The sequence below is a fragment of the Alligator mississippiensis genome, chromosome 8, assembly GCF_030867095.1.
Source record: "Alligator mississippiensis isolate rAllMis1 chromosome 8, rAllMis1, whole genome shotgun sequence".
Taxonomy (NCBI): Eukaryota; Metazoa; Chordata; order Crocodylia; family Alligatoridae; genus Alligator; species Alligator mississippiensis.
Genome location: NC_081831.1, coordinates 15,058,043 through 16,211,475, shown reverse-complemented (window position 1 = coordinate 16,211,475; position 1,153,433 = coordinate 15,058,043). Strand labels below are relative to the sequence as shown.

General features: G+C 45.0%; 5 protein-coding genes and 4 long non-coding RNA genes across 33 annotated transcripts; 5 read left to right on the top strand and 4 right to left on the bottom strand.

Moving 5' to 3' along the window:
- Positions 1-28,702: 28,702 nt before the first annotated feature.
- On the top strand, positions 28,703-130,531 carry LOC106737870 (uncharacterized). 11 transcript variants are annotated; one of them, XM_059732180.1, is made up of 9 exons: positions 28,703-28,858; positions 41,037-41,231; positions 41,355-41,599; positions 117,734-117,919; positions 118,817-119,104; positions 120,693-120,845; positions 123,730-123,846; positions 125,513-125,598; positions 126,547-130,531. In XM_059732180.1, the coding sequence occupies exons 4-8, from the start codon at positions 117,850-117,852 to the stop codon at positions 125,575-125,577; spliced, it is 693 nt and encodes a 230-aa protein (XP_059588163.1). In that variant the 5' UTR covers positions 28,703-28,858; positions 41,037-41,231; positions 41,355-41,599; positions 117,734-117,849; the 3' UTR covers positions 125,578-125,598; positions 126,547-130,531. The 11 variants fall into 11 exon arrangements, with proteins under 11 accessions (XP_059588163.1, XP_019349964.1, XP_019349963.1 ...); XM_019494419.2 differs by lacking the exon at positions 125,513-125,598 and having other exon boundaries at positions 28,707-28,858; positions 41,355-41,397; XM_019494418.2 differs by lacking the exon at positions 125,513-125,598 and having other exon boundaries at positions 28,707-28,858.
- A 15,514-nt stretch (positions 130,532-146,045) lies between these two features.
- On the top strand, positions 146,046-153,825 carry CD7 (CD7 molecule). The gene is made up of 4 exons (XM_014601845.3): positions 146,046-146,423; positions 149,519-149,863; positions 150,456-150,580; positions 151,058-153,825. The coding sequence occupies exons 1-4, from the start codon at positions 146,192-146,194 to the stop codon at positions 151,163-151,165; spliced, it is 810 nt and encodes a 269-aa protein (XP_014457331.1). The 5' UTR covers positions 146,046-146,191; the 3' UTR covers positions 151,166-153,825.
- Positions 153,826-208,402: 54,577 nt separating this feature from the next.
- Positions 208,403-446,248, top strand: SEPTIN9 (septin 9). 5 transcript variants are annotated; one of them, XM_014601895.3, is made up of 12 exons: positions 208,403-208,607; positions 242,246-242,302; positions 342,403-343,056; positions 415,775-415,966; positions 422,906-423,034; positions 423,410-423,491; positions 424,993-425,130; positions 435,005-435,122; positions 438,272-438,367; positions 439,584-439,680; positions 442,658-442,709; positions 443,428-446,248. In XM_014601895.3, exons 1-12 carry the CDS (start codon positions 208,586-208,588, stop codon positions 443,561-443,563), a joined length of 1,773 nt encoding a protein of 590 aa, XP_014457381.1. In that variant the 5' UTR covers positions 208,403-208,585; the 3' UTR covers positions 443,564-446,248. The 5 variants fall into 5 exon arrangements, with proteins under 5 accessions (XP_014457381.1, XP_014457382.1, XP_006269264.1 ...); XM_014601896.3 differs by lacking the exons at positions 208,403-208,607; positions 242,246-242,302 and adding an exon at positions 266,703-267,438; XM_006269202.4 differs by lacking the exons at positions 208,403-208,607; positions 242,246-242,302 and adding an exon at positions 316,447-316,814.
- Positions 446,249-477,369: 31,121 nt separating this feature from the next.
- TNRC6C (trinucleotide repeat containing adaptor 6C) lies at positions 477,370-1,097,115 on the top strand. 8 transcript variants are annotated; one of them, XM_019494291.2, is made up of 27 exons: positions 477,370-477,446; positions 502,375-502,475; positions 551,417-551,482; positions 717,265-717,326; positions 943,973-944,072; positions 949,857-949,878; positions 998,401-998,460; positions 1,002,771-1,003,097; positions 1,037,641-1,040,232; positions 1,057,955-1,058,161; positions 1,059,003-1,059,169; positions 1,061,207-1,061,287; positions 1,062,692-1,062,749; positions 1,062,992-1,063,137; positions 1,070,446-1,070,595; positions 1,071,938-1,072,084; positions 1,072,555-1,072,674; positions 1,074,603-1,074,686; positions 1,075,571-1,075,802; positions 1,077,877-1,078,044; positions 1,079,415-1,079,606; positions 1,079,743-1,079,886; positions 1,087,293-1,087,409; positions 1,089,632-1,089,826; positions 1,091,359-1,091,429; positions 1,092,830-1,092,969; positions 1,094,117-1,097,115. In XM_019494291.2, exons 2-27 carry the CDS (start codon positions 502,419-502,421, stop codon positions 1,094,475-1,094,477), a joined length of 6,066 nt encoding a protein of 2,021 aa, XP_019349836.2. In that variant the 5' UTR covers positions 477,370-477,446; positions 502,375-502,418; the 3' UTR covers positions 1,094,478-1,097,115. The 8 variants fall into 8 exon arrangements, with proteins under 8 accessions (XP_019349836.2, XP_059588154.1, XP_059588155.1 ...); XM_059732171.1 differs by having other exon boundaries at positions 1,057,952-1,058,161; XM_059732172.1 differs by lacking the exon at positions 998,401-998,460 and having other exon boundaries at positions 1,057,952-1,058,161.
- LOC132252098 (uncharacterized) lies at positions 480,398-510,910 on the bottom strand. The gene is made up of 5 exons (XR_009463844.1): positions 510,849-510,910; positions 499,029-499,103; positions 484,903-485,073; positions 483,211-483,449; positions 480,398-481,895 (listed from the first exon to the last, which is right to left on the bottom strand). It is a non-coding gene; the product is annotated as an uncharacterized LOC132252098 (long non-coding RNA).
- LOC109284817 (uncharacterized) lies at positions 628,923-701,078 on the top strand. Its single transcript, XR_002092392.2, has 3 exons — positions 628,923-629,492; positions 630,746-630,842; positions 698,732-701,078. It is a non-coding gene; the product is annotated as an uncharacterized LOC109284817 (long non-coding RNA).
- LOC132252099 (uncharacterized) lies at positions 665,722-677,468 on the bottom strand. Its single transcript, XR_009463845.1, has 2 exons — positions 677,303-677,468; positions 665,722-666,080 (listed from the first exon to the last, which is right to left on the bottom strand). It is a non-coding gene; the product is annotated as an uncharacterized LOC132252099 (long non-coding RNA).
- On the bottom strand, positions 751,532-764,922 carry LOC109284816 (uncharacterized). 4 transcript variants are annotated; one of them, XR_009463843.1, is made up of 4 exons: positions 764,361-764,922; positions 758,780-758,903; positions 757,401-757,488; positions 751,532-751,955 (listed from the first exon to the last, which is right to left on the bottom strand). It is a non-coding gene; the product is annotated as an uncharacterized LOC109284816 (long non-coding RNA). The 4 variants fall into 4 exon arrangements; XR_002092390.2 differs by lacking the exon at positions 751,532-751,955 and adding an exon at positions 752,821-753,146; XR_009463842.1 differs by lacking the exon at positions 751,532-751,955 and adding an exon at positions 755,774-756,574.
- A 19,597-nt stretch (positions 1,097,116-1,116,712) lies between the features above and the next one.
- On the bottom strand, positions 1,116,713-1,118,498 carry LOC102575153 (GTP-binding protein Rhes-like). The gene has a single exon (XM_059732170.1). It carries the CDS (start codon positions 1,118,049-1,118,051, stop codon positions 1,117,425-1,117,427), a length of 627 nt encoding a protein of 208 aa, XP_059588153.1. The 5' UTR covers positions 1,118,052-1,118,498; the 3' UTR covers positions 1,116,713-1,117,424.
- Between the last annotated feature and the right edge of the window lie 34,935 nt (positions 1,118,499-1,153,433).

Here is a 1,153,433-nt window from a genome sequence, read left to right as displayed (position 1 = left end):
CTGCCAGCCTGCAGAGAGCTCTTTGCAAAACAGCAAAATCCATGGGTTTCTCCAGGAAAATGAGAAATCCACGGTTTCCTCTGGCAAAGGGAAATGTCCATGATTTTCTCCATTTTTCCTTGGGAAACGGAAAACCTGGATCCTTGCTGATCAGTCAATGTTTCAATAGGACAACCTGTTTCAATCTATCAAACCCTGTTCCTGTTCACAGAGAGAGTTCCCTCCAAACACTCTCCACAGGGCCCTTAGGCTGCCAGCCTCCAACATTTTCCTCTCCCTCCCAGCATGCTCAAGGTCTTACTGACTTTCCTAACCAAGGTGGATGTATTTTGAAAAGCTCTCTTCTCAGTACGAGGGGGCTACACGCAAAACAGGGAAGGAGGGTGGACACCTTGGCTAGGTACAGATATTCCAAAAGCCCAAGGCAGAATTAATCTAAGTTATGTGGTTTTCTGTAAGTGGCAAAATTAACATTGGTAGCCAAAAGAACACACATTTGCCCCTTGGTTGGGGGGCAAATCTTAGACCTGGTTCTGCCATTTTTACCTCAGTCTATGCATGCCAAACTTCTGTTCTGTTTGAGTATAAACTGTTTTATTATGCTGAACTTCTGTTCTGTTATGGGCATACACTGGTTTCCAATCACTTACACTAGTAAGAGTGTAATGTCTGTACCTGGCTCTTGTGTTGCTGGCCTTTTTCTGCTCTATATCCTTGCTGTTCTCTTTTGAGAGTAGATTGTACAGTTGAGTAGATGCAAAAGAGTTCTGCCTCCTTCTTGAACAGTCCCAATCAGCTCCTCTGTGCAGGAGCTGGAGAAATGGGTAAACAATCAACAAAAGTGATTTCCCTTGCTAAAATCTGTTAGAGGACTGTACCAGATTGGTGGGAATCTGGGAGCTGGGGGGTTGGGGCTGTGTGTGTGTGCATGCGTGCATGCATGTGCATGTGTGTGTGCTTCCAAGCACACGTGAGTTGCAGCAGACAGAGCCAAAGCAGCTATTGGGATGTGCTGGGAAGCACACGCACATGCATGCACGCATGCTCACGCACAGCCCCAACCTGGCCCCGAGGCGCCCCCAGCTCCGCACGGGAACTTACCCTGTGCCTCTGTCCACCCCAACCCAGCCCCGAGGCACCCCCAGCTCTGCGTGGGAACTTACCCCATGCCTCCGTCCACCCTGGCCTGGCCCTGAGGTGCCCCCAGCTCCATGCGGGAACTTACCCTGTGCCTCCGTCCGCCCTGGTCCGGCCCCAAGGTGCCCCCAGCTCTGCACGGGAAACTTACTTTGTGCCTCTGTCCACCACGCATGCGGGCAGGGCAAGGGCCATGCTGCAGCTCCCCCCGCCACATGCCGGGGGTAAGGGGCTGTGCCTGTCCCCAGCTTGTCCAATCAGGCATGGCTGGGGCAGCTGTGGCAGGGCCCGGCTCGCTGATGAGCCGGGTCCCGTGGGGGTAAGCGGCCCCCCTCTCCTCACTGCTGGCTGGGGCCTGTGGGCTGGCGCTGCCTGCCTCGTCGCTGTCCCGCCGCTGCTGCCACCATGGATCCACGCTCCGCTGCCGCGGCTCCACCAGCACTGCCACCACTGCCGCAGCCCCGCTGGCGCTGCTGCGGCTCCGTGCTCCGCCGCCGCAGCTCTGTGCCCTGCCACTGCAGCTTTGCGCTCTGTGGCAGCGGTAGTACCACCGGCGCCACGGGTCAGATAAAATGGCTTGGCGGGCCACATGGCGGCCCAGGGGCCGTATGTTGGACAAGCCTGCCTTAGTCAGTTTTGACTTTTCTACTGGGGTCTATGCCTGGGACTGAACTATTGATTGCCATTTGGAGATCTTGGGTGCTGGAGGGGTATGGAAGGAACCCTGCATTTGGGATGTGTGGGATGTGCTGGATTGCTTCTGTATTAAAATGCATGACACCACAGATTTCAGATGAACTGCATAATCAAAGCATTGCATGAAGGAGGTGGAGTTAGGTAGCACCTGTGGTTCCTTCCTGTGGTCAGGCAACTGATTGTACTTACACTACTACAGGCTGTTCTACTATTGGAGGACATGTTCCTAATCTTGGTGGCAAAACAAAGAAATGACCTATTTAGGAAAAGGAAGGGGAATCTAGCAATATTATTCTTGCATTATTCACAAGAACAGTACATACTCCTGTTCCATGTACCTGCAGGGCACAACCAACTATTTGGGAATAAGGGAGAAGACAGTCTTGTCTTGAAATATTCTTCTTCTCTTCCTGTATCTAAAACTCCATTTTGTATCCCCTGTGGATGTGCTGAAATTTGTTGTGCTATTAATTCTGCTTTCCAATTTTTTAGGCCTCCTGTGATAATTATCATATAATTACTAGCTTAAGCCATTCTCTGCAATGCATAGTAATAAGCCTATTTCTGCTTACCATATATGATTAATAGTAACTAAATTTCCCAATTTTAGATGCTTATTTCATTCTTAGGTGGGAGTCAGTTTCACTGCTTTGTTCCTGTTTTCCCAAGCCACATTTCCTTATTTTGATTGGCTCACTTCTTGTTTTGACTTTGGTCATCCAGACAAGATGCCTCCAGACTTCTCTTTCTTCTCCAAGAATAGATCACAATCAAAGTCACCCTCATTGTCATTTCTTGTTGCTGAGTTGCAGCTTTGCAGTTCAGTTGAAACAGATTACATTGGGCAACTCAAAGACTTGTGCTAAGCAAAGTTAAGAGAAGGGAAACCCAGGTTCACAGGCCTTTGGGTCCCAACAATTTGGCTCATGAGCTGGGGGTTGAGCACCCAGGTCTAAGGTGCTTGGTGAGTTCTTTTATTCAACCTTTGCCAGGCTGCATTAGCAATCCTTGAGTTTCTGCAGAATCGCAGGTCCTGCTGCTTTTGGCAAATAGCCTTTCTGTGACTTGTCTTGAACATTTTTCATTTATGAACATGTTTGAATCAATGACATTTATATAACAGCTTGTTCAGTGCTCAGTATGTTCACAGCAAGTGAAAATTTTTCTCTACCAGCATAGTGATAGCCTGTTACTTCTAGCTTATCTATTGAAATCACTGGGAACTAGGAGTTCTCAGGGCCAGAGTGAATCAGATAGGGTGAAGTCCTTTTGACTGTGCTACCAGTACACCAGAGTACATTTGTTTCCAGCGGTGTTCCCTTTCCAGCTCAGTTATTGTTCACCCCTTGCGCTACTTATATTTCACCCCTCCACACCCTGTGCATCCAGAAGATAACATGCTGGTATTAACTCAGGGCCATGCTGCTTGGACGCACTGCTTCAACACTGAGCCATCTGCATCCAGTGCAAGCACATCAGTAGGGATTCACCCAGTTGGTTAATTGACATCATTCTAATTACACTGCTATGAACTTTTACTGGGGCAACTTTCTCATGTAGCCAAAGATTTGCTTTGAAGGAGGACAGTGGATGAATCGCTTTCACTTGTTGTGATAGAAGGGTCTGTCTATTTAAAAGAAAATAGGGCAGTAACAGCAGACTTATTTAAGTAAGGTATGAAGATCCAGTTCTGGTTCCTCTGACTTTAATGGGACCAGGGTTTTATTCTGGGAAAGGCAGAGTGTGGAAAGGTGGAGAGCAATTCAATAGGCAAGAGAGAGTCAAAGATGGAAATGGAACGTGAGAATAAGTGAGATGGAGACAAGGCATTGTAAAGAAAGGAAAAGTCAAAACAAGAGGCCTGGCTTTGTCACAGGGGAGGTTTATTTAGCCCTGTCCTCACATTTCCCTTCCTTTCCTTGGCAGGCACTCACATCTCCATCAGTTTTGCAGGATGAGAACAGAAAGGCACCTGCTGCTGGGAGGCTTTGAGCTGCGCTGCCCTGTTCTTTCTCCATCTAGAGCTTTTAGAAAACTCCTGCCTTCCCAGCTGTCTTTTTTCCTTCCATTTCAGACAACAACTGAAAGGAAGGAGCATGGAGGAGATTCAAATAAACAGAGAGGTAGGAGGGAAGGGAGCTATTTGTGAGCATAGTCAGCCCAGGGGGAGACAGGCTGCAAGCTGAGACTTCAGCGGGACACCTCGTGCTCGAAGTCAATTCTGTTCCTAAGTGCTCTGTCAATGCCAGCATGCCCAGCAACTCAGGGCACTTGGTCTGTCTCCACCAGTACCAGCAGTCAGCTAGGGAGCTGCTGTAGCCAGGGTTCAAAATATAGGGGGCGGGGAGGGGCTCAGAGCGGGGCTGAGAGCCACCTGCCCACCTCGCACCTTTCTAAGCAGCTCAGGCAGCGGTGGTGACAACTCCTTCCGGCTTCCAGAAACCACTGCTGCAGACCCCCACAAGAGTCCACGTGCAATTCAAACCCTGGCTGTGGCAAAATATTCTGGGCCTAATTCCTTACTCAGTTGCACCTAGTGTAGTTCTTTATGCCCGTGAGGGTCAAGTGCCACTAGATCAGAGTGGTGATATTTTGCCTTGCTCCCCCCGCCCCCCCACGTTACTAAATTTTACAGTTTAATTACATTTTTTTGACAACAGCCACTGATTTTAAACATCTAAACCCTGATCTTCAGAGGCGAGGACTCCCTCTGGGTTCCCCCTCTGTCCTCCAGCTTCTACTTTCTGCCCCAGCTCATGGGGATAGAGCCTACGGGAGCTCCAGGGACCCATATGAGACATGGCCTGAGGGCCCCACAGTCCATGCAGGTGTGCTCCCAGGGGTATGCAGTCCTTGACTGCTCAGAAATTGGACACCATTCATATTTTTGAAAAGGGGCTTGTTTTGCTTGAAATATCACCCATTTCCCAGCAAAATGTCACAGTTTTGGCTCAACACGTGTTAATATTCACTAAAAATGGCCTGTTTTGAGTTAAGACTTCATGAACACTTTGGAAGAGTTTTCCTAAAGATAACACCCTTGTTAATGTTTTGAAGAAATGCTAAGGCATGGGAGCATTTGGAGACCTTTCAGTCCTGCTGTGGTAAGGTAGTAATGTAACAAGTGTGACCAGAGCACCATTTCAGCTGTTGTCACTGCTGCCACCGAGGCTGTTAGGCCTCCGTGATAAGAAGAAACAGCTCTAAGATGGTCAGCGTTTGTTTTCTGGAGCAGAGAGTTTGGACAGTTGTCACCATGCTATACTGAACTGCAGAGGAGAGGACACAAAGTCAGAACTGTCCTGTGCCCTGATCTGGGGTGTTAGAAGAGATTTTGCTAGGTTCCTGCGTGACAATGACAATCCTATTCTGTCTTGAAAGCCCAGGTAGTAAATTGCTTTATCTCACTTCAATGATGGATTAAGGACAACAAAAAGTCCTTTTTCAAGTACATTGGGAGCAAGAAGAGGGCACCAGGCAATGTAGGGCCCCTGCAAGACACAAACAGTAATCTTGTGGCCACGCCAGACAAGAAAGCTGATATTTTTAACAGTTTCTTTGCCTCTGTTGTCTTGAACAGGGACCGGGACATCCCACCTACCAGAGGAAGGGACAATCTCAGGGATAGCTCTGTCAGGCCTTCAGTCAGTGCAGATGTAGTTAGGGATCTTCTGGAAGGGCTAGACATTTTTAAATCTGCAGGTCCAGATGCCCGCCACCCAAGGGTGTTGAGGGAGCTGGCAGGGGTCATGGTGGAGCCCTTGGCCCGGCTGTATGAGCATTTGTGGTCATCTGGCCAGGTGCCAGGGGATTGGAAACTGGTTAATGTGGTCCCAATTTTCAAGAAAGGGAGGAAGGAGGACCCAGGTAACTATAGGCCTGTGAACCTCACCTCGGTGCTCGGGAAGATCTTGGAGAGAATCATCAAGGAGCACATCTGTGCGGGGCCAGCAGGGGAGATCATGCTCAGGGGCAACCAGCATGGGTTCATCAAAGGCAGGTCCTGCCTGACCAACCTGGTTGCCTTTTATGACCAGGTGACTAAATCCTTGGATGATGGTGTCATCGTGGACATAGTCTTTCTAGACTTTAAGAAGGCCTTTGACACTGTCTCTCACCCCATCCTCATCAATAAATTAAGCAACTGCGGCATTGATGCCTACACAGTTGGATGGGTAAAAAATTGGCTGATGGGGCACACCCAGAGAGTAGTGGTGGACGGGTTGTAATCAACCTGGTGAGATGTGAGCAGTGGGGTACCCCAGGGCTCGGTCCTTGGGCCCGCACTATTTAACATCATCAGCGACTTGGACGAGGGGGTGGAAAGCACGCTGTCCAAGTTTGCTGATGACAGTAAGATGTGGGGCGAGGTGGACACACTTGAAGGGAGAGAGAAGCTGCAACTAGATTTAGACAGACTACAAAAGTGGGCAGATGAAACTAGGATGGGGTTCAACGTAGCCAAATGCAGGGTGCTGCACCTTGGGAGAGGGAATCCACAGCATACATACAGGCTGGGGAGTTCCCCTCTTGAAAGCACAGAGGCCGAACGGGATCTTGGAGTCATTATTGACTCCAAGATGAACATAAGCCGCCAACGCCAGACCGCAGCCAGCAAGGCCAGCCATACCTTGTCATGCATCCAAAGGTGCATCTCAAGCCAGTCCAGAGAAGTGATAATCCCCCTCTATGCGACTTTGGTCAGGCCACAGTTGGAGTACTGCACCCAGTACTGGGCACCGCACTTCAAAAGGGATGTGGCCAGCCTGGAGAGGGTTCAGAGGAGGGCCACCCGCTTGGTGAGAGGGCAGCAGGACAGGCCCTACGAGGAGAGACTGAAGGACCTGAACCTGTTCAGCCTCAGCAAGAGGAGGCTGAGAGGGGACCTGGTGGCTGCCTACAAACTCATCAGCGGGGATCAACAGCAAATAGGCCGAGCCCTTTTCTCCCCAGCACCACCTGGGGTGACAAGGAATACTGGTAATAAACTGACGGAAAATAGGTTTAGGTTAGAGATCAGAAGGCAATATTTTACAGTTAGGGTGGCCAAAATCTGGAACCAACTTCCCAGGGAAATGGTCCTTGCCCCTACCTTTGGCAAATTCAAGAGGTGGACGATCACCTGTCTGGGGTCTTGTGAACCCAGCATTCATTCCTGCCTGTGGCAGGGGGTCAGGCTAGATGATCTGTTCAGGTCCATCCTGACCCTAGCTACTATGAAACTATGATGCCTTCTGCTTCTGTTGTCTTGATTCATGAGTATGTACATTTGTAATCTTATCGGCCTTCTCCATGAATCACATCCTTGCCTACGCCTGTAGTCATTTGTTCTTTGCTTGTGTGCACAGTGAGCAAGGGTCAGGAACTAAACTCCAGGAACTAAACTCCAATTTGGAAGAGATTTGGCCCAAATCCAAATCAGGGGATCAATAAAAAGGTCCAAATTGATTCTAAGCTCTCCGAATCTTTGGAAAAGATTCGGAGAGCTTCAATGATTTGGGCAGTTCCCGGTGGCTGCAGCAGGGAGCTGCAGCTGGACTCAGAGCTGGTAAGTACTAGGGGCAGGGGAGGGGGGGCTGGGTGAGGGAGGAGCACACCATAGGGGGACCCTTCCCATTCCCCTAGCCCCCCCGACTGCCAACTGCTCCCCCAGCCCCCTCTTGGCTGCCCTGTCTGCCCCAGCTCCTGATGCTTTAATAAAAAGCCCCAGTGCTCATTGGATGCTGCTGGGCAGGGGGGGTGATCCCTTCTGCCCATCACTGCCCCATGCTGCATGGGGGGCTCTGCACGAGTCCCCCTCCCCCCTCCCCCCATGGCTGCCCTGCCTGGTCCAGCTCCGGCCCTTTGAGAAAAAAACCCTGGAACCTACCAGTGCCTGCTGTGGCCTTGGGGCTTCGGGGGCTTGTGGAGGAGTGGGGACAGTGGGGGACAATGAGGATCGCCTCCCCATTGGGCAGGAACCGATGAGTTTGGAGGTTGGGGGGGGTTCCTCTAACGGCTGGGAGCTGGGGCAGGCGGGGCAGCCATGGGGGGCAGTGGGACAGTTGGGGGGGTCAGGGGCTCGTGTAAAGCCCCCCACACAGCATGGGGCAGTGGGGGGCAGCAGGGATTGCCCCCGCCTCGCAATACCTGGTGAGCCAGGGCTTTTTTTTTCAAAGTGCCAGGAGCTGGGGTGGGCAGGCAGCCATTGCCGGGCTGGGAGAGTAGGCTGGGATGGGCCTGGGTGATTTGGAGATTTGGCCGAATTGGTTCAGAACAGCGATTCGAATCACCAAATTGAATCACTTTCCCCTGAATCAGCTGAATCTGAAGTGAATACTAGCCACTTCACACAGGCCTATTAACCGCACTCTTTCTTGCATTAGTAGGTGCATCACGAGCAGGTCTAGGGAGATGATACTTCCCTCTATGAGGCACTGGTGAGGCCGCAGCTGGAGTACTGTGCCCAGTTTTGGGCGCTGCACTTCAAGAGGGATGTGGATAACCTGGAAAGGGTTCAGAGGAGGGCTACTTTTATGGTTGAGGGCCTGCAGGTAAGATCCTGTGAAGACAGATTGAGGGACCTGAATCTCTTCATGCTCCGCAAGAGAAGCCTGAGAGGTGATCTTGCGGCTGTCTGCAAACTCATTGGGAGGGGTCAGCAGGGAATAAGGGATACTCTGTTTACCAGGGGCACCCCTCGGGGTACTAGAAACAATGACCATAAACTGAAGGAGAGCAGATTTAGACTGGACATCAGGAAGAAATTCTTTATGGTGAGGGTTGCCAACATATGGAATGGGCTTCCGAGGGAGGTGGTGCTCTCCCCTACCTTGGAGGCATTTAAGAGGAGATTAGACAAGCACCTGACTGGGGTTACTTGACCCCAGCGCTCTTTCCTGCCCAGAGCAGGGGGTCGGACTTCATGATCTAATACGTCCCTTCTGACCCTAGAACTCTATTAAATCTATGAAATCAGATGTTTCAAGGCATCTGGTTAGGTTGTGTAGTAAAATGCAGTGGTAATTGAATTGGCTCATGTGAAAGGGCTGAAACCTTTCTTTATTCCTTCTGTTGCTCGAACAGATGACAAGGACTTGCTGTCACATTTCAGGCTGACAGCAGAGGAAACAAGCTGAAATGTCAGACTCAATTCCAATCTGCCCCCAAAATCATGCTTCTCATTTTTCCTTTTAGCTTTTATAAAACAGTGAATTTTAGAATGGTTGAAAATGAGCAGCCAGTCTGCTTAAAAATCCAGGCTGGTGCAGTGTTGATGAGGACTGCAGCATCCTTCCCTACTCCAGTTCATGATATCCACTCTGCTTGTTAAGGGGTATCAGTCCTCAGCTGCAGCCCATTCCTGATCACTGATTTCTGACTCCCTACCTAATTCTGTTGAGACATCTTAATGGTGACCTTCAGCATCAGGACCTTCACCCGCTCTGTTATGCTGCAGGGGGAGATTTGCCAATTAAGGACTAGTGTGCTTTAGGATTTAGGTGTAAGCATAAAATGCCAACAAACACACTGAAGTATTTTTGGGCCCAGCACAAACATAGCAAAAAGGGCTTCATTTTAGGTTTGAGGCGCTGGGAAGGAAGTGTAGATGTGATGCCTGTCTGAAACCAGCAATATTAGGATCCCACTGACACCCTTGAGTTGTGCCTATGGAAACAGGCACGACTCAAAGGGTCTCAATTCTTTAAAGATAAAAAAGTTATTAAGAGTCTCCTGGTTGCTCCTGGAGATTGGAGTGCAGTTCTGCTAAGACTGCCATTAAGTGACCTTGGCTGACTTCGACACAATCCTTTGTATGTTGTGCTGCTCATTTAGTTAGGGTTATATCACCTCTTGAATGTAACCAGCAATCATCTTGTTACTGTAATTGCCTCTACCTGAAAGGGACTTCATTGTAGGCTCCTGTGAGAGGCAAGACTTTTTTTGGGGGGGTGATATCTTTTATTGGATCGAGTGCAGGTTTGGACTAAAGTTAAACAAGCTTTCTGAAGACATATATCTTGGATTTGAAAGCTTGTCTAACTTTACTTCAGTCCCGCAGTTGGTCTAATAAAAGATATCACCCCTCCTCCCCACAAAAAAAATCCTTCCCATCCCCGGATCATCACAGATACACTGTCATTCTTAAACACACTACTATTACTACCATTGTAATCTGAGTATTTGTTTTAAATAAGAGATGTTGCCTTGAAACAGCCATACAATGATCAGCTTAAGCTTTAAAGTCATCATACACCTCACTAGCCAGGCAAAACCTGGGCCAGAGATTTGTTGTTACGACCTGATTAGAAGGTCTCAGGTCAGTACTGCTCATCTCAGCTGCTGAAGGAGGGGGCAAGGAGCTGGTAAGCACTTCAGCGAGAGTTCTTACATATATTATAGCATTGCTGCTAGAGCTCTTTTGGAGCCTTCAATATGGAAACTGCAGCAATAAATAGAAGGGAGGATTACAGTAATTTATTGTAGTGTACAGAAAATGTTCTTTCCTGCTAAGACTGCTTTTGTTCAGAGCTGCTCTGGAAGCAAGCTGTCACCACTCTGGGCTCCTCACTGTGGAAAACTTTGTTTGCTTTCTGCCGTTATAAATCTCCCTGCAAATTTGCTTGTTTCTGTATCTTTAGATGTCCTTCCCATAGGTGTTTGCTGTAAATTTTGCACATTCTGGTTTGGAAAGTCAATCCCCCGCAGAGAGTATTAATGCAAATCAACTGTGCTTGAAGCCGGTGAGCTTGAGCAACTGATGCCTGACAATTGCAATGAGCAGGGGGTTGCGATATATCTGTTCTAGCTGTAATTAGGGGTTGAGCAGTATCCTCAAATTAGAAGCGGCACAGCCATCAGGCAAGCAATCCTGCTTTCACTACCAGTTGAGTCTGCAGTCACATGGAGCTGCTTGAAGTTTCAGACCTTTCTGAAGATTTGGAAGCAGTAGGATTCATAAATGAAGAGAATTTGAGTGCATGTAATATAATTATAAGAGAAGAGTCCCACTGCCTTTCATAGCCATGTTTTTCAATGGCTGCCGGGAAGAGGGATCCCTAACCTTATAATGAGTAAAGAGTAGGACCCAGTCTGAGCTGTTCAAAAACCCGATGCAGATATTAATTTGGATCATCTGAGCAATTCTGCCTATCTATTTCTGTAATGCCATAGCAGGCAGCTGAAATTTAAAGGGACATGGACAAGAAAAGAAATTATGTATTTCTTCCCTCTTATAAGCATTATTGGCAGAGTTTCAGAATATTAACGTGTCAAAGAGTTGTAAGCCTCTAGAAGACTTTTCCTGTTTTTTCTGATTGTTCTCTTAGTGTAGGTGTTGCAGTGGTGCACTGTCACAACATTGTTATGAATCTTGCAATAGTTTTCTTATTTTTCAGATATTTTTCTTTGAATGTCATGTAATCTGCTGTTTTCTTATTAACTTCACTCTTATTCTAAATGGTAATAATCTCACATTACAACCAGTAATGGGCTCCTACAGATGTGCAAGGTATCTGCTCTGACATGCTGGAAATCCAGTGCACTGGGGCAGACTTGATTAATTGAGTCTGCTGGAGCAGGGAAATTGATGCGCTCCGGCAGCCTTCTGCATCACGTGTATCAGCATCCCCATGTGTCCCCATACTGAAAAAATGGCGGTGGGGCACTTTGAAATAAAACACGTTCGATGAGCTTCAGTTCAAAGTACCCCGATGCCATTTTTCAGCGCAGGGATGCTGATGCACATAATGCACAGGTGCTTTTAATTTGTTCAGCAATCTAATTAAAACAACCTGCTGTTGCATCCCAAAGCACATGTAAAAAAAAAGCCCAATGTGTCTGAGGCCACAGGTTGCCAAGAGAACTGATGTTTCCCTGACATGTGAAAATGAAGTTGCCTTTAGTAAAGATGGCGGCCAATTGTCATCTTTTCCAAAAGGGATGAAGCTGGGCTGCTGTCAGGGTAGGTGCTGATTTTTGTACTGCATGGCTGGAGAGGCTGGTTAGGCATCTATCTGGGATGGTATAGGAATAATGGGCATTTATACACATGCACTTGTCTACTCTGATGCGCCTGAGATCGTAGCAGACTCGATTAATCAAGTTTGCTCACAAGCATGTATCGCACACTCTTTCACGCTCACACTCCAGTGCCAAAGTTCTAGATTTTTATATGCCACCATCACCCCACTCTCAACAGCCAATCCTCTGAGGCAAAGGTCCTGTAACTCGAAGTCAGTGTCAAAACCAATCATATCACTCGGGCCACTCTTTCACATGATACATTTATCCATCAATCGCACCCTGTTGCTCTCCTGTTCCAAAAGGGATGAAGCTGGGCTGCTGTCAGGGTAGGTGCCGATTTTGTACTGCATGGCTGGAGAGGCTGGTTAGGCATCTATCTGGGATGGTATAGGAATAATGGGCATTTATACACATGCACTTGTCTACTCTGATGCGCCTGAGATCATAGCAGACTCTATTAATCAAGTTTGCTCCACATGTGAGCTGATGCGTCTAGCACTGTGTCACATGCATTTGCAGCAGTGCACTTTTGAACTAAAACACCTTTGATGTGTTTTAGTTCAAAAGCATGCCACTGCCATTTTCTCAGTGCTGACCTGCATTTTGTCATTTATACAAATGCATGTGCCGCAGTGCCAGGTGCATTTACAAGTGCCTGGTGCTGAAGGGCAAACGTGTACAAATGCCCAACAAGTCCTCTATTTGTGCAGGGAATGGGACTAGATCTTTTCCAGCCCTATGATTATATCATGCTGTGGCTAGGAAACTGTAGGAGTACTGAGCCAACTAAGGGGAGTGATGTACTGCATAGTGCAGGGAGGAAAGAGAGGAGACAGTGAAAGGGAATGTGGGGACCAGGAGAAGAGAATGATGGGCAAGTGGATGGAGACCAGAAGGGGGACTGAACAGGGGATGGAGGAAGATGGGCAGGAGGGAAGCTGGGAGGTTGCAGTTGATGTGAAGGGCAGAAGGTGAATGGGGAAATGGTACTGTGATGTGGAAGAAGAGAATGAAACATGAGGGGAAGAATGGGGCTGGGGGTAGGAGACAGTGTGAAAAAGACTAGGGAGCAGGAAGGGAGACAAAGGGTTATGGAGGGAATCTGGCAGTAAGGAGGTGGTTAGGAGATGGATAGAACGGATTGGCACATGGTGAATGGAGTTCCCTCCAAGCAGCCAAGAGGGTGATTCCCATCATAGTATGTGCGCCTGTGAATGAAGTTTGAACTGCAGCTGATTGCATCCCAGCTGGGAGTTGATGGCTCCCTTCTGGTAATACAAGAATGAGAAGGCACTGGAATAAGTATGTTTTCGTGCTTTTTTAAAGTCTCATTTTGATGTCAATTCTGCTTGTAGCCTGAGTCATAGTTTTTGAAGCTTGGCAGTACTGTTACAGTGAATCTAGTCGGGTTCACTCTGGGGTTCTCAGGATGTAACGCATGCTTTCTTGGGGATTGTGTAATTTTTCCTGGTATTGATGCTTCTGACGTTGAGTGCTTGTCAGAGCAGGGGAATTCTTGCTGCTTTTTCTCAGAAGTGGAGCACCCTGCCTTTATAACATTACCCCCCACTCCAGTGCCCTGTCTCCTCAAGTGTTAGAAATCTGCTGTGGAAGTCAAAGTGGAGCCAGTCATGAATTTTCTGATGAATGTGCTTGCTAGTATGGTCCTATGGGACCATAGGAAGGTAGGGCTGCAAGGGACCTTGCAAGGTCATCTAGTGCAGCCTCCTGCTCAAAGCAGGATCATCCTTGACTAAAACATCCTGACCAAGGGCCTGTTTAAACTGCTCTTGAAAATTTCCAAGGATGGTGATTTCACAGCTTTTCTCAGTAGCTTGTTCCAAAGCTTAACTGTCCTCCTAGTCAGAAAGTTCCTCCTAAACTCTAACCTAAATTTCCTCTGCTTCAGCTTGAGGCCATTGCTCCTAGTCCTCTCTCCTATGGCCACAGGGAAAGTCTTTCTCCATCCCCTTTGTAATTACCTTTCAGATATTTGAAGATGTTATCAAACTCCCATCAGTCTTTTCTTCTGCAGACTAAATAACCCTATCTCTTTTAACATTTCCTCATAAGTCATACTTCCCAGGCATGTGATTGATTTCCTCTGGACTCTTTCCAATGTGTCCACATTGTTCTGGAAGTGCAGGGCCCACAACTGAACACAGGACTCCAGGTGAGGCCTCACCAGAGCTGAACAGAGTAGAAGAATCACACCTGTTAACACAACCCAGTATGCTGTTGGCTTTTTTTTTTCCAGCAAGAACATGCTGTTGGCTCATTTGGTTTATGATTTACTGGAACCCCCAGGTCCTTCTCTGCAGTACTGCAGCTGAGTCGGTCATTCTCCAGTCCATTCAGTTCATAGCCTCTTATACTAATGCCAACAGCCAGTGGTCCCCCTTGGTCCTCGGTGAATTTGTGATGCAACCCTCAGAAATAGATTAAGATCACCAAGTCCTGTAGCACAGGCTACCCACTACCATGCAGATGGTAACTCGACTGACCCACCCAGGCCTTGAACTTGAGATGAAAGGCTCTGAATATCTCCATTCCTAATCCACTCAGCCACACACCATAGAAAGCAATTTATGGTCTGGAGCAGGAGTGGAAGTGTGCTCAGGGTGGCAAATGGTAGTAGCATTAAACTTCTGGGGTCTGACACAGGATCAGAAAGGAATCTCTGCTGTGGCTGAGGGGTAGCTTGTAGAGGCAAGTATGGGAAAATGGGCTTCCTTGCACTGTGATGCTGCATGCCCAGAGTGGCCACTGCACTGGAGTCTGGCCTGGCATTAAGGATGGCTGCAAGTCCGAGGGAATGTAAAGATAACTTAAAGCAGTGCTTTCTGGGCTGTAGCTCAGGCTGCAAGTGTCAAGTATAAGAGTTGTTAGTGTTGTTTGATATAACATGACATGGCACAGAATGACATGCAAGTGCATTGTGCCAGCAGAACTGGGCAGCAGAGGCAGGGCATTGTGCACATGGAACAGAGCCAGGTATGAGGAAGTGTTTAGTGCATGCAGTTTTCCCTTTGGCAGGCAAGAGCTATTGAAATACATTAAGGTGACTTGGAGGTAAATGGCTGGGTGGAATACATGGTCTCTGCATGTTCAAGGCCTCTCTTGTATGCACATTTTTGAAGATTAAATATTTCTCCTGATTTCTTTGGGCTGCCCTCTTGACACTGCTGAAAATCTGTATGCCCTTCCCTGGGCTGATCTAGTGACTGCTGTTGTAGTGGGAACAAATACTTTTGGGAAAAGAACCAACTCGGGGTGGTGCGCAATAAGGTTAAGTTGGTGTCGGACTCACTCTCAGCATGGGCATCCTACACACCAAGAGATGCACATGCCAGCCTTGAGTTTAACTGATAAGGTTATTATTGATATACACAGGGAATCATATTTAAAAGTTAAAATACAAACAGATTTATTGCACAGATGATAGAGAATATTTTACAGAGGTAAGGGACAGCAACAGCAAGAACAATTTATTAAGTATAGAGACAAAGCATATACACATACAACTTACATTTTACCAATGTCAAAGTGATGAGCAGTCAGTGAAGTTGAAGTCAATCTAACAACCAAAGTCAAGAACAAGCGAATCCAAATCAGGTATAAATCAGAAAAAATCCAGGAGACCAATACAGGGGACTGGGCTATAGTGGACTGTTTCTCGCTCCCTCTACAGGTCAAGCTATAAGCTGCACAAATGCTCGCAATCAAATACCGCTCCAATCATCGCAGATTCACACCCTTATGCAGACAGCTACACGTCACAAAATCCTCATAAGCATGTATCGCACACTCTTTCGCGCTCACACTCCAGTGCCAAAGTTCTAGATTTTTATGTGCCACCATCACCCCACTCTCAACAGCCAATCCTCTGAGGCAAAGGTCCTGTAACTCGAAGTCAGTGTCAAAACCAATCATATCACTCGGGCCACTCTTTCACATGATACATTTATCCATCAATCGCACCCTGTTGCTCACCTGTTCCTCAGAACAGACACACACCTTTCCCTTAGCTGCACATGCCCAAAGTGGTAAACTGGGCCTGCAGGTCTGAAGTTCATTACTTCTGGAGTCTTGGAGGAGATACAATAACTGCCTATGCCTTTCAGTCCGACAGATCAGCATTAACACATGGATTCACCCTACAAACACTGGAACAAAACTTTCTACTCCAACACTGAACTCAGTGGCACCAGAAGTGATGGCAAAAGCCACTTGTCCTAGTGGACATACAGCAGGAGCCGGTGGCAGATAGAAAATGATGAGGAGAAGAGACCATACAGAAAGGTAATGAAGGGAGGATCTCTGCTGGGTTAAAAACTTGCAGTTGCATTTTTTCAGATTAGCTGTGAGTGAATCTCCAGACCAGCTGTGCTCAGATCATCCACATCTTCCAACGGTTGTCTAAAGCCTATCCAACCTGCGCAAGCCTCACTAGAACCCTGAAACCTGGCTGCTCACAGAGCCGAATGGAAGTCAGCTGGTGGGGTTTGGAGGGACTGCTGGGCCTGCTACTTGGTATTCCTTGATGTGAGTTCACAGCTCTGCCTTGTCCTCAGCATTTCAGGGTTGAATGAGAAATAATAAACTAAAAGTCAACTCAAACACACCGCCTCCTTCATAGTTTGAAGGCAGGTGGAAACAAAACCCCCTCATATAGTTCCTACCTAAAACTATAAAGCCCCCAGACCAGCCTTAATCTCAGCCCTAAGACCACTCTCTTTTTATCCAAATAAGCTTATTAGGGTGGCCTGCCCCTTTAATGACCAGGGATCTGGAACCAGGCACCTGTGTACCATGATCACACTTAGCTGGAAAATAGTTTGGCATTTCCTACAGGATTGAGAGGATAGCAGATGGAAGATAGACTCCAGCGGGAGATCCTGGAGCAGGCCAATGGAAGGGAAGGAGCCTCTGGGTCTAGTGACCCAGTGCAGGTGGAAAGGCCATTATGTTAGATGTCTTGCCTAAGTTTTAGGTTGAAAAATAATTTGCCCTGAAATAGATTGGCATATGACAGTGAGTTCTTCCTGGGCTGTGGAAATGGGCTGGTTGCCTTGTTTGTGGGCAACCAAATGCTTACCGTCCCATTGTACCTAGCCACACTGTTATCAGGAAAAATAGACAATCTGGACAACGGAATCCCATCCTCACACTGTATCAGAGCTCCCACCAGCTTGTGTTCAAACTACTGGCCTGGTGCCTACTGTCCCTTTTGCCCAAAGTTCATTCTTAACAGGAAGAGTGACTAATTTGATTAAATTTTATTTTGTCCGAGTCTCTCTTTCAGAGCTGCTTTGTCTGTGCTGCGGCAAAGACTGGATTTGTATCGACACTTCAGAACATACTTACGTTGCTCAAATAAATCAACCAAGGTATGAGCTGCATGTGCATCACAATGTAATAACAACACCTGACTCCAGTTGCATTGTTTACCAGTTACTGAGTGACACACTGACTGTGGGTCGAATACAATGTATGTTTTCCTGTCCTGACTCTCACCACGTTGCAGAATTTCTTATTCTCTCTGTTCATCTCTCCTCAAGTAGAATAGAAAAGCAGTACTCAATTGTCTGAGATATACAGGGAAGTTTAGTTCATTAACTAGCTCAGTCTATTTATCTACAAACATTTGGGGCTTACTTTCCAGGGGATTTTTGGTATCCTCTCAATAAACCTGGCTATGAAAGTCAAAGGACACTGGACCAAACCGTAGCTCATCGGATTTTGCCCCTGACTTCAAAGAGACCAAGATCTGTCCCATTTGTGCACCCTGACAACATATCATTTACACACCATCTACTCTCAGTTTGGTCCTATTTAAATTAGTGTCTGAAGAAAAGGAGATAGGTGGATGGGCTATGGGCAAAGGATCTCTTAGTCTGGACCAAGGGTACATGACCTAAGTTAACTAATTAACTCCTTACAGTCATTCCCTAATTTGAAAGGCATGACAAAATATTTTCAGTTATTTTTGAATGGTCCAAAGGTTCCTCTCACACTTGCTATTATGTGCATTGGCAATGCCAGTATCTCTTGGCTCACTCATAATTCAGAAGTACAGAGTTTGCCACTGAGAATTCGTTACTCAATAATCTACAGAAAATGATGCAGCGAATCTGCATTCACCTTTCCTCTCGATGTGCAGCAGTGGTGATGGATGGACAGATGGAATGCTAACATCCGAAAGGCTAGAGCTTGGAACTTGTCCATTCAAATGTCAGGAGATGAAAGATCTGGGATGACACAGACATTCATGAATAGATCAATGCACAGGGCAGCTTTGAATCTCAAAATGTACTGGGATAAACTGCCCTGCCTTCATTGCTGGGTGAGCTCTAGTAATTTCAATGCTGCACGTAACAGAAGCTGGTTAATGGAAAGGGATGACTTGGCTAAGAAATATCCATCGGTGTATGGAAGGCACTTACCAAAGTCAAGGCCCCATTCCTGAGTAATTACAGTATGTCTGCAGGAGACACATACCATGCTCAATGCCTTCCCAAGAATTCCTGTCCCTCTTGAAGGTATGAGGAGCTGGAACTCAAGCCAAAGCTTTGAAACAAGGTCACTTTCCAAATTCCATGCTTCCATAAACAACAAGAAAATATGGCAATCTCTACACCAAATTGCCACAGCTCTTCTATATTATCCTTGAACCTTTGGGGGCCAGTGTCAATTCAGTCCTATTTGCTAAAAAAAACAACCAAACCCTTACCCATCTCCAGTTTGTTAAGAGGTAACTGCTTCTACTTGGCACTCAATAAAAAGAGATAGCCCTACTTAACCTTTGGAACAACCAAACATCATTTTCTCCAGCCAGTTTGAGGGCCCCAAACTGCTGTCTTCACAGCTACAAAATACAATAATTAACTCTTCTGGTGTTGTGTTAAAAGTGTTATCTGCTAAATCACCAAATGACTTGTAATTCAAGAGATTCAAAATGAACCTAGGAAGAGACATTTTGCATTCCTTAATGTTTGAAGTCAAGAGCAACAATAACTTTTGCACAGCACTTTTGCCTCAGTGGATCTCAAAGCATTCTACAAAATAAAGGAAGTATTGCTACCCCCTTCACAAACTGGGAAAAATAAGACACAGGGCCTAGGGGCAAAAGTTACAAATAAACTGATTTAAGTGATCAGAAACTGGTTTAAATCTATAACAGAGCATAAATTCAGTGCACATAAACTAGTTTCAAAATGGCCAAAACTGGTTTGAGATAAACCTGGTTGAATGTAGTATCAGACTTAACTGATTGAGCTCAAACCAGTTTATGGAACATCTGTCCCAGACCCCTTCCTGGTTTAAGTTAAACCAGAGTCCCCCAGCTCCCGGCATACTCTTTAGCCTGGGCTGGGTTGTGCAGGGCTGGCCCCACCCCTCTGCTTTCTAGCCAGAGCAGGGGCAAAGGCAAGGACATGGCCAGATGCTACCCCCCCTAAGATGAAAGGGGCAAGGAAGAGGTTTACTCCCCCTCCCTCCCCTCTTCCACCATCAAAGACCCCAGCCAGGGTCTCACAGCATCCCCTACCAGGCATTTCTCCATTCACTGCTCCAGTGGCAGGGGCATGGCCAGCCCTGGCAGTAGCCTCAAGTGAACTGGCCAGGGAGGGGGTTTAATTGCCCCTTCTCCGTCCCACGGGCACAGACCCGAGCCGGGGTTCACCTGGCGCTCCCCACTCACTGCTGCAGCAGCAGAGGCCAGGGTATGGAAATATCTGGCTGGAATGGCCCCCTGAGGCAAAGGGGGCAGGGAGGGTTTGCCCAGGCCCCTGCCCTGCCCTGCCCCGCCCCTGCTGCTGTGGGTGGGAGTGGGGTGGGCAGAGCTGCTGTAGACTGTGTGGGTCAAGCAGCGGTGGCACTAGGGGAGGCTTGGGGGGCTATGGCCACCACTCTGAGCCCCACGGTGTTTGCTTTGGTGCTACACTCTAACACAGGAAAGCACCCTCTTTATTTGCTCCTTGAAGCTTCCATCAGTTCTTTTCTGTGGAACTAAAAGTCTGATCAATCTTGGCACAGTTAGGGTTCTGATCACTTAAAACCTGATGCTTACTTACCTTAAGGCATCTTTACACTTTGCTGGGTAGGTCTACACATGTAATTAATGTGAAGCAATAAACTCTGGTGCTTATTGCTTTGGAGTTTATTGCTCCTGGCTGTGCCATTTGAACATGTACCCAGGACTGTAGCACACTGAGCCAGGTTGGAGCAACCCCAGCTGGTAGGAGGGTCCAGGGGTCATCCTGCCAGCCTGGGGCTGTTCCTCCCTGGCTCAGCATGCAACAGAGGGCCTGGCTGGGGCACAGGGTGCTCCAGTGCAGGGCTAGCTGGCAGGCAGTCCCCTCACTGAAGCACCCTTATGCCTCAGCCAGCTGGGGCATTGTCTACACATGCGCTGCTGTGGAGTAAAAAAAAGTCTGCAGCAGGACAGTGCCTGTATCTACAAATACTATCCTGCTGTAGAGTGAATTACTTTACTTCAGCCCAACAGAGACACGTGTGTAGATGTGCGATGTTTACTGAGGGGCTAATTAGTCTACTTTGCAGTAACTGTTTTCTGTAGACATGGCCTCTGACAGTGCAAGTAAGATCAGAGCAGGTGAAAATCACATTTACACCAATTTTAGGATAGCATTACTGTAGGCTGCTCTGGGGCATGCTGTTACCAGATTTGCCCATCACTTTGGGGTGTGCTTATTTATTAGGGGTATTCTGGGGTCTCTGTAATTCTATCAATGTGCTGCTTGTCTCACTTGTGTTTCTATATGGAGCTCCCTTCTGCTAGTCCTCACCCACAATGGAGCTACCTTGCAGGATTTACTTTTAACGGGGCTAGGTTCCTCCAACCACTGAATCAGTCAAACACACCCACACCCACACACTAATAGGGCATGCCTGAGCTGGTCAGGGTTACCAGCATATACAGGCTGACCCCCTCATATGCTGTGGACTCATTTAATCAAAGCAACAGTAAAATGCAGTCAGACACATGCACACCAGTTAATAGAGTACATCTGAGTAAGGCCAGGTTACTTCGCACTTCTAGCTGATACCCTTATATGCCTTGAACTCAGTTCATCCCCCCCTTCCCAATCTCTTGTCACAGTGGTCCTAGTAGTAATTCCCTTGATAAGCAGTCCCCACAGTAGTTTGGGGCATTACAGGGATCTTTGGCTTAGGTAAAAGAAGCATTGCTGCAGAGCAAATGGAGAGGTCAAGAGGAAGGAAGAGTAAATGAGTTTCAAAGAGAGAGTATAGCAACCAGCTTAACCATAAAAATTATTTATTGCCAGGCATATGAACTTACGATGATACCAGTAGTAAGAGCCATACAAGAGAGACAAATAAACAAAGCAGTTACAATATTACACAGTACAATACACAGGTTCAGTTGAGTGTTTGGGAAAGGCTAGCTCAAATTTGATCAGCAAAAGTTAAGGCTGAAAAGCTGTGCATGGAGTAACAGAGTAAAAGGCAGGTTCCGGGAGAGAGGGTGTTGGGGTCTCACCACTCAGCGAAGCTTGAACCAGTCGAGGTTCCCAGGTGTTTGTTGGTGCCTGCAGACAGGCAGAGCCCTCAGCACAATCAGTGAAGCCCAGGCAGCAAAGGAGAAGGTGAAATCTCAGTGGAACTGGTTTGGATCCAAGCACCAGAATAGCCTTGAGCTTGGGTAGGGGTTTTTGTAGGGAAACCACAATGGCTCAAGGGAGACACTAGGTTTGTTTATGAGTTAACAATGGCTCCTATGTGAGACAATAGGAACTGATCACTCCTGGCTATGGGTGGCATTACTTTGAGGGAGCTCACAATGCAAACAGGCAGATTCACTGTTTTGGGTACCAATAAAGGAGTCATTACTAGAATTGGTCTGATAAATGCTGAGCTGGGTGTGTGCAGATGTGGGTTGATTAGCATTTGGAGTAGAGATCCCCCATCATGCAATGCTCCCCTGCTTCTCTGGTCCCAGAGTTCAGTGCGGTCCTTGCCTTGAACTTTCTGTTCTCCATTCTGAATGCTAATAAGGGTGCTTTCTTGTCCCATCTCCCACGTAAATTTGGCCAGGGGAATTGCTTCACTCCTATCAACCTTGTCTGGAGGGGTTCAGGTGTGGCTTCCACTGCATCTTCATTGTCTTTTGTAAGTCCTTCCTCTAATAAGTTCTTGTTCAGGCAGAAGTGGGGGGAGGAGGATGAGTCCTTTGTGAGTCAGACAGGCTGTATGCTGTGCTGGGGTTCCCCGGGAATAGAGAGCTGCCAGGTAGCAATGCTTGCACATTCTCGGATGTGTGTCTGGCCAGACACATCTGCTCCCAGCCACTTCTACTCTAGCTGCTCAGGGTCCTGTTTTGGGTTCATGGTACTGCCCTTGCAGCATAGCAGCAAAGCCATTTGGTCCTCCCTGTGCCCTGTCCTTGGACTTAAATCTCTGGCTCGAGTTAGAAGTCCTGCCTGGGCTGCCACTGAGGCTTGCTCAAGAACCAAAAGAAACGTAAACAGAAAGAAGACTTATCTGTTGATAGTTTAGTTTCCATAATGCCTCAGCTCCTCTAGTTCTTGACTCCCTCAGGGGTTCACCTGGGGGTCTCCTCGTGGCCTCCTTAAAGACAGCCACGGAGATTCCTGCCCTCACCCCCAGCCACCGTGCTGCTCTTCTTCCCTTAGTTTCATGCTTGGAGAATCTGGCTCTGAATTAGGGAAAACAATGAAAGTGGGAGAGGGACCATGGGTTGGGGGGAGGGAAGGGAAAGTCATAGAGAGGGCTGGGGATGTCTGAGTTGTTTGTGCCCCTGGCCTTCATTCTAGTAAGGCAGTTGGGATTCAGTTACAATTATATAAAATCTGGCTCTATTTTGGCTCAGTCAGAAATCTTTCTCTGCTCTTTAGAATGGAGGTTGTTGCTATGACAGTGCTGCCAGGTTGGTTTTGGTTTTATAGCTTTTTCTCATCAGTAGGACATTGTCTTTCACATTTAATTCTCAAAGCTGAAAGGATCATTTGTCCCAGTTAAGCATTTAGCTTAGAGAGCTTCCCTGCTGGTAAGAGTTCCTAGAAACCAAGCATTTTTGGACAGACCTGCTCTCCAATCATATCCCTATATCTACCTGACTGATTTTCTGACTACAGTTTAATGGTCTGTCTGACTGCTCCTTTACCTTGTCCTCTGCTTTACACAGCTGTTTTTCTTTTTTGCTCTCACTTCTCTCTGAGGATTCAGTGCTAATGGATAAAACTTCCAGGGCCTCTTCCAGGAAAGTCATTTCAAGCTAAAGCATCATCCAGTTGAATGTGAAGTGAGTCCAAAAGTTTGTAGGCTGAATGTTCTACTAATGGTGGGTAAAGAAAAGAGCAAGATGGGCAGTTTGTTGGATTAAAAAAAAATATTCAAATGGCTCACCTCTATTTTTAGTTTTAGGCCTATTAAATTCCTCCGCACTGCAGACCATGGAAGTTGCAGATTATCAAGAATTTTGCCTTAAGTAGAGGTTTCAAACTCTTTTGCCTCATCAGCTCACCAAAAATGTATCTCCTGTATCCTTATTGGATAATGGAGACTTCCATTTTCATCCACTGACCAATTCCAAGCCTGTATTCAACTGAGCAAGCCGAACTGATGTGGAACTTTCTCATTAAAGCCTTTCAGGTGCTTATCTATCCTAGGAAACTAGGGCTAAGTACAGACAGTCAAAAAGTCCAAGGCTGAATTGATTCAATCTTCATGAGTTAGTCTAAGATGCGTAGATTGAACCGACAGGCAAGTAAACAGACATTCACTTTTGATTCCAGAAGTGCAGCCAGATACCTGCAATGGCCCAGGCTAGGAGCAGGAGGTGCTAGAACACGCTTCCCTTCTCGGCTGGAGCAAACAGCTTGGGCCAAGGCTAGCTTGTCCACCCTGAGAGGGGGAGGTTGGGGTGAGGGGCAAAGCATCCTGGGATGCTAGGCAATTGTGAATCAACTTGAATCTGGAAGGAATAATAGACCACAGTATGAACATGAGCTGTCTGTGTGATGCTGTAGCCAGGAAGGCAAACAGTACTCTGGCATGCATCAACCAATGCATCTCAAGCAAAACCAAGAAAGTGATTCTTCTGCTTTCCTCAGCACTGGTGAGACCGCAGCTGGAGTACCGTGTCCAGTTCTGGGTGCTGCACATTAACAAGGATGTGGAAAAGCTTGAGAGAGTCCAGAGAAGGGCCACCCATATGATCAGAGACTTGCAAGGCAAGTAATACGAGGAAAGGCTGAGGGATTTGGGTCTCTTCAGCCTACAAAAGAGAAGGCCGAGAGGGGACTTGGTAGCAACTTACTGCTATATCAGGGGAATACATTAAGGGCTTGGCGAACAACTGTTAACCAGGGCACTGTCGGGTCACCACTGGGGAGAGGCGTGTGCCTTCGCACCCGACAGATGTTCGTCAGTCTTCTCCCGCATGTCGTGCCCTCTCCCAGCCGGCTCGGGGTGGCTCTCCCTCTCTCCCACTTTTTCCCTTCTGCCATGACTTTTTTTGATGGTTCTTGAAGCTGTAAAGGAAGGGGGAGAAAGGGAGGGGCTGACGCCACCGCCCCTATCACCGCCAGTCACTAGTTCATGCTCGGATCTCTGTGCTGGCAAAGAAAGAAAAAAAAAATGGCAGATGACCCTGAAAACTGGAAAGAAAATTTATGGGACCTGTTGGGTCCCTTTCTGGGTCGTTGGGGTCAAGACAACTCCCTTTACTTAGTCCGTCTTCCCTCGGACGGCTGAGCCTCCCAGTTAGGGATGGACCGAGTCTCCTCTTCACTCAAATTGCCGCCACGCCCGGCTTGATTGCTGGCTGGAGACAGTTGATCAGAGCAAGGCAAGCCTTGGGAGGGAGCATCCGCCTCTTTCTTCCTCCTCCTAGTCGATTGCTGCCCCATTCGGGCCGATTGGCTGCTGGCGGAGAGCAAATTAACACCCCATGAAAAATAAAGGAACTGGGCTTGGACAAAAGAACCACCTGCGCCTCTCGTTCTTTCACTTTGATTGCTGCTGTATCCAGCTTGATTAGAGGGCAGTGGAGATTAATCAACACTTAAATGAAAAAAAACGTTGAACCAAGGGAGACAGTGCCCGCTTTCTTCTCTTCCTCTCTCTCTCCCTTGGATGAGGACTCCTCCAAGCCCCAAAAGCCTACCAGCCTCTTTTTCATTCCAGGGGCTTTGGTTTCGGGCAGGACATGGCCATCTTCCTACCTGCCCATCAACTTCCATTTACTCTCCTCACCCTAGTCCTCTGCTCGGCCCCGGGTATTGCTCTGGCCGCTGCGACCCACCAATCCGCTTCACCTGGTAAGGTGTTAAAGTGGATCTGGTGCATGCCAGCAGCTCCTACTGTAGCATGGAGACTTTATTCGCGTTGGCCCTGAGCTCGTAGTCGGGAGGATGTACTGGATGAGTATCCTCTGTTTTTTCACAGGCATTCTTGGGGAAAATCAGGAGTAATGGCCACAGACTCCTGGAAGACCATTTCGGGCTTAACACTAGGAAAAAATTCTTCATAGTTACGGTGTCCAGACTGTGAAATAAACTCCTTCCAGAGGTGATGCAGTCACCTACCCAGAAATCTTCAGGAGCAAACTGGATGGTCACCTGATCCCAGTTGTCCTTCCTGCCTAGTGCAGGGGGGCTGGACCCAATGATCTTATAAGGTCCCTTCCAGCTCCTTACCGTCTATGAATCTGGGACATAAGTTCAATAAAGTGATTTAACCTAAATCAGTTCAGTTGGATACTACATTCATCCAGGTTTATCTTAAACCAGTTTCAGCCATTTTAAAAGCAGTTTATGTTCACTGAACTTCTGTTGTATTATAGATTTGAACTGGTTTCTGATCACTTTTACCCATTTATGTGGAATTTCTGTCCCTAGCCTGGGAGAGTTAATGTTGTTGAGGACCATTATATCTGCAGGGGAAGGATTTAACTAAGCAGAGGTTTTTTTTCTGCCCAGCAGCTGGCTGCTGTATAATTCCATAGGTTGTATCTTAAGTCTTTGCAAATGCAGCCAACTTCTACCAACTCCCTGAGTAGCAGCCTTCTGACTGGATCTTGTCCAAAGGCTGATTTCAAACATCCTCACAGATGACGAAGGCTGACAGAGGATAGTTCTCTAGGAGGGAGGTAGCTACAAGTACATCTTTTCTCTCTCTGTCTTCCATTGAACACTGAAAATTTAATTTGTATGGTCTGTTGAGCACAATAATTTGCCAAGACGGACGTCAGTATTCATTTGCAGCATCCTGACACACAAATTCTATTGGCGTTTCTCATACTGTATGTCTCTATCCTCTCTGAGGAGGCGGCGTTCTCAAAGGAATTTCACTGATCCCTTCCAGCACATTACCTTTCTTTCTTACATACCGGGTTGGTTTTTGATACCATCTAATGGAATGGGATTTACTGCCTCAGGACCAAAGTGGACACCACTGAAGCACTTCATCTTACTGTTAACTGCTGAGGGAGGATCCCACTGCAGATTGCTGGTTAATAATTAGGTTAATGACAACATCGCCTGTAGTGAAAAGTCTTTCCATGTTGTCAAGGGACTTTTGGAACTCATCCAAAGGCTTTATTAATGATTGCTCTGCTGGTACAAATTGCTTATTGCTGACTATCTCAGTCTCAGTCGAGCCGGGCAGGTGGAAAGCTATGGAGGCAGTGACTGCCTGGCATCTCTAGTCTGACTGGTGGAGCCTGGGATTCTACCTTGTCACCACCGCTTGCCTGGCTTGGTGGAGACGAGCTAATACTTAGTTGTAGCTCTTGGAGGACATGGTGGGCAGTGCAGGAGGTGCCGAGGTGTGTATGGAGCTTTCTGGCAGGGGTGAAAACATCACTTTTTGCATCACTGCAGAAGAACTTCTCACGTTAGGGTTGTGGTAGGGCAGGAAGTTGGCTACATGTTAGAAATGGCTACCACGCACTGCCTTCCCCATGCTTTATTTCTTCCTGCCCTGCTTGCTAAGGGGACTAAGTATGTTCCTTCAGTCACTAAGGAGATGGTCTTTGAGCTGAACGTGGTCGGAAATAGAAATGAAGAAATTCAATCCATCCATTTGGCAGATGTGTCCATAGTGTCAGGTATTGGATGGGGAAGGAGTACTTACACGACACACAGCAGCTTCCAGGAACAGCCTGGACATGGCCCTGGCAATCAGTTGCATGAGAGAGAAATGCTGGTGACTTTGCAGACACAATAGCCCATGTGCAAGCGATGAACCACTGAGGTGAATGCTGGTGACAACATGATTTAAAATGGAGAACAGGGCTCCACTCTATGCATTCATAAGTTAAACAAAATTGCCAAGCGGAGAAGGGACTCTTCAGCAAGCCTTCTGAGTCTGAGCTCTAATGCTGCGTGACAAGGATAAAGGGAAGCAACTGCATTTTTACAACAGCACTTGGCACCTGCACACAGACCTGTGAGACACCAGGTATGGCAGCAGCATTTTCAGAGAGGAGTAACTCTTTCCCCTCGGATTCACAGTGGCTGGCTCCTGTCAGGAGTGGCCCTTTCATTCCCTCCTTCACTTCAGCACGTACGCGGTACCAGCTGCAGTTTACCCTGGAGTGTTTAACAAGGCTGCAAACAGGCAGCACGTGTCAGGTTTATGGAAACAACTCCAGCAATAAAATGTGAATTAGCACTTGTTTGTAAATGCTGTTAGTCAGGGCCAGGTAGACTGGCAGCATACAGGGTGTGAGAGGAGCTGACATAGCCCCAGCCCACCCAACACTGATACTGCCCAGAAGAAAGGACTCTAAAGTAGTTCACTTGACATCTCTTTCTTGTACTCAGTTTGGTGGTTTAAAAATGTACTTTAAGTTCTGTGAAGAGAGTGGGGAGGATTTTACCGATCAGCTGCCTGAGCAGGCCCTGTGCTCTGCTCTTGGTTGGGATGTGACAGTCCGCCTGTCCCATCTGTCAGCGGGCGCAACTGGGATGCGACTAGGGGAGAATTTCAGTACTTTCAATGGAAAAAATGCCAGGAGGTCTAGCAGCTCAAAGGGAACGGAGAATGGGGGCTCTGCCGAGGAAAATGCAAGTGTTGGGGGGGGGGGAACTGGTAGGAGCTAGAGCTAAGAAGGGGCCAAATTAGCTCCTGCTTTGAGTTTTTTAAGCATTGATTTGATTTAATGGCACAGTCAGGATGGGCCACAGATGAGCAATGTTTGTGCCAAGCCTTTCCCTCTGTGGCTTCGCAGTCACGATGGCCTATAACTGAACCTGCCTGGAGACCTGGTATCTATTCCCAGTTCTGCTGCTGACCTCTGGTGGGGCTGGGGCATGTCCCTGAAGAAGAGGCTGCCTCTCATTTTCAAGAGAAAAACAGGATTTGAGCTATTTACACTGAGTCACTGATTGGTTGGGCCACGTGGGGTCTAGCTATTAACATGTATAGTAACCTGGGGTATTAAATAGCTGGATGGCAGTTACAGGAAGCAAGGGTCAGGAATTCCAGGAAATTCTAATTCTGTCTGCCCATCTCATACACCCCCAGAGGAGCTAATGCGCTGACATTGTGTAGTAACCCACAGCACACTTGAAAGGATCTGAATACACCCTGGTTGAAAATTGCTGTACTAGAGATGGGGGTTATTTTTAATAGCTAGCCAGGGATGTTCTTCCTTTTTCCATTTGTAGAGATCAGGGAAGGTTCCAGTTCCTAAGTGTTATGAATTAGTTTGAGCCTTGATTCATAGGGGCTCAGTGTATAAGCTTTAGTGGCTAGAGAAGCTACCTGCTGTTTACAGCCCAGCTCTCGTTTGCTGTGAATTTAGAGCAGGTGGGACTGAACTTTTACTAGAGCCAGGCCATTGGTGGGCAGGGTGTTACAAGCTTTCATCATCATCTGGTGTGGTAATTCAATCCGCAGTTGCAACAGCCACTGCTGTTTTGAATTTCAGGGGAAGATCTATCACTCAGTTACAGCCAAATTCTGCTTCACGAACACCTCTACGAATCCAGTGCTTAATTTCAAGGTAAATAGTCAACCATTATGAATTGTGAGCGATTCATGTAGACATGAACAATTGATACAGGGCACATATGATTCAAGCCCTTATAACATCCATATTAGTGTAAGGGTTACCTTTGGGGGGGGGCAGTGTATATACAAAAAAACTTTAGTTTTTCAACACAGAGCTAGCTGAGAGTTCAGCACTGTATTTACCACTGAACTGTTTCTTTGAATTAGCTATAGACATGGATGGGGACATAGTTTAGAAAACATGGTGTGATCACAGGAAAATGTGCTTTGGGAAGGTATGAAAACTGGACTTTTGCAAGCTGTGTGTGTTTGCATTCTGGCAAAACTTTAATAAAATCCTCCAGTCTGAGACAGACCTTGAATCCCGGATGAGTGGAAAAGATGCAGTCAATAATTCAGTTAATGAATTTCCCCTTCCTTCAATTTGTATTGCCTGCAACCAGCTTTTTGACGTTACCTCATTATTTTTTTGCATTCCAAACTATTCTCAGGGCTTTTTTTGGTGAATAACTCCTGATCTGCACAATGTCATCAGCTTTGCAAATCTGAAGGATAAGATACAGAATTTGCAGTTTATACTGGGCCTGATAAAGGCAACTTAGTCCTCTTTGCAAACTTTAACTTGCGTATTACTTTAAGTGCTACTGAAATGCAACTTTTGAGAATTTATGCTTTGCGAGAAGGAAACCCCATCACAAACACAATCTCATTAAATTGTACGTTGTGAAATGGAACATATGTTTTCATAAACTTTTTCTTTCCTCTTTGGCTCATCTCTTTTTGTATAAAGATATGCATTTGGCTGCAGAGAATTATTTGTACTTATTCCAGGCTAAGTAATAGTAATCCAAAAGGAGTATTTTCCCCCTGTGGCTAGTCTTATTTGAGATCCTTTTATGTCATCAGCAGATGCCTGGCTGCAGCAGCATTTTAGCTTGGGCAGGAATCATTTGGTCACATTTCCCAGTGCAAACCTGCCTCACATCTCAAGTCCTCTGTTTAGCTGAGTTCTAAATTATAGAAGGTTGCAGCTGTGAGATGTACACTGTATAATACAAGGGAGAGGCTCACCTCCAAGGGCTGTGGGTTGAATGCACCCTGTCAGCTTCCCAGGCTGTCTCTTGCATTGATTTTTTTTTCTTTTGCTGGGAAAGAACAGTAAGGGGAGGGTGTCTTCTTTTTCAATGAAGTGAGAGATCCAGAGGGCTGTTGAACCCTATTGTGAATGTGCGTATGCATCAGCTAAGGCTTGACTACATGTGATAAGTCCAATTAGAACATTTCCAACTGCAAAGGGTGAGAAGAGGGTAAATGATTCTTTTCAGTTTAAATTGTACATGCTACAGAAAGAACAATTTAGTTCCCTGTAACATGAAAACACAACCCTACAGCCATGGGTGCCTGGGGCAGTTACAGAATGCTTTCTCTTGTAGTCCATTTGATTGGTCATATGATGGCTCATTATCACTCTCAGTTTCAGCATAGGGTCTTCATCAATAAGGCTGTGCCCCTACTAGTGTGGTTGCCATAATATTTCCTATTGTTGCTACACCAGAGTTGGTCTGCCGGTGGGAGCAATGGTGGATAAATATCTTCATTTAATCCAGTTTTGTCACTTTAAACAGTGTCATCTAATCTGGTTGACCCAGGAGTTAAGGTGCACTGGTATTTAATCTATACAAGAGCTACTTACACCTTATCGATGCCCGTACTGTCAGTGATGCCAGAAGTGGTAAGATTAGAAGTAGTAAAGCTAATGTGGAAATGGTCCATGGTGTTGCATCATGTGTCGTGGGAGGACTCCTTTTCTCACAGAAAAATGGCAAGCAGATTGCAGGAGGTGACAGGCCCATCACAATCAATGATGCCCCTTTAGTCTCATGGTGACATTTAGTTACTCCCAAACCATGCCCTGTTTTTCTCTGTGGTATATATTTGGGCATCTAAAGTCACAGAAATATCACTCTGTGGCTGTGAAAGGCAAGTGGATCTAGGTCTAGTTTGAACAGATGGGATGCCGAAGTGCTTTGCCTGTTCCTTTTGCTGCAGTCACTGAACTTCTTGGGGAAAATCAAATGAATTCTTTGGCAGTTTCCTCACTTGTAATATATGTTATATTATAACATTATAATGATGATCTGATGATGATCTGATGACATTATCAAGAACTATTGGTTGTTAGAACAAGCAGACTTTGAAGCGGGTGTACTATGGCTCTCTAAGGGAACCAGATTTGCAACCTATGTGATGGGTCACCACTAAACCCATAAAGCAACATTGAGGTTGCCTGGAAACTACATGTCCTACCTTCATTTCAATTATCTTTCTCCTGCCTTGTTTTCTGTACTCTGATCCTTTATATTGAGTATCTAAAATCCAAGAGCTATATAAATACTAACAAAACTGCTTTTGTGTGTATGTTGGTAATAAAACTGATGGGCTTGGCCACTCATGAAATGGGAATACGAATGGTCAGCAGGGAGGGCAGAATCAAACTCTGCCTTTTATATTTGTTGGAAACCATTTTTCCACTATTAATTCAGCTCTGATAATGTGCAGCATCCTTGTGCCTTTGCTTCCACATATATTCTTAGTACAAATCCCTCTTACTCACCCCTTACTTTACAGTGTCCTCCCCATGACTTGTCAGCACCCGACTAATTTGAGTTCCTAGGATTTACCTGGAAAGGCTGTCAGAACAATCCTACTGCTTCCTTACAATAAGTGATTTTATATATATATTTCTATTGCTAAGTATTCAGCAAAGCTATATTTGCATATGGGTGATATCTTAAAAACCATTTTAAGATTTAATTTGAAAGAGCAGGGATAACAAGTGAAGAGGCAAACTAGGATTTATAAAAAATAAAGATTTACTGTGGGGCTTAGTGAAAATAAAGTGAAGAGCCTCTTATTGATTTTTAATGGACTTTGGATCTGGCCAATGGTTCAATATACAACCTTTTCTGGAAAAGACATTTATATCTCTATGATCTCTTCCAAGTCCTTCCATGAAGACCGGGGTGAAAGAGTTACTTCTCCTGCTAAGTCCATTAAAAATCCTTATTAATTCATCATTGTCATTCTCCTTTTAAAGACAATGGATCTGAATCAGCAGAATGAAAGTACTGAGGTATTCATTTTTCCATTTCTGTTCATCTATTTGTTGTTATTCAGCATCCCTGAGCCCATGTAGCCTTGTCTGCTTTTCCAATCTGTGTCATTCTAGACAGACTATAAGTATTTGAATGCAAAGATGTTTTAGTGGCATCCAAAAAGCATCAGTCACCTTTGAGTCTGCAGACAATCTAACTCACTGCCAGGCCAGATGAGCTATTTATGGGAATCATCTATATTTTGGCTGTCTAGCTTAATTGATTGACTGCCCTTTGCAGGGCCATCAGCGCTTAAGATAACATTATTTCCCATGTCATTGCCATTGTTTCTGTCCTTGTCACACTTAAGAGCCCTAAGCATAAATTCCTACCTCCTTGGATGAGGATCTAAAAAAACACAAAACAAATCTGTCCCTGCCCTGAAGCACTTACCTTGTGAGTAAATCTCCGTTTAATTTTTGGTTGCAGTTACTCTCTTAGCTTTAGTGGGAAAGACATGAAATTCCCCTTTGTTTTGAAAGCCAAGCATGTCTTAATGGACAGCTGCTCTGTCACTGTTTTAATCTCATTCTGCTTCAAAACCACGGTACAGGGAGTGTGGTGAGAGAGCACTGGATTAGTGTTTAGTCAGTTTGGGAGCTAGAGTGCTGGGACCCCGAGTAGCATGTATCGGCAGCCTGAATAAAAAAACCTCTTTTTTTATATTCATTAATGCTTCCTCTTGGTTCTTCTGTGTCATGGGGGATCCTTTGTGCTGGAGACACATGAGCAAAGCAAGAAGCTGAACAGTAATTGAGGCAGTGCTTACATGTTCCATGAAGCAAGGAACAACTGTCTTGACTGATGCTTGGCTCTCACTCTGGCCATGCAAGCAATGAATAAAGGGGGAAAAATTAACAGAGCTGGACTGAAGAGTCCAAGTAACTGGACACATGGGTGCTGAGGACTGGGCTGTCCTGAAGGAAGAAGACAGACTGGAAGGGGAATGGTCACCAGCACAGGACAGCTCTCTCCCCATACTTGCAAAGGAACATATTTCGGGGAGTTTCAAGACCTGGGTACAGCACAGCAAGCACTCCTGTCAGGATGCATTTTTTTTTTTACTTGCTTGACAAACACAGAATGAATCTCTTTCTTTAGCTGATAAAATATAACCTCCTCATAGTCCCCGAGGCTTTGTTTGCATAGAACATTTCATTAAAGAAAAAAGCTTTTCTCTTGGGTGATTTTCTTAATTTACAGACATTGCATCAAGAGAGATCCTAGACACAAGCATAATAATGTTATATTAACCTAGGAATTTGTTATCTGGCTTTAGATGCATCTGAAGTAGAAGAGAGATACAAATATGACTTGATTCTGATTAATGTTCCTACAATTAAGATTTTATCAACCCACCAGCCTTGCCTTTCCTGGCCTCAATTATAGTGCTTCTGATCAGAGTAGGTGTCTCAATTATTCAGTTCCTAGCTGCTTTTCTTTTCTTTTTTTCCCCCAACCTCTTCAGTTAAATAATTCCAGGAATAGAGGACAATCAGTTTTTAAAACTGAATTCTTGCAGTCTTGGTGTAGGAGTCATTTGCTCATTAGGACGAGGTTTTCTTCCTTGCAAAAGAAAAGACAATTTGTTTGAGCCGGTGCAATGATGAAATAAAGCAGCGGGGCCAACCTTTTTGGCAGGCATACCACAAATTAGCCTCATACCCTGCTGGAGTGCCACATCCATCCCCTTCCCCTGTCCAATCTGCTGTTCTGCTTTCTGCTCTCTGCCCCATCTGCTGCTGCATTGCCTGGTCCCATTCCCAATCCGCTGATTGCCCCACACACAGATTGCCCAGGCCACTTGTGGCTGTTATGTCCAGTAACGTTAAACTGGGCCTTGTACCAGGTATTAATTCCAAGACTAGGGCAGTTACTTGTTAACCAGTAACAAATTTATTAAGCCCTTAGCAGTTACAATCCTATTACTGCAGTTAGTCAAAAATATAACGTGCTCAACACCCCAAAGTACAATGACTTTGACAACACTGGGTGATCAGTCCATAAAGTCTCATTTGGGTGCTCCCAGCTCCTACATCTGGTGTCTGCAAAGGGGAGAATTGTGGGATCCCTATCAAGATCTCTTTGGGAGGGGCTTCAAAGTACCAGCTTGTTTTCTACTTATATACTGCATTTCGTATCATATAATTAGCTTAAGCCATTCCCTGCAATGCATATTGATAAGCCTATTTTTGCTTACCATATACGATTAATCTTCAGTAAATGTCCCAATTTTAGATAGTTATTTCATTCTTAGGTGGGGGTCAGTTTCAGTGCTGATTTGTTCTTTTTCCCAAGCCAAATGTCCTTATTTTGGTTGTCTCCCTTCTTGTCTGACTTTGGTCATCCAGACAAAGTATGTTCAGACTTTTTCTTTTTCTCTACCAAGACTGGATTCTGGTCAAAGTGACCCTCATATCATCTCTTGTTGCTGAGCTGCAGCTTTCCAGCTCAGTTGAAACCAAGGTTAAATTGGCCAGCTCAAAGACTCGTACTAAACGATGTTAAGAGAAGGAAAACCCAGGCCCACAGGCCTCTGGGTCCCAACATGGTACATGTCCCATGGGTTGGCCACCATTGAAATAAAGCATGAAATCCAGGCCTCCTTTTCCATACAGTTGTCCCAAAAATTCTATCCAGTGAAATAGGTTTGATTTGAGTGATACTATCAGAACAGGGGAATAATCCTTACCAAAGCCTGCAGTGATTAGTTATCATTCTAAAATGTCAGCTCTGGCTATATCCATTTGTTTGTCCAGTGTCAAAATCTTTTGGGACTCGAGAGCTCTAGGTTCAGTTTCTCTTGCTTTGCTACAGATTCCCCGTGTGGCCATGGGTAAGCCACTTAATCCACTTACGTCCTGGTGCCAGGTTGGCCAAGGAATCCCTTCATAAACTGTCTTGTTTTATGTTAGAGTTTTGTAACAAGGGGCACAAGACAAGAGAGTACCAAGCCCCAAATTTGAGCATTGACGTTGAATATGAAAGGAAAATAAGTCTGGGCTCCTAAGGGATCATAATTGTATTGAAGCTACCCGAAGTACCAATAATTCCTCCAGCTGGGGTGACATATCTGAGGAAACTTCAGCCATTGCCACTTTTGGGCTGTGGCTACTAGAGATGTGGAAAAGCTATGACTACTAGTGGGAGAACCAGAATTCATCATGGAAATACTTGAGCTTGGCCATCAAGCTGACCTTCTGTGTTGACTAGCCTATGTGTGGGGTTTAGAAGAGGATGGTTCTTCTGGGGAAAGGTAATTGGATGCTGAGGAGAGAAGAACAGATGTAAGAAAGACAGTGGATAGGCTGAACTTAAACCTATGAGACTGGTCTGACTAGCTTTGCTCGCAATAAAGCAATGATGAATCAAAGCTTGGTGTACAGGAGTCTCAAAAGTGCTGTTGGCCTCAAGATGAAATATGGCTCAGGCAGCACTCAGTCCCAGACTAGGAGGGATTCTCACTGATCACTTGGATGAGCACAATATATAGCTTCATTGCAGTGATTCATGCCTTAACACGGGTCCAGCTGTATCTATATTTATGGTCCCAAAGAACTACTATTTTTGACATTCTGCTTTGTAAAAGCTCTGACTCTTGCCAGGGATTCAAGAAACAGAGAGAGCTTCCTGAGTCTGAATGGCCTAGGGCAGAGATGTGCCTGCTGCACTAGCCAGGAGAGCTAATCACACTGCAGCTATGTTGGAGCACAGTCAGCTGGGAGCAGAATTGGTACTACAAAGGGCTTTAAATCACTGTATTTGATTTTCAAGTTACAGCAATAAAGAAGAGGTGGTGAAAAATATAGCAGACCCCTTTGTGAAAGGAGGATTTGTTTTATTATCCGACAAGTCATCTCTTTGAAAGGATTCTCAATTAATTCTTCCCTGCCAAAGTTCCCCTTTCATAGTAGAAACTGTCTGTTCTCTGCCTGGGTAATGGTCAAATCTGCTAAAAAGGGTCCCCCCGATCAAGGGTCTATTGGATTCTGCTCTCAGCCCTGCCACTGACTTTTTGTGTGGCATTTAAGTGTCACAGGAGCAGCAGTAGCCTTCAGTTGAGGTCATTGTCTTGCGGAATAAGAAGCAAGGGGAAGAACAAAGATTTTTCTTTTTTTGCAAACGAATGTTTCCATAATATGCACCACGCACGGGGTGTAGATTTACAATTTGGATTCTGGGTTTCCTTCGTGTTGTGAGGATTTGACACTGCATAAGTGTGACTGGGGTGCTCCATTTCTGTCCTACCTGGCTTTGTACTGGGAGTACTGGGCTCTGTGAGGAAATGGAAACAAATTGTCTCTTGTACCAAAGAGCACTTCATCTATAGAATCACAGGGTTGAAAAGGATGACAAGGTCCCTCTAGTCCAACCTCTTGCAGAGATTTGCTATTCCTAAACCATGCCAAATGGAGGCCTGTCCAGCCTTTTGTTGAAAACCCCAATGAAAGAGATTTCATGTCTACCCTAGGCAGCTTGTTCCATTGCCCTGTGGTTTTTACAGGTTTCCTGGAATTTGATCTAATTCTACTTTGCTGTAGTTTAAGCCCATGGTCATATGCCCTGCCATTTGTATCAAGGGAGAACAATTTTTCCTCTCGGTATGGGAGCTTTGCAACTATTTGAAAAACCATCATGCCCACTTAATATCATTTTTCCAAACTAAACATTGCTAGTTCTTTCAATCCACGATAGGGCTTTCAGCCAAAGACTGCTACAGCTGTAAGTGCTAGTAGTTGGGCTGCTCACCTTGCTTAACACAGCATAACAGAGACAATATTCAGGTCATAATAAGAGATAACAGAAAGGTCTTTTCCTGAATTTGCTGGTTCCTGTGACAGAAGGAATCAATTCTACATTGGGTCGCACAGTAGGGAGTCCCAAAATAACTCCTAGCTGTGGCTATGACAGTGCCTCTCCCAAACACCTCTCGCCACTCATGAGAAACCCTTTAGCTACTTTCACTTGAGACCTAAGGACTCCTCAGAGTCCTCCAGCTCTTGCTCATGAGCCTTTCAGAGGCATTCAAAAGTTTCTAAAAAATGCTTTCCAAGTTTAAAAGCAGAAGAGAAAGTATTCTCAACAGAACTTTTCATCTCCTAAACTCTTCTCTCTTCTAATGGCTTTGTTTGTGCAGGGCCCTTCAGGCAGGGGGTGGGAGACAAGAGCAGACCTGCATACTCTTAAAGCCATATGCATTTTGAGAAGATCCATTATGTAGGTATTAATTGTTCAGAGTCCAGACCTGAAAGGAATCAAGGACTGCAACACAGCGTATGCTGGGCTGTTCTGTGAAAATAACAACAACAATGAGGCTAACTTGAAATAATTTTCCCCGCTCTAGAAATTAGCAAGGCTAAAAATAAGCCTTTCTGCTGTCTGCCTAGATACCTCTCTCCCACGCAGTGCCATATAGGCTTTGTGCAGTCACTGGGGCCAGGAGTTACAGGAACAAAGAAATTCCTGCACATGGATGCATTTGTCTTGTGTTTCAAAAGTGTTCTTTCTGCATCAATTTTGTGTTTCTGAGCTATAAGTGTAGAGAGGCTTTGAATGCACAGGCCATCTATTCTAGTGAGAAATGCCACTAGTGAAAAATACGCCATCTATTCTAGTGAGGGGCTGCTTTGGTTGTTCTTTCTATAACGTTTTCAGGGGAGATGGTACCACTTGCAGCTGTTAATGATGAGGTGACGAAAGAGGGACAGGTCTCACATCTCTGGTGATCGAGTAGCCTATAAAGTCATGGCATTAGTATTCCAGAGTGAATTAATGCAGAACCAAGGCTTTGTGCACCAGACAACAGAAATCCATTTATAGGGTCAATTATAGCAGAGAAAGCAGCTTGCAAAGAAAGACAGTGCAAGTATCAATAATAATCTCTCACCTTGAGGAACTAAGCTAAGCATTGATGTATTTCTGAAGAGAAAACCCAAGGAGGAATCCACTTAAATATTAATCCTATTCTGATAGCCATAGTTCAGGAAATGTAAAAGGATGTTAGAAGTAGCCTGATGTTTTATATTTTAACTTTTGGGCCTTTTTGTAGAGTGTGCAGCCATCTTCTTCCTTTTGTGATGATTTAATAGCTCAGGTGCCTTGTGGAATAAGTGCAATTGAATATAATAAAATTCAGATGTAACATAAACCTTCTTTACTCAAAATGGAAGAACATATCCTCAGCTGGTGCAGAAATGTTGGATTTATAGCAACTGAAAATCTTGTCCTGAATCTCTAGGCTTTTTTTTTTTTAATCCTCAAAGTGTGAAAGTCAGACACTTGATCTTTCCTTCCCTGTGTTTGTATAAAACTAATCTTTATGCTTTCATATGCACTGAGCCGTGTTGCTATTAATCAGTTTGGCTATTAGTTCAGACCTGGGGTAATAGCAATTTAACACTTTCATTTTTCCTACAATTTCTGCTAGATAGATTATTTATGATGATTGTCAAGAAACACTTGAACACCATGTTAGGCATAAAACACTTTTAAATTTAATTTCCCTTTCTCCTTGGTGCCTCTTTGCTTCCCTGGTCACATCAGGTCATGGGTGGCCAGGTCTAGGGTCCAGAGGCTGAGTGGGGTCAGGAGGAATAAGGAGAATCCAGGTATGAGCTGCTTCTTCCAGGTCAGAGGTTTATACAGCAGGGAATGAAGGGTCAATTTAACCTGGCTGGACACTCCAGTGGCAGGGAGTGAGTGGGTGGCTAGACCCAAATGGAGGTTTCTGGCCAGCTTTGCTCAGGCTGGATGGTCAGCTGTAAAGGTAGCAGACTGAAGTGAGGGGCTGGGGCTCTGGATTTGAGGCCATGACTTGATACCTTGATGCTCCCTGGTCCCCATTCTCATGGAAGTGTGATGCACCGCGCATTTTTTCTGTGATACAGACAGTCCCCTTTAGTTTGTGTCTTCAGAATTACCTTGTCTTTGGTGTTTGTTCTGCTTCTTGCCTTTAAGATTTTTATGTGATTATAATCCAGCTTCTCTTCCCTCTTTTTTTACTTTTTGAGGCAAGATGAAATGAATTGTACCTATTTCACTAAAGGCTCAGTCCTAAACATATTTCACTTGGTCCAATAGAAAGCTTTGCAAGTAATGCTTTAAACAGATAAATACCTGTTCCAAACCAGACAGGTGAGGCAGAGGAGTTCTTTATCAACCACAGTAACCTTTTCTTCTGCTATGTTTTTGCTTTAATATAATTTTGGTCTGCAAAGCGCTGGTCTTGGCTCTTTATCCCCTTTCTCCATACCCTGAATGCTATTTTTATTCTGTCCGGCGGTTTCAACTGAGACAACTAACCACTCTTTCTTCTAGTAATCAGCCATGGTCTCCAAAACAGAGCTCAAATGACCCCCAAAGTAAATGTAAAACCAAAGAAGTGATGGCTGATGTTGTGGAGGGGGCAAAGATAAAGGGAAAAGCCTGAAGAATACTTGACTTGGGAAAAATTAACTCCTCTTTGTGGGCAGGGTTGGCTGCCTTTCACTAACAGGTGGCTGAATGAACATGGTGGCTGGAGGCAGCAATCGTTAAATATTCTAGCACTAGATGACAAATTCTCATAGAAAACTTAGTGGGATGTATACATTTCCATGACAATATCATTTTTGGCATACTGGGTGGACCAGATAGTGAAATTTTCTTTGAGGGCTCAATCTGATTTACCAGGTGTAGGTTGCTGACCACTGGAAATAGCTATATTCCTCTCTCCCAGGCCCTGGAGTAGAAGGGTGCTCTGAAAACATACCTTCCAAAGTTCCTCCCTCCCTAGGGGTTTTGGCTAGTGCATTTATCTAGCTACTTTTCTCACTAATTTTTTCTTACTTCTCCCAATCCCTGGGAGGCCTGCCCCTCCTAATCCTGTCCTAACTGCCCTACAGGGTTTGACAGCACCTTGTGGAGCTGTGACCAGACTGACTCCATTGTATTTGAAGTCCTGCAAAGACAGGAAGGGGGCAGCAAGTCTTTCATGAGCAAATGAGCCAGAGACCAAGCAGAACAAGGGAGCAGAGGCTGGGAAAGAAGCCTTGTTGTTTTGTTGCTATTGCCTAGTTTGCCGTTCTTGTGGGACTTGTTTACAGTGTCGGGACCCAGGGCAGCCGGCCAGCAGCTCTCCCTGACTCCCACCCGGGCAGATAAGGGTCCGGGGCCTTAGAAGGCCGTCAGGCGGGTACTTGTGACGCTTGGAGTGGAATTAATTAGGCGGATGCTTATCGGTTGCAAAGCAAGATTATTTACTCATGCCGTCAAGGTGGTGAATAGCGGAGGTCAGAGATACTTGGTTAGTTACAGCTTAAGGTTCGTAGGTCATATGTTGGTCTGCATAAGAGTGCTTTGGCCGGGCAGATAAACGGAGAAAAAAGTCGGGCCAGCAGGTCGTTGATTTACGTCTGATAAGGTCGAGACGGGGGAGACTGACAAGCGATCAATTTGTCAGTTTTTCTCACGCGTACGTTCAGAGGTTTTTTCAGGTGTATGTGCAGAGGTCTCCCGTTCTTCACAGAAGTGAAGACGGGTTTTATTTGTGTAATAGCCAATTGCTTTTCGCCACGTCATAAATTTAATTAGAATCGCCAATTATCTAGTGGTCTTTGCTAGGGTGTTATCTCACAGGGTTACTCCCTGTTTTTTCTGACCAGTTATAATGATTTATGTACAGCACAGAAGGCTAAGTTTTATCTCTGTGTCGCAGCAATACATTTCTTTCTGACATGCGCAGCAAAAAAAAGTGGTTACTATCATTATTGTTAACCTAGTGCAGAAAGAAACTGTTTTGAATGGTTTTACTTGTTTGTGACATGGGCACTACTTAATTTGGTTGTGACATACAGTAATTCACTATGAAAAAAACATGAGGGATTTGGAAGTGATCTGATAAAGGCCATTTTAAAGTTTCTGCAGGGTAATAATTACCTTGTCTCTCAAGGTGCCTTTGAAGATTAACATTTGCAGGCTAATAACTTAGGGCAGAGATTTTACTCTCTATTTAATTTGTCCAAACACTCTTTCTAGATTAGTGTATCCCTATGTTGCTTTAATACGTGGAGAAGATGCACAAATGCAAGCACCTGTTTTCTCAGAGAGATGAGGTCCCCCTCTTTTGGAAGAAGATCGTGGGGTTTTATTTCTGTCCACATCCTATCCAGCCTCAGCACGGTTCTCGAGGAGTGCCTTCCTTCAGCACTATTCATTTCTCATAGTGATAAGGTAATATCAGGAATGCACATTACTGATACAATCTCTACGTCCGTGGGGGCATTTAAATGGTGTCAGCCATCAGAGCATGGCACTGATTTTCATTTGCATTATTTTATACTAATTTATTTACAGGAAGAAACAGAATGCTGTTAATCTTCAAGGAAACTTCAGCACTGTAAGCACAGAGACTACTTGATACTTTTCTAATTTCAAGTCAAGAATTTTGGAGGGACAAACCTAAAACTAAGTTTGCTTGAAAATCACAACAAAGAAGGGGCAAGCTCAAGTTATGGGTGGCTGCCATAGCAAAATAAAACACTACTACTCATTGACCTTCTGGAACAGTTTTAACTTAAAGGTCTTCAGGCATTCTCCAGGTGAGGTTATGTTTCTTATTTTATGGACAGGGAAACTTCATAGGATTTTAAGTGACACTTTGCCCAAGGTTACACAGGCCAGCCGGTTTGTGGAAGAGTGGGAACTAGAACAGTCACATTTCAATTATTGACTCTAGGCTCTAACTAGTATGCTATCTGCTTCCCTGGTGGGAATAGCCAAGAAGACCAGCAGTCAAAGAACATCCACACATAGCTATCTTGTAATAGGGTTGGGACTTACAATTGGCAATGAGCACAGCATTATCTCTTATTAAGCTGATAAAAGGGGAACAGCTGCAGTGAATACTTGGTGAAGGAACCACTGTGAAGTATTCAGCCAGTATCGCTTCCATCAGTCTCTGGCTGGGTTTGGGACTTTCATCAGACATGCGTGACTAGTACCTAACCCGCTAGGATCCTACCACAGAAATGACTGGCATCCATCTTGGTTGAGTCAGACAGCTGTTTTATTGAGACAAGCTGGTTTAATGTTACATCTGTGAATTCAGACTGTGGGCTTTCTACCTAGGGGTTCCTGAAATTTCATCCAAAATGTCGATCAAAATGGAGCTGGAAAAAGCCTCGGGTTAAAAGGAAAGAAAAAGCAGCAATTACTGGAATTGCATCCAGTTTGATGCATGCTCTTTTTGTTTCTTTCTTTTACATTTAAGCCCATCAGCAATAGCTTTAAAAGGCAGTAAAGAGGGAAAGAAAGAAACAGGCTGCTTTTTTTTTTTCTCTCTGAGTAGCTCCTTTTTGAATGATGAAATGGAATCCAGTGGATACTGACTTTTTTCAACATGACCAAATTGGATGGATTTAGTAATAACAAAAACAGATAAAGCCTCCCAGCTTGACTTTCTTTTGAGGACAACTTTTAATTTCACCTCCCTGGAACCAAGTGAGTCTTGTTTCTATAGGACCCAGCATGTTAGGGGTACCAGGGCAATTTTTTAAAATTGCTACTTTCCCTGTGGCTTTGAAACATAACAGCAGCAAGATGAGTTCTGGTTCTCTGACAGCCACATACTTGAGGTGTGCCATGGCTGTATTTTTGGCTCTGCTGCTGATTTGCTATCTGTGGTAGACATGGATCCTGTACCTCCTGACACAGGAGGTACACGGTCCCACTAGGGGGAATGCCATACTGGATCTGGTATTGGCAACAGGGGATGACATGATAGGGGACCTCCAGATCGGTAGCTATCTGGGAGACAGTGATCACCTAACAATAGAATTCAACATAAGACGTCGAGTGGGTAAGGTAACTAGTAGGGTGAAAGTGCTAGACTTTAGGAAAGCTGATCTCAATGCACTCAGGCGATTAGTCAAGGAAGCACTGCAGAGTAGGAGTTTTGAAGGGATGGGAGCCCAAGAAGGGTGGCTGTGCCTTAAGGAAACGATCCTTCGGGCACAAGGCAAGACGATCCCGATGCGAGGCAAAAAAGGGAAAGGGGCCAGGAGGCTTCCCTGGCTGACCACAGAAATCCAGGGCAGCCTAAGGGCCAAAAGGGGAGCACATAAAAAGTGGAAACAGGGTGAGATCACTAAAGATGAATATACCTCCTCTGCTCGTGCTTGTAGGGAGGCAGTTAGGCGGGCCAAAGCTACCATGGAGCTGAGGATGGCAACCCAAGTAAAAGACAACAAGAAATTGTTTTTTAGATATATTGTGAGTAAAAGGAAGGCCCAGGTAGGAATAGGACCGCTGCTAAATGGGCAGAAACAATTGGTGACAGACAGGGGGGACAAGGCTGAACTCCTCAACGAGTTCTTTGCCTCAGTGTTCCTAAGTGAGGGGCACGACAAGTCTCTCACTGGGGTTGTAGAGAGGCAGCAGCAAGGCGCCAGACTTCCATACGTAGACCCTGAGGTGGTGCAGAGTCACTTGGAAGAACTGGATGCCTTTAAGTCGGCAGGCCCGGATGGGCTCCATCCCAGGGTGCTGAAGGCACTGGCCGACATCATTGCAGAGCCACTGGCGGGAATATTCGAACGCTCGTGGTGCACGAGCCAAGTCCCGGAGGACTGGAAAAGGGCTAACGTGGTCCTCATTTTCAAGAAGGGGAGGAAGGAGGACCCGGGCAACTATAGGCCAGTCAGTCTCACCTCCATCCTTGGCAAAGTCTTTGAAAAAATTATGAAGGCACACATTTGTGAGAGCCCGGCAGGGCAAATTATGCTGAGGGGAAACCAGCACGGGTTCATGGCAGGCAGATCGTGCCTGACCAATCTAGTCTCTTTCTATGACCAGGTTACGAAACGCCTGGACACAGGAGGAGGGGTGGATGTCGTATACTTAGACTTCAGGAAGGCCTTCGATACGGTATCCCACCCCATACTGGTGAACAAGTTAAGAGGCTGTGACTTGGATGACTACACAGTCCGGTGGGTGGCGAATTGGCTAGAGGGCCGCACCCAAAGAGTCGTGGTGGATGGGTCGGTCTCGACCTAGAAGGGTGTGGGCAGTGGAGTCCCGCAGGGCTTGGTCCTTGGACCGATACTCTTTAATGTCTTCATCAGTGACTTGGACGAGGGAGTCAAATGTACTCTGTCCAAGTTTGCAGATGACACAAAGCTATGGGGAGAAGTGGACACGCTGGAGGGCAGGGAACAGCTGCAGGCAGACCTGGATAGGTTGGACAAGTGGGCAGAAAACAACAGGATGCAGTTCAACAAGGAGAAATGCAAAGTGCTGCACCTAGGGAGGAAAAATGTCCAGCACACCTACAGCCTAGGGAATGACCTGCTGGGTGGCACAGAAGTGGAAAGGGACCTTGGAGTCCTAGTGGACTCCAAGATGAACATGAGCCGGCAGTGTGACGAAGCCATCAGAAAAGCCAATGGCACTTTATCGTGCATCAGCAGATGCATGACGAATAGGTCCAGGGAGGTGATACTTCCCCTCTATCGGGCACTGGTCAGACCGCAGCTGGAGTACTGCGTGCAATTCTGGGTGCCACACTTCAAGAAGGATGCGGATAACCTGGAGAGGGTCCAGAGAAGGGCAACTCATATGGTCAAGGGCCTGCAGACCAAGCCCTACGAAGAGAGACTAGAGAAACTGAACCTTTTCAGCCTCCGCAAGAGAAGGTTGAGAGGCGACCTTGTGGCTGCCTATAAGTTCATCACGGGGGCACAGAAGGGAATTGGTGAGGATTTATTCACCAAGGCGCCCCTGGGGGTTACAAGAAACAATGGCCACAAGCTAGCAGAGAGCAGATTTAGATTGGACATTAGGAAGAACTTCTTCACAGTTCGAGTGGCCAAGGTCTGGAACGGGCTCCCAAGGGAGGTGGTGCTCTCCCCTACCCTGGGGGTCTTCAGGAGGAGGTTAGATGAGTATCTAGCTGGGGTCATCTAGACCCAGCACTCTTTCCTGCTTATGCAGGGGGTCGGACTTGATGATCTATTGAGGTCCCTTCCGACCCTAACATCTATGAATCTATGGATTCCCTACTTGTGTATAGAGGAGAAATCCTAGATCAGAAGCATGTTGTGCTTGGAAATGAGACAAACAAAATTAAGACATACCCCCCCCCAGCCCAGCTCAAGACTCTGGAGGAAGCTTAATTATGATGTGTTATGCTCCTGTCTAATTACTGCACTCTGTCCCTCATCCATCCTAGCCAACGTTTCTTCCCATTCGCAGCCAGCATGTGGCTCATCCCTAAGACAAACTGGCAAAGCAACATCTCCTTCTGGGCAGTTCTGTTTCAGGTACCCTGCCTTCCTTCTCCTTTAGCTGCATTCTTTTTTCTATTATTTTTTCTTGGTATAAAACCTTGACTCAAACCACTGCCGCCTAGGTAGGAACCTTGAGGAGCATTGGTCAGTACAGCCCTGCCAAAAAGATCTTTGCTCTACTTAGTCCAAAGCACAGCTCCCAGTGTCTTCACAGCAAGCTCATCCTGAATAAGGAGACAGGATTATATCACAATCTTCAATACCTGCTCTGGAAAATTAGCATTTTCTAGGCAACTATACGTTAGAGAACAGGGCTGTCCCACGTGTGAGCAGTGGGGGCTGCCTGCCATACTGGTCCACCCCCAGGGATGGGGAAAGGAAGAGAAAGCTGGAAGAGGGAGGGGAGCCTGGAGACCCTGGGTATGGCAGCGACAGCAGGAATGATGGGGAGAGCAGCCCCAGGGCAAGAGTGTATGGACTACAATTTTAACCCCTCATAGTCCACCAGTTGGACAGCCCTACGTTAGAGGATGGTGTACGATTTCTGGACACCACAGAAAGAGGCTATATAAACTGGAATCCTTAGTTTCCCTTAGTTAGTGGTGGCCTCGCATATTGACCTATGCCAGCCTGCTGTGCTTATAACTATAGTGTGTCAGATGGACATGAGGAATCACAATTGGCTGCAGCCACCAAAGAGCTACTCCCCTTTCAAGGAATCGCTTCATGCCTGTGAATTCCAGAGGCAGGTCGAATTGTAACCAGGTGTCTTCCAGTTTCCATCAAGTATTTGATGTCTGGGGTCTGAGTCATGCCAAAAACCACATGGAGCCTTCTCTCTAGCAATACTTGTTCATTCAGCTGGCAAGTATTAGAATAGATTAAATTGGCTAGGCTTTACTATCTAAATACTGACACTGAGCCCAGGGACAGTAATGCTGACAGGATGAGGCTGGGAGTGGAGAGGGTCAGAAGCCAACAACTCTGGAGCAAAAGCTCCAGGCGGAGTCTGGAACAAGGAGTCAGCACGTAGGAATTGGGAATGGGGAACCTAGGATTTACCAGAAGGAACCAGGAACATGGAATCAGAAGCTCTGGGTTAGCGAGACAGGTATCTGTTCTGTTGAATAGCCTACTGGGCACTGCAAGAGCAGCTGCTTATAAGCAGGCAGCCATGCCCATGCAGACAACTAGGGCCATCTGGAAGTAGGCCACTGACAGCTAGACACAACCAGGGCCAGCTTAGGGCCAGCTGGCCTGTCTGCTGCCCTGACTTGTGACGATATCTAAATTAAAGACATTTTGAATAACAGTGAAACATGATCTAATCTGTTTACAGAAAATATTGTCAACAGAGAAAAGGCAAATTCATTATTATTTGACAAAATATTTCCCTTGCTCTAATATGTACATGGGAACAGATGCATTGCCAAACCCAACTAGATCCAAGGGACTGTTTGGCACTCCACCAGTGTCCAGTTGCAGCTGATTCCAAGAAACACGTGAGAAACATTCAGTGGGCAATTATAGAATAATCTGTAAACAGAGAGAGTTTTTTTCACAGCTCTTCATAACTTAATGAATGGCTTATGCCTTGATGCACGAGCCTTTATAATAAAGATTTAAAGCCCCAGAGTATTGGCATGGATAGAAATTCTCATAATCCATATAAATGTTCCATTTTTTTAATCCTGACAGTCTCTTGGCTGCACTAATTTTTTGTGTCGGTGAGTTCCACAGGCTACTTATACATGTTTAAAGGACATAAGGAGAAAGGGTTTGGCATTTAAGGTAGATAAGTATGGAAAGAATAGTGCTATATTTTCCCATGTGCAAAGAGCAAAGTGTTCAGACTCAGTCTGGGTTACTTTCACTTGAGAATAAAGGAAAACTGTCATGTCTCCAGGAGGGAGAATCTGAGTACATCTCTCGCTCCACAAATCCACCATATTGAATCCCCTCACACTCTTGCACACTGGCACACAGAAGCACAGTCATAGACTTACAGTTTCTGCATCAGGATGTAAGAAATAATGCAAAAAAGCTGCAGGCTTTATTGCTTAAAGCAAGACCTCCTTGCAAATTTAGCATCTCTAATGTGCAGAAGCTCACAATATACTACTTAGCAGCGGCTAGATTCCCCCCATGAGAGCTGGAAGAACCCTCGGTGCCCAAAGCAGGGTACACAGCCAGGAGGGGAGATCTCGGAGTGACACGGACAATGCTGGTGGGGCCTCTGATTGAGCAAAGGGCTCTGAGGTCCGGTCGATGGCTTCTTGAAGAAAACTGTAAGTTGCTGGTAGAGTTGGGTCCTGCAGGGGAGGCATTCTGGAAATAAGGTAACCCCCCCCACCCCCCTCCCCCAGGGAAGCCCCGGGTGGAAGTTTCCCTCCCAGCTAGACCCATAGAAGGGGAAGCGCCTCTTACTAGCTGGGATCCAAGGTTAAAAGTGCCTTATCATGTAAAACTGCACCTCATATTTCGTATAATTGTTATCATAATTATGAATATGTTGTACAAAATGTTATGGAATTGGGTTAGTTTGGTATAATGGGTTTTTGGCTTACTGTATTGTAAATATTTATCTGTATACCTTTGATGTTGTTAAAAAGATATTGCTAAGAATATTTTTGGAAAGTTTTCTTTTGCTACCTATTAGAATATCTATCTATCTATCTATCTATCTATCTATCTATCTATCTAGTTATTACTTCTTATTCTCTCTCTCTCTATATATATACACATATATATATATATATAGAATAAGAAGTAATACATATATTATAATTCAGTGAACTAAATAGTTAAGAGCATTGGCATGGAGCTGACTCTATAGAGAAAAGAGGGACCCGCGCTCAAATCGCTGGTGTCCCTCCCACAGCACTGTCGCCTGCCTCATCTATCCCTTCCAACTGAGGGCGGGCACACCCTTGGGTGTTCCTGGGTTACAATGAACACTCTGCAAATAGCAAATGCTGATCTGAGCTGGATTGACCCAGCGACCTAAAAATTGAAGCGTCTGTAGTGGGTGTGTCTACACATTCATTAATGTGCATTAAATTTAGTACTTCCATTGTGAGGTATTAGAAAAAGGCACGTTAGCTTATTTTAATGCCCATTAGCAAAAGTGCACAGTTTTTTGTGAGATGCTTTAATGTACATTAAAATAGACTGGTGCACGTAAAGTACATGTGTAGATGCACCCAGTGTGTCCCAGCCTTTATCTTTTCACACTGGGCAGCATCTCTAGTTGGCAGGGTTCATAAAATGTTTCCTTCAGTTTATTTTAATGCCAGTCCAGTAACACCCAGCTTTATCTGTCTAATTACTTTTTGAGTCAAGGAGAACAGTAATTGTTTTTTTTTATGGGTTTGAGCAAGCAATTATTTTTTCCTTTGAGTACTCCCCCTTCTCTCAGTGGGGATGAGACACCAGAATTCATCAGCATTGGCCCTGCTGACCTTCTGAATTATTTTGCATGGCTAGGAGGACAGGTCACTCTTTGCTACTGTGCTCTAGACCATAGAGGCAAAATCCTGCTCTGCTCATGACTTCTGGGGAAACCCCTCCAGCTCCAGACAAGCACTTCAGCTACTTTGTGCTAAGCCCATACACAGGGCTGCTTTTTTGGGTCTAATTACCATGCAATGATCCTGATTCTCCATCACCCTGCATGGCAAGTTGCCATTTACACCTGTACAAAGCAGGAGCAGTAGGGAATCAGACCATGTGTATATAATCCTATTAATGTAAAGGTAGCCAGTTACATTAAATAAAATGACTTCTACCTGCTGAGAATCCATCCCAAGAGTCATTTATGTAGGCAAAGGTTCTCATTGGAGTTAGCCCCACATTCAGTGTCCAATAATAAACCAACAGTTGTGAATAGGATCCTGGGCTTTGAGAGTTTATGTTTTAATAACTCATTTAGTTGGTCCAGTAAAATATTTTTCATTACTCATGACCTCCGTATAATGACAGAAGGTATGGTTTGGATGTAGCAACCATTTCCAGGAGACATCAGGACTAATCTGGTTCTGCTTGGAGTTGTTTCCCTACTACTAAATCCCTTCCCCCTCATCCCTCACTTCCTTTAGGAAGATTTGAAGAGCACAAATAGGCTTTGCAGTATGACACGAAGGTCAACAGAATAGGACCGTGATTTTCAGAAGCCTATATCAAAGTAACTATGTGGCCTGGCCTTCAGGAGATTGGCAACCAGCAGATGCTATTGAAGTCAATAGGTACTATCGACTTCAGTAGTTGTTGCTCAGCACTTTTGAAAGTCAGGCAACTTATTAGGTGGCTAAATAGGGGCTTTGTAAGCCCAGGCATCTTGTTTTGAGAATTTTAGCATTGGTCTTTAGTTACCTAAAACTAGAAGTGAATTCTGCAGCTCAGAACTATCAAGAAATTCATGCAGCCTGGTACATTTATTCTCTAAGCTTTCCCTGGTCCCCGTTTTGACCCACCTGCTTGTCTCACTCACCTCTTTGGCCTTATCTCCTGGATTATAAATTCTTTGGAGCAGGCATGGTCATCTCTTCTGTGTTTGTACAGCATACAACACAAGGGATGAAACCCAGGATCTTTGGCATGACTATGATATAATGTCTCATATGCATTCTTACTTTCAGGGAAAATAACCAAGGGCTCAGCTCTCTCTCCTTATGTTTTGGTCATACCATGAGAACAGCATATTGTACCTTTAATAGGATGCTGTACTACTTATAACTTTCCTGGAATCTCAGAGTGTACAATGCTAGTGGGAAAGGAGATTTTGGAGATAATGTCTTCTCTCGTTACTAGTCACAAGTGAAAAGTGAATGAAAAAGCAAGCTCTAGAATAGGAGGGTATTTTGGGAGCAGCACAGACTGCTTGTTGCGGAAGTTTTTTCAAAATTCCATTAGCCTGTCACATAAAATCTAAAAGGTTAGAAAAAACCTTGGGCTTTGCTTATTTTACTTGGTGTTAGATTTTCAGGGAGTCTCTCATGTGATTTTGTTACCAGAAGTAGCTTGAGTTTGAGACCGCAGTAATTCTTTTAAAGGTGGGGAGGAGATTCTTTCATAGGAAAAAACCTCTCCGGGACATGATCCTGCCTCAGCGTGTAACTCTCACTGCTTCTGGGGACATCTTGCAGCAGTGAGTGTTGACCCCTCTGAGGAACAGTTAATTTATGCACATTCGGTTCTAGCACACAGTTTGAGACGCTTCACTAACTTGAGCCTTTGGGTTTGTGTTGCTGAGAAATGCATGCTCTGTGGCTTTCAGAGATGATTAAATTTTAAACAGCTCCTGCAAAAAAATGGTTTTGTTTTTGTGTGTTAATCTTTTACAGTGGAGATAAAGTTCAAAAATCTCTGCTTGTTCTCTTACATGAGAAAAGTAGAAGGCAAGTATATTTGCACCTTAGAGACTAACTGCCTTGTAAGAAATGTAGGTCTTATCAAACATTAGGGCTGTGTGAGGCTTCGGACCACGCTTCGGAACCAGAAAAGATTCAGACACTTCGGATGCCAAAGTAGCATGTTCGAATTGAAGCGCTGGCTTCTTTAGGCTTTCTGAATCGGTTCGGAGCTTCTGAACTGATTCGGAAAAACTTCAGATGCTTCAGAGGGCTGTCTGTGTGGGGAAAGAGACAGTTAGAAGAGGGAGAGGGAGCCAGGGGGAGGGAGCAGAGGGGGAAGACTGACATGTCTAGGTGGCCAGGGAGAAGGATTTCTCTGGCTGCCTTTCCAATGACAGTGTCTGGGGGGCGAGACCTAAAAACAGCATAAAAACCTCTGTTTGCAGGCGTGCTGTGCCTTTTGTAAGCTTGTTCTGTCTTGGGAACTGCATGGAAAAGGTACTGTAGCAGACAGGCAGCTTGGCCTGGCTTGCTTTAGTCAGCAGTTGAACTTGCCTGCTCCTTTTTGTTGTTAGAAAGGATTGGGTATGATTTAGCTTGGCTTAGCATCTCTTACTACTATTCAATTAATTTATTTCAATTTATATTTGCTTTTTTTTTTTTTTTGCAAACTTTGAAAAAAGAAAGCTGTGTTTTCCTTGCCAGCATGATCCATCACTGCGCAGGGAGGCGCGCGCGCACACACACACACACACACACACACATAATATTCACCCATAGAAGAAGAAAAATCAGATATTCATGGAGAAGAAGACAGACAGCACACATTTTTTACATAGCTCTTAACACTTCTTGTTACTGAAGCAAACAATCAAAGAAAAGTCCAGTGCACTCATGCAACAGAGGGAATAAAACACACAACACATAAGGAGTGACACACGCACACAGACCTTTTGCAGCACAGGAAAGATTAATATGAAGTGTGCTGGAAAGGCAGGTGCCAGGTCTTCTGGCAGGAGAGGGAGAGGGGGTAGGGGGAGAGCTAGAGCTTCAAGTCCCCCCACCCCCCAACATAGATGCATCCTCTTCCCAAGCAGCCATGACATCAGTGCTGTCAGTGGAAGCAAGGAGGTGGGGGCAGTATCTGTACCTGACATCCCTGCACTTGCATCACCTCCCCTCAGTCCAGAAGTAGGCACCAGCAGGGAAATCACTGTCTCCTTCACCCCAATGTCATCTCTCAACATGAGCCTCTCACTGCCAGAGGAGGAGCTGGAGCTGGAACCAGGGATGCTGAGCGTGTTGGCTCAAGCAATTCTGGGGACTGAGGGGGGAATCAAAGTTTGTGTTCCACACCCCTCATATTTCTCCTAGACCCAGGTATCCTCCAGAAAGCAGCACCTTGGAGAAGGTTGAGGTTGTGGAGGCAAGTGTCTCAGCTGAGGCAGTTCCTCGTGCTGTTGAGCCTCAGCCTGCTGAGGAGTGGGATAAGGCAGGATCCTCACCCTCAACCCAGAAGCGGGCAAGTAGCATAATGTGGGAGCATTTTGAGCTGGCAGATGATCCCAGGTTTGCAGTCTGCCAGCACTGCTGACGGCACATCAGCCGTGGCAAGAATGCAAGACACTTTTCTGCCACAGCAATTCTGATGCATCTGAGGAGGCAACACCCCCTTGCCCTTCTTCCTGCTCAGCCTGGCACCAGTGTGAGTGTGCTGAAAGGGAAGTCCCTTGCTCGCTCCTAAGTCCCCTTCCCCTGCAAAGCAGAGGCAGGCCACCCTGGACCAGTGGGGGAAAGGTGGATGGAAAGGGGGGTGTGTTCCCAAGGCGAGTGAGATCACCCAGAGCATTGGGGAGATGCTTGCTCTGGATAGCCAGCCCTTCTCCCTAGTTGAGTGGCCAGGGTTCAGGTGGCTCATAGCACTTCTGGCCCCATATTACAAAGTGCCCGCATGCACCACCTTTAGCAGGACAGTGGTACCCTCCCTGTATGAGGCATGCAGGGAGTACTTGAGGGAGGAGCTGCACAAGGCAGGGCCGCAGGTAGCCTTGCACTTCACCTCCGACATCTGGAGTGGCTGGGGTGGCAATCACACCTACCTCTCTCTCACAGGGCGCTGGTGCAATCAGTCAGGCCATTGATGGTCTCTACTGCAAGCCGAGATGCTAGATGATTCCCACACGACAAGGGAGATCATGAAGGCCATGAATCACATGGTGCAGGGGTGGCTCATTGGGCAGGCTGAGCTCACCCATGGGTTCATGGTCACCGACCATGGGGCCAGTATGGTGAAAGCTGTCTGTGATGCCAACTTTGTTGGCATCCACTGTGGCACACAGGCTGTACCTCATAGTGAGGGATGCCGGTGACAGCGCCACCACCACTACTGCTACAAGCAAGCTGATTTTGAAATGCAGGAAGGTGGCGGGGTACTTCCACTGCAGCATCAAGGGGGGGCAAGATGCTGCAGGAGAAACAGGCAGAGCTGAGCATCCTGCAGCACAAAATCATGCAGGATGTGGAGACTCGGTGGAACTCCACCTACCTGATGCTTGAAAGGCTGGTGGAGCAACAGAAGGCCATCCGTGGGATGGCCTTTCTTGGGGAAATTGGGATCAGTGGCCCCCTGAACAGAGCTGAGTGGGGTACCACCTCCCCCATCTTGGTGGTCCTCAAGCCCTTCCTTGAGGTCACCTAGACCCTTAGCGCTGGTGATGCCCTCCTCAGCCAAGTGATCCCCCTAGTGAGGGAACTGGGGAACCAAATGGAGAAGTTCCAGGGGAACAATGTTCCTGGCTGGGGCAGGCTGCTGTCACCAGATGTGCAGACACTGGTGAGGTGGCTGAAGGAGGGCATCAGGAGATGGCTGGATCCCTTGCGGTCCAGTATGGTCCACATGATGGCAGGCATGTGTGACCTGAGGATGAAGGGGAGCATGTGCACTAGCAGCACCAAAACCCTCGATCACTGGATGTAGGTGCTGGTCAACAAAGTCATGGAGGCTGAAGTACAGAGGCGAGGGGATGTGGAAGAGGGGAGTCCACTTTCCCGTGCCAGTACTCCCAGCACCAGCCAGTCGCCTCCACACCAGCCACTGGCATGGCTTCAATGCTGGGGTCCAAATGCACCAGACCCCAGCCTTGGGCAGGTAGTGCCGAGGCTTTGGTGGACACCTATCTTGCTTAGGATGTGGAGCCACTGGACTGTGACCCCTTGGCCTCCTGGGCAAGCCGCAGTCAGATGTGGCAGGATCTGGCCACGGTTGCCTGGCAGCACCTGTCCTGTCCACCGAGTAGTGTTCCAAGCGAGAGGGTGTTCAGCATTGCTGGGGACGTTGTGACGCCCCACCGCACCTGCTTGGATCCTACATTGGTGGAGCAGCTCATGTTCCTAAAGTGAACCTCCTGCTGCTGGGATTCCCCAAGCTCCACCTGCAGACAGACTGAGTGCCACCCTCCTCACTCCCTCTGCACCAATTTCCTTTTTGGGGATTTTGAAAATCCAAGTAATGCCCTGCTCTCAGCTGGAGGGGGCACTAACTGCATCACCAGCCAGCAGGCGAAGAACATGTCCCTGCTGAGCTCATTCTCCTGCCAGCTCGAACTTGGGGGTATGGGATTGGGGCTATGGGGAAGAAGGAGGCCCCAGGTCCTGGGCACGACCACTAAAACTGCACCCTGCCAGGGTAGGGAGGCCTGGTGGGACTGCTGGCGGTGCAGCAGCCCCGTAAATGCCAGGACCAACAATCCCCTGGTGAAACGCAGGGAGGAGGCACCATAACCTCCAGCTAATGCATACACACACACAGTCCTGGCTGGGAAATGCCCAGACCTGTCACATCTTTGACAGGCCTGACACTTGCTGGTTGCAGTACAGTTGTGAGGCTCCCGGTGAGCTTAGCTTAGCTGCCTGGGATGCCAGCTTTAGGGTTGAAAACCCCTTTATCAGGGTGAGGAAGTACCTGCAGTTGGTTCTGGGTGGAAGGAATAGTAAAGAAATCAGAGGCTGGCCTGGCCTGCAATGAAGGCAAGAAAGCCAGTCAGTGAAAATGGAAATGAAGGCACCAGGGGGTGAGGGACAGACTGGGGTAGGGGGGAAAGGGGGATGTAGCAGTGCAGAGGTGCCTGAGGAGTCAGATGTCCAGCAGGTCGCAGTGTGCCAGAACTCCACTGTCTATATTGAGTCCATGAGTTTCTGTACCTGCTACCTAGGAGGCTGATGAAGTGCAGTTCATAGGCCCAGCTCTGAAAAGGGGTTTGTACATTCAAACAAGCACCTAACCTCATCACCAGGACTGAAGCCAACTTCCTACAGCTCAAAATACAAAACCTGGCAACTATCTCCAGTACCCCCACAAACTGCACACCAGAAGCATCTGTTTTCCTGAAAGCCTGGATAATTAGGGAGATTACAGGATTGCAACATAAGAGAACCAGGGAACATTTGTACAGTGTTTTTGTACCTAATTATCAATTCTGTGATGTCTGACCTGAGCAACTGAAAACTTTAGGCACTTTAAAAGTTCATCTGGCAAATTACTTTGATGTAATGAAGTAAATTGTTTGGGTTATGCTTCCAGAAATGAGAAAGGACTGAAACTTTTTTAATTTGAGTCGTTAATTGTGTTATCTGTGTTATCACGTCCAAGCCTGTCAGCCCAACTTCTGTCTGGTGGCAGAGTAGGTAGTTCTCTGGGTTTTTACACTCTGGAGATTGAGCCAGTCATCACTGAAAGTGTCAGGAGTCAGTCTGGCATCAGTGCTCACTGATTTCAAGTACCTCCATATACTGTCTGGCACTATGTTAACATTCCCAGCGTTGCACCTCTGCAGAACGGGGGAAGTAGAAGAGTGGCACTGACTGCCATGGATGGAGGTTAGAAACTTGCCTATTGGCTTTACAGGTACTGGCTATTATTCCTCACTCCAGTGCATGCTGGAGTAGCCACTCTCCCTTTGTGCGTGGTAGGCTGTAGCTTAGTTCATCTTGGTTTGCAGCTAGATGCTGCTGACCCACATTTTGGAGGTCACAGTCAAAGTGAGGACACCAGCAGCGTGAGTTGAGAGATCATACCAGAAAGGGAGAAGCGCTTTTATTAGGGAAACGTATTTGATTGCAAGACAATCCAAATAGGTGAGGTTTAAGGCTGGAATTTCTGCTGGTGAATTTCTGTAGCTTTTTTTTAGTTGATTGGGCTTTGGGTAACAGGGACATTGTATTCTTCTTGCAGGACATGGAAACAGCCAGTAAGCACCTGGACACAGTGCCAGCACCTCACTGAGGGACCTGTCTTGGTTTTCAGTATTGGTTATCTCTAATTTGTGCTAAATAAAACTTCGTATGTGACCTCAGTGTAATGAATCGAGCAAGCCTAGAACTATAGTTTGGAGTGGAGTGAGCTGCTCCATTTCCAAGGATTCTGGTTTTCTCTGTGTAAAAATCACAAATTCTCTGATAACTTGCAAATTCTCTAATTAAAACACCCAAATCTGTGTATTCCCATGGTTTAAAGTGAAACACCACTACGCACACACACTCACACGTATGTGTGTGTGTGTGTGTATATATGTGTGTGTAAGTGCGTGTGTGTGTGTGTAAGTGTGTGTGTGTGTATGTATAAGTGTGTATATATAGGTATGAGTTGAACACATTGTTTTATTGATATACTTACAATTTTAAAGCAATTTGGAAGCCTACCAGTGCCTCAATCACTATAATAAATTATAAATACCTATACATTTTGGCATTTGATTTAGGGTTTTTTTATCATGGAAAATCAGAGCTCCCCCAGCCCCCTTCATTCACCAGGATGCAGGTCCAACTGGGGCTGTCTGTTCCCTCCCCCCATCTGCTTTGTGGTGCTGAGCAGCCTTAGTATACCAGTGCCCTGCCCATGCCATTGCCCCTTGCTCTCAGGCCACAGCCCTCCCAGTCCTGCTGGTGCCCCTCACTCCCCACACACAGCCTCCCATCACCTAGCCCTGCTGGAGGGGCCCCCAGCTGTGCCCAAGCCCCAGCTGCTGCCCATGGGAGGTGGTGGCAGGTGCTGTGGCCAGACCAGAGGATGAGGCCCAGCTCCCCCACCCCCACAGGCAGCATGGCTGGAATGGAGCCCATGAGAGGGGGGCAGGTATGAGTTGCCCACTATGGGCTCGGGCTCCCCACCCTGATGCCCTCCCTCTGGGGACTCCATGGCGCAGCAGGTGGGACCCCGCATGGCAGGGCAGAGTGGAGCAGGGAAGCTTGTCCCACCACCAGAAGCCCCACACTGCCACCTGGCAGCAACAGGGATGGCAGCACAGAGTTTTTCTCCTTAAAATCCATTTTTTCTCCTTTTAAAGAGAAAATCTGGGTTTTTCCACTTAAAATGAGACCATCTGGGTTGTACCATGTTTTTCCATGGTGAATGTAAAACCCAGATCCCAGTCCATTTTCTCAGTTAAGGGGTCCTTCATGTGCCCTTAGGACTGTCTAATATTAGTGTGCTCCCCCAAGATTGCTCCCTGTTCCCTGGGCCGCTCTGGCAGCATGCAGCCCCCTCACTTCCCCTCTGTCCCCTGGGCAGAGCTGGCAGTGTGTGTCTACTTCCTCATGCCCTCTCTAGGCGCATGGCAGTGTGACAAGAAGGCAGCTAGAGAAGCCTGCAGGCCACACATGAACTGCTCACAGGCTTTGCTGGTTCCTTGTGTGCTGCATGCAGCTTGCAGGCCTGCAGTCAAACAGCCCTAAAGTAAAGGCGTGGACTCGCCTCCAAAAGATATGCAAGTCTAATTATTTAATGAGATCTTCTCATACCCTTATTCTGCTTCCTTTTAGGTATCTCCTTCCCATCTGTCCTTTCCTCCCTCACCCTTGCTTTCTTTCTCTGTTCTCCTAGATAAATCAGTTCTACTGACAGGTCTAAAAGGAGCCCTTTACTGCATTTCTGTGTAGCAATGGGGACATCAAGTGGCCACTGTTAATCATGGTGGATGAATATTGTTTTCAATCCTCAATTCCTTTGGAAAATGTACAGTATCCTGTTTCTGACATGTGATCAAAGTGATAGCAATAAAGGCCACAGGAATACCAATGCAGATTAACTATCTTTTCTTTCCCAGTCATTGTTCCAAATGAGGGTTAATAGATCTTGCTTCCTTTTCTCTCTCAGTTCTACACAGAACATCTGCCTTCTGGAATGGCACAAAAATAGCAAAAATACCAGGTGGATTGTGTTGTAACATTTCACAGTGTAGTAGTTTGGCACCTTAGATGTATTGTTTTCAGATGGGGGTGTAAACGAGGGATATAACTAGTAGGGCTGTGCAAAGCTTTGGATCACAATTTGGATTCAGAGATAATTCAGATGCTGAATCTATGAATCTGAATTGAATCGCTGGAAGCTTTAGGCTTCCTGAATTGATTCAGAGCTTCTGAATCGATCCGGAAAAGATTCAGTGATTTGGCCGTAGAGTATAATGGGGAATCAATGAAATACCTATAACTTTGTTGTCTTTTGGCTGATTCAGATGAAATGTGCAGGGATGGTAGCCTCTGCTGGGAGCATGATGCATGCCAAGCTTTAAGATAATATTCACAGCTGTTTCTGGGAAACCACACCTCAAATCCTGAAAGCAAAACTCATGTCGTGTGTGTTAAGTCACAGTGGGGTGAAAACTGCAGGGCAGGTTGCTCTTGCTGAAGCCACAAAGCCTGCCAAGTTTCAAGGAGATAGGTGCAGGGGTTTCTGGGAAACTGCACCTCAAACTGCTGACAAGCAAAACTCATGACATAGGTGATCTTGTGTGTGTGTTAAGCCACAGTGGGGTGACAGCTACAGGCATGCTAGCCCCTGCTGAGGCCACGAAGCCTGCCAGCTGTCAAGGAGATAGGTACAGGGGCATCTGGGTTCTGGGGTCCTGCACCTCTAGCTGCTGACAGGCAAAACTCGTGTCATGGGCGCTTGGGAGATGTGGAGCCGGCCGGGCACTCTGTGTATTTCCCCAACACCTCCCTCCTCACAGCGAGAGTGTCGGGCCGGGAGCACATGAAACCTAAGTGACTCTAGTAGCCCTTAAGGGAAGCCGCACATGGAGGTGCCAGGTGGGCTCTCCATGTATTTCCCCAATACCTTATCTGCTCCCTCAGCTCCCAGCCAGCTTCCACCCCAGCCCTGCCCCGCAACCCCCCAGACCCCTGAAAGCCCCACTGACCAGTTCACAGGCTCCAGGAGGAAAGCGAGCCTGACCTAGGCCTTGCAACTGTCCCTCCGGGCAGGGTTGGGGCTTTTCTGCCCTTTTTGCAAACTGCTCTTGCTGGCTGGACCTCAGCCAGCCTGAATAGCTCTTTCCAAAAGGGGGGAATCTGTGGGTTTCTCTGCTAAAAGAGAAAATCCATGTTTTCTCTGATATAACCAGGAAGTCTGTGGTTTTCTCTGTTTTTCCATGGGAAATGGTGATAACTTATGGTTGCTGCCACACTACTGGCAATATTGTACTGCTGCAGCAGCAGCTTTTCCCCCCACCCCAAGTGTGTACCCAGGGCACCTTCCCTAGTCACCTCACCCCAGTTTGCTGTTATAACCTAGTGTTACTGTTTGCTTTATAACAGAAATAAACTGGATTGAGTGACTTGTACTGCATTTGGATTTGAGCCTCCAAATGAACGGACTCCCTCAAATAACATGATTTAAAAACATATATTGGGCTAGAATCTAAGTTAATTTAAATCAGTGAAGTTCCACTGAAGTCAAGTTTGGGAATGCAGATTTCCATTGATTGAACAAAACCATAGGCAGTAAGTATGAAAAAAGAGTCTCAATCATAGTTCCAGTGGGTGAGACTCACTATGGCAATATTATTTTCAGTATCTCCAGATGGTTTTTTTTTAAATATAGAAAGATGTTTTTGCTGAAGAAAATATTTTAACTATACTGTTTTAAAACAGAACTTTGATTCTGTTTTCTGCAGATCAGCCTCATTAAAACAAAGCAAGATACTGAGACTGGATGACTTAAGAACTGGTAATAGGACAAGGAGACTGTCATCTCTAGGTTGCTAGTTTAAATGCACTCTGTCTTGGTTGTGACTCAGAGCTTTTGCTGTCTAATAGATACTGGTATTTCATAGCTTCTCTGAAGGAAGTTATAAATTTCAGTCCCATTTGTGTTGACATATGAAATCTTCACCACTGTTGTCATTGCTTGTCTCTTACTTGACAGTCACAGCAGTGCCAAAGGGTGAAAGGTCAATGAAGACTGAACTCTCATATTGCCTCCAGAACTGGCAACCAACTCAGTGTCCGGGGTGAGGAATATGGACAGAGAATTTGAGGAAGGAAGAGACTGGCGCTTTGTTGTCTTGTGCATAAAGTCTGGGCACTACTTCAAGGATATAACAACAGGCACATCAGTGGGTGTTAAATTTGACAGTAGGGCTGCAGCCTCTGATTCAGGACTTTCCAGGCCTCTAAGTTCTGGAGTCTAAGGAAGAGGGGCAGAGTACAAATCAGTCTGGACAGGCCCTACGTAAATACTCTCCCTCTTAACGTTCACTTTGTTCCGCTGTGAGATACAGGATACTGGGAAAGAATGACATATGGTCTGACCCAGCATGGCATCTCTCATGTTTTTCAGTTGTGGCTGAAACTTTTGTTGGGCCTATGAACAGGAGAGGATTACATCCACCATGAATGACAGCATCAGTCTCTGTCACGTTCCGTCAGTGCTAAAATAGACTGTACAACTTTAAGATTTTTAAATAAGAAGAATTGAGGGCCCAATTTTGTGAGGTATTGCATATTCTAAATCCATTGACTTAGAGGATTGGGTCGTCTGTCTGCCGGTGAGTCCTCAGTGTTTAGCAATTAATTTCTGCTGTACTTAAATTGATTTGTATTCTGTGAAAATATATTCTAATTATTTATCATAATACCAAGTACAGCCAGAGTATATTTGTTCCAGGAACTACACACAATTGCTGTGTAAACTGCTAAGCTCTTGTGTTTTTGGCATGTTGTTAAAAATCAAATTATAAAAGTTTAGCAACAAAGTTGTAATTAGGGTCAGTGAAAAACTGTGGGTAGAATAATATTGTGGATTCATCAGTTTTCATCATACTCCATAGTTTGCTAGAACCCAGAAGTATTATTGCAGTTTAACATACTAACACTGTCAGTAAAATATCCCCTACTTCCTGGACTGGAATTGGATCTTCAACAAGTGCAGTGCCAAAGCTGGACTCAGCTTACAAGGGCATGTTCCTGAAAGGCAAAATGGGTACAGTTAAAAGGAAGATAACATCACTGAAATAATGCTACTGGGCTGGGGAAGGGAAGTCATCCCAGCTGGGCTGAGTTCCCTTCCCCAACTAGATCCTAGCCCTGGGGAGGGAAACTCAGCTTAGCTGGGTTCAGTTCCCTTCCCCAGCCTGATCGCAGACTCACCTTGTTTTGTTTTGAGTCTGTTTTGAAGCCCTTTGTTTCGTTTGGATTTCACTCTTTCAAGCTCAAAATGAGTCAAAACAGTGTTGAAATGAAACAGCTGGCGAAATTTCGCACAGCCCTAATCTGCACCCTCCATAAGATTACATGTGTATATATTAAATGTTTCATATAACAGTTGTATTCAGATTACAAAGTTCAATAACATGTCAGTTCACTTTAAAGCACTTTAACTCTCCCAACACCTTCCTGAGGAGAATGTTATCTTAAGCCAACACCACTAAGCATCCTAATAAACAGAAACATCCCTTTATGGAGCATATAGAAGTCTCTGCAGGGAGGTACATTCGGGCACAGTTTAAGGCTACTTTATTGGTAAGAATACCAGCATACGGCACCTCACTCTTCAGAACCAGCATGTGGGAGGATGGAATCAAAGGCAACTTGAAGAGCTCTCCCATTAAAACCAGGGAAGTTAGTCCCAAGATGGTGACCAGATCTTCAGCATAGGCTGATGAACCAGCCGAGATTTTGAGATACTTCATCATTCACTCTTGGGCTAAGTACAGACAGTCAAAGCCAGAGGCTGAATCAATTCAATTTTCACAGGTTTCTTGGAGCTGTGTAGATTGAACCAACAATGAAGCAAACTGATGTTAATTAAATCAGTTAAGTTTGATACTGCATTCATCCAGATCTATCTTAAACTGGTTTCAGCCATTTTGAAACTGGTTTATGTGTACTGAACTTCTGTTTGGTTACAGGTTAAAACCATTTTCTGATCACTTATCAAGTTTGCTTTAGGCCACTGGGTTCAAGGGATGGGGTACTTGCTCAGACCTCTATGCCCCTGGGGTTCTGTCCTTGAGTCAGCATTCAGCAGAGACAGGTGGGGTGATAAACAGTTTTGTCTTTATTAGGAAGCATGATTCAACAACACACACACACTCACAGCTGGCAGGGAGAACCACCTACCACCAACAAACCGCAGCCACAGGTACCCGGGGAAAACTGGACCGTTCCATTGCAGGCCCCTTAAAGGTGCATTCCATACACCACATCCCCTTCTTTACTCTGGGAGCTTCCTCTTAAGTAGATGAATGTTTTTCAGTAGCTACTTTAACATGGAATGTTTTAGGATTGTAGAGCCAGAGGTTGCTAGCACTTGGCTCACCGATAGAGTCTAGCCTTTACTGCTATCCCATTACATAGTCCTTGTACTTCACAGGCAACTTCACCATACGTTCACTCTTAGTTTGTGTGGTCTCATCAGATGTCTCTGTGGATACTGGTGGATTCTCTGAAATGTAATGAAACCCTTGCTCTTGGTGGTCTGGTTTTACTTCTGATGTTTGTTCTGCCGCCACCTCTTGAGGTGCATCAACATGTTCTCCTGGTATCAATGAATAATCCTTTCTTAAGTGTCTTCTGTTCCTCCTACAGACATTACCACAGGGGGTTTTTACCACGTAGGAACGTGGCTCATCCCATTTTAACCATAATGGATGCTGGTATCCAACCTGTATTTGTTTGCATCCCTACCTACTTCGCCCCTTGTAGTGGTGGCAAGAATGCAGCCGTGTGGTCATACTGCTTCTTTTGGCACCTTTGAAGTTTCCGCAACTTGTGGGAGGCATTCAATGGTAGCTTTGGAGTCAGCACCACTGTTGTAGCAGGGAGGGTATTATGCAAAAGTCTCCCCATCAGAAGCTGCCCTGGAGCATACCCAAGACCCGTAATGGGCGTGTTCCAGAGATTGAGTAAAGCCAGATGTAGATCTAAGCCATCTTGCAATGTCTTCTTAAACATTGTTTTGATGGTCTGAACTATGCATTCAGCCTGCCCATTGGCTTGTGAATAACCTGGACTAGAGTGGGTGATGGTTTTGCCCCAGTCAATTGCAGATTGTTTCATCATGTGGCTTGTAAATGGCACGTAATTACAAACAATTTCTTTAGGTATGCCATGGCGAGCAAACACAGACTTCATTTTGGTTACTACCATGCCAGCCATCTTGTCTGTCAGGTGCAAAACTTCAGGGTACTTGAAGTAATAGTTTGTCCAATTTGACGTGCCAATAGCCATCCTCTTCATCAAGAATGGTGAACAGCTTGTTACCAGACAAGCTCCTCTGCATATCCTCCACAGTGGGAATAGAAGAGAGCTGCCTCAACACTGCCTTGTTGTGGTCTTGTGGGTCTAGACAAAGTCTTAGTGAACCATCCTTCTTTTGTGTGATCACAATGCTATTGACCAAAGGTGTGGTCTTAGTCACCTTCATAATGACTCCCCTAGCTGCCAGCATTTCAAGGGTGGTCTTCAACTTGCCTAGGGTTGCATAGGGAATTTTTCTACACCCATGCTCAACTGGTGGTGCCATTGGGTTGACATAGATGTGGTTGGCACCAGTAAATTGGCCCAAACCTTTGAAAGCGTTGGGATATGGTTTGAGAAGATCCGCCTTGGTTGTAGGTACTGTCAGGGTCATTCCATGGACTTGTCTAATAAGGTCTAAGGTTGTGCATGCCACCCTATCAAGTATTGGTGGGTCACTATTGTCTGTTATATAAAAAGTTAAATTGGATGCATTAGCACCAGATTTGCAGCGTGCAATGATTGCACCTTTTGGTTTGATGCGTGCACCACCAAATGCAACCAATGTAACATGAGCTTGAGCCTTGCATACTTTGTCTTGCAGGGCCTTTGCTACATCTACTAGAATAGTGTTTGCTTCCACTCCACTATCTAACTTAAAATAGATAAACAAGCAGTTATAACTGTGTTATACCAGGCATTCAGGTTGTCAAGGGCCTGTGAGTGCTGTTTTGTTGACATTGTGCCCACATACAGGGTACTGACTCTTTTTTCCAGACTTCGGAACATCTCCCTTTAATTTGCACATTTTTGTGAAGTGGTTCACTCCAGAGCATTTGTAGCAAGTTTCTCCAAACGCCGGGCAGGATTTAGGTTTGTGTGCGCTTTCACACCTTTTGCAACCTTTGCCTTTTGCAGCTTCGTGGCCATCCTGTGAAGCAAACTCCATTGGGGGTTTGTTTTACCTTTGCACAGCGCTATGGCAGTTTCACTCTTGCTCAGCTGTTTATAGGTTTACTTCTGCAGCCATAACATGACCCTGGGCACTTGTGAGAGCCTTTGCCCTGCAGATATCCACAGCCTGTGCCAGGGTGAGGGAGGAGTTTTCCAGAAGCCGCTCCTTGAGTTTACAGTCAGTTATGCTAAAGACAATTTTATCCCTCAACATAACACCCTCAGCAGGTCCAAATTCACAATGCTGTGCTCTATTTCTGAGCTCAGTGACAAAACCATCTATGCCTGCAGCCTCAATGTTTCTAAGTTGCCAGAACTGATACCTTTCAAAAACAGGGTTTTTTTCTGGGTTCACAATAGTTCTTGTATGCTGCAAGCACCTCTGTAAGGGTCTGCAAACACACCTTGCATGCTGTTGTGAATTTCTAGGGCTTTATCCCCAATGCAGTGAAGCATAACTGTAATTTTATAATCCTCTGCCTCTTCCTTGGCCTTTGTGACTGCAAGGTATAATCAAAGCTTCTGTTCCCATCTCCTCCAATTCTCCCCAAGATTTCCAGTAAAGAATAATGCTGATGGAGGTTTGAAATGCTCCATTATTATTATTATTATTATTATTATTAATACTACTAATTTTTTTTAGTTGCAGGTGAAAGCTGTAACCCCCTTACTCAGGCTGCTGGTGAGTGTATGGAGAGACAGGTCACTTCTGACATCATGTAATGTTTACCCTAGGCCACTAGGTTCCAGGGATGGGGTACTCACTCAGACCTCTGTGCCCCTTGGGGTTCTGTCCTTGAGTCAGCATTTAGCAGAGATAGGTGGGATGATAAACAGCTTTGACTTTATTAGGAAGCATGGTTCAGCAACACACACTCACAGCTTGCAGGAAGAATCACCTACCACCAACAAACGGCAGCCACAGGGCATCCAGGGGAAAACTGGACCGTTCCATTGCAGGCCCCGTTAAAGGTACATTCTAGATACTGCCCTTAAACTGGTTAATGTGTTATGCCTGTCCCTAGCCTTGATGAGCTGGCAGCACCAGCAGCCAGTTTGATGCACTTTCACTTCCTAACCTGCAAACTGACTTTAGGTCTAATGAGATTTTCTGGCCTTGTGATAAAAGGTCAATTTTCTTTTCCCGTCTATCACACACACTATGATAGTCGCTGAAAATTTGCAAGGGAGATACTGTGATCTTTGTCTATAAAAAAATGTTTTCTTGGTCATTTAGTGCATTTTGTTCCTTTTCTTTTTGGCGTTTGTACTTTTCACATTTCCAGCTGCGAGGGAAGTGAGCTGCAAAAAGGAGAGCCTGAAGGCACTTTGTAAAGAAGGTTGTATATTCACAGTTGGGCACCTGAAGTATGCACACACTGCAGGGAGAATTGGGGTGGGGGGGTGGTACATGTGTACAGAGTCCAATTTGCAAGCCATTCTTCTTCTACATACACCCATGATAAATGAAAAATGTCTTGCATTTGAAAGCTTGCCTAACCCTATCCTAACTACATAGTTGGTGCAATAAAAGATATCACCCTAAGAAATTCTTGTCCCTCGCTTACATTTATAAGACAGTTTCCCTTTTCAAGACGAAATGTATACCTTTATAAGCCTGGCCCTCTTATGGGAGAGCAGTAGGGCTGTACGAAGCTTCGGTCCCTGATTCTGTTTGGCAGAGTTTTGGCCCAATTCGGTGGCCAAATCTCTGAATCTGAATAATATGGAGGCCCTTTAATCTCTCTGAATTGAATCAGAACCCTCCAAATCGATTCAGAAAGATTTGGCGATTCGGACATAGAGACAGCTTTAAATGTTTTTTCTACGTACCGCAAGGTACCAGGCGGCTTGTGCATGCTGAGATGGTGGGGTGGATGGAGCATCCCACAGGAGCGCAGGGAGCTCCCCAGTGCACTCAGCAGCAGACCCAGAAGTGGACCAGAAGCACTTCCAGTCCACTTCCTGGTCTGCTGGGGAGCACATGGGGGGCCCTCCTGTACCTCCCAGCTTGGCGACTGGTGTCTCCTGGGTCTGGGGGGGGGGAGGGGGGGGCACCTGGGGTCTCTCTGTGGCCAATCGCAGAGCCGGGGGGGGGGTAGGGGAGGGCCACAGGGGAGCCCCTTGCATGCTTGGTGGTGGATCCGGAAGTACATCCAGTCCACTTCCATGTTCACTGCTGAGCATGCAGGGGGCCCCCTCCACTCCTGTGGGATGCTCCGTGCACCCCACCATCACAGCGTTCGCAAGCCATGCCTGGTGCCTCGAGGTATGTAGAAAAAATATTTAAAGCTGTGTCTATGGCAGAATCACTGATTCTCCAAATCAGCATTGAATCTTCAGATTCGGTCGAAGTGAATTGAGGACAGCAATCCAAATCAAGAAATCGAATCACTGTCCCCGATTCAGGCTGAATCCGAATTGAATACAGCCCATTTCTCACACCCCTAGAGAGCAGTGTGACCCCTTTAAGGGCAGAGCATGGGCAGCCAGCAAAGCAGGCGTTAAAGAGCAGCCCTCTAGTCAGGCCAGGCTTCACCTAAGTAGAAAAGGCCTCAGACCAGAGTTGTATAAGCCCTGGGATTGAGCCAGTTGAGGAGGCCAGTGTCAAGGGTAGGTGCTATGTGGCCTTGGTCCTCTCCTGCCCGACATCTTACCGTGCATTGTCAAGGTGAAGATCAGCTCTGCCACTGCCACACTCTGGTGTCATGTTCTCAACTGCCATGCCTTTGGTCTTTCTTTAAGGTTGGGAGCTGGTTATGTTGGCTGATAGGTCAGGGCCTGTCCTCAGACGATTTTGTTCCTGGGGCTCCATGAGTAACCTGGAAATGAAGGGACAAGTACTCCACTCGATTGGTGACTCAAAGTCTGTGAGGCATGCAGCCTGGTGTAGAGGAGGTATGGAGCTGTGGTCTTCTATCCAGATAGGATGAACTGCACCTGAGTGTGCCAAGAGAACCGGCCGACATGGCAAAGTTATTTGAAGACTCATGGCACTCGGGAGAGATCCCAGAAGACTGGAAGAAGGACAATGTGGTGCTTACCTTTAAGAAAGGGAGAAAGGAGGACCCAGGGAACTACAGGCCAATCAGTTTGACCTCAATCCCTGGTAAAATCCTGGAAAAAATTATCAAAGAATCCATTACTGATAAGCTAACAGAAGGCAGCGTTCTGAAAGATAGCCAACACGGCTTCATTACGGGCAGGTCAGGCCTGACCAATTTCTACAATCAGGCAACTCACCACCTGGATATGAGAAATGAGGTTGATGTACTTGGATTTCAAAAAGGCCTCCGACCTAGTCTTGCATGATATCCTCATGGTAAAATTGGGAAAATGCGGCCATGACTACTTTACAGTCTGGTCGCTAGGTAACTGGCTCCGAGGTAGGACCCAGAGAGTACTGATTGACAGAACTGAGTCAACATGGCAGAAGGTGACCAGCAGTATCCCTCAGGGTTCAGTACTTGGACCAGTGCTTTTCAGCATGTCCATCAATGATTTGGATTTGGGTATTAAAAGTGAACTGGCAAAGTTCGCGGATGACATCAGACTACGGGGGAGCGTGGTCATGCTTTTGGACAAGCTGGCAATACAGGCTGACCTAGACAGGCTTGTGTGGTGGGTGGACCTCAACCTGATGATGTTTAATATGGAGAAATATAAAGTGCTCCACCTGGGGAGAAATAATCTGCAACACACTTACAGGCTTGGCAGTGCTACACTTGCTAGCACCGCAACTGAACCAGACCTGGGTGTCGTGATGGACCACAAAATGAAACGCCAATGTGATACTGTAGCTGGCAGAGCTATCAAACAGTGGCATGCATCTACCGAGGCATCTCAAGCAAGGCTAAGGATGTAATTCCCCTGCTCTGCTTGGCATTGGTGAGACCGCAGCTGGAGTACTACGTCCAGTTCTTGGTGCCACACTTCAGGAAGGATATGGAGAAGCTTGAGAGAGTCTAAACAAGAGCCATGCATATGATTAGAGGCCCAGAGAGCAGATCATATGAGGATGTTAGGCCCCAGCTCAAGTTTGGGTTTGTGTCCGGTATGTAAAGGCCAATAAAGATACCAGGGGTGAAAGTATAAAGAAGATTTATTGCTAGCAATAAAAGGTGCAAGCGGAATAATCTCACCGAACAAGCACACCAGATATGCAATACTAAGCCCCTTATATACAAGGGTTTGAATCTTCATAAGCATCCTTGTTTGTTAATTGGCTATAAAGGAGTGATGCAAGGAGTTTTTTATTGAGCATGTCTCTATACCTGTGTTTTAGCTGTGTATCTCATTAACATACATATATGTTTTATTAGCATATTTCTTCCCCACCTAGGGGTGTGATTTTTAGTATTTTAATGAGCTCTTTGTCCCAGCGCTTCTGATTCTGCTTTTGTTTTCAAACCTCCTCTATCTAAGACTGTCTGCTCCGTATCACTGCAGATGGGCATTCGTCACATAACATTCACTTTTGCTTAGGCTTTGCATACTAGTTTCAAACCTCACAAGGAGAGGATGAAAGACTTGGGGCTGTTTAGCCTGGAGAAGAGAAGACTCAGAGGGGACTTGGTGGCAGTCTATATGTATATTAGGGGTGCACCTCAGGGCCTGGGAGGGCATCTGTTCACCAAGGCCCCCCCAGAGGAGGACAAGAAATAATGGGCACAAACTCATTGAAGATAGCTTCAGACTGGACATAAGGAAAAACTACTTGACAAATCAAGTGCCAAGGGTTTTGGAACAGGCTTCCTGCAGAGGTGGTACAGTCACCCACCCTGGCAATCTTCAAAAAACATCTTGACACCCAGCTTGCTGGGGTCATCTGACCCCAAGAGTCTTTCTTGCCCAAGTGCAGGAGGGCTGGAACCGATGATCTGTAAGGTTGCTTCCAGCCCCTAACAACTATGAAACTATCAAACTATAAGTTTTGGATTAGACACAATTTGTGGTATAGGACTTGTATATTCTTTCCACCCCCTTGATGACCACATTTTAAAAACAGGAAAGGAATTAAAGCAATTTCAGAATTACTTAGATTGCAAGCTTTTTTTCTACAGTGCTCATCAAAATAGGGATCTGGTCTGGGACTGGAGGCAGTCATATTAAATGCTTCTGTTAAAAGACTTTCTGCTAACTCACTTTTGCAGATGTTTGCAATCCTTTTTGATTTCCTAGAACAGCCTTGCAAGCAAGCAAACAACCCCTGTATGAACGCTTGTGAGAGTTGAATAAAAACTGACTTCACTATGTGACACGCTTTCGTTTTTATTCCAGCAAATTCTTGGAAATGCTATGTTTTGCATTCACCCAGCTCCACTTCACTCTTCCTGTTCTAGGAAGATTCAAGATAGGACAGATTAGTATCCACTTGGGTGTCAGTTTGATGCAAGCTGAAAGCAGTATAAAATTGATAAAACCTTCAGCTACTGAATAGCCATGTAAGACATGACACCTTGGCTCTGTCAGCCTTGAAATTCCCCAGGATTGGCACTGACAGATAAAATAATCTCTTGGAAAGCTCTACAAACATGTCAGAGCTTTACAGTGATCCTATCTTTAAAAGAATTCCCTTAAGGATACTTTAGCATCCCTTTGAGGAGGTTTCAAGAATTTCAGGAGCTCAGATCCTGTCTCTTTTCAGTTGGAAGGAAAAACCCCTTTGTTCAAACTTGGAACAAGATGAATGAAACACTTTGCTTTAATGCTTGGATGAAGATGATGATAAAGGGACTAGACCTAATTATGAGGGCTGTGCAAAGCTTCAGGTGGTGATTTGATTTGGAGGAGATTTGGCCCGATTTGGTGGCCGAATCTCTGAATCTGAATCGAATCAGGGGACCAATTTAAAGGTTCGAATCGATTCAAAGCTCTCCGAATCTTTGGCAAAGACTTGTTGAGTCCCAACCCATGAACAATAGCCCAAATTTATTCCATTGCAGGTCTCTAACCCTCCCTCCTACCCCAGGCTCTGGGCTTAATGGTCTTTACCCCTGTTAATCAGGGTTCACAATAGGTCTCACTTCTTGGCCAGGAGTTTCAAACCACCTTTCTCAGTGGCCAGTTAAAGAAGCTAAGGTCTCCCTCTAATCTGGGTTCTAGCTAGGTAGTTTGCTCTAAGCAACCAATTCAGGGGTGGGCAAAATACAGCCCCTGGGCTGAACCCAACCCATGGCAGGTTTTTGTCCAGCCCGCAGCGGGTCCCTCATTTCCATTCTCCCTCATTTGGCAAGGTTACCCCTTTTCATTTTTTGGATATTGCATTGGCAGCTGCTGAGATGAAGTGGATGCATAGAGATCTGTAGTAATCATAGGATCATAGGAAAGCAGGACTGGAAATGACCTTACAAGGTCAATTTAGTTCAGCCCTCTGACTAAACCGTCCCCTCAAACTTGTCTCCCAGGGGATCCTGCCCACCAGTTCCCTGAGTTTGTTGAAGTCTGCCTTTCTGAAGTCCAGTGTCCTTATTTTGCTGTTCTCCTTCCTTCCTTCCCTTAGGATCTTGAACTCTATCGTTTCATAGTCACTATTCTTTAACTTTTGGTCGTGACCCCTATTCTACCTCCAAAAAGAATGTCATGTTACCCATTCTATTCCTGGCTCCCTGTTCCACCTTGGAGGCTTTGGCCAGTTGGTTTCCTCTATGGCTGCCAGATTGTGCTGCCTAACTTACTTCTAAATCCCACAGGAACTGTTCTAATACAGTTTGCTCTATCAGTTTTCTTTTCAAGCTTTTCTAAAGGCAAAGCCTTTTATAGGCTGCATCTCTGAGAGACTGTGCTAACTACCTAGGTTGATATGACCCTCTGGTCTTTATACTTCAAAACCTCTGTTGATAATTTTCCTTTGAGATTTCCAGGAAATTCAAAATGACCCCTCTTACTGTCTTACAGTTCTAGGCTTCTTCTTTCGAGAGTGCCCAATATGCCACTTGGGCTATCCAATCAATAGTGCCCCCAGTCAGGTTGCCCAGGTGGGTTTATTCCAATCTGGTGTTTCCATGACTTTGGAATGTCTCCGAGAACACTGGATCATTGTCCTGGTCATGTTCTCCAGGGCAAAACATTGGAAAATCTTCAGAGATATTTTTCCCACAGCCAGTGACCTTTGGGCTGACAGAGCTAGTTGTTCAAACAACATTTCTTACCTGGTAAATAACATATTTTACTCTTCTGCTTGCTGGACTTGTTACTGCAGCGTTTTCTCAATCTGATGTGTAGTCCTTGCACTTATTTGGGCCAACATACTTTGGCACTTCTGAGTTTCTGCCTGCTGTTGAGCCATGTGCTGCAGCAGTCAGTCAGCCTCCACTTTATCATTTTTAGGTTCTCAAGGCAGGAAAAAATTATTTTCTCCATGGCCATCAAAAGGTTCCCAGCCAATGTCCAGCTGTAGCAGGGTACACCTTCAGGGCTGGCAGTGGTACGTCACTTGTGCTCCCTGCACTGCTTTAAATTTACCTTCTCCACATGTGTCCTGCTTCTCTTGCCTGCCATCTGTTGCTCTTATTCTGCGTGTGGATCCCTGCAGAGATAGGGAGTCTAGTTAATAGGGCAGGAGGTTTTACTGGGTCTCCCAGTATGCTATTTCCTTCATTTAGCTTTGCTGCTTAGTGTCCTTTCAGTTATGTTGTCTATTTTTGTTGGACTTTATTCCTACCTGGTAAATCCTATAATTCTGTCTCCTCTCCACACGTCCTAATCCTTATGGATAGGCCCAGTACCAGGCTGGTTTTCCTTGTAGCCTGTTAGGCTTTCCCCACCTCAGTTTCCCAGGGTCTGTTGTCCTTCGGCAGGAGACCTATCCTATTGCCTGGTTAGAGGCCTTCTGGCCATTCTCTGCTGGTGCCCTTTCCTTATATTTCTCTAAGAGACATTGCCTCAGTCTGTCTTGTTCTCCTTACTGGACTCTGCCCTTTCTCCCCTGCAAAGTGGATTCAAGGCCCCTTGTTACAACATCTAAGATAATGATGATAAACTAGTTACCTTGGATGTAACTAAGAATCAGACTGGTTGTGCAACATGTGCTGAGTTTCATGCCACTGTGGCTTTGCTGCTAACAGTACCTGAGCTAACTAGTTCAAAGCTAGTTCAAGCTTGTCTCTGCATACTGTCACAGCAGTTGATGGAGTCTTCCCTCAGGGTCAATGTCTGGGTGAGGGGGAGGCAGGCAGACTCACTCTTGAGGACCCTTGCATAAAAAGATTTCTCTTCCCAACCAGCAGCACCCCATGCAACAAGTGCCCAGAAAAAAGCAGGAGGCTTTGCAGGGGAGGCAGGCAGCACTGCCTATTGAACTTACCTGCCTCCCCCACCCCCCACCCCAAAAAATGCATGTCTCTTAAGCAAAACCACCAACAATTCCCCTCCCAAAAGCAACCCAGCACAACCCAAGAAAATAAAGCAATCAAAATGTCAAATCTTGTCCTAAAATGCTACCTGGTAGTAAAGTAATAAGCCATTGTGTGGTAAATCATACCCACGTTACTTATTTAGCTGTCTTAAACTAAGAAAGAAAAATTAAACCATGAACATTTTTAGCGACTAAATGCTGAGTATGTGTATAAGGGCCCAAAGAGGCTTAATTTCTTGCTCTATTTACCCTGGAAAAAGCATAATTTGCACATCCATTGGCTTTAACCAGGTTTGTGAATTGTCTTTTGAACCAAAGATTCATACAAAGCTTCATACTCTGTCCTATACCTTGTCAGCCATGCTTTCCCAGACATGAATGATGTGGGTTCCGATTGCCTTGGCAGATGGATAAGCAGAGTCTAACAGGTCCCATTTACTGCTGCTACTGCTAGACCATCATAATGAATGTTATGAATAATCTAAGTCAGGGGTCAGCAACCTACCCAACAGGCCAGTTCTGGCCCACAAAGCCTTTGGATCCATCCCATGGAGCTGTGGCTTTGACAGCATTCAGGAGCAAGGGACTTTCTCTCTCCTCAGCTGCAGTTGGGTGCACAGGGCTTTGTGGAGGGGGAGCTTGGCTTGTTTCATGCTGCAGCTGGACAGCAGGGAGAAGCAGAGGAGGTGGATGGGCCCTAATACCTGCCTGATCCCACCCGATCCAGGTCATTCCAACCCCCTGCTGGAAAACATTGCTGACCCTTGGTCTTAATCCTAAAGCATAAGAGCTACAACATAATTACAGAGCTATTTTTTAGTTAATTCTGATACAGTGTGTCTTAAATCTCTGTATGTCTCCATTATTGATAGAATTTTTTTTTTGGTTCTCCTATCATTTAAATTTTTTTAAAGATATGCCTAACTTGTTATATATCAAAACCTTCCATACACTCCATGTACAAATTCTTTCTCATAAGGACAATTCAACCCTTGACTGCCAAAAAAAGGGCAAAGGTTATCATGCCAATTAAAAACAGAACCACCACATCCCATTTTTAAAACTGTAGCCTGATACAAGGCCTGTAAGCCTACTGACATCCGTCCTGCATCATGGACAGTAGAACTGTCAGCATGTTTAACAGCTTTTTCCTACTACATCTGCCCAAAGATGTTCTAGCAAACAATATTCTACTGATTTCCAGTGCACCAAGTGCCATGATAGAAAATCTGTGGGAGAAACCAAACAACAACTGTGCACCAGAATGAACGCACATCAATAATCTATCAAAGACAAGAACACCCAATGAATCTCCAGGCCTCCCTTCCATCTAATAGCTTGGGTTCAGTTTCTATATTCCAAGACCGAAAACATTGCCTGCGGCTGCATATAGGGAGATCTGGACTACTACATAATCAGGAACTTTTACAGGGTCTGCTACATATCCTCCCCAATGTTTTCTCTCCAGTGGTCTGGTCAGCTCTATAGAAAGTAATCCCTTGCTGAAGGAAGCTCCTTACCTCTGCTCCCTTGAGATGATGATACCTTATTAATCATAACTTTTAATCCGACTTTGCTCCACTGATTATTAGAGGATTTTGGTTAGCTTCCCTCCTGCACAGAACAGCCTCATTGGCTCTTCCCTCTCTGTTTCTGCCCACTGTAGTGAAATTATAATCTAGTCTGATATCAGTATTCTAGTGGAAAAGAGATACAGACCAACTTCCTCTAGAGATGAATTATGTCCTGAGGATTCTCTGGGGTTCCCTAAATGTTGATGGATCTGTATGTCACCCCTTTTTACCAGTTTTACTACCAGCTACCTTCTGGATCACATTACTTGAGCTATTGTCTCAGGGACCTTGAAGCACCCCAATATCATCTGCTGGGTATTCTTCTGCAGACCAGAATGATCACCTTGTAGTCCATGTTGACACTGGATTTGGACCCAGCACCTTATACCTTTGTTCCAGATGGGCACAACCCTCAGATCAACCACAACACCTGCCACAACACCTACCCGAGCAAGAGGAATTTCAGAATACCTTTTTATTTTAGGGGCTTTTATTTTATTATTATGTTCATTGATTTATTCTTTTGAATGTTATATTTATATTGGCTAGGATTACTATAGAATTTAATTTATATTGGAAAGAAAATACATTTCTATTTTATTTCTATACATTTAAAACTTTGCAGCATACCATACATCATACATTATAGAATTTATATAGGAAGAAATATATATTTATCCTTGTTTTTGTATGTTCATTCTTTGCACCACACCTATGCTATTGGATTATATAGGGAGAAAGATATATTTCTGTCGGTTTCATAAATGTCTTCACTGCACCACACCTACATTTTTTAATTTATGTAGGAACACAAATATATTTATATATTTGTAGAAAAGGAAGACATGAAACACACCATGAAGCGTGGTGGAAAGGCAGGTGGCCACACTGGCCAGCCTTCAGGGAGGGATGGAAGAGGGGGTAGAGGGAAAGCTGTAAGTCCTCCCCCTCCCCTCCCCCCCCCCCCCAAACTGAGATGCAGCCTCTTTCCTCCATCTAAAAGGAATGAGGCTGCTACAAGCAGCAAGTAGAGGGGAGCAGTGCCACTGCCACTGCCTGTGCCTGAGACTGCATCCCTTCCATGTGCAGCAGCCATAACCCCCTCCACTCCCACCATGATGACAACCACAACCAGCAGCACCAGCACAGCAACCTATTCCACCCCTATTTCACTTCCCAGGCTGAGCCTTCTAGTGCCAGAAGAAGAGCTGGTGCTGGATCTGGATCTTAGTGCCCCAGCAAGGGAAATTCTGGGGAAGAAAGGGGAATCACCTGAGTTTGTGCTCGACACCCCTCAAGTTTCCCTTTGAGCCAGGTCTCCTTCCCCAGAAGGCACTTCAGAGGAGGTTGATGTACAGGTGGAGACAAGCAACTTAGCTGAGTCTGCTTCTCCTCTTGCTGTGCCTCTGCTTGCTGAGGAGAGGGAAAGTGCATCAGCATCCACAGATGCACCTGCATCCCAGAAGTGAGTGTGTAATGTGATTTGGGATCATTTTGAGCTAGCAGTTGATCCCCTGTATGCTATCTGCCTGCAATGCTGAGCCCAAACCAGCCAGGGCAAGGGAACAAAACATGAGCACCATGGGGATGCTGATGCATGTCCTCAGATACCACCCCCTTGCCCTCGTTCTTTCTCATCCTGGAGCCAGCAGGAGTGTGCTCAAAGGGAAGTCCCCTGCTTGCTTCAAAGCCCCCATCCCTCCAAAGCAGAGGCAAACCACCCTGGAACAGTGTGGGAAAGGCGGACAGAAAGCAGGGCATGTTCCAAAGGTGAGTGAGCTCACCCAGAGCATTGGGGAGATGCTTGCTGTTGATGGCCAGCCATTCTCCCTAGTTGAGTGGCCAGCATTCAGGCAGGTCATGGCACTTGCGGTCCCATCATACCAAGTGCCCGCATGTACCACCTTCAGTAGGACAGTGGTTCCATCCCTGTATGAGGCGTGCAAGGAGTACTTGATGGAGGAGCTGCTCAAGGCAGGTCCACAGGTAGCCTTACACTTCACTTCAGACATCTGGAGTAGCTGGGGTGGAGATCATACCTACCTCTCCCTCACAGGGCACTGGTGTGGCCAGTCAGGCTGTTGGTGGGCTTTTCTTCATGATGAGGTGATAGATGAGTCCCACACAGCAACAGAGATCATGGGGGCCATGAACTGCTTGGAGGAGCGGTGGCTCGCTGGGCAGGCTGAGCTCACCTGCAGGTTCATGGTCACTGACAATGGGGCCAATATGGTCAAGGTGGTCTGTGATGCCAATTTTGTTGGCATCCGCTGTGTGGCACACAGGTTGCACCTTGTTGTTAGGGATGCCTTGAAGGGGGACAGGGCTGCCAGTGATGGTGCTGCCACAACCAGAAAGGTAACTTCAAAATGCAGGAAGGTAGCAGGCTACATCCACTGGAGCATCAAGTGGGGCAAGATGCCGCAGGATAAACAAAAAAAAGTGAACATCGTGCAGCACAAAACCATGCAGGATGTGGAGACTTGGTGGAACTCCACATACCTGATGCTCAAGAGGCTGGTGGAGCAACAGAATGTCATCCATGAGATGGCCTTGCTCAGGGAGATCAGGATCAGTGGCCCCCTGAACAGAGCTAGTGGGATACCATCTCCCAGATCTTGGTGGTCCTCAAGGCCACTGAGAGCCGCAGCACTGCTGATGCCCTCCTTATGTGGCATGAACTGAACTAATGTAGCTGATGTTAACATAGAGTGTAATAATAGTAAATATAACGATGTTAGTCTTGTCCCGTAAGCAACTTGAAAACTCCATTTTGTATCTTTCTGCTTCTGCAGAGTTAATTGAGTGAATTAATGAAGTGAATTAACTCTGCATAGCCTTTATGTATGAGTGTGTGTAAAAGGGTGAGTGGTGAGAGAATGGCATAGAGACGGGAGAAGAAGATTTAACTGTTTATGTAAGCAACAAGGCACCAAATGTAAGTTACCAGTCAGTAAACTAATTAATGAATGGCTGAAAAATCCCTTTTAAGCCTGGGGCACAAAGAAGATAACAAGGAGAAAGAATGCACCCATCCTGCCAGACAGGCAACAAGAACACTCCAAGGCTAAAATAAGCTGAAGACCAAAGAAGAACACCCGCAAAAACAGAAGCTGGGTATAGAAAAACCCCAAACCACTGAAACAAAGGATGCCAATCCCTATTGAAGAACACTTTGAAAATGCCAAGTTGGGTGAGTCTCTCTACTGCTGTTTCATTGGAGCACAGATGCATCTTCACCCTGCTCCAGATGTTATCTTCAAATCTGCTATATTCAAATCATCATCATCTACTCAATAAGCCCAGGTTGGCCACCCTGGGCTGATATTGAGCAACTATTGCTGGTAACTATATCTGGTGTATGTGTGGATGAAATGGTTACTTTGTGTATGTGTATGCCTGTGTGTAATGATATGTATGATGATTTGTGTGTATTTATATGAATGGTGTGCCCAAACCTCTATGTCTAACTCATGTAATCAGTAAATGCAGCACCTTGCCGTATCCCGCTTCATAAAGTCTCGCTCGTGATTTGAGCAATTGGCAATTTGAGTAACACTTAACCAGGTGATCGCCGTAGTGAGGGAACTTCAGAGCCAAATGGAGAGCTTCCAGGGAATCAGTGTTCCTGGCTGGGGCAGGCCGCTGTCACCAGACGTGCAGGCACTAGTGAGGTGGCTGAAGGAGGGCATCAGGAAACAGCTTGATCTCTTGTGGTCCAGTACAGTCCATGTGCCGGCCTCCATGTGTGACCCAAGGATGAAGGGCACCATATGCAGCAGCCAAATGTTGAATCAGTGGACGGAGTCACTGGTAAAGAAAGTCAGGGAGGCAGAATGGTGGAGGTGGGGGGACAGCGGGATCCACTGTCTCATGCTAGCACGCCATCCACGAGCCAGTCTTGTCCTCCGCCACAGGCGCTGCCAATATGGGCTAAGGGCATGGCTTCTATGGTGTGGTCCAGAGCCACCAGACCCCAGCATCAGGCAGGTAGTGCTCACACTTTGGTGGCTGCCTATCTTGCTGAAGACGTGGAGCCACAGTTGCCTGGGAACACCTGTCCTGTACACTGACCAGTGTTCAAGTGCAAGGGTGTTCAGTATTGCTGGGGATGTAGTGACACCTCACTACACCTGCTTGGATGTTGGTTTGGTGGAGCAGCTGGTGTTCCTGAAGGTGAACCTCCCGCTGCTAGGATTCCCCAAGCTCCAGGTGCAGACGGACTGAATGCCACCCTCCTCACTCCATACATACCTATTTCCCTTTTTAATTTTTTTAAAAACTGGGTAATACATCACTCTTATCTGGAGGGAGCACTCACGGCATCACCAGCCAGCAGGAGAAGAACATGCCCCTGCCAGGATGAACTTGGAGGTATGGGCTGGGATTATGGGGAAGGAGGAGGCCCCAGGTCCTGGGCATGACCACTAAAACTGCACCCTGCCAGGGTAGGGAAGCCTGGTGGGACTGCTAGCAACATGGCAGCCCCGTAAATGCCAGGACTAACAATCCCCTGGTGAAAGGTGGGAAGAAGGTGCCATAACCTCCAGCTAATGCACACATGCACACAGTCCTGGCTGGGGAAAGCCCAGACCTGTCACATATTTGACAGGCCTGACGCTTGCTGGCTGCAGTGCAGTTGTGAGGCTCCCGGTGAGCTCAGCTTAGCTGCCTGGGATGCCAGCTTTTGCATTGAAAAACCCTTTGTCACGCTGAGGAAGTACCTGCAGTTGGTTCTGGGTGGAAGGAATAGTAAAGAAGCCAGAGACTGGCCTGGTACACAATGCAGGCAAGAAAGCCAGTGAGTGAAAATGGAAATGAAGGCATCAGGGGGTGAGGGACAGGCTGGGGTAGGGGGGGAAGGGGGATGTAGCAGCACAGCGGTGGGATGTAAAATTGCAGTGGTGCCTGGGGTGTCAGATGTCCGGCAGGTCACAGTGTGCCAGAACTCCACTGCCTTTATTGAGTCCATGAGTTTCTGTACCTATGAGGTTGAAGAAGTGACGTTCATAGGCCCAGCTATGAAAACTGGTTTGTAATTTGTTCCCTCTCAGGATCAGGCCTGAGAGCCTGGAGGCAGAGTGTTTGTTTGGTGAGGAATGTGCCCCCACAGGTAGTTGGGTTTTGTTGTCTTTAATAGATTCTGGTGTGCAGTTTGTGGGGGTACTGGAGACTGTTGGCAGGTTTTGTGTTTTGAGCTGTAGGAAGTTGGCTTCAGTCCTGGTGATGAGGTTAGGTGCTTGTTTGAATGTACAAACCCCTTTTCAGAGCTGGGCCTATGAACTGCACTTCATCAGCCTCCTAGGTAGTAGGTACAGAAACTCATGGACTCAGTATACACAGTGGAGTTCTGGCACGCTGTGACCTGCTGGACATCTGACTCCCCAGGTACCTCCGCACTTTTACCTGCGCTGCTACATCCCCTTTTCCCCCCTATCCCCCACCCCAGCCTGTCCCTCATTGCCTGATGCCTCCATTTCCATTTTCACTGACTGGCTTTCTTGCCTGCATTGTGTGCCAGGCCAGCCTCTGATGCAGGGCCCCAGAACCCAGAGTCCCCCTGCACCGATCTTGACAGCTGGCAGGCTTCATGGCTGCAACAGGGCTTAGCAGGCCTGCAGCTTTCACCCTGCTGCGCCTTAACGTACAGTGTCACCCATGTCATGAGTTTTGCTTGTCAGAAATGACAAAGTTATAGGCTGTTTCAACCTTCCCCATTATATTCTATGGGCGAAACGTCGGAACAGACTTGAAACGGTGAAACTGTTTCGATGGAACGGAACAGCTGCTTCAAATTGAAACAAAATTAGAAACAGAACGGTGCTCCATCAAAACGTTGAAACGCTGGTCAAAACAGAACACTTTTGTTTCCCGCAGCCCTAGTATTTAAGGGTTTCACTTGGCAAGAGGATGCAGGCTGGACCATGTATATTCACACTTTCCTGAGGGTAACTTGGCCTTCTGGTTCCTGTTGTTCCTGCCTATTGGCCATTTCCATGGTTCCACCCTTGGCCTGTCCTCTGGCTTGCCTTCTTGTCTCCTGACACAGGTCTTCAGGCCATCTGTGTCCCAGTCTGTTGCATAAAGCCCCAACCTTTGACTTGCTCTTGGTTTCACAGCTAACCAGTGGGGTTGATCTGTCTGTGGTTTGTCTTTACAAGTTCTTTTCCAGGAATGATATGAAGAGATGCATGGAGAAAATGTTTTAATAAAGATGTTGTAAAGGATAGGATTTTTTTCTGTTTGTGTTGTTGGGAGTGCCTGTTCTCAGTGTGTTGGAAGGTTGAGTTTCCTCTCTTATCAGTATAAATACTTGTGCTTAACTACTGCACCTTAATTCCTGTAAACAGTGTGTCTAATACTCAAAGGCTAAATAAAAAATGTGCTCATTAATACTAATGCTTTCTCCTCTCCTTTTCTAAGAGTTAATATCTTTTAGTGAAACCTTCAGCTCTTTGGCATCGTGCCTCTCACCTATGCAAAAAATAATGTCCTGGGTTTTTTGCACCTACTAAGAATGAAAGTACAGGAACTTATATGGTTATGAGAGCCACTCAGATGATTAGGTATTCACCCTTGTATGAAGAGTGCCTCCCAGTGCCCGTGCATCATGAAACCCTTCATATCTAAATTGGCTTCAGTGGGATTTAAGTTGTGTTAGTTTCAATTTGTGCCAACATCAGCCTTTATCTTAAATAGCTCCTTTTCCGGTTACTCCTGAAATAAGATATCTTACTCTCCTCTCTCTAAATCTTTTCATTTCTCTGATTATTGGTTCCAGTTAGAGTTCTTTCTTGAATACAGATGCCCAAAACTGTATAGAATATTTCAGATGGTCTCACTAGTGCAGTAGCTCTAATACTTGATTATCATTACTTATCACTACCTCAACAGATGCAGCATAGGATTGAATGTTATGGTTACATTATGATAGTCATCTTGCTTTCCTTATTCTCAGTTATTTTCAAATGATAAGTGAAACTCATTTCATCTTATAGTGAAAATTATAGTGAAATTTCTTGTTGTAAGTTCCAAAATGCATGATTTCGTACTGGTGAATTCATCCCATTTATATATAATTCTAATCCTCAGGGTCATCGGTTCTTCTGCATAATATCCAGATCCATCTCTGTACTGATGGTGTTTCCAAACCTGTATCATCAGCAAATATGATAAGCATACTGCCACTTCCTGTGTCAAGATCGGCTGGTTTCTGCAACCAGTCATTGAGGCATCCCACTTGTAATCATCTTCCAGACTGATTCTTCCCTTTTCAATACTACCCATTGTTGTTTTCCCTTTTAGCCAGTTCCTTACCCACTTTACAGTTCCTCAATATTCTGCCCCTTGTCCAGCACAACTAATGATTTCCTGTGACACTATATCAAATGTTTTATTGAAATCCAGGGTAGATTTACCACTGTTCCCCTGTCTAGAAAATGAGTTATCGAAAAACTAGATGGTTGCACCCTGACCTGACACATTTATTACCGGTTTTGCAATTTCATAGGCCCACTAGAATTTTTTTTGCATTTTTCCTTCCCTTAGCTGTGGAAATTCACACCTCCCTGCCCTCCTATTAGTCATTTTTTTTTCATTCTTGTGACTTCATCTTTCCAAATATTTTATTCCCATAGTCGCTCAAAATATGCAGGGGCTTCTGCCTGCCAGCACCACAAAGAGATGCTGACTTCCCTCAAAGTCATCCGATCCTGTCACAGTAACTTCTGCTGGTTTCTTTAGAGGCACAGACAGATCCCTTGCCAATTCCCTTCATTTCTTGATTGATTAAGCAAAGAGTCCCACGTTTGTAAATTAAACAAATTAAAACCAATGGAACCTGTTTTTTGCACAGTGAGATTCAACTTCCTCCATATTCCATCCACTTTTACTTTCTCTAATTGTAAGAGGAACACTAAGCATAAAGCCCAGCTAGGACCCCTGAGGTGGGACAGGCATGGGCTTCAGTCGGGATCACTGTCTGTGTTTTTCTTTCAGGGGTATCCTTCCCCTTCTCCAGGGCCTCCTTGAAACAGGGGCAGTGGCAGTATGTGAACTAAGGCTGTTTGCACCTCTCAGCAAATAATATGATCCTAAAATAACCTAATATAGCACTTAGGATGGTCTCTTCTTTCCATTTTCCATCCTGATATCTTGTTATCCCAGGCCTTTTAGCTTGGACTAAACCCAAAAGTCTTATGGCTCAGTGGTGAGAGGCAGGGATTTTTGTGGGTGATAACTTTTATTGGAACAGCTGCGATAATTTAGTCGCATGAAGGGTGAAATATTTTGGTTTAACCAGTGATAGGGTTCAATATGAGGGTAAGCGAATGAAACAGAATAACCTGCTACGTGCAGGTGGGGCAGGATACATGCCCTACCTGGCACACATGTGGTTCCTACTGCACATATATGGTTCCTACTGACCTTTAAACTCCATGAAATTTGAAACTTTGCCAGATGAATTGATTGTGGCTATCCACATGCTAGGAGAGGATCTGGGCTTTTGAAATCAGTCATGTTTACTTTAATTGAACATTTTTATATGATCTGTGAAGAAAAAGGGGCATTTCTTGACTGTGTAGTGGAGTTAATTATTACAGTGGTGCTCTGCCTTGTGAAAAAATCTGCTCTCATGCAGCTGCTTCAGTTAGAATTTGGAAAACATAATATGCTAATCTGAATAATCTAGGGCAGAGGTTCTCAAACTGTGGTCCACGGACCACCACTGGTCCACGAGCTCCATTAAGGTGGTCTGCAGAAAGGTTGCAGAACAGTCCAGAATACCTGTACGTGTAAAGTAAGGCTACTGATATTAAAATATGAGTTGTGTGCTTTGATTTGTACAACAAAAAAGGTTTATTAAGTGGTCCATCAAGACCCTCAGCCATTTTCAAGTGGTCCATAAAAAAAAAAGTTTGAGAACCACTGATCTAGGGCATTTTCTTCACCTGAAGTTTAGGAGCTGTACGTGTTATAGCCAGATTTTGGGTGGAATAAGAAGTTGAAACTTGGAAGTAACAAACTTTTATGTAATGTTGATATTAATGGTTTATAAAGACTGTTCAAGCATCATCTGCTCTATTAAAGAGCATCTTGAATCATGTGGCAAACTACTATGAAGATTGTATTAATTGCATGGCAATTTTTTGTCAGAAAAAGGAGGTAAGACCAGTTGTGGTCTTGTTCTGACCACATTTTGGGAAGCATACATATAGTTGCATATATGCATGCCCAGGCATCTGTATACTTCAGCGATGCTATTCTTCCACAAAATGTATATGACCACAGTGGATCCTTCTGGGAATGCTCAGAAGAGAAGGGCAAATGCAACTACCTAGATAGAAATAGGATCTAAAATCTGTGCAAGTGCCCATGGTGGCATTTAGGCAGCTACATTTGCATACATAATTAGTACATAGGTATGTAAAGATGAACTAGGATTTGATCCTTAATTTTTAAGTACCTCAACTTTCCATCTCTAAAATGGGTAATTTCTCCCTACTCCCACACTCTGTTTAGTCTATTAAAAAGTTAGATACGTTGTGCATGATTTGCCTCTTGTATTACCAAGCACAGAGGGCACTGATCTTGTTTGAAGGTGCTACTTTGGTATCACTGTTAATAGTGGTAGTGAGGCTTTCATACATTTATAGCAAGTTTCAGATTTATAAAGACAGAGGGCACAATGACAGAAAGTTTTTCTCTTTGAATGCAGAGATCAAACTTCTGATGCGGGGGGGGGGGGGAATGGAGATGTGTGAGGCTTTGAAAGTCAAGGAAAGGACAGGAGGAAAATCCACTCCTAAGATGCCAAGGCTAAAAAAGACATTATGGAGCTGAGTCTTCTGACTGTGGAGGAGAATAATCTGGATAATTAAATTACTGAGTTTATAATGATACATGGGTTGCACTTAAACCCCCTTCACCCAAATGAGCACTGGATTTGGTTGTTCACCCAAGATGGCTGAAATGCACAGGCAGAAGGGCTGTGGTATGCAGAGTTCCTGTTAGTTATCGTGTGGCCAACTCTCTTATATGTACAATTACAAAGAGCATGGAATTGCACAGAGCATGGATTCTGCAGAAGCTGCTCAAAATGGCAGCAAGTGTAACTGGTAAAGTGATAACAGGAAAATGGGGATACTCTGAACAGCCTGGAGTGGAGCAAACAAACAGCAAAATGGTGTAATGTATACAGGCTGGGCGCTACTCGTACATAGAATAAGAAAAAGGGAAGAGTGAACCTGGAGAGAGAGTTCTGTGGAAGCAAATAAGGCAAAATGGACTGTGTACTCCTCTGTACTCTGAATCTGTAAATAAAACATTGACTGAAAACCACAAAAGAAAATTAGATGCCAGAAGCTGAGCAAGATGGAAAAAGATTTAAAAACTGAAAGGCCTTTGTCAACAAAAAGAAACGTCTTTCATTATAGGAACAGGGAAATGTGCTTAGGAGACTGATCTGAGTCCAAGGTTTGTTTAAACAGGTTCAGGAATGGGTTAAGTAATTGAATGTAAGTAGTAAGGCAGACTGCCATCCTAGACAAATGTAACAAAAAGGAAATGAGCCCCAGTCCCTTTACTAATATGCACACATATTTTGATTAAGAAAATATGATGTGAACCTGTGTTTGACAGTGTTCTGTGACCCTTGGGTGAAGGGTATCTGGACCTACTGATTTAAACACGTCCAGCCCCTCCAACAATTTCCTAACTAGGTCAGTCCTGACCCTAGGGATGGCAGTGCCTCCCCTGGGTCCATCCTTAATCCTAGTGGGGGAAATGTCCTGATCCCTGTTCAGGAATATGGAGGCAAAGAATTTGTTAAAGAGGTCAGCTTTTTTATTAGCTGCAATCACCAGATTGCCAAGCCTGTCCTGTAGGGGCCCCACATTCCCCAGTGCCTTCTTACTCCCTCTGTATTTCAAAAAGGGCTTTCTGTTATCCCTAATTCAGGTTGGTAGCCCTAGCTCTGTCTTTGCCTTGGCCGTCCTAACACTGGATATATCAATAAAACATTGCCCAACTGATTGCTATCTCTCTGTCTCTCTGTCTCTCTGTCTCTCTATATATAGTGGTCTTTTGTTTTAATTGTGGAGGAACATGGATTTCGGGGTATTTTACAGAGTGACTTTGGGATTTGTTTATCAGGGATTTTTCAATTTTCCAATAGGGTACACCAGAATTCCTGCTAGGGGGACCAGTGTCAGGACCCTGCCTGCTCAGAGCTGGCACCTTGGACCCAGATGGAGGTGGCTGACTCCTGGCCAATTGGGGCCAGGAGGACATGCTTTGACAATTCAAAGCAGGCCACCACACCTGGAACATCATCTAGGCAATAGCTGCTCAGATGGCCGGGCAGGGGACACACATGGCAGTAGTGCTGCACAACGGCCACCTCTGCAGCCACAGCTCACTGGCAGCTAGCCCAGAGGGGCAGATGCCTCTACTGGCTGTGCAGTCCCCATCTGAGTCTGGCAGGTGCGCAGCAGGTCACAGCCAGGCAGCAGCCCCTACTGCCAGACTGCAGCAGTGGGTAGAGGGTGCAGGGAACTCTCAGGGCTGCTTCACCAGTCCAGTTGGCACAAGGGGTAGTGTCCCCAGGTACCAATTGGCTGGGCCCCAGAAGCTCCTGAGAGCGAGTAGCCCTGAGCTACTTGCCAGGGCAGCTTTTTGTACTGATGGGACCAGGACAGGGTGGCTTGTTATACTGCTGGGGACAGCACAGGTGCTGGCCCCGGACTCTAGCTCTCCCTGGCTGCAGATCCAGAAGGAGCCAGGCAGGGTTATTTTGCCCCAAGTGGCACAATTTGCCCCACACCAAAGTGCATGTCCAGGCATGTGTGCTGAGGCAAAAAGCCCTGGCTCAAATTTGCACTGCTTCTATTTGAGCTGCTGCAAGCACATATGCCTGCATGTGTGGACATGCCCTGCAGGTCTTCCAGCTGTTTACTATCAAAAGTCTTCTGCTACAGACTTCTTAAACCATTTAGGTAAATGAAAACATTCTTCACATAAACTCATTTGGTAATGAAAAGACACAGTTGAAAAAACGACTTGCTCTGTATTTGCATGGTGGGGTATCCTCCTTAGCCTCAGGGGCTTTGGTGGAGGAAGGATCTTTTCTTCTTCCCCCACCCATTTTCTCCTGGAGGAAAGAAACTCCCATTTCTTGTGAGCAAGTTGTGATGAAACTGATGTTCTGAAATGTACAGGGAAGTGAAATTTTGTTACTTTGTTGTTCTGTGGTTTAAGACTCTCTTGGAATTCAACAGGAAACAAATCTGTTCTGCTAGTTACAAACCAGGAAACCTAGCCATGCTCATGATTTGGTGTTTCTCACTGGCAGACCTGTGCAAATAACTACAAAAAGGTCCACATTTTGTCTCATGATTGTGAAGAACTTCTCAGTAAGAATTTGATGTTTCACTAATACGGGAGTAACGGGGCACATGTGGCACAATATTAGAAAAGAGCATTTCTTTTGAGATCAGCACTCTTTTCTTGGAAGCTTTGTAAGTTACTGTTCTGTGGTTCATTCACTTTCTGCAAACAACCTTTACTAATATTTTGTTACAGTAGTATCCCTCAGCTCCATGCAATTTGCAGCCCCCCCACCCAGTGCTGTGTGCTATTCACAGCTCTTGAATATGCCAGAGCTAAAAATCAAGTTAACTTTTGCAAATTACTTACATTTTATGGCTTTGACTTGGATGAATGGTTCTACTTTGGGCTCATCTCTAGTTCTGGTTAGGGAAAGGCAGTATGAACTTCACTTTAACATGCCTTTGGGTTTTTGGTGCTTGGGTACCAAAATAATTAGGTACAGTATAAACTGCAGGATGGATAGGTATATGCAGATCAGTGGGTAACCATGGTGCAATTAATGATTTAAAAGCTGTGGCAATTTTTGGGTTAATAGGTATCCACATGTTACACCATATCAAAAGGCAGCAGTGGGGCTGCCTATTAATATTCATGACAGAGTTCTGTCACCATGGAATTGTAACACTGTGTCCCTCAACCAGTAGTGCAACTAAGTGAGGGGCAACCAGGGAAGCAGCCCCTGGAGTCTCACCTTTTGGGACTGGGGGGCACAAAAATAGATGCTGCTGTTGCCCCCACACTAGCAGCATGATGGACCCCACTGCCCTATGCACTGCTGGTGCCCTCGGTATGGAGCTGCCCTTTTAAGCCTCTGAACTGAACACAGCTCCAGGAACAAGCCTGAAACCTAAGGCCCACAGAGCATCAATTAAATGAACTGGCATGCAGAGACCTGCCTGCCGTTCTTTCTGACAATGGTTTATCATGGGTTGCCACCTCCTCCCTTCTTTCCTCATTTACAGTATGCTTGATATGGGCACTGTGGTGTCTAGTGGAGTAAATCTCAGGTATGTTACCTTTGGGATGACTAGTAGGGTTGTGCGAAGCTTCAGGTGCTGATTCAATTCAGTGGAGATTTGGCCCGATTCAGTGGCCGAATCTCTGAATCCGAATCAAATCAGGATAGCAATTAAAAGTTCTGAATCAATTCGAAGCTCTCTGAATTGATTTGGAAATAATGCAGAAAGCATTGTTGATTCCAGTAGTCCCCACCCACTGCAGCAGGGAGCTGGACCTGGACTCGGAGCTGGTAAGAGGGGGTGGGGGACCATGGGGGGACCCCCACCAGGCCCCATCCTTTGCCTGCTCTGCCAGGCCCCCCAAGCTCCCTCCGACACCCGCCCACTCCCCCAGAACCCTCCATGGCAGCCCCGCCCACCCCAGCTCCCAATGCTTTAAAAAAAAGCCCCCACTCACATGCTGTGAAGGGGGCTCTGTAATGAGCCCCCTGACACCCGCTCTCAGTCCCCCCCCCCATGGTTGCCCCACCCAGCCCCAGCTCCGGTCCTTTAAGAAGAAAAAAAAAAGTCCCAGGCTCACCAGCTCCTGCAGCAGCCTTGGAGCTTCTGGGGGCTTCTGTAGAGCACCCCCATGCAGCACGGGGCAGTGGAGGGCAGTGGGGATTTCCCCCAGGCCAGGCAGGAACTGGTGAGTCCTGGGAGGTTTTTGGTTTTTTTTCCTTAAAGGGCCAGAGCTGGGGCAGGTGAGGCAGCCATGGGCGGGGGGCTGGGAGAGCAGGAGGTGTCGGGAGTCTCATGGCAGAGCCCCTCATGCAGTGTGGGACAGTGGGGGGCAGTGGGGGTCACCCTCCCACCGGGAAACAGCTGGTGAGTGTGGGCTTTTTTTTTTTTTTCCAAAGGGTTGGGAGCTGGGACCAGGCGGGGCAGCCATTGCCAGTGCTGGGAGAATGGGTGGGGGGTGGGACCTGTCTAATTCAGCTGATTCAGCCGCAGCCGAATCTCTGTATCAGATTTGGCCAAATCAATTTGGGACAGTGATTTGAATCACCAAATCAAATCACTGTCCCCCGAATGGCCAAATTTGAAGCAAATACTAGCCGCTTCACAGAGGCCTACTGACTAGACCTACTTCAGAGTTGATTCAATGGCTGGAAATTTCCTACAGCCAGCAAACAGTCTGCCACCCCAGGGCTGATTGTAAAGCTGTGTGCGAAACAGATAAGAAAAACAGAAAGCTGAATCCTTTCGTGTTCAGCAAAATGAGTCATGTTTAGTACATGTGAACTTAAAAATCTCTAGCTTCTAGTGAGCACTGGGTAGGTTGAGGTTAAACATAAATATGGTAGATGAAGTGGTAGATGACAAAACCCTGGAATTCCAGGAAGAACCGTCTTTTATGGATATCAGTCAGACTAAACAAACACTAATCTGTGTCAAGGGCAGATGTGGGCATAGGTGAGCTCATTTTAAACAGAAATAGGGTTCTTAATGTACTAAGGGAGGCACTACAACCAACTAGAGTTCTTTACTGTAAAGTGTTTTCATGATGCAGTCCACTCCACTAAATCATACCATGTTATGGGACTTTTTTTCAGCCGTGGTAAAGCTTTTATGGGGCATCACTTATGAACAGAGGAAGCAAGAACGGACTAGGGCAAGGGATATCTGGGATCATTTCCATGCCACAGGTTTTCTGTGTGCTCTTGAAATCATTGGAATTTAGGCACATCAGTGCTATTATACATCTGTAGTAGATGTAGGGGGTGGGAGGGCAAGAATAATGGAGGAGTAGGCCTGTGCAAAGCGGCTAGTATTCGCTTTGGATTCGGCCGATTCGGGGGACAGTGATTCAATTCAGTGATTCGAATCACTGTCCCAAATCAATCTGGCCAAATCTGATTTGGAGATTCAGCTGCTGCCAGATCACCTGAATCTCCAAATTGGACAGGCCCCATCCCCTGTCTGCTCTCCCAGCCCTGGCAATGGCTGCCCTGTCCAGCCCCAGTTTCTGACACTTCAGAAAAAAACCCCATACTCACTGGCTGCTGCCTGGCAGGGGGGATCCCCACTGCCCCCCACTGTCCCACATTGCATGGGGGGGCTCTGCCATGAGCCCCCCTCCCAGTTCTCCTCATGGCTACCCTGCCTGCCCCAGCTCTGGCCCTTTAAGAAAAAAACCAAAAAGCCCTGAACTCACTGGTTCCTGCCCAGTGGAGGGGTGATCCCCACTGCCCCCCACTGTCTCGTGCTGTATGCATGAGCCCCCAGAACCCCCGAGGCTGCTGCACGAGCTGGTGAGCCTGGGGTGGTTTTTTTGGTTTTTTTCCTTAAAGGGCTGGAGCTGGGGCTGGGCAGGGCAGCCATGGGGGGGCTGAGAGGGGGGAGGGGGGCTTGTGACAGAACCCCCCACACCACGCAGGGCAGTGATCCCACTTCCCCCCCTGCACTAGGCAGTAGCTGGTGAGTGGGGGCTTGCTTTTTTTTAAGCACCAGGAGCTGGCGGGGGCTGGGGGAGGGAGCAGGGTTCAGGGGAGCTGGGGGAGAGGGCAGGGAATGGGGCCTAGAGGGGTCCCCCCATGGTCCCCTCCCTGCTCCTCCAGCCCCCCACTCTGCCACCCCCTACTTACCAGTTCTGATTCTGGGTCCAGCTCCTTGCTGCAGCGGGCAGGGACCGCCCAAATCATCAAAGCTCTCCGAATCTTTTCTGAATAGATTTGAAGAGCTTCGAACCAATCTGGACCTTTTAATTGGTCCCCTGATTTGATTCATATTTAGAGATTGGGCCACCAAATTGGGCCAAATCTCTGAATCGAATCAGCACCTGAAGCTTTGTACAGCCCTATGGAGGAGTAAATGGAGAGGAGACAGGTAGCAGGGGCAAGCTGCCTACCCCTCTGATCCTATCAACAGGGGTCTACACCTTAAGGATCTGGAGCAGGGATTCTTATATTTATAATACAGTTTGTGACCTTTGGACCTTGTCATCCCTTGGGGTGCTCTGGTGAACAGGTGTTCCCCCATGTCCTGATGCACACCCCTTAAGTACTTATAGGCTGCCATCAAGTCACTCCTGAGCCTTTGCTTTGCCAGGCTGAAGAGTCCCATGGCTCTCAGCCTTTCATAAAGCCTATTCTCTTGTCCTCTTATCATGCGCATGGCTCTCCTCTGGATTCTCTCAAGCTTCTCCACGTCCTTTTTGAATTGTAGAGCCCAGAATTGGATGTAGTACTCCAGCTGCAGCCTCACCAAGGCTGAGTACAATGGGAGGATGACATCTTGGGACTGGCTCAAGAAGCATCGCTGGATGCAAGCTAGGGTTTTGTTCACTTTACAGGATGCGATATTGCATTGGAGGCTCATATTCATCTTGTGGTCAATCATGACCCCCAAGTTTCTTTCAGCCAATGGTGCTAGTGAGTATAGCACTGCCAAGCCTATAAATGTGATGCGAGTTTTTTTCCCCAAGATGGAGCACCTTGCATTTCTCCGCATTGAATGCCATCAGGTTTTCGTCTGCCCACCTTGCAAGCCTATGGAGGTTGGCCTGGATAACCAGCCTATCCTCAAGTGTGTACGCTGTTCCCCAAAGTTTGGTGTCATCAGCAAACTTCTGACACCAGAATCCAGATCGTTTATAAGGATGTTAGAGTACAGGCCCAAGAACGGAGCCTTGGGGGACACCACTGGTCACTGAGTGCCATGATGATTCAGTTCCATCAACTACCACCCTCTGGGTCCAACCTCAAAGCCAGTTCCCCAGCCATTAGACTGTAGTATAGCTGAGGCTGCAGTTGCCCAATTTTTCCATGAGGACGTCATGGGACACCAGATCAAAGGCTTTTTTTAAAGTCCAGATATATGATATCAACCTCTTCCCCTTTGTCCAGGTGATAAGTCACCTGGTCATAGAAGGAAATGATATTGGTCAGGCAAGATCTACTTTTAGCAAGCCCATGCTGGCTGTTCCTTAGAATTTTGCCTTCAGCTAGCCTATCAAGAACGGTTTTTTTGATAATTTTTTCCAATATCTTTCCGGGGATTGAGGTCAAACTGCTTGGTATGTAGTTCCCTGTGTCTTCCTTCTTCTCTTTCTTGAAGATAGGCACTACATTGGCCCTCTTCCAGTCTTCAGGTACTTGACCCGAGTGCCACAAGTATATCCTTGCCATTGGCCGCGCTATGATGCCTGCCAGTTCCTTAAGTACTCTTGGGTGCAATCTGTCTGGACCAGCTGATCTGTGGGTGTCCAGCCTCGCAAGGTGTTCTTTCACTAGGTCAACGCCAATGATGGGTGCATATTCACCCTCTTCCTGGCCATCCCATATCATGTTAGGCAAGGCCTTTGGAATAATGAAAAACTGATGCAAAGTAATCATTAAGCAGGTTGGCTTTTTTCTGGGTGTCAGTTGTTAACTGTCCCATTTGGTTTAGCAGGGAACCAGTGTTGCCCTTGTTTTTCTTCTGACTCCCCACATATCTGAAGAAGGACTTTTTATTGTCCTTGATTTGTGTAGCCAGTTATGGTAACATGGAAGAAGGGTTTAACCCCTCCCCCCCTCCCCGCCCCGCATGAGCTTAGACTAATTTAGAGGAAGCTATTTGCTGTTTTTAACAGCTAGCTTTGACAGAAATCATTCAGGCAGGAATCTGGAGACACACTTTAGATGAAGAATTAGTGACAGAAGCCATGTGGAGGAAGTTTTGCCAGAGATTGCCAGTGGAATGTACTCCTGCTCTATTGGCTTCACAACAAGAGTTAGTGACTCACCTGGTAAGACATGTGATCTGGAGGCTAGTACAACTTCTGCCCATCCTGCAGAAGCCAGGGCTTCCCAAACCAATAAAAACTGCCGAGGCCATGGCAGTGGCCCCCAAGAAGGACAACCCAGCAGGGCACCCCAAGCCCGGGAAAGTGGGAAATGAAAAACCTAAAGTCCCACGGGTGCAAATGTGGAGAGAGTTACTGGCAGCAGAGTTTAGTAAAGAGCAAGTTGACGAACTGCCTACCACATTCCTGCAGGTGTTGTGGATCAAACACTGTGAGGGCAGGAAGGGGAAGAAGACAGAACCCTTGGCACCCCCCGACCCCCCGAAGTAGGAGTCCCGGCCGACCCAGCCCCCCGTGCAAGGGGCCATCGTGGGGGCAGTAGAGGATTGGGGACCAGTAACACAGAATAATATTAGTCCCTTAATCAAAGTGCCTACAAAGATTTGTTTAAATGGAAGAAAAAGTCAATTGACATGCTACTAGACACTGGTGCCCAGCTATGTGTTTTAGACTTTGCAGAATAGAAAGGGGCACGGGGAACCCCCTACCAGGTGGTAGGAGTAAGAGGCACCAGATGACCAAGACATTTAGTCCAGCCCACATTTACCTTGCCTAACAGCTCCGTAGTAACAGCAGCTGCTGTCATGCTTCGGGAAGGGCCAAACCTGCTGGGGCTAAATGTGTTGCAAGGGCAGCGGTTTATTGTTAAGCAGGAAACCTGGCAGTTTGGCTGCGCCCCAGCCCAGAGAATCGAGCAAGAAGACATGATGACAACAGTAGCCCGATGTTCCATGACCCCGCTCGCCCTGCTGGCCATGAAGGGGGTACACCGACCTCGATACCACACAGCCCCCGAAGCAACACAACCCATCCAGGACATCATCAATCGGCAGCTAGAGGATGGAACCATCATTCAGACTCATTCTACGTACAACAACCCAGTGTGGCTGATTGGGTCCATCCGTGGGCACAGCTGTAGCAACATTGGGGCGCTCTGGAGTCGTCATCCTGCTCCAGAGCAACGCCGCTACCCTCATCCAGCAATGAAGGGGTGGAATGCCATCATGATGGGACTGCTAGTCATTTGCTATTGTTTGACTGATGTAGGGCATTCCCATGCTCCCGCACCCCAGATTGCACCCACTGCCAAGGCCTCAGACACACTGAGATACTGGGAACGCCCAGCTGCCATCAAAGAAGTGCAAAACTGGCCTCTCAGTCATCAGCAGTCAGTTGTGGACTGGCAAGGGGTAACCTGTCAATGTTATTGTGGGACAGGGTGGTTACTCAGTTTCCTCCCATGTGCCAGAATTGGGAAAAATGAGTATGGGACAGGGGGAGATTGTTGTGGTTTCTTCCAATGGCCCTGGTGCTGTTATATTCTGCCTGCAGGTACACTGCCCACCCTGGGTCCTGACGTGACCACTGCCACAACCCTGCCTGCAGCTCGAAATTGTACAACCACCCAGAGTCCAAAGAGACGACCAAAACTTCTGACCCCACCTCCATTAAAAACGATAGCTCCAGCAGTTCGCCTACCCGATGATACTCTGGCACAATGGTGTACAGCTCACCAAATACACCAGTCCTCCAGGTATAGTAAGGTACTATGGTGGTTTAAAAATGGCTCTTATGCTGTCAGGTGGTAGTCCATGGAATGGGAAGCCAACACGTCCCATATTCTGGGTATTTTGTGGTTCTGCCATATGGATGAAGGAGGGCACGCTTACAGAATTGAATATACCATAGCCGCATTTGCCAAACAGTCTGGGAAAGTCCGCAGGGCACAGCCTTGGTTAACCCAGAAAAACTGGCTGAGCTCATGGAGGGCGCTGTGCCAGAATCATTTTTGCAAGATACCCATGCCATAGTTGTACCTGGACAGTGTGCGTTCAAGTCTGTAACTAAATTGATATACTCACAGTGCCCAGCTGGCCTGTGACAGAGGGAGGGTGTGACCCTCCTTGGCTCTTCTCAGCTGCCCTGCAGCTGTGCTAGTTCCCTCCCACCATGGGCCCCACCTACCTCCCAGATGTGTTGGGGGTCAGGGTCTGCAGGGGTCCTGTTGGGGGTCCTGGGGCTCAGGAGGATGCAACTGGCTACCACTCATGTGTCTCGCATCAGAGCCAGGACCAAACTGCAGCTTTTGCCATTGGCGGGCCCTTTTTAAACTCTGTGCATGCACAGAAGGGCCCGCCGATGGCACTGAACTGCTCTAGGGGGCTGGGGATCCCTGCCCCATGGAGAGGGGAACAGGTGAGTGCACCCTTTCCCTGGCTCATGTGCCTGGAGGCACTGGGTGTGTGGCTCCCTGGGGGGCTGGGCCAGGTAGAAGCAGGAGGGGGCATGACCCTCCTCAGCTCCTCTCAGCTGTCCCACAGCTGTGCTAGCTCCTTCCCACCATGAGTCCCACCTGCCTCTTAGCTGTGCTGGGGGTCAGGGTCGGGGTCCTGGGGGTTCTGTCGGGGGTCCTGGGAGTCCCAGGGCTCATGGGGGCACAACAGGCTTTTGCCCATGAGTCTTGCACTGGAGCCGGAACCGAACTGCAATGAAAGAGTAAATTTACTTATGACAGTAAATTTACTCTGGAGTAAAATTGGGCGTAATAACTCCACAAGTATCCTGTTGTGGATCCATACTCTTATTAATTTTCACAGGAGCAGGGGGACATTTACTCTTGCATTGCAGGGCTAGAGTCCATATAGTTTATGGAGGATGTAACCAGCTTATCATAGATTTCAGCATATCAAAAACGGGCAATACAAAAGAAAAACTGGGGTTCTGAATCTGCATAATTTAATCAAGACAAAGACTCTGTCTTGCAGTATCTTCGGTAAGACTGTAAATTATTTTTGTTATTTTGTTTTTTGTTTGCAATAAAGCTTTACTGCCAAGATAAACTTACTAACCCACAGCATTATCTATGCTTGCCAGAATCATTACTACTCCCTTGGCAGACTAAAACTGACACATACTTCATCTGTCTTGATTTTCCAGTGATTTACTGGAAGGAACTTTATTGCCTGGGACTTATTGGTCTTATTGTCACGTGTGGTTTATATTATACATTATGGCGGCACGCCTTTGGATGCTTGCCACTTTTAGAGAGGTTGCAAGGCAGCCTGCAGGTGACTGCAGAGCCAATCAGGTAGTCACTTGACAGCCAGGAGGATGCCTAATTTTATATTTTATAAAAATAATAATAATATAATGAAAGAAGAAGAGGGAGGAAGGAAGAGAAGGTAGAAAAGAGAAAGCATCCTTAAAAGGGGCATATACTGAAAAAGGGGCTTTTTGCCATATGGAGGGGCTTCACATAGTGGCGAGGGGTGGGGGGGCAGGCAAAAAAAAAGGTTTCTTGCTGCACCTTGGCCAACTAATTAGACTCTGATCTCTACCTAATTCTTTCCTGCCTTGACTTGGTGGATTATTCTTTTGGGGAGGTGATGTTGTCTTCATGAGTCTTGTTATGGTGCAAGGTATCTTCCAAGTGGGGCTCCAACTTCCCCTTTTACCCCAGCCATACACCTACCAGTTGTTATCATGGTATCAGATATCATTTGGAACATATGAGTGTGGTCAGCCTGGCTGTCTTCTCCAAGTCAAAGCCAGTTACCATTTTTCTTCTGGATAGTTACCTCTGGCATGAAAAAGAGTCTTAAACTGTCCAGAACTCAGACCCAGATTTATTTGCCCAGCTTGATAAATTAAACCAATCCTACCCCTCTTCTTGTTTTCTATTCCTCTCTTTTCTAGGGCTGGATGCCCGGGATCCAGTTGCCCTGTAGGGCTTCCTTCACTCGCAGGATAAAGTCAAAAACTGCCGAGGAGAAATCCTTCCCTTTTTAGGAAGCAGAGAATAAAACACAAAACCCCCCAAATTCAGTACTTCTACTGCTGTCACCCCACAGGCGTGGGTCCTTTAGGCCACAATCCCTCTTCAGCTGGCTAGGTTTCACTCCAGGCTCCACTAATTGCCCTCATTAATGCGAGAAAATACCCCCCTGGGGCTATGCAGTCTCCTGATCTGCCTCAAAGGAAGAAAAAAACCCTCTCCTATATATTCAGATTTCCCTCTGCAGTTCACAAGCTGCAGACTTTTAACCCTTGCTGCCACTGTGATTGACAGACAGCAGCACTCACAGAGCTCCTCTGAGCTCACAGACCGTCTTAATCTCAAGCCCCGTTCCTGGGGGAATAGCCTCTTCTCTCTCAACCAGAGCTTCCATCCTGCCAGTGTTCTTTCCCCTCCCTGGAGAGAATTCCCTTCTGGAAGTAGCCCTGGGGCACTAGGAGGATCCAATGTGATGCACCTGGTGCTCTGGTAATTTCAGTCTCGGGCACGTCGGGAATTCCCTCCTCAGTGTCATTGCCCTCTCAGGTAAACCCCGGCCAGGATCATATTTCTCCTCTGAAGAGGCACCTCACCCTGACTTCTACCTCACTATAGATTAACTTGGCTAAATACTAGGCTTGTACAAAGCAGCTAGTATTTGCTTCAGATTCGGATTCGGCCAATCTGGGGGAACAACGATTTGATTCGGTGATTCGAATCACTGTCCCAGATCAATTCGGCCAAATCTGATTTGGAGATTCAGCCACCGCTAAACCAGCCAAATCTCTGAATCAGACAGGCCTCATCCCCTGCCTGCGCTCCTGGCTCTTTAAAAAAAAAATAAAAAAATACCCCCAGTCACCGGCTGCTGCCAGGCATGGGGGTGATACCTGCTGCCCCATGCTGCATGGGGGGGCTTTGCCTGCTGGGGGTCTAATTCACTGCTGGGGCTCAGCCAGTCAGGTTGTTCACTTTCCCACTTTGACAGGGAGTGTAAAAACTCTGCCCCGAGCAGAGCGCGCCACTGGCGTGCTAGCAGTGACCTTTCCAAAGTTTATTTCTTACGGTTTCATTAAGCATTCTAAGTGGTGAGCTTTACTTAAACGTTCTTGTTTAATAAGTGGTGAGCTTTATTTTCTTAAAACAGCTGAAGAACATCCTGTGTGCTACTGCTCAATGGTAAGTAGCCCCACGGTGGTAATCAGCCCCATGGTGGGCTCCCTCAGCCAATCAGAGGCAGGCATGGGAGAGCCTGCCTTGAAAAACACCTGAAATTGACTCTGGTGAGCCTGGAAGGAGCCAGGTTTTCCCAGTGGTCCCTACCTATAGGTGCAAACTGGACACACACACATGTAGACTAGAAATGTAGAAGGTTTCTTCCATTAGAGAAATGGAGTTCTAGAATGGTCTTCCAAAAAATGTAGTGGAGGTGAAGAACCCAAATTCTTTCCTTCCATCTGGAGGTTAATGATTGCTTGTGATCCTTGTGAGACCTTCTATAGAATTTTATTTATATTAGTTATTTCAAGTGAATTAATTTGTAATCTAGAAACTAAAGCAAAAACAATAGTGTTAAGCAGCAACAAAGATTTGATCCATGTGCAGATCTGAACTTCCCCTAGTTCAAGAAGCTTTTGGCTCCAAGTCCTCTCTAGTATAAAGAAGTGATCTCTGGGTTCTTTAGTTTAAAGGGATGTGATGTGTAGTTATGAGGTGAATAATGTGTAGGAAACAATTGCTGCCTGATGGAGGCCAAGCGCCTGGTTATCTTGTAGGCAAGCTTTGATCAAAATCAGTCTACACTAGAACAGGGTCCCTGATCCAAGATTAGGGTTGATAGCATACCAAGCATGAATAAACAATAACAAGACCATCAACACTGCTGGGACCATTCCTCTGAACCTACAAAAATGTCACTGTAAGTTATGAACTTACAGAACTACTTTGCAAGAAACCAAGTCTGCTCTAATAAGAAGCCTGAGCTTCCTGTTATTTTAAGAAGAAAAAGCAGAAGTAGATAGCCCTGTTTGTTTGTCTCTCCAAGTGCTATCGGAAAAGGGCTAAGCCAAGCTATAAGCCATGTACAGCTGTGACAGGGAGATGTTTGAACCACCAGTCACTCTCCCAGCTTGGGTCAACACTCTGCTGTCCTATAATTTCTCTCTGCCATGACTTTGTTGGTATTATTACAGACAGGAGGAAATGCAGGCCCATGATGGATCTTTTCTAGATTGTTTTTAGGATTGGTCCTTTTCCAGGGCTTCTCCTTCCCCTACACTCTTGTCCAACACACACCCAAGATGTCTAGCAAATTACTGACCTTAAGACTTTCGCTTTCAAATGGCCTGTTACCCTTTTGCTTGGGAACTCCTCTGAATTTATATTAGCCATATATTGTTTAAACACAGGTAGAAACTCACTGGGGTTTTTTTGACTCACAGTGCTTCTGCATGGGAAAGCACATGGAGGGTCTTAGCTGTGATCTCTTTTTGAGAAAAATAACTGGTTGAGCACACCACCACAAGATCTGCAACAATCAGAACACACTGCAGGCATCATTCAACATCATTCAAACCTCACAGATCCTGGCCTGAATTAACTTGGCATCAGCATGACAGCAGGAAATGAAGAACCTCAAAGGAATATTAGGTTTTCCCTTGGCTGCTAGTTTAGCACGTATGTGTAATGGTATCCCAGTCACAGTGAAGTCCAGACCCAAATCCAGAGCTGCTTGGCTCAGATGCAGCAGGAAACAAATAGTTGTTTTGTTTTTTGGCCCAGAGAGCTGTACTTTTCTCTTAGATTAATTCAGAATTCCTTGTGCAGTTGCAAAACATTACCTTTTATGTGCGTGGCATTAGGGAGACAGTTGTGGTGGAGGCATCTTGTTCTGCATCTCAGCATAGGAAAAAAGCCATCCTCATTGGTTCTAAGAGTGATGGGGTGAAGGAGCAGACCCTGAGCTGATGGATTCCTCTTTTGAGAAAGGTGTAGGCAGCTCAAGGGAACAGGAAAGAGCACCTGAATAGTCCTGATTGGCTGCAACATCTGGAGGTGGGTAGGCAGGCAATTAGAAATATTTTTCTCCCAGGCTGGCTATAATTGGTGTTAGACCCCGACTCCACGTGGCGCCCAGTGACTAGGGAGACGACAATCCAATTGCCCATGGATCCTGTTACTCATTAGCTAGAGCAAGCAGGGAGCAAACACCAGCACAAAATTGCTCACAACAGCTTTATTTGAAATGGAGACAGCTTTGGACTAGCTCCCAAAAAACCCAACAAACCAGGGAGCCGCACTGAACGATAGTTTTTTCCCACGTTTATACACTTTGGTGCATCTCCTTTTTAGACATGATGATTAGTATCCAGAATGATAAAATACAGACCACGTTATACGTGAAACCCACAGACCAACATGCATATCTGCACAGAACCAGCAATCACCCTAAACACACGAAAAAAGCTGTGATCTACAGCCAAGCCCTCAGATAACACCGCATTTGTACTGAAGAGCACACCCGGGATTGCCACTTCACCAATCTTAAAAAGCCTTTCACCCAGCAAGGACACTCCTCCAGAGAGGTAGATTGCACGTTTGAAAGAGCCACCCGGATACGTGAAGAACTGGTGCAGTACAGAACCCCACCACCCCCTGACCCCCACCCCCTTTCTCAGCCCCACCCCATGGTTGCCCCACCTGGCCCAGTTCCCGGCCCTTTAAAAAAAAAACAAAAAAAAAACATGTGCAACCAGCAGCTAATTCAAGGATGTTTCCTTAGCTAGCAGCCCTGCCAGATTATCAGTTTAGCCCATCTTTCCCTATTCCATCTGGGGGACTAGGTGGATTTGATAAGGCTAGGAGTACCTACATGACTACTGCATACCAGAGAAATCCCTTACATACTTCATTCTTCTATTCAGTCTTCTGGGAGTTGTGCCTCATGCAGGTGATTCTCTTCACCCGATGGGTAAAATTCTATTCATATTTTCTCAGTGTCATTTGAGAGAGATTTAGAAGTTCTCTTTGTGTTTCTTCTTTTGACATATACTCCAATCCTTGTCTGTAAGCTAAGGTCCTCTACTCAAATACATACTGAGAGTTATGTGACCTTTCTGGCTGATTGATTTGCATACCAATTTCAATTGTCTTTCTAGAGACTGGGTTCCTCTTGGATGTGTGGATAGCTATTGTCTAACTTGGGGCACCTCTGACACTTGATTCCACAGTCAACTCACTACCTATTTCAAGGCACACTATAAAAATACAAAAGTACATTGATCCTCAAACCCATGGTCCATACAAACATAAAAAAGAAAACCAACGCAGTTTAGCAGTAGCTGCAAATACAGAGCAAACACCACAGTGGTAAATCCAATTTAGGAAAATCCTTATGCATGATAGGTGGTGAACCCCCAAATGAATTCTGAGTGTAGGTGAATCCGTGACAAATGGATTGCAGGATTTTATTGAGGCTGGATAAGTATCCATCATGCACAGAGGATGGATTTTTTTCTTTCAATTCCCTTACCCCTCGCATTCTTCTCAAGGGCTTGAGCACAGATAGCCCTTTTCATTTTCAGCCCCCAAAATCCCAAAGGGTTAAAAATTAAAGTAGAAGAAACAGACAAATCTTAAATAGTAAACCTTTTATTTATCCCATCCAGTACATGGGAAATGGCAGAGAGAAATGTAAGGCCATTTGCTATTTACTGGAAAGGAGTAAAGCATCAATTGCATCATCAGCGGGAAGAGAGTCCGGCAAACACTCGGCCTTTTTATCTGGTCTCCAAGGATGTTCAGCTGTTTGTTTTGTTTTGGCTTCTGGAAATGCTGAGAAACTCAGTAAGGTCACCAAAGAGAACCAACTGCCTGAGAACAGTTCAGTTGCTTGTGAGTCTCTGCATGATAATTCCTTTTTGTTTCCTAATGCTTCTGGGAAAGATTCATATATTCATAGATTCATAGATGCTAGGGTGGGAAGGGACCTCAATAGATCGTCGAGTCCGACCCCCTGCATAGGCAGGAAGGAGTGCTGGGTCTAGATGACCCCAGCTAGATACTCATCTAACCTCCTCTTGAAGACCCCCAGGGTAGGGGAGAGCACCACCTCCCTTGGGAGCCCGTTCCAGACCTTGGCCACTGTAACTGTGAAGAAGTTCTTCCTAATATCCAATCTAAATCTGCTCTTTGCTAGCTTGTGGCCATTATTTCTTGTGACCCCCAGGGGCACCTTGGTGAATAAATACTCACCAATTCCCTTCTGTGCCCCCGTGATGAACTTATAGGCCGCCACAAGGTCGCCTCTCAACCTTCTCTTGCGGAGGCTGAAAAGGTCCAGTTTCTCTAGTCTCTCGTCGTAGGGCTTGGTCTGCAGGCCCTTGACCATACGAGTTGCCCTTCTCTGGACCCTCTCCAGGTTATCCGCATCCTTCTTGAAGTGTGGTGCCCAGAATTGCACACAGTACTCCAACTGTGGTCTGACCAGTGCCCGATAGAGGGGAAGTATCACCTCCTCGGACCTATTTGTCATGCATCTGCTGATGCACGATAAAGTGCCATTGGCTTTTTTGATGGCTTCGTCACACTGCCGACTCATGTTCATCTTGGAGTCCACTAGGACTCCGAGATCCCTTTCCACCTCTGTGCCACCCAGCAGGTCATTCCCTAGGCTGTAGGTGTGCTGGACATTTTTCCTCCCTAGGTGCAGCACTTTGCATTTCTCCTTGTTGAACTGCATCCTGTTGTTTTCTGCCCATTTGTCCAACCTATCCAGGTCTGCCTGCAGCTGTTCCCTGCCCTCCGGCGTGTCCACATCTCCCCACAGCTTTGTGTCATCTGCAAACTTGGACAGAGTACATTTGACTCCCTCGTCCAAGTCGCTGATGAAGACATTAAAGAGTATCAGTCCCAGGACCGAGCCCTGCGGGACCCCACTGCCCACACCCTTCCAGGTCGAAACCGACCCATCCACCACGACTCTCTGGGTGCAACCCTCTAGCCAATTCGCCACCCACCGGACTGTGTAGTCATCCAAGTCACAGCCTCTTAACTTGTTCACCAGTATGGGGTGGGATACCGTATCGAAGGCCTTCCTGAAGTCTAAGTATACGACATCCACCCCTCCTCCTGTGTCCAGACGTTTTGTAACCTGGTTATAAAAAGAGACTAGATTGGTCAGGCACGATCTGCCTGCCACGAACCCATGCTGGTTTCCCCTCAGCATAATTTGTCCTGCCGGGCTCTCACAAATGTGAGCCTTGATAATTTTTTCAAAGACTTTGCCAAGGATGGAGGTGAGACTGACTGGCCTATAGTTGCCTGGGTCCTCCTTCCTCCCCTTCTTGAAAATGGGGACCACACTGGCCATTTTCCAGTCCTCCGGGACTTGGCCCGTGCGCCACGAGTGTTCGAATATTCCCGCCAGTGGCTCTGCAATGATGTTGGCCAGTGCCTTCAGCACCCTTGGATGGAGCTCATCCGGGCCTGCCGACTTAATGGCATCCAGTTCTTCCAAGTGACTCTGCACCATCTCAGGGTCTACGTATGGAAGTCTGGCGCCTTGCTGCTGCCTCTCTACAACCCCAGTGAGAGACTTGTCGTGCCCCTCACTTAGGAACACTGAGGCAAAGAACTCGTTGAGGAGTTCAGCCTTGTCCCCCCTGTCTGTCACCAATTGTTTCTGCCCATTTAGCAGGGGTCCTATTCCTCCCTGGGCCTTCCTTTTACTCCCAATATATCTAAAAAACAATTTCTTGTTGTCTTTTACTTGGGTTGCCATCCTCAGCTCCATGGTAGCTTTGGCCCGTCTAACTGCCTCCCTACAAGCACGAGCAGAGGAAGTATATTCATCTTTGGTGATCTCTCCCTGTTTCCACTTTTTATGTGCTCCCCTTTTGGCCCTTAGGCTGCCCTGGATTTCTGTGGTCAGCCAGGGAAGCCTCCTGGCCCCTTTCCCTCTTTTGCCTCGCTCGGGGATCGTCTTGCTTTGTGCCCGAAGGATCGTTTCCTTAAGGCACAGCCACCCTTCTTGGGCTCCCATCCCTTCAAAACTCCTACTCTGCAGTGCGTCCTTGACTAATCGCCTAAGTGCATTGAGATCAGCTTTCCTAAAGTCTAGCACTTTCACCCTACTAGTTACCTTACCCACTCAACGTCTTATGTTGAATTCTATTATTAGGTGATCACTGTCCCCCAGATGGCTACCGATCTGGAGGTCCCCTACCATGTCATCCCCCGTTGCCAATACCAGATCCAGTATGGCATTCCCCCTAGTGGGACCATGTACCTCCTGTGTCAGGTGGAGGTCCTGTACACAGGTTAGAAACCTGCGTGAGCGATGGGACCTTGCTGTCTGCGTCTCCCAGCAGATGTCCGGGTAGTTTAGGTCCCCCATGACTACCGCCTCTTTAGCTTTTATGGTCTCCGAGAGTTGCCTCAGAAGCCCCGCATCTATTTCTTCCCCTTGATGTGGGGGTCTGTAGCAGACCCCTACCACAAATCCCTTTCTCCTTGCCCCTCATGTAGCCTAACCCACAATCCTTCTACCTTCTCATCCTTGGATTCTGTCTTGATGAGGGTTGATGTATATTGCTCACTGACATAGAGTGCAACCCCTCCCCCTTTCTTCCCCACCCTGTCCTTTCTGTGCAATCTATAACCCTCAATATGTACTGCCCAGTCGTGGGATGAATCCCACCAGGTTTCTGTTAGCCCCACTAAGTCATAGGTGTTTAGTGCAAGCAGGAGTGCTAGTTCATCCTGCTTGTTTCCCATGCTTCTAGCATTAGTATATAGGCACTTGAGCCCTGCGACTGGTGCCTTTGCTGCCCCCCCACTCTGGGGGGCAGCAAAGGGGGCATATACTCCAAGATAATGAGAGGCAATGATAATGATTGCCAAGAGCCTAACCCCCAGGGCTTTTTCTTACTATGAGAATTGTCCCATAAGAGCTGAAAGGAATGTGTAGAAACAAACAGCTCAAACATCACGTGCACAACATGCTGGAGGAAAATGTTGCTGTTATACCAGGCAGGCTTGTCCCTCAGAAGGCCAGGATAGCTCATGGGTGGGCTTTACCTGAGGTCTGGGAAAGATTGGGTGAGCTCTGAATACCTCAAAACTCAAAAGCACCATCACATCATTTCTATGTGAACTACAAGAAAAAACTTTGGACCCTGATCCCTCCACTACCCAACCAAAAGACATTATACATGCTCCCTAAAATCCACAAACAAGGGAACCCCAGCAAACTATAATTTCAAATCATGGAGGCCTAACTAAAGAAATATCAGGTTTCCTCAAATCCATCCTAAAACCTCTTGTCACCCAAAGACCGAGTTTTATCCAAGACACAACAGACTTTTTATGAAAACTCAAAAACATCGACCACCTTCCCAGCAATACCCAGCTTATATACCAACATCCCACACCAGGATGGCATCCAAGCCTATTTCACATATCTGCAAGAACAAGATTATAACTCAGAGTACAGACCTCAAGATATTACTGAAGTTATACAAGTCAACCTTACACACAACAACTTCAGTTTCAACAACCAACACTTCCTCCAGACCGTGGGTACAGCTATGGGCACCAAAATGGCCCCACAATATGCCAGCCTTTTCATGGCCCACCTGGAAGAAGAATTCCTCAAAAACTGCACCATCAAATCTGTGCTATACCTGAGATATGTAGATGACATCATCATTTGGGCTGAAAACCTACAGTCTCTGATTGATTTCCATCACAAATTCACCAGTCATCACCCCTGCATCAAACTATCTCTTGAATACTCAAACACCAAATTTCTTTTTTGGATACCATGATCACTATCCAAAATGGTAAAATACAAAACACCATATACAAGAAACCCATGGACCAACATACATATCTACACAGAACAAGCAATCACCCTAAATATATAAAAAAAGCTGTAATTTACAGCCAAGCTCTGCGATACCACTGAATTTGGACTGAGAATACCTGCAATTGTCACCTGAGAAATCTCAAAACAGCTTTCACCCAACAAAGACACTTCTCCAGAGGCATAGGCTGCACTTATGAAAGAGCCACCTGGATGCCACATGAAGTACTACTGAAGTACAAAAAGAAAATCCCCTGAAATTGCACTCCATTATGACAAGCCATCCTGCCCTGGAACCTATATGGAAAGTGCTCAAACAGTTGTAACCCATACCTGAAGAAGACCCAGTTCTTAAAGAGATCTTTCCAGAACCACCCATCCTAGCCTTTAAACAAGCACCAAACTTTGCTAACCTCATCACCAGAAGCAAACTCCCTATGACCCAAACCACACCAAATGGATCCAGACCATGCTAGGACAAGACATGTAAAACCTGCCAACACATCACCACCAGCCCCACAATAACTACACCCCACAATAGGACTATCACCATTCCTGGATCTTACACCTGCACCTCCAGAAAAGTTATATATCTTTTTCAATGCACCAAATGCCCTGATGGAAAATATGTAGGAGAAACCAAACAGCAACTGCTCACCAGAATGAACGCACATTGAAAATCCATCAAGATAAAAATAACCAGTTACCTGTGGGTGCCCACTTCTCACAAGACAATCACTCCCTCTTCAAGCTCTCAGTTCTAGTCCTCAAAGGGAACTTACAAAACACCTTTCATAAACAAGCCTATGAACTTCACTTAATAAATCTGAATACAAAAAATCATGGGTTTAATATTGACATTGGATTTATGAGCCTGACATCTGATTCACCAGGTACCTGCCTGAAGCTGATCATTTGCATTCCTTCACACATCTTCCCCCCTGCCCTTTTCCCTTTTCCACACCTATCTCTACCCGTTGTCTTCCAAACTTCCACTCATTTACATTTTCACAGACTTCTTGTCACACATTTACCTTCTTTTTTACCTTGGAGAACTCAGAACAACAGCAGTCTCCCAATGCTTGAAGAAGGGTGTTTGTGTATGAAAAGCTTGCAAAGAACTTTTTCCCAACTATTTAGTTGGTCTAATAAAAGATATCACATCTACCCAAAGAGCCTTGCCAGCTTATGTCCTTTGACCAACATGGCTACAACCAATGATCCTGAAACTTGACATGTGCCACTCTGCATTTTGAGGAGGAACATCTCCTTGTACAGCCCTGGTAGAGGGCTCTTGGAAAGTCCTGCTGGACAGTGTTGCCAAACCGGTTTATAATAAATGGAGTTGGGCTTGTTTTTTTAAAAAGTTGCTTTAATTTTTAGAGAGGCATGGGTTATGTTTTTGGGGGGCTTTTTTATTTGCAGGTTGCTCATTTGGGGCTTTTTTGTAATACAGTGGTTCCCAAACTGTGGGTTGCCAAAACAAGATGGGGTCGCAGAAGGACCTGGCCTGGGCAGCATGAAGCTTTCAGGTGGGCTGCTGCTGCCACCCCAGGGACCTGCATGCCTTCCCCAGTGTCCAGCCTGCTCTGGGCAACAGGTAGGGAGAGGGCAGGTGCTGGGGAGGGGGCTGAAGCTGGGCGGGAACATGGTGCCCACACCCAGGGGAGCAGGGGAAGCATGGAGCCTGGGCGGGCAGGTTGTGGGTGTGAGGTGTGAATAACCATGATGGGGAGTGCCATCAGCAGCAGCTCTTGGGGCACTCATGGCCTGCTCAGGTCCGGGCTCCCAGCTCCAGCCAGCGCTGAACAGTGGGAGTGAGAAGCGTAGCCCCAACAATCGCCTCTCTTGCACTGGGCTTCACACAGCACATGTGCAGCTCTGCACTACTGGAGAAAGCCTGGAGTCAGCTGTCTTCCCTGTCCACTGCCATGTAGGTCCTGGGAAGCAGGGGGCGGGGAAGGCAGCTGACACCAGCCTGCACTGCTTTCCCCATGGTTGCACGGAGCTGCACATGGGCTGAGCAGAGCCCGATGCAAGAGAGGCAGCCTGCAGGGCTACGCTCTTCACCCCCGGCACTGGTCAGACTCGTATGTCATGGGGCGCTGGTGCAGGCTCCTGTACGGGTCATGAGTGTCCCAAGGGCTGCTGTCACTGGTGGCAGCAAGGGCTGTGTGTCATAGGGGGAGTGTGTGGGGGGTCTCCAGACCCTGCCTCCACACCCCAGCTCCCACATATACAACCCAACATCCCGTATTGCTCCTCCACACACAGCCACACTCCCTCACGACCCCCTCCCGCGCACACATACCTCCCATCACCACTTTTCTCTCCTTGACATGGGCTGGGCTTTTTATAGGCTTGTTTATAAAGGTAGTGCCACCTTTTACCTTCTAGACTAGGCAACACTGCTGCTAGACTTTCACCAGATGACTGCGTTGAGTCCCAGTTCACTGGACCCTTGCACTTGTATGCCTCCCCAAATCTGAGCAGAATCCCTGTGGCTGCAGTCTGTAGGCGCTATGTCAGAGTTCGGACCCTTCTTTTGACAGCAGAGACCCATCAGATTCCTCTCTAATTCAAACAGACTCACTCCTGCATTGGAAAGAAAACACAGATTGGTCCCTTTCTCCAGGATTTGTTTTCTCTACTCTGTCCCTTCACCTAAATTTGCAGTGTACACAGCTGAACTGTGAAATGATCAACATTTGTTTTGAGAATAAAGTTTGTAGACATCCCCCTCACTGCATATTTCTATGTGCTGGGATCAGACTGTTTCAGCAGTCTGGGACGCAGCAGTACCTTTGCAAGGTCCCAGCCCTTTCACTTATATTCTGGGAAGAAAAGCTTAAGAATTCTATGAATATTTGTGGTGCTTTAGGTCACAAGGGGCTGTCTTTTCCTTCATAGAGCTGACTCTTGTGCTTTCTGCTAGCCTCTTCTCCACAGTTCTCAAAACACCCTATGGCCACTGGGTTTGATCATGCTTACCTCCACAGCACATTCACTTGGGGGAAAAAGTGCAGGTTTGAGCATATATCTATCTATCTAACACCTTTGTGACCCATTTTAGAGATGGGTAAACTGAGGCAGACAAGAGCCAATTGATATAGGATGCAACACAATGGAGAAAAAAAACTTAGGACTCCTGATTTCTCACTGTTGATCAAACTCTCAAGCTACGTTTTCTGTCCTAAGAGAAAATCTAAATCCACTCTAGAGCCACTCATGTCCATTGAGGGGAAAGCAAAACCCATACTTTAACTTTGTTCGTTCCCTTTCGCTTTGAGAGCCATTCTAGTTATATTCCATTACCTCATGAAATGAAAGTGAAAGTTCAGTTAGGAGGAGAAAGATCGTTGGATAATACATGCAAACAGTGAGGAGCAAAGTGTAAGGAAAGTCCCTTTCCCCCCTCATTTGGCAGGGGCAGATGGAAATAGCAGGGGAGGCAGAATCCTCTGCTGAATAAATTGGGAGTAGGAGGATTATCGTCCCTTTTGCAAAGTTTTCAGCTCCTGGAAGTGCCATGACAAAGGGGCAAGATGCAGTCAAGGACCTGAGACTTCTCTTAGATGCACACTGCCTTTCAGGTACTGTACTGTTTCCCCCCCCCCACAGCAAATGTTAGATTTTTCTTTTTTAAGAGTCGCTGCTTCTAGATAGACCCAAGCATTTAGGAATTTGCATTAACTATCAAAGCAAGGAGTAATGTGAGCAGGAACACTGCTGTATAAGGAAGTTCCAAGGCTTTTCTTATGTATATTGCTTAAACTATAAACACAACCCTACAACTTTTATTAATCTGTGATGTCGGCATCTTTTTCCAAATATTTTAATCCTGCCAGGATTGCCTTGCCTGTGAAGCAAAAGCTATAAAAATGTTGGTTTGTTGAAAAGGAGATGTGTAATGCAAGAGAAAGGGTTTGTAGTTTTTACACTTGTGTTGTTAGATCAGTTTTATAGCTCTCAGCAATTGGCAGGACATGTACCAATGAGCATACTGTCTTTGCCGATGTTTTGCATCTGCATAGGTAAGGTAGGTGTTTGCAATGATTTGTTTTGCAGGGAATTCACAGAGTAATGTGCTGCAAATATTTTGCATTTTAGACTGCTGGGTTTTATAGACTGGAAAATCAGGCAAAAGTTTTGCATCATTTATACCCGTGCCAGGTAGACAAAAATATAAAAATGGCGATCTCTTTCCAGTAGCCCGTCAACAGTTGGTTCCTAAATCCAGTGATCAGAGCACCATCATCTTCAGATAGTTCATGTATGCACTGAGTTGTAATTTATTCGATATCCTGGTAAAATGAGAAAGTTCACTCTCAGATCCTTTTAACATTGTCAGCATTTCCTTTTTTGAAGTGCTTATTTTGAAATGATAAATGACTCAGAATGGCTTTGTCAGAAGTTTGCTAAGAGAATCCTTCTGATGCTTCTCTTGATGCTTGAGATTTCATAGATTTCATAGACGTTAGGGCTGGAAGGGACCTCGGAAGATCGAGTCCAGCCCCAAATAAAAACTTGGGCTGTCAATTAATCACAGTTAAGGTGCACGATTAACTTGTTATTTGGTTCTTGTGTTCATTTTTAATGTATTAACTGCGCACATGGTTATGGAACCCGCACATGGGCACTGCAGTACTCTGCACCTGGGCACTGCTCTGCCACCCAACGGGGCAGTGATGGCAGGGCAGAATACTGCAGAGCAGCTCCACTGTGGACTCTGGGTGGTTGTATGCAGTGGCGGGGAACCGTGTGCCACCCCACATCCCTGGGCGAATCTCCTGTGGCTCCATCCCATGACCTGACCCGTCCTGACCCTGGGGCCCCATTCACCCCAGCACCTGCCTCTGTCCCTGCCCCAATCCCTTCCTTAACGTGGGCACATCAATCTGCCCCCACTTTCCTCTCTCCCCGCCCCTCCCCTTCCACAGACTTACCAGCACAGTGCTTGCTGTCTGTGTCTGCCTGTGTCTCTCTTTCTCTTTGTGTGTGTGTGTGTGTGTGTGTGTGTGTGTGTGTGTCTGCCCCTCACTTCCAAGCCACAGTCCCCTCCAGCCCTGCTGATGCTCCTCAATCCTGATCCATAGTACCCCGCGTCCTACCAGGGCTTGTGGGGACCGCCGCTCCCCAGGCTCCAAACCCCACACCCACAGCCTCCAACACTTTCACAAATCCCTCCCAACACACACGCACACCACCCCCCAGCTATACAAAGTACCTGCGTAATTTTGAATTTTTCTGCACATAATTTTGAGTTTTTAGTGGTGTAATTAAAATCGCGATTAACTGCGACTAATTTTTTTAATTGCACAGCTAACTCAGATCAGTTTTTTTAATCATTTGACAGCCGTACCACATGTGTTTTATTCTCTGTTATACTGCAGCTACTGCTATGCTTCCAAGAAGATTAAATGTGATTGGAAGGATTGGGAGCAAAAGTGTGTGGGTGTAACATGCACATGCACACACATGCACAGACAGTGAAATGAAGTTAATTGTATGTGGAGGACACCACAAAATGTTCCAGACATCAAACAGATTATTAGTACTTTTTGGTGGTCAAAAATGACCTTGAAAAACTTTAATAAACATGCAGTTTTTTCCAAAGAGCTGGACACAGTTGTCTCCACAGAATGCCAGTAGCCCAGCTATGTATTTATATAAAACCAAACTCTGCTCTCAGACCCTGCCTACAGGAAGTAGTATGTTTTTTATTGGGATCTTGCATTTGGTTTCATACAGCTGCAGTGGGTTTCGTTACTGAGAGTAAAAATAGAAACAAGTTTGCCTACTTGATTAATAGAGCCAAATTTCCCAGTGGCGCCACTTGGCCTAAATAAACATCAGTAATGCTAGAAACAAGCTGTTAAAATCTTAATAAATCTCACTGGGTTTCAGGAAGGGAGTGTTGATGTCAAAGGGAGGCTCTGTTGCTTGTGGCAATGTCAATCTTGACTTATTATATTTAACAGATTGCATTCTGTGTATTGTTTCATTTATGCTTTATTGCCTCACTTAAAGACTCTGAGGACTTAAGTCTGAATACTATGCAGTTCTTGACTTAAGAAGAAAGTCTGACTGTTACTGGATTGGTTTTGTAGGGATCTAAAGTTTAGAGGAAGTGCTCTTAAAAAAACAGAGCAATCTCCATATTTAAAGTAAAGATCTGCAGCTCTGCATCACGTGTGTATGTATTAGAGTAGACACCAAAAAAGTTTATGGGATAAGTACGTATGTTTGTGGTGGTCTTAGAGAATCCAGGTGAATTTACCTAACAGTGCTTAGAGCACAAGTGAATCTGGAGCCTGCTAATTAATTAAAATCTGTGCGGATATCATCATTGGCTCACTTTGTTTTGATTTGTATGCCTTGCTGTGATAGATCAACACAAAATAAAGCACTGATACAATTGAACTCTGGAAGTCACACCTATGAGGAGTCAAGCCTGCCGCTTCTAATTTAAACAGCTTGGCCTCCTGTCATTATTAGTTCAAGTCTTTGAAAATTAAGGTGATTGAAAGTATCATTGTAGTTGTTAGAAGACTAATGTCAGATTCAGGACATTCTGGAGCCATTTAAATCAACAGGAGTTGGCCATTAATGTTGATGGAGATCAAGACCTCACCTCTGTTATCCACCCAATAACTCCAAGCTACTTCCCTAGACAGTGCTTCAGTTTACCAGTCTATACAATGGAGTATTTTATTCTTGACCTTATAAGTGTGCCGTGAGATTCTGATTCACAAGGTGACATGCAATCCATAATTGAAAAGGTGCATAGATTGTTATAGTAGCGGCCAAAATCCTACAACCATTTGTGTTCACACAAGCAAAATCCTCCTAGTCTTCAGTGAAAGCTTTGCTAGAGTAAGATTAAAGAATATTACTAGGGGTCTACCAAAGTTGAAGTGGCTGCCGGCTGATTTCCCAGGCAGATGCCTAGGCTGGCAGTCATTTTTGTGGATCGACTATGGCAGGGCTCCCCCCACCTCTGATTGGCCAAGGGGCTCTGGTGGCTCTGCCCCTTGCCGCTGATTGGCTATGAGGACTGTCTGACATATGGTCCTGCCCCTCACCTCTGATCGTCTGTGAGGGTTGTCCATCATGTGGCCCCACCACTTGCCGCCAGTTGGTGGTAAGGGGCAGGGTCGTATGATGGACAGCCCTCACAGACAATCAGTGGTGAGGGGCAGCACCCCTCTGGCCATGCCAGCAACCCTCCCCTTCCCTTCCCCCTTGCCAAGGGAGAGGCATAGACCCTTGCTCCTCTCCATCGCTCTGTTGCAGTAGCACATTTGGTCTTAGCATCTCCTTTTGATTAATGCTATTTCTCTGATTGAAACTGTGCTATTAGGTTACTTGTGGACTACAGTTATTTATGTCTTAATAAATGCAAGGCTCGGTTTTAGAAAAAAACAAAGGAAAGGAAAGATGTCAAGTTATGGAAAAAGAAATAAGAAAAAAAGGGTTTTAGATGACTTAAGCTCAGTACTTTCAAGCTAGAGTCTTGTTAGTCATGTTAGTTTCTGCTGAACAACCTTCCTTCTTTGGTTATTTTTGCTTTTTCCTGTGCCCCTTTGGAATTAGAAGCATGAGTGCCAAAATCCCCTAAAGAAAAATAGTTCAGAGGGGAAGAGTCATCCCATTCAACTCAGTTGAGCTGCACCAGTGTTGAATGTGATTCACGATGTATGCAGTCTGTTAAGATTCAAGACTTAGGACAAATTTTGAAGGAAACGGCTATTAAAGATACGGAGATATATGTTAAGTGAGATAAAATAAAAATGGTTTTACAAAAGATTTGGAACTTTTGGTTAGAGATGCAGTGAAAAACAACCAGCGTTTCATTCTGGGTTTGTTTCCCAAAACTTTGCTAGTGATTAGAGACGTAGGGAGTGCAGAAGTACAATGTATAACAGCTCTCTGTTAGGCACAAAAGACCATCAAAATAGCTATGCTGCCTCATTTCTGGGTTGGGTGTGAGCACACAAAGAACCATCAAAATAACTATGCCGCCTAATTTCTGAGTTGGGCATGTAAGGGCTGGAGTAGGCAATGAGCACGCAGGTGTGCTCAAGAACAGACTTCCCGCAGAGAAACATAAATGAGGTATAAAAATACTTCGAGCAGTCTGAACTCCCAGCACCTCACACAAAATGCTGAAGCCATTGTAAGATAGTATTCCAAAGCTATAAAAATGTTTGTTTTCTAAAGCCCTTCAGCAGAACCAACCCAGGGAACAAAGTACAAGAGATACTGAGACCAATACTAAGCTGAGTAGTGTATCAGCTGTTGACACTTTTAGCTGACTGATATAGTTTATAGCTGGATAATATGGTATGGTATCTAATCCAGTTGCTTTTCTGGAAAATATTTGTTATTGCGCAATATGGTACTTTAACAGACTGGGAGGAAGGTGATGAGTGAATTTTTCAAAAGCAGTCCGGTGACTTAGGAGCCTTATGACCAGATTCTCAACGGTCTTTAAGTGCCCAAGGATGCAAAGAGGTGTGATTATCAAAAGTGCCTACATGACTTGAAGCCTCAATCCTACTAAAATCAATGTGAATGAGATGGCTATCCTGCTTGGGTATTCCTGGAAATTGCTGTAGACATATATTTGTACCTAAAGGAGCCTAAATACTATTATAACACGGGCCTTAAAGCTCCTAAATCACTGAATTGCTTTTGAAAATTTCCCCAGTGTCATCATTTGCTATGCAGGGCATGGAGGCAACCAATCTGCTGCTGGGTTTAAAAGAGGACCTGAGGTTTCCTCAGGCGTTTGGCCATTTTGTGGATGCTTTTAGTATGACTGGAACATGAATGGATTCCCATTCTTGCAAACTCTACCATCTTCAGTTAAATTGATCCCATTGGTCAAGGTCAGTAGCTCTTGGTGTTTCTGAAAGTTCAGATAAGCAGGTGCTTCATTTAGAGGTGTGAATGAAACAGGCCACCATGTGGAAGTTTTGTAATGCTGTCCCAATCTTTCATGTGTATTTGGTATCATAAACACGGTAACATGCAAGCCAAGTCCGAATGCATGGCTGTACAGATGAATATTAGAGCCGGGTGAGGGTGGTGGGCGTTTGCAGAGAATTTACTATTTCCCTTTTGCTTTTGCATCTCTTTCACTGTGGCCTGCCTGACCTGGCAGAGCTGTGCATGAGGTTAGGAAGAGAACAGAGATTATTGCATTCCTTATTAAGACTCTTCAACAGAAGTGTGTGGAGGTCGGAAAGCAGATAGCATGGGACACTGCAAGTTTGGGTTGGGATACATCTGTAGAGGTGGTGTGAGGTTGTTTGCATCTGAATACTGAACCAACCAATATTACAAAAATAAAGGAAGAGAGAGGACACCAAAGACATTCAAAGAGAAAGTGAGCTGTGCTCAAGAAAGATACACATTTTGCAATAGGGAATATATTATCTTCAGAAATACAGATGGTTATATAAGAACAAGTAGTAATGAAGAGTAAAGTGCACCATCAAAATGTCAAGTACCATGTTGGATGATAAAGCCTAAGGGTATGTACAGAAGTACTCCATGAACCATTTATAGTGCTGTAATTTAGAGCACCTTTTTATAGCACTATAAAGTTACAACACTCTTAAACGTGGCAGAAGTGCAGTGTTGGCGTGGAGGAGGGGGCTGCTTCTGAGCCTCCCTGCACTTTCCAGGCTGGGAGGCAGGGAGTGCTCTGTAGCGTCCTGGGGCTTCCCCACTGGTCAGAAATTAAGTTGGAAAAAAAGTTCAGCCTGTAATTAAAACAAAGACCTGGGACTCAAGCTGTCTCTTTCCTTATCTCTTAATGCTAAACGGCTTCATTGGGCACATGTAGACAAAAGTGTCAGTCACTGTTTTCACATAAGCCTCATTCTTAATAGGGAAAGTCCTGACACTGAAGCTTCATCAATTGTCTTTCTTTCTTTCATACTTCTTTTGTTCTTTGTGTTTTTTTCTTTTTCGTCTGGAGCGTGCGGCCAGGCCTTGCAGGCCATGAGCCCAGGCCTTGTCCTCGAGGCACAGATCTTCGGGCCAACCTGTACATGATCTCTACTGCCCCCCATTTGTCACCCTCCGCGGCGGGTGCCTCTTAATAAATGCCTCATAAATAAATGCCTCTTAAAAGTCAAAAGTCTTTCTTTCTTTCTCTCTTTCTGTCTGTCTGTCTGTCTGTCTGTTACCAATAAACTGAAATTGAATTTCAACCTTATTAACAGACATTGTTTTGATGTAGACTGATGCCAACCCCATCCCAGTACCATAGGATAATCAGTATCACAAGACAAAAATCATTAAAGAAGATTTCTTTTAAAAAGGCAGTATAGCTGAGTAGTAAAACTTCACACACAACTGTCACCGTCTGGCACTGGACGCAATTACATTTTTAGATAAGAGACTTGTGTTTGAGCGACATCTTCCACAAGGGCAACACTGTGAAATTGAGAGGGAATATTTGGAGCCTAATTTTTCACTGCAAGATAGTTTGTTCCACCACAGTTAATCGGAGTCTCTTATGTCCTTATGCGGTAGGAGAATAAATACTTACAGTTCTGTTTCTGTTATTGCAAAGACTAAAAAGTCCATTGTAATTTTGGGTGCTCATTTATAAAAAGGAAGCAATGCTCCCTCTTGTGGTCTAAGCAGACAAGGACAAGGATTTAATCACTTGGCACATCACATTTAAGCCGGCTCAGGAGACAAATAAACATGCAGGCTTGTTTATTTGTGAGCGCTCGGGAAACTATAGGTTGGCTTAAAATAGTTTTGATTTATTAGTCCCTGATGCATTGTAAGATATTGATCAAGGAAATTAGGTAAAAATAATGTCAACATGAAAATATTTCCACATTTTTTAAAATAAACCTTAAAAATGTGGATAGCCTTTCCTTCCACATTTACTTCAGTTTTTATTTAAAAATAATTAAGTGACCATTAAATTTGAAAACAAAATGTATCATTTAGGTTAAACAAAGTTTTGTTTGAAATGACACAATTTTTTTCCCTAATCACTTTCTGAACTACATGCAAACTGAATACATCAGCCACTGACTGGCGCACCTCTAACGTGTTCAGGCTATTACCCGCATTTAGCCTGCAAGGCATGTGCTTAGGACTTGCCATCAGTGGTGTATGTATTGTGTTCTGCTTCCTCAGAAAAAAAATATAAATGCCACATACCATATTTTCTCATATACAGCACACTTTAAAAAAAAATCAGTGGCTAGAAATTGGGGTGTACATTACGTGAGAGAAAATATGGTAACAGCAGTCTCTGCTGCTTTCCAAGGAAAATGCAAGTAAAGTCTGTGTGCAGTCCACAGGGAGCAGAACAACGAGCAGGCTCAGGTCCCTCGCTGCTGCTACTCAGGTACTTACTACAAAGAAAAATATTTTTTTCTTCTTTCTGCCTTTAAAAAAAACCCAAGGTGTGTGTGTCTTATTCCAGGGCACACTGAATGCAAGAAAATATAACAATTAGCAAATTGGAAAGCAGGTGATGGAGCTGATAGGAGTTTTGTAGACGTCTTGCTATCCAAGCACCATTATTGACATCTGTCATCAACAGTATGTAGAGGGTACGTTGTATAGGAGAATACCTGCCTAGGGGGTGCATCTACACCATGAATAAGCTGTAGTTACTGTACATTAAGTTTAGTACTTGCATAACCAGGTACTAAATCAGTGCTCAGTAACTGGTGCTACTGTGCAATAGCACTGGCACATGGGTGCGAAGCGGCTAGCATTCGTTTCAGATTCGGCCGATTCAGGGGACAGTGATTCGAATTGCTATCCTGAATTGATTTGGCTGAATCTGATTCAGAGATTCGGCTCCTCCAAATCAGCCAGGCCCATCCCCCGCCTACTCTCCCAGCCCGGCAATGGCTGCCCCACACTGCCTGGGGGGGCTCAGCACGAACCCCCTGACTCCCCACCCCTGCTATCGCAGCCCCCCCACGGCTGCCCTGCCTGCCAAAGCTCCAGCCCTTTAAAGAAAAAGAAAAACTGAGAAAAACCCCACACTCACCGTTCCTACCAGTGGTGGGTGATCCTCGCTGCCCCGTGCCACATGTGGGGGGGGGGGGGGGCTCTTTTACAAGCCCCCTGAAGCCCCAAAACCGCTGCAGGAGCGGTGAGTCCCGGGGTTTTTCTCATTTTTTTTTTCTTAAAGAGTCGGAGCTGGGGCGGGTGGAGCAGCCATGGGTGGGGTGGGGTGAGGAGAGGCTGGGGGCGCAGGCAGAGGATGGGGCCTGGCAGGGGTCCATCCATGGTCCCCTCCCCCCTCCTCCAGCCTCCCCTCCCCTGCCCACTACTTACTAGCTCCAAGTCCGACTCCAGCTCCCTACTGCACCAGGTGGGGACTGTCCGAATCATTGAAACTCTCCAAATCTTTTCCAAAGATTTGGAAAGCTTTGAATCGATTTGGACCTTTTAATTGATCCCCTAATTTGATTCAGATTTGGAGATTCGGCCACCAAATCGGGCTGAATCTCCTCTGAATCAGATCACCACCTGAAGCTTCACACACCCCTACTAACTATGCAGTAGCTTAATACTACTACACAGAAACATATTAACATGGGTTTTGCCTGGCACACTACTGCACAGTGTTATTAGGCTACTGCATAGTTAGTGTCTCATGTAGACACACCCAGAGTTACCTAATCTGGCTTGCAAACACTGATATCTGGCATGATAAGAAAATAGTTGCACAGCCCTGAAGGCTGTACTCAATATTGCTCTGATGGGGCGGTCTGGTGAGGCATGGTTCAGGGGGTCTCCTGTTTCTTACTAAAGGAACATAAGCTAAGATGAAAGAGGCAAGAATGATTTTCTAACCATTATAGTTTGTTTCTAAACAGAGCACTGATTCCTGCGGTTTGGATTTAACACTGCATAACAGCTCTTGTGTGCCTTTCACCTGTGAATCACTGAGCAGATACCTGGCACCATTGGATCCAGCATACAAAACGTCCTGATGGGATCACTCCCTGTAACACCATTGTGGTTTCTGTTCCTGTCTCTGCAGATTTTCTTTGCTTTGTCAAGTGAGTACCTCTATTTGATCCTTTCAGAATAATAATTAAGATCTTTTTATGCTGGAATGGGAAAGCTGAGCAATGCCCAGTTAAAGCTAGAAGCTCTGAGAATGGGAAACTACTAAAATCAGGGAAAGGAAGTGATCAAATTTAACCAAAAACCTGCACTTCAGCATGGAGAGGCAATAAATAACTCTAAAAAGACTATTTCACAGCCTGTCAAACCAGCATGGTTTGAATTCAGTAGGTGTATTAGTTTTTAAGGAATCATAAGCTCCCATTTGTTGTCTGGAAGTGAGCAGCTCCACCCCAGAGGTCACAACTCTTTCCAGGGCAGCCAGAGTAAAGGTCTTGTTTGACACATCTGGTAGAGCTGCTGCCTAGGGCCCATAGGCACACTGAGGCTTGAATAAACTGCAGTGACAGGTGACAGCACGATCAGCCACTAATAGGGAGGATTCTGTTCTCAGGTGTGTTTGCAGGGGTCTAGGTGTCTGTGAGTCACCTAACGCTAAAGGTGGGTTAGCCTTCAAGAGCTTTTGGAAAGGGAGGGCAATAAGAAAAGAAAATTTCATGAGAGATGAGATTGGCACTGCAGCTACAAACCTAATCAAAGAGACTTTCCCTTTCAATGCACTTGCTGAATCCTTAGGTTCCCAATTCAAGCTGATGCTGCAGCAGCGCACAGAGTACTTACTTACCTGCTGTGTTTCTAGCCCCTGCACTGGGATTTGCCAGCAAAAGAACTGGGGCTAAAACACCTTATAAAAGCTGCAAGTTGGCAGAGGTACTAACACCTAAGCCAGTGCTAAGGTTTGTCTTAAGTCTGTCATCTGCTTTAACAGTGAAATGTTTGGGACATGGAAGAGTAGATAATCATTATTTTTCATTTGTTTTCTCCCTTAGATGTTGTTAATCATACCAGTTTTTTGTGCGGTCCGAATAAGGTTCTAAATATGACAGTGACCTGGTGTGATCCGCTCTGCCCGGATGAAACTTTCAACAATTCTGTCAGAATCAACAATACAGCCAGAACATTTCTCAGTAACGACAGAAGCCTTCACCTCAATGTTCATCAACAGGATGTCACTGTGCACATAACAAACACAACACAGTTGGAAAAGAGAATCTACAGGATTTTGATCGCAGGGAGCAAACAGTCTGTAGAAAGATATCTACGAATGAAGTTTACAGGTAAGTTTCAGGTGGAAAATAGATTACACAGTGAAAGTATATTTTTCTGGTTTTGGAACAGAAAAGTGTGTGGGGGGGGTGGGAATTAAACAAGCAAATATTCAGACAAATCATTTACTAAAGCAGATATCAATATGAAGAGTAAACTATTTCAGACAAATGCAGCTCTCAGGTACACTGGGCCTGAATTTAAGATACTACAATGAGCAGTTATATGATAAAAATTGACTCTGATTAACTATCTGCACAATCACATGGGAATTGGTGGAATTGCAAGGGATATCAAACTTGCATGTTATAGATATAGTGCAAATGATATTCCTGCAGTTCAGTAAATGAGCCTTGTTATAGGATAATAAAACTTAAAGGAAAAAATACTTGTTAGGTCATCTCATAGATTGTACTGTGTAAGCATGAGATGATTTTTTGTAGCTGGTAGGATTATCCAGTAGTGCAAATTGATATAACTCAAAAAGTCAATGAAGTTTCACTTATTTGCACCAGCTGAGAAGCTGGCTGAATATGCCTTCCCCTTGCATTCCCCATCACTTTTCTTGTAACATTTTTTTCATAGTCTTAAATGATGTCACCATTCGATTTTTTTTCATTCTAAATTTCCCTTGTTGCATGTCATACTCCTAGTTTAGACCCCTTTCTCCTACCACAAACTAGTTCTTCTCTTCATTTACAGTAACATTGGTCTAATATTTTCCAACTAGTGCTATTGGCATAACATTTGAACGTCCCTAGAACCCACCAGTAACTGCTGACATCGGTGCTATATAATCCATCCTCGTTTAGAACAAAGCAACAGTAGTTGATGATAAGCATCTTGGTGGGCAGCACGGAGACAAGGAGTACAAAGAGAATGACTTGCATGCGATAAAGCTACAAAGATTTGTTCACAAGACAGGAACCCAAAGACTTAGAGGTCTGTAATACTGACCTCTGCTTGCATAGCAAACTCTACCTTCCCTTCTCTTCTCACTGCCCCAGTGAAAGAATAAAGAAGAAACTCCTTTTTTCCACACCTGTTTGCCAAAATAAGCCTGCTAGTACAGTAGAGGTTTGGCAAACCAGAGTAATATGCACTGTATATTGACCTGATTCTGATCCTAGTTCCCGTTGCTCACTTTTCATTAGCCCACAAAATACTTAAAAATCAGGAAAAAATAATTATCAGCCCTTGAAAATCATCTTATTACTTGTTTCATAAGATTTTCTTTTTCTCTGATCTTTTTCCCCCATTCAGTTTCTTGTTTCCTTCAAATCTAAAACAATTGTGTGTGGACCAGTGGTTCCCAAACTAGGGGTTACAGCCACAACTGGGTGTTGGCATTTACACATGGAATTATAAGCCCCATAGAAGTTCATTTGCAGCCATTGGGTTTTAACCACAGATTGGGTCTCACATCTGGAAGCAGGGTCACCTACATAGGACTGGCATCAGGCTCATAAAGGTTACTCAGTAATTTCAGTGCAAAGAAAATTGATTTGTTCAACTGCCAGTTACTGCTTAAAAGCAGCCTGATTTTTCTTTCACCACAAAGCTGCAATTCTCATTGATTGCCACTGCTGTGTTTTTTAGCTCCTGATCGTGCCAAGCCTGACATCAGTACAAAGAACATTACGTGCCAAATAACCAACCTGATTCCAGATGGCTTCTTCCCTACCTCACCTGAAAGCCAGAATCAGGCACGTGGATATCCAGTTACCATGGATGCCTATCACAGCAATGCTGGTCAGTCACTCTCCATGTTTTTTCCATAGGATACTAAAGACTTTTGACTTAATTGCGATGCTGCTCTTACTTACACTGGTGCAAACATGGACTAGTCTATGAGTTTCTGTCAGATTTACACTAGAGTAACTGAGAGCAGACTTTAGCTCAGAGAATTCGTTTTATGACATTTACTGGACACACAATAAAATCATACAGTGTTCAAATCAGAGAAGGCACAGGAAGTGACAAGGGACAGATCTACATATGGTTTAGGGTTAGGGCAAGGTTTGAGGTTTGGGTTTAAGACTGAATCAGGGCTCAGGACGGTTTTGAATTCTGCTAAGAGCTACCCTTATGTTTCTTCAACTTCAGCCAATAAAGCATCCTTTGTTGCTTTGACTCTAACCCTGAACTTTGAATCTAACCTGTAAAACCAGGTTGAAGGCCAGGAATTTGCATTTATCATGTGGAAGTCAAACCCCTTGCTTGGACTATGCTGTATGCTATGTATGTGAGGGAGAGAGCATATTCTAGTGGTTTGAGAGTGGGGGGTGAAGACTCCTAAATTGTATCCCCAACTTCAGCATTCACTTGACTCATCTCATACAGGTCACTTATCACACCAGTACTGAGATTCCTTGTCTCTTAAATGGAGATAATATCTGACTAGCTCAAGGGAGTATTTTGACTTTCAGAGCTAAATCCCAGTTTACTTCACACACCTAAGTGAATAGCCAACATGGGGAGGAAGAAGAACAAGACCAAGAAGGTGCATGGTTCAGTAAGATGACTGCTCCCTTGAATGGGAGGGAGCCCTGGGTTCGAGCCTGGACTCTTGCTCCCATTGTGTCAGAAGCTTCCACACTGCACTCCTACCCTTTCTTTTTATCCAGTGCCTATTAAATGCAAGTTGCAGTCAGTCATCTTCAAGAGAGGGACTGGAGAGGGGTTTGGATAATACCTGTGTCCTGGTGGCTAGAGCTCTGAGATGGGAAGAAGCAGGTGCAAATTCAACCACCTAGAAACTGGGCCCTAAATCTTGGTCTCCTGCTCCATCTACAAGTGCCTTAAGCATTAGGCTATTGGGCTAAAATATGGGTGGCCCTCCTCATACTCCTCCATTTTACTTTCAGCAGATGCATGCACAGACTCTGCATAAATGTCAAAGTGGCAGTTATGTGGCTGTAGAAATACCATTTAGGTGCATAAAGGGAAACTGAAGTCTTCCCATAATGTTTTCATGTGTTTTAAGAGTACTAAATGAAAGACTGGATAACAGCCAAGAATGAAAGCATATTCTCAGGTTTCAAGAACAGAGTTTTCTTCTAACACTAGACCTGACTAAATTATTGGGCAAGGGGAGGTCTCCTGTTCACAACCACAACAGCAACAGACTTGCTTTTATTGATTTATTTAGTGAGCATGACATCGGCTTAGATAGCTACTGGAACAGTGCAGAGGTGCACACAGGCTGGTCCCTAGCAGGGCTGTACGAAGCTTCGGGTGGCGATTTGATTCGGAGGAGATTTGGCCTGATTTGGTGGCCGAATCTCCGAATCCATATTGAATCAGGGGACCAATTTAAAGGTCTGAATCAATTCAAAACTCTCTGAATCTTTGGCAAAGATTTGGAGAGCTTTGATGATTCGGGCAGTCCCCGGTGGCTCCAGCAGGGAGCTACACTCCGAGCTGGAGTGCTCACCAGGTGCTGCCGGGTGGGGGGCGATCCCTGCTGCCCCCCACTGCCCCACGCTGCATGGCGGGCTCTCCATGAGCCCCCTCGACCCCCCACTCCTGCTCCCCCAGCCCCCCATCATGGGTACTCCACCTGCCAGGGCTCTGGGCCTTTAAGAAAAAAGAAAAGCCGAGAAAAGCCCCTGGACTCACCGCTCCTGGTGCAGCCTCAGTGCAGGAGCAGTGAGTCCCGGGGTTTCTTCAGGTGTTTTTTTTTCCTTAAAGGGCCGGAGCTGGCTCATGCGGGACACCCATGATGGAGCTGAGGGCTCGGGGGCTCATACAGAGCTCCCCACACAGTGGGGGGCAGCAGGGATCACCTCCCACCTGGCAGCACCTGCTGATCCGGGGTTTTTTTTTTCCCCAAGTGCTGGGAGCAGGGGCAGGCAGGGTGGCCACTGCCGGGCTGGGAGAGGGGCTGGGGATGGGCCTGGCCTGGGTGATTTGGAGATTCAGCCGAATCGAATCAGGACAGTGATTCGAATCACCGAATCAAATCACAGTCCCCTGAATCGGCCAAATCCGAAGCAAATACTAGCTGCTTTGCACAGGCCTAGTCCCTAGCCCTCATAGCTGGGCCAGCATCTCAGTCTGTGCAGTTGAGAAGACAGGAGGACATAGTTTGTAGCCACCTTTGCCACTCTTTTGATCCCAAGTGCCACAGACGGTCAGTTCAGCCACAACACAGCTTGAAGTAACCTTATGGCTTCTCTATAGTGTACCTGGTTACTAGGGATTGTATCCTGGTAATAGCTGAATGCCTGCCATGAAAAATTACTAATAAGAGTGAAACCACAGTAGATTTTATGCAGTCTTTAATTCTCCCCTTCTCTAACTCCATTATTAGGATAAGAGCACTGCAGTTTATATTCATTGTGTGTAATCAGAGATAATACTTTTTTAATATTTTTAAACTGGTGAGGGGCACTCATTTGCTGTCAAAGTTAAGAGTCATTTTTGTCATGGCAGAGAAGCTTGAACAATTTTAAATTAGGAACTGTGCACTTGTGTACACCAGTTCACGAGTCCTCCTTTTTTTATTAATATTCTCTGTGCTTAGCATCAGAAGTACCATGTCTGACTTTTACTAACTCTTGGTTATAATGCAAGTATATGTTATGGTACCTACATTTGATTCATTTAAATTGTTTTGTTTTGTTTTTTCTAGTTCCGGAGAAGATAATAGGCATAACTGAACCAGGACACATGGTTGCTATTGTGGTAATAATCTTGGTAATTCTAGGTGGTTTAGTGCTCAGCATTCGATGCATCAGAAGAAAGCCAGGTACAGTATGGCAATACAAATTTAGGCTTCTTATGTATATACATGTCTTCCTATCAACAGAACTAAGAGAGTAGATCCAGCTTCTTTTTTTGTTGGGGGAAGAGGGGAAGGAAGGGGTCGAATCTTGGAATTCCTTAAACAAAACCTCAACATCCTTATTGAACGGCCAGTGGAATCAATACTGTGATGGTAACACTCCCATTGTCACTCAGCATTTTGAGTTTTGTCAGTACCTGAGCCATTATGTAAAAGGTTTCAGGCAGAACTACCACTAATAAGGATGGGTTTTTAAAAAATAATAATAATAATAAAACATCCTGAGTGAAGTTTTTGTGCATTTAACATGGAGCTACAGTGACACGTATTCCCTGTGCCTTATAGAATGTGAAAAATGGCTAAACTTGAAATTTCTGAAAATTGTTTCTTAAATAATGCAACAGGGCGTGAACGAAGAAAAATAAGTAATGCTGTTTAGTGTCAGCATGCTCAAAGTGTTGTTAAACATCAGAAAATTCAATAGTAAAGGGATAGTTAGTCAATGACTAGTGTGGGTACTGTGACCCATTTGTTCAGACAAATCTAGATTTAGACCAATGTCCTTACCCTGGACCTTGATAGGCATAGCAATTTTCAGGACAATCCGGATAAGCATGTGGAATTTAGAGCCCTTGGAAAACTAACTGATAATCAGGAAATCTTAACTGTAACAATAGCAGAGCTCATACTTTGCTGTTATCATAAAGGCTCCTTCAGTAAACAAAGGGACATTCTGGCTTTTCTCTACTAGTGTCCTCTAGAGTCTATAGGTTCAGGTGAAGACATTAGCATCAGTGGAACCAGCTTATTACTCTAGCTGAGCTAAAAGGAAGGTTCTGCCATTAGTGAGGGCCCGTTAGCAGTCAAGGTGAGGAATTTGCAGTTACAGTGTGTTAAAACTGTGGATGGGCAATGCCTGATGGATATAACAGAAAAGCAAAGGTTCCCTGCCTCACCTGCACTGAGGGATTTGCAGTTTACTTCTGTAGTCGAGGAAAGCTGCACTATTCAGTTTTTCCTGTGCTAAAGGACCTGCTGAAAGATGCTGCCATATCCACTGATGAATATGGGACAGAGCTTTCAGGTCAAAAATAAGTGTAATAATGAAGAAGCCAGTGCAAAAATGGCACTGCCGTCATTCAAAATTAGACACCAGGCCTGATCTACACATATTGTATAGAAAACCAGGTGCCAGTGTGGATATTCAGGCCTGGGATTTTGGGGTTGGGGTCACTGTGACAGGGAGCCAGAGGCTCCTTGCACTTTAGGTAGAGAGTGCAGCAGGCTAAGCTTGCTGTGCGGGGCTGCAGCAGGGGCAGGCTGGCCATTAAGCAAAGGGGAAACTTCTGTGGGTGGCTAAGAGGTGGATTGACCAGAAAGGGTAGTGCTTAGAGGCATATAAACCCAGTGTCTGGAGCAAGGAGCGCAGTCTGACTCTGCATTTTTCAGGGAGAGGAGCTCCTGGAGGGGGTGGATGCAGCAGATAGGCTCACCCAAACTACCTGAGAGAGCTAGATGAGGCAGCTCAGTACCAAATCCAGCTTGTAGCGTGGTATGACCCAGAGTGGGGAGATTTTTAGTTGGAAGTAGTTGCTTAAATTTACGTTATGTTTAATACCGAGGGACCAAGAAGTGGCTGTAGGTGTGATGCGGAGGACACAGAGGTACCTGAGAGGCACAAAGCATAGGGCATAGTGTTTAAGGAGACTGGAAGGGGTAAGAAATTCATTTCTGAAATCTTCCATCATTTTGTTAGTATTAGTCCCATCTTTTCAATGCCTATCCCAGTCAAATTATTAAGGTGAAACGGGGTTGCTAATTTCTGGGCCTTCTGACAAAAGAGGACTGACAATGCCATTAAAATGAAGTATAGGGAATTCACATTTCCCACAGTCTTTGTGCTTTGTCAGGATGCTTCATCAGTAGCATAATTAGGGGTGTGCAAGTAGTATTACTAGGGGTGTGCGAGTGGGGTACTAACCCTGGGCACAGATTTAGAGGGAGTGCCAGAATAGCAGCTCCCAGAGAGTCTGCATAGTGCGAGGTAAGACTCTCTAGTGAACTCTCCCCTGCCCTCTGCCCCCATGCTCTCCAGCAGTCAGGATCCTCCCCCCACCAAGCTCAACCACTCGCACAGGGATTCAAAATCTCTAGTTGCACCTCTGGCTTGAATCCTGAACCGAGTGCTGGTTCTGCGCCCTCACACTGGCTCCAGTACCTTACTGTTAATAGGCCGGGCACCCGCACGTTCTACAAATACTCCTGATGTTGGCCTGTGGCATCGGCCACTGTTGCAATCCTAAGACTCCACTCATCCATGCTTTTGATTTTGAGGCAGCTTTTGATTTTGTAGTACTCTGTACCTGCCCCTCTGCAATAGTCCCTTAATGACACGAGCTCAGGCATGACGATCTCAGGTGTTAAATCTAGCACAAAACCTCCCAGTTGTCTGGAATACCAGAGATACCATCCAGCTTCGCATGACAGCTGAGGTGTTGCTCTGGTCTATTCCTCTGTCCGTACTCGCTCTCTGTTCTGTGGATGAAGGACTTCTGTCTCCACATTTCTGTCCCTGATTATTTTAACAGCACAAAAAATGTGTGTGTATAAATGAAGCTGTATTCCTGATGGTCTCAATGGTATCTTTCACCCTCAACTTTGCAGTAAAGTGGCGGCAAGAAACAGAAAACATCTTAAGTGGAAGAAAAAAAAAAGTCTTCATTTGGGAAGGGATTCCACCAGCATCAGAGGACTGCTAAAAGTAGCTGAGGAAAGTAATTTACTACATCCTGAGCAGCCCAAATACACTGTAATGCATTTTAATACCCTTTGAAACACATTTACTGAAGAAAAGTCCTAGTCAACATCATACAACTGCTTAGTGGGATATAGTATCTTTCTGGAGCTCTACAAAGCATCAGGTACTCTAGAGGGAGGATCCATCTTCAGAATTATTCAACCTGTTCAAAAGCAACCTGTTCAAAACCTGCTGAACTCTTTTGTTCAGATCCTGGCTTTCATTAACTAAATGATTAGTCCATCTGGGAACCTTTCTGGAATTGATGAAAATAAGGACAATTCAATGGCCATAACTTTGTAGAATATCCTGTTCCTCATTAAACACGGGCTTCTGGACTAAGTGTATGTAAAGGGTAGGTTAGCTGTAATGACTACTTCTGGGTTGTAACAAAATAATGACATAGTCTTACAGATTAAACCTCAATCTCACATTTTTTCACTATAGTTTGTGGTATTTAAGATGAAAGCTAAAAAAATCCATTTGATTCTAATATGAACTTTTTGCAGGCCAGGATTTAGCTGAACAGAATTTGGAAGCACATTTACCAATTTTCTCAGAATTGTTCAAGAAATCCTAGCTTAATTCAGGAATTACATGTTGAAAACCTGAGGCAGGTTCTTTCTGTTCATCATTTAAGTCCCTAATAAACTGCAGCATTACTGTAACTGTTCTCAGTCCTCTGGTATGTACCCTAAAGAAAACCACATTGTGCAGGTAATTTCAGATTATTTTGTTATGTAGAGAAAGATAAACATATTGAAAAAGTCAATAGTCAATTATCAAAAGTCAAAAGTCAATAGGGGTGGGCAATTATTTCGGCTGGTGGGCCACTTAAGTGAGTTGTAATGACCTGTCAAGAGCTGCACACATATAATCTTTCAGAAGATATCATTTTAATCAATTATAAATAAAAAATCAGATACTAAAAATCATCAAACATCTACTGTAACATGTTTAATTTTATTTCTAAAAATAATTTTTGTCCTGATTCACGCTTCTCTTAGTAGTGTATATAGATGCAATTGGCTGGACATGTGGTAGCTGGTGCACATCCCTACAGCTGCTGCCACTTCCCTGTGCTACGTGCTGCCCAAAGTGACTCACCAGGGGCAGGAAGGGCCAAGCAGCACCTGAGCGGCTACAGCAGGAGCAGCACTGCCAGGAAGCTGGGCCAGGGCTGGGGCTGGGGCTGGTGGGGCTCAGCCTCCTGTGGAGTACCTTGGGGGGCAGCTGTGGGCCAGATACAACCAATTGCCAGGCTGCCTCCAGCCCATGGACCATATTTTGCCCATCCTGTATCTATGGTTATAAGAAGCTTGATTGTCCTGTCTTTTACTAAAACAAACACTTTTTAAGGGAATATCATTTCTTACAATAAAGGGCCATGATGTTTCTGGATCTGGAGACAGACTGAAGTGCTATTTCATTCAGAGTCCAAGTGGTGACTTCTAAATGTGCTGGTAGACAACCTCATCATAGTGCTTTATTTCTGAAAAGTTTCTCTAGAGTTCAACCAATGTAGGGTAAAGAAACAGGGCCTATCAATGCTAAATTAGAGCTACCGATAAATGTAAAAGTTTAGAATTCAGGTTTGAATTGAATGAGGCCTCAGATGTTTGTGTAAATATACATGATACACAACTTTTAATCAGAACTAAGTGAATATCATATTTACTCACATAGCACACTCCTTCAAATAAGGTGCACACCTTTTTTTTAAAAAAAAAATCAGAATGTAGGAAAAAAGTTATTTCCTTTTAACCAAACTGTGCAGGATCAGTTTCCTTGTTTGGCGTGCACTCTGATTTTTGATTGCTAAGTTTTAAAGCTAAAGGTGACTGGTACATGAATAATAAGGGAATTCATAATCAATATATGTTTTTTTTCTTTTGCTTAATATCCAAAACTACTGCAGTTGTCTTATCTTAGATTGTTCTTTTCAATTTTTGTGTACTTAATTGTGCTTTTTAAAAAACTGAATTAATTGGAGAGATCTTTGTGATTGAATGAGATTAAACAGTGCTGTTCAGTGCTGTTCATTAGTCTGTGATTGTTCAGACAAGCCACTTTTCTCCTCCTCCATCTCATGCAAAGAAGCATTTCTGGTGCAACAAAATGCACGTTGCATTTGTAGTCGCTACCAATGGACCTCTGTGACAAAACAAAGTTGTTTAGATGGTCACAGTAATTTGATATGAAAGGATTACAAAGCAACACCAATTCAAAGTCCCTTAAAATTCCAGATAAATATTGTCTTCATTTCTTTTTCCACTTTGCTCATCCAACTGTGAACACGAGTCTGCAATGTTTAGCAGGGAATCTCGTGAATTATAGGGGTGCATGTGTGATATCTTGCAATTTTTAAACCTTGTCATGGTCAAACCTGGGAGTGCAAAGGCCTGTGACAAAACCAAACAAAATGAGACAAAAAAATAATTTCAGAAATATAAAAAGCTTTCGTGCTGACATTTGGTTCTTGAAATAGGCAGAAGCTACTACCAATTCACTGTTATTTTTTTCCAAAACACTTTGTCTCACCTTTGTTAGCATCTGTATTGTTGCTAATCTGAGAAACCCTTTCCAAAGCTGTCACTAGGTGTTCAAATTTTGACAATGTCTATGTGCTGTTAGACCTCAAAAGCTTCAAAAAAAGCTGGTAATCTCCAGGTATCCATTTTGTTTTTTAGATATTCATTAGGACAGGGGTCTAACCTTTTGCTGGCATGGGTCATTCCAACCCAGCCCTGATCATAAGCCACAATTCTTTGTCCCCAGAGTGGCCAGCTGCCTGCACTTACCCTCACTGAAGGTCTCCATCCCCTCTGCAGCAAGAGTAAGTGCTGATGCAGCAGAACAGCTGGCTCTACAGCAGGGCAAAGCACTGAAGGGATAGAGGTCATGGTGTGGCTTTGTGCTATTAATTTCCCTCATGACGGACTGGATATCCTTTGCATATGGGTGTGGGCAGGGGCAGAGGTGGAGGGAGTGGAGGGTGTGGAGGAGTGGTTCATGAATCATTTCCACTTTAGGCGAGCACTGATTATATTTTCAGAAAGGGTTTTATAGATCCCAGTAAAATTTAAAATATACATTGTATTTCACTTGGGTGCATAGATGTAGTAGAGTTATTTCTTTTTCATGTTTAGAAAATGCCACACCAAATTCAAATACTGTGAAACAGTAAACAGTGATCTTCAGTAGCAACCTCTGTTGTGTATATATGTTTCTGTTTTATACATAATAGTTTGACGGTGTCAATGTTCCACGGTGGAGCATTTCAAATATTTTTTGTGGTCAGATCACTGATGTTGTTGGGTGATGTCTCCAGTGGTTTAGGACTCAAATTGTACAAGTCTGGGAGTTTCACATTTAATAATTCCTGATCTGCATGTTGTGTATAAACAAACAGGTGGGATTTTAGATCTCATTCATAGTATGGGCACTTAAGTCCTGGTATACACACGCTTACATGTGCGAGGATCCAGTGAACAGGACGCTTGGTTATGATCTCAAATCCAATTTTTACAGACATGCAGAGTTTCATCCAAGTGGGTTGTCTCAAACTCAGGTGTTTATTTGCATATAAAGTAAGAGCATTTATTTTCTGATTTTGCCCTTTATCCTAAGCTGTGCTTCTTGCATGTAACTACTGATTTCAGAACACACATTTCAGGAACCTATCTTCATACAACATTTCACAATGCATGTTTTGAGCTAACTTGTTAAACTGCATGTCCTTATGTATCTTGTTGTAAATAAATTCCTCTATTCAATAAAGTGTTTTTTTATGGATAAAAAAATACCATGATGACTGCATCTTCCAAGTAAACTCATTTGGTTGCTACCTTTTATTTTAGCAGTTTCTTTGTTCCTTTTCTCCTCTTGATGCCTCCATAATTGTCCAACGGGCTTCTATTTCTCAGACAGCTCTGGTATAGGGGCGTGCAAAGTGGGCCCTATTCAATTTGCATTTGGATTCGGCCTGAATCAGGGACAGTGATTCAATTCGTTGATTCAGATCACTGTCCCTGATTCGATTTGGCTGAATCCAAAGCTGAAGATTCGATGCTGATTTGGAGAATCAGTGATTTGGCCATAGACACAGCTTTAAAAGTTTTTCTACATACCTCGAGGTAGTAGGCATGGCTCATGAACTCAGCAATGCTGGGGCACATGGAGCGTCCCACAGAAGTGTGGGGGGGCCCTCCATGTGCTCTGTGGTGAACCCGGAAGTGGACCGGAAGTACTTCTGGGTCTGCTGGGGAACATGCTGGGCAGCCCCCCCGAACCTCCTGTGCCCCCCCCGATGCAGAAGGCACCAGCCGGGGGGGGGGGGGGACGGGGGGGGTTCCCCAGCATGCTCCCCAGCAGATCCAGAAGTAGACTGGAAGTGCTTCTGGTCCACTTCTCGGTCTTCTGGGTCTGCTGCAGAGTGCACTGGGGAGCTACCTGCACTTCTGTGGGACGCTCCGTGTGCTCCGGCATTGCATCACTCATGAGCCCCTACTACCTCGAGGTATGTAGAAAAAACATTTAAAGCTGTGTCTATGTCCAAGTCTATGAATCTTTCCGAATTTCTCTGAACCTACTCGGAGGGTTCTGATTCGATTCGGAGAGATGAAAGCGTCCTCTGATTCGATTCGGATTTGGAGGTTTGGCCACCGAATCAGGCCAAATCTCCACTGAATCGAATCAGGGACTGAAGCTTCACACAGCCCTACTCTGCTATTCTTTGGCACTACCTAGGCCTGTTTGCACTCCAGGTCTAAGTACAGACAGTCAAAAATCCCAAGGCTGAATCTGGTCAATCTTCACAGGTTAATCTAAGCCATGTAGATTAAATTGATAAGCAAGTTGTCCCAGGGCACTAAGGTGCCTGCTCCTTTAAGGACTGAAACTTCCTAGGGAGAGAGCCCTAGCAGTCAGGCAGGAACCCCACAGGTGTATGTTACTGTGGCAGCAGGCCTAAGGAGGGCATTAGCCTGTTCCTGCAGCTGGTCAGCTGACTGGACGAGGCAGGGCCCTGGGCCCATATAAACCCCAGGCCTGGACTAAAGGGTCAGTTCCCTGCCAGCAGCCAAAGAGGAAGGAGCCTCCAGGGAGGAATTGCTCAGAGACACTGCAGCTGCCTGGTATGCTGCACTTAGGGCTAATGGGGATACAGGAGCTCACCCAGTACCCTTGACTACTAGGCACTTAGTGCCAGGGAAGAAGTTTGACTCCTTTAAAGGGGTAAAGCACACCCTGAACTTCTTGTGTTATGTTGTAGCCTAGGGGCTTCTATTTTTGTTGCTGTCTTATAACTCCGGAGGATCGGGCTGAGGCTATTGGGGAAGTAGAAGGCCTCATTGGAGGCCTACTATAGTGTGGGGACCCCAGCACGAGAGTGGGCACAGTATTTGGGGTGAACAGACCCCAGTGCCAGGGGTGCAGTGGCAGAGGGGGTGAGCGGACCCCAGTGCCAGGGGATGCCGAGAGAGAGGCAGGGCTGCGGAGAGCACAGTGATGACCGATGGCCAAGCTAAATTAAGGCCTTGGAGGGACAATGAGTAAATGCCATCTGTGAGGCTTGGGACATGATAAAGTGGTGGTTTGGAATGACACATCTAGCCCATAGGTTGAGGGTGTCCTGAGAAGCACCCATTTTTGGAACAGGACCCAAAAAGGGTCTGAGAACCCTTTCAGTGGGGTCCATCAGGACTGTGCACGACATAAACTCAAGGGCAGCCTCCCTATTCATAATAATCATCAACAAGACATGGCAGATCAGAAAGAGGGTGCCCATTGGGTAGGATTGGCATGGTCAAGGGGACCTAGGGGTATCACAGCCATCCCTGAGGACCCCATCCCATGACATTCACTTTTGATTCTGGAAATGCAACCACATGCCAGCAATGGCTCAGGCCAGAAGCTGGGATGAACCAGAGAACACCTCCCTGCTCAGCTAGAGCAGGCAGCATGGATCAATGCAACCCTGCCAACCTTGGAGAAGGTTTGCAGGGGAAGTGTAAAGCATCCTGGGATGCTGGAGGACTGTGAGTTAACTTGAATCTGAAGGGGATCTGGGACAGAAGTTCAATAAACTAATTGAACCTAAATCAGTTAAGTCAGATACTACATCCATCCAGCTTTATCTTAAACTGGTTTTGGCCATTTTGAAAGTGGTTTATTTGCCCTGAACTTCTGTTGTGTCACAGATTTGAACTGATTTCCAATCACTTATACAGGTTTATGTGGAACTGATGTCCTTAGCCCAGCTCACCCAGCTGCTGTCCTGTATTCACCTACCATGCTTTGCTTTCTGACCATAATAAATTTGGGAGCTAGTTCTTAGATTACTGCAGCAATCACCTTTGTGCCTCTCTGCTGCAATCTTTAACAGCTCTGACTCTTGGCTCCCAAGCCTCAGCTTGCTCCAATTAACCCACCCAGGTCCCTCACCAGGTGCTCACAGTGGCCTCTCTTTTCCCATTAAAGCTATGCTTTATTTCATAAAAATATTCTACCCGAAACACAAGCATCAGAGGTGTAGGCTGTAGCCATGTTGGTCTGAGGACATAAACAGACAAGGTTCTTTGGGTGAATCTGATATCTTTTATTAGACCAACTAAATAGTTGGAAAAAAAATTTCTTAGCAAGTTTCTGGGTTTAAAAACCCTTCATCAGGTTGAGGAATGCCAGGCAGGTTAAGTGTCATAGATCCAAAGTGTATATTTAATCCATGAACTTTTTGTAGCCAGGAGGTTTGAAGGGAAATTCATAGGCTTGTCTGTGAAAAATGTTTTGTAAATTCCCTTTGAGAATTAGAACTGAGAGATTGGAGAGTGGTTTTCTTGTGAGAAATGTGCCCCCGCAGGGTGTTCTTGTCTTTGATAGATTTTTGGTGTGCGTTTATTCTGGTGCACAGTTGTTGTTTGGTCTCTCCTACATATTTTCCATCAGGGCATTTGGTGCATTGGATGAGGTATATTACATTTCTGGAGGTGCAGCTGTAAGATCCAGGAATGCTGATGGCTCTGTTGTGGGGTGTAGTGATTGTGGGGGTGGTGGAGATATGTTGGCAGGTTTTGTACTTCTTGTCATGGAATGGTCTGGATCCTTTTGGTGTGTTTTGGGCCTCTGGAAGTTTGCTTCTAGTGATGAGATTAGTGACGTTCAGTGCTTGTTTGAAGGCTAGGATTGGTGGATCTGGGAAGATCTCTTTAAGAATTGGGTATCCTTCTAGTATGGGTTGCAATTGTTTGAGGATTTTCTGTATAGGTTTGAGGGAGAGGTGATATATCATAAACCGCAGTGCGTGATTTTTGTGGGGGTTTTCCTTCTGTACTGTAGCAATCCCTCACCCACTGACTCCTCAGTTTACATCTTTACTGACTGGCTTTCTTGTATGCATACCAGCCTTTAGCTTCTTTACTCTTCATTCCATCCAGGAAGAATGCACACTAGGCTTCCTCAACCTGATGAAGGGTTTTTAAACCTGAAAGCTTGCTAAGATATTTCCAACTGCTTAGTTAGTCTAATAAAAGATATCAGATTTACCCAAAGAAATTTAAGCATCAGCAATTCCAGATGAAGTGACCACCCCCCAATCAGGGAACACACACAACACAAGCAGATTCTCCCGTGCTTGTTGGCTCCCCAACTTCAGCCCCTCAGAGTTACCTTACTGTCTGCAGTTTGTGATTCCCACAGAGCCCAGCTGCACATGCAAATTAAAGCTGGAGAGAAACCAGCTATAGAGTTGTTACACATTTTCAGGCACTAACTTTATAACTGGTTGGCTCTTTTTACAGCTGGATAGGCCATTTTTATCATATGATAATTACTTCGCACACATTGCTGGTCTAAATGTGTTTCACAATGAATCCATTAATTGAGTGATAATTGCTTTCCACTTGTGGCCAGTCTCACTTTGCACATGTGGCTGGTCTAATTTTATTGTGCAATTAACTAGTTTATTGTGTAATACATATAACATCTGGCAGGGGCCCCAGTTGGCAGCCTGAAGCCTTCCCTCAGGTCATAGCAGGGAGAGAGGTTCCCTGGGTCAGACTGGCTTCTCAGATCATTAGCCAGGCTTATGGCCCCTAGGCTCAGTCTCTTCAATCACATACACATCATGGGCAAAGAGCTTTCTTACCTAATCAGCAGGCCTATACCATATTGTTCCCAGCACTTTCAGTTCTGAGAAAAGAGATACCCGTACCAAAAAAAGTAACGTTTGACCATGGGCTTAATCTGGCTTTCACTGAAGCTAATGGTAAAACTCCTGCTGAATTCAGTGGGATAGGTTCACTGGAACAAGCAAATATAAGAAAAATGAATCTCAATCAAAGGTTGAGAGGTGACCTTGTGGCAGCCTATAAGTTCATCACGGGGGCACAGAAGGGAATTGGTGAGTATTTATTCACCAAGGCGCTCCCGGGGGTTACAAGAAATAATGGCCACAAGCTAGCAGAGAGCAGATTTAGATTGGACATTAGGAGGAACTTCTTCACAGTTCGAGTGGCCAAGGTCTGGAACAGGCTCCCAAGGGAGGTGGTGCTCTCCCCTACCCTGGGGGTCTTCAAGAGGAGGTTAGATAGGCATCTAGCTGGGGTCATCTAGACCCAGAACTCTTTCCTGCTTATGCAGGGGGTCGGACTCGATGATCTATTGAGGTCCCTTCCGACCCTAACATCTATGAATCTATTAATCCATGCTTCAAAATCAAGCCACCTAAAGACAATACCCCAAGACGTTGTACAATGCCTACACATGAAAGAGAATACCTTCCTAAGCCAGAGATAAACAACTTGGTTGTGAAGCAAATTAAGAATTATTTTAAAAGGAAGAGAAACTTGAAGTCTGAGGATATGAAAGTTCAAGGTCCTCTCAAACCATGTGGCTCCAGATGGTTGATGTCGGTAAGGCCAGTTTCTGTAGCCAATGACAGACAAGAGAGTAATGTGGCTAGCATCACATTGAGTTGCCCTTGCCTTCCCAAATGACCAGATATCCATTTATAGCTGTGTGTTGGGGGGTATGCACAATATTGCCGTGGCCCTCTCCTGCCCGATGTCCTACCAGAGTACATTTTCAGTGTGAAGTCAACACTATCATCAATCTCCAGTGTTATGCCCTCGCTTGCCATGCCTTTGTATCTTTCAAATGTTGGGAGCTGGTTATGTCAGCTGATGGGGTCCTGGCCCTTGGAGGACTCCTTCATGGAGCTCCACCTCTCCTTACACCCCACCTTTACCACATCCTGGATGTTACATGTCTGGGTCTTCGTGTTGCACAATTGTATGTGACACTGTGAAGAATCACCTTCTTGTATGTTATTGGCATGATGGCATGTGTAGTCATCCCTCACTAGATTATGCAAACAAATGTGAAGATATTAAACTCTGTGCCCATCTACTGGGCTGCACTCAGGAGATAAACTCCACCCAAATTAATTCACAAAGCATCCACAGCTTAATAAATTCAGATCAACTCATCATTCATCCGAAGTACATAACTCACTCAACCTTAATCAGTTCATTAAGTCAGTCAACTAAAACGAATTAATAGTTCCATAAATAAGCCCCTATAACCTTGTGGTGAGCCTAGGCATAATTACTTAATAGGGAAAAGTCTGATGCCCACAATTACAGGGAAACTCCTGCAGGGGAAAACCATCCCTGTTCTTGAATCAATTGCAACCAATCTTGTCTGCCTCACTGGGAGCAAATTGGATTTCTACAATCAGGATCCCCCATCCTCTTAACATTTCTTAACTTCAAACTGCGATAATCAATTTGGCAGGCTCACCCACAGTTCTGACCTTCTCTGCCTATGCAGTTGAGAGTCCTGCTTTTTGCTTTAGAGATCCAGGCTCCTTGTTACCTAGCCAGCATAACATCTTGTTGGTGTCATCTCCTGCTTTAGTCCCTGCTGCTTAAGCCCCTGTTGGGTTGCAGGAATCTGGCTCCTTGAATCTGTGCTCCCATGTTTTTTACAGTGGTCCTCTGACCACTCCTGCCAATCATCACACTCTAGTTTCCTGCATATTGCTGTGGGTCACCATGGATGGGAGAGCCCCTTGCATCTCCCTCCCGGGACACAGAGGTCTCTCCCTGGCTGCCTGTCGCCAGGGCTGGAAGTAGCTGGCTCAGAGCTTCTGCCATCAGTCCAGAGGGGATACTGATTGCAGAACCGCTGTCAGACTCTCCCTTGCCCAGCTGGGCTTTCCCTTGCATCTGCGGTGAGTATTTATTGATTTCAGTTTTCAGAGTTTCCTCCCTGCACTACACTTCTCCCCTCACACTGGGTCAACTAGGGCAGCATTTGGTATGAGTTCAGGAAAGGACTCTCACCTCTGGACCTGTAGCCAGATACTTTAACTTCCCTGCTATTGTACCTATACATTAAAATGATTTAAAAAACATGTTAATAATGTGAGCAGGTTATGAGATTTGTGTTTAGATTCATCTCAAACAAGTGTAGTAAGAGAAATCTTACCAACATTTCCCAGTAGGGGATGCTCTAGTATCATTCTCTCTGGGAATTTAGGGAGAACTGTACTTCTCAGAAGAGAGACAAAAAGGATATGTGGAAGAAGAAAAAAATCCTAGGTGTTGCCTTCTCTTGACCCTCTGTTTCAGTGCTTGGACATGATGTTCCTGGTACCCAGCCTATCCTACCACCCACAATATTGCCACTGTTTATGGCGCTGAATGATTCTAGGTAAAGAAGGGAAATTTGGAGAAAAATAGTCCAACTTCTAAGTTGTCCCGAAATGGCACAGGGGTGCTATCTTGTTCCAGTTCTTTTTCCTAAGTTTATAGCTGTTTTTAGTGATGAGATTTTCTTCTTCTCCCTAGAGGAAAGAGAGCTTAGATTCTCCTCTCTAGGCTAAAAGAGTTGTTAGAGACCCAGACCCTAACCAGGGAAGCAGTCCTCATTTTAAAGTCTCTTTGCAAGGGAATTTTGGCTAACCATGAGATTTTGCTATATGTCCTCTGGTTGTGGGCCATAGATTCATAGGAAAGTAGGACTGGAAAGGACCTCACAAGGTCATCTAGTCCAGCCCCCAGCTCACAGCAGGAACAACCACCAACTAGCCTAGCCCAGTCAAGTGTCTGTCTAACCTGCTCTTGAAAATGTATGCATCGGTGGCAAGATGTAACAGGGTCAGAGTTCAATCATGCAACTTTGTAGGGTTTCTGACACATGTTGCTCCACATGGAAAGCCAAGAACTGGCTTCCAGAGCTGAGGCCCATTGCAATTTTGCTGGCCATTCAAAGTAACCCAGAATGCAGTGTTCTCTCATCCAAGCTCAAATGGGATCTTTTTCTTGGAGGTGGGGAAGTTGGTATGTTCATATACAGAACCAGAAATTTTTTTACCAGTAGGTGTAACCACAGAATCTTCTCATGTGGTGTTTGTGTACATGAGGATTTTTCTCATTGACAGTTGTGTGAGATGTAATTGAAGATGAAGATGCAGGTTGGTCTTCAACAGAAGCATGTAGGAAATTGTGGGTGTGAGAGGTGACGTTAGGACTACGATGTGCATACTTCTTTAGGTATAACTCCCCTTCTTCTTCATTTTCACAATCTGTCTACGTTATTGACATAACGAAGATCAAGAACTAGGCTGATTTGCGAAAATGGTCCGGACATCAATTGTTTCATTTCCATTCCTCTCGTTTCTACTTCTCTTATGTTTCCCAGTTCAGAATGGTATGTACATGATATTCACTATTCCATCTCACTTGATTCTCTATGCTTCTGTGTTGTTTTTCTTTTGTGTCTCAGAATGAAACGGGTCAAATCCACCATGGATACAAGCAGGCATAATGTAGTTGTTGCAGTGAATGTCTCTCTTTTTTTTTTTAACTTCAGGAAGAGGATTTTTAAGATAAAGGAGGAAAAAAACCCAAACATTACAATAAGAAGTATAACAATTGGTAACACTTGTCTTGGTACATTTTTTCCACCCAAATACTATTTAATAGAAAAAGAAGTGTGAACCCTAGTAACTTAACTCGTTTATGCAGTAAAAACTGCAGAACATAGCTAGCAATGATGTAATCTAGAGAATGATTTAAAAATTGTCCTGGGACTAACAGATTTCTGCAAAATAATTATTCACCAAATAATTTGGACAAATAATGTATAGATTGCTTACTTTAGGTCAGAATTGGCTGATACTATAGGATAAAAATATAAAAAATAGTTGATGATCAATTCAGTAAATAATACTAATTTTGATCAGTTAAAAACACATCACAATTGGGAACATATTAGTGAAGACAAATCAGAGCTTGATATTAATATCACTCTGTAATAGCTATTAACAGGTTATTATTTTACTTATTGCACCAATTTGAGTCATAGCCAGGGGAAAAGTGATCATATTTGAGGTGATCATCTATAAGAAATTGAAACATAAAAACCTTCTCGGTTATGATTCCTAGGAAGATAATGTCTCTTTTCCATAATCTCCTTGCTTTGTTTTCCTGAATTACACATGACAATAAAGGCAGCTATCTACAGACCAAAATGCCTGAATGATAAATTGTAATACAATCAGTTAATTTGATATAAATATTATTTGCCACAAATATAGTTTCTTTCCTTAACAAAGTTATTCAGTAACTGATGCCAATATATATAATTCTTAAGAGCTCGCAAAATAGTTTCGACAAATTATTTTCAGACTGTTTACCAGTTGCAGACTAGTTGTTTTGCCACTTTATGGGTTTTTTTTCTTACTTGGATTGACCAGCTACATCACATAGTCTTGTGTCTACTTCCAGAATGGACGGAGAGTAACAATGAACAGGTAAGAAATAATATATCTTCAGGCACAATTTTTCAGGTGAATAATGAATTGTATTAACATTTCTGATATTGTGGGGACCTGCAGAATATCTGCCAAAGGCCCAGATACTAAGGATTACATAGTATTTTAGTCCTCTGAATCCACTTGCTGTAATGAAATTTCTCTTTCTTCACTCTCTTTTTGCACGTTCAAGGAAAAGCCATAAAATGGTTGATGATAACCAATAGGCTGGTGGTGGGAAGGGCTGGTGACTTGGTATGTAGTTTAGTTTCTAGGAGGTAAGGGAACATCAGTTTCTGTCTTACACACATGGATAAAATATGGGTGCAATTCTGTTTTCCCTGCTAGGCACATAAAATAGAGGGTTCAGGTAAATAGGAGAAACTATAAATCAAAATCTTTCCTCTGTAGGTCACTTCCCAGGATTGGGAGAGAGATTTCACTAGCCCGAATTTGCAGAACAACCTTCTATAACAGGGGTAGACAACCTCCGGCACAGGTGACAGAGTGTGACATGCAACAGCATTTTGCTTGGCATGTATGCCTTGGGGTGGATGGTGGGGAAAGGGCTGGGGCTACACTGCCACAACAAGGATGTGGCCCCCGCAACTCCCCCACTGTCTGCCCCTAGCACATTAACATCTTACAAGTCAAGTTTGTGTGTGTTTTTGGCACTCTGCCCAAAAACGTTGCCTACCCCTGCTCTATGAAGTCTTGTCTTGAGGTCTGGTTTGTTCTCCTTCATTGACTTCAAATTCACTGGATCTTACATATTTACACCAGGGCACACATACACGTATATATACATATGTCCTGTGGCTCCTGCATTACTGCTTGATTCCCCAGCTATTCTGTCATCTTTGGTTAGAAAAGCGACTCCAATACCTATGCTGCCCAGTGTTGTCCTAACATAGCTACTAGGGCTGTGTGAAACAGCACTGTTGTGCTTCGACTTGCGTCCTGACGTTTCAATGGAACAGTGTTTTGTTTAGAGTATAGTTTCGTTTTGAAAGCACTGTTCCGTTTTGTCTCGTCAAAACAGGTTTGAAGTATCAATCCTGCTTCGACGTTTCACCCAGGCTACAATAGGAAGCACAAAACTGGAGGAGGAGCAGCCTCCCCTGATCGCAGACAGATCAGCGCCAGCACCCCGGGCAGGAGCCTGGCAGAGCCCCACAGCACTCCCAGGGATGTGGGAGAGGCTGCCACTGCCACCTCCCTGGGAGCTGAGCCAGTGGGAGGCAAAGCACAGTCCCTGGGCTGTACCCTGTCTGCCTCCACCAGGCTTCAGGCTGCTGGGAACCCAGCTTGGTGCAGGCAGGGGAAACTTTCAAAATGTTTTGACTGGCCTTGTTTCGTTTTGAGGCTGTTTTGAAGCCCTCTGTTTCATTTTGTTTTTGCTGTTTCAAGCTCAAAACAATGTTGAAATGAAACAGCGGTGACATTTTGCACAGCCCTAATAGCTACCCTTGAAGTCTCATTCAGCACAGACACTTTTGGCAAACAATACCATATTCACATTTTTAAATCCATCATACATTCTTTTACATATATAAATGGATAGAACAGCTGTAATGTATGTACATGAGGGTGAATAAGCCAAGACAAAAGCCAAAGTCTGTCCATATGTCAAAGAAACATTTTAAAGTACATTTTCTTTCTTTAGAAGAAGAGATTGCAAGATCTCTAGAGAACCTGTTTGCTGTAGACATGTGTCTGGTTCTGGAGTGAATCATCACATAGGATTATTAAGATGAGCTGTGAGAAATTACAAGGGTTTAATTTAAAAGTGGTTTGTTGGTAGGTTTTGCTATATTGATGTTTGCACATCTCCCTCCTAGTTTGTTCCACACTCTCATTCCTTGAGTTTCAATTTGAGTTGAGGGATCACATGTTAAAACAAATCAAAACTACTGAATGTGGCTGTTTAGTTACATATCTTGGTTCCAAAAGCACTAGGAAGCCCAAAATGCCTCATTTGCAACTGATTGCCATAAACTGAGCTTGCCATAATGTGGCTTCTGAACAGTGCAAAAAACGAAAGGCTTTTTCTTCTTTTCCTCCTCCCCTTTGACCCTGCTCCCTGCAGCTTCCTAATAGTTATGGAGACATGGGCAGCTGAATTTTACCAAGCTCCACATTAGGAAAATCAAGATTTGGAAATGCCTCTCTAAGTCAAAGTCTGGTTTAGGTATCATGTCACGCATCTCAAAATGCATCAACCTGTGATGTGGAGTAAGGCAGCTGTTTAACAGCACACAGGAATATTACTCCCCTTTAGAATAAACAGGTACATCTCTACACCATAAACTGATTGTGTCAGATAGCAGTGGTCAAATAAGCCAGCATAAATCTTATCTTTAAAGCAGAGAAAAAGAAAGACAGAGAATTATAGGCCATTTATCCTGACTTCAATACCCAGAAAGTTACTGGAGTAACTTATAAAGAATATGATTTGTGAATGTCTGGAAGAGATCACAAGCATCCAGCATAAATTTGTTAAGAACAAATCATGCCAAAGCAACTGGATCTCCTCCTTAGACAAATCATCTAGTTGGGTGAATGAATCATAGAATCATAGAAAGTTAGGGTTGGAAGGGACCTCAGGAGTCATCTAGTCAAAGGCCCTGCTGAAAGCAGGACCATCCCCAACTAGATCTTCCCAGTCAGGACTTTGTCTACCCAGGTCTTAAAAACTTGTAAGGATGGAGATTCCACCACCTCTCTGGGTAGCCTGTTTCAGTGTTTTACTACTCTCCTCATGAGAGAGTTTTTCCTAACATCCAACCTAAACTTCCCTTGCTGCAACTTCAGACCATTGCTCCTTGTTCTGTCATCTGCCACCACTTCTATCTCCATCTTCTTTGGAACCACCCTTCAGAGAGATGAAGGCTGCTATTAAATCCCCCCTTCAGTTTTTCTCTTCTCCAGACTAAGCCCAGTAGCTTCTCCACATAAAACATATTGCCCAGCCTTCTAACCATTTTTATTGCCCTCTCCTGGACGCTCTCCAATTTGGCCACATCCTTTCTGTAATGGGGGTCCCAAAACTGGACACAGTACTCCAGATGTGGCTTCACCAGTGCTGAATAGAGAGAAATAATCACTTTCTTAGATCTGCTGGCAACGCTCCTACTAATGCAGCTCACTGTACCATTAGCATTCTTGGCAACAAGGGCACACTGTTGGCACATATTCTATTTATAGTCCCCTGTAATCCCCAGGTAATTTTCTGCAGAGCCGCTGCTTAGTCAGCCAGCTCCCAGCCTGTACCGGTGCATGGGATTGTTGCACTCTAAGTGTAGGACTTTGCACTTGTCCTTATTGAACCTCATGAAATTTCTTTTGATCCAATCTTCCAATTTGTCTGGGTCTCTCTGAACACTAGCCCTACCCTCCAGTGTATCTACTCCTCCTCCCAGCTAGGTATCATCCACAAACTTCCTGAGGGTGCACTCTATGCCATCTTCCAGGTTGTTGATGAAGATTTTGAACAAAACTGGCCCCAGGACTGACCCTTGGGGCATTCCACTTGATACTGTCTGCTGATTAGACATGAAACCATTTATTACTACCCTCTGAGCCCAATGTGCCAGCCAGTTTTCAATTCACCTTACAGTCCATTCATCTAACCCATACTTTCTTAGCTTGCTTGCGAAAATGTTGTGGGAGATCGAATCAAAGGGATGAAGTGAATGCAGTGAACACAGTGTACTGCATTTTAATAAGGTTTTGATAAAGTGCAGTGTGACCTTATCATAGTATCATAGTGCTTAGGGTTGGAAGGGACCTAAACAGATCATCAGGTCTGACCCCCTGCTCTGGGAAGCAACTGGTGCCAGGGTCATATCACCCCAGCCAAATATCTGTCCAGCCTCCTCTTGAAGACCCCCAAGGTAGGAGACAGCACCACCTCCCTTGGGAGCCCCTTCCAGAGCCTGACAGCCCTAACTATAAAGTAATGTCTCCTGATGTCCAGCCTGAACCTTCTCTCTTAACAATTTGTGGCCATTATTCCTAGTTACCCCAGGTGGTGCCTGGGGGAACAGAGCCTCCCCCAATTCCTGCTGGTCCCCCCTGGTGAGTTTGTAAATAAGCACCAGATCCCCTTTCAGCCTTCTCTTGTGGAGGCTGAAGGTTCAGGCCCTTTAGCCTCTCTTCATAGGGCCTGCCCCACTTTCCCTTGACCATGCAAGTGACCCTCCTCTGGACCCTCTCAGGCCAAGTGTCAAGCAGATCAGTGCAGGCATTTGGGGAGAACTGCACCTCAAGCTGTGGACAAGCAAAACTTGTGCCATGGGTGACACTGTGTGTGTTAAAGCGCAGCGGGGTGACAGCTGCAGGGATGGTGGCCCCTGCTGTGGCCACGATGCCTGCCAGCTGTCGAGGAGATCGGTGCAGGGGGGTTCTGGGTTCTGGGGCCCTGCACCTCTGGCTGCTGACAGATGAAACTCATGCCACAGGTGCTTGTGGGACTGACTGTCTCTGTTTCAGGGCATGGGAGCCACTTCTGCAAGCCTGGCTGCTAAACTACTGTGTTACCAGTTACCAATCAATCATAATTCACTCAGGGATCAGCTCAATACACAGGACCTACCTAATGTAGCCAGTTAATTGCCATCAATTAGCACCTACACAACCAGGCTAAGGAGAGGAAATAATCAATACAGACAATCAGCTGCCCCAAGACAGATACAGTCAGTCCCACAAGCACCCATGGCATGAGTTTTGCCTGTCAGCAGCTAGAGGTGCAGGGCCCCAGAACCCAGAAGCCCTGCACCGATCTCCTCCACAGCTGGCAGGCATCATGGCCTCATCAGGGGCTAGCAGGCCTGCAGCTTTCACCCCACTGCACCTTAACACACACAGTGTCACCCATGGCACGAGTTTCGCCTGTCGGCAGCTAAGGATGCAGGGCCCCAGAACCCCCCTGCACCGATCTCCTCCACAGCTGGCAGGCTTTGTGGCTGCAGCAGGGGCCACCATCCCTGCAGCTGTCACCCTGCTGCGCCTTAACACAGTGTCACCCATGTCATGAGTTTTGCTTGACTGCAGCTTGAGGTGCAGTTCCCCCCCAAACCCCTGCACTGATCTGCTTGAAATTTGGCAGGCTTTGTGGCCTTAGTAAGAGCTACCAGCCCTGCAGTTTTGACCCCCCTGTCTTGTAATGCCTAGATGTGATAAAAGTTTTGCTTTCAAGAATTTGGGTACAGTTTCTCCAAAACCCCTAGACCAATCTTCTTGAAACTTAGCAGCCATCATACTCTTTGCTGAGTCTACCACCCCTGAAAATTTCATCCAAATCAGGCAAAAACCAACAAAGTTTTAGATATTTCATTGATTCCCCATTATACCTTATGGCCGGATCTCCAAGGCGGCTCCAAAGCTTTGGAGCCACTTTGGCCGGATCGAGGTGGAAACCCGGTCTGGAGCTCCAGATCGGATCGTGACCATCCAAAGCAGCCAGATCCAAAGCCGGATTGGATCACTGCCTACTTGCACAGGCCTAGTCACAATTAACCTCATTTTTGAAGTCTGAATCAAAAAAATGGATTTAATACTTGAGCCTTCTTTCTGTCATTGATTATTTGTTTTCCTTCTCTACTAAATAATAGAGCTAGGCTTTCCTTTATTTTCCTCCAACTTTTTATGCTGCCATAGAGCCTTTTAATTTTTTGCTTAACAGTTTCATTTCTAAATTACGTGTTTCCTCATTACTGCATTGAGCTGGAGGAAGCTGGTACCATCTTGCATTCTTTGCTGAAATTCATTGAAGAAAGTCCCCAGTCAGACAAAACAGTTCACAGACCTGCAGTCAGTCCCCAAAGCAGATATAGCCAGTGTGAAAATGCGCAAAACAGGTTATTATTTATTAAATATGTATAGGACTGTAGTAGAAAAACTGAGGCACAGAGATGTGGAGTGAACTAAAGAAAGGTTATAGGGCAAATTAGGGAGTGGTCTGAGATTTACAGGAGATCCTTTGGTGCTTTTCTAAGAACAGTTAAATATAATATGACTTGACTAAAGTTGTGAAGTTAAAGCCTATTAAATCCCCATACAGGCTCTCTCATACTTCATGGAGGAAGACCACTTTGGCTGTGAATAAAAACATCCATCTCTGGGGGTAAAACTGCCTTAAATTGGTCTCGTAGCTTTAGTTCATTTGTTTTGGCTTTGCAGTATATCATTGTATAGACAGGCTGTAGGGTCATAACACAGTACTAGCAGCCATGGAGATATGGAGGCTGGCGATAGCCAAGCCGGTTTTAAGTCAATCACACTCTCCCAATCCTAAATTGTTAAATGGTGGGGGAGGGAGGAGAGGGAGGGACACAGGGTGAGGGTTATACTGAAGAGATCTCCTGGCTGAACCTAGACAGAGCTACAATTCTGTCTAAATTCCTGGAGCCTCCCAGAGCGTCTGTATTGGCTGCAGAACTTCATGCAGGCTATGAGCTTTTAGGAGTATGGTGCTTGTTGGTTTATATGAATGGGACGTGCCATGCCGACTTTGGAAGGGCACTGAAGACAGAAAATCTTCAGGGATATGCATTTAATTGAATTTCCTGTTTTTAGATGCAAAGAGGGCAATTATTGAACAGTCACCAGCCTTTATCCGTGTCCCTGAAGGAGATTCCATCAAGATAACTTGCTTGTTAAAAACCGAGGGTGAAGAAGAAGGGGTTTACTTGATGAGGCTTCATGCAGCAGACAAGAAAGTGGTTTATGTTCCAAAGGATGGAAATAAAAACACCTTTGACAACTTCGTCGGTCGTATTGAGACCTCAGGCCCAACAAAGAACTTGACAATAACCCTGCAGCAGCTACGGCCAAACGATTCAGATTTCTACTACTGCCTCGGTCTCATGCGCGACGCTAACTTCCAAACTGGGAAGGGAACGGGAACCTTAGTAATAGTTACAGGTATTCTGCTTTTTTCCTGTTGTATCTATGAGAAACAAAGAAATGAAGTTAAATACAAATTAATTAACTTGAAAATGGGCACAAAATGGAGAGTCTGGCAGATGGTTAAGTTGTCGTGGTTTGTTGTTGGTACTTGGAACGATCATGGGAGAAATGAAAAAGGGATAACTCCATTTCCCTTCCCCCCCCAACACATACATACACCTAATCATCCAGTGCTGGTCTGTCATGGAGAGGTGACTCAAAACTTTGTAGTGCCTTGTTCCAGGCAGCTCTCAGATTCTGAGGACAGGGATACCCAGAATGAGAGAGAACATTTAGCGAATACAGGGATTAGGACCATTGGTTTGGCTATTACACAGTTAAGGGCTGATTAAATCTCCTGCTGACTTTTAGAAAGTTCCTCTCTCGATGTATAGAGGGGAGAATTCCCCCATCCCCCAAAGCTAAGGGACTCTGATGGGTGACAAGGCCAGCTATGTGTGTTTGCAGTTATAGATCTGCCTTAGAAAGTATCAAGAGCAGTAGTGACTCTCACTTCTCCCTTTGTATGACTTTATATTTGGTGCAAATCACTTCTGCTGTTCTGCAGGTCTTACATATGTGATATCTCATTCTCTGTATCACTAGTTGGTTCCTCACTATAGTGCATTGTTTATCTTTCCTTTTGTTTTCAATATCCTCGGTAACTGTGGGAGTCAACTCAATTACCTGATACCATGTTCAGCATTCAAGCATAAAAAAGAGAGAGAGCCCAGCCAGTACAGCATGTAGTCTTTATTACTTTCTCTGGTTGTGTTGTGTTTTGTATTTAAGCACCTCTTGAAAGAAGAGTTCCTGCATACACTCATAAAAGAGCATCCTACTTGGAAGCTTTTAACTACAGGTCCCCTCTGGAGATATAGATGAAACTGTGGTTAAAATACCAGCAGCTTGTTTCTGCTGGAAGCTTTTCAACCCAGTATTTGTCAAAAACAGCAGAAGTACAATACAATTTCCATAGATAATCAAACCTAAAAAGTGACATGATGAGTCAGATCAATTATTCATCTAGCCCATCATCATGCCCATCATTCCCATTTAGTCTTTTCTTTGCTAAATGACATCAAGCCAAGCCCTTCAGTCTTTCCTCATATAAGTCAGGTTTTCTAAACCTTTCATCAGTTTTGCTGCTTGTCTGTAAGCTCTCTATCTTGTCTACAGGTTTCTTAATGGGCAATGTACAAAACGATACAATTCTCTTGTCCTCATCACCACAGAGACCAGAATAACTACCGCCTGTATCTGACATACAACACTCTTGTTGATACATCCTAGCAGGAGATTTTCCTTTTTTTTTTTTCAACAGCTTCATATTGTTGACTTATAACCTCCAAGCCCCTTTCTAAATGGCTGCCTCAGCAGTCATGCTTCATTCTCCATTCTCACACCTAGTAGTATTATTTAAATGCCCGTTTTTTAAATTACATCTTGTTGATTTCAGACTATTTCTCCAGTTTTTCAGCATCATTTTGGATTTTGCTCTAGTCCTCCAAAGTGTTTGAAACTGCTACTACCTTGGGCCAGGTACAGGCATTGCATGTTTACTAGTATAAGTGGTTGGAAATTAGTCTATACCTATAACAGAACAGAGGTTCAGCACACAGAGACTGATTTAAAAATGGATGAACCTGGTCTACTATTTCCCCTGCCTCTCACACCAAAGAGCAAATGTGTGTTCTGTTTGCTACCGATGTAAACTATGCCCCTTACAGAAAACTGCATAACTTAGATCAATTCAACTTTGGGCTTTTTGAATGTCTGTACCTAGCTATGGTGTCATGCACTGATTTAATAGGGGTAGTCTCTAGTCTATCATATCCATCATCAGTGAAAGTACTGACTAGGACTGGGCACATGGAAGAAACTTGTGTGACCTCACTTGAGAGCAAACATTGATAATACTCCTATTGAGATTTTTTTTGTTGTCCAAGGAGTTGTGCATCTGCATGGTAAGCCAGACAGTATTTCTCTAATTTATGAATGAGAATGTCATGTGGCACAGTGTCAAAAGTCTTTGTGAGAGTCAAGGTACATTATATCTACAGTTTCTTTCTAATCCATTAAGTTAGTTACCCTGTCAAAGGACATTATTTTGGTTTGATATATTTTGGACTTTGTTACTTAATTTTGGCTGGTTTTTATTGTGTTGTTTTCCTACGAGTGCTTATCAATTGATTATTTAACAATTTGTTTTAATATGTTTCTAAGAACCAAAGTTATGTTGACTGTCCATGCTCCACTGTTTCCCCATTTTAAAAAACGGGTACTATGTATGTCCTCTTTCTTCTTGGACCTACACTGTCTTCCCTGAGTTCTCCAAGCTAATCACTAATGGTTCAGAGATTGTTTCAACTAGTTGCATCTCAGGTGCTCTAGGGTGTATTTCATCAGCCCCTGCCAACTTGATGTACTCAGATATACTCTAGAGTACATCCAGTTTATCTAAATATTCTAAATGAATTCTGTATCTCTTTTTTTGGTCTCTTTTCCATATCCTTATTAATATAATTGCACAAAGTGAATGCACTGGTGATGTCTTTCAGACATACATGTGCCTTAGTTCACAGTAGCTTAATTTGCCAAGGCAGAACTGAGGCTAGTTTACTGGTGAATGGGAATATCCAGAGAGGAGTCTAATATGCCTTAACCTAAGCACATTAGCTTCATAGCTTTACATAATTTGTTTTAATTTTCTAAAATACTTCTGTATAGAAAAGCTCTAAGGCTGTTATATAACTGAAAGCTCAGGGAGAGGTGTTGGTGAAGCCAAAAATGACTTTAAGTCACAGGCCCAACCTTCCTATGTTAGGTTTTGGGGAGGGACACTGAAGAGGCCTCACTGCTGAGCTGAGACATCCCTGCAAGTCTGTTTAAATTCCAGAAGCCTTGAAGAGAATCTCTACTGGCTTCAGTGCTTCATGCAAGCTGTAAATGTTTAGAAGGTTGTAGTTGTCATTTTTGTATGGTTGGGGGGGTGTCACACTACTTCTGAATGGGCATTAAACATAGCTAAACTCCATCAATGTAATTGTCTTTGGATTTTTTGGTTTTAGATCACAATAAAATTACTGAAAAGTTGGAAGCCCCTATCAGTGGCCAGAAAGGAGACTCCATCAATATAACGTGTGTGACAGAAACTAAGGGGAAGGATGTAGAGGTCTACTTGATGAGACAATATGTAGATCCCAAGAAAGTGATTTATATTCCAAGTAATGGAAATGCAATCATCTCTTCTGCATTCACCAATCGCATTGAGTACTCAGGTCCACCAAATAACAGGACAATAACTCTGCAAGAGCTACAGCAAAATGATACGGATGTATATGTATGTGTTAGTGTTGTGCTTACTCCCAATCTCTATCTTGTGAAAGAAATGAATACCATCATGGTGGTTACAGGTATTGTGCTTTCTCCCCTTTAACTAAAAAATAAATAAATGTTGGAAAGGGCAAGGGTTTTTGTGGGTGATGTCTTTTATTGGAGCAACTGCAGGGTTGGAGTACTCTTAGACAAGACCATCATGTCTACAACGTCTCTCCAACATTACCTAAATGTTGGAAAGTCTTTTAAATCCAAAGTGGACAAAAAACTGAGGGTGTGGTCAATCTTTAAACTGTAGATCTAAAGTATCTGAAAAATCTGCCCTTCTTGAGAAAGAATCAGTACTTTCAGCAGGAGTTCTGTCTCTTCAGCTAAACATTTGTTCTCCATTATAGTAAAATTATTGCTTCGTACAGAGCGCTGATCCCTGATCATAGTTGTACGTGGGCAATCATCATCATAGGAATGATGCCTAAATCTTTTTCCCTTTAGGAGAGAAAATCACACAGGTAGTTTCACTAGTAACCAGCTAGGTATGATTGCAGTAGAGCCAAGGGAATGGCAATGGTAACTCTGCTCAGATTAAATACTGTTGAACTTTTAGTTTCCTGGATCAGAAGAGCTATGCAAAATGTTTCTCACAATTAAATTATCATATTGACTCCTCAGATGTATCTCACACACAAATGAAGAGTGTTCATTGTGGGCTGGCTTCCTGGGTGCCCTATGTGCTTGTTGTCTCCTTGGTGTTGACCTTGACTTCCCTAGCTGGCTGTATCTTGCCACATGTCAAAGTAAGTATGCCTCTACTCAAATTCTTGATATACTTTAGATTTGGCAAATAAGAATAATCCCTGCTAGCAAAGCCAAATACTTTATATGGACTTTAAAGGAATATGAAGTCATAAAAACATGATAAATTTAAGCAGTATTCCCTTATCCTCCTAAGCTCATTTCCCATCACTCTTTTTGTTGACTTCCTCTCTAATGTCATGTCTGTTGTTAGACTGTAAACTCTTTGGGGCAGGGACTGTCCCCCACATTTTTGTGCCAAAAAATATGGTCAAAAGTTTGCCTGAGGCTCTTTAAACAACTCCTTAACAGGAAATTCCCTGCACCCATTGATGTCAGACAGTGTACGGAATTAGTGTCACAGAACGTCTTGGATGCACTGCACAAGCAATAAGTTAAAGTCAAAAGTTCCCTAAGGACTCTTGAGTCCCTAATGAATATTAAAAAAATCCTGAATGGCTGCCTGCTTTGTTTTGTAGATCAAGAAATACTTCCAAAATGAACCAAATGCAGTTTATGAAGAGATGTCCTCCAGACGTAGCCACCGGGTGACAGCCATAGACAACCCTTATGATAATTGCAAGTAGGTTCCTGACAGCTGGAAGTATGCACACATCGACAGCTCCTGTTCCATGTCTCATTAAGGGCTTCTTGCTTCTCAGCACTGCAAGTCATGCTGCACTGGAACTGACTTTTATTCTTAAAAAAACCCTGTTTTTTCTTATGTTATTTTATTAACTTGATCAATCTTATAATCCGCTATTTCAGAACTATTTTGCTTATAGAAGGTTTAGACAAATTTGTGCATCTGTGCAGGTAAGTGTGTACTGGGGCAGATGGTATTAATTCCTGAAGTGCATATTCCACTTCCACAAAATATACATAGTCTTGTTCTTAGGATTAGCAGCACACACATGCCTCAGAGGAAATGAGATGGTGTGAGAGATCCTGCTGCGGTCATTGAGAGGTACAGGTGTACGTGTAGCTGTAGCTGTAGATGTAGATCAATCAATCTATAGCACAAGCTTTCATGAGTTGGGCTCACTTAATCAGGTGCTTCAGCTCAAGAAAGCTTGTATTACCTGCACACACACATACACACCTCAGTTAGTTTATAAGGTGCATAATCCTGCCTTCTACTTAATTTCCAACTAACATGGCCAACTATGTCCAGCTTTATAAAAACATAGATATATAAATGGATGCATGTATGCATGAATTTCAGCATTTGCAACAAAACATCTAGAGCAGGCAAGAGGGGCTAAACATTCAACAAGAGAGACACTGCATGGCAGTGTTATTCAAAACCTTTCTGACATGGAAACATATTCAAGTGCCAGATTTATGCTTGATGCCATTCCATGTAAGTCAGTCAAAGTTCCACAGAAATGAAGTTGCCCCTATAATCTATGTTACTGGTCTTGCTTCAGGTAATGGCAGGAAGGCTAGGGTTCTTGCATCGTTTTGATTAGTGATGCAGTTAGAGGGGTGCTCCAGGAGGTTTGAGGATGTAAGTGAGGTATAAGGAGATAAGCAGATAAGGGCAGACTTAGGATCTGGGACTTGCCTGAGGTTTGAGCTTTCCAGTCTTTAGGCAAGAAGAGGGTAAAAACCAATGTAGTCAGCCTTTTATTTTGCATTTTACTGAAGAAAGTGGTCTTGGACTTGGTTTTTAAAGGGGCAGGGCACTTTTCCCCTCAATGCTATGTTTCAATTTTAGAGCAGGGCACACTTCAGAGGTGTTTAGGGCTCCCCCAGGCTCCCTTCTTTGTGTAGCTGGGGATGCTCAGCACTTCTGAGCGCCAGAGCACAGATATCCCAGCCATTTATGAAAAGTTTTGCTACCTCTGTGGTTTAATCATGAAGTGATATAGAAGAAAGAGCATAGGGGGGTAAATCTGTTTTGGCAGCTTTTGAAGGCAATTTTTTTCCCTTTTAAGAGGAAAAGTTAAGGAAGGTTTTGTTTGCAAGAAATGCAGTATTGCAAGAGCTCATTTAGTAGGTGTGAGGAGGAGAGATGAAACCATCTGTCCTTTGAGCTGGTGACAAGTTGTCTCTCTGGGAAAAAGGCTGATTGAATGCCTCTGCAAGTGTCTGGCCAACACAAGGAGAAATATGCCTGTGCATTCAGTTAATGAAGATTTTCACTCTTTCCTTTCTTATTGGAGTGGCTTATTATTAGCTAGCTAGCCATGCAGGGGCATGCTGTACTGCAACTCTGTAATAGGCTTTTTGAATGTTTAATGTGTATTTCAGACTGAATTGCACAGCCAAACTATGTAAATATGTTTCTGAAAAAAATGCATCTATAATAGTTAATGCCTCACAGGAGCACAAATAGGGATGGGTAAGCGAGGCACCAGCAGTGGGTACTGATTTGAGAAGGAGCACAAGGATGGTGGCCACTGCCAGCCCAGCCACCACCACTAACCCACCAATCACAGCCACCCAGGGCAGAGAAATTATGCCTCTTGCTGTCTTTTATATTCTTTGCAAAATATAAAACATTGGTCAATCTGAAACATGGTCCCCATCCCCTGCTGCATCTTGCACCAGGGATGGGAAGTCAGCCCAGCTGGACTGACTTCCCATCCCAGCCTGTGGTCGAAACATTTCGACTTTCGAAACTTTTCAACTAGCCTCGTTTTGTTTTGAGGCTATTTCGACGGCCTTTGTTTTGTTCCGATTTTGCTGTTTCGACCTCGAGATTGCTTGAAACGAGACGGCCAGTGAAATTTTGCACAGCCCTACAAATTACATTCAAGTCTTGTACTAGCAACCACTTCTAATAGGCAATTCCTACTCTTCAGGGATTTCTAGAAAGTATCCTCATGTTTGCCGCTATGCATTTGATTTTTTCAGCTTCAAGTGAACTGATGAGGAAACTAACAGAAAACTTTTGGATAATTGTAGCAGTGCAGCATTTATATGCTTGATAAGAAACAATCCTAGAAAGTTTTCTTCTGCAGCAGGAACTGAGGAAGAAACTACTGGAGTCAAATATAGTTCTGCATGTTCCAGGCAGTCAATGTTGTTTGCTACTGGTTACTTAGTACACATCTGACTGACTTGCACAGGGTGTAGGCCACCAGCAGTGTTACATTATCACTGCTGCACTTTTCTCTGTTGTTATACCTGCCAAATCAAAATAATACAAAAGCTTTGAGAATTGGCTCTTACTGCAACAGATGGACCTTTTTACATTGTTGGGTTTGTTTCATGTTGTATATTTTCAATAAAATACTTGCAAAAGCAAAGCTGTTTCACATGTTCTGTATCGCCATTCACGATGCTGAACACCCACCCCCATTCACATAATGAAAATAAAATGCAGGACACTCAACATGTTTCAGCAGTAGACATATATTTCAGTGTAAATATCTAGTGCATAGTACTTCATAGCCGATACAGGAGATATGGTCGGTCCCTAAGCCAAAGGCATTATGATGAATTAAGTGTTGGTATATGTGGTAACTTGCTGTTTCTGGTGTAAATAAATTCTCTTGTGGCTACCTTTGAGAGAACCTCTGTCCATGGCTTTGCTGCTAACATGGGCATTGCTACAGTGACTGTTAGAAAAACAGAAATTCACCCAACTTCCTCTCAAAGCCAACTCATTGCTGATGAATTTTATTAGTAACAACATAGGCATTTAACGGTTTGCCTCTTGCTGACTGATACATGAACAACCGTTGTTTTGCATCACAATTTTGTGCAGAGGATTGTGGTCCCTGACTCAGGAGAAGGCACAGTAATGCCTACTGGCTACTCTGTTCACACAGAGGGGCCAACTCAGCCCTCAGTTGTGTTTGTGCTAATCCAGAGTTGCTTTGTGTGGCAGAGAAGTGGGATTACGGGGTCAGTGTTCTTTGCAGCGCACCTTCCTGCTGTTATACAGGGGAGCAGTACGGTTTCTCTCTTACAGCTGCTGCATTAGGCTTGGAACACTACTTTGAACCCTTTAATAAACAGACGGTGCCCCTTAGGAGGATGGAGTGTCCTGAGTGTGTTAGCCAAACATGGCCCGCCCCCCTCCCCCCCACCCCGAAGCCCTAGCGCTTTAGAGTGCCCAAAGACGGACACCTGCCCTGAAGCCCCATAGATGCCCTACAAGGCTGGTAGGAAGAACTTCCTACATATTCTTCGGCTCCCTTTTCTCTCCCTTTAGTTCTCATCTATTGAATATACCCCGAATAAGGTCCAGTTTTACCCTTTGCTATAATCACCGAAATGTTGTCACTTCTGGGGTAGAACATGGAATTTTGCAAAACCATTAGCACCTAACGGCACTTTGAAAAAGAAGTAAGGAAAAAACCCCGGTTCAGATGAGGATCCTCTGATACTTTAACAAATTGAGTAAAGAGGAATGAATATTTGCTGAGATTTGATTGAAGAACAGCTTTGCAGATACAAACAGCACTGCAGTCATTAGCATAATGGTCCTAGCTAACATTACCTGAGGCTTTACTTAGAAAGCCTCTTACAAGAACCATCTCACCACTAACACTGAGATGTTAACCACTTACTACTCCTACTGGCCTGTGGGCTTAGCTTAAAGGAGCCTGACTCAAAACAGCTTTTCTGACTTATCAGAAACAAAAAAGTAAAAACAAGAACCTGGGGGCAATCATGAACACTTTGAGTCTGGTCTTCATATATGGATGAGGAAGAAGAAAGAGATAAGGAGTCATATATGCCTCCTGAAGAAACAGCTGTACTTCATTGAGGGTTACTAGATACTGGCTAGTAGCTAGCTAGTAACTTAGGAGGTTCCCAGAGGCAGAGGGTGCTCAATTGCTTTTGAGATTTTTTTTACAAGTGACTGCAAAGATGGAAAGGTATCAAGTGAAGATGAGAGTTTATCAGGGCCATAAGCTAAGGAATAGTCCTGTAAAGCCAGAAACTGCAAAGCTGAAAACCATTAAAGACCTACGCACTCCCAACACCAAACAGGTTCAGTCCTTCAGGGCTAGGGACAGAAGTTACACATAAACCAGTTTAAGTGATCAGACACTGGTTTAAATCTGTAACGGTACGCAAGTTCCATCCACATAAACCAGTTTCAAAATGGCCAAAGCCGATTTAAGATAAACCTCATTGAATGTAGAATCAGACTTAGCTGATTTGGGTCAAACAGGCTTATGCAACTTCTGTCCCAGACCCCTTCCCAATTTAAGTTAAATCAGAGTCCCCCACCATCCCAGATGCTTTGCAGTCCTGGGCCGGGCTGTGCTGTCTGCTCCAGAGAGCAGGGCCATAGCAGGGGCAGGGGTGTAGCCAGACGCACAGCCCCCTGAGGCAAAAGGCGGAGGGAGGGGGTTTATTCCCCCTTCCCCTACCAAGGGACTGTGGCCCCTGTCAGCCATTCCCCTTTCCCCCCTCCCCACTCCAGCAGCAGGGGAGGGAGCATGGTCAGAGCCGGCTGGAATGGCCCCTGCCATCCACCTGCCTCGCCAGCAGCTGGGTCTGCAGGGCTGAGTCCAGCTGGCCTGTGGGTGCTGCTGAGGGCAGAGGGACCAGGCCGGGCTGGGCCACTGGGCCCGGACACTTTGCAGCAGGCTGTAGTTTGGGCTGGGGCTGTGGGGGTTGCGTGGGTCCCTGCGCCCAAGTTGGGTGGGGCTGCCATGGAGCCCCAGCTGGCTGGGAAGGGCCCCGCAGGGCTGCCCCTTGGGGGCAGGACACTTCCCAGCCTGCTGCTGGCTGCATGACAGCCTGGCCCAGCACCACAGGTGGGGGCTGGCTGGGGAGCGGGCTTCCTGGGCCAGGTCGGAAGCGCCAGCGGCCAGGTGGAAGGTGTCTGGGGGCTGGAGCCAGAGCTCCACGTGCTGGACAGAAGATGAAGAGCTGAAGCTTCCTGTCTCACCCAACCCAGAGCAGTGCAGCGCTGCCACACCAGTGACACATGGAGATGAGGGGGGCAGAACAAGCCCCCTGGTCCCAGCCAACCCACAGCTGGTTGTGTGCCTGCAGCCTTGGGTCCTGCGCAGAAGGGGTGCAGTGGTGGCTGCCCAGCTCAGGGCCTACCCGCACCTCTGAGCAGATGCAGGAAGCCCGCTCCCCAGCCAGCATGGGCAGGCGCTGCGCTGCTCTGGGTGGGGTGAGACAGGAAGCTTCAGCTCTTCATCTTCTGTCCAGCCCGTGGAGCTCTGGCTCCAGCCCCCAGACACCTTCCACCTGGCTGCCTTCTGCCTTCCAGGGTGTCTGCGGGTGAAGTCCAAGCTCCACATGCTGGGCAGAACCCGCGGGGCTGAAGCTTCCTCCCCCCACCCAGAGCAGTGCAGCATGGCTGCCTTCCTACAATAAAGCCCATGTCTTATGGGAGGGAGGGTGGTATACAGGAAAATATGGTGTTTTGACTTATAAAGGGTCAAGATTGTGGCAGCAGACTGGCATTTGCTTGGAATTTCCTACCAAAGGAGACCTCCAGGAACCTGCCCTTAGGTCTTTGCCCCACTTCAGTTAACTCAGGTGGGACATTTTGCTACCCAGCATGGCCATCAGGAGCAAAATGTAAGCACTGCAGCAGGGGACATCCAGTAGAGATTTGCATTTTCCCAGGAGCTTTCTCCTCCTTTGGCTCTGACTGTCAGAAGCACTGTTGTTCCAAAGGGAATTCAATCCCCAGCCCCACGGCTTTCTCTGCAGCTCGTGCATCCTGAGGGGCAGTGGATTCCTTTCAGACTTACTACTTATGGAGGGCGTTTATTAAAATTGCATATAACTGGATGGGTTGGTTTTTTTTTATTCTTCTAAACCCTTTCTTTGCTATCCCATTGCTCCTCACTTGAACACAATCTTGGCTAAGAGTCCCAGAAGGTACCAAGAACCTGGCATGATGTAATGGCAGGTCACACTTCTCACATGCACAAGCACTTGTCCTGGGGGTGCTTGTGGAAAAAAGTGCCTGTCAAAGCAAATGGGGATTGCATGGAGCATTGTTTTAGCTCATTATCATTCTGCTTTGTTTCTCTGAGCTCTCTCCCTTTACCCAACTTTATTTTCTAGCTATCTGGTAAACACTTAAACCTCTTCCAAACCACAAAGGGTAGTTAAAGTCCCCAGCTGTAGAACGTTTGATCAGTGACTTGTTAGTGCGCCAGTCACCAAGTCAAACCACATCGTGAGTTTGTGACATTTAAAGGTATGTCATTGTCATTGTTTTTTCCAGTCTGCTTTTGCTGAGTTTCCTCAGCTTCTCAGAAAGAGAATCCTCTTTTGGCTCAGCAATCCTCTCTTGTACTATCTCTGGAGAGTTCACCTGCTGTTCTCATTCCAATAGACTCTCATTAGTAAAAAGCAGTTCCTTACAGAGATTCCTGGTGGGTTCATGGAACGGCTAAATTCGAACACTTCAAGAACTCAGAACTATTGTTCTAAAAATGCTCAGTTAAGAGGAGATCCTGGGTGCAAGCGATGAGGGAAATAAGTCAATACTTCCTCATTCCTTTCAGGAGTTGAGGAGAAAATAATTTTCAGGCAGCCACATGGTCTGCTGAATCTTCATGTTCCTCTAGTTTCTGGGGGCTTGTTGTCGGGTGGCAAAGCTCCAAGACTGGAAACTGTGGACTCACTCCTCCCATGGATGGAGTGAAGAAGAGGGGAGAGAGAGGGAGAATTATCTTCAGAAAAAGGCTGCTGCTCATAAGAAATGCATCTTGCTGGCCAGGTACCCCTGGAGGAGCTGTCACACTGAAAAAGCAGTGGTCTTTGCGGTGGAGGTACATCTGCTGTAGTGCTCGCTTATGCTCTGCATCTCTTCAACTGAAACCAAGTTACTGTCAAATTTTGGTTTCCCCTGTCAACTGAAAAGATACTAACACACATGTACTTTGTGGTCCCTTTGATGCAAAAGGGGCTGCTGCAGTGTTTGCACAGTAGAGAAAAAGCCAGGCTTATACATTTAATAAACACAGCCATCCATCATCAGACCCTGAACCAGAAATAGTGGGGCTGAGCTGGTTCTTGGCATCACTGCCAAAGTGACAAGCTTGGTCTTTGCTTCCTTACATATGCAGTAATATTGCAGCTGGGATCCAGCATTGTTCATCACTGATTACAGTTTTCTCCTGACTTTTGTTTCCAAGGATTGCAATTGGAATAGCTGGCACACAGGGCTCAGATGGCAAAGGGTGAAATTTTGCACGTGCTCCTTTATTTGGAAGGAAGAAGAATCCTGCCATGTGTCCATACAGGGCCTAGCACAACAGGGCTCTGATTTTGACTGAGGGTCTTGGGCAATACTCAGAATTTCACAGAGCTCTTTCTTATCAAAGTATTTCACACTTCATAACTAGCCAATCCTCACACCATTCCTATGAGACGGTCCTTGTAAAATGGGTGTGAAGATAATACCTGAGGCACAGAGGGATGAAATGATACACCCAAGGTCCTACAGAAAATCAGAGAATCCTCACAGATTCACAGAAGTTTAGGGCTGGAAGGGACCTCATGAGATCATCGGGTCCAGCCCCTCAATAAGCCATATCGCCAGTCTTCTCACTATGATGCCTCTCCACTGCTATAAATGGACCCCTAATGCCTCTACTGTGGTGCTGTTGTCAGGAAACAGAGAGAAGAGGAGTAGGCTTGAAAAGAGAAATAACCTTGAGTTGGCTGTATTAAAGTGCTACTGTTTTAGCTTTTGCTATAGATGAGTCACAGGCAAACCTTGTTGATAATTTAGCTCAAAAAGCGCAGACATCATTATGAATAGGAAAGTACCATGCCCTTATATGCCAAGCTGGCCTTGTGTTTTGCTACATGCTGTATGTATCATAGTGTCATAGTGTCATAGTGCTTAGGGTTGGAAGGGACCTAAACAGATCACCATGTCCAACCTCCTGCCCCAGGAAGGAACAGGTGCCGGGGTCATATCACCCCAGCCAAATATCTGTCCAGCCTCCTCTTGAAGACCCCAAGGTAGGAGAGAGCACCACCTCCCTTGGGAGCCCCTTCCAGAGCCTGGCAGCTCTAACTATAAAGTAATGTCTCCTGATGTCCAGCCTGAACCTTCTCTCTAACAATTTGTGGCCATTATTCCTAGTAACCCTGGGTGGTGCCCAGGGGAACAGAGCCTCCCCCAATTCCTGCTGGTCCCCCCTGGTGAGTTTGTAAATGGCTACCAGATCCCCTCTCAGCCTTCTTGTGTGGAGGCTGAAAAGGTTCAGGCCCTTTAGCCTCTCTTCGTAGGGCCTGCCCTGATGCCCCTGGACCATGTGAGTGGCCTCCTCTGGATCCTCTCAATGCAACGGAACTCCAACTGGCTACAAATATCAAGGACAATAAAAAGTCTTTTTTTAGATATGTGGAGAGCCGGAGGAAAAGCAAGGGCAACATTGGACCCCTGCTAAACCAGATGGGACAACTGACAACCAATGCCCAGGAAAAAGCCAACTTGCTACATGGGTACTTTGCGTCAGTTTTTCACTAGTCCCATGAGACGACCCTGCCCATTAGGGGACAGGGAGGCCCGGGTGAGGGAGATTCCTCATCCTTCATCAATGAAGATCTCATGAAGGAACACCTTGAGAGGCTGGACACCTTCAAGTCAGCTGGCCCTGACAGTTTACACCCCATGGTACTCAAGGAGCTGGCGAGCATCATAGCCCAGCCCCTGGCACACACCTTCGAGAACGCCTGGCGCTCAAGTGTAGTGCCCGAAGATTGGAAGAAGGCCAATGTGGTGCCTACCTTCAAGAAAAGTAGGAAAGTGGATCTGGCAAACTACAGGCCCATCAGCCTGACCTCTATCCCGGGGAAGGTCTTAGAAAAGATTATCAGAGGCCATTCTTAACTGACTGGCCGATGGCAACATCCTGAGGAATAGCCAGCACAAGTTTGTTGCAGGTAGGTCTTGCTTGACCAATCTTATTTCCTTTTAAGACCAGGAGACTTATCACCCGGACAAGGGAGAAGAGATTGATTTTTTATATCTTGACTTTAAAAAAGCCTTTGATCTGGTATCCTATGATCACGTCTTAGCAAAACTGGCTAACTGCGGCCTCTGCCTCACCACAATCCTCTGACTGGGGAACTGGCTCTGTGGTCAGACCCAGAGGGTGGTGGTTGATGGAAGTCAATTGTCATGGTGCCCTGTGACCAGTGGGGTCTCTCGAGGCTCTGTCCTTGGGCCTATACTATTTAACATCTTCATTAATGATGTGGACACTGGTGTCAGAAGCAGACTGGCCAAGTTTGCCGACGACACCAAACTCTGGGGTAAAGCATCCATACCTGAGGACAGGAGGGTGACCCAGGCAGACCTTGACAGGCTCAGGAAGTGGGCAGATGAGAACCTGATGGTGTTTAACACCGAAAAATGCAAGGTTCTCCACCTTGGGAAGAAAGACCTGCAGCACGCTTATAGGCTCGGCAATGCTACGCTGGCTAGCATTATGGACGAAAGGGACTTGGGGGTCATCATTGACCAGAAGATGAACATGAGCCTTCAATGTGATGCTGCAGCTAGCAAAGTGAGCAAAATGCTGGCTTGCATCCATAGATGCTTCTCAAGCAAATCCCAGGACATCATTCTCTTGTTGTACTCAGCCTTGGTAAGGCCGCAGCTGGAGTACTGTGTCCAGTTTTGGGCTCCAAAATTCAAAAAGGACGTGGAGAAGCTTGAGAGAGTGCAGAGGAGAGCCACGCACATGATCAAATGTCAGGAAAACAGACCTTATGATGAGAGGCTGAGAGCCATGGGACTCTTCAGCCTGGAAAAGCGCAGGCTCAGGGGTGATCTGGTGGCCACCTGTAAGCTTATCAGGGGTGCTCACCAGGATCTGGGGGAACATCTGTTCACCAGAGTGCCCCAAGGGATGACAAGGTTGAGTGGTCACAAACTCCTCCAGGACCATTTCAGGATGGACATAAGGAAAAACTTCTTTACTGTCCGAGCCCCCAAGGTTTGAACTAGACTGCCGCCGGAGGTGGTTCAAGCACCTACTTTGAATGCCTTCAAGAGACATTTGGATGTTTATCTTGCTGGGATCCTATGATTCCTGCTGACTTCCTGCCCCTGGGGCAGGGGGCTGGACTTGATGATCTTCCAAGGTCCCTTCCGGCCCTAGTATCTATGAATCTATGAATGCTAGCCACATCCCACTTGAAGTGCGGTGCCCAGAACTGGACTCCAACTGTGGCCTAACCAAGGCTCCATAGAGGGGAAGGATCATCTCCCTGGGCCTGCTTGTGATGCATCTGCGGATGCACGACAAGGTGCAGTTAACCTTACTGACCACGTCCTTGCATTGGCGGCTCATGTTCATCCTGGAGTCAGCAGTGACTCCAAGATCCCTTTCTGCCACCATGTTGACAAGAAGGGTGTTCCCCAGCCTATAGGTGTGTTGCTGGTTCCTTCTTCCTAGATGTAGCACCTTGCACTTGTCTGCCTTGAATTCCATCCTATTCTCATCTGCCCACCTCTGTAACCTGTCTAGATCTAGCTGGATTCTGTCCCTCCCTTCCAGCATACCCACCTCACCCCGCAACTTGGTGTCGTCAGCGAATTTGGACAGCGTGCTTTCCACACCCACATCCAGATCGCTGATAAAGATGTTGAACAGTACAGGCCCCAGGACTGAGCCCTGGGGGACTCCACTGCCCACATCCTTCCAGGTTGAAGACAACCCATCCACCACCACTCTCTGGGTGTGACCATCTAGTCATTTTGCCACCCATCTGACTGTGTAGGCATCAATGCCACAGTCACCTAGTTTTTTTAAGAGAAGTGGTGGGAAACAGTGTCAAAGGCCTTCTTAAAATCCAGGAAGGTGACATCTACCCCAACACCCTCATCCAGGGACTTTGTGACCTGATCATAGAAAGAAACCAGGTTAGACAGGCAGCACCTGCCCTCAATGAACCCGTGTTGGTTGCCCCTGAGCATTACCTCCCCTGCTGGGCCCTTGCAGATGTGCTCCTTGATAATTTTCTCAAAGGTCTTCCCAAGGACCGAGGTAAGAATGATTGGCCTGTAATTGCCAGGGTCCTTCTTTCTCCCCTTCTTGTAAATGGGGACCACATTGGCCTTTTTCCAATCCTCTGGTACCTGGCCAGTGCCCCATGAGTGCTCATAGAGCCGTGCCAGGGGCCCCACTATGACCCCTGCCAATTCCCTCAGCACCCATGGGTGAAGAGCATTTGGACCTACTGATTTAAACATATCCAGCCCCTCCAACAATTCCCTAACTAGGTCATTCCTGACCCTAGGCATGGCGGTACCTCCCCTGGGTCCGTCCACAATTCTAGTGGGGGAGATGTCTTCGTCCCTGTTCAGGAATATAGAGGCAAAGAATTCATTAAAGAGGTCAGCTTTTTCATTTGCCACAATCAACAGATTGCCAAGCCCATCCTGTAGGGGCCTCACATTACCCAGTGCCTTCTTACTTTGTATGTAGTTGAAAAAGGACTTTTTATTATCCTTAATTCTGGTGGCTAGCCCTAACTCCATCTCTGTCTTGGCTTTCCTAACAGCCTCCCTGCAGTCCCAAGCAATGGAGATGTAATCCTCCTTGGTGATAGCCCCTTGCTTCCACTGTTTGGACACCTCTTTTTTTCCCCTCAGGGATGGGGGCTTCTTAGCACTCCTGCCCCCCTTGGTGCGCATTGGGACTGGCTCCCTTTGAGCTTGGAGGATTGTCTCCTTGAGGAACAACCACCCGTCTTGGACTCCCATCTCATTGACGCTCCGAGACCCCAATGCCTCTCCTACTAACCTTCTTAGCTTACAGAAGTCGGCCCTCATGAATTCAAGGACCTCTGCCTTGCTGCTTGCTTTCACCACCCTGCGCTGGATAGTAAATTTCAGCAGGCGATGATCACTGTCGCTCAGGTGGCTGAGTACCTGCAGACCCCTCACCAGTTCATCGCCTGTGGCAAGGACCAAGTCTAGCAAGGCATTTCCCCTGGTGGGACTATGCACCTCCTGGGTTAGGTGGAGGTCCTGTATCCCAGCTAGGAACCTATGTGAGTGGTCTGACCTGACTCACTGCTCCTCCCAGCAGATGTCTAGGTAGTTTAGGTCACCCATGACAACCACATCCCTTGACTTTACAGCCTCCGCGAGCTGACCTGAGAATTCCCGGTCCAGCTTGTCCCCCTGGTGAGGCGGTCTGTAGTTGACACCCACTATCATGTCCCTTTCTCTACGCCCCCCTTGCATTCTTACCCAGAGCACCTCATTTTGCCCCTCCTCTGACCCCATCCTAATCATTGAGGACGTGTAATGCTCTTTGACATATAGCACTACACTCCCCACTCCTTTCCCTGCTCTGTCTCTCCTATACAGCCTGTATCCCTCAATGTCCACTGCCCAGTTGTGGGTAGAATCCCACCAGGTTTCCATGAGCCCCACTAGGTCTGGGTTTTTGCTAGCTAGCAGGAGGACGAGTTCCTTCTGCTTATTCCCCATGCTTCGAGCATGTGCCCACCCCTTCTGCACTTATATCACAGATGAGAAGGCTCTATGGAGATGGGTCTCACAAATCTAAACTGACATCCACTGCAATGCATTCTTTTTGCTGGATTTAACCTAGATTAATATTTTCTTAATTTTTGAACTTCCTGACCATTCATAATTGTACTGTTTCCAAGTTAGGCCTCTTTTCGTGTGGTTACTTTAGTCTCAAAGTTAAAAAAAATATGGCATTTACAATAGAGCTTTGGTGTTTTGTGCCTGCCAGCTTCAAGAAAGCTTGCTAGCAGGCGGACCTATTCTTAGTTCTGACACAACAGCCATGTTATCAAAGCGGTACTTGTATATCTTGAGAGTATGTCTAGACAGTTTTTGGAGGTGTATGGAAACTGTGTAGACACCACCAACTATCCCGTCTGCCTCTAACCCATAGCACTATAACCACAAAAGAACTAACTTCAATACAGACTGTAAAGCTTCTTGGGACCTTGTGTAAGTATTAGGTAATTAGCTTAATTTGGGGTCTGCGATACCACAGCTATACTGCTATCAATAGTCTGAGATAGGTTCAAGCTAGCTTGGCGATGTTATCACAAACTGCAGCCTCTCCTCTCAAGCGCGATATAGACTGAGTAATATTCTTTCCCAAACTTGTCAGGTGGCAGAGAAGGATCCAAATAAAGTGGAATATTAAAATAAATGCTGCTTAGGAGACTGGGACTGGACACCCAGGATTTTCTACAGGTACATTTTCATGATTGTGAAAGTGTAGTAAAATCAGTTCAAATGGCTGATTTTACATTAATACCAATATTGGTGTGTAATTACTGCTGTACTGTGGTCCAGGGGTCCATTAACCTGGCATCTGCTGCTAGTCACCCCGTGATTTGCCATGATCAAGAACGAACAGATAGTTATATGCCATAAAATGTAGTCCTCTAGGTACTTGACACTTCTTGACAAAGGTCCAGGTCTAGATGGACTAACATGGGCCAATGATGTCAGATAGCAAATAGTGCTGTGTGTACACCATACAGTCATAAGCTGTGCTAATATTTTCTCCATAGCTGTACCGGGACCTGCTGCCCCTCCTGCTGTCTTCCAGCCTTGGCCTTCTCTTGGGCAGAAAGGGTGCTAGTCATACTTCATTTCATGGCAATTCTCTAATTAAATCACATCCTTATGGACAATTGTGTAGTTTGAGACCTATCAAAGTGTTACATCAGAGTGGAGTAGATAGTAACAAGTACCAGTTTCTTGTAGTTTCTGGCAAAAACACACTGTGCTGCTTTTCAGCTTGAGATAAATACGTATGCTTCCTTCAGTGGGTTACTCTACCTAATGCACCTTTGAAGAGTTGGTCTTGAAAGACCTCTTCTACTGGTTCAGGTCAGCTTTCCAGTGTAAGTTGCATGCACTTAGCATGCCCCTGCTCTGCCTCATTTACTATTACATCGTGCCTGGGCTCCAGGCTCCACTAGAGCATGAGTAGGTAAGGAATCAACTCCCCATTCAGCTTTTCTTTCAAGCATAAAGGCCTAGACCAGCTAAAGGCCTCATTAGGAGGTCACAGGTAACTCAAGGAGCATAATAAAAACCATGTCCCTTAGAGAATATTGAGGAGGCAAAACTTGGGAACAAAGCTGCCAAGTTATTGGTTTTTCTCTTTAAGTTCCCTATTTTTGCAGAGAAAAGCCCTCAAGTACAGACACTGGACCCATTCATCCTGTGGTGTATCTCCATTGCAGTCAAGCAGTATTGTACTTAGGAGTGATTCTGGCCTAGAGCTTTTTGCTAGGTGGGCTAGATTGGTTGACTGCCAACATAGATGTATCTAACTCTAAATGGGAAAACAATGTTGAGCTGAAATCAGCATCTCCTGAGGGAATGGAGGCTTGGGCATGATGAATTATTCTGCAGCCCCCTGTGCATAGTTTGAAAGCAGTGCATTGAGTGATCTTCCTACAGAAAAGAAATGCTTGATTGTGTGTGCAGTGTAGCACTTCCAATAGGAAGGAAGATCCCAGGGCATCTTTTGCCTTCATTTGCAGGAGAGGCAATGACATTGAACCCAGCCAGACATGCTCTGTCTCTCTGCCTGGTCCTCTCTGTAGCTTATCTAAGCAAGACCAGTTAATTCCTCACAGTTGAGTTTAAGGCTGTGCACAAAATTACTCCGTAGCCACTTTAAAAGGGGAGTGGAAGCTGCTGGACTGGCGCACACAGAAGCTGTTATGATTTGTTTTATCTGCATAGGGTACAAGAGCTAAATCTCCCTATCTTTGACTCTAAATGAAGCGTGGTTCACACAGGAGCATTTTTGCTACACTTGTACTGTTACAGAAGCATGTGGTGGTGACTACTGTAGCATAGTAGCCTGTATCCCTGTCCTTTGGTATGATGCCCGTCTGCCCCTAACCCTGCCTTTGCATCTCTACCCCAGAGTTCTACCAAAGCGCAGAATTGTGCTCTGTTGCAGACAGGAGCTGAGCAAGTCTGAGCTGCTCGTGTTTTACAAGCAGAAGGTGGAGTGTGATGTGCTCTTATTTAATCACAACTCACAGCTTAGGTTGTTTTTTTTCTTTTTTTTCTCGTTTGTGTGCAGGTTGAGAGGAATAAATAGATATGCGATGTGGCAGCCCAGAATCTGTGGCTCAGGTGATCTGGCCCTGCCTGGTCACTGTCTAACCAGACTGCAATGCCAGTTTTGTCCATGAGAAACATGAGTGCGTAGGAAAGACAGAAAAGGGTGCTGGGTGAGTGTGCACAATGCTGCATTACGTTTAAAAGATAAACCATGTAAAAGAAAAAAAATAATGGTTTTAAAAAACTAAAAGGTAGTAATTATACTGGCAGTTGCCAGTGATAATGTGATAGGAAAACCTAAGATTATACTAAAATGTGGAATGTAGTAAAAAGATTTTTTTTACTATTCCTTGTTGGGCCTGAAATACCCATTTATCAACACAACAGGGCACCCCAGTAATAGGAAAGCTAACTCACTGGCTTCACAGTAGTACAGAGAATGGAACAGACAGATGGTAGGTCAATATGTTAAGGGGATAGGCAGCCTGAAGAGTGTGAGTGAGTGAAAGTGGCAACAGTCCAGGACCAGGCCATGAAGATGAGAAAAATATAGGGGTGGAAGGGATCTCTGGAGCCCATGTAGTGCCATCTTCCCTGTTGAGTCAGGATCCTAAACCATCCCGAAAAGATGGTCTAATCCAGGAGTGTCACGCTCATTCTGGGCCATGAGCTGGCTATGGACCATAGGGCTCCTCACAGGCCAGATCCAGGCCAAGGCATGGGGACCACTGCAGTGGTGGTGGGTCTGGCATGGTGAGGGTTCAGCAGCAGTGGTGGGTTTGGAGGGAGCATGGAGTCTGGAAGTGGCATTGGCAAGGGATCCAGGGAGCGGTCACCAGCTAGCCAAACTTGCCTCCAATGCCCATGGCCAGTTGGGCCAAAGACACCCCAAATTCTGTAGAAGGCCACAACCCTCATCTTCTGCAGGATGGATCTAGCCCATAGACCATGTTTGACACCCCTGGTTTAACCTGTTCTTAAAAACATCCAAATGGCATGGATTGCACAACAATTACTCTATATCTTCTTTTTATAATAGGAAGGTGCTCAAAGAATAGTCTCAATTTTGGTCACTGCAATGAAGGCAGATGCAGCTTGTCAGCTATTTCCAAGGCTGTTGTTTTTAGTGGGATATAAATGAAGGTGTTTGAATCACAAAGAGAAAGCACCATCCCTCCATGAGAAGAAAGTGACTGGGTTGGTAACAATTCGGTGTCAAGTTCATCACAGTGCTGGAGCTTTTCTATTATGCTACATAGGTCCTTACTATAAACATACATCTAATATGAAGGCATTGCTTCTGTGACAGTCCAAGCAATCCCAGCTGCAAGTGTCTTGCTGAATGATCAGAGATCCCTGTAAGCCCTGGACAGATTAGTTAGCCACTGATTACACTTTCAGAGCAAACACTGAAGACGTTGCTGCCTGCCTGTACATTGACAAAGGAAACTGGTAGAGATACTGTTTCACATCTACTGTGGTCTCTAAGCCACAAGCACTTCCGACATATGTGCGTGTGTGCGTGCGCGCGCGCATGCACGCGCGCGCACACACACACACACACACACACACACACACACACACACACTGCCTCTAGCTTCTAACCTGCTCTCATCAAATATTCATCAGAGGAAGATTTTCATCTGCACTTTTGCATTATTTAGGCAGGGCACCATTTCAGTGACTTTCATGTTGCCTACAGGATTTAGATACTGGGGATAAAACAGAGCCCTCTTTAGCTTCCCTACATTTAGAATTTCTACTTCGTTAGAATTCTTTTGAAGATTAGTCTTAATGATAGATTTTAACTCAGTGCCTTCCTCCCTGGGAAAAAGAAGCCCACAAGTGAAAACAGATGAGCCCACTCCAGAGAAACCACTGCAATTCAATCATCAGCCATTGACAGATTATGCAACCAACTGTGTTCTTTTCACTCCACATTTGCCTTATCCTACCAGACCTACATCTAATCTCAGTGTCCCATCAGCTTCTCTGGTTAAATCACTTCTGAGTAACATTACAGGAGCACTTCACCCTTGAGCAAAGCACTTGGATTGAGACAGCAAAAAAAAATCCCCCACAAAAAACTAAACCAAACCAAACCAAACCAAACCAAAACACAAAACAAATCCACAGTACTGCTGGGATCTGTATTTGGATCTGAGCTTTCAAACTATTGAAGTTCAGGGTTGTTTGGACCCACTGCATTGATTTGGTCTAGGAGAGAGATAAGGCTGGATCTTCAGAGGATTCTTCAGAAGGAGATGAGGGTACCCACAACCCTCTGAAAATCAGACCTGCCATAAAATTCAAACCTGGGATTTGGTTCAGGCACTGTAGTCCACCAAAGACTGTACTGATGTCATCTACTGGCTTTTGATTAGAAGATGTGCCAGGTGAAAGGGGGCTGGAGTTATTGTGCTTGGTAGCAGCCAATGTTGAGATACTGGAATTCATGAGTGCAAGAGGTTCAGAGCCTAAAAGAAAGAGAAATATAAGGTAAAAACAACTTTCCCCCCTTCCCTCCCCCCAAAAAAACTGGTCAAAAGGTATATGATGCAATTCTGTGGAAATCAACAGAGTAATACTAGGTTATGCTAGGATTCAGTTTTTCCCTTTTTTCTAATACACCAAATGAGACCCAAATGAAAACCCAAATTGGACCTTCCAAATGCATGGAGTGCCCTGTGGGAATTGGAAAGGGGATTGAAAGTGTGGATGATTCTTGGAACTTCCTTCTCAACATGCTTTGCAGGGATTTGCCACTTCAGCCGGCCTGTCTTAAGGGGAAAGAAACTGGAACAGAATTTTTTGATGGGAAACAGATGCATAATTAAGTTGCTGTCTTTTCAAAGATAAGTTGCCATGGGGAAATCCTACTGAGGAATAGCAGGCAGATTTGTCATGCATGTTGCTCTGAGAAGCTCCTGGTCATTTTATTCACTCCTAAAAGAAGCTGCTTAATTTTACCTGCTTATATTGGAAACTTCCATGGTTTCAATCTGTGGTGTTTGCTGCATTTACAAAATCTTATTTTTTTCTGAGGAATCGGAGGAAGAGCTTTAAACAAATGCAAATCAACCACTTATTTGTGGCATTAGGTAGACAGGACAGGGTAAAGGTTTTCATGTGAAGATAAAGCAAATATAATCTTTTGCCTTAAACCACAAGCAAAGATACAAGCAATCTGTTAGGCTAAATACTGAGGTTTGCAGGAAGGCAAGATGCTCATGCAGCTATGTGGTTTTCTCTGTTGCTAGATGAAGCTCAGCAGCAGTAAGACTGTGCATATGGCTGCATATTTGCACACTTGTGTGGATATAAAACAGCGGGAGAACATGTGTTTTCAGGCACATGTGCAGCAAACTGGATGCACTAGTTCCTTCTCTTGTTATGTCTTGCATTTCCCTCTGTGCTTGTGCATGTTTGTATTGCAACTCTGAGCAGTGCTTAGTGCCCCAGTAAAGGGAGCTGACCTCTAGGCCTAACCTAGAACAACCTATACTGTAATATGATGCACATCAGTACTTCCCAAGCATCTGCATACACTTGAGGCCCTCACAATAAGTATCCCTGGGCCTTTGCTGGTTAAAGATGGCCAATGCTACTTGGCTGAGGCAATTAAGAATTAGGTTTCATGCAGTGGGCTAACTCCATTGAAAACAAAGAATTTGGCCCTATGCATATTGCTAAGTTGTCAAGACAGCATGATGAACCACAGAGAGTAAAGCCCAACCAATCTATCCAGATGATTTAAATAAAATGTGACAGTGTCACTTGAAAATGCAAATACAACAGTTTCTTGACAACAGAGCTGGAAGCAGCCCAGTAGCACGTGAGCCTGCAGATTTCTCTGAAGTGCAGCGAAGGGCTGGTGACAGCAATAAAGCGACTTTCAATGACTTAATCTCCATTAGCACTCTCAGCGAAAGGCTTCCATGTGCTTCTCGTTGGGATCAGCAAGCCTGTTATTTATGTTAATTAAATAATTAACTATTTAAAACATATTTATTAAGGCTTAACAGCCAGGGCAGAGATAGACATCAATTACAGAACTGCAAAATCTGCAACAAATATGTTTCCCCCCTCCCCATAATCAAATATGGCATAATTAGGTAATGCTGAAAGAACAGTCACAATAAATAGACTAGGAAAGGCTTGCCTTTATAATTGAGATTTAATCAGCTGGTTCTTGTATGTTCATTTAATAATTGATTATTCTACATATATTTATTGAGGATTAAAAACTCAGCAATAGATATGCAAATCCCCCCTATTAAATATGCCTGAAATTCTCAAATACTATTTAATGAACATTAACGCTGTGATTAAATCTAAATGACATGCACATTGGAGATCTCTCTTGCGGCACGCAACTGTAGCCTGTTTCTTACCTCTACAAGCTAATTGGCTTGTGGGGTTGCACTGGTGATTTGGTTGTTTGGGATGTGGATGATGATAGTCAAAAGGACAGCAGAGAGAAGGTAGCTTATTCACCAAGCATGTGCCTGGCAGGTAGGGCCAAGTGCATTGTTATGGTTATTTTTTGCTGCTTCCTGAATGGTGGAAGTAGAAGGACGATACTCCCATTTGGACAGATTGTGAGGGGGCTATATTGAGCTGGCAACAGAGTAGTAACCCTCTTGGATTACTCACCTTGGAGGATGTGAACAGAGGGGATGATATTATAAGCTGTCTTTAAATCTCCTTTAGCTAGTCTCTATGGATTCTATTAAGAAATGCTCTGGGAGCTGGGAAGTAGGGCTGTGCGAAACGACACCGTTCTGTTTCACCTTGAGTTTCGATGGTTCAATGGAACAGTGTTTTGTCTTGAATTTCATTTCAAGTCGAAACACCTGTTCCATTCTGAGTTTTGCTGGGGGCAGTGTCACAGGCCAGCTGGGCACTGTGAGTATATCAATTTAATTGCAGACTGACTTAGCACTGCAACTTTATTAGCCACTGGGCTTTTTGGTTCGGGATTGAGGAGGAGATGTTGGGAAGGAAAGCAACGACAAGTTTCACTTAAAAAAAGAATGAATTTTACTTATAACAACAAAAGATATAGCTTGCACATATGGTACATATGACAGTTAGTAAAAAGGTTAAGCTAATAAACAGACAACATACCAATACAAGTTAAAATTGACAGTGATAGACAGACAATTTCTCTTTAGTGAGAAAACCTATGGCTTGTCATATATCTATGATTCTTTGGGTGTTTTTCTGAGATTTATCTATGTTCTAAACTCTCATGGCTGAATTAAACCCATTCTATATGTGGTCTAGAGTACTTTTCTTTCGGGCGCTTGGAGGCTGTTGGGCTGGGGGCTGGAAAACAGTTGGCTAAGTCTAGCACAACATTTTCTCTGCTAACTGGGCACCGGCAGAACAGTTAGGGAATGCTATTTTGATAAACTATTGCTCAGGGTTAAAAGTAATACGGGCATTAAACAAAGAGGCATTAAGGAAAACTGGTACCCTGGTTTGGGACCTCCACCATGGAGTGACATTAGATAAGCGAGGTAGCAGATATACTTGTGGTGGCTCTTTTCGGTTTAGCAACGTGCATCTCTGTTTAATGCAAAAAACGGACAGGGGTTCTCCTGTTTGGGTGCTTAACTATTTCTCTTCTTGTTTCTGGGATTGGTAAACTTCTCAATGGGGTTGGTTTATTTGCTGGAACGCATCTCCGTCTGCGTACTTGAACGCACATTGTCTAGGTACGACTATGGTATGGGTATCTTGCAAAAATGATTCTGGCACAGTGCCCCCCATGGACTTGGCCAGTTTTTCTGGGTTAACCAGGGCTGTGCCCTGCAGACTTTCCCAGACTGTTTGGCGATATGCGGCTATGGTATATTCAATTCTGTGAGCGGGCCCTCCTTCATCTATATGGCGGAACTACAAGATACTTGGAACATGGGACGTGTTGGCTTCTCATTCTGTGGACTACTACTTGACAGCATAAGAGCTGTTTTTAAACTACTATTGTACTTTGCTATACTTGGAGGACTGGTGTATTTGGTGAGCTGTACACTATTGTGTTAGAGTATCATCGGGTAGGGGAACGCGGGAGCTATCGTTTGTCATGGAGGTGGGGTTGGAGGTTTTGGTCATCTCTTTGGGCTCTGGGTGGTTGTACAATTTCGAGCTGCAGGCAGGGTTGTGGCAGTGGTCACGTCAGGACCCAGGGTGGGCGGTGTACCTGCAGGCAGAGTATAACAGTACCAGGGTCATTGGAAGAAACCACAACAATCTTTCTCTGTCTTACACTCGTTTTTCTCGATTCTGACATGGGAGGAAACTAAGTAACTACTCTGTCTTACAGTAACATTGACAGGTTCTCCCTTGCTAGTCTACAATCTATCGCTGATGACTGAGAGGCTAGTTTCGCACTTCTTCGATGGCAGCTGGGCGTTCCCAGTATCTCAGTGTGTCTGAGGCCTTGGCAGTGGGTGCAATCTGGGGTGCAGAAGCATGGGAATGCCCTACATCAGTCAAACAATAGCAAATGACTAGCAGTCCTGTCATGATGGCATTCCACCCTTTCACTGCTGGATGAGGGTGGTGGCATTGCTCTGGAGCAGGATGACGACTCCAGAGCACCCCAATGTTGCTATGGCTGTGCCCACGGATGGACCCAATCTGCAGGAACAAGGAAAAATGGAGTCTGGCTCTTGTTAGATTGATCTGACTTTGACACTTACTATGAGTTACATATGTCTTGTGTCATTAGTGCTCTTTTCTATTTGTCCCCCTGCGGATGCCTAACTACTACCTGATTCCCCATCTGGAGTTTCTCCCAGCTACTCTTTGGCCGGTCTACTGCTGGCTCGCAGGGACTGCTTTGACTAAAGGCTTGCTGCATGGGGCTTCCTCCGTAGCGGGGCTGATTGTTGGCCCAGTTGACTGAGCAATCTAGGTGCAGGTCTTAGTCTTTGAGGGCTGAACTAGCAGCCATTCGCATGTTGTACTTTAAGATACCGTTGGCTCGTTCTACCAGTCTATTAGATTGTGGGTGATAGGGAATGTGATTTTTTGCATATTGATGTTTTGCAGCTCACTCATAGACAAGATGGTTGCGAAAACGTGAACCATTGTCACTTTGCAGCTCTACAGGAGGTGGGTAGATGGCTAGCACGTTTTCTAGTACTGCCGAGGTGTCCTTGGCGGAGGCCCGGGCAAACATCATTCCGGTGACTGCTTCTGCTGCTACAAACACATACTGTTGCTTTCTGGGGGTGTGGGGAAGTGGGCTTATAAAGTCACATTGCCAAACTTGCTATATTACTTTTTCATCGCGTAATGACAAAGGGGTAGTCAAGGCAGGGGTTAGTTGGGCCTTGACTTCCTGGCAGGTGATGCAGTAGTTGACTAATTCCTGCACTTCTCTTTTAGTCAGGTGAATGTCCCAGGTGGCTGCTAGGTGAGCAGTGCCATCGCGGCCAGGGTGCCCATGCTGTCGATGCAGCCATTCTGCAGCTAGCACTCCAGGGGTCTGCTGGAGGGAGGGGTCAGGCACCTTCTGTGGGGGTGGCTGAGCTCCTGCTTCAGCAACAAGGGCTTCTGTGCTGCTTTTGGCTAGCTCATCTACTTGCCTGTTCTACTTTGCTTCAGGCTTTTCAGCTTTTTTCCTCTTATGTGCTGCATTATTGTGTCATATATGTAGGGGAAGGCCTCCCTATGCTATTGCCTACAAAGCCTCTCAGTCATCATAGCGCTAAATATTTTTGCTTCATCATTTGAAGTTTTCTTTTTCCTACAGGGGTAGCTACTTGGTGCAACTCTCTACTACTATCTACGAATCGCAGTAGATATAAATGGGTTTTGTATGGCTTGACCTTAGTAACAGTTCATAGTTGGCCACGTCGCCTACAGCGGCCAGTTCAGCATACTGTGCACTTTGGCCGTTTCTCTCTATTGTAAGCTGCTTACTATCTCGAATCTGTATGGAAGCACTCTTCTAGGTGCGACTTTTGGCTGAGCCGTCAGTAAACTAGACTTCTGTGTCTTCTGATGTTTCTATGTTGGGAGAGAAGGGAGGTGCTTCCTTGACAGGAGATGGCTTATCGGAGCTGGTTGCATCTGGGTATATGTTGACTGTGCTTTCTGTGTCCTTTTTCTACTAGTGCTGGATGTCCCTTTGGGGTTACCTACTGTGCCTGACTTACAATATAATAGATCTATTTCTCCACTGTTGTTTCTTGGGCCCCCCTTCGGGTGGGAGGTGCCAGTCAGACAATGCTATTCTCAGGATGGGCACTGGAGTGGTTATGACAGTGGGTAACTCCCCTCTCAGGGCTTCTGTGGCTTCTAAAGCTGTGGCTGCTGCACACAGCATTTGTTCTAGCAGGGTGTATTGGGCTTCAGCCCCCTTCTAGCCTTGGCTCCAAAACCCAAGGGGCTTTCCCTCTGCCTTAGGTGTATCTCTCTGCCATAAGCTCTAATGGAGCCCCCCGTTGGACACATTTACATGGAGCCATGCTCCATGCTGGTGCTCGGGGCCCCATTCTCACTGTGCCTTTTTCTTGAACAAATTATACAAAGGCTGGGCCAACACACTAAACTCAGGGACATGCAAGTGCCAGAAGTTAAGTGCTCCCAGCGGGGCTTGCAGTTCTTTTACATTGCTGGGGGCAGGGGTATCTACCAGGATCTGCAGCTCTTTAGGTCCACCTTGTTGCTACTGGATTCCCAGGAATTCACACTGGGGCCTAACTTCTTGTATCTTTTTGCTGGACAGCGTAAATCCAAACGCCTGCACCTTTTCTTTTAGGGACTCAAAAGCACAAACAGTTAATTCCCAGTCTTGGCTTCTTACCATGACATCATCAAAATACTGCCAGACGTGCACCTTTAGGTGGCTCAATTGGACTTCATGGACTACTGCAGCTAGCACTCTATGGGCTAAGGTGGGGCTGTGCACTCAACCCTGGGGTAGGACTGTGTAGGTGTACTGCTGTCTCAGCTATGTGAAGGCAAACAAAGGCCAGTTATCTTCATGGATGGGAACAGCAAAGAACATGTCTTTAATGTCTACGGATCCCATCCACTGGGGTCCATAACACTTAATGTTTTCTGTTAATGCAGGCATGGATGGGACCACGGCTGACAGATGGTTGGTATTGGCATTTAAAGCTCTAAAGTCAATAGTCAATCACTAATCTCTATTTGGTTTATGTACCAGCCACACTGGGTTGTTGTACGGAGAATGAGTTCTATCCTCTAGCTGCCAATTGATGACATTCTGGATGGGTTGTGTTGCTTCAGGGGGGGGAGGGGTGTGGTATTGAAGTTGGTGTAACCCCTTCATGGCCAGCAGGGCGAGCGGGGTCATGGAATATCGGGCTACTGCCATCATCACATCTTCTTGCTTGATTCTCTGGGCTGGGGCGCAGCCAAACTGCCAGGTTTCCTGCTTAAGAATAAACTGCTGCCCTTGCAACAAATTTAGTCCCAGCAGGTTTGGCCCTTCCCGAAGCATGACAGCAGCTGCTGTTACTACGGAGCTGTTAGGCAAGGTAAATATGGGCTGGACTAAATGTCTTGGTCGTCTGGTGCCTCTAACTCCTACCACATGGTAGGGGGTTCCCCGTGCCCCTTTCTATTCTGCACAGTCTAAAACACATAGCTGGGCATCAGTGTCTAGTAGCATGTCAATTGACTTTTTCTTCCATTTAAACAAATCTTTGTAGGCACTTTGATTAAGGGGCTAATATTATTCTGTGTTACTGGTCCCCAATCCTCTACTGCCCCCACGATGGCCCCTTGCACGGGGGGCTGGGTCGGCCGGGACTCCTACTTCGGGGGGTCGGGGGGTGCCAAGGGTTCTGTCTTCTTCCCCTTCCTGCCCTCACAGTGTTTGATCCACAACACCTGCAGGACTCTGGTAGACAGTTCATCAATTTGCTCTTTACTAAACTCTGCTGCCAGTAACTCTCTCCACATTTGCACCCGCGGGGCTTTAGGTTTTTCATTTCCCACTTTCCCAGACTTGGAGAGCCCTGCCAGGTCGTCTTTCTCAGGGGCCACTGCCATGGCCTTGGCAGTTTTTATTGGTTTGGAAAGCCCCGGCTTCTGCAGGATGGGCAGAAGTTGTACTAGCCTCCAGATCGCATTTCTTACTGGGTGAGTCACTAGCTCTTGTTGTGAAGCCAGTAGAGCAGAAGTACATTCTGTTGGCGATCTCTGGCAAAACTTTCTCCACATGGCTTCTGTCACTAATTCTTCATCTAAAGTGTGTCTCCAGTTTCCTGCTTGAATGATTTCTGTCAAAGCTAGCTGGTAAAGACAACGAATAGCTTCTTCTAAGTTAGTCCAAGCTCGGGGGGGGGGGGGGAAGGAGGTTTAAACTCTTCTTTTATGTTACCGTAACTCGCAGCAGCCACCTGCATTGCAGCAGAAAACTAAGTGATGTTCTGGTCCTGCCCAACCCACTGACCCAACTGGATTTCAAGGCGGAGACCTAATTGCGCTGCCTCGGTGCAACTCGCAGATACTGCTGAGGCTCCTTCACTATACGTTCGAACTAACTAGTCTATTATCGGCTCCCCTGGTTTAGCTTTATGTTGTTCTTGCAATTCTTTGATTTGTGTGCGAGTAAAGGACTGTGTCTCTGTCTGGAGATTTCCCCCTTGTGGCCCTGCACGGGTCATCACTACTGGGAAGGTTTGGGCTAACTCTCCTCTTAAATTTTCTTGGACCGATGGGGCATGAGGAGGTGGGATCTCACGGGCTACTGCTGCAAGCTTCACATACTCATTATTTCCTGGCTTAGTTTCTGCAATTTCACCATACAGACTTTCGCTCTCTGGGTCATCCCACAGCTCAGTTTTTGGAATTCCGTTATAAAGACACTGCCGAACTTTTTCAAGGGAAGGTTCAACTGGTCGTGCCACTTGCACTTTCTGCTCAAGGGAGGCAATTGCCTGTGTGACTAGTATCTTTCCCTCTTGACATTCTAGTATCTCTAGTCGGTCTTGAGCTGTTCTAGCACCCGCACATGCCACAGAACTACAATCTTTTTCTTCTCTTAATTCACTTTCAAGCTGGGTTACTCTACTCTCTAGGGATTGAATTGTTTGATGGAGCTGAGTGGCTGCCTCTGCCCTCAGTCTTAGGCAGGTTGCTAGCAGCCAAGATAGACATCCCTTCCTCAGTTTGCATGGCAGTGAACGCAGCCCACTGACAGGGAACTGTGGCAGGATCACTCCAGGTGGGTTTCAATCTCTCTATCCCACCCCAGATTCTTAATACCCGTAACCTCTTCATTTAAAGCAATCGTTGGGTCCGCCCCTCTGCCCCCTCTACACCACTCTTTCCCTCCAAACTCTCCATCTTAAATCCTGTTCGTGACGCCATTTGTCTTAGGCCAGCTGGGCACTGTGAGTATATCAGTTTAGGTGCAGACTGCCTTAGCACTGCAACTTTCTTAGCCACTGGGCTTTTTGGTTTGGGATTGAGGAGGAGATGTTGGGAAGGAAAGCAATGAAAAATTTCACTTATAAAAAAGAATGAATTTTACTTATAACAACAAAAGATATAGCTTGCACATATGACAGTTAGTAAAAAGGTTAAGCTAATAAACAGACAACATAACAATACAAGTTAAAATTGACAGTGATAATAAAAACAGATAGAGAGAAATCAACTAAGAGTTCCCACTTGGTTAGTAACTTATTGATAGTCTCTCAGTTAGAAACACGTCAAGTTGATTCAGCAAAGTCAGGCATCCCCGATTTACGCTGTCAGAAGGAGAACCAGAGGAAAACTCTCAGTCAGGATCTGGTCTTCATTCACACAGGGAATAAGAGAGATCCAGGGGAATGGAACAGCAATGACTCGTCTGTTCTGTCCTTCCTGAGGGTTACTTAGCGTGCGTGTATTTTATATCCTGTTTATGCTAATTTTTTAGTTATATAGCTATTCATAATGTTACTCTATAGCTGTTATCCTATGGGGTTAAAAGGTGTTAGAAATCATTACAATAAGTTACTGCCCAAGCTTGGGTTCACTCAATAAGCAAATCATACTACATTACTTTGGGTTCTGAGATTAACATGTTTTTACTTAAGTTCATTTTACTGTCTCTAAGCAGAAAAAGATTATAAAATTAGCTAAGTCTGTAGTTATATCCTTTAGTTCTGCTTTTTTAAAGTCATGCTGTTTCAAGATTAATATAAAAGTTATATATAATTCTTGTGGGTTATACTCCAGACAGACAAAAAACTGTTTTATAAGTTCTATTTCAGATATCTTCAAAAAGCATTTTCTTTTGTTATAACTGCTTATTAACCTTTCTGGTTCTGGCTATCACAGGGTGGGAGGCAGCCCAGCTAGGCTGCTTCTCCGACCCCCACGCTAGATTGTGCCGGGAGTGGGAGGCAGCCCAGCTCAGCGTGATCTAGCATGGGGGTCAGGGAAGCATGGGCTGCCTTGCCGCCCCCTACCGGATCTTGCGCTGGGGACGGGAAGTCAGCCCAGCTAGACTGACTTCCCATCCACAGCCTATGGTCGAAATGTTTCGACTTTTGAAATGTTTCAACCAGCCTTGTTTTGTTTCAAGGCTATTTTGAGGGGTTTTGTTTTGTTTTGATTTTGCTGTTTTGACCTCAAAATTGGTGGAAACAGTGTCAAAATGAAACGGCTGACAAAATTTCACACAGCCCTACTGGGAAGGAACTATGTGTTTAGATTCCTCCTAGGTGAGAATTTAGCAGGGTCTATGCTGAGTAGCGGTGGGGTTTTCCACGGGGTGGCCATTATAGAAGACAGTCTGGTTGTCCTCTATTGATATGAAACCCGACGCCTTTCTGAGGGAAAAATATCATCCCCAGCTTATAATATTATCCACTCTTTAAGAGAAAAATAGAGGACATAAAGGCTTCAGGTTTTGTATCAATAGAGAACCAAGGAAAGAGTAGCAGAAAACTGAAATGTCTTCTATGATGGCCACCTTAGTTTTCCATGATTTTACCATGAAGGGTCACTCAGCCCTGGAACATGGTGATCCACATACCATATGGAAAGTTTGGTGCTGGTGGTTTTCTCAGGGACCCAACAGAACCATGTGAAGTTAAGATGCAGGATAAAGCCTGTTATGTGTTCACCCCTCTTTCCCATCCATAAGGTGCTCAGGAGGCCTGCGCGAAGTGGCTAGTATTCGCTTCGGATTCGGCCAATTTAGGCAACAGTGATTCGATTCAGTGATTTTTTGAATCACTGTCCTGATTTCAATTCGGCCGAATCGGATTCGGAGATTCAGCAGCAGTCGAATCTCCTAATCTGCAAATCAGCCAGGGCAGGCCCATCCCCCGCCCCGCCCCACCTCAGCTTCCAGCACTTGGGGGGGGGGAAAAAGCCCTGGTTCAGCAGGCGCTGCCGGGCGGGGGGGGGCGATCCCTGCTGCCCCCCATGCTGCATGGGGGGCTCTGCATGAGCCCTCAAACCCCCTCGCCCCCCCGCCTCCGCTTCTCAAGCCCCCTCACGGGTGCCCTGCAAGGGCCAGCTCCAGCCCTTTAAGAAAAAAAAAAAAACCTGAAGAAACCCCAGGACTCACCGCTGCTGCCAGTGGGGGCGATCCCCACTGCCCCCCCGCTGCAGCCACCAGGGACTGCCCAAATCATCAAAGCTCTCTGAATCTTTGCCGAAGATTCGGAGAGCTTTGAATCAATCCGGACGTTTAAATTGGTCCCCTGATTTGATTCGGAGATCAGGCTGAATCTCATCTCAATCGAATCACCATCCAAAGCTTCACACAGCCCTAGTTCTCAGCTGTTTGGAGGACTTTAGTCAAAGGCCTAGTCATTGCCTACATCCAGTGACGGGAGGAAAGTGATAGTTTTGCTGGCACATGGGCCTCTAAGTTAATGGGAGAGGCTGACTGAGTTCCCTGGGCTATGTGGTTGTTGAGCACCCATAGGTTATAGTCCTCAAAGGCATCAACATGTATGGAGACTGATCAATGGCTCCTTGTGATCTTCCTCCCAATGCTGAATTAGAATGGATGCCCTTTCCACCCAAGGGAAGATCTACCTCAATGGTCAGCCGCTATAACAGGCTCTTGCTGATGTTGCCAATTAGATGTGATGGAGGCATCTCCCTCTCAGCACTGGATGGACCTTTGTCAAGTTATTTAATGAGCAGTCTCTCTTTCACTAGGTCACCTTAGAATCTGTGACTAAGCATTTTGAGATGACAAAAACCCAGATAAAAATGCCAGGAAGCAAGAGACGGGGAATCAGAAAAGCTCTACCTCCTTCACGTCATTCAGAAAGCTGCCATCTTTGACACAGCATTCACAAGAAACAAGAATGGTAGGAAACTTTGTGGTGTGCTTGGTGTAACCACTCATGTCTGAAGAAGTAACGGGAGATTGATCAAAATGGGTAACCTGGATTGTACCTAGAGCAAGACAAAGAAATGAACTGAATGGCCCTGAGCAGCTTGTAAAGCCCTCATATACATATATGATGATAAGCACCTAATTAAATGGGTGGGCTTGATCAGCTATTACATTCACAGAATATACTGTGTAAGGTGAGGTGGGCAAAATGCGGCCTGGGGGCCATTCTATCTGGCCTGCAGCGCCCCTAAAAAAATGTAGAAAATTAATATTAATCTGCCCTGGGATGCCTGTTATGCAGCCCTCGATCGCTTGCCAAAACTCAGTAAGAAGCCCTCTGTCCAAAATAATTGCCCGCCCCTGGTGTAAGACATTACCCTGGGCTTTGTCCTAGTGAAGGAGCCTGGAAAGCACAGGAGGCTTCTCATCTTATTGGAAAACCTGGCATAGAAAAGCCTCATGATGTCAGAGGCCGGTTGGCTGTGGGAAGCGGGAAAGGTGTAGGTGGGAGAACAAATGGTATAGTAGATATGTTAAAAGATAAACTGTTGGCCTCAGTGCATTGTGAGTAACCTGCCATTACAAAGGGAGGACAGTTATATATGCTTCAGCAGAAAAGGCTTGAAGCAGGTATGGTAATGGAGGGAATAAATGAAAGGGATGATGTTTGCAGAGGAAAAGTATATGAAACAATAACCAGTTGGCACGGTTGGTTAAACACTGAGTGGGAAGCTGTGGTCTGTAAGCATGAAATCTGTTTACTTTCTATATCCTCTGGCACCACAGATATTATGGTCATTATTTGACACAGCCATAATATCAGCAACTACCGTAGTGGTGCTTCTGACCGTGACAGAGCCTTGAAAATGGCTCGCTGCCACGCTCTCTGACTTTCTGCGAGTGTTTCTGGATACTGAGATGGGTGACAGTGCAAGCAAAGAAGATGACGAACAGATCTGAACCTGCTTCACCTCTTGAGTTCATTTGGTTTTATGCCAGTGTAGACCTACTGAAACCAGGGAAGTTTCCCCTCCTGTACCATATAGCAAGTGAGAGGAGAATCAGATTCACTGATTCTCCTGTTTAAATGGCTGGAAGTTGTGCAGTCATTTGTGATGAACCAGGATCCTGGTTTTCCCTGATAAAAAAAATAAAAAATTCTCCGATAAAAGCCCCAAAATCTGTGATTAAAATGAAAGGTCCCTCACCCCCAACAGCCCCTCAGCCCTGATGGTGCTCCCTACTCTCCCCCTCCTCCAACTGATGCCCCTTGCCCCTGCTCCCCCAGCCCTGCCAGAGGGGCTCCCAGTTGCGAGGGCTATAGGGCCAGGGACCCAGGTCCACAGCCCCCTGTCACTGGCAAAAGGCGGTGGTTGCTGCAGCTGAGCAGAGCCCGGCTCCCCTCCTGCTGCCTGCCTGCTGTGGGCTCAGGTGCAGGGCATGGACTGACTCCCCACCGTGCACACTCCCAGAGGCAGGGGGGACCCATTCCTCCCAGATCTGTGTCCACAGCCCAGTGGGTGCAACCCGGCACTGCAGGGCACAGTGCAGCTGCACAAGAAAACTACCTGCTGCTGCAATCTCCATGCTGTCCTGGTGATGCATCCCCTGCGCATGTGGCAGTGGCAGCAGTGGTGGCGCAGGGTTGTGCCCCTCACCGCTGCAGTGCATGCAGCCTGAGCGCACAGCTTGCACCTGCCCCATGCACAGATCTGGGGGCACAGGTCCCCCCTGCCCGCCTGGGAATGTGTGCAGTGGCAGGGAGCAGGCCTCACCCTCCTGCCCCCCAAACGAGCCTCTCACCTCCTCCCCTGGGGTCCTGTGGCTGTGCATTGTGGCCCTAGGCCCCAAGCTCTATGCACTCCCCTGCTGGGCAGCAGCCCCAGCCTCAGCCCTACCCAACTCCCTCCCTATGGGGGCCTTAATTCCCCACCCCCCACTTACCTGCAGGAGCTGCTCTCCAGGCTGCCTGGCGGCCATGTGTATGTACATGCATGTGGCACCCCTTGCCTGACCACCCTCCTCCTGCTCCCCCCAGCCCCCTGCACTGGAACTCTTTGCAAAACTGCAAAGTCTGTGGGCTTCTCTGCTAAAATGGGAAATCTGCATTTTCCTCTGGTAAAGGGGAATAATCCGTGTTTTTCTCCGTTTTTCCATGGGAAACGGAAAATCTGGATCCCTGGTGATGAAAACAGGATTCATGGCTCTTCTTGTGTGACAAGGATTTGAAAAGCTTTTCTTGGCATGGGATTGAAAGGAATCTACTGATGTCCATAATTAACCCATTGTTATTTGACCATCCAGAGAGCTGCAAACACGACTCTATTTGGCACAGATGAATCCTCATGGCCTCAGATCAGCCTCTTTAATTCCAATACAGTATGGGCAAATACGTTAGACAATTTTTGTTCTGAATGAACAAATGCTGCCGTGTCCCTGGGCTGATTCCAGATTTGTCAGTGGAGCTAGATCTGGACGTTTGTTATGGCTCCTGGCAAACACTGATCTTTTTTTCTTGCTGTTTCTTATCCCAGCTAATGACAATAATAGTCTTCTACCATGTCTTAAGGTGCTTTCGAAATGAAAAGTCCAACGGTGTGTTTCAGGTATGTCAAAAAGGAACATTTTAGCCCTCTTTAAATTAACTGTTTCTTTACACAGCATTTTGCTGTTTTTAAATGTTTTCAGTTTCCTCAGCCAAAACGCTTTGCCAGATTTGACTGAAATTGGCCAACAGTTTTATTCCCATAGAAACTACATTTTTTGGTGAATTCACTGTTTGTTAAAAATAATTCATCCAGCTCCAGTCCATATGGCCTTGTGCATTAGTTTAACTATAATGATTTTAAATCCCGCCCTTAATTAAACCACTGCAGCTTTCCCATATATTCAGCATCTTCATTCCCTCTTATAGCTTTTCTTTTATGCTTTCTATGTAATTATAGTGTGTCTTGGTTTGTGAAGAGGAAAATCAAATTAAAAATACATAGAGATGCTATCAATAAAAATGTAGGGGCAGATCTTCAGCCAGTGTGGATCATCCTATTTCTATTACCTGTGGGGTTGTTTTAGGAGGCAGATATAACCTGCAACCCATTATGCTCCACCATCTGGTCTCAGCCCTAGCTTACTTGGAAGCAGGGGACAGAAACTTAAAGGAAGTTTTGACAAAAAATGTCTTGAAACCCTACATACAGCATGCAGAGCCAGAACATCAGCTGGTGTACATCAGCTCTGTTGATCTCTATGGACTGATTACAATGGATATCAGCTGAGCATCTGGCTGTTCCCACCTTCCTATATGGAAAATGGAGGGAGATTGTGAGCGAGGTCATAAGGCCTACCACTGATCCCGGGACATGTGTTGCTGTCTGTTTGCTATCAGTGCCACTTACATAGTCCCTCTTACCAGCACTCCTCTCAGGCTTGAGGAATCTGTGCTCCACGTTCCCCAGAGGTAAGGCAGTACTTTGTTCCCATTGTACAGATGAGGGTAGAGGCACAGAGGAGGTAAGTGACTTGCAGAAGCATGAGGTAAAGCGGTCTTGAACCAAAGGATCTTGAGTTGCAGGCTAAAATACTCTAGCCACTGGACATCCTGCCTGTCACCACAAAGTGTGGTGACTGAGAGTTACTCTATGCTGTTTAGAAAATAGCTCTTGTTTGTACTTTCCCAGAAACTTCAGTTACCTGTGGGAAGAGAGAGCCTTTTGAGCCTAATTCCCCTTTTGCTTAAGCTGGTGTAAATCAGGAGTAGCTGCTTTTTTCATGAACAGAGCTACATTGGTGTAACAGTAAAATACAAATATCTGGTGCTCTGCCTAGCACAAGATTATGTGATGTGGGCTGTACACCCGCTCAGTGTAGAGTGATAAGGATCGTTTCCTGCATTAGAAAGGAATAAGAACCGAGGTTGTAAGGTCAGGGCAACTTTTCTCCATCTGGAGTCAAAATATATTTAGAGAAATCTGCTAATGCTGAGTGTAACCTATGGTGGCTTGAGACATCTGGTTCTCCACTGACCTTACTTCTGGTACTGCCATTTGTACCAGTGCGGCATGTAAAAAAGTAAAGAAACAGCCTACATCTTTCTTTTTTGAGAAAAAAACAGCCGCCTCTATTTGTATTCATTTTCTACTGCTGTTCCCACTCTGTGCAAGCATGGACGGTATCTCTTGAGATGGAAGGAGATGTGACAATTTACAGGTGAAGGTATCTAATAGCCAAAACAAGATATTAGGTGGCACTCACACCTGCAGCTGGGTTATCCAGATTTGTCCTTTAGGAAGCTCCGAATCTCATTCTGGCCTTGGCATCTTTGAGCCAAACTAAACTATAGCAATGACAAAGAAGAACCAAAGCACTTGCTGCATTAAACATGTCAGTGTTACATCATAACAGCCTACACCCCTGCAACATAGTAACGGGAGAATTCAGCATTGGGAGTGTCCCGGAGCCTCTGGAAACTTGAGCCCCAGTTTTGCAGTAGGCTTCGCTGTAGCTCTGCATGGGTGCAGAAAAACGTAGTATTGAATCTGACTGCAGAATCAGGGCTTATGGCAGGAACCTCGCAGGAGAGGACTGTTTTGCTTCTCTTATCTTCAAGCATGTTTGGACCCAGATTTAGAGATACAAGGAAGGGAAAAAATAACCCAAAAAAGTAGCATGTAGACTGAAATCTATTTTTTCTCCTTTTTAATCTTGTATTGCATCTTACATGATGTAGGTGTGACGTTGAGACTTGATCTTAAAGGGTGATATAAGTGTGTTTCCCAGCGTGAATTCAAACATTTATCAATGGCATCTTAAAATTACTGTGCAGGAAAGCAGCATGGAGATAAGAACCAGCTGGAATTGGCTATTATCAGAGACAAGATCCTAGACTAGATGGAGCAGTGGTTGGACCCAGTATGCACGTGTGTGTACAGAGCTGGCTGTAGGTGTGGGCAATGGGGGCAATAGGCTCTTCCTTTCCATTATGTGGAGCCTCTATATTCAGGGACTGTCAGGGTAAAATTCCTTATTCCCCCATAAGAGGGCAGCTACTTACTGCTTTCACCATCCAAGGCAAAGCACTATTCCAAATCCTGAATCTCCCCAATCATCCCCAGGTGTTTTTGTTCTCTTCTTCTGATTGCAAAGTCCTTTCAGCTTTGAGCCCCCCCCCCCCCCCCCCTTCCCAGTAGACAGAATTTAACAGGGATCACATGGCAATTGAGCTGCCTTTGTAAAGAGGGCTGACCTTTAAAAATGATGTTTATATGTAAAGAATATGTTTGTTGCAAAGCCCAGCAGAAGACGCAAGAGGGCAATGTTACCTTGAGAATCTTTTTCTGCTGTAGGCAGAGAAAATAAATGACCAACTTCCAGAAATGAAATGAAGTTCTCCTGCCACAGTTAGATCCTGCTTTCCCTTGAAATCTCCCATTGTCTCCAGCTGAAGCAGAGTCCAGCCCCTAAGGGCCTTCTGACATAGGAAACCAGAAGCTATTGATAAGTATCTTTGAATGGGCAAGCAGTGTTTTTTTCTGAAGGCTTTACCTGGGGGCTAGAGAAAGAGAGGCAGGAGGTGATGATATGGCAGAGGGGAGTGAAAGCCAATGGATACCTAAAACAGCAGGTGTTCCCACAAGCCAGGAAATGAAGAGGAGGGATCCAGGGACCAGAGAGGGGGCAAGTTTCCTTCTGCTTTTAGGTGTGCACTATGCTGCATGCTGTGACTTTAATCCTCGAGGTTCGGGGCGCTGCCTCCCTTCCCTTCAGGGAGGTGCCTGGCCACTAGGTGCAGAGGGCCTGCAGCTCCCCAGCACCCGCTCCAGCCTGCAGCAGCACTTCGGCAGTAAGGGGTTCTCCTGCCCAGCGGGTGCCCTTGTTGCAGCATACAGCTCTAGGGTCTGAAAGGAGGCAGTTGGTACCTCTTGCCTACACTGTGCCCATGCTGAACAAGGCCTCTTCACCTGGAAGCCTATCATCCAGCCAGGCCTCCATAATAGGATGTGTCTTAGTGCTTTGCCCTATCTAGTGCTGAATGCCTCAAGTGACAAGGCTCCTTGCCTTCCCTTAGGAAATGCCTACAGCCTCCTAGACCTGACCATGAGGCAGCATTCCTGGTTTTTCTGTCTACCAATCCCTGTTTTAAACTTCTGCCCATTGCTTGGAGTGAGGTGCTCTCCAAAGACTCCCTGGCCCTCCTAGAGTCCTACAGTTTCTTAGGTCTGTAATCCATGAACAAGTCTGCCCGAGCTGTATATGTTACATTTTATTTGCAAAATTATAGAGCAGGGGTAGGCAAAATGCAGCCCGTGGGCCAGATGCGGCCTGCCAAGCCATTCTATCTGGCCCACGGGACCCCTAAAAAATTTAGAAATTTAATATTAATCTGCCCTGGGCTGCCTGTCATGTGGCCCTTGACGGTTTGCCAAAACTCAGTAAGCGGCCCTCTGCCCAAAATAATTGCCCACCTCTGTTATAGAGTTTGAGGGTCCTGTCATAAGCAAAGATCCCATTGTGCTAGGAGCTCTAGCAATACAGAACAAAGTCTCTGCCTATCCTGCTTACAACTTAAATACTTCTCTTTGTGCACTAGTTTGGCATTAAAGGGTTGCAGACCAGTATTGCTGATGCCACACTGCCTAAGCCAATGAACTATCCGTGCCAGCTCTTCAAAGGATATACAGTATACTGTTTGCATTATCCTGGAATGATCTATAGGTGGTGTGCACGTGTGTGACACGCGCATTGATATGCATTGAGAACTCTACTTTGACAGAGAAGCTTTTGCTTAATAGAAACTACCAAAAGGAGTGGGGAAAGGGTAAGAGGCATTTACCGCCACTAAGAAGTATTATGGTATCTATGTGTGAAATGAAAATAAGTGGGGTGTGGGGTAGCAAAAGGAAAGCAGAGACTTGGGTGGTTGGTAACATGAAGATCGTGGTCCTGACTTTCTTCTAGAGCTTATTTATCTTGTGGTGAACACAACAAAATGTGAGGGCCTCTGATAGAGGAAGGAGCTCTGTGGAGAAACCTCAGCCCTCCACCACTTCATCTCAGCTGCCTCTATCATCCCATCAGCTCCTGCCAAGGTCAGTGCTGGCCTCAGAGACTGTGTGGCCTGGTGCCAAGGGGGAGCATGGTCTGGTGGGCTGAGGGGTGCACCTGCCCTGCCGCCTACCTCACCTGGCTGTGTGTAGCTCCAGGAATGTGAGGGGCAGAGGCCTTAGGGAGGGAATGGAGCAACTCCCCCTGTTCATTACATCCCAAACCACTTGTCTTCCTGGTGCTGATGAAAGGAGAGTCAGGCTTGTCTAAACAGCTGCTAAATCACCCTGTTCCCCAGGCAGTGATTTATGCTCTGCAAGGGAGGCACTTATTAAATTCCAGCCTGCTGCCCCATTGCAGGAGGTGAAGAACCAGGCAGTGCCTCTCCAACATATCCATTACCCGGCATGCCTGGCACAGGCCTGCCCCGGCCCTGGCAGCTTTGTTTTCTGCCCCCTGAATTCTTCCTTTGATCTGTGTGACCCAAAAGAGACTGTCCCCTAGCACCACTGGCAAACCCCAAGTGGCTTGGGGACATGAGGGGAAATGCAGTCTGGGTAAGCACCCCAATGCCATGCATGCCCCTCAAAATCTCTGGGATGCTTTAGCGAATCCACCCAGAGGAGCCTTCCTCTGGTCTTTGGCTGTGCTCAGCACCCAGCCTGGCCAGAAATCAGGAGGGGAGAGCCTAGCATTTGAACATCAAAGGTGAGTCTGTTCCTGTTCAGGGAAGGGATCTACATTATCCCCTGTGCACTAGAGCTGGCTGAGCCTGGGCTGTTCTCCAAATGCTGTCAAGGCGATCCCACAGGAATGAAATCAGTGCTTTGGGATTTTCTAGATAGGACTAAGTCTCTGTGTGTGCATTTCCTTTTAACCTGCATCATCACCCTGCCTCGCTAACAATCTTGGCTCCAGCCATTGCTTGGTTGGTTACAGAAGAGCCACAGCTCTAAGCACCTTAGGTGCCTGCAGACATGCAGGATGCCTGCTGCGATGCACTCCAGTTCCTGTGCATCAGAGCAGACTCAATTAATTGAGTTGGGCTAATTTAGCATGCTCTAGCAGCCTCAGCGTCTCCATCTTCAAAATGGTGGTAGGGGTGTTTGAACTAAATCTCATCGCACAAGCTTCAGTTAAAGAGCCCCTGCTGCCATTTTGACGTGTGGGATGCTGAATACATGAGACGCTGCGGGCACTGTAATTAGATCAGCTCCTGGGAGCTGCTCTCATTAAAGCACCCTCCCTCCCCCCTGAGCATGTATAAAGATACCCTTTTGCAACAGTTCAACTGCTGTCCACAATAGGGCACCAATTTAACTAAATAGATTTAACTGAAAAACATATTCTGTGTAAAGCAGACTATAGAACAGCCAAGGGGTTGCTCTATCTTGAGCCATTGATATACAGTCTCTGAGGACTGTTGGTTTGCTCCTCCCCACTAGTGTGCCCATATGCTTGGGTTGCAGGTGGTGACTGGCACAGGAACCAGCTAAGGATCTGTCCTGGTTGGGATAATCTTTGGCTGTCCCAGTACAGCTGGAATCCAGCCCCTTTCAGCTGAGCAGTCCAAAGAGATGGGATTGCTTTTAAGGAATCCAGCCCATTGATGTATGTAGGGGCAAAGGGCCTTCAGCCCCTTAGCTAAGTCTAGCCTGTGGATTGCAGCAATAAAGAGCCCTGCTGTGAAAATACAGAGTGCCCTGTGGCAACTACAATCTGTGGCCTCCAAAGCCCCACTGTTTCCCCCTTCTAGACACAGGGCCATCCTATATGCTCCTCAATGCAGCACGATCAGACCATCCATTCTGGAAGGTGTCACTTTGGGCTGCCAAGGGAGCTTTCCATGCCTGATGCCTGCACTGCTTGGGTTATCTGTGAGCAAGGCCAACATTGACTCAACCCTGTCTCCTGTGTGCCTGCAGAGCTGGCAGGCACCACATAAAGGCAGCACTGTGACTCAGGAACCACTTGCTGGCTGCCCTTCTCTTTGGCTTCACTGTTCCTCCCCTGTGCCCTGGCACCAGGTGGTGTTTTGACCCCTGGCGGCAGCAGCATGATGAGTCAAGTCTGAAATTACAGGTTTGAAGAGAGGCCGCCAGGCGCCTGGCTGGATAAGTCATCTCTGTGCTCAGAGCCCACATGACACAATGCACTACAAATTACTGCAGACTAAATATAAGTTCGGGACGTGTCGAAAGTTGGCAGTGCAGCCGGCTGCAATAGCCAGCTTTGAGGGGAGAGGGGAATGGCTAGATTCCTTTCCCCTCACGTTACACTAGCAAGAAGCCTGGGCTCCACTGGGAGACTAAGTGGGAAAGACTGAGCCCCCAGCCACGCTGCATACCAGCAGCACCAGTCTCTAATTGTTAGAGCCCAGGATATGACCTGGGTAGGGCAGGAGAGGGACATTTTACCCCTCTCTGCTTGCTGCTGCTTCTGAAACATCTGGTGCTGGCTGCCAGAGGCAGGAAACTGGTCTTTATGGACCTGGGCTATGATCCAGACCATGATCCTGTCTCCTATCTGATTTACATCACCCGCATGTTGGCAGGAGTTTACTTCTCACCCATTACAAACCTCTTATAAAGGGGCAGTGTCAAGTTAAAAATCGGCGTCTTCATCCGCATCACTGTCCTTCCATTATTACAGTGGAAAGAGTGCTGTAAAACCAAATTGCTCGTTTACTTTCTTGGCACTTCTCTTGCTTTGCTCAGTGAAATGTGGCTGATCGCTTTTGCTTTCTCTTTAGGTGCATTTTCTCTTTCTGGCACTCACATAAAAGGTCCCAGACAGCACCAGTGCAAGCTGCTTTAAGAGGCGTCCCAGAAGGGACGCTAATTCTCATAGCAAGTGCTGCATTCTTAGTAATTGAAACTTTGTGCCACAAATTATGACACAATGTGACCAAGCCTAAAGAAGGCTGAGAAGTGCAAGGCAACAGTGCTTTGAAATCCCAAGCTCTTGCCACTGGGCAGTGGGGCCAGGCTAGCTGCCATGTGATATAAAGCAAAATGAATCTGAAGCAGCAGTGAAATACTGCAGCATCCTGGCCACTCATGTCAAGCTAAGTGGGTTACGTCACAACTCACTCCCACTGCATGCAGTAGGATGAGACCTGAAATATGTGCCTCCATCTCCCCTCCTGAGCACCACAGTTGTCGGGTAGGGGCTGCAGCTGCTTGGCTCCTCCCATGAGCCACACACTCTGCTTGTTTTTCTATCTGCCTAGACACAAATTGCTTGATGTCAAAGCTCCCCAGCAATAGGGGCCTGCAGCTGATTGGCTTTGTCCTTACCCTGCAGGCATGGGCAATGTGACTGGCAGCAGGCTTTATTTTAGCACTCCAGGGTTATATTTGCTCCTCAAATTTGGCTGTGAGCACCCTGCAATAGCATTTTGCAGCTGGCCTTTGATTACCAGGTGTTCATGTACTCTGCAAAGGGGGTGGATCAGAATACCGCTCCATCTGAATCATCAAGAGGCACTGAATCTACAGTGATGACAGCAATATGGATAGCGAGATGAGACAGGCAGCATGTCCTTTGCTCAGTGCGCAAGTGGCAGTCACATGGAATAGCTGAGGCTGCAGCTGCACAGATGGCATTTAACCGTCTGTTTAGCTCATTGCAGGGCAGCTGGTGTAAGACAGCATTGGTCCATTGGAGCTGGAAAAGCCACGCTGAGTTGCATCTGCCTTGTATCTGCCTCTGTATTTCACCTGGCCTGGCCCCCAAGGTGACCCTGGTCTCTTAGGCTGTGGCCAGTTGGCCAACAATTTGTGAGAGGAGGGATGCCATGCCCCAAGGTTATTTCTGGGTGTTTCTAAGGGCATTGTCACCTTCAGTTGCTGCTATTACTCCCTAAGCCCCAAGTTGCCTCAAGAGAAAGGGCCTGACAGGCCAGACCAGCTGCAAAGCACAGCTGAGAAACAGTCTAGAAAAAAATGGGTGCCAGTCAGCTTGTAATTGGGTAGTGATCAGTCTGTTACTGGGAGAGACCAATCATAGCAAACAGCTTGGTGTAGGGTCTGCTGAGCATGCAGGTGATGCACACCAGCACAACGAATGCAATCCAAATCCTGTTTCAGCCATCAGCTGGCTGGTTGTCCGTCCAGCTATAGATCAGTCTGCTTGCCCACCAGGGCTTGCTGAGTAATCTGCTGTAAACAGTATTCCTTGCAGATGTTGGCATTTGTCCATTGCATAATTATTTATTATGATTTCTCTCTCTCTCTCTCACTTGCATACACATGCTTTGAATTCCCTTTCCTAAGGAAGAAGGCTGTTTCCAAGGGAAATTAGTACCATTTGAGACATGAATGTGTTTCTAGTAGCATAAATGATCAACATAAATCCCCGGGGGCCACATTTGCAACCAGGAACTCTGACCTCACCTGCTAGTTTTCCGCATTATGCCCAGGTTTCCATGAACACACACTCCATTCACACATGCAAAGCAGATTTTTGTGAGTGTCATTGGTGCAAACATTTGTGTGCACAATCCTCTGAGCACAGAAAGGGAGGCAGCGACTGAGGCAGGCTGCAAGCACGTCCAAAGACCTCTCCAAGGTCTACAAGAGACACCATGTCTGTTTACCGGTGTGCAAAGCCTGAACCATTTCTCAACTCAGGTCCTTCTCTGCACCCTCTGTTTGCTGCCCACCAGATTGCTCTGCTGTGCATCAGCAGGGGTTTCTTTGCACACTCTGACATTGCGGTACCTTTTATTACTAACCGGCAAGGTGCACAGCAGACAGGATTTCCTGTCATCATGACCTACAGCAAGAGCTGGTCAAAATATTTCCACCTCAAACTTTTTCAGTAAAAATATGGTTATTTGACAGCAAGGGCAATCTTCACTTGGGTTAAAAATTTCCAAGTTATTTCTCTGAAAAGTTGGAAACCAAAAGAGAGTTTTGTTTTTTTTTTTGGTTTTTTGTTTTTACCCACAAGCAGCTTTCAACCACCAGCATTTTCCTTTTGTTTTTGTTCTGTTTTCCGCAAAAAAACAAGAAACACTCCCTGGGGAATTACAGAAAAAAGGAAATTATTTTCAAAATAAGCTGCCTTTTCCAATGGCCTCTTTATTCTGGCCACCAGGACACCTGCAATGGGCTGGCTGGGCAAACTGAGCTCCCAAAAATAATGAGGTAAATAAATAGGAGTGATTTCAATAGAGTCCATCTAGATTGACACCAACAAGAGCAGAAGTTGTCCTGTGGTCCTCACTCACTGGCTCAGATGAAGGACAGGAGAAAAGCTGGCAGAAGTGGAGAATAGTGGTTGTACCAGAACTGAAGAAGCAATTGCCAAGGAAACGGTAAAAGGCTAATTAGCCATTGGAGGCTGAGATCAAACCCCTCTGGCAGGTCTGCCCATGCCCATAATGCTTCCTGCTGAACAGGAAGCTTGAGGTTACTGTAGTACCTCGCTGTTCATCTGCTTGCTCTTCCCTGTAGATTCCCTTTCTCAGTCCTGGGCCCTCCATCCTGGACCCGGCTCCATAATAAAACTCCACTCGCTCCTCAGCTCTTCCTTGACCTCAGTTAGCACCGTGATGTTGCAGCCCTCCCCACTGCCCTGAAGCTGGCCCATGGCAGGTTGTGCTTGACCCCCTCCACTGCCACCTCCATCCTGCTGCTGACTGGCCGGGGGGGTGGGTATCTGCTTGGAGAGAGACCTGGAGAAGTGGGGAGTGTTGCTGACAGAGAGAAATGGGGTAGGTGTAGTGTGCAGGAATCAAATGATTTCCCTTTAAGCAATTAGGGAGGTCCACTATAGGGCTTGCAAACTATTAAAGGGATACTACATCATTCCTATATAGTATATGCTTATAGACAGCAAAGATGCAACTGTGGAAATGACTTTTCTAAGCTTTCCAGCAGCTAGAGCATCTGTCCCTTCCACCTATGAAAACCCAGGGCAAGTCCTAAAGAGACCTACAGAATTGAAGGATGCTGTAGACCTATTTTTTTTTTTTTTTTTTTTTTTATATATGTTGTAAAAAAACCTAGGGCTACCCATGTCTACATAGGTAAATTTACTGCATTCGGCAGAGGATCCCTTATATGTGCTGTGTTGTTTTGCAGGGCTGTCTCAGGGACATGAAGCAGTGTTGCTGTGTCTGTGCAGTGCACAGGGGCAGGCTGTTGAATGTTATCACTCAGCAGGGACCATCTTGGAGCTAACTAGTAACAAATGCCCCCTTGGCTATTAACAGTTCAGCAGGACACACCACTGAGAAGTCCATTTGCATCCAACAGAAGGCAGCCCTTGGTGCCCAGGACACACAGTTGAGAGTTCTCTACATTTACACCCAGGCATTCAAATGTGCCTAAGGGCTAAAGCCATAGTTTCATTTTTTCCTCTTGGGTTTTGCTTCCTTATGTAGGTGCTGATGAGTTTGCTCCATTTTATTTGCTCTTGCTAATCAAAATTAAGCGAGCGCACAAAAGGCCAGAGGAGAGAAGCGTTACGGGATTAGGGATTTGGTCTTTGAACTACCACGTGGCAAGAGATGGAGGCATGTATTATTAAAATGATCTTGATGGGAACTGGCAGCTACACACATGGCCTTTGCATTCTATCCCCTCCAATGTGTTTGTGAGCGCTCGTGGCTTCTTAGCGTGAATGTACTCTTCTTCGAAATTATACGTATTGATGTATCCTCATCTGTTATTTGCCAAGATGCTCTTGTGGCCAAGAGGTGTTTATGCCTCAGTGCATAGAGCATGGGTTGGCAGCAAGAAGCTGGCCATGGTCTTGGGTACCACGTAACCATTGAGGAGGGATTACTGTGCTGCTACAATACGTGGTTTCTGGGTGTGGGTTCCACCGCCTTCTAGCATCTGGAATCAGAACTAACCACCTGTGACGTGCAGCCTACGCTGCTACAGGCTGAGCGATTCTCCTCGAGTTCCAGGGTGCATGTGCTGGTTTTTTTTTAATATCATGTGATAGCTTTTTGTTTGCCTGGGCACCGCCTGTAGCCATAATGCCTAAATCTCTCTCAATACTTAGATGCTGGACTATGTGGAGTCAATGATATAGGCTCAATGTCTAAAAATCAAACCTGTGGTACAATGATTTTAATTACCAGGGTTTCTCCAAAATATAAAGGCCTGGGATTGCTGCCAAGAATACTGCATCCCATAGTTACACCATTGCTGTCAGCTAAACAAGGCACATACCTGTGGTTTGGGGGATGACGTCACAGGCCTGGCAATGCCACACCACCTGGACCCTCTGGCCATATGTTTGGGGTCCACCGCACTAGATCCATGTTGTGTTAAGATTACATCAGTGTGAGTAGCAGCACCGTCTTTTCCCTGAGACTTAGTGAGAACTCCTGGACATGTGATCTCTTTTTCCTACCCGTTTACCGAGGTGGGGCTTTCCAGCACAGCTGCCCGAGGACCAGTGCTCACCCTCCCTGGTTTCCCACTACCTGAAGTACTCCCTTTCGTAGATCTAGAGATCTGTGAGCACTCAGGCTTCATGGCCCATCTCTCAGAGAAACATGATGTTGGAAGCAAAAAGGGAGGTTTTACAGATGTCTCTAAACCAATCATTCTTTACTTTAGCTAGCCCAAGAAATGCACAAATCTAAAGAGAAAAATATCACTGCCACCCACATTTCTCTGCCTCAGCTTCCTCATTTTTACATGTCCTCAGTCCAAAATCCCACTTTCTGCACATGGCTGCTTCTCCAGAACATGGATTATCTTTCTTTTTGTGCCCACTTTGCCAGTTTCCCTAAGATCAGCCTCATCAGTTGGCTGCAATCTGCCACATTCCCCCTTCCCGTAGTTCAGACTGGAAATAACTGGTTTGCTCTTGGCTATCTTTGTCCAAGAATTCTCCATTTGAATGGATATTCTTCCAAATGTACTGATTTCCCCTTTGCTAGCCCAGTGCAAGGTGAAAAAAGCAATCCCGTTATCCCCTATTGTCAACGTCAGCAGCCCTTTGATGCAAGGATGACAGTCTACTGGTAGATAGGGGAGCCATCGCTGAGTCCAGAGATGACTGAGGAGGCCACTCCAAGATCTGCATCTCCTACAGGTTTTAGCAAAATGTGGAGACAAAAGACATCATAAAAGAAGCTTTGCTTTCTAAGTGTCCTTTGCAGTCTGACACAGATGCGCATAGAGGGAGACTTCGGTAACTGTACCTTGCTCCCTCATTTCTTCACACTGAGCAAAATGCATAGCTGCTTACTTGAACCATCTTGGGCCTCTCCCACCTGGCCTAATAGGGTGCCTATAGACATGCTTGTTTGCGTTCTAATTAGAATATGTTGGAGCAGACTTGATTAATCAAGTCTGCTCCGTGTTCTAATTGGAACACTCCAGCGTCGTCTCACCTTCATGTGTAAATGGCTGCGGGGGCACTTTATCTGAGCCTCGTGGAATGAACTTTAGATAAAGCATCCCACAGCCAGTTTGAGATACGCAGAGACTTAATAAATGTGATGGTGAGCCATTTTAAGCAAGCGGCTGTCCAGTTTCTGCTCTAATTAAAACACCTCGCTCCCCCTACCGCCTAGTGCGGGTATAGGCAGCCCTAGTGACTTGACATTCAACAGATAATCTGGGTGGGCAGTGTTTGTTTTTGGGCCAGCCACTAGAGGGCAAGACAGTAACAATAACTTGAGCAGGATTTAATTCATCTGCGTGCAGGGAAATAATCGCACGAGCAGCCCCCACTGTACCGACAATCCAAGCCTGCAATAGCAGCGGGGGCTGCAGGTCATGTTGGAGGTGCACTGGAAGAGCAGCATGTAGGGTGCCCACTGGCACCATCATAATCCTTTTCTCCCTATTGAGGCAGCCAGAATTTAACCCCAACCCCTTTGAAAATAGTGCTTATAAAGTGTATCCAACGCCAGAAAGAGAGCAGATTTGGACCAGAGAGGGGTAGGTTCTCAAACAGAGCCACTGACATTGCTAGGTGACCCAATACTTCACAGCCCTCTTCTCTGGAGAGGAGGTAAGAGCAGGGTCTTTCTATGCTCTGCCTCTTGCTGGGGGTGAGTATTTGTCCCCTGGGTTCTTTCTAGCCTGGAGCACTGTGCATCCCCTCTCTGAAGCCCTTGTGTAATAGGAGCCCTGGAGTCTACCTGACATCCATCTCAGGAGCTCTGTGGATGATATCTTTATTTTCCCTTCTCCTTCAAGCCAGCCTCAGCTCAGAAGCAGATGAGGAGTGTGGAGTAGGGGATGAAGAGGGAGAAGGAATTCCACACCACTACATTCACACAGCTGCTGGCACCAGCAAGCTCCTCCTGAAACCGCTCCAGACTCTGAAGTCATTTTTCCAGTTGTGCTCCAGCAAGAGCCCAAGGACTCTTCCTGTAGCCCAGCAAACCAAACAGCCATCAGGAGCCTTGGGGGCTACCTGGTTTCTTGGAGGAAATGAACTGGTGCTCCAAGGGGTCATAGTGACAACATAGTATGTCTTGATCTCTTGTGTCTCTCAGGCATTTGCTGCCCCACACTTCCTGTGGCTAACAACCCATTCTGACATATGAAAGTTTGACCAGACCCAACATCCATGCAGATCTTGGACTCAAAAGGCTGTTGACAAGGCTACCGCTTAGCACAGGTTGTGTTGGAAATCCTGTAGCACAGACTCTTGCAGTCGAGCCCTTCTCCTATTTTCTGCTGAGCATCCACTAGTGAGCAGCAGCTTTCTGTTAATGAGCTCGGACTGGCTGACTTTGTCCTAGTGTGAATCCCCGGAGCCAGCCATTCTGTCAGAACCTTAACTGGAAGAATTAAAGCTGGGAAAGGAGTTGAATTTGTACGATCTCTGTTCAAATGTCCATCTATTCTGAGATTTGGATCGGGGGAGTGCCTTACTCCATTACAGAGGTGGAAATAGGCAGCCCCAGAAAGTCCTGGCAGGCATAGAGCATTTGTTTGGTGCCGAGCCATGGGTTCTGGCTCATCTCAGATAGGAACAGGTAGAGCTGGTGTCATTGGGTTGCCTGCTTGACATTTAATTACCCCATGTGCTACATTCTGCAATTAAATCCCAAAGGGAAAAAAATGGAGATCCAGTCTTACTTCCATGTGGTGACTCAAAGGGTTCTTGGGCCCTTTTCTTTCTTCACTCCTCACTCCTAGAAATTTTCTCTTTGCAGGATATGAAACCATTTCATGAAGGAAGGTGTTATTAACCCCAGTTCCTATTTCCAAATAGGTCAGCTGAAACACATAAAGTCTAAACAATTGAACCAACTGGATCAGGCACAGTCAGTGGCAGAGCTGGAAACAGCTCCCAGCTTTCCTTTGGTTGCCCTGTCTCTATTCATTAAGTAATGATACCTTTCTTCTTCCCTGTTAAGAGACAACCATGTCCTTGTTCTGCCAATGCAAATATTTTGGCAGTGCTGCCAGATAACTTGCATCAGTTTTTGCAACAGCAGAACAGGAGAATATTGTAGGCCTCACCAAAACTGTGGATATTAGAAAAAGAAAGAGAAATAAATGTTCTGAATCTGAGGGGATTGCCTAGCAGTGAGGCTGAGATCCTGATGTATCAAGAATCCAGAGGGCAAACTGATACGGAGCTGCCTCTGTCTTGCCCTGAACACTTCCTTTCAAGTTTTTGCCTACATCCCCTTCTGAAGCAGAGGCATGAGCCAAATCATGCTGTTACCTGCTGAGCTTCAGTAAGTTTGATTCAGAGCTTAAATTACCACTTGGCTTGCCTCCTCCAAGCCGTGATTCATTTGAATTGATCAGTCTTTTGTGCTGGGCCTGCATTTGGGCATCACACTTTCATTTTATATCCTGCTCTAAAGTTTGAGAGAGCCCCTAAAAAGCACAGGCTCTTGTGTCTCCTTTGGATCGAGATAAGTTCTCTCTGCAGCACCCCTTGCGTTAAATGAGGCATCCCGCTGGGCTGTTCCCGAGCTGCTTGTAGTCAGCTACCTGGGTAACCTTGGGCTCAGCAGGTGCTGGAGTCAACAGACGGTGTGCACAGGATCTCACCTGCAGTGGAGCCAGCTTGCTGTTGTTTGGGGTTGGACTAGATGTGACCTCCTGAGGTCCCTTCCAACCCTATTTTTTATGATTCCATGTCAGTGAGGCAAAGGGTTTGTGTGACATCTTCCTGGAAAAAGTTTACTCTGTACAAGTGTCCTCTCCAGGGTAGAAGGCTGGGGGTTTTAGGGTTACTGTGACATAAATCATTTAGGCTGGAATAGCAGCTGTGGATCAGCCTGTGTCCCCCATGCAGACACCTGGGGAAGATCCCTCACCCAATTTGTTCCTGTGGAAATCACCATAACCCAGCTGGGTTATTCAGATTAGCTATTGTGGAGGTGAGGTATGAGGCTCAGATCCTGCACTCCATGGAGCTATTTTAGGTGTGAAATTGGCCTGTTATACTTTTTTCAGTCCATTGGCCCTGTTCCCCCACTAAGCTCCATGTGAATGGTCTCCTGCCACAGGAAGGATCCCACAAATGCAGAGATCCAAAGCCCCATTGCTACGTTCAGGACCTCATTTGAAATTTTGAAGCCTCCAGGGCTCAGGTGGGTAACGTACTGCCTCTGGGAGTGTCCTTAGCAGCAGGAACTGAATGAAGAACCCTTGACTGTAATGAGCATTTAGTGTCTGAACTGAAAAACCTTCCTGGGTTCCTTGAGCCTGTAGCAGACTCTTACAGACAGCCTCATGGTATAGGTCTGGGCTGCAGGGTTCGACACCATCCCTTGGACAGTATAAGGTGGGGGTAGGGACTCCTAGCTTTGTTGTGAACCAGCTGCTTTGCTTAACCTCTCAGTGCCTCAGTTCCCCCACCTGTGAAATGAAATTATTGGGGCTTCCTCTCCTGCTGACTGGTGGCTCCACTTTACTCCGGCCATATGGAAGCAGTGTGTATTGTTGCTCACTGTACAAGAGCTTGACGTTTCCCACAAATCAATTCTGTTTGTCCTGGTTGCTTTAAATGCAGAGTTGAGCTATGGCTGGCCTGCAGGCTGGAAGCTGAGAGGGGAGAAATAAAAGGACCCCAAAGCTCTGCTCCTCTCTGCCTGGGCCAGGACTGCTGAGGCAGCAGCACACGCAGCTCCAGCAGCCCAGTGCCAGGATGCAGAAATCTCTCCTTCCAGCTTTTCCATTTCACGTGCCAAGTATCCAGTCTTTCAGCCTGCTATAAATGTCCATAATTCTGTAACTGTGTCGGTAGCGATTACACTCAGGCTCTCGTTGAACCACTTTCTGTCGTTTCCCAATCCACATTTTCTGCACATCCGCCTCCCCCCACCCCCTGCTCTTTTCCAATAGCCTGCTCCCCTCCTGCAGTTACCAGCTGAGTTTATGGCTCCTGCTCAGCAGCTCCCAGCAGAGGCAGACAGAAAGTGGGCTCTCTGTAGGTCTGTATCCCCACCATTCCCTTACTAGCCAGTAGAGGGGACAGTGCATCTCACTCCCACTTCTCACGCATGCAAACACATAAAGCACATGTGTGTCAAGAGTACACATCTAGGAACAACCCATGAGACTCAAGGCAATCACTTTGGAAAATCTTAGTCACGCTGCCCTGTTTGGACTGTGGCCGAAACTCCAATGGCAACCAATGGGACTGCAAAAGGAAGTTAGGGCAGATATGGAAATTGGAAATAGAACTGCTATCAGTGATCCTAAGCCAGGCCTCTCTCCTGTGGAAGCTATTTCTCTTCCCCCATGTTTATTTTGTTTTGTGTCAGGATGTTCATGGCAGACATGCATTTCTGATTCGCAAGCAGCAAGTTAAAGTAACTCCATTCTGTGAATGGAGCAATCTTCTAATGATTGATCATAAGGTAAATGACTGCTCTATATGTTCATTTCTTGGAGGGGCACCGGGCCTTCATATGGTATGTCTTGAAGGCTATAGATGCGGCCATTCTTCATTTGGATCTCTCCCCCCACCCACATGAACAGGCATTTCAGGGCCTTTTACTACTTCACCTTCACCTCCTAACCTTGTCATACCTCCTTTTTTATTTTCATTGTAGTGCAAACTTCAGCTTTAGATTTAGGCAAGAAAACTGTCTCTTCTCAGTCCACAGGAGAGGCCACCTGACATAGCCTGTGCCTGAGCAGACATGACCTTGATGGATGATAAAACTGTCTTGAGTAATTGGCTGCTCTTCCAGGCTCGCCACAAAGATGGCAAAAGTCAAGAGGATGGACTGGTGACTGGAGTGGGGCATTTACTTCAAGAAGGTCTCTCTATGGGCCATCAGTGTTGCATTGTCAGATGGAGATGCAGGAGCAGAAGCCAGGGCGCACACTACTAATTTATGGATATCCTGGCATTATGCACTTGACACTGCAGTGAGCCTTGCTGTTGCCATATCAACATCATCCTAAGTGAATCAGAGGGCATGAAACAAGCAGGGGGTCATTGAAGATGGCGTCAGCTCAGCACGCAAGGTTGCCTCTTGTATCTGAGCATGGCAAGGTGGTGTACTGGAGACTGGATTATCTGTGTTCTCCTATTACAAGGGACACCTGCTTTAAGTCTTGTCCAGTTACTGGGAAAGAGAGGGGGTGGTACAGAAATGGCATTGTACAAAGTGCAGCCATTGTAGTCTGTGATCCACATGGATTCATGTGACCGTACTAAAGATGTGTGTGTGGGTGGAGGAGTGCATGTTCACACATGTTTTGCTTTGACTTTGAGGTATAGTTAAACCTGAAAATACAAAGCAAAACTCAGTCAACACACTGCCACCACAATCTCCTTGTTTTTGTTTAATATGCCTCAAATCTGACATTCTCTTTCAAGACACTTGCTGCAACTCCTTTGGAGAGGAAATAATTCAGTCTCCCCCCCCAGACTCTGGGGAAGCTCTGTCCCAGTTGGTAACCCCCTTGCATTTCAATCAGGGGTTTCTTTCTGCTCTACACAGAGAAATGAGCTAGGTCTAGCATTCCCATAAGGGGGTTTGTCTGTGTCCCATCTCTACCTTGGACAGGAAACCTCCAATCTCCCCCTTTGCTGAAAAGGGCTGACATTTTAAGCAAGGCTTTTTTGCAGCCCTGATCTACCAAATCCCGGAGCCAGGCAAGCCTAGCCACGAGCACTTATACACCTTGGATCAGGACTGTCCCAGCTCTCATCCCCCATAGAGATCAGAACTTTTTCCCCTAAGAAAGGCATCCTAAGCCATCCTGATGGCAGTGCCCTGCCAAGGAAGGGGCAGGACTATCTTCTCCATTGCCCTGAAATTGGTGGGAGTGAGGTGCCCAAAACCCTTTGAGGGCCTGGAGCTGTATCTTGTTCACAATCATTCAGGTAGAACAGAAAGCTGAATGCAGGCCTTGCTCATAGCCTTCACCACCATGTCATTGGCAGGTTAAATTGCTCTTCTGCATTTTTGACTGCCTTGTCTTCAGAGGAGGCTTCGCCCCCCCATCATCTCACACCCACTCCAATAAGTCTGCTAGGCCTCATTGTCCCATTGCACATGCCCCAGTTAGCTAGCTTTGTTAGGTGCGAGTGAGTGCAGGATGATGTTATGTACACACCCCTGATACTGCAGCAAAAGGTTTTATTGCCAGACATTTTGCTCAGCAGCTCCCAAGTGATGGAGCAATGAGTGAGTAATGCAGGCAGCGGAGCCCCTGGGATCTCACCATCCTGCATGCTGCACTGGCACAGGCTGGGAAAAGAAGTACTTCTGATGGCTCCTTCTAGCTCTGAGAACGACTCCCTCTTAGACTTCTAGCAAGTCTCTGTGCCTCGCTTGCCCCCCCCCCCGGCAAGATGTGGGGTCACGAGATCCTTAGCTCCTGGAGTGCTGTAGAGGTCAATGCCCTAGTACAAGTCCAATATAAAACACTGTGTTATTGCTATGGTCAAAGGAGGGAAGAGAGGAGCCCAAGCACTTGTGCTGTTTGCTTGCTTGGGGAGGTCATATAGGAGGCAGGAAGGGTCCCGTGGTACTAGAACTTGATAATCCTCTCCCTGAGGGGGAGCTACATGGCAAGCAGGACTTGAGGCTCTGCTGCTCAGCAAGGCAGGTATCAGATCTCTCAGCGCTGCCTGCCCTCCTTCCCTAGCAGATTCCCCTTCTGTGTGCAAACAACACAGTGTGCACACAGCAGGGAATGCGAGGCTGTGAGCAAACTTTGCCCTGCCAGGTGATCTCCCAGCAACGAGGAAACCAGCTGGATTTTATTGCAGCCTGTAACAAATGGGTTCTGCCAGCCTGATTTCCCTGCCTGGACCCTTTCTGCTGACTCAGTGTGTCCTCCCTGTTGGACTTGCCATCAAAGTACACAGGATGAGTCAGCGCTCTGCTGAACATACATCAGCACCAAGGCTGCCCCTCTGCGCTTGCCAGCGAGATCACGAGCTCGCAGCAGCCAGAAGAGCCGGGTCTCTGCCAAAGCCACGAGGTCTCCACCCTGTTGGTTCCATTCCCTCTCCCTCCCCTATGAATACAAAAGCTTTGTTTGACTTAAATTTTCTGGGGCTTCACTAGTGTATCTCTCTCCCCTGCCAATGGCTGCGTGGCACCATTCACCTACCGTTTGCCTTGGCAGCCTCCCGCCCTCCTCCCTCCCCCTACTGCTCCGTTCATTCAGACAGCTCAACAGGGAAGCGTGCTGGATGGAAAAGTTGACGTGCTCCCTCCAGCTGCGCAGCCACGGAAGAGCAATTGTGCAAGAGCACGGAGCTGGGAGGATCAGATGTAAAGCAAACACAGCACTGGAGAGGTAAAGGCGGATGATTTATAGCCCTGTCAGATGAGTTTCCACCTTTAAATCAATCAGGAATATTGCTCTCCAAGAAAAGAGCACAAGGCTTGATTTGCCATTAGCTGCTAGATCTATGCACTTCTACGCCGGGCCCTGCTTCTCCTCTCCCTCACTGACCCGCCACGACTGTCCAGCTTCTAGCTTCCCCCATCCCCTTCTCCCAGCCTGGTGGCAGAGACTTCAGTCTGATGGATCTGGGTGCTGCCCTTCTACGTGCTGCTCAATGAGCCCTGCCTCACCTTCTTCTACCTTGTTGCAGCATCTCCTGCCTCCTCTCCTGGCTACAGATGGCCTCATTTATCCTCTTCCTGGACTCCATAACAATCTTGATAAGGACCGTTCAGTGCAATGCCATCAAGTCAAGCTGGTGGAATGAGTCAAGCAAGAAAGATTCATTGCCCCCATTTTACAGGTGGGGAAACTGAGGCTTAGAGCAGTGAAATGATTCTCCCAGAGCCATGTAACAAATTGGTGGTAGAGGCAGGATTGTTACAGCTCAGGAGCCATAGTGACTTGCCCATATTTAATCCGTCAGACCATGCTTTCTTCCTGGCCCCTTCCCTTCCCTTCCCTTTTAACTCCTTACTCACTATAAGACATGCTGATCAGCTTTGTTGCCTCCCACAGCTCCTGCACCAGCTTGAGCCCCTGACCTGGCTCTAGTTCACCTCCCCAGCTCCCCTGCGTGACTGGTGGTGCCTGTCTCACTCTCCTTGCCTCGTGATATGGTGTTTAGTTTGTGAGATTCTCTATCTCCTTGCAGGACCCCCACAGGCTGTGAAACATGCTTGCAGGGAGGAGGCTACTGAGAGAGAGACAGCAAACACCACTGTACGAAGGCGGCGCCTTTCATGCTGCTTTGCCACACCACTAGATGAGCCAGTTGCATAGATGCACACCAGAGGCCAGGCCCAGCCAGAGGCTAGGATCGGAGACTGCCTCAAGGTGGGCACAGCCCCATATGGGCTGTGGGGCTTGTGGATCTGCCAGTATCCACCACCTCTGTGACTGTGGCCCTTGACTTTGCGTTCACTGTGGGTTGGGTCTCATTCTGGACTCCTCAGGATAGACCCCATCTTAATGTGCCTCCAGAGGCTCGTGGCAGGTCAGGAATGAAGCCCATTGCTAGAGCTGGCAGGGCACTGGGCTCAGACCTGTGTGGGGCTGCTGATTATGGCTGAAGTGGAGGAGCAGGTCTGTGAGTGGGGGAAAGGGACAGGACTGGGCCTGCTGGAGGTGCAGCAGGCTGCAGGGTCAGGGGGTGGGAGGAGCAGGCGGGAAATGGGGTGCAGGGCTGGAACGACAGGGGTGTTGCAGGCCAGCATGGAGGTGTTTTGGCAGGGCTGCATGTAGGGCGAGCCTGCGCAGGGCCTGCCTGCGCTATGTCTGGATCCAGGCAGCGTCCAGAATCCGGCACTTTCAGGAACAATAAATTCTCTCACTAATCTTACGAAACAGAAAAGAGCTATAAATGACTTACCTGTTTGAAGCTTATGGGCTCTGTATTGTATTAAACATTAACCTGCTCTTCCAAGCCAAACTACTGACTCTCCTGATAATTCTGAGGCTCAGGCAGCCAAAGAAAAGGAGTCTTTGTCAGACAATGTTTCATGAAAATCCCTTCAGCCATTTTCTGTTTCTTTGTGTTTGCTTGGCCCTGGGGTGGAAGCCTGGAGTGCTGCTTGCCCAGCCATTCTCCTGGAAATACAGGCCATCAAAGGCCCCACAAAGGAATGCACACACATGGTCACACACTATCTCGTGCACGCACTCGCACACAAATGCAGCTGCATGCATGCATGTGCCCAATCATGCATGTGCAAAATCCACACAGTCACATACATCCAATCACATGTGCATATGCACACAGTATAGGCCTAATCACACACTTGCAAGGAATTGCAGGCCCGCAAATTTGTGAGAGCACATGACCATTGTCTTTCTGCACCATATATTCCCATTAATGGTGTACTGTTTCAGACAGCCACATCCACGCACATAACCGGGGATACAGAGGTAAGTAAAATCGCCCATAGGGAATGGCAGTTTATTAGCATACAGGAGATGTGAGTTCTACCTGTGACTTGCTGTATGAGATGGGACAAGTGTCTGTGTCCCTGTCTTCTCAAGGCTATTGATCTTAAAATCAGCAGAAGTGCCCTGTGTTTGGTAGTATTACTAAGGGGGGCAATTGGAGCAGCAGCCCAGGGCATTGAATTGGTGAGGGGTGTACAATAGCAGCTGCTGGCCAGGCATTGCTGCTAGCATTGGCAAGCTGGCCAGTGTCGGCAACCTGGCTGCTAGCATTGCCAACCTGGCCAGTGCCACCACCCTATGTGCTGCCACTGCTTGGGGCATTAGGATTAGTGCCCCATGCTTCATTAGCATGTAACAGACTCCTTGAAGTTGTTTATTTGTGGAAAACCAGAGAGAGAGAGAATAAAACCAGCCCCCACCAGAACAGCCTGGAGGAATGTGGAGACCCGCTTTGAAGTTCCTGCTCTGGTGTCCTCTCATATTTCAGGTGAGTGCCCTGACCGCTGGGCTACAGCATCGGGCTTTCTCGCTCTGGCCCAATGAATATACAAAGTGGGATACCTCCAGTAGGAGACCTCGAAGAGAACAGCCACAAGCTAGACACACACCTAGGCTGTGAGAACCCCAAGTTCACATCCCGGGTCTGAATTAGACACCCACACCTCAAGTGAGTGCCTTTACCACCTGGCTATTCTGGGATGTGCATGCTTTGCCTGAACCCAAGAGACATTTCCTGGCAAACATTTGTTGGATCTGGTATGTTTCCATTAAACATTTCTATTTTGACAAGCTGGCATCTTTTGCTCCAAATCACGTTTGATCAGAAAATCCCCAAACAGCCATGGCCAGGATCAGTCCACAATGACACAAACACTTTTCCATGTGCAGGGCAAGCTCACAAAGCAAATGGGTTCCTTGACGTACCTTAAACTGTATGAGAAAGGAAATGAATCACAGGCCTTCTGGATTGTCAAAGGTTTTGTTAAATATAAGGAGAGAGAGGGCATTGGGTTCTCGTTATGAAACATACTTATATAGTCCCAGGAAGGAAGGCTTTTTAGGGCAATGTCCACAAAGCCTAACGTGACTGGTGGCCTTTCACAAACCACAATGTCAATATTTTACTATTTTGTGTAAACCCAAGGCTGGTGAAAGTTGCTGCCTTGACAGCCCCCAAGGCTGATGTGCATGCTCTAGATGAAGAGAGGACAAGTGTCTCCAGGCTCCTTTGGGATCGTGCCTTTGTGCTGCTGGGAGACATCAGCTCCAGGGCCGAGAGCACATTGCTCTACTGAGATGGGGTGGTTTCATGGTGCAGGCACTCAGCCAGTGAGACTTGAACTGAGCCCAAACACGCTCATTTTACACCAGCATCACCAGGTGGTGTATCTCATGATTAGTGCTGAATTCAAACTGGGGGCATCCCAGAAGTATAAAAAAATCTCTTTAGCTCATAAGCAGTTGCTGGAGCCATTCAGGCCTCACAAAACACAACCTTTTCTAGATGAGATGGTCCCACTAATTTAAGCTAAATAGCTTTTAAACTTATTGAAACCTGTGCAGACTTCTGCGTGGATGTTCTTATTATTTAAACCTGGATCATTTTCATTTAGCGTCAACCACCTCCTAATCAGTTTAAGCTGAAATACAAGTCTAGTGCCCCATTTAAATGAGCTGCGTTTAGAGTCATTTTGTGCAAGTTTCTCAGGTAGACCCAGCTCTAGGCTCAGCTCCTGTCTCATTTAATCTTTCTGAGACCTCTTGAAGTACAGTGGAAATGTTTCCACTGACTCGAATTGAATTCTGCCTCTGGAGTCTCCTAGATTTCAGTATGTTCTTAGTCACTTCTCTTCTTAATTTGCTTTCTCGTTCCTCCTGCACCAACCATGCCCTCAGCCCACTGTCTTTGCCTGATTACTAATTGCCCACCATGTGCTTGACCAAAGAAGCAAGCAGAAGCATACTTCTAGTCTCCTAAATAGATCAAGCCTGTTGCGATACTTAGGCAGTGTCTGACCCAAGGGTTCCCTCTCCTTACCAGAAGAAGGGAGTGTGTGGCTGTGGGAGAAGAATCTCTCTTTGCTGTGTCGAGTTGGCTGTCTGGTATTCGGCTTGCTGATGGGCCATTTCTCTGCAGTGATGAATAGCTCCGTCACACACACACTAGCCCTATGTTGCAAGACCAAGCAAACCTTTTACTCAACCTGCAGCTCTGAATAAGCCTGTCCTTTCATGTGGATTTCAAAAGGAAAGAAGTGTTTACACTGTTCACGCTGACAGGCCAGCAATGCACTTTGAACTAGAAACGGCTTGCCCCTAGAACCAGAAGTGACCTGAGCCACGCTGAGCCCAAAGTGGCGGGGTGAGCTGAGGCTTAAAGGGAGAAACTCGTATGTTTTTCCTTCTTGCTGTACAGGTTAAATGTGCTGAATGCCACAGGGCCGGGAGCTGGCAGGGATATTCTGCAGAGTCTGTTTGCTTTCAGAGGGGAAAAGGTTAAAGCACTGGGGAGGCTGAGTTTTCCTCCTACCCCTGCCAGCGGCAGCACGGTTGGGACTGCCCAGAGCTGTACTTAGGAAAGGTGTGTTCTAATTAATGGGAGTGTGCTGAGCTGCCCCTCAGCTGGAGCTCGGTGCGGGTGTGCGGATACGGTGTGTAGGAGGAGTACACTTCCCTCTGCCAATCCCTGCCTGCTGGAACAAAAGGATTAAAGCAGCCACACATCACCCTAGAGATTATTCCCTGGGAAGAACTTGGAGAACCGTCCCGGCACTTAATTTTGTTCCTATGTAACATCTGTGAGAGCGGCAGCATGAGGAAATCATCGTATTCAGGTGAGCGCAGTGCGGCCTGGCTGTGGGTGCTGGGTGTCTCAGACCCACTGGCTCTGCTTGCCCTGTTCTCTCTCTTTCTTTCTCTCTCTCTCTCTCTGTGCAAAAAAATAAAAATAAAAGTGTAACACATATTACACTTAGAAGTCCCTCTGCCTCTGAATCCCCCTGGGCCTATCTTGGACGAGATCCCTAGTTTTGTTGCTTATAAGTTAAAGTCTTTGATCAATGGAGAGAACTTAAAATCCAGGAAGGCAAGTTATGCCAGCCAGCTGGAAATCAGCTTCGCCAGCATGGAGTCTGTCTTACCTGCAAGACACCTGTGTGACAGCCAAGGCTGGGTTGAATGGCAGGGGGGCAGCTTTAAGCGCAGGAGACAGTAATGACAGCACTTCTTAACATGCTGGCTGCATTTGTGTGATAAGTTTGTGCTTCAGGAGAGACTGGGACTCTCTAAAACAAAACAATTGTGGAAATAGTGTGTTGGCTTGAATCGGAGCCCCTAGAGCCTTCCCTTCCCCACTTCACCCCCGGCAGTTTTTAAACAACCTCTGCTCCCCCAGCTCTCCTCCAAATCAATGCCTCGCTCCCCATGGGACAGCGGCTGAAAGTCCCTGTCTCTGCAGCTGTGGGTGGTCCTGCCAAGGTTACCTTCTGCCTTCTGGAGGGTGAGGCATTAGCCCAGGAGCAGTCTGAAGCCAGAGCTCTGCTCCTCTCCTCTTCCTACCAGCTACAAGAGCTGTGGAAGCCTTATGTGCTATGGCTAGATTTTTCTGAAGCAGTTGCTATACCACTGCCAAGGATGAGTTGCATCTGGCATGGTGGGAGGGGGTGGCTGAACCTGGCACTGCCCTGAAGCTTCCTATGAGGTTCCACCAATGACGTTTTGGGAGAAGCTGTCAGTGCATGGGAGTGAGGATATGACTCCTATGAAATGTCAAGCATTTAACCCGCTGACCCACTGTAGCTTGGGTCCTTGCCGGCACCAACCCAGCAGCACGTTTTCCAGGCATACAGCTATGCTCTGCAACTGATTGCTCCTAGCCAGCAGCCTGTGGCTTGAACAACTTGTGCCAAGTTCTGTTCTCACTTACACCCTTGGTACCCCATTAACTTCAGGGGTGTATGGTGGGGGATGCTACTAATAGCCTGCAGGCAGCAGTATAGACAGTTGTCTTCAGGCCAATCTCTTCCTGGCATCCTGAGTCATCTAATTGAAACCCACGTGGACTACACTCTTCACTGGGATGTCAGTGCTTTTTGGAATGGCCAAAATATTCTGATTCATTGAAGCCACGTAATGGCCTGTTCAAATCCTGATGACTTCATAAACCACAGAAGCAAGCTGGACTCAGTGCCCTTCCTCCAGAGCTCCCCAGTGGAAATTCTTTTTATTGCCTATTTAGTTTCAGTATCAATAGGGAATGTTCCTATCTGGAGTGTTATGTGTTTAGTCCCAATGCCAAAAAAGTCTCTTATTAATATCAATGAACAGGTCCAAGTTCAAGTATGGCTTTGGACTGGAGGTCCGTGTATGATGAATACACCACTAGAGGTGTGCCTGGTGATTTGAAGCCAGGTCCTTTCCCAGAGGTACTTAGTCAAGATACAATGGCTACCATACATACCAGGAGGTATATCTTTTCTCTAAGAGAGAAAGCAGGGCAAGGGAAATGTATTTTGTGGGGGGTATTTTGTGGAACTCCGAAAGTTGGGAGGGATGCTTCAAAGAGTAGCTGCAGGACAAAAAAAAGGGGGGGTAGAGTTGAGGGTAGGAGGAGGGATTGTTAATTCCTTCCTATTTCTTAAAATGACAAACCAGGCCATCAGCTGGTCTAAAGTGAGCTGTCTCTATTGAAGCTATAGCTCATTTACCCTTGCTAAATTGAAGGTCAGGTGCAGTCGAACTGAAGTATGATGGTGCTGCCAATTATAGCTGCACAGGGCTTACAGATACCACATGGATGGGTCCTTGAGGAAAGCACAGATCAAGAGAAAACCATCTAATGGCTATTTGATGAAATCATGCCTTCTTCCTCAACTTCTGGACACCACAGACAGGCTAACCTGTACAGCATACATGAATCCTACCATTAAATATTTTAATTCCATCCCTCAAAGATCCTTGTCACTGACAAATGATCTGAAATTGTGGCTGCCTGCTTTTAAGACCTAATGTCCTGGGTTACCATGTTTGCTTTGTACTGATGTGTACTAGAGTGAAGCCGTGTGTCTGCAGAGTGCCTCGCGTTAATGAGATGCATCTCTGATGACGACATCCCATGAGCACAGCTCCAAATAACAATGTTCAAGCTCAACGTTAAGATGAAATGTCATTTGATTAACAATGTTCATCCAGAAGGGACTTGAATTGCATGTGGCCAGCTGCTTTGTGAAAAGATGCATCACTTCTGGACCAGAATGCGGCAACTGTTTCAAATGGGAAGGAAAGAAGGCTATTTTATTTAATGGAAACAAGAAGGAAAGCTAGGGAGGCACGACATACCAGTAATTGCATGAATTGGAAGCTGGCCAGGACACTGGGGTTAACACCCCCCATCCTGCAAGCTGCACTCTGATTTCTTAATTGGTTGGCTGTACATAAAGGGCTTGTCTACACCACATCAATCTCCAGAAGCATCTGAGACCAGGCACTGGGGATGAATCTGGAGCAGCTTCACTGGCAAACTTCCCACTCCGAAGCGTGTCAGGGGACTCAGGTGGGTGGGATGCACTCAGTCACTGTGGTGCTAACCAGGGCATGCTGCTGCTGTAGTACAGACAAGCCCAAACAGCCCTCATTTGTATGTCTCATCCCAAGAGACCGCATTTCCAATAGCATAGCTCCCCAGACTGCTGGGGCCAAAGCCTGGACTCTGCAGGAAGTGTCGCAGAGGGAATTATAGAGTATCCCCTACAATTCCCATTGGGTTTCTTAGAGGTCTCCCATCCCAGGACTGGCCAGATCCAACCCTTACTAGCTCACAAGTCTGGCAGTTACCTTGAAAGGCTAAAATGGTTTTCCTGCTACTAAGAATCCCGACTACTCCACAAAGCAGTGATTTTTGACACATTAGTACCAGAGCTCATTGACTGTGCAGGTGCTCAGAGTGGGGCTGTTGAGAGGACCAGAGAGATGAGTGGGCAACTGGCTGTAACAGCTAAGCTGAAAAGACTGCATCTTTCTGCCAGCACTGCACTGTGGGGTTTGAGCTCCAGCCCTGGGAAGCCAGGTGCAAGCAGGAGAACCACTAATAAATACTCTAAAGCAGTGTGGTTTTCAACATTTTTTAATTTACAGACCCCAAAACAACTCTGAATGGAGGTGCAAACCCCTTTGGAAATTTTGGATGGGGGTGCAGAGCTCTTGGAATTTGAAGTGTGGGTACTTTTGGTTGATCATAATCATTTTCATTTTTTCATGTACCCCTTAGACATAGTCTGTGGACCCACAGGGGCTTGCAGACAACAGGTTGAAAACCACTGCTCTAAAGCAGCTTGCATTAGGAAGAAGCAAGCCCATTGCAAACACCATAGGGAGGGCCATCAGGCTCAGATTTAAACTCCTCAGGTTCCAGACTTGCCCCTCTTCCCCTCAATCCTTTACTGTGGCTCTCATCCAAAGCCCATCAAGCTCAATGGAAAGATCCCCATGACTTGAATGGGTTTTGGCTCCAGTCCTATACCTGTTGGTAAGGCTCCAAGGCTATCCCCCGCCCTAAACAGGATTTACCTTTTCTGAAGTACTGCAGGCAAAATCATTATACATCTGCTGTGGCTTTTGAGTGCTTGCCATGTAGGTGTGGTTGGGACAGAGAGTTTGCCTTAGATGCTTTCCTTCTTACCAGTAAAGAGACGCTCAGCCCTTTGTGCTTTAGCTTCAGGCATCTACAGCTCAGCCCTGCAATGCTCTATTCCTGGAAGGGACTGGGGCCGGGGGCGGGGAAGTGAAGGAAAAAACCTTTACAAACATCAGAAGGAATCTTACAAGGGAAATCAAAAGCAAGTACCCACTCCGAAGCCAGTTCAAACTCTTTGTGCTTAAAGGTTTTATTTTTTCAGATGCTTGGGGAGAGCAGAGTTGTGAGGAGCTGTTTTAGTTGCCTTGGGATGCTATTTTTTAAATAGATGCTCCCTTTTCTGGTAACTTGCAGAATCATAGAACGGGGCTGGAAGGGACCTCAGGAGGTCACCCACCCCAACCCTCTGCATCCCCATAAATGCAACAGACAAGCAAGGTGCGTGAGACGAGATGCCAGAGTGGCCTTCAGGTTACCTCTACGCATGGCAAGAATTGTTTCACAAGGGGCTGCATGTAATTTAAGTTTGTGTAAGACATTGAATATGGTCTGAAACGAGTGTCACCCCAGGGACTGTGTGTGATCCCTGGGCTGAGCTGGGAAACAGGAATGGGAGAATTTCCACTAATTCAGGGACTGTCTTTGGGGGTGGTATGTGACACTGTGGGTATCCTACTCTGACACTGGCCTATAGTTGCCGTACAGATAGGGACTGATATTCTGAAGATGCTGAGCAATCTTGGATCAAATCACTGGTAGCTACATGTGTTCAGTGCCTCTGTAAATCACCAAACTACTGCAGTTCCCATCTGCATTGCGCTAGTGGTGTTGTTGAATGCCAAGTGGAAGAACAGAGATTGGACACTAGGATAATTTGTTTTGCTCTGTACAGACTGAGGCTTTCATAACTGCAGTGCTGATAGTTATCTGCAGAAATGTATTTCTCCAGGGGCACAGGATAGCAGGCTTGTACTTGAAGAGCCAGGATTTTCAGAGCTGCCCAGGGCTGAATTTTGAGTCTTCAGGCCCTGCAATCAGAGTCAGATTTTAAGATGAGTGTATCTACTATTTAGGCACCTAAATAAGAACTGCATCCTCAAGAGTCTTGGGTGGCTGATGGTAACTATTTACCACCGCACAGCAACACTACACAGCATCTGAGGCTGTATCCATCCTGTAGCTGAGAACTATGATTGCAGCACAGGTAGGCAGGCTCCAGCTAGATTTAATTTAGCCATCAGTTAATTAACCCAAGAGTGCAATGAAAAGGTGATGGGATGGGCTTCAGTGCAACACCCAGGCCTCTGTAAGCACCCAGGCTCCCTGGTGTTGGTGTGCTTCTGAAAGCTAATTTGGACAGACCTATTCCTGCTCAAAGGGCTCTTCCCACTGCAGCACTGACATAGGCTGAGACAGCAAGTGGAAGGGACTGTTTGGAACTGAAGTGCCCGGGGATTTCGGGGAGGTGGAATGTAATTACCTTAGTTGGAATTTGGCCAGGACATTGGGATTATCAGTCCCACTATTGGATCAAAGGTCATGGGGCTTCGAAGACTCAAGACTGCTGTACTTTTATCCAGGGAAAATCCCTGTTTATTTCAATAGCATTTTGTCTGTATAAAGCAATGAGTGCTGGAAAAAGCTGTGTGAATTACTGCTGCTTGGGTTCACTGGCAGAACCAAAACACTGAAAACATATTAAGTCAAACCAAATATTTGTGTTTCATTCTGAGGTTTTTAGTATTCGGCTTTGTCAGTTTCTGCAATGAAAACATCATTTCAAAGCAAAACAATCAAAATTGTTTCATTTGGAAAAGGCTGAAAACTGGATGTTTCCAAAGATGGTTTTTTGCTTTTTTTTTGTGGTCAAAATGATGCTCTGGGTTGAATCATTTTCAGCCCCCTCAAAACTGTGTTTTTTGGGTGAATGTTCACAAAAACAAAGCTCTCAGATCCAGATCTAGGTCTCCAAGCACCAGAGGTTGTCAGCACCTCTGTCTAGCTGCAGTTACCTACTGCGGGAACTCAGAATTCAGTGCATGCTTCATCACTGCCAGATTAGCAAATTGACATGCTTCATTATTACCACCCATCCCTTCCATTAGGAACTTCAGTGCCTGGAACTGTGACATGCATTCAGGCACAGTCATGCCTACCCTGTTATTTTTCAGTAATAGTGCCTTAATAAGGGTCACCTTTGAACACAGAGAGAATGGAATTAGTTAACTGCATACTATGAATATTCTGGATGAGCAGAGCCCTTTTCTGAGTCATTTGATTAAGCTGTGGTGTCTATCTTAGGATTTGTGCTTTGCTTATCACTGGGTGCATCTACATGAGATGCTTACTGCGCTGGAGCCTAATAACACTGCACAGTAGTGTGCTGCTCAAAAACTATGCTAATACGCTACTGCACGGTGTTGTTAGGCTACAGCGCAGTAAGCGCCACAAAAAAACCATGTGCCAGCGCTACTGCACAGTAACTGTAGTTACTGCGCATTTAGTTGGAACCTCATTAAGCAAGTACTAAACTAAAGGTGTAGATATACCCACTGTGAATCTGAACACCTAAGAAAACAAAGATACAGTTCTTGTAGTTATCTGCGTTTCGACCTTTGTTCTGCTAAAGGATATCCTACCAGAGAGACCAATTCCTGGGTGGAGCTCCCCTGCAATGTATATGGCTCTTCAGGAGCACTGGTTTCTTATTCTAAGGTTAGGTTACTTAGGAGTGCAGGGGTTTCATACCCTGTTTTTTCACTCCAGGGTTGTTTCTGAGTGATGGACTGCTTACATACTGCTCTAGTAATGTAGGGTGGCTGTTGTATATTTGTACTGTGGTAACACCCAGGACCCTGAGCCAGGGAGTGGACTCTTTTGAGTGGTAGGTATTGTACATACACAGGAAAAAGACTCTCCTTACCCCAAAGAGTGTAAGGGTCAGAGTCTGTTCCATCTATTGGGTGCATAAGTGGACTTGTGCAGAATTTATTCCATCTATTAGGTACATAAATAGACTTGAGCAGGTTAGACTAGTCCATCCTGCTCAAGTTCCTGAAAAACTGTTAATAGAGGAGATGGATGGGTCCATCCTCCTCACTGTTTTTGTCACTCAGGCTCAAGGGTCAGCTGACAACATGTTAGTAAAGTAGATGCATTAATAGATTTTCATGACTTGAACGAGGGGTGGGGAGGATAGAATTGTACTTAGGCACTAAGTCCATTTAGACACCTAAGAAGTGGAATAGACTCTGGCCATAAGTGCTTAGCTTTGTGCACTAGTGTCTTGTTGAAGAGGTGCAAACAGGTGCTGTACATGCAATATTGTGGTGGTGTTTTGTGGGGCTGTGGGACCCCGTTCAAATCATGAAGCATTTGCTTTCAGAATATACTTTTAAGTTCAGAGATTTAAATGCCTGCAGTGTCCCTGAGTTGGGCCAATGCTGAATGCTCTGGAAATCCCACCCATAAGCAATTACATAGATTTTGGCCTCATGTCCGTGAGGCAGATCACTCAGTTGCTGCTAAGCCCCTGCTGGAGTTCAAGGGTGAAAAATCTCCCACTGGCCTCTGTGGGCCTGAATTTCATCCCTGGGCTTCACACATTGGTGAAGGAAAGTATTACTACTACAGCAGAGATGGCGGAATAATAATTTTCCTGGCAAAGTGCCCGATGCCTGCCCCAACCAACTGAACTGCTGGTTAGAGAATAACTCACTTGGATTATGAGTATATTTTTTTTCCACTTCATTGTTTATATTAGAGGCAGAACTTACCCTGCTGGGTGATTATGTTAATTACAGCTTTAATAAATGATACCCTAAGCTCTTTCTCCTTGATCTGGGCTTTCCTGGGTAGAGCCCTAGAATCAGTCACTGAATCCTAGAATAGAAAAGTAAGGCTGGAAGAGACCCGAGGGAGTCATCTAGTCCAACCCTCTGTTCAAGGCAGGAGCACCCCTGCTTAACCCGCTCTTAAAACCTTCAGGAATAAACTCTCACGCAAAGCTATCGGGCATAATGCCTGAACAATCAGGAACACCCTTAAACTTGTCCCAGGTATAGCAGAGGGATAGGAGCACAGCCAATGTCCTGCTGCTGCAAGGACAGGAAGTCATTTATTAATATACACTGAGCGATGAAAGGAAGAGCTTAAAGCAGCTTGAAATTTCAAGCACACAACACACTTCCCTCTTTTCTGCCCATGACACCTCAGTGAGGACAACTAAGGACACGATCTGGCTCTAGCCCCCCTCCACAGTTAGAATATGCAACTCTTTCTTGGATCTACATGCACTTGGCCATTCCCAAGAACTCCATTTTTGCAGACGTGTAGCTTTTCTTCTTGTCTGGTTCTCTCTTCTCATGGTTCCTTTCTCTTTATTCAGGGTGAAGGAAGAACCCCATTCAAACCACAGACTCCACTGACACTGGCTTGTTCAATAGCAACTACCCCAGTGCCCATAAAACTCCTGCTACCCGGTGGGATTCCAGAGTGTAGCAGCCCTAAAGACCCAGTATGGTTGTTCAGGGAAAATAATGTCATAAGCTGTGACAGGGACTTTTTTTTTTAAAGTCTCTCAATGCTTGAAGGGGTATCAGAGTTTCTTTCCTGTCCTAATTGTTTAAGGATAATATTAGGACCAAGATGCCCCAGGCAGCATCAGGGGTCCATTGAGGTAGACACTGCGTCAACATGCAGTAAAAGATGGTCTCTGTCCCAAAGAACGTACAGTCCAAATCTTAACTTTGTTCTGTCCTCCTAACAATGTGGCTGATGTTACAGAGCAGTGGTTCTCAACCTTGTTAGACTCAAGGCACCCCTCAGAATATATCAGCTTTTAGCTTTCACTTGGTTTTTGGCTATGGAAAAATAATAGAGCAATTCAACTGCAAAGACGTCAGACTAGACCACAACAGTCAGAATGTTTTCGATGCTGTGGATTCCTAGTTGAAATTTCTGGGTTTATTTTGTGAAACATGTGTAAGTCTTTGTATACCTAACAGTACTAATATTTCACAGTTCCCTTAAAAGGATCTCACGACCCCCTGGTTGAGAATCGCTGTTATAGAGGGCATCTGGACAGTTTTGTTAAGAATAAGTCAGTTTTATTGAAGTTATGGAAAGAGAAAATCACGGGCAATGCCAGGAGCTTGTCTTCTCTTACACTGTAATGAGAGGACGGTTGTTATAAAGACAAGGGGCTTTGTACTTTAGCTTCAGGGCGCTGGAAACAGCCTCTGTGACTTGCTTTGCCCAGTCACATGGAGCAAGGAGACCAGAATTCACATCAATGAGAGAGCTCATAATATCAAAGGTCAGCAGCCCCCTGTCCAAGCCTGAAATCCCCAAAACAAAAGGGAAAACAAATAGGATCCAGTTCCCGCCGGGAAAACACTTGCTCATTGTTTTAGGCAACTGCATCTCCGAATAGGCTGTACTGCGAAGTCACATTTTCCAGCCCATAAACAAAAGCCACGGGGTCCTGCCACGTTTGATCATTCTGCCTGGTGACGGTTTTTAGCAAATTCAAACACATGCCTCTTCATTTCCTTCTTGAGTCACTTCCCCTCCTGCTGCACCCTTGACTTTGACCTTCAGCATTGGTGTTGCTGTCAGTATTATTAGATGTATGATAGTCACTTCAAGGGATCCCCCCAGTCATCACTGGGGCTGCGAGGTGCCAAACAAACAGAGTGAGAGAAGTCCAGCACCACCAAGCATACAGATGAATAGACTGGACAGACATTGGGTAGGAAAGGAACCAAAGGCGACGAGAGGAGATGTGACTAGCCCATGGCCACACAGCAGGTCATTGGCAAAGCCAGGGACTGAGGCTACATCCTTTCCCAGTAGACCATGCTGCATTTCCAGTTGGCATTTCATGACATGATCCATTAAAAAACCCTTAAAACTGAAACAAAAACAAATATTTCAGTCACATTTGAATTGAAAAGGAAGAACAGATGTGCTTCTTATCCATGTTCTCCAGCCAGCGGTATTCCCAGAGAGCCACAGCCAGAGTCTGAGTGCCAGCCCACCCTGAGCTGTGGACATTTTCAGAGAGGCTCACAGTCTTCCCATCCAAGAAGGCTGTTGTGTGTCCTGCTGTGTATTAGCACTGTACATTGCTAAGGAACTGCCACATGCCTGGACTGGTTGTGTTGCCATGTGATACTAGAAAAGGTATCCTGCAAACAGCTCAGAAAGGCATGCTGCTGTATCATTGGCCATAGCATCCTTCCAAGGGTTCTGGCACTGCTTCTCCCAAGACCCAAATGCAGGGGTGAGATGCTTCAGTGGACCCCATACAGCTGTTGCAGTGGTGGCATTATTTACTTGGCGATGTTGGCAGGCTATACCGCTGCTGCACAAGTAGGCCCTGTGGCTGTGATGTTGGCATGGCATGCTTCCTAGGCATCAGAATGGCAAGCTGGCAGTGCACACTGCTATCACAGTGATATGGCACAAGATGGTGTCATCATTGCTGTAGGCTGGTGCAAAATTGGTGATGTACCTCACTAAAGCAGTATCATGGTATGCTGGCAACTGTGCTATCAGCAGGGCATGTTTTTTTTGGCACCCGCTTCACTTGCATCCCATGGAAAAGTTCTGCCGTAGCTAATATGATGTCCTGCCACCTTTCAGAAACCAGCCCAAAGAGAACCCCAGCCCAGCAGTAAGTTACAGCATGATGTGCAAAACCAGGCCACCTTACAAGGAGTCAAGTAAGGAACAACAGCAGGAAAAAACATGCAGCTCAGGAGGCTGCCTCAAGTGATTAATCCCTCTGGTGTAGAAGTCTCTCTGGGCCCAGGCCCACCCCCACCTTGCCTGCCCTTCATGAACCAAGCAAGAAACACCGTGTGGAACAAGGAAATGCAGCTTCAGATCATAACTCCCTGATGAGCTAATGGCAGGCCTGGGACAGGGAAATGGAAACAAGCAAACATTGTGCCTTGTCCTCACTTCTTTCTGCTGCCTTTCACCATGTCTGGTCTTGCCTGAGTGCCAGCCAGCCTCATTTGTGAGTTTGCACACACGGTGATACGCACAGACCCAACTGTGTTCCCCTTGAGCTCATTTGCAAGATCCCATGGATCTCGGCTGGAACAGGTTGGGACTTGGTATCCGCAGCCTGATCACTGCTTGCAGTCCCCAATTACCCCATCAGCAAGGAGAGCTGTTGGCTACAATAGAGTAAATGGTGGCTTCTGCCTGAGCCTAATCTTCCCCCTGCCAAAAATCAAGAGACATTTATTTTTGCAGGGGTTCCAGAGATGGCACAGTGTTTGTGGAGCTGGAGAGAACTTTGCTCCTCTGGGCAAGAGGGAAGTGTGACCTCCCTCCAATGCTTTCTTTAATGCAGTGGCTTTTCCTGTTGGTGAGCTCCTCCATGGTGTTCATTAGACCGCAGATTCAGTTCAGTCATGGAGAAGGCGTTCACATCACTCAGCCAACCAAGCGTAGCAGAGAAACCATGGATTGATTGACTGGACGTGTGAACCTGAACTCCTTTCTCTCATATGGGGGGAGAAGGGGGATCTCTACCTTATTTCCAAAGCTTGTTGGCATCAGGGAAGCCTGTGCTGCTGCCTCTGCTCTGAATAAACAGATTTCAGTCTCTGTGGCTGCTGGTCCAACACCTTTCACTAGCAGTAAATTCACTTTAAGAAAACAATAGGGTTTTTTCCTGCCTGCCAATCCCAGGAGGAGCAGTCAGGACTCCTGCACACATACACTCCCCAGGAATGCGGACTTCTAATACAGTACGGTGAAGAAATCTGAGACTAAAAGCTGCAGTGCAGTCAGAGAGAGAGCACAGTCACTGGTGAGTCAACACTTTCCCACAGTGGCAGGGGAGACTTCGTAATGACAAAGAGGACCTGGGACAGGAATTCATCACAGCCTGGGAATCTGCTTCCCGCTGTGTAACACATCATCCAGGCCACGGCAGTGTTCGGGGAAAGGCCATTCCTGCAGCTCCTGGTAGAAGCTGTACTTCTGTGCAAGAGGGAGAATCACAGCTTGGGTTCACACTGTACAATTCGAAGGCTTCTTTCATCCCTCGAATGACTTCATCAGTTGCGTTACGTGGGTGCAGCGAAAGGCAGCCAGTGCCGGGGAGGAGGCAGCACCTACTTGCCCTCCCTTATGAAAAGTCTGAGGCCGCACCGGGGAGACAGGAGCTTGTTTCCAAGTTCTTGTTCAAAGGACCCTCTCTCTGAAACCCCACGTAGCTGGCTCACCAGTCTGATGGGCTGAGACAGTGCAGCTCTAAACCAGGGCAGCACATTCAGGGCAGGCCAGGCGTTTTCATCCTTGTGCTCAGAGCGTGAAGCCACCTCTTCTTCCACAGGCACAGGGTTAAAGTGAAGGAGCTTGTTGCCTGCCAGCTAGGTGCGGTGCTGTGTGTGCTTTAAGAAGCTAAGCTGGAACCAAGGAAAGAAAGGCCTTTGTTTCCAGGGTTATTCATTATTTCTTTATTTACAGGAAACATTTTCTGGGACTCAGAGTTTGTTTAGAAAAAGAGGCTTAGAGGGAAGACACAGTAAATAATCGTGATGGAAGTGAGACAGCTCAAAAAAGACCATAATCCTCATGGGGAGAGTACTGATGCTTCAGGGACTGAGGGACTAGCAGAGACTTTGGCCCTGATTCCTGACCGGAAAGAAGGAGCGCATCGAGTGAACATCTATGGCCAGATTTTCCAAGGAGTCTGCTTCCCTGAATTAAGTGCTCAGCTCGCGGTGGCTCACGTGGAGATCCAGTGGATCTAAGCCCACCTCAGCTGGCATGGAGACACTCATGAACTTCAGCACTCATTATCCTCTCAGCATCGGGGGAGGCCCTCTCTCTTAGCAGCCTGTTGAAGTGGGACAGGAGAAAGTACTGGGGAAGGCCTAATGGATCCAGCGGGAAGCCAAGCTGGACTCTCTGCAGTAACCCATGGGTGCTGCCCCAGGGTGTCGTTTGCCTTACCTCTGATGTGAGCAAGGGGAGTGGGGTCCAACCTGTCTGTTATATAATGGATAGAATAGCAAAAGAATTGAGTACAAGATGCCCTCAGCAATTACTGCCAAGAACTGGTGCTGAATGATTCAAGGGCTAAGTTGTAAGTGCCTGAACACGTACAAATTAGAGTTGTTAAGAAAACTAACAACTCTTTCAGAGTTTCAGACCTTGCACATGGGAGAACATAGGGTGGAATTTGTTCCACTCCATTTAGCGCTGATGAAAAGCCCTGAACTGACAGGTCTTGGGGTGAGAGTCATCGGTTTAACCACAGAACATGTACCTGGATCAGCAGTGAGCTGCTCTGCCAGCCCCAGCAGGGTCACCTCTACTGGTTCAGGAGCTGGTGCTAACAATGGGAGCAACCAGTGGCAGCTGGAACTACTAGAAGTTTTCTGATGGAAAGTACCAGGTTGTTGAAAGCCAAATATTTGCAGAAATGTGTCAATTTTGGCCAAGTCATGTTTCAGAAAGAAGTATTTTGACACGATCAAAACATGCAGGTTCAATTCTTTGTTCTGAGACCTTTCTTTTCATTCTCTCAGTTTTTTATTCTATGCCATAACATTGGAAAAAAATTAGGAAGAAACATTTCAGTTAACACAAAGGGATTCTTTTTCCCCCTGAATTTTAATTCATGCAAAAATGTTAAGTTTTTTGGTTTTGTTCCATTTCGGAATATCTGGTTCCCATTAAGCTCTGATGGCAACTGAGTTCTACCCTGAGCTCTTGTTTCTTGGTTGTAATACAGCGGTCCTTATGTTTCACACAGATGCTGGGTGTGTGCTGAGATTTATCAATGCTCAGACAGGCTGGAATACTGTTATCACTTGTAGCTTGTTAAACTGCTCTCTCTACTTCTGTCATTCAGCCAAGGCTATATCTGTGAATACTTCCTCTGGACTAATGAAAACTAATTGTTTAGTGCATAAACCTTACATGGATGATCGAGAGTGGTTGGCTGGGTAACTCCATTTCTTCAATGCTGGGAGATGCTGCTGGTGCAGTTTGGTTGCAATGGGATGTCATGGTTTGGGTGGTCTTTCCCATCTAAATTGGCAGCTGCAATACAGGGCTGTGATTTATTTCCTGGAGGGGATTTTGGGTGGATAAACCTCCTGACGGTGATGTAAAATAATCTGACAGGCGATTTCTGCAGTTAATATTGCGAACTATGAGCTCATTCATAGCTGCTTTGATCCATCTGTCTAGCAAGGTTTCTAGCATTCCTAACTTGGCATAACTGGTATGTATTCCTCCTAGCACTCCAGCCTATTTCACATGCCATTTGTTACCTGGGCAATCAGCATGAGGAAATGACATGCCATAGAAAGTGAGATCACATATATGCAGACATGTGTCCCACAGCTGACAGGTTCATCATGTCTACAGACAAGACTTACATTTCAAAGCATTAACTGTAGCACTGCTCAACAAGGTGATGTTGTCAGCTCTTATTATAGTATTGTGAGTCTCACAATATGCAGTGTTTTTATTAAAGCCCCAGCTCCCTGATTCATGTGACTGCATAAGTATCTCAGTTGGGAGATGTGACCTGAGCAGAATGTAAAAGGTCAAAAAATGGCTAATAAAAAATGTATTCGTTTAAAAAATGCTACCTTGGAGTTGTAGCTTGGGAGCATGGTGCGCCAGGAGAGTTGCAGGGCCAAAGAAATAGCATAGGGGCTGCAAATCAGGTGAAGGGAGGAGCACGAGGAAGCTAATGGAGCACATTCCTGTGCTTTTGGCCCCAGTCACTTGCTCCTCTGGACGTTTTGCTGGCCAACAGACTTTCACAAAAGAAATTGCTTTACCAATTGAGTGAGCTCCTTCCTGAATGCCCCAGTGGCAGAGGTGTGAGCCATAGGACATTGCTCTGCACCATTAGGGTTGCACGGATTTGATTTACAGGCATGTTCAGCATTTCTTCAGCTCCCTCTGCACATCTGCTATGCGTGAGGAGGGACCAGCAGGGAAAGGAAAGGACGAATATGTTCAACTCTGGGAGAGCTATTCCTCTATGGAACCTTGTTAGAGCAGGGGAAGTCAGGAAGATAGCAAAGACTCATCAGGTCTTCAAAGAAACAAGGGCTGGAATGAATTTAAACAGCCACTATTTTTATTGGGGACATAGTGCAAGGAATGGAATGAGAGATGTGAGAACACTTCAGGAAAGCAATATATATTGGTAACTATCACTACACTTTTCTTTCTTGTTGGAAGAAGGAAAGTTAAAAATAGCTTAGCCGCACTGTTGGGCTAATCCAAGGGTTTTATTGCAATGAATTCTGCTTTGAGAGCAAACCTTGCAGCAATATCACACAGCTGAGCAACTAACTCCATCTTTCATTAACTGCATAATGGCCCATTGCTTTGCCCTAAGAGCTGTCTTGATATAATCACGGTATACATGACACAAGCTGCATTTTGTAGTTGTTATGGAAATTCCACATCTGGACACGGGGGGCAGTAAGATTAATTTGGGATGGACTTTTTAAAAACGTTTTAGCTGAGCAGAGACTAACAGAAGTGAGCAGCAGCAAAGGAAAACAAAGCTTCTCTTGAAGAGAGTCAGGGAAAGTCAGAAGAGGTTCGTTTATCACTTTTTAAAGATCTGTTCAGTGCAGCTGTGCAGCAAAGTGAAGTTACTGTCAGGAGGGTAAACAGAACTAGGGTTCTGGCTCTTCATTTGGGGAGTGTGATGTGTGGGGCTGTGTTGTGATCCCCAGCTTGCACATCAGAGTGGAGAGGATTTGGTTTTCACCATGCTTTTGGGCTTTGCTTTTTGGTTACTACATGGGGCCAGGGAAGATTTTCCCCCCCTCTTAATGCTACAGGAGTCAGGGTTTGGTTTTAGTTTTTCCACCTTCCTCAGAAGCCCTGGGTGTTAGCTGCAGACAAAGCCAGGGATTTTGACTTAGGTGTGCTAATGCTCCTGCGGGGACTAAAAAACCCAAAGGTTCTTGGCTAGAGTCTTCATCTTCTGCTTAGGGGCAGACCAATTGCCACATTTAGGATCAGGAAAGAATTTTTTCTTATGGTCAGATTGGCATGGACTGTAAGGGGTTTTGCTTTCGTCTGTAGCAGAAGGCATGGCCCTCTTCCTTGGATTTCTCAAGTGTACTACTGCTGTCTTTGAAGCAGCAGGGCAGTGCCTATGCCCTAATGCCTCTACTTTATCTGGACGGTTTGGGTGTTCTTGGTGGTTTGGGGCATTGTTAGTGGTAGTTGTCTGAGAGGGTTGTTTGTGCAGTTTTAGTGAGGGATGATCCTGACTGCAGCAGGGGGTTGGACAAGGTTGACCTCTCAAGGACATTTCTAGCCCTTCTCTTCTATGATACTCCAATTCTAGAAACAGCATGAGGGGACAAGAAATGGCATCCCAGCGGCTGACTCCAATTCTGCTCTGGAGGGGAGTGAAGCAGGACTCCTTTGTATGGAGTTTGGGCCTTTTCAGCAGTATTTTCATGTTTAGTATCTTTTCTTATTCCAGCTTCTGTCCTCCTCTTCCCCACAAACTATGGACTACAAAGGCCACAGACACTGGAACCTTTGGTTTACCCATCGCCTTTCTTTCCCCTCTTGGAATATAATTAAGGGGACTGTATTATAAAACCTTCTTGTGGAAGGTGAAACCTGCCGTGTTGGGTTTGCTTGTGTTTCTCTCTAGTCTAATGCCTGCCTGTCATGGTGATATCTGAGAAGGATACCTGTCTGGTTTACAAGAACGTATTCATCATAGAGTCACTCAATTCTCTCAGGTGATCGCAACAAAACTGATTTGGTAAAAGCAATAGGGATTCATTGGGGATGCTGCTCAGTCTGGGATGTCTCAGCACCAGAACAGTGTCAGGGCCTTGATGAATGGATGGACTTCCTGATCCTGCTTCAAGGGGAAAGGAAAGATAAGCAAATTAACAGCCAACCGAGGATTCAAAACGGAGGAAGCAAGCTGTCTTCTCATTCTGGAGGCCTGAGGACTGGGTCAGGCAGTCAACAACTGAAGTTAACAGAGGAGAGGAAACAGGCCACCCACCCTGATGCTGGTCCATTGGGTCTGAAGGATAGATACAGAATACGTATGTGGGGTGGAGATGCAGAAGCTCTTCAGATGCCTTTGAGTTTCACACTAACAGCGGTGTGTCTTGGGTTCCTGCTGATACTGGCTGATTTGTCACCACCGTGGAAACATAGTGCTGGGGCCTCTTCTATGGGATGGGCTCTTCATCCTAGTACTTGAAAGATAAAGGGGCAAATGCAAAGAAAGGCACTGAGAAGGGTTTTAAAGTGCCAAGGCACCACTCGCTCTGCAATCCGGGTGTGCTTTGGAGCTTCCAGCAGCCCCTCGTCTGCATTCATCAACTGCCTAAATATCTTTGAAAATCTGCCCCAAAACAGGAAGCATGAGGAGAATAAAAAAAATATGAAGAGCAGAATTGCCACTCCAGAGAGGTTCATCTCCATTCTGGTACCCTGCCCGGGACATTCAGAGGGCTGCTGGGATGAGGAGAGCATGCCCTGGGCCTGGTGGGTCAGCCACGTGGGAGAACTTTGCCCTTTTGCTCTGTGTTGGACAGCGAGTCATCATTTCCAGTCCTTTGGGTCCCTTGACTTTTTGAAGGCTGCTGCATCTTTGTTCTTCACGCAGTAAAGACGATGCAAGGAAACTGGAAAGTCACATTCTGAGGCCCACCAAACCTTGCTTACTACATATACATAAACTCCTGAGGCCACGTTACAAACACACCGGTGGCTTCCAGCAGCTTCCCTGGCATAAAACACAGTGAGCACCACTTGAGAACTCTCAAACTATTTAAAGCATCGGTACTGTATTTTCTACTGGGTAGAAAGGCAAATTTCTTCTGCCCCGCAGCTGTCAGGGCTGATCTGTATCTCAGCTGGAGTGCTGCAGCAGTGGTCTCCCCTGGGCTGTTAGGTGCACAAGGAGAGCGTGTAGTTGGAGTCCAGGACTGCAGTGCTCCAGTGGGGCTGAGGGAACCAAGGGTGGGCAAGAAGACTAGATTAGCTGGCTAGTTTGCACTGCTTCCTCTCCACACTGGAGTAGTCCCTTCCCCCAAAGCTGAGCCTGGCTTTGTTTTGTTTCCTCAAGGAGATGTCAGGAAGATGAAAGTCAGCAACAGAGACCTTGATTTCTCTTCCTGAGGCATGGGGCTGCTCTTGGCAAAGCAGAGCTTCAGGAGCATCACTATTCAGCCCTTCCTTACCAATGCCACCAACAGCCTGGCAATGAGATGGGATGAATTTGCTCCTTAATGGACACCATCCTTAGGTTAGATGAAGCAAATCAAAGATGTGGGGCACTGAGGCTGACAGCTCACCTTGCTGAGGTCTTCACTGGTCAAGTTATAACTGGCTGAATGGTTTAAGTGCCTCCAGGTGCAGTTGAGTATCCTGCATATTGGCCATTATGTACCAGGTACTGACTGTAATAGGCCATTACTGCCACTGTAGCATGTCTGAAGTTACTCAGCACATGGCAAAGTTGTAATTCTGCTTAGTTTTGGAGGAAACTAGGTGCAGAGATGCAGGAAAGGTTCAACAAGCTCTTGGGAGAACCCAAGGAGTCTAAGAAGCCTACAAATCAGTTGCATTTCATCCTGATTTGGTTGCAAACATTTTTCACCATTTCCAGACTCAAAAAAACCTCTGAAATTCTGGACCCAACCCAGCTGTCTGGGAAGCCAAGGGAACTTTTTGTGCTGAATGTAATGGGGTTTGATTGAGGACTCTTGGCAAGGTCTAATCCCAACCCCACTGGTTTCAGTGGGCTTTAGTTTAGGTCTTGAGATACTTAGGCAAAAGGAACTTATCTTCAGCTGAGCCAGGAAGCTAGAATTCCTCCTCCTCACCTGTTAGCCTACTCTTTCTTTCGTCAAGGCCCAAGGTTGGCAGTCTTCTTCTTCTTCTTTCCTTCTTCTTTGAATAGTCTCCTGATTCAGAAAAATCTCTTGGCCCCTCTAAAAACAAAGGGGCACCTGGGTTTTTGGGCCTCCCTCCTCCTTTCACCAGCATAACCCAGGAGTTGCGGGGAGGTTGTCTTTTGTGCTAGAGAATGGAGGGTTTCTGTCACGTGTTGTTGCACTGCTGAGAGCGGACTGGGGAATTAAGCTGCCCGTGACTCCTGCTCATCCCAGTGCTTCACAGAGACTGGGATCAGTGTCCATTTTGGCCCCTCTCAGCCTGGTTCATGAGAAAACAGTGGATGGACAGGCAGTTTAAGGGATGACGCATTCACAGGTCAAAAAACAGCTGGGAGATTAACCTCTAGGTCAATAGCAGCCCTGGCAGTGTCCTTCTGAGCAGCCTGAAAGCCTCAAAGCTCTGCTGCCTAGATTATAGGCCCAATACAAATTTTAATCAAACAGGGCTCAGTGTCTCCAGGCACTGAATACCCTTTGCTGTCCCCCACCATCAGGAGCCACTCAGCCCCAAGCAGGATTATGGTCTTTATCTCAACCTTTTCTCATTTTTTCTTCTTCCACTTTTTTACTCTGCATATTGGTGTCAGAAGGTAACGAGCCTGGGACCCGGGGAGATGGGAGGCCTGAGTTTGAACACAGACAAAGCACTGCCTGGCCCCTAGACTTTGGCCCTGCCCCATGAGCAGGAGGGATGTAGCTGTTTTCTGGTGTCCTGGTGATGGATCCCAGGGGTGCATTTCCTGAGGTCTTACAGGCTTCTTCTCACCCCCATCACACATGAAGTTCCAGCTTTACCACTGGCTGAGTGTTGTCTGGAACAACAACTTCCCACTTCTGTGACACCTTCCAACCCCTTCCCAAGTATCAACGAGCAGAGCCTCACAAATTGCATTATTTATTTATTCGATGTATATGCCACCCTTCCTGCCAAGAGCTTGAGGAACCTTACAGAAGACAACAGAAGAGTTTATAAAATGAGAACAAGGGAGCACAACAAAACCAATGAGACAGAACAGGATAAACAGAACAACTTATAAAAGCCAACAGAGTATTAACTAAACTAAACTATATAGGAAGCACCTCACCCCTACTTCTTCCCCTTGCCCCCTCCCCCCCCCCCCAATACCAACCCCAACATCCCAGCTTATCCTTGGCTGCTAAAATCCCACCCAAACAGGAGAGGTTTACCGTGCTTCTGGATGACATCCAGTCTCATGCTCTGGCAGGAGGGATGGCGTTCCAGAGCTGAGGTGACTGACTACCAAGAATGATCTTCCACATGTTTTAGCTAAGCAAGCTTGGAGCATTGATGGTGCTTGCTGGAAGTTGCCCTTGACTGACTTTAGGGATTGAGATGGGGCATAATGTAGGTCCCTAAAGTATATAGGACCCATGTCATTTAGGGACTTATCAGTCAAAACCAGCACCTTGGATTTGAACCCAGAAAGCTATTGGGAGTCTGTGTAGACTCTGGCGCACTGGGGTTATGTGCTCCTAGGACACCTATACTTGTGTGTTGAAGCTGCTTTGTGCTATAATTACAGTGTGATAGAGCAGAAAACAAGTCTGCTGGAGTGTAGTAATTACCATGCTCCAGTAGACTCCAGTCATATATATTAGCATCCTCGTGCTGAAAAATGATGGTGGGGACACTTTAACTAAAGCTCGTTGAACAAGCCTCCACTGCCATTTTTCAGTGTGGGGATGCTGATACATGTGATACTTCTGGTACTTTAATTGGAGTGGCTCTCGGAGTCACTCTAATTAAAGCATCCTCCCCCCACCCCACCCCACCCCACCCCACCAAGGATGTGTATAAATGCCCCTAGTGCTGCAGGCCCTTCAGAAGGTGGGCTGCTACATTCTGCACCAGCCCCAGTTTCCAGATAGTCTTCCAGGACAACCCCACATAGAATATATATATATATATATATATATATATATATATATATATATATATGCTGTAGTCTAGCCTTGGAGGTTATGAAGCCCTGGATGATGATGGCTAGATCTGAATGTGAAAGGAAGGATCACAGCCTTCTCACCATATAGAGTTGATGAAAGCTGCTTCTATCCACTGCTGCCACCTCTAGATCTAGGTGTAGCAGAGTATCCAGCACTACCCCACAGCTGTGAACCTGAGTGACAAGGGGAGGCTGAAACCCATCAATGATACATGTCCCAGCCTCTCCCAGGTTGTGCAGACTGCCCACTGCCATCACGCCTGGCTTGTCTGGATTCAGTTTCAATTGCTTCATGTGTTTCCAATCCCCAATTGCAGCCAAGCACTGGGAGAAGACAGAGACTGTGAGGCTGAGGTTGAATAAGCAGGAAAATTGAGTTGAGTGCCATCATCATTCTGGTAGCAGTTCACTCCAAATCTCTGCACCGTCCTGCTCGATAGTCTCATTTGTGTGTTGAAGCGGGGGGGGGGGGGGGGGCGGACAGACCGGGGAGTCCTGGGGGACTCTGCAAGGAAGGTCCTGCAGGAACAATGAGCTCTGACCCATCACTACCCTGTGGTGCCTCCTGCAAATGCAAACACACCCACAAGCAAGTATTACCATCCCCATTTTACTAGAAAACAGAGGTGGATTGTCTCAGGTCACAGCAAGTCTCAGTATTGGTATTCTGACTCCTAGTTCTTTATCTTAATCACCGTCTAGGTAAGTTAGATATGTATGTAATCCTTAGCATGACAGTGTCTGAGTACTTCGCCTCTTTAATGTGTATGTATTCTCACTGCACTCTAGTGTGGTAGGGCAGTGTTTTGTTCCTGTTGTGTAGCTGGGACACTTCCCCAGGGTCACTCAGGGACCCTGTGATAGAGCAGAGGGGATTTCCCTTCTGCTTTCAGCCAAGTGGCCACATATTTGCACCTGAGGCAAGTATATCCTGCTGTTGGGCTTGTTCAGCAACTTGCTGTTTTAGTCATGGAGCTTTACTGGTCACCTCTGGCCATTTGCTCCTACTTAGCTTTACTTGGATGTGGGAGTGCTGAGATTTCTTCTCAAAATTATCCTCAATGTTATCAAAGGGCCAGAGCGTAACTATTTGCAGAACAAACTCTGTCACATCAGCAACAGGCACAATCACTGACCTGATGCCATCGTAGTAACATAAAATAAATTTGATCTGAGTCAGTGGGTGTTCTTCATTGGCTCCAGCTATCAGGTTCACACTGAGGTATTCTCATGGAGAGGGGCAGCAATACCAGCAGAAACCTTGAGACAACACAGAAGCATTTTCTACCCATGAACTCAGCTGCTAGAGATAAGCTTGGAATTTTAACACCCCTTAAAACATCCTCCCTCAACCCCCTTGTCCAGGCCCGGAGCTCACATCCAGACATGAAGGATTCCACCCTCTGAGAGGGTTTATGATGGAAAACAATACTTGAGATGCATCTGGAATAGTTGTTTCTCAAGTTCCCTGCCTGGGAAGGTGTCCTGGAGCACTCCCTGAATGGAAAGTCAGGTTATTTGCCATCCTACAGTATCTGTCAATGCCATGGTGTCATTGACTGCCTATTCATAATCATTTGGGTTTCCAGACTGACTGGGAAGGGAATATCTCTGGTGTACTTGTTAAAAGACAGAGCAAACAGCCAAGAATTCAGAAAGTCCTTTCAAGGATGTGCCACCACATCATCACCAAACCTTCATCATTAGATCTCTATGTCTCAGAGACCACATAACTTAATAGGTAGCTTGGATCAGATTAAAAATATTTATGTGGGGATCATTTTCCACCTAACTTTTCATTCCCTCCCCCCCAATGATTGTCCAGGAAAAAGAAAATAAGAAATAATTTAGAAAGTGGCCTAGAATCATCAGATCTATGGAGATCAGGCTGAGTCCCTGTTAATTAATTGTCTCCTTGTAAGCTTGGACCATGCAAACTTTGCATCCTTGCCTGCCGTGCATGCCTTTAAAAAAGATGCAGTCCAGCACCTGTCTTTATTGCAGTAGCCTTAAAGTAGGCCATGATAGCCACCTGCCCCCATCCATTACGACACACGTTCCTTACAGTTCTCAGCCTGTCTTAGCACATAAACGTCTCCAGTGTTGGGACTCTTCCTGTTTGCCTCCTGGTGGCATGGAAGGGTGCCTCAGTGCTTTCAGAGATGAATATGAGTTCAGGTGAAGCAGCAAGACTCACTGGGAATCCAAAATAACGAGTTCATTCCAGTCTTTGAGAACTTGGATCAATGCTTTTGATGGTTTTAGGCAGGTCTTCCTGTTGAAAAATCAACAGCAGCACAAGGTAGCTTTGCTATGTGCATGCATGTGTTGTGCTGCAGAAATGATAATAGTTCTCTGGGGGGAAAGGGCAATTTTCCCATGGGCTATACCTTTATTTGAGAGGGATATAGAGGGATACAACCATTAGCACATTCTGTCTCTTACTCTGCTATCCCCATCCTATCACGGACACTGTACGTTGCTTTATTTCAGCAGCAGCCATGGAGCGAGCTCTGGTTCCTTCTCCAGGAATCATTCCTTCGTTAAAAGAGGGCTGAAGCTGGGGCTCTCATTCTGATTTTGTAGGCAATGCTACTCACAAAAATGCTTTTCACCTGTGCCATGACTGACTTCATTTTGCCTATTTCTAGAGCTCAGTTGGTTGAGTGGATGCCACGTGTTTGACTTTTTCCCTAGTACTTCCCATTCAGCTGCAGCTGGAGGAGCCCATTGCAGCAGCCAGTTGCCCAGTGACTTTTTGGTTTCTATGGAGAGGAGAGCGTAACCACAGAGAAACATTCAGCAGCATTTCCTCCAGTTGGCTCTGTTTAAATGAACCCCTCCTTTTTTGCCCTCTTATCTCTGGAGTTGACCGATTTGGTTTCCAAGGTATAGCCTGACAATCTGAAGTGAGATTAAACTTGTTCTGCCCTGCCTGAAGATTTAAAAGGACACAACTGGCAAGGTATTTATTTAGCTAATTACTGTTCCACGTTCCTGTTTTTTTTAACAACCTGTCAGGAACTTGATCCTAACACCTACTTCCTTGTTGGTAGTTTGAAGCAGTATGACTCAGGAGGGGAATAGGGCTGCACCTCAGCCCTACCTTTCCAAGAAGGATTGGAAACAGTCCTTCCACAACCTTGTATGCTGGGTGCTGAGCCTTTTGGAAAATGTAGCTGTTGCTGAAATGCTTGAATGGGAAAGAGGCAGACAAGGTTCCTTGGGTGAATTTGATATCTTTTATTAGACCAACCCAAATAGTTGGAGAATAGTTATTAAGCAAGCTTTCAGGTTCAAAAACCCTTTGTCAGGCTAAGGAAGTTTCAGCAGTTGGTGCGTGCTCTTCCTGGATGGAATGAATGGGAAAGAGGCTTTTTGGAAAACCTGGCCCTGATGTTAGAGGCTGGGACCTTGCAACTCTGCTCCTTAACAACTGTGCAGCTGCCTTGTGCTGGTATCTATGTGTTTCAGAGTTAAAGTGAGTAATCACCAACATGGGACTAAATTGTTAGAGGTACCAAGGAGCCTAAAGAGTTGCATACAACGTATAGAGATGTTGCAGATCCCAGCATCTGATGCAGCTAAATAACACCCGGCTCTTGCTCTCTTCTAGTGAGTTCTCTGACAGGCACTGCTGAGCATCCGTGTAAGACCCAAGGCAGAATACATAAAGCTTGTTATTACCTTATTAAGTTGAATGGCTCTGGCTGTGTCCCAGCAGGTTTTATAGCAAAAGCCCTATAGTGTGCGTGTAATGCTTTATAACACCCCAGCTGTAAGATGCCCTGTGCCCTAATGTTTACTGCTTAGCCATTATCTCAATTAACTAAAAGTAGCATCCAGCTAATGCTTTATAGTGCTATTAAGTGTACAGACATTAAGTAACACCCTATAAACAAGGGGGAGCTTATACACCCAGTTCTGCAGGCAGGGAAACCAAGGTGTAGGGAGGGGAAGTAGTGGCCGTGAGTCAGCTGCAGAGCCCGGCTTGGAACTGAGCAGTTCCTTACTCCTCCTGCATGGCTGATCCCTGCAGACCAGGCTGCCTCCACAGCTGATCATCCATGTGTTTGGCCAAACATTACAGACTTTTTCCCTGTGGGCTGTTGTTTCAAGTAAATGGAACATCAAGATGTGGTGGCAGATGAGGCCAACGCTGCAAAACAGGAATCTGGTTGCTTACTATCCAGTCTGGGTTCCAGGGATTGACTCAAGACCCCAATGCCAGTGGCAGTTTACCAAGAGGCTGTGCTGCACCTATGGAGTTACATCTGCATGACACGGATGTCAAATCCTCCCTCTCAGATTTGACAGTGGTTTACACCTGTGGTGCTGTAGATAACAACATGAGCCACCAGGTGGCTCTGGGTTGGATCTGGAAGATGCATCTGCAAAATGCGGCCATGTCCAGGGGCACTCTGGAAAGCAAAGGCAAATCAGCCAAAGGGATGAAATCTGCAGAGACAAAACGGCATTTAACCCCTGCATGGATGCTCTCATTTGGGAGGAGGATGCCTAGCTTAATCTTCCTCCAATACTACTTACTTCTAAATGAGAATCCACGCAGGGTTTAAATGTGCTTTAACTTAGTGTGGAGTGCCCTGTGCAGATCGGCCCCTGGAGAGAGGCCCACTGAGTAGTGGGATCAGGATCCCTTTTGACTGTACCTGTGGGATTTTTCACTTTCTTGGATGAACGTTTTGGCAGTTTGGCCACTTCTGACAAAAGCCTCTAGGTCTAGTTGACTGTTGCAGGTCACCTTTTCTGCCACAGAAAAAGAAAAAGTGAGTGGTATAGTTAGTTGGCTTGGGGGCTGGTACCTGAGCCTGGCATGCTGGAAGAGGTGCTTAGGACAGAGAGCAATTGCTTCTTCTGTGTCTTGTCTTTATACACCCCCCTTATCCTCTGGAGGAAAAACCCCATTTGTTTTTCTGAGCCTAGCAAACAGCAGCGTTATGGATTACATCCTCATGACATCCCGACAACTGCAGTATTCTGGTGATAAATCCTGAAGTGTCTTTGGAGGGGTCTGGGGCTGGGAATGCAGGAACCCTTGAAAATAGAAGCCAGAGAGTGCTGTGTGTCTGAAATAAGAGCAGGAAAGTGGTGAAGGGCCACTAGGGAAAGTCTGTAGCTGAAAAACAAAAGCATCTGTTGAATCACACTGAGGTTGCTGAAGAAAGGCAAGAAATGAATTGAAAAATGCCTGTATGTTTGTGAGCAGCATGTTGCTGCTTTGTGTCCTACAGCTCCCAAAACATCTGAGCCTAACAGAGGCCCAGATGCCGGTGCTGGGAAGCTTTGCAATGGGATGTTTCATCCACAGCCAGAGAGAGAATATTATAGGCCTGTGGGGAAGGGAGAGGAGGGCAGGAGGGGTCTATTTGATCATATATGGAAATACCAGATTCGGATTTTAAAATCCACCCCTTCCCCGCCATCCAATTAGATGATACCTCTCACTAGCCAAACTCCAGCAGTGGGTTCACTTGGTAACAGGTGAGCTGTAGGATGTTCAGTGGCTTGATTGGGACAGTGGCCCTAGAAAAGACCAGACATTGTATACTCTTTAAGACAGAAACCATTGGCTTCTTTTGTGTCTGTATACTGCTTTACATAATGAGCTGTCGGGGCCCCTGCAATGCTAAACTGGCTAAACCGGCTGGAGTCACAGACCTGGACTGAAGATCTTGTGAGAGCTGGGTAATGTAAGAGATCCAGTATCCCATCCTCCCGCCAGGCTGCAAGTGGGAACCAGGCTGGAACGAGAACCTCGCCCACCCCCTGAACGTGGCAGGTCCTGTTCCCCGTAAATGGGAAGCACATTTAAGCTGCCCTGGTTCTGGTTTGCAAGCTCTAGCTGATGTGTTTTTCCTAGGCCCCAACCTGTCCTTGGATTTCTGGCTGACTCTGGGGGGAAAATGCTGTGAGAACAGCTTCCAGCATGGGTTTCTCAGCCCTTGAGCCTTGGAGCTTCCTGACCTGGAACATGTAGATGAAGTGAAGGGGGAGGCATTTAGAGGCACACCATCAACTGGAAAGCTAGTTTAATTTCAAAAGCATAAACTCAAAGTAATGTCAGGTATGACAGCTGCTGTAGGGGTCTGATTCTTATTGTCGTGGTTCCGTGACAACCAGGTCCTATTCCGTTAATCAGATTTTTCCCCTCTCCTACCCCTTTATGAAAGACCTCCACAACATATAGGGCCAAATTGACCATCCATACAAAGAATCTGATCCTCCAATCCCTGGTGATTTGTGCAGTCACTCCCATTCTAAAAACACCTTTGTACAAGCATGTCGTTTCTCAGTGCAATCACATGGCATCATTGCTGCTGCCTTACAGATGACTCAAAGTCTTTTAAATAAGGCAATTGCAAGCAATGACTTCCCAGCATGAAAAATTGCTTGTGCTAAAATTTGTGATGCTTTCATGATTCACAGGCTCCTCCCTGAATAGCTGTCAGTTGTCCAGGAAGTGGGAACAATAAAGAATATAGTCCGACAAACAGTGAATTGATCTCTGCAGTTCCGTCCATGGACATATTTGTGGGTCTCATTTTGTCTGCAACTATTTTGCCTCAGGAAACCTATGAGGGGGAGCAGATCTGGTCAGTGCTGTAGCAATGAAGTTTGGCGCCCGAGGCAAAGCCCACAGTGGCAGCCTGCCCTCACCCCGTGCGCAGATCCAGGGGGCACACACCTCCCCATGCTTGCCCAAGAGTGCACACAGAGTGGGAGCTACCCTTCCCCCCTCCATGCACCCCCAAACAAGCCACTCACAGTGCCATCCTGCACCCCGCCCCAGCTGGGCAGTGCTTGTTGGCACCCCTTTGCTTTGGGAACCCGGAGTGGTCATCCTGCTTGCCTCACCCTTGCTACGGCACTGGATCTGGTCTATGCAGGACTTAGAGGCCATTTTTCCATCACCAACCGGGTTACCAAAGTTTGCAGGGGGTGCTGCATCACTTGAAATTAAGCCAGGACTGGAGATCTTTCTCAAGGTCACAATCTAGTTCAGTGACCGGTTGGTGTAACCCAGACTTGCCTGGGAAATGACAGTGTCTGAGCAGTCTTGGTCAGAGGGGGTGACAAGGGTCCTTTCTCTCCTTTTAAAGGCAATCTGGGGGTGCGTTGGTCACTTTTCTGACCATAATTAGAGATAAGCTTTAAGGCCCTCAAGGTCTGGGAAAATACAGATCTGAACTCTGAAGCATCAGCTGGTCTCTATTCCTAACATAAATTGAATAGCACGGATTTCTTGGGAAATGCTGGTTGGACGGATGTTGTTGGAGGGATGCGTTTGGCACCCAATGGGTTCATGTATTTAGAACCTAATACCATGAGGTATGCATGTTCACTTTTTCTGGGTCTCCAATACCCTTCTGGGGAGAGGGAGAGAGGGTTAATTGTGCTCCAGCCTACAGCCTGATCATTTGCTGATCTATACCATTGGCTTCAGTGGAGCTATACCAGCTTATGCCAGCTCAGTGTCTGGCATCTAATCTGCTCAAGCTTTCTGCAGAGAGATGCTCTTCTACCGAGTTGATGCTTAGAGGTCACTCAGCGCTTATCTGCAGCAGTGCACCTAGGCACGTACCAGTCACGTGAGCACACTGGCAAGTAGCTGTGTCAGAAAACAGCATTGGTCCACAGCTGAGCCCAGAGCCAGTGTAACTTGGGAACTGCAGATGCAGCTCTTCCTCTCTTCCACAGAAAGATCAGCTTGCAGCATGCTGCCGCTGCCAGAGATATTTGATCTGGGATGAAACAAAAGAAACCATACACATGGGTTGTGTTTTTGTCCAGCTGTGCTCAGCTTATTTGGAGAGCATCTCCATTACACAGAATCTGGGAAAATGTCTCAGCCTCCAGTGCCTGGTTCTGATTAGTGCTAGAAATTGTCACGGCTTAATTTTGACATGTTCTTTTTTGGGACTGATGTTGTGAGTTGATTTGGAGCTAGTGAAAGTGAAACAGTAATTCCCCAGCTGGCTCAAGTCTGGTTCATAGCAGGCAGGTGACCCATAAGACTTGCCTTCCTCACTTGCCTTGTTCTGCAAATAAACACTGCACCTAACACAAGTCTCCTTTGCTCTTCCTCAGCTTGTCCAATGCTCCTCATTCTGGCTCCCTTCCCCACATCCCCTGCTGATCCACTTCCTATGTTCTGTTGAGCAGATGCTACCAGCCATGTGATGTGGGCAAATGGGAACTGGAATGGGGCTCCTCAAACCCACTTCTGCTTGTGTCCTGAGTCAGCATTTGAGCTTCACAGCTTGGCCTGATCTCCAGCATCTAGACTCCGGTAGAAGAGGGTGTGAAAGGATTCATTAAGGCAGTGCTTTGGCATTGGGAATCAGCCCCAGTGCTGAATAACAACATTTGTGGTGTTGGGTTTGGTCCCTATGGTCAGCATCTTCCTTTGCAATTTTTTAAACAGGACTTTTCCAGAGCCTGTTCATGCAAGGCAGGGACAAGGTACAGCACCAAGGACTGGGGCTAAACATGATGACTGCTGCTGCTTGCATCGCCATGATATGGTAGATGAGCTAGATTTTACTCCCTGACATGGTCTACCAGGGAGCTCCCAGTAATGTTGAAATCCACATGCAAAGCAAATGAAAGGAGGGAAAATTGTAGGTCTTAATTCTCTATATTGATCTTGATATTGACTCTGCCTGCTCCTGATGTCAGTGGGGCTGTATCTTTGCTATTCAAATCGGGTCCTCTCCAGAAAGGGATCTTGGAGTCCTAGTGGACTCCAAGATGAACATGAGTCGGCAGTGTGACGAAGCCATCAGAAAAGCCAATGGCACTTTATTGTGCATCAGCAGATGCATGACGAATAGATCCAAAGAGGTAATACTTCCCCTCTATCGGGCACTGGTCAGACCGCAGTTGGAGTACTGCATGCAGTTTTGGGTGCTGCACTTCAAGAGGGATGTGGATAACCTGGAGAGGGTCCAGAGAAGGGCCACTCGTATGGTTAAGGGCTTGCAGGCCAAGCCCTACAAGGAGAGACTGGGGGACCTGGACCTCTTCAGCCTCCGCAAGAGAAGGTTGAGAGGCGGCCTTGTGGCTGCCTATAAGTTCATCACGGGGGCACAGAAGGGAATTGGTGAGTATTTATTCACCAAGGCGCCCCCGGGAGTTACAAGAAACAATGGCCACAAGCTAGCAGAGAGCAGATTTAGATTGGACATTAGGAAGAACTTCTTCACAGTTCGAGTGGCCAAGGTCTGGAACGGGCTCCCAAGGGAGGTGGTGCTCTCCCCTGCCCTGAGGGTCTTCAAGAGGAGGTTAGATGAGTATCTAGCTGGGGTCATCTAGACCCAGCACTCTTTCCTGCCTATGCAGGGGGTCGGACTCGATGATCTATTGAGGTCCCTTCCGACCCTAGCATCTATGAATCTATGCCTCAATTTCCTTGTCTGTGACTTGGGATGAGAATAGTGACCCTCTTTTTGTAAAGAGATTTGAGACCTAAGGGTAAGAACTGCTGTGTAAGAATGAAGTGGTATCATTGTGGTGGAGTTTGGTTTTTATCTGATGTAGTTAGAGCAGAAGGCCAGTTGTCAGAATATCTGGGTTATGATCCTGGCTCTGTTATTGACCTGCTGTGTAGTTGTGGACAAGTCCATTTCTCTGCATTTTGAATTATTCTTATTTAAAATAGGGGAGTTGAATAATATTTCCTGGCTACAAGAGAGCTGCGAGGATTAGGATTACTAGGTGAAAGGGGAACTCTGTAAATCTGTTGGCAGGGGGCGGGGGGGACGCTGCAAATACAAATCTAGATATGTTGCAAGTTCAGAAAAGAAATTCCATATGCCAAGGGATCTGCCACATTGAACATCATGTGCGTTTTATGCTAACTTTTACTTTGGAATGGCAGTAAAGAGGAACAAAACCTACTTACGTGCTTGAACAGGATTGTGCATTGCAAGTTTCTCACCCTGCACCTATCTAGCTTTGGCAGCAAAATGAGGAAAAGGTCTTTAAACATAAAAGGTGCCTTTAACCAGCTGTATATGGCTGCGTATCTGCTTTCTGAGTGCCACCCATCCCAACCAGGCACGTTCTGCATAACAGTTGTCCAAGGGCTATAAAAAAAACCCCTTGTGTACAAGCCAAACATAATGCTGCACCCCACCCACATGGCAGCAAGACATAGGTGTTCGTTCTCAGTGAGGATCCTGGCTATGCTGCAGCTTAGCTTCTCTTGCTGTAGCTTGTCTAAGGAAGCGTAATTAAAATTCTTCTTGTTTTAACCGAGAGAATTTGTGTTTTCCCCTTTGCCGAAATGGCTGGTCAGACATGCTGAAAATGAAAAATCACCTTTTGGGCAAAGATGGAGGGAGGAAAATCTTGAGGGATATTTCTGAATGTGATAAAGGTGGTGACTGAGGTCAGGGAAGAGGCAGAGTATCATGTTGTTGGTATTATATTTGTCGGTAGAAACTCCAGCTGAGATCAGGACCCAGTTGTACACTGTGCAGTGAGTGCATATGAAAAAACAATCCTTGCTGTGAACAGCAAAGAAACAAAATAGACCAGGAAGCAGAGACAAAATGACCTGCCCAAGGTCGCACAGCAGGTCAGTGGCAGAGATGGGCCTAGCCCTCATTGGCTGACTGGTAGGTTGATATCCTGCCTGCTGGACCATACCAGCTCCTTCCTCTTGCTGTCCAGTGGCTGACGCTTGGCAAACTGAGCTACTGGGAGTGCTCTCCCCCCGCCCATTGTGGTGTGGATTAGACAGCAGAAAGGCCAAGTTTTCTTTCATGTTGATTCATGCCCCAAAATAAAGGGTGTGTGTGTGTGTGTGTGTTGCAGGGGGGAGGGGGGTCAGTATTTACCATTTATTTCTTTTGAAAACAGAATTTGAAGAGCAGGCAGGAAGGAATGCAATTTTCTTTTTTTTAGCCCAGGAGTTCTTCCGTCTCCTCTTCCAGACGAGGAGCAGCGCAGTCTCCTTGGACCCGGCCCTGTGGTTCAACCACAGCTTTTCAGTCACAGAGACGTTTTTATATTAAGAAAGGAAAGTGTGGGGGGAGAGATGGATACACACGTGCTTGCGCGCGCACCCCCCCAGCTCTGCGTGTGAGGCACTTTTTCCAAGCAGAGCTGCCAGCTATATCCCCTGTCCCAAACCAGTCAGCATGAGGTTTGCTGCTTTATTTTTCCCCTTAATTTTTTTTTTATATGCTGCAAGCTGTTCCAGCTGACAGAGGTGGGGGTGGGGTAACAACAAGCCACCGTTTCAGGGCTCTGGAGCCGAAACACTCCCTGGTTTTTTTTTCTGATTGGCTCTAAGGGGGATGCAGCATGTTTCATTAATAATAAAGAAGGCTGCTTTGCCCAAAATCAGGGAATTTCAAACCTATTTGCATATTGCAGATGCAATCAGGCGTCTGGTCACCTTAGAAATTCTCTTTCAGAGCTTTCTGGTGATCGAGTTTGGTTTGGAAAGAGCAGGGAGTCTGGTCTGCTCGCTCACCAGTTCCTGGGAAAGCTGCGTCTTGGAACAACTGGCTTGCTAGCAGAACTCAGCAGAGACTGGATTTCACTGGCCTCTCCTGGGATTTCCAGTATAAAGGGTAGTCGAACTTAGGAATTTCTGTAGAGCTTAGGCTCCACATCAGTTGATCCAGCGGATTTTATGCCATAATTAGAGCTGCTTGTGGCATGGAGGTACAAGGGAGTGACGGGGGAGGAAAGGGGCTGCCAGAAATCTTTGATTCCTGGAAGTGACTAACTTTTTTTTTTTAATTCAAATTAACTGATGAGGCAAACCTCACTCTGAGCTGCATTGCACACTTGGCAAGAAGCAGGACCATTCATCTTCCATTTTAAACAAGGGGAGCTTGTAGTGCAGGAAGGGCAAGGGACTTGTTAGAACAGCAGTCGACTTGGGACTAGAGCCCATCTCTGTCTGTTCTAGCCAGATGACTTCACTGTGCTGCCTGCAGCTGGTGTCAGTCAAGCATAAGGAGGGCTACTAGTCCCTTCCTGGGTATGTGGAGTGGGAACAAGAAGAGGAGTTTCCCATTTCCTCCCCCTTTCAAAGAGAGGTGCTCTAGACGGGTACATTTTCTGCAGAGCTCTCGGCCTGTCAGTGGCCATCTGCATCTTCTAGATCAGCATGAAAAGTCTAACTTGGTGAAGGAGACCCTAGCAAACCAACCCCATGCAAGACCAAACCAATTCTGAAGTCTCTGTAGTTTGGTCTACCACCTGCCTAGGATTTGTCTGATACGTTGGCTATTCTAACTACATGACCAGGTTCCTTGCACAGCAGGCAGTCCAGGGCATGTCTGAGGCACAGTGTGGCCAGAAAATAGCTAAACCCTTCTTCTTGGAGCTGCACTAACCTTGCTGGTGCTCGAGCTGGCTCAGGCAGGTAGGGCCAAAATCTAGGAGACACATGTTGCTCTCTCTGTCCCTGTGGGGGACACTGCACCAGCCCAGAAGTCAACCTTGATCTAACAGTTTTGTGTTTCTCTGTCTAGATAAGAGTTTCTCTTCACTGGAAGAATCGGGTGTATGTACCTGGATCTTCCTACTATCTGAAAAAGTCCCCAGGACAGTGTGTGTCCTGCTCAGTTGCTTCAGGATTCTCTTCCCTGACTTGAAGACTTTAAACTTGCTCGTTATTTCTGGTACAGCAGGATGGTAAAAACCAGCACCTGCCACTGAAGCCTCTGGGGAAAGATCAAGGTTCTCTCTTGTGTATTTTTTCCCATTCAATAATGGTTCCTGAGACATTTCCTAAACATAGAAAGTCACTAGAAGAAGGAGCGTGGCTTAACAAATCTGGTGTCCTGGCATGGCTGCTGTGCCACATGCCATTGCTAACATGAGTGCCATTTAGTTACCCTTGAACCTAATGATTGCTTTCATTCTTGCCCTAGGAGCCACCAGGACCTCCAGCGGGAAACTTCGGAAAGCGGGTGACCCAACAAGTCCAAGTAAGTTGCATTAAGCAATGCTTCTGAAGTGTCTTCCTCTAATATCCATTCTGAGACACAAGGATGCTCGTGGCAACCTATTGGCGATCAGCCCTTCCACCTTCCATCAAGCACCGCTCAAAAGAAAGTGCTTCCAAGGAATCTATTGTCTGGTTGCTAACAATGCAAAGAGGGGCCTCCCTACATTGTATGGAAAGTAATGTAGAATTAGTGCAAAATTGGTTATTGAATAATAGATCTGGTGAGAATAATTAGAAAGCTCCACGTCAAATCAGGAGGTCTGACATTCACCAGCAGAAAGCATGAATGCCCTGACGTTGAATTATGACCTCAGTAATTAATGGTGCTTTCTCACTCTCCTCAGTTATTATTTTTTATAGGATGTGGAGATTTATGTGTTATGTGTGTTTGTGATTGCAATTACACTCCTAATTGCAGCTGGACCTTAGTTAAGCTGTTTCCCATTCAGGAGGAAGCAGGTGGGAGGTTTCTTTCTCAGAACAGGTGTTTTCCAGGTTCATTACTGCAAATCCTGCTCATTGCCCTTTTGGAGACTTTCAGCATCTGAGCTATGTGTTGCTTTGCTGAACCGTCTGTGCTTTGGGGGCCAATGTGGCTGGTTGTCCGTAGGCTCTGGAGCTTCTGGGGCCCTGCTGATCTTTGCTGAGTGGGATCAGCCCAGCCTGATTAAGGAATCGTGGGGCAAACAAGGCAGCACTGGATTTAGCATAGGATGAGCAGGTACTTAGATTCTTCTTATTTTAAGGCTAGAAAGGATCATGACATTTAGCCTGGCCTGGGACTGGCCAGATCCCAAGTGGATCTGGTTGCAGGTTGGATCTGCTCAGAAGGCTCCCTTACCTGTAGTGGGGTCCATGTCGGCAAGTGTCTAAGTCTAACCATATCTAAAGTGCTGTGTATGCCAAAGTACTGGAGCTGCAAAGATTGATGGCTTTTGGGGCTCAATAGGAGATCAGTGGAAACAATTGGAAGAGAAGATGGAAATCTTTTAATATGGTACGTGGCAGGGGGAGAGGGGTTGCAGAAACCTAAAAGGAAATCCTTCCTGTAACTGGTTCATAGTGTTTTGGGGCACTGTTGGTGGAAGTATCAGGTGCGTAGTTTTTAGGCCAGTCTTTCATGCAAGTGATCCCAGCCTGATGTAAGAGATCCAAATACAATAAATATATGCTTTCTGTGAGCCTTTCCAAAATCCCAACATCTGAAAAATGATCCCCAGATGCATTAACACCATACCAGGGATTCATGGCTACCTGGAGCCTTCAACAGCCCACTGCCATAGGCAGAAGAACCACCTCCAAAAGGTGGAGATGGTAGGAGAGAAGCTTTGCTCTCCAACTCTGTCTCCAGGAGGCTTGTGGGATTATCAGTACCTGTGCCAAGCAGTTGTTCATGATGTTAGCTTATGCTTAGAGACATAAGCTCCTGTTTCTGTATTTTACATTTTGTGTCTTATTGATGATGGGCTGAAAACTCGTGGGATGATGAAAGTCGTTCTTTTAACTAGTAAAGCAGTACAAAAATGCTGAAAGAAAGGTCCTTTAGAAACAGTTACTGAAACTTTAGCAGTGTTCACTCATGCTGCTTTTATAGCAAGATGCCACCTGGAAGTTCAGCAGTTATTAATATTCCAGTAATACCTATATGCTCCAGCCCGGCTCTGAGCTCCATGGCTGTGGTACTGTGCATGCCCAGGGCAACACACTCTGACTCAAAGATGGATAAGAGTGAAACAAGTGAATGGATGTCAAGAGAGTAGTTTAGTCTACTGCCCGGAGGGATGTGTAGTACAAGGCAGGCAGGTCCCAGCTAGTTGCACCATTACAGTGTGTGTACAGCATACTGTATACAGTACAGATCCTCCTCCTACAGTGCTGCTAGCCTGCTGCATCACTGACCACTACCAGGAAAGGATCAATGGTTGCTTGCCATCCAGATCACTCTGATGACAGCTGTTACTCCTTTTAAAAAGGAGAAAGATCTGTTCTGTTTCTCAAATGAAATAGCATTTGCTGTTGGGGTCGTGGCCTACACACCTGCAGGAGGCTGCGGTGTCTTCACTGGTGAAGAATCTGGCTTTGTAAGGGTCTCCTGTTCAGCCTTGCTAGGATCTGTTGCATCCAGGGCACCACTTGCAGGTTTCATGCCAGCAGTAGGAATGCAATCCTTTCTCTCTCCCTTTGAGTGTAGGCTTTCATCTTTTTCAGCATAGTGGCTTACTGCAACTTCATGACTGAACTGAGCACTCTGCTAATGTCTCTGAAGGGTGTCAGCTCTGGGGTATGGAGCTTTTCGGATGGATTGCCAAAGGACCGGGCATGGGTCTTGCTTCTAAGCTGCTTCCTACCGCATGCATTTATGGTTTGGAAGCTCCTTCTGGAATAGGGGTGAGAGTTGGCAGGGACTAGCCTCCATTGGCCCATTTCCACAAGTATGCCCTGAAGCTGTTTATAGTTGCAGGGCTGCTTGTCAGGCCTGAATGCTCATGTTCAAAGAGCCCCTGACTCTGCTGGGTTTGGGATATTCTTAAACCTGATCCAAGGGGCATAGAGCCAAACCCTGGGTGCTCCTAGTGCTGCTGCTCTTAGAAACCTCCTCCCTGCCTGGCACACAGACCCGAGGCTGAGTTTCGCTACCCCTCCTCCCCCCCACCCCATTCCTAGCTCTGAAAATGGCCGTGGCTTATGCTTTGTCACCCAGGCTGCTTGAAAGGATGAATTTATGTGTGTGTATGTAGGTTTTCCCCTTTGTGAAATAAATGAGGGAAATATGAAGCCAGTGGATCAGTCTGGAATGTTTGGTTTGGCAGCTCTTCTCTCGGGCTCTGAAGGCATCTGAATGTGGGTTTTTCCTTGCCATGACTGATGTCCCCACCCAGAGGCTTGAATAGAGTCATGGTCCCAAAGTTTGCTTACCTTGTATAGGCCTTAAATGTCCTTTCTTGCCTATTGCTGCTGCTTCCTCCCCACTGGGAAGGATGTAGCTATGACTTGCCCTATCTTGGAGTCTGCAATGAGATAGAATCATAAGGTTGGAAGAGACCTCAGGAGGTCACATCTAGTCCAACCCCCTGCTCAAAGCAGGACCAGCCCCAACTAGATCATCCTAGCCAAAGTTTTGTCTAGATGGGTTTTGAAAACCTCCACGGATGGAGATTCCACCACCTGTATGGGAAAGCTGCTCCAGTGTTTTACTACCCTCCTGGTGAGAAAGTTCTTCCTAATATCTAACCTAAGCTTCCCTTGATGCACCTTAAGACCATTGTTTCTTGTTCTGTCATCTGCCACCACTAAGAACAGTCTAGCTCCATCTTCTTTCAAATCCCCACCTTCAGGTAGTTGAAGGCTTCTATAAAGTCTCCTCTCTGTCTCCTCTTCTCTAAACTAAATAAGCCCAGTTCCCTCAGTCTTTCCTCATAAGTCATGTCCCCTAGCCCCCTCACCATTTTTTGTCACACTCCACTAGACTCTCTGCAATTTCTCTACATCCTTTCTGTAGTTGGGGGTGGGGGCAAAACTGGACACAGTACTCCAGATGTGGCCTCACCAGTGCAAAATAGAGGGGAATAACAACATACCTGATAATGCAGCCCAGTATGCCGTTAGCTTTTTTGGCAACAAGGGCACTCTGCTGACTCTCATTCTCTCCTTAGTGTTAGCCTAATTGTTGCCACCATTCCTGTCCGCAAGGGCTGGGGACCAAATTGTTGCTTGACTCCTTTTACTTTACTGTGACCTCTTGTCCTCCATGCAAGTCTTGGTGCCATGGGGCTGCGTTGTAGCGGGGGCCTACCTGTTTGTCAGGCATGCCACGGATTATGCCCCGCACCCTCCTTGAGTGCCATCCTGATACACTTCCCCTTACCCGATCAACTATTCTACCTTGTGCCTTCTGCCTGATGGCTGTTCTGCTTCCTGCTTCTGCAATCTGCTGCAGATTGCCCTTTTTATATCACAAGAAGTTGCATCACAAATCTTGATCCCATTTGCTCCAGAGAAGACCAGAGACAATAGAAATGACTCTGACAAATGGCAGATAGAGAGACAGATCTACCAAAAAAAGTTATATTTCACCCACCAAAAGTTAAAATGGAACTGAAGAGACCCAATAGGAGTGTTGGTCCAATGAAAATCTCTGAAACTGTCACATTTGCTGAAGGAGCATTTCAGCGCACCACGGCTATTTAGTGTAACAAGCTCCTTATTTTGTATTTTACCCTTCAGTTCATGTGCTTATAACTCCTTGGATAAAAGCCATAAACTCTATCTCCAAAAAAATAGGCCTGGGATATTTGGCATCCGGCAGGAGAACCTGTAGATGGTGTATTTATAGTTGGCCTCCTTTGGATCTGTACATTAATCCCACTTGGAATATACAAAGTGGATGCCTTAAAATAAGCCATTTCTTCTTCTTGAATAGAATAGCTAGTGATACTCTGGGAAAAGGACTGAAATGGGAATGGGCCCTCTAGGGATCAATGTGGGTATGGGAGGAGTTTCTCACTGGCATCAGCTCCAATGTTCCTGTCATCCCTGCTCCATAGGACATCTTTCAGGGGCTGACATAGTGCTTCCTGAAAACTCACCATGCTGTGTAGTAGAAATGCTGTCCCTTTGGAGTCTGTGCTAAAGCTCACTGAGATCAATGGGAACCTTTCCATTGACTCCATTGGCTTTGAGTCAGGCCTTTAGTGTAGTGATTCCTAGCCAGGGTGCCTTGAGAGACTTTAAAGGGTGTTATGGGGTGCCATGCTATGTTAGCACTGCAGATATACAAACATGATTCACAAGATAAGCCCAGAGATTTCAAATAGGATTCCACAGTGTTAAAACCCTTCTGACCTGTTGTGGTCTTTCTGAGTTCTTTGTAACGGAAGATTTGCTCTATTTTTCTGTTGTTAAAAATGGAGTGAAAACTAAGAGCTGGCATTTTCCAAGGGTACCTCAAGTCTGACAAAGGGTGCTTCAAGTCTAAAACGCTTGAGAAACCACTGCTTTAGTGAGTCTGCAAATACAGGTCATTGTTTCACTGTAACTCTTCAGGTGTCAGTCTGTCCAGCTTAACAGGCCCATGAAATTGCTGGTAAGGCAGTGGTTCCCAGTAGGCCTGTGCAAGTAGGCAGCTATTCAATCCGGCTTCAGATCCAGCCACTTTGGGTGCCAGGGATCCAATCCAGAGCTCCGGACCAGGTTCCCGCTTCAATCTGGTCAAAGCGGCTCTGAAGCTTCGGAGCCACCTTGGGGATCTGGCCATAGGGTATAATGGGGAATTAATTAAATATCTATAACTTTGTTGTTTTTTGCCTGATTTAGATGAAACTTGCATGGGTGGTAGCCTCTGCTGAGAGCATGAAGCCTGCCAAGTTTCAAGGAGATAAGTGCAGGGGTCTGGGGAAACTGCACCTCAAGCTGCAGAGAAGCAAAACTCGTGCCATGTGTGACACTGTGTGTGTTAAGGCACAGCAGGGTGACAGCTGCAGGGATGGTGGCCCCTGCTGCAGCCACGATGCCTGCCAGCTGTCAAGGAGATAGGTGTGGGGGGGGGTTCTGGGTTCTGGGGCCCTGCACCTTTAGCAGCTGACAGACAAAACTCGTGTCATGGGTGCTTGTGCAACTGTGTCCGTCTTGGGGCACTGGAGGTGAGGGTGGGGAGACACTACTGCAGGCCTGGCTGCTAAGCTACTCTGTTACCAGCTACCAATTAATCATGATTCACTCAGGGACCAGATCAGTAAACAGTACCTAGCTACTACATAAGGAGTTAACGAACATGGATTAACACCTGCAAAACCACAGAGTACAGAGAGGAAATAATCAATACAGACCATCAACTGCCCCAAGATAGACACAGTCAGTTGCACAAGCACCCATGTCATGAGTTTTGCCTGCCAGCAACTAGGGGTGCAGGGCCCCAGAACCCCCCTGCACCCACAGCTTGCAGACTTTGTGGCCTCAGCAGGGGCTAGCAGGCCTGCAGCTTTCACCCCGCTGCGTCTTAACACACACAGGGTTATCTATGAGTTTTGCCTGTCAGCAGCTTGAGGTACAGTTCCCCCCAAACCCCTGCACCAATCCTTTTGAAACTTGGCAGGCTTTGTGGCCTCAGCAGGGGTCGCCACCCCTGCAGTTTTCACCTCCCTGTGGTGTAACACATAGACATGACATGAGTTTTGCTTTCAAGAATTTGGGGTGCAGTTCCCCCTGAACCCCCACACTGATCTTCTTGAAACTTGGCAGGCTTCATGGTCTCAGCAGAGGCTGCCACTCCTGCAAATTTCATCTGAATCAGACAAAAACCAACAAAGTTATAGATATTTCATTGATTCCCCATTATACTCTATGGCTGGATCTCCAAATCAGCTCCGAAGCTTTTCTGAAGCAATTCGGAAGCTCTGAACTGCTTCAGAAAGCCTAACAAAGCCAGTGCTTCGATCCAGACATGCTGCTTTGGACGCCAAAGCATCCATAGCTTCTCTGGATCCGAAGCACGGTCCAAAGCCTCGCACAGCCCTAGCTCCCAGTAGTTTCCTTTCAGCCACGGATCCATACATCCTAGAAGACAGCTTCACATTGCAAAAAGCATCTGCTTCTGCTACAAGACCTACAAGATATTGCTTAGCCAGTGAGGGGGTGGCTGAAGGGAAGTTGATATAGCTCTGCATTGCACAAAGCCAATGACAGAAAATGTCTTGAACAGTTCTCTGTCTGGTCAGCTGCCTCTCCTCTCAGATTGTCCAGTGCTTGTGGCCAGGAGCACCTCCAGTACTTGTTTCCTTGATACCCAGCACAGTGGTGCCTCATCCTGAGCTTGCAGAAAAGGACAATTTTCTTGCCATTTTCCAGTTGGTCTAATAAAAGGTATTGTTTTGGAACCAAGAGTTCCAGTTTTTTGTGTGTCTTTTTGTCTCAGACCAACACGGCTACCAAGTACACCCCTGAAACATGGAAGATGCCAAATTTCAGCCAATTTTGGATTTTAAACTTCATTGCAGAACAACAAAGAAGTTTTTTTTTACCTCCCTGCCTCCCATCTGACACCTTCAGGGAAGGAATTCTACCTGATCAACACATCAAAGAGCTACTCAACACAGCTCCCAAAGACGCTCTCATGGACCCAGAGAGACAGACTTCCATCTTCAGCTCCCTCTGTGCAAAAATGAAGTTTATTTCCTACCTATGGGGACTTTTTACCATCTTGTGCCATCTACACTTTTCCCAGAGCCTCACAAAGGGACTTTGATCCTGAAAGCTTGCAGAAAAGGACAATTTTCTTGCCATTTTCCAGTTGGTCTAATAAAAGGTATCATTTTGGAACCAAGAGTTCTAGTTTTTTGTATGTCATCCTGAGTGAGGCCTTAGACAATACTATCTGTAACAGCCTATTGTCACCCTTACTTGTTGGTGACCTCAGCGCGTAGAGGCTAAGTATTAGAGACCATCGTGGACTTTTACATAGACAATAGGACCTGCAGGGTGCTGAGTACCCTTGGCACTAGAGTTGATCATCCCACAATCAAGGTAGCATTTTGTCATCATTTTAAGCAACATCCAGACCTACCCTCACATAAATGGAGTGCTCAGCAACTTCCATTACTGAAATTGGGTCCTTGAAAGGCAGAACTGATGGCTGCATATTGGCATGGCTTGTCCTATAATGTTTCCATTAATAGAAGGAAAGAGTTGTTCTCCAGGACTGGATTAATGATCAAGAAGCTTTTTAACAGACCTGGTTTCCTCCTGTGTCCTTAGTGTGGTCTCATCATCTCTGCAGCCTGCTGGCCCCTGCACTGCCTGAACTCAGTCATTGCTGCCCTGACATCCTGAGGGGCTCTGAGATATGCCCCTCTGCTTGTAATTCTGGGTTGAATCCAGCTACCTTGAGTTCTGCCCATTGCTGCCCATCTTCTCTCAATGGCCTGCTTTGGTGTGGTTTGGGGGTTTTGTTCCTTCTCTCTTTCCCTCACAAATACAGAATGCTGGAAAATGTATTTAATTCTTATTAATTCAGAGATGCTTATCTCTGAAACTGGCATGTACCATCGAGAAATCCACCCTTTCCCTTTGACACCTCATAATATCCATTCTTAATTGTCTTTTCTGATACAACACATACCGCCCAAGGAAACCACACGTTTATGGTCTTTCCCCCTTTCTGCCTTCTTGCATGTGTCTGTTCATCTTTCCAACCCTTGTAGTCTGCAAGGGGTGTTTGAGGTTAGCCTTCTCTTCCTGCACACAAGGAAGAGCCTTCAGAGAGAGATCTGGAAATGCAAAGTGGGTTCCTGAAGCAGTGACTTGGGCTTCAATCCAGCAAAATAATTAAGTTCATATAGTGCATGGAGCTACTTATGTGCTTTGTTGAACTGGGGCTTTGGTTCAAGTTAACCCTAACATCTGCTAAAGGCCACTGTGCAACTACTCGAAGGACACCCCAGAGTGTTCAGGTTCGGGCTGTCCCCAAAGGGCGTGCACATGGCTTTCTTCAGAATGAACGAGCACATCCTGTTGCCATGATATCATGCCATGATGTTGCAGTACTTCAAGCCTTGAGGCTGCATCATTGTGTGATGACGTTCTGCTCTTGCGTCAAACTGTTGTGGTACTGTATATGGAAATGGGAGTGGAATGGCACGTTGTGTCATACTCCAAGCTGTGAAGCCCTAAAAATCCCTTTTAAAAATGGTTCTCCTATGCAGAGTGCTAGTGACTGTAGTCTGGGTGATATGGTTTGCTGTGCAAATCCTCCATTTTGGGTAAGACTGGCTTCCCATTTGGGACCCTGGCAAACTGGCTGTCAGTCAGGTTTTATAATCTAGTGCACGTTGGTTTGTTGCATGTGCCACAGTCTCCGGCTCCGGTACCTCTGGATGTGCTTGTACAGCTATAGCCAAAGGCAGAAAGGGGGCTTGGTAATGCTCCAAGGGAACGGAGCCTGGACTGTAAACTGAAACACACAGCCTATTTGTTCCAGCGTGTTTTCCTAGACTCTAATGATACATTTCCCTGCTCTTTCTGGTAAGACGCCTTTTTAACTCTAATAAACTTTGTCAAGTTGAAAATCAAATGAGCGGGTCTGGGCTTTGGTTTACACTGCGGTAAATGTTTATGACTCCATATAACAGCAGCTCAATTTCCCCTCATTTCAAGAGCAGATTTCCTCTCTTGGCACATCTGGTCTTGCACCCAACAGCACTTCATCCTATGAAGGGTAAATGGGGCAGCTGTGATGTTTCATTTAAAACTATTGACCAGACAGATCTGATCTTGGCCATCCTGAACAGAGGAAAATATGAGATGCCTTTCCAGAACTGCTGCACCCAGGTGAGCTAGGTTTTTTACAAGAGCTCAATCCATTGACCATGGAGGGCAGTGGAAATGCCAAGTACGTGGAGGTCTGGGCCCAATTTTGGGTACCAGTTGCATGAAACTCTGGCCCTGATTTCAATAAGAATAGAGACCTATGACCATCTCCTTATTTTCTCTTGGGTGGTCTACATACCTACATGCAGCCCGGCACCTTAGGGTCCAGGGAATGACAGGGAAACAAGATGCCATTGGTTAGAATGGTACCCTGAACTTTTTGGAGACCTGGTTTCAAATTCTTACCTTGCCACAGGCTTACTATGTAACATTGGGCAAGTCACTTCGGGAAACTGAGGCACAGACAATCTGAAAATGAAAATAATAGCACCTTCCAGCTCCTTATGCAATGAGGTGATGCTAAATAAGTTGAAGCGTATAAGGCACTCAGACGTTCGGTGAAGGTGCTATTGTAACTGTTGCGAAAGGATTGAATAAGGTCTCGTCCCTGAAAGATGGTGAGCTGGATCTTCAGGGGTGATCCAGGACTGGTAGCAGCACCTGGCTTTCTTCCTTCACATCCATCTTGGCCATCCCCTATCTAAGGTATGGCAGACTGAATAGTCTTGTGTGTCATATTCTCCTAAGAACATATCACGTTTTCCCTCCCTTCCCCGCTCTCGCCCTTTCTGCCAGCTTGAGATTCATTTGCAAGCTCAGTGGGGAGAGTATTGCTAATAAGATTGATGGATGAGTTTCAAGTTTAGTTAGCCACAGTCAGTAGCAGCGCATTGTAAGACATGACTTCTCCACAGGGTTTTGGTGGGGCCTTTAATGAAAATCCCAGGAACATACAAATGTTTGGGGTTTGGCAATGCCACCTAATGATTAGAACGTGGGACTCAGTCCATCAGTCTGAGTAATGTGTCTGTATTTAATATGCATTTGGAAACGGGCACTTTCCCTCTAGGTAGAGTACATGCCGGGGGGAGGGGAAGCTGTCTACAAGAAACTCCCGTCTGTCATTACATTTATAGATTCCAGCCTAAAATACCGAAGCGCTGCACTCCTGGTCGCCTTGGCTCTCATTGCAGTGGCATTTTAAATGGAGGCTGCCCCTCCTGACCTTTTTTAAGACTCTACTCGAGGAAGCCTTGTGAAGAAAATACTTGCAGACACTTGCTACTCAGACAAGAGGATATGATGCCTGGCAGGTCAACAAGTAGCCTCAAAGCTACTCCAAGTGAAGAAAATCTGCATCCTGGGAACACCATTTTCCTTCTGGACAATCAGCTGCTTTCTGTACTCTGTCCTTCTGGGCTACTATTTGGCTCTTGTTCGGAGACAGGAAGCTCCCTAGCAGCCATGATGTAGCAGGATGAAGAGCACTGTTTTTTTAGGATTCGTTCAAGCAGGGTGCTGCTTGGGAGTAGGTGAGCATACATCCTGTAAGGGAGGCGAATGCCTTTAAGGAGGGAAAGTAGTCAGAATCAGATGCAGGGAAGCTTGTTCTCTCTGAATCCAATGCTGTGTAGTTCATAAAAGCACCCAGAGGAGTTTGGAGAGGAACAGGTGCCTCTCGCTTCCCTGCTTCAGGTTCTTGTATCACTGTAAAGCTTCCGAACCCTGAGCCAGCCAGTACACTGAACCCAGCTGCAGTGCCAGGCTGGCATAGCCCTTCAGACGAAGCAAGTCTTGCCAAGAGAGGCAATACTATGTCCCCTTATTCTGCACCATCAGCACTTGGCTGAGGACCGACCACAATGACTCTTGAGGCTTCTTGGAAGCGCAGTGCATAATTTAGAGAAGCGCAAAGCCCAAGGCCCATGATCTGGCTTGTATTAGAAGGGGCACTAGCTGGTATGAAATCTCCATCAGAGATGTTTAGCTTTTGCTGTCAAACTCCTCCTAACAGCCACAAGACAAGAAGACACATGCTCCAGGCCTATCGCACTGAATTACTTGAGCCCTTTGTTTGCTTTTTACTCTGGATGGGCTAGAAGGAAAAGGGGGTCTAAAAAGCTGTGTATGGAGCAGAATCTTCTTGTTAGTGGTGCCTAGACAGCCTAGTTCAAAGGCTTCACCACAGTTGGTGAAAAAATTAAATATTGATTCTGTCTCTAATTCTGAGCAGATGCTGTAAAATTCCAGTTTGCCACAATGAATGACATCAGCACAGCTGTGAGGAGCACCCAGCAGAGGAAGAATAGGAGAGGTTAATGCAGGACAAGAGTGAGCACCATTCTGAGGAGTCACAGCTCCTGTCCACAGAAGTTGGAGGGGAGTCACTTGCCTACAGGAAAACCCATCTGGAACCAAAAGGAAACATTAGTAAAATATTTAAGCACCAAGGGAATCCTTCACTAATGAAACTGCCAAAGAAACCCAGGCTCCCATGCCCCCGTTAAAATTTTTCTTCACTAAAATTCTGTGCGTCTGAAGTGGCTCAATTTATGTGAGCCTTCACTGAAACAGTTGATAGTATTTCACGGGTATGGCAACTCCTTATCAGAGATGCTGCTCTTGCCATGCAATTTCAAGGAGTTACAGATGGAGCAATGCTTTACTCAGTGAAGCTGCTTCTGCTTATAGAAAAGGGGTGGGTGGGTATGTGCATGCATGTGCATACTGTGTTGGCAAAGGAGTTTTATTCTGGTGTAAAACCCCTAGACTGGGATGGTTTGTGGCATGGTGGTACCAGCAACTTTTTGCGCGTACCTACAGTTTCAGGGAGGGGGAACCAGGCTTCTCTGTAGCTGGAGGTAAGAAGTGGAATAATAACACCACCTGCCCTGCAGGCCAGAGGAGTGGCCCGGGACTGGCTCCATGGACTGAATCAGGGTCAGAGATTACAGACGCATTTCCCCCTCCCCCTGCATACCACATGCAGCACCCGTGGCACCTGCTCTGGGCAGTCTGGGACTGCATTGTCCATGGTGTCTGCTGTGTCCATATCCACATGCAGCTGGTCGAGGGGGGTCTCCATGGGCAGCATGAGTTTCGGGTTGGTTGGAGCAGGTGCTGAATCTACCATGTGGTGACCCCATGGAAGTTTCCCCATCCCTCAAGCTGGATCCATCACCTACTCTGGGCAGTCTGGGACTGCACCACACATGGCACCTGCTATGGGACCCATGCCATATACTGCTTGTGTCCTGGACCAGCCAGAGTGGGTGCTGCAGGTGCTGGATCCAGTTGTGGGGGGAAGGGAATGGGATTCTGGACTTGCCCCATGTGAGGCCAGCATTAGGGGCCAGATAATGTTGGCTCCATGGGCTGTAACTTTAACACTTCTGCTTTAGCTCTTTCTCCTGATGGTCTCAACCTCCATTGCACATCTGGGACCAAAGTCATCCCTGGTGTGATTCTGTGGATACAAGGGAAGTCGCACTGTGCAGTCAGTCAAGTTGCAATGGGGAGAGAGTACTGCCTTATGAAAGATTCTCCTGACAGTGATTCCTGACCTCCATTTTACAGATGTCGGGTATGGAGAAGAAATGGAGGATCAAAGAACTTTAGGCCAAAGGTTTTTTTACAATGTTTGAGCGTTTGGGATGCCCTAATTATGGGTGTATAAATATGCATGGCCTGGCAGTCAGAACTGCTGAGCGAATGGAGTCGTGGTGCTTAGGCCTTGGCATTCTCAAATCGGGCAACCAGAAATGGCAGCAATCCAAAATGAGTGCCTGCTTCTTCTGAAAATAGAAGCTTGTTGGATTTTTCCAAGGCCACAGAGTGAGTTAATGGCAAAGTGAGGAAGAGGACTCGGTGTGCCTAACCCTCAAGCTACAACCTTAGGAAGTGGACTGGACATGTCAGTATAGCAAAAACAAAGCAGAAGGCGCTCCTGGCCCTTTGGCCAGAAGTTCTGGGGAACCCATCTTTTAACACTGTCATTTTCCCAGTTCACTATACACCTCCATTCCCCTGCCCCCAAAAAAACCCAACAAAAAACTAACCCAACCCAACCAAACCAAACACTGCAGTCAGGACCTTTGTTACAATATTTTCAGTCTGTCCAGAAGCAGGAATGGTCCGTAATAACCCACGAGAGGGTCCTGCTGTAGCCGGCTTCCCAAGTCTCTTGTGGCAGACCCAAGAGACTTGACAAATGAAGCGTGCAGGAAGCTGATCCAAGCAGAGCCCCTGTTGGAGCAGCAGTGGCAGGTTGCAAACCACCTGTAGAACTGCTGGGTAGTTAGAATTCAAACTGCAAGAGCTTTGATCAAAGGCTTAAGGATTGCTACTGTGATACTGGTGAAAGCATGTGCTTTTGTACACCCACTCTGATCTTTGCCTTGACTCAGCAGAAAAAGAGTTAAACTGTCCTTAGATGAGATCATTTGCATGTCCTGGGGTGGTCTCTGTTCTCTTTTGTGTTATGCACCCAGCAGGATGCACCAGCTGCATAAATTGCTCTGCCAAAGAGCATCCACACACTCATGCATCGCTGGTTCCTTCTGGACTCCTTGATGACAGGCATGCAGTGCATCCTCGTTGGACCCCAAGTGGGGAGTGTGGGAGGAAGGTAGCATCCTGGAAAGCACAAGCTTCACTTTTTATTGTGTGACCACCAGCTGGGCTACGGTGTGTGTACCATCAGCACAAACGCGCTTCTCGGTAGTGTGGCTACACAAGAAATCCTTGTTCCAGGCACCAAAGGGTTAAACCACGGTGCCCGTTCATCCTTGGGCTCTGGCACGTGCCTGGTCCCTGCACTAATAAAGGGTCCAGAGAAGGGCAACTCGTATGTTCAAGGGCCTGCAGACCAAGCCCTACGAGGAGAGACTAGAGAAACTGGACCTTTTCAGCCTCTGCAAGAGAAGATTGAGAGGCGACCTTGTGGCTGCCTATTAAGTTCATCACGGGGTCACAGAAGGGAATTGGTGAGTATTTATTCACCAAGGCGCCCCCGGGAGTTACAAGAAACAATGGCCACAAGCTAGCAGAGAGCAGATTTAGATTGGACATTAGGAAGAACTTCTTCACAGTTCGAGTGGCCAAGGTCTGGAAGGGGCTCCCAAGGGAGGTGGTGCTCTCCCCTGCCCTGGGGGTCTTCAAGAGGAGGTTAGATGAGTATCTAGCTGGGGTCATCTAGACCCAGCACTCTTTCCTGCTTATGCAGGGGGTCAGACTCGATGATCTATTGAGGTCCCTTCCGACCCTAACATCTATGAATCTATGAATCTATGACTGTGCTCAAGTAAAATAAAAACAGGGTTTGAAAAAGGCAACAAAGGCCCCTTACTCCAGGTGTCCAATGATCTGCAAGTACTGGGTTAGGGAAGGTTGGGGGGAGTCCCAGTGTCTGGATTTTACATGCATGAGGCTAAGAGGTTTAGGAGCAATTAGTGACATTTAGGTTCCCCTTAAAGGGGCCTGGTTTTAGTATTTTGTAGTGGACAGGTACTCAGCATATTTGATTATTAGTCTCCTTAATGTACATCTGGTTGGTCCTTAATGTCATGGGTGACTCTGGCACACCTTGGCTAGATGGGCAGGTTTAGCTTGACAGGTGCCCAGGGTGATACAGGGAGTCAGGAAGGTATCAAGGGTCAGTCTCTGACTCTGTTCACACATCACTGAGCAGAGCAGAGACCTGGTCCAGGACTAGGGCTCCAAGGCCCTAAAAACATGCAATTTATCATGACAACAACATGTCTGTGATGCTCATGGGGATGTGAAGGATTGTGGACTCAGTACAACAGGCATTTAGAGAATAAAATGTGTGACTTCTGTGACGAAGCCATCAGAATGTGACGAAGCCATCAGAAAAGCCAATGGCACTTTATCGTGCATCAGCAGATGCATGACAAATAGGTCCAGGGAGGTGATACTTCCCCTCTATAGGGCGTTGGTCAGACCGCAGTTGGAGTACTGCGTGCAATTCTGGGCGCCACACTTCAAGAAGGATGCAGATAACCTGGAGAGGGTACAGCGAAGGGCAACTCGTATGGTCAAGGGCCTGCAGACCAAGCCCTACGAGGAGAGACTAGAGAAACTGGACCTTTTCAGCCTCCGCAAGAGAAGGTTGAGAGGTGACCTTGTGGCTGCCTATAAGTTCATCACAGGGGCACAGAAGGGAATTGGTGAGTATTTATTCACCAAGGCGCCCCCGGGGGTTACAAGAAACAATGGCCACAAGCTAGCAGAGAGCACATTTAGATTGGACATTAGGAAGAACTTCTTCACAGTTAGAGTGGCCAAGGTCTGGAACGGGCTCCCAAGGGCTCTCCCCTACCCTGGGGGTCTTCAAGAGGAGGTTAGACGAGTATCTAGCTGGGGTCATCTAGACCCAGCACTCTTTCCTGCTTATGCAGGGGGTCGGACTTGATGATCTATTGAGGTCCCTTCCGACCCTAACATCTATGAATCTATGAAAAGGCAAAAAGAGGTTAATTTACAGATGTGTATTTGGGAAAACAGCTATTCAAAAGAGGGAGGCTTTGGGGGATGGAAGTGGCTTGGCATGGATGACAGGAGCAAATTCTCTTTGCCGCTTTTTTGAATGCAGAGGAGTTGAGTCTGTTCATTCTGACTCTGTAGCATCTCTGGGGAGCCCTTTACCTCTTGCATCCTGCATGTGTGGAACAGTTTGTCAGTACTGCGCAGTAGCATGACTAAAGGGGAGCAATCAGGGCACTAGCCCTGGGCGCTGCCTTGTGTGCTGCTGCCACCCAGGGCGCAGAACTGCTCTTCGTCACCTCTGGTGTTGTCTTTGCCTGCCTTAAACTCCCATGCTGCAAAGTCCTGGGGGGCATGATACAGAGTTGGCAGCAGAGTGTTTTGTGGTAAGTCCTGCCTTGACCCCTTGGGCATCTCATCTGTGGGGTGTCCAATGCCAGCCTACTTGCAGCAGGTTCAGAATGTCCACAGGGCTAGTCGCATACACAGGTTGGGCTTGTGCTTTCTCCTGTAGCATGCTGCTGGTACTCGACATGCTGTAAACACTCAGCTGTGTCGGTACAGGACTAATGAAGTAAGCAACAGAAAGGACAGCTGCTTGGGAGAAGAGGGGTGGCCTTGGGGTGAAGGCAGTGATCGGGGACCCAAAAGACTTTGGTTTCTGGCTCCACTACAAATTTCCTGCCTGACCTTGGACAAGTCACTTAGTCTCTTAATGTTTCCTTCTTCCCACTCTTTGTCTATCTGTCTTGTTTAGACTGCGCTGCTTGGGGCAGGGATTCCTTCTGCCTACATCTGGGGCCTAGCACAATGGGGGTCTGCTTGTGGACTGGATCCTCTAACGGCTGGGTCAGTGCTGCTGGTATGCCCAGAAACGTGTGCCGTGTTCACCGCTCAGGGATGCTGACTCCCAGTTACACCAGTTACTGCCTGTCGTTCCAGAGATTTCCAATGAAGCAGCACAGTGCTTCTGAAGCCGTGCTCACCTACATGAAAACTGGGTTTGATAATACTTATCTGCCTTACCGTGGTTTTATTCGCGAGTGCTGGAAAAATCTTTTGAGTTCCCCTGATGAAAGGCCCTATAATACTGCAAAGCATTATGGTTTTTGGACAGACCCTAGAAAAGGTTATTTATTGTCTCTGTACCCGCTGCTCTCTGGAGGAAACTCCTTGGGCTATCGCCCTTTTGAACAAGCATCACATGCAGCAGCAGCAGCAGGGATGGGTGGGGGTGGGGGAGCAGAGAAGGGAAAGGACAATGGAATTTAGTTTTGTCTGGTTTGCTTTGTTAGTCTCATTCCATTGCGCAGGAGGGGAAAACACAATTCCCCTTCAGGAGATGCACGGAGAGACTCTAAGAGCAAAAGAGAGAGAGAGAAGTTTATTATCAAGGCTCCCAGCATCAACATGTATCCAGTGAGGAACGCAACAACCCTGACCGGAGGGGGTTGGAAGGGATGTAGTCCAGTTGAAGGCACTGGGAACTGCTTTGCACACACACACACACACACACACACAAGGACAAGCAAGGCTTCAGGCTGCTCTAGTGTCTGGGGAAGGAGAGAGGAAATATTTCCAGCCAAGGTGTTCGGAGGTCCTGGAAAGAAGATTCCAATATTGCCTCTGTGTCTGCATGTGTCCAGGCGTGGAGTGAGGCAAAGCATGACTCCCTCGCCTCCCCTGTAGAACAAAGGCATTTGGCCGGGGGAAAGAAGAGGGTCAGGTGTGAAGAGGACCAGCTTCCTGGCATCAATCAGTAGGCAAGTGTGGCTACTACATGATTTGCATGCATGGGCTTGCTTGGCGCTCATTACCGGGCGGCTGTCAGAACTTTCTCGCTGGGGTCTGAGTGTATCTGTCTGTGCCGACTGCTCTCCATGGCCTCTCTGATCCTGAAGCAGCAGTCCGCAGCATTTGCAAGGGCTCACAGATGTCAAACCAGCAGATGGGTTCTGCAAACCTCCTCCTCCTCAGCTGTCTTGTGTCCCCGCCTGGGTAGATGGCAATTTCCAGAGCTTTGGTCAGCTTGGAGAAAGCTTTCTGGCTGCCCACCACAGGCATGTTCTGAGCCTGCAAGGCAGGAACGTCCTCCTGCTGGCTCGTGGTTACTGCAACCCCTAATTGTATCCCAGGCACGGAGCACAGATTTACCCACTGCTAAATTTGTCCTCTTAGCAGGGCTGCTGAAGAGATGGAGAGGCAGCGTCTCTCCCTGTGTCCTTGTACTTCTGGTTAGATGGCTTTGTTGTTCACATGGGAAAACTGTCATGGAGCTGGGGCGGGGGGGCAGCTATCATAGATGTTTAACTGTGCTGCAAGACACTGAGGCTCCCTAAAGTAATTCTGGTAACCATGAACGTGGCTTGTGTGGGCTCTAGAGAAGATGAGCTCACAAATGGCTTCCCTCTTTTCTAGTCCTTGGACTAGTCTCTGCCCTGAAGAATTTTCCTATTTGAATCATGATCTCGGGAGAACTGCCCTAGCCTTAGTGTTTCGGGCAGTCCAAGTGAGAGCGGGTTTTGCACGATTGTGGGAGGGTTGGCACCTCAAAGCAGCCCTCTTATTGACCCTTTTCTAGGCCATTTGAAAGGGCCCCCCAAAAGTTTGTTCTTGAAAAGAACAAGAAACAGATCTCATCAAGTCAGCTCGGGGGCTAGATGTTTGGTTACTGTAAGGCAAGGTATCTCTGATTGCTCAGTGGAGCTATGTTGACTTACACCAGCTGACAGGCTACTTCATAGAGCTATCTGCACATAATGCACCTAGAAACCTCCTATTGTAGCGTCTTCGCCACTGCTGCACTGTCCTAACAAAAGCAGTACAGTGAGATGTACTGCCCAGTACCAGTCCAGGACTGCCATAGGATTCCAGTTGGATGCAGCTGCTGTAGAGGGCTCCAGAGGGGAAGGAGCCCGTAATTTAACCAAGACCCTAACTTATTAAGAAGTTCCTTAAAAAACAGGAAAGGGCATTGTATTTAGGGATGAACTGGGAGTATTCTGAGCCTTGTGCCCTCAGCTGCACCTTTGCTATGGCAGCAACCTGCTGAATACAGCACGGGCTGCTGGTTCTCCAGTGGCCGTCACCTGCTTCTCCAGGTAGGATCTGTTGCAGTAACCTGGCTCAGAGATGAGAAGGGTGCTGTTCACCGTGCCTAGGTCATGGGCCAGGTTTTGGAGCAGGTGTAATCAGATTTGGGATGCTGTTTTGTTCCCTTTGACAGTTTGGTGAGTAAGTGCTGTAGCCTTTGAGAACGCTGAGTGCCTCCCTGTTTTGGTGTGGAAAGGACATGGGGTGTGGTGGGGGATGGGAAGGCAACCCAGAATAAGTATGGGGGCAGCAGGGGGAGGGAAGCTGTGGCGGGGAATTAAAAGAGCTCCCGTTTCTTCCAACAGTCAATGCTACTGGGAGGCTGAGAGTCTAGGCAGGCCGCCTCCCTTTTCATTCCGCATTGCCAGCTGCTATTAATACTACAATGCGTGAGTTTTTACAGCACCAGCAGAAAGGCCAGAGAGGATATGCTGGGGATTTCCTGCCGTTTGAATGGATTCAGGAGGAGACTCGGTGAGGGCGGAACACAGCTCTAACTAGGGGCTCTGCTGATAGACATGCACGGCCCCCTCCTAACAGCAGGAACGGAACCAGAAACAGATACGTGTGCATCAAATAAATGAGCCGTGTGGGCCTGGGGACTTGCAGAGATAGGCTGCCAACATTTTTAACATGGGTTCCCATTAAAACATACTCCCCTTCCCCCATACCCTGGTGTCTGATAAACTCTGTCCCAGGCATGCTTGTGGTCTTAGAGGCAGGGAGGGTAGGAATGGAGAATGCATATGTGCATGTTCCCTATTTCAGACAAGTAGGCTTTCACATGGAAATAGCCTGGGAGGGAAGTAACAGCACTTGACAAACAAACTTCTGTAAGAACCACGTGCTGGAACTGCTTGGCACCGAGTGGACAGGGCAGTTCACAATTTGGCTTGAATAACTAGAAGTAGAGGGGCAAAAACTATGTGGGGTGGGATCGCCTTTTCCCATATATATTTAACTCCCTGCCACCTGGTGCAATTTGGGCCATTCTAAAGCAGAACAACTACCCCTTCAGAAGCACACCGAGGAGCCCCAGTGATCAGTCAGCTTTGGCACAGAAGATTTTGCTGCAGGCAGAGGTGTGGGAGGCAGGAGACGCTCCCCCTGCCCTGAGTGGCACATCCACTTGGGCTTCATCAAGGACATGTCAAATGGTGGATGTAGGAGATGGGTTCTTAGAACAAATGCTTAGGGATTGTTGTGAGGTCCTGGTTATCCTGGACTAAATTCAGGCCAAGTGTAAATGGGCACAGCCTTAATGGAGTGGAGCTGGCTCAGTGTTTCTAGAGCCAGAAGTATTCTACTGCACACGGCTGACTCGGGCCAGTGCTTCTGTATCCATCCTGCCTGCCCATCCTTTCATTTCCTCCCATGCTCCTAGCACTACTGATGATTGAGAGAGTCCAGTAGATAACTGAACCTCTACTTATGCTTTGGTTGTGTGGATGCTAGAAAAGTCCTAGGTCATGCCTGCAATTCCCCTTGCTTTTTTATATTGGGAGTCCATTTAAGTTGAACCCCTGAGGCTACTCATTGTAGTGCATCCTAGTGACCTGACTTCCATGTGCTGAAATGTGGTACTCCTTTGGCCCAAGTGGCCCAGGTGCCAGGGCAGGAGAAGCAGCAATTAAAATTTGGTAACAGAAGGAGGAAAAGGAAGTATGGATGATTGTTTGCTGGGCCTGGGATTTTGTGCTGCCTGCTCTCATACCAGTTCATATCATAGGATCCCCATGCTGGCTTGGAGTCTGCACTGTGGTTTCACTGAGAAAGTGGCAAGAGTCTCTGGGAGGGATGGTATCTTTGGAGCCTTATTGCAGGAGGATAGGATTGATGGATGCTGTCCTACCCAGGTGAGTCCTACAAATGCTCTGAGACTAGAGACCAGGAGAGCCCACAATAATGGCATTTACCAAGCTGCTCTTATGATTAAGTGTCCAAATCCCATTAACTTGACATGGCATCCAAAGCACCTAGATTTGCAAAGCTTAGGCTGTAACCCTAGGACTTTTGCCATGTGAACACCAGTTGGGATAGAGGACAGTTCTTCCCTTAACCAGAATGAGGGGGGATCTGAGCTCTGCGGTGTATCAGATGCTATGGTGAGCAGGCTATAAAAGCTAGAGTTGGATTGGACCTGTGTTTCTCAGCAGTGCTCCCACTCCCCACCTGTGGCAGCCACCCAGGTGGTAATGAAAGAATTGGAGTACTGAATACCCTGAGGGAGGTTAACCAGTGCCTGTCTTAATGAAATGGGCTTCACTGTCTAAATCTGTGTATGAGCTTTTGCTGACCACATAATGGCTGCTTTATTTGTCCACAGAGCTGCTGTGCTGCCAGCACCCAGCTCATTGCCTTGCAAAGTGCTTCTGGGTCTCTCAACTCAGGCAGGAAAAACACAGAGAGAGAGAGAGAGAGAGAGTGTGTGTGTGCATACATACATCCACTGTGTTTTTCCTGTATTCCCTATATTATATATGTGTGTGTGTGTAATACCCCAGCTCAAGCGTCTAGCTGGATTTGCTTTGTTGTCCTGCTTGCAGTTGCTTGCCCACTGCCTCACTTTTGTCTGCAGTCCATCATAACTAGCGACCGTGCTGGCTGGGGTCCAGGTTCATGTGAATTAGCTGTGGACCAGCCCTCATCTCAGCCCTGCTCAGCACACCCAATATATAAAGATTAAGGAAGCAAATGCTTATCTGAGCATATGGTTGGATCCATCACATATTCAACAACATGTGCTTGAAGATGAGAGCCTTCTAAAATGCTTTGCTGAACTGTAGCCTTAGCAATGATATTTTGGCTGCAAAAATGCATGTGTTTTCACTAACAGGCAACATTAGAAATGACTGGGTAGGCTGTTCTGCTTTATTTAGATTTATAGACTACCTGCTTCATAAAACACCAATTCAGGGCTTGAAGCCCTTTTGCCTGGTACAGTACAAATAGTAATGCAAACAAAACTCAACAAACTCCTTGATACCAAGAAGGAAAATACCACCCTCCTTATCCCCCATCCCCTGCATTTTTCTATCTCCAGCCTTCCTCAGCAGGCTGCAATGAGCATCCTGTATCTAGGCTATTGCAGACCTGAGGAGGAAGGCCAGAAAGCAATTCCAAAGTGCTGAGAATCTCTTGCAGAAAATCCCACGCCTCCCTTTTAAGCAAAGGAATAGAAGTGCCTCTGCCACTCGTAGCTGTGGCAATATTGCACAGGCATCTTCAGGAGAGTTAATCAAAATCCCATCTTTGCTTAATTATAGTTGTTTAATTAAACTATAGTAAACCTCTGAGTGGCTGCTCTATTACACAGTTAGAGTGGCTTTAATGTGGTTTAGCTTAATTCACTTATAAAATAAATTAAACCAAACCCAATTAAAAGTTCCATTAATTTTGAATAAGAGCATCCACACCGAGAGTTCATACTGTAAAATTAAATTCATCCCTTTGGTTCACTCAGACCAGCTTCCCACGTGCAACTGGGTAGGCAGGTCCTGAGGGAAATAATGTGTCAGACTGGCAGGTCACAAGCTGGCCAGATCATGATGGGTTAAAATCCACAGGCTGCCCCTAATCTCTCCTTCCTTTCCATTCACCCTTTTCCTCTCTTGACACTTCCCCTGAGCTTTATCCTTTCCTCTGGAGCCCCTGACTGGCTTACTGTATAAAGAAATAAAGAGCTGCCCCGTGGAACGCAGTTCGCTGGATCCTGTGCTGTATGCAGCTCTGCATCTCTCAGAGGAGTTTTCCTTCTCTGAGTACTGCACCTGTTGTATTTCAGACAGGAAGTATATGGTTGCTATTTGTGCATGGAAAAACATCACCTATTGTTCCCTTGTTAATGCCCTCACTGTTTATGTAGGCAATAAGAATATCCAGAGGTCCAATAGAAAGTCATAAAAGAATAAATACGAGTTTGAGACGGTACCTAAGCACTTCCCCTATGGGGCCTGGGCCAGCTGCTGTCGGAGATTGGAAGAAACCTCCCCTGGGGACTGGTTAGCCTGTCTTGACTCCTGCAGGCTTCTTTGCATCTCTCTCTGAAGCAGCTGGCAGTGGCCCCAAGATGTGGAGCTCGCTGGGCCCCCGGCCTCACCCTGTACAGCAATTCCTTTGCTCCCCTCTCTGGCTTGGCATGGAGCAGATTCCAGCCCCAACTGTGTTGGGAGGTGTGTAGCTTTGGGGGTATTTTTAGTGTTGCAGCCAAAAAACAGTGCAGAATAGATTTGGCTCTTATAAACCATGGTATGCATCTTAACAGGTTTCTTTTAATGCACAGATTCTTTTGTGGAAAACTTACTCATCTGGATAGATAACGGTTTGATTATGGAATACACATCACTATGGGGGAAGTGCCGGATGCCAATGCAGCTGTAATACACATCCTTTTCCATATAGATTGCAAGCTTTTGAGGGTAGAGACTTGGTTAGGGGGTGGGTGTGTGGTGCTTAGCACCAGCGCTGTGTGCTACTGTGGCAGAAATTGGAACAATGGTATCCCTTTCCTACCCAGCTGCATTTCCTACACCCCCTTGGCTCTCTTGCATTCACACTCTGAGGAAAGAAGCTGGTGCCCTCACAGCTGGCTTGTTGACTCATGGCTCAAGGCAATCAATAGGAGTTAGCAAATTGTTCTCTTGGACAAGCTGCTGGATGACGTGGCCGATTGGCAGTGGATGCCCTATGTGCTTCATCACTTAGTACCATCCACCGGGCCCTGGCTCTAGATTCATGCTGCAGTGATAGGGATGACTCCAGTGTCATCTGAGCCATTGTGTCTGGTGGAACGAGCTTTCTGTGGCTTTGATAACAGCCTGTGTAAATGTGGCAGGGGAACCAGGATTTGTTCCAAGAATCCAACTCCTATACTCACCATTTGACATGTCCTTGATGAAGCCCAGGAGGGGAGACCCTACTCAGAGGGCCACTCATGGCTGTGGGGAGTGTCTCTAGTGTTCCAACTCCAGAAGACATCAGTTTGGTACTCTTCCTACTAAGCAAGAAGGCCCTAAGTTCAAGTCCCACCAGAGGACTTGGCTTTATTGGTAGTGCTGATGTTGCTGCCATGTAATAAGTGCTGGCTTTAGAAAGGTGTCAAGCTCGAGTCTCTTCCTTTCATCTCTGGCAGCCCTCCACATGGAAGTTTTCATGAGAAGCAGCCTGTAGCTCTAGCGTCTGTGCCAACAATCCCCACATCCCACTCTCCAGAGAAGAGGCTCCAATGCCTAGCCTTGCACAGGAGCTCATAATGGCAGCTCCATTTACTCTGTACTGCCAGCACATATCATGTCACCGCCTAGTAAATGAAAGGTGCTTTAAAAACGCCTGCCTCGGCTTCATTGTGGGATGACAGGGGAGTCACTGAATCCTGTCGTGGCTGGGAGTGCTTGAAGGAAAGCTTTCACTATCAGTTTTGAGCTGGCTGCAGAAATCCTTTCTCTTATCACTTGTGTAACAAGGGAGGGCACAGAAGCCAGGCGTTCATGCAAAGGCAAAGCAGGGACTCGTTGCCAAGATTCAGTAGTAAACCTCTCCAGCAGGACTCCAGTGAGAGAGCGATCGTGTGCGGCCATCGGGTCCTTCCTGGTAGCAGACAGCCCGTGATGCTCTGCTTGGGAATTAAGTCAGCCTTCATCAACGGAATAGTTTATGCATGAATCGAAACTTCAGACCTGGCTGAGTGGGGGAAGAAGCAGGATCTTAGCTCTTTAAAATGCTGTAGCCAAGGAAGGAGGAGGGGATAGAGGAAATAGCAGCAAAATAAGACTGAGGAAGCAGGGAGAGATTTGAGAAGCTGCGCGAGTTGTTCACTCGGGTTTTCCAAGGAACCAAGTTCTCTAAAGCATCTTCTGGTGGATATTAAGAGACAGCTGCGGAGACAGGCATGTTCTCCTGAAGATTTTCATGCTGTACCTTTAAGACTGTCTGACAGAGAACTTGGGCTTTGCGGTCATCTGCGCGTGACGGAATATTTTGGGGAGTTGTTGAATTTTCGGGTCATGCACCCCTTGTTTCTTCTTTTCTCTTTCTCTCTCTCTTGCCCTTTCTTTTCATTTCAAAGAGACAAAGCGACTTCAGTTTGGAGCACAAACATATGATCCGCACATGGAAATGTGGTAATTTGGATGCATTCATGATTGCAACAGATTGAAGAAATTAGACGAGACAAAGAGCTTTTTTTGGAAGAGGAGGAGGAGGCAAGGAAAGGAGGGAGGGAGAGTGGGTGAAAGAAGGGGACACCACCGAAAAAAGGGACGGCCGTGACACGCGGATGCTAAATATATCCTGTAGTAATGGAGAGGGACCGGATTTCAGGTAGGCTACCGATCCTTTTTATATGCTGTAGTTTCCCTCTCTTCTGCCTGCCCCTCACTCACCCTGTAGCTTCTGCAGATTAAGGAAAGAAACAGCCAAGCTCCGGTTGGATTTCCAAGAGTCCTTTAAATATTATTATGATGATGATTTGTTTGCTGTTACCCTCTTTTATTATTTTTGTCATTTTTTCCCTTCATTTTTTTTCCTCCCCCTCAGTCCATGAGGGAGACAGAGCTTCCAGCAGGAGCACGGGGGGGTGTGGGAGAAAGAAGCCGTTTGGGTCTGGATTTCATTTGAGTCTTTCTCGCTCTTCCCATTTCCCGCACCGAATGAGGGGGGATGAATGCTGAGGCTGTTAGCTCAGCGCTTGCAGTCGGGGAGAGAGGGAGAGAGAGGAAAAATCTCCTGGCTCTTGGCGTGAGGTTGCATTTATATTGCAGAGGTCGGCTCCTTCATTTGCCTGGCTGCGTGTTGCGGTTTGAGAGCTCTCTCTGCCTGCCAAGGCTTGTGCTAAAGACCGTATCTTCCCCTCTCTTGCCCTCCAATAATGCCTGTAATCGCCAAGCAGAGAATCAGTTGCACTTCAGGAGACTCCAGGACGGGGCCTCATGGCTACACAGGCATTTCCCCCTCAAGAGCTTGTGCTGGTTACATAACCCTGGAAAAGGGGCAGATTTCATGAAGTTAACTCAGTTGTGCTTTGTCTTGTTGGCAAATTGTATCTGATGGGGGAGTGGGAGAGCCGACAGGGTGAAGAGGTGGAATGAATAACTGTTCCTGTACTTTCTGGCCAATCCCAGTTACTGGTGCTTGCCTAAAACAATCTCCAAACTCCTGCTGGGTGCATGCACAATGTCCAGCGGCAGCATCTCTCAGTGAGTAGCACTTGCTCTGTTTGCAGGGCCTGTAACTTGGCTGTGTCCTCAGCATCCAGTCACTGCTGGAGCCAAACTAAGAACAGGGCTAAGTCCCTAGAGAGCACGGAGGCGCCAGGAGAGAAGACTCGAACAGAGGAGTTCACGTGCATTTGGAAGGCCAGGTGTCCAGTGAGCTGCCGCAGGCAATGGCATGGGGAGCCCCAGCCTGGTCTAGCCTGGCTGGCGGTTCTCTGCTCTTCCTGGCTCTGCTCCATGCTGGACAGCAGAGGGACAGACTGAGGTGCTGAGCAGGACCCCTCTTACCTGCTCGGGAGCCTGCATGTTCTTCTGTCCTCTCTGAGTTGGCATGGGCGAGGCAGTGGCTGGGAGGGGCAAGGCAAGCAGTCCAGTCTCTGGGGCGTTCCCGACTAGGGCTGCTGGGCACCAGTTTTGGAGAGAAAACCACAGACTGAGAGGAAGTGTTTGAGCCAGGGTGGAGGGAAGCAGTGGTCAGGGAATGCTGCTCCCATTCCTAGGTTAATGTGGGCCACATAATCCAACAAGGAGGCTATTCTAGCATTGCCCAACGCATCTGGGGGCTGGGCAGACCCCTGTCATACCAAAAGGTGCTGTATAAGATAGAAGCAGAGAGCACTGGACACCTTTCAGCATCTGTTGCTCTCTTAGACATGAGGAAGTTAAATATCTTTTCAGAAGCTTCTCCTCACTCCAGCTGTCTATGTATCAGTGCTTGGTTGGCACCTGAAGACTGGGGATAGATGAGAGCCCAAGCCAGCTGGGACACAGATCCATCTAGGAGGGGCACAGCCTGGGAGTTGTAGGGTATTGGCCACTAATATTAGTGGGACCGGCTAGCACTCCCCGCTGTCCAAAGCGAGTACGATGGACTCACACATGCTTGCTTGCACTCTTGCTCTTACTCCTGCTCCATTTCAAAGCATCCTGGATGCCGCTCATGACTCAAAGGACAGTTTCTATGTGTCAGAATACCAGCCCTGGGCCACTGCCCAGCAAGCCTCTCCTGGGGGCAGAAGAAAGCAGCTGAGTGGGGTGAGGAAGCTCTGTAGAACGGAGCCAATAAATCTCTGGGTGATCTGGACCCAGGATAAATGGCTGTTGCATTCCTGATATTCCCCCTCTTCGAGCAAGGCAGGACTGGGGGGAGGGGGAGTTGCAATAGGAGCCGGAGTAACAGCAGTGCTGGCAAGAAACTGAACTTCAGCCTTTGTCCCTAGTCACACAATATGAGACATTCACTTCCTTCAAGAGCAGCCTCAGAGCTCAGCCCCCAAGAGGCCCTGCTCACCTTGGGAACTACCTGACACAACACAAATGCAGCTGCTGAATATAGCACAGTGCTGTCCGGCTTTGCATTGGACATCTCCTGCCCTCTGTGGTCCGAGATACCCAATACTGAGAATAGCCTGTGCTGTGGAGCTAAGGGAAGGAAAGATGCCAGTGGAGGTGTATTTGTGCAGCTCTGGTGAACCTCAAATGCCACTAGCAAGGTATGCAAATGGTTGTGCCTGCTAGTGACTTAGCTTGTGTGTGCCAATGACCCCACTGGAATTTGATGGATCTGTGTGGATGCCAGGGGCCTTGATAGCTGAGTTGTACAGCTGCTGGGAGGGAACAGGCATGAGAGCCCCATGAAAGTCTAAAGCCTGATGACAAGTAGGTGTGGTGGTTGATGTGCACCAAAAGAGGGAGCTGTGATGGGGGTGGAGAGGGAGGGCATTAACGTGAGGCACAACTGGCCCCTTTTTTGCACTTATGGCTTAGGCTTGGGAGCGTTTCACTGAAGCAGAAAGTTCCAGGCTTTGTTCTCACTTCTGCATTTAAAAAAGTTCTCTCTGAAGGGCATGGACCCACTTCACACTGTTGGTGAAACAGGGCTTTCCTGAAGGAAACGCAGGCGGGGACGTGGGCCTGTTTGGGAGCTGAAACACAATAAGGCAAAGAATGGTTAACAATAAACAATGCCCTTGTGTTTGGAGAGGAAGCAAGAATGTGCTGGGTAAGATGCTTTAGAGCAATGGTGGAGAAGGGGTTAAAGGTAAGCTTAGACAGACAGGATGTAGGAAAATCCTGTGAAGGGAGATTCTGAGCAGCAAGCTGACTGTTCAGACGACATCCTCGACATCATTATTAGTCTCTCAGGTTTCTCCTGCAAAGTGCAAAGCTGCTGGGTCTACAAGGTCCTGCCAACCATCGGCAGAGCCAGTGGCGCCAGGCACACGACAGCCAGCTGTCCCCCATGGGCTAGATCCTTACTTGGGCTCTGACTCTGGTCTCACACACACCAGCCTCACTCTACTGCTCTTACGGGTGCATGCTGGAATACTTGGGAGGAGAATCCAGCTCACCGCTTTCCATTTGGCCCTTACCCATGGAAGCTGGTTGGATCCTGCCTGAGTCAAGGCCTTGTGATTTGGCTGTTCCTGCTCCAGATGTGACAGGAGCTGACAGTTCAGCTGCTGGTGTCTAAGTCTGAAGCATTTGCCTCCTGCACGTAGTGCCGGTGGTTCTGCAATGCTTGCAGGAGGAGAAGACCCAGTGATTAAGTGAAACCTGACTCAGAGCAGCACAGCAACATGGGGTGAGAGGGGGGATGAGGAGGGGGAGGGCAGTGACATTTCCCAGTCAATGCTCTGGCCACGAATGTGGTTTTAATTCATGTTCCACCACTGGGTTGGGCCATCACGGGGTGGGCATGAATAGCTCATCTGACTCAGCTGTTACCCAAGCCCTGCAAAGGGCCCCAGCATGAATGGGAGTTGAGCCTCTACCCTATATTATGGCTAATGCAAGTTCAGAGAGCTCCATTTAAATGCTGTTCCTTTAAAACTTTCTTTCCTTCTCCTATTCTATAAAGGTCTTCATCCCATGCTCCTGACCCCAGTTTCTGATCACCTTTCAGTAGTGTGCTAAGCAGCAGGGCTGACATCTGCCACATATCTGCTCCTTCCTTGATGAGAGTAATGTACAGTCGAGTGCTGTTATTATTATTCTGTGCACATATGTTATTATACGCTTATGGCAGAGAAGGCAGATCATAGGCAAACACTTTCCATGTGGAGCAGAAGGTTTGGTCCTTATTCCTGGAAGGGTTTGTTCCATAGTTTTAGCCCTGGCCCTTGAGAAAGCTCCAGGCCTTGCATTGACCTCCAGGGTGGAAAATGCCTCTGTCTGCATCTATCCTGGGCACCTAATCCTGATAATTGCTTTTGGTACTATTTTGATATATTTATTTTATTTAGCATATGTGGTTTCAGCATATTGTTTCAGCATTGTAAATGGACATAAGTCAACAATGTGGGACATGGTTTGAATTTGATTGCAAGGGCATTTGTATCATTGCGAAGGCCCCATTGGTATAGGTTTGAGGCACAGCAACTCTGTCTAGTTCGAAAATGGTTGAGAAGTGCCCAATAACAGCATGCCTAGTTAAATCCTAGTTGACTGACTGTAGGGTCAGAGATGAAGTAGTGCTTGATTGGTGCTTGTGCTGATCATTCTTCATGCCACTAAGTAAGGAAAAGTCAAAGGGATTTGGAAGGGTAGACCATATTGGATATCTTGAGGGGCAAAGGAAGCTATTGGTGGGTGGAATATGAACCAGTGTACTGGCAGTGTAGGATTATCCCAGAATCTGGCTAGTAAGTTTGCTTCAACATTTGTGTAGCAGAGATGATGGGGAGCAATATTACCAAGTACTGCTAGCCATGGAAGTGGAGTGGGGTGCAATGTGCCTGACACAAAATGCATTGTAGCATGTAGTTGGGTGTCCACTAATTTGCTGTGGGATGAATGAGCCCATACAGGGGCACAGTATTTTGCAACTGAATAATACAGTGCAAGAGCAGGTGGACATAGTGTGGAGGCATTTATTTTCACATAAATGCTCATTTTTAACACTGTAACTCTGTAGTCCATTTTAATCTAAGCTATCTGACTCACTAGTGTCACCTGACACAAGAGAACACGGGCTTGTTTAAATCGGTTGTCATCAGAGCTATCTTCTTTTGTGTTCTAGAAAGGCCTGAATGAACAGCTATACCTAAGGGGTATTCTTGAACCATGATTTATTTAGACCCCTTCCTCTGTCTTTTCTAATTGTCAGGAGACTGCTTGGCAGCTGGTTGGTTCCTAATGGTGAAATTGCTTCCCCTTTCTTCACTTATCCTAACACTCCAGCTATAAAGGGCCAAACTTGGTTTTATTAGCAACCTTGGTTAGAAGCTGATGAGATGACTGTGAGTTTACATGTATTGAGAGGTTTGGGGTGTGGTGGGGAACAGGCGCAGTCTGTATAGAGGATACCAGGTCCTAGATGAATTATTGATCATGCTTTTAAAAATGGTTTGTAGAGAGTTAATAAATGATTAATTGGTCTTTATAACATGGTTGACAAAAGATGTCATGTGTTACATATGGTTCATAAGTGCATTGCTAAAATATATTTAAAAGCAGCCTGCTGAACTCATGAACAGATGACTAACCATTAGTAACACCTCTGCCAATCACTTTTTATATGGTCTCATTTCTAAATAGTTGATGAAGCAGGACTGCCAGAGGCAGCACAGACAGCATGTGCTAGTAGAGATCTCCAGTCAGGTGTCTATAATGACTGAATGCATAAGACAGATGGTCTTTAGTGCCAGTCAGCTCCAGACAGGCAGTGCCCACCCCACATGAACCTCAACATTTAGGAGAATGGTTGGGGCAGTTCCCCTAGGGGTAGGGGAGTGATTGGCAAGTGCTACCATGTTCTTCTGCCCTTGTAAGTCGGGTTTTTAAAACTTGTATCACTCTGAATGCAAGAGGGTCTGATTCTGAATTCCCTCCAGCAGGTTTTTCCCCTGGCTAACTCCAGTGATGTCTATGGAGTTGTTCCTGACTAATGGCCAGGAGAGAGGAGAATCAGATTCCTTTTGGACTTTAAAAGCCTGCTTATGGAGGTTGGCATTTTCCTACCCACTGAGCCATTCACGGCAGCATCTGTTCCCCTCCAGAGCCAGTTTGCCTTTGTTCCACTGAGCTGCAGCATTCCTTAGGTGAAGTAGAGTCTGGGCTGGACTGTTATCTGCCTTTGTCATCACGCTCTTGGCCGTCTTCGTGGCTGACTCTGCCTGCCCAGGGCTTTGTAGATTCCATCGTGCCCAAATTGCCATTCGGTGCTGAATCGCTTGCTTTGTGCTGCAGTGCCTTGTGGCCCATTATCTAAGCATGACGTGTTGGATATTGTAGAATGAGTCTTCAGTGTCCTTGTGGTGGTTCTGGTCTGACAGCCTCCCCTGATGCATGAGTTTCTAGGACCAGTAGCTAATGTAGGCTGTGACCGAGAAAAGTGAGCTGGTCTGTTCTGACTTTTCCTGGGGTCTAATTGGGAGTCCACAAGACTATAGAGTTACGGTCTCTGTTCTTCACACCTCACATGCTTTCCAGTATGCTCTCACTTGGGCATTTGTGGCTGGTCAGGAGTCCATGAGAGGAGCTAGTGAGTGTTTCTCTCCCCATGCTTGAAGGGCACATCCATCTCATGGTGGCAGCTCTTATATCTGGTTGGACTGTTGCTCAGTCTCCTTTTTACAAACTCATATCTTGCACACAGCTCAGCGTGACCCTTGTGGCACTTGCTCAGTGCAACCTGGACAGCTCTGGTGTATAAGCTGTGGTGTATAAACTGGGGGCCCACGGCACCCCATCCTCTTCAGTGCTTCAGTAGATTTTCTGAAGCCCGAGAGAGTCAGATAGGGGTGAAGGAAAGACGTTTTCATGCAAGCCAAACTGTTTCGAAGGTCCAGCATACCACAATGCTGAGCTGGAGCAAGTACGTAGTTGGGGAAGTATGTCTGGGTCAACACATGTCTTCTGCAGCCTTAACAGTCCCAGAAGCTTGATATGTGTGTGTCCTATTGGCCTATACATGCAATGTTTGCAGCTCTGGCTAACTTAATAAATTTAAGGGAACAGCAGCACCTCATGCCACAACTCCTAATACTGTGCTGTGTATTCTGCGTAGAAGGGAACATCTGGCAGCCAGACCTTCTCTGATATGATATTTAGAGGAGGAATGATCCAGTGCTTAGACAGGTTGCCTAAGATTTGGGAAACCAAGATTTGATTCCTTTCTCTGCCACGGATTTCTTGGGCCAGTCACATATGCCCATAGCCTCAGAGAGCCCTAACACCCATGGATTTTAGTAGGAGTTAGGTACCTAAATATCTTTGGGGATCTGAACTTTAGTTTTCATGTGCTTCAGTACCCTACCTGTACCATGGAGATTACAGGGTAATCTGTGTGGTTTGACTGAAGTATTGTGAGGATAAACACAGAAGGATGCAAGATGCTCAGATACAGCAGTATGTGGTGGAATCAGATGGCTGAGCAATTAGCTAGAGATGCTTGAGACAGACTGTGTGTGGCTGGGTGGTCACCTAGAGAAGCTCAGGTGCTGGAGAAAAAGTTAGTGACCCAGTATAGGTGGCACACTGCCCTTCATAGGCTGAGTTTGGGCCTTCAGTGTGATGCTTGCAAGCATGTTTTATGACAGAGGCCTAACCCCTGCTGGATTATCCAAGACCTTTGCTTGCAGTGGCAGGGTATCTTGGCCAAGTACCCACTTCGTAATGAATTTCCATTGCAATATGACTGGGGTTTTGCCTTCCCTCTCTCCTACTCTCTTGAACCAGGCTGAACTCTTCAATGAGTTTTTTGCCTCTGTATTCCTGAACATGGATCAAGACAAATCTCCCAGTTGCATTATAGATAGGCACAGGAGGAACACCAGCCCACCAACGGTCAGCACCGACCTAGTAAAGGGACACTTGGAGGAGCTGGATGTGTTCAAGTCAGTAAGCCTGGATGATCTTCATTCAAGGGTGCTGAAGGAAGTGGCCAGTGTCATAGCAGAGCCACTGGCATGGCTGTTTGAGCACTCATGGTGCTCAGGTCAGGTCCCAGAGGACTGGAAAAGGGCCAATATGGTCCCTATTTTCAAGAAGGGGAGGAAGGAGGATCCGGCTAATTATAGGCCAGTTAGTCTCACCTCTATCCTTGGGAAAACCTTTGAAAAAATTATCAAGGATCACATTTGTGGAAGCCCAGTTGGAAAAATAAAGCTGAAGGGCACCCAGCATGGGTTCATAGCAGGTAGATCCTGCCTGACTAACCTTGTTTCTTTTTATGACCAGGTCACAAAATGCTTAGATGCAGGAATAGAGGTAGATGTCATCTACTTGGATTTTAAGAAGGCCTTCCATATGGTATCTCATCCTAGTCTCATAAACAAACTGAGCGGCTGTGACATAGATGATTACATGGTCAGATGGGTGGCAAATTGGTTTAAGGGTCACACCCAGGGAGTGGTGGGGGATGGGTTGTTACTGACTTGGAAAGATGTGGGTAGTAGGGTCCCCCAAGGCTCGGTCCTTGGACTTGTGCTATTCAATGTCTTCATCAGTGACTTGGATGAGGGTGTGGAGAGCACTCTGTCCAAATTCGTGGATGACATGAAATTATGGGGCAAAGTAAACACACTAGTGGGAAGGGATCAAATCCAGGTGGACCTGGACAGGTAGGAAACGTGGTCAGAAAAGAATAGGATGCAATTCAACAAAGACAAGTGCAAGTGCTGCATCTAGGGAAAAGGAATCACCAACACTCCTGTAGGCTGGAGGATGACCTTCTCAGCAGCACAGCAGCACAAAGGGATCTTGGAGTCATAGTTGACTCCAAGATGAACATAAGTCATCAATGTGACAAAGTAATCAATAAAGCTAACCACACTCTATCATGCATTAGCAGGTGCATCACAAACAGGTCCAGGCAGGTGATACTTCCCCTCTGTGCTGCACTGGTCAGGCTGCAATTGGAGTACTGTGTCCAGTGCTGGGCACCGCACTTCAAGAGGGATGTGGATAATCTTGAGAAGGTCCAGAGGAAGCCACTTGTATGGTTAGGGGCCCTACGAGGAGAGACTGGGGGACCTGGAAGAGAAGGCTGAGAGGGGATCTTGTGGCTGTTTACAAATTCATCGCATTGGGGGGGAGCAAGTAATAGGAGATGCTCTCTTTACCAGGGCACTCCTTGGAATAACCAGGAACAACAGCCACAAACTGATGGAGAGCAGATTCAGGTTAGACATCAGGAAGAACTTCTTTACAGTAAGGGTTGCCAGCATCTGGAATGGGCTTCCAAGGCAGGTGGTGCTCTTCCCTACCCTGGGGGCCTTTAAGAGGAGACTGGACAAGCACCTGGCTGGGGCCATATGACCCCAGCGCTCTTTTCTGCCCGGGACAGGGGGTCATACTCGATGATCTATTGAGGTCCCTTCTGATCCTAACAACTATGAAATCACATAGTGCTGCTAACCCTGAGGGGAACCTCCCCAGGATATGAAGACCTAACAAACCAGTGGTCCCAAGTGCTGAATCTATGGTAAATGCTTGCCATTTTCTGCCCCAGGTGTGGCTCGCTATTTGAGCAGCAGGTGAAGTAACCGAGTAAATAAAGTTTGTAAAGCATGTTGTGGTCATTAACATGGCAAAGGCTTATTAGGATCTTGCAGATGTCAACTTCTCCTTGGCTGGGAAAAACAGATGTAATTTGACAGGTGAGCAAAATATCGTTAGCTTTTACATAATCACCATGACATTGGCAGTTGGTAAGTAGATTTTGCGGCTGGACTGATAAAACCATCTGTGGCATTTTTGCAAAACTGTGTTACATAATAGTAACATCTTTATTAATGAAATTATTACATCACCACCAGGTTCCACAGGCTAAAAAGTGCCTTGTGGGGCAAACTACAGGTTCAGTAGTAATTTGTTTGGGCCTAATAAGTATAATTGTTCCCTCAGACCTGCCTAATTTCATAGTGTTCACAGGAAGAAACATCTGTATGGGGTCTAATCCTGCCACTGGCCTCAGGTAGACTCCAGAGGTTGCAGGTCATAACCATGGACTCACAGGAAGTCCATTCCTTGAGATGGCACAGAAAAACTTGTCCTTGGTTCTCTGATAATTAAAATACATCCCACATAGCATGTGGCTGAGCTGCTGCGGTCCATTACCACATGCTGGGGGCAACAAGAGCTCAGTCAGGTTGTGCAATGATCCTGTGCCAAGCATGAATTGCTTTAGCCACCTCCATCCATGCTGGACTCCAGAGGTGCCTTTCTCCAATTCAGCCATCCTCACTGAAGAGACAAGAGTTGGTACAAGTTCCCAGGGAGCCCTTTTTCCCAGAGTCTCCTCTTCTGCAGCAGGCAGGACATGGTGAGCAATGAAAGGCTACAGAAACAGGCATAACTGCTGTAGGTATCTCCTGTAGGAGATTTTGGCCCAAAGGAACCACAATGGCCTCTGGTTTCTGGGTGCTTCACTAGAGCCTTGGGCTTCCTACTATACGTACCTGCAAGTCCCACTGGCATCTGAGAAACTCAAGTCCAAGGGCCTCAAATTGAGCAGCCAACAACCAAGCCTGCTGAAACTGGTCCAGTTCAATTCATACACCATGGGATCTCCCTTTCTCCCTGGAGAGGCCTTCACCACAACTGCCTGTCCAGGTGCTCTGTTCTCCCTCCCCATGGAAGATCCTCTGAGATGGCTGACCGGGCCAAAGGCAGCCCCGATTTCTGGCTGCCCATCATCTGCTCTCTGGTACTATTCAGCTGCAACTAATGCTCGCTGTCTTGTTTTCTGGAGAAAGAAGAACCATTAGTTTTTATTAGTTTCAGATGCTTTTCTTTTCAGGGCTTTTCCAAGGCTGCATGTTTCAGGCCCTTAGTCATGACAGTGGAACAGTGGTTTAGGGATGCATAAAAATCCCTGCTAACAGGAGGTTGAGTCTCACATGTGGGAAGCGGGAGGGCCCAGGGGCATGTGCTCTGTAGGTACTGGTCTTTGTCTGAGCCGCTTATTCCTTGCGGTGGGGAAGAGCAGATGGCCTGACTGACGTACGTGACAAAGAATGATTCACAGAGCTGCTGAACTTCCCAGATAATGCAGCAGGGGCCTCTTGAGCCTTCAGGATGTGCTGGAGCAATGGAAACTTGCTAAAGCCCTTGTTATGGGGAAGAGTGTAGGTATGTGCCTGCATATGCATGTGTGTGCATGTGCATGTTCAGGTCGGTCTGAGGAGCACAAATGAAAGGGTTAAAAGTGACTTCTCAGCTAGGTGATTACTCTTGGAGACTGACAAGGAAACTAGCTAGCTCTCAAGCAAGGATGCTTCTTTTGTATGCAGGGCCTGGCCAAGTCTGCAGCCCCAGACTCTGGAGAAGTCTCATTCCAAACCCAGATGTGGATGCTGTCACTAGGGCCTGTTTCCTACTTTATTCCCAATCTGATAGGAGCAGCAGCATCATGCAGCTCTTACACAGAGTGGCTCCACCTTCAGGGAGGTCAGGTAGTGCCTTCTAGTGACTAATGAGCTGGATGGGGACTTGGGGCAGTTGGGGTCTGTTCCTGCCTCTCCTGCTGCAGAAGAAGAAAGCAAAAAGCACTCTGCAAATGCACTGCTGGATGCTGTGGCAGAGTCATTACTGTGCCTTGTTGTGACTCCAAGGGCATACATTCAAGCCTTACTCTAGACTTGTGCTGATCACTGCTCCCAGTCAACGCAGCTGGAAGTAGATACCAGACCATTCAGGCTGGGAAGTCAAAAGTAGCCATGAGTGATACAAACCGCAGCACCCCTTTGTGAGCTCTTGACTATAGAAACTGGTAGGTCACAACCACGCTAGCCCAATTGGCTGTTAGGCTCAGGCTGGCCTTTGGCTTGATATCAACACAAGTCATCATTTGGGAGTCATCTGTGTTTTCAAGAGCTTAACCCAGGAAGGGTCCTTTCTTTGGAGGCTCTTCCATATAAACATATAAGTAAAGGTCAGAGTAGAGGCTAGTGTAAATACTGCCCTAAATTCTTTTGGGGAGAGATTGTCCTTGTTACATATGTGTACAGCTCCCAGCACAGCCCTTGCATTCTAGATCCATAATAATAACAATAAGTGTTTAATGCAAAGGCAGGTAAGGAGAAGCTGTGGGGGAGGGTGGGAGAGAGTGTTTGAAAATGTTTTCAGGAAAGAAACGCTGCCTCAAAGAGTAGGCCATGGTGGCCCAATTTCACAAGCCATGGATATTTGATCATGTTGGGTTGCCTCTGGGTGGCCAGAAGCTGGGGAACAGCTGCAGTAGCATATCTGTCAAAGCCACATTTCCTTCTGGTGTCTATGGAATGAAGAATAAACCAAAGACCAAACAGCTTCTTCCTGGGGGCAGAAGGATTGCAGTCCGGAGGTTCCCTTATGAGCATCCCATGAGAATCGACTCCCTGCCCTCTCCTTTGTCAGCCAGACTCAGGCTGAAGAAAAGTTAGTGCTCACTGTTCAACATACACTAGGGACATCCTGCTCTGTTTCATGGGCTGTGGCAGGGACAAAGGAAGTAGCCCCAGGGAAAGGGAGGGAGCTGGGGACAGGTGTGCTGCTGTGGCTGGATGCTGGGGAGCTCTGTCTGATGGGTGCAGCAACAGGAAAAGGGTTCCCAGTTGCAGAAGAACGTGTGGTGCGTACTTTGGTTCTGCTCAGAGGTCCCGGAGACTCTGTGTGTCTTCTGACTGTGGGAGGCTGCAATGAGGCTGGTACATATTGAGGGCTATAGATTGTACAGAAAGGACAGGTCGGGGAAGAAAGGGGGGGGGGGGTTGCACTTTGTCAGTGAGCAATACACATCAACCCTCATCAAGACAGAATCCAAGGTTGAGGAAGTAGAAGGATTGTGGGTTAGGCTACATGGGGGGCAAGGAGAAAGGGATTTGGTGGTAGGGGTCTGCTACAGACCCCCACACCAAGGGGAAGAAATAGATGCGGGGCTCCTGAGGCAACTCTCGGAGACCATAAAAGCTAAAGAGGCGGTAGTCATGGGGGACCTAAACTACCCGGACATCTGCTGGGAGACGCAGACAGCAAGGTCCCATCGCTCACGCAGGTTTCTAACCTGTATACAGGACCTCCACCTGATGCAGGAGATACATGGTCCCACTAGGGGGAATGCCATACTGGATCTGGTTTTGGCAACAGGGGATGACATGATAGAGGACCTCCAGATCGGTAGCCATTTGGGAGACAGTGATCACCTAATAATAGAATTCAACATAAGACGTCGAGTGAGTAAGGTAACTAGTAGGGTGAAAGTGCTAGACTTTAGGAAAGCTGATCTCAATGAGGGATGGGAGCCCAAGAAGGGTGGCTGTGCCTTAAGGAAACGATCCTTCAGGCACAAGGCAAGACGATCCCCGAGCGAGGCAAAAGAGGGAAAGGGGCCAGGAGGCTTCCCTGGCTGACCACAGAAATCCAGGGCAGCCTAAGGGCCAAAAGGGGAGCACATAAAAAGTGGAAACAGGGAGAGATCACTAAAGATGAATATACCTCCTCTGCTCACACTTGTAGGGAGGCAGTTAGGCGGGCCAAAGCTACCATGGAGCTGAGGATGGCAACCCAAGTAAAAGACAACAAGAAATTGTTTTTTAGATATATTGGGAGTAAAAGGAAGGCCCAGGGAGGAATAGGACCACTGCTAAATGGGCAGAAACAATTGGTGACAGACAGGGGGGACAAGGCTGAACTCCTCAACGAGTTCTTTGCCTCAGTGTTCCTAAGCGAGGGGCACGACAAGTCTCTCACTGGGGTTGTAGAGAGGCAGCAGCAAGGCGCCAGACTTCCATACGTAGATCCTGAGATGGTGCAGAGTCACTTGGAAGAACTGAATGCCTTTAAGTCAGCAGACCCGGATGAGCTCCATCCGAGGGTGCTGAAGGCACTGGCCGACATCATTGCAGAGCTGCTGGCGGGAATATTCGAACGCTTGTGGCGGACGGGCCAAGTCCTGGAGGACTGGAAAAGGGCTAACGTGGTCCCCATTTTCAAAAAGGGGAGGAAGGAGGACCCGGGCAACTATAGGCCAGTCAGTCTCACCTCCATCCTTGGTAAAGTCTTTGAAAAAATTATCAAGGCTCACATTTGTGAGAGCCCGGCAGGACAAATTATGCTGAGGGGAAACCAGCACGGGTTTGTGGCGGGCAGATAGTGCCTGACCAACCTAGTCTCTTTCTATGACCAGGTTACGAAACGCCTGGACACAGGAGGAGGGGTGCATGTCGTATACTTAGACTTCAGGAAGGCCTTCGATATGGTATCCCACCCCATACTGGTGAACAAGTTAAGAGGCTGTGACTTGGATGACTACACAGTCCGGTGGGTGGCGAATTGGCTAGAGGGCCGCACCCAAATAGTCGTGGTGGATGGGTCGGTCTCAACCTGGAAGGCTGTGGGCAGTGGGGTCCCGCAGGGCTCGGTCCTTGGACCGATACTCTTTAATGTCTTCATCAGTGACTTGGATGAGGGAGTCAAATGTACTCTGTCCAAGTTTGCAGATGACACAAAGCTATGGGGAGAAGTGGACACGCCGGAGGGCAGGGAACAGCTGCAGGCAGACCTGGACAGGTTGGACAAGTGGGAAGAAAACAACAGGATGCAGTTCAACAAGGAGAAATGCAAAGTGCTGCACCTAGGGAGGAAAAATGTCCAGCACACCTACAGCCTAGGGAATGACCTGCTGGGTGGCACAGAGGTGGAAAGGGATCTTGGAGTCCTAGTGGACTCCAAGATGAACATGAGCCGGCAGTGTGACAAAGCCATCAGAAAAGCCAATGGCACTTTATCGTGCATCAGCAGATGCATGACGAATAGGTCCAAGGAGGTGATACTTCCCCTCTATAGGGCGCTGGTCAGACCGCAGTTGGAGTACTGTGTGCAATTCTGGGCGCCACACTTCAAGAAGGATGCGGATAACCTGGAGAGGGTCCAGAGAAGGGCAACTCGTATGGTCAAGGACCTGCAGACTGAGCCCTACGAGGAGAAACTAGAGAAGCTAGACCTTTTCAGCCTCCGCAAGAGAAGGTTGAGAGGCGACCTTGTGGCTGCCTATAAGTTCATCACGGGGGCACAGAAGGGAATTGGTGAGTATTTATTCACCAAGGCACCCCCGGGGGTTACAAGAAACAATGGCCACAAGCTAGCAGAGAGCAGATTTAGATTGGACATTAGGAAGAACTTCTTCACAGTTCGAGTGGCCAAGGTCTGGAACGGGCTCCCAAGGGAGGTGGTGCTCTCCCCTACCCTGGGGGTCTTCAAGAGGAGGTTAGACGAGTATCTAGTTGGGGTCATCTAGACCCAGCACACTTTCCTGCTTATGCAGGGGGTCGGACTCGATGATCTATTGAGGTCCCTTCCGACCCTAACCTCTATGAATCTATGCTCCAGCATGGGCAGTTGCAGAGAAAGGTCACTTAAGGGTGGTGGCTGCAAAGTGCAGAGGTGAACTTCCCACAGGCAGAGATTGGTTTGGATCGGGCCCCACGAACCTTGCAGAAATGCCTGGGGTGTGCAGTGCTGTGTATTGCACACACACCTACCCAGGGATAGCCCCTTCCCTTAATGAGCCACTCAGACAAGGGGTCGCAAGCATCGAGAGGTGGAGGGGCTTGCTAGAGCGTGTCATGCTGATTGGTGCCAGTGCTGGGAATAGAACCCAGGTCTGCAACGCCCAGCTGGGAGGCTGCTCTGATTGACCCTGTTCCCTATAGGAAGTGGCATCTTGACCAGGTGGTCTCATACTCCTGAGTGCTTTAGAAAGTGCCACACAGGCCAGTTGCCCCTTTACAAAGAGACGGGCAGGGAATCTCCCTATATAAACAGGCCCAACTGTGTGGGAAAGGGTATCACTGCTGGTGCCTGGTAGTGCAGACAGGTAAATCCTCAGGTCAGCTGGTATTTCAGTCCCAGAAAGGACTAACAAAATTGGTAGTAGCAGACAAGGATTTCCCTCATTTTCTATGGGGTTTTTAACAGCTGTAAGCTTGTAACCAGGTTTCCAAGGGGCAAAGGTAGAAGTGCTGGTTCCTAAGGGCACCAACCTTGGCCTCTTCTTCCAACCAAAACCTTCCCTTTCCATTGACTCATTCTCCATTCTCAGTCGTGCATTATGGCTGGGACCTGGGGAGGCTGGAAGCAGGGGGAGGAGGAGCAGCAGTGGACTGGGAGCTAGGCAGCGAGCAAAGCTGGTTTAGGACCTGGATGCACTGAGTGGGCCAGTCAGACAGATGGATGGGCCGCAGGTATCACGATTGGCAAGATCCCTTCAGATGCATGAATTTTAAAACAGACAAGGTTCTTTGGGTGTGCTTGAATTTAAAACCAGCGGTCTGATTTCAAATTAGAAGAATTTAAAACAAGAATCCTGAGGCTGTTGCATTCAGCTGGGTTGGTGCCAGTAGGTGGCAGTGTTAGCTTCCAAATAGCAACCCAAAAACAGCTTCAAAAACAGCAGCTCTGCTGATGTGGGTGGTTTTGTGTTTTCCATGTAATTCGGGGCGAAAGCAATGGCTGTTGGGCTGCTCCAGACAGCATCGCCCAGGAGAGCTTCGGAAGGAGGGAGGGTGTGTGCATGCAGGCTTGCCCGTGTGCCTAGGGCAGAAGGAAATGGGAGAGAGCAATGAAAGGACAAGAAAGGGAAGGCACAGGAGGGCACACGCTCCCACCAGCCAAACACACGATGCTCTCAAGGACATCATATGCCCAAGGACCTCTTCAGTGTCACAGCGCCGTGCTTATTCACGAAGCTCCATGCTAGTTCTTGGAAGCCTCTGAATTGCTTTAAAAGCTCCCTCTACCCCTGGGCACAGGCTTTGATTACACGAGTAGAGGCGAAAACAAAGCATTATATTTTTGTAGATGCGCAGGAGAGGCAGAGCTTTAGTGGGGATTACAGCAGGCGGGTCTAGCTAGACTGAGAGGGGGAGAGAGGAGCTAACAACGGCTCCCATCTGTGCGTCCCCGTCTGGCACAGCAAGCGGCCAAGCAGAATACGCTACACGTCTATTGTTAGGTCTCCTTCCTTCTCGGTGGTTCAGTTCTGGGGACCACGTCCCCTCCGGTAACCCCAGCTCACAGGTTGCCTCAAAACCCTGCTTCTGAGAGGTGAACAAAGAGTCCTTGCAAGTAAAGATGGAAAATCCTTTCGAGCTCATCCAGCCTGTGTGTCTGGAGTCAACGCACGATTGCTAGCGTTTTGTCCAGGTAGCTTTAAAAATCCCAGGTGGTGGGGATTTTTGTCTCCTCCCTGGGGAGACTGTTTGCAACTACATGCATCCGCTCTGTCTTTAATATTAAGATATAGAAATCTTATATTATAATATTATATATTATATTAGAAATATATCATATTAAGCTATAGAAATAGAGATATATGATCATGCTTGTTCTGTGGGAAGATGCTGTGAGGTAACATCAGCCCCTCAGATATGTTTTCTCCACTGCTCTTTGCTTCCCCTGCTCTCTGGTCCCCATACCTGACAGGAGGCAGAGATCCCCAAAGGTAGTAGAGCCGTGAGCCTCATCACGCTGTTAGAGAGGTCTGCTCCTGGTCGTCAGCCCCTGGCTTTTCCTCTCTTGATCCTAAGGAAAAAGAGCAGATGTGTGCACACATGAGTGTGCATGTTTATACAGTTTTTTCAATAAATTAAACAAGATTTGTTGGTAATAGCCATACATGTAGAATAGCAATAATTTCAATAAGTTAATGCAGCCCTGAGAACCTCAAGGCTACAACCATCTCCCCTCTTTCTTCACTGTCTGCTGCCCTTTGTGAAGTTGGCTACCAGTTGTCTAAAAATATTGTCATTTTATCTTTTGCAAGCTACTCATATAACAAGGGACCAGCACCTATTTTTCTTATCAGCAAGCCTGGGTTTAAGTTCCAGGGGGAGGGAGCGTTGTAGTGGTTACCTTATAAAACTAGGGGTCTGGCTTCTCTTCCCACCTCTGCCATTGATTCACGCTGTGACCTTGGTTAATTCCCTGAATGTGTATGCTGTAATTTTCCCATCTGGAAACTGCCCCTTCTTCCCAGGGACAGTTGCTTCAAGGCTTGTCCCTGGGCAGCACTGTTGTTTGTGGGGTGCTGTCAGTGTGAAACAGGAAGGCCCGGTGTCCGGATAATTGCTGCAGGGGGCAGGACAAGGAGTAATGGTCTTAAATTGCAACAAGGGAAATTTAGGTTGGATATTAGGAAGGACGTTCTCACTGTTAAGGTGATTACGCAGTGGACAGGCTACCTTGAGGGGTTGTGGATCTTCACCATTGGATGTGTTAAGAACACGTTAGACCGACGCTTGTCTGGGATGGTTTGGACACAATGCTCCTGCCTTGAGCAGGGGATGGGACTAGATGAGCTCCTGAGGGCCCTTTCAGCCCTGTTTTGCTATGTCTCTATATTGCCAGGACCCCCTCTTGATGGCAGGGATGGCACTTGATGGTAAAAGCAGCTGCTGGTCCCAGTGGGCAGAGCAGAGCTGGGGAATGATTGTAAATTTAGCCACAGACCTGAGCAAATCTCAACTTCATCTTGGGTCTGGTTTGGAGAGTGCAGGCAGAGGGGCAAGGTATGAAATTTATTCCTGACCTTCCCAACTCTGCCTCAGGCACTACTAGTGTTTAGAGCTGTAGTGTAAGGAGCTCTCTATGGGGGGCTCTCACTGTGGCTGCTGAAGAGCCAGTAGCCGGCTCCTGCCTCAAGTTACATCCAAGCGACTACAGATCACAGGCTGCATGTCTCCATCTCTGTTCCCCTCATTAGTCGAAGCCATCTAGCTCTCCTCGTATCACCAGCAGGAACGGATGTGCAGGAGGAGGCATAAGCCAGCTCATCTTTGCATACCTCCTCCAATCTCCACACTTCCTGTAGACCTGGAAGCTGTCTGGAAGACCTGGCTCCCCTGGGCAGAGAGTATTCTTCTCCAGCTCACGGCCTGTAGTTTCCATTGTGCTTTTTTCATTTGGTCCTGCTTATATGCCAAAGCATTTAGAAGTCGTGGGCTGCCTCTTGCTTTTCCTTTGCTCCTTTTGGCTCCGTCAGGCCATTGGCCTGGAGTAAACACGGTCCAAAATGTCTCATGAGAACTGCTTCTGCTTAGAGAGGGCTCAGGTGTACTGGGCCAGTTGTATATCCTGGAAGGAAAAGCAGGTGACCCAATGAGCAGCTATGCTGCCAAACCCAGAACATGCAAAGCCTTCGGCACCTCAAATGCCTCCCACTTCTCTCTCCCCGTGTATCCAAAAAAGTCCAAAAGCAAAGCTGATCAAACAAAAACCGGTTTGTCCAAAGCTCTGCCAATGCAAAAATGGCTTTTTGACAAAATCTGTGGTTTTCACGATGGGGGGGGGGGATTTGGGGGAGTCCCTTTTGTTGAAAAGCGGAAACCTGTGATTTGTAATTTTTCAAAGAGAGGATGAAAAGCGTCTGACGGGTGGGGAAGGGAAAACGAGCAATGGAAACTAACCCTGGCTTGAGCCTGGGAGCAAATTGTCCTCCCAGCTGGAGCCCTAGATAAGTGGAAAGGAGGGGCAAATACAATAAACAGCCACTCTCGGTTACTGTTTGGATTACAGTCCTGCCAAGAGGCCCCAGCAGAGCTCAGGGTCCACCGTGCTAGATGCTGCCTCAGTGCCAGCTCTGAAGAGCCAGCAATACACATGGATAGCAGCGCACATGGACAAGACAGAGAATGAGGGGGAAACAGAGAGGTCAAAGGGATAAGACTGAAGTCCCACAGCAGACCAGTGAGCACAGCCCCAGGCCTCAGAGCCAGGCCAGGAACTTTCTGGGGCACTGTTTCTTTAGGGTAGGGGCGAGTGAAGCATGTATAGACACATTTACCAGTGTCCACGTAGGGTAAGTTATGTGTGGGTGCACCTACAAGTGCCTCCATCGCACCTCCAGTGGCAGTATAAATGTAGCCATAAAACCAGTCTTGGACCCAGAGGTGCTTATCTCACTGCTGGAGCAAGCTTGGCGATGTGTTCTCAGTAGTGAGGAGTGACTCGGGCCAGGGGGAAAGGGGTGGATGGAGAAGTCGACTACCTTTACTTTCCTTTGTTCTGTCCATAAAGGGCTTGTAGTTGTTTGCTGTAGATGGGAGGGACCAGAAGGTCAGAAAGGAAATAGGATGATATTGGGCAACTCCAGCCCAGCGATCTGCTTTGCAGGGTAGAGGCCAGTGCCCTAATGCTACTGCCATCCTTGCAGTCTGAGGAAGGCTGAGGGATGCTTGTGCAGAGGGGCCTGAGGAGCCCATGTGCACAGCCAGCCAGCGGGGCTGCTCCCTTTGTCGGGCTCCTGCTTTGGGTACAGCAGGCCACAGGTTCCATCCCTAGCACAGAGCATTACACGGTGGGCATGTTTAAAGGTGGCTGTTCATGACCGTCTAGGGACCGAGCACTGGGAAGGGAAATCCTAGCAGGAGAATGCTACGCAGGCCCGATTTCCACACACTGGGCCTGTGTTTACAAACAGGGGAAGGGGAAGCTTTCCAGTGTCCCGTAGCTGTGACCTCCTAAATATACTGGCTTGGGAGCCATGCCAGAGTGGACCCATAAAGAGCACCCCCCGTGGCCTCCCCCTCCTCTAGAAGGAGAAACAGTCAAAGGTTTTTCAAAAGAGAAGCAAACATTGCAAGTTCTGGTTGAAGAGGCTCATGTGCCTTTCAGCAGGGAGAGGGGAGCCCAGCTGGTCACCTCCCTGCCCCACCCTTCTTCTCCATATGGCATTTAGTTTCCGCACTAGCAGAGACCTGGGGCTCCTTTGACTTCCTCCCCTGTCTTAGCAGAGCTGGAGCTTCAGAGCTCTCCTGGCATCTGCAGGGCCAGGGCTCCCAGAGCCCTCCCCAGGCCCCATGCTTGGCCAAGGCATGCATGTTCGATTGCATTCAGGAAAAAACACAGCAGTTGCTCACATCCTACGGTCAGATGTGAGTAGTGTGCAGCGAGCAGGCTCCAAGCACAGTCCACAACTTCTGGCTGCCCAGGCACTGACAGGGATCCGTCACACTGCACTGACAGACCAATTCCAGTGGATCAAATTGCTCTTTTGCTTTAATAAGTACTCACCCACACCTGGCTCTCTCCCCTTTGCTCACTGCAAGTCTCTGCTTAGAGTCTGTCCTTGCCAAGACAGTGGTTGTTAGCAAAGCGTCCAGAAGGAGAAGCAATGGGAAGTCCAGTCTTATTGGAACCCAGTCCAAATGACATGCCTGACATGGTTGTATGCAGCTGTGCTCAGGTCTCCTGCAAGCAGGTTTCCCTATGGTGGTACCAATGCTCCCAGCTGATACTAGGGTGGCCATTCATCTGGTTTTATCTGTCCTCTATTGATATGAAACTGGAGACCTTTATGTCCTCTATTTTTCACCGCTCAGCACCCCCCAGTTTCTGCCCCCACCACCGCCGACACCTCTGTGGCCACCTGCGGGAGCTCCCCACTTGCCGCCGCCATGCCCCCACTGCCAATACTGTCACTGCCGTCACCTGCAGGAGCTCACCGTGCCCTCCCCAGCCTTGGGAGGCACGTGACGTTCATGGTGGTGGGGACTTCTATTCTTGAGGTGCCTCGATGGCCACCCTAGCTGATACAGATGTGCTTTATCACAGGTGCACACTTTCCCCATCAATTTGTACCACTCTATCCTGAGTACATAAAATGAGACATAAAATTGGGGAATGTTCAGGACAAAAAAAATTATCTGAATTTTTGTAAACCTCAGTTAATGCTGAGTTTGTTTTGTGGGTTAAGGTTCGGGTTGCATCTCATTTTATCTAAAACAATTATTCCATTATTCCCAGACACAACACAAGGTCAAGCTCAGAACAGAGAAGAACCATGCTCTGGTCAGAAGGGCACTGGATTGAGAGTCAGAAAATAACGGGTTTTATTCCTCTCTCATCAGCCAGCCAGAAGATGTTGGCTGAGTTATTTTGACCTCTTGGCTCCCTCTTCCACCCTTTGACTATTTAACTGTTTGACTTTTTATCTATGGTAGTTTAAACTGCAAATAGGGGCTGTCCTATGCTGTGCCTGTGGGCCTAGTATGATAGAGATGCTCAAATAAATATCCTCATTTAAAGGTCTGGACAGGATGAAGCTCAGAAACATTACATCCATTTAAAACCCATGCCCTCCCATTGGGCCTGCTCCATTTGACTTACCCCACAGTGAAACCCTAGTGTTTCTAAGCAGAATGCAATTGATTTTTGGAGCACCCTAAAGCAGAGATCTGAATAACTCAGGACCAGCTGCTCCCATACTGTGATCCAAAGCCAGCACATCAGAGACCTGCCTTTAGTGGTAAAACATGAAAAATAAATAGGTGCATTTTAAGAGAGGACAGAAAGACTATGTTTTCCCCATCAATCTATTATTCCCTTCTGGTCTGGTGTGCTTTACTCTGAGGCAGCAGACACTGGCCGCAGCTAGAGGTAGAAGTTTGGGGTGCAAAGGTACTCCAAGTACTTGGAAACAATTTTGGTGCTATCTGGTGGGTCTAGTTCACCTCTGCAGGGACAAAACAATTGCCAGATTTGGGGGTCAAGAAGAAGTGTCTCTATATATCAGATTGGCAAGGACCATTTCAGGGGTTTTGCCTTCCTTTGCAGCTGGATCCTCTCCTAGGATCATTTAGTCATATTTTAACCTGATTTCTTGACACTGCAATGGCAATACATTGCTTGTGCCTTTGTCTGCCCTTCTCTTTACATGTTGTTCTTGTAGGGATTTTTTAGACAGTACTTTGAGGTGTGATTACAAAAGGGACCAAAGTTAAACATTCTTGTGGACCCTTTTCAACATATGGTTTCATGAAAACCCAGGAGACTGGGTTTGGTGGCCTGGGAAGACCTAGTCAGTCCTACACTGTTAAAAGCCAATGCATTTGAATTTGAGGATGTGTCTATATAGCAGAAAGAAGGCATGTGTAGCATGTGCCAGCTGACCTGTGCAGCATGTGCCAGCTGACCTGTGCAAGCTTTATCAAAGAAGCCTGGGTAACAATAAATGGGCTTTAGCTCATGCTAATAAGCAGAGTGCAAACTGTCCAGAGACCCTGGATATATGTCCAGGACCCTGGGTACATGTCCCTCTCCGGGGACCCTGGGTGCATGACCCTTGTATTGAACTCCATGCTCCTGCATCTTCACTAATCCTGTTTGCCTGTGGTAGCCAAATTCAGCCACCACTAATAATGTTGCACATGCTAGTCTCATCTTTGTTTTGCGGTGTAGATGTATTATATCATAGTATCATAGTGCTTAGGGTCAGAAGGGACCTAAACAGATCATCAGGTCCAACCCCCAGCCCCGGGCAGGAACAAGTGCAGCGGTCATATCACCCCAGCCAAATACCTGTCCAGCCTCCTCTTGAAGACCTCCAAGGTAGTAGAGAGCACCACCTCCCTTGGGAGCCCATTCCAGAACCTGGCAGCCCTAACTGTACAGTGATGTCTCCTGATGTCCAGCCTGAACCTTCTCTCTAACAATTTGTGGCCATTATTCCTAGTAACCCCGGTGGTGCCTGGGGGAACAGAGCCTCCCCCAATTCCCGCTGGTCCCCCCTGGTGAGTTTGTAAATGGCCACCAGGTCCCCTCTCAGCCTTCTCTTGTGGAGGCTGAATAGATTCAGGCCCTTTTGCATCTCTTCATAGGGCCTGCCCTGCTGCCCCTGACCATGTGGGTGGCCCTCCTCTGGACCCTCTCCATGCTGTCCACATCCCTCCTGAAGTGCAGCGCCCAGAACTGGATGCAGTACTCCAACTGTGGCCTGACCAGCGCCGCATAGAGGGGAAGGATCACCTCCCTGGACCTGCTTGTGGTGGATCTGTAGATGCACAACAAGGTGTAGTTAACCTTACTGACCACTTCCTCATATTGGCAGCTCATGTTCAACCTAGAGTCAACAATGACTCCAAGATCCCTTTCTGCTACCGTGTTGACAAGAAGGGTGTTCCCCAGCCTATAGGTGTGATGTTGGCTCCTTCTCCCTTCCCTAGATGCAGTACCCTGCATTTGTCTGCATTCAATCCCATCCTATTCTCATCTGCCCACCTCTGTAACCTGTCTAGATCTAGTTGGATTCTGTCCCTCCCTCCCAGCGTACCCACCTCGCCCCACAACTTGATGTCATCAGTGAATTTGGACAGCGTGCTTTCCACACCCACATCCAGATCGCTGATAAAGATGTTGAACAGTACAGGCCCCAGGATTGAGCCCTGGGGGACTCCAGCGCCCACATCCCTCCTGGTTGAAGATGACCCATCCACCACCACTCTCTGGGTGCGGCCCTCCAGCTAATTTGCCGCTCATCTGACTGTGTAGGCATTAAGTTTTTTTAAAAGAATGTGGTGGGAAACCGTGTCAGGCCTTCTTAAAGTCCAGGAAGATGACATCTACCCCAACATGCTCATCCAGGGACTTTGTGACCTGATCATTAAAAGAAACCAGGTTAGTCAGGCAGCACCTGCCCTCAATGATCCCATGTTGTTTGCCCCTGAGCATTATCTCCCCTGCTGGGCCCTTGCAGATGTGCTCCTTGATAATTTTCTCAAAGGTCTTCCCAAGGACCGAAGTAAGACTGACTGGCCTATAATTGCCAGGGTCCTCCTTTCTCCCCTTCTTGTAAATGGGGACCACACTGGCCCTTTTCCAATCCTCCGGTACCTGGCCAGTGCCCTATGAGTGCTCATAGAGCCGTGCCAGGGGCCCCGCTATGATCCCCGCCAATTTCCTCAGCACCCACAGGTGAAGAGCATCTGGACCTACTGATTTAAATACGTCCAACCCCTCCAAAATTTCCTTAACTAGGTCATCCCTGACCTTAGGCATGGTAGTGCCTTCCCTGGGTCCATCTGCAATTCTAGTGGAGATGTCCCAGTCCTGTTCAGGGATATGGAGGCAAAGAATTGGTTAAAGAGGTCAGCTTTTTCATTTGCCACAATCACCAGATTGCCATACCTATCCTGTAGGGGCTTGAGTTTGTAATCTGAGTTTGTGTGAATGTAAAGGTGATGAACAAAAGAATCCAGCTGCGAGCAACTCCATGGAAACTTTGGGGTCCTATACATGTTCAGGAAGCTGGCTCCAACACGCTGGAAATCCTGCATATTGGAGCACACTTGATGCATCGAGTCTGCTGGAGCATGAAAATGAACGCACTCCAGCAGACTCTAGCGTTACGTGTATCAGCGTCTCCACACTGAAAAATGGCAGCAGGGCGCTTTGAATTAAAGCTCATCGAATGAGCTTTAGTTCAAAGCACCCCACTACCCTTTTTCAGCACAGGGGACACTGATACACATGATACTTGGCCATTTTTAATTAGCATGGCTCACTAATTAAAGCGCCCTCCTCCACACCTCCCAGAGCACATGTAAAAATGCCCTTTAATTCCTGTATTGGAACCTAGATACGTTGATTCAGGGCAGACTTGCTGTTTGGTCACGTGGTGTAATTCATAGTTACTCTCTGGAAATACTGGCCATAAACCTTCCATCTGGTGCCACGGTTGTGCCCACCTCTTTAGTACACATTTAGGGACTGTAAGGAGGTGCTCAGCCTGCAGAGGGCTGAGACCCAAGTGCAGGTAGTTGGCAGGTAAGAGTCTGCCTGGCTGGAAGCCTGGGGCCAGCTGTAACGGATCGGTAAATGAGGGTGATGCTACAGCGAGAGTGAAGAGCTCCAGGGGCAGAGACAGGGGAGGACATGCTGCTTGCTGCTGTGAGAGAAGGGCAGATTCTATCTTGCTCTTCCCAAGGTCTGAGAAAGACCACACGTTTTGGGCTGGTTGGTTTGTTTGTTTGCTGTTTGCACACTTGCTTGGCTTATCATTTTTCTTTTACTGTGGGAACAAGACTGTCCCATGGAAAACAAAATGTTTGGAAACTTTGGACGTGTAGCTGACTGACGCTTCCTTTAATAAGGAAGCTGGGTGAGTGACCTGCTTACAGGGATGAATTGAAGGGAATCATGTGGGTGGAAAATATACAAAAAGGAAAATAGTTGCAATGCTGATGCCTTCCCCAGTCAAGGGCCAGCACCAGGTCTAACTGGTTTTGTTTGCAAACCTGTATCTGTACAACCATCTCTGTGCAGCCTGCTTCATGCTCAAAAGCACATAAGCCCGTACTTTTGTTCGTGGATTTACCTTGTGAGCAGGATTCTTGTCTAGGTCAGGCAGACAAGGAGGAATACCATAATTATAACTCAGAGGTGTCAAAGATCTGGCCTGCAGGCCAGATGTAATCCATGCAGCTGTTTTACCCAGCCCACGGTGCTCCTAGAGGGGCTATTAGTGCAGGGGGTGATGCACGTAGTATTAACCCCTGTGCACTGCTCATCCCATTGCCAGAGGTGGGTCCAGATCAAGCCCACAAGTCTCCTTGCGGTCCCAATTTGGCTTTCAATGAGTCCTACAAGCCAGATGTGGCCCTGGGGGAATGGGGTCAAGTGAGTTTGACACCCCTATTATAAGCCATAAGATGGCAGGATGGTAAAATGATTGGATATCATCTGACAAGAATTTCAAGACCGAATAGAACAGACGGTATATTTAGTTGTCTGATGTAATTTCTTGGACACCAGTGGAGCTAAATCCAGATTCACTTCAGTGTAGCAGACAGCAAAATATCCTTGGCCCCTGCTCCTCACAGATGTTCTTCCATGAGAATCTCTCCCTGTCCGTCCTGAGTTCATAAGCTTCCAATGACTTTCACACATTTCCCTCTGATCGCTTTAGCTCTCTGCTACCAGGCTGCTGACCTCCCCTCCCCATTGCCTCAGGGATAATTAAGCATTTTCCTCCCTTCAGGAAAGTGAATCAGTGCTAAGGATTGTTGATATCTGCTAAGCCACTTATTGATGCACGTTATTTCTCATATGTAGGTATGAGATTTCAGGCAGGCACATCAGGGCCTTGTCTAGCCTAGGAAAAATAATTAGCCCTCTGTAGCTCTCTGGTTATTATTCATTGACCTAAGTGACAGAGCAGGTCTGGTTCTCAGTCCTTGGGTCAGATTCTGATTCGGACTGCAGAGGTGTGTGATTGAACAACTCCTCTTCCCCCAGATCGCAGTACCACTGGCTTGGGAAGAGCGTGACTGCTTTTGAAGAATGCCTAATGTTTTCTAACACAGGAATCCATTCACAAGAAGGTAGCCTTCCTCGCCAGGGCACACTGCAAGTGGCACATTTAGATTATTCCTTTACTCATCAAATCCATCTTGTGCTCTAACAGACTGCCATCTATACACATCTATCATACCTATACACATGCTCCAGGGTGAGGTGTGTGTGTGCGTGGAGGGTGGGGGGTTATTAAAAGTGGCCCTTGGGAGCCACTGTAATTAAAAAGCTGTGCATCTCATGTATTCAGGGTCCCACGTTTCAAAATAGTGGTGGGGGCGCTTTAACTAACACTCATTTGACACAAGCTTTAGTTAAAGCACCCCCACCACCATTCTGAAATGCAGACCCCTGAATACATGAGGTGCTGCAGCATGCTGGAGCGTTTGAATTACAATGCTCCAGCAGACTCAATTAATCAAGTTTACTCTGACACATTCTAATCGGAACATGTCAGCGCATGTGTATAAGCACCCAATACATGTCCCCTTAATAGTAAGGGATAGATCCACTGATAATGCCAGCTGGGGACCTGTCCATCAGACTTCTACCACACTTCATGTTTTTGGAGCACTTTGCAAGAAGCATTGATCAGTCTCCTTAACAACCCCATGGGGCAGGTAAGTGGCTGTTGTTGTTATCCCTAGTTTATAGATCGGAAACCTGAGGCACAGGTTTTGTGAAGGACTGGGCAATCCCAGCAAGCAGCTGATTGTCCCTGATGAAATATTGAGCTCTGCTAGAAGCCAGTGGGATTCAGCAATCCCAGCAAGCAGCTGATTGTCCCTGATGAAATATTGAGCTCTGCTAAAAGCCAGTGGGATTCAGCAATCCCAGCAAGCAGCTGATTGTCCCTGATGAAATATTGAGCTCTGCTAGAAGCCAGTGGGATTCAGCATTGCTCAGGAAGTCCCCAAATTCCTACAGAAATGGTCTCAGGAAGAATAAGGCTGAGCTTTTCAAATCGGGTACTAACGGTTGTACATGGAACGCCACATGTAGGTATCTGCTGGCAAATGTGCAGCCTGGTGTTCAGATATGCTGAGCAGCTGCCAGTTTTAGGGAAGTTACTGGGAGCTGAAAAATGGTTCACTTATGTAGGGTCCCTTCATGGAACTCCCAGCCTTGGGTCAGGGTCCAAGAGGAAAGGAAGCTAAAGCAGAAATAACATTTTGCATGGCTCTCTTCCTGCCAGGCTTTCAGGTATTGCTGGTTCCCAAACTCATCCTCTGTCCTTGGCTTAGTAGAGACATGTTGGGTGAGACCACCTTTGTTCCCATGGGAAGCTTTAGTATCACCAAACTCCAGGAGAGACCGGAAACCCTAAACCAGGTGCATCAAGTTCAAAGAACCCCTCATCTCCCCAGTTGTTGAGACTGGAGTCTTGCTCTCTAGGCCTGCAGATGCAGGGAGTCCTGCTGCAGAGGACAAGGAAGGAGTACTCATCCTTCAATAGCTCCCCAGGTCAGGTGTGGCAGTGAGAGGCATGAAGGTGATCCAGCCTCTTTTCTTTGGTACATGATACTCCTCTTTAAGAGGCCTTAGAGAGAGACTGGAAATCCTCAGAACATAGTTAAGCCTGTAGCACTTCCTTGTGGTTCTCCTGTGAAGAGGAGTGAGAGCACCCTGACAATTTTCTACTAGTTTATTCTGGCCCCTACCCGCCATGCGCATGCCTCTCCAGTCTGAGGCCAGCCCGAACGCAGCAACTTTTGGGGGCATGGCATGAGAGAGACTGTGGAACAAATGCTGTAGTATGGTCCACTGACAAGAGAAGCAATGGGGTTTCTTCACACTCTTACAGTGCAAGTAATGATAGATACTTAGCATATCTGGCATGAGAGTTTGAGACTGGTCCCTGCTTTCTCTAAAGGGACAGCACAACTCTACCCACTGTGAGTAATCTAGTCCTTGTAAATTAACCCAATGGATAATGGAGCCCTCCTTCTGCTTTATAGTCATCATGGTTGCACCCAACCCTTAATATTTTTTCAAGTGGGTAGAGAAAACTTGCCTGCTCTGACTGGATCATATCCAGCTTCCTGGTACCCACATGCGCTCTCAGCTGTATCTCCATGGCCAACATTGAGTTGCTGTGTTGGATATCATACTTGGGAGTTTTTCTATGTATTTTTAATGCCTCCTGGTCCTCCATACACAGCAGAATCTACACTCCTTGTGTTTGTGTCTATAAAGAGCCAAAGGCTTTTTCTATCTGTTATAGTAGCAAAACAACTGAATTTGGTTGAAATATTGCTTTAAGAAATGTGTGCAGACTTAAAAAAAAGACCTAGTCTTTGTTTTATAATAGTGGCTGCTCTTTTAGAAAACTTGTGAATGCTCATTTTACTGTGTGTGGAGTGATTTCTCTAGCGACTTATTACAGTGCATGTTATTGGCACAAGAATAACATGAAAGGTCATTGGTTATATGCAAGCAGCATGTCTGGAGGAATACAGAATGAGATAGCTAAAGAAAGAGGAATGCTGATTTGTTTTATGTTGAACTGCATGGGACCACTCTACAGGCTGTTTGCAGGGGTGGGGGCCTCAGCTTGCACCGTGCCCTTCTTTGAGTTGAGTGAATGACCTCCATACCGGTGTCTTCTGCTGCAACCCCATAGACTAGAGGCTGGCTGTGGTCACTGGAGGACTTGGCTAAGCTGAGAGAAGCCCAGGACCTAGTTAAAGGGACCACCATAAAAATGGAGAGGGAAGAGAAGTTAGCTCTGCATTTTCTCACAAAAGCATCAAAAGTTCTGAATGGTGAAATCCAAGTTGACAAGAAGATCATGAGAGGGACCCACTGGATACCACATGCAGGACTTCAGAACGGTGACCAGGGAAGTATCTAAATCCTACAAACCACCCCAAAGATTATTCTTTGCAGGCAGCTGAATACGATGTGATTGTTAGAACAACACCAAACACCTCTGTGATGTTATTTCTCTGAAATCCACATTGAATACCTTTCCAGTTCTCCTGGACCCAGGGTAGGTCTGTGTCATTGGTGTCTGATCTACTTGGTCTATTTGAGATGTCCCGGATAGGAAGTTGTTGGCTGGAAGTGGTTGACAGCTATTGTTAGCAAGTCACCAAACCAAATACCATGGTCTGGGAAAGCACTAGGGGACACTTAGGAATAAGCCCCAGTGCTTGCTCTGGAAGTGCAGTGTGCGTCTGAGTAACCACTTCTGAGAGCTGCACAGCCATTTTAGTGTAGAATGGCATTATTTGGTATATATTCTTCCCCTCCCAGATCCTAACATTTTGGGTCCTGATCTGCAAACCAAAAGAATGTTTTATATCTCTAATAATACATTTCATTTTATTGGGTGCCTTTAGATTTATAGCACTAACCTCATACCATTTAGCTTTGTACAAAATTGATAATATTTAGGATTAAAAAATCCAACCACTAAGTGTATTCAACCACTATATAAAATCCCCAAGTCAATCCCTGATTCCCTTTTCCAGCCAGCACAGCCTAATATGCACAGTAAAGCATGCTCACCAACAAGGAGGCCTTCTATATATTGCTATATATGGAAATACCTCTGGGGCTGGGTTTCCAAACTTGCCATTATCACAACTAGCATCATAAGAGGAGACAGTGGGTGAGGCAACTTTGGAAAACCTAGTTCTTTAATATATGTACTCAGATATGAGCAAAACTTTGAAAGTCACATCTGTTGTGTGTGCGGAGAACTCGAAAATGTAGATCTTCACTCCCTGGAGAATCTAAATGTTGTCTCTCAAGCCGTTCTTCTAATGACTGTCAGGCTGAGAGCTCTGGAGGCTTCTGAAAAGCCTGTGCCCACAGAGAAGTGGCTGTACTGTTTCTCTCTGAGTGACACCTGGATGAGATGTCCTGCAAGTGCTGGTTGTCTCTCTGGGTAGGAGGTGGCATTCAGTATCAAGGTCCATTCATCTCTTGTATTCTCTGCTCTGACTGACAGTGAGGGAGACTTTGTTGTAGCTGGGATGCTCTGATGCTTTTAGGGTGTCCCTTGAAAATTGGTTTGCAATCCCTCAGTTCTCATGCAGATCTACATGACATACTAAAAACTTCCAGTCACTTGTGACATGACCTTGGAGGTCTTCAAGAGGAGGCTGGACAGATATTTGGCTGGGATGTTATGGCCCCGCACTTGTTCCTGCCTGGGGCAGGGGGTTGGACCTGAGGATCTGTTCAAGTCCCTTCCAACCTGAAGCACTATGAGACTATGATACCACGTGTGGATTGTTTGTGGCATTATACAGTAACTAGGCAGTGCTGTGGCTGCCTCTGCAAAGACTGGGGTTACTCAGAAAGAAAGTGCTAGCCAGTAGGTTTTCTTGCTAACTGCTTCATTGCCTATAACTCATCATTGCTCGTGGATATATAAAATATGCATGAGGAGAGGGCTCCTTCCGCTTCTGGGTATTCAGCTGGCCGGCAGCAGAGACGAGACTTTACTTTGACAGGAGCTCTGCAAGAAAGAGGCTTTCTTGGAGCAGACAGAGAGACTTGGTGTTTCAGTGCAGCCACATTCATCCTGGGCCTGATACAGGGCATCATCATCAGCCTGTTTACAGGGGGAGCTGGGCTGCAAAATGGCTCCTCATTCTTCTTGCGGAAAGGCTATTTCACAAGCCTTCATGGCATTTCTAAATGCCCCTTTTATTGTGCTGCCAAGAGCTCCCCTGCGGTCCAGCAGCAGAGGGGTGGCCTGTTTGGCTAGGATGACGTCTGTGCTGGAGGTTCAGTTCCCATGTGTTTAAAACTCTTTTCAGACTGGCAGGAGACCAAGCTCTCTCCCCCGGGATACTTATGCCAACAGTGATCTGCTATGTGTAACAGTGCCTTTAACTGTTCACACGTTGCCTGGCTTACCAGTGTGGCCGTGAACGGTGTCCCATTTTCCTGCCTACCCAGGGCATCTGGACTCCTTAGGAACAGTGCTGAGTTCTGTCACTGCACAGCAAACCACAGAGAGAGCAATGGCCTGCTGCCGCCTTCTAAAAAAAACTGCAAACAACAGATTGTGTATGTTTTTTGTGGCCTCGTTCACGTATCTCTAGGAATAGTCAGGAACTGGAAGGAAAGTCCAACGCTGTCAATGTCGTTTAGCTTTGTGACGTATAGTCCCAAGGGAGTCGTGTGCCTGTAACAAAGGGAAAAAGGTTTTTCTTGTTCCTTTAATCAGAGATCCCAATGGTCTATATTGTTGGAGGACCTTCTGGGGAACGAAGGGATGGAATAGAGTAGTAACTCTGCTAAATCTGAACCTTCAGCTGCCATTACTATCTGCCTGCAAGTCACCATTGTGTCCTAGCACCCCACAAATGTCAGTGGATTGATCCTTACAGCTCTACTTCAAGGTAGGGAAATGTGACTTGCCCTGTTTTGCGAACAGGGAAATCGAGGGAGGCAAAAAGAAAAGAGTAGCCCCGCAGTCTTACAGGAAGTCTTGGTGGACACTCAGAACTGTTGACTCCAGGTCTGGGGTTTTTTCCTTTCTGTTTGCACCCTTGGTTGAGTGGACAGTGGGATGACGAGTCATGTATGGACAAGCTCCCAATGCAAGCATATGTGTGCATGCGCATGTGCGTGTGTGCACACACACACACAAAGCGCTGTTTACTGTCAGCAGTAAAATAATGATGAAAAGGTCAAAGTATACTTTATGATGTCATTGGAATTGCTCCAGATTGGCAGTCATATCACTGAGTTCACAAGCTACGTCAAAGCTGGCATCAGTGATCTCCTCACTGATAAGCTGTGATCAAGCAGTACTGGAAGGACTGTTGATGGAAAACATGCCTAGGAAAGTGAATCTGCTATTGGCAGATGTTTGTAGCAGCCTTTGGAAATCTGTTGATGTTAGTGATGCTATTTTCCCATCTTGGTCATGCTAAAGAACTAGTGCTAGGGTGCCTGAGCCCAGTTGACGCTCTAGAAGTTAAGGGCAGTGGTTGAAGGGTCTTTATCATGTGGGAGGGTCTCCCTAGTACACCCAAAGGTAGGATCAGGGTGTTTGATGTGATGATAGTGAATAACACTAATGCTTAATGTATACAGTTAGGTTTTTTAATTAGTTTACAGGAGAAGGTATTGGGCGTGAACCTTCTTTAACTTTCTGAACAGAGACAGTCTTTTTTTCCCTGTATCTCCAGTGCCTTGAAATGGATCCCCCAGATCCACTGCAGTGTAAAAATTAAATAGCAACAAAGTAGCATTGGGAAAGTCCCCTGAATGGCTGGCAACTGAGCAAATGCAGCCTGCCACGCACACTCAAAGTTGCAGAAGTGATTAGCCTATATAACCACTTTATGTTCCTGCTCACATCTTTCTTGGCTGCAGGAGTGTTGGTAATGCCTCCCAGTCAGGGCAAGGATTCCAGCAGTTCGTACATGATGGTGTGAATGGGGCAGTGTTACGTTTCCAGGATTAGGCATGTAGAGAGGGCACAGTGTTATGCTGTTACTGGAAGAGGGCAGCCGTGGCTCTTGCTTGCTTATGAAATCGGTTTGGCTCTTAACAACAAAAGCAAAGCTAATGACCCTGAAGCCCGCAGCAAGACATGTGGGACTAAGGCTTTAAACAACTGCAAAATGAGTGGTTTCATCTATGGGCTGCTGGATGGAGCCTTTTCCTGTCCAAAGAGCACTGGTGAAGAGAGCAGCTGACAACAGCACATTGTGGAGCTGATGAGGTGCCAGAAGCTATTTTCAAACTTGTGGCCTGCCCTAGGCAAGCCTGCCTCCTCGCTTGTCCTAGATGTACCCCTGAGATAAACTAAACTGGTTCTTAAAAAGAGGAATATGCTAAATCTTTTCTGATCCCAAGTTCACAATGTCAGCCCATCCCTCTGGGTTGACTGTCAAGGGTTGACTGCCAGGCTAACTTGTTGCATGGATGTCAACTCTGGCATTTTTCTCCTCCTCTTGTTGCTTCCTGTGGCAGGGCTGGAATCACTGTTTCTCTGCCTGCCCTGTCCCCCCCTTGCTTCCTGATGCTATGGCCTCACTCCCTACCACACACTCCAGGCGCCTTCCTTGTTTGCTGCAGGGGAAATGCTCAGGACCTTCAGTTTGGTGGGTATCTCTTCCCTCTGTGCCTTTCAGAGCAGACATTGTGGCATCTTTTTTGCTTGTGGATGTCTGGTTTCCCAGTGCCTTCCTCTCAAAAGCAGAGAAGGCTGTTTGTGCCAATGAAAGGCCTTGGAAAGCTAAAAGCCAGAACAAATGAGATGAGTATTAGCAAAAGGCTTTGTGTCCCTCTGCAAGAGACTTGGGTTTGACTTTCTCCCTGGCCCCTTCCTGCTTGTGGGGCTGGGAGCACTGAGGAAATACCAGGTGGAGCTACTGAGTAAGAAGAATTTGATGTCAGGAAAGAAGAATGCCCTATCCGATAGGGATGGTGGCATTGAGCCTGGGGCTCAAAATGACTGCTTCTGTTGCGTGTCCAGAGACTGAGATGGCAATGCAGACACCCCCTGAAGTGTGCCTTACACTTTAAGAAGCAAAGGCCCTGTGAGCCAAAAGAATTTGGATACAGCCTGTTTATAGGGAAGGAATGCAGGCAGCCTTCCTGTCAGCATCTTCACTCCTCCTGGGTCTCTCTAGTCCTGATTTTTCCATTAGGGCTGGCAGTCAGAGCCTGAGTTGGACAGCATCACCTAGAGCACCTACAGTGTTTGGCCCCTCTCCATTTAAAGTGCAGACAGATTGGATTACAGATTTACTGCTGCATGGAGCCCCTGGATGGGGAGGTGGAATCAGCACATGAGTATAATGTGCTGTGGTTACTGTGGGTTTCTTGGTTATGCCTTCCACATAAATGGTGCCCATTCCCTTTTAGATAGAAGGATGTTCATATTGTGGGGAGTATTTCCTAGGGCACAGCTCCATACCTCTATGCATGTAGGTATTGACTTTCTGAATCCTCTTCTAGGATGGTGTAGTGGTATGGTCCTACTGAGGCTCAGAAAAATCAGGGTTCAGTCCCTTGCTCAACCATGGACTTCCCATGTAGTCTTGGTCAGATCACTTGTCCATGCCTCAGTCTCATTCTTTGCAAAATGATGATAATCATATTTTCTACCCCACAAAAATGTTGTGAGCATAATATGGTTAGATTATGAAGTATTATGGAAATGGGGCATGGACGTCCCTCAGACAGAGGTGTGGATGAAGACCATCTCCCTCCACTTCCCTTTGATTGTATTGCTGTACTTGGATCATTATGACTGTTCAGGAGAACCGTACAGTCAGAGACTCTTGTGGAGGGACACAGAAGTGCTCTCTTAACAGCTGAGAGTTGCAAGCAAAGACAGACAATTGCATGTGTGCATGGAGCATCTTTGTGGAGAGCTGGGCTCTCTGCCATGGGGATCCTGTTGGTCGCTCTGTGGCATTTTCCGCTGGTCCATTTTCCACTTGGCTCACCTAGCACATGGGCGCATTGCATGTTTCATCACCTCCCCCAGCAAACAGTCTTTCCCCCAGTTGTGACATTAAGGTTGGGGTAGCCAGTTTGCATGGGAAGGGGAGAAATGGCTCACAGGCTGGTACACGCGGACTCAGGCAGGGATTTATAGGAGTAGGGCCACCGCCCAGAGATGAGCCGGAGGTCACAGGTCACAGTGCCTAGCTACAGGAAACAGGATTTCTCAGGCAGGCAGTTTCTTTCCTTCTCCAGACACTTGACTTCCCTCTTGACCCTTGATCACCGTTGTTGTCAGTGTTGGCACCATCCAATGGCTTTTTTTCTATCTACTAACTGGTCTGTATTTTTGTCTCAGTGGGTAAAACGAGAAGCCTTTTGCCATACCGTCCACAGTTCTTTCTTCATCCCCAGCACCTTGGATGGTTCTTCTTTTGTACACACCCGTATACAAGTGAGCGCTGGTTCTTGGCTGAAGACATCGACATGCTACTCGTGTGGTGGGGCTGGAGCTAGGGGAAACATAGCAAGCGGCAGGCCACGCCATGAATGGCTTTCACAGCGGGCTGAATGCCAAAGGGAAGCTGATACTCTGATACCAGATATTGTCCCTACCAGGGAGGGATGACTCAGCCTACAGCGTAAAGGAAATAGTCTAGGGTTGGTGCGGAAGTTGTGTGCTGACGAGGCCCCCTGAGACTGACTTTCCGTCACAGGGCTCGGGTTAGGCGAAGAAGTGGAGAGCTGGCTGTTGACTGACTGGATGCTGAAGGGGCTGGCCTGTGTCGAGAGATATAACTGTGTCTGTTGTGTCTATCTCAACATTTATTAATGAGCTCGTGGTGCATACCACGCTGGCAAGTGCCTCAGCTCTGGATTGGAGGAAGAATAAAGTTCACTGCTTGCCTGGGACCTTTTACATACTGAAGGATTTCCAGTGAGTGCAACTGGGTCAGCTGCAGCTGGTGCACTTTGCCTGGCATGTGAAAGGCATTTGTAGGGGGACTGGTGTGAACCAGTGAGCATGAATGACCCTGCTCATTCTGGGGCAGGCACAGCAGCTGTCATGGGGTCATCATTGGCTCTCACAGCTTCAGTCTCCTCCAAGGTGTCAAAAGTGTATATGGCAGACCCTACACTGCACAGCACCAAATCAAATGATTTTTCCCTGCTACCCTATTTACTGTTGTTTTTCTACCCTAAGCCAGTCTTTAAGGAGACATAAAATACAGGAGTTACAGAGAGGATTTCGAATCTGGCTCTATCCCTGATATACTGTGCAATCTGGGGTAAATCCTGTTGGTATGTCTACACTGCAGTCTAAGCATATGATGTCACCTTGTCTAGATACGAGTAAGATAGCTTTAAATTAGCTTTAAATGACCTGTTTAGCTGAGACGCCAGTCTAGCCAGCATACCCAGACTTCAGTGCAGGCCGCACAAGCACACCCATGCCCCTGGGTAATAAATACATGGGTCACTAGTGTGCACGAAGCACCATGCAGCCATGTTACACTGTGAAGGTTTGAAGCCAGCTCTCATACGCCTACATGAGCTGTGATCCCACCTTCGGGTTACACTGTGGCTGTGCCTTCGTTTATTTGCATTGTAGCTGCGCTTAGGGGCCTCAGTCATGAACCAGAGTCTCTCTGTGTTAGTCACTGTACAAACACAGAGCCCCCCACCCTTGGTTTTCCCATTGGTACAATGGGGATAATGGCATGACCCTGTACTGGGAGGTTTGCTTCATCAGTGTTTGCAGTGGCCTCTTGAGGTCTTTGGGAGGAGAGCTCTTCCAAGAGAGGAAAAGCTCATTTATTTTCTTTTCCTCTCACTCTTTTCCACACCCTTATTTCCTTTCGTTTCTTATTAAAGTAACAGTGCAACATGATAGGAGAGGTCCTTGTGAATGTGTAGAGTCTGCGTTGTGCAGAGGAAGCGGAGTGGGTGTGTACCTGAGGCTTGTTACGGGAGTAATTCTTATCCATTCTTCTTGATGCGGTAAAAGAAAATGTCTGAGGATAAGACACATTCCTGGGAGAGCCTGTCTATCTGTTTCTCAAGGCCTTATCCAAAGCCTGTCACATGCCCGTTGACTCTGGACTTTTGCTTAACCTCTCACTTGATGTTTAAGATCCTTGGGTCTTCTCAGATGGTGTGTGGGGTGTTCAGAAGTCATTTCTGGAGCCTCTGCAGGATGGGGAGAAACCGAAAAAGAGACTGGTGTTTGTAGCAGGAACCACTGGAAATTGCTTTCCTGCAAAGCAGGAGGAAGCCATGAGGAAACTCTAGCTATTAGCTAGCTGGTGTATTTATGACTGGAAAGCTGTGGGTTGAAAAGGTCATGAGCACACAGCTGACAGAGCTGCTGGGGCAGCATCCATACTCACTGATTCTTCATCCCATTTGTGCGCCGCCCGCTGTATATGGAAAGAGGGAGGCCTGGAGCCTTGCACTGCCGTCTGGTAGTATAGTGTAACATGAGAAGAAGTGGGGGGAGGTGAGGAGGGGGAAAGGAGGCTTCGGAAGGGAAGAAGGGGGATGTGCGCGTGGGAGAGAGGATGGAGGCCAGAGTTGCAGTATAAAAACAGAGTGGCCAATGGTAATCTCAGCAGCACTACCGCATGGACCATCCATCTTCCTCCTGCATCCCCCTCCTTCTCTTGAAGGGAGGGGGCTGCCAGTCTCCACTGCAGACTATATACAAATGAGAGTGAGAAACATCTGGTTGCAAAGCCCAGCTTATTTCGTTCCCGAAGCTCTCCCCAACTGAGGACTGCTGCAAACTTTCCAGGAACCTAAGTAGCCCACCCTAGACTGTCTTCACATGCACACAGTGCAAGGGTTTCACCTCTCACCTGAGATAAAGGTACAGCAACTGCTGCTGGAGTTGGATGCATCCTACAGCCTCACAGGAAGGCTTTGCAAACAGAAGCACACTGTGCCATGTGTGTTAAAGTCATTAAGGGACAAACATGAGTTCTGAATCTGCCATCCTCATTTAATGAACTGCCTTTGTCATTGTGCAACAGAAGGTTTTGTGCCTGCATTTTGACCTGTTATTAAATGTATGGCTGCTGCAGCAGTATGGAGCATGGGAAACAGGCAGGACTGTCAGCTAATTCCCCTTCTGGTAGTGCATGCTTGACCTTGGTAATGAGAGTCGACATCCAATAAAGCTGCAGCTTAAACTGAACTTTCATAATGAGCTGTGACCTGAAAGGAAACCAAAAGAAACAAAGCGTTTCAGACTGAAGTTGTAGTTGGTCAGCTATAACTACTCTGCATATATGAATTACCTTCCATTCAAGGACCTCCAGCTGCTTAATCAATACTAATGAATGACAACCTCTCCATCACACACACGAGTTGTAACCTCAAAATCCACCTTTTGTGGCCTGCAACTTGTATAGTTTTCCTTTTCCCTGAATACTAGCTGACTATTAGGACTTGTGCATGTATGTCTGTCTGCTTCCCTCCCCACCCCCCCGCAGGGTGTTTGGACCAAGCTGCTGAGAACAGTGTGTCCCTCAGCTCAGGTTTTTAGCAGTGTTTTGCTTTCCAGCTTCTCTGCACACACAATAGCCGGATTTGACAGCTTCATGTGAAATGCTTCAAGCTGGGCTCTGACACTGATGTGATGAGTGACTCATATGTTTGCAGCATGAGGTCAGCATGGTCAATAGCGAGCTCATTAAGTGCACATGGGTCACTCTGTATAAATGGGCAAATGGCTCATTCAGGTCAATAAGGATTTGAGTACTGCTGGGAGCATAGCTTGAGGGAGGGCAGGGGTGTTCCTGCCACAAGCAGCAGTGCAGCTGAGGACAGCAGCGGCTGTGGGCCTGCATGGAGGCTGCCTGGTGCTAACCCAGGCTCAGGCGTGCTGCTTCCACCGCTCCCTGCTATCTACCCCTGCTGTGACTTAAAAATTGGCCCCCCCAGTCCAGAGCACATGTGTTCCCTGTCTTACCTGTGTTGCATCTTCACAGGTTTCTGGCGCGCACAACCGCTGCAGAGACAGTGCAACAGAGGAGAGAGAGGTCTTGCTATGGAAACCTGTCAGCTCAGGGCCTGATCCTGCAGTCCCGGTCTGGGTACAGCTTGTAGAAAGTCTTTTGTCTGTGGGCAACAAGATCAGAACCTGGGTTTGAATTCCAGACTCGGGCCTTGTCAACATCAGTGTAAATCCACAGACTGTGCTGAAGCCAACAGAGTTAAGGCCGGATTCTCATCTTGAGTAGGCTGAAGTTGCTGGAGTTAGTCTGAGTGACACAAAGAGGATTCAACTTTGTCAGGCTGTTGAAAAGATCTGATGTGGGTGCATGGGGTGGAACAGAAGAGACCCAGCTTAATTCTCCAATGAACTTAGCAATGTTGATCTGGTAAACACAGATAGGAAAACAACTATTGATTTTTTACAGCGTCGATTCTCACTGTAGCCATGTGCTAATTGACTTCCGTGTTTTGTTTTAGATCGAATGCATCCCTGGTGGAGAGGCTGACTTCGCCAAGGGTGAAGTTAGCCCTTGTCACCTCCGTAGCAAATCCTGTACTTTAGGTGGGAGAGGAGAGGAAGATAAGATTTTGTTCTGAGCAGAGTTTTAGAAGCAGCTTAATATTAGCATCAGCTCTAGAGCAAATACAGGTCCTATAGAAGACCAAGACCATCCCACAAAGCAGCTATACCTGCTAATTCATGGGCAGGGTTGGAATATCCTGCATTAAAGGTGATCTTCAAGGTCACAGAAACCCCCTGCTATGTCAGACAACAACATCCTATAATCTCTCTCATATACTTCTTGAGAATCATCTTAAAAAGAGTTTTGCCCCTGCTACTGGGACTGGAAGTCTATTCCAGAACCTCATAACTGACAGTTAGGAGCTTTCTAGTTGGGAAACCATTTGTACTTGTGCCATTATATGTTCTTAGCTTAAACAGCTCTTCTCCCTCCCAGGTATTTAGCCCTGTGTTATGTTTAGAAAAAGTCATATCCCTTCTCAGCCTTAATTTTGCTAGGCTAAACAAGCCACCCTCTTTTAGCCTCCTTTGCTCAGTAGGCTCTTCATTCCCTTATCTTCAGAAAAGCCCATTTCTGCACTTTGTTCAGTTTGAGTCCATTTTCCTTGGTCACGGATGGCTAGAATTGTACACAGTATCTCAGGTGAGGCCTCATCACTACCTCATGTAAGAGGTATTAATGCCTCTTTATCTCTGTTGGACATTGTTTGACTAGTCCATCCCCAAATTTCTTTTTGCCTGGATGCATCATATTGGCAACTCAGTCATCCTGATTGACTGATCCTCTCAGCTCCTTCTCCTCAGTCATTTCCAACTTTTGAGCTCCCAACTTACAACAAAAGTCTCAGCATGCATGACCTTGCTTTCTTATCGTTGAACTGCATCCCAGCTCAAGGTCATCCAGTGCTTGTTGTATGACATCCTGATCCTCCTTTATATTGAGACAGCCTCCTAGCTCTGTGCCATTACCAAATATCAGCAGCACACTCCTACTTTTTGTGCCAGTGCCATTAATGAAAATATTAAACAAGATTGCTCTCAGGACTGATCCATGAGGAACTCCATTAGTAATCTTCCCCCTGATTCTTCCTCTTCTATTGCTCTTTAGCTACTTCCTAAGTCACATTTAAACTACTCTTCTCTCTTCTTTGTTTGCACTAATAATTAGAGAGAGATGAGATCTACTGCATTTCCTTTGTCTAGAAAATAAGTTATCCTGTCAGAAAAAGAAATTGGGTTAGTGTGTTATGACCTACCATTGGTAAATCCATGTTGCATGTCATCGTATTTGCCACATACCTCTGTGTTTTTAATTATTCTGTGCTTGAAAAATTATTCTGAGCTCGCCCCTTCTGTGCCCCAAGGCCCCTACAGAACAACTTTCCTCTCCCAGATATTTTGTGTTTTCTAAGCAAACAATTTCAGAGGGGATCCGAACCAGTCTCAGATTCGGTCCTGAGGAAGAGCTGAATGTGAGTGGAACCAGTTTGGGATCTTTTTCACTTTTGTTCCTTTGCATTTTTGTAGGCACCTCTGCATTTCCTAATTCAGCTGGGCTGGGAAGTACTGAAATATCACAAAAAATAACGTTGCATTTAGTATATTTCCTACCCATTTAGAAGCAGGAAAGGCCTGAAGTCTTGTGAGAGAGCCTCTTTTCATGGGATTTCCTGGTAAGCCAATAGGGCTGGATTGTTCTTATAAGGATCTGTCTCTAGAGCAGGAAAAACGAAGTTGAGGTGCTAGAAGTCAGGTCCCTTATTTTGTTTCCAAGCTCTCCCTATCACTCCCTGTATGATCTTGCACAAGCCACATGGGGCAAGCATTTCCAGAAAACTCAAGTCAGATTTTGAAGTCCACTCCCTGCCACCCCACTCCCCCTTACAACAAGGAGGACGGACTTTGCTGAAAACTTATTAGCTTCCAGCTGTTCCCAGCGTGCTTTCAAAAATCGCAGTCACAAGCGCTCTCTGTGCCTCAGTTTCCGGAAAAGGGAAATGATAGCATTTCTTTGCAGGGGTGTTAGGAACAGCTTTTGCAACTCAAGATGCAGGAAGCACATGTATGCAAGGGCAAAAGCTTGTTTTATTCATGTCACTAATTAGTGCAAAAAGAAATGCAAAACTCTAGAACCCTTCGTTCAGAGACGATGCCTTTTATTAGACCAACTAAGAAATCACAAAAAAATTATCTTTTTCTGCAAGCTTTTGGGCACATGCACCCTTCTTCCTCTCAGGGAAAATTAAAGATAGTAAAAAGTCCCCATAGGTAAAAAATAAACGAATTATGGTGGCATTTAAAGCCCAGCTTGAAAGGAAGCCCAGCCCTACTTAGTGGCATCACCCTTGCCTTCCTTAGGAAGTTTCAGACCTTTCCTTCCTCCAATAGATAGTGTGTGTATTTGCATTCAGCACACCGTAGGTATTAGGGAAGCAAGCTGGTGCTCTCCTCCAGGTAGGGAGAATGCGGCTAAGGAGGGATGAAGTCACCTTGGTTACTGTGATGATTTAAATATAAAATCCCAGCTCCAGTGGGGATTGTGGTGTTCTGCTTTGTCCCTGCTTGTGCAGACTCCTGCTCCCTGCGATGCAAGAGCAGAGATGCAATGCCGATGCTCAGCATTGGGAGAAGTCACTCATGGCTCCAGGAATGCTTGGGGTGCTGGGTGCCCTCCAGAGAGGGAAGCTGGTGCCAACTCCCCCCAGGGTATGAGGAGCCTCTGCAGTACACAAGGAAGTGGCTGTTTCTGCTGCAGAGCTGAAAAATTCTTCAGTTCCTCAGTTACAGCCTCTTACACAGCAGTGAGAGGCCTGGGGGTTCAGCCACTGATGCTGGATGCCTCCATTCATTTTGAAATGGGAATGGAGGTGAAGGAGGGTGGAAAGAGCATTACCTCTTACTCTTCCACCCCTGCTTTTGGTCTCTCCCTCCTTTCCATCCCACCCTATCCCAGTGGACTAGTCAGCATGGATTTTAATCAGCTGCAAAGGGGTACTTTGAAGAGTTCTTTGGCTCTGCTTTCTCCCTGCGGGCAACCAGAGCTTGGGGTTTCATTCATACAGGAAGGGACCCCAGGCACACCACTGAGGTCTGAGAGGGATGTTTCATCCTGGACAAGTCAGCACAACAGGGGAGGCATTTGAATTCCTAATGGGAACAGCAGGTCATTAATAATGCCTACCCCTTTTCATCAGTGCATCTAAAAAGTACTTTGCAAAGAGGTTGGTATCATTAAAGGGTTCCATTTTCTGTTTAAGAAAAGGGAAGAAAAAGAAGAAAGATGGAGATTAATTACCTGCTGTGCTTTTGCTTGATAACATCAGACTTATTTAGCCACAGTGACTCATGCCATACACTGCAACTGAGCCTGATGTTGAACAGTGCGCCAGATTGTGAGACAGATAAGGGGGACTGCAAGGTGCTAGAAAAGAAAACCTGCTCATGGTAGAAAAATACAAATAGAAAAAGCAATCTGTTCTGCAACCTGAAAGTCACGCACAGTGTTTTCCAAAATGTCAGGGGACAGAGAACCTCTACCTTGGCTGAGCCCACCTTGAAAGACAATCTCCCCTCCTGCTGGGCCTGCAAAATCCCAGCTAGAGAGAAACCAGGTCTTGCCCTCAGTTTTACAGTGCAGCTGTCTGGCTAGGTTTTTTTTTTTCCCCATGTGGATGTCCTCTCATCTTCCTCCCCTTTTTGTGCAACTGCCAGATCTAGAACATAGGAGCTTTCAGACTAGATAATGACGGTGGTTCATCAAGCCTGGTATCTTGCCAATGGCAGTGACCAGTACCAGCTGCTTCTGAGGAGGATTGCTTTGTGATCTGAGAAATCCCAGACTCTGTCATGAAAAAGATTCAAGCAACTGATGGGAGAGGTAGGAGGCAGGTTGGGGTCCAGTTCAGAGTCATCTGGGCACATACGAAACAGGAGGATGCTTGCTGTGAAGGAAGGGTGGCTGGCCAGTTGACTGATTATATTGCAACTGAGTTTTTTTTTATCCCAGTTTTAAAATGGTTGTCCTGATCAGTATAATCAAATTGCAAAACTGAATGTTTTCAATGCATCAGGAAGTTTGGTTGTCCATGCAAAATATACTAGGTTTCAAGACAACTCATGGGTAACATTTGTAATTGCAGCTTGGAAGTGATGGAGAGTAGCCTGAAAGCCAAGCGGGGGGGAGGGGAGGGGGGTGTTAGAGAAAAGACTGGCTTAGTTGCCTGGATGTGAGTGATTGCTTTATAAGGAAAAGGGCTCAGGTCATAGTCTAGAGAAAAAAGAAACAGGTCTGGAGAAAGCATTTGAAGATGGCCAGGAGATATCCAATACCAGACAGACAGTAGACAGTAGAGACAGCATGGGAAAAATATGAATTACTGTAGAGAACAATGATAAGATCTGTTTTCTTGTCCGAGATAAAGAGGATTCATTTTAGCTTTAACTTAGTGATCCTGTATCTTGCAGGCTGCCTGTAGATACCAAAACTCACAAAGGAAATTTATGGATGACCTAAAGACTGGTGGAATGGTGCAATGATGAGGAGGACAGGGCAGTCAGACAGAGGAATGGAGATCTCTTGTCAAGCTGGACCCACTCAAATAAAATGCTTTATAATACAGCCAAATGCAAAATGATATATCCAAGGGTAAGGAAATGGAGACTAGACCTACACCAAGGGGGAGTGTCCCCTGGAAGTCAGTGACCATGGAATGGGCTTAAGGCACAGACAAGACATTCAATGTGAGCTCAGAGTGCACTCCCGAAGCTAAAAAGGGCTCATGGAACCCATGGATATATAAGTAGGAGGGTAGTGAACAGGAATAAGGTCATTTCACTTGCGTACTTGGCACTGATAAGATTAAGAGTGGAATGAGGTGTACAGTTCTAGGGTACCAACTTTGAAGAAAGGGGACAGAAAAACTGAGTGGGTACAAAAGAGCCAAAAAACTGACTTGATGGCTGGAGAAAATGCCTGAGAGAGGGAAATGTAAAAAAGCTCAACCTGATTGGTTTATCAAAATTTGAGAGGTGCCTTGATTAGTGTCTAATCTAAGTACCTTCATGGGGGGAAAAAACAGTAAGTATTAAAGAGTCCTTTAACCTAGCAGAGAAAGGCACAAAAAGAACTACTGCCTGGAAGCTGAAGCCAGATTAATTCACATGAAAAGTAAGGCTCCATTTTTCTCTAGTGATTAAGTACTGAAACAAACTCCCAAGGGAAGTGCTGGATTCACCCTTCCTTGACATCTTGATACAGGACACAGATTAGATTATTTAACAGTCTGTTTTGGCCTTAAAATCCTTGAGACTATGCAGTACCATATTGAATGAGACTAGCAGTCTGTTTAGTCCCGTGACCTGCCTCTGACATTGGCCACAATGTCATGCTTCAGATGCAAGAAATGTTACAGGGGAGACAGGTTAAGTGTCCCCGTGGAAAGCTTGCTCCCATCTCCCAATAGCTGGAGTCTGGATTATGCCTTGAGGTGTGAGCATTTACCTCCCTTGTTAGTTTTACAACATTTACTGGTCTAACACTGGATGTTCTTGTTATGCATGAGCATAAATATCCAGTCCTTTTGCTGGTCTGTAATTTTTCAGATCCCTCTAGTCTTTTACATAAATAGCGGTGCAATCTTTGCTATCTAGGTTGCTGATTTGAATGAGAAATTGCCTATTTTGTCAGTGCCCAAAGTGCTATATTTTTAAATTACTTCACAGCTCTTGGGGATTACCATCTGTGCCTGGGGACTTGTCAATGGCTTCTCTTTTTATTAGCAGCAAGTGTTAGATCCTGACTAGTTATATTTCCAACATTTTCCATGTTGGAAGCAACTCAAACACACAATTGAAGAGAGGTCAAGATAGTTTGTCCCAAATTCAAACTTGCCACTAACCCTAGGAAATCTGGAAGAGGACAGAAAAAAAAATGCAAGGAGTGTAGGGAGAGACTGGAGAATAGGAAGACAGAGTCATGGAGAAAGAGAGGGGATCTACTGGTCTGGATTTCTAGCACAAGCAACACAATCTTAAGTGAAACTCTTGTCTTCATTCTTCAGGCTTCTCCCATTGTGCTCAGTTGTCAACCCACATGATAACCAAGTTATCAAGGTATATCTCATAGTGATTTCTTAGGGCCAAGGACAGCCTTAGGTTTGGTTGCTTTTGTCCTGCCTCAAACTGAACCCACAGAAGCATTGCTTCCCAGAACATACTTCTGTATTTGGTGCATCAGAGTATGCTGCAAGCTGCGCTGGCTTTTCTGTATTCTCGCTCAGTTCTGTGTACCGCTCTGCATGCTATTAATAGAACAGATGGCATTTAACAGCCATATATGAGAAGTAACTCTGTAAGGGCATAAGATGAAAAGCCTTCTGGAAAGCAGCAAATTGCAGTGTCACGATACTAATCCCTCTTCCTTGTGTTTCCTCTCTGGCCCAGGTTGTGGCGCACACATTTCCACAGTCCATCTCCTTGACAATAGGTGTCACTTTACCAAATAAACAGAGTGAAAAGAAGCCTGCTGATGACTCCACTTCCATGATCTCTGTATTTGTTGAATCCCTGCATAGCCTATTTCTGCCTTGAAAGCTATTTCCTCGTGACTGGTGCTGTTCCACAGGTTGCTGTCATTGTGTTGGTTGTTGGTTGGCATTAGAAATGTATTGGACTTGCAGGCTTTTTTCCAGTGGTTCCCTTCTTGCTCCTCACAACCCAGCACAAAAATGCAGGACTCCCATCACAGTGGAACGGTTGTCTTGGTGATGCACTTCGGAGGGCACCTTGGACTCCAAACTATGGGCCTAATCCTATGAGGCACTTAGCGGTCTCGTGTCCTATTGAATCTAGTGGGAGATGAAGCCATTTTATGTCACAGGTTGTATTTGGCTGCACCTAAAATTGGGGCCATCAGTTGTTGTTTTTTCCCCCTCTTAATATCTCTTCTTTGTTTGCCTATTTTTTTTTCCTTTTAAACTCATTCCCCAACCTTATGGTGCTATTTCAAAGGGGACTTGCGACCCTTCCTGGCACATACACACATCGAATTTACATCATGCAGGTCCTAATAGTGAGGGAATCCTCCATCAGAGTTAACAAGGCAACTTTTCTTTTATACTAGCCAGAGGTACATCTCATACTGAAGGGCCGGTTATGGTTTTTTTTATCCACTTGAAATGGATTGTGGATGTGACCCTTGCACTTCAACATCCAGCATCATACAAGAGGGAAACACAAGCTTCCTTTTAAAGCCAATGCCAAGGCCACTGGTATGGATCAGCCAGCATGTGATCCTGGACAATGTAACACTAGCTACCACTCCCTAAAGACCATAGGCACAGACAAGGAAATGGTGAGGGCCATGTATGAAGGAGGTAAAATTAGCCTTGGAAGAAAAGCACTGTAAATCCATGTGAGCTCACTCACACTGTTGTCTTATGAATATGGTATGGCTACCTGGCCTAATTTATTGTCCTTTTGAGTCATATATTGTGTCATTGACAATAGTGGTGACACAGTTGTCACCTATTTTTAAATGGTGATTTCAAGGAGAAAGAGTGCAAACCCCTGTGAACTGTTTGTGGTTTACTGGCACCTTGGTAATTCTTATAGCTGAGAACAGCATAGAGAACTCAGAATATGAGGAACTCTAGCATTACTCCTGTGAAAGGAGGACTGCAAAGTCTGACTGACAGACCCAAATTATGCCTACCTTAAAATACCATATTCCTGTTTTACAGGTGAGCTATTCAGCATGTTCTTTTTAAAAAATGATGATTGAAATATATTGTTATGGAATAAACCACGAGACTATTAAAATAGGGTAGAAAAAAAGCTCACTTTTGCTTTTCACTTTTACTTCATCTTCTTGAATTTCCCTGAGCTTGGACAGTAGACTGATTAGTTTCTCTTCCTGGTTCTCACACGCGAGCCCACAGCTCTGAGGCTTTTGCGGGGTAAATATAAAACAATAAAAAACAATGCTGACGTGTCCCTGTTGTAGGCATGACTTCTACATGTGGGCTGGTCCTTGCACCTTGCTTCCTCCATGGCCCAGCTATAAAAGATAAATCAGGCCAGTTTGATTTTTCTGGATAGTGTCTCTTAACAAATTAAGTGGGAGGGAAGAATGCAGATGAAGTGATGAGGGAAATGAAGGAGTTGGGAGAAGGACAGACAGAGGGCCAGTCCCTGCCACCAGTGCTGAAAAATTACCTTCTCCAGAGTAATACACTGCTGAATATTGCTATGGGGGGGCGGGAAGCAGGAAAGGAGAGACAATGTATAGATGGGGTGAGATGCACGGTCCAAGATGAGGCGAGACGGTGGACAGTATGTTTGCACTGTAGTCACTGCAGCTCTTGTACAAGGTAGGGTAGATTTATACTTTAGACTAACTACATCAGAGATGCATAAGCTTTGGGTAGCAGCGGCTTACTTCCTCAGATGCTATGATGCACTCCTTTTGTAACATCTGCGGAAGTAAGCCATTGCTTAGGGAAGCTTATGCACCTCTGATTTAGTCCATACGGTATAAATGTACCCTGCCTATACCTAATTCATAGAAAATTAGGGCTGGAAGGGACCTCGGGTCATCTAGTCCAGCCCCCTGCTCTCAGCAGGACCCTCCCCAAATAGATCAACCCACCCAAGGGCTTTGTCTAGCTGGGTCTTATAACCCCCCAAGGAGGTTTCTACCTGACTTCAGCCTAACTGCGTCTCTCTGCTCGTGTATCTCCTGTAGACCCAGCCAAAGCGGTCTTAAACAAGCTGGCTGCGGCACGCCTAAGGGCGCAGCTATGGGCAGCAGAGCGGCACCACCCGGGTGCCGGGGTTGCGGGTCCGGCAGGCGCCGGGCTGCCGCGGGATCCAGGGGGCCGAGGGGCTCAAGCCAATTTGAGGATGTCCACGCCAGACCTCCCCGGAGCGAGCCGGAAACTTGAACCCGGGCCCCGGAGCTTCTGGGACCGGGGAGCGACCCGGCTGCGGGGCACTCGGCCTCCAGGAGGAGGCAGCACCTCCTGCGGCGTGGCAGCCCGCCCCGCGGGGTAGCGGTGGTGCGCTCCGCTCCGCTCCGCTCCAGCCTGTCCCGGGCCGGCGGCAGTGCGGGCACGGAGAGCTGCCGGCTGAGCCGCCGCCGAGCGCTTCCCCTGCCCGCCCGCCCGCCACAGCTCCGCGCGCTGCCCCTGCCCTGCCCTGCCCTGCGCAGCGCGAGGCGGGACCGGGCCGGGCCGGGGGGGCTGCTCCGCTCCTCCTCCGCCTCCATCCATCCATCCATCCACCCCGGCCCCGCCGGCGGGACGAGGGAGGAGGCAGGGCGCAGGGCTCCGGAGCTCGGCGGCGGCGGCGGCTGTCCCGCCCCTTCCCCCTTCCCCTTCCCGGCCGGCGCGGGACGGGACGGGACGGGACGGGCTGGGCTGCGGCGATGTCGGACCCGGCGGTGAACGCGCACTTGGAGGGCATCATCTCCGACTTCGAAGGTAGGGCGGCGGCTGGAGCCCCTGGCTCGGCTGCTGGGGCAGGGCGAGGAGCGGCGCTGTGCCCCCGGCCGAGAGAGCAGGGAGGGTGCCTGGCACGGGGGGGCAGAGGGCAGATGTGCAGGCTTTGACCTCCTCCCCGCACTGGCCGGCAGGAGGGAGGGGAGGCTGGAAAAAGTGAGGTGCCTGGACCTGGCCAGCGGCCCGCTTGCATCCCCCGGGATTTCTGATGATGGCTTTCCATGCCGTGTGTTTTTGTTATGCCGCTGCTACTCCGCTCCTAGCTGTGCCCTCCTGCTCCCTGCCCAGCCAGGAGCTTTGGGCTGGGCCTCCTAATGCGGGTGAGGCCGAGCACAGTTTGCCCCGTGCTCCGGCGGTTTGTGCATCCCAGCTTGGGCCCGCGCAGCCAGGCTTTCCCAGCCCGCTTCCTGATCTGCCCTGCTCTGATTTAGCCGCGGGGGGCTCGAGAGCCAGCAGCGGAAGGGCTCTAGCTAGAGCTGCTGTAGGAAGCGCCTTGTTGAGACTGGTGCAGTTTCAGCTGCTTGATACGTATCGCTGCTTTGTGGCAGGCTGCTCCCCTGCGGAGCGTCCTAGAGAGGAGGATCTCTCCTGGAGGACCCTTCAGGCACGTGGGAGGGTTTGGATGACTGCCTTCTAACTGCGTGCTCTGGGCGGGTGCCCAGTATGCTCAGTCTTTGGGAGAGCAGAAATAAATATCCCAGCCAAGCGTGCGCTCTTGTCGGATAGGTGAGTGGGCCGGAGATGGGCGAAACAGGATGAGGGCCCTAATCGGAACTGGGCTTTGAGAACACAGTCGTGACCAGTGGCTTTACGCTCAGGGGAGCTCTATTTCTCAGTACTGGCGTGACTCCTGGAAAGCGAGTCCTATGGGGAGCATGAAGGCTGCTCGTAAACTGGCACAATCCACCTTCTCACAGTGTCTGTAGAAAACCAAGAAACAGCAGTGTCCTGAGAAGCCAGAATGACAAACGATGATCTTGGGGCTCCCTTCCTAGCTACTTCTTTGGCTTTCATAGTTGCAGTATCTGAATGCGTCATCCACTCCTAATCAACTGAGTTCTGTGACCCCTACGGTGCGGTGAGGCACAGCAGCATCATTATCCCCATTTTATACTCAAGGAAACTGAGGCATGACATGTCTTGCTCTGGCTGATACAGAATGTGTGCAGCAGAGCTGGGAGCTGGACCCTAGTCTCCTGAGTCCCAGTTTCACACCTTCATCTTAAGATCCTTTCTCTTCCTCACAAGTGTGGGGCATGTCTTCATTTCAGTGAGCCCTGTGGGGTAAGGAGGCATAAATCTTCCACCCAGGAGAGCACACAAATGCCAGCAGACCCTTGCTGTGCCTGAAGCAGGGTATTTGTGCCCAAAAGCTTGTAAAGAACAATTTTTCCAACTATTTAGATGGTCTAATAAAAGATGCCACGTGCACCCAAGGAACCTTGTCTGCCTAAGTCTTACTGCAGGCTTTGTGTGAGGGGTGGAGGGAAATCGAGTCCTGTTACAAACTCCATGCCATGCTAGTGGAGACTTGGAGTGAGAAAAGTTACCCAAATGCTGGGTCCACTTTCCATTCTTGACCTCACTGCATGCCTTCATTGTCCTTCAGGGACTTGTACTACAGTTCCCTGCTGCCTTGTGTTCAGATTCTGATGTAATTACAAGCCTCCTCCTTGCTTCCCCCCCAACTGCATTTAAATCTCTGAAGAGTGAAGTAATTCACCACTTGGAGAACAACTGAGGATGATGAAGGCCCTGCTGTGAGCCTGAGGGCTGTTTGTTCAAGAATGTGTATGTTCCTCCATGCCAAAAAGCTGCCCGACAATGAGAGAATATTTTGATCCCCAGAGTGAATGTTTTCTTGATGGCAGCTCCTGGCTGCGTGCAGAGAGAAACCAAGAAAAAGCTGTGGATGTGTCTGTGGCCAAAAGTTCTGGCATAGCCTTGGACCAGGGGTCCAGGCTACTGTTTCACAGCTTAATTACCTCTTGCATGTCCATGGCAGGATGCCAAGAAGGGACCATAGTAGTGCCAGCACCAATTATTCTCCATACCCCATGGAGCAGTGAGTGTAGCATTTGTCTCTTCTGGGTAGGCATCCCTGCTTGACATGGCCCAAGGCCAAGGGGGAAGACTTGGCCATTAGATAACACCCTGAAGTGGTTGTTTAAAGATCGTCTAGGAGCTGGAAGCTTTCTGCAAGTGGCAGTGCAGTCAGTCTTCCAGTAATCATATACACTGCCTCCTCCCTCCCCGGCCTCCTGAATTCCTTGTTGGCTCGGGGCTGAGGTTTTCACTTCAAACTAGTTAAGCTGCAGGAGGTACAGTAGCAGGTCCTGGGCTGGGATGTTGGGATAATGCTGCAAGCCACCAATTAAGATGTGGGAGCTTTGCCACGTGTAGTGGGCCAGCTCTGTGCGGTGGCCATACTGCTGCTGAGCAGTGTGAGCATCCTATAAATGGGGTCTCTTGGGGGAAAGAGCACATGTTGCTACGCTCCAGTTCAGTGAGCGCCAGGGTCCAAGCCAGGGGAATGCAAGCGCCAGAGGAGCACCAGTTCCTTGCAATGGACCTAGGGAGGAATATGGTGCTGGGTTGTTCCCAGTGCAGCGCTGTTGGTGGAGGGGGTTAATAATCTCTTCTGAGTTGTGCAGCAGTGCATTCATCTATAAGCATTCACTGGACTAACAGGTAGAGTAAAGAAGGTTTTAATCCCCTTTAATGCGACTGGCAAGAATTCAGTCTTCTTGAATAAGCACCGACAGATTTCCACCCCTCCCCCCCAAACTCCCCGACCCATTATTTGGTCTCCCATTTGCCAAGATTTATGCACAAGCATTGTAAATAAACTTCAGAGTTCAGAGGCTTTGGCAGGTCTTCTGAAGAGATCGTCTTGTTGCTAGCTGAGCCACACATTGTGCCAGTACTCTCCAGCCTTGCTTCTGTCAGCTAACATCCTCAAGGTCTTGGCCTGCCCAGAGGTAGCACAAAATAAGCCCCCCACGGTCTGGCCAACCCTGCAGTGCACCAGGGGTCTGAACTGCAGCTAGCTCAGCTTTGAGTACTATGTGAAATAAAGATGTATAAGCAGCTCAGAATGGAGACTCTTCTGGTTAAGCTATACAGGATGACTGTGAACTGCTTGACTACTTTTCTTTGTAGGTATAAACCCACACTTGCCCTAATCTGTCTGCTTTTGGTTATAGTATAACATGCTTGGACAAGCTGATTATATTTTTTTAAATGGGTCACAAATGATTTATCTAAAACATACTGTATTTTCTTTTTGCACTGTAGCTTATCACAGATTTATTACTGAAGCTTGAAATGGTGAAACATAATTAGGACATTCACAGTCCCAAGTTTAGGAGCCACGAGTGATATGAAGGCAGCAGGTAGGGAGGGGGTCTTGAACTTGTCTTGGTCCCAAAACCTTCTTTGGGAACACTGCTTATCTTTACTATATCAAACTGCTGGCTGCATTGTCTAGAAGAAGGGGGCCCACTGAAGGGGGATATAATTAGTAGTATTAACAATTACATCTTTTTCAGTTACTTGGGGTGAATTGTTCAGTGCGACTAGGGATAGAATATTAATGGGTTGGGTATACATAATGCCTCTCGTCTGAGGATCTTACAGCTCCATGCAAACATTGTCAAATTAAGCCTCATAAATAATGGCCTTTAGAAAAGATACCCACCATTGAAATGCAGTCAGCTGTAGGGTTGCATGCAGCAGTTGTTAAACAGTACACCGACTCCTCTTCATTAGACATTCTTGAAGTTGAGGGAGCAGACATGATACTGCAGGCATCTTGTCCTTGTCTCTGCTCACCTTCAATTCTGGTTAGCATTCCTGCCTTGTAATCATGTTGAAACATAATATTTTCTGGTGAGCATAAGTGCTAAATGACTCCAAGTGAGAAATGTTCTCATAACGGCTTGAAATTGCAGGGTAATCCAGAGAAGTAGAATGTAATTACCGGAGTCAGAACAGGGGCAGGATGCTGCCGCTAGCAACTCTGCTGTAACAGAAAATACAGTACAAGCTGCAGTCACCACCCATGGTGGCTGCTTGGCTTTGCAGTTCATTGAGAAACTGCACCCCCAGCGGCATTGTGCCCAGCAGTGTGATGCCAGGGCATTGGTCCAGCACTGATTCAAAGGGAAGCGCTCTACCTGAGGCCCTCATTGCTGCCTCTTTCAAGGTGAGCTTTGCCCAGTCCTGCAGAGCTTGTGAATACTGAGGGGATTGCAGGTCAAAGTAGGGTAGCTCCTAGCTGCCAACACAGGACAGGAGCTGCTTACATATTTTGCTGCTGTATGGAGCAGAATTCCTTTTATTGTAAAAGAAAGCAAGAAACATCTGAATCAATTATTCACAGAAGTAAGGGCTTTTACAATACAGTGCAGTACAGTTGGCTAGACTCGGGCATTGTATGAGACAGCAGTTTGCAGGCTGTGACAAGAGATCTTCATTCTGAACTTTTGCTTTTATTTTGCCCCCCCCCCCCTTACATTCACCCCTCCCCCAGCACCTTCCTTTGTGGCACGATATCACCCTTGATGTTCTTGTCACAAACTGACTGATCAGGGGCCGTCCGTGAGAATGGGTTCTGTTGTGGTTTGAGGGGTAAAAGAGAATAAGAGGTGGCTTTTTGTCGCAAGGGATCCAAGTTGGAAATAGATCCCAGGGGTTTCCAGGAATCTGACTCAAGTGGGTTTCTTCAGCCCACCCACTTCCCTAAAATCCACTTCAGCAAATGCCTGGAATCCCTGTGGATGCATACCCCAGCCATGTGTCCCTCTGCCACTTGGCGCAGGCATTCCTCTTGCACGTTGCACGAGGCAAGCAGCTGTTGATGGCATGATGCAGATGCTGAGAATCAGCCACGAGGCTAATATTAGAAAGCGACATGCCAGAGGAATATTTACAGAGTTCTGGGGGCAACACGACTTCTCTAGCTTTGCACTACACTGATTTGAAGGAGAGGACGTGTCCAAGGTTTTCATAACGTTTCCTTGTTTGGGCCCAAGTCTGGTTTGGTCAAAATGTGTGGGCTTCTCCCTGATCACCTGCGTGCCATGAGCAGTAGGTTTGTGGGTTGGGCTTTGATTCATCTGGGATCATGGTGGGTGTGGATCACTGGGGCTGCCCAAATAGAGTTTCCATTATCTTGGTCCCTGGGCAAGTTTACAGGGAAGGAGATGGTAAGAAATCTTTCAGATGCATCTTGGGGCAGCTCAAATGCTAGGGCAGAGGCTGAGGCTCTTGGGTATAGCCAGCCCCTGATCTTTTGATTTCCCACTGTACCCTGAGAAATAGGATTGGAACAAGTTCCTTTGTACTCGGGACGTCATTCACAGATGCCTAATGCTAGCATTTCCCCTCCCCAGCTGACAGGGGAAGCAGGATGCTCAGAGATCAGCTACTGGCTTTAATATAATCCTCAAATGAAAGATTTTCAGGGACTGCTGAGTGTTGCCTCTGCCTTTTTAACAGCCTTCTGACTCCAGGACAGAAAGATGGTGGACATGGAAACTTCTTGTCAAAACAGCAAACATTTTGCACAGGGAAGCAGCCAGCTGGCTGGAGGGGAGGTGGCTCATTGAGTGAGCAGCAGCAGCATAAATACAGCCAAGTTGGGTTTCCACGATCAACAAAACCAGATTTGCTTTTTGACTTCTATTCCCTATTTTTCTTATCCATATATTTTTTTTTATTGGGACAAATTGCACCAAATGGGAGAGGGGAAGGGTGCTTCTCTTGTTGTTCTGAGGTGCAGCCTGATGGTGATCATATTGATTGTAACATGCAGGAGTGTTAGGGGAGCTGGTTTAAGTTTACCTCAGATGTAGAGAACATTTGGATACAGGTCTGCTTAATGCTGAACACTTTTCTGAAGGGTCACAGGTTGTATCTGAAGAAGCATCCAAAAGTTGGGATGCATCTTCAAAGAAGTTAGGTGACCTGGGGTTGAAGTAATGAACTAAAACTTTCTTACAAGAAGGATCTTTCTCTGCATTTTCTGCCCTGTCTTGGCCAGAAACACAAAGGAAAAGTTTGGCTCATGGTATTTCAGCAGTGCTGCTTCCAGCTCTCAGGTGCCTGCGAAGGCCTGGAGGGCAGCTATCTGGACCTCACAGGACCAGAGCAGAGCCTCCTCTGAGCGGAGGAACTGTTCATGGCTTTTCTGCCTCCCACCAGATTGGTTTGCCCAATTTTAGCTTAAGCCTGGGTCTCTGATCTCAGCCTCTAGCGACGCTTATTCCTGACAGAGTAGCACAGACAACTATAGAAGCCATGAGACCTGTGAGCAGGCAGGATCTTTTCCTGGCATATAGGTAATTCATGGAGAATCAGTAAATTGTGAAGGTGAGGGAAAGGGAGAAGAGAATTTTTTTCTGTGACTCTGGGAGCTAGACTCTGGGAATAGCCCCTGACCTTGCCCTACTTTGGACACAGTATCATCCAGGGGTCTCTAGTCCTAACTGCTTAGGTCCCCCCTCTTGCCCCTGGGGGCCAGCAGCAACTACAGGGCAGAGTACAAGTGTTCTCTGGCACCAGGGCAGCCTGGGAGCTTCCTGTGTTGCATAGGAGGGGAGGCCCTGGTGGGGGTGAGGATAGCAATGGCAAGCAAAGCATTGTCCTAAGACATGGGAGATGATCGGATGCTGGCAAGGCCAAGGGCTGTACAGGTGATCTGAAGAGGCTTGGGCCACGCAAATAGACAGAGGCTAGAAGTGAAGAGGGTCTTTGGCACCTGCAGCAGCAGGGTGCCTGTGAGTGCCCCCGTCGCCACGTTCTGAGCCATCCGGAGCCCAGCCTAGAACCGTGCCTCCTGGAGCTGATCTCCCAGTCCGCTCACTGTAGTTGCCAGCTTTTGGCTCCCACCCATTCAAATGGGTAGAATTACCCTTGGAGCAACTTGTTTTATCTTGAGCCAGGCCAGGAGCTACTGCTTTCAGCCCATCAAGTGCCTGCAGAACTGCCTCTGGTAATGGGACTTGAAGCCTAGGTTGTGTCCCAGTTTGCCTGTTTCCCCTCTACCCTCCTACGGGCTAAATAGCCCATTTCCAAGGGGAATAGACCCCGGGCGGCAGCAGCAGCAGGAACCAAACCCTGGCCTGGGATATGCTGGAAATTCAAAGACAATGAGGGAGGCTTCAGACCCTAGAACCACTCCAAATATTTACATTACTAGCTCTAACATTTAAATGACTAGGCAGTGTGCTTACAGCTGGCCAGACAAAACCACTGTCAGTGCTCTTCCTCTTCCTTCTCACAGACAGCACTTTTTCAGTCATTAGACAGACATGGATCTGAGGACAAAGATGGAGGCCTCTGGATCCTTTCTCTTCTGCATTCCACTTGAATCCAGTCTTTCTTCTTAAGGTTGCTTGGCATGTGTAAAATGAGGTGATGAGTTGGAGAGTATTTCCTGGGGGGAGCGGGTCCACATGTCCATCAGAGAGGATGATGCTGGCTTTCTCAGCAGAGGGACCAAAGACTGTACGTGTCTGACTCGGTGGCTGCCCTGCCTCTCTTTCCTGATCCCCATCCAGACGTGCTTACAATCATACTTTGTGCCTGCTGCCTTTCCTGTAAGATTCCTGCATCCTGCTGGGTGTTACTTCAGTCATCCCTCTGCCCTGTCTTGGCCCACACCTGTAGAGTTGTCTGATTGCTCTGTTGCTAAAGTGCAGGACCCTGGATACGCACTGTCCAGCAGAAATCTGTGCTGTTGGGGCCACAGTGCTACCAGTACCTGACTTGGTTGGATTCCTACCTGTGAGTGCTGGGCTGACGCACATGTGTGCGGAGGGATGTTCCAGCACAGAGCACTGCGAATTCTGGGGTTTCTCAGCTCTTGTTTGAACCAAGCTCCAGCTCGCTGTTCTTCTAGCTACCAGTGTGACCTTTGCCTTTGGAATAGATGGAGCCCATTCCCTCACCTGCTTTTTCCATCTCTAAATGCCTCTTAGTTTGAGGTGTTACTTTAAGTGCCGTGCTGGCCTGATACCTATCTGCACATACCCCGGTTTGTGTGATGTGTTGCTTTATGACTGACATAGCTGGCTTGTCCTGAGGTTGCAGCTTGAGTGCTGCTGAGCAGCGCCAGATTATGACATGTTGAGGCCCTAAACTATGTCCAGCTTAAGAGGCCCCATGTGATAAAAATAATACGATGTATGTATATTTTTGTCATATTAGAATGAAAATGTTCATATTTAGAGAGTCATTTTTCTCATATCTCCTTTATCTCCTTTACTTACCAGCTGATTATTATACAACTTGATATCGAGTCAAGGTTTTTTTTCTTATGTAGAGAGGCCCCTCGTATTGTGAGGCACCAAACTGTATCTTAAGTAGCTTAAGCCTAAATCTGGCACAGCTGCTGAGGCAACGGGGATGCAGCAGCTGGAGTTGGCCCAAGTCCTCCCCTGCTAGTCCAGTCACTTCATGCTGTGAACCAAGCCACTGTGAGCATTGTTCATTGGTACATGTGCTCCCTGGCTTGGCTTATGACAGCGGTGGCTTAAGTGCAAACTTAGAGTCACTTTTGCAATGAAGACAAGCCCTAAGGCCAGGTCTCTGTGGACTCTTTCCTGATGAGACTGCTGCTGATGCAACAAATCTTTCCCAGTTGGGCAGACCAGAGAGCAGCAATTAGGCAGAATAGATCTGTCAAGGGTGGACCTGAGTACTGCTTCTCTCAGTGTTGCCCTTAGAGCCGGGCCCTGGTGCGCTCCAAACTGCAGTTTTTTGCTTGATCAGCAATCTCTGCAGTGCCCCACGCAAGGGAGTAAGTGGGGTTTATTCTGTCATAGTGGCCCTGGGATCAGGAGGGAAGTGATGTAGCATGCACCTTAAGTGCCTGTCCTGCTGATGGAAGGTGTGAGGATAATTATAGTGGTTGGTACAAGTGCTGCTACCTGTGCTGGATTTGGTGTGCCTGAAACCTGACCTGAAGGGACTGTGCCCAGAGTGAGATGGGAGTACTGTCTTCATGGTCCTTTCAGTTTTCTTCCTCTCATCTCCTTGTTAGTGCTGACGGCATTAGAGTGAGGCACATAAGGAACAGGCCATTCCAGTCCCTATTCCAGTCCTATAGTCCCTATTCCAGTCCCTATTCCAGTGCTACAGATAGAGCTGAAGAGGCTTGGGTGGTGCAAATAGTCAGAGGCTAGAAGTGAAGAGGGTCTTTGGAGCCTGCAGCAACAGGGTGCCTGTGAGGCCCCCATAGCCACTCGTTCTGAGCCCAAGTGGACTCTGAATACGACTCTGAAATTGCCCTTTTCCCCCATCCCTGAGTCAGCTCCTGGACTGGAGACCCCACATCCAAACTATTCTGCAGCTGGTGGGTTGCTGGGGTTTGGAAACCAGATTCTGCAGCATAGCCCCAGTTCCTAGTAACGATCCTCTTGTGGAAATTCAGAAAGAGCATTGCCAGACTCCAGGAAATAAGGCAAGTGGATGTAAATTTCAGGGCAAAGGACCTTGAGAGAGTGTCCCGCTCAGTCTGCCACTCACCGGCCAAGTGATGAGTAAAGCCCCTCTTCTCTTCAAACAGACTGTGTCACTTGAGTGGACACAGCAGTTATGTAGCCTTTTGATCCTGGTGACATGATGTGATCTGCCCATAGGGGAGGTAGAGTATGCATGGGCGAGTAAGCACGGTCATGGCAAATGGAGTGAAGTCAGTGAGGATCGGGACAGAAATTCTTGCTGCCCTACTGCAAAAATCAGAATTTCCTTGCTAGGTGTCGGGGCTTGAATGTTAAATTGCTGTCGGAAATATACATGTTGAACGAGGCAAAAGAGTTGTTCTAAATCTTGGCCTGCACTTTCCTTTTAAGTGGCTTTTAGTTCACTGGGGAGGAAAGGAAGAGAAATCCCTCATTATTTCTTGGCACCAGCTGTCGGCCATCAGGGTCTTTGCACATGCTCGCTAGGTTCATGACAGTGCCTAATTGCAACGCTGAAGCTTCCCTTTCCGCATGGAAGCCTGTGCTGGTTGGGATGTTTAACAGGAACCACTTGACCAGTGGGTTGCTTTCACCATCTACCCCCTTTCTCCCTCTGGTGGGTTGCCTGGGCTGTTTAGGGAAAGTGGCATGAGGGTGTGTTTATAGTGCTGTCAAGCTCTGTGGGGCTTGTGTACATTTTCCTGCCGCTGTGAACAAGCTGTCTCAGGACCTGAGCGCGACTTCTCAGGAAGGCAGAGAGGGCTGTTAAAGATCCTGTGGGCTTTTCCCAGTTGTCCTCCTTTCCCCTCTCTCACAGCTACTGGCATGCCACTGCCCTGCCTCTCTTATCGAAGCTCATCAGTGAGATGAGTTTGCCCAACTCTTTGGAGTCCTTGAGGGACCTGTGGGAGTGAATTGGCCTGATTAGTAGGGAGTGTGAGGGCAAGATGGAGCTGTGTTGGCAGAGAAGGGGTAGGGAGGGCTCCCAGGGGTGGAATAGCAGGGGGCTACAGGCCAGATCTCGGGAACACCAGCAGAGCTGTGTTGTAAGGCACATTGCAATGCTCCTGTCCACACTCCCTTTGGCTCCTGCCAGATCTCTTAAGTCATTCCCTCTCCCTTGTATTTTAAAAAGCAGTCGTGTGGTGCCTCTGCCTATTAAGGCATGTTGTCAAACACAGATTGAGTCATTTAAACTATGAAGGCTGATATAGTCTTGTTTCCAGTAACAGGCATCAATCCTCTGTCAGCCAAGCCCCACCACCCACTTTGCTTGATCTTGACACTTTTTTGCACCCACGCCTTCCCTTTTAGGATGCACGAATCCTTGCAGCATCGCCTACCTCAGACGATGGGTTACCTGCTGCTTCATACAACATACAGCCTCAGTGGCTGACTGGCTCAAAGCAGTCATTGCTCATTAACCCTTTGTGGCTGTTATTCCATGAGTGCCCAGCACAGCACTGCCAAAGCAAAGGTTGATGTATGACGTTTTGCAAGAGAGACCACAGTGCTGGTGACCTTCTGGCCATAAATTAAAAGCACAGGTGAGGTTGAAAATTCACCTGCTGATGAATCTCTAAAAGAACAGCATGGCTAGCAAGAAATGCTGGGAAAAATTAAAGGAAACCCCCAAGCCAATCAGCATGTTTTTTCTTATTTTTTTTTCCAGTGTTTCAGTAAGATCTTTTAAACATATCTTAATGTACACAGCTGGCTAGTAAGAAATGTCTAGCCATTTTCCACTAGAGGCCCTGCGGTACTAAGCACTCACAAATGTCTGCAATTCCTCCTGCAGAATTCTTATAAGACATCTCCAACATTATGGTCTTTTTATTACCTCTGTTTCTAGAAGATTCTTTAAATGACTTTCTTTCTGCACCTTTTGTCTATATGCCTGAAAGCACTTGAGAAACATTAGTGAACACGGACTCATTGTCTCCCTGGGAGGGACAGAAGTATCATTGTCTGTATTTTCCAGGTGGGCAAACTCAAGCACAGAGTAGGCAAGTAATTTGACCAAGGTCACCCAGCAAGTCAGTGTCAGAGGTAGTTTTTGAATCCCAGGGGTTGATACACAAGGTTTAGGGAACCAGTGAAATTACCTGTGCCGCTACAGAATTGTTGTAAACTGCATTGTTTGGATTTGGTAGCATTTTGCCTTTGGGCTATGAGTATACAAACTGCAGGGTGCTGGAGAATTAAGCCTAAAATGTTTTTATATATTTAGTATCATGAAGGGAAAGCTAGGAATTTGACTTGATCTGCATGATGGCTTTGATCTACATAATGTCCAAAAGGCCATCTGGAAAATGATGCAATGGTTACTATTGCTTTGAATGTGTCACATGGGTTATTACAAGTAATCGTCATAACTGAAATGAATACACATGAAGTTTGTCTTAGTGATCTTGGGTTCATATCAGATATCTGAGCTTTTATTTACTCCAAAGTTTTCTCTATAATTGCATTTCTATTCTCTGTTTACGTGGTATCACTCTCAATACTTAGTGATGGTCCTGCCAGGGGGCTGGTGCGTGGAATATGTTTGTCAGCTTGCAGACTACACTGAAGCTGTGTTAGTTCCATTTTGAACCTCAGTAAAAGGACTTGTGATGTACACTTGGTCCCTGAGAGCAATGCCCACATCCAAGGCACATGCCACTGAAGTCACTATACCGCTCCAAGCCATCGGGTCCTGTGTTCCCCTGGCAGTAAACTGCTGTGGAAAGAGGGAGCTGTGTGGTCTCCTGATCCAAGTAGCATCCAAAAAGTTCTGAGTTCTGTTCTTGCCTCCTACACTGATTTAAGGGGTGAGTTTGGGAAAGCTGCTGAACTTTCCTGGGTTTTTTTCCTTGTATGTAAAATAGAAATGATAATACTTCATGGGGATGCTTTGAAGATAAGTTACTGACTGTCTGTAAAGCACCATGGGGAGGTAAGGTACCATCACTAAGGACATGCGTATGCTGTCTCTGAGCCTGCAAGTGCCACTGAGAAGCTTGCTTACCCACTCAGCCTGTGCCAAGCTCCAGAAATTAAACAGTATAGCTAACTTACAGCAGCTTGGGGCACACCCAAGGCAGAGACCCTGAGAGCAGCTCTGATCATACTCGTGGTCAAGCTAAACCACTTATGCTACCTAATTTTTGAGATTTGGTGTGTTCTGGGTGGAAGTGAGCGAGTGGGCAGGCTCTTCAATGGAGCTCTGGGGCCCAGCATAGAGGAGACATAGTCAAGCTCGATGCTTTGGTGACCTGATTTGTGATGCTGACTAGGTGTCTTCGTGTCTGCTAGTGGTAACTGTTTTTTAAAAAAAAGCTTCTGGCTCCAGTTTTTTGTTTCATGACTTGTAAATAGGGGTGCACCAATAGAGAATTTTGGGGCCAATACCAGTGGCCGATTTTTAATGAGCCATATTGGCCACTACTGATCTGATTTGGATATGCAGATGGGCAGCTTGGAGAGCAGCCTCTGGCTGGTAAGTCTGTTGTGGGGGAGGGAAAGGGCATACGGGGGGCAGATCAAGGTCCCTGTGGTGAGGGAGGGAGTGGGGCTGGGGCAGAGGCAGGCACTGCACAGCCAGGGTGAAGTATGGGATGTAGCCCCAACTGCTCATTTGGGGGGGTGACTCCCGCTGCTGCATGCACCCCAGGAGGGCATGGGGGTGTGTGGCCCCGGATCTGTGCATGGGGCAAGGGCAGGCGGGGGATGGGGCTGGGGCCAGGGCCAGCGCTGGTCTCTTCCTTGTGGGGGGTTGGGCTGGGGCTGAGCTTGGGATGGGCAGTGGCAGCACTGGGAGGGGGATATGGAGAATTTGGGGATGGCTGCAGCCCCCCACATAGCCTACCTCCCAGCGTTGCCACCACCCACCCTAAGCACAGACTGGCCCAAGCCCCCGTTGGGAAGAGCCCAGCGCTGGTGCCCCAGCTCGAGCTTGCAGCAGTAGCCTGCCCTTGCCTCACACGCAGATCTGGGGGCACACACGCCCGCCCTCCTGGGGTGCATGCAGGGGCAGTAGCCACCCCCCCCCCAGTCTTCTGGACAAGCTGCTTGGGGCTCCATCCTGCACTCCGCCCTGGTTGTACAGCACCTGCCCCTGCCCCAGCCCCACTCCCTCCCTTATCGCGGGGGCCTCAATCTGACCTCCCCTGCCCACCACGGCCCTTCCCTCAGTCAAGATTTACCAGCCGGCCCTGGTTGCTCTCAACATTGCTGGGCTGTGCTCTTGGCCACCTGCACGCTGAGGCTGCACACATGCATGGGGCATTTATCAGTGGCATTATTGGCCACATCAGCCAAAAAAAGCCGCTGCTGATACAGTCAGTTTTCCGGTACCAATCCGATGTGGTAACAATGTATCAGTGCACCTCTACTTGTAAGTGTTACGCATTTGTGAGAGCGTGTTACAGGTTTCCTTCACTGCAGTGTCCACAAATGACAGAACTTCTGTAGCTTTATCTAGGGAGCTTTGGCTCAAGCTGTGATAGCTTATGGCCTTCGCTCTGGAGGTCCCTTGGTGAGTCTCAGACAGTATGGTGGCCCGTAACTCATTAATATTGAACTGGTTTGCGAAAGACATGCATGCGCATCACTAACATAGTATCTTATAACTTAGTGGATCTAATAACTCCTTCCCACCTGGAGGGTATCATAGCCCTTTGCTTCATCTGGTACTAAAATGCAACCATAAACCAGGATTTCTGTTTAGGAGAATAGATGCAGGGGTGGGCAAAATGTGGTCTGGAGGCCGGATGCGGCCCGCCAGGCCATTCTAACCGGCTCACGGGGCCCTTAAAAGGTTTAGAAAATTAATACCTATCTGCCCCTTGCTGCCTGTCATGCGGCCCTCCACCCAAAATAATTGCCCACCCCTGGCATAGAGGAACCCTGACAGAAGCCTACGACAGGACATGCTGGAGTTTGCTGTGGCCAGTTGAACCCACAGGAGGCAATGAGATGGAGAGATGTCATGATTCAAACTGAAGTGTGGCCAGAAATCTGGGTCTGATACCCCACCCTTCATGAGAAATATCTGGGCTTTTTTACTGATCATGATGGTTAGGATCTTGATTTTTTTAATCTCATTTGAAAAATGATATCTCCAGTAATCATGCCCGCTCCTTTCTCTCCCCACTGAACGCAAGGTCACCATCTGGTAGCAGTTTAAAGGAAAATCAATGTTCTAGAATAATGCCATTGTATATTATGAAATAAACAGGTTAACTGTTTCTGGCTTATTCCCATAAGAGTCTTTTGTGTCTAAAAATGAAACAAAAGCTTTTAGTGCTTAGGCAGGCAAGCAAACATAACCCCAGGTTACAGAAACCATGTGAGGGGTGAGGGATGTTTAATGGGAAGCAGTTTAGTTCTGCAGTCTGCAGAGTCTGTGGCTCAGGTTGTGAAGCAGTGTAAGTCCTGTAGGAAGCAGCATCCCTCTGTTTGCTTTGGTCTCCTCTGGCGCTTTGTGAATAGAGATTTCCTTGTGTAAAACATCCCCTTGGCTGTTACATGATGTCTTTTGTTTAAAAGATATCCTCAGTTGTTAACCTCTGCCTCCTTGTTCTACTGGTGTCATCCAAGGGGTTTTCCTTCCACATAAAGAAAGGGAGCTCTTTACTGATGGGCACTGCATCATACAGCATATGCTGGGGGTGTGGGGGAACCTCACTAGTGATTTATTTAGTAACCAAGGAAATACAGACCCTTGGGATAGGAGCCAGAGAGCCCACCGATGTCACCAAGAATCCTTCCTTTGTCTTCTCTGGGTTCTGGATCCGGCCCATCATCTTGAGGAGATGCATATTCCTGGACAAATCCTCGTGCCTTGTCACTTGCCAGTAGCTTCTTAGATTGAACTCAGCTGTTTTGTAAACTACTGGGATGCGTACCAGACGTTTGTCCCTTGAACCTTGCTTTCTCTCTGCACGATCCACAGAGGATGACCTAATCCTTGCCTCGGCACGTCATGGTGTGTGAGGGTGGGAGTGACTGAGAGGCACCAGTACCAGCGTCATGATGCCCTTAGACTGCAGCAGTAAGCAGGCAGTGCAGATGGGCTGGGAGATGCACAACAAATGTAGGTTGTCACATCTCTAGCTGTATATGCATTCGTGAGGCTTTGCAGACATTTCCTGCAAGACGCATTTCCTGACCATAATGCCTGCAGTTGCAAGATCACGTCCTGTGTCTAGACCTTGCGGGGCTCAGCACGTGCTCCTAGAGATCGTTTCACTGACCAGGCAGTGTGAGCATGTGTGACTGAATCACCACAACAGTGACACTTCTCTACGTTTTCCCCGCATGCAGCACACGGCCCTAAGAGTGACTAGCAAAACAGAGAGCAACTTAATTGAGACAGGGTTTGGTAGTTGCTTCATCAGGTTGGAAGGATTCATGGAGGAGGTGGGTGTTAAAGAACAATTTTTAAGCGGAGAAAAATCCTGAGCAATAACGGGAAGTGATGATACCCACACTGCAAACCCATTTTCTCACCTCTGTCAAGAAAAGTCCTAAGGGTAAAGTTTCCTTTGAAAGGGTTCAAAGGCCCTGCTCAGACATGCAACAGCACTTGCTGTAGCAAAGGAAACTGTGGGCCCCATTTCTGTCTGAATGTGCGCTTCCTTTTGGGGGCAAAGTCGATGCATTTATTGTTAGTAAACCAAATTGTTGAGAGCAGGGTCCTTTCAGGAAAGAGACAGCTTTTTCTCCCCCTCAGCATCATGACATTTTTAGCTGGGACTCCTATCTCCCCCTGGGTGCAGGGGAAGTGAGGCTGAGGTTCTGCTCTGCTCTGCCTGCCCTCTCCTTGGGATAGCGCAGCTTAAAAGGCAAAGAAGCGTGAGCAATATGTATCCCCCACGTAGGGGATAGTAAAGGGCAGGCCAGGATGTGCAGAGCGAAGGGAGTGTGTAGGAGGATTCAAATGAGGGAGAGTTTTTGCTGAGTTGCAGATGCTGCATAGCAGCCTCCCTGCAATGCCATAGCACCTGCTGGTGGTCAGGGCAGAGTCTGGTGTTCAGACACCCTTAGGCACAGCTGGAGTTGCTCGTGTTTTCTCTCTCTCTCTCCAAAAAAGATGTTTTCTATTGACTTCTATGTTTTTGTTTAACCACAACGCAAAACAGCTTAGAGGAGAGTGAGGAAGAGGAAGAGTTGCCCACCGTGTCTCCTCCTGTTGTCAGAAGCATTAACAATCCATCTTTAAGAGCCCCTGGCCACACACCAACATATCAAATCTGGTCCCTCCCACAGGACCAGATGTAAGAAAATAAATTTGCTGAAAAACACGATTGCTGGGCTGGCTCAAGTGCACTTGTTGGAGCTGCTCCACATTGTTGCATAGAATACTTAGATACAGAAACCGAGAGAGCAAACTTGTGTCGAATCAGGTGCTTAGTACACGCTCCCAGGTCCTGAGACCCCTGGATTTTAGTGCAGAGGTTCCCAAACTTTTTCTTATTGCATACTCCCTTCCAGATTTACCAGCTGCCCGCGTAACCCTACCAGCATGTGTTTTATCTTTTGACTCCTTAACTGCCAATTATTATCACAATGAAAATTAAATCTACCATTCCACAATTTCTCCCGGCTAGTCCCCAGGGTGTCTTGCATACCCCCAGGGGCACACTACGGTATGAGAACCCCTGCTCTAGCGAATGGCACTTATTGGCTCCGAGTGGAACGGGAGAGATTGCACTCGAAAATGTCCTGTTTAGTCCCTGATGATTAAGGCCTATGTCTTGCCTCTTCAGTGCTGAACCTGGCTTGCTTTTCCCTGTGCTGTTCTTATACATGTCCCCAAATGAGACACTTAATTTTGTGTCAGATAGAGCACTTCTTGCCTAACAAAATGCAATGCTTTTGGTTTTCCTTGCCAAACCAAACCAAACTAAAACAAAATATTTTAAAATTCAGTTTAATCCAAACCAGTTGTTTAACATTTTCTTGATTCAGCACACTTATGTATTTGCCCAGCATAGCTCATGATAACAGCAGTGACTTACATTCACCATCGAACCCTAGGATTAGACTGGACCTCCAAGGTCATCTAGTCCAAACCCCCTGCACAGATTCAGGATGCATTGGCCCTAACCAACCTGTGACAGATGCCTGCCCAGCCTTTTCTTGAAAATCTCAAAGGATGGTGATTCGATGACTTCCCTATGCGGCTTGTTTCGGTGCCCTGCTGTTTTTATAATCATGAAGTCTTTTTCCCAAGATTTAATCTAAGTCTGCATTGCTATAGTTTAAACCAGTGCCTTATGTCTTGCCCTCTGTTAACAAGGGACAGCAGTTTTTTTCCATCTCCCTTATGGCCTCATCTCTTGAATATTTGAAAGCTGCCATCATACTCTCTGCAATCTTTCTTCCTTGGAATGAAGCATACCACGTTCCTTCAGCCTTTCATTTCCGAGGCTTTACGACATACAAGCAGGCCTAATTCAGCCACCACTGCGAGGGAGCCATTTCTAGGACAGAACATGGCAGCAGGTTGACAAGGCGCAGCAATGTTAAGGAAGCTGTTTGCGGTTTTTAGGGTGAGTCCCCCACTTGCACGGGTGCAGAAAACACACTTTGTAGGGGTTTGTGCTCTGCATAATTGAGCAGCAGTGCGAGATGCAGGAGGCTTCTTCCCTGGTAAAGTCGGGAAGGAAAAGTATAGCATGGAAGTGCAGGGGAAGTGGATTTAGGTTGGCTGCATGAGCTGCTCTTGAGCCAGCTGTCAAGGAGCATATGTCTTGTGAAATAGGAGACTGGGTTGGGGACCCAGGGGGAATAAAGCATTAGCCATTCTGCTATAAGAGACTGTGTCGACTCGGTCTCCTTGGGAGCCTGCTGTGCTGGGTGCCTGGGAAGGGGAGCGCAAGACCTGCCTTCAGGGCTGATCTTCAGCACTGGCCGCCCTTTAGCTGTTGTTGTTTTAATTAATAAGCCAGCTTCCCTGCAGGAAGCCAGGAGGTGGGTTGCCTGGAACAAGGGCTGTTTACTTTCCTTCTCTTGGCTCTGGGCTGGGCAGGCTATTTTTAAACCATCTTTTTTTTTCTTTCTGACTTTTTTTTTTTTCTGGGATTGTTTTGCTTCCTGAGGTCTTCATTCACCTCCCCCCCCCAACTCTTTCCTCACTCAGCTGCTCTGTCCAGATAGTAAAGGAGAGGTGACGCTGAGCAGGAAAGAGAGAAACCAAGGCAAGCAAAGCCACAGAAAGGTGAGGAGGTGATGTGCACATGTTTGCTCAACAGGCCGAGGCAGCTGCAGAGCTTGAACAATGCATTGGCTTTCATCTACAGGGGACGTGTGAGGCTTGCTTGCCACAGGCAACTCTTCCTGGCCCCCGGGAGCATGGGAGCTTTGGCCATGCAAGGACTGTATTGGAATCGGGGTGAATCCCTCAGATGTCCTCTGCTGCCTGCCACCAGCAAGCCTGTTGTAGTTTGTCTTGTGTCCTCTGAACCGGCTTCTGCTTTCCCGGAGGCCTCAGATGCCCTGAAAACCTCGCAGTTTGGGTCAGCAAGCTCTCCATCTGCTATCTCATACCCTATGATAGGGGAGGCCTGTGGCATTAGCTGAAGTGGTGCTAATGGGTTCTAGATTCATTTCTGCAAAAGCCAGTGGAAGAGGAAAAAGAATGAGATCTGATCTGTGGGCCTCATTCAAAGCCCAGAGGAAGGTTTCCTGCCAACTTCATTTATCTCAGTGTGCTTTGAACCAGCCTGCAGAATTATAGAGCTGGGCTGTGACGTCCTACTCAGCAATACGAGTCCTCTCTAGCTTTGAGGAACCTCCAATGCGGAAAAGCAACTCAACACATTGCCCCTTGGCACTGTGTATGTCAACTCCCAGCTGGCTAAATCCCCCATAAACTGAGCACTTTGGTCCCAGTAGTTGGGATTTCCTTGTGCTATGCAGTCAGCTGCCAGGCCTGGGTAGGTAGTAGAAGGACATGCCTGTGGCAAAATGATTAGCAGTAGAGGGCTTCTATGCCTTTTTGGGTAGTGACATCATTTGGGGATGTTGGCTGCTTCACTTCGGGGAGGAATATTTGGAGAGAACCGGGTATTGCCAGGGCAGTGCAGGAGCCTGAGTGGTCGGTCCCAGGTGTTCTTCTAGTGTCATCATCAATGAGAGATGCAGAACTGGCAGCAGAAGGTCCCGTGGCTGTGACTAGAATAGCCAGGCCTGAAAATAGAAAATACCTGTTTCAGTCCCAGTCTCATGAGAACAAGTCTAAGAATTTCAGCAGGTGACTCCAGTGAAAACCTTCCAGTTCATCCTGGGAACAAGGAGCAAGTGAAATGAAGGGAAAGCAACATCCTCCTGCAAGGTTTTTCTTAGGATTTGCATCCTTGAGTGTTCTTCACCCAAGTGACATCTGTAGTACAGTAGATGGCACTTTCCCCCCTGAATTCATGCTGAACCAGCAGCGTTCCTACCTTATGCTGGACTGCAACCCTGCTGCAGGGAGTGGCATCTCCCTAGTGAGAGGCAAGGGAAGGAGCCTGACCAGCAGCAGTTGTTAAAGATCCCATGACACTATACAGGAACCAGGGCGTTAACAAATGCCAAATGCCAGCGCAGGAGATGGCATTCTGCCACTTGCTATAAATTAAAATGGATACGCCTCTTCTTTGCTGCATGTCCAGAAGTGCAGGGCAGCATTCGTATGTGGTGCTAAACAACAGCTGTATTCTACCCCAAAGATGCCTGCGTTTCAGTGGTGGGGGAAGCCACATAGCTAATCTAGCCTTCTAGTGATACAGCCCCCCATTGCCATGGCACTTGGAGCGCTTGGGGGTGCAGCGTGTGGTCAGACGACAGGGTGTTACTTGTCTCCTCACTTTACTGGAGTTCTTTGGTGTTTCCGTATTTCGTGTGGGTGCTGTGGCATACACCTCAGGGCTTCCCTCAAGTCATCACTTATCAGTTATTGCACACTTGCTTCTGTTGACAGCAGTAAAGGCTTGGATGCTTTCTGAGTGGTGGTTTCAATTGAGCAAGACACTTAACCTCTCATGAGATAATGCTCTTCATTCTGTGGCAAATGCAGTATGTAAGCAGTCATTTATCTTAATTGATGGCAATGCACAAATCAGAAAGGCAAAGTATAATATTGAAATAACAGAGCCCTGTTCCCAGGCTGCAGTCAAGCTGCTGATCTTTGGCCAGTGCGGCACTGAAGCAGGCTTGCTTAGTCTGTGCTTGTGGGGCCCTTATTACATTTGTACAGTACAGTGCTAGCTAGCACCCTGGAGCCTGATAGGGACCTGTCTGTTCTGCTGTAATAGTAAAGCTGACAAAGCATCCTGCAGCCCATTATCATGCACAGATCTTGCTTTTTCTTCTGGGTTTCATAGGGTTAGATATGTTTCCTTTTTGGACTGCTCTGCTCTTTTACAGCCCAACTTCTGCACAGGCCCAGTGTTGTACAGGGAGCCTGTAGCAGGCCCATGAGGTGAATGGAGATCTCCACAATCCTAGTCCTGTGCTTGAACTGCACCTTGTCCCTTCATCACCACTCCAGGGTAGCAGAGGTGTCCATGGTCTTCAGCCTCTGCAGGCTGCCCTCCTGTCCCTGCTCTCATCCCCAGTGCTTCCCCCTACTCTGCTACTGGAGGAATTGTCACCAGCAGGCCAGTCCTAGGACCTTGTTGACTCCCAGCATTCCCACTCTGAAAGACTGGGTGCTTTATGAATAAAGCTTGTGACAGCCCAGGGATGGGCTGCTGCAAAGTGTCCAAGAGTGACACTGGCACCCAACCTGTGACCACTTTTTGGGAGATTCCCACAGCCCAAGCTGCACGAATTGCTTTGCAGTGCCCCTTATTAAAGGTGATTTGTTGTAACGAGAGGCTTTAAGCTCCTGAGCCCCTTCCCAGTGGGGCCTGCAGCTGCCCTGGGCTCCACAGGCCCTGGGAGGTGGAGCCAAGGTCATAGAAGAGCCTAAGCAGGTGATTTGTGCCATCTTAGAATTATACAATCACAGAAAATTAGGGTTGGAAGGGACCTCAGTAGGTCACCTAGCCCAACTCCCTTCTCAAGCAGGACCATCCTATGCTAGATCATTCCAGCCAGAGCTTTGTCTACCCAGATCTTAAAAACCTCTAGGGATGTAGTTTCCACCACCTCTCTGGGTAACCTGTTCCAATGCTTTATTACCCTCCTAGTGAGAAATTGTTTCCTAATATCAACCTAAACTTTCCTTGCTGCAACTTGTTCTGTCATCTGCCACCACGGAAAACAGTTCAGCTCCATCCTCTTTGTAGCCACCCTTCAGGTAGTTGAAGGCTGCTATTAAATCCCCCCTTGGTCTTCTCTTCTCCAGACTAATTAAGCCTCATTCCCTCAGCCTCTCTTCATAAGCCATGTACCCAAGCCCCCTAACCATTTTCCTTTCCCATCTTGTCCCCCTCTTGTATAGACTATCTTTGGATTCGCACATGCTTGGCAGCATACTCTTCCCATGCCCTTTCTGTTAAGCCTCTGAGCATGGCTGACTGAGCCGAATTGATGTGCAAGAGCTGTGATGGGAGGCCAGAGCCTAAGTTAGCTGGGGTGGAGGATAGGGACAGCAGATGCCTTTGATTTCCCATTGAATTTGGCCCTGAGACTTCCACCGGCCTTGAAACATGAGGCTTGCAGAAGCTCCAGGTTTTGCCAGCAAAGCACGCAGCTTAGCCCAAGCCTCAAACCTCACTCTGCTCCTTCCAGATTTAAGCGCATGCATGGCTGTCTAATCTGCATTGGTCTCCACCATCCCCCCCGCCAATGCAGAAGAGTGCCTGGTGCTGTGCTGAGCAGCTGCATCCCCATCCTAAATCCCCACCCTCCAAATGTGTCTCGCAGCAGGGGAGATTTCCCAGCAGCCAGCTCCAGCGTGCTGCCCGGTACACTGCAGCTTGAGGGGGTGGCCTTCTCCATAGAAGCATAACTCCCGAACGCTGAGGCAGCTGCAAGTCAGCAGATGCAGTTTCAATCTGCTGACAAAGCGGCGCTGAGGTTCCTGCCACGTGGAACGGTTTCCTGACCCCGTAGGCTGCAGAGAGCTGGAGCAGATGGTTCCCATTGCCAAGCGCGGAGGCTGCTCCTCTGACAAATGCATGTGTCAAAGGGATTGAGAGTTCACAGGCCTCTCGGCCTTCTCTGCACTCAGGCACTCACGGACCCGTTTTCCACAGGAGACGGAGCACAAGGCAGTCTCTTGTTCTTCACTGGAAATGCTCTTAAGAGTTTCCTGAAGAGGAGTGGAGGGGAAAGGTGGCCCAGATCTGAGAGTGCTAGAACAGCATGGGGGGAGCTCGGCTGCCATTTCACATTGTGTGAACCTGGGAAGTCACTTAGGTACTTATAACCCGTTGCTTTTATGAGACCATGGTAGTGCAGGGACAGATGGAAACCTGGGGTAAGTGGACCTGTACATATAGATAGTCCCTGGGAATCCAAGTGTTTGCTATACAGGGCTCTCTCCTTCCCTGTGAAGTCAATAAGTGCCTCATAGTTCAGGCAGGCACGTATGCTTCTGGGGAAGGAGGGCACAAGGTTGTTTTTAAGGGCAGATCTTAGCAGTGTGTGCATGATTAGTGCACACCTTGGTATCATCACACCTGAACCTTGGCTGTTTGTTACTGAGCGCACAGACAGAAGTGACAGTTTTTGCCTGATCTGGCCCCAGGAAGTGGTCTACAGCTGTGACCAAGCAGAAGTGCTTGGGTGCAGATAGCTTTAAAAGGGCCTGATCCCGTGAAAATCTGAACCCTTCTTGCACGAGGGTTGAGATGAATAAGCTCCAGATCAGTGTGTTCTGTAACTTGCGTCTGTGGATCTCCCAGCCTGCTCCTATTTTCAAAATGGGAGAGGGGGAAAGGGAGCAAAGGGAATTTTGTCTGGGTTTTTTCAGCCGGCACGGGAGGGTGGAGCCAGGTGGATTGGAGCTCCTCTGAAGTGGGGGGCTCCACTTGCCTAATCTGCAGCATTTGGGCTAGCAAGTGTGCCTGAGTACAGCGCTTGTGCCCCAGTCTGAAAATGCCGCATCCTTTGTTCCTGTCCCTGCAGCTGCACTGGAGCAAGTGGCTATGGGATGCTGCAGGAACTCGGGCAGCTCTGCAAGGTTTGGAAGGGATTGTGCAACTGTGCTCTACCTTTGCTTGTCTCCACACTTCTGCAGAGGTCAGACCCCAGGAAGCATAGTTTGGTGCCGATGCTCCCCACCCCTTCCCTTTCCAGTTTCCACTGGTACATGGCACCAAGCTATTTTGTGTTGCAGGCAAGGGGGCTGCAATGTGCTTCTCTTTGCACACAGGCTCCGTGGCTAAGAGTGCTTTAACATCGGAGTTTTGGGGGCATACAAAGGCCAAGCAAAGTAATGGGAAGGCTCTGAGTTACTCTTTCCTCCTCCCTTTTTCCTTATTGGCTTTGAGAATTCACGGTATGCTCCCTTGGCTTGGCAACCTGGGACTGGAGGGGCCATCTAGACTGGAGTCAGAGACATTCACTTTGGATGCCCATTTCCTTAATAGAGCTAATGGAAGGGGTGGGCAAAATGAGTCACATCTGGCTGTTCTAACATGAACCAGGCCAAATGACTGGGGCTGATCCTGGGTAACTAAGGGCTGGGACCATCGGTCAGGTTAGAGGAGACATGAGTTGGCAACAGTGGCTCCATTGCTGTGCTTTTCTTCTGAGTGCCTGCAGTTCAAGTCTAATGACCCCGGGTCCTGGAGACTGTGATGCTTATGGTTTTCCCATATAGCTTTCTGGTTTTAGAGATTTTTTTTCTTGCTTCCTGCATAGCCCATCATGTAGGGAAAGCTGTCTCTGTGTATTAAAGGGACCACAGGAAGTGGTCTGGGTCCCTTGAGACAGGACATCAATGACATGAAAGAGCTTCATTTCAAATAGCACACAGCTGTAGGGTGGTGTATGTGCACAGATTACTGCCACCATGGGCTGGAGCTGAGAGACAAAATGATGGTGTGGAGACATAGTGTTATTATAAGTTGATTAAATATAAGTATTCTGTCCTAAGCTCATGCTTGTGAGGCCCAGACATGCTGGGTTTTGTTGCTGGCTCTTTATAAAATCAGGTACATTGTTTACCCTCTCTGATCCTCAGGACATGGGCAAATGAGTAAAAAAAAAATTATAGCAAGTTAAAAGCCTGGCTGACTTGCAGCACCTATCCATGCGTCCAGTCTTACACTGCAATAAGTGGAAACTACACTTCCCTCAGTGCACTAGGGCTAAGTTACTACTGCTTAGCTTCCACTTATCACTGAGTAACAGTGGGCACATACACAGTTACCATGTCAGCTGTTCTGCAGTAAATCCATGCCCTCTTTTTAACTGATTGAATTTATTCCTTTGTACATACCCTCATTTTTCCCATCGATACAGTGAGGACTATGATAGCTTGTACTGTATTAGGGCTTTCTGAATCTTTTTTTAAAATGCTTTGCTTTGTTACTAAAACATGACTTAAGCTTTTCTCTTTCCCACCCTTCTTTTTCATTGGCACGTGTGCCTGGGCTTTCTGGTCCCCATCTGGTCTGGATGCTTTAATGAGGGTGGATTTGTGTTATTTTACTGGAAGGCATCCCCTATATTTACTTTTGCATCCTTTGGGATGGAAGAAGCAGTGACTCATTATTCAGATTGAAACCCAAGCCCCATCCACATTGTCTTGTGCCTCGTGAAGTCATCTACATGGCTACAAAGCTGGTGTAGGAGCTCTAGCCCTCATCAGCGGAGAGCTCTAATACAACAGCAACCTACACCCAGCGTTATGCAGGCAGATGTGATGGTGCTAGGTTTGTGGCAGAGGAGATCTCAGGCCTAGTGACCTGAGCCATCTGTTTTCTAAGAATTGGGATTCCTGGGTTTGGGTCCTAAGTTGGCACTTACCTGCTGTGTTTTATTGGGCAAATTACATCAGCTTTCTGTTTCTGAGTTTCCCCATGTGTTAAATATAGGTATGAATCTTGGCTTAGCTAACTGGTGTGGAGGGAGGCCATGAGGATACTGAATGTTTGTAGAGTGCTTTGATACCATCAGATGGAAGAAAACAGCTTTCTTAATGAATTCTGAATTTAATTTCTGTTTTTCAGCTCTGAAGAGATCTTTTGAGGTTGAGGAGGTCGACCAGTCTTCAAATTCCTCCACTCCACAAAGACGAACCCCAAACCCCCTCCTCAGGTCTGCTGTATCCAGCTCCACGCAGAAATTCCAGGATCTTGGTGCCAGAAATTCAGAACCAGCTGCCAGACATGGAGAGTCGCCAGGTCAGAGGTCGCCCAAGTCCTCCCTGAGGAGAGTGGAGCTCTCTGGACCCAAACTCCCTGAGCCGGTGTCCAGAAGAACAGAAATCTCCATCGATATCTCATCCAAGCAAGTGGAGAATTCCACTTCGGGGCTCTCAAGGTTTGGCCTCAAGCGAGCAGAGGTGCTGGGGCACAAACCTCCTGAGCCCACGCCAAGAAGGACTGAAATCACTCTAGGCAAGTCCCAGGAGCCATCTCTCCGGAGGATGGAAGCCCCCACCTCAAAGATCCCAGAGATGCCTCAGCGGAGAGCTGACACCACCCCCGCGCCCGATGTCACCACCAAGCGAGTAGAAATCCAGGTAGCGAAGGCTGCAGAGGTCCCAACCCCACCAGTCCGGCAGATGGAGAATTTGGAGCCTTCCTTGACCAGTCAGCCTCTCCAACCAGAATCAAAGCCACAACCAGTAATGGCTGAGCATCCGCCAAAGAGCGAAGAAGGTAAGTAGATCCCTGGGAAGATGGTTGTGTAATACGGTGCTAAATGCGTGTGTTTGTTCTCTAGCTGTCCCTCTAGGAAGATAAGAGCCTTCTAGTTGTCCCTCTCTCAGCCTGTGTGGCAAGGTTGAGTGGTTTTGGTGTTGAGGCTTCTGCTTCCATACCGCCAGGTAACTAAACGTGGTTCTGGCACAGGTGACTCTGTTGGGGATGTTAAAACTGCCAGTGGCCCTGCAACACGGTACCATGAGACTGCACAGCCTGCGTCAGGTAGAAAGAGAAAATGGTGAAGGTCCACTTGCCCTCAGCTGCCTGCAAGAAGGGACACTTCTGACTCTACTAGTCCTAGTTTTCAGCTCGTCTGCCTTGCCAGCGTCTCTGTGTGAAAAACCTTTGGCCCATTGTGGTGATGTGGTTGGAGGGCACTTGCCATCCACATTACTTGCCGTTTTGTTTTGTTGCTAATGGCTGTGCATTATGTCAATATTTATTGTCATGCTGAGGCAAAAAGCAGCCTCTCAATTAGCAGAAATCAAGATCTCTCTCCTTCTGGTCCTGGGAACAAGAGACTAAAAACCGTGTCATGGACTGGAGCCACTATTCAGCTGGAGCCCTGTTTTATATTAGCACTGTTGTGTTTTCAATTAATCCTGCATTAGACATTAAAGCCAGCTGCCCTCCCCCACCAGGACTGGAGCCTTCATTTATTTCCCCCCTTTAACATGAGACTTTTTTTCCAGCTCTTTAATTATTTTTCCATTCCCCATCATTGATTCCTTCCCTCCTCTGCTAGGTGCAGCATTTGTGTCTGAGGCCATAACCTCCCCTCCCCACCCTGCTCCTCTCCACGACACACAAATGTATTAATTATGGGGTGGAGTGTTGCTGTTGAAACTGGACCCTGGGAGGTCTTTGCTAGGCCACTGAGTTAAACAGCCCTTCCCGCCCCCTCCCCTTCACTCCCTAGCCCAGCTGGGAGTTGACCAGTCTTCCTTACAAGGCAATTTTGGGCCTTCGCAGCTCTTTTCTTAGTTGCTTTGTTAGCTCTGAACAGTGGTTGAAGATGACTGGTGCTGAAAGCAGTTCTTTCCTCCTGTCCTCTCTGCTACACTTATCCTTTGTGGCCATGTAGACTCTACAAACGGTATCCAAGCTTCCTGCTGTATTTGCCATTACCTCTCTGGAGCTTCTGCATCCTCCCTGCTCGGTGTCTTCCAGCCAGGCCGGTTGCCTTCAGAGGCTTGTTAGAGTAGTTTTGCTTGGGGAATGCTGGCCTCTAGTTACACTTGATCCAATGGGCAACACCATTTCCTCCTCTCCTCTTCTGTCACTGGCAGCTGGACCCTCTAGTCACTGCTATGTTGGGGCTTGGGAGATGGGCATTGGCTTTTCAGGGTGGCATTAGCACTTGACTAGGCTGCCTTCTGCTCAGAAGTTTCCACAGAAAAGGAAACTACATTGTCCAATGAAGAAGCTATATTGGGCCCATTTGTTCCTCCGGCATAGGTCTCAGCTGTGTTGTACCATCTGTGGAATAACAATCCTATGGTCTCATGCAGATCTCTCTGTGCCTACTGATTGGGTCTTCCTGCATCTGAAACTTGCTGCCTATGACCCTCTCCCTGACTTACGGGATACTGTGGCCTCTAAAAAGGCTTCTTTCCCCATCCTAGTGCCCAGAGAGAGCGTTGAAGCGAGTCTTTTGTATATGTGAAGGCAGGTGGGGGAGTTGGTCTCTGTCAGCAGGATTGCAGCAGGGGAATAGGGGGTGGTGTCCTGTTGTAGCTGATCTTGTTGGCAGCGGCAGGTTCACAGCCCCATTGAAAATCATCAGGCTCAGAGTACATCAAGTTGGTCCCCCCCAAGGCTGAGGTGTCAAGAGAAGCCATACTTTCATCACAACTTGCCCCAGGTCAGATGGGAGAGTTTATTATAAAAAATATATCTCTTAGATATATACATAAAATTATATATATATCTACACTCTTATTCATAAACCAAAAAGGAAAATCATAAACCCGTTATACTGTACGTACCCGTACAAAGGCCCGCTGGCTTCCTGAAACCATTACAATATGCGCACCCATGTACTCACACCCAAGTCCACTAGTCTTTCAGACCTGACACCACAGTCCCTTCATCCTCACCCCCGTTACAGTGTTACAAGTGTTAGTTCATCCGTTGTCTGCGTCGCTGTCGCTCCAGCTCCCACTGGAGAACTTGCTGCTGCTGTCCTCGGATCCAGTCGTTTCTGCTTCCTCTCCACTGTCGTGCTTCCCCGCTGAGGGGAGGCTGGAAGATCCTGTGCCGAGAGTCTCCCTGGCCGGCGCCCCAGGTCAGATGGGGAGTCGGTTACAAAGCTGGGATTAGACCGTAGCAGTTCTGACTCTTGTCCCCTCCTCTCCAAGACTTGCAGCACTGGTGAAGAAGAACTGGTGATGCCCCTTTACCTTGTGGGCTTGTAGCATTTTAGAAAGAAAGGAAAATCCCCCCAGGACAGCTGCAGTCAGGTCAGTAGACAGTCTCCAACTGTGCACAGCTGAGCAAAATCTCAGAAATGAGTGCAATCCAACCCACTTTGGGTTTAGTATAACATGAGTAATCCCCTCAAAGACCATCCACTCAGCTGGATGCTTGATGAGCCTGATCCTGTCAAATACAAAGCACTTTCAAGGAGGTGCAGATCATCCTCTTCTCTCACTGATGCTGATCTCAGCACCGCACAGAATTGGGCTCTTTGTTAGGGCCTGGAGACAGAACCTAAGCTGCTGAATCCCCGGACAGCTGCCTGTCAGAAGGGATATCTTTGAACCAAAGGAAGCTCCCGAATCCTGGGACAGCTGCTGAGGATGAGGTTTGCACAATGGCACAGCTGTCTGGGGTAAGATTTACAGAACAAGACAGCCGTGCTCCCTCGTCTCATACAAAAGAGGCTTTCAGTCCCCGAGCGACCCTGTGTCCAATGGAAGAGCCAAGAAGCAGAGTCAAAAGGCTAAGAAAGGGTCTTCTTCCTTATCCCCCCTCTTGAGCTCAGATTTACAGCCTAGAAGCTAGCGAAACAAACCCTCTGCTTCCCCTGCAGCCTCCAGCTGCCCTTCCTCTGCCGGCAAATCAAAGCTGCCTGCGAAACTGCTGCTTCCTGGGCTGGTTTCAGTCGGACCCCGTTCTGAGGTATCATATACCATTTGCTCCCCTATATCTGCACCAGTGAGTGCAGACAAAGAAAGACCCCTCCATCCATGGTCTGTGACAGTGCCCATCATTTGTCCTGCTTGGCAGTCAGTCTCCTGCCACATTAGGGGAAAAGGGCCCTGATCAGCACTTGGCTTCCTGAGCATGATCCAGAGGAGTAGAGCAGGTAGCTGAGAAATCCCATGTTTGCTCAAGCAGAGCAGGGAACTTGCAGCATAGGGACTGTGAGAGTGGTGGGGTTCCCTTAATGAAAGTGGTATACAGCATGTGCTTCTGGGAACCCTTTTGAGGAGATGCTCAACTTAACCCTTCTTCACACAGGTTCTCAGGTGGGGGGTGGAGAATGCCTGGGATGAGGGTAGAAAGAGAAAGGAGTTGCCTTTTGGGGGTTGCTCTACTACTTGATTTTTAAAAGCCTATCAGTTCCATTGGCTACCATTTTGCATGGTCCAAGGCTTCCTGGCTACCTAGACACCAATCTGCCTGAGCAGGTCTAGTGGTGATGCCATCGTTGCATCTGAGGGTTCAAGGGCATGGACTAAACACTCAAGGAGCCATAAAAGACCTGTGATGTTTAGTAGCTGAAACAGGAAGTCCTAATAGCCATCCTCTTCCACTGGGAAAAAGCAGTGGTGACTCTTGGTCAGGAAGCAGGCGGCTTTTCCCATCTGTGGCTGAGGGGTGGAGGAAGGGACCTGCCATCTTGGGCTGGGATGTGATTTGCCATCATGCCAAACAACTGGAGATCTTCCCTGACCATGGAAATGTGTGGAACAGCCCATAAGAAAAACAGGCTCTCAAATGTGTCCTGTGTGGGACTAAGATGGGGATGGGTTTCCATTTGGTCTCTGAGATTGGCTGCAGGGAGTTTTTATTTGAAGGTTCATGACAGCTCAGTGACACACCTGCTTTCAGCATAAGGGAGGCAAGGGCTGAGAGCACAGTCTTCAGACACTGTCCAGCAGCATGAGGCAAGCGGATCTGCAGTGCAGAATGAAGGGTGTTCCCTCTGGATACAGGTGAAGCTCAGTAGATCTCTGGACCCACTGGAGCCCTGCTCTTGCAGGGACCTCTGGATGTCAGACTCTTGTTACCTGGCTCACTGGTCAGAAGAACCATCTGGACCGATTCCCTTCTTCCTCTAGCTGGTAAATGCTCCCAGAGACTGGGTCACATCAGATGATCGCACAGTGCTGGAAACTCCTCACTGCTCCTGCCCCTCCAGCAGAACCTTGCAAACGGCGAAGAAGGGAAACTGTTAACAGCTCATGGCTGTCTCTGTTAACAGCTCATGGCTGTCTCCGGCCTGTTACTGAGGCCTGGCTTTATTTCCCCAGAGCTTCATCTGTCAGCAGCTCAGCTGTGTTCCTGTGCTGCTAGCCTCCTACCCCTCATCCCAGCCCCACTGCTTTTGCTGGAGGAGTCCAGGAAAGCATATGATGCAGGAAGGGGCCAGTTGGAGGAAGAGAGCTGTCACCTGGAGCTGAGCTGTTCAGAGGCAAACCACAGAGAAAAGGAAACCAAACAAGCAGAGCAGTTAGCTATGGGGAAACTGCTGTGGGGAGGCAGTTAGTTTGTGTGAGTGCAGGCGTGTTCAACTGTGTAGCTTCAAATGCCATTTGGCTGTTAGCCAGAAGGTGATTAGCCCAGCTCTCCTCCTATTAATTTATGTTCATATTTAAATCCAAAGAGCATTGTGCACAGATTGGAAATCTCTGTCTTCTTTTTATTCCCCTCTCCATTTACTCGCTTTAGTCTAATGCTGCTCTGATGGCCCTGGAGACTGAAGCCCCCTCTAGTATATGTATCCTAGAGCAGGCAGCAGCAATGCAAATATTTCCTCCCTCTAGAGTGCTCCAAGCCTGACCTGAATGGCTCTGTCCTAGGGGAGAAGAGTAGGTAGGTTTGTTATTTCCTTGGCTTTTCTTCTGAGAAGGCCCAGATGGGTGGTGGCCTCGCTCGCTGTGTACAACTGGGGTTTTTTTTGTTGACAAAAATATCCATATCTATCTATATAGTTATATATATAGATATAGATGTAGTTTTATATATAGATATGTATCTATATCTAGCATAAGCTTTTCTTCACACAAACCACATTTAAAGCCTGCGCACCCATTACAATAAATGCGCCCATGGAACCGCGCTCCCGCACACCTGTCTGCAGTCCTTTCCCTAACACAATCGCAGTCTCTTAGTCCTACCCCCGATTTTGTGGTTTACATTCTCAGTCCACTCACTGTCATTGTCACTGTCACTGTTGCTTCCACTGTACGACTGACCGCACACACCCTTCAAACTGGGCTGGAGGCACTCGTGTGAGCTCTGTCACCCCTTTCCACCAGCACAAGGCAAGCATAACTTTACCCCTGGTGCATTTCCTTACTGTGACGTGCCTGCTCCTGTGGTAACTTGTTGGTGCTGGGTGCTTGTCATTTTGGTGTTTTCCCTTCTTGAGTGCAGGCTTAGAGACTGCCTCTCTTCTGTTTTTACTGCCATGGCAACACCTGTGCACTGCCTCCCTGATGCCCCTTTCTAGACCCCTGCAGGTGTGTGGGTCACACCTGGCTGGGAGGAGAGGTGCATCGGTGACACCCTGCTAGCACCCACTAGCTGCTTCTGTTTGCCTGAAGCCTGTATCTGGGCTCTGTTGCCTTCGTTGGCTCAGCAGACGGTGTGATGGGAGTTGCGTTAGCTGCGCTGCTAGAATTCCCTTTTGTTTCATCTCCGGGACACAGGAACCATGGGGGGAGGAGGCTGGGCCATGATGGCTATACACGCTGAAGTGCTGTGGCATGGGCATCCCTGATCCCTCTACAATGGAGGGCTTTTGAGGGCTTCCCATTGGCTTGGGTAGATGCCAGCCAAATCCTTCAGGAGGAGCTTTGTATAACTTGCCCTGACTAATTCTCTTCCTTGCATGTACTTTGTCATCTTGAACAAGTTGCATGTGGTGCTCTCTCTGCATACCTCGGTATGTCAGTCTGTAAAACGAGTGTAATCCTTACCTACATTTTTGGAGGCAGTGGTGCTTAATTCACCTCTTTTAAACTGCTTTGCAGTCCCTAGTGAAGGATATAACAGAGGTTGAGACTGGAGTTGAGTAACCAAGGATCTTCACTGCAATTTCAGAGCAGATTTATGAGTCCTGAGGGCAACTGGGTAGAGACAGTTCATGGAGGAAGATGCAGATAGTTGTCAGTGTCTCTCCATTTGCAGCTCTCTGCTGATGAACAGATTTAAAGCTCCAGGGTGATCGAATTGTCCAGCAAACTCCCGGGCACTAGATGTAGTTTGAAAAGGAAAGAATATCAACTGTTTCTTTTTGCTGGTTCTGATGTCTGGTGAGGAAAACGGGAGAGGGAGTTCTGGGTAGAAAGCAGCTCAGTTCCCTCCAGGGGTGGGGAGAGAGAGAGACAGTGTAAATAAAATAAATAGCAGGGACAGGAATGCTTAGGATTTGCAGAGAGACGTGGAGGAGGTTTAGGATTGTCACTGGAGGGCTTACAGCAACAGAGATCGGTGAGGCAGAAGATCACTCAGATCTTTAACTTTTAATCTGCATGCCTTCCAAGCCATTGAAGAAGTGTCCTTGTGGCTGGAGCAGCTGCCTGGAAGGCAGGACTTTTGGGGTCTGTCCCAGGCTGCTGCCAGTTTGCTGTGTGAGGCAAGTCACTTTTTACCTGTCCCTCATTTTCCTTTTATGTGATTTTTGGGGTGCTGATACTTGCCCGAGGAATTGGTGCAAGGCAGGCAGTGGCAGAATGAGCTTGAACCTCTGCAATGTGGACCTCTTTCTGGTGAAAGCACAGTCCGTTTTTCCAAGCCCTTTCAGTCTTCATCCTCTCTGAGGTTGTGGAGGGCTGTTGGTGGTTTTGCTGCTGCGGGCAAGTAGACTGAGAGCTCCAGGTCCTTTAGTGCTGACCAACTAACTGCTTCCAGATGGCAGAAAATTTCTGCCACTAGTGATGTGGGGCTGGACTGGAGCAGAGCTAGTGACACCGAGATGAAAGTTTCCTTCTCTCATTCTCTGTCCTATCTCCCTCAGTCATCTTGGTCTTTTCCACTAAAAGCTGCAGCTTTAGTCTGTTCTGAGAGAGTGACTGCATGATTAACCCATGGATGTATGGCTTTTACTAGGATGTTGCTGCTCCCAGAGGCAAATACAAATTTTCCTAACCTGTAAATTCTTTCAATGCTGTGTCCCTGCTTCCCCCAGCTTTGAACCCCTGTTTAACTCTCTTATGACTGAGGGAAGAGACCTGTGTTTGCATTTACCCCGCAGTGGGCATTTGTCCACTTTTTCACAGTCACCTCCTGCTCTGGTTCCAGGGGTGAACCACTTTTTCCAAGGACCCTGGCTTTGGTAGATCTACTAGCTCAAGTGGCATGGGCAGCCTCTGTGTGTGGCATGTAGCACAGGCAGCACAGTGGCAAATAGGGCAGGGAGCAGAAAGAAGAGCAGCAGATCAAGCAAAGGAGGGTGATCCAAGTGGCACACCTCCAAAAAGGTTGGTCCCCACTGCACAAGATAGTGTAGTGCAAGTCACCCAGTACATAGTGGGAGGAGAGAGACGTCAATGCCTTAGCTGCTGTCTGCGGCCCCCAGGAGTCTCAAGCCGGCTCTGTCTACCCTCAAGGGTAATGTGGCTCATTTCTCAGTATTTGCTCAGAGAAAATGTATGGATGTAATTGCAAGAGTATGCAAAGGGCAGTTGAGCACTATAACAGACGTTACTGGAGTCAGGAGAAACCAACCCCTGCCAGAGAGAGATGCATAACTCGGGGAGCTCCGATCCATGTTACATGACTGGGGTGAGGGAAAACCCATCCGTTTCTTCCCAGTGCTCCTGTGCATCATACCTTCATCACAGTTATTTTGGTTAAGTCCCCTCAAACCCCATCCTTGGGCTTCCTGAGTTGCCATGTTTATATATTGCGGCCTACTAGCTTTGTCAAGGACATAGCACAGTTTAATGTCACCTTGTCTTCATAGCTTCAGTCTCCTGCCCTTGGCCACAGTCTCTTACTGCTTCCTGTCTAGCTGATTTTTTTTTCTCTTAAGCAGTCTTCTCAAGGTAGATAAGCCAAGGCAGATGAAATAACTGTGGTAACAGGATGTCCGTACAAAACACGAGCCCACGCTCCATCTGAAGCAGCTGCTTCTGGTCTCTTCCAGAGACTGGTTGAGGTGGACCACTGGCCAGGTTCATGGAAACAGTCACTGTATTCCTGTAGCTGGGCTTGAGCTGTGTTGGAGCTCAGAGGATTACTAATAACGTTTTAACAACATATTTTCTCATGGAAGCTGTTGCCGTCCTCCCTGGGTTTTTCTGGACCGCCCAAGGGACTGCCCGGGATTTTGAGGCAAGGTAAGCTGGGTTGCCAGTCCCTCTTTACAGTCCCTTTAGGTTCAATAATTTCAGGAAGATTTGTTGAAGTGCTTGAGCTTTAGACACTGATCCAAACCAAACCCACACTTCAGTGCTCCTTTGCAGCCCACCTGCCCGTGTCCCTGAATGTCACTCAGAGCTGATGAAAGTGGTTGTACAGTCTCAACCCCACAGAAGTCTGTAAAAGGAGACCTGCAGAAAAGAAAAAAAAGGGGTCCATGGTTTCTAGGAGGACCTTTGCGGCAAAGGGGAGAGGAATGCCTCACTAGGGAGGCATGTAGCCCCCTCCTCAATTAGTGTTAATGGTCATTCCACTAATTAAGCTAACCTATTTTAAGGCATTTTTGCTATCTGCTAGGGCTTCCTGTTTCAGTTTCTCCCACTCTCCCTCCGTGTCCCATGCTCTGCGCACAGGACACTCATTTAAATGTTCACCAGCCAGCCTCTGAAATCTGGGTCTGTCCTGGCCAAACCAGGATGTACGGTCACCCTATCCCTATGGCCTTGAGGAGCGGACTGTGTTAATTCCCTGGTCCATCCAGAGAGGCTTAGCACTAGCCAAGCATCATGGTGTCTCTCTTGCTAAGGCCCTGTCAAGATGAAGTTGACTGGTTAGCTTTGGTTGCCTAAGTGCAGCCAGGGTTTTAAAAAGATTTAAAAGTTAATAAACACAGCAACTCTACCCAAGAGTTGTGGGTCGGGCTTTGTGGATAAACAGTGAGTAATCGTTTCCAAGTCCCTGAGCTGCACAGCAATTTAGCTGCGCTGAGAGATTAAAGCTGCAGGGAAACATTTCCTTAATACCAGCAGACACATTTGGGCTGGGTTACGAGTTGTATATTTTTTCTTAAACAGGAAAGAGCCTACAGCCTCAGATCCCAAACAGAGAGGGACTGAAAGTGGAGGAGTGGGGGTGAAAAGCACACAGAGGCCAGATATGCACATGTGGGGCAGGTGCCAAGCATGAGATAATCTGGAAAGATGAAAGCATGCAGCGCCAATTATCTGGAAAGAGCGAGAGCAAGAGTGTGCACATGAGGGCAAGAGGATCTCATGCCATTGCAAAAATGACCTAGAAGTGACAGTTACCAGTCTCCAGAGCCAGCGTGGGCACAGATAAGGAGCAATGTCTGAACACAATAATGGTCCTATGCAGTTAAGACCAAGAAGTAGATCATTATAAGCATGTATGACGATCACAAGCCAATGATTCTTCTGGTAAATTGATCCTTCAGTCTCTGAAGTGTTTCCTGTGTAATGGAGAGAGAGATAGTTAACTGTGTTAGTCTGGAGTCGGGCAGTAGGCAGGATAGGCTTGCACTTTAAAATCAGTGGAGAGATACCTGCTCTGCTTTAAAATAGGGGGCTAGCAGCTTAGAGCTCAATGCAAGCTCCAAAAACTACTATGAAGTCTAGTAAATTAGCTGCCTTGTGCTCCATGCTGCCGCAGCTGAGCTGCTCCCAGTACTCAAGCCAGCTAATTTAAAGCTAGCCCGGGTATCTCTACATTGTACTGCGATCACTTCTGTGACTGCAGTGTTACTGTCTCAAGCTGCTATTAATATTTTTGACATAACAGATACCCACCCCTTTATTCCCAACCCTTCCTCCTCTTCCCCGCCCCCTCCCAAATGTGAATCAGAGCCAAACTTTGAATTTATTTCCTCTTATTTAACAGGTTCAGTGTCTCATTTTCTTGCTTCATTGTGAGCCAAATGGAAATGAATGAAGGAATTTGTTTGCCCCATTGTATGTCCCTGTGGGTCTGCTGTCAAGGGGTGACCTCATCAGCTGAGATCTCTGATCTTGTAGAATAGGCTCCCAGAGGAAGTGGTGGAGCCCCGTTGCTTGAGTCATTTCGCTTTGGACTAGACTGAACACTAGATGTTGTGCTGCAGGGGCCATCCAGCACTGGGCTAGATGATCTAACTAGTTTCTCTTGTTTCTAATTTCAATGCATCAGCATGAGAGTTGCCTCTAAAACTTTCCAAGAAAAATGCTGGGATGAGTGTGCTTGGGGTCTCTAAAGGTCAGGTCCCTTGTGTTCATCCAAAAGGCAGCGGCACAGCACTGCTGGGATGCTGCCTGAATATAAAGGATGCTGAAGGAAGAGTGCCACCTATTGAGCCTCTGACTCATCCTCCATGGCTTTACTCCTTGAATCACCATTTAGATTTATTCTAAGTAAAAGTAACACAGAAGAGGCCCAGGCTCCATTTCAGTAAGCTGTTTTTGTGCTGCTGCAATCCAGTAAAAGGACCTCAGTGTAAATGAGAATCAGTCCCCCCTCCCCCTGCCCCCCACTCTTTGATTTTCATAGGTAGAAATGATTACATGAGGGACCAGGCAGAGGAGAAGGGGATTTTATCTTTTAATGAAAGGACTTCCAGGCTATTGCAAATCCACTCTGTGTAGCTCATGATGATGGTCACAATAGGAATACAAGGCAGTAAGGCTCTGGGATTTACTCCCACCCGTTGATTCCTTTGGCTTCTTTAGATTTTTGCTCATTTAGCTTAATAATCTTGCAGGCAGATAAGATTTTAAAAGACTTATCTTGGCTGAGATATAAAAGAAGTTCCACTTTGATCTCTTCCAGTTCTGGGTAAGCCATTAACACGTGATTTCAGTGCAGCCTGCCAACAGGCCACATTTACCACCTGAAAGAAATAGGATAAGAATTGACTTGCCCAAATGAAACAATTGGCTTTTAAACTTTTTATAGATCCCTGGTCCTGTCTAGCACAATGTTGCTGTTGGCCAGCACTAGATAGGGTAGGTTGGGTAATGTGCCAGGACAATAATCCATATAAAAAGAGTCGAAGAACTGAATTAAGATTGTACAGAGATAACTTTGTTTTGGGAACATCGTACTTCACTGTGATCAAACAAGATAACTTGACAATTGGCCAGATTGTGTTCTTCTCTCCTCCCTCAAATACAAACACAAACACTTGCACACAGAGATTACTTCTTAGAGTCCAAGATGTTGCAACTAAGCTGGGCTGAATGTGGCTATAAATGGAAGAAGCAGCTCATCTTGGAGTGGAGCCTATGATAAGACTTTTTTGGGCCTAGTTTTTTGTTCCATCTGCTGTTACATTTAAAGAAGGGAATTGGGATGGGGGCTACTGTCTTTTAGGTCAGTTTAAATAGTGCATTTATTTGTTGGTCTCCTGAAGAATGTCTCTGAGGAAGAGTTCCCTGGGTTTTTTCTGGGGTTGCATACAAAGATGGCTCGTTCCATTGAGTTGTTTTAATTCTTTCCTGGGGTGGGGGGTAGACCTGGACCATGCCAAGAACCAAGGCTGTACCGAAGGGTTTGGCTCAGCTGTCCAGACTGAAACACCATGCAGAGCACTGCAGTTAATGAATTCTGCACATATGAAGAGAAAAGTACATAGCAAACCATATAAGGATCTTGTGACTATCACAAAGTAAGAATAGGATTTTCTCACTGGCTTGGGTCCTCTTTGGCTTTGTTTTCCCACTGGTTGCTTCAGAATGAAGAAAGGGTGCAGCCTTCTGGCCTAGTGAAGGCAGCACTTGCCTCTGGGGTGAAAACTGGTTGAAGCAAAGGAAGATTTTTCAGCCCCCGTGGTTCTAGAAGGGTTGATGCTCGAGTGAGCATTGAGCTAGTATTCTTGCATTGAGCTAGTTACATTGAGCTAGTATTCTTAGGCATTTTTACATATGCAAGCGCCACAGTGCCAGGAGCTTTGAAAAGCGCCTGGTGCTTCAATGCTTACAGTTGTATAAGCAGCAAAATGTGCTTGCTATTCCTGGGCCCCAAGTGTGAATGGGCTGATGGTCTCAGCATAGTCCTTGGCAATGCAAATAGCAAAACAGCACTACAGATTTTTCAGTCTGCTTAGGAGAGGTGGGGGAAGAAGTGCATGTGGGGTAGAGTTGTTACAGATCAGGATGGAGGTGTGCTTGCAGAGCTGTTTGATACCTTGTAGTGAACAGGGAGGCTTCAAGCTTCTCAATGAGGTGCAGCGCACCGTGTGTTGGGATCCTAGGTCTGGCTCTTCCAGGGAAAGCTAATCCCTTGATTTCATAAACTTTGAAGCTTCATATGCAAATTAAGATGCATACACAATGCCTACCTATGTCACACAAGTGACATCTAGTCCTTTCCTGGCACTTCCAAAGAGCCTGAAGAAACCAACCCTGATTCAGGGCCAGTTGATTTGGCCCATTTGAAACCTCAACCTTTGTCTTTCTTTGAGACCACAGCAGCAGGGCTTGGGCAGGGAGCATTTTCCTGACATTCCCTATGATTATCACTTTCTTTATACATGCTGCACACTAATCCCAGAGTGGGGCCAAGGAGATGGAGGTGATAAGAGACATTCCAGCACTGCAGAGCTGTGTATACTACCAGCCCTTGTTATCTGCGGCACAGCAGTATTTTATACTTCCCTCAGGACTCTGGCCCCGTTACGTTGCATTGTCCTGTGATCAACTCATGTTGGGCTGTCATTTACTTATAAAAATGGATCCACATTTCCTTACTTGTAATGACATTGCTGTTGTATCTAAGCTGGCCCAGCAAGGAGTATGTGAGAAGCAAGATGGAGAGGTTAAATAATACATTTACTGGGCAAACTTCAGAGTTGGCATTTAATGTAGGCTGCATCTGCTTCTTTCCCAGACCTGTGGAGGAAGATATTTTGTGGCCAGAGGCTTGCTAACATCTCCCCCAGCCAAAATCTTGGTCCAATAAAAGATATTGCCTCCCTTCACAAATTGTACTTCTCAGTGTTCACTTGACTGTCTTCTACAGTACTTCAGTCTTTAGGATGGATCCATCTTCTCTCCTTTCTACATCCCTCCTTGCTGTCCAGGAAATAAAACAAATGTCGCTTAATTCACTCTTAAAGAAAAGTTCAGTGTTGGGAGACCTGAAGACAGAGAGATCAAATTAAAGTCTCGAAGGGCATGTTGCCTTGGAAGGGATAGGTTTTGAAAAGAGTTATTTACACACAGTAAGAGGCAAGGAGTTTCTTGATTGTGACTGAATTACAGCTTTGACCTCCTGAAGGGAAAAGACTTGTGCAGATACACTCAGATGCATCCTTTCAGCTAGCTTTTTCCAGTATGCTTAGATCTAGAGGAATTGCACAGGTATTTGTTGGGGGTTAGGATTGACACTGCTTTGCCAGTCCTTGGACCCAGTGTGTGGTTGCTTTCTATGGACAGTTTTATTTTCTGAGTGTGAATTTTCATTCACTCGTACATGGATCTTGGAGCTGCTCTCTCAGGCAGAGGATAGGACATTGCTTTGTAAATACAGCAGGGAGACAAGCTCCTCTGAACTCTTTGCTGGAGCCCTGGCACAGAAAATTTAAAAAGCTGGCCAAGTGTCCAAGCATGCCCTTTGGCAGCTAAGACCAAGCAGGCCCACACAGTTGGTGTGCGTGAGAGGGGACTTTCTACCTCCTTCTCTGGCCCTATGAGCCTGGAGTCATTCAGAGTTTCGTTAGTGACTGGCAGGGACATAACCTAGACCTGTAAAGCGCAGCACAGTCTGAAGAATAAAGAGGGCTGTGCTGGCAGGAGGGCTGTTTTGGATCCTGGTTCTGCTATTAAGTCACTGCACAGCATGGCCTTATGCAAGTCGTCATGCTGTCATTCCAGTCTCCCCTTTTGTGATGGTGGGGATAATGGTACTATGTAGTTAGCTGCTGAGGCTGTTAAGAGGACTGACCGGTTTGATCCAAGTCTTGCCTCTTCATATGCTGAATGGTACTGTCACTCCTTGAATAGTCCCAGTGGTTTCATTGCGACTACTCGTGGAATAAGGTATGTGCTGTGAGCAAAGGTTGGGGTTGAGGTGAAGAGGTAGTTGGTTATTAATGTGTACACAGCTTCTTGAAGTGCTGTTATTACTTTATGGGGTTTGCTAGCAGTAGGCACTGAGAAAGTAGAAACCAACCCAGTCCCTATGATTCTGCTTTTGGGCCAATCTTTGCAAGGTTTCTCCGTTTGTGTCTTGGATGCTAGGTACTAGCCTGGGAGAAGCCAAGATCTTTGTGCTGGGGTGGAAACTAACCCGACAAATCCTGTCAGCAGAACTGCTCAAAAAGGAAAGCAAAAAAAAGAAGGTGCCCTGATCAAGAGAGAGTTGGGGGTAAGCTGGCACTGCTGTAGCTTAATGCACCAGTGGCTCATTTGTGGCCTCCTGGACTGGAAAACTCATTAGATCACAAGAGAAAATTAAGTCAGTGGGATTTCACCTCCATCCTGAGCACAGACTTTCCAAGGTACAAATTTGCCCTACTATGCAACTTGAACTTTCTGACATGCTTTGCTCAGGGGAAGAGCAGGGGTTCTGCAGATCAGGGTTGGGCTGTGTCAGCAGAGGCTGGCTACTCAGGATGAGGGTGTCTTCCAGCTGGGCAGTGGGAGATTTGCCTGACTGCATTTGGGGGCTTTTAACAGTTCTGTCAGCTCATCACTTCCACAAGAGCCACACTTTTTCCTTTCTTGTGTAGGGGAGTTTTGTAGCTGTTCTTTTCCATTCTGGTTTTCAAGATTTGATCAAAACAGCCAGTGTTCTTCCTGTTCCCATCCCACGCTAAGCTGTGAGACTGAGCTGAGTGCAGTTTATGGGTTGCTTGTGCAGGATCGAGGTGTTTTTGTATAGAGCATAAAGCCAGATTAATCCTTCATCTCATTCTTCCCTGGTCTCATCTGTGAGACTCAGGAGATGTGAAAGGTGTCATCATTAATAAATGGTCCAGACATCTACTGCTGCTACTCCCCCCACCACAGATTAGAGGGCAATTCCTACCATTTAGTCTAAAACGTACTCCATGTAAGTGAAATCTCAGCTCTGTTGAAATTGATTGTAATCGTTCCCATGGGTTAGGACTTTCCCTGATGTCTGTAACACTAGTCTCTGTCAGTGTTGTCAGTTCTCTGAATATTTGATGCTGTTTTCCACAAAGGCCCCTGGCTCATGTTCATTTAAAAGCACCATGGAATCTGATCCTCAATCCCAACAATCGTGCCTCCTTCCAGGTCATGCATGCATGGCTTGAAGCACGGTTTGAGGATCAGATCCCAGTCATGCCCAGTCTACTTGCCATTACAGGGGGAGTCCAGGATCATAATCCCAACTTCTGCCTGTACCAACAAGTTGAAAGTTGGGTGTCTGCAGGCCCAGAGCTGGGCCTGATACTCAGCTGACTGCCAGCCCCTAGGGCCTGTTCAAGGCCCTGGTACAGTCCCATGGCTGGAGCCAACAATCAGCTGATTGGCAGCCCCAGAACTGTCACATTCAATTTAAGGCTCCATACAAACCATCTATAAAACTATTCTGCATTATATGTAGAATGCTTTTATGACTGGTTTGCCATTTTATGACATCTTAAATTGGGCATACCCCTTAACAGGTTAACCACAGCATAAATGTTAACGGTGGGGGGTGGGGAAGGGGATTTAATCACTGGAGTCCTGGGATTAGGTAAAGATGTCTGCTTCCTTTTGGGGAGGGACCAAATATTTCTTGCACTTTTTTTTTGCAGAGATAAGCTTGCGAACATGACCTGAGTGTACCCAAAATGCTCACAACCTATCTCCAGCCCCCTACGTCCCCAAACTCCTGACTTTTAGTTAATCTTATGATCTTGGTGGGGGGCTGACCTGAGATTTTTGAATACTTGAGTGTGGAGATACTTCTGCTGTGGGAGTCAGCCCAGCTCCACTGGGCCCTAGCAGTAAGCTAAGCATGCTGTTCCCTTCATGCACTCCCTCCTTCATCTCCTCTGCCACATTAAGGCAGAAAGAAGGGTGAAGGTTACCTTGGAGCTGTTGGGATTTGCCTGGGAAAAAGGAGGAGATCTGAGCACTTTTCGGATAAAGCACAGCATGTTTAGACAAACTCTGGCTGAACTCACTTCCTCTCACGTCTCAGCGCACTGATAAAGAGGGGCTTGGGGGGTGGGAGTGACCTCACACTGCTAGAGTCTTCTCCAGGGTCACCACCCCATGGAGATCCAGCATCAACCTCTGTCACTGGCGTCAAGGGAGAGGGCAGGGAATGGTTTAGCAATCAGCACAGGCCTCAGGCATTTATCCACCCCTGGCAGTAGATAGTTGCTGGTCTGGGTTGTAATGCTAAAGTGGAAGGGACGCTGGGATTTGAAATGCATTAATGCCATTAGTGAGGTAGTTAATGTAAATACAGCATCTTCCAAGATCACTTCAGGATCCAGGGGAGCTAATCAGCTATGGCTTGGCCTTGTTTACTTTTGGGTTGCTTTTATGTAGCTAGTGACTTTCCCAAGGAACTTGTGACCCACTCGGTGCCTTCTTGCCAGCTGCTCTGGCAGGGCTGTTTTCTGAAGCCTCATGGGTGGGTTCTGCGGTACCAGCCTGCAGACTTCTGCTGCGTGGTGGACAGGCCCGTGCCCTAAGGAGCATCCAGTCAAAAGGCATGAGCACAATAGAGCAAAGAGGAGGAGCAAACGTAGAGTTGCGTATGGCCACACGACGGGAAGTATGTTAGGATCAAATCCAGCTCCCATTGAACTTGAAGGGTGTTTTATTGTTGTGTTGCATAAGACAAGTAGTAGTACTTACCAGCTCGGAGTCAGCTGCAGCTCCCTGCTTCAGCCACCCCCGGAGACTGCCTGAAGCGTCAAAGCTCTCTGAATCTTTTCTGAAGATTTGGAAAGCTTTGAATCAATTTGGACCTTTAAATGGTCCCCTGATTTGATTCAGATTCAGAGATTCAGCCACCAAATCTCCTCCGAATCAAATTGCCACCTGAAGCTTCGCACAGCCCTACTGTAGAGCACTTTCAGGGGCCAGATCAGATGAAAATTGTCATTTATTTCTGCACCTAGAGAGGGTCAGAAGTTTATGAAGGGCTTGGAAGCATAAGTTTTAGGCTGGAGATATGGGGAACCCCCTTTCTCCTTGTGAAGCCACAGGATTTCCTCCCCACCTCAGTCATGTTCCCAGCAGGAATGCCCTCTAAAAGTGGGTTTCTTTGGAAGTGGAGACTCAGCAAAGCTGGGATCTTCTGCTTAAGTCAGCGTAGCAAGGTCATGCAGCCACCCCTCTCACCTGAACAAGGAGAGATGGGAGTGGAATATTCATGCTGAAACACAAAAGAGGAGGAATGCATGGGTGAGAGAAAGAAGGTGATTTGTTGGCTTCATGTTTTCATTGCCATAAATGAAGGTAAAATGTGGCCCCTTGTCTGCCGTAAGAGCTGCCCTGGCAAACAGTGCCCTGACAGCGCCTTGGATGTTGGCTAGTTCATCCATGGTTTTGTCACATTTGTTGTGGAGCAGGTCTCATTGGCAGCAGTAGCAGCTGCAGCAGGCCTGGTGGAGGATTGTGGGTGGGCAGAAGGAGGGGTGCATGGGGCTGGCACTATGCACTGGTCAAGAACCCATGTAAGGGGAACACAGGAGCCACAGAGAGGCTGTGGGGGTTCAGGAAGATGGTTCAGGATTTCAGGCTAGCTTCATCATGGACCGTGTGCCACCATCCCAAGCTAGGCGGCAGTTCAATTCCACTCAAAAAGATGAGCCCTCCACTCCAAACACTTTGCACCACAGGGATGCTGGGGATCAGACAGCTGGTTAGCTGCATTGGGATGGCACTGGCCTTTACCACCTTACCCAGGTGAATGAGTGGGGCTGAGCCCTTCCTCCAACCCTGCTGTTTTGTCTGTAGGCTCCAGAAGAAAAGTGGCTTCATTTACAATCGCAAGGGCATGAAACAGCTCTAAGTAAAAGCTGAGGTCCTGCAGTGACTGGCAATCAGATCAGTCTAGTTCCTTTGGACTGAGTTGACACTTTCCCCTACCAAGAGTCATAATACAGTCCCTCCTTTCCCTTTCCATTACAGGAGGGGAAGTGAGCTCTGCCAACCCATCTTCTGGCAGAGATTACCTCCCCTTTGTGCTCCCCCGGCTTCCCTTACCTGCCCAGGGGGGGTATCACAGCCTGTACTTAGAGCTCCTTCCTACTTAGAGCTCTGTCAATAGCTGGCTGATGAAGAAGGAGCACATGGCAGGGTGAGGGTGCTATAGAGTTAGCAGCCAGAGTTGTGCCTGGGGGAAACCCCAGCCAAGTCAGCAGTGTTTGTGTGTAAGAGGAGGAGGGGAGAGAATGCAATTAGGTAGGGTGGGCTAGAGGAAAGGCAGTAAAATGTAGAGCGACTTGGATAAGATGACAGGAGCTAATGAGCCAGGACAGACCAGTGGGTCACATACTTGGTATCCTGTCTCTGACAGATGTTGTGTCTTTTGAGGAAGTCCCACCGGATAATTCAGCTAATTTTTGTAATGCTACACTGCTATGGGAAACTTCTCCAAGACTCCAGCTGATCTGTTTGTGCCCTGGAACAGAAGGGTGATAGCCCTTGTAACCTGAGCCTAGGTGTTGTCAGGAGGCTGGTATTATGTGTAATAGGGGATGCAAAAGGACACCAAGAGAATAGGCCCTCTGCGGTCAGATGCTGTGAAATGCTGAGCAGAACAGAGGGTGGCAGAGATGGACATGTGAAACCACACTAAACATGTTTCACTTTGTAGTACATCGGACTTGAGTCGGGTGTTGCTTGCACCGAGTTTACTCCTGGTGTAACTCCCTTAGCTGCTGTGAAGTTGCTCCTGATTCACAAGTGTAAGAGTGAGAAAAATCAGGCCTTTTCTTTCTACGCTGTGTCAGGGGTTTGGCTACAGGCTGCTGGGCCTGAGCCTGTCCAGGGCGTATAATTCTGTAAACGTAATGAGAGGAAGTCCTGTGCTGGCATGAGAAGAGTCAGGGCAAGTGTGCGATCTTCTAAACAGGCTGCTGTCTATACCTCTTTTTGTGCTGTTGGTAGCTGCACTGGGCTGTTTGTTCAGTTTAACATACTGTGAAACTTTTAAATATCTCACAGGAGTTACCTCAGATGTTTCCTCTAATGAAAGTGAGGAACAAGTCCCTTTGCAAATCCCTTTGGAGCATTGGTAGCACAATGTGCTGATCCAGTGCTCTTTCACTTCTGCAGATGTTTGGCCACTCTCTACCACTGCAGCAGCAGGTTTGGGTGAGGTCAAGAGAAGTGCACTCACCGGTGAGATGGTTCTGTGTCTCGCAACTCTTTGCATAGTTAGGCTGAGTTTACAGGCTATGATCTAGTCCCAGGAATGTGGCATTGTCTTCACTGGTTGCCTGTGCAGGGAACCGGGGTTGCAGTAGCAGGGAGGTATTGTAAGCAAGAACTGAGGTGACTGGCACAGTCAGAGGGTGCGGGGGGGCAGGACCCATGTGGCAAAGGATGCAGCAACTCAGGGCTGACTCGTGTTGTCAGAGCCAGGAAGGCATCTTGCACAGCCCTTCTTGCCACCTTCCTTATGCATTCCCTTGTGCAGAGATTGATGCTGGGGATAAGTGGAAACCAGGGAACTCTGAACTGGCAGAAGTTTTTTCCACAAGGGAGAAGCCGGCCCTCTCTGCGTGACTCTGCGTGGGGTTGCTCATCATCACTGAAGTTCCAGTCCATTCACAAGCAGCTGTGGGAAACGTGGGCGTGCACGTGAAATCCTGCTGAGTTCAAGCCAGCAGCTGGATTCCAGCTGTTCTGCCTGGCCAGCACTCCTTTGCCAATGAGCGGCCCCTGCAGTTGGCAGTGAAAGGGTTAATTGTGTATTCCAGGCCTCCGCCTATGCAGGCCCCAGTCTTTCTCAGGAAGAAGACAAGCAAGACTGTGTCTTTGGAGGAAAAGGTCCCTTCACAGAGGCTTGCCAGAGCTACCCAGCCACTATCACCAGCTTTTGCTGAGCTGCTGGAGCGAATGTGTGGGTCAGGAGGAAGCCTGTTGTGTAAACCCAGATTAAGCCCCTGTGGAACTGCCCTCCCTCACCTCTGTGTCCAGGTCTCCAGTCCCGTGCAATTGCAGTCCAGCCCTTCCTCCTATACTGGGGGTTTTGGCCCTGCCTCCCATAGGTTCTTCTGCAGGCGGTGAAATCTGGGGGCTGCAACAATCTGAAAGGAGACTTCTAATAATTACTGGAGGAGGAGCTGCAGCATGCTGCAGGTCCTCCCTGGAGCGGCCAGAGCACAGTGCCTTTCGTTGCACTGGGACTACGTGGATGTAACACAGGCTGAAATTGTCTGAATGAACCTGCCCTGTTTGGGGGTGTATCTTCCCTGGGAGAGGCTTTTTGCACACTCTGGCTCCATCCTTTATCTAGCTTCTTTGCCATAAGAATAGATCAGCTGAAGAAACAGACTGGAATGACTTTTCCCTGCCCCTCCCTGCCACTTCCTGTACTGCCCTTGCCTGATGCCAGCTTTTCATCAGAAGAACTGTGGCAGGTCTCAGCTTGTGTTCCTCCCTCTCGTGTTCCACACTGGGGTGCACTGGGCCTGGAGGTTTGGTTTTGTGGCACATTGAGGCCTGTGGGGAAAAAGTTATGAGGCAGAGGAACCAGATCCTGCATTTTGGGAAGCAGTACGGCGCAGTGGCCTCCTAACAAGACAGCCTGCAGGACAGTATGTAGCTAAGGTCTTAGTGCTAGTGCATGTCCTCCAGACAAGCCCCTTGCAGCATGGCCAACTCCAAGATTTCAGCCCTCAGGAGTTGCTTCCCCCCTGTCAAAACAGAAATGAGAGCGCCTCAAAAATCCCAAGATTTTGTTTTTACAAAAATCATTTTGGTGGCTTTGCTCTGCTGTCTGGGTTTTACTCCTTTAGGCTAAGTATAGACATTCAAAAAGCCCGAGCCTGAATTGATTCAATCTTTGCAGGTTAGTCTACCCTGCGTAGATTGAACTGATTTACAAGTGCATTTACATTCACTTTTGATTCTGGAAATGCACCCACATGCCTGCAGTGGCTCAGGCTAGAAGCTGGGGGTGCTAGAGTGCATCCTCCCTTCTTTTCAGCAGCAGCAAGGCTGGAGGGAAGCTGATTTGGGGGGGCGGGGGGGTGCATGGCCAGGCCCTGGCAGGCTAAGTAATTTTTGGGGAGGAGTTTAAACCCCACCCTGCAGGCTAGGGCATGCCTGGAGGGGGAAGCAGCCCTTGCCAGGCTTGTCCCTTGTCTCTCCTCTCACTGGCCACTCATGCAGTAAGGGGCATGGCCAGAGCCAGCTGGCATGGCCCCGCCATCCGCCCACCTCACCCAGGTCTGAGGCTGGGGCTGCAGGGCTGAGCCAGGCCAGCCCATGGGTGCTCCCGAGGGTGGGCATGGAGGCACCAGCCCAGACTGGGCTGTGGCTCTGTGACAGCCTTGTGCACATGGGTGGTGGCTGGCCTGGCAGTGGTGTGAAGGTGATGCAGCTGTACCTGTGGGTGAGCAACTTGCAGATGAACAAGCACTGTGCAGGAGGTGCGGCAGTGACTGTGGGCACATCAGCCCCTGCGGTGGTCGGCTGCTGGGCTCTAGGCCCACCAGCACCTCCGAACTGGCCCAGGCAGCTTCAGGCATGAAGGACTCATCCCACGTGGACAGTCTGGCTGCCAAGGTGCCTGCCTGCCGCTGCAGCGGCATCACTTGTGCACTGCTGCCCAGCCAGCCACTGTCGATGAGTACTGAGCTGGATTGTCATGAGCTGCAGTCGGCTGGGAAAGGGCCCTGCCCTCGCAGCCTGGCCTGGGCTGGACCTGCTATCTGCCAGCCCGAGCTAGCCCCTCCACACCCACCCTCAGCAGCGCCCGTGGGCTGGCCCGGCTCGGCTCAGCCCCAAACCCAACCCCAACCCCAGCCCTGGGAGAAGTGGATGGATGGCGGGGTCATGCTGACTGAGTCTGGACACATCCTGCCCCTGCTGCTGGAGTGGAGGTGTGGGGGACCTTGACAGGGGCTGCTCTGCCCTGGCCAGGCAGACCCTGGCTGTAGTCCCCCAGGGGAAGAGGGGACTGAGGGGGAGTAAACCCCCTCTCTGCCCATTTGCCTTATAGCCATGTTGGCGGGCATCTGGCCACACCACCGCCCCTGCTCTGGCTAGAAAGCAGAGGGGTAGGACCAGCCTGCTCTCTGGAGCAGACATTTCAGCCCAGCCCAGGGCTGAAAAGCATGTTGGAATGCTAGGGGACTCTGATGCTACATTCAACCAGGTTTATCTTAAGCCAGTTTCGGCCTTTTTTAAACTGGTTGATGTGCACTGAATGTCTGTTGTGTTACAGGTTTAAACCAGTTTATGTGTAACTTCTGTCCTTAGCCTTAGGCTCTGCTTGATTCATGTTCTAGGCTTTTCTCTCCTAGAAAATTATTTAGTTTAGGGAAAGTTTGGATTCTCCTATAATCACCTGGCTCCAGGAGCTGGGGATTCATGAAAACATCAAATATCATGAGACTCCCAATAAAATCACATGGGCTGTTCCCTGCCCCCTTTCACTCTGTAAAGGGAGCATATGCTAAAGAGGCAAGAGACTTCCTGCCCTCTAGCATGGAAATTATGATGTCTGGGTTTTCACCTCCTGGGTGACCTTTCTGTTGTACTGCTCGGTGTTGAGCCACAGCGCTTCAGGGCATCGTGCATAAATCTGCAGAACCAAAGCTGGAGTGCTGGGACATACAGGATGATCCCAGACCTCCTGAGCATCATTCCATGGAGGGCCTCTACCAGTTTGCAGATTGCTAGGAGTCTGGCAGTAATAAAAGGGAAAAAAAATGTTTTAAAGGAACAAAGAGGAAATAAGCATTTAACTCCCACCGGTTTCCAACAGGAGTTGGGCATGGTCATTTTGCTTTGTGCCCTGAGAAATCTCCCTCTGGTGCTTTACCATTTCTTTTACAGTAGCATCCGAGACACCCGCTCAGGATTAGAGCTCTGTCCTGCTGCAGTCCCTGCTTCAGAGCGCGTAGGAGCTAAAGATGCAAGAACAGTGACATGTGTTTTTCATCAACGTTTTATTGTGGCAGGGGCTTCGGGGGATTTTGGAAAAAGGCTTTTCCAGTAAATGATTTACCAGGGCAGTAAAAAATGGAGGGAGGGAGCCGTGGGGATGGCATCAATTCCTAGCCCTGATGTTTATGAGGGGTCTCTCCAACCCTCTGAGCTTTTATAACGTTTTGTAGCAGCTTATTGTCCCACATTCCAGTGTTTCTCAAAGGGGGCAGCCCCCAGGGCCCCTATCCTACTGAGTCATTGCTGATGTGTGACAATTGGATGCTGATGGCCTGTTTCTGCAGCCTCCAATCAGAACGGGCCATTTGTCCTTTGGGTAGGAACACTCCTTAGTGGGTTTTGTGTCCTAGATCTGAAGCTCTGGGCAGGCTGTCTCCAGGGATATTTACTTTTACTGGAAGGGAGTCTGAGCCCTAATCCCAGGTCCAAACACTCCTGAACTTGGGGGCTGGCTCCCAGTCTCAGAGCCATCTTTGAGTCTTTCCCATCAGAGCCCAGACCTAATGGGCCTGAACTTATCTGGGGTTGGTTGCATTCATCTGGGGCAATTGCTGTCCTCGGGAGTGAACTCAGGGCTGGTCTGGACTGTGACAGCAGAGGCTGCAGAGATGGGGCTGAGCATTTGCCATCCACCTGAGCCTTCAGACACTCTTCAAACCAGATACAGGTCAATGAGGCGGCCCTGAGCTTCTGCCTCTGCCTTTTGCTTTTTACCCCTTAGTCCCTGTGGGTCTAGAAGTACTAAGGATCCTGTGAATCTCTGAGCAGAGATGGCTTCCCTGTGCTCAAATGCTGAATTCAGTAACTGATCTTTCAGCTATTGGCACTACAAAAGGGAACATATCAGAAACAAAAGCTATATCCGGTTGAACTGAAAACCTCAAACCAAAAGCAGCTGTGGTCTCTACAGAGCCTGCAGGGTATTGAAAACCACCTGCCCCTCCACCCCTATCTGTAGAACACAGCTCGGAGCCAAACTGCCTCCTGGGCTCAAAGGCGCATTTGAAACACTATCAAGAGCCTTTCTCAGTGCTACTGGATTCCAGAACCAGAGGCCAGGGATCCAGCAGAAACAAGGCTTCAGGAGAAAAATACATTGCTGCTGTCTGCCTCTGTGTGGTGCGTGCAGCTGCAGCGCTACGGGTTCTTGCACATGGGTCTGAACCTGGTTTGTGTTCTAAGTGCAAGGAGTGATGGAGAGGTAGGCGATGCAGGGGCTAGAGCATTAACTTGGAGTCAGGAATTACAGTTCTTGCTCTCCTGCAAGCTTCCTGCATGCTCTTGGGTGAGTCAGGGCTAGATCCACAACAGACTTTAGAAACCTAAGTTGACTGAAAATCATTCGGTGTGAGTTAGGTGCCATAATAAGATCTTGGGAATTCGGTGCTTAAATACCGAAGAGCGGAGGTGGCATATGTAGGTCCAGCCCACAAAACTATTCCATTGGTTTGCCAGGCTCCTGGGGGACTACTGGAAGCTGGGGTGTGGCTACAGAGGGGTGTGGCCTGTTACAAAATTTGGGGCCTAGGGACCCGGCTGGACATGGCCATCGGCAGCAGGAGGGCACGTGAGGGTTGCGGACCTGCCGCAGCCACCACTAGACCCACTGCTATTGCCGTTGCTGATCCCATGGATCCAGCCCAGGAGAAGCCCTCTGATGTGGGCTTGGCCCGGCCCACAGAATGAGTTTGACACACCCTTGCCTTAGAGGTTTGGAGAATCAAAACTTGTTTGGTAACACATTTTATCAGACTAGTATACAGTGGGGATCTTTCAACTTTCCTGTCTCCTAATTATAGCACTGTACCAGGTTTTGAGATCTCTCCCAGGTCTGAAGTTGGTCTGAGAACCAAACAAGCCCTGCTCCTTGCTTTTCCCCTGGACCATCACAGCCACAAGACTGCCACATAGACCCTTCAACCCGGACCCCTCCTTTCTGCAAAGGGGATTGCAGCACTTTCAAGCCTCACAGGGCGGTAGTGAGGCTAAACACATTATAGACTGTGGGGAGCCCAAGTACTGGGGATAGGGAATCAGATAAGTAACTAAGGGAAGAAATGGCTTCCTGGCTCTGAAGAGTAAAATTCTTTGTGTGGCCACAGTTGGGATGATGGCACCATGGGCAGCAACCCAGGTGCCACTCACCCGTGAGCCCTTGCCCTGCTCTGCAGGCACCACCCCTGGCAGTAACACTAGTTTCTTGCCCTTTGCTACAGGGGTGTAGGTTGTAGCGATGTTGGTCTAAGGACATAGGCAGACAAGGTTCCTTGGGTGAATCTGATAGCTTTTATTAGACCAACCCAGATAGTTGGAGAATAGTTATTAAGCAAGCTTTCGGGTTCAAAAACCCTTCATCAGGCTAAGGAAGTTTCAGTAGTTGGTGTGTGCTCTTCCTGGATGGAATGAAAAGTAAAGAAGCCAGCGGCTGGGCTGGTATGCATACAAGACAGGTAGTCAGTGAAAATGTAGACTGAGGAGTCAATGAGTGAGAGACAGGCGGGGGTGGGGGGAGAGAGAGAAGGGGGATGAAAGTGGAGAGATACCTGGAGAGAAGGTATTTCATCCCCCTTCTCTCTCTCTCTCTCTCTCCTCCTCCCCCCCACCCCAGCCTGTCTCTCACCCATTGACTCCTCAGTCTACATTTTCACTGACTATCTGTCTTGTATACATACCAGCCCAGCCGCTGGCTTCTTTACTTTTCATTCCATCCAGGAAGAGCGCACACCAACTGCTGAAACTTCCTTAGCCTGACGAAGGGTTTTTGAACTCGAAAGCTTGCTTAATAATTATTTTCCAACTATCTGGGTTGGTCTAATAAAAAATATCAGATTCACCCAAGGAACTTTGTTTGCCTATTGCCCTTTGCTAGTGTGCCAGGAAGGGTGTTCCTGCACTGAGGGACTTTGTCTGCTTGGAATTAGTCTGAGCCAAAGGCCATCTTTCCTGATATCAAGGTCATAATGTTGAGTCACCTTCGGTTTGGGCTGGACTCAAATCAGCAAGTTGGAAGTAAAGGGGATCTGATGGGTCTGGTTCTCAGTCACTTCATTCCTGTGCCTGGGACTGTGTTGACAGTTCAGGAGGTTTTCATCCACCTTTGCACTCCCTGTGTTTTGGGGCCATCTAGAGGCCTGCCTGGTGGAAGTTAGAGCAGCCTCAAAGCTGCTCCAGTTTCCCATCTGCTTCCCATGTCTTCCTGCTGGCTCTGTGAAGCAGAGAATGGATGCAGCAGAAAGCACACCCTCTTTTTACCTTATTCCAGCTCCTGAGTAGGGCTAGTGTAGGATGCTTTCACCAGCTCAACACCACCTGATGTGACTGACTACCTGCTGGGTATCGGAAGGTAGTTCTTTTACTGCTTTTGTCACAAATGGTCTCAGTGCAAGTACAATTCAGGCTGCCTACAGCCTTCATTCCTTGAGCCACTGCATTAAAACCCACATTCACTGGGATGCTCTGATGGTTGTGGGAGGAGGATTTACCTCTTGGATGTGCCTGAGTATTTGGTGTGCTTGTGACCCGCAATCAGGCACGTGGCATCATTAGTCCCGAGTGAAGCCTGTGACGAGCTGCCAGGACAGCTGGTGCCAGGTGAAGGTAACAGCACCAGTGTTTTGCCCCTGAGATAGCAGATGGAGTCAAGTACCCAAGGCAAGCAACAGGCTATTGCCAGAATCCTGCTGTTTCCCTGCATAGGTCTGGTGCACAGGAGGGCCCGTGCTCAAGGAAAATCCCTCAGTTCTTGGAGTGTGCAACTGCTGAGACCAGCCACAAATTATTGTCCTCATGTCGAAGATGCCCACTGCAGAGGTTTCTATCAGGCAGTGAGTATTAACCATCTCCCTGCCAGCCCCTGCATAGTCTGTGTCCCTTCACACACCCATTACTATGGTGCTCATGAACTTGGTTCTGTGGGATACTGGCAACGTGATACCACAAGATGAGGTGAGGAGTTGGGAAGCTTTCATGAGATCTGATGACTGCCTCCATTGTTTTCCTATTTGTGGTGAGCCCCTTACAGACAAAGATCCAGACCCCTCTCCATTCCCACCCCTTCCTCTGCCATAGGATCCACAAGAGCGTTGCTGAGGGTAGCAACTTTAATCGAACAGCTGTGCACTAGTGGAGCAGTGGTTTTTTGTCAGGGCCTGATGGAGATCACACCAAGGAATATAGGAGCAGAGTGCTATAAATGGATGAGCAGTGTGGGATGCCTCATTGCATAGAAGGAATCACTTTATCCAGTTTCCTTCCTTGTACACTATCAAATATCCCTTCTGTCAGCCTCCCACCGTCAAGGCTGTTGTTTTTGGCTGGACCTGAGTTCTAGTCCTCCTGGAGTCATTAGCAAAGCTCTCGAGCTTTTTGGATACAGGTGCACTTGGGGTGTAACACAATAACTTCTGTGGTATTGTCATGCACATGGTCAGATTTTGCTATAAGTCTGATGTCACTCTTTGGCAGATTTATTCCAGATTTGCACCAGTGAAGCTGAGATCAGAATCTGGCTCCAGGGGGGAAGAGGGAGGTTAGGGCAAGGGACAGGCAATATCTCACAGTTGTCAGTCAGTAGCTCTTTAATGACCAGTGGTGTGAGTTTAAAGGGAGACTCCTGCAGTGTATGCAGATACTATCCATGGCTGCTGCTCAGACTAGTGAGGTTCACCAATGCTCAGCCATTTCAGTCAAGTCTTTCAGGTTTAATTGGGCCATCTCCAGGAGGACAGTGGCACTGGTCCAGCGGCTTTTAGCATGCTAGGTGCCTATGATTCCATGTGAGAAGCAGTGAGGTCATGGGTGCACAGACTCTGCTGCACGTATCCTGATGGCAGTGAGTGCATACTGGATATTGCAGAACCAGGGCTCAGAAGCATACACAGTTTCAGAGAGACCTGGCTTTACACACATGAGTCCTTCCACTGATGATGAAACAGCAGTATTTGCATGCTTAGGTGCTTTGCCTGCTCGTTATAGTGGTTAACAGAAACTTCCTTCCAAATGAAATGCTGCTGGGGTCGAACAAGGTACTTATTTGATAATGCACATAAATGCCACCACACACATGCTCTAAGCTATGTTCTGAATACCATTGTATTCCATTGGAACAATATGGGAAGTTTAAGGAGGATGTAATTACCCCATGGGAAATAGGTCTGGAGTTACCAATTTGTCACCCCTGCTTTTGAGAGAGAGCCACAGGGACTTTAATGGCAACTGAACAGGTATGCAACTTCACATCATGTCCAGGAGATGGCAAGCAAAAGTAGCACTGCGTTTGCTTGATGAGAGGTTTGCTTTTCGACACTAAGAGATGTGGCCCATTAGTATTGTAACCTTCCCATATTGGCGCTGCAGAACTCAGACCTGTTTATTGCAAAAACAAATCCATGCAAAACTAATTAGAAGAAACCCCTTGTTAGGTGCTTATGTGAAGCAGACAGTCCCAAAAGGGTAAAGCTGTTTCCTTCAAGAGGAAAGCATGGGGGGGTGGGGAAATACACCTCAGTCTTTAGTGAACAAATTGATATATCGGGAGGGCCTGGACAGTTTATATTAAGTGGTAGCCTGTTTGGGTTAGTGGGAGAGGAGCAGCCTGTCAGCCTTCAGAGAGACTGGGTAGAGCCTCCCAGCATTACCAGCATGAGGACAAGTATTCAGAAATATTTTCATGAAAATAAAAAGAGAGATTAAATGATAACCTGAGGCCACTTTGACTTTACCAGGAAATAACCATATCGTGGGCTAGCTGATCTAGGAGGGCGGAAGATGTGGTTAATAGCCCAGGGTGTTTTTATTGCCTCCAGTTTAGTAGGGATCTCCCAGCTCTAGTGTCCAGAAAGGTGCTCTTTGCTTTCCTTTTTTTAATTTTTTTTTTCCTCAGGCCAAATTAGTCAGATCAGTTCTGAATTCTGTCGACTGAGCAGAGCTCAATCATTCAAGTCTGTGTGGTGCTACCACCAGCAAGTACCCTCCCTCCCAGACTCCTCAGCCTGGGCCTTCGGATTCTCCCAAACCCATGGCAAGCACCCTACATGCAAGCTCCAGGGCAGGAGGTCTTGGGGTTCAGATGCCTCTGAGTCTTGCTTGCCCTTAGCCAAAAGGCCAAAGGAGCAAGCTAGGGAGAAATCCCTCATCTCCATAAAAATAAAACGTGTAGCCAGCTTCCTTGCATTGAGAGGCTATAGTAGACTCTTGTAGAAGAACCTGTATAGCCCGTGGCTAGGTCTCTACTCTTAACTACACAGTGCCGTTCAGGGTGATCTTGGCCCACAAGAGGCCTGCATTTGATGGACTATTGTCAGTCCCGCTGCTCCAGCTGGCTCCTGTCCTCGCAGTTCCCAGTCCATATGCCTGCAGCAGACATGGTGACCTCAACTTCTGACCTTCTGCCTATTTCCCACCACCTTTGATCCCAGCCTCCTTTGCCTTCTTCATCCTGCTCCTTCTCCTTGCTAAGTGTATATTCCCCACCATCCCTCAGCTCAGGTAAAGAAAATACCATCTCTGAGTAACCTAACATATGGGTTTGGGTTAAATGACAGGGGCCAAAAGTGGAGGCCAGCATGTTCAGTGTGTGCATAGGGGTATGAAAATCTGAGTGCAGCTACCAATCCGAGTGCAGGGATTTGAATAATTACCAAAAGGTTACTGAAAAATAACCATATAGCAATTATGCAAAGTGCGACCCATCAGCCAATTGAAGTGGAAATTTGAGAAATGAGGTCTCAATTACGTAACTCTTCAAACAGGTCATCCAGATTTTCTGACTGGCTAATGGACTCTGCCTAGCATAATAACTATATATTTTTTTCCTCATAACCATGCAAATGATTATGCAGATCCCTGCACTCTAATTAGTTTCTGCCCTCATCAGTGCCTGCAAGTGGCCTGAAAATCCCATCTCACTGTAATTTAGGATGTGCTCCTAGCTGCACAGAGAACATCTGGCATCCATACAGCGAAAAGCATGAATCTCAGCATGGCTCAGCCAAGCGTAAGATGGTAGAATGTGCATCTCCTCCAACCAAGGCTGTTTCCATGTTCCGACAGCAAAATCAACCTAGTGGTCAGGGCAGATGATACTCTGGCATGAAGAGCTGCTCTGTGGGATGAAGGGATGCACAACAATTTTAATTAAGGCAAGAATCCTAAGCCTTCTTTTATTCTATGTGGTATTTGAGCTATTTTCTAGCATTTCCTAATCTCCTTGATCTGTGGAGATTTCTCCTCACCCTCATCAGTACTGCTCTCTCTTCCTTGAATATTTTCCGCTGGTTTTTGGCAGGTACTATATAAAAAGTCAGCTCCTGCTACCCCAGCTGGGGATGATGACAAGAATCATTCCTTCCCCTAAACAGGACTTGTGCTAAAACACCCTACAAAGGGAGGACAGTATCATTGTCTCTGCTTTATTGATGGGGAAACCAAATCAAGGCAGACAAGATAAATTATTGTCGAATAATACTGTTTGGAGAACAATCTTTGGATCAGATCCCTGGTTGGGATCAATGAGTGAAGCTCCATCGAAGTCACCCCCAGATTGAGCGTAGGGTTGTAAGTGACTTTGCCAAGGTCACAGAGGAAGTTTGTGGCAGAGCTAGGAACTTAAAACTGTGTCTCTAAGTCCCAATGCAAGTGGTGCTTTCACTATGAGGCTGTCCCTGCTCTGGAAGGAATTAGCCTCAAGTAGTAGTCTCAACCTTTTTTGGACTTGGTGGCAACCCTGGCTAGACTTGAGACCCTTTGGAAAATGCCAGCTCTTAAGCTTTCACTTTTGTTTTTGACTACAGAGAAATAATAGAGCAGTCTTTCGCTTGCAGAGACCTCAGAAAAACCACAACTATGGATTCCTATTTCAAATCATGTTTGTAAACCTATCAGTACTAACATTGTGTGGCACTCTGTGGCACCCTTGAATGGATCTCAAGGCACCTTAGGGTCCTGTGATGCCCTGTTTGAGAATAGCTGGCCTAAGGGAAAAGTTGAATTGGTTGGGCTAGCCCCCACCCCCCACTGTTTAGGTGTGGTGTCTTTGTAGCTAGCATGTTTCTTAGCTCTTCCCAAAGAGGAAAGCTAGTGCTGTGCTTTGAGAGAGCCTCAGAAGCCAGCTGTGAACCAGTGCGGAGCACTGGTATAAGGGGGACATTAGCAGGGGTTTTAGAGCAACTAACAGAAACTCTGGAGAAGCTAAGCAAGGCTCCAGGTCTGACTGACAGCAGGCTGCTGCTGTCAGTGCTCTGGGCTGGAGAAGCCAGGATTAACACTGAACTAATCCAGAGCACTTAATACATGAGTAAGAATCGAGCAGCAAACTCTGAATCCTTATTCCCACCCGTCAGCTGCAGCTGAGATTTACTCTTCTTTCCCTAATCCTTGGCTGAGTGGAATCGTTCTCCCTGACCTCTCTGCTGCTCCCACCTCCAAGGGATAAGGAAGAAACCAGGCTTAGATCTGTGCAGCTGTGCACCAGGGAATGGGACTGCAGCAAAGCCAGAGCCCTCGAGAGGAGATGACCCAAACACAAAGGAAGTTGAAAGATGGGGAAAAAATAGTGCAGAAGTGGCTTGGCTTGGGGGAGGAATGATGGGAGAAATGCCAGTGGCCTGATGCAGGCCTCAGCACAGGAAACACGCCTTTGTCAGAGCCCCAGAGTGGATTTTTTTGACATGTAACACTGAACATGCTCCCTGTGCAACCGTATGCAAGTGCCTGGCCGCTTGTGCCCAGTAGTTGGTGACAGAAGCCAGACCCCTCAGGGCTGGGCTTTTCTTGTGTTTTCACAGCAGGAGGATAAGAAAGGCCCAGTGTGGAGGGGAGGTGGGATGTAGTGGATGCAGATGGGAAGAGGTAGTGGGGGAAGGTGTCTAGATGCCTGGGTTTGGAGTAAGTGAAGACCCAGGTAGCAGGAAAGGAGGGGTCATAGCTGATCCTGGGCTCTGTCTTAGCAGTGCCTGGAGCAGTCACTTCTCAGGGAGCTCCCACTTGGAGCCCCCTGCTTCCTCATGCTTCCTTTGAGAACGGCCGTGCAGCGAGGGCCGAGGGAACCTGGAAGCGCGTGCAATTTTAAATGCGTTGTCATCTGCCAAAGCTAGGGTCATGAGCTGAGCTTCACTTCACGAACCTGCCTGCCACAGGTGGGTGCCCAAATACTTCTTATTCTTAATGGGATGTGGGTGCCCGCATCCCTTTGCAACTTTGACAGTCTCTGACTTTATTCCATCCCATCTGTCTTTCCCCTTCTCCATGGAGCTGGGCCTGCACGTTGACAACCAGCCTGTGGGAGGTGGGGGGCCCACTCAATGCTCAGGACCTTCCAGGACTCAGCCCCACGTAGCCAAACCCTTCTTCTGTTGCAAAGCTCCATCCAGGTGCTTTGGGTTTCACTGGCAGGGCGTTTAAACTGCATGACTTGGTCCTGTGGAACAGAAATGAAGTGGTCTGAGGAGACAGGGCTGGGGCTGCTGGTGCATGTTCCCTGGATCTGCTTGGGAGTCCTGACAGCAGAGCTCTGGGAACAGGGAGGATGGGACGGCTTTGTCTTCAGTAGCTGGAGAGGTGGGAAGCGGCTTAGGTTGGCTGGTTTGCCGGTTATGGACAATGCACTTGTGGATGTGATTCTAGTCCTGTGGTGCACTCTGTCTGGTGAAACCACCTACAGTCGTGTGTGCATATAGAAAGATGTTGGATTGAAACTGACAGTTTTCTTGACAAGAAAGGCCCAGGTGCCAGCCCCCAAATCACCAGCATCTCAGAGACTTGGCATGGCAGATTGATCCAGGCAGGGAGATGAGCAGCTCATCAGACTGGCTCCTATCCCTTGGCAGAGGCATGGTGGGAAGGTGAGAGGAACTCAGGACTCTTCTGCTGATATGGCCTCTACCACATGCCCTGATGTGGATGACTGAGTGGGATTGCTGCAGTGAGTATCTCGCCTACTTTTACTCTGTCTCATGGATGTGGTTTTACACGGCCACATCGGCATGGCATTGTTGTGATCTGAGAAGCTGTAGGCTGCACTGTCCTGTGTGCAACGGCTGCTCATTCTCTGTCCAGTGTCAGCTTCAGCGCTTGACCACCCAGGCATGCTGAAGTCCACTGCAGATGTAAGATCCTGCCTCTGTACAAAACCCACAATTCCCAGCATTACAGTATTAGCCAGGACTGTCCAGCTTAGAGTCCCAGATTGGATTCATGAGCCAGACACCAACCATGGATTAGGTTTGCATATTGCATCAGAATTACTGTTGCGTGTATTCCACTGGGGAGTGTATTTATGTAGTAACTTCAGTTGTGGACAACTTGAATGTCTGTATATAGGACACTGGGGGAGACGGCCTGGCACCTACTGGTCTCCCTCATCTCTCCTCTGTTCCCTGTATAAAAGGGAGAAGCCACAGGGATGGGACTGGCAGTGAAGAAAACAAAAACATGCTGGGGTAGCTGTTATGAGAGGGCCACGCTCTTCCTCTCTGCATCTCTTTTAACTGCTATTAATGGGGACAACTTGCTCAGCCCCACATGGGGATTTGAGATGGCAGACACCAGATGGATTTTTTGTCCCTCACAGTTGTAAATGATTTATTGTACTGAGATTGAGAGCCAGCCCCAAGAGATGGGGCAGGGGGAAACTTCATGTCTTAACACTTCCATAATTTTTGAGGTTGTAGGTGCACAGCTGAGTGAGGCAGTTCAAAGGTAATTGCCCCCTTCTCTCTCACCTCAGCATGCACTCCTCAGCCTGAGTAAGAAACCACCACCACCATGAAGTCAACTGAGGCAGTCAAGAGAGCAGACTGTGGGCAGAGGTTGGATATGTGGAGAAGCTACCTGCATGTATATCTGTTGTAGCCCCTACCAACGGCTTTAATGTTATAAGTGTTTGCCTTGGAGGTTGATCTTGCACCGGAGGTGTTCCCTGAAGGCATGGGGCATCAATTAGGGTCACTGCTATAGGTGGCACTGAATCCTGTGATTGGATAATGAGAATAGAGCAGTGATTCACTGAACTCCTGGCACAAGATAAAACCTTGCACCTCTGCCCTTCTGATGCACTGATTCACAAACCACTGCACTTGCTGACCCAGTCTGGTTATGTCACATGGGTGAAGAAGTTTTAGTACAAAAGCCTAAGAAACAGTGTGGTCTCAGGAGAATCCACTGTATGTTGATTGACAGGTTACATTGTGGCTCCCTGTGTTATTGCATAATACATTATTTGTAACCAAAGTCAGAATCTAAAGTTGTTATAAGAGAGTAATTGGGAAATGTTCATCTTCCATTGCCCTACAGTTTTGGTATCACTAATGGTTCAGGTTTCGGGGACTGAAAAAGCTGACAGGGAGTCTCTTTCCAGGCAGTGGTCCTCAGCACATACCTGGGTAAACTCCCACTCTTGGGCTCTGAGCCTGATTGATACAGGGCCTGGATCTGCACTGCCCTATGCAGTGTGTGATGCCCCTGCAAAGTAAAGTAAAAGCTCTGTTATCCAGCATCCCCCAGGAATGGGGGATGCCGGTTAATCAAATATTCCGGTTAATCAAATGTGTACCATCTGGCGCACTCCCCGGCATCAGTGCGCTGGGGGACAGGGAGGGGTGCAGGCTGCTTTGCCCTGGGCCGTGCGCCAAAGAAGTAGCAAGAACTCTGCTCACGGAGGTGGCAGCAAAACCCGGAAGTGGTACTTCCGGTTTTGCTTTTTCCATGTCCCTCGGATGCCAGTTAATAGAGTTTTCTGGCTAATAAAGTGCCAGTTAACACAGCTTTTGCTGTACTTGTAAAATGCTGCCAAGGTAGAGTGCCAGCCCTTTATAGCCCCTTTGCAAAGGTGGAAAAGCCCAGGCAAGATGCAGGATGTGGAGAACTGAGCCCTGTGTACATAGGTTTCTGCCAGGCTGAATCCCTCAAGATTCTTGTTTTATAAATATATATTTCACTTCTCAATACAAGTTCTTCATAAAGCAAGCCTCAGCTCACTTACTCTTTTCAATCATTTCCCTAGCTAGGCTTTCTGAGTCAGGGTTTCTTAGCAAGGGTTCAGGATGGTACGTGCCCCTCCCAGCCCACCAGTTCTTGCTGCAAGAACCTGCAGAGGGAGCTTCTGGGACTGAGCTCCACCGTGCACAGTGGGTGCAGATCCCTTCTGATGGGCTCCTCCAACCATGCTGCCTCCCTGTGCAGCCGAACAATAGCAGGACTGTGGACGTGGCGACCTCATTGTCCTGGATGGGGGCTGGCTCCTCAGGAAGGTCTTGGTGCTAAAGTGGAGAGGATTTAGTATCTTTGGTGTCTGTGGTTCAGAATATAGCCCGGGTTGCAGCCTCAGTACAGGATCAGGCAATGAAAGAAGATGCTGGTCTGGACTGGGAGGATGATAGGGTCAGCATGGGGCGAGAAGATCCCTGGGTCACCTCACCCACCTCCTGGCACATGTAGAAATGGAAAGTGTTGTTTAACACAACCTGGCCACTCACAGCAACATAGGAGCCAACCAAGGGCTCTTTTGGGAGCAAGGTGATGATCTTGTGGCAGGAGCACAGGGCTAGGAATAATATTTGGGTTCTGGGTGCTGTTCTGCCACTGACTGCCTGTGTATGACACGATCTCTGTGGCACCTGTGGCAGGTAAAGTAGGGTGTAATTTTTTTTAATTATTATTTTTAAGGAAATATTTTTCATGTCCCAGGTCAAATTAACCAGATCAGATCCAAATCTGTTTGAATCATCCAAGAACCATATGTGGCCCTGCTACCAGCAAGTATCCTCCACCCCAGGCTGGGGCTTCAGATGCTTCCAAATCCTTTGGCAGGCATCCTAGCCCCAAGCCCAGAGACTTGGCGTTCGGATGCCTCCTAGTTTCGCTTGCCCTTGGCCATATGGCCACAGGAGCAAAAGTAGGGTGTAAAGGTTTGGCCACGTGGCCTGATTCACTGCGGGGTGCTGAGATCCCACCGTGGCAGCACCCAGCACTCTGAACTGCATGCTCCCTCTCCGGCCTCGCCTGTATGCCAACTTTCCCACGCACTGGCCGGGAGCTCCCCCAGCTTTCCCTGCCTAGTGCAGTACACATCAGCTGAGCTGGCTTTATCTCTGCTCCTTGATCCAGGGGAGAGGCTTTCTTCTGCAGTACTGTGCCACAGCACTTTCTGTTTAATTGGTCCTTTTGAACCAGTTCCTTTCCTCCCCCCCTTCCCTCCCTGAGCCAGTTCCACCCTGGGCAGTAATTATCCCTGGAAACTCCCCCTCCAGTCACTGCCTACCTCTGCTGCACTGTGGGATGCTCATTATTCACAGTGACAAAGCCCCTTTGATCACTGACGAGCACTCTGAACCATGTGACCCTGGAGGGGGTGGGACCTTCTCTGCTAACACATCCAGGAGGATTGAGTGTTTCAACTGCTTGGGTGAGTCTCCTCATGCTCCCTTTGTTCTTTCAAATAATCCCACTTCTTCCTGGCCGTGGGCTTCACACAGACCTGCTCTCTCTCCCGCCGCAGGTTACCCCGCAGGGCTGCGGGCGCGCAGTGCAGGGCGAGCTGGGGGACGGGGCAGATCCTTCTGCTCCGGGCTTGCTTGTGACAAGACGACTGAAACGTGCAAGGCTCAGGGCACGCAGGCTTCAAACTGCTTTTCCATGGAGATGGGCAGGTTTCAGCCGGGTGCCAGCTACTTGCTGCTGAACCCCGCCGAAAGCTTTTTGCCTCCAGTCTGAGTCACTGTAAGGAGAGAGAGAGACAGGGATGGGGGGAATTTTGTTTCAATGCCCTCTCCAGATTCTGCAGCAGACAGAAGAAAAAGAGCTTTGTGCTTCACAGCTATCTCTTTGTAAATATTTGGCCAAGCGAGCCGAATGCTTTAATTTCTGCCTCTGATGGTTTCCTTCCCTTGCTTTCAAAGGCTGTTCCGCGAGCAGCTTCACTCTCCTTGAGGCAGAGGCATGAGACTTCGCTGTAACTTTCCTCCAGCCTTTATCTAGCGAGCTGGCTTGCAAGAGTTTGGTGCAAGTGGCTGGTGTTTTTCCTGTAAGCCCCAGAGGTAGGTCTGGGTTGGGCACCTTGTGCCTGTCTTTAAACTGGACTTAGCATTTCTCTGTAAACCCGCGTTCACAGGTTTTGGTTTGAGGCAACGTCTCTGCTGCTGCCTTACGTTAACTGATGGAAACTTTGAGGTCTGCAGGAGCTTTAAAGTGTGGGAGGGCAGGATGTTTTCTCTGACACTGACTGGGGGGGGGAAACCCCTGCTCTTCAGTTTATCGCTTGCAATGGCTGGCTGTGGACCGAGCAGCAAGGATTGGGGATGTGTGTGTTGAAATGGCCATGGGGATGTGTTTGTTGAAAAGGCCATGGTGTGGGAAAGCTCAGGTTTTGCTGTGTGAATGCTTTATCTGAGACTTCTCAGGCAGCAAGTATTGGAAGGAGGTGTCCCTAAGGCATAGCCCCCTCCCCCAAGGTATAGCCCTGAAGTCAGTGAATCTGGCCTGATCCATTTACTGCCACAGGCATCTCTTGGCCCCTTTCTCGCTGTTCTGAAGGATGCTGCTTTTCCCATAAGGGGCTGAGCAAGCAGCTGTTTGTGACTCTGCCATTGTTACTGGCTGAGCGACTTAAATGTTTCCAGTTGCACACTAGACTGTCTAAGGGTTTTCATAGATTTCAGAGTTTAAGGCCAGAAGGAACCAACAGCGGGTCTCTTCTGACCTTGTTTAGCACAGGCCACTGAATGCTGCCCAGAGGCCCCTATATTTAATCCAGTGATTTGAGACCAAAGCATTTCAGTCCTTAAGAAATTAAACTGTTGCCAAGGCTGAGACTTGCAAGGCTTTCTCTTTGTTAGTTCCCTCACTGTTCAGGGTGCTTGCATGTATTACTGATGCAGAGAAAAGAGAAGACTGGAAACCAGTGCTTGAGTTTGGGGCAGGTGTCTCACAGGCTGCAGCCTCACATGGGCAATTTAATATTATGTGCATTTCCCTATGTTGTGTTGCCTCTGATGCCACCTGTGCTGGTTAAGCAGGAAAGCTCTCATGTTTTACAACTGATCTGAGCTGCCACTGTAGGGGGCTGCAGTCACCCTTGTGCTGGTGACTGCGAGGAGGTCTTTCGTATTCGGACTTAGATCTGGGCCAGATGCTCCTTGCAGATGCATCCTCTATCCCAACGTTCACGTGCTCTTGAGCAAAGGCAGTGGCTGCTTTTACTAAGTCGTGGCCACGTGGGTCTTGTATTTTGAGAGAGTAGATCTCACTCTTCCAGGTACTTCTGCTCATCTCCTTCTGCAAGGTCACACAAGGGGTGCTTGGTGTGGCCATAGGCTAGTTACTTGTCTTCTGTATGCCTCAGTTTCCCCATCAGTACTTCTTCTGTCAAGGCTTTGCGATTTATGGATTGAAAGTACTGTCTTGGAGCTGGATCTCCATACTATTTTATTATATAAGACATTCTTCTCATTTGGAGCATATTTTCTCCTTCCCTTAAATCCTTGGGCTATATCCCCCCACTGCACTCGCACACAAACACTGCCACAAGAGGGCAGGTCTCTAATCAGCCCAGCTCTGATCCCCTCTGCCTTCCCCTGATTCCTGACTTCTGCACTGCATTTTCAAAAGGAGAATTGCCCTTGGTGTTTTCCAAGTAGGCCTCTCATCAGTTAAATCCCCTTACTGCCACTTCCTTGGCCTGGTGCCGTAGATTTGTCCAGGGCACAATGTGTATCCTGCCCGCTTTGTATCGTGTACATGTACAGGCTATCATAAGGATGTTTATAGTAACACTTTGTGATACATTAGTATCAGGTGTGATCTCAGTAAAAGTTTTTGTCAAAATGCATGTCTGTTTCACTGGTAATAGAGCAAAATCTCTTAGTGGGCTCTGGGGGAGAAATGTTCCAGTCGCATGGATATGTCATGAGAGTGATATAACAACTGTGATGTCAGAATCATCAAATAGGATGCTTTTCAATCCTGACAGTTTTCTAATCCATAGGGTACTGGTATGCAAATGAACCAAAGTCCAAGTGTAGACCGATTGGTTGATTAATCAGTGATGTTCTACACTTTTCATTCAACCAATGTTCCCAACTTTTTTTAACTCATCAGTAAGATGAAGAGGAGGGAACAGTTTCCCCACCTCCTTCCCTTACAGTCCCATGTCTCTTCCCCTCCCCCCACCACCCCGCCCTCCCAGCAAATTTTTAAATTATAAAAAAAAAAAATGTTATACCTCATATCAGGGGTGTCAAGGCCATGGCCTGCATGTGGGTCTGGCTTATGAAGCCATGCCATTTGGCCCATGGTGCTGGTTGATGGGTTGGGAATTCAGGGTCGGGATGAGCAGGATGAAGCTTGCTGCCTGAAATCTGGGGTGTGGTGCTCTGTTAGAGACATATGCTGATGATGGGGTTGTGTGTGAGGGAGACGGGCAAGTAATGGCTGTGTTAACCCTCCCATACTACCACCACTGCCCCTTGCCTCACTGCTGGAGGTGGGTCTCGGTCTGCAGATCTGGCCTCAAGGGCCAAGAGAATTTGATACCTGTGATTGATATGCTTTTTACAGACCCTGATTTTTATATTAACATTCTTGGATGCCTTTACTCTGAAGCAGTGAATGCAGGAACTCTGTAACCAGAGGAGGTGCATGTTGGCGGTTCTGTTTGCCATATGATCTCCCCAAGCTTCACTCTAAATCTTCTGAAGGCAGCAGCCTTGCAGTCTGGTAATTAGAATGGGCAAATGAGAACCAGGATTCCTCTGCAACTGTTCTGCTTTGTGACTGCAGGCACGTCTCTCCGCTTCTCTGCACCTCAGTTCACTGATCTCTAAAATGGGACTAGTGTGTCCCTAACAGGGAGTGTAATGAGGCTGTATTCATTTGCACAAAAGCAACCCCCATACAGGAGTCAGTTGGATATGCATTTCAGTGGAACACAGCTGAGACGTTACCCAGGGTTCAGATGTGGCATGTGGAATTTCAACGGAATTGGATTCTTTTGGGGAAAGTTTGAGTAATTGCTGAGGGGGCCAGCTTGAAAATCAGGTTTGTTCTGGTAAGATGGTTTCAGCTTTAATTATAGTTATTGCCACTCCAGAATGCGGGTAAAGCACTGTGTGATATGCAGCTGGCATCTGCCAGATACATGCAAAGCATTCTTACTCCCTGTCCCCAGTGCCTGGGTGTTTAGTCTTTCCCCTCTCAGTCAGCTATGCAGCTGTGCCCCTAGTCTGTAGAGAGAACAGTGGGGTTGGGGCTGGGGCTTAATGATGCTGTCTACAACACATACCTTGGTTTCTACTGGAGAGTCTCATGCATACTCAGAAGAGAAAAATCAAAGTTGAACCCTCCCCATTCCTATGTGAACAGCCTCCTCTGGGCCCTGGGAGCTCCAGCTTTGGGAGCAGAATCCGTCTTCCTCAGAATTCAGGGACCCTTGGGAACTGCAGCGTAGGAGCTGGCACGGTGTCATGAGAGTGCTTAAGGACCCCGCGGAGCAATAATATAGTTCCCACTGAAATCACTACCTGTAATCCCTATCTTCTTTATAGCAAGAAACAGAGCCTCTTTGTTAACCCCATTGCTAGACAGGGAGCTTGCCAACTCTCTCTGGCTTAGTGAGTGCCCTGGCCTTTTTACCCTAAAACATGGCTCCCAAGTAATGGTCAGAGAAAAGCTGACTGGTCATGTGGTGCTGGCTCCTTGCTTTCACCTGCTAAAAATATATCCAGTGCTTTCTTAGCCCAGTGTTTTCCATGTAAGCCATTGCTGCTCTTGGCACACAGTAGTTGCTTGATTGACAGTGACAGGGGAAGGGTCTCCAGGACTCAGAAGATGTAGGTGTGCTGGGATGAAGTTTAGGTGCTCGGAGATCAAGCCTCTTTTTTCCTGCTTTGATAAAGCCAATCATAAATGATGTTCTTCTGTACTGCAGGGATGTGTGCCTGAGCACAGTGTAGGAAAAGGAGTTCCTATGCTCTCCACAGCCAGTCCACTTAGTCCCAATCTCTTGTCTGAATGAGGGCTCTGATGAGCACTGGGGGATTGTTCAACAAGTAGCAAGAACCCCTGGAGTTCAGGGTTACATGCCTGTGGGTGGAAGGAACTTTTGGAGCAGAGAGGAGGATGAAGCCAAGCTTGGGATGATTCTCCAGTGGTGGCCCCCTCTGCATCCTCATTTGGGTTGCATTTTGCCATGCTAATTGCAAACCTCCCCTTCCCCCATGTGTTTGAATGGGGCTCAGCATTGTTTCTCCTTTCCTTTCTCATGGGTTAGCTGGGGTGGGTTAGCCCTTCCCCGTCTGTGGCATTGCCCCTGCCTCTTTTCCACTGGGAATGTTTACAGCCGGTCCCCCCTGATTCATAGATTTAAGACAGCCCCTGGCTGCCAGCCCCTTCCCTGCTGGGCACAGAGGCTGAAAGTACAAGCATGTGAAGTCAAGCTAGACAGGGGCCTTGCCCACACCCTGCATGGGATCGGATCGCTGCCGGCTCCAGTTTTAGCCCATTTCAACTTCTGCTGAGTTTCTCCAGCAGCGCTTTCCTCTCTCTTTCACCCTCCCTCCACCCCAAACTGATCAGTGACACTCACTTCCTGTAACAGAGCCCTCCCATTGTTTGCCACTGACCCCAGCGCATCTCCAGATTACATCACGGTCCTTCATTTCCTGCCCGTGGTGGCTGAGCCTGGAGACCCTCCTCCCAGGGGGGCGCTGCGTCCTTACCGCTCATGCTGGGAACTCGATTGCCATGTTGTGTTCCCAGTGCAGCGTGGGACCATGCTTTCCCACACCATGTCTGGAGGCTGATGCCAGCTAATTTCACCACAGACTTGTATGCCCAGACAGCAACTGTCAGCTCTGACTCTGTTGTTCTCCCCCTTGAAAATAGGAGCTGCCCCTCCTCCGTTTCGGGCAGTAGGACTCTTGTCAGACTGGTGGGCCAAGCTGTTTCCTGCTCTGGCCTCCTATTTCTTGCAGAAGGCAAGGTAACCTTACAGGCTATCTAAATCAGCCATGCATAGCTGAAGCTTTTGGAAGAAGCGGCGTACATCTTCAGACTAACACGGCTAACTATCTTTCTCCTGTTTCTTGACCGCTGTGCCCAGGCTCTGAATGAGAGTAGTGGGGTAGGTGGGACTGGGCACAGTGAAGACAAGACCAGCTAACGGGGCTGGGAAAGGAGAATAAAAGTCACAGACTTTATCTGTACCCGAAAGGTTGGGGCAGCTGGCAGGCGCCTCCTCTGAGGCACCCGCCTCCAGCTACCAGGCTGCAGAGCAGAAGAGGCCTCTCCTTGTTCTCTTCTCAGAGAGGAATTATCATATAAATACTGCTGGCCTGGTGCCTCAGAGGTTGCCTTTTCTGGGGCTAAGGAAATGCAGATCTTGGGGAGGGGAGGCAGGGTGAGACCCAGCTTCAGGGTTTCCTCCCCATTTCTGCCCCAGGAGGTGTTTTTGCTTGGCAGAAAACATGAGCTTTTCCTTCCAGCGTGGCCGCATGAATGTGAGCTGTCTTCCCCAGGAGAATGGGTTTGCAAGCAGAGGCCACTCTTCTGGTAGGAGAACAAGATAAATCAGCTCTGAACAGCAGGGTAATACCAAGGTGAAAGGATCCCAGTAGAAACAATTGGAAACTTTCCCGGAGAAATGGAGTTGACATGAACTCCTGACCTGGTTCCTCTGGATCTGGGGAGAGCTCTTATCCCAGCGAGTTCTCCGTGACCGGCTCCGCTCTGCATGGGCAGACCGGGTGGTCTAGCGCAGCACGGTTGAGACAAAGCTGCTGGTTGCGGGGAAGGGGCTATGAGGGCTGCCATCCCTGAGGAGAGGCTCACTGGCCGTATCCCTGGGAAAGTTCCCAATTAGAGGAGAGCGAGGGTTTCCCTCTGGGGGATGCTGGATCTGAGTCCAACAGGCATGAGGAGGAGTTAATGAGAGATTCCCAAGAATATGCTAGTGAGGAATAATGCTGCTGCCTTGATTGTCTGAATTTTTCCAGTGTTCTGCTGCTCTGTTAAGCATTAAGACACAATCACCCTATGCAAGGGAAATGTTAATGGATGGATTTTCTCATCTCCTGAGACAAGAGAGGGAGGGTAGGTTCCTCCCCTTCCTGCCAGAGTCCTCACAGCTGCACCCAATTATCCCCCACTTTGACCCCTACCCCCACACAAACTCAGGTTTGAGGCCCAGCAGCTTTGTTTGATAATCAGCCACTCTTGGGCAGGGGGGGACATGCTGCTCTGGCTGTACCATGTGTTTTCTCCACAACCCTGAGAGTTTGAGCTGGGGCTGTCCCATGTGGCCGTGCGACCTGCACTGCTAGTCCATCTGCATGTGCTGCCATTGCCTTCAGCTCTTCATCACAGCCTACTGTCATCCAGGCTTTCTTCACTTCAGGCACAGTGAGGAGTTTAAGTTAGAGCCTTCTACCTAGTGCAGGTCAGAAACCTGGTGGCTCATCCAGCTACTTTCCAGTCCCCAGACTGTGATGCCAGCCACGTTACTCCCTTGTGTCATTGGCTGCAGAGGCTGGCATCCCATAATCACGCTGGCCTGATGGGTCAGTTAGCTTGGGCAGACCTTTGATGTTGGTGGCAGGCACACAGACAGCTGCAGATCTATAGCTGGTCCTGAAGAGCCTTTGTGGACTTTACTGTGTGTTGTGTTGTGTTGGTTACTTGGTCCCAAGAGAAGGAACGAAGTGGTGAGCTCTAGCATTAACTCTGCTTGCTGACTGTGCTGGGCTGGAAATTACCAGTGTTCTTGCAGTCAAAGAATCATAGAAAGTTAGGGACCTCAGGAGTCATCTAGTGCAACCCCCTGCTCAAGGCAGGCCCATCCCCAACTAGATCATCCCAGACAAAGCTTTGTCTAGTCAGGTCTTAAAAACCTCCAAGGACGGAGATTTCACAACCTCTCTGGGTAACCTGTTCCAGTAGTAAGAAAACTCCCTGATATCTAACCTAAACTTCCCTTGCTGCAACTTGAGCCCATTGCTCCTTGATCTGGCATCTGTCCCCACTGAGAACAGTCCTGCTCCACCCTCTTTTGAACCCAACCCCCCTTCAGGTAGTTGAAAGCTACTGTTAAATCCCCAGTCAGTCTCCTGTTCTCTAAATAAGCCCAGATCCCTCAGTCCTTCCTCATCAATCATGCCCCTCAGCCTCTTCACCATTTTTGTTGCCCTCCACTGGACTCTCCAATTTGTCCACATCCTTTCTGTAGTGGGGGGCCCAAAACTGAACACAGTACTCCAGATGTGGCCTCACCAGTGCTGAATAGAGGGGAATAATCACTTCCTTCAACCTGCTGGCAGCGCACCTACCGATGCAGCCCAGTATGCCATTAGCCTTCTTGGCAACAAGGGCACAATGCTGGCCTCATACTCGCCATATTGCCCACTGTAACCCCCAGGTCCTTTTCTGCAGAGCTGCTGCCCAGCCAGTCGGTCCCCAGCCTGCACCGGTGTGTGGGATTCTTCCATCTTAAGTGCAGCACTTTGCACTTGTTCTTGTTGGACCTCATGAAGTTCCTTTTGGCCCAACCTCCAATTTGTCTAGGTCCTGCTAAATCCTCGCCCTACCCTTCGGTGTATTTACTACTCCCCCCCCACCCCAGCTTGGTGTCATCTGCAGACTTGCTGAGGGTGTACTCTGTGTTATCCTCCAGGTCATTGATGAAGACATTGAGCAAAACTGGCCCCAGGACCAACCCTTAGGGCACTCCACTTGATACCTGCTGCCGATTAGACATCGAGCCATTGATTACTACTCTCTGAGCCTGATGCTCCAATCAATTTTCTATCTACCTTGCAGTACATTCATCCAGCCCGTACTTTCTTAGCTTGCCTGGGAGACTGTATCAAAAAACTTGCTAAAATCAGGGTACACCACATCTATTGGTCTTCCCACATCCACAGAGCCAGTCACCTATTAGTCCTATTAGATCCAGTGGTAGTATCTAGCATAGAAGCAGCACCGGAAGATCTGCTTTGACATGGGTGCATGAGGAGCTAGGGTCTTGAAATGAAAGCCATTTTACTTATAGACCTCCACTTTATATTCCTCTTTGTCTAAGTACTGCATGTCTTTATGACCCTGCTGATACAGACACATGGCTCAGATCCTGCAAAGTGCAGAGCACACTTCACTCACTCCCCTGAAGCCAAGGATTGTTTTGGAGCGTGGTACCTGCAGGACCTACCCCTCCCAGTGCCCATGTTGTCCGTGGCCAGGACATGCGGCTGTACTGTGCGCTGGTTTCCCAGGGAAGTGTTTCCTCAATGGGGAAGCTGATGGCAGGAGCAGAGGTGAAGGACGTCATTGACTGAGCATTCACTCCCCTTTGGTGCTGCTGCACAGAGATAAACAGGAAGATTTTATCAGCTCATTTATCACCACAGCCAGCGAGCTTTTGCTGGGGGTTGGGACCAGGCAAGGGCTTCTTCTCAGGGTGGTTAAGATGCACGGCTCATCATAAGGAAATCAACTAGCCTTTGTCACCCCCTGTTGAGTCCATGCTTCCCACCTGCGGGTGCCAGTTGGCTGGGGTTCACTGATACTTCAGGGCAGTTTTAAATGGTGTAGTGATAGGCGTAGCTATAAAAATGTGGCTGGCTATCTCTGCCTGGACCCTCCCTCCCTCCTTTAGTCCTTTACTCAGGTGTCTCTTCGATATCAAAATATCAGCATTATTATTAGCAGAACAGCCCCAGCAGCAGATGATGCAGCTGTCTCTATAAACAACCTGTGTATGGCGAGCTGCTATTAATTAAGTTCTGGAAGAAGGAGCAGCATCTAATTGGCTGCAATAGAGACAGAACTGTGAATTTCCCTTCTCATCAGGGTCAGGTTTTCCTAGTTGCTTTTGGTTTTGTAGCACTGAAGACCAGAAAAATCTCACCCCAGTAGGAGTTCCCAGGAACACCAGCCCCCTGCCCCCCCCTTCCGCACAGCATATGTCTGTGTGCATGTGGGTAGTCAGGAATATAGATGTCTGACTGGTCTGGCCTGCATTGCCCTTCCTCAGGCAAGTCAGTGCTACATGGGATTCCTAACAGGGGTAAGGGCCAAATTTGGTCCAGTTCTCAATTGTGCCTGGTGACCCAGTTTCCCAGCTGGGTGCTAATGGAACGGGCACTTGAGCTACATGAACACCTGCTTGAGCACCCGGTGCAAACCTCACGACTTCCTGATGCAGAGGAGGATCTTGGGCAGGATCAGCCCTGCTGCAGCTGTCTATTCTAACGTGGCAGAAGAGCTGCGTTGCTCAGCATTAACAGCAGCTCTCGCCTCCGAGCAGGAGGTGACCCACTGTGTGTGCACGCACTGCTAGACCTCAGCTGGGAGTATTTTTCCTGAGATGGAACCGATCTCATTCACTTGCCTGTTCTGGTGAAAGCCCCTGGAACAGTCCTCCCTTTGTTTACTGGTGCTGGAGCACTCGCTGGACCTGCTGCGACTTGTGCAAAGAACAACGAAACCCTTGAACACCGCAAGGAGTTCGGTGTACTATTACTTGTGCATTGTATCACAGGAGAGTTAGCAGGCCTTTGCTGGGACCTGGGCCATGTTGTGCTTGGCACTGTCCGCACGTCTGAGGCTGTCTTTGCCCTGAGGACTTCCAAACTAAGAGAAGTCCAACAGGTTGGGAGAGAACAAAGAGATTTAGTGGCTTACCCAAGGTCCCAGTGCAGGCCAGTGTCGAAGAACCCAGATCATCTCATTCCCAGATTGGCGCACTAGCCCCTACGTCATGGCTGTCCAACTTCTAAGCAGCCGGGAGCCAAAGGCCTCACAGGCCACACTAGCAGGGGATGCACATAGCCTGCATCAGGATGTACTGTGGGCTCCCTGGGCCACTTGCTGTGCAGATGTCTGTGCAAGCTCACCCTTGGCTCCCTGGATGTGCCATGCTGGACAGCCCCACCCCCTGGGGCAGGGGAGGCAGCAAAAGCTGGAGGAGGGAGGAAGAGCCAGGAAACCTCCTCTTTAAGAGGAGGTTAGACAAACACCTCACTAGAGTCATTTGACCCCAGTACTTTTTCCTGCCATGGCAGGGGATCGGACTTGATGATCTACTCGGGTCCCTTCCGACCCTACCAACTATGAAACTGCAGCTGGAGTTATATGAGGTGAGCGGAGCTATGGGGCGAGTGGTGGCCAGACAGGGGCCTGGGGGGCCGCACCTTCACCCTTCATGGGCTGCCAGTCAGACAGCTGTGCTCCGGATTATGCAGCTTCTATTTCATTTGTTCCACTGGGTAGGTTCCCATTTCTGTCCAAAATGCTGGTTCTCCTCCCAGTAGATAAAAGCCGGTTGAAGCGACTGTGGAATTGAGTAATGCTAACAGTTAAAGTGCTAACAAAACTGACTGCTGTGGGACCATTGAAAGAAGCAAGGGCCTGATTCTGCATCCAGTAAAGGTGAACATAAATGTTCTACTGACGTCAGTGGGAAGGAGATTTTGTCCTAAATGCAGGGAACCTGGTCAAACACTGAATATGGGCTGGTCTACCAGCTTAACTAAATTGATAGAAAAACCAATTCAGTTAAATCAGAGCAGTCCTCTAGAATGGACTCAGCTCTACTGGTCTTTATGCTGTTCTGGGCTTTGTGCTATACTAAGGGTTGTACAGCTAAGACAGTGCAAACACTGCACATAGACACAGAAAAACTGTCAAAGAAATGTGGTGGTTGTGGTAAAAGTGTCTGGTGGGTGCCACTCTGAGAAGATAGGAGTTCAGTTTGTTCTGAAGGTTGTAGAAATCAGAAACTAGAAATTATGGGCAAAAGTCATCCAGCAAATGTCCAGCCTGAACCCTGGGGGGACCGTCCTAGCTAGCAAGGAGGTTGGTTTGATTCTGAACGATCTCATAAGGAATTGGTGGAGGCCTCAATACTAGTGTCGTTCAGATTCAAGCTGGTCTGAGCACTGGGTAACCTATAGCGGAGCCAGCCGCACTGGGTGGCCATGCCGGGGTGAAGCAGAGTTGAAGGCAGTTTGGCAAGCCGACTTGGGCCTCAGAGGTGGGCCCTGTTTCCATACACTCCACTGCATTTATTGCTTCACACACAAAAGTGGTATTTTAAAAATGTGCCTTTTCCCCCTTCCTCTGCTCGTTGCAGCATGGACTGTGAATTGTTCCGTGTTTCCTGTGTGTCTTCATGCAAATGGCCTGTTGCTTTTTTTAGTCATCTGAGGATTGAGCTGTTAGTGGTTAGAGAAAAGAAAACTGGTAGTAGCGAAGCAGTGCCAAGCCACTCTGAAATTGTCACTGTGAACTGCTCCGCCATTGCTGTGCCGAGGGGAGAAGACCCAGGGGAGAAGACTCTTTATGCTTCTGGTCCTGACTCAGCTTATGCTACCACCGACCTTTCACTGTGCTCAGCTTGGTGGAGCTGTATAGCACAATTGTGCTGGGGGAACAAGCCAAGCAGCCAGACTTGCAGGATAATAGCCTTCTGTTGGAGGGGCTAGTGGAAGGATGAATTCGGATCTAGATATGCAGGCTTTTCTGTAGCAGAAGGGAATGTGTGAAGAAGGCATCACATCTGGGAGAACAGGGGTGACTGATCTTGATTCCGGAGGCCTGTCAGTCTTGCTAGTTGGTTAATTGGCTATTGGCTTCAATTGGGTAGAGATGGCCAGTGGCCTACTGTTGTGGGATGAGGAATTGGCTCCCTGCACCAGGGCCCCTGGGAGGTGGGGCACAAGGCAACACTGAAGGCTTCCTTGCAGGAAGGGAGTTGATACCTCCCCACCAACCTGGAAGATAGAGGCAGCTCCTAGGAAAGTGGACTGTGAATCTATCTATCCTTCTCGTCAGCAGAAGGGGACTGCTCTCCCATTGTGCTCCAGGGAGTAGGGCTGCTCACCTCTGGAAGCTCGCAGCATCGTTGCTTGTAGGATGCTCTGACACTGGAAACACTTGTGTGTTGTGTAACAGTGTCTGCATGTGCAGGGAAAGCAACCTCTGGGGTACCATATCCTATGGCTTTGGTCATCTCGTGGTTGGTGCCAAGTGTCCCCTCCACTTGAGGTTGGCACGTGATGCATCTGAGCTCTTGTGCTCTGGGAGGAGAGGTCGATGGGTGAATCTTTCTTGTCTGCCCCTTCAGTGTGAGCTTGCCCCCCAGCACAAGACTTAGCAACGCCATTGCCCTCTGGGAAGTGATTGGTTGTGCAGTGAGGGATCGCTTGCCTTCCATAATCAAATGAGTTGGCACTTCAGGTCTCCCTCCTGTGAAAGAAACTCGCTGGACACTGCTGCAGCAGCATTGCCAGGGGGGAAAGGAAGCGAGTCCACCCTCTTGACAGAAGGGCTGACTCATCTCAAGGACAGGCCAGCTTTGCATATTGACTGCTGGCAAAATACAAAATAGTTCCTTCCTTCCTTCCGTCCTGCGAGTGGACGGGGGCCAGGCAGAAGGAGCCGTTTCTCCCCCTCTTTGGTAGGGGGTCAGCCAGGCTGGCCTAGCTCACTGCACAGGAATGTGTTATTTTTCTTAGGAGCTGTAGAGCTAAGCTGCCCTCACTAACCCCATGTCTTTTCTTAAAGACACTGCAGTTTCACCTGAGAGAGCAAAGCAGCACAAGGGGGAATGTACAGAGCCGGCTTTCCGATTTGTTGGTGTCTAGTCATAAGAGGGAGTCCGACCACAGACAGCCCCTGGCTTTGATGAGTTTGTGAGAGAGCCAAAATTAGAGCGACCCAGAGTTACTGAGTCTTGCTTGACGGCGTGTGCATTGAATCGTGCGCGTCTGGGAAGGAGCAGATGCCTTTTCTCCACCCATGCTCTGCCCGCATGCACCGCACTGCAGTAGGAGGTGGGAACTTCCTTTCTCTGCTCATCGGTGGCCAGTGGAGAAGAGCCACTTCCCTCCAAGATGTCTGATTCGGAGAGTTCCCCATGTTACTTCAGTTGCTGTGCGGCCCCATTTATTTCACCCTTTAGTGCTTTAATCAGGGGTGGGCAATTATTTTGGGTGGAGGGCCGCTTACTGAGTTTTGGCAAGCCATCGAGGGCCGCATGACAGGCAGCCAGGGGCTGATAAATATTAATTTTCTAAATTTTTTAGGGGCCCCGTGGGCCAGATAGAATGGCTTGGCAGGCTGCATCTGGCCCACAGGCCGCATTTTGCCCATCCCTGGCTTTAATGCACACATCATTTGTCTGTTATCACCACTGACACAGACCGAGATCTGAGGCAAAGTGACTTGCCTAAGGTAAAACAGAAGCCTGTATCAGAGCAAAGATTTGAGTCCAGAATCCCAAGTCCTAAGCCAGGGTCTTAACTGTTGGATTATATTTCCCTCACTAATTTTCCCCCAACAGCACATGCTACAGTCAACGGTGCACTCTCCCAGAGGTTAGACAATAGCCTGTGTGCCCCTGTGTTAGAGGGGAGAAAAATTGTGATGCTGGCAAACACTGCTGTTTTGACACAGAAAGATTTTAATTTCCATTTGATAACCAGCATCTTCCCAACACGCTTGATCTGCAGGAAGGTCCATCTGGCTACTATAAGCTGTGCAAATACTTGATTTTTTTTTCCGTTTGTGACTCTCCCCATCATATTTGGCTTATATGAAACAGTTTGTTTGGGGCAGGGCTAGTACTTTAATGTCCTACTCCAGCTACATTTGGTTTTGAAACAAAAAATGGAACTATTTAATTTCCAAAATGTCAATATGAAACATTTTCACTTTTCCTAAATGCTTCCCACTTCTTTTGAGTCCAACTATTTGCTGAATTTGACCATGCTATGAAACCATGAAAGTATATTCTTTCTCTAATGTTGTAATTGTGACTAAAAGGAAGTTAAAGAAAAGGGTGGTGAGGAAAAGGACCCATTAGAGACAGAGGGAATACAAGGGGATGGTAATGAGTCCATCAAGGATGGGTAACAAGCCCTAAAGGACCAGTCGTAGGAGACTTCACCCCAGATGACCCTGAGGGCTGCTACACCCTGGCTATGTCTACATGTGTGCTTTACTGCAGAGTAAGCTAATTTGCTGTGGAGTAAAGCATTGCCGTCTACACGTGTGATGCTGTTAGGCCTCAGTAAATTAATTTATGCCTCAGTAAAACAGTACTGTTGGGGACAGTACTGTTTTACAGCCGAGTAAAATAACTGAGATTAAATGCACATGTAGACACTGACCGCGGGCATAAATTGTGTCTGGTCATCCCAGCCAGCCATGGGCCGGACTCCTGCCTGTTTTGTCTTGACTCAAATTGCTGCACATGTAGACACTGTGACCAGTAGTTTACTCCAGCTCAAACTGCTGCAGAGTTTACTGTTTCACATTGCAAGTGTAGATGTACCCCCTGTCAACAAGATTCTCTCCCCACAAGGACCTGCCCATTGATAACATCAAAGCGTGGGGAGTCAAGTGGGGAAACTGGGAGTGAGAAAGCCTTGACTTGCATGAGACCATGTGGACTGTAAGCTGGATCCAGAACATTGGATCGTGTGCGCAATGAGTAGACATCAGTGTCTCAGTCTTCAACAGGGTCCCTTCTGGCCCTACTTTTTATGATTCTGTTATTCTCTAATACCGTTATGGTGGTACCTAGAGGAGTTGATTGAGAATAAGTATGCCAAGCACCATAAATATATAGAGAGAAAAATGTTGGTCCCTGCTTTGCAGAACTTACAATTTAAAGAAGAGACGAACAAAGGTGAAGATAGGAAACACAAGTCCCAAGAAACAGAAGGCATGGCCCGAGGTTACAAAGCCAGTCAGTAGCTGAGTTGGGACTAAAACCCAAGTGTCATCTTCTGATTCCTGTGCTGATGCCTTAGCTGGATGCTGCTGCCTTTAAAATGACTGGTGACTTTCTGCCTGCTGCCGAGGCTGCATTTTTTCCCTATGTTCCAGAGCAGGATTTCACCATTTGTGTTTTGTTGTTAACATTGTTCTCAGGCAGGGTTGACCCTTGGCCAGATAGTTGCACAGTATCTGCATTGCTGTCATTTCTGGGGACTAAGGCAGAACTGGTTTGATTTACTTTGAATCCTCAAGGGATAGGCTCCCCTTCAGTGGCTTTAAGCCACTACATATCAGTTCCTTTTTGCAGCCCTTTTCAGAAGCACAGGTTCAGGCTTATGCTAAACAAGGCGTATACTCTTCAATAGGCTGTTCAGCCAGTGCCAAAACTGATGACTTGAAGGAAAAAACTGCATCATGTTCAGGATGGAGTTGGGGATCTACCACCAGCAGAAAGTAACAGATATGAATGACTGACACCCAGTTCTTACTAATGATTGCTTCCCTAATGAAAACATGTACTACTTAAATTGTTCTCTTCATCTATAGGCTTCTGTCCATTACTCAGCAAGGCACGTATCCTTGGGCACTTTTCCACGTGCTCCGGGGGTGGTGCTTTAATTAGAGTGTCTCCAAGAGCTGCTCTAATTGAAGTGCCGCCCCGTCACATGTATCGGCATCCCCACGCTTAAAAATGGCGGTGAGGCTGCTTGAACTTAAGCTTATCAAACAAGCGTTAGTTCAAGCACCACTGCCAACATTTTTAAGTGTGGGGACGCTGATACATGAGACGCAGGAGGCTGCTTGAGCGCAGTAATTGCCACATGCTGGAATTCCAGTGCACCAGAGCAGCCTCCGCACTTGTGTGTAGGTGCCCCTTGTTTTCCTATTGTGAGAATAACACAATTGGAGAGATCTTGTCATAGCAGTGTTGCTCTGCAGGCTTGTTGCAGTAGATCCAGAGATTATATATGGGCAAGAGGGACTGCTGTGATCACTTAGCCTGACCTCCTGCATAACACAAACCTTAGAACTTCCCATTTTTCAGCCTTGACCCCTGTTTGAACTGGAGCAGATCTTTCAGAAGACGCATCCTGTCTTGATTTTAAAATTGCCAGGGATGGAGACTTCATCATGTCCTTTAATTAGGTATTCCAGTGCTTAATTTAGAGGTTCTGACTTGCAGATACAGATCCCATCGAGATCGAGAGCAATAGATCCTGATGATGTAGCCCTTTCCCTTTGTTTCCCTGCAGAAAGTGATAGTGTCTTTAGTGAGTCCTTACAATAGGTGTCATTGGGCACAGTCTTTAATGCGCATTAAAGCATCGCAAACAAACTGTGCTCTTTAGCTAATGTGCATTAAAATAGGCTAATGCGTCTTTTTCTGGTACCTCACCATGGAGGTACTAAATTTAATATACATTACCTAAAGCACATTAATGAATGTGTAGACACCTGCTGAGTCTTCCTGACCTGCAGCAGAATTCCAGGGAGCCCGGTGTTGCTGTGCTGCTGCCAGGCCTGTCGCTCTACCTCCTTGTCCCCGGTGCAGAGGGGACCACCATTAATGTGGATGGAGAATGGGTGAGAGTTTACAAGCATACATGTTGAGGGCTATCTATGATTCCAGGCAGCCAAGAGTCTACCTTATTATCTGGAATAAGATGTAATGTTATGCAGTTGACTCCTTGTGGAAACAATCCTGATGCTTTTCTTAACAGCAAGAATGTTTGACCACAATGAGTCCTGGCCCTGACAGGAAACAGGAACTTGTGGTAAGGCCCTTGTGGAAGTGCAAGCTGTCTGGTTTGGGCCCTGGCTTTGCTGTAGACTTTCTGTTTGAGCTTAGGCAAATCATGTAATCTCTCCATTGCTCCACAGCAAAAAAGGAGGATGGGACACCTTCCTTACCCCACCTGTAAGCTCTTATCTGCTTGTTCTTGCCTCTGCAAGTCAGGATTTGTGTGTACAAGTGCATGTACAGAATTTAGTAGAACAGGGCCCTGTCCTGTTAAAGCCTGCAGGTGTTACTGTAGTACAAATCCCAGAAGTAGCTGCACTGCTGTACTAGTGATTCATCTATGCAAACAATTTACAAGCACATGGGGATCCTTCCTGGTGAAAGATGCTGTCATAAATGTCTAGTGCTTATATTTATTAGAGTCAAGTGACGTCTTTCTGTTGTCTTAGTTTCCCTTTCTCTTCAACCTTCAGTCTTTTTTTTTTTTCCAGATCTGCCCAATCTGTATATTGATTGGGCAGATGAAACAGAACTTCAAAGCAAAAGAGCATGTAAGCGTTGGCTGAGAAATCATTCTCCCAATGCGTGAATTCCTAGCTCTGATGCAGTGCTTACCTTTCCTCATCAGGAACCTTAGTAGCTGAAGGAAGAAACATTTTCTGCATTTTACAAACCAATGTCTGCATGGAACAGGAGGAAAACAACAGGGGAATAGATTTTAGTGTGAAGTGCAACATGCCAGCTAAGTGCCTTATGTCCCCTTCTAATAGCTCACCTATGTGGGCTAAGCCTATACCATTGCAAGTTGTTAATGGTATCTCTGCTGTAGCTCAAGCTGGAGAAAAACCTGCTTTAGGGTGGTGAGGTTGCTTGACTTAATCTTGCCAATGACCCATGGCAAGGGTCATTCTACAAACATCTGCATCATGGTTGTAGACATACTTGCGTGTGTAATCGCTTTAATCATGTTACCATACAGGGTGGTCACCAGTTGCCAAGTCAGCAGATATTGGAGACACCTCATCTATTTTCTGTTCTTAGCAGAGAAGGAAACCACATCATTTCACATACGGTGGGATAACAACTGGACCAGCTTTTATGAGCCTGATCATCAGATGTTCTAATGAAGTGAACTCAGGCTCACAAAAGCTTATTCTACACATCTCTGATTTAGTTAGTTTGTAAGGTGCAAGTCTATCCTGGCTTCTGCCTGACTTTGGACTAACATGACTAACTGCCTCTGCTCGCAGATGATAACTGGTAGAGTATGATGGCTCTCCAGTGCCAGGCGTTTTCTGCTGAGAGCTTTGTACTGAAGGCTCCTATTGGAGACACTGGACAAACTCCCACTGACTTCAGGCTAAGCGAGCCTGAGCCCTAAAACAGCAAGTTCTTGCCACAGTGCAGGTCAGTCTTCTGCCTGGTAGGATGTGGCTCTGCAGATGAAGCTAACAGCAAAACTGGAAAGTGTTACATTAAAACATGATGGTTCCAGCTGCTGCTTGGGCAAGACCATGTTTGGCATCTGGCATAGGATTTTCACAGAGATTAGAAAGATTAGAACACTAATGCCCATTGATAGGGGCTAAGGCTTTATTAAGTCATAAAAAGCGGCATAATCCATCAGAAAGCTACACGCAGCTGCATTGTAAGCAGATTGAGACTGGATTTCCTGCCTTGGTTTCAAGGCAGTGGTAGAAGCTTCTCAGAAATTGTTATTCATGGCACTTGTTAAACCACAGGACCAGAATCAATCCCATCCAGCCCAGTTAGCAGCCCATTTGGAAAGAGATCCTTGCCAACCTCAAAGGCCATTAGTATTTCTGGAGCTGCTGGCAGCCTGAGGAAGGGAAGGCAGTCATCCAGCCAAGTTTTGTTAAAGTGTAACTTGGGAGGAGTTTAACACAGGACCAAGAGTTTGGCATTTCAGGTCAGATCTAAAGAGAGCAGGAAAACAGTTCTTGTGTGTGAGTGAGTATGTTGCAGAGCCTGCTGAGCGCAACAGAGACTAACAGAATAGGTGTTTGAGTTGCAGAGACCTTTGGCTGGTCTTTGCTGCAGAGGAGTTAGGGTCACGCACAGCTGGCTCCAGAGTCTTGTAGGCTGCTTGCAGGCGTTTAAAAAAAAAACAACCAAAAACACTTTGCTGGAAGAAGTAGTGAATTACTCCAATCCATCTCTGCAGCATCTGTAAAGATCAGGTGCCTCAGCAGAGCTTTTGGGTGCTTTTAGCTAAAGCTGATTCAGTCAGCTACTCGATAAAAGCCCCAAAAAAGCCCTGTTAAAGCACCGGATGTTCGCAGCCGTCCGGCAAGCTGGAAGTAATGTACTGCCTCTTCTGGGAATGTGCTGGGCTTAGTGCGGGAATATGGTGAGTTTAAAGTAAAACGCGGTTTTGTTTTGGTTTTTTACATCTACAAGCACCCTTAGTGGGAGGACAGCAGGGCAGCAGCTCCCTTGGCCTATTGATCAAACCTCTCTGAGGGTTTGGTGATGGAGGGAACCTACTGAAGGTGACCTCTATCCCCACAAAAGAACTTTAGGTTAGATATGAGGAAAAACTTTCTCACTAGGAGAGTAGTAAAGCACTGGAACAGGCTACTCCGAGAGGTGGTGGAATCTCCATCCTAGGTGGTTTTTAAGACTCTGATAGACAGAGCTTTGGCTGGAATGATATAGTTGGGGATGGTCCTGCTTTAAGCAGGGGGTTGGACTAGATGACCTCCTGAGATCCTATCCAATTCTCCTTTTCTATGACTCTCTCTGTTCTCCTTGCTCCTCCCACCTTGTCTCCAAGCAGTGGGGACTTCTCGTCCATCAGAATCATTCTTTAGCTGTGGTCAATTCTGTGGAGGCTGTCCAGATGACTGGTGCATAGTACATGACTCTTTGCAGCCTATGCCAAGGACATGCCAATGAAAGGGGCTCCCTTTGGTACAGATGGTCAGGGTCCAAAGTTAGACCTATCTTTGCCCCTTTGGTATCCCCTGGTCCCATTTCAGCAATGGATTTCCTGGCATCCATGGGTATCTTTCAAAACAGTCCCTGAGATACTAAAGAATTTAGACAACAGGCTTGTAGAACAAAGGAGTGGTCCTCACTTTAGAAGGGGGAAGATAAAGACTAAAGGAAGGGGATCCCTTAATTAGCCTGCTGATTGAATCATTACTGTCTGCAGCTACAGCAAGTCTGGAATTCAGTGAAATTACTGCGGAGATAGCATGCAGGTAGTCATTGTTTTTGACTTTCAGTGAGCACTCCTGGAAAGTGCTGTGAGTGGCCAGTTGCATTCATCCCATACCCCCACCCGCTAGAAGCCAGCATCAGCTTGTGCTGCCCCAGCACTCCAGTACAATGATAATAGTGGCGCCAGGCTGCCAACCTGGCACTCTTGCATTGTAATAATCACACAGGAAACCAGCCCTTCTGTTTGTACTGGCCTGCTGAAGGGAAGCAGGACTGGCAAGGGCTGCCTAATGCAAATATTTGAGGCGGGAGGCAGTGTTAGGTAGCACCTGAGGAGCTGGTTTGGAGGTTTGCAAGCCTGCTGTGCTGTTATCAGCCTGTCCTATTCAGGTATTTTTCCTATGCCTGAAGAAGGGCGTTTGTGCTTGGAAGCTTGCAAAGAACAATTTTTCAAACTATTTAGTTGGCCTAATAAAAGATATCACATCTACCCAAAGAACCTTCTCTGCCTAAGCCCTAAGGAAACGAGCAGGCAAGATTTTTTGAGTAGATGTGATATCTTTTATTAGACCAACTGAGTAGTTGGAAAAAAGTTCTAGGCAAGCTTTCAGGCACAATTACCCTTCTTCAGGCACAAGGAGTCTCTGCTGTTCTGAAACTCCAAGGAATGAGAGAAGCTAAAAGTGTGGCAGGATGTCAGCGAGAATTGAATTTCTTCCAGTTTACAAGGACAACAGGTTAAGCAGGGAAGGGCGGGGAACGCCCAAAGGGAGACACTCCAGTGGTAGCAATACAAGGTAAAAAAAGAGGCTGTCTGTGAGAATGGAAATAATTGAAAATTAAGCAGACAAGGGGCAGAAAAGTAGGAAAGGGGAGGGGAGAAAAGGTGGGGGAAAAAAAGAATGTAGGAGGTCAGGTCTGGCAGGTACCTGGTGAATCAGATGTCCGGCAGGTTATAATGTGTCATAAATCCAATGTCTATATTGAGGCCATGATTTGTTGTATCTAGTAGATTTATGAAGTGAAGTTCTTAGGCTTGTCTATGAAAGGTGTTTTATAAGTTCCCTTTGAGGATTAGAACTGAGAGATCAGAGAGGGAGTGATTGTCCTGTGAGAGGTAGTTGGGTAGTCTTGTCTTTGATGGATTTTCAGTGTGTGTTCATTCTGGTGTGCAGTTGTTGTTTGGTTTCTCCTACATATTTTCCATCAGGGCATTTGGTGCACTGGATGAGATGTACAACATTTCTGCAGGTGCAGCTGTGAGATCCAGGGATGGTGATGGTTCTGTTGTAGGGGGTAGTTATTGTGGGGGTGATGGAGATGTGTTGGCAGGTTTTGCATTTCTTGTTCTGGCATGGTCTGGATCCATTTGGTGTAGTTTGGGTCATAGGGAGTTTCCTTCTGGTGATGAGGTTAGTGAGGTTTGGTGCTTGTTTAAAGGCTATGATGGGTGGTTCTGGGAAGATCTCTTTGAGAATTGGTCTTCTTCTAGTATGGATTGCAATTGTCTGAGGATTTTCTGTGTAGGTTCCAGGGAAGGGTGATATGTCATAACAAATGGTGCGTGATTTGTGGGAGATTTTCTTTTTGTGCGGGAAATCTTCACGTGGTAACTGAGTGGATCTTTCAAAAGTGCAGTCTGTCTCTCTGGAGGAGTGTCCTTGTTGGCTGCAGGCCCTTTTGAGATTTGTGAGGTGGTGATCACAGATATTCTCCTCGCTGCATATTCAGTAGTAGCGGAGAGCTTGGCTGTACATTACAGCTTTCTTGGTGTGTTTAGGGTACTGCTGGTTCTGTGTGGATATGTACGTTGATCTGTGAGTTTCTTATATATGGTGGCTTGAATTTTACCATCTTGGATATTGATCGTGGTGTCCAAAAAGGAATTGCTAGTGTTAAAGTATTCAAGTGATAGTCTGATGGAGGTGTGATGATTGTTGAATTTTTGATGGAAATCAATTGGAGAGTGCAGGGTTTTGGTCCAAATGATGATGTCATCTACATATCTTATGTATAGTAAAGGTTTGATATTGCAGTTCTTGAGGAATTCTTCTTCTAGGTGGGCCATAAAAAGGTTGGCATATTGTGGGGCCATTTTGGTGCTCATAGATGTGCCCATGGTCTGGAGGAATTGTTGTGTGTTGAAACTGAAATTGTTGTGTGTGAGGATGAAGTACAGGCAGTCCTCTCACTTACGGCGGGTTATGTTCCTGGAAAAGGCACTGTAAGTCAAAATGATGCAAGTTGAATCTGATTTTCCCATAGAAACAGTGTTATAATAGGGACTTACATTCCTGACCAAGGACTTGATGCCCAACTTTTTATAGAAATGACCATAAACACCATATTTAAATGAACTATTTAATCAACTATAACTGATATACACTGTACAGTACAAAGTTTTCTAAAGTGTACTGTATTTAAATTGATTAAACAGGGCAATGTAGTAACTCATCACATAAAGGAAGGAACACCTTCATCAGGGTCATGGAATTCAGAAGGGCTTCTTTTTCTTTTATAAGCCATTTTTAAGGACTGAATATTTTAAAAAGCTTAACAGGCACTAAGAATCCAAAGAATACAAGAAACTTGCACACCGGAGCACATCAGGAAGCAGACTGACTGGGTGACATATGTACACTTGTATGCTGCCATCATGCCGTAAGTGCGATGATCCAGCGCCATAAGTAATAACATGGGAGTAAATGGCAGAGTGCCGCAAGCGCAAATCACTGTAAGTCAAAACACCGTAAGTCGAGGACTGCCTGTATATGAGTTCAGTGATATCTTGAGGTCTATACTCTGAGTTATCATCTCATTCTTGTAGATATGTGAGCCAGGTGTGAGATGTTGGTGTATAAGCTAGTGACATCCATGATGGCTAGGAGGGTATTGCTGGGAAGGTGGTCTATGTTTTTGAGTTTTTGCAGGAAGTCTGTTGTGTCTTGGATGAAACACAGTCTTTGGGTGGCGAGTTGTTTTAAGATGGATTTGATGAAACCTGATCTGTATTCCATTAGGGTTCCATTGTTTGAAATGATAGGTCTGCCGGGGTTTCCTTGCTTGTGGATTTTAGGGAGCAGGTAAAAAGTCCCTGGATTGGGTAGTAGAGGGATCAGGGTCTAAATTTTTTCTTATAGCTCCAATGGAAATGATGTGTTGGTGGTTCTGAGTTTTGAGGAGAAAAGGGGAGTAGGATCTAGTTTTTTATGGTAGGTAGTGCAGAGGGTTGGTTGTTGGCTTCTTTTATGTAGTCTTCAGGGTTAAGGATAATGATAGCTTCTCCTTTATCTGCTGGTTTTATTACTATTTGGTGGTTGGACCTTAGAGATTCTATGGCCCTTCTCTCAGAGAGGGAGAGGTTATGGTGGTGTTTGTTGCTGATAATTTAATCGTTCGTTCTTTCTCTGAAGCAGTCAATGTAGCGATCGAGGTTTGAATTTCATCTACAGTTAGGTGTCCGGTCTGAGGTTTTAAAGAAAAATTTTGGTGTCATTTTTTCGTCAGTGTTGTCACCAGATGAATTTGTGTTGAAAGTTGATTCCTGTTGGTTGTGGATGTATTCTTTCAGGCGGAGGCGTCAAAAAGATTCTTTTAGCTCTCCACATTGTAGTATCTTATTGTAGTATCTCTAAGATACAATGTTGTATCTCTAAAATCTACATTGTAGTATCTTATTGTAGTATCAAAGCTGTTACAGTGTCTTGCTGCTGACAGGGAGGGGTAGAGATGGGCTTCTCTCAACTCCCTTGTTTAGGTTGTAGGGTGCCTTCCCCAAGCTGATGCTGTGTCAGGAGTGATGTGACTATGTCTGGGGGCATTTTTGAACACGGAGCCAGGCTTGTTGGAACTTCCCATATGTCCTGTTTATTAGGCCTGTGCAAATAGCAAAGTCTTCAATTTGGATTTGGCTGATTTGGAGGACAGGGATTTGATTTGGATCACTGTCCTGAATCGATTTGGCTGAATCAGCTTCAGAAGATTCAGCGCTGATTTGGAGAGATTCAGTGATTTGGATCAGCCGGGGAGAGGCAGCCACAGCCAGGCAGCTGCAGGTTCTCCCATGGCTCCCCTGGCTGTGCCTGCCTCTCCCCAGACAGCAGGAGCCGTGGGAGAAGCTCCCATGGCTGCCCTGCTCAGCCCCATCCCCTGCCCAGCTACAACCTAGTCCCAGCACTTAAGAAAATTAAAAAAAAAAAAAAAGCCCCGCACTCACTGGATGCTGCTTGCCCAGCTGGTGTGGGGTGAGGGGGCAGTTGAGATGCAGGCGCGGCTTGCTCTGGGTGGCAGCAAGGCATAGCCCCTGCTCCCAGTACTGCCTTGCCTGCATCGGTGCTGGGAGCGGGGGCTGTGCCCTGCTGCCACTTACCAGCCGGTGCCGGATGCAGGTGCGGCAGCGCTGAGAGTGGGGGCTCTGCCGTGCTGCCACTTACCCCCTTCCACCTGGAGTGCCCGCATCCTGCTTTCCCCCTCCTCCGCCCCGGCTGGGCAAGCAGCAGCCTGGTAGAGCCCCTGCTCCCAGTGCTACCGAGCCCGCATCCCATGCCCCCGTCCCCTAGAGTCCCTGCATGGTGGGCAGCTTGTCCCAGCCCCAATCCCTCCCTCCCTCAACCCCAACAGATTTACTAAGTGGAGGCAGCTGTCAGCTGCCTGTTTAGTCTATGGCTGAATCTCTGAATCAGCTGAATCTTTTTCAAAGCTTTCCTGAATTTATTCAGATGCTTTGAATCAATTCAGAGCTTTTACTTGGTCTCCTGATTCTATTCGAATTTGGAGAGTCGGTCCCCGAATTGGGCCGAATCTCCTCCGAATCGAATCAGCTACTGAAGCTTTGCACAGCCCTACTGTCTATGTCAGTATTTTTATTCTAAACACCAGTGTACTAGCAGGGTGCCAAGGCACCAGTTCTCAGAGCGTCAGAGCGGCATCTCTCTGCCAAGGCACCAGTTCAAAAAAAGGTCTTGCCCTGGGCAGCTTGCCTGAGTAAGTCATCCTGGTAACTTGCACTGGTGCTGGCTGTCTTTACCGGACGCATGTCTGTGCTGCTCCATCCATGTCCAGACAAGGCCTGAATCTGTGCCTGTTGCATCAGTGAAACCCTAAAGCAGGCGTGTACACTTTCCCCTTCATCGAGGGTCACCTGCCAGGTGCACTGCCTAGAGGAAGGCTGCTGCCAGTAGGATCAACTCTGGTCAGACATGAGCTCTCAACACCTTTGCAAGGGGAGACTGGACCACACAAGCAGATGTATACACAGATTAATGAATCATCAGTGAGGGGATGGGACTGTGTGGCTTTTCACAGTTTTGTTATTGAATAAAGTGTTCTACTAAAAATGATGTCAGGCCAAGGGCTGTATGTTGTGCACCCCTACCCCAAAGCTTCTTCTGTGCTCCCAGAGCCTCAAAGGTTAACAGTGTCTCTGAACGAGGAAAAGGCACCTATGAGGGCCCAGTACAAATATCTCCTTAGAAGCAGACACCGGCCCAGCAGGCTGGAGAACTGGCTTGCAGGGCATCCTTAGATATGTAGATACTAGATGTCTGGGCCTTGTCTCATCAGGGGCAAATTGTTGCAGATAGGACCAAGAGAAACTGCCCAGGAATGGATTAACCTGCCTGGCACTAATGGCACTCTCCATTCCCTCTGGCTGTGGGGAATGGAAGGTGTAGTGGTGTAGCTTTGCAGATTATTTCCAACATTGCTGGCAGCCTCCTTCTGCTGCAGGGCACTTGCTAGTGGTGCAGGAGATTTTGCACTTTCATGGGCGCCCTGGAAAGGGAGGGCCAGGTTCGCCTGTTGTCCATATAGCAGCAGGGAAGGGTAGGAAAGGAAAAGGAGATTGCTGGGCAGTGAGGCCCCTTTAAGAAGATGTGCTTGCAATCTGACTGAAGCTAATCAAGAGGGAGCTCACCAGGAAAATGAGGCAACTGGAAGGAGTTAGTTGATTAGGGGGAGGAGGAAATGAGGGCAATTGGAATGAGGAGACCATTGCAAGCTGGAAGAGAGGCAGCAGCAATACAAGCAGCCAGGGTAAGTAGCTGGATTTTTCCCTTTTCTGAGGATGCTGTGCAGGGCTGAATGCAGGATGGAAAAGGAGCCTGCCTGGGGGGATGTGGGGGGCAGGGGTTGAGTTTGCTGCATATAAAGAAGTGGGGGAAGGGATGAAGATCATTGTGGGTGATCCCTTTTATTGGAGCAAATGCATAGTTGGAGTAAAGGTAGGCAGGCTTGAATGCAAGGCATTTCTCAGCACGTCTGAGGGAAGCAGCAGGCACAGCAATAATTAGAGGCATGTTTTGCTGTGTTTAAAGGTTATAGCTGCTGGAGCCGCTTATCTTGAGAGTGGATCCATGGGGAGGAATCCTCTGGCTGCTCTCCTGCAGCAGACCCAGGTGGCCTCTGTTGGGAGCTAACCTTGAAAGGGCCTTGTACTATAAGGATGGCAAATGCTAAAGCAAAGCAGAGCCACTCCATCAGCTCCCCAGCAGGCCTTGGGACAGGAGTCTATCTGAGTACACACAAGGTTCAGCTGGTAAACACTTAACAGGGAGGCCTTGCCTTCTCCCTTGTCCTCCCCTTGTGTTTGCAATAAATTACATTAGCTTAACAAGAGGAACTGTTGTTTCTCCTGCCTTGGCTGGCTCTGCTTCCATGCTCAGTGTTGTTTGGGGATGAGATGAATAGCAAGTGTGTTCCCAGCAGGAAAATGAGAGAGCCAGGATCATGCTGGCTTGGCTGTGAGCAGATCAGCCCCTGGAGGGGGGTGAGGGCAGCCTCTGTCACAGCTGGAGTGGGAGTATCCCTGCTCTCTCTGCCCTCTGTGTGCTGGTGAATACAGCTCTGTTACTGGAAGGTGCTCCAAACCAAAGCATGGGCTGTTTCACCTCCTTGTCCTGCCGGGGTCCAGTACCCAGAGCAGCATGCCTGAGACAGCCAGACCTACCAGTCCCTCCCCTTGTCCCACTCCACTATCTTCCTGCCTTGACTTCTCATCCAGAAAAAGCCTCCAGAGACACAACTCTGCTCTTTAGTTATCCACCTCTTAAATTTTCCCTCTCACCAACTCCTTTGTTACCCTGATCTGCCTCACCCTGTCTGCATGATGTCCTTTACTTCCAAGTAGCCCTCTAGACGTTCGTGGGACTGCTCAGTGGAGCAGGAAAGTTACTGCCGTGTGTACTGTAGGATTAGGGCAGGGTTTGGGGCAAGCCGATCCTCTGCCTTTAATTATTTCAGGGCTTCAAAGCTCTCAGCAGAGTCTGTTTCTTGGGAAGCCTCTGCTCTGAAGATTACTGACAGTGCCTGAAGCTGGGCAAAAAGACAGGGCGTCATGTCCAATTATGCTCATATTTAACAATCTTCTTGCTGCGTTTTCAGCCCGTGTAACTGAGGACCTTTGCTTTTCCTTTCATGTTTAAAGTGCTGAAATTCTGCACTTAAAACAGTAAGGCAGACACTGCCTGAGCCTTTTGGTGCCTCCCCCCTGCCCCCAGGTTAGGAAAAGCTTTAGGACAATGGAGGGAGACAGCTTCTTCCTGTGTCCTGCTGCTGGAGAGGTCAGTGATCTGATCTCAAATGCCACAGTCCCCCGCCCCCTTTGCTGCCTGCCAGCCCATCAGAGAGGCTTTTAGGGTTTGACCACTCTGTCCCTGCCAGTAGCCCCAAATGGCACTGGCACAGAAAGAGACGTTAACATGGTTTCTGTAGTGCACATAGCTCAAGTTTCCTGTTCCTTGTGCCTGCAGCGAGGCAGGCCTCTGGGGAAACAAGCTAGCATGACCCAAAGGAGGTGAGCCATGAGTCAAACTCCTATAATTTTTCCTCTTTGTACCACCTTTGCAGACAGAAAAAGGTGCTGGTCCAAGTGCCAGCAGGTCTTGTTCTGTAGTGTCTCTAGAAATGTTGGTTTCCTACATCTTTGTCACTTGAACTGCATTCTTCTGTGGTTAGAGAAATAAGGTCTCTCAGCTCCTCAACCATGCTGCAAGGGCTGGCGTGTGGTTAGAATAATGTCAAGCTAAGCAAACAGAGAGACTGTCGTAGTACCTGACATTTGCTGCTGTTCTTTTAGGTGAAGTCGGAGTCTCCTGACTTGGTTTGGTTTTCAAAGCGCCAATATGGCAGTGTTTTCTAAACTACACAGAGCAGCGCACCAGCTGAAGGAGCTTACAGATATCACTTTGAAATCAGTTTCCATCTCTTCTGAAGAAAATCTTCAGAAAGTGAAGCCAGCATGACAGATATGCATCTGCCCATGTTTGCAAGGAGTCTGACGCATGAACAGTCATGTTCATGCTGCAGAATCTGTAGCCAGTGGGTGCTAGCTTGGGTATCACCGATGATACTTTAATGGGGAGCAAAACTCATGCAAAAGTTGATGGGTGAGGTTTATAGGTCAGCGTATAATCAGAGTGGTCCCTTGTGGCTGTCCAGGAGGAAATTATGAACACTGAATCTTTTGCTGCATGAGGGGAAGGGAGGGGAGGTCAGAGCCTGATCTACCACAGTGCTTCCCAAAGCCTGCCTGTGATGGGAAAAGAGTGGTTGTGAACCATCACCAATACATGGATGGACTGCAAAGCGTGTGGGACTGGCTTCGTTTCCCTGAAGAGGCCGGAGGCTTTGTTTCTGCTGCAGTGTACTCCCATGTATATGCACCCCGGATGCCTGCAGAACTGGGTTACTTGTGTTGCCCAATGCTGGTTCTAGTTTGCTGACACTTCCTTGCATTGTGACCAACATCAGGTATCTGCATATACGTTAAGTGCATGAGTCTAGTTTCTTTCAGCCCCACCCTCTACTGTGTAACTTAACTGTACAATACTGTATCAGTCTGGAAAGAGTGAGGAGCAAGCAGCTTTCAAAGAGCAACTTCAAAAGCCTTGAAGAAGAGGGCAGCCAGTCGGTTTCAGGGTGGTGATTTTTAAATATATATTGTGTTCCAGGTCAAATCAGCCATATCAGTTCCAAATTATATTGACTGAATAGGCAGAACTCAATCGGTCTAAACACCATGTATGGCACTACAGCCGGCAAGTATCCTCCGTCCCAGGCTCTCACCCTGGAACTTCATATACTACCAAATCCATTGGCAGGCATCCTACGTGCAGGCCCAAGCCCGGAGGTCTTGGGATTCGGATGCCCCCACTTGATTTTAGCCTGCAAAAGGCCAAGATGCAGTGTTCCTCAAGTGCCCAGCACTGGCACTACTCTGTGCTTAATGAGCATCCTTTACATTAAGTTCTGGTAACTGCATGGTCTTTTTCAGTCCCCAGGCTATGCATTTAAGGAAAGCCTCCTGTTGTCATGTTGAAGATAACAGATCTCAGCTCCTGCTGGCTCCCTGGGAGGAGCTGGTCACTACTTCCCTGCATCGTGTTGCCCAGCCTGTTTTTCCCCCCTGATTCTTTATCCTGTTCTTCAGCCATTCTTCCTCTCTGTTTTGCTTTTCTGTCTGGCTCTCTTGATTCCCCTCTTTTTCTCCCTCATTCTATCCATTAAAAGGACAAGTGAATCCTTGCCCTGTGCACCTAGTGCTACCCAACACTTTCCATAGTGCAACTGCTGGAGAGATTGCATTTGATACTCAGGGCAGGCTGAAACCAGGAGACCATGGAAGTCTGCACCTCAGTGCAGTTCTCTAAGAAAGCTTTCTCCAGCTGGCAAGAAGCTGGAAATGGGAGTGGGAGATCATGGTGGGGAAAGGCCCATGTGTTAATACCTGACTGAATAGCAGTGAAGCCTCTGGAAGCAGCAGCAGCTGGGGCCCTGGGTGGGGATTAGGAAGTAGTGTGCAAAACTTCTGTCTCTAGCAAATGAGAGTGAGAGTGGGAGATGAGCTTCAAATGGCTGCTTTCAAGCAAGGGAAGGGTGAATGTGGGGGTGGAGTGCAAGGGGGGCTGTAGGCCATATATTGTGACCTCCTCCTCATCTCAGTTACTGATTTTTTTTAAGGACTTGCTGAACGTAGAGCTAATCCCAATTAACAACACGTGTGGAGACACTTATTCCAGAACAAGAGTCCTTGTTCCTGCTTAACCTAACCACCATTCACTGTAGGTTAATGCAGCATGGTATCCAGGGAACACTTACTAGATTTTAACTTCACATCCTGACCCTAGTCTTCATTAGCTGTGATGTATAGAGGAGGCCTCTAGCAGTGGTTCCAAATTGTGGTCCATGAAGCGCTTGTGGTCCTGAGAAGTTCTCTGTACAGGCAACCCCCGCTTAGCGCCCTTAATTGGTTCCTGAAAAACTGAGCGTTAAGTGAAACGAGCGTTAAGCAAAATCGAAAGTTTTTGACGACCCAAGATGGCGACTGCAAGTGTTTTTAATGACCCTGGATGGTGACCGTGAGCATTATAATGAAACTCAATGAGCGCTAAGTGAAACAGTGTTAAGCGGGGCTTGCTTGTTACTGGTCCAGAGCTTGCAGTGGCCTGCAACAAGCTTTAACAGTTGACCACAGTTGGTTGGTCCAGAAACCCTTGGGAAGAGCCGTTCTGAAGGAGGGCAGGTCTCCCGCTGTGCCTGGGGGGGGGGTCCTGTCATCTGAAACGAATGTCCTGACTGCAGCTACCCGTGCATAGGGGCCTGCTGTGTGCCACCACCTCCGTCCCCCTCGTCTGCCACAGTGGGTGAGCTCTCCTTGCGCGCTCCCTTGGTGCAGCACCTCCATGTGGTAGGCCTTTTATACACAGCTGTTGAGTTGGCTTGAATTTGACTTCCGCGTTAGTTCCTATCAACCTCTGGCAAGTGGGACTTCTGCACAGCTGTACTGGATGGTCTTTGCTGCCTGAAGTCTCGCCCTGGGCTTGTTCACAAGCACATGATCACGTTCTGAGGAGGGAGTGGATCACGGGCAAGGTGCAGTGTTTGGAGGGTCGCTTGTGAACTATTGGTGGCAATGACGAGTTCACTAACGAGCAGGCTCCTGTGTATCGCTGCCCTCTGCTGGGTGGAGTTAGAACTGCTCAGTTGTGTCTTACGGCCTATATGGAGAATTTCCTTAAGTCCTGGGTGTCAAACACTCCTTGGACTCTGGGCCGGATTCATGGGGTGGCAGTGGTCACCTGGAAGCAGTGGGGCAAGTGCCTGTGAGCCAAGCCAAGGTGGGCAAAGTGGCCTTGTCCAGCAGGGCTTCAGATTCCATGGGCAGCTGTGCATGCTGCTGGCTATCCCCAACTTGTGGTAGCCCAGTGGGCTGCATAGAGGTGGCTGACTGCCTGGATCTGGCTTGCAGGCTGTATGTTTGACACTCCTGTGTTAAGTTCAAAGAAGGACCTCCTGTTCCTGGAGAACAGGGGTTTGTGAAATCTCTCCCTGCAGTTGCTAAAAATTCATTGGGTGGGCAGCAGATCAACAGCTGTGCATCTGCTAGGAAGCCATGTTTTTGCTGCAGTACCTGAAATGTGATATTTTCCCTCTATAAACTCTGGAGTGATGGTCCTAAGACCGTGAGAAACTGCTGCTCAGGTACCCTTACCACGAGCAAGATGACAGGCTTAGAGTGACATTATATGTTGAGGTTAACATTATGTACAGTTAAAATGCAAGCAGATGCACATTCAGGCAGTTGAGCACACTTTAAGTCCCCCTGCAATGGCATTGCAAAGTTGTTCCCTTTCAGGCAAGAGTTGTCCCCTAACACATACTAACTTGAATAGGGTGCTACATTCCAGTGACTTGCAGCAGTTAAAAGTGAATGTGTGACAAGGCCTTTAGATCAGAGGTGCCCAATCTTTTCACTCTGTGGGCTAGATAGGTGTTGCCATGTCAGTCCACAGGCTGCATCTGATCCACAGGCCAGTACAGTGCACATTGCTGGCCTAGTCAGGGCCAGTCCAACTGCAGGGGGCCTGTGCCAATATTAGTCACCTGAGGCTTGGCATTTTGGCAGGGGAGGCAGTGGCAGTGTTAAATGCCACCACTCCCTTGTTGCCCAACTTCTGAACCCATCTGGCTAGACGACATGGCTTTGTCCAGTTCTCACCTGCAGGCTGTGGATTGAGCACCCCTGCCTTATGCAGCTGCAGAAACAACCCAGGGGGCAGGAAGGATGTGATCAACCCTTGCTTCTGTACTGATATAATCCCTAATTTGTTTTTCCTGTCTTTGCAAACATGCCTCCTGCCATGCCATTCTGCCAGAATGAAAGCAAGGTCCTGATACTCCAGCATCCCTGGTGTTGCTGATGCTCCCTGCACTGGGTGCATTACTTGTGCTTCTGGATGTTGGAGCAGGCCTGATTGCAAGTTGTCTGGAAGGCCATGTCATTACCCGCCATGCCAAAATGGGATGCCAAAGTACATCAGGTTTCTTAGTGATGACTTTTTGTCAGTTAGTTCCTCATTATTAAAGGGAAACTGTCAGTTCAGTCACTTCTGCCCTGAAGCTAGTTCACATCTCGCTGCCACAACAGAGCAAGGAGGAACGATCTCAAGTGGCAGCAAGGGAAGTTTAGGTTAGATATTAGGAAGGATTTTAGGAGGGTAGTGAAACACTGGAACAGGTTACCCAGAGGTGGTGGAAGCTCCATCCTTAGAGGTTTTCAAAACCCAGCTAGACAAAGCTTTGGCTGGGATGATCTAGTTGGGGTTGGTCCTGCTTTGAACAGGGGGTTGGATTAAGTGACCTCCTGAGGTCCCTTCCAGCCCTAACTTTCCATGATTCTAAAGAACAGCTATGTGTGCTTGTAGTAATGGTGAATTAAAGGAAAATTTCATCAACTCCGTTGCAAAAAAGGTATTCCTTTTGGTCTTTTGTACAGCTTCTCTCCTCACTTTCAGTCATTCTGTTCTGATTGTGGAGTTCTCTGAGGCAGCAGCAGGGAGTGGGAGAAGTCCTGGAAAAATCAAGCTTTTAAAAATCATATTTTCCTATAGCCAGACTTGAGCCACTGCCTACACTGCATTACCATTCGCTCCCTGGCAGCAGGCCCTTGGAATCTGCAGTGACAAGACAGCGCATGTGTTAACACTTAACGTCGTATAACTTTTATCATATCTTGAGCAGCTGCTGAAACATCAGCTCCTCTCTGGAGTCAAGTGGATGGGCCTTTTTGGGTTGTATTGGAACACGAGCACGGCATATCCAATCCATTCCCCTCTATCATGCAAGGGCCTGGCCATTGACTTGTGAGAGCAGGGCTTGGCAGTAGATGGTGCATTTCTCTCTTGGTGCCACGTGTTGCCTGTCTGTAGAAGCTGGGTGGGTTGGTGAATATGGGGTAGAGGCTGTAGGTGCCTGCTTTGTTCACTTCCTCAGTTGATTTGCTTCCTTGCTATCATAGTGCGGATACAGGCTGCTAATACAGAACTGAGGCTCAAATAACACATCTCTCCCCATTGCTGCTATAACCTTCAGCTCCAGTGATGCCCTGCCCTGCCCCAGCTAGGCTCGCTTCCAGGTATCATAAAAAAAATTAATGGACTCATAGAAGATTAGGGTTGGAAGGGACCTCAATAGGTAGATCATCTAGTCCAACCCCTAAAAGAACTACTGACCATAAAGGCACTTGAACCTTTAATCTTCTAATCCAAAGTCAGACATCTTATGCACTAGGGCACACAGGTAAGGATGGATACAAACAGTTCCAGAATCGCACACCTTCAAGGTTCAATCCCAGTAAAATCACTTGAGGTTTATTTGTGTTGCTCTGTTTTTGTGGCTGCAGGGGTTAAACCATTGCATAATCTAATGATTCTCGTAGTGGTAACATACTTTCCATGTTGATTTATTTTTTCTCCTGGTATATCAGAATTCTTTCCACTTTGGGCCTTGCCATTTTAAAAACAGCACTAATTCAGGATCTCTGGACCAGCCTCTGGCTCACTGAGGCTGTAATTTTTGCAAAGAGATGTGTTGGAGCCAGCAGTATGCTGCCAGCTGTCCATCAGCTTGAATTCATGTGGCTCTGGTGTAAAGCCTTGCTACTGTGTGTATCCAATTCTGTGCATTTCCTCTCTAGTGGATCTGCATCTTGTGTGCAAACTGGGTGTCTGGGGCAGAGCCACGATTTGCTGCCTGCACCCCTGCTCAGGGCATCCAGACTGTGCAGTCCCTGCTGTAAGATCCCAGCCCAGCTGCAGAGCAGCTCCGCACCCTGCAGCATACCCTGGGGCCCATCTTCACGGAAATCCAGCCCCAAACCATTACAGCACGGCTGCTGCTGGGGTCTCCATGAAAACCAGCCCCAGCCACGTGAGCAGGGGCTGCTGGGAAATGGAGTTCGGCTGCTGGCCGGATCCGCCATTTACCCACCCCTGAACTATAACTTTTTAAAAGTCACCTATTACAAAAAACCCCAAAATAAGCAACCTCCAAATAAAACAAGCCCCCAAAAATGCAGCCCGTGACTCTCAAAAAATTAAAATGACTTTTTAAAAAAACAAGCCCAATTCCATTTATTATAAGTGGACTTGGCAACCTTGAGCCTAATCAGGACACCCTAAACATTCAAGGACACAGTCAAGCCATAGTCTTGTGTGTTTGCAAATGAGCCTTTGGCAGCTTTTCCTTTCCTTAACTGCTGCTCTGTTAATACACTTGTGGGAATGGCTCCTTGCAGAGTCCTTTTTCCCAGGCAGTACAGCACTCCAGGCTCATATACTCCTCCTCTATCTCTGCCCTCCCTCCACCCTTCCCAGCACAATCTCTCACTGGTGACAGTGCAGGGGATCTGTGCTGATTCTGTCTGCAGAGCTGCAAATCCAGCCACTCTTGGGCAAACTGGGTAAGACCTCTCAACCTCTGAAAAAAAGTCAAAGGCCCTTGTGCACGGGGAAGGTCACCAGCAGAACTGTTCTGGTGTAACTTAACCGCTACAGCTGAGCTGCGAGAGTCACTTTCAGAGCACTGTCTATAGAAGTGGCTTAGGATAAGTCAAAGAAAAGCCGCCCCTCTCCCGCAAATGTGCCTGTGCTGTGTTTCACCACATAGTTCAAGTGGCTAATTGTTCTGGTAGAGCTCAGCTGGGAAACTGTCTTGGGTATGGAAGTCCATAATAACTGAGTCAAAGTGGAAGACTTGTGTTATCAAGATTTCATCATTCTTGACTAAACAAACTTTCAGACTTTTGTTGAGGGGTTCCTTGGCCCTGAAATCTGCTGCTGTCTTTATGGTGATGGATTTTCTTCATTTGGAGGTCTAGGAACCTGCTGCCAGAGTGGTCTTTGCTCCTGTTGGGATTGGGGGTGGTTTCTTGGGGCTGGGAAGATCTGGGAGATACTTTGTCTGGTACAGACCAGACTGGGGGACTTGACTTCAGGTTGCTCTTTCAAATAAGCTTTGTGACTTTCCTGGAGCCAGAGATGGGCACAGTGGAAAAAACCAGGGCCTGGCATGCCAGACTGAGTTAAGAGCGCAGAGCAGAAGCCTGCTTTAGGATGCCTTATCCTTGTTCAGCCTTCCTGGCCCCTAGCTGTCACAGCGACAGGCAGTAAAGGCACTGCCCCTAGCAGAAAGCACCTCCCTCCCACCTTGGAGAGGGGGGTCCCTTCCCAGACAAGAGAAGTTTCCACTCTCCTGCCCCTCTCAACACTTTATAACCGCTCTCCATTCTTGTTGGCAGGCACTGAGGTGGTTCCTAGTTACACACCCAGCATGACGGATGCCCCCAGAGACTCCGGGCTCAAACAGGCCGCGCCAACGCGGACAGAGAAGCCTGCCGTGGACTTTGGCTATGTCGGCATCGATGCCATCCTTGAACAGATGAGGAGGAAAGCAATGAAGCAGGGATTTGAGTTCAACATCATGGTGGTCGGTGAGTCCTCAGGGGCTGCTCTCCTCAGGCTCTGTCTGCAATGTGCATTGCCTCCTAGCGCTCCATCTGTCTTCCCTTGTAGAGCAGCGTCTAGGATTGAACAATGAGGATCTTTTGAGTGGGAGTCAGCAAAGCTGCTCCTGCTTCTGAGGGACTGGCTGAAGGTCAGCTGGTTGGAAGTGCCTATTTATCCGTGTGGCTGTGCATGGCTCCCAGATGTTAAGGATTTATTTGCCATGTGGCTGATGTCTGTGGGATCATGGCTTTTTAGTGCCATGGTCCCTGCTACCAAGCCGCATCGTTGCCACCTAATTTCTGCCATGATCCACACTGCCTCTGCATTCCTGTTCAGTCCCCCATGCAGTGGTTTGGTCCAAGCAGGAGGCCAGGAGGAACTGGCAGGACTTCAGCCTCCTTCTGTAGGCATGTACACCTCCCAGCATAATGGGACCCCATCTCAGCTGGGGCCTTTTGGTGTCATTGGAGAGTTTCCCCAAATCTATGGGGGCATTTATACATGTACCTTTGTTTGCTCCAACATGCCAAAATCCAGTGCGTTGGAGTTGGAGCAGGCTGGTTTAATAGTCTGTGGAGCATGTGAGCTAATACGCCTGAAGCTGTCTCACATGCATTTGTATAAATGGCAAAATGCACTTCAGCGTGCAGAACGTGGCGGTGGTGCACTTTTGCACCTTCGATGTGTTTTAATGTAAAAGCGTGCTGCCTCCATTTTCTCACCGCTGATGCTCATTTCGCTGTTTATACAAATGTATGTGCCACAGCGCCAGGCATATTTAAAAACGCCGGGCACTGCAGCACATGCATGTGTACAAATGCCATGGGCTTGCATTATATGAGTGCAGGATGGAGTCTGGGGAATCTCACTCCACAATTGTCTTGGCTTTTCCTCTAGGTGGCCTGGGCAGGGGGCGGAGATGTTATAGTTGGGGGCATGCACAGGAAGCACAACTTGGAAACTGAAGTCATCATTACCCATGGCAATGGTCCTGTGGCTCAGGCTGGCCATGCACAGCACAACTCAGCATAAGCACCAAGTCTTGGTTGCTCTGCAGATATGATTCTGAAGCACAGAGTTTTCAATGCTAATTAATTGCCTTTGCTTGATAATGCACAAACCACTTGCTGATGGCTGCTAGATTGAAGGATGGCAGAGAGCAGCAGGGAAGGAAGTTGCTCAGGTGGTTTGCTAATGTGATTATGAAATGCTGAGGAAGTTGGTATATAATTTTGAAGCTCCCCTGGCTGGACTGTTTGCCAGCTTGAGAGGTCTCCAGCATATAGAAGTTTCCCCTGGGATCCTGAAATGCAGTGTTTGCTGAGATGGGAGTATCCCTGGGGCTCAGGCCAGGTGAAGAAGGAGAGCTGGGTTTACTCTTCTTTCCAGGCTTGTGAGTTGCAAGCTCTGGGCCAAAATCCAGCTGTCAGGAGGCTGATGTTGTTGAGGCCTGATCTGCCCTTTAGAGCTACAGTGAATGAGGAGTGAGAAAGATGGAGGTTTGCCCTCAGGTCCTTCCCCAACAACCACTCAAACAGCTTCCCCTTGCTTGAGGCCTGCTGCCTCCTTACACTGCTCTACATGCTTTATACTGCCATGGCTGCCTATGTGTCTTTTGTGTGAACCCCTAATTTCAGGGATTTGCAGCTGGCCTGTAACCAGCTTGTTCTTGGCTAAAAATGCCCGTGTCAGCAGGTGATGGTTGGAATTTGAAGTGAAGAGCATGTGGGTGTTCTTGACTGGGCTGTGAAAGGGGAGGTTTTCCCTGAGAGAGAACTTGGAGAAATGTCTGCAGATGCAGGCCAGCGCTCCTTTTGCTATCAGCATGTTTGCAGAGAAGTGACATCACAGCCCCAGGTTTAGCAGCCTGCCCCTAGCAGTCATTATCAGGTTGCAGGGTAGACGATGAGGTGGCCTGGGCCTTTCAACTCGGTCCAGGGGTCCAGCTGCATCCTTTGTGATGGGTACGGAGTCTCCAGCGGTGAGAGCTGCTCTCTGTGCCTGCAGCAGCACAAGGGTGTCGATGAGAACGTGGCGGGAGGAGAGCGCCAGGCAAGCCCCTCTGTGTTTCCTGCTGCTGGCTGTGCAGAGTAGTGGTCAGCTGCCCCCCTCTGTAGTGAAGGGTGTATAATGCTCTAGAAAAGTCTGGGGACTGAAAATGAATGTGGTGGCTCAGTGCACTCCAAAGTGCATCAGGCCTTATAACCTGTCCTTTTACCTCCACTCTCCTGGGAACTTGCTTCTGCCCTGGACTTCTCACATCTTGCCATGCAAGCTCCACTGCCTTGTGGCACTACCTTTTCACATGCCTCCAGAGAGCTAATTATACAGTGAGCCCAATGCAAGCCTTACACTTGGACCAATTCCTGGAGGTTTCCCAGAGTGTCTTCCCCAACACAGCTGATGTTCAGCATTTTCAGCCAAGTTCCCCTATGTGGGGGGTTCTTTTAGATCCTCAGCTTCTGAGTCCCTCTCTGGGAGGTGAAGTTACACGAGCTGCTGCCTTAAGTCCTGGCCAGGACAGGACTCACTGCTGCTCTGCCCCTGGATTCACATTTGTGCCCACAATGCTGAGGGTTCTTCTTTTGGCCTCCAGAAGTAGGCTGCCTTGAGGAGGCTTCTCTTTCTACTGTGCTGATGACTCTGGGATAGGTTTCAGAGGGGCCTGGCCTTGCCTTGGCAGAACGCTGTGTGTGGTATGAAAGCCCCTGCTTCGCGGCGGGTGGAAAACATTGTTCTTTTCTTGGCAGACTCTGCATGGCGTGTTTATAGGCTGGGGAATTCATGGCAGTGTAAACAAGCTTGAAAATCTCCAGTTATCACAGAGAAACACAGGGCAGGAGCTAGAGTAAGGGGGCAAGGCAGCACATGTAAATGGGTGGGTGACCCCTGCATAGGATCAGTGAAGAGCCCCTTGAACTGGGACATGCGTTCCCTGGATGCCTTCACTCTCCATTTGACTGCTCTATGCCAAGGCAGGGGGATAACAGGCTTCTTCAGCCAGTACACGTATGGGCAAAGGCACGGGGCAGCTGCTTATTTCAGGACTCCCGCTAAATGGGGCTGTTTGTCTGGGGCAGAGCTCATGTGTTTGAGGAGCAGTCACTGTACCTGGGTGCCTGTACACCCCCCTGAAGCTTATCTGGCAGCTGCCTCTCTCAAGTCTCTCAGAGAAAGGGGAGTGAACCAAGCATGATTTGTTCTTTCTCCCTTATGGATTTAGTCTGCTGCACATGTCCTGGGCCATCCAAACAGGCTCTATGCACTTAATGTGATCCCTGAATTTGAAGAACAGCAGGTAAACCTCTCTAGGAGGGTAGCTGCTCATGTGACTAGCTTGCAGTTCTTCAGAGAAACCCTTGACTTTGCAACATCTTTTTCATTGAGTTCTTGCCTGTCCTCTTTTTTCAGTAGCACCCAGGTGGGTCAGCACACTCCAGTAACACCCAGGCCTTTTCACGTCCCACATCCCTCTAGCATGTAAGCACCTGCAGAGGTGGAGAAGAATCATCATTATCATTGCCTCCATTTTATAGATAAGGAACTGAGGTTCAGTAAAGTCTAGTGACTGGCTTGGGATTGCATTTTGAGCCTATAATAGTCCCAGCCCTAGTACCTCGCTACAGGACCATCTGTCCCATGGCCTTTTGCCACCATAGCCTTATGTGCTGGCATGTCATCCACCCTGGTCTGTCTCTGAGCTTTGATCAGATCCATGGAAGTGAGTCTTCAAGTTGTGGGGCTGCCTGGATTCTCCAGAACTGATTGAACACCCCAGTCCTTGCCACTTTGGGTCTGGGGAGAATCAGGTAAAGGTCTATGTAAAATACACCCTCCTCTTCCTTTATTTTGCCCTGGATATTGATGAATTGCAGAACAACAACACGGACGCTGAGGAACTCTGTACTGACCAGGAAGCTGAGAATCCAGACCCACACCTTTAATGCTAGCTCCTGGAAGATGCCGTTTCTCCTCTTGCCCTTTTGTCTCCAGATGAAATCACGCTCCAGCTATTTGCATGGAGGCAGGCGCAGGGGCTGACTCATGCAAGCTGCAGCTATGTGTCACCTCTTAACGTTTTTTTTCCTTCCCAGGTGCTTCTAATTACCAGGCCCCCAAAAGGAACTGCAGATTAGCCAAGTGTGTTTACAGTTCAGAATCTGTTTACCCTTGTGCTGCTTGATGAAAGGCTGAGCAAAGGGCATGGAGCGCTTGGCGGGTATCTGTTCCATATGTTTCTTTTGCCCCCAGAGCTGTTTTAGCTGCTGACAAGCAAGTCGGCACAGTGGAGCCCACATGGCTCTGAGGCTGGATTTGGTCCTGCCTCTCGGCATCAACAGAGCCACAGGACTCTGGCTGCAGAACTGTTGCCAAGGCGGAGGTATCAGGCCGATGCCTTTGTTCTTCAGCTTGTTGATGGTAAAGACCCCAGCTGAGATGGGGCCCTTCATTAAAGCACTGTCCAGCCACATGTTAAGAGACAATGGCCCGCCTGGCACAGCACTAGGTAATCCTCAGTAGCCGTGGGGCCATGTGGTGTGTTGGCAGATTCCTTTACAAGTATAAAGGCCTGTTGCTATCGTGCTGTTCAGTGGCGCTATTTACCCTGGGCAGTCTGCACACACCCATCGCGGTCTGGAGCTCTCTGTCTTGTGCAGTGCAGAGGAGACGGGTAGGAGTGTGGTGGCTCCTGCTGGACCATCCAAGCAGGTAGTCTGGCAGCTGTAGCGTTGGCCAGTCTTCTCTCCTGGTCTTTTTAAAGCCTGCCTCAATGGATGTGGTCCTAGCACTGGAGCTCTCTGTGCCCTACTTCCTCTGTCTTTTCTTTTAAGAACCGATTGGTTCCCCCTGCCTTGTCCATGTGGTGCACTTTGTTCATGAGTAGCCCCTCCAGAGGGTGGAGCATTCCTGCTTGTCCTTATTCCCATCTATCCTGTGAACGTCAGTGCAGACGCACCTTAGTAACATGGCATCAAAGAAACAATGCTTTTTCACAAGAAATTGCATCAGGGCCAGAACAGAGTTGGTAAGAATTTACTTTGGCACTACCAGAACAGAGTCATTGAGTCTTGTGTGCTGAAAGGTTCATTCAGCAGTATTTCTGTGGTCAAAGATACTTCCGTCTCAGAGCTCTTTGCAAGGTCTGTGCGGTCTGGTCACAAGAACAAACTTGACACAGGAGAAAGGGTCAATCAAAAGTTCAAATGGGTTAGAAGACCCCAGGGAACTCTTGCTCTTCCCTAACTGGCCATGAGCTGTTGAGCTGTTAGTGTCTCCCACTAACCCACTTTGTTCATCAGTGACCAGTATGAGAAGTACTTGCAGAAGGGCATCAACATTAACCAGAAGAAGCGGATCCCAGGCATCCAAGTGCATGATAAGGATTCCCTCCTGGAAAGCGGGGCTCCCTGCAGTTGGTCTTTTAGGGCTGGGGCAGTAGGTTTGATGGGGGCGGAGAGTTTAAACTGAGCACATGAAGCGCTCTTGCAAGGGCTTCCCGGACATGGGGTTACAAAACGAGTGACCCTCCTGCTGTTATCTGAGGCCTCCCTTTGCCTACGGGTGGGATATCTCTTGAGGATTTTCTCATGCAAGCATTATGCTGTTTCTCCTGAAACACTGATTTAAATGGACAGATTTAGCTTAAACAGCTTTGCCCTGTGCTGATCTGACTCTCTTAAGAGGCCCTTTGCCCTCCGGCCCTCTTAAATCAGTCCTGACTCCAGAGCCAGAGCAGCTGTGTCATCTGTTTGCTGAGAGAACCAATCAGTCCCTTGACTTAATTTATTCCCTTTTTGTGACACCAGCCATAACTCACTGGGTTGTTGGTTTAGTGAGCCATTAGGATCTATCCCCTGCAGGATTTATTGAAGAGCTGGAGAAGGTCTTCTCCTAGGGGAAATCAAGAACTTGGGATCAGCTGTGTAGAAATGGAGATGAGGATACCAGAAATGTGTGGTGGGGTTGTCAGGAGGTAGACCCCTGGGAGGAACCCCTATGTCCATCCTTCCTTCGTGGCCCTTTCATCTGTGAGTCCCTTAAAGAGGATCTCCCTCACCCAGGAGCCTTTGTGCTGCTGCTTCCCATGCTCATAGTAAGCAAAGAAATAAATTGACTGCAGGTTCAGTGCCAGGGCCCTCAAGGTCAGAAATGGAACTTCATAAGCATCACCTCTCGTGCCGAGTGTGTCATAACCCCCTATCTCTATTCACAAGAGCCTGGGTGCCTGCATTTGCCATCGCAGAGCCCAAAAACAGATGTATGTTGTTTCTACTGCTCATGGGTGTAGGGAAATGTGTTGATTACCAAAGGAAGTGGTTTTCACTGAGCGCTGCTGGATGGTGTAAAGTGAAAGCATCCCCGCTAACAACTGAGCTGTTGTTCTACTGCCCCACCCCCTCCAATGAAGCTAAACAGACAGATTTAGCCCAGTCTACCTTGTGACATGATCAGGATTTAGCCCAATCTATCTTGTGATGCCCCAGCCTTAAGAGATCCTTTGCCCTCTGGCCCTATTAAATCTGACCTGTCTGTGGAGCAAGAGTAGGTACTCAGTCTCTTAACTAACAAGTAGCATGAGAAATAAAACTTTCCCCTCCCAACACAGACTTGGGCTAAAGGAACTGCTCCCCTGTGTCAGCTGACTGAAGCACAGAATGAGAGTGCATCTACAATGGCTTAGCTATGAGAGGGCACCAGGTGTGCCCGAGCCAATGCGTGGTCCTTGTCTTATGGGAAGAGCCATCCGGCAAGACAGCAAGCTCAATTTCACAAAGGACCTGTTGGCTGTTTGCAAAGCTGTTGGTAGCAGAGTTGGCCCTGCCTTCGTAGCAGATACAATCCTGGTGTATGCTGGGCTGACTGCTGGGAGGGGAAGTGGACATGATTTCACTCTCACAGCCACGCATCCTGTTGTCTTCCAGGTCAGAGCGGCTTGGGGAAATCCACGTTAATCAACACTCTCTTCAAATCCAAAATTAGCCGGAAATCTGTGCAGCCAACTCCAGAAGAGCGGATCCCCAAAACCATTGAAATAAAGTCCGTTACTCATGGTGAGTCTCTCTGCAGGGCCTGTATACACACTTGGCTTTGGGTGCTGCAGGTTCTCTTTGAGCCTTGTTCCTCCAAGGGCTCACCTCGTACCCATCTGCTCAGTGATCTGTCTAAAGGGACCTGGGATGGCATATAGGGCCATCTAGTCTCATAGCCATAAGACTAGAAGCTCTCCTATAGGGAAAGAGGCTGAATCACCTTCTTACCAGGGTTATAAGGGAGTTGCAATGCTTCTGAGCTAGAGGGACAATATATCCATTTGAGGGTTGCAGATACCACACCTCTGCTGATCTGGAAGTGAGGGGAGCTCCCCAGGCATTTAGGTCCGTTGGTCCCTGTCACACATGGAGCCCCTGCATGTTTGTCTGTTTCAGAAATTGAGGAGAAAGGCGTCCGGATGAAGCTGACTGTGATCGACACCCCAGGATTTGGAGACCACATCAACAATGAGAACTGGTGAGTTTTGGCCCTTGGTGCACTTTGCTGGCTGTGCGGATGCTTGGCTGGCCTCGGTCTCCTATCATGCAAGCTGTCTTGTCATGTACCAGCCTTCCTTTCTTCCCAAGGGCTCTGAACCACCCCAGAGGGCAGGACAGGTCAGGGCTCATGGCAGAAATGCTGCAGTGTCTTTCTAGGAGTGAAGGTTAAACTGAGCTCCGTCTCAGCAGCAGCGAGGAGGATGGAACTGCTGAACAGCTGGGATGGTTTGGCTGGCTGCAGAGGGAAGCTAATCCCTGCCAGCTTCCTTTTACTTCTAGCCTCTGTGCAAATAGCCTGAGAAAATTTGAATTCAGGTGAAACCCTGATAGCTGACATGGCTGATCCTTTTCCCTTTACCACCTTGGCTTAGAACTGGCGCCTTTGAGAGAAAATCCTAGGAGCAATCACTGTTTCTGAACAGCCATCTCACCCCCTCTCGAAGGCTGGGTGTGCGTGCATTATTTTATTATCAACAATTTGTTTACCCTCGAGCACCCTCCCTCTATGGCATAAGCTGAGCACTTTGGGAACATGGTCAAGTGTGACAATCATCAGTGTTGAGCTGGGGGCAGGGGTGGGGGTTGAAGGTTTCTCTGTGGGCAGCAGAGATAAACATAGGTTCTTCTCCTTAGCCCCATCCACACCTTTCATCCCTGTAAAAAAAAAAAAAATCTTTTAGAAAAGCACTAAAAGCTCCATCGTCTTGTTAGGCTTTGGAGGCTGGTCTGTTGTAGTCTGTACAGTCAGTGGCCAGCTGCTCTGCCCCATTTACCCAAAGGGCAAGACCCAGTGACACCTGCTTACAGGTTGGGATGTGGTATCCAGTTTGGATGAGGAGGAACTGGGAGCTGACTAAGCTAAGCCTTGAGGCCTTCCATGGCTTATCTGACCTTCCTTTAATATTTCTGCCTTGAAATGGGCCAGAGTCCAGACCGTCACAGGATGCAAGACCATTAGTATTAGGCTGGTGGCAGAGAAGCCAGCATGATATTTAGCATTTCCATTTGTTGCCAGTGAGAGAAGGTTGCATTTGAGCCCAGCCTTCCACAGGCGATGGTCGGAAGCTCTGCACTTCCTCCTAGTGTGAGAGGCAGAGTTCACAGCCCAGGTAGCTGCAGTGTCCTGACATTGTGCGTCCTGATCTCTGTTTGCTGTTAATGGCAGGGCCAGGGGGATTCTCAGGCAGCTGATTCTTTAATAAGGAGCATGAACAAGGTCTGCTACTCCCACAATCTGAAGAGCAGCTAGGTATGTATCACACAGGACTCCTGACTTTTTTTCCTCAGCTGCCTCCAGCTGTTATGACTAGGTGGTCATAGACACTAAGATATCCTTTATGCTCCTGTTCAGGGGCTCACTCCTGAAAGATTATTATCATTCTCTCTGCTCCTGCTGACTCCCATTAAAACCCTGCCAAGAGGGTGGTCTTGTCTCTTCCTGACTTCCAACTCACCTGTCCATGTATCTTTCTGCACAGCTGGCAGCCCATCATGAAGTTCATCAATGACCAGTATGAGAAATACCTGCAGGAGGAAATCAACATTAACCGGAAGAAGCGGATCCCAGACACCCGAGTGCATTGCTGTATATACTTCATTCCAGCCACCGGTCACTCGTACGTATCCTGTATCCAAATAGTTTACTCTTTGTTATAGGGAGGGTAGCATGCCCCCCCCTTGGGTCTGTCTGGTGCTGTCTTCAGTCACCACAGCAGTTGGCAAGAAGGTCACACCCCCTTTGCTCATTGTGAGGCTCTGCAGGCATTTCCTCTAGTCAACTAACTCTCAGGAGAAGGGGACAGAGCTTTTGCATTAAGTGTCTCATAACCCCCTATGAGTCAGTGTGAACTTCTACCAGAAGTTGCACAGTGACTCTGAACATACAGTCACGCACAAGCAGCGCACGTAAGTGCTATAGCCCAGCTCTCTTCCCCATGCAGCAGGACAAAGCAAACCTAGCCAGGCACAGGTGAAAACAAATATATAGGCATTGTCTCGCCTTTTCCCAAGGGCCTGTTAAACAGCTGACTAAAATCTAGGAAGGGATGTAGTTTTGCCAGGGTCTGTGTGACTGATGTCTGAAATCTGGTGGTATGGTTGAACCCAAATGCGTTTAGGAGTGGCATTTTATTTTTTCCTGGTCATCCAGGCATCCAGATTCAGTCACTCAGGACAGGAAAAAGGTTTGTGGGTAGGTAAGTCCCTCTTGCATCATAGTCCAGTGGCTAGGGCACTCTCATGGGATGCTGGAGGTCCCTCTGTTCTAGATCTTCACCTGGTGGGGGTTTGAACCAGGGTCCTTTTTTCCTTCCCAGAACAGCACATGAAGCACTGCACCTCTGGTCAGCCATTACTCTGACCCTTCCCGGGTGCCCTTTTGGACGTAAACCATTAACACAGTCTTTGGAAAAATAGATGGAGGGTGGAACAGTGAAGAGGGGAAGCTTCTGCCACACAGGGGACAAGGGCCCAGACTAAAATCTAGGGCCCTTTCTTCCAGACCAGCAGCCATCTCCTTGAGCCCAATGACTTCTGGCTTGCTTAATTTCTCCTGGCCTTACACATCACCCGCAGGCCTTCCTCTCATGATAACCCGGGGTGCAGTCTTCAGCAGGAGTGGATAGTGGCTGACCTGTGATGTGGTGGTTGATTTGTGCAGGGAGGTCAGAGAGACCCAACTTCAAACCCCCTTTAGGAGAGTAGGGGCCAGAACCTAGGACCTCCAGCCTCCCAGGTGAATGCCCTACACATCCGTTGTTTGGAGTGGGGGAAGGCGGAAGGTCTTGCCCTCTCTCTCATGTTTTTGCCAGAGTATATGACCAGTCTGGGCATTCATGTAAGGCTGCATGCAGGAGGCTGCCAGCCTGTGCATGAAGTGACATTTAGGAACTTAGATGACCAGAAAAGAACAGAATGCAACTGGTTTGTGTCTCTACCATGGTGCCTGTTTTTGTAAAGTGAACTGGCCTAACAACACAGACTAATAGAGCCAATTTGGTAACCTCAGCAGAGTTAGTTTCAGATAATTTATTCATCTTGAAGGTGGTCACAGCATACCTCATCTGTAGCCTCATTTCTGGCCATGTCACTTTGCAAATGCAACTTGGGTATAGATGGAGATAACTGTTTGTCAATGCAGATGATACACATGGTGTTATGACATAACTGTTCCACCTCCAAACCTCTATAGTAATACAGGTGGGATAAAACCATTCCAGCTGTAACCCTGTTTCATTCAGAGTCAAATGTAGGGTGATTTAGCTACTTCGATTGCTACAGGATCCTGCAGACATAAATTGGATTGCAGCAGCTGATGTGTGCTCCACAGTTCCTTCCCCCCACTTTGAAAGCAACTGAAAGGTCCATTTGTCTGTACCCTAGCAAGGAGCAAGACTTCTAAGTTAATAAGCTAAGGTGTGTATTCACACCGATACAGTAATATTGAGTATAAACCCCCTTTGCAGATGCTTATTCTAGTCTGAGAGGCTTCTTTCTTTCAGCTTGTATCGCATGGAAACCAGCTTCAACTAAACCCCCAAAAGCCTCTTTTTCAAGGGCTTTTTAGAGCCAGGGTCCTTGGCAGTGTGAACACCCTGCATTTGTATTACAGTGCAGATATTATACATATGTGTGGGCTGTGAGGAGCCCAGTGTCATGGACTGTTAGATTTGGGCTGCTGACTTGGGGTTTTAGGTGCTGTAGCCTTCAGTAGGAACAGGGGGAGCTGATGGCATTGTCTGTCTTCAGATCATTATTAAAGTAATAGGCCATTTAAACATTTTTCAGCCTGTTGGCCATGCTCTTCCTACTCTGTTGCAGAGGAAAAGGCCTGAGCCTTTGAGCCCTCCCTTTGTGTGAAGGAAGATGGCATCTTTAGGAGGCCTGATCCACCTTCCAGTCCCTGAATGCAAACAAGGCATCAAGTGCCATGTGTCACGTGTTCTGGAGGATGGTGTTTGAACCCTTGGTACTGCCCATCTGTGTTACAAGAAGGGTCTGTAAATGGAGCCTCTGAGATAGTGCAAACCATCCAGCCCACAGGCAGCCGCTCCAGCCCCCACTCCCCTCGAAAGTCCCTGGACACTGTTATGTGTGTGGCCATCACATGTGGAGGGAAGGTACTGACAAGCAAATAGCCTGCCTGGCCCTCCCCCCATCACTGGAGCCTTATGGCTTATTCTGATTTCTCTCACCCGTCTGCTCTCCAGGTAACAATAATAGCTTCAGAGTCTGACTCTTCACTTCCTTCTCTCTGTCCCCCCAAAACATGTGTTTCCAATATGAGAAATGGCCCAGCACTGCAAGGGACTTCATTACCAAGCTGCGCACACAGGCTCCTTCCTCGAAATAGCCTTTGGCTGTGTGTAGCCCGATACCCCAGTTGGGGGTTAGTGCTTACTCCCTTTGCTGCTGGCTCAGATTGTGGCTGCTCCCAGGGCTGTGGTTTCCTGCCCAGGTGTCAGGGTGAACATCTGGCTCCTGACTCCTCTCATGGTGTAGGATGCAGATAAGCTGGGGAACAGGAGGCCTTTTTGAAGCTTTAGACTGCAGCTTGGAGGAGGGGAGGGGAACCTGGGTGGGAGGGAGACGTACACAGGAAATGCTGTTTTTTGAGGAGCCATAATGTTCCTGGTCTCTCTAGGCTCAGTGTCGCATGTTTCTTAGCCTCATCGGCACCTTTCTGCCCAAATCTCCTGCCCCATTCTCACCTCCTATGGCTCCTGCCTGGCCACTCTCTCCAATAGGAATGGCTTATACTGGCAAATTATTAGAAGAGACTTCTGGTCACGGCAGAGAGCAGTGAGCTGTGAGGCAGCAACATGGGGTCAATGCCAGCGAGGCAAGCCCATTGTTGCTATTCTGTGCCTCCCCACTGAATCAGTGTGCTGCAGAGGCAGTTGCTAGATAATCATTCTCTTGCAGATGGCACAGGTGGGAGCCAGAGCTGCAACCGTGGGGCTTCAGCTGCAGGACCTTCAGGAGGACCCATTGGAGCTAAAGGAAGCGCTGTCCTGGACAGCAGCAACAGATGCTCCTTAGCTTACCAGGCGTCTGTGGCACCCTCCACTGGAGTTCTGGGAAGGGCCAACCTGGGCTGTGGCTCAGCCTGCAGGGATGCACAGGCCCTTATAACCTGCTACTCTCTGGCTCTCGATTTCACACATCTTCCGATTCCCTCTCCAGACACGCATCTTACTGCTGCAACTTGCTCACGCTGGAAGTGTGCGTTCCCTTCCTGCTGGTGCTCAAGGGACAAACACCACACTGTCAGTCCCTTTACACTGATGGAGAAGGTTGCAAGGCCGTGCCCTTCTCCAGGCTGATGGCTTGAGGGCAGGACAGGGCTCTTGTCTCAGTCTCCCATTGGAAAAGAGCTCAGAGCAGCAGTGGGGGAGCTAACCGGGTACATGTGCACTCCGCCATTCTCCTAATGCTCCAGCAAGCCCATGTTTGCAAGGCCTCAATAACATGCTGGCTGGGGCTCCTGGCTCAGGGGAGCAAAGCCCTGTCTCCTTGCTACCTAAAAAATTCCTCAGCCTTGAGCACTGGAAAACGCCACTTGACTCTGAATGTGTCTGAAATATGGCATCCTCCTCCTCAGCTGTTCTACTGTCAGGATGTTTCAGAACTGCTGCTGGACATACTGGCACCAGCCTGTTCCCATTCCCACTAGTCATTCCACACCCCAGAGCCAGCATGCCTGCAAGAGAGGGAGTCAGGATCTGTGCTGCCTCAGGCCTCAGCAGCAGCACCGCCAGCCTGACTTCCATCACAGGCGCATGGACAATGGGGCTGGAGCCCTGTTAGATTCTCAGCACCAGCTCAGAAGACATTTTTTTTAATCACCTTTTTTTAATTTCGCTGCAGTGTGATCTGGGACATCACTGCAGGGAAATAACCATGGAGCCACAATGGATTTTATTCCTACAGCTGCAGCCTGCAAGGATGATTCTGTGTTAAAGCCCTGTCTGTGCTGATGGCCCTAGTTATAGGTAACCTCAGTGCCCCTGCAAGCCCTGTGGGGGTGAACAGTGATCTCTTACCAGAAGGGAAGGAGAGGCACCTGTGAGCATGTCTGTAAGAGGGAGCTCCCCCCTGTCCTCCTGCACCCCATATGAGAAGGCAGCCTTGGGCAGAACAGGCCAGAGCCAGGTTACCAGGAGCCAAACAAGGGAATAACTGCTTCTCTCTCTTGAACACTCCCCACCTATCAGGTCATGCCCATTTATGAAGGTGGAATGAGGACTCCCTTCCAGTAGGTTGTACACAATTAAACTATTTTCTTGCATGCCTTCTTTAGGAGGGCGATGGGTAATGTCAGCTAAAATGCTCCTCCTTGGATGTGTCTACACAAGATGCTTACTGTACTGCAGCGTGCCAGTCAAAAACCATGCTAATACACTACTGCACAGTGTTATTAGGATACTGTGCAGTAAGCTTCACAAAAATACCATGTGGCGGTGCTACTGCTCAGTAACTATAGTTCTGTAGCGACTGCGCATTTGGTTAGTACTTTGTTAAGCAAGTACTAAACTAAATGTGCCGTAACTACTGTGCATTGGTCCCAGGATCAACACTTCACAGTGAGGACCAGGGTTTCTGTCCTTGGAGCTCAGGTGCCCTATGGACTTACATAGAGCAGCTGTTTCTGTGCACAGTGATCAGAGGTGAGGAGGCTGAACCCTGCGCAGACCCTGAGCCACAAGCTCCCAGCTGTACTCTATTGCACTTCAGTAAGGGATGTAGCTGGACTGGTGATTAGGTTTAGCCATCCTTCCCCCTCACTGCTATTGAAGAACCATAGCCGTAGTGCACGGGACGTCTACTAAAGGACTATGGTGTAAGTCAGCTTTGAGCCTTCAAGGCTTCATGGGTGCACTCAGGCAATGTGTGTGTTCTGCTTTGAAGTTTGGTACTTAAAAATCAAGCTAGACTTTTCTGCCCGTTGGCTCAGTCTTACCCAATCTACTATGCAAGTAGCAGGAAACTGGAAGGGAAGGAAGAAGTCATTTTATATTCTAAATCTCCAGCTGCAGTCCCTCCAGCCTGGCTTTCCCAAGCCCAATGTGGGTGTTCAGCCTCAGAAGAGGGGTGCGTCTTACTGTGCCATAGGAAGTACAACTGTTTGGGAAAGTCCGTGGAGCTCAGCTTTCTACAGAAACCAGAGGAAAGCACTCAGCAGGACGGCGGGAAGTTCTGTCTCGGAGACTCTGTGGGAAAGCCCTGGCCCGGCAGCACGCACAGCTTGCTCTGTTTGGGCTCCTCTGGCGCTTTGCTTTGGGAGGGAGTTTTGCTGCTTGTCAGCTAGCATCCTTCTCCCCTTCAGTTGGCAGATGCGTCTCCAGTTACAAGTCTGGGAGAGAGCTTGTGTCCCTGAGGCCTGCGCCTGCCTCCTCCTGGATGAACCACCCCAGCTCCTGGGAGCAGCTGCAGCAAGGAGATTCTGAAGAGCCCTCGAGGGCCACACACGACTGGTGTGAAATGGTGCAGCCCTGCTGTAGGCAGCCTGCAAGGTGGGAGATGTGCTTGGTAAAGCTTTTCATCTGAGTGAGAAGCATGTTCTAAGGTCCTTTTTACCCACCACTGATTTGCTTCCACCTCTAGAGAATCCACTGCTGCAATACTGCAGCTGGGCTGGGCAGCAACTGAAGATGAGTAGCCTGGTTTTAAGAGTGTCCTCAGGGATGGGGGAAGTGCAAGCAGTGATAACTTCTTGCCAGCTTCCTCCAGCCCCTGATGAAGCCTACCTCCTTGGACCTGTACCTCTGCCAGATCTCGCCCTTTGATCCTTGCTCACCAGCTTGCTCCCTTGGATGTGAGAGCCAGCTTCTCTGCAGCTCTTGGTGTTGGGAACAGTTTTGCCATATTTTCACTCTTAAACCCTAATGTAAAATCAGCCTGCCTCCATACGTCTATTGAGAGATGCTCCTTTATCCTTTATAAAGTTAAAACATGCTGTGGGAACGAGACAGCTGCAGGCTGAAAGGAGTGTTAGGTGCCCTACTATGTGAAGACCTTGAGATCAGAAATAATCACCATCCCTTCCTTCTGTCTAGTCTGGAAGACTGCGGTACTGTACCCCCCCTACTGCAACGCTTGAGCTGATCAACGGAGAAGAGCGCCATCTACTGGATCAGGGAGGTGGTGGGGTTGGGATCGTGATTCTTCTCTTGCTGTGATGCACGTGCCTGGTCAGCTGTGACTTGTCTGCTTCTCACCCCAGTACTGAATGTATGAATCGTAACATGTGTGACCTTGTACCTTGCACTGAGGAGACTCCCCAGAATGCCATTAGAAATAATGCAGCACCAAGAAGAAAAGCAAGAAAAGCACTGTGCTCTTCCGGCCCCATCACCAAACTGCCCCAGGATGAGCCCTGGTCACGTGCCAGGAGATACAAACCTCTGAAGCCAGCTGTCTGCATACCTGGATACAGATGGAGAGGTGGCTTGTGCTATGTTGTCAGACTAACAAAGGGAGCCCCAGCACCCCCCAGTTGTCAGCGGAGGAAGGCAGGCTGGGAAATAGGGTTCCTGTCCTCCCCTAGAACTGGAATCCAGAGGCATGGCTGATTGTCAGTCCGTCTGCACTGGCTGTAGACTCATCCCTGTCGTCAGCCTAAAACAGCCTGATGAAAGACGCAGGAGCATGCTCTCAGTGGGGAAGAGCTTTTTAAAGAGAAAAAAAAAACCTATTTGAAAAATTGCAAAGAGAAAGGGGGGAAGGAGCGCTCTGGGAAAGGAACACAAGACGGATGCTTCCTAGGAGGTCTGGGAAATACATTATGCTGAGCTCCAGGCCACGGTTGCCAGCAGCAGCCTGCTCACATGTGTCCGTGGGGATTTTCTTGTAAAAGATGAGCCGAGCTCTCACTTTTTTGGAGCTCAGAGCAGTCTGCGACTTCTGCATTGTTGTTAGGACCTTGTTTGCCCTCACACTAAAGATGCAGTCTCTAGGCTTTATGTTCTGTTTGCCCCATGCCCCCTGCTCACTAACAAAGAGAGGTTCTGGAGGAAAGGCAGGGGGCAGTGAGCCCAGCTCTGCGTCTGAATAAATTGACCTCTCTGTCTCAGTCAGATGTCAGCCCTGTCCAAGCCTGCAATTCTGATAAGTTTGCTCAGTTGTAAGCCAGGGCCACTATGCCCAGAGGATGTGCATTACAGTGAGGGAGGAGGGGAGGCTCTTATGTCAAGTTCACCAAGCCTACCCTACCAGTACATCTTGCTGCCATCTCCTAGGAAATGGTCCTCAGCTCCACCCATGAGTCCAGGCAGATTGCAGGTGGGGAGAGGAGCTGCACTGTTGGTTAGTAGCCGCTGAGGATCATGGTAAGCCCATCAAATGACTGACAGATCAGGTCTTCAGTATGGACCCAGTCCTGTAGGCTCCCCTGAACTCTCTAAGACCCTTGATTTCTCTGACTTAGAGGTGCTGGCTGCAGGCAGCAGTGCAGAGCATCAGTCTCCTGGCTATGTCCTCTTCTCCTTGTCCTACAGTCCATGCTCTGTCTGCTTGTCCAGGTGCCTCTTGGCAGAATTCCAGCACTGGCCTTTTGGATTCCTGGATCCATCTGGGTACATAGCCATTTTGAGGTCACCCTCCTAGCAATTTGGGCTCCCTTTCTGATCATAGTTTAGGCTCACAGAGGAGGCCTGGTTTGTGGCTCCAGCTTTGGCACAAACATATATTTGACGTCCTTGTGCCCATCTTTCTTTCCCCAGCTGTCAAGTGAGGATCAGCAACTTGCTGACCTACCTGGCAGGTGGAGGCTGAGGGCTGATTACTGTGAATGGTTAGAGAACATGCCAGTGTTGTTCCCTTTGGCTCCAGCACAGGCCTATTGGTTGCGTCTCGAATACTGCATTGGCAACACCACCTGGGCCTGATCTGGCTTCAAGCAGTTGGGTTCCTTTGGACTCTTCCTCCAGCACCAGAGCATTAAATGTTGTTGTCCCTTTATGCCAATGCCCCCTGTGCTGCCAGCATCTCGACATGGTGCGATGCTCTCTTCCTTATAGTGACTAACTCTGTGCTCCTGACCCTCCATTCCCCAAGCCAACTAGGTCCTGCTGGCCCCAGGGCAGTGGCTTGCTCTCCCCCAGCAGCACATCTGGCCACATGCTGAGGCAGCCAGAGGTGGCGCCAGGATCATGCCTCACTTAGGCCAACAAAAATAGCTGTACATCAAAACGCCCAAATCATTTTCATTCTTCAAGGGACAAGCTGGGACCCCAGATGCTCTGTTTCCCTGCGCGTCCAGTATTAAGGCAGCTGCTCTTGGGAGCACCTTCACCCTACAGTCTAGAAGTGTGATTTCAGCCCACGTACACCAGAATAACTTTAATACCCAAACTACTTAGTCCAGGGACCAGTACCAGTGAAAATGCAGTGTCCTAGGTTTCAGGGCAGGCCTGGAACCTGAGTATGTCCCCAGGATCACAGATGAGCTTGGATGGCCCATTTGACTTCACTGCTGCAGTTGACCCTAGTCCAGCTATTGGGCTAATAGGGCTCCACCTGTGTGTACTGTAGTCATGTCTCCTCACAGCACTTGGATCCTGAAGAGGCTTCTGGCCAGAGCCTTTTAGAAGGGCAGTTTCTCCTAACAAAGAAAATAATTTAGCTTAAAACCCTTTGCGGACTTGTGTGTTTTGATTCATTTTTGCCCTTGTGACATTTTTACGCCTGCGATAACCGCAGTGCCTGTTTCACATCTGCTGCTCCCTCTGGCAGTGAATCGGTTCCTCTCTGTAACCTGCACTGACGGGGGTGTCATGTGGGGTGAAATTCAACCCTGTGCAGATGGGACACTACAAAGCTAGTGATTCACAGGCCCTTTAGTCTGCATGAGGATGAATTTCACCATGCATTGGCTTCCAATCAGGATTCCACCTCAGTCTCATTGTGCACTTCTGAAACCAGGTGTGATATGGGAAAGCAAAGGGGCATATGAAAATATCCAGTGGCCAGTGGTCACTCTTTGCTGTCCAGGCCCAATGCACAAGGAAAGCAGCTCAGCCTAGCAGATGGAGCCCAGTCAGGCATGCCCGAGCGCTGATCCCAGTTCTGCCAAGGACTTGTGCAGCCTGCAGCATATTCCTTAAAATCCTCTTTGGCTTAAAATCCCTGACAAGATAAAAGCCCCCCTGCCAGCTTCACAGGGGTACTGCAAGGGCTCCTAACCAATAGGCTGGCACTTTGAAAGCAGAAACATAACAGATAGCCTGGCACTTTGAAAGTAGAAAGGAAAGTGTTATAAGCGTTTCCCCGCAAAATGTGTGCGCGCGCGCGTGTGTGTGTGTGTGTGACAGAGAGATGCACTCCCATGCTTCAAAGTAACTGTTTCTTCTTCTGTGATGCACAGTTCCTCCCCATCCCTTTCTCTCCTTCGAATGTCCTCTCTCTACTGGGTAATCGCTCTCTCTCCGAACAGCCTCTGGATCCTAATTGCTGAAATCTGATTCCCTTTCTCTCCTGCTGCATTTGTAGACTCCGACCACTAGACATTGAATTCATGAAACGCCTGAGCAAAGTGGTCAACATTGTCCCAGTCATCGCCAAGGCCGACACGTTAACGCTGGAGGAGAGAGAGTACTTCAAGCAAAGGGTAAGGGGGTGGCAGCCACTCTGCACTGCTTCCCTTGCCCCTTCTCCCCCCTCCCCACCAGGTCTGTACAGCCAAGCTGCTGGCTGGGAGCCCAGAGCATTCCTTGGGCTGCGGCCCTGAGTGATCCCATGTGGCAGAAGGAAGGGCCTTTGCCTCCAAACAGTTCCTTGTGTTTCTCTTGGATCTCTGTCAGCTCAGAATAAATTTCAAGCCCTTGGTCTTGAGGCTTGTTCCTCTTCTGTCTTTTTTTTCCCCCTCCAAGTCACTCTTACGTTGGGAGGCTGGTGCTGTGGTATGCAGAGCCCTGAAATGCCTTTTCAGGGAGCCAGCATCACTGTGCAGCATCATGCAGTGATACAGTAACCAGATAAAAATGCACGGGTGTCTGCTGAGTTCAGCTGGGAGAGATTTACAGGGGAAGCAAAACATGAAATTCCCCTGCTCTCAATGCTTGGAAGTTGGTTGTGGGGAAGCTGAAAGGAACTGTTTCAGTCTCCAGTGAGGCCTGTGGTTTCCTTGTGCAGCATGCATGCCTGGTGCTGAGGAGGGCGGGGGCACTTGCTTTGGCTTTTGATAAAAGGCAAGAAGCCCACTCATGTAACTGATGATGTGGCTACAGGCATGATGGGCTCAGCATTTGCTGCAAAAATAAGCAAGCCACCGATCACCTCTTGGCTTATTGCTTCTTGAGCTTGAATTGCATTTTTGAGCATGAATAGCCCAGGTTTTGCCAAAGCCAATAGTTCAGCCAGCTTTCCATAAATATCCACATGGAATGCTGTGAGCCCCAAGCAGAAGGGAAATTAATTGGGGCTGTGCTGGGGGTGGTAAACGGCTGGGAAAAGGCTCCAGAAGGCTACTGTCCACAAGCCCAATATTAATATTAACCCATAAAGGTCCTGTTGGAGGGGAGCTTTGCACTTGGTAGCAAGCCAGGCTCCACTACTTATGTATGACAGGAGAGTGTAAATATGCAGTGGGAGGGTCCTGCACTGCTAACCCCTCTACTCAGATCTGCCCCAGCCTCAGATGCAAAGCTGTTCCCAGTTTGTTCCCATCCTTACCTTGGGCATGGGAGCCAGTCACTCTGGGGAGGAATCCAATTTTTGCACAGTAAATTATGGGGAGGAGGGTGCTGGAGAACCAGAGAACCTGCCCATGCTGGGACCTTACTCTGACAGTGCAACAGACGGAGGTGAGCTGCCCTGTTGGTGAAAGTCATCAGCCTGTTGGGGGGGCGTGGGGGACAGGGGGGTTGTGAATTGCGGTCTCAGACCTGACTTGGGGGTCAGATCCAAATTTCACAGCTGGTCCCATGTCTGCAACAGGCTGAGCAGAGACCTGGAAGTGCAGCCAGAACTTGGGGTTAATCAGTTGATCAGACTGCCTGTGCTCTTGGGAGACATGGGATGAACTAGTGCAGGCTGGAGAGGGTTATAACAGTGGCAGTCAAGGGTGACACAGTGTAGTGTTTCCTGATGACTTCTCCCAGATCATTTGCTCCGTTTAGAAGTCACGAGGCGAGGGCGCCTCTCTTTGCCTGTCTGACTGCTGGAGCTGCACATTTAGTCTGAAATCTAACGATCCATCTGGCCTCTCTGTGCCTCTGCTGTCGTCCCTGGTAATAAAAGACCATGCTGTCGGAACTGAGCTGGCAATGCTGATGATGCGTCAAGCACAGCAGAATCCAGCTGGCTCTTGCACCGCTGAGCTGGTTCTGCAGTTAATGAACTCAACTCACATTTATCAGGGAAGCAGGAACCACTTCAATCAGCAGGCATGGGGTGGAATCGTCTCTATAGTTATTTCAGACGTGCAGTTGGAATCTGCCTTTAGTTGGGTGGCAAAGATCTCTGTTGACCCATATTTGACCCAGGTAGCAGATAGATGAAAAAAGAAGTTGATTCTTGCTTTACATTTGTGCTCATACCCGTGCTCTTGAAATCCATCCCAGAGAGAAGGAGCCCTGTCAGAGCAGGGTGCCCTGCTATTTGCCTTGTTGGGGAGGGAGTGATGCACTGCAGCAAGGACCCACACTCCGCTGTCCACTCCTGCCAGTATGCATCACCTTTGCTTCAAAGACATGAACCTGAAGTGGGGGCAGAGGGAGGCCAGTCAGGTGTCTGGAAGGGGAGGATGCACAGCTTCCCCAGCCTTTGGTGGTACCCAGGACATCAGGTTTTGAAGCAAGGTTTCCTTGAAAAGTTTTCATCCACTGCAGCCTTTCCAATGCTACATTCCAACTTTTAAGCCCTTTTTGGTTTGGGTGTCACCTTTGTCTGGTCAGGACTTCTCAGGGCTGTTAGCCTATTTGCTTATGGCATTAGCTTTCCCTGAGCCATGGTAACAAACTCCGTTAATCAATGCATGATGTTCCTCCTTCTGTGCCCAAGCTGTAGTTCCTTCCCCAACCACTAAGCATGGCTGCCAAGTCTCTGCAGTCTGAACTAGCTTTGGAGGTCCTTGGATTCCTATCAGGAAGGCAGTAGCTGAGACCATGGGGTGGCCTTGTTGTCTCCCCACTGTGTGCAGCTGGATTGAGGCATGTTGTGTCATGAGACAGAATTTCCTGCACATGGCTTTGTTGCCAGGCGCAACCCCTACATTTGAAAGAGATAATAATGGGTTTGAATAGAAAACACAAATATGTGCATTAGCAGCTCATCAAGCCTTGGATGTGCTTGTCCCCATGTGGCTTCTGGTTTCTCTTCCAAGGAGCAAACACATTCTGGAAAGTGACTTGCAAACTCACTCTAAGGCAGCCAGACTTAGCCCTTGGGGCTTGCTGGGCTTGTGCTCATAATCTGTCGTTCTGCTCAGCTCCAAAGCAGATGCTCTCTTAGAGTGAGGGTCTTTCAGAACTTTGCTGCTTGCACGTTGGGCATATGTTGGGTGGGGTTTAGCACTGAAACATGCCCATTACCTAGGGTTATGGAGGGAGACAGGGAGAGGGGTAAGGCAACCTTGTCTGGCTTCCTCCAACCTGGCTGAGGCTAGGGGCTTTCCTAGGGTCCTAGAACAACCCAGGGTGCTGCCTGGAAGTGTTTGCTGGGTAGGCTGAGAATCATAGCCACAGTGCCTCTAAGACTGCTTCCTTTGCTGTTCCTCTCTGGTATGAAATCTGATTTTTTTCTCTCTGCCTCTCTCAGATCACAGCCGACCTTCTTGCCAATGGCATCGACGTGTATCCTCAGAAGGAGTTTGATGAAGACCCTGAGGACCGGCTAGTGAATGAGAAGTTCAGAGTAAGTGGTTGGTGCTTTCCCCAGCTGTGCTTTGGGCCAAAATGCTCTGGGATTGGGACCTACACCTCCAAAGCCATAGGAATATTGGAACACTCCCCAAAATGCCCTGATCTTGTTTCCCTGCTTTTTCATGCCACTGCCTCATTCTCATGAGTTTTACAGGCAGGATGCTCAGCCCTTCCCTTGTGGCAGTAGGCTGCTGAGGTTATTCTGTACCTTCCCACTGGGAGAAGAGGTAGAAGAGAGTAGCATTCCCTCTGGTTCTGGATCCCCGACCCCAGATCAAGAGACCAGACCCTTGTGGGGCTGAGGCTGTTATGTGCCTCCAGCTGCCTTATTAAGAGTCGGTCTGGCTGTGAAGAGCCTAACTCTGGTTCCAGACTGTGTTGCCTTTTAAGGTGTGACTGCAGCTTCCACCTGTGTTTTAATCTTTCAAAAACCTTTAATAAATGGGTGAAGGAAGCCCTTCATGCTGCTGCTCTTTCCACAAGCTCTTCAGGTGATAGTGTTTGTCTAGTTGCTGGGGACAGCTGTCAGGGAGGCTGGGGAATCTGTTGTCAGAAGAGCATTTCTCCTCGGGCAACTCCATTTTCATGGCCAACTGAGGTCCATGACAGTAGAGAGAGCATTACTGGAATGGAGCAGCCAGGACTGAGGCACATTAGCAGATCTGTGTCCATGCCCACCCCTGGAACAGGAGGGCCCCATGGGATGGTGTGTGCCAGCAGTGCCATGTCAGAACCTGTCCTGCATTTCTGATGCCCTGTGCCCCTTGCCTGGCTTTTACAAGGCCCCAGGTTCCTGTTTGCTATCCTTCACTTCTGCTGTGTTAAATGTAGCTATGACTAATTGCTGCTCCCCACTTGGGAGACTTGCTGTGACTCCTGGCTTGGCCCAGCAGGCTGCAGTGGTGCTGGGTTTATAACGTCCCTTGTCCAGTGTGAGGATGCATTGCTCAAGTGCAGAGGAAGCACCAAGATAACCAGGAGACCCTTTTGTAGGAATCTGTGGTAAAAACAGCCTCCCCCTGTGCATGTCCTAGGAGGGAGGCACCCTGGGCCAGGCAGAAGACCGAACTATTAACTGTTTGACAGCCACCCCCTTAGAGCCTTTGCTGCTTGTCTAAGTGATAATGGTCACAGACTTTGCTCAGTTTGGTCGACTTGCTGGCTCCCAGGATGGAGCTGTTCAGTGAGTGCCACTTCTGTCTCTCCAGGAAATGATTCCATTTGCGGTGGTGGGCAGTGACCAGGAATACCAGGTTAATGGAAGAAGAATCCTGGGAAGAAAAACGAAGTGGGGCACCATTGAAGGTAGGGGCTGCTGTTTCTCTCTGCACCCCCACGTCTGTCTTTGCCTGGAATTTCAGCCAAAGGACCAGAGGATGTCAATAGAAACCCACGTATAACAAGTGGATATGGGCTGGAGTGCACACTGCTGTGCTCTACTGACCAGAGCTGGCACTGTTCTCACATGCCCAACTTGCCTCCTGGTGTTGGAGAGCTAGAGGGAGTTGTCGAGGCCCAGGCTTCCCTGTTGTCTGGTGGCTGGTACCAGACCTATGTGAAAGGACTCCCATCAGTGAGAATCAGACACACAAGGCAAGAGACCACTTCAGATCAGTGATGGGGCCGTGCAGATGAGCTCAGACTACTGCCACCCATTCTGTTTCTGCTCAGTCCCTGAGATCATTCAGGCAGCACCTCCCATCAGCCACTGTTCTCCCCATCACCCTCCATAGCCTCCAAAGATGAAGCAGTGCAGAGCAGCCAAGCCCCAGCTACCTGAATCCCCAGTAGGCTGCATGGGAGATGGGCACCTTTGAGTTTCAAACCATGAAATGACAAGTCCTCCTGGTGCTCATTTCCAAGTGCTTGTGGTGGCCATGTGGGCTAGGGGAGCTGACACTCGGTTGGGGTCATTTAGGAGGAGAGGGGGAGCTCTATGGTTCTTGATGTGCCTTGTACTGAGGACTAGCAGCTCCATGTCAGGAGCTAGGCTTGGTAGAGCTGAAAGGACACAGAATCCACTGAGGGTACGTTAAGAGAGAAACATGAGGCTGCATTTGCCTCCTCACCTTCATTGTCCCGTGTGCTGGAAGAACCGGGAGGAAACACACCAAGTGCACTGTGCATGACCTTTCCTTTGCTAAACTTGACCTTGACCGTGGGTAGGAAGGGGGTGTGCTAGTGGGGTAGGGGCCATGGCAGGGGTCCCATCCACATGTGCATTCTCTTAATCCCAGGGGAAGCAATGGCCATGGAGAGGTGGTCAGAAGGGGGTAGCAAGGTCTACTGCTGAGAGTGCCACAGTTGGTGTGGGTGAAATCTCCCTGTGACCTGCTGAACAGCCTTCAGTGAATCACTTTATGTTGAGAGCCTCTGTTGAACTCCCACCCTTCCTCCCTTCTCTGTTTGGACTAGCCCCCTAGGGTCAGCAGTCCCTTGTTTTCTATCTACTTTATCTAGCCTGATAGAGCCTGATCTCAGCTGCGGCCTCCACAGTGCTTCTTGAATAGAGATAGGAGCCCCCCACTTCCTTCACTGCACACAAGGCCTTAAAATACTCCAGCCTCTCAGGCGCCCTCCATTCTCCTTCAGCCCCCTTGCTGCCAAACACACCAGCCTGTCCCACAGCAGTGCTCCTTTCAGTGTCCTTCAGGGTGCCAGGGGTTGGTAGAAAGTTGGACCAAGCAAAGAGAGGCTCCTATAGACTCTTACGTAGTTGGGGGTCAATTCAGAGCACTTTCAGGGGCCTGACAGGAAACTGAGGACCCTTTGTTCCTTTTTTATTTTTGCCCCTGTCTTCTGGTCTGAGGCCATCGTCTTTCACTTGTGCCGTGCAAGTGCTTGTGGATGGCTGTCCTCCAGGGCAGGTCATGGCCAGCTCCCAGGGCTCTCACTGCTTGTATCTCACAGGCCATCTTGGCTACATCAGGAGCCTGAAACCAGAGTGCTGGGGTGCGAGTCTACACACTGCCTAAGTCTTAGCACCCATAAGTCACATGTTTAAATGTCCCATCAGGGACACCTGCAAGGTCTCTTCCCCTCCCTTCCATACATGCATATGCCCCTTCCTTTCTATCCTTTTTTCTCTTTGTCCTTCTTTTTTCCTTTCCAATATTTAAGTCTGACTCCAGCATTTAGCCTGGGAAGCCTACCCAATGCTGAAGCAGATATTCTGACCACTAAGTACCCAGGAAAACAGCCCATGTGACTTTACTGCTTCACTGTTCACCTCCACACACATTTCAAAGAATTTCCCCCCCTCATTTACAGTTTATATAAAAAACAAAACTATTCTGAGTAAGTGCTTAACACAAATGCCAGGAAAACCTGATTTATTTTAAACCCTGTGCTACCCCCTAGTGGTCTTCTCTTTGAAAATCACATGCTTGATGGTGGTAGATGCAGAAGAAATGCCAGTCATGTCTAAAATGCATGGTATCTGCCTTCAACATAGGGAGGCTCAAGGACTCACCATTTATCACTGGTTATTTTGCAGACATAGTGTCATGTATCTGCCTGCTATGTGAGCATTGTGTTCATTCCTGTAGAAAGCAGAAGGGAAGACACTTTCCTCCCCCTTCAAGAAGATGTTCTTGTCAAAAAGATAAACAATACAGTTCAAACGCACAATGCACTGAGACCCAGGTGATAAGTTGATCCATTAGTTGATAGATTTTTAAAGGCTTTCTCTCCCCACTCTAAGTACCTGTAAAACAGCCGTCTCAGTCTCCTCTGTCCATAGCACGAGGCAGGGAAAGGATCTAAGGTACTTTGAAACATGCTCCCTGTCTCTTGCAATGTCTTTGGCAAAGCCAGAGGTGAATCCAGGATTACCTTATCGCAGGCCAGTACCTTAGCCACTAGACGATCCTTTGCTTTGTTGCAACTCCTACCTGCTGCTGCAGACGTATAGTGCATCATCTCCCTGAAGTCCCTTCTCCATAAAGTCCCTTGTGGATGGCTGGGCTGGGAAGAGGCACCAACTTGCTACTGTAGGAGAAGCTATGAGGAAACAAAGGGAACATGGATAAAAGCTCTTTTGTGGCTGGCAAAAGACAAGCATTTTCCCCTCCGTGATGGGATCTGTAAGATCCCTTGGCCCAGTGTCCTTTTTAGTCTCTATCAGAGCCCCCAGCTCAGAGCACAGTGGGCTTGAATAACCTAGCAGGAGCCCTGACAGGGAAGACAAGGGTCCTTCTTGTCCTGAAATTGCCACATTGCTTAGGAAACATGGCTGTGCTGGGCTGTGTCCTAATGGCTTGCCTTCTCTCCTCCCTTTCAGTGGAGAATACGACACACTGTGAGTTTGCTTACCTGCGGGATCTCCTGATCAGGTCGGTATAAATACACTTGGGTGAGAAACCAGCTCCAGTGCTCAAATAATATTTTGCCAGCAGGTGGCATCCAAGGGAAGGGCAGAGCCCAGCATGTGCTTGGATGAGCATGATCCTCTTGATTTGCTCAGCTGGTACTCCTCATGGAGCACCAGACCAGCAGCTGCTGAGGCACCAGTCACTTCTTGAATTGGAGGGTCCCTCGCATACACTGACTAGCAGCAAAGACAGTAAATGGGATGGAAGCTCTGCTGTCACAGGCAAACCCACAGACCATCAGTAGAGGCACCACAAAGATGGGTTTGTCCCCGTGTTTCCTGTGTTGCAGAGCCTGTCCCCCAGACGCACCTCTCTGCCTTCCTGTCAGTAAGTTAGTGAGTTGAGTTCCAGCTGTGATCCTCAACTGGAGCAAAAGAGGTGCTATTACCCCCATTTGCAACACTGTAAGGCAGGGGTAGGCAACCCCCGGCACGGGTGCCAGAGTGTGGCCCTCAAAGGCATTTTGCTTGGCACATGTACCTCTGGGTGGATGGCAGGGAAGGGGCCGGGGCTACATGGCAACAGCAAGGATTGGGCCCTTGGTGTATTTCCCCATCATCCACCCCGGCACACCAACATCTTGCAAGTTGAAGTAGTGGTTGTTTTCGGCACTCTGCCCAAAACTATTGCTGACCCGTGCTCTAAGGTATAATTTACCAGGGTTCTCTGCTTCCCTCAGGACACACATGCAGAACATCAAGGACATTACCAGCAACATCCACTTCGAGGCCTACAGAGTCAAGAGGCTGAATGAGGGCCAGAGCGTGCTCTCCAACGGCATGACCGACAAGGAGCTGGTGGCTAATGAGATGTAACCATCCCACCCTGTAGCCAGGACCTAGCCTGCTCACGCGCGCTCTTTTTTTTTTTTAACCCCTCCCCCTCTTTATTTTATATAATTCTTATGCCATCACCACCGTCCCCCCTCCCCAGCACTGCCAGTGTTAATTGACCAAATAACCAGATGCCCTATCTGTCGTGAAGAGGGTGGTGACTGCCAGTCCCCTGGCACTGCCCCTCTTGCAGTGCAGGGGTTCCGTTCTCAGCCCCCGTTGGGCATTGTGATGGGCTGCAGGGGGTGAAGGTGGTGTTAGGGGAGTGGAGGGAGAGTTGTCTCGAGGTGAAGTTGGCCTCCGTTTTCTGATGCTAGCCCAATGCCTTGGCATGAGTGGAAGAGCCTCATCCTTGCTATTGGCTTGCTCCAGCTTTCAGTGTGGAAAGATGTCTCTGGGTTTCAGCAGGAGGTAGATTAAGCCAGAAAGGTTGTTTGTAATGAACTCTCTAATGTGAAAGGGCTCTTCTCCCCACTCTCGCTTATAGGAAGTCAGTAGTGAAAATCCAGTTCTCTCCCTTCTGTGGAGTGAAACGGCACCATGGGATAGGAATGCCTGAGATGTCCTCCTCGCTGCCACACTTCCTGTTGGTACAGGCTGTTGCAACTCAGTGACTACCAGGGGCCAAGTACCTCTTCATCTCGTGACTTTGCTGTTCATTTCTCCGTCCATTGAAGGCCAGGGTTTCTCCTAGTGAATGTAGCCTCCTTAAGGGAGGCACAGTGACATGGAGAGTTTGGGAAGGTGATTGCCTTCTGCCTCCCTTCCTCCTCCAGCTCTCAGGGCTTAGCCAGCCCCCTCACCCCAAACCCTGTCACTTGCCTCCATGCAATAAGCTGAGAACATTATGGTCTGGACTCACCTATCACTAAATCATGGCCAGGCAAAACTGCCTGCTTGGGGAAGAAGTGCCTTTTTCAGTCAGTTATCATGCAATAGCTCAGGGGAAAGGAGAGCTTGTGTTGCCTGGCTGTGCAGCCTGGCACATGCCAGTACAGATTGATTTTTTTTTTTTAGGGATTCCAGCTTTTCCCTGTCACTCCATGCCTGGGCACTGTGCCTGGCTGGTCTCCTGGGAAAAGACATGTATTTATTTTTAGTTCCATGGGACATTTGTGTGTTGAAGGCTCAGAGTATGTTTGTCTGTGAAAGGGGCTGAGAATGGAACCATCTCTGCAAAGCAAGGGCAGGGGCTGGAATTCTTGTACTGTGTGACCTGGGTGATGTATTGGGTTTTCAATGAGCCAGAGAAGGCTGTTTGGGGGTATTTTGTTTTTTCTTTTCTTCTTTACCTGTGCAACTTGTATGTATATAACCAGTTCCTTAATTTGGCTAATGCTTCCTCTAGAGGACCATGTGCACATACAGACTGAGCACTGCATGTCACCACGCATGTTAGAAGCCTTCAGCTGTAGGAAAGGCTGGGCTGGTGTCTCACACATTCTCCTTGTAGTGTAGGGTCCTTGATCTCTAATATGCTCCAGTTGACTGGATCGCCTCCTGTAAATGCCTCATGCTTACATCAGGCTCCAGGACAGACAGTGCAAGAGGCCAAGCCAATAGTAGCTGCACAGCACACGTGCACAGTGATCCTGGAGCCGACATCTGTAGCACTGCCTGCCTCCCTCACCCCCTCTTAGATTTCTGTTCTAAAAATCCACTGTCAAAAGCAATTCCGCTGCCTGCCTTCCATAAGCCTTCTGACCCCTCTCAGCAGGGTAAGACTGCCTACATTACTCCCTTTTTACTGCTCCCCCAGCATGGCTGGGGGTGCAACTTGTAGCCTGATGGAGACATCTGCAGAACACACACAGAGCGTCGCCTTAGGGAGTGACTGGGTTGCATGTTTACAGACTGTTGAGAAGGTTTGGAAAGATGCAGATCTCACCTCAGCTGGGAGGCCCACATGCCCTTCTGCATCAGCAGAGTGTTTGCAGCTTCCTTTTCCAACCTATCTCTTCACAGGCACAGCCAGGTGGGCTGCTCAGGGCTGCCTCCCTCCACTGGTGATGGCCCACGCCTGGTTGGTAACAGGAAGCTATAGCAACTATATCACCTTCGGCCCAGTCCTGCACAATGGTAGCAGAGGGAGGTGTGGCATCTAGCAAGATCACTTCCTTCATGCTCTGTGCCGACGGGCTCTGGGACAGGTCTTGAATGTGTGTGTGTGCAGGTGTGCCTGCATTGCAAGTGAAATCTGTATTTCCCCTTTCACTATGGTGTCCTTTCCCCTCACTCTTCAACAAAATGTAGGAATTCTTACTGAGCTGTTAAGTTGAGGAAAAATAATTATTTACTTGCTGACTTGCTATATTTTAGCAAAACCAGAAAATGTTGTGTATTAAGTGAAAAAATATATATTTCAAGTGCTTAAAAGATTATTAGGGGGAGAGAGCCTTTTGTGTGATGCACTTCAGCAAATGTCACCATCTTCACCTTCTCCTAGTCAGTATCTCAAGCTGGGCCAAGCAAGACATGCCGCTTTCTCCTTTGTAATCTAATTTTTGGAAAAAAATAAATAAAAAAAATAATAAAATAAAAAAATTCATCCAGATCTATTAAAATGGCCTTTTTGGGGTTATATGCATTATGACAAATTTAGTCCATTTTGTATAAATAATAGTGTTTAATATGTATTTCCCAAAATAAATGTTTCAAATGCCAAGAGGTTTATGTGGAAGTGTGTGTTTCTTGCCAGAACTGCCAAACCTTGGAGAGGTGGTTGGTTTGTCAGATACTGAACTGGTCCGGGAGGGTGTTCTGGGAGTCCTTCACTTCCCAACCCAAGAGCTAACAGACATGGTGTTTGGGATTTAATCAGTGGCACTGTGTTTTCTGAATTCAGAAGATTCCAGCAATAAACTACTGTACCAATGTTGGGATCAGGCTAACAGCAGTGCTCCTGTTTGCTAATAATGGGCCCTTTGGGGGTTTCTACAATAATACTGTTTATCGGACCAAGTTTTTCCTTCTGGTAAATAATTGTAGCTATTGGGTGCTGCATCTTGGTGAATTTGTCCACTTAGACCCGCTGTCCAGGCAAACTCTGGCATACATCTACCAATGCATTTTTAGCAAAACCAGGGACATCCTCCTCCTGCTTTACTCGGCCTTACTGCATCTAGTTCCCCCTCCCTCCCCCCCCCCCCCCCCCACTTCAGGAGGGATGTGGGTAAGTTTGAGAGAGTCCAAAGGAGAGCCACCTGTATGATCAAAGGCCAAGAGAGCAAGTCTTACAAGGAGAGGCTGAGGGACATGGGACTCTTCAGCCTGACGAAAAGAAGGCTCAGGGGCACTTGGTGGCAGCCTATAAGTATATAGGGGGTGCATCAGGATCTGGGAGAGCAGTTGTTCACCAGGGCTACCCAAGGGATAACTGGGTCTAATGGCCACAAACTTCTAGAAGACTGATTCAGATTTGATATAAGGAAAAACTTTACAGTCTGGAACAGACTCCCCCTGACAGGTGGGGCAAGCACCTACTCTGGACTCATTCAAAAGGCATTTGATGTTTATCTTGCTGGGATCATCTGATCCCTATAGACTTCCTCCTGCCTCTGGCAGGGGGGCTGGACTCTGACCTCACGAGGTCCCTTCCAGCCCCTAATGTCTATGAAGTCTATGAGCAAGTCACCTCCCTAAGACCTGTTTCATTTCAGTCAGATAACTAAGGCATCCCCCTTCCAGTTGGTGCTGCTGTAACAAAACTGGGTGCATTTCTTTAGAGGCTATGTCAAGGCTTTTACTGGACCAGCACTCATTTAGCAAAGATCTAGCCAATGTATGGACTACTGCCAATCAGTCCTTTTCCAGTATGGATGGTATCTTGGGGCCAAGCTCAGAAGGTTGAAGAAGCCTGGAGAACTTCAGCCCATGAGATCAGCTGTTTTATAGCAATCTTGAATTCAAAGCCTTGGGCACAATAGGTTCTGTTTGTCTTTAGATCCTGGTGGGAAAGGACTCAAAAGTTTTCACTGTAACTGAGAAAAAAGGGAATGCCTTGGGCTGGTGAGGCACAACAATCTCCACCATGGGACCTGATTGTCGAGAAGACCTTTAAAAATCATCTTTATTGTTTGTTCTCTATAAAGCAGGGGTCAGCTATGACCTGTGAGCCACATCTGGCCCAAGGAGCCTTTTGGATCTAGCCTGCTAAGCTGTCCCTTCAGCAGCAGTTAGCAGTGGGGAGCTCTCCATGTGCCATACTGCCGTCACCTGCCTGTGCTCCATCTAAGGGGAGTTCTTGTGCTGCACAGTAGTCAAGTGGTACAGGCACCAGCAGAAGGGGAACTTTCACCCAGCAGCGTGTAGTCAGGTCTTAATGCCTGCCTGCCTCCCACGTGACCCGAGTCATTGTGGCCCAACCACCAGAAAATGTTGCTGACCCCAGTTATAGAGCATTGTGGCATATTGTGGGGTGGGTAGAGGAAGGAGGAAGACGCAAGAGTATGGCAGAGGGGGAAAAGAGGGGATTGAGAGAAGACTGAACAGAAGGATTTGAGAAGGAAGGAAGACCTGTGTCAATGTGATCCAAGCAGAGTTGCTCTGGGGAGCGGGGTCCTGATAGAAGTTGCAGTATGCAGGGTTTGAATTACAGGGCAGCTTGGGGGGGCCTGAGCCCCCACATAAGAGATGAGAGCCCACCTGTAAGATTTGAAAATCATAACCTGGGGGATCTGATTTTATTAGGGCATCATGATGGGCAGCCCAATTTTTTTTTTTGCAGACCCCTGCAAGAGTCAAAGTGTAATTCGAACCCTGGCAGTAGGAATGCAGCATTCAATGGCTGCAGTAGCTGTGCCATGCACTGTGCAGCAGAATGGAGTACAGCTATTTCCTAGGGTCCTCTATATGCTGGGGAGGAGAGAAGACATTTTTTAAAGGCTGCTGCAAGTTCAGCAGGGGAATGATAGGGCTGTGCAAAGCTTCAGATCAGGATTCGGATTCAGAGATGATTTGGATGATTCAGAGGCCGAATCTACAAATCCAGATCGAATCTCTGGAAGCTTTTTAGGCTTTCCAAATCGATTCTGAGCTTCCAAATCGCTTCAGAAAAGATTTGGGGCCGATTCGGCCATAGAGTATAATGGGGAATCAATTAAATATCTGTAACTTTGTTGTCTTTTGGCTGATTTGGATGAAACATGTAGGGATGGTAGCCCCGGTTAAAGACCATGACCTGTGCCACGTTTCAAGCTGATAGGTGCAAGTGTTTCTGGAAAATTGCACCTCAAATTCTTGAAAGCAAAACACATGTCACGTGTGTGTGTGTTAAGCCACAGTGGGGTGAAAACTGCAGAGATGGTAGCCCCTGCTGAGGCCACAAAGCCTGCCAAGTTTCAAGGAGATAGGTGCAGGGGTTTGGGGGAAACTGCACCTCAAGCTGCAGACAAGCAAAACTCGTGACATGGATGACAATGTGTGTTAAGGCACAGCAGGGTGACAGCTGCAGGGATAGTAGCCCATGCTGAGGCCACGACGCCTGCCAGCTGTCAAGGAGATCGGGGCAGGGGGGTTCTGGGGCCCTGCACCTCTAGTTGCTGGCAGGCAAAACTCGTGACATGGGTGCTTGTGCAACTGACTGTGTCTGTCTTGGGGCATGGGGGAAGAGGGGGTGGTGGGGGACTACTGCAGGCCTGGCTGCTAAGCTACCGTGTTACCAGTTCCCAGTCAATCATGATTCACTCAGGGACCACCTCAATACACAGTTAAAACCTACAAAAGCACAGACTAAGAGGAGGAAAGAATCAACACAATCAACTGCCCCAAGACAGAGACAGTCAGTTGCACAAGCACCTATGTCATGAGTTTTGTCTATCATCAGCTAGGGGTGCAGGGCCCCAGAACCCCGCTACACCTATCTCCTCGACAGCTGGCAGGCTTTGTGGCCTCAGCAGGGGCCACCATCCCTGCAGCTGTCACCCCGCTGTGGCGTAACACATACAAGTGACATGAATTTTGTTTTCAAGAATTTGGTGTGCAGTTTCCCCCAAACCCCTGCACCTATCTCCTTGAAACTTGGCAGGATTCATGCTCTTAGCAGAGGCTCCCACCCCTGCATGTTTCATCCAAATCAGACAAAAAACAATAAAGTTATAGATATTTCATTGATTCCCCATTATATCCTATAGCCAGATCTCCAAAGTGGCTCCAAAGCTTCAGAGCCGATTCAGGCGGATCAAAGCAGGAAACTGATCCAGAGCTCCGAAATGGATCACTGGCATCCAAATTGGCCGGATCCGAAGCCGAATCGAATAGCTGCCTGTTCGCACAGGCCTAGGGAATGAGTTCTGTCCTGAGTGAAAGATTTTGGAATCTCATGACTTTTGGGCTGTGGCCAACTAGGACCAGGTAGGTGAATGGAACATGCCATTTGGGGTAGGATAAAGCTGCCAACTGTAGTCTTGTATCTGGTTTGATGGAAAGAAGCAATCCGTAGGGGAGGGGGAAAGGAACACACAGACTTGACATTACAAGACATGCAGAAAATGTTTAATTGTACATTCAAGCCCTTCACAGGTGCAGTGCTAGAAGCACTGGCCAAAATGTGCAAAAGTGACTAGTGATTTTGTTTATGAAGACACCTCTCTAAAGTGGCCTGATTCTTGGAGAACAACCATCCATACTTCCTACAAATCAAGACCTTCCTTAGTGTCTCAAATTTAAATCCTAGTTATTGTTGTTTCTACTTTGTAGCTCATCATTCTCATTTCCACAAAAATGTAACTTGTGTGTTTTGAGTATTGAAAACACATGTGCCATAAATAGGAACAGTTCTATCATGTTTTAGCTTTGAATGTTTAAGCTAGGAAATAATTTAATTTTAAGTGCAAAGACTCTTAAATAAGGTCAGCACTTTAACCAATGGATTATACAAGTAAAAGATTATCAACCTCCCATAGATTGGCTGAGTTAATTTTAGCATAGGAGCATCAGACTTTTTAATCATCCTTCATATATCTCATGCTTTTGTCATGATTTTTTAAGCAAACTCAGTCTACAGAAAAAACTAAAACTTAACATTCTAGAAACTTACGCGCTTAAAGCTCAAAATAAAACTTAAATGCTTCTCAGGTTCAGCTAAAGAAAAATCGCATCCATCATGGGCCTAGTAATGGCTTGGAAGCCAGGATGGTCATGGGATTATGTGAAAACAGGATTTGTTTGATAATACCTTTTGTTGGACCAACTGATCCCTTTTTACCCCAGCATTTAGTAGTTGAAGCTAATATCCTTCACAGAACACTGCATTAAAGTTCCTCCTTTTTATCCAAAATCACATTAGTCCAAATAAAGTCTATGCCCCTCTTTATTTTTTCCTGCCAGGAGATATTCTGCTGTAGTGAAACAACGCAGGCCAAAAACGAGAGATTTTTGTTGTTTCAAGGAATTAGAAGGAGCAGATGGTCACTTGAGCAGAGTTCTCATGAAAAAGGACTAGTGTAGATACAGCAATTAGGAGTGAGCTGAACAGCTTTCTCTCTTGAAATCTCTGCTCGATTCTTCCTAAAAAATGGTATTACTCTTCTTAAAGCTTTCCAGGTACTCCCATTTCAGCCTTACCTCATTTACTCCTGCACAAAGTGAAAGAGAGGGGAGTTGAAAGGGCTCACTGAGATCGGGTCCAAAGAGCGCGCTGAGCTGTTTCGACGAGCCTTCCTGCGGTGAAGGGTAGGAGTGCTGGGTGACAGGTTGAGAAATGTTTTTTCCCTGCTTGGAAGGGGAAAGAACATATTACTCTTCTCAAAGAAGGGACAATCCTGTTCAGCTCAGCTGAGGACCCGCTTCTCTGGGTCAAAGGGCTCTTCACAAGAACAGTACAGTGAATGGTTTCCAGATGTTCAGAGGCTATGGAAAGGTGGATTTTATGAAGGGGAGAACCATAAAGCCAGATGCTTGAAGTTCAGAAATGTTTTGTGCAGTGTGCGGCTTTGACTGTGGCTACATTTTTACACGTTAAGCATGGAGTGATAAAATACTGCTCTGTCAAGATTTGAACAGCTCAATATATTTTCATTTATTAAAATATGAAAATGCCAATGTGCCACATCCCAGAACACAGAGGTGCTTGGTGAAATCATGCCCAAGCTATGAGTGGGAAGTGAATTTGCTCTTGGTGAAATCTTGAACCTTCCCCTTGCAAAACTGTTAGCAAAAGCTACTGGCAGTCCCAGGAGCTTTGCCATGCATAAGCTTAAACTAGTCTCATGGGTCCATTGCAGCTTTGAAACTGCAAAGCAGCTGCACATTAATCTCTTGGAGAGAGGGAAGGGTTTATATACAAGCAGCTTCAAAAGGTGAAGAAATTTGGATTTGATTTTGCCTCTCTCTCAATGCGGTGTAGACCTTGAGGGGGCGGGAGGGGTTAATGCAGGCCCATGGACTCAGCTGCATTCAATTACAAATCCTTTGTGGGCAGGCCTGTTGCCTCAGCACTGGGGACTGAGAGTAAGGAGTCTTTCCCTGCCAGCTTTGAGGAGAGGAACCACAACATGTGAGCTGGAGAGCATTAACAGAGGTGTAAGCCAAAAAAATAGAGGTATTCACGGTGCATAAAAGAGATGTAGTGACAGCTAATTTCTTTGGGACTTGGCGGGAGCCAGCTGCCCCCTCACCCTTTCCATGGTGCAGTAAATAAGATGTAGGGGATTGTTTCATTCCACCTGGCACTCCTAACTGAAGGGGACTATGTGCTAGAGCTAAAATGAGAGGGAAGTGGGATAAATCAGGGAGGGTCGTCGTCTTTATTTGGCTTCGGAGAATAATGAGCCCCATCCGAGACCCGCGCTGTTAGATTGCAACCCGAGCGGGGAGCTCTGTTTTCACTGCTGGTAACGTACAAGTGAACCAGTGATCGGCAACATAGAGAGTGACCCTGCAGCTTCCCCTGAGAACACCATCCTCAGGCAAAGTAATATTTCTTAAAAGGTTTGGAAGAGGAAGGCATTCCCCAGTAATATTTGTAGTTCTAGGCATGTCTATTGCCTATTACCATGGCCAGCAACACATAAGGGAATGATGGGGCTAGCATTGTGTCCGGCTGCCTTCGAGTCCCCAGCTGAAAAGATGGTACTCATTTAAGACTGGGTTAATTGATGGCAGTTTTTGCATGGATGCAGAGTTGGGGGAGAAGGGGGAGGGGGTCCAACTCCTGCCTCCAGCACTGTAGTGACAAGCCATCACCACTCGGCCAGCTCATCTAACCTGATTTCATGTCTGACCTTAAATCCAGATATTTCTCTCCTCTCCCTGCTTTGGAGAGTGTCAGGTCATCTAGACTTAGACATTCTGGTGGGCTTTTCCTGGTTTGTCAATTTGAAACTATTTTTATTAAATAAATACATACTTCCTGGAGTGGACACTGGAATCCGAGTCCTACATCCCTGATGAGTGCCCCAACCACAGGGATAATGAGTGTACAGGGCAGGCATGCTGTCAAACCCATTTTTCTGAGAGATGCCCTGCCTTAGGCACCTAATTTCATGAGAGGTTTCACAGCTGAGATTTCCAAGGAGGAAGAGGCTCTGACCTACCTTTGAGGGACAACTTCAGGCTTCAACCTTCCCCATGACATTTCCTGTTGGTTTATTAAACAGGTGCCACAGTTAGTTTGTTGGCTTCTCTGGAGTCCATTTTTAGGTCCCTAACCCTTCTAAAACATGTCATGTGGAGCCTGGGCACGGGACTATGAACTCCTCCATGTGACAGGTCATCTAAAAATTGACTCCATGAAGGAACTTTGTAAAGTTATCTGTTAGGCTCTCTGTGTTGGTCCCCAGATGATAAATAGAGGTAATAATACTTTCCTTATTTTAAACGGCTCTTGTGAAGGGAAATGCATTAGCCTGTGCGGTGTTTAGATATTATGGTAATAGGAGCCAAACAAGTGCTTAAGATAGATGTCATTGTTCATAGTTAGCAGCTGGGTTCTATGTTAGACCCTTAGCATTACTTCTGTTAGAAGACTATAAATCCTTGGAGCGTAAGCACTCAGATGCCAGGGTCTTCATTTAGGGAGCAGAAAGACTACCGTCAACCTCTCTCTTTTTTTCCCCTCCCTCCAAGATTGTCCTGCTTATCAGGAAGTGAGATCCCATGTTCTATACTCCTAGCTGGAAGAATGATTACTGGCACCGAGCTAACTTTGCAGGGATGTACAATATCGAGAGATATTTGTGTACAAAATCACAGTGATTACAAATTGATATGCCAGTCCAATGTGGTTGCAAGTGGCAACTTCTGGGACTATGCAAAACACCTAGAAGGAGCCTATTGAAAAAAGTATATTGTGCCCTAAACTCAAACCTACAGCAAATCTCAAATGAAGCCAGGGATGGGGAGAAACTTTCCAAATTCCTGCGTCCGCTTTGTTTCCAATAGCGCTCGCAGTAAGCTAAGTGTAACCTGGTGCCTTATCTTAAAGGCAAGATAAATGGGAGAGAGGTGGAGGAGGAGGATCCATAGATTATCTGCTGTAACATGGTGTCATGTTAGAAATGGTGAAGAACCACCGTGCTAGGGCCTTGTCAGATGGAGTGCAGGCCATTGTCCCGAAGGGCCAGGCAGTTCATGGACAAAGGGTGGGTGGAAGGAGAGTGATGTACAGTAGTGATGACAGCACTTGGCCCAGATAAATACTTCTTAAAGGGTTTGGGAGAGGAAGGCATACCCCAGTGGAAGCATAGCACAAATAGGTTAAATGGAACTAAAACTCAAGGTAGGCAAGAGCCTTTGTGAGGAGCTCTGCCAGGGGTTTGTGAGAGGCACAGACCATGTGGAGGATGTGCATACAGGACACCGAGATGGCAGACAACTGGGGGCAAGGAGAGGGGTGCCAAATGAACACATGGGTGGATACAGAATTAAAAGGTAATTTTTTTCTTTTCAGGAGATCAGACCCCTCTTACTTTAGAACATCTTTCTGTGCGTTTCACAAGACAGCAAAACCCTGAAACCCAGTACATCGGTAAAGGGATAATGCTTGATTTGCACTTCTTGCTCTTGACTTAGGTTTCTGCTGGAACTTACTTTACTATTTTTTTCTATAGGATATGGAAAGTAAATATCTTTCTTGTTGATGCCATATGGTGCATTATGCACCCCTATTTGGTGAGTGGCACCCTTCCATCTCCATAAGCAATGAACCGTGCCTCTGAATGATACCAAGTCTCCTGCATTGCTGGATGTACATTGTTTTTGCTGAGATGAAAACTAGTTTTTGACTAGTATTTGGCCCTGAAAAATATTCTGACATATTTTCTTGCAAAAACAAAAGTATTTTTGCAGCTGGCAGTGAGGCAGCACCAGTTACCTAGTGAGCCTTCCTTGTTAATGTATACTTCTGTGCAAAGAGTAGAGAGAAAACAAGTCTCTGATGTTCTCAAGAGAGGCTGCTCCATGGGACTAAGCATTCCCTGAAAAGCTCTCTAATGTGTCTGGCTTAATACTGCATGTAGAAAGCAAGGAGCTCTGTCCTGATGGCTTATGGAGTGGTCTGAGTTTAATAATAAGGCTGAGTGAGAATTTAATTGCAAAGCAAAAGCAGAGTTGTACTTTCAATAATGAGCAACTTGGGCAAAAATTTTCACTTCCATTTGTCTTGCCACCAAAACAAACCACCAAAAAAAACCAGCAAAAGAAAAACTTGGCCTTTGGGGTTTATTATTATTTTTCCCCATCCAGTGGCTGTTAAAATTACTGGCTTGTAAGGAGACGTGTGCTCAGCGAGGCTGTGCTGGAGATGGATTTCAGTTCAGGCTGAGTGGCCCACCCCAGAAAGCATCTCCCTTTCAAAAGAGGATGACTATAAATAATAAGAATAAAAGGGAGTATAAATAATTAAAGCAGCTCATAGTGAGTAGTTCCTGAAACGTCTGCCTGATTTAAAAACTAATTACTTTTAGGGTAATCATCACCAGAAGCACATATTTACCCACAATGCTGCTCTTCCCTCTTCTTCCTCTCTCTCTCTCCCGATCGTTATCCAAGGCATCAGTATTCAGACTTATCATTCATCCACAGCACACAATAAACTGTTGTACTCGTCCATCTCTCTGATTAATAACTTCATTGGAGACCTATTCCAGGATGAAATAAATCCTCTCTAGATAATAATACAGGTGCCAACAATGAGGGAAGCCTTAGATACAAGGCACCGCTGGGTAGCACTCTTGTCTCTGGAGTGGAAAGGAGCAGGGCTCAAGTTGACTGGTAGTATACAGTGAAGAATCTGCTTTAGTGTTAAAACATCTGCAGTAGTCCTGGTCCTTCCTCCCCTTGCAAGGTTATAATATAACTCCATTGTCCTGGCTAAAAGAATCAAGTTCTGTGATCCAAATATGTTTGTAAACCAATTCTGAGCACCGTGGATGAGGGAGAGAGTCTTGTCTAGATGAAATGCCTGTGATAATGGTGTTTCTGTCCGTATAGTATCTGAAGCTGTCCACCATGCTCAGTGTGAGGTGCTTTGATGGTGGTAACATCAGCAGTTGGTCTACAATGGCTTTCCCACCACTGGAGCTATGCTAGGGCAACAGCGACAATGAAAGGCTTTTATTAAAACTTCAGGGTAGAGGCAGCCAGTGTCTCGTGGTAATAGAATCTCACAGCAAATTCCAAAAAGTTGGTAAAACAGAAGTGATGATAGACATAATTAATTAATCTTCCTTCAAGGCATGGAATTACATGTATGACTTGGGTCAACCATTTGACTGTGTGTGTTAGTTGGTTTGTCTGTTGGTTCAAAACAGAGAAACTGGAGTAGCTTGGCTCCAGCTGAGTTTCTCAGACTGACTAACCCAGCTGTCCTAGGAAGCCTGCATTGCTATCTCACAGGTTAGCTAGACCGTACACCTCAGCATGCCCAGTGATAAGTACTATGCTTTCAGATATGGACACTCATTAAAATGCCACGGTTTTTTGGCTCCCATTGTAAGACCCCATGTGCTTGCTTTTTCAAAAGTATTGAGTATTGAGACAGCTCTTTCAACCTTAGCTGGAAGTAGATGTTCAGGGGCTGTGAAAACCAGGTTATGCATGTTATGTTGGACAACTAAATTAAGGGTCTTCTTGAATACCTTGGTTTCTGTGATCTATTGCACACTGGTCTCTCTACGTGCATGCATTTCAGAGTCCAACATGCATGCCTCCGTAATTGGCCAGAATCAGCATAAGGCACATCCTTTTCTCCCATGTCCTACATGGGCAGAGAGCAATCTTTTCAGGGCTGTCAGCCACAGCTGGCTCTGGGTGCGAGCAACATGGACCATGGACTGAGCTCCAACATACTGCTGCACAACCGCTTAAACCCTTAATAGCAATAAATGAATCTTATGGTCTGAGACTGGTCATTGTGGGTCAGTTTTTCTGAGAAATGGTTTCCCCACAAGTAAGCCATGTTGCAGTTAGCTTTGTTTATGAATCATATTATTATCAAAATTCTTTGCACATTGCAGCTTAGGTGACGGATTCCCCCATCCCGGTAAGCGGATGTTTGTAACTCTCACTCCGTTTTAGTTTGTTGTTTATCTTGCAAAGCTTGTGAATGGTGTTCTACAAATTAATAAATAATCATCACTGTCAGACTGATTTAGAAGCAGCATTGTGTCGAGTCGCTTCATTTAGGAAAAGAGAATAATTTATTTCAAACTTATGGGATTCAGGAGAATTGCAGCCACCGACCACAATATTTTCTCATTAACATTACCCGTCTAAGCTAAAAACTGCAATTTCATAAGTCATGCTTTCTTCAAAGGCATATTACAAGCTTCCCAGGGACTCCAAAAGTTTATTGAAGCTTAAAAAGATATCTCATAGCATGCAAAAATGTACCAAATTCCCTTATCTTATTATTATTAAAACCATCATTCCTGTGCCCATTCCCCCAGAGCTTTAAAATAGGGTCTAGAACCATTCCTTCCCATGGATCACACCTGACACACCAAACAGGCACAGGGCAGTTCCTTAACAAGCCGCTCCACAAAGACAATATAGAGTATAAAGCCCAGAACTTGTCAGGAATAATCCTTCAATAACAAAGCACTGCACATGACCCACCTCCATTGGAAAAAGCTGCACAACAATGAAATGGAAAGCCCCATTCATTAGAACCAGCTCTTTGATAAAAAAAAACAACCAAACCAACGTACAGAGCCCAATGGCCTGGGGCAGCCCCACAAGAAACACTTTTACTTAACGCCCCTGCACTAACATACATGAGCGTGCAGGTCCTCACAAGTTACTCTGCCGCACCAAAACGGTGTGCAGGTGTGTTGCAAAAAAGAGAGAAAGAAATCTTGGCTCCAAGCTCAGGGTTGCTTTAAACAACCATAAGTTAAATGTGAACTGAAAATGTTTCATCTTCCCCCATTTTAAGAGGCCTATTCCTTTCCTCTTATCAGTGCTACTGCCTCTATTACTTTGGTACTGGGATTAGCTGCTTCTTTTAAAAGCAATTCCAAAGCAGCTGTTAATGAAATGTAAGCTGAATTGCCAGTACTACTGAAGCTGGCTGTGCATAGCTAACAGGAATGAGGCGTAAGAGTAAGTGGGGATACGGGGTAGGACTAGGAAACAGTAGCACAATAAGGGGATGGTGCTAGATGGCAGTAATGCAAAAAGGGGACAATAGGAAGAGTGGTACAGCAGGCCTGGGTAAACAGGGACTGAGGAAGGGAAGGGGCTCTCGGTGAGTAGTGGGTACATGTAACACTGCAAGAGCTGGCTCCTAGCAGCAGTTGGAAGTTAACAGCCAGGAACTAGAACAGCTTCCTGTTTGCTTCTGGACACCAGCCAAGTTACTGAGATGAAGCCTTCTCTAGTCTAAATTCTGGTTATCTGAGAAGTTGACTCTTGCTCTGTGTACCATGGATAATAGTAGGTTCATGCTTGTGTAACAGGCATTGCTTTTAAATGGTGGGTGGTGGGGCCGGGGTCCTCAGCAGGTTGTCCCTTGATTAGGAAAATCTGTGGGACCACAATAGTCTAAATATAGTGATCCCTAGGGCTCATTGCAAAGGTTGTCTGTTCTCTCAGGCTTCTGCCTTCTGGGTGGTGTATTCAAGACTGGCTTTTGAAGAGAACTGAGCCCCTCCAGGTCCAGTCAGTCAATGAGAACACCTAATGAACAGCACCTTTGAAAACTGGGTCTGCTGTGTATTTAGGGAGGGAGAGTCTATTTAAGCTAGCTGTCTGACCATTAACTGCATCTGACTGGAGGGCCTGGTGGCAACATGGTGGGGCTACTTGTGGTGGGGTAACTCCTATAAAATACCACAATATTGCTGGGAGAAGCTGCTGCCATTGAAGCACCGAATGTCAGGACTTGGTCTGGCCTTTTGATTCTGTCTCAATAGTCTAAAATAGGCTAAAAGGGGGATGGTAGATCTTGGGCAGCCTCTTCAGGGGCTGGACCCGATGATCTGTGAGGTCCCTTCCAGCCCCTAACAATCTATGAATCTGACTCTATGAATCTAACCCTCCATATTCTTGCCTAGGCATACGCATCGAGGGTCTTAGGGTGATGGCCACAGGACTCAACAGAAGTGGATTTATCAGGCACCTGACTAGACCTCTTATGTGCATGCCATGATCCAGGGGATCGAGGGTCACCTACAACTAGGTAACATACAGCAGCTTTTCACCCTCTATGTTTCCGATGGTCTAGGCCATTCTCCCATCAAGATCAGATTACTGCAATGCTCTCCACATGGGTGTCATTTTAGTGGCGGCTTTTCAGAGCATTGTCTTTGAAGCAGACTAACAACTCACTTCACAAGGCCAGAGGCAAGACAACTGAAAAGCCAACACCATTGTCCATTGTTCTTTTAGGTTGGATGAAAACCTATGAAAACCCTATAACCTAGGGGTCAGCAATGTTTGTGTAGTGGTGGGCTATTTTAGTTTAGCTTCAAGCACAGGCCAACCTGTGCTTCCAACCTGTCCCACGCTGCTGCTGCCAGAGCCGCCACCACCACTCTCCCCTGCAGTGCTTCCACTTCTCATTGCTATGTGAATGAAGTTCCTCACTGCAGAAATGCTGCTGAAATGATGCACAAGCCCCTTGGTACTACCAGCCAGATCAAATGGCTGTGTGGATTAGATCCAACCCATGGGCCATAGGTTGCCAACCTCCACTGTAACCCATTACCAGAGTCCTGACTGTTCCAGTTCCCCTATCCACAGGGCCCTCCTTACAGCTTTCTATCACAACCCCAACTTGAAAAAACTCTTTAACAAGGTCTAGGAACCTGATTTTGAAAAGAAAGTCTGCACTGAAATATAGCCCTTCAAGAATGCATCCTAAAATATCTTTGCTGATTATAATTACATGAAAGTAGAAAGAACTAGTTAGGTCCTTTTTGCACTGCTATGCCAATTTATATCACATTAATCCTGGGTTATTGTGGGGGAGTAATTTCTTGGGGAAAGTGAGCTCGGTGATTTCCTCCCTTTTCTCCCACCACCCCAAGAATAAAGACAAAATTACAAATCATATTCCTACAGCAAAATTACACACTGGAGACACTGTGGTCCCCTCAGGAGGATCAGGACATTCCAGTATAAATATCTGTCTCAATATATTTAATTTGCAGATGAAATTAAGCCTGTGAAGAAAGGGAAGTCTGTCTTTTTATGTGTGGGCTGTCCAGCTTTGCCTTGAATATCAAAGTGAAGTGAGTTACAAAGCATTGACTCTCTGGGATTATCTAAGAAACCTTGTAGGTCCCAAGTGACAGTAGTTACAGGATCAAAAGGTGTGGTTCTTATGCAGAAAGCCAGAAAAAACCAATGTGATTCTTAGATCAGTGTCGAACAGCCAAAGTCCCAGGTCAGTTTACAGAGCTCAGACATTTCCAAAGGAACAAGGAGGTGAAACCAGGAAAGCTTGGGGTTTCATGCGGATTTTGGATTAAATATTAACTCACTGCATTTGGTTATGAGAATAAACATTTCTATTAATAATGCATGCATTCATTATTATTGTGATAGCACACTGATAGAGCATAGGCTGCTTAAGCAATTCCACTCTAACCCCCTGTTTTCAGTTGTTAATAACTTTCTGAAATCTTCCCCTTTTCAGATTCTGTTCAGAAGGTGATTCATTTAAATGTTTTTTTAAAAAAACTTCAATCAAAATGGTTGAGCTTGAGCACGAGCATGTGAACGTAGTATTGTGGACTCCAATGTTTAGTTACCTTTCTGTTGTGCAGAAAAGAGCATAAAGAAACAAATGTCTCACTATGCTGGCCCCACTGCTGCCTGTCCCTTGCCACTTCCCCCCACCCCGCCTCCATTGCCTGCCCCTTGCCCCCACTGTCTCCCCTGAGCCAGCTCTCTAGTCTAAGACCAGGCTTTTTTCCCCCTGTGCTGACTGAGGACCACAAAGTTGGGGGGCAGGCAAAAAACCTTGTCTTGGATTCAAGTAAGTATGGTAGTTAGTTTTTTCCTCTTTTGCATTCATTATTTACCATTGTGCATCTTTCCCCTGCTCCTCCCTGTTTTTTTCACTCCACCTATTCTTTGAAATGCCCAGGATGCAAAGGAGGAAAGACGCATTATCATTTTTAATAAAACAATAATGGGTCATTACTAAAGTGGTTGATGTCAGCCATTAAAAATATGTAATATAGAACAAAATTATTGCAAAAATGGAGATACAGATGTCTGCAAATTACTTTTCTAAACCCAGACAAAAGATATGGACTACAGATCATCTAAGCAGACAAGAAGCTGCCTGAGGTATTAAGACACTAAACATTTAAAGAAGGCGAACTAGCAGCTTTAATAGCCTTCTCAAGATGGAGGGAAGACAGGCACCTTATTGTATGTAGCTTCCTTCAAAAGTATTCCTTTTGGCTGGAGAGGATAAGATAGGAAGGTAAGAAAACCTTCCTGAGCTAGACAGGGGGACTGTTACCTGAATGAAGCCATTTAGAAAACAGAGAAAATAGCTATCTGTATGAAAATCAGAGAATTGTCCATGTGTTCAAAACAAACACAGTGTTTATGGAAATACTGATGCAACCTCACCCTTATCTGATAACGAACTCTAGTACCTTGGAAGTTAATTAATTTTGTGCACTCTGCCTCAAAAGGATTTTGTGTGTTCTGCCTTAAAAGGGAGCAAACTCAGTCACAAAGAAAAGAAGGTGAAGGGTATAGCTTCCTTCAGCCTTAACAGTTGCTCACGGCTTTTGTCAGAGCAATGTAAGCAGAAGCATCCCCTTCCCGAAAGTGTGGAGCAAAAGGCTGCCGTCATGTGCACAAACTGGGAGGAGCCTGGGGCAGAAGGAGATGATGAGGACTGGAGGGTTGTGCAGGCCACGGGGTTCATTTACAACTTCCTGGGGGAAAAAATTGAAATGTAATAATTGTTTTCATGTGTTTCTTTGACCACCTGCAGTTGTCACGCATATTATACATGGTAGCATAGCTAAGGTTACACAGGTAACTCTTATTGTGACCCTACCTAACTCTGAAGTGATTCTAACTGCGTAGATGTAATGGTCTCTCAACACTGATGTTTCCGATGGAACAAGATCCCTTTTGGGTCTGCCACTGCCTCTCCACTCCATAGGCACTCCCTCCCTCCCTCAGCTAGCATAGCTGTTTATGGTTTGGCACTGCACGTGTACTAATAAACCTCATCTCTGAGCACCGGCAGACTCTGAGACAGTCTTTTGGCATGCATATAAAGCCATGCTAATGATAGCTTCTAACTATGCTGCTTTTGGTAGAGGAGCTAATGCCTGCAAAGCAGGCACTACATGTCTCAGCACAGCAGCAGTGGTGTAAAGACACCTTTTGCTCTGGGATTGTTAGAGGAAAGATGATTACAACACGCTTCCTGTTGTCAACATGGGATATCATAAATGTTGACATCTGAAATGTAGGAACATGGACACGAGCAAAGACAATTAAGGAAGGACTGGTGATCTCCACTGATGAATGCTGGCCTGGAAGAGCTTTTGGAGGCAGTTAGCTATAATACTGACACAAAAGTGAGGGTTCTTTCTCCTGAACGGAGACAATTGCTGTACTTGTAGTACAAAGAAAGTTCTCTGAGAGCCAGATACATGAGATGCCAATACGTCTTGTAAGGACATTGCATGGCTTATGACGTGGTAGAACTCCATTTAGGTTTACTGATGTTATTTGTCAGTCACTGGACTGAGTGGTAATCCTGGGCCTGTGACCCCTCATGTAGGTAATAAAACTACTATAAAGGCAGTTTAAATTTCCCTTTCCCCAGACCCTGATGAGCAATTACCAAGTCTCCAGAGACTTTAGTTTCAGGCCATGGCCAACGGCTTCCAATCAAGGCTATAGAAGTTTATTTCCTGGGTCATGTGACAGGAGCTCTTTATCAATAGCCTCTAGCTAGATTTAAAAGCCAAATAATTCTGTATCTCCGAGCAAGCCCTTTAGCACCCAACACTTTTCCACACTGCAATTAGGAAACTTTCCATGGATTACCACTTTTTCTTAAATTCTAAATTTTAGTCCCAGGCTTCCACAGGGACACTATACACAGCCAAGGGCTACACTGCTTCAGATCTATCTCAGCCCAAGGTGCTGCTTCTTTTAAGTTCTGCCTTTAGTTAGGCACCGGGATCAGGGCTTGCAACCAATTCTGAAGCAACACACAATAAAGGGCAGTCTAGTAGTGCAACGTGAAAACAGGTTGGCTGCTATCACTATGACAGCCACAGTTAGCTGCAGTGAACGTGTTGCTAAATGTCTGGAAGACAAAGGTAAATACAGCAAGCCTATCTAGCTACATCTACGGCTCTTGTGGCCATATGTAAGGCTGAAAGCTACCTTTGGTGGTTGGCATAAAGGGGTCTTGGTGAAAAATTTGTGAGAAGCTAAAGAGCAATGATTATTCGACAGATAGATGCTGTTGGCTTAGAGGCACACGTGAAAATGCTGCAGTGGGCTTAAAAGTAATGAAAGCCCAATGCAAGGGAAAATAGAAAACATCTGAGAATCAGGACTGCACTTTACCATCGATACATTTGTCACTTTTTTTTATGAACTGTGTATCTGGGATTCAAACAATTACATTTTGTTTAAACTCACTGAGTGAAATAATATTGTCATTGGTTGGGAGATGGGAGGTTGAGTCAACATTAGGGCTGTGCAAAGCTTCGGGTGGTGACTCGATATGGAGGAGATTCAGCCCAATTTGGTGGCCGAATCTCCAAATCCAAATCGAATCAGGGGACCAATTAAAAGGTCCAAGTCAATTCAAAGCTCTCCAAATCTTTGGAAAAGATTCAGAGAGCTTTGATGATTCAGGCCTTCCCCAGTGGCTGCAGCCAACTCTGAACTGGTAAGTACTAGGCGTGGGGGGGCAGGAGGTGGGTGAGCGGGGAGGGGACCATGGGGGGACCCCTGCCAGTCCCTATCCCCTGCCTGCTCCTCCAGCCCCCCATGGCTGTCCTGCCTACCCCAGCTCCCTGCCCTTTAAAAAAAAGCCCAGGTGCTCACCAGGTGCTCCTGGAGAATACTAGCCACTTTCCACAGGCCTATTCAACATATGGTATTGTATTATCCAGTTCAGTTGTGCTTCCTGTTGAAATGAAAAGTCTGCAAGCTAGAAGCATAAGCACTGGAGTCCACAGTACTAAATTCACTCACCAACCCTGCAAGTAAGATTTTGAAACAGCAGCAATGCAGAGAAAGACTCTAGTCATTGCCTGTTTTTGAAGAGGACTCTTTCTTCACGAGGGTGGGAAATATTGTCTCTAAGTGGTGTGCTGGGGAGATGAAAATATACCTGTCTCTTCAAATCCTTTGCTTATGATCAGAGATCAAAGTGCAGTCATTTGATACCATAACCCTAGTAAATGCAAAAAAAAAATCCCCTAAATATCTTGGGGGAGGGAGTGTTGGCCGCCTCACGTGGGAAATGATCTGTTCTGATTTGGTTCGTTCAAATCATCTTAACAGTTCTTAGTGGGGAAAAAAGCTGCTCTGTATCCTCAAGGCAAGTATATTTGGGCAAAGCAATATGAGAGACTTTAAGAGGTTTGGAGGTTACAGTGGGAAATAGCAGTTATTCCCAATAAGCAGTGTTAAATGGAGTGCTGCTGACAGTAGCCTGAGGCAGGTTCAAGAGTTCCAAGATTTGCAACTAAGAGATTAACCAAAATAGATGTCTTATTACAGGCAAGTTTGTATCTAAATCATTTAAAGTGCCTTTAGACGCTGTAATGTTTTTCCTCCTAAGTGCTCATAGTATTTCTGCAGCTTCCTCTCTGCTTTGGTGAACAAGTAATGAAAGGGGCCTTGATCTAAGTGAACATGAGACACCTCTCATAAAAAAACAAGGAACTTGATGTATCTAAGGATCTGTCTCTGAATGGTAGGGGCTGCTTGTTTATTCATTGATGCCCAAAATTTCCCCTTCCTTCTGTCGTGTAATGTGCTGCCTGACTGGATTATACCCCCAAAGGGCTTGAAGTATACCGCTTTGAAGTATTGCGATCCATATGTTGAACCAAATTCTGTCTGCCAAAGCAGGTAGTCAGTAGAGGGTGCAATGTTTGAGTCTTGATCCTAGTATTTTTTTCCATAATCATACAAAATCCACTCCAAAGACCCCGGAGAAACTGAGAACCATTATGGGATAACAGGCATGATCTGCAGGTTTCTGCATGTATCCCCTTTACATTGGCAATGGTAGCTTCAGTTTATTGCTGCACTAAGTAATGCATAGAATCATAGAAAAGGAGGGTTGGAAGGGACCTCAGGAGGTCACATCTAGTCCAACCCCCTGCTCAAAGCAGGACCAGCCCCAACTAGATCATCCCAGCCAAAGCTTTGTCTAGCTGGGTTTTGAAAACCTCCAAGGATGGAGATTCTATACCTCTCCCTCTCTGGTAACCTGTTCCAGTGCTTTACTACCCTCCTAGTGACAGTATTATTCCTAATACCCAACTTAAACTTCCCTTGGTTCAACTTAAGACTGTTGTTCCTTGTTCTGTCATCTTTCACCCTGAGAACAGTTTAGTTCCATCTTCTTTCAAACCCTGCTTCAGGTAGTTGAAGGCCGCTATTAAATCCCTTCTTGGTCTTCTTTTCTCTAGACTAAATAAGTCCAGTTCCCTCAGCCTCTCCTCATGAGTCATGTCCCCCAAACCATTTTTATTGCCCTCTGCTGGACTCTCTTCAATTTGGCCACATCCTTTCTGTAGTGAAGGGCCCAAAACTGGACACAGTACTCCAGATGGGGCCTCACCAGTGCTGAATAGAGGGGAATAATCACTTCCCGCGTCTTGCTGGCAACACCTACCAAGACAGCCCAGTATCCCATTGGACTTCTTGGCAACACGGGCACACTGTTGGCTCATATTCAGCTTATTGTCCACTGTAACCCCCAGGTCCTTTTCTGCAGAGCTGCTACCCAGGCAGTCAGTCCCCAGCCTGTAACAGTGCATGGGATTCTTCCATCCTAAGTGTAGGACTTTGCACTTCTCCTTGTTGAACCTCATGGGATTTCTTTTGGCCCAATCCTCCAATTTGTCTAGGTCCCTCTAAATCCTCACCCTATCCTCCAGCATATCTACGTCTCTCTCCAGCTTGGTGTCATCAGCAAACTTGCTAAGGGTGCACTTTATGTCATCTTTCAGGTCGTTGATGAAGACACTGAACAAAACTGGCCCCAGGACCAGCCCCTGGTGCACTCCATTTGATACCAGCTGCCAACTGGACCCTGAGCCATTGCTTACTACTCTCTGAGCCCAATGATCTCTCCCAGCAGTTCCCAATCTGTGGTACACATACTACCAGTGGTACGCAGACAGCCTGTCAGTGGTACACATTACCAGATTTATTATAATTACTCTTCATGACAAAAATATGTTGGTGGTACTTAAGGTTGAACTGAAAAATTTGCTGGTGGTACTTAAGGTTGTATCATTTTAAATTGATGGTGCACAGTCTGTCAGAGTCTGGGAGCCGCTAATCTAGCCAGTTTTCTATCCACCTTACAGTCCATTCATCCAGCCTGTAGTTCTTTAGCTTGCCTGCGAAAGTATTGTGAAAGACAGTATCAAAGGCCTTGCTAAAATCAAGGTGTACCACATCCACTGGTCTCCCTGCAGCCACAGAGGCAGTCATCTCACCACAGAAGGCAGTCAGGTTGGTCAGGCATGACTTGCCCCTGGTGAATCCAAGCTGACTGTTCCTGATCACCTTTTTCCCTGCCAAGTGCTTAGAAATGGATTCCTTGAGGATCTGCTTCATGATTTTTCCAGGAACTGAGGTGAGGCTGACTGGTCTGTAGTTCCCTGGATCCTCATTTATCCCTTTCTTAAATATGGGCACTATGTTTGCCCTTTTCCAATCATCCGGGACCTCTCCTGATTGCCATGAGTTTTTAAAGATGATGACCAGTGGCTCTGAAATCTCATCAACCAACTCCCTCAGCACCCTTGGGTGCATCCCATCTGGCCCCATGGATTTGTATGTGTCTAGCTTTTCTAAATAGTCCCTAACCCGTTCTTTCACCAGTGCTGGCTGCTTCCCTCCTCCTCAAACTGCACTGCCTGGTGCAGTAGTCTGGGAGCTGACTTTGCCTGTGAAGATTGAAGTGAAAAAGGCATTGAGTACTTCAGCCTTTTCTAAATCCTCTGTCACTAGGGCCATGTGTAGACAAAACGACGGGTGTGTGTGCATGATGCTTTAAAGTGGGCTAAATGCTTTTGCACTGCTTTAATGATGTTGGTGTTTGCACACCTCAGAAGCATATTGACCATTCATTCCAGTCACTGTAGGAAATTCAGCAGCATAATGCACCTTAAATGACTTGGGGGGCATCAAACTAAAACTCACTTAAGGAGGTTTAGTTTGCTGCCCCTACAGCCGTGGAGCGAAGCACTGGGCTCCATGCAGCTCCATGGCTCTGCAGCCTGGCAGCAGGCGAGGAAAGTGGGCTTCGCCCAAGAAAAGCAGCAAGCCTGATCTCTTTTTTCCGCCCCTCCCTCCCTCCCTCCCCCTGGAGCCTGCCTGATCTGCATGGGGGCCTGGTGCTTCCCTCCGCGGCTACGGTGCCCCCTGGGACCACCTGAGTTGGGTGCCTGTGGGCGGGTGCTGCCTGGGGGCTGCCACTGTCATGGTGGGCAGCACCAAGCCCCCCCTCCGCAGCCCAGGGACTGCTCCACCTGCTGGCAGTTCACCCTTCCCTCCCCACTGGAGAGGCAGGTAAATCAGTGGGTTGTGTGCACGATGCAGGGATTTAATCAGCCCTAAACTGAAGCGGTGTTTTTTAAAACCCACTGCTTCAATTTAGGGCCCCCGTTTCATCTACACAATCCCTAGGTTGTTACCAGTAGTGCACATTACCAGTAATATGAGTACACAATAATTTTGCTTTAGCAACTGTAGTATGTATCTGAAAGAGAGCATTTTCATGTTTTGGCCCATAATCTGGCAGTATCCATTTTAGAAAGAGTTTGGAAGTTCTACTAACTGTAGAAGAGGGAGAAGGAAATTCCATGCTCTGAGGCAGAAGCCATATGCAGACTGATGGGGGAGAAAGATGCCTGGTATCCTTGGAGGATTCTGACTTAAGTCCAGGGAACATGCAAGAGTAGCAAGAAAAATGATACAGGAAAGTCCATGTAGGTACGTATTATTTTATCCAAATAGCTGTATTTCTTCTACTTCCTAAAGTGATGGACTGTTGCAACCCTTACAAATTCTGCACATCTGTTTGCCTTGACAATCACGTGCCACTGGACATGAGTTATAAAACCATCACTCTCACAAGAAGCTCTGGATAAGCGTCTGCTTACGCTACTGGGGTGACTATGGGCATCAACACTGGTCCTGAAGGCCCAGGGCAGCTGGACTGCAGGGTCCAATTTCTGTGAAGGTGTACAAGATGGGAAATGTGTGCCAAAGTGATGGAAACATTTGTGTACCATGGCAGACACTTATATTTAGGGTGACCAGATTCAATAGGCTGGTCCTGGCCAGTTGGTCAAAAGTCCTGGGCTGGAGACCAGCAGAGGGGTGGAGCAGCATGGTGCACCAGGTGGGTAGGTGGGTGGCCAGGCACTAATGCTGCTGTATGAGGGCAAGGAATGTAGGGACCTCAGATATGGCATCTTAAATAGGGTGGCCATACATCTGCCCGACTTGCTCCTGTACAGCAGCAGTGTGTTGCCTGCCCACCAGCATGCCTGGCGCAACATGCCGCTCCACCTCCTTGCTAGACTCCAGCCCAGGACCTTTGACCAACTGGCCTATGGAATCTGGGACTGTCCCAGCCAAACTGGGATGCATGGTCACCCTACTTATATTGGGCTGTGTGTTTTGCTCCAAGCATGCTGCAGTTCTGCAATGATACTTGCATTTCCAAAAAAACATAGTAAGAACACGCAAGACTTCTGGGTACAACAGACCAGCAATCGTACATAACCATATGATAACAAGTCTCTATGCACATGTGTTGGAGAGTGAAAATAAATTTTCATTAGGGACATAAGATTGGAGCTTTTTGTGCCAAGTAAAAATACTATAACGGGGAGGGGAAAATTAAAAATGAGAAAAATACACTCTTTGAACTGGGGAAAAATTACCCTCAGTGGTATTCTTGAGTGATTTTTGTATCCCCCCCGCCCCCGCCCCCTCCAGTGACATGGTATCATGAATAGGGTGTCAAGCAATAACTGGGAATTCCCTGTCTTTTCTCTGCCAGAGTTAGACCCTGAGCATTACTGAAGTTGAGCAGGGGGGTAGAGGTTGTACATAATGAAGTGGCAGCACTATAATTTAGCAATTACCATAACCCACACTTGTAATGGAAATGTTTTCTCAAAACTCTCACTGGTGCTTTCTTTTCCTTCTATTTTAATGTGTAGTTAGAAAAGTCACCCTTTTAACCCTCTCAGTGCTGGCACTGAGGAGAGGCCACTTATGCCTGGCTCCCATCATCCAAGAATTAAAACCGTTAATTAAAAAGCCAGCTCAGCAACATCCACAAAACAGTAAACAAAACACTACTCATGGACTGAATTTCACTGGACTGATTAATTGTACAATCTTTTAAATATTCATCAAGGCAAGAAGCCAGGATGTCTGGGTTCAGTTCATAGCCTCTGTGTCCTAGTGTCTTCCTGTCTGATTTTGGGTAAGGTCAGACCAAACCTTTCTGGTTCCACCTTTGTTCAATGGTCAGGGCCAGATTAATGCATAGCCAAACTAGGCATATGCCTAGGGTCCTGAGCTGTGGGGGGCCTGGTCCTTCCCTCCATGGCGGTGGCGCAAATGGCCCCATCTGCCTCCCTTCCCTTCCCCTCTGCTGGCCTCACTGCCACAGCAGCTGCTTCCTAGCAGCATCTCCCCATGGGCAGCAGTGGGGCCAGGGTGGGGATGGGGGTCTTGATCAGCCTGGGGCCCATGAGTTTATTTGTCTAGGGCCCACTAAGGGTTCATTCAGCCCTGTCAATGGTGGTAACAGTCTGAATCATAGAATCATAGAAAATTAGGGTTGGAAGGGACCTCAGGAGGTCATCTAGTCCAACCCCCTGCTCAAATCAGGACCATCCCTAACTAGATCATCCCAGCCAAGGCTTTGTATAGCTGGGTCTTAAAACCCTCCAAGGATGGTGATTCCACACCTCTCTGGGTAACCTGCTCCAGTGTTTTACTACCCTCCCGGTGAACGAGTTTTTCCTGATATCTAACCTAAACTTCCCTTGCTGCAACTTGAGCCCATTGCTCCTTCTGTTGTCTGCCATGACTGAGAACAGTCCAGTTCCAACCTCTTTGGAGCCATACTTCAGGTACTTGAAAGCAGGTATTAATTCCCCCTCCCTGCTCCATCTTTACTTTTCCAGACTAAATAAGCCCAGTTCCCTCTGCTTCTCCTCTTAAGTCATGTGCCCCAGCCCCTGAACCATTCTCATTACCCTCCACTGGACTCTCTCCAGTTTGTCCACATTATTTCTGTAGTGGGGGGCCCAAAACTGGATACAGGACTCCCGATGTGGCCTCACCAGTGCTGAATAAGTAGAACTGGCCTTAGGGGAGGGTGATGTGATATGGATGACTGCCCAGAGTGCTATAGTCAGGGGGTCACCAGGGTGGGTGTCAGAGGGGCACCCAAAGGTGTACACCCCTCCCCCCCCCAGCACTGTAGTCTCGCCCCACCCCACCCTGCCCTGGCTGATCCCTGACCCTCCACCTCCAGCTGCTGCTCAGAAGGAGCCACGCTGGGCAGTGCAGGGAGCACATTTCCCCACGCGCTGTGTTGGGGCCGGAGAGACACCCACCAAGCTGGGGACCGAGATGAGGACGGGGCCATCTGCTGAAGCAGCTACACACCCTCTGCCCCTCCCTCCCCCCGTGCTCTGCCTGCCCACCTGCCTCTGCCTGCAGCAGCGCTGCTGACTTGGGGGGAGGGGAAGCGGGGCGGGTGGAGTTTGGAGGCAGGGTGCCAAAATGTAAGTTTGCCCAGGGTGCCATTTTCCCTAAGACCAGCTCCAGCAACACTGTTGGCTCATATTCAACTTACTGTCCACTGTAACCCCTAGGTCCTTTTCTGCAGAGCTGCTGTGTAGCCAGCCAGCCCCCAGCCTGTCCCGGTGCATGGGATTGTTCCATCCTAAGTGCAGGACTTTGCACTTGTCTTTGTTGAACCTCATGGGATTCCCTTTGGTCCAATCTTCTAATTTGTCTGGGTCTCTGAATCCTAACCCTACCCTCCAGTGTATCTACTAGTTCCCCTGGCCTGGTTCATCTGCAAACTTGTTGAGAGTGCACTCCATCCCATCTTCCAAATCACTGATGAGTTGGGATACTCAACCCCTGCCATAAGAAGCCATGTAGTCTGGCCTGCAGGTCTTCCCATGGGTCTGGACGTTTTGGGGGTGGGAGAGTGGTGGCGATTGACATTGTGATCACTCTCCCGCCCCCAAACTTCCAAGCCCCACACAGATGAACTGACTCTGGGCTGGGCCAGCTGCATACAGAGGTATTGGTCCCACAGACTGGATCTAGCACGCAGATGGACCGGCCACCACTCATCTGGCCCTCAGGCCAAAAAGGTGAGGCACCATTGGTCTAAGTCACAGGAGGCTTTTACGTTTTTATAATGCAGACTGGTAATAGATCTTGAGAAGTAAAATACCAAGTGCCACTACCTGTAGTGCAAACTGCAATACCTGTGTACCAGCTGCTCACACAGTTCCCAGAGATTTGATATTTTAGTCATTTTATTACCTCAGTCCTCACCAAATTTTCCAAAATGATCCCATATTCTTTTTTAGTACTGATGAAAATGTGGGCTTGGCATCTCTGGGGACTGAGTGGGCACAACACAGTTAATCAATGTAACACTAAAGTACAATTGTACAGCAACCCCTCTGGAGCTAGTGAAGACTAGCTGACACCTTATGAGCAATACTGTCCTTCAGGAAGCTTGGAGGTGCTTATCAGTGCCAGCTGATGGTGACTGTACTGGGAAGAAGGTCTGGGGAAAACTTCTATATCTATTCACCTGTGGAAGATTTTGGAATTTGAACCTGGCTCTGATTTTTACACCTGATCTTAATTGATGAAGTGGTTTGAACTCCATTCCTACTACCCCTGCCCTGCTCCAAATGCCTACAAGGTTTGAGGACTCAGTCCAGATCCAAAATATGCAGTTTAGATCCATTGTAAATGTAATGGTGTTATTTCTCTAATATTGACCACTGTCCTCAGGAAACAGTACAAAGACCATTCATGTTGCACATGTTAATGAACAGCTGTCAGACAGTGGTGACCTTTGCTTATTTCTCTTGAAAAACTAATCAAAGGGCACCCTAGATAAAAGGTTTTAGTTGCGTATAAATACAAATGTTAAGTTTCAGCAACATGATGCATGCTTATTTGGTTAGTGTGCATGCATGCCCTCCTTAACAATAGCCTGAAGTAAAGTGGTGGACGTGAACGTCCTGATCTTTGGGACATAAAAGCTCAGATGTAATTTTTGGTGTTTGGGTCTTTCTAGACAATGGTGGGCCTATGTTTATCATTACTAGTTTTAACTTACATGCAGGTAGAGCAGAGCAGAATTAAGTGTTTGTGCCTCCCTTGTTCCAGGCATCGTATTTTAGGGCTGTGCGAGGCTTTGGACAGAGCTTCGGATCTGGAGAAGCTTTGGATGCTTTGGGGTCTGAAGCAGCACATCCAGGTCCAAGCGCTGGCCTCGTTTGGCTTCCCGAAGTGCTTCAGAGCCGCCTCGGAAATCCAGCCATAGGGTATAATGGGGAAACAATAAAATATCTATAACTTTGTTGTTTTTTGTCCAATTTGGATGAAATTTTCAGGGGTGGTATACTCTGCAGAGAGGATGAAGCCTGCTGAGTTTCAAAGGGATCAGTGCAGGGGTTTGAGGGGAACTTCCCCCTCAAGCTGTGGACAAGCAAAACTCATGCCATGAGTGCTCGTGGGACTGACTGTGTCTGGGGTGGGGAGGGGAGACACTGCTGCAGGCCTAGCTGCTAAGCTACTGTGTTACCAGTTACCAATCAATCCATCATGATTCACTGGGGGACCAGGGACCTAGCTACTACATAACGACTTAACGAGCATCAATTAGCACCTACACAACCAGGCTAAGGAGAGGAAAGCATCAATACAGACAGTCAACTGCCCCAGGACAGAGACAGTCTCCGCATGAGTTTTGCCTGTCAGCAGCTAGAGGTGCAGGGCCCCAGAACCCCCCTGCACCCATCTCCTCAATAGCTGGCAGGTATCGTGGCCACAGCAGGGGCCACCATCCCTGCAGCTGTCACCTCGCTGCGCCTTAACACACCCAGTGTCACCCATGTCACGAGTTTTGCTTGTCCGCAACTTGAGGTGTAGTTCCCCCCAAACCCCTGCACCAATCTCCTTGAAACTTGGCAGGCTTTGTGGCCTCCATAAGAGCTACTATACCTGCAGTTTTGACCCCTCTGTGTTGTAACACACAGCCGTGACAGGAGTTTGGCTTTCAAGAATTTGGGGTACAGTTCCCCCCAAACTGCTTCACTGATCTTGAAGTTTGGCAGATTTTATGCTCTCAGCAGAGGCTACAATCCCTGAATGTTTCATCCAAATTGGACAACAAACAACAAAGTTATAGATATTTCATTGATTCCCCATTATACCCTATGGCCAGATCTCCAAGGTGGCTCTTGGCCCAATCAAGGTGGAAACGCGGTCCAGAGCTCCGGATCAGATCGTGGCCACCCGAAGCGGCTGGGTCCAAAGCCGGATCAGATCGCTGCCGACTTGCACAGGCCTACTGTATTTTAAAGCCCTTACAAAGCCACCCACCAGGTACATAAAGAGCATAGAGGCAGCTACAACAGTTAATGGGCTCATCTACGTGAGATGCTAAAAGCCCATTGGACTAATTCTACTGTGCATTAGTGCAGCTGGCAAAAACTGTGCTAATGCGCAGTAGATTAGTCCAATGGGCATTAAGTGTCACACAAAATGCCAGTTACAGTGCATTTAGTACCTGTTATTCTAGACACTAAAATTAATGTGCCATAATTACAGTGCATTAATGAATGTGTAGACACACAGGTGTATTCCAAAATAGTACCTTGAGCATCAGCACTTGATTTCTGGAGGGAATAAAAGTTGGACAGGGCGCTCAAGAAAATATGTTATTCTTGATCCTCTTTGGAAAGTTTCATGGGATCTAACTTCAGCTGGATTTTGGTAGATGGGATCTCAATTTAACATCATTAAATTGAGCATCTGTTATGACTGTAATCAGTACAGAAACTCAAGTGGTAGTTGGGCTGTATGGTAGGTGTTAGCTGTAAAGATGGGTTGGCAGGACAGCTGTTAATGTTTTGGAATGGATGGGGTCAGAAAGCAGATATCATGCCTCAAATCATTAACCAGAATAATTTAATGGGTCTAAACCTCAATCAAGTGGCAGCACCTGCAAAAAAAAGAGGCCTTGAAGGTCAGGCTTCAGGAACTGTGTGTCAATCTGAAAGACTTTAACAAGGACATAAAGGAGATGAATTGAGAAGGAAAAGAGGAGATCTCTATACATGGCTACAGTAGTTACAAATTCAGTATGAGGTTGGCACTAGTTGTATAAACCCTGCATAATCCATAGAGGTGCAAGGATTAAGAGTCAAAGAAGGAAACCCCCTTTCCCTGTAATATTATCCTAGCTGTGAAGACTGGAGGTCAATTGTCCCAGGTGAAGCTATTTGAAGCAGCCTAGCAGGAAGGGAAATCTGCTGGGTTGAGTAATTGTCATCCTGTATAAAAGAAAGAAGAAAAAAAGAGGTAAGGAATTGCTTTGAAGAGCCTGTTGTATTGGGGTGAATATGTCTCTCTTTCTTTCTTTCTTTCTTGTAAAAGTAAGTTGAGTTGGTTTCCAATAAAGCTGGTATTGCTGGGTAATTTTGTGGTGGCTTTGGTATAGGAAAGGAGATTGAAAATAAGGGGGGGGGGGGTTCCCCCCCACTTCATCTAATTTTACTTCATTTTCCCCCTTTACAGATCATGTAAAAAATATACTGGTAAATCTGATGCAAAAATAAAAGAAGAAAATAGAGACTAAAGAGAATAAGAGTGTTATAAACCAGCTTTGAATCTTTCTACATTTCCACTGCGAAAGACCCATTACATAGTTAAGCTACAGTATAGATGGGGCCAAACTATACCTTGTTAACTAAAATAATGCCATAAACATGTCTTGGTTCTAGTTAGCATGGGTTAAAAATCCCGGTTATGTTTCCTTGTGGGAAGCTCTGAAGGAAAAAATTCTTGCCTGCTTGCTTGGGAGTGTGGGGAGGGATCTAGTATTTAAACGAGAAATGGAAACAGAATTCTTAAGCTTCTTCTAAAACTCTTTCGTTTCTAAAGTTGTTGGTTTTTTTTTCTTGTTGAAAAACTAGAAACCAGCCAATAAAAACGTTTCAGACTAAGATTGTCTTGCCAAAATTAAATACTGTCTGATTTGGCAAAAATGCTTTGATGGGAACACTTGACCATTTCTAACTCCAGGGCTGTGACTAAGGCCTGAACTTATTGGTTGAGTTCCCTCCTCCCTGCCCTGTCTTTTTTGTTCGTCTCTCCTAGAACCAAACCTTTATTCGTTTTCTCAACGCAGTCTTCTTTCCCATTACCTAAAGGTCTTTGCTTCTCTTGAAAGTTCCAGCATTTCTAGCTAGCGGGCGTTTTCTTATTTTACAACCAATATAGAAGTGGTGTTTCTCATTAGTCAATGAGCTGACCAGCATGCCTATACGGGGGGGGGGGGAAGGCACTTCAGAATACGTTTGTAGTTTTGAGTCTCAAAACCATATATTCCATCTGAAGTCGGTGACAACTGAGAGCTCGCAGCAGCTCTTGAATTTGAGTCCCTACTCTCCCACTCACATCAAAACTGGCACTGAGCATGTAAACCAGCATGGGGACTGTAACAAAGTGCAACCGTCATTTTAAAAGCAGTTACAAACCTAGCATAGCTGACTCCCAAATGCAGCCCTACAAAAATGGAGCTTTTAAATGCGTAGTCCCCAGAGGGATGCTGGAAACTGAACTGGGTGGGAAGTATGTTTGGATAGGGGCTTGTGAACAAGCTCCCTTTTCTCTGAGTAGAGTTAGAGACCAGGGAAGAGTCCAGACGGGAAAGTCATGTCTCCCTAGCTTTCTCAGCTGAAGGATCGGGCTGGGGTTGTGAGCCCAGGATATAATAGCCTCTGCTCTGCTCTCTAGGATGCATCTCATAGCTCATTCACTTTTATTTCAACATTTACGTTGCTGGAGCCACCAGCTCTGGCCATTTGAAAGGGAACTGTGGAGTTGGATGAAGCCAAGCTTGGATCGACACGAGAAGCCTTAGGCATCGCAACATTTTCAGCCTTGTCTGGAGGCAACATCCTCCGCTTAATGGTATTCCTAATTTTCCTGCCTGTTGGGTAGGAGCAGCCAATTTGTCCCACAGGTGCCAAAAGCCCAGTCTGAGGTGGCTGCACCAAAGGCCATAATGGATGAATTGCTGGGCTGAGGGGAAGCCAGAACAAACTAAAATTTGGAGGTTTGATTTGGCATCAAAGCTGAAATCCCCCTGCCCCCAGAAGGCATTCTGGATAATCAGCATAGTTTGATTTTTATTTAATTTAATTTAATTTTATTATTACTATTATTTTTACCTGGGTCTTCCAGGGAGAGCCCCTAAAACATAGTATTGCCCAAAGTCACCTTACTCTGTCTAGCACTGCTGAAACTCTCCTGTGCTGGCAGGGAGAGCTAAACTCCAAAATGGCAGACTGAAATGCCTAAAGCAATGTCCCTCACTCAAATACACGAGAGGGAGTGTGAGACTGCCCCTTGGCTTTTGACCTAGTCCCTTGAACTTGGGGGTCTGGTTCATGATATATGAAGCTGGCTGCTTAGCCTAAGCAAACTAAAGGAACTAGCCCAGGGCAGGACTGATCGATGTAAACTGACCTTTTTCTTACGTACCTGATTGCAAGTTCAGTCTGGCATTGATTCCACAATGCCGTTCCCTGAAGATAAGCTCCCTGAGCTACAAAATAGAGTCTATCCTTTGTTTTCTGCTGCCACCCTCCAGACCTCGCATACAGTAATAATAGCTCTCCTGTATTACTTAGGAGGAGGCTTAAGAAGCAGGTGAATTGAAGGGTTTGGAGCCCTGGGAGGGGAAATTCTTGGGAGTTTGTTGCAGATCCCTGAAGTAGCTGGAGCTGTGGGAATAGATTTGATAACAAAGGGTATCCAAGGACAGATGGTGCAAGGCTGAGGAGACACAAGTAATCAAGTCTCAGGAGAGAGTTAAGGAACAAACAGAAGAAAAGAAGAGATCCCAGGCTTTGAAGAGAGGGTGAGCTTATACCTGAGGGTTACCTTTCACTAAGTTTTCTGTGAGCCTTGAGGGGGACTGTGGACCACAAAGGGCAAGGACCAGCTGTCGGGGATGTTGTATACATTTGTTTGCCATGGAAGAGCTGGATTTTTTTCCCCTCCCTCATTTTGCCAAAATTACCTGCTCATCCTGGTGAAAAATGGAGAGTGGCTGCTGCTTTGGTAATGGAAATAGATGGGTTATTAATATTGTAGGAAGGGTTTTGCAGATTCACAAAACATGGATAGAAAAGACTTAAATCTACCCTCAGACTAATGCAATTTTTTTCTTCCTCAAATATTAGCAGAGCACGCTGTCTAGTGTTTGTTCAGTTAAACATAAGCAGTAAGTCTGTAAATGTTGGGGGGAGGGGGTTGATGTCTTGTCTTCATTTTCCCTTATTTAAGCATATCCCTTCAGTCTTCATTACACCAACCTGTACCCCTCTAAATGGGTCCTTTGCATCTTTAGGTGTTGCATGCTGCGAGCATATTCCCTTCAAGCACTGTCAATCAGAAAGCAGTGCCTGTTTAATAAAATAATGCATTGCACACAGTAAACTTCCGTGTCTCATGTCTCATAACACAGCTATGAGGTAGGCACTGGGTTACCATATTCCACTGTCCAGGATCCTGAGGGAAGATAGAAAAGTGATTTGTCTAAAGCCATACATAAAATATGTGATAGAGGAATAAAACCCAGGATTTCATATCATGCTCATCATCACTGTAATATTTGAACACATTCTAGTAGCATATTAAGTGATGTGGCTAGCATGTCGCATGTGGTTCATCTCTGTCTCTTCTCGCCCCGCCTTGTCCCCCCAAGGGGAAGCATTATGTGCATAGTACGGTAGTTTGTTTTGGTAGGCTATTGGTTTGGGGTTTTTTTGTAAAATGCAGACACTGCTCTGTCTGCACTAGAGAAAGCAGCTTGAAGAAGTGTGCCTTGCACTTAGAATGGGAAGGGATGAAGTTTCTCTCCTTTTGTCGTGTACCCATTCCTCTAATCATTTTCTTTACCAGTCCTTTCTTCTCTTTCCGATTGCTCTCTTTTGAGATTAAAAAAAAGAAAGCTGTGGTTATTCAAAGTGGAAAACCTTGAAAATAAGAGCGTTTTCAATGAGCATTTAAAAGTTAGCAGAGAGGTTTTTAAAAATCTTTGTTCTTGAAGGAAAGCATTTGTTTGCAAAGCAGATTGGCAGTCCTGTTTTGTTCTGGATGTAAACTGCTTGGTATATAATCTGAATTTAACAGTTACCAATTAACAGGAAGATTGGTACAATAGCAAGGGCAATCACACAGCCAGGGTGGGATTTTATTTTAAAGGTGAGTTTAAGAAAACAAACCCAACATTTTAAAATGTGTTGAAGAAATTGAGAGTAAATGATGTTATATTTATAACACCCTACAGCTGAGTGCTAAAGAGTATATTTGGTGAGAAAGCGAAAACATCACAAGCAACAAAGTCAACTACTGGTAGCATTCAGTACAACTGCAGCACTTGACTACATAGGGAGGATGAAAGGGGACTATGAGCCTGATAGAAGAGACTTGAGGATGGGATGCATAAGGAGGATAGCATTCCAGGGAGCTGGAGAAACAAGAGGAAAAGCAAAATATTTAGAAAAAATGTTGGAGAAATGAATTTTATTAAAAAAATGAGAAGTTGGTAGGAGTAGAAAATGCTGAAGTAAGAACAGTCTGATCAGGATAATAGTGGGGAAAGCAAGGTCCAAAATGTGCTGTCAATATTTATGGTTCTTTGACTTCTGACATTAAATAATTCTCAACAATTAAAGAAGGACTTAAAGAGTATTTGCAAAACAGGTCACTGTAACATATATTTTGCAAGTATAGTTGCACATAGTTCCATAATCCAAAACGTAAGGTGAGAGAACAATGTGGCAACATCTACCAGAAGTGGGGCAAAGTGAGATACTTGGGCCATGTCATCTGGAACAAACTGAGTGGCCAACGCCAGTAGGATGTCAAGAGCTCCTTCTAGTGCTATGGTGTGACTACATCAAGCCTTCAGCTGTGTACACCCGAGTTCAAAGTTTCCTTAAGATCACAAGGAAAAAAATAAGTTGCAGAGAAGGGCTTAGAACTGGACTAGATGGGGATGCAAAAGACTCACTATTGTTGGGGATTGGCAAAGTACCAGCGGGGCCACTGCTGGCATGGTGGTATAGGAATAGAGCTCTTTAGTAGTAATATCCAGGTGCTGGGCGGCTTTGGTGTAGCTTTGCAGGGCTGAGCATGTATGAGTAGGGCTGCGCGCAAATGGGAGCGGGTGCAGGACCTGCCTATATCACATTTTACACTTGCCTCCGTGATTCAACCTAAGCAACACATTCACTTAAACATTATTTGAAACGTTTTTTCCTCTCCAAGCCCTAACCATCCATTATAATTGGTCATTCCTTCTTCTCCTTTGATTAATGACATTTGAGTGAGAGGGTGGAGAATATACTTTGAAGTTATACACAGAGCTTTGATTTTTTTTTTTTTTAATGGTTTAATATTTTGGCTCATGCCACATGCAAGCAATCTCCGTATGCAAAACAAAATGCTCCCCAGCGCTGGCTCCTTTGAGCATGTCCTGTTAACTTCCTACGAGCAAAACCCTTTTGAACAGCCATTTCGGCATGTGTGAAATTGATTTCATATCCACCCTTCTCAGTGAAAGAAAATGGCGGCACAGAGCTGTGGGCTTTACAAGCTCCTCTTTCTTTCTCTCTCTCTTTATTTTTGAGATATCTTATTCTCACCGCTTGTCTCAGCTGTACAAGACAGATGACTTTAAATCTCTCTGATGCTGTGTCTGGTGCCTGCAGGTTAGCCACACTGACTTAACATGCAGTTTCGACTCTGTACCTTCTGGTGAGAAAAACAATAGGAAACAAATTTACAACTGCCCCTCCCCAGGTAATTTGCATAGCGCAAAGCCCCCACTACCTCCCACCCCTTCCATGAATGTCTTCATGTAATTAATTAATACCGCATTCATCAGAGCTTAATTCATGTTCCTGTAGTACACGAGGACGGCAGGGGAAGGGGGGGGGACTCTACAGAGGAGGACGGTAATACGCTTTGGCTTCGTTGTTCTACCGTTGGAACTTAATTAGCCCCCATGATAATATTTGATCATTTTCTGCAGCCCTCATAATGCAGAGTTTTAAAACATTTTACTGCACCCTAGTGTACGGTCCGTTTCAAGCAAATGCAGCAGCCGTCTCCCCCGAAGAGTTGATGCGTGGGTTTTGTTTTGGGTGGGTGGGTTGGGGGTGTGTGTGTAGGGACGGGAAGAACAATCAGCTGTGACAAAGCTTTCTCCCTTTCCAACTTTAAAACCACAAGCCGGTATTACTGAGAAGCAAAATAGCCTGATGCTGCTACCTCCAATGTCTTGAATTTTTAACCTTGGATATGGATAAAGTATCTTGTGTACAGGAGCTAAAACTGTGTCAGGCTATAAAGAGTCCAATATATTCATTTTTGCTCATAGCTGTTACTAGTGGTATTGCAGGGATCCTATTCCTCCCCCCACCCTTCTTTTTTTTAAAAAAAACAAACATGACCTGCTTTCACATGCAATACCTCCTCTTGCAAATTCTCACTCGTATCCACTGCCTTGGCCCTGAAGGGGACCACAGCTGGAAATCTAGTGATGGTGAGGGGCAGGCACTTTTTATTTTTTGACTGTGGCAAAGTAGCAAACTAAAAAATATATATACACATTAACCGATCTAGCATTTTTAGGAGGCGAGCATAACTTCTCGAGGACCTTCTGCAAAGGCATCCAATCTGCGAGGTAATTTCTTGCTGGTTAATTAGCATCGCTTTTCAGAGTGTGTTGGAATTTAAAAATGCGCCTTTCTATTTTTTAAGCTTTAAAAGAGGAAAAGAAAAAAAAAACAAACCCAAAACAAGTGTATGCTGATAGCTCATTCCTTGGCAGCATACAAACAAGCGGGGGCGGCGGGGGGAGAGGTGGGGGTGGGGAAGCTTGCAAGTATGGACTTGAATGCCAGTTGCTAAAGCAAATGGGTATGTCTCTTGTTTGCACCCTTCTCTTCTGAGAGAGAATTGTGATTCCCCTCCCTTTAAAACAAGACGCTCCTCTCTTTTTTTGTTTTTAAACATTTTGTCCACTTGGCAACAGCCAAAATCAGACTGTTCGGTCACCATTTTCAAAATAAAATGGGTAAATAAAAGGGGAAGGTGGGGATATGGAAGAGAGGGGAAAAACAAAAGCAGAAAATATACTGCCCGGCACGCCGAGGTATTCAGTGGTGGATCAGGCGCTTTGCCAAGTGTGCACACAATAAGCAGTTGTAGTATGCAGAACGCCCTTGTCTTCGCTAATGGCAGCTGCAAAATACAAAGTCTTGAGTGCTGAGCGCTGATTACGATGGAGGGCAACCTGTCGGAGAGGGGGAAACAATGGGGTGGGGTAGGAGATGCAGAAATATCTACAGGCAGGTTTGCGTGTCTCCCTTTCTGCCCCGCCGCATTTCCCTTCATTCCAAAATGGCTGGCGATGTTCCCTTACACCCCCCACCTTCATTCCCCACCCCCCCATTTTCTTCTCGCTCTCTTTCTTTTTTTTTCCCCCCCCTCTCCCTTTTCAAGGATCTCGGTGTTAACGCTGTAGGTCTTTAGCTTGAATGCAAAGGCTGTTTTCTGTCAGTTCGGCACACCAGCCTGTGAGATGCCATCTCGCTCACATTCTTCCCAACGCTAGACAGGACTGAGGAATCTGAAAGGCATTATTGGTGCTCCGGCAGCCTGACGCGCCCTGTGCACTTGACTCGCTCGATTTGCATATGCAATGCAGCCATACTTAATGAGTGTGAGTAATTATGCCAATCAGAGGGTGGGTTTGTGTGGGGTGTGCGGGCTTTCTCTTCCCTTCCTCCCCCCTCCCCCCCATTTTCCCCGGCCTGCGGCATTGAAACTTAGCTACCTCTTTGGTGGTGGGTTTAGAAGGGAAGGGGGAGGGAAAAGGGGGTCAGTTGGCACAGCAACTGTTGTTAAGGGAGAAAACGAGGCTTTCTTAGATACAGTAGCAGCTGCCAGCCAGAATAGCAAATACGAGAGACTTGGCACCACTCCAGGTTCCTTGAGGGTTTCAGAGGGATGGTATGTTTGAGGGTAAGACTAGCTAATTAATCTTCCGGCAGGGAACAATGTAATATCAGACAATTACAAAGACAGAATGAAATTACAATAGTGGGAAGGCTGGCATACGAATTTCTCAAAGGGTCCATTCCTCAGCCCACTGCCGTGTACTTTATATGCGGGGAAAGCACCGACTAGACTTGTGTTTTTGTCTGAATTGAATTATATCTGCATGGGGGGTGGCAATCTGGACTTGATTGCAAAATAGGTTTTCAGGAGAGAGAGAGGGGAAGAGTTGTTCTAGCTGAAATGGGTGCCCACTCAAGATGCCATGCCAAAGAAGCAAAGTATGTATTATCAGCAACGCAATGGCTTTGTGGTTTTGTTTTGCCTTGGTTTTGGTTTTTTCTCTCCCTTCCACCCCTGCTGTGATGTGCAATGGGGATACCATTTCAGGTAAACAGCGTGGATGGCAAGGCTAGGGAAGTGCAGCTTCCCTTAAACGTTTCTGAGCAGAGAAGTCCTCAAAGTCTCAGTAACTGCTGGAAGTTATTGGAAAAACACACCTACTAGCTCAGCAGTGGTAATTGCCGATAATTAGCTGTAATCACTGTTACCTGCAGTTGGGATGCTGTGATGAATCGGGCAGTGCAAGCCACATGGCGCAGACTCCCCGTCTGTTTATTTGCACTGGGAAAAGTATTAGGAAAGTCTCATTTATTCTGAAGTTTAGGAAAACCTCAGTGGGAGTTCATGGTCCTTCCACTGTTTGTACGAGAAAACACTCCCCCTTCCTCCTCTTTTTTTCAGAGCTTTATGTTGAAGCTGTTGAATCTCTTCCTTTAGCACTTCTGTTCTAAGATGAAACATAATGTAAAGGAGCCTCTTTATAGCAGTGATTAGACATGAAATGAAATAAAACCAAAATCAGTTAAATTGAATAAATATGCCTTTCTGGGGCTCAGAGTGAGCTTTGTCAATATATCAAGCTATAATGTGGCCTTTAAAATGCAAGGCACGTGCCTGAGACTTTGTTACGAAGCTTTAGAAGCATGCCCTTGATTCAGTATTACAGAAGAGAAGCAGCTTTTGAATCCACTCCAGGTGGTCATTCTTTCTGCTAAGGATTTTGAGAGAAGTTTCTGGGAGGTGCCCATGTAAAACACACCGGATGGCAGGAGTGTGGCTTTCAAACCTGTTATGGATCCCTACTCCCATGAGTGAGGGGAATCTTTCAGGGCTGGCAGTGTATACATCCAGTATATTCAACTGACGGTTCTCACTGATGGTATAGGATTTAAACTGCTATAAAATAATGAAACATCTAGAAGTTTAATATTTTGTTATTTTTAAGAGAAATATAGTAATGAAGTGTCAGATTGGAAAACAGCCCAGCTGTTCTGGCTACAGAATACCACTAGCTCCTATTGCTGGCAGGAGAGGAGAGTCCCTAGACATGGACGTTTTCACTTATTCACAGAGCTCACACAGCAGTGTCTGCGTATAAAAGGGCATCTTTTCACGTGATTGCCCATCACCCTGTTCGAAAAGGAACACCAAGGGTCGAGGGAAAGTTCATTCTCCAGGTGGCACATTCATTCCTTCACACGCAACCTGAAAACTATCAACAAGATAAAAACTGAATTCTGTAAGGTGGACGTTTGCTCACCAGCAATTTGACGTAGACATTGAAAGCCATTTCATGCGGGGTGTTGGCTGGATAGTGGAAACAAATACAGTAGGATTTCATGGGGCCTTTCTGGACACTGCCCCCATCAAAAACCTCCAGCTAGAGATACTTATACAACCAAGCTGCTGCTCGGACAATATAAAGAAAAGGAAATGTGTAACTGATCTCTCTAAGCGCAAGTGTCCCGAAGAACTGCAGGGCATGGAGCGTGTAGACTAGTCTACTTCCCCTTGGCCAGCTCTGAAGCTTTCTCCTGAAATCCAGGAAATGGGAATAGTTCCCTATTCAGTTGCAACGAAAGGATCTGTAAAAGGGAAGCAGAACCTCAGATGCCTCTACTCAGACCCTATTTTGCATTTATACACTTTCTTTCCCCCAAGCATCTCAAAGTATATCTATACTGGTAACTGTGACTTCCTTGGTAGGGAAATGGAAATCCTGTGGTGTCAAAGGGGTTCCTTCCACCCAAGTCACACAGCAAGGCAGTAGGGGCTGTGTGAAGAAGTATAATTTCCCTTTCTCTCTCAATGTTTACAGCATGCCCATAACCATGGTAGCTCAGCTCAGATCACCTGACTTCTACTCAGGTGCTTTAGTTCTTATACCCTGTTATGCCTACCATTTCATTGGAAGCTCATCCAACCCTCTTAGCCTTGTAGATCAGGGGCTGGAGCTCTTGCAAGATTAGCTTTTCTTGGGAGATGGACAATTTGGGATCCGAAGTTCTGCACGGATGGAAAATATTTCAGCCAGCCTCTCTTAGGGCTATGACAGCTTGTCTTCTGGGCCACTATTGGAACCAAAAAAGGGAAGAAAACAAAACCAATCTGAGTTTTTATACTTCACAAAAAGGTCTGATTGAGTTTAGTTTGAATCTTGGACAAAGATTTGTGGTGATGTTGTTTTTTATTGAAAACATTTACCTATTTTTCAGGCTAGATTTACTCATGGGATCTTACATACTTACTGATTCCCCCCCCCCCCCCCCCATTTTTTTGGCTCTGCCCTTTGGGACCAGCGTTATCACCAGTTATGTACGTGTCAAATTCACTGATACAAATGGAGTTGGTCTTGTATTTTCTAAAGAGTTGAATCTGAATATCCATGTCTTCAGAAAAGCAGATAAAAGGAAGGTGGAGGAGTGGGGGAAATGCATGAAATGCTGCAGAAATTTCCACAAAATTACGGTGTTCTGCTAGTAACGCTTAATGTTTTGACTTTCTGAAATTTCTCTGTAGTACTTTTATCGGCAAAGTTTTACTCTGAAATCTTGTTTTGTCTTGTTCTTCAATAACCCCCCCCCCCCCCCCCCAAAAAAAAAAAAACAAAAACCTGGTCATAGCTCACATTGTGACTGAGTCTGCCAATACAGGTTGCTGTGCTTGGCTTGTTTTGGTCAGACCTAAAGAAGAATTTCTTGCATTTGAAAGCATGTCTAACTCTGTCCCAGCTCTACAGTTGTCCAATAAAATATCTATGGCTGTCTCTGTCCCAACTCTTCAGTTGTCCTAAGAGAGCCCTGTCTCTAACACAGGTGGATGCATTTGCCAGCAAATACAAGACCTGCAGTTGCATGCTAGAACAACAAGAGGTGCTTATATCTGAGACAGTGACTGGTCAGTTGTTCATGCAAAGCACATGCAAAAAGAGACACCAGGACTGGAAATGGGGCCATATATCTAGATACCTTTCTGTCCAGTCCAAAGGGGTTTCTTAACCCTTTGATATATTTAGGTTTTAGAACCGTTGTTCTTTAGAGCAGTGCTGACTTATCATTACTTTTTCAGTTCTTAGACCATCCATCTCGCCTATTCTATGAGAAGGGCAGGGTAATTGGACCCCCATTATACTTGTTAACAGCCCTTCTGTTGAGACTCCATGTTTTAGAGGTTATGCTAACAGGAGGGAAGGAGCAATCTTAAGGGTGAACATCTCGTTTTCTTGACAATGAAATAATAGGGAAAATATTTTTGAAAAGAATTTGGTACTTCACTGAATGCAGCATAATGGCTTGGAAGGGGTTAATAACATCCTGCATGCCTCTTATTCCTGAAGAAGTACACCTTGACGTTGGTGAAGATCTCCTTTTTACAACAGGGTGCCTCCCCTTGTAAGTTGCCAAGGCTCTTCAAGTCAAGCACTTGAATTAGGAAATTTAATTTGTAATAAATCTGTATTACAGTACAAGTAAATCTGCTTCAGCGGCTATAAAAATTAATTCCTTATCCTAAACATTATTATATAGCTTTTAAAATGAATTGACTGTGGTTGGTATCCTAGTATGTGCCATTATTGGTAATTAGTGTAACAAAATAATGTTGCTGTAATATTTCCTGTCTGCCCCTCCCCCGGTTAGGAGCCATTTCCTATTAGACAATCAGAATTGCAAATGTGATGCTTGCATGCAAATCTTGCTCTTTGAGTTTTGTGTTGGAAGATGATCTATTCTACATCCTGGATTGTAGTTTTGCTAGTGGTTTATGATTATGAATAAGCATCAAAGTCGCATAATATCTCTTGAGAGCTCATTGTGGCGAGGGGCTGATCACATCTCATAAGGTACCCAATGCCCTCAGATTCCTTCAGACAAGGGATTCTGTTCACTGGACACTCAAGTTGATCATCACCTCTCAGGATACAGCATTCACTTGCACAACTTATTTCTTACAAGGTGAATCCTATTGGGTTTTACAATGGTTCACCATACTATTTTCTGGCAACGTCATTACCTTCAAAACTTAAGCTTCTGGCTTCCAACGGGAAGGATAATTTTATGTTTGTGTACTTAAGCAGACTTCTCTTATTCAGTCTAAATAGACCAGAATCGTGATCTAAGAGTAATAGGGAGTTAGCTCTGAAACCCAATGACACTTTTAATGTTAGTGTTCCTAATTCATGTTATTTGAACCATCCAGCTAAAGAGTTACAGTATGGAACTGTCGCTCCATAAATAACGTCAATGGGTGGCATGTATACACTAGACATAGAAACACATGCCACTATATAAAAGAATTGCACCCCAAATCCAGTTTGCATTTGGCAGATTGTAAAGACATTCACTTTACACAAATTGTTTTTCATTCCTTGTTTTACTAAAGAAAGGGTAGAGGGAGGATTTTCTTTTTAAACTGCTTTCAGCAGCTGAAATAATGCAGTAACAGAAACTGGATAACTACATCATTTCACATCAGAATCATGACACAGCACATTTCTAGTCCAATTTTATCTGCAATGAGACTAAAGGATATGTTCTGAGAACTGAACTGGCATCAGGCTGCTCTAAAATGTCTCTGAACTAAGAACGAAACATGAGGAGCATATGGGGAAAAAGTCAGAAGTTTCCAGTGAACCGAAAGATGCAGAAGGAAGCTGAAGAGGACCATGTTCAGGTAAGGGCAGAAGTCAAGAAGAATAGCTATGGCAGTGACTCCTGATGACCAAAAATGGCATTTATACTGTGCAAAGTGAATGCTAAAAGAAGACAAAGGAGATTTCTTGAAGCAAAACTGTAGCTTTCAGGGGAGAAAGAATTTGAAGGCTTTTGTACAAAGACAAGAAGGGAGAAACAAATACTCACACAAATGCCTTTTGCTTACAGAAGCCCAAATTTGGGATTTAAAAAGGCAAAGAAAATGCATCAGCAACCCCTTAGCTTTACCTTGTAACTTTCCCACAGTGAAGTGTTGGGCAAAGCAACCAACCATCCCAATTTTTTTTTGGACAGATGCAACTTTTGGGGCTGTGTCCCCAGAGCATCCCTGAAATGAGACTTCTGCTCTGAATTTGAAAACTTGCTTCTAGATCAGACAACCACTTCCTCAGGCATGCCTGTAGTTCCAGGCAGTGTCTAGGTGCCTCTGGCGAGAGGTCACAACATGATGCTGTACGTACTGCAGGAATGTAGCTATATAGGCTTCTTCCGGTTCAGGACATAGCCCCAGGCTAAATCCCAAACTGGAAGCACTGTAGCTGCATTCACATGGCAACATGCCCAGTCAAATTAGCTCTAGTGAAAGACGCAGCTAATTTGTCTGGGCATAGTGCCACATTCACACAGCTATACTAACCAGCTCTGCTAGGAAGCAGACCTAATTACTCCAGGTGCAGTGCTGTATGAATGTGGCTACACTGCTTCAGATTCAGGATGTAGCTGAAGGCAGCCTCCCAAACAGGAAACAGTGCAGTTTCCTGACCACAGCACTATGCCCAAACTAATTAGTTATGGGTCAGCAAAGCTAATTAGCTTGCCCACGGCATTGCAGTCAGGGACCTGCAATAACTAGAATGAGAAGCAATGTAGATTGCTTCCAGTATGAAAGCTCTGTGGTATGTCTAGGATTGCATACCCTTTATTGCTCCCTCAAAGCTGGTCACTTTAGTCTTGAGTCAGAGTCCTGTCCCTAGCAATCATGGGCTACCATGTCAAAATTCCCATCCAAAAACTTGGCAAACTCTACCATATAACTGGCTAGGTTTCTTTCACCAACTACTCCTACTGGGGTGCTATTCCAGAACCTCTGTAAAGGACAGAAACCTCCATCCCTAGTGTATAACCAAAAGCTATAAAACTTGATAGGTTTGCAGTAAAAATTTTAATCATTTTTCTTATGTTGGCAGATTCATGTAATATGAGCTAATGAGACCTTGTCAATTAACTACAGTAATTTTATTTGGATTAAATGTTTAACAAATAACAATTATTCTCCCCCCCCCCCCGCAAAACGTTGACGCTGGTGTAAACATTTAAAAGGGAAATTAGATTCCTTTTACTAGCCATCTCTGGTATAGATACAAGTGCAGCTCCTGGGTTTAACGCATGTACACATGATGCCATTACCATGTACAGGTGAAAAAAATGTCACTTTGTGTGGCTTAATGGCATCACACTGTACACATGCAGGAGTTGTGGGGGTTTTAAATGAGTATCATTGTGAACTAAACTACATTCTGACGTAGTTTAGTTTACAATGATGTGTTGCAGCTATTAGTCAGCTTGCCCCCGAGCAAAAAACAAAAACAAAAAGGGGGGTTTGGGCTCATAGATTCATAGATGTTAGGGTCGGAAGGGACCTCAATAGATCATCGAGTCTGACCCCCTGCATAGGCAGGAAAGAGTGCTGGGTTTAGATGACCCCAGCTAGATGCCTATCTAACCTCCTCTTGAAGACCCCCAGGGCAGGCTTGGGCTCCTCACCACTTCTGCTTTCAGCAGGTGTCAATCCTTTTCTGTGTGGTTTTTTTTTTTTTTTTTTTTGGCAGAGTCTGCCCACCTCCTGTGGCCAGGGGGTGAGCTGCTGGTGGGCCAAGCAGCCTCTGAGCAGTGGGTGGCCCTGGTCCTTGCCTCCAAAGTGGTGGCACCCCCCAGAGCTGCCTAGGTGGGCTGTTAGTGGGCCAGGTGCTGCCTTAGCTCTGGGTCGGGGAAGAGGTGGTTCAAAATGGGTGCTGCCTTCAAGCTGGGGAGTGACGGAAACCCCTAAATTGAAATGGTGGGTTTCAATTAAAAATCCACCATTTCAATTTAGGAAGCATAGATTGCAACTCTAGGACTAAACCCCCCGCACATGTACAAGTGCCCATGGTGCTTAACAGAAAGCGCCATGAGTTAGACTGATCCTCCTCACTCGACAGCTAACATCTGAGTTCCAACTAAAATCCGGTTCAAGGAGAGAGGCTGCCACTCTGTGGCCTCTACCCCTAACTCCACCTCCCTCTACCTCCCCCCAGGTCCCATGCTGACTCAGGACGGGAGGGGGAGAAAGCAGGGCGGGAGGTCCGTTTTGAGGTTTCCCAGCCACACTGGAGGGGGGTGTGGATTGAAGCTCCCCACCTTGGGGGGATTAGAGTCTGAGGTGGGGGTTCCAGTCCACCCACCCCCACTCCAGTGCAGCTGGGGACATCTCAGAATTGATCTTCCTCCCTTGCCTTCTCCCCCTCCCATCGTGAGACAGCACCAGGGGCCAGGTTGTGCTACCGCATCCCAGCACTGGAGCAGACAGAAATTAATGAAGGCACTCTGCTTTGGAGCATCTTTATTTGAACCCTCATACAATGAGGGTTAATTTGTTAATTTATAGTGTTCTGCAGCCATACTCTTCTGTTAGGGCATGGGTTTAGAGCACTTTCAAGAGGCTGATTGCATGACATGTAATTTCTGTCTGTGCCCCTGTTTGAGCCTCCAGAGTTAGGTTTTCAAGCTTTTCTCAGCAAGCATGAGAGCTAAACATGTAATTAAAAAAAAATAACCCTTAAGTTTAGATTGTAAAATAACAACTGATAAGTAGGACCTACTGGATTCACAGTGGAAACAGGCTGTGCTGCAGCTCCTTTAATCTTGCAGGTTCCTCTACATGCCCTCCACCACTGATTGGTGGAGGGGGCCCACTTGTGGCTCATTCCTGATTGGCAGGGAAGTGAAAACTGTGGTTTTAAACATGGCACCGTTTTTGCCTCCTTGCTACTGATTGGCTGAGGTGCCCCAGTAGCCCTGCTGCTTGCTGCTGACTGGTGGGGAGGCAAAAAATGGTGTCACGTTTAAAACCATGGGTTTCGCTTCCCTGCCAATCAGGAGCGAGCTGCAAGTGGGGCCCCTCCACCAATCAGTGGCGGGGTGAGGGGAAGGCACATGGTGAAACCTGCAAAATTAAAAGACCCGCAGCACAGCCAACTTCTACTGTGAATCTGGTAGGGCCCTGCTGATGAGTCTTCTGAACTATCGAGAATATTTTAGATCTTAAAAGTAGCATGAAATGGCTTCCCCATCCTAGGAAAATATTCAAGATGACAGGAATTTTTTTTTTCTATCACGAACTGGGTTGAAAAATTGAAATATCTCGGAAGTAAATAAATCAATTTGGGTTAATCAAACCATTTAGATCCCAATAAATTTTAAAAAGAAATTCAAGTAATTTAGATTAATGACTCCTCATGCTGCTTGAAGAGCTGGCATAAACAGTTGTACAAGGGGAACCATTTATAGTGCACAAAACTAAAAGTTTTTCAGGTGCAACAAAACCCAAAATTGCAATGCTTATTTCTGGTGACAGCAACTGGCACTTCTTCTATCTCTAAAATATTTAACAGATAATTCTTATCGTGGTCTCATCTCTGATTTTTTTTTTTGTGCGTCACAAGTAGACGTGCTCTCTTGCATTGCTGTCTGTTTGTCCTGGCAGAGAGAAAATCCTGTGCAACCCCCATCAGTCTTCGGAGGGGGAGCTCCTTTTCTTCTGCAGTCTCTCTACAGCCTTCTTGTTCCAAACAGAGAACCTTGTCTTAGTTCTTATAGCAAACATGATGCACAGAGGGCAGCTTTCTAGGGCTAGCTGGGACATTGGTTACATTTTCTCCATGGTTTCTTACATTTAATTTCTGCCTCTCAGATGGCAGTTTGTTTGGGAACATAGCTCTTCTTAAGCTCTTCAATCAAGTCCTTCAGGCCACTGGTTCTGAAGGAAACTCTAATGTCCTTCAGGACTCTAGCCAGAATGTTAGGTTTTTTGTATTTGTTTGTTTGAGGGGTTTTTGCTACCTCCTTTAGTGTCATTGGCACCAATATATTGTTGAAACCTTTATAACATAAGCTTCGACATATACGTGTTTTTCATCACCCCTATATTTCCCCCACCCGTGATTGTTCTTGCACTTCTTTAGTTTATTTACTTCTAACACAAAACCTAGGCCCTTCCACTGTTCTACTGATAACTCACTTATTTTAGAGAATCTTGTTAAAGAAACCCTATCTTCTATGTTTGTGACTTCTTCTCTGAACTAAAAACATTAAGTGACACCTTTTTAATGAACTATAGAAACTTTAATTGAATAAGTAAATCAAGAAAGCCAAATAGGAACTGTATGCAAGGAATACGTTCTTATTAGAGGTAGGCAAGAATCAGATTTCCTATTTTGCAACATATGCTACCTTTTTTTTGTTCTGAAATGGAACAGAGTTGTAACATTTAGAAAGAAAAACTACAGACCTTGATCCCCCCGCTACCTAACCCGGGGACTTTTTACATGCTCCCTAAAATCCACAAACAAGGGAACCCTGGCAGACCTATCGTATCCAACCATGGGACCCTAACTGAGGAAATATCAGGTTTTGTTGAATCAATCCTAAAACTGCTTGTCACCCACAGAGCAAGCTTTGTACAAGACATTACAGACTTTCTATGGAAACTTAAAAACATAGACCACCTTCCCAGCAACACACTCCTAGACATTACCAGCCTATATACCAACATCCCACACCAGGATGGCATCCAAGCCTGCCTTACATATCTACAGGAACAAGATTACAACCCAGAATACAGGCCCAAAGATATTACTGACCTTATACACTTCATCCTCACACACAACAATTTCACTTTTAATAATCAACACTTCCTCCAGATGATGGGAACAGCTATGGGCATTAAAATGGCCCCGCAGTATGCCAACCTTTTTATGAGCCACCTGGAAGAAGTCTTCCTTAAGAACTGCTCCATCAAACCCTTGCTATACTTAAGATACATCGATGACATCTTCATCATTTGGAGTGAGAACCTGCAATCTCTGATTGAGTTCAATCAGAAATTCAACAGTCACCACCCCTCCATCCGACTTTCTTTAGAATACTCCAACACCAACATCCCCTTTTTAGACACAATGATCAGTATCCAGAAGGGTAAAATACAGACCACAGTATACAAGAAACCCGCAGACCAACGTACATATCTGCACAGAACCAGCAATCACCCTAAACACACCAAAAAAGCTGTGATATACAGCCAAGCCCTCAGATACCACCGCATCTGTACTGAAGAGCACACCTGGGATTGCCACCTCACCAATCTTAAAAAGGCTTTCACCCAGCAAGGACACTCCTCCAGAGAGGTAGATCACACGTTTGAAAGAGCCACCTGGATACCACGTGAAGAACTGCTGCAGTACAGAAGAAAAACACCCACAAATTGCACACCGCTGGTTATGACCTATCACCCATCCCTTGAACCTGTACGGAAAATCCTCAAAAAATTGCAACCCATATTAGAAAAAAAAAACTATTCTTAAAAAGATCTTCCCAGAGCCACCCATCCTAGCCTTCAGACAAGCACCGAACCTCGCCAACCTCATCACCAGAAGCAAACTTCCTCAACACCAGAACATACCAAAAGGATCCAGACCGTGCCAGGACAAGAAATGCAAAACCTGCCAACACATCTCCACCACCCCCACTATCACTACACCCCACAACAGAGCCATCAGTATCCCAGGATCTTACAGCTGCACCTCCAGAAATGTGATATACCTCATCCAATGCACCAAATGCCCTGATGGAAAATATGTAGGAGAGACCAGACAACAACTGGGCACCAGAATGAACGCACACCGGAAATCCATCAAAGACAGAAACACCCAATTACCGGTGGGGGCACATTTCTCACAGGAGGGCCACTCTCTCTCCAATATCTCAGTCCTGATCCTCAAGGGAAACTTACACAACACATCCCAGAGACGAGCCTACGAGCTCCATTTCATCAACCTGCTGGATACTAGAGATCAGGGACTAAACATAGACATTGGATTTTTGATACATTACAATCTGCCTGGCAATGGACTCCCCAGCCCAGCCCAGCCCCTGGCTTCTTTACTTTTCATTCCATCCAGGAAGAGCACACACCAACTGCTGAAACTTCCTTAGCCTGACGAAGGGTTTTTGAACCCAAAAGCTTGCTTATTAACTATTCTCCAACCATTTGGGTTGGTCTAATAAAAGATATCAAATTCACCCAAGGAACCGTGTCTGCCTATGAAAATTCAAAAGCTATGTTTTGGATCGATCAAATAATTTCATTTGGATTTAGATTTATTTTCTTTTTATTGTTCTTATACAATAAAGGGCTTAGTCTGTCTGTTTGTTTGTCTATCTGTTCATATGCTCTTGGAACACTCTGATTGGTTAGTGAAACAACCAATCAGAGTGCGGAATGCCATCATGATGGAGGGGACGGAGCGGGTGGAGAGGGTGAGGCCAGCAGCACTGGAGGTGTCAGTGGTGCAGGATGCTGGCGGAGGGGGATGGAGAGGATGGCAGGGCAAACTTCCCCGCCCTGCTCCTAGGAGGTGGTGGTGGCAGCGGCATGGGGTGATGGGTGGTGGCGCCCCTCCCTCCCATCCCCCATCATTCTTGATGGACAATTCACTAGTTTTTAATATTTTAGCAGTAGCAATAAACAAAATTTTCTAAATTCAAAATTGAAATGGTGCACTCTGAAAAGATGTGTCAGTCTTATCAAATAGCTTTTTTCCATTTTTTTCAAAATGAATTTTTTTTTTTCAAAGTCAGTGAGTTTCACAAAGCATTCCCTTTTCATGAATTAGTGTTTTTCGTAGAAAAAAAATCCATGAGAAATTTCAGATAAAGGTCCTATCTTCGTTTCACGTGCTGTACCAACGCTACTTCATTTTGGTCTGCTTTGTTCTCTTTTGGTTTAGATGCCAGCTTAGCTCAGGTACAACTTCTGCCCAGTTACGTGTCTTCTGAACTCTGCTGCATGTCCAGGTGTTGAAGGTGCCCGTACGAGCCATGATCAACTGGCCACTAAGAAAAAGCTCAAAAGGTCATGCTTAAAAGAAGTGTACAGGTCCTGTGGGGTGAAAGTAAGTCTTCACCACTGCTCAGGGTCCGTTTCAGCACTAGAAAACCAATGAGAAGTCACTTTAACTTTCTTTTTGACTGAATGAATGCACCAATATCGTGAGCACGCAGAGTGCTTTAAAATGGGACAAGCATAAGCGTAGTCTCCTAAGTATCAGCTCTAAGTTAGTTTTCTGTCACACTGTAACCTGAATAAATACCTTGTTTAGCATCTTCTTTATGCAAGAGTTTGAGGTGGATTCTCTCAGCAACAGTGGCTGCCTCATTGTGCACTACCAAAGTCAGGTGATACAGGTCATTATAACATGATCCCTGTTTGGAGGGGTGGTAAAGGAGTCGTGTCCATATTGTGAATTATTTATTTATTTATTTATTTATTTATGAATACAATTTTTTTTAGACTATACATAATCATGGATCTGAGTAACCTTGACTTCCTAAAGGATTTTTTTATTTGTTTTTTTGCTTAGGGCATATAGAAAATTGGATGTTTTATACATTCTGTATAGACAACCTGGAAGATGTTTATGTGTATTTCTGAGAGAGCTGTGATAGCTGGAGGTCTGTCTAGATTTTACAGTGCTGTGTGTTTTGTAGGGGCATATTAAGGTTATTTGGATTCTAGGCGTGGAAAATACTTCTGCTTTTGAAGGTAGGGGTGCATATATGAGAGGGGTTTTCTTTTAAGTTGTTTTATGAATGCGCTCAAACCTTAGCTTGATTTGCCTTAAGACATCTTACCTATGATTTAAAATGTATCTTTTGGAAAAAAATAGAGAGAGAGTCCAAGTGTGTGTGTGCGTGTGTATTTGTTTTGTAAGAATCAGGTCTGCACCTATGACAATGATTCAAGCAGTGAATGTGCTTTACTGGTGTTACACTCAGTGAATTGGTACCGAACATGGTGTATTTGCCTATGAGTTCTTTGGCTGCTGTGTCTGATACATGAGTGACAGTCTTGCCCACAGGTAGGGCACACCTACGCGCTAGCAATGCTCTGAATCCGAGCAACAGATTCTTTCCTTTTCTTACGACAGTCATCACCAAACTTGATCCAGTTTGTCTCATAGCGCCTCATTCCATCCATCAACCAGAGCGGCATTCTGCACTCCTTCCCCATCATCCACAGAGATTCAAAGGGTGCTATGTCATCTTTACAAACATCCCGAAATCTGTGCAGCGGTCTGCCTCTCTCTCTAGACCCTTTGCAAGCTTCAGAGTACAACACATTCTTTGGGATCCTGTGATCCACCATTCGCTTGACATGACCAAGCCCACTCGAGTCTTTTCTTACTAATCAACATTCCCATGAGTTACATACCAGAACAGTTTAACACTGTTAACTTTTCTGTTTGCAAGATATCTGCCCGTTTGCTGAAGTGGAGAATATCAATAACTTATCTTACTCAGGCTGTGTCTACTCAAAACACTTTTTTGGTGAAAATTGTTGGTTTCTAAACCCAGCACAGGTGGCTCTCCTGTTGATGGGAACTATAGCATTTGGCAACATTACAAATCATCCGGAAGTAAATCCAAGCAAGTCTTTATACTCCCATTTTAAAAACATGGGCAATCTCTAGATCTTCCTCTAAACTAGGGCCCCAACCATTTCTGTCACTAGTGCAACTATGGTGGTATTAGTAACAAAAGGACATGCTCAGCAGAGAGAGAGAACTTTCTAGCAATTAGGTAAAAGTTTAATCCAGATCCCACCACCTTTTGAAACATACTCATGACTGACAGAGAAACTGTGGGAAAGGCAGGTATAATTTTTTTGTGGATTTATTGGACCAACTGCATGGTTGGGATAGATTTAGACTACTGACAGATATTTATATAAAGGTAGGGGTGCGCGTAGTGGACCTTATTCAATTCAGATTCAGATTCGGCCTGAATCAGGGACAGCTATTCGATTCTTTGATTTGGATCACTGTCCTCGATTTGATTCAGCCAAATCCAAATCTGCAGATTCGATGTTGATTCAGACACAGACATAGCTTTAAATGTTTTTTCTACATACCTTGAGGTACAAGCATGGCTTGTGAATGCTGCGATGCTGGGGCGCGTGGAGCGTCCCACAGGAGTGCAGGGTGCCCTCCATGTGCTCAGTGGCAAACCCAGAAGTGGACCAGAAGTACTTCCAGTCCACTTCTGGGTCTGCTGCGGAGTGCAATGGGGGCCCCCCCTGAGCCTCCCTGGCTCAGCGATCAGCCACAGGAGGACCCTGGGTGCCCCCCCACCCCGACCCTGGAGACACCAGTCATCAAGCCAGGTTGGTGCAGGCCTCCCCCCCGCACGCTCCCCAGCAGACCCAGAAGTGGACCGGGAGTGCTTCTGGTCCACTTCCGGGTCTGCTGCTAAGCACTCTGGGGACCCCCCCCACACTCCTTTGGCACACTCCATGAATGCTGCAATGCTGGGGCGCATGATCTGCCTGCTACCTAGAGGTATGTAGAAAAAACATTTAAAGCTGTGTCTGTGTCCGAATCTCCAAATCTCTCCGAATTGATTTTGCAGGATTCTGATTCAATTCGGATTTGGCAATTTGGCCACAAATCAGGCTGAATCTCCGCTGAATCAAATCGGGGACCGAAGCTTTGCACAACCCTACATAAAGGCACAATGCCTCATAGATTCATAGATGCTAGGGTCAGAAGGGACCTCAACAGATCATCGAGTTTATCAGTTTATCCTGCCTAGGCAGAAAAGAGTGCTGGGGTCAGATGACTCCAACCAGATGCCTATCCAGCCTTCTCTTAAAGACCCCCAAGGTAGGGGAGAGCACCACCTCCCTTGGAAGTCCATTCCAAATTTGGGCCACCCTTACCATGAAGAAATTTTTCCTGATATCCAGCCTAAATCTGCTCTTTGTCAGTTTGTAACCATTGTTCCTTGTTACCCCAAGAGGCGCCCTGGTGAACAGAGCATCTCTGATCCCTTGCTGCGCCCCCTAGTGAATTTCTAGGTGGCCACGTGTTTACCTCTCAGCCTTCCCTTGTGGAGGCTGAAGAGGTCCAGGTCCCTCAATCTCTCCTCATAGGGCTTGTCCTGCAAACCCGTAACCATATGCGTGGCTGTCTTCTGGACCCTCTTGAGTCTATCAACATCGTTCTTGAAGTATCACTTCCTTGGCTCTATTCATCATGAATCTGCTAACGCATGATAAAGTGCAGTTAGCTTTGCTGATGATTTTGTCACACTGATGACTCACGTTCATCTTGGAGTCCACTATGACTGAGATCCCTTTCTGCTTCTGTGCTGCTGAGAGGGTCACTTCCCAGCCAGTAGGTTTGCTGGATATTTTTGCGCCCTAGGTGTAGCACTCTGCATTTGTCCGTGTTGTACTGCATCCTATTGTACTGCCCACTTTTCTAACCTGTCCAGGTCTGCCTGCAATCGTTCCCTACCCTCCAGAGGATTCACTTCACCCCACAATTTAGTATCAGCCACAAACTTGGACAGAGTACACTTCACACTCACATCCAAGTCACTGATGAAGATACTGAAGAGTACAGGTCCAAGGAATGAACCCTGCAGGATCCCACTACACACATCCTTTCAGGTCGATATCAACCCATCTTCTACCACTCTCTGGGTGTGACTGCTAAGCCAAGTTGCCATCCACCGGACCATGTAAACATCTATGTCACAGCCTCTTAATTTATTTATGAGAATGGGATGAGATACCATATTCAAGAAAACAATATCCACCCCTACTACTGTGTCTAAGCATTTTGTGACCCTGTCATAAAACAAAACCAGATTGGTCAGGCATGATCTACCTGCCATGCCACGTGCACGTGGATGCACAATTTTGGGATTGGGGATCAGATCCCAATCCGCCCTATTTGCCAGGGCAGGTGGAGCCTGGTGTCATAGTCATGGGCTTCCCCTGCACCAGGAAGTTGAAAGCCGGGTGCCTGACAGTCAGGTGAATGTCAGCCCAGCAGGGCCAGTTTCAGACCCCAGTGCAGTCCTGACTTTGCCTAACATTCAATTTAAGGCATGATGGAAAGGAGCCACAAAAACATTGTACTTTTTTGTGTAAAAAATGACATGTTAAGTGTAATGTCTGCCATGGACCTTAGACAGTAATACAAAAAAATTACCTTTCATCTTCAGTAAAGCATGGACATTTTTTTTTAATGGAGGAGGTTTCTGTCTTTCTGCTTTCCTAGCAAGTTCTGAAGAAGTGAAAGAAGAGAAAGTATTACTAGAATAGTTTTGTAATCATAACTGCATATACATTATATGCAAACAAGGAAAGAATAGCTACTGCCTAGTTGAGGCTGAAGATTGGGACTCAGGAGATCTGGGTTCATTTCTTAGTTCTGCCATAGACATCTTTTATGACATTGAGCATATTACTTGATCTCTCTCTCTGCTTTTATCATCCACTGAAATAAAGATAATATACTTGTCTGTTTAGATTAATGACGTTCCTAGGTGTGCATGTACAGTGCCTAGCACAATGGAGCTTCATTCTTGGCTTGGGCTCCTAAACACTATTGGATTACAAAAGATAAATTGCCGAAAGAAAGGGTGTTTTTGTGCTGATGCAGAGTAAAGTGTAGTTACCTTTGGGCAGTTGTGAAGTGCCAGCCTGCAGTTAAATTCACTATGTGAATGAGCACAGGAACAATACAAACAATTTACTATCCTATTGCAAAGATAGTGCAACCAGGTCCATAAAAGGCCACATAAAGGGAGTCTGGGTGGGAGCTGGGAATACATTAAAGAACAGACTTCTCCCTTAATTTAATAGAAGGGTCCATTCAACAGAGAATATATTGTAAAGCTCTCTCAGGTTGGATGGCCTCCTATTGTGTCTGGCCTTTGAAGTGCTGATTAGCTGGGCTGGAAACACGCTGATAAAAAGTTAATTTCTATTTGCTGTTGCTTTGTAATTGGATGAACACGAAAGCAATTAAATATTAAAACATACAAACAAATAACGAAGTCACTGTAATTAGCCAAAGTTTGATCACTGTCATATTTATTTAGGAGGAGATGATACATCTCAGCAGGTGACATTTTAAATACCCTTGGCCGCTTTGGTGTTGTCTTCAGAGAATGCTGAATAATGTACGGAGGATTTAATTAAACCCCATTGTAAATCAGCTGTGATGACAGGGAAGTGACAGCCACATGTTGAAAAGAGAATTAGGCCGCAGCAAGAGATATTAATTAACTATTTTCTATAGAGTTCAACTAAAGCTTTTTGCACTGAGGTTTGAGTTTTTTGTGACGAGGGGAACTTCCTTCTTGTTGATGAGGGTAGGCTATTATTTTGAAATTATTTTACTTAAATTTCAGACATACTCCCTAGAATGCTATCTTTCATCCTAGGATATCCATGGGTATGTGGGATTAGTCCCATAGTACTGTTGGGGAAACTGAGACACAGAGCAATAATGTGATTTCGCCTATAAGCACAGGTCTGTGGTAAATCTAGGAATGAAACCCAGTTCTTATGCATCCCATTTCAGTGTATAGAAGCTGCTTCTCTATAAAAGATGCTACAAAGGATTTCATAAAATGGATGCCTGGGATATTCATAGCCCATGGGCCGATGTACCAAGGAAGACAAGGCTTTCTAACGGTATTGGGGTCTAATGGTATTCACCAGCTGTTTCTTCAGTGTGAATATGAGTATTTTTTTCATTTCCATGAGCAGTTAATGGAAACAGCCTGATGAGAGATCTTTTTTTTTTGTGATGAATGGATGAAGCCTATGGAAATGCTGGTGTGAATCTTTGTGCTCTTAAAATAAGAGGAGGAGGTACTTCCTTATGTTTTTACAGCATTGTTTGCATGAACATAACTAAATGTTCGTTACTTTAGGTCAGTGCGGGCCACACATTTCAGCAGGCATGCCACAAATTATTGCTCCATCCTCCCCTAATGCTATTCCAATCCCCTTCCCCTGCCCAATCTGCTGCTCTGCTTTCTGTTCCCTGCCCCATCTGCCACTGCACTGCCTGTCCCTTCCCTGATCTGCTGCATGCCACCTTGTGGCACCTGTACTGCAGGTTGGCCACCCTATTTTAGGTTATCCAAACTCCTTTAGATTAGAAATCTTTCCAGAACAGACTTTCTTAGGTGACTGTGACTGAACAAAGGCATGCCTAACTGAAAAGTAAAGGTAGCCAAACTCTTGGGAACACCTACAATTCCCTTTGTTTTGAATTTGAAGTAAATTTTTTTCAGTCCATCCTTTACCCGATGTGTATGTTCCACCCCTGTTTTTAATAGACTGTATGCAGTGAAAACTGCCTGTACTTTATGAGGCTATGGGGAAATACTATCATAGTCAAAATATTGAGGCACTCTAGTACATATAGCCAGTAGTTAGAGAAGAACTTTGAAATGGGATGTAATGAGTATAGATTCTGGGGGGAAAAAAGAAAAGATCCAAAGCCCAGAATAACTATGTAGCAAAAGCAGAGGAAGGAAAGCTATGATAGAACTGTATGAAGTAATGAACGTACTGTGTCAGGCACTCAGATGTTCCTGTTAGTTTGTATCCATAATATAAAAAGAAATTAAGTTGCAATAAATGTATGAAGATAGATTTTTTTTACTCATCTTATGATTTACGTGTGGAACTCATGATTGAAGGTTTTGAGAGTATAGAGCCAAATAGTCTTGTATGATTTGTAATAAGCTATTAGGTTTTTATACAAATGATATTAACATCTGTTGTTATACCCGCTAGAGTGAAATGAAAATAACTGCTGTCATGTATCAAGGTGAAAACTGGCCGTGAGCTGGGATTAGGAATAAATGTAACTCTAAGGCATAATGTTTCTAAGTAGGTATATTACGGGGGTTTTACCCATTCACTGAAGCATCTCCTATTAGCCACAATCAGATTCAGGGTAACAGAATCTTCTCTTCACCTATGCGCTCTGATATTATGTCTAGAAATTCAATGTGAAAAAGGGCACATTTCTAGAGCATCTCCAATTGATCCTTCAGCAAGTGAAAGCATCTACACAACGACTCATTCTCAGGGCTTAAGATACAGCACAATAATGAACGGCTTCTGTACATGCTTAAACTCTTGAAAGATGAGTGGGGTCCAGTGCTAGGAATATTATTCTTGTTATAACAATCCAGAAGAGTTGGGCTTATGTCTTCAATTCAACAAAGCACTGAAATGAATATTTAATTATAAATATGTGAGTAGCCTCTTGGCTAGACCGTTGCTGCTTACATGGTCAGAGTTAAGAATGTGCAGCATCGAGGCTTGGGTAAAATACTGTTCAAGGACAAGGCTAATGAGTGATTAACCAGTATAAGGGCCTGTGCGGGGAACAGGGCAACATGATTGGATCAGTCTGGCAAGGCAGTCAGTGAAGTTTGTGAAGCCATGATGTGATTTAGCCACACCATTAACCTCTACATTTTTCTTCCCATTAAACCAAATAACCTCCTCATCTTCTGTTACAGGGTCACCATTGATTTTTGGGGGCCTCAGGAGAGGATGAGTTTGAATGGCGCTGTGTGGAAAGATCAGCAAAGAAGAGTCTATGGTCCTTCCTGATCATCAGGTAAGGTGATGCACCTAGGATTTCTCAGGTGCTGCTTTGGTGCTTCCTGTTATGGTTTGCCTATGCGTCTTTGCCTTCCAAAGCCCTTATTCTCCTCTCACCCCTGCCAGTGTAAATGAGGAGTGATTATGTAGATCAGAGTGCAAAGATGTACTTTACTTCTCCACTTCCCAGGGGTGCAAAATTTACTATAGCAACTCAGGAGAGGGCCCTGGGCATCAGCCTAGAAAGCTCAATGAAGATGTTTCCTCAGTGACTGTAGTCACCAATACAAATAAGAAGGTAGCACATATAAAGAGTGGACTGGAAATATTATGGAAACTTTATAATGTCATTATAATAATCAATGACACTGCCTCATTCAGATACTGATATACAGAAATGATACAAGTATCTATTAAATAATAAACAGAAGTAGTTTGGGGGTATCTATTCTCTATGTCTTGTAACCTATGGAAGAAGTTCAACAAAACTTAAATGTGAAAAACTCAGAATCAATAAAAGCAAATATGTCTTCATATGGCATGAAATTAAAACTGTGGAATTCATTGATCTAGCACATTGCTAGGGCCAAGAACTTAGGTTCAGTGAAGGTCTGGATGTATTATATGGACAATAAGGATATACAGAGTTATCTAGTGGGCAATAGGCCTGTGCGAATAGGGAAGTATTTGATTCAGATTTGGCTGATTTGGAGGATAGTGATTCAATTCAGAAACTCAGATCGCTGTCCTGAATCAATTCAGCTGAGTTGGCTTTGGAAGATTCAGCACCAATTTGGGGAGATTCAGCCATAGACTATAATAGGAAATAACTGAAATACCTATAATTGTCATTTTTGGCTGATTCAGATAAAAATTACAGGGATGGTAGCCCCTTCTGAGGGCATGAGGCCTACCAAGTTTCAAGGAGATAGGTGCAGTGGTTTGTGGGAAACTGCACCTCAAACTGCTGAAAGCTAAAATCGTGTCATGTGTATGTTAAGGGAGATTTGGATGAAAACAGCGGAGGTGGTAGCTAGGGCTGTGTGAAATTTCACCGGCCATTTCATTTTGACACTGTTTCAACCAATTTTGAGGTCAAAACAGCAAAAGTGGAATGAAACAAAGGCCATTGAAATGCCTCAAAACAAAATGAGGCGGGTCAAAACGTTTCAAACGTCGCACCACGCTGGATCGCGCTGGGGTGGTGAGGCAGCCTAGCTGGGCTGCTTTCCCCGTCCCCCATGTTACATTGCGCCAGGGGTGGGAATCAGCCCAGCTGGGCTGCCTTCCTGTCCCCCATGCTAGATTGCACCGGGGGCTGGAGGCAGCCCAGGTGAGCTGCCTTCCCATCCCCTGTACTAGATTGCGCCAGGGGAGATCTAGTGCAGGGGATGGGAAAGCAGCCCAGCTGGGCTGACTTCTGCCCCCAACGCGATCTAGTGCTGGGGATGGAAAGTCAGCCCAGCTGGGCTGACTTTCCATCCCCAGTGAAACGTCAAAACAGTCTTTCTGTTTCAATGGAATGGAACAGAACGTCGAACTGTGGAAACTCAAGGTGAGACAGAATGGTGCCATTTCGCACAGCCATAATGGTAGCCCCTTCTGAGGGCATTAGGCCTGCCAAGGTTCCTGGAGATAGGTGCAAGGGTTTCACTGCCAGGGAAAACACAGCTTTCTTTTTAAAAAGTGTGTGGGGCAGGAGAACCCAAAACCAAATGTAAATTGAAAGAAATGGATTGGATAGGGATAAGTAGAGGGATTCTAGTTAGTAAGCTATATCCAATCCTTTCCAAGACCAGAAAGTAGCAGGCGACTGACTAGGTAGGAAGCTAAGCCAGTCCAGTACCTTTCAGATGCTGTTGCTCAGGCAGAAACAGCTCACAAAAGGCACAGAAAGCCTGCAAACAGAGGCTTATATGCTGTTTCTATGTCCCTCCCCCAGAGCACTGTGACTGGAAGGAGACTCAGGGAAAGATCACAGTCACTGGCCAGCTACAGATGTCAGTCTCCACCTACCCCCCCCCCCACTCCTCCCTCTTCTCAGTTTCTGTTCCCCTGAAAGACTGGCTTCCAAATCTCTGAATCTTTTCTGAATTGATTCACAGGCTCCAAATCAATTCAGAGGTTTTATTTCTTCTCCTGATTCAATTCGGGTTTGGTGAATCGGGCTGAATCTTCTCCAAATCGAATCGCAGACTGAAGCTTTGCACGCCCCTAGTAGGCAACCGTTGATCCTCTGGATCATGGTGTACACTTGATAGGACTAGTCAGGTGCCTGATGAACCCATTTGTGGCTGACAAACCCAATTTGAGAGTGATGCAGCTTGTTATAAGCTTCACAGATCCATTCATTGTTTAAGTTGGAGTCCAAATTTACACATGATGCTTTCTTCTTTCTTGTTTTGCTTCCATCCTGGCTCAAAGCCATTTTATGTTGAGCTGCACTCAGTGCCAGATGTTTCCTCCAGATGAGATGGGATTCTGGGTGCTTCTCCCAGCTTTCTACATTGATACTGAACAACTTCATATAATTTTTGCATATATCATGGTATTGCCATAGAACAGGCTTGTCCAACATGCGGCCTGTGGGCTACCATGCGGCCCGCCAAGCCATTTTCTGAGGCCTGTGGTGCTGTGACAGGAAATGAAAGTAAACACTGTTTACTTTCATTCCCACCCCTTGTCCCTCTGCCAGCCCCTCAGCAGCTTCCTAATGGCTGCTGAAGGGCTGGGGAAGGGACAAGGTTCCCACACGCACCGCGTCAGCTTGACATTGCTGACGTGGTGCGGCTCCTCCCCTCCCCCCTCATTTCAAGGTGTCCCTTCCTCGCCCCACCCCTCCCTTACTCATTTGCATGCCAGCTCCTCCCCTCTCCCACATTGCAGGGTTTCTGTTCCTAGCCCCACCCCTCCCTTCCTCATTTGCATGCCGGCCCCACCCTGCGCCAGTCCCCGCCGGCCACGTGGGCTGGAGCAGGTCGTGGTGCAGTGGGCAGGTGGGTGCAGGGAGTGCAGATGCCGGCTTGGAGGAATGCTGCGGCTGGGCCTGCAGGAGATGCTGTTGCCACTGCTGCTGTGGCTGTCAGGGCAGGAAGCTGGCACCGCTCCTGCCTCCCCACATCCCCCTGTGCCCGCAGACATTGTGCTGGGGGTGGTGAGTTGTGGGCTTCAGGGAGGGAGGAACCCCTGGAGCTTGGGCTCAGGCTGTCCTGGGAGAGAGGGAGCAGGGGGGTGTCCCTGCACATTCCGCACCCCCCTATAAAGTCCCCACAAGTCCCCTTGGCTGCTGATCCCAGGTGCACAGGTGTGGGAGCATCCTCGAGGCCACCCAGGTGGCAGGGAGGACATGGCAGGGTCAGGTGACACCCCTTGACCCCTGCGCCCCCAGGCTGCGGCCGGACTGGACAGGCCACACAAGCGCCTGCTCCTGCCAGCCCGCTGGGTGATAAAAAGTTCATGATCCAGCCCCACGTTCAAAAAGGTTGGACACCCCTGCCATAGAAGGTGACTCCACTTTCTAAAGCCATCTCAAATCTCACTATACTAAATATTTTGGGGGATATGGGCTTCTCCCATTCTCTTGACATGGCCAATCTGTTGCAACCTTTTCTCCTTGATAGTGGTTTTTAAGTGTCAATCCTGTATGCTCCAGTACCTCTGTGTTTGGTATTCTGTCGTCCCACTTTATTTTCACAATCTTATCCAGACATTTCATGTGGAAGCTGTTCAGTCTCTTGATATACCTAGCATATGTAGTCCTCATTTTTGAACCATAAAGCAGGATCACAGCACACAAGTCTCGTAGATTCACATCTTCACCTTAGCTGATAATTTGCTGTTATTCCATGCACATTTCTGTAATAGCCTGAAATTCTTAGCTGTTTTTCTGATCCTGTTTGTCAGTTCAGTCTGAAGGTCAAGATTCCTGCTGATCTTGGAATCCAAGTAGCAAAAACTGCCAATGACACCAAGAGATTTATCCTCCAGACTGATGTCAGGTATTGGTCCTTTCACCCCTTGGTACATGATCACAGTCTTCTTGAGACTAATTGCCATCCCAAAGCTCTTACATGACTCATAAAATCTGCCCAAGAGATTTTGCAGAGAAGATTTACTGGAGGCAAAAAAGGCCTCATCATGCACAAATAGGCAGTCTCTCAGTTCATTCACCTTGATTTTCCTTCTAAACTTTGCAATGTTGAACAAGTCTCTATTTAGTCTGGTTCGAAGATAAATGCCATCATCACAGTCCTTGAATGTATGAAGAAACAGGAATGAAAAGTAGATGTTAAAAAGTATAGGAACTAAGACATACTTCTATTTCACCCCATTGTTTATGTCAAAGGCATTTGAGTCTTTGTTTTCATACACTATAGTTGCCTTTGTACCTTGATGTAATGAGCAAATGATGTTCATCAGCTTGGGGGGACAGGCTTGTTTCTTCAGAACAGTAAAAAGTCCTGTCTGTTGACTGTATCAAAGGCCTTCCTCAGATCAATGCAGACTCTGTACAGTGTTATTTGTTTTTCTCTACACTTCTCTTGCAGTTGCTTGACTGAAAATATCATACTGATGGTGTGCGTCCAGAGTGAAAATCTCATTGACTTTCAGGATAGATTCTTTCACCTAGAGATTGCAGCCTAGGGAGCGTGATGTGAGTGACAATTGTTCTGATGATGTTCAACAGGGAGATACCTGTATAGTTGTCACAGTCACTTCTATCCCCTTTGTTTTTGTATAATTGTTCAACCCGAGTGTCTTTGAAGTCTTGTGGTACTGCTTGAGAGCAGTATAACTTCATGAAGCTTTCAAAGTAATTTATTGTTGGCACATTTGTAGATTTCAGTAGGCAAACAGTTGTTGCTGGATGCCTTGTTCCCAGGAATTGATTTAATGGCTTTCTGCAAATCTTCTAATATAGGCTTGTTGTCTAAATCTATCATAATTTTGAACTGTGGTAATTCTTGGAGCTCTTTGTGTTTGATTTTAGTCTCACTGGAGTATATAGTTCTGTAGTGTTCAATCCAGCACTAAAGTTGTTTTTGTTTATCAGTGAAGTTGTTTTCTTTTTGACTGGACCAATTGCTCATTTGATGCCTTCATACATTCCACGGCTATTGCATGAGTCAGCTACTTTCTGAAAATCATTGTGACAGGGGGGCCGTCTCAAGGTTGGTCCTCCATTGGCCCGCCCACCTGTCCCTGGGCTAACTGCCTGCCTCACTCGTCTGCCATGCCTTGCTGCTTCATAATTGGTTCTAATTAGGCAGGAGGCTGCCCATTCTTGTCCCAATGCCAAGGGGGCACTCTCTGCAGCTCCAATCCTCCTCTACACTGCAGCCCAAGCCTCGCAGATGGCATCCAGGTGACACCATGCTCCTGGCCTATCACCAGACCAAGCTTAGCCCTCATTGTCAGGCCTCATTCATATACACACTTATACCACCCTCCTCTCACTAGGGTGTCTCACACTCCACCCCCTCTCACAGGGTCTCTTACATGTATTAACAGCCTTATACCGCCCTGCTACCTCTTGGACCGGCCCCTTAGGCCATAGGCTTTATCTAGCACACACCTTGAGTAGCAGACATACTGTCTTTTGGGCCTCTTCTGTGACCCTCACGGGGGTAGTGACCAGCCAATTACCTGACCTGGGCCAAGCTTGCCCTAGCCCTTCCTGGGGCAACTCTGCATGCACACATGTGCACACACTGGGCTCCCAGCCCTCTGGTTCCCCCCACACTGGGGCTCTACTTCCACCCTTTCACTGGGGTTCCATGTCTCTACCCCTTCACTGGGGCCTACCTTTACTGGGGCTCCTCATCTACCCCTCACTGGGGCTATGGGGCTTCCCTCCCTGGTGGAGGCTCAGGTGGCCATAGCCTTGCCTTACCCCCACTTCTACCCACAGAGATGTGGGGGGTAGGGGTTATTATGGTGCCCTGACCCACCTTCCACCAGGTTGGTAACTGGCCTGGTATTTTCTGGGGGCTCCCACACCACTGGGAGCGCCACCAGGCCACCCACTCCTGGCAGGGTGCAGTTTACAGGATGCAGTTTAAGGTCATGGTCAGAACCAAGAGCCTCCTGATCCTACCTGCAGATGTTCTGTTCAGCAGGTCAGCCAGGCAATGTTTCTGCCTGGCTGCCAGCAGTGAACTGCTCTGTTTATATAGGCAGCCATGGTTCTAATATGGCCACTGCAATCAAGCACCTGCTGGCTGCTTGACTAAGCCCTTAAAATGGCAGGTATCAACAGTGCCCTGCCACAATCATCATAGACTTTCATCCAAAAATCTTGGCCATACCTCTTAGCCTCCTTTTGCATTTCTCTTTGAGCCTTTCTCAGATTTTCTGGTTTTAAGGTATTGAGATATTTCTTATAGTTGGTTAATGCTATCCTTTTGTTCTCAACCAGTGGTACAAGGGTTTCGGAGTGCTCTTCAAACAAGTCTGCATTTTTTTTTCTGGCATTTTTTGCCAAACGCTGTTATAGCATTGTACATGTTCATTTTTAAACTTTCCTGAGCCTTCATAGATTTCATAGACATTAGGGATGGAAGGGACCTTGCAAGATCATTGGGTCCAGCCCCCTGCCCAAGGGGCAGGAAGTCAGCTGGGGTCAAATGATTCCAGCAAGATAGGCATCCAAGTGTTTCTTGAAAGTGTCCAGAGTAGGTGCTTGCACCACCTCCTGGGGGGGAATCTATTCCAGGTCTTGGGGACTCAGACAGTAAAGAAGTTTTTCCTTATGTACAGCCTAAAACAGTCTTGTAGGGGTTTGTGACTGTTGGACCTTGTCTTCCCTTGGGGTGCCCTGGTGAACAGACGTTCTCCCAGTTCCTGATGCACAGTAAACCCCTTATGTACATATAGGCTGCCATCAAGTCACCCCTGAGCCTACACTTTTCCAGGCTGCAGAGTCCCATGGCTCTCAGCCTCTCCTCATAAGGCCTGTTCTCTTGTCCTCTAATCATACACGTGGTTCTCCTCTGGACCCTCTCAAGCTTCTCCACATCCTTTCTGAATTGCGGAACCCAGAAATGGATACAGTATACCAGCTGTGGCTTCACCAACGCCAAGTAAAGTGAGAGGATGACTTCCTGGATCTTGCTTGAGTTGCATTGGTAGATGCAAGCCAGAGTTTTGTTTGCTTTGCTGGCTGTGGCATCGCATTGGTGGATCATGTTCATCTTGTGGTCAATCATGGCCCCCAAGTCTCTTTCAGTAGTGGTGCTAGCGAGTGTAGCACTGTCCAGTCTATAAGTGTGATGTGGGGTTTTTTTCTCCTGAGGTGGAGTACCTTGCATTTCTCTGTGTTGAACGCCATCAGGTTTTGATCTGCCCACCTTGCAAGCCTGTCGAGATCATCCTGGATCATCAGTTTATACTCTAGGGCGACACACTTCCCCATAGTTTGGTGTCATCAGCGAACTTAGTCAGTCCACTTCTGACACCAGAGTCCACATCATTTATAAATACATTGAAGAATACAGGTCTGAGAATGGAGCCCTGGGAGACACCACTGGTCACCATGCACCATTTTGATGTAGTTCCATTGACTATCACTCTCTGGGTACATCCATGAAGCCAGTTCCTCAGCCATCGGACTGTAAGGTTGTTGAGGCCACAGTTCCTCAGTTTTACCATGAGAACTTCATGAGACACCAAGCCAAAGGCTTTCTTGAAGTCCAAATATATGATATCAACCTCTTCTCCTTTGTCCAGGCTTGGTGGCTGACTTGTTAGGTAAACTTGCTTTCACAGCTTTTCATTGAATAGTCTGAGTTTTTCTATGTCTTTAGTTTGGTCAATGTCTACCTGAAGGGGACTGGTAGTTTTGGTATGGTGGATTTTTTCTATATTTATTCTGACATTGTAGCAGACTAAGGTATGATCAGTGTCACAGTCAGCATGGTGATAAGACCTTGTATGCAGGATTTATTTCAGGTGATTACACCTGGTCAGCACTAGATCTAATTGGTGCCACTGCCCTGATGTTTCCATAATGTCTTTCTCATAATTTTCCCCAGGAAAGTAGGTATCAATAACACACAGATTTTGCCTTGCACACAGTTCTAACACTCGCTGGACATTTTCATCCATATTACCAATTCCACATTTGCCCAGAATACCCAACCAATTCTTAAAACTACATCCAACTCTACCATTGAAGTTGCTAAGTATTATAATGGTCTCATTTCTGGGAGCATTCTCAATCTCTTCAAGTTGTTGGTAGAAAACATTCTTTTCTTCAGTGCTAGCTTGAAGGGTAGGCACCTAGGCTAGGTACAGACAGCCAAAAAATCCAAGGCTGAATCAATTCAGTCTTTTCAGGTTAGTCTAATCTACACAGATTAAATTGAAATAGAAGTGAACATACATTTACCTTTGGCTCAGGAAATGCAGCCAGAAGCCAGGGGGTACTACAGCTTCCTTTTCCTGCTGCCCCTAAGGTCTCTGGGATTTGCAGTCCAGAATTACAGCAGCAGAACTCTGTAGGATTGCTCATCACTTCCTCTTCCTACTTCCAGGTGCCTCTGGGATTTGTAGTCCACAGTTGCAGCCAGCAGTAAGTTTGAATGGGGAAAGGGGTGTTTAATAGGGCTGTGCAAAGCTTTGATCCCTGATTTGATTTGGTGGAGATTCGTCCCCACTCAGCGGCCAAATCTCCAAACCTAAATTGAATCAGAGGACCCTTTAATCTCTCTGAATTGGATCAGCACCCTCTGAATTGATTCAGAAAGATTTGGCGATTCAGACATAGACACAGCTTTAAATGTTTTTTCTACATACCTCTAGGTACCAGGTGGCTCCTGAATACTGCAATGCTGGGGGGGCATACAGGAGTGCGGGGTGTTCCCCAGTGCGCTCAGAAGCAGACCCGAAAGTGGACCAGAAGCACTTCTGGTTCGCTTCCAGGCCCACTGGCCTCCCCTGGCTCGGCAACTGGTGTTTCCTGGTTCTGGGGGGGCACCTGGGGTCTCCCCATGGCCGATCACTGAGCTGGGAGGGCAAGGGGGGAGCAGTGTGCTCCCCAATGGACCTGGAAGTGGACCAGAAGTACTTCCAGTCCACTTCTGGGTTCACTGCTGAGCACATGGAGGCCCCCCCACACTCCAGTGGGACACTCCATGTGCCCCAGCATCACAGCGTTCACAAGCCACGCTGGTACCTTGAGGTATGTAGAAAAAAAATTTAAAGCTGTGTCTGTGTTCAAATCCCTGATTCTCCGAATCAGCATTGAATCTTCAGATTCGGATTCAACCAAATCGAATCGGAAACAGTGATCCGAATCAATAAATCGAATCGCTGTCCCTGATTTGGGTCAGATCCAAATTGCATAGAGCCTGCTTCACACACCCCTAGTGTTTAACACCCCTTCCTGGCCCCAGACCCCAGCTGGGGATTGCTGGGGGGGGCAGCTCCTTCCCCCTTCTCCCCCACCCGCATAGGCTAGGCTGCATCCTCAGCTGGGCTTACCCTCACACCCCACCCCTTTGTCAGCCAGCCCTCACTGCTCCAGCTAGGAACCAGAGTGGCAGAGCCAGCCCTGCTCTCCAGAGCAGACAGCCCAGCCCAGCCCAGGGCTAGAAAGCATGCTGGGATGTGGGGGGACTGTAATTGAACTTGAACCAGGAAGCGGTCTGGGACAGACGTTTCATCAACCGGTTTGACCCAAATCAGTTAAGCCTGATACTACATTCAGCCAGGTTTATCTTAAACCAGTTTCAGCCATTTTGAAACTGGTTTATGTGCACTGAACTTATGTTCTGTTACAGGTTTAAACCAGTTTCTGATTGCTTAAACTGGTTTGTGTGTAACTTCTGTCCCTAGCCCTAGATACTAAACAATGTGATGAAGCCATTCTGTGTACGCACTCTCAGCATCATGAGTCAAATAGATACAGTAGTGGGGTTTTCACAGAAAGACAGTAAGCTGTTTCTAATAGCAAAGCCTACTTCTCGCTCTCTCCTTTCTCCTGCTGGTTTCCTATGCCAGAATATGGTGTACTCATTCTCTTGGATAGAACCTGTATCTGAGAGGTGAGTTTTTGATAATGCAGTGATGTCAATTCTGAGTCTAGCCAATTTGTAGTTTAGTAGTGCTGTTTACTGATAATAAAGAGAGAATTGAATGGGAAATAAAACTTCATTTTTGGCTTAAAGGAATTGCTAAGTCTTGGGGTTTAGAATGAAGCCTTAAGGACAAGCAGATTATTTTACATCTGTCTACTGTGGGGTTCTTGTATCCTCCTGTGAAGCACCTTGTGCCAGAACTGTCCAGTCTGTAAGCCTTATGTTCTTCCATTGAAATCAGACTTACACTGGTATACATCGGGTATAAGGACAAGATGAATTGTGCTCTATATCTTTGTATATAGATAGGGATGTTAAGCCAGTTTCCACAAATCTCACTGACAGTAGCATAAGTAGGGTGGCAAGCAAGGCACCAGCCCAACTAGATACCAACTATGAGGGAGCACCAGAATCACCCCCTGGAGTATTTTCCATGGCAGGGGCAGCGCTGCACCAAGCAGTGTATCCAGGTGGCAGGGACAAGTGAAGTGAGCAGAACGGTGCTCCCTCCCACTACCCCTGGGAAGATTTAGTCCCAGCATGTGTAGCCCTGTGCTCATTATATATGTATCAGGAGGGGGACAGAGGGGAGGGAGCAAAAAGGACACTAGGGTCCTCTCCCAGGATGCCCAACCATGGACTGCTGTCATTGAAGTGGAGCTGATGCTGTAGAAGTAGCTCAGGGAGGTAAGCCTTCCCCAACCCATGCCCCAACATCTGGTCTACAGAGTCGGCATACCCCCCTGTGCCCTGCCTCTCCCCAGCCTGGAAGCTCAAATAGCTCACTACACTTCTGCTACTTGTGGCCTGGGGGACCCATGGTAGCTCAGTATTTTTCACAATTTGGTGCCACAGGAAACATTGGTCAACAGGCCAGGTATTCCCTGATCCCTTGTCTTCACTGCCAAAAGGGTGTTCATCTTCTGTATCATGATAACTATGATATGTTTGCATCTTGTACCAGTACAGACAAGGAAAATAACAAGAGACAAGGAACATATAGTTTTTACCACAATCGACACTTTATATCCTCAATGCTTGCCTGTGGTTCAGTTTGCCATATTTATTTATCTTGCCTTTTATCACATGGCAAACCTGCAGTGCTTTTTCTTTACTAAGATTTTGCAACAGGTAACTAATGCATGTTATAGTTATCCTAGAGTAAAACACACCTTTTTATGTATTTATTTTTTAGCCGTGAAGACAAAGCTTTAAGCATCTGCTCAACACTAGACTGAAGTTGTGTCAGAATAATGATTGGGCTGTAGGCAGTTGAGGCTTGACCCCAGAGGCTCACAATGGGGGCAATCAGGAACAGACAAGGTCAGGAAGCAATGGCTCTAACTAGAGTCGGGAGTTAAAGGATTAGGAGCAGGCAGGTCAGGCAGCCACTGCTGCTCTTTTTTTGCACCCTGATAAGTCGGTGTCTGGGGCTGGTGCCCTGCTTCCCCATCTCCTTCGTTAAGCTACTGCTGCCTGTTGGAGCATAGAGAAGACTGTGTTAAAAGATAATCTTTGGGGAAGAGGAGAGAAGGATAGGAGAATCAGCTCAGGAGACAGCTGCTGCACAGTGAAAAGTGCTGCATACCCTGTGTTTGCCACAGTTGGTTCATCAAAATTATCAGGGTTAATATAAAAAGCTACACATATGTTAGGTCTCATTTTAAATGGCTAATAGTGCAAAGCAACTGCATTTATCCTTAATGATTCATAGCATTGATGTGCTATCGTGCCTTTTTTCCAAGTATGGTAAAGCATTTCACAAAGGTTGGTAAAAATAATTGTACTAATGGAAAAAACTGAGGCACAGAGAGTATGGCTGTCTTGCTAAAGTCCCATAGTGAGATTTTGGCAAAGTGGATGTCTAGAAAAAATGTCTGTTTTCTAACTACTAAACTATGCTTCCCCACTGGCCATCTTCCAAAGGGGCCAGATATGATTAGACAGCCAGCAACTGCATATTGCTGTTGGAGAAGATACTGTTGTTACAGGAGGTCTCTAATGAGAGATGCCATCTTATGGGCAGTGCTAGCTGTGACACTTAGAGTTAAGGTCACCTGGTGCTTTCAGTTCAGTTGCTTACAACTTTGATAAATGTTAAGTACTGTGACTGGGATATATTTTGTAGCTGTGGTGGTCTGAGACAAAAAGAAATGCAAAACCTGGAGTTCTATCTAGGGTTTTGCATTTCAAATATTCTGACTGAAATTTTCCATCATATATTTCTCTCTCAGGCTGAATTTTTTTTTTTTTTTTTTTTAAATTTCAAAACATTACTCAGCCACGTCTCAGGATGAAGTTAGAGGAAAAATAAGGGTTGTTTGCAAGTAGTAAAAATAAATCTTAGCATACTTTCAGTGAGAAGCAGCCTTTTATTGAGAAGTACTAGTGCCCTCCATGTTTTTGAGTAGGAACTTGAAATTTGGCAGAATAGCCACCCTTGTTCTGAGAGATATTGTTCTTGTAAGAATTCAGCCAACTTCAGAGCCCCTACAAATATACTTACATATACTGGGCATAGGCTGACTAGTTTGGCAGTTAATTCTCTGAGAACTCTCTTTACAGACTGGTATTATCATGGATCAAATGATGGTAAAAGGGAGGTCTCAGAAAAGGTGCTTAAAGGAGGAGTGAAAAGAGACAAGGATCAGGAGAGGGCTGAGACATGGCCCAGAGGACAGGGTAGGAGACTGAGAGCAAAAGGGCCAAGAATGGGAAAGAAAGTCAATTTTAAGGGGGGATGGAAGAGACATGGGAAGAAGGTCTGGAACCAATAAAATATACCTTTTCAGAACATAAATTCATGGGCAGATCTAGGATTTTGAAATGGGGGGGGGGGGTTCATGTAATATGGTACATTATCACACATAACACAACATTTTTCTCCAGGTAAAGAGAAACTTGGCACTTCACTATAATGCTAGGGGGCTAGCATGATATTATTTAGTTTATGATGAAAGAAAAAAAATACAGCTAGTGGAGCATGCACTAATTTGCCAGATTATATATAAAATTTAAGAAAACACAACAAACTAGCCAAAAAAAAGTTGAAAGATATTGTGTCATTAGTCCTGTAGTCTTTATAATTAAATGTGCATCTCTTATTCCGATTCATAAAATAAAATCTAGCCTTCTTGAGCATCTTGATAGTGCCTCCAATAGTTGGCGGTCAGCCATGTCTACACTTGATTTAAGGTTTTTAACTACAGCTTAAAAGTCCACAGGGCTGGGAAATAGAGGAGAGAGATGACTAGAAATGGCTAATGGACAACAACATTACAGAAGAAAGGATAATTTGAATAGTGAAACATCGAGACTAAAAAGGATAGAGGGGTATTAATGCTGGTGGACTGGAGATGAACTATGAAGCCAATTGACTCTCAGCCTGGCCAGAATAGAAGTGCTGCGCCCCTCCCAGGCAATTGGTTTTAAAGTTTGGGTGGAGTAGGAATGGGGGGAGGGAAGAGGGGGAGCATGCAGCTGTACCACTGCACCTCCCCTGGATCCACCCCTGCGTGGATTAGAACCTAAAATTCATAAGTGCACCATTCCTCTGCTGTCAGCAAAGACTTGTGAAACCCCAGTGCAAAAAGTGACTATCTCCCTCTAATGGCTGTCCCAAAAGAGGCTGGAACTTACACTTTTTGCCAAGTTACACTATTAACTCAAGTGACAGGGGGCTATGCTAAATATTCTAGCCATGTTGATGAGCATATTGATGAGCATGATGGAAATTCTTTTTCTCTTTATTTTGCTTTGTTACTAATGCATAAAAATATACATTACAAAAGGTACTAAAGTTGCAAAGGAAAGCACTCAAAAGTCAGGAAATGCCCAAAGTTGGATGGGGAATCTTAATCAGGTCCCATTATGCCTACATAGAACATTATGGGAATATATAATGTTAGTATCTTCTATTATGTGAACACATAGCTTTTGCTGAGAGGATGCCAATGCTTACCTTGTTTAGTGAACAGGATGGACGGTTCTCAGGGAATGATGCAGGACTGTGTAGTGAAAGGGAAGTTACCTGCAGGATTCCTACCTTCTTTGATACAGAAGCTGGAAGGTGTGTAGAGCTGAGATGAGAACTCAAGAGTTCCTGGTTTGCAGCTCATTAATCATCCTCTAGGACACAGAAACAGTACATGAAGCAGGGGGTAGTGCAGGGAGATAAAGTATAGTCTCATGGCTAAGGCAGTTAAGGAAGTGCCCCTGGATTCAAAGAGACAGTGGTAGCATGTGTGAAGTGCTTTAAAATGCTAGGTTCTCTGAAAAGTCAAGTCTAAGGAATCTCAAATTAGAGATCTAAAATTAGCATGCCCTTTTGACCTCAATTCCTCATCTTTAACATAAGGATAATACTATCCTCATAGAAGGAAATTGTGAAGATAAATCAGTGTTTGTGAAGGTGCCACAAAAGCCCATGAGAAAATTAATAGTTTGGTATTCACAGCAGCGTTTGAATAGTGTGCACTGAAGAGGACATGAGGACATGCATTCACTGATGAGGATAAAACAAAATATTGAATAGCTGCTCATTAAGTGAGCATGATCCCCCTTGTGTATAAAAATGAGAGGGGCCTATAGAAAAAGTAGCATGCAGTCATATAATTACAGACTTCCTTGTAATATGTATGCCCAAGATGGCCAAATCTGGGACAGCCTTAATTCTGGTACTTCCTTTCTCTTGAGTACTTGACTCTGAAACTTTAGTGTTTTTAACATAGAGTTTTGGGATATAATATATAGTTAGTTAATAGATGAAGTACCAGTAGATGGCACTCAAGAATATAGAGCATAAGTCCTGGATACTGTCACACCAATAAAACTTCTTGTTGTGGACTGCAAATGGCTTCCTCTTTGCAGCTCTGTATATCAGCTTTTTTGACAATAGTCACATTCTGGTCAAGAAATTCAGTTCACAGAGCAAGGGAACCAAATATTTGAAGCAGCAGCAGTTGTTGGCTGATCAGACCTTTTGCCTGATCATCTCAATTTTGTTTTTACCTCATGGGTTTAAATAACTTTGCAGACTGAAATCCTGAGCCAACACTCTCCTCATTTGACCCCTTATGTTTTGCTTTCAGTTTATTTGTAGCATGACATGAGAACTTAATTGTCAAGCTGAAGTTAATTGACCTAAATAAAACTAAGAGCATTCTGTTGACTTTTTAAATCATGTTGTCCTGGCTCTTAACCATGCTATCGTGCAGATCAGATTTCTTGATGCGTGTTAAAGCTGCTGCTATAATTATTATCTGTAGTGCAGTAGCACCTAGAGGCCTGGAGAGTGCTTATAATTTTATAAGCTCTGTTTATACTATAGAGAGCCTGTTCCCAAAACTTCATCCTAGAATCTATTCTACCTGTTAGGTACCTATGATGACTTAGGCACTTAAGTGGGAGTCCATTCCACTCTGCTCATGGCCCTGAGAAAACATTAGCACAAAAGGCGAGTGGATCCTCTTACTTTTTTGACTAGGTCTTAAGCTAAGATGATGACACATTGCAAAAGCAGTTTTATTAACATTTTTTCAGGAACTCAAGCAAAGTACAATAAGATGATGCTTAGGCACTGAACAGATGGAATAGAATCTGGTCTTTTGTTTAAACAGCCAACATAGATAAGGAGTAGGGAAGGCAACAGAGGTATAAAAGTGCAGGGCCTTGTCTAGAGTCACACAAAAGTGAATAGCTGGTCTGGAAAGGGGTCGAGACTAGACTGCCAATCTAATGCCCCATCCACTAGACAAGGGGTTGGAAACAAATGGCCTATGGACCCGATCTGGTCTGCTAAGCACTGGATCCAACCTGTGGTCATGGGGCTTCAGTGGCAGGGGCTTCTCCTGTGCCATAGCAGGGAGGAATGGCAGCACTAGCCACTCGGTCCTAATGGCTGTCCAACTGCCTGTGACCCAAGCTGGATTATTTCAACTCACAGCCTCAAAAGGTTGCCAACCACCAGATTGGACTATATTGCCTCTGCAATGCAGTGAAGCCTTGTAATACTTGGTTTCCTCAATAAAAAATGTAATGTTAAATGTGTGCACTCATGAAAGGGAAGGACTTATAGCTCTGGAAATAGCCAGGCATAGGTTTGGCAGACACAGTGCTACTAAGGTATCTCAGCGTGGATGGACTTCCACAATATCATGTTCCATTCTACACCTGTCTCTTTTTATAAAAGTGTGCCTTGACTTTGTAGCAGCATTTTCTGTTTCAGTCTAAGGATAACACAAATCTTTCCCAGTGCACCTTGTTCCTGACCTGTAAAACCCTCTGATGCTCTAGACTTCGTGTTGGTTAGGAAACTGGCACTGGTGTAATTAAATTACTGTATTTACTTGAATCCAAGATGAGTCCGTCCATCCCCAATATAACAGAGCAAGGGGAAGTGGTTGAGACGTGAGAGGGGGGAGTGGTGCAAGTGGGAAACAGGGGAAGAGTGGTGGGAGGAGATGGGGGATGGCAGTGGTCAAGGCTGTTGTGGGGGTCGGGCACAAGGGAGGGATAAGTGGGGAAGCTGAGGCAGGAGGCATTTTGCCTGCGTCCTGCCACCTGTCTCCCACGGTCTCCCCCACCACCTTCTTCCCTACCACTGCTTTCCCCTCTGCAGCAGTGGGGGGACAGATTTAATATAACTCTCCAATAATTAGGTTCTATGCATAGAAAATTATAACAATTTTATAAATTTTACATGTAATCTAATTTTGGGGGAGGTCATCTTAAATTCAGGGCCATTTTGCATTAGGGTAAATATGCTAATATAGTTACACTGTCTAAACTCCAGTACAAACACCCATACATCTTAATTCAGTAGATTACTGAAATAATCTTGACCAGCCTAAGCATGATTTAAATTGGTATTGGTGGGCAAGTACATTGATTTTAAAATGCATTTAGCTACACTAGTGGAATCATTCTAGTATAGATCAGCACCTAGTCCAGCCTGGAAGATGAACACGGTTAAGGATAAAGAAAGAAAGGGTAATCTTCAGGGATCAGAACGTGGTCTGTTTGCATTCCAGGGGGGGACTGTGCGGCAAGTTAAAGGAAGCAATAAGATACAGAGGACAGGTCATATGGCCAGGACTTGTATGTCCTGGGTCTTATTTTTGACTCTGCCACTAACCTGGTGTCACTTCCCTTTTTGATGCCACAGTTTCCCCACCTGTAAATAGGGACAATGTAAAACACTCTGCAATCAATAGATAGTCAGCTATTGTCTAGGTATTTTGATTCAAATAAACAATTTTTCAAATCAATAATAAGACCAGTCGCCAAATCTGCATCCAAATCCAAACACTCCCATATTGAGGGAAGCTCAGCTCTGTGATTTCAAGGGGTCCCTTTCTCTGCTTCACTCCAATAAACTTGAAATAGTTTGCACCTTACAAAAGTGGTCCAGACTCTCCTAGGATGCAAGGTTTTTTGGACTGGAAGAAAGCAGTCTTGCTAGTTTAAGGGACACAGCAGCACAGTACGTTGCCTCCAAGAGCTTTATCTCGGGAGCCCTCTTGTGGCAAATGCTAAATATGTCTGAGACTTTCTTAAGGTAAACTAACAAAGAAAATGAGATGGTTAACTGTGATAGTTTTTAAGGTGCCACTGCCCCACCTTCTGCCTGATTTTAGACTAACTCATTCACAGAGGTTATGCATTTTGGAACAAGTTAGTCTTTGGGGTTGCGCGTATGTGTGTGTGCACGCGCTTCTAAGCAAAGCATATTCTCTTGAGCCCCCTGTTGCTGCTTCAAGGCGTCTCCCCTTGAAAGCTATGAACTAGACCCTTGAATGTAGTATTAAGCTTTGTGAAAGTGAGAGAGCTCGTAGGAAATCAACAAGGCTCCTCTTTTACTTGGTGGGAAAGAGAGGTTTGAGGTGATCTCGCAAGCAATTTAATTTAATGCATTCCATTATTTCTCCAGAATCCACAAGGGGTGTGGTATGGAAACATCTGCCAGCGTTGTATTTGTCTTGTAGCTTTGCAGTTATGGAATATGACTATTGAGAATATGGATGAATTAAATGTTTCTCCCTTAGGTATCTGGCGAACTGGGGAGACTTCCAGGGGCATGTTTTGTGTTGATAGTACGGACACATTAAAAAGCCTCGAGCCTGTCAGCAGGGTTGTTGCTGAGAATGTGGTAAAGGTGAAATCGGGAAATAACTTCCAGAACCATCATAATCGCTTCTGTTTTTTGCTTCAGATTTGGGTTGCATGATACATATGCAGGGGATATTTGTTTGTAGAAGGTGGACTGGGTAAGGGCCAAGGTTGTTGGCCAGATGTAGCGTCCAGTGGCAAACTGTAGTATGTTTCAAACCAGAATTGTGCTGGAAGGCAGATGCTTTGTTGTGTCAGGATGCATGATTAGGAATCTGGGGTGTAGGTCATAGCCATGTTGGTCCAAGGACATAGGCAGACAAGATTTTTTGGGTAAACCTGATATCTTTTATTAGACCAGACAACTTGGTCTAATAAAAGATATCAGATTTACCCAAAAAACCTTGTCTGATTAGGAATCTGTCACACCCTGGTAAATAACATTTAACTAAAGGTTTTCTTATTGGTGGCTCTCTTTACTCTTAAAGGAAAGGAAAGGAAAAAGAAGCTAGGAGTGGTTTATTGGCACAATTCGAAGTGGCTAAAGATCCAGGTTTTAGGGGTGTGCGAAACGGGCCCTATTCGATTCAGATTCAGCCCAAATCAGGGACAGCGATTCGACTCCTTGATTCAGAGCACTGTCTTTGATTTCAATTTGGCTGAATCCGAATCTGAAGATTCGATCCTGATTCAAAGGATCAGCGATTCGGACACAGACACAGCTTTAAATGTTTTTTCTACATACCTCAAGGTACTAGGCATGGCTTGTGATCGCTGCAATGCTGGGGTGCATGGAGCATACCACAGGAGTGTGGCAGGGCCCTCCACATGCTCTGTGGCAAACCCAGAAGTGGAGCGGAAGTAATTCCGGTCCTTTTCTGGGTTCGCTGGGGAGCATGCAGCCCCTCCGGCTCAGTGATTGGCTGCGGGGGGACCCCAGGTGCCCCCCAAGACCCAGGAGGCACCAGTTCCTGAGCTGGAGGGGTGCTGGGGGGGCCCCACCATGGACTTCCCGATGGACTGGAAGTGCTTTTGGTCCACTTCTGGGTCCACTGCCGAGTGCACTGGGGACACCCCCCACCCCCCCGGTGCTCCCATGGGATGCTCCATCCACCCCTGCACGCAGCAGTCAGGAGCCCCTGCTACCTACAGGTATGTAGAAAAAACATTTAAAGCTGTGTCTATGTCTGAATCTTTCTGAATCTCTCCGAATCAATTCGGAGGGTTCAGATTCAATTCAGAGAGATTAAAGGGTCTTCTGATTTGATTTGAATTCAAAGGTTTGACTACCAAATCGGGCTGAAACTCCGCCGAATCGAATCAGGGACCAAAGCTTTGCACAGCCCTACCAGGTTTATCTTGCATGTGGTTTTGGGATTTTCCTTTGGGCCAGCTAGCTCGGTTTACAGTGTGCGACTTGAATAAAAAAAGGCAGTGTAATCAACAAAGGTGAGGAGAATCTCTCATTAGTGTTTTTAAGAAAATACAATGTTAATGGGTCACTACTGAGAATTATCTGAGCACCTGCCAGCCTGGGCCAGAAACTTCACTGCAACAGGCCTTTTCATGAGAATCCCACAAAGCCATCTCCTGGCTCTCATGAGAACCTGAGGAAGAAAAGGCAAAAAGGTAAGTGAAGCTTACGTGAACATGGCATTTTTAATCTCCTGCATATCTCCTTGGTTGTCCCACAGTGCTAAAAACCCAGGGAAGTCCTGGCCATTCATAAGCTATCCTATGTCTTTGAGTCCAGGCCTGCATGACACCTAGAGACTGGAACAGCAATGTATGGCCTCTTTGTTTCACTGATGCTGGAAAAAGTACAGTATGTTATCTCCTAGGCTGTAAAGTTTTTGTGCTTCATGTTGCAGCTTGAGAAGAGCTCTTTGTAGGGTGGCGTGTGTGTGTGTTTTACTATCCTTTCCTCTTGCATATTTTACTCTTCATTCAAGCTGCATCCTCTCTATATCTGATTCAGCAGTTGCCTTACTTACCCAATGCCTGTTGAGCTCTGTGGGAGTTCTGCACGTTACAACTGGAGATTTATTAGATAATGAAATGAACTTATTTTGAAAAAAAAACAAACACCTGGGAGCCATTTGGACACGTGGCTATGGATTATAGAACATATGTAAGACCATGTTTTTAAAGTGTAGCAATTGCACTACATCCAGAAAGCCTATGTTTCTTCATCAGTACTCATTTTTCAGAAGCAGTTTCCTATTTTGTACATACAAATAAGGGTGTTGTACATATAGCGCAACCACATCTTCAAACGGATCTGCATCTGAATATTTCTCTGATACAGGCATATTGAATCAATTTTTTTTTTGGAAAGACTTGAGAATCAGAGGGAAGACAACAATAAAGATACTTGTATGGCACTGAAGTATTTCTAAAAGCTGTACAGACATGAACAGATGACGTTTCGTACCAACCTTGTGCTCTAGGGGAGTATATTCTTATTTTACAGATGGGGAAACTGAGGCATAACAAGGCCAGGAAACTTCCCCAAGATTGCACAGTTGGTGTGGGAAAGAGTCTGGAATAGAAAACTAGGTTCTTTAAGTACCAGTCCTTTGCTTTAGGCACAGGGCCTCCCTCTTCCCTCTGATGATTCAAATGGCAAGCCTCTTGACCTTCAGTGCCCCCCCACTCCCTGATCTTAAACTTTTTCAGGTACTGGCAAATCTTATTTGAAAGTTGGGGAAGTGAAAAGAGGACCTTCTACATTTCCTCCAGTTTCGGCCAAATTCCTTTGACAGATTTCTGTATAAATCTTATTTGTGAGTGGAACTGACAGAACCCTGAGGGCTGCCTGTTCCTTCACAAGGAGCCTTCTTTTCCACTCATGCTTTCTGTTGTCAATTGGGAAAAGACCTTGATTGTGACTTTTTTCCCTCCTTCTGGTGTCTCTTCCCCTACCCACTGATGACTGCCTGTCTATACAAAGTGGAGGTGACATCTGCACTGGGACTCCTTTATTTCTTCCACGTTATTGTAATGAGCGAAATAAAAATGAACAGCGTTAGGTAATGTCATCTGCTCAAAAAGCTGGTCCAGGGCTTGTACCTGTTGCTGCAGGGAGATGTCCCTGCTATGATAATTGAAATAATTAAAGCCCACTGAAACAGTGGAGAAATCTCTGGCCGGGGAATGTCGCATTAGACTGCAATAGAAAACAGATGTTCCCCACTACATTTATTCTCTAAGTGAAAGTATAACAGATGCAAAACAGCATTAAAATGGTATCAAGGCTGTAAATACTGCTCCCAATTACTGTGCCAGGTAATGTTGATTGGAGCAAGCTGGTTTTCTCTGAAGGCTGCTGCAGGCACATCCTAGATGCATGAAGTCTTTTAAATGATAGACTTGAGTCTTTTAAATGAAGACTTGAGTCTTTTCTCCTACTGATGTGTGGGGAAACTTAAGTGCTTATAGGGAGGAGAGTGCTGTATAGTTTTCAGTGGCCCAAACTGATGCAGTGGCTAAGTTTTCCCTTCGTTGTTGGCTGTACTGAGAAAAGGGAGCATGGGACAGCAGTACGTGATGATCAGAGCTGTCCTCTGAGTAGGTAGGGTCCAGTCAGCAGGTACACTGCTATGTTACAGGAGGAGGAAAAATGAAAACTGATTACAGGGACTGGTGGCAGTCCTGAGACCAGTCTGAGGAATATCCGGGGAGACAGAAACCATATATTAAATAGAGGAATATGGGGAGGGGAAAGGTGACTAGGTATTGAAATGGCATGAGCAGGATAGAAAAAGGAATGGGAAAAGCAGACAAAATGAAGAGCAGAAGAGATGGTATAATTAAGTAGTCAAAAAATAAATAAAGCCAAAACATTGAAGAGATCATAATGTTTCCAAGGTATCTGCTTTTTAAAGTTAAAAAAGTTGGTATCATTACAAGAAAGGAAGAATCCAGTTTATCTTGCTAAGATGTGATATGGGAAAGGCTGAGCAGTGAGCACCTCCATATTGGCAAAGCAAAATGTTAACTCCACTAGCACAAATTATGTGCTAGTTGTCTGGCAACTATAGTGTCTTTGCCTGGCTTAGGGTTTTACACTGATACCCACCATCACCATAGCAGCTGAGCAGCTACCTCATAACATTAATAGTGGAGTCCCTTGTGGACTTTATGGAGTCTGTCATATCACCATTTTTAGGGGTTAAAATTCTATACAGGCACTTTCTTCACTTTTATTCTTTTATATTATTAGTCCGCTTTTATTTTTTTAACTGGATTTGCATTAGGGGTTTTTTTGTGTCGGGATTTTGAGGGTAGAAAGAAGTGTCAGAATTGTCATTCTTGTGGTGGAAAGAGCTTTTATTGCATTTTCTAAAGATGCCCAAATCCTGGATTTGCCTGATTCCAAGAAGTTTGTTTCACCACTGAATCCTTTCAAATGAGCCTGCTTTGTCTCTAATTTTTGTGCACTTTGTCCTAACCTCGGTGGACGTGTCTACATGTGTACCTTTTAATGTGCAGTAGCCCATTCTACTGCACTTTAAAGCAACACGTAAAAAATCATGCTAATATGTTAATATTCAGTAAAATAGGCTACTGTGCATTAAACATTACCTAAAAGCATGTGGTTGTGCTACTGCGCATTTATTTAGTACCTCACATTGGAAATACTAAGTTCATCATGACTTGTATTTCCCTGCTCTCCCTTTCCTTGGCTATACATATCATTATATACACATTTATACATATAAGTGTGTGTGTGTGTGTGTGTGTCTATAGCTATATCTATACACACACACACACACATATATGTGTGTGTGTATGTGTATATATGTATGCACATACACACACATTTTTTTATATAAGATTTCAGTAACTAACTTTACATATATAAATACACACATTTATATGTATACATACACACAATTTCAGTAACAAGGTTAATAAAATACTGTCTGCAGCTTGCAGAGCTGAGTCTGCAGCCTCAAAACTGGGCTGTGCTGTCTGAGTAGCACACAGCACTTCAGGCATCAGGACCTAATGGTTTAAGATGCATCTCAATTTCTAGCACCAGCAGGGGCAAGGTACACACCATAAAGCCGACTCTACTAATTTAGCATGGATATATGGCTAATAACCTTCCAGGGCTGACCCATGACTCTGTGATAGGTGAGCTGGACAGCAGTGACTGCTTACTTTCTGGTACTGAATAATTTAATAGAAAGCTGTAGTCTGCATTAGGAAGCTTGAAATCTGTGCATTTCAACAGCAGAAAAGGCAAAAATGCTGCCATTCCTTATTTTAAAAGACACTGGCATTTCTCCAAATGATATTACACAAGGGTCTGGTCTCCACTTGATGTGTGTTCTGTGTATCCTCTGATGGCTATGGAGGTAACATTCATGCAGTGAAGTGAACACCCCCCAAAACACTAAATATTACAGTGCAAATGTGAAGATCAGTGGAAGGTTTCTGCCCACTCCAAGTTTCTTCCAAATTTTCTTGTGTGTTACAGATATTTCAGCAACCAATACTTCAGCTTCTTTTCATGCTCTAAGGATCACTTGACCACTCGGCTGATTGCAGTCCTTCATGCAAAACTGACAACACAAAGAGCAAAAGCAGTAGAAATGGCTTGTCACACCCTCCGCAACCATCAGAGTCAAAAGACACAATGGTCTCTTTTGACTCTGAAGAAAGGAATATTTTATTATCTCCCAAAAGGGGTTTCAGGATACCCAAGCAACATCTACCTGAGGTCACAGCATCACCATGACTCAAAACACAATGTGAATTGTGTCGTATTATTGTGGTGATATCCTGCAGGACCCATGTATGTATGCAGGACTAAGTTCACCCTTGGGCTGTGCTGGTTTTCACCATTCGCACCTTCGTGTTCTTTGCATCGGTGGTTCCCCTGTGCTGTCAGTGTGCACGTGCACGCACATGCACACAGAAACACACAGAAGCATGCATGTGCACGCATGCACACACACTCTAATAGGGTTATAGCAGTTTAAAAAAATCTACTGAATCAAATTATCATGGGACATCCACCAAATGTGCATTGCCTAATCAAACTGTGATTTCAAATTGATTATTGCAAATTGCCAGACATAATAGAAGTCTCATAATGGGAGTAATAAAAAAGATAGAGCCTATAGCAGGTGCCTTAGCTAACCTTGTCCTTGGCTGCTGGCTGGGGCTGAATTTATTTCGCCTCTTCTAATGTAGGTATCGCTCTGCGAGTTGATAACCTTGGGCTATTGTCCTAATCCAGGTGCCTCATCTGCAAAGCTGGAGCAGAAGCTTGGCCTGCTGTTTGCTTTGTCCCCTCCCCCCCTCCTTCCTACGACACCGGCCTCGCATTGTCCTGCCAACTGCATGGCGAGGTTGGCGGTAATTGGCAGAGTTCCAGCTGGGAGTGCTGGGTTGCTGATTACAGGCATTTCTCACACTTCACAATGTGGGCAGCAGCCCTGTGCACCTTCACACTGGTTTCCTTGGCAACCAAATCACTCTGCCAGAGCTCTGCAATGTCAAAAAATAAAACAAGACGACACCAGAGCTCCTTAAAAAACAAACAGTCTGAAAACCTTTGGCCCCATCTTTCTCTGAAGCCCCATGTATTTCAGACCCGCCATGGGTTACCTGGGCATGTCCAGTTTTTATAAAGGCAGAGAAAGAAACCACTCTTCCTTGAAGACCGTCTTCTGACATATCCGGTTCAGCCAGATGCTTAAGGGCTGTTCGACTGGAAAATGGCTTCTGAGCAAGCCAGCAAATGTGCACGTTTTTATGCTTTAAATGACTTCAGGCATCTGTGCCAGCTGCTGCTCCTGTGTAGCCCCAGCAAAATTAATTAGCATAGCCTAGAAGAGGCTGCGTTGTCCAATGGCTAGGACACTGCCCTAGGAAGCAGGAGTCCTGGCTAATCCCTGTTCTGCAATAGCCTTTTGGTGCGACCTTGAGCAAGTCACTTCACCCCTCTGTTTCAGCTCCTATTGTTTGTCTTGCTCATCAAATTAGATTGTAAACTCTTCAAGTGAGGGATAATCGATCAAAAGGTGTTTCTGCAAAGAGCCAAGCACAAGGCTTCAAATAATAAAATAACCCTAAACCTATGGCACAAATTTCAGCTGCTTCATGGCAGGCCAGGCCCTCTTTCAACTCAGTGCCTTGGGATCTGTCTCACCCTTCTAACCATTCTTTGCATTTTAACTATCCCAGATCCCACAGTTATAGCATATAGGTGGGCACATAGATTGGTAATCACCTCAGCTAACAGGCTGCAGTAAAATGTGTTCATAAAATGTTTCAAGATCCTCTAATAGAGGGCAATGTAACATGTGAAGTATTATTATGCATTAACAAAGGTACAAACTCTTCCTTTTCAGAAGTAGGAAATATTACTCATTGGCTTATCAAGCAGCTTCATAACAGATAAATTGACTTTCTGATTTTTTTTCCATAGCTCTTCTCCCTTCTACTACAGGATTCCCAATTCTGGCCATGGTACAATCTTTTTCTTTGAAGGACCTAATATAAGCCCTAGTGCAAATAGCCCAAAGCTGGTACTCCTCTATTAGCTGAAGGTCATCTGTGCTTCTCATTCAAGGGTTGGTGAAAGCAGCTATGGAGTCTAAACACTACTTGGCAGGGCTGGGTGAAGCTTCAGTCCCTGATTCAATTCGGTGGAGAGTTGGCCCGATTCAGTGGCTGAATCTCCAAATCCAGATTGAATCGGGAGTCCTTTTAATCTCTCCTAATCAAATTGGAACCCTCCAAATCGATTCAGAAAGATTCGGAGATTTGGACATAGACACAGCATTAAATGTTTTTTCTACATACCTCTAGGTACCAGCCCCTCATGAATGCTGTGATGCTGGGGGGCATGGAGTGTCCCACAGGAGCATGGGGGGGGGGGGTCCCCAGCACATTTGGTAGCAGACCCAGAAGTAGATCAGAAGCACTTCTGGTCCACTTCCAGGTCTATGGGGGAATGTGCAGGGGGGACCCTGCACACCCTCCCCGGCTCGGCGACTGGTGCCTCCTGGGTCTGGGGGGGCATCCAGGGTCCCCCCGCAGCCAATTGCTGAGCTGGGGGGGGGGTGGTATGGGTGTGGGGGGGCCAGCACACTTCCTGGCGGACCCAGAAGTACTTCCGGTCCACTTCCGGGTTCACCACCGAGCATGTGGGGGGCCCCCCTGTGCTCCTGTAGGACGCCCCATGAGCCTCACCATCCCAGTGTTCATGAGCCATGCCTGGTACCTCGAGGTATGTAGAAAAGACATATAAAGCTGTGTCTACGGCTGAATCGCTGATTCTCTGAATCGGAATCAAATTTTCAGATTTGGATTCAGCTGAATCCAAATTGGGGACAGTGATTCGAATCAATGAATTGAGTCACTGTCCCCGATTCGGGCTCAATCCGAATCGAATATGGCCCACTTCACTACCCCAACTACTTGGCAATCGCAATATATTTTTGTAACATAGAATAAAATGACTTATAGCTGCTTTCACTGCTGGAACAATATTTGGCCAGTTTATTTTACCTTATTTTTGCCTTTCTGTCTTTTGAAAGGTAGTATGAAGTATCTACATTAAAATATTTGATCCATGCAGCTGCCTCAGCAAGCAAACTTCTGCATTGATGTAACTAAATTTGTAAGGACTAGAGATGTTAGGAAGCAGAATGCAGAGCTTTCTCATTCGGGGTCACTGTTTCAGCTATGCTCAGCTATGGTGTAGTTACCACAAACATTTTTAATGGCTCTCCATTAGGCAGCTTATTTAAGGTAGTTGGATAGACTCAATCCATTTTCCAGTCTACAGACATTTCCAGTGCCTCGTGTACCCACAAATGAAGTCTGGCCTAGTTGCTTGACACCCAAAGCATGGGTCCAGTCCAGTCTAGTCCAGTTCAGTTCAGATTGGTTCCCAGGGAGCTGAAGGATTTTGGTGTCAGAAATGGATTCGGAAGCTGTAGCTGAATTCAGGACAGGCTAGGTTCAGAAGCTGAAGCTGGAGACGGGGCAAGCTGAGGGTTAACTTGGGTCAGAAGCCAAAAGTCAGAGCCAGAGGTCGAGCCAGACTCTGGGAAGACCAAGATTGGAAGCTGGAGTTGGAGCCGAGTCAAAACCAGAAAAGCAGCAGTGAAGCACATGGGAAGTCAGTCTTGTAAAGTTGGAGAATGTATTTATAAAACTGTGTTGGTGACTAATGGGGCAAAATTCCTTCTTAACTTTTTGGAATCCCTAGCAAAATCCCAAGAACCCAGAGGCCGAGCCCATATGTCTCTCCAGTCATTTCACTGGCCTTTGTCTCAGGACCTAAAGGAAGGAATGGGTCTCACCCTCAGGAAGGGCTTTTATAATGCCATGCAAAATGGAATCTTTCCTTGTTCTGGATATCAAGAGAATTGCATAGATTGGATTTAAACTTTTAAATGATGCCAGCCCTATGGCAAACCAAACGTTGTTTCTTGGAGTTGAATAACTGAGATACTAAAATAAGATATTCTCTGGGATGTGGTGAATTGTGCCAGCATTTTCTTTGGTTTATTTCCAAACAGATGCAGTCTGGGCTTGGGAAAACAAAAGGAATGAGTCATTTCTCTTAGTTAAGGTTGTTACAGGCACCTCGTGCAGCCTTTAATTTAGTCTCCAAGTCATTAATTTTCTTTTCAATGCCCTTTCTGTTAATGTGGTTTTTAGTTCCTAGCTCTAAAATGCCTTACTCAGTCTACTAGTTCTTCTGACATAGGCTTTGGTTGGCTTCCAAAATAGTCTTGAGGCTACTATAATCCATTATAGGATTAGGGAAATAAAGAAAAAAACCCAAATCTTCTTCAGCTGTAATCTAGGAGAACTGCCCATCTTTGGAGAAAAGGCAGCCAATTTCCCCATGTGAGGAGTTTTTGCTTCCCAGAATAGTATGGCAGAAGGTCAGTAACTGAGGAATGTCACAAAGTGGTGAGCACGTGGTTTGTGCTGAGACTGGTTATATGTGCTTGCAACACAGGAGGAAAAACGAAGGAATATCAGGTTCAGTTCTCCAGTTAACAGTTTCTGCTGCTGCTATCGGGTAGCTTTATCAGGGTTTCTCTTTGGTCTTCAAAGCTGTATGCAGATTTGGTTTTGCAGACATTTGGGGCCTCATTGGTGTGGTGACCTAAAATCACCATCTGCAAGTAGAATTACCCCCTCCAGGATGGGCCAATAAGGCAGGAATCAAGAAGCAATTTCTAAGTGTTTTGGATGGTCTAACAAGTCAACTGTCCTATCATTAGTGTTTTAGTTTGCATTGATGACCTTAAGCTATTTAATCTAATGGTTGACATGTTACAAGGAGCTGTTCATTCACTTCAACTGTTCCAAGAATTGTCCCAAACTGCCATCCTCAGGGACTCGTTGTAGGCTGCAGTTGCTGTGTATGAGTCTGCTGAGGGGAAATGTGTCTAAATCTGGTATTAAAGAACCCATCATCTCTTGCTGAGACCTTCTAGTTGATTCTACTCCTATTCCAAACCTTAGTTTATTGGATGTCAAGAAATGCTTCTCTGCAAGATGCCAAGCATTTATGTGCTTTGTTCAGGAGAGAGCGGCCAAAGTTGGCATTGAGTAGGCAAAATGAATGTTTGAGGCTCACAGATCAGCCTCATTTAAAACTCCAGCAGTGAGCCTGCAGGAGAGGATGCATCCTCTGACTTGACATCTCTTCCAGCCTAGTAACCTCTCATCCCTGAAACAATGTGAATTGTAAGGCTGGGCCTTTGGAGCATTCCAGGCAGACCCTATTTAGAGTTTGCAAAATACGGCAAAAAACTCATGTGAAGTGCTGCTGAATTGTAGGGTTATACCACCACCACCACCTACTTCTGCTGTGCTTTGGGAGGGGCTAGAGATTGTAATGTGGATTCTGGATTGAGCCTTGCAGTTGAGGTAAGCAGGGGGCTGCTTACCTATTCTGTAAACCGTCTTTGAGGTTAGACTGTTGTGCACATGCCTAGCAGCAAAAATGTAGATGTCTAAGGGATTTTGCCAGTGGAAACCTAGGTGTTTAAACTGAGTTAGGTAGATATTTCATGAATGTCATTCACATCTAAATACTGGATTTAGACACTTATGTTTTCTTTATATCCCTCATCTGCAAAGATCACTACAGGCATGTCTACCCAGCAAAATGCACTGCCCTGAAGAGATACTGGGGTGAAGTCTAAAACAGGTAGTTGGGATATCAGGAACAATCTACCCATATTGACTTCCCAGCAGGATAAATTAGCCGGGGCAGAGGAGTTCCACACTAATGCAGTTACTCTAATTCCAGTTATGGGAGCTAGCTTTTATAGAGCTATCTTGGATGTCTGTACCTAATACTGGACATGCCATGTAGCCGTACCCTAGAAGCAGTAGTTAAATCCACCACTACTTGCTAATTACATGAAAAGTGGCATCATACACCATGATTCTATTAATTTTGCAGATGGGGAAATAAATGCAGAGATATGAAGTGACTTGTACAAAACAAGTAAGAAATCTTTAGTAGAGCTGGGACTAAAATTGGGGAATAACTAATTCTCTGTCCTGTGCCCAATCCAGGAGACCAGGATGGTATAGCAGATGGTGTGGGGCCTATAAATGGCTTCTAAACTTCAGTACTGTGGCAGGGAGAAATTAAAAGCTATGCGTTAGAGTCTTGGCTGATTTAAATTGACATAGTTTAGTGACTTCTGTAATTCATCTGTCACCAATGCCGATGACCCAGCATCCAGATCCAGCAATTCCTTTCTTAAGCCCTCAAAAGTAAAGCGCCCCCCCCCCCCCCCCCCGATCTTCTCATTATCCAGGCTACTAATATACAGTAGAACACAGACTGGTGGTTTGAAACAAGCTTACTTTGCAGCAGGTATCAAGAAATCAAAAATAAGGCATCAAAAATAAGGCCACAGTTGTTTAAATCCTAGTTTCTGCTTTTAAGGGTACCACTTTTCCATTCAATTCAAGCACCGCAGGGATCCCATATAGCAAGTACCCAATGCCAGACTCCCCACCAGGCTGTCACACAATTGGGATCTGATGAATTCAATCCCAAATCACATGTTCTGCAATGTACATTTAGCATGGCAGGACTTGCAATTTTTGGGATCCAGGATAAAATTTGTTCTGTGCTGATTATGCAACTAAATTAATGTCTGCCAGGGGCCTTGGAGAACTAGTTAGTCCCCTAACTCTGCCCTGCCTTCTGCCTGCCTCGTAACAAGATTATTAAGTAGTAGCCACCTACTGTGTGAAGTACTCTGGGACAGCTGTCCATCTGTCTGTTCCTTATCTCAGTATATCAGTATACCAAATTGGAGCATATGTTACTTTGTACATACCTCATACAAAAAGTTAGTTACCTGTGCAGCCTGAATTTTATTGTCAAATTCTTTTCAAAAAGGTTACTTAATAAAGAGCAGCAAGCTAGCTGACAAACTTCGGGCTCCAAATTAGGTCAGGTCAAGTAGGTCTATGTTCCTGCTGGCTTTTGGGTGCAGCGATTTATGTTTATAATTAGACTAGATGTTGCAGCATGCTGTACAGAGTTTCAGAAAGGATGTGGTTGCAGCAAGCCAAAGAGTTGAATTTGAGACTCAGGTTGTGTGGAAACCTTTTTTTTTCCTTTGTATCTGTAGCTGTTTTAATGAATACCTCTTGTTTCAGAAAAGTGTGAGTTCCACATATCACAACATGAGGGCTTCAGAATGAGGACTGGGCCCCTAGGTACAAAATTATTTAGTTTTTATTTACATTCATACTGATAAATATTGAAATAAAATATTTATATTTTATTTATATATTTAGTGTTCAAGACATCTGAATGAAGACTGACAGCTCTTTAACAATAGCATCCTATAAAAAATGGTTGTGTTCTGTAAAAGCTGGGAACTTTTATTTTCTTGAATTCTGGTTACAAATTCTGTTATACTTAGAAGCAGTAGCTAACGAAGGAAGAGTAACCAGGGTAGCAGGATGCCATCTTGGGAAAGCGGACGCGCGCGCACGCACACACACACACGCACACGGCACTGTTTCATGTGCCCCTACTGCACAGAACAGCCATGCTATGCCTCTGATGAGAAGATGTTTTTTTCTGGCATACTCCTGGCTTGAAAAGAGGAAGTGTATATCACTGAAGTTATAATGTATTGGGTACTGTTTAGTACTGCCTGGTTGAAACGAGAGATGCTCATTCTGATCTGATAGCACTGATGAGCAGGAGATTTCTCTATTAGTTCAAATGGCAGGGGCACAAGCTTTTAAAACAAAAAGGTATCAGTCACTTAATGTCCTTGCTCATCTCCTTGGAGTAACCATGGTGTGAAATATGATATAATAAGAAGAGAAAAATCCTAGGTATCCATAATCTGGTGAAAAAATAATGATGTTTCTTAAAGAGAATCAAGTCTCAGAAAATGAACCTGCTAAGGTTAAGCTAAGACAATAACAGTGATTATATATTTAAAAAAATCCTGTTTAAAAAAAAAAAAAAGAACAAAACAAATGCACAAAAACACCCCTCCTACACTGATTTCAAAGCTAAAATGAAAGGTCTTTAATGTTCAAGACACTGGTATTCCTTGCTAGACACCTGTGCTACTTAATTCTGTAACTACCTGGCTGAATTAAATACCACTGCATACATTAGCCTGTACAAGAGCTCAGTAATACAATCAGGTGCTAATAAATTCATTTTCTACTTGACTGCTCATTCACAGAAATGTTAGTACATAGGAAGAATATGATCAGGGTGAATGTGGGATTGACTAATCAATTCATAATGAATAATCAGGAAATACGGATGTCTGATGCCAGTATGCAGAATGACTGAGCCAAGAGAAGCAGGAGATACTGACAAAGTGACATTTCGGCTCTCTTGCATCTCCTTTGGAAATACCAAAACCCTCACCACTTTTATCTGTTTCCACCTCTGACTGCCAGAGCAGAACCCAACCCAAACTGTGCTTATGCAGAGGAGCAAAGGGGTGGTCAGGCGGAGAGGTACGAGTATGTGCACACAAAAAAGATTTAAACCCTTCTTGTATGGGTTTTTTCTTTTCTTCATTAGTTGTTGTTGCTATAATATTGCACTCTTTCTGAGAGAAAAAACCCCCGAAAGGACAGGAATAGCATGAGAGTTATCTACATGTAATTTCTACCCCAGTTATGCAGCCCCAGGAAGTTTGAATATTTTGGATAGACGTGTAACCTTTTAAATGCTGATGCAAGCTCGATTTCTGAACCACACCACCTGTCCCTGGTGTCAGCATGCATGATTTCTTCCAGTAACATAACTTGCAAAGTGCTATGGGATCTTCTGGAAAAGACCTTGGTAATCACTAGGTAAATGATATAGGCATCCTAACGGACTTCCCTTTTTTTATATGATTCGTACTGAAGTAACTCAGTCTGTCCTCATTGGAACACATTTACCTTCTGCCCTTCTGAGAATCCTTTTGCATTTGTGCTAGAGTCATGAAGGTGTCCCCTCTATTGTCATGTCACCTGCTGTACCATTTCCACATCTGAGCCACCATCAACTTAAGGAAAGTTTGGACTGAGTTCACTTTTGAGCCAATCAACAGCACTCCTTGGTCAAGAAGAGGAAGGATAAGGTAACACGAGTTAACTCTCTTTGTAATATCTCTGTTCATACTCAAGTACATACACTCACCTCTCATCCAGTAGCTGGAATCAAAATGATTTGAGTGTCTGTTGAATCTCATTGTACAGTTTGCAGTCAGAGCATGTAAGAAAATGCTGTGATAAGCCCTGGACTCTCTGGACTTCAACCCTCTGGTGGGTCCCCTTTATTACTTATGCATTTCCAATTAAAAAAATATTATTTTATTAGGGGTGGCAACAACTAAGGGGGACAATGCCATTTGCATAAGGACTTCAAGAGAGAAAACAATCAACCCAAGAATTCTCAAGCCACCGCCTGGGGCAATCCAATCGAGGGGAAGTAGCAGAGTCTTGTCGGGGTTATTGATGTAACATTCTCTTGTTGAAATCCTTCTTATAATCCTCTTGCAGTTGCAATCCTCTTGCTTGTAACCTGGCTACATCCTCTTGTGGTAGTTCCTGCTGGCCTCTCACCCACAGGATACTTGAGCCTTGTTTTCTAGTTCTAGTTCTCTGACCTGTTCTCCACAGCCACTTGCTAGCTAGGTTCTCACTGTTTTGGCTCAGTGCTCTCTGGCTTCAGGTTAGAACTGCTCTTTTTATATACTCTTTGGATTACTGAACCCTGTGCGGGCTAATTGCTATACTGGGTAATGCTGGCTCAAGTGACTAGATCCTTTCCCTTCAGCTCAGCTGTCTTGGAGGGTGGAACATAGGGTGTTGACAGACGTGCAGCCCCCCTCTGTAACTCATGGAACTTCACAGAAAGCGCCATGAGTTACAGTGATACAGTGACCCCCCTGCCTCCGGACACAACAGATGTTTGCTATTGGCCCCAGGGGGTGGAGGACCGAGCTCCACACTTTAGACCTGGTCCAGGAGCTGTGTGTTTGCAGCCTCTGTCCCCTAGTCCCATTATCCCTCCTCAGCTCCAGTGCTTTCTGCATGATGGGATGGGCTAGAAGGGTGGAATAGAGCTCTGGACTGGGATTTGCCTAGCCTGTGCTGGAGGGAGCCAGGGGGGTGGATTGGACCCCCCACCTTGGGAAGGCTCCAATTCCCAGTCTCCTCTCCAGCACAGATTGGGCAAAGCCCAGCCCAGAGCTCTTTCCCCTCCCTTCTCCCCCTCCATCCTGCAGACAGCACTGGGGGTAGGGCTGGGCTGCATCAGCCCAGCCCCAATCAGACAGAAGTTAATGAAGGTGCTCCACTTTAGAGCACCCTCATCTGAACCCTCATGTAATCATGGTTAATCATTGTCATGTGATTGTGCACTTTTAAAGCACTCTACAGCCATGCACTTCTGTCACAGCACAACTGTAGAATGCTTTCAAAGAGATGATCATGTGACAAATATCACTTCTGTCAGTGTCCTTAGTTTAATGATCCAGCATTATTATGATTCTGTCTATACATGGGTGACTGGTGCCTCTTGAGTCTTGGGGGGTATGTGCCCCACCCAGTGACCAGTCAGTGATGGGGGTGGGGTCCCCACATGGCTGATCTCACTCACCAAAAAGTGGCCACGGTGCTTTGGGAGGGGCCATGGGACTTCCAGAAGTGGCCACAGCTGTTTCTGCTGGCAGCCCCACTTCCCAGCCGGTGCTCATGCACCACCTAGTAGTGGGGCCACTTCACCTGGTGGCCCTGCTCCCCGGCTGATGCTCGCGGGGGGGGGGGCACCAGCACTCCTGCCTGCCCCCCCTGCCCATTGCCTAAGTGATGAGTGTGGCTGTCAGGGGGTGCACCAGCGCTCCCAGGGGGGTGCATGTGCACACCCATGCATCCCCTACGCGTCACCACTGTCTATAAATGGTAGGTCTACTTTAGTTCAGGTGATGAAGCCCTGAAGATCTAGAGTTCTGAGGACTGTGTTTGTAAATGCTTATTGTTAGCATGTGTGCCTATGTATAAAACTATGGCCCATTATACCCTTCCTGCCATCTCCTAAAACTATGTCCATTGACTCCGGACTTCCAGCCAATGCCCAAGTTAAAATAAGGTCTCCTGTAAGTCAGTGCAACGGTGGTGATATTTTCTTTTAGGGGTCTGTAATGGAAATTCTGAGAGAGCATTTAATAGTGGAAAGGTGAAGTATATAAACATGAGAAAACAATGTGCCTTTTTCCCCCTTTGTGAACTGTAAAGGAGGACAGAGATTTTTCCCTGCTTCGGGGTTTTTCTTTTCTTTTCTTTTCTTTTTTTTTTAACCTTTAGAAATATCTTGAATGTCAAATCTAGCACTACATGGAGGACAGAAGTTCTGTCCTGCAGAGGATTCAGATATTTCAAAATGTATCTTCATTCTGAATTGTAATGAAAAAAATAAAATAGCTGAAAGTCTCTATGAATAAAATGTTTCAAAAATTTAATTTAACATTAATTTTGATTTCTTTATTTTGTATTGCATTATGTAGTAATGCACAAAAGAAGAAAAATTCAAAATGAAAAATCAAAACATTTCTTCAGAAAAAGTAAAAATATCCCACTTTTATACTGGAACTTTTTTCTCATCCTTTTCCCAAATGAAATTCCAAGGAAACAGACCCCATTTTATGAAGCTGTTTGGAATAACTTTTTTCTATTAAAACCAACAGAACATCATTTCTTTGACCAACTCTAGTTGAGTCTCATCTTCCCTCTTTTTTTTCTTTTTGTTTGGAAGATTGTTTTAGCTGTCTTACATAACCACCTTGGGAGATACTTCAGCTCCTAATTGAATGGATCAAGTTCTTATATTTTTCCTTCTGAGATTCTCAGTTAAATAAGCATTAACAAAAGAAAACAGGTTTTTCAAGCAGTCTGCAGCTGTCTGAAGAACTTCCCCTCCTTTTTGCAAAATGGCTGGAGGCTTGATGAAGAAACCAGCTGGTGAAAGTTTAAAGCCTTTATGTTATGCAGAAAGTTTTGCTTGATGACCGTGAATGTCCTTAAAATCTAGGAAGCAGCTAATTACATTTCTTTGTTTTGGTATTTGTGACGTTATAACCCTATTAATTCTCTAGGTACCCACAGAATCTTTTAGGGGACATACCTTATGCATGTCTAAGGTGAAAAAATACTCAAGAAAATCCACCTATTTCCCTCCTTAAAAGAATCTTTCAAACTTTTCTTGGCATCATAAAAAAGCAAAAATGAATGCACAAATCATTCTCTTTCGTATTCTTCAATTCTGAAGTAACCATTTTACTATAATATTAACAGGCAACACTACACTAAAATGAATATCGAGAAATCTTTTCCAAGCTTCCCGTGAATATAGTAAAACTTTTATCCAGTATTGTATTTGGGAGTCGGAGGATGTGTGTGTGGCATACAGAGAAATGCCAGTTATAAACTGTGTGTTTAAAGCACACTTCAGTGGCTTATAAAGAACAGTGACCTTTACTGAAGCAATAGTAACCTTTGTGTGAAAGGACCACGATGCTATTTCTACTATTGTAGCACCTTTTAGCCAACTGTCTCAAAATGCTTTACAAATAGTAATTCATTTTTGCTTCTTACCCTCCCTTACTTCCCATGGTACTGAAGAGGAGACACTGAGGCATCATAAGAGACCACACCAGGGTTAGATCTGAGTGTGGGATATGTGAGTCTTTTCCTCTGGGCCTTCTCTCCAGCATTAAGTACTTGAGCATGTTGGCATTGAATGTTGGCAGCTCTTTATAGGATCCTTCCACTCTCCCAGGAACTGTAAAAGCAAAGCAAGGTTTAGTGAATGATCATTCAAATTATTGTTCAAACATCTTTTAATCTCTCACCTTTCTAAATCTTAAATCCATCAGCCCTGAAAGTTCTCTCATGCTTAAACTAGGAAATATTTCTTAAAACATGATACCTCATTTCCTCCCTATTTACATAGAACAGAATCAGATCTCAGCTCTTTTGCTGTGAAAGTGGAGTTGATTTGACTGGATGCATTTGCATTCAAAGCTAATGGGATACTCTGGGTTTACAGCAGTAAAACTGAGATCAGAATTCAACTCTTAGAAATAATTCTCATTTAAAAATAACAGAAATGCATCCTTATATATTGGCTCACTCCAGTCAAGGGGATGTGGCAGTGCATGACCTCTCTGCCTTTGTTCCAAAACAAAATACGATTCAGGCTGGAAATGGCTCTTTTGATGTTCCTGAGCAGTTCAGTGATCCTGTCGTGTGAAATGATTCCCGCTGGCAGAGATCAGTGTGAGTGACGACGGGGTGATTAATGTGTCTATGTGATTAACCCCAAAGCAATGTGTATATAGGGCGTGCGTGTGTGTGTGCGCGCGCACGTGTATGCATGTCTGTGTGTGCATCTGTGCATGTGTCTGTGTGTGTGTATTATATGACAAGCATCGAGGTTTACCTCTCCATCTCCCTGTCCATTAGACACACAGTGATGTATTCATCCTAGTACAACACTGGCTTTCTAGCAAACTCAGTTTTATGTGATAAGGTTATTTACTTCGTGGGAGGTGGGGGAAGAGTGAGGTGTCTGGAAAGGGAAGAGGGAACGAGCCCTTCATGCCTCAGATTAAAGACGTAATATTGTGTATATTTAGGTAAATTAATTTATTATAGGATGAAACTAGAGCAGATCCCAGTCAGGAATATATTTGTGGTTTGGAAAGGTAGGTAAAATGGGTTAGAGATAAGAAGAGATCAAGGGGCAAGATTTGCTGGGATAAATTCTGTAAAAATAAAGACAGTCCATCTCATACACACATGCACTCACACACGCACACAATGTGTGCACATGTGTGGTATTTCTCTTCCTTTCCTCTTTCTGCTGCTCAATGTTCTTTATTGTCTCTCTCAGGTAGATCACTCATTGCTATAAATTTTCTTATCTCCAGTGCTTTTCCAATTATGGATAACAACAGAAAAGCAGTCATTGGTTTCTAAAAGGTCATCAAGATATAGAGCCCGATTGGGAAGGGAATGACTTATGGAGTTGGCTAGTGTAAATCTGGGCAAGTTTTATGCACAAGTCAGGCTCAAAATGTAAGTGAGATTCATAAAAAAACAGAGAGATTTACACTGGTTTCAGTTAGCAGAAATCAAGACAGTTATGAAAATTTCCCCTTTTCTTCATGCCTGTGTATGCAAAGAAAAGGCTTTCAGATGTATTTTTCAAGTGAATTTAGTGCCGGATAAGGCACCAGATTGACAGCCTTGGAGAATGGAGACCTCTGTTTATCCAAAGCACACTTGCAGTGAGCAAAGCAAGCCTCCCTCTTGCACCTTGCTCTGCCAATGACCTGGAGACAACCTCCTCTATGGATGAGAGGGCAATTCAGTCTCCTCTGCCTTTCTTTTAAGACTTCCAGCAGTGCTCCACCTATGAGGGTGATAGTTGTCATATAGATGCTTGACTGCTATGATGAGGATTAATGCCACAAGCTCCTTTCATATGCAGCAGATCACGAAAGGTCTGTCCATGTGGCTGTGATGTTTTACTTGCCCCTGCTGATCTTCATCAGGTTTTCACTAAAAGAGAAGACTCTCAGTCTCATAATTGGAGACTCCTAGGTCCCCACAGCCATGTTTAGTCTATTTTAAATAATCATAATGTGAAACTGGGTCAAAATCTATTTCCATAACTCTAAAACAAGGGCTTTCAATGGAATACTGCAGGTCATGGAGCCCCCTAAAAAGGCATTTATCTAATGGCTCCCTCAAAGCCAGCAATTGCCACCAAAGTTCTCCCCTTCACTTCTTTTCCTACGATGCCTCAAATCCTTACCTTCTCTCCATTGTCTCAAATGCCTCCATCAACACTTCTTCTCCATTGCTTCCATGAGTCCATCTATCATTCCACTCTCTCCTTCTCATCAGAATGGAAAAGACAGCTGTTACGTTCCCCGCTGCCATTGCCTTTTCCATGGTGCGTGCTTTCAGGACACTTGGTGGTGGCAGAGGGGAAGGCCCAGCTCTACTGATCTCCCTGAATGTAAATGAGGGTAAAGCGTTCCCAGCATTGTAAGGTCATGTAAATAAAATGGGTTTCCTGTAGGCCTGTGTGAAACAGCTAGTATTTGCTTCAGATTTGGCCAATTCAGGGGACGGTGATTTGAATCACTGCCCCGAATTGATTTCGGCAGAACCTGTTTCAGAGATTTGGCCGCAGCCAATTTGGCCTAATCTCTGAATTGGCCCCATCCCCTGCCTGTTTTCCTAGTTCCAGCAATGGCTGCCATGCCTGCCCCAGCTCCTGGCTCTTTGAAAAAAAAGCCCTCACTCACCAGCTGCTGCCAGGCAGGGGGGCGGGGGGGTGATCCCTACTGCCCCCCACCCCATGAGAGGGCTCTGCCATGAGCCCCCCGACCCCTGTCCGCTCCCCCAGCCCCCCCATGGCTGCCCTGCCCACCCCAGCTCCTGGCTCTTAAAAAATAAAATAAAATAAAAGCCCTACACTCACTGGCTCCTGCCTGGCAGAGGGTGATCCCCACTGCCCCCCACTGCCCTGCCCTGCATGGTGGGGGGCTCTGCCATGAGCCCCCAGAAGCCCTAAGGAGGCAATAGAGTCAGCACATGTCAAACCCTTGCTGTTTCGCTAGGGCCAGGAAATAGTTGTCATTTCTACCATGTGCTCCTATGTGTCAAATCCATGTTACAGGCAAGGGAGATCATATGTGGAGAAGCGGGGTATGGACATGACAAGTTCAGGAAGAGGTATCATAGGATCTGCAGAAGTTTATTAAAAAAGAGGGTTCTCAGAAGGGACAGCAAACCCAAAACTGGAGGCAAGGACATAGTTACCCATTCCAGAGATATATGATCACCCTATTTTAAAGTAAACCATATATTTAGACACTATTTCCAATGCACTTTACACTGCAGCCTGCTGGAAACTTTGCTTTAGCTCTCCCAAATCTGAGTATCAATCCTTTTGTTTGTCTCTTCTCACCCAAACGCAAATCCATAACTTGGAAGGAAAAACCAGTGGAACTGTCAATAAGCTCACTTTGAAACAGGAAGTATTCTGAATCGGTAGAGAAGAGTCTGGTAGCAGCCGTGGGTGATGGGAGCTGCCATGAGTTACTTAACCTGCCGACTAATGCACAGAGTCATCTCTGTCACAGCTGTCTGAACAATACATTTGCCAATTAAGTTAATTCAATCAAATCCATTGTATCCAGCAGAAAGGGCAGAGCAAATCCAGATGAAAGATAAAACAAAGTCTAAATTCTTCTGTATGTCAGGCAAAAGAAGAACAATGGAAATGTATATATAAAATAACTGAATTATGGAACCAGAGAATCATTGACAACTAGATTCAGCTTATTGGGATATGATCATTTGCACCTGTGCAGGGACTAGGTAACTCAAGATTGGTGTTGGCTTAGATGCAGCTATTTCATCATTGAGTTATTTGTTCAGATATAACAAAGGGCAAGAATGATCTACAGCTTGGTACTGTGTGCCATCTTTTGAGAGTGATAGAATTCATTATAGTTGCAATTTAGACTTGCCAATATGGATATGTATCTGATTTCTATCTGTTTTTGTCTCAGCAGTGAAGAACTGCAAAGGTCCTTGTACCCAACAATATCCAGAAGGTGAAAAGTACAGTGGGGAAAAGAGACATGTGTTTAGTGCTCACATTCATTAGTATCCAACAAATCCAAAATCTTGCTTGATTACCAGAGTAGCTCTCTAAGCAGAAACCCTGCTTTGCTGCTCTGGACCCCTCATATGGGCCTTTACAGCTCATGTTCTTACTCTATTTCCTAATCTGGAAAATTGCTTTACTTTGCATCCCTTTTCCTAAAAGAACTGGGTGTAACTAATCCCAGACTTTATTGATATACGTGATTGCTATAGGTGTTTTGAATGTCAGCCTCCACACACGCTAGCCCTTGCTGCGTGTCCCAAAAAAACTCCACTAAGAATCTATAACGTAAAACAATGATTTTGCAACAAGCAAGGATGCAGACTACAGACTAGTTGCAACAGGAACATCCAGAATGTATAAGTTGTGTTGCAAGGGGTATTGTGCCTAAAGGGCAGGTTCAGAGTTAGTCTCTGTTGGAGTAAGCACTCAAATCCCTCCAGAAATTCACCCTACTCTCAAAGGCAGATACAGTCACAAGTTCACAGTTTCACAGACCTTGTCTCTCTTCACCTCTAGGGTTTTGAGTGTTATCTGATTTATCACACTGTGCGGACCCTACATCTTGGACTGGCTTCCCTGCTGGACAGCTTCTGCTCCAGTCCCAGACAGGCTACACTGATTCCTCTGTTCTGATTTGGAAGCTCCTTCCTACACCTTATTTTCCATTTTCCCTTGGCAACTAATATCCCCAAATCTTGGCTAAGTGTTTTTCCCTGCTAGCTACAGGATTTCTCTTCACTATTAGCCTTGTTTTTCCCAGCCTCACCATGCTTTCTTGATGAGATGTTCTGCCTTTTTTAGCTCTTTCTCCATGCTGATAGGAGCCAAGCTTGGTCTACTGACATCCATAAGACACTTTTACCCTCCTACTCAGTACCCTGGCTCTCCAATTGAGCTTGAGACTCCTTTTTCCATGTCACTGTGCAGGCCAAATCCTGGAGTCCTCACCACTCCTATGGGAACATCCTTTCTATCCCACTCATTCTAGATACACAGGGATGCGTTTCTCTATACTAAATCATTAGGCTCATTACCCCGTTTTTGTGAATTCGTTTGACTTGCAAATCTAATTTAACTCTCTCCACTTGTGTACTAGAGCAAAAGCACAATACTTGGGCAAGTCATTTAACCTGTCTGCATGCTTCAGCTTCTTCAACTGTGAAATGGGGATAATAGTGCTGTGCCCAGTAGCTTAATTAATTAGCAGTTATAAAACACTTCGAGATCCACCCTTGGATCCTATAAGTGCAAACTATCTTCACGACTCACAACCTTCTATGATGATGAAACCTTTTATAGGCCAGGCTTAAAAGCCCTCTTCTTGGCATTCCTTTTTCTATTAGCATCCATTATTTACTGCATACTATCAGAGAACATTAAGCTACAGTATATGTAGGAAATGCAATCCCCCATTACAAGGACAGACAAGACAATACAACACAAATATACTATAAACTCACTTACACGATAAAGGTGCGATCTTTAAACAGAGCAGACTTTTTAGAACAGGTATTGTTCCCTTGATTCAGTGATGCTTTGTTGGTTTATATGATTTTAAGATTCGGGCAATGGATGTTGATGGAGCTGTGCTAATGTATACCTCTCACATGCTTATCTTGAGATGGACACTTTTGTTGCCACAAGAACAGATCATTAAGCTAAAGGAATCTCTTAGTTCAGTCTCACAGGAAATAGCGAAGCTTGATGAATTGGTACTTACAGAGTACTTTGCAGTGAGGGGCATTCTTATGACTTAAAAAAAAGAAGGGGCAAAATCTTTCCTCACCAGCTTGTTCACCTCGAATGGCATTGCCTTGAGTGTACGTTAGGGGATGATATTGCTTGTAGCCAAGAAGGGTCGTTCAAACGTCTGATGATCCATTTACTGGTTTTGCTGCAACAATGTTTATTAAATGGAATTTTTCCAAGTAGATTGCAATTTGTCTTGTTACTCATATGTCCTGCCATTTTAAACATGAAGATGGCCATACAGAGGTCATGGCCAAACATGAATGCCCCTAGATCATATAAATCATATTCCTCTTTCCCCAGATCCCTAGGCATTCACAAGAGCTATCGCATGCAGTATCAGACATGGGTGCTAATGTTGAGTTTTGTTTAAATAACAGCTCTTTGTGGGGGATACAAGAGGGGGAGGGGACAGAGGCAAGTTCCAAATATCCGAGCTTTTACTTTTTATTGCTCCTCTAGCAAGACACAAATGGCAATTGAGTAGTTTCCTGGTATCCAGACTGACACAGAGCAAATATGGCCACTGGTAATTGGTGTATATGAGCACAGATTATAAAGTGGGTAGCAGGCGTCTGACCTGCAATGACAAAAACGTGGAGTGATGGAGGGGAGGTGGAGAGGGAAAGAGCAAAAAAAGTAATAGCTATCATGTTCCAGCATGGTTTTTTCCCCTTTTTAATGTTCTCCCAGATCATGGGAAACAATCCTGAGATTTGGAACATCGATGTTTTATGGTATCAATGGGGTTTAAGGTTTTAGGTGCAAAAAAATTAACGTGAAGTTGGATTCTGTATGTTAAGGGTCATTTATAGGACATGCTATGGGTTTTTATTTATGTATGTATTTATTTACTCATGGCAAGAAAGAAAACTGTGACTTTGCATACAAGCCCTTGCATCTAAAGGAAATTAAAAGGGACAGTCCTCTTGAACTTGGCCTCGCTGTAGGGCAGAAATCAGCACAGGAATGCCCCTCACTAGATTAAAGAGTTGCTGATGCTTCAGAGGAAATTTTAAGAATTACTGGGTGCATTAACCTTCCCTTCTGCTCCTTTATGATGTGCTTTGTATTTCCCTTCCTTTGTTCTTTATTGCTAGGGATATTGTCGTGAAAAAAGAATCTTTGCTTCTGCAGTGTTTTCTTCTCCCTTGTGTGAACACGCTCCTCTGCCTGACACATCACCGCTGCTTGCCACGAATATGATTTTATTGTCACTGAGCACGTTCCAACCTGTGTGCAGGTGTAAATCCAGTGACTTCAGTGGACTGGCATCTGGTCACAGTAAAGCTGAAATCACCCCTTTGCTTTTAATAATAGGAGTAATTCTTTGCCCTGCTTTAGTGCCTTCCATTTGACGATGACAAAATGAATATCTTTTCATTAAGCCTCACAACTCTCATGGTAGAAAGCAAAATGCTACTTTCATTGTACTAAACATGTCTTCAACCTGCAAAATTCAGTTCTAGCTCCAAAGCACCCCAAAGTTCAGGGCTGCTTTAGTTTGAAGTTTTGATTTAAGTTCTTTGTTGCATTTTACAGGTGGGGAAAATGAGGCATGAAGAGGTTATAAGATCTTGCAGAAGCCAGGAATAGAACACAGATCTATTGTCTCCTAGTCTTGCATTCTAAACTCTGAACAATGCTTCGTTTCTTAAGGTGGGCAATTGGTAAAAGTAGCAGGTGAACTCTGAAAGATCCATTCCTTATGCAAATAATTTTCATGCTGAAGAGGAATTACAGAAACCAGGTGCAGAATCCCTCCCACAACCTCGAAACCAAGCATGAAAACCCTAGGGCATGGGAGATGTCTCGCAAAGCCATTTAGGGCGTGCAAGGTGCATGGAAGCCAGCTCAGCAGGTGCAACAGACACTACATTTATGGGCACTGAGGGGATTTACAAGCATTTCCCAGGGTGAGGCCTTTAAAAACAAGGCTTTGCTGATGGTGCCATTGTCAATACCTGGTGCATTTTCTCTGGGCCCAAGAAAAGTTGAAGCATCAGAAGCTTTAGAGTGAGTGGCACACCAGGCTGACACAGGGTCAGACAGGCCCCCATTTTAAAAAATACTAGAGAGAGGAGAGAGAAATGAGACAAAGCTAAAAGGTAGAGGAAGGCTTTGCTAGAAGTCACTTTGCTCTCAGTACCATGCTACGGTGTTGGAAAGCAGCAGAGCGACCGCCCTGGCTTCAGGTACACGTTCAGACTAAAGCTCCAAACCACCCTTGGAAGTCTGCCCATCATGGAACTGGAGAAGAGGTACAATCTAGAAACCTTCCTCCCTTTGATCATGCTGATGTCCCCAGAGCTCTTTCAACTGGCCAGGGCAAAACATGGCTTTTATATTGCTCTTAAAAATTTTAAACTTTGGAGTAGTAGAAGTGAAAATTCAGGATTTTGTTTTATCTCCATCTATGACAATGCTCCTGATTTCTAATCTGAATAAGAAAAATAATTCAAAATGGAAGAATATTTAAAAAGTGACCAAGCTAGAGGAGTAAAGTGTTTGATAAGAAAGGCGGGGTGGGGGAGGGTTTAACGTGGTAAAGTTAGGGGAGAAGGAACATCTCTCAATGAATTCTCGGTGTCTAAGGGCAAGGTTACTCTAGCCATAATGAGCATCCCTGTGAATTATCTCATGCTTTTCTTGTCTGTTGCTACCAGGAAAAGATGGGGAAGGTGGGGGGAACCAACTTTTTTTTTTTTTTTTTTTTTTTTTGAATTTGGACAGACTTAAAGAAGTGGCATCAAATTTGAAGGGCACCCAATCAATCTGTTGTCCTAGCTGCATGAAATTGTATTTCCCTGCCACTTCATATCTTATTTGCAGCAGCTGGGCTGTAAGTCATTGGTGATAACATTCTTTATTATGCAGCCGTGTTTATGAACTGTGCCTGGAAAGAGATGATAGAAATATGCAGCAATATGCATAGGGGGGGCTGGGGAGGGGGGAATAAATGCTCGTTGCTAGGGCAACCATGGGGCTATTTTGGGCATCAAATTTTGCAGATGATGAAAAGCATTTTCATGTGATGGTTGGTCTCTCCAGGAAGGGAAGGGGAGAGGGGGCACAATAAACTGAGAAGATAATATTCGAGAAGGCAGTCCTTTTAATTTTTTTGTTAGTTTCAGCATTAAAGATGTATTAAAAACAAAGAAGTTGATACACCCTAGTTACTGAGAAGGACAGATGTTTTAAAGAATAATAGAAAAAGACATCCTAGCAATTTAGAAGTCTCCACTTCCCTACATCTTCTTGCCAGCACCAATTGGCACAGTTAAAATCTAGTGAGTGCTATCAAAGAGTGGTACGTATAGTCCTGGTGTCTGTAATTGCCTCTTAATACCCAGTCTGTCTCATAACGGACAATTACTGGGTTTTTTCCTAGAAAAGATCCTATCTGTCTTGAAACAGTGATTCGCTTGATTGTGGCTGATTCTGTGTCCCTTCCATTAAGCACTACAGAAGCATATTTATAACAAACCCCATTGGTTCTTTCAGGGATCCTGGTTTGTGACAAGGAGAGAGGGAAGTAGCTATTTTATCTCCAGATTTCCCTATATAATCCCCTCTTACTCCCAATCTGCTAAAAATCCAAGGCCCATGACCATAGGAATTGTTATCATTTTACCTAATTGTCCAGGGTCAGTATTTCTGGAATACAGTTTTGTTCTAGATAATAGCCTAACTTGCTATTTAAGGGCTAATGTTCTGTATCTTGTAATTCAAAGGTTTTGAACTGAATTTAATACTTATGAAAGGAACCAACATACGGACTTTTTAAAAAATTTGTATCTGAGGCCAAATTAGCCAAAACGAATTCCAAATTCAAGAGTCCAGAACCATAAGTGGCCCTACTACTGGCATACATCCTCTACCCACACCTGGGGTTTCCAATATTTCCAAAATCTTTGGCAGGCACCCTATGTGCAGGCCCAAGCCCGGAGTATTGGGGTTTGGATGCACCCAAGTTTTGCTTGCCTTTAGCTCTAAGGACCCCCAAGCAAGCTAGGGAGGAGACTCCCATTTCCATAAAGCGAGCTTAAAGCCGCTACGCCTTGGCGGGTCCTGAACCACGCCAGAAGAACAGTTCTCCCGGGGTGCGGTTCAGGAAAACTGCCTTCTTGGACACAGATGTATGGTGTTTCCCCTGCCAGGTTAAGAAGCCACTATGCTTGACCTGAGACTTCAAGAGGGCTTGTACAGGACTTGATCCAGGGACCTTCGCAGGCTAAGCAAAAGCTTTTCGATTGTTTGCTAAGGCTGCACTTTCACAGCCACTGAAAACCAACTCTGTGGTGAAATCCAGCATAGCATCATTGAGCTAAGAATCGGTTTGCTCCTGCCTTGCACCTGTGGAATGCTTTACACCTCGTCAAAGTGTATTCTCCATAGGTGAAAATGGCTGTAGGAGCAGGCAATGGGAATTGAAGCCACAGATGAAACAAAGCAACAACAGCTGCAGCAGCAGGGTGAGGCTTCTCATAGGCCCGCTTGTTTCTGGCAGTTTCTATGAAGAATTCCCCTTATATTCTTTGCAGCTAAGGATTATCTGTTCTATACATTGAGCGACACTAGCTCTGCCCTTGTTGCCCAAGGCAATGCTCTTCTTTACCTTGGTACTGCCTAAATTACGCAGAATGCAAAGAAGAAGTAGCTCATGACTACTGTCTGCAGCCCCCGGCTCATACCTTACCCATGTCATCTTTAAATTCTCCCGAATTTTACCTATGTTGTCAAATTAAGCCAGTAAAATGAATTGAGTATGTTTTCAGCAAGGAACCTATTCTAGTACAATATAATGTGTTTACATTATTGCTCCATAGTTGTGTTTTTAATTAAATAGTTATCAGCGGTGTTGAGATTCCCCTGTAATAATTAAATCAAGGTAGTTTAGTGAATAATTGTAAAAGTGAATTGTTGAAACCAACAAGCTGCATTTGAGGCAATATGATTTGTTTTTATGAAATTAATCCAAGTAATGTGTGTTCATAAGAACGCAGAATGATATAAAGGTATATAACAAGCATGCTGCCCAGCAGGTCTGCCTTTTTTAGATGATGCCCCTTTCTAATACCATCCGTTTCTTTTTGCACCAGTTCCTTCACTTATCTGTTCAGAAACAAATGCTGCTCTCTTTTGAACTTGCAGTGCTGTCTTTTCTCTGTTTTAACCTGCTACTCTGAACAATTCAAAAAGTTTAAGGCCAAAAATGTGCCGTTCTGATCATCTTAGTCCGACCTCCTGCAGAACACAGGTCACAGAATTCAACTCCATCACTCTTGCGCTGTGACCAATAACCAGCTGACCCCATATGTACATAGCTCTTTGTATGAAACAGTTCTTTCAAGTCTTGATCTATTCACTTTTCGGGATGAGCCTGAACAGAAACTGGCACTGATTCTTGACCAGTGCAGTCAAAATTGGGAAAATGCCTTGCCTTCTCTGGTTGTCTTTTATTTAGATTGCCTTTTGGTTTTATATTATATTATATATTATATTATATTATCAATACGCAAAATGCCAACAAATACTTTCAGTGACAATGAACTTTATCTGTCAAGAGAACAAGAATATTGGGTACATTCTTCATCAGAAGAGATACAGATTGTGTACTTGGCTATTTACTCTCATTCTTTAGCCACCGTGTGTACCATTGATATAACTATATTAAGGACTTATGTATATAGACAAGGGTGTTCAAAAGCATTTAAATAATTGTGATGATCACTTAAATGCTTGAAAATCCTGCCCATAATTCTTGATGCTGCTTCATATATTTGAAAATCTCAGGGAAGATGCTGTCCCCAGACTCAGAAAACTGTTGTTTTATATGCTTGGCTCTGGGTAAAACCATGAAGAGTCTGTTTCTAAAACTTAAAGTGGGGCTTTATTAAGAGAACAATTAAGTGTTACACTAGCAGCAGGTGCTCCAACCATGTACATGCTACTTGATTTCCTGGAGTATCCTTGAAATTCTTCTGTTCTGTAAACTGTGCTCCTCCCTTCAAATTCTATCAAGTGGCTACAGCTATGAAATACAGAAATACTTCTCTTCTGCAAGGCTTTCAGAATGAAAGTTTAGGAGAGGACTAGAAATCTACATGTTTGGGTTCCAGTCCCAATATATGACTTATTATATGCTCATGGGCAAATTATTTTTCTGTGCCTCAGTTTCCTCATTTTAAAACTATGTATAATAACACTTAACTTATGGGGATGATATAAAAATAGAAGATTTTTAAAGACATTTAAAATTCTTGGTTAATAAATGCTATAGAATTGGTAAATATTCTTGGTTAGTTTAGAGCTACACAAAATATTGATGAATTTTTTGACATTTGAAATGAAATCTGACACCACTCTTTTAAAATTTTCCCTTCCTTAAATAGTTACAAATTGGTTTAATTCTTTTTTACAGGTTTCAAAATTCAATATTTTTTAAATTTCAAAAAGGAGTGAATTATGGAGGGGAAAATGATAAAATGTCTGTTCCTTTTTTTTATTTTCAACCAACTCTAAGAATTTTTATTCAGAGGGACAAGTCAACCATTCATTTTCTGTGTACCAAGTAAGTGTTGCAGAACTGAAGACATTAGGGGTTGGGTTTTTTTTCATTATTCATTTCTACTGCAGTTGATTGGACTGTTTAGGAAATAGCTACCACAAAATAGCAGCCATATTAATATTCACTGTTGAGACCAAATGCTATTCCTGGTAGCATGGTTGTAAACCTTGAGAATAACACACATTCAATATATTTTTTTCCAGGACATGGAAGCTTCTGCTTGTGAATTTACAGCTAAAGACAATCAAGATCTTGGTGAGAGACAGAAGGTTAGTCTCTAGGGTGTGGACAGATGCAACACTAAGTACATTTGAAATGCACTTTAAACCCCAAGAATCCAGACATACATGGCACTTAAGAATGATTTAAACTTCCTGGATTTTTTCAAGACTATACTAGGAAAATCAAGTACTATTTTTGAACTGGTCTTTTGTGAACAATTTCAATGTTATGTGTGGACACAGAGCATTACAGGCTTCGTATCTGGTCAGTCTTCCAGGCATCTCAAACTCAACCACTTCTCAGACCCCACCTTCCCCAACCCATGCAGGGCAATGCTCAGGGTTGCAGCCTGCTCATGCCCATACTCAGGGTTGCAGCCAAGACTGTACTGCCCAAAGACCTGTTGTCTACACACACCGCAGTCCTCAGGGATGAGGAAACAGAAAGCCTTTGTGTTGGTTTCACTTCACTGCTATGGACCTGGGGGGAGACGGGAGGAGGATGGGGTCCTGGGCTAACTTGGGGATAAGGGTGACAGGGGAGCAGGGACCCCTGCTATGTGGAGGCTGTGTTGTTTATGGTTCCTGGGGGCTGGAGGCTCCAGATCCCCCTCCCTTCTGCCCCCCACTCCCCACCACCACAAGAACTCTATGGCCTTTCCAAACCCTGCCCTGGAAAACTACTGTCCCCACTTTGGACCTGGCACTGTGGGATCTCAGCAGGGCTGGACACAGGCATGGGTGAATGGGGTGGCTGCCCCAGGCCTGGACTGAAAGGGGGCCTGAAAATGGTGAAAATAATAATAATTATTATTATTGTTGTTATCTCTGGCGAAGGGGGGCTCAATACTAAAAGTTCACCCGGGGCCACCAGGAGTCTAGGTACAGTGCTAGGTCCCAGTCTTATTCAGGGTGGGGAGTTAGCAGTGCAGGAGTTTCCAGAAGTTCTCTTCTTGAGAGCACGGAGGCAGAAAGGGATCTTGGAGTCATTATTGACTCCAAGATGAACATGGGCCGACAATGCAAGGTCATGGTCGGCAGGGCTAACCGGACCTTATCGTGCATCCACAGATGGATCTCAAGTAGGGCCAAGGAGGTGATCCTCCACCTCTACGCGACACTGGTTAGGCCACAGGTGGAGTACTGTGTCCAGTTCTGGGCACCCCATTTCAAGAGGGATGTGGACAACATTGAGAGGGTCCAGAGGAGGGCCATCCGCATGATCTGGGGACAGCAGGGCAGACCCTACAATGAGAGGCTACAGGACCTGAACCTGTTCAGCCTTCACAAGAGAAGGCTGAGGGGGGACCTGGTGACCATCTATAAACTCACTAGGGGGGACCAGAAAGGTTTGGGGGAGACCTTGTTTCCCCTAGCACCCCCCAGGATAACAAGGAATAACGGCCACAAGTTGTTGGAGAGTAGTTTTAGATTAGACATCCATAAGAACTATTTCACAGTCAGGTCGGCTAGGATCTGGAACCAACTTCCAAGGGAAGTGGTGCTGGCTCCTACTCTAGGGGTCTTTAAGAAGAGGCTTGGTGCCTACCTGGCTGGGGTCATTTGAACCCAGTTTTCTTCCTGCCCGGGGAGGGGGTTGGACTTGAAGCTCTACAAGGTCCCTTCTGACCCTACTTCTATGAAGACTATGGAGATGTGTGTGGTGGGGGGGCTATGTAGCCCCCTACTTGTGGTTCCAGAGGCCTGGATGCTCAGGGCCCTCCCAAGAATTCTGCAGCTTTTCAATCTCTGCCCTGCGAAGCCACTTCACTAACTTAATTTCCCTGTTAGGATCTCTATGCTGTGAGGTCCCAGGCTTATTTGGGGCAGGGGTGTGGGAGTGGAGGGGTAGCCAGGTACTGGGGGAGCGGTGTGCCCCCCTGCTTGTGGTTTCTAAAGGCTGGATACTTCCCCCCAAGAACTCCATTTCTTTGCAAACCCTACCCTGGAAAACTGCTGCATCAGTTTCATTTCCATGGACCCTGCTCAGGGGTTTCCCAGGCTAATATAGAAGTCACTGTAGAAGTGGGGTCTCACTCAGGTGGGTCTGGAGTACCTGAAAATACTCAAACTTTTATTGTATGCAATTGCACGAAGATGTGTTTTCAGGGTAGAACTTGTGGGGCTGCGCAGGAGGCAGAGGTACAAGGTAGGAACATTAACTAACCAATTCACATCCATCAAGCCATTGCACAGTGGTTCATGAAGTTTTGGTAACTGGTCAGAACCCTACTACCACTTGGTCATTTGACCAAGTCCATAACAGATGATTGTCTTGAGGTTGCTTATCTTGTGCCACAGTAGCTGGACAGGGAGATGACAGGGATGTTCAGGGATATCACACTTCCAAGGATCTGCTGTTCACTGAATGGCATAGTCCTTGCAGTGCTGCTGAGTAACTGGAACTACTGGGAGCTCCTGCTAACTAGAACTAGTAGACACCCCATGGTACCCCTAGCAGCTTGAGACATCTGGTTGAGCATCACATTCCTTTAGGCAACTGGAACTGGAAAGAGGTGCCCAGCCTGCTCCCTATTTAGGCTAAAGAGTGTGGTGGCACAGTAGGGGGTGCTACTATGCAGAGCCACCTGCCTCACTGTGCCAGGCCCAGAACCACACTTTGGGAGTCTCCTCTTGGGAGCCTACAGCCAGCCTGCCTCCTTCCTGAAGAACACCCGCAAGCCTGTGGTAACACTGCCATCACCTGGGCACTGGTCTCTGGTAGGGCCCTGTACAGCCTGGGGTGCACACACCCTGCAAGCTTTGTAGGTGCTTTGCCCACAGTAATATTTTGGGGTGCTTCTTTCAGCCTGACTTCGGTCTCCAAACAAAGGGAGCAGGAGGCCTGCCTCTCCCCAGTAATCTACAGCCAGGCACGCTGTAACCTAGTACCTTTAGTGGGGGTAGAACAAGGAAGTCAGAACACACTTTTGAGCAAGCAAAAATAGGTTGAGCCTTTGCAGACATTTGATGCAATGATCCTTTTAAGATGCAACAGCCTATACTTATTCCTAGACTTCTGGCTAGTTTCCAGGTTTTTCCTTGCAGAGAATCATCCAAGCAGGAGCTTAGAGGCATGTTGCTTGTTGCTTTCCAAAATGCTCACCAGAGGAAGAGAGATCACTCCTTCCACCTAGGAATTTTATCTGGCTAGGTCACCTGATTGACCAGCCAGTACCAAGAAGAAACCCAGGAGATACAAGGGTCACCTGGTTTGTCCCGAGTGAGTGGCAAAGAGAGGGGGATTTCTTCTCAAAGAGCAAATCTCCTCAGGGCACTGAAACAAAGATGTGTTTGAGTGGACTTTTGTGGAGATGGCTGGCTGCTCGTGGATATCAGTGGGATTGGGAGCAGTGCAGAGAGAAGACCAAGATCCTCAAGCTGGGGGTATAGGAGGGCACAGGATGCCATGATTATGGGTCACCACTGCTTATTATGAAGAACTTTCCCAACCCCTCATGGGGGATGATTCCATTTAGTCCCAGTACAGGACAGTGTCAACATGGCCAACTGTATCCACTTGGACAACAACCAGGAAGATGGCAAGGATAGAGAGGTCCCCCCTGCCTCTCCCACTGCCATACAGTGGCATAATTAGGGGTGGGAAAGAGAGGCATCTGCCCTGGGTGCCAAGTTAGGAGGGGCACTGGAATTGCCCCCCACCCCCATGGAGCCCACACCTCAGCAGCATATCCATGCAGGAATTCCACAACAGGCGGCTGTGGCTGCAGCTGCTTTAAAAGCAACAGCTGGGGCAGGCAGAGCAAGTGGTGGTGGCAACAGCAGCTCAGCTGGGGACTGTTAAGTGCAGCTAAAACTGGCATGTGTAAGACTGTTACATCTCCCTCCTTGGAACTATGCACCACCTGCCTATTTTCCTGTAGGATTTGCCTTGGCTGCCAAGTCTACTTGTTATGCCCCTGACACAAAAAAGGAAAAGGAACAACACAGGAACATCCTGTGACTTCTGCATGAACTTCCTGCAGTGATCTACAGTGACCTGAAGCACCATAGAAAATATTCCATTGGGGCTGATGTAGACCCCTCAGTGTGCAGGGGACAGGATAGTGATGTGGGTGTCATCAGTGGCACCAACACAGGAAAGCCCATGCAACTGAATTCAGCTACAATCTCCTGTGGGTTAAGGTGGAGGAATTGTGGGCTCAGTCTGTTTTGGATCACCAAGCACACCTCATGCACCATCTCTCCCACTGTGGACTTGCTCATGTCAAACTGGTTTTCTGCAGACTCCCACCAGACACTGCTCATCTGCCTCAGCCAGTAGCACCACTCCACTGGCGGGAGTTGTTTACACAGCACAGTGCATGCAGGTCATGCCACATGCTATTATCCCTCTCGACTTCAGATGCCATTGAAGCTGTAAAATTTGGACTTGGAGGGTGTGCGTTTCCAAGTACTCTGAGCAGCTGGGCTGTGCTTCCAGGGAGCTTTGATTCAGGCTCCAGGGGCTGAAAGCTGTGGAAAGTACTGTAGAAGAAACAATTTTTTTTTCCCAGAACTGCCTTTCTTGGGACTTGATTGACTCAAGCAGCACATTCAGGGCATGCAAAGCAGCAGCCACTTGGCAGGGAGCCATCCTGTACTTGATTGAAAACAAGGGAATGGGCAGTTCACTTCCCAGTGTTGATTGTAGGAGGGTACCTGTTGAGGGAGCCTGTTCCATTGGGTAAATTGGTTTTAACAAGCCAATGATCATCAGTCACATGGAAGTGAAACTCTTAAAGTGGCTTCTAAATGACACCTTTCTTTTTCTTGACATCCCACCAATCTGGATCTTCCTCCTTCTCTAGGGGAGTCCTGGGGAAACTCTGGGCACTTCTCCCCTGGGAGGCATGATGGTCTGGACACTCTACTACCCCCGGTGCTGTTTTGGCAGGAGTGCAATCCCTAAAAGTTGACGATTTTACTTAGAACCCTTAGCAGTGTACTTTCAGACACCTCTATCCAGGGACAATAGTGAACCAGTTCCCAATGATTCAATTTTACCCAGTCTTTAAAAAAAAATGGCATCTGTGCCTTAGTGCAATTTATTATAATAGCATAAACTTGGTCACAATGGAAGCATTTAAAATGAAAGTAAAAGTAGGGGGAGGAATTAATTAATGAGCCAATTTTCCTGTATGAATAACAAATCAAGAGAAAACAAACAATCCTGTTTCCCTAAAAGTCCTTGAACCCTCCAGAAAAAAATGTTTTCGCATATGGTATATATCTTGTTTGAATGGCTCTCCATTAGAGTAGCCTCCCACCGTAGATTTTCACAACGGCTAAGGGCAAGATTCTATTTTTAAAATGCCCTGGATGAACTCAGTTTATGACTATGTTCAAAGTATATATATTCTAGACTAAGCTGGGTCTGGATCTGAAAAGCCTTTATGCTTCAAAGCTTGGATCCTGAGCTGCATAGGAATTTTGAACTGGCTAGCCCATAGTAAGCTTCTTAAACAGCCTAATCTCAATCCTTCAGGAGTCTGACAGTTCAGGTCTGGTCTGTGCCTTGTAGCTTGGTCCCATCTCTAAAACAAAGACGAACAGGAAATAGTAGAAGTATCTATAAAGTCTCCAGCTCTTACCCAGGTTACTAGAGAGATGATTAAGGAAGAAAAAAAACTATTAAAGTGTCTTGAAATATGTATTAGAAAAATCAAGAAAATACTTGAAAGGCTCAAAATGGCAGTTTTTTAAAAGTATGTCTGACATACTTAAGGCATTGTCAACACAGAGGCATGACACTTCAAATGAGACTGCATCAAGTATTAGAAACAGGCTGATCCTGTAAGCCTGTATAGTCGGTAAGATTATTGTACATATAAGACGTACTCACATGAGATTTTGAAGGAGCCTTTGCTCGGACACCTATTTCTATTTGGGTCCATCACTGGCGTTCTTCATATTGTCCTTCATTGATCCTTGCCATCAGAAGCTAGGCCATAAACCTCCAACAGCTATTTACTGGTTCTGCAAGTTCCTGTGTAATGTTGGCCTCGTGGCTATTGATGATGTCTGTCTACAGGTGGAACTTTTGTGAGATCTCTGATTTTATCACAACTGAGTTTTCCCCCTCCAAGATGTTAGGTGTTGAATGAAGCTCATGCATCTATATCCCGTGTGCTTAAGATTTTCATTCTTTGAAAAAATAAGCGTAGTAAAAGGCTCAATAGTTTGTAATTGTAACTTGAGTCTCCTAAAGTAAAGGCCAGATTCTGCAACCCTTACAGCAATTAATTGAGCTTCACTTCACACACAGTTCCACTGAAATCAAAGGACATATTTGTTGAGAAAGCTACTATTTATATGAAATGGAAAGCAACACCATAGGCTCTATCCAGGCAACAAGCTCTGTGGTCTCCTGGGACATTCAAGTCTACCCCTACTGGAAATTTCAGTGGAATTTTTTAAAATAGTTTATACAGCTGACAAGTAGGTTTTAGAATAGAGTAAAATCCTATTGCTCTTCTGGCCCCAGGGCTCTTACACCTACAGCTGAAGCTAATGGATACTAATAGAAATCAGCAGAGAGCAGCTTGAAGGAGTCTAATGGAGTTTGCATAAGCTAGTTGTGGGAAGGATGGGACCTATAACTAGGTATATAGGTCACTCCAGTGCACAAGGGCAGAACATAAATCTATTTACTGTGCAGGTAGAAATAGATGAGATGGCAAACACACCCTGCAAATATGCTCCCTGTCTTGAGCCCTCCTGCTGTCTCCTGCATTATCCTCTTGTCTCCACCCCACTGGGGCTTATAACACAATTTCTCCTTAAAAGAGGGGGCTTCAGCCTTGGCCAGAGAGCGTGAAACCATTTTGAAAAGGTAGCAACAGGGTCTGAAGGAAATTATTAGAGCTGTGCAGATGAAATTCCATTTTGTGAAGGGTTTTGAAATGTGACCTTTTTCTGGACCACAGCAAAACCAGAAAATTTTAAAAAAAAGCAAAGGAAAATTCTAGAAAAAAATTGTTTTGTTTTTCCATCATTTTCAGTTTGATTTCAACTCTTAAATGGCATTGCATTAGATGGCAAAATGCAAAATTTTAAAAAATCAAAAGTAATTTTAAAACAAAATATGTTTCATTCCAAAATGAGGGGTATTAGCTTTTCCAGAATTCTTTTTCCATTTTTTTTTTCAGAATGGTGAAGTAAGTCTACTTTTGTGGCTCATTTTGATTTCAGAAGCTAGCACAGTCAGCATTTTCTGTTAGCTTTAATCAATAAAACTTCCTGGTGCACAAAGAAGTTTACATGATTGTCCATTTACCTACAACACCAGTTTCCAAGGTAGTAGTATTTCTACCAATTGCAAGAGGGTTCCAAATGTTTTAGAGAAGAGGTAGAAAATACAGGGCCCTGCCCTGGTGAGTTTACAGTCCAAACTAATATATGACAATTATGGGTATCAGAGAGGGTAAGTGTTAACAACAATAAGAGAGTGTATCTAATGATCTTAGTGGTACAAATAGTTTAGTAACTATTGTTAATTATTCTTTCTAGTGATTGCCATGGAAGAAGGGGATCTCAAGGTGGGAACTGGTGGGTGATGATAATGTGGTGGCTTGGAGGACAGGTACTGGGATAACATTCTGCGTATAGGCATGTTATTGTTCATGAGAAAAATAGAGGAAATAAAGGTGTCTGGTTTTGTATCAGTAGAGGACAGAGGACAACCAGACTGTCCTCTATGATGGCCACCCTAGTTATTGTGGAAAAAGTAAATACATTTGGCACTGAAGCAGATATTATTGATGAATCAGGGGGGTAGGGCTGGAAAATAGTGCAGCAAAGAAAATGGCAAGATGTGGACTTGCCCTGTTGGCCATAATATTCTTCTTAATTAAAGCTGGTATTTTGTGGCTTCATATAAGAAAAGTTATTATTTTTTCATGCACCTTCTTTTAATGTCAAACCTCTAAATTCTTGGCCCATAGGTAAAACACTCTAGAAAATGAGGAAGATTCATTGAAAACTTGTGGCAGATTTTTTCAATTAATTCCTTACCTTCCCGTATTTTCCATGGTACAATGACGCTAAAAGAAGAGATAGCACTAGTTGCATGAACTTCAGGCACTAACATGATGGAAAGACCCAATAATTTCCTCCAAATGGCAGTAGTAATAAAATACAAAGAAAGAAAAATATGGAAAATAATGTCTTACAACTATGCTTTTTTAGCAGTCGGCCTGAGTTTTGTGTAAGGATGTTAAAGTTCTTTAATGGAAAGTGGGTAAGATGGTAATTTACCTACTATTTTATTTAGTCTGTGATACCACTTGTTATAATAGCTTCAGATCCTTGTATCTTCTAGATACTAATGCCACACACAGGGGCAGAAACCAGAGCCTCTTCTTCCCTGTGATGAGGTCATAGGCTAAAATGTGCACAACTGAACAGCCTGCCTCATTTAGGTTAAGGAAGCAACTTCCTCTCTGAAAAGATCATAATGAAACCCTATCCACAAATTAGCCATAGCTACCATATTTAATCAAATAGAAGATGACCCTGAATATAAGATGTGCACCCCCTCCCCCCCTGCTGACTGGGGGGGAAATCATCTTATATTTGAATAGATATAGTAATTATAGCTGTGATCAGCACTATTCTGGGGTGGGAGAAGGGTCCACTGTAATATCTTCAGGAAAAAAAACTATAGATAATAGAGATTCTGCAAAAAAAAAACAAAACCCCCAGATATTACCTGAGATCATCACTTCTCTTTCCATCTTCTCACCTACATCAAGTCTCTTACTCTGTCATTTCCCTTGGGGCATACCTCCCTCCTGTCTCTGGAAACTACTTTTATCTAAGTTGACTTCCCTCTTTAACTTCCTGGGGAGGCAGGAGGGAATGATATCCTCAGTACTCCTTACAGTGCCAATTGATCTGTCTTTAGGATTTGTCCTGACTGACTAACAACCTTTTCCCTTCAGACAATTCAGAATTTCTTTCCAAGTTTCCAGCTACCTTCTTCAGATGTGCTGTACAATATCTCTCTACTGGATACCCACTGAATGTCTAATTTTTAACCACTGTCAGATCCATAAAAGCTGTTACTGGAGGTGTTTGCATAAAAGAGCTACTCTATAGGTATCTGAAAGCAGCTGGCAGTGCTCTAGACAGTATCCAACAGGGCTGATCAAGGCTGGATGCTTTAGTCCCCTTGATTTAATGACTATGTACATTTTCTTAATGTACCCTCCCTTTCAATTTGCTTTTAAATTAGCATTCAAGATGTGTCCAGTCTTAAAAAGAAATGAAATTTGGAAGCTCTTGGTTTCAGACAATATGGGTTAACTGCTTTGTTTATCCTATTTGAACCCTTCAAATCACCTTCATTTCTTTCAGCAGTGCCCTCTCCTTTCCTCACTCTGCCTTATCCTTTGTATTTCAGTGTCCTCATTCCTTGCTATTTAGTTCCCTATTCTCTGCAACTCCATTTGTAGCATCTGGCAAAATAGACTATAGCCTACACAGACTCATGCCTCTCAGAAGGAGTTAGTCTGTGAGATGCCATGCTGCCCTGCATTCTGCTGGCTCGCTGTCAGAGCTGTCTTGTTGCCGAGAGTGGTCAGACTGTCACAGAAGGGACCTTAGCAAGGGCAAGATCCTGGTCAGAATGGATCGACTGTACATGTATACCACTTCCCTATGTGCAATAAGTCCTCATAATCTGCACCAAAATAGTTATTTAGATAAGGACTGCTGGGTGGACTGTGTTTCAGTCTAGGTTTATCCATGCATCTTTTGTAATAAGTGTATTCCCAGAACTCATGACCTATAATGACATTTCAGTCCTTATTTACCTTACCTTCATATCTCCTTCCCATTATTGATAACTGGGAGGCATTCCAACAGCTGCATTCAGGGTATCCATTTCCCCCCCAATTATTCTGAATTGTCAAGCATGTTTTTAAGTGTTTGGAGAATCAACAACTAAGATTGCAAACTTTCTAAGGCAAGGACAGTGTTACTACATGAATGTACAATGCCTAGCACAATCTCCCCCCCCACCCCCAAATGCCCTCTTGACTGCAATCTGTTGGTGTTATTGTTGGTTTTAAAACTAAAATATTAGCCTCTCAAGAAAAATGATAGACGCACTGTTTAAAACAATAGATGAAATGCTTTCATTGATGCAAGTCAGAAGACAGAGAGGAGAGTGCTATTTTTTGTAGAGGATCTCACTGACAAATAAACTTGTAGCTAGATGTCAGTTCCTGGCAGACCAGTGGTGCAGCATAAGCTATGTTTCGATCCGCCTGCAGGAGGATAGAAAAGGCAGCTTCGACACAATGGGTCGCATTCTTTTCCCAATTACGCTGTTGTCAAATCTGAGGAACTCTGCTTACCTCATTAGTGTTGCTCGCAATTTATACCGATGTAAAGAAAGCAGAATTTGGCCTTATTTCTACCAGCTTTGGTTTAGTTGGAAAATCCTACTTTCTAGTACACAGCGTAAAAATAAGTAGAGGAATCTGCTATTAGTAACACAGAAAGTTTTTCCTTTAGGAAATATTCTTTCTATGTAAACTATAAGCGAGGCAGACCTGTTGTCCCCTTACAAGCTGTGGATTACTGACAAATGTAATTACCCATTCTCTTTGTTATTAGCGTGCAGCTAGGAAGCTGCAAGCAATCGGCCCTTTCTTGGTATTTCAAAGCTTACTCACAAGATGCATCCTTGATATTGAATACAATGAGATGTCCTTTTTTTGAATTCAATTAAACATTTGCCTACTGTGACTCTTTACTCACTGCAAATTGTCTCTGTAAATAATCTTCATCAAAAGTCAGAACCAATCCCCATTAGTTGTTTAGATTAATTAATGAGTCCCCCCGGAGCCACCCAAATGAATTCAATTTCAACATCAACAACTTGGCTATGGAGTTTCCCAGGTTGGCATTAAGACAATATTAAACCTGCAATAAGTCACATTTAAAATGTTAATTCGGAGAAGCTCTCCATTTAGAGCATTTAATTAAATCCTTAAATAAACTGCATGGGCTCAGTACCAGATGGTTCTGCATTTTCATTGCAGCAGAGAGCCTTGAAGTCATTGAGGGAAGTAATATTGGAGGCATGGTGAAGATAACCAGGATATATAGTGTAATAAAATCTAATCTTGTTTCCAGCAGGGAGATTCAGTGTATGTACACAACCCAGGCTAAAATTGTAAGTTAATTACATTAACCCCAGTGTACTCTGGTATCTGAGCAGCCAGAGATGAAATTAGTCTTTTCCTATCATAAGATTCTTTTCAACTTCACTATATTAATTTTTAGCCAAATACTTACTCATAAGGAAAATTGAAGTTAATGTAACCAAAGACAAAGTAATGCAGTCTTAATATTCTGAAGGGATTATGGAGGGCCGTGAAAATACACTTTGCAAATGTCACTCACTTTGAATGGATTTGTGGTGGGAAGTTGGGGTGGGAGGTGGGGGAAAAGAATTATAGCTGTGATCTGCACCACGCTGGTGTTTAATAAAAGTCATGATTTAAGAAATTCAGGCCTTAGCGGGTGGGGGTGGGGAAAAAGAGGTAAAAGCCTTTGTCTGGTGGCCTAACTTCCCAGATAATGCTTGGTCATTTTGTACTTTTATTGGATGACAGGTGTGTGAGATTTTTAAAAATTCACACTGATATTTTAGAAAATGATTTCTGTGAGTTGTTTTACTTAGATGGGTCTTCCCATCTTATTTATAAGCAATGCTCTCTCCATGAGAGGCCTTATTTGTTCAGCGAAGGACTTTCAGCATACACAAGGTCAAAAGTGCTTATCACTGGGTTAGAACTCTAACCCATATTAGAAGGTTTCTTTGTTTTACTTAATATGGTGTTTTTAGAGCATCCGATTAAAAGTGACCAAAGAACTAAGGTCAGCATTTGAAGGACCATTCTCGAATTACGTTCTTGCTTTTGTCAGTCTTCCAAATTTGTCACCTAAATTTTCCAGCACCGTGCAGTTTTTGGTTATGCAGTTTTTTAGATTTTCAACATATCATCATAAAGGAGCAGAGAATAGCCACTTAACTATAAGTGTTATAAGGAAGCAGGTGTCTTTAATATGGGTACCTAATCAGTGGTCACTTCTGAAAATGTAGTTTATGCCACCTCTCTCACCATGGAATAAATGAATCATGAATACCTTTTGGTGAAAAAAGACATCCTCTGTTTTAATATTCAGGGGAAATAATTCAACTTGCAGAAATGGAATTCCTTCTCATCATGAAACCATGCATAACTTTGCAGTCTTCAGACTATGGATATTCACCTTCTGGCTTCTGCAAGAGTGCCAACACTCAAAACAAGCGGACTTGGGAAATCCGAGTGGAGATGGACAACTTCGGGGGTTTTTTGGACAACAGTGGCTGTATCATGGCACCCCTGAGAGGGTATCGTAGCACTCTGGGGTGCCATGACACCCTGGTCAAAAACTGTTTGTCCAACTGGTTGGATACTAAAATAGTATTTAGTAAAATACTAATACTTTAGTAAAATACTAAAGTAGTATTTAGCCTCCTGGTGGTACTTCCACATCCAGGAGCTGAAATAATGCACAAGATCTTGCCTTTATTTTGTTACCCAAAATCAGACCCTGAAAAATTAAAAAAAAAAAGAACAGAAAAAGTGTAACAAACAAAAGTGCTTGAAATAATAATACGAGACACTCCACTCGTCTTCCAGTCTGGTGGGATTACAGATTAAATCATGCTCTATAGTTTGGTCGCTGCCAGGAGAAGGGTCAGAAATTCAATTAGCAGCTTTTGTGCAATGTGGTGCTCATGGTAGGACCTGTCAGCTGCTATGCTGTGTAAATGGAGTACAGAGATCTTTTCATACATGCTTTATCTCTCCCTCCTTCCGAGCTCTCCAGTCGCATCCTCAAACTCCTACACAATTGATAGCAAACCCAGATCCAGCTCCCTACACACGCATACATGCCCCTCCCATCCTGTATCATTAATGCTCAAACTCAGCCATTTATGTGCTATCTCTTTATCAAACAATGCTGCCTAAGCCAGGATGTGGGCAGCCTTTGTAACTGGGCATATGCAAATGAATTTCTTCCCAGGAGGCCTTGCAACAAACTATTTGTGGTGCACAAGGGGGAAGAAAACTTGTTACTTCAGTAATCACAAGCTCCTGAGCTCCCCCGAAATTGGAGAAGCAGCTATAATAATCTATCCAGCACGGTTCCTAGTGATTTGAGTCACTCCATCAGAGGAGCTTGCTGCATCTAAATTAGCCGTGACAAAGGGAGTGGAGAGATGATTTTTACATAATTTAGAGGTAGCGAGGAAACTCAAAACTTTCTTCCCTCCGTCTCTGTCTTCTTCCCTCTCTCCTTGGATGAAACTGCAATCAGTCAGTGCCTTGAAAACAAAGAAGCGCAGGTGGAGGAATGTGGAGATAATGTAGCAATATACCTGCAGCTCATGCATATTTGATTGTGGAATTATTTGTGGGGAGGAATCCCATTCTACCACGTTCTAGCTTTTTACTCTTTGATTCTTCTCTCTAGTATCCCTGGATGTGACTGCCCTATGGAAATTTTGTTGGAAGAGGCAGGGATCAGTAAGAAAAAAAGTATGTGTGAGTGGGGGCGAGGAGATGGGAGGCACATGTCAGGAATGTCAGAAATTAATTGGAACACAATGAATATGAACCTTCACACTGTTAGTTAGAATTGTGTTGGATTTGACTTTAAGGTACCGAGGTAGCTCAAATAAGAAACGAATCCAGGTACAGACCACTTGAACTTATAAAAGATCCTAAGATGACATTTTTGACAAAGTCAGGGTTGTTAGGTTAGGTGTTATAGACAAATATATGTTTGGGTAATCCACCTACATGCATTTTCCATTTATTCTGTTGGTTACACTATATTTCTCTTGTTCTTTGGAATTGTCTCTTTTCAGCATTTTAGGATGCCAATTAAATGTGAGACTTTCTTCTTATTTTTCCAAAAGGTTCATTTTTCTGAAAGGTGTGTCATTCAGTATATTATACCATAAGACTTTCTAAAGGCAAGATCTATTAGATTTTGGAATAGTTATGCAAAGGAACTGGTGGAAGCCTATGCACTTGAGATATTCAGGACTGAATGAGATAAAACACTCAAAATACTAGGTGGTCCATTTCTGAAATGGTAGGAGATAAATGAACCAATAAGTCTTTCCATCATTCATTTATTTAAAATGGCCACAAACCAAACCATTTTATAGGAATTCTGCAAAATGTTGGTTTGTAGAAAGTATAACCTAGATCCAAAAGCCCCAGGCTGGGAATATTCAAAATTTGGCCTTTAGCCCAATTTTTTTCTGTAGTTCATATAGTCTTCCCATCATATAGTCTTCCCTTCAGAAGCAGTACTGGGGACCATGACTTCCAGTACTGAGGTCCTGTTTTGTTTTCCAAGTGACTAATCATGGGATAGGCTTTGCTGGTTGTATGGATCATATTAAAAATTAAGTTTCCATGTATCCAAGTCCACCTCAGAATGTGTTGCTGGATTCTGTCTGAAGCAAGCAGGTGGATCACTAATCTCATTGGATTCATTCTACAAGGATCCCAGGCTAATTTCCTATATGACTTGGGTGTGTCTGAATAATTCAGATAACGGGACTCTGGCTAGGCTCTGTCTTGCTGAATATCACGTTCAGCAGGGTTGCAGCCTAGCACTGAATCTGGAAAGAACTGCTTGAAGCCCTTCTTAGAAAGAGGGTCATCCCTTATGTGAGAACACAAGGCACAGTTTAGATTTGGAAAAAATGGAGGTGGTATTCAACTACGCTTTGCCTGCAAAATAAAAGTCACCAAAATGAAATGGTACTCACAATACTCTGTACACCTATGGCCTGCTTAGTTTTGCTTCTTAAACTTAGCCTCCTCATCCCACCCCTGCAGGAGCCTGAGCTCTGCCATGCTCCTTTGTCTGGTTGCATCTTAATTGAAATGAAAATAAATAAGTGGTTGAATCTCCAAATACCATCCACTGGTGCAAACAGTATGGGTTGCCACTCTCAGCAAACTGCACAGATCTCTCCCCCACACCTTTTTTTTTAACATGGGCCTTATCACTAGCATCTGAATGAACTCCTTGCTGAGATACCTGGAGGTCTTCATACTTCTCTAAGTTGTAGATTTTCTGCATTTCTATGGATTTTTTTACATGGGTCACATTGTTTGAGTTTTTACTTTGCAAGCATAGCACCTAAAGACTTGGGATTAAAACAATGAAAGATGAGATTTCAGAAAAGATATGTGCTTCAGAGATGTATAGAAGTGTACTGGCTGTTTCCAAGGTTTGCCATGTTGCAAAGAAAATGAGGAGAGTGTCTGGTGGCCCAGGTTCCTAAAGGACTTTCCTCTCTTTCTTTTTTTTTTCCCTTTGCAAGGATGTGTTGGCAAGAGAGCAGGTGATGGGTTTGCCTTAACTGCAGACAGCTGCATTTGAGAGCCGGTATAAATTGGACAGTGCAACAGCTGGGGAACTGCCTGACCTTTGGGTCTCGTTTGGGAGTGCCAAATTTGTGCCTCTTGTGGACTGGATCTGGACCCACCTCCAGCTGCAGGGAGCTGCAAGCATCTGCATGTTCTCTTAGGCTGGAGTTTGATGGCAAGCCTCATCCCCACTTACCCCAGCCCCTCCAGGAGCTCCATGGTCTCGATCTTTGATGCCCCTGTTCTAGTTGATCGGGATTGGCCTGTATATCAGGGTTTTGTTTCATACGTTTCCTAAGGTCATGAAATGCAGAGGCCTGCTAGTCATCCTGCTTGAGTACTCCTGGCACTGCCTTGACCTCCACATTCCCCTCTCCAGCTCATTCTGTAGGGAGCATAGCAGACTTGCTGTGTGTCATTACATATCCTGTGGCTGGTGCTCTGATGCCTGCAGCTTGATTAAGTTAACTGGTGCTGTGGGGATACAAAAACAAGTGGAGGAAAAATAACCCCAGAACAATGCTTCCATTACCAAGTAAACTGTTTCCGTGGCAACGTAACCCTCATGTTAAGATAGGGCTCCACATGCCCTTTTCTGCACTGAAACAGCACCTCCAAGTAGTTAAGGTACTGCACACTGGACATGGTAAGCACATGCCGCGTGCTAGATGTGTATTGACCGATAAAACCGTAGGGAATGGCAGTGTAGCTGGACCAAGCTGTTTGTGCCTGGTTCTGGGGACCTGGGAAGGCTGGATTCAGGCATTTCAAGCTTTATTTTCTTCTCCAGATTTCTTGCCCACTGCCTTTTTCTTCCCCAGGGAGCATGTGTGAATGTGCCGCCAAGTGTCATACCAGTGAGTTGGATGAGATGCTACAAGTGCCATTTACTGTGCTGGCTTCCATCCTGAAGAGCTGGCAGGCTCTCCATTTCTTAGCACAAATTTTAAGTGTCAAAGTTGTCTAAAAGCTTATGCAGAAATGGTGTCTCAATGGCGAGGCTCTGATTAACAAGTTATCGTGCATTTAGCTATGCCTTTTACGGCTCTACTTGACCTACTCGTCAGCAGTGCTGTTCATTCACTGAGTTGGAAGTAACATGTTCTCTCAGTGCTTGTATGCCTGCAGTTTATGCAGTTTGCTGGGTATTATAGCTGAGCTACCTCAATGTCTTTTGTGAAGTTTTTGGAAATTCATCAGCCAGATCCTACCTGCAATTTCTTCTGTCTGTTCAACTCTAGAAATTATGTTTGCCCTTTTCCCTCCTGATCTCTGCTTACTCTCAACCCTACCACTTCACTTTGCTATATTAAGTTGAAGGCCATCTTATAGCTAAAATCTCTTTAATTTCTCCAGGGCATGCTGGGCAATGATTTATGACTGTCTCTAATTCAGCAGAGTTTGGAATTGAGGTTCTAACCTCCTTCCGGTATTCAGGGGTAGCTATTATTTATTTGGATGTGTTTGCAAGGCCTCCCCAGCTATTGGTGCTTGGGTATTAATTTAGGATGTGTAAAATATAAAGATAATCCCAAACAAGCCATGATTTTCATACACAACCAGTCCCAGGTTCCAAGGTATTGGGCACCCAAGTAATCTTCTACATCCATAAATTCACTCCCTTATGAAAAGACTCTGGACAGATAAATGTACTTGGAAGCATGATTGGGGTTGCTCTGGGGTGGTTTGGAGCAAAGGTGGGGACAGGCTGATGAGTATTGACCAGTGTTTTGTAGAATGCAATGTTGCCAGCCCCAAATATTTAAAAATGATGACTCAGACCCACCCCCAAATCATGCTGTATTTTTAACAAATGTTTTGATCTGAGCTATGCTTTTTTTTAACTCCTTCCATGTGTGATAATTGGTGTTGCCAGGTTTTAGGAAGATATAAGATTTTAGCCACTGCATCCCCACAACAATTAATCAATGAATCATAGAAAAAAGGACTAGAGCAGACCTCAGAAGGTCATCTAGTCCAGCCTCCTGTTCAGGGCAGGAGCATTCCTGTCTAAGCCATCCCAATGAAGTGACTATCTGACTTGCTCTTAAAAACATCTAAGGATATTGATCCCACAACCTCTCCGGGTAATCTATCCCAATGCTTAGCCACCCTCATAGTTAAAGATTCTTCTTAACATCCAATTATAGAAAAGTAGGTCTGGAAGGGACCTCTGGAGGTTGCCTAGTCCAATCACCTGCCTGAGGCAGGATTGTCCCTATCCAAAGCATGCCATACAAATCTTTGTCTAACCTAGTGCTAAAACTACACAGACAACACTGTTACCCAGCCACAAGGCACAGCACCCTACCCTGATACAGGGAAAGCAGGGAGACAACAGTGACCAGTAGCCTCCTGCTGCAAGAGTTGTTATAGTACCCTTAAGAAATCCAAGGAAAAGGGCCATAACCCATACTACAGAGGAATCCAAAAAACCCTACAGTCTGTACCAATTTGACCATGGGGTAAAATTCCTTCCTGCCCCAAAATGTGGTAATCAAAATGTGCCTGTCTAAACTTCCCTACTTGCAATTTAATACCATTATTTCTTGTTCTGCCCCCTACAGCCAAAGAAAACAGTATCTGATCATCCTTTCATAACCACCCTTCAGGTATTTGAAGATTGTGATCATTTCCCTCTTGGTCTTCTCTTCTCCAGATAAATAATCCCAATTCTTTCAATTTTTTTTCATAAATCCTGTTTCCTAGACCTCTAGGTAGTTGTCCTCCAGTTCTTGCATCAACCTTAGAGTCTCCAGCTCCCACACCTGCCTCACCTACGACTCTGCATCTGGTCTGCCCACCCAGCCACATAGCTGTATGCATCTATTGCACAAGACCCACAAGGGCTTTAACCCTCCTCAATGCACCTTTGCTTCTCCTAAAGCTTCAAGGCTTTTTCACCCCATTATAGACCCAAGGTAGACAGAGTTCCATTGATTTTTTCCTCCCTTTTCCCTTCCAAGGTGTAGAGGGGAAGACGGATTTAATAGCATCCTCTTCAACTGGTTCCCAGGCCTGGTCGTGCAGCCAATCAAAGGAGTTTTCCCTTAGACAGTCTGAAGTTTTTCTATGTCTTATTGAAACTGGCATCAGTAGGGTCAAAAATTGCATTGCACATAAAAGCAACAGTGGGGCACCAGTAATGCAGGCAGCTTTTTATCTCCCCAGCTTATTTCATTGCTATCTCTACCCCATTCTTATAGTCTGCTCCATGCTTCCTGTGAGCTGGCAGCAGACAACCTGAGAGGGGAGAGGCCACAGGATCCATGCTGCACACTCAGAGGCTAGACAGGCAACTCAGCTGTGGAGTAATTTCTACCACGTCCTTCAAACTCTGCCTGGATGCATGACAGTCCTAGGGTGGCCATGCTGCCACATGTGCAAGTGCTTAATAACTCTTGGAAGCCTTAATTCCAGGCAGAGTATCACAAGCAAAACTAAGGAAGTTATTCTCTCACTGTACTTGGCATTGGTGAGGCTGCAGCTGGAGTACTGCATCCAGTTCTGGGTGCCACACTTCAAGAAGGATGTGGAGAAGCTTGAGAGAGTCCAGAGAAGAGCCACTTGTATGATTAGAGGCCTGGAGAACAAGCCATATGAGGAAAAGTTGACATATGGGACTGTTCAGCCTAGGAAAGAGAAGACTTCAGGGGTGGTGGCAGCTTACAAATATATCAGGGGTGAGGCGAACAACTATTCACCAAAGTGCCCCAGGGGAAAACCAGGAGCAATGGTCATAAACTCCTAGAAGAAGGTTTAGGACTGGATATAAGGAAAAACTTCATGATTTGTGCGACCAGACTGAAAAAGACTCCCAGGTGTGGTGGTGCAGGCACTTACCCTGGAGATCTTCAAAAGGAGACTGAACACGCACCTTGCTGGGGTTATTTGACCCCAGCAGTCTTTCCTGCCCAGAGCGGGGGGGCTGGACCCAATGTTCTCATGGTTACTTCCAGCCCGAAACTTCTGTGAATCTGTGAGTTTCTAACATGGAGAGCTGGTCAGGAAAAAACCCTCATGGAACAGGTTTTACTGGCATGTACCAGTTCATCGAAATTGAAACATTCTGTAGAGAGGGGTCAATTTTGAGGATATTCTTCCAGAACCAAGGCAGGGTTTCAACTGTGTTAAAATCCAGCAAAACCCTGCTGGGTTCCCTGCCATCTCACTTGCCAGGCTCCCAAGCAGCCTGTCCAGTCGGCTGCTGGGGCATCTGGGCTTCTTGCTTGCAGATGGAATCGAAATACATTTTCCATTTTACTTTTATGTCTGGTTTATGCAAATGTGGCTTTTGTCATATGTGATATTATTAGTTCCCCTCTCCATAGGCATTGTTCTTTAACTTACTTGTGCACCACGTGCCCAGATATTACTGCACTTTTGGGTTTCTTGCAAATGCCTACTTTCAAAAGCTTTTATTGGAGTCATATGCCCATTAATTGGGTTACAATATCACTGAAGGAGACCTGCCAGACACTTGTGGGAAAAATGCAAGGCTAATACAAAATATGTATATATTACAATAGTCCAAAATATGTGGTAACTTGCATTATATCAAGAGAGACTCTGTCTGTGCTTTGATTGCTTTTAGTAAAGACTAATATGTCTCGGATGGGGTGGGGGTTGTTTTATTTTTGTTTTTAAGACAACTTTGCAACCATTTTTTCCTTAGCATAGTGTTTTCTACCAAACCATGTGTTCCTCAGAAGCATTGGGTGTTGGTTGCAGCCAAGGCTGGAGATTTTGACTGTGGTGTTAATACTCCTGATAGTGCTCCTGCTGTGACTCAGACCCAAAGATTCCCAGTTAGGATCTTTCCCCTTCAGTCAAGTCATACCTATTGCGGTATTTGGTATCAGGAATACATTTTACTGTATAGATTGGGTGGGGGTGGGGCGTGGAAATAGTGTATTCCTCAGTGGCGGGGGCATGGCCCTCTTCCTCGGATCTTGTACATTTTAAGAAGGCTTGCATCAGTACAACACTGACATCTCTTATCACCCTGTTTTACGTGTGGCAGGTTAGGGTGTTTGGGTGTCTGTGCACCAGGCCTTGTAGTTGTGCCATAGGGTTGATTCTGTACTTTAGAAATAGGTTAGACAAGGATTTGCATGGGTTGGTTTGGAAAGGGATGATCCTCCCTCAAGCAGTGATTTGGACTAAATGACCTCCAGAGGTCCCTTCCAGCCCTACTTTTCTATCATTCTGTTTTAAGCAAGGCTGCTTCTAAATGGAATATGGTTTACATGCAGTGTTTCTTTGGAAATTACAGCCAAGCTAGACTACACAAAAGCAATGGATATCTCAAGCACTGCCTCATTTACACAAACTCTTCCTGTTGAGAAAATTGGCTCTGGTTTCTCTAACCAAATATCTGTTTTTCTGCCATTCTCTCTAATTCCCAATCTAGCATATTTCAATGGCGTTAAATAAGTTTATTGTTTTCTTCTCCAAATATATTTGGAGATGAGACATCTGGAGGTTCCCCTCCCTCCCCCCCTCTTCAACTGTATCTTCTTCATGTTAACAATTAAGCATTGACACTGGACTGCTATCTAGAGTATGATTATGCTTTATTTGCATTTGCCTCTATCTATGCTAAGTAAAATACCATAGCAAATTTTGCCCCCTAAATCTGTTATAACTAATGGCATATAACAGGCCTGTGCAAAGCAGCTAGTATTCGCTTCGGGTTCAGATTTGGCCCATTTGGGGGACAGTGATTTGATTCGGTGATTCGAATCACTGTCCTGATTAGATTCATCCAAATCAGGCAGGCCAGGCCCATCCCCCCACACCTCTCCCAGCCCAGCAATGGCTGCCCCTGCCCGCCCCAGCTCCCAGCACTTGGGGGAAAAAAAACCCAGCACTCACCGGCTGCTGCCAGGTGGGGGGTAATCCCCCACACAGCCCCATGCTGTGCCCCCATGAGCCCCCATTCCCTGCCCACTCTCCCAGCCCCAGATCCCAGCTCTTTAAAAAAGAAAAAAACCCAAACAAACCCTATTCACCAACTGCTGCAGAGCCCCCCCACGCAGTGGGGGGCATTGGGGATTGCCTCCCCGGTGAGCAGCAGTCGTCAGCACCGGGGCTTTTTTTTTAAAGTACGGAGCTGCAGCGGGCAGGGGCAGCCATGGGAGGGCTGGGGGAGTGGACGGGGGTTGGGGGGCTTGCAGGGGTCCCCCCATGGTCCTCGTCCTTAGTACTTACCAGCTTAGAGTTGGCTGCAGCTCCCTGCTGCAGCCACTGGGGACTGCCCAAATCATCAAAGCTCTCTGAATCTTTGCTGAAGATTCGGAGAGCTTTGAATTAATTTGGATCTTTAAATTGCTCCCCTGATTTGATTCAGATTCAGAGATTCGGCCACCAAATTGGGCTGAATCTCCTCCGAATCGAATCACCACCCGAATCTTCGCACAGCCCTAGCATATAACATTAGTACTGATAGGTGGGATTATTATGCTGGTTCAGTGTTGGCCTTAGCCTCCCATTGAAGTCAAAATTAAAATTCACATTGGCCTTAATGGGAGCAGGGTTAAGCCAGTGTTGAGTGCATCTGAGGTTCCACCTGTCTTGTAGTAGGAATCGCTCACTGGCCCATTGTGGTAGTTTGTATGAACAAAACACAAGGGTGGTACTAAGGAAGAAAGACTGTCCGCTGCTTCCGTGATGTTCCTTTCTTTCCCACTGTACCTGCACGTTTCCTAAAGGATGTAGTAAGAGAATGATGTGTAGCTTCATATGCAGGTTGTTTTTCTTGCGAACAGTTATTGGAGTGTTCTTAGGCTCAGGTGTGTTCACCACATTTCATAAGCAGTTTCAGAAAGTGGTGGAAATAGCACCCTGTGAACTGTCATAAGGTGAACTGAAAAATAGAAAATACTATAGCTAATATACTGACCTATATAGTGGTCTGCTATATATATATATCTATACATAAATATAGATCTATATATCTATACATATATATGAAATCACTTTTATTCCACATGCTCCAATTTCAAATGAAAAGTAAAACCAAAAATCCTTCTCACTTGTAGTCTCTAAATAACTTACAGCATCTTTCTTAAAAGCAGAATTTCGTGGTAAAATCCCAACTCTATGAAGTATATTCTGTTTTCTTACATTATTTCTGCAGTTACAACTCAATATAGCATTTTCTCTACTTCCTGTATAGTCCATTAGAGTGTAGTATTGCTATATGCTCTTTAGAAGCCGCCTCAGAGGTGGCTGCATTTTGAAGTTCAATTAAATATATAATAAATAGCTTATATATTAGCCTGCTGTGTTTGTAAGGGACTTTTGGATGCTTTGGAGATGAAAAATGCTGTCAGAACAAATGTTTTCTTATTCAGATAAATGTCAGAGTAGGAGCTAGAAGTATTATTCTGACCAGGAAACACCTGAATCTACAGGTGGCTGGAGAAATAGTCTAGGGCTTCCTGCTTCAAAACCGTACTGTCTTCATTTATTTTCTTCCTTTACTCATATGTGGGAGGTTTTGTAGCATTTGGCCCTAAGCAACTCTAAGTTCCAAAAGACTCACACTTCAACAGTGGTAATGGACTGTCAGATCCAGGAAAAAGAGAATTTTATTTCAACTGTTGAAAGTAAACTGAACCTGTTTGAGGATTGCAAAAAGTGCATGCAACCTTTTCAGTAATTTTTTTCATTGTTTTCATACCAGTAAAGAGTTCAGAGCATGTTGTTGTTGTGCGGGAACCCTAGCTTCCCCGGTCATGGATCTAGGGCCTACGTTGTGCTAGGCGCTGTATAAACATGATATGTCAAGGTCTTCAGTTGAGGAGCTGGAAACCAGTGATGATAACCTATTTGATTCAAAACTAGCCCATGATGCAATTAAACCGTGAGATGTTGTTCTTATAGTATTTCTTTCTCAACCAGCATCCCAGGGTACTATAATTCTCTCTCCTTCAGAGACTAGTCACTCATGTCCCTTGGATTTGTATAAGGAGTGTAGACCCTTTAGATGTGATTATGCATCAAAATGAAACATCCCCAGTTGCTTCCCATATAAGCCCATGATAAATACAGAACAGAATCTGCAGTACAGAATCTGTTCTGTACTGCAGGCTACCCCTTAAAAGAGGTATTAAAAAATGGTCCCGTCAAATGGGTGTGTGGGGGGCTGTATACACCCTCTCTGAACCCAAGTAACTCTGCAGTCCTCATATTTCAACCTATGTCTGCCCTCCTACATGGTATGTCTTGCTCAATGCGTCATGTTTAAAATGATGTTATAAGCAAAATATCTAGTATGGATGGTTTGCTGCGTAACAATAAATGTTGCTGCACATATAGGTAAGCATATGCCAGTAGCTCTCAGCCATTTTAGACTCAAGGCACCTTCATCAGACTCGAGGCACCTGTCCATAACCTTTGTGAATTGAACAGCACTCTGTTTAAATATTCATTGCAGGGCACTGTGGGTGGGGGAGCAGCTAGGCAGGGAGAGCCTGACCTCAACCTTGTCTGCTAATCTCCTCACACCTGAAGCCGGAGCCTGCTTTTATCTGCTTACCTCCTCACAGGATCTTGTGGTGCCTCAGGGTGTCTCAGCACCTTGATTGAGTCACTGGTGTATTCTGTGAACAAGCTCTGCCGCTGGGGACTTGTAGTCTGCATGTAAGCGACTACTGGAGTTGCAGATACCCAGCAGACCACACCATGCAGAGGATATGAGTTAATTTTCATCGTTATCAGTGACTGCAGAAATCAGTCATTACTCCAGTAACCTCATAAACATGGAGGAACAGTGTAGGTGTCCCACTCCACATGCAGAGAAACTATTCTGGGTAAACATAGCAGGATCTGGTATTGGGCATGGGATAGTGGCAAATTGCTTTTACCTCTAGGTTGATACCATACTTCCATAGGGAAATCAAGATGTTACTATCTGCTGGTTATTTAACTATCTTTCAGACACATTAGCCAGTCAGATTTAAGGCTCCAGAGCTTTACACATTCATCCTGCACAGGAACGTCAAGGGACAGCATGTGAAACAGCAAAGTACTTTTTTCAGTACTGCCAGTGCCTAGGTATGTCAGTCTTGGGTAGGAGCGCAAGTTCTGTTGTTGGTCCTCTACCTGCAGGTTTTTGTCCTAAAGACTGAGATGCAAAGAATTGTGACAAAATTGCTCTTGTTTCATTTCACTGAAGGATTACTGATCTATAGCACAGTACTGGGACCTGGAATTGTGTCCTGTGCTGATAGCTTTGGCAAAGAGATGAAGGAATAAAAGAGCACAGTTGTGGAATTACCCTTGTGCTCTACCGAGATGGTCTCTCAAGGCCAGAAACCAGAATTGTTCAGATGGCTCTGGTGGCAGTGAGCAAGCTTGAATCTGTACCTGTTCCAGCATTTATACTGTCAATCATGCTTTATAAAAAGAAATATATCTAGAAAAGAATATTTTTAAAAATCAGATTGAAGATATTGTCCCACGTAATAAGAACTTCAATGGGTTTTGTCAGCTCATGTCAAAAGCAGCCCTATAATAACTGGTTTGCACCATATATACATGCTGTTAGGTTCCTGGGAGTGACCCACTCATCCAAATGACATTGGGAAGTGAGGACTTCTTGACATATTTGTGGCATGTCAAGCATAGCTCAGTTCTGGTAGCTTCTCCCACCTTTGACTAATTGCTGACCTGACATCTTTCTGATAGTGACCTTGTTTCAGCGAGTAATTCAAATATCTTTCAGTGTCAGAAATAATAAGTGCCACAGTGAGATGAACAAGCAGAGCTTAAGTTGAGCACAGATTAATGGGGTTTTAATATTCCTAATTTAATCACTCCTTTCTGTCTGAATGTGTGCAACATGATGTAGCAGCTAATTATTTTTTTAACCATGATGGGGATCTTTCCTAATCATTTTTATATTTAACATGAATGAAGGAAGGGCAGTGATTAATGAGGGAATAAATCTTACAAAACAGAAGTGAGCACATGATCGGTTAAAAATATGGCTGTCTGCTTTTTTTTTTTTTCCCCCTTTCCCCTTGCTTCAAATACTTAAGCACTAAGCAGCTGCACCTTCTTGACTTGACGGCAAGCTGTTTTCAGCTCCTGAAAAGGAACAGAAACTTTGCTCATTCCTATGAAGGGGTCTCACTGGCATCTCTATGTGAACATCTTTGTGACAAACAGTTACTTTTCCTTTAAAAAAATATAGATTTCACAAATAGATACGTTAATGGGTGGATAGATGTCTTTTCAAATATTTGTTCTTGACAGGGTATTTGGAATTGCAAATAAGAAGCAAACCAGCTATATTTTTCCATCGTGCTAAAGCAGCGAGACAGGCAACTAAAAGCTCAAGTGGATACTCTCATGATATTTTATTTCTCCTTAAGTCTTTTTTTCTTCTTTTACTTCCTTCCCCTGAGCCTTGCTGAATTAGTAATATTTTTTAAAATCAGGAGTCCTGATTTAAACTCTGAGCCCTCCCTGCCCCCCAAGCTTTTGTACATGATCACAAGTTTGATATTTCAGGGTTATTTGTGAGCTTGGAGGCATACGTACAGCTTTGTTATAGGACGGCTCATGTTCCAGACAGTGCCAATTAGAAGGTGGTGACGAGTTGCTTCTGGAAGTGAGACCGCACACGGTGACTTGTTGTTATAGCACCGTTCATTAATGCTGCTCTACATACGTGGGTTTAGTACAGTAATGCTGTTTGCAAGCAGGGGGCTGTGTGTGCCAGTTTGTTTTTGCAAGGTTGGTCATAAGCAGAGTACTGCGCTTGCTGAAGAGCCGTTAGTAAATACTCAGTTATGCATAGTGGTTTGTTGTTATAGGGTTCTTCCCAACTGTTTGAGTTTTGTCATTGATTCATCCAAAGTGTAATTTTTCCTCCATTGGCTACTCCAGAGTCTAACTTAAAAATTGGGGTATCTTCACACACTGGTTGATTATATTTAAAAAACAAAACAAAACCAAAGCAAACCTTACTATGAAGACACCTGAACGAGTTCCTAAAAAGTGAATGAACATTCTGGGGGTCCGTTCTCCCACAATATTTAAACCTTAATAAGCAACATTTTAGTAACACATCAAGATGACCACCTGCAGTTCCTAAGTAGCCAAGGCCGGCATTCCTTGCCCTTTAAATCTCCAACAAATGACAAAACAAATGTGACTGTCTGAGAAAAGGGGGGAAATTATATGATTTATACTTTAAAATACTAATCTGTTGCTTTCGAGTTGTTATTTTCTTAATTAACGTACACCAGAACATGTGTCGTGTGTCTGCTGTTTATGCCAGGACCATCTAAGCAGCCAGGGGCTGCATGCCTCCCAAGCATGGGTGGATCTAGGATTTTGAAAAGAGGCGGGGGGGAGGGTGCAGATGAGGTGAGGTGCATCACCACATGTATAAGACAACACATATTATTCTCCAGTTAAAAATAGACTGGAAGCTTTACCAATGTACTAGGGACCTAGGGCTGTATTATTCAGTTTAAGAGTGAAGCAAAAACAAATACAGCTTAATTGGAATGTGTTAAAAACAATCTGCGGGGCTGTGAAATAGGAGCCTCATTACCAGGAGCAGTGAAACAGAGAGCAGAACTGCAGAACAAGGGATAGCTTGACTGGTGGAATATGGAGACCATGACAAAAAAGAAGAGGGTGAGGACCGAATGTGGAATAAAGAGTTTAGAAGGGATCAGGTAGATGACAGTGAGCCATGAAGTCACTTGACTCCCTCAGCACTGCCTGGCTAGAAATACTGCTGCCACTGCCAGGCAGTTAGTTTTAAGCTTTGGGTGGACCAGAAACTTTGCATGACTAGTACATCAATGCATCCCTCTTGAACCCACCCCTGCCCACAAACCACACCAGTGTGGACCTCGCTAGCACAAGCCATGGCCCCTGGGGCACACACCACATGGGTGCTCCCCTGCTGCACAGTACTGCATGGGTATCCAGAACCCCACCCTTAGCTCCCCAGCCACGGGTTCCCCACTGTACCATAGGTTATGCCGTACCCTTCATCAAGAAGCTGAAGCTAGAGGAGGGAGAAGGAGCCTGGAGAGCTCGGCTACTCCTACTACAGCTGGAGCAAAGTGGCTGCCCGTTTGGGAAACCCCAGGTGGTAACAGATTAAACTTTGGCAAACTGCATGTGGTCCACAGGCCGCCACTAGGACAAGCCTGGCTTGTATCATGGGTTTTAAAGTTGAGACATACCATTTTATATACTAGGAGCTATTAGGAGACTCAGTTATGGACCCCAAGTCCCAACATGCATAATTCGGCAAACAGCAAATAGACAGTCCCTGCTTGAAAGAGCTTCTTAGAGAAGAGACAAAGGATAGCTATAGACAGACAAATGCACATGGAAACAAGAGACCATAGTGTACTGGTACCCCAGACATTTTGGGGACCTATACTGGTGAGACAGTTTAAAATTCACCCTTGGCAGTTCTCAGATTTGAATGTATTGAAAACTTTTGCGTTTTCCAATGTTTTTTCTGTAAAAACTCATAGAGAGAATGAACACAGGAAAAATATTATCATATTGTCTGATTTTGAAATGGGGAACATTCATCAGAAGCAGATGGAACACTTAAGCTACTGAGTTCCTGTTTACATGAATAAGTATTGTGTATTAAGGAACACTAGTGAAGGGAAGAGCGTTATACAAATCATCAGCAAAATTGTTTCCAAATAGAATTTTTGTCCAAGTTTTTTTCTGTGAGGTTTTCTGGGCTGCTCTACATAGTGTTGCAAATGGAAGTGGCATAATTGCATTTGTCTTCCAAACTGTCTTTCCTTGAGGGCAAGCTCCATTTTGGCCCTGATTTGATTGTGTACTTTTAATCTTGAAGAAAAGCTAACTCATAAGTATTCATTACAAAATTGCATTTTACATGGCCAATGTCCTTTCCTATAATTACAGGTCCCATCTGAATGTCATTTCTTTTTCTGTGCTTTTTAGCTCTTTGCAGCTGAGGAGTTTGGTTCTCTGCAGCAGCTATATATTCATGTAATAAATAAATAACATTTTTCTGCTGTCCAAGCTGAAAACATGCTCAGCTCTTTGCCATGTGATACACAGGGACTACAAGGTATAACATTTCTTAATTAGAGTGACCTGAGTTTTAAAACAGCATCATTAACTCATGAAGCTTAATTGCAAAAGACAAGCTGAATCCTGTTCATGTGCCCTTTGAGAAGTGCAATATATCACACTGGTGGCTCAATCCTCAGAGATGCTTCCCAATTTGACTTCAAGGAAGTTGCTAAAAAACTCTGAGCATCAGGCCTGAATTAGCAAAATAATTTGAGAGAAGTCGAAAGCAGTGCTGTTCCCATTTCAGAAGCCTAGTCTGTGCTATTGGAATCATTTATTGAATGGGTGCAATATCACTAGTATAAGCATCAATGTGAGGTTTTTGCCCTAATCACTCACTTTTGGGTAGAGGTTAGTTACAGTTTTGTCATGTCTATACTTGGGCTATGGATCAGTACTTTCTGGGAGATTCAGAAAACCCTCCAGAAACCCTGGTTATCCTGGGGGAAAAAAAGAGATGAAATATCCATTACTTTGGGGGAATTCATAAGTGCTCTGGTTCCAATTGAGCCTAGGGCTATGGACAGGTGTTCATTTCCAACTTCAAGACTTTCCGTGTAATTTGCAGCACTGGAAAAAGGTGTACCATTGTTTAAGTGCCAGGTTGAAGCACCACAGTGCATGGTGAGAGCCTGTTCAACCAGCACTCTGCAGTGAGGGGCAAGTATGCAGAGATCCCGAGAACAGCAAAGCACAGAAGCTCCACTCCTTCCCGCTAGGAAACCACACCCACGAGGGACTCCTCATTTCGTCCTTGTGCTGGGAGTGCAGGGCCACAGCATATATCTTCACAGCTGGTAATGCCAAAAAGGCTTCTCAATTTCATTTCCAGCACCCAATGATTCCACATGCCCCGAGGCCCCCAATCTAGATGATTCTAGTCTGGCTTGGCTTTGAAAAGTTATGAAGATGCCAGTAGAAAATAAATTTAGTCATGAGTTGATTGATTTCAAATAAATAGTGGCTAATGGCTATAGGTCTATAGTTTAGCTTTATTATTATTATTATTATTATTACTACTACTACTACTAAAGGAGAAATTTTGACAAACTAAGAGACCTAGTTACTGAAGTGGAAAGAGTTGTTCAGGGAAGTGAATGCAAAGAAAAACTGGGAATTGTTCAAGTCCAGGGTGTCAGGTCCAGTGTATGCTATACTCCTACTCACACAGGGTCAAGGCCTATCACGGCTTCTTCAGGGAGCTCATTCAGCTCTGGTGTAGGCTGGTGCACAGTGCCATCCAGGCAGATACTACTGAGGTGCTGGACATGTGTCCTCTGGTTTGCCAACCAGGTTGGCATAGGCAACTCCAGAGTGGGAGAGGTAGTGTGGGACGTGTCCCTGGCTATGCAGCAGGTGCTGGCACTGTGATTCACCCACCTCATCAGCCCCTGGGAGGTCAGCAGTGGGGGAAGGGCTCCAACACTGGCACCACTTCAGAAGGGGTGGGGGCAGCAGGGGCTTTCCCTTGTTCCAGTCATGCCCTTTACAAATTATAGAAGCCAGTCTCTTTGCCAGGAACATGCAGACCTCCTAGTTGGGATCACCCCACTGGACTCCAATGTTGCCTCTGCTTCAAGACAGGCACCAAGGAGTTTCCTCTTTGCCCTGACCATTGCATTCACTACTTGTAAAACAAAGGATCTGAACATAATCTCAGCTACCCGTGAGTTCCTCTCTGGTGCACTTGGTTTTTGTAGCAGCTACCATGTTTGAATTATAAAAAGGGACCCCAGTTCAAAACCTGGCAGAAACAGCCCCCCAATCATTGCTCTTTTTGCAGCGTGTCTTGTAATAATGCCAGACATGCTGACTAGATATTTCTGGCATAGCAGGAGGGCCTGGGAGGTGGATTCTTGCCCTGTTCCCTGGGTTAGAAGGATTTGTATCTTGTCCACAAAGAAAAGGCTGAATATTGCAGAGCAATGTGACTCCATGGTGATCTGTAAGCCCAGCTCCACCTCTCCAAGGCAGTAGAGCTTGGTGTGTCATAAACAGGAGTGTCCCTGGAGCCATGGAGAAGGTGAGGGACCCATAGCCTCCTGGGATGCCAGAGGACTGAGGCATGCCCTGTGGTGCTCCACGTAACTGAAGAGGCCTAACAAGCAGCACTGGAAATAGCTGCACTGATAAAAAGCTGCTGCCGTAAAGAGCTAACAAAAACACCATGTCTTTGTTTGTAAAAAATGGCACAGATGTCTGTATCCTTGTTATTTACGGTGCTAAATGTAACATCTGCCCATGGCTTGGAATGAATACTCTGAATCTGCTCCTGGTTCAGGAAGAAAGGAAGACCACTGCTCATAGCCTCCTGATGCATTTGATATCCTATGTATGACAACAAAAGTGAATTTTTCAGTGCATAGGGGTATGCACAGCACAGTCTTGGAGTGTGGGGGCATACACAATATGGCAGTTGAGTCTCACTATTGCTATGCTAACAATACCTTGAACAGATGAAACAAGTGCAACAGGAGGGCAAGCTTTCCATGCTCTAGTTATCTCTTTATTATTCTGCCACAACTGTTAGCAGAATGGGACCTCTCACTTCAGTAATCGGGGAGTAAAGTGTCCCTGTCTGTTTAGTCCTTGTCTTTGCTGAAGCTGTCAAGGTGCCAGCTGAGGTGGTGGGTCTCGTGCCAGATGGTTCTTGTACTAGTAATAGGATTTAGTCATGTCTATACTTGTGCTGAGGACTGGAAGAGGGCCAATGTTGTGCCCATCCACAAGAAGGGCAGGAGGGAGGACCCAGGTAACTATAGGCCAATCAGCCTAATTTCCATCCTAGGGAAAATCCTAGAAAAGTTAATCAAGGACTCTGTCTTCAATAACCTTGCATAAGCTAAGTGTGGCAGGGCACTGTTGGTGCGTGCCACATTAAGGGCTGAGCCAAACAGCCAGCAGATGCTTGATTGCGGTGGTCATTTTAGAGCTCTGGCTGCCCATATAAACTGAGCAGTTCACTGCTGGCAGCCCAGGCAGAAACATCACCTGGCTGAAAGGCTGTACGAAACATCCTGGAGTGAAGGGGCAGGAGCTTGGGATGGTTTGGAGGCTCCTGGTCCTGGGCATGACCTAAAACTGCACCCTGCTGGGAGTGGGTGGCCTGGTGGGGCTCCCAGTGGTGTGGGAGCCCCCAGGAAATGCCAGGCCAGTTACCACCATGGTGGTAAGGTGGTTTGGGGTGGCTTAACCCCTAGCCCCCACAGCACTGTGGGTACAAGGGGGCCAGGCATGGCTACGGCCACCTGAGCCCAAAGTGGGTGTAAGACTCAGATGGGGCCAGGCACGGCTATGGCCACCTGAGCCCCCACCAGGGAGGGAAGCCCTGTGGCCCCAGTGCGGGGGCAGAGATGAGGAGGGGGCGGGTGTGGAGCCCCAGTGAGCGGGAAACCTGTGGGTTGGGAGCCCAATATGTGTGTGTTAGTGTGGATAGATTCAGAATGAAAGCCAGCACAGCTTAGTCATGGGCAGGTCTTGCCTTACCAACCTCATCTCCTTCTATGATCAGGTAACTCGCCACCTACATACAAGAGACCAGGTTGACATTGCATACCTAGACTTCCCAAAGGCCTTTGATCTGGTATCCCATGATGTCCTTGTGAGAAAACCTGAGGATTGTAGGCTTAATTCTGAGACAGCCAGGTGTGTGAGAAACTGGCTGCAGGATAGGACCCAGAAAGGCTTAGTGAATGGATCTGCCATCCTGGCGAGAAGTGGGCAGAGGTGTCCTGCAGGGGTCGGTGCTCGATATAGTACTTTTCAACATCTTTATTAACAATTTGGATGCAGGGGTGAAGAGCTCACTGGCCAAGTTCGTGGAAGATACCATGGGTACACCTGAAAATAGGATGCAGTTACAAGCAGACCTAGACAGGCTAGCAAGTTGAATGGATCAGAATCTGATGAAGTTCAACGTCAAGAAATATAAAGTGCTCCACCTTGGGATGATCAACCCCCAACACACCTACAGGCTTGGCAGCACCAAACTGACTACCACCACAAATGAAAGGGACCTGGGGATAATAGTAGAACACCGTATGAATATGAGCTGGCAGTGCAATGCTGTATCCGGTAGGGCAGATAATACTCTGGCATGCATCAATCAATGCATCTCAAGCAAAACCAAGGAGGTGATTCTTTCACTGTATTCAGCACTGGTGAGACCACAGCTGGAGTATTGTGTCCAGTTCTGGGTACTGCACTCTTACAAGGACATGCATAAGCTTGAGAGAGTCCAAAGAAGAGCCACGCATATGATCAGAGCCTTCACAATCAGGGTGTCCAGACTGTGGAATAAGTTCCCTCCAGAGGTGGTGCAGTCACCTACCCTGGAAATCTTCAAGAGGAGACTGGACAGTCGCCTCGCTGGGGTCACCTGACCCCCAGTTATCTTTCCAGCTTGGTGCAGGGGGCTGGACCCGATGGTCTTCCAAGGTCCCTTCTGGCCTTCCAATCTATGAATCGATGAATCTAAGAATATTCAGGTAAGGAAATGAAGGGCTGCAGGGCTCAGCTGTACAAGAGGAAAACAATTAGTGCTTATCCTAAAGCGGCAAAAAGCAAGAGGTAAAAGCACCAGTTTCTAAAGGAGGGAGCCAGCTGGGGACTGAACGCAACCTATTTGAAAGGTTTGTGTCAGTCATATAATTGCCCTACTCCTCTCCTGTTATTTCCTGAAACAGGACTGATTTCAGTCTGTGTTGCTGCCCTTACCAGTCTGCGGTGGGTGTGTTGGTTTCCATTGCGGTGGATGCTGGTTTCCTAGCTCGGGAGTGTATAGATTATTGAGGGAAAGGAGGAATTTTAAAGGGACACCAATGACGTGAACAATTCCCCCGTGTGCCTCAGCATGAAGAAAGCCCCTTGCCGCGTAGACTTCTTGGAACCCCATGTTGCAGGGTTTGGCAATTCTGTTAAGGAGCGTGCGGGCCCAAGGAGGAAAGAAAACTGTGTTGGGGAATTTCTGGAGGAATAGGAATAGACATTTCTGGTGGAAAAGAGGAGATCAGAGTTCAGCAGCAAGCAGGGGAATTAGAAGGGAAGACTGAGGTAGGAAACAGGCAATTTATGTTGCCAGAATTGCTGCAGGAGGGAGCCCATATCAAGGTAGAAGAGTGTAAAGAGGCTCTGAAGAGCACTCTTGATACATTTTAAAGAGAAACCTAACCCAGAGTCTTTGCAAGTGTCTCCAGAGTTGCTGGCAGAGAGGGAGAAAGAAGCAACTGCACTTCTAGAAGCTTCTCCAAACCAAACCGTCCTTAAACCTATATAGGACTAGCTCAATACTAGCTGTAGATGGTGAAATCTTTCCTCAGTACTCGCCTGCCCACTACTGAACACGCAACATACATGTAAGCACAGCCTCCTTGCACCTTCCCCTGCAATGTTGTGTTTTTCTCTACTGATAGATGGCAGCTATCTCTGGCTTTTCACAGAGTCAAACAGCAGAAAATACAACAGAGCAAAGACGTTTGACACCGGGCTGCGAAGGGGAGGCTATACGTAGTTGTACTTCTCCCTTTGCTCCTCACCAAACCACACAATGCACAGAGTTCACACGTTCATCACCAAGAAACATGCCCCTCTTGTGAAATATGGAAGCATGTATTTCTGAACAGAAATGCCCCTTTTTGGTGGTAAAGCCTGTTGTTTATCCCGTTTCTATTGTTTTTGAACGCTGTTTTTTCCAGGTCTTAACCTTGGTTTTTGTGATTTGCTTGGTTATATTTTGCAACTCCACAGATATGGCACTATGATTATTTTGGCAATCTGCACACTATTAGAGGTGGTTAGTGATTTACTTTTTCATTCCAGGGCTCGCCACAATTCTGCTGAAGCCCTGGGGTTATCTAGTTCATCATCCCTCTCCCTTCTGGCTCTTCTTTCCTTTTGAGGCTTCATGTCATGCTTACCTTCCTCTCGGCTGACGCGCACTAGATTGGTGGTCGTATGGCGCCTGTCTGCTCCGCTGCTGTACCACAGGACATAAGGCACTCCATCCACCCAGGGGCTGACCACATAGGTGTCCAGAACTAATACAACAGGGTTTGGTGCTAGTTAGGATTGCGGTGTAATGGCAATAGCCGTGCAGGATCCCGAGACTGGAATATCAGGGGATGCAGAAGGGTAATAGTCAAGGCACATCAGGAAGGTCAGAAATTCAAAAGCTGGACGAGCCCGTACCAGCGGCATGCCCAGGGCCTAACCAGTGTATTCAGGACCTTGTTTTCAGAAACAAAAAAAACCCAGAGATTAGTTTAAGCTGAAACCATGGATTCGGTCAGCCTGTATGGGGTTTGAATGTAAGGTTTTGCGGCTCACATTCACCTTTACGTTAAAGACAGCAAAAGTGTCCAGATATATTAAAGGAAAAAAATGCAACAACTTCCAGTTCACCAATCTACCAGGGAAGAAAACCTGCCGTGGGTTTAGAGACTTGTTCTCTTTGGGTTATACCACAGAGTTGTGGGTTTCTACATATGTGTCCCACCCCCAATGTGGTAAAATGAAAGTCAGATCTCAGCGCACCCGTATTATCACCCACAAAGCCCATTCTCTTTAACCCTTTTGCACCCAGTGTGAAAAAAGAAACAATTTCCTGCATCAGTTCTGCACCCCTGAGGGTGAAGGATTTTAAAGGCATCAGTCTGGCCCGGATCGTGTGATGTGATCACATACAGAACATGGCAATCCATGTGATCAAATGGCAAATCTCTGAGCTTTGGCAGATATGCCTCCTGTTCTGGAAAACACGTTGCCATGGCTACAACTCTGTGCAAGTGTCTCTGTCCTTATCAAAGTGCTGTTCCTCCTGCCAGGGCTGCTGTCTGTGTTCAATAGCAAACCCAGGCAAGGGGCAGGGTTTGGGTTGCATCTCTGCGGCAAAACGATGGCAGCAAACAATAGCTACCGAGCCACCTTGTAATTGGAATTAAAGGTGGGTGAATCATCACAAAACTCTTCAATGAAAGAAGTGAACTCATCGGGAGCTTGAAATGTCTGTCACAGCCAGGGGCTCAGTTTACTCCTAAGGGAATAATGAAGCTGGGAGGAAAACTCTAGTTCCTCGCGCTGAAGAAATCAGGGTCCTGCCGCCCTCTCTGCCTCTGGCCCGTTGTGTGACTGCCCTTTATGTGAAGCAGCTCTCTTCACCTCTATGTGTCTCTGTCCCAGGATATTAGGACTGGCATTTCCCCAGCTTTCTAAAAGAGGTTGTGATGGATGGATGAAAATTGCTATATGTTTAATTACATTTTATTTAGTTACACTGGTCTGAAAACAGTTCTTCTGTCGTGCATTAAGTACTGTAGCCTCAGTGTTGCTCAAAAACTTCCTGATTATAAGCCCTCTAAACCCGAACATAGAAGGAAATCTCAAGTGAGTGCTTGTGCTAAGTGTTTGTGTAAGGGAAGAGTCATGAAACAAGTCTCCAAACTTGGGGAATGCTTGGCTCCAGATTCAGATATTACAGCTCAGCATCATCTCTAGTAGAAATGGTTATTAGTCATTAAATCCATAATCCTGATATTTTACAGAACAAATAGAAGCGAGGACTCTGCCTCAACAAGCTTTCAGTCTTGTATTACATTTGAGGCTATAAGGGAAGTTGTCACAGACTGGGCAGGTGCAAGATCATGTTTACAGCCATAAGATGGTGCAGATGCTCACTCTAAGCATGTGCATAGAGTCAGATTTCAACAGAATGATAAATCTTGTATTGATCATTTTGGTCAACTAGCTTTTAATAGGCAATACAGCTGGAGGAGGTCAAAGGGGGAAAACGGGCAAAGGAGGTGATGGAACACACTGTTTTCTGCTACTCTTTTTATAGCTTGACTTTGTTTCCTCTAAAGACAATGGCATTTTTTCAGAGACTTCCAGGGGAGCACTTTCAGGCCTCTCCTTTTCCAGTGCAATTGTTTGACCAGTGAGAGGGTCTCTTGTACTTTGTCAATTTGGTTTGTGGAACGGCTCATTTTAACCCATGTAATTGCTTGATTATATCAGAATTTCATATGACCTTCAGGGACTGAAGTGTCATTGTGACATCTGGATGTACAACTGGGTCAGTGCCCACCCTTTTGCCATCATCGCTTCTGTTTCCAGAACAGAGGAAACGCTGGTAACATTTATTCTATGGAGTTTTGAACTAGCATGTCTCCAGCCCAGTCCTTGTCCTTTCCTTTGCCTTCCTGCTTGGTTACAGTAGAAAGAAAACCAGAGAAAATATTTTGTCTGAGCTCCTTTGTGTGCTACAAGCATCTGCTTTCTAGGCTTATCTGCTAGATTAATTTTATTTTCCTCTCAAAAAGAAAATGCTCTATAATATTTGTAAACGTAGGTTATTCAAGGTCCAGAGACACAGAGGTAACCTCTCTGTTCATTTAGTAGGAATAAGGATGGCAGCAGATAGCAGGTAAAGAACTGACTGGAATTTAGTGCTGATGAAAATACAGAGCTTTCACCCCCTTCCTTTTCTCTCTACCTGGTACTTGTTATTTTAAACGCCAAGGTGCTTCCAGTGCCCAAATAATGAAATTTTGCTTCAAGGGCAATCCCTCCAACAAAAAAAAAAAAATCTTTTCACTCTCCCTATGCCTGAAGAAGGGTATTTGTGCCTGAAATTTTGCAGACAACATATTTTCCCACTATTTAGTTGATTTAATAAAAGATATCACATTTACCCCCAGAGAACCTTGTCTGCCAAAGAAAAACAAGGGAACTTGTACAAAGTAGAGAGAAATGTGTCTTCCCCAGAATTGTGGAGTTTCTTCTGAACAGAGATTGAGACCATTTATATTTTCTTTTCTAGCTTTAATCTAATATAAAGTTGGAAAATATGTACTTATTAAAGTGGTCTTCTCATGCTTGAGTCAGTGTTATGCAGAAACCCCTGAAAATCCCCTGAGCTGTGATGTGGGAATCCAGTTCTTTTCAGCTGATGAGTCTATAAACACAGTCCTCTAGATTTGCAAGAATCTTAGCAAGTGTCTCAGATATTTGAATAAATCCAAACTCCCCCCGCAAAACCTGTTGAATGGTGAGCAGTCTTCTTTTGCATAGTCAAACCTTGCAGCCATATTCATAAGCAGCTTCCTTTTCAAACGAATGGGCCATCGAGAGAACAAAACAGGTTGGGGAATTTAGCCAAAGATCTTCTATTAAAGCTAACATAGCAATGTACATACATCCTTAATGTTATAAAGCTGGGGTTGGCAATCTACAGCCTTGGGCTGAAACTGCTCTCCCAAGCAATTTCATCCAGCCTACAAAACCCACATATTAGTGATATTTCAGCAGCAAGGGATACAGCCACAGGTCACACGTACATCGGTAGCAAGAAATGGTGGCGGCAGTGGTAGTGGGGAGAAGCAGTGGTGGCTGGGTCAGACAAACTAACTTGCTTTGGACTGAGCTGAGTTATTCTGGCCCATCACTCTGGAAAGGTGTAAATGCTGATCCCTGTTACAAAGGATAATGTAGCGATGGACAGATCCCAAAGGGGACTCTTTGAGTTTCATTGTACAGTAAATCCCTGCATTCTCTCACTTAGCCTGACCTTATTCATCTTTGAGTGATGCATTTGGCCTGGTAGCTTCAGAGAGGCTGCATGGGCCTACATTTGGAGAGAGTTGGACTTATGTTGGTTATGATATTGGGCTGGAAATTGTGCCATTTTGAATTTTCTATCAAAAAATGAAAAGTTAAATTTTGTTTTTTGGGGGGGATGGGGGGGGATGTTGTAAATGTTGGATCCAAATGAATTTTCTTCCAGAAAACAACCTCTTCTGTTGCAAAGCCATTTCTTACCAAGAAACAACTTCCAGGTAAAGAGACTATTCCAACTTTTCTCTAAGCCTAATCTGCATATAAAATGAACTTTTCCAAATAGGAGATTTTACCACCTTCAAATCTCCTATGAAATATGAACTTTCATTTCTACCCAGGAGAACTTTTACAATATTTTCTCTGATGCCTGATGAAGGGTGTTTGTGTTTGTGCCCGAAAGCTTGCAATTAAAGGAATTTTTTTGCAAAAATCTAGTTGGTCTAATAAAAGATAACACCTCTACTATGAGTCCTGAAAGCTATTTCCTAGATCCATACGGCTACAACTTGGATACCTGACAAATAAAAGCTAGACATCCAGCAGTGAAATGTGTTTGCTTTGCTTATCATCAGTGAAAAGCAAAAGCCTCTAAATGATATTAAACAACTTTTATTTAATACCCACTGAAATGTCAATGTTATGCCATTCTGTATCTATGCAGGTAGTTGTACTCCTTCTAGCACTGCAAGTAGAAAAAAAAATATTTGGCCGCTGACTTCAGGGTACTCCTTTTTTTCTTCCTCCTTCTTAATTGTACTGAGCAACTGAAGCTCCCATTAACTACAGCTTGAATTGTGAGTTCTTAGCATCTCCTGGAAACAAGACCCAAATTGGGTTCCCAAAATCAGTAGAACCCATGAGGAATCAAGGTGTTTAGTCAATACTGTGATAATTGCTTGTTCTCTTTGACTAGACATGTGGGTCTCATCTTATTTATTAGTTTGACAGTGAAACAGGAGCCCCAAGGACCCTTTCGGTGCCTTTGCCCAGCCCCAGAATATACAACCAAGGAACAGATAGAATAGGAAAAAAAAGTCTTGTGCAAAGAAGTAACTGATCAATAATCAAAGTGGTTAATATCCCAGCATTTTGTCCTTCTCACGTTTGGATGATCTTCCCGTGCCATTTCTCCAGCATCCACTCAGATTGGAGTATCTTACAGTGTTTTAAATGGGAAAGTAGTAGCATTTCTGATCTCATTTTCCAGTATTTCAGCTGTGCCATAATCTATTTACCACACAATTTGTGTCACTTTGATAAGCGGCTGCTTCAAGACTGCATTTATTAAAATCAAGAGCAGGGACAGCTTTCAAGTCTCTCAAGTGTTGTAATAAATGTTTGAAATTAGTCATTACAGTGTTTGCCATGGTTCATATCATATACTCTATCTAAATGACAAATGATCACATCCTGGACACACGCACACTTGGGGGGGTGGGGCGGGGTAGGGTGATGCTTTCAGGGATGGGATAAGGATAACTTTGCAGTAGCCCGATAAAAGGATAGTGTTTGTGTCATGGGAGGCTCCAATGAAAATCGTGGTGGAGTCCGTAGTAGAGCCTTAGGCCAACAGCTTAGGCCAGTGAAATGCTGGCTCAGCTCTTACTTCCCCTGCTAAAAATAAAACGGATCCAAAAGATTAATAAAGGCTACGAAAGAAGCCTTTTTTGTAATGCGGAGGCATTAGCTGGCTGTCTGTCCCAGTTCAAACAACGTATAGTCGTTAGCCCTGTCACCCCCCAACTCTCCCACTCTCCAAAAACAATTCTGGCAAGGCAAACCTGTTCTTTATCGTTTATGGGTTATTTATTATCACTGATTATTCTTTGGCGTGTGTTTATGCACACACGTGCATTTGTTTTAAAACTTGCTACTATATAGAAGTGTGTGTAACTGGGCATCATTTCCCACATATATGAATTCATAACTTTGCTCGTATGTGCAGTTATATGTGTGTGTATTTATATACATAAATGCGTTAAACATATACACAATAGAAAAGAGACCATTATTAAGACAAATATTCTGCCTCAATTCATTTCGTTCTTCATTTTCCCATCAAAAATGTAATAGCTAAATTTATAGTGTTGCGTCTGGGCTATAAATTCTATTATTTTCAGTGACGATATCAATTACGCCCCTTGAAAGGGACCCTGAGGCAAGGGGAGGAAAATTGGAGACAAAATCTTTGGAGGGGAGGAAGCAGGGGGCTGGATGGGAAAGCAACTCTTCCCTTATTTCTTTTGCTCATTACTAGTAACCTGGTGCTTTATTCCCTAGATAAACCCATACGCTCAGCTTCTTGATCATCCAGCTTGTAACCCAACCCTGTACACTGTGAAACTAAGATTACAATTCTGTCGCTATGGAAATAATTGGGCCACAACAAACACAGGTGCTGGGCTCAGAACGGGAGCTGGAAATGACCTGATTTGAATGTAATCGGCATTAAAAAAATAGAATTATTGGGAAGGAAAATAATGTTTCCAACTGAAGAGAACTTGAGCTTGGGATAAGCATCACCTTGCTGCCCCAGAGCTGAAGCAGTTTTAAAATGGGTCTTTCACTCTGAGACCAACTTGAAGAATGGGATGTTATAACACAGAGCAGTTTACTGTAAGTTCTCTCTGACTTAATTCCCATAACTCTTTATCTTAGCATTTTCCATTCCTGCTTTCCAATCTCCATCCTGCAATGAAGTCATAATCCGGTGTTTGTGACATCAGTCTGCTGCTGTAGAAATGATTGAAAATTGCCCAGTTTGAGTCTAATTCTGTAAGGCGCAGAATGCCATAATTTCATATCATTATTGACTTGGATGCTGAGAGTCTTTGGCATGCTACAAGGACCTTGTGACATCACTTCTCCGTCATGTTTCTGCAGATGGGAAGGGGAGTTAAGGGAATGCTCGGGAATGAACAAATAAGTTTGCGTATCCAAAAAAATGTCCAGTCCCAAGGTTTTCAAAGGAGGTCATCTGACATTTCATTGAATGGCTGCCCAATGCTGTTATGCTCCTGTAACAGGGAACCCTCACCCTGTTACTGGGGGAGAGCTATGAAGCTAGCAGAATTGGCAGGGGCCTTTTAAGAGAGAGATTTTTGTGACCCAGGCAAAGGCAACTGGCAGGGCAGGACTAACGAGCAGCCCCTATACTCAGGCCACGCTGGCCAGTTTATAGGCCAGGCTGGCCAGAAGGGACAGGGCTCAAGGGGTAAATAGGCTTGCCCTCAGGCTGGAGAGGGCAGGATGGTTCCTGCCAGAGGCGCAGAAGGCTCGAATGGAGTAGCCCCAGAAGGGGGAGTGAGTTTTGTTGCTGTTTTCGCTTTTTTGTGTCTGGGTGGCTTAAGCAGCAGGCCCGTAGGGTGAAAACAGGAGTAGAGGCTGTGTTCATCACCCTGAAGCAAGGGAAGTACTTTCAGTCGGGATTTTTTCCTTTTTTGTTTTGTAATGGATACCCAGAGGACCAATAGTGACTATGAGGGGAGGCAGAGGTCACTATGCTGTTTTAAAGTGCCTTGCATACTTTGAAGGCAAGGGGTCACATCCTGAGAGAGAGAAAGACTGAGAGGGGATTTAATTCCTCTTAGGCTGGGGAGCTCAAAGGCCAGAGCCCTAGTGTGGAGATGAATTCCCAGCTGTACAGCTGCTACCGGAGAGCTGAGGCCAGACTGAGTGGGCCAAGGGCCGAAGGGAGCAGCAAGAGCAAATCAGGCCCCAGCCAAGAAGGTCAGGGCCTGGACAAGTGAGAAAGGAGGAAGCCAAGTCATCCAAAGGCTGCCCCCGCACCCCTCCCTCCAATGACTTTGGACATTTTCCTCTTAATTGATTCCATCAAGGTGTGGCAGGAAAATAGAGGGTGATGGGTCGGAGGAGCTAGAAAGGGGAAGGAGGCAGGTTAGTCAGCTGTAGGAGGCATATGACTTCCCCCCACTCCCCCCAGTGCAGGGCTAGGCCTGCCACAGCTAAAGAAATCACAGACGTACATTTTTATTTCAAACCCAGACCAAACTTGAAACTTCACTGAAGCTTTAAAACAATTAAGTACATTACTATTTCAGCATGGCCCAGGCTTCAGCACTTGCTGGAAGAAACATATGAAAAACTCTCTGAAGAACTCAATGGTTGTGTCCAGGTGAGTGTGGCCGTGTGGTACACGGTGCTGCAGACACATTTGTGGCACCGCATACCGCACGTTCAGCTGTTCTCTGCGCTGCAAGGGAGCAGCGTGGGGAGAAGGGGTTAACCCCTGGAAATCACTGCTACTGCAGCCCCAGGAGGCCCCCAGGACCCCAGGTAAGGCTGCTGGGGCCAGCCCAGTGCTGGCCCCAGCTTCCCTTGCCCCACCTGGAGTAACCTGCCGTGCACCAAAGGGTGCATGGCACAGGTGTTCCCTGGGGACAACTAGCAGCGGCACAAGGTGTGCTGTCACTAGTTGTCCTGGGGGAACCAAATGTCCATGCTCATGTGGACATGGCCAGTTTGTTCTTCCTAATAGCCAACCAATTGACTTTGCTACAATTTTAGACCATTGACACTTGTCCTGTCCCCTGCACAGAGTAATCTTTCACCATCCTCTTGATAACTACGCTTCAGATATCTGAAGATTATTATCAACCCCCTCCTCCCTCAGTCTTCTCAGATCTATGCAACACTAAGAATATAATAACATAGAACTGGAAAGGTCTGGAAAGGTCTTCCTGGGTCATCAAGTCCCAGGCAGTCACGTCATTTTATCCTGCTTATAAACTGATCTGGTAGTTTGCACCCACTACTCCTGTGGACAGGCTATTCCAGAACCTCACTCTTCTGAGTGGTGAAACCTTTTGATTTCCAAATCAAACCTTTAATCTCTTTTCATGAAATAGGCTGTCTGTTCATCTGGTCACCCTACTAGTTCTTTTCAGCACCCTTTTTGCACATAGGAGACCAGAGAACTGTACAAAGTCTTCTAGATGAAGTCTCACTAACCCTTTCTGCAGTAGCATTACTGCTTACCAATCACTATTGGAAACACCTAACTTGATATCTTGTAGAATCACATTTACCTGTTTCATGGCTGCTTCACTTTGATGTCTCATGATCACCCCATGATTGAACAGTATACCAAAGTCTTTCTCTTCCTCTGTCATTTCTGACTGATGAGTAGACAGTTTACAGCACAAAATGCAGAGCCTTGCATTTTGTATGTCTATATCTATTACTGCAGTCCTCAAGGCCATCCATTTTTTCTTCCTATATGATGTCTGGATCCTCAACCATACTTGCAATGCCTCCCAGCTTTATTTCATCATCAAATGTCGTTAGCACAGTCTTACTTTTTATGAGGAGATCATTAATAAAAATATGCAATAAGACTGGTACTAAGACTGATCCTTGAGGAACTCCAGTAGTTACTTCTCTGCAGCCTGATTCTTTCCTCTTCAAGACGACCATTAGCTTCTCCCCTATAGCCAGACAGTAGGGACTCAACTCAATTCTTGTACTAATCTTCTTCTTCATCATTGTAACTAACAGCCTGCCACATGGCATGATAGCAAATATGTTACTGAAGTCCATATAGGTGGGTCTTCATCACCTTGCAGGTGTGCCTCAGTCATGCCCTGAAAGTATCGGTGGGTGAGCAGGGCACTAGCACCAGGCACTGTCTAAGGTGTGGAGGGAAGAGTGGAGGCAAGGCAGCACTTCCTCCTTCCCGTACTCTGCACCTTTCCAGAGGAGTAGGGGCAGGGTTGATGCCAGTGAGAGCCCCGCTTCCAGGGGAAGCTACTACTGCAGGGAAAGGTGCTAGCGTGGACATTAGCCAGAACTCTTTCACCTCCTTTTTACCACCAAATTTTGGCTTTTAAATTGCTGCTTTGCATATATTCCAGCTGCATTAACCACCACAGGGTCACCTTGCCCTGGGCATAGGCAGATAAGGTTCTTTGGATAAATGTGATATCTTTTATTAGACCAATTGTGCCCTGGGAACAAACTCTATCAGTTATGTCTCTGTTACCTGCATGCCAGAAATCATTACTGCAGTTAGTATTCTTGCTGGTAGTCTCTGCTGAAAAGCCAGTGGCTAGCCTCTTGCCCTTAGAGCTAACTCTCCCAAAATGGAGCTGAAATGTATCATCAATGTAATAAAACTCCCTGCTTAATCCACTATGTGCCAGGTGCTGCAATACTTCCAGTATTTAAAAGCATTGCCTTGACACAAGGGTGTGACTTCAGAACAAATGCCCCTGAATGTTTACAAGAAAAATAGTGGTTTTGTTTTTTGGGTAGTGACAATCATATCCTGGAAATCCTTAATCCATCAGTGTAGCACAGGTATGAGGACACAACATTTATCAATTGCACTTCTTCAGATTTCAGTCCTTGGCTACATGCTAAGAATTCTTCCCATTGTGGTTTCACCTCCAACGCCCGGTTTAAGACACAATCTTTTGGCAATATTTTATTTTGTTTTTAATTGCATCTGTTTTTCATTTAAGGATATTTCATGAGGAGCATGAGGATGTGGTCTGTGTTACCTTTATAAATACATTTTTTGTAACTGGCTGAGAAGGCTTTAAAATCATCCTCTTGGAAATTCATGCAGATGATATTTAGACATGCAGATATGCACTCCTGTTTTGCATGAATGTTTGACCTTGGGCAGAGCTGTTCGATGCAGGATGGATGTGTTGTGGCTGCATTTAATCATTTGAAGCAGAGATGAAGCCTTGAAAAACCACATAGACCCAATTCCCAATTCCCAGCCTCTGGATGGTAATGAACTTCTGAGAAATAGCTAATCAATAAATTGAACAAAAGACTCAGGCAGCTAAACTACTTTGTCAGGGCCTTAATTACAATTGCAGAAATAAATCGGGGGGTGGGGGAGTGGGGAGCTTTTGCCAGATAAAACTCACCCTTTACTCTCATGACCTAACCCTGTATAAACACAATACAGTATTTTACTGGGATGATATGGTTTTTTCACTGTTTGTTTTCCTTGCTGTCCTTTTCATTTGTAACGAAGCCCATGATGCTAATTAGATGGAGCCTTGAATTTTTTAACCAGACCTTGTCTAGGACTGGCTGATGCTGGGTGAAATCATTCTGCCTCTAAGGGCAGTGCAGAATGTCTCACTAATTCACAATTGCTATGACTATGGGCTACTCCCAGGGTCCATTGCAAAGTGTTTTGGCCCTTTATTTAGCCACCATGGCCTCAACTAGTAAAAATTCTGGAGAGCCCTGATCAGTAAAGCCAACCCAAAAGAGAAGTGAATATGGTTGTTAGCAGAATTAGGTAAGGCAGAGTAATTTGGATCCAAAGTATTTGGTCAGAGAGAACCCATGCACAGCTGTGAGACAGAGCAGCAGGAGGCGCTACCACCAATAGCTGATTGCTACTGCTGATGGTTGCTGATGAGGACAGACTGGAAGTCTGGGGTTTCTCACCTGGGAGGAAAGTTAAGATTTTATGAGAGGGGTAAAAATTAAGTCCAGCCCAAGAGGCTAATCTGTTGGAGCTGGGTTGTGTCAAGGAGGCAGCTAGCAGACAGTGTCTCTGAGGATGGGTAAGAGGGATATTTTGTAAGGATACAGGCCTATTCCCATGAATCCACTCCTACTCACCAGGTAGGTTTCCCAACTGTCCCAGCTCCTATAAGCCGGAGGAGGTGATGAGAATGGGCAACACATTAGGGATGGTTGAAACATTTTAGTGTCATTGTCAAGAAGACACATGACTATGCATGCTGGAAAATAAAGGGATGTTTTCTATAGGTTTATCTGGTAGATGTGGCCTGGTATGAAAGGGATATTGTAAAATAGCTAGTATGTCTTGCACCAAGATACTTAGTCATGGTGAGTCTTGCTTCTATGTGCAAAAGGGTTAATCTTTGTGTCTGGAGTCCAGAAGAGATAGTTGAGCCGAGATGTTTGCTTCCACTGAAGATCATATAGGTATATTCCAAACAAACGATTGCCTAGCACTGCAAGGGGCAGTAGTCATGGATGCCTGTGACAGCGGTGTGCCGCCATCACGGGCACAGGAGAGGTACAGGGAGGATTGCGGGGCAGCAGCACCGGCTCAGGAAAGCCCCGGGCTGAGTTACTCACCCTCAGGAGGGCCAGCGGCGGCGGAGCCAGGACCGCAGCAGCAGCCACCATTATGGCCGCGTGAGCCGGCGTTATGCCAGCTATTTAAACAGCTGTTCCCAACGAGGGAGGTAGCTGTGCCAATTGTGGCAGCCGCGCCGGCAGGCGCGGGAAGTTTAAAAACCCCAGCAAACCCTGCGGTAAGGGGGAAGCCAGAGAGGGAGAGAGGAGGCATGTAGCACGTCGCTGCTGCTGTGGCTTCTCCAGAGCCAGAGGCTCAGATTGACCACTCGGCGTTAACCCAGCAGCCGAGGCGAGAACGGGAATCCCTGGCAGGGGCAGCAGAAGCAATCTCCAGGGCTTGCCAGGACCAGGGCAGGGATCCGGGAAGCCTCCCCATCCCGGAGGAATATTATTTCTGAAGATCAGGGGAGAGGAGAGGGAGATAACCGGAGCTTACGGTTGGGTCAGTCAGAGCCTAGGGCGGATTGACTGAAGACGACCCCCTTGGCTTCGGATCTTACGGTTAGGGGGACCGGCTAGCAAGAAGATCTGCAGGTGACGGCAGATAACCATCTCACCTATCAGTGACCGGTTGGCGAGTGGACGGGGTGTACGGGTGGCGGAGCCCCCTGGAACATCGTGGGACCTCAATCGTGAGTACCCCTCTCCGTTGGGTAAGCCCTCTGGTAGAAGATCTCCACTGAATCCCTCCTTCGAATCATCTATAACATCAAAGACCTGGCAGGCGGGATGAGGGGGAGGGACCACCGGACAAAGGGCGGTACCGAACGTGAGGTCTACCGTCGTCACAATGCCCCTTCAGTCTTCTTCCCTGTCTAATGGTATGTTCCTGGGACATTGCAGAAGAGATGTTAATATGCTTGGCTAATTAACATCCATATTAGGAAGAAAGGCACTATTCTAAATGGTGGTTTACTGCAGATGACTGGTAACATCAGTTACCCTGCCCTAAAAGCAGCAGGTTTAATGGCAAGTAGGCCCCTGCTACCTGAAGATAGCCAGGAGCAGCAGTAGATAAAGCCTTCTTCCCAACTCCTAACAACATAGTTTTTAGGATGACTTCAAAAGTTGTTGCTAGTACTAACTTTTTAGAGAGCCTTGGCTTTGCCTTAGGGCAATTATTTCGAGTAGAGGGCTGCTTATTGAGTTTTGGCAAGCCAACAAGGGCCACATGACAGGCAGCCAGGGGCAAATAATATTAATTTTCTAAATTTTTTAGGGGCCCCTCAGGCTGGATAGAATGGCCTGGTGAGCCACATTTGGCCTGCAGGTGGCATTTTGCCCACCCTGGCCTTAGGGTGTCTAAAACACCCCCTTCCCATTGATAAGGCATATGTACTGGTATTTGGAGAAGAACAGACCCTGTTATGGCAAAACAGCAAAAGTGAAATCAGTACTGTGAAAAGAGACAGGATTGACAGAACCCTGAAGAATGCTGTTTTCTGTTAATCCATAACATTTCTTGATCCAGCTTTGTGTCTTGATAATGACCTATGGGACCACTCCAAGGAAGTAGTGAGTAGAACAGCCTTCATATACCTTCAACATTTATTTGTGTTTTATGGGCAGATGAAGGTTATAGATGTGTATATAGGTTTTAAGTGTAGGTATTTTAATAGCAATATTTGGTGTCGTATTTTTCTATTTAAGATCCTCTACATCTTCAAAATACATACATTTGGGCAACTTAAGAATTCCAGTGTGATTTAATGTGATTTTATTAGTTTATTCCAATTTTATGACTTCTGCTGTGATTAATACTTCTTATGTTTAAGCAGATATGTGAGCGGTGCCAGCATGTCTATCCAGGAATATGTCACACCGCATGATACGCTTAAAAGGATCTCACTGCACCCCAGAGTATTGTAGCACCCTGGTTGAGAATCACTACAGTAGAGTATCTGTATCCTGTAAAACACTAGTTTTCTCCAGTGTCCTTACAAAGAATAGGGTGAACTGTTAGACAAAATGCCCTTAATTGAAGCTCTGGAAAAGAGTGAGCTAATCTTCTGTGAAGACGGGGAGCTGGAGCTAGTCTCAGGGACTAAGGAGTTGGACTGTGGGGCCTCAGGTCTCAGAAAAGGGCTGAAAACAAAGTATCTGCACCCCAGATGTTTGCCTGGGAACTCAAAGCCAGTGGCAATGCTTGGATTCTCCTGTTAATCAGGAACCCTAGAAGTTCATATTCCCAAAGCATTAGGTCCAAACACAGCAGCCTGACCAGTGTTAGGCATGGGGACCTTGTTAGAACTGCTACATGTATGTATGCAGGTATTGGTACAGGAGCTGCATACACGACGTGGTGTGAGTACATGAACAGTTGATGCTGCTCAGCAAAGAATTATATTTGGGTAAGAATGCAGCTGCTACCTATATAATACTTAAAAGAGATGGACCCATTTCTACATAGATTATATGCCTGTGCAAAGCAGCTAGTATTCACTTTGGATTCAGATTCAGCCAATTTTGGGGGGCAGTGATTCGATTCGGTGATTCGAATAACTGTCCCGAATTGATTCGGCCAAATCTGATTTGGAGATTCGGCTGATGCTGAATCAGCTGAATCTCCGAATCGGATAGGCCCATCCCCCACCCACTATCCCAGCCCCATCAATGGCTGCCCTGCCCGCCTCAGCTCCCAGCACTTTGTGGGGAAAAAAAGCCCAGCACTCACCCATGCTGTGTGAGGGGCTGTCATTCCCTGCTCCAGCTCCCATCTCTTTTTAAAAAAGAAAAAAACCCAAAAAACCCTACTTACTGACTGCTGCCAGGTGGGGGAGCAATCCCAGCTGCCCCCTGCTGCCCCACACCACTTGGGGGGGATCTGCCATAAGCCTCCCAGCTCCTGCCCCAACTCTCCCAGCTCCCCCCCCCCCCCATGGCTGCCTCACCTGCCCCAACTCCTGGCTCTTTAAAAAAAAAAAAAAGAAAGAAAAAGAAAAAGCCCTGACACCGGCTCCTGCCAGGCGGGGGGCAATCCCTGCTGCCCCCCACTGCCCTGTGCTGCATGGGAGGCTCTGCCAGGAGTCCCCAAGGTCACTGCAGCATCTGGTGAGTGTGGGGCTTTTTTTTTCTTTAAAAAACTGGGAGCTGTGGCAGGTGGAGCAGTCATGGGAGCGCTGGGAGAGTGGGTGGGGTTGGGAGGCTCATGACAGAGCCCCCCATACAACATGAAGCAGTGGGGGGCAGCGGGGATTGCCCCTGCCCCCCACGTGGCAGAACCTGGTGAGTGGGGGCTTTTTTTTTAAAGAGCAGGGAGCTGGGACAGGCAGGGCAGCCATGTCGGGGGGCTTGGAGAGTGGGTGGGGGCTGGGGGGTGCTCAGGGGTGTTGGGGGATCAGGCAAGGGATGGGGCCTGGCAGGGGTCCCCCCATGGCCCCCTCCTCTCTCCTCTAGCCCCACCTCCCCCTACTTACCAGCACGGAGTCCGGGCCCAGCTTCCTGCACCAGCCAGCGGGGACTGCCCAAATCTCCGAAGCTCTCCAAGTCTTCCAAATTGATTCGGAGAGCTTCAAATTGATTTGGTCCTTTTAATTGGCCTCCTGATTTGATTTGCAGATTCAGCCACTGAATCAGGCTGAATCTCCTCCAAATGGAAACAGCACCCGAAGCTTCACACAGCCCTAATAGATTACAGTGCAGTTTGTTGGATATTAGTATTATTTGCCATTGGTTTTTGCATAGTTTTCAACAAGTTGTTGGCTAAAAGACCAACAACTAAAATAATCCACAAACTAGTTTGGGAACTGGGTAATCTGAGTTATGATCTGTTCCATATTTCCAATCCTGTTTAACCATGCAGTATTCATATAGATTAGTTAGTTCATACTGACCACAATGGTGCAGTTAGGTATGCATGCTACTAATAATGTTTAGAAAAGGTATACAGAAATGGAACTCAATGTGAATTAATGATATTCCCAGAAATATCTTTATTTCATGGAGTTCAATAGGATATTTCAATCTGGAGACTGAAATCCCAATTTGGTAATGTCCCTAAGTACATTTTAAGTACGAGTAAGATAAGTTCATATATATTGGACTATTTATGAACATGACTATTTATATGCTATTTAAAATTAAGCACATGTTTCAGTGCTTTGCTGGATCAGGGCCTCAATGTGGTAGTAGTGAGCATTCATGCCCTGGGGCCAACCTGCCTGTGCTTCAACCTGAGCTGCTGAATTTTTTGAAATGCTGGGAGACTGCTCTATAATGAGGTAGCAGTGCAGAAGCAGCAGCCAGTGCTGTTGCCAGTGATGTGAAAATATTGTGAATAAGATACTCAACTCTCTCTTTCTTAGCTGCTCTCCTCTTTGTGCCCAGATTTTTCTTGAAGCAGTAGATAAATCTCCTCCTCAGCGAGGTGCAATGTTCACAAAGCAGTCCTAGGGATATTAGTAAGGTGCTGCTGTCGGCACTGTGTTTACTGCACAGATAAAATATTTACGGCTCCATCTTTGGTGTGAAATGTGACTCTTCCAGTCCTCATGAAGGTCACTGGAAAGTCAGTAAAATTTATTGACGGTTTATAGCACTTTTGTTCTGGAAAGCAAGGTTACAGTATTATATACCTCTGCAAGCTGGGCACAAAGAAAGAGCGGGAGAAGGAAACGAGGAAGGAAGAGCAGCTTGCCATAGACCACTGGTTTGTTCCCCAAAACCTATGCATTATTTTTAATTAAATGATAAGCTCTAAATAGCAGTGTATGTGCCAGGCTCGTAACAGTCTTTAGCCCCAGGTCCCATTGCTTGAGCGAATGAAGCATTTATGATGAAAGGCGCATTCCATGAGTGAGAGGTTTTTTGGCAATGCCTCTGTGTATGTATTTTAGTTAAGTCATATTTCTGCATTAGGAATGTGAAAAAGAACAGGGGTTCAACTCCTAGTCCTAATTTATTAATAATTATTATTATACACACAAATTACCCAGCAAGGATTAGGGTTCCATTGTGCTAGGCACAATACAGACATATAACATGAAGCAGTCCCTGCCGTGGTGATCTCCCTGTTTAAGGCTTAGACCAGTCCTGAGTTAGATTTTTCAACAAATAAGTTTTCCGTCATGAGATTTTTATTCTCTAAGGCTAGGGACAGACATTCAAAAGTCTAAATCAATTCAATCTTTGTAGGTTAGTCTAGCCTGCCTAAACTGAACCAATTTGCAAGTGAATAGACATTCACTATTAACTCCGGAAATGCAGGCACATGCCTGCAGTGGCTCAGGCCAGAAGCCAGAGGGTGCCAGATCAGCTCTGGGCAGCAGGGAAGCTGTGCTGGAGGGGCGCAGTCAGGCCCCAGCAACAGCCTCAATTACCCAGCACTCCCCCCTTGCTGCTGCAGTGGTGAGGGCAGGGGCACAGCCAGAGGCCAGCCAATGAGACAGAGGGGGAAGGGTAGGGGTTTATTCCCCTCTCCGCCTCCTCTGCCTCTGGAGGACCACAGCTGCAGTCTGCCAGCCCTGCCAGCCACCTCTGTTGATCACTCCCTGCATGGGGGAATGGCAAAATAAGCCCCTTCCACCAGACAGAGGGGGGAACCCCTGCCCTCCCTGTCCCCTTGCCTAAGGAGCCATGCCATCTGGCCTCTGGTCACGGCCCCAACCCTGCTGCTGGCGTGGCAAGGGGGCAGCAACCCTGATGGGGCAGTAGCTCCTGTCATAGTTTTAGGAGTGTGAATCTCTTCCTGGCAGGGGGGGTCACGCTGCGGACGGGAGTGGGAGTGGGGCAGTCAGAGCTGCCTCAGACTGTGTGGGGCGAGTGGCAGCAGTACTAGGGAGGGGCTATGGTTGCCCCTCTGAGCCCCGGAGCCATTGCTCACCCCACACAGCCTGCAACAGCTCTACTCACCCCACTCCAGCCTGCAGCACAGTGCCTCCTGTTAGGAATAGGCTTGCACTCTGGGACACCATGACAGGGGCTCCTGCCCCCACCAGGGTACTTTGCCCTTGCCACTCTAGTGGCAGGAGTTGCAGCTGGAGGTAAGAGGAGCAGAACAGCCCTGCCAGGACAAGCCAGCTTCCCCTTGCCAAAAGTGGCTACTCCCCCTCCCACTCCTGCCCCTGCTGTGCCACTCCGGATGGGGGAGCTTCAGCCCAGGGAAGCTGGCTGGGCATGGCAGGGCCATTCTGCTATCCATCGCCTCCAGCTGCAGTTCCTGCTGCTGCTGCCCTGCATAGCACTGCTGGGGCAGGGGGAGCTTCAGCTCAGTGGCTTCAGCCCACTGCATGGATCTCTGGCTTCAGCTCCAGCTGCCAGCTGCTGTCCACCCACTGCACCCACCCAGAGCAATGAGCAGCCCCTGCAGGCAGAAGGCATCTGGGAGCTGGAGCCAGAGCCCCCTGCACTAGGCAGAAACCGTGGGGCTGAAACTTTCCTCCCGCCCACCCAGAGTGGTGTCACACTGCAGGGCAGCAGTTGTGGCAGTGGAAGCTGGGGGCAAGGTGGCCAAACAGCCCACCCAGCCCCACCCAACCCATAGCTTATGATGTGCCTGCAGCTCCCAGGTTGCGCACAGCATAAGGGGTGCAGCGGCAGCTGTGGCAGGCAGTTCACAGGCTCAGGGCCTGCTGGCAGCTCCAATCTTGCCTGTGCAGCTCACTACCTGGCATGCTACCAGGCCAGGGTGTCACAGAGCTGCAGCCGCTGGGACATGACAGCCTCGCCCAGCCTGGGTGTGGGGAGCTGGGAGGAATCTGGCAGTGCAGCCCCTGCAACCCCAGCTCAAGATGCAGCCCACTGGGAAAGGCCCAGACCAGGCTGGCCTCTTTGCATCCACCCTCAGCAGCACCCGCAGGCCAGCCTGGCTCAGCCCTACAGCTCCAGCCCCACAGCCCCAGCTTCTGGCAAGGCAGGAAGATGGTGGGGCCACACTGGCTGGCTCTGGCCACACTCTGTCCCCTGCCGCTGGAGTGGGGAGTGGCTGACGGTCTGTTCAGAGGCCAGGCAGACCCCAGCTGCTGGTAGGACAGGGGATGGAGAGGGAGATTAAATTCCCCTCTCTCTCCCCATTTGCTTTGGGTGCTGCTAGACCCCAGCTGTGGTCTCCCAGTGGTAAAGGGGAGGGAGGGGGGAATAAACCCCTTCCTTGCTTGCTTTGCCTCAGGGGGCCATGCCCCTGCCTCTGCTCCAGATAGGGAGCAGAGGAGTGGGACCAGCCCTGTTCTCTGGAGCAGACAAGCCCAGGCCAGGGCTGAAAAGTATGCTGGGATGCTGGGGACTTTGATTTAACTTAAACCAGGAAGGCATCTGGGACAGACATTGCATAAACTGGTTTGACCCATGTCAATTAAGTATGATACTGCATTTAATCAGGTTTATCTTAAACCAGTTTCAGCCATGTACACTGAACCTATATTCCGTTACATATTTAAATGAGTTTCTGATCACTTAAACTGATTTATGTGTAACTTCTGTCCCTAGCCTAAAAGAGAAAATGTTCACAGAAATATTTTGTTTTGACTAGGGTTACCATATGTCCAGGTTTTCCCAGACATGTCTTCTTTTTTGGCCCCCTGTGCTGCATCTGGAAAGGTTTTATAAAGAAAAGCAAAATGTCCAGGTTTTTTGCTGCTCCTCTACCCTCTCAGGCCGGCTTGGAGCAGCGGGCAAAGTGATTGGCTGTTGTGGGGGTCACATGACCCCGATAGCCAATCACCTTGTGGTAGAGCACAGGAACAGCAAAAACAGCCGGGGGGAGGGAGAGCAAGAGAGCAACATGGGAGCTGCTTGGGCAGCAGGGCTGGGGTTAGGGGGCTGTGGGTCAGGGGTGAGGGCCACCAGCAGGGCTGGGGGGCAGGGGGCTGTGGTTGGGTGTGAGGGACATCACTGGGTAGGGGGGGCTACGGGTGGGGGGTGTGAGGTTTGGGAGGGCACCGGCCACAGATCGGGGGTGAGAGGCACTGCCTGAGCTGCTGGGGGGCTGCAGGTTGGGGGTGAGGGGCAGTGGCAGGGGGGCAGAGGCAGCTTCATCATGTCTTCCTACAACATACTTGGGTTTCTTAGTTTGTAAAATCAGATGCAGGTCTTAGGATTACCGTTGATAGTGAGGGCTCTTCGGACAAAGATCCCTGGCCCTGTCTCAGGGAGTCTAGAAGTTCTGAAAACCCCTTCTTGGCTGGGGCCCTCAGTGCTCCCTGTCACAGCTGTCAGCCAGGCACCTCTGGCTAGCCCTGACTAGAGGTGGAGCTTTCAGGGCTTTAGGGTTTCTGGTCTGTGGCAGAGAACCTGGTAACCTGGAATGAGGCAGCTCTAAGATCCTAGGAGCCATCATAGTAGCTGTGACTCTCAGGGCCTTCTAGGGACCTCACGCTGGTAGGTGACTCAGCTGACTCCAATGGACTCCGTCGGCACTCGTCAGCTCCCTGGGACCAGCCCCAGGAGTCTGGGCAGCCAGCTGTTCTGCTTCATTTCTCAAAAAGTAAACAGAAACATTTTGTCTTTTGCTAAATGAAAAGAGTTTGGAATTCCTTTCCCACAGGAGATACTGCAATCTCTCATTTTCATTGCAAACTTTTTTTTTCAAAATGTGGGACTTGTCCATGGAACTGAAGATCTGCGATAGACCACTGTCATCCTGGATCCTCCAGATCTGAAGAGGGTTATGGATGCACAGCTCTTTTCCAGTATGTTTCTTTTACTGTCTCATCCATTTTATCTGCTGAGCTTTTGGCCATGGCTGCCAGCAGCCAAGGAGTTAATGTCACTGCTGCTCAACCCTATCATCATAACTGCTGGAGCCATAGTGTCAGCATGCCAGCAGCCAGGAGCGTGAATGCCACCAGCAACTAAATCTGGCAGAGTTCACCCCTTGGCTCTTGGATGCACTCACATCCTGGCTCTAGGGGTTGAGCAGCAGCAGTGTTAACTCCTTGGCTGCTGGTGCCAATGCAGCAGTGCCAGTAACTAAGGTCAGAACCTCCCTGGTTTGGATCCAGCCTATGAGAAGCCCTTGTCTTAATCCAGTCTGTGGGACCAAATGAGTTTGGCAACCTTAATCTAATCCATACCGCAAGCATCTCGGCATTTGAGTGTTTTATGTTATTCTAAAACCCAAATAAGACTCCTTGGCAGCATTTGGTAAAGAAATTATTGTCCTAAGGCTATGTCTACAAATGTGCTTTGAAGGTGGTAACATTTGTGAGACTGAGGATGATTTAGGTTGATTGACTGCTGGTATGCAATACAGGCAGTCAGAGTTCGGTACAAATCCACTGAATGACCTTGGAGATGTCTCTTAAAATTAGATTATCTAAAATATTTAGGCGTCTAAGATGCAGATTTTTATTAGACATTGAACCCTAAACTGATTAGGTGTTTTTAAAAATCCCATGAAGCTCCTATTTATATTTTTCAGTATCTAAACACCTTTCAAATCTGGCCTTACTGTATGCTGCTATTGAGGGGGCCGGGGTGGGGGGTGGGGGGAGTGCATTCTTAATTTGGATTGCTGACTTGTGTTAAGACCCAGGTTGCCTTGTCCTCACTGCTTCTTTTAAACTCAGTTTTAACTTCAGGCTTTCCTATAGGCTTCAACTTGACCTTCTAATCTGAACCAAAGTTGTGTTGTCTTCACTGCTGTTTATTCTCAATTATCTGACTTGTGTTTGCTAAACCAAGTTATGAATATACCTTTTTGCACAGTATACAGGCTCTTAGTCACTCAGTTCCCCATATTTAAACTGAGAACTACTACACCTCACAGATCTGTTGTGTGGATTCATATATTATAGTTTGGGCGGCACTGAGATGTACTACAGGGGACAACGTACTTAACTTTATTTTGACATTACATTGCAGAGTCACAGGTCACCTGCTAAGAAGACTGGAACATTTTTTGTCCAGTCAAAATGTCCCCATCTTGGTTAGAGTTACATTGGTCCATTCTCTATAAAGTATTGGTTCTCAGTTCCAGTCCACCAGATCAGGTTGATTTGCTATAAAACTATAAAATATTTGTTCAAGACATAGTGCTACTCCAATATGGAATGCCTTGTACCTCACTGTCATCATGTAGCAAGCATATACTGATTTTGTACCAACAATAAGCATACCAATAAGCATATATTATGTAGCAATGAGACTTGTGAGATCTGTGTCCCATTCCGTGCAACTCTTTTCCTCTTGAACAGGGATTGGGGGAAATGGGGATGGCAACCTTTTGATCCCCCATTTCCTCCTTTCTAAGATCAGCATAACCATAAAGAGGAGGGAAGAGAGGGTGATAAAGATGTGGGGAAAATAGGCAGAGCTCAGTCTGACTGTTGTGCTTCAGGTAGAGGTTTTCTGGGTCAGACAGAGTAAAGAAAAGAAAGGAGCTGGAACCTGGAAAACTTGGAAGATCTGAAACAATCGTGTTTTTTGAGAGGACTATTTTGCAAGTCTAAAAAAATACTGCTGTGAAAACATCCAGGATTTTGGTCAGAGATATGTGGTTTCCTCAGGTTCTGGTAGCCAGCAGGAGTTAGAAGGGACTTCTAGCTCAAGGGCTTTTGCAGTACACCTGCCCACTCATCCTTGTCTCAGTTTCCTCATTAGTCTTGCATATTCATTGAGATTTGTTCATCACACTAGCTGAGAGTCAGATAAATGAGAAGGACTGGAAGAGCTGGGAATTAGCTTCTGCTTGTTCCTATCAGCTCCTACTTATATATTTAAGCCTGATACTGGACTGACTTATCTGTTATCTTATTACTAAGGAAGGTCTGAGTCCAAGCATGTCATGAAACTCAACAAGCTTAGTGGGTTAATAATGCCCATATATACAGTAATAGGGGGAAAATTAAGACTAAGCACACGTTGTAGCGACTGATTTATTTGCATCATGCAGCAAATTCCCCTGCTTTTCCTGACCTTACCCCAAAGAGTGATCTACTTGAAAATGAAGGTGTCTAGCTGATCCACTAGCAGAGAAAGGAAATCTTGAAAACATTTGACAAAGAATGCAGAGTTGAAATTAAATATTGTAATGATATAAAGCAGTAAGCAGACCTGCTTGACAGCCCTGACAGCTATTTGTTATAGAAAACAGCGTTTATGATGTCAGTCCTATAAGGGAATGTGTTTGAATTAAAATAATTACAGCAGATAGTACAACAAAGAGTCCTTGTAGTCAATCATCCTTCACAAATACGCCGTATAAAATCTTCCCAGTGATGGAAGGGAGCACTGGCAACAGACACTGACAAATAAATACAAATAGGATACTCCATAGAAAACACGAGTGGCCACTTTGCCTTTGCCTTTTCCTCCTCCTCTTTATATACAGGGGGAAAATGGGAATATTTTTATACTTCACCATATAAATCACCATACAAAGTGCATAGTAAGACTATTACGTGTAGCGATCATTAGTATCCTTTGTTATTCCTTGTTCCTTCATCCTCGTGTATGTTTCCTCCCTTGCTTAATTCATTTATTTCTTAAAGAAGCATCCTTGACAACTTTCCATTGAAAACTCATGTCTGCAATATGTCTTGTTCTCAGTCTCTCTCACTCTGTGTATGGGGATGCATGCATGTGCTTTTGTGAGAGCCTATAGCACCACCTGCTATTAAAATGTCCCAAGAGTTATCATTATAAGACCTTGTTTTCTGTTTAAGAGTCTGGGTTGAAATTTCACCTTCTAGATGTTTGCCACAGTCAGATGTTTTCTTTTATTATTATTACTATTATAATTATTATTATAACAGTAATATTAATAGTATTATTAATAGTATTATTATAAACATTATTAATATTATTGTTATAAATATTATTATTTTTTAAATCAGCCAAAATGGTTCATCTGTCACTCAGAATGAGGCCAGGTTAAAACATTCTATTAATGTTTTCTTAGAAAAGCGTTAATGCTTTCCCTTTGCTTTAAAACAGGGATTTATATTTGACAGGGTGGTGATCTTCCTGTCACAAATGTGGGGGGTTTTTTGTGTCTATGAAAATCCACCAAAATTTGGTCAGGTTATAAAACTGAAAAATTGCAGCTTGCCTATACTCAGTAGAGATTTGCTAGAACTTAACAGCTAAAATCAACAGATTTTCACCTCTCGTGCATTCTCAAGCTTCTCACAGCTCTTATACTGATCAGATTGTGCATATATTATCCTAGCAGGGCAAATGAGCCTGCTGTAGTCAGAGGTTAAATGGCCTCAACAATACTTTCCTTGTAGTAGCTGCTGAACTGGACCAGGAAGCAGCCAGGCCTCAAAGCAGGGGATCTTTCTCTTGTGGGTTCTCAGCAGGGCACTTGCTGCACCCAGACACTGTGGAGAAGGAAGCTGCTTGTTTCGAATGCAGGGTGAATAAGACCCTGGTGTGTAGGGAAGAGGGTAGACTGGAACAGTAGGATTAGGTCTGGAAGGGAAGGAGAAGAAGTTTAACTGAGACTTGAAGGAGGGTGAGGCTGGGATTGCTTGGGCAAGATTAGGACTTGAATAGTGAGCCCAGACTGGGATGCTGGAACTGGCTGGAGAAGCACACTGGGGTTCAGATGAGAAGCCTGAGGACTGGAGATTGGGATCAGATAGACAAGAAGAATAGCACCAAGGTGAGGGGCAAGGGCTGGGACAAAGACAGGACTGTGCAGGTAAATGCGGTTAAGTGTAGCACAAGAGGCGGATGACTGTCCTCGCGAGGGTACAAACTCTGCAGAACCTGAAATGGAACCAGAATACCCGAGTTTCACTATCCTTTTGCTGTCAGCAAGTATTTGTGAAACCCACGGGAAAAGTGATTCCAAATGAATTTTTTTTTCAGTTTGCCTATCAAAACACCTTAGAAATTGCATGTGTACACACCCAAGCAAGCTATGTTAAAAGAATACTATTAAGGTGGCAGAGTCAAGCATTCAAAGCTACAAGATGCCTGAATTAAATTTGCTCGTGTAACTTTAATTTGGCTCCTTTGTACATATTACGGACTTTAGTCATAAATTACATAATCACATACCATTTTTTTCCATAGGGCTCCTGCCTCAATACATGAGTAGGATAGGCCCGCTGTGGGGGATGAATCATGGCTGTGTAATGAAAGAGACTTGAGGCCAAATCCTATTCCAACTAGTAGGTGCCTAAATGTGTCCTATTGCACCTGCTCATGCCTCTGAAAAACCATTAAAGCAAAAAGCAGGTGGGCACTCTTCCCCCTTACTTTTTTTGTGACTTAGTCTTGAGGCAAAGTTGGTGACACGTAACAAAAGTATGACCCATTAAATGGTTTTTCAGGGACTCAAGCATGGTAGAATAAGATCCCACACAGGCATCTAAATCCACTAAGCACCAAATAGGTGGAATAGCATCTAGCTCTTAATGAGATGGCTACTTCTGTTGCAAAAGTCTGAAAATGTCATGAATAAGGCAGGGGCTTGTGAACAGAGTAAAGATGGTGTCATGGCTGAGGCAATTGAATGTTGTCCTAGAGAATCAAATTCTTTCCTTGCTTCTGTCATAGACTGCTGGGTGATGGTAGGCAAGTTACATGCACCAAACTTTTCAGATATGTTCTTCAGTTGTATGTTCCCTTTTTGGGGGGCACCCAGCTTAATACCCTCAGTTCTGAATTGTAGAAGAAATCAGCACCAAAGTCAATGGGAGTTGGGCATATGAAGTGCTATATTGTCACAAGCGTGCCACAGACTTGAGGCACGAACCAGAGAAGCCCAGGAGCTGAGAGGCTAGGCAGGTGGAGGCTAGGAAAAGGTTCAGGCAGGAGCTGGGTAAAGGGTCCAAGGTAGGAGCTGAGTAAGGAGTCAGGCTGGGCAAAGGTGTAGGTTCAGACAGGAAGAGGGGTAGCAGGAACCCAACTATGACATTCAAAGCCAGAGACCAAGAATCAAGAACCAGGACTAGGAACAAAGAGTCCAGGCTGGGGATCAAGAATCAGAGCTAGAAGAAAGGAACCAGAACCAGAATTGTCTAGCCCCAGTACTCTTCCTGGTTGCACAAGGGAGGAGCCTGCCTTGGGAGCCCACAGAGCACTCGCTGTGAAGGCCGTTACTTGTATGCAGCAGCCACGACTAAGCACTTGAACTGGGACTAGCTGGAGAACTCAGGCACCCAACAGCTAGCCCCACACAGGGCCAGCTGGGGGCTTGTCTGCTTGCCAGCTGCCCTGACTCCTGACATATATAACATTAAGCCATCTGAAGCATCCAGAGTATCCAAAAGTAGTGTATACTTTTGACCTTAATATCTGTATGTTTCAGCACCCCAGCCATAAAACAGGAAAAATACCACTGCTTCAGCCCACACAGGTATTTGCAAAGATAATTAATGTTTGTGAAACACTCTGATACTGTAATGATGAGTGCCATAAAAAGCCCATAAGAAAATTAATAATTCTCTCCTCAGAGCTGGGGTTGTATAGTATGCAGTACATAAGGCCTAGGGCCACCTATTCAATAATGAAGAAGAAACAAAATATTAAGGGAGTACCATGCATCCTGTACATTGAATGGAAAAATGTATTTAAAGACAATGTGATGAGGCCAAAGTGAAGTTGTATAGGCATTTCCTAGCTTTTCAACGCTTTGATTCAGGCACCTTAAGAATGTCACTTAACATCATTTTTTTGTGTGTGTGCAATTTATTTCTACTCCTGAGTGAAGCATCAATGGCAACCTCACAGATAAAGTTAAATCTTGATTTCTTTTCTCAGCCTAGTCTTCTACTGCTCTAACTTTTTATTGTAACTGAATTTTTGCAAATTGTTCAGCTTAAGAAAAGTCACAAGAGGAATTTTCTCCGAGAATTTGGAAAGGCATAAGTGATTTCAGTAGTGGAAGATCTTCAAAGTTTCACACTTCAAACACAGAAGCAATTCCTGAGGTCTTCGGGTCTGAGATTATTTTAATTTATGGGACATGTATGTGCCACTTCTCCACTTGTTTAGAAATCGTATTCCTTCTGAATTGGATCCATAGAGAATAGAAAGGGATCAGACAGCCTCAGTGTCTGTTTGCTTTCATTCCTTATGTTAAGGGTCCTTAAAAACTGTAGCCGATCAGAGAATTAGGAGTTAAGAGAGAAGGATAAGAACTTGTATGTGGGCGTGAGGGAGAAGGGCATGAGCAAGTGGAAACTGGAGAGGGCATCCTCATATTCTGAGGTCTGTTGAAGCTAATTGTCCTTGTTGTATGACTGAAGAACAGACCAGCCAGGATGGGGAGGAAGTGAAGGAGCTTTTCTCTTCTCATGTCAACACACCCTAATACCCCATGTGAAATCTTGGCTGTATAGTCATTTCAAATCTAAACATCTAAGACAACCTCCAGAAAAAAAAAAATCTGTCCTTAATCTGGTATTATGACAGAGATCTAGTCATTTAAAAACACATGGTTATCAAATAAAGGAGCAGTAAAGGATTTAAAGATATTGGGTTTCTTTTAAGTATAAATTTAAACTTCCAGAAGTCTGGGAAGGATGAAAATGGGTCTGAGTGATGCCAGCCCAGAGTCTTACTCCCCCCCCCCCCCCCCCATATCAAAGGCTCATTCCTGAAATCTTTTACTCATGCATTTAAATGTTTTGAATGTGTTCATTTTGATTCAAGCCCTGTGATGACTGCAGACACCTTATATTTGGAAAGGGTCACAAAAAACTGTTAGTGAGCTCCCTACGGTATTCCTAAAATATGGTACCAGTGATTTAATGGCACTCTTTTAAAACAACCAACAGGACTCGCTCAGAGCTTCACAGTAGCGCAGGCATCCCAAATGTTAGTGGACCTTATATATAACACACTCTTCCTATTGCGTCTTGCAGTTTATGTAGAATACATGGATCCTGCATGAAGGGGTAAATGTGTCTGATTAACTGTAGGCATGAAGATAGACACAGCATGAGGGGATCCCATCCCTTTATAAAACATGCTGTGCTTTGCCTGGGTAATATGACCACATGACGATCCTGCCCTCTGGGCTTGTAAATACCTTCATCCTTAAGATCTGTATTTTTGAGAGGATGTGTATTAAAAGACAAAACAAAAGAAAAGAAATTGGAGGGATTGGAAACAGTATTATCTAGTGCACAGTCAGGAGCCCTAGCTGCTGTTTTAAGCTTTCCCACCGGCCTGCCCTGTGGGAAAGCGATTTCCTCTTTCTCCGTGCCTTTGTTTCCCCTTCTTGCTGTTTGTCTGTCATGACTAGTTACTCTAAGCGCTTTGGGGAAGGTGCTGTTAATTGCCATGCACACAATGCCCAGCAGCATGGGGGCCCAATCCTGTCGACCCTCGAGGAATGACTGTAATATAAATATTATTAATAATGAAGAACAGTGGGCATTTCAGGCATTGTTTTTAACCATTCTTTATGCTGCAGTAAATTGAAAGCTGGTGACTGATAGGAAATAGAAACAGCAGCATGAGAGTCTTTCTTTCCTTTTAAAATGAGCCCTTCCCACCACTGTAATCATTGCAAATATGTGTTTTTGGCTGCTGCACTGGTGTTTTCACAGGTGGGATATGGAGGAGTGCAGAATCACAGGAGGAATACTATCAGTGTCCCATGTGAAAGGAGCATATGATTTTCCTTTTACATTTCTTGTTGTTTCTATTCTTCCAGAGAAATTCTGTCTTCACTCCTCCACCCCAGTTTCTTTTACAGCTTAATCCAACCATGGGGATTTAGCCAAAAGAAAAAAGAGAGAAAAACAATTGGGGGGGGGGGGGGGAGTGGTAGCACCATTTTATCCCAGCTTCATAAAAGTAGACCAAAATAACTTCAAATAGAGATCTAGTGAGTATGTCGTGCATTGCCTCTGGATCCCATCACAGACCTGATGGTAAAGTTTCATATCCGAGCTTTTATGTTACAGTAGCAGCTAACATGTCAAGATCAAAATAAACCCCATTCTGTTCTCCGTGGTTACAATTCCTGACCTGATACTCCACACCAGACAGCAAAACCACAGTTGCCTAGATTAGCTGTCTTCATGTGTTAGACCCCTAAGGCACACAGCCACCCTGCTAGGGAGCTTTATTGCAGTTTATATTCATTGAGGTTTGGATAAGCTCAAATCAGCAACTTCCAGGCTCCCCTGCAGTTCAGTGTCAGCATATCCAAATATTGTCCTATGTTGGATTGGAACCTGAGAAACGTGGAGTCGCTCAGTGTCATTGTCTGCACATATTAAGTTGGTTTGAATAATGGGGCATTCTCATAAAAGTTCATTTCTATACAAGGGGGTGTGATGGCAGACTGAACTCATAGGCATGTGCTTTGCTTGGAAGGATGCAGAAAATAATGCAGTCTGCCCCAGACTACAATAAGGCAGTGAAAGTCTGCAAAATTTAGCATTGAATTCAGCAGAGGAATCCATAATACTTCTGATACAGAAGTGCTCGTCTCAGTGCACAAACACAAATGTCTTGCAGCTGAGTGTTTGACCTGGCAGAAGGACGCTGTAATGCCCGTGTCATTTGCAGTATGCGCAGTGGATAAAAACCTTCCAAACTTTTAATTAACACCAAACTCTTTACTTAATTTGTAAATTAAACTATACACATATGTATGTGGTTAGTCTTGCTGACACAGCTTCCAGCTCCGAGCATGTCTCTCTTCTATGTCTTGTCTACTGATTTCTTTCTCTCTTTTTGGCCTTTCTATGCTGCACAAATTCTGGTAATTTTGGTTTCCACTCCAAAGTTCCTGCTATCATTACATCGTGCCTTAAGGTGCCACACTGAAGACACAAAATTAGGACCTGGGCATCCAGTTAAAGTTCCTCTGTTTTAACTTTTTGGCCCAGAGTGTACCTTTCCTATAGGCTGGAGTGCCTGTTTGCTCTCTCCCCACCATGAAGTATTAGTTTGGGGGTTTCAGTCATTCTCGGGAACCATGTTGTCCCTTTCCATTTCCATATCCCATCCTCTCGATCCAGTCATTCTTGTGGAAGAGGGCTGGAGGTCTCCTGGGGGTTTCACTAAAGTTCTCTTGGAAGTCTACAGATCTCCTAGAATGGTGGTGGTTAAGTTTTGTGCCACTGTTTTCCTGCTGTGATACCCCCAGTAAAAAGGCTGTTCTGGCATTGCCCGTGAATCAGGGTTTAGAGTGTTAGACACACAGTGAGTGAAAATCAAGTCCTGGCAGTAAATCAAACACCTTGCCTTTATGAAGCACTGAGGCTCAAGGCAGTTTTGCATCCCACACTACTGCTGCAGTCAGTCAGACTATCCACCCAAATGAATTCCAGCAGACGTATTTAATATTTCTTTATTGCTAAGAATGTCCCTTACAGTAATTATTCCCCTGAGTCTCCCCATTTAGGCTTGTTGCTGAACCAAGTCAACTGAGCATCACTAAAGCCATAAGATTTCCCAGAAATGAATTAATGTAAAAGCCACAGAGCAAATACAGACGAACTAGGAGATGGGCCCAGATGATAAAGTTCTGAGCTGAACTTTTCCATAGTTCTGGATGCTTGAATGTGGAGGTTTGCTTTGGCTAGCCATGAAAGGTGGGCCTGAATCTTACCAAAAAGCCAAATTGTAGCCTGGGTAGTGTGGGATTAGAGGAGGTGCAAAGCACCCATTGCATCTTTGTTTCCTCTCCACATTACAAGCAACAGCACAAGAAGTGGAAAAAGCCTTTACAGAAAGACTGTTCTTCCCTGCCCCTGTTAAGGGCAGGCAGGTGGGAGGGATATAGCAGCATGACTACTGGTGAAACCAGAGCTTTGCCCTACCTTTCCTTGACAATATACCCAAGGAAAAAATGCTGGGTGGTGTGTGTGCTATTCCAGATGTGGAACTGGAGGAATTTACTCCTCCTCCACAACAGGGAGCTAGTGGCTCTGAGTGCGTCTTTATCCCAGGCGACTCTGTGGACACTATAACACACATTCCTGTCTCCAGGGATGATTTTGAATCTTGTGATCTTGTACAAAATTTGAGGATGTCTGGATCCGGGGTGTAGGTATGAGTCCACTTCTAGTGATCATGGAGCTTGAAATATTTGAGGGATGCATTTTTCTCATGAGATTTCCTCCCTTTTCAGGGGTCAGCTAGGTAGGAAATCCTAAGCATGTAGATTTGAAAACAAAATTACAGCCTTAAAGATAACTGACCATTTCAGAACCTTTAAGGGTCTATTCAGGTTTATGATCAGCAAATAAGGGAGGAGGAGGATGTAGGGGCAGAGTTTCCTTTTTATTCAAACTGGTTTTCCCATCTCTTTCCTAGCTTGAAATGTATATATGCATATGCACATACCTATTGTAAGTGGAAATCAGAAAAATGAATAAAGCCATATAGCTTCTATGTCAAGCAAACAGGATGGCATTGGGAAGCTATTCAGCCTGTCTCTAAATGTCTTGGTTTCTGTGGTTTTCAGTCAAATCCTTGCTGCTTGAAAGCTGCCTGGGATGGTAGTGGTGGTTGGATTTTTTTTTTTTTTTGGTGTGTAGTTTAATTATAGTATGGCTGTGCACCGACTCTCCATTAATAATACAGTGCATTTCAGCAGCAGATTAAATTTCTATAAAGTAGTAAATTGCAGGGGAAAGTGGAAGAAAGTCATGGTTGAGAAAAATAAGTACATTATGGGTCCTTTATTAGATAGAAGCCCATGGCATCAGGCAGACGGGTTCTTACAAACACACACGTATGAGAAAAACAGGGACTGCATCAATCAGCTTATCAAAATCACTTAAAAGAAATGGGCTTCTGCTGAATGTGTGGAGTGCAGTAAAACATCAGTGTAACGCTGGACATATATTAACTGGCACAGAAAGATTATGACATGTCCATTACTGTGCTTGCTACTCCTGCTGGCTGCAGAGAGGTCCAAAATCCTGCATAATGAATACATTTGGTGAAACTTTATTTTTATTAGCCTTATAAACAGGCACACTAAAATAACATTAGAGCCAGACCAGCCACATAAGAGATGCTGAGTCTGCCCTGAACATCAAATGTACTTCAATAAGGAGTATGTAAATAGTCTGCTAATCTAGAGCAATCTGAGAACACAAAAGAGATGAGAAGTAGGTGAAAGTCCTGCACAAGCACTCTTCATCTCCTGTTTGTTCCTTTCTGACAAAATCTTCCCCCCTTCCCACTTCGCTGTATTTTAGTGATATATTCTTTTGCGTAGCTCTGGGGCTGTTGTGTATTAGTCATATTTAATACATGCTAATGAACATGTATGAACAAACACAACTGTGATTTCTAGCCATTACCATACCTGGACTCCTGGCTGCCCCAGGTGAACTTTTAGTATTGGGCCCCCCTTCACCAGAGATGATGATAATAATAATTAGACAAAGGGGAAAAATTACCATTTTTGGGCCCCCTTTCTGTCCAGGCCCTGGGCAGCCACCCAGTTCGCCCATGCTTGTGTCCGGCTCTGTTTGTAGCATAGCCAGGAAGCAAATATGTATTGCTTGTCAAGTAGTGTATACACCAGTCTTTACAATCGTGGTGGTAAATAGATCAGAACAAAGCTGAAAATTAAGTGTAGGCATGGGGTGTGTGTGCATGTGCATGCTCTTGCACACATTGTAGAAGGGGCACTCCAAAGCAAAAGGGGCGAAGTCCTGTAATGCTTTAGTGCTTTTCTGAAAAGGGTCTGAGCTCTTTCAGCAGCCATAATGTAGTGCAGAATAGAAAGAGGGCAAAGTGAGAGATCTCCTGTTATTCAGAAGTACAGGTTAGAGCTGCGTAGTACAGCACAGAAAGGCAATGAAATCAGGAGTTTGTCCTTTGTTTTGTACCCGTATACACAGGAATAGTAGCTAAGTTTGGAAGAGCAAACTCTAGCAGGGCCAGGGAACTAACGGTCACCTATGTGAAAGACTCTAGCAGGGTTGGGGAACTCATTACTAACTGTGCACTTAGTAATTAGAAACTCCAGCAGAGCTGAGGAACTAAAAGTCACCTGTGTGAAAAACAGTGACTCTTGAAGAGGACAGAGGGGTTACTAAGTGCACCAGATATTGTGTTTGGTTTAGAGGGTTGGAGATGGACATTTGGCCATCATTCAGGGTAGACATTTTCTGGGACTCAGAGAATGCATTGACTTGATCTTCTCTCCTGTTCTCTTGACTGATGAAACCCTTCCACTAATCCCTTGTTAGTAGCCCTGATTTTTCACCCTTCAGCCTAGTCCCTTCCCTTCCTGGTATTGCTCCTTGTAATTTTTTCTCAGTTCAGGTGCGTTCCTGAAATTAGCCTCAAATACTTGAGGAGTTGAAGCTGACTGGGCTGGTAGAGGATCTGCCTCATTACTTTAGGTATAGTCTCCATGCCAGTTTTACAAACTGAGAGGTACCAGTGCTTCAGAAAGGAATAAGAGCACATTTTACCAAACTCACCGTGGCAATTTTAGCCCAAGATTCATGCACCAGAATAGATGCAGCCTGCCCTTCTGCAGCAAGGCAGGCTGCACTATGCTGATAGCAGTAACAAGTCAAACAAAGCCAATATGAGCACACAGAGGGCAGATATGCAAAGGTCCATTTTTAGAGTCATTCCTTGGTCTTTGTAATGACATTCCAAACTGAAAGAGAGATGAAGGAATCTTTCAACCCAAACCATAAGTGACCCCTGGGGACACAGGATTATGGACACTTATAACTAATGCAAAATAAACAAGACAAAATTATATGTAATTACTCCTAAAGTCATTTACTTGTTTCAGTAATTGACCTGTGCATTCTTTAATCTTTAATGCTCCTTTAAAATTCAGCCTCAGGGACTCATAACATTTATTGACGTTTGTCATGGTTAAGGCTCTGGAGGAATCGGGCTTTATTAGAAGTCTTCAAAGAAATATCAATTTAGGGATAAGCAGCATTAATATTTTGTACACAGCATCTTCTACACAGAAAGAAAGCCTGGCTAGATTTCTTCCCATTTTATAAAAACAAATGACAGTTAAAGAAGGGCAGTGCTCTCAATGGCCCAAATCTGAAGGATGATACACCTTATGTCACTAAGTGAATTTTTCTGGTGAAAATCTGGGGTCGTGTAAAAAAGAAAAAAGTATCAGTTGTAAGGCATCCGTTTGTGTAAATGGTATGGTAAAACAGTGGATAGGACACGGCGTCATAGTCATTGCTTGCATCTGTTCCTCATTTTCATGGCTCTTGCATTGATTCACTGTGCGGCCTTGGGCAAAGTACATTGTTGCTCTTCACCTTGGTTTCCCTATCTGTAAAATGGAGCTAATAATAGTTAGGAACTATTTCTTTAAGTTCTTTGAGATCCACAGATGAAAAGGTATATATAGATCTGTTCTGAAGGCCACTAGAAGTCACTAGAATTTTTTTTACCAATTGAATAGAGACTATAGTTGTAAAGTATTTTTATTAGAGGACTATTTGGGGAAAATGCCCCTAAAATAACTAACCAAAATGAGCATTAGAGCTAGAAAAAATATGAGACTTCTAAAGCCATTACTCTTTTAAAATCCTCCTAGCTTTGCCCTTGATAGATTGATACAGTTATCTCAGAATTTTCCAGTGCCTATGAGAATATGGTCATAAAAACAATTTACTGAGAGGTAAAAGTGGTTGGGGCGCTACTGTATATCAGCTGCTCCATGTTTTAGTTTCCACTTATTAAACAGTACAAGAGTGCACATCGGAACAGTTACCACAGACCAGCTGATGCTTGGGAAAGCCCTATCCCCTTTCTCTTGTGGTAAATTGTTTGCATGTCCATGCCCTATGAATCAGCACAACAGTGAATCAAGGATTTTGGAAAGGGGCGAGGAATACACTCAGGATTGGGCCCTTTATCTGTGGGGGTAGCAGGATATGCCAGGCACCGCTGGCTGGCTGCCTGGCTTGGGTAGAAGGACCAAGCAGCTCAGCTCCAGTAGGATTGGGCCCTCAGCTCCTCCGGATGACAGGAATGGAGGAGGAATTGAAGGAGGATGTGACAGCACCTCTGCCAGCCCCTTCCCTCTCCTCCTCCCCCCAATCTGCCCCTGTATAGAATATGGAAGGTATTGAAAATACCATTGTAACTTTATATTTTTATCTTGGGTAAAATTAGCAAGGGTGTTGTGGAAGCACCTAAGGTGGGGGTACATCAGATGCCATACCGTCCGTCCGGTATGGGGCCCCTACCCTCAACTTCCCTGCCACGTCTTGGTGTTATCGAATGAAAGGAGGGGTTCAGTGGATATCCTTTTCCTGGGGGGACCCCGGGGACAGTAGTACTCGTAGTTTTGATGAGATGTTCCACAGGGCTCTGCCTCCCCTACACCCCATCCATTCGCCAACCGATTGGTGCAGCCTGCGTTCTCCAGCTGAGCCCGGTAAACCCCCGATCTTCCCAGGGAACCAGCACTGGCAGCAATTCCTACAGGCTAGCCCAGCTGTTATGGCAGCTGGAATCTCAGCCTGGACTGCGGCCGAGTTAGGCTTCGGTCTCCTCTATTTTCCTTTGTTTTGTTCTGGCGTCCTCCTTCTCACCTCTGGGAGGAAGGCCTCCAATGAATCTCCTGTAGATTAGATACTGGGGGGGTTGGGAGAGAATGGACTGGTTCCTCCCTCCCAGTCTAATGCCGGCCTTGAGCCGGATACAATGGCCACCAGAGCTTCACCAGGCTAGGTGTGTTCCCCGCCAGCATGTTCCTCCTTCTCTCTCCCCCAGCCAGGTTCCTGTGGGGCTTTTAAATCTTCCCATGGCGTCTGTCCCTGCTGCTACGATTGGCTCAGCTGTTCCCCGCCCTGGGAACAGCTGATTAAACAGCCAGTGTAATGTTGGCTTGCGCAGCCGTGGCCACAGCTCCAGATCCGCTCCTAGAGTTAAGTTTCCCCGGGGAGGGGACTGCTTGTGCAGCTTGGGGCCCACGGGGTCTCCCTCATCCCTTTCATGAGCCTGTGTGGGCTCCTCACCGCCACAGGTGTCCACTATAACAGTGCTAAGTGACACAGCTACAAAGCTTTCTTTGGAGAAACACTTATGACCGCCAGTCGTTTCATCTACACACAGCCATTCTGCCTAATGCAAAGCCCACTGAAGTCCCTTTGCATACAATAACATTTGGATCAGTCCTAAAATATAGCTGTCTGAATAATGTCAGAGCTACTTTTAGAAAAAATATGTGGTCAATATAGTGTGTGGTGTTATAATTAATCTCTACTGCATATATTTTTTTCTGCTGGGTTTCTTTAATTTATATTAAATTAATTCATCAAATCACACAGCTATGTGAGAGAAAACTGCTACTGGAGTCTCTTTCCCTTCCCACACACCACCAAGTACATGATGCTTGTTGAGAGTTACTAAATCAATAGTCCTGAAAACTGAAATTCTTATTTTTCCAACAGTTTCAGCTTGGACAAACTGCACCTGTGTCAAGCTTTTTTAGAGTGATGAGCTCAGGGGACCATGGGATAATTAGATGAGTATCAATGTTCATTCTATCCTTGGCTGCTCTGCTGGCACTTCAAATACAATGCCCCCTAGAAACTGCACTGGGAATCACAGTTCCTTTTCTTACAGGCTACCAAAGGTCTGTCTTACCAGGTAATACATCCTTTGTCAGAACCATTTAGCTTAAAATCAAAGTAGGCAATGATCATGTGGTTGGTATCTGGGTGCCTTTCAGAGCTACACAATCCATCATGTATCGAAACATTACTCTATGGTATTCCCTCCTGGATGTATGTGAGCAGGGTATATCATACTTTAGATTGGTTTGGAATTTTGTCCTAACAACAGTGAAATTCATGGTTATTTTAAGCTCTTGGGAAGAGATTTTCATAGCATTAAAGGTTTAGAGGTTGAAAAAAGTTTCTAGTGTGTTAACTAATTCAAATTACCTTTCAAGGTGGTCAGCCATCATGCTTTTAAAATGACAGTTTGCAGCACAGTTACTCATCCGTCCACATGAAGTGTTTAAAAGGTCTATAAATGGAACTTGTGCCTGTAGATAGGAGGAGAATGTCCTGAGACATCCAGATCTACAGCAGTGGAACAGAGCAACTTGGCACCAGGGACAACAGCAGCTTGTAGGTGCTAGTAATGTGGCCAGTCCTCCTCAGCAGTGACTGTAATTTTTCTGCCTGCCCCCCATCCACTAAGGCTGTGTACACACATTCAAATAATCTGGTACAATTCTCCCAGGTTTGTTCTCCTGGTAGAAAAACTGATCTAGAAAACCTAAACAGATGTTTCAAATACCAAGCCTTTGAAGAGCAGAGCATTTGTAGTGCCAATGTTGCGCAGCCATGGGGCCCCTGTGTACACATCTCAGTATGCTCTGCACATTCCCACAGTCTGTCCAGAGACAGAAGAGCAGTAGTACACAGGGTGGCTCTGATTGGCTGACCCAGATTGCCTGTATCCTCCTGTAATACAACGTGAGGATTGTGAAAGAGGCATGTTCTGTTCCCTGCTCTGCTGGAGCATCAGAGTCCAGTGAGCAACACACTGTCTCCTGGGCAAGAGGGGCAGTTGTGAACAAAGCATCCTGCAATGATGGAGGACTAAGGTGTTGCTTCTCTCAGAAGAGAACAAGTACACATGTTCACTCTGTTGAACCCTGGTTGTTCCCAGGTTTGTTTGTTTTTTTCTGAAGTAGACATTTTTTTTTTTATTATCTGCTTGTTAAGGAATTTTATCATCAGACTTGTTGCAAGCTTTTCTCCCTCTTTTTTATGCCCAGTAAGAGTGAGATGGCATAGCTTTGAGCTTGAAAATGAAAAATATTATCACAGTTTCCTAAATTTTTAACACATGTTGTCTCCAATGCCTCTTCTGTTGAAGGGTACAAAGGATTCCTGTTGACTTAGTATTTGCAGGACAGTGCTTTTCCATTTGGGAAGGGACAGGCTATCTCAACCCCCCCTCCCCCCCCCCCCCAAAAAAAAACCAACAAAAAAAACTAGTGTGGATTGAAAGAAATATGTAAACTGAAAGGAATATGACTCCCTTAGCTCTCTGATTTACTGATAGTTTATCTCATTTTTAGGATATTAAGGTGCTCTCTGGAAAGCAGCAGAACAAGTGGCCAGTTTTACAAAATTGCTCAGCCCACTGGGAGCACGCTGGAAGTTGAGCTGTTTTGAACAAAATTTGTCCCCTACTACATAGGACAGCCAGTGACATCCCAAGTAAAACTATGTGCACAGACTGAGTACCCTTACAATGAAGTCATAGACTGTTTGAGTAATTGCTGCAGGGGTGAAATATGGTCCATTTGGGAAGAGGTGAGGTCTTCTGGCAGCATGTCAGTGTTCAACCTCCTTATAGCTTCTACACTAGAGAAAAACTTTCTGTTAGAGATGGGCTTGAGCTATGAACTTCCAGTATAGGTACAAGGTTCTGGGGCATTTATACCTGAGGTGCTGGGCTTACTATAACTGCATCTGCTCAAATACGATCTTTTTTTGAGCTTTTTCCTCAGGTATCTTCTCTTCTGACTACATCACTAGAGTTCCCCAAGTAGTGATGTCACTGTGAGATCATCTTATGCCTGAATCGCAAAAAAAGAAAAGAGCTATAGGTTCAACAAATATTAGTAAATAATTTGTCCTTATCTTCACTTGATATGAAATAAATTGAGCAAGGCTATAGAGGATTGTTAGAAATTATTGTTTTAATGGCTGTTATAGCAAAGGAACTATAATAATAATAATAGAAATGTGAACAAACTTAAGTTAAAATCTTATGGGTCAGATGGATAACCTATTACTAAGTAGGTACAGGTTTCCCTCGATTTTATGCGGTAGATGCATTCCTGGAGAATGGTGCATAAATCAAATTTGCATAAAGCAAACCTAGTTCACATTGGAACAGATAGGGATGTGTTCCCATCGTGGTGAGGGAGGGAGGGAGGGTGGGAGTGAGACTGGGGCTAAGGAAGGGGCAGGGAGAGGTGTGCAAGGCAGCCCAGCAGCTGCAAGCAGGCAGCCTCTGCCACTCCCGGGGCTGCAGCACAGGTAGCACTTGGCTCTTCCCAGCACTCAGGGCAAGCAGCAGCCCCATTAACCCCACTGCTCCACTTCTCCTCACTCACTGCAGCCCTTGCTGCAGTGGCCCTGAGAGTGACCAATGCCAGCTGCCTGCAGCCACTGGGCTGCACTGTGTCCTGAACCCCCCGGGGCTCCACTTCCCCCAGGGCACTGTGCCCTGAACCCCCAACCACAGTGCAGCCCCAAGACTACAAGCTGGCAGCATCCGCCACTTCCGGGGCTGCAGCAGGGGTAGGTGGCAGCCTGCAGCGAGATGAGAGCAGGGGTGGGCCGGCAGCTGCTGCAGGCTGGGGCTCTTCCTGGCAGTGGTGCTGGGAGGGGGGCTATGGTGAATTTTGAGGTGGCAGCAGCCCCTCTCCCATCGCTGCAGCCCACCCTGAGCTCTGGGAAGAGCCCAGTGCTGCTGCCAGCCCCAGTCTGCAGCAGCCACTGGCCCCAGCCTGCTCTCATCCTGCTGCAAGCTGCCACCCACCCCTGCTGCAGCCCCGGGAATGGTGGATGCCTCCTGCTTGCAGCCACTGGGCTGTGCTGCACGAGGGGGTTTGGGACACGGAGCCCTGGGGAGTTTGGGGCATGGTGCAGTCCAGTGGCTGCAGACAGCTGGCTTTGGCCGCTCCACAGGCCACTGCAGCAGGGGCTGAGGTGAATGGGGCCCTGGCCCGACGGCCCTTTCCCCTTACCTCACCCCTTTTCCCTTACCCTTCCCTTCCACTCATGGCCCTGTCCCCTCCCCTCACAGACTTACCTGCTTGGGGGAGGGGCAGTGCAGCTATGCTGATCGCATAAAAGCAAATTTACCTCGCATATAATGAATTTTGGTTATATAAAGGGTCATCGCATAAGAGCGAATTTGAATAAATAGAACCCATATAAATCGAGGGAAACCTGTACTTACTGGTGCACCTACATGAGATGTTTCTTTGCCATAGCAACATGCTACGACAACGTACCTAGTCGCTATAGTGATGTAGCATTGGCGGGTACAAGCCATGATGCTGATGCTACGTTGTTGTAGTGATGAGCTACCTCATTCTAGAGCATCGTTACAGCAATCTAGATGCTAAAAATAACCATGCACGATCAGGACGATGCAGTAATGGCTGTTACTGCGCTGTCATTTAGTACTTCCTAAAGCAGTAATATCTGCATCACGGGGGGCACGTGTAGATGCAGCCACTAGTATTTCTGCTGATGTCAGTGAAACTTTTCCTGGGAGTAAGTATATAGCAATTTGCAAAGGACTGTTATTTGGTCTTATGTTTTAAAGTAGTTGGGCTAGGTAAGAAGCTTATACGTCGGTCTTCTGCATGATGTATGCCTTTCTTTGCCTCGGATTATAAGAGTTAAGTTGTTATCAAAAGCTGATTTTGGATCAGTTTGCCTCTTTTGCCCTTAACAGGGTTTAGGTATTCTCTTTCTATGTTGTTGTACAGCCGCAGGTGTATTAGAATGAGGCTTCCAGCAGAGTGGCAGAGCTGAGTTGCCTCTCACATGAAGCGTCAAAGATTTCATTAAATGGTGGAGGAGGGAGCTTGCCTGGAAGGGAGGCTCACCCCAGAGACATTACAGATTGTCTCATGCTAGTTAAGTGGGCTAAAATTAGAGGGAAAGATTCTGCAGCTAATTGGACTTGTGCATTAATCATAGTCTGCTGCTGGAGTACTTCACCCATTAGAATGTGTTAATTTGGTAATTACAAGAGGGGAGGAGGTCTCTCTTTGTTATCTGAAGCTCTTCCCTGTGCTGTTATGTGCATCTGAAATAGGTCCAGTGAGAAGTTCCAGCCAGGATTATTGTTGGAATAAACAGCGTATCGGTGGCTCCTATTGTACATATGCACATCCACTCCCGCTTGCTCCACACCCCTATAATTAACTAGGTTAGGTACTGGGAGCAGGAGGTCTTTCATTTTCAGTTAACAGGTAATTAATTGAAACTCAGTTTCTACTTTAAATTTTCCTCTCTTGCTATGTGAACTAATATGAACCTTCGGTGGAACTCTTTGGGAAAGGGTGATTTTGTTTAAGATTTATTTCTTTTCTTTTCCTCCTCTTCCTTTTGTGTTTTTATTTAATCTTCTTTTCCTTGAGGCAGATCTCAGGGTTATGGTGGGGGCCTGATAACAGGATTCTGAGAATTCCTCCTGCATTTTTTTTAGCTGTATGCTTTCTCATTTCTCCACTCTTGAAGGTCTTGAAGGTTCTCCACTTTTGAAGTCATAAATCTTTCAACAGAGATTAAACAAACTCTTTCCCTTCCTTTGCCATTCGTTTGGTGACCCTAGAACTAACCATCTTCTCATTCCTGCCAACCAACCTGTGTGAAGATAACACTAAATTCAAAAGTGCCATAAAATCTGATGAGGTTGGAGAAAACACAATGGGACCTGAGGCGATTGGGAAACGGGCAGAACAGTCAGCTCGGGAAAATGCAAGAAAACAAATCTAAGGGAAAGGAACAAAGCACAGATATTTCCTGGGACAGAGAGATTTAAAAAGCAAGGATTCAAAGACACAGTAATTACAGTGGGCACATTTACGCATGTAATTTAATGCGCAGTAGCCTATTTTACAGCACATTAACACATCACATTAAAAAAATGCAATTATGCTAATGCTCAGTAAAATTGGTTACTACACACTGTGTCACATAAAAAACATACGCTTTCGGTACTGCACATTAGGGCAGTCTAATGCACATTTATTTAGTACTTCACATTAGAGGGCATATCTACATGTGCATTACTGTACTGTAATTACGGAGCATTAAGTTCAGTACCTGTAATAACAGGTAGTAACTTAATGTGCTGTAATCGGTGCTACTGCACAGTAGTGCCAGCACACAGTTTTTATGTGATAAATGCGCAGTATACTAATCCACCTGCGCATTAGTGCTTTAGCACAACTTTCTCTGTGACGCATTAATGTTCATTAGAATTAGTGTACTGCACTTCTAGAGTCTCATGTAAATGCACCCAGAGATACAAATTTAATGTGCATTAAGAAAAGTTCATTAATGCATGTTTAGACGCACCCACTGAAAAGCAAATTAGATCAGGGGTTGCAAGGAAAAGTCACTTTCACTGCTTCTACTTGGGAGCAGGTATTTAAGAAAAAGCTCCCATTTCCAGTACTTGTTCACTAAGGGAGATGGCGCTGATATTAGACCTATTTACTAGCCTATAAGGGATAGGTACAGAAGTTCAAAAAGCCTGAGGCAGAATCAGTCTGTTATGTGCTTTTTTATAAGCAGCCTAGATTAGATCAGTAGCAAATAGAACACACATTCACCTTTTGGTGGGGGGGCATGCAGGCTTCCTGTACTGGCCAAGGCACAGCAGGTTGCATGCTTCCCAGCAGACCCTACAGGCTCTCTGGGTTGCAGGGATAAGTACAGACAGTCAAAAAGCCGGAGGCTGAATTGTTTCAGACTTTGCAGGTTAGTCTAAGTTTTAAGGCTTAAATTGAAACAAAAGTGAACAGACATTTGCCTTTGATTTAGGAAATGCAGCTAAATGCCTGCAGTGGCTCAGGCCAGAAGCTGGAGGGTGCTGGAGTATGGCTGTCTGGCACATAGCCATTATGGGCTATGTGTTCACTTCCTCTTCCTGCTACCGCCGAGGTCTCTGGGATTTGCAGAACACAATCACAGCAGCAAGACTCTGCAGGGTTGCTCTTCACTTCCTCTTCCTGGTTCTAGGTGCCTCTGGTATTTGCAGTCCACAGCCACAGCCAGCAGTAAGTTTGAGCGGGGGAAGGGGTGTTTAACCCCTCTCCCTGGCCCCAGATCCCAGCTGGGGTTTGCCTGGGTGGGCAGCCCCCGCCCCCGGCAGACTGGGCTGCATCCCCAGCCAGGCTTGCTACCATACCCCCTTGTCAGCCTGCCCTCACTACTCCAGCTAAGGAGCAGAGGGGCAGGGCCAGCCCAGCTCTCTGGAGCAGGTAACACAGCCCAGCCCAGGGCTGGAAAGCATGCTGGGAAACTGAGGGACTCTGATTTAACTTAAACCAGGAATGGGTCTGGGAGAGAAGTTTTCATAGACTAGTATGACCCAAATCAGTTAAGTCTGATGCTACATTCAACCAGGTTTATCTTAAACCAGTTTCAGCCATTTTGGAACTGGTTTTTGTGCACTGAGCTTCTGTTCTGTTACAGGTTTAAACCAGTTTCTGATCACTTAAACTGACTCATGAATAACTTCTGTCCCTAGCCCAGGAGACTGCCAAGCACCCAGGTCACCCCTGATTGGCTGCTAGGCACAGGCAACCACAACCCCAACCCTGCTTCCCCAAGACTGGATGCTCATTGCCTTCCCCGCCCTCCACCCTAGTACAAAAAGCCTTGCAGCAACCCAGGTGCCCATGGCCTGGGTACCTGCAGGCAATGGCCAAGACACTAAGGTCACAGGGTTGCCTCCATGTGTGAAGGAGCTGGTGAAGGATCCCAGGGGACCCAGCATGATGTACAGGGAGTGGTAGAGGAGCTTTCACTCACCTCAACAGTCCAGGGAATGACAAGCCATCACATGCTAGAGCTGCAGCATTTTCAAAGCTGGCTCTCCCTTCTGATTGGAGGGAGGAGCTCCAGCACTGTTATTTCTGGCCCTGGAGAAGGGCAGCAGAGGGAGGATGCCAGCAGGCAGAGTGAAGTACCCACCCAGCCAGACATCGGCGGGCAGGAGCAGAGAAGCCTGCAAATGAAGGATGGACGGAGAGCCACCATTTCATGCTGAAAAGCCATCTGACTAGGAGACTTGAGCCCCACAGACAGCCTGGGAAGTTTGAGCTGGGATGCACAGGACTTGACCAAAACTGTGAGCAGAGGGGAAAACAGCCTGACATGGAATGGGTGAGTCCAGAGACAGTGAGAGGGGGAGGTTTTCTTTTTCTTTCCCTTCACTGTCTGTTTGGAAGCTCCCAGTTTAACCCTGAAGGCACCAGAGAGCTGAGGACTGTTTTGTTAAGGAGTAGGCCTGTGCAAAGCAGCTAGTATTCACTTCGGATTTGGATTCGGCTAGTTCGGGGGACAGTGATTCAATTTGGTGATAGAAATCCCTGTCCTGCATCAATTTGGCCAAATTTGATTCAGAGATTTGGCTGCTGCTGAATCTTTGACTTGCACAGGCCCATCCCCTGCTCGCTCTCCCAGCCCCAGCAATGGCTGCCCCGCTCACCCCAGCTCCCGGCACTTTAGAAAAAAAAGCCCCCACTCACTGGCTGCTGCTGTGCAGGGGGGCCACTGCCCCACACCATGAAGGGGGCTCTGCAGGAGCCCCCAACCCCCACCCACTCTTCCAGCCTCTCCATGCCTCTCCATGCCCATCCCAGCTCCAGCCCTTTAAGGAAAAAAAAAAAAACCCCAAAGCCCCGGAATCACCGGTTCCTGCCTGCCACAGGGGGTCATCTGCACTGCCCCCCACTACCCCACGCTGAGTAGGGGGCTCTGCATTAGCCCCACGAAGCCCCGAGTCTGCTGCAGGAGCCGGTGAGTCTGGGGTTTTTTGTGGGGGGTTTCTTAAAGGGCTGGAGCTGGGGAGGGGGTGGGCTGGGGAAGCAGACGGGGGTTAGGGGGCTTGTGACAGAGCCCCCCATGCAGTGGGGGGCAGCAGGGATTGCCCCCCTGCTGGGCAGTACCCAGTGAGTGGGGGGTTTTCTTTAAAGGAACAGGAGCTGGGGCTGGGCAGGGCAGCCATGGGGGGGAGGCTGGGGGAGCAGGCAGGGGATGGGGCCTGGCAGGGGTCCTCCCATGGTCCCTTGCCCCCTCCTCCAGCCCCACCCTGCTTTGTAGATGAAGATCTCCAAACCTTTTCTAAATCAATTTGCAGAGCTTTGAATTTTTTGGATCTTTTAATTGGTCCCCTGATTTGATTCAGATTTGGAGATTCGGCCACCAAATTGGGCCGAATCTCCGTCGAATTGATTCACTACCCGAAGCTTCACACAGCTCTATTAGGGAGTTCCTTGAATCCCTAACTGGGAATTGAGCTGATCATTTATATTGACTGAAGGGAACTGATGTAAGCGTCAGTGGTCGAACTATTCATAGGGAACTGACATTAAACCTGGGCACCAGGGACTTTGTTAAGACCATGCTTGTTTCAGGGCAAGAACTCCTCTGTGGCCTAAAGCACTCAAATGAGGCTGAGGACAGCAAAGTGGCCCCAAGAGCCAGGAGTTTATACCAGCACCATCTCCTGTGGTAAGATTGCGGCGTTAAGGTTTGGTGGAACCTCATAGGAAGATCTGGAGGAAGATCTCAGAATTGTTGCTGATCTCATATCTCCAGCTCCCATTAGATTTACGTTACCATCAAAACATGGCAGGCGAGAGAACACCATCAGAGGGAGAAGACCATGGTGTTCCTGAATGTAGCTCAATGGCACAGGTCTGGCACATCCCAGGAAGGCGGGGTCCACAGCCATATAGAGTGACACATTTACACCTTGCAGACACAGTCCTGATGTGCTGCCCCCTGCCACCCCAGCCCACCAGAGTCAAACTGCCTACACTGACTCCTTGTGGGGGATGGGAAAGGCCCATGCTGGGGTCCAGGTGGAAGGATTCCTGGCTCTGGCAACTGAGATGTGGTATTTGGGAGCCAGGGCTGGGTCTGTGGGGCTGTGCCTGAGTGCAGGAGCATGGGTGTCTCTGGCTGAGTGTTCAGCAGCCAAGGCTGGGCACCATGGGGCTGTGCCGAGGCATGGGGGTTCTCCTGGACTCGGTGACAGGTTTGTGCGTACATTGTCGGGTGCTTCATAATGGGGTGCGGGGGCATAGCCATAGGAGTTGGATGCCCAGGTCCCGGGGCTCGTGCATGGGACATAGATGCTTTCCCTTTCTCCCTGTCCCATTCCCCACCTTCCCCTCCAGCTGCCTGCTTGCGGCTGACAGATGGCCAGAGGCAGCGGGCAGCACTGGGGTGAGGGACCTTGCTGACTCAGATTTAGGAGAGCTCAGGGCAGGGCCCTCTGGGCTCTTGGCTGGAGCAGCTGAGCCTGGGTCAAGTGCTAGCATACCACCTTGTGAGAGGGATGGGTGGGTGCAAAGGAGCCTGAGATGCCGGTGGACAGTGACCTAACTTGAATTGATAGGGGATCTGGTACAGAAGTTCGATTCACCAGTCTAACCTAAATCGATTAGATTCAAGGGCAGTATCTTAGACCAAGTTCTGCCATGTTTAGTCCAGTCTATGTACAGTATGCCAAACTTCTGTATGGTTACAGGTTAAGATCAATTTCTAAGCACTTAGACTGGTATAAGTCTAATGTCTGTACCTGGCCATGAAGACATGTTCTTACAAGATGGAAAATGATTACTCCATCTTGAAGTTTCACATATTAGCTCCTCAATGAGAAGAGTTCACACTAATAATACCATGCAAGCCTTGCATATAATGCCAAAGCCTATTTCCTTGTAATTTCAGCCAGTACACAGCCTGCTCAGAGGTCACATCCACTTGTTATGAATGACTTCAGCTGTAATATATTTGTGGGAATTCTTTGCACTCACATGCAGCCCTCACAAATAGTGACCTGAAATACTGACCTCAACAAACCACATCATTTTCCACTTGGGCAGCCCCAGATTGGTTCTTGGAGTCTGAAGAACCAGAAGGCTGGCTTTGATTCTTATCACAATAATTTGCTGGCTCATTAGCACTAACTCCTTAAAGGGGCACCTTTAGAGAGCCTAAAATGTGACTGACTTCCCCTTCATACCATCTTATAAATTCCATGATAGGAATCTGTGAATGTTCCCATCCCCCCCCCCCAGTTATCCCCAAATATCTATATTCTTCTGAACAGGTCCTTCTTCAGTCTTTTCTAAAACACAGTAGAAATACTAGGTAGTGTCAAAACAAACCTTTCCCAGGATTTTACTTCACTAATAAAGAAATTAATAAGAGAACATGAAGGTCGGCTCAAGCCTTCTTCCCAGGTTTATCTGTTCCTCAAAATCCTCCCCCTCGCCTTCTCAGCTCATAGCCTAAAGAGTTGCATCTACTTCCTTTGTATGCCCAATAAATAACAAGCAATAATAAATAGACTAACAGATACAATGGACAGCAAAACAATGCTTGTAAGAAAAAAGATTTTGCTTTTAAACGAGTAGGGAATTACTGTAAACAGAGAGGGAGAGAGGCTTTTTTAAGGTAAGAAGAAACCCTTTTTGCAGAAATTATTTTCTCTATAGTGAAGCTATTTAAACCAATACTAGGTGCAATTGTTTAACCTTTATGAGAATGATGCTTTTTGAACAATCTAGTGTGTGTATTTGCCACGAACTTGCATGTGCCCATTGTAATAAAATGATTACCATACCAGTTAAATGGATAAAGACCATTCACCAGCTTCTATTTTTGGGATGACTAATGTGATACCTTTTTAAACCAAATGCATGATTAAGGGATAATTTTGTTAGAAGAACAAATTTGCAGTGCACAGCCATTAGGTGTGAAGAAGACTTCCTCTGCACAAGCCACTTTACACATCCCGTCTGTACTCCTTGACTTTAATTAGCAATGCTGCATCCATCCTGTTACAAGTTGTTCCTTGCCAGGCCTTCAATTCTCATGTCGGCAGGCGATAATCAAGTACTTCTGACAACATCATGCTGCAGCCTTAGTCTTCACTAAGAAAAGTAAGCCAACTATTTCAAAACTTCTATAGATAAAGTTTGTTTTCCATAATGAAAAATAAAGCTAAGTTAAGCTGAGGAAACTATCAAGGTTATTTTTTAATGTTTTCTCAGATGAAATGTTAGGTTCAACCATTATTAGACGTAGTCAAAACTCAGAATTTCCACCTCAGTGAAAATTTAGACATGTCAAAATTTGGTGTTATTCTGAAATGAGATGAAAGTAAATATTTTCAAAATTTCCCCTGAAAAATCTCTCCTCCGAGAGATTTCCATTTTCGATGTGACCATTCTGTTTGTAAGAACAGCTAAAGTCTGTATGCCTCCCTCCCCCAAAACTCAGGGACCTGCAAAATCAGCATAGGGATTACAGCAAGAGTCTTCCTGAGACTTCTGGTACCTCTAATGTCTGATGGGTTGTATTTGGTAGCCATGTTGGTCTGAGACGAAAAGAAATGCAAAACTCTAAAACGCTTGGTTCAGAAATGATACCTTTTATTAGCCCAACTAAGACATCACAAACATTTTTTTTTTCTTCAGTTTCTTAGATGGTCTAATAAAAGGTATGCTCTCTGAACTAAGAGTTCTCGAGTTTTTCATCTCTAATGTCCGATCAAATTCGTTGTGAGGAAAGGCCTGGCCTTGCTTTATCCAGAGAAGTGTGTGTAGCTGTACAACAGTCCAAGATATAGTGTTGTTCAGTGGATAGGCCTCTAAATGGGGCATCTGGACACGTGGTTTCTCTTTTCAACTCTCCTGCTGTCCTAGGACAAATCAGTGCACCTGCTAGCCTCGGTTTCCCCATCTGTCAAACAAAAATAATGAAGAGTTATGATCATAATATGGCAAAGGATGGAAAGTCTTGATCAGTAACTGGTAAAGGGATGTTTTGTGTTGTTAGCAATATTTAGCATATATGTGTTTTGTTTTGTTTTTTAATGTTTCTGATTGCTAATGTTTCTGATTGCTGTACTAGTATCTATTTAAGTGGTTCTCAAACTGGGGTTCACCAATTCTGGTGGGTCCACCAAGCTGTATCTGTCAGCCTTTGAGCACCAAACATTTCTTTTTCTAAGTGATAGTGACTCCCTTATGATTTTCGGAGACCTTTCTGACCTGCTGGACACAGAACCCCTCCTTTCTGATACCCTGTGACTATTTCCTCTGACACAATATCTGCTTTGCTTGGACTTGCACAAGATGCCATAACTGTAAAGGCAACAAACCCAGAAGCCATGGGTATATAAGTGCAAGGAGAAGGTCACCAAGCAGCCTTTCTCATTGTATACAACCCCTTTAGTTCTGGAGTCGCATCAATACAAGCTTGCACAGCAACTGCACTGATGAGTTGGAGAACAAAAAGAGCTCACTGTGCATGTGCCCCATAGTTAAGCAAAGCAGGAGTGACCACACACTTTGCCACCATCCCCGCCCCCCGCCATGTGTTAGAGCCACTAATCATTTCCTTTCTTACCATGTTTCATCATGGGCAAAAGCAGGAATAGGATAACACTGGAAGATACCTGTCACAAAGGGCCAGCATGCTCTGTTTTATGATTTTTTTTTTTCTTCTGCTTTATCCATAGGGAAGACTCTGATATCAGAAATATTGTTAAGTGACTTGCCAAATGCCAGAGGGTAAGCTGGGAATAGTACTGAGTTGTCCCTATAAAGCCATGTAATATATTCCAGCAGAATGTATTGTATTTTTCATGTACTGCAAGGTCAAGAGTTTGAGCCTATGAAAACAAAAATTCTTTTTAAAGGATTTTAAAAGTTGATTTTTAAAATCAACTTTTTAAAGTTGATATCAGCATGTTCTTACTAAAAAAGCTAAACAGGAAAAATAAATGGCATGGATTGAACTTAGTGATGCCAGCATTTCAACAGAGTGCTTTATTGCATCTTTAAAACAACAGCTTGACATTAGAAAATAGTAAGATGGATTGGCTGAAGATGAGAGCCACCCTGCATGAGATTTTTTTTTCCACCCAAGTTCCATTTAAATTGTGCAATATTAGAAATGCATTCTGGCATGTTTGTTAATAAAGACACGTAGCTGAACTAACGCTTGGGTGTGTTGGTGTGCGTGTATGTAGGGGTGGGGGGGCATTTCAGCCCACTGTCTCTCTCCAGAGAAATGTTACTGGAATCATATTGTATTTTCAGGTCCGATGAAACTACAGTAATATAAGCATTTTATGTAAATTTGTTGTAGTGGAAAGAAGAGCATGTCATGTACCATAAATCTTTAGGTAACTAGAGTTCTTGTTTCTTCTCAGTTTTAACTCATCCTGATGCAAGGCAATTATTTTGGGCCAATAAATTGCCTCCATTATAATTTTGTCTTTTTTAAAAGTTCTCTTTACCAAATCTTATTTAGAGGCCGCTGGTAACATTAGTCTTTAACTAGATACATTTTTTATTAGTCATGGATCCCCAGCAAGTGTAGTTCAGGTAGATTCTTATATTTTCAGCATAGGGTATGACTCGAGTTGAGATTAACACTGTAATATGCAATCTTTGCACTTACATGACAACTTTCTTGTGAGGACATCAAAAGGCTTCCATGTAAGTCTCCTTAGGAGACTTTCTGGGAGAAAGGTTAGAAAACGGGCCAAATATTCAGCTGCTGTAAATCTGCTTAGAAGGGGGATGTACCAGTTTGCCCCAGCTGGCCCACTTTCTCCATCTTACTGATGGAGGCAATGAAGCACAAAAAGGTTAAGTTATTTGCTCAAAATCTGTCAGTTCTACTGCTGGAGATAATCCCTGAGACTTGGTACCAAATTCTTTTCTTTAATCACTTCCTTCAAGAGAGTGCTACTTTAGTAGTAAAAGCAGATGATAGTGAACTGCCTTGTTAACCTGTTTCAAGTATGTATGACAGTTTCTCACAGTGTCCTAAGCAATGGAAGTCCCAATATAATTTTCTTTTATTCTCTGCACTCAAAAGTTTAATCCCCCCTTTCCTTTCTCCCCCACTCTCAAAATGAACTCAAATTCAATCCTGCACAGGATACTGTATAAACTGTGCATTTGATTGAGATGTCCTTTTTGTTAACTTCTCAGCTTCTCCCTCCAGTTACTAACTCATACTGAGAGGGTCTAAAAGCTTCCTCATCTTAAGATAAATTCTCTTATACACAGTGGCTTTTCACAGACTCCCTTCGTTCAGAAAGGCAAAACAATCTGGCAAGGAAAAAGGACTTCTGCTGAAAAAATACTATCAATTTGTGTTCCCTGTGAGGTATTGTAAGGTGAGGGAAATGGAAGTTCCTGTACCCTTTATTATGATCCTCTACTTTTATACAGCATCTTTTAGTACAAAGATCTCCAAATATTTTACAAACTCTGTATAATAAGCTTATCACTAAGATATATGCACTGCTGGGCTTGAACGCAGCATACATTTAAATGTGTATGCACTAATGCGACCCAGTACACAGCACTTTAAGACAAAATGATGAAGAAACTTCTATCCAAGAGGTTCTCAAACTGTCACATTATGGACCACATCTTAGAAGACTGGCTTATGGAAACCTCTTCTCTTCATTATGATCTGGCTTCACTTCCTCTCTGTGATCAACATAATACTCTTGTAGCAATGGTAACATCTGCATATATGAAAAATGAACACTAGGAAGTTATTTAATGCTTTTGTAGCTGTCTCAGAATGGTTATTTATGATCTGGAAACAAAGAGACTAGGTCCAGCCATTCAAAAACCCCGAGACAGAATCGATCGAAGTTACGTGGTTTTCTGTAAGCGGCATAGTTTAGGTCGGTAGCGAACAGAACAAACATTCGCCCTTTGGTGGAGGTGGGGGGGCCACTGTTAAACTGGCTGCTGCCATTTTTAGACCAGTCTGTGTGTGCTGAACTTTTGTTCTGTTATGGGTATATTATACGGGTAATTATACAGACTCCGATCACTAATACCAGTAAAAGTGTAATGTCTGTACCTGGCCAGATAGTGAATACCATGTAACCAGCCATCTACAGACCTTTGGCAACTGTTCCAGCCCATGGAATCCAGTTTTGCAGTGACCACCTTTATCCTAATAAAACTGGGAATTTATGCATGCAGAACATAATTGCCCATCTTATAATTTAATAGTACTCTTAAAAAAATGCTAGAAAACCTTTTTATTACTGGCAAGTGATCCTGCCCTTAGTCTTCCATCTTATCTGAAATGATGCACCCCCAGAGCACTTGTGAATGCATCTACTCTGCTTCTGCAGCAGTCTCAGGAAGAGTGAACAGGGAGCAGCCCTACCTGAGAGCACCACAGAAGCCAAGTAGACCACCATGTATCTTGTAAAACCAGTAGTGGCTCAGAATGACACCTCTTTAGGCCCTGATTCAAGACAGTAGCTTAAGCATGAATTCAACTTTTGAACATATGTTTAAGCCCGTCTCGTTAAAGTTGATTCTTAAAGCTAAGCCTGTGCTTATGTGCTTTGATGAATTGGGAGCTAAATCACTACTAGTACTTCCTGCAGAAAGAACCTTTATTTTTCATTTATCTCCTCCCCAAGTTCCAACCAGGTCCACCCCTATTAATTTATGAGCTCTGGCAAAGCTCACAACCCAAGCTAGACTGGCTAAAAAGCACTGTAGGAATGTAACAGGCCACAGTTGGGAAATGAAGTATAGTGTCTGAGCCTGGCAGCTCAGGATGATTTCACTGTGGCTAGGCAACAGGCCTGGAAGTGAAAGAATGATCTCTCTTTGTCAGACAGCCGGGCTGTTAGAGGTTATGAGATTCTTTTATTGCACTAATTTGCAGTGCAATGCGCTGACATTCTCTCCCTGTTGCACAGAGAATATATAAATTATGCCTGCAGGACGATTAACTGTTTGTGCAGGCTAATTGTCAGTATTAAATCTTGCTCAGTCACAGTTTTAAAGCTTAATTTAAACTCTCTATCTTTAAGGAATCCATACTCCCACTCCCCCTCCCACCACAGGAAAAAAATAATAAAGATTTAATGGTTTAAGTCAGTTTCTTTTGTAACAGCTAAAGTTGTAATTGGGTGCGTGTATAACAGAAGCATCTACACATGACAAGCCTGTGGAGTTTTTCTTTGGTTTGGCCAATAATACTCATTTCAAATCCCATTGTATTTCTACCCTGTATTAATTTCTGAATTATGTATTATTGTTCAGAGACCCCGGAGCCAGAGCTATTCCCCACATCTATTACTACATAAATCTTTGCTGTATACTTAAAACAGCAATGATTCATCCTGAAAGATGGAGAGGAACACAAGCCCTAATGGGAAATTTCCCCTATGAAACAGACAGATTTGGATCTGCGGACCCTGGAATACAACTGTGTATCAAAGGGCAATCACACCGGGTTGAAGAGATCCATATCAAAGTATAGGGGGAGGGAGAGCACACATACCAAAATGCTGAAAACAGCAAAGACAACCCCTCCCTCCTCCAGCTTGCCCCCCTCACAAACACACAAAGTCTCTGAGTGCTCAATACAGGTACAATTGTAACTATCCCATGATTGAACTTATGACAGCCCATCAACCTTTAGTCCGGGGAGGCACTTAGGTCTGTTTTTCAAAGGCAAGGATAGAAGCATATTACAGGCTTTTCATGTTTGATCATTTGTGTTTTGGTATATCATTTTGAATTCACTGCACCACAGAGACCTGCACACAGACTGCCCACATCACTTTAAACGATATAGGCACTCTGCTGTAAAGTGTTTTTTAAAATCATCTGTACTCTGATTTGACAATCAAATGCTTTTTGCAGGACTGCACCAGTAGCAGGGGTTTACTTGATGGTTACATTGCCCTTGTCTGGGATTAGCAACTGCCTGCCAAAAGTGAGCCATAAGTAGTCTATCACTGCTTGCTCAAGTCTGGTTTCTAATCCATAGTGCTCTGGTGCCTTCAGTAGCTAGCTTCTTCACTTGTAATATAACTCTATTTTGTGGAAGGGTAAGATCAAGACCTCTATTTAAAAATGTATCTTATTATACTTTTTTCCTGTAGCTAAGCTACATTTATCATAACTCCCTGTGAAAACATACTGGGTGCATCTACATGTGCAAATGTGGCTGGATGGGTTTACACCACAGTAATTTACTGTGGCATCAACTCACCCTGGGCAAGTGTCTATATGAGTGGGTGTTTGGGAGAGGATTTGCTCCCACCTGCTCTGCTCCCCTGAAGCAGCCAGGGGGGACTCTAGGCTTCCCTGTCTCCTGGCCAAGATGCAGAGATTGTTCCATGGTTTCATAGTTGGTAGGGTTGGAAGGGACCTGAGCAGATGATCAAGTCTGACCCCCTGCCATGGGCAGGAAAGGATGCTGGGGTCAAATGACCCCAGCTAGGTGATTATCTAGCCTCCTTTTGAAGACCCCCACGGTAGGAGCGAGCACCCTTGGAAGTTGGTTCCAGCTCCTAGCCGCCCTGACTGTGAACTAGCACCTCCTGATAGCTAGCCTGAACCTACTCTCTATCAACTTATGGCCGTTATTCCTTGTTACTCCCTGTAGTGCTCGGGGTAACAGGGACTCTCCCATTGCCTGCTGGTCCCCCTTGGCAAGTTTGTAGATGGCCACCAGATCCCCTCTCAGCCTTCTCTTGTGGAGGCTGAACAGGTTCAGGTCCTGTAGTCTCTCCTCGTAGGGCCTGCCTTGCTGCCCCCGATCATGTGAGTGGCCCTCCTCTGGACCCTCTCAATGCTGTCCCTTCCCCTGGGAGCTTCCTGCTGTCAGGGAGGGCTCCTGGGCTGGGATAAAGTCCCCCTGCCCTAGCCGCAGGGAGCTCTGGCCCCAGCTCCCCGACTGGGGGCAGCAGGTTTGGAAAGAGCTGTGGAGGAGGGTCAGGTCCCAGCCCCCCGCTCCAATCTGCCAGGCAGGGGCTCACTGCTAGCTACCTTACTGGCAGATCAAGGCAGGGGGCTGTGACCTGACCCTCCTCCGCAGCTCTTTCCAAGCCCCGTGCCTTGATCACCCAATTGGAGGAAGGGGCTTGCAAAGCACTGTGGGTCTAGGTCCTGCCCCACACCAGGACAGTTCCTGGCCACCCCCAAGCTGCACATGGAAGTCTGCACGGCTGGTCAGGAACTGTTCCTGTCTGAGGCAGGTCCCAGCCAGTCCAGGCTGGGCAGGGAACTTTCTCCATACAGGAAGCTCCTGGCCCCAGCTCCATGATCACACAGCCAGGGCCAGGAGTTTGCTGCTGCCAGGACAGGGGGACATTGTCCTGGTCCAGGCTCCACCGCCAGGGCCCACCCCAGTGGCAGGCAGCTCCTGAGGGCAGGGAGCAATCTCCCAGCCTCCTTCCAGGGCTCAGAGTTCCCTGCTGCTGGAGCAGAGGGGCATTGTCCTGGCCCGGGCTCCATGACTGGAGCCTGCTTGGAGCCTGCTCTGGCATCAGGCAGTTCCCAGGGGCAGGAAGCAGTCTCCTGCCCCTACTGCCCTGCTGCTCCTGGTTGGCTGTCTTCACATGCCTTACTGCATGAATCTGGAACGGGCTTCCAAGAGAGGTGGTGCTATCACCTAACTTGGAGGTCTTCCAGAGGAGGCTTGATAGTCACCTGGCTGGGGTCATCTGGCCTCGGTCCTCTTTCCTGCCAGGGGCAGGAGGTTGGACATGATGATCCATTGGGTCCTTTCCGACTCTGGAATCTATGAATCTATGCACGGTAACTACTCCGCAGTTAATTTCTTACCTGCATTTGCAGGTAGCAATGTAACTGTGGAGTAGAGCAACTTACTGTGCAGGAAGGGTCTGCACATGTAGATGGTGATGATTACCATTCACTAAAGTGTCTCTTGTAAGTGCGCCCACTGCTGGAGATAGGACTTCAGATTGGTGGAAATAAGCCTGACAAACTCAGTGGGATATGAAGTCCTGTGACACATTTTACCTCGGGGCTTTGGTCACTGCTGTGTTAATTAACAGCAGTGTTAATTAATTTTGGATTTATTAACCCTGGTTCAACGAAGCATTATGGTGCTTAAGTACTGTAGACAGGAGGAATTCAGAGGTTTTTGCCCTACTGTAAATCTGAATGACAGTTGATATGGTGAGAGAACAGGATGACTTAAGGCACTTCCTAAACTCAATGCTTGAGCCCGTTCTAGTACACCTGTCCTCTTGTGAAGTTTTGCTGATGGGAGCTTGTTAAGAATATACATGCCATTAGTAGCTTCTGGTTGAAGTTGAGAGGGAAAAATACCTTATTTTCCTCAGACCGCTGTCCATCCTTTCTGCAGTTTTGTTGTCTTTTAGCTCATATTCTGGTTTCATCTGCCTCTGTAAATCTTCAGAGTAGGAAACTAATCCTTCATGGAGAGGAAGGGCACATATCAATAATAATGTTTTGATTGTTGCATCCTATCTCTTGATCACATCAGCGCATTCCCCATACTTTGCTATGTGTCTCCTGCTCTCTGACTGACAGCTTCTTTAGGTGAATAAGGTTTTTTTTATTCACCTGAGGCAGGAGGTATTTGAGAAGAATGAAGTTGCAGGCAGAAATGAAAACAGACAGGTAACAGACTGGCTCTTCTGTTTGTGAACAAGAACTAGAGCCCTTTCATGCTGAAGAATACCTCACAGCTCTATATGTGAGAATGTTTTACTGAAGGAGAGGTAGTTCAGAAGGATCTGGACAGACACCAAGAGGCCCTCATTTAAACTTCTCTTTTGAAAGATAATACATCTCACAGTTCATCACCCCCTAACACTGTACTGTGGCATCAGCCCTGAATAGAAGCCTGGGTCCTAAGGTAGAATTTGAACCTGTGACCTTCTGACTGAAAGGTGAGAGTGTGATCAACAGAGCAGCACTGACGTATTGTGCAGCTCATGTTTTAGGAAGCTTTAATTACTGGAAGTGAAAGAACAACTTTTGTGTTTCTACAGGTATAGTGCTGTAGCACACTCGGGGGCTTCACTAGAGAATGGGGAAAGGTGAATAGATCGATATCCGCAGAAGAAAATAGCCATCTGGGAGTGGAGAAGAAAATGCTTCTTGCTAATCTTGCTCTTCCTGACAACTTGCAGAGAAACAAAAGGGCTCATACCTGTTCTCTTGCTCTATTAGAGCTCACTTTAATAGTGACAGCTTTCCTCATTTTCTCACTTCTCCTCTGAAATCTGCAAAATTAGGGTGAGGAAAGGGGGTGGGGGGAGAACAAGTTAGGCTAGAGGAGAAATGCCTGAGAAATATAGGAGCCTACAGGTAGGAGAGAGACACTGAGATGGGAAAGTGAGAAGAATGATAGGTAATTAGCTAGCTAGGCTGCTTGGTGGCAAAGTATAATGTCTGTAGCCAGGGACTGTGAAAACCTTAGGTTGTTTTGCTTAGAAAGGAAATGAGCTGAAGGAGACTTCAGAAAACAGTATGGGCAGAGCCGGCCTTAGGGAAAATGGCACCATGGGCGAATTTGTATTTTGGCGTCCTCTCCCTCTCCCTCTCCCCCCAACTCAGAGGCACTGCTGGAGGCAGAGGCAGGCATGAGGTGGAGTGGGGAGAAGAGGTGTGGAGAGAATGACTGCCCCTGTGTTTGGCTCATCTCCTTCCCTGGCTGCCACTCGGCAGCCACCTGGCAGCTGTCAGTCTGGCCTACTGCTGCACAAGTGCCCACGTTGAACCTGCGGCAAGCCCTGGCCAGGTGAGGTGGGGCAGGGAAGGGGTGAGAGGAGCACAGCTGGCAGGGCAGGTGGCCCTGTCCCCATCTCAGTTCCAAGCACTGTGGGCGTCTTCCCAGCCCCATCACAGCAGGTGGGGAATATGCGCTCACACCTGCCTGCACTGCCCAACCCAGCTCCTCCTGAGTAGTGGCTGTATGCGGAAAGTGTGGGGATTGATTTGGGTTGGGTGGAGGTAGAGTGCTGTGTGTGTGTGTGCACTTGGGTGTGTAAGTGGTAGCCCCCTGGCCCAGGCACCCTGGGCAGTCACCCACATTGCCCATCTCTAAGGCTGACTCTGGGTATGGGATTAAGAAAGGTGCAGTGAGAACTGACCAATCCCTCCTTTTTAACAACTGCCTCATGATCCATAAACCCAGGGTCACTACAGTGACGGACTAGAGGATAACTAGAGAAAAGTAGTTAGCCATATTGGGCTGAAGTCAGACAGAAGACAGGGTAGATTTGTATCCTAGGGCACATGTACATGTGATGATGTCATGATGTACACATGATGAAAATTGTCCTTTGTGTGGCTTAATGACACCGTACATAACACATACGCAAGTTTTGGGGGTTTTAAATGAGTTTGCATTTTTCCAGACTAAATTACATCCCAATGTAGGTTAGTTTACAATGTTGCAACTTGGAACATTGCAGCCATTAGTCAGCTCGCCCCCAGCTGCAGGAGAGGCAGGCAGGCTCTGCAAAAAAAAAAAGGATTGGGTCTCTCACCATTTCTGCCTTTGTCAGGCTCCTGTGGCTGGCAGGATGCTTGGGGTCACCTGGGAATGGGCTGGCTTGCCCCTGGGGCAGTACAGGGAGGCAGCAGGAGGGTGGCCGGGTGTGCTGGCAGCTGGGACAGGGCACAGGGCATGAGGCACAGGGGTGTCCAGGCAGGCTGCTAGTTTCCCTGATCTTACCTGGGATTCCAGCACCCCATGCACCATCCCCGCCACCTTCTCCAGCTGCCAGCACACCAAGCCACCCTCCTGCTGCCTCCCTGCACTGCCCCAGGGGCAAGCCAGCCCATTCCCAGGCAGCCCCAAGTGTCCTGCTGGCTGCAGGAGCCTGCTGAAGGCAGAAGTGGTGAGTGGTCTGATCCTGTTTTTTTTTTTAGAGCCTACCCACCTCTCCCACTGCTGGGGGGGTGAGCTGATAGATTAGTGGCACAGATTAATGGCCCCTGGCCACGGGAGAGGCAGGCAGGTTCCACCAAAAAAAAAAAATTAAAAAAAATTGGGCCCCTCACTGCTTATGCCTTCAGCAGGCACCTGGTGCCACCAGGACAACAACATATATACAGTGACAGAAAAATAAAACCCACCGTTTCAGTTTAAAAGTCACTGTTTCAATTTGGGGGGCATAGAATACAACCCTAAGGACTAAAACCTCGTTACATGTACCAGTGCTTTTATAGACTAACTAATTCGTAGATACATAAGCCTTTGTAAGCAAGGTTTTTGTAAGATAACTAGAACAAATAAAGACAATACGTTGTCACACAGCCTACAACATGCGCATGGAATTCATACCCTGTGAGAATCAGGCAGTCAAATACTGCAGATTTCTTATAAATTGGAATAGTTTTATGATCAATGTTTAATACTGACTTACAGTTTCAAAACTGGGTTTTTTAATCGTGTGTGCATTATTCCCATTTCCCAGGCTCATTCCTGACACACGCACAACAGGTAGTTTGGTGTGTATGTGTGTACGTTTATTTGATACACACAATGTTAGTGTTTCAAATCAGGTGAATTAAGTACCTACTGGCTGCATCTACACAAGATGTTGACTGTTGACTTGTATAAACAAGTACTAAATGACTGCGCAGTAACCTGTGTTACTGTGAAGTAGCACCGATGAACAGCTTTTTTGTGACGCTGACTGCGCAGTAGCCTGAGACTACTGCGCAGTAACATTGCATCACGGTTTCTGCCATGCACGCAGTGCTACTGTGCAGTAGTCTCGGGCTGCTGCACAGTCAGTGTCTCTTGTAGATGTGGCCTTTGAGTTGCAATTTAGGTGACCTTTTTGAAATTGTCACCTTGGTATTGAAACAGGGAGAGAGAAGGGTCAGACTGCTGTGTCTGACAACAGCACACCTAATCCAGCCTTCTGACTCTATCAGACTAGTGCCAGATGTTTGCGAGAAAGACCCAAGAAACTTGAAAATGAACAATTATTCATGATGGGCAACTCTGTCAAACCCTAAGCAGTTAAAGGTTAGATTCAGCACTAAAATATATTGATTTATATTCCTTCCTTGTTTTTCTGTTGAATGAAAATGTGCATATTCTCATTATCTCTATACATGTTTTGATCCTTATTTGAATCTTGCCAAGCTCTTAGCTTCAATTAAATCCTGGCAGCGAGTTCCACCATTTAATTTTGTGCTGTGGGTTAAAAAAATACCTTTCCTCAGATTTAAATTTGCTGGCTTTCTGCCCTCTGCTGCCCCTGGCACGTGTACGATGAGAAAAGGGCAATAGGAGTACTAGATTTACCTCTTCTAGCTGTTCATTTTTTTCACGTGCCTTTTTCACATCCCATCTTATTTGTTTCCTTTAGAAGCTAATCACTTTTTCTGCATCTTCTCATGTGGCAACATTTCCATACCTCTGATCACCTCTGCATCTGTTTTCCTTTAAGATTGTTGACTGATAATAAGTGTCATATTGAAGCTAACAGGATGCTATTGATTTATATGGCAGCATTATAATATACATTCAGTGCTGCTTTTTCTAGACGTAGCTTAACATTTCGATCATTTCCATTATGCACTAAGCAAATGGTTTTACTGACCTCTCCGCAATGATCCTAAGTGATTCTAAAAAAAGGTTAGTCAAAACTCATGCTTCAAATTGCATGGAGATCACTGCAGGGATCAGGAAGGATTTGATCTCCCCCCACCCCCAGTTCCCTCCTCTCATCCCCCCCCCCGGGCCCTCTGCCATTTGTATAGCTCTTCACAGTTAACTCAGTTGTCTATTCTCTGAAGCATCAGGTCTTGGATACTTTTGAAAGCAAGGCTCCAAACTGAATAGCCTGGTTTTGTCTGATGTGATAAGCTCCATACTCCCTTTCAGGTAATTGTGTTTTGCAGCATTGGGTGGTATCCTGAAAGTGAATTATGAACTTACAATGATGGTGTTCCTTTCTAGGTGCTCCCGGTCTTTAGCCCCTTAGCTGGTGACTTCTCCAGCTAAAAGGATATTACAGCAGTGTGGGGGAAGGGTTCAAAAATGTATTCTGGGAACTGAGAGCTCACAGAATTTCAGGGCAGTCTGATGCTGTGGGGCATGAGAAGCAGTGAGAGATATAGCAAGAGCAGTGAAACAAAGAGAATCAAAACTCCTCCCAGACAGCAGAACCTGCAATGTGTATTATAATTAATTAAAGATTGCTTTGGATTTTCATTAGAAGCCCCTTTTTGGTGGAATTAGTCTGGGGAAGGAATGCAGGGGAAAGGTCTGCCTGTAATTTATTTTTAAGCAAACTGTAATAATGAAGATTTTAAAACTGTGCAGGTAACCCAAGGGAAAATACCTTTTTTAGAATAAGAACAAAGGATAGGAGGATGAAATACCTGGGATTAGGATCCCATACTGAGGAGCATTTTCAGGAGAAAGGATGTTTGGGCTGCTACAGTTGCGCAGGGAAGATGCCTTCTTTAGCATATACTCTGCATATTTTACTGCCTGCAAAGATGTGGCAATGATTTAATATGCAAAAGTAGATAGCATGGCATTGATATGCATCCACACTGCATAACATGTGCATACATATTTCAAGGGTGGTACAAGAACGTGCACAGCTGAAAGCAGGCATTTATCAGGCTTGTGGTCAGGCAGTGGAGACCTTTACAGCCCTAAGAGACTCTATGGAAGAAGAAGCAATAATAAGTCCTGTTTATTATTATTATTTTAAATGCAGAATTATGAACCTGCTGGGGAAGAGGGAAGATAAACAAAGAGTAAATGATATGGGGAGATGTATTGGTAGAGGAGGATCAGTAAATTTAGTAAACAAATGGCCAGAGAGAGCAATGCAGGGTGAGATAAAGTGGAAAACCCAGAAAAAGGGAGTCGTTCACCTGCAGCCTTTGCTTTTCTCTCTGTAGCGAATTTGTAGTAAAGCTGCAATAAATGAAATGAGCACATCTGAGAGCTTCACGGCTGGGATTTTTTTCTTTTTTCTTTTTTTTAATTCTGGGAACAGAGGTAGGCTGCATAAAAAAAGGGGGTTTGACACGCACAGAAGTGACAAGTGAGGAAGAGAGAACAACTGCAACTGGCACAGCTCACAAAACCCTTATATATTTATTTTTCTAGCTGGAAAAGAGGCGGGAGAAGTGGGAGAAACAGCGGTGAATGAGGCAGCCTGTCTGTTTCTGGTTTCTAATTGTAACTCTGATGTGTAAAGCAGCCCTGGGAGAGGATGAATTCCCCAGCAGAATTGTGACAGGCTGTGGTGCTCTTTACGCTTTACTGAGTGGTCGAGAAGGTGATTAAGTGAAGGGAAGGGGTAAAGAAGGCTCGTCCTAGAAACCTAGGTTGGGGCATTCAGAGGAAACTGGAATCTCAGTGAAATTTCAGAACTGGATGCAGCCAGAGGGCACAGGCACACAGGCATTGCCATGCTGGATTATCTCAATTGCTCATTCAGTACAGATCCTGTTTCTGGAAAAGGGCCAGGGTTTCAGAGGAGGGTGCAAGAAATTAAGCTGAAGGCATGTGTGAAAGCAACTTTAGAGTTCCTTTCTGACCACTCTCATATGAGATGTTATCTGGAGCATGTGTCTTTATAGCCCATCTGTTTCTCTTCCTTATCTAGTGGGCGGCAGGCTTCCTTCAAAAGATAGGTTGTTCCAAATTCCCTCCCTTTGCCTGGTGGTTGGAAAACTTCCTGAAGTTACTGGGGAGAAGCATTCACCAAGAAAGTCACTCCAGTCCCTGACAGACATTCACTTAAAGATGCAATGAGATCTGATCCTAATCGCAATGGTTGTACCACCCGTCATGCCACACACACATGGCAGGAGGTGTGATTGCGGGATTGAGACTCGGATCCTAATCACTCTATATTGCCAGTGCAGGGCAAGCCTTGGATCATGATCTTGGACTATTCCTGCACCAGCAAGTTGGGTGCTTGACGGGGACGGACCCACATCATCATTCTGGGGGGCATTGTCCCCGTGATTCCAGAGCCAGTGACCAGCTGATCATTGGCAGATTGTGACTGCCTTGAGGCTCGAGTCCTGGGTCAGTCCTCATCTGCAGTCACCTGGCAAAGATGGCCGGGGGGGTTGAGCCCTAGGGCTGTCCCTGCCAGCTGATGACCAGATGATCTGGACCGCTTTGTGGCTTGAGTCCTAGTGTAGTCCTTGCATGGTCTGCCACATGCTCAAGTTATGGCACTATACAAACCAGCCACAAAGATAATTATCCATTTTGTCAAGTAATATCTTTGTGGCTAGTTTGTGATTTTATGGCACCACAAATTCTTTGAACCTTTGGCCAGTTGCTATTTCTGGCACTATTGATACCGTAATCATGTTAAATATCTTAAGTTCTCAGGTTTGTAAGCCTACCATGTCTCTACAGAAGCAGCCTATAATCCACAGCCTCTAATCCACACCAAGTAAAAAGATCCTTGTCCTGTTGCCATTTCCTTGAGCCAGGCAGTCACTTTGTAAAATATGTATATTTGGGAGAGGCCATTCAAAAATGTAGGACAGGAGGCCTATTCATTTTTTTAGATGGATAAGAAGTGCTGCTTAATATTCTCCAAGCTCTTGTACAAAGCAAGATATCTATACAGGTCTCCCTCGCTTTATGCAGGTTCCATATGAGTGAATTACATGAATTATGAGTGAATTCCATATGAGTGAATATGAGCCGTTTGACCCCAGTACTTTTTCCTGTCACGGCAGGGGTTCGGACTTGATGATCTGCTCAGATCCCTTCTGACCCTACCTACTATGAAACTATGAATTAGCTCTTATGCAATGACCCTTTTTATACCAAAAATTAATTATATGTGAGGTAAATTCACTCTTATGCGATCGGTGTGGTGGAAGCCCACAGTCAACTGCTTTGCGCGGTGCATTATGGGAGCAATGTGCACCAAAATAGTCTCCCATGTGGATCTGTGCTCCTTGCTCATTGTCTGTGCCACGTGCTTCTGTAGTTGCCATCCTCATTATGGCTTCTTTGCATCCCGCTAGTTTGTCTCCTACCCGTCACTGCTGTTGGTGAGTACGAAAATTGTCTTGTAAAAGTGGTAGAAATGGGTCTGGGGGTCAGTGCAGTCGAGGTCTTGGAACATATCCCTATTTGTTACATTGTAAAGTGGGTTGCCTTTATGCGAATTTCGAGTTATGCACCATTTTCCAGGAACACATGTACAGCATAAAGCAAGGGAAACCTGTAATTAAACAGCAAAGTAACAAGTTGACCAAATATTAACTTCTGGGCACAATTTAAAATCAAGTTCTCGCTGGTATATCCTTATCCCAACATAGATCTTGGTTGTCTTCTGCCCACTACCATGGAAACAGATTGGATTCACCAATGGTATTTTAGCATGTCCTGAGCAGCAACAGACTTGAGCTCTGTCAGGTCAGTGCTTTCCATATGGGACCATTGACTGAGAATGGCCTCCCTGCGACTCTCAGATGGTCACATCTGGGAATTGTTAGCTCAGTCACTTTTAGCGGGTCTCAAGTACTGGGGAAAAGAAGTGAAAGGTTTAGTCTTGGGTAGCCTGAATCTCCACTCCATGAAGGTGTATTTTGACCAAAAAAAGTGACAGTGCTTTTGCTATTAATGACACATCAGACTAAGGAGGGCAAGGGTGTTTAGGATACAAACTGCAGGCTGCTGGAGAGAATCACTGACACTAAAGCATATTTCAGGAGCCTAATTCCCCTCCCCCAAAATGTAATTCAGTTCTCATGTCAAATCCAGGCACATACAACATCAATTTGCAGTTGGGACCAGAGCTAAGAAATCCTAGGAGAGCAGGGAGCATACTTTTTCAAGAATGTTTCTGCTGGGGAGCATTGAAATATGCTGAGTAGATAATGGAATGAACCATTTTGCCTGTTTCGGTTAGTGATAGCCCTAGGTTCTTATGTTTAATCACGGTCACTGGGAACGTCCTCCAAGGGTTTCAAAAGGTAAAGAAGGGCCACACACTAAAAACATTTTTTTTTAATTGAAGGAAGTGACTCCCTTTTGCTTATGAAAATCAAAGATTGGTAACTCAGGCTTAACCCGACATTGTTCTGTATGAGCATCACACACACTGATACCAGTGCAAATACACTCTTCTACAGGATACCTGATTCTCAAAGCCTGTCAACCCCTGAACCCATGCTCACACACCTCTTCAAGGCTAGTCCTGATGTGTAAAGCCCTGAAATCTAAGCATAGCTTCTCCGAAACACCCTAACCAGTAATCTGGAGAATGCCTCCGTTCTAGTCCTAACCTTCCTATAAACAGACAGTGTACCTCAGTCCCTACCTGCAGTCCCATCTACTATTCCAGTTCTGAGACTTCATGCACTATATTTTACCAACACACTGCCCAACCAATCTGTTGCATTTTTCTGCCTTTCCAGTCTTGTGTTCCCAGCACAGCTTTGCCAGTGCTGACCCTGATATTTTACTCTTGAGCCCTTCCAAACCAGATTGGTGAGTTGTCTTACATTGGGTTGCTGTTTACCCATAAGCTTCTCAAGTTAAAGCACCATCCCGAGGGAGAATTCTTGTGTTTTGACCACAAGACCATGTCCCTAACCCTTGGTAGATGAGCAATCATGAAGTAACTTGGCATTTATTTGCCATTATGTTAGAATTTCATTTGAACACAACCCAGTGCTGCTAATGCCCTCTCCTAGGACCTCCACCAGCAGGAGGAGCTTGAAGTTCCATCTGTGACTCTTGAATAGCCAGCAGAGCGCCTGGGGAGATGTGATGGCTGAACCAATGCATTTCTGATGTTTTCTCACCTCATTATTTTTGGGGTTGTCTCTGGGGTTGATTGCCTGGATGTGACATGGTGTTCCAATTTCAGAGAAACTTTCTGCCCTCCACCTCTCCACCCAATCTTGCCTTGAGTTCCACAGGTAGAATTTAGCCCAATGTTTGGAAACTTTTTGGGATGTCTTCTTTAGATCTGCTAGAGAATAGACTGCCTAGGGAAACTGTGGACTCTCCATCACTGGAGATGTACAAGAAGACGTTGGACAGTCCGTGACCAAGGAATGATCTAGGTTCTACTATGGGTATTTCCCCACCCCCAGCCCTCTCTGTTGCATGTTAGGGTGTTTTTAAGCCTTCCTTAGAGGCACTGGGTGTTGGCTACAACCAAGGCTGGGGGCTTTGATTGGAGTGTGCCGGTGCTCCTGCTGGGACCAAAGCTGGAGGTTCCTGGTTAGGGGTCATGCCCCTCCACTCAGGGTCAGAAGGATCTCCATATTAGGGGGCAGGAAGGAATTTTGCCCCATGGTGAGACCACAGGCACGAGTTGTGTTTCCCCCACTGATAACCTGGCCTTGCAGAATGTATAGCTCCACTATACTACGTTATAGCCGTATCCAGAAGCGGCTATGCTCACACTACCCGGTTTAATTGTATATCAGTCTCATCAAATGTAGCTACTGTGACAGGCAGCTCTTGAAGGCTACATTCTGCAAGGTTTGTTCAGGGCACCAGCAAGTGAGGTATGCAACATCCTTTCAGGTCTTTCTTGGGGGATTGAACATGGTCATTGAGTTTTTAAAAGGACAACTATATGCCCAACTTTTATTAGTAATATAGTATGTCTCTGTAGCACAAGGGCTGAGCCATGCCACCGGGGAGGAACGATAGGTGCCTCTGTCATACTGGGTGAATCTACACAAGATGCTTACTGTGCAGTAGCTTAATAACACTGTGCAGTAGCGTGACAGTAAAAAACGATGATAATATGCTGCTGTGCAGTGTTATTAGGTTACTGTATAGTAAGTGTCACAAAAAAAACATGCACTGGTGCTACTGCTCAGTAACTGTAGTTGCTGTGCATTTAGTTATTACTTGATTAAGCAAGTACTAAATTAAATACACAGTAACTACTGCACATTAATAAATGTGTAGATGTGCCTACTGTGATCTATAGCACTTCAGTCTCCAGAAGACTAGAGAGGAAAGTGCGGTTTGCAGTGAGATGTGAAGACTAGAGAGGGTTTTTGCAGTGTTAATAACAGTGGGCAGAACTCCCTTAGCAGTGGAAGCTACTGTAACTCCATCGCTCTTTAATTATCTGGAATTATAGCGCTGTTCTCACCCTTTTTATGTTACGGTGAAGGAAATCAGGGCATACATTAATTATCTAATCCGTATGTAAAGTGTCACATATAATTTTCCAAGAGCAAAAGGTTCCAGCTTTAAGACCTACAACATCTCTTAATAACCATGTGTGAGGGAAGAAAATAACACCCAAATCTATGATTATTACAGTGGCTGGTGCCTACTGGTGCTGCCTGCACCACTGCTGGGTCAGTGGTGCAAGTATTCTTATTGGGGAACCTGGGAGGGTGGGGGGAGGAATTGAAACATAGCCTTTAAATGAGCCCTGGGCCTCCCCATCACCTTGCCATTGCACTTTATAGCTGGGATGAGTGGGCTGGGAAGAGATGTAGAAATCAGGTGCTATTTGTTATTGTTGCACTAATACAATTAAACTAAAACATGGTGTCTGAGATTTCTGCATTTCCCACTCCACATTTGGAAGAGGAAAGAGATAACCCACCCCATCTACCCTGAACCTCGCCTGACTCAGATATACTGAGGTTTAAAGAAAAAAAGTGATCTGTTAAGAAAAGTGGTGTTTCACTTGCTCTCTCCATTTGTGATGCATGTTGTTATGCTAATGGGCATGATTTGCTATTATTTATTAAATCAAAGGTACCATTGCCTATGTAGTGAAGACTTACTGAGAAAGGAACTGGGTAAAGACTGGTTAAAAAAATAGTTATAAATAATGATTCAAAAAGCGAAACAACTTTTTTTTCTGCATTTATGCTTTCTGGGGCTTGTTTTCCATGAAAATTCTTACAAATGATTTTAGCGCTAGGAACATTTATGGGGACAATGAATTTAGTGAGAATATTACAGAATATTTTTGTGGTAAATTAACTATAAATTCTTACTTGGGAGTTTTCACATTGCAATCTAGATTCTTAGCATCATGCATAGAAATGTACCCTGTGACCCGTGCACAAACGTAGAAATTCACCATGTGGCCCATGCCAGCTTGAACTTTGGATACTTGCAACAAATTGCTTGTAAGCAGTCTCTGGACCATGGATTATTTGCAGACAAATCTGGGAAAACGGCAATTCACAGGAAGCTCGTGAACAGAAAAAGAAACAGAATTCACTGCATATATGATTTGTCACAGATTATTCACTCTTCTCAGAAGTTTAATTTAGGAATATTTGATTTTCACTTAATGGACTAACTAAGTCTGAGATGTATAGCATGAGCTTTCATGAGCCTGGGCTGACTATCAGATGCTGTGGAAGGACATGCACAGAACAGTGCATCAAACAGAAAGAGTGATTTGAATACAAAAGACAGAGAAGGGAGAGAAGGAAAGAACTGATGTTAGATTGATGTTCATTCATTTTTACAGGTAGGAGTTGCCCTGACTCTAATTTAGACAGCAAAAGGGCACTGCAAGCAAAGGGATATATGACATTAGTAAAGGTACAGGTGAATGAATCTCAGATGTTATAATCTGTGTTATTTAGTCCAGTGATGATATTGTCTGTATTGATGAGGGGACACAGCTTGAATTTTTGCAATGGTTTAAACCATCTTGGATGAGCTGCTACTAATGCTTTATTTTCCCCCTTCTTTAATGTCTCTGATTTTCTGCATCAGCCATTCACAATAGAAATTTGGATTCAGAGTCCTCCTTAGATCACAGGTGAAATGAGTTTGAGTGGTCTTATCTGTAGAGGACTCCAGTCCACATCATGCTTCTCTTGATACAGGTCATTGTGATTGGAAGTGGCTCAGGAATGTGATGATAAGGAGAATACAGGTCACAGTTCAGGTGCCTGCAGTGTTATGTAGGATGGGGGTGGGGAAGGCAAAGAAGGGACTTATAGGTTGTGTGTCACTGTCCCCTCATGTGCCTGTCTGCCCAGTGAGGTGACTTTATGAGCATTGCATTTGCCAAAAATTATTTTTTAAAAGTAAAATCTAGCAACCAGCCCTTAAACTCCCTAGTGCACAGTGCAATCCCCAAGCAAGCTGGCAGGCCGAGTAAGCAAAGCACCTGATATATCCCTGAGCTAGCAGGGCTTATCGTGTTTCTGAAATGACTGTAATTGGTATTCCACAAGACAAACTACAGGACCCACAAAGGCCATCACTCCACAAGATCATTCAATCATGTTGAAGACCAAACTTGCAATTGCTCTTAATGGAAATGCAGAGCTGGGGAGTTTTTTTTCCTTTAGTAAGGTAGAACCTATAGTTTCACTGACCTCTTTTGGGTTGCATAGTAGCAGCTAATTGCAGCTCATACAGCTGACAGATGTCCCTGGTTCATGCAGCAAATCGGTCACATCGCTTGATAAATATCAGCCCTTCTGCTGTCATATATGAGTCTTGTGCTTTAACTGCCCTCCTCTTTATTCATTTCACTTCAGTTTCCCAATAGGTTGGAAATATTTTGCTGAAATCCTGTTTTCTTCCCCTATGTATGAGAGTATTTTGCCTCCATTATTTACTATATATTGTTTTCTATTTTAGTCACCCTTCAGCCACTGACACTCTCTATTAGGTACCTTGCCTCTGGCTAAGAAAGAGGTAGAGTAGAACAGACTTTTCCCTGAGGTGGATCCCTAAAATTGAGAGCCACAGACTGTCATTTCTCTTTGTCCTGCCTGGAGCTGCATGTGTCACCTGCAACCATCAACTAGCCTCTTCCTTTCCCTGCAGAGCCCCCATCCCTCCTGCCCCCTGTTAAGACACCATTCTTTCAGTCTGGGTTAGGTGTCTTGCTCACCAGTAAACTTCAGCATTTGCTGCTGCCGTTCCTTCTGCTCACTCTCTGTGCAGTAAAGTAAAATGCAGATTTTTGTTCAGCATTATGGGAGAGCAGCAGTGTATTTCTTTGTTGTCTTTGGAGTAGCTTTTCGCCTTTCCTCTCACTCTGCAATTGGGAATGGTCGAACAAAATATTCAGGATGTGCAGGTCTTACAATGGGAATACTTGTTTTCTAGATCTAAATTCAACACTGACTCACTGCGCAATCTTAATCAAGTCACTTAACATCTCTGAGCCTCAGTGCCCTCATTTGAAAATGGGAATAATTATACGTATTCTTCACTGAAAAATGCTCATAAGTGGTCAGATGAAAAGCTGTATGTAAGTGTTACATAGTCTGCATTATTATTATCTATCCTAGCTTTATGAGGCCTCTTATCCTTTATTATCCAAGATGCTTAGACAAGTGTATAGGTAGCAAATTGGTATGTGTTTAGACACTTACCAACTACCATGTGCCATTCCCAATGTAATACCATTTGGGACTTGGATGAAACCTTGTTGAAGCTAGTGGATATAATAGCTCTCTTTTCTTTGGGATAATGTAAAGAACAATTAAGTTCCTTTCTGGAATAGATAACAGAAACACAATAGGAGTCACCACTGAAAACATGTGCTACAAACATGAATGAAGTACGAGCTGAGCCACACAGGCTGAGAGATTTTATCTGGCATGGAGCTTAATAGAGAGGACGTGTGTACAGAAATGTGCGTGCATGCATGCATGCATGTGTGTGGAGGCAGCAGTAGAAACAACACCGAAGCATGCGAAAAGCAGGAAGAAAGCTTCAGAGATGGCTAGAGATGCACTTATAGTGGAACCAGAGAAAAAAGCTAAGGAAGGATCTCTGGGTACAGTGTTGGCTGGAAAGAGGCTTGGAACTATGACAAAGCAATCATCCCCTAAGACCTAGCTCCTACTAGGTGTACGGGAACAGGACTTTTTGTCCTGTTCTCTATACATTAACAGGATTGCATCCAAGAAATTACAGAAATCATTTAAAGGTAGGATTAGAAAGGTCTTCAAGAAAGATCAGAATCCAGTCCATCCCTCTGCTCTGAGGCAAGCTTAAGTATGCTTATACCATCCCTGACAGATGCTTGTCTAACCTACCTTAAAAACCTTTGATGAAGGGAATACCATAAAATCCCTAGGCAGCCTGTTCCAGTGCTTCACTATCCTTAACATTACAAAATTCTTACTAAATCATCTTTGCTGAAGATGAAGCCTGGATTTTTTGTATTACCTACAGTGAATATGGGGAATAATGAACGACCATCCTTTTTCTAGCAGCCTTTTATGTAATGTTGTTTTACCTGCCTCCAACCGTCTCTTTTCCAGTCAAAACAAACCTAATTCTTTCAGCCCTTTCTTATACATCACATTTTCTAAGTCCCTACCATTCTTGATTCTCTTCCCTAGAATCCTCCCAGTATTTCTATATTTTTCTTAAACTGTTGTGCCCCAAAATGGACATAATGCTCCAACCAAGGCCATCTCAGTGCCAGGTAGAGTGGAATAATAGCCCTCTATGTCTTACATATAGCTTTCCTGCTCATCTTGTATAACTAAGATATCAGAAGGTGATGCCATGCCTGATGCCATCAGCAGCATCAATTTTATCTTTAACAGAAACAGTCCTCCTAATTGCTGGTTAACCATTCAAGTCAAAAGTGAGATGCAAGAAAAATACAGAATTTTTCAAAAACTTGATGGCTCGTCCTCATAATTCCTCTTTGTGATACATGATGTATATACTATGCCCATTTGACTCTTTCACATGCCCCATAATGGGTACAGAGGGAAGATCCTGTTTCAGCCTTGGTATCACGGTGCTGTAGAGATGGGGAAGATCTGTGTGTAGTATGGTGCCACCCAGGGCTTCTGTGTGCATGTGCACATACATCTTTCCTGCATTGAATGCATCTTGACCAGAGGACCTGTCCAATGTGTTCAATTGTCAGTTTTTCTCTTGAAATCAGGACTTCTCTTGGTTTTGACATGGGGACGTCGAGCTATTTGGGAATAAACATTCCAAATGTATCCTGGATGATTACTAGTGTGAAGTTTTCATGGGTACTCCTGATTTCTTTAATATTTTCTGCATATTTATTTGGGGGTTTAAAAGTATAACCTACCAGTCCCTCTGACATCTCTAGAAGTTTTGCCAAGGAGATGAGTGGGAGCATGACAGAGCTTATGATTCAATGTACTGATGAATTTTTAAGCCCCTTGAAAAGAAAATCATCTTAAAATGAAAAGTTTGCCAAAACTCCTGTGAGCTTGCATCACTGTATATTGAACAAATTCAGGAGCAACCCTTCCATCTAGCCTCAAGTGCAACTGTGTGAGAAAAATGGAGGATGGCCTATGGTGAAAATGCATTCCTAAAGGTCTGAGGGGAGGATGGGGCATTCCCCCATCTCTATATCTGTTATAACAGGAGCAGGCAATTATTTTGGGCAGAGGGCCACTTACTGAGTTTCGGCAAGCTGTCAGCCACATGGGTAGCCCCGCCCCTTGACAGGTGCCCTGCTCCCTGGTTGCCATCTTGTGACCAGAAGTCCCACCCCCTAACCCCTGACCTTTGCCACCTGGAGTCCCTCCACTTGCCCCTGGAAGTGCTCATTTCAGCAAGGGGTTTTGCCATCTCAGAACCAGAAAAATACCAAATTATATTTTAAAAAGCAAACATCTACACATTCATTAATTTGATTTCAAAAAATATTTTTGTCCTGATTTACATGTGTTTGTGTAGTGTATGCAGAGCTGATTGCGTAGCTTAAAGGAAGTCTTACTCTTGCATATCATGGGGGGTGCATATAGGTTTGTGGGGGGCTGTAGGTATGTGGGGTATGGGTGGGTATGGAGTTGTGGGGGGAGCGTGTCTGGGGGGGTACGGGTGTGGGGATCTGCATGTATGGCACTGCGATAGGGGTGTGGGTGTATGTATATGGTGGAGTGTGCGTGTGGGACCTGCCCTATGAACACACACACACAGGCACTCTGCCCCTGCCTACACACACATACACATTACTGGTGTGGCCCCGTGCTTCCCCGGCAATACAGGTGGGAGCCACATGGTGCCAGAGCAGGGCGGGGGCAGGAAGAGAGTGAAATGGCTGAGGGAGGACAGGGATGGGCTGCTCAGTTCTGCTGAGGGCTCCCCCTGGGTCCTACTGCTCCTGGCTCCTGCCAACTTTGACAGGCAGCCAGGAACAAATAAATATTAATTTACTAATTTTTTTAGGGGCCTGACAAGCTGGATAGAATGGCCTGGTGGGGCAGATTTGGCCCACGGGCTGTATTTTGCCCACCCCTGTATTATAAGCTATTGTTTTTTTCTGAAGTCCTGATTGCCATGGTACCTAAGTAACATGGGAGGTTAGTACCCTGAATCTGTATAGTATCTATTGTAGAGAGACATAGTTAGCCCTGTTAATCTGAAGTCAAGCAGAAGGCAGGGTAGATTTGCACATTATACACTAACCAAAGGAAAAAATAAATATATATAGCACAAGCTTTTGGGATCTGAAGCTCATCTGATGAAGTGAACCTGAGCTCATGAAAGCCTGTGCTATAGATTATATATAGATAAGATATATATGTATAGATATAGTTGTGTTAGTCTATATTGTAAAGAACAGTATTTAATAGAAGTCATAGTCCCAACAAACCCAGAGGAGGATCACAGGTAAATGAATCATTCACAGTCCAGCACTACCACTTAAAGAACAGATTCCAAAAGCAAAAAGGCAAGTGGAACTGCATTCTTAACATACTAGCTCTCCTATCATTTGGGTCCTAGTAGTGTTGTAGACAGACACAGGTATAAATAAGGCCCCTGATACTTCCCATTAATTAACCGAAGATTTCACTGTTTTTATAATGATATTTCATTCCCTTTGTTCTTCATCTGGGTGACGCATAGGAGAATTGTAAGATTCCATTCTTTCTTTCACCTGGATTTGCTCTGCCCTTTCTGCTGCATGCAGGGGATTTGATTGCATTAATTTAATTCGCAAACGTATTGTTCAGACAGCTGTGACAGAGATGACTTTGTGTATTAGTTGGCAAGTTAACTAGCTCGTGAAGGCTATTGCTGCCAGACTCCACTGTACTGATTCAGGGCCATCCAACTTTGAATTGGCTTAGTGATTACTCTTGTACACTCTGGTTTGAGGTAGACATTCATGTTTTGGAGAAAATTAGTGAGAAGTACATAAACAGAAGGTGGGAAGCAAGGAGCCAAGAAGCATTGCACAGCACTTTTCCAGATATGCATAGAAATTAAACAAAAATAAATGTATATTGGGCAAACAACTGAGACTGAGCTTTGCAAAGCTGCCTGTGGGATTTGGATCCATGTTTTCACTAATACAAATGAGCAAACAAAACCCATGGGTATATATCTAGATCAAGACCCATATTACCTGTCGTTAGACCTCTGTTGATGGTATTCAAATCAATCAGTCTACTTATTCCATCCGGAGATCTCCCTTATTATGTATGTACCGTATTGCTGACATATAGAATACATGTCCCTGCCCCAAACACTTCAGTGACTGATTTAGACTGAAATAATGCAGATAATTAAGAATTGGGCAGATGTGGTTACACTGATTAGTATTTGGAGGCATTGTGGCCTATGACTTGTAAGGAGTCATTTGGAAGAAGAAAGATGGCTTCTTACGCCATGTCTACACCATCGCCAGAGGGGAAATGGAGGCAAAAAGAAGGGAAGTGACTGGCTCAAAGTCACACAGCAGGTCAGTGATAAAGCTGAAAACAAAGCCCATTTTTGCCGTCTTCCTAGTTCAGGGTTCTTTTTTTTTTTTTTTGCACCATACTGCCTTTTATAGATAGATAGACTTGTCTCTCTTCACCCCTTACACAACTTAAAGCATGTGCATGGTCAAATGCCATCAAATCTGATGGCAGTTCAGATTTCAGGCTGGGGACAAAGCTTACTCCAGGCACCTGTGCACTTCTCCGGAGGCCCTGACGGGAACCTGAGTTGGAAGTGGATGCAGACTTGAGACTTGTGAAGGGTGCCAGTACCCATGTTCTGTCATCTGTGACCTCAGGTTAGACCTGACTACAAACAACATCATTAGCTTTTCTTAAAGATCCATGTTTCCAGTGGACAACCAGCAGTGACAAGAAGAATGGCAAAGTCTCTTTTAAAGCTGTATTGACAGCCTCCTCAAGAAACACTACCAATCCAGAAAGAATCGTCCCCTTCAGTCAAATGTGGCTTAATGAAAAATACATATCCACAGGCTTTCTTTCAGCCTGTATTATTAATGTGACCTTTACTCAACTGCTTCCCGCTCCTTCTGATTTCTGTGAATAAACGTAATTAGGAAGGTGTTTGAGCTGCAGCTGAGCTTCAGCAAGGGGTTCTGATGCTGGGTAGGTGAGCAAGATGTTGCCCAATTACTCCCTTCAGTAAAGCAGACACAATGACAAGTGGAGGGTTTGGTCATGACTGACACAATGGGAAAAATAGACCTTTCTTAAAAATTGGGTTGATGAGGAGAAAATTGTCCCACTATGGCCAGTACTTGTGATAAAAGAAATCATAACCTTATGTCTACAGTCCAGTGGAAATAGTGTTAATGCAACTTTAAGATTAAAAAAAATGGAATACTTCAGAGTCTGGAAGACGAGAATGTAGATTAAAAGTTCTTGCCTTTAAAATATTTTTGATTTATATCACTAAAAATAATTTGTCAGTTGATTCTATATAATACAGAAAGGATTTCAGTATACAGCCTTGCATACAGACTCTACTTATCTTCAAACTTGTTTGAAGTTCATTTCCAGTGAGGTTTACAAATCAAGCAAAGTTTGAAGAAAAGTAGTTGAGTATTTTTACAGTTTTGACTGCTTAAAGATCAGTGGCCCCAAATTAGAAAGGAAGTAGCATTTGAAACAGCCTGAAGCTCAATTTCACTAGCCTTGAATCAGTCATTATTAAAAAAAAAAATGAAAAAAATAACTTGCTGATTTTAAATGTTATAGGATAGTAACAGCTCCACCTTGGAGAGAAGGTCATCTGCAAGGAGCCAGCTATGTGGCTGGTCTTCAGTCGCCTTTCTCCATAAGCGCAACTTTAATTTATATCAAGATCCCTTATAAGTGCCTTTAACCCTTGGAGCATTGGCTGTGGGATATCTATATCCTCCCATGCCCTCTTCTCTACCCTTTCTGATGGCCTGCTCCTGGAATACCTCCCAAACATGCTCTTCCTGCCTTGAAACTTCATTTATCCTTCAGTAGGACGTTATTAGCTGTTGGAAGCCATTATTGGATTATATATGTGTGTGTGTGTGTGTGTTTCTATTTCTCCAGTACTTTCCAATAGAGGATATCAAAGTGATTTAAAAACTTTAAGTAATTAAGGCTCTCGCACTACATCTGTAGTGTGGGAACTGTGGATCATAAACTCCTCCGTATTAGCAAGGACGGCCATAGGAGCCTTCTGTAACCAAGGCGAACATTAAAAACCTTTCAAACGCAGATTTAGGGTGCTGACAAATACTCAGGCAACACCAAGGGGTGGGATTTAAAAAAATGACTAGGAGGTTCTGCATGGACCTTCTGGATGATGGGCATCTACCTCCATCCTGTCTTATTTGGAAATCCCAAACCAGAACATTATTATTCGAGATCAAGCTCAAGTTGGAAAGTTCTGGTCTAAAATGGCTCGAGCTCTGTAGACCAGCTGTAGAGCCCTTATTCCTCTTCCCTTCTACTTTACCATAGTAGTTCCCTTGACTGTTTTGTGCATAATCCCCACTTCCCTTTCCACCAGTGTTTTTTTTTTTAATATCTTTCAGAAAAGCCCAAAGAGGAAAGCCACATGTCTCGTTATAGTTTACGAGTTGTGTGACCAACTCCTTCATGAGATTTTAAAAATTCTTACTTGTAACAACGATAGATAAAAGCTTTTCAGGCACTAAGTGTAATTCTTTGTAGAGTTGATGAGATCCCTTCAGTGGTGACCTGAAAAGGAAATAACATTGGGTTGTGCCCTTTTTATTATTCCTTTATGACAGAATAAAAAGGCTTGAAACATTGCTGTCAATAGCTGTTTTCCCTGATTGTTACTTGCATTAGAAATTCAGGTCTTGTCTGCTGTGGAAGACTGTATGGTGACCTAAGAACTATTGAAATCCGAACATCACAACAGATTGGTGCTGAATAATTAGGAGGTGGGGAAGGATTCTTAGTCAGATTAGTTAAATTGCTGGGGGTAGTTATTTAGTTAGCACCTATTTAACTTCAGTGTTTAATGAAGAAATAAGAGAAAATATGTCTTTGTTAACGATTCAGCTCCCTTTTTCTTTAAGTTAAGGCATGAGAGCGTGCAATAAATTTCTTTGACTGCCTCCAGAAACCTCCAAGCAAAACCAGGGAAAACTGGATTTGACATTCCAGATGTTTCTTGCGTTTTAAAAAAATCAGGCTCTCTTTATCGTAAAGAAACACTAAATGGCACAAATTGAACTTTTAACAATTATCTTTGTAGGCTACTTCAAATGCTAATAACTTTAAAACAACGGAAGTGATATTTTTCAAACATATCTTGTTCCGCAAAGGTCCTTAGGACTTAAAATTCATCCTGCCTGTAAAGCATCCAAGAAGCAAGGTAGTTAGAGGTTTCCTTCGTGTGCACTGTATTTCAAAACATCTTTACAGAGCAAAATAATATTAGAAATTATGGTTTGCTGAGAAAGTGCTTAAATCCAAGGTTTAGAAAAAACTGCCAAAGTTTCGTTACATGGTGGGGCTTCAGAATCAGAAAGCTCTTACCCCAACAGTGATGCAAGTATGTAAAGGGATGAAAGCCAGGCTCAGGAAGAGGGGTGAGGCATCGATTCTTGCAGGAGTGCAGGAGGAATTGAAGGGAGGGGAGGGGGAGGAGGGTGCCCTGGATCTTCCCCTGAATACAAAGTGTGATTTTAAACCAGTTTAGCCAAACTGATGTGGTTGCTCTCATTTTGGTTTAAATCGGCTTTACTGAGATTTGGTTTAAGTTAATAAACAAAAGGTTTTCTTTCCCCGTATTTATTAAAAGAAGGGCTTACAGCAGTGCAGATAAACTCGTTTGGTAAAGCTTGTGAAAACTTGTTTGTACACAACCCCTGAATGAAACAGGCTGTTTAAAAAGATGAGGTTATTGTATTGGAATAACAATTCAGCTATGGAAAAGGACAGGGATCATGTGGGAAAAATAATCGAAGTCTTAATGCAAGCCAAGCGTCACGCCTTGTTTAGTTTGCTCACATTTTCACTGTGTTATCCTTGTCATGCATGCATAGTACTTGTATATGGGCTGACCAGAACTAAGACCAAACAGGTTCCTATTTAGACCCTATTTAAACCCTTCTCTGTCTCTGCACCACCTAGAACCAGCTGCTTTAAAGGTTGTGTTTTTACAGGTTATAGCAAAGACGTATCTCTCCTTCTCGCTTGTTGGGCAGTGTTTCATGTATTGGAGTAAACTCCAGTTGTGTGATGTATTCTCACTATCGATTTCTCGGAGAAGTACGGCATTAGCTTGACTGGAAAATTTGTAGCAGAGGGAATCACAGCAGAAAAACGGACTGGCTGCTCCCCAGGATATGGCAAGGCAGAGACTTGTAGGGATTAGCTTTGTTAATATTTTGCAGCTTTACAAAAGAAAGTGAATTCCTTGTGTGAGCACAAAAAACAATGCCAGATTTGTCTTTGGGGGCCTAAAACTGGACGGGAATGAGCTCACCTTGGTAAGGGTCCAGTCCTCATCCATTTGCTGTAAATGGCACAATATGTCTTGATGTCACTCTTTCAGGGTCACATGCAAGATGAGGCATATCCTTTCTTCTCTGTATTATAGCACAATTAAAATCAAGTAGCACCTCTCATTTAAAAGCACTTTCTTGAGCTACATATTTTTTAATATTTAGGGATTGAAACTCCCTGTGTCACAGTCCTAGTTAAGATCACCCTACCAGTCTCTTACCAGTGGGCTGTGTTGGATCCACATGCTGTGGCTTTGAGCTTCCTTCGGGCTCTGAGTAAGCTCCATCACTGCCTCTAGCTTCATGCTGTCTGGCACAGACTGGCTCAGCTATCATGTGCTTCTAGGACTGTGCTGACCGGTAGTTGAAGTACACCCTCTCCCAGAGGTCCACGCTTTAGATACTCTGCTTTATAGATTAGCCTTTCAGCGACACTTCATAGCTGAAGCATATAAACACAGACTTTGCACCATTTGGATTAGAGACCTAAATTCCACTAAACTGAGACTGCGAAGTCCTTTTTCTGATCTGGTTTAAATTCTCATTCTGCCTGAACTGGACATGTAGCAGCCAGGGCACAACAGGATTTTTCCAGCAATTTCAGTTCTGCGAGTCTAAGACCCTTTCTGGGTCCAGGTCCTGGTGCATGAACTGACCTCAGGAAGCCTGTCTCTCTTGCAGTGTCAATGACACCCCTGTACAGGCAGCATGCAAGAAAAAGCTACCCCATTTGAATGCAGACAAGACTGAGCTGTATTAAGGTGGGGATGTAGATTGTAAGAAGGTACCCTGATTCTGGTAAGGGGAAGAGGGAAGCTGTGCGAAGGAGCGAGCTGGGGTTGAAGGGGAACTTGGACTAGTTGGAAAATCTGCTTAAGTTTCCCTTAATTCAAGTCCCTTAAGGGGAGGCCCAATCGTCTTTAACAACATACTGCTTTATTCCCAGGACCCTGCCTCATTCATTGCACAGGATGGACTTGTTTGGGGGATGGATCTGGCTTGTGCACTCCAGAAAACTATTGCCTGTAGACCACCCCCCCAACCCTCATTTATTGCAGAATTTGGAAGGCATACAGTAAATGAGGGAGGGGTTTTCAGGAAGAGAGAGAATGGTCTTGTGGCTAACATGCTCGGGAATTGCCCTGGAGAAGTAGACTTTCTTTCTGCTCCTGCTAGCAAGGTCATGTGTAAAGGCAGGCAAGTCACTTACACCAAACGTTTTACAGGAGTCTATTAATGTGGTGCTCCTTTTTTCTGGTTGCTTGAGCTGGACCCTAGGCTCTCAGTTGAAGAAGTGCGGAGAACTCACAGCTGCAACTAAAGTTAACAGGGGCTGTGCTTGGAATATATAGGATCCTATGTAATGTTAAACGCTATAAAACAGGTCCTAGGTATCTCAAATTGAGCACCTAAATTAGTGAATACTGTTGTCCTGGCTTTCTCTATGCCTCCCTATTCCATCTGTAAAATTGAGGTGCCAATACTTTCCCAACCAGAGGGATATTGTGAAAATAAATTATTTTGTGTTTGTGAAGCACTGATACTATAGCGATGAAAATTCTGTAGTAAAACAACCCAGGGGAAGACAAAAGAACACAGGAGCAAATTCTGTCTTCAAAGCAAGGTTTGTAATAAGGCCTGGTGCCTCCTATTTAACAGCATACGGAAAACAAAATATTGAATAACTGCTTATTAAGTAAGAACTATACGCTCTGTGCACAGAATGAGGCAGGGATCCTATGGAAAAGCGCCATGTGATCATGTAATGAAAGCTTATATCATAATGTACATGTCCAAGTCAAGCAACCTTAATTCCAGCAATTCCTAACTTCTAAGTGCTTGACTTTGCAATCTTGTAAATGGTTTTCATCACAAGTTTTTATTTAGAGTATATGCATAATCATTAGAATTGAGCAAGTAATGCATAAAAAATGTTGACACAGTTCGCATATTTAAATGAATTTGCTTTAGCTATGGCTGATCTCGTTTTCTACAAACTTCTGAAGAGCGGGGTTTTGCTGGCAGAAAATGTTTGCAAGAAGTAGATTTTCAGGTTACTTGTATGCGTACTTGCAGACCAAACTGTGTACACAGATGCTTGCACTAGAGTTACTTGTGTGTGCTTATTTAGTCAGAAAATGGAAACAAGATGCTGCAGCTGTTCTGACCACTCACAGCTAAGCAGGGCAGCTTGAAATTCGAATATGCGTCATCAGTCCCTAGAGAGGTTAAAAAAATTAGAAAAATATTCAGTAACAATGCAATACAATGGCAAATTACTAATATCAAATGCAAGGAAATCTACAACTATTTATGGATATTTTGGAAGCAGAAAAAATGTACAATTGTAATAGTTGTACAAATTCATTATTAATTCTGCTCTAATAAATATATATGCATGCATATATAGAATGTATATTGTGTGTGTATATATGTATGTGTGTGTGTATACACACATATATATGTATGTATACATGTGTGTTTATGCATATATGCACATAAAATAATCACACAGACTGCAGTTGAGTCCTAGTTTAGAATATTTTAGCATGCTCAATGTAATCCATTAGGGTATTTTTCTTCCCTTTTAGATCTAATCACAGCTAGCAGCACAGGTTGAAACATTTCAAGTATTTTCCATCGTCTTATCCGGCTGCCCTTTTAATGTTGTTATTGAACGCTGGGGCTTGTGTTGATTTGCATGCCATTTTGCTTTTGATCTCCATGGCAACTGCTACCAAATGGCCTGAGAATAATAGAGGAGCTTTTTGGAGCTGTAAGCAGGCTGTGTGTGGAGCGCTGACGCCGGAGGTTTTTTAGAAATAAATAAATAACTAACTAAATAAATAAATAAAATTAAGACAGCTATTGTCGCAGGAACCCAGCTAGCAAAGGAGCATGCTCCCTTCCCCGCCCCCTTCTTGTCCCTGCATCCTATCGTGTTGTTACATTTGACAGATGTTCGTGACAGCCACTTAAAAGAAATAAATACACTTGGAAAGGGCTGTAATAAGTGAGGAACCAGTGTGGGAGCAGCTCCTAATATGTGGGCTGTCACAGAGGCTGTGCTATTGTTCAAGAGTCCTGGTCTGCATTTATGATAGGTAGGAGCCCGGTCTTCAGACTAGTTTGTCCTTTTACAGGATAGGGGGACTCGAATCTCTTCACAAGTTTGCGAGATGCAGGAGCGCTCGCTTCACTGAGCTCTGCTCTACTGGAAGCTCGGCTGATGCTCTCTCTTCTTGAGAGTGAGATGACATGAAGGTTTTTAAGTCCCTGAATGAAAACACTCATCAAAACAGCACTTAAAGTCAGTGTCCCCCTGTCTTTGGCAAAGTGGTTTCTTTCCATGCAAACTCACTTTTCCTAAACTACTTTTTTATAAATGGGAACAGGGTGGTTTTACAGTTGAGGCACTAGACTGAAAATGGGAAATCCACATTAAATTCCCAGCACTGCTACGGATGTAAGTCACTTCACTTCTCTATTGCTTGTAACATGGGGCAATATTAATTCCTTTCTCTTATGCTTTGTGTGGGGTTGCCTCATTTAGGTAGAAAGAAAAGCAGTAAGCATTTTGAAGAAGGGATTGTCTCTTGCTCTGGATATGTCCATCACCTAGCACATAGCACCCCATTCTCACCAGGGGCCCAATGCCTGCTAAAATATGAATAGTCATAAAATATAGCACCATAGCAGCCTTAATCTAACAATAAACCTATAGGCACAGCTGGAGATGTTGCTACCATCAGTGTGTGCCTCAGGCTTTCCTGTTCTAGTGTAACTACTGTCCTCATGTCTAATTTAGAAATGCTTGTCAAAACTCTGCCCAATATTGCATCCCATGCAACCCTGTTAACTTAATCAGGCTGCATTGGGACTATACGCAGTAAGGGAAGGATCGATGGGATTTTGTTAGGGATTTGGACACAAATCAGAAAGTCATTAACCAACAGCGAAGAAACCCAACAGGAAATGAAGAAGCGAGGTGGCCTAGTCGCTATAGTATCAAGCCACTGTACCTGGTATCAAGTTCTGCCTATGCTCTGGCAGTGTCAGTCATTTCTCCCTTTCTACCCCTTGGTTCCTTTCCTTTCCTTTCCTTTCCTTTCCTTTCCTTTCCTTTCCTTTCCTTTCCTTTCCTTTCCTGCACAGTAAAAATGGGTCCAAAATCAGTTGGGAAGGCATGCAATTGTTTTATTCAATGAACAGAACAAGTCTGCAGGCGAGGAGAGTGGAGAGAGCTGATGATTCCAGTGTCCCTTTCCAGCCACTTTCAGCCAACTGTCTTTAACCATCAAAACCCCACTACATCAAGGCATGATGAAAATTGCTTCCGATCCCAGTGGTTTCTGATACCGCTTCAGGTGCTGAAGGGAAAACATCAGCACTTCCATTGCAGTTAAACAAGGCATGAGCTTAGTTGTTCATTGCCCAGCTTTGGCATTGTGGGAAGTAGTGAGTGCAGCTTCCTTTAGATTGAAGGGGTGCACAATGAAGGACAGGTGTGGGGGGAGTCCGCTGTGTTAAGAACGCTGTCCTTCTTCATGGAAAGCAAGTGTTTGGAGTGGGCTTGTGATCTGGTAGCTGCCTGCCACACCAATTGAATAATGCATGCCAAGTTCCGCCCCGCACCCTCCCTCCTTAATTAATGGCGCAACCACAACTTTGTTATCCTGTGCATGAAATAAGGCTAATGAATCATGTTGTACTTTGAAGCCACGTTAGATCTGAAATTGACACAAGCTTTTACATCTATGTCACTCCGCCCCCTCTTCTTCTCCCTCCCCCTATTCCCTTCCACCCAAGGCAGGGCCATCTCACTGTTTACCTGTCACTCAGCTGAGGAATTTGTATGTTAGTTAAGCTGTTAGCGTGAGTAATTACTGAGTGGGTCAGTGACTCCTCCCAGCAAGCCAGCATGAAATGCTTTGCCTAGCAAGCAACATCTCTATTGCTAGAGGACTGGCAGCTTGCAGTTGGGGAAATGAATGCAAACTATGACTCAGGGCTAATTGCACTCTTTCACTGTAGCTCAGGCGTATGCATCTGGCGTAATTAGAAAACAGACTGATCCCTCAAAGTGTGAATGAAAAGCTGCAAATCAGTGCATCTGGGAGAGAGGTAAGGACAAGGGTCAGAGGGGAATCCTAAAGCTTTCCAGCTACATGCCCCATTGCTTTCACTAGTAACTTTCCCGTCAGAGTGAGTGCAAATTTGGGAAAATAACAGTTATCAAAATTCAACTCCGTTTCTTTTCCCCAGTGGCACAAACTTGAAAGTTTGTCTGTCTGACATACAGCATCCCTCTCACCCCATAACAAAAAACCCCAAACATGGCTTTTCATCTAATATCTCAGTAGCAGGAAGCACACCTAGTTTATATGCTGAAGGTTGTAGGATATTCATTACAATTGTAGTAACTTGGGCTTTGTCCTTTGTGTTTTGATCCCACAATGCTTACTTAGGGTCATCCAGGAATCTGTGGTAATAAATGGGATGGAGCCTGAGCTCCAACCTAGCAATCTAACCCCATGGACCATTCTTCCCTATCAATTGATGGCTGACTATTTATGTGATTGCAGAGAGATGGACTCGGGGAAGTCCACACAGGGAAAGCTGTGATTTACATTGGACGATTTTGTCTCGGTTTCAAGCTCTTTAGGTGGTTGTTATCAATTATTGGAATCAAGGCATGTTCCCAGTGCTAGTGTTCCCAGGGGGCAGGGGAAGGTGAGAGAGACCTACCTGTAGGCATTTACTACAGGCCACCGAACCAAGGGGAGGAGCTTGATCTGGAGTTCTCTTGAGAACTGGCAGAGGCTGTGCGTGCAAGGGACTTGGTTGTCATGGGTGACTTCAGTTACGTGGACACAGATTGGGAAGAACACTCAGCTAGGTCAGATTGGTCATGTAGCTTCTTAACTGTAATCGAGGAGCTCTTTCTGACCCAGGAAGTGCAAGGGCCTACCAGAGGTACCACTCTCCTAGACTTGGTCTTGGCCATAGGAGATGATCTGTTGAACATTGAGGGTAGCCTCGGTGACAGTGACCACGAGCTCATCAGGTTCACTGTCCATCGCAAGGTTGATAAATCAACTAGCAGGATTGAAGTCTTGGACTTGAAAATGCTGACTTCAACAGGCTCAGGGCACTAGTAGGGGAGGCAATGCGGGACTAGGGACGGAAGGCAAATGGGGTATATGAAGATGGGTCATTCCTCGAGGACACAATCCTCAAAGCACAAAAAAAACCCCCCCATTCCCATGAAGAGGAAAAGAAACAGAAGGGCTGGCAAGCCCTCCTGGCTCAATAGGGACATCGCGGTCCTCTTGAAAAAGAAAAAAGAGGCATAAACGCAGTGGAAACTAGGGATAGTCCTCAAGGAGGACTATACAACAGTGGCCAACACTTGTAGGGAAATGATTAGGAAAGCTAAGGCAGCAACTAAGTTTAAGTTAGCCAAGGGAGTCAAGGACAACAAGAAGTCTTTCTTTAGGTATGTTGGGAGCAGAAGGAACACAAATGGAAGCATGGGCGTGCTTAACACCTTGGGACAGCTGGTAATGGACACTAAGGAAAAAAACTGAACTCCTGAATGCCCACTTTGCTTCGGTGTTTCACTGGATCAAGGGGAAAGATAAGCAAGATGAGGATCACAGAGGGCATGGTGGAAATGATAGCCTTCCCACTGTGGATGCTGAGCTGGTGCAAAACCAGCTAGAAAAGCTAGACACTTAAAAGTCAGTAGGACGAGATGGATTGCACCCGAGAGTACTGATGGAGCTGGCTGAGTTCATTGCAGAACCCCTGGCAAAACTATTTCAGAAATCAGAGATCCCTGAGGATTGGAAGAGGGCCAACATTGTGCCCATCTTCAAGAGAGGGAAGAGAGAGGACCTGGGCAACTATAGGCCAATCAGCCTAACCTCCATCCCAGGGAAAATCCTGGAAAAACTCATTAAAGAATCTGTATGTGATACGCTCGTTGAGAGTAAGATTCTGAATGACAGCCAACATGGCTTCGTCGTAGGTAGGTCTTGTCTTACCAATCTCATCTCCTTCTACGAACAGGTCTCTCGACATTATATACCTAGACTTCCAAAAGGCTTTTGATGTAGTATCCCATGACATCCTTGCGGAAAAATTGGAAGATTGTGGGTTTAACTGCCCAACAGTTCAGTGGGTGGAAAACTGGCTGCATGGTAGGACCCAGAGACTTCTCATGGATGACACAGATCCATTCTGGTGAGAAGTGGCCAGTGGTGTCCCTCAGGGGTCCATGCTTGAACCGGTGCTTTTCAACATCTTTATCAATGATTTGGATGTGGGGGTGATAAGCTTGATGGACAAGTTTGTGGGTGAGAGCAAGTTGTGGGGGAGCATGGTCATGCCAGAAGATAGGTTGCAGATACAGGCGGACTTGGACAGGCTGGAGAGTTGGGCGGATTGGAACCAGATGAAGTTCAACTCTCAGAAGAGTAAAGTGCTCTATCTGGGGGCAAACAATCCTTCACATACCTACAGGCTCAGTGGCGACAATTTGACGTCCACCATGGCCGAAAAGGACCACGGGGTAGTGATTGACCATGGCATGAACATGAGCCGGCAGTGCGATGCTGTGGCTAGCAGGGCAAACAACATACTGGAATATATTAACTGTTGCATCTCATGCAAAACTAAGGAAATGATACTCCCACTCTACTCCGCACTTGTGAGACTGCAACTGGAGTATTGTGTCCAGTCCTGAGTGCTGCACTTCATCAAGGACATGGAAAAACTTGAGAGGGTCCAGAGAAGAGCCAGAAGAGCCACCCGTATGATCAGGGACTTGCAAGACAAGCCATATGAGGAAAGGCTGAGGGACTTGGGCCTCTTCAGCCTACAGACTAGAAGGTTGGGAGGGGACTTGGTAGTGGCTTACTGCTACATCAGGGGAGTTTATCTTTATTTTAATTAAGCACTTGAAGTGAGCATGCTAGAAGAGAGGGACAGGCTACAACTAGATCTGGACAGGTTACAGGGGTGAGCAGATGAGAATAGGATGGGTTTCAATACGGACAAGTGCAAGGTGTTGCACCTGGGGAGGAAGAACCAGCAGCATACCTACAGGCTGGGGAACTCCCTTCTTGTCAGCACAGAGGCAGAAAAGGATCTTGGAGTCGCTATTGATTCCAAGATGAACATGGGCCACCAATGTGGGGATGCGGTCAGGAAGGCTAGCCGCACCTTGTCATGCATCCATAGATGCATCATGAGCAGGTCCAAGGAGGTGTTGCTCCCCCTCTATGTGACATTGGTCAGGCTACAGTTGGAGTACTGCATCCAGTTCTGGGCACCACACTTGTGGACAGCATCGAGAGGGTCCAGAGGAGGGCCACTCACATGATTAGGGGGCAGCAGGGCAGGCCCTATGAGGAGAGGCTACGGGACCTGAACCTGTTCAGCCTCCACAAGAGGAGGCTGAGAAGGGATCTGGTGGCCACCTATAAACTTGCCAAGGAGGACCAGCAGGCAATGGGAGAGTCCCTGTTCCCCGAGCACTACTGGGAGTAACAAGGAGCAACGGCCATAAGTTGATGGAGAGTAGATTCAGGCTAGACATCAGGAGGCACTAGTTCACAGTCAGGGTGGCTAGGATCTGGAACCAACTTCCAAGGGAAGTGGTGCATGCTCCTACCCTGGGGGTCTTCAAAAGGAGGCTAGACAATCACCTAGCCAGGGTCATTTGATCCCAGCATCCTTTCCTGCCCATGGCAGGGGGTCAGGCTTGATGATCTGCTCAGCTCCCTTCCGACCCTACCAACTATGAAACTATGAAACTTGGTGAACAGCTGTTCACCAGTGGACCCCTGGGGAAGACCAGGAGCAATGGATACAAACTCCTGGAAGGCCGCTTCAGGCTCAATTCCAGAAAAAAACTCCAGTTTTTCAGGGTGTCCAGACTGTGGAATAAACTCCCTCCAGTGGTGGTACAGGTACCTACCCTTGAAATCTTCAAAAGGAGACTGGACAGTCACCTTGCTGGAGTCACTTGACCCCAGTTGTCTTTTCCTGCCTAGTGCAGGGGGACTGGACCCAATGATCTACAAGGTCCCTTCCAGCCCCTAACAGTCTATGAATCTGAATCTATGAGACCTTTTGGATCTTTTATATATCCCTGTGACTTTCCACTGAGGGCCAAGCTTGAGGCAACTTTCAACAAGCCTGAGGCATATGAATTCCCTTCATGGCTTTGAGCAGTCCTTCTTACTATCTTAGAGAGATTATCTGCAATTTTATGCCATAGCTAGGCTGGGGGGAAAGAACAACTTACTGCCCCTATAGCATCTATAAAGCTGCATTTTTTTGGAGCAGAGGACAGCTTTATTCATCTGAGCTGTCTTCACTTGTTGGCTCATAAACAGCCTTCCTTTCAAGTGGAAATTCCATGTTAATGTCACACCAGTGCTCATGGAACTGTCTACATCCATATGCGGGTGGCAACATATTCCTTGGGAACTTAAAATGTTGTTGTCTCAGACTGAACCAAGGATTCTCACCGAGGTACCTGGAGTAATGAGAGTTCTTCATTTCAGAACCTGCCCTCTGGACTCATGTCATTTCTCCCTGTTAAGCCATCTGGGTGGAAATAACTATTTTTGCTGGAGGCAATCAACACTTGGAGCAGAAGCATATCTCCAGTGACTTTTGTGCAGACTTTGTACACAAAAGCTTCCTATGCAGTAAGCATCAAGTGACTATCACTCAATAGCTGATCTTCCATGTTGGGTTAAGATTTCTGAGAAAGTTATGACAAAACAGCTCTTAGATCCTGATTTCGTTATCATTTGTGCTGGGTTTATATGAGTAACGGTGGTGACTTCACAAGAGTTACTCCACATTTTCACCAGTATGAGTCAGAAGCGAATCAATCCCAATGTATGCAGTTGCTTCATAGTTTCTTTACACTTGTTAGATGTCAGCTTGGGTATAAACCTGAATACCATGCAGAGGTAGCGCTGGTTACTTCAGTAAATAATCTCCTTCTGGCAATGAATGAAAACCAGGTGTTCACCTAGTTGTGCCCACTAGCTGCTTTCAGTGCTATTTGATGGTGTGTCCTTGATTTGTCTGAATGCTTACAAGAGTAAATAATACAGTCCTTCAATGACCTTACTCCTATCCCTAAGAGTGGTCCCAAAAGGCTCGTTCAATATAGAGAATTGTTCTGCTTACCTGTGGGTTTGTTCACATGGGCTTCTTGCTAGGATCTGTCTTATCCCCTCTCTTGTTCAAGTGCATGTAGGACCATTGGAAGGGTTAGCAGGGAGGCATGGACTAAACATATTTTCAATAGGCTGCTGATATACCTAGTTGTGTCCATCAATTTAATGCCTATGAATCTATAGGATTTAGGCAGTGCTCTAGCATGTCCGGCACTGTTTGATAGAAACTGGAGCATGGATGAGTGCTGGCAAAAGCTTGGTAAAAATAAAATAAAATAATGTTTTGTAAAATAAATCTTATGTAAATAAGAGTTTGTAAGACAGCACAATGTGGATGTCTCCTCTGTGCCGATTTGTATTGAAATGAATGTATAACTGTACTAGTGTCTTGCAAAAGCTGAGTCCTTAGAAATGAAAAGCTGCAGTACACAGAAAAAAATTATAATTACATATCTTTTGTACACAGTATCACATATGAATTATGAATCAAATGCTATGGGATTTTCATTTTTCTGCTTGATCTATATTACATAGAGTTCATCACAAAATCATACGTCTTTCAATGGAAATTGCTGCAGAAAAAATATTGAAACAATTTGTTTTGGAAAATTTTGAAATTCTGAATTTTTAGAATTTAACTTTTTGGGGTTTTCAATGTTATATTTTTATCTTTACATTATTTTATGACATTGTCAGTATGCATTACTGTTATAGGGATGTCACAATGTGACAATATAATAGCTGAAGTATTCTATTATTTTTGTCGTCTTAAAATGTATTCAGGGCAGCTGCTATTCAGTACTGATTGAAACATCTTATCTTCTCTAGATCAAAGTATCTCTTGTTTATATTGTAAAGAAAGAGTTTGACATTTTCATTTTCATTCATTTTTATTTTCACTTTCTTTCACTTTCAAGCTCTGTTACAAAACAAACTTAAGAAAAACAAGGGCCAGTTTGATATAGAAAGATGAGGTGTTTCAGTTAGTACTAAGTAGCAGCCACTCTTAATTTTAAAATGAAAAACAGAATATTTCATTTAGATATCATTATGACATTAAGTATATTAATGGTAGAGCATATTGTGCCATAGTACTACTGACATGCCATTAAATAATTAATATAACAATGAAAAGAACACTACAAATTAAATGAAAAAAATTAAATTTAAAAATCCTGGCATTTAAAATTTTCAAAACAAAAGTTTACTGAAAATAACTCTCTTCAGAGATTTTGATATGCAGGAAATTCTTAAAATATTTGATTTATTTCTGATTCAGAACAACATTAGATTTGAAACGTTCACATTCTCTACAAAACAGAAATTCTAAGTTTTGCCTGGTATTGATTACTATTTAACATACATCTGTGCAATAGAGGTCACTGCTTTTATGGCACAGGTGGGTTAAAAAAGAATCTTTTTAAGGTAATGTTTGTTCGGGAAATAAATCACAATTGTTTGAATGCTTAAACTTTAAAAAAGAGCTACTCTAAAAGCTCAATTTTTAAACAATTGGATCGTGAGTGTAATATGAATGTAGTTAAGATGATAAATGCAGCTAATTTTCTCCCTCTATTAGCCCCTTTCACATGCTACTTACAAATGCCAGTCAAACTCAGCAATCCTTTCATTTTATTATTCAGTGACGGGGCGGTTGGATTAAAAATACATGATGGCATTTTCCAACTAGGATTTATAAGTGCCACTACTGTGTCTAATTTTGGCTTGCCATTTGCTATACCCAGGAGGAAATGGGGTTTGTTGGTAAAAGCCTAGGAGATGGACACTGTTTTCTAGTACTACGACTATCTCTTTGGGGGCAAGGGCACGCAAGTTACCATATGCAAAAGAGGGTAGGACTTTATAATGTGTCAGCTGCCCCATGAATAGTGTCCAGGCACGCACTTTCACACCCAGGTAGAAATCTACCCCTGTCACAAGTTCACTTCATTTATTGCAAAGTGGGTAGGAGCATGAACGGGCAGTTAGCATAGAGCAGCTGGCACACTGTAAAGCTCTGCCTTCCTTTGCCTCATTTAACTTGTTTGTGTGCCCTATGCTCTGGTTGACTTGCAGCAAGTCTTTACCCCTCTGTGCTTTGACTCCTATCTGCAAAAAGGGAGTCATGATGCTACTAGCCTGCATGGTGGTGCTAGGAGAAGCAATTCAATCACTGGCCGTATATAGACAAAATGAGAGGCATGTGTGCATGACACTTTAAAGTGAGCTAAATGTTTTTGCACCTCTTTAATGATGTTGGTGTTTGCACGCCTCAGTGGCATATTGCACATTAATTCCAACCACTATAGGAAATTCGGTGGCATAATGTGCCTTAAATGACTTGGGGCGCAGTAAACTAAAACTCCTTCGAGTTTCTTGACGCTTGAGTTTTAGTTTGCTGCCCCTACAGCCACAGAGCAAAGCACCGGGCTCCGTGCAGCTCCATGGCTCTGCAGGAAGCCCTGCAGGCAGCCTGGCAGCAGCCAGGGAAAGCAGCTCCACCCAAGAGAAGTGGCGAGCCTGATCCTTCCCCCACCCCGAGCCTGCCTGCCTGAGCTGCATGGGGGCCCGGTGCTTCCCCCCATGGCTGCAGTGCCCCCCGGGACCACCCGAGCCAGGTGCCTGCAGGTGGGTGCCGCCTGGGGGGGTCGCCGCTGCTGCCGAGGGAAACAGCAGCCCCCTGCCCCCCCAGGCCAGGGATCGCTCCACCCGCCAGCATCTCACCTTCCCCTCCCCACCAGAGAGGCAGGTAGGTCAGCTGGGTGTGTGCACCACATGGGGGTTTAATCAGCCCTAAATTGAAGCGGTGTTTTTTAAAACCCATCTCTGCTTCAGTTTAGGGCCCCTGTTTCGTCTACACATGCCCACTGTTTACAAAGCATTTTGAGCCCCTCTTACAAAAAGCACACTGTATTATTATTTGGCTTTTCCCAGTGTGTCTTTATTCTGAACCTCCTATTGATCTCATTCTCTCTTCCCAGAGTTGTGTTTAAATCAATTGGCATCAGCTGCAGTCTGTGCACAAACATTACCCCATTACTTCAGTAGGCTTAATTTATACATCTCCCTATCTGAAAAGTATTGTTAGTATTTCCTAGGTGAATAGAGATCATCTCCAAGGACCTGTCTTTTGGCTAATAGCTTCTACCCTGAAATTTTGCTGAAGAAATAGAGGGAAGTGCCAGACCTGTTACTGTAGCAGTCTGGGTTTTTGTTTATCCAATTTTACTCACTGTCACGGTAGGTGATGATTACCCCAGGTGCTGCAGTCATCACATCCTCCCCGTTTCCCAAGCTTTGCTCTTCTGTAACAAAATGAATCCATATTCCTTCTAAGTCTGTCCTGGCTCAGCCTTGCCTAGATGATGCATGCTAATGAAGGAAAACTAGCTGTGTGTGTGTGTGTGTGTGTGTGTGTGTGTGTGTGTGTGTGTGTGTGTGTGTGTGTGTGTGTGTGTGTGTGTGTGTGTAAATGTTTGGAAACCACTTGCTATTCTGGGTAGATTCCAATTAAATTTAGGGCTGTAACTAGGGTCCCAGAGGTGAAAAGCCAAGTGTCCAAGTGATCAGCTCTCCAAATCAGCTATTGTTTCTTTAAATGAAAGGGACACTAAAGTCCAATTATTGCAATAGAATGGGCTGCTTCTTTAAAGTGAAGAATTTGACTCAGCTCAAGGGATATTTGTGATTGCCTCTGGCTTCCCTGGAGCTAAGAAATTATATGTTTTCCCTCTTCACTAAATTAAAACATACTTGGATTGGTAGTGGGACTGAAGGAAGTCCCTGCCTGAAACCCCAAGTGTCAGCCTGCTTTGCAAACTGTAAGCTAGTAATTGGTTTGGAAATACTGAGTGAATAGGTAAAAAGGCTTCTGAGGGATCCATTCGAGATAATACAGATGGTTTATAATGTGGGGGTTCAGTTTTGTTACCTGAATTTGTGGCTTGAGCTGTTAATCTCAGCCTTTATATATGTAAACAATAGTTCTTCACTGTAAATTGTAGATATAGCCCCACTTGAATTACCTATCATCCTTATCTATGGTTTCTCCAAGTCCATTGTGTCTCAGATGTCAAACTCCAGGCAGCCCAGTGCTAGTATTCTGCAAAACTCTCAGCTCACCAAGGCCAAAATGTCTGATCATTGCAGCTAGGTTATGATAGACTGATATTCAGGGGGAGAGCAAAAAGTAGTGGCAGAGGGAACTTGAAATGCACTCAGATAATGCAGTGAGAAGCACACTATCAGCAGAGCTCAAACTAATCCATAGACCTTTTACTGGTGGTCTGTAGAGATGGCTGGTTACGTGATTCTGGCTCTGTTATTTATTTCCAGTTGTTATACTACATTTCATATCTTAAAGTATAAAGATAATTGTGTGTGTATAAAAGTGTGTGTGTGTGAATACACACACATGCACGAGAGAGAGAATAATTTCTGAATATTTCTCTGCAGTGTAGATACCATGTTTTCTCATATACATGCTGCACCTTTCCCCCCAAATTGGTCCCCACCACCAAACTGGGCTATGTGCATTAAGCAGGAAAGCTGTTTTCTTCACTGGAAAAGAAAGACACCTGGAGATACTTGTGAAGGCCATACAGCTGGCAAAGTGGCTGCTGCTTGTCTGGCTCGGCAAGCCTGAAGGGTCAGAGTCTGTTAACCCTTTTACAGATGTAGCTGTTGGCTGAGCACTGTAGCTTGTGCCTGAAGCAGAGAGTGAGCTACTAGTAGTATCTTAATGAGGCCAGTGATGCGGGAATGACATTTTATTTGCAGGAACTTATATAAAGAACGACTTAAAGAAGTAACAGTCTTGCTACTGCTCTTCCAAGGGCCTTGTGTGACTTGGAATAAGTGCTCCTGGGCACATAAGGCATCCAGGAAGTGCAGCATCCCAGGAGACAGTGCGAGTGAGGCAGCAGGCAAGAAGTTCCTGCTGCTTCACTCAGACTCTCTCTGGGGATGCCGCGCTTCCTGGATACTCTGTATTCCCAGGAGGACTGACTTTGTCATCCATGACTCTGGAAAAATCTTTTCTTCTACATTCTACCTTCCCAAAACAGGGTATATATTTAATTTGGGGGCATGTTGTATACAAGAAAATATAATAGTTCTGGTCACCACCGTGAAATTATGCAGTTTTCAAACAGGAGGGGATGTGGTCCTTTGGACAATCTCTTTATCACGGTAAGGTCAATATTTTTAAGTTGAGTCCTCATTTAGTGAGATGCATAGAAAAGCCCAAGTGCGAGCTTCCTATGATGCCCACTCCAGCAGCGCGCTTACAGCTAGCTATAGTACCATTTAAGAAGAAAGACAGGTGGTGCAGGAGGTGCCCTTATTCCACCTGTCACCTGAATACCCTTTACCAGCTGGAGTCTTATGGAGTCCAAGCTGAAAACAAAAGCTTCTGGGCTATGACAGGTCCTCCAGGGAAAAGCACAGCCACCTGCTTTCCCAAAAAGGGAATATTTCCTACTTGCAGCACAGCTACCCTGTGCACACAGGGGTTATGTATTGAAAGCCATGACCTATGGGGAGAGAAGCAAGCCCACAGAGCTTGTGCTCTGGGAGCCTTCGGGGTATGACAGACTATACTAAATATAACATTTATTTAGGACAATGCAAATGAAGACTTGGGAGTTGCTGTACAGAGATATGCAGCATTTCTTGTTGAAACAATGCAAATGTGAAAACATTGATCACTTCTGAAGAGAGATCCTTTCTCAAATCCCATAACATCCATACAACAACTTGGTACATATGTGGAGACAAATGTTGCGTGTGTGTGGTTTGATGCATGTTGCATGAGAGGTTTTCAGCCCAACCTCCAGTAAAGTACAAGTGCACACTGTTTCTTCCCCTGCCTAGTTCCAAACTCCTCTAGCCCCGTTTCTGAAACCTGACAAGACGGAGTGGTAGCAAGGACAATAGCACTGCTGGTTTCTTAGCTAATTACTGCGGGATTTAGAAAGGGCCCCCTTCTGCAGGTAATCGCAGCGTGCCAAAAGGGACTCACCGAGGCCATAAAAATTCTGGGCACTCTCCATTTTGAAGAACCCTTGACCTTGGTATCACTGTACCTTTGGTGCAGTGTGAGTAATTAGACAAAACAGTGGCAAACACTGCATGTTTACATAGTCGCCAACTGTCTGGTTTTTGGCAGATCTGAGTAGCTACCGTCACCCCTGTCCCCACTGCTTTCTGCAGCATGCAGGGTTTGAACTGTTAAAAGAAAGGCATCAATGGATGTAACTCATGAGGCCCCTTGTAAGTATTTTACTTTCCTGCTAACCAAAACGTTTCTCAGGTGGGAGCTTTCCTTTCTTTCTCTAAGACCCCCTGTACATGTTACAGGTATTGCACAATTAACTGGTTAATTTGTACAGTTACCTTGAGACCAGCTATATGTGCAAACTAGCTATCACACAATAAAAAGCTCCAACCAGTTATAATGTTAGACTTTGAAAACATGTACTAATTTTATAGATGGTTGCTATTGAGCTGTCATTTGCATCAGTAGCAGGGTCTCCCATGTGGCTGGGAACCTGTCAGCTGGCAGGGCTCCTAGCCAGAGGGGTGAACCCCCTGAGCCCTAGGGATCACAGCTGCCATGATCCCCAAGGCTCAGAGGGTACGTGAAGCCCCCAGGCCCATATGTGGCTCTTGGTCCTTGCTGAGCCTCATCTGTAGCCAAGACCGAGTCCTGCACCTGATAGGCCTCTGAATCTGGGCTGCACCTCATGTGCAGCCAGGACCTAGATACCTAGCAGCTAATGGGACTCTAGGTCCAGGCTGCATATCATATGCAGTTGGGATCCAAAGTCCTATAGCTGATGGGGCTCTGTGTCCAGACATAGATTCCCATGGCTGGGAGCTCACATGCAGCTGGGACCCAGAGCCTTGGCAGCTGCATGGACTTTCAGCCCAGCTGTGCATGGTCCCTATGGCTGGGAGCTCCCTCAGCAAAGGGGTTCCTGGCCATGAGTGCCTGCTTCTTGCCAATGCAGGGGAAGCCCAGGATCAGGCTTTCCCTACACCAGCAATAAGGTGTGATTGGATCTAATGCATGATCCCATAGTCCCACATCCTGCTATGCATGTGCAGGAGGCGTGATTGTGTGAATCATGCATTAGATCCCATTGCACCTTTACCTGCACACCTGAGGGCATAATCAAAAAAATCAAAGAAAATTTTCCATTTATGATTTCTTGATAACTAAATATTTTGCTGGGTGTGGCCTTGTTGGCTGTGAATTTCTACAATTTGGAGTATGACAAATGTTATATTTAATCTCAAGCCCTAGATGAAATAACAGGAGAAGCTGGCTTTATAATAGCAGTTAGCTCATCTATAGCACTTTAAAGCTACAGATATCAAAGACCTCCCTGAAGGTTGTCACATAATACTATTCCTTTTGCACAGATAGAAAAGATGAGGTACAGCGAATTTAAGTTCGTTGGCTAAGGTCCTATAGCGAGCTGAATACAACCCAGGCCATTTGACTCACATTGCAGCATCCTGCCTTCCACTGCACAGTGTCACGATCATAAGGATGCTTTGGAAGATGGTTAAACAAGATGACCTGCACCACAGAAATGGAGCTTTTTATGAAAATGAAGGGAATAACTGTGGCTGCAGGAAAAGTAAAGTAGCTGAAGTGCTGATGACTCTTGCCTGTCAGGGAGAAATCAGGGGTGACCAACCTGTGGCATGGGTACTGCAAGCAGCACAGGCAGCCTCTGCCTGGCACGCCACAAATCAGGGAAGGAGCAGAAACCAGAGCAGCGGATCAGGTAAGGGAAGAGGATTGGAGTGGCATGCCAAAGAACTTGATCGCCACTGGTCAAGGAAAGCCACTGGTACCTTCCAGAATCCACTGTTTCTACTGCTATAGCCAGAACTGGTGGAAGAAGCCCTGGGGACAATGTCCCTGCTGCAGAACTTAAGCTCTGTTTATCAATACAAAACTTCCTACAGGTGGTGCAAAGTAGAGAAATGGCATGTACCTAGGACAAATTATATTTAAAATGGCCCTCTTGAAAGAACAGGAAATGCTGGGATACCTGGCTTAAGCCAGATGAAGAGTTTCTGTGGGTCAGTGAGAGCTGGGGCAGCTCATGGTTCAGGTGGTCATTGATTCACCTTGACCTCAGAGCTGTGTGTATGAAGAGGGGATTCCATTTCTTAGCATAACTTTTTAGCACATGCTCAGGGCCCTTGTTCCTAGGGTCATATTGTGATGTCAAATGCCAACTTTGTTTTTAAACAAGTGCTCAGTGAGCGAAGAAAGACTTTAAAACCTGACCCCAGTGTAACTGACTGCCTGAATCTCCAGACAGTCGACACCATTTCCGAGAGAAGGGAATGGCCATATTCGTCTTAGCGCAGGAACGCACTCTTCTGGGGAGGCCCCTGTTTGCATTAGCTCACGATTCTGTCTGGGGACCCCTTGGTGCAAATTCTCTCATGGCGTTTTGGGATAGTGTCACCAGGGCTCCCCTCCCATAATCCTCTGATAGATATGTGGGTGCTGAATCCTCTTCCACTGCTCCAGGGGGACAGAGATTGGTGATGCACTAAGGGTCAGCCTCATCTCTCCATCAGCTAAGCATATGACATCTCTGTGGCTGGCTTCCCTGCCTCCACCAGCCAATGCAGAGATGTAACTATGCTGCAGAAGCAGTCACCCTGTAGTTTGAAAAAAAGCTGCCTTAATCTGGCCCTGGTCCTGGACCTCAGTGAACTATCTCTGAGACAGTCTGTAAATAGGTAAAGCAGAAAACAGCACTGACGGGAAAAGCATCAAACCTTGTGCTTAAAATCAACCAGCAGTATAATCTTATGTGAACCCACATTGAGTGCTACTCGACCAGTGTTCTGCCTAGTGCCTCTGGCTTATTGTACCATTTACTGAGGTTATAACATAATAGCTATGCAAAACAGTGTCTCCTTTTTTCAGTAAGTGAAAGTAAGTCTTCTAAGCCAAGGTTAACAATATATATTTATGAGTTGTAGCCAGCTGCTTCTGTGTTTGCACATGTGTTTGTTAATGAACAGTAACCTAAGGGTCAGGTTATTATGTAAATAACCATTGTCAAGGGTAAAGGTGAAGAACCCAGTAATGAGTTGTGTGTCTCTGTCTCTCTCACAAGCCACTAATGAATATTGGATATTGCCATTTGCAGGGCTTTTTACCCTCATTTTATCAGAGGGGGAAAAAAGAGAGAAGTAAATTTGCAATTAAGTTAATACGAGCTCTCTTTCACTCCCAAAGACCGACCAGAATGAGATATTTTCTCTGTAGGAATTAGATGCATATAATCTGGCTGTCCCGAGTTTGGACTAAAACACCTTCCATCCTCTGGTGTACGCTGCATCAAGCCATTTCTATTGAGCCCCTGCAGCTCTTGCTTTAGAAGATGCTCACAAATCAACAGCCTGCATCTTTGCAGATAATACTTAACTGTGAGGCAAAAGCCAGCAAGGCATCTAACACACTTTCCATTAGGAAGGTTAACAGCAAACCTGCCTACATGGGATTACTGACAGAGTGCGAACAGAAGGTGCAGCCTCATTGCATATGCTTTTAATATCATGCCGCAGACTGGGGAGCTTTTAGTTCCCAGACACCTGACACTCTGCACTGTTGTTAGGGTAATGGTGCAAATAGGAGCAAAAAGTCTCTCTCGGTTCCATGTGAATTCATAGAAACCAAGGCAGGCATCATGTAGATGGTGATGCACGCTATAAGTAAAGTTCTATTGTATGCCAGCAGCTAAAATACTAGTCTCAGAGAAGTCAATAAGACTTTGCCAAAGGGAAATTTATTTCTGGGGTCTGCAGTCTTTAAAATAGGAACAATAATTACCTGCCTCATTGAGCTATTGTGAGGATGAATTGATTAATAATCTTGGATTGTGAGCTCTATGACCATCTTTATTTTAAATCTTTTTATATTGCCTAGTACAATGGGGCTCTGAAACCCATTGAGAGACACTAAGGCAGGGTGGGCAAAATACAGCCCACGGGCCGGATCCAGCCCACAGAGGGACTTTGTCTGGCCTGCAGCAGGTCTCTCAGTTCCACCTGGCCCAGGCGCCATCCTGCTGCCCCCTGGACATGCAGTGGGGCTGAGGCGGCTCTGCAGCCAGACTGCCTTTCTAGGTGGTGCTGGCGGTGACCCACGCACACAGCCCCAACACCAGCCCGCCCTACACCCGCTCTGGATTTGGCCCAGCAGAGCAGACCAGCTCTGGGTGAGCCAGAACCTGCATGCATAGCCCTGACCCTGGCCCATACCACGCCTGCTCCAGACTCACCCACCCAAGGTGACCCACCCAGTGGCGGTGGCAGCTGGGCGGAAGCTGCTGCTCAGCGCAGGGGAAAAGCAGCCCTCCCCTTCACCACTGCCAGGCCCTTCTTGCTGCAGCCACCCAGAGCCTGTGCCCGAGCTGCCCTGCGGCTCCTCTGCTGCGCAACCTGGAAGCGGCAGTGACAATGTCAGAGAGGAGTCGCAGGGCATCCCGGGTGTGGGCTCTGGGCTGCTGTAGCAAGAAGGGCCTGGCAGCAGTGAGAAGGAGGGGCTGCTTTTCCTCCACACTGAGCAGCAGCTTCTGCTTGGCCACTGCTGCTGCTCAGCATGGGTGGACAGTCGTAGGCGCTGATCAGCTCGGGGTTGGGGATGTGCCATGGGTTCCAGCTGGTCCGCTTCAGCCAGGACAAGTCTGGAGTGGGTGTAGGGCAGGCCACGGTCGGGTTTGGGGTCAGGGCTGGGGGTGTACACCATTAGCAGTGACAGGTAGGAGCTGCAGGGTGCGTGGGCTCCAGGCTGTTGTAGGGTTAGGGCAGGGGAGTGCTGACTGGTCTGCAGCAGTACCCCAGAAATGCCTATGTGGCCCACGGGCCCAAATAATTGCCCACCCATGCTCTAAGGGCTGCTACTATGTACATAATAACCATTGATGCTTGGGAATTGGGGCTCAATATAAATGGCTTGATGCAGCATACACCAGAGGATGGAAGGTGTTTTAGTCCGAACTCGGGACAGCCAGATTATATGCATCTAATTCCTACAGAGTAAGCACTTTGGGCCATATTTATAAAGGCATTTACTGGTATATAAAGCAGCAGACATCTAGTGGGATTTACAAATGTTTGAGTAGGTGAGGTGCCCAACTTCCACAGACCATAGTGGGATTTGGCAGTCTAACTAGCTTCAGATGGCCAAATATCCCTGAAAACCTGTTCTTTTGAGGTCCTTATGTGGAAAGACGGGCCAGGGAAGAATAGGTCTGTAATCTATATTTAATCATTGATTTCTATTTGGGTGCTGTCCATGATAGTTTGTGCCACTTTGATAAGTGTCACGGGCGAGGGTCCTCCAGGAGGGCCGTGATCTCCTTAAGGCCCCTTCCCCCGTGCCAAGCCGGTCCAAGGGCACCCTCCGATTCTCACCTGTCACATCTTTGATGTTTATATAAGTTCGGGAGGCTGCCTTACGCCCTCTTGTTCGCTGGGACCTCCGTCCCCGTGGTTTCCCAGACTTTCCGTGGGTCTCACTATATGATGGGTGCTTCCCGGGCACCCTAGTCTTATGAGCTATGCATGGCTCCAACCACCCCTTATACCACGCCCCAAGCCTTGCAGTTGGACTAGACGTTGTTTGGTCTCTCGGTCTACTCTCGCGCCCCTATCTCCGGTCCTTCTCTGTACCACCGCCCTCTCTCCGGGGGCCTTCTCTGTACCGCCGCCCTCTCTCCGGGGGCCTTCTCTGTACCGCCGCCCTCTCTCCGGGGGCCTTCTCTGTACCGCCGCCCTCTCTCCGGGGGCCTTCTTAAGTACTGCCGCCCCCTCCTGGGGCTCTCTGTGCCCACTGTGGGCCTTCGCAAGAATACCGCCCCTCTCTTGGGGCTCTCTCTCTAATGCCGCCCCTTTCCTGGGGCTGTCTGTGCCACCACTGGGCCTTCTCTATAATGCCGCCCCGCTCCTGGGGACCTCTCAGTCAAGCCACCCCGTTCCTGGGGACCTCTCAGTCAAGCCACCTGTCTCTCGGGCCCACTGCACAGCTACCCCCTTTCTCCGGGGCTCACCGCACTACTACCCCCTCTCTCCAGGGTTTACCGCGATGCTATGCCCGTCTCCAAGGTTTACCGCAGTACTATGCCCTTCCTCAGGGGCTCGCCATGCCTGCACTGGGGCTTCTCAGTAGTGCCCCCTCTCTGGGGCTGGGGTCTATGCACCCCGTACGCCGCACCCTTACTGGTGCTGGGGCCCCCACTCCACTGTGGGTCCCTGTGAGGCCTCCTCCAACCCCTAATAGCCTCACCCAAACCACCGGTGTAACAACAAAGCAAAACAAGCCTCTTGGCTACAACTTAACCATAAGCCACCTGGCTATAACAACATTGCTCCAACATCCCAGAGCTGCCATCCTTACTCAGCTGAAGCTGTACCTGTGGTCAGGCTGCTTCTCGCCTCTTTACTTTGGGAGCTCCTGCCTCTCTGGCTGCTGGCAGGGAACTACTACTGGCCTCCTGCTTGTGATTTATATAGGAGCCAGGCCCTGCCCCTTTCAGTCAGCTGACCTCCTGGTTGCCCCGGGCAACCCACAGCTATGCTCCTTATTCCCTGCTAGGGCTCTTTCCCCAGCAGTTTCCCCTCTCTAGGAGCAGAGCACCTCGGTGCTCTGCGACAATAAGTATAAGCCATAGAAAAATAATATGTGGGGTGAGTGAAAAAACCTTTTGATGTAATGATCATTGATTCATACATTCATAGACTGTTAGGGGCTGGAAGGGACCTTGTAGATCATCAGGTCCAGCCCCCTGCACTAGGCAGGAAAAGACAACTGGGGCCAAGTGACCCCAGCGAGGTGACTGTCCAGTCTCCTTTTGAAGATTTCCAGGGTAGGTACCTGTACCACCACTGGAGGGAGTTTATTCCACAGTCTGGACTCCCTGAAAAACAGGAGTTTTTCCTGGAATTGAGCCTGAAGCAGCTTTCCAGGAGTGTATATCCATTGCTCCTGGTCTTCCCCAGGGGTGCCCTGGTGAACAGCTGCTCACCAAGTTCTTGATGTACTCCCCTGATGTAGCAGTAAGCCACTACCAAATCCCCTCTCAGCCTTCTCATCTGTAGGCTGAAGAGGCCCAAGTCCCTCAGCCTTTCCTCATATGGCTTGTCTTGCAAGTCCCTGATCATACAGGTGGCTCTTCTGGCTCTTCTCTGGACCCTCTTAAGTTTTTCCATGTCCTTGTTGAAGTGCAGCGCCCAGAACTGGATGCAATACTCCAGCTGTGGTCTCACCAGTGCGGAGTACAGTGGGAGTATCACTTCCTTAGTTTTGCATGAGATGCAACAGTTAACATATGCCAGCGTGTTGTTTGCCCTGCTGGTCACACCAGTGCACTACTGGCTCCTGTTCATGCGATGGTCGACCACTACCCGTAGGCCCCTTTCGGCCATGGTGGAAGTCAAATTGTCGCCACCGAGCCTGTAGGTATGTGGGGGATTGTTTTCCCCCAGATAGAGCACCTTACCCTTCTGAGTGTTGAACTTCATCTGGTTCCGGTCCACCTAGCTCTCCAGCCTGTCCAGGTCCGCCTGTATCTGCAACCTATCTTCTGGCATGACCATGCTCCCCCATAACCTGGTGTCATCCAGAAATTTGGCCATTGAGCTTTTCGCCCTCACATCCAAGTCCTTGATAAAGATGTTGAAAAGCACGGACTCTTGAGGGACACCACTGACTGCTTCTCATCAGGATGACAGATCCGTTCATGAGAACTCTTTGGGTCCTACCATGCAGCCAGTTTTCTACCCACTGAACTGTTGAGCAGTTAAACCCACAATCTTCCAATTTTTCCACAAAGATATCATGGGATGCTACATCAAAAGCCTTTTGGAAGTCTAGGTATATAATGTCAACCTTCTCTCCCGTGTCCAGGTGGCGAGAGGCCTGTTCGTAGGAGATGATACTGGTGCAACAAGACCCACCTGCGAGGAAGCCATGCTGGCTATCATTCAAAATCTTACCCTCAACGAGCATATCCCACATAGATTCTTTAATGAGTTTTTCCAGGATTTTCCCTTGGATGATGATCAGTCATTCATGATCAGTGAAAATGTTTGCCTGTTTAAATAAAGCTTTGCTTGAGTTTTCAAAATGTAAAACCTGGATATTAAATCTGTTAGAAGAATAAACTGGGTGGGGGAGGGAGAGAGAGGGAGACCCAACCTCACAGATCCAGCGCTTGTTAAGAGCCACAAACTTCATAACAGGCAGGGTGAGGAAGTTTGTATTATTCCACGCAAGCCTCATTTGGTGGTTTGAGTAATGTAATGTTGTCACTAGGGTCTCTCTCCAAACAAGGTATTGCATCTCCTAAGACTTTCTAGTGCAAATAAAAGATAAATATAAATGATGGCCTGGCTGGCTGGCTGCCTTAGCCTCTGCTTTTTACTTTTATGATTGAGAAATAGTTGTTGAAATTGTCAATAAAAATAAATAAAATTGTTTCCCTAGTTAGGAAGGGAAAGAAAATCTCCCTTTCTTTGCTGACATGTCTTTTTGTTCTTTGTTGGCTTTTATATATGTGGAAAAAAAAAATTGAGAGCTTCTCGGGAGCTGCAGTGGGGGCAGTTATAGCCATTTTTACATCCTTTATATGGGCTTAAATCCATTTACAGATGTGCTGTAGACAGAGAGACATTTTTTACAAGTAATTGTCATGTATACAAGGGTCCTTATGTGTCACAAAAAGATCTCACTTAAGAGAAATAAATGTGCTTTTCATCTTTTGTTGGCAGGAGCAGTGGTGGTTGGGAAGAGGGTAATTGGTGATCTTTTCCAGTCTGATAACCAGGACAAATAGGAGGGGTAGCACAAAGTGGTTGTGGCACTTCTCCCCCTCCTCCTTTGTGGAAGGGTAGGTATCATTAGAAGGCACTTTTCTAGCTTTTCTCTCCATGTAAGCAATAGATATGATAAATGCCATCAAGCAATCCACAGGGGTAGGTTACAGAAGACAAATGCTGACATAGGGTGACCTCAGTGTTGTGTGAGAAATACTTTTCAGTAACAGTTTTTTTTCTCACTAGTTTTCTGTAATGTATGTGTGTACTGGCGATTATTGACATTGGTATTGCTTTTCTAGCAGCTAATCAGGACATTTTTGCTTCGACTTTCTCCAGGGTTTTAAGAACACTTGAAGAATGTGCTAAATGTCCTTGTTACCTGTATTTTTAATATCATTTCTGCTCTGTAACAGAAATAAAATAATCCAGACCTGTGCATTTTCTAGAAGATTATTCCACTCTGAGGGGGTTGAAGTTCAAAAAGTTCCCAGGAGGCTGATGAGACTTTGACAACATTGTGTCCCATCTGTACCACCAAAATCTCAGGGGTACCTCATTCATCAGGCACGTGGATAACTTCAGCACTAGCCAGATTGACACGTGGAGAACTTATATTGGAAAGGTACCAGTGTTCCAGGGTGGATACATGATGAATTTTATTGATTTTCCACTAGGCATTTGACAATGTCCACAGGGCCTCCCTTTGGGACATTATTCTATGATATCGCTCCTGAGGAAGATGGTCAATATTGTAATCAGTATGCAGGAAGCCCTTGCAAAGCTTTGATGACTGCATAGGTCAAGATAAAGACAGAAACCAGGCTGGTTTCTCTGATCTACACATTTAGGATTAAAGTGGGCAATTCTGTGTCAGATAGCAATCCCAGCAAGCAATAGGTCATCACATATGTCCAGCTGTACACAATCATCTATTCTTTAGGACACAGTGTGAGGCAGGAACCCAGAATGAGTATCAGAAGTACAGGAAACCTAAGAAATGGCCAAATCCTGTGTCAAACTCAATGAGCTTCATTTTCACAGTTTAGCATTTCTGTTTAATATATATTTTATACTGGGAAAAGTTACATTGATAGTATGTTGGACTGGAGGTAAGGTTAGGTTTAAAGTGTAGGGTGGTTGAAACGGGGGACAGGTGAGCAGGACGTAGGGCCTGATAAATAATGGATGAACCATACGTGATTTTGCTGATGATGTAGTGACCTTCGGGGAGGCAAGAAACAAAAAAACAGCAAATGACCAACAATACTGATGAACAGGCTAAGTGAACTGGACACATCATTAACACCAGCATACCAAAATAATTGCATGCAAAGGGGAGCACACCATCAGCAAAAACAGAAGTAGCAGCAGAGTATATTGGAGTTTTTCATATTTAAGTGATGTAGGTTTCAAGGTTTCCAGCATTTGCTGAGAGAGAGATTGGGAACATGAGTAGCTGCTTGGGTTTTGATTTTCATCCCAAAGCACAGTTGTGGTAACATATAGGATTTTGTTGCTCTAAAATTCCCATAGAGTGTACCCAGCTGATAATACACCTTTCTATTGGAAGAGTGCCCACAGGCCTCACTGATTAGGAGCTATTCAGGCATGGAGAAAAACATAGCAAGTGCTCCAAAGAGCTTCTATTATGTAGAGCAGATAGGTAAAAAGCACAGTACAAACAAAGTGATCAGAGTGGTGGTGGGCACATGACTCAGTTCAGTTTCTTGTTCATGGTTTCATTAACTCTTAATTATTAATCTCTTTGGACTTGTCTGTATAAAGCAGGGATATTCAGTCCCAGACTGTATTTCAAGCTCATTTGCAGGTAGACCTGGAAGAATAGTGAACAGCCAGCCTTTCTGTTGAATCATGTGAATTGTCCTTCATTTGAGAACATTCATTTGAATGGGAATTTTTTTTTGTAGGGAATATACAGGGAGTTGCTGTTCTTCACCCATGTTCACATGCAAACAAAAGTAGTGACTATTGGTTCTTCATTATCTTCCCATTTAATAAACTTACAGCCATCCAGTCAGGGAACATAAACATTTATATGGTGACTTACATGACCAATCACATTGCCTGAATAATGAGTAATGAATAGACAAATTACTGGTAAAAATGAAACCAATAACTGCCTTAAAGTTATGACAACCACAAATGGTTCAGAATATTGAATGTATGTGCGGAAATCAGTTTTCTGTCATAGGCTTACAAACAGGCGGCTGAATTTGCAAGGAATTTTTGACTTAATGATAATAATGCTAATAAATGATTAGCAATTTCATTTACTTTATAATGATGATAAGTTTTTACTTTGCTTAGACTCTTCCATCTAAAGATCTCAAAATGTTTTACAAATTCGAATTCATTAGTCTTGGTGACCGTCCACCCTCAACCCAACATTGGTAGAGTTAGCTTTTGCATCTTGATAAAACTGAGCCACAGAATGAATTCCATGAGGTCAGTGGAGAGTTGGCCATAGACATAAATGCCAACCCCTCATGTAATGGGCTACGTAGTTCTTATCTACTCTTTGACTCACAAAAGCAAAACTGGAAGCAATGTTGTTGTTAAATGATATCAAATTTATACTTCTACTGGCACAGTAGTTTAACAGTAAAAAGGAGTTGTCTCAGGACTAAATAGAGACTCTATTGTTTGCTTTACTCCACTTTTTTTGTGAGATCTGATAGTAATAGTGGGAAAAAATTGGCATAATTTAAAAAATCCTTTTTGTATGAAAATATCCCAAATTGCAACATATTTTTTAGTTTGACACTTCCCAATTTTAAACTGGCCTTCAGTTAGAGGTAGTTGAAAAGCAGAGGAAACATGCATTAAAAATGTACCAAATGTTCTTTTCAAATTCAGCGTTTAGGAAAAAAATACAGAATTTGAACACTGTTGCTCGGTTCTAGTTTCTCATGTACCAAATACCTCTGTGATTTGTGTGATGTCTGGTCTGTGTTGCATCTCACATTGAGCTTTAAACAAACAAGAAATCCTTCGCTAGGTGATGTGGGATTGAGTTTTAAATGAGGCTGAGCATTTTTTAGTTAGTGACTACAGTAGAACAACTCATAATGGCTGTGCTGCAAGAAGAATTAATCCATTGCCATCTGCTTTATTATGCCTCTATTGTTGGATACCGTAATCTAGAAATCTAGCAGTGAAATCCAGTTATAAATTGCCATCTATCATAGTTTTCACTCAAGTTGTGTAATGGAGAGGGGAAGTGCTGTGTATTGTTCCCCCTCTCTAAAAGCTATCCTGGGAGTAATTTTGGATGCTTATTTGAAATGATCTCAGAAAATATTGAAGGTTCTCTCTTCATTATGTTTATATATGATTTTCTGCTATGTTGAGTCATAAGGTTTAACTTTTCTACATATATTTTCGCCATGTTGAAGACACTTTGTTATAGGATTTTTTACTGTATGATGTGAAGTTTTGTTGCATGATTGCTGGAATTTGCATGAGTATTTGATTTGTAGCTCCAGCAATAGGGCCTGAATTACTAAAAGGGAGTAAAAGCGATGGTTAGTCTTAAAAGTTTAGTCTTGAAAGTAACCATGCTTTCTGGGGCAACCCCAAGTATGTACACGCAGAGTGCAGATATTAGTAATAAAGAATGCAACATAAACAGATCCATGGAGCAAAGTCATAGTAATAGTGGACTAATCTAGAAATAATGCTTCTCGACTGAGGCTTTAGAAAAGGCTATATAGAAATTTAACCATTGCTGGTAACAACTCATACCTTCATTGATTTATGATATGAAAATATGAGATGTTCTAGTCTCCTTGAGCCTTCCACTAGAATTCCTTCCACCAAGGTCTCTGGTCTCCCATAAAGTTCCTGTGCTACCTTGGGCATGTCACTTAGCCTCAGTTTTCTATCTGTAAAATGAGGATGATAGCATTTCCCTTCCTCACAGGATATTACAAGGATAAATATCTTTAACTTGTTAGCTATCCAGATACCACAACAATGAAGTCCATATAAGAGAGAGATCAGTCTAGATATATAAAAAGCTGAGTTTAAGGTGGATTTGGAGACAGTGTGGCTTATTTTCTTTTCAGCAAAATGAAACTTTGATTCTGTTTTTATTGGTCCATCCTGCAGTAAGATGTGACAGTGTGAAAGCACTCTAATCCTTCTTGATAGGGGGAATGCTCAGGTTCTCTCTCCTTGCACAGGTCCTCCTAAACTGGGTTTTCTCTGATTTAAAAAAAAAAAAAATCCAAAATGTTCTGATTTGGAAAAAAACCCCCAAAATGCACATTTTCCCATTATTAAAATGAAATGCCTCTCTCTCTCTCTCTCTCTCATATATATACATATTCTCATATATATATATATTTGAAACCCCCTAAAATCTACATATATAGTAATATGTAATATAATTTAGTACCTCCAGTGCATTTGCATTAGCTAGAGAGCATAGTTTTTTATGATCCTTTAATGCACATTAAAATAGGCTAATGTGTATTACAGTGCATGTGTAGACATGCCCTAGCATCCTAAACTTAAGGTTGGCAACCTTAAGTTGTACCTGGACAAGGTACTTTGAAGCACCTGCTCATGTGTGCAGTCAGGCACAGAACAAAGCAGATTTCTTACAAGTTTGGTAAGCACCCAACAATCACTGAGTGTAACATAATCCCAGCAGTAAAACAAAAATAAAATTCCAAGTGGAAGAATGGACCTATTAAAGAAAAGCAAAACCCCTCTGGCTGAGCTGAAGTTCTGGAAATATGGAAGACAGTTAAAGGAAGTATTTTGCTATGTATTTGCAAGCAATGTGTGCCAGTGAAAAGGAAGATCTTCAGAAGATAACTTTTTGGCATAAGTTATTTCTGATGCACTTAATGTGTTCAGTAGCGTTCAGTTAATTTAGGACCAGGAGGTTAAATGCAAAATTGTAGTAAAAAATATAAGGACACTCCGCAAGATATGCATGAAAGTTATATTTTTACTCAGAGGCTAGGTACAGACATTCAAAAGGCCCAAGGCAGAATCAACCTAAGTTATGCGGTTTTCTGTAAGCAACTTAGATCTGGAGGGTATAGAAGGAAGGTGAAACTGCAGAAGAGTTTGTGACCACCTGGAAGCTGAAGAACCAAACTGACAATTCTGGGAGGGCTAATCCTGTCCTTCGTTTGGAGCAAAAAGTGCTAGATTGAGATTTATCCCTTGACAAAGAGTTTATCAGTTGCTAAAAGTCACAATGTAGCTTATGAAGTATAAATAGTACTCTGACACTGTACATTTGACTGATAATCCAGAATGCTACAAAGATGAGACTTGAGTCTGAAAGTTATGTGAAACTCAAAGTTAGAGGGAAGCAAGTATGTGGAGTTTCATATGCAGTGGCCGTGTCTACACAAGACGCTGACTGTGCAGTCATTACTGTGCAGTCATTTAGTGCTTGTATAAACAAGCACTAAATGACTGCACAGTAACCAGAATTACTGCATAGTCATGCCAAGAAACGTCTTTTTTGCCATAGTGACTGCAAAGTAGCTCATGACTACTGCGCAGTAGCACCGTGTCATGCTTCCTGCCACGCAACACTACTGTGCGCACAGTAGTTACGGGCTACTACACAGTCAGCATCTCATGTAGATGCAGCCAGTGTCACCAACAATAATCTGAGACAATTTCTGGTATAGGGAAAAAGAGACAAGAAATGTATTACATCACTTTACAAGAGTTTGTAAGCCCTAACAATGTATGCACAGCTTTGACAAAGAGTTTGGCAGCACCACTTGCTTAAATGAATTCATTATAGAAGCAGTAGAACACTGCAACACAAGATGGATGGACAATCACATTGAAAGAAAATGAGACATTTGCTAATTACAAGTACAGTATTGATACACAAGCCACTATGTGGCCAGAAATATTCAAAGGAACTTGAAAAGAGTAGCTACAGATAATACAAAGTTAAAATTAATGGGTAAAACTCCAGGCTTACTGTCATTGTCTTATTCCCACTAAAGGATTACAGAACAAACACGTGTAAATAAAAACTGGAAAAGAGACACTTCACAATATTACTGGGGGGGCGGAAGCACTCATTATTCTGTTAAAAATGAGTCAACCCATTGCCATCATCAGTGGGATACAGTCATAAGAAAGATAGGAAACCAAAACAACTGGAGAAAAATTGGAGAATTTTTTTGAGGGAACAGAGAAAGTATTTAAAGAATTGAGCTGAAGGAAACCAATGATCTTATAATTCATTCCTCCCTGAATGTTCCCTTTTCCCAAGGTAAAGGATAAGAGTAACTTATTCCTCTGGAAATCACAGTGAGTTGAAGAACCAATGGAGAATATACACTCAGCCAGTATGAAAAAGAAAAAAGACAGAACTCTTCACTTATGTTTCACTAGGTACATCCACACATGCATTAATGCACAGTGGTTACAGCGCATTAAATTTAGTACCTGTAATAACTGTGCAGTAGTTATTAGTAGTTGTTATTAGTAGTAGTATGCCTTTTAAGTGATACTGTTGCGCAGTAGAATTAGTCTACTGCGCATTAATGCACTAGCACAGCTTTTTCTGTGATGTGTTAATGTACAGTAGAATTAGTCTACTGCACTTTTAGAGTCTCATGTAGACATGCACACTATCTATAAAACAGAAAATAGTGGGGGATGTGGCTGATGCTAAATATTCTATGCTAGATGCATCAGCAAGGTTCTGGCAAGCACTAGGGCTGTGCAAAGCTTCAGGAGGTGATTCGATTCAGAGGAGATCCGGCCCAATTCGGTGGCCAAGTCTCCGAATCTGAATTGAATCAGGGGACCAATTTAAAGGTCCGAATCGATTCAAAGCTCTCTGAATCTTCTGAAAAGATTCGGGCAGTCCCCAGTGGTTGCGGCAGGGAGCTGCAGCCGACTCCAGCTGGTAAGTAGTAGGGGCGGAGGGGAGGGGACCATGGGGGGGACCTCTGCCAGCCCCCCGCCCCAGCTCCCAGTACTTTAAAAATAAAAGACCCAGTGCTCACCAGGTGCCACTGGGCAGGGGGAGTGATCCTCACTGCCCCACGCTGCATGAGGGGCTCTGCCATGAGCCCCTCGACTCCCACCCCTCCAGCCCCACCATGGGTGCCCTGCCTGGGCCAGCTCTGTCCCATTAAGAAAAACAAAAAACCAAGAAAAGCCCCAGGACTCTCTGCTCCTGGTGCAGCCTCGGGACTTTGGGGGCTTGTGCAGAGCCCCCCATGCAGCATGGGGCAGTGGGGGAACAGCAGGGATCTCCCCCTTCCTGGCAGCACCTGGTGAGCACGGGGGCTTTTCTTTTAACAAGTGCTGGGAGCTGGGGCAATCATTGTTGGGCTGGGAGTGGGGCAGGGGATGGGCCTGGCCTGGCTGATTTGACCGAATCAATTTGGGACGGTGATTCAAATCACCAAATCGAATCACTGTCCCTCAAATCGGCCCAATCTGAAGCAAATACTAGCCACTTCACACAGGCCTAGCAACTACCCTTTGAAAGCCAAAACACACATTTATGCACATTCAGTCCTGTAGCCTAAGACTTCCATGTTCGGTTATAATTTGACACCCACAATTTTTCACTAGAAAATGCAAGAAATTTTCAATGGTGCAGTGGGGTAATAAGATCTACATAAATATGTTTTATCTCAGATAAAATCCATAGAAGATCATGGCCAGAAGTCCCAAACAGCTTTGGCAAGTGGCAGAGCTGCTGAGCTAAATCTAAGCAAAATAAAATGTAAATTTCCTGTAATGGTAATACCCTGCCTATGAGAAAGCTAGCACAAGATGCTATATGGATTGAGCACAATGAAGTTGAGGTTATCACCCAGATACCTGGCCCATAAGACAAGGAAATAGGTACAGAGATTCCTTGGATTGTGAACTGTATAGGAAATTTTGTGTTTACTCCAACTGTCCAAGCTAGTAACCTGGGAGCAGTGCTGTGCCAAAGATACCAATGGACATGGGAAACAATTCTTAATAAAGGGTTTGAGAAACTGAAAGAGTATAATTTAAAAGGTCCAATCCCAAAGTACTGGGATGGTAAACATAAAACTGATTTTATATGCATCATTGATCAGGTTAGAAAAAATATTTATCTAGGTTCAAATAAATTGTGGACTTTGCTGCCAGTGTTACTTCTTAGAATGAATAGGCAATACAGGGTAATGAGTACAGAAATTTCCTACATCTCATATTTAATTTAAAGGTGAGCTTTCAGTACTAGGTGGAATTAAATGGACCCAGAATCTTGATTCCTGAGTTATCACAGAATAATATATTAAAAAAAAAATGATTGAGAACATTTCAAAGGCCAAAAATACCCCCTAGATGTAGGCCAAATAGGGGTAAAATTGGATGCAGAAACAAAGTTTGTTTTGTTTTTGTAGGAAAAAGTATGGATTTGTTTTTGACTATTATTCTCACTTTCCTGAGATAGCTTTACTAGAAATTAATCAAATGTTTAGCTGTATTATGCACATCAAATCTATTTTTTCCAGGCATAATATACCTGATAAAATAATGTCTTACAACAGACCACACTTTAGTGGGCATGAGTTCTGGCTATATTCAATGAAATATAGGTTTAGACATGTAACTTCTGGTCTCCATTGTTCCCAATCCAATGGGCTGATGGAAAATGATGTCAAAATAATACAGTACCTACTGAAAAAAACTGCAGAGTCCAGATCTGATCCATATTTAGCACTGTTAAATTATAGAATGGCACCAATGAAGCATGGGTTGTTACCAGCTGACATTTTGTTCAACAGAAAAAAGAAAACAAGAATGCCTATGCTGTTAGAAACTGATGTCAGAGTCACTGGGGACTTGCAGAAGTAGAGAGACAGATAAGGCAAAACAAAAAAATCAATATGATTTAGGGTCCCAGGAGCTGCCATCACTTCATGAAAATGATGCTGTATGTCTCTGTGATGGGAAATAACAGTTGCAAACAGCAGTGGTCTCAGAAGAGGTTGTTCCACGGTCATATGGAATTTTCACTCCAGGCAGACTCATGCTAAGGAGGATTCAGTGATTCCCCCTTCAAATCCTGGATGAGAAGGGCATAATGGGCACAGGGTCTGATGTTTTGCTACCACCATGCTGGTGGAAAAAACAGAGCCCCAGATATGGAAAAAAACAGGTCATATGGACTTGCTGCCTCCTAACAGCAGTGTGCTGGTGTTTAGAGGGAGTCCCACCAGTCCAAGCAATAATGCTGGGCACCTCAAACAGTAATTGAACACTGGTATTAAGTTTAGCTGTTAAGTTGGCTGTAAGCATTTATAACAGGGAAGTCGGGGGTGTTAATCATTAATATCGGTAGCTGTTGGTATGGAAAGGAAGGTAGGTTAAGGGGGATGGTGCCATTAAGGGCTGAGCTTCCCAGACATTGCATCTCAGGAGGGTCCTGTTAGGTACGATGAATTGAAACTGGCCACAAAATAAAGTTGGAACATTTGCAAGCCCCTTTAGCATTGAAAGATCCCTTAAAACCATTGGAGTGGCACTGGGGAAAAGAGTAGCTACATGAGGATGAGATTCTGCACTCAGTTGCCAGACCACTGTGCTGAACACAAGCTGAAGACTTCTGTTTTAATTTTAGGCTGCATCCAGATATTTGATTTCCTCATTATAAACAGCATCTTCTATCTCGCCATAATAAATGGCAAGCAAGCTACAATCCTGCAAAGATTTATATGCATGCTCAACATTATGCATGTGATTAATCTCAGTGGATTCAATGATACAATTTGTGTTTTACATCTTTTCAGGGTCAGATTCTACATTGTGTTTGCTGCCACCACCATTTCACCATCTCACAAAGGAATTATAGGAAACTTCCTGAGTTTCTTATAATTAGAAGATACCTCTTGGGAGTTTTTCATGAGTTTTCCAGACAGTTTTGAAGATACAGGAGTTTGGGACACTTTGGTATAATGAGTATGAGAATATTTGGATGTTTATTTAAACTGGACCTTTGAGTGCCACAAAAGGAAAAATCTTAACAGTCAAGTATACCACGGACCAGACACATACCTTTGACATCCTAGAAATCCCCCTGATGCACTCTCAGAGGCTTCAACTCCATCCCAAATATCTTTTTTTTATCAAAAGAATAACTCTCTGGACAAAGCACAGGCACTCATAGCCTGTCAGAAAAATAATCTTTTAATGAAAAATAATAGCATGATATCAGATGAAACCTGCATGCAAGAAAGAAGGCAGCAGTATGGGTAGCAGAGAATGGGACCTGTATGATCTGTGCCTGTCTTTCCACTAGTTAACTGTATGATTGAGAACAAGGTATTTGATCTCCCCATGCCTCCTGTTTATCCATCTGTAAAGTATAATTAATGATAGTAACTGTAGTAGTATCTTGAGCCTTGCAATGTAGAAACAACCTTTCATTATGTACAGACACTTATATCCAACTATTTACAGTACACAGGTAACAGTTTGCTGCTGCCTTTGCAATAGGCCTGCTTCTGTCCATTGAGCTGGTGATCCTCAAGCACCAGCTTCCTGGACTGGACATTGTGTGTGGATGTCTGACTCTCAACTCCCAAAACAAATGCTCTACGCCTGGCTTGGTTGCAGCCTGAGATCTTGCGGAAATGCTACAAGAATACATTGAAGGCATATCTCAAGAAAATGGACAATGCTGGCTGCTAACCAACTCCAATAGCACCGCAACCTCAACCAAGGAGAAGTCTGCTTCAAGGTAAAGCATCTTACCCTCAAAACAGCCAAGAGAAAGCGAAAGAAGGAAAAGGAGAAAAATCCCGGCCTATGGCCTACTCTCCCCTATGGCAAGACCTGAAGGTCCTGCGGATGGATCTGTAGGTCGTTCAAGGATTGGATTCTTAAGTCACCTCAAGACCCATCAATGAGTCATAGTAGAGATCACCTTTGAATTGAGGGTTAGCCTGCAACAAGTTCATGTTCTGTTCTCCCACCCAGAAATTCCTGCTGTCCTTAGCAAGAGTCTCATGGGATAACTCACTTCTTGGACAGTGTGTGTGACCAGGGGCATTTACTCTAAGTCACAGTAACCTGCTTTGCTGGGGTGTTGGGAGGCTTTGCTAACATTTGCAGAGCCCTCAGTTCTCCAATACAAAGCTTTATGCAAGTGGTTAGTTCATGCACCAGTATTATGGGACATGATAATGATGAACCACATGAGGAAAGGAAATACAGAAAAAAATACTGGTTCAGTAGGAATGTGTTAGACTAGTTTCTCAGTGTAGTACCAAATATTCTTCAAAGATCCTTAAGTGGCAGCTGATTTGAAAAACCTATATATTCATTTTCCTGTTTTGTATTATGTTATATGGAATTTTTTCTCATTAGCTGTTACATTTCCATATAGCAAATCTTTAGGGAGGTATGTATATATCGCTGCGCGTATGAGCAACACTAAATACGGCTTTATATTTCCTGACTCTTAGCAGAATTGGACAATGTTTAAAAGTTACGAAGGGCACCTGTGGCCGATTAATGTCAGTTCTCATTTCATCCTCTGGAGGATTTTCACACATTGCACCCCAAGGGGTGCATTGACATTCATAGCTCCTCCAGGGGAAGAAACATATGGAGACTCCGCAGGGACAAACTTCATGATCTGAATTGCCAATCAGTGCATGTCTGAGCCTCAGCTGTGGAAAATCTTGCAGATAACAAGACTTCATGCTTCCACAATTCTCATTTTAATCTGTCAGTTACTAAATATGGTTTCAGTATTGCTCAAGTCAGTAAAAGACCTAGAACACTAGCTTATTATAGAGAGGTGGTAGCCTCTGCATATATACGGTGCAGCCAGCTTCCATTATAACGATCTGTTTTGTTTTCCTTATAAATTGGATTGGCCTGAAAATTGAAATGTTTACTCTGAAAGCAGAGGAGAATGTTTCTGCTTAGTTTAATGAAAATTTGTCAAACTGTTTCTTTTTGAATCATTTAAATATATCACCTTGGTCTTAGGTTTTGATTTCATTTCCCTCTATCTCAAGAAATTGATTGTTGTTGTTTCCATGCACTTTGCATTTAGCGATATATCCTTGAAAATGATGGCTGTATATAAAGAATATATGCTGTAATTAAAGCAAAATTATTACCTGGTTCTGTGGTAGGATATTTTTCTGCTCCAGTAGATTCCAGTGAGAGATCCCATAGACTCCACTGTGTGTATGGCTGGGAGCTTAAGTCCAGATCCCCAAAGATACTGTAATACTTACCTATAGAAATCAAAGAATCTGTCAGAACATGGCAGGGTAACAAGTCCACATGAACACACCTAGCACTTTCTTTTTTGTCCCCTGCCCTCCCAATTAAAGAAAATAATGCAATATCAAAGCAAGGCAACAACATAACAGTAAGATAAACATATGGCTCCATCTTCAGGTGGAGGCACTTTCTACATGGGCCATTAGGTATTTATCTCCCATTGATTTCAATGGCAGTTAGGCACCTACTAATTACCACTGAAGGTCTGGAGTTTATTTGCTTAGTTTTTAAATAATGAATTCGAAGCAAAGATCTCAAAGTGGTTTACAAATATGTCTCCATTTGGCTTAGAAAGGAAGTGGCATGCCCAAGATAATATAGAAGATTATTGTCTGAGCCAGAAATAAAACCAGGTGTTCTTGACTCCCAGTGCAATCCCCAAGCCACTAGGCCTCACTGACTTTGATGCAGTATGAATGTATGAGTATGTCCTTTTCTCTTGGCTGCTTTCATTTTACAAGTAGCACAAGGTGTGTTTATTTGATATAAATGGTACAGTAAATCGCAGTAAATTACCCTGGCATAAGATAGTACTGTCCCAACCATGCTAACTTATGCCAGCATAAATTAGTTTACTGCAGTCCAATATCATTGCACATGTAGATGGTGTTACCAAATTTGCCCATTACTTTGGGGTGTGCTCATTTGTTAAAGGATAGTTTCTAGGGTCTTGGTGATTCTGTCAATGTGCTGCTTGTGTTACTATACGGAGCTGTATTTCTCCCTTCTGCAAGCCCTCACCCCCAGTGGAGCTATCTTGCAGGACTCAATCTCAATGGGACTGGGTTCCTCCAGTCACCAAATCAGTCATACACACAAACACACACAAATTAACGTGACACGCCTGATCTGGCCGGGCTGATCAGCATGGACAGGCTGACACCCTTATATGCCAAGAATCAGTTCATAAGAGCAACAATAAAATGCAGTTAGACACAAGCACACAGGTAAACAGAATCCCTCTGAATCCGGCTGGGTGTCCAGCTGACACCCTCATGGGCCAGCATTCAGTTCATAAGGGCACGTCTGAGTCAAACTGGGTCAATCAGCCTGTACAAGCTGATCCCCTTATGTGTTTCAAACTCAGCACGTCCCAATCTTGGCCTCTTGATGAGCAGACCCCACAATATTTTAGGCTTCACAGGGATCTTTAGCATAGGTAAAAGAAGCGTTGCTGCAGAGCACAGGAGGAAAAAGAAGCAGAGAAGGAAAAATATACCCAATTACTACCAGTTTGCCTATAAAAGTTATTTATTGCTAAGCATATGAAATATATAATAGTACTAGTAGTAATAGACATGCAAAAGAAAAACAAACACAAACAATGACAATACTACCCTGGTTTCACTAAGTATTTGGGGAAACTTAGCTCAAGCTTAACTGATACAGGTCAGGTTCAGAAGTTTATGCCTAGAAAGAAGAGAGAAAGCTGGGAATCTCACCGAGTCCACGGTACCCAGGCTGCAAAGCTGACAGGCACAGTCCTTGAAGAGAGAGACGATCTGTTCTTCCAGCGTCCCAAGAACGACAGGGGATGGTGTCAGCACAGGAGTTTTCTTCTTCTTTCTTTCTTTCTTCTTTTAAGCACACACACTTACAGATTTTTATACCCTCAGTTCAGCTGCTTCGAAGCACCCTCAGTAGTGTAAATCATTGTCTTTTCTATTGACAAGGGGTTTCTGGTTTGGACCATCTCAGGAAACTGATTGATAATCAGGAAACACTTAAGATAAGGGAGTAACCCAAATACTTGGGAGCCAGCTTGAGATTCCTATGGATGGCAGATATCCTGATGGGATATCTCATGGTTTCTTCAGTAACAATAGATAGCTTGCAGCATCAGGATTTTGGATTTTTACTTGTTGTGCACAAGCCTCAGCTTAGCATGACTTTTCCAGATTTTACTATAGGCTTTTAACAGACTTAAAGCAATTATTGGGGTGCTCATAACCTTTTGGGAAAGATATGACAACACCTGGGATTAGGGCTCCAGCAGGCTGGATGCTGTGATGAACCCTTAACCATTGTTCAAATGTTGCCCGTACCCCCTCGGACTCGGTCTCTTGCCTCAGCATTCCCTAACCTGGCAACCGAGTTTTAGTCAATCAAGTTTAAATAGGCCTCCCATAGTGGGACCGGGGAATGTACGGCCCGAGATGCCTATTAAACTTAGAGCTGTGTGTGTGTGTCTGGGGGGAGAAAAGTCCTTAGCAAATCCAGATTAGAACTGGTCTGATAAATGCTGAGCTGGGTGTGTGTGAACATGGGTTAATTAACATTGGAAGCACAGATTCCCCATCATGCAGCACTCTCCTGCTTCTCTGGTCCCAGAATTCACTGCAGTCTCTGCTTCAGGCTTTCTGTTTTCCATCTCTCATGTAAATGAATGGTCATCTGGTTCCATCTCAGATGCAGATGAGACCGAGGGCAGTTGTTCACTCTTCTCACCCTTATCTGGAGAGTTTTAGGTGCGTCTCTCGCTGCATCTTAATCAGTTTCATTTATGTAGAGGAGGGGAGGGGGGGGAGTCCTTGTGAGTCAGACAGACTGCATCCTGTGCCAGGGTTGCCCAAGAATACAGAGCTGAGACGTAACAATGGTGGTGATGCTTTACTTCACAGATAATTGGTCTGCTTCAGAGTAAAGCACATGTGTAGACACGGCCTTTGGGTCACAGAGTAAGTTTGTGGTAGAGCCAGGATTAGAACCCTGAGTTGGCAGACATACAGCTTAACCACTAGGCCTGGTTCTTTGGTATAATTTGCTTCAGATCTTTCTGTCTAGGCCAGCCAATGCATAGAGAAGGATTAATGGCCTAGCAGGTGTTGTCCATAGAACCAAAAAGTTGAATCTTCTATGAATTCTGCTGTAGCTCTGACATTCAGTTTGCTTTGAGGTTTTGTTCTTGAGATTCAAATGAAAATGGCCTGCACTGTACATGTCTAACTTGGCTAAGCATGTTGAGGGCCTGATTCAAAATCTACTGATGCGAGTGTTAGGAGACATTGTACAGCCCTGGAATGAAGGAGGCTTTTGTAGTAGCTGCTACCAGTGTTCCCTGTAAGCTGCATGCATGCGTGGCCACGCACAAGTAAACATCTTGCCACGCACAAACTTTTTAATGCCACGCACCTGCCCGGAGAGGAGCTGGGTGCGGAGCGTAGTGGAGGCACCGGGGCCGGCGTGGGACGCTTACCGAAAGTAAGCTCGTCATGCAGGACAGGCAGCAGCTCCTCCCCAAGGCAAGGTGAGGTGGGGACAGGGGCTGGGGTTGGGGAACTGCTCCACTCCCCAACCCTGATGCCATGTGCTTCCTTGCTCCCCCGAGGTGATGCGGCGGAGTGAGGAGGCACATGGCATCAGGGCTGGGGAGTGGAGCAGTTCCCCGGAGCCTGTGGAGCCCGCACCAGCCCTCGTCCCCGTCCCTGTCCCTGCCTCACCTACCCTCACCTCAGGGAGGAGCCGCTGCCTGCCCTGCATAAGAAGGGAGGAGCTTACCTTCGGTAAGTGTCCCACGGCGGCCCTGGTGCCTCCCTTTCAGTTCTATCGATTGATTGTGTCCGGCCCATGGCTGCCCCACAGCGCTCCACTGCGCCACTCTGGGCAGCAGTTAGCATGGAGAAGGGTGGTGGCCGAACCCTGCCCACTCCCACCTGGACACTTACTTTGGGACACTTACTGGTGGACCGCACTGCACTGCGCCAAAAGGGGAGGCGGGACCGAAGCGGCACGCTCACGGACCGAAGCAGCGCACTCACGACCAAAACAGTGTGCTCACAGACCTCTGCTCCTTAGAGGGAACGTTGGCTGTTATTAAGCTCATTACCAGGGATCTGCATTTGCTGTTTGCGGCAAAAAATATGGATTCTCTCCTTTAACGAAGAAGAACGTGGATTTTCTCTTTTAAAGGAGAAAATCATAGATTTTCCCCTTTAAAGGAGAAAAACCCAGGAAACCATGGGTTTGCCTTTACAGGCTGGATGAGTTCCAGCCTACAAGGCGCTGCTTAGGGCTGCAGGGAGCAGGAGGAAGGTGATCAGAGGCAGGGGGACCATGTGAATGTGCGTGCATGCACACATACATGTGGCAGCTAGGCAGTAGTGGAGAGCAGCTCCCACAGCTCTCTCCAGGTAAGTTGATGGGGACGAGGGAGGGAGGGGCACAGGCTATGTGTGGGGTGGGAAGGGGTGCAGGCTACACATTGGGGAGGTGGGGGGGTACAGGTGATGCAGTGGGGTGGCACATGCCCCCCACGAGATTTCTGCACCCACAGTGGGGCACAGGCCCATAGCCAGACTGGGCCGCATGACTGTGGGTCCAAGCGAGGGGCACTGGCAGGGCCAGGGGCTGCAGGTTTGGAGTGAGGGGCACCAGCAGGGCCAGAGGGCTGTAGGTCAGGAGTGAGGGGCACCATCAGGGCTGGAGGCAACAGCATGGGCAGGGGCAGGGCAACAGCAGATCAGGGCTGCTCAGTACCACAAAGCAGCAGAAGGGAACAGCCACAGTTGGACCTTTGTCCTGGTGAGTGCAGGAGGCAGGGGTAGCTCTGAGTTTCCATGATAAAAAGCCCAAAATCAAACAGAAAAATGTATAGGTATTTAGAATTTATTTTATTATAGTGATTGAGGCATTGGAAGGCTTCCAAATTGCTTTAAAATTGTAAGTATATCAATAAAACATTGTGTTCAACTGAAACACACACACACACACACACACATATATATAGGTATGTGTGTGTGTGTGTATATGTGTATATATATGTGTGTGTGTGTGTGTGTACATATACATACACATAGTGGCATTCCATTTTAATCATGGAAAATTATGAATTTTGGGGGTTTTAATCAGAGAATTTGCGGCTTTTTAAAATCAGAGAATTTGTGATTTTTAAACAGAGAAAACTACCATCCCTGCTCATCACTACCACCCACTCTTCTTAACAATCTGGAGACCTGCCTAGTGCCTATCTCCATTGTTTACAGTTTAAAAGATTGTATCTTCATGTGTCTACCCAAGCAGAAAAAAACCCTCACAAAATATAAAATTAAATGAATAAAGTAACCTAAGACATTCCAAAAATAAAGACGCTTAATTTATTTAAAAATCAAATCAAAAGTTTAGGTTGCTAAGTGACAGCAGTGTCATTTATTACTGCCCTGTGTCCAAAATCCTACACACTGAAAAGGAAACTGGAAGGTTGGGGACATCATAAGTCTGTCCATATAATAAGCAAACATATGATTCTTATTTTGTAGGAATAAAAAATATATTTTGGTAGAATACAACAACCTTAATTCTGCTCATGGATTTTTAGACAATTTGGAGACATGTTTTGCACAATGCGCCTGTACAAAGGACTTTGAGAGCCTCCACTGGGAAACTCTAATTATTAGGTAGTAATATAGTGTGCAGAAATATGTAACAATTGAACCATTCCCATGTGTCACTGGCTGCCCTGGGAACCAGTTCACAGCTGCCACAGATCAGAGGTGTCCATGCATACACTGCCCCAGTATTCCAGACAGAACAGCCACGTTTTATGCGCTCAAGAGCTGTGGCTCCGATGCCAGGTGCTGTGGGACTGAGCCCCTATCTCAGCGTGCCTAACAATAAGCAAGTTGGTGGGGAGTGTTGACACCTGTGCTTTGGTACCCAGTGTGTGGGTGACCTGTAGCCATCTTCGCTCTTCTGCTTTCCCTTCTCTTTCAAAAATGAATTCACTATCAGTAAACTTGAGTAGCCTGAATTTGCCTGATGTCTGCAGTGCTTGCCTGTTTTGGGGCAGCCTGGGAGGGGGTTCCCAGAACCTGGGGAGATATAATGAGGGGCCATTGTTGAGCAGGGAGTGAGGACACAGCTGGTTGTTAAAAAGATAACTTTTATTGACCAAGTAGTACAAGAGAGCTCATTACTTTTTAAAAAAAAAGGGCCAACAAAAGGGAAAAAGGGGCAGCAGAGTTGTGGCTGTGTCCCCAACCAGCCGGTTGCAGCAGTGAGGAGTGAAGAGCACTGCGGTGTGGGATGTCTGGAGGACCGACCACACCTGTGTCGTGGAACATGTCTTCCATGCCTAACACTGACCTGGGGCTCTGTGAACCAGTTCAAAGGTGCACCTGCTGTACATCTCTCCATGTCAGGTGTAAACTTCATTTAGACCAGGGTGAATATTATGTATGCCAATACCAATTGTATTCTATGTATCATGGAAAGCGGATTTCCCAGTAAAAAAAGACTCTTCACTCTTTCCCTAGAATTGAGTATTTTGCTGCCATTAATAATAATCATAAACAGTAGAGCTTTTTCATTTTGTATTTTAAGTGACTGAATCATAAGACTACTTTAAGAAACTGTGTGAATGCCTATCACGTGTGTGTGTGTATAAATGCATTCAACTAGCCCCCAGTTCTTGAATTATCTCCAGGTGGAAAGCAAAACATTTTGAATTCAGTCCCGTGCAAAAAATAGCATGCCGTTTAACTCAAAAGGATGCAATGCACTTAACAGATAATGACTGAAGGGGATTTTACTGTATTGGCTGCTCATCTGCTAGCAAGGACAAAGAAAATAATTCCTTTTTTTAGGATCCTGTGGGGTAATGAGGAAACCTTCTCTGCGCTGATCTCAAATAACATTGAGTAAGGGAAGGGAAATAGCCAAATAGACTAAACTGGCTGGATTTTCATTGTTAGGGTCCTCCATGCACTTTCCATGTTTTGTCTGTGATGCTAAGCCCCTGGCTAACCTGTCTCTGAACCTGCCACCAGCACATAGAGATTACTCACCCTGGATACTGCACTTCAGCAAATGCAGAATTAGCCCTGGCTAAGTAATCTTGTTAGCGTGATTCAGTGTTAAATGGATCTCGATTAAATGGGGCTTTATATCGTCCCAGCTGGAGATGATAAGCCTCCACAAGGAAATGGCAGGAGACTGAAGGAAATTACTTTACTTCAGACCAGGACATTTAACCCCATAAAATACTTTGTTTCCTTCCCCTCCTCTCTCTCTCACTTCTCCATACTTTGCATGAATCCAGTTTACTGCTGCCAGAGAACGATGGCAGGCACTCTGTCGTGTGAAGAGCAGCATTTCGCTATCACTTGCCATTTACCAGATGAAAAACAAGGTGATGGACATTCATTGAGGAGAGTCAGCCATTTGCTTCCTGTGACGTGGTGGTGGTAGTAGTCTTTTTCTTTTTCGTCTTTTCTTTTTCTTTCTCTGTATATCAAGCTACTACTTCATTTCATTACCACAGTGTGTCTGTCCATCAGACCATCACTCCTTTTCCTGCTTCTGTCTGTCCAGGAACTTAGAGTGAGGTAGCTGGGCATCTCGAGTCCATCTAACTATTACCAACTATAGTTTGGTAGGTGCTCAATGCTGACGAAAAAATCTTGAGTCTCATCTTACAGTAAACAGATTGCTTAAATGTACCACTGGGGTTTCCTGGGAATGGCTTGGGGCTTTACCTGTGAGAGATAGAGATAAGCCCAATACACTGGTATCTCTGAAGCTGACAGTTTATTTCCCATTGCTATTAGATTGGCACTCTGCATGGCTTGGGCAACAGGAAAATAATATGGATCTCCCAAGAGGACTTTAAATACAAAGAGAATTTGTACTGGGGGCACCTAAAAGGTGGATGGTGTTGAGATAGGGAGATTTTCATCTCTGAGTTGTTATTTTGACTCCAGTTCAATAGAAACCCTTATGGCAGCTGTTCAGTGTCCTGTAAGAAAGAAATTGGTAGTGACTATTATTCCCACTGGACATTTCTCTACATGGCATGATTCCACAGCATAGGCTACCATTGATGCCCTTTAGGGCAGTCTTAGCAAAGAGGTGCTGGAGGCTCATTTTCATTTCTAAAGGCAATGGGACACACTCTTAGAAAAAAGTTTATATGTTAAAAAAAAAAAGTGCCATATTTTTCTCCTTCGTGCACGTACTGATCATGTTCTGCCAAAACAACAGAGCATTCCCTTGGACACACCATATCTTCTGTTGGGCTAAACACTGTACTGACTTAACTCCATAGCATCCCATTAGGATGTAAGAATAGGCAGAACTTGCCTTGCTACTTTCATTATTGATATGCCTTCTCACAGTCACCGTGTGGGAGAAGGAAAGGTAGACTATTTTTTTGTTAGCTCTGCAGCCTCTTTTTTTCTGTGCTCTTTGGCTGCGGGGATATATAGTAAGTGCAAGTTTTCTTCCATGCCCTGTCCTGCTCATTGCTACTTTCATCTTATTATTTCACCAGTCAAGTGGCTGGCATTGGTTTGCCAGGTAATTTCAGCACTCCCAGTGTGGGGCTCTAATAATTTGATTCAGAGGAAAAGGGGATCAATGAATTGCACTACCGAAGGAAAAAGGCAAGGAACCAGGCAAACCATACCATAGGAGACTCTGCTTAAAGGTTAATGGTAGTAAGAAGCCTCCAGGCATATGAATCCCTAGTTTTCCTTTTCACCAGCGCTCCCACTCTCTTGCTTGTGTTTTATTTCCCGGGACTGCAAGCCTGGTGAGGGATCCCAGGCTATCTCTGGCTGTGTACAGACTTAATTTTCAACTGCTTTAAAAGGGGAGGAGAAGGACCACTGCAGCTAGGGAACAAGCATCAGCTGTTATGGTGTAACTGGTAAATCTGTCTCATTCTGTAGGGGTGCTAGCGAGCTCAGCTTCTGTAACTTTAACACTGGATAAAACCATATTAGAATTGCAAGTTTTGCTATATTTATACTGTGATAGAAGCATGCTTTACCTATACTGTACAAAGATCTGTCTATACTCTCTGATTTGAGTTCCAAATATAGGTCTCCCTATGGAATGAACAGGAGGTAGGAAATACACACACACACACACACACACACACACACTACATTTCTTCCCAATATTGAGCCAGCTGATTTCTTTTTTTCCCCTCCACTCCATTGACAGCAATATGATAAACTGAACAGTTACTTGAATTTATCCCTAAGTAGTACATCTGAGGTGGATTTTACATGCTTATAAAATTTCCCTGACATGAATCCTAGTACCATGAAAGCAGCCCATGTTAAGAATGGCTGCAAATAGACTAGAAATGATATAATCTATTGGAGATTTCCTTCATTATCCTCCTAATCAAGGCTTCTATCAGGTTTCTTTGATGCACTGCTAGAAAAAAAGATCTTCAAGTAAACTGATGCCGGAGATAATTAATTAACTTGCCATCATCATGACTCACAGACAGACTCAATATAAGAAAGAGGATGTGTCCTTCTCAATTACTGATCTGCGGCTTTCCATTGTGCTGCAAATAGCTTGCAGGATCTGATGGGTGAAAACTCTTCCACATTATCAAGATTTGGACATATCAGCATCAGAATTTCAGGATATTTTCTCCTGTGTGTATCTATCATGTTGTGGGATAATGATCTTAATTTTTAAAAGCAGATTATACTCTTGAATGGCTAATATATATACAACCAGTTTAGTACCATTTTGATGGTTTTGCTCCATACCAACTTTTTTCTATACAGCTGTGAGTACTCCAACTCAGACCAACACCTTTCATTCAGATTATTTTAAATAAGAAACATTTTTTTGGCATATGACAGGATCTACAAAATTGAAGTATAAAAATTGGTTAAATGTCACAGGCCAGCTAGGCGCCGTGAGTGTATCAGCCGTTAGGCTGCTGGGTTCAGGATTGAGGAGGCAAGTCGGGAGTGAAGTAAAGGCAAATTTACTTATAGCTTAGCGTACAACAATTAACAGAAAGGTTAATGCGACAAACAGATAGTACAGTAATAAAGAGCTAATAGTGAATGATAACAACAGATAGACAGTATGACAGAGTTCCCACATGGGGTTGGCAATTTATCAGCAGTCCCTCTATGCCAGGTGCGCGCCAAGTTGTTCGAGTGAAGTCAGGTGTCCCCAATCAACGCCGTCCGAGGGGTCACCAGGAAGATCCCTTGGTCAGGATCCGCTCCTCACTCACACTGGGAGTCCAGGGTCCAGGCTTGGTACAGCGACGGTCCTTCTGTCCCGTCCTTCTAACTGGTCACTTGACATGCGCGTTCCTTTATGCCTTATTTTATGCTAATCTGTTGGCTTTAGAGCCACTCACAATCTTGCCCTATGGCTGTTACCCTATGGGATTAAAAGGTGTTAGAAATTATCATGGAAGGTTACTGCCTGAACTTGGGTTCACCCAATAAGCAAATTACACCACATTACTTTGAGGTTTGAAATTAGCATTACTCTGCCCAAGCACAATCCCTTGGTTTCTTATTCCTTGGATTCCTTGGAATGTGCTAATTATATTAGGTGGTCAGATCTTGTTATGGCTGACCTTTAAAAAACCTGTTAGATCAGCTAATCTTGTGGTTTTCTTATTTTTGGGGCCTAGTCAGTCCCATGATCAGTGCAAACAGTTAGATTCAACACTTTGGTTAAATTGTGACAGTCATATTCCACTTGTGGGTTGCAAACTTGCAAGCTTTGCATTAGCTAATCTTAACTGCTAGACAATTGCCTGGATGTCTCCAAAAGCATATATTTATTGCTCATGATAGTAACCCCTCTGGTTCTGGCCACCACAGTTAAACTGAACAATAATGATGTATCACATCAGTACAAAGCAGGCAACTTAGCAGGCCCCACAGTTTAGTTGCAGGATTTGTAATAAGCAGGGATCCTGGTTTTCTCTGATTTAAAAAAAACAGCACCAATTTTAAGTTAAAAAAAGTAACCCCAAATCCACATTTTTCCATGATTTAAATGAAACACCATTTATTTATGTATACACACACTCAAACACACACACACACACACACACACACATATATATATATATATATATACACATACAGATATGTCTGTATGTATACATGTATACACACACACACACACACGAAATCCAGGCAATTGTCTAGTTAAGATTAGCTAATGCAAAGCTTGCATACAGATATACATATACATACACACACACACGTATGTGTGTATATGTACATGTATGTAAGTATATGTATATGTATGTCTGTATGTATATATATATATATGGGTTTCATTTAAGTCATGGAAAATGTGTATTTGGGATTACTTTTTTTTTTAACTGAAAATTGGGGATCCCTGGTAATAAGCAAGATAAATGCCCTCTATAGTGTGGTTCTTAGCTACCTCAGGAGGTCCTGCATGTGTTTCCAAATATCAGTGAAGTCCTGAGTTCTTTTGTTCGATACAACTCCCCTTCCTTGCAGTTTTATTTGTTAGTCTTAAATTTATCCTACATCCCATACCAAACTTTGGTTAGTATACACAGGCTTGAAAGCCAGTTTACATGGTTAAGACTCATTTTAACCTTTCAGAAATCATATGCTTGCCCATGGTTACCTCTTCTGGGTATATCAACCCTTGAATAACATCTTTGGCAGTTCCTAATTTAGACACTATTTCTGAACATTTCTATTGTCCCTAACACTAGAGCATCAGCACCAGCATGAGCACAGATAGGAGCACAAGCTGCTGGGGCTTTAAACTCTGTGTCATCTAACATGGCTCAGACCTATCTGATCAAGATACAAGTGATCTATAATGGTCCCAACACCTAGTTCACCAACACCAGTGCAGCTGTTCCAAGGGTCACAAAAGTAGAACAGTTAAAAAAAAAAGGCTAATATTGGCAAGGATTCAGAGAAGGGCTGAGTCATCAACAGACAGTTTATAAATAATATATATAAAATAAAGCAGGAATTTAATCAATAGTTTGCACACACTGAAGTCATCTCTTTTATGGCAATATTGACTTCTGTTTAGTTCAGATCTAGCTATTTGTCACAAGAAGTTTACAAGTGATGAATCAGTTAATATTCATGACCAGATATTAAATATTGTAAAGAAATCGGGGATCATGTTGCTTGGGCAGCTAAAACCTTATACTCCTTTTTTTGTGAAAATATTGTTTGCCCACATGATGAAATAGGCTGCCAACCCCAGTCTTCCCTATTAAACAATTGTAAGAAAGAGAACACACTGAACTACAAGCTGTGTACTATAGTTTACTGCTTATTCTCCCTCTTTACTACTTCCATTCCTCTTCCCTGTGTTTACAGGATGTACTCTGATTGCACGCTCCTAAGGGAGGCACCGTGTGTTTTTACACATTTGTAGAGATGCTAAATAATATCTGGTGGCATCATAATGCTTCAGTTCACTTATAACAACTCAAGAATCTTCTCCAGAGTTGATGAAAATATTCATAGCAAAAATGTATTTGAGTAATGTACCCTCTCCTTTTTGTGAACTAACTATCCATGTACAGTTCATTACCGCCCCAGATTTGTCTGCTATTCTAAGGCACGTCCCCATTAGCACGCACATGTGGTTTGCAGAACCGCAAACTTGTCTGTAGTGCCGTAAACCACACGTGCCACATGTACGCATTTGCCATGCTACTAATTAGCAGCATGGTGGAGTTTTTTTACACTGGGAGATCCTGGTGTAAAAAAAAAAAACTGCACCAAGAAAAGCAGCGTGGTGCATGTGACTGCAGCGTGTGCCACCCAAAACCAGAGGCTGGCTGGCTAGAGCCATGCTCCAGCTGCTTGGATCGCTGCCGCTACAGCCCCAGGCGTCCTCCAGGACCCCAGGTGAGGCTGCTGGGGCCAGCCCAGGTGCTGGTCCCAGTCCCCCCTGCCCCAGGTGCTGGTCCCAGCCCTCCCTGCCCTACCTAAGGCAACTTGCCGCAGGCCACAGTGTGCTTGCAGGGGTGTTCCCAGGGACAACAACTATCAGCAGCATAATTATGTGCTGCTGCTATTTATCCCCAGGGAAATGCACATTCCCACTCATGGGGATGCACCCTAAGATACTCTCAAATAAAATCTGTGAATTATTCTTATTCTTTAAATTGCTTCTGAGCAATTTTGTGTGCATGTTCAAATTTTGAAATTTCAGCTGTGTTAGCTGGTTTTCATTTGCCATAAAAGTCACCTGGTAGTGTTTCAGTACCCTGATTGGAGAAGCATGATTCCTAGGAATTGTTTTGCTAGGGTAGATAATTAAGTAGATTTGCTGAAAACCTGCTCTCCATAAATACTCTTATCACATGAGCTGTTTTTTCAGCCAGCTTTGCTAGAATGCTGAAGGAAAGCAAATGTGCAAAAAGTGGCCCAATGAAGAATGCCACGCATTCGAAAGCTTGTCTAACTTTAACCCAACCATGCAGTTGGTCCAGTAAAAGATATCATCCACAACTGGACCATCACAGCTATGCCATTACTCCAACACTACCAAAAAGTGAATTCACTTTTAAGCCTGTATTTGAAAAAAATATTTTCCGAGTTCTTTGCTCAGCTCAGCAGATTTCCCAATATCTAGGCATTTTTGACACGACTGGCTGAATTTGGTGCCTTCTCCTAGGCCAAACTCAATCCTTATTAGAGGATTAGGAATCATAGAAAAGCTCAGGACTGAGGGGCTGAAGTAAAGACTGCTGGTTGGTAATCCTACTCTTTGCTACATCTGCATATCAGCTTCCCTTACCTATTTACACCTTGCAGTGTGACATACCAAATGAAAATGGAGCTTGTATGGGACAGCTGTTCATTTGGACATAGTGATCTCAAGGACATCATAGACCATCTAGTCCCATGTTGATTACTGCGATGAGAAAACAATAAATATTTTCATCTTCCAACCCCTAAAACCAAAGTAATATTGAAGAATCTGCTTGTAACCAATTAACTGCTTCGTGTTTCTGCTTGTTATGAAAGCACCTCACTTACAGGCAGTAATTCATTTTGGCCAGTATAAACACTGAAAATCTCCTAATAAATGTCCTTACTCTGACACTTCTTGCAACACAGAAACTCCTTTTTAAAAAAAAAAAATCTGCTAATTAATGTTAAGCCTCTTTGTGGCAAAGCCTAAGAACCAGATGTACCAAGTTACCAGGGATACATCTGGTTCAAAAAGACCATTTCCTTGCCAAGGTATTTCTGCTTTACTGAAATAGACTGAGGGTTTTAGACCCAGAAATCTTGACTTGGCAGCATTCAAGTCCAATTGGTGTTTCTTATTTGCAGCTATGCATCCATCCATCTGCATGCACAGAGCAGAGCATGAACGACTGGGGCAGGAGGTGCTTGGGGGTGGCGGAGCAGCAGCTGGCACTGCTTGTCTGCAATATGCTGAGGCGCCCAGTGCTGGGTAGGAAAAGGAGCAATCACTTCCCTTCTGGAATAGGGGCTGGGCACTGCGGCACCCTTGGGATGGGTCTTGTGACACTCTCTGCACCCTGACTGAGAATCACTGGTCTACAACTGTGGTGTTCAAGGTTTTGGCCCCATGGACCAGGTGAATGGTGTGGGGCGGTCTGTGGGCCAGATTGTACCATGCACATCACCCACGCCTGGCAACATATGCCAGGGTTGGTCTCCAGGGCCCCATGCACCAGGATTGTACCCTACCCTACCCTGTGTGCCTTACTTAGCATCCAGCGCCATGGACCTGTGGAGAGCCCTGCGGGCCTGGTAACATAGCAGCAGGTGCCAGACTTGGCTCATGGGCTGGGGGATGAGCACCCTGTTCCAAAGGAAATCAAAGACGGTTCTCAGCCTTATCTCCTGCAGCATCTCCATATGTAAGACACATTATGCATAAGGGTTTCTTTCTACATTACTCGTTTTAAATATTAGGATGATATTTGGTGACGGCGAGGAGAGCATAGAACTGAGACCTGTAACGCATGGTTCAGGCAGATGCAATGACTCTTGTCGGTGCAGCTCACATCATATATACAAGACGCCTCAGCCTTTCCTGAGCAGAACAGAGAGGGATCTTTCACTGTACCTTTATGATACCACTAGGTTCAAGTTTCAGACTGCAAACATTTCTCATCTGAGATTCATCTGTATTGGCCTAGAAGTCAGAGACCATGGGCTGCATTCGAGTTCAGTGAAGAGGGAGAAGAACAAACTGTAAACAGACAAGTGAATATGTTTTAATATGAACAGACAAAATGCTACAAAAAACATGACACATTAAATCAGTGATACTGTATGCCTCATCTGGAGTATAATGTCAACATTTGATCTCTAGTGGAAAAAGTATAAATCGGGGTTGAAAATATGTAGAAAAAGGCAGCTCAGATGCATTTAATCCAAGACTACACATCAGAAAAAAATTGCAAAACAGCATTATTTAGAGAAGAGAAGAAATGGAGAAGACATGACCAAAACATTTAAAACCATGGTTACAATTATAATGAAGACTGATCTGTTAACCTTTTTTAACTCTGCCCAGTAATAGAACTAGAGCTAACTGAAATTAATCCTCAGTACTTTTAGAAGATACAAAGAGATACATTATTGTTTCTCCCAGTGAGCCTTTTGGAGTACATAATGCCTGGGGTCAGGGAGTCGAAAGCTAAGGCATTAGCTATGGGCCACTACTTAGTGGAAATTGGACTTCGACAGTTTTACCTGGCATGGCAACTCCTATATTTCCGTTGACCTCAGAGGAAGGTTCATGTGCATACACAAGACATTTGGTACACTGCATCTCTAGAGATGAATGGCTAATAAATATAGTGAGTCCTTTGTGATCCACAGACTTTTAGCACCTCAGTTTGACTTTACTCTCTGCTTACTGCTCCACAGCTGGTCTCGCGAGCACCAACTGTAGGATGTTGAGCCCTTGGGCCTATGGCTGTTTCCTATAAGGTGTGAAAATATTCAGGTCCATTCTTTTGTTGCATTCTCTACAATGAACTGATACCATTCCCTCACTTCTGACAATTAATGGGGGGAAACTGGCAAATATAAAGTGATCATGTCTGACTTCTTAACGTAAGTAAAGTTCACATAAAATCAGTGCAGATTGCTGTTTATTCCTTGTTGTCCCATAACTACTATATGGGCCTAAAGGGGACAACTACAGGTTCCATACTAACATGGAAGTCCTATAACTACCAGCTAAAGTCACAGATTTGTATTAATTTAAATTCTTTATTTTTTCTGTTTTTTAGCAAAGAATAAACCATCAAATAAATCCTTGCCAGAAAACATCCGTTGAAGGAGTCAAGATAAGGTAGGGACTTCAGTTCAGACAATGTCAAAGAGATCTGATTACATATATTGTGATGACACGGACCTTGAGCACTTGTGTGTTTTCATGCTGTTTTCATAGTGGAGGGATGGGCTTGCCTGGGGTATGCACTGTAATGTTTGAAACAAGTTAGGTGTTGGAATTTTATTCATATCTCTAGTAAAAAGTATGTATCAAATTCTCACTTTTTTCCCCTACTATATATTCTATGTGAAGGTATTCAGAAGGTAAAATCTTCCTTCAAAAGCATGTATATATAATGTATATATAATATTATAGCTGAAAAAATGTAGAAGTATCTATTTCCATATTATTGTCTTATTTTCAATGGCATTATACTCTGAATATCTGAATAGTTTGACTTGAATTCTTATATTATTTGAAGCTGGGAGTTACACCATCTGTCATTCAAAGGGATATTTTTAGAGCTGATAACATTTTTCACATTTTTGCAATTTTGACAAGTCTTTTGCAAAATTTGTTTACAATATTGTTGCAGGGGTTTACTGATTTTTAGCCAGCTGACAGAGCTGTTGAAATTGTTTACAACCTTGAAATGTTGATAAAAAATTGAAAACTTTTTGCAAAATATTCTCTGCATGTCTTAACTGATTCTAGTTATATATTTGCTGCTGGTGCTAGTTTACTGGGATTTTGTTCTAGACCAAGGGAACTCGTTCATTTCTTGGGCTCTGAGGCTAAGGACAGACATTGCATATACCCGCTTTAAGTGATCAAAAACTGATTTAAACCTGTAACAGAACAGATGTTCAGTGCACATAAACCAGTTTGCAAATGACTGAAACTGGTTTGAGATAAACCTAGGTGAATTTAGTATCAGACCTAAATGATTTGGGTTAAACTGGTTTATGCAATATATTTCCAAGATCCCTTCCTGGTTTAACTTAAACCTGAGTCCCCCAGCATCCCAGATGCTTTGCTGTCCTGGGCTAGGCTGTCTGCTCCAGAGAGCAGGGCTAGCCACACCCCTCTGCTCCCTAGCTCAAACTCCAGCGGAGACTGCAGGCACAGCAGGGTCTGCCTGGCTTCCCCATGCTCCCCCTCCTCCCCCCACCCATCACCAGTCCCTGCTCAAGCAGGGATTCCCCCTCCCCTCTTCCACAGCACAGACCATAGCCAGCATGTGGTATGCTAGCTTATTCTGAGAGGTGTCTGTGTAAAACAGACAGGAGAGAGGCAGACAGGACAGTGTCCACTTAGGGCTTTTTAGAGCTAATCAGCAGGTCAGCTGGTAATGTCCCTCCATTTCTTCCTTGGAAAAAGCTATTTAAGAAGAGCTTGAACTAATGAGAGAGGGTTTTGTTTTCTCAATGGGGTGCTAGATGCTGTGTTTTCAACTCCCTGCTGGCTCCCTTGCTGATCAGAAGCAGCAAGGTGAGGGGGAACCCCTCCCTAATCAGAGCATCCTGACTGGCTGTCCCTAGCCTCTAGGACCAAGAATAGGACCTAAACTCCAGGTTGGGAAAGGCAGGAAGGACTTCCTCCAACTCATAAAGAGTAGAACAAAAAGCTTCTTGGCATTTAATAAAGAACTAGATATAGAGGTGTTGACTGAGATAACAGTGACCACATAGACTAGCTACAGATTTACCCCAGAGCCTTTCTCTCCCAGCACATGAAGAGGGAAAAGCACAAGTCTGTTTGAAAGTGCAAGAGAATGTCTTTGCCCAGAGGACGACCCTCACACATGGATCTCAGAACTTTGCCCTAGTTAGCCAGGTGATGCAAATGCTAAACCCAGGTACCTTCTGACAAAGATTGACTTACCATCATAAAGGAATATAATTACCTTAACATAAGAATGAAGTGGATGTTTTGGGAGGTGCATTGCTCCTCATGGATGTAAATTATCCATTTGAAGAAGTGGCACCCACTTCCTCTGAACCTCCGCCTTCTGAATACGCACTCTTCCCTTGGCTTTGGTTAATTTAGTGCCTGACAGGTTCCTAAATATCCCCTGCTTGATAAACCATTTTATGGTTTATCTCCTGTGATAAACCAGTATATGTTATTCACAGAGAGGATCATTAGCCATCTACTGTAACTGAATCTATCTTATAATTAACACTGTTTGGGTATGCAAAATAATTGCAGAACAGAGCTCTAACGGCATCTCACTATTTACAGTCATAGTTTGCCTTAGCTTTGTCTTGCCTACTTTTATTCTTGAAACCATTATGTGCTACTCTCTCTATACTTACACTTTGGTGACCTAGAGTTGGATATTTACTGTCATTGTAGGGCCAGATCCTGAGAGACTTTGCTTAACTGTTGAAGTCAATGTGAGGTGCAGGCACTCCGCATCTTAAATGATCTTTCCTTAACTAAATTGTGATCAGCAATAACTCTCTGTAAAGCTCCAGGCAGTAGTACCACACATGATTTTTGAGGCTTTAATCAGAGTAACAAGAAACTAGAACAATTATGATGTCCAAAATTAGGGGTCTTAAAAGGATTGCAGCAAAAAAATACAAGTGATCATATATTTAGGTATATGTTTCCCCTTCCACTAAAATATCTCACTCGTTAGAGGTTCTCCTGGACGCTCATTAGAGTAAACTAACATACAAAAGGCTTTCAGCTCATCAGCTATACCTCATCTGTCGGAGAAAACCAACACTCTGGAAAGGCTTTTATCACACTGTAGATGAGGTGCCATGGGAGCAGTGTTAGGGAGATCCTTAACCATTCATCTCCAACCACTACAGGGCTTAGGCATTGAAAATACCCAGAATCTTGGCACATGCTTCCCTTAGGGGCCTGCCTGGCTGGAACATTAGGGCAGCTATACTCAGCCTTCTCTTGGAAATATGCTTTCCCTTTGTCCAATTGAAATAGCTGATTTTATTACTTAATTGCTTGGTCTGTGACTTTTATTCCAGTGGGAATTGCATGGTAGTATGCACAGGTTTCAGTGTGAAGAAGCTTGAGAGAGAGAGGATTTTTAAACAGTAGAGATGTATTCTGTTTTAGCTGTACGAGTGGAGATGGGGAGTTATTCCTGATTTACACAACTACACTTGAGATCAAAATCTGACCCACAGTGAGTGAGAGACTTGGGTCCTGAGCCAGCTCCCAAAGGACCCTACAGAAACATTCCCTTTGTATCCCCTGGAGTTGAATCAAGGCCACAGAAACTAGGAACCGTATCAACTAGAAGTGTGAAGTAGCTGGGTGTAAGGGTTCCTGCACTGTCACACTTGTCCAGATCTGGGCTCCTGACCCTCCTCAACTGGGTGGATTTGAATAAATTTCCTAACCTTGGAGGTGCCTCAGTTTCCCCACCCATAAGGTAGACTCAGTTCTGTGCCAAGGAACTGAGATCCAAATATGACATAATTCAGCAGTGAGTGCAGAGGGAAGCAAGAATCCAAACTGGATTTCCTCCATATAAATTTACCCAGCTGATTCAGGTCCATCCTGGAAAGAAGTACAGTTTGGACCTGTACCTCCACAGAGATCTGTTGGCCCAGATCTTCTGTCCTCTTCTGAGCAAACTGGATTCAGTCAGGCTGGTTTCCCTAGCAGAGGTACGGTGAGCACCCATCCACTGTGGTGTGTGAAATGCAGGGAGGAATTTCTCTGGGGAGCATGCTAGATGCTACTGCAACCAACCCACAAGTCCTATGCGACTGACTACAGCTGAGGAGATGGGGAGCCCTTTCAGATCCCTTTATTTTTCTTTTAGGGGAGATGTTACAGTGTGCAGAACTGCCCTGTATTACAGACAAGGCATGTCCCTTAGTACAGATAGAGAACAGGAGCAATAACAATGAACAACAATGAGGCAGTGATTAGGGTATGGGACAGAGATTGGTTCAGGAGGGTGCTTTGCACTGTGCCTGCCCACTGTATCCCTGGCAGGGGGCAGGCCCTGGCTCACCTCACCTCAGAGCAGAGCAGGTTTGCTTCTCAGCCACCAGGGCCGTGTGAGGGAAAGGCAGTGGCTGAACTTGGTCCAACCTTAGTGTAAATGAGACTTCTGCAGGGCCCCCTTCAGCTTCCCTCCATGGCTGCCTGGTGGTTTCTGACCCCAGGGAAGGGAGGTGGCCATAAGGAGTGCCCTGTAGCACCATCCCCCATTTGCTGCCTGGCTCGGCCAGCAGCACTCCCCAGCTGCAAGAGCACACAGGAGCTGCAGGGTCCTCCTTGCCTTTTGCTGCCCTATGGCATCAGTGAGCAGTAATAGGGGTCACAATGCAGCAGAGCTCAGGGCATGCAGAAGCCCCTTAGGCTAGGGACAGACATTCAAAAAGCCTGAGCCTGAATTGATTCAATCTTTGCAGGTTAATCTAACCTACCTAGGCTGAACCTGTTTGCAACCATAAAGACATTCTCTCTGGGCTAACGAAATGCAGGCACATGTGTGCAATGGCTCAGACTAGAAGCCAGGGGGCACTAGAGCAGCCCTCCCTTCCTTTCCACAGGGCTGAGCTGGTGGTGTGTGGGGATAGCCAGGACCTGGTAGGAAGCTCTGATTAGGGAGGGGTAGAAACCCCAATCCTGCCTGCACCATCCCAGGCTTTTCCCTGATCACTGCTCAAGGGGCAGGAGCATTGCCAGACCCCAACTCCCAGATAGCACTCTGAGGCAAAGGAGGGGGTGAGCACTCAGCAGTGCATGCATCTGTTGATTATACTGAGCTTTTCAGTCTCCCTCTCCCTGCTTCTTCATGCTGTCTGCAAGCCTGACAGGAAAGGGAGCCAGCAGGGAGTTGATAACACAGCATTTATCAGCCCTTCAATAAAACAAAAGCCTCTCTTATTAGTTCAAATTCTTAAACATTTTTTTCCAAGGAAGGAACAAAGAAACATTACCAGCTGACCAGCTGATTAGCTCCAAAAGCCCTAAGTAGACACTGTTCTGTCTACCTGTCCCAGTGGAATAGAAGACACCCACATACAGGCACCTCTCAGCATTAGCTAGCATACCACATGCCTAGGGTCTGTGGGGCTGGAGTCCATGATATGGGGAGGGGCGTGGGGATCCCTGCTTGAGCAGCAAGCAGCAAGGAGGGAGGGCAGGGGGAGCCAGGCAGACCCTGCTGTGCCTGTAGTCTCAGCTGGAGCTCTGGCTAGGGAGCAGAGGGGTGGGGCATCTCTGTTCTCTTGAGCAGAGAGCAGAGCCCAGGGCTGCAAAGTATCCAGGATGCTGGGAAAGTCTGGTTTAACTTAAACCAGGAAGGGGTCTGGGAAACACATTGCATAAATCCGTTTGACCCAAATCAGTTAAGTCCGATACTACATTCAATCAGGTTTATCTTAAACCAGTTTCAGCCATTTTGAAAATGGTTTATATGTAATGAACTTGTGTTCTGTTACAGCTGTAAGCCAGTTTCTGATCACTTAAACTGGTTTATGTGTAATGTCTTTCCTTAGCCCTAAAGGAGCCCTGTGGGCTGAGCATCTTGGGGAGGAGTCTGGAGACCACCCAGGCAAAATATTGGGGGGAAAGAGGGATTCTGTTTTCTTACTTGGGCTTTGCAGAGCTGAGCCTTTGCTGAGGCAATTTTATGTTTGCTATCTGTGCCTGAAAGGCAGGAGGTTTGGGACCAGTTTCTCACACTCAGTTTTGCATGTTGCTCTAATGGACACCTAACATTAACCCATGTTATCAACAGTGGGTTCTCACTTCTGGGTTGGTTTAGTCTTTACAGTCAGCTAGGGCCCGATTTTTCAGAGGTGAGGAGTCACCACGACTTACAGTGCAGCCAGGCTCTCAGCATCAGGCTGGAGGTGTCTCAAATTGCACAGGCAAAATTAAGACCACATTGGAAACATGTGCCCCTGTGTCTCCCATCTGTGTCTTCCACTCTGTGTCTTCCATCTTTAAAATGTGGAGAATTATATTTATCTCCATTCTAGGGATTCTGGTAGGCAAAAAATGTTTGTGAAAATCTTTGAGGTCTTCAGACGGGCAGTTCTGCCAAAGAAAAGCAATATATTATCCTTACAGACTGTACAATGCTGGATACTTAAAAGATTTTTCCTTTCATAACAGATTAGAATAGACTGAATTATGATGAGTTGTCTAACTGGGTATTAATGCTTTAAATAAGGTTGCACTCGAGCTCAGGAAATAATCGATAGTGAGCTAATTCAGCTTTTTTTTTTTTTTTTGAACCCATTGAGCTAATTCAGCTTTTTTTCTGTTAGAGAATTATCTATGAATAGCTTGTGGTTTTCTCAGTTTCATTAATTATTTAGAAATATTTCACAAATAATTCCTTTGAATTACCTTTGGTCTGCAGATTGTTTGCAAGCAGTGTGTTGTCAGTTTGATATTCAAAAGTCAAGCTGTGTTCATTAGTTTTCAGTCGGACAAATATATCACGAGGTATTTTTTCTGTTATCTGATTGGATGAGCCCACCTATTGCAGTTGTATTTAATGAATTCAAAATAGCTTTGGGCAAATGTTCTCAGATATTCACATACCACTCGCTCTTGCCACGTTCACTCTTGCCAGTTAACTCCTTCGTTGGAATATTCACACAAAACCTCACATGCCAATTAGCCACTGGCATGGAAGAGTCATGCAGGGCATGGACAGACTTAAGGTATTCTCTGGTGTAATTCACATTGGTTTTGTATACCAGTGTAAATCACACCAAGGCCTGGAACACACCGCTCTGCATCTATTGCAGGGTAGCACACAAAGAAGGTGGCTAGTGTTACACTTTAGCAGGGTGGCAGGAGAGCAGGTAACAGCTTGGTTGCCTTTAGCAATGGCTACTCAAGGATGGATGTAGACAGTAGATACCTAAACTGGGGTATCTTAGCACCTGAAGACTTTTACATCTGATTCTTTCACGGGTGATTCTGGACTGGGTTGGGTGAAGTTACTTCTATTTAGTGGTTTCTAGAACCTGCCTACTATTTTTTGACACCAGTTACATTGGTCTAAATATGTATTCTGCCCAGGCTCCCGCTCTTTTCTAAACCGTCCTCCACCCCCACAGCTCCAGTGGTGGTGGGGATGATTGGCACTTTAATACAGGTAAAAGTTAAGGGCCTCTGATACTTTTAACATGTAGATCTGCTTGGAGCAGTTAGAGAACATGGTAGTTAAAATGGCAGAAGCTACCTGGGACTTGTGCATGAAAGAGCTCTCTGGTGGACTATACCAGCCAAATGAGAAGTACAGCATAGTCACAACCTAACTTTTAAGTCTGCAATGAACTTCATTTTGCAATTAAAATTCAAGCCTTTATTTAGATATACTGAATTGTTCTGATTATACATCAACCTACATTTTCAGCTTCAATTTTAGGAAAAAGTTGGCAGCTACAGATTAAGAACTTGAATTACTATTGCTGTTACAAAGTCCCACAGGAAAAGGAAATAACCAAGAAGGGGAAACAAAAGGTTAAAGGCACTAAAATACTCAAATAAAAGCTGCACTGAATAAATTTCTGATTTGGTACTTTTATTGCATGCACAAAATTATTGCAAGTACAGAAGTCAGGACTGCAGGGGGCCCTATTATAGATTGACCTCCTATATAAGTCGAATGTGATTTTTATGATTTTTTTAGGGAAAAAAATGTATATTTGGTAGACTTTTAATCAGAATAATATACTATTTGCTGTGTCTAAAGGAAAATAACATTAATGTGCTTCCACAGTTCACAGATTTAAAATATAGTGCTCACTTCTCTGTGCCTTTCATAATCACTTCACCATTGAGGCTGACAACAAGAGTACAGTAGTCCTTATGATAAAAAGGACTCTTGTTTGCTCAGAACTGGAGTGAAACTCATTTCACATAGCAGGCAAGCAGCTGCTGGACGCTGCCCAGTTTCATTTACTGCTGACATGGGCTGGATTGTGTTAAGCGTGGAACATAAATAGACTGTGACATTAATCAAAGAAAACACCAGCTGCAGGTCAGCCGCAATCTGGGGATCTATTTTGTTATTGGGTATCTACAGAGAGCCCAGATTTGACATGACTGCTGCTTGCCCAGAATTTTTAAGATCGACCTCTTCTGATACATAACATGATAAAGGAATTTTGAAAAAATCTGGCATGCCAACAACCATTTGCCTCCCAGAGCATGCTCACTGCACACCATGGGATAGATACTTTGCTGTTGTAAACTGTCATAAAACCACTGAATCAAGTAGCAATTTACACCAGCTGAGGATCTGATCCTGTGTGCACAAAAACCGATGCTACCTAGATTGTACACCCACTGTGGATTCTACTTGTTCCAAGCAAGGCTAAGCATCACTGTATCCATCACCATGTCTCTTTGCAAATGGTAATGCCAATGCAAGCAGTCAGCTCTAGTACAGGAGCTAGGCTGGAGCCCCCTGGAGAACTACAAAGCTTCTGCCCCTCAGTGTGTTAGATCTGACATCTGTCAGTGGCCCTGCCTTCTCTAAGAGAAAAGACATATTTTATTTTTAGCTTATGTTAGCCACCTCCAGGCTTTCCTCCCATCTTGGACTCCTCAGGCAAGGAAAGGGGAGGATACAGGGAAAATATGCAGTAAATTTAAATGTTCATTCTTTTAGAAATTGTTGCTCAGTGATTTACCTAGGAACTGTGCAGAACATAAATCAGAGGTTATTAGCTGAATCCCTGAAAAGCTCCATGTGCATGAAGTGCTTGACTGGTTCATGCCACAGCAGCCCATCCACAGCCTGTATTAGTAGTGAGTGGAAGTTTGTATTCCTTGACAGCCCAGTGGTTTCCCACATTCTCCTGGGATCATATGATTCCCAGTAAGGTTACTGGTCTAACCCCTACTCCACACCATTCCCCAAGGTAAATTCATTTACCACTCTGTGGGTAACCACCACTAGCCAGTTTCCATAACATGAGGAAAGGTGTAAGCCTGGAGTCAGTGTTGTGGTAGTCCAGTGGAGATCTCAGGGGAACTAAGGCTATCTTCAGGGGTCTGGACAGATGCCTTCTTTCTAGCCCACAGCCTGGGGCATGCCCATCTCCAGATTCTTGAGGAAAGCCACAGATACAAGGAAGCAGCTCAGTTACAGAATGAAGCAGATCAAATATTTAATCAAAAGATTTCAGCAAGCACAAAATCAATCTTATGATGCCCTTTTGAGCTAAGGAGTGTGATGCCCGTTTTACACTCAACCACAGAGAAGCTGATGGAGTATGTGCGCTGCACTTCTGTCCCAATTCCTAAACTGTTAGCCTCCCTCCTATTTCATATTCACTCTAAAGTAGAGACAGTTATATAGCTGGTAGGGCTGTGTGAAGCTTTTGGTCCCTGATTCGAAATGGAGGAGATTCGGGCCGATTCGGTGGCCGAATCTCCCAATCCAAATCGAATCAGAGGACCCTTTAATCTGTCCGAATCAAATTGGAACCCTTCGAATCAATTCGGAGAGATTCAGAAAGATTCAGTGATTCAGACGTAGACACAGCTTTAAGTGTTTTTTCTACATACCTCTAGGTAGCAGGCAGCTTGTGAATGCCGCGATGCTGGGGTGCATGGAGTGTCCCACAGAAGTGCGAGGGGTGGGGGGTCATCAGCGTGCTCTACAGCAGACCCAGCAGTGGAGCAGAAGCACTTCCAGTCCACTTCTGGGTCTGCTGGGGAGCACACGGGCCTCCCCATGGTCCCCCAGCTCAGCAACTGGTGCCTCCTGGGTCTGCGGGGGACACCAGGTGTCCCCCCATGGCTGATCACCAAGCTGAGGGGGCATGGGGGGCCCCCCCATATGCTCCCCAGTGGACCTGGAAGCGGATCGGAAGTATTTCCAGTTCACTTCTGGGTTTGCTGCCGAGCACATGGAGGGCCCTGGCCCTCCACCCCCGCACTCCTGTGGGATGCTCCATGTGCCCCAGCATCGCAGTGTTCTCGAGCTGAGCCTGGTACCTCAAGGTATGTAGAAAAAACTTTTAAAGCTGTGTCTATGTCCAAATTAGCATCAAATTTTTGGATTTGGCCGAATTGAATCAGGGACAGTGATCCGAATCAACAAATCGAATCACTGTTCCCGATTCAGGCCAAATCCGAATCAAATAAGGTCCACTTCGCACACCCCTAATAGCTGATCCTGGGTGCTTGATGTAAGTAACATTTATTATTATGTTTGCTGCACTGCAAGGGATGGCTAACTTGAAGATCTCCCACATCAGGCTGTCAAGGGGTAGATAATCTCTCTGAGTCGCTGAGGAGGAGAGCATCCCTTAGAGCAGGCATTCTGTGGAGGAAGAGCTGATGGGTGAGCATGTAGGAGGAAAGACCGTACAGGAACCTCTCTTCTCTTTCCACTTGGAAGCCTTTGTATTAGGCAGATGAGGATAACCTCAGAACTAACTTCAGGTTGGGACTGCAGAGGTGGATAAGGCACCCATCTCTTGATTGCCCAGTGCCTTTACCACTAGTCTGAAACATGACAACCCCATCATCACTGGAAAAATCAGCCCCAGAATAATATTTGGTAGCTACAGAGAAACCCCATCTTGGTGGGCCCTGTACCTCTGAATCCTGATCTCAGAGGAGTTGGGAGACTGTGTCTGCCATCCAAGGCTCTGTGTAAATCTTATGACAGGGGAGGTCCCTATGATATGGGGCGCTGTCTGCGCAGTACTCCAGGTGGGCGAGGCATCCAAACTTGGTCTCTCCCCGTGTTAGATGCATGCACCACAAGAGCAAGCCCCTCTGCCTACCTCTTTCCTGCTCCAGCTTCCCCACTGTGGCTGCACTTTACTAACTTAGAGTCAGAAGAGCGTTGCAAGACTTTTTTTTAAGTCAAAATCAATGATGATGAAGGATTCATAAACCGAGCAGTGGGAAAGGAGAAAAAAGCACCCAGTGTCAAATTTGATGCAGGAGGCAGTTAGAGGAACCTATTACTAGCTCTGTTGCCTTAGGGTATGTTGGTGGGTACATAGAAGAGTGTAATGTCAGCGAAACAGGGGAGCAGCCTTTTTCCACTTGTATCCTCATCATTAATGTGGAAGGCATACATTGTCAGCTATTAGTCTGAAGAGGGGATATTGTAGGAGATGCCTTAGTTGGGAGATGGAGTCTGACTCATCATCATCATCACAAAATGTAGAATTAGAGGGCTTTTTTATTAGTATCCTGTTACAGGTGAAGTACAAGAGAGCCTATCAGCTGCCAGCAAGCCTGTGAGTAAAGGTAGGGGCAAAGGAAAAACCTGATTGTTACTTTGTTAACACTGCTTAATAAAAGCCATGCATGTTTTATGTACATGAGATTTTTGGAGGTTGATGGATTGAATCCCTTGCAGTTTGTGAGGAAAATCATTGGACGCGGCTTTGGAGGTTGCAGCTTGTTCACCTCATGAATAAGCCTGTGGAGGCATCAGCTGCTCATGCTTTGCACTCCTGCAGGATTTCTGTCTGAAGAGACCAAAACATGCAAACAGTGAATAAGCCTTGCAGCATTTTTAAAGGAAGGTAACTTGCTACAGCTGCTTTGCAGATGGGGAAACTGAGGCACTCAGTCAATGAGACTCTGCAGGACCAGGACATAGGACTCCAGCATCCTGACTCCCAGTCCTTTATCTGAGCATTAGACACAGTATACCCCAGTTATGCAATAAAAAGCCCCAACAATAACTAATACCTAAGCATCTATTCATTTCAAATTAATGTATCGTTCCCACTTGTTTTGTGGGAGATTCTCTCTCAGGTTGTGTCACAAATGCTGAACCAGTAAAACAGAAATTTTTCTGTATGCCAATGGAAAGTTTATTCAGCTTAAAATGTAAGCACAAAATGGCAAATGCATTGTAAGAAAAGTTCAGTCCTTTGTCTGGTGGTGCTGGCATTTCAGAGACGCATAGCACATGAAATGTCTTACTCATATGAATAGGATGTCTCCCTTTGACTATTGTAGCTTTTAATAAGAAACCTCCAAAACACAAGCCATAGGAAACCTATCTCCCATGTGCTGATACAGTAACTTTGGGATAATTAAAAAAACAAAAAATGAAGACACTTCTGCTCTGTGAGGGAAGTATCAGGGAGGGGAAAAAAAAGTATTGTTCACTTGTTCCTCTAGATGACATGCTTTCAGCAGGACCGCTTCCACCTGATGGCACATGGGGGCTGTCTGTGCCCAAGGTTTCATGCCCTTTGGGCAAGGGTGCACAATACAATACATTGCTCACTAGGACTAAAACTGTAGCGTTTGGTTTGCACATTGAACTCAGTGTTTGGTTACAAAGGCTGGAAGCAAACCAGTCCCGACTCCCTGGTAATTTGTGGGAACCTTTAGGACTATTTTTTTTCTCTGCTCCCCAAACATTAGCCGGAGGCCCCACCTTTTGAATTTAGCAAACTTAAAGAGACCTATCTAGCATAGTGGGAAGAGGAAGGTGCACTAGTTCTCTGTGACAGACACTGCTCCAACAGAAAATTTGTCATGATTCCCCTCTGCTGTATAGCTACAGAGAAAGGGAGAGTGGCTGTGACTACCCTATACTTGCTTGTGGCTCACCTGGAAGTTGTAACCTCTGGGCTGAGAACCTGTATTCTAATAATTTCATGTGTTTGACTAAAATTGTAGGAAATGTGAAAAGGAAGCCAATTAAAGAATCACCATCTGCAGACATCTGGCAGGCACAGAGAATGGGGTGGACTGCTAATTCAAATCCAGCTTCTTTTACAAGTGACCAGAAATCAGTGCTCTATTATTAAGTGATAGTAAGTCACAGAAAAAATGAACGAAGACAAATTGGTGCTCGTGCTTCACAAAAACTACCACTACACTTACCATGAAGAAGCTTTATAACTGACATTTTTTTTCAGAAGGTATGGATTGAATTGAGATGAAGAAGTAACTCCAATTGTTTTTAATTGTTCCTGTGGTCTGGTCTGGATGTTTTGCTACTTTGCCATGGCTATTTCCATTGCTTTCAAAGATGGCAGTGCTTCTAAGACATCAGTTTGTCTTTCCTGCACAATACTATGCAATGTGTCCTCAGCACTATTCAACTCAATGCAGAATAACTCCTGAAACTGCTATACCCACCACTGCCTTATACCTACTTATTTTTTTATCCATGCTTCTTTATCACTTCTCTCTACCAGTCATTTCACATCATGAATTGGACCTGGTAGGCTTTTAGTGCTATGTTGGACCATAACATATGATGCCTGTCAGCATTTTGCTGAAGCTCTTCCTTGGCAACCTAACAGTGCTTCTTCCTTGTCAACACTTGCTCTGTACTTTGTGACTAAAACTCTTAGGGAACCTATACACATGCTCTGGGGTTGTGGGGGACAGCATTTTAATTAGAGCAGCTCCTGAGAGCTTCAGTGTCTCATATATTCAGCGGCCCACATTTCAAAATGATAGGAGGGGCACTTTAACCATTTTGAAACACGGGGAAATTGAAGACATGAGACACAGCAGCACGCTGGAGCATTCTAAGTAGTTGATTACTCGATTAATTAAGTCTGCTCTGATGCATTCTTATCAGAGCACATTGGAGCACATGTAAAAGTGCCCTTATAGTCCAGCCTGATAGTCAGAAGGGCCAATAGGTTTTGATGGGCTCTCCTTTTGCCTTTGGGCAGATATTAGCTAGTTGTATGGATCTCCACAAATGCTTCCTAGTGGTGCCTGGACACAAAGCTGATAGTTTTTTGCTCTGTAAGACAGTACAGGGAGTCTCAGATAGTTTTCTGTGCCATATTAATATTACATGGAGTATTACATGGAGCATGTTAAAGCTTGACAGAGCAGTCAGTTCTACATCACTTTGTAAGTTCTCTGCATTCAATCTGCGTGGTGGCCTGGCTGCTGATTTGCAGCATTTTAGCAGAATTTTCAGGGACAACATTGAGTGCAGCATGCCATGATCTGTCCAGCACTCAGGCTATCACATGGCAGAAGTTATCCTGACATCTTTTAGGTCTTTTTTTCCCCCTGTGTGATTATGTAATCCGATGAGGTGCCACTATCAGGACTTTGGGCAAATTCATGATGAATTTTCTTTTTTCTTTTTTCTTTTTTGTTACTCAGAACTTTGTACGTGCAATATCCAATGTAAACACAGATTAAGAAGCAGGTAGCCATTCATATTAGTAGTACCAATTCCATGCCTACTTAACACACATCACCAAGGTACAGCTTCCTTTTCCATTAAAGTTTCTCATAACAATTACCTCGTCAGATATTGGGAGGGCAGTGTTCCACTGGTCTAATTCACTCCCTTTTTCTTCTAAGCTCATCACAGTCAGTGCTTTTATACACTAATAATCATAATGTATTATCCATTGTGAAAGGGGAAGCCACATGTGCCTCAGTCAGTCGTTTATGCCCTTAAGCAGGCTCCTAGGTTTTCTGGCTATATCAGCATGCATCACAAATCTAACAGCACAAGACAATACTCCTTGGACATGCACCAGAAAAAGTGATAGCCTGTAGAGCTGTGCACGATTTCGACAAGTGTTTTGTTTCAAAGCTGTTTCGATGCATTTTGAGCTTGAAACAGCAAAATTGAAATGAAACAAAAATTTTGAAACAGCTTCCAAATGAAATGAGGGCACTTGCAACATTTCAAAACGTTTTGAGTTTTGAAGCAGCCCGGCGGTGGGAGGCAGGGGAGAGCCAGGACTGCGCTCTGAGTGACTCTGCAGCCCCATGGAGCTCAGCCCGGCGGCAGGCAGGGGAGCGCAGCCCTGGCTCTGCCCACCTCCCGCCACCAGGCTGTGCTCCATGGGGCTCATGGAGCCAATCAGAGCGCGGCCCTGCCTCTGCCCGCCTCCCACTGCTGGGCTGCGCTCTGTGGGGCGGTGGGAGGCGGGCAGAGCCAGGGCTGCGCTTCGCCTCCTGCCACCAGGCTGAACTCAATGAGGCTCCAAAGCCCCATGGAGCGCAACCCAATGGTGGGAGGTAGGCAGAGCCAGGGCTGCGCTTTGCCTCCCACCACCAGGCTGAACTCCATGGAGCCCAGCACTGGGTGTGGGCTGTGCCTAGTGCCAGTCCCAGGTGGCAGCGGCAGCCTCCTGCTATCTGGTGCAGATCCAGGGTCCTGGACCCCTGGGAGGAGTCCGGTATAGCCCCGCGGCCCTCCCAGTGGGGCAGGCCCCCAGATCTGTGTGCCAGATGATAGGAGACTGCCACTGCCAACAAATGTCAAGAGTTTTGCATTTTGCAGTTAGAGGTGCAGTTTCTGAGAAACCTCTGCACATATCTCCTTGAAACCTGTCAGGCTTCATGCTCTCGGAAGGGGCTACCATCCCTGCAATTTTCATCTGAATCAGGCAAGACATGACAAAGTTTTAGGCATTTTCATGATTTCCCATTATAGCCTATGAGCGAAATGTTGAAACGCATCGAAACAGCGAAACAGTTTTGATGAAACAAAACTGGACAGTGCTTCGTAATGAAACAAAATGATAAAACAATACACTGTCCCTTCAAAATGGTGAAACGGACATTGAAGCAACACAAAGGTGTTTTGCACAGCCCTAGTAGCCTGTATCAGATTCAGTGAACTGCCCACCTTTGTTCCCTATCCTTGTCTCACTGAGCGCTCTACATCTATTCCATACTGGACCAGCTCTCTTGAACTTAATGTTGTCTTCTTTATGGGTGTCTACACCAGACACTACTCCTAAAGGAAGTACTCAATGATGACACAGTAACAATGGTGCCGTAAGGGCACGTGTAGATGCACCCACTGTGTCAGGTGGCATTTGGCTTCTCCAACATTGTATGGATATTCTGTGTAGTCATAATTGACAATTTCCTTACTTTTTGCTTTTGACTGCATAGAGTCACCAGCCAGATGGAGTAATCTTATCTAGGTCATGGAAAAAAGGCAATGTTAGAGTACTTTTTCTAACCTCTTTCCTATTTGGGTTGAGTATGATCCTAAGAAGGACTGCCAAATCAGTCAGAAGTTCAAAGAAGATGCTGTTACTGCCAAATTTATCATCCAGTGACTGTGCATTGGGCCACCTGCATGCAGGTTCATGACTTAAGATTACAAAGGGCATTGTGCTTGTGGCTTTGTCGACAACCCATCACTACAGAACTTTTTCATCACATACCTCAGCATTTATTGCATGGGTGTGGATTAAGTGATCATGGCTTATGCAGCACAAGTACTATGCTCTCTTCTGTTCATCCAGAAGCTGTCCTGATTCTCTAAGATGAAATGACAGGCAGAAATAGGGCTATAGTCTGTGGTCATCAAAAAAGTTGTTCCAAGCATCATAAGACAGTAGACACTTCCACTATATACAGTCTGACCACTGTCAGCTAATTGTTTATGGCAGTGGAGCTCAACCTCCTTTCTGTGGGACAGATTTGGCTCATGGGGCTCCCCCATGGTTCAGAAAATTGGTAGCAGGGGATCAATGGTAATTAGTGCTGCCACCATTCTCCCACCACCAAATTTCCAAGCCCTGTGGGCCCTATGATATGGTTGTGTGTGTGGGGCCGGGCCTGGGGCTGGGACCAGTACACTGGGTGATGGCCCAATCCAGTGTGAGAGGCTGGGACCCAGTCCTGTGCACAGGACTCCACAGCTCCACAGCAATGGGCCTCAGCTTCTCTTGACCTAAGTCAAGTGGGTCCTTCACTAGTTTCCCCATTAGTGATTTGTGTACTAATGAGAGTCAAACTCTGAGCGTTGATGACTATCCCTTATTAACAATTCCATGTGCATAGTTATCCAGTGAGTCAAAATCATTTCCCAGGGTATGGCTGTTGCATACCATTCACAAATAGGAGCTATCTGCATGAGTTGAGTGTAACAGGGCAGGCCAGGACCCCAAAAACCTGATATGCAAGCACCTGGATACCAACACCACAGGTGTAAGGGGCAGCTATGTTACATTCTGGTTTCCCATTCCCTTACACCTCATCTATAAAATTGTGTACAGAATCCTTATCTTTACTCTTACATCAGGTCTTTGCTGAATATGGAATGAGTGAATGGGTTCCTTAAGATCTCACGATGCAGCTGTTATAAAAATCTGCGAAGGTGAGATGTCTAAATGTAGTAATGACTTGTCTTTCTCCTTGCCACAGCTGGCAGTGCTCTGTCTTGGATCCGCTTCAACTGTTTCCTCCTGCATATTATAGGAAATTCCTAATGCCACAGTGCGATTTCAGGCTCCAACCCAGAATGGTAGCTATCATCTTTGTGGTCCAACAAATCCAGCAAAAGTGCTAGGAATAAAATTAGAGTCTTGATTTGGCTTTTGCTGGTGTCATCAAAGTGTTTGATACATTAAATCAGGTCAGTCTACGAAGCCTTGTGGAGCCTTGTTAACTGTCCTGAGAAGTTCCTAACAGCGCTCAGACTGTTCTGCAATGGTGTGCCTGGCAAAGTCAGGATTGTTTGTGGCCTGTCCAAACATTTCCATGTTACGAATGGAGTAAAGAAGAAAGGCATGGACAAATGTACACTTGAAGGGTTTTCAAAAGAAGAGAGGAAATTACTGCTCTAGGGCACATAGCAGCTGTCCTACACAGTGGTTTTCAAGCTTCCTAAAGTCACAGAACACTTTCATATCACTTCTTCCCCTGCAAAGCCCTGACCCCCATCTTTTGTGGGCCACATGAGTTGACACAGAGGCAGGTGACCCAGCTTGGCAATGGCAGCATGTTCCTCCAGGTGCACTCCGCCATTACTCCCAGTCTCTTTGTGTGGCCCTGGATGATCTGTAGCAGAACCCCAGGGCTCTGTGGAACACAGTTTGAAAACCACTATTCTAATAGTTACCTGTGCACAAGTGATACAGATGTGACTGAACTGCTTTAAATTCAACTCTATATGAAACCTGAGGTCATGCATCAGCTAACTCTTAGAAGAAGGAATGGTCTTCCGTAATTAGAGGCAGAAATGAATAGGTCATGGTTTGTGAATTCACCAATCCCAGAATTTTGCTGGCTGATCAGATCTATGTTGATGAAAAGATGAGTTCACTTGTCCAGAAATCTAGTGTGTCTTTTACTATAGGTACAACGAGCGTAGGTTCAATGAAGGATCAACTCCTTACTACATTCAAGGACGTCCAGACAGTTATTCTAATGAGGCGGCTACTTGAATGTGAGATTTGGCTGATACTCATCCAACGAAGAGAGAGACTGCATCAGAGATTCCTGCATCTCTCTGTCTTTTGCTCTCTTTCTCTTCAGATTACTTTGTAAGTTAGAGCAGTGAATGCTGAGGTTCCTTTGTACACAGATTGCATTAAGTAGTGAAGCATTCATTGCATGGGCTCAGGTGTGTTGGGCAGGATATGAAGTACAGATGTATGATATTCCAATTCCCAAACAGCCGCTGTATGATGAGCTATAGCTTAGCACAAGGAAGCATGGCTGCCCTAGGAAGCATTTGGAGGATTCTCTTAAGTGACACCTGGTCCAAAGTATCATCCCAGTGAATGACAGGGAATCCTGCTTGGTGTGCAAATGGCCATGGTACAGGTAGACATGGTGAAGGTAGAGCAGTGGTGGCCTACCAATAAGATAGACAAGTTCGTAGGAGGAAAGAAACAACAGGAGCAGCAGACCAAATTTACAGGGGATGTGCAAATGAGAGTTTTTGGAAAGAGGCTGCTTTTGGCACACTGGCCTTCTCAATCACTTGTGCAGTGCACCTACCATGCCATATTTATCTCTTAGCTGCCTCCATCCTGTCATTCTCAACTAAGTGGGACATATGGCAACAATTTGTATTAGATAGGAGATCTAGTTATAATAAGGACACCATTGGGATAGGCAGTGTGCAAACACAGAAGAAAATCATAGAATCATAGAAGTTAGGGTTGGAAGGGATCTCAGGAGGTCATCTAGTCCAACCGCCTGCTCAAAGCAGGACCATCCCCAACTAGATCATCCTAGCCAAAGTTTTGTCTAACTGGGACTTGAAAACCTCCAAGGATGGAGCTCCCACCACCTCTCAGGGTAACTTGTTCCAGTGTTTTACTACCCTCTTAGTGGGAAAATTCTTCATAATATTTAACCTAAACTTCTCTTCCTGCAACTTGAGACCATTGCTCCTTATTCTGTCATCTGCCACTACTGAAAACAGTCTAGCTCCATCCTTTTAGGAACACTGCTTCAGGTAGTTGAAGGCTATTAAGTCCCTTCTCAGTCTCCTCTTCTCTAGACTAAATAAGCCCAGTTCCCTCAGTCTTTCCTCATAAGTCATGTCCTCCAACTCCCTCACCATTTTTGTCACCTTCCACTGGACTCTCTCCAATTTGTCCACATCCTTTCTCTAGTAGGGGGCCCCAAAATTGAACACAGTACTCCAGATGTGGCCTCATCAGTGCTGAATAGAATAGGGGGAATAATCACTTCCCTAGACCTGCTGGCAACTCTCCTACCAATGCAGCCCAGTATGCCATTAGCCTTCTTTGCAACGAGAGCACACTGCTGGCTCATATTGAGCTTATTGTCCACTGTAACCCCCAGGTTCTTTTCTGCAGAGCTGCTGCCCTGTCAGTCAGCTCCCAGCCTGCACCGGTGCACGGGACTGTTCCATCCTAAGTGCAGGACTTTGCACTTGTCCTTGTTGAACCTCACGAGATTCCTTTTGTCCCAATCGTCCACTTTAAAGTGTGCGTGTGTGCCTATGTATATGTGTGCTGCTAGTTCTGGGGAACTTCAACATTTTCATTAATGATCTGGATTCAGGCATCAGATGCAGACTGGCAAAGTTCAAGGATGACAGACACTAAACTATGGGGGAAGGCAATCACACTGGAGAACAGGCTGGGGATACAGGCTGACCTGGACAGGCTCACAAGGTGGGAAGATCAGAACCTGATGGCATTTAATGAAGAGAATTGCAGGGTGCTCCACCTTCGGAGGAAAAGCCAGCATCATACTTATAGGCTCGGCAGTGCTACGCTCACTAGCACCACAACCTAGAGAGACTTGGGGGTCTCGATTGACCACAATATGAACAAAGCAAACCAAACTCTGGCATGCTTCCACTGATGCATCTCAAGCAAAACCAGAGACATCATCCTCCCTCTCTACTCAGCCTTGGTGAGCCCACAGCTGGAGTACTGCGTCCAGTTTTGGGCCCCCCACTTCAGGAGGGATGTGAATAAGCTTGAGAGAGTCCAGAGGAGAGCCACCCACGTGATCAAAAGCCAAGAGAGCAAGTCTTACGAGGAGAGACTGAGGGACATGGGACTCTTCAGCCTGGAGAAGAGAAGTCTCGGGGGTGACTTGGTGGTAGCCTATAAGTACATAAGTGGGGTGCAGCAGGATCTGGGAAAATAGTTGTCCACCAGGGCTTCCCAAGGGATAACAACGTCTAACGGCCATAAGCTTCTGGAAGGCTGTTTTAGACTGGGCATGAGGAAAAACTTCGTTACAGTCCGAGTGTCCAGGGTCTGGAACAGGCTCCCCCCAGAGGTGCTTGCAGTAGGTGCTTGCAGGAGGTGCAAGCACCTACTCTGGAGTCATTCAAATAGCATTTGGATGCTTATTTTGCAGGGGTCATTTGACCCCAGAAGACTTCCTGCCTATGGCACGGGGCTGGACTCAATGATCTTGCGAGGTCCCTTCCAGCCCCAAATGTCTATGAATCTGTGAAGCTTACAGTGCCCATGCAGCTTCTGTTCTGCTTCAGCCTCCAGGGCTGTCAGTCAAATCCCTTTCATTAGAAAAGGAAATCTGACTGTGCAAGTATTAAGACCCTTTACTTCTCACAGTGTGCTTATTTCAAAGGTCTGGCAAATCAAGCTAAAGTCTTAAAATTATATTATCTCATTTGGGAGTGTAAATAAAAGGAATTCATGAGTTAGGCACAACTACATTTGTTCAAATGGGCAAAGACTTTTTTTCTTTTCTTTTTTGAGGGGAGAACATGCAAGGAAAGCCCTCGCATCACTAAATTAAAATCTGCATAAAAGTAATGCCTGTTGCAAAAAACTATCAGCTGAGGACATGTGGTTGGTTTACCATTATTCCAGAAATGTAAGGATAATATTTATTTAATTAGAATAAACCTTTCGGTAGCCAGTAAATACATTCCAAGTATTGAAAAGAGCTCCAGGATCAGGGATTGTACTTCATTTGGAATTGTGTGTAGCTAATATTCTAGTTAAATAAATACATTTTACTAATTGGATTACTCAGACAGCGTAATATACTGCTGGATTTCCAACACGATGCTAATAAATTGTGTGAAGAACTTAATCATGTTAGCTTCCAAAAAGCTTGTAAGAGATGAAATTAAAAAATAAGTAGAAGTTGACATCTATTGCATTTCATAGTGTCTTCATTTTCCTCATGCTTCTTAGAGTTCTTTTTACCATAGCTTTGCTGCTATGGATTTATTTTTCTTTTAATCTGTCTCTGATTAGAGAGAATGAAGTTAGAATAGGCCCCAAAAGGATGGTGGCATTCTCCTAGCAATTGCCCCATCTTCTTATACTGATCCATATCAAGGTAGAAAATGCAGGGGGAGGGGGACTCGGCTGATTTTCTTGGACACGTGCAGATGGAGATGAGGCAAGATAAAATGTAAAGCAGCAGATGCCACTGAAAATGAAAGAGATTAATGCTAGTGGATGCACAGCAAGACGGAGCTGCAGTTTCTCACCTTGGGGAAAACGGGTTCTAATCCCAGGTTAGGTCACTTCAGAAAGAGCCTCATGTAGGATAGTGCAACTGGCAAGCTCTGCTCAAAAAAAGCTGAAGAGTTTAATAGCAAGGAAGAGTGGGGTATGCTGTGGGTCGGGGCTAGGGCAAGCAGCATCATCACTACATCTCATTATCTTTACAACAGCTCTTCTCTTATATCTGTACTAAATTGACCTGTATTTTTAACCACTTCAAAAAGAGAATAGAGGAGGGTTTTTTTGGATAGGAATACACTATAGGTCAGGATGGATTTTGCTCTGCACCTGACAAATGCTCTGTTAAAAACTGATAAGTTGTAGCTCAGTCAATAGAATAGCACAGTGGGTTTTGTATACTTCAAGCTGAATTATTTAAGTGACAGCCAGCTATCAGTGGGGTCTTCTCTTTACTGAGAAATGAATGTGAGCGAAGGGAATTTTGTGTCCTAGCCTGAAAGATACACAGTGAATCCAGCCAACAGGTGGCTATTCTGCTAATTGATGTAGTCTACTCAGTATATCTGGACACCAGTTGGCAGACACAACAGGCCATTTGCCTGTTACAAAGATCAAATACAACCCAGTAACAACATACACTGCAATCATGGTTTAAGGACTCTTACTCATAACTATAATTACATCCTTAAGCATTCTCTTCACCTGGTGGGTACCTCACACTGAAAAGAGACCTGTCACATACCAGGGAATTAAGCCTCTGTTACCTTAAGTGTAATGCATGGGGTATAAGTGAGGGCAGAATTTGACCATGCAATTTGCATTTAGTTAACAATTGTTATAAAGGATGCATGAATCAGAATGAAAGCCAGCTCATTCTCTGATAGCTGTGTTAGCTCTGCTGGGGTAAGCCCTAATGTCTGTAGATCTGATCCTGGGTAGGTTTGCCTGAGTGACTAGGGAGTATTTTACAGTCACTCTTCAGAGCTGAGGTGCTATTTGTCTTCCCTTTATCTCACTTTACCTTCCTGTATGCCTTCCTTGTCCATCCTGAATCTTAGTCATGTTTGCTGCAACCAACATTTTAAAATACGTTTGTTGATTTTGAGCACTTCCTTTCAAGCCTTATACTGACCACATTCACATCCCACTGACTGCCTTGGGAGCAGAACTTCTAAGGCTAGAAACCGGCATCTCTGAATGGAAAGGATCAGCTGTGCCATGACACGTTGGGTGAAACACGTGTCACCTTTTGTCCCATCCTTGGTGCGGGGCAGGGCCATGTGATTTTTTCCTGCTTTCTCCACTCAGCCAGACCTGTCCTTAGCAATCACCAGGGACAGGGCTGACTGCAGGGCTTTTTCCCACCCAGCCAGACCTGGGGCATGGGTCTGGCTGGGTGGGGATAAGCCCTTCCCCTCTCAGCCCGACCTGCTGCTCCGCTAGTGGCGGGACAGGTCCAGCTGAGCAGAGGACCCTGGCTTTTGCCACTTAGGGAGAGGCACCCTGAGATGTCTCTGCAAGCAGGGAAAGCAGGGAGGTGCTCTGGGAGCTTGAGGGCCCCTCAAGCTCCTAGAGCACCTACCGGTAGTAGCTGGAGAATGAAAGCAGATCAGGCTGCTTGTACAGGTTTGCCACGGAGGTAATAGACATCCACTGCAATAAAGCAGCAGAGTTTATCATCTCCTTTTCTTGCACCACTGATTTTCTTTTCATTCGGTGCAACAAAGGGTATCAACGTCTCTTTGCTCTGCATTTTGCTGCCATAAGAGACATCAGGTGATATCTGTTTCTACCATAAGTGTCAAGCCTAATTTGGATAACCACAGTCAGTGGCTGCTTTAAAAAATGTTGGCTTCCATGCTTTTGAGAGCCTCGGCTGAAAAGCACTGTTTTGGACTAGTAAACCCTAATATTTTTGCGTCCTTGTTTTTATCTGTTTCTGATCAACCCATTTCCTTCCTTTTGTTCTTTATTTGTAAGTGCTGTCTGCGTGAAACAGACTGCATCACTCCACATTTATTTATATTTTAGCTCACAGCAGGACTTAAAAAAAACAGACCAACCCCTGAAATGGCAGCAGCTCCTGGATAACCCAAACCTCATTGAAATACTAATAACTAGGTTTTGAAGCAGATTTGTGGGTATTAATGCAAATGTTTTTCTGACTCTCCAGGTTTAATAGCAACAGCTTATACAACTCTAATTAGCATAACAAAATTCAGTGATGAGGAGTAAAATGCTTGTCTTGTTTGATGTTTCCTGGTAATTAGCAAGAATAATGATTTATGCAGCGTTCCAGGTTCTCAACCCCCAAAAGATGGCAGAGTGCTTACAGCAGTTAACACTGTGTTCTTATAAATAGTATGCAGCTGAATGAAAATACATATACTTGCATGCACACAGAAACTCGAACACTTTGCTGCATGCAGTCATATCCAGAATTGCACGCATGAACCGCCTGGCACACACATGCATACCTCAGTGTGCATTTGCACATAAATATTCTTGTGCAAACATATGCACACATAATGAACTGTGCCTTTAAGTAAATGTGAACACACACACACATGCATGCACACACGCACACACAGGCACGCATGCACACGCACGCACACCCACACATAAATACTCTGTCACTCGCTCCCAAACATTTATGCTACTGTCTACACAGTAAATTCATGATGCCAAGAAGCCGTACCCTCAAACATGCCACTTAGCTCCAGATGAGCTGCCTTCTGAACCTGAAATAGTCTGGCTGCATTGGCATAACATTTCAGACAGACTAATTGGCACATCTGAGTTACAGGGCCAATTAACTCACCCACATGCTAATTACCCTGCCTATGGTGCCATGCAGACATGGTTATGCTACTTCCAGTTCAGGAGGCAGACTTTGGGGAGCTGACAACATCAATGCCTTCAGGATAAGTTTGCCGGGAAGAAGTGGGAGTAAATGAAAACCAAACATACTTCCAAAATGGTTTCCAAAGATTCAGCTGATATGGTGATTCAAATCACTGTCCCAAATCGATTTGGCCAAATCTGATTTGGAGATTCAGCTGCTTGCTGAATCTCCGAATCAGCCAGGCCCATCCCCCCAGCCCAGCAATGGCTGCCCACCCACCCCAGCTCCAGGCACTTGTTAAAAAACAAACTCCAACTCAGCGGGTGCTGCCAGGCAGGGGGCCATCCCCGCTGCCCCCCACTGCCCGAGCCCCCTGCTCCCCCAGCCCCTCCATGGCTGCCCCACCCATCCTGGCTCTGGCCTTTTAAGAAAAAAAAACCTGAGAAAACCCCCAGATTAACCATTCCTGCTGGGTGGGGGTGATCCCCCCTTCCCCCTGCTGCCCTGTGCCATGTGGGGGGCTCTGCACAAGCCCCCCGAAGCCCTGAGGCTGCTGCAGGAGCGATGAGTCCAGGGGCTTTTCTCCATTTTTTTTTTTTCTTAAAGGGCTGGAGCTGGCCCAGGTGGGGCACCCATGGGGGGCTGGGGGAGTGAGAGAGGGGTCAGGGGGCTCATGGCAGAGCCCCCAACTGTGGTGTGGGGCAGTGGGGGGCAGCGGGAGTTCCCCCCCACCCACCAGCACCTGGTGAGCACCAGGGCCCTTTTTTAAATAGCCGGGAGCTGGGGCAGGCAGGGCAGCCATGTGGGGCTGGGGGGTGGGCGGTGGTTGGGGGGGGGCTCGGGTCCCCTGGTTCAACTCGAATTTGGAGATTTGGCCACCAAATCGGGCTGAATCTCCTCTGAATCAAATCACCACCTGAAGCTTCACACAGCCTTAGTATGAACCCTACTCCTCAGGTCCACAGAGAATCACAAGCTTTGTCCAACCAGGAGCTTCTTTTAGCAGCTTCTTTTAGGAGCTGCTTCTTCCCCACAGGCCTCCCTCTAATTGGCATAAAAAGGAGTAGATTGAAGGCCATCTCTGTCTTTAAAACCAACATTCAGCCTGCCAGGATTACACAGAGTGCTCCATCATCTTCTGTATTAAAGGTGAGGGTGCCTACTATCTCCATTCTAGGCCCCTTTGGGAATGCCCTTTGGCTATTCCTATCCAAGTCTGTGCCATTAAGCTGGTTATAAATTATAGCCTTCTCATCAGCCAGTTTGCATTAAGGCCCTTCTTATTATCCCTGGTCTGTTATCTTCCTTCTGTAGCAGGGCTTGCCTTTTGGAGCTTGGGTTGAGTCCCAGGCTTGAAATTTTGTTGTTTTGATTGGTGGAGACAATCCTCCAATCAGGTGGCAGCAAGAGGATTGAGGCCATGCCCCTTTCCTGAGGGGAGGGGGACAGGAGTTCTCCCCCCACCCCTGGACCTGATTGAAGACTGCAACACTCAGGTCTGGAAGACTTTGGGGCGGAGCCCTGGAGTGTATAAAAGGAGCTGCATGCCCAGTATGAAGGGAACACATCCGGGACAGAGAAGAGCAGAGCTTAGAAGAGCTGAGGGAAGCTGCTCAGCAGGAGCCCAGAAGTGCCCCTGAAGACTTCCATCAATGGGAAACGGCGGATGGCTCCAGCAGCTAGGCTCTCAGGGTGCAGCACGGCACATGGCGTCTGGACACTGGGAGCTGCATGAAGTGGCTCGGGTCTGCAACCTCTGATGTGCGGCCAGAGACACGGTGCACAGGCCAGTGCACTAAGTAGGACCTTTGGAGCACTCGGGCGGCTCAGGTCCTCAACCGCCAGAATGAGGCTGGGAGCTCGGTGCAGAAGGCACTGCATGGAGGGTCTGGGAGCAGACCGAGCCTGGTGCTGCACGAGGCAGCCCAGGTCTCCGACCCATAGCAAAATGTTGAGTCCAGGGAGCCAGACAGTGCTTGGGCTACTGAGCCAACAGACAGGGCCAAGCCAGAGGCCCCAGAAGTCCTGAGTAGTGGAGCCCTGTTCCAGGGGCCAGCAACCCCCCTCCCTCTCCCTGAAGCCCACTGCAGGCGAGAGATCAGCTTGGCACAGAGGATGAGGGCCACCTTCCAGGCCTGGAAGCCATGAGTTGCAGGGAAAAGAGGATTCCCACAGGGGAGGGGGAGTCCCCCCTGGTTAGTTAAGGGCTCCTGAAAGTGGAGGTCCCACTGGGAGGGCCCCTCTAAAGTTACCAGCTTCCTTGTAGGGCTTGGGAAAAGCCCAAGGGCATTGGGGTTTCTCCTTGGGATTAAGTTTATCTCTGGGGTTTTGGGGCCATAAGTGGTGTGATGGCATGCCTTCTATTTTTTGAACTCTCATGTTTCTAAATTAGTAGATAAGTAGAGTCCTAGGGCTCTGCTGGGACCCCTGTTGCTATTATTTCACCTGTTGTTTACTAGTATTTATTTGTGGCTTGTTTATTATTCATCCATACTTATCTATAGTTTATCTGTTGGCGATCTATATTTATTTGGGGGTTTATCTGTTTCAGATCAGATACTTACCTGTGACTTACCTGTATCTGGAGTACTGGTATAAGGTTTTATGTAATTTACCCAGAGGGTATTGTTTATGTTACTGGTTTAGATATCTTATAAATATATACATATTGTACATATGTTTATAGCCATGTTCTTTTCCCTTGCGATAAGTTAATGTAAATAAATGTGTATATAGGTAAGTCCCCTGACTGCCCTGGCCTGGTTCTACAGGAACGGAGGGAAACTGTGCGGTCTGCAGTTCCCCCCACAGCACACCTGCCAGCTAACAGTCCCCTTCAACTGGAGAAGGGGAGTATATACCCAATTTACCTGGGCTACACTTTCATGCTAGTTTCAACCAGCAGCATTTTCCATTTGCAAAAGTGTTCAGTGAATGGACAGCCATAAAGTAAGCTCTCAAAGGCACTTATTCTAAATGAGTGAAAAGAAACAATCTTTTTATTTCATGTGTAGTTGACTGCATGGACAATAAAGGAGTTTATTGAGATAAATGCTCTGGCTGGGTTTCTGAAAGGCCTAAATACTTTTGGCAATTAATTCCATTTGTGGTTATGTAAAACAACAAATTTATGGGCAAAGTTAAACCACTTGCTACAAGGCATATGATGAATTCCTGCAGTGGTCAGGAAGGAATCTATGAAGACCACCACCCCCACAGGACAGCTCAATTAGAGGTACATAAAGGAAACTCTTTCTTGCATCAGGAACCAGACACTACAGAAGGCCAGGTCTGTGGTTTGAGCTAAGAAGCCAACTCCCTGACTTCCATACTAAGAAAGCTACTGGTAATCTTGAAAAGCACAAAATGAATGCAGTTCATCTTTGAGTCCTTGTTGTCTCTGCTAGAATAAAACTCAGCTCAGGAGTGAGGTGGGTGCTGCCACACCTACTTACTTGTGCTCCATTATTTCCCCTCAAAACATATCAGAGATGACATGCGAGCAGTACCCAGCTGCTTTGTTTGGCATGTGGCAGATGAGCAGAGAGAACAGCACAGATAAGGCAGGGAGGAGAGCAGAGCAATGGATCTGGCAGGAAGGGGAAGCAGAGCAAGGGACGAGGCAGAAGGGGATTGGAGCGGTGCTCTGGGAGAGAGTAGGGCTCGCTTTGTTGCATGCTGGCCAAGGAGGTTGGCCTCTACTGCTGGAAGAAATGCCCCAGAAGATAGGCTTCTAGTCATATTAATGGTGTCTTGACTTTTGTTAGGGGGAGACGGCATGAAGAAAGAGGCATTATTTATGTGAGCACAGGTGCAAAGGAGCCACAGGATCAAGCTCTTTAGCCCCTTTCACCTACCACAGCCACAAAACACCAGGGCTATGCAAAATTTCACTGGTCGTTTCGTTCGATACTGTTTCGACCAATTTCGAGGTCAAAACAGCAAAATCGGAATGAAACAAAGGCCGTTGAAGTAGCCTGGAAACAAAATAAGTCTAGTCAAAACGTTTCAAAAGTCAAAATGTTTCGACCATAGGCTGGGGATGGAAAGTCAGTCCATCTGGGCTGCCTCCCGCCCCCTGTGCAATCTAGCATGGGGGTTGGGGAAGCAGCCTAGCTGGGCTGACTTCCCATCCCCAGTGAAATGTCGAAACAGCATCAAAACAGTCTTTCTGTTCTGAGGGAACAAAATGGAACAGCTGTTTCAACTCAAAATGAAATTCGAAACAGAACGCTGTTCTATCAAACCGTCGAAACCGAAGGCGGAACAGAACGGTGCCGTTTCGCACAGCCCTACAAAACACCATATAAAAAAAAGGAAAAAAAATTGTTCCAGTCAGCCTTGGCAAACGTCTCTGAGGAAATGCTTTCCCTTCTTGAATGATGTGCTTTGGCTGGCTGTGCTGTTCGCGCAGGATCTGACAAGCTAAGAATGTCAGCCTGGAAATCTACAAATTAATGCAATCAGCTCCTGATTGCACAGCAGTGCCTCTGTGATTTCAGAGCTGTTTACACTGAAGACAGCATGGGAGGCTGACCCCCTGCCTGGCTGCTAGAACAACAGGGGCTCTGAGAGACTTCCAGGGACATCCTGGAGCAATCTCCTTTGGCATGACCGTAACACAACATTTCTTTCCACCCAAACAAAACAAGACCGGCAACGGCTGTCGAGATTATACAGGAAGGAGGAATACTACCTCTGAGTTACATTGTGCAACTGCTTGTCTAAATGGGATTGTAAAGCCGTCTGCTGCATGGATGGAGCCAGTGGCTTGCATTGCTCGTACCACATCATTGTGGATAGTTACTGGATGATAATGAGTTGAAGGGCTTTGAATGTTTGAACCAGCCAACAGGGTGACTGGATCATTCACCCAGACTCATATCTATCCCTGCACAAAGAGCCCAGGCAGCACCTAGGCATCACTTAAATCTTCAAATTAGATCTTATATTGTGCCTAGTCCTTGCACTGAGTCTCTGCACAGATGTTTATTTTCCTCAAGGCATTTATTTACTTGAGAAATAATACATTTGATGCAATGCTTTTGCAGGCTTGTGCCTTCCTCACCTACATGGCTTGTGCCTGTGAACTACAGTTGTTCCTGAGTTAATCAAGAGGTTTGGAGTATGTGAAAGGCCTATTAGCCCTCCTAGATTCAAGTTATGTGGAACACTATGTAATTAAACAATGATTAATCATCTAGGCATGGTTAAATACGTGGCTTGGATAAAAAAAAAAATACATGGTAAATGAATTGGTCCTGTGAATAAGGTGGGCAATAATGAGATTGGTACAAATAAGGTTACAGCTATTGGCTGAGCTACCAAAAGCTCTCATTTTATCCTCCAAGATTCACTGCGAACCTAGATTGCTTTTTAACTACTCGCTCCTTTTGGGGATGCAGCGTAGGTCTGTAACTCCCTGAGAACAATTTCTGGGGGAGATCAGCTTTTCTGCTTCCCAGTTAGCACCAAGAGGTGCAGAAGTGCTCTCTAATAGCTATGTAACAGATTGATGAAAAATATTTGAACCTCAGAAAAAAACTAAGTTTGAGTGTAGAGTAAAAGTCTGGTTGGCTTTTTTTTTTTTTTTTTTAATCTGAACAGGCTAATCTAATGCTTGACTCTGCCTCTTTTATGAATAACAAGTAAAGTCTTACTCTGTGAATTGACCCACTGATTTCAGTGGGACTACTTGTTGAGAGAGGTGCTATTTTAATCTGAGTTAGGGTGGCAAAATCAGGCTCCTCAGTGAAATGCTTGTGTAGTACCGACTGGCTTTCTTTCGAGGGTGGCCTTGACAAAAAATGCAGCATGAGTTCCAGTATGAACTGGCAGCATGACAAATCTGGAGCTAGCATAATCTTCAAACTGGGCATTATTGTACAACATTTCCATTTCTTTTTAGTGGGAAAGACATGCAAGTTTCCTACACCCTTGGTCTTTTTCTCTTTCTCTCTCTCTCAGTGTCTGTGTATGCATGTGTGTGGAAAAAACTGAAAAAGTGTAGATATACCTGTGCGTTTATATATAGGTTAAAAATAATATGAATAATGTAAAATTGGCTTTCTTCATTTCTGCAGAGTATAGTTCTGCTGCTAGAGATGGATCGCTGATCTTCCAGGGAATTGTGCTCTACAAGGTTAAGCATGTTTGCGGAAGAAATATGGATAATGCTGTTATCATGTATGACCTTTACTATATGTGTAACATTGTCAGTGACAAAAATGCCATTTTTTAAATGGTTTTCACACCATGGTATCCAGCCATTAATCATGATGTATGTGAGTGACTATATTGTTTCTCTGAAATTGTGGTATTAGATTACTTTCCATATCGGCTGCTCACATAAGCTGTACCCCCGTTATCAAGAGCAAGGTTCTTATTTTCCGTACTTAATGTCATTCTGGCCCTGCATTTACCCAAAGGACTAAGAAGAAACTTACACGGCACAAAGATTGCTGCTCTTTTCTCCTTCCACAGCAGACAATTTGTGTGTGTATAAACGGTGCATTTACTTTAAGATGTCTCTCTAATCCTGGAGTTGATGAATGACTCTTTCAGCTGCCTCTGCTGATGTTGCATTTTTTATGTAGGCAAACTAACTCTGGCTCTAATCCCCCACAGCCATGGTTTGGCCATCTTTGCTGTTCTTGGGCTAATGGTTCATTTTGCCTGGTGTAATTTGGAAGCTTTTATTTCTGAAGTATATTTTGATTTACAGAACAGAAAACAGCTATGATGGGGTTTGGGGGTTTTTTTTACAAGACACAAAGAGATGAATGGTGTAAATGCTATTTCTACTCACATGTATCTATTTCTTAGTCCTTTTGGCTTGAGGAAAGTATTAGGATGTCATAAAACAAAGGTGTTGAACTCATTCCCCCTCATTCTGTGTTTAATTGTGCTCCTTTGGGTGCACTATAAATTCAGGACTCTTCCCTTATCCCATATAAAATGGAATGCCACCAGTGTCATAAGATGGCTTGCTCAGAGATCAAAGGGAAAATACAGCTATCATGCAGTAACTGAAAGTTTAATTATTATTTATTGTTGGTTTAGTACCTCATTGTGCATTTGTCACTTGGGGAGAAAGTCTGCCCCTTGCTAGACACTTGCTATTCTGCCCTTTGTTTATAATGATAATAATAATTGTACTGCTGAATCATAAATGCAAAAAGAATAGAGATGGTAAAGACCCATCATCTCACTCATTCCATCCACTCTCAGCCTCCATTCGTCCCTGCAGACTGCTCTAAATAATCCTGTTCCCATGTCTGCTCCATTCAGTTATTTAAGCCGCTCTAAATTGTTCTCAACTCTTCCCGGGGTGCTGCAGTGTAGGCTCTGCCACTGCCACCATGGCAGCCAGGTAGCGTATGAGGTGCACAGCCAGACTGGGAAGGACTACAGCATGTCCACACTTGTTAGGGTTCTCAGATAAACCTAAGCGAGGAAGAAGAGTGGCTCGTGGTACAGTCCTTCCTGATCTGCTCCTCCTGGAAATACAGGAGTGCAAAATAGTTCCCACCTACCCTTTATACCTCTCTTTCCAGGAGATACCTTTCAGAATCAAACCAGGAAGGGCTGCAAGCAAGCTCCTCTCCTGCCTAATAGGCTTATCAGAGAAGGCTAATGAGGCAGGAGAGTATATGCTAGGCCTGTGCAAAGCAGCTAGTATTCGCTTCAGTTTTGGATTTGGCTGATCTGGGGGACAGTGATTTGATTTGGTGATTCGAATCTCTATCCTGATTTGATTTAAGTGAATCTGATTCGGAGATTCAGCTCCTGCCAAATCCCTGCATTAGTCAGGCCAGGCCCATTGCCCACCCACTCTCCCAGCCTGGCAATGGCTGCCCCGCCTGTCCCAGCTCCTGGCACTTGGGAGGAAAAAAGCCCCAGCTCAGCTGGTGCTGCCGGGTGGGGGGCAATCCCTGCTGCCTCCCACTGCCCCATGATGCATGGGGGGCTCTGCACAAGCCCCCCAAGTCCCCCCTTCACTCCCCCAGCTCCCCCACGGGTGCCCTGTAAACAAAATGAAAATACCCCCAGACTCACCGCTCCTGCCAGTGGGGGGGGCAATCCCCACTGCCCCCCGCTGCCCCATGCCATGTGGGGGGGCTCTGCATGAGCACCTGAAGCTCCAAGGATGCTGTAGGAGTGGTGAGTCCCAGGGCTTTTCTCAGCTTTTTTTTTCTTAAAGAGCTGGAGCTAGCCTGGGTGGGTCACCCATGGGGTGTCTGGGGGACTGGGTAGGGGTCGGGTGTGGGGGTGGGGGAGCAGGCAGGGGATTGGGGCTGGCAGGGGTCCCCCCATGGTCCCCTCCCCCATCCCTAGTACTTACCAGCAGGGAGCTGCAGCCACCAGGGACTGCCCAAATCATCAAAACGCTCCGAATCTTTGCCGAAGATTCAGAGAGCTTTGAATTGATTTGGACCTTTTTATTGGTCCCCTGATTCGATTTGGATTCGGAGATTCAGCCACCAAATCAAGCTGAATCTTCTCTGAATTGAATCACCACCTGAAGCTTCACACAGCCCTAGTATACACATGCTGCAGCCCTTCCCAGTCTGGCTGTGTATGAGGTATGCATGCACAGCAATTTTACCTGGCAGCAGCAGTGGCACCCAGTTGAGAACCACTGAGCTAAGCTGAGGCAGCGCAACAGTGGTTCTCAACCAGGGTCATACCAAATTCAAAGAAGTTGGAGAGGCATGGCCTGACTCTTTGTATAAAGACTGAGAACTACAGGCGTACAACGGCCTATAGATTTTTGTGTTCTTCTTGAGTTCCCTAGTGTTTGCTAATATCTGTCCGGTATTAAGCTGAATGATCATTTATTGTATTCTAGTTTTGGCTTAACTTGACATGGACTTATGGTGGGACTTCGCCCCCTTAGTTTACATGGTGCTGTCTCTGGATTCTGTGTGCAGGTCACAGCACCCCAGATTGTAACATGAACGCTTTTTATTGCCACAGTGGATATATAAATACAGTGTAATCTGTATTGCTATTGCTGTCAGGGAGAACCTCTCACCATATTAGTGTTGAAAATGCAGAGAAGCATCTTTAGATGAATAAATGATGTGTGAGGGAGAGCAAATGCTAAACAAATTGCAGGTGCACATGAGACCTGCTCTCTCTCTCTTTTTTTCTGTGTCTCTCTTTTTTCTTCTTATTTTGGGTTTTGTTTCAAAGTGGTGGTTCTCTAATGAGCTTTCCCTGAAAACAGATTCAGCTTTTAAACTAATATTGCCATGAAGGTTTCCAGTGTGTTGACAAACTCCAAAGGGTTAGGATATCTATTTATTTCCCTCCCTCCTTTCTCCATCCCTTGAACAACTCTCCCATGCACCCCCTAAACTATGCTTTTCACTTTATTCTAACTTGCCCTACTCTTTCTATCTCTTATTTGTGTTGCTCACCGTAATAATAAGTGTCAGAAAATGATTTGGGCCCTTCATACACACACATAGTCACCTTGCATAGGATGGATTCAGAGGATGCCAGGAGGCAAGAGACCCCGTACTCTCAGCCCATGTCTCTTTGGAAAGGTTCATGTTGGAGGGGTTACTCCATGTTCCATGCTGTGCGGTGAGTCAAACTCAGCTAAGTAACTAAATAAAGATGTAATTTTAATGATGATTAAATTGAAGCACCTCATTAATTTCATGTGAGAGGTGGGGAAGTACACGGCAGTTCTTTCCCTAAATTCATTGTTTGTCTGGCCGCAAGACATCTCCTCAACGTCTGGTTGAGTCTAATTTAAGTATGTAAATTTAATGGTTCAGTAAGTAAAATTGCCTTTATTGTTTGGAACGGTTTGCACAGTAATTTATGAGTTAGCAAGGCTCATTTGATAGGACTGTATGATGAAATAGGTGACTACAATGAAGGACATGTTTATCTTAAGGATACACAGGAGGAACTTGGACACCTGGCATTCATAATCAGAAACAAGTGATGATGGTGTTGGTATAAGACTCAGATATGACTTGGGTCTACAGGATGAAAAGGTCATGGTTTAAAATCTCAGCCTTTGTCCAAACTAGTTCATTGGCTGGAGTCATTCATCCTATTTGAATTTCATCATTGGTAACCTCATCAATTCTATGGGCATAAAGGGGACTGAAGTCATGTGTAGGCCTGGTACTGGTTCTCTGCACAGCAGAAATTTAATCTTCAGTAGTTTTGCATGTAGAGTTTCCGTCTCTTCACATAATACTAAAGGAGAGGAAAAGACCTGTTAGTCAGAGCTTGGTTCTTGCTGGTTGATGCAGTCAGCTATGCTCATGTTATTTCCCCTGTGGTAATTCTCACTGGAAAGTTTTTCTTTTCTTGGGATGGATAATAAAATTACTCAACAGATATTCTACGTGAACAATAGGCCAATCATTCTATATTTAGAGGTGTGTCTCCTTTAATACAACTGGGAGCGAGCTGTGTCCAACCTGGGTTTGGCTTCCTAGTTATTTATCTTGGAAAAAGAAGATTGAGATGTCCATTGTTGGTTGCCCCTACGACCTCTCACAGCCTTCCTACTATTCATTCTTGCCCCACATAATTGCCTCTTCAGAAGGTTCCTTCATATTTCAATTTGTTTATTCTAGTGTTTCTTACTTAAAATAATTGTATCGAGGATTTTGGAGTGCTTTTCAACATTAATTCTTATAACACACTTTTGTGCTGGGACACTAATATACTTGTTTAATAGACAGAAACATTTTGGCACAAAGGAAGTCTCTTGGCTTGTCCAACATCATCCAGCCAGATAGCAGCAGGGTTAGGAATTCCCAGTCTCCTGTTCTAAACTCTTGGCAACACCCTTGCTATCCACCATCTTTAAAGAACATATATTTAAAGTAAATATTTTTTCTATGACTTCTAGCCCAGCTGCCAATGTTTCCATGATTGGATAAGCTTGGGATTCTTTTGTATACCATATAACGTTTTTACCTCACTCTATGAATCTAAGTGAAAAATTAATCTGGTAAAATCATATGTGCTTTACAATGGCTCAACTTCTCCCATAATATCTGCTTAGGGGACACAGCAATCAGGTAATATAAACATGAGAAAAGGAAACATGTAAAAACCAGCACTCTCTCTTCATAAGGGAAAATAAACACATGACAATACAATCATACACATATAGCACAGAACCACTTCTTACAAAAATCAGGGACTTGCCCTTGTACTTAAAACATAATCAGGATGGAGCTGAATGGTATCCTCAATTCATTAAACATGCAGAAGCCTTCACATCTAGGTGTCTGGTTTCAATCTGAGTCTTCTGGAAAGCTGTTCATGAGCTTTTGGGACTTGAGTAAGAGACTCTCCAGCCTGTTCTCATTGGGAAGAGATCCATCTCATAGACTCCTCTCTCAGAGTAGAGACCTTGTAGATGTTCTCGTTCTGTGGACCAAGTACAAAGTTTGAACTAAGTGACTCCTCTCTGTGAGGACCTTGTTTGTACCAGGAATATGTGTAGATGGGATTTTTCCTGTTAGCACTGGTATCACCCATTTTAGAAGCTGCAGAAAGCATGGTGGCAATACATTTCTCTGGGGCATTCTACAGCTCTCACTCTTGGTTGTACCAGCACAGAAAAATACTTATACATTTTCTTAATCAGTACAAACTCTAGCAATGGCCCTTCTGGTACATCTTTGATGGGTGGAGAATGGACACTGTAGTCAAGCTTGCACATGCTGCTCTCTGTTACTGCAGCTGCTTCAGGGTGAAACAGAAGACCAAATTTCCAGTGCTGTCAACTTAGCACCTTGAATCAGCAATAAGAAAGATGCAGCTGAAAATATTTCTGTGTGATGTTTATTCCAGAGGCAGGAAGCAAAAACAGAGAACATGTTGACCTGCTTCACCCTTCAAGTATCTTGTAGACTATACAAGGAAGTCAGAGATTGCCACTTTAGACTCTAGAAGTCAGATACCATCATCATATTCGTTCTGCCTGTAGCCTGTTCATCACTGTTTGGACGCATCCACTGGAGCTAGTTGGTTATAATTAACTCTGTATCTGCTACATTTCAGTGGCAGAACATCAGTATGCAGAACATCCATTATTTTCCCTTTTGTGTTGAGACCTGAGCATTTTATTTTCCTCAGTCAAAAGTGTGTAGTGGAGTGTGACAAGGTAGGAAGAAGATTGGGGAATGTGGAAAACAGGCAGAAGCAAGTTAGAAGGATAATTAGCAAAAAGGAAATCTAATCAAATTGCATGTCATGTTTTTAGTGTATACTGTTCCTCAGGTCACATACAGCACACAGCAGATGGCAAAGAAAAGTCATCTTTTAAATATTTCCAGTATGTTGCAGAAGGCTTCCTGAGAAGTGAATAGTGATCCATCAGCAACTTACAACTTCATCCGTAAAGGTAGATGCAGAGAAACAAGGGAAGACTGAACTCCTTTCAGTCTTTCACAGTCTTCCAAAGTCTGAAGGAGTGGTAGGACCAAATTTTATTCTTGTGTAACAGAAGAGGGGCCTTGATGAGAAGAGTTGGTTTCTATCATATGTGGTATACTGATATGATTATTAAAGTGATTTGGTGCATAGGGGTAGGATTGATAAGGTGCTATCATTTGAAAAGCATGGAGATAAATTCTGGAACTCTTATTTTTGATGATTTAAGCACCTTTTGAGTGGCAGATGCTGTTCATGAGGGCATCAGAATCAGGGGCCAGGTTTGATCAGAAAAGGGTTTGTGAAAAAGGGAAGGCTGCTTAAATAAATTAGAGTATTCTTTTATTTGTATAGATATCAGTGCCAAAGCAAATAAAGCAAAAGCTATGATTACTAAAAAAAGAAAGCCATTTGATAAAGATCCATAACAATTACCTTGATTTAAAGGAGAGGCTAGAGGATTAGAATAAAATAAATTATTGAGGGGGGGTTAGGATTAGGATAACGAACAGTGAACATCCATAGATTTTAATAAAGAAGACAGGAAATGGAGAGTACCAGTGATAGTACCTGTGACCAGCTTCTAGCAAGCTAGTGAGATCCTACCCCAAGCAGATAGATCTGATGTGCACATTCTACAGAGGATCTGTCCTATGTACTAAAACTGGAGAGATTAGAGTCCACCTCAGTACAAAACTTCTTTAATGCTTCTTCATTAAAATGAAGCTATTAGTGTTGGCTGTCCAATTAAATAGATGGGCTTTTAATAGCCATCTGAGATAAACAGCAAAAGTTTCTTTTTTCCTTCATTTTTCTCTGTGTTTTGTTTTGATTTTAATTCCAAATAATAGGGATTTTTCTTGTAGAGGTGACTAAAACTGTTGCCTTTTCCAGGCTTTGCACATGGCTCTTCTAATCCTGGAAGCCATGTGCAAAGCCTGGAAAAGGTAATACTGTGGAAACACAACTTAAACTAACTAGTATATTTATATTGTACAAGCTAAGAGAAATGCACATGCAAAATAAATGAAGAGCATCAATGGTGATGGTGAAAAATAAAACTTCTGTAGTCCTTTTGGTGTAAATAATTTGAGATGTTCATTACATAACCACAGGAGATTTTTAATATTCTGAATTTCAGTCTGACACCACCCCTTTAAAAGTACAGTAAGCTTCACGTGGTTGAATTTTTTCATGATCAGACTAAAATTCGTTGAAATAAATCCATTTTTCTTTTGATCGCTTGGCTGTATTTTCTCCCCTGAGATGCAAATATCTTTATATTAATACAAATCTACTGCCCAACAACCACTAAATGTGCATTTAAACCTTTTGCATATGTTTGAATTACTATACCAGTTCAATGCTATGACCACTGATCAGCAGGGTCAGGGCCTTTCTTCAGTAAATGTTGCTGAGCCTATTAGACTCTAACAGACTTAAAACAATTGATATTTCAGTGCCGCCTTAGTAAGTTGGATTCCTTCATTACACCAATATTGATTTTAGAGTCTCCAGATTCTAGTGTGGTTCAACTACAAGATGATTCTGGCAAATCTAAATCTGTTAAGCTTAATTCCTTCTTGCACAATTTGTTTTCTTTCCTGGAAGGAAGTAGCTAAACATTTAGTAACCAAAATGTTGGACTCATGGGGATGCAAAATTAGGAACACGCAACTGAGCAGAATGGCATAGGTAGACAAAGTGCTTTTTGTAGGAATGTAGGTCCAGATCCTCAACTGGTAGATATTTACAAAGAGGAGAAACTAAGAAGAGAAGATCACTGGGCAGTGGATGTTTCTGTTCAATCACAAACTGTTTAGAGATGGTCAATTAGTTGTAGAGAGTTAATTAGCTCATGGAAATATTTTTTTATGGCAGCAGTGCACAGTAAACTATCAAACTGGAACTCAAGAGACCCAAGAGCTTTTCTTGGTTTTGCCCATTGTAAAAGCATGTCCTTTGAACATTTTATGTAACTGTTTTCCTCTCCTACCCCTCTCCAAAATGGGTAATAACACTTACCCATATATGTAAAGCATTTAGGATTTATGGATCAACAAAACTGGATAAGTGCAAAGCATTATTCATTTTTTATTGGTTGCCTACTTGTGTTACAGCTAATCTAGCATTTTAGGCTATGCCCATAAGTGTGGAATTATCATAACATGAAGTACAAGTTTTGTATGTTTATGAAGACTTAGGATAAACCTCCTCAGAAGAGGAGCCAGGAACTGGGTATGCACAGAAACCAAGCTCCCTGTTACTCTTAAAGGCTGGATTCTCCATAAAGGTTAAGGTTCAGTAGCAGGGCAGTCTGAAGTAATGTGTTGCTACTACCCCAGCTCTCCTTCCTTTGTAGACAGAAGCCTTCAGTCTCTGAATGTGCAAGAAGCTGGCACATTTTGCAAGTCTGAAATCTGTGGAAAAGACTTATGCTTAGTTCCAGGAGGGCAGTAGGCTGACAGTTTATGTTTGGATGCCTGGTTCTTTATTTGGATGTCTGTTTTCTGCAGAAGTGTGAATCAGAGCAGATTCTGACTCTTAGTTACATAAGATGTATAAAAATAACCAGGGAAGGAGACTCAACAGGGAAGGAGAGGCATTTGAAAACCCAGAAAACCTGACCTATACATGTGTTTTCTGAGCTGAACTTCAGCTGCATTCTTTATTGGGAAGCAGAAATGTCAGTGGCTTTCCCAGTCTTTTGCCCTTCTTTTTAGTCCTTTAAATACTAGATCAGTGATTGGCAAGATTTTCAGGAGATGGGCCAGAATGACACAGCTCACTAGGACCCAGCCACCACTACTTTTCCCCCAACACCCAGCTGCAGCACAGGTGAAGTTCCCACCACCCAGCTGCAGTGCATCATGCTGTCCCCCAACCCCACCCAAACACTGCTGACACCTCTGTCTCTTCAGGCTAGATCTGGCCTGCAGGCCATATTTGCTACCCCCTGTCTCAGGTCTCACATAGGCAAAAAATGGTGATTTAAGTTTGTTAAAGCCTATTGACACAGTTGTCTTTGCTAGAGAAAAAAGGAGCTGAGGGGAATAAAACTACATGAATGGGGAAAGATATGCTATAATTACTGTCCATTCTTGTTTTGTGATGCCTCCTAGGTGCCAGTCAGGTGAGAAGGTTATGATGCTGAATCACTGTGCAGACAGATGATAGGTAACAGCCCCTGCCACAAAGAGCTTTCAATCTAAAAGGCAAGATAAATTAGGTGAATGAGACAGATACCTGTACCAGGGTGAGACAAGTAGGAAACAGGGTAACAGCCCAGCACAATAAAATCCAGCCTGGTTGCTGTGTATAGATCTTGTGGTACCTAGAAGAAAGTAAATGTTAGTAATGGTAACGTAAGTAAGAGATATGCAATTCTTAGCCAATATGAGGCAGCGGATACAATGCTTAACTAGCTGAACCTTTATCAGATTGCTGGGGTAGAGACAAATTTTGAGAGGCGATCCAAGGAGGAGGTTTCTATACAGATTTTGATCTAGAGCCATTTCCACTCATAATAGGCAAAGAAAGGGCAAAGTTGCTTGAGGAGCAGCATCGAAAGTAATAATACTTTGCAATACAAATCATGCCATTTATCTATGGGTATAAAGCATGTTGTCAGTTTGTATAACACAGTCTATTTTCCTGAGCAAACTTACCCCACAGGGTACCACCTAATCCATCAATCAGAAATAAAACAAATGCATAAACAGCTCAGCTCACACCCAGCAATCCTTTCCAGCCCCTGAGAGAGTACTCTGGCTCAGTGCTACAGCCTCTGCCTTGCATCCTTCTACATCTCTCTCACCCTGCAGTTTTTCCCAGACTCTGAGAGAGTATTCTAGCTCAATTCTACAGTCTTCCCTCTCAGCTCCCTTCCCTGAGAGCCTTTAAACTTCCTCTGGGCCAGCCAATTATCCTTATCATCTGGCCCAGTGCTCCTAGGCAGGCCTGCAGTCACTTGCTTGTCACTTGCCACAGGGCTGCAGTTCCTAAGACATGGAGTCTGCTGCAGGGTGCTTTACAAAGTACTTACAGTGACAAGAGGTATTGTCCATTTTGGATAGATGGAGAAATATAGATCATAGCAATTAAAGGAATTCAACAGGGTGAGTCAGGGAAAGCATGAAGAGTTGGAGTCCAGGCCTCCTGTGCCCCAGTCTTTTGTGCTGGTCAACTGGACAGCAGTGTAAAAATAAACACCCCAAATAAATATTGTACTTTTTAACCAACAGCCAGGAACCATAAAGACTGCTTGCAGATGTGAAAAAAACCCCCAAACCAAACCGCACTTTACTGGAAGAAACAGTGCGTTACTTCCACCTGGCTCTGCAGTGTCTGTATAGATCCATTTCAGCAGGGATTTTTACCACTTTTATCTAATAGCTGATTCAATCAGCTATTAGATTAAAGTGCCAAAAAAGTCCTACTAAAGCGCCCAATCTATACAGACACTGCAGAGCTGGCTTGAACCAACGCATTGCCTCTTCTGGGCATGTGCTAGGCTTGGTATGGGAGCACACCAAGTTTAAAGTACAGCACACCTTATTTTATTTTTTTTTCACATCTGCAAGCAGCCATAATCATTAAATAATTCTTCTTTTTATTCCACTCACTTTAATGTACAAAGTGTAATTGCAGCCTCTTCTTCTCTAACTTCCAGCAGATTACAATTGACAATCAAGATGAAAAATGCCATAATTTAAGTAGGTCCCAGTCTGGCAAGGAAGTCCATATTGTCTTTAAAGGGAAAGAGTGGAGAGTGATTTAGTGCTATCACCATTAAAATATCTTTAACTCAGTAAGCAGGTGTCAGCATAAGGGAACTGAACAGCAAGCCCTTCTATCCTTAACATGAAGTTGCTGCCACTTCAAGAGCTGGCTGTGTGTGAAGTTGTTTGTCCAAAGTGGGCAGTGTCCAGACTGAATGGTTGTTGCTATTACAATAATTTTTATTCAGTAATTCTTGGGCGAAGAGGTCAAGATGTAGAGGGTAAATTCATGCATAAAAAACATTTTGCTTTTACAGAGTTGGGGTTTTCTAGCTTTTTTAACACATGTAACCCTTCGGTCTCAAAGTTTCAACTCATGTACCCCTTTATATTTTTTTCTTGTTTTTAAAGGAGGAGAGGGGCAGATCAAGGCTCTGCGGTAAGAAACGGAGTGGGGCTGGGCTGGGGCAGGTGCTGCATAGGTGAAAGGAGAAAATAAATTATATGGGGGGACTGAGCACACATGTGTGCACCCCCCCAGCAGGCAAGTCTGAGGGGGGAAAGGGATGGGGGGAGGAGAAAGGGCCATGGGGGGCTCCCCTTGTCCCACCACCTGGCCTGGCCAGGGCCCCAGTCACCCCAGCCCCTGCTGCACCCCCTCCCTCACTGCGGGCACCTTGATCTGCCCCCCATCTGCATGGCAGTGAGTGGGGAGTGGGGCTGGGGCTCAAGACACCCGCAGTACAGGAGGGAGTGGGGCAGGGGCAGGCGCGAATCATTCACCGCTCCCCCTGCCCTACTCCCTCCTGCACTGTGGGGATTGTCCCACAACTCGCCCTGACTGGGGCCCCATTCGCTGTGAATGGGGCCCCAGATGGGCTGGGTTGTGGGACAATCAGAGCCTAGAGGTTTGTCCAGGGGCACGGCATAGGGACGCTGTCACAGGGCACTAAGGTGCCTACTCCTAGAAGAGCAGAAATTGCCGGGGGAGAGCCCAAAGAGACAGGCAGAAGCCCAGGGCAACAGGCTAGCGAGCAAATTAGCCTGCACCTGCACCTGGTCAGCTGACCAGAAGAGGCAGGGCCCTGGGCCCATATAAACCCCAGGGTGGAACTAGGGAGGGCCAGTGGCCAAGGGGGAAGGAGCCCTCCTAGAGGAAGTGAAGGGAAGAGGCCTGACTAAGTTCTGCTCCTGGTAATGTTAAGGGGCAGAGCACACCTTATGTAGCTTGAGTTATGGTATAGCCTAGGGGCTTGCATTTTTCACTTTTGTTTATAAGACCAGTGGTTTGGGTGAGGCTATTGAGGAAGGATGAGGCCTCATTAGGGGCCCACTGCAGTGTGGGGACCCTGGCGCCAGTGTGGGCACAGTATACGGGGTGCACAGACCCTGGCACCAGAGGGTGCAGTGTCTGGGGGGTGAACAGACCCCAGCACCAGCGCGGGCGCAGAGACCGGGACAGGGCTGCGGGGAGCCCAGCGCCAGTGCGGACACAGAGACCAGGACAGGGCTGCAGGGAGCCCAGCACCAGCATGGGCACAGAGACCGGGACAGGGCCGCAGAGAGCCCTATAATGACCCGAGAGCCAAGTGAGACCAAGCCCTCAGAGAGACGTTGTGTCAATACCATCTGCAAGGCTTGGGGCATGGTAAAGGGAAGGTTTGGAGCCACGCATATAGCCCATAAGGCTGGGGTGTCCCGAGACATCCATTGTGAAATGGGACCCACAAGGGGTCCAGGAACCCACAGGGTTCAGAGGGTCTATCAGAACCATGGCCAAGTAGACTTGAAGGCAGCCTCCCTGTTTTTTATAATTACATCAAGATGTGGCGGGTGAGAATAGAGGGTGCCCATTGGGTTGAATTGGCACGGTCGAGGGGCCTTAGGGGTAACACAGCCATCCTTGGGGACCCCATCCCATGACAGACGTGAGATGTGGCACGTGCACGTTCGCCCCCCCTCCGGCTCCCCCAACAGTGTGTGCAGCTGTGAGAGCTGCCCGCCTGCACCCCTCGACAAGCTGGCAGCAGTGGCACTGGGAGTGAGGCTACAGGAGGGGCTGCAGCCACCCCAAAATTTGCTGTAGCTCCCCCAAGCCTCTCCCAGCACAGCCTGGCCCAACACCCACACTGGGAACAGCCCAGTGCTGCCCTGGCCCCAACCTGCAATGGCCCACAGCCTGCCCTGCCCTGCCCAGCATGCTGATCCCACCCCACCCCTCACCATTCAGACCCTCCTAGCTCTGCTGCAGGGGTAGCAGCCAATCAGGACAGTGAGCTGGGGTGGGGGGCAGGGAGGTGCTGCGGTATGCTGCGCGGGGCTGGCAGTGCCCGGACCACCCTCCCCCTCCCCTGGGTAAGAGGCGAACACACCAGGATGCACTCCATCCCTGCCCACCCACCCACCCACATGTATCCCCTACAACCTTTTTAAGTACCCCTGGGGGTACACATACCCCCAGTTGACAACCCCTGTCCAGCTCGTATGATGAACTGAGATGAGTGAAGTGCAGAGTGCTCCAAGTCCTAGTTTGATTCAGATGCATCTCAGGGCTTTACTTCACCTTACAGTGAGCCACAGAAATATTGATTGGTGTTAGTGCTAGTTTGGGGTTTAGACCAGTCACACCTTCAGTCTAGAAACCTTCTCTTACTGTCTTCCACCTGCACAGCTCTGACTTCTCACTAGAGGCCTGGTGAGCAGGGGCAAACCTAGGACCTGTAGCTGTGAATTGCCACTAGAGGGCTGGTGAGCCAGAGCAGGCTTCTGTCCATGCTCTATGGTTGCGGGTGTGAGAGATACTGGGATGCTGGAGGATTTCAGCTTGGGCGGCACATCTGTGGAGAGTAGCCCCAGGAACAGGACCTGCATAGTGCAGACAGAGGTAATGCTGCCCTGGAGTGACTTAACTTTGAGCCGCATAATGAGTACTTAAAACTAGGCCTGTGCGAGTCGGCAGTGATCCAATCCAGCTTCAGACCCAGCCGCTTCGGATAGCCGCAATCCGATCTGGAGCTCCGGACCGGGTTTCCACCTCGATCCAGCCAAGATCCGCCTTGGAGATCCAGCCATAGGGTATAATGGGGAGTCAATGAAATATCTATAACTTTGTTGTTTTTTGTCCTGTTTGGATGAAACTTGCAGGGATGGGAGCCTCTGCTGAGAGCATGAAAGCTGCCAAGTTTCTTGGGGCAGTTGACTGTCTGTATTGATTCTTTCCTCTCCTTAGTCTGGTTTTGTAGGTGCTAATTGATGGCAATGAACTGGCTACATTAGGTAGGTCCTATGTATTGAGCTGATTCCTGAATTAATCATGATTGATTGGTAACTGGTAACACAATAGCTTAGCAGCCAGGCTTGCGGTAGTGTCTCCCAAGACAGACACAGTCAGTCCCACACGCAGCCATGGCACAAGTTTTGTCTGTCAGCAGCTAGGGGTGCAGGGCCCCAGAACTCCCCTGCGCTGATCTCCTCAACAGCTGGCAGGTGTGGTGGCCTCAGCAGGGGCCACCATCCCTGCAGCTGTCACCCTGCTGCACCTCAACACACCCAGGGTTACCCATGGCATGAGTTTTGCTTGTCCACAGCTTGAGGTGCAGTTCCCCCTAAGCGCCTGCACCAATCTGCTTGAAATTTGGCAGGCTTTGTGGCTTTGTGGCCTCAGCATAGCCACCCCTGCAGTTTTGACCCCTTGTGTTGTAACGTGTAGACATGACAGGAGTTTTGCTTTCAAGAATTTGGGGTGCAGTTCCCCCCCCAAACCCATGGACCAATCTTCTTGAAACCTGGCAGGCTTCATGCTGTCAGCAGAGGCTACCACTCCTGAAAATTTCATCTGAATTGGACAAAAGCAACAAAGTTATAGATATTTTATTGTTTCCCCATTATACCCTATGGCCAGATCTTTGAGGTGGCTCCGAAGCACTTTGGGAGCGCCGAACTGCTTTGGGAAACCTAATGAGGCCAGCACTTCGACCCGGATGTGCTGCTTCGGACCCCGAAGCGTCCAAAGCTTCTCCGGATCCAAAGCTCTGTCCAAAGCTTCACACAGCCCTACTTAAAACCACTTGAAACTGTTAACATGCGAACAGTCCAGGGGTTAAGAGCTCCATGAGCCACCCAGAATTACCATTTAACCAGGTCCTCAGGTCTCCAACACTGTTCTGGAAACCTCCTGGTAAACATGAACCATGAGAGTCCTGATGCATTTGTTTCCTTTCTTTTACTACCTGTGTAGGTTTTAATATGGCACGTCTTCATAGTATCTGGCATCTGCACAGCTCCAGATGTCAGATACTAATAAGAACTCAGAAAGGGGGTCTAAATGAAACTCCAGAACTCTTCCATGAGGTCAGGGAAGGAAGGGTTATATTGCCCATTTTACAGACATACATAGGCAGTTTAAGTGATTACCCAAGCTCCCACAGGAAGATGCCAGAGATATATATTTAATGCAAGTCTTTTCCATTCCAGTTGAGAAACCTAAATTTGATATCTTCCTCCTTCACATAAAACCAAGGTGCAAATCCAAAAGGGAGACTTGTCTATTGGATCATTAGTTTTGTGCTGTAACTTTTCAGGCATTATGATCATTGGCATGTTGTTCCTAGAGGACCCAGAAGTTCACAAAATGCACAACATTTTTATAAAATCATTTTTTACAAGGGGAAACTTTGAATTCAGTTGTAGGAATTGGAGAGTTTTGGCAAGGTTTTTGTTTTATCACAATTGATTGTTTAATTCCTGGACACAACTGAAAGTGAGTATTTTAGGTCCTCTTGATAGTTTCTCTTTATCCTTTACGTCTATCTACTTGTCCTGCATCCTGAATGATGCCACACTCCTTGTACTAGTCCTTTCCAGAGCAGATAAAATCGCAGGCTAATAAATTCTGCCCACCTTTTCTTCAGCTAGACACAATACCAAAGGGGATGTTTGCAGAGAAATGTTCAGGGAGTTAGCTGTTGCAATTTGCACTGACGTAAATGGAAGTGATGTAGTCAATGCCCCAAGCCCCCAAACTCATCCACAGCCCTTGCAGAACAACAACACTGGCAAGGATTTTCCCTTTTTATGTTTATCCTCTGGCTTTTCTGTAAAGTCAGGTGTTATTTAGAGAAAGCAGTTTGATTTCAACCCCGCTCCCCCAAATGAGGCTAACACACTTCACAAGGCCTTCTTAGTTCTGTTCACCTTAATAACCTAAAAGTCAGATTTCAGGAGTCTGTGTGCATGTGCCTGTGTGTATTGGCAGGGAGGGGGGGACACTTGGAGAAATGAGCAATTGCCCTCTGAAGACAGAATGAAAATCTCAATTCCCTTTAAGCCCCCTTTTTAAAAATTGCAGTGCCTTTCTGTGCTTCATGTGACTGTCTAGAAGAACCTAAACAGCTAGCAAAGCCTGCATGGGAAAGCTGCAAGGCAAGGAAGACCAAAACAAACAAAAAAAAAAAGCAGCATGAATTAATTGCACTTGGGTACGCACACACATGCTCAAGCCGGCCACTTCTTTCTTTCTCCGAGGCATCCACAAACTTCATTGGCGATGGTTTCATTAACCAACTGCTTCCTCCAGGGTTGTCCTATTTCTGGCTGCTCAGCAGACGCTGCCGCTTGTCTCTCAGTCGGTTCCTGGGCAGCGTGGGGGGGGGGGGGAGAGGGAGGATTTGTTTTGATGAATATTAACATTGTGTCTGTAGCTCTTTCCCAACTGTTTTAGCAGGTGATTTCTCTTTCAGCCAGACATTGATCCGCTGATACGTACACAAGGCGATGCGGATCGATGTTCAAAATGCAGGCACAGCATGCCTGGCTCTTTTTATTTATCTCTCCCTTTACTTATTCATGTGTTTACTTGTATTTTATTTTCAGCGGCTGCAATCCATCACCCTGTAGCCCGCTATGTCTGGGGGCTTCAGTCAGATGGCTTCTGAGGGCCGTTCTGATAGACTCGGGCTGGCAAAATTGGCAATGAACCAGTGTTATAATCAACCTGGCAGTCAGTGTCTGCCTCTGAATATTATCGTCCTAATGCTGTTTGTCAGGACGGCGCTGTTCAACACTGTTTCCCTCGCCCCCCTCCCCTCGCCATCCGCCCTGCTCTGCTGCGCACCCTTCTTTCTGTCGCAGCCTCTCTCCTTTACAGATTTGCGGTTCTCAATGCGCGCTCCCCTCCCACCAGATCTCCTTCACCATTGCACATCCCTCCGCCGCGCCTCCCCCTTCCTGCCTGCCCCTCGCTCTGACCCCCTCCTCCCGCCACATCCTCCTCCTCCTCCTGGAGCCGCATCTCTCCTCTCCAGATCCGCTGGAACTGACATTTTCCATCTGACAGGTTCTGTTTTCCCTTCCTGCAGTTGCTAAGGAAACAAGCGACAGGGCCCTCAGCCGGGGAGCGGTTAGCTGCCTTTATTGGCTGCCTGTCCACAGAAATGTCACTTTTGCTAATGAACATTGGGCAAAAAGTTAAAACCCAACCACAGCAAAATGCAACACGAAACCAAGTTCGGGTTACATTAGGGGGAAACAACAAAAAATCTCTCGGTAGCGTCAAACCTCTAGCCTCCCAACGAACGGTTTTGCTTTCCCACCCCAGCATACCAAACAATTAAGCAATGTGAGCTCAAGTACCAGACAGGACTCCAGTTCCTTTCTTTCTTTGTGGAACAGGAAATTTTCTTTCCTGTGCCAGCACCGTGCCCTCATGGGGCTCCGGTGAGGGACGCAGAAGGATGCTGTAAATCAGCCCGGCAAAATTTAACTCGGGGCAAGTAAATTACCACTAGTTTTATCGTTGTAAAAGACAAGCCTGGGCCAGGAAACTTCTTTACCAATTTTGCAAGAATTCAATATGCGTATTTTATTTACAGAGTGTGTCATGGTGTAGATACTGTGTGTACACGAGGGGGCAGGATTAAAACTGAACAGGTAGCTCCATCATTGCTGCTTCCTGATTTTTAATATTGCACTTTACAATATTAACGTTCTTCTGATGTGGGCTTTATTTGTATTAATGGCATTTCCTATTTTTTTAAGAATAAAATGAACAAGCATAGACATGTGGTTGTCAGAGTTATAGGGCTAGCTGCACGTAGGGCCCCTATCTAGTTTCACCCATATCCCTTTAGGTCTCCAGCTTCTTGGCTTTACCTCTTTTGGGATGGAAATCCACAATTCTTCCGCTATCAGACTCTCCGACTGAGTCTGGACATCTGTGTTTTCTTCTGAGTGTGTGGTCAGGGGTTTATATAGTGACCAAACAGATTTCTTAAAATAATTGATCATTTCAGCAATAAACAATTTAATCAACAAATAATGAATAGTTAGAGAAAGAGGTTCAAAAACAGCAAACAGTCTATGTATGCCTCTGTCTTATCTACAGCCCTGCTATCCTGTGATGAGGACCCAGGCAGGTTTAGTTTCTTCAGACACCCCAAAGAAATTCCTGTCTCTCTATTTCATGCCCTTGCACACCTATGCTTTTATGAGAGAAAATTCCTTTTAAAACTACTACAGTCCTTTTGATTGGTGGTGTGCCTGGGCTTTTTTCTGTAATTGCAGTCATTGTCTCTTAACAGCCCTGAAGCACTGGCAGAGAACTGACTTCTCTTGACGTCATTCTGCTTCCTTTCTGCATGTTTTTCCTTACAGCCCCCTATTAAACTAAATCAATACACAGTAAACATTTCAAAATCAAATCAACATAAAGGATTCATAAATTATTACAAAGCGCCTCCAATTCAGTGACAGTCGTCTTGTTCGACTATTTGCTAGATCGCAGTGGAACGCTCTGTGTGACATGCCATGGGAACGTAGCTCTTGCTTTATGCCGTACGTATTTTATACCATATCAAAAAAATCAAGAATATTTCAGAGCTTTGCTTCTTTCTTCAGCAATGCTTATATGTCTATCTTGATACTTCTATATGGCCTATCAGCATAGGACCTTAATTCCTCACAGACCTTAATAAATGTGTGCTCCTAATGTTGCCTTTAGCTAGAGAAATAACAGCGTCCCCATTTTACAGATGAGAAAAATGAGGCACCAAGAGATGAAGTGATTTGATGCTAGTCACATAGGAAATCTATGGCAGAGGTGGGAAATTAGCCAAGATTTTCTACATGCTGGTCTAGTGGCTTAATCATAAAGCCATAATTCTGTATTCTTCCCTTCCCCCCCCCCCCTTCCCCCCCCCCCCCCCCCGCTTCCTATATCACACTAAGGGAGCTATTTTGGATGTTGCCGACCTGCATGTATACCCCCTCTCAGTTCATACTCTACACCTGGCTGTGTACAAAGACAGGAATTGCACTCTGTTATGCGTAAAGCTGCACGATCAACACAATCTGGACACACAGTGTATTCAATGAAAAAATTGTTATTTTATATAAGGATTCATTTGCATTTCCAGTAAAATTCCTAAAGACCTTAATTTCATTATTTAACAAAATACAGTGCGCACTCACAACGTACGTTTTATATTCTTTCTGACCCAAATCTGATTTTGAGGTACATCTTCAACCTATGAACTATATCTCTGCCAGATTTCAGGTTCTCGTGGTCATCTGCTTTTTTGCGGCTTGTGCCAGTATTGGGACTGCAGAAATACCATTGGAAAGGAGTTCTTGTACGTAAAACAGTTCTACTGGTTTTGCACATCCAGAAGTGCACATGGATCAAATGAGCCTTGGAAAAGCAATTGGAATGCTGAGCATTTATCAAAACCATACCTGAACTGCAACGCCACACCCTCATTTATACAAGGTCCTTTTTATGCCATTTTGGCAGTGTGAGGGACCTTGAAGTGAGAGGTTTACACTGATAGAGCTGAATAAAGAGGCTGTATTGTAAATGAGAACCTGGACTAAATCATGGGAGCTTTACCCATCACTTCCAGACATCAAGGCATCTGCACTCTGTAGTTTATAACAGAACTAGTTTTGGGAAAGATTCAAACAATGTGGAAGTTCAGTTAGCTTCTGAAAGGTTGGCCAGCTACTCGGTACCTCTGGTCTTTGATTCACAGAAGTTTAGGGCTCGAAGGGACCTTGTGAGATCATTGGGTCCATCCCCCTGCTCTGGGCAGGAAAGACTGCTGGGGTCAAATAACCACAACAAGGTGTGTGTCCAGTCTCCTTTTGAAGATCTCTGGGGTGGGTGCCTGCATCACCCCAACTAGGAGTCTATTCCAGAGTCTGGTCACACAAATTGTGAAGGAGTTTTCCTTGTATCTAGTCTGAAACCTCCTGCTAGGAGTTTATGACCATTGCTCCTGGTTTTCCCCTGGGGCGCTTTGGTTAATAGTTGTTCACCTAGCCCCTGATGTATTTGTAAGCTGCCACCAAATCCCCCAAAGTTTTCTCTTTTCTAGGCTGAACAGTCCCATATCTGTCAGCCTTTCCTCGTACGGCTTGCTCTTCAGGCCTCTAATCGTATGAGTGGCTCTTCTCTGGACTCTCTCAAACTTCTCCACATCCTTCTTGAAGTGTGGCACCCAGAACTGGATGCAGTACTCAAGCTGCAGCCCCACCAATCCACCCATCTAACTAAGCTGTCTAGGTCCTCCTGGATCATCAGCCTACCCTGATATGCAGCCACACTTCCCCACAGCTTAGTGTCATTGGCAAACTTTGCCAGTATGCTTTTCACCCTCACATCCAGATCATTAATGAAAATGTTAAAAAGCACTGGTCCAAGTACTGAACCCTGAGGGACCCCACTGGCTACCATTCGTAAGGTCGACACAGATGCATCTATTAGTACTCTCTCGGTCCAACCCCGCAGCCAGTTTCCTAGCCATCTGACAGTTGAATTGTTGAACCAATGGTCCCCTAGTTTTGCCTTGAGAGCCTCATGGGACACCAAGTCAAAGGCCTTCTTAAAGTTCAAGTAAATGACATCAACCTCATCTCCCTTATCCAGGTGGTGAGTAACCTGGTCATAGAGAGAGATCAGGTTAGTCAGACACGACCTACCCGTGACAAAACCATGCTGGCTGTCATTCAGAATTTTGCCTTCTACTAACTTATTGCATATGGACTCCTTAAGAACATTTTCAAGGATTTTTCCTTGAGGTCAGGCTGATCAGTCTGTAGTTCCCTGGGTCCTCTCTCCTCCCCTTCTTGAAGATGGGCACAACATTTGCCCTCTACCAGTCTTCTGGGACCTCTCCTGGGCACCACAGATTCTCAAGAGAGGTTCACCAGTGGTCCTGCAGTAACTTCAGCTAGTTCATTCAGCACTCTCAGATGGAGTTCATCTGGTCCTGCTGACTTATAGTTATCCAGCCTCTCTAGCTGTTCTCTCACCAGCTCTACATGGACTGTTGGTAGGTGATCATCCCTACTATGACTATTCTGTGTCATATTTGCATTTGGCAGGCTATCACTGTTAGACTGGTGGAATACACATGCGAAATACTCGTTCAGGTGTTCAGTTTTCTCCATGGTGTTAGTGATCAGATGTCCAGATACATTGAGCAGTGGTCCCAAGTTTCCACTGATTTTTTTTTCCTCCTGTTACCTACATAACTATAGAAGGACTTCTTATTGTCCTTGATTTTGGTTGCTAACCTGAATTTGGTCACCACCTTTATTTTTTTAATCTGCCTTCTGCAGGTGTAGGCCAATCTTCTGTAAATTTCCTTGGGTCCTGTTCCTAGCTTCCATTGTTGCTAAGCCTCCCTTTTCCTTCTCAGAAGATCTGCAACTTCCGTATCAAGCCAAGATAGCCTCCCAGCCCCTGTGCCACCTTTTTTGCATAGAGGTTTGGACAACTTCTGTGCACAATCATGCCCTTGAGGAACAACCACTCTTCATCCACACATTTCCCTGTGGTCCAGTATCCCATTGGGCATTACTCACTAAAGTCCTTAGCTTATTGAAGTCAGCTTTTTTTAAAGTCAAGAATTTGTACCTTACTGACAGATTTCCCAACCCTATGACAGACTGTGAAAGTGATAGTTTTGTAGTCGATGTCACCTAGGATACCCTCTATCTTCAGATCACTCACCAGGTTGTCCCCATTGGCCAAGACTAAATCTAGGAGTGCATTTCCTCTGGTCAGCCTGTCTACTTCATGAGACAGGTAGAGCTTGTCGATGCAAGTCAGGAATCTATGTGGCCTGTCAGATCTGCCCGATTGTTCTTCCCAGGAGATGTCTGGGTAGTTAAAGTCGCCCATTATGACCATATCCAGTGCTCTTGCAGCCTCTTCCAGTTCTCTGGAGAATTCCAGATCTAGTTCCTCATCTTAATCCGGAGGTCTGTAATATATTTCCACAGCTAGGCCCCTTTTACCACATCCCTCTCTCCCCCCCAGTATCTTGACCCAGAGGGTCTCAAGTCACCCTTCCTTAGTATTAATTTCAGCTTCCAAGGAGGTGTCCTGCTCCTTCACGTATAGAGCTGCACCTCCACCCTTCTTCCCTATGTGATCCCTCGTATGCAGGGTGTAGCCCTCCATAGCTATGGTCCAGTCATGGGTAGAGTCCCACCAGGTCTCTGTTAGCCCTACAGTATCATAGTCCCTGCTGGAAATGAGGAGGGCCAGTTTCTTGTGTTTGTTCCCCGTACTCCTGGCATTTGTGTACAGGCATTTGAGCCCTCCATTGGAGGTCCTTGGTTTCCTGTCACGTTGAGGGAGCTCCAGTCCCTCAGCTTGTGCTGTGGTGTCCTTCCTGTCATCTCCTGTTGTAATGGTTGTTTGTTTGTTGGCCCCTGGGCTTGCCCTACTCATTGTCCTCCCCATCCCACGGCGATCTTAGTTTAAAGCCCTGTCAGGAGGTCCACCATCCTGGCTGAGAAAAGAGCCTTCCCCTTTGGCATGAGGTGGATACTGTCCCTTCCCAGGAGACCTCTGTCACTGAAGTGCGTGCTGTGGTCAAAACCCTCTCAGTAGCACCATCACTGGAGCCTTCGGTTGACCTCTTTGATACGTCCGTCTCTCCTAGGCCCGCAGCTTACATCCATTATTTTTGGGCAAACTCTAATTCCCTTTTACTAATACCTTCTTCACTACCCTCAGTGCAGTATTGATTGTAGAAAGAAACATGCACGCGAATGGACAACATTTTTTTATTATATAGTTTCAGAACTACACCTCTCTTCAGAAGGTGGGACAAATGCCAAGTGAGAGTCAGGGGTCTTCATGAAGCGTCGCAAACTGAAACAGATGCTTTGCATCGCTTGAGATATAAAAAATGGTTAATTTGGTAGGCTATTGGATAAAGGAAATAAAATAATTGTTATAATCATGACCCAAAGTATTCAGTGCATTCTGAGAAATAAGCCAAAGTAGACCCCAAGCAGTTTTGTCTTGGTCACCCAGCTCATGCTTGACCTGTTCATGGGCACCCAGCTCATGCATGACCTGAATCAGGTTTGCATGCCCTGTTTTTCCTGATTGCTCAAGGAGCAAAAGGCTATGCTGAAATTCTTGCGATCCAGACTAGCAGATGGTGGTGAAGGCCGGGAACAGAGTGCACTGTTAGTGAGAGAGAAGATGCAGTCCACACTGCATGGTTCCAAGCAATGCTTCATTCATGTGAGCGCTAGACTCCCATAGCACAGGCCATGTGCTGGCCAGCTTTTCCAGCCCCTTTGCTGATCTCAGCACTGAAGAGAATCTAGGGCAGACTATGAAGTCTTCGTTTCATGTTGTCACTCATTTGTCCACAACAGTCCCTAGGGTTTGAACAAAAAATTACTGTGAATGACAAGGCCAAAGCACTTCTGCTTGGAAATAGTTAACAAGTCCTAGCTAGTCACATGGGTGGCAGGGGTGAAGGATTAAAAGACGGGGATCAGAGTTGAGTGAGGGGAAAGGAGACCTGGCTAGCTAAAGCCAGGGGAAAGGTTCTGGGGGATTGTTGTCCGGGGCTTTTTGGTTGATTTCCTTTGTGTTTTTGTGATTATTTTTTTTTGGCAGACAATGAACAAGCCCCGTGGAAAGGACTGAGGCTTGGAGCTTTATTTCCTTGCCCTGACTGGTGAAGCCACCCACCAGCTTACTTCCTGCTGTTCTGCCTGCCTCTGTGGGTGAATGTTGGCTTTTTAGTGGCAATGACTGGGTCGGTTATACAACAACGAGGAAGTGGTAAAATAACAGCACGAGGAATGTGCTTGAATGAGTATTCAAATGTGAACATAACGAGGGCAGTCAGTGTAACACCGAGTCCTGAGGGACACAGGAGCTTTGGTTTGACTTTTATTTCTTTAAAAAGAAAACCCAAGCCTTCCCACCCCCTGGGTATTATTTTCAAATTAATTACTCTCATTACATTAATTGTGTGAGTGCCTGTTCCATTTCCACCTTCCCCCCCCACCTTCATTCAATAGGCTAGAGTATAACAGTGCTGCTAAAAATACAAAACCTAGGAATCGCACAGCAACAATTAATCCAGAAAAAAGAATGCTATTGCTGCACGCACTGTCCTTGTTTAACAGATAATAAATAAAAATTAATAAATGAACCTCTGTTAGAATACTACCTCCCCCTAGGTATAATGCTGATAAATTTCTCCCTCACTTGGGGGTTGGCGAATGTTGGCTGTTTAAAGGCAAACCGCAAATCTAAAATGAAAATTGAGTTCTGCCTTGTCATATGCTTTGCATGCCCCTCAAACCAGTCTGTGGTGGGCATTCAACACAGCAGTGCAGTATGTTTTAATTTATCCAGTATATATTGTTAGATTATAAGCCCCTTAGGGCAGGGTTCTCATGTTTTATACCACTAAGGCACTGTGCACACCTATTGCACCATATAAATACCTTTCATGAATTGAATTTGTCCTCCTGCTGTGAAATCCTCCCCGTTTGCATAAATATCCTAGAATATATCATTCTGTGACCATGTTGATGCCAGGGCTTGCATGGGGATTCTGGTATCAGCGATGTCGCAGAATGCTGTGACAAACTAGGATGTGCCAGGGGATTGAGGAGTGAAATAAAGGCAGGGAGATAAGATTTTAAAAAGCAAAATAAATTCAAATGTATTTTCTGTGCTAAAGGTCCCCAAAGCCTGGTGAGTAGAGACATTCAGTGCACATTGCAAAGCTTGACTCCATTTCAGTTTTAGTGTTGTATTCTATAGTACTGCTTAATGGCTAGTTAGAACTAAAAGACAATTAGGTCAGCCTGCCTTCCTCCAGCTAGGGCAAGATTACAGGATTGTTCCCATTCTCGGTCTAATCTGTGTTGAAACACTTCAAGTGGGAGGGTTCCCTCACTTCTTTAGGGATGCCATTCCATAGATCTCGCCATACCAGTCTCCTACTCAGTCTGCTGCATTCTCTTTTTCTTAATTTCAAACTATTACTTACATTTTCTCCCCCCTTCTAACACTCTGAATAGCCCCCCTTGGTCCTTTAACATAATAATATTTACATTTCATGCTTATATTTACTAGGTGGGGGGCAGAGCAGAGCATGGCATAGCATAGCATGGCCATATATCCCTTTAGCCAAGCTAAGCCATGAACCAGAAGCTGGCTGCCAGAGGACAGGGGTCTGAACTAGAATCTGGAGTTAAAGGGGTAAGGAGTCAGCAAGGTAGTCTGGAGAAGAAGGGATCAGGCTGAAGTCTGGAACAAGGAGTCTGCAGGCAAAAATCAGGAACAAGAATGAAGCTAGGAAGACAAGCAGGACCCAAGGACCAGGAATCTAGGAACTGACAAACTGGCCCTAGGAACAAACAGGAACAAGGCCTAGAAAACCAGGAACAAGGAAGCAGAAGCCCCAGGCTAACCAGAGAGAGAGCTGTCCTGCTGAATAACCTCCTGGGCACTGAAAGGGCTGCTGTATATAAGCAGGCAGCCGTACCTGTGCAAGCAACCAGGATCAGTCGGGGGCAATACAGCCAGCTTGCTGCCCTGATTCCTGACAGTCTGTTATGTCTGTTCAGCTGTATCCATTTATCGTGATAGCTATGTAAATATCCATATATCCACATTTTCATACAGTGCCCATTTCCTTCATCTGGAAATGTCCATGCACTACCTTAGTGCCCACCATCTAAAATTGCCTACTCAATATTGCATTCCCATTCAGTGAGATTTTTCCTCGCTTGAACCAGAGGATTCGAGTGGAGATGTTCAGGATTTATACCAGTATGAACGGCATTAAACTTTGACCCAGTACCTATGGAGCTATGCTACCAGAACAGGTCAAAGGGGTTATGAGATAACTGAATACCTGAAATGGGCAAAGAATCTCCAGACCTTTCATGGGGTGAGAATGAGGAAGGACAGAGGAGCGGGTACACTCCAGTCAGTAGACGTGCACAGATGTTACATGTTTCATGTGACGAGGCTGCTAAAAGCGCTCTATAGCCATTAACATAACAGACATTCAGAGCTGCGGAGCACTTTAAAAATGGAAGATCACATAAAAAGTTAACCCTCATCTGATGTGGTAACAGATGAAGGCACTTTGGGGCAGAGCGTGCACTGAGGGTTATTTTGGGCTGATTCTGCCTGCATCCCAGGGGTGTTTGTGGGGCTGGGCTGGTGCCCTATCCCCAGGCTATCACAGAGAGGAGATGGAAGATGGGTCTTGGGGGGAGGCTGACTGTGCCTGCGAATTGGGGGGGACTCCGGTTTCCCCCTCCTGCCCCAGCTCCAGGCGCAGCAGCCAGGAGGCTCCCACCGTCCAGTAGCTCAAGGGCGAAGGAGTGTGTAACGAGCAGGTCTGCTTCCCAGGGGGAGCTTTGTGAAGCGCCATACTTGGAGCACCTCCCCAGCAAGCTGCATAAAAGCTTGTACGTACCCGGTGAGTCCAGTCTGAGTGGTGATGTATTGTACATGATTGTTACATGCCAAGAGTAAAATGTAAGCTGCAGCATAGTTGTGCTTGTAGTGCTTTTGTATCCGGTGGCTGTAGAAAACAAATGTAACTTGCACTGACCTGATATTCTGGGAGTGTTCACACCTCCCGATTCAAAGTCAGCGCTGGTCCAAGCAAATCTCTTGCAGTAAGGGTAGTGAGATCTAAATGCGTACATAGGTTGCATTCCAAGTCTGTTTACTTCCAAGTACCAGGAAGAGCTCTCTTCAGCTCTCCCAAAGATGCTTCTGCAACTAGGTTGTGAAAACTTTGGAGCCGCGTGTATCAGAATTACAGGCGAAGCCTTCCGAAGTATAACAGTCACTAAGCCCCAGCAGTGCAATTGCATAATGAAATAATCCTTGGAATATTTTAAGAGGATTTTCACAGTAGTGTTTATTATCTAAAGTCTAAGCTGCTCTTAATGTCCTGACCAGTGTCTAAATAGAAGGGGAGAGCAATAGCTTGTTCTTTGAATCAGCACAACTTCAAGAAAGAAAATGTTTTTACTGGGACCCCGTGCCACTGAGAGCAGATCCTGGCCCAAAAAACTACCAAATTACAAGAAATGAGACAAGGGGCCGGGTGCTGTGTTGCCTCCTTGCTAGTAGTTGTCTCCACCTGTGCAAAGCAGGCATAGAACATCACCACCAGCCCGAGGGGGTAGAGAATTCTAGTTTAATACATTTTATGCTCACTTTGCACAAGTTTCTATGATATAAGGTTCAAGGCAGTGGAGAATCGTACATTGGTCTTAATTCTGAGCTCCGTTGACGTCACTGGAGATGCTTGTGATTTAGGTTGCTGTTAGACTGGAGTAGCTATTGTTGAAACTGAAGAAAGAACATGCTATAGATGTGGTTCCCAAGTTTTGCTTACGGTTTTGGTTCTGTATAGCTCAATAGCCTTACCATGAAACTTTTTCAGGCCCCTGACTTTTTCAATACTCTAGCATCAAAATCCACAAAACAGATAAACTTGAATGGTTTTGGTGATCAAATGGTTTCCAGTCTACTTAAAACCATGCCAAGGTCATCATGTATGTACCCCAGGGACATTCAGGGCAACCTAAGCAGAATTTTTAATAAGAAACATCAAATTTTGCGTCATTTCAACTTTATAGCGGACACCTGACTGCTTAACCGCCTACGCTCAATTGTTTGTTGTGTTAACTGAAGATCATGTTCTAGGATATGTATAAATATTAATGAATGATATTTTGTATCATATCTACAGTTCCCTGCTACTTTCCTAACTAAAAGCAGGAAGCTCAGAGGTATGTGGAGAAAATGGAAAAAAGCAAAGGAAAATGATCCAATGAAATAAAGGTACAAATACAAAAATAAGACAGATTCACTTTGGTTTTAGTTTGATTTGGGAGTGAACATGGTAGTCAACTCTTTTTTGAGACAAACCAATTCATCCCTAGCCTTAGTTAGGAATATTCAACTGTTGTAGACAATGTGAAGGGGTGTGAATATAGAGGAGAGAAAGAGGAGAACACCCATTCACTGCCATAATGACTGTCTGAGGGCCTTGTAGCATGGGACGTTCAGCACGTTTTATTTAAATCATATTAAGCATTCCTGTGCTGTATTAAAAGGTAGAATAGTTATTAAAAGGAAAAATATGGTCTGAACAGTCACATACTAATGCTATTGGGCATTACACATGCATATTAATGTGATGCAATAAATGCTGGTGCTTATCTTGCTGGATTTTATTGCTCCTGCATGCTGCATTTACACACGTGCCCAGGACCACAGCACGTTAAGCCAGGTCAGAGCAGCCCACAAGGCAGGGGTCCTGGCGGGGTCAGCCTGCCAGCTGGGGGCTGCTCCAACCAGGCTCAAGGTGCTGCAGAGGGGCTGGCTGGGGCATGAGGGTGCTTCAGTGCAGGGCTCGTTGGCAGGCAGCTCCGGCACTGAAGCACCCTCATGCCCCAGCCAGCCAGGTCAGCGTCTACACATGTGCTGCTGTGGAATAAAAATTCTACAACAGGATAGTACTTGTATTCACAAGTACTACCCTGCTGTGGAGTTGATTAGTTTACTTCAGCCTAATAGCCCTGCATATGTAGACACAGGGACATTTACTGCAGAGCTAACTAGTGTACTCTGCACTAAACTTCTTGTGTAGATGTGCCCACCATGGTCTCAACCTACTCTAAACAAGGCTGGAGCCATCTGTGCCCTCCCCCCAGATACTGACCCTGGCATCAGGTACCACAGCTCACATGTCTGCCTGCAAGGACATGCAGTCCCCATACCCAGATTCTGCAACCTCCCCACAATGTGGCCAGCACTGCCCAGCCTGGGACCACCTGCCCCTGGCATGCCAGGGAGAGCCAGGTCTCTGCTTCTGTTCCTGGGAAAAGGGAGGCATGGGGAGCTGAGCCCACCAGAGGGTGCTGCATCTGCCACTGGATCTGTGGGGTGAGCTGGGTCTCTGCCACTGGTAGTCTTGAACCAGCTCCAGTGCACTACTGGTTCTGCAGTGCTGCAGCCCTTGCACTGCAATGGAGTCTTCAACCAGCCTTGGTTCAGGTATACCATGGTTCGGCTGATTGTCAGTTCCAGCCCCACACCCCATCATAATCCTGAATTTGTATTATTGCCATGGAGTAATCCAATGGCAGCTGAACATAGATTTCATAGACACTAGGGCTGGAAGGGACCTCGGAAGATCATCGAGTCCAACCCCTTGCCCCAGGGGCAGGAAGTCAACTGGGGTCATAGGATCCCAGCAAGATAAATGTTCAAATGTCTCTTAGAGAAGTCCAGAGTAGGTGCTTGCACCACCTCTGGCGGCAGTCTGTTCCAGTCCTTGGGGGCTCAAACAGTAAAGAAGTTCTTCCTTATGTCCAGCCTGAAATGGTCTTGAAGGAGTTTGTGACTGTTTGACCTTGTCATCCCTTGGGGTGCTCTGGTGAACAGGTGTTCCCCCACATCCTGATTTACTCCCCTTATATACTTATAGGAAGTCACCAGGTCCCCCCTGAGCTTGCGCTTTTCCAGGCTGAAGAGTCCCATGGCTCAGCCTCTCATCATAAGGCCTGTTTTCCTGCCCTCTGATCATGTGCGTGGCTCTCCTCTGGACTCTCTCAAGCTTCTCCAAGTCCTTTTTAAATTGTGGAGCCCAGAATTGAATGCAGTACTCCAGATGCAACTTCACCAAAGCCAAGTACAGCGGGAGGATGACATTCTGGGATTTGCTTGAGAAGCATCTGTGGATGCAAGCCAGAGTTTTGCTCGCTTTACCAGCTGCAACATCACATTGGTGGCTCATAATCATCTTGTGGTCTATCATGACCCCCAAGTTCCTTTTGGCTGTGGTGCTAGCAAGCGTAGCACTGCCGAGCCTATAAGCATGCTGTGGGTTTTTCTTCCCAAGGTGGAGAACCTTGCATTTTTCAGTGTTGAACACCATCAGGTTTTTGTGCGCCCATTTTCTGAGCCTGTCAAGGTCGGCCTGGATCACCATCCTGTCCTCGAGTGAGGATGCTTTACCCCAGAGTTTGGTGTCATCGGCAAACTTGGCCAGTTTGCTTCTGACACCAATGTCCACATCATTAATGAAGATGTTGAAAAGGATAGCCCCAAGGATAGAGCCTTGAGAGACCCCACTGGTCACAGCACAACACGATGATTGACTTCCGTCGACCACCACCCTCTGGGTCCGACCTCAGAGGCAGTTCCCCAGCCAGTGGACTGTGATGTAGCCGAGGCTGCAGTTTGCCAGTTTTTCTATGAGATAATCATGGGATACCAGATCGAAAAAATTTTTAAACTCAAGATATATGACGTCAATCTCTTCTCCCTTGTCCAGGTGATATGTCAGCGAGTTGTAGGAGGAGATGAGATTGGTCAAGCAAGACCTACCGGCAACAACCCCATGCTGGCTATCCTTCAGGATGTTGCTATCAGCCAGTTTGTCAAGAATGCTATCTTTGATAATTTTTTCCAAGATCTTCCCCGGGATAGAGGTCAGGCTGATGGGCCTGTAGTTCCCCAGATCTACTTTTCTCCCTTTCTTGAACATAGGCACCACACTGGCCTTCTTCCAATCTTCAGGCACTTTGCCCAAGTGCCACGACTTCTCGAAGATCCGTGCCAGTGGCTGAGCTATGATGCTAGCCAGCTCCTTAAGTACCCTGGGGTGTAAACTGCCTGGGCTGGCTGGTTTGAAGGTGTCCAGCCTCTCAAGGTGTTCCTTCACTTGGTCAACATTGATGGAGGGTAACATTTCTCCCTCACCCTGGCCATCCCGTACCACAATGAGCAGGGTCATCCCCTGGGGCTGATGAAAAACAGATGCAAAATACCCATTAAGTAGGTTGGCTTTTTCTTGGGCATCGGTTGTCAGTTGTCCCATATGGTTTAGCAGGGGTCCAATGTTACCCTTGCTTTTCCTCCAGCTCCCCACATATCTAAAACAGGACATTTCATTGACCTTGATATGTGTAGCCATATGTTTTACTGCTTGAACCCACTTGTGTTTTGAGCACAGTTAACGTGTCCTAAGTGGAACATGAGACACGGTCTTAAAATGATGACATCCATGATTCACTCCTTTCTAGTGCACAGTTGGCAATGAAGAAGCAATGCTACTTAGCACTTAATGGTATCAAAGCACTTTGTAAATGTTCAAGCTCATCTGGAAAGAGCCTCAGAAAGTGTATTTGTGCCCTTTTTTCATCTTCATGCTGTTTTGAGAGGCCCACAAGACTTTTCTTTCTCGCTCTCTGTGTTCTTGTTGTTGTTTGCTTGCTTGTTTCTGTTTGTTTCTTGTTTCACGTTACAAATATTGGCCCAGGCCAAATTCTGGCCTCACAGGGACCATAGGCTGAGCCAGGGATGAGGAAAGACTGTTTTATGCTATCTATGCTACCTCTGAGTCTAGATCTAGCTGAGGAACTGCTCAGACTGCAGTGAAACTTAGACCAACACCAGAGGATGCTTTTAATTTGGACTAACTATTTTCAGTGTCTGCCTGTGAGTTGCTCAGGAATAGCTGGAAGGCATCATGTTCTGACCATGTCTTTTCTTCCACCAGCCTTAAATCCATCATATTCTTATGCCAAGGATTGAACAGGAGGGCAATACAGCATTGCTCTGTTAGGCCTGTCTTGGGGCGAAGGTGGAAAGGGACAGAAATCTTTACACAAAAAGTATTGAGGAGTTATCCCACATTCTCTATATTTCCCTTAAGACCACAAAATGCTATAAAGAGACTGAAGTGGGTTACACAATCTTTCCTATTTGGTCTTTTCTACTTCCTACCCTATGAAGTTTTTCAGGTTTGGGGTTTGTTTCGCTGGAGGACTGAGGATGTAATGGGGTTTATAACATTACAAGGGAGAATAGGCCTAAGCTGGGACAACTGATAAAGGAAAAGTGTTTCTGTCCAATTTGGCATTTAGTTTATGTCAACTTCTTCTCCTGGTGATGCTTTTCTAATGCAGTTAGCACTGGTTGCTAGTGCTCAGGTGCACTTCACCTCAAGGTACTAGTAGCGGGTCAGGTATACCATGGATCAGAGGCATGTGCCCAAGGCACTTCAGAGGCTAGGGCCTATAAGCACTAGCTTTAGTGGGTGCCAGTAACACCTCAGGCATGTATTTAAATAAAATGTGTCAATTGAATGTAAACAGTATCAGTTCCTATTTGGGCCCTGGCAGAGCTAGCCCACAAGAGTACAAGCCTGGCACCTGGAGTATATAGCCAACCCAGTCCCATCCCTGCTGCAGCAGCTTAGAGGCTCCAGGACAAGAAGGGTTTTGTGTCTCTTTGGGCCCACTTGCCTAGTTCTGTGCCCAGTACCTTCTAGTTACGTTCAGGTTCTGCATGGACCTGAAACCAGCTGCAGTGTCCCTCAACTAAATCCTGTTTCACATGGGGTTCGCCAACTTCAACTGCAGCCTGCTGTGTTCACAGTTCCACTGTAATTTCCCCCGGAACTGAACATTTGCTCCTCCGTACACCTTAAGTGGCTTGGATATAATGGGACGAAAGAAGATTTTAATGAATTGCAGAACACAGGTCTTGTAAAAGATGCTGTGCTTCACTCTTCAGATGAAGGGTTTGGAAGGAAGCTGCATATCAGAACTCCAGTTCCAGTGCAAGGGAAACTGGATATTTGATATAAAGATTTGATATTTATGGAAAAGGAAACAAACCACCAAACTGTTTTAGCTGTTGCCATTCACCATCAAACAGTAAAAAGAAAAAAGGTACAAAACCAATCTGTTCTTCTTTTTGAATTCCATTTCCTGTGGCTCATTTTCTGCACTTTGCAGGAAGGAGTTATAATCTCCAGGAGGCGCCCATGCCCAATGCCTGCCCGACACCTGCTTAACACATTCTAATTAGAATGCATTGGAGCATACTAGATTCACTTGTATTCAGCATCCCCATGCTCCGAAACAGCAGCAGCAGCACCTTAACTAAAGCTCATTGAGCAAGCTTTAGTTAAAGCACCCCTGCCATCATGTTGAAGTGCAGGACACTGAATACACAAGACGCTGCAGGTGCTTTAATTAGAGTGGCTCCCAAGTGGCTCTCCCCACCCCCAGGGCATGTGTAAAAATGCCCATTTACCAAGTGAGGAATTCTTGAAGTTAAGTGAATTCCTCCAGGATATATGGCAGATCAGTAGCAGGGAGTCCAGAATCTGGAATTACAAATTCTGCACTCCCATACATTGCCATATTGTACTGGTGGACCCTGTGAAGAGATTGTTTTATTCAAAGGGGGCTGTACTGCCTTCCTCTATCCAGATGTAATCTCTGCAGGGCAGGACTGAGACACATGGGTGAGGCAGCCTAGCAAAGCAGGCAGTGCTAGTCCTTCTGATGTATTGTTTTGGAGGCGAAATAGAGGCTGTTGCTCTGTGGGCCCAGCCAATCCATTAGATTTTCACTGTAAAATTTCACAAAAGGTAGCTGGCAATTGCAAACCATGATCCTGATTCTCCCCCCTCACCCCAGAAGACAAAAGTGGCCTCCAGAGAAGTCAATGGGAATGGTTTTATGTCCTGAGTAGGATGCAGCCTGTGTACCAAGCCATTCGAATGCTGGAACACCGGTTCTTTGTCTGCGAGAGAAAGGCACACCCAATCATTTCATGTCTAGCCATTGACAGATCCCAGCAACGTCTTTGCAACTTGCTCTCTAATCTTTGCACAGCTTTGAACCTACATCAAGGCTGGTCTTGGGGGAGAAGTATGTTAGCTAATAAAGACGGCCAGGACGGAGGTTGCAAGGAGGATTCTCTTAAACACCTTGTGTAGGTTACAGTTTCTTTTATTTACAAAGGGAGAAATTAGGAGAACTGGGCTTCCAAATGGTTCTGCACACCCTGCTCCTCACGTCTTGTCTGCAAAGACTGTAAGAGAAACCCATGCACGCGGAGAGTGCATTTCTTTCTTGAGGTTGCTATTTAATTCAGGAACCTGCGTATGTTCAATGTGGGATTTAATGTCACTGAGAATCATTGTCCATTGCAGCATTGTTCCCACAGCTCCAGGTCTGTGATCACAAGAGCCTGCTGTAGGCTGTACTAAAAATAGGATGCAAGCATCATCCTCGCTTCACCAGCCAATCAGCGTGAAGAATTCAGAAGGCCTCTTGTTGTGCTCAGTGTCATCTGGCTCTTTCCCTTTAGCTCTCAGCCTGTTGACAAGTCCTGACTGGCTTGGGGAGGATGGGGGTGGAGTAGTTTTCTTCTATTAGAAAAGGAGAGATTTTTCTCATTAGACACATAAGATTATATAAATAAATATCTGTGTACAGGTACTGCAGGAAATAATAGCTGCAAAAACTAAAATAGAACAAGTCATGTCAGATCAAATTTGGCCCCAGACCTGGCACATTATCCTCCAGCAAATAAACATCCCTTCTGCTACTCAGTGGCTGCAACACTGTGCAAGTGCGTGGGAGCTTGACAATAAAATTGATCAGGGAAGGGCTACAGACATGGATAATCATGCCAAATTGTGTTATTTACAACATGAGCAAGGAGACTTGTTTGTACATATACAGGTCAAGATATTCCAAAGAGTTCCTCCCATTTAGGCAATGAAGTGCCCCAATTTTCCAAAGTGCTCAAAGCCTAACAGCTGCTATAAAACATGGGCATTTCATTTAGGCACCTGAATAGGAGCTGAGCTCTTTTGAAAAACTGGCCAACGGATTTTAGCCTGAAAGTATCCTCCTACTGCTGTTAATGATAGCTGTGTGGCAGCTCATCTGTAGTAGAAATGGGAAAACCCGTGTTTGTTTGTAAGAGGAGTTGCCTGAAAACTCGGATTCTTTTTATGGCTCCGTAATTGTGCCGTAGATGGTGCTTTTCAGAATACTTAGAAGATATAGCCACTGCCACAAAGTGCTTATAATCGTAGACAAATGCAGTACACAGGCAGCACTTCAAAGTGCAAGAGCCCTTGCCAGAAATGTAAATCAAACCTTTTTTGAAGTTCATAAAAGCTAGGATGATATTTATGTTTTATTATTATTCATTTCCACTTTTCACCTCCTGTGCACTTCCAAGGTTGGGTTAGGAGCAGATGTGCCAAAAACCTGAGGGCAAGCCCGTCATTACAAGATTCACAGCCTGTTTTTACAGACTCATGAAACTTGAACAGCTCAGATAAGCTTTGCATTAGTATCCGGACTTACAACCGCATAACCAAGCCTTGAAATGCTTTGAGGTTTATCTGTCATTATATTATGGTACACGTGTTGGACCAGCTTTCCTTTGTAATACAATCCTGTCACCTTCCTTTCCAGCCTTCTTAGCAAGTAAGTTATGAAATGGAGCTCTAAGCCTTTTCTTGTTCTACTGATTCCTGGAGCCGTTTGTCCTCATTTGTATTTATCGTATTGTACAAGTGCTAAATGTATGGAAAGGTGCAGAGTGAGAGCAGAATCTTCAGAAGCATTAGGAGGAGAAACCTAACCCTCTACCACTTGAAGCCAAGGGTAAACCATTGATTGACTTTGGGGGAAGCAAAATTAAGCCAACACTGGAAGTTTAGAACTTAGAACGTCTATAAAAACAGAAGAAGCAAGAGCTTTTTGGTGATACTTTTATTGGACTAACTGTACCACTTGGTGAGCTGTAAGACATGCTTCCAAGCACAAAGTGCCTTTTTTCACGTTAGGACCAGGTTTGCACTCCAACTATATAGTTGATCCAATAAGAAATATCACCAAGAAAAAAACCCTTTCTTCCCTCTTATTTCCTCGACCTACAACAGCCCTCTAACTCTACAATAAAAAAACCCAGAAGCCCAAGAAGTCAATTGTAGGATTCTGATGGCTACAAGGGAGGAGCTGGTAGCGGAGCTGCAGATTTGTGGTCACCTTGGGGACGGTGACCATCAATCAATCGAATTCACCATACGGCATAGGGTGGGAAAGACTACTAGTAGGGTGGAAGTGCTTGACTTTAGGAAGGCTTACTTCAGTGTGCTCAGGAGTATAGTCATTGACGTACTGCAGGATAGGAGTATTGGTGAGATGGGAGTGCAGGAAGGAGGGTCGTTCCTAAAGGAAGCAATCCTTCAGGCACAGAGGGAGACAATCCCATTGCTAGAGAAAGGGGTCAAAGGGGTCATCTGACCCCAGCACTCATTCCTGCCCAGGGCAGGGGGTTGGACTCGATGATCTGTTGAGGTCCCTTCCGACCCTAGCATCTATGAATCTATAAATGGAGTCCACTGAAATTTGCAATAGAGAGGACCACCTTCTTTGTTCCCTGTTTCTGAGCTGATTCCTTCCTCCAGAGTCTACTGTTGTGACTTTATTGTCACTTAAAATAAACAAGACAGTTTATACTCCACTTTCAGTGCAGGTGCAACTGCACTGATGGCAGTGGAGAAGTGAGCTTTCTAGATGTGGAGACGGAAATGATGTTTCAGTCAGAACAGGCAAAAGCAGGGATATCTCCATGTCTCGTTTTTCAATTAATATCCCCCCAGCTGGCACCTCCTGCAAGTTATAGTTGTAGAAATAGCTACTAGTAGTGCAAAAACTAATACTAAAATATTTGATTAATAGTTAGCTTTTTAAAATGCAAACAACATGCCAGATAATTCTTATTATTGATCTTTTTTATGTCAACATCTATACAACTAATATATATTAGTATGTCTACATGTACATGTATCTTTTTAAATATATATTTAAATCCCATCTCTTGTTAACATACCAAGACCGGGACAGGAGTCATGAATGTGATGGGATAGGAGCAATAATATGAATTATTAAAAATTAGGTTAGGAGTAATAGTCCTCTGCCTCCCAGAGAGATCCATCTTGCTTCTGATATATTTAAGGCTGCGACTAATTCATGTAATGAGTTTCTATGCCTATACTTCTGTTCACCTCTTGGCATACTCTCCTTGCTGTGTATGGCTGACTGGTGATACTATTTCCTTACTGTGCACTGATTTGGGGCTTCTTGCTTTTTAGACATTCCAGCTTCAAAATGGTGCTTGTTAGACATAAATCCACTGGTCAGTAGTTTAGGAGCTTGCAAAAGTGGCACAGACATAAAACTATAGAGACAGGTATTGATCTCTGATTTCAGATGTGAACGTCCAGCCCCCAGATTGAAAGAGATTTGGATTGGAGGCCTTGATTTGAATTTTGATCTATTTTTTTTTTTTTTGGAATGCTATTTGTAGATGATAGGTGAACTTGCATTTGAGGATAATGTTACACACAGATAGGTGTAGGGGCAGAGGAGAAAGGGAACCAGGACAAAGTGCTCTGTAAGCCTAATTCAGATTTGGAGAGCAGCAAGGAGGATCCTTCAAAGGACATGAATGAGGGAATGATTAGAGAAGTAAGAGGAAAATCATAGGAAGCCAGAGAAAACAGGATTCCAAGGAAATGAATGGTCAAATATGTTGAGGGCAACTACATACAAGCTCAGAGAGAACAGCCCTCGAAGACCAGATGTCAGCCTGTCTTCTCTGGCATCTCTTCTTTGTTCAGCTATTGTCTCAAACTCATCATAGCTAGAACAGAGGTCATAATCAATCCACCACAAGACCTTGTCCTTGTCTCCTTTCTCAGTCACTGGTGATACCGTTCTGCCTGTCCCTCCGACTCATATTTCTAGACTTTCTCACCTTGGCTATGTCTAATGGCATGTCTGTACAGCACAGAAATCATCTTTTTATTCTGTGTTTATACAGCGACTAGCACAGTGGAGTCTTGGTCCATGGCTAGAGTTCCTAGATACTATAATGATCCAAATAATAAATAACACTGACATTTTCTATAAGGTGGCAAGAGTGTTGGGCAGTCTGTTTCTTAGTGTTCACCACAGCCACTGATAATTGGGTTACATTATTTCTTTGTGCTGCATTTTCAACCTTTAGAAAAGTGGTGTTGAAATGCCTTTACTCTATGTTGAACCATCTACAGTACTTTGGTTTCTAGTAGAACAAACTCCTAGGTGTATTGAACAATAAAGTTGTTTTTGATGCCTGTAATTCCATCCTCTGTGTCAAAAGCTCAATTTTTTACTGAACAGCATTAAAGACCACATGTAAAAGGTTGATGCAAAGTTTTCCCCTGCATAAACCCACATGAGACCATGGAAACAGCCTTTGCACGCTTTGGTTAGATGCAGCAACCCATGCCTCGCAGCTCAGCTCTGATGACCATTAGCCATAGAGGAATTCTGACACCTTCTGCTGGTGCTGCAGCTGTTGCAGCCTTCCTACCATATCACCAGCAGTGACCTCCTCTGCAAAGTTAGGTTAAAAAAAAGTCCGTGATGTAAAAATATCTTGTGTCCACCTTTTACCAACTGATTTAACCCAACAAATGTTGGCCTGATTATTAGCGGCTGGCATTGTAATAGAGTTCTTATTTCCATTCACATCCTTTACCAGAATCACATCAGTTATGTTCTGTGTACCTAATTACATATTCAGCTGTGTACTTTCCTGTAACTACCCTTTTGAAAAACAAATAAATGGTTGAAAACAAATACATTTATCTAGCCAGTTACATGGCTCTTTGCAAACACAGATTAAGACACAGTCCTGCTCCCAAAGACTTTACAGTCTAAGTAAAACAAAGCAAACATAAGACTACAGGTCCTCTGAGGAAGGGCTGAAGGGAGATGTTGATTATGTGGAGGAAGGCTTGTAGGAGTGGGTTTTGAATGAGGACAGGAGGAGACAGGAGAAAGATTGAATATAGCTACATGTATGTGGGGACCAATCCTCACTAATGTGACTCGATATAGCCCTATCATTAATTTCAATTGATCTGTGCCTGTTGGTGGTTCTGGCCTTTACTTTATGTTCCTGAATACAGGCAGTCCTCGACTTACAACGTTTCGAGTTACAACATTTCACACTTGCAACGTTTATAAATTGACATCCTGTTTCAACTTTGACGTCAGTTTTGACTTACAACGCTTGATCCAATGCGATGCCACGCCAGCGAGCAAGTTCATTGTGTCACTCATCTCCCTGGAGAACATCTGTCCAAACTTGCTTGGACACTTTCTTTAAGAAAGCAGACAAGACTTCTCCAAAAAAACTTGCAGCCAAGACTCCTGAGAAGACTCCAGCCAAGAACCCTTCAAAAAGTCCAACCGAGAGCCCTTCAAAAAGTCCAGCAAAGTCACCTCAAATAAGTCCTTCCAAATCAATATGATTGCTACTTGCAATATAAATACATTAAGGTAGCTATATTACTCATCTATAATTGATCAAGTACAAAATTCTGGCGTATTTTTGGTGAAAATAGGGTATCAGGCCTTGGTTCAGGAACCAATCCCCCATTCATAACATGGTTTCTTATGAGAAAATTGGTTCCGAGTTGCAATGTTTTAAACGCGGTTTTCAGGAACCAATTATGTCATAAGTGCAAGGACTGCCTGTAATTAAAATAACTGTGTGGGTTTATTTGGTTTACCCCTTTTGTTTTTCAAGTGGCGACAACTTTTCTGTTTTTATCTCTTCTAACTTTGACTGTGTTCATTCTTTCCAAAGGGTAGGGCATTTGCTCATCCAGCTTCCAGTTAATATCTTCCTACTAATCCTTGTGCTCACAGATGAGGCAAAAGGTAATAAAAGTAATAACCCAACACTTTTTGAGGGAGAGCAAGAAATGTCAAGAAAGAACAATGAAAACAAGATGCTGTAAATCATAACCCTTTGGCACTTAAGTGTACAAAAGAAAGAGGCCTCTTCCAAGTACAGTACTTGCCATTGAAAGAGAATCTGATATTTCTGAGATATGCTTTCCTTTTAATAATGCTGTGCTTTTAAAATACAGTGGTGACAAGGAGGGAGGAGAAGCAGATTGAGCTTTTCAGCATTAACATTGCTCTCTCTCATTTATAATAACATGCTAGTACTTTCTGGAGTATCTCGGAGCTTAAGGGGTGAAAGGTGAAGTTATCTTTCAAGAACAGTGCTAACACTGCAGAGCTACTTATTGCAAGCTAGGAATAATGCAGGACCATCAATGTAACTGGACAATGTTGTACTGGGTTGGTTTCATCCTATATGCATTGGATTGTAGTGTTTTCCCATTGATTCGAAGGGTTTAGTCTTTTTCTTTCTTCCTTTCTCTTTCTCTTTCCCCTTCTTAGATCAGGAGACCCAATTATAATATCAGGTGGCTTGCTGGTACTATGATGGTTCCTTATGCTGCCAGGATAAGTGCTAGGCTGCTCCTGACAATGGTGGTTTATGTTGTATTGCTCCTCTCTAAGCCTCTGGAGTGCCAATGTGAATTCATGAAGCACAGTGCTTGCCTTTTTATGTGTGTGTGTTAAATCTTTTCATTTCCCAACAAGCTGTGCCATGAACAGGAGAGCAGAGGCAATTGCTTCTAGAAGGGCTTTTGTACATGAAGAGAGAAGCTCTGCAAATCCTTCTGCATTTACCATTTTTTCTCATTTAAAATATCACAATACAAAGAATCCTCTTTAACTCTGGGGCTGTGTGTGTATCTTCCCCCTCCGCCCCATCCTCTCTTCAGTACTAGTGTCATTGAGTAGACTTCACACTCTGCTCTGCTGAAAACTACTGTGTTAGTCCAGGAGTGCAGTTCTGTGTGGTGCGCTGTCATTGTGCTTTTTCCCTAAGTTTTTAGGGATGCAAATTGAAGTGCTCTATGGTACTAGTGCTGCATGCCATATTCCTGACCAGGACTTTGGAATACCTGGAGTAGAAACCAAGCTATGACATCTCGTCCCTGCTGAGGAGCCCATGGCAGGTTTTCTACAGTACCCTGCATATGCAGGGACAGTATCTGTGCTGTGTAGAAGTCTAGGCAGAGCAAAAATGTTCAGTGGAACAAAGAGTATTTTCCCTTAATAACCATTGCTCAGTTTTTAGCCATGGCCGTCTAAGTCTGGGTCCCTCCATTTTGTCTTTGAATGGTTAGACATTTAAACACCTGTTAAAGATGCCTGAGTTCTGTCACCTGAGTGATTAAATGCAGCTTTGAGTTATGCAGTGTAAGAATCCCAGTCTGAGAGTTGGTCTCTGCATCTTAAAGTTGGAACCAATGCCCGTTATTCATCATGTGGGAAAATTCACCCGTGTTTAGGGATCCAGCGCAAAAGCTATGCACCATTTGGTCTCACATAAGCCTGTTTTTAATTAATATGTAAATGTCATGGTGTATTCCAGCCATATGGGGGACAACATGAGGCATGAGAATTGGAGCTTGTAATACATTTGAAATATTTAAATGCTTTTTTTTAAGTAGACGTGACTTCATAGCAACCCCCCAAATGCAGGTGCCTTCCTCCATAGATGTTACGGTGCAGACAGAAGTTATATTTGTCACATGATCAGCGCCTTGAAAGTGCTCTGCGGCCATGCTCTTCTGTAAGGTGGGGGTGGGGGAGTGTCCAATCCACCCACTCCACCCTCCAGCACAGGCTGAGAAAACCCCAGACAATTCCCTCACCTCCCTCCCCGCCCCATCCTGAAGACAGCATCCGAGCTCGGAGGGGGGAAGGGCAGGGCTAGAGGAGAGCAGCTCCAAACTAGAAATCAAAACCCCAACCCCCTGGACACAACAGCAAGCACCTGTTGGGTTGGAGGATGCTATAATTCGTAACACTTCCTGCAAAGCGCCATGAGTTACAGCAGGGAGCTGCACATCTGTCAATGCCCTAAATTTACATCTGAACTCTTATGCTTGATCATTCCTGTTGAGAAGAAAAAAAATGTTCAAGGCCTGTTCCATTTTTTTCAATGGACCTAAACTAAGCTCTTGTGAACATTGTGTGCTATTTCTCTCTCATTCCTGTCCTGAAAAAATTAAACCTATATTACTTCAGAAAAGGACCTGGAGGTTATAATGGGCTTCAAGCTGAATATGAGTCAGCAGTGTGTTCTTATTTAAAAAAAAAAAAAAAAGGCCAGTAGCATACTGGATGATATTAACAGCAGTGTCACTGGTAAGTCAAGGGAAGTAATTTTTTCACTGTATTTAGCACTGATGAGGCTTGGAGTACTTGCCTCAAGAACATGTAGAGTAATTGGAAAGTGTTCATCAGAAAGCAATAAAAATGATTAGAGGTCTAGGAAAAGTGATTTATGAGAAAGAGTTGGAAGAACTGGGTTTATGTGGTCTGGAGAACAATGCTGAGAGAAGATTTGGTAGCAATCTTCAAAGAAGCTCATAGGATCAAAGGAATGAAGGGGTGGAAGGGACCTCATGAGATTTTGTAATCCAGCCCCCTACTTGAGGCAAGATCATCCCTGTCTAAACTATTCCACTCAAGATCATCCCTGTCTATCCAACTTGCTCTTGAAAACATCCAGGGATGGAAATTCCACAACACAGATAATCTGTTCCAGGGTTAAACCACCCTCATAGTGAGGAAATTCTTCCTAATCTCCAACCTAAATATCCTCTACTGCAATTTGAGGCCATTGCCCTCAGACCCCTATGGCCCCAGAGAATCACTAGCCTCTTTATATGTACCCTCCAGGTATTTGAAGACTGTTATCAAATCCCCACTCAATCTTCTCTTCTCCAGACTAAATAATCCCAGTTCTTTTAGCCTTTCCTCATAAATTAGGTTTTCTAGGCCTCTAATCATTTTTGTCAGTCTCTCTGCTGGACTGTTTCTGTCTACATCCCTCTTGAAGTGTGGGGCTCAGTACTCCAGGGGAGCTGTCACCGGTGCCGAACTGAGTGAAAGAATTATATGAAGGGTGATTATACAGAGGATGGTGATAAACTATTCATTGCAGCTGCAGGGCACAGGACAATAAGAAATGGGCTTAAATTGCAACAAGGGAAATTTAGGTTGGTTGTTAAGAACTTTCTCACTGTGAGGGTGGTTAAACATAGAAATAGACTATCTAGAGAGGCTGTGCAATCTCCATCCTTGCTCCTCCAAGATTTTTAAGAGCAGGTTGGATCAACACTTGGATAAGATGGTTTGGACAAGGATGATCCTGCCTTGAGGAGGGGTTGGGACAAGATGATCTCCCAAGGACTCTTTCAGCCCTATTTTTCTATGGTGTTATGATTCCAGGATTCTGCTGTATGTCAGTGGAATAGAAATTGCCAGATGCTAGGATTCATATCTGGGGAAAGTGAAAGCCATAAAATTATTGTATGTACAAATACAGCATGTGGAGAGGCTGTGGAGAAAATCTCTTTTGTTAACTGAGGCAGCTCAAGTTGTCTTGCTGTCTGTATTCTGTGTGTTAGACTGAGAGGTTCTCCCCAGTCAGGGGGAAACCTATTCCCCAGACTCTAAATCATTAGATGGCCAGGTAAATGAAATGATACTGGACATATATGCATCTGAAGAGTCATCACCATTTCCCTATTCTCCATCTCTGCCCGTCTTTTTCAAGAACAGCACTCTGGCCTTTGATCTGAATATAGTATGACATAGCATAGCTCCACGTGACACAGTACCACTTTGGGGTATTGCAAAGCCACCAGTGCCTGCAGCAAAACAAACTGAAATAAGAGTGGCATGGGAGATATCAGCTGATCTATTGCTAGATGTTTTGACAAAATGGACTGATTTTGATTTCTGTCATATGTTTAGGCAATCTCATTTCCCCCACATATGGTACTTTCTTCAAAAGAACATAAAATCAGCCCAAACATGAGTAAGTTATTCAGATGCAGGGATTTATATGTGCCAGAGAACTACAGCAGGTTGAGGATTTTTGAAGGTTGTTTCTCTTTCAAGTTGTCTGTTCCAGAAAGCCTTGTAGTCAGATAAATATTTATTTGTGGGCTCTTCTCCTCATCCTCGTGATTGCACAGGTCCAATTCTAATGTATTTCAGTAATATACTTTTCCCACCGGAAGGGCTGCAAAATGATTTGCTGCTGAAGAAGCTGCAAAAGGCACAACTGTACTCTCTCTCTCTCTCACAATCAAATACAATGTGCTGAGGACAGGATCATAATAGTTAGTCAGAAAGGGCCCTCTGGTTCATCTAGTCAGCAAGTGCAGGATGTCATCCCGAGCTGGAGGAAATAACAGATGTTAGCCTGATAATATTTTATATTTATATAGAGAGATAACCTTTCAGTTTGCCCACCCACCACATTTCACGTTGCTCAAAACCTGAATCTGTACCCTAAGCCTACAGCACCGACCGACTGTAAAAAATGTGCAATAGAAGTGATATGCAGCGATGATGCTTATGGCACATAGAGGAGTGCTTGTTGGTTCCTAGTTTTCTGTTCCCCGTGTCCTGCTTGTTGGCCTCCTGGCTTCACCCTTGTTGCTGGTTTCTACTGGTTGCATCCTGTTACCTGTCTGCTGGTCAGTTCTTCTTAGAGACACCAAAACAAAACCTTACTTTCATGCAAAGAAACAAAACCACACGTTTTAAAATCTTATCTAAAAAAATCCTACCTGGTTAACTGTTTGTTCTCCTGTCAGCTTTCCCAGGCAAAAGAAATGTATAAGACTCTACTAGACTTTTAGTCTAGTTCAAGACAGAGAGTGTGTTTCAAAGCTGATGCAGATTTAGACCAGTAAACAGAGGGCTAATCTACTGACAAATGCTTCTTGGTACAACTATATTTAGAGGTGCGGCTTAATCTGGTAAACGGAGGGTTTTTTTACTGGACTATTTAGAGCACCTCCCTGCTTGACATCAGCTGTACCAGCCAGCGGGGTGTTCGACCAGCATGGGGTGCGTCTACAAAGAGGGGTTCTGTTAATGTAGCACTCACTTGTGAAAATGTTTTCTTTTTTCACACTCGTAATGTCAGGATCTAGGGCAGCAGGCAAGCTAAATTGCCCTCAACTGGGCCTCGCTACCAGTGACCTAAGTACCCTAGCTGGCCCTAGCTGCCTGCATGGGCACAGCTGTCTAATTATAAGTATTATCTCTTTGCATGCCCAGACATTTACTTAATGGGGTGGATGACTTTGCTTAGCCTGAGTCCTTGTTTCTCACTGTTTCTCTTTACTGTCCTGGGTCATGCTTGTTGGTTCCTAGTTTTCTGTTCCCCATGTCCTGCTTGTTCGCCTCCTGGCTTCACCCTTGTTCCTGGTTTCTACTGGTTGCATCCTGTTACCTGTCTGTTGTTCCAGATTCCAGCCTCTGATCCCTTTTACTGCCAAACTGCCTTACTACCTCCTGTGCTCCTGACTCAAGCCTAGATAAATGTCTGTTTTTTGTCAGTCAGCTCCTGGCATATGGCTTAACTTGGCAATTGCACATTTCCCAGTCTCATACAGCTATAGCTGCCTGCTTTGGAACCCCTCAGTAATAATTCTGGTCTAGATCCCTGCCTCCTGTTCCTGACTGCCCCCACCAGTGCCACCACCATCCTCAGCTTGTTGTTCTGCCCAGGATGACCGTCTACATCCTGGTCCCTTACAAAGCTTGGCCTCCTGACCTGCTGTTTCCTGCTTCCCTGGGTTCTGGCCATCTGGGCTCAAGTCCCAACCACCTATGCCTCAGTTGTACTCCTGAGGTCTAACTCAGCTATGCCAGCAAATTTTGTAGCCTAGATCTAACTTGGTATTACCAAGCATCAGACTGTAACATGTTGCTTTAGCTGGAAACTGTGGAAAGGAAACGAGAGCTGTGGACTATTTAAAAACAAAATTGTTTCTTGGTTGGTGAATGTGGTGGTCAGATAAGCATAACATAGCATCAGCAGAGTTCAAACTGATGCTGCAAGAGCTGGATTTTGTAACATGTTTCCATTCCCTCTTAGGATACTGCTAAATTATCCCTGCCCAAATTATATATGCTCCCTTTCTTGCCTAAAATGAGGAGTGACTCTCTTTGCACAGATCAGTTGAGCTCAAGAACTGGGCATCTGCCAGCATCCACGTAAAGAAGTGGCTGTGAGGAGAGCAGAAAATCCATGTTGCACATGCAGTCACTCCATCCTGGACTTTCAGCCTGACAAATCACAAGGTGAGCAGGTTCCAGTGTAGTCACTTGTGATATTGGTGATTTTTTATGATGGCAGCCTTCTTTTCTGGGTCAGAACTGAGCTAAAGCCCCTAGGTAAAGTTGGAGAGGGCTGCTGGACTACTTGAAATGTCAATATGCAGTTGAGGTGTAAAACTGAGGTTCATGACCAAACTCCTCTGGCTTTTTCACAGTGGTAGGGGTATTAGCCACATGACTCCACCCAAACTAATGTTACTCTTTATTTACTTCAAACCTTAGCATTTTCCCATCATTATGACTATAACAGGGTTCCTGACCAGAGCCCTGTTACTTGGGGAAAATCCCCACAGTCATGATGCCCAGGCAGGGACAGGGGAGGGGGAGATTCCCCACGCCACCAGTGAGCCAATGGGACCCGGGTTCTGGGGACATAGGGAGGACAAGGCCCTGGGAAAGACTCCTTCGGGCACTGAGAGAGAGAGGTTGCCTGAGGCCCCAGGGAAAGACGACCCCTAAACAGGGAGCTGAGACCTGGAGAGATGTGGAGAAGGGACCGTATGGCTGCCAGGTCTGTAAAGGTGCTTGATACCTGCAACGGGACTCCAGCCGCCGTGGTGAGTTAGATGGAGGAAGAAGTCGCAGGCCCGGGCAGCAACAGGATGAGGCATCCCACAATATAGACTTGGTTCCTGGTTGGGACCCAAAAGGGCAATGACCCCAGAGCAAAGGGGTAGAGAGCCAGGATCCTCTGTGACAGTGGGGACAGCGAGGGAGCCCCCGGAGATGAGCCAACACAAACCACAAGGAGGCAGACAGAGATGCAGTGAGCCTCCACTGCCAACAAGGCAATAAGCCAGTCCAGGCAGGAGCGGCTCACACCCAGGGAGGCTGAGACTTTAAGAGTCTGTCACTGGCAGAAGAGGGACAGTTGGGACTGCTCCTTCGCTGTAATTGGTGCAGGATACAAGGTACCATTCGTGCGAGCTGCTAAGGAGGCAATTAGCATCGTGGGACCCCGACTGGTACTTACCCTTAGAACTGCAAAGCCGGCGATCCTCTCAGAAACACAAGTAGGACAGGCTGCTGCCTGTGGTCCAGGCCGCTGTAAAAGGAAGACAAAAGAATAAAAGCACCTGGAATCATGTGACGGGTCAAGTGTTATTACTCCGCAGGTACCTGCTAACATTCCATCTCTTTCTTCCCTTTAATAAGATCAAAGTCATGGCAGGAGAGAACCAGAGGAGCGGGTGGAAGCCTGCAGACCCGATAACAGTGACCTTGTTCTTTTTTGTCCTGATGTGTTGCTGTGAGCTGTTGCGAAGTTGCTTATCCCACTAGTGATAGCTGTGTTTCAGCAGTAGATGAGCAGATTCCCATATAGCTACACTACTAGAGCCTTCATGCTCCACCTGCCCTACAAGAAGGACGTGGAACTCAGGGTTATCCAATGGAATTCACAATGAACCAAGACAGCCCTTGTTTAGGAGGTGGAGCTTTTAAAAGGCATTACTTCAAAGTGCTTTGGAATCATTTTAGAATAGAGAAGGCTATTAAAATATGAGAAGTGGGTATCTGGAAAAGAGCCCACTGGCCATGCTTCCTAAGCGAGCCTACAAACACTGCATGACAACCTCCTGCCGTGCTGACTGCTCTTGGAAATAGAAACAGAGAGACTTTTGCTATCAGGCTTGATGGTACCTAGAGATATCAGATTCCTTACACAGCTGTGGTTTATTTAATCCCTCCAGTGCTTCCTTCAACCTGCAGCTTCTTCCCACAAGCTTTTAATGACAGCAGAAAGCAATAAACTTAAATAATGGAGGGCAAAGTCTAATTGAATCTTGATCTTTACTTTGCAAGCCCCCTTTCATGCTGTTGAACCACATACCAGGCTCTGCCTTGCTCTCCCTCATCTGCATGTCCTTGACAATAAAAGATGCTATCTTGGGAGGACCTGTCCTGGTGCTTAAATGGCTTAAAGCAGATTAGGATCTTAGCTCTTCAGAGAGTGATCTTTTGATCTCCTTCCCTCTCAGCCAGTCAGCAGCAACGTGTCAGACCAGTGTTTCTCCATAAGGTGATGGCCTTTAACAGAGGTGACAGCAGGACACACAGGGAGAGGTGTTGAGGAATCCAGATTTTGAAACAGATGTGAGGAAAGAGAAACCCTCCTCTCAGTACATAAAGACTGCAAAGGGACAGATTGGACGCATCCACATGAAATGTTTACTGCAGAGCTGCCTATTAGCTCCACAGTAAAATCTCCGCATCTACACGTGTGGCCCTATTAGGTTGCAGTAAACTAATAAACGCCGCCATAGGTTAGTACTTGTAAATACTTGTAAGTACTTCTCCTGCCACGTTGTTATATACTGTGCAGCAACACACATGTAGATGCTGACAGGGCTGGCTGGGGCATGCGGGTGCTTCATTGTGGGGGCTGCCTGCTGGCTAGCCCTGCATTGAAGCACCCTCATGCCCCAGCCAGCCCCTCCACAGCACTTTGAGCCCAGGGGGGAGCAGCCCTGGGCTATCAGTCTGGCTCACCAGCTTCCTTCCAGGCAGGGCTGCTCTGACTCAGTTCAACATGCTGTGATCCCAGGCGCATGTGTAAACATGATGCTAAGGAGCTGTAAACTCTAACATGATATTTGCGGGAGTTTATTGGTTCACATTACTTGCATGTGTTGACGTACCCTCTGTGCTGTTAGACACAGCCTGGACGAGTGAGCAGCACTTGGCAGGGGAGCACAAGTGCTGCCCCACCCCTTCAAAGCATATGCCCACTCCAGTTCTTCACCAGCTGTTGAGCAATAGCCACATGCTTCCTGTATTACCTGCTAGTTGATCACCCTGCCCTCTTCCAGGGGGATCAATCCCCTTGATCAAGAATCCACACGACACTGCATTTGTGTTTAAGACCTGTATGGGTTCATGAGAAGGTGGAAAGCTTTGTGTGACTGTGGCAGCAAACAATGAGCCACCACATCAAGAAACAAACCCGAAGTGCCAGGGGACCCATGCTTTGGGGCATGGAGGGAAACCTCACCACATTCCCATGGCTTACCAGCAGGAACTTCGCTTTATTACCACGTGCCAGCTCCAGCAGCTGAGGTGTGCACCGGAGCATGTCATAAACACACGCCCCACCTCAGATGGAAAAAACCCTGAAGGAGGGAGCACGGCGGGGAAGAAGCCGGCTCCCATTTCAACATACCCCAGCAGGGGCAAATGGAGGGAGAGAATGGCAGTTTCTCCCTATCAGGACTTGGAAGAGTCTTCCCACTTATCTGAGGTCCGATGGGTGAGAGGCATGGACCCACTCCCCAGCCAGTCAAGCGTCGAGAGTTTCTTGTTGTCCTGCGGGAGGAAAGAAGACACCGAACTGTAAGTTGTTCGAGGCAAGGAGAGAATATTCTCCAGACACCCTCAAAGAAAGGACATATTTTGGACTCTATTGTTAACTTGATTTAAAGTGAAATCCCACCTAGGAGATAGGACTTAGGGAAGTCCTATATTGCAGCCCAACAGACTTGAGTTAAAATTGGGCTAAGGGCTTGTGCTAAACACGCATCAAGCATGTGGGGACTGTGACGTGGTGCATTTTCTAAACCAACTACCTGATTAAGACCAATAACATCAGGTTGGCACAAGGATGGAGTGCAAGGGGAGGCAGAGCCCCAAGAAACACCACTTGGCCAGCAGTTAATGGTGCTGTAGAACAGGAAACCTCCCTCTTCTTTCATTTACATCAATGCGTGGCAGATGAGACGAGGGTTTGCACCGCTAATAGTTTGCTTCCTGGCCAAACTGTCAGGTCCTAATGGTAAACATACTGAAGATCACACCTCAAGGTGTAAGCAACCAAGTAGAGCAACACATGGTAGTTTACAGTGACATTCTTCCCTTTGTGCTATGTGCAGAAGCTCAGTACAGTTTGGTTTTAAAGCTAGGAAAGCTCAGAGGGGCAAAATTCCTGCAACAGCCTAAGAAACTAGCAGATGATCATATGCTATGATAGAAAAGAAGGCAAATAATGGTAGAGGAAGATAATTAAAAAACCCTAAAGGTATAAAAAGGAGCTTTACAACAAGGAAGCAGCTCCATAGGCAATAGAGCTGTGTGAAATTTCTCCGGCTGTTTCATTTGGACGCTACTTTGCCTCATTTTGAGCTTGAAACAGCAAAATTGAAATGAAACGAAAGGCGTTGAAACAGCTTTGAAATGAAATGAGGGCAGTTGAAATGTTTCAGAAGTTTAAAAAACAGAAAGTAAGGACAGGGAAGGGGAAGACTGGGGAAGGACTGCTCTGACATTGACTGTGTAGCTGGCCAGTGGCTGTGATCCTTCCCTGAGGTCCCTTCCAATCCCAGTGCTCTGGGGCCAGGATGCAAAAACAGCATAAAAAGCAGCATTGTTTGAATTGAGCTGCTTTCTGCCTTGGCGTCAGTTACTGAGCTGTGTCTTCCAGCAGCTCAGCAGCATCAGACAACAAAGGCTATCATTCATTTCCTACTTGTTAGCCTAGCAAATGGGATTCATCAATACCTTTTGCTTTCTATACCCTTTATTTATTATTATATTCATTCATTTTTTTCAATGTATTCCTCCCTCAAAATGCTTGTTTTGTTTTTGTTAGTCTATGTCAATTCTTTTCCTCCAGAAAAGAAATGTGTGCTTTCTTTCATAGTGTGCATTCCATTCACTGTGCAGGGAAGCACAGCATATATTGCATATTATACAGAAATATAGAAAAAATATACTTACTCCGTCTGCACCTATTTCCCTTTTTCATTTTTAAAAAATGTGGGGAGCACAGCGTGGCTGGGGGTGCACCAGCGCTCTCAGGGGGTGCTCATGTATCCCCTAAGCGTCGCCACTGAAAACAGCAAAACAGTTTCCATGAAACGAAATGGAACAGTGCTTCAAAGCAAAACGAAACTCAAAATGAAACACTGTCCCTTCGAAACTGCAAAACGGAAGTTGAAACAAAATGGTGCTGTTTCGCACAGCCCTTATAGGCATCCTCGGTTCACAGCAACAAGCTTGCACACAGCTTGGCATGTTAGCACCCTTTCCCTGAAAAGGGGAAAACTGGTCAGGAGAAAAAGGACATCACTTGTTCTTTGTGGAAAATGTCACGTGACTTTTCAGATCCACCTTTGAAAGTGAGCATGAAGGGACTGGCTTCGATGTCCAGCATGAAAATTACTATGAAGGGAGGAGACACTGTGGCCCTAATGCACAACATCTTGATGTGGATTAAACTCTTCACACCCTATTTCCAAAAGATCAAAGTGTTCCAATCCATCTACCGGGAGAGTCCACCTGCAGTTATTTTTCTTCTTCTTTTTGAGCAGCAGACAAGTCTGTGGTTATTTAAAGGAATTTGACTGGGAGCCCAGTTAGATTTGGGAGGGACTAGGTCAGAGCAATTAGGTACAAAGCAATTCCCATCCTCCTGAGAAATAGTCATCATTCTGCTCTGTCAGTTCTTTGGCTCATCACAATAAATCCCTACACAGACTGCTCACCCCAGGGTTTCATTTCTTGGATCACAACAGTTTTCGATTTTGTCATAAACCTACTTGATTTGATTTGGAATATCGTGATAATGATACTTATTGAAAAGATATTTATCGAGCAATGTCAAATTGAAGTCCAACAATTTCAGTAAATAAACTTTTATTTTCCCTGCACCTCCAGCTGTGCTAGGTAAATGTTACAGGTGTTTACAGATGGGCAAAATGAGGCACCAAGTATTTAAATTGGATGAATTTGCTCTCTTGTGGTGTTTTTATATCGGGGTGCTCTACTGATATCTCAGTAGTTACTGCTGATTTGTACCAGTGTAACCAAAAAGAATCCTGCACTAAGATCCAGATTTCATAGGTTAACTATTTAACCAGAAACTTAACACCCCAGTATCTTTGAGGATGTGGGCCCAAGTGGCTTGCACAAGGCTACATAGTGAAAGGAGGAGTAGGACCAAGGAGTTCTAACTTCCATCCAACCTGACTGCTATATTATTTGGTCTGCAGCATAGTTAATTGTCTTCAGAAATGAGCCTGTGGTATTGTATCTCAGTATTTTAGTGTTGGGGGGGTTTGTTAACAATCGCTTTTGCTTTTCTCTGTATCTCTTCGTAAAGCTCCTCACCCATTGCGGATTGAATTAAGTGAAAATTAGTTTCAGGAGTTCCAAAGAGTGGTGCGCTGTTAAGATTATTTCCATTGCAGTACATCACTGTAGTTGGATTAATAGCAGCTAAAAAAAACAGGAGGGGAGGGAGGAAGGGGAGAGGAAATGAGGAACAACAGGAAGGAAAGAAGGAAGGAAGGAATCTGTTGCAGCATCTAGCAACTCATGGAAGTTAGAATTATCCTAAATCTGGAGACACAGACGGTTAGCAGCTGCAAAAGAGAAGTTAATTTGGTTACTTTACTGTATTTCAGACCCTCATATATCTCCCTTGCTTTGTAAACTTTCCAGTGCTTTTATGTATTACTGCTGCTAGTGCTGTGAACTCTCAAGGGATCATTTGCAAGGAAAGTATCAGCAAATTTGTATGCATTTCTTTAATCTCCCTCTACAGCAATCGGGGTCTGGAGGGTGGGTGTCTCAGCATGCTAACAACCTACCTTGTGTCACTTAATGCATCTTTATGGCTGTGGCTCAGTCCCCAGTGTCGTGCACCAGCCCAGGGTGATCTAGAATTGCACTTAGAGCGGGTTGCTGCTCCCCTGGAAGCAAGGAGAATGGAAAACTAGGAAGTCCATGCTGATATATTATAGCAGGGGGTATTGCTGTTGGCAGCAGAGCTAATAGACTTGGGGAAGGCTGCTGAGATAAAAGAACGAACAGAAAGAGAGAGAAAGCAAAGGGGAAAAAATCTCTTTTGCTGCTAAATTTCTTGCTTTATTGGAGGCTGAAGAAGGACACCAGAGATAGTGTTCTTCCAGCTATGTCCATGTCATTGCACGCATTCATTTAGATAGTAATGGTAACTCAGGTCATACATGGTTTTAGATACTTAGCCAAGCTGATTCTTGCTAATGTAGGATCTGCTTCCAGTCTACTTTTTCTATTGATCGAATGGTCTCTGGGCCTAATCCAAAGTTTATAGGAGTCCATAGAAAAGCCTTTTGGAAGCAGTGTCTGAGTCTTATGAAGGTGTCACTAATAGTGTTTGACTGGGGAGGGTCACAGGGTGCCCATGCAGGCCCAAACACCTAAAGTGAAAGCTTTGGTTAAGACCCTTTATTGCTTCTGTGCCACAGAACATAGAGGATGCCTCTGCTGTGGCATCCTGCAATCCCAGAGGGTATCTGATTCCATCTCCTTTATGAGCAGCTTCCCCTTCCAGCACAAGAGGTGGGCATTTGATGGGAAATCAGAGAGCAGATGATGACACGCGTGCCCTCAGCACTCTTTTACTGACAGCTGCTGATGTACACGTAAGTCTTTCTCGCACAAGGCAAACTGAATGTTATACACAGTATTTTTCAGATGACGAGGCTCGTGGCTGACATCCCCGTTAAGACACGAAGCATACCTGCTACCACAACAGCCGGTTGGCCATTTGGCATCATAATAGGATTTGCTCCACATCTATAAACTGTTATCCTAAATATCATCCCAAATCCTGTGATACCTAGTGACAACCTGTCTCTTTACATCTTTTTCTGAACAAAGCTGTTTCACTGGGAATTCCATGTATCCATCCTATAATTGGATTGTATTTTATGTGTCTCCTAAAATAATGATAAAGTTGCATCTTATTTTAACAATGAAGTGACTCAAAACAGAGAGAAAACTCACAAAAAGCTGCGTTATAAATAATGCTGCCAAGATGTTTGGGATTGTCAGGAAAAGAACTTGTTAGCCTCATGCAAAACAGATGCTTAATTAGAATTGGGTGACACAGATGGGTACCTATTAAAGGAAAAACACCTGTTTTGGCCTTGGAAAAGAGCTGGCACCAGTTGGTGTGGCTTTTACTACCCTGTGACAATTCTCCAGTCATCATCATCATCCCACTGCTAGTTACTGTGGACCCAATTCCATCCTCACTGGTGTTGTGGTAAATCAGGAATAATAAATACCCCTAGAGCTAATTAAGTTAGGTGGGTATAAAACTGAAATCAGACCCTGGCCCTATGTTTCATATTTCCAAATGCTATCTAATGTGCTGGAAGTTGCCTTTGCCACCCAGTGCTTTTCAGCAGAGATTCTGTATTCAGTGAGAGTACAGGGATTCAAATTATTACATTTGGGGCATTGTGGAAAGAAAGAAAAAGAATCCTCTTGGGAGGGGAAAACTTGGATGCATTTGCAGATTAAATGATAAAATCAATTTCTTTGATCCAATTTTGATTTTTAATTAAAATAAACGTTGCAGCTTTGCCAAAACCTGGACAACTTTGAATTAAGGCTGCTATAAGATGGGAGGCTGGCAGGAATTGGGGAGTCTAAAGATGATCCAAATTTCACCCAAATCCAGGAGTGTTCAGACCGGGGTTTTTTGTTTGTTTGTTTGTTTGTTTGTTTTCCCCAAGGAGGTTACCTTTAGTTGTTATAATAGGGTCCTGGTACCTCTGGGATCCACTCTTGGCTCTACAAGTAACTCTCTATGTGACTTTGGTCACTTCTGTCTTTTATGTCCTTCTGGTGCTGAGCAGGTTGCATCTGAGAGGTGCTGACTGCTCTCAGCTCCCATTTACTGCACATATAGAGCAGGCAAGTATGAGAGAGGCGTGTGCCTCCCAGATCTGTGCACGGGGCAAGGGCAGGCTTCAACTGTGGGCTTTGCCCTGGGTGCCAAACTTCCTTGCCATGGTACTGCATGCAGCACATTAAACTCCCTCCATAAGCGCTCAGCAAAATACGTCCATGTTTGCTCAGAGGCCAGTTTTGAAGAAGCATCATCTGATGGGATTCTCAGTCCCTTAAACCCCTCCCTTAAAATAGATCAGGCCCTTGACATCTTCAGCCATCCAGCAAAACCTCATTGTGATTCAGCCCCACTTGTGTCGAAGTCTGTGAGAGTTTTGTAATTGTCCCCAGAAGACACAAGATAAGGACAAAAGGATATTAACCAAGAATCTGTTGTGCAAGACAAGCAGCCAAAGAGAGAGCCCCATTTCCAGGGGGGTTACAGGCTAGATTACTGACAGGATGCAATATGGCAATGCAACAAATAACTGGGGTATAAGGTAGAATTAGGAGGACCAAGCAAGAACAAAATGAGAACATTTCACATACTAAGCAAAAGGCCACTAGCCTAGTCAATGAATGGAGGATAATATATACGGCTACGTCTCAGTCTACGTAGCTGGACTAGATATCCACTTGGACCAGGGTTTTGTTAGATACTCTAATTTCTTTATTATCCAGTTCTTTTTATTTAAGAATGAAATAAAGAGAACTACTTTATTCTTCCACATGTACATGCTGTGGAAGAAAAGAAAATTTGCAATCATGAAAGAGGGGTAATTTTTTGGAAGATCTTAAGTCTAATTTTCAAAAGAGAGTTAGAGATGTAAAAGTCACGTCTTAGGTTTGTAAGTTTCTAGGCCATTTTTTAAAGTTTAGTTCAACAAGCCTAATTATTCCTTCTTCGTCTCAAATTTTCCCCAGATCTTGGTTCAGAACGGGGGAGGGGGAAGAGGGATCATTTTTGGCTATCTACTGAGCAATCTGGAAATAAAGGTATAAGCATGTCAAAGTCCTTTTGTCCATATGTATTCCAAAGGGTTTCATAACCCACAAAAACATAATCAAAACCTCTTTTAAATTACTCTCTTTAAAAACACTACATTTTCCCTGTTTACAAAGGGAAAAACATGACTACAGGCACTCCTCACTTAATGACTGAGTTCCGTTCCTGCAACTAGGTTGTTAAGCGAATTGGTCGATAAGCGAGGAGCCGCCCCTTGATACTGCGTGCCTTGGCTTGAGACGCCGCGGTGCCGTTTCCACAATACGTTTCGTACAATACCGACTGCTCGGAGAGCTGGTCGTAAGTCCGCGCGGTCGTTAAACAGGTAGGTCTTTAAGTGAGGAGTACCTGTAGTTTATTAGGGAAAGGATAGACAAGGTGCTCATCAATAAGTGATCATCAGAATAAATTTTCTTGGGGCTTATTGTTGCTACTGGAATTTATCAAAAGAGATGGTTATTTTGATCATAATTTAAGTGGGTGGTAGGACTTTGGGGGCATTCATTTGGTTTAAAAATGAATACATTTTTCTCTTAAAGAAAAAAGCAAAACAAAAAGGTAGATAATTAGTGTGCAGTAGTTAATGTATGATTTTAAAGCAAATGAACAGAGTTCATAACTTCATTTTAAATTATATTTGCATTATCTGAACATATTATTTCTTCCCCCTAGTGGAAATGACTTTTCCCCTCCAAGTATTACCTTAGTAGAGGACTCTTCCAAATGAATTTCGTGGATGATGCTTTGTTGGTAACATTCCTTTCTTTTTGGGTGGCCATAGGCTTTGTTACAACACAAAATTCCTATTCACCATTACTCAATTTCAGTAAAAATCTCCCTCCCATTTCTGCACTGAATATGTTGTACTATTAAAACATCACATATGCTCTGAAGTCTTTTGTGGACGCTTACCTCACGAGACCTTTTAAAAAAGGCTTTAATAGAAAGCGAATGCATGTGCAATGGACACTTTTTTTTTTAACAGATTGTTTTGGGAGTTGGGTTTCATGGATTGTTGCACAGCTTTGCAGACTTGTTTTTGCAACTTAACTCGCAACATGAGAGCTTTCCATTCTGCCAAGTGTGACAAACCCTATTCCTTTATAGTCAGCCCAATCCAAGTCCTTTTGAAATCAGTGAAAAGAATGACATTGCTTTCAGGAAGATTTTGCATTGGAGTCTTTTTGCCCATTGTACCCACACATGTGCTTCCGTATTTCCTTGGTGGCTCCAAGGAGACAGTTTGCAGTTTTATCTCGGGTCTCCAAACTAGAAAGCTTTGAACTAAAAGATCAAATTCTCTTCTCCCTTATAGCACTACAAACTAGGGATAATTCCATTTATATTTTGCAATGGGATTACTGCACACTGCTGCCAGTGAACTCTTTTCCATTGACCTTCCCTGGGAGTTAGGGGTACTCACTGCTATTTGGGCCCCTGAAGCTAAACCTTTAATGCAGACAGATTTCCTGTTGCACCAGCCTTTGAAGGCCTCACATACAGTCCTCACTCTACTGTTTTTCTATATACATAAACAGGAATAAATACAGCCAAATCAGGGCATCTACTCTAGCCCTGTCCTAGTGCTTGCAACCTTTATGCCATTGACTCGTCAGTTTATAAATAGCAGAACAATACAGATCAAGTTATTTTTAGTCATCCCCATTAACATCAAAGGAGAGTCGCATAGAACAACAGTGACCATTCTAGGGATTTTAACTGAACCTAGAAGTGGGAATTTCAGAAGCAGTTACTCCTTTAGCTGATATTTCCCCCTGTTTCCTGTGCTGCCTCACTACTGTATTCAGATGTATTCATTTGTTATCTGGAAATAGCACTTATGACAGGAAGTGGTGCACAGTGTTTGAATATAATTAACAGGGAATCGTCTAAAGTCAAAACTTGATCTGCAGTATATTCCCTTTGCAAAGGGGACATATTTGGATAGCCACAGCATGCAAATAAAATGTGGCCTTTTAACAGAAACAAGTAAACCTATGTCACTTAAGGCGCAAACAGAATGCAGCTCTCTGCTCTAACTCAAGGTGCTTCACAGGAAGTGCTATGAGTTACAGCAATCCCCCAGACCCAACAGATGTTTGCTGCTAAGTTCTGGGGGCTGAGGAATTCAGCTGCAATTTGGAGTGGCTATGAGCCTGCAGCTGCTCTCACCTAGCCCCACTCCTCCCCACTCCCAGCCCCAGCTCCAGCTCTGTCTTCAGAATGGGAGTGGGGGAAGGGAGAAGATGAAGTTCAGTCTGGGGTTTTTTAGCTGGTGTGGGATGGGTGGATTGGAGCCCCCTCCCCCTGAGGTGGGGGGGGGGTTCCAATCCACCTGCCCCACCCTCCAATACCTGATAAAAAAAAAACAAGCCAAACTGAACTCTCTCTACTCCCTTCCCTCTCTCTCATTTTGAAGACAGCACCAGAAACAAGGCTGAATTGTGGTAGCCCAGCTCTGCTCCTGGCGTTCACAGGCAGATGTTGCTGAAGGTGCTTCATTTTGGAGTGTCTTCATTTGAACCCTCATGCAATGAGGGTTGAGATTGTCATGAATCAGGCCCTTTTAAAGCTCTCTCCAGTAGGGCTGTGTGAAGCTTCGGCCCCGATTTGATTTGGTGGTGATTTGGCCCGATTTGGTGGCCAAATCGCCAAATCAAATCAGGAGACCCTTTAATCTCTCCAAATCAAATCGTAACTCTCCAAATCGATTCGGAAAGATTCAGTGATTTGGACATAGATGCAGCTTTAAATGTTTTTTCTGCATACCTCTAGGTAGCAGGAGACTCGTGAACACTGCGATGCTGGGGCAGATGGCGTGTCCCAGCATGCTTAGCAGCAGATCCAGAAGTGGACCAGAAGCATTTCTGTCTACTTCCGGGTCCACCTGGTAGCACACTGGGGCTCCCCCCCAGTGCCCCCCCCGGCTCAGCCACTGGTGCCTCCTGGGTTTGTGGGGGGTCCCCCCGCAGCCAGTTGCTAAGCTGGAGGAATGCAGGGGAGGCATGTGCTCAGCGGCGGACCCGGAAGTGGAACAGAAGTACTTCTGGTCCACTGCCAGGTTCACTGCCAAGCACGTGAGCCCCCCCCACACTCCTGTGGGACGCTCCATGCGCCCCAGCATTGCAGCATTCACAAACCGCCTGCTACCTAAAGGTATGTAGAAAAAACATGTAAAGCTGTGTCTATGCCCGAATTGCTGATTCTTCGGATTGGCATTGAATCTTCAGATTCAGCCAAATCGAATCAGGGACAATGATCCAAATCAACTAATCAAATCACTGTCCCTGATTCAGGCCAAATCTGAGTCAAATACGGCCTGTTTCGCACATCCCTACTCTCAAGTTGTTCATTTGTGTTTGGTCATGGCTGTAAAGTGCTTTCAGGAGCCAGGTTGGGCAAAAATTGTCACGTCTATGACATGTCTGTGTGCCTTTATGTTCGCTCACAGGTATCCCAGGCAAAGAATGGATGAAATTGCTTATTGTAGCAAATCAGGAGTTTTCTTGCAAATAAAACCTATTTGTTATATTTCCTGGTATTTATTCACCTCCTTAATTAACAAATGCTCTTATCTGCGAAAGAGAGAAGCGTGGCAAATTCTGGCATAAATACACATGCTATGTGGGAAAGGCTTCAGCCCAGATTTGGAAAGCTCTTTTTACTCTTCACACAGTAAACTCCAAGAAGATCCAAAAAAGCTGGCAGGATCTAAAAAAAGGACTAGGCTTTGCTGAGGTGCCTCTGTGTGGCATCTGCAGCAGCTGATGTCCTGAGCAGGGAGCTGCTTAAGCTAGCCAGCAGTTCCTGCTGAGCATTGGGCTGTGTCTGAAAGTCTCCTTTTTGAAAGAAAGGCTCTTTCCTCTCGGCACTATGGGAGGAGGTTGAGGGCAGTGGTGGCGATATCCCCTTCTTATACTTGACTAATGGTTGGAGCATGGACTCAGGAAGTGGGAGACCCAGGCTCAATGCACACTCATGCCAGAGTTGGCTCAAATTCGAGTGTCCTGAGAGAGTGCCGTAGCCACCAGGCTATAGGCTGTTCTGGGTGGGAGCAGGCACCACCGCTCCTATGTTGCCTTGCAGAAAAGAATTCCAGGTTTCCTGGGCCAGGGGAGAGAAGGAACAAAGCAGGGAGCATGACTACATCCCAGAGCTGACAGAGCTGTGCTCATCCAATGACCACTTAATATAAAATACAGACATAACCCTGAGAGCAGAGAGCAACACCCTGGACTCGCCATTCCCAGGTGCCTCCAAAAGGCTGACAGCATCTTGGTCCCTCTTTCTACTTCAATTTATAATTCTTTTTTACTTGATGGCACTGCTTCAACTGAGGGGTGGGGAAAGGAGAGGGAGTCAAAGTCAGAGTCTTTAGGTCAAATTAGCCTACAGCATCATGGTCCAGGCATTCTTGACTGCCCCTAGGTAGGGGGAGAGTTGAATCGGAGTTTCCATTTCCTAGGTGTGTATTGCAACCGCTACTTTATCATAGAAAATATGGACACAGCCACTTCTTTCCTCCTTTCTTCTATGGTTTAAAAGAAAGCAGTAGCCACGGCTGCTTTTTGTGAGGAGTTGGTATTTGTTAGACAGGACCTGGATACTGGGGCATACCCTTCAAAGAACTGAAGCAGAGGTATGTCTAAGTTTTGGATCCTGATTGGGTTTAGGTATGAGCTAGGCAACAAACTATATGTACCCAGAAGCAGAATTTTAGAGGCCTAGGGAACTTCAAAGTCAAGAAGTAACACCATCTATTGCATTTAAATCCCCTAGGGCTAGGAAGATGAACCTCAGTGAGAATTTTCTGGATCATAATTTGTACTAAGGACATGCCTAGTTTGCCTACCCCACATTGATAGGTTAGTGCGGTCATGTAGGAGTGAACTTCGGATTTGCTGTCTACTCCATAACTACCTATGTGCACATTTTTACACTGTGATAAATGCAAGAGAACTTACCCCCTTGAGTGAGTGGTAAGCTGTCCCGCATTCATTGTGGCATAGGAGTATATAAATAGGCAGCTGCTGCAGAGTAGCCAGTCCACTACACATTTACACACTAGTTTACCTTGCAATAATTTGTGTAAAGTTTTTGAGGTGTTTTTTTAAATCTAGTCTCAACAAACCTCATTGCTTCACAGCTAACAGCCACAAGTTTGTGTTTCCTCTGGGCAGCAGTATTTCCTACAGATATACTACTGCAGCAGAGGCATAACAAAGCAGCCAGGTATCCAGGGCAGCAGCAGTTTCCAGTTGCTGCAGTGCTGCTGGCACAAGTGTGTGGCTGCAATGGCAGCTGATATTTTTCCACCCTTCCCCAAAGTTAGAGCCCGGGGCAGCAACAGGTAACTCATATGGATGATTCTCCTAACGGCCTGCTAGCCAGACACCTGGAAATAAGCAATTCCTGCTTTGTAAATTCAGAGCTAGACTTTGTGCTCCAATAAGGCCTTTCTCAGTGGTGGACTTTCTGTATCTTGGAATCTCATTTTGAATTAGAGCCAGCAGCAGCGGTAGTGCTAGCAACAATTGTGTAGAGGTTTGTCTTCCCTGCTTCTTCATGCCATAGTCCAATCCCAAGCCAGGGTCAGGGCTGCAGCCATAACACTGTGAGGAAAAGAGGATAAAAGTGGAGCATGGAATGGCATGGGGCATATAACAAGCACTGCTGGGAGAAGATTGATCTTTATTTCCTGGCCTTGGTCACCAGACATGGACTAATATTATTAAGAACTGTTTTGGTGGGTTTTTTGTGTCCATAATGCCATAAATAGAGCACGTAAATTATTTTGTTCTTTCAGATGAAGGCGGGGGGGGGGGTGATTCTGGAGACAACAATCATGTTTGAGAGGGCAGGGAGCCAGAAAGGAAAAAAGAATAGTTGTCAGGGTGGGTCTGGGAAAACATTTTTGCAGGCCTAGTGAAAATGGCTAAAGCTAACCCAAAGTGCTGCCAAGTACAAACAGAAGTGGATCATAGTTGCCAGTTTTATGCAATGTGCTCGAAAGAGAAGAGAAAGTATCTGGCGCTGTCACAGCTCCGCTGTTACTGCAGTGCTGACAGCACTGGGGACTTGCTTGAAATGGCCAGGCTCTCATGGTCCACCGGACAAACTAGAGGCTGTACTGATGGGTCAGTTCTGCAGAGATATGCTTGGAAAAGTTTCACTGAAACAGTGGAAAGGCTGTTTCAGCAAAGCTTAAAGTTTTCACAAAATCATATTAATCTCAATTACATTCAGTTTAGGTAAAAAAATTGGAAATGTTTTGAAAATATCAAAATACAGTTTGGGCATTTTTTTCCACGAGCAATTGATGTTTTCATATTGAAATAAACCATTTTTAAACTCTTTTTTTCAATTTTAGCTTCTCAAAAAAAAAATAAAAGAGAAAGTCTCTATTTGAGACCTCAACATTTTTCTGACTAGTTGTAGTTCTTCAGTCTCTTTCCCCTTTGCCAACAGTGGGTCTGATTCTGTTCTCTCTTACACTGGCTTACACCATTGTACTTCCACTTATGCCAGTGGAGTTACTCCTGACTTAGTGTAATAAAAGAACAATCAGACTTATTACGTAAAAAAATCATACGCAGACTATAGCAACACCCATACACTAATGAGGATCTTGAATATCTGCAGATGACTAGGATAGACCCTCATCTTCATAGAGGTACTGACAGCAACAACTTTCAAAACATGAGCTATTGAAATAAAAGCCTTTACACCAGGGGTCAGCAATGCTTTTGCTACATTAACAGAGTTTAGTTCCATGTATGGACCACTTTAAACCCAGCCTGTGCTGCCACTGCTGGATATGCAGCCACCACTCCCTCCACAGCGTTGGTGCCACTACCTCTTCTCCCCACCACCCAGCTGCTACACAGGTGATGCCCCCCTCCCCTCCCCCCTTCTACAGCTGAACTCTCCTCTCTACTTTCCCCCAGTTTCATGGGCTGGATATAATGTCTGTGTGGGCTGGATCTAGCCCACAGGCTGTAGATCATGGGCAGGCAATTATTTCAGGCGTAGAGCCACTTACTGAGTTTCAGCAAGCCATCGAGGACCGCATGACAGGCAGCCAGGGGCAGATAAATATTAATTTTCCAAATTTTTAGGGGCCCCGCAGGCTGGATAGAATGGGCTGGTGGGCTGCATCTGGCCCGTGGGCCACATTTTGCCTGCCCCTGTTGTAGATTGATGACCCCGGCTTTAGGTCACTGAATCCCCAAACTAACAAGCCTGAAAAGGGGCAGTTATCACATTTCTACACAGCCCAGTGGGGCAAGTTCCATAGTTACTTGCCTTTCTCCACTTTGCAATTGATTTAATTTGTTCTCCAATTCTGGGACCAAATGAAGAGCTCTGCTGTATTTATAGCTGAAGGGTTGGTACAGAATGGCATCTTGATTTGACGCACATTGTAATAATGTTCCCTCCACCCACTCTCTGTGTCTGCCCCTACTAAAGGGGCTCTTCTAGCCTGCAAGTATAAACTCAGAAATAAGAAGCATGATCTCATATCAGGAGAGTGGAAGGAATGAGCCAGTCTCTCATGTGATAGAACTACCCTTTCCCATAAGTTCCTGCTCTTGACAGTAATTATGATTGTCTTGGTACAATGGCTGTAGTTAATGGCTGCTAGTTTTCTCTTGATTCCTTACTCCTAGTTCATATTCTCATTTATGCTTTCAAGGGTACTTCAATTTTCACCCTCTGGATGGCACATCTTATCTCTGGTATTCATGGCTATTTATTTGTTTGCTTATTTTGCTAGCAATTGTTAGTGTTTTAGATTAGAAGACTAATGTTGCTTTATTTTTCCACTATCATAAAGATTTTTTTAACCATATCATGCCAATATCAGTAACTCTCAGATGAGGTATGCAGTGCACTCATTACCTTGTGCATGTTTTAGGGTTCCAGAAAGCAGTCTTGGCACACACATTGCATCCTCGTCTTCCAGCCTGTTGGGTGGCACCTAACTCATGCCAAAAAAAGGAGTCTTTCCAGTTCCAGTGTGCAGTCTTGTGAGGTGCTAAGCCACCACAGAACCAGGGGATCAGTGATAGACCCCAAAAGTGAATGTGTTAATCACAGTTGGCAGTTTGACTTTTGACAAGGAAAGACAGTCTACACCAGAATGAAGCTGGGCATCTTTCCCAGAAATGGCCTCTGACCCTCTGATAGATCCCATGGAAATTAGGCACCATTAAAGACCTAGTGATGTTAAATTAGGAAAGGCTTGTTGGGCATTGTTAACAAAGTAGGAGACTTGTATTTGGAGGTGAAGAAGTTGATGGAGCTCCTCCATTCAAGGTGGCATGTCGGGCAGAGTATTGAGCCCAACTCTGCAAACCTTTAATTCAGGAAAATAATCCTTACTGACATAAATTCATTATATTGATGGTGAATGAATGAAAGGTGACATCAGTATATTCCGTCTTGGTACTCTATGTGGTCACTGGTATACAGCATCCCCAAGGAGGTATTCAGAAGCTCACTTCTCCAGACTTTAAGATAATTTCCAAACACACCTAGGGTGCCACACCTCGTCACAGGGGGCCAAGAGAAAGGAATAAATAGCAGCTTACCCTGTTTACAAGGAGGGGTTGGTGTTGTTCAGTTGTATCGGTAAAATCCCCAGCATGAACAAGGCGTCTGATTGAAGTATGTCTCTACCATGGTCCCTGATTTGGAAGGATTAAAAACCAACATGCAATGAAGTCAACAAGATCAAGCAAAATTCAATAGCACATTTTGTTTCATCTCCCACACAAGGGTTCGGGAGGCTTAATTACTCTTTCTAAAGCCCTTTGAGATTTGCAGGAGGAAGGTGCTGTATAGAGCAAGTTAAAAGTACAAAAGCAGCCCACAAGTTGTTTGTTTCATTGTATAAACTCTGCTTGTTTCATTTCTGTTTCCATTTTGCCTTCAATTGATCCTGAAAGTAGATTTTTTTAATATTGGTTTGGTTTGTTTCCATTTAGCATTGCAAGCTGGAGGATTTTCCTCCTCAATTAAAAATAAAGTAATGTATGCTTGATGTTGTTCCAAGTGAGAGGTGAGAAATGCCCATGCTAGAATGAGCAACGACCATGTGCTCTCATACTCTTAACTGAAAGAGCCTGTGATTCTACCTGGCAAGGTCTTCAGATTTGGAAATAGCAAACCGAAGAGAAGAACATTTGTTCAGTTACAAAAAACAGGCCATTAGAATCAATCGGAGATTTTATATTAACCTACCAAAGTATTATAAAAGGATTTCTGATAAAATAAGATAAATAATTTGCATCTGGTAATCCTGATGAAACCAGTAATGAGAAAATAAAACCTGGGAAAGCTGTAAATTATTGAGACTTTTTTTTTATTTTACTTCACTCTACCTTCCTGGGAAATTAGCCAGTTGCTCTAATCATTACAACCCATTGTTGCCAGCCCAGCATTGATAAAAACAAAGGTTTATTTTCTCTATCTATATCTATAAATGTTTTTATGTGTGTATATACACACATGCATGCGCAACATGCTGTCCTTTCTATCTCTTGTTCTTTCAAATGATAAATCTATAGGAAAGTTTTGGAGACATCATAATCCTTTGCAGGACATGTCTTTAACAGCCCAAAGCCCACCCCCTACATGAGAACAAGGTCATTGCAGATTAGGTTTTGAGTGACTGACTGTAGTGATCATTGGTCAGTGAACCTCATCTTGAGAGGCAAAGAAACCAAGGTGATACGTTCCGGTTGTGTTTTATTCTGTGTAGGGTCTTTCACCGTGCAGCGTCTTAGTGCCTTCCGGTAGTACAGTGTGCAATGTGACTAATATCTGTCACGTGTATGTTCTCTCATCCTCTCCCCAGGGAGATAAGTATGTGCTGTGTCTTGTTTTGGTAGGGGTTTTATTTTGTAGATTGTTTGCTTGTTTTAATGCACATGTAACTTCATATTTATCATTCGGCGCGCACACATTGTTATGCTGTGAAATGGGCAGCTCAGTTTAATAGATACTCTTGCAACTTGGGTTTAGAAACAAAAAACAAATGTCAGCAAATAAGCCAGAAATAGATCAAACTGGAGGCGTGCACAGAGCTGCTGCCAGAGGAGAGCTGCTGCTGCTCGTTCACTCTCATCTACGGCTGCTCATGCTCAGGAAGAGGCTCTGAGGACTTGGTCAGGCACCTTAAAGATATAGTGCACAGGCAGGAAGCAATGAATGCTTCTTCTACAGAACTGTATTTAGGATCACTGGAGCTGTGAGCGGGTCCTGTTACATAACCAGGAAGCATACAACACTTGCCTAGGTTTCGGATTTTGTTATAGGCTTAAAACCAAGTCTGTGGCTTCTCAAGTTTCACACTAAGGTTCACAACAAGGCGCAATGTGAAGTGGAAAATGGCATGAGTCAAAACCCTGAAGGCAGATACCCATGAACTACAGTGAAAGTCTGTTCCCAATACCAGTTTTGTAATTTTTCTTCATTATTTAATGGTCGAAGCAACCTGTGAAGAAGTTTGAATTCAGGTATGAACCTGGTGGTTTGGGCCAGTCTCTAATTTCAAGACTACTCGGTTTTAAATTGTAAAACTTGGCTGTGTAAATATTTTGCATCTTAAATTATTGAATCTGTATATACCAAACAGCACAAACTGTCTTTTCTGGTGTCATAACCATAGGATCTGACTGTCTTACATCCTTTTGTGCACTGAGTTTTATGCAGTGTGTATTGTATACCTTTTCACGTGGCAAAAATCTTACTTTACGCAGTGCGACTCCAAGACTCTTAAGGGCTAGTATCTAACAAACCAGGCCATGTAAAATAAAAATAGACCTTCTCCATTCCTTCTTCCCTTATTAGTCCTAAAGTTTCTATCATTTAATACACATGAGATTGAGCCAAACTTCTTGGAAGCACTTGGAAGGTTCTGGTAATCTTCTAGGTTCAGTCCTGCCCCTCTCCACAAAGGGTCATTTTGGTGTGGCCAGAACTGGAAGTGCCATAATATTTTGAATAGAGATGTTCTCTCAGCATTGCCATCCACAACTGGACATGTCAACACTTCACAGGAGAGAGGCTGTTCTAGGCAGATCTTCAACCTAGTTTTGGATAAACAGTCAAGTTAAACCTTAGCTGTGAATCTTCTAAAGCTTCTTATCTCACCTTTGCTAGAGATGGAGCGATTTGCCTAATTAAAAGTTACCACTGGTTTCTTGGAAGTAAGAGATCTTGAGTGCCAAACACAGGGGATTGAGGTTAATAAAGAGAAGGGCTGTGCAAAACGGCACTGTTCCATTTCGACTTCAGTTTCGAGGGTTGGACGGAAGAGTGTTTTGTTTTGAATTTCATTTCGAGTCGAAACAGCTGTTCCGTTTTGCTTCGTTGAACCAGTGAGGCTGTTTCAACGCTGTTTCGCCTGACCATTGAGCTGGGGAAACAAACTCAGCCCACCTGGGCTGAGTTCTCAAACCCCAGCCCCACGATTGGGCTGGGGAAACGAATTCAGCTCGATCTAACATGTGGGATGGGACGTCAGCCCAGCTGGGCTGACGTCCCATCCCCAGCCCAATTGTAGGACTGGGGAGGGGAACTGAGCGATTGGGCTCAGTTCCTTTCCCCAGCCTGATCGCAGCACTTAGGAAAGGAAATGAGCCCCAGCTCAGTTCCCGTCCCCTGCACTGTGATCAGCTTCCTACAGCCTGGAGGCAGGAGATGGGGAGAGCCAGGGCTGCGCTCCCAGCTGCTGACTGCTTCAAAACCTTGCTGCTGGCTGCTTCAAAACCTTGCTGCTGGCTGCTTCAAAACTCACAATGTTTCAAAACTTTTGAAACATTTCGACTAGTCTCATTTTGTTTCGAGGCTGTTTCGAAGCCCCTTGTTTTGATTCGATTTTGCTGTTTCAAGTTCAAAATGAGTTGAAACAGTGTCGAATCGAAGCAGCCAGTGAAATTTTGCACAGCCCTAGTAAAGAGCAATATAATTGAACAGGCTGAAGAGAGGCAGAGAAGCAGTGCTAACTGCATTCACAGCAGTGCAATTTTCTCAACTCCGTTTTAGCTCTTACATTGGTTCTAGTATCTCAGGATTCACCTTATTTTCTCTAGCACGTTTATGGCAATGGAGTTGCTCCTGACTTGTACCCCTGTAAATGAAATCGGAGTCAAGCCCACATGATGCAGTTGCTGTGTTTTTGCATTCTGGCCAGATGCCTCTTGCCTTCCAATTTTTGGAGCTCTTCAAAGCTGCATCTTATCTGAGTACGGCCTCTTGAATGAAGAGAGAATACCTACCAATTTTTTGGGACCATTATTAACAAATGGATCTACCTGGAGGTATAACAATATAGCTTCCAAACATGGACACATAGGCTGTCAACATGCAAAAGGAAAACAGATTGTGCGCTTAAGAAAACATCATGTTCCCTTCATGAAGAAGGCTTTGAACAACAGTAAAACCCTCTCCCTGTATAACAGTGACTTTTACATAAGCTACTGAACTTCCAGCCATAAGCCCAATTGAAACGAATACTTGCATACTGCCTCTTTGTCCAGTGTCCCTCGTTCATTAGTGCTCTAAGCTTGCTGTCCCTGCAAGGAGAGTTCAAATACAAGGGCACCAAGCCAGTGAAAATTACTGCTTCAGATAATCTGAAATAAGTTCGTGCATCTGAGAGTTAAACTCTGTTACCAGTCTTCAAAAGGCATAATCACTCTTCCTGATGAAGAAGACCCTTCTTAAATTGTGTAAAGTCACTTGGAAAACTGACAGCCCTCGGAGACTGCTTTGCTTTGTTGAGAAGGAATGCATGCATGTTCGTAGTCATACACACATACATATATACACACGTGTGTATGCGCCTTTTACTGTTTAAAAAGTGGTGGTTTGTTGAAAAATATAAAAGCCTTTTCTTAGGAGCTAAGCAACCTGAAGTGTAGTGTTACATGAAAAAATCCTCAAAAACAGACTTCTGCTGCAAATATTACACATCAGACAGCCCAGCATTTAGCAGCACTGACCCCATTAGTGAGGCTACAGAGTTGCAGATCGTGCCTCTGTGATCATTTTTTGAAATGACATAAAATTATTCTTTTTTCTTTCTTCCTTTTTTTCTTCGCAGCAAAAAGCAAAGATCTGGGAACATGTCCATATGGAATTGAAATGTGCTGTGGGCTTGGGGCGAGGGGGAGGGAAGTCCTTATATAAACCTAAACCCAAATGTTGGCAGTTCCCTAGCTCGCATTCAGAACTGTATATAGTGCTAGGGTGATGAGGACATTTTGATGTGCCTTTTGGATCACCCCCTCCTCCTTTTTCTCTCCCTTGTTTGTCCTGCAAAGAGCTGATGAGTTAGATTTTTCCATTTCTAATTCTCTCTATTTTTTTTAAAGCCAAGATCTATAAAGCTAGAAAATGGCTCTCTTCCCTTTTTTTCCCCTCCTTCTTCTTTTTCTCAAATCACTGAGCCATCTGTAGAAATGCCACAATTCAAGCCGTCTCGAGACAGAATCCAGCTCTCTGCCTTGTGATCTGCATGTCAAGGTGAAACTGCAATAAGATAATAATGTCACTATCCCCAGAAGGCAGGCGGTAAAAGATACTAATTGCATTTCACTGAAGGCTTCAGAAACACTCAGCAGCTGGAAAGCTGAGAAGAATTTTGATGCTATTCTTATAAGGGGAGATTTTTTTCCTTATACTATTTGTAAATCTATTACAGAACATGGGGGAGTGGAGGTGGGGGAAGGGAATGTATAAAAACCAGTTAAGGGCTTAATGTTTCCCATTATATTTTGTGAGCTGTAGGTGGTCTACAGCTTATAAAAATGTGGCACATTCCCTTGTAATCAGCCATAATAATTTATTATTGTTATTTATTATGAATTGTTGTTATGTTATATTTTCCAAGCCCCAAACAAGATGCATAGGGCTCTGCACAAAGAGTTAACATTTATTATTCATAGCAATAGTGGGATATTTGAACATATGAAGTAAAAAAATAAAAATAACATATCTAAAAAGCCATATGAAGTTTTGTGACTCGGAAACAAATGCGGGAAGGTGGGTATCCTGAAGAATGGCTGATACTAATTAAAACAGAACATCTCTCAGGAAAACAGAATGTTTTCAGCCTTTTTCAAAAATGACGGGGGAGGGGGTTCTGCTGGGAGATTTATCTGAGGAGATCAATTCTACTCCTGAGGGAAAGCATAGGAAAGGTTGAGGAGTACCAGGCTTATTAGAATGATTCTCAAGAACAGAAGACTTGAATCCAGTTAGTAGGATGGAGGGGAAGGAAATAAGCAGCTCATTAAAACATTGACTAGCTTGAGAAATGGATGCTCTCCTTTGAGTGATTGCCTCTATGTACTCTATGTGGGAGCGCACGTGCCTTTTTGTCAGCACTACCCATCCAACAAACATGTATACGGGGCAGAACGTACCTACTGCATCTTGATTTCCTCTCGCCTGTTGCCTCAAGACAGAGTGTCTTGCTCTCTACTTCAGATTGCAGCAAACTCTTAACTCCTTGAACTTCAGTTATTCTTGCAGTTAGTTTCATTAGCTGAGCTAGTTTTCTTTTCTGTTACTCATGGACACTACTTAAAAAAAAAAAGGAATGGAATGGAAAGGAAAAGTAAAAACATAAAACAAACTTTCCTTGAACTCCAGAGTGGCTCTTGGAGGTAAAATAGACTCAAATATTGCCTTTCATGTGATAGAGCCATCACTACAATGGCTGCAAGTCCTTCTCTGCCAAAACTCACAGGGATATAGAAGGGAGATTGTAGATATAGGGCCAGCTACTAATCCTACTTCACGTATTGGGGACCTAAGTGGACCTAGGCCTCTGAATGTGAACCTTTTCTACCTTCTTTAGCACCTAGAAAAATCTTAACACAAAAGCCAGGCGGGTTCTCCCCCTTGCTGCTACTCGTGGATTAGTTTTAAGGCTTAGATGAGGGCATGCAATAGAAGTAGATACATTAACGTTTTTTCTAGGACTCAGGCAAGGTGTAATAGGATCATACTTAGGCATCTAAGTTCGCTCCAGTGCCTAGTAAGTGGAATAGGATCTGGCCCATAGCTCTTGGGCAAATCAATTAACCTGGCCTCAGGACCCCCTGGGCAGTCCTCCAGAAAACCAAAGAGTGTTGGAGCAGGCTTCTTATGTCCTATAACTTCAGCTTCCAAACTGATGAAGTAGTGGGCTTTGGTTATTTAAGGGGTAGATCCCCCAGGAAGGGAACCTCTGAGGAAAGATCTCCATCCCCACATCAGCCTGCTACCAAGATTTCACAACTCTACATGGTTCTCGATGAACTGATGTACCCACAATGTCAACAACCTGGCAACAAAATGCCAGGATAAGGAATTGATGGTTATAGCTTGAAGAAGTCTTCTGGCCTCTCCTAGGGGTTGGCTCTATCAGCTTCTTACCTGATGGTACCAGTGACTAAAATCAATCTTGGCACCAATCCTACTATGGCAATGAAACATCTGGCACTGATCACAGCATCAGTCTGGACATCAGGGCAGATCCTGAGGAAGGGAATGACCCCACCATGCTCTTAGGCATTCAGCAGCCATTGTAGATGTATTATGCAAGAACTAGAACAGCTGCTGCTGTCTTCTTCCATTTCATTTTAATGATATGGAGCTCCATGATGATTCTCTCCTCAGCACCAAGACCATGAGCACTGACAAAGGATAGCAGACTTGCACTTTTCAGCCTTCTTACAAGTGTCAGAAGACATCCAGGGCTAAAAGTACACATACAGATAATATTTAGTGTCCTCTCCATCCTTCTCAGTTACCCGAAGGGAGTTTAGGGGACCATCACAGGACAGTTATTGATATGTCAGACTTTTATCTCATGAGCCATGGCTGACAACACCTTGGTTGCAAGGGCCCTATTCTCCTACGCCAATGTGGCCATATTGGCTATAGACCCTGCAAGGGAGAGTTGACTATTAAGACGAACCTTTTTGTCCCAGGGTCATTTGTTTGTGTCATTAACCACCTGGACTACCACACAGCTCTCCCCCTGTTAATCTGTTCCCAGAAAGAAAGGCCCAAATCCATGATCCAGTTCAAAGATATGGGAGGTCCCTCTTCAGTCTCTGCCTGCCTTGATGAATCAGTGGTTCCCATAAGCACTCCACAACTGAATGACTTCAGAGGGTCCCAAGACCTTATGAAGAGGGTGGCAATTGCTCTTGATATAGTCATGTGTGAAGTTAAGGAACAAGCTCACAGACTGGCCAATATTCTTAATTCAGCGTCTACAAGGAAAGTGGCCTTTCTTTAACTGAGGTGATAATGGGACCCAGCCAGGCTGATTTGGCAGACACTGGCCATAGCAACCCTCACCTTCTGCAAAGTGGACAAGAAATGCCTGTTTCCATCCTGTGGGGTGCAGTATTTCTGTACCAGTCCAATTCTGTCCTTTCTGGTAGTGATAGCAATGAAAAGACAAGCTAGCTGGTATGAAACCACTTCAAGCAAAGAGGAGCCAAAGGAACTCAATTTATTAGGACACCAGACAAATTCCTTTTTGAGCTTGCAGATCAGGGTTGCTAAGTTTCAGGTCCTGTTGTTAAAAGATGATTTCCAGGTCCCCAAGAAACAGACTTTCTTCCTACCTCTTGACTCCAACAAGGAGTTTTCCTTGCTAAGAGTCAGAACATTGTATGGTCAAGTCCAGCTTGTAGGTGACGCTTAGAAGCAGTCACCATGGCATCTTGCTCTATAGAGATAATGATGGTCATGTGGCAATGATGGCTTCACAGTCCAGGACTCCCTTGCAAAGCATAAACCACAATGGAGGAGCAATCAGCTATTCAAGGAGATGAGTTGTTCAATGCCAAATCCATGGGTAAGGTGCTATGAAGGACTCCAGGGTCACACCCTTGCTTTTTCATTTATTTCCTGTACCTACAGGGAAGCACAAATGGCAACAATTATACACACCTCAAAGATTAACTGGACAGCTCTTTTTCTTCCACCAAAGATACATTAGGCTCATCCTGGACTTCATGCCAGTGATGACTAGGGATCCTGGTTTTCTCCAATTTAAAAACATCTCCAATTTTTGGTTAAAAAAAATAACCACAAATCCATATTTTTCTGTTATTTAAATGAAACACCACTAATATATAGATATCTATATATTATGGTGTTTCATTTTAATTGTGAAAAAGTGTAGATTTGGGGTTACTTTTTTTTACCGAAAATTGGGGATTTTTTTTTAATCAGAGAAAACCAAGATCCCCGGTGATGATGATATACCACTTCAGGACAGGACAGGTTCCAAAACCCGTCCAACTGGATCTCACTGATAAAAGCCAATCTAGCCACAATGAATAAAATTTGTCTTTCCCTGATGGGACACATGGTCTTGTGCACCTACATGACACTGCATGCCAGACTACAACTTTGGTGCATACGAGCTAAATTAAAATAGGTGTGCTGTCCAGGTAAACAATCCTTGAATGGGCTGATGACAGTCTACCCACTAGTTCTGTCCTTCCTGAGCTGGTAGAAGGACCCAGCATATGTCTACAGAGAAGTCCTCTTTGTCGTTCTCTTACTATCCAGAACTATGGTGACAGATGCCTGCCTCATTGCTGGTGGGGCATGCACATAGATAACTTTCAGATGCAAGGTCTTTTTTTCTGAATGAGAAACACAGATGTATATCAATATGCTAGAGCTGAGAGCAGTCCAAAAGGCTCAGGAATCCAGGAGTATATATAGATGATTTCAGGGCAATTGCTTCACATCGTGATAGACAATACTGTAGATATGGTTTACACCAACAAAAAGTTCAGGGCAAGATCTTGCTGAGAAGCAGTTAAACTTTGAAACTGATATACCTTTCCATGGAGCATCTGCATGAACTACAGAGTACATGGAGGTGTTTCTCTTTGAATCCAAGTAGGAGATCAAAGACTCTATCCTTCAAGGCATCTTTTAGAGTAAGATTAAACTACATGGCCCTGAGTAGCAAAAACTAGCAAAATTGCTGGGAGACCCCCTTGGCTCAATAGGGAACTCATGGACTTCCTGAGTCTGAAAAGGCTGAGAAGCATGGGACTCTTCAGCCTGGAGAAGCAAAGGCTCAGGGGTGACTTGGTGGCAGCCAATAAGTATATAAGGGGTGTGCATCAGGAACTGGGAGAATATCTGTTCACCAGGGCACTCCAAGGGAAGACAAGGTCTAATGGTCACAAACAGCTGGAATATCGTTTTAGACTGGACATAAAGAAAAACTTCTTTACTGTCTGAGTCTCCAGAGTCTGGAATAGACTCTCCCCAGAAGTGGTGCAAGAACCTAGTCTGGATACCTTTAAGAAAAACTTGGATGCTTATGTTGCTGGGGTGATCTGACCCCAGCTGACTTCCTGCCCCTGGGGTAGGGGGCTGGACTCAATGATCTCATGAGTTCCCTTCCAGCCCTAATGTCTATGAATCTATGAGTTTGCAACTCAAACTGGCAAACGTGTCAGATCTTTTTTGTTCCATGAGAGACCCAGGCCTGAGATCATGGTCTAATATCTTCTTGACCTCATCAAGAGGAGGCTACAATATGCCTGCCTTCTGGTCTGTAAGATTTCCAGAGTTCTTTTGAAAGTTAGACAACATTTAGCAAACCTAAACTTGATAGTCCCAGCATTCCTCTGTCAATTCTGGTTCCCAAACACCTTACATCCCAGAGCCATACCATTACACCACGATCTTCTGTCCATGGGGGAAGGAAAATCCTCCACCCAGAAAATGTGGGCCTTAAGCATCTTGCTGTTTGTCCTTCGGCACTCTGCAGTATCTTGACCAGGAGCAGGAAAATCTTAGTGCACCTTTTGCAGCCAATTATCCCTCCCACCTGCCTCAGAGCACACTTGACATCATTTGAGACAACGGAGGCACATAGATGTGCTTCATCTTTTATGCCATCAGTTTTAAGGCATGAGGAGCAGCAGGGAGCTCGTGTGCTGTAGAGATCCTGCTAAAGAGGTTCAGAGTTCAAGTGTATCAGTTCTTTGCATACCCACAGTGGAATGTGCTTATGGACAGCACTTCCCAAAGAACTCCAGAAATTAACTTCTTTAAATAGTTTATTTGGACTTTCACAAAGCCTTCGACAAAGTTTTTCATTAAAGACTATGAGGAAAGCTAAGTAGGCATGGGGTAAAAAGCAAAATACTGTCATGGATGAGAAGCTGGTTAAGAGTGAGAAAGCAAAGAGAAAGGGGAAACGATCAATTTCCACCATGGCCAAAGGTTAGCAGCAGGGTTCCATAAGGATTCATGCTAGGCCTGCCGTTGTATAATATATTCACTAATGGGTTTGAGCAGAAGGTGAACAGTCAAATATCAAAATTTAAAGCAGCTCAAATTTACTTAGGTTAGTTGAAAGTAGGGAAAACTCTGAGGAACTTCAGAGAGATGTAACAAAACTAGGTTAATGAGCAGCACGATTGTGGACAGAATTCAATGTTGAGGAGTGCAAAGTAATATATATTGGAAGGAATAACTTTATCTACCCCTCATGTCGTTTGCTAAATTAGCTATAAGTGCTTGGGGAAAAGATCCAAGTATCAATATGGACAGTTCAGCGAAACTCTTTATACTCAATATGTTGCAGCAGTCAAATAAACAAATAATATTTAAGGGTATATTTAAAATTGAGTAAAATAATGCTGAGAATATTATGATACTCTAATGTAAGTCAGTGTACCATCTTGCCTGATATAGTGTTAATTTCTAGTTGACTCAGCTCAGAAAAGATTTGGCAGAAATGAAAGGGTTCAAAAGATAGTTAACAAAAATTACCAATATCATTTGATATTTAAAGACTTCCAAATAAGGAAAAAAGGGAAGTGGACGGTACATTGACATGAGAGAGGAGATGGCTATATAAAAAGGCTATATTAGAGGCAAATCCAGCATTTCTATTCATCTTTTTTATAAACAAAACCAAAGAGATGCTCCAGGCAACTGAGAGGCAGCAAAGTTAAAACTGACCAAAAGAAATAGTTTTATACACAGCTCATAAATAACACAGGGAACTCATCAGCAAATCTTTTTTGAGGCACAGAGTTTAATGTGATTCAAAAGAAATTAGAAATGTACGTGGACAATGAGACTATCCGCAACTGCGTTAGACAAGATAAACCATAGGACACGTCTAGACAAGCACAGCCATGCAGTATGTGGTGCCGCAAACACATTTGCAGCGCCACGTACCGACCGCACAGTCAGGTGTTCTCCATGCTGCAAGGGGGTAAAAAAAAACCTACAGAAAAAACCTGGAGCAGCGCGTGCACGGGCAGTGCGTGCTGCTGGAAAGTGGAGCCGGGCCCTGGGGAACCAAATGTCTGCGCTCGTCTGGATGTGGCCATAAAGATTATAAAATGTTGTGTTTCAGGACATAAATCAACTAGTAGCTGCCTAGAGTTAATAAGGTGGTTCCTCTTTAGGCAGGCTGTTCTATAATGCTCAGCTACAGGGTTTTCTGCGCCTTCTTCAGAAACAGCTGGTGCTGGCCATTGCCAAAGATGAGCTACTGGTCTGAACTAGCGTGGCATTTCCTCTGTTCCTCTGAATAATCCTACTGTCCTTCTTGGATTGAGCCTTGCAGTGCTTCCTTTATTTGATAGTGGACTGGTATTCAGAGACGTCCTTCTTTATGTAAGATGTTCTTTACAGTAATACCTAGGTCTTATAACAATAGCTCTGACAGGGCACTTCTACTCGTCCTGCATCACCATAGTGATGTGCTAGGCCGCCATACAGCGCACTACAGCGACGGAGCAATCACATGAGTCTACACGTGATCGGCAGCTATTTCCCTGTAGCGGTGTGCTCCCCCGTGTTAGCGTGCTGCTGCAGCGAAGTAGCAGTGAAATCTAACCATGCGCCCGGCACACGGCACAGTACGGGTGGTTACTGCTCCGTGCTTTAGTACTTCCAGAAGGAAGGACTAAAGCACAGCGCCGTAGCAATGTCACTGTACAGAGATATGTAGATGCACCCATACTACTTTATAGAGGTGGATCTTGTTTTATAGACAAGGAAACTGAGGCACAGCGATGGGAAATGTTCGAGGTCATTCAGGAGGTTGGCAACAGAATTCAAACTAGAACAAATGTCTCTTGAGCTCTAGTTCATTGGTGTATCCACTGAGAAACACTGCCTCCCCTCCCCTCCCCTCCCCTCCCCTCCCCTCTAAGACTGAGTGTGGGATTCCAGCATTGTACAAGTGTGCAATCCTTTACATAGCCCTGAAAGATCTGCACAGTGTGTAGCAAAGTTTCTACCTATAAAATGGTTTAGTAGCCCCAGAGGAGCAGCATGCAGTGGAATTTGCCTGGATGTGTGTCAGCTAGTTGAGGAGATGAGGATTGAATACTTTTCAAGTCAGCTAGAAAAGGGGTGAGCCTTTAAACATAGTTAATTTGACCCTGCATTTACAAGCCAGATTTAAGGCAAAAGGAGCACAATAGCACGTGTAGCCGTGACTTTGTCTTTCCTGTCTGGCTAAGGTAGATTTTCAAGAGACACCACTGCCGTACGCTGTTGTCTGATACAACTTTGTATTTATCTGTCTGTAGTGGGAGGGATGATCTGCAGGGCTAATTTGTTCTTGTGGCTGTTATGTTTGAGTACTGCACAAATACGCCAAGACTTGGAGGAGGGTTTTGGCGAGGGGAGGATTTGGCTGTTGGACTCCTTCCCACACAGAGACGCACACTAACTCATTGTGGCGCTGGATCCCTGAATCACATGCTGCCTTTTGGGATCAGGGGCTGCCCTCCAGTTCGGCTGACAAATTACACAACTCCAAAACACACCCTAAAGTGGGTCAGTCCCTGCTGATATTTTTAAATGAGCTCTGAGAGTTTAAACCCAGTTTTCTTTGCAGTAGAAAGTGGAGGGGGGAACAAAGCACCCACCAGTTTGCATGTGGGAGGGGGAGGGGGACGCTGTTTGTAGTCTAATAAAACAGACCTCTTCCTGGTGTTGGTAATGAACATGGCAACCTCGTCAGGGGCTCCAGCCACACGCTGCCAAGATATAGAATTAAGCCCTTTTTGCTAACTGCTGTTACTTAGCTTGCCTGGCTCTGCTAAAAAGCTTGTGGTTTGGTTTCTGTTTTTTCCCCCCCCGCCCCCTCTGTGAGATTAAGCGAGAAACTTGCAAACAAGGATCTCTGTGCTGTAGCAGACTGTGTAGCAGGCTGCAGTGCAATCTCCCTAGAAGACATTGCTTAAACCTGTCCCAATTAATCACCCCTCACTGACTTGGACCTGGCAGGCAGTGTGCCGAGCCGCTGCTGCCTTCTCTTATTTTATCCAGCTCTAGCTGATCCAGGCGGCCCTGCAGTGGCCCTGTGGCGTATGCTTGAACAATCTTCTGGAGTGCCATGAAAGATTCATGAGGGTGAAGTGTTAGCATGTGTACTGACTGGGTAATAGGCTGGGACTGTTCTCCCTGGATGTCAGGAGGGGAGGAGGAGGGGAGAGAGAAGAGTGTGTGCAAGGCGCACAATAGGAAGTCTTGGCACAGCCTGTTCTTGATACAGCAGCTAAAGCTGTGGAATCTCCGTTATATATCAGCATGACTGCTGCAGCTACTGTTAAGGAATGGGGAGGGAGCACATTTCCTTTTATGCTTATACTGGGTAGGTGGTTATATTACCTAATATAAAGAATAAAAAGCAGAAGAGATCATTATTAATTGGGTGGGTACAGGGCATGTTACTGGAGATATTTGATCTCATTTTGATCTGCATAACTTGCTCTTTCTCTGTGTCACTCTCAAGTTCCCTTTGCAAGATTCAAGACTGTGTAAATAAGCTAGGGTGCTTAAACTGACACCAAACCCACACAGCAGATTAACGCTCCCCCCCATCCCTTTTCTTTTGAGCTGAATCAAACCCTGGATCAGAACATCCTTGGTGAACATTGGGGTGGGGGGGGAATCTGAATTTGGGCGTTAGGCACATAAGGGCCCCAATCCTGCAAAGGAATGCCCCCAGGTAAAGTCCCACTGGAGTCAGCAGAACTGAACAGGGGTAATGGTCCAATCCAATGGCATTTATAGGATTAGGACCTAGTACAATAAAGCTACAGAATATCTGAGCTGGTGCAGAATTACAGACTACTGAAAGACATTCTCCCGTGTATATGTATGTGCAAGTATATGGAGCGTAGATGCTATGTGTAAAATCTGGACCCCAGTGAAGTCAATAGCAAAATTCCCGTTCTGTTCCCTGTCGGTTCTTATTTCACATTCATCACTGCAGTATCTGAGCTCCTCCCTATAGTGCAGTAGGCAATATGACAAACCTCTGTCGCATGTTTTTTTGTTCTTTCATCATGTCCCCAAGGCAAGGAGCATGTGTAGTTGAGCATCTTGTTTTTGTTAGGATTTTGTTTTTTGAGCGTTTTACTATGCGTGTTGTTGTATTTTTATGCCAGAAAAGGTGAGGTCAAAGGAACTGGCCTTGTCCTTCATCCTTCCTTGTCATGGAAGATGAGAAGGCTAGCAGTTGTCCTTAGTTCCCGGAGACAAGGACCAGACCCCCAAGAAAATTCTGATCTTTACCTTTATGGTGCACAATTCTGTTGTCCCAAAGGAGCAGCCTTCCTCCTGGGGATGTAGGTAGTCTTTCTGGCAGCAGTTTGAGAGTAGGGATCAAAATTTTGCATGTCGTTCACAGTTCTATGGGAAGTGAGTGTAGAAAGGGTGGAGAGGGTTGATATACTTGTCGCAGCCTGCATTGCTGAGATGTGCCACAGTGGAGTTTTGTAAGTGCCGAAGCCTTCATGCTGAAGTATACCACATTGCTGTGGTCAAGGTGGGACGTCTGGTCATCAGCTTGCCAAGGTCTGGTGGCATTTCTGAGCTAACTGGAGATGATGAGAAGTGTGTCTAAAGAAGGTTGCTATGTGAGAACACAGCTTCCGCCAACAGTGCAAGATACTCCTAACCGGACTGAAGTGATCCTTTGTGGGGAAGCACGTTCAACTCAAGACTCTGGCTCTGGATCATTTGTTCTAGGTTGGATGTACACATCACAACCTTCCACTCCCCACCTCCAGCTCAAGCTGCATGAGGGCTGACAACGCTAATGCAACAGACTAATGCAAAAAATACAGGAATGACCTCCGCCGTCCATAGCAGCCAGCAGACCTGGAACGCTGTGTAAGTGTCAAATGGAAAGTATCTTGCTTTCTTCAACATAAAGCTGTGGCTGAAAGGGATAAAGGAGACCTTAACTTTAATACAGATTCAGAACACAGATGTCTTCTTGTCTTTGTTATTTTCTGTTCTCCCTGGTTAGAGATCATCTGTAACCCTTGAATTGAGGAGCATGTGGTGGCTGTGGTCCTCAAGGAGCAATGGAGAACTGTGCAGATGCCCTTACCCACACGCCGGTATCAGGGTTTCCTTCACCAGCGTGTTAGGGGTCCAAAGGGATGGCCCATACAGTCTGCTGAGATTTCCACTGGTTTCAGTGGATGTTAGATTAGGCCCAAGTATCCTTCATATGAAAATCTATGCTCTCATAGAAGGGAAGTAAGAAGCAAATGCCCCTCTACTTGTCCACCTGCCTGCCTAGCCATGGGCCCTCTTCATAGGCCTTTGAAATCACAGCAGATATTTTCACTGAATATTTGGGATCTGAATGAAGCTCTGTATGGGCATTTCTAGTGCATTAATCACTGTGATCTCTGAACACTACGTATTCTAAAAGAGAAAATACTTCCACTATCTGGGGAAACATTGCTGTCATAGGAAATAGTCCCTCAGGTAGTCTGAGCCAATCCCACAGAGAGCCTTGAAACTAAGGACCAAAACATTGAACTCTATTCAACATTCACCTCGGAGGTGATGAAAGGAGTAGATCACCCAGGGGAACATGCTCTTTCTCATCTCTGTTTTTTTCCAAATGGGCTATTACATTCTGAATTAACTAGAGCTATTAAGGTTAGTCTTATTTGTTTAAGATAAAGCGCAAGTTGAAAATTGGGACAGTTGTCACAACAGTTTTCTCAATTTGTTTCATCAGAACGTACAATAACATGTATCAATATTTTATAACATTTTTAATTGAAGAATTATAAATCTTCATCCAGAGATGTTTCTCCAGCAGTTCTTCAGATTCTCTGACCCACAACAAGCGTGACCATGTTGAATGAGGGAAGAGATTTAATCACACATTACAAGACTTATATCCATGCATCAACTGACTGAACATTGGAGCCACGTTATCCACTTTGCACTGATATTTTTAATTCCTTTACCAATTCCTTGAGGTCTAATTGTGTCCCCTTATACCTGCCATAATTCCCAGCCACATCTGGGGAGTCATTGAAGTTTGTTTACAGGGGCATTAGTATTATTTGCTGGTATTTGGAATAGCATTTTTTAAAAATATAGATGCCAAAAGATGCAGCTAATCATGCAGTGTGGTTGACAAAATTGCCTAAACAGACTAGGTATTTAACTCCTGTTGACATCTAGGGGAATTAGGTAACGAATTTCCCCCGGTACAATTGTAAATGTCAGCTGGATTCACCAATATCTTTGGGACCTAAATAACCATCCATTGCTCTCTATTTACGATTGTTCTTGTAGGTATCAGAGAAGTTGGTTTGACAGTCATGGGTCATGTTGTCTGAGTTACTATGGCAAATTTACCTGTGGTTTTCATTATTTTCAAGTGGAAATTTAAGAGCAGAAATTACGCCATTGGGAAATGCTGTTTAATTTCTAAGCAACCACTTTCTTCTGGTGATATAAATCTGATTGTCATGACATGTACTTGTGGAATAACAGAGCAATGATAAAGCTACTGTGGAATTAACCATTTTCAGGGCACCTATGGAAGCATTTTAAAGTAAAGAAAAATTAAACAGAAACTAGTTCAAAATAGGCTAATTTTTTTTATGTTTTGCTTGGTTTTTGCTTAATGATTAGCAAGGAACATGGTATTCCTCAGTTAGGACTGAATAAAACAAATGGACAGATCCTGAATTTGGTTCTATATATATATATATATATATATATATATATATATATATATATATATATATAGTACCGTATTTTCGCGCATATAGCCCACCCACAGATATAAGCCGCACCCCCATATAACCCGTGGAAATTTGTATTTCGTAAATTAGTCAGTGTATACACTGCACCTATGTATTCCCTGCGGTGGTGTATACATGGGGAGGCAGCGCAGCCCGGCCTGCCCCGGCCTTGGCCTCAGCCCCCGTGGCAGTGGTGGCATAGCCTGGCCTGCCTGGGCCCAGCGGGGAGGTGGCATAGCCCGGCCCGCCCTGGCCTCCGCAGTGGCCCCCTTTCAAAAAATAGTCTGTCCATAGCCCGTACCCTCGTATAGGCCACACCCAGCCATTTTTTTTTTGCAAAATCACGTATACCCCGCAGGATATATGCGTGAAAATACAGTAATTGCACCTAAGCCCATTCCAGCACAAGTGTAGTTCTTTCTCCAGCCAGTAGTCTCTTGGGATCCAATCCTCTTTTACACCACTCAAACAGTACAAAGTGGTCTAAATCAGACATAAATTAAACAGAAATACTCACTGTAAGGCCGCATTATGTTTCTAGCACTGTATAAAGAAGCTTTTAGTTAAATGAAACTCAGGTCCAATGAGTCTATTCACAGAAGTAAGCTCTGTACTTGGTCCATTAATGTATGTATTTTCTATGTTATTATAGGTAGACCCAAGCCACAATATTTAGATTTTCTGGATTTCAAGTGCTCCAGAGTTCAAGAGGAATAACTCCAAGGTTTTGGTGCATCCCAGGCATATATAACAGAGCTTTACCCTCAAGCTTTGCCCACATGCAAATCAGGATGTTTTGTTGGGACCAAGCTAGAATTTACATGTAGGTTTGTTCTACCAACTGCTGAATGTATTTCCACTAAGATCCTAGGTTTGTTGGGTTCAGGTTTTTTGGAACACTGCTTTTATGGGTACTTAAGTCCCACAGAGCACAATGCTAAGTGCTAGCGGGCTGAGTCTTACTTGAATTCACTTCTTTAAATTAGCAGACAGTGAAAATGACTGATTGCTCCTTCTCTAGGGAAATATTTAGGGATCTGCTCAGCACAACAGCTCTGGATACTTGGCTGCTGCTGGTAATAATGCAACCTTAGCTGGGGCCTCAACAGCATATGAAAGCTGAATGTTGCATCATCAGTTCAGTACTGTTTAGTTGGTGTAGGGGGGAGGGGGAGAAAGCTCAGCATCTAACTCCCCTGAGAACACAGAAAGCTGATGTTTGCAGTCAGCCCAAATCTAATCTCTGTAGGAAACAATGCAAAAAGCCACACACACATGCACATGCATGCATGTGCACACGTGTACACACACACACACACACGTGCATGCACACACACAAGCTCCAACCTCTTGATCTTTTTTTCCCTGGCTTATTTCCATTTTCCAGTTTGGGATACAAATATGAAAACACAACATTTAAAGTGTGTTGCATATTATATAATCTGCACGGCTTTTTGCCAACTCCCCACCTTAACCTCCTAAAAAGGTGGTTGTTTGTCTGCATGTGTATACACAGACGTACATAAAATATACAGCACCTGGTTGACTAGTTATATGGGGATTTTCCCCTCCTACTTAATGTGGCTTTCCCAGTGGCAGTTCGCCAAGCTGGAAAAGCAGATCAGCAAAACAGGGCATATAAATTGTGTGGAATTTGTCAGGCTGTACAAGTAGTTGGCCAGGCCCCTTCTGCATACATTGCACTATGTTATGTAAATTCCATTGTTCTTTTGTTACTGCTCATGGTAGGATTCTGTATCTTAGAAACAGAGCCCAGTTCCTCTCAGGTGCATGGTGTTAACTACTGTACATCTCCCAATGCAGGTCAATAAAGCAACAAGGGCAAAAAGAAGTAATGCAGATTGCAAAAGTCGAAAATCTCTACTAAAGCTCTGGGACCCACTTTAACTAGGCGAGCTGGAAAAACAAACTTGGGACGTGGGGGTAGCGACTGCAAGGCAAAAGGAATCCTTGAAGAATTATCTGATTAACCTATTTGAGGGATTAAATAAAAAGTAAAAAATAAATGCTTTTCTTGGTATTTCTTTGTCATTATTGCTAAAATATTGAAGTTTAAGCAAGGAAGCTTTTAATGGAGGGTTGTCTCACAGGGTGTATTGTATTCACTGGAGTTTGCTCTCTCCTTGGCTAATTATATATATTTATCCATCTTATTGAAAGCTTCTCCAGGGCAAAGAGATGCCAGCTTATTTCTTTATTAAATAAAGAAAATGAATAGTGGAGAGAGGTCAGGCTGGTTCAGCTGCTGGTACTTGGGGTTTATGGCCAGCAGGTTCAAGTTTAATGTTGAAGTACGGTGACTGTATATCCCATTTTAGCCAGGACAGGCCCCAGATTTCTAAGGCCTGGTTCTGGCTTGCTGTTGGGAATTTTAATGGGCACCTTGAAAACACAGGAGCGTGGGGCCCAGTCTAGCCAGGGGTCAGAGTGGCATGGCATGCCTTGCAGGCGGGTAGGCAACCTCACCCCTGCCAAATTGTGAGAGCATTTGTGGAGGGGAGAACAATTTCCTAGAATTCCTAAATGGTGTCCCAGATTTCTATATGATCAGCCTATGTTGAATGGAGAATAATGAGAGGCAACATAATTCCTATTCCTGCAGTATTTAAATAGAGGAACATGATCAGTAAATTGAAGAAGAGGGCAGAAGGAAAGAGGACAGCTTCGTGCTAGGCATTTGGGGGTGTTAAAAACTCAATTTCCTGAAGTTCTTTTTAATCATAATTCCAATTATATGCAGTCTAGTTAGTAGACTGTCCTACAAGGCCACCACTCCTTGACATAATGCTCTTGCCTAAATGACCCTTAGCAAATTTGTCAATGGATCAAGTTGGGTGAAATTGCAGACACTCTGGAGGGCAGGGCTAGAATCCAGAATAACCTGGATAGACCAGAGAAATGGTCTGAAATCAATCAGATGAAATCCAACAAAGACAAGTGCAAAGTCCTGCACTTGGGATGGAATAATTGAATATATACATACAGACTGGGGAATGATTTACGAGGCTGAAGTACTCCAGAGAAGGACCTGGGGGTTACAGTGGACCGTTAGCTGAATATGAGCCAACAGTATACTCTTGTTGCCAAAAAAAGAGAAAACGGCATGCTAAGTTGTATTAACAGAACTCTGTCTTGCAAATCAAGTGGAATGATTCTTCTACTTTATTCAGTACTGGTGAGACTTCATCTGGAGTACCAGATCCACTTTTGGGCCCCATGCTTCAAGAAGGAATTGGACAAATTGGAAACAGTTCATCAGAGAGCAACAAAAATTATTACAGGCCTGGAAGGCATGACTTACAAGGAAAGGCTGAAAGAACTAGCACTGCTTAGACTGGAGAAGAGATGACTGAGGGGGGATTTTATAAGTCTTCAAAAACCTGGAGGGAGCTTGTAAAGAGGATGGAAATCGATTTTTCTTTGTGGCCTTAGGGGATAGCACTGGGAATAGTGTCCTCAAACAGCAGGAAAGAAATTTAGGTTGCAAATTACAAAGGACTTTCTGACTATGAGGGTGGTCAATAGGGCTGTGTGAAGCGTCGGTCGCTGATTTGATTCAGAGGCGATTCAGCCCGATTCGGCGGCCAAATCTCTGAATCCGAATCAAATCAGGAGCCCCATTAATCTCTCTGAATCAAATCAGAAACTTCCAAATTGATTCGGAGAGATTTGATGATTTGGCCATAGGCACAGCTTTATGTTTTTTCTACATACCTCAAGGTATCAGGCATGGCTTGTGAGCACTGTGCTGGTGGGGCAGATGGAGCATTGCACAGGAGCATGGGGGGGGAGGAGGGAGGGTCCCTGCACACTCGGCAGTGGACCCAGAAGTGGACCAGAAGTACTTCCAATCCACTCCCATGGGACACTCCATCTGCCCCACCATCTCAGCGTTCACAAGCCGTGCCTGGTATTTCGAGGTGCATAGAAAAAATATATAAAGGTGTGTCTATGGCCAAATCACTCATTCTCCAAATCACAATTGAATCTTCAGATTCAGCCAAATCGAATCGGGACAGTGATCCGAATCAGTTAATTGAATTGCTATCCTCTGAATCAGGCCGAATCCGAATTGAATACTGCCCTCTTTGCACATCCTTAGTGGTCAAGGATTGGAACAGGTTACCTAGAAAATTTATGGGATCTCCATCCCTGAAAGTGTTCAAGAACAGATTATACAGACACTTTTGATAGGATGGTTTAGTCAGGGATGATCCTGCCTTAAGCAGGAGCTAGATGAGATAACCTTGTGAGGCCCTTTCCACTCCTACTTTCCTATGACCTTGGGATCATCATCCCCTGCTTCTCCCACTGTGGACCTCTAATGTCCCTAAATCTCTGAGAGACTAACCTTTGCAGTGTGCCTGGAGGGTGTCAAGAAGAAACAGTGCTCAAACGGCACCAATTTATCACAGAGAATGCTGGGCCAGCAACCTCTCAGTTATTTCAAGGGCATCTAGGCTGGGCAAAGCTGATGAGGGTGGTTCTTTCCGCATAGCAGACTGGCCTGTGGACCAGAGATACATAAGCTATTTGAACCCACCTCATTTAGGGCTCATTGGGTAAAATCAACAACTTGAGCATTGCCTAAAAATTTAGTACAAGTCAATGCAGTGTGTCTATGATTTACTTGATGTAATGCACAATCAGTCTCTATTACAGATGGAGTTAGTTGTGTTAGTCTGAAGTCAGAAGGCTGGACAAGGTGGAACCTTAGGGCATTTATACACATGCTCCAGGGAGTGGGTGGGGGAGGAGGAGTGCTTTAATTAGAGCAGCTCTCTAATGAAAGCAGCTGGAGCATCACATGTATCAGCATTTCTGCACTGAAAAATGGCAGCAGGAGCACTTTAACTAAAGCTAGTCAAATGAGCTTTAGTTAAAGCACCCCCACCACCATTTTTCAGTGCAGGGACACTGATACATGTGATGCTGGAGTCTGCTGAAGCGCAGTAATTACTAGGGCTGTGCAAAGCTTCAGGTAGTGATTCAATTTGGAGGAGATTCGGTCCGATTCGGTGGCCAAATCTCCGAATCCGAATTGAATCAGGGGACCAATTAAAAGGCCCAAATCAATTCAAAGCTCTGAATTTTTTGAAAAGATTTGGAGAGCTTTGATGATTTGGACAGTCCCTGGTGGCTGCAGCAGCTGGAGTAGGAGCTGCTAAGTAGGGGCAGGGGAGGGAGGGCTGGAGGAGAGGGGAGGGGACCATGGGGGGACCCCTGCCAGGCCCCATCCCCTGCCTGCTTCCCCAGCCTCCCTGACCCCCCCACTCCCCCAGCACCCCCCCCAACCCCTGCCTGCTACCCCAGTGCCCCCCCATGGCTGCCCCACCCAGCCCCAGATCCCGATGCTTTAAAAAAAAGCCGCACTCACCTGGTGCTGGCCAGCAGGGGGGCAATCCCTGCTGCCCCCACTGACCCATACTGCATGGGGGGGCTCTGCACAAGCTCCCCACCGCCCCTGCTCCCCCAACTCCCCCATGGCTGCCCTGCCTGCCCTAGCTCTGGCCCCTTTAAGAAAAAAAAAAAAAACAGAGAAAAACCCTGGCAGCCATTGCCAGGATGGGAGAGCAGGTTAGGATGGGTCTGGGTGCTTCGGGGATTAGGCTGAATCGATTCGGGACAGTGATTCAAATTGTCAGATCGAATCATTGTCCCCCAAATTGGTTGAATCCAAAGCGAATACTAGCCCCATCGCACAGGCCTAGTAATTACCACACTCCAGCAGACACAATAAATCGAGTCTGCTCTGATGCGTTGTAATTACAGGCGTCAGAACAGCCTCAATGTACGTGTATAGGTGCCCTTAGAGACTAACTGGTTCAGAGAGACATGAGCTTTCAGAGGTGACAGCCTACATCATCAGGTGCCATGAGTGGACTAGCAGAAAGCAGGGGTAGAATCAGAGCATCTGATAACAGGTGGGCCTCTCTGAATTACTTAGTTTCTAAAGTGACACTCTGTCCTGCCTTCTGCCCAGTTCACAAATGGAGCAACTGAAGCACAGTTTCAGGATATGTGAATTCCTCAGGGGCAAACAAAGTCAAGGCCCGGGCACATAACATATTGACACTCCTGTACGTTGGTTCTGTACATCAGTGTAAATCCCCCCAGGATCCAAAGCTGACACATGAGCACCTATTCCAGAGCAGCTGCAAGCAGTAAGATGCTATTACTGTGCCTCATCACTGCATTGTGTAACCCTGTGCTTACACCATTGTGTTCTTATCTTTGATTTTTCCCAGGGCATTTTAACATCAAAACCAAGTATGTTACCCCAGGCTAAGGCTGTACATACAGCACGTGTCCACTCCTTATACTACCTTATACTAGTGTAAATATTCTGTCCAAGCCCTCGGATGCAGTACCAGGAATGGAACCCAGGTATCCTCATTATTCCCTTCCTCTATCCAATAGTCCATGCTCTGTTCTATAACCAATTTTTTCAGGTATGCACCATTTATTCTACATGTACAACCTTTTAATTAGTGCCTTTTTAATCACTGAAAAGTCGGTTATCTTGGGAAAAATTGCACAGTTCTATGTGTGGGAAATGGCTTATGCAGAAAAGCATTGATGCAATTAAAGACACGCGAGAGGGTTTATTATAGATTACCAGGGAATAATGTTCATTTTCTTGTGCTGTGTGACTGGCAGAAATGTTTGTTTTTCTGCTTGTAACAGTTGAATTACTATATCTTTGGAATGGCCTAGAAGTTTGTGGGGTTTATCTTATTTATCCTTTGTTATAATAAATGTAACCCATTCTGCTTTGAGCTAGCTGAAAATATGAGTTCTTCATTTCAAGCTGCTGTTAGACAGCTGTGTGCGCTGATGCCTTTGGTTTATTTATATCTGACTGAGGTTTTTTATTTATTTTTTTTTTGCTTAGCCATCCAGTTGAGCACCATATGCTTTCTTCTGCAAGGAGATAGGCTTGCAAGAACATCTGCTGCTTTACAGGTGGTGTAGCTTCTTCAGTGTTCGTCATTTAATGTCATTTATTCTTTTGCCTTTTCAGTCCTAGGGGGAAAATGTCACTCATTGTGCTTTGAACATTGGTTTGGCAATAACTGAATAAAATAACAAATTATTGTGTTGTCATTTGAATTTATTTATACCCTATTATCCCTTTCTTTACTATTTCCTTTCCATTTGGTGTTTTTTGAGAACAAAATATTACATTTATGTCATCACAAGGAGTCTTGTGGTCTAACCAGGGCTATGCCATCGTAACCCATGTCGCATGGACAGATGGCAGTGAAGTTATAAGCAGAGCTTCTGCCGTTGTTCTAGTGCTTCAGGCTTTATCCTTGCTCCTTGCTTGCTATTTTTCAATGCAGCTGACTTCCTACATCTGAGTGATCTGGTCTTTTAGAAGTCTTTCCTTCATTCATGAAGCATGAGAATAAATTTTCTAATATGTTTTTGTGTGAAGAGATGAGTTGTGGCTTTGGAGGAAATGTGTAAATGAAGTTTTGGACAATTGCTTCTAGCTGGAATCCAGCATATAAACCCCCTAGTTTCTGAAACTTGAAAACAAGCAGCAGGACTGCTGTTAGAAATGGTTTTGATATAATTCCTGATATTTTTTTCCAGTTAGCTGAACTATCCTCCAGTCATAATCCCAGTCTTGCCAGGGTTGAATTTAAACCAATTAGTCATAATCCATAGCTCAGTCTCCATGACGCAAGGGATAATTCTGTCCACTGCATCTCTGAGGTTGGATAAGGGAAATAAAAAACTGGATATCATCAACATATTGAAACAACTATAACTGATAACTTCCACACTTTTCCAGTGCCCTATAAACCCACAAATGTATTGATCAAGGGAGGTAATCAGATCAAATGCCATGGAACCAACACTTCATGGAAAAGTTCCCAAGGCAGGGCAGTTATTCCTTACCCCTTTTTAAGCTGTCTCAGATCAAAAGGAGCAAATTCCCACAAAGGGCTTTGTTGGTTTGTATGGCAGCATGGTCTGTGGTAAGCAACATTAAAGGCAACTGATAGAGCTAAAATACTCTGTATGAATGCAGATCTTCAGCCATAACTAGATGTCCAGCCTCCACGGCCAGTGCAGTTCCCGCCTTCCACACTGCATAGTGCTGAGGTCCAAAGACGTGAGCTAGTGATGGAATCAACTTGCCACATCTCAATAATTTGGGGAGGATTGGGATGCCATGCTATTGTTTTTGTGCAAGGGTCCAATGACTTCTTTAAAAGTAAGCCTGCATCTTGCCTTTCTTCTAGGAGGAACCAGCAACTCCATCAGTGCTTCCTAAACCCTGTGCTGGGTTTCATAACAGTCCAACACTATAGAGAATTCACTTCCTTCTTTCAACGTCTCAGCCCAGGCCAGACTTAGTCCCATCCTGTATTACAGGTGTCCTAGGGTCAGAAGCCAAATCTTGATAGATATTACTGCAAATGTAAGCGATGTGGGGCAGACATGGAGGTTCGACTTCTTCTCACGCTGTTATTCATGTCTTTTTGCAAAGGGCCCCCCCCCCTTGTCTTTTTTTTTTTTGTGCCTTTGTTAGAAGAGCATCAGGTCATACATTTTAATGTGTATTTGATTTTCATTTCTAAAACTGAATAACAAATAATAAATAAGGCTTAGATACATATTGGCTCTCATTTAAAGGCTTTTTGTGAATGCTTCCTGATATTTACACTTGAGCATCATGCAAAACTCCTCCTAGGAATGCCTGCCCCTGACCTGTGGGGGATGGGGAGGCGGATTCAAATCCAGTTTTGTTTCCACTGAAGTTGGGAGGGGATGTGCAGGAGGAGCAGATGAGATCCAAACCGGATACAGTATCAAAGTTGTATTCTAACTCCTGACTCTGCGCTGGGACATCCCAACACTTTGGACCAAAGTGTCTTATGTGTCAGGGCTTGAAAAAGCAAAAGAATAAAGTTTCATTTCACTTCGGAGGGTTGTGCATAGGTGTGGGAAAAGCCTCTTGCTCACCTCCACTACGACTGTGTTTTGAGTGATTCCAATAACTTTGTGTGTGAGAGAGATGAAGAATGAAAGGAGGGTTGTTGTGCTGGGGGGAGAGAAATGCTTCATCTCCAGTAGCATATTCAGGGCGGCTGTTGTCAAACATTGCTGCAGTAGCTGCAAAGAAGGAGAAAGAAAAAAAAAGGGAGGTGGGTGGGGGAGAAGGCTTTGGAGTGAAGGAGCATTAGCATGCTGCATACGGAGCTGCAAACAACAACTGTCAAAGACACAGTGAGGGTCTCACTCATCACAAAAGCAAAGGAACTCGAGAGAAGCTGAGACCCTGAACCTCACCTCATCCTGATGAGCCTATTGCAGCAGGCTAAATGACTCAAACCCTCTCACCCCTCTTCATGCATACACAGTATGCATAGGCATTCCAGGGCTTCAGCGACTTCGGAGCTGGGCTTTTTACTCGCAGAATTAAGAAGCCCTACAAAAAGAGAAGAAAAAATTCTCATGGGATATATGCCCCACAGGGAACCTTCACTGTGATTTGAAGTTGAATGGTGTGCATGGATTTAGGTACTTTGATCACTAGATTGTCATCTCTTTAGGGCATGGTCCAACTCATTCCATCTGTGCTTCCTATCGTACTTTAGGTCACAAGTAGAGCTACACAACAATGTTGAAATGTGCCTCCATGCAGTGATATTGTTGAGATGGTATTTGCATGCACATGACTGATCGCTGAATGCTGCAGAAAGTCTTTTAGGACTGGGTTTTCAGTCAGCATAATTTAAACCCATAGGTTAGTACAGCTATACTAGTTTCCCTCAGCTGAGGAACTAGTCTATACACTCTGTTCAAACCCTGGCTCTCTGGAGTGGGAAGTTCAGAATTAGACGCAAAAAGAAGGATTTTTAAAACACAAATACCCAATACACTACATAAGGGCTAATCTACAGACTTGAACAATTTGGCCATTGCATGTATGTGTGTACCTATGAATATAGCTGCACTTTACTTTCTCACACAAGTAGACAAAGCAATCCTGTCTGTCAGGCACAAAATTCTCACTTCAAGAATGCAGGACAGCTGCAGCAAATTTAAAAATGCAGTGGGAACAAAGCACCTACAGTCAAAAATTCTTCTGCAGCATAAAACAAGTGGAATATTTTAAGTGTATTTTCTCCCTCTATAGGTGTGTGGGAACGCATACATGCACACTCATATAACTAATATGCCATAGCTAAATGTATATATACAGCTATACTGTACAAATAGATATCAGTGTGTAAAGCCATGTGTGTAAGCATAGATACATACATAAATACTACTCATATGCATATGATTCACCTATATTGCTGCATGGATATGCATTTCAATAATGTTTATGAGTATATTTAGGTTTTATAGGTACATACAGACAACACACAGTCTGTTGAGAGGCAGAGAGTGTCTCCGTCTAGTGCAAATTAGTACAGTCAAGATATAAAAAGCAACCAATATGTGTTTGCAGTAGTTTGAAGGGGGGGAGGTATTCTCTCTAATAGAAACACTGACAGCACCTTAACTATAGCGGCACTAGCTGGCATCACTATAATGATCCAATTCATTGATAGGAAGTGGCAAGCAAAGCAGATGCTTTTAACATTGCTGGATTATGAAAGGGGCAGGCTGCTAGAGGCGACAGGCTATTGTCTGAAAGATGAAATTTATTACAGGGCACCATACAAAGCCTAAATTAGGCTATCCAAAAAGAAAAAAAAACTTGGTGTGTGTTATATGTATGCAAAGCTTGTCATATCAAGTAATGTAGTGTAATAAGGCTGAACCAGGCAGTAATGGGGTGTACAGCTTTCTTTCTTTCTCTCTTTTTTTTTTTTTTTGGATGGCACTTTAATGGGTTTTCTTTAAACAGATGCTTGAGTAGTCACACTCTAGCGGCCAGTGATAAAAAAGAGAGAGAGAGAGAAAATAAATAAATAAATTTAAAAAGCGCAAGATTGGCAGAAACCATTTTTCAAAAGGAAAGAGCTTGGGGGGTGGGGAGCAGTGGGGAGCAGACTGTCAAGCTGCGGAAAAGTTTAATAAATTCCATGTCACTCTAAAGACCATCGCGTGCAGAGTTGCCCAAGGCCAATAAAACCCGATAAACCTCTGATAGGCTGGCTGGGTGCGCTGGCACACATTATTGCTTTGATACATTACACAAAAATAGGTTGCCTTTTTTTGTTTTTGATATGGTAAGAGGCCTTGCAGCGTGTGTTCCTATATATATATATATATATATCTGTGATAAAAGCACCTAAGGATTTAAGTGTGTAGCTGTCATCAGTTACTATTTAACTGAGCGAAACGTGTTAAAAGCAGCAACAATACAATACAGCAGTGAATGCATGAGAGCTCAAATAATCTTCCTCCCCCATTTAAGGGAAAGTGCTTTTAAAAAGTGTAATCCTGGTAGGATTTGGGGGGAGGGAGAGATAAAAGGAAAGAGCTGTTTCTTTTCAGGGATTCACAAAATGCTTTCATTTGGGGGGGGTGTTGGTTATTTTTTAAGCAAATAATTACAAATGGATACTGATCCTGGAAATACTTCTGCATATGCTTAACTTTTCTCACCTCAGTGATCTTGTTGAACGCTAACATGTTTATAAAATGGAGCTCCAGCCAGTACAGGGACCATGAATCTCTCTGTATGGGTCTGATTATAGGACTTGGGTACAATGTGCTAAATTTTAAATTCAACAGAGAAGCAGTATCATCCAGTGGATAGGACATTCGATTGGCAATCAGTAGGCTGTGATTATATTTCTGGCTCTGTCACTGACCAGCTGTGTGCCCTTGGACAGGTTTCTGCATCTTTGTTCCTCTCCCACCCTTTATCTGTCCTCAGGGCAAGAGCTTGCCTACTGTGGTGTATTTGTAGAGGACTTAGCACAATGGGGACCCATACATGTTTCTAAGGATCATTTTACATCCTTCCGCACCATAGATTTCATAGTTTCATAGTTGGTAGGGTCGGAAGGGACCTGAGCAGATCATCAAGTCCGACCCCCTGCCGTGGCAGGAAAGCGTACTGGGGTCAAATGACCCCGGCCAGGTGTTCATCCAGCCTCCCTTTAAAGACCCCCAGGGTAGGAGCCGGCACCGCTTCGCTTGGAAGCTGGTTCCAGATCCTAGCCGCCCTGACTGTGAAGTAGCTCCTCCTTATGTCTAGTCTGAATCTACCCTCTGCCAGCTTGTGACCGTTATTTCTAGTCACTCCTGGGAGTGTTCGGGGGAACAGGGACTCCCCCGATGCCTGCTGGTCCCCTCTGACTAGTTTGTAAATCCCCCCTCAGCCTTCTTTCATTGAACAGGTTCAGGTCCCGTAGCCTCTCCTCGTACGGCCTGCCCTGCTGCCCCCAGATCATGTGGGTGGCCCTCCTCTGGACCCTCTCAATGCTGTCTGCATGCCTCCTGAAGTGCAGCACCCAGAACTGGATGCAGTACTCCAACTACGGCCTGACCAGTGTCGCATAGAGGGGGAGGATCACCTCCATGGACCTGCTCGAGATGCATCTGTGGATGCATGACAAGGTGTGGTTGGCCTTCCTGACCACGTCCCCACACTGTAGGCCCATGTTCATTTTGGCATCAATAATGACTCCAAGATCCTTTTCTGCCTCTGCACTGACAAGAAGGGAGTTCCCCAGCCTGTAGGTATGCTGCTGGTTCTTCCTCCCCAGGTGCAGTACCTTGCACTTGTTAGTGTTGAAACCCATCCTGTTCTCATCCACCCACCCCTGTAACCTGTCTAGGTCCGATTGCAGCCTATTCCTCCCTTCTAGCGCGCCCACTTAGTGTCATCTGTGAATTTGAACAGGGTGCTTTTTACCCCCTCATCCAAGTCGCAGATGAAGATGTTGAACAGTGCGGGCCCGAGGACTGAGCCCTGGGGGACCCCACTGCCCACATCCCTCCAGGTCGAATAAGACCCATCCACCACCACTCTCTGGGTGTGGCCCTCCAGCCAGTTAGTGACCCATTTAACTGTGTAGGTGTCGATGCTACAGTCTCCTAGATTTTTTAATGAGAATGGGGTGAGAGACAGTGGCGAAGGCCTTTTTAAAGTCCAAAAAGACTATGTCCACCGCGACACCTGCATCCAAGGATTTCTCTCAGTCTTGTTCCATTACCATATAGACAGTGGTACCGAGATGGCAGGATTATGGTGACAGAATGGTTTATAGTCCCAATACAACCACAGCAACAGGTGGGCTTGCTTCTGCTGCTTCTGAGTCAAGCCTGGGCTACCACCAAGAAGCACACCCCACCTCCTTACTCCAATTCAGCATGCACCAAAGCGCTGAGACTCACCAGTTCAAACATCTTTGAGGCACATCAAAAGGCAGATGGAGAGACATACATACTCCCAGAGGTACTCCAGAAAGAGCTGGAGTTCAGAAATGACCCAAGGTCAAACAGGAACTTGTTTGCAGTGCTTCATTTTGAAATGCTTTTTGTTACCTGTGCATGCTCCACCAAGTGTGCCAGCGGGTTACTCAGTCCTCCGACATCCCACAATGCTCTTCTTTTCCCCCTCCCCATCCTTACAGGGGTGGGGCAAAAGAAGGCAGATAATTGAGGAGCACTTGCAAGGAATTGTTCCCTCCAAACCTGCAGCTAGAGAAAATGATTCCTTGTGTGGTTCTCGGGGTCCAGAACCAGGCGATCAAAGGCCAAGTGCACGTCAGAGACCAAGTTCGCTGTCCACCATATTCCCCACGCTGCTACCCCCACTTTGCCACCGCGGGGGGAGGGAGAGGAGCAGAGCTGCAGGATCAGCAACACCTGTCACAACCCCTGCAGAGAGCCTGCAGATTGTCACCGCAGTTTTGAAGTACTGTGGTGGGGGGCCATGGCTGCCAGCTGTGTGTCTGCCCGTAGCCTGAAATACTCTACATTTGAAACACTCCAAATTGGAGTGGAATTTGAAGCACTTCAAATGTGTGTCTGTCCATGTTCTCAGGTGTGCCTCTTGGCATATACTCAGGGTCACTTTAAGGTGGCTACGCTCTCTCATTTCCCGGCTTTTGTGCAAGCTGAGCAGGAGTGAGTGGGTAGAGTGAGTTTCTTGATGGTGCTCCCAGTCTCAACATAGAAGCAGTGTGTACATAGCCCCAGTGCATTGATAGCTGGGGTCCTAGTGCTGCAATAGCAGGAATGATGTCAGCCAGGGCTGCAGAGCTGTGCTGGATCCCATGACTGGACTAGGAAGGGATTCACTGATTATGACTGAACTATTTTGGCCAATTTTGCGTGGGAAAAATTTGTACTGTACCTGACGTTAGCTATTGTTTAGCACAGCTTCACTCTCCAGAACACGGGATATCCATCCCTTCCACAAAAGAAATTTAAATAATGCCAAGAATGTACCAGTATCCGCCATATGATGCAGTCGATTGAAGAGCAAAATGTCTGCTTGAACAAAACGAGCATTCATCAGTGGCAGCCCAACAGTCATCATAAAGACCTCCTGTTATCTCACCTGAACAGTTTCTTCACAGTTCTGTTCTTAATTGATTAAACAAGTCAGTAAATTGAAAAAAAATAAGGTTGCACTGACACGGAAGGAAAAGTTAACTTTGCCTCCTTGTGTGGTGGATGCAATATGTTTTATGAAGCTTTAAGTAACTCAGATAGTGCAAGGAAAATGTATACTTCTTCCTGCAATCTGGGATTTAGTTCCTTGTAGGATTATGTAAACTGCTGAAATACCCATTATGAAGTGAAGTGCACTTTGTAAAATGAATAATGCAGTATAGAAATCCTGGGAACATAGACACTGCCCGATCAGGCCCAGGTGTTCCAGTGACCTATCTCAGAGAACGACAGAATTGGGTCCTCCAGGAACAGGTGCAAAAAGACCTCCTAATCTACAGAATTAAAGCATAGTTTAAGCCCTGAAGCATGAAGTTTAAAGTGAACCATTACAACAGAAAATGGTGTTAACATTCAGGTTTGAAAGAGAGACTGCAGCATTCTGCACATGTTCCTAGGTGGAAAAACACCATTATGACTTGGAGTGCAGCTGAGTACACTAAACTTATTTGTTTAGATGTTACTTTGGCTTTCCCCCCATTTATTGTGATGAGCTGTAGTCTCTCATGCTCACCTTTTAAGGTCTTTGAAGACAGAGGGCCCCTTAAACTGCATACACGGTCAGTACCTAGAATAGTACGGGACCAATCCCTGCCGAGGGCCTCGAAGCATTACTACACTCCAAATCATAAATAAGAATGGCGATGGGATTGTACTCCTGTATTTGCATATACAGTAGCTTTAACGCTGATCATTTTTGCCTTTGGGCTGCTAAACTATGCACCCCTGAAGTTTGCTGAACAGAGTTTCTGCTGGGTAAAGGTTTTATTTCACTGACCTCCTAAGCATAAGGGTTAATAACTAAATGCAACAAGGGTGTTATGTTCCAAAATGCAGTGCACCCTTTATTTCCCCCTTGAGACAATAAAAAGATTCATCTTTAGAGTAAGCACACTTCAAAACAGGACCGGGCCTTTTAGCAGCTCTGCTTGTTTTGCAGCACTGGTTTGCTCTCAAAAACTTGTAAGCTTGCATCATTCACTCTGTGCCTGAAGGTAGCACTGTTTCTATTTTGGCGAGTCTGGGAGTGGCAAACCAGGCAACCCTCTCAGGTAGCAAAGCAGAGAGGAGCATTGAATGATCTGAGCCAGAAGCGTCCCAAAAGTGAGAAAACCACGAGCATCTTTCGCAGTCTCCTAGTGGCACGTTCGGTTTCTATCTTTTAAAAGGCTCTTAAACTAGACTAGAGCTGTAAGTCCAGCAGTTTCAGCTCTGCGGTGGGTCATGCAAATGTTTTCTTCATCTTAGCTCTGATCCCCTATGTTCTACTTTGAGTTTCAAGTTTAAATGACCCCAGAATCTCAAGGTAAAATTAGACAAAACTTCCATATACCACCTTCATTCATATCAGGACCGTATGAAACTCCGGCTTGCTAACATTTAAAACATAAAACCGTTGGCCTGAAACTAAGGCCAAGTTGGCTTGAAAGGCTTGTGAACCTTGGCAAACCAGTTCAGAGGTTACAGGCTGGTGGGAAAAGCAGACAAGTCCTGGGGGAGATATGGGAGGTTGGGTTGGCAGGGCTGCCTGGGTAGTTTTTAATATTGGTTTCCATTCACTGGGATTTGCAGTGCTCACTTAGGAGGTTTCAAGTAACATTTTTTTTACCTCACCACTTTCACATTTCCTTGTGCAGTGATATTTGGGTAATCTCTGTTTCTTTTGGAGAACAAGTCAACACAGCTGTAGCGAGGCTTCATTTATTGAGTCATCTGTGTACTGGCTGGCATAATTTAGGGAACACAGTTTGTGGGAGTAGTTTGTGTAACCTGAAACTGTTAAGCCTTTTTGTTCTGTGTCTTGCACCAAGACGCTTGTTTGTAGCGTAGTCAGCAGCTGCTTTGTTCTCAGCCTTGCACGCACTGAGGAGGCATGTACTTTGTGTTTTTTCTGGTGGAGGCTTTTGTCAATTTTCCTCATGGTTTTCTATAGCCAAAGTCATTCTAGACTGAAAATACATGTGCCTCTCTGGGTCTGAAAGTACCAGGGATGGTTAGTCAGTTAAGCTGGACTCACTCTCTGATCTTTCCAGATGTGAACCTGGTGGTAAGCTGATGGTGTGAATGTCTTTTCAGTTCGGGGCAGCTCAGACACTGTCAGGTGGTCTTAGAAAGGTCTGAACAAAGCCACTTCTTGCTCTCCATTCCTAAAGACGTTGTTCAGTTCAGGGAGACATCTTGTTAGCTCTCCTGTTTGGGGGTAGGGTCTGGCAACAACAGTCAAACTAGGAATCAGATCCAACTCTGAAGTCCCCCAGAGTTGCGGGTGTCAGCTCCGGCATTCCCGTTAATTGATCTGAGAGCAGATTAACATTGCTGGCATGGGTTCCTGGGCAGGTGCACAAACAAACCTGCAGCATTCCCACGGGGTTAGGAAGCATGTGCTGCAGTCATTGCAAAAGGCTCAGGGGCTCGGGAGCTTTATGGTTAGTATTTATTTATTTATTAATTATTACTCTGTTTTCCATCTATTGTTGTTCAGCACTTTTGAGCTTAATTTTACACCAGAGGCAACATGTGAATGGGAATGAGCTCAAATCAGTGTTGTCGCTGCATTCATTGCTACTCACAGGGCTTGGCAGAGAAATAATGCCGGACCCCCAGCCTGCATTTCAGTGCTTTCTACTGCAACTGTTCCCATTGTCGCTAATGGGACTCCTTGTGCTTGTAAGCATTACACTTAGTTGTGCTTGCAAGGGGTGGTTGTGTTTGCAGACCCTTAGAATAGACCGGGAGCCAGCATGGTCTGTTGGTTAAACATTTTACTGGGACTCAGGAGACCTGGCCTCCATTCTTGGCTTTGGCAGTGACCTGCTGTGTGACCTCAGGCAAGTTATTTCACTTCATTGCACTGGTGTTTCCCCTGCCCACCTCTTTGTCTGTCTTGTCTGCTTAGCTTTTCAGGCCACAATCTCTTTTACTTTGTATCATAAAATGCCCAATATAATGAGGCCTTGATCTTGGTTGAGGTCTCAAAGTGCTACAATAAGAATAATAGCCAAGGAATGGAAAGGATGCAGTAATTTGAGAAAAGACTAATCTTGTGCATGGAGAATTGATTCTGTTAGTTGGATATTCATCAGGATTTTACTGTGGTATTACAGAAAATACTAGTACACAGAACGATAATACTTACTAATGTGCTAAGTAAAGTCAAGGACAGTAGACTAGAATCCACAGAACAGATATCTATCCACCCGTGCTGATGGAGTCTGAGTCGATAAACTATCCCAGTTTCAAAAATGTTAAAACATTGATCTCACTGTGGCATATCGATCTATTTTCAGGAATCTGAAAATCCCTTTCCATTTGAAATGCCCTGTGCATTGCATGGCAGAGCCTGATGCTGCCCTTTCTCAATCCTCTGTTTATCACATGCAAATTGCACACCACACACACACACACACACACAAAAGCAATTAGTATGCTAAAAATGAAAAGGGCAGCTAGCAGAACAAGCAGTGAATTCTGGCCTGGTGTTTACACAACCAGGGGGCACACAGAGGACTCTGGATGACATTTTCCCAAACTTCTTAGTTGCATTAGGAAAGATGATGCTTTCAAGCTGGTAGTAATCAGAGCAGCTTTAGAGCAGTCAGGACTCCCCAGTTCAATTGACATCTCTGTCACAAACCGTTGTGCAACACTGATTTAATTATTTAACCATTGTATTCCTCAGTTTCCCCATTTGTTAAGCAAATATAATAGCACTCAATTGTTTCACAGGGATAATTTAACTTTCTTTGAGGGCCTTAGATAAAATATACTTGCAAATTATAAAGCAGATACTGGGTTATTTTGCAGTGAATTACAAGACTTAAGGACCCAAGAGATACCTATTTTACTGCTCGGATTAGAGAAACAAGAAGGCAATATATGGAATATAACCATAACACCAGCTGCTGCTATAATGAAGGCAGTGGTTATTATTATAACATCTTTTAATCTGCATATTGTGATAGTACCTGGAGAGCAAACAGTTCAGGGTCCTATTGTGCTAGAAGCTGTACAAACATATGTCATTTATCATTAACACCTTCTTCAAAGAGCATACTGCCTAAACTATGAGGCACAAAAGGCGTATGGGACAAGCAAATGACTCAAATTGGGAGGAAAGGACTGCAGACCACCAAGCCTGGTCTCTGCCCAGACATGTTGAAAATCAGTTCGGCTGATTTCAGCACAAAGACAGTGAAATAAATATTTATTCTTTGTTGTATAAAAATTCTTATGAGATTTTATTTTTGAAAGGTGTAAGATGAAATTTGGCCTACAAACAGCCTTCCTTGAGAAATGCCTTTCGTTGTTCTGAAAGAAGGCAGGGCAGTGTGGCACCTTATATTGTTCTGAAAGAAATTGGTTTTGATTCGACTGCGTTATGAACCTTTGATAATCACATGTTTAGCATATTCAGTACATTTTTTCATCTAAACTGCCAGCTGTTCTCCCTCCCTCCTTGCCATTTAAACTAGCATTCTATAGGGAAATAGAGAAGTCCAGAAAAATAATGTTCCTCATCTCTTAGTATCTATCACAGTCAGTGGGAAGACACTTGTTTTGGTGACATACCAAGTATCCACATGTGCAGATGCACAAACCACTTATGTGATAAATTTTGCTGATTTTTCTCTCTAAGGATTACAGGGTTTGTTCCCTTAGGTCTCTCTCATTTGGAACACACATTGCGCACTTTGAACTCTAATTCCACAAAAGATATAAAAAGACAAAATGCTATCAATGCCCAGGTTCTGCAATCAGATCTGCTCCTGTGGACCCCTCTGTGGGTCCTCTGCAGGTTACAGGCACTGGCAAGATCAGAGTCTGAGTAAGGACTAATTAATTTGTGAGATGTGATTGGACTCCTAGCAAGAAGATCTACTTTCAACATGTGCCAGAACTGAGTAAAAGGGTCTAGGCTGCCTCTGTTCTGTAGTGTTATTATTTATTTTGTTATTAAGGTGATGGGATTTACCACCTAGGATCAGGATAGGCCAATACTTTCCCTGTTGAGGAAGGATGGTCTTGCAGTGAGACATGGGATGGGGACACAGAATATCTTAGTTCAGCTCTCAGTTCTGCTTTTGACCCCCTCTATGGCCTCAGTTTCTTGTCTGCTAAAATGGGGAGATTCTTTGGAGGGAAGGAGGAGTTCTTGTTAAGAACATAAACTTCAGAACTGAGACGTGGAGGGCATGTCTACATGTGCCATTTAGTGCACAGTAGACTAATTAACTGTGCAGTAAACCTCTCAGTATCTACATGTGTGTGCCTATTAGGCTGGAGTAAACTAATTTACTCTGCAGCAGCGCACATGTAAATGCTGCTCTGGCTTGGCTGGGGCACAAGGGTGCTTCAGAGGAGGAGCTGCCTGCTGGCTAGCCCTGCACTGAAGCTCCCTCATGCCCCAGCCAAGCCCTTCCACAGCATGTTGAGCCAGGGGAAGAAGCCCCGCGTTGGCAGGCTGACCCCCAGGGCCCTCTGCCAGTCCGGGTTGCTCCAACCCAGCTCCGTGTGCTGTGCTTGAATAAACTCTGGAACTTGTTGCTCCAGAGTTTATTGCTCCTAGGCGCACATTCAAACAGCGCTCCCCAGAGCAATAAGCTCTGGAGTTTATTCATGAGCAGTAATTGCCTGCGTAGATGCGCCCACTGACCTTGGCAGATCCTTTCTCTCAATACATCCATTTATGTTATCTGGCACAATGGGTTTCTAATCCTGACTGAGGTCTCTAGTCATGATAAAAAAAACCCAAATTATTATTTCCCTAATAATAAAAATGTCTCAGTTAAGCACTCTCTCTTATTTTAGTCTCCATTTTCAAATTTGCAAAAATTTGAGAGGTCCTGTTTTGAAGCAAATCCAGCCTTTTCGTGCATAGGTATCATGAGACAGAATGTATAGGCTAAGATATGACCCAACACAAAACTGTTTGGGCAGACTTTCGTGGGGAAATATTTCAGCCTTTTCACACCCTACTGCTTAATACCATGTGGAGCCTTTAGTGTTGGTCCTCATCTCAGTGCATGATGTTCATGCTAGTTTAGAGAGTTAATACAAGGCTAGTATGTACCACTTAACTCTTAGGTCATGGACAAGGGTTATATTTGTTGTAAGAAATATGCCTTTTTAGCACTGCAGAAAGTGAGCATACAGCTGCCCAGGCAATTTATCATGGAAAAACATGGCAGTTCCACAACAAAATGTAAGCCTTTTCTAATCTCCCCTTCTCAGTAGTATGATGATTTCTAATGCCATGTGTAATGCCTGTACAGTTAGGCATCATGCCACAGAGTGAGGCTCAGTTCTCCAGCATCTCAGGCAACTTTGTTCCTCACCCCCACCTACAGCTCCAGGGAGTCCCTCTGTCATGTTGAACTCTGCTGCCCTAGGGAGGCAGAGCTGGACTCACAGGTCACCACAAAGACTTGCCGCTCAACTATTTCTTTGCAAGTAGAATAAAATCATTCGTGCCCCCTGCAAAACACAGCAGGAATCCACCTGCTAAATGCACCCGTTGCAGCAAAAATATCGGTTGCTGTCATGTCAGAATCTGTAGCATTATCTACAAGCCAAGAAAGGGCAAAGGGGAGGAACTCAGTGTTTGTTAAGCTTGTGTCTGGATACTTCAAAAAAGTCAGCTCTCAGCTTTTACGGGTAGTAAATTCCATGGCCAGGGTGACATGGAAACTCTTTAGCACCTCTCCTGAAGCAGAGTGGATGTCAGAGTCCTGTGGGGCAGTGCCACAGGTGGGAAGACCCATCAGCACCCCTCCTGAAGCAGGGGGAGCATCAGAGTCCTGCCCCAGCCCCCTGTGGGTTGAAAAAGCAGGTGAATAGTGACAGCTCCTGGAAGATAGCCACAGTGGAATTGCATAGGCCGAACTGGTTGGTGAACCAGAGACTGCCTGGCCTTGTGTCTGCAGCAGCCCACACAGGTGCTGAGCAAGCTCTCTGAAGAAATGGTAGCAGGCTTGGCCTCTCTGCCAGCAGCAGTACGCCATGCACTGGTCTTGCTGGTGCTGCTGGTTGCACTGGTGGCAGGGATCCATGGGGGTCTGGAAGTGAAACTGATAAGCTTTTGGAAATGGAAACTGAACAGGTATCGCTGCTGTGGCTTTGCACTCCCATCCGGACGAGGAGGTTAGCGGGGCGGGGGGTGGTGTCCCTGCAGGTGTGGTTCTCTGGGCAGCTAGCCAGTCAGCACTTCCCTCTTCACTCAGCTCTGCTTAGGAACTTCCTAAGTCAAGGGCCTTTATTAGCAGGCCAGGATCACTGCACACCAGCCCTCTGGCTGCAGAGCACCAATAGTACATGCTCTGCAGTGCTCTAGGGGACCGGGTCCCTTCCAGTCCTACTTCCCTATGATTCTATGATCACATGACTTTTTGGGCCATTCATGCACCAGGATGCTTTTTTAGGCTAATGTTTGTTCTTTATCATTGTTACCTCTATAAATATGAGCACTATTATTAATACTTAGGTGTTATGTACTGCATTTCAGTCATATGACTGGCTTGTACGTGTGACTGTAAGAGAAACCACACGGAGCAGTAGTACAATGAGAGCATTTATATTGGGTAATTATGGACTTGCTAACACTGCCACAGCAGTGTGTTGTGTCCAATATGCCCCTGAGCATCCCCCTGGCCACTTATGACGACATGCTTCAAGCCTGGAAATATGCCAGGGAGCCCCCTCAGGGGCATCGCTCAGCTGTTGTTCTCAAGACTTCAGTCTCTAGTGCACTTGAGAGCAGCCACTTGGGATGACCCTGAAGCAGCCTCACCAGTGTATTTCTGGGTCTGGAGCATACAGGTTCAGAGTGGGCAGAGTTTTGCTTGGGAATAGTTTTGCTGGTGTTGCCATGATGTAGACATGCCCTATATGTACTGCCCTATATGTACTTACTGTGCATATGTTGCTTACTTCCTGATCTAACATACATTTCCTTCCCCCCTCAAATCTAAAAAAAGGAGAGTCCTTATCTCAATTTTCTTATGTCCAAAATGAATATACGGCATCTTGCTTCAGAAAGATCCAAAAAGACCAGATCTCACATACTTTCCTGCAAATTTGTCTCATTTGTCCTGACCCCTTTTTTATCCCCTGCACCCAGTTTGTATGTTTGAGCTCTCTTTATCAATAAGTCCACAGAAGTATAGCCTGTATGTGAGGAGAATACAATGCATTTATGCAGAAACCTGCAGAATGAGAGGCGGGGGAAGAAGGGGAGAGAAAAAGAGCCTGCAAATGTTTAATGTTGCCCATATTTCACCAGCATTCACTCCGTTCATCATAATCCCATTTTCTGCCTCAGACGTGTCATTACTGCCCACTAGATTTGGGGTGATAGCGGTAGGAAATGAGCTGGAAAAACATTAGCTTTTTTTACAAAAATCATTAACACCTTTAAGATATTTAATGAACTGCAAGCAGTATCTAGAGTGGAGAAGTATAAATTATAGTTGAAGATTGAAGGAAGGTAAAGATAAACATAAGAGCAAAGGGGGTTTGACTGATTTGGGTGAGGCTGGAGGTAAAAACATGCTATGAGAGTGAGTATGTTCAACACGTGCCATAACTAGCAGCATTCAGGGAGCTTTCACAGTAGTTTCCCCTTAGACTGTCTCTTCATCATCCCCATCAGAATTTCAATCTTTAACCTCATCTGACTTCACTAACAGCTAGATGTGAAGTGAATTGAATGTGAAGAGTGTGCTGATGCCAAGAAAGAGAGTGTGCGCATGTGTGTTTGTAAAATGTATAACTAAGCTTCCATACTATAGGTCTCAGTATTTGTATTTCTTCCTCAGTACCATTTCATAGTGAATAAACATAATATGAGCATAATAAAAGCTGTCAGCTCCAAAAGACATGCCACACGCAGAATTTGATCAGATCTCATGATATCCCCTAGTGTACACCCAGGGCTGGCTGTTCCACAGTTGCAGGCATATGGAAAGTTGCATTTAGAGGTGCTATCCTTCCCAAGAGGCATTGAACCAAACTCCCTTCCACTCAGCTGTCATCTGTAGATAGGAGCTGTAAAACTCATCATTTATGTTAAGAGTATTGACAGTTCTGTTCTCTGAATAACACTTCTACGGTTTTTACTCAGTAGAAGCTCATATACAGAAGGGCTGCTATGTTTGCCTACACATCACCACTGCACTACTAGTCCCCAGGGGTATTTCTGGAGTCTAGTGACTGCAGAGGAAAGATTTCCATTCGCTTCAGTGGGAGGGATGGAAGCTTGATGATTCATCCCAATCCTGCTGAGGAACATCGTCTTTTCCTCCTTCGCTGTTCCTGTTTCAGACCACTCTACGCTATTCTCAATATGGTAGAAACAAGGCATTCCCTGAGCTTCAGCTGCTTGGAGGAGATCATGCCCCACTTAACACCAGAAGCAGAAGTTAGATATTAAGAAGAGTTCATCCTGCTGGGCACTGAGCTCTCCTGAAAATCTGGTCCGTAATGGCCATTGGGTAGGTTATACAGCCAGAGGAGCAGTCAAGAAAGAAGAATGACAAGTCCTAAAGCAAAAGTGCTATGTTCATGTGTCCTCTCTAGCAAATTGCCACTGTAGTAGAGAACTGGGATTTCCTTCTCTATGTCTATGTCTCTGTTGCCGTCATGCCAAGGCCAGGAGGTATGCTGCCAAGGGTACGTTCTGTCCACTTACTTATGCTCAACACACACCCAAACCTGGAAGTTGGGCAGTGTAGCCCAAATAGCAAAGCCCTGAGGCATGGGCAAAGATGAATTGACAAGGCAGACGGCATGAGAACAACTCTGGAGATGTGTTCAGGGCCATGTTACACTGGTTAATATTAGGGCTCTGGTATCCATGGCATGGGAATGAATGAGCAGGGTGTGCTTTTTGGTGGTAGTCCTGGGTCTGTCAGACAGGGGTGGATCCAGGGAGGTGCACTGGTGCAGTTGTACCGCACTTTGATTCCAGCTCTACCCAAATTTGACAACTAACTGCCTGGGAGGGACAGCACTGTTTCTATTCAGGCTGTGCTGAGAGTCAGTTGACTTAATGGCTAATGATCTTACTCTGAATCCTGTTAATCTCACTCCACTCCACAGGTGTTAACGACCCTCTGTCCTTTTTAATGGTGTTGATGTTTCACTATTCAAACTGTTCTTTCTTCTGCAGTTTTGCCGTCTGTTAGCCATTACTGGTAATGTCTTTTCTATTTGATAGCCCTGCAGACTGTTTTAAGCTCAAGCTAAAATCCTTAGCTCATGTGTGGTAATATTAACTCAGGTGTAGAAATGACTGACAGTGAAGTATTGGAGGCACTGTCAGGACACTCAAAAAGGCTAGATTTTATTTTATGAATCTGAATGAGAGATGTACATTTAACTATAATGATTACTGGACTAATGACGATACAATATCCTTTGACCTTTTTTGCCTAGTTGGTTGTGGTTTTTTAAACTTTATATATACCCTAGCAAATTAGTGCACATTTGAATATTCATATTTGTTTTTGTTATGAACTTAAACTGAATAATATAGTGCTACCATACTAGTAAAGCTTCTAGGTTTTTTTTAACTGGAAAAAAATGTGTTGTGTTATATGTGATGATGTGCCACACCATCTGCACCCTCCTTTTCAAAATCTTAGATCTGTCCATAGACATAGAGACAAGCTAAATGCAACCTAGAGGTGTTTGGCTGAGGTATATGAAAGGAGATGTCTAAAGTTAGGCACTTAAATCCATGTTTAGGCAGCTAAATAACTGGGCTAAGTTTTAAAACGGTTTAGCATCTGGCATATTCCAGTAACTTCAGTGGAAACTGCTAGGTGTCTGCTGCTTTTGAAAATCAGGCTACATATTTGGAAATGGAATATAAATCTATGGGCTTACTTTAGATACCCACTTCAGTAAAGTTTGGCTGTTGGACTCGGAACAACTCATTAGAGGTCCAGAGAACACACATCATAGTGTGAGGTGAGATTTTCAGAAGTCCCTAAGTGATTTAGAAGGGCAGGTCCTATTGAAGAGAAATAGGTTACATGCTCCCAGTTACTTAGGACCATTTAAAAATCCCACCCATGTTCTTTCAGGAGAAATGCAGTAGAGGGATGTCAAGCCTCATTTTGCACTAGCATTTCATCAATACCAACTTAATTGGGCTGGTCAAACCACTAATGCATAGGGAACTCCCCCTCCCCCCTAACTGTCCCTTCCCCCCCCCAAAGGGACCCCATTTTCTGAAACATTAATGCCAAAGTAATAATTGCAAACTGAAAATGAGATCCTAGTCTTCAAAGAGAGGGTTCTGAAGTGCACATTAGCCATCTGACAGGATGAGCCATCTTGCCAGTCAGTACTCGTTTCCTGCTTGAAATTATGTTTGACTACAGGGCATGAAATGTTATTCATCCTTCTTCATCTCCCTCCCATCCATTTCTATTCAGATTCAGCACTGAGTGGTAGCAGCAGCAGGTATATGAAAAAGATTTTCAGGTGTTATATGTCTTTTTCTTTTCTTTTTTCCCCCCTGGTTCCCCTTTTATACATGAGAAAGCAGCATGAAAAGCAAAGCAAATGAGAATCAGAAAGAAAGTGTCGGATTTAAAGCAATCTGTTAACATGATAGAGTTTATTATTCCCTAACATGTGATTGTGGTATGTAAGACATCTAAGGCTGAATGGCAAGCATGCTGTATGAAAAGGCATTTTCTCTCAGCTAGGAAGAGAGATGGTCAAGGCTGGCTTGGAAAGGGTGGTGTGATGGGCACTAGGTTAATTTTCATTTCACTCCCTGGCAGTAGCAATTTCACGGATCTTGTCATCTGTGGACAGTTGCAGAAAGGGGAGATCAGAAATGACAAATATCCACATTACCTTCAGAGATTAAAATGCTAGTCAATGTTCTTTTAATATGAAGCTGCTGGTAGATCTGTGGTTTGGTTTGTATAATAGAGGCTCTTACTTAAAACACACAGAAAAAGGTAAAGATAGGAGCTTCCATGGTGACCAGAACATGAGCAGGAATAAATTCTAGGCTTAGATGCATTTGATTTGCACGGGTAATTGACAATGATAATCTTTTTTTTCTCTCCAGCTAAAAACAGACTAAAAATATTTCCATATTTACTAATAAAAATCTGCAAATTGGAGAAATTTAAAACATATGAAGCCAACTCCTGGCATCTCTTCTCAGCTGTTATTTTATTGGAATCAATTAATTTCCCTTTTAGTATATATCTATTAAATGCGGGGAGACAAATAGTTGTTCTTACATGACGATAACCTTGCAAGGCATGGGTTATCTGCCCTTGGGGAGCTTCCGCTGCCTTCTTGAATCAGGGAAGGGTTTTAAAGAGCAAAGCCCACAAGTCCCAAAGATACCATGAGCACAGCAAGGTCAGTCTGCAGATGGGTAGTAAGAAAGGGGTCATTCTGCTCCATTGGGTAGTTGACTCCCCATTCTGTGCAGAAAAGACACCAGAGGCACAATGAAACTGTGAGTAGTAAGACTTTGAATATGGGAGCGCGAGGGCATGATATGAACCCCTGTTTAATGGAACATTCTGTCTGGCAACCAATAAATAGGGAACGAACATTATGAAATATAACTGCTATTGAACACTGATTCTGATTCTGAAATTGACCTAAATCGACTTTATAATGGTTACATTTCAAATAAATAGCAATTATTGATTACTGTGGGAGGGTGCTTTGGTTTTGGTTTGTTTTAATTACCTACTAGGGCAAAAATTAAAAATGTTAACAGGTCAGGGTTTGGAAGTGCTTATCCACTGAGAGCCAGATTCTTGGCTAATATAATTCTGCATAGTTCCATTGACTCAGCTACACTGCTTTACAGCAATTGTGTATCTGGTCTAGAAATTCAATATAATGAATAAATCCTTCCAAGCCTGAAACTATTTTTCACAGGCCCTAGGCTTAAAGTTCTTGTGATTAACTGTAGATAAGAGAGGGCAGGATGGGGAAGTATAAAATATATGCAGGGGTGTGTGTGGGTGGATGGGAAAGTATAGCATATATGCAGGGGGTGTGTGTGTGTGTGTGTGTGTGTGTAAAATAAGGAAAATTCCAGAATGGACTTTTATTTTCGGCTACTCTTTGAAAACTCTATAATATCTGTGGACTTTGGCTGAATTCCACCACAGGAAAAGAAGTTACCTTTACTGTCTAGTTTCAGCATACAGTATCAGTTACACTACTCCTGCAACCTCTTCAGCGGTAATGGATCTCAGCTGGCAGGGACCCTTAAATCAAAATGAGGGCTCTCTGAAGTCATTTCATTGGTTGTCCCTGGCTGCCGGGCTCAAGGTGCTGTGAATGATCATGACCCTCCATGCTCCCAAGCCAGGACTACTCTGGAGTCATCACATGTTATTTCAGGGAAGCCTTCAGAGACTACCAGCTAATGTCCATTATGGACATTCACTGGTAGTCTGCAGGGGAGAAGAATTTTTTTTTTAAAAGCCTGGTTTCAAATGTAGTCTCCACTACAATGAAACAAAGCACAAAGGATAAAGCTGCCTGAGGCTGCTGGCATGGATCCCACATTAGCGGAAAATGGTGTCCCTTGCTCCCCCTTCTCTAAGGTAATCAAGCCAGCTTCATTAAAAGGATATATCTGGAGAAAGAGCGCTGCTCTGCCCAGTATTCACTGCCTGCAAAAGCTAGCTTTAACATCAGTAGCAGCATGTCCCTGCTTCCACTCTTCCTGCAGGGGACAAATAACATTGCATAAGAGTTTCCATCATCTTTGTTCTTGTAAAATCAGATTCTGCCACCCTTCCTCCCAGTGTGCATTGGTTTCCTTAGCAGGCAGCTCCATGGAAGAATGAAGGAACTTTGGTTAGCACCTACAATTTGGACTGTGCCCATGTTGGCCAATAAGAAAAAGAAAAAACAAAAGGACAGGAAGAGAGTTGATCTTTAGTAATTGGAGTGAATTATAATGCTACCTAATAGGAGGGCAGAGTCCCAACTTGCCTTACATTATCAGTCATTACAGGCTTGCTCAAGGAACCGCTATGTGGCGGTGTCACTCGCCCTCCCATAGGCTAGTCAGCAGAGCAGTGCAGTAGCATTCAAAAACCCTCTGGACTCTTAGCTTGGCTTCATCACTGACCTGCTACATGGTTTTGGAAAAGTCACTTTCTTCTTTCACCCTTGCTCAACTTATCTCTTAAGCTTATTTATGTCTGGGCCTGTCTATACACAGTAACCAGCACACTAGAGGCCTACAGGTGTTCCTGCAATACAAAAAATAATAGTAAGATTTAATATGTCTTTTGAAGGAAAACTTATTAAGAAAAATTCTATGATCCATGCCAACCAGGTTCCAGGCTTGGAAAGTTAGGGCCTTGTTACACACTGCACTTTGAGCTTCTCAAATGTTGATTGGTGTCAGTGCTACCTCGAGTGTGGAACAGTCACACCTTAAAGTTAAAAACTTTCTTGGACTGTCCCCCACCTGCACAGCTGTGACTTGCCATGAGAGCAGGGGTCAGCAACCCCCGGCACACGTGCTGAGCATGTCACACAAGGCCATTTTGCTCAGCACACCAGCGCCAGCCCAGGCTCTAAGCAGCTGCTGCCAGCCATGGAGCTCAGGCTGCTCCCAGCAGGCAGCTGGGAGGCTGCAAGCCCTGCTGCAAGCAGACTCCATGGGCCTGCTGCAGCCAGGAAGCTGCAAACAGCTGCTCCGGGCTCCAGCATGTCGGCGCTCCAGCACCTTCCAAGGCAGACATTGTGGTTTTTTCGCCACTCCAGCCAAAAAATGTTGCCTACCCCTGCACTAGAGGGTTGATGAGTAGTGGCCTGACTAGGAGCTACAGGGCTGGTGAGCCAGGACAGACTCCTATCCCTGCTCTAGGCTGGTGGAAGAGGGGTGAGAGATGGGTGGAGGCAGGGCCATGAATCTAAGAGGGGGAGAGTTAATGGGATGAGGTGGGTAATGACATGGGATGTGGAAAGGAAATGGGGGTGGGGGAAGGGTGATAAAATGAAGGAAAACAGCCACTGAAGGAGAAAATAAAAAGAAGTAAAAAAATAATAATTTAAAAAGAAATAAAGAGGAAGTAAATTAAAGATCTTATGTTTTAATAAACTGGGATTTGAGATTGGGATGTGGGGGATGTTGGTCATGCTTCCTAGGGTGGCTAGGAGGTAGGAACAGTGAAGAAAGTTGCTTTTGAAGGAGCAACTGCCCCTGCCCTGGGAAGGAAGCCCCAGCTCTTGGGGGACCCAACCTGGCCCCCTACTTGTTCCCCCTCCCTCCCACCCAGGCCCCACTCCTGCACCTGTCCATGCCCTGCAACCTGGCTTGCTGGCATGTGCTTTGCAGATAGTTTACACCGGGTTACACCCCTGAGGGTGGGAAGATCACCCTTGAGGGTGGGGGATAGGAGGGGGAGTTGGCTTGGCGCCAGAATCATCACCTTGGCAGTACAGTTCAGGGGGTGAAAAGTTTGTCCACACAGGATGGGAGGGGAAGGGACACTGCATTCTGGGATGCTGGAGGACTGCAATTTGGGTGGGTCATCTGTGGGGAGTGGCCACACATGGAACATAAGCTGGGTAACACAGATAAGAGATAAACCTACCCTAGTATCAGGGCCGGATTAACCCTTTAGTGGGCCCTAGGAAAACTTGCAGGCCTCTACTTTTTTCACTCAATAATTATGATATGTAGAATAAGCACAGCTGTGCCCCTTCTTCAATTAGAGCCCTAGGCATGTGCCTAATTTGCCTATGTGTTAATCCGGCCCTGCCTAAAGTGGCTTAGCTTTAAATCATCTCAAGTGTGCTTAAAACTAGTTTCAGGTGTTAATGTGCTAACAATCCAGGAGGTAAGAGTTCCAGGAGCCACTAAAATTAATGTGTAACAAGGCCCTTACAGAAGCTGCATTGTCTTGTCATTTAATGTTCCCCTGGGCATGGAGAAGATCAGGTGCTTAGGTTGATTCTTTGAGACCTCTTATTATTCTTTGATACTTTTAGACATACTAAAAGTATATAGTTAAAACAATAGTTCATACTTCCTGTACCCCTTTCTTTTACTATCAGAAGCAGTGAAACAAAGAAAGCTTTGCTCCCCTTAATCATGCAAGTACATTCAAGATCAGGATTTTGCTTTGATATGTTTTTCTCTTCTATTCAGTCTGTAAAATCAATGAAAGTCTAAATCCCTTAGGTATTTTAGAGGATCCAACCCCATAAAATGTACCCTTATTTTACAAAATAAAGAATTGCTTCATATGTGGGGCCAGATGGGGTTGGGAGAATAAATGCCCAAGGCACAGAACAGGTTGAACTGCAGGCTGTTGTGTCCAGTGCCACTCTGCTGAGGTCTGTAAGAGCACCACACAGTGGGAGCTGTTAATGTTCCCTTCCATTCTTTAACATTTTGTTGAATAATTTAGCTGTGATCATGCATTATGTGACAGTGTCTTTACTAGGGGAAATGATCCTTGTCTTACCAAATGTACATAACAGTAAACCGTTCTCCTATTTTGTGCTCGTTGTTTCATTTAAGAGGCTAGGTGAGATCACGGCACAAAGGCCAATCCTGAGTGCCAAAAGTTGGACCCCTGAATTCCCACTGAGGAGCTTGTGTACAAGTGAGCTGATTTGCACAGTCAGTTCTCACTGACTTCCCAGCTTTCCCCTCCAGCTTCAAATGTGATTCAAGTCATAATTTAAAATGAATGACTTTGTGAAAAAGAAGCACATGTGAAGAAGATGTGCAAATCTAACAGATGTTCAAATAAAGGCATGATGGGATCTGATCCACGATCCCAACAATCGTACCTCCTACCCTGCCATATATGCCCAATCACTTCATATTGCTGGTGCCGAGCGAGCCCAGGATCATGATCTCAGGCTCCCCCTGCACTGGCAAGTAGCAAGCTGAGTGCCCAGTGCTTCTGTGGCAGAGTGCCAGACCACTGATCAGCACTCCCCTTCAAGACTCCAGCGCACACCTGTGGCTGGAAGTGCCATTCAGCTGATCAGCACTGGCCACATATTCAATAGGGCTGCGCAAAGCTTCGGGTGGTGATTCAATTCGGAGGAGAGTTGGCCTGATTTGGTGGCTGAATCTCCGAATCCAAATCAAATCAGGGGACCAATGAAAAGGTCCAAATCGATTCAAAGCTCTCCGAATCTTCAGAAAAGATTTGGAGAGCTTTGATGATTCAAGCAGTCTCCGGCAGCTGCAGCAGGGAGCTGCAGTCGGACTCCATGCCAGTAAGTAGGGGGTGGGATGGGGGGGGCTGGGGGAGGGGGAAGGGGACCATGGGGGTGACCCCTGCCAGCCCCCATACCCTGCCTGCTCCCACAGCCCACCCCTATGGCTGCCCTGCCCACCCCAGCCCCCAGCCCTTTAAAGAAAAGCCCTGGTGCTCACTGGGTGCTGCCACGCGGGAGGGTGATCCCCACTGTGCCCTGATGCCCCCCCCCACTTCCCCAGCCCCCCCATGGGTGCTCCACCCACTGCACCCTTTAAGGAAAAAAATGGAGAAAACCCCCAGGACTCACTGCTCCTGCAGCGGCCTCGAGGCTTTGTGGGGCTCGTGCAGAGCCCCCCGCATGGAGCAGGGCAGCGGGGATGGCCCCCCTGCCTGCAGAAACAGTGAGTCTGGGGTTTTCTCGTTTGTTTTTTTTTCTTAAAGGGCTGGAGCTGCAGCGGCCAGGGCAGCCATGGGGGGGGGCAGTGGGGGGGCATCGAGGGGCTGTGGAGAGCCCCCCCATGCAGTGTGAGGCAGTAGGGATTGCCCCCCGCCCAGCAGCACCCAGTGAGTCGGGGCTTTTTTTCCCCCCAAGTGCCGGGAGCTGGGGCAGGTGGGGGATGGACCTGGCTGATTTGGAGATTCGGCAGTAGCCCAATCTCCAAATCAGATTAGGCTGAATTGATTCGGAACAGCGATTTGAATCACCAAATCGAATCACTGACCCCCGAATTGGCTGAATCTGAATCTGAAGCAAAAACTAGCTGCTTTGCACAGACCTAATGTTCAATTTAAAGCATGATGGCAAACAGCCACAATGTTAGTACACATACTTCATGTAATAATTTTGTGGCTTATTCCCTGTTTTATCACACCATTAATTGCATGACCATGTGGCTGGGTTACTATTTAACACATGATTAATTGGTTAATCACTTCTTAAGTGATACAGCTGCCCCCAGGGCCCCAGTTTCTGAGAGCTCTACATTTGCCGGTGATAGCTACCAGAGGATCACTCTGCCTTTGATATCTGTGCATTCATGGTAGTACGGAAGGAAAGGATATTTTGGTGAAATTTGGCAGAGACCAAGCGCTGAATACTTCAGAAATTGTCAGTTATATTGAAGCAACCTCAAATTGAGCATTGTCCTAAAACATATTAAACGTCATCCCAGTTTGCTTCCAGGAGTAAGGGCCTGGAAGATTGCACCTTCTATTGTTTGTAAGTCCTTGTGGTGATGTTTTAGCACATGTATGACAGCACAGATCTTGAACCAGAGTTGGAAAGTAAAAGGTACCACTGTATTACACAGTTATATTTATACACCAGGATAAAGAGCATCCAAAGGGCATGATATTAGCAACAAATCCCTATTCTTACAGGGTGGCCTGCCTCTTTTAGGGCCAGGGAGTGTGCGACCTAGCCAGCCCTATACCATTATCACACCCAGATGGGAAGTGGTCACAGCATACAAAGAAACTAGGGTTGGGAGAATGGAAGGAAGAGAGCCAAGGAAGAGAGACAGACTCCTGGACTAGATCCTCATGCAGGGGTAGGGAAAGAGACTGGCTGCATCTACACAAGATGCCGATTGTGCCATCGTTACTGCACCGTCATTAGTACTTGTATAAACGACTACTAAATGACTATGCAGTAACTGGCATTACTGTGCAGTAGTGTCACCAAATGGCTTTTTCGTGCTGCTGACTGTGCAGTAGCTCATTACTACTACGCAGTAGCATCGCATCACCCTTGTTGCCCACATGACGCTACTGCGCTGTAGTAATGAGCATCTCGTGTACATGTGGCCTGGGAGCAGTAAAGCAGGGTGGGTGGAGAGGCTGCAAGTGTCATGTTGTAGAACAAAACTGCTCTGAAGGAGACTTGGCACAGAAACCTTCCCTGGCTGCAGCAGGAGCTCCTGAGCTGTCAGAGGAGCTATCACTTCCCATCTCTTGATTACTGGTTCCACACTCACTCCATTCTCCCTTCTACTGTGGGTTGATTTCTTTTGGCTTTTAACCATATGCCTTATTAAAAAATGGGGGTGGGGGAGAGAAAGAGAGAGGAAATGCATGGAAAATGACATGCATCAACTCTGTTGTATTAATACATAGCCACTGGTGAGTCTCTCGGCCAGTGGCAAGTCGGAGCCTTGCCTCAGGAAAATACTTAAAGAAGTGTTTAGTCCTATTCAATGGGAATGGGGTTTCTGCTTAATGTTAAGCAGTTGCATGAGTATTTTGCTGAATTGGAGCTCATTAAGGATCACTTATATCAGCCTAAAAATCACTCCTCCATTGTCCTCCCCTCTTCTTGTACTGTGGCCATCTCTATGGTGTCAGCGTGCCTCCTTTCTCATACCAGCTTCCTCTTGCTCATCTGTTCCGTCTATATAACACCTACAATTTAGGTATCCAGAATGAGTCTTGTCCCCTCAGCTTCCCAAATTCCTCCCTCCCCATCTCTCTTTAACTAATAAATAACAGTAATCAGTTTCTGCTGCTCCTGTATCTCCTCCCCAGAGTGCCCCTGAATTTCTATGAGGTTGTATCATTTCTGATTTTTAGGATGATTGCGAGAGCAGAAAAGCCATGTCTTAGCATATACAGAGCTAATGTTTGGGATCCATCATAAATAGGGGTGGCTGGAGGGAAATGAGTGTAATAGCACTTACGTCAGGTCTCTGTATAGATTTATACCATTCTGGTATTTTTTCTTGGAGAGGAGGGGAGAAGAAATATTCCTTTTTCAGGTCAGGCAAGGACATAATGCTTTCCCTTTACTTTAACTCTTTTGCCTGCATACACTATATCACAGTCAGCTCTACCAGCCTAGAAAAAGCCTATCAAGGCATCCCTTTATTAGGGTGAAAATAATTCTGGTTGGCAAAGTGAAGTATCCCTTAAAAACTAGGGATAAGCACAAAGGCGCCATAGTAATTCCAGCTTCTGATGAAAGGAAGAGGGATTTGATTCCAGAAAATTGCACCTTGCCTTCCCCCCATGCTCTAGGCTACATTTGTGTTAACTCTGGCTTTAGTAGTAACACAGTCTCTATCTTTTTTTTCTTAGCAAAATAACTTGCAAAAAAAGACCAAAAAAACCTTTTCCCTAGAGCAGACTGTTTTAAATGGACTTAAAGGGGCAGACCCCATTTTACTTTTCAAGTTTCCCATCCTGAGGAGGGTAGCGCACAACCTCCACTGGGATGCAGCAGCCCATGTTGTTTCCGAGAATTCAGCTGCCCTTCCCCTGTGCAAGCCTGAACAGATCCACCCCTAAATTTTGGCTCCAGAAGATGTGTTCTCTCTCCCAGTCTCAGCATATGCTAGAAAAGTTCAGACCCGCAGAAACATTGTTGTGCTGCATACAAACATCAACAGCAGGTTTTTCCTTTTTTTCTCTCTCTCTCATTTTTTTTTTTGGTTTCTAAAGTTTCCTTAATTTTTCTTTAATCTTTTTGCCATTTGAAAAATACTAATCTGAGCCAAATTTCACTTAAGAAAGGTCTGCCAAAAAAAGTGTCTGGTGGTGAATATAGTGATTGCAGCAGTTGCTAATTGCAAGGAGGTGGTCACATCTGCTCTGCTTACCACTTCCTGTAAATGAACTGGATCATTAATCAGAGTGACACCTGCTAGTGCTGATAAAGTTAAGGTGTCAGCTGTTCCATTACAAGCCCTTCCTCATCTTCCTCTATGCCTTTATTAAGAAGTGCATTATTTGATCTCAAAACTTTGGGTCAGGGCTGCCGCATCCAACATTAGAAGCCCAGTCTGCAAAGGACGAATCTTCATGCCACAGCCACAAAACCTGCTTCTTTGTTCACAGATGGGCATTTGCAATCACAAATGGTACCTGGAAATAACCTTTTGCATGCAGCTACCCTATTTTCACATGACAGCATATTGATTTGCATATGCAGTACCAACATTTTATAGGTGCAGTGGGTGTATGCCTGTTTATTACACTCTCCTTGGAAAATTTGCTCCACAAAATTGAGTCCCTGGACCAAATATTTTACCAGTTAGAAAGAAAAGGAGTTTCACGTTAGTGTTTAAGTTGTGACAATACTGTATTAGTAAGGAGCTGAGGAACTGGGTTTCATGCTTTCACTTGTATGTTTGAGGAGAGAGAAGAAGAAAGAGTCAAGCTCCTATAATGCTTGAATAGGACTTGTGTAAATGGGAGAAACTGATAAATTTAGCTAGAGTAGATTAAGTGTGAACCTGGCCTCGTGGCACTGATATATATTCACTGATATATATTAAAATATATATAATTTGGTTAATACATGCATTCATTTTAACAAATTAAAATGTATCTTACATTAGTAAAAGAGGGTAATACAGCAATGCACAGGCAATCCAGGGAGTTTTTGCAGTGTGCTGGGGACAACTTTCTGGTGCAAGTGTTGGAGAGGCCAACAAGAGGCTGTGCTCTTCTTGACCTGCTGCTCACAAACAGGGAGGAATTGGTGGCGACTGCAGAAGTGGACGGCAGCTTGGGCATTTTAACCACCAGATGATTGAGTATGGGATCCTGAGGAAAAGAAGAAAGGAGAGTAAGGACCCTGGACTTCAGAAAAGCAAACTTTAATCCCCTCAGGGAACTGATGGACAGGATACCCTGGGAGGCCAGTCTGAGGGGGAAAGGAGTCCAGGAGAGATGGTTGTATTTTAAAGAAACCTTACAGAGGGCACAGGAATGAACCTTCCCGATGTACAGGAAGACTAGCAAGTATGGCAAAAGACCAGCTTGGCTTAGCGGGGAACTCTTCAGTGAGCTAAAACACACAAAAAGGAAGCTTGCTGGAAGTGGGAACTTGGACAAATGACTAGAGAGGAGTATAAGAGTATTGCTTGGGCATCAGGGATTAAGTCAGGAAGGCCAAAGCACAGTTGGAGTTGCAGCTAGCAAGGGACATGAAGGGTAATAAGAAGTGTTTCTACAAGTATGGCAGGAAGAAGAGGAAGATCAGGGAAAAAATGGATCCCTTACTGAAAGGAGATGGCAACCTTATGACAGATAATGTAGAAAAAGCTAAAGTACTCAATGTCTTTTTTACCACAGTTATCACAGGCAAGGTCAGCTCCCAGACTATCGCACCAGGCAGCATGGATGGGGAGAAGGTGAGCAGCTGAGAGTGGTGAAAGAACAGGTTAGGGACTAAAGCTGGATGTATATGAGTCCATGGGGCGAGATGCAGTGCTCCGGAGGGTGCTGAGGAAGTTGGCTGATGTGATTGCAGAGAGGTGCCAGCCATTATTTTTTAAAACTCGTGATGATCAGGAGAGGTCCTGGATGATGGGAAAGGGCAAATATAGTGCCCATCTTTAAGAAAGGAAGAAAGAGGATCTGGGGAAGTACAAACTGGTCAGCCTCAACTCGGGTCCTGGAAAAATCATGGAGCAGGGCCTCAAAGAATCCATTTCTAAGCATTTGGAGGAGAAGAAGGTGATTAGGAACAGTCAGCATGGATTCACCAAGGGTAAATCCTGGCTGACCAACCAGAATACCTTCTCTGATGAGATGACTTGCTCTGTGGATATGAGGAGAGCAGTGGATGTGATATACCTTGAATTTAGCAAGGCTTTTGCTATGATCTCTCACAACATTCTCGCAAGCAAGCTAAGGAAGTATGAGTTGGATGAATGGACTGTAAGATGGACAGAAAACTGACTGGATCATTAGGCTCAAAGTGTAGTAATCAATGGCTCGATGTCTACTTAGCAGCTGGTATCAAGTGGAGTGCCTCAGGGGTCAGTCCTAGGGTTGGTTTTGTTCAGTATTGTCCATCAGTGTTCTGGAAGATGGCATACAGTGCACCCTCAGCAAGTTTGCAGATAAAACCAAGCTGGGGGGAATACTAGATATATTGGAGGGTAGGGCTAGGATTCAGAGAGACCTAGATAATTTGGAGTACTGAACCAAAAGAAATCTTATGACGTTCAGTAAGGATAAGTACAAAGTCCTGCACTTAGGATGGAACGATCCCATGCACCGGTACAGGCTGGGGGCTGACTGGCTAAGCAGCAGCTCTGCAGAAAAGGACCTGAGGGTTACAGTGGGCAATAACTGAATATGAGCCAACAGTGTGCCATTGTTGTGAAGAAGGCTAACGGCATAATTTGCTGCATTAGTAGAAGCACTGCCGGCAGATTGAGGGAAGTGATTATTCCCCTCTATTCATCATTGGTGAGGCCACACCTGGAGTACTGTGTTCAGTTTTGGGCCCCTATCGTGGGGCACTAGGGTGCCCTACTCCTTTAAAGAGCTGAAACTGCTAGGAGAAGAGCCCTAGCAGTGAGTTAGGAGCCCCAGCTGCTGGTTACCAGGGCAGCCAGAATGAGCTAGTGGCCCACACCTGCCACTGGTCAGCCGACCGGAAGGGGCAGGGCCTGGCTCATATATAAACCCCAGGGCTAAGGCCAGGAAGGCAGTTCCCTGCTGGCATCCAAGGGGGAAGAAGCTCTCCCGGAGCAAGCAAAGGGGAGAGGCCTGACTGCAGGTACAGCTCCTGATACTGTTGAGGGACAAAGTACCTCTTGAATGGCTTGAATGGTGTTATAGCCGGGTGGCTTGGATTTATGTTATAGCCCAGGGGTTTGTGTTTTGTTTGCTGTTGTATAAGACCGGTGGTTTGGGTGAGGCTATTAGGGGAAGGAGAAGGCCTCACTGGGGGCCTACGGCAGCGTGGGGACCCCAGCGCCGGAGAGGACATGGCATTCGAGGTACACAGGCCCCGGTGCCAGAGAGGGCATGGCATTTGGGGTGCACAGACCCAGGCACCAGTGAGGCGCAGAGCGAGACATGGCTCCGGAGAGCCCAGGGAGGACAAGGGGGCCAAATTACAATAAGGTCCAGACCAGACAACGTCGGTACCATCTGCAAGGCTTGGGGCATGGTAAAGGGATGGTTGGAGCCATGCATAGCCCATAAGACTAGGGTGCCCTGAAACACCCATCGTGACATCTATTTTGAAGCGGGATGCACCAGGGGTCCAGGAACTCACGGGGTCCAGAGAATCAATCAAAACCATGTCCGAGAGGACTTAAAGTCATCCTCCTTATTAATCATTCCATCAAAGATGTGGCAGGAAAGAGCAGAGGGTGCCCATTGGGCCAACTTGGCATGGTAAAAGGGCCTTGGGGAGATCACGGCCATCCTTCAGGACCCCATCCCGTGACAGCCCCCCACTACAGAAAGGATGTGGACAAATTGGAGAGAGTCCAGCGGAGGGCAACAAAAATGGTTAGGGGCTGGGGCACATGACTTATGAGGAGAGGCTGAGAGAATGGGGCTTATTTAGTCTGGAGAAGAGAAGACTGAGGGGGGATTTAATAGCAGCCTTCAATTCCCTGCAAGGGGGTTACAGAGAGGATGGAGCTGGACTGCTCTCAGTGGTGGCTGATGACAGAACAAGGAGCAATGGTCTCAAGTTGCAGCAAGGGAAGTTAATGTCAAATATTAGGAAAAACTTTCTAAGAGGGTAGTAAAGTACTGGAACAGGCTACACAGAGGTTGTAAAATATCCATCCTTGGAGGTTTTAAAGATCCGGCTAGACAAAGCCTTGGCTGGGATGATCTAGTTGGAGTTGGTTCTGCTTTAAGCAGGGGGTTGGACTACATGACTCCTGAGGTCCCTTCCAACCCTAATTTTCTAGGATTAGTACTTGAACCAAGGCTATTTTGTCCTCATAGGAACTGTTCCAAATACTACACACCAAAAATCACTAGAATATTAAATACCGCATAATCTTTTACAGAAGAAAAAACTGAGGTCCGGACTGTTTCTAGTCACCAACCCCCTTTTTGTAAAAATAAAAAAGAATTAATTCCACAGTTAAGTCTAAATATGACTTGGATAGAAAAAAATCCTTTCTAACTGAAGTTTCAGCTGCACACAGCATTCTTTTTTGCTTCTTCATCAAAGCTATAATATGATATTGCTGTATATCAATAAACAGAGGTAGCTATATTTAGCCAGAATGGCTGCACTTCAGTAGTGGACAAAACAGGATTGTTATCTCTGGATGTTGAGATGTGAAGGGCATAGGCCCCTTACAATTGGCAAGAATGTTCAATAAATATGTCTGTTCTGAATTTGAAAAGAAACAGTATGATGTTTTCATATCACACAGGGATTATCAAATATTTTCTGGTATTTTAGTAACCAAGGAAGTTATTAGAGAACATCTATAAGGGATTCATATTTTTAAATGATCAGACCTGGATAATTTGCACCTAAGAACCCTAACAGAGTTGGATGAGAAGGTCTCCTGACTGCTAATTTAAAAAAAAAAAAAAATTAAACTAAAGAAGTGCTTGGTCTCTGCCAAATTTCACCAAAATATCCTTTCCTTGCTGAAAACTAAAGAAGTGTAAATGTGTCAATATTCAGAAAGGATAGGTAACTATAGGGTAGTTGACCTGATATCCATCCTAAGCAAAACAATGGAAAAGCTGATAAAAGTTTCAGCTGATAAAGAAATAAGGTATAGGAATGTTGCTGGTAATATTCAACATAGCTTTATAGAAAATAGGCCTCGTCAAACAAATCTGATTTCATTCTTTAATGAGATTGCAGGGTTGGTTGATTAAGGTAACGAAACCATATGGATGTAATAGACTTTTGTTAGGTGTTTGGCAGTTCTGTACAACATACTGCTTAAAAACATTAGCACTATGCCATATCAGTAGAGCACACATTGAATGGGTAAAGGCCTGGCTTACTGTCTGCTCTCAAGATGAGGCTGAGTGTGTGGAAATACCATAGAATAGGAGTGTTTCTAGGAGTGTTGTTCAGAAATCAGTACTAGACACAATGGCTTTTGTGGGTGATGTCTTTTATTGGACTTAACTGCATGCCTGGGATAGACTTAGACAAGCTTTTGAATACAATGCATTCTACAGGTCAAAGAAGACCTGAAGACTTGAAGAAGAATGCCTGGCATCTGAAAGCTAATCTAATCCATCCCAACTATGCAGTTGGTCCGATTAGAGACATCACCCATAAAAATCCTTGCCCCTCACACATTTCCTAGACAATCATGGTTACAACCTAACTCCAACAATACTAGGTCTAGTCAATATTTTCATTAGTGTTCTGGAAGTAAATGTAAAGTTTTATTGTTGATAAAATCTAATGCCAACACAATGATTGGTGCAGTGATAAAGAATGATGAGCATAGGAGAGCCATACACAGTAATCTGGATCACTTAGTAAACACAATACATTTTAATTTAGGCAAGATGAAAAGTTATTCATCTAGCAGTAAAGAATACAGGCCATACTTACAGAACAAGGGACTGTATCCTGGAAGGTTGTGACTCTGAAAAGGGAGTCAGAGAAACAGAGGACAAAGAACTCAACAGGAGCTGCCAGAAGGGTGAATGGAGTCCTTGATTATAAGGAAGAGCAAGGAGTAGACGATAGGGTGGGGACATGAGTTTAACTTGTTAAGATCGATACTACAACACTACAGAATGCAGTGTCCGTATCTGCAATTTAAACAGGAAATGGAAAAATTGAAAAAGATTCAACAAAATGTCTGTGAACTGAGGAAATTATCTTACAGTGAAAGATTTAAACAGATCAATATGTTTATCAAAAGCAGACTGCAAAGTGTCAGTGTACAAGTGTCTTCAAGAGTTAAAAATGGTGGTATGAAAGGGCTCTTTAAAGAGAAGGCATAACAGTAATCAATTGCTAGGTAAAGCCAGACAAATTCAAATTAAAAATAAAGCACACATTTTTTAACAGTTATGTTAGTTAACCACTGGAAAAAACTGTCAAGAGAAATGGTGGATCCGTCATCCCAGGAGGTCTACAGATCAAGGCTGACGCCTTTCTAGAAGAAATCATTTTTCCAGAACACAAATGACGGAACTCAGTATAGGGGTATTTAGCGGCAATTTAGTGCCTGTGTTATACAGGAGCTCAGACTGGGTTATCTAATATCCCATTAAACTCTAGGAAGCAGAATGCTTGAGTCAGGTCCTAGAAGTTCTGAGATTGACTTTAAGATCATGAGATTGTTTTTGTTGTTGTAAAAAAGTCAAGATTGGTTTTATTTGCCTTGTGGAGTTGCATCTTTTAAGACAGGGATGCCCAATTCCCAGTCCTCAGGCCAGATCTGGCCCGCAGAGCTGTGTGATCCTGTGTGTGGAGCTCCCTAAGGGTCTAGAAATTTGTCAGTGGGAAGCACTGGCAGTTAATGCTGTCACCTCCAGATTTCCAAATCCTGCAAGCCAGATGACATGCTCCTATGTGTGGAATCCACGTGGTGCACACAGGGCAGGGGCTGGGGCAGCAGGTCTGAGCCACCATGCATGGGGCCAGGGCCCAATCTGGTGTGCAGGACTGGGACCTGATCCAGCACATGCTGGATTGGGATTTTGCTTCATGCTCCCCAAATCAAGCCCACAAGTGGATCCAGCCCACAAACTGACCCTGCAACACTAATCCAGCCAATGAAGCCAAAAGATTGAGCACCACTGTTTTAGAATATACACCAGTCACGTGTTTCAACTTGTCTCTGCAGTTAGGAGGGCTAGGAATTGACTTTAAAAAAGTGAAAACTCAGATTCTTATAACAACAGCATCTGTCACTGTAGCAAAAGCTCTAAATATCCGTGAAACCACAGGAGCTAACAGCATTGGTGAGATGGTCCCTCTCTGCACTACATATAATTCATGGCTGGTAGTACCTTTCTCTGGGAGTAATCCCAAGGATTTGAAGAGCTCTGCTGAATGTGAAGTGTTGTTCAGCCTGAGCAAAAGTGGCAAAATATAGTCCAAATCATGCTAGGATCTTTGGGCTTCTTTCTTCTACAATAAATGGAAGTGATCATTATGATGATTGTTGTTTTTTATTCATATTGTGTGAGTCTTATGCTAAACAGAGAAAATCCTTGCCCAGTTCACACTCTCAGTTTAAGCTGAGAGACAAGAGACAAATATGACAAAGAGAACGCACGGCGACAGGGAAGATGTTTATGATGAGTGGTTTTGTAACGAAGCAGTTTCTACCTCGCACTGAAAGAAGCTCTCTGAGTAAGTGTCAGACAGAAGGCAGAGGGGACATACAGCTACCTGTGACATAAGACCTGTGCATTATAGGCGTTCATCCAGACATTTTCAGTGCAGTGATGAATAAACTTTCCAAGGGCATCCAAAACAGTAACAAGTTGGACTTGTTATAAAAAATGTCAGACAGGTAGTGTGGCAGGAGGTAGATCTGGTTGGGGTTTGGTGATAACTCGAAGGAAAGAACAGATGCCTGAGATGTGGACCGAGTTCATTCCGCTCCTAAAATCTCTTCTGTTTCCTGGTATTGCTGCCAGGAGCCTTTGATGTGTTGCATGCTTTACTCTCGTCTGTCCACACACTCTGCGTGTGGCATTCTCTCTCTTCAAATGGAAGGCAATATCTTTTGTGACACAGCGCGGCTAATGAGCTGTCCTGGGAACTGAAAAGCTGGCGTGGGATTGATGAACTCTGCTGCTTGTTTCCGGGTCTGTCTTAATCATGGCATGGAGAGATGGCTGTGTGTTTTAGTAAAGACTGTTCCTGAATGCTGTTCTCTCAAGCTGCTTCTGCACAGAAAAACAAAACCAAACCAAGATGCAGTGCAGAGCTTTGCAGGTTTTATTGCTGGGTGGGAGGAGGGGGGTTTCAATGCTTGGTTCTTTCCAGCCACCCACAGACAACAGGATCTCTGAGAGGTGCAGGCAAGGCAGTGGGAAACCCATTCCCCTCTCCTTGAAGTGTGAGTCCTCCCCACCTGCAATAGGGATAGCCAAACCAGCCCCCTACACATGCACACAAAAGAGCAGCTCCCTGTATATTCAGCTTGACACATGAGCAAGTTCCAAAACAGCAGCTGCCTTAGCTAGTGTGAGAGAACAAAGAGTGGTCTATTCTCAGTTTGAGTCACCGAGATCCTCAATTCATGAGAAGCCTCCCTCCCTCCCCCAATTTAGGGCTCTGAGGCTGGGTTTGCACTGGTTTAACAGAAGATACGATGTTATACAAGTATCCCCGCACTGTCATGACCACTCTGCATTGGTTTAATCTTAGAGCCAGCTAAAGTACTGCATGTTTGGCATAAACCAATGTAAAGTGTACACCTTCTATATTGCACCAGTTTAACGAAGCAGAAGCTGCCCCACACCATTAGATAAACCAGTGTAGTTCTGTGTGTGGACCAGGCTGCTGATCCACTCTTGCTGCTTTAAGGTACCATAAATTAAAGGATGGGGTCTCTGAGGCAAAGAGCCTGCTAGTAGACTGCAGTAAGAAAAAGTGGCCGCAGCTTCCCCACAGGCAAGTGAAACACAGGGGTCAGGACAGCCCAAAAAACAGGAGGTGATAGCAGGAGGAGCAGGAGGAGGCTGTGGAATCTCCTTGGATGTTTCAGACCTCAATGCGGACAGATATTAAGGTGTCCCCGCCTAGCAGAAACTCAGAGGGGCAGTAGGCAGAATCCCTTGCAACTCTCTCTTGTGATTTCTTTCCTCCAAGTAGAAGGAGGATGCATGGAAGGGTGCAGAGAGTAATGAGAGTCCCTGGAAAAACTCCCGTGCATCTCCACGGGCTTTGAATCAGGTCCTCGCGCTCTGCAATGAACAGAGAAAATGCCGTGGGCGTGACTGGACACAATTTGTGTTTTTCACCTGGACTGCTTTGCTTGAATAAGTGGAAGAACAAGAGAGAAGGGTGCAGCGTGAGAAATGGTATAACAGCAGTTTCATCTCTCCTCCATAAAGCAGCTGAGGTTTGTCTCCTGGCAGTGCAGTTGTTTGGTCCCCCAGCTGTGGTGGCGTCTGTCCAGTTTGATTTATTAATACCCTGCTTCGAGTTAAATTTTAATTGTATGCTTCTTTTCTCTGATGCCTACTTTAATAGATGCCATACACTGCACAAAGAGAAGGTTAGAGCCTTGTTTAAAAGGACATTGTCCAGTTATTTTTCATAATCTTTAGAACGTTTTTGCTGACACTTTTATTTTTAATTAGATCCCCTTGGAAGGCTACCACTGAAATCAGCATCCTTTTGTTGTGACTAGGACATAAGTCTTGTTGTTATGCTGCCAGTGTGCTCGGCACTGTACAGAATGCAGAAGGAAGATGAAGTCTCCTATCAGGTATTTTCTGATCACATCTACATAAACTGGATCAGTACCTCATCTGGTGTAAGAGCCTTAGGAGTCCCTGGAGAGAGGGTTTAAATAAATGTGGACATCCAGGCATTCATTTTTTCAGTAAAAAAGCCCTGTCACAGATGAGTGGAAGTTTGGATTCTATGGAGGATACAGGAGTGCTGGTTGTCGCCATGTTAGTCTGAGGACATTGGCAGTCAAGGTTATTTGGGTCAATGTGATATCTTAGACCAACTGAATAAAGGAGGCTACAGATTTTGTTTGTGAGCAGGTCGGGAAGGCTCCTGCCTTTAACAATGTTGAAGAAAAGAGACTTGTCCAAGGTCAGCACCAGAGTTGGGAGTGGAAGCCAGGTCTCCTGACTCCTATTCTGGTGCCCTAGCCCCAGGCCCCTGGGCAGTCTCCTTTGCTACTTTATGTGAGTTTTGTATTTTCCTCGGGACTCGTTTGTGTGGTTCTGTGAGCTCAGGGAAAGGAATGCAGCAAGTAATCAGGACTTGCAGTAGAGACGATATCTTGTATTAGACCAACAAGATTTTTGCAAAAAAAATGTCTTTAATTGCAAGCTTTCAGGCACCAACACCCTTCATCAGGCATTGGAGAAAAGATTGTAAAAGGTCTCCTGGGTAGAAATGAAAGTTCCTATCTCATAGGATTTCACAGAGGAGTCAATAGATGGGAAAACTCCTCTGGGCAGTCAGTTCATAGCTGGTATGGAGCCGCTCACCTCTATGTGAGGTTCTGTGATGATGTAAATGACCTTGAAACAAAGGCAGGGGCGGCATCTCCGGTTTCAGTGGTCACGGTTGCTTCCTGCTTGGGAAAAGATGAAGATTTCATTTAAAAACCTGGCTAAAATTCAGTATCTTCCATGTGTCTCCATGACTCCATACCAGCTATGAACTGACTGCCCCGAGGAGTTTTCCATCTATTCACTTCTCTGTGAAATCCTCTGAAATATGAACTTTCATTTCTACCCAGGAGAACTTTTATAATCTTTTCTCCAATGTCTGATGAAGGGTGTTTGTGCCCAAAAGCTTGCAATTAAAGAACATTTTTTTTTTTTTTTTTTTTTTGCAAAGATCTTGTTGGTCTAATAAAAGATACCATCTCTACTATGAGTCCTGATTGCTTTTTCCTTTAGACCAATATGGCTACAGCCTGGATACCTGACACAAGCAATCAGTGGCTTCTTTAACAAGTAAATGATACTCCCCCATGCAGTCAATATACCAGCTTCTCCATGTCTCTCTGCCCTTCATAATCCAGTGTTACATTAGACTGGTCTTGATTATATTTTAGATTACAGACTCTTGACAGAGATACTAGTCTGTTAATAGACTATTTTATACAGTCATTTCCAACCAGAGTCGAAGGGAAGTACAAGAAGCTTCTCCTTAGTATTTATGTGACCTCAGGAGTCGTTTAAAGGAAAGTGGTACTAATCACAGTGATACCTCTAAAAGAAACCTCAGGCAGACTCCAATGGGCTTGGTAAAATAGCTTACCTTTGGCTTTTCATCCTCATGATCCTAATCTTGCTATTTCTAAAGAAGGCAAACGTAGGCCTGTTTTCTAGTAATTACATGGAAAGCCTTGTTGCAGTAACATGGAAGGGTCAGCTTTGTAAGAAGTGTGAGCACAACACAAAAGAGGAGGGGAAAACAGATCCAAGGAGAGAGAAAATGGAGTAATGGCTTTTTCAAAATAGGACTCTGGGGAAAATTCCCTATTTCCTTAATATTTGGTTAGGTGAGAGTGTGTATGTGTGAGGGAAGTGTGATTCCTTCAGTAGAGTAGCGGGCTCCCGATTCTAGTATCAGTGCTAACACTAATTGACTGTGTGGCCATAGGCCCCAGTCCAGTTCCCAGTGAAGTCAATGACAGTCTTCATTTGATTTGAATTGAATTGAAGTCTGATCAGGTTTTCAGTCTCTGTTCCTCAATTTACCAGCACAGCTATTTTGGTGTATGCTGCCAGGGTTAATTAATCCTGATAAAATCTTTGAACTAAAGGTTCCCCGGTAGTGAGGTAGCACAGAGTATTTTTATTAGATGGAAATGATAAAAACTGAACCAGTATCACTGCTGCTCCAGCCTTCTATAAAATGTTCCAGAAGGATCTGTAAAAATCCTCCATTGTGTTCCTTTTAGTCATCACCTTCAAAAACTTTTTGCTAGAGTCCTTTCATATTAGGGGACCTTACTTTTATTTAGCTTTAATCCCCTTATACTTTCAGCCTCTGTAGATCTTTTCCATTCCATATAACATATATGGGTTTTCTGGGTTACTTATGGCCTTTCTTATCTCATACATCACAGCTGTAAAGGCTTAGAAAGCAAAAGATGAAGTTAGGCTTTAAGAAGGGACTTTTTTAAATATGGTGGGGAGGCTGGAGGGATTCACATGGGTCTTGCAAGAGCTGGAAAAATGTAACAAGAGCATTGCCTCTAACCTTTAACTAGAGCGAAGCTGCTTGAAAGCTTTAAATCAGAAGGCAGGAAGTGTATACTGCGTACAGCTTTCTGTCTCTTTCTGGTGGGTTTGGATCTCATCCAGAAACAAAAGTGTAGCCATAAAGCAACACGCATATCATATCTAACCGAACTCCAGCGCTTGTCTGGCGTGTCAGTAGGCAGAGCAAGCACAACCTATCAACAGAATTTTAAAAAATGCAGTAGTGGTTTGGTCTCTTTCCAGCATTGAGGTGACATGTATTCACGTCGTGGAGAGAGCTCCGATGAGTGCACGTACTTGTAGATATTGCAGAAAGGCCAGAGACAGAATAGGCTTTTAACTCACACCTTCCTATAGAGCCTCGCTCCATGGCAGTTAGAGCACATACTGAGGCAGTGTCAGAGAAGCCTGCATCGCCACTACCCACAACCTGCCTGCCTTATGGAAACAGGGACTTGCTGTCCTAATAGTTCAAGCCAGTTTCTTTCACAAGCACCAGATTCACTCAAAAAATAAAGATTTGCAAAAAGTTGTTCTCCCCATGAAATATTGCTTTTCAACACTCTTTGTTAAAAATATTTGTATGTAGGGGGTGCATGCAGGTGCACGTGCACCCTCTGAGCATGGCACTGCACCCCCTGCAAAAAGGCGCTACCAACCCTGCTGCTAGCCGCTGACCCCTGCTCGGTGCTCACCACCCTGCCCCTGCTGCCAACAGTGCCAGCAGCATCTGTGGGAGCTCCCCGCTCACCGCCGCTGGACTCCCGCCACCACGCTCCAACCGCCACCAGCACAGCCGTGCCCCCCCAGCTGCCAGGGGGATGCGCTGTTCATGTTTGTATGTGAAGCAGATAGTAGAGACCACAATGAGAGCTTGGATAGCATCAACTTAAGTTGAAACAGGAATGTAATTACATGGGAATAAAAAGAGGTGTCAACACAAAAGTAAAGGGATAGTGAAGCTGGCAGAGAGGGATAGTTACAGGTGTGTGGCTGAGTGTGAGAGTCCTCGTGGCTTCCCGATCCCATATGCAGGCAGCACTACTACTAATGTAGCCCAGGATGCCAGTAGCCTTCTTTGCAACACGGGCACACTGTTGGCTCATTCAGCTTATTGTAACCCCCAGGTCCTTTTCTGAAGAGCTGCTGCTTAGCCAGTCAGCCCCCAACCTGTACCAGTGCGTGGGATTGTTCTGTCCTAAATGCAGGAGTTTGCACTTGTCCTCACCAAACTTCATAAGATTTCTTTTGGTTCGGTCCTCCAAATTATCTAGGTGTCTCTGAATTCTAGCCCTACCCTCCAGCATATCCAACCCCTGAGGCACTCCACTTGATACTGGCTGCTAAATAGACATCAAGCCATTGATTGCTACCCTTTGAGCCAAATGATCCAGTCAATTTTCTGTCCATCTTACAGTCCGTTCATCCAACTCATACTTCCTTAGCTTGCTTGTGAGAATGTTGTGAGAGATCATAGCAAAAGCCTTGCTAAATTCAAGGTATATCACATCCACTGCTCTCCCCATATCCACAGAGACAGTCATCTTATCAGAGAAGGTATTCTGGTTGGTCAGCCAGGATTTACCCTTGGTGAATCCATGCTGACTGTTCCTAATCACCTTCTTCTCCTCCAAATGCTTAGAAATGGATTCTTTGAGGCCCTGCTCCATGATTTTTCCAAGGCCTGAGTTGAGGCTGACCAGTTTGTACTTCCCCAGATCCTCCTCCTTCCTTTCTTAAAGATGGGCACTATATATGCCCTTTTCCAATCATCCAGGACCTTTCCTGATCACCATGAGTTTTCAAAAATAATGGCCAGCACCTCTGCAATCACATCAGTCAACTTCTTCAGCACCCTTGGGAGCACTGCATCTGGCTCCACAGACTTGTACACATCTAGCTTTTCTAAATAGTCCATAACCTGTTCTTTCACTACTCTCAGCTGCTCACCCTCTCCCCAAACTGTGCTGCCACTAGGGTGGCCATCAAAGAGGACGGTCCGGTTGTGCTTTGTCCTCTATTGATACGAAACCCAACGCCTTTATGTCCTCTATTTTTCTCTTCAAGTCGGGGTTTGTATCAATAGAGGACAGAGAAGCAGAAAACCAGAATGTCCTCTATGATGGTCACCCTAGCTGCCAGGTGCAGTAGTCTGGGAGCTGACTTTGCCTGTGGTGATTGAAGTAAAACGGCATTGAGCATTTCAGCCTTTTCTGCATCATCTTTCACTAGGTTCCCTCCCCCATTCAGTAAGGGACCCACGCATTCCCTGATCTTCCTCCTGTTGCTGACATACTTGTAGAAACCCTTCCTGTTACTCTTCACATTCCTTGCTAGCTCCAACTCCAGTTGTGCTTTGGCCTTCCTGACTTCATCCCTGATGCCCAAGCAATACTCTTATACTCGTCCCTAGTTGTTTGTCCAAGTTTCCACTTCTAGCAAGCTTCCTTTTTGTGTGTTTTAGCTCACTGAAGAGTTCCCTGCTAAGCCAACCTGGTCTTCTGCCATACTTGCTAGTCTTCCTGCACATCGGGAAGGTTCATTCCTGTGCCCTCTGTAAGGTTTCTTTAAAATACAGCCATCTCTCCTGGACTCCTTTCCCCCTCAGACTGGCCTCCCAGGGTATCCTGTCCATCAGTTCCTGGAGGGGGGTCAGAGTTTGTTTTTCTGAAGTCCAGGGTCCTTACTCTGCTGCTTTCCTGTCTTCCTTTCCTCAGGATCCTGTACTCAGTTATCTGGTGGTCACTGCTGCCCCAGTTGCCATCCACTTCTGCAGCCACCACCAATTCCTCCCTGTTTGTGAAAATCAGGTCAAGAAAAGCATGGCCCCTAGTTGGCCATTCCAGCACTTGCACCAGAAAGTTGTCCCCAGCACTCTCCAGAAACGACCTAGATTGCCTGTGCACTGCTGTATTACCCTCCTAGTAGATGTGTGGGTGACTGAAGTCCCCCATGAGAACAAGGGCCTGTGATTGGGAAACTTCCGATAGGTGTTTGAAGAAAGCCTCATGTACCTCATCTTCCTGGTCTGGTGGTCTATAGCAAACACCCCCCATGACTTCATCTGGTTCCTCTCCTCTCTGACCCAAAACCCAGAGATTTTCAGCAGGCCTGTCTCCGGTTTCATACTGAAGCTCTAAGCAATCATACAGCACTTTTACATAAAGCACAACTCATCCTCCTCTAGTCCCTCTGTCTGTCCTTCCTAAACAGTTTATACCCATCCATTACATCTTGCTAAATAGAAAATCTTGGTTGCTTGGTAAGGAAAGTGAGTGGCTAGAGTTTCCTTAGAGTTAAAGGCTGTTGGAAAGGAAGACTGTACAAGCAGTTAGGGCACTACTCCATGACTTGTGAGACTGGTTCAAGTCCCTACTGTTCCAGATTCCCTCGGTGGCCTGGGGCAATCTCTTAGTTTCACTGTGCTTTGGCTTCCCGTTGGTAAAACTGTAATACTAGCCCATGCCTAGCTCACACCAGTGTTACGAGAGTAGAATATATTAAAGTACGTAAGGTACTTATATGTTCAATGGCAGTGATTCTCAATGGGATGTTGCAGTACCCTGCAGTACTATGAGATCCTTTGAAGGGTGACCCAAGCTGAGAGGCAAGAAGCAGATAAGTACAGGCTCAGGCTCTTTTCTGTCTGGCCATTCTCCTGGCGCCTATGCAAGGAGGTAAGCACTGTAACAAATAAGTAAGTTTTCGAAATGGGGTGCTGCTCAATTCACAAAGGTTATGATGAGGTGCCTTGAGTGTAATGCAGTTGAGAATCACTGCTCTGTGGTTATGTGTGCTGGCTCATTACAGAATATACATAGTGGGGATTGAGGGAATTTATATTTATGTGGGCTTTTTGTAGAGGGTGAATTTTATTCTAAAGCAATAGTTGGTGAAAAGGAGACCACACATTTAACCTTACAGAGTACATATTACAGAAAGACTGTCTGCCTCTGTACTCTATATGAGTACACCCATTGACTGCCTCAGTTTGCATTTTCATTGACTGGCATTCTTGCATACAAACCTCTGGCTTCTGTCCTATTCTGTCCCAGCCAGGAAGAGCTCAGAACAACTGCAGACACTTCCTCAGCCTGAAGAAGGGTGTTTGTACCCGAAAGCTTGTAAAGAAGAATGTTTTCAACTATTTTAGTTGGTCTAGTAAAAGATATTGGATTCACCCAAAGAACCTTGTCTGCCTAGAAAATTCAGTGAGACTGAACTCATGGAGTATACGAGTAACACCCCGTCAGTGTGATGGTGTTTGCATTCTCTGGGCAGAATCCAATGCTAACAGCTCATGATTTTTGCAATGATGATAAATGCGGGGCAATTGATACTGTAGTGTTTCCCATATCTTGTGAAAAATACAGAGGCAGATTGAATCAGTGGCAGAGATGGAGATAAGATACAGAAATACTGACTCCCATTCCCTGCCCACTAGAACACCCCTCTATATTGCCTTCAGGCTAAGAAAGCAGATCATCACTAATAACATGCTTCTAGTACAAGACAGCAAAAAGAGCTGCTGCAGCAACAGCAGAAGTATTTCCAAAATTATTTACTGTCTTTCTCTTAAGGCTGAGTTGTGGCACCTACCAGGATGCTTGCTAGTGTAGCTGCTCTCAAGTGCCATGTGCAAGCAGTGCATCCCATGGAAATGCGCTACCACCACTCAGGCTTCAGCATACCAGTCGCACAGTCGTGCCATATCAAAGGCCCCCATCATTCATTCCCTTTATACTGAGCAAATGGTGAGACAAATAAGACTGAGAGTTGTAACAGTGCCAGCCAGAGCTAAAGTGTGTTAATGGCTGGTATCTCCACTGTCATGCTGAGATGAACCAAAGTCTACACTCTGAAGCACAACAATATAATAAGACTCCCACTTAGGGAGAGTAGTAGCATCAGTTCAACCCCCCCACCCCCCCTCCAGCTTATTCTGAAGGCCTAGCATAATTCTGGCCAGTGGACCAAGCTGCCTACTTCTTTCTGTTTACAAGAGAGCTCAGGGAGATCCTTGCTAGTAAATCGGGTTGCTGGCTCTAGCTAGTGAACACCTGTGCTCAACCCATCCCCAGCTGTGAGTGTGTATGTGATTATGCTGCTTACTCTGCAGAATATTGCTGTTGCTTGCTTTAGGGTCAGAGCTGGGGAAGGGGATTTATGTAAAGGAAACAAACAACGCTTTGCACAGTTAACTGACTCCACTTCCTCTTTCATCCTCCTCCTCAAGTTACTATTCTTCTCCCACCTACTAGAGCAAATTCTGAGAAGATGTTAATTGTTCTTTTCGGGCTCCAGTGCATGACCTAACCATCTTTGATCTAGAAGCCATAATCTTCCTCTCTCTCTTCATCCCTTTCCCAGTTACATGTCATAGAAACCTGAAGACATTTAGGAAATGTGGTATTTAGAGTTACTCAGGGCCAGACTCTGGCACCTTTACCCACACTGGGTGCATCTACATGAGATGCCTAATTAACTATGCAGTAAAGTCTCAGTGTCTACACGTGTGGCCTACTAGGCCACAGGAAACTAACTCTGCAGTAAGTTAGAACTTCTAAACACAAGTACGATCCTGTGGCAGAGCAATGCACGTGTAGACACTGATGGGACTAGCTGGGGCACAAGGGTGCTTCAGTGCAGGGGCTGCCTGCCAGCTACCCGCACACTGGAGCACCCTCATGCCCCAGCCAACCCTTCCACAGCATGTTTTGCTGGGTTGAAGCAGCCCCAGGCTGGCAGGCTGACCCCCAGGGCCCTGGCCAGCTGGGACTACTCCAACCCAGCTCAACGTGCTGCAGTCCTGACCATTGCTCCTGGGCGCTGTGTTTACATGTGTGAAGTCTGGTATGATATGTACTGGAGTTGATTGCATTGCATTAATTTAATGTGTAGATGTGCCCACTGTGTCGTACCTAAGGTTTAGTATGTACTGTACACACATGAACAGAAATGCAGTCCCTGGTACACAGTTGGTTGAGCTCAAAGATTAGTTATCACTCAGTGGTTCACTGTCAAAATAGAAGGGCAACTCAAGTGGAATGTTGCAAGGATCTGTCCTGTATTCAGTTCCATTCAATATCTCCCTTAAGTTGGATAATGGAGTAGAGAGCACACTTACAAAATTTGTGGCTGACACCAAGCTTGGAGGAATTGCAAGTGCTGTACTTTGAAGGGTAGGATCAGAATACAAATGCTATATAGACAAGTGGAGAAATGGTGCAGAGGTAACAAAATGAAATTCAATAAAACAAGTTCAGCATACTAGACTCAGGAAGGAGATATCCAGTGCAAAATACAAAATGGGAAATAAGCAGTTAGGTAGCAGTACAGCAAAAAAGGATCTAGAGATTATACTGGATCATGATGCAAATATTGGTCACCAATGGGAAACTGTTCCAAAAAAAAGGCAAGTCTTATTTTGGGGTGTAGTAACAAGAATGTCATGTGTAAGACATAGAAAAGCAACATAAATGAGTAGAGGCTTTAAAAAGACTATCTGTGAAGAAGAGTTGAAGGAACTGGATATGTTTAGTTTAGAAAACAAAGGCCTTAGAGGAACTGTAACAACAGGCTTCCAATATATAAAGCTTGTTAGAAAGAAGACAGTGATCAACTGTTCTGTATTGTCGCTGGGGGCAAGAACAAGAAGAAATGTTTGATTAGCAATAAACAAGATATATGTTGAGTATTAAGAAAAACTTTCTAGCTGTTAGGATGGTGAAGCAAGGGAATAGTCATTTTAGGGATCTTATGGAATCTTCTTCATCAGATGTTTGTAAGGACATGTTAGAAAACGTACATTAGAGAAGTCTAGGTATATTTGAACACTACTTCCAGCTCAGGGTTTCTAAGATTTGGTTTGCTCCTTTGCTTCTGGGCTTAAGAAAACAAGATATGAGCAGCAGCCATTTGCTGTTAGCTCTCCATGTCAAAGCATCTCCTTGTCTCCCCTGTAAAACCAGAAGGAGGTGGGACAGACTGCTACGGCACTCCCCAGGGAGCAGGGAAGAGTAAGAATTTGTTAGCACTATTTGGAAGAAGTGGGAGTGCAGGGGATTAACAAAATACCTGGTTGGGACCCCACAGACAAATTAAAAGAACATTATGACAAATAGCATCAAAGATGGCTGATGGATCTTTCCGTATTAGGGTGGAAACTGTAATATTCTTGACAGTCTTTTTTAGGGCAGGAGTTGTCAACCTTTTCTAACAAGTGTACCCCTTTTATCTCAAAGTTTCAGTTCATGTACTCCTTTATATTAAGATTATTTGGGGGAGCAGGTAAGTCTATGGGGAAGGGGAATGGGCCATGGGGGGGCAGATCAAGGCCCCCGCAGTGGGGGAGGGAGTGGGGCACAGACAAGGGGAGGGGCTGGGGTGAATGGGGCCCCGGCTGGGCCAGGTCGTGGGACAATTGGAGCCTGAATAGGTTATCCAGGGATGCAGGGGAGCTCCCGCCGCTGCGCACATCCCAGCAGAGGCCCAGGGGCCGTGTGCCCCTCCAATCTGTGCGCAGGGGAGAGGTGGCTGCTGCGGCATGCTGGGCTTCATGCACCACTGCAGCTGCCCCAGGAGCAGTGCGACACCATGGGCATCCTGCCACCAGGCTGTGCTGTGCCCCCTGCCTGCCTAGTGGTGGGACACATATGGTGTTGCCTCCACAGGGGTGTGTGCAGTGGTGGGACCCACCTGTACCCCCTACAGCCTTTCTAAGTACCCCTAGGGGTATGTGTACCCCTGGTTGACAACCACTGATTTAGGGCTTTGCCGCTACCTGTTTAGGGGCAGGCTTAGCAAGGAATTCCTCTGCACAAGGGGAATTCTTTACAGGAAATAGGTGGCCAGTTTCAGTACAAAGTAGTCTTAGAAACTGGAGTAATATGGCCAATGTTGCCTTCCCCCTCCTCCCCCTTGCAGCCCCCCCCCCCCCCCCATGCCTCCACCAGCCCTAAACTTAGGGCATTCCTCAGAGCAAAAAAATCTCATCTATTTTAAAGAGAAATGCCGTTCCCCAGCTTGCCCTCCTTTAATCTGATCAGTTCTGCCAGATGACAAGGTATGGCAAAGCTTTGTTGTTTTTATTATATACTAGCAGTGTTAGGAGACAATAAATCAAAATCAATGTTTTCACAGTGAGACTCCATTAGAAGAGTTATTGTTGTAATTTAATGGAATGGGGAATCCTCAGAAATTTACAGAAGTATATAATTAAAGTAAATCTCTTTGAATGTCTTCCTTTGTATCTTGGTAGTTTTTGGATCTCAACATCTTTTTCATTTTTGAACTGCTCTGAGAAGGGAGATCTGACCCATATTGCTTTTTTCTTGAAGCCTTACATAGTGCACCTCCATGATCATAAATCCATGCATTATTTATGATCCAGGGCAGCTAACCTTGCAAATCAGATTACACAGATGATTATACCTTCTGCTTTTACCTGGCTAAGAAACATTAGGAAGGCAAAGCACATATCTGGTGATGGCATATGTAGTGTAGTGGAATTAGGTAACATCACTAAAAATGTGCGCACCCTCTAGCGGACCTCTCTAGGGGAACTTCTATTGTAGAAGCCATCAAAACCCTACCAAAGAAGCAGTGTTTATGGGTAACTAAGTCTTACGTATTTTTACATAGTTAATAACCACAGAATCTAAATATGGTTATGTAGTTTCCCCATATCCTTTATTTTGTATATAGATCATGAACCCAACAGCATGTAAATTCTTTCCATGAGGATTATTTCTCTATCCAGCACCCTATTTTTGCTCTTGAGCTGTCTCTGGATTTTTTGATCCCTGCGGTGAAATCTCTGGCAAACTGCACAATCAATGAGGTAGAAACAAAAATAGAACCAGAGCCACAGTATATCACTGCTTGGCTCTGTGTAGACCTGAGTCAGCATTTAAAATGCAGTGCCAGAAAGCCCAGGTTTTGTCCAGAAAAAGGCTGTGCTGACATATTGCCACGAGCCTGATGATGATAACTCAATTGTCTAAAACGATGATGCCTTCAGGCTGTTTTATAGCAAGCATCATGCAGTGACTTTTGATATTTTTGAAACTTAGTCCTGGTCTGGTTTTGTAGAAGTCCCATCTTGCAAGCTCAGTATTCTGTGCTCCATCTTGACTGGTCCCTGCCCACCTCTGCAATTTCAGATGGACCATGGGTTACTGAGCACTGAAACGGCTGCATTTACAAGGGTCTCTATTTATACTGCTCTAAGATCCCCAAATCTATACACACATGTACACACAGACACACGGAGTTGGAATGTTCTGGTCAGTCTGTGAGCTTTATAGTTCATTTCTGACTTACCGGTTTATGCTGGGGGAGTGAATGTCCTGTAGTGCATAGGGACATGATATATTAGAGGTTCTGAGCTGTAAAAAGTTGACTCAGAACACAGCAAAACTTTAGGGTGCGTTCAGGGTTTCAGTTTAGAGCCATGAGCAGAAATAATAGGTAAGTAATTGAATGTATTGCAGGATCATTTTCATCCTTGGGTCACATCTACTCCTATCACTTTGATTTAAATAAGTGGCTGATCATAATACCTGTGTGACCACCAATGTGCAAATCACAGTTTTCAGAGCTCATGTGTGTGCTTAAATCATCTGACTCATTCTGAGTTGATGCTATTATTTCATAATTCTTCCCCCAGGCTCCTGGATTCTTTCTTTTTTCTTTTATCTTTAGATCCATCCAGAACTTTGACTTTCCTTATTAATAAAATGGCAGTATTCTCCCATCAGTGGTCAAATTATTGCCTCATCCCTGCCTAAAGCCATCACAATCAAAGTTGTATCTTTTTAAATATAGTTCAGTGCTAGAGCTGGTGATCAGGTTTAGCAGAAGGTCACATTAACCAGTTACTGATTAAGAGAATGGTATTACAAAAGGCTAGAGTTGCTGAAACCATTTTGTTGAAGGAGGTACCAGTATAACCAAGGCCAGGCACTGAAACACTTTAGCCAGGTGCCAAAATGATGTCTGGACTAAAAAATCATGAGGAATTAGTTAAATAATAAATGTGAAGTTCTTTTATTTTTACTTGGCTACATTATATTTGGGACTTAGGTCCTATTTTCCAGTTTTCTTTGCAGCCAGAAGGTCTAGAGAAAATATCTTTTTTAAAATTCAGGTAGAGATGTTCAACTCTAGAACTCTTTACACAAAATTTAGTTCTAGAGTTTTGCTTCTTTTTTTTTTGTCTCAGACCAGCATGGCTATGGCTACCAAACACATCCCTGAAACATGGAAGATACCGGATTTTAGCCATTTTTGGAATGATAAACTTTATTGCTAAACAAGAAAGAAAGATTTCTACATCTCCCTGCCTTTCTGCCATCTGACACCACCAGAGAAGAGAAACTGCCTTATCTGCACATCAAAGGGCAACTCACACAAAGGGACTCGCATGGGCCTAGAGGAACATACATCTACCTTCCGCTTCCTCTGTGCAAAATGAAGTTTATTTTTTACCTAAGGGGACTTTTACCATCTTTAATTTCCCCCCAGCCTGAAAAAGGGTGCATGTGCCTAAAAGCTTGCAAAGAAAGTTTTTTTTTTTTTGCAATATCATCTCTGAACCAAGAGTTCTGGAGTTTTGGCAACTCCATGAACTGGAGCTTTTGAGCTAAACAGCAACTACTGTGGAAGGCAACAGTCCTCAAGTATAAGTCCCATTCTGCAGGATAGCTCCATGAACATCAGTATAAATAACCACAGATAACTTAATGCAAGCGCAGTTTTCCTCTGCACTTCGTCCAGGCACAAATGCCGTGATCTGGATCCCAGTGACATCAGCAGAAAGGTTCCTCCGTGGCCTTTGGATGAGACTCAATATAAAATGAAGTGTTAATCTTGGTCACCTCTCTCTATTTCTCCATTGTAGTACATGCTTTCTCACTGTTTCTCTCACCAGTAGAACAGCTATTCAATAAAACAAAGTGTGCACAAGTGATCCTGTGGTCTTGGTTAGTTTAAATTTTGTGGTGAATTCTAAGATTTGTAATAGCAGCGACTACAGCTAGGTTTAAGGGAAGGGTTTTTTTCACTCAAGTCTACCAGCCTCAGGCCTCTCGTAATCTGCAAAACATAACAAAATACTCATTTACTAGGATTTCCTAAGCAAAGTCTGCAGGCACTGTTGATTTGCCAGGTCTTATGGAGACAATTCAAGGGCCCAGTACTGGTTTTGGACTTATTTCACTGACATCCCAAGATCTGTTTGAAAATGGTTTCCTGAAAATTAAAGTTCTTGAAATTAAGTCTATTGCTGCATCACTGGTTTAAAACTGGAGGTTTGCAATGCTGGTAGGCTTGCACATGGCTCACTTCTTCTGTGCTAGAGTGTTACTGATTAGGGCTATGCTAATTAATCTTTTGCTAGTTTATCAGAGATGTACCGCATAGTCCATAAAACACTTACAATAAAAATCCTGTGTCACAACATTACCATGCTCAGTAGTAAAAAAAGCATCACCCATGTCTACAAATTCTCTAAGCAAAATCCTCTCCTGCCCACGTATTTTAAAGTTTTGTTAATGTTGATTAGGGGACATAATGAGCAGAATCATTGTGACATATCAGCTCTCTGCCAAGAGTGTCTATTGCATGGCCTTTATTATCTTATCCAATAGAAATGAGGTTAAGAAACACGGTCAAGAGGTGATGTAATGCTTTATTTATACATTCCCATAGAAGTGTGTCCTGGGAAGCAAAGATCTGGTCTGCAATTGCTCAAAGGACATAAAAGAGGTAGAAATGAACAAATCAGCTATGAAAATTATACCCTTGCCTTCCCACTTAGGAAAAACATTATCTGCTAACCCTGGTAGAGGTCTGGATAATGATAAGTTGGTGCTAATGGAAAAAGAGTGACTAAATCTGCCAGTCATTGTTATGTATTTTCCACTTACCACCATGCTTCATCACAGACACTAAGCTAAGGGATGGATCTTCAGACTCCTGGATACAGTCTTTGATCATATGCAGCAAAAATTAAAAAAGGCATTTCTGGGCATGTATACATAGATCTTTGAAGATCCATTTGCATAAGCATTCCTTTCCCTAGCCCAGAGTACACTGTAAGACTGTGTTCTAGATAGGGTGGGTCTACCTTAATAACCAAACCATAAATATGCTTTGTGAGAAAAAGACTGTAAACTAAGACCACATTAGAGACCATTTTAGTATGTGTGCTCCATGTGTTGGAACCAGCATCCTGGATCAGAATTCGAATGGAATTTAGATCTAAATCTTAACTTCCCAGCTGACTCTCCAGTATGAAATTATCTGCACAAGTAACTCCAGCCTTCAGAGGAATTTGGACCCAGATCTAAACCTTACAGCAGACTGAAAAACAAGGTTGTGAGTTTAGACATACAGCAGCATTTCTTTTTGCTTTTCCTCTTTACTAAACATATACAAGCCATTATTTCAATAATTAATCTCAAGCATAACCATTATGTTCACTTTATAATTGCTTACTATAGGTGATATTCTTGCATGATGATGCTGTGTTTTAATTAGGTATTAATAATTTTCTTTAATGTAATCTCTGAATAACAAGGGGTTTGGGGATTTTCTCTCTCTGTGTGTTTGCACTTATGAAAATGTTATAACATTTTAAGAAAAAAAACTTATTACATTAAAATGCATCTCCTGTATTTATTTGTGAGAAAATTCATAATGTGCCACCTGGGGGAAAGCCAACCACTGATAAAAGTTACCTGACATAATATGGCCCCGTGACAGAAAGTCTAATGAAGACTTCCATGATAGAATATAATTGTAAAGAAAAAAATGATTAAAAAATTGGTTCCAGTTGCTCTGTGATCCAAGAGTTCATTTGTTTCTGCATTCATATACTAAACAAGTCCCTAATTAATCTTGAACCTTGGAGAAAGGAGACTAGATTGGCATCTTCTGAATAAGAACATACTTCACATTTTGGAAAGTTTGAAGAGGCCCTTAAGCATTCTCTTTTAATGGCATTTTTGCAAGGGTTTAAAGTGGCTTCATTAGACAGCCAAAGCCACTAATTGCATTACCATATTTTTAAACTTCGGAGGTGCAGATTAGGTTCTATCTCCCCTCCCACCCCCCACAAAAAAAAAAAAAAAAAATCAGATTAATTTGCTGGTTTAAAATGACTGAATTATGAAGTGGATTCCACAGTTCCTAAAAAGAAGGCAGTGCACTGTAGTGATTAATATGTGTATTCTTAGGACTTAACTATATACAATTTTTGTGCCACTGTAAATCTATCAGTTTGAACCAGTATACTTAAAACTGTACAATCTCCATAGGGAGGTCACAGTTATACCATTTTAAAGATGCTTATTGTACCTGTGTAGCTGAACCCTGTAAATTTAGACTAAATGATATATGTGTGGGTGCCTTTATACTGCCATAATTCCTCTAGTCTTGGGGCTATGCTGATTTAACTCCTTCAGTAAAAATCTCACTAAATCAGTACAAAATTTTATGTAAACCAAGCTTCTTCTGGGACTGACCAAGCAACAGCATCTGTGTTCGTGTATAGGCAGCTCCTGTTCTCCTGAACAGGTGGGCTCCATACACGGAGAATTTGGCCTTACAAGACAGAAAAAAACTGTTTTTTCAGAAAAGCTTTTCTTCTTTTAGTGGCTATAAACAACACAGTTCTTGTGGGACTTTTCTCTGGGCTGAACCCTCCGAGGTGTGAAGCACTTGCTATGCATGAGGAAGACAATAGGCCAAGTCCTGGAGACTTCGCTCAGAAAAAAATCCCCGTCAAACAAGATGCCTGAGTAGGCGCTGAAGGCTACATTTCCTTGTATTTGGGCCTAACCTGAATTAGCAGGAAAATCTATGAGCAGATCTTCTCTTGGGCTGTGTGGTCAGGTTTTCCAAAGAGCCCAGGAGCGGATTTCCAATTGCTTAGCACCCACGGTTGTAGGCAGGTTGTCAGGAAAGCTCAGCTTCCATTCAGCCACCTGAATAAGGGGCAGATTTTCAAAAATGCTGAACACCCAGCAGTTCCAACTGTGACACTTGCAGCCTGATTTTCAAAAGATCTCAGCACCCAGCTTGTACCCAACATGCTACAAATCTTTTGAAAAGCTGACCCTTACAGTAAAAATGACGCTTCTGATTAACTTCAGCTCCTCTGTTCCTCTGTGCTTGGAAGTATGAAAGGGATCAAGTAAAAGACTCAGATGGAAGGTGGCAGAGAAGTTCAAAGTATTATTCTAGCTGTTCTTACGATAGTAAATAGCTGCCTGAACTTTAATGAGGTCACTTCCTTGCAACTTGCTCCTGTGCTGCCCCAGGTGGCTTATCTCAGGTAATATTAATATTAAGAACAAGATAAGATAACAGTGTTAGTGCCAAACAAAATTATCAGCCTGTAAATGTGGCTACCTACCTTATATTGGCAGCAAGTAGGAAAAAAAACCCCAACACCTCTGACTTATAAAAACTCTGGTAAAAACCCACACAGGAGCTCAAAAGAAGAAATATTATTTTGATTGGGCTTGTTGAAATCAAGTGCACCGAGAACAAAAAACAAAACAAAACAAAAAGCCAGATTCAGGTTTTGTGTGTGTCTATATATATATATATATATATATATATATATATATTGCAGATTGCATCCTTGCTCATTTCATTGTGAGTGATGCTATATATTATCAGCTTTCATGGAAGTGAAGAGTCATTGGGGTTTCATTAGTTATGTTTATGCCAATAGAAATAAATCTTAGCAGTCATGAGAAGAGGTTGTTCATTCTCCCAGCCCTGTCTAGGGAATTTGACTGGCCACATCCCTGTTGTGCTGGTGAAGCAGATACAGTTCAAGATATACTTTGGCCTTATTGATTTCAAGGCTTCTTCATTACTTCCACAGTGCTGCAGATCAATAGCCAAGCCTAGAGCAACATAATAGATTTAAAAAATCAATTAAGCAGAATATTTTTAACAGAATCTAGTGCAAAATTCTGCTGCATTTCAGTGGAGAGTAAGGCTTGAATGTATTTTCCTCCAAAGGTGCATTGTATAATAAAGTAACCGAGCCATTGTTTTAACTTACATGTAGGGTGATATTAATGCTTTACATATGAAGGAGGAGTGAATCACTATTAGCCAAAGCAAAACCTACCCAGCTTTCTCATTTGAAATCCAAATTCATCATTGCAGCCTCACTAGAAAGTGAAATAATGTTTGTGGTCGTAGCTCAATCCCCAGTGGACAATAATTCAGTTAAAATATACCAAAATCTGTCATGATTTTCTCTTGCTCTGTGTCTCTGAACACAGGGAGATGAGCTCCTTTTAAATTAGCTTTCATGCTTGAAGAGTTTCCTTGTGCATGTGGAGCCCACTCCTGCTCTCATTCAAGCCAATGACACATCTCCTATTGATTTCAGTGGGTACAGGATTGGGGTCAGGAAGCAGGCTTCCCAAAGGGCAGCCCCAGGGCCAAATGTGACTGGAGGAGTTCTAAAATGCAGTCCTCAGCTGCCCTCTCCCCATAAGGGTGGAATGAGGGTGAAGCTGATCAAGTGTGGGTTTTTATTGTTGATGAGCTCAGCCATCAAGGAAATTTCTGCTCATCTAGAAAGATAAGAATGGAGACTCAGACCATCGCCAGTGCATTTATATCTCATAAAAAGGAGTGACTTTATAAGCAAGTTATGGGTTTGATCTTGTATAGAAGTATTTGTGCTACATGGGAGTTTTCCCATAGGTTGTGGCCCCTTAATGGGGATGCGTTGCCAGTGCAACCTTTACTGTCGGAAAGCTTGTGAGCCCTGACACAAAGCCTGGGCTTAAAAAGCCTGCTGCATTTTTTTCATGCTAACATGGTAGGCAGCAATAGCATGTAGGTCTGATGACCAGAAGGATTACTTAGCTTTTTAGCCTTATCACAGGAGGGTTCTGGTTGCATTGTAAATCATGACACAAAACCCCTTGTTTATGTCATCAGATCCTCAAAACAGAATTCTAGCCTAACTGCTGTCAGTGCGTGTGGTATGTCATTTATTTTATTTTCAGCTAAAACTACATCTTTCCCTCTAGTCTACCTTATTTCTTATTGTCCTTTTCCCTCTAGTCTTTACCTCAGGTTTTTCCTTCTGTAATTTCCTCCTGTAACTCTTGCAAACTCAAACATTGACCATGGATGACTATTATCTCTCCTGGGTGAAGTTACATGTTACACCTGGACCATTCTAAATCTATGAAATGCTAAGTAGTGTTTAAGTTATTATGTGCTGTGAGCAGTTGCACGTTAATGGTTAATACCATTTCTTGCCTGCACAGATCTGACTTGCCACTAGAGGGCTGGCAAGCAGGGGCATAGCTAGGAGCCAGGACGTATGGGCTGTATTCATGTTCTGAGTTGAAGGGGAGGCTGAAGCAGTGCATCCTAGGATGCTGGAGGACTGCAAATTGCTCATTTTATCTCTGTGAAGCAGACTGAAATTACCCTAACACAAGCTAGGTAGCACAGCCTAGAGTTAATCCTCACCTGAAGTGGCATAACTTTGAGATGCTCAGAGGCCACTTAGCATGAGTTAAGGAGCTTTAACATGTGGGCACTCATGTTTTAAGTGCTCTTAGTATGGTCTAAGTGTAACATGTAACTTCACCCTTAGACTCAAGGTACCGCTTGGAAAATGCCAGCTTTTTGCTTTCACGTGTTTTTGGCAAATAAATAAAATAATAGAGCAGTTCTTCTGTGATACAGAACTCAGAATTGACAATAATAGGGCAAAATGTTTTTGACACTATGGATTCCTACTTAATATTTGGGTTTATCTTGCGAATCCTGGGTGGGTGTTTGCAGATCTAATAGTGCTATTATTGCACAGCACCCTTAAAAGTATCTCACTGCACCCTGGTTGAGAGTCGCGGGATTAGCAGAACACAGTGATTCAATTAGCAGCTGAACTGGTGTGCTGTCTTGAGTTGCAACTGGTAGCTGCATGTTCTTTGCCTTGTTAGTTCAGCTAGAAGCAGCCTTCCAGCTTTCACCCAGATTCACTCAAAGACTACCTGGTTCAACTTTAAAGTGCCATTTCATTTAGGTTTGAAATGTTTTGTTTGTGGATATGCATTGGGTTAGAGGCAAAACTCAAGTTATGTCTCAAATGAATGCTCAGAATATGATTACCTGACAATGCAGTGCCATGTACAGCTATCTGAGCAAGCTCTGAATTGGCTAAATTGAGTAGTGGAAGCTGTATGGCCTTGTTAGTGCAGTGCTTTGTCTAAACTAATTAGTCCAGGCAGAGGCTCTGCTAAGGCAGCTATCACTGTCTCTGTTGTCTTCGAAGCCAGTTCAGTTATTTCTCTGCAGCCCTGCACTTTGGAGTGCAAACATACCTTCAGCAAAGAGGAGCCTCTATTGTGCTTCTCCTTCTTGACAGTCAGCTCTTCCTGCAGGATGTGGCTGAGTTAGAACTCAGGACATGTCATCTCTGCCGGGGCGGCTCAAGCTCTTACTCAGGGTCTAGCCCTGCTCTTTTATCCACACAGAAAATCCTGTGATTGGGTTTGGAGAGGCTTTAAGCACAAGTTAGCTGTCTTAGCTGGGGAGATAAGGAAGAGCCCAGCTTCCAGTTTAACTTGCACTAGACGCTGACTGCTGCCCGGAGGAAACATGCAAAAGAACTCAGGTGCCGATAGCTCACCAGTGCCCATCCTACAATTTTCCCAAAGGATAGGTACATTTCCTTCAATTGATATAATAAGATAGCAAATAAGAAGTACCAGGGGATATGTCCCTGGGGATACCTGGCTGAGTACAGTATAGTGAAGACACAATAACATTAAAATGGCTTGATGGGGGATGATCGAATCCAGATAAGACACACTTGAGTCTATTGCAGGAAAGATATGCCCCCAGTGTGTTTGGGGAGCAAGCTGAGAAAGGCTAGAGTCACAGCCATGTTATCTTTATTCCTTCTTCATGCTTTATTTTCAGGATTGCTTGATTTCTGGACCTCATTTTTTCTTTTCCTTGATTTAAATGTATTTTCTGAAAATGAAGTACAGGCTTAAAGTAAATTATCGCTTTGGACAGAGGTGTAAACTGGTGCAAGCAATGGATGGAAATAGATAACACTGGAATTTTGGTACAACCAGCTCTGTAACATTGAAAGATGCACTCCAGCATCCGGGGGAACCAATGCTTGTCCTTAGAGTGGAGGACTACAGGATAGGTGCGTGCCAGCTGGTTCTCCAAACTCCCGGGTCCCGATCCTCCCTCCTTTCAGCTCCTATCCCCTTCTCCAGAGTGACATACAAGAAGTAGGAGGCAAGCTAAGGAAAATATAGAGGGAGTTTCAGCCACCAGAAGACTCCCCACCACCAGTAGACCCTACTTATGTCCTGCTTGTGGAGACAATATATTAAAAATACAATTGAGGGAAACCAGCATTGTGTATGAGCAGTACCAGCTGGAAGAGGCAGAGTTGTGAAGGAAAGGGGTGATAAAGACCTGGCAGAAGAAGATGGAAGCAGTTAGAAGTGGGTGCAAGAGGCCTTATATCTGAGAGGTGAATAGACAGGGGAAAACCAAACTCAGAGATAAAGCTCCCTGGAAAATGTAAAGTGGAAGGAGCAATATAAGCTGAGGAAGAGTTTGGAGTGTTTAGGGAAGAGGAAACAGAGATGGGGAGTGACAGAGAAGGCCAGATAGGAATAAGAGGTGGAAAAGGGGGGGATATACTACATGTGGGCCAGATCTCAGCTTTTACCATCATGTCATCCAAAGCTGCTAATGACGTTGTAGTAAAAAGAGCAGCAGCTTGCTTACACTGTTTCCCATTGCTGCTATTAATGGTGGGCCGCCCCAGGAGCCACAGCCCGTCAGAGCCTGCCTCTTTACATTTCTGCAGAATCATCCACTGATTGGGCTGTAGGTGCAAATAGCCATTACGCAGTTTAAGACGTTTTATGCTGCTCATTTCACTACCACATCAAAGCCATTAATTAGTAAGCATTTGACAGACATTTTGGACTGGACTTACAATTCTTAATGTTGGAATAACTAACAGTTGAAAGGTCAGCACCAGGACATCCTCTAAAGATTGTTCTTGAATCCTCTGCTCAGTGGTGGTGACCCAAGTGGTAATGTTTCCATGAATCCCCCAGCGGGAATTATTCAGCTACCCAGGCCAATGCTTTCTGGATCGTTTTTAGCTTAATTTTCTTTTTTCTGAATTTCAGCCCCTTCCTCTAAGTTATTTTGGATCCATCACACACGCCTAGTAAAATGCTTGTTTTTGTTTGACTAACACATTTCAGGAGAGGAGGATGCGCTGTCCTTTGGAAGAGCTGTTCTGTTTGCTTTGGTGATAGGAGTGATATTTGGGAGAGACAGATGGAAGACGCTTTTTATTTTCTGCAGACACTTCATGATCCAAGCTGCTCATATTGTATAAGAGAGGCCAGATGCCTTGTTAATTCATAGACATGTTTACAGCATGGAGCTTCTAATAGGTGAATATGAATACTAAATAATGATTAGTGCTTGTCTGACAGACGTCTGCCTTCTGACTGAAATGGGATCGGAGTTTGACCTTTGGTGATGTAGGAAGGTAACCTGGCATATAATAAGCTTTTTTTGTATCATCTTTGAGCCTAAGAAAGCAAATCCTTTTCCTTTCTGACAAGGAGCAGTATTTGCCCTAAATGCATGAGCACTTTTTAAACCAGACTTTGCCTACCTGCCTGCCTGTGTGCCATTGCTTGAAAATGAGGTGGTCAGTGCCAGTTTTCCTGTGACGTGTTAATCTCCAAGTGGGGGTGACTGAAGGGTTTCCTGCATAAGAAATGAGTCACATTTGGACTACCTGGTCAGGTCATGAGGAATGCCTTGGTATTCTTATAGTTCTGGCTTCTGTAACAAATGCAGCACCAGCAGCAAGGGGTGGGTTCAGGAAGGTCTACTTTTGGTACACTCCCAAGCTTAGCATGGGTGGGAGTGTGCTCTGCTGCTTTCAGAGAGCACCAAAGGACAAGGGGAAGGGCAAGAGAGGGAGTTGTTTGGTGGGAAGGAAGAGGATTTGAGCTCTCAGGACATGTCTACACTGCCTCCTCATCACGTCCAGGAGTACTGTGATGAAGCCTGCTTCACCCGCTCTGAGCTTGCCAACTTCTGAAAAATGAGGCAATGTAGATACCTTTGAGCACCCCCGAGTACGTACGCAGAGATGCTCTTAGGTTCTTTGTCTCAGGTGTGCCGGGATTTACTGCTGTTCACACAGGTCCTCTCTAAAGGGATGTGATTTCTGGTCTTAAGATATATGAGATGGGAGAAAGGAGGTAGGGTGCCCTTCATGGTGGCACTGCCGCTCACTGCATGGAGACTGTGTAGATGGGTCTTTAGCAATCACTGCACTGGGTGCTCTGGAATCCTAAAGCCACTGCTAAATAAAGAGAAGAAAAAGATTATGGATGGGATGGGTAGGGGAGCATGGGGAGAGGGAGAGGCTTAAGGCAGAACCCAAATTTAAAGCCGTGCGTAGTCGAAACAAGGGATGTGTGTGCACAACACTTCAAAACGGGCTAAATGCTTTTGCACCACTTCCATGGTGTCGGTTTTTACATGCCTCAGTGGCTTATTGCGCATTAATTCCAGCCGCTGTAGGAAATTTGGTGGCGTAATGCGCCTTAAATGACTTGGGGCACAGCAAACTAAAACTCTGAGGAGTTTTAGTTTGCTGCCCTACAGCCGCAGAGCGAAGCACCGGGCTCCATGCAGCTCCATGACTCTGCAGGAAGCCCTGCAGGCAGCCTGGCAGCAACCCAGGAAAGCGGGCTCTGTCCAGGAAAAGTGGCAAGCGTAATCTTTTTTCTTTCCCCCCCTTGGAGCCTGCCTGCCTGAGCTGCGCGGGGGCCCAGTGCTTCCCTCCACAGCTACGAGGCCCCCTGGGAGCGCCTGAGCTGGGTGCCTGCAGGTGGGTGTCACCTGGGGGGTGGGTGATCCCCCACCCCACAGCCCAAGGACTGCTCCGCCTGCCAGCAGCTCACCGTCCCCACCCTGCCGCCGGAGAGGAAGGCAAGTGGGTGTGTGCACGACACGGGTTTAATATGCCCTAAATTGAAGTGGGGTTTTTAAAACCCCACCACTTCAAGCTAGGGCCCCCATTTTGTCTACACAAACTCTAAGACTCAAATTAACCCTCTCAGAGTGTGGACCATATCTTAATGAAAGACTAATACCTCCTCTCCATGAGTTGGGAGCTGCCTCCCTGTGGCACCCACAGTAGTCACTTCCTTGGAAAACTCATGCTGGAATTGTATTTCCTGTGTTTCTACCTACCCTTAATGGGTACAGCTGTTGGGAACAAGGAAGGGAGCCAGCACCATGTGAGTGGCAGGCATGCCATGAGCCACCAATTCCAAACCACAGCACTAAACCATCAGAAGCAAATGGAGGTGGGAGAAAGCTAACCAGGACTGAAGTCTAGAAGCAGAACCAGATCTTTAGAGCAGACTTTTGATAAATTGCTTTTTAAATATTTGTGTATATGAAATCGGCATCTTTCCCCGAGGAACCTTCTCTGTTTTGGCAATTACAAAGTATGTTTGATGAGTCTGTGGAGTAAGGCAGGGTTTTAAAGGAACAGCTGCTGAAAACAAAACAGCCACATGTACTCAAATTCAGAAATATGAACTGGCTCTATCCTTGGTTCTGGTTAAGGAGTGCTCAGGGCAGTGTGTACTTGTAGGCCAGCTGTAAAAGGTACTTTACACAGTCCTGATCTGAAAGCTACTCATGCAACAGAATGGTTCCAGGTATGAATTAGAGGGCTGCTGCAGTGTATGCAGGCTGCCACCAAACCTTTTGGAGTCCTTCTGGCAGCACAAGATCACCAGGGCACAAAAATTATTACCATTTTATTTGCATCCCAGTAGCACATGGAGACCCCAACTGAGGTGATGGTCTCCTTTAACTGAATACTGTACAAAAACGTAGTGGGTGACAGGCCCTGCTCCAACAAGCTGGCAGAGTAAACAGAAGAGACAAACAGGGAGCTGGGGATGGAAGTATGCAGGTCAAGCCCTCCTTCCTGCTGCCAGCTTCCCTGTATTGCAGGGAGTGCATACCGATTACATTAGCTCTACAGCAGTGGTTCCCAATCTTTTTTATGCTGCAGACTGGCAAACTGCGGACCGGAAGTGACTGCGGACTGGCAAACTATGGACCGGCATACTGCAGACCGGAAGTGACCAGTATACTGCGAACCAGCAGCCAACCCAGTACCAAGCCGTGGCCCAGTGGTTGGGAACCTCTGCTCTACAGCACCCCAGCATCCCTTTATGCATGAGAAATCCTGATGGCCAAGGCAGCTCTAGGGCTATGCTGGGGGAGTAGACCAGCATAAAGCACCTCTACTGCTGCTAAGACTCAGAGCCAGAGGGCCTGATTCCGATCCTATTTGTACAAGTGTCAATAAGGAATAACTCCATTAAATTCAATCAGCTGGTAAAAATGAAGTAATAATCAGGCCACATCCCCAAATTCTGTTGTGACATATCATTTTCCCCACACTCCAAAATTTTAGTCTAGGCAAATGGCATTCAGTGTTTTGACCCAATGGGCCAGATGGATGGCACAGGACACCTCTGCTTGGCCCCATGCACAAGCATTGATCTCCAGGGCCCTGCTCTGCCTAGCTCCATGCTCCGGGATTGGGGCCTGGGGCCCTGTGCCATATCTGCCTGGCTGCACGTGCTGGGATCAGGCCCCACACTGCCCTGTGCACCCAGTCTAGCACACAGGGCCACTGCCTATGGAGCTCCCCACAGACATGTTGGCAGGCTGGATGACCTGGTACTGGGGGCCAGATCTGGCCTGCAGGCCAGGGGTTGAGCACCCCAGGTTTCTATGCTATTAATAGTTTTTTCAAGACCCCAGGCTGAGAATTTCATAAAGGCCTAAGGGAGCTAGGTACTGTCCCCTTCCTCAGTCTAGAAGAATTATGTGCCTGACTCTTCCATCTCAGCAAGGGTGACTTAGAGCCAGTCTACTAAAGCTATACTATCAATTCACAAAGGGATGTAAACATAGTCTGTCACTTATGATCATTGCAGGGCATAGCTATTGGCTTGTTTTACATCTATAATTTTCCTTTCCACTTCAGCCTTAAAATAGGTTGTTAAGCTTATTCTCCAATTAGCCCACTTAAGGGAGCAGAAGTTTGTTTGGATTTGGGGTTTGCTTTTTTTTAGTCTTGTTCTTGCTCTGGGTACTGCTGACTGCAGAGGAAATCTTGTGGTTTTCTTCCCTTGCTTGATGTTCAGGCCCAAAGGTGCACTGAATGGCTCAGCCTCAAGTCAGCTCAGCTCCCACGCCAGGCAAAAGGAGCCCAACTGCTTGAAGAAAATCAGCCCACAAATTTTGTTTCTGATCTCAGCCTCCCTCTGCTTGGAATGGACGCTGAAGTAGGAATGTGGTTTTGGCAAACAACCTCAAAAAGCAAATCACTTGGTCTGTGGACTAAGAAACACTTTTTCTCTTCTAAACACTGCCTCTGCAGGGAAAGAAGCCGATAAATTAACAAGAAAAGAGCTCTTACTTGGAAAGCTTAGCAAAGCAAAAAGAACTGGGTTTGTGTCTGGAGCTCTGCGGCAGGTTAGTGGTGCTAACATTGTAGTGGCGCACCCATGCTGGGACCATCCTTGTTCCTGTGGAAAGAAGAAAAGGGAATTGCTGTACAAAACATTATTAATTATCACGCTTTAAGTACCAGCCAAGTGCACTTCAACACACACTTCTTTTATGATTGTAAATAAAAAGAATATATATTTGTTGCAGCTTCTGTGCAAGCTTAAATGGGGAGTTTTACTATTTGGTAAGAAGAAAAAGAAAGCTGGTTTACCTCTTCATCAGAAGTAGGCGTATACTAATTAGCCATCGTGATATTTAGCACTTACATAGCACCAATTTCTATTGGGCAAATACATTTGTCTCACCATTAGTGTTGGTACTGGTACAAAGGGGTTGGAGGGGGCTAATTCCTTATTCAGAGGCCTCTTGCGGTTGTCTATGAGTACATCTCCACGTACAGTTAGAGTGATGCAAAAAACTCCAGCACAGTTTATGCCAGAGTTTATTGCTCCTGAGTGCAGTGTTTACACACGTGCCTGGGACTGCAGCACATTGAGCCAGGGCAATGCAGCTCTGACTGGCAGAGGCTCTGGGGGCCAGCCTGCCACCCAGAGTTGCTCCCCCTTGACTCAGTGTGCTGTGGAGGGGCTGGCTGGGACACGAGGGTGCTACGCTAGCTGGCAGGTAGCTCCCACACTATAGCACCCTCATGCCCCAGCCAGCTGCATGAGTGTCTACATGTGCATTTCAGTGAAGTAAATAACTCCAGCATAGTACAGTACTTGTATCAGGCAAGTAAAAATCTAAATACTAAATACTAATTTATGGTAGAGTGAATTAGTTTACTCTCACCTAACAGAGAAGAAGCTTTACTGTGGAGCTAATTAGGCAACTGCAGGAAGTACCTCATGTAGATGCCGTCATTGTCCCCTAAAATAGACCAGTTTCTTGACCTAACTTGCACCCGTGTTGCTGTGATTCTCCATGAGCATTTCTAGTAGAAATTCAGAAAAAAAATGGAGCATTACAGCATCCCAAGCATGCATTCTCCATCTCCTTCGGCCGCCTTCACGTAGCCTAGGAGTGACCCTTGATCTACTGGATTTCTGCAGAGAAAGAGCTGAACTGGCAGAGAGGCCCTGAGGGCAGTAGTACTCCCCTGAATTAAGGACTGACCCATTACATTACATCCTCTTTACTCTTGCTGGCACAATGGGGCTATAGGACTTTAAGGATGATCCTGAGCCGGAACGTCATTCAGGAAGCTGTTGTGATAACTAAACCCTGGGTTGGGGTTAGAAATGAAAGATCTCAGGATATTTTTATAAGGAGCTGAGGATAAATGGTGGTGTCATGGTTAATAATTTTCAGTAAAACTGTTTCGAATACCGAGAGCAGTGTATGTGCTATCTGCTGAGCCCATAGTGACCAGTACTGTGACCCACATAGACACCACTCTGCTGATTGCTGAAATCTTTTGGGGTACCATGTATATGAAATATTTCATTTTTAAAACACAAATAAGCCTGCAATTTTCTGTTCTAAATTTGTGATGTTTAGAGACGAGTATGACCCTCTCAAGTTCAAATCTGGATCCAAAACAGCATGCTAGGGGCTCTGGCTTGGGCCCATCTTTAGTAATATTGTTTCTGTTGCTTTTGAAATTGTAATGCACTGCACTTGATTGTGATGTCAGGTACTTGGGGATTATAATTACTGTGTAACCCAGCAGCCCGAAGAGAGATGTCTCAGGAGGGGGAGCCTGAGGGAAAAGGAAGAAAGTTCTTTATGAAATGCAGATGTTTTTAAATAGCTGTAATTAACTAGAATGGATACAGAGCATTACAGGCATAAAAGCTAAATAGGCTTTTGTTTTTAAATGTTTGCCATATATTTAAAAGGGTCATTCAATTATATGGCACAGAATGATTTCAGAACTGTTTGCATCCCCTCAGCAACTATTTTTTTCCCCTACTGGCCAAATGTTGAAGACCTGCTATATTCAGTGCTTATAAGATTTTGTAGCCCTTCAGCTCAGCAAACACTGAATACTGGTTTAAATGGGAATTAGAAAGTAAGGAGAGAAGGGAAACATGGAAGAAGAAAAAAAGAACCCTAAGATCTTATATGAATGGGAGAGAGATCTCCAACCCCAAGTTATGAATATTGTCAATGAAATTAACCAACGATGTTTGGGAAAGAGAGAAAATAAAGCAGTGCAGACTCAAAGAAAAACTAGCAGAGACTTGGAGTGAATGGGGTCTTTGTTCAGGCTACTGAACCATTCAATAGGCAGCCTGCAGCCCTGTGACTCTCTGCGTGCTGCCTGCTGAATGAGGGATGGGGGCTCCATTAATAGCACAGTGGAAAAATCTGATTTGCACTCATTCGACAGGCTAACCAGCAGAAGAATAAAGTTAATTTACTGTTAAAGTTAATTCGTTGGCTGAGGGAAGGAAACGAGAAACACGTTAGAGTAAACACACAGGCATAAGAGCCGGTAGAAAGGAAGGGGTATGCAAGGCAAACGCTGTTGCTCTCTCCCCTAATAATAGCTCACTGTGCCCAAGTGCTCTAGAATGCCTGTGCAACCTCATCCAGAAATTGGAGACCCCTCTCATAGCCACAGGAGGAAGGGGCAAAGGGAGTAGCCGCTTTTAAGTTGGAAATTACCGTCATTGTGTCAGTTTGCACTGCAGCTCTCAGGCCAGATTTTTAAACATGGAAGCTATGGGCATGTTTGTACCCCTTGTGCCAGGAAAGCTCTTAATATATCTATTTATCTTTCTTTCCAAATGTGTTACAGGTGCTTAATGCTATTACAAAATGAAGTAACTAAAACACTCACACATTGGCCTTACAGGGATTCAGCAATCTGACCCGCACCCTCCAGCTATGTAATCTGTATCCGGTCAGAATAAGGGTGTGTGTGTGGCACCATGTCCTAAAAGCAGCAAATGTGCAAACATTACATGGAAGCATCTGTTGCCTCCGCATATGAAAAAATGCCCTCCAAAGCACACAGATGTAAGTAGTCTGAACTAAATAAACCTGTTGTTTTATAGGTTAGCTGTATTGTGCTCTGTGTAAATAACCAAACAAAAGATAGTCTAAACTCGAAGGACCTTTGCTGAGCTAACTTCCATTTTTTAAATCAGATAGCAGCGTTCAGTGGACACAGGCGCTGAAGTGATGCTGTGTTAAATATTGGGACAGCCCATGTCCCTGATATAGCAACTTTATAGCCCTCTGATGGCACAAGGAAACTGTAAAGCTTCCCTAACCAAAGCTTGGAAGAAGTGCTGGCTCGCAAAAAAAGGGGCATCAGTAGTTACATGGAAAATGTCCCCTGATTTCTGGCTTTAGAAGGGGGGTATATATTTGGAGCGCTGCTGCACTCCAGTGATTTGGGGCTGGCATGGTATGTTTTGAAGGCTTACATTATAAAGTCTTAAACTGGGTCTTATTAGGCCATGTTTTACAAGTTTTCCTTAGTTGTTCTGCATTCTTACATAACTTCCTTTTAGTCCAGGAAGAAAACATAACCTCTTATCTTCCAGCAGTCTAGCATAATCTTATCTGTAGTTTTGCCAATGGAGACATAACAAACATGAATATATTAAAAACCAACAGAGAGATGCAGATAGACAGACAGACACACCAAAATACTTCATCATCTTTTCTCCTGGAGCAAACATTTATGAACATTTATAATCCCTAAAAATCAGGGTTAAACCAGAAACAATGCAATAAAGGTAACCACAATGGCTCTTTCTAAAGTAACTGTAACATTTCCCCTTCACAGCTTTGAGAGTCCATGTTGTGACCAAAGTAATACTCTTTTCTAATCACATCACCTTTCTGGATTTATCATTTTAATGTTCTCTGGGCCACTGAGCCCCACAGCTCTAAATTAATTTTTTAAAGTAATACAGGTTTTAAAACTTCCATCTGCTTTAATGAGCTTGGGGGAATCTGGTTGTATTAAAAAACATGCATGCAATTATTTTTCCATCTTGGGTTTTACCAGTCCCCAGCACCCATCCTTGTGATGACATCTTCTTGCCCTCTTGAAAGTCTGTTTTCTTGTGATAATATGGCATTGTATCCTTGTGGTGTGTGTTTTGCTTCATATGGGCAATATGAATAGAGGGGACTTCTCTAAGGACCAAGCAATATCATTAGTGGGTCCCTTTGTGGCTTCCTTCGTCACCTTTCCATTAATCCAGTTCTGCATTGCAGAATTATGAGATGGCTAATGAACAGCTCCAATACTGGGATCCTGAAGGTACCATATTAACTGGACGTCTCTTTGAACTGCCTGATTTCTGGTGGGAAAACTTCATGGAAAAATAAGATTGTGTTTGTTTTCACAGCCTTCTGCGTCTGTTTTCAAATATTTGCTCACAGTATTTTCTTTATGCATTAGCAATTAGCCTAATAAGCCACCTTTTCATTGCTCCGCATGTAGATTAACCACTTCAGAGAATACAAAATAAACATTTTGCAATGCATGCATGTATCTTCTGGAAAAGATGAGTAACCTGCTTCCACAGAGACTGGGTCCTCCTAACATCAAGGTTTTGCTCTAATCATTAGTGCCTGATTTTTTTTCCCTTAAGACAACTTCTTACAGCATTTGTTAACCTGCATTTTTAATACAATTAATTCTGATCTAGCCGGTGCTTTCAAAATGATGTTTGTCATATGGAAAATAAAGAAATATATAACCCTGGAATGTGATCGCATAGAAAATGAATCTCCCTTTTGGTGAGACGCACATGGACAACCTGAACAGATTTAAACTGTCACATATTCTAAAATAAAAGCCTCTTATTATATCATTCTACTTTGTTTTATGGATAAGTTGTGTGAGGTGGCTGACAGGGAATGTAAGCCACACAAAAGGATGGACAGTTCAACTTTTCCTCATCACACCAGTGAATCCACATGGCAGAATACCTTCCTCATGGTCTCTTGAGTGCCAGCATTGTGTCCCTACAGCCTGACTATGGACAGACCTTTGCTTCCCTGCGCACGTTCTTCAGCCAGTGGCACATTAGAGAACACGTGAAACCTACTGTTACCAGCATCATTGAAAATGAGGTATATTTACAACAAAATAGCCTTTATTGAAAGAATACAGAACTGTTTACCTCTAGGTAGTGACCCAATATTATCATCTATTCAGTGGCCATGTCCTTGTTGTTTCAGTCCAGTTTCTGGTTAGAAAGTCTATCTGTATCACATCTGTTTATCATTAGCAGGGTTTATTGGCTTTTGATGTCCAACTTGTGACACGCACTACCTCATTTTGAAGGTGTCAGACAATTGAACTTGATGGGACCTGTAGTTGCTCAGCTCTTCTGCAAATCAGACCTTCAATATCTGAAGTTGGGCACCCAAAATTAGCAAATACTTTGGAAAATTTAGGTCATACGTCTTGCATTTTGGCCCTTCCATCATTGTTGCTCATGAGACAATATCTCTCATGGTATATGCTGATGTACAGAACAAACAAAATGCAGTGGCCAGTCCTGGCATAGCCATTCCCTTCCAGTTTCAGTAAGATCAATCCTGTACTGTTCTTCTTGAGCTGCATAAACAAAGGGCCTCTGTCTTTTCAGCAGATGCCACAGTTTTGAGAATGAGACACCGGAGCCAGCAGACAAAACAAAGGGAAAAGGGCCTGTGTTTCAACAGAACTGTCCTCAGATACTCACTTCCAGATTGCCCAGATTCCTCAAACACCAATATTGCTTAGAATTCTGTGAACAGAAAGTTTATTCAAGAGAAATTAAAGTCAGTTGAATTTGATATTACTCCAATACAAACTCTTAAAAGCAAGGAAATAACAATTCCAACACCTCTTTCCCCAGAAGTGTAAGGGCATGGCTGGGTGTCTGGGGCAGCTGCCTCACACAGGGACAGCGGCAACTTCCAGTTGCCTCCACGCTGCTGATGTAATGGGGTGGTTGCAACACCAGCCAATTTTTTCTGCCCCACCCCGCAGGTTGGCACCCATCGTGGCTGCATGGTTGTCCCATCCTAGGTATGCCACTGTCTTCATCATGTCCTAATGCCCAAGCAGCACATTTCCAGAGACACTGATAGACTGCACACCATCACAGAAATGTCCTTCTGTTTCCAAAAGATAAAGGAACGCATTGCACGTAATACATGAATCTCCTTCCCAGTGTGAGAGGTTGCACAATGTCTTTATTAGCAAAGCTAGGAATAGAACCCAGGAGTCTAATATGGCATATATCTGATTCATCCACTGCACCGTGCTACCTCTGAGAAAAAAGTACCATGTTCGTATGCATGTCTGTGCTGTCTGTAGCCAATACACCAGCCAGTTCTGGAAACAGGAATGTCTCTGTTTTCCAGTTGCTTTCTTCAAACACTGCAACCATCCTGACCTCCAAAATCAGGAGTTTTCATTCCTACCATTCTACTACTACGTTGCAAATAATTTTGTAATACAACGGCAGTGTGTCATGTCTCTGTCAAGAAGATAAGAGTTACTCCTTTTGTTCAGTTGCTAGTAGTCTAGATTGGGTGTCTGGAGATTCAGGCAGGGTTCAGCTCTGTTGATGATCCCTATTAGGGGTTCTTTACAGTAACATGTGAATTCATGTCATCTTAGTTTTCTTTGCAAAACCCCCCACAAAATTTGGTTTATTGTATTTGTACAATAGCCTTAAAAACAGGTTTCATGCTTAAAACCATTATAATCTGCCAGCTATGCACAGTAAAATACAGGTTCCTTATTTTAGTCACTGATCATACTGTTCATCTTCTTGTGTCATACAGCCTGTGCGCCAGGCTTGAAGAACAAGAAACTTAATCAATTTATGGCCGCTATCTTCCAAAAGGTAAACTGTGACTTTGGTCCCATTGGACTCAGCACTTTCCATGTAAACAGGTAGTTTCATTGCATTTTAGTTTTTTAGAAATGGTGGCCATTTTGTTTCAGCAAAAATTGTGAATCGACTGAGGAAAAACAGGATGGAGGAACCCAGGGACTGTGCATGGCCAGGGGACTGTGCCAGGGGACTGTGCATGGCCTGGCCTCAGATCGGGGGTCGTGCATGCCTGGGTGCCCATGGATGATGGTAAGCCAGCCGGGCAGGCCTTGGTCAAGCCCCCTGTGTCCACTCACTCCGCAGGGGTGGGTGGGCCACTGGGTGCTGGCCACAGGCACTCTGCCTTCCCCGCCACGTTCCCAGGCCAGGACAGGCCTGGCTCCTGGCAGCACCTGCTGCAGTGGCTCCAGAGCCACTTCCCTCCCTTCTTCTCCTGCAGGTGGTCTGTCTCCTGCGCTGCTGCCAAGCCCATGGTGCCCAGGCATGGGGGATGCGAATTTCCTGGCTGACTGGGATGCAGAGCTGCTGGTGCCCGCACCCTCCCTCCAGGAGGCCTCTCTGGGGAGGCGCCCCAGGGCCAGCTTCCCCCCCAACCCTGCACTACCACTGTGCCCCTAGTGTGCCCCTGTTGCGAGTGTCCCAGGCACGCCACAGAGGAGCTATTTGTATTTACAAGTAGCAAATTTATTCACAATTAGAGCAAATTACTGCGGAGTAAGCATCTGCATGTGTAGACGCAGATGCTTCCTGTGCAGTAATTTGCTCTGCTCTACAGTAAAGCATCTCATGCAGACATGCCCAGTGAAAACTTTAATATTTTGCCCAGTGCTGATTTCTTCCAGTAGTAAATTAATAAGAACAGTATTTTCTTGTTCTCTGCCATCTGCAGTGTCTGGTTCAGAGATTGTGGCTGCTTTTCTGTGGGTGAGCAAGTAAGGGAGACAGGGGAGTAGGGAAGCCCTTTGCTTGCAGTCAGTGTTAGCACACAACCTCCCTCTGCACAGGAGTTATGAGTAGCCCAGCACATCCTGATGTTCCTAGTCCCCTGAAATGGCAGTGTTGCAGGATGGCCAAGGCACTGTTTTGACCTGTTCTTCTCGGAGGTCAGTGTTGGGTAAAGGGCATAATGAACTCTTCCAAATGGCATAGCTCCCTCAGGAGCCCTGGAAATTCGGTATTCTTTTAGCAGCTGATGCTTTCTGTTCAGTTCAACATCCCCTACAGGCATACATGCAGATGGAAACGTATATGTGCATGCACACACACATATTTATACTGCCAGAATCCTCCTTTAGTCTTTCCTTGGCTTTTCCAACATAGTGTAATGCACTAACTTCCATGTTGTTTTCCTTTGGGGAGTTTCTTTGAGGGGATTCCAGAGAATAAAACCCTTGCAGTGTAATGAGATCGATGTTTTTCCTTTTTCCTTCCTATTTCTGGCCATTAGATTTTTGACCTGGGCCAGGTCATCCATTGATGTGAATCCACATAGCTTCATTTACCTTGATGGAGCAACGCTGATTTACATCAGCTGAGGATATGGTCCCCTCTGTTCACAGAGGGAATTCACTATTGCACTGTGTGGTTACATGTAACCTGTACTAAACTGTACAAGAATGATTTATTATGTTCTTTTCATGCAAATGACACTAATGGACTCTGTCATAAACACAGTAGTGTTCATTACTACAAGATGCCGCGCATAATATCTATGTTTTAGGGGGAAAAACCATGACACTATATTGTATTATTTGAAAAATATATCAGATCATTTTGTTAAGGACGGTATGTGCATGAGAGAGCAGAGTGAAGGCTGCACTCTTTGAATGTTGAGTAAAATACCATGCATCCTTAATGTTCTGTTAACAGAGATTTTTATAAAGGCATAGATATTGATAAATAATCCTAATAATAATACATAATTATATCTGTATTACAAAGAAAAAATCTAAAACTTTTTCTCAGCTGAAAAGCTGTGCAGCACTAATATTTCACCAATAGAAAAGAATCCAAATTGGGATTCAGTAAAAAATCTATTACTTCAAAATGAGATTATAAGGAAGAAACCAATCCTGTCTAATTAATTGAACATATTTAAATGTATAAAACTCCTGTAGTTATCATAATGAGTAATACATTATTATGCACAGTCAAATCCCCACAGTAAACACAAATATTTTTGTTTGTAATTTATTTGCCCTGGGAGAGTTCAGCAATTTGTCAGGGTTTCTGTCCAGTTTTACCGCTGGGTTAACTGAGGTGAATGGGGGGGGTGGGGGGGGGTCATGTGCCCTGTTTTAGGTCATGCTATCTGTTATTCGGCAGTCAGCACTCTTGATGTTATTTTTTTCCCCAAAATGTTTATTCATTGAAAAAATGTAACATCTTGCAAATTACTAGCAATTTCACCAAATTGTTTCAGTGAAAAGGGCTGCACAAAAGCCCACAAAAATAAAACCTTTTCATTCTGATACAGTCTTTTTTTTGTTGTTTAAAATACTTTTTGTTTCTATGTTTCCTTTAGTTTTGTTTTAAAAATTGAAAGGGTTGAGAAAGTTCGCACCGAATGTTTTGTTTGACCCAAGACAAACAAAAATCTTACTTTTTTCTTCAGTGGAATTTTTTTGTAATGGTTTTAGGTCAAATTGAAAGAAGTTTTTTCCAATTTTTCTGACTGGCAACTGAACCGAGAAATTGGTTATTCACACATCTCTAGTCAGCTCATAACTCAGGAGGCTCCTTCTTCTCAGCTCTCTACTCTCGGGGACACCTGCTAGTTCAAGGAATTAACACAATTCTTTTTTCTCATACAGCCAGGGGCTCTTTCCATTCCCGTTGTGTTGTCGTCCTCAACCCAACATGCTTTGTGTTGTCTTCCCTTCTAGGCATTTTTAGTTCATGTCTGCTCCAGAACTGCCAGGATGGGACAGGGTGTAAAAGAGGGAATGTAAAATGATTCTTTAACTTGTAACACTATGGGCATAACTGGTAGTTTGTGCCCTGGACAGCAGACGTGTATCTGATGGGGTTTGAGCCCTAAGACACTGTAATGGGGAGAGGAGGCACAAAGCTTTGGCAGTCTCCTCATCAGCCTCCACCTCCTTCCCACTGAGAAACTCAGGACTCCATATATGCCCACTTATAACCATTTACCAGCATATTTAACATTGCCTCTAATGTACCCTGTTATGAGTAAAATCATGCCAGCTACCCTAACCAGGTAAGCCAATAGCATTTCAGATATCAGATTAGTGTGGCAAATGTGGTGTTTGAAAATACAGTACTTGAAAAGGTATTGAGGAGAGAAGAGGTGGTAGTTCGAAGACAGGGTGGCCAAGCTGTGGCTTGCTTGTCACAAGTGGCGCAGGCAGCCTCTGTGTGTGGCACAGGGCAGGTTGGGGAGCAGACAGGTAGCACACCAGCCTATAGGGCAGGAAGCAGAAAGCAGAGCAGCAGATCAAGCAGGGACCCCAAGGCAGGGAACAGAAAGCAGAGCAATAGCTTGGCAAGGGGAAGGGGATCACCATGGGATTTGGAGAGGTGCACGGTTACTTTGTGGCACACCTGCAAAAAGGTTGGCCCCCACTATTCTAGAAGACCACATCTCTACATGGGATCTTCTTCAGCATTTCAGAAACTACAGACCAATCTTGCTTTGTAATCTGAATCTTCTATACCATGTCCTCTAAATCCATGGAGTCATGCAAGCCTTAGCAATACCTTAGTGATACATTTATCAATTAGTATGTGGCTTTACTCCTAAAATCCTCTTCAGGGAACAATTCTCCTATGTCTTAGATAGTGACTAATTGATAACTTTCTTTAAGTGGACAGGATGATAACTTTAAAGCAGTATATTATGATTGGTGGGCTTTCAAAAGAACATGCTGCTCTCTTAATTCTCACCTTCATTATTTTAATCTCTTTCTAAAATGGATTTGTAATGGATCTAGATTGCAGTAAAACTTCAAGGATGGTGGGTGGGTGTCAATATATTCTTCAGAATCAAAGCAGCTCTTCTGGCCAGTAAAGAAGTAGAGTGACAGGCTCTGAAAGAAATCCAGTTCTTGGCTTGGAAAGACTGTAGCCTCATCTATGGTGAGGGAATCTAAAACAAGGGAAGGAGATATTCTTCTCTTCTGTTCCATTTCTTATATGGTTGTCATCACCATTGATATCTGGGCACCTTTCAGAACTGTATTAAGTCACATGACTAGTATCTGTCACGTGCGGTTCTTTATTTCTCTCTTCCGTCTCCATGGATAAATAGCATAGGCTGTGCCAGGAACATAAAAGCCCCTTTTGGTACTGTAAGGATGGGCAGATAATTCTTTACGTTTTCAGATCAGACAAAGAACCTGATTAAGAAAGTCATTATCTCAGGAATGCTTTAATCCAGGTGAGAGAGATGCCACAAGTCCTGGCAGAATCATAGTAATGATGATAGTACATTTTCATCCACAGGTTCAAAAGATTCAATAAAATGTACAGACTCTGAGCGGTCTAGGTACTGGGTTGGCCAGCCTCAAAATGCAGGCACCTCCAGGATGAAAGGCAGAAGCCAGTATATGGCATACAAGTAAGGAGAGAAGGAAAGCAGTGTTATATCCACTTGAAACCACAGAGAAATATTAGCTTGGCAGAGTGTAATTATCCTGAGGGTAATTTGGCCATTGGACCCAATACCTCTTTCAGGAACTGTATCTTTAACAAGTACAAGTGGTCAGGCCCTTGATATTATGTCTCATTCAGAGACGATTTACAATGATAAATGAACTGGGGTTTGAATCTCCAAATTAAAGGAATGGGGCTAGCAATTGCTCCTGAATGAATTGCAGTTATGTGTTCAGTATTTTGTTATGATCTTGCCGAACATACAAAAGTGTTAGGTACTGCAGTGCGGGGAGATGGTCACACATAACGAATGAGGCTAAATGAAGTGAACTTAAATATATGGTTCAATGTTCCTTTGTGTTAGCACGTTAAATTGGGTTGTCTCATTTGTAGAACCTAGCATGCCGGGGGGGGGGGGGGGGGGAACGACACAATAAAGGTCCATTGTGTGTGCCTATGAAAGAATGTATTTGGCCTATGCTGAATTTACAAAGGATGAGTTATGCCAGGATGGGGGAGTATGGTTTCTTGTTTCTCTTTATAAATGCTATTGCTTACAGGTTCTTGCACTGAAGCAGTTGTGTTAATAGCCTATCAAATATCTGAGGACGTTGCCTCTCATTTATGACTGCAAGATGTTTCAGAAGAATGATTGTGCTTTGGAACTTAATTTGTTTTGTGCAACCATTGGGGCTGTACACAGCAAAACCTAAATTGGGATGTTTGGCTGCATAATCTCTGAGAGCACTGATTCCAGCTGTGCTCCATTTCAGTCAGAAGTGACCTGACAGCAGGTGGAGAAAGAAAGAAAAAAATGCCCTGAAGTTTAAGAACACCATTAAAATAATTCTAAAGTGTTTTATGCACATTAAGTAAGCCTCACACTATCCTTTAGAGGTGTGCTAGTTGAATATCAAGAACATAAAGGCAATTCTGGACAACCTCTCTCTTCTAATAAGAAAGGTCTTTCCATCCTAACAGAAATTATGTCAGATTTCTGCTGTATTTCAGAACTCCTCTGAAAAATGGTGAAAGAAGTCATCTACCCTCCTCCCAAAAAACCACCCAAGCAAAACCAAAACCTTTCCCTCAAGCAGATATTTTACCCTCAACATTGAGAGGAATTAAAGACACAATGGAGTCTGTCTTGCTTTTGTTAATAATTGTGCATGGAGAATGTTCAGATGCTGGTAAGTGATTGTGTAAAGCCCTACAATAAACAGAACATTATTATACCCATTTTACAGCAGGGTGCACTGAGGCACAGAGGAATTAAGTGACTTCCCCAGTGTAACTATCAGAGCTCGACACAAAATGCAGGAGTCACTACTTCCTATTGCCATATTCACAAGGCTTCTCTCACTAAAGTGAGCCAGAGAAATAAAACTCGGCAGTGCTCTTCAAGAGGTAAACCTCAGTCTCATTTCTGTTGATTAGAACCCTCTCCCCCTTCTCTCTCCCACCCTGATTTTCTGCTGCAAGTTTTTATTTTGGCAATTTGCCAGAGAATCATCTATAAGTCTGTCATAACTAGATTTAATATTCCCAAGTGTTTTGTGAATTCTTTGGTGTATTCTGGGCAATATCTGCATCTTGCCTATTATGTCTGGATTCTCAGTGCTTATTTATGTGCTTAGTTGTGTACTCCTTCCAGGGCTCTGTTACAGCTTCTAAGCAAAACCATCATCAAGCAACCAACCGCATGCAACCACAGGTTTTTTTCAGCCTCCATATTCTTCAGGCCTGTGCTTCTACACAAAATAGCTGTTATCAGTTTATTCCGCATGCTTCCTCTTGGCTTCAGCTGGAACCCGTGTACTCCATAATTCCCCCTTCTCCTTCTTTACTCTGTTCCTCCTGATGAGTGATGACCACATGGATAAAAGAAAAGATATTCTAGTATAAGTTATTACTATTAGCATAAGTAATGGAAATGGGTCTGTGAATGAAATGCTGCACAGGCAGTGAGGTGGAGCACTGAAGATTGTTTTTGCCTAAATACTGAGATATTGAACTAAAATTGGTCTGATGTTTAGAGGCTCATGTGTAGCTCCCACTGAGGCTGTAGTTAATAAAGCATTGGGAAGGATGGGGATGTGAGGTACAAGGGATTCTGGGAGGCTGTGTGGTAGGTCTTCTCACTTTGGAATGCAAGAAAAGAAGAAAGGATGTAAATAAGAGAGATGAAAGAAAGTAGTCAGGAATAATTAAAATATAAGATACATTAAAACTAAAGGTCATTTTTTCTTTCATCTTTTGAGAAGTGAGGAGCTGAGGACTATCTATTTAAACCTGATTTGGCATCAACAAGAGGGCCCAAGTATTTTCTAGGTACACACTATTTTGGTAGTGTGGCTGGGAAAAGGACTCTTTAAAAAAATGGGCTTTTGATATGAGAGGTGAGGTGTCAAGCACCTGCAAGTCCCTTTGAAATCAACATATATCCCATTATCAGCTTTGATCATAAGTCACCCTGACACCACCACATTAATAAAAATATGGCTCTGCCTGTCGTGTCACAATAAAGTTAAATTATTAAGGAAAGTTTTTGAGCTCTAGTTTGAGGTGTTTTACAAGAAATCTTGTTTTTTCTCATTGAGAAAGAGCCCAGCCCTTGTGAGGAGTTGGTATTAAATTATCCTAGAGAGTAACTAGTTCTGATTAAGATGTTGTTTGAACAGAATGCATTTACTTTTTGCTGCTGGGGGAGAAGACTTTGGTTGGCCACTTTGACCCAACTGACACACTGCTTGGTTGGGCAGTGATATAAAATATTCCGTATATTAGGGGGGCGAGAGAAAATGAAAAATAACTGTCTCTGAAGGAGCAAACAGCTGTGGGTAGAATTCTTGTTCTCAACCTACAAAATCAATGTAGCTGCATGATCTCTTGGCTGCCTATACTCATGTATGTCCATCTGTTCAAAGTGCACAGAGCCCTAGCTAGCAAGAAAATTCAAAGTGCACAGAGCCCTAGCTAGCAAGAAAATTGCCAGATCTTTTTCCCCAGGGCACATGGATGCCAGGAAATTTTAGGTTTACAGACACAGCTGGCATTATGCTGCAAGTGCATTTTCTTCTACAGGAATTCCTCCTCCTGGTCTACAATGAAGGACTGGCATCATATATCCCCCCCATTCCATTCCCTTCACACAAGGTCACATCTGCTCTCACTCATATGTGACAAAAAGAATACCTGAGCAGTGGAGGGGAAGTACAGAGTTCAAAGGTAGCAGTGGCTGCCAGAATCATAGCCTGCATCTCAGTAGATGCCTGAAAAATCAATGAAGTTCATTCAGGGTTTGCCACAAAAGATGTTAAGTATTGGCACTCAGCATTAGAAACACTGAATGGCAGAAAGTGGCATAAAGAGGCAAGGGATGATTCCTATGAAGCTCAAGATTCAAGCAGCTCATCTGCAAAGCAAAATGAGCATCTGGCTGAAGGATGAAAACCTAAGAGGTTGACACCATTCAGTATCTTTTCATTTAGGGCACAAAAATCCCTAGACTTTGGTCATAATCTTGGTACATGTTAAATTCCCTTAATTGTGCTAAGCATGGGAATGAAAAAAAGTAAATAAATAATAAATCTTCTATCTCTTAGCCACAGACAGCTGGGAAGCATTCACATCTACATGTTGTAACCCTAACGATCTGTAGCCAGAAAATTGCTAATAGACCAGTGAAACGTGGTGAAGAAACATGTTTGGGTGAGTGGTTGTGGAGATGCCCTTTGTGTCTGGGTGAAAACGTTCGGTTTAGTCAGCCCATCTTCTGCGGTTTACTCAGCCCATCTTTCAAGTGTGGAGTTGACACCTTGTTCTTTGGTAGGCTGAGTAATAGAAGATTCTCAAGACTGGTAGAATAGAAATCATGGCTACTATTTTAAATCAGGTGCATGCTACAGTAATCCTCATCAGCGAGTTGATCCGAGGGCTCCCGTGTGCTTTTGTTTCATCTGCCAACTTTCAGGGGTCACCATTTTGCACCAAGTCTGGGATATTGCCAAACCTGTCTCTGCTGGGGTCCCAGGGGGCAGAGGCAAGACGTTTCGAAATGCAAAGCTGGGATAAGCCCAGTGGTGACTGAGCCTGAAGAAACTAAAGCAGGGAAAATCAAATTCTGGATTTAGGCAAATGCTGTATTCAATAATAAAAGAACACAAGCTAAAAACAATATCTGCTTTACTTAAAGCATGTTAATCAATGTTACAAATATTACCTTAGTCACTGAAAGAATTTTAAAAAATCTAAAATGCCAGTAGTTTTCACCCTGGGTTTTGTGTGCATGTGTGTGTGTGCATTTATGTAGCAAATGTTTATATTCACTGTACTGTAGTCCAGGAGCTCCTTTCATTTTGAGTCTGTCTGGTCCATTTCAATATCTTGTGCATTTGTATAATACCACAACATTTGGCAAATGTAGGAGTTTTGGCTATGCTAGGCTGTAGTTATGCTAAGCTATAGTTAAGGTAAGACACCGCAAAGGACCTTGGGATTAACAGACTGCACCGACTCCTGGATGCCCTGATAAAAGACACGAGTGAAAATACTAATTCAACGGAAGAAACAATAGGTGAACAAGGAGAGGAGTAAAAAGTTAGCTAGAACTTGCCTAAGTAGAGATAACAAGAGGTCAGCTATACTCAACATGGGTAAGCTAAAGTTACTCAAGGGAGTGAGCTAGAAAAGCCCAAACTCAGCAGGGAGTGAGTTCTAGATGCCCAGAGCTGGAAGTGGAGAGCTGCATTTGGCAAGGAATGAGCTGCAGGTATCTGGACTTGGCAGAGGCAAATAAAAAGGGACATCTCGACAGAGAGAAAAGAATTGGCACAGGGTGGGGGCATCTCAGCTATAAAAAGGTTGTAAGCTTCGCCCTTTTGTAGCAACTTAGGTAGGGCGACCATAAGGAAATGGGACATCCGGGACACTGTTGTCTTGTCCCCCATCCCGCCAAGTCAGCAGCACTGCTGCAGGCAGTGACAGAGGCCAGTGGGCAGGGGCGCAGGCACAGTCTGACAGGGCAGCAGAGCTGCCTGGTGCACCATGCCTCTCCTTATCCTCCCCGTCAGGCTGTGCCCATGCCCCTGAGATTCCAGGACACTTCTTTTCATTTTCTCCAACTGGCTGAGACTGGCCTTCAAAATCCAGGGCTATCCCAGGCAAACTGGGACCTACAGTCACCCTATCCGTAGGGGGTGTCTGTGCATGTAATGCATCGCTTACCATTGTCTGGGAAGTTTTGCTGAGCCAGGCTGATTGCTATGCAGACCCGCTAACTACTGTCCTAAGAGACAATAAACCTATCTGAGCTTTTGCTACTGAACATGAATTTCAGTTGTTCTTTCTGTGTTGCACCTGAGCTCCAGGAGGTTAGTTGTAGGCAACTGCCTCTGAGAGCATTGTGACCCAAGCAGCCTGAACATAAAGAGCGACAGCAGGCAGGAGGCAGGTTGGGAACCCTCCCAAACCCCCGAGTGCCTTAGAACAGCAGTAAATAGTTCTGATGTTCTATGTTTCTACACAAACCATCTAAATTTGGGTCCAAATTTAATCTAGTATTTTCAGATGTATCTTACTTGTTTTGTTGCATAGTATGTACATTATAGACTTTTAATTATATCATACCATGCACTGAGGACAAAGCCAGGTGGTTGCACTTGTTTTGTTTGTATTGAATTGTTGGCTTCTATTAGAAGCAAAATCCTTTTTGAAAGTAACAGCATAGAAATATGCGGTGTTACTTTTGAGGAGGTGGTTGAGGGAAGTGGTTTGCAGGTGTTGACCTACATTTAATTAACAGAAAAAAGGGATGGAGAATACAGCTACATTCTCTCTCCAGTTTCCTGGGTGCACCTGCAGTGTCTTCTAAATGTCAGTAGTTGAGATGTAGTAGCCTAGTTAAGTGTCTGTCAGCCTGCTACTACATTAGAAAAAATATATAAATTTATTCTTAGGAAAAGCTGCCGTTCTCACTGCTATTAAGAAGGCAAGAAATTCTGTTTTGCTTTTTTGTGATCCTGAAGCAACACCTGATTTTTGTATCCTTTTGCATATCAGAAAATTTGGGTTGGAAGGGACCTCGGGAGGTCACCTTATCCAACCCCCTAGTTCAGCGGTTCCCAACGCGGTGCCTGCAGGTGCCATGGCACCCTGAGGTTTACTCAGGTGCCCGCGCGCATTTTCACGAACAGCAACAATCATTCTTCCAACAAATATTTTTTGCCTAAATATTTTTGCAAGAAAAGGGAAGCTGCATTTTGAAGTTGAGGATCTAATGCAATTTTAAATAATGGATGAGATGATCAGATTGAGCTAAACTCTAAACTTGAGTATTCATATGGGCGCCTGCTGCTTTGTCTTTTAAATTTCTTTTAAACGTCGGGAACCCCTGCCCTAGATAGACGGGTTTCGGTCTAACTTTGTTCTAACCGGAACGAGGTGGGATTTCAGGCTTTATTATTTTTGCATTTTTAGTCTTGTTTCTGTTGCCTTCTGGAACAATATGGGCTCCCTCCAGTGGTCAAAGTAACACTTGGTTCCCATGGTTCACCCAAGGCGTCCTCGCTCCACAGTTAAAATACAGACTACAAATCCTGCTGGGGCGGTCCTTTTATTAAATCGCCTGTGTGTTTTTGGCTCCCTGCCTTACCCAGCAAGGGCCATCGCTGCTGGGCAAATCCTGTGGTCCCCTTGCAGCAGGGCGCACAGAGATGCCAATGCAGGCCCGGCCTTTCCTGTTCCCAAATATTTTCTCAACACATCGAGTCTAAAATGCAAATTGCTCCTTTTTTTTTTTTTTTTCACGTTGCAAGTTGTGATGCTGCAACCCGGGCACGGCAGCATCACTGAAATCACAGAGGTGCGGGGAGCCCGTGGCTCCCCTGGCAGCACCACGCACCGAGCCCGCATCCATGCGAGGTGCTGGAGGGGATGCCCAGCCCAGCCCAGCCCCGCTCCCCGGTGCCCATTGGCGCGGCCCAGCGCACACGTACCGCCCTCCCCGCACAAAGCTGCGCCGCAACACGGACCGAGCGCGCAGAACCCCCACGGGGGAGCGGGGCTCAGCCGCTCATTGGCTCCCCGGCGCGCCTCATTTGCATGGCGCAGGGGGCTCCCGCCGTCACGTGGGCGAGACTTCCGGTGTGAGGTCACGCGGGGGGCGGTCTCGCGCTGCCTGGCGGGTTCTTGTCAGTTAGCAACAAAATGGCCGCGGTGGCAGCAGCTCTGCTCCTCAGCACGACGGAGGCGGCGGCGGTGACGGCGGCGGCGGCACGGAGGAGCGGGGGGCCGGCCCGGCAGCACTGAGCCCGGCACCGCGGACAGCGACAGCGCGGCGCTGCGGCCCCGGCCTCCGTCTCCCCCAGCCCCGGGCGCGGGGTCCCGCCTCGCCCTCCGCTGCTGCAGTCCGGCCTGCTCCGCCGGCTCCCGCTGGGGGCGAGGGAGAGCAGCGCCCCGTCCCCCCTCCGGCGCGTCCCCGCCAGGGGCTCCTTGGACCCCCCGCCCCGTCCTGACAGACAGACTCCCTTGGATCCTCCTCCTCCTGCTGCTGCTGCTGCTGCCCTGGGAGAGACTGGATCCTCCTCCTCCCTCCCGGGAGATTCCGCACCCCCCCGGCTGCGGCGGGCTGGAGGGAGCCGCCGGCCCCCCGCTCGCGGCTGCCCCTTGCCGTGCACTTTTTCATCCCCCGATGCCCCCCCATGCGGACTGAGACTCCCTCCGCGCTCCGCCCCCCGCCCTCGTCTGCGCCTCGGCGGAGCCCGCCGCCCCCGTGAGCTCGGGCCGCCTCCGCGCGGCGCTTCCTCGGGCTGGGTTCGGACTCCTCTGCTGATGCCCGCCACTGGAAACGAATAATAACCCCTCAGCACCACCACCAATCACCACACCACCACCACCAACAACAATAATAATAATAAAAGCTGGTTCTGGGATCGCTCTGCTGCATTTCTTCTTCTCCGGGCTGGATAACACTGAAGCTTCTTCTCCTTGGATGGTGTTTTCCTGTTGATCTGTCACTTCATTAATTTTTTTTAAATTTTTTTTTCTTCTCTGGCATTTTTTTTTGTTTTGTTTTTGCAGGGGGGGGGAACCAAAATTTTATTTTATTTTATTTTATTTTATTTTTTGAGGGGCCGCTTGAGAGAGACTTCATATTCAGCTGCGTGAAATTACGGGTACACTTTTTTTTTTTTTTTTTTTTTTTTTTCCTTAAGAAAAGCATTAAGAAAGGAGCACGTCAGAGGGACCATCTACACGCTAGGCAAAATAGTCACTTGTTCCTTACAGCAGGACTGAGTGGAAAGCTGCCAAAGAGCCCCAGGAGAAGAAGAAAAGGTAAGGGTGGGGGGTGCTTTATCTTAATTTGGGAACAAGAGAAGTGAGAATTGGGGAAGGGGCACCTTGTTGGGTCAGCTAGGACACATTGCCTCTTTTCTTCAGGAGGCTGGGTCAGGTGTTTCACTACGGGAACCTTCCAGTATTTTTATCCCCTTTTTATTTTGGAGCTGGCAGTGCAGGTAGCATACTAGCACATGCTTCCAATCGACCTGTAATAACTAGTAACTTGAAACCATATTTTTTCCCTAAAACATTTTCCTTTCTTGGCCTTCACAAAACTAACCTGCGTAAGAACCTTTTTAGCTATTTCTGGTGTATTATTTTTACACAGGCAGGCAGGGTTCTTTGAGTGGACGTGATATCTTTTATTAGTATTATTTTTAAACATTTACTTGCTGTCACATTTCAGTTCATTTTCTTGGAGTTCTACATGTGAGCTAAAAAATAAACTAGAAATTGAGATTTTGTGATGCAGGAAAGCCTTTTGAGGTCTTAGTGACAGATAATACAGATGTGGGAAAGTGGCTGTAAAATGTTTGAAAACTATGGAAAATAAGCCTTCATACAAGAGTGGTCAGCGGAACTAGGTCATAACCAAGCAGGTAAACTTCTTGATAGTTGACTTCAATTAAATGTTAGATCTTTCCATCTCTAGTTTTTTATAGTTAGTTACATAAGAATTGCTAGCCAACAAGTTTCTTAAGTGTTTAGAGAATATTTTTATAATGTCCAAGTGCCCTTAATTTCAGTACGAATGCCAATAAGGAAGAGAGACAGGCTGTTCAGTTGTTATTCTTAGAAATACTTAGTGGAAGTTTATTAAGGGTTTTGGATCCTCTTTGTTTATTTCACAAGTTTGTGTCAAACGGTAATCTCCTTAATATGTAATTGTGCATTAGGAGAGAGTCCAATTATGAGATTCACTGAAATATATGAATGGTTGAATAAATTAGCTCATGCTTCACTTAATATTATTTTCCATTGAAATACTTTAATCGTTTGTATTACTGGAAATAAATTGCATATGTTTCTGTTCTGTTAACAAAGAATAAATGTTGACTCTAGTTTGTCATACTTGGTTGTGGGGCCAGAATTAAATCATTGGTTGAGCTTTAATGTTTTTATTGGGAAATATTGGATTACAGTTCTTCACAACTTTGATGTGAAATCTTGAGTGCAATAGGACAGTCTCTTTTTTTTGTATATAAATGAATAGAAGACATTTTTCCTAGATCTTAAACCAGTTTATTTTTGTGTTTAAGTGAACTTCAGACTGATAATATAACTTAATCATTGGACCAATTAAGCTTGTGTTAAAACCCGCTAATTGCTGCTGGTAGAGGGTCTGCTTTATTATACATATCTTAAATCAGGTGAATATTGTTAGTGTGCTTTAGACTGCAGGGTAATAGAAATGTGAGATGCACTAAGAATAATGAGACAGAACATCTGTATTGCTCTTGGATATTGTTATTCAAATGACTCACTTCCACTTCCTTATAACCTTGGTAACTACAAAGTTATGGTTATGTCTCTTTTGCTTTGCATTTAGTGAGGAATGTCCTTTGCATTTTGTTTCCCTCTTGAACATTGCATTTTGACTGTTTTTAAGAAATTGTAAGGATGATAAATAGAGACATCACCTTTATGCTCTGCCTTTTATTCCAGGAATGTAGATTGGGTGTCAGGTGGCTGGTGATGCCTGCAACCCATCACAGTTTAACAAATCACCTGAGAGTGTTTCTGTGCCTAATTAGTTGAATTGCCTCACAACTGTTTTTTAATAAATCAAAAAAGCCTCCCTTAATATGTCTGTCCAGATACTTTGGTGTGTGAATTTTGAACTTAGAATGGTATGCTGACAAATGCTTAAATGCGCACCCATCTTCAAGTGTATTATACCATTTTGTTTCTACTGTCTCCACTTTTCATACTGTCTTTTCCCAAAGTGAAGATTCTGCTTAACACTAATGTGGGCACAGGTAGTTTAGAAAACTTTGTTAGCCTCCTAGAAATATTTGCTTCACGCTTCTGTTGTTTCACCAAAAAATAAAACAAATACTGAAGATACTTTTATTGCTGGGTGCCATTATACAATCATGCTGCTTAACTTCTATAAATTTGGCCTATCTGGTCTCCAAAGACACCTATCATAACTGTAATATTGGATTATTTGAGGAGACCTAGGTGGTTTAGGGGAATAGGAAGTAGCTAATGAAGGATTTTACTTCTTGGGATGATCTTAAGTTGCTGATAAAGCTCTGTTGGCTTTTGAGGCCACTGACTGACCTTTACACAAAGTGTGAGACTGAGAATGGTCTCAGTTCAGTTGCTGCTGAACAGGTGCTTGCCTTGGAAGAACCGCAATGATATTGGTCAGTTAACTGGGTGGGGATGCTGGTTTTATCTTTCAGGATGGTCCCTGTGGGACAAGGTTAAATCCTACTAATAGAGACTGTTTAGAAGGACATACTGTGCAATTGTTTTATTGTATCCCAAACTTCTATGAAAATTTCCCTCTTAGTGAAAATCAATTTCACAACTAAATACTCAGAATTCTTTTAGGTCTTTGATCTCACTTTCACCTTCTGTTAGCTTGTTGGTGAGCAAGAAACTAAACTATCTGCAGAGCATGCATTCTTTATTGATAAATGTCAATTATTTTCCAAAGTACAATCATAGAGCTGTAAAAAGAGCCATTTTTATTCTTGGGTCTGATCAGTGGCAACTTCATACACTTCTGTGTTGTTGTTTGTTCTTATTTCTGTGCCAGTATAAAGTCTTTCAGGATTAATAGGTTATGTAGTTGTGACAACTTAAAATTGTACCATTAAGCATGCCAGACAGGATTGTCTATGCCACAATCCATGTCCTAGTGAGAAGTCTATTCTGGATGTCTCCCAGCTGTTGGAAAGTGGGAGAGCATTGGAATTCTTACTAGGGTGCTGTCCTTGAACCTTGCTTTGAGCTTTCTTTCACCATGGCCTTGAGTTAAAGCATTTGACAACTTAAAGCTGAACCTTTTCAAGAAGATCTCCCCTCCCCCTCTTCTTCAAAACTGTTCTATGAATCTAGTGGAGTCTGTCATATTCTTTCTCTAAGTTGGCAGTTGCTAGGAAGAGTGAGAGAAGTCTCTACCTCTTCAGCCTGTTTCAAAGGTCTAACCTAAGTAACAACTTTTAATGTGTTTTATTTTGTTTTTTATGGCATTTGTAATCCTTTTGGGGGGCATTTGAAGGATAATTATTATTACTAATTTTATTTTTGAGACCTGTTGCTCTAGTGCATGTTAACAGGGCCTTCAGGAACTGAGGGTGAAATTACCCGAATGTTTCAGAAAAGCCTGATCATTGTGAATATTGTTATGCCCAATCTGAAGATTCTTTATAATAACTAAACACTTGGTACCCTAATAGTTTAATGAGGTGTGAAACTCAAAAGTGCAGCATCAGCACAGGGTGAAATTGACTTTTTTGCCACCACAAGCTGCACATTATTTTAATCTTCTAAAATAAATTGATATTGGACATGCATGGAACTTCTTAATATCTGTTTAGAGTATAGAGTTTACAAAAACAATTGATCAAGGAAATCATTTGATATACTTCCTGGCTAGAAATAGGAAGAGAGAAACCCTCATCCAGAGGATCTAATGACATTTTGCTTTTTTAAAGAAAATGCAAGTAAACTACTGCTAACTATTTACCTGTGAATATTTTAATAATAAAGCTATAGGTTGAGTAGTGTTCTAGAATTCCTTTCAAATTAATAGGAAAGGTCAGTTTTTAAATAGCGATAATGTTCTACTTCCAGTTTTTGCTGCAAAGACTCAAACAAGGCTGGGGTGTGTGGGAAGGAATAATACTTTAAACTACACTTATTTTCTTTGAAGCAGCTGGGCTTACTGAGATAAACGCATACTCTTCCAAATGCTGTCATCTGGCCCTTTTCCAAAACAAGCTGATGGAGGAGGTCAGGGTGGAGCAGTCTTCTCCTCCAGTAAAGGGAAGCTTTCAGTCGGAAAGAATTGCTTGATAACATCTCTGTAGTAGTGACTATGAGAACACTGCAGACTTAAAGTTTTAACACCCCCCTCCCCCCCCCCCCCACAAACCCATCCTATTCAAATGAAAAAGCCTGTATTAGTTGTCTGTATTAAAGCTTGTTACTGTAGGTTGGTTTTTTTTTTTTTAAGAAATGTCTTCATGTTATTCTGTCTTAACTGTGGACCAGCATACTTAGTACGTTGATTTTTATTTTTTTTAATTAGTTCGACTTTGAACTTGAGTCGACTAATCCACCATTGGTTATAGCAAAGATGTGCAAATCAGAAGTGCTATTGTTTTTAATAGTAAAAAATCAGATGGCAATATGATAACAACGCCCTCAGAGAGGTTTTTTTATGGCCTAGAAGCTGCAGGTAGGAGTTTTGTCAATCTCTTAGTATTAGATAAATGATAAGGAAACCTTTTAAATGCCTGGTGACATTGCAGTCCAGCCAGTTTAGGATCAGCTGATGCCTTCTAGGGACAGTAGCTAGATAGAGGTTTACGGCTGTATTATGGAGCTATCAGCTGGGGCAAATAGCATTTTAAAAAGAAACATATTTTAACGAATTGGGAAATTATTTAGAAATGACAGCATAAAATGGCTTTACTAAATGGACCTTACGCTATACAGGATCTCTTTTGATTTGGCGGTAAAAGGTGGCGGTAAATAGAGAGTTGCCATCCTGAATGTATTGAGAAATGAGTTATTTTGTGGCTAGTGCAATATATCATTCTGTTTTAGGCATTGCTTCTGTTTATGAAAATTGTTAATGTATTTTTTTTATAGGATACCACTTGCAAAATACAACTGTGATTAATCTGTATTTAAGATTACAGCACATGTAATGACAAGACATTGCCTAATACTAGATATTTTTAAATGGTATTTCAGGCAAAATAAATAACTTTAATGCCATTTTTCTGGGCAAAATTAAATTTTGCATACATTGCAGATTTTGCATACATTTTATATTGATAATTGACATCTACATTCCTTTTTACTTCTTTTACTCTTCACTTACTGAATTACTGATTTATAAATAGTACTTCCCTTTATTTGAAAGTTGCATTATTACTTCCAGCAGTGGTTTTGATCAATCAGCCCTTTCTAAAAAAATATTTCTTTTATTATCTGGCTGTGTGTGTGCCCAGGTGCTGTTTTAACATTCTAGCCTTCTCATTCAGATAAAAAAATATTTTTGCTTTCAGTTCCTTGTGAAGATGTGCTGAATGACTCACTGTGTGAAATAACTATCTGAATGTTTTGTTTTTAGTTAGTTTGATGTTTGAGTATTTAGCCAGGCATCAAATTTTGCACTTGCTAGCTTTAAACCTGGATGTGCGCACATTTGCAAAATTGAAGTCCTGTTTAGAGTTGTAATTTAGCCCATGAAATATTAGAAGTTTGTGTTGTAGTGAAGACTTGCTTTCTCCCCCCTTGTGGGTTTACAGCCATGGACGGCTCAGAAGAGTAAGAACAGCTATCTGCTTCAGCAGTGATGTTTTATGGCTGGATGCCCAGACTGTCTAGCTTTGCACACAGCCCTTTTCTTTTGAAGGCTGTGGAGGTGGAATGTATGTGTAATGAACAGCTCTCTAAAACTTGCTGTTCCTGTATCTTGAAATATCAATTTAAGCAAATGTACATGCAAGTAACATTTTTATCTAGCTTTTATCAGCAAATTTATTAAAACTTAATTTTTACTGTTCTAGAAAACAAATTAATATGTTCTCTTAATGACTAATGTATTTGTATTCAAGACATGAAATGGAGATCCCTAAAGTTGTTTTTTTTCTGTTTGTCATCCCCCACCACTGCAGTAAGTGTAGAATTTTTAGAATGATAATGAGAGAGTTCTCCCAAGTATTATGATGGATTTCTCAATTAGATTGACATGCTTAAATAATCATTAGGCAAAAACATGTTTCCTGGGCTACTAATTATAGACTGCTAGAAAACCTGAAGTTAGGGCAGTGTCTACTGACTGTCCAAGGGCAGTGATCTTTTAGGAAGGCCATGTCATGTGATTTAGTTATCGGTCCTTGTTTCAAGGCACTGCTGATGACGAGAAGAACAATCTTCCAGTAAATAGAGGAGTTATCGGTGAGCCTGTAGATGACTGAGGTGGATGAGTTACTCTGAGGTGTGAATCTATCCTGCCTTGTGCCTCATTTCATCTTTCCCATTGTGCTTATTGAAACTTATGCTTGCCTTCCCTTCAGGGTGCTATCCATAGACCTTATTTAAGGGTTAGTGTTGATGTCTTTTTTTTATATGTATCTGGCAGGTAACTTCTAGCCAACTGTGAAGTGTCCCTTTCTTCCTGGCTACTATTTTGTCTCTTCCCTTTTTCCTCATTGTATCTTTGCTTGTGTGTTCTCTGTATCGGCTTTCATTTTTTTTCTTGTTTTCTAATGTTTTTATTGATGTACAAATGGTTAAGCTCATATTTTATTCTTTAAGAAAATTTTTACTTTCTGAACTCTAGTGATTTTATATAGTGGCCTAGGCGTAACCTCACTAACTTTTTTCACCTCTTATCAAAACCAGAAAAGATTGTGTTCTTTCTGTAAGACGCATATATCAACCTGTTGCGCAGTGGTCTCCAGCCTTTTAAAGTATGAGATCACTCTTTGAATTGCAGTCCAGCCCAGGATCTACTGGACACTGGCACCACCCCTGCTGGGGAGAGGCAGGGGGGGTTGTGCTGGTGCCTGGAGGGAGAGGGGCAGGAGTGGGAGGATCAGAGCTCGGGTGGCTTGTCCAGGTTTCCAGGGGGACTCCTGCTGCACATGCCCCAGGGGCAGTGCTGTGCTGCCCCCCCCCCCCCCCCCCAACCTGTGCTTCAGGCAGAGGTGGCTGCTGCTGCAGGCTGCCTGCTGCACCCAGAGCAGTGGTGGGTGGGGAGGGGCATGGGCCTGTGAGGCATCTGCCAGGCTGTGCCAAGTGATGGGAGCCCCCTCCATGAGCCTCTGGACCGTGGAGAGTCTTAGACCTGGTCGGACAAGCGCCCAACCCCACTTCTGTGCTGCTGCACCCACCCGGTGGCTAGACAGATCTGGGACTCTGTGGTCAAGGGGCTCCCATGTCTGGGCACAGTCTGGCGGAGGCCTAGGCCTGAGCCTGCACCTGTGCTCTGGACAGTGGGCTACTCACTGCAGCAGCTGCTTCCCTCTGGAGCACTTGGGGGTGGGGGGCATGGGTCCCCTAGGCCTCTGCCTGGCTGTGCCCAGCAGGAGGAGCTCCCTCCATGCGCTCCTGGATTGCAGTCCCAGACCCAGCCAGGCTGGAGCCTGATGCCATGTTTTTCAGGCTGCCTTTGCTTGGGACAGAGGTGGCTGCTGCTGTGGGCTGCCTGCTGTGCCTCAAGCACAGGCTGGGGAGCAATGGGTCCCTGGGGGCTCCACCAAGCTGCATCTAGTGGCAGGGGCCCCCTCTCCATTCTCCCCTGGATGACCAGATCTTCCCAGGTGCAGCTGGGCTGGGGCCCAACCCCATGTGAGTCCAGCTGGTGAGCTGAGCCACCCCCACACATGGCCAGCCAGCTGCAGCATGGCTCAAGGCACAGTGATAGTTGCTTGTGCCCTCACAAAGACAGAGGGGCATGTGCTCCCAGTGGCAGGAGCCCCCCAGGCTCCAATTTTCCCACCACCTGGCTGGCCTGGAGCCCCACTCACCTCCCCCTGCTACTAGTTGGGCCACATAATCAGAACCTCACTGTAGTGGCTTCAATTTGGCCCCTGCTGCTGCCCCCCCCCCCCCCCCCCCCCCACTGGTCTGCTGGGCTTGGGCAGGGAGGGGGCACATGCATGTGTGTCCAGCCCCAGATTAGCCACAACAGGCTCTGTGATCAACGGGTTGGGGACCACTGCTTTAGTGGCAACCCTCTATTGGACTCTTCAGAGAATAAGAAATCGGGTGTTTTAAATGCCCCTTTCACTGAGCATTTATCAACATTACATCTGTTCTTGATAAACTGTTTCTTTTTGACCTATATACTTTGTTTGCAGCATTGAGTTGCAAGTAGTTCCCTAAATAGTTTATCCCCAAGACAAGCGTGAGTCAGTGTGAAGTTAACAAGTAGTTTAAGATTGACATAAGTGTGCAAAATGATTAGAGAATCATCTCTGGGATTTTTGGTTACAGTATACTTTTTTTTCCCTCAGTTTCCTACGTATTTCTTTAAACCTGAGCAGTGGGACACTCATAGTCATAATAGGAATAACTACTTTTGATTGTACTGTGTTACTGATGCAAACAGCATTTGTTTTCTTTGTAAGATGCTTAATTTTAAAGGGTGAATTATTTAGGAGAGAACTAAATAATGCGCATAATAATGCAACTTTCAAATTAAAGAGAAACACTATTTATAAATCAGAAATTCAATAAGTGAAGAGTAAAAGAGGTGAAAAGGAGTGTAGCTGTCAATTATCAATGAAAATGTATGCAAAATCTGCAATGTAAGCAAAATTTAATTTTGCCCAGAAAAATGGCACTGAAGTTTGTTTATTTTGCCTGAAATACCATTTAAAAAATATCTAGTATTAGGGAATGTCTTGTCATTACATGTGCTGTAATCTTAAATACAGATTAAATCACAGTTGTATTTAAAGGGGCAGCAGAATACTTAATAATTCCCCCTTTTTGTAACTTAAGTTCTTTGTTTTGTACTACATGTAAAGCCTTATGATTTTGTTTTCATGATTTCAGTTAATCTTTAATAACTGAATATAATTGAAGACCATAACCATAGAAATGTGGTATTTCATACAAAGCAATCAAGATACAAGTAGACTTCAGTGTTCTGAATAGCATAAACATGAGCCATATTGCAGCCATGAATTTGAGAACTAGGTATTGATGGCAATTTAACTGCCATCTAATGTTTTCAGTCATCATTTATCATAAATTGCAGTATATGCATTTAGATGTTAGACCAAAGATTTCATTGTAGCTATTATAAATGTGAGCCCAAAGTAGAATTTCTACCATTAACAAGCCAACATCTATATAGAAACATCACAATTTGAAGCACTCTTCTGTGGGGTTTGATGGAATTTGGTAAATGAAGACTTGTTACTATTTTTGTAATACATTAGTCTAATAAAGTGTTTTAAAATAATTTTGACAGAAATGACTTGAGTCGGGTTCATAGCTGAGTCTCCAGAAATACTAGTTTCTTATGGTATTCAATTACTGCAATACAGTGATGTGAATCTTAATAGAACATCAGGGTCAATTATCAGATTTTAATTATGGCTTTAATATCAGTCTTAAACTGTATTTGACTGTTTATGGATGCTTATAAAACATATAATTCTAGCCCAAATACAGACAATTTGGCTTGTTCCCATGTCTACACAAATAAAATAAACTTGAACAAATATTAATACTGAAAATATAACTTACACAGTGTGACACTAACGTTAAAGTAGCCACTGCTATATGTGCTGTCTGTGGGGCTGGTTTAGGTGGTTGGCATCCCAATTTTAGGTGCATCAGTAATAGAGAAGTGAGATTTAGTTGCAGTCTTCAATGTATTAGTTAGCAGGGTCTGGTCTTTCTGCAACTCTTCTTACATCTGCCAACTAGATTCCTGTATTTAGTAACTTTTGGAAGGACTTTCACTGGGCATTTGTTTTCCAGGCTTTTCATGTAGCAGTAGCAATATCAAGTGATTATGAATTGCTTATGTTCCCCAAAAGGGTGTTTATTGCAACTCATTTCATAACATGGGGGAGATGATTTTTGCATGCCTCTTCATATGAGCAACTATGCCTTTTCCTCCTGTCTTCTTCCCCACCCCATAACCTGAAACATTCTCAGACAAGTCAAGAAAAATAGGTCATTCTAATTGCTGGTATATGCATGCAGTCTTGCTGGTGGTTGAATACTTTCTGCTTGCATAGCCTCCCTCCCCTCCCCCATGCCCACTGTTGCAAAGGGAAGTATGGCAGCGCACTGTTTGATCCTGGGAGCTGGGCTTGCAGTTGCATCTGAGGAGCTGGAGGAGTAACATCAACAGTCTGAAGACCGCAGCTCCTATAACACCTGGAGGTTAGGGTAGGAACTGTAGGGATAGAGGAGGCTCCTGTTGGTCCTGGATAAGACCTGAAACTGCACGCTGCTGGGGTTGGATGGTGTGGTGGGGCAGTCTCCAAGAAATGCAACACTTGTGCTGCCCCAGTGAGAGGTGGGGATGGGGTGCCTGAAACCCTCAGCCCCCATGGCCTTGTGGGTCACCCTGTAGGTGGGGAACGGCTATGGGCCAAGGTCTGCTTAGAGAGGCCTGAGGGGCAAAAGGCCCAGAATGTGAGCGTGCGCCTCAGTGAAGGGGTGGAGTTGCGGTCCACTGAGGGGCCAAGGTCTGCCTAGAGGGACCTAAGGCCAAGTGCAGCCCAGTGAGGGGCCAAGGAAGTAGTAATGGATTCGGATGCTATCTGCAAGGCATGGGATATGGTGTAGGAGTGGTTTGGAGCTTTGTAATTGGCCCAGAATAACAGGGCTGCAAATGGGTAGCCTCCTACATTTTACATCAGTCCACTTCAGGGTGTGGCAGGCAAGTGAGGGCAGATTGCCCTAGAAGGGGTGGTGGTGGGGGTATTGATCTCATCGGTTGCCTGGGGATCCCCCCTGCTACAGGAAGTCTTGGATTCGGACCATTGCTATTTTTTTTTTTCAGCCACCAGGCATGAGGAAGAGACTTTTATCAGGGTTGATAAACATAATAGTTACACTCTTTTATATCCAACTAGCCATTTGCTCATCAACAATGATGGGGCTGTTGCCTTAGGCTGCCATGGGGGAGGCAAGGCCTCCCCCTCCCAACTCGCATCACCACCATCGTGGCAGCACAGCTGCATGGGTTGTTTCAGACAACCCATCAGAATGTGAATAAAGCATTATGGACAGACAGACTAAGGCTTTTATAATATTAGAATGGGGCTTGTGTGTCACTTCCAGAAAAAAAATTACACTTATTTTTGGGGAAAACTTTAGTGGAGTTGTAGGAATGCAGACTTTAGTGGGATGTCTGATTTGTCTCTTAGGTTTGTTAAAGAGGGTATTTAGCACAGGCCTTGCTTGACTTCTCAGAGCTCCAAGTATTGGGGAAAAGCACAGTACTTATGATTGCTTCTTAGCTGTAACTGCACTGTATTGCTGCACTAATTTCAAAATGGCGTTTAAGCTGAAGATACAAAAACTGCAATGAAACAAGGTCTTGTTTTTTTTTTTCCCATCACTTCAAAATTCTTCAACCTCTAATTTCAAGATGTCTGATACAAATATTGAGTTTACTCATTTAATTATACTGAACAATAGTTCAGATTTAAGAAATCAAGAAGACATTGCAAAGTAGTAAACTGCTTCTTTGGTTTGTTACGGTTTAAGGTTTCAGATCCTTGCAATACATGTTTCTGAATACAGTCTACAGTATGTTATGTTGCATGAGTTAAGTGTTCTTTCTTAAAGTAGATCAGATTTGGTGTTAACCTCCTGTTGAGAATCCCAGGACCCCTGACACTTTATTGTGACTCTTGATTAGCTCACCAGGGGTCTTGTTCAGAATTTTTCTTCCATCCACTTGATAAATTGAGTTCCATATTCACAGTGCATTTAAATAGAATGTTATTGGGAAACTTTAAGATGACACTTGAATTTGCAAAAGGAATGATCAATTTATTGAAGAGTGGTTAGTATGTTCTTGTAAATCTAAATGTGGGGAGAGGAGGAAATGAGGATTCCAAAATCTTCCCAACAGAACAAACATTTTATATTCTGTTGTAACAGTTACATTTACAAACCTACAAAGCAACTTCTTCTCATAGTGAAGGCCCTTTGTTTAAAAGAAGAAAAGGCTTAAATCTAAAACCTCAGCATAGGTCACTTACTTTCTAAACAGGCTGCCTATCCCATTGGTTCTGCTTATTTATATTGAGTATTTAGGGTGAGTAATTTTTAGAGTATAATAGTTGGAGGGGGAGGCTAAAAATGAAGTTAACGGTAATTGAAGAATCTGTTCTGTTTCAGTCTCATGTCTAATGACCTTTTACACTCTGGCTTCTTATTTCTCTTGACAGAGATAAAAACCTGACACTTAATAAAAGCAAGCTTCTTTTCAACTATAAATGTAACTGAACTAAACTAGCTACTGATGTGAGGGATCTTCCTAAGTTAGTACAGAAAGATACAGGCTACTGGATTGATAAAGTGATAGTCTTGCTATAAGGGTTTGGATGCTTGAGACCAGTCTTGAATTGTATGGACAATACAGCACTGTTCATGCTAGAGTTGCAGAGGAGACTTCAATATGGTGAAACAATAACTTAGCTGGTTTCAGGGCTGTCCCTGGGGGGTGGGGAATGGATCAGGGCAGTTGCCCTGATCCCCCGTGCTTTTTGTGGGGTGGTGCAGAGCAGGGCTGTGGCTCCACATCCCACAGCTTGCTCTTTACCCCCTTCCTCCTCCCCCCCTTATCAATGATGGTGGCAGCATCTTTGGGTCTGGGGCCTGTGGGATTGGAGTGGGGGTGGCACCCTGCATGGGCTGATCTTTTTTGTCCTGGGCCTCGCACCCTGCTCGGGTCAGCTCTGGCTGGCTTTAAACTAGTTATGTTGGGTAACGGTTGAAGCTTTGCTTTGAGTACAGGGATCAGAGTTGGTAGAGGAAATTAGCCTATGTTGATCTCTGATCTCTGTGATGCTGTGGTACAAACACCACTTACTAGGGAAAAAAGCTGTTTCTCTTTTGCTGGTACTTTTTGCTTGAAACCACCTTGAGCTCTACTAGTACAAATTGTAACTTGCTTTTCTGTTAGTAAGGTTTGCACTGATGTAAGTGGTGTGGTCAGTGGCTACTCATGGCTGTAGTAGTTGGGGTAAATTCCTAGTTTTATAAATGACTTCAGTCAGTAAGCTCCAGTTTGGACAATCCCACTTTGTACTCTATGCAGAATATAGACCACTTCAGTGCAGTCCTTTTTTTCTTTTCTTTTCTTTTTGCTTGTTCAACTTAATATAATATATATTGCAAAATAAGATGTTATTGAAGTACTTGGCATTTATATTCTGTAGTATTATGCTTATGCTAGATAGTAGATCGCTTCCAGTCTGTATCAGTATGTTTTCTATGGCACATTAAAGACACTAAAAAAAAAAAAAAAAAAAATGCCCTAGTGAACCAGGTATTTCACTTAGTATGACCCTGTTATATATGTTAAATTAGGATTTGGATTGGAAGCCTCCAAGAAAGATTTAGGCCTTCCAGGAAGTATTTGGTGTTCTTAATGTTAGTTAGGCAGCAATATTTGTTATGGTGTCATGTAAACTGTCAGAGGAGAGAGCTCATTAGATCCAGGGAGATGTACTTTATCCATGGATTTGGCTTTTGTGAAAAAATGGGGGCATCAGCTTGCCCAAACTACAGTTCTTACGATGCAGTGTGCCACCTTTCTCTGAATATTATTGTTTTGTGCTGTTTTTTTCCCCTTTGGTTGCAAATTTTATAACAAGGCCCCACTTGCTTAATTGTACCAATATAAAGTTTAAGATGGTGGTTCTCAACCTCATCAGACTCTAGGCATACTCAGAAAATGCTAGATCTTACCTTTCACTTGTGTTTTGACTGGGAAAATAATAGAACAATTCTTTTCTTGCAAAGAATTGAGAAACTACAGCAGGTTAATGTTTTGGGCACTATGAATTCTTTGAAATCTCTGGGTTTCTTTTGAGTTGTGTGTAGCTCTTTGCACATGCCACAGTACTAATATTGCATGTCCCCCTTAAGGCTCTTGTGGCAGCCTTCATGAGTGTCACTGGTTTAAGGAAGGGAAAGGATTAAGGGATCTTGTAGTTACTGTTATTACAGGCCATTGTGACATGCATGTACTATCATGTAGCAGCAAAATGCAAGTTAACTTGAAGTTTTTGTTTAAACTTGCTCAGGTTATTATATATTATGTCAAAATACCTGACCACAGCTTAAATGCATTGGCATCCATTCAAAATATCAAGAGTAGCTGCTGGTGTGAAGATGTAATATGTATGTCCCTTAGAAATGGACCTTTTATTTCAAGTTAAAATTCAGTCTGGATTTCTTGCCTATTTTTTTTTAAGTGACAAAGCTGTAGGTAATGCTAGTAGGTGCTATAGAGCTGCTTGGCATAGTTTGCTGTTAGTCCTATAGCCTTTCCAGCTTTTCAGGTAAAAGATGTCTTCTGACTAATGTGGTGATATGTGGTGATTTGTGATTTTGAAAAAAAAATCTTAATTTAGACCTGTGGAATGTTTAGTTGTTTTTAAAACCTGGTTAAATTTGGTAGTACAGTAAAACTCTGCTCAGTCTTAAAGAGTATCTTTGTGGCATTACTGTTTGTCAGTGAAAGAGTCCTACAGATTTTATATCTACAAATTATAATTTATTTGAAATGGATTTTATAGTCTCACGCAACTTCTTAACTGCTTTATAATAAAGAATAAATGATCTCTCAGGAAGCAAAGTATAGCAATTGAATCAAAACCCAACACTTTGTAAACACTTGAGCACTTCTTAAATATTCTTTTTCCATTCTGTGCTGGTTGACTACATTGTGTTCTAGAAGTGACAGCAGGGGCTACTGTCTGAGAGGCCTCTTGGAGATTTAGTTCTATTTTAAGCACATTTAAAGTGTGTGTATTCAGAAGTGTTCATGTAAATCAGTTGTAAAGACTGAGCTCTATTAAAAATGATGATAGCATTTTCTAACTTAAGGCTACTTTAAACTCAGAAATGAAATTAACAGGTCTTGCCTCTTATACTTGTAATAGACATGGTCATAAAGGGATATTTAAAATGCAGCACATTTCAATAAAACAATGTTTGGCCTCTTATTCATTTTCAAAATATATTGTAATTAAATACTAGATCTAATTTCAAAATAAAGTGCTTTGAGTAAACAGATAAATCTACAGCAAGCCTGTGAGGTTTGTAATTTAGAAGGTATACTATTTTGACTTGCTTTATCAGATGAATATTCACATTTTGCCTTTCTAGGATATCAAAAATTTCTGCCAGTTATGGTAATAAAACACGTTGATTTTTAACTGCTGCGGGAGAAAATATATTTTAACAAGACAGATTTTTCTTGTATAATACATTGAATGATCTCACTCTTGTATCAGAAGAAGCAATTCAACTGTATGGTGTATTTTCTTAGGCCCCTGGCACGTTACATTTATGGTGTGATTTAATCTGTTGCACTGTAAATGGTATCAGTGCTACATGTTCACTTGATTTATGGCTCCATAAAGTGGCCATGTTGCCACAAGAGTATTCCATAAAACGTGGAACACTTCTGTGGCTGGTTTGTTGACAACTTTCCATCTATTGTGCAATGTATATCAGTCAGTGCCAGGACAGTTCCCATCCTAATGGGAAAATGGACAACCAGGTGAGCAGCTTGCAAGGTTCCTGTGTGGGGAAGGCCCATACCCAGCAGTCTTTTCCTGTCTTGCTGTGCAGCCCCACTGTAGCTGTGGGCAGGACATTCAGTTTGCTAGGTAAGCTTCCTTCTTGCTGGCAAGTTTTTAAAGCTGTGCCTGCAGCCCTACTGGGCTATGTGCATGGGTTTTAAGGTCCTGGCACACGTTGAGATCTCAGAATATTAAAAAATAAACAGGCTGCGCATAGGGTGTCTACCTGTACACTCCTAGATACCTTGGCATACGGGGACTCCAGGTTCAGCGAGTCTCATGTGCCAGGACATCTGTAAACTGCATACAGGTTTTTAAAGGTGGCCCAGAACCCTGTAACTGGGGAAAAGTTCCCTGATCTGTGGTCCTGGCACAGTAGTCTGGGGATTTGCAGTTGATGTGTAGGGAGAGTCTCTCTCTCTCTCTCTTTCCTGACCAGCATTTCCCAACCTGGACCCCAGGCTCCCTGCTGGTAGCTGCACAATTGGGATTGGAGGTCAGATTCCATCACACCATTGTCTGCCTTCCTTCTCAGTGCACAGTATACAAGTAAAATCTTTCAATAGTTTATTTTGTAGATCATGACTATACATTTCAACTTGTGGAACTTGCAGTCCACTAGAAAGAAAAGTTGAGGCTGTACTTCCTTCCTATAAATCAACCCTTCCCCTTACCCCCAGTTTATACTGCGGAGGTTGCACAACTGCATAGCTTCTGGCAGGCAAGCTTACGGCTTCTACCAGGGGACGCTTGCATTCCAGCTTTGGCCTAATGCTTGAGCTCAGTTTTAGTTTCAGTGTATGCCCCGATTTGCTCTTTTCCACCTGCTTTCTGTTTTTGTTTGAAGATCTTATGAGCTGGATAAGAAAAAATGAGACTTTAAATGCGACTGTGTTGTTCTGGAATGGACATTATTACATCATTTGTTCATGGGAGGAGAAACTCAAAAGGTTTTCTTGGTGTTTTCACTGGCTTTTAATCCATCGTCTAGCAACAGTTTGGGTCAGAATCATTGTTGATATTGTCAAGCTCAGTGGAATAGTTTGGGACTGTTAGTTTTCTTCAAGAGCCATGAAGGATATGACCCCATATGGACTTGGTATTATCTGGGAATGGAGCTCAAAAGTTCAAGGTACTGTTAGTGTTATTCAAGGTTTCATTGTAAGAAAACCTAAAAATGTGGTGTGTTCAATCTTTGGAAGACCTCAGTTCTCCAAGTAAATCCAGGTTCATCTCAACTAAGGTTTCCTTATGGTCTGTATTAATGAAGACAGAACCATATTTGTTTATTGTGGTTTTGTTTCTACTGAAAATCTTTCAGCAGCATAGATGATAGGGCTGTGCAAAGCTTTGATTACTGATTCAGTTTGGCGGAGATTTGACCCGATTCGGTGGCCGAATCTCCGAATCTAATCAGGAGACCCTTTAATCTCTCTGAATCTATTCGGAGAGATTCAGAAAAGTTCGACTATTCGGACATAGACACAGCGTTAAATGGCACCCTTTTGTGGGACACTCCTATCTGCCCCGCGCCTGGTACCTCGGTACATAGAAAAACATTTTAAAGCTGTGTCTACGGCCAAATTGCCGATTCTCCCAATTGGCATCAAATCTTCAGATTCGGGTTCAGCCTAATCGAATTGGGACAGTGATCCTAAGCAAATAATCGAATCACTGTCCCCAATTCGGGCTGAATCTCAATCGAAATATGGCACACTTCTCACGTCCTCTAATAGAGGACCTCCAGGATCTCTTTACTCAGGATCAGTAGAAACCATGTTTTAAAAACTACATTAAAAATTCTTAACTTGTGTGTGGCATTTCTTCCACAACTGCAAGGAGCCCTCTGTCTGGACTAAGCTATAGGTACTGTAGGAGATGTGGCCCTTGGAAGTTAATGTAAGACTAGGAAAGTAGCTGTTTTGTAAGCGCTCCCCACACCCTGTTCCCATGACTTCCTAAGCTCTGCTTCATCTGTGGTTGTTGTTCAAAGGCATGGCACAAGCACATTATGTACTATAATAGGGACATTGTTATGTGGGCATTCATCTCTTTCTCTCTTAGCAAATGTAAATACATTCTGTAGGTAGACTGTTCAGGTGTCAGTAGATTTACATGAGTTACTATATGCTACTTGCATTCTCTCAAGTTGCAAAAATCCTTTGGCATCTTTAAAACGGATGTACAGAGGCACTTTTTTCAGCTACTACGCTTTCATGGCATATGAAGAAGTGTCACAAACTGAAATCTAGTCATTTGATAAGTAAGTTAAAATGACTTCCTGTATGTACTCCATCTGACTCCCCATGCAGGTTTTTGTGGTTTTTACAATTAATTTCCTTTTAAAAAACAAGCTTCTACATCTTGCTGTAGAAGATGTTCTAGTAAAGGAAAAACTGTCTTTAAACTTTTTTTATGTACTGTTTAAATAAATTAAATAAACCTTCAGTGTTGGTGACTGTCACTGGTGCAGAAGTACTTTCCAGAGTGGTTCATAATGGGAGCAAAAGGAATTCCACAAATGAGAGTTTAAACTGATGTTCCTTTTACTTTGACTAATAGTCCCATCCTGATTTCCAAAATTATGAAGATCTTTAAAACTGTCTTTATTACAATGATGCTCACTCTGCCTTGTGAAAAAATCTGTTCTCATGCAGCTGCTTTTGTTAGAATTTGGGAAACAAAATATGCTAAACTGAATAATCTAGGGCAGAGGTTCTCAAACTGTGGTCCATGGACCACCACTAGTCCGCAAGCTCCATTTCAGGTGGTCCACAGAGGTTGTGGACCAATTGAGAATACCTGTACTTGTAATACTACTGATATTCAAATATGAGTTGTGTGCTTTGACTTGTAGAACAAAAAAAATCTTATTAAGTGGTCCACTGAGACCCTCAGCAATTTTCAAGTGGTCTGCAAAAAAAAAAAAAAAAGTTTGAGAACCATGGACTTATGGGCATTGTCTTCACCTGAAGTTTAGCCAGATTTTGGGTGGAAAAAAAATATGAACTTGTAAGTAACCAACTTCTATGTAATGTTGATATTAATGTTTTATAAAGACTGTTCAAACATCATCTGCTTGATTTAAAGAGCATGTTGAATCAGTTGGCAATCTACCATGAAGATTGTATTAATTGCATGGTAATTTTTTGTCCTTCTGAGCCTTCAGGTTCAAACTGCTTCCTGTATATAATAATTTTAAGTGATGCCAGGCGGCCGTGGTTAAAGCTTTGTTTACAGCACTTCTAGTATACCTCAATTTCCCTGGCTTTGGAAATAATACCTTAAACTTTCTGATTGAATTGAAGGGTTTACTTACACAGGAGCACTCAGCAAAATTAAGATGAATCAACCAGAGGTGTGAATTAATATACTTCGGGCGAAGTGCGTTAAGCTCTGGTTTGGAGGTAGGCAATCAGAAGTAAAGTGGCCTTATTTTATATCTTAACTTCATGTAGTAAATTCACAGGCTTATTTGATTTGCTTTAACTTTCTTGAGGATACCCATGTTAACAGGCTTTTCAAATACTATGTCAGGCAGAAGTGCATTTCTTGTTGCAAAGTTTTGTTTTTTCACCGTCTTCTCAGTTCTGGTCACTGAATTTCTCAATTCAGGGTTATCTTTGGTTTCCCCTTGAGTTTTCAAGGTCAGGCTCTCCTGTAATTCTGTTACTTTGGTGCTTCTGCAATCTGCCCCTCCCCCTGCCTTGACCTTCTCGCTGCATTAGACTAAGTAACACACTGCAGCTAAAACTGTCCCGTCTTTTACCACTTGAATAGTTGGCTTTGTGTCATTCTTTATCCTTCTACAATGGCAACTGCTTTTGTCAACGCTATGAAGTCCAAGAGATGGCATCAGCACAAGGATTGTTCCCATGGAAAGAAATGCTTCATATGCATGAAGCCACCCTTAAAAGATCAGTTTAGGTTTCTTACCTACTCAGAAAAATCTGCTTGCCAAAAATAAACCCAAACTACTGCAGTTTTAAGAGTGAAAATACTTGAAAAAAGGAAATTTTACTTGCTCCTTTGCATTAAACTTGGTTTAAAAACCTTTTTGGCTAAAGAGAGAATAATGATCCACCTGTTCATTTTTTTTTTTTAATTGAGCTATTACTATTGGACATAAGGATCTGAGATACTGATGATATATTTTTATACCAGTTTCGATTTGGTGCTAATTATGATACTAATTTAGTTTACTTGTTAGGTTGAGATTAGTTTGTAAATTCAAAGCTGGGATTAAGGGAACAATAAATTTAGCTTTTGTTAAACACTCAAAGTACGTTTTACATTTTGTAAAAGGTTATTTTATATTAATTTGATTTTTCAGCTTTATGCTTGTGTAGGACCCCATTAGTCAGTAATAAATGACTTTTTTTTTTCTTTTTTAGCTCCAGTTTCTTGCCTTTTGGAGAACCTGGAACAATTACGTGACTGTTCCGCCAATATCATATTTCCTTTAGATTCAGATTTAGTTTTTTGAACTTAAGTTTTATAGTTAAGGCATTGGACTAGGACTTGGACTTAAGAGAGATGTTAGACCAGGGATGGGTAATTATTTTGGCTGGAAGGCTGCCTAACGAGTTTTGGTGAGCTGTGGAGGGCTTCAAGGGTAGCCCCACCCTTGGTTGCCATCTTGGAACCAGAAGTCCTGCCCCCTGACCTCCGCCTCTGGAAATCTCACCCCTTGCCTCCGAAAGTACTCCTTTTTGGAAAGGGGGGGTTGCCATCTTGAAACCAACCCCCTTCCCCTTCCCCCCCCACCCTCAGACAAATTGTTATTACGGATATTTGATTTTTAGTATCATTTTAATTTTACTTTAAAGTACTTTTGTTCTGATTTGTGTGTGTATATCGATCATTGCATAATAGCCCAAAATGAATTCTTACTCTTGTATATTGCAGGTGTATGGGGTTTGTGGGGGGCTGTGGGGTGTGTGGATGGGGAGGGTGACTGGGGGTGTGTGTGCTTGTAACAGTGAGCAGGGCACTCCCCAGAGGTATGCAGGTGTGGGGAGGTTTGGGGGTGGGTGCAGTGTTTGGGGGGGGGTATGATTGTGGGGGAGGGTGTGGTTGTAAAATTTGTTGGGGAGGGTTTGATGGTATGGCAGGGTGTGCATGGGAACACCCCCCCCCCTCCCCCCCCCCCCCGGTGTACCTTCCAGCAGCCTTGCAATGCCTCCCTGCCACCAACAGTGCACAGTCACCACCTGCCCCGCACTTGCTCTGTACTGTTCAGCCATGGTGCATCCTGCCACGCCCTGGGCACGCAGTGGGGCTAGGGCAGCTCCTTCTGGTTGCTGCTGCCACTGGCCTCAGCCCCATGATACTGGCAGAGACCCTGGTGTGCCTGTGCCAGGCAGAAACTGTTGCTTGGTGTGAGAAGAAAAGCAGCCCTTCCCCCTCACCACTGCTGGGCAGTTCTTGGTGCAGCCACCCAGAGCCTATGCTGCCCAGGCTGCTGTCCCTGGGTTGCCCAGTGTGGCAGTGGTCACAGTGCAGAGCAACTGCAGGGTAGCCCAGGCAGCAGAGTCCATTCCCTTCATTCCCCCTTAAATACCAAGCAACAGTTTCTGCCCAGCTGGTGCTGCTGAGCCTGGACAGACAAGTCTGGAGTAGCCACAGGGCATGCTGGGTCAGGGCTTTGTGCACAGGTCCCCATTGGTACTGGGATGCTGGAGCCAGCGGTGGCAGCAGCGGGAAGGAGCCATCAGTGCCTGGGCTGCCTAGAAAGACAATCCAGCTGCAGAGCTGCTCCAGCCCTGTTGCATGCCTGTGGGATGGCACAATGTGCCATGTTTGAGTGGCCAGGTGGGACCAAGGGACCAGCCATGGGCTGAATGCAGCCCACGGGCCTTATGTTGCCCACCCCTGTGCTAGACCAATGCCCTTCCAGAAATTCAGGAAAAATATTAAATTCTGAAATGTGAATTGATAGCATCCAGCTGCATTCCACCTTTTGGACTGACCAAACTGCTGTTGGGAGATCCAGTTGCTGCATTCCCACTGCTTCAGACCTGTTTAGCCTGAATAGAATTCAGTAATTGCACCTACCTTGAGCCTTTAGTCATGCCCTGGGAGTGCAAACTTTCCTTTTAACATCTGTTTTTGAGTAATGAGACCTAATATAATACCTGCACTGGGTTCAGTGGCTCATGGTTTGTCGCCTCGCTCCTTGGATCAGTCCTGCAGCTAAACAAGTTCTCATCGAACTGCAAAAACCTGTTCACTGTTTCCTTGTCTGCTTTGAGTCCTTTTTAAAAAAAACTCTGATTTTTATCTTGCTAATGTTCCAAACTCAGGACATCTGCAGATCACCTTGGTTTGCTAGGTCCCAATTAACCCTGTCCCTAGCTGATCTGGGAGAAACAGGCCTGTCATAAAGGTGTTCATGATACAGGTACTATGGGCTCTGAATATCTTTTGTATTGGTATTTTTCTTCAACGTTTTTGACAAAAATAATTTAGATATTTCATTTAAGAAATATCTTAAGGAGGTAGTTAATTTTGAGGAATTGTAGTACTTCATAGGAGTTATAACTCCAACTCTATGTATACCCTGTTCTTTACTGTCAGCAACTTGGGTGAGCCTAATCTTTGCACCTCAGTTCTCCACTGGTGTTATCTCATTGTATAGTAAATGTAGATCCAAAATGAAATGTTTGACATTATTTCAGTCTCGCTTAATGTTTTACTTTAGCATAGTGAAGTTAATTTTTACTATTTCAAGTACTTATTTCATTCTACATTGTGTTTGTACATCAGGTAATTGATTTGGTTTGTGTTTTTTGTTTGTTTGTTTTCTGTTTTGGAGATGTAACTTCCTAATCCTCTGAAGGATGGCCAAAACACTTAATTTAAAAAAAAAAAATTTTTAAATAAAATAATTTAAAAAAATCAAACTTTCCCAATCTAAAAATTGGGGTTCAATCAAAGCTTATTTTAAGAATGAAGAAAAAAGAGTTCAACAGAACTTCCTGTGTGGGGAAGAATCATTATGGCATACTAACTAAAGTAACCTATGGAGTTTTAAAATGGAAGCTCAGATTTGTGATGGACTGGAGGACCTTGTACTTCCTTTCGGTCATTTTTTGCTATGGGTATTGCCTCACTACTTTGTATAACCTCTCTTTTGAAGCTGGTTGAGTTCCTGTGGAGCAGGACCAATTTAAAGTATTTTCCATATTTCTACCCTCTAGCTTTCCCCATATTATTTATTTATTTATTTTTTTTAATTACGAGGCAGTTGTCTGGCCAATTCACTACCTTCTACCCAATAGTATCTATTTTCAGGTATTTTGCGTTTTTTACTGTTTAAAATGGGTTGTAAAAAAAAAAAAAAAAAAAAAAAAAAAATCAAATCAGTGTGTTGGTTTTTGGGGGGGAGAGATTTTTCCCATAGCTAAGTAGCTTCTGGCACATTGGGTAGTTACAGCTCTGGCAGGAACTTCCTGTAGGCATCACTCATTTGGCATTGGATGCAGAATTTTTTTTTTTATAACGGGTCTATTAAAGTGTTATTTTCATAACACTAGAAATTCTGGACAAGTAATATCTCTGTTTATCTGGCTTTATGTGACTGATCTCATTCAGAAGCTTTTTTTCAATCTTTCTTTTACATAGGGAGAAAGAACAAGAAACACAAGAAGAGGAACGTTTGATGGAAGAAAAGAAAAAGAAAAAGCAGGAAGAAAAGAAAAAGAAGGAAGGTGCTCAGAAAAAGGTTTGCCTTCACAATTGCTTTTCAAAGTACTGTAGCTGTCTTAATACTTAATGAGCAGAAGCCGATTCTGCCACTACCCCGGAAATTAAATCCAACTAGTTGAAGAAGAGTCCCATTGATTTGGGGAACTTAAATTGAAATTGGCAGCCTGGGATGCAGTTTTATGATTTCTGTATTTTATTGAAACATTAATGATATTTAGTAAAAAAAATACAATAAATATGGAAAGTGCCTGTAAAATGCAGTGCAATTTAATTTAATTAAAACTGAAGGAAATATTAACTATACGACATACAAGACATTTGTTTTGGCATAATGTAATATATTTCAGTTCTTGGTTAACTCATGCTGCAGTGTCATGACAGATACAAATAGAGCATATAAAGGGTTGTGTAAACCTGAAACTCCATGTATAATATCTAGACAGACACGGTTCCTTGGGTGAATTTGATATCTTTTATTAGACCAACCCAAATAGTTGGAGAACAGTTATTAAGCAAGCTTTCGGGTTCAAAAACCCTTCGTCAGGCTAAGGAAGTTTCAGCAGTTGGTGTGTGCTCTTCCTGGATGGAATGAAAAATAAACAAGCCAGGGGCTGGGCTGGGGAGTCAGTTGCCAGGCAGATTGTAATGTAACAAAAATCCAATGTCCATGTTTAGTCCATAATATAGTATAGTATCTATACACTTGTCATGCCACTAAATCAGATCAGAAACCATCCTGTCATGTGAATTTGGTATTTACACACTTAATATAAATAAGGTCTGCATGTGTATAAATTGTTATTTATTAAGATGGATACAGAAACAACATTTTAGGTTGAAGAGGCAAATGTTTGAAAGTAAGGAAATGCCAGAATTTTGGTTACCCTTGTAACTTAATCCTGCATCCCTATTCCTGCTGATTCCATAACGTATGATAATGGAAGTAAGTTGTCTTTTTCCCAAAAAACTCATACCTTTGCTGTAAAAAAGATGGGTGGTGCTTATAGAAGGTGGCATCTGTTGAATATTTTTATTCTCTTTATTCAAGTGGTATCTCTTGCCTTAAACTGTAGTGCCATCTATAGCCTTTAGTTAGTTTTGAATTAATTTCCTTGTGGTCTTTCCCAAATGACTCGGCATAGTATTTGAACTTTAAAAATGTGAATACATTCTCTCCTGCAAGAGATGGAGTTTCATCCCAATTTTGCACATGTAAAATTTAAGACAAACGACTTGTATGAGGCAACATAAATTATTGAGTGTTAGGATTAGAATTAAGAGTTTTAAATTTCTTGGACTCCTATGCCTCTGATTCCTTTGGGCCGTTTTGCCTTTAGTACAAAAGGTACTGAGGAAACCAATTAATTTAAGCTGTAAAGTGCTCAGTATTTCCACATTGGTAGCCCTATGTGGGTAGAGTTGGGCACTTGAAAAATGAGGAATGCAAAATTCATGGACAGCTGATAAAATTTTGGCTTATGACTTGGTTAGGATCACATCTGGTGTGGCAGAGGTAGGGACAGATTTGATTTCCTGCCCCCCCCCTCCTCTCCCCCCCAGTAGAAACTAACCTGCCTTAAACAGAAAACTATTTTCTCCCTTCTGTTCTCTGCTTCTTTCTTCACACCATGTTCTAACTTGTAGAACAATTAGGCAGTAGTCCTACAAACTTCCTCATTCACAATATAACTGTGAATTAGGTTTCAAGCACTGATTATTCTGTACTTTGGTTGATGTGGGACAATTGGGGGTGGGAAATTGCACTTTGCCATTTAACTAAAAATTACTGTAATGTAAAGTGCAGAGAAAGGCAGGTTTAAGGTGGTACAAACAGCTTAATTTTTTTGAATGCTTGATTTCATAACAGTTTTAAAATAAAGCATGCAATATAATTTTAGAGGGGTACCCATATATTGGTGCCATATTCGATTTGGCACCAGTTAAAAGGAAAATTTAACATCAGCCTTTTTTGGCTGATGTAGCTGATAATGTACTGACGAATATAATATGCCTTCTGTCTGGGGCCCCTGGACACCACGTTCTTGTGCGCAGCTGCATGCATAATGTGGCTAGGAATGCAGCTGGACAGCGTGGAGAGCAGCGCCCTTCAGGTAAGTTTGGTGGGGGGAGGCAGGGGCAGATTGAGGCCCCCACAGTGAGGGACAGGGACCTGGTTAGGGACTGGAGCTGTGGCAGGGTTGTGAATGGGACCTCAGGGGAGCAGGATGGAGATGCAGGCAGCTCATCCAGGGGATCAGTGTCCCAATGCTTTAAAAATGGTGGTGGGGCACTTGAACTAAAGCTTATTGAATGAGTTCAAGCACCCCTGCCATCATTTTTTAAGCACTAGGATGCTTTTGAGCAGGGTGAGGGCTGAGTTGTGCTGCCCACTGTGGGTTCAGGGCTCTTCGCCCTGCTTCCTTTGCCTTGGGACCATTGTGCTGGCTGCGCACCATCTGGCAGCAGTGGTGGTGGTGAGCTATGCCTCCAGTTGTTGGACGGGCAGGGGACATGGCGCAGCCAGTGTGTGGCTCCCAGGGCAAAGGCAGCAGAGCAAAGAGCCCTGAGCTCACAGTGGGCAGCCCACCTCAGCTCCCACCCTGCTTGCATGTGGCACTTGAACTAAAGCTCATTTGACGAGCTTTAGTTCAAACACCCCGCTGCCATTTTTAAGCACCAGGACACTGATCTTTATGGATGAGCTGCCTGCAGCTCCAGCCCACTCCCTCACCATGGGGGCCTCAATCTCCCCCCTCCCCTCCACAGACTTACCTGCAGGGCGCTGCTCTCCATCCTGCCCAGCTTCATTCCTGTGAATCGGTTATTGGACTGGTATTGGCCAACATGCCTGATGAATAATTGGCTATCAGTATTGGCCAAGGAAGTCTTCATCAGTGCATCCCTATATAATTCCCAGTGTTTTGAAGGGTGAGGGGGGATAGAAATGAATTTGCAGCAGTTACAACCCCTTTAATACATCAGTACAAGAGTTTGAATCCTGAAACTTCAGCACAGCTTGAAGTACAGGATTAATGGCTTTAGCTGGCTTCAAGAGCTGGAGAATGCTATAATCCTGGGTAGAGGAGTGAACTCCTGGGATGGTGTGCTGGATCTGAAATTGGTAGTATCTTCAAGGAGATTCTAGCTTATCCTCCCAAAGAGGTTCTGTTTTCCCAGTAAAGCATTTTCAGCTGCATTTTTGGCTACAGCTTTGGCTTGTTTTAAGTTCAGAGTGTTTATATTAATTTACTATTTTTGGATGCTGCCAACATTTATCTTGAGAAATGGAAACAACTAAAGGAAAACTAGAGAATTTCAGCATTACCAGACAATTCAAAAAAGAATTGCTAGGCAACAGAAATATATTTATCTGTCCCTTGACACTTCTTGTTAAATTTCAAACAGTTAAACTATTTAAGTGTTACAAAGGGGGTGCAATCTCTAAAAAGGTTGTAAGAATCTTATGATAGGAAGTGTTGGCAACCTAAATACAGGGACTGCTACCATCTCCTTTTGTCAAGAAGTTGCACATATTATACGGTGGAATGAGTTTTGGCATGTGTTCCTGGTAGCCTTATTCCCTGAACTGATCATCCCAAAGCTTTGCCTATAACTTCTTTCTTTTGCCATCGCATGCTATGAAAAGTGTTGTCATTTTACAGGGGAAAATGGTTTTTTGTTTTTTGCATGTGTACCTGCAAAGCCAGGATATTTAAGTGCTATGAGTTGAACTTAATTGACTGTGAAAGGAGAGACTTCATTTTAAAAACCTCTAAACTAGCTTGTTTGTAGATCATACTGTAGTGTTAAAGCTCTAGGATTTGTGTGCTACTTCCTTGAAACAAGTGCCATCTTATTGAAGAAAAGGGTACCTACCTAGCACTCCCATTGGATTGCAGCTTTTAAACTTGTTGCTTCTTTAAATCGTACTGTAAATGGTTGTACTTTTGGGACCGAGTACAGCTGGCCATTGACCCAAAGTGGGGTTTTTAAAGCCATTGCATGCTATGTTTTAAATGGTGTTTTTGAAGGTAGTTCAGAAGTTTGGAATGCTGGAAGTAATTCTGATGGAGTGGCTTTGACTGCCTCCCCTGCATTGTGCTCTCTAAGGTACAAGTTAAATCATAGTCATCACTTAGTACTTTGGTCTATGAAAAGGATTTAATTACTGCGTATGTGGTTATATAAATATGTACATAAGCACTATCACGTGCTCCCTTGAACACTTCTGTGCTTTAGTGTAGTAATGTTTCAGAAGGTGGCAAAGCTACTTCGAAGAAACTACTTGGTTCCATATAGTCATCTCTGAAAACACAAATTTCAAAAGATTGATTCCCTTCAGTCCAAAGACATGAGGTAAATAAGTTAGCTACTCACAACCATCCTCCCTCAACCCCCCCCCCCCCAAACAAAAACAAAAAACCCCCTTTTTAAGTCCCATACTGTAGAAGTTTTTTTTGTATGGAGTTTTATTGTGCTATAGGAGCATAATAAATGCAGCATATTCTCCTGTATATTTTATAGGCTTTGCCATGGATAATTATGTGGATATTTTTGAGTTAATAGTATTCAGAATTTATTCTAAATGTAGTTTGTCATTATTACTAGCTTTGTTTTATATATTAGATTTTAAATCATTGGCAGCATAGCTAAATAGTAGGCCTGTGTGAAGTGGCTAGTATTTGCTTCGGATTTGGCTGATTTGATGATTCAGTGTTTTGAATTGCTGTCCTGAGTTGTTTTGGCCAATTTTTCTGGTTTCAAATCAGCCAGGCCCATTCCCTGCCCACTCTCCCAGCTCCAGCAATGGCTATCCTGCCCACATCAGCTTCTGGCACTTTGGGGGAGAGAAACTTCCCCCCCACTCGCTGGGTGCTGCTGGGCAGGGGGGCAATCCCCATTGCCCCACACTGCATGGCGGGGGCTCTACACAATCTCCCTGACTTGCCCTGCCTGCTGTGGTTCCAGTGCTTTTGGGGGGCGGGGGGGAAGCCGAGGAAAAAGCCTGGACTCACTGGTTCTGTCGGCGGGGGGCAGTCCAGGGTGCTTGTGCAGAGCCCAGCATGAAGCCCTAAGGCCGCTGCAGGAGTAGAGTCCCAGGGGTTTACTCATTTTTTTTCTTAAAGGGCCAGAGTTGGCTTTGGGCAGGGCTGGGGGGGCTCATGACAGCCTCCCATGTAGTGGGGAGTAGCGGGCATTGGCCCCCTGCCTGGCAGCACTCAGTGAGTAGGGGCTATTTTTTTTAAAGCACTGGAAGCTGGGGTGGGCAGGGCATCCATGGGGCAGGGGGGAGGCACTGAGGGAGCAGGTTGGGGTTGGGGCCTGGCAGGGTTGTTCTCTCCCCCCCCCCCCCCAGGACATACTAGCTTCTAGTTCAGCTGCAGCTACCTGCTGCAGCCACCAGGGCCTGTCTGAATCATCAAAGCTTTTTGAAACTTTTTCTGAAGATTCGGAGAGCTTTGAATTGATTTGGACCTTTTACTTGGTCCCCTGATTCAATTCGGATTCGGCCACTGAGTTGGACCAAATCGAATCACCACCCAAAGCTTCGCACAGCCCTACTGAATAGGGTTCGTTTTAAAGTAAGCAAGAATCACATTTGACAACTATGAACTGTGGTTCTAATAAGGTATCAGCAGGTTTCAACTTAAGCAGGATCTTGGTGTTCAGGGGTTTTCTTTGTCAGATGGTAGATTTTAAGGGGCAGGACTGTGGTTTCGTTTCCTGGATATAACTTGAGTAAAAGCTGATGCTAACCAATATCTCTGATTGATTGATTTCTTTTGTTTTTCTTTTTCAGGCTGCTGAACAAAAAACCAAAGGTAATTAATAGCTGTTATTTTGCCATTAACTGTTTGATATTTGTATCTAGAATGCACTTCTGACTTTATTAATATGCATAAATTCAGTACTGGGACTAGAAGATTTTTATAGTGTTTTTCTGCAGATGTTTTTTTTCCTGCAGGGTGGAGGGAAGTACACTTTTAGTAGTGCTGCTGCTAGATGATTGTGGGGGGGAGGGGAGATGTTACTGTTCCACTATTTAAATGCATCTATCCTGTGCTTCAGCTTTTACCATTATCAAACAAAATCCTGACAAACTCATTTAAAACAATATAACAAGATGTGCTTATGTTGAGGTAGATATCACTTTCTTTCTAATTTCTAGAGGTTATTTCTTTAATTTAAAATGCATTTGTGTAATTTTAAATCTCTCACCTGTCATAAGACATTAACTAGGAAAAGTGCTTTAAAGTCAGTTCCTAGGTGTATCATCTCAATTGTTTTGAAAGATGTGCATTTTTTTTCCTTTAAGAATATAATTTTTGTAGAATTCAGCACTTTGGGTATTGTACCTCCCTGATGAACAAACTTCCAAGATTTCTTGGAAGAGTTTAGCACAAAGAGCTGACTTCTTACTGATATGCTCACAAGCTAGGACCCCCACCTGCTACATCTAGAGCCTTCTAATTTAATGCACGGATGGGCAAAATGTGGCCAGGCTGTTCTATCTGGCCCACGGGGCCCCTAAAAAATTTAGAAAATTAATATTTATCTGCCCCGGCTGCCTGTCATGTGGCCCTCGATGACTTGCCAAAACTCAGTAGCGGCCCTCTGCCCAAAATAATTGCCTGCCCTAATGCCTTCAGGACTGCTCCTTAGTGGAGGAGCAGCATCTTTTAAATAGCTCTTGGCTATTCAGCTTACTTAAGGTATGTCTTCTACATTGATTGCTGCTGTGACTTCAGTTTAATGTTGGAAACATCTTGAGGTAGTCTTGAACTAACTAGCTCGGATACGAGTAGCAGGCCAGTGTTCAACGTGTACAGGTTGCCCAAGTGTATGGTCCGATTTGTCTGAGTTACAGTCCAGGCGTGAGCTGTGTCACAGCTCAGCTGCTAGTACGTGGGCTGGTAAGTTTAAGTAAGTTCAGGTAGTGACTCCAGCATACCCATTCTCTCTCTAGCAGTGGTTCTCAAACTTTTTTGTACCAGGATCCATTTGTAAACATCAATGGCCTGTCCCAACCCAGTGACCCTCACTCCTGACCCACTGCCCCCAGGTTCCCCCACCTTTTAGCCTGTAGCAGCTTAACTTGCTTACAGTTGGGCCAGGAACACTGGTAGTCATTGCAAGGGGATGTCTGTTCCATGGTCCAGGCTTTCTGTTGTGTACAGAATATCAGCACTGATATCAGTCTGTATACTTTCATCTTACTAACTCAGAAGTTCATTTGTTCACATTTACGTGTTCTTGCAAATAGGAACGTGTTTGGTCTGCTCCTGTAATTTTTAGTTTGTCCTGCTCAGCCAAGACTCACTGGAAAGAAGAAAGATCACTTTAGATGGACATTATCCGAAGATCTTATGTCTATAGGAAAATAACAGTTTTGCTGAATGCTTGGTAAATCTTCTGTCTGGCTCTTGGGTTTATTGTGTTGGTGTCAGCTATCTGCTGGTGTGTGCAAAGCACTTGTGCATCATGGATAGTACCTCATTACTTTCCTCAGGAGACTGACAGAGTAATACAAGATTTGTGCAGTGGGTTTGGAAAATTTATTTATTTATTTATTTTTAAACTTAAGTGCGTGTTTGCTTCAACGGAGAGTGCATGACTGGGTTGCTGCATATGCAGGTTTTACGTTGAAGAATCCTGTGTCCTCTTTGAAGCTGCGAGCTCCATCTTGAACCCAATCCATGGGGCTCTCTTTCTGTACTTAATCAATGATAGTGACTGCCAGAACCTTAGATGAGATGCTCTTTCTCCATTAGATGGCTAACATTGCTGGGAAAGAACCAGCTGTTCTCCCAAGTCCCCATTGTCAAGACCCCTGACATCATCCTGAATGGGATATTTTAAACTTTTACGTTCGTCATAAGCTTGAGTTCTAATGCACTTTGTATTAAGACTTAGTCCCCTGTCCCGTGGCACCTTTCTTCAGTAGTCTCTTTGCAGAATTTGCGTTGATACCTCTGGAGACATTGGTGATTACAGACACCTTTTGATCACAACATTAATTGTAGTCACTTTGTGAGGGATATTATGAATAAAATGACAGTTACTTGGACTTGGAAGCTAGAAGATTCTGATGTTTTGAGACCGTGTATATTGAAATGTGCTTTTTTTTTTTTTCTCCCAACTCCGTTTTGGGTTTTAGTTTTTATAAGTCTTCTAGGAGTTTGGGGCAGCGTTAATGTGGGTGAGCAAATGAGAAAGAAAGGGAACAACTGAGCAGTAGGTTTTGGTGGGCCACAAAAGGTGCCTCAAAATAAAGGAAGTGATCAAGATAAAGGAATTAGACAGATGCAGAGTTGCATCTGTCTCGAATCTGAAGGGATGCTTGTATGCCATACATTCCAGGAACCCTTAGAAGTAGATGGAAGACGGTTGGAATGATGGGAACAGAAGAGGATCTTGAAAACAACATTTTATATGGATAAAGAGGATGGGTTAACAGGGGTGTCAAAAGGCCCATGGAGTCACATGATCTATCCCATGGGTCCCTGGACCTGACCCCATGTACTGTGTAGGTTGCATGTGGGCCCCAGTCCCATGTGTTGTATGGAGTGCACAGGCTGGACCTGGTGCCACACACATAGCACAAGGTTAGTTTGGGGTGCGCAGTGCATGCAGCACCTGCACTGAACCAGCTCTGTGTACTGGCTCCAGGACTGGTCTGAATCGGCCCATGCCAGATTCAACATATACAGGGCTGGGCTGGTGGGATGCTGCATGTAGCACATGCACCCCCCCCCCCCCCCCCCCCCCAAATATTGGCCTCGTGTACTGCATGCGTGGTTGGTCCAGCCCAAATTAGAACAATCCAACATAAAATATCAACGAATCTGTCTTGGTTCTTATACTGACATTAATCATTATGGTATCAGAAGAACTTTATATTTATTACAGCTGTATATCCTCCATTTAGAAAATAGAAGAGATTGTTGAATTGCTGTAGTTAACCCATATGTTAGAATGTATATATCCAAATAACTCTTGCTGATTAGTTCTTCCTGTATTCGCCATACATTATTTCCGATCGGATGCATCCTGTGCCAGCACCACCTGCTTATTTTGGCACTTCCAAAAACTTTTTCCATTTTGTTATAGATGCTCTTGTAAAAGCCCATATTAACACCTTTGTTTAATTTCTCTGATAAACTGATAGATAGGAGTAGGACAAGTAAGGGAATAGATTCAGACTCTTGTATGTAAAGACAGATATTTTGTAGCTCTTTCTATAAAGCTGCTTTACCTGATAGGAAGAGAAAAGTGTGGTGAGCAAGTAGGCTTCTTTTCTCTCTGTCAAAGTAAAGAGTTAGCCATGGTAGTGTGAAGTTAGGCAGAAGGTAAGGCTGAATGGTACTTTGGAGACCTGATCAATTCAGAGAGAAGCTTTTGTAAATAACAGGAGCTTACTCTGTGTGCGTGTATGTATACGCATACAGAACAGTATAGCTCCTTAAATTATTTTTGGTAGTTGAGACCACATGCCAGAGGTGATTTTGAAGGGGGGGAAGTTTCTGTGTGTGCTTGATTTTGAGACAGACCAGACCATGAAGTTTGTATTGCTGTTTTTGAGAAACTACATTTTCCCTTTTTAATCTTTGCTCTTTAGAGAGCAAGCTACTAGCTTACACATTTTGGTTCTTAAGGAATGCTTGACCTCAGTCTTTTGTCATTGTATGGTTTTAGGAGCAAGAGCTGTCTTCAAGCCTTTAATTCCAAATTTTCCAAACAGACCAATGCCCTGCTGAAAAGTGTGTGTGACTCCAGGATATCACCCACAAACTTGTATCTGGGGCAGGATGTTATGTGCTCCATGGTCTGGTCAGGGTTTCCACAGTTCCGGCCAGGCAGAGTTTTTAGGTGCCAGTTGTACATCAGGTGGCCACACCGACCATGTCCAGTGCGTATCGTGTTAAGGATTGTCCACATGCTCCATGGATGGTTGGAGTCCAGTTGTTACATTGTTGGGTCAGAGACTAGGTATTTGTTTGGGAAAGTGTTTTCTGCCCCAGCTTTCCTCCCAAGCTTCTTCAGTATTGTGGTATAGGAGGTGCTTGGTTCATGTCCAAAATTCTTTATGAAATTATATGATGAGTTAAGAGATCTTGAAGGTCTTGGTGGATGGGAAGGTCCAGGTTACAAGTGATATGCATTATTTCTCTGTATGTTGCTACATCCCGTCGAATCGAGGGAGGAGTAATGTTTGAAACTACTAGTAGCCACTACATTACACGAGTTGATATCAAAGTTCCAGCAATAGTCCTCATTACTGAGTAGAGTTGTCAGTGAGTTTTGAATATTAACTTGAGACCCAGATGGGTGCACAGTACTCAGCTGTTGAGAGAACCAGGGCTACAGCAGATGTGAGGAGGATGGTGACTTTTGCACTTCAGCTTGTGCTGGTGAGCTTTTGGATGATGTTCACTTGTGCCTTTGTTTTTATGGCAGTCTTTCAGAAGTGATGATGACAAGTTAGGGGAGTGGTCAAGGGTCTCCACAAGGTAAGAGTCAGGTTGTGAAACACTTACTCTACACCAAAGGTGTCATTGAGGGTATTATGTGCCTTGGGATTTGTTGAGATGGAATGTGGAGATGATGGACTTGGTTACATTTGATCATGGTCTCCAGTTGTTGAGGAAAAATCTAAGTCCCCGGGTTCGTTGGGCAGAGGCTCAGACGATATGGAAGTATTCAGCCAGTATTCATCATAAATCAGAGTTCAGTGTGGCTTCAATATCTTGAAAAGGTTTTGCCTGTGTGGGCAAAGTGATATCTATGCCAACGATAAATTTCCACAGTAATTTGAGTAGGACATATCACTTAAGTGGATGTTAAAAAGCATCCATGCCAGAACACTACCCTGTGGGAGGCCATTGTTGAGTATTCTTGGAATGCTGACCTTGGCTTGTAGGTAGACCTTCATCCTTCTGTTGCTCATCAAAGTCCACAGCAGCTGGAGTAATTTGGCACATGGTGGCGGCAGCATCAGGGACAGTCTTTGTTTCCACATAGATCTTTCCTCGGCCTATGATTACTATGAAGGTGGCCCTGGTCTTGAGCTTGTGGTGAAAACCAGCCTAGATGTTTGTAGTGATGGCAAGTACTTGTTCACAGCAGCTACAATGAGGTCTAAAGCCAGCCTGTTCTTAGGGGAGGAATAGGTTGATGATAGGCTTGATTGTTGTAGGTAATGCAGAGCAAAGAGATGGGCCTGTAGCTCCTAGGGTCATGTACTGGCTTTCCTAGTTTTGGCAGGTCTATCACCATTGCCTCGCATCAGCTTTGTGGAATATGGCTGTCCACCATCACAGCTGAAGAGAGAGCCAAAAGCCACTGTTTTGCCAATGGGCCAAGATGGTGGAGGAGTTCTTGTGGAATACTATCTTTCCCAGCAAGCTTTTAGTTTCCTTGATTTGAAGAATTGAGTTCACAAATTGCTACAGAACTCTGATTCTCCACTCTGGGTACTTCTGACTTCTCTGTAAACACATGAGCCCTAGGTGATTTCAACTGCAAAGGCATATTCTTGCCTATAAACTTTGTCCAGAATAATTTTGGATGCTGTAGTTTAAAAAAACAAAACAAAAATTACCCCCCCCCCCCCTTTCTTATGCATCCACTGAACAGTAAACCTAGGATTTTGCAATGGTTATGGGGCTGGTATATAATTACCATAGTGTTCTGATTTAGTCAACTTTGCATTTTAAATTGAGCCTACATTTTCAGGTTCAGTTTTAGGAAAAACAGCTTTTTCTCGCTGAATACAAGTCAGTAGCTACAGATGGTTTTAAGTGCTATTGTAGCTGCAAAAACCTGTAAGAATCAAATGATCAAGGAAAGGACCTTAAATGATTTAAATGCACTAAAAATACTAGACCAAGAGCCCCACTGAACAAAATAAGATAAGAGGTCAACTCTTAAGCTAAGTGTGAGTCTTAGTTGTTTTGGAGGGAAAAAATAGGTCAACCTATAATTGGAACAATGCAGTAATACTAAGTGAATTGGTTTTGTGCATCTATACCTTGATGAAAGTGTGTCTCGTTCGACTCTTGACTTTTTTTAGCTGCCTGTATTGAGTAAGTATTACAACTTAGTCCTTTCAAATTGTTCATAGTTGCTGTTGCATATCACCTTTCTATATCAGAAATGAAAAAGTATGTTCCCCAGTAGCTGTACTTTCAGGCACAGTAGTAGATATTCTTAGTAATATGTTGATATTCTGAGAGATTATTAGCTAGTCTAAGTCAGTTTCTTGATGGGATTTAAGGCTTTTTTTTGCTTTTTCTTGAGATATGAGGGCCATTACTAGGTAATTTTGGCAAGATGCGTCTGCTGAAGTAATTGTATTTGTTGATCCAGCAATTATAGCTTCTTGAACTAGTTACAATAGGCAAGTTTTATTTTAAGTTCCAAACATACCATAGGTAAATTATATCTATAGCAAGTAGGATGGTGAAATCTGCCAGTGGTGGTGTTTGTGGAAGATATGTGGCATTGAGAAATCTAGCTTTCATCTTCCCATTTGCTTTACTTTGCCAATTGGGTCATCTTTCCTCATTTTGATTCCAGCCTTGTAATCTGTCCATATTGCTATTACTAACAAGGTCATCAATAGCAATGTACTGAAGGCCTGTGTCAACCCTTGCCCTGGAAACCTGTTTAAAGAATGTCAAATGATTGAAACTCATTTAAATTTCCAGATGTTGCATCATTTGTCATGTAAAATCTGTGCATACAGTTGATGCAAATGATAGTTTTTGTGATGTTGAAGGTAGCAGCAGCAACAGTTTGGTAGTCGGTTTTGTCATCTTTGGTAACTTTAATGTAAGAGTTTTTCATTTGGTGCTGCCCCCTGGCACTTGGACAGCCTTTGCAAGTTCTGACTTTCTGGAATCAAGTCTAGGTGGTGTTTCTACTAAGATGCTTAGAGTGACAGAACAGGGAAAACTATCCCTTTTATTGGAGGTGGGAGGTAGAAAAAGTCTGAGCCAGGTGTGTGTGTGTGGGGGGGGGGGATGTCCTTGACTGCTCAGCGGCAGACCTGGAAGTGGACTGCAAGTACTTGTGGTCCACTTCTGGGTCTGCCGTCGAGGGTTCTGGGAACCCCCTCCCCCCACTCCTGTGGGACACTCCATCTGCCTCACCATCTCGGTGTTCACAAGCCGTCTGGTAGCTTGAGGTATGTAGAAAATGCATATAAAGCTGTGTCTGTGTCCGAATCGTCAAATCTTTCCAAATTGGATAAAACGCTTCAGAGTTGATTTGGAGAGATTAATGGGTTTCCTGATTCGTTTTGGAAATTCAGCTGCCAAATCGGGCCAAATCTCCTCCAAATTGAATTAACAACCGAAGCTTTGCACAGCCCGAATATTCAGCTTGGGAGGAAGTGAGAAACTGAGATGAATATTACGTTCAAAACTTAAGTTAAAGATGTATGTAATAGACATATATGGGAGAGGCAAGGCGTTTTTTGGGATAACTTTGCCTCTTCCTTACCTCTCACAACTCTTTAACATCGCTGCTATAGCATCATGCCAACACTGTCACATAATGAGTATATTAGTATTTTATGATGGCAGTAAGTACTATTATGAATATAGTGTGATGTGAATGCAGTAAGATAAAGGAACAAAGTAAAAAATTCTCTAAATTTGGACTGGAAGTTGGACTACACAATGTACTGTTTTTAAGTAATCACAAGCAGAATGGAATACAAAATTGTACAAAAGATTAAGAACAATGAGGATTTTAAAGTACATAAGAATTTAGAGGTCATTCAAGAAGGTAGGGCCTTTGAGAAATAGTTTGACACAAAAGAGATATTAAAGTTGTATGCATGAGAATTTGCATGGCATGAATCATGTTTGTTTTGGAAAGAGATTATTGAAGGAAAGAATTTGTCCAGGAGAAGGTAAGAAGCCTGGCTGCATTGGACCAAGTGGGATATTTCTTCTGGTTTTGGAGAGCTGGGCTACTGATGGTGATAAACAACTAAGTAAAAAGAAAAGATCTAAGGTGAGAACCACTGACGTACTGCCATGGAGCTTCTTCACTGTCTCCGAATTATTCTGTGGTTCAGCAGAATAACGTAACCACTAAAAAAAAATTATGGGAGCCAGAAAATGTAACACCACCTTGAAGTATCTGTATTTATCTTACTAGAGTTTAAGACCAGAGTGCTAAAATCTTTGCAAGTTTGCTTTTCAAGTACAGTTAGACTTTCCCCCACCCTGCCTTAGGAGCTCAGTTCCAGTCTTGACAGGAAGGTAGGCTCCAAACTAAACCCAAATTGTACAACTTTCTTTACAGGAGTCTCTTTTTAGTCTTTCAGTACTATGGCCCTGACCTGCACTCCTTCCAAGGTCACTTGTCAGTCTTCACACAGCCAGCTTTTACCAGGTCCTGCTTCAGGTAGCGATGCTATATGTTTCTCAGAGTAGATGATCTTCTGGAAGAGATAAGACCAGACTTCTGTTCTCGGCAGTCCCTGCAAAGATTAATGGCTAATTAGAGCCATCTGGACCACCTCCTAGTTCTAGTTTCTTGGGACAGTTCTCTACCTACAGCTGCTCAGAGGACTTGTGGGTTCCATGGGTTGGGTTTTTTTATTTCCACACAGTTGCAGTTAATTATTACAGTTATCACTAGGAAAGATGCTGTAAATGCTTGCTAGAGGCCAGCAAAAATATCTTAACATATCTAAAATGGTCAGTGTAGGTTGAGGAAAGGAGCAAATTGGTCAGATTTTTTTTAACAAGTCAGAGCTAAGCATGGGTACTTGGGTTATGGTTTTACCTAAGTTTTGATATATTACTGCACAGAATATTCTGTTTTGAAACCTTCCCAAAGAACAGCTGACAGAACAAAAAAAGTAATTGTTGATGTAAAGATGATGTGAAATTGGCTGCGTACTTCATCATATAGTACCATAACTATACCATACCATAACTAAGGGAACAAGCAAAACTGGAAATCCAAAGATTCGTTGGTACTCGGGGTGGGGGGGAAACTGGGTGATTACACACGGATATAAAGAAATGCTAAAAGCTACTGAGTGTGAGTGACAGATTTTTTGATTGGATGTCATAAAACGTATTGGAACTGAATTTTGTGCACTGTGACGCTATACAGATGTAGGTAGTAGTAGATGTTGACTGGCTAAAGAGGCAAGTCCTTAAGAAATGCTTTAATGTGGCTGCCTGTGGTTTGGACATGACTCATTAGTGCGGGCTGCAAGCTTTGGGTGTAAACTAATAAAGTGACCCTTGCATATGAGTTGTTCTGTGGGGGAAACTGTACTATGGTGATTTTTAAAAACTTTCACTTTCTTTCCTGCATGTGTCATATGCTGTTGTTAGTTGGTTGCTATGGCAGTGAGAACTTTTACACCAGTCTGTGGGGGAGGGGAGCATAAGGGAAGAGTGAAGTACTATATTACACAGCTAAAAATGGAGTATATGCAATTAATGCACATCTGCTGATTTGGAGCCTTGCTTTTAGACTAGTTTATGTTCAGGTATTGGTGTGTGTTTTGAAAGGGACTCTACAAAGCTGTAGGATGGGATAAGTTGTGCATGAGACTACTTTAATGTTGCTTCTAGTCATTTGTTCCTTGTTAAAATCCTGGGCTAATAGACTTTTAATAAAAAGATTTTCTGATTCTGAACTATACAAAGCTAAGAGATTCTGTTAGTTTTCTAATACAAGGTGGAACACAAACACATTCTTTCATGGAATAGTTTGTAGTTGAATGTATAGCTTGCTCAGTTCTTTGTGTGCAGTTGTAACTTGTAAAATGACACCCGTTTCTGCATGCCGTGCCATGGCTGCGGCCTCAGGAAAGAGACTAGTAAGCTGAGAGTTTCCTGTGGGTGGGTGTATAGTGTGTTGTCAATTAAATATTGCACAGAGCCTCAAGTGCAGCTAAAATGTTTTCATTTATGACATGGAGCACAAAACCCTTCCAAAATAAACATCCATTGCACCAGAGGAGGTGCTTTGAAAGATGTGGCTACTTCTGAAGTTATTGGTGCAGTGTTAGAAAGCACTCCATTAGACAACTTTAAGACTTGCCTCTATTCAAACAAGAACACAGTTTACTAAATCATCTGTACTGACAGCTGCCGCCTTCTCATCTGTTCTGAGGCACTGGCTGCGAGTGGTTTATAGTAAGTTCAGTCTTTAATAAATATTCCATTGGCTTCTAGTACAGAGATACTGGAATAAAAAAAAAAGCTTTAAAGGGCTGATAAGTAGTTGGGAGTGTTCCTGAATTATTTGAAAGAAATGATTGGCTTTCTATTTAATTGGAAGAGAGTAGTGTAGACTTGAATGAGATGGGGAGTGAATGCACTTTTATCACATTGTGCACTGTACTTTGAAATTATTGGGATTTCCCTTTGTGTTCAGTTAGTCCTATTCTACACTCTGTTTTTATGTAACTGCAGTCTCACCATTCCGTGTGCATTTGACAAATAGGCTTGTTCTTTTTTTCTGGTAAAGATTTTTAGTAATGCTATTCTGCTATTAACAGTCAAGTGTTTGGTACTCTGTAGTAAATAGCAGCCGGTAGGATTATAATGTACTTAATTAGTAGCTACAGGGAAGCCTTCAGGAAAAGAAAATATGTATGTGAGTGGCGTATAAATATTATGAGGCAAACCCACCCCCTTGCTTTAATACACAGCTTCTTTCTGAAGACAGTAGGTGATCAACTTCTCTCTACTGCTCTCCATTCACTATCCCAGTTGAAGTCATGCAGGCTTTTTATCTCAGGATTTGGAGATGGGGTGTTAACATGGTCAAACTAATGTGTGCTACACTATTCAACTTAAAGCCTAAGCACCCTTGATTTGTACTGGAAATCCTACTAATACATACTTTAAAAAGAAAGAACACACATCATGAAATAACATTGGGGTGAGTGTTACAAGAATCAGCTATTGAAACCATTTGTATATATATTCAGTTATCTTGGGTCTAAGCTTACTTTGCAGGTTAAAGTCGCATATTATTTTGTAAAAACCTTTTTTATATACATATAATATAAGTGGATAGATTTATACATGTCAATTTTAGAGTTAGGGGAGGCTTGTAGATGCTTCTCTAACATTTACGTGTTAGCTTGTCAAAAGTTTAAAAAAAATAAAAAAGTGGTATAGTCAGTGTTTTTCTCAGAAGTTTTAGGCAGCGTACAAAATTTCAATATTTTGATTGTCAGCCTGATTCCAGAATAAGGATATGGAAAACGAATAGATTAGAGAAAGTAAAAAAGGAGAGGAGGGAGGAGATGTTCTCTAATAAATAACAGAGAAATTGTGGTCAAGTAATGAGGCAATTTAGCTCTGAATGAAAGAGCTGGTAAGTTGTACAGTTCAGCTTTCGTGTCTTCAGAGTAAGAGAAGGCACACGAACAGTTAACGTAGAGTAGCTACTGTGCAATAAGTTGCCATCACCTTTTAATTAACTGCATGTTGTTCATTTGCCCATAACTGAAGGGGGTGAGGAATGCTTAACACTTCTGGAGACGGGCATCTATAGAATAATGAATATAAAATGTTAGAGCAGTGCAGTTTTACATAAAATGGCTTTTTTCTTTTCTCTTTTTTCTGCAAGTAGAGCAATTTGGCTTACTTCATAGGCATGTCTCAGTAATATGAAAAAAATGTGCCTTTGATTGTCAGTTTGGCTTGTTTAGTCTTTCTAGATAGCTGGACAGTGTTTTGACTGTAGCTTAGTTGCCTAACATTCCTGCCTGACAGTTTGTGCTTTGTCTTTAAGCCTATAAAATATATATGAAAGATGGTGATGCCTTAAGTACATAACTTTATGCATAGAGCAAAACAGTGATATGCTTTATTGTGGATAATTAGTTGCGTTTTCTCTAATGTGGTCTTAAATTTGTACGGTGGTTTTTAGACTCATTAGGTTTATGGTACGTCTCTGATGGACAGTATTTACTTAGTGGCATTAAGAAATAACTGCACATATGCATAATGAATGATTTCATGTTGCTGGTGAAAAACAAGTGTTTTCTGAACTAACCCTGAATAGAATTATATTTATTTTTAATTTATAATAGGTCTGAAACTCAAACGAAGTTTTAGAACAAATCTTGTTTGTTTGGTTTTGGTACAATATTTTCTTGAATACAAGGTGACCCCTTCTTCCCCCGTCCCCCTCCAACCAGCCTGGGGTGGGGGGAAGCCCCTCATCTTACTATCACGGGCAAGGAAACCTTATTAAATACACTATCTACCTTTAAACTGCTGCCAAAAACAGCATGTGTTCAGTACTGTGAGCCAACTATGAAGCTGATTTGAATGCAGTCGGCCAACACTGAGCATGCCTATAAAAGATGTGGCCCACATTGGGCAAGAACACAAGGATAGGTCATCTTGTATTTGAATAAATACGGTAGTACAAATTATGCATGATATTAGTCCAAAGGTAAAAGGCTCATGATTTACCATAGTTCATTCAGCTGGTCCTCAGCTGAGTCGAGAGTGGTTTCAAGCCATGGTGACCCCATAGCTGAGGGTTGTTCAGTATATGTGTATACTTCAAATACACTCCCTCCTCCCACCCCCCCACCCCCTGCCAAAGTATCCATGTGCTAATTCTTCCCCACTCATGACTGCAACCAGGTGTTTTTGTCAGGAATACTGGAATCCTCCAAAATTCATATGCAGATGAGGTACAGGACAACCTGTTCTGACTCCACCTAATGGAGAGCAGGGCCACACTAATCATAATTAGGCTAAGAGATGGAGCAACAGAGGGATTCTGAGTAAATTGTTTGGGGCCTTGTTTTGTGATGTTAGCCAGACATTTTAAGGCAGGTAAAAACAAAACAAAACCAACCAACAAAACCCCAGGAATAATTGGAAAAGGGAAGGAAAGATGTTGCTCAGCTGTGGGAGTGAAGAAGTTGAAATGTATGCAGTAAAGTGGCTCACTATGACTCTAGAGTTGCCGTTGAGGGGGGACTGTGTGCAATGGCCACTACCATTACATCTTACTAGAAGATGGATAAACTAAGTGAATAGGTACTGTATGCAAGTTGCTGCAACCATGTTTAATTTCAAGGTTATTGTTTTTAAATTTGCTTCTCGCTTCCATGTGCTCAGGGAAAGCAGTCTGACCACAAGGAGAGGAGAAAGGGGTTGCCAAGGGAAAAAGTTAAGGGGAAGCAGAGAATAAAGGGGCTACATGCCCCTTTTCCCGCTCTCCTGGAGCACAACTTTATTTTTTGTGCTGCTGCAGTTGGAGGGGGACAAATTCAAGGCATAACTCAAAAATTAGGTTCTATACCTGGAAAATTATAATAAATTTTCCATATATAGGATCTCAGTAGTAGGGATTACCCAGTTACCATATTTACTCGGTGGTCTTTTATATTAGAATAAATATGGTGATTGTTAATCAGTCTGACTTGACTGATGTTAATTTTTTGTGTCTATTAAGTCATCTTTGCCTCGTACAGTGCAATAATGTCCACCATAATGCCTGTTGGACAAGGTATTTTTCCAAAAACAGCAGTGTCAAGTTTTCATCGTGGTAAAGAATATCTTGCATTGGAAATCTTGTCTAACTATCCCAGCCATGCAGCTGGTACAGTAAAAGATACCATCCTAACAAATCCTTGCCTTGAATAATTCCTAGACCATCAGGCATATAACATCATGCTAACATACCAGCATATTCTTAATGGAACCCCTGGCAAACATAAAACATAAGTTTGGGCATGTGGTTCTCAGTTGGGTATGAAAACATTTGTGATAGATGCCTGACTCTCTTGCGCTCTTGTCTTTTAGGCTCGAGTTTAATTTACCATGTAGACACTTAACTTCATTTTACGAATTTGACCTAGGATCAGGGGTTTTATTCTAAACTAAGTTATTCACAGTAGGTACTCTTTCTAGAGAATGCATGTGCCATGCATACTTATTTACATGCATTCTTTGCTAAATAAGTACAATTGCAGTTTTTACCAAAACCATTAAATGCATTTAATCTGGGACGATATAGTCTGCAATGCAACAGGTAGAATGTTTAAAGAACGAGATTAAAACTAACCTCATAGTCTCGGGTTCTGAGCTCCTCTCCTGGTCTGGAAATGTGGTGATTACTTCAGTGTCTTACCTTGTAAAAACTCTGAATGAAAGGAGGAGCATGTCTCAAACAGTCATTTTTATTGAAAAACAAAGCAAACAGATTATTATAGATCTTGTGGAATTGCTTCCCACTTCTCTCCCAAATATGCTGATCCTAGTATTCCTTGCTCTTGTTGGCCTAGCAGTAAATGAAGACAGGGTAGACTTGCACCTTGCAGAATACCTAAAACAGAGATGTATACTATAAGCTTTACATTTTAAAACCTATTCTGTACACCTTTGATTTAGTTACTCTAAGGGGCAGCTGACTGACTTCTGCCTGACTTCAGACTAACATGACCAACATGGTTAACTGCCTCTCTAGTAATAAGGCTGCTTGCAGACGTTCAAAAAGCCCTAGGTGCTTTCCTTTGAACTCAGCACACCCACACAAAGTCCACTGCATACCCAGAAGAAGCGGCACGTTATTTGGACCCGGCTTGCCCAATGCCTGTATAGATCGGGCGTAATGGGGCTTTTTTGGCATTTTTATCCAATAGCTGCTTGAATCCGCTTTAGCTAAAAAGCATGAAAAAGCTCACTAAAAAAGAACCCACTCTATATGGATGCTGCAGAGCTGGGTTGAAGTAACACGCTGGTGCTTCCAGTAAAGTGCATTTTTTTTTTGGTATATTTTGCAGTGTTTTTTTTAGGCTGCAAGCAGCCTAAATGATCATCTTTTAGCCTTTAAACTTAATTTTGCATGTGAAAGTGCTGCATAGTAGCCAGAAGCCTAGCAAAAATGCAGTTTTATTTATATTCCCTTGGTACTCAGTGCATCAGAGCATGTTAAAAAGCACTAAAATCTGTGAATTGCGATTAATTCACATGATCTGCATACAGAAACAGGGCAAGGTAGGTGTTTATCAGGATCTTTGTTTTTGGGATAGAGTTATGTTGACATTACTTACATGTGTAGCTTGTGACAGTTTAAGTCTTCTGCGGGACAGCTTATAGTTAACAACATCAAAATGTTTATAGGGAGCAGCTGAATTTTGTTGGAACCTTTCCCCTTTTTCTTCTTAAGATTAGGAAGTGATTTTTATCCTGCAGTGAGGTAGGATTTACAGCAGTTTTATGACCTCTGACTCATTCAGCTATTTATAGCTTATGCTTGAATATCTCTTTCTCCCATCTTGTTAGTCAAGTGCTTGGTATTGTGTTGAATTGTGTGACATTCTAGGAACAAAACATGTCATACATCATGACTGCACAAGGGGGAAGGAGATTGTAATAAATGCTTAAATTAAATCCTAATATGTTTTCAATTGATAAACTAATGCAGTGTATTAAGACTTACAAGAACACAATCTAATATGCTCTCAAAAAAAAAAGCAGTATTTATTTTGATAAAGTTACCACTATTGCTCTTATAGCATACAGCTTAAATTCAGATTTTAACGAAAAGCACATGAAAATAACCATATGGCTTGCTTGCATTTTGGTGAAAAAAGTAACAGCATCATTTTCCATAAAAGACCAATGGTAAAGGAACAAAATGGAAGTGTTTTGAAAGCCTCATCATGGAAATAGATTTATGTATTGGAATGAATGCTTTGTAAGGGAAGATGAGCAAAAGAGGACTGACTAGATCTGGAAGCCTTAGAGGCCAAAAGTCCTATTCTTTGAGAAGAGAAAAAAAATGTGACTCATTAAATAATAGCATTAGGCTACTACTGGTAGAAAGCAATGATATGCTGTTTGACTGTTGTTTTGCATCTCCAGTTGACATCTTCAGAGCAAATTTTAAAAGTTACATGAAGATAACATGAATTGTAGTTGCTTAAGGTTTTTATGTGGACATATTCATATAGCTGTAGCTTGTGGTTATGATCTACCCTCATTATATCCAAGTTTAAATTGATGGGTTTTCCTTGTATCTTGACAAGCAAAAGCAACAGTTACCACCAACAGTGGCTTCTGGCATCACCTAATCTTTTTTAATATCTTTCAAGGGCTAAGGATTTCTTAGGATGATATCGTTCGTCCAATAAAAAGACATGTCTGGGATAATTAGACAAGCTTTTGAATGCAAGACATTATTCCTCAAGTCTGATCACAACCGAACCAAGCACAGCATAGTAAAGAGCAGAAGTGGGAGGAGGTGAGAGATTCCCAGGAGTTGTGTACACTATTAGCAGAAGAAAAGAAGCTAGTATCTTTCTGACTTCACTGCAGTTTGCTTGCTGCAAGAGAAGCAGGTAAACAAGTACTGTTTTATATGTAGACTTCCTCACTTCAGTTTATGTATGTGCTTTGGAAGGTGAAGAAAGGCAAAAGATGTGTGTAGTGTAGGATGCTGCTTTAACAGACTGTAGCAGGATTGGTTTGAACCCAGCAATCTTGTAAACTCCCAGAAAAGTATTCCACATAACCTGTAAGCCTTGTCAGCTGAGAATTAGACTCGCTTCCGAGCCATCAAGTCTGAGACTAATCAGGAAGTTGAGATTCTCAGTATCAGTGAGTTTCAAATCCTGCAGGTGATTCTACCTCCTTGTTTTCCTGCTGGTATGTACAACATTCTCCTCTTTAGGTTTTTGTTTAAAATGTGTGTTTAGTTATATTCTGATAGTTCCCAAACTTCTTTGGTTTGATTTTGTAGCAGGGACTAAAACCAGTGTTTCCATAAATTAGTCAGTTGAGAGAAATAACTTTATGCTTGGTAATGGTCCTATTTTTCCTTTTTCAAGGAGAACCAGCCTGTCTTGGATACTTGTCTGTGGACTGTAGAGCACTGTGAACTTAGCATCAGAAATTCTATATGCTGGGTCGTACCATAGGTCTATCTAGTCCAGTATTCCATCTCATATAAAGGCATAGAGTAAGTGTGCAGGGGAGGATGAACAGGATGTATCCAGAATCTTCCAATCCTGTGCTCTTCTCTTATTGCAGCTTAAGTTGGAATTACTTAAAGTATAGCTTTCCATCTTGTTTGCTCAGTGCCTGCAACTCCTAATAAACCTTTAGATTAAAAAGTATCCCTAAAATAGGGATGTTGGAATGGTGTCAGCCTAGCTTCCATTTCTGGTATCTCACATGAGATTTTATCCTCAATAAATATTTTTTTCTTTTTTTAAGGACCAAATAGATCTAGAAAATTGTTAGGAGACAGGAGGTGGGGAAACAGATCCTTCTGTCCTGTGTTGCTTGTTTGATTATACAGGTTGGACATTGCTTGAATGAGGGTGAGTTGCTTTTAGTTTGATGTCTGGATCCTACGCTTCAGTCAAATCCGTTATACAGGGCAACAGTTTTTGAATATGTTTGTAAGTTATGCAAGAGACAGATTTTATTAAGCTGGTTTCTTTTATTGTACCCACTAATAAAGAATGTCTTGCATTCAAAAGCTTGTCTAGCTCTTTCTCAGCTCTCTAGTTGGTATGATAAGAGATCACAGTTAGAAATCCTTTCTTTTTGCATAATTCCTGGACTATCGCACCTACACTGCCACTTATGCTACCATAACTTTTGTGAATTACCAGAGTTTAGGATGATTAATGTACGTATGAACATCTACATTCTAAATTTAGTATTGTGCTTGTAATTCACAAAATTCCATTTTATTTTATGAGCATTCTTTTGGAGGGAAGACTACTACTACTCTCCTGTCTTGCCTCTATTTTGGATCGGAATTCCAAGGGGCATGGCTGAGGTGTGAATAGTATAAGGCAATCAAAAATAATTAGCTGGGATGGGGGAGGAAAGGAGGAAGTTCTTCAATTCAAATGCAAGCACCCTTGGACAGTGAGTTGATTACTGCTCAGATGTTTCCTCTGCCTGATAAGGGTGTTCATACTCGAAAGCTTGCAAAGAAGAATCTTTCCAACTATTTTAGTTGGTCTAATAAAAGATGTCAGATTTACCCAAAGAACCTTATCTGCTTATTGCCCATAGAGACATTTCCCTGCAGGTAAACTGGTAACCAAGCAGTCAGTCACCTGTCACAGGACTTGAAGTGCTTTTAAGCTAATGAAAGGGTGTGCAAGAAGCTCTTCCACTATCAATTTTTAGAGCGAGAGAGAGATCAGAACCTGCATGTCATACAAGAAGAACCCTAGACCTCCAAAAGTATTGATCAAAGCACAAGGGGCTCTTAAAGTGAAATAGACTTTTGGAATCTGTTAATTCTTTACACTGTTGCACAGCCCCAGAAGGGTCCTCAGCTGTGGTGGAACTACCAGGATATGCCTGTACTGCTGCTTAACCCTTTCCTCAGATCCTCCTTTCTGCCTATACCTAGGGAATACTGACATGGAAAAAAAATCTGTTTGGCTCCCAGTTATATTCCAGCTGACCACTAGAAGAGCTCTAGATGCAATGTCAAGTGTAAGTGTACTGTAGGAGCATGAAGCAGTTAATAAGGAGATAGATGTCACCAGTTTGGGGACATAAGTAATTGATCTGTCAGGATTCCATGCTGCCAGAGGGAACGAGTATTGATGTTATTTTAAGGGAACATTCTTTGGACAAAAGTGCTAAGCCAAATTCTCAGAGGGCCAACAAGTAACTGTCTCTGGACAGATGTGACAGTATAAAAGTTTAGAGAGGGGAAGTAGTTGCTACTCAGAAGAACACATCAGCTGAACCAATATGAAGGTTTCATATGACCTTCTGTCCTGGTATAAGAGTTGATGTTGAAGTGTTTTAGCTCCGCTTTATGTTGGTATAGGAGGGCATTTGTACACATACTTTTTGGTCCCACAACACGCTGGAGATCTGCTGCTTCAGAGCAGACTTGATTAAGTCTGCTCTGCACACGAGCTGATGCAAACCATGCTGCGTCACATGCAGTTATAAGCAGTGAAATGTGCGTCAGCATGCAGAAAATGGTGGTGCGCTTTTGGACTAAAGCAACTTCTATATATGCAAGTTCAAAAGCATGCCACTGCCCCTTTCTCAGTGCTGACGTGCATTTTGCCACTTATACAGCTGCAAATTTCACAGTGCCAGGTGCTCTTCAAAGCGCCCGATGCTGCAGTGCTTACATGTGTAAAAATGCCCAGAGTGGGCAGTTGTATCAGCTCAGCTTGACCCACAACAAATCAGTGTAATTTAAAACATGAGTATTTTTCTCTTTCCATACCCTGTATGAATGCCCAAGTCCTTCTTTGTCCTCCTAATGCTCTTATGAAACACAGGGGAGCTCCTTGTTAACCTGTCCTTTGCAAATAAATTTCCCTGATTACATTCCTTTGGTGTAGGGATAGTGCCTGAAATTTTTAATCAATTTGATATTCATCGTGGCAGTTGAAGAGAATGAACATGTAGTTGGCTAGTTCAGTCCTGTTTTTATCTAAGGAAATAAATCTTCAAAGAACTCAACTGTATATCCAGCTGGATTTAATTATCAATGCAGGTGGGAGTTCTTTTTCCCCCACCCCCTAAGCAATAACAGTGTTATGTTTGTTTGTTTTTTTTGTATCTTCCATGTTAGTTTGATAGGTCAAATTACACTGGAAAGTTGACTGTTTTATTGCTGATGTAGGGTATTCTTTTTTCAATAAAATAGGGTAAAATGTAAAATTTGTAACCTCTTTTGTAAACTCCACAGTGGTGATCATGCAGTTCTGGTCTTCAAACTATCTCAGTTATTTTTTCCATGTGGACTTTTTTCTTGTGTCACTCAGGTAAGCGTTTTGAAATTTGTCACCACCATAAATCTGATAATGTGGTATGAGTTTGGAAATTAGAACCTTCGTGTATTAGATTTAGACTATTGAGATGCCTTATTTTTGGAGTACACTTGAAAATTGGTGAGATTCCTTGTGTTCCTCAAACTTTTTGATGCACCTGTTTGTTCAGAAGTAGACTCTGAAGCAGCAGAGATAAGCCTCCAGAACTCTTGAGATGGAGTGAGAATAGAGAAGACCAGTCTACCTGTGGCAAAGTGTCCAGTTCAGCTTATATTCTAGGACAGCAGTTGCCTCTAGTAAAGCCTTTGCACGAAGGATTTGCTGTTTCTATAGCATGACTTACTTGAATTCCTTTGGAAAATAATAAACCATGTGTGTACTACTGTATTTGCTAGAGTATAAATTTAGCCTAGCTACACAATGATAGTTAAGGTAGTTGTGATCAAGCTGCATGCTGCTTTATGATTATTTATTTGCCCACAGTGTATACTTTTGTTCACAATAATAGGCCTTTCCCCCTGTAATGTGCATTGCCTAATGCAGTGTATTTAACCATGGAAACTGTGATATGGTTAAATGGTTGAATTTTCTGTAATCACAGCTGTTTTTGAAAAAGCTCATTCTTTAATTTCTTTAAGTCAATGTTTAGGCAATCTTAACTTTTAATTTTCTTATAATGGGAAGAATGATGTCTGATGTTGACTGTTTTTGGAGTAAGTAATTCTTGTTTTTAAAGTGCATGAAATATCCTGAAGTTGTAGTAACTGTTCCTTGTCTACTTTGCCCATGCTGTTCCAAGAAGTGGTGGGACAGCGCTGTCTACCAGGGAGCCAAAACAGTGGAATGCAAAGACAGTTTCAGGATGGCCGTCATCCTGTCTTTTTCAATATTTGGTGCCTTTGTTTTAGAAGATTGGCCCTAGTGCTTCTGATGCAGTAAGGGAGGAAATGACACAAGGAAGGCTGTGCACAGAGAAGAGAGAGCTAATGACAAGTACCATATGTGAATGTTGGCAGCATTCAGAAAGCAGAAGCAGAATTGCCACTTGCAATCCACCTTGGATGTGTGGATAACAGGTGTTTGAAGAGAATAATAGCTTTGTAAATTTAGAGCATCAACACGGACCATGTTAGCACAAATGTAACTAGCCCTGGAGTTATACACTGATGTAAGTTTTATACCAGTGTCTGGCAGACAAGCAACTGGTTCTCCTGGGATAGGTAGTACAGTAGGTGCTATGGCAGTTCTTCACCACTTGGTGGAAGGGGAGCCTTTTTGCATTGAGCAAATAGCTACTGTGGAATTGTAGTGGAGTAGCAGCATGTAAGGATAGGCATATACTTTTCTAATTGCTGTATATGGCTGTATAAGTTAGGTTATTGGTGTCTGTTCTTCCAATCCCTGTCCAACTGTATTTTTTGACTGTGAGCAGTCTGCCTCTGCAGCAGCCCTCTGAACTGCACGTCAAAATGCACTGTTTGCTCTGAAGTTTTATCCCTCAGTACCTCTCGCTGCAGCTGCTCATCCCATGTTGGCAAAGCATCAGCTTTGTTTAAACCCTCTTTTTAATAAGAGAAGAAATGAAAGAGGAACTAAAACAACTTTGGTGACTTTCTCTGTCATAGAATTGCATGAATTGTAATGAATCTTGGCTGTTTTTTGTTTCCATAAGCACACAGACAGCTGATCTATGGCTAGAATACTATTTAAATCATGTTCTTAATGCTGCCTAACCTCTCCACACAGTTAAGTGGCAGATGTCTTCAGCCCTTCAGGATCTGCAAACTTCTTGCTTCCACATACAGTCTCTTGTTTTCAGCAAACATTTCTTAGAATACAGGACTCTTCCCTGCTTTCCATCCCTCTTCAGAAGCATCAAGTATCTGTATCTTTCCCACCTTACCCTCTCATGTGGTCAACAAACTCTTTCCCCTTCCCCCAAGCTACTTGATAGTATTTCTGGGCTGCGTACAGCCATTCAGCATCTACAAGGAGAACCTCAATCCTCCTAATAAAGAACAAAAGTGTTCAGAATTTTCATATTTTCTCCCAGACCATAAATGGCTGCTCCAGGAGAAAAATAACCTGAGAGCAACCAGAGTTAATTTGCTTCAGGGAGAGCTTCTCTCAGGAGACTGTGTCTTTGGTACTTTCCTCCAGCTGAACTCCAAGCTAGGCAGAAGGCTTCTGTGCCTTCCCAAGACCAGGGTCTGCCAGTTCTGGAGGTAGAGAGAGGAGGAGCTATCCCAACTGCTTCTCACATGGGAGTTGCAGGTGTGAGAAGCAGGCAGGGACATTGCCACCCAGCTACCTCTGCTCAGCCTCCTGGGCATTTGCAGGTCTGGCTCTTAGCCTTGCTGACTTCCCTTTGCTGCCCCCTGCTGCTGAGTGGTGGGGATGGCGATTTAAAAAGCTATTGAAAAGCTAGTGTGGCTGGCAGCTGGGCTTGCAAGCCTGATTCCTGGCAGTGCTGGCTTCCCCTTGTGACCTTTTTTTTTTAAAGGTGGAAGGGCTGGGAGCTGGCCTCGGGTAGGGGAAGGGAAGCTTTCCAAACCTGGATGCTAGCTTCTCCAGCTTCCCCTTGCCCTCTCAGCTTTAGCAGTAGGGGCTGTGACTCATAAGTCAGAGGGGCTTGGAGCCTGGCCTAGAGAGGCTTCTCCTTGTCACCCAGAACAGGATGAGGCAGGGTGCTGTGCCAGTGGCAGTGTTCAGTAGTCCTGCCACCATGGTGAAATGCCCCTGCCCTGCCTTGCCTTGCACAGCTGCGGGTCAGCCATGGCTCCTGGAGGCAGCTGAGGCCTCCCCTACTGTCCTTGCACTCCTGGGTCAGCCTGGAGGAGTGCAAGGAGTGGTTCTGTTCTCCTGTGTGGAAAATCAGGAGAATATCCCCATGACTGGCAAGGTGGGGTGGAGGGCTGTTCTCCTGGGGCTGTCTGGCAACTGCTCTTTCAGCAGCTGCAACCTGTCACCTCACAGTCTGCCCCCTTCCCACGCAGGGGAGAGGACAGGATGCAAATTATTCGAGTTGCAGCTTGGGTTAGACATTAGGGAAAAAAACTTCCTTAGTAGGAGGATTAAATAAAATAAAATGAAATAAACTTTCTCACTAGGAAGGTGGTAAAACACTGGAACAGGTTACCGAGAGAGGTGGTAGAATCTCTGTCCTTGGAGGTTTTTAAGACCTGGCTAGACAAAGCTTTGGCTGGGATAATCTAGTTGGGGATGGTCCTGCTTTGATCAGGGGGTTGGATTAGATGACCTCCTGAGGTCCCTTCCAACCCTAATTTTCTTTGATTATCAATGGACTCTCCTAAGGGCAGGGTGATCCAGGGAGCAGCCCTCTACTGTCCCCTGCCTGTGAACCTTTCTAGTCATAGGGCTTGAAGAATGTTTCTTAAGTCTAGCTCCCAGACTGTTTGTTTTTTCTACTGGAAGTTTTCTTCCAATAGGAAATGAATGTCCAGATGAGTTTCATAGCTATCTGAGCTTCCCTTCCTTTTATTACAGTGTGGAAGGGTCTCCTAAATTGTAACGCCATATGAACTGCTTAATTATTTTGGTGTCCTTGCAGTGCCACCAACTGCATGTTGCAGTAGCTCAGACTTACTAGTACAATTCAGGAAGAGTTGGTTCTCCAGCTCAGATTTTCAATTCCTTTGTCATGGGAGAATGGGATTTTGCACCAAAAAGCTTTTCTTTAGATCACCTGTAGACCCAGCTTTGATTTTTATCCCAAGCACATCATATCCTGCTTTCAGGCTTTCTTGCTTGTGACTACAGCTTGAAGTGCCTCTTATTGGAACTGGGGATTCTCAAGATTATAGAGCAAGTTCTGCTTATCCTTTAGCAGCCATTGATAGCACCAGGGCCTAGACTGGTGCCCAGGTGGACCCTTCATTTTTTGCCCTTCAATTGATTATTTTCACAAAAAGAGGCTTCTTTCTCCCCTTTTTGCCATTTTAGTTGGCTAGAAAGATGTTTAAACATGTTTCTAAATGGCCTTCTGTAACGGGTATAATGCAGATGTACCATACTTGTGCTCTCATAAGATTCTTCTGTTTGGTTTTACCTGATTAAAAAATGCTCTGAAGATGTTTTCCAAACAAACTTGTTCCACTGGCTGCTGGGTTTTGAAAGTGTGATTTTTCTTAATCTCAGGCAAAAATGAAAAAGTAGCACTACTTTTATACAGCACTGGGATGTACAAGTCCTCAAAGCCCCTGAAGGAGATGAGTCAATTTCACTCATAAAGGTGGAGTTAGGGAAAAGTGGGGATTGTCCCCTGCAATCATTATACCTACAAATGACAGAATACTGTTTGATGTAAGAAGAAGGCAAAGCCCATTAATCTTTAGTGGTAGAGCTTATTGCAGTTTCATAATTTAGAGATAAGAAGGACTCTTTGGCTGTTTTTACGTGTGCTCCAATGCATTCAGATTAGAACACATCGGAGCAGACGCAATAGAGTCTGGTGGAGTATTCTAATAGGAACACTCCAGTGTGCTGCAGCATCTCATGTATGCAGCATCCCATGCTTCAAAATGGTGGCAGGGGTGCTTTAACTAAAGCTTATTGACTGAGTTCTAGTTAAAGCAGCCCCCACTGCCATTTTGAAACACAGGATGCTGAATACATGAGATGCTGCGGGTGTGTTAATTGCAGCAACTCCTGAGACACCCCCCCTCCCCCCCGCATGCACACAACCCCAGCACCCTTGTGTATAGGCATCCTTTATTTCTAAGTTTTAAGCCAGTAGGTGCTGCTTGATGTAATGTTGGATTTGTGCTGCTTCTGATGAGCATTTTTTGTCTTTAACTGCATTTATAAAATTTCAGGCAGATATGTATGGTGGCCTTTGTAAAGTAATCTAAGGAGTTCATCATCTGATTCAATGATGATGAAATTGGCTCACTTTGCATGCAGAAAATTAATAGAACTAATACTCTCCCTGAAATAATAAAGTCCAGAGAATTATAAACATTTTTATTTCTAATTTAATATCTTATCCTGAATATTTCTATTCCTGGTGTCTAACTAGGAACACAGAAGATACTAATTTATTTAATTGATAAGTTCTTATTTTGGTTACTTTCATACTAAACCTCCTAAAGAATAAACATGTTTAAAAATGGACTTGGATGAGCGAAGGTATGGAGAAATTGCCCTCCAGTCTGCGTCTCTGCTGTAAGCAGACAGCGCACCCCCCACTCTGTTGCATTTACTACTTACATGACTGGGTGGAAACAATTCCGGGGGGCGGGACGGGACTCTTTGTCCTGTTTTTGTCCTGAGAGTTCCCATCAAACCACCAGGTCACCTTACCTGGTGGCACTGATGTCTTTTAAAAGCGTTGTTCAGTATCCAGTGGGCCTGCTTCTAGTTGGAACTTAATGATGAGGTTATAAAAAAGGGTCACCCCCATCTTGGAAGGGCAGGCATCTTCCTGGAAACACTCACACAGAAGCATGGGCCTCCAGAAATCTCGGGATGTATAATGATTAAATTACCTGAAATTTAGCCAGAAACTTAAATCTAAGTGTTCTAGTTGAGAATCAAAAAGCTTAACCAGCCTATACTGTTTTGCTCAAGGTGATTTTTTTTTTTTTTCTGTATTCTATTTTGCATTTCTTCTTCACCCTATCCCTTTTTTATCAGTAAATCTATCTGTTTTAGCATGCCTTGTGGTGTGTGCTTAAGAGGGAAGGGACCAGCCTTCTTAGCCCCCTTTGCTAGGCTGGCTAACGTGGGCTCAGCTTTTTACTTTCCTCCCATACTGGAGGCTGCTTGTGAATGCTTCAAGCTAATAGAAGCAACCACAAGATCTACAGCGTCTGCGTACCGTGGGTGGCACAGAACCTTAATAAAGACTCAGGCCCCGGTGGTGGCAGCGGTTACCCCAGGCTTGCAGGTGTGCTCCAGGAAGGGGGTTGGTTCGATGTAGGTGCCCCAGGGGAGACACCCAAAATACGGTTTTTGCTCGGGCATGGTGAGGCGGGTGGCTAGGCGCAGGAGTGCCCCCTACTGGCTCACTACAGAAGGTATTACTATTTCAGTGCTCCCTGGGCAGTGTTCTGGACATCTCTTGATAGTATTAACTTCCAAGTAGTTCATTTCTGACAGGAGCAATACTACATTGGTGTGGTAGTAGCTATATAGGTGTCTTTTTGTGTAATAATTTAAGGGTAGGTAAAGACTTTTCATGAATTATTGCACCATTTCTCTAACCCCTGAAAAATAAAAAGCGAATTATTTTTGTTTAGAGATGTCCTGACCTGTTTTTACAACGGATGCTTTTTAAATATAAATCTTATCACCTGGAAGTTATAACTTGAATTTTATACTTTCAAGACGCATTGCAACAACTGGCAGTTGAATCCATACTTTTTTTTCATAGTACCAGGGAAATTAAGGACCTGATCTTTAAAGCTAATTGTGACGCTCTCTAGCAGTTTGTTACTTCATAATTGTAAATCTGTGTACTATGGTGTGTTGGGTTTTTTTTTGTTTTGAGACGTGATATTTTTAAATGATTGAGACAATGAAAAGGTTGAATTGCTTTTGATTTGACCTACTTTTCATTATACTGGTGCCTGAGAAGCTGAATATACTCTTTCTTAATAGAGGTTTTTCTCTTGGTAACACACTTTTTCTTTGTATTTTAATACAATTCTAAATTTAATGGAATCTTGCATTTTTCCTGCTTCGTGCAGCAGCTGCGTCACCAAAGGTCAGCATACTGGTAGTTACAGAAATAGCTTGTGCTCCCTCTGCTGTTAGCAAAAGATACCTAGAGCAAGTCATGCACAACCATGGTTCTGTTTTAAAAGACATGTAGCGTTGAGGTGATTCGTACAATCCAATGAGTTTGCAGACCTGTAATGCTATTAAATGAGGCCAACTTTGGCCTCGTACTACTTAAATTTACTTTTAACCTTCACTTGCAAGCTCCTTACTGAACATTTCATGTAAGTCTCAGCAACTGCCTAACAGTCCATCCTTATTGCCATGATTTTGTGGCTACGATCTGCCTCTCCTTAAACTGGGAAATTCTAAGAAACCCCCCTCAAGTTTTACTCATCTTACATCTCTTTTTAAGAGAGACAGCAGCATTCTTTTTTTTTCTTTTTAAAAATCAGGACACCCCTTTGTTAAATGGATTCATGAACCAATTCAGGAATTAATATACTTGTGGCTGACCTAGGCCAGGATCTCTCTCACTTTATTCCTTTCTTTTGGTAATATTTTATCGTACTAGAAGTGCAGAGGAGAACTGCCTGAAACGTTAGGATTTTTAGAATTCAGTGGATTGAGAAATCCTCAAAAGCTGGAGGTTTCAGGCTGGGTGTTTTTATGTTCAGTATGCAGCAGTTTATATTGGATAAGCGGCACTCTGTTTCCATTGCCAGTGTTCTTAATTGCTTTAGGCAGTTGAAAGCAAAGTGTATAAGACAACTGCATGGGATTCACGCAGCTTCTGCCTTAACAGGGGGCAGACATGTCTAAAATAAACTGAACAGAATTTCTGAATTGAAATGAAGTAATAACTTAATAATATTATAAGTAATCTTTATTAAAACATCTTTAATTTCTTTTAACATTCATGTAATAGAATCTGATTTACTGGGAGTGGCATTTAATTAATTTAATTCAATGTAGAGAGTTAACTCTCTTACATATTAGTACAGAAAATTACCTCTGAACAGTCATTTCTCACTGGTGACATGCAATAAGTTAATTTAGCTCAGTTCGTTTGGGTGCATTTTGAGTTCTGCACCGAAAGTTACTATGGTGACAGCCTGATCAACCGAGAGCTGTCAAGTAAAACAACAAATAGAACAGCCCTGCTTTACACAGTGACACCATTGCTGGTTTTCTATAAACATTGACAGATGGATACTGCTTGCTGTGTGCCTTACTCTAGTCTTATCTTTATACTTTTAGTGAACCTGTTTGTTTAAATCTCCTATACATGCTATAGTTGAACTAGTGAGAAGCTGCATAAGAAATGATTGGTCATTTAACAGACATGCTGTACCAGTAGCCTTCTCAGGAAGAGGATTTTTCCGTAGATTATATATTCAGCAAATTGAACTGAGCTTCATTGGTTTTATCTCGGGTCTAGTAAAATGATTGTAAAATGGCTATTAGAATTCAGTATGCTGCTTCTTTAGAGAACTTGCAAGCAGCATTTGTGAGAAGTCTGAAAACTGCTGGAACTGCATTCCTTATGTTCCTGAATAATTTAAGTCCTGTTTCTCATACGTCACTAATGTATGATAGCCCTGCAGACATAAAAATCTGTTCTGCCTTGGCTGAACTAATGAAGTGATTGCTTCTGATACTGTATCAGCCGAGGCCTCACTGTTAGGCCATTGAGATCCCTGATTCAAAACAAAACAGTTCCAATAGAGAGGCTGTCTCTTGTAAACCTGTTGAAGAAAATAGCCTGTGCATTTGGGGCATAAATGAAGTTTTAATATTAAAGATGTTAATAGAACTGATAAAAATTATTAAATCATAAGTTCTGTACATTTGTCTCATGTATCAAGTGGGGAAGAGGTTTGCCCTAAAATGTAGGAAGAAACTTAGATTTTTAGATGGAAGCATCATACTTTATACCACAACACTAAAACTAAACAGAATGAAACTGCTTTTGTCTGTGGGATAATTAGTTGAGTTAGATGGCTCATGTGAGCCCGCTCATCTGATTAAGGGTTTATGCGATTTAAGAGTAATTTTATAATTGCAGATTTAAATTTTTGAAGTATTTAATGAAAATTTCCCGGTTATGCATAAGTCTCACATAGTTAGGTAATGGACACTTTCAGAGGAGTCAATATTGTGTAATGGCTATTGTGATGGCCAGTGCACTAATATTACTTTTACTAGAAATATTCCTATAAAGTTTAATAAGTGGGAAGAAAAATGCTTTAACAGTAGTTTAAAAACTTGCTGCTTTTATTGTAAACTTAAGTAAAACATGGTGGTTTTTTTTTTTTTTGTAACTTTTTTTGCATTGATAGAATCAAAAAGCAGATATTCACTTCTGTTCCCAAAATCTCAAATTTTAATTTGAGAAATGTGTAGAAACATTTTATCTTGCAAACAAGATATCATTTGTCTAGTAAAAGCAGTTTCTAAGAACACGTGCATAACTGAACACTGCCTGCCACGTAATTTACCTATGTGTTACTCTCAGATTTTGTTCAGCCTATTTTTTTTCAGGGATAAAGTGAAAGTTTCTATACGTTACTGAATTTTCCAACAACAGAGAAATCAGTTAGAGGAAGATACAGAATCCTAAATACTTTTTTTTCCCAACTAAACGAGTAAAGAGGAATCAAATTACATTTCAGTGCGCTTTTGTAATCTATTTAGATTAGAGGCACATTTACTTAGATGATTCTAGGGACCTGCTTCCTCAAAAACATTCATTTTTAGCCCATTTAACACCAAATACCATTTTTGGAGTCTGCTTGGTTTCTTACCCATCTTCAGTAAGGCAAGTGAAGTTTCCAACTTAAAAATTTATGGGTTGAAAAACTTGAATTTCAGACACAAAACTTGAACTCCTTTGGGACAGCCTCTGAGGAGAATTTTGTGAGCTACTGAGAGACTTCATGCATCTACGCTACAGAGAGGCAGGGTACATTGGCCTGTGCTGAGTTCAGTAGCTTCCGTTGCTAGATAGCTTCTGTTTATCTGAGTCGGCTCAGGTATATTTATGCTTCAGTCTGTAGTATACAACTACCCTGAGAGAAGTCTTCTGTTCTAGTACGAGGTCAACATGCAGAACTGTCTCAGAATTTGTTTGCTATTATTGCTTCATTGAAAACCATGTAGAATACAATTATTAAAAGTTAGTGTTACCATGAAATGTTTATATGCTCCCGTGAGTGTCTATTATATACTAAAGCCCTTATTCTGCATTTATTTTGAGGCCATGGTCAGTTTTACTATGAATATCCCCATTAAATGGAGCAGCTCATATAAATAGTTATTTACATGGTTTGCTTTTTTTCTTCCATGCCAAGAGTAGGGGAAAAAAAAAAAGACTAATTTCTGTCTCCAAATACCTTGTAATCTACAGATTGGTAGTGGGTTTTCCATGGAAGCTTCCTTCTTTTTATACAGGCAGCATACAAAACACTTAAATAGAAATGGAAAATAATTGCAGATATCAAACAGGTTGCTCAAACACTGAAGAGGAAGGGAAGAGCAAAACAGATGCATAGATATACCTCTGAGCTGACAACATATTTGTATCTACTGTTTTGAAATGAATTACTTGCATTCCTGGTCTGTCATGCTGACCTCCTAAAAATGTTCTAAGCAAGCCAGGGAGGACAGCAGTACTTCCATTTCAAGTATGGAAACTGTGTTCCTTTTTTCTGTAACTTAGGCCCCTGGCACATTTAATGGTACAATGGGATCTGATTCCTGATCCCAACAATTATACATCCTCCCATGGCACACATGCATGGCAGGAGGCGTGATCCCAACCATGTCATTACTACTTACCAATTCGGGGGAGCCTGGGATCATGAGCCAAATCAGCTTATTGTTGGCACAGCATGGATAGCTTTGGGTTCAGTTAAAGACCTGGAGCTGTTCTGGCTGGGGCTACAATGAGCCGATTGTTGGCCCCAACCTGGAAAGGGCTGTCTAGTTTGAGTTCTGGAGGTGACAATCAGCTGACTGTCAGTACCACCCCCAGACAGTCTCCGGTCTGGTTCACCCACGGCTGTTTGGGCAGACAATCAGCTGATTAGAAGGCAGAGTAGATTTTGCACCTTGTAGACTAGCCCGAGTGCGCATATATTGTATAGAGGTGCACAGATGCATCAGTCCGATATTGGATCAGTACTGATATTCAGAAAACTTGCTGTATTGGATATCAGCCTGATGGGCGATTTAATTTGAGCAGTAAATGCTTGTGCTGTGTGCAGCCACAGTGTAACTCAGGAAGCCAGGAGCAGAGCCAGCAGCATGCAGAGCTGCCTCCAGCTGGTAAGTCGGTTGTGGTAGAAAGGGAGGGAAGTGGTGGGGGGGGCAGATCAATGCCCCCCGCGGTGAGGAAGGACACAGGAGCAGCTGCTGCTGGAGGAGGCAGAGCCACTGCTCTTGGGGTTAGGGGGGAGGTGGCTCCTGCTGCTGCTTGCACCCTGGGAGGGCACAGGGGGGCGAGTGCACCTGGATCGGTGTAGGATGGGGTAGGGTAGGCTGCGTGGGGCTCCTTTTGGCGGAGGCTGGGCTCGGAGCAGGTGCTGGCAGCCCTGGGAGGATGCTGCATCTACCCCAAATTTCACCATCATTCTGCTTTTGGAGCCACAGCCACCAGCTGCCTGGCGCTGCCCCAAGTTTTCCCGGCACGTGGGTGGAGGTGAGGCATTGAGCTGGAGCAGTGCTGGGAGGCTGGTGGCTCCGCTGGGAGCAGAGCGGTGGTGAAATTTAGGGGGGTATGCGGCATCCTCCCAGTGCTGCCGGCACCCACTCGGAGGCCAGCCCCTGCCCCATCCCGTGCAGATCTGGAGGGCACATGCCTCTCCATGCCCTCCTGGGGTGCAAGCAGTAAGGCTGTGCAAAATTTTGCTGGCCATTTCGTTCCGACACCTTTGACCAATTTCGAGGTTGAAACAGCAAAATTGGAACAAAACAAAGGGTGTTGAAATAGCCTTGAAACAAAACGAGGCTGGTTGAAACGTTTCAAAAGTCTAAATGTTTTGACCATAGGCTGGGGAGGGGAAGTCAGTCCAGCTGGGCTGACTTCCCATCCCCTGCACTAGATGGTGCCAGGGGCGGGAGGCAGCCCAGCTGGGCTGCTTCCTGGTGCCCCGCGCAGCTGCTCTGACTCCCCATCCCCAGCAAAACTCGAAACAGTGTCAAAACAGCCTTTCTGTTTCAGTGGAACAGAACAGCTGTTTCGATTCTAAATAGCATTCAAGACTAAACACTGTTCCCTCAAACTGTCAAAACAAGGTGGGATGGAACAGTGCCATTTCGCACAGCCCTAACAAGCAGCAGCAGGAGCTGCCTCTCTCCCCCTTCTTGCCTGCCTTGCTTGGGCAGCCCCTGCCCCCCTCCCTCACCGCAGGAGGCATTAATGTGCGGGCTCCCTCCCCCCCCCCAGCACAATTTCCCTCCCCTCTCCACTTCAACCACACAGGACTTACCAGCTGGAGGCAGCTATATCGGAAATCAGATTGGCATCAGCTGATGTGACTGCTTAAATATTGGCGGTCAGTATTGGCCCCCAAAATCTCTCTCGGTGCACCCCTGATACTGTACATCTCACACACTTTCATAGGCTGAAGCTTACTTCCTCAGATGCTGTGAAAGGACATATACACAAAACAGTACATAAGGAGAGAGAAATTTGAATCTAAAAGGCTGAACAGTGTGTGGGGGAGAGGGGTGGGGGGCTCGTGCTTGGAGAGACAAAAAAGCAAGCAGTAAACTCATAGGAATGAAGTAGTCACAAAAGCTAATCCAGGTAATGGCATAAGAATCTGTAGTCCCCACTTCAAATAACACTCAACACAAGCCAGTTTGTGGATGACTTGTTGTTCTGCAGTTTCCCATTCACGTTGGATTTAAAGGTTTGCTGCCTAAGAACAGTCTGCCTTAGGTCAGTGATGTCCAGGGAGGTCAAAGTGTTCTCCCCCAGTGCTCCCCTCTCACTCCCAGCAATCTTCGACCAGGGCTGACAGTCAACTGCACACCTTTTAAAAACCATATGCAGCTGACATTCACACAGTCATTCCCAGCACATAGAGAGATGGACTCCCTGATTCCAAGGTCCCTATGACCTGGATGTGTAAAGTGCCTTTCTCTGGAGCTCTCAAAGGAGGTGTGAGGCAAGATGAGCACCATTACAGGTAGCGGAGAGTGCCATGGCTCCCCATGGCCCAGCTGATGGGCTGTCTGTGCCTTGTCACCCTGAAAGCCGTGGGATGCAGCCCCATTCATGGCTGCACTGCACAGCTGTCAGCCTGCCAGTGCAGGGGAACTGTCAGCCAAACCCTGCTATATAGCTGGCATCAGGCTGCCTGGTGGGGCTACCCTATGACTTATTCAGTGTAAGGCATGATGGAAACCAGCCATAAAAATGTTACACATTTTGTAGAATATTTCTGAGGCTGGTTTCCTGTTTTGACATGCCACCAATTCCCTGAATGTGTAGCAGGGTTCCTATTTATGGCATGGTTAACTGGTTAACCATGTCTAAATGTAACATCTGCCAGGGACTCTAGACATGACTCATCTTTTATTAAGCTTGTATACTGTTTTCCCCTCCCCTGAATTGTGTGTTGCACTAGTATCTTATTGATATTTCAACTCCTGGCCTTCAGAAACAAACTTCAACCACAGAAACACATTTCTGGCCTAAATTCTCTTTGCACCACGAGACTTTACCTTCCTTTGACACTCTGGCTGCTCCCTTAATTAGTTCCATTCTTCTTTTGTGGTGAAAACATTAAAATTTAAGAGAAAAGACTTGTTTATATATTAAAGGCAGCAAATATTTGTTACCTGAATAATTGAAAGAAAATTTATTAGAATATGAATGGTTTAAAGGGGCAATTTGAATTTAACAGTTTAGAATCAATTATATAAGCAAATAAAAAATAACTGGCTTTATCTAAGGCTTTTTCTTATGAAATATTAAAGAGCTTTACAAAGTAGTTCAGCATAGATATTCCCTTTTTCTAGGTGGGGAAATAGAGCAGTATATTCTTCCCTATTCCTAAATCCACACATGGTTGGTTGGTTTATTATTACACATTTTATAGTCCTCGGCAAGCTGCATCTTACTGGAGGGCCTGGTGACAATGTCATGGAGCTACTTGTGATGGGGTAGCTCCTATAAAATACTGTGTTGCAACCTGTATAGGGTGCCTCAAAACTTTTTAGCTTCCATTGCCTCAAGTACTCTGTGGTTGGAGAAAAGGCCAAGAGACATCATCCAGCCAAAAATGTGCCCTTGCTAGGGCGTTAGGCAGCCAGCAGCAGTTCTTATCTGTTGTTCTCTGGCAGAAGCTGCAGCCATTGAGGCACTGAATGTCTGGACTCAGTCTGGCCTTTTGATTCTGTCCCAGTGGTCTTAAGGGGGGGATGGTAGGTGTTGGGCAGCCTCCACTCCTCCGTACTCTTGCCTGGGTGTGCTCTTCAAAGGTCTTGGGGATTCTGTACAAACAGATTCATCAGGTGCCCAACTAGATTTCTTACACATACACAGTGATCCAGGGGATAAACAGGTACCAATGCATTTTTTTAAAATCTTGAATGATCCTGGTATGCAAAGGAATGTTTCATATTCTGTTACATTAACGAAGGGAGCAAAACTATAATATAGATATAAATAAATAATATTCTTCTTTCTTTATACACTGCTGCTGCTGTATTTGAAAGAGGTAGCTTTTGCTTTTCAAGTGGCCTTCCATTTTTTCCCCCCAACTTAATTGCCTCTTAATAAAATATTATTTATGTAGGTATCAAGGGATGATCACTGCTTCAAAAAATTATTTCTAATACTGTTGTTGTGTGATGCAGTGTAAGTGCTTACTGTTTCCTATTTCTGAGAAGCTCTTTGCTTCTGCTGTCTTGAAGTATGGGTGCTGCAAATAAGTTTTGACACGCTCATCTCCCAGGTAGTGCCTCTACTTCATAGATTATTTTTTCTTGAAAAAGGTGCAAGACTTTTTTTCATGTAAACTGTAGCCTACAGGTATCACTGTTTGAAGTTAGGGTGACATTTTAATCTGTTGCTCTATAGTTGAAGACAACACTCATCTCTTCAGAGACATGTTGAATGTTTTTGTGCTGAATTTTCAGATGCAGCTTTTTGCACAAATACATTTAATGCAGTAAAGTATACAGTCTTCTCCTGTAAATATTAGTATTTGGCTTCGCAGCTGTGGTTAAAAGTGGTGGCATCTTTACTGAAGCAAGGGAGGGTAACTTCATGAAGGCTGCTAAGCCACTACACTAATTTAATAGGAAGTATTTTTCTTTGACTACATAATTATATGCAAAGCCTGCTGAACCCTCAGAATTCAAAATTGTCTTTACGATACAGTATTATATAACGATTAATTACGATTATTTTACTTGGGTCATATTTTTCTTTAAACCACTGCTATATTCTGGAAGTTCTCTCGCAGAACGCCACCAACATGAAATCATGGGTTCAGTTCCTAGTTCTGCAACAAATATAAATTGTGGCAGTGGGTCAAGGCACTTAAACCTCTCTGGTTATCATATACACTGGAATTTTCCCTTGATTTCCTACCAGTGTTAGCAGTGGTGATGGTGTAAGTGAGAGATGACTGCCATCCAAATCAATATGCGACTTAAAACTGAGCCAGCACCTTATCTTCCCTAGACCTCCCAATCTTGCTGTCTCCCTTTCCTTTTGGCTGCTAGACATTTTGCAGCTTTTACTTTCTTTTAATAGAGCTAGTATGCATAACCAGGAATCTTGATATTTCTTCTTACTTCCGCTTTTTAGTAAGCCAGAAGGCCTTTTCATACTCTCCTGCCGTAGAATTGTTTGGTGAGGAGAATCTCTATCACCAGCTTAATTTGTGTTCCTCTCTTTCCCAAGGTGACAATTGAGTTTATTGGTGTCAGAATTTTACAAATAAACTTTTAAAGTTAAGGGTATTAAGTCATAATGTTGGAGAAGAGAGAGTAGACCTCTACAAAAACTCAAGGCTTACCATTCAGAATTACCAAGTAGTCTTAAGATGGTTTTCCAGCAAGAGCTTTTTCCCTTTTAACCAGAGCAGTGGTTTTTATTTTCAAGATCGATGGGTAAAAAGACGCATCTGATTAGTATACTAATCCATATACATAGATTGAAAGAAAGCAGACAGCCTATACTAAGGAATGAAAGTTACCATTTGTTATTGGTCTGCATCCCAGGGGAATATAGCTGTGGAAGCTGTGGTCATGTAAGTGTTCCAGTCTCTAGATCTTGATTCCAGAGCTTGGAGTTCTCATTGTTAGCTGACATACAGAGAACAAAGAGCAAATATATACTATGAAATGAAGATAAGTGGAGAGGAAAATATTAGAAGTTAAGGGTATTAAGTTTTTTTCTGTTTTTGTTTTTTGGCAGGCTTGTATGCCAAACCAAAGCAGAGTGGTGAAAAGCATAATTGAAATTTTTTTTTAGGAATCTATATAGTATCACAAAGAGCAAGTTTTGTATCTCTTCTTAAGAAAAGTTGCTGCAACTCATTTGCTGACAGCTGTGAATGGTACAAAAATGCAATCACACTTTAAGACAATGGAACAGAAGCTAAACTCTGGTCATTGAAGCATGCTAGGTGGCATGCAGGTCATAATGTTAAAATGCAGAAAAATACAATCAAGAACAAACCATACAGGCAAAAAACCTACAGCTGTATTTGAGATAATGGAAACCAGATGAAAGCAAGAATCAGTTCGTTTGTATTTGCACCGAAATATAGGATGTTTTATATCTTCAAGGTTTTTAGTCTTTTATTATAAACAATTGCTATCATTTATGTATTTGTATTATAGTTGGACCTAGATGCCCAGTCATGGATCAGAGTCCAGTTCTGCTAGGCAATGTACAAGCACACAACAAAGTGTCCATTATTCAAAAAGCTTACAATTTAAGTAAAGCAAGAGGCGGGTAAATAAATGCCACAACACTCCCAACTTGATTACAAAAAAGTATTGGGGTAAGGGAATGCCAAGTGCCTGTCATGAGACAAGCAGTAATCATAGATCACCTGCATAGCCTTTGTCAGGCTTTTGTAGGCATGGTAGCAGCATTTTTAGAAGGACCTCAATTGGGGAATACAAAGTGGCTTTACAAATGTCATAAACATCCTATTAGAGAGCTACTTCTGGGTTCAAGTGTGACAGGAAAAAGAGCATAAAGGTGCTCTTTGAAACAAATGATGATATGAACACTGGTATTGTAGGAGCAGAGTTGGGAGTCACCAGCTAGAAACTGTTAAAAAGATTTATAATGGCAGAGGATGGATTGTGCTGGGCTTTCAAAGAAAAGATGAGCCTGTGTTCATGCTGGAGCAGCGAGAACCAATGGAAGAATGCAGAGAGGTGACTGATGACATGACAAGCTATGAAAATGATGTTTTTGCAGCAGTATTTTGACTAAATAAAAGTGTAGGGTAAGATGGAGCTTGAAAGTGGCAAAAAAGGAAGATGCACTCCAGCATCTCCCATCCACCCCACCCCCGGAAGCAAGGGTACTGGCCCTTGTGCTGCTGGCTTGGCCATGCAGCTCCCTGCAATCCCCCCACCCCCTTCCTCTGCTGAAAGGGCAGGTGCCCTGCCCTGCTGCAGCCCTAGTGCCTGGACAACTTTTCTCAGTGCTGGTAGGCATCACCCACAGACAGATGGATGGACACCAAGCCCTGCACCCCCATAGATTTCCCTGCATGCAGCTGCTGGGGCTGCTTGTGTGCGTATGTGTGATGCCCCCTGCCTCCAGTTTTCCTCCCCTTGCTCCTCACAGCCCCAAGCAGCTCCTTGCCTAAGGCAAGCCAGGAAGTGCTAGGGAACACTTAAGTGCAGAGCAGACCAAAATCCCAGACATTTGTTGATATTTAAAAAAATACCCAAGCCAAGATGGGAGGACCTAAAAAGAGAACATATCCAGGAAAACCTGGATGCATGGTAACTTTACTTGACAGTCCTGGCCACAGGGGCCCTGGGTCTGGGGAGAGGCTCACTGATGGCTCCCTGAGGTTTTCCTGACTGCGCACTGGTTTTTTCACATCATTGTCACGTGGGGACCCCAGAATTAGCAAATTTCTCTTCTGGATCCCAGTTCCCTGGTATGCTGAGACCTTGAAAAGCCATATGTGCAGCTAGGCTGTGCACATAGTTTTCTGACATCTTGATGTGCAGGGCTCTGGGACTGACCTAAGTGCAGTCCCAGGGCTGAGATCCACAATCAGCTGACTGTCTATCCCAGGCCCTGGACCATGCCGTAATCTAGAACTGGCCCTGGTGTGATCCTAGGTCTGAGACTGACAGTCAACCAACTCTTGGTTCTGGCCCCAGGATCACATGGTTCACACTGGACTGCAGGCACCCAGATTTCAATTTGCTAGTGCAGAGGAGCCTGGGGATGTGATCCTGGGCTTCCTCTGCATTGGAAGTAGTAATGGTGTGATTGGCATCTGTTTCCTAATCCCAAAATTGCACCTCCTGCCACAAATGTGTGGCTTGCCAGGGAGTGTGATTGCTGGGATCAGATCCCATTGTACCATTAAATGAACATGTGTCAGGGGCCTTGTAGTATATTACACTCGGTAGGGTTTCCCCAAGAGTTGAGGTCAAATCAAAGACCATGGTACTTACTCTACAGTGTAGAAGAATAAGAAATATGAAAAACCCTGATGAAATGACACACTCTTTGTATTATCTTAAACTCAGAAAAGATGTGGAGAGCCTTCTAAAAAGAAAAAAACTGTGGCACAGTACCCACTGCTTAGAGCTTTGGGCAAACTCTGGATCAGTTTGATTTAATAAAATAATTAGCATCTCTTGTGCAGGTGAAGTGAATTGTTAATTAAACAACAAATTATGTTCCCTTTAGTGCCATCTGGGAGGATTATTTTGGAGCAAAGCCATTTAGTGTCCAGAATGAGTAGATAACAGGAGAAGAAGAATTTGTATAGCTCTGTGTATAACTTATGCTCGGTATGTATGAGCAAGGGAAAGGAGCCTTTCTCCCCAGGTTTGGATAAACCCTAGTGCAGATATTTGCAACCTTTTTCTTCCTGTGGCCCTTGCCACCACACTATTAAAAATCTACAGCCCACCTGTGCTGCAACAACTGTCCAGCTCCCTAGCCCTCCCTGCATGGCCCTGCGTGCAGTAGGCAGAGCTTGGTTGCAGGGAGTCCCACTCTCTCAAGTAGCAGAAGCCCAGAGCCTCACCTACCCACCTGAGATGCTGCTTGCAAAATGGAAGGGGTAGGGCCGGGTGGGGTGGACCCACCCCTGCCCCTTTCTCAGGGCTCGCCTCAGCCCCAGAGGGACCAGGCGGCTCCTCCCCCATGCTGGGCTGGGTCAGCCAGGGTGGACCCCCTGAAACCTGTTCCTGGCCCTATGGGGGCCATGGATTCCTAGTTGAGGACTGCTGCTCTGCATGCTTAAGGAAGGATTTAAGTTGAAAAGCTTAAGTTTCCTATGATAGAACAAGATTCAGTACACTTACTGATACAGTATGTCTTGGGATGCAGAGAAGATGCAGAAATAATAGATTTTAAAAAGCTGCATTTTGAAAGAGCTGTTGACATCAATATATAAATGTATGCAGAAGAACAGACTGCTTAGTGCTCTCAAAATTGGGAACTGTAATCAAATTAAAGACTATTCTAAGTTTACTTGAATTTTTATATGCTTCAAGAAGGTTAAGAAAGGAAGATTAAAATAAAACCTTTAATTTGTAAAAAGTAATATGCAAGTGTCACTCTTGGGAATGTGATTTGTGACTTACCCATCACTGTGGGGCCTATAAGTTATTATGGTTTCCTCATAAAATGTTGGCTTCCCACTGATAGCTATAAAATCTTTCTGGATGACATATTTTTAAAGGAGCTTTTCCAGCATCAAAATTAGGAATTAATTTTTTTGTCTGAATCCGAAGCCACTCAATAGATAGCAAATAAATCTCACTGTTTAATATGTATCCATTTATGATGGGTAGTTATCTGCCAACTTCATCCAGTGATCATATGCCTGAATATCTGAAGTTCTAGAATAAATTATGCTCATACCTTGGGGAAACCCATAACATATATTCACATGAGCAGAATAGGCTGGTTTATATGAAGCAAGAACTGTGCTTTCGGCTTTAGAATGTGCTGCAGGAAATGCTCTCTTATGACTGAATCCTAAACTGAAGAGCTGCCTGTCTGTTGATAATCTGGTGGTACTTAAAAATAAAAAAATACACTCAAGTCTAGAGAGCTGGAATCTTTCCTGGACAAGTGTTGTCTGCCTTTTGCAGAAGCTTAGTGTGTTTTTCTTAAAGTTTAAGTCTCCTTCTTGTAAATGTAGCCTTGCAAATATCAGTTGAATGTAGACAGCCGTGCTGCCTTCTGAGTTTACGTGCAGAGCTCCAGTGCCTTTTTCCTAAGCTGTGATAATTTGATCAAATTATTGTCACTTCCCACTGTTTTGTTAGGCTGTACTGTGACTAATAGTGAAATGGAAAAGGTCTTATCAGTTTAATTTTGTTGCAGTTAAAGAAAACTATGAGCAAGTTTTAGACCTAGAGCTCTTTTTTTTTTTACTAGGAAAGAGAGAGAATGGCTGGTTAATGAAATCACCTACTTTTCAGCATTCTCAAAATAGAAACCTTTTAAAATGGGATGAAGGGACAAAGAATTCTCCTGGAAATTTCAGACACCAGCTTCCTTAAGCTCTCTGAACCAGTTAGTCTTCAAGGCAGTGCTCCTCAGCCAGGCTGACTTGACATCCTTTCAAGGGTGTTCATGGGGTGCCACACTTTGTAAGCACTGTTAAGTGTGCAACAAGATAAACCAGAGATTTCAAACAAGAATCCATAGTGTGCAACAGGTCAAAATGTTTTTGAGTCTTTGAGTTCTTTGCAACAGAAGAATTGCTCTGTTTCCTGTAGTTAAAAAGAGTGAAAACTAAGAGAGATGGCATTTTCTGAGGGGTACCTTGAGTCTAGAGCAGTGGTTCTCAACTTTTTTAAAGTGCTACCCTGCCCTACTTTCTGCAGGCTGCCATAATTGCACAAAATCAAGCCACTGAGTATGGTACAGGAACTTCATTCTATTGGGAGTATGGTACATCCCTGATAGGAAAACTTGCAGTTGGTTAAGGAGGATACTTGGCTTCCCATGGGCTGAAGGGCCCCTCATCCTCGTTTCTCTTTTTTTAGTCCTCTGGCTGTTCAGTATCTGGCACCTTTTTAAGCTGTTTATATGTCTGTGGATAGGCTTTAGGGTAAAGGAATCGTCTGATATAGCTTAGAGGACTTGGGAAGATGATCTTGGAAAAGTCTCATGGTATTTGAAGAAATATGACAAGAAGTGGGAGAATAGAACACATTGTAAGGAACAAAAGGAAATGGGAAAAGATGTGTGAAAAGAGAAACTATTGAATACAATGCAGCAAAAGTAGAGTTAAACCAAGAAAGGTTTGTATTTTGTCAAAAATAAATGTAGTGTTCAATAAATAGTACAGGACTATGTGACTATGCAGGGTACTGAGATAAAGCTCCCCAGTCATATGCTTTTTTAGATTTTAATGTTGGCCAGCAGGTGTCAAGGTGCATCTTCTTTTACTGACATGTCTTAAAATTATGTTTCCAACTTGTTTATATCAAACTGAATTTAATTGCCCCACACGTTTTTGAGGGGGAAATCCTATTTGGTTGGGAAGGAGAGAAAAACTGACCACTTGTATTTAAAAAAAAAAAAAAAATCAAGTATTAGGTTTTTTATGCAAGTTTACTGATATACTTATGCCAGTAGATGTCACTATAGTAAAAAACATCAGCCCTTGTAGACAAAAGGAGGTTATTGGATAAATGAAAATTCAACATTTGAAAAGGGTTGATTGGGGGGGAGGGTGTTCCTTGAAGATTTTCTCAGCACTTAAATGAATTTACTAATAATTAGAACATTTTTGCTGCCTCTGTTGTGATACATTTTATATTCCTTAACTGGGTTAGCTAGGCTTCTGCCTTTTTGGATCTGGCTCCAGCAGTATGGGTATGCTAATGCTTTCTGTTTTATTTAAAAGGCATTTACTGTTTCAAGGTTGCTTTAATAACCACAGTCTCCGCACATCATACATGTGCGGGGATTTGGATATGAAGGAAGTCACTTCATTAAGGTTGATTTCAAGGGGGGTAGCAAATGAGGGGAAAAAAATGTCCATATGATTGGTTGGGAGAATAGCTCTGAATTATGGGATCCATCTGTTTCCTGTAATGAATTCATAAACCCATCAAACAATGACCTGAACGAATTGCTGAAGGAAAAAAATAATACATTGGCATGATATGTTTAACGCAGTGAGGCATTGGCATTGTATAATCAAAAATTCTTCTCACATCCAGCACTTTGTAATGGAGCTGCTGTGTTTAATAGAAGCTGTAAATAAATCCTGTCACAGTAGCAGCCAAGAATGCATTTCTGGTTTTAACTGTTTCTATTCCAGAACATCTTCTGGCTTTTTTAGAGGTCTTACAAATGAAAGTTTCGTGTAACTGGGTGTTAGGGTATAGAAGTCTATAGTGTAGTGAAATGTTAATGAGGTGAATGAAAGCAAAAGGCTGCCATAAGTCAGCATTATGTGGCTTAACCCATTTCTTTTATGCATGTTCTTTACTTCTGTCACAGAAATGTATTTAAAAGCTGTTGTAGTAATTGAAATCTGTTATATGATCCCTGTTCATTACATTAATAAAATCCATATACAGTTGCTTATAATGCTCTTGAACAGTTGGGATTCCTCAGATTGTAATCGTTAAAAATCATATGGAGTAATTATTGGATTTGTTGGGGTAAAATTGGATTAGGAAGTTTAGCAACGTTTAAGTACTGATAATTATTGCAATGAAGAAATGTTGGTTTTTGCGCAGCTCTTAGAATGTAGATGCATGTCACAAACCCACAGCTCTTTTAATGCTAGGGGTTTTTTATTCTTATTTTTTTTTTAAAAGGACATGCCCTTGTGTTTGTTTCTTCACAAGTTTCTTTTGTTTTAATAAACACGTGTAATTTAGCTCTTTAATCCAGTTTTAAAATGAAATTACTAGAAGAGCAGTTATGCAAATTTATTTTTTCTAAAAAAAAGTTCATGTACTCTGTGTGTGGCTTGTTGTCAAAAATAACATAATAAAAAGGCTAGATTTTATTTTCTGTATTTCTGCCGACTGCCCAAATGACAGCAGCTGTGAGAGTATATTACCTCCAGGTGAAAGGGTAGATGAGGCGCTCCTGGAACTGGCAAGGTCTCTGCAGAGTGGTAGATCAGCCCTTGGGGCTGATTAACTGTGGTGGACAATGCTCTAGTGTTCTAGTCAGCCTCCACTGGCCACAGACATTGCCATGTTGTGTGGAAGATTGCTGTCTGATATGCTCGCAGCCTAAGGTTTCTAGAGTACTGTGTTGTTGTACGCTGTTTGTATGCTTTGCAAAATACATCCGTCGTTTCAAAAATACATCAATTGCATCAAGAGAAAGTGCTTTCCAGCACTTGATGGTTTATAAGGCAGTTGTTAGGTCTGTTACAGTAGACGAATTAAGTATTAGCAACCCTAATGTTGTTACTCGTTGCAGCAGGCGTTTTCCCACAGTGCAGTAGCAAATCAGCATTGCTGCTTAGCTATTCCTGGAGTCTGGTTACTAAACAGTAGTTGATTCTGTGAAGCATCTTTTACAATTTGTACTGCCATTTTTAAAAATTGTATTTTTAAAATGTTTTTCCTAATACTTATTACTGCATTTGATATCCAAATTGAAGTGTGTGCCATACCTATATTATCCATGCAGATTTTATGTAGAATTTTGGAATCGAGCCACGTCATATCCTCGATATGCCTTGCTTTATTGCATTGTGGCATGTCACTAAAAGCTTATCTTCCTAAAGCCCTGATTAGGTTAATAGAATTTTTGGAGGAATACCTGCTATTCTGTAGTTCTCTTCTATTCTGGGTTTGTAATGAAGCGATAGAATTTTTCAGAGGAGTTTTTTAATGCTTGTTACTTCCTTAAAAGAAATATTTGTATTTCAAGTAAGAGCACTTTTATGCTAATGTTAAAATATTAAGCATCCTATTTTTTTTTAGAAATGTTTTCATTCTAAAACAGTGTGGCTGATCCTGCTATTTCCTTTTTTTCTATCCAGTATACTTTTTCTGTGATTTGTGGGCTCATAGGCAAACATTGTTACAAATGTTGAAATTAGGTAGCAACTACTAAAGTTTGTTTGAAATGGGTTAAGATTTTGTTGTTTAACTTAAAGCAGACATTTAATGTGGATTATTGTGATGGTGAGTAGTTCTGCATCTCAAATAGTATTCCCATATACTGCCTTTATAAGCATCAGAAGTGATGTGTTTATAAGTATTTAACATGGAAAATTATTTTTTTTTTTTTCCAAATCACTGTTTGTCTTGCCATTTCAAATTGTCAACAATTTAGGTTTCCAGTGAATTATTATTTCTTTTTTGAAATCTAAGGAGCCAAAGGGGCATCCAATTTTGGTGTTATACTAGCTGTTGAACTTGTCCTGAAGAAAATTGTTAGGTTGCTTCCACATTAGAAGAAAAGGCTCTTTTAAGTGTGATAAAATTCCAGTATGGGCAAAGCGGCGATTTAATTTTTAACACATGTCAGCAGGTTGACGTGCGGCCCAGGACGGGATAACTTATGGGCCTCAGGCTCCTGCCTAATCACCACTTCCCCGTCATCACTGCTGCCGCTGACATCTCTGGACTCCCTCCCCCTCTTCCATGTGGCTGGGGAGCCCATATGCTAGAAAAGCATGTGCAGCAAGAGGGCCCAGGGAATCTGTACAGCTGGTCTATTGGGAGAGCCTGTGCAGGTGTGGTCTCTAGCCTCTCAGAAGCTGGGACAGCCCTGCCCTAGTTTATCAGTGGTAATTCCTTTACAAACTGTTTTCCCCTCAGTAAAGATGGGGCCTTACTGCAGATTCATGACTAGTGAGGGAGCCCGGGAGCCCTAGTTTCTGCTCTGTCCATGAATTATTGTGCGACTTTGGGCAAATCATGTAGAACTTGATTTTTCAGAAACATTTATGCACCTGCAGCTTAGCTCAGAGTTGGTAAGCAGTCTGCCACACCTGAAAATCAAGTTCTTAAATCTTTGTGTCTACTTTCCATCTGTATAAAATGCTTACTTCATAGGAAGACTTCTGAAGGGAGTCTGTACAAGGGTACTGTAAGGGAATAGTTTGTACAGAACTTAAAATAATACTGTTGGAACATTGATACATTACAAGCCAGCAAAGCTAGAAAACTAATCAGTTTTGGTCTTTTTCAAATTTGAGCCAGTGCCCAGCATCTGATATAAGTTCCAAGTACAGGTAAAGCTCACAAGTCAGAATGGCAGGTGGAAGGAGCATGATCTTCTTCATGCTCTCTGCACAGTACATTTGATAGCTGTCTGTACTGAGTCTGTTGTTAACAAGTAGAAGCCATGTTTTTCCAATAGCAGTACTTCTGTAAAGAGCTTGCCTGAAATTCATTTCCTGACTGATTGTAGTCAACTGAAAGAATCAATTTAATTCACGTAAACTACTTAAAGGTCAGCTGGAATGGCAAAATCTACAGTTAAGCAGAAAGATGCATTAAAACAAGATAAATTTTTTAGATCATGTGGGAACTTTGGTAAAACCAAAAAAATAAGCATTGGAGCTGTAAAAATACAACCATTTTCTTGTAAATGTTGAATGTACTGATTTTATTCACATTTTCAATGGCATTTTTCTGTATTTCATAGAGGCTTTTAAATAGAATAGGTAATGTTTTGTTTTGAAGGCTGAATATTGGAATTCGGAAAAGACGTAACAGATACATTTGCTTTCCACTGAGACATACTAGGAATTCTTAATATATTTTCTTGATACCCTAGATTAGTAATTTTAGTTCAAAAATATGCATCAATATGCATAGGTGAAGTTATCCAGCCTTCAACATGAAAAGTAGATTTATTGGTTAAAGTGGAGTTTTGACGATTTCTATCAGGCTCAGATGCGTTCACCTTTCTTTTTGTGTGTAAAAGCAGCACTTAGTCATTAAAACAACTTGCAAAATTCCTTTGATATACAAACTGTTTCCAAACATGTCGGAGCCTGGGAGGACACCCTGAGTGTGACCTGGCTTTGAAATGTCTAGGTTCAGTTTCAGATAAGTCACCGTTTTGTAGTTTAACATTTTTCTGATTAAACAAAAAGAAAAACTCCTGCCTGCATTTCTGCAGGGTTTTCATTGTGGGAGGATAAGCCACCTCCAGCAGAAGAAGCAAGTAGGTGAGAGGTTTAAAACTAACAAGAGAAAGTACTTTTTTATGGAGTGTGTAGTTAACTTGTACAATTTATTACGACAGGTGGTAGAGGCAGATAGGATAGCAGGTTCAAAAAAGGGACCAGATAAACTTATGGATGAAAAATGTATTTAATGGCTAGCTCCAGCCAGACTACAAACGCATCTTTTTTTTTTAAAGGGGCCTCACTACCCAGCATATTCCTTTTCCTTTCCTATTCTTCCCTGCTGCTATACCAACAACAGCCAAACCTGCCCTTTCTTCCCAGGGCACCCATGAAAATGCAAAATCTCCTGCGCTGGTAGCTACCACTAGCAAGTGCCCTGTAGTGGAAGGAGGTTGCCAGCAATGCTAGAAATAATCGGCAGAGCTATATCACCACACCTTCCATTCTGCACAGTCAGTAGGAATGGAAAGTGCCATTAGTGCCAGGCAAGTTAATCCATTCCTGGGCAGTTTCTCTCGGTCCTATCTGTAACAATTTACCCCTGGAGAGACCTGGCCCAGATGTTTGGTATCTATGGCTCTAAGGGATGCCCTGCAAGCCAGTTTTGCAACCTTGTCTGACCAGAGCTGATCCTACTGGCAACAGCCTTCCTCTGGGCAGTGCACCTGGCAGGTGACCTTCGATGAAGGGGAAAGTGTACATGCCTGCTTTAGGGTTTCACTAATGCAACAGGCACAGATTCAGGTCTTGTCTGGACATGGATGGACCGGCACAGACATGCATCTGGTAAAGACAGCCAGCACCAGTGCAAGTTACTGGGATGACTTACTCAGGGCAAGACCTTTGATGAACTGGCACCTTGGCACTGCCCTGCCAGTACACTGGTGTTTAGAATAAAGATACTGACATACACAGGACATACGAGAAGTTCAAACAAGCCTGGTTCCATGTTCAAAAACACCCTCAGACATGGCATCCCTCCTGACACAGCACCATAAGCTCAGCTTGGGCAAGGCAGCCTACAACCTAAACAATGGAGTAGGGAGGAACCCATCTCTACCCCCACATGTCAGCAGCAGGACACTGTGACAGCTCTGAGTGCCGAATGACAAGGGGGCTTGAGGAGAGCTAAGTGTACAGACCTTGTTTTACATGCAAAGGACTGGAAACCAGGGGTGATTTTTTCACTTAAAAGAAAAAAAACAGACACCCACAGCCCCTGGGAACATCCTTTCCTCTAGATGCTCCAGATCCCTGCAGCCCTTGGGAGCACTTGAGTTGTGTGTTGATGGTAGTCTTAAGTAAAATTTAGATTATGGATTCGTATAACACTGTTCAAGGACAGTATCCTATCAAACACAATGCCGGTACTTTCCTAGGAAGGCTTTCAATCATCCCTGGCTTATGCCTTCCACTTGCTTATCCTTCCATGCTGCAACTCAAACTTTCATATATCCTTGGTAACAGGCTTATTTCTCTAACCAGTGATTGCCTGGTTCGTTTGGTTTTTTAACCCCTGCTGAAATGCTTAATAAATTAGTCCTTTCTTTAAAAAACATTTTTATCGATGACCTTGCCCATCTTGTGTACGACAGCCTAATGAATTCAGTACAGTGCTGTCACTTGCAAATGTGTTTGCTGCTTGCTCCAGCAGAGAACTGGTTTGGGCATTTTGGCTGGGTCAAAGTGACTTGAGAGGGAGGAAGAGTTGGTGCTTCCTTGGAGGTTATTAAGCATCCAGTCCATCAGTCCACAACAAGTTATGTTTTTCACAGCGGCATCAATCTGTTGCCTTTCAAAGCACCTCACTACTTCCTGGAGAATATCCCCCGTGCTGTAGCCCTTCTTCACCGTTTTTCCATCTAGGAGAGGAAGCTTCTTCAGATCCTTGTCATTTACATGCATAAATGACAGCTTTTCTGAAAGTTTTCTTGAAGGAAAAAGAAGGCAGCAGATCTCAATCGTCTTAATTCAAACCTCAGAAAAGCACTGCTCAATGGATAAGTCAAATCTGGAAGTCTGTGATAGAGCTTCACAGCAAACAGCACTTAAAACAAGGTTCCAGGACCCAAAATCTCAAGCCATGAAGTTTACAGCAATGAAAAGTGAAATGCATGGCTCTGGAAAAGACAAGGGAAAAGGAGCATTTGAATTTATTCCTATAAGCTCTCATGGCTTGAGAGTTTGGGGTCCCAGGACATTTACTTTGAAGTGATATAAATGCTAGACTTTGAGACCTGGATTGTTGCTAGGGCTTATCTTCTCCTGCAAGGGCTTTAAGGAAGTGGGTCTTGTGTGCATTTCAGTGGATTATCTGAGAGACAATGTGTGCTGGAATCTAACTGGATATTTCTGAAGGTCACTGTTGAGCGAACCCAGAGTAAACTTCAGTCTTAGAATGATCTTGTTTCTCATTGTCTTTTATTACAATGACCTCCTTTTCCTTCTTATTTGCTAGATCAAGTTTATTTGAATGTTCAGAGATGTTGACTTGCATCTTTCTTTGCTTTTGGATCTTTGTCTTTTACATTCAGGCTGGAGACATCAACAAAAGAGGTCACTTTGTGGTCCTGGTCCTGGTCCTGGTCCTTCAGGTTTGTAGAGGTCTACTTTACACATGCCTGCCTGGTTGCGTAACCAGTCAACTTCCTGAGACATCTTTGCAGATTGACGATGGAGCTGTACACAGGACCGTAAAGTGTTCTTCTGTCAGTTGAGCTGCTCTGACCCTGCCAGACTTGATGTTGCCTCCTCTCTCAACTTCCCCTGCTCTTCTACTGCCAGATTTCATGGTCACTGTTTTGACTCTTGGTTTCTACAGCAGCAGTGACACCACAAAAATTCAGTTTCACCAACAATTGCTGATGTGTTGGTCCTGGTTCAGCACTAGTCTGCAATACGGTTTTTCCTCTTGGGCTGTAATAAATCTGTTTCCTTGGGTTGTGGAGGGTGTTTTAAGGTAGAACTGGGGAAGTGAGGGAATCAGTTCTTCTCTCTTTTCCTTCCTCATCTGCCAACTCCTCATTAAAAAAGAGGAGGCAACAACTCTTATTAATCTACATTTGGGATATGCAGTTAACATAATGATAGTTTAGCACAGAATTTAACTTCTGGTTAGAAGAGGGAGTTGGGCAGGGGGAGTGTGATGGTCTTATGGTGTCATCTGTCAACTAGCAATAGCACAAAGAATAGCTCACCAACAGTCTGTACTGGTGGAAGAAAACCTCTGTTTGGGAACCTTCTGCTTCTCTCCCTTTGCCACTTTTTTTGTCTTCTATTTTTACCCAATCCTTTTCCTTTTTCTTTCTCTCTTACAAATACAGCATCTGTCTCTTCCTTTTCCCCTTTACCTCTTGAAACCAATAAAAACAAAGTGGTCGTGCAAATATGTAAAACCTGGTCCATGCAAACTTTCCTAAAGCTGTTGAAAAATCATAGAACCGTAGCAATTATTTATGGAAAATATATTTTTGTTGTTTAAAGAACCTCTCTGCTAGTACAGAATTTCTCCCTACAAAGTATTTTCCCGTGTTTCATCTGATTTTAGTTTTATTATACTTCCCTTTATAATTTATTGCCCATCTGGAATCTCTGGAGAGGATGGATGTCTTTTGTGGTAGAGCTTCACACCAAACTTCTGGCAGATTGTTTGTAGCGGGCATGTTCCAACTGGAAGCTGAAACAGTCAAACTGGTCTTTCCTTCCAGTTCCAATTTTGAGCTGTTGCAAGCTGCGCCAGGATTGGAGACTAGAACTAAGATCAGAGAGCTTCTTCCTCCTGTGCTGTTGATGAACCTCCCTGCCACCACATACACACTAGGTCATTACTGGATGCAGGGAGTGTGAAGGAAGAGGGTTAATGAGGAGGTCTTGCAACTTTGTGGGGCCTCATGTGGGGTATGCAAAAATGAGCTTGTGAAGGCGAAGGGCAGCCGGAACCCCAGCATGTGGTTCTGGAGAAGCTGAAACTTGGGCTTCTGTCCCAACTCCGTCTTCTACTCTGCCTGACTTCCTCTTATTAGGGATGTACCAGCATCCCTCTTTCTCCACAGGATGGTCAAACATTGGGAGATGCTGAAAGTTATGCCAATAAGAAGTTTGTCCTCATGGCACTGTGCAGGGGCCTCCAGTGTATAACTGGTGTGACCAGGTTGAAGTGAAGACTGTTTAACCAGAGTCCTTATCATCCACAAGTGGCAGACAGTCCTAGTGCTTGGTGTTGGAGTAAGATATGAGAGTAAGGAAGTGGATAGTGTTGAGTCTGAGTACATGTGTATGTTTACAGGAAGCCAACTGCCTAGATACTGAAAGGGGAAGGCGAGGACCTGTGTGGGGTACTAGTGGGACCAGGACCTAATGACAAAGGTTAGAAGTGGGTAGGGGGGGCATGCTCCAACAGAACTCACTTGTGGTAAGAGAATATTACGGGGATGCATGGGTGACCCCATAAGCCAAACCCTTGCAAGAATGGGCCTTCCACCCCCTCTGCACTAAGGGTGGGTGTTATAACAGTGGTTCCATGAGGAGGTCTTCTTCATTGGCCTCTTCCAACGACTGGATCACCAAAACCAGCTTCTAGGTCCTGAGGAAGTAGTGGTGGAAGAATAGCAGTCCTATGAGATCTCAAGAGACATTTTATATGGCAAAGCTGTTGTTGCCTATGGAAGCTCAGGCCATTCTCAACTAGTTAGTCTAAAGTCAGGCAGAAGATGAGGGACACCTTGGAGACTAACATAGCTAAACCACCTCAAAGACATGCCAGTACATCTAATGTGGACCCAGGCACACCAATGTAAAGCTTTCTCACACCAGTATTCCTTAGTCCATATGGGAATCATTGCATCACTATTAAGTAGCTTTCTGCAAGTCTAACAGCACAGCAAGCAAGGACTGGACCCCTGGGGGCATGAGCCACTGGAACTGGATACCAGCTTCATATTGCAGAGAGAGGGTGTTAGAACTTGGTTTCTGGATAGCATTGTGGGGTGGAAGACAGACCACCTGAAAAGCACAACCAAAAGTCCACGCCATAAAGAATAGTTATTGAAAATAATGATTGTCTACTTCTGTTTCATGAGGCACAGCTGCCTTTTGTGTGATTGGGTGAGTGTTTCATGGAGAAAGAATAAATTAGATAAAATTACTGAATAAGGTTGGGTCACAGAGAAAATCCCATTGGGATACCACAAATGCAAGTAGAAAGAGGTGTGGTCCTCCTACTCGTCTCTCTCAAGATTTTTTAAATAACCTCTGCAGCAGCAGGATGTTGGCTGTCATGGTCCTGCTTTACCTGTGGCAGGTTAGGATGTTGTATCTGGGCTTGGTCCTGGGGCCTACACTGTTCAACATCTTCATCAGCAACTTGGACAAGGGGGTGGAAAACACGTTGTCCAAGTTTGCCGATGACACCAAGATGTGGGGAGAGGTAGGCACGCTCGAAGGAAGAGAGAGGTTGCAATTGGATTTGACGGACTACAGAAGTGGGCGGATCGTAATAGGATGGGGTTCAATGTAGATAAATGCAGGTTGCTGGACCTAGGGAGAAGGAATCCACAGCATACGTACAGGTTGGGGATTGTGAGCACAGAGGTGGAAAGGGATCTTGGAGTCATTAACGACTCCAAGGTGAACATGAGCTGCCAATGCCAGAGCGTAGCCAGCAAAGCCAGTCGCACCTTGTTGTGCATCCAAAGATGCATCTCAAGCTGGTCCAGAGAGGTGATACTTCCCCCTTACGCGACATTGGTCCAGCCTCAACTGGAGTACTGCGTCCAGTTCTGGGCACCACACTTTAAGGAGGATGTGGCCTGCCTTGAGAGGGTTCAGAGGAGGGCCATCCACTTGGTTGGAGGGCAAAAGGGCAGGCCCTATGAGGAGAGGCTGAGGGACCTGAACCTGTTCAGCCTCAGCAAGTGGAGGCTGAGGGGGGATTTGGTGGCTGCCTACAAACTTGTTAGGGGAGATCAGCAGCAAATAGGAAGAGCCCTATTCTCCCCAGCAGCACCCAGGGTGATGAGGAACAATGCTAGAGAATAGGTTCAGGTTAGAGATTAGGAGGCACTATTTCACTGTCAGGGTAGCTAGGATCTAGAACCAACTTCCTAGGGAAGTGGTCCTTGCTCCTACCTTGGGTAAGCTCAAAAAGAGGTTGGATGAACACCTGCCTGGGGTCATGTGATACCAGCATGTGCTCCAACTAGTGGCAGGGGGGTGAGACTAGATCTGTTCAGGTCCCTTCTGACCCCTAACTACTGTGAAACTATGGGTGTGTCAGGGTTGAGTATGTAGTTTTGCTAATGGGTTAAATAGTGGATTTGTATAGAATGGTTTGGATATGAATGATTCTTCTCTATGATTCTATGATTTAAATGCTTTTTGAGCTACTATACTTCAGGGCTACTACTGTTGTTTCTGCTCAGAAAAATATTGTAGATTGTGCACTGTTGTATAGACAAATAATTAGTGATTTTTAGTGTGATTTTTAGTGCATGAGTTGCATTCAAGCAGAATTTTCATTCAAGCAGAATTTTGTTTTTAAGCTGTAATGTGGGAGTTATAGTTAAATATGTCTCAAAGTATCTTGTGAAGTAAATTTAGTTCTACCCCATTTATTCTTTCTGTTGAAGTTGTGCTATTTTCCACAAAGTTGGGATATGAAGAATCACATTGTTTATTTTATACAGCACTATCACTCAGCAGAAATTTGATAAACTTTTTCTTCCTAAAATGAATGTGTTTGCTACTTTACTGCCTTAGAAGTTCCTTTATTCATTTTGTTTTGCTTTGTGGTATATCTGAAAGGCAGTTTATACACTTAATGTTGTTTTTTTTATTCTTGCCCTTAAAAGCAGTTCATTCTTATTTCTCCCCTGGATTAAATAAATGTATGTTTTATTTTATACAGTGCCAGAATCTATTAAGACCAGTTTAAGCCAGCCCCAACCTGCCGGTACCGGTACCAGTACTTCCACCAGCACTATTACCAACAGCAGCAATGGCAAGCGTGCATCTGCTAATGGGCAGCAGCCAGCTGCATCCCGTTACCTGCCTCGTGAGGTGCCTCCACGCTTCCGCCAGCAAGAACAGAAGCAGCTCTTAAAGAGAGGTCAGCCACTGCCTACTGGGACCCTGACCAGCGCAAGCCCAGTACAAGGTACTGGACAAGCAGGGGCAAGTCCTCCTCCTCAGCAAGGAGCAGGTGGACAGCATCATCCCAGTAAGACCCAATCAGGTAAGAGACTATGTGTAGCTCTTTGTCTGTGTAAACATGCCTTTATGCCTTTTGGTTATTTGTAGGGACTGACATAAAGACACTTTTTAAGGAGTACTGCATTATTACATATATTAAATAAAAGTATTGTCAAGTTAAACATGTGCAATTTCTTCCTTCCATCTAGTATATGAAAGCAAATGCATTAGCAAATTTTCATATAGAAATTGAATTTGGAAATATTTATGAAGGCCAAATTTTAAAAAAGTTTTAGCTCAGCAACTACCTTCCAGTGCATCTTCTCTCCCTTCCCACCTCCTAAATTCTCAGCGTAATCAATACTGCACCTAACCCATATTCCTGCATATCTTATGGAGTGGGGAGGGAGATCAGAAATAACTAGTGTTGAGTTTTTGTTAGCTATCATTAGTAAGTTCTCTGTGTCATTTATTTAAGGATCAGGATTCCATTATATTATTTTATAAATGATCCAAGTTCATTACACAGCGGCATTAACTATGGGAATCTTCTAGCTTCTGAGTGCATGTCTTTTCAGCATTAATATTCTATAGGAGTTTTTGTATATAAATTATACATAACCCAAAAGTGTAAACTTTGCAGTTGTACTGTGGCATTTGTTGTATACTTGCCTTTGTTTTCCCTGTTTAAAAATTGTCAGCAGCATGATGAAAAACAAACCATGGGAAAATTTACTAAACCAAAATAGATTTACTAAATCAAAGTAGATTTCCTATCCAGGGTGCCGGTTTGCTTTTTTTAGATGATACTATGAAAGGATTCCTTTTTTTGGTAGCTGGGATTAGATTATATGAGGTCAGTCTAACGCACACACTTCCTCCCCTCTTTCTTTCTTCCCAGTAGCTACTTGGTGAGGAAGTAAAAGGTAGTTTTACTTTCCCCATTTCATATGGTAGATTATATAACTTATTCTCGCAGGAGAGATCCATTCCTTCAAAGTCTGGAATAGGTACTTGTTAGGGGTATGCAAAACGGGCCATATTAGTTTTGGACTCAGATTCGGATTCAGCCCAAATTGGGGGACAGTTATTCGGTTTGTTGATTTGGATCACTGTCCCGATTTTTGATTAATCTGAATCAGCATCTGAAGATTCAATGCTGATTCGTAGAATTAGCAATTGGGCCGTAGACACAGTTTTAAACATTTTTTCTACATACCTCAAGGTACCAGGTGCAGCTCGTGATGGCTGAGATGGTGGGGTGGATGGAGTGCCCCATAGGAACACGTGGGGGGGCCTGTCCCATGTGCTCAGTGGACCAGAAGTACTTCCAGTCCACTTCAGGGTCCACCGACAATCATGCTGGGCCCCCTCCCAGCTCGATGATCGGCTGCACAGGGGACCCCGGGGACCCCCCCAGGCCCAGGAGGCACCAGTCGCCAAGCCGGGGGTAGGGGGAGGAGAGGGGTCCCCTGCTCACTCTGCAGTGGACCGGAAGTGCTTCTGGTCCATTTTTGGGTCTGCTGCCAAGCATGCTGGGAACCCCCCACCCTGCCCTCCTGTGGGATGCTCCATCCTTGAGATATGTAGAAAAAACATTTAAAGCTGTGTCTGTCCGAATCATCGAATTTCTGCAGATTGATTCAGAGGGTTCCAATTTGATTCAGAGGGATTATGGTCTCCTGATTCAATTTGGATTAGGAGATTTGGCTGCCGAATCTCTGCCGAATTGAATCAGCAACTGAAGCTTCACACAGCCCTAGTACTTGTCACTGCTTTCTATTCCACCTAACCCATATATACCATGTCTCGCAAAGCAGGTGGATTTTTTGGTGTAGAATTCATAGGGTTTTAGGAAAGTAGGGTTTCACAAGGTCATCTAGTCCAGCCCCCTGCTCAAGGCAGGATTGTTCCTGGCTAAACGATTCTAGCCAAATGTCTGTCCAAACTGCTCTTGAAAATTTCCAGGGATGGAAATTCCCTGGAGATACTTCCCTAGGTAGTTTTTTCCAATGTTTGACCACCCTCATAGTCAGAAAGTTCTTCCTAATTTCCAGCCTGCATTTTCTCTGCTGCAGTTTGAGGTCATTGCTTCTAGTCCTGTCCACTGCAGCCCATCCCCATCTTTTCTGTAATTGCCGTTCAGGCGTTTGAAGGGCAATTACATCTCCATCTTCTCTGTAAATCCCCCCTCAGTCTCCTCTTCTCCAGACTCAACTCTAGCTCTTTCAGTCTTTCTTCATAACTCATTGTCCCAGGTCTTTGATCATTTTGTTGTTCTTTGCTGGCCTTTTCCCAAACTGTCCAGATCCTTCTTGAAGTGTAAGGCCCAAAATTGGCACAGTACTCCAGGTGAGTCCTTATGAGCACTGAATACACAGAAATTTCTGAGTCACTTCCTTTGATTTGGAAGTGACAAGCATCTAAGTCTGAATAGTCAAATCATGTGAATCTGAAGTACAATGCCAATACTTGGTATTTATTGTAAATGTTGCTTTTTCTCTTATTTTTAGGGTTACTCATGATGATGTATGCAGTCAGACAGCTCAAGAAATTTACTTAAGTTGCCTGCAGCTTTTTCTTTTGAATATTCATGGCCATTTGCTACTGCTGCTCTAAGTAGTAGACCTAGTTGCTGCATGCAGAACCACCACAGACTTGCTGACTCATGATTTTATTGCAAGTTTTGTGGTATTTCTTTGTCTTAAAGACCAGGTTCTTGGAGACCTTTAATTAGATGACAAACTCAGCATTAGTTTATACAAAGTAAGTAAGTTTCTTGCTGTTGTAAGTTATAGGGAAGAGTTTGAAAATGTGATTGAAATATTCTCTTAAATTCACAATAAATCAAAAGTCAAATTAAAAAGGACACCAATTGTATCTCTTTTAAATCATAATTTTGGGGAAGAGGCCTTCAGTCATGGTATTTGAGCCCTTTGGGTTGGTGAAACTGAATGCAAGCCTCCCATAGTGTTCAAGCCCCTTACCTTTCCCCTAGCCACAGGAGGAAGTTAACAGAATTCAGTCAGGAGTTCAAAGGAGGGTCTTACTTCATAAGCTTGAGACATAGGGCAGCTGCTGGAGCCTGCCACAGGCCAATGGGGACATGGTAAGAAGAGGGCTTCAGGAGTGTATGGGATGGGAATCAAAGGAGGGGAGCATGTAGGCATCAGGAAGTTAGATGCACATGAGAGCTGCACGGTAATTGGGTTGAGTTTTCATCCGGCCATTGTCACATCCACACTTGAGGTGGGCAGTGGGAGCTAGAAAAACAGAAAACTGACTAAAACCCTGATTTGTGCTTTCCAAAAAGGTAGGGGGAAAGAGTTCTGACTCCATTTGACTTCTTAATAGTATTGAAAATAATAGTTTGGTAATGCGGGAACAGCACAGACAGCCTGACATACAATTTGAGGGAAAACTCTGGGTACCCAATCAAGGGAATCAAAAAGGTAGGAGATTAAGAGTGAGTTCCCACTTTGTTTTATTTGTATTCTCCATTCATTCACACCAGTAGCTAAATTTTACTTGTCCTTTGCATAAATATAGTGTACATTTGATGTAAGGAGATCTTGGCCCATTGCATTGTATTGTTGGTCTTTTATTTTGACTGGAGGGCCAAGTACGGACGCAAAATGCTGTATGTCTGGTTTGTCAGGGCTGTTTTGTTTAATGTATACACCAAACATCTCACCTGACAGCTCTTTGATTTTTATCAGTTCTGATGCAAATCATGATACTCCATTAAAAAGGATTATTTGATTGGAAAATCACCAACCTTGCTCTTTTGTTATTGCAAGCAGTTATGAAGATGGGTTAAGCTGAGGTTTTACAAGCAAATCTTTCAGCTGAGAGACTGCTAAACTGAAGATAACAGTCCAAAGTGATTTGCATTTGGACTGAAAAGATGATACTGGAGGCAATTGCCATATGGTAGAGTACATAAATAGTATATGTTACAAAATTTATGTAATTGTTACAGTCTCTTTAACTTGTTATTGAATAAACTCAAAGTATGTAGGAGTTGGAAAGTACTTTGCAATAGTGTTGCAAGTGTGTTCATCTGAACTTTATTGAAAGTTCCACAGTTATGTTGCTAAGTAATGAATCCTTTATTCTTTTCTCTTATTCTTATGTCCCTGCTATTTCCTAAAATGTCTGTTTTCCAGAAACAGAAAAGCAAGGAATTCAGTCATGCTAAGAAGATTAGAATTTAACCTAAGAAATGTGGTGTTGAAGCTGTTTGGCACTAACTACTATCTCTTGGCATAAGTGACTCATGCAATTACTATTTGAGGTTTTGTTGCTGGTACTCTTATTGTGGAAATACAATTTTCAGTGCATTTCCAGTATTTCCCTGCTGTTTCATTTTGAGAACTAAATAGATCAATTAGCTTTTATAACTTATTTTTCTTCCTTTATATTTCCTTTTGACATGGAGGGGCTTTTAGATTGTCAGAATAAATCAACATTCCCCTTCGAATAACAATACTTGTTTGAATTTTTATCCTATTGTAGTGAAAAGGAAGAAAGTTCAGGAATGTAGCCAAGAGGGTTACAGGAACATCAGAAGATAGTTATACATTTGCTTTCTGTCGATTTTTTTTTTTTTTTTTTTTTTTTTTTTTTTTTTTTCAGGTAGTTCAGGTTCATCATTTATTGCCCAGTTTGCAGAAATCAAAGAATGGCTCTGCCTCATCACATCAGTTAAATTAATGTAATTTATTTGCATACTGTTATTTCTTGCAATACTTTGCACCTAGGTTGTGATCCTCTAACTTCTTTTTCTGTAGTTAAGGAAGAAACAGGTTAATCTAATTGGTTCTAAAGTTTCTAGAAAAATATAACTACATAAATGCATAACTTGAACCCTGGACTTATTGACAAGAGATCCTCCATAATATCTCTTGTGTTCAGAGTTAGGGTTTTTTTATACACACTTTTGATTTAAGATTCTAAATAGCAGTTCCCAAACTAGGGGCCACCCTCTGAATATTATGGGATCCCAAGCTCCAGAGACTTTATTTTCCTGGATGGGATTGGCCTGAAAGTGGGGTTGGCTATGTTTGCAAGTCAAGCAGAAGTTGGCTCCACTAGTGGGACCCAAGTAGAAGATTGGGAACCCTGTTCTAAAAAGTCTGTTGGAGGCATAAACACATTTAAAAATAATACAATTATTCAGTGCCAGAGACACTTCCAAGCTCTGTTGCCAAACTGTTTGCTATTCACCAACACTCAGTAACCTCCTCAACCCAAGAGAGCCTGGGAAAATTTGAGCCTTGCAGAAGGCTCTGTGTAAGCCATTGCATCTCCTCTCTTGAAAATCTAAAGAAAAAATATTGGCTTTAGTTAAGTCCCTTCAGCAAGATTGCCTTGCATCTTAACTGTACAAAATGGAATGTCTTTTGGGGTTACAAGCTGGGTAGACTGTAAGAAAAACATAGTCCTATGAACATAAAATAAAAAGACTTGTCCTCACTTGCTGTGGAGAAAGGTATGCAGAAAATACATCCGAAACCCAAAATAAAGCTCACACTTTATTCCAGCATAACCAATAAAAAAGCTCATAGCTTTCAATAATATGAGGCTAGCTATATCTTGCCTTGAACCAGAACTTTGGTTTTTCAGTTTCTTGTGCCTTGGTTTTCCGTTGGCTACTTTGCTGTGCCAGTGTTCCTAGCTGGGATTTGTCAGTTTGGCTCTCTTAATCTTAGTTGCCTACCTGTCTGCAACAGCAGGTGGCACAAAGGAGTATACCAGAGTGGATAAAAATAGATGATTTAAAAAAAAATTAAAATTGGATTTTTTTTATTTAAATCAGGTTTTCTTTTGATATTTTTAAATTTAAATTATTTTTCTTTTTTAAAAGATAAACAAGCTTAAAATGAAATTTAAATTGAACAGGACATAGGCTAAGCCATGAGTGGTATAATTTATTAAAATTTAAATATAGTAGGTTGTCATTGAGCCTCTACTAAAAACTCTGGAGTTGAAGGCTGATTTTTCTTCTATATAAGAACGAGGGAGAAAACATCTAACTTTTGAGGTCAAGCTTTAAAAATATGGCACCATTTCATGTTGCTATCTACAATCCCTCACAGTCTAGGATAGTCACTCTCACGAGTCAAGTAAAGGTTAGTAAATGGGTCCGTTTCATGTATTCGGGCAGGGGTGGGTAAAATACAGTCCACAGCCCAGATCTGGTTTGCCAGGCAGTTTCAGCCAGCCTGCAGGCATCCACCAACTAATTGTACCCCACCCAGCCCATGCACCTTGCTTCTGCCCTCATGGGTGGAAGGGCACGGCCCACCCAGCACACAGCTTCCGGGAGGGGACACTGCTGCAGCTGCCAGGGAACCTGCTTGGCTTTCCTGGTGTCCCACTTGTTCTGGGCAGCAGGTAGGGAAGTGGCGGGGCTGGGGAAGAACTGCAGCTGCCAGGAGTGCGGAGCCCCTGCCGGTGGCAGCAGAAGCAGCATGTGCTCAGGGTGCTTGTGCAGGCACTGCTGCCTGGTGGTGCACATCTCTGGCCAGCGCTGCACGTGGTGGCAAGGAGCGCAGTCAGGCTGGCCTGCCTTTATCATGCATGGCTCCCTGTGGCACACATGCAGCTCCCAGCACTCATGCCATCAGGGGGAGCCCTGTGCAATGGAGCTGGTGGCGGCTGCTGCTGCTTGGAGGGAGTTGGGGGGGGGGGGAAGGGGTCCACCCTCCCTCATACCCCACCAATGCCACACAACCACACCCTGTCCCTGCAGCCTCCCAACATGCCCTACACCCCCTGCACAACCACACCCCCTCACAACCTCCCCCAACACCCCACCATACTTGCATACACACCCATGCACCCCAACCACACCCCACATCCCTCGCACAAAATATCCAAGGGTAAGACTTTATTTTTGAGTTATTATGCAGTCATCTGTATACAGTACACAAACATGAATCATGACAAAAATATTTTTTGTAATAAAATTTTAAAATATGTTACAGTAGGTGTTTGACTTTTAGTGTATGATTTGGTTTTTTTTCTAATTCCAAGATGGTAACCCTTCCATCCCAAAAGGAGTCCATCTGGGAGCAAGGGGAGGGACTTCTAGTAGCAAAGGTCAGGGGTTAGGGTGCAGACTTCTCATCCCAAGATGGTGACCAGGGGGCAGGGCTATCCTTGAGACCCTCAACAGCTCACCAGAATTCATTAAGTGGCCCTCCAACCAAAATAATTGCCCGCCCCTGTCTTAGGGGTTTGACCCTGCAAGGGATGTAGGGTCTATACTCCTGGACACAGAAGATTAACCACATCATCTCAAGGGTTGGAACCTGGCATCTGACTCCAGCAGCCACTCTGTGTACTCCTTGATTTAAGATTATCCCCTGAGCCTACCTCAATGGTATCAAACTCCTGTTCCATTCTCTATACCTAAGCTCTGATCAGCTCTTCTCTCAGATTATGTATATTTATGATTCTTCACCTGTAATAGAAGCTTATTCTCCAGCTCATGGAGAAACAACCATCTGCTTATTCACTATCAACCCCTTGCTTATGAATGGGTCTTGGGTACCTCAGTTACATGGCCTTTTTTAGTTTCTTTGCATGTGTAGAGAGAAGTAAGCGCTAATTTCTCAAGTGCTCTATCCACATCTCTAAACTAAAACACTGCAGCACATAAGGCCACAGGTTTACAATAGCAGAACTCAGGAATTGGTAGCAGGGGAGGTGTGTTGGGGAGGGTGGTGGTGGGGATGAAAGGTGCAGTGGGTTATGTCACGTGGTGGAGGGAGAGGGAGCACAGTAGTGAGCAGTGCATGCAACAGAAAGGACCAATGCTGGCCTCAAGGCAGTGTAAGAAAAAGAACAGTATTCTGTTGGGCATAGACTAGTCTTGATTTCAACACCTAGAGACTGGAGGAAAAAACTGCCATGGCTGCCAGTCTCAAAAAAGACCCTGTTAGGGAATATTTTCAAGAAATGTTTTGTACCATTGGGAAAGGAAAAGTGTGCACCAAAAGTAAATAGTACAACAAAGAGATGCAAAGCCTGGTAGCCCAAGTGAAGCAACACTATGAAAAATGCTTCTCAACTATCAATGGTTTGTTTAATAAATTTGAAGGGCTAGTTTTTTGTGTTTAATTAAATTCAAATTGCCATTTTAATGTAGCTTATTACAAATATGAGCAAAAAGTTAATCATCTATTGAATAAGAAATGTATATCTCAGAATTTTATAGCATACTAAAATGTATGATTTCTAACAACCCAAATATGTTAAACTACATTTTAAAAAAAATAACATTTATGTGCCTAGGAAACGGATGTACCAACTTTACTATAAACTCTGCATTTAGTTGTAAATCAATGTTTTGATTGTTATATTGACCAATGAATATATATATATATACACACACACACACACACACCTGTCTTTAACACACAATACACGCATGCACATATATACACACACTTGCGCATACACACATGTACACACACCTACATACACACACATGCACAAAGACGCACACGTTGGGAAAGTTGATAAAAATCAATTATTTAAACTGGGCTTTGCTGATTTAAATCAACCTAATATTAAATCAATCTACTCTGGTGCATAAATTTGCCTCTGTCCTTTTCCCCTGCTTCTCTGAAAAGGCGAGAGAGAGAGAGAGGGAGGCAAAAACACTACAGCAATTAATAACAGGAGGAAAACAAGTGCTGCCTTCCTATCACACATAACAAGTGAACTTGTAACAAGTGAACTTGTAACAAGAAAACTAAATTTTAAATTCAGTTATTCTGAAACCTTTTCTTGTTACGGGTTGCAACTCTTACAGTATTGTATATAATCAGGATCTTGAATATTTAGGATCAGAACAAAAACTAAAGTGGATTTATTTTAGGTTCTTGAATACATTTGACATTCTCAGTCAAGTACGTTTCAACCAGAGCTTTTTTGTTTCTGTCTCCAGCAGGTGGAGCTATTAATAGCCTTGCAGTTAAGCATAACATAACTATAAAAGAAAAAGCAATCGGCCACGTAGGCCTTCCTGTGTTACTAGCCACGCTCCAGTACACAGACTTACTAAAGGATTCCTTTACTCCTTACAGGCCATAAGGAACTAAAAGGAAAGAAAAGTATTCAGGGAAGACCAAGACCCTTTCTGTTGGCTGGGTCTCTGAAGCGAGTTACCTGTCTAGCTCCTGCAACTGCTTTCAGCCAGAGATGGCTTGATAGCCTTTTTTAATTTTTTTTTGCATCTATTAGGTTCCTTTGGGCAACAGGAGCAGATCTTACCCAGCCACGTAGAACAGTGGCATCCAGCCTTCTGGCCTCATAGACCAGATAAGTGGCATGAGGTCAGTTTGTCGGCTGGATCCCAAACCACACTGAACTTTTGTTCAGGGCCTAGGGGCAGCTCCCCATGGGTCCAGGAAGTTGGCAGCAGGGCAGTATCAGTTAACACTGACACTATTTTCCTGTCTCCAAATTTATGGGCTGTGAGGGAGCCCTGTAAACCAGACGATATAGCTCTGTGTCCCAGGTCTGGCCCATGGCCCTGAGGTTGAGCATGCCTAATCTACAACATTCCCACCTTGGTCCACACCCTATTTCCTTTCATTTAGAAGTATCTTCATCTCCTTTCACGTTAACTGATCTAATGTGATGTACAGCAGTTATCAAAACTAGGAGTTTACAAAAAGCATTGGTCCACATTGCAGAGGCCTTAGGTTTATGAAAACAACTCAAATACTTTCAAAAAAGAGTGTAGGCTGAAAGAGAGAGTACCCCAGAAGCAAACAGCTCTAAACAGTCTGGGATCTTCTGCAGAGAGTCCCTTGGCTGCTTTTAGGCTAGCCTGACTAGCTGTCTCAGATCTCTTGGAGCAGGCTAAAAGAAACCAAATCACTTTGCTTTGCAAAACAGTCCAGAAAGAAGGTTGCGGTGATTGTCTTTCTGCACCCAAAAAAATCTTCATGCCGCTACCCCTCCCCCATTTCTTTAAAGTGTACATAAAGGTTTTGGTAGAAGGAAGAATACATTGATTTTTAGTTGAGGAAAGATTTCTTCACTTACACATACATTGACCTTTACACTGGTTATTAAATGGACCGGAACTCATAGTTACGTAATATAATTGTTTCAAACCTTTCAGTTTTATGCACTCTTTTATCAAGATAGTTCTGGATTTGAAGATGACAAATGTATTCCTCAGGGTGCAGAGTTTTCAAATGGGCTGTGACAGGTCAATTCAACTGAATACATTTGCTGATTTAAGTTTATAGAAGTATAGCTCTGTATCTCACATGTAAACTTTCACCCACAATTCCTATTCTGTGCGGTCCTAAAATAACGTTTTCAAAACAAATCATTGTTACTAAATTTGAACACCTCATCCCAAACCCTACCAAGATGAGAGCCAGGTTTGCAACTGACTTTTAAGGGGAGGAGGAAAGGGACCTTTTGGTTTACCTCATCTTTTGGTTTATTTAATCTAGAGATTAGTTTGTTGTTGTCAAGTCGCAGCTACTAGTGGGGCAGTATTCTCATTTCTGAAGCAATATTGCCTGTATATTTGACAAATTCATTTTTTCTTCTGATGTAGTCATATATATTTGTGAACCTAGTGCAGTAGTACTAAACCGCAAATCTGATTGTCGCTCCCATGGATGTTATTGCAGCCTAGCAATCTTAAACCAACCACTGAAAATTACCTATGTGAATATTGAGGGCATATAGAACAATAACTGTAGGTGAATCTAATGTTATTGTGGGGAGAGATTTTTTTTCAGCTCACGCAGGAGCTATGGTACGGTGGAGTGATCTTTAGATTACCACCGTTCTCGTTTTAACTCAACCCTTGACACACAGGAAGAAACAGTGTCAGAGTAGGTTCAGGAAAGATCCTTCAACTAAACTTGGCTGTAAATAACAAATCCTGTCTTTCTCGTTGTGTGTTGAATTGGGGGCCTAACTGAAGTTAGTTGGAGTAATACCAGATGCATGTCCAAACAGCTTTTCTTTATATAGTGTGTGCTGGCTTTTATTTACACGTTGAGTAATAATGCCTTTATTTTGACCAAAATTCTGGCATTCAGCATGAACCAAAGATCGGTTCAAAACTGACCCGACAGCTTGCACTCAGAAAAATGTAACTTGGTGGCTGCAATATTATCATCATAAACCTTGCCCTTTCCATTTTAATGGGGCATCCCTCCCTAACTTCAGGCCTATGTGGCAAGTTGCTTCTCTGGAGCTTGTTTATAACACTCAAAGTACAAACTGCTGTTCAAGGGGAAATGCAACCATACTGACTATAAAAATGTTTGTTATTGCGCACCTTCCTTTCACTCTATCCTTTTGTAACTAGTCTTACCCATTCCATCCTACCATTTAATCTGCTGAAAGTCCTCATTAAAACTCTTACCCTGATGTTGTGGAGTTTTGAGAAGAAAATGCTACAAATGCAAGAATTAATAGCTGTAACCATGTCCTTTGGCAGCTTTATCATTACTAGTTAGGTAGGAATGGTGATTTGCTGATGTAACACAGAAACAATATTCTTTAACCAAATTGCACAGCTAGTGTTAAATATTTTCCTACCAGTTGCTCAAAAACATTATATTAGATATGCCTCTATATAATTAAAAATAATATAAGCATACACTTAAAGTTATTTTCTAAAGAATGATCCATATCCAAATTTCTAAGTTATTTAAACTGCCCTAAAACTCTTTACAAATTGAGTTCTCTTTTCCTTTTCAAGATCATAGGTTCAAAGGACAGTAGGGCTGGCAGGGACATAATAAGGTCATTTAGTCCAGTGGTGTTCCTTGGGGTTCCACGTTATTTCATCAGGGGTTCCACAAAGAGCCTGGGGTAATGTTGGAGTAGAGTTGGGAGGTGGTGAGCCATCATTGCCAGCCCAGGTTGCCTGGCTCCATGTCAGCTCCCAGGGTAGGGGGAAGGGTTATACAGTAAAAGAAGGAATATGAAAGGATTCTAGGTGATTTTAGGAAGTTTGAAAACCACTGATTTAATCTATCCCCCTGCTCAAGGCAGGATTGTCCTGACTGAGCCACCTCAGTTAAGTATCTGTGGGTGTTTATACACGAGCGCTGGCAGGCGGGGGACACGGTTGAATGAGCCCTAGTTAAAGCATCACTGCCACCGTTTTTCAGCACAGGGATGCTGATACATGTGACTCTGGACTCTGCTGGAGCTCAGTAATTACTACGCTCCAGCAGACTCGATTAATCAAGTCTGCTCCGACGCACTGTAATTACAGAGCATCGGTGCAGCCTCAATGTATGTGTATAGGTGCCTTGCTCTTGAAAATTTGCAGGGATGAGGATTCCATAACTTCTCTAGGCAGTCTGTTTAACCATCCATTTAGTGAGAAACTTCTTAATTTCCAACTGAGTTTTCCTCTGCTGCGGCTTGAGGCCATTTCTTTTCGTCCTGTCCCTTATAGCAGTGGTTCTCAACCTTTTAAGAGAGTCATCCTTCCTCGGCTTCTTTTGAATTTGTCATTACCCCTGTTGAAAACCCCTGCTGTGATGCCCCAGTTTACCTCAGTGGTTCTCAGCTGGGTGCTGCTACCAGGTAAAACACACCTTGTGCACAGCCAGACCAAGAAGTTCTGCAACACGTGTGTTGTCCTGCTTTGTTAGGGTTCTTTGGGAAACAAACTTAGGAAATAGGCATGTGAAGCAAGTGGAAATTACTAAGTTTGTGTAGTGTTCTCCAGGCAGCTATAGTATGCCTGACGATTAAAGCCAAGATCAAAAGATACAATCAGTATTATATTTTCTTGAAGGTGTCTTCAATTTTCTGCAGTTCAGCAATATAAAACTGGCACCTGTTAACTCACAAAATGTACTGTGTGCGGCATTAGTTGTAATTAAATTTCTGAATATATATATATATATATATATATAATTAATATATATTCTTTATATATTTTTGTATATAATGGAGAGCAGATTTTTTTTCATGAACCTCATCAGTAACATATACCCAAAGAAATAAAAACTAGTGGTAAATATAGTAGTAAAAATGATGTGCAAACCCAGATTCTTTTGGGAACAGCACATATATAACAAACTTAAAAATGCATGTGTTTTTCTCTGAAAAGTGAATGTTTGACAGTAGTTGCAGCATCTTATTATTTTCCAGCCCATGGACTGATGTCAAATTCAGTGCTGACCTTTTCTTCTTCTGTTCCCTGTGGGACAGGAGAAAATATAGGTTTTATTTTGTGTTTTAAAAGTTCATTAGCAGCAATTTTGTGGATTCATGCTTGTGGCATGGTCTGTGCAGTTTTTGAGATGAGTATTGTAAGCAATCAAGAGTTTGTGAATGCTGTTATGCAGCATATACATTTCCTTATTTCTATTTTTAATTTAATGTGTAATGTGTGTGGCTATATATTATTATAACAGGTGAATAAAACTATTTTATCCGGCATATCAGAAAATACAAGACAGAAAACCTAAAGACATAATCACATTTTTGAGGATTTTTATGTCACCATCCTCTACTCAATATTCATTCCCTTTACTATCTTTTAATTTGGAATGGAAAGGCCATATAATTTAATGTATAGACTACTAAAGACAAAAAGGGGTAAATACGACATGAAATGTGCTGCTTGAGATATGTGGATAAAATAATCTGATTTCAAACATCAAAGGGTTATGGAATATTCATGTTTAACCTCACTTCATAGAGAATAGTCTGATACTCCTTTTTTAATGTGAAGCAAGTTTGCCTGAAAATAAATGTCCTCACCCTTCCCCCTGCCTCCCCTCCCCAATAAAAAGAAAAAGAACTTCACTGTTTGGGTCCCGAATTTGCAACTTTTTTTTTTTTTTTTTGCATAGGAAGAAAAATTACTTTCTAAATGACAGAAAAATATTTCTGATAGTACCCTGAGTTTCTTCAGTTACCAAAACATTCTAAAACATGCATAATTTTTTTTCTTAATCTTCAAAATTAACATTTTTCCTTAGCTTTTAGCTTATTTGAAAGACTATGTAAAACCACACCAACATGTTAACATCTTCAGTAAGTACTACTGATAGTTTTAGGTGGGGATATTTTTCCAGTGTGTTTGTGCTGTATGTTGAATGGTTGTTTCTACATACTCAATTTCCCCATTTTAAGTCTACAGTGTCCCTTTAAAATTAGGCACAGAAGACAAGAGTGTTTACAAGTTTGATATAAGTTAATGTTCTGATTTTTTGAGCTTCATCAAAAAGCCCTGTTTAGCTAAGCTATTAGTGTTAACTATTAATAGTTTTTCTTACCTGTGGAGAGTCACCGGTGCTGTGACAGGTGGTAATTGTTACCATCATCATCCATAATCTTCATCAGATTCTTCCTGTAAATAAGTGAAAAAAAAATCAGAGAGGCTGGAGGTTGAGCACAGAGCAAAATCAATGACAGTATAGAGGGAAACATCATGGATTTCTAAATAGAACTTAGCTCACAGTTTTGAGTGGTTATTAACATCCACCTTTTTCAGTAGTTTTAACATTTTATGTCTGGGCAGTTGTAGGAGGTCAGTGCAAAAAAGTTTCAGAATTAAAATTAAGGGAGTTTTGAGATTTTTTTTTTTTCCCAGCTGTGTTAGTAGAGCTCTTATATTAAAAGTTTTAAATGTAGTTAAAATACCTTCTGCTTATGCAATTTAATGTACCCAGTGGTTTGCTATCAGTGCCCTTTTTTGTCATTGGAAAATTAGGCTACTTAACTTTGGATTAGTTTAACAACTTGTGGGTGCAATAGAGAGCAAACAGATCGTTTTCACAAATTCACTCCTGTAAATAAAGTTTTGAATTGTTATAGCCTGAATGTCTTCAATTTATTTCTTATGTTTGGTTTAGGAAAGCTTACTCTTCATAAGGTTTTAGAAGTAAGGTAGAAAAGGAGTCGTCTCATATGAGCTCTTCTTTTTGGGGACAGTTGACTTATAAACCAGGCTCTACTTATGCTCATAACAAAATCAAACTAGCCCTTTATTTGCTAGTTCCACCTCAGGTGGCTGGAATTGCTGGGAAAGAACTTAGTTTTTGGCAGTGGTCCTTGAACAGAAACTGTATATGCTGATGCTGATGAAATTTAAATATGTAACTGAAGAACTAAGCAGCGTATTACTAGTGGGTGGACATTTAACAAAGGTAACAGAAGTTGTGCATGTTAGAGATAAGTTTTTTCTTTTTCATATATTGCTTTAAAGTAAACAGTGAGGTGTTGTTTCCTGATAATATTTACAACAAAATAAATATGTTTATATTTTAGATTGTGGTGATATTGTCATGGGTATTTTAGCAAAATCTGAGTTCAGCTTGGCTTTACCACAGTTTAGATAACTTACATCAGAATTATTTTGAATAAAAGGCCTGCAGCTATATCTGTTACTGAAGTAACGATTAACGTTTTATAGCAAATTTGATGTCTTCTTAGACGGAACTGGATATCTTATACAATTATTTTTTCCATCACTGACTACTGCCATTTCCCATTAGCTATATAATATGGCTTACTGTGCCATGTAACTTGTAATGCATCATTTGTATTATATGTTTTCTGTAAAATTGACATTGTATAGTTTAAATTAAGAGCTTCAGATATGAATTTTGCTTAAAATCATCTGAATAATTCAGTAATGCATTGTTATTTATTTTACTATTTTAGTCACTAAAGCTTATCAGTTATTTGTGTGTTGAATGAGTGGCTAAGTAACAGTTTTCATATTGGCACAACCAAGTTTGATACTGTTCAGTCAGTGTACAAATACAAAAAGCCATAATCTGTTCTCTTTCATTAATCTGCTGCATTTTGCTTGTTAGTTTCCCTTCTGCACCTTTTCCTCCAAATTGTGGAAGGGCAGTATCAGTAAGACAGCTGGACTCTTTACCTAACTGGCTTGAGCATTAATTTTGTAAGCCAACTTGGCTGGTTGACAGGGACTTTGACAGTTGCCTTTCAGGTATCTGGTTCTGGGAGTGGAACGAACAAGGCCAAGTTCCATATATGGTAAATGGGCAATTAGATGTACAAGAATCAGAATCACAACAGTTAGTACACTGAGCAGAGGAGGTCTTTGCCAGCCAGGAAAGACTGAGTTTGAAATCTCTTTTCTTTCCTGGACTTAAGTGCCTATCTCAGGGCAGCACATAAGCACCTATGTGAGCCGGGTTTCAGTCTGAATTTCCCTCCTGTGTTCACAGGATACAGAGGACTGGCTCACTGTTTTCACTGAAAACAAGAGGGGCCAGAGGAGGCTGCCTACCTTAAATATTATAGCCCAGTGCTTCTCAACCAGTGTGCCATGAGATCTTTTTAAGGGTGATGCAGCTCCCACACCGTATTAGCACTGTCAGCTATGAAAATGCCTATACATGATTCACAGCATAAACCCAGAGACTTCAAACAGAAATCCATAGCATCTTTGCAACAGAGGAATTGCTCTATTATTTTTTTTTCATAGTCAAAAAATGAGTAAAAGCTGGCATTTTCTTTGCTGGAATAGAGGTAGGGTTGGACTAGAGCAGGTAGACACTATTACTCACATGGCCACCAAAATAGCAGCCACTTCTCCCTGGGCTTGCAGGGCACTTTTGTACTGCTCCAGCGGTAAGGGGAAGGGGTGTTTTAATTTGAGTAGCTCAGAGATCCGCTCTAATTAAAGCAGCACAGCTGTAATTACAGTGCATTGGAGCAGCCCCTGTGCTCGTGTATATGCATCCGCAGACAGCGGGGCAGAGTCTAGTATTAACCCACTCGCAGCTGCTAGTGAGGCTGTAGCTTTCAGCTGAAAAGCTGCTCATCTGACTGAGGGCGAGTGAGCTGCTGCATGCGGTTCATTGTCTCACTGAGGCTTGTAGTGTGGAAACAATACTTTATTTTTTTTTTTTTTTACAGGAACTTATTTTAAGAACTATTTACAGTAAAGGAGTAACAGTCTGTCTTCCACTCTTCCAAGGGTCTGTGGCCTAGACACACAAGGAAGTTTATGCTGCCTCACCCTGACTGCCTCTTGGGATACCACACTTCCTAGATGCTTATGTTCCCAGGAAGTCTGTCAGTCATCATGATTCTGAAAAGAATCTTTTTTCCTACATTCTGCTTTCCAAAAGCAAAGAGCATGTTTTAGTTTCAGGGCATGTAGTATGCCAAAAAATACAATAAGTAGTTTGCTAATTTGTTACATAGAATCAATCATAGGAAAGTAGAGCTGGAAAGGACAGGGTCATCTAGTCAAGGCAGGACTGTCCCCAACTAAGCCATCCCAGCCAGTAACGAATCATCATAATTTAAGGAAGTATTTTTATGGGTGGTTATCTTTTATGGGATCAAGGGTGATTTTATCTTAAAGATGCTAATTTATACAGTGTCACAGGGCAGGGGCCTGGAGGATAGCCATGATTTCCCCAAGGCCCCCTTACCATGCCAAGTTGGCCAAATGGTCACCCTCAATCCTCGCCCACCATGTCTTTGATGACAAAATATATAATTGGGAGGCTGCCTTTCACGCCCTCTTGGTCACAGTTAGCTGTACACTCTGACCCCATGTCTTCCCAGACCCCTGGTGTAGGTCCTGCTCCAAGATGGATGGTACCACAGTTGTTTCCAGGCACCCTAGCTTTATGGGCTATGCGTGGCTCCAACCATCCCTTTACCACGCCTCAAGCCTCGCAAATGAGATTGACGTTGTTCGGTCACGGCCTAGTTATAATGCGGCCCTCTTGTCCTCTCTGGGCCCTGTGTGGCCCTGGTCTCACCATGCACCCTCTCTGGCACTCATCAATGCTGCCCCCTCTCTGGGGTTTCTATCGCTGCCCTCTTCTCTGGGGCTTCTCCAAAATGCTGCCCCCTTCTCTGGTGCTTACCATACCCTCACTGGGGCTTCTCATCAACGTCCCCTCTCTGGGGCTGGGGTCAGTGCACCCCGACTGCTGCACCCTCACTGGCGCTGGGGTCCCCTATGAGGCCTCCTCCAACCCCTAATAGCCTCACCCAAACCACCGGTTTTAAACAGTAAACAAAACGCTAGCCACCCAGCTATAACAACATTACTCAAAACACCCCATGGATGCTCCATTCTTTACCCGGTCCTGGGGCTGTACCTGCGGTCAGGGCTCTCCTCTCAGCTTTGCTCAGGAGGAGCTTCTTCCCCCCTGGCTGCTGGTAGGGAACTGCCAGCCTGGCCTCAGCCCCTGGGTTTTATATGGGAGCTAGGCCCTGCCCCTTCTGGTCGGTTGACCTCCACTGGTTGCCCTGGCAAGCAGCAGCTGGGTTCGTCACTCAGTGCTAGGGCTCTTTGCCTAGCAGTTTTTTTCCTTTTTAGGAGCAGGGTACCTAAGTTCTCTGCGACATACCTCCCCTCTTTATAGGAGCAGAGCACCCAAGTGCTCTGCGACATACAGTAATCGTTTTAAAATAAGAATCATTCATAACTCTTGTGGTGTTGTATAGTAAAGTGCTACTTGATTTCTAAAATCAGGCCCCAGTCTTGATTTTCTGCAAACAGATTTTGTGTGAATTCCATAAAGGGAGCGTGCAGGAGGGCTGCGTGAAGCTTCGGTCCCTGATTCGATTTGGCAGAGATTCGGCCTGATTCAGCGGCTGAATCTCCAAATCTGAATCAAATCAGGAGACCTTTCAATCTCTGAATCGAATTGGAACCCTCCAAATCGATTCGGAGAGATTCAGAAAGATTCGGACATAGACACAGCTTTAACTGTTTCTTCTACATACCTCTAGGTAGCAGGTGGCTCGTGAATGGTGCGATGCTGGGGCTCATGGAGTGTGCCACAGGAACATGGGAGTTTCCCCAGTGCACTCGGCGGCAGACCTGGAAGTGGACCAGAAGCACTTCTGGTCCATTTCCAGGTCTGCCAGGGAGCATGCTGGGCGCCCCCTGCTCCCCCCGTCTTGGCGACTGGTGCCTCTTGGGTCCGAAGGAGGCACCTGGTTCCCCCCGCGACTGAGGGGGTGCAGCTTCTCCCCCCCAGTTCTCCCCGGTAGACCCGGAAGTGGACTGGAAGTACTTCCGATCCACTTCTGGGTTCACCACCAAGCATGTGGGGGCCCCCTGCACTCCTGTGGGACGCTCCATGTGCCCCAGCATCACAGCGTTCATGAGCCGCGCTGGTACCTCAAGGTATGTAGAAAAAACATTTAAAGCTGTGTTTATGTCTGAATCACTGATTCTCCAAATCAGAATCGAATATGGCCTGCTTCACATACCCCTAGTGTGCAGCAAATATAACAGGTTTCTGGTTGCCTTCACATAGGTAGCATTCATATAACTTTTTACCAGTCCTGACAGCTGCTTTAAAAGAGCATATTATTAAAATTCTGTTTGTTGTCTTTTCACATTTCGGATATGCACCTATGTGAAGGCAACCAGAAACCTGTTATATTTGCCTTTTTTTATTAAAATGTGCAGGCATATGGTTTTGAAGTTTGTGATAATACCATGTGCAAATTGTGCTTTGTGTAAGTTTAGATAAAGGTTGACTATTAATGGTAACCCCTGGTCAACAGGCATTTTGGTAGTGATTGACAAGATTGTTGCCCATATACGCATACAAGTTAACATAAAACCAAAGGTCCCACATGGAGACATGCAGTCTTCTAATCAGGGATGAAACTAAGAAGACCTTTCTGCTTCCTTCAATTTTTAAGCTCTTCAGACATGGGTCTCATTTAGTTGTTCATTGTTGAACCCGTTAGCAGATCAGAAATGATGGTAAATGACAGCAGTTAAATGTGGCTTACCTTAGTGATGAGACAAACATGAATGAAGTCACATAGGCATAACTTGAGCAGTGTGTTGCCTTGTCACTTTATTGCTTGTTCCAACAAGGCAGTAGTTTTGTGGTGTATTGGCTATCCATGCTAGGAAATTCAGAAACCAAATTCAGAATTTAAAAACTGATCTGTGTATATAAGTAAGATGCTACAGATTCCAAAATAACACATCCACTGAAAGACTTCAAGTCCTGCGTTTTGAAGAAACAACTGTAAAATGGTCACAAAATGTTGTTTCATGTATTTTGTGTGCCCTTTGTCCCAGAAACTTTGATAATTTCCCCTGGAAAAGCCCACTTTAAAAAGAGAATATTCAGAGGTGTGTAAAAGTTCCTCTTCGACTAGTGTAAAGGGTGTCTTGAATAATGCCTAGGAAATGGCAAATCTAATGTTGCGTTCTTGTACATTTTTAGACAACTTTTGTATAGAGCCAGATTTACTTAAGTAGATTTTTCTGTATTTCTCTTGTGTATTCCTAAGTATATCAGCATAGGAAAACAGTCTTTGGTAAGAAGCTCATGAGCTTTTGCTGTATGTTCTGTATGTGAAGTCTCTCCTCCTTTTCTAATTTTCATTTACTGTGGAGAAGATATTTTAAAACAAGACTTGGGATTTAACATGACAAGGAAATGGGAACCCACAAATTCATAGCAAGATCCACTGAAAATATTTGTATCAGCAGCATTGGTTGCATGTTCATCATGACATACTAGTGACTGTGGTTGATGAAGGTTTTTCTTTCCCCCGTTGTTCTTTAAGAAATCCCAGATATGGTTATTTGGAGGATAGCTAAAAGAGGCCATCCCTGTGTAGGCCACCCATGGTCATTATGAATGAAAAATGAAAGCGTACTGCAATAGTAAAACCAATAGCAAACTTATTTTTTAATGAATGTCTCTGTATTTTACATGATGCCTGACATCAGACATTAGGGCAAACATTTTATATTCGGTATATAAAAATATACTGACTTTTTAGTGAGTCTAAATCTGTTTTCCCCATGCTGGAATTACTTACTGGTCTGTCCAAAACCAGATGAGTGTGGGGTTGAATAACTGAAATATTTGTTGTCCTCCTCTCTGCCACCTTGAAGTGGTCAGGAGGCCTCCAGCTAATCTTACAGCAGGTATCAAGAGGAAGAGATGGATCTGCTTCCTCCAGGTAGCATCAAGGAAGTAGAATTTCAAATCTGACACCAATTTGCTTTAGGCTGATAGAAATGCAACTTGCAGATGCATCCAGGAGCAGCGCTCTAGCAGGAAACCCAGCACCCACTCTTCCTGGCAGCAGTCAAAATAAAAACTGGTTTTTCACCAGGATGTTATCCATGGAGCTTAGAGACCCTTCCCCCTCCCTGCCTCCTGTGTGGAGGAAGACATGCATGCAGGCACCTCTCGCATATTTTTTTCTGTTTACCTTGATCCTCCTGATTTGCATAAGTGGTGGAACTCGGCAGCCTTGATCTGAGAGAGAAATTACTCTAAACAGAAAAAACCCTATTAGCAACCTACTGTTTTTACAATCAAAATAGCTTTCATATCTGAAGGGGAAGCACACTTTGTTTTTCTTCTAATTCTGTAATACAGCTTACGCTGTGGACATGCTTTCATTTGTAGCACTACAAAGTCCTGGGCCCCATTCTGCATTAGCAGCTGTCAAAGACAGCTGGGAGGGAGGAAGAGCAGAGGACTATAGGATGCAGAGGGTCTGAGAAACCCCCTGTAATGCTATATGTAACTGGACAGATGTTGCACATGACACTACAAATCATAGGGCTACAGAGAAGTTCCTGTTTTAAACAGGAACATTTTCATAGTGCTATAAATGTAATATGTGGTCACAGCCTTAAATAAATGAAAATTTCACTCACTTGTAGCTGACGTCAAATGAAGGTGGTGATGCAAAACAACCCCTCTGATTTGAAAGCTGCATTTAAATTGACATAGAAATGAGTATAAATTATGCTTTCCCTTAAACCATGTTTGTAAAAATGAAAAAAGACAGGGTCAGCCAGGAGATTTTATTTTCAAGCTTCTAATTTTGTTTAGATTTTAGTTTTTCCTGCCCAGTTTTCTGTTGTGGTTATAGACATGTGGAAATTAAAGATATTTAAGTTTTTAAAAAATGAGTGATGTTTAATAATGTTTATTTGGTCAAAATAATACCTTTGCCTACAAATATGACAGCAATAATTATACAAAAGTGGTATAAGAGCAGGAGTTCTAAGAATGCAGCCAAAACTTCAGACCCAATCAGTAAAACACAGTCTAATTTGGCAGATAAAATATGTCAGATAAATATCTGACAAGAATCTAAACAGCAAACTTGAATTGAGTATGGAGTTTAGTGGTTTTTGGGGTGGGGGCGAGGGAAGCGAGGCAGAAAAGTAAATTGCAATGGTAGTGATTTGCTTTTTAAAAAAAACAATACTGCAGCAGGTTATGTAGATGGCTTTTTATATATACATTTATAGAAGTTGCTGTGTGTGTGTCTGTTAATTCATGATGTTGTTTAGATCCTGAAAATATCAAGGCTGCCCTGTTTTTTGTTCACACTGTATACAGTCATAAGTCTGCAAGATAACCACTGGTCTCCAGCCTGCAATTATTAAAGGATTTTTCCCTCTCCTGCATTGGAAGGCAGAAAGCAGCTTGGGCCGTGATGTATTGTTTTGGGCGGCTGTTCTGTACGTTTATAAACAACAGAGGCTTTGATTAATATGCTCGCATGTTTGCTACTTAGATCTTTTTAGATAGAGGCCGGGAAGTAATTAAGAATTTGGCAGCTGGCCAATTTACATATGGGACTTGTTCTGAATATTACAGCGACTGCTGGTATGCCAAGTGTCTAGAACTGTTGTCTAGAGAGAGGAGGAGGAAGGCATGAAGGAGGCAGGAATTTATTTGCATGCAGCCAATCGGCAATATGCGGTTGTTGTTTTGGCTGACTTTCAAAAACAGAAGAAAAGCAGCTACGGTGCTAATTGTAGCCAGGTCCTGAAGTGAAAATGTTTTGTGACAGTTGAAAGAATTTAAAGAGGAAGGAAGATCGGTTTAGTGTCAGCTGCAATTAGATAATCAAAGCTTAAAAATCCTACTCTGCTGATACCTTAACCTAGAGTTAAGGGGGCTGTGGGTGGGGGAAGGAGGCGGGGGGAGGGTGCCCTGTGTGGAGAGGGCATTTTCAAAGCCAGTGCAACTAAGGCCCGACTGAGCTTGCAGGTTGTCTGGGCGCACGCTTGCACTGAGAGATTTTCTTGGCAGCTCTACAGGATGAGGCTCACACTGTACACAGCCGACATATTGAAGCTGAGAGCCCAGGAGAACATAGATGCAGGAGTAGAGACAGCTCTGAACACAATGTAGCGTCTCCTAGGATGGTTGGGCGGCACCTTTCCTCAGGTATTTCATTACCCATCAGCCCTTTTTAGAGCCAAGAAAACCCAACCCTGAACAAATAGCATCTGCTTCTGTTAAATCAATTTATTACATAACATTTCAGAAACAGAGCAGCAGCACAGCGTCCTAAGCTTTTGGCTGCATTTCAGGTTGATAAAATGGCGTCTTCGCAGAAAGAGCTGCTTGCTAAAGATATGCTGCACTGAGCAGAAAAAATGAAATTATTTGTCACTTTCTACTGCTGGTTTTGTTTTGGAGAGTTAGCATTTAGTGGAATCCCCACTATTAGTGAAAAATGTTCCTTCTGCTTCTTTTGTTAATGCATTTAAAAAGCTCTTGCATCGAAGAAAACAAGCTGTGCTTTAAATGTCGTAGTGCAGAAAATTATAATAGGATAATAGGCTTTTCCTCGTGGGTACTTTATTTTGGTTTTGTTTTTAAATAAACCTGTTCTATTCAATGCTCCCAGCTCTTTTCTGTCTTGCTCACTGCATATGCCTTTCTAGCAGGATTTGGCAGCTCAAATGTTTATGCTGCAAGTGTTCTTTGGTGGAAATTTTGGCCACAGAATATTCGAAAGATTTCAGCTTGGGACTTTAAATATGAGAGAGTTTTAAACCAGCTTCTTGACTTCCCTCAAATGTTGAAATTTGCTCTGACCACAAACAAGTTCTGATAGAATCATTTATTTATGTATCTAATAATTTTAACTAGTAGCACGAGAATTCAAATGTTAATACTTCATGCTGCATCTCATTCTTTAAAATTACTATTCCCATTCACTTTTTGTTACATAAAAATGATAGTACATTTGAGCTATTCTTTGAAATGTCTGACAAGTCCTATTTAATTGATTAAGATAATACATAAATAATTTTTAGATATTGAGGCAAATCACTTGATTGAGCTATTTCTTATTTTGTGAGAGACCCAATTATTCTTTTTCCCCCCGATTAAGAGTTATAAACTTCATTATGTTTGTACTATGAATTAAAATCTGCCACAGAATTGATGTCACTGGCCTTTTAGGATTTTTCTGTGTAGGATGTCAAGGAGCAGAAAGAGCTAAGAGGCATTGTTTGGGTGTAAAATGCAAAACAAGCCAGTGAACAGAGTGTCATTCTGCTGACTGAGAAGGGGAAATAAAGAATAAAACCAGGCAGCAGGTGTGTCCTCCTCCCCCTTTGTAAATAGAAAGCATGTCATAATGTTAATACAGTTTCTCTTCCCCCACTCCCACCCCCTCCTCCTTGCCTCCTTTTTGGAGAAGTCTTTAGGCTAAGGCCATAATGATCTGCTAAACTTTTTTTCTAATAATAAAAAAAAAAGAAAGAAAACCTTTTAATGTGGCACCTAATCTAATTTTGTATGGGCCGGTCCAACACTCACAACGTCCCCCTGCTGTATTTCTGTGTATTGCCTAACCTTTCTGTTATAGTATTCCGTGAGGCTTCATAATTGTAATTCACTTGAATTGTGTAGGATGAACACATTTTGAGTTTTTAAGATTCAGATATCAGATCCTATTATTTTTAGTAGAATTGAATTAAAAGAAACCATTTTTGAAAACCATCTTGATAACATAGGGATGTGAAAAGGAAGGTATATCTTCTGACTAGGGTGGCTGACTAGGTTACAGATATTTTGCTTGTAAAAATGGACATGTGTATAAAAACCTTGCTTGCTCTTCTCAGAGTTTATATTTGCAGTCTATTTGCTTTTCATGGTGCTGCCAAGCTCTAAACTAATTTTCTAATTGTTCATGCTAATTTTGGGATGTTGGAGCCAAAAAGTATTGGCTTCTATTTTGGATGCATGCTAAATTAGAGTTTGCAAACTATATTTGGTCACAGTTTGTAATAATAAAAATAGTATCTATTTTTTCTCTTTGTTTAGGTTATGATTGAATTATTAGTACTTACAGGTAACACTGACCAAACCTGTGCCCTTTCCAGGTAGCCTCTGCAAACTCCCTCCACAATGCTTTTTTAATGAACTGCTAATCTTGAACTGCCAAACACCGGCTGGTTTTGGGCAGACACTGCCCTTGGGTGTAGAAACAGCCAACAAGAAATCACACTAATTTTGTTTCAGTTGTTTTCAAAGGTGAAATATTCATAGTAAATTTAGTGTTTAATTCAGTAGCTGCTGAAATTGATAATGATTTGATTGCCTAGTCAAGATTTTTTCCATTACTCTTTTTAGGGAGTGGAAGTCATTTCTAAAAATCTAGCCCAAGCTTGGTTTCTAACTTGCTGTGCATGCATTTGGCAATTTAATCTATGTATACTGACAGGGTAGTTGTGAGATTTTAATTTTAAACTCAAAGTATTTGCACTTGTCCATCTTGGTGCTAGCGTAACATTTTTCTATCAAGATTGGTATGATTAACAGATTTTATTTTTCAGGCAAACTATTATGAAAAAGATGCATAGCTTGAAATTATGAATATAAAGTATTATTTGAAAATCAATCACCCCTTCAATGATCTATTACTAATAAGACTCTTGAATGTCAGATAACTAGAGCAAATGGTTTCCTGCTTCTCTTGTTGTATTTAAAATGTTTGACATTAGTTTGCAAGGAAAACAAAATCCTGAAATCCTTTTTTTGCAGGTAAATGAAAGAGTAATTTTAAAAAAATAATCATTTTGTAAGGTTCCTTTGAATCGGAGTTTTTTTAATAAACATTTGGCAATGTTTATGAAGAACTGTTTTGCTGAAGAGGGGGAGGAAGCAAGATTAATTTTAAAAATAAGTCTTTTGTTGTTTCAAAAATACAGAAAGATACGTAAAGGATCATAGAAAATTACAGTTGGAAGGGACCTTGGGAGTTCATCTAGTTCATCCCCCTGTTCAATGCAGGACCATCCCCAGCTAGATCATCCCAGCCAAGGCTTTGTCTAGCTGGGTCTTTAAAAATGTCCCAGCTAGATTCTACAGCAGAGATGGGCAAAATATGGCACGCGGGCCAGATGCGGCCCACAAGGCTGTTCTATCTGGCCTGTGGAGCCCCTAAAAAAAATTTGAAAATTAATATTTCTCTGTTCCTTGGTTCCTGTCAAAAAATGACAGGAACCAAAGGCAGTAGGACTCAGAGGAAGCCCAGTGGGCTCCCACAACAGCAGGGCCCACCCGGTCCCGCCCCCCCAGCCGGAAGCCCCTTCCAGGGTTTCTCGGCTGGGAGCATGTGGCTGCCCCGGTGTGGGAAGCTCAGGTAAGTGGGGGGGGGGACCCCGGGCAAGGAAGGAGCACGGGGCGGGGAAGCAGCGCCTCCCCACCCCATGCCTGGCACCCCGCGCTGCAGCCACTCGCAACCTGCCTTGGGGCTGCCTGTGCCTGCTCCGGACAGCCCTGTGGGCTGCGAGCTCCTGCAGTGCAGGGCGCCGGGCATGGGGCAGGTAAGGGGCCACTTTTCCTCACGCTCAGCACCAGCTTCTTCCCTGCTGGCGAGCAGGGGGTCGGGGCTGTGCGCTGCCCCCCACCTGTACTGCGGGGGGGGAGCCAGTGGGAGCACAGTGCCTGCACTGGTGTCCCAGGGCCAGTGCCAGTGGGACCCAGAGTAGGGTGGCAGGAGTGCAGGGGCTCTGTGGAGCTGGGCCAGCTCCCCCCTCCCTGCTGGTGAAGCCCAGCCTGGCTCCACATACCCCTGCCAGCCTGCACCCCGCTTTGGGCTCCACTGGTGCTGGCCCTGGGACATCGGTCCCGAAACATTGGGACACCTGTCAAGGGGCGGGGCACCTGTCAAGGGGCAGGGCTACCCATGCAGCCCTCGACAGCCTGCCAAAACTAGGTAAGCGGTCCTCCGCCTGAAATAATTGCCTGCCTCTGTTCTACAGCTTCTCTGTGTAGCCTGGTCCAGTGCTGTACTACTTTCCTAGTGAGAAATATCTATCAATTCTTCCTGGTATCTAACCTAAACTTCCCTTGCTGCAGCTTGAGACCATTGCTCCTTGTTCTGTCATCTGCCACCAGTGAGAACAGTTCAGCTCCATCCTCTTTGCAACCCCCCTTGCAGCTAGTTGAAGGCTGCTGTTAAATCCCCCTCAGTGTTCTCTTCTTCAGACTAAATAAGTCTGGTTCCCTCAGCCTCTCCTTCTAAGTCATGTGCCCCAGCCCCTCACCATTTTCATTGCCCTCCACTTGAACTCTCTCCCTCCTGTTATTCTTCTTATATTTGAAAATTGGAGTCCTGGTAGATGGAGTAGGATTCCTTGGTGCTCCTTACTTTACTCAGCTTTGTGGAGTGGCTCCTTGCCAGTCCAGATAGAATTGCTGTGAAACTTTGCTGACTTGCTTCTGGAGGCTAAAACAACTCTTTACTCTCCCCAGAACCAGACTCCATGTTTTCCTGTACCTGGTAGCAAAGTGACAGATGTAGTTTGTCTCTTTCACGTAAGAACTTACTTGCTTTCTTTTTATGTACTTTCTTCTCTTGTATTCTTTATTGGTTTTGTGGTAGTAGCCCATTAGGGATGAGGACAGTTGCACCCCCTTCTGCCTCTCCCCTCCCCCCCAGGCCTACGAAACAAACATATTCTTCTATTCTATGACTTAAAAGATTCTGTTGTTGAAAGAAAGCTTTTTCTAGCAATCTAAGTCTGCTCTTTTAGCCATCTGTATCACCATAAAACCATCCAGTTACATTTGAAAGTAGTTTTAAGAACCATTAATGCTCCCCAAGCACAGCAGGTGGGCACTGCACTAGTTTTCATAGTTTAAACCCCCATGGGACTAGCTTGGTGAGTACTTAGCTAAGTTGTGTGTGTGTTTTGCTTCATATTTCAGAATCATATTTTACATTAAAAAACAAATGCAGTATACCTGCTGTGCTACAAATGCCTTGCTAAGTGGAGTTGGACTTAAATGTCCTGTTTGACTTGGCCAATTTTGGTTTTCAGAGATTTCAGTGTATTGCATGTGAAGGTTACCCGACCGAAACTGGTGGCACATAAAATTGCATATACATGGTACAGGTAGAACACCATGCATGCCTGTTTTATGCTGTCTGACTGGCTGCAACCCTAATCTAGGGAAGCTACTTTTTGAGCTGTCACTTGTCATTCTTCAGATATGATCAGTATAAGTTCGTTCTTCTGAAATGTATATTGAGTCAGCACTGACTCAGTGTAAGAGTCTGCTGTAAATTATTTTTGGAGTTGCATGCATGCATGTTTGCTTCCCAGAGCTAAACGACCGGTACAAGAACATGTCAGGAGTTCATTCTCTAATTTCAGCTGAATTGCTTGACCACTCCTTACTTGAAATTTAGTCTTTGCTTGGCATTTATGGTTCTCATACTTCTGATCATTTTTTCAGAACCTCATTATATGAATGGATCATCTTTCTCCCCCTTTTGGAGAGTCCCTGAAATTCTCTGTTAATGCCTAGCCCATCATCCTAAAGTTCACATGGCCAAAAGTATTCTTGACCTTTCCTTATAAGCTTTCCCTTCTACGTACTTTCTCAGTAACTATGAGCAGTACCATCAGTTTCCAAGTCACTTAAGCATGTACATTGGATATAGCTTTGATCAGTGCTTTCAGTGAAACAGCTATTCTTGCCATTTTTTAATTTTTCAACCTTTGTTTTTCAACAACAATATCTCCGTTATGTGCCCTATCCTATCTGTCCTATCATCCAAACCCTCCTAATTGTATATCTTTATTGCTGCAGCCTCCTTTTTTTTTTTACCTTGACTACTACTACAGGTGTCCTTCCCTTTTTCTCTGCAAGTCTGTTCCAGATGCTTCTATACTTGTTCTTCTGACCATATCATCCCATCCCAAGTCCTTCCACTGACTCCCCTTCACCTCCTCTTCATATGTAAGCTCTTTGTCTTCAAGTACTTCACAGCATAACTCTGCACTGCCTGAGTGATATAACTTTGCATGCCATTAATTTCCACTGCAATAATTCAAAATCACCGATATGCACTGCTGTTACCAACTACCATGCTTTCTCCTATACTGCCCCTGTGTGTGGAGAAAAGTACTGACAGCCAGAGCATCTCATCAGAGGACCAAGTCTCCATTTGTTCAGGCACATGCTATTTTCCCATGCTCTGAGCCACCTTTTTTCATAGTGTTTTTGGTTTTTTGGGGGGGGGGGTTTGGGGTTTTTTTGCTATTGGCATGGAAGCGAAAACCACAGTTTTAAACTTGGTGCTGTTTTTGTCTCCTCACCACTGATTGGCTGAGGGGCCCTGGTTGACCCTGCTGCTTGTGCTGATCAGCAGGGAGACAAAAACAGCACCGAGTTTAAAACTGGTTTTCACTTCCCTGCCAATAAGGAGTGACCGGAAAGTGGGGTCCCTCTACCAATCAGCTGCTGGGGTGGGGGTGGGGCGCACAAAGGAACCTGCAAGGTTAAGGAGCTCCAGTGCAACCCACTTTTGCCATGAATCTGGTAGGGTCATACCTATACCCACATTCCACCTATCAACTCCTTCCAGAACTTTTCCCTAGACTATAAATATTGCCAGGACAAGATATGTCATAATGTAGACATTAAGAATGCTTAGTAGTTAGCCATTTCATATGTAATACCATACAGACCTGATCTAGAGACCCTAGGATTATGCTTTTTGAAGATGGTCTTTCTTTTTCTCCTCCTTTGATGTGTATAAGTAGGTTTTGTATACAAATCTACTATTCCCTTTTGAAATTCAGTGTCCCTGAGAGCAGTGAGACACTTCCAACAATACCCAGAGTAACTCATGTCTTAGACATGCCTCCAATTCAGGGATACAAGGCTTTTACGTTTATACAATATGATTTTGACCTGACAACTAGATTTTGTGTATAGCATGACAGAACCGTTATTTTTACAGGATGTTGCTATTGGCTGATATGCCAGAATATGATACCTAGACCAGGACTGTCCAACTGGCAGCCTGTGAGGGGTTAAATTTCAGCCTCCCCCCCTGCTGCTGCCACCACCTGGGCTTTCATCCAGCTGCTTTTCCCCATATTGCTGCAATCCAGGCTCCCCCTCTCTCTTCCAGCTGCCACTTCCTACCTCTGACTCAGCAGCCAAGGCAGTGTGACAGCATGAGGAGTTGAGGGTGAGTCCAGGACCATAAGGAGAGGGCAGAGTGGAGAAGAGAGGTTACATATGCATGTTGCTGCAGCAGTGTGGGGAAGTGGGTACCATTGCTGGCATGTGTTGCAGCCATGGGGGATTTGTACTTGTGCACCCATGTGGTGCTGTGGTGAGGGGGTGCCTGCATAGACATGTGGTACAGCAGTAGATAGGGGAGTACCTGGGTGTGACCCACGTGTCAGGTGGCCCGAGAGCTTGTGACCCATGATGGTTTAGAAGTTGGACACCCATGATGTAGACTACGATGTTTTCATTTTTCAAGTAGTAGGTTAGTATAGCTCCATGGTTCCTGCTATTTCCCCCCCTTCTCTGGAATCCCTGTTGAATTCTCTTTGCACCAACTGTTCAGTATTTCCATATTATAAAAGAGCATGCACACAATGGTAATAGGAGATATTTTCCAACCCAACTTAGATGTACCAAAATTGGATTTCTGTATTGAAATTCCATGACTGATAAGTAGTAGCCTTCAGCTTTTCTGTGCTGCCTTTGGGGAAGAGCAGCATTTTTAGTAATGGGTTGTGTTTTTGTTTTGCTCTGACATTTGCCCGCTAGATATGTTGTTGGTTTGTTCCCATTGCCAGTGAATAACTTAATGGAATACAGAATACTCTGCATGATTTCCTAAACTTCCCAGTCCCAAAGGCCTCTGTAGCTTTCTTTTAATGTCTAGTTTAATTGGAGGCGAGGTATTCAGTAGTGGAAGAAAATTTGTTTAATTTGTACTCTGTAGAAGAAATTGAAGAAGTGGACCAAATTAACATTAAAATGTACGTGGTTCTCTAAATATTTGCTAATATTAATAGCATTCTGGATAGATTAATAGAAATTGCTAAAGCAGTTAAAAAAAATTAAAAGCTACTCCAACACTTACATAAAGGTTACATGCTGGAATAGACTTCTAAAAAAAAAAATAGTGTCGCTCACCGCATACCCCCATTATGTAAGTAAACAAAATAAGTCATATTCTAAATTTGTTCGCACAAAGCCCCTTACTTTCCCCACAGACAAATTAGATATATCAGATAGTACTTTTGAGAGTAGATCTCCCCTAATTGACTTGCAGTTCCTGCAAACCTTTACATTTTGCAGAAACTGCAGACATTGTGCAACATGTGCTCCAGGTTGGAGGTGGGGGCTTTAATTAGAGCGGCTCTGAGAGCTGTTCTTATTAAAGCGCCTGTAACATCACGTGTATTCAGCGTCCCACACTTCAAAAAGGTGGCAGGGGTGGTTTAACTAAAGCTCATTTGGCAAACTTTAGTTAAAGCGCCCCCGCCACCTTTTTGAAACACGGGGGCACTGAGTGCACATGACGTGGAGGCTTCTGGAGCTCCAGCAGACTTGGAGCAGACTCCAAGTCTGATCCAATCGAGTCTGATCCAAGGCGTGCCAATTTGCAAAGGTCCATCATATATGAGTGCCCTGCAGTTCCTTTGCGGGAAGGCAAAAGAACTGGTCACAGCGTAAGGTGTTTTTTCATCCCTGCTCTTAATAGAAATGGTCTTGTGAAGTTTCAGCCAGATTAAATTGAAGTTTCAGAAAATGGGCTTTATGTGGAAATACTTAAGTGTCCATTACTGTCCCTTTACATTTAGCACTGCTTTATGCTTTTGTGTATTTTGTAAAAACTGAAGAAGCTTTAAATAATGTCTTAGAAATTAGATTAAAAATTACAGAAGTTGCTAACTTTATAAAATGACACTCTTTATCAGATCATAGAAACAGTGAGGTAGATGCACTTGATAATGACAGATTGATGGGAGGTTTCAGTTGAGATCTCTTAATATTTGGAGGTATAGCAAGCGGGGCGTTTGGATTTAGAGAATGCCGTGACCTTCTTTGAGCGAATTTTCTAAAAATAAATTCTCATGTTGTTGTGCTTTGTACAGTCAACATAGAAAGTAGTTATTATGTTTGAGGTATCAAGTTTTGTAACAGCTGATTAAAGGAGTTGCATGGACCCATGAAATGGCTGTATGATCTAAACCAGAGAATGCACGGTGTATTCCAAGTGAGAATGATCCTTGCAATTCTGATTTCAGTATCTGAGCAAACCATTTTTCAGAGTCTGTATACTGGATAAGGTTTTAGAATGTATTCAAAGGTCATTGGCAGGATGGTGTTAGTTGATAGGACATTTGGCTCTTTCCATTGTTTGCTTCTGTATCATTTTGCATTTTGATTGATTTGATATCAATCAATAGCAAGGTTTTTTCAGTATAAATTGAAGGTTATGCACCATTACTTTATTTAATCAACATATTAAAAAATAGTACACCAAAGAAAAATGTGTATTCTAATCCTGACTGGTCAAACCTAAGATTTATCTGTATAGATTCTATCATATTTTTATTATGACAAATAGTATTGTTTTATATGTAAAAATGAAAATTTTTATGTACTTTTATAAATCTTTTGGATATTAAAAAAAGAAACGATTTCTTGGCAATTTTCAGTTACTAGACTGACTAGTTTTGTAGGCTGGCATAGGTTTTAAAATCCGCTGAAGCATAATTGTTGGCAATAGACTACCTGTGAAGCATTATCCTTGGCTTTATCTTGGCTTATAGAGTGCATAGCTATTCAAAACAGGCCATGTGTATAGCACTATTAGTCTCTGTTTTCTGTAGAGGTTTTTTCATTGATGACATAATTATGTTGGCTAATTCTGTGTGCTATAAATAATTCAGACTGTCTTTTAAGTAAAATATTTTGGAGATGTTAAAAATAACATCCAGCACTTCTGCGTTAAGTTTTTTCTTACCCTTCCTAGAACTTGCCTGCAGTAAGTGTCCCTTGGATAAACCTAATATTGTACAGAATAAAATTCTTATCATGGGAAAGTGAAGGGAGATAATAGTATAATTATTTATGCTGTACAGAAAAATCAGGATAGGTAACCTTATCTAAGACTTTACAACTTGAAATAAACTTGGCTTCTCTCAAGTTAACTCAGTGTACTCCAGCCATACCCACTCTTTCCCCAGATCCTCAGTCAAATTTGCTTATATATGGGGGTTAAGTTATGTCAGGCGAGGGTGGGGGTTGGGAAACTGGTGCTACACTTCAACGTAAGTACAAAAGTAACATTTTCATAGGTTTTGGAGACAAAATGGATTATAATTGCACATTTAAATGATAGGTAACATCTAAATAATGTAAGATCTACATTGCATGACAACCAAACTGTTTTCTTGAACTTCATAGTTTGCTCTACGGAAACATTTTGTTGTAACCACGCTGATACCATTATTATATTTGCCTTAAAATAGATTGTATCTCATTTAAATTGAGTGGAGAAACTTTTAAATCAGGGATTAATTTAGTGTTTTGTTACTGTACATATTGCTAGTGGCAGGCTTGTTTTATCTAGGTAATACCTCTTTAAACATATTACATGAAAAATGTAATTTAAGTTCTAAAGTAATTGTTATTTATCTGTCTTTCCTCAAACTTACCTGAAAGATTTAAAAAAGACAAAACTGAGTCAAATATCTGAGACCATTAAACAAACAGAATAGCAAAGCTACGAACAGCATTCCTCTTTCTTAAATTATTTTTGGATCTGAATGTAGAACTTGTTACCTTAAAAGTTCTCCTGGATGCAGCTAATTCCTGGTTCAGAGGTATTGTAATTGAAAACCTTTAAACTTCCATAACTGTTGTCTGTATTTTTGGAAGCCCCAGTTATTGAAACATAAAAAAATTTAAAACAACTGAATGCCTAGAAATTGTTGTAGGGACAGTCTTACATCAGCATCAGGAAAGATTAGATGTCTTAATAGGCTTGTTTTTCTTCTGAATCTGTTTTTGAATTCTGTTCAAGCTTACAGTGTTTTTGTATAATTTATTTCCTATATACATATATAATTTTCTTATTAATTTCAACTGGCATGACAAACGATACAGAATATTTTACAGTATTTGGCTGGCTCCAAAACGAAACTTGTGATTTTGATTAAAATATTAGATGTATGGAAAACATTAAGAAATTGATAAATCGCTAGTTAAATGTTTGATTGCATTTGCTCCTATTGCAGCATTATAATAGAAACGTGTTTTAGCCAGAAACGTAGTAGGTGCTTAGTTTGATACACAAGATTATCTTATACACTTCTTTATAAAGTATTGTAGTCTGTATTTTAGCTTGATTTTAAGTTTAACGTAGAGTACTGTATCGCAACTCAGTCAAATGTAGTAAGTGGTAGTTTTTAACAAATTTTGGATGCTGACTGATTTTGTCTTTTGTCTAATCCTTTGCAGATCTCAGTCACAGTGGATTGGGAGACCATTATGAAAATTCCCACTGGGGACAGCAGCCCACTTTCAGAAGTGAAGGCAACTGCAGTTGGGATAAAGTGATAATAGACAGGACTGACAAGGAGGCGTGGCCTTCCATTACAGGAACTGAGACTGAATCTGCCTCAGAATGTACTACAGACACTGACTCTGCCTCCAACTGTGGCTCAGAGAACAGTAGCATGGCTACAGGGAGTGCCCAAGGCAACTTCACTGGACATACAAAGAAAACTAATGGCAATAACGGCGCCAATGGAGCACTCATCCAAAGCACTTCTAACCAGAGTGCCCTTGGAGCTGGTGGAGCAAATGGTAATGGAAACTCAGCCAGAGTATGGGGTGTGGCCACAGGCTCCAGCTCTAGCCTAGCTCACTGCTCTGCCAGTGGTGGGGATGGAAAGATGGACAACATGATTGGAGATGGTAGAAGTCCAAACTGCTGGGGTGCTTCCAACTCAAATGCTGGCATTAATCTTAACCTTAACCCTAATGCCAATCCAGCTGCCTGGCCTGTACTCGGACATGAAGGAACTGTGGGAGCAGGCAACCCTTCCAGTATTTGCAGTCCAGTCAGTGCCATAGGTCAAAACATGGGCAACCAGAATGGGAACCCAACAGGCACCTTAGGTGCTTGGGGAAATTTGCTGCCGCAAGAGAGCACAGAACCACAAACGTCCACTTCTCAGAATGTGTCTTTCAGCGTACAACCTCAGAACCTTAACACTGATGGACCAAATAACACTAACCCCATGAACTCTTCACCAAACCCTATCAATGCAATGCAGACAAATGGACTGCCGAACTGGGGGATGGCTGTTGGTATGGGGGCCATCATCCCGCCCCACCTGCAAGGCCTTCCTGGTGCTAATGGAACATCAGTTTCTCAAGTCAGTGGGGGCAATGGTGAAGGAATGGGCAATTCAGTGTGGGGGATATCCCCAGGTAATCCTGCCACAGGAAACAGCAATTCTGGGTTCAGTCAGGGGAATGGAGACACTGTGAACTCAGCATTAAGTGCTAAACAAAATGGATCCAGCAACGCTGTGCAAAAGGAAGGAAATGGAGCAAGTGCATGGGATTCAGGACCTCCAGCAGGTCCTGGGGTACTAGCATGGGGCAGGGGCAGTGGCAACAGTGGTGTTGGTAGTATGCATTCTGGAGCTTGGGGCCACCCCAACCGTAACACCAGTAATGGTGTTAATGGTGAATGGGGCAAGCCCCCAAACCAGCATTCCAATAGTGACATCAGTGGGAAAGGATCAACAGGGTGGGATAGCCCTAGTGTTACTAGCCAGAATCCTGCCATGCAGCAGGGCAATGAACAAATGAACTCTTGGGCCAAAGCTGCAGCATCTGGCACCACAGCTAGTGAAGGAAGTAATGATAGTGGTGGATGTCAAAATGAAGGCAGTACTGGGAGAGAAGGAGCTGGAGAGGGCCGAAGGAGAGACAAAGGGATGATAGACCAAGGGCAAGTCCAGTTGCCAAGGAATGACCTTGACCCAAGGGTCCTGTCCAATACTGGGTGGGGACAGACTCCGGTAAAGCAAAACACTGCCTGGGAATTTGAAGAATCCCCAAGGTCTGAACGAAAGAATGACAATGGGACGGAGGCCTGGGGTTGTGCAGCTACTCAGTCTTCAAACTCAGGGGGGAAGAATGATGGGTCCATCATGAACAGTACAAATACCTCTTCAGTATCTGGGTGGGTCAGCTCTCCACCTGCAGCTGTTCCAACAAATACAGGTTGGGGAGACAACAACAACAAAGCGCCAAATGGCCCAGGGGGATGGGGAGAATCAGCAAGCTCTACTGCTGTCAATAATGCTGCTGCTGCCAAAAGCGGCCACGCTTGGAGTGGGACCGCAAATCAGGAGGACAAATCACCTACCTGGGGTGAACCTCAGAAACCCAAATCTCAAAACTGGGGAGATGGACAGAAATCAAATCCAAGCTGGACTTCAGGAGGTGGAGATTGGGCAGATTCATCATCTGTCCCTGGACACATGGGTGATGGGAAAAAGAATGGATCGGGATGGGATGCTGACAATAGATCAGGGTCTGGTTGGAATGATACTACAAGGTCTGGGACCAGTGGATGGGGAAATGGCACAAACACCAAGGCTAATACAGGTACAAGTTGGGGGGAATCATTAAAACCTAGCCCCCAGCAAAACTGGGCTAATAAACCCCAGGATAACAATGTGAGTTCCTGGGGAGGAGCTGCTTCTGTTAAACAGACTGGGTCAGGATGGGTTGGTGGGCCAGTGCCACCCAAACAAAAAGATAACAGTGAGGCAACTGGCTGGGAAGAGCCTTCGCCACCATCCATTCGCCGCAAGATGGAAATTGATGATGGTACCTCAGCTTGGGGCGACCCTAACTACAACAACAACAAGACTGTAAACATGTGGGATAGAAACAACCCTATAATTCAGAGCAGTACCACCACCACTACCACCACCACTACCACCATTATCAACACCAATATGGCTGAACCTCAGCCACTGCACCAGTCAAGTGCCCAGCCCAACCGGTCCCCACTGCTTGGTCCAGGTATGAAAACAATTTCATTTTCCTTTAAGACAGAAACAGGACAGAATGAAAATAAGTTCATTGTTATTTCTAACGTATACAATTACATTTACCTATATTTTAAGTCCTGTGTACGCATTCTGATACTAAACAGCAACTTGGGTATATGTATCACTAATATGAGTAATGGTACAAAAATGAGAACTGGTTGATTTTCCATTTCTTCAACGTTTAATGTCATTTAACAATTTATTATTCAGTTTTTCAGGGAGGCTTTAAAAAGTTACAATCATACAGTTTTGTGGGTTGTGTTTATTAAAATGAAAAAAAAATACAAATACATTCTTAACTTCAGTGCTCTTAGTTGCTCTGCAGGAAACTTGATGATCTGAGGGATGCTTTGTATTACCATAAAAGGATTGACAGAATCCAGGTGTGAAAAAGGACCCACTAAATTGTATGTACTTGGGGAAAGATGGGGAGCAGAATCCTGCAAGAAATCATTATGGCAGGATCTGTGGTCAAGGGCCGTTGAGCTAAGATGGCAGTAGGGGAAATCTTGGGCAAGTCTATACTCACTTGTCTTAAGTTGGTCAGATTTGCTCCATAGGATGAACTTGTGGAAGCTAAGTTTGAATTCACTGAACTCAAGAAAAAGGGGAAACATCATCAGTTGTCTCAACATTTTTGGAGTAAAGGTACTGGTCCTGAATACATCTATCAGAAATTAATTTTGGCACAGTAGTACTTACTTGACTAGTTTTGCGTTCTCCATGTGTCAGTTTTTAAAGACCCAGGAAGAGGGATTGCTGCAATACTATTAAAGTGCATTAGGGATTTTTATTTTTTGTTATTATTACAGCAGCATATAATGTAAACTGTCCATAAGAAATACTTTTTTGGATATCTATGGCTAGGAGCAGATGTTACATTTGTTCCTGAGCAAGTTGTGCTTGTGTTTATCCTGGGATTGGCATGCACACACATCATACTTCCATTATTGAGTGGTTGAATGCAGTGCAGTATTTCTACCATCAATTCAGTGATGCAGGCCTGGGATAAATGTAGAGATGTGCTTTGCATTATCCCAAGATAAATTGTTAATATTTCTTATCTGGGAAACTTTTTGTAGGATTTACCTCAGAACAATGGATATGAACTTCTGAAATTTCACTTTGTCCTAGGATAAAATTGTTTAAATGTGATGTCTGTTTATAGTCTAGTAGACTTAGAGTATTATTTATTGAGGTATTGTAAACAAAAACTGGCCTATGTAGATTGGCAAACAGTTCAGCTCCAGTTCTGTTACCTTTCTGATGTTGTACATATTTGGTACCCTCAGTAATAATTAAATACCATTTTTATTAATTCTTTGGTACCTGGAATCAGATTGTCTTTGAGAATAAGCACTGAAGTAGAGACAAGTAAGTCTTCTCTAGGTCATAGATATGAATTCAGCAGGATTTGACTTTTAATTGCTGCACAGGTAGGCAAAAGAGCATGTAATCTTACTTTTTTTTCCATTTATGACCATGTCTAGTCTGCCTTTTTTTGAATTAAGGCAGGGTAATTTCATGCATGCATCCCAGAATCAACCCCTTCTCCCCCTACCGCCATTGTCCCCAGAATACAGGTGTCAGAACCTGCAATAATTCATCTATTACTTTGTTTCTATAACCACCTCTTACTCTCCTAATGAGAAGGTAAAAGCTTAATGGATTTATATCTTAAAACAGGTTGGCCATTATGTCCAGCTCTTGAAATCACTTGGACTAGTCTCTAGTCTTAAAATGACTATTCCATTGGACTGTTACCTTTGCACAGCCCTGCTGATAAATCTAGAAGTTTAATTAGGAAAATCAGTATTTTCATTTTTCTAGCTAAAGGCATGATACAAGATGCAGCAGTAGTTAACGTATAGATTATTCATACCCCCCCCCCCCCCCCCCGCCCCAACTGTACTTGTCTGCCAGGTTGTAATTATTTCAGGAGGAAGGCTTCAGTCTTCTCGGGCTCCATAATCTTATACTGAAGTAGTTTTTTATTCATTTGCCAACCTAAAAAGAATAGTAATTTGGTCACATTCCCTGGTTCTATGTAGTAGTTGTCTTAAATTACCAGATTCCACTCAGTTTGCTTTCAGTGAAATACCATTTTATTGATTTAAAGAGTAAGCGGGTAGGGAAACAAAGTTAGATCCCTTAAGAATAATACCTTTACAAATTCTATGGAAAAATCGCTAGTCTGGTTGAAGCTTAGTAACAGATTTTTTTTTTAACTGCCTAGATTTATAGCCTGACAGAAAAAGGTTCTGCAGCTTAGAGCTCTATAAACTTGATGTCTTTGGTCATGTAACCCATAGTGTCTGACGGCTGTAAACGCCCACATTCTTCCTGCTCTGCTTTTCATGTCCAGGCATCAAAAATTTCATTTATAATTCTTCCTGAGCTTGACATAGAAGTAATCTCCTTTTCTCCCTCTCTTAAAGGCTGTTAGCTGCCATTTTGGCTTTCCGTCAATGCCTAATCGAAGTATCTCAGACTAACTTGAGCTTGTTAATTGTCAGGCCTTGTTGGGTAGCTCTGGAAGGATGCACATCCCAAGTAACACTCTTCTTTCCGTTTGTATCTAATGTGGTCATCAGCATTCTGGGTTATTGTGTCACTCTCACAAATTTTAAACATTATTACACTGACTAGGGAAGATTCTGCAAACTTTGGTTATAGTCCTAACACAAGTTTTTTGGGTCATATATGGTAATAGGAAGTAGGTATTTTTCCCTAATAAGAGTGAGTGTTGTAGGGACAAACAGCAAGAAATAGGAGAAAATAAAGACACACTTTTAAAATAAAATTTACCAGAAACTCTGAAATCTATGTATTGGACATACCCTATTTTCTCACATACAATGTGTGACTTTCCCCCAAAAAATCAGCCCCCCAAATTGGGATGTGTATATTAAGCAGGGAAGCTGTTTTCTTCACTAGAAAAGAAGCACGTCTGGAGACTGTGTCTGCCATACAGGTGCCAAGGTGGCTGCCACTTGTATTTGCCTCTGCAAGTTTGAAGGGGCAGGGTCCTGTGTTAACGCTGTGGCTGAGCACTGTACCATGTGCCTAGAGCAGCTAAAGAGCTGCTGGTAGTACCTTGATGAGGACTGTGATGTGGAAACTACACTTTATTTACAGGAATACATATAAGGAACTAGTAATAGTAAAAAAGTAACAGTCTTGCTATATCCTTGTAATGGTTTGGGGCCTAACCTTGTGTGACATAGAGTAAGTCCTCTTGGGAGCACAGAGCATCCAGGAAGTGCGGTGTTCTTGGAGACAGTCTAAGTGAGGCAGCTGACACCACAAACTTCCTGCTGCCTCACAGTTAACGTAGCAAATCTCACACAAAGTTGGTACCATTTACAAGTTAATTAATTGCTAGTGTGAAAAGGCCATTTCTTTTTTAGAACAGGGAATACCACTTACTCACACAATCAAAAGTGAAAAGGTCATTTTCAAATGGTGCACATTTCATGAGTTATAGTTATTTTCCATTTGCATCATGGCATGAAAAGAATATGATAAAGATTTGTTTTTATTTTTAAATTCTATTTTAACCTCTAACAATTGCTTTCTTTATGAAGCAGACTAATTTTTTAATTGAAGTATATAGGCATGTGTTGAAAATGAATGGATGTTTTGTACTAGAATTTCTCTAAACATATATTTTTTCTAATCCAGCAAAGAAAAATATGATAAGGAGTCAAAACTCCACTGACAGATTGAGACCCAGTATAACCCCAATAACCCAGACATTTTTTCACTCAAAAACAGTTTTTCTTTCTGTTATAATGAATCTTTGATAGAGGAAGAAAACTACTAGGAAACATTTTTAGGTCTGCAAAATAAGGATAACTTCTCTAACCCTATATAGAAGGCCAAAACACAGAACTGATGACCTTTCAGTATATGTCAACTAGGAAGCTTTGTGTAACTTTTTCCACAAGGCTGGCTAAGCCAAGAGACTTGGGATCAGCCACTAAAGTGCACGGTTTTCACTTGTTTCATCCTGTTTGTGAGTGGAGAGCATGCAGTGAGTATTTATATTGGTGAAACACTAACCATAACTCTCTTGTTTGGTTGCTAGCCATCATGCCATTAGCTTGGGCAAGGAGAACTCTATAGCTGTACCTCTGCAATGATCCCTTACTCCTGGGGTGCTCAATCCCCAGCCTACAGGCCAGGTCTGGCTCAGAGTGCTGTCATCTGGCCTACAGGTCTCCCTGTGGGTCTAGAAATTTGGCAGTGGGGGTGTGGTGATACTGCTCCCCAGCTTCCAAATTTCCAGACCCGTGGGGAGCCCCAGGCCCTGCGCATTGGATTCATATTTATATTGTGAATGTGTTTATTATTTTCTGGTTCTAGACAAATATTGCTAAATGATAACTTTGCCTATATATTTATCACCTCGTTATACTTATTACTCATGTTTGTACCCTTTCTGGCAGAGCTCAGGAGACTTTTATTTTAAGTGAATAATGAAAAGTGCCTAGAACATCAGAAACTATACTTGTCCGTTTAAGGCAGCTTCTCCATATTGCCCTGACCAAGTGTCTCCAAATGTGACTAGAGATGTGAAGGCCCGGAAAAAAAACCCAGAAAAAATCAGGGGAAAAACATTTTTTTTCCGAGGACTTTTTTTGTGTTTTTCTGAAAAATTGGAAAAATTGAAAATTTTGGAAAAATTTAAAAAAAACAACCCTCCTATGAAAAATTTTCTTTTAGAACAATGAATAAAATGTTTAAGGCAAGGTGTTCATATATTGCTACCCTTTACTTCTCAAAAATGTTTTCTATTAGTTATGTAATAGGAAGACTTTTATGTAAGACTATCTACTGTATCAGATCATTACAGTTCCTGTACATTGAGGACAAACAGTACAGTACAACTCTCAAATGCAAGAGCAAGATGCATTGCTGCCATTTTCACAAGAGAAGGAAGAAGGATTCAGTGCCTTCTTTGCTTGTGGACTTCCTCTATTTTTTACTTTTGATCTAGAGGTTAGTGGATTTGCTCCTGTCCTCCTGACTAGGCCTCAAAGGACTGGGAGTAGACAGTGGCAACAACATCTATTCATTCCGGTAGAGATTAGAAACAAGGAACTTATTGCCCTGCTTGCTCAAAAGCCTTGGGAGAGGAGACAGAACAAGTCTAAAGGTTTTGGAGTTGGAAGGAACCTGCCTCCTCCTGGCCGTGTGACCTTGAGATCTACAGAGTTGCAGAAGCAGCACAAAGGAGCTGAAAGAAAATATTCTTCTTTATTGAAAGGTAAGAGTTTAGATTTCTCTGAATTCAGTATATTAAACTAGATTTTAGCTGCATTAGTATATTTTCATGACCTATTTAATTCATAATTGAATTCCTACTAATCTGATGTTTTGTGACAAATCACCCAACCTTAGCAGTGTGCTGAGGCCTGCAGGGCAGGGAAGTTGTTCACAGTTAACTGTGAGGAAACCTCTCCTCCATCCATTACTAAATTTGTACATGCTGTAGCTTAGTGTTTATATATGCAAGCTAGCCACTAAATTACATTTTTTCTCTTTCAGCAAAATGATGCTACCAATTTCTAGCATATGGAAGCATTTCCACGCTGCAAGTTTTATTCTGAGAAAAAATATGTGATTTGCAAATACTATCAACTGAAATATGCATTTCCAAATGCTACTAGGATGACCAAACACATCTTTGTATGCAAGTGTCCTGGAGACATTAAAAAATACTTAGTGGGTGTAAGTGAGGAGGAGGTAGATCATGATGATGAAAGTGCAAGGAGCTCTTTCTTACATTCTCAGTCCAGAAGTCCTCCTGCTGCTGCTTCTATAACATCAGCATCACTAAGGGTTGCCCAGTCAACATCCTCAAGTAACCAAATATTATAGCCAGCTATATACACAAGACTCTCAATAGCATCATCTGTAGACAAGATAACACCTGAAGATCAGGAAAAAATTGACCAAGCTCTTGCAAGAGCAGTATATTCTTCTGAGAAACCATTGTCAATACCTAAAAATGCATACTGGCAGGAAGCTTTAAACTTACTAAGACCGTCATACTGTTTGCCCAGCAGACATTCTTTGAGCAAGTCAGAATATGAATGTGTAATGCAATCTGTGCAAGGAAAAATCAATGAAGCACTGTGCCTTGAAGTACTTACAGATGGATGGACAAATGAGTGGGGAGAAGGAATCATAAACTTTATGATAACAACACCTCAACCAGTTTTTTACAGAAGCATTGAAACAGGAGAAAACGGGCATACTGCAGAGTATATCAGTAGTAAAATATGTGAAGTCCTACAGAAGATTGGACATGGTAAAGTATTTGCTTTGCTGACTGACAGTGCAAGTAATGTGAAAGCAGCATGGGAGATCATAATGGATAAATAGCCACATATTACTGCAATAGGATGTGCATCCCATGGGCTAAACTTGCATCTTAATGACAGCATGAAGTTGGACAGTGCAGAAGATCTATAGAAGAGCAAAAGGAGTTATAAAACATGTAAAAGCTACTATATTGTTGCTGCAGTCTTTAAGAAGCAGCAGGAAGAAAAGAATGCAAAGAATAAAATAGTGACACTCAAACTCTAGTAAAATTAGATGGGATGAAGTGGTAATCCCATTTGAAAGTTTACTAAAAAAAAAAGAAGTTTTTCAAGAAACAGTAATAACTGAGGATCTTAAAGTACCCAGAAGTTTAAGGAACACTGTACTTGAGGATGTCGTCTGGGTTCAGTTGCAGAACTCCCTGAAGATCCTAAAACCAATTTCTTCAGCAGTCACTGCATCTGAATCAGAGAGTGTGCTTTTGTCAGACATTCCTTACCAAACAACCCAGATAAAATTAACTGTTTTTGAGAATCTAAGTGTAGCTCCGCTTACAAGTACAGAAGAAAGAAAAGTGAAACTTTATTAACAGATGGAAAGAATTTTGTTGCCAGTCAATTCATGCTGCTGCAAATCTCTTGGACCCAAGATTCAAAGGCAGAAATGTTAGTGTTGATAGCACTGCTACTGCATTTGACTGGATTACAAAACTAGCAACACACTTAGGACTTGATGTTGGAAAGGTACTTTCAAATGTTGCAGAATAAAGAACATCTTCAGGTATTTGGTCCAGGAATGCAGTCTGGGACTCTGCAAAACATATCCTCCCTGGAGCATGGTGGCAAGACCTTTGCACGACACAGCCTCTGACTCTTCTTGCTTCTCACCTGCTTCAGATTCCTGCATCTTCTGCAGCATGTGAAAAAAACTGGTTTATGTTTGTAAATAGTCACACCAAATCAAGAAATAGACTAACAGGTGAAAGAGTAGAGAAGCGTGTCTCAATCCAGGCAAACCTTCAGTTTTCAGAAGTCCATAAAGATGATAAAAATGAAGAATCAGAAGAAGCAAAAACTGCTGATAGTGATAGCTCAGAAAATGAGACTGATTAGAGAGTTTTATTAGCAAAATTTGTATTCAGTGTCTTGAGGTTTTTTTCCCCCTTTTTTTTTTTTTTCTCAGCTCTCCTGTATCTGCTTGACACTGTGGAGGAGAATAAGTCCAGAATACATAATAACTTTTTTGTTTTACTATAATGTTGATGGTTTCTTCTATTTTCAACTTTAATTTTGCCTGCTTCTCATAAGCTGACAAAAACTAAGAGATGCTAGGTTCCTTGAGAGTTCAGCAGCTTATAGCTCCATTTGTAACAAACATTAAAAACATTTTAAGGTAAATTTAGTTAGTAAATTTGTAATTATTGTCTGAATAAACTATACTTTTAAATTTAATAAACATACCAAACATGATAATTTTATGAGCAAACTAAGTTATACATAATATATTTTATGTTCTTAAGGTAGCAGAGTGAATTTGGATCTGTAAACGGTGCTAAGAAAATAAGTACTGCATATATTTGTTTTTCCCAAAATTTCCCTTCTATTTGGGAAAAAAAATGTTTTTTTTCCCCATGGTTTCAAAATTTCCGGAAATTTTACATCTCTAAATGTGACCTAAAGAGTACTACCTCTAAGAGTGAAGTCAGTCTGGGTCTCCTGTTTGTTACAGTTCTTTGTGCCTCTGTGGAAACTAACAAGAATACAAATTAATGTTGTTTGCATAATTGGACAAGGAACAGATCTGAAATCACAGGCTACTTTCACATGGACTTCCAAGCTTTTTTCTGTGTTATTGTAAACCGGTGGTTTAGAAGTTGGTGATCAAGCAATTTAAATGCTATGATTTGAAAAACTTAAAGCTAAAGGAAGAAAATCCCTTGAAGAATTTAAACTATATGAACAAGCTAGAAATGTTTCTTTTTTAACTAATGCAAAACGGAATTAGTACGTCTCACTGATGTATCCTGACTTACTATGCCACAGCCTTGCTAACAGAGACTCTTCCTAGACTCCTGATCTAATCAAAGTACTGAAGACAACTGAAAACATAGAGGACAAGTCAACTTTAAAGGCCACTTCAGCAGATAAATGTAGAAAAGGCCATTCTTTTGTAGCTTAAGATGTTTTCATTTATCCTCTTCAGTTTTTAGTGTAAAACTATATGAAGAAACATTTATGAAGGGCTGTGAGTAATTAGGCCAATATCTTAAGTTTCTTTTAACATAATTTTTTGTGTGTAATTTCTTAGGTTTCTAAAAACAGAACTAAGAACAGAATTTCCATCTCATGGAACCGTAATGAACCTCCTCAGAGGTGATCATCACAGTTTGAACCAAGGACCTTTAGATCCACAGCACAGATCTCGACCACTTAAGCTAAAGGAGAAACTGGTAACAGTAGTAGGCTGTTATCTTCTGTGTGGACCATCCAGTAAAAGGTCGGGGAGGACATGTCCTGCTTTGCTAGTCACTTACGTTATATTTGCTAGACTGCAGAAGAATCTTAGGAACCCTGGTTTCTGTTCCTGGATTAGAAAAAGCACCTTAATTGCAAGACAGGGTATTTATGCGAAAAACATTGCGACCAGGGCCAGTCTAACCATTAGGCTAACTAGGCGATTGCCTGGGGTGCCAAAATTATATGCAGAACAAAAGGTGTTTCTGAATTTGCGGAACTGAAAGCACGAAAAGCAAAGTTCTAGTTTTTTCCACAAATGTTCATGAGGATTTTCCTTTAATTGTATATGTATTATAATACATTTTATTTGTTTTTGCAGTATAATTGTGTTAGGGTTAATGAAAAGTGTGAAACGGTCAATATATTTTTGGGGGGTTTTTTTGTTTTATTGTTCATTTCAGATATCAAATAAGTACATGTAAAAGTTCATTCTAGACTTCTTATTTTTCTCTATATTGGAAGTGGTGGGGGTGCCGAGGTACACAGTTCACCTCGGGCGCCAATTACCCTTGGACCGGCCTTGATTGCGACTCACTAGCTGACACTTGGGTTTGTTGTGTGGAGACCATATTTATTCCAGGCATTACCAAAGGAAACCCTGTACAAACTGTTTCCGTACCTATAATCAATTAGAGTTGGGGTTGCAGGCTTGATCTGGCCCATGGAGCAGAAGCTTTGGCTTCATTTGACAGCAGGGGACTCGTGCTTTACCATGGCTAAGTAGCAGATAGAAGCAGGAGTAGAGAGAAGAAGCAGCTGGGTCCTAGTGCTAGCCAACTGCAAAACATTACTGATTCCTGAATTAAGGGGTATGGAGCTTTATCTTAGTAATAAAAGCTGTTAAATAAATGTACATGGTTATGCGAAAGAACTAAGAACAAAATATATTGCCTTTTCCTGGCTCTACACTCGGGCACACTGTTTCTTGGGCCAAAGGGGTTGCTTCTGGATCTTTCCCCCAAAGATCCAGCTCCATGGACACTTTATTTCAACCAGACTGGAGCTTGAAAGCACTCAGTGAAGTTACACGCAGCAAGGTTAGTGAGATTTGGATTATGCTCAATACAGGTGCAACATTCAGGGATTTTAGTACCAAATCTAAAGCATTTTCAAAGGCTGTCAAATTTGAATATATACATGTTCATGGGGACAGGAAAAGATGCCTTTGTCAAATTTCAAGGTTATGGTCCAAACCTGGAGATCAGAAAAACAGTTAGAAATACATTTTAGTTGTATGCATTTTGATTGACAGCGTTCTAAACAACAATAGGGAATTCTGATGTGAAGGGTAGGCAGCCTTAACTGCTGGGAGCACTACTAGTTGTACCCATTATTTACCTGTTACAGAATTAAGTTACCTGTGCAATGAAGGGATGGTAGACTACCAGTGTTTTATATGACACTGAATTTTATTATTTAGTGGCCCATTCTCCAAAAAACTTCAAAATACTTTGAATACAGTAACTAAAAAGATGAAGGTTGATGGAAACATATTAATGTACACTTGATCAAGACACTAAGGATTTTTTTATGTTGCAAGAAAATAAAATGATATTTAACACAATAAATATGCTTGTTCCTGCCTGTTTCCTTGTCAGCATCTAGTGGAGACAATACCAGACTAGGTAGTCCGATCCATGTAGCCATTCCAGTGTTCCTATAGGTATGTTAGAATGGAAAGAAGTGCAGGAGACCCTTCCTTCCATTGCACCTGTACTGGAGGTTATCTGACTCTCTGCATTGGGGAGTGCAAGGTAAGTAGCTGTCCAGAGCTGCTAACCTCCCAACATCCCTGAAAAGAAATCTAATTTTTCTACATAATCTGTTTTTCCCCACCTGTTCTAACCCACCCTCCACCCCCACCCCTGCTTTTTAGTAACCTGTGTGCAGTCCTATCTCTTGCTTTTCATGGACAAGATAGATTAAAAGAAAAATCACCATTTATCATAGGGCACTTAGCTGTCTCCTGCCATAGTTAAGCAAGTATATATTTTCCTCTTGGTTATCAAGGTGTGGCTTACTTTTTTGGCTGAGACCTAGTTGTTTTATTTCTGAAAATAAATTCTGCTGTGTCTGATGTACTTATTCCTTACTAGAATCACTGTGTTCCTTGATTTTCCTGATTTGTAGCATTAAAAGAATGGCTGCATGCATCAGCAGATGCTTTCTTGTAGAGCAGGACTGTCCAAAAAGTGCCACCCGCAAGGGATTAATTTGTAGCCCCTGGGTTCCCACTCGGCTTCTGCTCCCTCCATTGCTGTGGCTGCACCAACCGCTGGGGGTCTCCAGACTCCTTTGTCCCCTGGCTTCCACCTTCTGACCCCATCTCGGTTGAGGTGTGGTACGTGGCAGAGCCTGTGGCCACTCTTCCATGCAGCGGGGGAGCTGAGAGTGGGGACTAAGATGCTAGGGGAGTGTGGAGAGAAGAAGGGACATTACTTAGAAGTTGGGCAGCCCTGTTGTAGTTGGAAAGACACTTTAACTGAATGTCCTCTATTTTTTTTTTTAAACTGATCTCTGGTTGCCTAGAGATTTTGTTTCAAGAAACTTGCTGTATCTTATTTAAAAAAACCGTACAAACTGAAGTTTCCTTTAAGCAGACATGTAGAAAACGATCAAAATGATATAAATAGTTTAAGCCAGTGGTTCTCAACCTTTTTCATTTTGGGACACATTTGCCAAGATTGATGGTTTATCAGGACCCATGCCCCCCTCACCCTGCCAGTGCCCAACCCACAGCCTCCTGCCACCTGGGCCCTGCTGGCGCCCCTCATCCCCAAGCCACAGCTCCCTGCCGTTCCCTTCCCTCCCCCAAACCATGCTGGTGCCCTTCATTCCCAATCCGCAGTCCCCTGCCCTGCCCAGCCCTGCCAGAGGGGCTCCCCAGCTGTCTCCATCCCACTTGGGCGAGAGCATGAGCAGTGAGTGCAGGCCCCTGCGTGTATGGGCACTTCCCCATGCTGCTGGGCAAGCCCCATACTTACCTGCATCCAGTGGCTGGAGCTGCTCCCATTACCCAACCTAACTTTATGCTGGCCGTGTGCATCTGCACGTGCAGACTCGCATGCACCTGCTGCCTCCAACTATCCTAAGCAGCTGCTTGCAGGCTGGAACTCTGCTAGCTTGCAAGGGGAAACCCACGCTTTCACAGGTTTTTCTGGGGACCTGCTCACGACCCTTTCAAATACTCTTGTGACCCACTTTTGGGTTGCGACTCACTGGTTGAGAAACACTGGTTTAAGTTATTACTGGTATGTTACTAGCGCAGCCTTTCAAATACAGCCTGGCAAAACTTCATAAAGCATTTAATTTCCATGTACCCTATTTTAACACATTTTATAGGCTACCTCATTAAGAAAGAGATGAGTAGTACTGGAGAGCCTTACCTACTCAGTAGGAAAATGCTTGGCCTGGGCAGATAGAGGCCATGTACAAATGTTCATTTCTAGCAGCAGAAAATTTCTGCCGCTAGAAATGATTTCATAGACACTATAGATTTCATAGACATTAGGGCTGGAAGAGACCTCGGAAGATCAGCCCCCTGCCCTAGGGGCAGGAAGTCAGCTGAGGGTCACAGGATCCCAGCAAGATAAACACAATTTTCTCTTGAGGATGTTCAGAGTAGGTGCTCGAACCACCTCCGATGGCAAGCTATTCCAAACCTTGGGGCTCGGACAGCGAAGAAATTCTTCCTTATGTCCAGCCTGAAATGGTCTCGCAGGAGTTTATAACCGTTCGACCTTGTCATCCCTTGGGGGGCTCTGGTGAACAATTATTCCCCCAGATCCTGGTGAACACCCCTGATAAACTTATAGGTGGCCACCAGATCACCCCTGAGCCTGCACTTTTCCGGATTGAAGAGTCCCATGGCTCTCACTCAGCCTGTCGTCGTAAGGTCTGTTTTCCTGACCTCTGATCATGCGCGTGGCTCTTCTTTGGACTCTCTCAAGCTTCTCCACATCCTTTTTGAATTGTGGAGCCCAAAACTGGATGCAGTACTCCAGCAGCAGCCTCCCCAAGGCCGAGTACAACGGGAGAATGACTTCCTGGGATTTGCTTTAGAATGATTCTGGGAGAGGGAGCAGTGCAGACATTGTCTGCAACCACCCCATCTCCTCTCTTCCTTGCACTTTCCCAATCCCGGGGTGACCCCAGCTTGGGAGGCTGCTCCAGTTCTGTACCTGGGAGGGCTGGAATAACAGGAAAAAGCCCCTGCCTGCTACTCCAGTGTGAGAAGCAGGCAGCTGGTAATGCTGCTCTTTTCACTCGGCTCCTGGGCACCAGGAGCTGAGAAGATCAAGTGCTGTGACAAAGACCCTGCTGTTCTACACACCTGGGACTCTGGTGTTAGGAGTAGGCAGGTGCTTTGCCTGTTTCCTTGGGGTGAGCCTTCCCACACTCAGTTCCCAGGCCCCTCTGGCTTACCCTTGCTGCTCACACCGCACAGTTACCAGGGTGGCAAGGGGAAGCCACCAGGGCTCGGGTCTGGACTTGCAGGCTCTCCCCAAATGCACCTCCCAACCCTGCAGGCTTTTAAATAGCTGTCCAGTTGGGCAGCACTGAAGGCAAGGGGAGGCTGATGGGAGCTGGTAAAATCACCACCTCTTCCTGAAACTAGGGACTGCCCAGTTTGGAGAAGAGGTAGAGAGCAGTGGCTGTTCCCCTCCCCTTCTGGACCAGTCCAGTGGGGGATGAGAGCAGCAACCCAAAGCCCCCAGCCTTCTTCTCACTCTGGGTACTTCAGTGTGAGAAGTGGGCAGAGGGCTTGCAGCACTGCAGGCTCCACTCAACTCCTGGTGTTGGAGAGCCAAGCAGAGGGCAGGGCAAGGCCTCGTGCCTCCTGCTTACACCAGGGAGCGGCTGGTGACTACTCCTCCTTTCCCTTCCTGGTCTATGAGAGGGGCAGGAGCAGCTGCCGCCAGTGCCTTCTCCTGGCTGGGGTCACCCTGGTCTCAGGAAGACATAGTGCATGGCCACAGAAGGATTAGGACCACAGTCATCCCTGGCATCTTTAAAGTCCTTAAAGTTAAATAGTTGTGTCCAGGCCCAGAGTGTTGGTACAGAAGTAACAGCATTGACAATTCTGTACTTAGCTTTGAGAAAATAAAATGCACCAAATATTCCCTACTGTTTTGTTCTGATTATTAATACTTACTTCAGCTTTTCTAGAGGTTAGTAGTTAGCAGCACATAAACTCACTTTCCCTGGCCAGCCATAATTTTTAGCTATTCTGCTAATTTTCTGTTTAATTTGATCTGTTGAGGGAGCTTTGAAATCTGAATTTTAATACATTTTGTTTTTATGGAATTATTTATAATATCTTAGTAAAGGGCAGCTTCCTTGGTCGTAATAATTTACATAACATTGTACTGTTCAGCACACTTAAACCACTTAACACAGAATGAGTCATATTACAGTTCTGTAGTCATTAATCAGTGCTACTGCATTTAGAGTAAATAGCACCAAGAGATCTAATCTCTTGGAGTTTTTATTCAACAAACTAATAATTATTATTATTAAAATAATAGCATTTGTGTTCTGAGGTTAAATTTGGGGGTTGAACTAATTATATTTTCCAACATAGACTATGCGCACGTAGGTAGGGGTTTACCTAAATCATGGGGGTACTTACCAATTTTCACGGGTTGATTACAGTGTAACGTTCTAATTCCATGGTCATTTTGCTGCGGTCCCACCCTTTGCTGCTGATTGGCCGAGAAGCCCTGGTGGGATGGGACAAGGAGGCACCCACCATCTTGTCTTCTGCCCTTCATGCTGCCCTACCAGACAGTGCTTTCCTGTCCCACAGCAAGGACTGCTGGTTCCCCCTGGGGAATCAGCATTGTATTTTTTTGGCATTCTTGATTCTGAGGATTTCGTGAACAATTCTGGATTTTGTGATTTCCACAAAATTAGCAAAATCATGAATGAAGTACGTCCCTACACATAGGAATGAATGTAAATACAAAATAATAAATTTTTACCTATGTGCAAATGTACTTTGTTTCCTTTTCTCAGTTGTTTTTGAGGTTATCTTGAGCAGAGGAAGAAAGGTTTTGAAATAGACATTCTGCTACCGTCAAATAAGTTAAAATAAAGGCCAGGTACAATCACAAGCAAAAACTTAAGTAAATATTTTAGCTGAGATGCTGAGCAAAAAAAACATTGTTAAAAGGCTTTGTTCATAAATGTTTGTATGCAAATCTAATATGAAAAATGTACCGTTTTTGGAACACAGTAACTTTGGTTTAAAAATGAAAAGAAGTTACAAATTCCATGAAAGGAAAAATTACGAAGGCATCTCGTTTACATTTATTGGCCGCTGACAGATGTGGGGGGAAAAAACAACACATCACTCTACCAGAAGAGGAAATGCAGCAGTTTGACCTGGCTCTCCCAGCATCTGTATAGATCGCGCACTTCAGCAGGGCTTTGTGGCACTTTTATCTAATAGGTGATTGAATCGGTTCCTGGGTCACACCAAGCTGAAAGTAAAGCACAGGGTTTTTTTCCCCACATCTGAAAGCAGCCATTGATGATATGATTTTTTTTATTGGAGTTGTAGTAAATATGATTAAATCAGTGTTTTGTCTTGAGCACAACTGGGCAATTACAATATATTTTGTAATGGAGAGTAAAAAGTCTGCGAGTAGAGGAAGGTATTTTTTCCTAGTAGTATAGTTTTAGTTTACTATACTGTACCTCGTTCGTGTTTTAAATTGTATCATTTTGTGATAGCTAAATATATTACTCAAGAGAACAAAATGTAATTGTTTTGCAAAATAGGACTTTTATCTTCCAAGATTTTTTTTAACGCTGGAGTAGTACATGAAGTATCTGAAACACCTTATCCAAGCACTCAGTCTTGCTGTTGTGCTGGTCAGTAGCCAGATTGTGAATGGAGTGATGTATGCTGCCTGTGGCATATCCACACCATGCCTGTTACATGAGTACAAGTACCAAGCAGCATGTAGCTTGACCTTGCAAAGACGTCTCTCTGGTAACTGAGGTAGGCTGATTGTCCCCTTCAGAAAGGCCCATAGGGGCTACCTGCAAGCGTAGAGCTGCTTGGTAAGTTCTTACTACATAACCTATGTGCAACTTAAAAAGATAAACTGCATGCAATAAAATTCTGCCTCAAGAAGGGCCAGTGTCTTTTCTTCTATAGCTCTCCATTAGTGCAGAAATTGATGCATCTGCTGTTTAAAAGTCTTTAATTTTTTTTTTCAAAAGTCCCCTTAATTAGGACATCTAAAAAAGGAAAAATATTGCAATAAAATATAGAGTTGTCTTTCATATTGTGAAAATTAAAAGCAGGAATATTCTTTGGCATTTTAGCAGCTAGACCAGAACTATTCTCATCAGAGCTGTTTTTATTTTGTCATTTGTCAGGAGGCGCATCACCTTTTGGCAGTGGGGCTAGTTCTTTTAAAAATATGTATACCAGTACTCATGTCCATATCTGAATGGAAGAGCACAGGTTTTCTTGAATTGAATAAGAGCCTATATGTAGTACATTTTTAAAACTGATGGTCAAATGTTGAACTGTGTGATACCTTCTGAGATATATCTTGTCATGTGGTGTAATTATTTTGTAATTGCTATAGAGCATGTACTTCAGTTTCAGTTCACTGCAAGAACTTCAGTTTCTCTGTAATGTATCACTTGTTATCTAGTCTGGTGTGTGCGCTTTTTACTTTGACTTTAAAAAAAATCAGAGCTGGATTTCAAGTGTCACTCAATATATCTTTTGGGAAACTTGCTTAAGCAGTTGAGTCTTTTAGGAGCATCTGTATATGTTGTCTACCTACATTTTGTATTGGTTACTAGGCAAGACTTTCAAAGTTTGGTTCTTAATCACCAAGCTCAAGAACACTGAAACAAATGAGTAACAAGTAATGGACATGAGTAATTTTTACTTGAGGAAAAGCCTCCTCTAAAGCTTAGTGGTAAAATTAACGTGAGATGAATTTGACTAAGTGATATACCGAAGCCAAGGTGCAGCGACGAAGTCATCTCTTGACAGATGTAAGGTACTACATAACATGAAAAATATATGGCAATAGTGCCTTGAATCTGCAGCCTCCCTACCTGGTTTGGACTAGATTCTAACTTCAGGTGTATCTATCTCTGATATTGAAGGATATTGATTTCCTTAGAGAGCCTTGGGGATTGGAGGAATCCCATAAAAATGATGAAATGATTATGAAATATATCATCTTATTAGAGGTGGTCAGAAAAGATTCAAGTATTTTAGTACTTAAGGTTTATGAAAGCAATTGTAACCATCTGCAAATTGGGGAATAAAAAAGAACTTAAATTAATATCACAGAAACCTTTCAGTTCAGTTGTAGTCCTGGTTGTGTACATTTTCAGTGTTCTGTAAATTTATCTAGTGGAGCGTGGGATCGCCCAAACCCCTACACTTACTGTCCGAGATTAATGTCTCAATTCAGGTGCTGCTTAAGGAGCTGGCTTTTCTTTGAAGGGGTTTGGTACCTCCAGATCAGGGCCATTTGTAAAGCCGTGTGGATAAACTTGCCTGCCCATCTGCCTAAATGCAGTTGGTAAAAATGATTCAGTCTTGACAAATGCATATCATGAAGTTCAATTAAGAAAAAGAAATTTGACAGCAAGTCAAATGGATTTTTTTACATGCCTAATTAAATCCATTGTGTCTGCCCTGCTGCTTTATGCTCTCAACAAAAAAAGCCATTTTAATGATAGATGTAGCTGGAAATGTATTCAGAAAAGGAAACTGTTGTGGTTCTTCTATTTCTTTTCTGTTTTCTCTCAGTTTGATTTATTTTTTTCCCCTTCCCCCCTCTCTTCCTGTTTTAGCAGGCTGGGGAGAGATGCCTGCTGTCCACACAAAGACTGACGCTTCTTGGGGAGAGCCCTCATCCCCTTCTGCTGCAGTTGATAATGGCACTTCAGCATGGGGGAAACCCCCCAGCAGTGGTGCGGGGTGGGGAGATAATTCTGCCGAGTCGGCAGGGACATATGGAAGAACAAGTGCTCCAGCTGCTGCCCCAGCACTGTGCAAACCAGGTAAATGCATGCATTAGTGTTATTTTGAATGGGGAGCGGGATAGAAAGTGGGAGGTATAGTCAGCATGCATTTTTCAGTAATATTTGGTTCCCATATCTTTGTCCAGTTAAGATGTTTTTTAGTTTCAACTGTGATTTAGAAAATGTCATAGTATTTTTACACTAGGATTCAAAGTTATTGGGTATTGAATATATATGTATCCTTGGTACACAATTATGAATAATCTGCTAAAGATATACAGAAGGGGGAACTGTAAGCTCAAACACAAATGTGCTTAATTCTTATCTCACTCATAAAATGTGAACAGCTATGTCGATCTAGTCACTAACTAGATGAAAAGCAGGTAAACTTAGTGGGAGCCTCCAGATGAGCTCCCTGGAGTGTGTTTCTCCAGGGACAAATAGCAGCGGCACATAGCTGTAGCCACTATTTTCAACTGTGTTTCTCAGGGATAAGAGTGTTAGCTAGAAGGCTAAGATCCACAAGAGGAGGAGATAATATGTATGTTTAGTGGCTGGGCACGGCTTTGGAACTATATTTCTTAAGAGAATGGAATTAACACAGATATCACTGTCTTCAGGATAAAAACAAGACCGTTTTTTGCTACTTTCCCCACAATAATAATAATAATTTTTTTTTATTGTTATTATTCACCCCTTCTCTCCCACTTATGGGACGAGAACTAAAGATTAATGTTTGTTAAGCTTTTTGAAGAACCTGTATTACTTGGAAAAATGTTTGGCTGCTAAGGTAATGAATACAGTATGAATGAATGTATCTGTAAACTTAAGGGTTTAAAGTCTACAGAGAAAATTACTAGAAGTATTTCTTTCTTCCCAGCTTCAAAATCTATGCAAGAAGGCTGGGGCAGTGGTGGGGATGAAGTGAATCTCAGTACTAGTCAGTGGGAAGATGAAGAAGGAGATATGTGGAATAATACTGCTTCACAAGAGAGCAATTCCTCCTGTAATTCCTGGGGGAATGCCCCGAAGAAAGGACTTCCAAAGGTAGGACTAAGATAAAAAACGGCTATGGAAATGGGTACGGTTAGAGTGCAGCAGTTCTGGCAACATATGTTATATGTTTTCTTTATAAACATATCTCCAGCAGCATCCACTGGATCCAACTCTTCCCTGAGCCTGCGAGGGGAGCAGCATCTGGCGGGCTTCCAGCACGTGGGCTTGGGGCAGAGTTGGATCTGGCGGGTGCTGCCTGCAAGCTGGGGCAGCACCCATGCAGCTAGCACCCCACCTGGGTGCCCTGGGGGTGCTGCTGCCACAGAGGGAAGAACCAGGCCCCTTCGCAACTCAAGGGCTTCATGGCCCAGCAGCAGCTCGTGCAGGCAGGCTCCGCTGAGAGGAAAAAAATTAAGCGGCAAGGGACCTGGTCCCTTTTTTCCTCCTGCCCCCCTCCTCCCCCCCCCACGCGCCCACGGAGCCTGCCTGCCTCTCCTGTGGCTGGGGGGTAAGCTGCAGGGGGCCCCAGACCCTCCCTTCACAGCAGCAGCACCCACCTGCTAGCAGCCCATCCAGGCAGCCCCAGGGTGTGCCAGTACCACGGAGGGCAGGCCCGGCCTCCCCGCAGCTCAGCGGCTGCTCGACCTGCCGGCAGCTCGCCCCCCCAGCTGTGGGAGAGGTGGACCAGCTCTGCAAGGGGGGAAAAAAGGATCAGGTCCCTCACTATAACAGTGAGGAAAGCTCCTAAATTGAAATGGTGGGTTTTAATTGTTGCAATTAAAAACCCACCATTTCAATTTAGGGGACTAAACCCCTGTCACGTGTACAAGCAGCCTCTTTCTCTCTTTTTCTCCCTCTCTCTATGAACGATGAATGTGCGTGCAGTAATTGTGGGGAAATGGATGTCTGAACACTTGTTCTGGTAACTAAAGTAAAAGCTGCCAGTTACCAGCCCCAGAATACTAAACAGTGGATAATAAAATGTTTCCCCATTTCACATTAATGGTAATCTGTTCCACTGTCGCTGTAATCTATTCCAGCAGTAGAGTTGTGCCTAGAATGGATGAATTTGCAGGATGTTTCCATGGGTGGGATTTCTTACTTTTTTCTTATGTCTGATATTTCGGTTTTTATCATTTGTTTCCTTTGTGCCTTACAAATTTCTGTATATTATGAACTTGTTAATACTACAGGTTCATAATACTACCAAAAAAAAGGCAAAATCATGGTGGAAGCCTCCTGAACATCTGCTTAGGCTTTGGACTGTCAAGGAAAAGTCCAGCAAAAATATCTGCTTTGTGTTGCAAGTGTGAGAATAAAGGAAAAAATTAGCTGGCCCATGGTGGACAATAATACCCCTATTTATGTTAAGATTGTTTTTTAATCACATGAGAAAAAATAATCCTTATGTCAAAACATAAGACAACTTCTGCTCTAAAGGGGTTAGGAATATAGTTTGTATATACAAAGGTTGTTTAATTACTCTGCCAATTCTGCTATATGGACCATTGATTGATCAGGTATTGCAATTTTTGTGACTAACCCCTTTAGTAGGTGTCTATTTGTTGTCTGATCATTTGGAGAGCTGTACATCAGGTTTTTAGAGGAAAAGGTTGTTGAGAGTTCTACTAAAGATATCTATTTCGCTCTTCAGTTCAGTGACTAGCCTGAATAGACTCTGACAGATTTTTATCTTTACATTTGCAAATACAATTTTTAGAGTATTTTGAGGAAGCTTTATACTATTTCAGAAATTCTGACTCCATTGTGTTATCCCGCAGAGAAATGAAATGAAGTAATGATATTCTGAGATAAGGTAGCTTTGTTTATTGCTCAGCAAATCAGGTAGTAAGTAGTTCTTTACAACACCTGATCAGATGAGGTAAAATTTGTCACGTCCTCTGGGGAAAGAGAAGTGTAATTATATCCTGTTTGTGGGGTTCATGTATATGTTATAAATATTGTACAAATGCACCCTGAAGCAACATGCAGTATTAATAAGGGAAACCTGCCGTGGATTTGGCTGCCTCTCACTGCTATGAATATGGAAAATAGACAATTAATGGTATTTCCAATTTATTTACCCAGGGCATGAAGACATCTAGCAAGCAAGATGAGGCCTGGATAATGAACCGTCTGATAAAACAGCTCACAGACATGGGCTTCCCAGTGAGTAATATTCTTATCCAACCTATCTTGTGGCTTGGTTTTTGTAGCTGAGAAAATATATTTTTAACCGTTTGCATTGCAGATACGATCATTGGTCTTGCCGAAAAGGGAAATCAGGTTTGGGAGTTTTAACTGCATTTGCCCATTTATTTCTATATCGTTTCAGAAGCTTCCAGAAAGGGTGAAAAGTGACATATTTAACTTTGACAAATCTAGCAGCACTTTAAAAAGTTTCTGTTTTTTTAAACTTGGGTATTAGTTTGAGCTTATAATAGACCCTTTTCTTTTTCTCCAGCCTCTCCCAAACAAATGAAATTGGGAGTAATGTGTTTATGAGAGCCAGGTGTTTGGCAGTGATTTGAAAATTTATAAAATAGTTGTAGACTTAAATATAAGGAGGAAATTATTTACATTTTTAGAGCAGATATGCAATTGGCCAATTGATACAAGCCAAAGATGTGTGTGAAACTCATCATAATTTGCAAAAGCAGAAAAATTGTGTATAAAAATGTCACTTATCATCTTTACCTAAATCTAAGACAACCCTGAATTAAATGTGCCCCCCAATAATTAGATTTTATACATGGAAAATTTGTTACAGTTTTACATGTACAGTATAGAACCTAAGTAACGGAGGGTCATCTTTAATACATCCCCCCATTATTACAAGGAGGCAGGCAGTGCGGTGGGCTGGTGGTGTGGGGATGTCCAGCAGCTTGCCTCTGCTTCCTATCCTGCCCTTCTCCCGCCCTGCCTCTGTTCCCCGCTTTCCTCCCTAGCCTCTACTCCCCACTTTCACTTCCCTGCCCCCCTCTTACCCTTTACTTCACACCAGCAGGCTCTGTCCCCATTCTAGCCTGGGGCACTGAGCATAGGCCCAGCCCCCATAGCAGCTGTGCAGGCTGCGCTTGACTGCATGGGGCCATGCTCTGTGCCCTAGGTTGCAGCATGACAGAGCCTGCCAGTGAAAACAAGGGTAAGGGTGATGGGAGAAGGGCAGGTCAGGGAGCAGAGACTACATGGGAGTGTGGGGAAATGGTGGGGGGAAGAAGCTGCAATGGCAACATGACAGGGTGCAGAGGTAGCAGGTCCAGGGTAGGCAAAAGGGCAGGCAGCAACTGTGGCTATAGCCCCAATCCTGGGTAAGGGCTGGAACCTGAGCTACAGCAGCTACCTGCCCCATCACTGCCCTCATACCTGATTCTAGGACAAGGGGCTTTTTCCCCCCCATGTTAAATGGGGGAAGAAACCTCATCTTAGAATCAAATAAGTATGGTAATAAGTGGCAGTGTTATACCCAAGACTTAAAAGACTCATGTAACTTCCCAATTGTCCTGGAGTTCTGTAAAATGTGTTTACATTTCGCTTGAAGCACAATTATAACCAAATCTTTATTGTTTACAGAGAGAACCAGCAGAAGAGGCCTTGAAAAGCAACAATATGAATCTTGATCAGGCCATGAGTAAGTCTTCTTCTTTAAGGGCATGTCAGGAAATGATCTGATCCATTTAAATTAACATTGTACGTCAAACCCACAGTTATGTTTTCAATGATAAAATGTATTTTAGTTTTCTATGTAAACTGAATATTGATTTAAATAGGTATATAAATAATCTCTAGCTTTGTTTTAGGTTGTGGAGTGTTTGTATATTTGCTTTGCTTTTGCATCACCTTTTCTCTCCTATTATCTTCATTTCTGTGCAGGTGCTCTGCTGGAAAAGAAGGTGGAAATGGACAAGCGTGGAATGGGAGTGACCGATTATAATGGAATGGTCACCAAACCCCTTGGCTGCCGCCCACCACCAATCTCCAAAGAGTCTTCCATGGACCGCCCCACTTTCCTTGACAAGGTAAATTAAAAAATATGAGTTATAATTACAGACAAACAGGTTGGAATTTAGAAAGAGCTACAGATTTCTGGTGTCTAGCACAGACATCTAAATAGATATGAACTTACAGATGTGTCTGTCTTGTCACGTTATTTTTCCTTTTCTTTCTTTGTTTTACTTGTGTGAATGTAATGCCTATGGTATTGGCCAGTTTATTTGTCCTGGAAAAGTGAGCAGAGTCTAGAATTAAAGGCTCTGCGCATTCAATTGAAGGAAGGTCTGGAGACTTGAGGTCAGCTAATTTCATGGGATGGATATTACATAAAAAGAAATCTGAGTGAAAGTTCTAGTCTAAAAATAAGGAACATGGATAGGGCACTGAGCACAGAACCCTAAACAGAAATGTGTAAATAAGTTCAAGGAGTCTATGGACACTGCTTGCAGTGCCAATATAAATGAGCCAAGAAAAGACCACAAATAGATTTTAAGACTCGCCTATGGCCATTTTGGCCAGTGCCAGAAAAAATTACTGAGAGATCCCAATATTTGGTGGTGCCATAAATATGAAATGCACAGAAGAAAGAATGTGAGGAGAAGTGAAAACATAACTTTATAAGGAGCTTCTGGAAGAGGCAGGAAAGAGGTTGAACCTGGTGCACTGAAGGTAGATGATCATCAGGGTTTCCTTTTGCCCCTTCCTTGAACCAAGCCTACAATACGTCCGTTCTCACAGCTCCTCTGGGGAGCTGTCAACCTCTGGAAAGGGACGGGTTAACTGTTCTGTAGACTGTAGCTCTCTTAAACGGTGGCACCATTAAATTCACAATGCTTCAGTCCCCTCTGGGGGAACTACTGAGGAAAAAAAACTAGTTCAGATTCCTCACCCATGTATTTCTTAAGCCCTTTGAAACTCCATTAAAGGTGCCAACTTGGGGCAGAGGGCATGGTCGGGGAGGGTGGCATGTGGTACTAGTATATTCTAGCAAATGTCCTAAAAGCGGTTCATTTCACATAGACTCTTCACAGGGTGGGAGCTGTCATGACATCTAATCTTATTAATGCAGGCTAGATTAAAACCAGCCCTTTAAACATGAAAAGGAGTGTGCTACTAGTCCGAGGAACCATTCAGCTTTGCACCTTTCTGTACTATTGCAGTTCTTTTCTATTGTTGTCTTAATTGAAAAGTTGGGATTCTGAGAAAGATGTTGCATGAAAGATGGCTGGATCTGAGATCCTGCAGTATTTCCCTATATCGTGAATAGAAAATGAATGTGCTATTTCACATTCCAGTCCAACATTTTAACAATTGGTAAATGTTGGCAACTATTGTAGGTCATTAATACTATTTTTGCTTTTTTTGAGTCCAAACATTTTGCTGAAGGTCTGATTATGAGAAAACAAAACAAAAATTTAACAAATGACTGTAGGTACAGAACTATACCATCTGTTACTGTGGCTAAAAATGCTGCTGGCTATAAACCAAGACTCAAATTGTAAAGTAAAATTAATTGCAAAGGAACCTTACCTGCTTTGAGCTTGCCTCAGTTCCACATCAGAAACCTTGTCTCAGTGCTTCAGTTTAGAGTCATAGCAGTTTTCCTCTCACTGAATGTATATTAGCAAAGCACTGGCTTGTTTTAAGAATGCCACTTTGTTCTTCCAAGTCCTACTTTCATATCAGAAATGGCATGGGGTCTATTATATCATTCTTCCCCTTTTCTTGAATGTCTTTCTCACTTGGCTCTTCTTTCTTCCTAGTCTCTATCCCTCAGCTTAAAATAATTATCGGTTCTTAACAACTGTCTATTTATTTGTGGCAAGCCTTAATATGCTAATTAAATAATTTTTCCTATGATCATGTATATACAATTAATACATACTGTATTTTCTCACATACAACACAAACCTTTCCCCCAAAAATCACCCCCCTCCCCACAATTACTGGGTGTGTATTAAGTGCGGAAGCTGATTTTCTGCCAGAGACGGAGGTACCTGGCTTTGGTTCCTGCTCTACAGTGCAGCAGCTGTTGCTTTACTATTTAGGCAGTTGAGAGAGAGGTAGTTGAGTTCATGGCTCATTGCCCTTCACTCCATTGGTGTTAATGGTTGTCTCTCCTTTTTAATGGTCTTGATGTTCCACTAATCAAGCTAACCTTTCTTAGGGCAATTTTGTTGTCTGCTAGCTGCTCTTGGTCTCTTCTTCCTATCTTCTGTGAGACTTTCAAAATCATATATCCATCCATGGAGACTAGGCTTCAAGAACAGCTAGGGGTTCAGCTTTAGTTAAGAAAAGGAGAGCAAGTCAGCTGAAGCTTAAGGCTCTGTCCCTGCTCTGTGCAGCCATAAGTCTGGGGAAAAAAATGTTTCCTCCATTCTGCCTTTCAAAAACCAGGTGTGTGTTCAGGGGCATGTTGTATGTGAGACAATGTGATGTATGTCAATTAACCATTTCCTTTCTAGGAGCAGTTACATCATTACCAGAGAGGGAGGCCAGATATATGCTTCATTAATGTATAATATAAAATGTGTTAAGTATAACGTGCTAAGTAGTAAAATATCAATATTTATACAGCAGGTAAAAACTCGGTATAGGAATGATCTGTCACAATTTCTTCTTTAACAAAGAGAAAATTCCACTGTGATCCAATCCAGAATATATATTTACCTGTTTTCATGCTTGGATTTCATGCAACTCATCTGCTTAAGAGTCCCACCCTCCCTCCCCCTGAGAGATTTTCTAAATCGTTCAAACCAGGGTGTCCTTCCTTGTTTGTGGTCAAGTCACCCAGTCCCCTGCCATGACTGAACTGAGATCTTCAGTCCATTTCTGCTTCAGCCCTGTCTTTGATTGTTTTGTCAATGTAGGCTGCTTGCAGATGTTAACAAAAAAAACCAAAATAAAGTGCTTTACTAAAGTAAGTAGCACATATAGCAAGTAGCACATGCTCCGCAGCATCTGTATAGATCAGGTACTTCAGCGGGGCTTTGCACTTTTATTTAAGCTGAGTCAATCACCTATTAGGTGAAAGGGCCGAAAAAGCCCCACTAAAGTGCGTGGACTGTACAGACGTTGGGTGAGCCAGGTCCAACTAACATGCTGCCTCTTCTGGACATGTGCTAGGCTTGGTATGGGAACACACCAAGTTTAAAGTAAAGCCCCATTTTTTGTTTTGTTTTGTTGTTTTAATGTCTACAAGCAGCCTCAGTGGCTATACTTTTGGTTTAATTTTTCTGAGTCTTTAGTAGCTTACTAAATACTTGTATTGCTTGTGTGCCTGTCAGCTCTTTTTACTTGGGCACTGTGGCCCATAGCTTTGGCTCTCTGATTTGGGCCACAGTACTATCGCTGCTTACCACTTCTTTGAAAAACTTGTTCAGATCCTTTCTCAGCCCTCTATTGGGTGTGGTAACTTCCAGAACTTTAATGTCTTATTGTGATGTTATACGCTGGATGTGCTCTCTTCCTCATTTTCTTTGGAATAGCAATAGCTTATGTAACCAAATATGTGCCTTGAAACTTTGTTCTGACTTACTTTTTCAACACCAGAGATCATAAGAAAGTAGGGCCAGAGGACGTCATCTAGTCCTCACCCCCTGCTAAAGGCAGAATCAGCCCTGACTAAACTATCCCAGTCAAGTGTTTTTCTTTGTCGCAGCTGGTGAAGTTCAGAATGCATCTTACAAAGGGCCAAGTCATCTGCTTCCCACATTGAGAGCTTAATGGTCAAGGTTTTGCTAGAAGAAAGTCTTGCCAACTTACGGCATTGCATTTCAGGATACCTGAGCTTTGATCCTGGCATTTATGCCAGACAGCTTGTTATTACAAAACTAGTTCTTTTGAAATTTTTGGAATATTGGGTGTACATAGCCAGAAGACAGGTTGATACATTGAAGAAAACTAATAGCCTGGCTTAGTCATTTCCTTGAAAGCAATGCCAGAAGATATGATATTGATTGGACATCATTTGCTTCGTATGGCATCAGTTTCAAGCCTGTGTGGTCAGCTTTCTCCGTCAACTTCACTGACATCCAGGAAGGCTCATTTGTTCGCCTTTTGCCACCTTATCCCCACTCCTACACTGTTCCATCTGCACTACTAATCTTCTGTCCTTGCTCAGTTCCAAGTCTCCACCGTGATGTCTGTATTCTTGAGCATATATAAAACCATGTGAAATTGTCTGTTCCAAATTCATTCTCCTCTTCAGTGCAAATGTTCCTCTTTCATTAAAGCCTCTGACATCACAAGGCTTGATGCCCAGTTTCCACCTTGAGCTTCTTTCATGAACCTCTTTCCTCATTGCCTAGATTAGTAATACCTGTTTTTTTAACATGAATGTCAACTAGTTCCTTCAGCCTTATATAGTCTTCTTGCCATCCCATTCCAAATGGGTCAGTCAAATGAGCTGGACAGGTTTTTGGGGGGGGAGTTGTCTTTTTGAGGACCTTTGTTTGCACCTGTATGATTATTTGTCGACTTTTTAAGATTTTTTTTTTACCGTACCCTATCACACACACACATACACGCGCGCGCGTGTGTATGTACATTTCCTTCATTCCACCATCCATTCACACATCATCACTCTCAAGTGTTTATTGTTTTTACTCTCAAGCCTCACTGAACTTCCTTAGTTTCCAAGAATGGAAATACTGTGAGGCAAGTCACAGTTGCATCTTTGAGCATACCATCTTGCCGGATTCTCACACACCCACCTTTAGGATTGATGTGGTTTTTCTTTCCATATCTGTTCAGTTTTATAGGTGTAAAATTTTTACTTTCTTTAAGAGGATGGGATTTGCATTTTTAAAAATAGTCTACTTACCCATTTATAATTGGCTTGTGGAAAAAGCTTTGGCTTTTTTTGCAGTCTCAGGACTCTTGAAGGCTCTTTGGGATCAGATAGTGCTCGTTGTTACTCTGTGACCACTGAAGTGTGAGGGAATTTGTGCTGAGCTATCAGTATCTCAGAGGCCTGAAAACACAGGGTAAAATGATTTCTCTTGTCTCACGTGGTGCATGAGACTTGAGAATTCTATCAGATATTTTCAAAGAATTAGAAGTAATGATCTTTACTGAGGAACACAAGTTATGGGTTGGTTCTGCATTGTACAGACATGGAAAGGTTATTAACCTATCCTTAGGAATTTAGTCTTTTCCTCTCCTTTCAGAAACTTACTCTATTTCAGAGGTTTTGGTAGGCCAAGCATAAAATAAATCAGATAAGTTGATAGGAGGCATGGTTGAAATTGGAGGGGAACAAAACACTTACTTAAAAAAATATCAGAAATGGACTTGGGGATGGGAATTAGGCTTGAACTGGATCCTGGAGATTAGTAATGAGTTGTAAACCTTTAGGTTATCAGTACAAATCCAGCCAATTCTAGATTGGTAATTACCAAAAGTTCTTATTGATCACTGATGTAAGTTGATCTCAGTTCTAGACGCTAAATGCTTACATTACATGTGGCAGCTGCATTGGAAGTCTCAGGAAAAAAACTACAGGGGCAAATGAGTATGATTACTGAACAACCAGGAAATAGATTTTCTTCAGTTTGGTAGTGAGGAAGTTCTGGGCAGCTGCTGCTATAAGTAACCAGGCTGAATTTGTTCTGTAAGTCTCCAGTGGAGTCATTCTAATGCATTTTATCAGCACTTTATTCACTAGACATTTTTTAAATGAGGAGGGAAGTGTGGCAGTCTCTTTGGTAATATTTTTTTTGTCAGCCCATACTAGTTGTGCTAGGCTTCTATTTGTATAAGGGATGCTGGCACCGAAAAGAAAGAATACACAAATCTACAGTAACTTCCCCAAGTACAGGGTCAAGAAAAAAAGAAAAGATTGCAAACATATGTCCGTGATCTAGAGAGGAGAAAGCCTTGAACCTGTTACTGTCATGCAAGCTGCAGTTGTTTGTGGAGTGTGACTGATGTCCAGTAGAATGTAAAACATCTTGAGCTGAAAGGCCTTGGGGATATCATTAGAAAATGTCAGTATCCCCCTCAAGATATTCTAACACCAAGTCAAGTGTCAGTTTGGCTGATCATAAAATAACTTTTTCTTTGCATCAAAAGGCAGCAATTGAAAACACATTTTTACAGGATTAATTTATAACATAGTTTACTGAAAATGACAGTGTATTAGGTCATTTATTTGGGTGTGTGGTTAAAGGATTGGTTTATTTTATGGATAAAGGATGTTTCTTAATATTTAGCAGTTTTCTGACTGATTGGATATATTAGGGCACAGATTTCTACCATATAAGCCAGCTATTAAAGTATATTAGCAACTAAGTACTCAACTGTAATGACTAGCCCTACACCAGTCTAGGTGAGGGTTATATGCCAGTTTCTGTACTTGTTTCACTAAGCCCTAAAAAAAGCTTTTTTTTCCTTTCTCAAAGTAAGCTATTACACTGTGCATAAATTCTACACTCCTCTTCTTACAGCTGCCTTTTGTGATGCTAGACACCAGACATCTTTCTTATTGCTAAGCATTGATTTTATGCCTTTGGGAAGGGGGCAGCACTTCAGTCACACAACTAGGGAGTCCACACACAGAGAGTATAACTAGTCTTTATGTTTTTTCCAAGTTCTGTATATTTGCTAAATACTAGAATTTAGTTGTGAAAATTAGTAAGTTAATGTAGCACTGGGTTACAAACCTGCCATCCGGTTGAAACAGGGTTGGGAAGGAGGATTGAGGCAAATATACTTTTTGAACAGCTGGGGTCTGATTTGGAACTGAAACCAGACTAGTGATCCCATGACATTCTGTTAAAGAACATGTAAAATGAGCTCATCTGGCCTTCCTAGCTTCACATTTTCCAAAGTGCTTGTCTCTCGTTTGTGCTGTTTGACAGTGTACCACAGACTGGAGAAAAGACCAAGTTTTCTAAAACTTGCTGCCCCTGTACCCTCATTTGTTGTGCTGCTAGAGAGGAGAGAATAGGGGAAGTGAAAGCAGTCGGATTCACAGGGGTTTTTTGCCTTCAAGGCCAGAAAATTTGTTTTACTTTGTTGATAGCAGATTTGAAACATGGCACCACTCTTTATTTATACTGGGTGGGTGTTTGAGAATGAACATGAATTTGTGCATTTGCAAAAAAAAAAAAAAAAAAAAAGAAAGAACAATTCCTTAATCCTATTTCTCTTTTTCTTCTTCCTTCCACCCCATACTTTTCATTTCCTGTTGCTCATGCCTTTTTTTTTCTTTTTAAACTATTTTGATCTTTTGTTCATCCATGCCCCTTTATATTTCCATGGGAAAACTGGTTTGTGCTCTGTCCACTTGTGGGCACTGCACACAGCTCACCCTTTCTTTCTCCAATCAGGATGGCGGCCTAGTGGAAGAGCCCACTACTTCACCATTTTTGCCTTCACCAAGCCTGAAGCTCCCCCTTTCAAACAGTGCACTCCCTAATCAGGCCCTGGGCGGGATTGCCTCAGGGCTGGGCATGCAAAACTTGAATTCTTCTAGACAGGTAAGGAGGTTCTGAGAGATCACAATTTGAATTTCATCTCTCTCGAACTCACTGCTAGAGAGATGTCTCTTCCCTTTTGGAAATGGTGATATAAACTGAAATTAAGTACAGATGTTTGCATAAAATGCCAGAAGAAACTACCTGCTTTGTAAACCTTTCCCTTAAATGGCCACAGTGCATAATCAGCATTAATGTGAAATTTACCTGCATCTGTGTATTTATTTGCCTGTCCCTATGGGCTTATACTGAGCAAGGTTCTTTGAAGTACAGAAGAACTTCAGCCACACATATATGGTAAATTTTACTAAACCACCAAAAATTGACATTGTTTTTTTATTTCTGAGACTGCTGATTGTTCTAATATTTATTTAAAACAGAATCTTTCTTCTAATTAGCCCTCACTGGCTAATTCATTAATGATACAGTTTGGGTAGGGTGGAGGGTCACACATTTGTCCTACTGCAACTGCTGGGGAAGCACTCTTAACTTACTACATCATTAGTGGGCACCTCTAGGTGACCGAAAGAGCATGGAGGAAACTATCTTTCATCTGCCTTGTGAGAAGAGTGTTTGAGGGACTGAGAAAAAAGGAGGGGAAATACAGATCCTCACCAAGGGGTGAAAGGAATATTCATCATGAACAAAGTAATTGTGAGGTCGTACAGTGCCTGATGATGAGGAAAATAGCTTTGCCATTTAAACTGAAATAGCAGCAAAGGAAAAAGATTTTACACAATAAAATTCTGTATCCTTCTACAGTGGTTTTGACTTAATATTGTTAGCTTGAGTATGATGGAGTCTTCTTAACTACTTTCCTGGAGGCAATATCTGTCCAGGACCTACAGCTCATAAGGCACATCTTTGGAAAGCAATGACTGCACTGATAGCACATCTATTTCGAACTGTATTAAGTAAAGATGTATTAGAGCCAAATAGAAATTTCTTCAGTAATGTAATCATTTGGGATTTTAGAGTTTTAATAATTTCATTCTCCTGACTTGTCACGTGTACACACAAATATAGTTGGCAAATACTTTGTCATTCATTCCTTAGATGACATCCTAAAATCACGCATACTTATTTTGGAAAATAGTCAGCTTTTTGGTACCATTCCAACATCTGCACAAAACTCTTGTACTGCATATATAAGTGCTCTTAATTGCCAAATTCTAAATAATATTTTCAATAAAACTTCTCCCATACAGATAGAAGGCATTATATGGTCATTTCTTTGTCGATGCCAGTCGTGGTTTTTGAAAGAAAAAATAGCACAGGTACATTACTGTCACAGAGTCTGTGGAATGTTATATTTAACTGCGATCATCTTTCTTGTATATTATAGATACCAAGTGGCAATCTGGGTATGTTTGGCAATAGCGGAGCAGCACAAGCCAGGACCATGCAACAGCCGCAGCAACCGCCAGTGCAACCTCTTAACTCATCCCAGCCTAGTCTTCGTGCTCAAGTGCCTCAGTTTCTATCCCCTCAGGTTAGCTTGAATTACATACTACTGAAAATAGTATATTTATGTTTCATAGTGATGAGACTGCACAGAGTAGAAATATTTTCAGTGTGAAGAAAACATTAAATAATGAAGTTGGCTAACAGAATGCCTAGATGGTTGAATGAGCCAGCACAGATTATAATATAGAAAAGCCATTAAAAAGCATTATATTTTCTTTACTTCTGCATCTTTCAGAGAAGTTAGTTTCATGGTAATATCTGAGGCTTGTAATGTTACCCTCTTGTTAAAGTTTTTATATTTAATATAAAGCTCCTAAGACTGGTGACACCCTAATTGTCAATCTATTTTGTTCCTAATCTGTGGCTCTTACTGATCATCTTCATTGCAGGCAGTGATATGCTGTGTGTGTGTGTGTGTGTGTGTGTGTGTGTACATATACATATATGTATGTATATACATATGTATATATGTATGTTGTATTCTCATGTCCCCAGGTTCAAGCACAGCTTTTGCAGTTTGCAGCAAAAAACATTGGTCTCAACCCTGCACTATTAACCTCGCCAATTAATCCTCAGCATATGACGATGTTGAACCAGCTCTATCAGCTGCAGCTGGTGAGTTTTAAAAAGCAAAGCAAATAAGCTATAAATTATTATTGAAGGTATTTTTGTAAAAGTGCATCTGGAGTTTAGAAAAAGAGACCTGCCATCTTAATTTTAAAAACAGAAGGGATAATGCTTTAAAAATATCAAGCAGTTATTCCTTTGATAAAATTACTTCTTAATTTCTTGGTACTTAATAAATAATCATGGGTTTTTTTTCTGATAATCCTCAGTCATTACAGTGACAAGTTTTCTGAATTGTCATTTAATACTGGGGACACTGGTTGTTTCATGCTGGTAACTATAATTAGCAAGTCAGTTGTCTTCATTTTGATGTGGGTAATATAGCATGTTCTTAAGCAAAAGTAATGTGTTGCTTGGTGGCATTTTATTTACAATTGTTTGAGAATTACATATATTATAAAAGCCACAGATGTTTTATGAAGGATGACACACACTACTATTTTTTTTAGAAATACTGATGTTAATGCTCTGAAATCCCTTATAGTTATGGGGCAGATCCAGGGTGGTGGTGAGGAGGTGCAGCGACACCCTCTCCAGCTGCAGTGCATGTGCAGTAAACTGTGCTCATTGTTTGTCAGTGCATCTCATGTCAGAGCACCATATGGGTCATAAGCTCTGAGCTTACCAGCTAATCAGTGTAAGCTTTGGCCAGAGCTCCTGCTTTTTGCATGTCTCCAGAGCCCTCGGGGAGAGCGCCATCACCATTTGCCCTCCTTCCCCCCTGTCCCGCTGAATTCAGTGGCCTGAGAAAATACAGGGGATGAGTAGCAGCAGTAACGCCTCCCTCCTCCTCTTATGCCCCCTGCCCAGGCTTGAGCTGCATGAAAGCAGAGGCTCCAGCTGGAGCCCATTCCGATCAACTAGTGAGCTCAGCCCTCGCTTCACATACAGAGCTCTGGCAGTAGTTGCCCTGACATGCCAGTGAGCTCAGGGACCTTGCTGCACTTGTCCTGCATAGCCAGAAGGGGGTGTGACCACACTGCTGCCCCCCCCCACAGTTCTTTACCCCCATCAACAGTTACAGTCTTTGTTTACCAAAACTAGTGTGTCACCATCTTTCACAGGTTTAAGGAAGAACATGGGATTTGTATATATATCAATAACTGGTATATAGAGCTTGAAAAAAATCTCTGAAACTTGAAACTTTTCAGCCAGCTTCTTACACTATAATGCCTTACTCCTTATCCAGCCCCTTTAAAATGGTAGAACAGCTTATGGACACCTTGATGTCAGGAAGGGCATTAATATTTGTTGCTATGCAGTTTTTGGTTTTTGTCTGAATCTGACCAAATGCAATAAAATTCAACCTCATGTTAGGACAATGTGGGCCACTATGATTAATTTACTGGTAGGTGAAATGTTTTTTGTAATTTTCTCTTACCCTTTTTCCTACTAATTCTTACGAATCAGGCAGAAACATTTGATTGCTGCCTTTAATTAAATGCTTACTTCTGCCAAACCTACTCATTAGCAGCATGGACTATCTTGCTTTTTAAAAATTCTGTGCACTCGAAAACATTTTTTGCTTCTAAAGCAAACATTTTCAGATATTTGTCTCTTCAAATGCTGTTTGTTGCAAGTACAGTACTTTTACTTCAGTAACCATCTTTGAAAGAAGAAGAATCTTGGCGTTTGCTTTTCTTCATTGGTAATACCTTTTATTGGACCTAACTGTATATAGCTGGGAGGGACATACGCAGTTTTTCGGGTATCACCCTTCCTCAGGTGTCTGGGGAGAAGCAGATACAGCAGGGCTAAATAACAGATGGAACTCTCACATTTCTCTGCACCATCATGGCTATAGTATCACCCCAGCGATTCTTTTTGTGTTGTAATTTACAACCACAGTTCAAGCTAAAATGTTGATTTGTTTTTTTTAATATCTGACCTTTGCCTCCTTTGTTTACTGCCCATAGGCGTACCAACGTTTACAAATCCAGCAGCAGATGTTACAGGCTCAGCGTAATGTTTCCGGACCCATGAGACAGCAGGAGCAGCAAGTAGGTTTAAACCCGCCACCCTGATTTCAATGTTGATTCTAGTTTCGCTTCTCTAAAAGAATACAGTATATTACACCAAATTAGTTTAAATAGCCGTAAGGATGCCATAATACTGTATTTTCTTGCAGATAACAGGCACCTTTCCCACCCAAACTCAACCCCGCAAAGTTGGGATTCATGTATTAAGGGAATCAGATTTTCTGATATGGCTAGAAGTGTCCTTCTTTGATTCCTGTTCCAGAGTGCAGCATTTCTTTCATTGCTGTTCGGACAGCTGAGGGAGTCGGTTGACTTAACGGCTCATTGTTACTCATTCCAGCATTGTTGGCAATCATCTCTCTCTTTTAATGGACTTGATGCTCCACTAATCAGACTAACCTTTCTTAGGGCAATATTGCTGTCTGCTAGCTGCTTCAGTCTCTGTCCTCCTATTTCACACCTTGGAGACTCTTTAGTTTTTTTCATAATCATAGATCCACTCCTGGAGACCAGTCTTTAGGAGCAGCTAGGGGTTCAGCTTTAGTTGAGTAGGAAAGGGAAGGTTGGTCAGCTCAAGATTAGGTTCTGTCCTTGCTCTAAGAAGCTGTAACTCTGGAAAAATTGTTTCTCCCTTTCAAAAAATAAGATTTGTATTATATGCTGGGGTGTGGTGTATGCAAGAAAAACACTGTAAATTGCATGGTTTTATAATAAAAAGACTAGTGTGGTGTGGAATGCAGTTCAGTTTCCCTTCTGTGTAAGAATGCTATCTTACTCTTAGGTCATTATTTGTTTGGTTTAAAAGGCCTGAGTATTGTTGCTTCTGCTTCGAAACTGGAGTAGCAAGACCAGGGCTTCTTTGTGCTATCTGTCATTTGTTAATTTTGTTCATTTGTTTTTACCAGGTTGCACGTACAATCAATAACATGCAGCAGCAGATCCAGCAGCACCAGCGCCAGCTGGCCCAGGCACTGCTCATGAAGCAGCAGCCTCCCACTCCACATCTATCTTTGCACCCCTCTGCAGGCAAATCAGCCATGGATAGCTTTTCACCCCATTCCCAGGCTCCCAGCCTCCCTGACCTGCAGACCAAAGAGCAGCAGTCTTCACCGAACACCTTTGCTCCTTACCCTCTTGGTAAGTATTCTTTTATTAAAGCAACCACTCACCAGAGAGAAAGTATGGTGTTTATTTCAATTTTAAGCAACCTACTGTGATCCATATATAAAATACAGTAAAAACCCACAACGTGTATTCCTTAAATGCATGTTTAACGGCTTATACGAAATCATGATGGTCCATGCCCCTCATAGTAATAACTTTATAGCTGATACTCTTAATAGTCTTCCTCAACTCTCAGTCCTAAATATGAGGCAAAATATCATAACTACTAAGTTAATTATTCTTGGACCTGGTTCACCCAAGGAGAAAAACAGTTTCAGGGGCCTGTTAGAGGAGAACTGGTAAGGCATTTCCTGTGTCCCTTTTAAATTAAATTACAGTATAGAAGAGAGGCAAGGATTTCCTAGGGTGATATCTTTTACTGGACCAGCTGTGTAGTTGGGATAGTTAGACAAGACTTTGATTCAAGGTGTTCTTCATCAGATCTCTGATCACAGGAAGTCAGGCACAGCATAATGAAACACAACAGAGGAGAAGGGCGGAGAGAAATTCTCAGGGTTAGCAGACACACAGTTAGCATAATTTCTGGACCACCACAACTACAACATTGCTCTATACTCTACCATAGTATATAAAAAGTCATTTCATTTATTTTTGTCAGCAGCATATGGAATAGCTATGTAGTACTTCCACTAACTGGACAGTGTGCTTTCTCCTAAAATTTACAGCCAGGAGAGTATTTAAAAATGGTCTTGTTTAAAAAGCTCTTGTGTGGGATTCAGGAACTCAGGATTCTGTTTCTGTCAATGCCATTGACTTTACTGTATGATGTGTAGAGCAAAGATCTCTTGCCTCAGTTTATGCTTTATAAAATGCTGTTGCATTTTACCTGTTTCACGGGGTAAATGGGAAAGTAAATTGGTGAAAGCTGGATTTGGTGCTAGTTAACATCACAAGGCAAAAAGTTTATAAATAAATAAAAGGCCCAAACATGGGAGATTCCTAGCAACTCTGCAACCTCTGATTAGTTACCTCTCCAGATCATACCCAAAAAGACCTGAGATCCCCATCTTGGAAAGACATAAAAAAAATAATCTTTAGAACACTATTTTGATATGAAATGTATTGAATATACAGTCAGACAAGGTTCCTTGGGTGAATTTGATATCTTTTATTAGACCAACCCAAATAGTTGGAGAATAGTTATTAAGCAAGCTTTCGGGTTCAAAAACCCTTTGTCAGGCTAAGGAAGTTTCAGCAGTTGGTGTGTGCTCTTCCTGGATGGAATGAAAAGTAAAGAAGCCAGGAAGAGCACACACCAACTGCTGAAACTTCCGTAGCCTGACGAAGGGTTTTTGAACTTGAAAGCTTGCTTAATAACTATTCTCCAACTATTTGGGTTGGTCTAATAAAAGATATCAAATTCACCCAAGGAACCTTGTCTGCCTATGTCCTTAGACCAACATGGCTACAACCTACACCCTTGAATATACAGTGGTATCCATATGTATTTAGTCTTTTGTATAATTTCTACATTCAATAATTACATGTCTATAAATAACACAATACTCTCTGTCATTAGCAAAGGCAGTTTGCTGTTGGTAACTGGTGTGGTAACAATTTTAAAAAGTGTTTGTTACAAAAACACTTATTCTCCAACATAAGGGTTCACAGGAGGGTTGTCAGGGTTAATGTGCCTCAGTAACAGAGTGCTGCGCTAGTTTTCACTTTGAATTCTGATATACTCTTCCAGCAAGTTTTTGTTCTGGGCCAGTTAGAAATAGTAAAAGCAGACATGTCATCAGCATTTTTAATGCATGACTGCCAGGGTTTCTTTTTCTTGTGTGTTTACTGAATTTCAAAGAGTTTTAGCAAAAACTATAAGTTGGCACTTTTTATATGAGTAAAATCCACTCTGATGGTCAAGACCAGCGTATGGCAAAATAGCGTACCATTATTCTGTGTTAGTGCTGACTCAAATCTAAGTTTCCATTACTTGTTTGACTGGATCATTAAGCAACAAGCATTAATATTTTAAATATTCACAATCTACAGTATTCTGGAACCCTAACCATCTTTCTCCCATTAGCTGGACTGAACCCGAACATGAATGTAAACAGCATGGACATTACTGGTGGTTTGTCAGTGAAGGATACTTCTCAGTCCCAGTCTCGCCTTCCACAGTGGACACACCCCAACTCGATGGATAATCTGTCTAGTGCTGCTTCTTCACTTGACCAGAACTCTAGCAAGCATGGTATGTTGCATCTTCCTTCTTTACCAGTTTGCCATTATGACAGTCAAGTTCTAAGTGTATACAATGACTTTATTTCAGGTATTCTTTCCTAGAGAGATGACTAAAAGCTGGTATAAGTCCCCTTATAAATTAGATATTTAACCTAGTTGTAGTATTGCAGAAGGCAGGGCAGGTCTTAGAAACTAACTGATTGAGAGGTGCCATCTCCCCTGCCTTATGCAGTACTACAGCTAGGTAAATATCTAGTCTGTAACGGGACTTTCCTGTATCATCAGGTGAAATAAAACGCTGCCCATGAAATTTTATGCCTCTCTGGACCAGTTCATCTCTCGGGGGGTGCCACCCTGCCTTGCTTTATGCTTGGTTTCAGAATAACAGAGCTAACTACCTTTTTTATTTTTTTTTAAATTCAGCAGCGCACAGAATCTTTTTGTCCCTGTTCTCACTTGTCAGTCCTCAAACCTTAGTCTTTTTTTTTTTTTATCTTGTAAATGTTGTTCGCCAAACAGAGTGTTTAATGACTAACAGACTCTTCCTAGTTGGTGCTTGGTGGCAGGCATTATGCATGCCTCTCACACAGCTTTCCAACATAACTTGGTCCAAATCTTGTCACCCTTGTCATAACATTACATTGAGCCTGTCTCAGCCAGACTGCCAGTAGAATCCACCTGCATGAAGGATTTTGAAATGCGTGCACTGGGAGCTAGGGAGAGACTGTCAAACTCATTTCACTAAAAGTCACCCAAAGTGGAAGGCTATATTGTTTAGCTCCTCTCCTGGCAGGAAAATGCATAAGCAGCTTCTTCTAGTACTTGGGTTATAAGGTATTGATATGAATGTAGTTGAAGATATTTGAAAAATACTATCTGTGATGCATTTTAATTTTTCTCTGCATTTCCACTTCCAAAACCTTGGGCCTGGTGTTACTGGTTCAGTTCTCAGAGCTGTGCTGTGTAAATGTTCCTGTGTTCTGCGGTTGTGTCAATAGCAACGTGAATTATTTTAATAAAAATGTTTAGCCTGCAAGTATTTCTACCATCTTCATTAAGTTATTGTTCAATAATTCCTAATCAGAATCATCTTACTCATTTGAATTGTCCAGCTTGTTGACAGGTCTTTTCTGAACTTCAATTTGCTATCCTGACAGTCCAGACCACTTTGATGTGCTAGTGAGATTTTTACCAGATTCAGTTTTTAGGAATACTAAGAGAAGACTCCAGTGTGCTGTGTTGTTCTTGCTGTGTGTCTGTGAATTTTATTTCTTAATTCAGACAAAGGGAAATAATTACAAATGTAAGTAAAATTGAAAAGGAATGATTAAAAATTAGTCCTGCCTCTAAGCAGTTGTCTTTTTCCTTCATTAATTTCAGGTGCTATCCCTGGAGGTCTAAGTATTGGTCCCCCGGGAAAGTCCTCCATTGATGACTCTTATGGCCGGTACGATCTGATCCAAAACAGCGAGTCACCAGCCAGTCCACCTGTAGCCCTTCCTCATAGTTGGTCACGTGCCAAAACTGATAGCGATAAAATCTCCAATGGCTCCAGCATTAATTGGCCACCAGGTAAAAAACCAGAACTAGTATCATAAAAATGTTGATGTCATTGAATCTAAGTGCTCATTTTATTTACTGAATCACAGCACCTTCTCTCTTGAGGATAAGATTTCATAGGCTCTTGCTTTGGTTATTTTTAAAACAGAATTTCATCCAGGGGTGCCATGGAAAGGACTGCAGAATATTGACCCCGAGAATGATCCTGATGTCACTCCTGGAAGTGTTCCCACTGGGCCTACCATTAATACCACCATACAAGATGTTAATCGCTATCTTCTCAAGAGTGGAGGTAAAGTCGTAGTCACAAAAACATGATACATCGCTTGATTTACTTTCTTTCCTTCCTTTTGAACATTCCGACTGGTTTTTATTCCCGTTTTTTGAGTAATCTTGGCTAGTAGTGTTACCCATGTGCTGATGAAAGCTGATCTGATAATGCCCATGGTGCTGCTGCTGAACACTAAGTTTATAAATAGTTGTTCCTATGGCAACAAAATGATCTTCTGAACGCACTCCCTTAGCACCCACTCCCTGCCACTGAGATACAAATACTGGGCTGTGGACCTGTGCTCTGACACAATATGGCATTTCTTATATTCACTCTTTGTGGCTTCACTGCAGGATCAAAAAGGAAGAGATGAAAGATTTGCATCTCCCTTTAACCATCAAAGAGAGGGTTAGGAAAAAATGGTAAACAAACATACTCTATGCAAAGCTTGTCCTTGCTATTGTCCTCCATCAGGTTTTACTTCAGAGTGAAAAGGGACCTCCCTAACACTAAGCCAGTGAACTCCGCTACTTCTCCAGATGGTGCCAAGTGGCAGAAAAAGGACCAGATTAATGGTGGTGTGGTCGATTAGTGGTCGTTCTACACCATTATATGTAAACTGTTTGAAGATAGTAGCCTAGTAGAGCACTATAACATGCACAACAGAATTATTACCAGGCTTGTCCCAAGGGCCTATCAGGACTTTAAAATGTAGATTTAGCTATCATACTTACTTGTGTGTTGTTTGTCTAGATTGTGAATCATAATTGTCATTGAAGCAGGTTTTCCATTCGGAGCTTGACAGGTCAGGGAAAAGGATGTGGAACTTGAAAGGAGAGGTGCAGGGTTTTTTATTACATTAAATAATTTTGAGTTGTGTCGCTTACCAGCTGGGAAGCTGTCGGAAAGCAGTCTCTGTTCAAGCTGAAAATTACTGTTTGTTGTGCATGAGTAATATCGAATTAACTTTTTAATGACCCTAATTTGCCTTTCAGGGGAGAGCACTTAAATTTTTAAAAATGATTTTACACTGTTAATCTGGAAAGTTTAAGTAATTCAGCTGTAGTGCAGATTTCCATGCATCCAGTAGTTATTTCTTTTGTGTCATTCTAAGATTTTGATGCAAGACTGTAAAGGTACACTTGTCCTTTATAAAATAATTCATGGCACTGGATCATGTAGGTTTCTGAATAGTTGAAAAATGAACTTTAGGCTCTTATGTAGAGTGCTGAGGCTCTTATGTAGAGGTACATGTACTCCTTTGAGCCAAAGCCTGTGGAAAGCAGTGACTTGGGTTTACTGACATGTTTCCTTTCTTCATTAGCTTTTTGCTCTATAATTAGCATAAGAGTAAGCAATTTAATGTTAGATTAGTTGCTTAGACAGCTGTTGTTTTTGTTTAGTCTGAGTTGTTTGCCGCTGTATTCATTTCAATATATATTTTCAGTTCATGTTCATTGATCGCTCATCAGGTACCTTGGAGTTGATTGTTGTGGCACGTCTCCAAGAAAAGGATTAGATTTGAATGTTGTGCATCTAATGCTGCAAAAGTGGTACTGAAAAGGCAATATTTCTGATATATTACTATTTGGATGGAAGCCACTCCCAGGAGTAGAGCATCACCTGTGCTACCCTTGCCCTCCATATTCAGAAGCCAGCCTAATCCACGGTTTGTTCTGTTACTGGAGAAGCTTTGCAGAATGATCTGCTCTGAGCCAAAACGTCCTGGCTATTTGGAGTTAAGGATATCTTTGGCACTAGGATATGCTCTAAACTAGTCATGTCTCTTTTCCAGGGTCTCACAGAATTCTTCCCCAGGAGCAATATTTTGAGAATAGATTGTTGTCAAAAGAAGGTCTTGACATTAAGATTTGGCACTGACTGATTCCTTTGTTATTGGTTTGTCCTTTGATACCCAGCAAGATTGAATCAGCTAATGCCTTTGCAGTTTGTTCAACTTCTGTTGTCTAGTATTGCCTTTCTCTGTTTTCTGAACGTTCACTCTGTGTTATTGTGGAGCTGAGGTGGGAGATTGATTCTGTATCTTCCCCTTCTCCTTTTGCTTTAGTACACACCATTCTATATCAGCTTCCCATTATATCTCTTGTTACCATTAGGCAACTGTAAAGTATCATCAGAATTGAGGCCTGTGGTCTGTGGACTCTGTGTTCAATCAGTTGCCTGTACACAGCCACCTGAAAAGAATGGCAAAATGGTAAAACAGCCACCTTGAAAAGAATGAAGTATTCCAGTGACTGATTCTGTGGACCTGGGAAACAGTCCTCCTTTCCCTTACAGCTCTGTTGATTTTTCTGTGGGGGCCAGTGGTCATCATGTATTCTGATACAGCATAAACTTGCTGCAGCCTTGTGTGAAGAGGCCTTCAAAGCAGGGCTAAACCTGTGAAGAGAAAGCTTTCAGAAACGTTCTTGGACATATGTCATCTTCTGTGTCTCCCTTTGGCTTATTTAATCAGTGTGCTCATATGTTTCAAAAAGGCGTTCTCACCCCTGTTGTAGTCACAATGAATTTTTCTATGGAGTATGAAATGCAAAGGAGAGACAGACACATCATAACCAGTTATTATCTAAATCTCAGAAATTTTACAATTCACAGAAGTGAACTAACAGGTGAACAGAGAAGCTAGTTTGCTTAAATTTACTTTGTACCTTTCACTGTCTAAAGGGGCAAAGTGACTGCACCACATACTAAGAATCTGAATATTTTTGCTCTAGGTTATTTAATATTTTAATCTACTCCAGTGTCTTTAGTTGTTTCAGTTTATTTTAAATATATTTTTTAAAAATATTATTTTTCAGCAGCCAATCAGAGATCAAGGCAACAGAAGAGATGAATGTACCAGAGGTAGCACTCTACACTCTTGAGCATTGTTTAAGTCCATCTGGCAGCAGCTAATTCCACTTAGTCCATCCATATAAGAGGCTTCTAGGGCTGTGCGACACTTCGGTAGCTGATTCAATTCAGAGGAGATTTGGCCCAATTTGGGGACTAAATCTGAATCGAATCGGAAGACCATTTAAAAGCTCTGAATCAATTGGAAACATGCGAATTGATTCGGAAAAGCTTCAGAAAAGATTTGGTCACTTTTGAGATTCAGCCATAGGCTAAACAGGCAGCTGACACAGCTGCCTCCCACTGGTAAGTCTGTTGGGGTTGGGTAGGGGGACAGGAAGGGGCATGGGGGAGGGAGGGATTGGCTGGGACAAGCTGCCCGGCTGGGACAAGCTGCCCACCTGGAGCAGGGAACACGTTACAAGGGGAGGGAGGGTGCAGGAAGCGGGCATAGGAGTGGGGGCTCTGCCCTGCTGCCACTTGCCCAGCTTGGGGGGTTGGGGGTGGGATGCAGGCATGGCTCGCTCCAGGAGGAAGGGGGCAAGTGGCAGCGTGGCATAGCCCCTGCTCCCAGGGCTGCTGCACCAACATCCCACGCGCGTCAGCTGGCAAGTGACAGCAGAGCATATTCCCTGCAGCTCCCCCTACCAGGACAGAGGCAGAGGCAGACACAGCCAGAGGAGCTGCGGGAGAAGCCACCATGGCTGCCCTGCCCGGCCCCATCCCCCTCCCGGCACTTTACCAAAAAATAAAATAAAAAAAGCCCCGCACTCAGCAGCTCTGACAGTGGCAATCAGTGCTTCCAAGGGCTTGTGGCAGAGCTGCCCCAAGCAGTGGGGGCGGCGGGGATCGCCCCCACCTGGCACCCGCGTGGCAACTGGCCCATGGCATGGCAGGGCGCTGCACACTGCCTGGGAGCTGTGGGTGGTAAGTGGGAAAGGCAATCCCCACTGCCCCCCACAGCCCTATGCTGCAGGGGGGAAGGCTCTGCCGTGAGCACTCAGAGGCCTCAATCACTGCTGCTGCAGCAAGTGCAGGGATTTATTTATTTATTTATTTATTTATTTATTTATTTTTTAAGTGCCGGCACTAGGCAGGGGATGGGGCCAGACAGGGCAGCCATGGAGGCTTCTCCCGCGGCTCCCCCATGGGGAGAGGCAGGCATAGCGGGGGGAGCTGCAGGAGAACCCAGCCGATCCGAATCAGCCCCAAATCTTCTGAAGCTGATTTGGCCGAATCAATTCAGGACAGTGACCTGAAAATCCGAATCAAATCAGCGTCCTCTGAATCAGCCAAATCTGAATCGAATACTTCCCAATTCACAGAGGCCTAGAGGCTACCTGTTCCAAGGTCATGTTTCATTTATATTTGTAAACCATACTCTCTGGAAATTGAATTTATTTATCATCACATAACTGTTCTGAGCAAGTAGCCGGCTAGCTGCATCATTTCTAGCCATAAGAACAGCACAGAAGGTTTGGTGAGATTTAGTCATAGCGAGTCATCCTTCATGCATGGAATTCTGTAGACGTAAGATAGTTTCACAACTGCCTCCTCTTTTGCTGACATGCAGGTTGCACAAAACAAGAATATGTCAGTAAATCCCTTAGACCAGGGGGTCGAACTCAAATCAGTTGGTAGGCCATGTTCCCTGCCATCAGCCACCACCTCTCGCCCCCATTTGCTGACTGCTGCTGATGTTTTTTAATGCCACTGGTGATCAAAAATGGTAAATTCAGCAGCCATAAGAGATGGAGGGGGTGAAAGGTACCTATCTCTGGCAGTGGCTATGTTAAACCTCTAGGTGTTGGCCACACTGACGCATCAGACGTCAGGCAGTTGCAGTGAGAAACCCCGTAGGCCATTTGACATGCTTGCCTTACGAATAAACAGTGTTCTCTTTAATCATCCCCTTTTCCTCTCTGAGCTACTTTGAGGGAGAGTTGTGGTTATTTCCCTGTTCTTTAAACTTGTCTGTTGCCTGTCTTGAGGGGTGACTTGGCATTGCTGTCTGAACTTTTCACCTTCTTTCTGAGTGTTTAATTCTCCTACTGTCTATCCCATCACCTGTCGACTCTCTTGTTTGTTGCAAGGCAGATGGTTTAATGTCCAGCTCACCTTCAGTAGCTAGACACTCTCCCTGGAAAGCTTCATACTTCCCCTGCAATGATGAATAAGAGGAAGTATGCTAAGACTCATTTGGAATAGAACCAAGCCTGTTAGGTGTTCCTAAAGACTTCCCTAATTTTTCATCAACTATTTTGAGCTATAACTGATCCTATTATTTTCTGTTTAAAAGGTCAAATGTAATAGAAGCCATCTGAGAGTGATAAGCTCTGCTTACACAATTGACAAAAGGAGAAAGAAAGATCATTGACCAGCTATTGTATTGTCAGTATGGCTTTTAAATTCCTACCATTCTCCCCTTCCTCTGAGTCTTCTTTTGTAGATTGACGATAAACTCCCATTAACATGATTCCTCAGTTTGAAGGTTCAGTTCTGCAGAGGAGCATGTTTGTAATGCCAACTCTTAACTTTCTAGCAGGTTCTGGGTCAATGGCAAGAGCCCATTGCATTCCTAAGAAGACTGATATGTACTGACAGTCTGCTGCGGGAGCTTTTGTTACTGATTTTTATTTAGGCTGTGTTCTTAGTTCATTATTCTAGACAAGAGAAGACTGAGGTGGGATTTGATAACAGTCTTCAGATACCTGAAGTGAGATTATAAAGAAGATAGAGATGGCCTTTTCTTTGTGGATGTAAGTGACAGGACTAAGAACAATGGCCTCAAGCTGCAGCAGAGGAAATTTAGGTTGGAGATTAGGAAGAGTTTTTAACTATGAGGGTGGTCAGGCATTGGAACAGGCCACTTAGAGAAGTTGTAGGATCTCCATTTCTGGAAATTTTCAAGAGCAGGTTAAACAGACCCTTGGCTGGGAAGGTTTTAGTCAAAGATAATCTGTCTTGAGCAGGGGACTGGACTAGAAGACCTCCTGAGGTCCCTTAAAGCCCAACTTTCTTATGATTCTACTTATGAAATATTTTGATGCCAAAAGTCTGGATGTGCTAAATTTCATTAGAAATAAAATTAGTCAAGTTTTAGTGGGCTGCTTAAATGTTATAAACTTTCATATCTTTAATAAAGATACAGAAGCAAATAGTTGGTGATAGTTGCAAATCACAACACTTTTATCAGACAGAAAGACCACTTTATGTGTTCTCAGTTGGAGGCATAACTGGCCCATCCTGTGCCCTGCCAGTCCCCAGTTCCCCCACCACCTTCTGTGTAGGAGCCGCAGCTCCAGCAGTGGGGACAGCGGAGCAGCAGTGCAGGAGCAGAGGCCAGAGTTTCACTGCTGCTGGGGGACGTGGCATCTTTTTTCCCCAAGACCATGCATGTCAAGCAGTCAAAAAAGGAGATGAATCCCCCACTCAGGAGCAGCAAACCTCCAACTGCTATTCCTGCACTGTACACCATTGCTGCTTCTCTGCCCTTATGCTTTATTGGGGGGAGCAGTACTGCCCAGAGATGGACAGGAGGGTAAAGCACCCCTACCAACTCTGTTCTGGAATACCTCCTTCCCCTCCCCCCGGCCTTAGGTAGCGCCTGGGGCTTGTGCCCTGTTTGCCCACCTAGCATTATGTTACTCAATACATATATATGAATATACACAAATAGTGTCCATATCTGCATTTTAGAAGATAGAAATAAGTTGAAAGCTTGATTTTTCTTTTCCTTGACTGCTTGGGTGGAGGCTGTTGGTTCATAGTCTCTTATTCTTCATTCTGACTATTCTGAAGACGTTTGATTTCCTGTTAAACTTATTTTTTTTTCGGTGTATGGCATATTTCTTTTATTAGCCAGTAGGGAAGTTTTGAATAAGTGTCTACCGTTTTGAAGAGGCAGCTTGACAGCAAGATAGATCCTAATTTGTTGTGTGGTTTAATCTTATTGCATGTTGTTATAAAAATGATATGCCATCCAATGTGGTGTTAAAATGCTTTATACTTACAGCTCCTTTGATATAGCTAATAGAAGAGACTGTTAGCATTGGCTTTATCTACAACAGAGTAGTTTGCAAACCATCTAATGGTATTTGTGGGTGTTAGGCCATGGAAGAGTGTTTATCTCAGCTATTTAGGATAAATCATCAAGGATAAGAGGTTAGTTTTTACTACACATTCACATTCATCTAGAGTTGCTGTTGCTTGGGTGAGCTTAGAAAGAATATTATGAATAATATAAGTGAGTCCATTCCTTGAGAACTAACAGTTTCTCTGACATTCCCAAGATCAGAATATACTACGCGAAACCCAGAATTAATTTTTCTGCATGGGCACCAATGCATTTGCCAGTTTAGCAGCTTTTATTTCTTTTTTCAATACTAAAGAGGTCTGCTTCACTTTATCATGCTACCTATAACATTTCATTCCTAGACTTCAGAGACCAGTGTGATTAGCGGAAATATCTTGCATGGTTTGTATTTTGCACATAATGTAGTTAGACTTGCTTTATGCAGCAGCAGACACCATTTTGCCCATCTTTCTTAGTTGCTTCTTTGCTGGTTCTGCAGGGTCATCCCCAACATCATCTCAGAATGCCACGCTGCCTTCATCGAGTGCCTGGCCGCTTAGTGCCTCCGGCTACAGTAGCTCTTTCAGCAGCATTGCATCTGCACCTAGCATTGCAGGTACGAAAAAATGGCCTTTCTACTTACAGCATCCCACTACATTCCCAAAGAGAAAAGGCCCTGAAACAGCACTTTCCTGTGGTTGTAAGAGTAGCGTTATTACAGATGGACTGCACATTTTTTGAGCATTGTGTTGCTCCCACCAAGTGACTCCCCTGGTAGCTCTGCAGTGGTGAGCATTCAAACAGGGTGTGTAGTACAATGAACACCTAAGAAATTGTGCTCAGTGAAAAATGTATTCAGGCCACCACAAAGCAGGCAACTTGTTTAGGCACCCAGATCTTTTCAGCAAAGCTGTTTTCACTACATCTAAAAGGAAGAATATTTTTCCTCTCCAGCGGTAGAGGGTGATCTGAAAAACACTGCTAATAAATTCACTTTCAGGAATGAATAAATTCCAGTCCTGCTAATTCCTAGGAAATAACTTAGAACTAGGTTGTGCTTCAACTATTCAGAAGGCTAAATAGGATGAGGTTTAATAGCTGCTTTAAAGGTCTCTCCTGACATCTATCTTTGAGCACAGCAAACACATAATGATGCAGTCTTGTCTGCATGAGTCTGTAGACAGTCCCAAAATAATCCATAAATTGTGCTTCATGCTTCTCAAAGAGCTGTTGACTTCAAAGCATCACACCTCTCCCAGTGTCAGAAATGGACTCTCAGCTAACCAGCTACCTAAATGTCTAGCTTGTCCCCTAACAATTATTATAATACAGTTCAGCATTATTAATACAAACTGTGGTGTGCTGCAGGCTGGAAATGAGAAGCCAGAGTCAAATAAATGTATTATTATATAAAAACACCCAAGGGCTACTGCACCAATTGTATTATTCATTTTTATATGTGATAAATTAAAAACCTCAACTCTTTAATTTAAATGAAGCTGCAGCATCTAGGGGCCTTACTGACTAATTCAGGTTCACTTTGCCAGAAAGCCAGAGAAGGAGCATTATCTGAAATGTTCTACTACAAGGAAGGGAAAGAAGTGGCTTATTTTTCTCTTAATTTTAACTGCAACACATTTCTGCTTTGTTTGCCTTTTTTTTTTTTTTTTTTGCTACTACATCTAAGCTGTGTGTTTAACCCCATGAGAAGCAGTGACATAGCAACATCTAACCTATTAATGTGCATTTGTCGTGTTAAATTACAAATTCTGAAAATCTCACTTGGCAGTGTTTCGTGAGCATTATTGTTAAGTTCCTTTTGTCACTGTAGTTTATACAAAAACATGGAACTGATTGTCCTCTCACTTGATACCCGTTTTACTCATCAGCAAATGAATTGATTTAAATGAGGATTACCCAATTTTGGTGTTATGAGAGAGGAATCAGGCTCTGTGTTTGGTACATATGTTGCCACAAGAGGCAGGCACAGGGATATGTAAGATTAAAAGTGAAATATTTCTAGGATGATTTTTTGATGTTTTGTGTTGTGTTGGTAATAAATACAACTTTAGGTTCTTCTGTTTTGTTTAGATTCTTTTTGTTTTCATAAATGCTTAAAAGATCATTTATATTTTAATTGTAATGTTTGTCTTTATCAAGCACAATGTACTTGATAAAGCCCTGATTTGTCAGGAATTGCAATACAAATGATCACAATACTTTTTAGAGAAATGAACATAGGTTTAAAAGTATAACACGGTGGACAATAAATCTGCAAAATGAGAAGATTGTGGTACAAGGAGTTTTTCATATGTAGATTGTTGGTCTCAGTGTATGAAGGCTTGAAAATACTTCCCCCTTCTAGGTGTTCTTGAATCTGCTAAATACTGAATGTGCTTGAGAACACAAGCACATGTCAGTGTCTTCTTTTAAATAAAACGTTGCCTGTACTTGCTTGGATGCAGAAAGCGGGTAAACTTCATTGCGTGAACTTTTGAGCTAAATAATTTATGAAATGTTTATCAGTTTCTGTGTAAGTAGACTCTGAGATATTCAGTCGTATTCTCTGGTTTTTGTCCTTTATGAGCAAGAGAGTGCTAGGAGGTACAACAAGGGGGATATGTAATCCATATGCAGATTAAATTCTTTAGGTACAAAGGTCCCTCGGTTGCATTCAGTGGTGTTTAAGTTCACTATAAATAAAATTGATGGCACTGATACTACAGAAGACTATTCCAATTCTCCTATAAGGACCAAGGCTTGAGGATTAGCTGTAATAAATACAGTCAAATTGTTCACATTTCAGCCTAAAAATACATGAAAATTTCTCTGTTGCAGGTAAATTGTCAGACATCAAGTCTACATGGTCGTCTGGCCCAATCTCTCACACACAGGCCTCTCTATCCCATGAACTTTGGAAGGTACCCAGAAACACTACTGCTCCTACAAGACCACCTCCAGGCTTAACAAACACCAAGCCATCATCTACCTGGGGTGCCAGCCCACTGGGTTGGACCAGCTCTTACTCCTCTGGTACTTCTATGACGTTTTACTATAATGCTTTGCCTTCCTTCTTTATGCTCTGTTTACTTCTCTTCTCTATGGGACAGAAGCATTGTACCCTCTGGCTCTAATACTATGCTCCAGCCACTTGCGGTACAATAAATGTAGAGTTAAACAACTTTGGAGATGAAAGGTACATTTTATTTTCTGAGATTGCCAAATGGTTTCAAACAAAATAGTCATCAGTTGGTCAGACTAGTGCAAAAAATAAATGTTGTTCCCAAATGGTTTTCTATTTTATAAACCTTTTGCTTTTGTCTAAATAGTTTAAAACTTTTTTTCCTATTTTGTGGCAGGTATTCTGTGAATGGGTCTAAGATTTCAGTTTTACCTAATTAATCAGTATTATTTGACAAGGAATGTGTACACACACACACACACACACACACACACACACACACACACACACACACACACACACACACACACACACACACACACACACACACACACACACGGTGAGCAGAGATGCACAATGTCCAAGACCTGATTATCCCATCGCTTGCTTTAAGCAGTTGATCAGAGTCCCAGAGAATAGGTCTAATTTGCTTCATGAACATTCCCATTCTCTAGATATCAGCATTTAATTTATTCACAAATTAAAGGGAAAAAAACCTATATACCCTGTGCATTTGTTCACAGAAGTGTCTGCTTCAGAAATAAATGTTATAGCTGATAGCTGACTGTTTTATCAGTGATCTTCCCAAAAGGCTGGTGATTCTTAGCTCTTCCTGATTGCCACTGTTCAAGTGTCTGTTTTTTGTTTGGAAACCTCCACCTCATAGGAACATAGTAATGATGCCAAGATTTCATTTGCATCCCGACTTTGGTCACCCACTATCTGAAGGACTGCAGTTTTTCAAATGCCAGTAGTAAATGTCATGGCCATATATTTTCTTCCTGTAAAATACCAGATTGAGGATGGAAAGGCATATTTTGCCAGTTGTGTTCCCATATCTGAATGCAGAGGACTATCAATGTAGAAATTTTCCTGCTATGCATAAAAGCCAGATACAAATAATTTATCATTGGTGATGTAGCAATATACTGCAGTTCTGTAAAAGTTAAAAGATTTAAAATATTAGCAACCAACAGTCTTGAGATTTCAGGGATTTGTGTTGCTTATAAAATGTCTTCTGGTTATTTCTAATGTAACCTGAAAGAAATGTTAGTGACATACGTGCTTTAACCAGTATGGTGCTCTGAGAGTCAGTCATTCATGGAAGAAAAATTACAGAAATATGAAAAATACACATCCTTTAAAGTCAGCTGGGACAGGGTGAGGAGCATTCTGCTTCAGCGGGTAACCCTTCTTTCAGAACAAGACAGTTAAACAGGTTAGAGAATAAATGGCCTGATTGGTTACTAATGTGCAAGTTTGCAATAGCAGTTGTTTTGCTGGTGTGTTGTATCCTGCATGTTATATATTCTGTCATGAGAATCAAACTCCAAATTTGCTTTCACTAGGTCCTAAAACGTTCATTTCTCAATTTGTTGTGTAGGTTCTGCATGGAGTACTGACAACTCAGGAAGAACAAGCAGCTGGCTGGTTCTCCGAAACCTCACACCCCAAGTAAGCAGAATTTCATGACTTATTATACAAACAACCATGTCATATTTAATTGATGGTTGAAAGAAAGCTTATTAGCCTCAGTAGTTTTGCTCTGATTTAAGGAAAATGTAGGGTGCTGACAGAACTGACATTTTGTCAAGTGATCAGGCCCCTGAAAGCATTCTACAGCCATGCCCTGACAGTTGTACACAGCTGCAGAGTGCTTTAAAAGTGCCCAGTTGCACAACAAATGATCCCTCATTATATGAGTGTGCAGATGAAAGTGCTTCAAAGTGGAGTGCCTTCATTAACTTCTGTCATTAACTGCCTGGGAGCAAGGCTGGGCTCATGTAGCCCAGCCCCACCCCCAGTGCCGTCTTCAGGATGGGATGGGGGGCGGGAGGAGCTTGGTGTGAGGAGGCTGAGCTTTGCCTAGCCTGTGCTGGAGGGTTGGGGGGGTGGGGTGCAGATGAATTGGAGCCCACACCAAGGTGATCCAAAATGGAGCTCGATCCCTCACCCACCCAGACCCAAGAGAGAACATCTGTTGGGTCAAGGGGATTGCTGTAACTCATGGCATTTCCTGTGAAGTGCCATGAGTTACAGTGGGGAGCCACACATCTATCAGGGCCTGTAATTTCATCTGCATGGCAGGAATAGGTTGCTACATAGTTGCCATAATGCTTTTAACAAATTATACTATATATTTTTATTTAGACCTGATATTAAACAGAATCAAATATCCTTTGGAACAGGTTTTTATGAGCAAGAAGTTTCTAAGAGGTTACAGTTGCTTGGATAATATCATTGTGCTTCATATGGATTGTTTTGATAGAATGAAATTCAATGGTAACTTTTCACCACAAAGAATTCGAGTTCTTAAACTGCTGTCAAATCAAATATGAATTTTATGCCTATGTATTAGCCATCCAGTGTGCACCATTTTTGTATGAAAGTTTGATGTGTGAATGGTCTTTGGGGTATAATTCAAAGATTTAAAATCCAAGTTTACTATGCTTTTATTACTCCTTTTAGTATCCGTAGTCTGTCGGTTCCTCCTGTTTGGCCAAAGTACAGATCATATGGAGAGGCTTAAGACTCAGCGCTATTTTAGGGTTATAAACTGTTTATGAACATTTAGACTCTTCTCCAACCTTTATAGGCTTTTGATAATAAATATCATTTTTATCCCTTCAACCTGGCAGGTTCTGTGTTGAGCCACAGAAAGAATCAGAGTTCTCTCTTTTTGTGGAGGCAGTGATTTGTCAAAGTCCATTTCTTTCATTAGCAAATACCATTGTCCTTTTCATTGCATTTTTTTTTTTTTTTTTTTTTTTTTTATCATTTAAAGCCTCTTCCATTAGTAAATATAGTGAGGAAAATCCCAGAAGAATCAACGTCTTTTCCCTTTCTCTAATTAGATTGATGGTTCTACACTGCGGACACTGTGTTTGCAACATGGCCCTCTAATTACATTCCACCTGAACCTGACTCAAGGGAACGCTGTGGTCCGATACAGTTCCAAGGAAGAAGCAGCCAAGGCCCAGAAGTCTCTGCATATGTAAGGTTCTTCTCTTCTTTTCCTTTTCTCATAGGTAGAATTTAGTATGGGGGGAACTCTGACACAGTGTCATTGAGGTCACAAGCTTAATGTAAGTTAAAAAAGAATTTGATTTTTATTTGAATGAGTACTTCAGTAATATTAGGAAGGATTAAAAATATAAAGAAATTCTCATGGGTATGTGAGTCAAACCACCAACTCCTGAAGGTTGAAAAGAAATGTATTTTGTTGGCAGATACCATAATTGCAATGTAAAGTACTTTTCTCTGAAGCTTCTGGTGCTGTCCATTGCTACAGATAAGATACCAGGGTAGCTGTACAACTGGCTTACTCCAGTATGGTAGTCCCTGCGTTTTAACATATAGCAATAACAGTCACTCCATTATGTACAATTGTAGTTAGCCTTCCACTATTACTGATCAGGTAATTGCAAAAGGTCTGTGTAATAAAGAAAAGTATTAAGAATGATATACATACCGTTGTTTTTTAAAGTGTTGACTTTGGCTTAATTACTGTAGAAACAGAACAAACATGAAAAGTCACCCTTCAATTAATGATATCTGTTGAGATCTGGAATCCTGAATTGAAAGAACTGTAGCCAAAGGAGTTGTCCATGCTCTAAAATTAGTATATGGATTTTAAAATGAATGTACATTTAAAATGTACACAGAGAACACTCCTGATTGTTCTTGAGGCTTTAGAGAAATCCATAAGAAGAGTTTTGGACAAGAATAAACAGAATATACCTGTACTTCTCAGAAGAATCGCAACTGGGGGTTTGCATGTATAACGAGTATACGTACAGAAATATTGTTTTATGTTGTATATATTGCATTTTTTTTAAATTGTACTAAAACTGGTAACTGCTATGCTGTATCGGTGCATTAGGTCTAACTCATCTGTAAATTTTGCAACTAAGGAGAGTGGGAATAGGCGTGCACACACATGTAATTGTGAAATAGAGGGGATTACTGAGGTGAAACTGAATAAGGATAGGATTTCTAAAGTGTGCAGAGTGAACCTAATTTTGTTGCCCATTCCATTCAAAATGAAAATGGGTTTCGCAGTTTTGGAAAGCTCTAGATAATTCTGAAAATAATGTCCTTCACATTCTTTTCCTTCACCTTGTTCTGTTGTTTGTTGTTAGGTGTGTTTTAGGAAACACTACCATCTTGGCTGAGTTTGCTGGTGAAGAAGAAGTAAACCGTTTCTTAGCACAAGGCCAGCCACTGCCACCCACCTCCAGTTGGCAGTCCAACACTGGAACCAATCAGACTCGCTTGGGCTCTACAAGCAGCTCTCATGGATTGGTGCGGAATGATGCAGGCCACTGGAATACTCCTTGCCTGAGTAGCAAAGGGAGCAGCGATCTGCTTTGGGGTGGGGTCCCTCAGTACTCAAGCAGCCTTTGGGGGCCCCCAAGCACCGACGATGGCAGGGTTATTGGAAGCCCAACACCTTTGAATACCCTGCTCCCAGGTGATCTTCTCAGCGGGGAGTCTATCTAGGAAACAAAAGAAACAAAATGGAAAAAACAATCATCAGCACTAAAGGAAAAAATTGTAACCCTTTCCAGTCCAGGGCTTCACGAAGAATCCAGCTTTAACAGATCAGACTGGCAGCCCTTTTTAGTACCTCTGTCCAATATCAAATATGAAACTGCAGAAGTCCTTGTGAACTGTTAATGAAACAGTATGGGCTACATTTGGTCAGTGTCACATGCTAATGACAGGTTTTATTTTTTCATGGCTTTTTATTTTATGTTGTCTTTTTATGTTTGTATGGTGTTTTTAAACAAAAGTATAAAAGCTGCTTAGAATAGGTCTATCATGAAGGGCACTTTTCAGAAATTTGGGCTGGAAAGGGTTATTTTATCAACTTTGAGGGGAGGGGGGAAATGAAAGCCTATTTAAAATGAGCCTGTGACTATTATGCACATTACCAGAGGCGGACCCAGTAATCAGAAGGGGGAGGAGTGTGATATTTATCATTGGTACAGAAAAGTAATGAATCTGAATGGTAACTATTGACTGTACAGATTGAATTGGGGGGTGGGGGGTGGGGAATCTCTGTGTCCACTACTCCCATGGATCTGCCTATGCACATTACCCTTGTTTCATTACTTTGTCATGTAATTTTTTTTTAATCCCAAAAATATAAAAAGTTTAAAAAAAAAAACATATCAAACATGCAAATACTTGAATCCAGCAGGCCAATAACAAAATGTGAACACTTTCTAAGTCTAATTATTACACTTCCAGGTTGGCATCCATACATAAAAAACAGGCTCTAGGAATTTTTTTTAAGTTCATACTATATGTTTGTGTTGGAACAGATGTGCATGTATGAGTGTGCTTGTGTGTGTGTGTGCGTGCGTGCCCGTGGGACTTAACAAAAAGTGTGAATTTTTTTTCCCCCTTTATTCAGTATATGCTTTTTATTTGCTCATTGGTCAAATGTTTAATTGTTATTAGCTTCTAACTTTGCACTGAGTGTCCGCAGCCCTTCTTGTAGCTAATTCTATACATTAAAAAAAAAAAAAAGAAAAAGAAAAAAAAAAGAAATTGATAGGAGGGGCCGGCGACAATTCATGTGTAAATGTTTACTCAAGGACTCTTATCGCATTTTAAAATTACAGTGTGTATCTCTGGAGAATAATATGTATATCTACCTTTAGCAGCTTTTTATTGTGGACTAATGCAAGAAAATTATTACCGGAGTATTGCACCATTTTTCCATTCGGAATATAAAGATTAAAAAAATACTCTTGTTGAACTGTGGCCATAGATACTTGTAAAGAGTGGATAGTTCCCCTGCAAGCAGGAACAGAAACAAGCACTTGGACATAGGTTTTGACTGCTTTTGGAGGGGCCAGCAGTTTTGGCTCCCACCTGTTTACAGACCTTTTTTTTTCTCCTTCAACCTTTAAAATAAAAAAGGAATTAAAAAAAAAAAAAGAAAAAAAAAAGACTTCCATCGTAAAGAAACCTATTTTCAGAATGAAGATATGCTACTTCAGAGCTCTGGGATTGAACAGTGTTGTTGTATTATCCTTTTCTTTGGCCATTGCTGTGTACTATTTTTTGTTGTTGTTTTTCCTCCTCTTCGTCAAAGTGGCGAAAACTTTGTGATCACTATCTTGCACATGGTGGAAGATGTCTCAGGAAAGCCGGGTTTCCCGAGGAGCAACTCCACACCATTTCATGTATTTTTAAAACCCAACTCCTAGCACTGAAGATATTATTAAAAAAACAAAATTTAAAAAAAAAAAACAAAATAAGAGACAGTAAGAAAGAAGAAAATACCTAATCTAATGTGTAGCAGTTACATATTTACCAAATAATGGACTCAAAAGAAATAGATGTTTGAAGAGTGCTTTATATATTAAAAATTGCTTTATGTTTAAAGATCAATGTTTTTGATTGTTTTGAAAGGAAGAAAGACAATGGAATAACATACCCTTCAAGTATGTTTTAAAAAATTATATGAACATTGTGCTCCCTGCCTGCTTGGATCAGGAAACTTGTGCATTACATTTTTTTTGGAAGATTAGCTTTTTAATGGTTTTATCAGATAAAAAGGGTCCTGCAAGAATGCAAATCAACAAAAGCTGGTTTTATAGAGGATCATGAACTATGCACAAACTGGGTTCAAGACTTGTTTTTTTTTCTCAAGTTTTAGTAGTGTATTTAGCTGAATAACCTTTCCTCAGAGTAATTGCATCTCATTGCCATTACACGCATTCTACATATATATTTTATATATATATATATATACACACACACACACCTATATAAAATATGTATGTGTGTATGTGCGTGTTTACATACAGTGCATACAATTTTCCATGCTGAAGTTTAGCATTGAGTTGTAGAAAAACTCCTGATATTTTAAAATTGGGGATGGAAGTTAAAGTTTCTGTTTAATTTTTTTGCCTTTAATTTTGAATTAAAGATGTCTGTAACTCTGAGATTAAAAAAAAAACACAAAAAAACATTTGTGGCTTTTAATGTTATTTCTCCTCATAGAATGTGATTGTTAAAGAACATGCACCGAAAGTTGCTTTCAAGAGTACGAAGATTCTTTGAAACTTAATAAATTGCAGTTTTTTCTTCGCTGTTCAAATAAATGTGTATTTTTCTTTTATACAGGGGTTGCTAAAGTATTTTGCTACATCTGTCCGTTACTTTGCAGAGCAAGGCTATTTTTTTCAATCATTAATGAAGAGTTAAATGTGAAACCAGGCAAATCACTCCTCCTGTTAAAGTTTCATCCCATAAATATACGCATATTGATGATTGCTATCTCATAAGCTTTTGCTATTAGCACTTTGCATATCATGTTAAGAACATGTGGTATATAAAAAAGCACATCTTTATCACCTTTTTATTAGAACTATAGGTTTTTTCTTTAGCCTTTTTGCCTTTTAAAATATTGTGGATGAATTGGTAGAGCCTCTGAGCATAGTGGTCCACCACTGCCATTCTACCTCCATAGCCTCAGCTATTCTATGCTTAGATTTCTGTGGGTCAAAACTGCCTGTCATGCCTCATTTTGTAATGGTAATTTTGCAAAGTAAGTAAATGGTCAGTGACAAAATAGTTTGAAGGCATCTCTCAAGTTTGCCATTCAGGTTTTGAAACCAAGAGTCAGATTCTTACTTGACTGTAAATCAGTGTCATTCCACTGAGTTCAGTCAAGCTATGGTGGTTTATCCCAATTAAAGATCTCACCCTCACATTTCCAGTAATGCAAGATTGGGATATGAAACCAGACTACCTGTTTGAGAAACAAAAATGACTTGGTACATCTTAATAAAATATTTCAAAGCAACTAAGAGCTTTGAAGTGTAAAACAGTGGAAAGATTGACAATAGCAGTGTTATTCTAGCCTAGCTTTCTAAAAATGCAGTGGCCACTGTGACAAATATTTTGTGGGATTAGGTTTTATATCCCCCCACTACTAAGATGAGAGTTTGCAAAGTAACTGGGGATATATATATAACTGCAGCAAACAGCTGTGCAGGACTGCTGAGGTGCTCTAGCTGTTTGCTGAGGCTTTTATTTCAAAGGATACAGACCCTCTATTTGGGCCTGCTGAAGGCTCCAGTAGTTTGGAGAAGCAGCACTCTTGGAAGTAAAAGCTACAGCAAACAAATGATTGATTTGTCCTTACTTTACCAACCAGTCTGGATTAAGTGGGTTTGTGAACCATCCAGGCATTAATGATCTCAGTTCTATATTAGTGTGCAGTCTACTCTGGACATACTTAAGAGGGCTAGCTCTAGGCCCATGTTTTTCATTATGCTGATACCTGAATCTTTTTTATTATTACTTTTTATCCATCACCTCAACTGTAAGGACAGAGGATATCTAAATACCTTATATGAATGTTGTGGTATGTGGTTCTTCCACTGTTTTCTGTGTCCAAAATGGGTTTCCTGCCCCCTTTTTTTCCTTGCTGAAGAGAGGTTTGTATTGCAACTCTTGGAAGAGAGCTCTGCCTTTCCTTTTCTTACCTCCCTTTCTTGCCTGGCTTTCATAATGAAAGTTCAACAACGGTAAGTTTTTGACTTTCATTTGCCAAGACAACAGCGTCCCTCAGAGCCCCAGATGTTTCAGCCAGGAGAGTTAGATGACTTTTTCAGGCCAGCAGAGGTGGTTTCTTAAAAATCAGAACTAATTTTAGAAATTATCCATCCTGTCAAAGCAAGAAGATAAGTTAGCTTTTGGCCTGAATTTAACAGCATTAGTGCTTGCTATTACTTTCTTTTTTTCATTGTAGCACATTCCTAGCTATTTTATTAGTGATATTAAATAGTCATATCTAACTATTTTTAATAATAGAGATTATATGTTCAAGAAACATTCACAATAACACACATCAATAGATTTTTTGCCTCCATCTAAGTTGCAGTTACCTTCTGTAGCACTTTTATTGCATGACTGCATGTCTTTTAGACCAAGAACATTACTTTTTCATAAATAGTCTGAAACAGTCAAACTTCCTCTTAGTGATTTGCTTAGTTTGCAGACGATACTGGCACAGCAGATTTATTTTGCTATCTCTGCTCCCAAAATACATGGTCATCTTTGATTAACTCAATATAAGATTGTGTACATGAAGAGGCATTTTAATTACAAAAATGTATATGAATATTTATGTATGTTAAGGTTCATCAGAGTCGGGAGAATCTGTAAACTGAATTGAAACCTCTAAGGTTGGGTCATGGGCAGCTATGGTGTGGAGTGTCCTTGTAATAATGGAGCAAAAACTCACCATGGTGACCTGTAAGGACCATCTCGTAATACTGTATATGAACTGCTGCTAAATGTGTTAGAATTGATGCATTGTAAAATGACGGTTGTAACTAGTTGTCACTGTACTAATGCTGAATGTACAATCTCTTCACAGTTACTTCTGAGGTTTTCAGGAGGGCATTCTAAAAATAGGGCATCAAGATCAAATGAACTCTGTAGATGATAGATGCTTACTTTATCCTATCCTCCCCACACAAAAAAGCCCTGCTGGTAACTCCTTGAATTGTATAGAAATGTTAATGGTTCCTGATGCTGTTCTGGGAAAGAAATTATCTAAGATTGCACAGGCCCATTGAGGGTCCCTAGGGCTAGGGACCCTAGGTTTTTGCATCATGTTTCAACGGCTGTAAATTATTTAAAGTTTGGGGGGCGGGGAGGGGAGCCAAGCTCTTGCTCTGTCACATTCCATCCTTTCCCTTTCAAAACTGTACCTATACTTCAGGAATTTGGAAGAGGCTTTTGTACCATACAGCCAAGTTGTTTGGGAAGGATCCCATCTAGCTTTCAAGATGGGAACAGGGATGGGGTAAGGAACAGGAGTGCAGAGGAGGGAAGACTGTCGATGTCCCCATGTTCTAGTGGTGTCTGGATGGCTTCCAACAATCCACCCATTCTCTCAGGTGAAATATTGCAGGTTACCACACTATGTTCGCCAATGGCAGATCCAGCCCATACAGAGCCAGTAAAGTTGTCCATTGGTAACACCTTTCCCCTAACCCCACCCACATTTCTCCCTTCTGTCTAATGACAATATTTCATGTGACATTTTGTCCTGTGTGCCCCAAGTGTGTGGTTTGGGGGGGGGGGGGGGAGAGGGGGAGGGTTCTGTCAGATGCATTGGAAACAAGTTGCTTGTAAATTTTCACTAACATGGTCCCAGTGAAGTCATGGTTTCAGGGTTATTAAAATGTTAATCATATAATAAGCTGAAAGGTTGTTTTGGTTTTTCAAAAATGGCTGACATTGCAGTAACTACAGATGTTGCCAGTTGTCTGGTAAGCCTGCTTATCTGGCCTGCTTGCTACCCTCATGTGGACAGCAGAAACTGAATTGAAACGAACTGGGTCACACATTTAAATGCTCATTTTTTGAGGGGTGTAGGTTGTAGCCATGTTGGTCTAAGGACATAGGCAGACAAGGTTCTTTGGGTGAATGATGCGTGCTCTTCCTGGATGGAATGAAGTGTGTCCATCCAGGAAGAGCGCGCATCAACTGCTGAAACTTCCTTAGCCTGACAAAGGGTTTTTGACCCTGAAAGCTTGCTTAAAAATTGTTCTTCAACTATTTAGTTGGTCTAATAAAAGATATCAGATTCACCCGAAGAACCTTGTCTGCCATTTTTTTGAAGGACAGACTTGTTAATTTAGAATTGTACCCAATTTATTTATAACCTCACGGCAGTCCTCAGCAGCTGTCTTGCTATTTGGCCACCCTTCTCAGGCAGGAGGTTGGTCTAGCTGACCTCCAGAGGTCCCTTCCAGCCTCACTTCTCTATAACTGTGATAATCCAGATATGCTGGATTCTCACCCAATTGCCTGGACTAGCTGTTATAATTTATGCCCCTCAATGGGTTAGCTGCTTTGTTTATCCTCTTTGATCTCTTCAGTTCGCCTTTGTCTTTCTCAGAAGTATCCTTTTCCTCCCTCTTTCCCTGTCATTTTTATTAAAATTACCATATTCCTTTCTATTTAGTACTCCTGCTCTCTGCAAGTCAGTTCATAGCATCTGACAAAATAGATTGTCGCCACAAAAGCTCATGCCTCTCTGAGCGAGTTAGTCTTTAAGGTGCCACACTACCCTGCCTTCTGCATAACTTCAGACTAATATGGCTAACTACCTCTTCCCAGTTTTAACCAGTTAGCATCGACCTGGCTGACCATGGATGAGATTCCTCCCCATGATGTCTAGAATGTGCTCCTCCTTTGAAATCATTTGAATGACTTCAACTCTAGTTCAGTTATTTGCTTTGTGGTATAAAAACACCCAGTTGTAGTACGTTGGGATAGACTAAAACAAAAGATTTTGTTTTAATGTCCTTTATTCCTTACTCTTCAGCTAGGTCGCTACTACTCTTGGAAAGCTGGTAATTTGACGCTTTTCTCTTCATAGCCGTAGCATCAGACTATGCCCTGTAAGTTTATTATCTATTATTCCAGCCAATAAATTAAGGGTCTAAGAACTGTCCCTTAGTAGAGACATATTGATTGTACTTAATTTCAGAATAATTTCCAAATATGCTTGGACGTTTTTTAAACACCTTGCTGCCAGGGGCTGTTTAAATTCATGGAGATACAGGAGTGAAATAGTTTTAGAGTATTAGTATTCTCTAGAGCACTACAGAGGAAGGCTGTATCTCCTGCCGACAGGTATTTACACAGTAGTTTGTCACCTGCAGCATGTTAACACTGTCTCAGCCGTGTTATGGAATCCAAGCCCTACTAGGTAGCGGAGGTGTATCTGCACCTCGCTGTCTTCTCAAACTCTGCTCTGTGGTAACCAGTCACCTGCTGGTTAACTGAATTAATTTTAAGAGCCAAAGCAGTGAAATTGGAAAGGGGGAGGGAGGGTATTTATGCTTATGTGTCATTTCTCCTTTCCATTTAAGCCCAAGCTTCATTTGGATTCAGTAAAGCTAGCCTGCCTGGTGATATCAGCCTAGCCAGGATGGCAGGTAAGTTTTAAGTTGTGGTATACAAGTACCCTTTCTTGGTCCTTCAGAATAAGGTACATCCTCCCTACTGAAATATTATTAAGCCTCCCTTCTGCATCCTACAGGAGCCAGTGATATCCAAAGATAACTGAGCCAGCAATCTTCAGTTTGTCTTAGTCTTCCCTCCCGGTGGGCACATGTACATGAGACATTTCCTGTGGAGTTGCCTAACATCTTGGTGTCTACATGTGCGGTCCTATTAGGCCACAGGAAACTATGAACTCTGCAGCAGGTTAGTACTTGTAAATAGTACTTCTAACCTGCTGCAGAGTTTTTTGTGCACCTCAACTCGCCTGTAGATGCTGGCTGGGGCACGAGGGTGCTTCAGTACAGGGGCTGTCTGCCAGCTAGCCCTGCACTGGAGCACCCTTGTGCCCCTGCCAGCCCCTCCACGGCACAGTCAATGCGCCTGGGAGCAATAAACTTCATGATATAGACCGGAGTTTATTGCTGCAAATTAATTGCATGTGTTGACATGCATTGAGAGCAGTATTTCTGGCACTCCTAAACTCCATTAGGGCCATAAAATTCCCCCTGCACTGAAGCTTGGAAATTGTTGCCAGTACTCCCTTTATTGTGACACTCAAAGATCTCAGTAAATGGGATCAAGACTCTTTCAACTTCTTTTTAAAAAGAAAAAAATATATATTCAGGAGGCAATAAGTAAAAGCTGTAAATGGCTGGAGTACATAAAGGCTTAATAACCAAAAGGCAGCTAAAACATTAAGTCTTTAACATAGAGGGTCTTTACTTCTCAGACGGTGGGAATCTGCCAGCTGCTATTGCTGGATGGGGTCTTCATGCAGGCTTTTAGGTCTACTCTAGGGCAGGGGTAGGATAGGCAACCCCCAGGACGTGCGCCAGAGTGTGGCACACAAAGGCATTTTGCTTGGCACATATGCCTCAGGGCAAACAGCAGGGAAGGGGCTGGGGCTGGAGCTTTGCTGCCACAAGGATCGGGCCCCGCGCAGCTCCTCTGCCATCCGACCCTGGCACACCAACATCTTACAAGTCAGGGTTGTGTGTTTTTTCGGTGCTGCCCAGAAAGGTAGCCGACCCCTGGTCTAGGGTGTGTGTGTAACCTGCCACACTGTCCTAGAAGTGGCAAGGAAAGGGTTAATTGTACCTCCTCCCTGCCAAGAGCCACAGCTGCCCTCAATCGGAGCAGAGGGATTAGCTGCCCCCAACGGGGTGCAATCAAGGCAGGCCTGGAGGGGCAGAGGGCTCCCTGCGCGGAGGGGGCTGCTCTGGAGCAGAGTTCGCAGAAGCTCTGGCGTGAGGGGGACCACTGAGGCCCATAGGCGGCAAGTAAGTGTTGGCAGCGGGGGCCCCAACTCTGCGCTACTGCCACTGCTACCAGATATGGGCTCTGGCTGGTCTGCAGCCTCACACCCCACTATCGGTGCAGAAATCTGGGGGGGCATGTGTCCCATCCCCCTCCCCCCCCCCCAAAAAAACCCCAACCTCCCTTACATGTTGCCTGTGCTGAGGGCGAAGACTCAGATAAGCTTTGACCGACAAAGTCTGAGTTGCCTGGCTTGCAGTCTGTGCCCAGATGAGTAAGCACGGACGCTTGGGGCTGTGCTAGGCTGAGCCGAGCCACGAGGTACCTGGAGCCCAAGACTCTGCCTCTGCCTCCCCTCTCAGCCCTGCAGGGACCCGGGTGCAGCGGGTTCTGCCCCTGCCTCAGCGGGGCTCGACCTGCATTTTGCAAGGGGCCTCTGCCTTGGGACCAGCAGCTCTGCGAGGCCTCAGGGCAGGATCTTTGCAGCTCTCTCTTGCTCTGTGAAGGCTGAGGGTGATGAAGGCCTGGGCAGAAATCGCTTAGCCCATCCCAGGCCTTGGGGAGAGAGCAGCTCTTTTCTGAGGCAGGCGTGTCTCCTTATGGAAAAACTGCATGATGAAGGGACACCCAAATCCTTGTCTCCTCCATGCCTGTGGCTCGGCTTCAGCTTCAGCTTCAACTGCCTGCATTGCTTTGCTCCCAGGTGTCTTGTGTGCGTTTAAACAAACAGGCTTGTCCTTATGAAACTCCCAGCCCTTGTGTGGGATGGGGAGGGGAATTTCTGGTGCCTGTTTGAAGAAGAGATGCATTGCCTTCCATCTTCTCTCCAATGAATTGCTCTGCTTATGCTCATCTGTTTCCTCTTGCCCTCCCCTAAATCCTATCCCAGTGCTAAAGTCTGACCCTCGCTGCATGTCAAGGAGGATTTGTGCGATTGGGGCTTTCCAGAAAACTCCCAAACTTTGAGGGGGTCTCGGGCTGCTTCCTTCAGAGAGCAGTGAACTAGAGCAACTTGTGCCACGGGATAAAGTTGATGGGGACACTGGTTTAAGACCTTGTGTCAGGGTGCAGGGGCCCTTTGTGTTCGCTGGCAAGTCGGCAATTCTCTTCTGCACAGGAGCCCAGCAGCAAGGTAGCAGGGCCAGGGGGAGAGAGAGCATGGAGGGAGAGAAGGCGTTTTGTGTCCTGGAAAGAGGACTCCATGTCCTGACCTTTTCTACACAAGGACTGTGATTTCTGCAAGTGTGCTACCTGTGTAAGTGGCCTAGTCTATTAGTACTCAGCTTTTGATGCTCAGTATTTCAGAGACTCGAGGTATACACTCGGGTACCTCCCTGTGAATTTTTAGGCTCTTAAGTTTAGGTACCTGCTTTAGAAAATCTTACTCCAAAACCATTTAGGGATTTATTTGTCCCTCTGTCAAAATCAATAGAAACACCATTAAGAAGTTTGGATCCTGCAACATGCTATAAAGCCAGCTTTGTGCATATATACCAAAGGTCTGACCCTGCTGACCCTTGGTAATCTGGCCCACGATGTCTGCCATTTAAAATCAACTTTTGCTAATTGTTCCACAGGGTGTGATTTTTCCTACTGTATGTGCAGAAGTGAACTACAGGGGTTATAGTTACTCAGGGTAACTAGAAAATGTTAACTTTTTAACAGTGGTCTGCATCACAAAGCATATATTGCACGCTGCACGTTGATAATAATGCAAATTCTGGATTTCACAAAGAATGCAAATTCTGGATTTCACAATCTCACATTCTGCTTGCTCTTGTCAACATTAAAATGTAATCTGATATGCTGAAATTTGTTTTCAGGGAATATTGAAACACTCAGGCTACAAAGGGACAGACATGACCCACAAACCGGTTTAAGTGATGATCAGAAACTGGTTTAAACCTGTAACAGAACAGACGTTCAGTGCACAGAAACCAATTTCAAAATGGCTGAAACCAGTTTAAAATAAACCTAGCTGAACGTAGTATCAGACTTAACTGATTTGGCTCAAACTAGTTTATACATTGTCTGTCCCAGACCCCTTGCTGGTTTAACTTAAACCAGAGACCCCCAGCATCCCTGCATGCTCTCTGGGCTGGGCTCTCTGCTCCAGCGCAGTCAGGCTGGCCCCTCCCTCTACTCCCCAGTCAGAGCAGGGTCTGGCCATGGAGGGGTTTAATTCCCCCCTTCCCTGTCCCACCGGCATGGACCCGAGCTGGGTCTGCTGGTTGCTCCCCACTTCTGCTGCAGCACCAGGCACAATGGACCCTGAAGCAAAGGGGGCAGGGAGGGGGGTTAGTCTCCCCTCTACCCCTACTGGCAGCTGAGTAAAGGGGACCCTGGCTCCCTGCAGCAGAATAGGCCCCTGCTGTCCCCTGTATGGGGCCCTATGTGCTGTCTGTGCCCCAGCCAGACCACTGTGGTGAGAGGGGGCAGGACCTTTGGTGGGGGCAGCAGCCTGTCATAATGTCCAGCAGCATGAGCCCCTTCCTGGTGGGGGGCCCTGCTGCAGGGTAGGCAGACCTGCGGCAGGCTGCACCAGTGGCATACCAATGGGGGTGTGGAGGGGACACTGGCTGGACCCTCCAGGGGGTCCTCTGTCCCCAGCGGCACTTCTGGGCTTGGTGATTAGCTGCTGACCCTCCTCCCACCGGAACAAAGCGCCGCTACCTGGGCTTGCAGCAGGGCTGGGGCTGCTCTGCAGTGGGACTGCCTTTCTCGGCAGCCTGGCCACAGCATCTCCCTTGCAGCTGGCCTCAGCCCCACAGCACAGGCAGGGACCAGCGTGCACAGCCCTGACCCCATGCGCCCCGCACTGACTCCAGGCTCGCCCATCCAGGCTGAGCAGCGGTAGCAGGGGTGGAACAGCTGCTCAGTGTGAGGGAAAAGCCCCTCCCAGCCCCGCTGCTGGCACTTTTGGGTGCAGCCGCCTGGAGCTGGCACCAGGCTGCCCTGTGTCTCCACCACATCATTGCTGCTGCCCCCAAGCTGCGGCCAAGAAAGGCAGTCCCACCGCAAAGCAGCCCCAGCCCCACTGCAAGTCCAGGGAGTGGTGCCTTTGCTCAGTGGGACTGAGGGACCCGCTGGAGGCCAGACAAAGCCCCTCCACAGTAAGGGTAGGGGGGAGACTAACTCCCCCCTCAGCCCCCTTTGCCTCAGGGTCCATGGTGCTCGGTGCTGCAGCAGGAGGGGGGAGCAACCGGCAGACCTGGCTCAGGTCCCTGCCAGTGGGACAGGGAGGGGAGAATTAAATCCCTCTCTGGCCAGTTCAGCCCAGACCGACCACACTAACCTGCAAAGGTTGAATCAATTCAGGCTCCGGCTTCTTGAATGTCTGTCCCTAGCCAATGAGACTTGTTTTTCAGAGCTGTTCATGTGAGCAAATCTCAAGTACATTGGATATTCATGAAAGCATACATGAAATGTTCTCATGCACATTCAAGTTAAATTTGTTGTGCGTTTAAATACATTTTAACAAAAATCTGTTCTGTTTGCTTAGCCATAGGAAATGCAAGGAATTTTTCACTTTCTTTATGATGAAATCCATAAATCCTCTTAATTAACATTATTGAAGTTATTAAATATATTACCCTTTTTTTTGTCATTTGAGGCGGGCTGAGAGAAACACTTTTGCAAAATGTCCGCACTTGTAGTTTACAACTTCTACCGCTAGATGGTGTAAAGAAATTGCTTTACCCACTTAAAATACATGACAGCTGAAAACAAGAGATTTAGGAGGCACGAGGCATTCTCTACCAGGGGAGTGCGGGTTAGCTGGTTGAACAAGATGACTTTAAGTCAGGACTTCTGGATTCTGTTCTTCTCTTTGTTGCTGACTGATCATTAGGGCTAGGGACAGACATTACATACGAACTGGTATAAGTGACTGGAAACCAGTTCAAATCTGTAACACAACAGAAGTTCAGTGCACATAAACCACTTTTGAAATGCCCCAAACCAGTTTAAGATAAACCTGGATGGATGTAGTATCAGACTTAATTGATTTAGGTTAAATCAGTTTATTGAAATTCTGTCCCAGTTCCCCTCCAGATTTAAGTGAACTCATAGTCCCCCAGCATCCCAGGATGCTTTGCATCTTCCTCGGAACCTCCCCTCCCCCCTCACAGGTTGAGTGGGCTAGCCTGGGCCTAAGCTGTCTGCTCCAATCAAACAGGGAGGTGTGGTCTAGCACCCTCTGGCCTCTGGCCGGGGCCGCTGTAGGCATGTGGCTGCATTTTGGAATCAAAAGTGAATGTCTGTTCACTTGCCTGTATCAGTTCAATCTACACAACTTAGACTAACCTGCAAAGATTGAGTCAATTCAGCCTCAGGCTTTTTGTCTGTCTGTACTTAGCCCAGGTGCTCTTGAGCTAGTTTTTCATCTCTGCTTCAATTTCTTGTTTGAATGCCTGCTAGCATTAAAGCTGTAGTCAGACCTAATAATATTGGTGAGTCACTTTGAAACCATTCTAATATGCGGGTGTGCGTAATTACTAATCTTAATCACAGTCAAACATGGAACTCGAATGTCCTTCCCAAAAGCTTATATGAAATAAGGCATAAAATACAATAAAAAGCTCCTCATTTACCAAAACTGTTTCAAGCTGAATAGCTCTTAATGAGACTTGACTGTAAGTGTTGAAAGGCAGATATTAGGTTTTGAATACAAACTCTTTGAATGAGGTCTCTCTAGTATTCTGTAATAGTTGAAGCTTACGGCAAAAGATGTGCAATGATTATTAAGAGAGAATGGTATTGTGCAGAAATGCATGTAACGTATGTTAATGATAGAGTAGTGTTACATTCAAGGAATATTTTTCAAAGAATATTTAGGTTGCAAATTCAAGGCATCTGAAGTTGGGAAGTGGCAGATTTAAGGATGCCTGTACAGCCTCCTTTTGATCCTGTTCTGCATTGGCAGGAAGAGAGTCTTCAGTTCCATAATCACTTCAGATATTTCCCCCCCTTGGGCTACTTCCTTTTTCAATGCCGAGGATTGGGCAGGTATTTAATGGCCATGTCTATATGATATGCTTTACTGTGCAGTAGACTAATTTACTGCACAGTAAGTGCCTGCACATGTAGATGGTGATGCTTTGCTACACAGTAGATTACTGCGCAGTAAATTTACTACCTGCATTTGCAAATGCAGGTAGTAAATTTACTGTGCATCAAAGCCAAATAGCACTAACTGCATATATAGATGTGCCCAATATGTCTTTTCACCATCATTTAATCTGTGGCCCTCATGTCACATTTGCTATGCTTAATGCAAACCCTGCATCAGATGTAGAATTGTTTTGATCCTTGTGAGCTTTCTGTTGCACTCATCACTCTCCTCTGAGTGCTTCATAGATATAAATGAACTGTACTTCTAAAAATCCTTGTGAAAGGAGGTCATATCAATCTCATTTTATAGAGGGGAACTTGAGCCACAAGGCAGAAATGATCAAAGTGCCCTCTCCTACAGGATGTTTGATTTTGAGGCCTTTTGGATTTACTCTTTCCAGAATACTTCATATTTAGGGTTTTTTTTCCCATTGTTTAGGTTCCAATGTGCTAAAGCTGCAGTGCTTATGTAAAAGCCCCTAAAGACTAATGGCGCTAATTATATCGCCTGCTTGTAATTGCAGGTCTAGCATATTTTTTTGTTGTTGCTGTAGAAAAATTGTGCTCTCTTGTTTCAGCCTCCCTGGTTTAAGTGTTAGTGCCACATCTTTAGATCAATCAGAAGCTGAACAAACTGCAACAGCCAGCCCTAATTAGCCACATAACTGTCTCTCATCTGATGCCTCTCCCCTCGGGCCACTACTTCTATCGCTGGCGTGTGGAGTTCTTTCAGGATGTGTCTTGATTCTATATGATTATTTGTATACACAAATTAACTAGGAACGTCTCGCTGTGGTTTGATCTGATGTGCTACATGATGTGGAACAAAATAGGATGAGGCACAGAGAAGTCTTTGTAGGTGATATGAGATTATGCTGAGAGCCAGTGTTTGGTTTCAGAGCCTTTGATGCCCCAAGCCAGTCTAGAGTATAAAAGGCAGAAGACTGCAGGCTCAGGGAAGATTTTAGCAAGGGAGAGGGCTACAATACAAAGTTTAAGATTTTCTTCCTTTCCTGAGGAGAAATGTCCTTAGCAGTATGGTCTTTGCTTTTGCTCATCAATAGAATTACTATGGTGTAGATTTTTGCAAGCTGGTAGTGATTTACAGCCCCTGCCCCAAAGATTTTACAGTTTAAAAATAGGTAAGGCAAAAAGGTGGGGATGGGGAAGAAGTGCAGGGAAATACAGTACCTTACCCAGCAGGTTGGTCACACAGCAGGTTGGTGGAAGATAGGAGCTAAGCCTCGAATCTTACTTCAGCATCCTCTTTGCTGGGCTATTGCCTCCTTAAAAGGCAAGGGGATGGGTAGGATCCTGGCTTGCATCCCTGAACCTTACCTACACATGGATATAAGGCTACACATGGATATAAGGAAACCCACTCCATAACATAAACGGCAGCTTTCGCATCAAGCAGATAAAAGCCAAATAATTCCTTTTGTGTGCAAACGCAATTGGAGAGCAAGCCATTTTAAAGCTGAGTTACAAGGGGTAGTATTACAGTGACATCCTGAACATGCCACTTTGATCAGCAATGGAGATACCCAAGCCTTGGTTTCCTCTGTGCTCTTCGCAACATTGCAGCAGCTATGATGTAACCTAAATGCAAAGCAGAGGCCTCTTCAACACATGAAACCTGATTTCCCCCCGCAAAAAAAAAAGCGTTATGGTCTCTGAAGGGTTACAGTTCTGGTCTCTGCATCTTTGAAATGTAAGGAGTCTTTGATGAGTAGGCTCAGGTCTGCTGCAAGCAGGTTTCACTGTGAGATGCCCATGGTCATTTTGGGAGATGTCTTCTTCCTTTCTCTTCCTTGGATGTTTCACTTCTCTTCAACGTCTCATGCTCTTCCTGACTTCCAAAGACCAAATATGTGTATGTGGCAAACCTGAGTTGCACTCGCTTCTCTGCTGAGGAGAGTCTGGCAGCTTGGTACTTAACGCGGACAGAACAGAGCCGTACACCCACAGGCACTGAAATTTAGGCCCCGTCCTCTGGAAACCCCTGCGCTGAGAAGCAAGAGATCATAGCATGTGAGCAGATTGCTCCCACTTATATTCGTTTGCTCCCAGAGAGAGGATGAAGGGATAGAGACCATCGTGTTCACGTGGTTTGTGGCACTTCACGGAAATAAGTGCATGTCTAGAGGCAAGATCTAATAAACCTCATACGTGGCTCAACCGAATGAATGTTTGTTCAGTTGAGCCTGGCTTTCGGATGCTGCAAACGACTCTGATTGAAGAACTCGTCCATCCACCTCCCGAAGATTTCCTTCCTTCCTCCTCCTCCATTTTTGTCCTGTGCTTTAAGTCAGTGAATTGGACAGCAACCTCAGGCGTGGCCAGCAGAGAGAGCTGTTGCCTTGTTTTAGGGTGGCAGTTACATCCTTGTGCCAGGGGACAAGAGGTGGGGTGTATAATGCAAACAGGTTTCAGAGCCTGAATATCAAAGGTTACGGTTTCTGTTTGCTTCTTTTACTCTTCTAAAGGCTTGTTTTATGACTCTATTTTTAATGTGGCACAGGATAAAATAGAAAACACAGCCTGTGCAATGATGTGGCTCTGCACTGTACAGGCACACTTCAGATCGTGATTGGCGGATAGTCAGCGTGGTAACCAGTGTGGATGCAGGTGTTATTCTGAGCAGGTTTTTTTACCCCAGCAATGAAGGCAAGGAGGAATCGGGAGCCTTTTGTTTTAGAGTGCATTGACTACTTGTTTGTAACTTCAGTGATTGGCGATCTTGGTAGGCCAGTCCTGCAGGACAGGGGGCTGAACTGAGGGTCATGATTCAGTGTCCACAAATCTGACTTGCTTTGGGCAGTGATCTGCATTTTTTTTAACCTAAGCAGATTTTTAGAAGCAATGGGAGGTGATATTTAGCTTGAAGGAAACACCCCGCTTCACAGAAGCGATGGCTATAGTGCATGTTTGTTCCCTCCCTGCCCGTTCATTTGACAAGCAGTGCAGTTTTGTATGTAGAGCTGTTACTCTCGTTGGCCTGCTGCATTCTGAGAGGGGAGACGTAAAAGCAAGAGTTCTGGTCCGCAATGATGTGCAAACACCTGAGGATCGGCCAGTATGTTAAAGGTTAAATGTTCAGTGACGGCTAATCCAATTTAACTTGTTGAGCAGGCAGAACTGCATTCACTTGGAGCAAGCTGTTGAAATGGAAGTTTTGTCTTCAGTTCATTTATGGGCCAAACTGTGGAGTAGTCTGGTACAAAGCTTGCAAAAAAACTCCTCTGATCTGTAGTTGTTGTACTTAACAGGGGATATTTGCCCAGAGACAAGAACCTTCCTTAATCACCCTTGTGACTCCAAGGCCTTCCCAGCCACTGCCTCAAAACCTGTCATTTGGCAGGGCAGTCGGCAGCACTCCAATACCCTTATCTTGTACTCCTCTGGAAACCTAGTCCTTGGGAAAGCATCCATGAACAACGCTGAACCATGCAGGCCGCTGGGTCTGTGTTGAGAGACAGCGAGTTGTGAGCAGGCGGCTTGTGATATGCACTGTTGGTCCTGGCCTAGATGGTTAATCCTCCTTCTGTTTAGGGAGGCCCTATTGAGAGGCAGCACTGCACCCAAGCAGCCGTACTGCCGGAGACAAGTGAGAGGTTCCAGAAAGCCTTCCAGGACCGATCAAAATTCATGAGTTTGATGTAACATCAGGATGCCTCCATGCAAGGGAATGTTGTATGGCAGTATAAGAAAGAAATATCACCACTGGAGCCGACTGAAAAGCAGTTTTGGTGAAAAACTATGCAGGCTTAATGAGAGACCTTAGCAAAAAGCTCCTGCTTTCTGATGAAATCCTGGCTGAAATGGCAAATGCTTTCGGCTCCTTTACATCCCCATTCTTTACTGTAGGGCAGGGCTCCCAGCGGAGGTAATATCCCATGATGCAACACAGCCAGAGAATGCCATCGAGTTCCACCAAGGATGCTGCATTATGGGAAACCCCGTTAAACTGGAAGGTGCCAACCTGTGGACAAAAATGGGAGCATGTGGTACCTCGGAAGTCTTTCTGAACTAAAACAGTTTGGGGTTGAGCTAGGTCCAAATTTCCACCTGGGGGAGAGGTGAATTGAAACATTTTTTTCCCCCACCAGCTCTACCCACAACATAAAGAAAGGGCACTTGGCTGCGGGCCCTGGCTCTTCCTGTCAGGAGAACTCTGCAGTGCTGTGACGAACGTGGAGGATCGTGCCAGGCACCCTCTCCCTGCCCGCAGCTTTGGGAACAGGGATGGTGAGTGGTGATGAAAGCAAATCCCAGTTCCTGAATTTCCCAGGGCCTGGCCAGCCTCCCCCATCTCCTTTTAGCCATGTGCAGGGCAAAGTCCTTATCTAAAGGCTTCTTAGCCTTCTACCTGGTTCTACTTGGCGCTAGCTCATGGAAGAGGCATTGGTCCTGAGCTCAGTGGTGGATTAAGGTTTACTGGGGCCCTTGGCAAATAGAAAATTGGAGACCTTCCACAAGGTAAGGCCAAGATCCCTTCTGCACCCACCAGGGAGCTGCGGCTGGGCCTGCCCGTCCTCCTTAGCAGGTCTGGGGTGAGCTGGGAGCACGAGCACCATTGGGGTGATGGCGGCCCCAGCCCCAACCGGGCTTGGCCCCTCCACCTAGCAGGTGTCACGCAGCCAGGGCTGCGGTCCCCCAGCACTATGGGACAGGCTGGGGCTGGGGTGGAGGGGCATGGTCTCCATGCCACCCCTGGTTGCCCTCCCAACTCTCTGCCAGCCCCAACATGGCACAGCTGTCCCATCCTGTCCTATCCCAGGAGTGCTGGTGCTAGTGGCCACCCACAGGCGGTGCTAAGCAGGAGTGGGAGCAAAGCTGCCCATGGGGCCTCCTGGCAACAGACAGCCCTGGGAAGCTGCCACCACCTGCACAGAGCCCTGCTCCTGCCCCCTACCCTCTGGCCCTGGCCCAGCTGGATGGGAGGAGGCGTCCGCTGCCTGCCCCAAGTACCCACAGCCAGGATGCGTGCCTGGGCCGTGCTGCCCCTGGTGTCCCAGGGGGCCCCTGATTGGCAGGGGCCCCTGGACCCAACCGTTAATCCTCCTCTGCCTGAGCTCCCTGCAACTGGCTCCCAGGTCCCTAAGGATGGCAGGCGATCTAGTGGGTAGGAGACCAGCCAGATGAATGGTTATATGACTAGCATTTTGGACTGCAGACAAGACTTTTGCGAAGCAGGAGTGACAGTCACAATTTTAAGGACATGTAGGCTCAGACTGACAGGGTCACAATGCCACATCAGAGAGGTGTGTGGCGAGAGGAGATTAGGAGCAGAGTTTTAGCCTGCATGCTGGTGTACATGCCCAGCACAGACTCATGGTCTCAAGGCCCTGTTTGCATGGGGAGGGAAAGCCATGGGTTTCTCTTCCAGCTATGTAAATAGTTGTTCCCATTCAGTCTTTATCTGCTTGAAGAACAAGCCTTCTTGGGCCTGTTCCAAAGCCCAGCAAACTCCTGAGAGCCTTTTCATTATCTGTGCAAACTCTGGATTGGGTCCTCAGAAATTGCCACTGGTAAGAGAGGTCTTGTGGAAGAACTCAATGGAGTGGAGACTGACTCAGAGTCTTTGGCAATTTCCCCCTGCTCTTTCTGTGAGTGGTGGGGGAGCATTCTCCTTTGTGCATGCCTGATCAGGAGGGACCATTACAAGGGATGAGATCTCCAAAACCTTCAAGTCTTTATCTTCTGTGGGAGAGAAAGGATAGCATTTTGTATGAAAGTGTGCATCCTCCAGCTGGCTTTTTCACTACTGTGATCTATGCTCTCTTAAGTAAGAAAAGGGAGCTGACATGTCCCTTCTCAATTGTTCCTCCCTTGTCTGGTTTACAGTTTAGGAGCAAACATGTCACTGCAATTAATGCCTCCTCTTTGCCTGTTTGGTCCTTAAATATGGGTTTTGCTATACAGCCACTCTGCAATCAGGTGCCATCTTTTGTGATCTTGGGGTTGAGGAAGGAGCCTCTGTTTGGCAAAAAAAGAGTCAGCCTGGCCATAGTGGCCAACCGTGGGTTTTATAGTCCTTCTGTTCTAGGTCTTAGTGCTGAAAGGAGAGAGAGAAATCCCACACCCAGCAGGCAGTGCCCCTGGAGATGAGAGCATTTTACTCTGTCTGATTTACAGGACAGCGGTGGGGGGGGTGTTACAATGGTTTCTTCCCCGGCCCCACAATCCACTGTTCAGAAGCTGACTTTTACATTTGCTGGAAAATCCCAAATCTGCTCAGCCCCTGTGACCCATGCCCCTCATCTCTATCTGGAAACCAGTCATTCTCCTTGTCTAGCTTACTAAAAACACCTCTAGAAACTTTAACTGGTTGTTCTCACCTTGGACTATGGGCAAGCAGCTTGGCCATTTTGTTGCTGGCTCTCCTTTATTACTCTTTAGCAGAGGCTGGGGTGGTAGCTCACAAACAGGTGCAACAGCCTTAAAATATAGAAGTGGGCCCATAGAGGAAGCTAGGCTGAAAACCCAGACATCTGGCAGCAGCCATATAGGAAGGAAGGACATTATCAACTACCTGTTGATTAGCTCCAGAGAGCCTGTCCTGTCTCACGGACCGGGGAGCCAGGCAAATGCCTGCAGTCTCTGCCGAGCTCCAGGCACGGAGCAGAAGGGAGAGGCCAGCCCTGCCCGGAGAGTATGCTGGAAGCTGGGGGAGTCTGGTTTAGTTTAAACCAGCAAGGGGCCTGGGACAGACATTGCATAAACTGGTTTGACCCAAATCAGTTAAGTCTGATACTACATTCAACCAGGTTTATCTCAAAACGGTTTCAGCCACTTTTAAACCGGTTTATGTGTGCTGAACATCTGTTCTGTTACAGGTTTAAACCAGTTTCTCATCACTTAAACCAGTTTATGTCTGTCCCTAGCCATAAAGTTTGGGGAGCAGGTGTGGTGGTACAGTGGGCACTGCAGTGAGAGCACTCTCCCTTTGTGCATTCCCTTCCCAGCAGAGCGAGTGGATGTCATCTCTGGCCCCCACCCCCATGACCAGCTGCTTGGAGTTTGTTCCTCCCAGCACAGGTCCTGTTCAGGACGGAGCTTGCTTCAGGCTTGCATTTCTCTTGGACCTGCCCTCAGCAGCTGCTTTACCATGCCAAAGCAACCAACAAACAGAATTCTCCCCCCTTCCCGGGAGATCCAGAGTGACTCTAGCTTGGCAGCAGAGGAGTCTGAAGGGAAATTCCTGCTGGAAAAGCTAGAGCATGTGGACCCTTCTCACTCTCTAAAGGGCCCGTTCCCTTAGCCCTGCGAGGGAGGAGACTACACGGTACAGAGTTCTCTCTCCTTCTGCCTGGTCGGTCGGTGCCCCCACACTTCTTAAATCCTGGACCTGTTGCTTTCACTGACCCAGCCCTGGGTGTGAGCCTCTGCTCTTCCTTTCATACTAGTCTGCAGATTTGTTTTGATCCCAAGACCTTTTAGGTTCGGCTGCACTGTGGGGAGCCCCAGAGAGATGCTATTTGTGCTGGTCTCCCAGTTTGAGTACTGCAGCCTGGGGATGTGTAGGAAGGACCAGTCTGAAAGGACTGATGTTACCCCAGGCTAACTCAGACTCCTGCCTAGAAACCACAGTGATGAGCATGTTGTACCTTGTTGTACCTCATCTGTGGCAGCCCAGCCAGCTTGTGACTCAACATGGTATAAACAGGAGGAGAGTCTTAGCCACAGGGTGGTCAGCTGAAAGGAATATATTTAAGGCCAGATTATCAGCATGCCCATCCACAGATTTGGGGGAGATTTCAGAAGAGACTGAATACTGTGCTCCTCCAAAAAGCAACAGTAAATCTGGCTGCTTATTTTTAGTGCCTATCTAGAAGCTAAACTCATGGAAATCCAGCCCCAATTACAGATGCTGAGTGCATTCAGAAAGCCTGGCACCAAGGTATGTGAGGGAAGGTGAATCAATGCAGTATGCTCTGCTAATCACAGCAAACACGGTCACTCTCCTCTCCTCTCCCACTCCTTTTATTGCTTTCATTTAAATGTGTTTATAGTTTTATTCCAGTAGATCAAATGCCTTTTAATGGCGACTGTTCTCTTTATGCTTTGATATGAAGAGTGCTGTTCTGTTTGTAGCAGCCTACTGCTTGGTAAAACTTTAGTGGCTAAATTACCAGAAAAATCATAAAAGCAAATTTACCAATTGCTGTGAAGGGAGGAGGGAGTCACAAAGCACTAGGAAGCACCAGATAAAGATACAGCAAATGCAGTGATAAGCGGCCCAGCCATAAAATGCTCGCATCTGATATTGCAGTTCTCCAAACATGGAAATAAAACACACGCACACTTTAGCATGACTTTGTGATGTGGCTTTTTATTGGATATGATGGTTAAAAAAAACAGAAGGCGCATCAACTGCCCTACCGGTTACTCTATTCTCCTACCTAGAAGTGCAAAAATCAGAACTACTTTGGACACTGTTGTTTTGTTGTAAACAAAGCTTGCACAAGAGAGCGTGTGTGCAGATGCTTGGGGTTAGGTGAGCACAGGATCCAAACAGAAACCCAGAGGGCTGGAACCAGTGGGAAGCCCTACAGTGCCCAGTGCATGCTTCTACTTTCCAATACATGCTGCAGAAGTTTGTTCCCCCTCCTATCATGCAAGGCATCTCACACTCTTGCCCTGAAAGCTTACAGGCTTCACAAATGCCATGAGCTTTCTCCCAGAGTTTCTAGCTTGCTTTCTCTCAGTGCACACACTGTCCAGGCTAGCTCTGTTCCTGTGTATAGCACCGCGGAAAAAGACTGCAGCATGTCCTGCACGCTTTCTGCCTCTGGAGACTGAAAGCTCCCCTTGGGTCGCCATCCAGACCAGCGTCCTTCTCTAGCCCCTCCCTCATTTTGATCTACAAACTGAACATTTTAGCAGGCTGGGCAGGGATCAGGAGGGGGAAGGGTGTCACTATCACGCATGCAGCCTCATCTCTCCACCCAGCCCACCTGAGTTCCCACACAGTCCTCTTGCTGCCAGTGCTCCCCGGCCTGGCCTGGCCTGGCCCAGCCCAGCTCAGCAGACGGTGCAGCTGTTGGTTTTGTTCATGGGTGGCCTCAGCGAGTTGTCCTGGGGGAAGGTCTCCCTCCGCCTGCGCAGTGCTGGGCTGAGCCGGCTGGGCAGGTTGACTTGCTGCAGGAGCTCCCTGAAGACCTCCACCACATTGTTGTTCTCCTTGGCCGATGCCTCCAGGAAGCGGCTGTTCCAGTCTAGCTCCACCAGAGAAAGGACATCCTCAGCCAGCACCTGCCTCCCCCCACCAAGCTCTGCCTTGTTGCCCACCACCACGATGGGGGGAAACTTGTCTTCCTTCACCTCCAGAATCTCCTCCCGCAGGCTCTTGATGCTCTCGAAAGACTCGGCATTGTCCACCGCATAGACCAGAGCGAAGGCATCACTGTTCTGGATGGAGAGCTTGCGCATGGCTGGGAAGGAGTAGCTCCCACTGGTGTCCAGGATTTCCACCTTGACAGTGGCCCCGCTCACCTCATACTCCCTGCTGTGCATCTCCTCCACGGTCCGTCGGTGCTTGGGCTCGAAGGTATCCATCAGGAACCGGCGGATCAGTGCTGTCTTGCCCACTCCTGCCGCACCCAGGAAGACCAGGCGCACGTGGTTCTTCTCCTTCACTGCCAAGGACATGGCTGCACTCTGGGACTCCGGGGGCTTTGTGGGAGGAAAGCTGCACGGTGCACACCTCCACTGGAGCTGAAGCTGCACTTGCTTCTGGCTTGTTGCTGGGCTCCCTCTTGTGCAGCTCAGTGCCTGGTGCCTCTCCTGCTTTGCACGCAGCTGGCTTTGTACACCCTTCAAAGTGCGTTGCCACTCTTGAGACTCCTGCAAACTTCTCCCAGCTAGATGGCTGCTATCTCCACAGCCCTTCTCACCATTTATTCATACCCTCCTTTTCCATGTGTCACAGGCTTGTCCAATCTCTGCAACCGAGAATGTAATGAGGGAGAGGGGGGAGAGAGGTGCTCTGGGCCAATCCACTGAGGTCTGTCCTTGAAAGCCATCCCCAGCCCTGCCTGGAGAAGCTCAGGAAGTGCAATCACGCTTTGCTCTCTCACTGCTGCTGGTAGCTGTGGGGAGCTGACTGCCTCTCAGCCTCACTGCATGAGCAGTCCTGTCCTTTCAGCCTCCTCGGAGATTAGCTCGCATTTGCTGGCACCAGCGTGCTGAGACTCGCTGAGGGCAGAGTTCTGCGCCGTCGGTGCTCTTCTCTCCTGCTGCGGGGTGCAGAGTCTGTACACACAGACCAGGGGTTGAGTTGAACTGATCTGCAGCATCCCTCTGACTTTGTGCTCTGTAGCTCATGGGCAAATGCTGCATTGCAAGTTTTGGAAAATGATTAAATGTGGGATCTCTCCATTGCAGCCTCCAAATTGCATTATACAAAGAGGGAACAAGTTAGCTGTTGCTGCTAGCCCCCAAAAGCCACCAGGCTCTGAGGCACCCTATGCATGAGTGTGGCTGGAGTCACCACCTAGATCCCTCTGCATCCAGCATGAGTTTGGCCCAGAGCTGGCTTTGAACAGGGATGAGCACTCTTCCATTCTCAATTGGGGTGCATAGGTCTTGCAAAATCCCTGATCCAGCACGCGAATCTTGCCAGATCCACCTACAGTTTTGTATCTCGGTCGCCAAAAATCTAAGATGGTCAGTGATGTGGAGCGGCTGAAGAGTGCCTGAAAAGGCTAGGCTTCCTCAGCTTGGAAGTCTGTCAGATCATGAGGGGTGTGAATAAAATGAATAAGGAAGCTGTTATTCACCAGCTCCCAGAATACAAGACCTAAGAGACCCCTGCTGAAATCAACAGGAGGGGGATCTCAACCAAACAAAGGAAATTCTTTGGAACTCAGCACACAGTTAACTGGTGGAACTCATTGCCACAGGAGGCTGCAGAGGCAGATAGTATAACCCAGGTACTAACCAGTATCCCAGGTTCAAAAAGGGATTTGACAAATATATGGAAGACAGGTTCTGGGAGAGTTATTAAACAGTCAATAAGGGTCCTGTAACATCCCTAAACCAAATGTGCAGCACGGAGAACCAAATCACTTGCACAGGGTGCATTTTGCAGTGCATCAAAAGCTTTACTGCAGAGCGCATGTGGATGCTCATGTGGATTCACCCACTAACAGTACTCGTTTATGTTTTTATGGAACAGGCAGAAATCAAGTGCAGGGTTTCCTGCTGGTCAAAGAATCCTGGGCCCCTGATGCATTTCTGTACATGAATGTGGCAAAAAAAAGAGATTGTCAGGATCTGGCTCAAACCCCAAACCAAACAATTTAAACAAAGTGATGAAGCACACCAGTATCACTGGAAAGCTCAAGGCACTTGGACACTGCATTGTTTCCAACAGGAACAATGCACAGTGTAAGCACCAGGAGCCAACTAATGATGGAAAAAATGAACAGTTCTTAGTGCAGCTACAGATGCAGACCCTGTTGCCAACTGGTGTAAAAGTACTGCAAATGAACATATCTGACACCTGGATCATGCAGAGCCCAGTTAGTTTGCTTGGCTTTTTCTATAGTGGTGATTCCTAACCAGGGTCCATGGCACTCTGGGTTGCCTCGAGATACTTTCAAGGGTACTATGAGGTGCCATGCAGTGTTAGCACTGTTAGGTGTACAAACATGATTCACAAGATAAATCCAGAGATTTCAAATAGCAATTCAGAGTGTTACAAACAGTCTGATCTGTTGTGATTTTTCTGAGTTCTTTGCATCAGAAAAAAATCTATTATTTTTCTGTAATCAAAAAATGAGTAAAAACTAAAAGCTGGCATTTTTTAAGGGGGCCCTTAAATCTAAAAAGGTTGAGAACCACTCCCCTAATTTAGACCCCTGAATTCTTGCACAAATTCTCTGTTTAAAACCTGCTTGAATCCAGACCCTGGTGCATCCTTGGTAAAGGAACCTTGAAAAGACATGGACATATTGCCAGGGCTGCATGCAGAATCCTGCCACGTTTTGTTTGGGGGCTCCGTATTGTTTGGGGGAGTAAGCGAGTCTGATGTGTACTTTTCAGTAGAACTAAAGCATCTGCACTTCTATCCAGTAGATGCTTCTGGCTTAAGGTGAAAACAAGTAACTTCAGTAGGATTTAGGCACTAAATATATGTCTTTGCAATGGTGCTGTTGTCAGTTTGTAATAGTCTGGATTGCTTTTATAGGCTAAATACAGACAGTCGAAAAGCCTGAGGCTGAATCAATTCAGTCTTTGCAGGTTGCTTTAACCTGCACAGATTAAATTGAAACAGAAGTGAACAGACACCTTTGATTCAGGAAATGCAGCCGAATGCCTGCAGTGGCTCAGACCATAAGCTGGGGGGTGCTAGAGCAGGCTCTCTGGTGTGTGTTCACTTCCTCTTCCTGCTGCCTCTGAGGTCTTTGGGACTTGCAGTCCAGAATTATAGCAGCAGGACTCTGCAGGGTTGCTTATCACTTTCTCTTTCTGCTTCCAGGTGCCTCTGGGATTTGTAGTCCACAGTTGTAGCCAGCAGTAAGTTTGAGCAGGGGAAAGGGTGTTTAACCCCCCTCCCTGGCCCCAGGCCCCAGGCAGGGTTTGCTTGGTGGGGGTGGTACCTCCACTGTAGACTGGGCTGCATCACCAGCCAGCCTTGGCCCCCACACACCCTTGTCAGCCAGCCCTCACTGCTCTAGCAAGGAAGCAGGGGGCAAGGCCAGCCGTGCTTTCTGGAGCAGACAGCCCAGCCCAGCCCAGCCCAGGTCTGCAAAGCATTCTGGGATGCTGGGGGACTCTGATTTAACTTGAATGGGGAAGGGGTCTGGGGCAGGAGTCTCATCAGCTAGTTTGATCTAAATCAGCTAAGTCTGATACTACATTCAACCAGGTTTATCTTAAACCAGTTTCAGCCATTTTGAAACTGAATTATGTGCACTGAGCTTCTGTTCTGTTACAGATTTAAACTAGTTTCTGATCACTTAAACTGGTTTATGTGTAACTTCTGTTCCTAGCCATAGAGTTCTGGGAGCTGCTACACGCGCATGTTTGGACTGTAGAGCTTGAGGGTGCGAGCAACACGGGTGCACGTATCTGGAGACTGACTCTGGGTTTTCATGTCTGTTCCTTTGTTGTTGTTTTTTGGTCTAGTAGAAGGGTTTTACTTATAATATAGGGGCTTATGCACAAGGATTATTTAGTTACACATGTATCCATCATCTTCTTCTGCCTTTTTGGGTCATGTTCAATGCTCCCAATGGCAGAGGTGGGGTTTTTTGTTTGTTTTTTCAGTGTAGAGTACACATTATTTCTCTTCCCTGATTGGGCGAGCATAGCATGTAGAACTGGCTTCCATTTCTAAGTCCAAAGTGGTACTTTCTGCTCCTTCTCCTTCACCGTTCAGCGTTGCCCTTTCCTGCTAGTGAATCCCTCTGCTGAATTGTGCACAGAAGCCAGCATGTCAGACCAATCTAATCAGACCAATCTAGGGTGCAAATACAACATGAGTTCATTTAAAAGTTCAGACAAGATTTGTTCTGAGCTTTTATTTTGAAAATTTGCCTGGCTCTCATTTGGATGCAGACACTTGCCATACCAGAGCACCAGTGGTGGGATTTAATTATGAATGATCTTATTCCCCTCTGATTTACCCAAATATCAAAGCTGTTTTAACTCGGGGTGTCCAGCAATCCTAATTTTCCAATTAAGTTTATATTTTAAAAGTATTGGCAACTCTCCATAGAACATGATCCTGTTATGAGGAGAACACAGAGATCTCATCAAAAGAAATGGGGTCTGTCCTTGTCCCTGCTGGGTCTGCTCTCTGAGGGGAGGGGAGCTGGTTTCTTTCTATACTTAGGTGCAGTGAGGGGTTCCTTTGCTAGAAGCATCTGATTACCCAAGATCCAAGCAGCTTCCTACCGTCCACTAGAGCTAGTCAAAAATTTTCCATCATGGTGAATTCTTTCTAAGGACAGCCTCTTGCTGTAAATGATTTTTCTTTTTTTGACAAATGGGAATGAAAGTGCATTTGTTTTGCAAAGAACCCAAATGCTGGTCAGGTTTCATTTGATCTTCTCTCTCTTCTGTCTCCCCTGTCCCCTCTTTCTGAGGAGGATTGAACTACAGCTAACCAAGACCGCTTTGCCCCTGGACAAGAGATCTCATACCAGGGTTAGCATGCTCTCACCAATGCATTTTATCCTCTCGCCTGTTGGCTAATTCACCTTAACTTTCCCCAGTGCCTCTATGCATGCTTGTCCTGGGTGCGCCTCACAGAGTTAATGACAGCATGGGGAGATCCATGCCGGCAGTGCTCTTCCTGGCAAGTCCTGAGTATTGGAAGCGCAGGTTCTTGGCACTAAGCACCCGGGAGCAGATCAGAGCAGAACTTTGTACGTGGGACATGGGTCACCCCAGGTGGAGTTGGTTTGTGGAGCAGGAGTGTGTGGGTGCGTGAGAGGAAGGGGCTGGCCGGGCTCATTGTGTTGGGCTCAGGAAGTGGAGTGTCTGAATCTATTAATTGTTTGTTTGTTTTTTTTTAAAGATTGATTCCTGGGACAAGTTGTAACAAGCTAACAGCTGCAGAAAAAGCATTATCTTTTTTATGACCCGTTGCCTCTCCACCTTTGTGCATTGTCAAGGGAAATGCCCTCCAGGTCATATTAGACAGAGGTGGTGGGCCTGAAGCGTATTCCTTTATGTGCACACATGCTGTCTGCTCTGACCATCTGTCTCTTACCTTCCCTGGTAGCACCGAGTGCCTTTTCTTCCGTGAATCACCTTGTTATCTTAGATCTTAAATGCTGGAGGTGTCAGGTAAGAGAGGAACAGTGAAAAAACCCCTTGGACATACCCAGTTTACTCTCCCTTTCAGCATCCACTCTCTGCCACGGTGTGACACAGGATACTTGGCAAGATGGACCTGTGGTCTGACCCAATAAATGGCAATTCTTATGTCCTTGTCTTACCAGCTCCAGAATTTGTCTGTCCTCCCAACACAGACAGAAAAGAACAGCTACTAAATTCTTGTTTGAAAGCTGCATATAAAATATTCTTCCTCAGATTTGGGGAAAATAAGACTACTTACAGCCTTGAATTGTTGAGAAAAACTTTATCATGGGGGTTTTTTTTAATCTATTAGATTTATATGCCACCTTCTCTAAAACAGGCTTACAAAATAAAACAAAATAACTTATAAAAACAGATAAACTATTAAAATGAGGTGGTATATCACAACACAAGCTCCCTGAACAATACCCCAAAACATACAAAGTCTGTTTCACCCTGCCTCACTTGTTATATTTCTCACTTTTTTTTAAAAGAGAGATCAAATATTCTTTTAGAATTTCTCCTGGTTGGATGGAGGATATAATGATCTGTCTCAGGCACAAAAAGATACTTTGTGAGCTGGGTTAGGGTCTATAGTAAACTGCAATTCCTGCACACTTAAGAAGATCACAGCTCCTTATTGGAAACATGCTGTTTTATAAAAACTCTATGCATTTCCATAACATCTTCTATTCAAGGAGCCCCGAGTTCATTTAACCTCACAGCACTCAGTGGGGTGGTTACGCTGAGGCCTCTCTTATGGGTGAAGAGACATAGGACAGTTAAATGATTTGTCAAACACGGGGTCTGCTGTAGAGAGGTTTCATATCTGGATTCCAAGTTGCGTATCAGACCTACAATATCCTTCCTCTCTAAGCAGCCTGACTTTGGAGGAGGTGTTAGTGAATACACCTGTTGGGAAAACTGTACCTGACTTGTAATTCTGCCATATAGGAATGAACATGGTAGGCTCCTGTTGGTGGAGGAGACCTCATAAAACTACAACTCAGCTTATTCCGTGCTGATCCAGATGGCTGGCTGTACACTGGGGTGAGGGTGTAGAGGGTCCTTCTGGAAGGGGGGTGGACAAGAAGATGGGGGGCGGAGGGCTGTTAGAGTAACAAATATTCTTCATTGTGCGTATATGGTAACATGGTAATGCTATTGCAGTCTTTGATATCTTGAATCTTTTCTATAGAGCACTCCAGTACTTATTTTTTAATAAGGCATCCTTAACTCTACTGAATATCATACACCTGTAACTTGCACTGATTGTGTTTGTTGATGCTGTCATGAACTGAAATGAGGAAACGTGTTGCATATGAAAATTTCTCCAGCTCCACTGCAGGCACACGCACGCACACACACACACACACAAGCTAGATATCCTCCAATGATTTTTCACATCAATTGTCTCCTTTTAGTTCCTGCATCAGCGCTGCCATGGTTACTGAAAGCCTGAAAGGTTTTAAATCTCCCTCAAAGCGATGGAGGGCTTCAGAGGTAATCTTATTAAGATGTGAGCAATGAAAATTTCCAAAGGCATTTTCTGCTAATATCTTATTCCATCTTAGCTTGCAATCAGAAACAGAACAAAAGGCAAAAACTATGGATTTGTGAGGAAGGAAATCTGAGCAGGGAAGAGAGAAATTATTTTCTATTGCAACTTGTTGTACTCCCCGAATTACCATAGTGCCTTGTTTTAAATTGCCAGGGTTCAGGCTTTCTAAATGAGGGGCTGATAATATAGGCTGGAGTCAGGCGTGATGCTGTATAGGTTTCAACCTGGTTTCCGTTCTGTTTAGGATAGAGCAACAGTTTTTAAACTTTTCAAACTCAAGGCACACTCCTTTGATTCAAGGTATCCCTCAGAAAATGTCAGCTCTCAGCTTTTGCTTGTTTTTTTAACTACAGAAAACCAATTGAGCAATTCTTCGGTTGCCAAGAACTCAGAAAGACTACAAGAGGGTCAGAATGCTTTTAACATCATGAATTTCTATTTGAAATCCCTTGGTTTTATTTTGTAAATCATGGTTGCACACTTAACGGTACTACCATTGGGTAGCACCCCATGGCACTGCTGAAAGTGTCTCAAGACAACCCAGGGTGCCACAGCACCTTGGCTGAGAATCACCAGACTACAGGCACCAGCCCTCTTAGGAGACGTGACAGCTTCTGTGATCTTTGCTCAACCAGAGGTTGGAGCAGTAGATTAGATGGGTCACACACGCTTCACTGCAGCAGTGGCTTGTAGCAAGTACGTCTCGTCTTCCAGAAGAGCAGCATCAACTACACAGAAACGGGTGTTGTGACCCAGTGGCTAGAGGAGCATACTAGGAATTGAGTCGCTTTGCCTGGTTCTGCAACTGGACCAGCTGTATGAGCAACTCACTCGCATCTTTGTGCCTTCCCCTCTGCCTTGTTGTGTATGAATAGCCTGTAAACTCTCTGGGGCAGGGACTGTCTGTCTTTATGGTTGCACAGTGCCCAGCACGAAGGGTCCCCAGTAATGTGGGCAGTGGAGTTCCCCAGGGCTCGGTCCTCGGGCCTGCACTATTCAACATCTTTATCAGCAACTTGGAGGTGGGTGTGGAAAGCACGCTGTCCAAATTTGCTGATGACACCAAGTTGTGGGGCGAGGCGAGCACATTGGAGGGGAGGGACAGAATCCAGTTAGATCTAGACAGGTTACAGAGATGGGCAGATGAGAATAGGATGGGATTCAAGACAGATAAGTGCAAGGCGCTGCATCTAGGGAGAAGGAACCAGCATCACACCTATAGGCTGGAGAACACCCTTCCTGTCAACATAGTGGCTGAAAGGGATCTTGGAGTCATTGTGGACTCCAGGATGGACATGAGCCTCCAATGTGAAGAAGCGGTCAGTAAAGCTAACCGCACCTTGTTGTGCATCTACAGCTGCATCACAACCAGGTCCAGGGAGGTGATCCTTCCCCTTTATTCAGCATTGGTCAGGTCATAGTTGGAGTACTACATCCAGTTCTGGGCGCTGCACTTCAGGAGGGATGTGGCTAGCATCGAGAGGGTCCAGAGGAGGGCACTCGCATGGTCTGCCCAGGGCAGGGGGTCAGACTTGATGATCTGTTCAGGTCCCTTCCAACACTAGAAACTATGAAACTGTTTGAGGCTGTTGGGTGCTGCTAGCGCAGCATTTGCACTGGTCCTTGTGATTCTCTGGTTCTGCCTGGTTGGGTTGTAGAGTCTGTGCGTTCTTCTCTTACCCCTGATACCGTGGCCACAGGCTGAGTTGTGCTGGTAGGTGAGTGTGTGCAAACAGCTATGCAGTGCCTGTGTTGGGGCCAAAGAGAAGACTTTACTCCTTGTTGATTGCTGTCCAGCAGCTTTCAGAAGCACTAAATTTCCAACAAAGTTAAAAGGGAAAAAATGGGTTTATGATACAGCCAGCTCTGACACGAGTCTCATCCTTGCTGCTTACCTATGGCCAGACAGATAATTTTCAGAAGGCTGCTGTGACCCGAGGTGATTCTTGCTGGGATGAACCTGTGCTGCAGGGGATCAATTCAAAACAGCTCTTTCCTTTGATTCGAGTGCTTGCCTGATGGTGAATGGCCTCCGCACAGGAGCTGTCCTGCAGTCAGTGGCTTTCAGCACTCTGATTTTTTTTGATTTTTTTTTTTTTAATTTCTGATATTTCTCTCAGAACGTAACCTCTGGGCTAGGCATGAAGAGCTGTCTTTGGATACCTAATTATTATTAAGCTCAGCTGTGCTCTAGCCTCAACAGCTGCATAGATTGATTAGATGTTAAATTAGAGCAGTGACTGCTCTCTGCTGAGAGCTGCCTTATCATGGTTTTGTTTCCATCTCCTGTGCAAACTGAAGTGTGATAATCCATGTGTAAACCAGCATATGAGTGCTCGTGCAGCAAGCTGCATCAGGCAAATGTTATCTCTTTGGTTAAACCTCTTGTACCTTCTGTCTATAAACAAGCCCTCGGCCCTGGTGTTGAATTGCTTCTGGTAATGGCCAGAATGGGACAGGCCTGGGGCTGCATGTAGGGTGAACGAAGCTTTTGAACCTCAAAAAATACTTGGTTTGGCTTCCATGCAGTGGTTCTGGGACAGGGATGTGGAGCCAGCTCACCCATCCCTAGCAGAGAGACTGATGATGCTGACTAGTACAAACTGGGAACTGTGAATACATGAATAGGGTATTGATTACGTTAATTAAACGTGACTCTGGACTTCTTGCCCTAATGGCACGTGGAAGGGTGTGCACCTACAGATAGGTGGGCATGAGTCCTGATAGGACATTTTCACCTATCTTACCTTTGACCAAGGTTTCGTAGTTGGTGGGGTCGGAAGGGATCTGAGCAGATCAAGTCCGACCCCCTGCCATGGGCAGGAAAGAGTACTGGGGTCAAACGACCCCAGCAAGGTGTTCATCTAACCTCCTCTTAAAGACCCCCAGGGTAGGAGCCAGCACCACTTCTCTTGGAAGTTGGTTCCAGATCCTAGCCACCCTGACTGAAGTAGCGCCTCCTGATGTCTAGTCTGAATCCACCCTCTGCCAGCTTGTGACCGCTATTTCTAGTCACTCCTGGGAGTGCTCGGGGGAACAAGGACTCCCCCAATGCCTGCTGGTCCCCCCTGACCAGTTTGTAACAGGCCACTAGACCCCCCTCCCCCCCAGCCTTCTCTTGTGAAGGCTGAACAGGTTCAGGTCTCGTAGCCTCTCCTCGTAGAGCCTGCCCTGCTGCCCCCAGATCATGCGAGTGGCCCTCCTCTGGACCCTCTCCATGCTGTCCACATCCCTCCTGAAGTGCAGCACCCAGAACTGGACACAGTACTCCAGCTGCGGCCTGACCAGTGTCGTGTAGAGGGGGAGGATCACCGCCTTGGACCTGCTTGAGGTTGGCTTCCTCCAGTTCAAACCTAGCCTCACACTTCGCCCATCCTGTCTTGCTCAGTCACAGGTGAATCTGTGGCAGTGAGGCCGTGTACCCTGCGTATTTGCAAATTCAGCAGCACAATAAGTGTTCCTAAGGCCTGGGAGGGTCCTGCCATGGTCAGGTTGGGTTTCCTGGTTCCCTCTGCCACCTGGGCTTGTTGCCCCGCAACAGAGCTCCTACAGGGGCAGACGTATGGAGTTATCTGACTTGCTTTCTGCAAAGCTGCCCACCCCCGCCATTATGTACAGCAGAGGAACTGCACTTTTTTGGGAAGAGTCCTCTGAGGGCTTCCCCCTCTCTTTGAAGGACTTGGCAGCACAACCCGCTTCCTTCCCTCCCTTGCTGTGAAAGGGCTCAGCACAGCTCCTTCTCAGAGCTCCGTGCTTCTGCCCTGGCCAGAAGTGGACATCTGAGAGTGGCTGGCTGGACTCTGAGCCCTTGCCCACAGGGGAAACACAGGGGTAGAAAACGAAACAGCTTTCCCTGGGTACAGCGTGTCCTATCTGCACCACAGCCAGGTTTCCCCCTCTGAGGCAGCAGGTACCGGCTATTGTTGGAATCGGGACTGGCACAGCCAGATGGCCGGTCTGATTCAGTCTGGCATTTCCTATGTTCCCAAGCACTAATTCGCTCGGGGGAAGTGCCTCCTGCTGCCCTCAGCGCCGCACTGGCTAAACTACACCGTTTAGCGATTGTTAAAAGACTAAAGGATCAGTGCTCCCTCGGGCTCCTGGGCGCCAGGTTTCTCTGAGCTCCAGTCTCGCCTTTAATTGAGCAGAGAGTTGTGTCTGAGAGGAGCACCGCGAGCCAGGCTTTTTCCATTGGACAGACTGTACATGGAGCTGCAGGCACTCAACACTTGTGAAAGTCGGGGCCAATGTAACGTGGGCCAACAGACAAGAGGTGCCCCCTTTCCCCTCCCCCTGCGCATGCCCACTGGAGGCCACATGGGACTCAAAGATTGGGCATTTGTCCCTAATGTTGAGTTGTGCTACTCAGTGAAGGCAGTTTTCAGAACAGCCTCGGGTCCAATGAATCCTGCGTTACGCACTTGGGTGGTACAGCTAGGGACCACGAGAGAAACACCATGCTAGAAGGCCTGATGGAGGAAACAGTTTCTCTTCCAGGGGAGGATATTTAGGGAGTTATCCTTAAATCATATATGTAAATAAATGGAGTCCACCATTTCTCTTTTGCTTTTTTTATTTGCAAGCTGCTTTCAGCAATATCTGACTGTTTAGCCTTTTGTTGGCTGGAGCAACCAGAATCCAGGAACTCTGTCAGGCTAAATAATTGGATGGTATTTGAGTGCGAGCCTGTGCTCCCTGGGAATGAGTGCGGGAGTAGGGGTGTGAACTCTCTTCCCTGCCATCACTTGTGGTGGGCAGAGGGCACTGGTGGGCAGGTGTCCCCCGTGACTCGCACTGTGCTGAATCACGCTCCTATCACGCCTATGAGCCAGGCCAATGCATTGCCTTTGACGTCAGTAGGATTACTTGCCCGACTATGGTAAGCTGGGTCTCGCCTGTGCTGTGCTGGAATTTAACTGGAAAACAGGTCAGATAAAAGTGCTGTAGTTTAACTGAGCGGGAATTGCGTGTTCTGTGTGGGCAGGTACCAAAGTCGGGCCAGACAGTTGTGACGACCCTTTCTGGGACAGGTTTTCTTCCTTTTCTGTCCTTCTTCCTCATGAGCTTTCCAGGTACTTGCAAAAGTGTTGCCCTGTATGGTATGGTATTTGATCAACTAACCCCATGCCTCAGGGCTTCTGCTGGCTGCATGTGGGGTCAGGAAGAAATCCCTGCCTTCTCCCTTGAATGAATAACTTGTCTCCTGAATTTTTTTGCTTTTCTCTAGAGCATCAGATACTGGCCACAGCTACATGTAGGAAATGGAGGTGAGCCAGCCAATTGGTTTCCCTAGAGGTAATGAGAAAACTCCCAGGGACCTGGCTCATACGGCTTGCTTGCATACTCTGAGTTAAATGAATTGCAACTTTTGGAGGCAGGAAGAAGTCCAGTTTTGGGGTCCCTCAGTGAGACTGGCAGGAACCGTTTGGGGTTTTTTCCTTCCCCTGCAGCATTCAGCCTAGTTTGCATCCTGGGATCATCGGGGCATCCTGCATCTAACAAATCTGCTGCGACAGCAGGCCCTCAGGGCACTGGCAAAGCTGTTGGTCTCTCCTGCTCTTTTCCTGCAGCGCTGGTTCATGATGCTTTAGGGGGTGTTGTACTAACTGTTCCAATCACAGGGGCCTGGCAGGTACTCTGTGGCTCATGAGAGGTTTCTTGTGGATCCTTTAGGGCAGTGATTCTCAACCAGGGTGCCATGACATGCTGGAGTACCATGAGATCCTTTCAAGGGTGCTGTGGGGTGCCCCACTTAGCCCTGTTAGGTTTGTAAATGAGATTCAAAAGAGAAACCCAGGCATTTCAAATAGAAATCCATCATTATGGTTTAAGTTCTTTGCAACAGAAAAACTGCTCTATTATTTCTCTACAGTCAAGAGTGAAAACGAAGAGTTGACATTTTCCGAGGCATCCCATGAGTCTATCTAGGGGTGCCTCGAATCTAAAAATGTTGAGAGCCGCTGCTTTAGGGGATTAACACACTGATTAGGCTTCACTTGGCAACTGACATACCCTCAGTGTTAAGTTGCAAGATTTGGAGTGCAGACCCAATGGGCATTTTTACACGCGCTGTGGGATGCAGCGCCAGGTACTTTAATTAGCGAGCCGCGCTAATTAAAAGCGCCTGTGCATCATGTATCAGTGTCTCCATGTGTTCCCACGCTGAAAAAAATGGCAATGAGACACTTTGAACTAAAGCTCATCAAATGTGTTTTATGTCAAAGAGCCCTGCCACCATTTTTTCAGCATGGAGGTGCATGAACATTGATGCACGTGATATGGGAGGCTGCTGGAGCACATCAGTTTTCGCGCTTCAGCAGATTTGATTAATCGAATCTGCTCCAATGCGCTGGATTTTCAGTGTGTCAGAGCAGGCTCTGCGTACATGTATAGGAGCCCAATGGCATGAAAGCCAGAGGACTGCACAACCGCTGGGTGGTCGGGGGCAGTGACTCCAGGATTCCTTGAAAAGGTCAGAATTCGGTTCACTAGGAGGAGCATTAGTGTCTCTGGTGTGGGCCAGGTACTGACGGTTGGCACGATATGAACACGGATCCACAGCCAACCTATGGTGTCTGGTCCAAATTGCTGCACCAGGCAGGACCGCACAGCGGAGACCCTCTGGTGTGAGGAATGGAGGTCGACATCGCCACCGAATAAGTTTCTTATCACAGATCCTACAGCCTGCTCACCTGGCTTCAACTTGCCGTGGTCAGTGAGCCTTGCTGAATAGGTTCCAGACAGGGCAAGGTCTGCGTGCAGCCAACCGCCACCGCTGGGGCCTTTGTGACAATCCAGACTGTAGCTGTGGCAAAACACACACCATGTCACACACTGTCGATGACTGCCCGCTGACTCAGTTCAGTGGTGGACTACAGGAGCTGAACTGCACATGGCACTGAGGGCGTTATCACATGGCTTGGCGATCACGCGCATGCTGACCTAACATGTATTGCATGGTTGACTGCAACTGCAGGGGACTGGAATGAAGAACCAGGAGTCCCTTCTAGGCCCATGCTCCTCTAAAGGGGAAAGTGGCATAGCCCTGGTTTGTGCAATCTAGTGCCTGACCTAACAGTTAAGGCGCAGACTATAACATGGGGAGGGTGCTGGTGGGGGGAAGGCAGGGGGAGAGGGGGCACTGGCAGAAGGCTAATCCCGTCCATGAAGCTACTCACCACTAACCATAGCACTGTCTACATCCATTGGCAGTAACTCCCCAGCTTTTCAGGCTTGTGAAAGCACTTGCTTGGGAGGGGAGATGATTGCTCTTGGCTCCAAGCAGCTGCAAAGGGGCTAGAAGACCTCAGAAATGCAAAGGGAGTGATTTTTTGCAGGTATGTAATGGGAGGCTCCCCAGGCTGACTGCAGCCCTGAGCTCTGAGTAGAAAAGCCTAGGTGAGAAAGTAGGATGGAGAAGGGAGAGATTGAAAATGAACATTGGGCCCCTCAAGCTGGGAGCTGCGGAGGTGGGGCAGGCGGGGTGGGTGCAGAGTAGGGGCAGCATGGTGTGGAAACCTGGGTCCACACAATCAACCTGCTAAGAGAAAGGGAGGAGGGAAGTAGAATGGGACTTGGAAGGAAAATACCCAACACAGAATGGGGAAGCCAAAGGGAAAATATTTTCCCCACAAAAATCAAACCAAGCTGCCCTTAAAAAGCTTCATCAGAGAAATCGATGCGGGGCTGGAACTTCTCAGTTCATTCACGACCTAAAGATAGTCTGTCTCTGGTTTTCCCAGCCCCACTCAGCTTCACCCTACCTCGGTCTTCTCGGGTTTGGCGCTCAGCTTTGCAGGGTAGGGACACACTCTCTCACGAGGTGGTTGTACAGCATCTACCACAGTGGAGTCCCCATTCCAGTTGTAGCTTCTTGGCACTACTGCAATACTTCTGCAGCACATGGGTGTCTCTGCACTCATTACTAGTCAGAGAGATGCAGGAAAGAAAGAATAAAGAGCAAAACAACTAGAGGCCCAGCAAGTAAGTTAATTCTCTGGGCCTCGAAGTCAGCACAAAGCTGTTACATAAACAAGGGGCCTGAACGCTCAGCGGCAGAGCACCCGCAGCTCTAGGGCCTTCAGTTCCCGTTGCAGGTGCTCTTCACCTCTGACGAGCTCCATTGCTTCCACTAAGCCTGTCGGAAAATAGGTCATGGCTGAAAAGGGGAGTGAAGTCTCCATTGCAGCGCATTGGTTCAGCTAGTGGAACAGCAGGGCAAGCAAATTAATCAGCCTATTTCAAGCAACCTTCCGCCTGATGTTTGCTTTCTGGAGTGGGGTGGCATTGCTTTCACTCCATTTGATTGCAGAATTCAGAAAATGTGATGTACTGCTATGAAATGACCCTGTCGTTTTGAAGTTCAGTGCTTCATGATTAGATTGTACACTTGCTGGCTACCTCTGGAGTGCAGCAGAGCGACCCGAGTTCCTAGAACTGTGTTGCCAAGAACTGGCATGTATGTTTTGAAGATAACATGTAACCTGCCTGTAATTACCAGTTTATAATGCGTGTTTGCTGGGAGAGGAGCGGGAATGGACCTCAGCTGTTGTTATAGAAAGTCCCCGTACTATTCACTAGGGATGAAACAAACAGGGTTCTGCACAATGTAGTCTACTCAAATTATTTCAAGCTTCACAGAATTTAAGATGTCATTCTATCTTGAATCATCAGAATATATTAAGTCATTATTTCAATATAATTTGTAAACCTGCATATGTAACTGTATTGTTACCCCTTGCCTTACAGAGGCTGGTTTAAACTTCCTACACGAAGATTTAATTTTTCTATCAAATTTTACATGTTCTTTTATTAAAAAAGCCAAAGGCTTTAAGTTCAGCATGTTCAAAATGACCATGCGATCCTGAGATTAAGCACCAGAAGGATCTTAATGCTTCTGCTTAGCTTGGATTGTCTAAAATCCAGTGCCAGTGGACACACAACCCCATGCATTAAGAGTGGCTGCTGCCAATGTATGAATTCACTGACCAGATTCATACGGGGTACCAACACGTGAAGGACTCCCTCATCCTCCCAGGCCATAAAATTCACTGCAGTGGGAGTTAACAGTGAGTGCTGCATGTGGATATATTTCCATTCAGCCTCAAGTAAGGATAATCAACTTCTAATGCTTCTAGGTGAAAACGGACTGCTGCAGTTGTCAGAAAGTTTTCTAGGGGTGTGCGAAATGGGCCCTATTCTATTCAGATTGATTCGGCCCAAATCAGAGACAGCGATTCAATTCATTGATTCAGATCACTGTCCCTGATTCGATTTGGCTGAATCCGAATCTGAAGATTCAATGGTGATTCAGAGAATCAGCAATTCAGCCATAGACACAGCTTTAAACATTTTTTCTATATATCTCAAGTTACCAGCACGGCTCATGATTGCTGCAATGCTGGGGGTGCATTGAGCATCCCACAGGAGTGCGGGGTGCGGGGGGGCCCTCCATGTGCTCAGCAGCGAACCCAGAAGTGGTCCGAAAGTACTTCTGGTCCACTTCCAGGTCTGCCGGGGAGCATGCTGTTCCCCCCACCCCCCAGCTCAGTGATCGGCCACAGAGGGATGCCCCCCAGACCCAGAAGACACCAGTCACTGAGCCAGGGAAGTGCGGGGGGCCCCCTGCTTGCTCCCTGGCAGACCCGGAAGTGGACCAGAAGTGCTTCTGCTCTACTTCTGGGTCTGCTGCTGACCGCATTGGGGAGCCCCCATGCTCCTGTGGGACACTCCATGCACCGCACCAGTGCAGCACTCTCAAGCCGTGCTGGTACCTTGAGGTATGTAGAAAAAACATTTAAAGTTGTGTCTATGTCCGAATCTCCGAATCTTTCCAAATCTCTCCAAATTGATTTGGAGGGTTCCGATTTGATTTGGAGAGATTAAAGGGTCTTCTGATTCGATTCGAATTTGGAGATTCAGCCACCAAATTGGGCCAAATCTCCACCAAATTGAATCGGGGACTGAAGCTTCACTCAGCCCTAAACTATTTTCCTTTCATTCACGCTGGGTATGTCTACACGATACGCTATGTTGCCGTAGTGATGAGCTACAGTGACGTAGCTCATCGCTATGGCAATTGTAGTGTTGGCAGGCACTGACTGCTGCTACTGTGCAGAAACTCATTGCAACTGTGCAGTAGGGTCAGAAATGACCCACGTACTGCCAAGACTGTGCAGCACTGGTGGATACTGTGCAGTCATTTGGCTGTGCAGGACCAACTGTGCGGTGGGGTGCATGTGTAGAAGTTCCCAGTATTATTCAACTGGCTGGGTATGTTAGGGGCTTCTGCAGAAATCAGCAATACAATAGTTGTTGGCTGGGGCAAAATGCTGGACTGGATGACCTACTCACCTAAGCAGCCTGGCGGTTGCTTCCTCGGAGCCCTTTTTTTTAGTGCAAAAGAACTGGCCATATATCATGTTAAATGTTCTCCTGGGCAGACTTTCCAAGAAAGCAGTGCTGCTTGTCTGTTCCTAGAAATAAGTCTTTGCAAACCAAGCTTACAAGACTCCAATGTAAGTAAAGAGATGACTCCGGATTGGATTGAGAGAGGTAGTTAGCTGCCTGATATCAGGCAGAAGACAGGGTAGATTCCCTCTGCTTATGAAAGTTTTTGCTATACATGTCTGATTTTAGCCTTTAAGGGAGCAAATCTACCCTGCCTTCTTTCTGGACTGGATTCCTGTTCTTCCTTCCCCGCCCCCGGGGCCTGAGCCAGCACCAGGTAACACTGATAAAGTCATTACATTGACTTCAATGGGCTCCTGGTCAGACCCTTAAATAGAGCAGTACAGCTACCAACAAGCATGGTATCTGAGCTGGTTCTCCTGCCTCCTTCGGAAGGGATGCTATGTGCATCTGCTGGGAGGAGAAGAATCTGAACTTGATTTCTGTGACATCCTTGCCCTTGCCAGCAGTCCTCATGCAGGTCGGGCAGCTTTTGTGTCCCCCCATGGGCGGGAACTAGAGCAGAGCTCTGTAGTACCTCCAGAACGCCCTGGGAAAACATAAGCAAGCTGTAAAATGTGGAGCAAAGTGAGAAGCCTTCCTGCTTTGTGCTAGGTAAGGGCTTCATGAAGTGGGCTACAGTGGCTAAAAAATCTGTCTTGCAACCGGTGTGGGGAGCAGGCTGGTTGGTGTAGGACCAGAATTATTTTAGCTCTGCCAAGTCTCTTTCCCTGCCCCTGTCCTGTCCCTGCTTCCCGCTCACTCAGCCTGCAGATGGAGAGAGGCCTAAGAATTACCAGCTTGGTTCCTGAGACCACTCAGCAGGCCCCAGGGGTACAAGCAGTTCACATGAAGAGAAAGCAGATGCCTTGCCAATCCTGCCTTTGCCCCCATGTCCCACTCCTGCCAGTATTTTAGTTCATGGTGAGCCATGGAGGATGGAGCAATTCTTCTGTACCAAGGAAAAAAATAGAGTTAAGACTTCCCTGGAGCAGGGAAACATCCACAGGTGCTTTTCATCAGTCACAGCAGGGACTCCAGGGAATGTGGCTGGGCTCGGGGGGAGATACGACTCCTTCAGGTGGGCTGAGAGGTGACTCATTTGGACCAAGTTGCAGAAAGCGAAAGGCATCTGAAATCACAAACCCCCACTCAGGTGGTGTCTGGCCCTGGAGGTGCTTGCGCTCTGTGGGTGTTTCAGATTTCAACATCAGCATGCTACAGGCACCTACGTTCTGCCTTCTGCGCATGCTCCAGACTGCCTCAGGCTTTGAGGCAATGCCTTAGCCCTGCTGGAAATGTTCCTGTTATCTGGACAGAGGGGCTGGATCTCTTGGGCATCTTCAGATGTCTGCTTCTGGGACTGAGCTTTGAACCAATGGGATTGGCAGCCACTGCTTTCTTATCAAACATGGCTGGAAAAAGAGGTGCTGTTCAACTGGCTCCCCCTTTTCAGTCGCTAGTGCACTCACCCGAACTGTGCAAGACCAGGGTTCACATCGCTCCTCAAGAGACCCAGTGTCATAACTCCTTCTGGCTGGGGGCATGCCTTAACAGTCAGGCTGGTGGCTCTTCTGGGTAGAGGCACCCTTGCTCTGGATGGCTGTTTTGGGATGCAGGAACCTAAAAAATTGGCATTGAAACATACCCAAGTCCTTTGTTTGAATCTAGACCTTGGTGTGTAGGTTTGGATGGAGCTAAGAACAAGCCCTGCTCAGGGGGACATGCTGCCTTTGGAGGGGACTGCTTTCTTTGTAGTTTGCAGCAGTTATCTAAAGCCAATGCTATGGCTAGCGCTTGTCCTCTTCTCCCTTTGCCAGCCACACTGCAAGCTTTCTATAAAAGAGCTTCATCCTAAATGATAGTGGTTGTCCCAAACTGTCCTGGTGCTTGGATATACTGAATGTGCAGGGTGCTTTATTCAGTTGGTGTCTGGACGGGTATGTACTCGGTTATATTTTAAGAGCATGAAGGAAGAAAAGTGACATGTGCTGCAGACTACGCTACCTAGAGCTCACACACATGCTCTTGTTTCTGGTCCTTTTCCATCACGATCTGAAGGGCATGTAAATGTGTAAAAATACAACTGTGCACAAGTTACATGTCCCTGACTTTCACTGCTACTCCCATGACAGAGTTTAGGGTTTTTCTCATTTATAGACTCAGGTTTGCCATATTCACTGTATGCCCTGGAGTTACTGTCCATAGGAAACCTGAACAAAGCAGGCATAAACAGTCAGCAGGTAGCCTAGCCACTTAAAGGTCCCTATATGCAACTTCCACAGACATAGTTAGGGACACACATAGGTGTCATCAGGATATAATGTCAGTCATCCAGATATAATACAGTGGGATTTCTGAGGAAGCTATGTTACACAAATAGCTGGAGTCCAAAGCCATATGATAGGCTATTGGTCCTAGGACTGATACTCTTCAATGTCTTCATCAGCGACTTGGACGAGGGAGTGAAGTGTACTCTGTCCAAGTTCGCGGATGACACAAAGCTATGGGGAGAAGTGGACACATCGGAGGGCAGGGAACAACTACAAGCAGACCTGGATAGGTTGGACAAATGGGCAGAAAACAACAGAATGCAGTTCAACAAGGAGAAATGCAAAGTGCTGCACCTAGGGAGGAAAAATGTCCAGCACACCTACAGCCTAGGGAATGACCTGCTGGGTGGCACAGAAGCAGAAAGGGATCTTGAACTCCTAGTGGACTCCAAGATGAACATGAGCCGGCAGTGTGACGAAGCCATCAGAAAAGCCAATGGCACTTTATCGTGCATCAGCAGATGCATGACGAACAGATCCAAGGAGATGATACTTCCCCTCTATCGGGCGCTGGTCAGACCGCAGTTGGAGTACTGTGTGCAATTCTGGGCACCACACTTCAAGAGAGATGTAGATAACCTGGAGAGAGTCCAGAGAAGGGCGACTTATATGGTTAAGGGCCTGCAGACCAAGCCCTATGAGGAGAGACTGGGGCACCTGGACCTCTTCAGCCTCCACAAGAGAAGGTTGAGAGGCGACCTTGTGGCTGTCTACAAGTTCATCACGGGAGCGCAGAAGGGAATTGGTGAGTTTTTATTCACCAAGGCGCCCCCGGGGGTTACAAGAAACAATGGCCACAAGCTAGCAGAGCACAGATTTAGATTGGACATTAGGAAGAACTTCTTCACAGTTCGAGTGGCCAAGGTCTGGAACGGGCTCCCAAGGGAGGTGGTGCTCTCCCCTACCCTGGGGGTCTTCAAGAGGAGGTTAGATGAGTATCTAGCTGGGATCATCTAGACCCAGCACTCTTTCCTGCTTATGCAGGGGGTCGGACTCGATTATCTATTGAGGTCCCTTCCGACCCTAACATCTATGAATCTGTGATATTCCATCTATTCTGTGCTCATCATCCATAAACTTTGTAATTCAGTCAAAAAGGCAATAACATTTTTCTGGCATAATGCCATTTTTATAAACTCTGTGCTACTTAAAGCTTCACTATCCTCTGGAGAGTTGCACCCTTCTCCTCCCCTCAGTGTATACTCTGTGGTTTGCTATGGATAAAAAGACTTGTTAGTGATTCTATTAGGTGCCATGCTATGGCCCAGATGATTTGTTCTTGCCTAGTTTTCCCCAGATTATCTTTTAATTTCTCCCTCATTCCCAAATCTCTCCTCCTTATCTTTTGTTACAGATGACACCTAATGATAGCATGTATAAATGTCATATAAAAGCAACTGGACAGCCAGTGTTTAACTCTTTCCACACCACAAACATCACACACTGACACCATTGTACCTAGCAAGCATCTTTTGAATTATGAACCAGTTGGGAAAGAACAGAGGAAGGGACTGAGGATGAGACTGCAATGCAACAAGGACTTTGGAGAAATGCCTGAAATGTGCCAAAGTCCATAAGGGAATGTAAGGCATGTGGATCAGCAAATCTTGGGTATCAGCAAATGCTACAGAAGCTTAAACCTTATTCAGTCACACCCAATAAAGATCATCAGCCCATTGTTACATACTGATGGGCTTACTTTCAGGCTGTATTGCTTCTTGTGCCAACATGCCTAAGAAAGTTGTTGTTATTCTCTTTAGTCCTCTTAAAAGAAGATCAAAATATTCCAAGAAGCAGGTGAATTTTGGCTTTCAAACCCCATCCTGACCAAAACCTCAATTTCCTGCCAGATGCCTCAAAAATAAATCCTTTCAGATTGTGTTGCTTGATTAGCTCCAAAGGGGTTGGTGAGGGAAACTGCACAGTATGTACCAGACAATTGTGGCTAATAAAATCTAGTCTCCCTGTAAGCAAATGCCTCATTTAGAACTAAAGGGATTTACTGCAGTTGCTATAAGGCTGGGAGAAGTTTCTATAGCATCTCTTATCCTGCCCTGTCCAGAGTTATTAGCAAGAGGTAAAAGCTTGCATCTTATTCCACTGACAATTTTTTCCTTAGGTAATGTTGTGTGATACGTTCTCTGACAGGCTTCTCTGTTCATTAGCAGATCTGTGCCTTCTTTTGGATACAAACCCTTCTCACTGTGACTCCTAACGGGCTCTGCCAGAATATGGGTCCTGTTGCTACCGCTCCCTTTTTGTGTCACCAGCTCGGGAGAGTGACAAGGGGCCTGCATAAGGCTGGGCTTTTGTTAGCCGTATTGTTCTCGTGCTGAGAGCGCTGTGTGATGCCACCTCTCTTAGGTGCTCCCTTCCTCCCTTCTTACAGGGACTAGCCCTTGTTAGCCGTCCTAAGTGTTTCAAGTCAAGCAGAACCTCTTTAGACAAAAGCATATGGCTTCAAATTAGAGCTGATCAACTTTTAGGGCCAATAAAGGCAGTAGCCAGTCACCTGATCTGGTACTTCAAGGTACATTAAGCAGCCCATTTCCTTCATGCCGCTTAGTGGCATTCCAGGCAGACAGCTGCATTAGGAGAATTAAGACTCATGCAAGAGAAGTAGCAGCTCGGCTCACAGAAATGACAACAAGTGTGTCCTGCGCAGGGGGCTGGCTGACTGCATGGATTTCATAGATTTTTTTGGGTCGGAAGGAACCTCAGTAGATCTTCGAGTCTGACCCCTGCCCTGGGCAGGAAAGAGCACTGGGGTCAGATTACCCCAGCCAGGTGCCCGTCCAGTCTTCTCTCCTCCCCTGCCCTGCAAAATGAAACTAACCTAATAGTCTGGGATTGCTCGAAACATTCCCACGCCCTTCGGTATTCGTGTTGTTACTATTACTGTAGCAGTCCAGGGCCCAAAGTGAGGTTAGGGTCCCATGGTGCTAGGTGCTATGCAGGATCCTAGCGAGATGGCCTCTGGCCTAAGCAAGCATGACAAGGGATGAGAAACGTGCATGCAGAGGGGAAGTGGTTTGCCCAAGGTGACACAGCAGGTCAGTGGCAGAGTTGGGACCCAGACCTGAGTTCCACACCAGTGCTCAAGTCACTAGCTTATGCTGTCTCCTTCAGAGTTATGTCCCCACCTTTTCACAGGTCCGTGTGAACTCCCTTGGTTTCATTACAAACTCCAGCCAGATTTGTGATTCGGGTTCAACTTAAGTTCTTTCATAAGGGTTCTTTCAAAGAGTCTGGCATCAAAACTGTCTGAGTTTTGCTGCACTGAATTTAGGGCCCTTCTGGCTCTAGCCCAAAGCTTATCTCTGGTCGAAGGACTGCAAACACTCACAGATGAAGACTGAAGAAAGTATTTGCATGGGCCTTTTGGAATGAAATGGCGGGGTCCAGCCCTGCACTGCATTAAGCTGTGCTGTTTGAAGGAGTCCGCCTACTCCTCCTTGCAATCTCTGCTTTCTGCACTGACTCCCAATATGAAATCAGCCAGGTCCTAGCGAGCACAACAGATGCTCAGCACAGACTCAAGACCCAGGTGCTTCGGTTTAATGGCACACTCAACTCTCATTGCTTTTTTTCAGTGGGGCTTGGATGACTTGGGGCATGTCGACACTAAATGTATCATGCCCAGCAGGGGTACCTTCAAGCAAGCTGCACTACTTCTTAATCAAAACCAGTGTATCCGGGCCTGCACGTGGCTGCAGGTGGGCTAATCAGCCCAAAAATACCGTACTGTGTGATATTTTGATCCTGTGGGAGCAGGGGAATAAACTCAATGACCCAGGAAGTGCCTTCTAGTCACAAGAACAGGAAGTATCATTCGGCTACTATAGTGGGATGAAATGGTACTGAGACAGAACGGAGCAGTCTCCTTCTCTACTCCCATTGTACCCCTGTGATTGCCACTGGTGCCAGCAGTAGTGGAAGGTGTAGGTGGAGAGGGCTCGGGCATCTTTAACATCCTTTTCCCAAAACGTTAGCATTGTTCTCTGGGTGAGATTAGATGGTATGGTGGGAAGTACAATCAAGTCCAGTCTGAACCATGACTTCCAGTTCTCATGCATTGCTGGTCAACTATAAGGTCCATATTTGCTAGAATAAATGCAACCAGCATCACTATTGTTGGAAACTCTGCTGCTTAAATGCTTCAAAACTCACTGGGGCAATGCACAGAGGAACTTACTAAATGGTGGGCCCAGCCAGATTGCTCCATCTGTACATGCTCAGGCCAGGTTTGGGATTCTGGGTTGATTTGTTTGATGCAGGACTCAGGGTTTCAGAGAGGCTGATATGGAAACTGCCCAACCCTCCAGGTCCGAGTTTGAGCAGAAATTTGCCCCGCAGCTAATCAAAAGGAAAAACCTGGATGTTTGTTCTTTATCCACGTGCGTTGTTCCTCCTGGAACCTGCTGCCCAAGTTCACAGCAGCTTCCCCTGCCCTTGACTTGTACTGCTCATTCATTTAGCTAAATCAAGGGCTAATACTTCAAGTGAAAAGCAGCCAGGCCCAAATGCATCATCTTAAGTGCTACTGACAGCCTTAGTTGGACAACTGCCATCTTCACTTTACAGACTGTGCCAAGGGGTTCAGGGTGACCATGGGGGGCTTGCAGACCTGTCAGGACATCTCAGTTTTAAAACCTATTTTCTGTCCATGCATAACAGTTGCTGTCTCCCTGTTCGGCTGCAGTTCAGTTCCTGGGTCATGGTTCTGTCTGGGCTCTTGTGTATTCCCAGCTCTTGTGTCACCCTTTCCATTTCTGGGTTCCTTCCAGCTCTTGATCCCTCTTTCGTAGCTCCTAGGTGACATGCTTTGAAGGAAGCAAGCTGGCATCCATTTAAACTGTAAAGAACAGCTCCATGTCCTTTCTTTATTCTCCAAGAGCCGTGGTGACTCCACTTATTAGATGGGGAGTTCCAAGCAAGCCCCTGATTCTAGACCTTGCTGGATGCCCCCTGGTCCTGTGATGCCCTTCTTGCTTTCAACTAGTGTCCAGACACAGAGACCCGGAGGCCTACACATGAGCTAAAAACAAGGACAAGCCAACCTTATTGTTTCTACTAGGGAATGCTGCTCTCCTACGGCAAAAGAGAAAATAAGATCTTCTTTCAGGGACCAGGGCTACCAGCAGAGCAGAGCAGCGACAGGAAACACCCTAGAGAAAAGGTCCTGGGGAGGAAGGAGGAGGCAACTGTGCAGCGTGTTTGGGGGAGGAGAAGACGATGGGCTCCAACATGGTGGGAGAGTAGAAGGGGCCCCAGAAACAGAAGTACAAGCAGCTGAGACAGGAGAGGATATAGAGCTGCAATAACAAATGTATCTTCCTTTTGCTCCCGTAAGAAGACCCGCTGCACATTGGCAGCAGTAGTATAGTAATGGTCAACATGGCTATTCCACAAACTGTTCTTGCTGTGGCCACCACAAGGGTATTCGGTGAATAGCAAGGAGGAGTTGGACAGGTAGAGATGCAAATAGCAGAAGAGGAAGGGGTCCATGTGACTGGGAATGAGGTGAGGAGCTCTGAGATCGGTCGCCCATGTCTGCGAGCCCCCTGTTACCCCTAGAGTCCCTTAGCCTCTCCAGCAGGAGGTTTCTGAAAGAGGTTTTCCACTGATTCTGGTGGGAGCTGGAGCAGCTCCTTTGGCAGTAATCTGAGTTTGTGCTCAAGCTGGAAGCCAGTTCCCCCTCCCAGTTCATGCAGCATCAAGCTCTCTCCTTTGGGGAGAGAAATGATTAATGGATCAAAAGAAAAACCAGACAGAGGAGGGAAGCAGCAAACAAAACAGGAGGCACAGGTGGAGAAAGGGCAGACAGTGACAGGAGGAGGGAGCTGTCCCTGCAAATATGCTCACATGCCAGGACAAATCTGAGCTGCAGTTTGCTGCTGAAGGTGGCAGCGAAAGCTGTCCTCTCTGCTCTCCCTCCTCACATGAAGGCAGAGCAATCCCAGGCAGCAGCTGCGTGCCTCTTTGTCTCCTGCCATCAGACTCATTCCCACGAGGATGAGCCACACTCTGCCATCTGCACCTTTAATTCAAAGATTGGGGATGATGCTCCGTCTGCTTGGTGACATGTCCCCCAGCATCTACGCGAAACACAAACGACTCCTCAGTTAGAGGCGGTCCACAGCTAAAAAACAGCTCTGACTTATGCCCAGGTCAACTCCATTGACATCAGCAGGGTTTGCTCAGGATGAATGCTACGGCCAAGTTGGGTTTTGAGTCCCACAAGAGGATAGTTACACTCTTGCTCCACTTACCATCCTGCACGCAGGGTTTAAACTTTCATTCATGGAAGGTCTAGCATGGCCGTGGAACCAGAGGGCATTGCCAACCTGGAGGCTGCGGTGGGTGAGAGACCATTGAAAGTACATGTAAGGCTGTTTGCACCTGCCCAGAGCTGGCACAAGTATGTGCGCACATAGTTGTGTGCAACCACAAACAGACCCCCCTTGAAAATTTGCTCTGTAGTAGCCCATGAAGTATTACTTACTAAGGACAACTGAGTCAAGTACATCCCACTTTCACCCCATGAAGTCAATAATGGAGATGACAGTTACACCGACAAAGATGACTGAATATATACAATTAACTAATCCAGCACATTTACATCCCTTATTCTCCCCCAAGCAAAAGCTTCAGAATTCATTTGCAATGGATTTCCATAAAGTCTATCTACCAGCTAACCTAGTTCTTCAGCACCACTTTTTTTTTCCCCCAGCCTCAGTGGTTGCAAGATCACAAAGAAAACATGATGATAAACCCAAAGCTGTAACAGAAAAATAAGGTTCCAGCAAAACAAACCTCTAGGCATCTGCATAAGTTTAAATATTTTTAGACTTTCAAAGGGCTAGGAAATAACATGGCATGTTTCTTCATCTGGTAGATAGCATATTAAACAAAATGCAGGCCAATTTGTTTCTAACTTCCCTGGCTGGAAAACATCTCTGAGCAATAAGATGAGGCAGGAAAATTGTGTGTCAGAAAACTTGTGCCTAAAAGTAATGGTTAAGGAAAATTTCCCTGCTGGGCACAGGCAGGCAGATCTTGTCATCATACTATTGAGTAAAACCCAGCTGAAAGGAGCACCTAATGCAACCTGAAAGCTATGTAAAAGTGTGACATTGAGCTACTAGATGCCTAGTTTTTCTTTTCACTGAGAATTTGACAATCGAACTTTGTCACTTTCCTAAACTGAGACATCTGACAATTGATAGGTCTCGGTCTGGAGCAGCCACGGACCCCATCACATTAGGCACCTGTAACAGGCCTCTGTTTCCCCACTTTGCTTTGCTCCCTCTAGTAGTTGGCTGAGACTTGTTTAGGCACTTTAGCCACTCTGGTCACCTCCCTCACTCTCTCTGCCATGCCTTCGATATTGTTATAAATGGATTTTGGGAGCCTGCCTTCAGAGAACGAGGATGTGGGCTCAGGTTCCCTGCTCTACTCTATTCTTTTGCCGGCCCCCCCAAAATAACAGTCCTCCGTTCAGGCTCTGTCTCTATCCCTCTTCCAGCAGTGTTTAAATCAGGGCTCGCTCACTAGCCCACTACATTACACACAGTGCCTTCCCCTTTGTGACCACTTATCTCCTCTTTGGCCAGTCCCATGCCTCACAGCCTTAACAGCAATATGAACAGCGCTGTACCAGCAAACACTTCACGCTGTGTGTAATTCCTTGTCAAGCTTCTCTTTCCAGAGCTCCTAGTCTTCAGCCAAGCATGGGTCAGTCTGAGGCTTCTTGCCAGAAGCCAGGCTTATATGGACTTGTGTTTTATCCCCTTTCCCTTGCCTGACCTCTGATCCTCAGGTCCAGGCCCAGAGGTTCCCCTTTACTCAAGGGCAGGCTTATTGCTTTGGAGCCATCTTTTTATGGTTTTCATCTGCCACCTGTCTCTCCCTCTCTCTTTAACAGGCTCACAGCTTTGCAGCCAGTCTCCCTGCAAGCTGTATCCCACAGCCTTCCCTCTGCAGCATTGCCTCTAGCACCAGTGCTTAGGGGTCCTCTGTTACAGCACATTTACTGTCAGGTGTTCCAGCAGGATCAGGACCTTCATAGACCCTGAGGATAGATTGCATGTATTGAGAGGTGCTGGCATGGCATGGTAGGGAAGCTTGTTCATAAAATACTCATGAATTCTAGCAGTCATGTTGATAATTAGTGGGCTGAGTGGGTTATTGCTAATAATACCTTAATTTCATCTGCATAAGTCCTCTTGATTCTGGAGCAGGGAAGAGAGAGAGATACTGGGTGGCCTAAAGACTACCAGTATGCTGCGGTGCATTGCAGAACATCACAGGTTACCTTTTTCATCACTGACTGCTATGCTTCCTTGGGAGTGAGCTCTCAGCATGTTCCAGTAGACCTGTGTAGCCTTTGCAGTGTTGCCAGATGCCAAGTATCCCAGAATCCCCCTGCATGCTAAACTGTTCACAATGTTCTCCAATGAAAAGCCTTCCCCAATCTGGTCTGCACATTTTAACCACATCAGGGAAGCCCTCCTTCTCTTGCTTGTCCTTCTCCAAGCTCTGCCTTCTCATGTTTGACTGAGACGACTGCATGCAACACACAAAAAAAAAAAAAATGCCCAAGTTGCTCTTGTGCTAATGCAAATCCTTAGCATGACTCTGGAAGGGACGGACATCTCATTCCAGCTACTCTTCCACTGAGGAGTCAGTTGACTGCCCCTCCTTTGGAGCTGTGATAGTATGTGGCACCTTACAAAGGCATGCAAGCATCTTCCTCACCATTTCTCATATGAAGAAACTGCGGCACAGCGAGAGGAAGTTGCTTGCTCAAGGGCACTTATCGATTCAGTGTCAGACCTTGGCCAGGAACAGAATCTGGGTCACTTGGATACCCATTGTGCAGCTCCAACTCCTAGATCCTCAGCGTGGGTTCATAGGGAAGACAGTAAGGTTCAGTGGATAGGACACTGAGTGGAGAGTCAGAAGATCCAGTCTGGTGCTATGGACTTAGAGCATTCATTACTCTTTGCTCTCAAAGGACACGATAAAAGGGCACACTTTGAAACTGGTTTTCAGAGAAGGCCAGTTGTCCTTGAGGCATCTTTTTGCCTGGTCTGCCAAGAATGTGCAAGCTGTCCCTTTCTGCTGTCACTGAGAAAGTAAAAACCCTCTAATTCTACATGCTAAATGTCCTTAGAAGGACAAAACCGTGGTATTTAAGCTTAACCTTTCCTGTTGAAAACAGCCTGCCTGCATGTAACACTGAGGTGGCTGTGGTCTACAGAATGGAGCTATGACCTTGTATTAATGCAAAGTTCATGTCTTCTCTCTTTGAGAGAGTCATTGTGACTCCTTGCCTTGCCCATCACAACTCATTAGGCTTTGCAAAAGTGCATTGCAAGGCAAAGGAGCCTATCACTGCAGTTGAAAGCAATGTCCCTATGCAGGGAGACATTTCTCACTATGTGGTTTTCTTGCATCAGTCTATTTTCCACAGTTGGTGCCTGTCTCAAAGGTTCAGCCATTGCATCACCACAGTCCGTGCTCTGCTTAACACAACAGACCTTTTCAGAGAAGTACAGCAAACTGCCAGAGGGTTAAGCAGAACATGGGTTTCTGTTTCTTTTATATTTTTACCTACTGGCTGTAGCAACAGAGACTTTTCTGGATGTTTGCTGGTGTCACTGCCTTGATTTCAGACCCTAAAAGAGCACATGAATGATGAAAATGCCTTAATGAGCACTCTCTTGCCAGAGATAACATGTAAGCTAACTCTGCTGTGCAGTGAATTGTCTTAGGTCTCATAATGAAGTCACTGGCAGAACAAGGAATAACCCACAGATAGTCGAGTCTCAGTTTTCTGGCCATAGCATAGGGCCATCTTTGTTCAGGACAGAGTTCTTAAGAGAGAATTGTTGGCCCATCTGCATGTATGGAAAGGAAGATACCATCACTGGGATTTTCTGGCACAGCTCATACAGTCTTAAGTAGGAAAGGTCTACTATGTGCATGCAGGCATAATTGTGCAGGAAAATTGTTCTCTAAATCTGTGAGGCTGTGTGCTGAGAATCTCTAGCAGGAAGCAAGTCAGGGAGGAGGCAGAAGAAGGTCCCGGGCTGACGTTCTGCAGTGAAACAGAACTGAGGCCAGAGAACAGCATTTTGGTACCTGGTCCAGTGAAGTTCTTTGCTCAGGGTTTGAAGAAAGTGACTTCCCATAGTTGGCACATGACACAGCCTTTTCAAGGAAGGGAAACTGCTAAATTCAAACACTATTTTAAAAGCTTAAAAAAACCCCAGACTCTGGAGCCATTCTTGCCTATGGAAGATCAGTGAGAGGTTTACAAGTGCAGGAGTCATGCAAGATCCATCTGCCCTTAAGAATTAGGACTATTAACTCAAAGCATCTTAACAAACTCTGGAGTACATCCTGCTGCAGGGAGACAGAAGATCAAACATAGCAGCATCTTTTAAAGCTGATGACAAGAAGAGAAGAATTATTTACCAAAATCCCCCCTGTTCTTCCACTGTGAACCCTGTCCTGCAGCTCACCTTTTGGCTCACACCCAGCCACCTTTGGGTTGGTCTCTGCTGCTTCCACAGTGCTCCCAGGAAGCACCTTCCACCCACCTGCTCCTACTCTTCACAAAGACAGCAAGGAGGTGCCACCCATCACTGCTCTCAAACATGCCAGAGATGGCGATCGCAAGAGCATCAGTGAGGGCACAATTCACCACTCCATTTCTGGGATTAGTGTATGGGGAGCGAGAGCAGGAGTGGGGGCGTGCTTCTCAGCAGTGCTCTCAGGAGTGCTGTCGAACAGACAAGACCTGAATTTACTTACTACATCAGCAGAGAAACCTGTCCCCCTTCCCAGAGGTTATTTTGAGCCAGTTAGGAACATTAGCTAAGTGTGTGCATGACTCCCCTAAAAACATCACTGTGGGTGGTTGAGGATCAAAGGTCCATAGCATGGCTGCTTAGAGATGGACTAGTCAGCTGTCTCCTCTGTCTGAAGGCTGCATCTTTGCTGTAGGTTGATGAATAGCTGAGTTGGGGGGTGGGGAGAGGGTGTCAAAAAAGGGAGATGGGAGAGAAGGGTGCCGAGAAATCATGAGCTGACAGTGAGGGTCTAGACAGGAGTGGGGGCTAGACCACACTGCCACCAGGAAGTGCCTTTGAATGGCTTGTTTCCAGTCTTGCTGTAGAAGGCAAGCTGTAGTTTGTGACATTGTTAGCTGGTCACTGTAAACTTAAGATGGAGAGTTAGGGTCCATCATAACCCAATAACATGATAAAACTTCAGAGAAGAAAAGATCCTTTTGGTTCAAGCAGCAGAGGTTAGATATCCAGATTCTGTTTTTGACTCTTGTTTGCTCATGTTATGACCCTGGGCAAACTTGTCCAGGAGATGCTGCATGCCTACCTTGCAGAGATGGAGGAGGACTGGTATTGATGAGGCAGTTTTTGGTTGTAGGATGGAAGGTGAAAAGTATTTCCCCAATAACAGGCCAGGGAAAGGATAGTTTGACAAGAAAGTGCTGCCCAGGCACTTGTACATGTGATGAGGTTTTAATCCCCAAGACTTTTATTCTATGCCCCCTAAATTGAAATGGTAGGTTAGAATAAAACCCTGAGGACTTTTCAATTTTGCTGTCACATTATGACGAGGGGCCTAATTGTTTTTGTGTGTGTGTGTCAAAGCCTGCCCATGGCTGGGGGGGCAAGCTGCCAGTGGGCCGAGTGGCCCCTGAGTTGCAGGGGGCCTTAGGTCTTCCCTCCACAGCAGTGGTGCCACATGGGGCTGTCCGGGTGGGCTGCTAGTGGGCCAGGTGCTGCCCCAACTTGGAGGCAGCACCAGACTCAATCCAACTGTTCCCCAACCCTGAGCTGGAGCAGCATCCAGCCCACTACCAGCCCACCCAGAAAGCCCTGGGGGGGTTCTGCCACTGCAGAGGAAAGGACGGGGACCCCCTCAGCTCAGGGGCTGCTCAGCCCACTGGCAGCTTGGCCCCCAGCCAAGTCACAGGTGCCTGCTGAAGGCAGAAGTGGAGAGGGGCCCAATCTTTTTTCTTCAGAGGAGCCAGCCCATCTCTCTTGCAGCTGGGGGGCAAGCTGACAGCTGCATTGTTGCAATTTGCAACATTGCAAACTGAACTACATCCAGATGTAGTTTAATTTGCAATGATACAAAGCCATTTAAAACCCCCAAAAGTCTTGCATGTGTACACTGTAATGCCATTCAGCCACACAGTGATATTTTCATCCTGTGTACATGTTAATGGGTTCACACGTACATGTGCCCTCTCAATCTTAAGTGCCCACTTAACAAGCATTCCCATAGCAAGCAAAACATAAATCCATTTTCAGATGCTTTAAGCCTCTAATTTCCTAGGACAAAAAAGCATTTCAGCAAATGGAATACTCTGCTTCCAAAGTATTCCAAGTAATAGATAACCACTCTGTTACAATGGTGTGGGGTCCCATGATGCCCATTGTGCTTCAGGAGATGTCGTAGGTCTGTAGCCTCTTAGATCATGATCATGCTTTGTTTAATCTGTGAAGAGAAGGGGCTAGAAGCATGCCTATGTAACACCCTATGTTGCTCTCCATGGGCTGCTTTCTAAACTGGAAACAGGATAGCTGATGCTAATGATACAGCTATGCTAATTAGTACTGTTTGAGAGTGCTGCTACCTGGCACAATAAATTTGTAGCCATGGCTTAAAAGGATCAAACATCAGGAGGCTTCAACAAGGCCATTTGCTCTAAGGGGACTGCACCTTCTGTGCAAGTGTTCCTTACCTACAGTCATACCAACTTCCTTGGTTTGGTGAAATCTCCCAGTGCTGCCAAAGTGTGTAGAGCCAATATTTTTATATTGTGCAAAGGCTATAGGATAAATGCTGCAACACTTATTAAACCCTGTCCTGCCAGGAGTTGGGTACCACACATTGAGCAACTCTCCAAATAAGAGCTGGTTGTCTTTGGCTAAGTACAGACAGTCAAAAAGCCCAAGGAGAATCGATTGAGTCTTTGCAGGTTAATCTAAAATGCAAAGATTAAATTGAGAAACAACTGGACACACATTTATCTTTGATTCAGGAAATATAGCCACATGCTTGCAGGGGCTCATGCCAGTAAAGAGAATAGGACTGTCCCAAAAGAACTTCATGATGTGGTTCCCATGGGGCATACTATACAGATGTAATGAGCCCAGTTATAGCCAGCTCTTAATGGCCCAAATGAAATCAGTTCTCAACACATTCGGACTCAATTATTTTAGGGAATAATCAGCTTCGGTTTTTTCACGGATGCAGCCACTTGTCACTCTGTTCTGTTCACAACAACGTAAGCCTGACGATAAGCCAGCCCTGTGAAGCAGAAATGACACGTTCTGGCAGCTGACATCTCCAGGAAGAATTTAGCATGAAGACAGAATAACCCTAAGGTGAGTTAGCATGTCACCAAGATGCTGCTCTGCCAGTCTAAGGAGCCCAGCACCCTAGTGATGTCTAAATAGAAACAACAATGAAATACGTTTGCCCTGAATGCATATGGTGAACATCAGAGGCTCAGAGAGAATTGACATCACCAGATGTTTGGAACACTTTTGTCCATTTCTGGCTTTGAAGTTCAATTTGCCACAGCTGTATTGTGCTAAACTTGTCATGTCGTATGCCCCAGGTTTCTGTAGAAGCCAGTCATGTGGTGAGGACTGCCTCGTAGCAACTGACAGATGCTGACATCTGCCACTAGCCTCAAATGTGCTTTCATCCTAGATAGAATGCACGTTCAGGGATCAACATTTACCTATGAATGAGGGAAATTGTATACACGGACCCACGTAGCCATCGAACCATGAAACACTGCAGGCATCAAGCATACCCTTGAAACAAGAGCAGGATAATAAACGTGTGATGCTAAAAAAACATTCAGGAAGCACAAACTTCTGAGGTAGATTTCTAATGTAGCTGGAAACAGTTCCACTCTTTCACATTTAAGGTCAATTCTTGCATATTTCTTATAGCAGTTGATCCCAAACTGGTCCACAGACCAATGGCAATCCACAAATCTGCAGACTGTACATATGCCCCGGTTAAAAGTTTGATCATATGGATGCATAATGGCCCATGAGAAGTTCTGAAGGCTGAACATAATCCACAGGATCAAAACACTTTGGGAGCACTGTCTGATAGGCACCCTGTATGGTCAAGACAATGTAGCCACCTTGTGCTTCTCATGTTCACTACATAGCTTCTCTCCTCTCTCACCTGCCTCTAACAGCTGAAATGTAATGGGGAGGAAGTAGGACCTAGGAGCTATCTGTCCATGTGAGGTGCTCTTCTGACTTCAGCAGCGAGTTTGCTATATGGTTTTATTCAACTGTGTTTTGTAAAACAATAAAGATGCCGAGGAACGATCTCCCTAGACATTATTATAGAAGGTTTCCCTGGAAAGCGCGGAGAGTCTTCTCTGTCAGTCACCTGAGAGCCTGAGGAACCCGCTCAAATAGCAGAATGGTTTGAGACAGATGGACTTGCACTGTCTCTTCCCTGTGCATCAAAAGCAGCCTCTTTATACCATTTTTGCTTCCTGGCATTAGGACATTTCATTCGGGTTTTTGGGGTGCATGAGTGGATTATAGATTGAACTGCTAGTGTTTCAGTGATTCGATGCCACAAAATAAGGCATCTGTTGCTTTAAAGCGAAGGACTAAACCCTTGCTCGTCTTTCATATGTTGTAGTGTTTCTAGTGTCCAATCCCAGACCACACAAAATCATGAGGCTGGGCTCCAACAGTTATAAATGGCTTACAAACCACAAATTCTTCTAGGAAAAGTACATTTTTGGTTCTCTCTTAATTGCCTTCTGAGGTTTGAGCCTTTACTATTCTTGTTGTCAAGGTGTTTTTCTCTGAAGGCTGGAGATTTAGGTGAAGGCTAAGATTTGATGTATCCTTATGACTCCAGGAGCTGGGGCTTTAAGAGTGACACCAATTCTTGAGTTTTGGCATGAAACTGAAGGCAACATAGCTTTTAGAAGTTATTTGGCTCTGAATAAGCAGTTCAATCCTCTTCCTCTTTAGAGCCTACTTACTCCAAACCTCCTTGATCGCAGTACTGTACATCCTAAGCCTCAGAAATCCTCCTCCCGATCAGAGCCCTTTCCCTTGCTTGCTCTGCTTTGCTCAGCGGGGTTGTTGTACCACCAGTGACTACTACATGAGACGCTCTTTAAACCGTACCTTCTGTCTCTCCTTATTACAAGGTAAAGATCGATTAAGGGCTGTGTTTACTGGTCTGGGTTCTGCCAGTCTGGAAATGGTCCTGAACTTACTCCCTCCTAGGCCCCTGTCTGTCTCACCCAGGGCTGTCTTGCTTTCATTATGTAATTCAAAACCCACTGGCTTTGTCCATGATTCAATGGTGCATAGAAAATGGGCCTTTATGTTCTACCAGCAAAATCCCCAGCTAAATTAAGGCAAACTAAGCCACTGTCTGACTTCAAGCTAAAGGACAGATGAGAATCCGTGTTATATAACAGTCCCTTAAGACAGCTTGTTACATTGATTCTAGCTGATTTCTCCTCACTTGTAGGTCTGCCTATTGAACTGTGTGTTTTACCAGACACCGCTTTGTCTTTTGAACTAGATAAGATGCCTACATAGCAAAACTGCTCCTGCTATTTTGAATGACTTGTGCTGCCACAGGAGACAATGAGGTGTGCAATCAAGCCACGGTAGCTTTATCGAAGTTGAAGTGCTGTAGGTTTTCATCTGCTGACCTGCTGTTCACATGTAGTTTTAACACCTTTGTAAATGAATGAATATGCATTTTTCTTCCCCAAAAGTAAGTGTTCTTTCTCCTACTGATGTCTTTCTTCTTTGGATTCCA

Excerpts from the sequence above, each read along its gene's own strand:
- TNRC6C (XM_059732171.1), top strand. The coding sequence starts at position 502,419 with ATGGCGCTGTGTGGAAAGATCAGCAAAGAAGAGTCTATGGTCCTTCCT. Across the intron at positions 1,072,675-1,074,602 it reads AGCTCTATCAGCTGCAGCTG|GCGTACCAACGTTTACAAAT; the intron begins GTGAGTTTTAAA and ends TACTGCCCATAG. Across the intron at positions 1,074,687-1,075,570 it reads TGAGACAGCAGGAGCAGCAA|GTTGCACGTACAATCAATAA; the intron begins GTAGGTTTAAAC and ends TGTTTTTACCAG.
- LOC102575153 (XM_059732170.1), bottom strand. The coding sequence starts at position 1,118,051 with ATGTCCTTGGCAGTGAAGGAGAAGAACCACGTGCGCCTGGTCTTCCTG.
- LOC106737870 (XM_014601979.3), top strand. The coding sequence starts at position 117,850 with ATGGGATCACTCCCTGTAACACCATTGTGGTTTCTGTTCCTGTCTCTG. Across the intron at positions 119,105-120,692 it reads TCTACGAATGAAGTTTACAG|CTCCTGATCGTGCCAAGCCT; the intron begins GTAAGTTTCAGG and ends TGTGTTTTTTAG. Across the intron at positions 123,847-126,546 it reads ATGCATCAGAAGAAAGCCAG|TAAAGTGGCGGCAAGAAACA; the intron begins GTACAGTATGGC and ends TCAACTTTGCAG.
- CD7 (XM_014601845.3), top strand. The coding sequence starts at position 146,192 with ATGAGGCTTCATGCAGCAGACAAGAAAGTGGTTTATGTTCCAAAGGAT. Across the intron at positions 146,424-149,518 it reads AACCTTAGTAATAGTTACAG|ATCACAATAAAATTACTGAA; the intron begins GTATTCTGCTTT and ends TTTTGGTTTTAG. Across the intron at positions 150,581-151,057 it reads GTATCTTGCCACATGTCAAA|ATCAAGAAATACTTCCAAAA; the intron begins GTAAGTATGCCT and ends TTTGTTTTGTAG.
- SEPTIN9 (XM_014601895.3), top strand. The coding sequence starts at position 208,586 with ATGAGGAAATCATCGTATTCAG. Across the intron at positions 242,303-342,402 it reads GGGTGACCCAACAAGTCCAA|CTCTGAAGAGATCTTTTGAG; the intron begins GTAAGTTGCATT and ends TCTGTTTTTCAG. Across the intron at positions 415,967-422,905 it reads GTTCAACATCATGGTGGTCG|GTCAGAGCGGCTTGGGGAAA; the intron begins GTGAGTCCTCAG and ends GTTGTCTTCCAG.